At 40.9% G+C, this 1,075,339-nt stretch overlaps 8 protein-coding genes and 3 non-coding genes across 26 annotated transcripts; 2 read left to right on the top strand and 9 right to left on the bottom strand.

Annotated features, from left to right (window-relative positions):
• Positions 1 to 49,996: 49,996 nt before the first annotated feature.
• Positions 49,997 to 50,824, bottom strand: LOC101540545 (40S ribosomal protein SA-like). Its single transcript, XM_012932155.2, has one exon. It carries the CDS (start codon positions 50,822 to 50,824, stop codon positions 49,997 to 49,999), a length of 828 nt encoding a protein of 275 aa, XP_012787609.2.
• A 41,093-nt stretch (positions 50,825 to 91,917) lies between these two features.
• On the bottom strand, positions 91,918 to 92,052 carry LOC129404642 (small nucleolar RNA SNORA66). Its single transcript, XR_008630018.1, has one exon. It is a non-coding gene; the product is annotated as a small nucleolar RNA SNORA66 (small nucleolar RNA).
• A 3,933-nt stretch (positions 92,053 to 95,985) lies between these two features.
• RAB23 (RAB23, member RAS oncogene family) lies at positions 95,986 to 130,070 on the top strand. The gene is made up of 7 exons (XM_055134962.1): positions 95,986 to 96,275; positions 104,963 to 105,183; positions 107,672 to 107,757; positions 116,102 to 116,258; positions 118,820 to 118,902; positions 120,385 to 120,477; positions 121,972 to 130,070. Exons 2-7 carry the CDS (start codon positions 105,029 to 105,031, stop codon positions 122,109 to 122,111), a joined length of 714 nt encoding a protein of 237 aa, XP_054990937.1. The 5' UTR covers positions 95,986 to 96,275; positions 104,963 to 105,028; the 3' UTR covers positions 122,112 to 130,070.
• Positions 130,071 to 132,155: 2,085 nt separating this feature from the next.
• Positions 132,156 to 147,597, bottom strand: BAG2 (BAG cochaperone 2). Its single transcript, XM_055134963.1, has 3 exons — positions 147,230 to 147,597; positions 135,230 to 135,339; positions 132,156 to 132,844 (listed from the first exon to the last, which is right to left on the bottom strand). Exons 1-3 carry the CDS (start codon positions 147,340 to 147,342, stop codon positions 132,432 to 132,434), a joined length of 636 nt encoding a protein of 211 aa, XP_054990938.1. The 5' UTR covers positions 147,343 to 147,597; the 3' UTR covers positions 132,156 to 132,431.
• A 2,379-nt stretch (positions 147,598 to 149,976) lies between these two features.
• ZNF451 (zinc finger protein 451) lies at positions 149,977 to 234,448 on the bottom strand. 2 transcript variants are annotated; one of them, XM_004605873.2, is made up of 15 exons: positions 234,195 to 234,448; positions 233,850 to 233,936; positions 224,740 to 224,820; positions 206,751 to 206,876; positions 205,296 to 205,407; positions 200,385 to 200,535; positions 197,585 to 197,711; positions 186,909 to 187,062; positions 185,796 to 185,943; positions 179,821 to 181,424; positions 176,636 to 176,776; positions 173,282 to 173,412; positions 169,356 to 169,542; positions 159,718 to 159,786; positions 149,977 to 151,781 (listed from the first exon to the last, which is right to left on the bottom strand). In XM_004605873.2, the coding sequence occupies exons 1-15, from the start codon at positions 234,213 to 234,215 to the stop codon at positions 151,735 to 151,737; spliced, it is 3,186 nt and encodes a 1,061-aa protein (XP_004605930.1). In that variant the 5' UTR covers positions 234,216 to 234,448; the 3' UTR covers positions 149,977 to 151,734. The 2 variants fall into 2 exon arrangements, with proteins under 2 accessions (XP_004605930.1, XP_004605931.1); XM_004605874.2 differs by lacking the exons at positions 149,977 to 151,781; positions 159,718 to 159,786; positions 169,356 to 169,542; ... (7 more) ...; positions 205,296 to 205,407; positions 206,751 to 206,876 and adding an exon at positions 213,539 to 223,307.
• A 13,744-nt stretch (positions 234,449 to 248,192) lies between these two features.
• LOC129404541 (U6 spliceosomal RNA) lies at positions 248,193 to 248,299 on the bottom strand. Its single transcript, XR_008629939.1, has one exon. It is a non-coding gene; the product is annotated as a U6 spliceosomal RNA (small nuclear RNA).
• An 11,578-nt stretch (positions 248,300 to 259,877) lies between these two features.
• On the bottom strand, positions 259,878 to 270,727 carry LOC129404225 (piggyBac transposable element-derived protein 4-like). The gene is made up of 4 exons (XM_055135189.1): positions 270,452 to 270,727; positions 270,183 to 270,269; positions 263,376 to 263,453; positions 259,878 to 262,984 (listed from the first exon to the last, which is right to left on the bottom strand). Exons 1-4 carry the CDS (start codon positions 270,470 to 270,472, stop codon positions 261,275 to 261,277), a joined length of 1,896 nt encoding a protein of 631 aa, XP_054991164.1. The 5' UTR covers positions 270,473 to 270,727; the 3' UTR covers positions 259,878 to 261,274.
• A 13,092-nt stretch (positions 270,728 to 283,819) lies between these two features.
• Positions 283,820 to 293,876, bottom strand: KIAA1586 (KIAA1586 ortholog). Its single transcript, XM_055136693.1, is given in 8 exon segments — positions 283,820 to 285,488; positions 285,490 to 285,627; positions 285,629 to 285,688; positions 285,690 to 285,853; positions 289,140 to 289,206; positions 290,114 to 290,160; positions 293,259 to 293,345; positions 293,556 to 293,876. Coding segments are annotated over 8 exon segments (894 nt in total). The 5' UTR covers positions 293,577 to 293,876; the 3' UTR covers positions 283,820 to 285,178.
• A 9,765-nt stretch (positions 293,877 to 303,641) lies between these two features.
• BEND6 (BEN domain containing 6) lies at positions 303,642 to 359,890 on the bottom strand. 6 transcript variants are annotated; one of them, XM_055134260.1, is made up of 7 exons: positions 359,870 to 359,890; positions 338,938 to 339,154; positions 335,283 to 335,460; positions 323,270 to 323,490; positions 321,422 to 321,614; positions 320,233 to 320,369; positions 303,642 to 306,118 (listed from the first exon to the last, which is right to left on the bottom strand). In XM_055134260.1, the coding sequence occupies exons 2-6, from the start codon at positions 339,055 to 339,057 to the stop codon at positions 320,242 to 320,244; spliced, it is 840 nt and encodes a 279-aa protein (XP_054990235.1). In that variant the 5' UTR covers positions 339,058 to 339,154; positions 359,870 to 359,890; the 3' UTR covers positions 303,642 to 306,118; positions 320,233 to 320,241. The 6 variants fall into 6 exon arrangements, with proteins under 6 accessions (XP_054990235.1, XP_054990237.1, XP_054990234.1 ...); XM_055134262.1 differs by lacking the exon at positions 359,870 to 359,890 and adding an exon at positions 359,075 to 359,401 and having other exon boundaries at positions 338,938 to 339,083; XM_055134259.1 differs by lacking the exon at positions 359,870 to 359,890 and adding an exon at positions 359,075 to 359,400.
• Positions 359,870 to 918,404, top strand: DST (dystonin). 10 transcript variants are annotated; one of them, XM_055134255.1, is made up of 104 exons: positions 359,870 to 360,051; positions 360,695 to 360,729; positions 445,784 to 445,984; positions 508,785 to 508,992; positions 624,988 to 625,049; positions 656,582 to 656,671; positions 657,210 to 657,308; positions 658,945 to 659,022; positions 660,049 to 660,141; positions 695,307 to 695,473; positions 721,366 to 721,478; positions 721,570 to 721,676; positions 723,973 to 724,092; positions 728,376 to 728,471; positions 728,556 to 728,683; positions 733,017 to 733,110; positions 733,428 to 733,582; positions 734,553 to 735,015; positions 735,107 to 735,235; positions 735,393 to 735,470; positions 735,561 to 735,722; positions 735,812 to 735,916; positions 738,493 to 738,588; positions 740,568 to 740,693; positions 741,526 to 741,678; positions 741,901 to 742,055; positions 742,241 to 742,367; positions 743,637 to 743,820; positions 745,095 to 745,252; positions 746,436 to 746,614; positions 747,335 to 747,473; positions 748,674 to 748,867; positions 749,929 to 750,091; positions 750,464 to 750,547; positions 753,662 to 753,769; positions 754,437 to 754,535; positions 764,581 to 764,709; positions 767,681 to 767,769; positions 768,840 to 768,975; positions 770,048 to 775,501; positions 775,621 to 775,770; positions 776,663 to 776,878; positions 777,067 to 777,216; positions 778,975 to 779,208; positions 780,444 to 780,596; positions 781,540 to 781,773; positions 782,391 to 782,660; positions 785,251 to 785,790; positions 786,926 to 787,102; positions 794,266 to 794,389; positions 795,730 to 795,938; positions 796,537 to 796,854; positions 797,343 to 797,509; positions 799,514 to 799,670; positions 800,602 to 800,728; positions 804,029 to 804,091; positions 804,539 to 804,780; positions 806,987 to 807,116; positions 809,219 to 809,418; positions 812,066 to 812,561; positions 814,026 to 815,494; positions 831,111 to 831,272; positions 833,341 to 833,511; positions 836,223 to 836,389; positions 837,835 to 837,994; positions 838,199 to 838,525; positions 839,021 to 839,105; positions 840,181 to 840,422; positions 841,378 to 841,584; positions 849,779 to 849,898; positions 850,087 to 850,194; positions 853,702 to 853,920; positions 858,096 to 858,299; positions 859,636 to 859,867; positions 860,363 to 860,589; positions 861,438 to 861,560; positions 861,885 to 861,986; positions 864,287 to 864,388; positions 866,428 to 866,601; positions 867,438 to 867,593; positions 872,475 to 872,672; positions 873,014 to 873,142; positions 873,930 to 874,100; positions 875,187 to 875,342; positions 875,540 to 875,746; positions 878,798 to 878,917; positions 882,077 to 882,246; positions 885,310 to 885,469; positions 888,421 to 888,615; positions 889,246 to 889,374; positions 892,697 to 892,840; positions 893,604 to 893,792; positions 898,666 to 898,795; positions 900,722 to 900,885; positions 901,763 to 901,925; positions 904,713 to 904,867; positions 905,038 to 905,112; positions 905,929 to 905,946; positions 909,151 to 909,268; positions 911,470 to 911,541; positions 912,479 to 912,678; positions 913,098 to 913,208; positions 916,079 to 916,202; positions 917,138 to 918,404. In XM_055134255.1, the coding sequence occupies exons 1-104, from the start codon at positions 359,871 to 359,873 to the stop codon at positions 917,398 to 917,400; spliced, it is 23,412 nt and encodes a 7,803-aa protein (XP_054990230.1). In that variant the 5' UTR covers position 359,870; the 3' UTR covers positions 917,401 to 918,404. The 10 variants fall into 10 exon arrangements, with proteins under 10 accessions (XP_054990230.1, XP_054990232.1, XP_054990231.1 ...); XM_055134257.1 differs by lacking the exon at positions 911,470 to 911,541; XM_055134256.1 differs by lacking the exon at positions 911,470 to 911,541 and having other exon boundaries at positions 360,695 to 360,756.
• Positions 837,029 to 837,149, bottom strand: LOC129404729 (small nucleolar RNA SNORA11). The gene has a single exon (XR_008630086.1). It is a non-coding gene; the product is annotated as a small nucleolar RNA SNORA11 (small nucleolar RNA).
• Positions 918,405 to 1,075,339: the final 156,935 nt, after the last annotated feature.

The raw sequence follows: 1,075,339 nt of genomic DNA, 5'->3' as shown, positions 1-1,075,339 counted from the left end.
CTAGAGCGTTGGAATCGGGGTTCTGACGTGCTGGGGGCCGCCGCTCCCGCACGCTGTAGTGGAAACCCGTATCGTTTGGGGACTGTGAGAAAGGTGTCATCCGAGACGCAGAAGCAGCGGCGGCGGTTCCCAGGCCCTTCAGACGTTTCGAGAGAGAAACGGCGGAATAGAAAAGATGCTCAGACTCAGAGTTGGAAAGAGGCATGAAAAGGAGCTCCCCAAGCGGGGAGGAACTTAGTATAGGGCTAAGTTAAAAAGGGAGTTTTGTGTAACCCCTTTTTAAAGGCTCTCTGGTCAGTTGAATTTCTTCCCAATTAACTAATGTTAAAAAGGGGTGCAAGGAAGTTACAGGGAAAGGCTCGTCCTGGAGACCCTTTTAGGTGGAAATTGGGATCTTTACATTTCTTATCAATTGACACATGTTATAGAGGATGTAAAGAAGTTACTGGTTTGTCTTTGTACCCATTTGCCTCAGGCTTTGTGAGTTCCTTCTGAACCCAAGCTCCAGGACAGAATTCTGTGGTCCTGGGTAATTCCTGGAATATTAAAACAGGACTTTGGGGATGAATTATGTTGGGTGGATGGGGGAGAGATGAAACGTCTGGGAGGAGAAAACTGTGGCTTCCTCTCTCACTAGGAAGGGGAAGCAGAGGCTGCCTTTTTCAGACCCAAACTACAACAATGAAGCTTAAAAATGTAACTGTCGAGGAGCCAGGTGGAAAGTTTGAGGGAATGTGAGGTAAAGGGTGGAAGGATGGGGAAACGGGGTGGTGGGTTTGGAGCTCGGAACTTTGTGTGCCTTAAACCCCATTGTAAACAGCTATGTAAATCCTGGTGTCTAAAAATACTTTAAAATTCTAATTAAAAAGGGTTGGTTTTCAACCTGGGTGAGGAGTGGAGAATGAGTAGGCTTTTACTAGGTTGGGGGGGAGGGGTTGTTTGATTGGTTGGTTGGTTGGTTCACACCCTGCACACTATTAGGGCCTCTTTTTTTCACAGCCTGCTATTAGGGCATCCGAAGTTAGTAGCGTCATAACCATTTTATACCCATTTACAGGTGAGAAAACGCATCCACGGATAACACAGACTTTGCTTTTCCTATGGAATGAATGCTCAGATGCACAGGGACAGGTTCTGCTTTTAGTTTATTCCTCTCGACCTGCCATCCCCATCATGCCTGAAAATTATGAATGCCCCGTGACTATATGACTCATAAAAATCCTCATCCCGGATCCTCCAGTATCTGAATATCTCCACCAAACTGAGAAGAGCTCAGGTGGGGTGGGAAGGTGGAGCCAAGGAAGTGAAGATCTTGGGAGAAAGAGGGTCTCGGACAGTGTTTGGGTGTTAAGACCCCCGTTAAGACCCCTTTTACAGCAATTCTTTTTTTTTTAATTAGTGAATCACCGTGAGGGCACAGTTACAGATTTATACACTTTTGTGCTTATGCTTCCCTCATACAAAGTTCGGGAACCCATCCCTTCACCAGTGCCCATTCTCCACCACCAGTAAACCCAGCATCCCTCCCACCCTCCCCAATCCCATCTCCCCCCACCCCACCCTGCCACTGTGGCAGGGCATTCCCTTCTGTTCTCTCTCTCTAATTAGCTGTTGTGGTTTGCAATAAAGGTGTTGAGTGGCCACTGTGCTCAGTCTCTAGCCCTCATTCAGCCCGCAACTCCCTTCCCCCACATGGCCTTCGACTACATTGTGGTTGGTGATCCCTTCTCTGAGTTGCCCTTTCCCCAGAATGTGAGCCCATCCTCCAAGCCATGGAGTCAACCTCCTGGTACTTATTTCTACAATTCTTGGGTGTTAGTCTCCCACTCTGTTATTCTATATACCATAGATGAGTGCAATCTTTCTATGTCTGTCTCTCTCTTTCTGACTCATTTCACTCAGCATGAAACTTTTCATGCCGATCCACTTAAATACAAAATTCATGACCCCTTTGTTGCACAGTTAGTTGTCTCTGGTTGCTGCTGTGCCAGGTTGCAAGAACTGAAAATAAATTTTATTTATGCCTCTAGGGGGTGTAGCTCACTTACAAAGAAGCTGAGAAAGGATCTAGTGCTGTTAGTCCTGGAAGAAGGGGGGAAGGCTTTTGAAATGTTCAGATTCTTAGAAACACAAAATATTTTCAAACATTAAGCTGGAAAGCACCTACCCAGCGTGACCAGATATATGGCTGGCACTGACTTTGCAGCAAGATCAATATTCAGTGTCTCATTTCCCTCTCATAAGTGAAGCTGCCCCCTGCTGCTTTGCAGTTGTGTACCGATTCTTGTCTTCCCCTCCACCTCAAGTTGCCTTCCCCTAGGTAAATGTGACATTTGATCTAAATTTTAGGTACAGGATACTACTCCGCACTGTACTTATCTTTATTTTCTTTTCCTGACTTTATCCTCAGTCTCTAGTCTTTTAACTTTCTCTACAATAGCTGGTGTCTGTTAAATAGTTCTTATTTAGACTGACAGAGTTAGACTATGGCTAGTTTGAAAAGTGCTTAAATGACTAAGGCACAGTAAGGAGAATATACCATACATTTGATATCTTAAAGTTCTTTATTTGTAACTTACCTTCCCTTTCCCCTTATTTTTTGTTGTAGTGGTGGTTCAGCAAACAACAGAAGTCCTCACAATTCCTGGCCCTAAGATTTGATGACTTTATTGCCTATGCCCATTCTCCAACCTTGAGGAAGACTAGTTTATTAGTCTTCCCCAAAGGCTTTTCACTTCCCTACCTTGTTCTCTCTTAACTGTGGTTTCTCCACTCTAGGACCCTAGCCCCTTTCACCAACCTAGCTATCTTTCAGCAGTCAAAAGCTGTCATCATTATTGTTTATGCCACCTGGGGTGCTCCTTTTAAATCCCCATGCTCTTTATAATCCCCATATAATGTAATTTCTTCCTTAGAGTCCTACAGAGGATCTTAATCTTTGGAGAACATGAACCATTGGATAATTTGATAAATACACTTCTTCAAAAATTACCCCTTCATGCCAATTTTGTGCACAATTTCAAAGAGTTTGTTAGCATATAAGCAGCAAGTTAATTATGTTACCACCACTAGATGTTAAGTTCTCTTTAGAGAAGACCTTTTGTTTATCCTTCTAATCCTGAAATTGCCTACATTCCTGTTCTTCAAACTGTGGTCTGTAGACCACTGCTACTTCAGCAGAAATTTCCTAGAGGTCTGTAAAAATTTCTACCCAGTATCTTAACAACTGTATGAAACAAGTGCTACACTGTCGCTAGGCAAGCATAAAATTACAGGAAGCTTGAACTCTGTAAGTCTTTGGGTCCTCAAAAATTATACTTGGCTACATAGGACCTTCAAGATTCAAAGATGAAGTAATTGGGGGATTATGTGGGGGGGAAAGGGAGAAATGTTCAAGCAGTAGACCATATGTAGAGCATGTTCAAGGCCCCAGTGTCATCTGCAGCACTGCATGTCCCAAAGAATACTGTGAGGTATGGTTCTGGCAGCTCCCCTCCTCAGCACCACTGAGGTGGCCCTTATTTTAAAAATTTTTTAAATGGAGCAATAGTACAGGGTTAAATGTTTGTCTTGCACGGGGAAACTGTAGTTCTATCCCCAGCACGACATATGGTCCCCCAAGCACCACCAAGAGTGATCCCTGAGCACAGAACCAGGAGTAGCCCCTGCCTACCTCTCTAAGTGTGACTAAAAAAAATTAAAACATAGAGATATATAGATAAATATATAAGAAGTAATGTCATTTTGTGGCTGCATAGAGAAAATTGGGAAACAATCTCTATTTAATATTGCCAATAACTTACTAAACATTATTTCAACTAAATTATAAGAATAGTATGTATTCATCCAGTAGAACATCCAGGAAACAGAGGATGTTCCTCAAGTCAGGGACAACAAGTGCTCAAGACTCGCACACACAGTATGGCTGGGACAAAGCCACCACATGGGCCATAAACTCGTGGTCACAGGACAAACTTTACTTAGAAAGGCAATGGCTAAATGAGTCTGAGGGAGAATGCCTGTGTGCACTCAGGAGCAGGTGCTGAGGGGAGACTGTTATGACTAGGAAGAAGCTGCTGTATCACTGTCCTTGATGCTCTTGGGCATCTCTAAGGCAGAGGCAAGGTTGAAGTATTGCTGACACCCCAAGATGCCTGTTTCCCATATCTCAAGCCATCAGCCACCGGCAAATCAAGGCCAATCTATGATATTCTTAGAAATGTCAAGTTCAGGGGCTGGAGTGATAGCACAGCAGGTAGGGCATTTACCTTGCACACGGCTGACCCAGGGTCAATTCTCAGCATCCCATATGGTCCCCCAGTCCCCTGAGCACCACTGGGAGTAATTCCTGAGTGCAAAGCCAGGAGTAACCCCTGTGCATTGCCGGATGTGACCTAAAGAGCAAAAAAAAAAAAAGAGAGAGAGAGTAAAGAAAAAAGAAATGTCAGGTTTCCCTGGCAACAGTCAGGTTCCCAGAAAAATAGGGACCCAGGGCACTCCTTACCGGCCCAGTGATCTCTAGAGGTCAAGGGGTCTTGCCAGGGAGAACTCCAACAACAGTGAATACCTTTTTATCATGTTAAAGCTCTATTTTCAGTCTTATTAAGGAACAGAAGAGCTTTGCTAACATCTTGTTATTTTCATGTCACTGTTTGGCCATAATTGTACAGAGTATGTTTTATAATAATATGACCAGAAGAAAATGCCATATTAATCTATCTTAGCACCAATAAATAATGCACAATCACATACATTTCAGCAGCCATATTTGGTAAATCACTGAGAGCTCATTCATGTATTTGTTGATGGATTGACACAGTGCTCAGCCCAGGATCCTAGTTGTGTGTAAGTTACACAACTTTACCATTATGGAGAGGAATATCCCTAAGAAAACATAACTTTGACTTCCACTAGATCATAAGCAACTCAAAAACAGAAACCACTGTGTTTTGCATCTTTTCAAGGCTATTTGCCTGGCACTCCAGGGGTCATCAGCAAATATTTATCCTACTGAATTGATGTAAAATGTGAATGACGTCTAAAACAAGTGTTGGGTTCAGCTTAATGTTCAACAGATGGTTTGAATCAAATTCGAATCCAACCTACAAAATTCAAATCTTCATCTGGACACTTCGTCCACATTTTTTCCAGAGCGAGCTGGCTCCCAGTTTAGGCTGTAATAAAATACAGAGTTCCTTCACTGACAGAATTTCCATGAATCATCACCGCTTAACTCAGGGACTGCCCTGAACACTCCCTAGCTATAGACAGGCCCTTACACAAGGCATTCACCCTAAGACCATTCCCCAGCTCCAAGGTTTCTGTCCCATAGTTACAATCACACAGTGATTTGAGTTACTATTCTTAGCAACTAAAGCAAGCATAGGGTTCCAGGGCTGGGGAGATAGCTCAAAGGGCAAAACCACATGCTTTACATGTTAGAGACCTGGGTTCTATCCCAGGACCACATGCCCTCCTTAGCACTGCCAGGCATGACCTCCAAGCTCCACCAGCTGTAGCCCTCCCTCCCCACCTCCTCCCCCCAAAAAAACACACACACAGAAAAGAGTTTTCAGGACCAGAGCCAGGGAAGTAGCTATATAGTGGAGTATTTGCCTTTTGTCTTTGAAGCCTCAAGTTTCATCCCCAGCACCACTCAAACAGAGAGACAGAGACAGAGAGTGCTCATTCTTCCTTTACACAGGGTGTGTCACCAAAGAAACCAAAGGCCGGATTCATTTCTTTACCCAGAAAGGACACTCTAAACTCCAGACCCTGCCAGCAATGCTTGCCATGGAAAGCAGAGGAACAAGAGGTATTTCCAGCAGGAGAGCTGACCCATAAAAGCTACACATGGTGAGCTAATCTTTTGGCCCTCTGCCCTTCTCATTCCACTGCCTGCCTCTGGAACATGGAAGAAAGCTAAAGGAGCACCTTGTTCTTCAGATTGCCTTTTATTAATCTAACATCCAGAAGCAAAAGAACTAACTGCCCCAGTCCAAATCAAAAACATACACTAATGAGATGCACAGTGTGGGGGAGGTTGACCCTTCCTAGATCAACATTGAATTATTTCTTTTTGTGCAACTAAGTGCCAGGCAATGTGTTTTTGCTCAAGATAGAAAAATAATGAAGTAGCCGGAAAGCCCCACCCTTATAAATGTTATATTTTAATGGAAGAGACAATAAATAAAAAACAAACATTACTCTTATATAATAATATCTAAACAGAAAAAAGTAAGCAGAGGTATATTATATAAGTGTTTTGGGAAGAGGCATTGAGCTTTTAGCAAGAATGGCCAGAAAAGAATGGATAAAAATGTCACCAGCGATCAGAAGAAACTTAGGTTTAACCTTATATGTATTTTTAGGGGAATTGCATTTCAGGCAGATTGAAGGTTGAGCATTATAGTGTGTAAGAAAATATAATATTGGTACAGGAAAATAAACATTAACTGGAACTGAGTAAAAATCCCAGAAAAATGCCCACAGCTATGAAGAAGCCTGGTCTAGGAGATGCACAGTACAAATTAATGAAGAAAAGATGCATGTTTTATTTTTTAGGTAATATGGTCAATAAAACAATGATTATTTTCCGGGACTGGAGCGATAGCACAGCAGGTAGGGCATTTGCCTTGAACGTGGCCGACCCAGGTTCGATTCCCACCATCCCATATGGTCCCCTGAGCACCGCCAGGAGTAATTCCTGAGTGCATGAGCAAGGAGTAACCCCTGTGCAATGCCAGGTGTGACCCAATAAAAGCAAAAAAAAAAAAAAGATTATTTTTCCAACCTACAAACACAAGCTATATTTCCATTTCTTTATATGTTCCATTTCTTTTTAGCAATCTCATAGTTTTTAGTGTTTTGTTTTTTAGTTTTAGGTTTTAGTCCATATGGCAATGCTCAGGGGTTACACCTGGCAGTGTTCAGGGGACCAAATGAATGCCAGGGATTGAACCCATGTCAGCTGCATGCAAGGCAAGTACGCTACCTGCTGTACTGTCGCTCTGGCCCTTTTATCTCCTCTGTTAAACTTAGTCCCAGGTATTTTATTTTTTTTGTGTGTGATTTACTTATATAACTGTTTTCTTCATTTATTTGTATCACAATTCATTGTTTATATATAAAAATGCAAGGCGTTTTGTGCATTGATTTTTATTTTACTATGTCCATTTACTATTTCTAGTTTTGTTTTGTTTTGGTTTTTTTTTTTGGTGAAGCTTTCAGATCTTAGATCTTTTATATCTGTCTGTAGATAAACAGATATAAAGATTCTCAACAAAATTTTGGCAAATAGAACATGATAGCATATCAAGAAAATTATTCAGGACAAGGTAAGGCTTATTCCAGAGGTGCATGGATGTAATATACCACATCAATAAAAGGAAAAATAAAAATCATGTGGGCATATAGGATAATGAAAAGGCATTTGACAAGATTCAATATTCATTTATGATAAAAAAAATAACTTTCAGTAAGTTGAGAACACAAGGAACACATCTCAATAGAAGATAGGTCATGTATGACAAATCCACAGCTAACATCCCACCAATGTTAGTGTAAATGGTGAACAATTTTAAGTTGTTCACTAAAATCAGGAACAAGACAAAGATATACAACCTCACTACTATTGTTCAGCATGGTTTTAGAAGGGCTAACCAGAGCAGTTAGGGAAGAAAAAAATACCCAAAAACTCCAAATTGGAAAAGAAGTAAAACTATCACCATTTGCAGATGGCTCCATAACATAATGATGCCAGGACAACTGTCTACCTATAGGGGACACTTCATAGGAGAAAGTGTATTTCTTACCTTCTTTATACACACAAGAAATCAACACCAGGGGAATTTAAAAAAATTAGAAAAAATCGGAAAAAACAAGATGTTAAAATCTGTGTTGGCAAAATCTGTATTGGATGTGGTGAAAAAGGAATTCTCACCCACTACTGGTGGGAATGTTGTCTGGTTCAACTCCTGTGGAAAACAGGAGAATTTTCAGTGAACTTAGAATTGAGCTGCCATCTGACTCAGCCAATTCCACTTTTAGGTATCTACCCCAGGAGATAAAAACATTCCTTCAAAAGGACATAAATACACCATTATTCTTGTAGGACTTAGTACAATAGCTAAAATTTGTAATCAATCAAGATGTCCAATGACAGTGAATTATGAAGGTGTGGTATATACACACAATAGAATACTATGAAGATGCAAGGAATGATAGAATTGTGCAATTTGCTGCAACCTGGTTAGAATTGGAAAATACCATGCTGAGTAAAGTGAAGTAAGACAGAAGAAGGACAAACACGGTATGATCTCACTTGTGTGTAGTATATAGACTAACTGGATGAGGAAATGTAGTAAAAATAGGAATGCCTAGATCAGCATTGACTCTACAGTATAGGGGTGAGAAGGACAGAGGGGGGAAAAACCAAGGGAGCAGAGGAAGAATATGAGAAAGGAAGAACTCAACAGCAATGACAATATGAGATCTAAACAACAATCACCAAACTTTGAAATTTTCCTGTCAGAGTGGCACATGAGAGGAGAGTCAAAGGGAGCATGAGAACACTGTTAGAGGGAGTTGACACAGGTGGTGGGATAGGTATGAAAATTTTGGTTTTGCTTTGGGGCCACACCCTGCAGTGTTCAGGGTTTGCTCCTGGCTCTGCACTCAGGAATCATTCCTGGTGGACTTTGAGGACCATGTGAGTTGCTGAGGTTAGAACCTGGGTTGGCTGTGTGCGAGGCAAGTGCTCTTCCCACTGTACTATCACTTTGGCCCAGTAGCAAAATATCATATGACTAAAACCCAACTATCAAGAACTTTGTAAATAATGGTTCTTTAATTATTAAAAAAGAAACACACACTGGGACCGGAGCGATAGCACAGCGGGTAGGGCATTTGCCTTGCACACGGCCGACCCGGGTTCGATCCCTGGCATCCCATATGGTCCCCCAAGCACTGCCAGGAGTAATTCCTGAGTGCAGAGCCAGGAGTAACCCCTGAGCATTGCTGGGTGTGACCCAAAAAGCAAAAAAAAAAAAAAAGAAAAGAAAAGAAAAGAAAAGAAAAGAAAAAAGAAAAAAATTTAAAAAAAGAAACACACAGATGTTAAGAAAAACCACAAGCAATCCTAGAGATAGAAAGTAGTGATGGATATACAATAATGTGAAAATAATTTACACATAAAATACTTAAAACTGCAAGCTTTGTGTTTTTCATATTTTATCACAACTTTCCTTTAAAAGCTCAGGCTGAGGGTCGGAGCAATAGTACAGAGGGTAGGCCGTTTGCCTTGCATGCAGCCTATCCGAGTTCAATCCTTGGCATCCCATATGGTCCCCCAAGCACGCCAGGAGTAATTCCTGAGTGCAGAGCCAGGAGTAACCTCTGAGAATTTTGGTGTGGCCCAAAAAGAAAAAATTAAAGGTATCAAAAGCATGGGCTGCGAAGGAAAACGCTGACTACTCCAACTACATTAAAATTTAAAACATACATTTTTTTCTTTGTTGTTATTATTGTCATTGCTGTTACAGTTTAAAGGGTTACATACTGAGTTGTGGCGTCCATGCTCTCTGGGTTGCAGAGCTCAGCAGGGGACTCACGTTTGACTAAGTTGCTTGAGTTGGCTGTGGTGTACAGGAGGTTGAGTTCCTACTTCAGGGCGAAGGATCACAGTAGTGCCACCAGGATCACCAGCAAATGCAATCAACTGCTGAGCACCAATCTTCCAGCTTCGCACCTTCGAGGCACACACGCCAGCACTGTGCCCCAATCCCTTGACCTAGAACTTTGGTTTTAAAGCACTTTCGCACACTGTCCTTAATGATCCTCAGTGGAGAAAAGAAAGTTATCAGGCATAACTAACACAAGATTTGTTTCAGAATATAATAAGGACAAGTTTGAAACATAACAGAGGGGCCAAGGAGATAGCTCAAGTGACAGAGGACCAGCATTTCTTTTTTCCAACATCACAACCCTCTCCTAAATGCTCACTCTGCTTGCTATGGGATTTGCCCGTCTGGGGATGAATGACCCGGTAGGGAATTGTCTGGGCTGCCCTAATAGCTTGTATTGTCTGAACTTTCTCAGAACCCTGGACACATCCATGTGGCCAAATCCTCTGGTGGGACTATGAGCCTAGGCCACTCTCTTTGCTTTTATAGTGAAGAACTGACATGGGGTCCTTTGTGGAAGAGAGAGGCATGGGATAGGAACTAGATAGAATCTAACCCAATACATCTGCTTCCAGTTATCTGTATGATGTGTGAGCATGTATAGCAATGGTGAAGGGTATGAAATTAAGCTCACAATGAGCTCAGTACCCAGTAAAACTGATTACTTTGGTACTGTTTATGTATACAGGTGATTACAATGACTACTGGAAACATATGACCTTGATTTACCATGTGGAAATAAATCTAAATACTGGTATTTATGAGCACCACTTATCATTTATAGATAATTATCCCCAGGCACCATAACTTTAGGTATTTTATTATTCTACAGTGTCAGATTGACTTTTTGGGTGGAATTAATTTTTATAGTACTAATTATTCATGTGAGCTCAACACACACAAAGATCTAAAGGCTATTGTAGGTAAGTTCACAGTTCAATTTGATGCCTAACAATTTACTAGTATGTTTCTAATTCTTTCCCTATTTAAGTTTAAGCTCCCTAGAATACAGTGTAGCAGACCCATTTGCCAAAAGTCACATTATTCCTTTTTGTGTTTGTTAGAGGAAAGGGGAGAGTGAGGGTCACACTTGGCAGTACTTTAGCTTACTCCTGGCTCTGTGCTCAGAGGACCATAAATGGTGCAAGGCGTGGACATCATGCAAGGCAAGCACCTTACCCACTGTACCATGTTTCCAGCCCCAGGAACCAACTTATTCTTGTAAAATGAATTTACTTGAAGAGAGGAAAGAATCTGGCTAGAGGAATAGTATACAGCACTTGTGGCTGAAAAAAAAAGAGAAAGAAAAGACTCTAGCTAATCAATTACCCCAAAACACACTTTTGCTTTGTGCTCTCTAATTGAGGACATTTCTCAATGGTCCATATAACCACTTACATGGAAGTTTCTTAAGTGAATTGGTAATTTTAAATAAATCCAACTAGATTTTACCAACATCAGTTGTTGTTTGGACTTAAAAATACTCTGAGTATTTGGGTTTTGGGTGTGAATCTGGTTATTAGATCACACAATACTTGAGACCAAGCAGACGACCTCATTCACTTTTGTACTTCTGCCTCGACCACAGTTCTGGCTCAGAAGAGATATTCCAGAGCTGTCTGCTGAACTGAACTGAACTCTTCTTCTTTTCATCTTTATTCCAGATGGGTTCTCATACATTTTATGATGTAATCCTTCATGGAAGATGTGTTTTCACTCTAGGCTTTGGCTTTTCCCATTGAAATCCTGGATCAAAATATTTTCTCTCAGTTGGCTGATTTTTGGAAACTGAAGTAGGTGTAAATATGATCATGTTCAGATGCCAAAATTTTTATTCCAACTTGACTAACTCACTTATGATCATGTCCATACTTTAGCATTCTAGGCTATAAAATTATTTTTAACTATCAAAAACTGAAGAAAATTTAAAAGTTTTACCTTACACTGACTAATTAAAAACAGTGTTCATTCACTGTTCAGTATAATCCTTAAAACAGAGGAGAGAGGAACCTTTCTAACACGTGGGAATCATTTCATCTGCATTTTCTCCTATTTGAACAACAAAATAATTTGTCAACCAAAAACCCATGATGCCTAAAAACTTCATCCATATAGAAGAAACATAATTTTCCCTGCAAGATTATTTCACCTTGCCCCAGAAACAGTGTAGTGTATACCTGGGACTCAATCTTATGTATTTCTCATCTATACTCTCTTTCTGGGCCTCTCTATCCCACCAGGCGTGACTGAGGTAGGGCTCCCCAGATCAAATACCTTTTCCTTCTTTTTCTCCATCAGGTTCCTCTCCCTTCCCAATCAATACAGCATCTGCATCACCCCACACATACACATTTCTAGGCCACACGAACAACTCAGAACCAACATCCCACTTCCCCTGGGCACATTTATTGGTGAAGGAATCAGCCTGTGCTTTTTCATTGTAGTTATAGGAGCAGCTGCTTTCCTGGCAACCCTATAATGATCTTAACTTTGGGGATTTTCCGTCTGCTGTGTAGAGTTAATTCAATCCTTTGAATCGAGTTTTATATTAAATCCAGACTATTCCAATGATATCTTTTTTAATAATAATGGCATTGGCACTTGTGGAGCACATTATAGTTTTCGAAGCAATTTCATTTAAATGATCTGACCCAGGATTCTCAAAGCAGCTGAGTCTCTGGAGTCCCTTTATTCAACTATAATCACCATTTATTTATTTTCTAATTTTCCCTTCATTTTTATGCTAAACAGTTTAGTAAAAAGTGTTTACTATGTCATCTGGAAGATACTTATTTCCAAATATGGCTTCAGTGTCAGCCACTGCATGTGACACCAGTCCCACTGGTGGCATAAAATCATCATAAATAACAAAATTTGGCTGGTATATGAGGAAGTATGGTCTAGCTACCCCTAGATTATTAGCAGATTCTAAATTCAAAGGTCAACCAATGTCCCCTCCCCACATCACCTTCATTCTTTATTTGGGACTTCCTCCCTCATAGTTATGAAAACAAAAATAGCTTCTCTCTTGCTATTTTCTAAATAATTCAAAATTGTAAGACATTCTCATGAATAAGGCTTTAGTTTCTTACAATATTTAACAAGGCAATTCTTGCTTCAATATTACAAGAACAAACCATTATTTTTAAGTACTATTGAGAATATAATAGAAATGGCTTAAACATGATTAAAGTTTATTAGATCCAAATAAGACAGGTGGTAACACAATTCACTGAGCAAACTAAAATTTCATGGTAGTTGGAATAGAGATTTGTGTTAGGACAATAGAACTTTCACAGGGTTTACAATCCAAAATGTGTAAGTGGCTTCAAGGAACCCAGTAGACCCCTCTGGTCTGTCTCCAACTGACACTGCAAGTAGAAGTGCTGCTCTAACTCTATTTTTGTGAGAACAAGTTAATAATATTACAAATCCATAGATAAGTTAATGTACAATGAAGGCTTTATAGATGATGATATCTTTAGATTTAGCTCTCAAGTGCTTGGTGGTGGTGAGTTATTAACTTGTTTGCCCTCCAATAAATTGTGGTGGTTAAAAGCCAACTCATTTTCTAAAAATAAATGCATAAATAACAACCACACTAATGACAATGATTCCGATGATGTTCCACTGTGCCTCAACACTTTTTTAAAAAGTAAGAAGGTGACTACAACTTTCTATTATTTTTTTTTCTTTTAATTTATTTATTTTTAATTAGAGAATCACCGTGAGGGTACAGTTACAGATTTATACACTTCTGTGCTCACACTTCCCTCATACAAAGTTTGGGAACCCATCCCTTCACCAGTGCCCATTCTCCACCACCCGTAAACCCAGTGTCCCTCCCACCCTCCCCAATCCCATCTCCCCCCCCACCCCACCCTGCCACTGTGGCAAGGCATTCCCTTCTGCTTTCTCTCTCTAATTAGCTGTTGTGGTTTGCAACAAAGGTGTTGAGTGGCCGCTGTGCTCAGTCTCTAGCCCTCATTCAGCCCGCAACTCCCTTCCCCCACATGGCCTTCGACTGCAATGTAGTTGGTGATCGCTTCTCTGAGTTGACCTTTCCCCGGAACGTGAGGCCAGCCTCGAAGCCATGGAGTCAACCTCCTGGTACTTATTTCTACAGTTCTTGGGTTACAACTTTCTATTATTAACCTGAGCATATGCTCTTTGATTTCAACAAAAGATTAATCAACAAATTTAATATTGGTGATTTAAAATGTTTTCATTTTACAATTGTGTTTGTGTTTAATATGTAAAAATGTTTTCTGTTTATCTCAACTATATAGCTGGACTGGAGCAATAGCATAGCGGGTAGGGTGTTTGCCTTGCACGCAGCCGACCCGGGTTCGATTCCTCTGCCCCTCTTGGAGAGTCCGGCAAGCTACTGAGAGTATCTCTCCTGCATGGCAGAGCCTGGCAAGCTCCCCGTGGCGTATTCAATATGCCAAAAACAGTAACAAGTCTCACAATGGAGACGTTACTGGTGCTCGCTCAAGCAATAGATGAACAACAGGACAATAGTGCTACAGTGTTGCAGTAGAAATACTACCCATAATAACATAAAAAATGGTTTTGACAAATTAAATATCCATTCATTTATTTTTAATTTAAATAAATTTTTAATTTAATTTTAAATTAATGATCTGTCTTGCTTCAATGATTACTTTATTTAAATTTCAGAGGATAGGCTTTTATGACTGAATTATTTATTTAATCAATTGGTCTAAGGACAGAAATAGAAGGCCTTCAGTGTGTTTATTTTGTTCCAACAAAACAACCCTCACAAATGTTATTTAGAAGCTATTTTTTCAGGACTAGAGAGACAGTAAAGAGGTTAAGATACCTTGCATGCAGCTGCAGCCTCAGCAACAGTTCAAATCCTAGAACCCTAAATGTTCCCCCAAGGACCACCCTACGTGGTCACTAAGCACAGTCAGATATAGCAAAACAAAACAAACAAATACCCTACTCTTCCAAATAACTTAAGGTTGTTTAGAATAATTGATGATTTATTAAAATGTTAATTAAATATTATTTATTAATGTATAATCATTAATTTATAATATTTTAAGGAAGTACAATATGTTTAACATGTTGTAGTAGTGGTGCCTCAGTGAGGTTAAGATCATACATTCTGTGCACTGGTGGACTGGTGGAGGGTTGGGTGTTTGATCATTGTGAGATTGTGGCCCAAACATGAAAGCTTGTAACTATCTCATGGTGATTCAATAAAATTTTTTTTAAAAAATCATACATTCTCAGGGCTGGAGAGATACTTCAGGTAAGGCATTTGCCTTACATGTCTACCCAAGTTTTGATCCCCAGTATCCTAAATGATCCTTGAGTGATTTAGGATCACACACAATCCTATGAGTGATTTCTGAGTGTAGAGCCAGGAGTATCACAAGTGAGTATCATCAGGTGTGCCCCCAAAACTGAAACAAAAACATTATACATTCTTTTCTGAGACATTTTATGTATTTATCTCGTATCATGCAGAGTCTCTTGCCCCCGAACCTGGCTGTCTTCACCGGAGCTGTTTAATCCCATCAATGGCCAAGATCCAGAGACAATAAAACAGTGCTTCCGGAATCGACCTCTTATAGCCTAGTTCTCCCTCTCAGTAAACCTAACAAGGTACTGAGAGCATCTTGCCCACATGGCAGAGCCTGGCAATTTCTCCTGGCGTATTTGATATGCCAAATACATTAACAATGATGGGTCTCATTACCCTTACCCTGAAAGAGCCTCCAATGCGACACTGCTGGAAAGAAGGAGTAAAGAGAGGCTGCTAAAATCTCAGGGCTAGGACGAATGAAGATGTTACTGGTGCCTGCTTGAGCAAATCGATGATCAATGGGATGACAGTGATACAGTAATTTTGTATCAAGCAACAAATTTCACATCTTTGTTAGACAGATTTTTTTTTCTTTTTTGGTTTGTGAGCCACACCTGGTAAGCTACTCCCAATTTGGTGCTCTATGAGTTGCTACTGGCAGTGACTGGGAGAACATGGAATGTCTGGAATGGAAAGAAGAGCCTCACACAGGCAAGGCAACTGCTCTGCCACTGAGCCACATCCCCACAATTTTAATGAACTATTTAAAATCCAGTCATTACCTTGAAATCAATAAAATACATAGTAAAGTGCCAGAAAAAAAATGAAATGCCAAAAATACTTCCTTGTGAATGATTCAAGTATTTGCCTGAATAAAGCAGTAAACTATTCAAGACAACCTGAAAATAGAAATATAAATATATAAATATTCATTTTTTAGATTTATTCAAAAGTAATTGCTTTTTAAGAAAGGATTGAAAAATGAATAATTTAGCAGATATACATAAAGTATTTTGATTAAATAGCTATTATAGTGTCCTCATAAAAGGCCCAGGTGAGCCAATGTTTCATATTATGTGGTAAAAATTTGGAAGTGAGAATTTTGTGACCCTCTAATGATAGAAGGAACCTGTAAGTTTTTTCTTAGTGGCATTTTTCTCTAGCCAGAAATCAGCAATATTTCTGAAATGCCTGTTGTGAGGGAGTGCCGTGGAGACAGCAACAGAAAATAGAATCAGTATTACATCCGGATTCAGTCTTAATTCATTCTTGACTTCAACAAGCAAATCAATAATCCCCCAGAGGCTTTGAGTCAAGGGCTCCTCTGAAGTGTGCATGTGCAGGAAATCAGACACCAGGGGGCCACTCCTGACACTGCACATCACAGCCAGAAAGACCTCCCAGCCACTTGCCAGCTGTGGCCTGTAGGGAAGGGGAGGGGAAGGAAAAGATGGAGCCAAGGAGATACCTCAGGGGCACAAGCCTGGCATGCGTGGTGACCTGAGATCTGTCCCCAGTACCTCATGCCCACCCCCGGGAACTGCCGGGTGTAACCCTAGTGAACTGAGCACTGAACTATCCAGCCAGGTTGGATAACACACAATTGCCAATAGTGTCCCTAGCCCCTGCCACACACCCCCATATAAATTTAAAATAACTTTAAAAGTGGCAGTTTTCACTGTTTAAAGGAAGCAAATGTTTTCCAAACTTTGGAGAAGGAAGAAAATGAAGGGGGCCGCTACCTTTTATTTATTTTGCATTTTGGGTCACATCCAGCGATGCTCAGGGGTTACTCCTGGCTCTGCACTCAGGAACCACACTGGCAGTGCTTGGGGGACCATATGGGATGCCAGAGATTGAACTCAGGTTGGCCGCGTGCATGGCAAACGCCCTACCTGCTCTACTGTCGCTCTGGTCCCCTACCTTTTATTTAAAGCCCAATTGGGCTTTTCAACAAAATCCAATTTGGGGGGCGCTTTTGTGGGTCACACCCCACCATGCACAGAGGTTACTCCTAGCTCTCCATTCATGAATTACTCCTGGCAGTGCTGGGGAACCATATGGGATGCTGGGAATTGAACCCGGGTTGGCCATGTGCAAGGCAAATGCCCTACTCGCTGTACTATATATAGCTCCAGTCCCAAAATTCAATTTTTGTAGCTGCTAAAACATTGATCTCCAGGGTGACTTTTTACTCCACTCACAGTGTCTCTAGCCCTGCAATATTCCAGCCTCCTAAACCAGTTGTACGCGCGACTCATCTCTTTAGTGTTACGTTTCCCTTCACACAGAAGACCAATCATCATGGTGATATTTTTTTGGGAGAGGGGACTCCAAACAGGGGGCCCAGGAGCCACTCCTTGTGGTACTTGACCAAACAGACCTGACAGTTGAATGCTTGGGCCCAAGAATGTGTTGTTGCTTGGGCCTGTGGTCTGGAGTTGTCAGGTTCGAAGGACTCTGTGTGACTGGGATCTAATCAGGTTCCCAAGCATTTAAGGCCAATACCCTATTACTATACAATTCACTGTGTGCAGTTCTATTGATGTGCATTTTTTATTTGAGTGCAGCTCTTTTTGACTACAAAGTATATAATGAAGAGATTCCTCTAAACACCCTTTAGTTTAGATATCATTCATTAGTTAGACTTACCCAATTATGGGTAATGTTAGCATTCAAGTTCCTCCCACTCACCCTGTTAATCTGATCTATTTAAGGAATATGTCAAACATTGACATTGTTGTAATAGGCACTGAAGTCTCTCATCCTCATCCCTGCTATTTGTTCTTATCCCTCTTTTTTTTAAAGATAAAAATAGGGGCTGGAGCGATAGCACAGTGGTCAGCATTCACCTTGCACGCAGCCAACCTGTTTGATTCCTCTGCCCCTCTCGGAGAGCCTGGCAAGCTACCAAGAGTATCTCGCCCGCACGGCAGAGTCTGGCAAGCTACCCGTGGCATATATTCAATATGCCAAAAACAGTAACAATAAGTCTCACAACGAGAGACGTTACTGGTGCCCGCTCGAGCAAATCAATGAGCAACAGCCTGACAGTGACAGTGAACATCCAAATATAGTATTTTAAGCTGGGTCCTGAGGAGGGATGCCTGTCTTCTGAAACATCTTAAGGATGTATAACCAAGGAATAGTAGGTGCCAAGGTGATACGTGTAATTCGTAAATGATCACTTAAAGGGCCTGTGTATCTGGTCACATGGCAATGACCATTAGGCATTAGGATTTGGGCAATAAGGGTTTGTCCATCATGAGCTTTAAAACTGGGAACTAGGGGCCAGAAAGGTAAGGCAAGCTAAGGTGCTTGTCTGGCATGTGGCTCACCCGGCATCGTATACCAAAAAGAACTTCAGAAAAGTTTACACAAAGCCTTTGGCGACTTTGATTTGTGGGTTGAAGTCAAGAATAATTAAGACTAAATTCAGATGTAAAAAAAATGTCAATATGTTTCTTGGTATTCTTGGCATTCCCTGAACAACATCAGAATTGGTCCCTGAGCACAGAGCCAAGAGTAAGTCATGAGCATCATTGGTTTTGCAACCAAATTTTAACATATTAAAGTATTAAACAAAGAAAAAAATAGCCTTCCTATTAGTTCTAGAAGAGTTTGCCTTTTCCTCTATTCTCTACATGCACTTTCTTTTTATTTCCCTAGAATAAGTTAATTCATTGAGAACAGAACTAAGGATTGTGATTCTAACTCATAAAATCACAGCATGCTATCAACAAAATATGTAACAGGCTTTTTCTCATGTCAAACATTAATTTTGCAAGAATAATGTCTTAGGATTCCTTTTCTATATAATAAATATAGACTAATTCATTCTAAAATCAAAGATATTAGCTACTGGCTAAACATTGAGACACTGAATAAGACATTTCTCATTTGAACTATTACTTTTACCAACTCCTGCTGATAAAAGACAATGTAGATAACTTTACAATGTAGAAATAATGGCTCCAAAACATTGGCAGCATCTCCTCATTCCATCTGGGAAGAAAACTTGTGAAATTTAGGGGTAAGGTTAAAAATAAAAAAGACATTGTACTCATTTTTGTTTAATAAAGTTTCCTTTGTGATTTTGTTTTTGTTTTTGGGCCACACCTAGCGATGATCAGGGGTAACTCCTGGCTCTGCACTCAGGGACAACTCCTAGCGGTGCTTAGGGACTATATGGGATAATGAGGATTGAACCCAGGTCCAGCCACGATCAAGACAAATTCCCTACCTGCTGTACTATCTCTCTGGCCCCTCTATTAATTTTTTTCAAGCAAAAATAAGTTTCTTTTTCTGGTTATTTACATCATATCAATTTATTTAAAATTAAGATGCATAAAAATATGACAAATAAAATGTTTTAATCCCAATGCTACTCATCTAAATACAAATGAACATTTTTTGGGGGTCACACCCAGCGATGCACAGGGGTTACTCCTGGCTCATGCACTCAGGAATTATTTCTGGCGGTGCTTGGGGAACCATATGGGATGCTGGGAATCGAATCCAGGTCAACCACGTGCAAATCAAATGCCCTACCCACTGTACTATCGCTCCAGCCCGAAATGAACATTTTTATATGCCCCATTTCCCTCCAGGTACTTTCTAATTTTATATTGTAGGGCCACTCCTAGCACTATGGGGCACTCAGAGGTCACTAAGGCCATACCCTTCAGTGCTGAGGGTGAGAGATACAGGCATGTGGTGCCAAAAAATTGAACCCAGGGTCTGTAACCTCTATCTTATAACACCTATAGAAAATGCTTACAGGTTTATTTATATATGTGCAGTTATAGCTAGATAGCATAAATGTGATTATACATGATTAACTGCTTTCCATCTCTGTTTTTGTTCATTTAGTGACATGTTGGGGACCTCTCTCTAACAATAAACAGAACAATAAATTATCTCTCAGTCTGCAGTGCTCCATTGTGAGACTATGCCACAATGTTTTTTACTAATTTCCCATTGATGACACAGTAAGTTCCATTTAGAGCTTCACAATTACAAACTACAATACAAAGAATATCGTTGTGTTTGTGTGGTTTTCTAATTATTTTTTTTAAATGGAAACTACTAAGAAAATACTGATTATTTAACATTTTGATTTATTTTGCCAAATGGATCTCCTGAAAATTATACTAATTTATTAAGATTACATACTTCCGGGGTTAGAGTGATAGTACCACAGGTAGGGTATTTGTCTTGAGTGTGACTGATATGGGTCTGATCCCCAGCATCGCATGTGGCTCCCCGAGCCTGCCAAGAGTTATCTCTGAGCATAGAGCCTGGAATAAGCTCTGAGCACTGATTGGTATGGCCAAAAAATAAACAAACAAAAAGATTTAAAGGATTATATATTTCTTTCTTTTATGAAATGTTTTAAATCGATACGATAGCAGAGCAGGTAGGGCGTTTGCCTTGCATGCAGCCGACCCGGGTTCAATTCCTCTGTCCCCCTCGGCATCTTCAATATGCCAAAAACAGTAACCACAAGTCTCACAATGGAGACATTACTGGTGCCCACTCGAGCATATCGATGAGCAATGGGATGACAGTGAATTTATTCATTATATATTTTGTGTTATTTTAGTTAAAAGTGGTTTACATATGGAAAGGTGAGATTGGTGAATGAAAGGTAATGGACAGAGAGAGACTTAACTTTATTTTAATAGTATTTTTAACTAAACACCATTATGTCTACTTATACTACCTGGGCTATTAAAAACAAATAAGACAAAATAATTAGAATAGATGACAATTAGATGACAACTTTTTTTGTTTGTTTATTTCTTTTGCTTTTTGGGTCACACCCGGCGATGCACAGGGGTTACTTCTGGCTCTTTACTCAGGAATTACTCCTGGCAGTGCTCGGGGGACCATATGGGATGCTGGGAACTGAAACCAGGTGGGCCACATGCAGGCAAACATCCTACCTGCTATACTATTGCTCCATCCCCAAGCTGTCAATCTTCCTGATTCCTCCCAAACAATGCTTTCCACGGTAGGAGATAACCCCCTGTGGGCCACTAGACCAATCCAGGGCAATGATAGTAGCCTCAGCCTCAGGTAGCAACGGAGGGAGCAGGAAGAAGAGAGTTGCAAAATAGAGGACAAATGAGTGTTAAGAGTGTTTTCAAAGGGATCATGGACAGGAGAGAGAATAGAAGAATTAGAGCACTTGCCCTACATGAAGTCAACCCTGACCTCTGAGTTGACCTCAGGACCAGTCCCTGAGCAGTGCTGGGTGTGGCCAAAAAATGAAAATAAAGGGGAAGCGATCACATCAGATGGTGAAATGGAACAAGCAGATGAGCTAGACTGAGGTTTGGGGAAAATCTGTTTCTGTCATTAGTTGTGACTTCTGCCAGTACTTGTGTTTCCCTTGGATGATCTGTGAGAACCAGATGATTTAACCCAGAATTCTCGAACTGATCATAAATCACTTAGTATTGGCTCTGAGCAATGCCAGTAAATGTTGGGAAAGAGTTGGTGTAACCTGGGCCAGATTATGCAGAAACTCAGTTATATTACTTGTTTAAAATATCAGGAGAAACACCTGCAGGATATTTGTCACTATGTTAAGTGAGTGACAATTCATCTATATAGAATGATGTCAGCTACTCCCTATTTGAGGCTAAGAAAGCTAGAGGGTCCCTAAGTTCTTGTCTACCAAGAGCTCTTCACAGGCCTATATCCCGCCTCTGTCCAGAATTGCCCCCTCCAAGTTGATGCCCTGTGACCTCGAGAGATTCCTGGCAAAAAAAAAAAAAACAGAGACTCCTGGCGAGTCCATCTATGTTTCCAGCTGGGAATGTGGACTGGTTCAAAGTGATGCATCAGTTCTAATGTTTGTTTAGTGATCAAAGTTCAAGGGAAATATGATAGAGGTCACTGTCACTTTCACTGTCATCCCATTTCTCATCGATTTGCTCGAGTGGGCACCAGTAACGTCTCCATTGTGAGACTTGTTGTTACTGTTTCTGGCATATCCAATACGCCACGGGGAACTAGCCAGGCTCTGCCGTGCGGGCAGGATACTATTGGTAGCTTGCCTGGCTCTCCCAGAGGGGCAGAGAATCGAACCCGGGTCGGCCGCGTGCAAGGCGAATGCCCTACCTGCTGTGCTATTGCTCAGTATTTTGGGTTTGGGCACACACCCACCATTGCTCAGGGCTTCCCCCTGACTCCCTGATCATGCCTGGTGATGCTTGTAGAATCATTTTTGATGGTAGAGATAGAAGTGGGGTTGACCCCAAGTAAGACAAGTGCCTTATACCCTTTGTACTATCTCCCTGGTTCTTGGGGCAAGTGATTTTGAAAGAAAATGAAAGTGAACTGTAAACACTTGAGAAAAATGATGAAGGATATCAGGAACTCTGTATTTGGATGGTGGCTAATTATAAAGCCAAAATTTCTTCAAAATTTTTAATGTATTAATTTAAAATGTAAAATAGGGACACAGAAAATAAAGTTAACTTCTAAAGCAAAATATAAAGCCAGATATGTGTCTCAGTGTTAGAGCACAAGCCTAGTATGTTCCAAGTTCTGGGTTCAACCCCTGTCCCACATGCCACCCCTACAACCTAGACCCACCCACTGTAGAACTGAGGCCACTCAGCACTGGTATATGTGGCCCCTGTTTTTGGAAAGCAAAATACAGGACCAGAGCAATAGTCCAGCAAGTGGGGTGTTTGTTCTTCATACAGCTGATCCAGATTAAATCCCCAGCACCGAACGGGGTTCCCCCAAGTCTTGCCAGAAATGAACCCTGACACACAGAGTCAGGAGTAAACTTTAAGTACCGGCAGCTGTGGCCCAAAAACAAACACAAAAGAGAAAATATAGCTGATAAACAAGGTATCATGAACATATACAGTTATACTAGAATGATGATCTGCATGCAGAAACTAAAGTTGACTATATTTTTGGTTATACCTTTCCAAACCTCTATATTTTCAGTAAAAGTGTTTACTTATTTAAGAGAAAAAAATAAGATCAGATAAACAAACCCTGTTTTCCATCCCTGCTGGTCTCTGGAGAGCCCTCTGTGGCTCTGTGGGTGGGCCAAGAAAGCTGTCCCATTTCTCAGTCTCTCCTGTGACCTGGGCTCTGCCACCCTCTGAAACTTCATCTCTTTATTTGTTCTGTTTTGTTTCCTTTGGGGCCATACTTGGTGCTGTTAGGGGGCTACTCTGGATTTATGTTCAAGAGTCCTTTTCAGCACAGCTTGGGGGACCCTGGGGTCCTAGGGATCAAATTACAGGCGCAGAAAGCCCTCAGCCAGAAGAACTATCATTGCTGCCTCTTAAGCTTCATCTCATCTCGTGTTCTCTTCCCTTCTCGCTACGTTGACCCATTTACAGGCCCCTCTTATACCCTGTATCCATAGACTGTCATCAGTGTCAAACCTTCCCAAGTCTTCCCCAGGTTAAAGACTGCGTCTGACGATTCAGCTCAGACTTTCCCTAACACTCTGTTCAACTATAGACCACTCTTTGACTGTGGTGAACATTTAATTTGCAAGGGTCTATCTCAGCCAGTTGTCAGAGCTCCCTGAGAAGAAAAATTGGAATTACTTTCCCTTTAGAAGCCTAGCATAGCGCTGGTTATACAACACTTTTTGGAATTAAAAAATTCCAAACATTTCAAGAACTGAGTGTTAAAAGTAGGTAAAGGGATATTCCTGATATTCCTATATTCCTGACACCAAGAGGTATCTGTATTACAAACCACAATGCCGAAAAGGAGAGAGAGACAGACAGACAGGCAGACAGAGGGACAGAGAGAGATACAGAGACAGATCGAGAGACAGAGAGAGAGAGAGAGAGAAGAAAGTGCCTGCCATAGAGGCAGGCTGGGGGTGGGGTGGAGATAGGGGGTGGGGCAATGAGAGGGAAACTGGGGACACTGGTGCTGGGAAATGTACACTGGTGGAGGGATGGGCACTGGAACATTGTATGACTGAAAACCTAATCATGAACAGCTTTACAAGGGTCTATCTCACAGTGATCACTGTCATCCCGTTGTTCATCGATTTGCTATTTATCACTATTTTCACAGTGATTAAAAAAATCCAAACATTCATTTCAGCAACTATATTCATTATCTATACTCTCTCCCCTCCGCACCCTCAACTTGGCCTGTACGCAAGCACAAACTTGCTTCTCATCATTCTCCCCAGAGGGAGGAGGGCTGGGGCGGCAGTTCAGTGGAAGTGCATGCCTGACGTAAATGAGGCCCTGGGTTCATCACAGCACCAAAAGGGCTCTAACTTCCTGCTACCTAGTGTAGCCTGATGACCTGACCATCATGGATTCCTGGAAATGCTCCCAAGGGCACTGCAGTGACTAACCATTCAAAGGCTCTTCTGTTCAAAATACTGTGGAGAGCAGGGGCAGGAGAGATAGTGCAGTGGGTAGGGTGTTTGCCTTGCACAAGGCTGACCCAGGTTTAATCCCCGGCATCCCATATGGTTCCCTGAGCACTGCCAGGAGTAATTCCTGAGTGCAGAGCCAGGAGTAACCCCTGAGCATCGCTAGGTGTGGCCCCAAAACCAAAGCAAAACTTAAATTAAAATTTTTAAAAACCTACTGGGAGCAGCTTCTCCAGCAGTTGCTGAAATCGTTTCCCTACACTTTAAAAGCAAACAACCTCATCTGGGCACTGAACAGGGTGAAGCAGGGGTTGCCTTTTCCTCGGAGACCTAGGGAATCCAGTTTCCAGAAGCTAGAGAATGAGGGTGGAGGGATGGGATGAGCAGCAAAGCAGGCAGTAATATTTTCCACCTCTAATGTGTGGTTTCCCCCATATAAAACCTTTATAAGCTTAACTTCATCTGAAAACCAATCGTAGAGGCATGATTTGAAAGCATTTTGCAAGCCAAACCACTAACCAAGCCTTCATCGACTTGGGTTTTGAGTTTCACAAGCCATAATTTCACTCCTTTGGGTAGCAGCACCAAGATTCTAAATAGTCACAACCTCACATCTTTAGTGATGATCTAGGCAGTGCCTTGTGCCTGTCAGGGCCTGGAGGCCCCTGGCAAGCCAGAGACATGGAAAATTATTAGGGAATGAAGACACACAGTCTTTGTTTCTTCGATGGTTCTCCTGAATCAGCATAATCATCACTGCTAGGTGGGGCAATAACTTGCAGAGCTACATCGACAGGAGATGTCTGCATCCTGCATCGTAGTTCATACCGAGGGCGTTCTCCCTCCCACTCCTGAACGCCCTCTCCTACTCCTTCCTGACCCTTCCCTGGATGAAGCCACTCCCCCATCCACAGTTGCTCTTTAAACACTGGAAACTATGAAGGAGGAAAAAAAAAATGAAGAACAGCCACATGATGTCCATACTTACATAATGTCTCCCAGAAAACCACAGCTATTTATGCCTTCAGGACTTGGGGTGAGGGGTGGTTATAGTTTACCACAATTTGCAGAAGGAGGAGAGGGCCACACATGGCAGTGCTCAGGAGCTACTCCTAGCTTTGTACTTGGGGTTCACTCCTAGTGGTGCTCAGGGGTCCAGGCAGTCCCAAGGATTGAACCCAGGCCTTCTGCATGCAAAGCATGAGAAGTCCATTGAGCTCTCTCTCTCTCTAGCCCTGTTTATGTGGTTTGGTCAACAAAGACATTTCAGGGTATAGGCCTTGTCTGAAATTTTCAAATTTGATTACAAAAAATTTATTGATAAAATATCCTTTAACTCAATTACAATTCCTTGACTGGAGCAATAGCACAGCAGGTAGGGCATTTGCTTTGCAAGCGGTCGACCCGGGTTCGATTCCTCCATCCCTCTCAGAAAGCCCAGCAAGCTACTGAGAGTATCCCGCCCACACGGCAGAGCCTGGCAAGCTCCCTGTGGTGTATTCTATATGCCAAAAGCAGTAACAACAAGTCTCACTATGGAGATGTTACTGGTGCCTGCTTGAGCAAATCAGTGAGCAAGGGGATGACAGTGATACAGTGATGCAGTGATACAGTTCCTTGTTATTCAAAATAATACAAATATATTGAGGCAGTAGAATAAATTTCTAGGAGGGAGAGGATGGTGCTAGGACAGAGAAATAATGATAAGGGGACAGGCTTTTGTTCACAGATCCTTCCCAGAGCTCACAGCAGTTCAGGCCCTTAAAGAATCTGTAATCGAGGCTAGTGAGCTGATTGTCATAATGCTCTGCTGAGAAAGGGATCAAGTCTCTTTCCAAGCAGGAGCAGACTCCCCCCAGTCCCCACCACTACCCGCTTCCGATGGACCCTGAGTGTTTCTCCTGAGAAGCAATTCCACACTGAGAAGCGAATTCCAAACACATATATGGCTCTCCCCAGCGGATTATGAGTCCTGCAGAACACGAATTCATTCCATAACCTCAGCAACCAGCGATGCTTGCCATTCTTGAATGTTTATACATATTTGTAGTGGGAATAAATCTCTGTCCTTCTCTGGGTACGCCCTGAAAAGTTCACACACAAACAGGTAGAACTCAGAATTTGCCAAACCCCACAGCTCCAAGAGAATCAGCTTTTCTGGCTATTTTGTTTACTGCAGAGCTCATGTAGAGTTAACAAATATATCATGAATGAATGACTGATTCTTCTTCTTAGGGTGCATTCTATTTTATCTGATTTTATTTTTACCCATCACACTTTTTTATTTTCATAAAGTTGTTTACAATAATGGATTACATTCAATATTTTTACACCAGTCCCACCACCATTACACCTTCCCACCACCATTATTTTGAATTTTCCTGCCATCACTCAAACCTGCTGAAAAGGCAGATGCTACATAATTTATTTTGTATTGCTTGTTATGAATGCCATAAGGTGTCATGCACTTCTGGAATTCTAACATTTTAGATAATTAGGGTCTGGAGAAATGTCTGCAGTGAGCTGCTCGGTTCTCAGATTCTTTTATGTGGCTCTGGATCATGGCCATTAAGGAGCTTAAACAGCAGCTGGAAGCAGTTCCTGCATGACTCCAGGGTCCCATAGGGGTGGGGGGATGAGAAGAACTGCTCTGTCCCCTATCTCTTGAGGCCTGGAGTTTGCCATCACTGAATTCATGTACCTGCACTTCTCACTGGGTTCTACCAGTCACACTTGACCTCTTGACCTCACCTTCTTAGTACACCCTCCTATTTTTTTTTGTTTTTAAATTTTAGGCACCATGATTTAAAATATGTTAATGAGCTGCTGAAAGGAAGTGGACACTGGTGGTGGAATTGGTGCTAGAATATTCTATGTCTAAAACTCAACCATGATCCCTTAATAAAATAAAGCTTAAACAGCAATACTGTAAATGCTGGGTTTCCTAGCAACAGCATTTTACAATATTGTCCCTTCATCCTACACCCCCACCTAGTCTTCTGCCAGAGTAAGCTCAACTCTGTAGATCAATGCTCAGTTTCCATTATCTTTGGCCTTTTGTTATGGCCCTCCTATGTTTCTCTATGTCCCACATGTGAGAGAGGTCATTCTCTGTCAATATCCCTCCCTCTGATTAATCTCACTCAACATAACACTAAAGATCGATCCACAGAGCAGCAAATTGCATGATTTCACTCTTTTTCTTTTTCTTTTTTTCCAAGTAGTATTCCGATGTGTATATGTACATTCCAATGTGTATATTTGTATTTGCTGCCAGGAACACAATAGTAATGAAGATACTGGTTACCTTTATTTATTTATTTATTTATTTATTTATTTTTTGCTTTTTGGGTCACACCCAGCGATGCTCAGGGGTTACTCCTGGCTTTGCACTCAGGAATTGCTCCTGGCAGTGCTTGGGGGACCATATGGGATGCCGGGGATCGAACCCAGGTCGGCCGCGTGCAAGGCAAACGCCCTACCCGCTGTGCTATCGCTCCGGCCCCGTTACTGGTTACCTTTAAAGGGAAGAAAGTCCGGAGAGAAAGTCCAAATGAGTTTTTCTTGAGGACTCTAAATTAATAGAGCCAGAATCCCCATACACCTCAGACCCAAAACTCAAGAAAGAGCACAGGGCTGGGTATGCAGCAGTAGCCAGAGGAAAGGCATTCAAATTGCTCTAGTTCTAGCCCTGCTAACATTTTGTGTAAAACCTGTCATTTATAATGACACCAAAGACCCTCTTATGGATGTTTCATTTGTAATGAAACATATAATGATGTCCTTTATAATGATACCAAAGACCTTCTTATGGATGTTTCCTAGCTGTAAATGGCTAGCCGGCTAGCCATTCAAGTATAGGATTAGAGAAAGTAAATATTTGGATTGAATCAGGACAGGGTTTCAATTAAAATTTATTTTTTAATTGCATATTAGTCTGAAACCATTCAGTGGCCACATCATCTAATTTCTCTCTAATCTTTAAAATTATAGTTTCGGTAATATGGATTGTGACAGTGTTGAAGTTTCTGGTGTTGATGGGTAAATTTAGGGCACAGCACTGCCATCAATGTGTCTGGGATCCTCCATCACTACTGTCCTGATGTCACCTGTGGCCTAATCTTCATTCTCCTCTCTTCCTCTCTTTCCAAACAGGAGCAGACTCCCCACAGTTCCAACCCCTACCCGCTTCTGATGGACCCAGAGTGCTACTCCTGAAAAGCAATTCTACACTGAGAAGCAAATTCCAAACACATATTCGGCTCTCTCCAGGGGATTAAGAGCTCCTGCAGGGCACGCATTCATTCTCTTCGTAAGTTTTGTATCTTGTCTGTCTTTCTTGCCTCAGTAATTGGTATATCAATCTGCTCAGTTCCCCCCCACCACCACCCTTCCTTCTGAATCATCATTTCTGACAGAATTTTTAATTCACATCTTTTCCATTTTGCAGATGGCTTTGAAAAACATGTATAAATGTGGAGAAAGAACTGGAAAGATAGCTCAGTGGTCTGAAGTTCATGCAGAGGCCTGGATTCAATTCCTGCAAGCACCCAGGAATGACTCCTGAGCACCTAGTTAGGAGCAGCCCCTGAGTATTGCCAGGCATCTTCCAGAAACAGATGCCATCTTCCAGAAACAGAAACTAAAACAAATTAAAAGGGAAAACATTATCCAAAAATGTCTTAACAGGCAGCCAAAAGAAATAATAATATAAACGGAAGTCCTCATAAATATCCCAGAACCTACCTACTATATTAGGATGTATCTTAAAACTCATTAGAAAAAAATTTAGTGAAAGCTCATTGGAAAAAAATGTAATGAACTCCACTTTTCTACCAATCCTACCAACACTGATATTCTTAATGCTGAAGTAACATTTTCCCCCACATTTTAGGCATAGATATCTTGGTGTCCTATGATTAAAAATATATATATATTTAAAGCCAGTGAAAATGTGAACAAAGAAAACTGTTGTCTCATTTTTTCATTGGGAATGTAAGTTACTGCATCCACCATGGAAAACAGTATAAAGACTCATTTAAAAATAGAAGACCTGAGGGCTGGAGTGATAGTACAGCAGGTAGGGTGTTTGCCTTGCACACAGCCAAACTGGGTTCGATTCCCAGTATCTAAAATGGCCCTCCGAGCACTACCAGGAGTAATTCCTGAGTAAAAAAGCCAGGAGTAACCCCTGTGCATTGCCAGGTGTGACCCAAAAAGAAAAAAAAAGAAGAAAACCTGGGGCTGGAGCAATAGTGTGGCAGGTAGGGAGCTTGCTTTGCACACAGCTGATCTGGATTGATCCTGGGCATCCCATATGGTCCCCCAAATACCACCAGGAGTAATTTCTGAGTGCAGAGCCAGGAGTAACCTCTTAACATCATCAAATGTGAGCAAAACCAGGACTAACATATGATTCAATAATTCCACTTCTGAAATTTATCAAAAAAAAAAGGAAAACACTAATTTATAAAGGTATCTGCACACCCATGTTCATTGCAACACTATTTACAAAAGCCAAGGCATGAAAGTCAGCAAAGAGAATGCCAGTTAATGGGAGGATGATAAAATTGTGATATATAAATGGAGTAATAAATACACAGATAGATAGAATGGAATATTATTCAGACATAGAAAGGAAAAATATTGCATCATTTTCCACATGGATGGGATAGGAAGTGCATTATGTTAAGTAGAATAAACCAGATAAAGATAAAAAACCATTTGCTACCACTTGTATGTGAAATTTAAAAAGAAACACCACCACCAAAACCCAACTTCATAAATACATAGAGAATAGATCAGCAGTTTCCAAGGACCCAGGTGTGTGTGTGTGTGTGTGTGTGTGTGTGTGTGTGTGTGTATGTAACGGGGGGGGCGGTATATGAAACAGATGAAGGTGACAGAAGGTACTTCCAGTTATAAAATACGTAAGTTGAAACTTTGGCACATCTACACAATGAAATACTATGCAGCTGTTAAGAGAGATGAAGTCATGAAATTTGCTTATAAGTAGATAGACATGGAGAGTATCATGCTAAGTGAAATGAATCAGAAAGAGAGGGACAGACATAGAAGGACTGCACTCATTTGTGGAGTAGAGAATAACATCACATGAGGCTGACACCCAAGGACAGTAGACACAAGGGCCAGAAAAACTGCTCCATAGCTGGAAGGATGCCACATGAGCAGATGGGAGAAGGCAGCTGGAATAGATAAAGGATCACTAAGAAAATGATGGCTGGCGGAATTGGTCAGGATGGGAGATGTGTGCCAAAAGTAGATAATGGACCAAACATGATGACCTCTCAGTGTCTGTGTTGCAAGCCATAATGCCCAAAAGTAGAGAGAGAGTATGGGGAATATTGTCTGCCATGAAGGCAGGGGGAGGGTGGGAAAGGGGGGTATACTGGGGATATTGGTGATGGGGAATGTGCACTGGTGGAGGGATGGGTGTTTGATCATTGTGTGATTGTAACCAAACATGAAAGCTTGTAACTATCTCACGGTGATTCAATAAAATTTTAAAAATAAATTAAAAAATAAAATACATTAAGTCATAGGAATGCAGTGTACATTCCATTCTATGTCTAGAGCTAGTAATAGATTGTGGGGTTGGAGAGACAGCACTGTAAGGTTAGGGGCATATGGTTTGACATGCTTTATACCAGTTCCATCCCCTGTATCACTGGTTCCCCCAGCATACCTGCATGTAGCCCTGGAGGCCCTGATCCCTGATTGGTGCAGGGGCAACCTTAGTGATTCCCCAGCACCACAGCACCTGGGCACCCCCACTTAGCTGCCTGGCATACATGGTGACTCACCGGGCATGGTCTGCAGGGTCCCTGAGCTCTCTGCTTCGGAGGTCCAATGGTAATGCTAATACTATATTTTTTATATTTTAATTGCCCTTTTGAAAAGTCAGTATTGGAGGAGGTGAGAGAATATGGCAATTACAAAGCTTGCCTTACAACATTGGCTTTGCCAGTTTGCATGGTTCCATGAGCACTGTCATGGGTCACTCCTGACCACAGAGCAAGGGATAGCCCCTGAATCCAGTCAGGTGTGGTCTCAAATAAAAATAAAGAAAGAAACCTGGAAAGTTCTCATCCCTTGTGGTTGGATAGGTAGCACAGCAGGTAAGACACTTGCTTTGCACATGATCGATCCAGGTTGGATGCCTGGTACCACATACGATCCCCTAAGCACCATCAGGAGTGACCCCTGAGCACAGAGACAGAAGTAAGCCCTGAGCACTATCAATAGTACCCTCCCCTCCAAAAATGTTCCTCACCCCAAGAAAAAAAGATGTGAAACTGGTATGATGATGGATATTAACTAATCTTACTGGGATCGCAATTTTGCAATAGAAATAGTACCAGACTTTTAATGATTGGACTTAGAATTTTTTTACTTTCCCAAGATGTGAAATGCATTAAGAAGAAAGTGTGATACTATTCTTTCCTGTGACATCAGGCAGTGGTAGTGAGCTACAGCTCACAAGTACTGACAATCTTTCAGCTCACAACAGGTTATAACAGGATATAACCACTCAGTAAATAAGAAGGACATAACCAGACATAATTGCTCAGTAAGCAAGGGATAAAACCACAGGATAAAATAGGATATATCACAATAGGTTATATCACAATGGGATATAACCGCTCAGTAAACAAGGTCAGTAGCACTGTGGTACTGTCGTCTGTTGTTCATTGACTTGCTTGAGTGGGCACCAGTAACATCTCCATTGTGAGACTTGTTACTGTTTTTGGCATATTGAATACGCCACAGGTAGCTTTACAGGCTCTGCTGTGTAGGCAGGATACTCTCAGTAGCTTGCCAGGCTTTCTGAGAGGGATGAAGGAATCTTTATTTTTTTTTAATTTAATCACCATGAGATAGTTACAAGCTTTCATGTTTGGGTTACAGTCTCACAATGATCAAATACCCATCCCTCCACCAGTGCACATTCCCCACCACCAATATCCCGGATATATCCCCTTTCCCACCCTCCCCATGCCTCCATGGCAGACAATATTCCCCATACTCTCTCGCTACTTTGGGGCATTATGGCTTGCAACACAGACACTGAGAGGTCATCATGTTTGGTCCATTATCTACTTTCGGCATGCATCTCCCATCCCGACTGGTTCCTCCAGCCATCATTTTCTTAGTGATCCCTTCTCTATTCCATCTGCCTTCTCCCCTCCGCTCATGAAGCAGGCTTCCAGCTATGGGGCAATCCTCCTGGCCCTTGTATCTACTGCCCTTGGGTGTCAGCCTCCTGTGACGTTATTCTCTATTCCACAAATGAGTGCAGTCCTTCTATGGAGGGATGAAGGAATCTTAAACAAGGTCAATATATTCCAAAATTAAATCATTACATAGCAACCTAACATTAATAGGTTGTTTTGTGTCAGTAATATATGGATTTTTTAAATCACAATGGTCCTTTGAGTATAAAAAATTCTCATGTTTTGAGGCTCAAATCATAAAACTGTTCTTTCCTTTTGGTTCTAAACAATCAATATTCTTAGGTCCTACACAAACACGATGGAATTCTATATAGTAATTTGAGCACCACCTAGTGGGCACTCTGCTGCAATCGGCTTGCAATCTTTTCTTGTGATTTCTGTTTTTGCTTTTTTTAAAATTTAGTCACCATCAAATTACAAAGTTATTCATGATTGAGTTTTGGGAATACAATATTTCAGTGCCAAACCCTTCACCAGTGTTAACTCCTCTCCACCAATGCACCTTCCTCTTTGCCTCCCACCCACTCTTTGTCTGATTCTATGAAAGGAGTTTTTTTTTTTAAACATATATTATATATAAATTTTAGCACCGTTCCACACCACCTCCTCTTTGTCCTGGTTGTGCAGACGTCCCTCCCCCATAGTTGCTGCTGTGGCCAGCCAGATGCCTCCCCTCCAAGCATAAGCCACTAACGTGACAGTATACACAGTTCATAAAACATTCCATCCACTGCCATCACTTTACTAATGATTGTATGACTCTTCTAAATCTATCACACTTTAAAATTTCAAAAATAATCCATTATTCTTTTAAAACCCAAGCAACTCTGAATATAATTAAATGACTGTCTTTCTGCTCCAGTTCATAATGTTTAATGGATTTTATAATAGAAATGGTAGAGGGAAGGAAGACGATGAGAAAGGGAAGTGATTGGGGGAACAGAGGTCAAGGCTTTGATTATACTGGTGATGTGGGAGGGAGTATAGCTCCATATATATCCAAAGCACAGTTGCTACCCCCAACCATTCATGATTTCTCTACAACTAATGCTGTGAGGTTTGAATAAAGGGTCACTGATTACCAACCAGTCTGTGGCCCGTATTCCTTTGTTCATCCATCACCATAGGCCAGCCCAGAGGTGGGGACGAGGAGGATTGGGAAGGGCGGGTGGTGATTTGGCCCCAAATGCACCAAGGAAACCCTTACGTCACTGCAGGCAGTACTTAGCATCACCTATGGTCCCCAAGCCCTGATAGGAGTGATCCCAGAGCACAGAGCAGAAAGTAAACCCTGACCACTGCCAGGTGTGGCCCAAAAATCAAAAGAAAATTTAAAAAATAAATAAATAAACTGTCATTGAAACAAAGAATTGGTTGTTTGCACGCCAGGAAACTGCACAACAGCCACTATAGCTTGAGTTTCTTCTCTCCTTTCTTTTCTTCAAAATGTCTTTGATGCTTTGAAGTGTGTTATTCTTCCACCTCTTTCTTTTTGTGTGGGGAGGGGCAGGGAAGATGGACACATGCAGTGGTGCACAGGGTTTTTTCTTGTCTCTGTGCTCAAGAATCACTCTTGGCAGTGCTCAGGGGACCATATGAGGTGCTAGGGATCAAACCCCAGTTGACAGTGTGCAAGACCAGTGACTCGAAAACTCTATACTCTCTCTAGCCCCATATTCTTCCTCTTAATAAAATTTCTGTTAATTTAACAAAAAATGCTTTAACACCTCATGCTATTTCTCCTAACAAAAAATGAAAACAAAAAGCCATCCTATCAAGTGAGAGAAAAGAGTCCACTCCACACATCAAACAAAGGTTTAATATCTAAGATGTACAAAAAGCCCAACAAGGAGACAAATCATCCCACCCCACTCCCACAAAAAAAAAAATGAAGAAATAAACCAAAGAGATACTTCACCCAAGAAGGCATCCAGGTCACCAATAGGCACATGGAAAAGTGCTCTTTATCACTTAACATCAGGCAAATGCCCGTCAAGACAACAATGAGCCTCCCGACCTGTGAGAATGGCTAATCTCAAAAGGGTCAGAAACAACGAGTGGTGGCGGAAGCAGACCTTCATTCACTGTTGGCAGTAATGTAAACTTTCCCTTTTGGAAACAGTGTGAAGATGTCCCAGAATCTTAACAATAAATCTACAGGATGACCTAACAATTACACTCCTAGGTATATATTCAAAGAACATACAAATACGCGCGCGCGCACACACACACACACACACACACACACACACACACAAATACCACCACCAAAAGATATATACACATTCATGCTTTTTTTGATTTGCCTCACTCCTGCCTTGGGCCTGGAGAAATAGCATGAGGTGTTAAAGCAGTTGCCTGCATGTGGCCAACCTTGGTTCCATTCCCGCACTGCAGATGGCCCCACAAGCACGGTCAATATGACCCAGCAACATAAGCACTACCAGATGTAGCCCCAAAACGCCCCCGCCATGATCCCTTTCTTTCCTCTCTATTTCCCGTGGCTGCCATTGATGTTGTTACTGCACTAACCAGGGTTTGTGCACACACCTGCTTGCGACACACATTATTACCTGTAGCACTAAGCTGGGGTTAGTTTGGTGGCCTGCATTCTTGGTCACAGTGCTTACCGAGATTTTTACACTCCACTAGAGGCCATGCTCATACAGGAGCTCACCAGCTCTCACACTTCCTGGCCACAGTGCTCACATATCTTTTCAGTGGCAATGCTGACCAGGGGGTGTGTCCCCTTTATTTATTTATTTATTTATTTATTTATTTATTTATTTATAAACAGCAGCCTGGTTTATTTTATTTATTTATTTTATTTTGCCTTTTGGGTCACACCCAGCGATGCTCAGGGGTTATTCCTGGCTCATGCACTCAGGAATTACTCCTGGAGGCACTCAGGGGACCATATGGGATGCTGGGAATAGAACCTGGGTCAGCCGCGTGCAAGGCAAATGCCATACCCACTGTGCTATCGCTCCAGCCCCCCGGTGTGTCCCCTTTAAATACACTTCTGGCTTACAGAAACAGCTTGCAGCACCAGGGGTCATAGAAAGCAGAGCTGCCTAGATCATGCTCTGTGCACCTGAGACACCCAGGGTTTATACTCATCTGCTTGCATGGCAGATGCTCTATGTCACAGGGTCTCACCATCATGCACTGCAGCACTCTTTACTAGAGGCAAAACCTGGAAATAATGCCTGTGCCCAGTGACAGATGAGTGGATGCAGATGTGGTACATAACTCTGATTCTATTGAGATATATAGCTACACACACAGACACACACACACATACACACAATGAACTACTACTCAACTCTAAGAAAGATGAAATATTGCTTTGGCATCTAATTGGACAGACTGGAGGGAGTCACACTAAGTAAAATAAGAAAGGGAAAGGCAAGTACCGGATGATCTCATCTATGTGTGAACTATAGGCAAGTAGGAAAAAGAAAGCACTCAAACAGAAACAAACACTTGGTCTCAGACTGCAGAACTGAGCTTACCAGAGCTAGAAAGGAGAGAGGGGGAAAGTGGGGGAGGGGTACCAACAAACTGTAGTGGAGGAATATTGGTTCTTTGGTGGTGGGTGTGGTATGGCAACACATATTTTGAGGAAGTGTGAAATCGTATCTCTTATTGTATATACTACATACTTCTTGTATATAATACTTTAATAAGGGCCTTTAATAAAATACCTCAATAAGCGCCCGAGTACAGCAGGTTGGGCACTTGCCTTGTACACCCGGTCATCCAGATTTGAGCCCTGGCACCCCAGATGGTCCCCCAAGCCTGCCAGGAGAGAGCCCTGAGAACCACCGGCTGTGGCCAAAAAATCAGTAAAATGAAATAACTAAAAATAAAGTGGGGGAGAGTGGGTCACACCTGGCTATGCTCAGGGCCTACTCATGGCTCTGTGCTCAGGAATGACAGTGCTCAAGGGACCATATATTGTTCTGAGAATGTGAACTAGAGTCCCAAGTGCCTTACTTCCTGGATTATTGCTTAGGGCCCCCCAAGGAGAATATTTTTTTAAATAAGACAAAATTTCCTTTCTTCAGGTTATGTTTCAGCATTTCTCTCGGCTATTCTTTACAACCTTGTTTCCAAAACTTTTTAATACCCTAACATTTTTTTTAAAAAATGTGAAAAACAGGGACAGATATAGAAATGACTGCACCCATTTGTGAGATGGAGGAAAAAATAGTATGAGACTAACATCCAAGATCAGTAAAAACAGGGGCCAGGAGGACTGGTCAATGGTTGGAAGCTTACCACAAGTTTATGGGGGGGCAAAGGGCAGTTAGGGTAGGAAGGAACTAGTATGACAATAATAGTTAGAAACGATCACTCTGGACAACAACTGAGTGTTGAAAGTAAGTAAAGGCTATGAAGAAAAAGAAGGAGGAGGAGGAGGAAAAGGAGGAGGAAAGTGCCTGCTACAGAGGCAGATGGGAGGTGTGGGGGAGTGCTGGAGGGAAACTGGGGACATTGGTGGTGGTAAATGTACAATGGTGAAGGGATGGGTTTTGGAACACTATATAACTGAAACCCAGTCATGAACAACCTTGTTACTATGTATCTCACTGTATTTCACTTAAAATAAAAAGTTAAGTAAAAAGGTGCTGGAGAGCTAGTTCAGTGGGCATGCTGCTTGCCTTGCATGAGGCTACCCCAGGCTCAATTTCTGTAATCCCATGTGGTTCTCCGAATCCTTCAGGAGCAATCTCTGAGTGCAGAACAAGAAGGAAGCTCTGAGTAACATTTTTGTAGCAGTTGGCCAAACTGATGAGGTTACACAAAACCTATCTGTTCTACTGTCTCTCAGAGGGACCCCATGAGACAGAGCCCTCTTGTTCGCTACAGAATCTTGTTTATCAAGGTCACTCACATTTAATGGCATTCTTCTCTTACACACATCCTGACCATGCTTCCAGGGATCGCCACCTCCCATATAAACACTTTGCACTCATATTTTTAAAAAATTTCATTCTAGTGAATAATTAAAGCCCAAAAGTTGACAAAAACAATAAAATATTACCAAACAAAGCTAAAATTTTATTGTAAATTATAAATATAATGTTTATAATTATAATAATAGAGTATAATTATAAAATATTTATAATTATTATAAATAATACCAAGTAAAGGTAAAATTTTATAACCCTATGTGCATAAAACTCTGTTCCAAACCAATCAAGTAAACTCAGTGTCTTGAGGTATTCAGGGCCTTAAAGCACTTGACCAGCAAGCATGAATCTGAGAGTTTAAATCCCAGTTCCACCTGCACACATTAAGGAGATCCTGACAGCTCTGCTATTGGGGGTCCAAGCAAGGATGAATCTAAAAGAAGACCCCGGGGGCTGGAGCAATAGTACAGTGGATAGGGCATTTGCCTTGCATGTGGCTGACCCGGGTTCGATTCCTAGCATCCCATATGTCCCCTGAGCACCGCCAGGAGTAATTCCTGAGTGCATGAGCCAGGAGTAACCCCTGTGCATCACTGGGTATGACCCCCCTCAAAATGAATGAATGAATGACTAAATAAATAAATAAATAAATAAATAAATAAATAAATAAATAAAAGATGACCCCATGGCTTAGGAAGTGCCCAAGGTAAGTGTAAAGTCCTGGAATTAATACCCAGAGCACACATGTAACATGGTGATCCTGAACCCCTGTGGTCAGGGATCTTTAGTGAAGGGGAAAAGCTTTTCAACTCATTATTGAAAGTCAACAGTGAAATTCTATACTTCACTTTGCATGCAGAGGTACTGGATGGAAACAGTACTTTGAGACTTCTATCAAGACATGTCTCTCATTGCTAAAGAAATAGAATCCTAAAGGTATAGTGAACCCTAATATGACTTGTTTAACAGTAAAAAATAAAAGAGCTTAAGATTTATTGAGCAATTCTTGTAGTAAGTGTTTTTGCACCATTTCACTGTTGAAGTTCCCAATTGGCAGCAATCAAAAATTAAATTAAAAGTTTCGAAAAAAAAGAAGGTTTTGAACTAGCAAATGGAGACAGTCTCAGCCATTTTTATCCTACAAAATGTTATTTTAGTAAAGTCCATAAATATAACCAAAGTGAGATGGAAGAGAGGAACAGATAATTCAGTCGTGGCAAATTATCTCTTTCCTGGATGATTTATGAAGATTGTTTTGGGGGTAAATCAGCCATATGATTGAATCAAGTCTGCACAACAGATTATACATTGAACTAACTTTGGACTTCATCTTTTAAAAAAAATAGTCACATTGATAGGCCTCATAAGCAATATAGCCAGTAAAAATTGTCAAGGTGATCATTTGTTTGGGTAAACTGAAAATTACAATTTTTAGATTTGACATTATTGTCACTTAGTGAAATGAGTTCTTCATTCCTATGTCTTTTGGGTTTGTTTCTGAGAGATAAGGATGGAATTTGCACCCAAAATGTAAATGCAGAAAAAACTTGTCCTGAGCATATGAAGCTTAAATACTTGTCTGCCCAAAGGAAAGACTTGTTGTCACCCATAAAAGATTCTTGGTTTACTTATATCAGCTCATATCCTAACCACTTGATAAGAAAAGTGAAATGGAAGACCTGATGTATTTTACTCAAAATCAAACTGCCAGTTTCTCTTTGCCTTTGTTTGCCAGTTGCCTTTGTTTTCACGTGTCTCATTTCTTCCAATTCTCAGACCTGAGCCTGGAAATTAGTTTGTTCTGAGTACTCTCTCTTTTTACCCATTGATTTTCTTATAACCTAAAATTTGAGTTATCTGACTTCATCCTAATGTCTGTAAGAGTGGGAAAGAAGCCTGGTGCCTATTAATAATGAGTTGACCATATTCTGACAGACACTAAAGAAGAGCTGGATAACGTACTAGCGAGAGAAAGACAACTGGAAAAAAGATGCTCATATTTAGAAAATGAGTCACTCTCTAAAAACCAACTGAATTCAACGCAAAAATATTGCTCCAAATGAGCTCATTGAAAATGCCTAAGAGAAGCTATATAATAAACATATCTGAATTATGGTGAAGCAATAACATAAAATAGCATGTATGTCACTGCAATGATACCAATTTCTATACCACTGTAAGCAAATAAAGAATTACCTAAGAACTAACATGCATACATAAAGCAAATCACTAAATGCTTTCATAACTCTTCCTTAGAATTATCCATGTCAGCATGCTTAGATGTACTCTAATAGGTGGTTGAAAAGCTTCCTTAGCCAAATATACCAAAAAAAATTGAAGAAAAATTATAAAGGAAGCATCATGCATAGCAATTGCATTGCTATGCCAAGCATAGCAAACTGGCAACAGATACATCAGAGAGACCATGTGTAAAGAACTAACTTGAAAAATATTCACCCAAATCAATATTTGTTCTCCTCTTCAATCTGATAATTAGTTATATTTTCCTTTTTTTGTTGTTGTTGTTTGCTTTCTTTGTTGGGGGAGGGGACAGAAGCTCTGGGCCACACCAGTGGTGCAAGAGGCTATTCCTGGCTCTTTTCTCAGGAATGATCCCAGGTGGTATTCAGGGGACCATATGTAAGGACAAGAAAACAACTTTGTATTCTTGCCAGTGCATACAAAGCAAGTGCCTCATCACCTGTACTATCTCTCTAATGAGCCATAGTATTCTTTTGATCAACATCTAGAATAAAAGATGAAGGATGCTGAAAAACGACCTGAGCATTTTCCGAGGTGATTTAATAAAGAAGTCAGTTCAGGTCTTCACCAGAGATGAATCTGTTTCCCAGGTCACCCAGGTCAATGGTAGGGGAGCCAAGACTATTAATCTTCTAGTTGTTATGATTCCCAGTGACACTTTGGAGCATTTATTACACTCCATATAAAATGCCTTCACAAGCACTAACGGGATTCTGATAATATTGAGTACAAAATGTGATATGCCTTAGTACTGTCTCCCATTTTGCAGAAGAGTCCTTCACATACTACTCAATATCATTCCCTAATTGCCTATCCTTAAAATAGTGAATGCTTTGAGACTGGGAACACAGCTCAAAAGGAGTGCAGCACATGCTTAGCATGCAAGGGACCCCAAATTTGATTATAGCACCCCACCCCACCCAGGTCCAGTGCCATCAGGTATATAATTCTGGCGGCTGGCAGCAAACCTATCACCGTGCATATCTCATTGAAAAGCCAGGCCACAAACTGAACCCTTTGTTTGGTGGGCTCCAGGCCCCTCATTCCAATATCATTGGCTGGATCCCTTATTTCTAAAGAAAAGAGCAAATTCTTTAGCAAGCTTAGATTCCCATTTGGATATCAAAAGGATTGCATCTGTTTACTGATTTATTCAGTGTGAAGGAGAAGGGATTGGCTCTGCCATTAAGGCTTGAAATAATGAGCTGAGTGTCTTAGGTGATGATGAAAACTTCAGAAAAAACTTAAAAGATTCAGTGTAAAAAAAATCTTAAAGTCAAAGTAAATGCCTATCACTCTCTTGATGAAAGCTAGTTATTAGGCTAGAAAATCAGCAAATGAAATTCATGGTTTGAGCATCATTATAAATATACATGCAAGAGGGTTCTGGGCACCACACCACACAGCACTTCAGAAACACAAAAATACTTCCATAGCAACTGTAACTAAGGGCATCGTCAAGATGCTGAAAAGGCAAAAGATGAAAAGAGGGCTATAAACCGAGACAAACAAGACTATTTTCTTGGTAGAATGAGGTCCCAGAAAACACATTTAACCCCCTGGAGTTGACTGTCACTAGCTATTTCAGCTATTCTACAGATCTATATTCATTTTTAAAATTTTTTTACTTTATTGAATTACCATGAGATAGAGCATTGAAAAGCTGTTTATGATTGTGTTTCAGTCAAACAATGCCCCAACACCCATCCCTTCATGAGTGTAATTTCCTAGTACCAGTGTCCCCAGTTTCCCTCCCACCCCCTTAAACTACTCCCCACCCCCGCCTGCCTCTGTGGCAGGCACCTCTCTTACTCTCTCTCTTACTCTCTCTCATTTTAGGCATTATGGTTTGCAATACTTCAGATCTATATTCTTTCAAGAATAGAAATCAACTGAAGCTGGAGAGATAGTACAGCAAGTAGGGTACTTGGCTTGCATGCAACAGACACAGGTTTGATTCCCAGCACCTTATATGATTCCCAGAGTCCTTCAGGAGTGACCCCTGAGTGAAGGAAGAGTCAGGAGTTAACTCTGACCATCACCAGATATGGCCCTTGTCACTTATAACTTGACATCCTGTTGTTTGTCCATTTGTTTGAGCAGGCACCAGTAACGTCTCCATTCATCCCTGCCACATGCTAGTGTAGCCCAATGGCGTCTGCTCACTCCAGGAACATGAAGAGCCTCAAACTATTCATTCAGGGTCTTGACAAAGAAGTCTGACCATCTCGTAGGTGGGTGGACACGCAGTCTTTTGACAATCCAGTCGGTAACAGCTCTAGTTCAGCGGTTATCTCCAAATCACATTATGTGTCGGCCCATCTGATTTTTGATGCCTTGGCAAATGAGACAGTGTTCCTGATTCTTGATTGTCAATGGAGGTCAGAACTCCGGATTCCTTCTCTCGCATGAGTGAAACGTGATACTCCAAGCATAGCTCTTTCGATTCCCCTTTGGGATACCCAAATAGCATTCTCATCCTGTTTGCGTAGGGCCCAGGTCTCTGAGGCGTATGTTAATGCAGGAAGAACAGTGGAGTCCAAAAGATGTGCCCGGAACCGGAGTTTCTTTGTCCTCTTAACCACTTCTTCAATGCTCTTGAAGGCATCCCACACTGCTCTCATCCTCCTGCACAGTTCAGGTGCCATGTCGTTTGTCATGTTGAGTTCTCAACCTAGGTAAAACATAACTGCTGCATTTAGAGATGTTTGTTCCATTGAAGGCAAATGGAGCATCAGGAACTAGTCTGTTTCTCATGAACATTTTGTGAGATTCAGTTGCAGTCCAACCGTTCCACACTCATAGTCGAAGTCAGCCAGCATTCATGCCACTTGGCTGATATTTGGTGTTATGAGAACGATGTCATCAGCGAAGCGGAGGTGGTATAGTTACCGACCATGTATCTTTGCTCCCATTCCTTCCCATGATGTTCTTGAGGGTGGCACTGAAGAGTTTCGGTGAAATGATGTCACCCTGCCGAACCCCTCCATTTACATCGATGATCACTTCTTTGTAGAATGGTGAGATCCTGGTGGTAAATCCATAATACAGCTCATGGAGGATCCTGATATATTGAGTTTGAACACCCTGTTTGGCTAGGGCTTCAATGACCACTTCAGTCTCAACAGAATCAAGGCCAACACTGCTGCTCTTCTCTCTTTGAGGTCTTCCTTTATCACTTCTCTGCATAGCTTTGCGAGCTCGGATGTTAGCTTATGATTGCCTGAAGCTCGTGCCAGACCACATTGGTGAATGAGCTCAAGAGTTTCCGGAGACAGGTGACTTTTTGTGGCTCTCTCTCTCTTTCTCTCTCTCTCTCTCTCTCTCTCTCTCTCTCTCTCTCTCTCTCTGCATTCCTCGCACAATCATGGAGGTGCTGAACCAGTGTATTATTTTCCTAGTCAATATTGTCAACAACGGCTTCTTCCCATATTGCTGCAGTAGTACCAAAGAGCTCCAAGTTGGTGGCCATTCTGGGAGTTCTCTTCTTAAACTTTGCAGTCCTTTCTCCCCACTCTGTGAAATAGAATTTTGCATGAAGGAGACAGTGGTCTGATCCCATTTGGAATTTTGGGACAACAGTGACATCAGTCAGGCAAAACCATCGATTGATATGATGTGGTCAATTTCATTGTGGAACTGTCCACCAGGAGACTCCCATGTTCAGCGTTTAGATTCAGCCTTCTAGAACTGTGAGTTAGCATGGATGGTCTTGGTCAGCATGATGAACTCAGACTGTCTCTCACCCTGTTCATTCCATTCTAGGCCTTGGGTCCCAATGTGGAGTTCTTGGGTGACCTTCTAGGTCCTATCTTGGCATTAAAATCACCAACAATGACCTTATAGAAGGTGTGGTCTTCTTTATAGAACTTCTCCAGCTCCATGTAGAACTTCTCAATTTCTTCTTTGTCACAGTTGGATGTTGGTGCATAGATAATGAAGATAGAAACTGCCGGCAATGAGCCACATCTATTCAAATGTAAGCATCCGATTCGGGATGTTAGGCATTTGAATGAATCAATGCTCATGGCTAAGTTCCTGTTGACAAGGACACCAACACCACTGATGCCTCTACTGTCGCATGTTCAGAGGAACATTTCTTCTCCAGTGTCAAAAACAGTGTGATGTGATCGATGCCTTCTCATCTCGGTCAATCCAATAACGTCATATTTGATCTGCCACACTTGCACCATCAGGTCCTCAATGAATGCTTCAGATACCAGCATACATGCGTTAAAAGTGCAAACAGTCATTTCAGTCCTTCTCCGTTTGGGCAGCCTTCATTGGCCCTGAGATTTTATCAGCCTCTCCTTGCTCATCCTTCTTAATGCTGTCGTATCAGGGGCTCTTCCAGGGTCAGAGGAATGAAGGCCATTGTTGTTACTGTTTTGGGCATATGGAATATGCCACTTATAGCTTGCCAGGCTCTGCCATGTGGGAGGGATACTCTTGGTAGCTTGCCAGGCTTTCTGAGAGGGATGGAGGCTTTTAGGGCAGCCTTCAATCACCATTATAGGTGTTCCAATGGTTCACACCATATTTGAACCCCATCAAATATGGTGCGGTAATGATGGAAAATGGGTAGGAAGTGTTTATGATGTGTTCGGAAAGCGGCCTGGAACATAGTGGCAGTTGGGTAGTGAAGGTTGGCCAATGAGGAATTTATCTGGCACTGGCAGGGTGGGTCTTATGGGTGTGACCCGTGGGTCTCTGGAGACTGGTGGAAGCAGGCAGAGGATCTCTGTTTCCAGGTCCCATTGAGTCTAGAGTCCAAGGTCACAAAGTTCCATCTGACCTGGTTCTGTGGGACTTCACTCATGCGTGAGGCTCAGCCCAAGAATCAGGAAAAGTGGCCTGGAGCGTGGTGGCAGTTGGCTGGTGGAGTTGGCAGATGTGGCCCTAAAGGAAAAAAAAAAGAAAGAAAAGAAATCAACCAAAGAGCTGAAAACACATAAATTCAGAAATGCATACCCACCATACCCACAGAGGTGGTAGCATGCTCTATTCTAATGGATCCATCCTTAATCAGCAAAGGAGCCTTGCCATTAATTAGTAATCACACCTATATGTCCAGGCAGGTTTTGTAACGAGCACAAAAAATTAATTATAAATTGACATCCTTGAAGTATTCAATGTCCTAGAGAAAGATGAAAGATAAATTACTACAAAATAAGCTACAACAGATAAAAAAAATAAGCTACAATGAATCACAAAATATATAATAAAAATAAGCCACAATTTTTTAAAAAGCTATATTGGAAGATATAATAAAAGAGAAATGAGATTGTTACTATTAGCTTTTAGATCAGTGTTTGGGGTTGAATTCCGTGCCAAAGATATGTTGAGATCCTAATACCTAAGACTCCAGAATGTGATTTTATTTGGAAATAGGATATGGACAAACAGGATCACATTAAAATGCAGTAAGCAGTGTAGTATCCTTCTAAAAATGGAGAACATGGTGTGAAGATGGAGACAATAGACAGGAGACAGCAGTATGAATGCAGGCAGCGACGGGAGTGGTCCAGCTAGAACTCAGGAGCACCAAGAGTTGCCTAGAAGCCAGGGAGAGAAAGAGCTGAAAGAAAGGATGGATCTGCTCATACCCTGTTCTCAGACTTCTAGTCTCCAGAACTGTGAGAGAATAAATGCCTGTTGTTTGAAGTCATCTAGTCCTTGGTTTATGACCACAGCCTTAGGAAACAAATACACAAGGAGAGATTACACCATGCTAAAGGAACTACAGTCAAGTTTCTGAAGAAATAACATCTCAACTGAGCCTCGAAGAATTTCAAACATATCAATGGAAGGAAATACGATTTCCTTTCTTTATGGTGGTCATGTTGACTATTTATTGAGAGACCACCACTGGACAAGTGCTATAGGAAAATGCATTTATATGTAATGTGGGTGCACTCTGACACATACACTGTGGGCATCCGGGCTTCATTGCCTTGATTGACCCTGTTTTATCCCTTTGTGGTTGATATGTATTGGTGAATGGAAGAGGAAGGAAAGTTTGGGGAGAGTTGGAGAGGGTTGAGGTAGAAACTTGGAGGAGATGGGAAAGCATCTGTTTCTTCTCAAGCCCTGACCAGAATCTCCCTCTAGCAGGTCATGATGAAAGCAAGTTTCAGGATCTCTGAGTTGTTTTGTTTACATATGGAGTGAAGTGAAGAATGAATTAGAGCCTCTGAAAGGTTCTGCATATATAGGGTTGAGATAGCTCAGAGCCAGGGGAGGCTATGCTCTCTTCTTCTCCAAACTGGATTGTGGGAAGACTTCCCAAGAGCCAGGCTCTCTGAGAACATTAAGCGTCAACACCCTTGGCATGTGCTGTGTAACCATGATGGACAGTGATGCTGGAAAAACTTCAGTCTGTTGGAAAGTACTCCACAAGTGGACTTACAAATAGATGTAGTACAGATGTGTGTGTGTTCGTGGGGTGGGGGAGGGAGGGCGGGGGGTGGTGGGGAAGCCAGATGAGCAAAGGAACTTCCTGGGGAACATCTAAAAATAACTGAAAATACTCATAAGGGAGTTCATTTCTTGCACTCATGAAAAATAGGAACTTGTGCCATAAAAATGGGAATGTAAAAGTAAAGTGAGAACTTGTGTTTGGGAAGACAGGCTGATAAGGCCAGAAACACACATACACATCAGGCACAACTTTTCCTGTTGACTCCAGATGGGGCCCATCATTATCCTGACCCTACATGGAAGAGTAAAGTTCTCCATCCAGTAACCTAGTCAATGAGTGATGAAATTCAGGGGGCGGTGGGAGGAAGCTGTCTCCCACAAAGGGCAGCGCTTTTTCTGCTCTAATGCTACACTGCTGGTCTAGGGAGTATGCATCTTGTAAAGAGTTTAGAATAGAATCCAGTAGGTTAGGGTGTCAGCTAAGGTCTATTAGAGGACCCAAATTGTTCAAATGAGGAGCTGGAGCAATAGCACAGCAGATAGGGTGTTTGCCTTGCATGTGGCTGACCCGGGTTTGATTCCCAGCATCCCATATGGTCCCCCAAGTACTGCCAGGAGTAATTCCTGAGTGCATGAGCCCAGAGTAACCCCTGTGCATCGTCAAGTGTGACCCCAAAAGGAAAAAAATTGTTCAAATGAAGATATCTGAAGAAAGACACTACTGCCAGTCACGAACAGGATGGGGGCAGCAATGGGGATACTGAGATGCCTCTGAAGTACAGCTGAGTCTTACTAAGACCTGCAGCCATAAAAAAATGGTCACCGACAGGATCTGGAATTAAGGTGGGTGGGAATACCATCCCTGCAGGAGATGTGACCCAGAAGCAGGGAAAGGGTGGGGGAGAATAACTATTGTCTGCCCATCTCTTGTTGATGCTCATCTGAAAAGAGCCTATCCAAGGTGCATGGATAAGGCAGAAAGCAGGACCAAAAGACCCATTATATAGCCAGTAGGCATATTTAAAAAAAGTCTATTGGTGGGAATGTAATCTGGTTTAGCCTTGATGCAAAGAAATATGAATAGCCTCAGAAAAATAGAAATAGAACAGCTATAACACCTAGTAAGACCACTTCTTGGCATCTATCCCCCAAATAAAAAAGCATTCATTTGAAAGAATATATGCATATTTAAATGTGCATTAAAGACTTCGTACAATAGCCAAGATATAGAAACAACCCACAGTACCCACTATGGATGACTAGATCAAGAATTTTGGGCATACTTATAAGCTGGGTTCTGTAGAAGGTAGCTGGGATAGAGAAGGGAATCACTAAATTAATAATGGTTGGAGGGATTGCTCAGGATGAGATATGTGTGCTGAAAGTAGATGAAGAACCAAATATGATGGCCTCTCATTATCTGTGTTGCAAACCATAATACCCATAAGTAGAGAGATAGAGAGAGTAAGAGAGAAATTGTCTGCCATAGAATCAGGGGGAGGAATGGAATGGGGTGGGAGGGATACTGGGGACATTGGTGGTGGAAAATGTACACTGGTGGAGGGATGGGTGTTCTATCATTGTATGACTTAAACTCAAACATGACAGCTTTGTAACTGTAGTTCACAGTGATTCAATTAAAAAAATTTTAAAAATCCAATTAAATAAAAAATAAACAAATAAAGAATTTGCGGCATTTATATATATATAAATGCCACAAATTCTTCATATATATATACAATGGAATATTAGGAAGCTCTAAGAAAGAACAAAAAGCATGCGATTTTCCATGACATGAACAGAACTAGAAAATTATCATGCTGGGTGAAGGATGACATACAGAAGGATGTCACACATGTAGGACTTAAAGATGCACAAGGTAGCAACAAAGGATCAGAGGTAAAGCAAGGGGAGAACTGATCCACAAAACTTAATTGGTAGAGTGGCTGAAAAGGAGGGACATTGGCGTCGTTGGGAGAAGGAGGTGGATACACTAGTAATGAGTGTAGCATTGGAATTATGTGCACAGAAAATCATTGTTAATGGCAGTGTAAGTCACAGAATCTCAGTCAATTTTTTAAAAAAGTTTGAAAAACAAACCTAAAGGCCCTAGTCAAGGAAGAGCAGCAAGACTCTATCATGGAGAGAAGGGCAGCAGAGCTCATGTGTCCATCTTAACCTGCTTTGCTCTCAGATCCATTTTCTGCCCTACTCAGCCATGCTGTGTTTCACAGACAATTTTTTTCCCTGGATGTCTTGCACTCTGGTTTCTAGGTCAGCTCAGGCTGTGGAAAGCTCTACAAAAAGCTTTGAAGGCAGAGAGGTGGGGTGCTTTTCCCACTATCATTCCAATTCAGATACTGTCTGTGGCAGTGGTTGTCCCTTCAATGGACCCTTACTACGAGGTTTCTTTGATTGCAGCTTCCAAATGGTACCCCTGGCTTCCTTTGTCCCTTAAGTTGAACGCCACTGCATATAATAGCTTCCTTGCTACTAGTAATCAAGAATGCCATTGGGTTAATCACTGGGGCGGTGATGGGGAGAATAAGTTAGGGAAGGGAACACTAGAACAATAGTGGTGGTTAGGGGTAAGGGGGAACAGCCTGCTCTAGAGGCAGGCCTGAGGCTGGGGGTTGGCAGGAGGGAAACTGGGGATTTTGGTGGAGGGAAGTGGAACCGGTGAAGGGATTGATATTGGAATATTATATGCTTGAAGCTTATTAGTTGATAACTGTATAACTCTGTAATTCATGGTGATAAAAATAATTATAAAAATCAATTTATTATTTTTTTAAAGTAGAATGCCATTTTCCTAACTAAGGCTTCTTGCTCTGTCAACTCTTATAAAACTGGTTCCACATACTAAATACACTTTCTTGTGTAAAATGTCAAGAATATTTTCTGGATTTCAACTATTCAGGAAGACTCACGTCAGAGCACCTCAAACTCTCCAGGGAAGCTTAAGGGAAAACAATATACACATGATTTACATACCACAAGTACACACCAAATACACCATTGTCAAATCTATCACTGGCGGTGAGCCACGCCCTTCTTCTCATTGAGTCCTCCAGTTCTTCAGGCCCAACCGCCCATCTCACCCCTGTGCATCACCAACAATGGTACTAGCAGCAGCATTCGGTCTCCTGGTTTTCATGACTGATTTGTCCTTTTGTGGTAGCTGTCATGTCAATGCCCATACTTTAATACAGTGAATTATCTACTTTCTTCGTTTCAGTTTACTAAAGAAACACTTTTAGCCAAATATGACTTCTCCTGGGGTGGTCATCGGCTCTGTTTTTTTTTTTTCACCCATAGTTTCCAAACCAACAATCCCACACCTGTAGGTTTATATCAGTTTAAAATTAAAGCAAAGGGATCACTGACATTGGTTTTTTATTTTTTTAGAAATTCATTTATTTTCCATCAACCTTCTTTTCTGGTTGTTTTTTTTTTAAATATTTGGGGGGGTCACACCCAGCATTGCACAGTGGTTACTCCTGGCTCATGCACTCAGGAATTACTCCTGGCAATGCTCTGGGGACCACAAGGGATGCTGGGAATCCAACCCTGGTCAGCCATGTGCAAGGCAAATGCCCTACCCGCTGTGCTATCGCTCCAGGCCCCCATCAACCTTATTTTCATTTTCCATTTGAGTCTAGAATAGCTTAAGACCATTCAGTGGTGATTCCGACCCACTCACTGGCCTGAGCAGTGGGAGCTGCAGATCAGTCTTCTGTGGCAGGCCGAGTGCTCCAGTCTTCTGTAGGGAACTGCTGAATGGGCACAGAGGGCACCTGCACCCCTTCAGACCAGTCTGCAACCTCAGGCTGAGTCTCGGTAGACTCCAGAGCTGGGGCAGTCCATTCACTCTGGAATTCCTCCTTGATCACAACCTTCTCGGCAGCAGCCTGCTCTTCCTTTTCACTCTCCACAGGACCTCTGTAGAAGCAGAGATCAGGCATGACCTCCCCTGGGTGTTCGCAGGAGATGGTGCCTCCCCTGTGCAGAACCTCCCAGGTCAGCATCCACCACATGAGACCCACAGAGTGAGCTCCCTGGTTGTTGCAAAGGATGGCAACATCCGCATAGTGCAGAGGAGAGTCTGTGTTGCACAGAGCAATGGTAGGCAGGTTCACGTAAGACACCTCTGTGAGGGGCTGGTGGTCAGCTCTGGGATCAGTAACCACCAGAAGTCTCAGCTCCTGGAAAGCCACCTGGATTTGGTTAGTGGAAGGTCCAGGAGTGAAGCGGCCAGCGATTGGAGTGGCATCCGTGGTAGCGGTGAACTTCAGCACAGCACGCTGCCCAGTATTCGTGGATGAGATCACACTGACATCAGCTGGGGTCTCAATGGCAACAGTGACACGAGCAGCTAGCAGAAGATTCTCCCAGGTTCTCTTCAAATTTATGATGTAGATGCCATCATTTTTCCTTTTGTAGATGTACTGTTTCATCTGGAAGTCCAGGTTGATGCCACCTAAGTGGGTGCCTGTTGCAAGGAATTTGAGGACATCCTCTTCCTTCATCTGCAGGACATCGAGGGCTCCGGACATTGTGAAATTTTCCTTTAAGTTATGACAGGAATTGTGAACAATGCCGTATGGGTCCCTCACTGATGTTGTAAAGCAGAGAACACTCGCCTGACATGTGTGAAGTCCTCAGTTCAATCCCTAGCACATGTGTACACACACATGCCCATACAAAGATTTAAACTGATGCAAAGAAAACGTATCAAAATCAAAGATCAAAAATTAATTTATGACAAAATGCTATAATTTCACATATAAAATTATAAGAAACATGGAAAGAAAAATTGGAGTTGATTAAAATGAAATGATGATATAAAACATGTGGCCCTATATATTTGGAATTCAATTCAATTTACAAAGCTTCCATTCACACACAATTCTTCAAGTCCACTGCCTTTGCAGACTGAGTTACTTCTCAAATTCCAAAACCTGATAACAATGGCTTGGATACGTATCAGGAGGCTTCAGAACGGGATTTAGCTTCCCTCAATATATCCTTTTCTTCTAAATTGGTATGCAAGTTAACTTAATTGATGCAGTCTGTTAAATGCAAAGCTGTGATAGATTGTATTATTAGTCTAGACACTCTCTTTTATTTATTTAGGCAAGGGGGAGGTTGGGCTCAAAGCATACTCCTGGCTCTAGAATGACTCTGGCAGTGTTGGGGACCATATGTGGTGCTAGGAATCAAACCTGGGTGGGCTGTGTGAAAGGGATGCTGTACTATCTCTCCAGCCCCAAGTCTTGATTCTTTCTTAAGTCTGTTTCTCCTAACAGTTTTCTTTGTTATTGCCTTTGGAATTCCTCAAATGCTCAAGGTTATATTTGCAAGTGGTAATTATTCAGGAGTGCTTTTGGAAACAGTACATTTAACAGAGTGAGGAAAAGCAAGATTGAACAGAGAGAAAAACAGGGCTAGGTTTGCTCCAACCAAGACCTCACCTAATGACATAGGAAGCTCTGGAGCTGAACAACCTTCAGAGATATATTGAACTGAGGTAAAATTTCACGTCTTCATCAATCATCGCATCTGGTTTGACACAAGATAATCCTTTGCAAACCAGTGCCTTTTTTTTTTTTTGGTTTTTGGGTCACACCTGGCGATGCACAGGGGTTACTCCTGGCTCTTCACTCAGGAATTACCCCTGGCGATGCTCAGGGGACCATATGGGATGCTGGGATTAGAACCCGGGTCGGCCGCGTGCAAGGCTAACGCCCTACCCGCTGTGCTATCACTCCAGCCCCACCAGTGCCCTTTTTTAAAAAAAATTTTTTTATTAGTGAATCACTGTGGGGTACAGTTAGAGATTTACAAACTTTTATGCTTCCATTTCAGTCATAAAATGATCGAGTACTAATCCCTCTACCAGTGCCCATTCTCCACCACCAATGATCCCAGTATCCCTCCACCCGCTCCACCCCCCCTCCTCTGTGGCAGTGCATTCTCTTTGGTTCCCTCTTTCCTTTTGAGTGTTGTAGTTTGCAGTAGAGGCATTGGGTGGCCATCGTGTTCAATCTACAGTCTACATTCAGTTCGCATCTCCCAACCCGAGCTGGTCCTCCAAATACCCTTTACTTGGTGTTCCCTTCTCTATTTGAGCTGCCTTTCTCCCCAGCATCTGAGGCCAGCTTCCAAGCCATGGAGTAAATCTCCTGGTCCTTATCTCTAAAGCAGTGCCCTTTATCTGAGGACAGTTTCTGAGAGACAATGAGGGTGAGGGTTCTGAAGTGACAGTGGAAGTGTGGGATCATAGTGATCTATCATTAGCAAGCAAAGTTCTAGTACTGCAGTGATGAAGTGCTTTGGTTCTAACAGGGATTACAGGTCTCCCACAGTGCCCACCACATCCCAAAGAGGTGTGGATGTACACTCCAGAGATGGAACGAATCTCTGCTTCTTGACAATGGACTCCACCTTGTGACTTCCTTGGCCATTAGGATGAGACAAAGAGGGGGTGCTGGTCTCAAGCTTAGGTCTAAAAGATATTGCGTGTATTCTAGTTTTCCTTTTATAAATGTCCAGCCTAACCAGCCGGTCTCAGGTGAAAGACGAGAAGTACACATTGCAAAGCTACTTCAGCCAACCACCCAGCCAATTCCAAGATGATCTGTAAATGCTTTGGTAATAAATGTTTGCTTTGGAATGGTGTTGTTTGTCAGTCTGGTGGGTTTTGACTCAACAGGGTCAGGTCTATGTAAACACCTGGTATTCTGCTTCATGATGACTAACTTCACGTGTTACCCCGACTGGTTCCAAAATACCCAAACTAGGGATGTAGAGATACTACAGAGGAGAGGACATGACCAACTCAAGTTCAATTCTCAACACTCCATTTGGTTCCTGAGTCCTGCTAGTAATGAGCCCTAAGACCAGCCATGTGTGGAACAAAAGTCAAGTAAATAAGAAAATAATATATCCAGATTATGCATTATTTGGGGATATTCCTGTGAGGATATTTATTTATTTTATTTAAACACCAAGTTTTACAAAGTTATGCATGATATAGTTATTTTACGCATTCAACTTTCCAGCACCAATGTTATCATCAGTGTGACCCTCCTTCCACCAATGTTCCCAGGTTCACTCCCATCCCCCCAAGCTTTAGTAAGCACAAACAAAATCTACTTCATACTGTTTGTTACAATAAAATGGCAAATGAAAATATCAGAAAATAATAAAAGTCAATTTGTAATCATTGTTAAATTTCACAATTGGTGTTACTAAAGTCACTGAGGATTTACTGATCTGGTTGGTGCTGGTTGAATCTTCTGCCTTATTATGGATATTTTGACTTCATGATTACATGTGCCAGTTCCTCACAGTCATAAGTCATAATCTCTCTCTCTCTCTCTTGCAATTGCTTTGAAAAACATTCACTAATGCAGTGATGTAGTTGTGACCATGAATACTTTATTCTTTTTGTTCTGTCTCAAGTTCATCTTTGATATAAAAATCGTAGTGTTGAGCCAGAGAGATAGCACAACGAGGAAGGTGCTTGCCTTTCGTATGGCAGAACCAGTTCTATTCTCTGAGCAGTGCCAGGAGTAATACTTGAGTGCTGAGTCAGGGGAAGTCCTGAGTACCTTCAATGTGGCCCAATAAAATGAAACAAAACCAAAAAACCCAACAATAGTAATAATGTTCACTCTATAATGTTGCTGAGAGTCTGCCATAGTACATAGAAACTCTCAATTATTATGGTCAATATTTATATATTTTTGTGCTTTAAAAAAATCACAAACCAAGAAGATACTGAGAGGTGAAGGGGGGTTGTTCCCCTCAACCCCACTGCTCTCCAATTTCTTAGGCTGCCCATATCCTGCCCTATGTCCTCAAATAGCTTCCTCATCATGTGAGCAGTTGACAAGAGTTGAGTTAAGCAATGTCTATGGCAATTGGTCTTATCTGCCTTGAGTCATTCAGGAACTGAGTCAAAGACAATTTCAGGTGGAAGTGATAGAAAAAATGTTGGGATATAGTATAGCAGTTAGGATCTACTTTGGTTCCCAGGACCATGTGGTCCCCCCTCAGCATTGAGTATCTTAAGGTGCAGCCCTGAAGAACCCCAGCACAGCTAGGGTGGCCCAGATCCATACCGCCCTCACCTAGCACCACAGAACCCAAGAAGCTTCACATTGTTGAACACTTCCATTGGCCAACAATCACGAGTGAGGCCCCTAGACCTCCTGAGTACCACCTGTAATCTCAACCCCCACCAAAAAAATGAAAGAAAGAAAGAAAGAAAGAAAGAAAGAAAGAAAGAAAGAAAGAAAGAAAGAAAGAGAAGGAAGGAAGGAAGGAAGGAAGGAAGGAAGGAAGGAAGGAAGGAAGGAAGGAAGGAAGGAAGGAAGGAAGGAAGGAAGGAAGGAAGGAAGGAAGGAAGGAAGGAAGGAAGGAAGGGACAGGTGCTCTCTGTGGTTTCTAGACTCTAAGGCTTTCTTCACATTAAAAGCAGGGTGTTCTGATGCAGTAAAAACAGCCTGGAGGCCCTCACTATGCAGCCACGTTAAACACTGCTGGAGGTGGAGACTTTTTTTTTTTTTTTTGGCTTACTGACATTCTCTTGCCAAGTTTTGGCACGGTGCTCCACTTTTCCCCCACCCTCTTCCTTTCAAAGCTGACAAGGAAAAATAAAGTGCAGAAATAATGTTAACAAAATAAAGAGACACTCTGCTTTTTTTAAAACCTCACTTGCGTCAGAAAATTTATTCCCAAATGAACCATAATAAGAGGAGACTTTCAAGAGAATGTTTCAATTACATACTTTATATTTTACGACCAAAGGGACCCAGCCCTTGTTCCACAAGGACCTGAGACTTTGCCATACTTCATGTCTCTACTTCTAAAATATTAGCTGTGGCACACTATTCCTAGTGTTCATTTTAAACATGAATGACAAAAGGATCTAATGGATTGTGGTAGAAAAACACTGGGCTTTGGTGATGGGTGTGGTGTGGCAATATGTACCCCTATAAATTATAAATTTTTACACTCTTGTAAACCAATATCACCTTAATAAAAAGTCTGCAAACATACATGAAAAAAACATAGTCATTCCTTCACTTGACAAATTCTTAAGATAGCTGCTCTTTGTTTTGAATGGTGCTATAAAAACACAAAGAAAAAGGAAATAGAAAAGAAAATAGTACATTCCTGAAACATTACAAAAGCACAAGAAATGAGGAGCAAGTGGATCCATTGCAAACCTGAAACTTGGAGGTCAGAGAGATAGTACAGAAGTTAGGGTGCTTTGCAAGCAGCTGACTAGGTTCTATCCCCAGCACTATGTATGGTCCCCTGAATACTGTCAGGAATGACTCCTGAGCCAGGAATAAGTCCTGAGTACCACTGTGTGTGGTCTCCAAATAAACAACAACCAAAACAAACAGACCCCGAAATCCCTGAAACTTTCATGACAAAACATTTTAACAAAAGAGAACAAAAGAATTACCCCCAGAATGAGTGCTGAAAATAGACTATAGACCAAATGGCAGCCACTCAATACCTCTATTGCAAACCACAACACACAAAAGGAGAGAGAGAACAAAAGGAAATGCCCTGCCACAGAGATGGGGTGGGGGGGATGGGGTGAGGGTGGTGGGAGGGATACTGGGATCATTGGTGGTGAATAATGGGCACTGGTGGAGGGATGGGTTCTCGATCATTGTATGACTGAAACATAAGCACAAAAGTATGTAAGTCTGTAACTGTACCTCATGGTGATTCATTAAAAAAATAATTTAAAATTTTAAAAATATCCACACACTCAGACGAGCCTCACCCATGAAGGAATTGACAAAGGAACCCAGGTATGCAGGACCCGTGGCTGAGATCTCCACGTCTGCTCAGATTGGGACTGGGCCTCCTCCACCCAGATTCCCCATTTTCCAGTAGCTTGGCAGTCATACCCACAAACTGTCCCCAGCACCATGTAATCTCATCAATGGCCAAGATCCAGAGACTATAAAACAAAGCTCTCGGAAGACAGCATGCAGAATCTCGCACGGCAGAGGCTGGCAAACTACCCGTGGCGTATTCAATATGCCAAAAACAGTAACAATAATGGGCCTCATTCCCCTGACCCTGAGCGCAACAGGGATGGATGGAGATGTTACTGGTGCCCGCTCAAGCAAATCGATGAGCAACTGGACGACAGTAATACAGTGATACAGTGAAAAAAATTTTAAAAAAATAAATAAAAAATAATTACCTCCAAGACACTTGGAAACAGACAATAAAATATGTAAAAAGTGTTGGGGGAGGGCCGGAGAGATAGTACAGTGGGTGGGGCTTTTGCCTTGCACTCGACCAACCTGGATTCAATCCCCAGCATTCCGTATGGTCCCCCTGCACCACCAGGAGTAATTCCTGAGTGCAGAGCCAAGAGTAACCCCTGAGCATTGCAGGGTGTGACCCAAAAAGCAAAAAAAAATTTTTTTAATTAAAAAAATAAAAAAGTGTTGAAGGAGATGATTCAGAGGCATGGAGCTCATGTTTTGCGAGTGGGAACTCAGATTTGATCCCTGTTATCACACCATGCCTATGAGCACTACCAGGTATGGACAAAAATGAACAACAACAACAAAATAGCAAAATTTAGTGAGCATTTGCTATGTACCAGTTGCTGTTTTATCACTTGAAATTTATCATTTATTCACATGATAGCCTCTATGAAGTGGATGATATTACTATTCTCATTTTATAGATGTGGAACTGAGAAACAGAAACGTTAAGAAGTTAAGCAGCTTGCTAGAACTAATTCAGTTTTGCTCCAAAACCTATGATTTCAACCGCATGTTGCCATAAAAAAGTCTACTGACAGCTCAAAATTTAATATAATTATTTCAAACTATTCCATACTAGTGCCATATCTTTGCGTTAAGAAAACCTTCCATGGGGCTGGAGCAATAGCACAGCGGGTAGGGCATTTGCCTTGCACGCAGCCGACCCGGGTTCAATTCCCAGCATCCCATATAGTCCCCAGAGCACCGCCAGGGGTAATTCCTGAGTGCAGAGCCAAGAGTGACCCCTGTGCATCGTCAGGTGTGACCCAAAAAGCAAGAAAGAAAGCAAGAAAGCAAGAAAGAAAGAAAGAAAGAAAGAAAGAAAGAAAGAAAGAAAGAAAGAAAGAAAGAAAGAAAGAAAGAAAGAAAGAAAGAAAGAAAGAAAGAAAGAAAGAAAGAAAGAAAGAAAGAAAGAAAGAAAGAAAGAAAGAAAGAAAGAAAGAAAGAAAGAAAGAAAAAACCTTCCCGGGTCCAGAAAGACAGTACAGTCATTAAGGTGCTAGCCTTACATGCAGCCAACCCGGGTTCAATCCCCAGCACCACATATGGTCACTGGAGCCCTGAGCACAAAGCCAGGCATAAGCCCTGAGCACCACTGGGGTGTGACCCAAAAACAACAATAATAATTATTCAAAGATCTTCATCTACATATTCAACGTCACACTTTCTCTTTAAGTAAATCTTCAAGTGAGAGTGATGCTCTAAGAAGATGTAGGGTGTTGGGGGTGGGTGGGCTGGAACGATAGCACGGTGGGTAGGACGTTTATCTTGCACGCGGCTGATCCGGGGTTCAATTCCCAGCATCCCATATGGTCCCCTGAGCACCGCCAGTGGTAATTCCTGAGTGCATGAGCCAGGAGTAACCCCTGCACAATGCCGGGTGTGACCCAAAAAGCAAAAAAAATAAAATAAATTAAAATAAATAAAAAAGAAAATGTACCAAGTATTTCATGTGATGTGCCCAACTTGAGAATCTCTGACCGAGAATGACTAATAAGAAAAATAAAATAGTCAAAATTAATTTATCCGATTAACCAAATATATAGGAAAGATTATTTTTCTTTCCCTTTGTCAAGGAAACCTATTCTAAAGCATTGTGGATAAAAAAGGAATTGAATAAAATAGGTTTAATTAGGCAATTTAACAGGAGAAAGGAGAAAAACACATCAAGCAGATGAAGTTCACCATCACTAAACTAAAGTAAATGCAAGACTAAATAGATGGCAGAGCATCATGCTAGCGAGATATTTAAATCTGAACTGAGACAGGACATACCTCTCTCTCTCTCTCTCTCTCTCTCTATATATATATATATGTATTATATGTGTGCTTGTATGTGTAACAAAGGAGGGAAATGTATAAGCTCACTTCCATTAGAAAAGATAATGCAATTTCTTTATTTGCTGGGGAATACACCTGGTGGTATTCAGAGGCTACTCCTAGCTCAGTGTTCAGAGTCACTCCTGCCAGTGTTCAGGGGACCAAATGCTAATGTTTTAATTACGTGATCGCAATCTGAATGAAGACAAGCACCTGAAATATTAAACACTGATAATATTTTTACTGAAAAAGAATAAATTGCAAAATGGACATTCTCATCAAAAATGAAAACAATAAATTGATGGATAAAGTAAGACTATCCTCTCCCTACTTCCTTATGCTTGTACTATAAGTAATATCTACACATGCATGCACACACAGTGATAGCTACATTTTAAATTTTCACTGAGCACCCTTAAGATATTTCACTGGGCAGGAGCAATAGTACAGAGAAAGGGTTCTTGCCTTGCACACAACAGACCCAGGTTCAATTCTCAGCATCCTATACAGTCCCCTGAAAATCTCCAAGAGTAATACCTGAGTGCAGAGTCAGGAGTAACTCCTGAGCATCAGGTGTAGCCAAAAAACTAGAAAGAAAATGATATTTCACACCATAGTACATAATGGATAAAGAATCACAAACCCAATTAATTAATTTTCTTAAAGAGGACTAGGAAGATGGTACAAGAAATAAAGTACTTGTCTTGCATCTGGCTGACCCAGTTCAATCCCTGATACCACATGTGGTTCCCCGTGCCCTGCGAGGAGTCATCCCTGAACCCAGAGCCAGGAGTATGTCCTGAAGCACCATGAGGTGTGGCTCACATAAAACAAAGGTGTTAGGAGCCAGAGAGATAATACTGCAGGTAAGGTGCTTGCTTTGCCTGTGACCAACCGGGGCTGATCCCCTGGTACCCCATATGGTCCCAGAAGCTCCGCCTGGAATGATCCCTAAGTGCAGTCAGAAATAAATCCTGAGCACCACTGGGTGTGGCCCAAAACTGAAAAAAAATTAAAAAGTGTTCTACTAGTGAAATAAATATAAATCACAGCATTACTTTTTAAAAAGATATGTGTAAGGTAGTGCATATGCTGCCCGGGCCCATGTGCTGTTTGTGCCCATGTGACCAAGCACATGTGGCTCCCGAACACATGTGGGGCCTGCATCTTCCTTATTGATATGTGTACTTTCGTGCTTTCATATCTAATGCTGGAATGTGTGCAGGGGATCTTCCCCTTTGGAAAAGCCTGCATTTTCTCTTGAGCACATCCTCTCTCTCTCTCTCTCACTCTCTCTCTCTCACTTTCTCTCTCTCTTGTTCGATCTCTCTCACTTTCTCTCTTGTTCGATCTCTCTCACTTTCTCTCTCTCATTCGATCTCTCTCTCACTTTCTCTCCCTCCTTCCCTTTCCTAAAAGCCTCCAAATCAAATCTGTTTTACTTCAAAAAAATAAATAAAACATGTTTGAGGTAACAATAGCGTTAATGTTTTTGGTATATACAGTTACTGAATCCCCACCACCATCCAAGTGTCACATAGACCCTATACCACTATTCTATGTCACTTCTAATCCAACTCCATCACTGGTAATCTCAGTTCTGTAGTCAAAATTCAAGGGTTTGTTATTATTGAATATTGTCCATTCTCTTGCTCTTTTCCTCAATATTCCACATGAGAGAAATTGTCTCACATTTGTCCTTTTCACTTTGGCTTATTTTGTTTAACAAAACCCCCTCTAATTCCATCTGTTGCAGCAAAAGTTAAGATTTTACCTTTTCTTATGGATAAGTAATATTACATTATGTACATTATATACTGCAATTTTTTTCATTCACATAACACTAGTTGTAACATTTATGTTGTGACTGAATCTGGTTTGATCCCTAGCACCACTTTTGTTACCCTGAATAGTCATCCCTGAGCACAGAGCCAGGAATAGCCCCTGAACACCAACTGGTTGTGCACCTCACCCCATGCTCTTCCCCTGCCCCAAGGTATACACAACTCAAATAAAGCAGTAAATATTATTTTAAAATACAATAAAGATAGTGGATCAAGGTGACTAACCTTTCATTGTTTTCAAAGAGTAGGTGGAGTTACAATAAGGAGATGGATGGGTGGCACTTTATTTTTCTTTCACTGTATCACTGTCATCTCGTTGTTCATCAATTTGCTCCAGCGGGTGCCAGTAATGTCTCCATTTGTCCCAGCCCTGAGATTTTAGCAGCCTTTTCTTACTCTTCCTTCTGAACAGTGGCGTACTGGAGGCTCTTTCAGGGTCGGGAGAATGAGACTCGTTATTGTTACTGTATTTGGCATATTGAATATGCCACAGAGGGCTTTCCAGGCTCTGCCATATGAGCAGGATACTTTTGGTAGCTTGCCAGGCTCCTAGAGAGGGACAGAGAATGTATATAAGAGAATAAAAGCAAATATGTTAAAACCAAACATATGTATGCTGCTTTAGTTATATCAGTGGGCTAGACTATAAGAGGTTGCGCAACAGCAAATGCAGCCATGCGCTTCTGGGAGATTTATTTTATAGTCTCTGGATGTTGACCATTGGTGGGATTACACAGCGCTGGGGCCAGTTTGTGGGTGTGACTGCGAAGCTACTGGATAATGGGGAATCTGGGTGGAGGAGGCCCAGTCCCGGTCCGAGAAGGCTTGGAGTTCTCAGCCTTGGGTCCTGCATACCTGAATTCCTCTGCCAATTCCTTCATGCGTGAAGCTTGTCCGAGCATGTGGAGAGTGGCCCTGAGCATGGCTGTAGCTGGGTTCTAAAAGTTTTGGGCTGCCAGGGCTCTGCTTGGGGCGGGGAGGAAAACTCAACCCACCCCCCTCCGAGGGGCCCTGGTAAGGACAGCCTGGCACAGGGGGCACGAGACTCTGCTATTTTTCTTTACAGAGAAGGTAGGACAGAGGGTAGGGCATTTGTCTTGTACATACACAGTTGACCCAGGTTCGATCCTTGGCAAACCACTTGGTTTCCTGAACACCATCAGGAGTAATTCCTGAGTGCAGAGCCAAGAATAACCTCTAAGTATGATCAGGTGTGGCTCAAAACCCTAAATAAATAAATAAATAAATAAAATGTTTAAATGAAGTAAAATTCATAACATATGTACCAGAGAAACTGAAAATAAATGCTATGAAACTCTCTGAATGAGTAACACAAATGAAGAGTTGAGTTGAAAATCAGTGTAACAGGAGGTAAATATAGTTTAGAAACTAGCACGCTAGAAGATTCTGTGGATGTTGAAACTCCTAGGATTCTCAGGAGTTGGAATAGCAAGAAAAACAGTAAGCCTGGTGTAGTAAGATCTTCTTAGAGTATGTTTTGATAGAAATGTAGAGAATGATAATAGACAGTAGCCACAATTTGGAAAATGCATGGTTTCGCAAAGATAGACGATCATTTTACCATGAGGGAAAACTAATGATATTTAACAACAGTTTTCAAAGAGTGGGCCCTAGGTCAGCAGTTTCAGTATCATCTAGAAGGCCGTGTAAAGTGCCATTTGTGGGATAGGCACTTAACATGCTCAAGGCTGAACTTGATTTGATTCCTGGAACTGCATCTGGTCCCCCTGGCATGGCCAGAAGTGATCTCTGAGCACAAAGCCAGGAGCAAGCCCTGAGCACTGCTGGTGCGTCCCTCCTCACACCAAACAAGAAAAATTATTTATTAGGCTCCTTCCAGATCTACTATATCAGAAACTGAAGGCGAGGCTCTCAATCTATGTTTTATCAAGTCTTTTGCTGCTGTTGTTGTTTAGTGAAACCAAATAATTTTAATGAAAAAAATTTTACTTAAGTGTAAGGAGAGAGAAGGAATGAGAGCTATGTATTCAAAAGAAAACATAGGCTTCTCCACAGGGGAAAAGGCCATTTTCCAGGTCTTACAAATGTAGCTGTTGCTTGCTAAAGCTTGGCTAATATTGGTTTAGAAGTTGCCATGGAGAATGCTGAGTGGCAGGTCAGTATCTACTCAGTTACTATAACAACCATTCCTTCCAGTACCTGAGATATTTAGGTTTCAATTAAAGGGAAGAACAAGAGGGAGCATTATGGAAAAGGTCGAGGGGAAACAGAGTAGTCTGTTTATGATAGACACGGTCTAGAAACATCCCTGAATGCTAACTTCCTTCTCTCCTCTTTTTAAGCCCTTTGTAGGTGCAGACTATTTGACAGAGATGAGGAATGGGAATTTACAAGGGGGAAACTGGATTAATAGCTACAATCCCAACATTTTGTAATAACCCTAATTATACCCTTAAATACCATATTAATTAGTAACTATCCAGATTTAAACATAAAAAAGAGAAAGACCGGTTTTCAGTCCTGAGGGTGGAACATCAATTGTGTGGTATTATAAAATACATGAACGAACCATTTTCCAGTTTATCCTCAGACTGACCAGTAGCATAGCAGCAAAACCACAGTACTGAAAAGCGCTTAAATTCATACATTTATTCTAAGTTTTCTGTTTCAGTCCTTAAGATTGGCATTCATGATCTCCTTCTTAGCTGTGATACTAACCCCTCACAAATCACCTGGTCATTCTCCAAATGAGCTAACTACACCACAAGGTGATCCAACCCTCACTACGCACGGTTACTTATTTCACAACTTCTATTTTGCTTTTTTTACATGTAGGTTTTTATAGGACATTGACATGGAGACAACAACCCAGACGACTTTGAGTATCATGTGCACAGTTTCACTAGCGTTGGACCCTCTTCTTTGGTTAAACTTGAACTTTGTTCTTTGCTCTTTGCATTCAAATCACAGAAAAGCAAATGCATAGGAGTCTTTTGTCTTTTGATGTCTGCCCCCAATTTACTAACCTACCATTCTATTCTATACTAGTTACTTGGTAACGAGTAAACCAAATGCATTCCTTTATTGAATAAACTAGATCTCCTCTCTGGTCAACACAATCCAGAGTCGACAAAGCAGAGGATGAGATGAGATATCTATGATGAGAAGACTCAGAATTGAGAAAGCATAGAGAAACCAGTGGGATGTCAATTAACTCCATTTTAATGAGTGCTGTGGCTAAGATAAGAGTTTGGGACCATTGAAAAACTGAATTCCAGAATTAGACAATAAACCAGCTATTAGATCTTGGAAATAACAATAGACTTAAATGCTACTGGGTACACTAGCATCTTCCCCCCCACACCTCCCCAAAAGTGCATAGCAGAGTTCCCAGCATATGGTAAATCTCAATAAATAATACCTTGGAGTATTTATATATTTCTATGAATAAATTACACCTTCCCTTAGAGACCAATTAAAAACCAATACATGGCAAAAATCAAGATAATTTTGCTGTGGGTTCTATTGCTTGTATTTTTTTTCAGGGGGAGTAGTGATTTGGAGGCCATATCCCATAGTTCTCAGGGGCTATTCCTGGATCTGGGCTCAGAAATTACTCAGTGGTGCACAAATAGCCATAAGTGGTGCTGAGGTTGGTTGCTTGTAAGGCAAATATCATACCTCCTGCACTATCTGTCCAATTCTTCTCCCAGGATATAATTTTGAGTATTGTCTTCTTTAAACACAAAAATATTCCTGAAAAGAATTCTTTTGTAATAATTCTTTTTTTTAATTCTTTTTGTTTTTTTTTAAAGAAAAGGTTTTCCTTTATTAACCTTTTTTTTTTTTCTCTTTGGGTCACACCCGGCAATGCACAGGGATTACTCCTGGCTCTGCACTCAGGAATTACTCCTGGAGGTGCTCAGGGGACCATATGGGATGCTGGAAATCGAACCCGGGTTGGCAAGGCAAACACCCACTGTGCTCTCTCTTCAACCCCATAATTAAGTCTTTGAGTGGGATTGAGGAAAGAATATAGTCAGTACTATGCTGTGATAAACCTAAAGAGAAAATATGACATGGTCTTCATTTTTAATAGTCATGGAAAAAAATTGTTGTTGTTGTTGTTGCTGGGCCAACTCAGCATTGATCAGGGCTTATTCATGCATTTGCACTCAAGAATCACTCCTAGGGGGTTCAGGGGACCGTATGAGATGCCAGGGATTGAACCTGGGTTAGGCAAACACCCTACCTGCTGTACTATCTCTCCAGCTCTAAGTCATGTCATTTTTGTTAACTAAAATTTTTAGAGTCGTTTTAGATTAACAATCAAAAGCAGAGGTAGAAATGCTCCTTTATGCTCCTTTCTTCTCTCACATGCAAGATGAGTCTCTGCCAAAATCAGTACGACTCAGGAGAATAGAGTATTTCTAACAGTGTCAAACCTACATCTTTGTATCTCATGGCCAGACATCTCAAATGGTACTCAGGATGCCCCTGGGAGCCCACCTCTGCAAGACTGATTTTTTATTTTTGGTCTCCATAGATTTGCCTTGTCCAAAATGTCCAAAATGGACTTTAAATACCCGCCTTTTCAAATTGGCTTCTTTCACTTAGTATCATTCTTCCTCCTTATCTTTCTTTTGCCACACTGGCAATGTTCAGGACTTGCTCCTTGTTCTGTGCTCAGGGATTGTTCTTGGTTCTGTGCTCAGGGATCTCTTCTGGTAGTGCTCAGGGAACCATATGAGGTGCTGAGGACCAAACAAGGTTGGTTACATGCAAAGCTAGTTCCCTACCTGCTGTACAATCTCTCTGGGCCCCTTCTCTGTCTTTTTGAGGTTTGTGTATTTTCAGTACTGAAAAATATTCCATTATCTGGATATACTACAGTTTATTTGTTCATTCACCTACTAAAGGGTGTCTTGGTTACTTCTATAGTCAGTAGTTATGAATAAAGCTTCTATAAATATCAGTATGCATGGGTGTGTGTGTGTGTGAATATAGGGGTAAATTTCCAAGGAGTACAAATTGCTGTATATTATAAAGCTCTATTTATTGTTTGGAATTTTTTATAAGGTCTTTTTTTATTGAATCACTGTGAGATACACAGTCTACACAGTTACAAAATTGTTCATGATTGAGTTTCAATCAATCAAAACATCTGTCTCTTCACCAGTGTGAATTTCCCACCACCAATGTCCCCAGTTTTCCTCCTGCCCACCCCTCCCCCACCTCTATGGCAGGCACGTCTCTTCTCTCTCTCTCTCTCTCTATCTCTCTCTCTCTCTCTCTCTCTCTCTCTCTCTCTCTCTCTCTCTCTCTCTCTCTTCCCCCCACCATCTTTGGGCGTAATGGCTTACAATACAGATACTGAAAGGCTATCGTGTATATCTCTTTTAAAAAAACCTATTTATTATATTAAGTTCTGTAAGACATAGCTAAACTATCTACCAAAGTGGCTGTATCCTTTTGCCTACCCATCACCAATGTGACACAGGAGACTTACATCAATATAAGTCTGTTGCCTGGAAGGTTTTGAAAGGCTGCAAGAACTAGCATTAGGGACTCTGTATTAACCATAGTCCTACATTGTAATGATTTAATACTAAGCAGGCATACTAGACAAGATAGCCGAATTTATCTTTAACCTAGCTAACATAATCACTGGCATAAGTTCTGAGAATGCAGAAGAATAAGTAAAGGTGCAGGACCATAAAAGGAAAAGCGGCAAGCTATAGCCTAAAAAGGGGAAAGGAAGCCAAATTTTATGATCCAAGGTAGCAGGTGAGGGCAGCAAGGGAGGGATAAGTCAATCAAGAAAAAACATGACCCTAGGGCCCTGGGAGGGAGCCAATACAAGGCAGGAAGGTCCAAACCCAAGTAAAAGGATAAAAGGGGACACCTATAGCGAGACAGGGTTGCCCTCTGTGCAGAGGACCCTGGTTGGGTCGGCCAGTTGCTTGGCACGAATAAAAAACTTTGCTCAAATTTTGACTCTGTCTCGGTTCTCATATCACGGACCCTAACAGTTTGGGAGTGGTTAGAGGTGTCTATGAGCTCCTGCAGGCACATCAGACCTTATCTTACATCTCACCAGTTCCACACGAAGGTCATCATATTGGACCTGAGTACCACTTGATCTACACATTGAGGGAATCAACCCCCGTGACCCCAGTTCTGGGGGAACTCAGGCTCGAGCAAGAAATTGCTCTTTGGAGTTGGAACGATAGCACTTGCGGCCAAGCAGGGTTCAATTTCCAGCATCCCATATGGTCCCTTGAGCACCGCATTACAGGGGTAATTCCTGAGTGCAGAGCCAGGAGTGAACCCTGTGCGTTGCCGGGTGTGACCAAAAAAAAAAAAAAGCACACACACAAAAAAAAGGAAAGAAAGAAATTGCTCTTTGCAGGAAAAGAAAAAAATCATTTCTTAGCCTCTCCTCAGTTTCCTTCTCTGAGCCATAGCCTACCCTCTCAGGAAAGAATTTCAGAAAGTTGTGTGGTCAGGTGAAGTAAGTTTATTTGGGAAATATGAGCCGAGAGAGAGTTTCGAACTCAGGAAAGAATGTAGACTTCTCCAGAGTGGACAGAGTCAAGTACATATTCAAAATGTGGTTGTGGGAAAATCCCCAAGATGGTGTAATGAACTCAGTGAAGCAGAAGAAATTTCATAGTTCAGGCGGAGAAGCAGGAGACCACCCCACGCAACTGCCAATGGGGAAGTGCGGGTCTTTTCCTCTGCCATGTTAGTTTATATTCAGTTTCCAAACTACCCTCAAAGTCTGTTGCTGTTAAGAGTTGTTGTTAAGGGGAAAGCTTGGTTGATGGTTTTCTTCGATACTCTTAGCAAGGGATTTGTTTCAGCTTTATTTAATTATTTTTTATTTATTTTATTGAATCACCATGTGGAAAGTTACAAAGCTTTCAGGCTTAAGTCTCAGTTATACAATGCTCGAACAACCATCCCTTCACCAATGCACATATTCCACCACCAAAAAAAAAAGAAAACAGTACACCTCCCACCCCCCTAGCCCCACCACGCCCCCTCCCCAGGCCTGTGTAGCTGATAAATTTCACTTTACTTTACTTTCTCTTTACTTTGGTTACATTCAATATTTCAACAAAAAACTCACTATTATTGTGTTGACGTTTCCCCCCCACAATCAGACCTGCTGAAAAGGAAGCATTTGAAAATTTGTTTTCCATTGCTGAGAATGAAGAGATATGAGGTTTTGGCTTTGGATTTCTGTATTTTAGTATTTTAGTAACTAAGTCCAAGGAAATCACTGCCAGAAATTTCATCATTGCAAGCTCGTACCTCCCATTAGTGATCCTCATAAGATGAAGGTCGCTACATCTGCCCCCCCACCCCGCCCCCGGCAAGGAAAAGAGGAGAGAGAAAAACCTTTCCCCTCCTGGGGTGGCATGGGGCCTCGGCTTAGTTCCAAGTCTGGAGACATTTCTGAAAGAAGTTGCTGGTACCAAAAGTAGTTTAGCTGGCCTCTGGAATCATGCTTGTTCAGCAGCGGAGAGGCAGCACATGTGCGGCCCCCGGGGTTATATCTCGGCGGACAGCAGGCTTCTTTCAGCTTTAAAACCTGTCATGCCAGCTGGTCCATGGTCTGGTTCTGGAATCCTGCGATTCATTGTTTTCCCAGATTCCACACATGAGTCCTGTATTTCAAAGGCCCTCCTGCCTTTGGGCTGATTTGAGGTGCAGATAGTAATTTTCCCAGTCCACTTTATCAGAGTCCTCCCATCTGCCTGCAACAACGCATGCCTGCATAATTAATAGCTTGATGTTTATATTTACAGTGTTCTCCACATACTGACCAGCATTGGGTGGTGTCAGTGCTCAGAATTGTGCTCATTCTAATAGAACAGCCTTCGAACCTATTATGCATGTGGCAGTGTCTCATTGCAAACTTAATTTGTATTTCCCTGATGACAAATGATATGGATGGACCTTTTTTCTTTGGTTGTTTTGTTTTGTTTTGTTTTTTGGGTCACACCTGGTGATGCTCAGGAATTACTCCTGGCGGCACTCAGGGGACCATATGGGTTGCTGGGAATCGAACCTGGGTCGGCCACACGCAAGGCAAACGCCCTACCCGCTATGCTATCATTCCAACCCCCCAGTGGATGGACCTTTTTATGTTATTAGCTATACTCTGTGTATCTTCTGATTAAAGTCATTGTCCTGTGGAGTTCGTGCCCAATTCAATCAGCTTAATCAATGGCTGAAGAAATAGCAGGACAATTCCTCCATTCATCGGGCAGGTTTTTCTTACCAGGTTGTAAACTCATGACCCTAAGGCACAAAATGGAGTCTGGCTTTCTGTCTCACTGGCAAGGAGAAACTGAGGCTATCACTTTCAGTGGTGCTTAGGGGACCACAAGTGATGCTGGGGATCAAACCAAGATCAGCCACTAGCATGCAAGGCAAGTCCCTTACCTGCTGCACTTCTCTCCAGCCCCTAGTACGAATTCTAATTGTTGAGTTTTGGGCTCTTTGTATACGTCAGGTAGCAGTTTTCATTCTCTGTGTCTTTCGTAAATATTGTGTCACAGTCTGTAGTTTGTTTTCTAGTTTTCTTGATATGGTCTCTCATGAGTAGTTTCTAATTTTAATGAAGTCCAGTCTATCAATCATTTATTCATGGACTGTGACTTAAAAATTTCATTTGCAAAAGTGTTATCAAACCTAAGGCCTTCTAAGTATTCTCCTATGTTATCTTCCAGGACCATTATCATTTTGGATTTCACATATAGGTCTGTGATTCATTTTGAGATAAATTTTGAGAAACAGATTATTTTTATAGCTTTGGGAGTTGTTTTCAGTAGAGGCTTGGGTCACACCTGGCAATGCTCAGTACTCCTGGCTCTGCACTTGGGAATTAATCCTGGCGGTGCTCAGGGGACCATATGGGATGCTGGGAATCGAACGCCGGGTCAGCCACATGCAAGGCAAATGCCCTACCTGATGTGTTATTGCTCCAGCCCCAGGGTGCTGTTTTCTGATGCTTTGGACATTGGGAGACTGGCCCTTCAGGACTGCTCAATTCTTAGAAATAGTTAAGATCTGTTTATCAGGATCCTTGCACATGCAAACCAACTAGTCCAGAGTTCATGCTTAAGCCCCAAACACCTGTGTACCTCTCACAGGCACCAACCACAGTCCACCTGCCCTAAGCCTGGGTCTAGATACTAAATCACTAGAGACAGACCTTATATCTTAGTGATTTTTATTTTGTTTTATTTATTTTTTGCTTTTTGGGTCACACCTGGCAATACACAGGAGTTACTCCTGGCTCTGCACTCAGGAATTATTCCTGGCAGTGCTCAGAGGACCATATGGGATGCTGGGAATCGAACCCAGGTCGGCTGCGTGCAAGGCAAATGCCCTACCCACTGTTCTATCACTCCAGCCCCCCCTTAGTGATATTATTGAGACTATACAATACTAAATTTGTTTAGTCTATCTCACTCCTTCCTTCTCTGCATCATCATAGTGAAGACTACTTTCCACATTTTCCCCTTGGTACAACATATCGTCTTCTGAGCCCTGCCAGAAGCGACCTCTGAGGGCAGAGTCAAGTGTAAGCCCTGAACACTGCCAGATCTGACCCCCCAAAACTACTACTACAATTACGATTACTATTAATGATAATAATAATAGAGCCTGGTGCAGTAGTTCAGCAGATAGTTTGCCTTGCACAAAGCCAACCCAGGTTTGATCCCCAGCATACTATATGGTCCCCTGAGCACCAGTAGAAGTAATTCCTGAGGGTAGGACCCAGGAGTAACCCCTGAGCATCGCTGGGGGTGGCCTGAAAACAACAACAATGTAATAATAATAATAATAATCAGAAAAAAAACCTCGGAGGTAATGTCCTGCACACCAAAGAATATCAACAAACAAGCATTTGTTTCCATTCCCTCACCTCCCAGCATGTATGCCCTAAATCATCATTAAGGTAGAATTTGTCTTGAAATCATAGACTTTAAAAAAAATTTCTTTTCCACAACGACTATTCTTCCCTACTACTTCCTTCCCTGTCCTTCTGAAAGACGGGATTTTGAGTTCTCCTCTTCCAAATACTCAGCAAGCCAAGAAGTAGTCTAGCAGTGAGTAGTAAGCTCAGGAGTGCCAAGTCAGAAGCAGCGTGGTTCCACCTCTGCAGCAACTAATGACAGCCACCCTCGGGGCTAGATTCCCAAAGTGAGCAGTCCGGCTCTGGTCTCTGTCCAGCCTATTCTGGTTTTGAACCTTTCTTTGGCTTGCACATTAACCTGGCTATTCTTTTTTCATTTCTTTTGTTTTTGTGGGTCACACCCAAAGATGCTTGATATTTACATCTAGCATGATGCTCTGGAGATCATTCCTGGTGGTGCTGGGGGACCATGTGTTACCAGAAACCAAACCCAGGGCTCCTTCATGCAAAGTAGCTGCTCCCGCCCTTTGAGCCCCTAGTATGGGGATTCTTTATCCCACAATAGATCATCTGTATCCTGTCTCAGGAAATCTGACCTTATTCTGACCAGGCAAAGGTGTGCTATTCTGACTTCTGAAAGCAAAGCACCAAGCTTCTACACAAATTACCTCACCAGATACGGGTGTCTCTCTTCTGTAGCTGGCCTGTTTTTCACAACATAAAAAAAAATGCTCCACTGAAAGGTGGGGAGGAAAACAGACTCTTTGCAGAAGCACAGAAAGAAAAAGCCCGTTTACATTTTGCAAACATTTTTCATAACTGTCACAAAATGATCCCCAAAATGCCTATGTCACAGCCCAGCTGTCAGTGCTCTGTAGAACGATGTCTTTTTTGAAACCTGTGGCCTAGAATCATAGTCTAACCTTCAAATTCACATGTTCCTTAATTGCCCCTGATCATTGTTCAAAGTAAGCGGAGCCAATTTCCCCAGTATATCAATGTGGATTCAAATAGGGAGAAGGGCGTGGCTGCCCTCCTACCTCAGAACACTGTGCTGAGCAAATTGACAGAAATGCTAGTCAATGAATTCTGTATTTCAGAAGGAATAATTTCAGGATATTGAACAGAAGTCACTCACCAGAAGCCATCTATTGAAATACTGTTTTTCCATTTCAAGTAGCTATTAAGTGAAAGATAAAGGAGAACAAGACTGAACCCAATATCACTGGCTAAGGACAATTAGGTAAGATAATAGGTGTGATTTAGCTCTCTCCGTGGAGAGCAAAATGAATTCAAAACTGGCTTTGTAATCCAAAGAGCTTGGCTCAGCCTCAAACTGCTACTACCTTCTGTTTGCAGGGTTCATTTGCTCAGGGCCTGGGCACTACTATCTTCTGACCAATTGCAATTGTTGTTCAGTGCCAGGTAAAACAGCTCTGACATGCAAAACAGCCACCTGATGTATAAGCTCCATGAACTGAATAGATTACCTTAACATGTATTGTTGATATTGTGCAAGATTTTATGCACATTTCCTTTTTTCCCTCTCTTGGTTTCGCCATGATCACTAGCACCTGTATTAGATCCCTTTTTTGTTAGTGGTGTCATGTTGCTGTGTGCCTGTGAAAGCAAGTGTGAGACTATGAGTTCAATCCCCTCCACCCCCCATAGATAGGCACAATGGCTGGGTGCAAGCTCCAGTGCACAGCAGCCAAGTATGTCAGCCCCAGTCATCACGAGAGCAAAAAAAGGAAGGAATTATATGAAAACAAATCAATTACAAGTTCCTGCAGATACAGAGAGACAGTACAGAGGTAAAAGCACTTGCCTTATATGCAGCGAAATATGGTGCCAAAAAGTTCAATCTTTGGCACCATATATGGTCCCCTGAGCACAACCAGGAGTGACCCTTTAAGCGCAGTCAGGAGTAAAACAGAGAGAGAGAGAGAGAGAGAGAGAGAGAGAGAGAGAAAGAGAGAGAGAGAGAGAGAGAATTCCTGAGCACAGACTGAATTACATTCTATGTTGACCAGTGTTATTATAGTTTATTTCTTGATTTTTCTTTTTTTTGGGGGGATTGGGTAGGGAGGTTGGGACTACATTGGGTGGTGTTGGGTGGTGCTCAAGTGATCATGTGGTAGAGGGAACTGAACCATTTATAGCAAGCAAAGCAAGCACCTTAAATGTTGTACTATCTCTCTGGTCCTCTTGGTTTTTCCTTAATCTCATTATTCACTGTGAATTTAAGAAATAATCTCATGTTCACTTACTAGCCAAGGCTACAAACACATCCAGAATGACAGAGTTTGTTTCTTAAAACACAGACTTTCCCTGCTAGGGAAATCTTTGAATCATCCAGAAATTAGTTGCCAAGATTCTTTAAATAACTACCTGAAAATTTTTAGTATCCACAATGACATTCCAAGGCATGTCATTCTGCAAAACACTATCTCAAACAATTCAACCGTGGTAGAGAACAATCCACTTCATTTGCTGTAACTATAAATGTGAATCTATGCTACTTCAGCAGTTTTTCCTTGACATTGATCTGGTGCTCAAAACATACCAAAATAATTTTTCTCTGCATAAGACTCAATTATAACGCTATAATTTGTTTTATAATACTTTCTTATCTTCCTTCAAAGCTTACTCATTGATGGATCATTATTAAGCACATTTCAAATTCCCAACAATACATGTGGTATGAAACAGAGCCTTGAAATTTGACAAGTCCTTAAAATGCATTTAAACCTATCCAGGTCAGAGAAATGGTGAATCATCACAGACAACTCAATCAATGTCAACCTTGGCTGTAAGAGAAATGCAGGAGGGTTATCCTAGAGGAGTTGAAGCTAGTTTTCCAGTGAAGTAAGAGAAAACACAGACACCTAAGTCATCAGGAAGTCTTGACTAGGAATATCACCTGGGTCAGGAGGAAGAACAGAAGGTCTGCAAAGGCAGATGCTGAAACTAGCAGGTGAATTAGCAGAAAGGTGGCTTTGCTCCACCGGCCGACTTTCCTTGCAATGGTGAGCTGACCCTCTGTTTCAACCCTGTGCTTCTGGCAAGAGCTGCTCTCCTCTCTCTATCCCCAACATACCTGGGCACAGGAAGGAATTATAAAACGGGCTAAGGAAATCATGGTGCCAGTGCCTTTGAGATAACTCTGTGTTCCCTGTTTCAGAGCCAATGTGATACTGTCCTATTTGTAACGTTAACCCCTGCCTCATGACCAGCACAAAATATCAGATGGGAAAGAGGAGACTGGAAGGGCTGGCCAAGGATGACGAGGCCATTCCCCTTTCCTAAGCTGAAACATTTCTCCTAAGATGTATGTCATTAACGTCTTAAGAAACCTAGGAATTAGCATAGGTAGAATCACATTCCCTCTAGTTTTGTACAAAAACTCTCCTTTCTTCCTTCCTTCCTTCCTTCCTTCCTTCCTTCCTTCCTTCCTTCCTTCCTTCCTTCCTTCCTTCCTTCCTTCCTTCTTTCCTCCCTCCCTCCTTTCCTTCCTTCCTTCCTCAGTGCAGATACAGAGAGACAGTACAGAGGTAAAGCACTTGCCTTATATACAGTCAAACCCAGTTCAATCTTTGGCACCATATATGGTCCCCTGAGCACAACCAGGAGTGACCCCCTAAGCTCACACACACACACACACACACACACACACACACACACACACACACACACACACAGATTCCCGAGCACAGACTAAATTACATTCTACATAATTGCCTCCCTCCCTTCTTTCCTATCTCCCTTCTTCCCTCCCTCCCTCCCTCCCTCTCTCCCTCCCTTCTTTCCTTCCTTCCTTTCTCCCCCCTTCCTTCATTTCCTTCCTTCTTTCCTTTCTGTACTTTCCTTCCTTCCTTCCATTTTGGGGCCAATCTGACAGTGCTTGGAACCACTCCCAGTTTAGTGCTCAGATGCTAGGGATCAAACATAGGGCTCCTGCATACAATGCATGTGCTCTAACCCTTTGAGTTATCACCTCCTCAGCTTTCCTTCTTTCTTTTTTCTTTTTTTTTTTTTAAATCACACCTGGTAATGCCCAGGGGTTACTCTTGGCTCTATACCCAGGAAACTCCTGATTATCCTCAGGGGACCATACAGGATGCTGGATCAAACCAAGGTAGGCCACATGCAAGGCAAGCACCCTACCTATCGTACTATTGCTGTAGCCCAGCTTTCTTCATTTTTTAAAAAAAATATACATGTATATTATTTAATTTTAGGCACCATGATTTACAAAACTGTTAGTAGGGTTTCATACACGAAACATTTCAGCATCACATTCTTCAGCAGTGTTTGCTTCACTTAACCATTGTCCTAATGTCACCCTCTAACCCCTATGGTAAGTTTACTCCCAGTGACCAGTTCTCAGTTTCTGTTGCCTTCATCCTTTTGTTATCACCCTCTCCCCATGTTTCTTTATATCTCACATATGAGAGATCATTCTGTCTGTCTCTCTCCTTCTCACTAAACTCATCAGCATGATACTCTCCAGATCCATCCACATAGCAGCAAATTTAATGATTTCATCGTTTCTTAAAGTTGAAAAGTATGAGAGATGTGAGCTAAAAGTAGACTATGGACTGAACATGATAACCACTTAGTACCCGTATTGCAAACCGTAATACCCAAAAGGAGAGAGAAAGTAAAAGAGAATGTGCCTGCCTGCCACAGAGGCAGCGGGGGGGGGGGGGGGTGGCAGGAGGGATACTGGGGACATTAGTGGTAGAGAATGGGCACCGGTGGAGGGATGGGTACTCGATCATTGTATGACTGGAATGTAATCACAAAAGTTTACAAGTCAGTAACTGTATTTCATGGTGATTCATTAAAAAACTAAAAAAATTAAAAATTAAGAAAGTTGAAAACTATTCCATCACATATCTGTGTCATAACTTCTTTATCCAGTCATCTGGATTTATTTTTAATTTGAAACATGTATTTCTCCTTCCCTTCCCTTCATTGTTGTTCCTACAATGACCAGGGGTCACACAATGTAGCTGCAGTCTCACATTCACTTCTGGTTGCAGTGCTCAGCAGGGATCAAAATTGATTGGCGTCCTTGCGAAGGGTCAAACACTTAGGCAGTGATGCTCAACTCATCAGCATAAATGTGATCACACAGTTTGTGTGGCACCAGGGATCCCAAACAGCAAAGCGCCTGGAATCACATCCAGGCATGGGGGGTGGTGCTGAGTACTGAGCACACAGTCACATCAGCCGAACGCTTGCAAAGCAGTACTCCATCACTGACCTCAGCAATTTTCTGTTGACCTCTGGAAGAAAGGAAATCAAAGGACTTCTTAGTGTTTTTCATTTGAAGATGTAAAAAGTTACATAGGAACAAAGAGTCGATATCTTTAAAACAAGGACCGAGGCCAGAGCAAAAGTAGTGGGTAGGGCATTTGCCTTGCATACGGCTCACCCGGGTTCAATCCCTGGCATTCCATATGATCCCCTGAGCACCTCCAGGAGTAATTCCTGAGTGCAGAGCCGGGAGTAACCCCTGAGTATCGCCAGGTGTAACCCAAAAGCCTAAATAACTAAAACAAGGACCAGGGGCTACAGTGATAGCGTAATGGGTAGGGTGTTTGCCTTGATTGCGGCTGACCCGGGTTTGACTCCCAGCATCCCATATGGTCCCCCAGCACCGCCAGGAGTAATTCCTGAGGTAGAGCCAGGAGTAACCCCTGTGCATTGCTGGGTGTGACCTGAAAAGAAAACAAACAAACAAACAAACAAAAACAAAGACCAAGGGCTGGGGAGATGACTCTAAGGACTGGAGGGCATGCCTTCAGTGCACGAGGCCCTGATTTGAATCCCCAGAACCACCCGTCCTCTCCCCAACACTATGGGGTGGGGCCTTGGTGGCCTTCAGCACTGATGGGCCAGAGTAGAATTGCACCACTGAGTCTAAGCATTGAAATCTCCATCCCAACTGAGCTGAAACCACCAGGAGGGGACCCCAAGTTCCCCAAACACTGCCTAGGAGACCCAAAAGAACAACAACAAAACATAAACCATAATAACTCGCAAGATCCATTCACAATAAAGAGTCTGTAGAACAGGTTTTGTTTTACAATTTGGTAACATTTCAACGAACTCCTGGAAGAACTCAGGATTAGAAGAAAAATGAGAAAACAAACATGCATTAAAAAATGAAAATGTGAAAAAAAAATGAAAATGTGCCCAATTCAATCAGCTTAATCACTGGCTGAATAAATAGCAGTACTCTTACATTTACAAAATAAATAACTAATGAAAATGTTTAACAAACAACCCCATCAAAAATTGGGAAGAAGAGATGAATAGATACTTTCTTAAGGAAGACATACAGATTGCCAATAGATATATGGAAAAGGAGCTTTGCACCTCTTTTTGTTGCTGTTGTTGTTTCTTTGTTTGGTAGTAGTACTCCTGGATCTGTGCTCCTGGTGTTGCTCTGGGGACCAGATGGGGTGCCAAGGACCAAACCCAGGTTGGCAATATGGAAGGCAAGTGCCCTACTGGCTGTACTATTGCTCCAGCCCCCACATCTCTTATCATTAGGAACACAGAGATCAAAACAATATATCACCTCACACAGAGTGAGACTGATACAATTAAAAAACTTTTAAAAACAACTAGTGCTGGTGCAGGTGTGGCAGAAAAGAACCTTAGTACAGCTGGTGGAAATGTCAACTCATTCAACCTTTTGGGAAAGCAATATGGACATTTCTTAAAAAACAAAACAAAAGGGGCTGGAGCAATTGCACAGTGGGTAGGGCATTTGCCTTGCACGCGGCTGACCCGGGTTCAATTCCCAGCATCCCATATGGTCCCCTGAGCACCGCCAGGGGTTGTTCCTGAGTGTAGAGCCAGGAGTAACCCTTGTGCATCTCCAGGTGTGACCCAAAAAGAAAAAAATAGGAAAATAGGCAGTTTGGGGCTTGTCCTGAAGCCCCCGCCTGGCACCTTTCCGCTGCTGCTGTCGGTTCCTGACCAATCCCCGCTCTGCAAGTAGATAGGCAATCCCTTGGAGACCCTGCCTCAGCGCGGAGAAGCCCCCTCCCCGCCCCCTGCCCGCCCCGGTTTGGGGCTTGCCCTGAAGCCCCCGCCTGGCACCTTTCCGCCACCGTCGGTTCCTGACCAAAAAGAAAAAAATAAAAACTAAGAAGTAGGTTTCCATACGACCCAGCAATTCCACTTCTCTGCATCTACTCTAAGTGTCCCCAAATACTATTTTGAAAGACATTTATATCCCTGAAACACATCAAAGGAACAAATTGCCAAAGGAAACAGAATCTGAGAGTTGGTTCACAAAACTGAGTTTACCTCAGGAAGGGTGATGGGAGGGGCCCTTGGGACAATGGTAGAGAGAAATGCACATTCTGATGGTAAGTGGGGTGTTTGAACCAAGTTAAAATGAAACTCTTGCTATAAAATGTATTCTAAGAAAAGAATGGTAGAAAAATGTTTACAGAATTGAAATGTGTGTGTATATATATATACACACATATATAATACAGATATCTCTGATATAAGATTAATTAGTATCCACTAATTTTAAAATAATAAACCTCTTTGGATTGATTGTTTTTCATTGTTATTGGGAAAAGAGGGGGTTGAGCCATACCTGGCAGTGCTCAGGGACAGTTCCCAGCTCTGTGCTCAGGGGTTACTACTGGCATTGCTTAGTGAACTGTATGTGTTGCTCGAGCATGGCTGCGGCTAGGTTCCGGAGGTCTTCGGCCATGGGAGCTCTGCTCGGGGTGGCGAGGGAAGCTGCAGCCCACCCCCTCTGAGGGGCCCCGGGGAAGACAGCCAGGTATGAGGGCAAAAGACTCTCTGCCACTAGCCACAGCCATGCTCAAAGCCCCTCTCCACACGTTCGGAAGAGCCTCACGCATGAAGGAACCGGCAGAGGAACCCAGGTGTGTGGGACCCAGGGCTGACACCTCCAAGCTTGCTCGGATCGGGACTGGGCCTCTTTTGCCCAGATTTCCCATTTTCCAGTACCTAGGTGATCACACCCAGTACTGCCCCTGGCGCCGTGCAATCCCACCAATGGCTCACATCCAGAGACTTAAAACCAAGCTCCTGAAAGACATCTTATAACCTACTTCTCCCTCTGGGAGAACCTGGCTAGCTACCGGAAGTTTCCTGCCCGTATGGGAGAGCCTGGCAAACTCCCCATGGTGTATTCATATGCCAAAACCAGTAACAATGCTGGGTCTCATTCCCCTGACCCTGAAAGAGCCTCCAATGCAGCATCGTTGTGTAAGACGAGTAAAGAGAGGCTTCTAAAATCTCAGGGCTAGGATGAATGGAGACGTTACTGAGACCACTTGAGAAAGTCAACAATCAACGGGATGATGATGATGATGATGATGTGTTGCTCAGGGAATTAAAATCAGGATCACAATGAATTAGTTATAGGTTTCTATTAAATATGAAGTCTGTATGCTATACTGAAATCATAACATTTTACTGAAGAGCAGTTCATGAGTACAACTCTAGCCAAGAGCAAGGCATACCTATATGGATGCTACACCAGAATGAGTGAGGACAGAATCTAGGCTATTCACAGTGGTAAACTTAATCTGTCAGGGGCGGAGTGATAGTACAAGGAAGGTGTGTGCCCTGCACATGGCTGACCCAGATTTGATCCTGGCACCCCATATGGTCCCTGAGTCCTCCAGGAATGATCCCTGAGTCATAGAGTCAGGAGTAGGCCCTGAGCATTGCCAGACGAGTACAAAAAAGAAAAATTTATTTTGCCTTGTAATAAATTCCTTTACAAAGATACTAAGGAATAGGTCAAATAACCATATTTTCAAGATTCCTAATTGACAATTGCTTTTCTTTTTGCAGTCTTCCAAGGATTTGTGAGATCAGATTTGGTTTGGTTTGGTTTGTTGGCTACATCAGGCATTGCTGGGTGCCCCAGGAATCATGCCACACGGGAAGCAAACCTAGGTCTCCCGCATGCAAAGCAGATGCAAAGCAAGTGTAACTGTAGAGCTACATCTCTGGCCTGGATTTATAATATCTGATCTGAGTACAATACTGAGGCTGGATTTTCAAAGACTAGTTACTCGCACTCATTGTTTCATTGTGGCAGAGCACTCTAGTGTATTCTTCATAGGATCCCAGGGGTTCCAATCAGAAGGTTCCCAGGCGTGTCAACTGTGAGGTGTGACTCTAATTGATCATCTGTTCTACTCCCAGCTCTGGCCAGTGGCTGTATATCCCCTCCAGCCTCTGATTGCTGCTGCTTCCTTACCAATAAGCCACCCTCTGGGGGAGGAAGTAAGGGTTGGGCATGAGGCAGGACACCAGCAAAGTATTGCCCCAGCGACTGTCATAAGCAATGGGTACTGCATCTACTGTAAATGCACAAATCCTTGTAATACCGAACAACAGGAGTGTGGGCTCCCCTTCTGTGGTTCATCTTGATCTTTCTTTCCCCTCCCCCTCCAAAAAAACCTGGCACCTTCACCTCCTTCTGGGCGCTTAAGTAGCCTTGGGGATGACCAGCCAAACCATCCCTTCCTACCAGGCACTCTCCAGCTTCCTAAATGTTTGTGCCAGTGGTCCAACATCTTATTTTGGGCGAGAGGGTATGAATACCTCCCCTGTCATGGAAGGGTGGCCTCTCACTGTTACTAGCAGACACCCCCTCCCCATGGCGACACTTCCTGCTCTGCTGTTTCTCAGCTCAGGTGTGCTGGAGAGAAGGTAGGTAACTTCTTATCTCTGTGCAGATTCCTAGTAAGACCTACTTTCCATGTAAGGGGGTGCATATATCACACCTCATTGGGGAAACTTTCATCAGCATTGGGGGGTTCTTAGTTAAACCCTTTATCTTTGAAGAAAGGCCTACTGCCATTTCTGGAGCAACAAAAAGTCCTATTCAGTGGCCTCGCCACAATCATTTTACAGAAGTTTATCAGTCCTGGGTTCTCCCTCTCTGCTTTCAGACAACAGCTATTTTTGACAAGGGAGTTCAGAGTCAATGTAGGCAGCTTTCTACTGTTTCTACTAGAAGAATCTGTGTGTGTGTGTGTGTGTGTGTGTGTGTCTGTGTGTGGCCATTTCTAGTGGTACCCAGTGCTAGGAATCACCAACACGTGACCTGGTGGTGCTTGAGGATGAAAGCTCAGGCGGTGCTGTGCAGCTGTGGATGAAACCCAGGGCCTCATACACGCTAACAAGTTCTCTACCACTTCAAGTATGCTCCCAGCCTGACTGTGTTTTTTTTTTCTTTTAAAATTTTTCCATGACAGTGACTTTTCCAATTAAAATGTGCAATTGTCCATTCATTTAATAACTTTTACTCAGATGCCACTAAGTGCCAGGCACTCTGCCAAACACCAGGATACAATTCAATGCCAAAAAACAAACAAAGAAAAAAAACCAAGGTCTTTCTCAGTAGCAAAGTTAGGAAAGTTAGAGCCCAGGCCTAGACATGTGCCATGGAGGAGTCTAGCAAGTGGAAGCTGGATCCGGAGTCAGGGGTCACCATCCAATTCGACAGATTCACAACTAAATCTCAGAACAGATGCAAGCCCCAGCAGCCACACCCACACCCCACACTGACACTGTGCCATTGGCCCAACTCCACTGCTTCTCAACTAAGTAGAGACACCAAACCGATGAGATTTCCAAGTACACCAGTTTTCAGGCTGAGAACTCTGGGGTCTTCTCAGAGCAGCCTCCCTCCACCTGCACCCCCACCCCATACTTCAGCAGACACACCCACACCTCACAGGTGCCCTTATGTAAACTCAGCTCTACAGATTCTAGAGTTTCTGGAGTATGTGGTTGCATACATAGCCACATTACCACCTCCAAATTCCACACCACCAACATCCCAAAAGGAGCACTCCAAACTAGATGGGAAAGTAACATTGAAGTCAACTAAGTTCAATAAATAAAAACAATAAAAACAGATTGTTCAACTACCAACAACAGAGCTTAGTAAACAGTCAGACAAGAACTTAATGGCCCAATGGGGAGATTTCACAAATTTTCTTTTCCTGTAAAATATTTTTGAAAATTCCACTAGCCATTTAGTTGTAACAAGCAGTATAAATTATTTGTGCCTCTTAAAGGGGAAGGCTTGGGGGGGGGCAGGGGTGGAAATTGAGAGATAGAAGAAGGATAGTTACTGATGATGGGATTGGTGTTAGAATATTGAATGCCTGTAACAACACTGTTGTGAATAACTTTGTAAGACAAGTTGCTTGAATAAAGTAAAAAGAAAAAAGAAAAAGAAAGTTAGAGTCCAGTGGGTGAAAATAGTAAAGGAATCACACAAATACATGTAAAATTCAACCTAGAAGAATATAATTGGGAGATTTAGAGGGGCCAAGGAAGGCCTTCTCAGGCAACTAATGGATCTGTGCTTGCCCATCAAATTAGCTCGATCTAGATGATATAGGAAAGAATAGATTGTGAGTCTGAACGAAAGTGCAGAGCTTTTTCTGCATACTCAGTTTTTAAAATTTAATTTTGCTTTATTTTTATAAAGTAGTTCACAATATTTGATTACATTTAGTATTTGAACACCAATTCCATCACCATTACATACCTTCCCACCACCATATTTTGGATGTTTCCATCCCAAACACCAATCTGCCCCCAAATAGAACTGAAATAATTTATTTTGTATTGCTTGTTATGAATAAGCTGCTGAAAGTGCTTCAAAGCACTTTCCTTAGAGGAGAATGTGTGAAGATTGTTGTATTTCGCCTAGGAGTCATTAGCCCTTTCATAAGAGATTACGAATAATTACTAATGATATTGTTAAAAATTGAGTCGTGTGTGTATGTGTGTGTGTGTGTGTGTAAAGATATATTTCCCTCTAAGGTTGGTTGGCTTCTACTTTAAACCCCATCAAATATGTGGTGTGCTACTCTTGGAATATGAGTGGTGTAAGGTATGAGATGTCATGGCCGCATGGTCCAGGAATAGGTTTATTCCTGGGTAACGCTCAACCCGAGCATGTAGAGAGTGGCCGTGAGCATGGCAGCAGTTGAGTTCTGGAGGTTTTTGGCTGCCAGGGCTGAGTCCCTTGGGGCAGGGAGAGACCTCACCTGCCCCTTCCGGGTTGCCCCAAGTGAAACAGCCTGATGCCAGGTCTGGTGGCATGACTGTGGTGAGTTATTTTATGCTCTCTTCCAAGAGAGAAAGACAATGAGTCTCTGGATCATGGCTGTTGATGAGATTATATGGCGCCAGCCAGAGGTGGCTTGACTGGACATGATTGCCAAGTTGCTGGAATCAGGGGGACACGGGGGAAGGTCACCCATTCCTGGTTCCATTGAACCTGGAGTTTTCAGTTATAGGTCCCACATACCTGGGTTTTCATGGGTGAGGCTCAGCCAGAGAGTGTGGAGAGCAGTGGTTGTGCACACTCAGTTTTAAAGCAGAATTTAATCTCTTTGTCTACACTAATATTTCCATTTAAGCTATCAAACACATATAGTTTTATTTGCAGGGAACTAGTTCCTTCATTTCCACATCCTATACCCCTTTTGCCTATGTGCGCACAGCATGGCCTTCGGTGCTCCAGCTCTCTCGTACACTCACCATCTCTTCCCACATACCCTCTTCCAGCCATCTCCCCTTCCCTTTAGCATGACAAAACCTCTTTTTCCCAATGCAAGTCAGTCTGTCATTAAGGGAGATACCAGTGCATGGTCACCACCATTCGGATTTTCCAGCATTTGCACTTAAGAAGAAATGGTGAACTGTCAGAGATGAGAATGGACTGGATATCAGGATCCTTCTAAGAAACTCACATTTTGTGGAGCCTGCTAACCTAGGTAGATGATGTTCATAAATGACACCAAAGTGGTGAACAAGGTTTTGCAACAAATAATGGGATGTTGCTTGAGGACATCTGTGATACTTTCGAAAGACACCTGAAAGAATTTCTAGGGTTTGGGCTTATAGCTCTTATAGCTCAATGTTAGAACACCTGTCTTACATATACCTTTGAGGACCTGTACCTAAGCCCCAGCACCAAAAAAAAATTTCATTTCTAAAACACAAAACTCAAAGCAAACATTATTGTAAGATCGTGATTACTTCAGATACAAATCAAGTTCAGATTGCATCACTGCTTAATTACAATGTAAGGAGCCTGGACTCTAAATAAAAGCCAGGGAGCAACTTGGACTTAAAAAAAGAGCAGGCATGTGATATGTTACTAATATTCCTCTGAGAGTTAAGAAAATACACACCCTAAGATGTCATACAGTAAGAACTTTAAAATTGTTTATACCATATTAGGAAGAAAGCTTGTGCTAAGATGAAGTAGCACATTCTTCCTTTTGATTTGGTAACAATGTTATGGGCTTGGGAATAAATGAAACAATTTAAGCCAATTCTCATTTATTTGATCTCTATGTTGTACTTATTGAACTATTTGTTTTTCAGTATCAAATAATTGTTTTCTAAATAACACAAGTATAATTCCCCAAAGAATTAATGTTGATAGACAAAAAATTAAAATACCTTATTTTTTCTATTTGTTAGCATAAGACAGCATTATATTTTAATGGCAGGAAAATTTTAATTTTTTATTAGAGCCTGCCTATTAATATATCTTAACATGAGAAAAGACTTTTGGTACTTTCATTTAGAGATGCTACAAATTTTTTTTTATTGAGCATTTACTGTAAGCCAGGCAGTGTTCTAGACAATAATGTGTATGTCTCATTTAATTAGCATAAGCATTATACCAAACCAGCTGAAGAACTAGCTTATTATTTTTGTCAATAAGGACAGTCTTTACCTGTCACATTACAAAGAAATTTGGACACAATTTTATCTTGATCTACTTAAATATTCATAGTATTAAAAAATTGGGGGCAGAAAGACAGTTCTTTGTGTGTGTGTGTGTGTGTGTGTGTGTGTGTGTGTGTGTGTGTGTGTGTGTGTTTGGTGGTGGATATTGAACCCAAGACCTTTGGCTCTTGAGGAATAATGTATGCAGTGTTGGGTTTCAAAGGATCTACATACACAAGACAAGACCCTTACCCCTGTACCATCTGTCTGGTTCAACTGCCATTCATTTGAATATTTACTGTATGGTAGGAATTACACCAAGTATAGTTCAAACAATAACTTAATATTTATGACTTTATGAAGGTTACTGTTATCCCCTTCCTTTTTAAAAAAAACTGGGAATTGAAGAACCCTTTGTCACATTTGGCTTGGGGCCACACCCTGGTGTGGTGTCAGTACTGACTGAATCCAGGGCTAACTGGTGCAAGGCAAGCACCTTACCTGCCACTCTCTCTCCCAGGCCCTGTTATCTTTGTGAAATTGTATTTTCCTATCTAGGAACATCATTGAATCTATTTATTCAAGCCTTTGTGTGTTTGTGTTTTTTGTCATTGAACGTTTGGAAACATGTTAACTGTTCTCTTTGTTCATTATTGTCAATATTGGTCCAGTGTGGGATGTGAAATCAGTTGTTTTGGAGATTAGAGTTCCTTGTGCAGATCTGTGGTCCCAAAGAAGCAGCAGCAAAGTCTTATGTGGTCTGTGGTTATTTTGCAAGAGTAGAGTGTTAGTGGCCTGTCTGAGGAAGGGAGGAAGCTCTCTGGGAGTTGGGTGCCTTGCCATTGCATCTCCACCATTGCCCCCTGACCCCATCCTTGCAACAGGCATCATCTGCCTCTCAGAAGTCCCATGCAGCCTAATAAACACCCAGTAAGAAAGTGGAAGAAAAGTGAAGTCCCCTGTACCAGCTCCCTTTCTGCTCCATTTATAAGGGCAGGATTGATGAGCTGCTGTTCTTCGGTGTGTTTTGACTTTTGGGGCACCAGGCACTCAACCCAAGGTCTCTCACTGAACCACATCCCCAGCCCCATGCTGTTGTTCACTCCGGAGGGGCCTCCTGTTGACAGGCCTGAAGCTCTTCTACTTCTATGCATATGGGGGGAGGGGCATGTAGGAGGGTGACCCAGGTGGCCGACCCAGGTTCGATTCCCAGCATCCCATATGGTCCCCCAAGCACCGGCAGAAATAATTCCTGAGTGCGTGAGCCAGGAGTAACCCCTGTGCATCGCTGGGTGTGACCCCCCCCAAAAAAATAGGAAAAAAAGAGTGACTTTCACAGCAAGCAATGAATTCAGAGCCCACCTCAACCACCGCTTTATCAGACTCTTATGCTCTGGGCCAGTCTTGTGCTGCTTCAATCAGATCTAGACCAAGTATCAGGAACCTCAGGATAGCTTCTCTGTCTGCAGAGCCTGCTGAAATTACCCAAACTATCCAAATCCTTAGGCAGCTCACCCTGTCTCTCTGAAAATTCCCATGAAAACCAAATGAAGCCCCTTTCCACATTTTCTTCTCACTCTGCCAGTTGACCAGATCCAGTGCTTTCTCTTTCACTCTGTGTTATGTAGCATGACTGCTCTTGGAGGCACTGGACTCTGAAAACAACTGACCTCCCTCCCTCCCTTCCTCCCTCTCTTCCTCCCTTCCTCCTTCCTTTCCCCTCTCCCTCCCTCCCTCCCTCCCTCTCTCCCTCTCTCCTTCCTTCCTTCCTTCCTTCCTTCCTTCCTTCCTTCCTTCCTTCCTTCCTTCCTTCCTTCCTTCCTTCCTTCCTTCCTTCCTTCCTTCTTTCCTTCCTTCCTTCCTTCCTTCCTTCCTTCCTTCCTTCCTTCCTTCCTTTCTTCCTTCCTCCCTTCCTCCTTCCCTTCCTTCCTTCCTTCCTTCTTTCCTTCCTTTCTTCCTTCCTCCCTCCTTCCCTTCCTTCCTTCCTTCCTTCCTTCCTTCCTTCCTTCCTTCCTTCCTTCCTTCCTTCCTTCCTTCCTTCCTTCTTTCCTTCCTTTCTTCCTTTCTCCCTTCCTCCTTCCCTTCCTTCCCTCCTTCCTTCCTTCTTTCCTTCCTTTTCTTCCTTCCTTCCAGAGCAGCTTTGCTCAGACCTTACTCCCAGTTCTGTGCTCAAGGATCACTCCTGATAGGGCTCAGGGTTCAAACCTGGGTCTGAGCACCTGCAAGACAAACACCTTACCTGCTATATCTCCTTGGCCTCAATAAACTGTCTTTTCAATGACAACCAATTGAATTGTATGCTCATAGTCTAGCGATGATTTCCCTCAATAAAGTAAACTACAATTTCATGTTACTGGATTGAGTTGTAAATTTTAAGTGAAACCTCTCCTTTTAGGTAGAAATTAGCATACTGAGATCCAAAACACATATTATAATAGAGGTAATGGAATCATCAAAGAATTTACTGAAGAAAAATTTCAGAATAGAAAGACCTGAATTTACAGACTAAAAAGGTCTACCATGTCCCTAGCACAGTAGATGAGAATAGACATAAAACAAAGTATCACTGTATCACTGTCATCTGGTTGCTCATCCATTTGCTAGAGCAGGCACCAGTAACGTCTCCGTTGTGAGACTTGTTGTTACTGTTTTTGGCATATCGAATATGCCACGGGTAGTTTGCCAGGCTCTGCTGTGGGGGCGAGATACTTTCGGTAGCTTGCCGGGCTCTACAAGAGGGGTGGAGGAATCGAACCTGGGTTGGCCGCATGCTAGGCGAACGCCCTACCTGCTGCGCTATCGCTCCATCCCATAAAACAAAGTAGTCTCATGAAATTTCAGTTCACTTAGGAGAGAGATCTTAAAACTTTATACAAAGGGGGGGGAAATGATCCCATACAAAGGAATAGGCCTGACAATACCCTAGGTATCTCAGCAGAAACAGAGCCAGGTGACAATGGAGTGTGTGTGGAGGTTCTTTAAAGTTCTGAAGGTAAATTATTCCAGATCCAGATTCTTCATGTAGCTAAAACTATCTAATGAATGTGAGGGAAGAATAAAAGCATTCTTAGACATTGCAAGGTGGCAACAAATTATCTTCTTAATATACTCCCAGAAGCTACTGGAGAAGATACTTTACTGAAATGAAATAGGGGAGCTGGAGCGATAGCACAGCGGGTAGGGTGTTTGGTTCCTCCATCCCTCTTAGAGAGCCTGGCAAGCTACGGAGAGTATCCCAACCCTCATGGCAGAGACTGCCAAGCTCCCCATGGCATATTTGATATACCAAAAACAGTAGCAACAAGTTTCACAATGGAGACGTTACTGGTGCCCGCTCGAGCAAATTGATGAACAACAGGACGACAGCAACAGTGCTATAGAACAAGTTTTATTGGATCACTGTGAGATAGTTACAAACTTGTATGATTGCGTTTCATTCGAATGATGCTCGAGCACCCATCCTTCCACTAGTGCACATTTTCCACCACCATTGTGCCCAGTGTCCCACCTGCCACCCCCACCCTAACCCACTCCCTGTTTCTGTGGCAGGTACAGTCTTTCTTACTCTATTTCTAATTAGGGGCATTGTTATTTGTGATACAGATACTAAGAGGTCTGTACATGTTTGTGTTTGGTCCTTGGTCTACTTTCAGCACATTGTCTCCCAACCTGGGCGATCCTCCCAATCATCACTTACTTAATAGTCCCCTCTCCATCTTTTCCCTCAGCATGTGGGGCCAGGAAAAGCCATTTTCTTGATTTCTGCATCTGGCTAAGATGGTTTCAATCTCCTGCACCTTATAAGGTCCTCCAAGCACCACCTGGTGAGAACTATCAAGAATAAACCCCGAGCACTGTGGGGTGTGGTCTTAAGTCCCAGAAAAAAAGGTTACAGAATTTAAAATAACTAGAATATTCTAATGCCTTACTAGAAAGCGTTTTTTAAAAATTTTATTGAATCACTGTGAGATAGTTACAAGCTTTCACGTTTGGGTTACAATCTCAGAATGATCAAAACATTTTTTAAAACTGTTTTCCAGAACAGGGGAGAGACCTAAGTAGTAAAGCACATGCCTTGCATATGTCAGGTCTTGAATCTGATCACTAACACCCTAACACCCCAAATACCACTGAGAGGGATCCAGGCGGCTCCTGTGTCCACACCACGAGACAAAATGCTGCAGGGAGTGTTCCCAGGACCCATTTCCCACAAAATATTTTCCAGGAAGTCTATTTGATTCTGTAAACTATAACACAACTCCTGCCTAGACCAATGCTGAAGTCTTTTTTTTTAACAAGGCTTTTCTTTTCTTTCTTTTTCTTTTCAACTTGAATTACTATGAGATGCAGTTAGCACAATGGGTGGAGTGTTTGCCTTGCATGTAGCCAACCCAGGTTCAATTCCTCCGTCCCTCTCAAAATGCCTGGCAAGCTACCTAGAGTTCCCCGCCTGCACAGCAGATCCTGGCAAGCTTCCCATGGTGTATAAGATATGCCAAAAATAGACGGTACTGGTGCTCACTAGAGTAAATCAATGAACTACGGGAGGACAGGACAGTGCTACAGTGCTACAGTTACAAACTTACAAACTTTCATGATTACGTTTCAGTCATACAATCATCGAGCACTCATCCCTCCACCAGTGCCCATTCTCCACTGCCAATGTTCCCAGTATCCCTCCCACCGCCACCCCCCTCCCCTGCTACCCCACTCCCCTGTCTCTGTGGCAGGTACATTTCTTCTTACTCTCTCTCCCCTTTTGAACTTTATGGTTTGCAATACAGGTAATTAGAGGTCATCATGTTTGGTCCATAGACTATGTTCAGCACACATCTCCCATCCTGAATGATCCCTCCAACCATCAGTGACTTAGTGGTCCCTTTTCTATCCTGGCTGCCTTTTTCCCCAGCATGTGAGTCTTCCAAGCTGTAGAGCAATCCTCCTGGCCCTTATCTCTACTGTCCTTAGGTGTTAGTTTCCTATTATGTTACTTTATATTCCACAAATGATTGCAGTCATTCTTTGTCTGTCCCTCTCTTTCTGACAAATTTCACTTAGCATGTGAAAAGGTTCTTCTTGATAGACATTAATGAATTATCCTATGCTTGAAGACTTGAGATATAAGTGGGAACATTTCCAATAATTTTCTCCTAAGAAGATATTGTGATTTTTCTTTCATTATTTTTGTGTGTGTGTCATACATTTACAATTTTGGTTCCTGGAAAGAATTTTGTTCATTAGAGTAGCACAGAATGAAACAACTCTTTTATTTATTTATTTATTTATTTATTTATTTATTTTGCTTTTCGGGTCACACCCAGTGTTGTTGCTCAGGGGTTACTCCTGGCTCTGCACTCAGAAATTACTCCTGGCATTGCTCAGGGGACCATATGGGATGCCGGGGATTAAATTCAGGTTGGCCATGTGCAAGGCCGATGCCCTACCTGCTGTGCTATCACTCTGGCCCAGAATAAAACAACTCTTAAAGGTAATAGACATTGGGGTGGGGATGGGGGCTGGGTCAGTGAAGATATTAGTTGTGATGAACTATTAAATGACTTATAATAATTTTTTTCAGAATTTTTGTGCAAATAATTTCTAGTTATAACAGAAAAAACTACTTTCATGGGCCTTCACAATGATTCAGCCATCAGTTCTGATATAGCACAACAGAATGATTAAAACGGCCAAGTTTTCATATAAGTGTTATTATTTCATGGGAGGGGGAATACAAATCTCAACTGTATCCACCTGGGTATCATCCGGGAATGGTTTCAGGAATGCCTAACAATCCAATGGAAATAGAAGTGGAAGAGGGAGATGAAAAACCAGGTATGATTTGGGGCAAGCCTCCTTTCTTTAAAAAATTTATTTATATTTTAATTAGTGAGTCACAGTGAGGGTACAGTTACAGATTCACACATTTTCGTGCTTGTTTTTCCCTCATGAAATGTTTGAGAGCCCATCCCTCCACCAGTGTCCATTCTCCACCACCAATGAACCCAGATCCCTCCCACCCCCTCAATCCCATCCCTCCCACACCACCCCACCTCTGTGGCGGGGAATTCCAATTTGATATCTCTCTTTCCTTTTGGGTGTTGTGGTTTGCAATAGGGGTATTGAGTGGTCATCCTGTTCAGTCTCTGGTCTACTTTCAGCACGCATCTCTCTTCCCGAGCAGGATCTCCAATCACATATTACTTGGTGTTCCCCTCTCTATCTGGGATGACTTTCCCCCAGCGTGTGAGGCTAGCTTCCCAGCTATGGAACCAACCTCCTGGTATTATATACTACTATTCTTGGGTATTAGTCTCCTACTCTGTTGTTCTATAGTCCACAGATGAGTGCAATCTTTCTATGTCTGTCTCTCTCTTTCTGACTCATTTCACTTAGCATGCTACATTCCATGTTGATCTACTTATATGCAAAGTTCATGACTTTATCCTTTCTAACAGCGTCACAGTACTCCATTGTATAGATGTACCAAAGTTTCTTTAACCAGCCATCTGTTCTTGGGCACTCGGGTTTTTTCCAGATTCTGGCTATTGTAAACAGTACTGCGATGAACATATAAGTGCAGATATCATTTCGACTATACTTTTTTGTTCCTCCAGGATATATTCCCAGAAGTGGAATTCTGGATCAAATGGAAGCTCAATTTCTAATTTTTTGAGAAGCGTCCATATTGTTTTCCAAAGGAGCTGGACCAGTCAGCATTCCCACCAGCAGTGTAAAAGGGTCCCTTTCTCCCCACATCCTCTCCAACAGCGGTTGCTTTTGTTCTTTTGAATGTGTGACATTCTCTGTGGTGTGAGGTGGTATCTCATGGTTGTTTTGATCTGCATCTCCCTGATGATTAGTGATGCAGAGCATTTTTTCATGTGCCTTTTGACCATTAATATCTCTTCCTTAGAAAAGTTTCTGTTCATTTCTTTGGCCCATTTTCTGATGGGGTTGGATGACTTCTTCTTGAAGAGTTCAACCAGTGCCTTATATACCCTTGATATCAACCCTTTATCGGATGGGTATTGGGTGAATATCCTTTCCCATACTGTAGATTGCCTTTGTATTCTGGTCACTGTGTGTTTTGCAGTGCAGAAGCTTTTTAGTTTAATATAGTCCCATTTGTTTATCTCTGTTTCTACTTGATTGCTTAGTTCCGTGTCATCTTTGAAGATACCTTTAGCTTCAATATCATGAAGGGTTTTGCTGACCTTGTCTTCGATGTACCTTATGGACTGTGGTCTGATGTTGAGGTCTTTAATCCATTTTGATCTAATTTTTGTGCATGGTGTCAGGTCAAGGTCTGAGTCCATTCTTTTGCATGTGGTTGTCCAGTTATGCCAGCACCATTTGTTGAAGAGGCTCTCCTTGCTCCACTTCACATTTCTTGGGGCAAGCCTCCTTTAAGAAGTTTTTCTCAAATATGAATCACCAAATTTATTGTCTGGGATTTTTTTCTTTTTTTTTTATCCTCTGAGATATTTAAGGACTTGACTCCCCTCTCCCCCATCCCAACAATGAATAGAGTTGTAGTAAAATATTCTTTTTTTTTTTTTGCTTTTATGGTCACACCTGACAATGCACAGGGGTCACTCCTGGTCATGTACTCAGGAATTACTCCTGGTGGTGCTCGGGGAACCATATGGGATGCTGAGAATCGAACTCGGGTCGGCCGCATGCAAAGCAAACGCCCTAAGCACTGTACAGGCTCAAGCCCCTGAGTTGTAGTAAAATATTTTTAACATAGAATTTACTCTTTGGGACTTTGTTTGGGGGCCACACCCAGCAGTGCTCAGGGGTTACTCATGGCTCTGCACTCAGGGTTCGCTCCTGTCAGTGCTTGAGGGATCATATGGGATGCTCCAGATCAAATGTGCGCCAGGAAACTGCCCTATCAGCTCTACAATCACTCCAGCCCCCAGCTTTTTTTTTTTTTGGTTTTGTTTTTACCCTGTACTAAGATAGAATAGGCAACCTCAGTATGATCTGAAGTTAATACATTCCTATCACTGTACTTCGTTTAACAAACCTGGTCTTTGGGGTATTTTTAAGTGTTCTCTTGGGGACAGTAAATATGTTCACATTGCACAACTACCATCAATCACCCTACGGCCTCTTCAGAACATTTTTCATCTTGCATAACTGATATTCTAAATCCCATTAAATGATGACTATTCTCCCGTCAGCCTACACCATCGACCCGTTTTAGTCTGACTCTACATACCTACTTGACCAAAGTTGAAGCATACAGTATTTGTCCTGTTGGAACTGGCCCAATAAAAAGTCTTTGTAGTTCATGCAGACTGTAGAAAATGTTAGAACCTCTTTGTTTTTTATGACAGAATAATATCCCATTCTAGACACATGTGGCGGGTGTTTATCAATTAATCCATTGATGGACACTTAGGTTGCTTCACTGTTTAGTGATTATTATGTTGCCATGGACTTGTTTGCACAAATATCTGTTTGAACACTTGCTTTTAATTCTTTCAAGTATACAGAGTGGAATTGTTAGGTCACATGGGAAATTTTTTTTTTCCTTCTTGGGTCACACCTGGCAATGCTCAGGGGTTACTCCTGGCTTATGCACTCAGAAATTACTCCTGGTGGTGCTCAGAGGATCATATGGGATGCTGGGAATCAAACCCGTGTTGGCCGCATGCAAGGCAAACACCCTACCCGCTATGCTATCGCTCCAGTCCCCATATGGGAAATTCTTTTACAAATTTCTTTGGAGAGCAGGAGGAGGGCGGTTTTGTGGTGCTCAGGGATTGTTCCTGGCTCTGTGCTTAGGAGTCATCTCTGGTAGTAGTCAGGAGAGTATTTGTGGTGTGATGCCAGGGTGTCAAACTGGATCAGCAGCACACAAGGTAAATGCCTTAATCCCTATACTATCTCTCCAACCCTGTTTCAATTGTGGGGGGGAGGGAGCATACCTGGTGACGCTCAGGGGTTACTTGTGTCTCTGCACTCAGGAATCACTCCTGGAGGTGCCTGGGGGACCATATGGAGTGCCAGGGACTGAATCCAGTTCTGTTGTTTGCAAAGTATATACCCTGCCCATTGTACCACTGCTCCGGCCCCTCCTATTTCAAAGTTTTGAGTTATTGTTCTGTATTCCGTAATGGCTGCACCACTCTACATTTCTAGCAACAGGGCACAAGGGCTAGCATTTCTCCACTGCTACTCTAATTCCCAGTAAACAATGACTTCCAATTCTTCACCTCCACTGTCATCTTCACCCACACATGCTGCTACTTTCTCTGTCCTTTACAATAGCCATCTTATCATGTGTAAAGTGGTGTTTCACCAATGTAGACCTGCATTTCCCTGATGATGAGCTTTGCTGAGTCTCTTTTTTACTTATTTCCTAGTCATTTGAGGATCTCTTTTAGAGAAAGGGTCATTCAAGTCATTTGCCTATGACTTAGTTATTGTTTACTACTTGGTATACTTGAAGTCTTTTTACAGTCTTTCAGACAAGGACAGACTGCACATATGCCGGGGTCCCAATGGGTTGTACCCTAGGTGTTCAGTACCCAGGATCATCTGGGTTTGTGTAATTGTGCTGTGATATTACGTGACAAAACTGTCCTACTATCCTCTTCTCTGAATTAAATCCCATTTTAAGGCGGCACACTGCTCTAAAGTTTAAGAAACACTACAAGGCAAATCAAAGATAAATCTGTTAGCTACTTGACCGGACCTTTCTTATAAATAGTCATCATCATTACCTTTACAAAACTGGAGAGTCGGGGTCAGTTTCAGACAGATAGTGCAGAGTACTATCAGCACCTTGGTGGTATCTGTCTTGTGAAATCTACTTCTGATGAGGTGTAAAGCAGTATTACTGAACCATACAATGACAGTAAACCAGTTACCTGTTTGGATAATAACAGCAAAAACAAAATCAAATTGTAACTGCCGAGAAAACAGTAACAAATCTTTTAAACTAAAAAGAAAAATTAAAAAGAGGGGCTGAAATGATAGTACAACAGGCAAGATACTTGCCTTGCCCACACTCAACCAGGAATTCCCCAGCATTACAGATGGTCCCTGAGGCTGCCAGGAGTAAGTTCTGAGCACCACTGGGCGTTCCCCCCAACCCCCTGCAAAAAAGTCAAAAGCTGCTACATGTGAAGTATGAGACACATACCAAAAATGTACATTAAAGCATATAGCTGCATGCCGAAAGTAGAATATAGACCAAACATGATGGCCACTCAATACCTCTATTGCAAACTACAACATCCAACAGGAGAGAGAACAAAAGGGAATGCCCTGCCGCAGAGGTAGGGTGGGGTAGAGGGGGTTGGGGTAGGGGTAGGGATGGTGGGAGGGATACTGGGAACATTGGTGGAGGAGAATGGGCACTGGTGGAGGGATGTAAACAAAATGCAAACATGAAAGTTCGTAAGTTTGCAACTGTACTTCACAGTGATTCACTAACAATTTTTTTTTTTTTAAAAAAAGCATATAGTTCGGGGCAGGAGAGATAGTACAGGTATGGAGGATCACATGGCTTCCCCAAATACCATGTAGAGCAGCCCTGCATGCGTGCCCCAAGTGCTTGGGTGACTGGGGACATCTCCATCACCACAGGATCCCTTCAGCATCGCATCCTCCAGTCTTGGCACTGAACTACTACTGACCCATTTGGTTCTCTAGATAATCTCTGGGGACTCCCGAGAATAGCTTGGGAGGCCCCCCAGTAGCCCTTCAAGTGTATAGTTTGGAGAATTTTAACAAATATACACAACTTTGGGTAGGGGGAGCACCTGTCTCTGTGATCAGGAATCATTCCTGGCAAAGCTGGGGGACCATATATAGTGTCAGGGATTGAGCCTGGGTTGGCCATATCCAAGCCAAGCACCTTATCGGTTGTACTATGGATCCAGCTCCTAATCACACTTTTTGACTAGAACCAAGATCAACAATGATGGCCTTACTAGCACTCTGGAAACCCCCACCCCTACCCCGTCCCAGTCAGTATCGCCTCTCTGCTAAGTTAACCACTGCCCTAACTATCAGCAGATCATTTATTTGTTTTAGTGCTTTATAGAAAAATGGATTCACTCAGTACTTTCTTCTGTGTCTGAGTATTTTTATGCAGTTTTCGCTTCTGCAATTCATCCATATAGTTTAATTGCAAATCTCTTATTTCATTGCTGCAAAGTATGAACTGTGTGTGTGTGTGTGTGTGTTCTTCTATAGCTAATGGTTTTTGATGCTATTGTTTGGAGACTTAAAACAACGCAGTTGATAGTGTTCTGAAGCCTGTTCTTTCACTGCAAATACACATTTCTCAGGCCTGTCTCTATGCCTAGTTGAAGTCATAATGTTTGCCTCTGGAAGAGCACTGCCTCACCGGTTTGATGGTTGTTACAGCTTACGTCTCAGCTTTGGGTAGAGCTGTGTACTTCACGTCTTCATTAACTCTAGCTATTTTCCATCTTTCTTCCCTCCATCCCCTATTTTACTTTGAAACACAAAACTGAAGCCAAGTTTAGCTCGGAGGGGCAGAGGGGACCTTTTAGATCTTGTTCTCTAAATCATTAACCATCTCAGGCCTCCCCTTTGTCCAGTCACCATGGGTGCACTGAAAGTCCGCTTTCAACCTGGCTCAGCATTTTTGCTCACTTCGCCACTCTGGCTGTTGATGCAGGCAAGAAAGGAAGGTGTTGAGTCCAAGAGAAAAAGTCCTCTGAGTGCCTTGGGGGCGGTGGGGGAAATCCGTGCAGGCGAAACTTCGGTTGGGCGCTCGGTAAATCTACTAGAGCTCACGAGGTAGGAGGTCTCCCCGAGGCGCACCCGGGTTCCCCCCGAGGCGCCGGAACCTGGAGCAGCCGCCCTCCCCGCCACCAGCCAGAACTGGGGAGGAGCGGGGTAGAGGGGCCGGGGAGGGGGGTGGCGGGGACGGGCGGGAAAGGGGGGAGCGCGGGGGGGGGGGGGGGCTGAGTAGCGGCGGTCGGCGCGGCGCATGCGCACGCTAAGCCCGGCGCATGCTCCGCAGCGCGGCGGCGCCACCGCCGAGGGGAGTCGAGTGTCCCGCGCCCCGCCGCCACCCTCGGCGGCGCCAGCGCCGAGCCGCTTCTTCAGAGCCTTCTTTGCCAATAAAGTTCGTTTCTTTAAAAAAAAAAAAAAAAAGAAAGAAAAAAAGAAAAGAAAAAAATCAGAGTCATTCTTAAGAGGGCGCGAGAGTCCGCCGGGAGGTCCCGCCGGGGCAGCGGGCGCGCTGGGAGGAGGCGGCGGCGGCGGCCGCGGTTGCGCCGCGACCAGGAGCAGCGGGTCAGCCGGGCGGGGGACGGTGAGTAGCCGCCGGCGCCCCGGAGCAGCAGCGCCGCGCCCCGCGCGTCCCTCTCCCCGGGGCTGCAGCCGGCTTCGCCTCTGCCCGGACTCCCGGGGCAGTGCCTGACTTGGGGGGCACGGGGAAGGGGCGTGGGGGCAGGAGCAGGGCCCCCCTGGGATTCTTATCCCCCGGCTGCCGTGCCCACGGCCGCTTCCCCGCCGCCCCGCCGGGTGCCAAGTTGCCGCCGGAGGAGGTGGGCGGCAGCTCCTGCCCGACGGCCCCCGGCGCAGCTCCTAGCCTCGGGGTGTGGGACCCCGCGATTGCCCCGGGGGCAGGAGGGGGCGCGGGGGGCGCGGGGGCGCCAGCAGCCTGCGGCCGAGCCCCCGGCTTCTTGCGCTCCCCATCCCCCCGGGAGAGGCCACCTAGGCCGGGCGCAGTACCCCGCAGGGCGCTGAGCGGCCGGGGGTTCGGGTGGATGAGGAGGAGGGTCCCGCAGTCCAGCTGGCCCGCGCTGCCCCTGGGACCCCGCTGCTCGGGGCGGCGGGGCCCCCTCCTTAGCGCGGCCCCACCCTTGCCAGCCCAGTGGCCCCGCGGCCGGCTGGAATATGAATGAGCCCGCTTGCAGCACGAGCTCCGCGACGCCGGCTGCCACCCAGTGACTTGCCGCGGAGATCCCCAGCCCCCCGCGGCTCTCCGGCAAGGCGCACCTAGGGGGGTGTGTGACAGTGGAACTTCTTCACTAGTCCGTGGCCCCGAGAAGCTGCAAAAAAGGCTGTTTGCACTACTCGAGGCTTTATGTAACTCCGAACCTCGGTGAGGTAGCTGCGCGAAGCCCAAGAAGTTTTGCAGGTTTGTTTTTTTTTTTTAAATAAATTCAATCGTGCCTGTACCGAACGACAGCAGCTGTTTTTTTTTTTTTTTTTTAAATCAGCGTTTTCTTTTCTTTTGCAATCTATGAAGGCAGCATTGGTTGGCAAAATCTGTAAGTTTCAAGATCTAGAGCCTTGTAGGTAAATAATCTGACGCGTTAAAAAAAATTCTTGTGTTTAGGGTTATGATTATTTTCTAGGAATTTAATTGTTTTTGAGAAAGCAGTTTGGTTCTGTGGAGTAACTGTAGCTGATCCCCTCAGGTATCTGATTGGCTGGCGTTAAAAGTCTGATTCCAAGGGCCTTGGGAGGTAACTTACTTCTTCCACCTTTCACGTGCGAGGCCCTGGGTTGCATCCCCTGCAACCCAGCAGTGCCCACCCAAAAAAACCCGCAGACCAGACCAAAAAAAAAAAGACCAAAAAACCCAACCCGATTCCACTTTTCTCCTTAAAATTTTTATTATTTTTAGGTTTCGGAGCTATAGTGTAGGGTAGGGTGCTTGGCTTTGCACGCCACCAACCCAGATTTGATCCTCTGGATCCCTTATGGTTCCCCGAGCCCATCAGGAGTAATTTCTGAGTACAGAGCCAGGAGTAAGCTCAGAGCATTGCTGGATGTGGCCTCAAAACAAAATTTATTATTTAAAAAATTATATGAGCAGCAAATGTACTCTTGGGGATATGTGAAGTTTAGGTTCTTGGTGACCAGGATTTTGGTAGTCAGGGATTGTAGAAACGCCCTGTTCTGATATCCCACATCTCACCACTCTCGTTTGTTAAAATTCACCTGGCCCTTAAACCCTGACAATGACCAAATGTTTCCAGAATTTCAGATAAACAGTCATACGAAGTGCTACCTTTTGATGCTGGATTTTCCAAATCAGCGAGATTTGAGATTCCTCCTAATTGTTGCGTTCATTAACGGGTTTCATTGGTTCTTTTTAATTGCTACGTGGTCCATTAGTTAGATGCGCCAGTTTGTTTACGTATCCGCCCGTGGATTGGACATCTGTATTGCTTTCAGTAATAGGAGTAATAGGCATACAGTTGTTGTAAACATCCATGTACAGGTTTTGTGTGACCATAAATTTTGTGTGACCATAAAATCATATCCTAGGGCCTGAGCCTTTATAATATAGGAGGTAGGGAGGGCACTTGCCTTGCTGATGAGGAGTTAGATCTCCGGCGTTCCATATGGCCTCTGAGCACCCACCAGAGTAATTCCTCAGTGCAGTGCCAGGGGTAACATTTGAGCATCGCTGGTGGGTCAGAAACAACAAAAAAACCTTCAGGTCCTAGGAATTGTCGGAGTGGAGTTACAGGGTCATATAGTAAAGGTATATTTAATTTTATAAGAAGCACACTCTTGCTTCTCATCAGCCAAGTGAGAGTAGCAGTTGCTCCACCACATCCAAATATTTGGTATTCATGTATTTTTTTAAAGTTGAGGCAGGATTTTGTGACATCTTGATACAGTTTCTAAAAACACATTCACTTTAAGAATTGGCCAAGCCAGTTCTATTTGCATACATCTCATTGGTGAATTCACTGCTACTGTGGTTCAGTTTCTTTTGTGGCGCTTTCTTGTGATTAAAAGATACCTTAATCCCTACATCCTGGGAAAACTCATCTTTACCTTTACCAAGATGTCCAGTTGTCAGTTAAATCTTTTAATGTAGGTAGATAATGATATTTTATTGGCTTTAATGTGCCTTTGACTAGCGGCTAAGTAAATGTCTTTTTATTTACTTCTCAGGCATAAATAATCCTTGTTAAATATCTGGCCAAACTTTTGCACTTTTTGGTGGGTGGTCAGGGGGCCGGGACTTCTGGCTCTGTACTTAGAGATCACTCCCGATGGTGCTCGGGGACCATATAAGGTGTGAGGATCAAACCTGGTCGGCCACTTACAAGGCAAGCACCTTTCTTTAGGTGTTATAACCCTCCCACGGACACCCCCCCCCCGCTTTTGCCCATTTTAAATTGGGTTGTTTTGTTATGTTGAGTCTTGAGGGTTCTTTGTATATTCTTTTTGGGGGGTTCACACCTGGCGATGCACAGGGGTTACTCCTGGCACTGCACTCAGGATCCACCCCTGGCAGTGCTCAGGGGGACCATATGGGATGCTGGGAATCGAACCTGGGTCAACCACGTGCAAGGCAAACGCCCTACCCGCTGTGCTATCGCTCCAGCCCCATCTTTGTATATTCGGGCTGGAGCGATAGCACAGCGGGTAGGGCATTCGCCTTGCACTCGGCCGACCCGGGTTCAATTCCTCCGCCCCTCCTAGAGAGCCTGGCAAGCTACCGAGAGTAACCCACCTGCACGGCAGAACCTGGCAAACTACCCGTGGCATATTGGATATGCCAAAAACAGTAACAACAAGTCTCAGAATGGAGACGTTACTGGTGCCCCCTGGAGTAAATCAATGAGCAAATCGATGAGCAACGGGATGACAGTGACAATGACAGTGATGTGTTTTGCAGATATTTTCTTGCCATCTGTAGTATGTCTTTTCATTCTTTTTATAATGTCATTAAGAGCAAATAAATTATCTACCTAATTACAGACCAAGATTTTCTCCTTATAAAAGTTTTCTTTTAAAGTGTTAGGTGAACATTTAGAGCTATGATCTATTTTGAATTTTTTGTATGAATTGTGAGATTTGGGGTAAGTTAATTTTCATTTGTTTATTTTTGTTTATGGATATCCGAATGTTCTATCATCAGTTGTTGAATACTGGCTTTTCTTCATTGAATTTTGCCCCTCTGTTAAAAATCAATTGACTCTGTTTGTCTGGGTCTATTTTTGGGTTATCTGGTTCTGGAGCTATAGCACAGCAGGTAGGGTGTTTGCCTTGCACGCGGCGGACCCGGGTTCAATTCCTCTGCCCCTCTTGGAGAGCCTGGCAAGCTACTGAGAGTATCTAGCCCTCATGGCAGAGCCTGGCAAGCTACCCATGGCGTATTAAATATGCCAAAAACAGTAACAACAAGACACACAATGGAGACGTTACTGGTGCCTGCTCCAGCAAATCAGTGAACACTGGGTCAACAGTGCTGTAGAGCCACAGTGCTGGTTCTGTTCCGTTGGCTTGTGTAACTTTCACCTTTCCCGTGACACTTCTTGATTAATCTAACTAAGCGATATTTTAAAATTGGGTAGTATATAATAGAGTTAAGGTTAACTGAGGGAATGGAGAAGGGTATTAAAATTCTTTTAAAAAAAGTGATTTAAATTATTTAAAAATAAGTGCAAAAACAATGAAATTGGGTAGTATAAAATAACTGTATTAATATAGATCTGGTCGGTATTTTTTATTATTCCATTTAAATCTTTGGAACTAATGTACATGTCTTGAGAAAAAAAATGTCATTTCAAACCTTACAGCTGAGTGCCATCTGCTGCTCTTGTAGCTTATGACCTTGTAGACATGTATTTACTAATTCTAATATTTTTTAAAATTCCTTCAACAACCACAGATATATATTTTCCCCTAATACATAAGCATTTTATTTTTTTGTTGCCGTTTGCTCTGCCTTGGGCTTCACTTATGAGAATGGACATCATTGCTTTGTTTTCAATCTAAGGGGGAAAGCACTCAATTTTTCAGAATTTGAGGATGGCTCCGTTGGAAGACTTTTTAAGTGGATGTTTTTAAAACAGACTAAAGACACCCTTTTCTGCTTTTAGATTATCTTCTCACAAACAGATGTGGATGTATATATTTTTTAAAGTATTTCCCCTGGATCACTTGGAAATGTAGGTTTTTCTCTATGTAAGTTTCAAGTGTACATCGTGTATATGTATATTGCTCTAAATTGCCCACTACATAGTTGCAAATGGCAGGATTTCTTCCTTGTTTAGATAGGGAAAGGTTTGTTGGGGGGCCACCTGGGGATGGAGCCCAAGCCTTCTAAGTGTCTTCAGCCCATTGAGCTGTTTCACTGTATTGCATGATTTACTTTACAAGTATTTCGTTGAGAATTTTTGCCTTTCCATGCGAAAATATTAAAAAAAATTTTTTTAATTGAATCATCATGAACTACAGTTACAAAACTTTAATGTTTGAGTTTCAGTCATACACTGATCGAACACCCATCCTTCCACCAGTGTATATTTTCCATCTCCAATGTTCAATGTCCCCAATATCCCACCCACCACCTCCTGTCCCACCCCTTCCCCTGCTTCTGTGGCAGACAATTTCCCTCTTACTCTCTCCATGAGAAAATATTTGTCTATATTTTATTCTTATACTGCCTTTGTATATCAAGATAATGATTGCCTTCAAAAATATATTGGGACACACTTCCTCTTCTTTATTTTGGAAGGATTGTGTATCATCAGTGTTAATTCTTGAAATGCTTGGTGGAATTATCTTGTGAAATCACATGAGCCTGGAGATTTCTTTTTGAGTGAGCTTTCAAGTTGGAAATGGAATTTTCTTACTAGTTAAAGGGCTATTCAAATTATTTATGTCATATTTGAATTGTAATTCTCCCTTCCCCGCCATCCCCTGCAAGGAATTTATCTGGTTGTCTGATTTATGCTTATAAAATCTCTTGTGACATTATCCTTTTGGATATACAGAGGCCGTATTAATAGCTCCTGTTTTATTTTGTTGTTGTTGGGGGTGCTCGGGGGCTATTCCTGGTTCTCTGCTCACAAGTGACCCCGGCGGTGCTTGGTAATCATTTGTGGAGCCTGATATTCAGTGATAGTTCACAGCATCTTAACCTCTGGGCTCAGGTTCATTTTTTTTTATATTGCTAGTTGTTGGCTCTCTTTTTTGCGTGTTTTTCAAAATACTGATCTTTCAAAAGACCTTTTTTTGTTTGTTTGTTTCATTATTTTTGTTTTCCGTTCCATTGATTTCTTTAATAGTTCCTTCTTTTTGCTTGTCTTGGGATTGTTTTGCTTTTTAAACCTTTAGTTTCTTGAAGACTGTTAATGGGAGCCTTCTTTTTAAAGTATGCATTTGGTGGGACTGGAGAGATGACACAGTGGGATAGGGGGCTTGCTTGCACACAGCTGACCTGGCTTCTGTCCCTGGCAGCACATGTGGTTCCCTGAGCCCGGCCAGGAGTAAGCCTTGAGCACTGCCAGGTGTGGCCCCAAACCCCCACTTCCCCAATATATAAAATAAAGTGTACATTTAGTGCTGTAAAATTTCCCCCTCCGCACTACATTAGTGTCCCCACAAATATGACATATATTTTCATTTTCATTCAGATATTTAAAAGTTTTTTTCTTGCCTTCTGTTTTTGGCCCACGATGTTTAGAAGTGTCTGCTTTTGGTTTCCAAATATTTGGGGATTTTCCTGTATTCTTTCTGTTACCAATTTGCCAGTTTGCATCCATTGTAGCCCTATTATTTTAAGTTTACTTAAGTTTGTCTTATGACCTAGGATGTTTTATGTTGGTGTGTATTCAAGCGAGTGCTTGAAAAGAAGTCTTTTTGCTGTTTCTGTCTAAGCAGTATGAAACTCTAAACTGCTAATTAGATTCTGAGAGGTGTTTGTTTTTTTCTTTTTGCAGGGGTGGGGGAGCACACTCAGCCATACTCAGGACTTACTCCTGGCTCTGTGCTCAGGGATCACTCCTGCCAGGGTTCAGGACACCATATGTAATGCCAGGGTTGGAGCCCAGGTTGACTGTGTGCGAGGCACGTGCCATACTCACAGTGCTCTCACTCCAGCCCTAGATTCTGAAAGCTTTATTGTGTTTTTAGATTTACATTTTGTGGTGCTAGGACCGTATGGCGGGTAGGGCATTTGCCTTGCATGACCCAGGTTTGATTCTCAGCATCCCATATGGTCCCCTGAACACCGCCAAGAGTAATTCCTCAGTGCAGAGCCATGAGTAATCCCTGTGCATTTGTGCATTGCCAGTGTGACCCAAAACGTCGAAAAAAATTATATTTTGTTTTTTTAGTGCTGTTGACTGTATTTCTGTGTAAGCTCTTCAGTGGTTCTTGGTATTACAGTAAACACACGCACACACACACATGTACACACACACGTAGTTTATCACAAGAAACATTTTTTTTTTTCAGTTCAAATGAAACATAGGGACCATACCTCACATCCCTGTCCTCTCCTACTCAGAATTGTCTTAAATGTTTTCTTTACCAATATTGAAAACCAGATTGGACAATGATTCACTTTTTGTTTCAACTGTCAAACAATTTAGAACATACAAGACAAGGGAAGCTTGTTAGCTCTATTTTTGCCCCTACCATATACTTTCATTTGTTCTTCCAAGTTAACTTCTAAAAATTATTTATGTCTCAGGTGGAGAAGCTGAACCTGTATTTTAACCATTATTCCTGAATACCACTATTCTATGGTAACATGGGTAACGTGGTTTTGAAGCACTACCGACAAATACTGAGACTCATTTAGAGACTTGTAAAGGAACAGTTCTTCACATTTCAGACTTGTTCTGTGCTCAGATTATGAAACTGGGCGGGGGTTGGGGTTGGGGGAGAGGTAATGAGGCTAGAAGGAACTTAAGGAACGTGGTGGAAAGTCTTGGCATTATGGTGGTGAAGGCACAGTAACTCTGTGCACCAAAACCATAAACATTAGTGCAGTTAAAACCATGTTACCTAAACTACAATTTCAAAAGGTAAATAGGTAGATAAGCTTAGAGTGTTTTTGTGCAGGACTTTCAGTTAATATAGTTTAAAATAACTATTCAGTAGACAGGCACTTAATTAGTTCAGTCTTAGAAAGTAAACTATACATCCTGACTCTCATATTACATAGGATGTTACATCTAGTCTGAAATGAAAGAAAGGATATTTGGTATAAGATTATTTGTGGATGGGGTTGGAGCGATAGCACAGCAGGTAGGGCGTTTGCCTTGCATTCGGCTGACTCGGGTTTGATTCCCAGCATCCCATATGGTCCCCCAGCACCGCTAGGAGTAATTCCTGAGTACAGAGCCAGGAGTAACCCCTGTGCACTGCTGGGTGTGACCCGAAAAGAAAAAAAAAAAGATTATTTGTGGAGGACTCATTGTAACCTGAGCGCTATAAGGGCACAGTGCTAGTGTGCCTCGTACAAGATTATTCACAACCTGTCTTTAGCTTTGGGGTACTTTCCTGTTGACAGTTTGTTATTTTCTGTAAGGTTTAAAAGCGATTTCCTTAGATTCTGTATTTGTTTCCCATTTGGAAGTAGCTTGGAAAGATTTTGTTGAATAAAACTGCCATAATGGGGATGGTTAACTTTTACTAGGTTAAGTGCCTTATGTATCAATGATCAGTAATCTTGTGAGTTAAACAACTTCAGGAAACTGAACACAAAGAATATGAACAAGACCTTCACTAAGAGCACAAAATTAGTAAATGGCAATGCTAAATCAGGCCTTAATACTAACACATATAGTCCTACTATAAAAGACAGAATTGTGTGATTTCTTCAGGCATTTATTGATACGTGGGTTTTATATATTGGGTTATTGATTTTAAAAAATAAGTGCTGTGGAGCCGGAGAGATAGTATAGCAGGTAAGGTGCTTGTCCTTGGCACATAGCCGACTTGGGTTTGATCCCAGACACCACATATGGTCCCCAAGCCGTGCCATGAGTGACCCCTGAGTGCAGAGCCAGGAGTAAGACCTGATCCCAGGAGTGTACCCTCCCCCCAAGTGTGATGTGATTAATTACCATTTCAAATAATTTTAATTATCTAAGTTGGGAAGGGAGAGGGCTTTTGTCATGGAAACAAGATTCTTTATGATGCATTATAACTATTTCTTGGTATATCCACAAATTATTTTGTTCAGTTTTTATGTCATGAAAAAAATAATTTCATTTCAAACTGCAGATTTGAGAGAGAAGATCTGATCACCTGAAAATTAAACTTGATACAGAAACCTTTTCAACTCCAAAAATGTTGGAGGAAGATATGGAAGTGGCCATCAAGATGGTGGTTGTAGGGAATGGAGCAGTTGGAAAATCAAGTATGATTCAACGCTATTGCAAAGGCATTTTTACAAAAGACTATAAGAAAACAATTGGAGTTGATTTTTTGGAGCGACAAATCCAGTATGTACTTGGCAATTTTACCCCCTTGATTTTGACTTGTATACTATGTACATGGCTTTTCTTAGATTAATAGGAACTGGTGTTGGAGGTGAGGCATCTAGTCTCGGTGGCTGAGGAGGTAGTTGCTGGTGATAGTCAATTGCTTATTCCCATTTATATCTTTCCCTTCTGTTTCCCTACTTTGATCTCGTTTCCATTCCTCCCATTCCACCCACTATTGCCCCTTTCTCTCTCTCTATCTCAGACTTATTGGTAGCACCTTGCGCACTTAAACACGATCTGACGCTGAGCTCAAATGAGGTTTCTGTCCACTATTTTAATCTGGAAGGAAAGTGTTCTCAGAACAGTCTTCAGGTGTGTAATATGGAACTCTTCATGTAGAATATCTTTTCCAGTTCATTTTTTGGGGTTTGGGGACATAACTAGCAGTATTCAGGGACTGTTCCATGTTCTATGCTCAGAGGTCACTCTCAGAAGTGCTCAGGGAACCATGGGGTACTTGGACCCCTGTGTTTCTTTCATGAAAAACCTGTGTCTCTTTCATGAAAAACATGTATTTAGCCCCATTGAGCTATCTCCCTGGCCACCTTTTCCCATATAAAAAAAAATTTTATTTGATCCATTTATTTTTGTCTTATGGGACCACACCCAGATGTGCCCAGGGGCCGTTTGTGGCATTGCCGGGATTTGAACCAGGGTTGCTGCTGCCGCCGCAGCTCCAGCCCCCCCCCCTCATTTTAAAAGTGGGCCACATTAGACTCTCAACATCCTTTCCCCCCAAACTGGTTTAGACTAGGGGCTGGAGAGATAGCACAGCAGGTAGGGTGTTTCCCTTGCACATGGCCAACCCGGGTTGATTCCCAGCATCCCATATGGTCCCCTGAGCACCGCCAGGGGTAATTCCTGAGTGCAGGGCCAGGAGTAACCCCTGTGCATTGCCGGGTGTGACCCAAAAAGAAAAAAAAAATGCTGGTTTAGACTATATAGTATCGGAGAATTGCCTATTTTTATTTTAAAAAGAGAAAGCAGATTTGAAAAGATTAAATACTCTTATAGAAAATGAAATCTCAGTTTAGGTAATCAACCAGAATTTCAAGCACATCAGAATAATAACACTTTGTTGTCATTAGTGCCAAGAACTTTTTTGTTTTGTTTTTGTTTGGGGGGGGGTCACACCAACAGAAAGCCAAGTTGGCCATGCACCAGGCAAGTGATCGTGCTGTCTCTGTACTAACTCCTATATAAACTCCTGTACTAGCTCTCCTGCCCTCTGCTGAGAATTTTTAAGGATGCTTTAAATTGTAGGAGACAAATTAAAATGTATGACAGAAATAAGTGATACTAAACAAACCTGGCTTTTTAGTCTAGATATTAGCATCAAAGATAATTGTGTTCATTGTTTTGAAGACTACTTATTTCTAATGTACTATTAAAAAACATAGACCCTTTAAAAATACTTCTGTATTTTGAGAGTATTCATTTTAAAACCAATATTTATTTTTTTTACTTGATATCTAAAGCAAATCAATATTTTAAGTATTTATTCAATCCGGTCTTTAACAAAATTTATAATTTTAAGTGTACAGTTTTATTTTTGTGTACGACTCCATATTTGCAAGTTTGATTAGCAAATAAACACATTTATTGCTAAAATGTGTTTGTAACCCCAAAATTAATATTTCTGGCATTCTGATGGCCATTCATGGTCATACACAAAGCCACCAGAAATTTGCTGTGCACCACATGCATGCTCCCATCTGAGGGGAAAACATACGAAGACTCTTCCTCTTGTCGCTTCTATCATACCTTAAACAAGTACCCTTTTCATGTTCAGTTTTCTGTGCTTTTGTTGGTGGTTTTGCTGTAGGAAATAGCAGGGCCAGAGGGACAGCTTAAAGGGCTAGAGTACGTGGTTTGCATGCAGGAGACCTGGTATCAGTTGGTGGCACTGAAGTGTCATCCAAACACTGAACCAGGTAAAACCCCTGAGTGCCAATGGGCAGCTCCCAAAAGGAGGGGGAAAAAAAGAGAAACAGACAAAACCCTTGCAGCTTAAGGGGAGTGGGCCATATGACTACGTGGAGTCTCTTTTGTTCTTGTTTTTTAACTTGAGAAACAACTAAGAAGGTAAGCTGCTCTTTCCTTTTTATCCCATTAGAATGCTGAAGTGAGAGGAGAGTAAGCATGGATAGAAGGGAATTCCCTTCTCCTGCTAATTACAGCCTTACAGCCACCACTGTCTATGACTGTTGTCAAAGAAAAAACATGACAGTAAATTCCAGCTAATAGTTTGAGGGGAATGTCCTTTCTTTGTTAGAAAGAAAGGAGTGAACAGTTTTTCAGACTATTGAAAATACTGACTCTTTCATAGAAACACTGACAGTGTAGTTTTAATACCTTTAGCTGTGAAAAATAAAAATAGGCACAACGCTTTGTGACCGAAAACATTTCCTTTGCATAAGAAAATGAACTTATTTCTTGTTTCCAGAGTTAATGATGAAGATGTCAGACTAATGTTATGGGATACAGCAGGTCAAGAGGAATTTGATGCAATAACGAAGGCCTATTATCGAGGTAAATTGTGCGGTGTTTTTGTTTGTTTGGCATGTTCTTTTGGCTAAAGAAAAGGCTTTTGTTTTATCTGTTTCCCACAGAACAGTTTCTATATTTAAAAACACCAGATTGTTGTTCTTGTTAAGTGATAATCTGAGGGCGTGGAAAGATAGTACAGGGTTTAAGGCACTTGTCTCGCATCTGGCAGACCCTGTTTCAATCCCTGGCACAAAATGGCCCCCTGAACTGGGGAGATAGCTCAAGTTGTAGAGCACCTTAAGTCTGATGGTGACCCGTATGCATCCTGCATCCCCAGACACTGGCCAAAAAAAGTTTTTAATAGGTTTAAATTTCTCAAGAAAACCTTAGATTTCTGAGCAAATTTTTCATTAAGTTATCTTACCATACGTGGTGCCAGGGATTTGAGTCATGGTAGACTGCAAGCAAGGCAAGTGCCTTCATCTCTGTACTGCCTCTCTGGACACTTTTTTGATTTTGTTTTGTTTTGGGGCCACAACTAGGTGGGCTCAGGGGCTATTCCTAACTGCTCAGGAGTGATCCTGGGTGGTATTCAGGTGTCTGTATTGTGGTGCCAGGGGTGCCACCGAAGTATGGTCAGTGGGATGCAAGGCTGGCACATCAACCCCTGTACTATTTCACAGCCCCAAATATATATATACACACACACACACACACACACACACACACACACACACACACACACACACACACACACACACACACACACACATATATACACACACATATATATATATATATATTTTTTTTTTTTTCTTTTTGGGTCACACCCGGCAATGCACAGGGGTTACTCCTGGCTCTGCACTCAGGAATTACTCCTGGCAGTGCTCAGGGAACCATATGGGATGCTGGGAATCGAACAACCCGGGTCGGCCGCGTGCAAGTCAAATGCCCTACCCACTGTGCTATCGCTCTAGCCCCAGTCTCTTATATATTATTTTAAATGATGCTATTGCCACCCTATCCCCACTTTCAGCACTCCCCACCAACACCACTAACGCACACATGCACACACACACTTACACAAAGACAGGGATTACAGGAGACTTTTGTTATTTGCCCCCAATTAACTTTTTCTCTAAATTCTTGGCATGAGACATATATATTCTTTTTGTTTCTGTTTTGGGGTCACACCTGGCTATGCTTAGAGGTTACTCCTGCCTCTGCACTCACAGATCACACCTGGCAGTACTTGGCGGGGGGCCATATGGGATAACGGATCGAACCTGGGTCAGCTGTGTGCAGGGAAAGTGCCCAAGTCTCCATACTATCTCTGGCCCCAGATACATGTTCTTTTTGTGAGGGGGAAAAAGTAGGCTGGTTTATTTTTTCCCCAAACTTCTTATAATTTATCAAATTATAAGAATGGCAGTGTTACTTGCCATTTTTTGGCTCACTTTGAATACCTTTTAACATTACATATATCTAGTTTAAAAAGTCAAAAACTGGTGTGTTTTTATCGCAAAGTAGAGTTTAACTTAAAATGGCAAAACTGGTGAAATATAAATAGTGATTTGGTTGTATATGCATAAAAAGTAGGAGGACTGCGCATGGAGGGACCGGCAGGGGAACCCAGGTGTGCGGGACCTGGGGCTGAGATCTCCAAAGCCTGCTAGGATTGCGACTGGGCCTTCTCCACCCAGACCCCCTATTTTCCAGTAGCTTGGTGGTCACACCCACAAACTGCCGCCAGTCCCATCTAATACCACCAACGGCTAACATTCAGAGACTATAAGACCACGCTCTTGGAAGTGCATGGCCGCAAAGCAGCCGCGCAATATCTGATAGCCTTGTTCTCCCTCTTGGAGAACCTGACAAACTACCAAGAGTCTATTGCCCGCACGGGAGAGCCTTGCAAGCTCCCCATGGCGTATTCACATCCCAAATATAGTAAAAGATATATACATACCTCTCGGAGAGCCCAGCAAGCTACTGAGAGTATCCTGCCCGCAGGGCAGAGTCTGGCAAGCTACCTGTAGCGTATTTGATACGCCAAAAACAGTAATGATAGGTCTCATTCCCCTGACCCTGAAAGAGCCTCCAATCGTTGGGAAAGATGAGTAAGGAGAGGCTGCTAAAATCTCAGGGCTGAGTGTAATAGAGACATTACTGGTGCCTGCTTGAGTAAATCAAAGACCAATGGGATGATAGTGATACAGTGATACATAAAAAGTAGAAAATGTTAGAACTATACAGTTATATAGATAATTAGTGTCGCTGATTTTATTTTTTAAAAAAGACTAGCTAGTTAAAAAAACAGTTTCATTTTCATTGTAGTTGTGGCATTAATGCTTTATTTAGTCTTTGCCTAAAGCCTCTGTCAGGCATCTTATAATTATTAAACTGTGGCTCTTCTAGTGTGTTGTATACCTTGTTTAGTACTTTTTTGGTATCATCAAATAATAGTTTCCACAAAAAAACATTCTTTGCCAGAAACTAAGAGCACATAATTACTAGTATTTATATCTTAATTTAATGTGGGTGATACTTAAATTTCTTCTACTTTGTTTCATTTGAATTAAAAGGTTTTAAACAGCTTTGCTTTCCCTATATTTAACATTTTAACTTACAGTGATCTTAAGCACAATAGAGAACTGGTAAAGTTTATCTTAAAATACTGCTTTTCAGAAAGGGAACTATATTTATATAGCAGAGGAGGGATACTAAGATATGTTTTAAGCTTTAACCTCTTTTCTAAGTTGTAAGAATGAACATTTATCACAACACAACTTGAATTAAGGAGCAAAGAGTGACAGTTGCACTTGAGAGACATTGGCTGTTCTGTGCTTTCGTTTGGGCTCTGTCACCATGCTTTTGCCTGTGACTGCAGATCCACAGTATCGAACTGACTTAACCCACCCCATTGTTTATTGATTTACTGGGAAAGCATGGAAGTTGCACAGATTACAGTTACTACGTTCCAACTGTAACTTCATGAATTCTTTCCTGCCTCCATCCTTATTGTGAGGATCCCCTTCAAGCTGATTTGCCTCATGGTAGCAGTATTGCTACCATCATCCTTGGGAACCCCTTTGTTTTGTTCACCTCGTGGTGTTACTTCCCTTGGTAAATCAAAAGTTCAGAGCTCTTATCTGATTAGACCACCCTTGACCAGATTTCAGTAAGCATTCTAAGCGCGGTATTACCCTAATTGGCTTGGTACTATCAGCAGAAGATCGGTTTAACCTGGCTAAACTCCACTAGCTGTTATGCAAAACGGGAGAAGTGTTCTCAGGAAGGGAAGGGAAGTGGATGGCAGTTAAACAACCAGGTAATAGCTGCTGTTAGTATAGAGTGAAATGATAATTAAATTTAAAAAAAGAAAAAACAAGAAAGAGAAGTCAAAGGACTTGGAAGGATGAGTTAAGTATGATTTATTCAGATTATATGCTATGTTAAAAGCTATATTAGGTGCTTTTCCAGCTTTAATGTGAATCCTGGGGGGAGTTTGCTGATGTGAAGGTCTGTGTGACTGAGATTCTGCCTGTTTGCAAGCTCCCAGGTCACACTGCTAGCATCTTTTGACCTTCAGCCATACTCAGAACAAGTGCAGAGATCAGGGTTTTTCAGTGATTTGAGAATAGAGCTACTCTACAGATTATTGGTCATGGAGATGATTTTCTGGATTGCACTCAAATACTGTTTTGAGTGGTCTTATTAATTGGCAATAAATATTTGTTATTGGTGATCTTAAAATTGACACTGAGGGGCCAGAGCAGTGGGGTCTTGCCTTGCATGCAGCCAATCCAGGTTTGATCCCTGGCACCCCATAAGGTCTTCTGAGCACAAAGCCGGGAATTAGCTGTAAGCACCCCTGGATGCAGCCCAAACCACCCCCCAAAAAGAAAATATTCACACTAAAAATGTATTCAGATCTCTGTTTTCCTGAGTATGACTAAGTGGGGTAATAACTATCAGTGATTCATTTAGGGTGATTGTTACTAAGATGATGAAATCACTTTTTCTATGGTGTGATTTTTTTTTTTTACCCTATGGTAGGTAATACTGAAGGAAGATTGAATAATAGGGGGGAAAGGTCTTCACAAAATAAATGGATAAAAAAATAGCTGCCTTTAAATATCAACGGTGTGGGGTATGTCCAAATGCTATAACAAAATATTTAAGACATTATCTTTCCTAAAGATGATTAGTACCAATACAGAACTGGAAATCAAAGAATGAAGAAAGAAAATAGACAGTATCATTCTTGAGTTTTATATGTTAATAGCAGGTGATCTGTTTAATAAGCATAGTTATAAAGTTATCAAAGTACAACTTTTATTTTTGTCTCTGACTATTCCTGTATATTTGATGAGGCAGTAGGGGATGGGAAGGTCCTTTTTTTGGCCCAAATGAAAAATTCTCTTCAGTTTATGTCTTTTTCTGGTCACTCTCAAGTTTTTTGTTTTTGTTTTTGTTTTGCTTTTTGGGTCACACCCGGCAATGCACAGGTGTTACTCCTGGCTCTGCACTGGAATTACTCCTGACAGTGCTTGGGGGACCATACGGGATGCTGGGAATGGAACCCAGGTCAGCCTTGTGCAAGACAAACGCCCTACCTGCTATGCTATCACGACAGTCCCACTCTTATTTTTATCAGGTGCCTTGCACATGGCCTACCTGGGTTTGATCCCAGGCACCCCATATGGTCCTCTGAGCCCTGCCAGGAGTGATCCCTGAGCACCACCTGTGTGGTTGGCCCAAAACAAAACAAAATAAAAACCATCTGTCTCATATACAGCCACATATATTCTCTATATACATTTAATAACATTTTTTCTTTTCTCTTACTCCAGTAAAATGTTAATGTTTGCTCCACCAGCTGGAGGAGAGCTCAGCAGGACTTAGTCATTTCCCCACCTGCACCCCTAGGGAGCTTTTTTTCATGAAGGTTTTCCTAAACATTAAAGAACTAGGTTTGATCACAATTTAAACATTTTATGGATAACAAACTTGAATTAGGGGGAAATTAAAGCATTTTGGAGCTTTTGTCAAATTTATTATCATATTAAAAGTAAACCAGGTGGTGGTGGTTGGTTTTTCCCTCCTTTTGATAATGTATTATGTTAAATTTTATTTATAGCCATCATCTTATTTAAGGGTTTTATATTTTCTGTAGTACATTTGGTATCTACCCTTCCCTACCATGCTTTATAGTGGCTAAGTCTGCTTTTCTCTTTAGTAGTGTTCTCTCTCTCTCTCTCTCTCTCTCTCTCTCTCTCTCTCTCTCTCTCTCTCTCTCTCTCTCTCTCTCTCTCTGTTTGGGGATCAAACCCAGTGGTGCTTAGGGATCACTCCTGGCTGGACTTGGGGGACTATGTGGGGTGCCAGGGATCACACCCAGATCAGCCACAGGGAAGGAAAGCTACTCGTTGTACCATTGGCTCTGGCCATTGCAGTTCTCTTTTTATTCTTCTGGTGATTACCATAAGACAGTTAAAGCACTGACTTAATTTGATTTCTCCTTTTCTTAACACTCAAAGATGTTTTTATGTGTACTTGGTTGAAGTGGTTTGTTAGGAAGGTGACCATAGCAAGTAGAAAGGAGAGAACAGGAAAGAATGGGGGGGGGGGAACAAAAAGGGTGTAGTCATAGGGTAATTATTACTGTTAGCAACTGGGGAGTCAGTCCCACCTCAGTGAGATTGGGGCATTTCTGCCACATCCCATAAATGATGAAGCTCCTTCTCCCGCCTCCAGGCATCAGCTCCTTTTATGGGATATGCTGATGTGAGTTTCCTTCTGCAACTCTGAACGCAGTCCTGAGGGTACCGAGAAGGCCTCTGCCCTCTGCTGCTCTTAGGTTAGATCCCAGCACTAGGCGGAACCTTCCTCCACACCGGATGGCAGGAGAATTAGGGCCTCTGCTGGCTGCGGAACCCATACACCTTTGTCTGCACCCAAAATAAGTTGGTTAACAGTCTCTCTCGCCTCTTCCTGCAGGCACACTCCTGTGTTCCTTGGCCTCTCTCGACTCACATCACCATTAAACAATTTGGGGCTTGTTTTATATATATATATATATATATATATATATATATGTTTTCTTTTATCTTTTGGTTTTTGATTTTGTAAATGCACTGTGCTTTTTTTTTTTTTTTTTGCTTTTTGGGTCACACCCGGCAATGCACAGGGGTTACTCCTGGCTCATGCACTCAGGAATTACTCCCTGCGGTGCTCGGGGGACCATATGGTATGCTGGGAATAGAACCCGGGTCAGGCGAGTGCAAGGCAAATGCCCTACCCACTGTGCTATCGCTCCAGCCCCCTTTGTGCTTTTCTTAATCATTCCTATTGCCCACATCTCTGACACTTCTGCTTTTTAATTTTTTTACTAATACTAATACTTCATCTAAGAGGTTTTTCAAGTGTCTGAGACCTTGTATATCTGGAAATAACTCAGTTTAGGCCCTAAAATGTATATGGTGGAATAGTCTTGGTTTAAAGCTGACAAATACATTTTTAAGTGTTTTTTGAATAATATTTTTATAGTTTAAATAAAAACAAATGATATTTTTATAGTTTAAATATTAGCATTGAAGTAAATATAAATTTATTTACAAATACACTAACAGAATATTTCTTTTTTGGTTTTCAATTCTGAGAAAGTCTCATATGTGTGTGTATATATCTTTCATCCCTCTGACTCTCGTGATTTTTTTTTTTTTGGAGGGGTTTGTTTTGTTTTGTTGAGCAGCACCTGGTGGTGCTCAGGGCTTATTCCTGGTTCAGAAATTTCTCCTGATGGGACTCAGTGGACCATATGGGTTTCGGGATCAAAGAGAAGCCAGCTGTGTACAAGCCCTGACTTTTGTATAATTATTATTAAGTTTAAAACCTGTTGTAGGAGCTGTAGCAATAGCATAGCAGGTAGGGCGGTTGCCTTGCACACAGCTAACCCGGGTTCAATTCCCAGCATCCCATATGGTCCCCCAAAGCACCTCCAGGAGTAACCCCTGTGAATCGCCAGGTGTGACCCGAAAAGCAAAACAACAACAACAACAAAGCAATCTGTTGTAGAGTAAGGAAGATTTTCTCAGATGAAACTTTTGATTTTACATTTTATTGTAATCATAAAGTGTTGTTTTCCTAATTCATTGTAACTGTTTTCCTACAGTATTACCTTTGGCCTTAGAATATCTTAAGTAACTCATGTTCTAAGTCTTGGTAGGAGACTTTTGTACCTGAGAAATCTGGAAAGGAGTCACAGTAGAAAAACATGCCCTGGATTCAGGAAATCCACCTGACAGTTTTCTCTTCTTTCATATACATTTGCTTTTGTCATCATGCTACCTGAACTAAGAGCAAATATATGTAAAGGCTTATATGTGTGTGTGTTTGTGTGTGTGTGTGTGTGTGTGTGTGTAATATATATGCAATAGTACAGTAAATAGGGTATTTGCATTGCATGAGGCCAACCCAGGTTTTATCCTTAGCACCACCTATGGTCCCCTGAGCCCACCAAGATTGATCCCTGAGCACAGAGCTAGGAGTAAACCCTGAGCATACAACCAGGTGTGGCCCCCCAAATCAAAGTGAAATAAATAGAAAGGCTTCTTTCAGAAGGTTGCTACTTATTTTTAATCATAGATATGAATCAACTTAGTGTGGTAGTTAACAAAAAATATTTTCAATGAGTATAGAATTGGAATTACAAAATTAAACAGGATAAGAAACTAAAGTGTGGTAGGGGGATATGGGAACATACATGTGAAGAGATGTGAACCTGTACCTAACACATACGTAGTTGTGGAATTCAATCTTCCCTCAATAAAAATAAACTTTAGTAACCAAGTATTTTAAAAAGCTAAATTAAACTTTTTCTCTGTTTTTTTTTCTTGGTACTAGTTTTCAGATTGTGTTCCTTAACATCACTGGTATCCTGCTACTAAAATAAGATACTACTTATATCTCTTGGAGAGATGAGAAAATTGTTTTTAATATTTTTCTTCACTGTGCCAAATCAAGACACGAATGATAGATAACAGGGTAATCTGACAGAAATCTTTCAAATTTACTTGACCATTCTCTCCCTCTCTGAGAGTGGAATTAAATGGTTCACAAATGGTTCAGTATTTCATGGTATGTCAAAAAGGACTATGTGTTGTTTTGAGGGTATTTTAATACTTATATGACTTTGAGAACCATTGTTATTGGTCATCTTGGTTCCTTGAGTTAGAAAAGTTAATGTTTAATAACCAGATTGCTATAAAGATTAATTTAATGTTTATTCACCTAAACATTATTTTGAATTAGTAAAATTGACTTTTCCGTGCATGGAAATGTTCCACTCATGTGAATAATGTTTTATCTTGTGCCATTGCAGGAGCACAAGCCTGTGTGCTTGTGTTTTCTACTGTAGACAGGGACTCTTTTGAAGCAATTTCCAGTTGGAGAGAGAAAGTAGTAGCTGAAGTTGGAGAAATACCAACAGTGCTGGTACAGAACAAGATTGATCTCTTGGACGATTCTTGTATAAAGAAGTAAGATGGCTACTTTTGAGGGGGTGGTGGTAATTCTGTAAAGTTAAAGCCTCTTTTAATTTATGAATGAACATTAGGAAAGATATTTTTCTTGAAGCTTGCCAAGAGTTATAGATTGCCTCTATACTTAAAGTTATTCTGTAATTTAGTTAATAAAAATAGGTCACACCAAATCATAGTAGAAAATTAAAGAAAATTTTTTTTCAATTTTTGTATTTTGATTTGGGGCTTCATCCGGCTGTACTCTAGACTCACCACTGGCTCTGTGCTCAGGGATCACTCCCAGTGGGGCTTGGGGATCCAGATGTAACACTGGGAACAAGCCTCTTAACCCTGCACTAATTCTCTAACTCCTAAAGGAATTAATTCTGAATCCCCTTTTAGAGTTCTAGTCCTAGGCTCTTCTGCTGAAAATGCATGTGGTTTGAATATGAACTCAGCAAATGTCAAGTTGAATCTAGGTACACTAAGATTGTTAAGAAAAATATTCCTAATTGTTTCAACGTCTGTAGCAACTTGGTCTTTTGTGTTGATAAATAAATTCAGATGCATATTGTTCGGTATATCTAAAAGTCTTATGCTCAAATCCGTGAATAGGTTAACATCTAACAATGTTTGCCTACAACTATTTGCTCATTTCAATATTAATACTTTCTCAAAACTAGCTTTGAAAATCCTCAGTTTTCCCCTTAATTTAAAAGCTAAAACTTATTACTTACTGTCATTTGATAGAGCAGCCCAAAACTTAGTGGCTTTAAAACTACAACTCTTGGGGGCCAGAGCCATAGTACAGCAGTTAGGATGCTCGCCTTGCATACGACCCACCCAGGTTTGATCCCCAGCACCCCAGGGCAGGCTCCGGTGCCCTGCCAGGAGTCATCCCTGAGTGAGGAGCCAAGAGGAAATCCTGAGAGCCATGAGGTGCGGCCCAAAACCAAACCAAACCACAACTATTTATTATTTCACAGTTTTGGTATGTTGGAAATGTGGGTGTCACTTAACTGGATGGTTCTGGCTCAGAATTTTTCATGGGGTTGCAGTCAAGATGTCAAGAGGTTAGATAGGCTTGTAGACAAATAAATGTTTGATTGAATCTGCAAGTTTCACTTGCAAGGCTGACTCACTCACTTGGCTGTTGGCAAGAGGCCTTTGCTCTCTGCTCTGTGGATCTTTCCCACATGGACCACTGGAGTGCCTTTCCCACATCACACTTGGCTTCCCCCAGCAGGTAGTCCAAGAGCAAGCAGGAATCGACTCCCTGTCTCTTATGACCTAATCTCAGATGATACATATTAGAACTTTCGTATCACACAGATTAACCTTGATGACAGTGTAGGAGGATACTCTGCAGGGTGAAAAGTCCAAGAAGTGGGACATGAAGATCTCAGGGAGCCAATTTGGAATATATTTGCTATTTATTAAGGTTTTTGGCAGAGCCTGGCAAGCTACGCATGGTGTGCTCAATATGCCAAAAACAGTAACAATGATGGTCCTCATTCCCCTGACCCTGAAAGAGCCCCCAATATGCCATTGGGCTACACTAGCACGCAATAGGGACAAATGGAGATGTTGCTGGCGCCTGCTCGAGCAAATCGATGAACAACGGAATGACAGTGATACAGTGATTTATTAAGGTTTTAGTCTTAGTAAAATGAAGCTCTCACTGACACAGTTATTAATATACTACTTTTGATAAAGTAGTATATTAATACTAAAATAGTATTAGTTTAGTAGTTTCATTAGCCATTAAGAACAGAATAAATAATGCAAATAAGCTTTAGTATGTGTCTGGGAGAGATAGTACAGGAGTTAAGAAGCTTGCTTGGCATGCAGTCAACTCCAATTCAGTTCCTGGTACCCCGTGATCCCTGAGTACCATTGGGAGCACTGAGCACAGAACCAGAAGTAGCTCCTGAGCACTGCAGGGTGCGGCCTAAATATCCAAAATCCCTCTGCAAAAAAGGGGGTGGCAGTTTCACAGTTTAAAGGGCAAAGGATGCGGTTAAGTGGAAGAGCACTAGCCTTGCATGTATGAGGTCTTGAGTTCAATTCCTGGGACATGCCCACCACACCCCACAAAAAGAAAAAATGTATTGATTAAAATACAACTCCAGCCACCAAGTTGTATTAAGTGTAATAATTTTGGGGGTTTTCTATTTATTATTTATTTATTTATTTATTTATTCTTTTTGGGTCACACCTGGCAATGCACAGGAGTTACTCCTGGCTCATGCACTCAGGAATTACTCCTGGTGGTGCTCGGGGGACAAAATGGGATGCTGGGATTTGAACCCGGGTTGGCCGCATGCAAGGCAAGTGTCCTACTTGCTTTGCTATTGCTCCAGCCCCTTTTCATTTGTTTTTTAAACTAACATATAATTGACATGTTATTAGTTCAGAAAGATATACAATTTAATAATTTTCTGTGTGTATGTGTTTTGAACTGATTCACCACAGTAAGTTTAGTAAACTCATCCATTATCACACCATTTTATTTTTTTAGAGTGGCTTGTAAAAACCAGGTACTTGTGTAAGATTATTTTCTTTGTATTGCTATCTAGTGAGGAAGCAGAGACGCTTGCAAAAAAGTTAAAGCTAAGATTCTACAGAACATCAGTGAAAGAAGATCTAAATGTGAATGAAGGTAAATTGCTGTTACCTATTTTTTTCCCATTGCTGTAGCGACTTCACACACTTCGCTGTCCTGCTCACCAGAGGGCTCACACGCTAGTGTGCATATACACTTGGCTTCAGTGCTTAGTGGCGGTCACACTTGTGATGCTGGCACACTTACGTTATGGTGTCCTGGAGACGGTGCACTGCTATGACATAATGGACCCCACTTGACTGAGCCACCAGGATCACTTGTGGGCAGTTCTGGGGATTGAAAATGTGGCCTCTCAAGCTTTCAGGGAAGGTCTCTGCCTTTGAGCTAGCCCCAGGTCCCTAAATTGCTTTTCATAAACAATAATTAGCAACAGGAAGTTTTATATTTTGCTTGTGTGTGTATGTGTGTGTGTGTGTTTGAACTTATATTTGTAATGAGAATTTTTCTTTTGTCACAATCATTAAGTAAAGTTAAGATGCTTAATTATTTACTGATGTCTTTCAGTACTTCTTACTCTAGAGTAGAATCCTTGAGGAATTTGTTATTCTTTTTTTTTTTCTTTTTCTTTTGAAAGGGATGGTTTTGGCCCATACTTAGACCACTAAGCACATAGAGCCAGGAGTAAGCTCAAGGCTTGCAAAAAAGTTAAAGCTAAGATTCTACAGAACATCAGTGAAAGAAGATCTGAATGTGAATGAAGGAATCAAGGCTTACTCCTGGCTCTATGTGCTCTGTGTTCAGAGCTCACTTCTGGCAGGTTCAGGGGACCCTCTGGGGTGTCAGGGATCAAACTCGGAAGTGCCCTACCTGCTATACTGCTATATTATACCTCCAACTAGGATTTTTTTTTTTTTTTTACAACCGTCGACCCTCCTCCTGCCATGATACTCAGACCAGCTGTGGGACCGATGGTTTGAGGGGGCCAGTGCTAGGGGGATACAGGGCATGCTGTGCCAGGGATCAAACCCATGGGCTGTGCATATTCTTTGACCACTTGAGCTATCTCTCAGCCTTTTGCTTTTTTTATTTTTAGAAGCTGTTTATGTGTAAGCATCTATATCATTAGGTATTAGCCTTAATGTGTTTGATAATATTTCCTAGTTTAAATGAGGTTAGAGATAGATGATAGTTAATTTTCTAGTTCCAGATTTGTTACTTATTTTTATCTAATTACAACTTGGATGTTTCTCAGGTGCCCTATGGATTTTTTTTTTTAACTTAGAGAAAGAGACTTTTTAAGACTGAGTCAGTTTAGTGTCAGCAAATAGTAATCACCATTCAAGTACATAAATCTGAAAAGCCAATCACTACAAGTATCATTGCTAATTAAATACTACATTACTTTTACTAGTATTACCATTTACTTCTTAGGTAATACAATATGATTGTTAATAGTTAAAGGTTTTCAACTTTGTCATGTTTCTAGTTTAATTCTGAATTGTTTATTACATGATATGCAATAAGTTGATCTTGCATACATAAATTATACTAACCTGGTAGAGTTTCTTTTTATTCTAGTTTTTAAATATTTGGCTGAAAAATACCTTCAAAAACTCAAACAACAAATAGCTGAGGATCCAAAACTAGTGCATTCAAGTAGTAACAAAATTGGTAAGTACCTAAGAAATTTTAGCCCCATGTTTACTTAAGTAAGTTTATTTTCTATTTATTATATGATAAGAAAGTGTTAGAACAATAGATATTAAACTTTGGAGAATAAGGTCTTTTGTTTAAAAGTATACAGATTTAAAAAACTTTCACCTGGAATTTTCTAAATTTCTATTAATATCTGTCCTTTACATAAGGGAGCTCTTAACTCTTGTTTCTCTGACTGTATACTTATAGTCCCTTGATGCCTTTTCCTTTCCGATCACTTTGCTTATTAATGAATACAATTCTCTTTTTTTTCCCCCCATGCTAATTGCTAGCAACATTTAGCACTCCCTGTAGAAGTGAACTGTCATCATTCCAGCAGTAAATAATTGTTTGTTTTGTTTTGTTTTGTTTTGGGGTCACACCTGGCGATGCACAGGGGTCATTCCTGGCTCTGAACTCAGGAATTACCCTGGCGGTGCTCAGAGGACCATATGGGATGCTGGGAATCGAACCCGGGTCGTCTGTGTGCAAAGCAAACACCCTGCCTGCTGTGCTATCGCTCCAGTCCTTCAGCAGTAAATAATTGACCATACTGTTTTGTTTTACAGGAGGATGAGAATTTTTTTTTCAAAAGCTTCTGCAGTCCTTAGGGATTTCATCTCTGTCATCCATTCTTCCTTGACTACACACACACACACACACACACACACACACACACACACACATACATATACACACACACTTACCTTGACTTTATGTCACATGTTTCTTTGGTTTTGACTTTTTTCTAATAGCTCTTTTTCCTTGTGACTTTTCCTATTGCATATATTCTTACTGAGCATCGTGTGTTTACATATGCAGATATGACTGGAGGGATACATGGGAATCTGATAGCATGTTTACCTTAGGGAAGGGAGACTTGTGATGAGGGGATTAGTGTGAGAAACTTGACTAGCACCTCTTTTGAACTCTTCAACTTTGAATTCTGTGAATTGGTTGTTTAAAAATAAATGAAATGATGGGCTGGAGAGAGAGCCCATGAGCTGGGGTGCATGCATTGCATGTGGGAGCCCCTGAGTTGATCCCCAGAATCATATGACATTTCCTCCCCCAATCACTGAACCAGAAATAGTTCTCAAGCACTGCTGGGTACAACACAAAACCTAAATAAATAGATAAAAAGCTTAGAAAATTCTATTTGTAAATTCTTTTGATTTACTGGGAATGGAGGCAGTACCAGAGAGATAGTACAAGGGTTAAGACTCTCGCCTTGCACACATCCCACCCCTACTTTGATCCCTGGCACCATATATGGTTCCCCAAGAACCACCAGATTCCTGAGCACAGAGCCAGGAATATATTCTAAGTATTGCCTGATGTGGCCGCTCCCTCTTCGTCCACCACCCTATCCACCCCTCAAAAAAACAAAGAAGCTGGATATGTAGAGTTCAACAGGAAATCATAAGGTATATTGATGTCAATCTCTGTGTTTTTCCTTCATTTACACAGGTGTCTTTAATACAGCTGGTGGAAGTCACTTGGGCCAAAATTCAAGTACCCTGAATGGTGGAGATGTCATCAATCTTAGACCAAACAAACAGAGGACCAAGAAAAACAGAAATCCTTTTAGCAGCTGTAGCATACCCTAAAATGTTTTAGGGAGCAACAGATTTAATTAATCACAGTGCAATTTAATAAGAAATACATCCAGCTATTGTGGCATATCACAAGGTTTCGGAAGAGTTTGCTCCTAATGGCTCTTTGGAAATTGAAAGACCTAGACATTTTTCTGCAGTGCTTTTCAGAGCGGAGTGAGGTCTTTAATGGACGAATTACTGCCCTCCTGTGGATTCATTTTAATTATTTTATATTAGACGAAGCTTCTCCTGTTTCTGATGGAATGCTGTATGAAATGTCAAGAACAGGTTTTGCTGAATTCTAAATGCTGGAAAATTGTAAATGAAATGTCTAAGTATATTGGTATATATTTTAATATTGTGGGCCAAAAAAAGATAATAGGCATTGTTTTTCTGAAATTAGTCATCTAACATTTCTGGAAAATAGTATATGAAAAATATATTGAAAGGTAAACCCTAAATCTTGCCAGGCTGCATAAGTATGTATTTTGGCATTATTACTTGTGCAATATCTGTTTACTGTAGACTGGAGATTTGGTTCAGCTATCTGGTACTGAAGTGAACTGAAGGCATGTGCAGTATTTAAGGAAACACAAAATTGAACCCATGCGTAAGACCATATTCATTGTGTACAAACATCCATTAAAAGTTTTTATTTTCAAGTAAGAAATTCCATACATATATTTTGCAAAATGAGCTTGATTTTAAAAGTGCTTTGTGCCAAAAAAAAAAAAAATCATGCCTAATTTTTACAGCTCTTTACTATCAGAGTTTATATAGTTTATAATGTCTTTTAAAGGAAGTTTCCTCTCTGAAGGGTAAATAAAAGAGGAACACGGGTTCTACTGCTCTAGCTTCTCCCAGATGAGACTTGTTGCGAAATCTCTTGTGTGTGCCTGTCCCTAAGCCCCAGGAGCCCTTCTTTAGATCTTTAGATACAGCACACCTGCAGATATTTCTTAGGTCCTATGAGTGCAGTGGTGCAATTAGCACCTTTTGCTACAGACTGAAAATGCAACTTTGAACTTTTAGGAATATACTGACAGTTTTTTAAAGAGATATCTTTTGTCTTAATCCACATTATGGACTTTATAATGCCCTGCAACTCTAAAGCATCCTTTTTGTTTACACATTTTTGTATGATATTTTAGGATTATCACTTCAAAATTTCTATGCCCTTCAGTTTGTACTTGCACTTTCCCAGAGCTCTGTCGTCATCACCAAGTGCAAAAGAAATTTCTTTCAAAAATGATTTTAATACATAGTCATGTGCCAGAGCATAAATTTTGTGACTTGGGACAGTTGCTTTCTAACTGTAATTGCCCGGATTCTGTTAAAGCTGGTCATCATTCATCAGTGACTTTATTTTTAAATCCTTTCAATATACCTGGTTTTTACAGGATTTCAAAATATATAACTCTTCTTGGAAATGTGTCATAGCCATTTTTCATTATTTATACTAAATGCTTAATGTTTTGTATATTCCTTTTGTATGCTTTTTTAAAATGTCTTCCATCTGTACCACCCACGTCCCTCTGTTCAGATTAATGTTGTAACCATAATGGAATTTGGGGGGTCTGGGATGACTTTGGTGAGGGGTCAGTAGTGGATAGTTGATCTAATAGTATTGAAGTAATTTGGAATATTTCAAAGTAATAGAAAATTTTTTATTTTTATGTCACCAATTGTAACCACTTTCATTGCTGGCAGTGAGTAAGCATTGGGGAGTAATTCAGTTCCAGAATTCAATAATTTTTCTTTTCTACTCAAGTCTGTTTAATATTTGCACAAAATATATTTTGTGGCAAAAGTCTTACAGTCTTTTTTAGCAGAGAATAAATCATATTCTTCTGTTCTATTTCATAGTAATTAAATGGATGTAGGTAAGAGTTTATTTTCTTTTTGAAAAAAGTGTAACCTGTAATGATCTTTACCGTTTCCCTAATATTTGTAGTATGATTTTATGTACTTCATTGTCCTTTTTTCTAAGAATTGAAGACATTACATATTTATACTTCTATACTTTAAACATAACTATAGTCATTTAAAATAATTAGGGGAACCCAAAGTCAGCTATATAGGTGACACATTAAATACTTTATCATTTTAATTCTAAAACCTTCAAAATTGACATTTTTTCTCCCAAGAACCTAATTTTCTAAAATGAAATTTTAGTGTAATGAAGCATGACTGTAAAAAAAAGAATTTGTCCTAAGACCCCAGGATATTCTGACACATGCTCTATTAAGCTTTTTTACATTTTCACTGATGTGTAGCTTACAGATAATTCGGCTATGGGATTGCCATATTCTAGAGTTTCTCAGGTTTCTTTTGCCTCTCAGTGTCTCCCTCTCCAATTAACACACACAGTAGCTAGTACTGACTATCTATAAGACAACTTAGATTTTTAAAACTATGGTGCGATAAAACTTTTTATCTGCCCAAAGGCGATAGCACACATGTACCTTTTCAAAATTAAGTACAACTAAAGGTACAAAAAGAGGATGAGCACCTTTCCTAACTGTGGAATGAAGTTAGATGGTTGTTTCAGAGGTTGGCAGTGCAGTGCTTAGAAAAAAACTCAGGTTCTGAAAGTCTTAGAAGGGGAACTGGCCTTACGACTTCATGTCCCAACTTAAACTAATTTAGCATAAAATAGTGTCAATTGTTAACATTCTTTTTTTTTTTAAGTTTATTGAATCACTGTGAGATAGTTACAAGCTTTCACATTTGGGTTACAATCACACAATGATCAAACACCCATCCCTCCACCAGTGCACATTCCCCACCACCAATGTCCCCAATGTACCCCCCCTTTCTCCCCCTCCCCCCCGGCCCCATGGCAGACAATATTTCCCCATACTCTCTCTCTACTTTGGGGCATTATGGCTTGCAACACAGACACTGAGAGGTCATCATGTTTGGTCCACTATCTACTTTCGGCACACATTCTTTTTAAAATCTTTGAAAAGGTTGCAGGTAAACTGCTAAGTTACTTCATTATAATTCAGTTAGGGCATCTCAGTTTTTTCCCAAAAACAAATTGAAAACTTATCTGTCACTACAGTCATCTAAGGAGCAGGTAGACTTACTCAGACTTAACTGCTATGACTATCACGTGCACTGGTGGCACTCTAGGTTTTTACCTCAAAATATGTAAGTGCATCATACAAGTGGATTTATTTGTTTACTAGATGTCTAAAACCACACTAGACTCAGAAATACCAAGTCACCCAATCCTGGGTCACTGGGCTTGGCTGTAATAACCTTTAGGAGGTAGAGCTCTTTAGCTTCTCTCCAGAAAGATAATCTCTGTGGGATGTTGGTAAGTGGTCAGCAGTCTTTTAAAACTAAAGCCTTTGGCTCAAATGGAAAACTAAACCCATTCTGTATTTTTGTTACTACCAAATAATGCGTTTGTAAATTTGGATGGGAAACCACTTCTATTTGTTGCTGTTGGGTTGCAGTGAAACCCTCAAACTTAATTTAAGTATGTAATTCAAATTTCATGAAAAGTGGATTCCAATTAAAAAATGCATTTCAAAGCTAGAATTTTGTGTGATGTGAGTGGTAATGTGTCACCATTGTGGAACCAAATAGTAAAAGGTATAATATGATCCCCATTTTGGGCAAAGATTTATTATTATTTCTACCGTTGAATCTAGGTAGTATGGTTACAATAGTGTTAATGTTTATTGTATTAATGTAAGATGACTTCTTGATCAGAACTGCCTAAAGCTTCCTTATTTCAGATATTGTGCCAATACTCAGCATATTTATTTTTGTTGATGGTGGATATTTAAGGGAACTTGACAGCACTGCAGCAAAAATAATTTTGCCTTGAAAACTTATTTGTACAGTGCTCCTCCCCCCAGCCTCCCTTTCGTTGCTGCAGTATTGGGGGTCGTGCCAGAGATGGGCTGGACATCTGGAACTATAACCTTATGCCTAGTGTCAAGTCTGTGTTTTATTCTTTTTAGTTGTTGTTGTTCCACATCTGGCAGTATTCAGGGCTTACTTCTGGCTCTACACTCAGTGGTCACTCCCGATGGGCCTGGAGGACCATATTGGGTGCCTGGATCAAGACTGGGGTCAGTGGCATGCAAAGCACACACCCTGCTGACTGTTGCCATCACTCTAGTGCCAAGTTAACCTGGGTGTTGTCACAGGGAAGGCCTTGTACTCTTTTTTTTAAATTAATTTATTTTATTGAATCACCATGTGGAAAGTTAAAAAGCATTCAGGCTTTTGTCTCAGTTATACAATGCTTGACCACCCGTCCCTTCACCAGTGCACATATTCCACCACCAAAAATCCCAGTGTACCCCCCACCCCACCCCCAACCCCCCCACCCCCACCTGCATAGCTGATAAATTTCCTTCACTTTCTCTTTACCTTGATTACATTCCACATTTCAACACAAAACTCACTACAGTTGTTGGACTTTCCCCAAAAAAAAAGCCCTGCTGAAAAGGAAGCATTTGATAATTAGTTTTCCATTGCTTAGAATGGAGAAATATGAAGTCTCTTCATCTATCTATCTATCTATCGCGGCCTCGCAGTTTGAGATTTCTGTATTTTAGTATTTAGTAACTAAATACTTTAGTATTTAGTATTTAGTAACTAAATCCAGGGAGATTTATGTCAGAAATTGCATCATTTCCCTTCCTGGGGCAGCATGGGGCTATGGCTTAGTTCACAGTCTAGAGACATTTCTGCAAGGAGCTGCTGGTACCAAAAGTAGTCTAGCTGGCCTCTGGATCATGGTCGATCAGCAGCAGAGCAGCCACACACACGTATGACCACCCGGGTTGCATCTCGGCGGAGAGCACACCGGTATTGCCCCCAAAGCCTTACACTCTTGATGGTCCTTTCATGTGTGTGAGGAGGGTGGGGGAGAGAGGGGATGTTGCTGAAGATCAAACCTGGTTCAGCTAGGTTTGCAAGGCAAGTGTGTTACCCACTGTACTATCTCTCCAGCCCCTTTGTTTAACATTTTGGGTTCAGGACCATACCCAGTGGTGTAGTGTTAGGGATCAAACCAAGGTCAACTGCATGCAAAGTAAGCACCATACTCACTGAATTATCTCTCTCATAGTGTCCATTTGTTTTAATTTCATTTTTTAGTTTTGGGCCACACTAAGAATAGGCCTTATTCCTGTGCTCAGCGCTTATTCCTGGCTCTCTCGGTACTATATGACCCTCTGTGGTGCTAGGAACTGACTAAGAGGGTTGGCTGCTTTCAAGGCAGGTGCCTTTCCCTTCTGAACTATGGCTCCAGCCCTGGTATCTGTTTTAAAGAAAAGTTGTCGTCTTGTTTTGAGGCATGTGCCCCTCTCCTTCAAATAAAACATTAACTTTCACTGTGATATAAAAATGTATTCAAATTGATTTAACAGTGCTCTCTAATATTAGACATCATGCACAGTAGCTTGTATGCTGTTTCATTTCAATTTCCTAGCTCACAGGAGCATTGGCTCCTTCCCAGCTGGGTTAACAGCAGGCTGGTGAGAATTTATAGGTTAAATGATCGACTGTGCCCTCCCCTACGCGGTAAGAGGTAGGGTTGGGTGCTTCTGCCAGTGAAGTGTAAAGTTCTGTGTGTGCTCCTTATTTTTAATTTTTAATTCTTATCCTGGAGATTATATCATCTTTAGAACAGAGGTCTAACAATCATGTGTGAAAATGTGTTTGTATTATGCCCTAGAATTGAATGGTAGGTCAGTTTTTCCACTTCCAGATTTTTGGGTCATTTATGTATCCTGTGTCAATTTCCTGCACAGTCTGCCCCACTTAATCTGTCTGGAATGCAGCATGTTAAAGCATATTACCAAAGTTAGCCCTCCCTAAACATATAAGTATATTCCACATTGATTCCAATGTCCCTCTATAGCAAAAGAAGTATGTTTATTACAATATGTAGTGGATTGAGGTAGATAAAAGATTCTGCAGTCAGCAGGCAGGGCATTTTTGCCTTTCACGCAGCAGCCCCGGGTTCGATTCCCAGCATCCCATATGGTCCCCCAAGCACCATCAGGAGTAATTCCTGAGTGCATAGCCAGGAGTAACCCCTGAGTGTCACTGGTGTGACACTCCCCCCCAAAAAAAAGATTTCGGCAGTTTAGTTCTAGTTGTTTACTCTTTAATTTATGATAAAAATTTCAAGACTGCAGTCCTGTTAAGAAGAAGGTCCATTTCAGTTTTCGTACTTGACAAACAAAAAATAGAAACTGACTAAGTTCTAGCTCACTGCTGTATTTGTTGAATTTTCCAGAATTCATTTGATGTATGTCTTTGAATAACTGGGAAATCTATTTCTCAAAAATGGCATTCTCACATTTATGAACTCCAAATGTGTAAGTACTTGTCATAACTTTTCATTTAAACGGGGCATACTTGCTTCAAGTAAAAATCATTGCAGATATTTTAGTTTGCAGGAATAATTCCTTTTCTTTCTTTTGGGGCACACCCACAGGTGCTGGGGGGTGGATCTTGATGGTGCACTCCAGCCCACTGAGCTACCTCCCCAGCCCACTGGTCGTTGAGTTCTCTTTTTTCTTTTTTTGAGTCACACCTGGCAATGCTCAGGGGTTACTCCTGGTTCTGCACTTAGGTTAGGAATTATTCCTGACAGTGCTTGGGGGACCCTATGGGATGTCAGGCAGGTTGGCCTTATGCAAGCAAATGCCTCCCCGCTGTACTACCGCTCTAGCCCCACATTCAGTTCTCTTATGCTTTTGTTGAAAACATTATTTTCCAGTTAGCTTATCGCCTCTCTAGGGTGAATTCTAAGCATTCCGAATAGGGGCCTAGAGTGACCACAATACGAAGGAACTGCCCCCATTCTTGTACCCTCTGCATTTATCACTATTTTTCATAATTGCTAGGCTAATGGTTTCATTTCTTCTGGATTTTGGGGGGATTCTTGGGGGTGTTGATTGTTTTTGGAATGGTTCTGAAGATTAAACCTGGGGCCCCCTGTGACTGCTCTACCACTAATACATACGGCAGCCCCCTGATTGATGTTTGCCAAGGGAGGGTAACATTCATAGAGACGAGTATGACTGGTGCCCCCTAGAGGATGCAGCTCCGCTAGTACATTCATTATTCTCCCTTTCTCAGAAAGTTTTAAGGGCTTACGCCTGGCCGGCTTGGGGTCCTATGGGGTGCTGCAGATCAAATCTGGATTAGATATAAACAAGGAAAGTATTTTACTCACCGTACTACTTCTCAGGCTCAAAGATAGATATTTAAAAATTGCACTAGAGTCTAAATCTAGTGCTGAGAAACATGTAAGCATTTGACCCAGAAGTTTCATCACCTGAAAATAAAGTATTTACATTCTAGCAAATAAAAAGATGTATCAGCACATTGAGCTGCTTGTGTGTGACTCAAGCTGGAGGTACAGAGGGCAGGAGGCACTTGTAGAGATGGTAGGTCAGTTCTTAGAATGGCTACCAGTGAACTTTATTACTAAAAATGGGAAGGAGGGAGAGGGATGTAGCTCCACAGAGCACTGGATTGTATGTGTGAGACCCTGGATTCATCTCTGGCACAATGAAGGGGGTAAACTGACAAATACAAAAGTGGGGGAGGCTGAGTCAGAATATTTTGTGGCAGAAACAGTCTTGTACTGATTGACGTGGGAAATGGAAAAGTGGGCATGCATAATTTCCCAGAGTGAAAGAGATTTACAGCTGCTCCGAGTCCTTGCGAATGTGAAGAAAGCTTGATTGCAAATTAGTATCTGCTGACAAGTGGCTTGGCCGCAGTTATCAGTGAGAACCAATGTTTTCAATGAAATGGAAAGATTTAGGTGAAACTGGATTGAGGCTGAAATCACAGCAACTATGACTTGCCTCAGATTGCAATTACTTGTGAAGAAACAGCAGTTTTGCATTTTTGTCCAGAATACTGTGTGGTATTACTTCACTAGGAGATATAAACGTAAATAAAGAATCTGGATCTTGACTATTTCACCCCCAGTGTGGAAGAATACCTACATTTTGATGAAAACAGATATGTGATCACTCTGAAATGGTATTTATGAAAATGAGGTTTATTCTGTTTTGGTTTTGCACCACACATGTCTGTGCTCTGGGCTCACTCCCATCTCAGTGCTAAGGGATCACTGGGCTTGAGGACTATATGGGATGCCAGGGATTGATCGTAGGTTGACTGTGTATAAGGCAATTGACGAACCCGCTGTACTATAGCTCCAGTCCCAGGGAATTGAGGCTTTTGTGTATTAGCAGCAGTAGTTACTCCAAGAAAAAGTATTCATTACTTACAGATAAAACAATAATGCTTATTGCTAGAAAACATGAAGTGAAATAGCTCCACTGTAATTAGTGAAGATGGTATAAACCGGTATAACTCTTAGGAAAGTATCTGAGAATAGGTCATTAACCTATACTTTACAGGTTAATATAACTTTAATCCAGTAAATCCCACTGCTGGGAATTTATACTTAAAAAGTAATGGCAACAAATTGAAAACTAAATGGTCAGTAAAGGGAGTGGATTAAATTGATTTATAGCTACACAGATAGACTATTACAATTTTAGGGGCTGGAGAGAGGGTATATTGGGTAGGTGATTTGACTTGCACACATCTGACCTGGTTCGATCCCCAGCACCGTATACAGCTACCAGAGCCCACCAGGCGTGATCCCTGTACACAGAGCCATGAGTAGGCCCTGAGCACCACTGGGTGTGCCCCTCTGCCCCCACCCCACCCCCCATTTTTTATAGCAGCATTTTGAAGTGGGGGAAGGGAAGTTCTTGTCAATTCTTGGCCAATGGGGCTAAAGATGTGATGCTGCTCAGGCTGTGAGGTGCTCAGAAACTTTCAGGAGATGTTCAACACCTGGAGATGCTCAGGGAACCATGGAATGTGTCAGGGATCAGCTACATGAAAGCATGTACCTTAAACCCTTGTGATAGCTCTCTGGTTCCTACAATAGCATTTTTTAAAAAGCCAAATTAACACTATCTATAATGATTAAAACTGTAGATAATGATGCATTTGGAACAAGATGTAGTGGAGGTATAATTATGCAGAGTAGTACAATTAGAGAATTTTATCACATCTTTCATATATCAAAAATACTTTAACACTTGAGGTGCATAAATCTCTACTTGATACAAATGCCTCGAAAAACTGAATGACGGACCAAGGAAATAACCCAAAGGCCAGGAGTGCAAACTGATTTCTGGCACTTGCTCAGGGTCTCCTGAGCAATAACCTAGGAATAACCCCTGAACAATACTGGGTGTGGCCTTAAAAACACCCTACGAACATTAAAAAGGCAAAAATCAACAAGATTAAAGAAAAATTCTTAGTTTGTAATTATTTTTCTACGCACACTGCTTGGTTAATTAATAAATGCCAGTGTGCTGTGTTAAAAATCTCTTGCGGGGCCAGAGCAATAGCACAGCAGATAGGGCGTTTGCCTTGCACGCGACCGACCTGGGTTCGATCCTGGGCATCCCATATTGTCCCCTGAGCACCACCAGGAGTAATTCCTGAGTGCAGAGCCAGGAGTAACCCCTGAGCATTGCTGGGGTTAAAAAAAAAATCTGTTGCCAGGGTTGGGGAGATAGATCAAAGGACTAGAGGTTCAGTTTTGATTCTCAGCACCACATGGTCCCCAAGAACCACTAGTATTGACCCCTGGACACCCCTGTGCCAAAATCAAACCATACAACCCCATTTAAAAAAAAGTCAATCAACTGCCCATATGTCTCTCTTTTCAGGGAGGGAGCAGGGTCACACCTGGCAGAGTTCAGGGCTTACTTCTGGTTCTGGGATCACTCCTGGTGGGTTTGGAGAACCATACAGGGTGTCAGGGATCTGACGCTGGTCAGCTGTGTGCAAGGCAAGTACCTTCCCTGCAGTACTATTCCTTGGCCCTCTGCCCCCATATCTCTTCACCAAAGTCTAAGAAAGGATAGTGATATTCTTTCCCTCACCACTTACTTCTACCCATATAATAAGTATACACACACACCAGGTTCAGGGTCCAAGTATAAAACAATCTAAAACTTCTAGAAAGATAATTAAAATCATTCTAATTTTATTATTCACAAAACTGACAGCTGAAATTTTTTTCCACATCTGAAACAACTCTCAGTATAAAATGAGTGGTTATGCCTAACGAAGTAGTTATCATTTAAAATAGTATTCATTTTTTAAAATATTTTTATTTACTTTTTTGTGTGGTTCTGGGGATTAAACCCAGGTTTTATGCATGCAAGGCATGTGCTTTACTGCTGAGCCACTTCCCAGCCTCGTATTTTAGAATTTTTTGTGTCATTATTCGCAAGTGCTCTAATTAAATCTGTTTTCATTAGTTTGCTGCAGATTTTTGGAACCAGCTCCTTTAGTATGCTCTAACAGCTTGATGGCCTTGTCGGAGTTTTCAATATTTCTAAGTAGAGTCTCTAATCTTCTCTTGATTTTCTTCTGATCTTCAAGAGCACAGCCAATTACTATGGACTGGAACTTCTGATCTACTGGTCCAGGTGGCACCTCAGATGAACATGCGCTGTACAGAGACATTAAATGACTTTTGGCATTTTCCAGATCATCCAGGAATTTATTGACTACCTCATCAATAATCCTGGTGGCATGCTTTAGGGATTCTTGCTGTTGGGGGTTTCTAATTGTTTCTACTGAAACTTCAACGGTGAGGGTTCGTCCCATCAATCGATTTGCAGTCAGATTTAATTCTTCTCTTTCTCCTAAACATAAAAAGTTTGAGATATGAATAAAGCTTACTCATGCAAAGAGCATTAAGACTTTCATTTGTTGCTAAATATATTTTCTATAAACTATTCTGCTATAAAATTTGGTGGTAGGGAGAGTGTTTAGACCAGATCTGGTGGTGTTTGGGGGTAACTTCTGGCTCTGTGCTCAGGGAACACACCTGGAGGTGCCCAGGTGAGCATCTGCCCTGGATGGAACTGGGCTGGCCACATGCAAGAATAGTATCTTAACCTCTATGTCATCTGTCCAGTTCCCTGCTACAAACATTTTAAAAGTGAAAGTTAAAACTATAGCATGTATGGGGCCAAAGCGATAGTACAACAGGGTGTTTGCCTTGCATGCAGCTGACCCAGGTTCGAGTCCCAGTATCCCATATGGTCCCCCAAGTATCACCAGGAGTAATTCCTGAGTGCAGAGCCAGAAATAACCCTTGAGTATCGATGGGTGTGGCCCAAAAAGAAAAAAAACCCTACAGCTCTTCCTGGAATTTTTTATACATGGGATATCAGGTGACTCAAGCTGTCATGTTTGTAAAAGTTTGGGCAGGATTGCATCTGTAATGGAAATAGAGATCAAGTCCAATTTCATACTGATTAAAAGTTCACAGATAATATATTGTGAAGTCGTGAATCTCCATAAAGATGTGTATGGATAAGGAAGGAACAGTTATTCCCTCTATTTTCCTGAGTTGTTGGCCAAAACCAAGTCAGTTTATTAATATATACATGGGAGACAGCTGAAGAAACTGAGCTGAAGCCGAAGATGGCCCAAATCACTGTAAATATCATCTTCAACTAGAGACAAAAGAAAGATGCTGGGGAAGGGGAAGCTGAGATGGAGAAAGGGCACAGTTAAAAAAAATGGGAAGAAAATAATAAGGTAAGCTGGCTATAGGTCTATACCTTCTTCACTGGTGAGAATTTTCTATGATTTAGAGACATCTTTCTTTTCATGGTACAGAGGAGCTACAGAGATTTTCTTTATAAATGTCAATTTTCCCTAAAAAACGGTCACTTCTTCTCTTGTTTTGAGATCCTCCCTGGTTCCTTCAATTTCTTGAAAAGAATCAGCTCAAACATCAAGGGAATAGCCCAATGGACAGAGTACATGCTTTGCATGCAGGAGGTCTGGATTTGATCTTCAGAACCTCATAGCTTCTCAAGTATCACTGGAAGTGACCCCAAGCACTGAGCCAGAAGTAGACCCTGAGCATCATCTCATGTGGCCCAAAAACCAAAATAATAATCAGCCCAACAATAATTCTTATGCCAAAGAGACATATTTTGGAGTGGCATATTCTTCTTATTTATCAGAATATGCTGCTGTGATTTTGGCTGAGAAACATAGGCATGAAAGTGGCAAAGAGCTGGTCTATGCCCTATGTAGTGACTGACTCCATCACCTCCAGATAAATTAAGTGAGTTAGTGGTCTCAGCCAGTGTTCTGCAACCTTTTTACACCTGCACACCAGTACCAGACTTGTATGCAGTATACAAATCCATGGGCCAGAAGTTATAGCCAATATTAAAGTAGTTTTCAGCTCATTTATCCTTGTGGATCTGCACCAGTGATTGAAGACAACTGATCTAACACTTGTTCCACACAGAAGCAAGGGTGGGAGAAAATGGCACTATCAATCAGCATCTCATTGACTAAGAAGAAGTCAGCAATCTCCTAATTGTCCTGCAATTTTCTTCCTAATTCATGGATCTTTAGCCAGGATGAAGAAAAGTCTGACTAGACCTTGGTCTCATGGATGAGTCAGAGTTTTGGTCTGACATTAGACTGCACTCACATCAGCTGCTTGGCCTACTGACATATCTATGAAGCATCAAAGAAGCCAAATTAGGAAGTTCAGTGCCAACACAAAAAAAATCACAGGGACCTGCTCCTCCAATGGCAGACATGCTCCTTATGCAAAAATGGGGCTCTAGCAGGAGGATGTCATAATTTACTTTCTCTGCATTTTCTCCACTTCCTCTAAATTATACCTCAATTCATCTTTTGTCTTCTCTGCTTCCAATCTCTCACCTTTTCTCTCTGCTTTTATATTTCTGATAATTCAGTAAGTTCTAAAGACCTGAAATGAAGAATGCGAACCTGCTGTCAAACATGGCCTCACTGCCAACTGCGGGCCAGATCTGCAGCCTGCAGGCAGGTCTTTTCTATCTTTTTCAGTCAAGACCCCAGAGGAAGGCTGTAGCCAAAGCATGATTTTTGGATAAGGTTTGGAAGGAAACTGAGAGCTGACACTGAATGCTAAAGTCTTGGGTCAATTAGGCAAAAGTTGGCCCACTCAAATCACAAATCCCTTAGAGGAGTATGAAAGACAAGCACCCTCCTGTGGGAGCAGCTCTCACCATCGCTGATCTGCCTCATGTCCTGGCTATTTTGGATACTGTGGATCATTTCCAGGAGGATTTCTTTCTCCTGCTCAACCGCAGTTGCTGCATCTCTCAAAGCTTCAACCCTATATAAATAGGGAAAACAGAACATGAACAATTAGCTTTTCTCACCTCTTTGTTGTTCAATACAACTCTAAACAGCTTAAAGATCATTTAGGAACATTTTTCCAAAAATGCTTTTATTTTTCTATATTCCATCCACTGATCCGGCTCCTTTCTTTCCTCCCAATAAATGAGCTCTATTTAGTGTTAATCTGTTTGTATCTGTTTGAATCAAATCTATTCTGTATTTGTGTATTCATTTGTTTTCATTTTATATTGCTTCTTTCATCATTCAACATTGTTAATAAAAGTCACACAGGCCCCTATATGTGCATCTATGCTGAAGTTTCTAGTTGCTGGATATTCCACCACTGTAGCCACCTGATTTTATCTCTGCTCTTTCCCCCACACCACTCCCATTTTCCAACAGCATAAATAATGTTTTGGTGGACTTCTGTACAGGCCATCACAGAAATGTGTCACTTTGAAAAGCAGATCATTTCAAGCTGGAAGCAGTTAAGGTGGTCTGGCACAGAAATCTCCAGATGTCTTATTACCAAAGATAATTTCTTATCTGAATGGCCTATCTGTATGGTAGGATAAACATCTAATTATATCAAATATCTGCTCTTGTTATCCTCCTCACTACTTCAAAGTCCCAGGAGTGAACTCTACCCATTCCATAACTCAAGTGATCAACTTCCTCTTGGGGACAGTCGTCACATAAATAAGAAATTAAATATATTTTCCCTTCTGTTTATCAGAACATCTAAAATAACTTAGAAGGGTAAAAAGAAAAATCTCCCTTCCCTATAACTTTAAATGAACACATGTTCCCTTATAAACTTGTCTCTGAGAAATATCTCAGGATCAAACTGCTAAAACACAGGTTTGGAGTGTTATAAAACTCTATGAATTGGAGTCAGTAGGGACTGTCCTTCAGTAGAGTTGCATGAGGCTGTACTTCAGCAGCGAAACAGGAATCCCTGTATCTCCACAATCTGACCAATACTCAGCAGTGTACAGTGCTGAATCAATATTGAATTTGCCTTTCTTTCATTACTAATAATTGCGGACTTTTCTTTGTATACTTAGTAGCCTGTTTATAGTCTTGGCTTTGTTTGTTTGTTTTGGTTTTGGGGTCTTACCTAGCAGTGCTTCATGGAACAGGCAGTGTTGGAGAAGAAATCTGGGCCTCCCACAAGAAGAGCATGCCCTCAGCCCACTGAACCATCTCCCTTGCCTACCTACTTAAGATTTTCTTCCCATGTCCTCCATTTCTTTTCCTTCTGCTATGATGACTGGTGGTCATTCATGGTGGCTTGTGGTGCTTGCCATGGACTTGACCCCTCAGTTGTGGTGCCTGCACATGTGCTTCCTGGTGATTTTACTCCTTTAGTTGTGGTACTCATGAATATTCTGGCTACAGTGCAGCTGGGTGGGTACACAGTGGTGCTCACACACATGCTCACTGCAAGTGAAATTCTGGGCTGTTTTGCTTACACATCTTTGGTTCCTGTGCTCACTGGGGTGAGCAGCTGCAGCACTCATGCCACCTTACTATGGTGCTCCAGCGAGTCTCTGCTCTGTGGTGTTTGAAGTCCAGACTATGTCTGATGCATGTGGATAGCACCAGTGACCAAATTCGGGCTTGCAAAGCAGGTACTTCTACCACTGACCCAGCAGCCTGGCCCCTTGTCTTTTTAAAGCAGGCTTTCTTGTTGACGTGCATACTTAATGTACTCACCCACTGCTTTTTTACAGATACTGCAGCCATCATCACTCATCCTATCACACAGGAACTTTGTCTGGGATGTCCTTCACTGAACAGAGATCCTTATTTTAAAGTAGTCAAAATGAACCTTTGCCTGATTTTACTTTGCCTGGTGGTAAATGTCAAAAATGAACCTTTGTCTGATGGTATACGCTTCTGAAGTTTTAAGAGTCCTCATCTCTAGGTCATAAGCCAGTTTCCTACATTTCTATTAACTCCTTTTTGTTTGTTTGTTTTTTGCTTTTTGGGTCACACCCAGTGATGCACAGGGGTCACTCCTGGCTCTGCACTCAGGAACTACTCCTGGCGGTGCTCAGGGGACCATATGGGATGCTGGGATTCAAACTCGGGTTGGCTGTGTGCAAGGCAAACACCTACCCGCTGTGCTATCGCTCTAGCCCTTCTATTAACTTTTTACCTTTTCTTAATTTATGTCTTACTCCACCCTTAGAGTAGTAAATATTGATTTTATTTTTTCTCAAAATGATTTTCCCCCAATATTTTGCATCAAAATGCATCCTTTACTTAATATGTTAACTGTCTACCTCTGAATTCTGTATTCCATTCATTTGTATATTTGACTATTATTATACCAATACTCATTAAAAAAAAAAACTAGCACCGGTCTTGTAATATGCCTTTACTATTTGGTATAATCAGCCCTCCTCTGGGGGATAAGGAGGAGTAAGGAGGATAGGGCCTACTTGGCTATGCTCAGGGATCACTCCTGACAAGGTCCAGGGAACCATATGCAGTGCAGGGGACTGAACCTGGGCTGACTGTATACAAAGCAACTTACCCGCAATATTATCTCTCTGGACCTCCTATTCTTTGAGGATAATTTAGTTATTTAGAGTTTTATTCCTTTATATAAACTTCAGAGCAAACTTATGGGGTTTCTAAAAAACAGGTAAATTTGAAATCTTTATATAATATTATTATTTCACCTAATGGTGTGTAGCATAAAGTGTTTTAGTTGTTATTGTTGTGTTTGTGTGTTTGTGTGTCAGGGCTCAAATCCAGGGTCTCATATAAAGCATGCACTTTACCACTAAGCTGTACTGCTAATCACTTAAAAAATATGTATATAGAGAGCTCTTCCAAGCTCCTGGAAGAGAGTGATGCAGAGAGTCTCTTGCCCGTGCGCCTGGCTGTTTTCAACCAGGGCCCCTCAGAAGAGGTGGGCTTCAGCTTCCCTTCCCTCCCCAAGCAGAGCTCCCGTGGCCCAAGACCTCCAGAGCCCAGCCATAGCCATGCTCAAGGGCCCTCTCCACACATTCAGACGAGCCTCACGCATGAAGGTACCAGTAGAGGAACCCAGGTGTGTGGGACCCGGGGCTGAGACCTCCAAGCCTGCTGGGGTTGGGACTGGGCCTCTTCTGCCCAGATTTCCCATTTTCCAGTAGCTAGGCAGTCACACCCAGGGACTGCCCCTGGTGCCATGTAGTCCCACCAATGGCCAACATCCAGAGATTTAAAACCAAGTTCCCGGAAGCATTTTATAGTCTCCCTCTGGGAGAACCTGGCAGGCTACCGAGAGTTTCCTGCCCACATGGGAGAGCCTCTCAAACTCTCCATGGTGTATTTATATGCCAAAACCAGTAACAATGCTGGGTCTCATTCCCCTGACCCTGAAAGAGTCTCCAATGTGGCATCGCTGGGAAGGACGAGTAAAGAGAGGCTTCTAGAATCTCAGGACTAGGACGAATGGAGATGTTACTGATACTGCTGGAGAAATTCGACAATCAACAAGATGATGATGATGATGTATATATAGAGTGCTTGAATGACCTGAATGACTATATGTGATGTCAGAGATTAGAAACAGGATCAGCTGCAAGCCTTAAAAACCTGCACTTTCTGGTTCCTGTTTAATTGTGTGTGTGTGTGTGTGTGTGTGTGTGTGTGTGTGTGTGTGTATAACCCAGTTGCACTCAAGGGCTTACTCTTTATTTGGGCTCTATACTCAGGAATCACTTCTGGAAAGGCTAGGAAGACCAGTTGTGATGCTGCGGGTTGCACCCAGGTGAGCTGTTAAAGGCAAATTACCTTTTACACTGTACTATTTCTCTAGTCCCCCATTTAATATTTTAATAATATTTTATTATAGTTCAATATTTTAATGATGATTTCTATTATAGTTATAGTAGTTTTAATGTTTACGCTTTTGATATAAAAGGTTTCTGAACATTCAATACCACCAAAGTGCACATAACTCTCTACTACTGTCTTTATGTTACTTTAGTCTGTCTCTTCTTTCCCCACTACTGCTTGGTAACTTCAGTACTAAAATTCAAGGCCAAGAGCTTGTCATCTTTTTTTTTTTTTAGCTTTTCATCTTTTTATACCGTCTATTTCTGTGTTTTGTTTCTCTTTATACTTCAGATAAGTATGATCACCAGTATTTGTCCATTGAATATTCTTAAGGGTAGTCTTCTGGACTCTTGAGTGTTCTATATATTTTGTGAGATATTATTATGATAATATAGTTTAAACTACATTTTCTAGTTAGTTATTGCTGGTTAGAGAAATATTGGTTTTGTAGGAGCTGGAATGATAGTACAGTAGGTAGGGCATTTGCCTTTCATGCAGCCAACCTCGGTTCGATCCCCAGTATCCCATATGGTCCCCTGAGCACTCACTGCCAAGAGTAATTCCTGAGTACAGATGAGGAGTATCCAAGCATTGCTGTGTGTTACCCCAAAACAAAACAAACAAAAAATATTGTTTCTGTATGTTCGTTATGAAACTGGCAAGTCTTTATCATCAATGGTTTGTCTTTTGATCCTATTGATTCTTCTAAAAAACCAGTTTTTATCACTTCTTTTCTAACAGTATTACTTCTTTTTATTTTTCTTTCTAAGATTCATAAAAACCACCCAGTGGTCTATTTAATAGTGCTGGTGAGAGAGAGAGAGAGGGGGGCAATATTATATTTTCCTGAATTTACATGGAACACTTCTATAGATTTTTGGTATGACCCTAATTAAACTATAGAAGCATTATTTTCCCTACCTCATCCAACTATTTACACATGTGCACTAAGAAAAAGTATGTCAGAGTACACTCAGTCTCTAAAAATTAGGTTGTAGAATCCTGAGTGCAAGAGGGAAAAAAAATCTGTTATCTAAAGTGCTCTATTTTGTGTATATTAAATCACAACTAAATTGCTAGCTTTTGTCACTACAAATCTAAAGACCAATACAAATGGTCTTAAAATAAATCATCACAGAAAATCTAATGGTGCTTTTATTTGGGCGGGGAGGGGGTGGTTTGGGGTTGAGGGGAGGCCACATCCACAGGGACTTATTTCTAGTTCTCTGTTCTGGGCCCATATTGGGCATCAGAAATAAAACCTGGACCAGCCATGTGCAAGGCAAGTGCTTTAACCACTGTTTATTTCTCCAGCCCCAACTCTTATTGGTGATTTCAGGCGCAGAAGGAACAGTGTTCACTGATGTTTTCACATGTGTCCATATAAGGATCTCCCTTCCTCACTCACCACACATATGCCTTTTCCCCATTGGACACCCACCTGTTATCTCCCAAAATAGAACAGTTAGACTGTAAAGTTGCAGGGCCCACAAAAGAATCTTTTTCTTCATCAAATATACAAAATATAGATATAATATTATAGATATGTAGTATATATAAAGATATATATCTCAGTCTCAGATTATAAGAAACATGAAAGGCAAACATGACAAATCTGACTAGAAAATACAATCAAAACTAATGTCCTATAAAGTAGCAATAATACAAAATCAAGGCCCACTTCAACACTATTCAGGATGTGCACTTAAGACATTTACATAGCAAATTTCCAGTGTATGGCTTAATATCTATAAAACAGACTGAACTGGTAATGCTATAGAGATAATTATACTAAAACATAAGCCATGACTCTAATATCTAAATGCCATGTTAATCATGTAATTGATAAATGAGAGAATGCTAAAGGTTTTTTTGCTTGTTTTGAAAATGGTTTTAAGGAGACATTCTTGAAAAACAAAACTTTAATTGATTTTAAAGGATATTTTGGCATTATATGAAACAAAAAAAATTAGATGGAACTTTTATTGTTATTGTTGTTTTGCCTACAAGGCAAGAAATTACTTAGGTATATTCCCTGTGAAAACCTTTATATAAGTTCTTAAATATATTTTTTATGTTATGCCATTTCATCTCTTGGCAAAGGCAATAAGCACCCAGCATGTAAAGATTCCACAAGTTTTCGGAATCAAGTCCTTCTCATTTGCTATTCTCTTTTTATAATACATTCTTTATCCTTGACCTATGTACTGGATGATTCTTTTCAAATCCCAATCCTTTTGGCAGAGACCATTTCATTTTTACCTCTGGACCCTTTCCTCTCCTTTGAGGTGAACAAGGCCACTTTTGGCACGGCAAGTCTGTCTAATGTATGGATTATCTGATACTTTAAATTTTTCTTTTTAGTAAGTTGAACTTAAAATACTACCTAAAGTAATACTTTTTTTTTTTTTTTTGCTTTTTGGGTCACACCCAGCGATGCTCAGGGGTTACTCCTGGCTTTGCACTCAGGAATTACTCCTGGCGATGCTTGGGGGATCATATGGGATGCCGGGGATCGAACCCGGGTCGGCCGCGTGCAAGGCAAACGCCCTACCCGCTGTGCTATCGCTCCGGCCCCCTAAAGTAATACTTTTTTAAATGTAGGAGTACTGCTATTTATTCAGCCATTGATTAAGCTCATTGATCTGGGCATGAACTCCACATTACTTTAAAAAAAAACCTTTTAATTAGATATCCACAAGATAGGTCATTACAAAGCTGTTCATTATTGGGTTTCAGTCATACAATGATCCAGCACCCATCTTTCCACCAGTACACACCTCCCACCACCAACCCCTAAACCCCCACCCCATACTCCCAGCCTCCCTCTATGGGGGACACTTTCCTTCTTGCTCTCACTCTCCTTTTCTTAAAGTAACACTTAGACAGATCATAGCTTTTGAAATCCTTACATTCAACTTGTTCATATTCTTGATCTATAAACTTTCTATTAGTTCTAAAAAATCCTTAGCAATTCTATCCTCTAAGACAAAGAGGGTCCTGACTCTCTTCTGTTATTTTCTTCTGGAATTCTGGAAGGACAATCTCACTTTATTGGTCGGATTTCTAAATACATCATTTGACTACAGTTCTCTTGGCGGAGAGGGGCAGTCCTGTTTTTGCTAACAGATCTAGGAAGCAACTACATGTCCAAATCGGGAAAGAACTTATCCTCACATCAAGGCTGGCTTGAGCTGTGATCCTGAAAGACTGTGGATGAAAAAAAAAAAAAAGACTGTGGATGAAATCACAGCTAAGCAGGCTCTAACAAAAAGAAATCTTAGTCAACTTCAGAGGGCAAAACTGAAGTGCACACATCCTCAACTGGTCCCTCAGGTGACCAGCATCTCAAAAATCTCTACAGCCTAGATATCAAAAGGGAGACTTAGGTGAGTTACAAAAGTAGTCATGTTATTTTGACTGTGGCTACATTCTCTATTACTGGGTGCTGTGTAATCAGCAATGTCTTTCCAGTTCAGTTGTTCAGATCAGGTACAACCAACCAGCTGTGTGACCTTGAGTTTACTAAATCCTTTACTTCAATTTCCTCACTATGAAACAGGACAACAGAGGGTTGTAACTGAATGAAGAAAAGTAGGTAAAGAGTCAAACACAGTGACTGAAAGAATCAATAAAAATTATATAAAAGTGATTTTTTCAGGGGGAAGGGGCTCTTAGGAGTCCTTGGGAGCTCTTCCTTGTATATATTACCGTGGTGGTTATAATATGTGTTAGGGATCAAACTTGAGGATTTGAGCATACCACACCTGTACTCCAACCCTGTGACCTATCTCCCCGACCCCAACATAAATGTGATTTTTTTTTTTTTTTGCTTTTTGGGTCACACCCAGGGATACACAGGAGTTACTCCTGTCTCATACACTCAGAAATTACTCCTGGCAGTGCTTGGGGGACCATATGGGATGCTGGGAATCAAACCCAGGTCGGCCACGTGCAAAGCAAATGCCCTACCCACTGTGCTATCACTCCAGCCCCAGATGTGATTTAATAGGTATAATTTGCTTAGAATTGGTGCACACAAACAGAAGATACATGATCCTTAATACATACTTACCAGTATGAACTCAGGCTTATTAGAAGAATTAGAAGAAGAATTAGAACTCAGGCTTATAAGAAATTTGTGCTTTCACAAAAAAGCAGGGGAGAAGAAGAGTGGTAATTCTCTATTATTATGAATTTATTTGAAAGAAGTAATTTCTAAAAAAGTTCCTAAAATTATAATCCTATCACTTAATTCTATATCAAAAGAATATGTACAAAACCAGGATGTTAGTTCAATGGTAAATCACATCATGCTTTGCATGTCAAAACTTGGTTCATCTCTGACAATACACATACATACATACATATACACACACACACAAACACACACACAAACTCACACATCCTGTTTCAAACATACTCACACACTTTAGGCAATATGAGATTTCATGGATTTCCTAACCTTCACCAAAATACTCACCTATTACTGAAATATTTTTTTTTTTTAATTAGAGAATCACCGTGAGGGTACAGTCTATTACTGAAATATTTTAATGTAAAAATGGGACTGTGTTTAATCTTGGGAGCTACTTGTGAGAATATGACCTTAGGTGATCTCTCTAGACCTCAGCTCCCTCTTTGTGTAAGAGATAGTACAAGTCTCCCTCTGACCTCAAAGGATTTTTGGCAGACTCAAATAACAATGTATTTGAAAAGTGCTCCTTTAAATTACAGGCTGTTACCATGATACCATCTTGTTTGTGGACTCCTGGGACACTGACACACCCTAAGAAAATTTAAATAACAGGAAAATTTCAGCCCAGACTAATGAACCATATCACCCCTGGCTTTAACCTTTCATTCCCTGAGTGCAGGGTAAACCACTGTAAATGACTGATAGGAAGGAAGGGAGCCACAGTATGACTTATTTGGGGATGTCTGCCAACAGCCAATCTCCCAGTGCTGCCATTTCCCTCTCCCCATCCTTCACAATCTTCTAGAGTCTTCTGGAGTCACTCAGTACTGTTACATAGTGGGTATGCTGCATTAACTGAATTAAACAACTCTTTAAGTAAAATTTTAATCATTTAACTTCCTAACTTAATTCCCAACATGGAGAATGGAGATAATATAAATTCCACCAAGACAGGGTTTTCTTGAAGGGAAAAATCAGATTCCCTTTAGGAGTGACCTTGATGCTGAAAACCTACACAAAATGTAATAATCTTTCTAAAGGGGAAAAAAACAAAGGAGATGGGATGGAGCTTTAAAATATATATATTGCTGGGGCCTGAGAGATAGTACAGGGATTAAAGCTCTCACTGAATCCCTGGCACCACATAGGATTTCCCCAGCATTGCCATGGGTCACTCCTGAGCACAGGGCCAAGAATAGCCCCTGAGAATCACTGGGTGTGGTACAAACCCTCCCTTTCCCTGAATGCCCCCCAAAATCTAGTGCCACAGTAAAGTATTAGAAACAAATAAAGTTTCTTAAGTAAAACATGATCTGCCAACATTTAAAAGCTTAGGAACACCAATTCACACTTTGTCCGTCATGTTTCTAAACACATCATTTGACTACACTGGCCATAAGGCATTTAGAATAATTCTGTTTTCAGATATAATAAAAAGTTTTTATCACAAGAAACCAAGGTAGTGAGTAATAAATTCAAGTAATAATAGTAAATGCAAGTTCCTAAGTACATACAATAATGCTTTACTCCATACACGGCCTTTTTAGACTTTCTTCATAAATTAAGTGAGTGACATCACATTTTAAAAAATGGTTCTGGGGCCGGAGCGATAGCACAGCAGGTAGGGCGTTCGCCTTGCACGCGGCCGACCCGGGTTCGATCCCCGGCATCCCATATGGTCCCCCAAGCACCGCCAGGAGTAATTCCGGAGTGCAAAGCCAGGAGTAACCCCTGAGCATCGCTGGGTGTGACCCAAAAAGCAAAAATAAATAAATAAATAAATAAATAAAAATGGTTCTGGAAAATTCTTTTTAACAATGTAGTGCTCTGTGATACTACCCATGTTGCTTCAAGTAAAGTTTAATGGATTAACATTATCATTTTTCTCTTATTTTGTATTTACTGAATTTTTTATACTGTATTTTTGTATTTGCTGAACGTTGTATTTGCTGAAGCACTTAGTTTTCAGTCCATGTTATTTTAAAGGAGAAGGCTATTTTTTTAAAGAAGGCTATAAAGCTTACAAAAGTTTAAAATTACTAGAAGTTTTTTGAAACGAACAATTACACATATTAATTCGTTTCCTTCTCAACTCAAGCATTAAGCAAATTATGTATTCATCACTTAACAAACAGTAATCAGAATTCTTGTTTCATGAATCAAACACCAGCATGTCATAATTCTCGAAACCAGCAGCAGCTTTCTCTCAGAAATGAGTAACTGACTGCTTTTGTACCTACCATGCTCTGGGGCATTAATTCAAGTTGGTGGACAATGACTCAGCTTGAAGATAGGAGAGGAATATCATCTCATCCTCCAAAGGGTTTGGGGGGGGCGTAATTTTTCTTACTGACTTTGGGAGAGAGAACTTAAAACATGGTTGAACCTGAAGTTTGAAATCTGGAGGTCTGAAGACCTAGAGAAGCAGAGGGATTACTTATCCCACCGCTACATAAAACAGTCTTTCCTTAAGCCTGGCATTAAACAGCTGAGGCCATTCTGGGAGTTAAGCAATAGCAAGTTCAATTACAGGGAAGCATAAATGTTCCCTTGCTCCATTTGTCTCTTCTAAGCAAAAGGATGAAGTGTGGCTTTGGCTCAGCATTCTCCTATCTGTTGCTGTCCGTGATTCTCTCTTTATGCCTTCTTCCTGGGCTTGCATTAATGATGACCACAGCCCTTTCGAATATGAACTGCGATGATTAATGTACATTCCCGGCCGAGAACGCCTCTCGTCGGGCAAGACTCACCAAGGGCCACAAAGACTATACGTGCAAGTGCTTCTTGGAAGTTTGGGCTCACACGTTCCGTGGCACGCCCCAAACGAACAAAGACAACGCGTGGAATATATTCCCGCGCCCTTCCGGTGGCGGCGGTGGGTGTCTGCATACCATGTTCACTGAACAACACCTGCCACTTCGGCGACAACACCTGTTTAGCAACGCATACGAGATTGCACACGCATTCAAGGAGGAGCGCTTCCAAGGGGTTATACCCGATGACTTAGAAGGTCCCAAGCAGGGCGGCCCCTCACGTCTGACTGAAAAAAAAATCTTAAAACAGTTAAGAGGGGGAAACGGTCGCTATCTGATCCATTCAGGTCCGTGTCTGGCACTTTCAAGAGCGCGTCAGCATACTGTCTGGGGGGAAGAAGACAGAAAAAAATAGAGACTGATGGTGGTCCTAGAGGAGGCGCGCGGCCAGAGGGTTCAAGAAGCACCAAGTGTCGAGTCTGTTCCCTGAGGGCGCCGTTACCCTCGTCTGTCCTCCCCTTGAAATCCTCACTGGTAGGATTTTTAATATATTTTATATATAAATAATAATATATAAAATATATAAGATATAAAATATGTAAAATTTATATATTATATATTTTATAGGATTTTTTCTAATGTTGATAGTGCTTCTGGAGCCCAGAAACCGATTCGCCAGCCGGCTACCGCCTCACTTTCCAAAAGACATAATTGGGGAAAAAGAATATGCGCCCGACATCTGAGGAGACCGGCACATAGAAGGTTCCAGAAAGTTCTATCAGACCCAGCATCCCACCGCCCTTCGTTTCAAATCATGTCCCTGTAACTTTTTAAAAAAAAATTTTTTTTCCCCGTCTCTGACTTTGTCTCTCTTTTTGCTCCCAAGCGCTGAGGAGAGAAACGTGTCCAGCAACTGGCAAAGCGCAGGTCCCGCTTCCCGGGCGTGTGTGTCGCTCTCCGACGCGGAGAGGTCAAACCCGGCAACCAGCCCACACCCCCGCGAACAACAACAACATACAACCAAAAAACGCCCCGAAAGCAAGCAGATCGCGCCCCCCGGCCCCCGCGCCCCCCGCCGCCGCGCGCCCGCGCACCTGAGCTCCAGCTGGTCCAGGCTCTCCAGCAGGCGGCTCGAGCGGTCGGCCATGGAGGACGAGCGGCAGAAGCGCCCCTCGTTGGCTTTCGCGTTGATTTTCGCCTGGGCCATGTGAGCGTCCGCGGCGGGCGGCCAGGAGGTCAGCAGCCGGGCGCGCGGCGGCGAGTGGCGGCTTCGCGCGGCCGCGGGCGTCGCCGTCACCGCGCGGGGCGCCCGCCTCCCGCTGACGCGCGGCCGCCGCGTGGCCAAACAAGGGCACGAGCGCCCGCGGGGCGTCGGGGGGCTGCGGGGCGGGGGCGGCCGCGGGCTCCTCAGACCCCTCCACCCCCACCCCCGAGTCTCCGAGCCGGCCGCGCCCGAACACGCCCCCCCCCCCGCCGCACCCCCCCCACCCCGCCCCACAGTGGGCGGCGGGGGGGCGGCTCCCCCCCGGGGGGCTGCGCCGAGTTTCTCGCGGCGCTTCCGATGCGCAGCCAAACCCGGAAAGCTCTAGTCCCCCGAGGCGGCGAAGAAAGGGTCCTTTGTGCTCCCCCCCGGCGAAGGACGGCCCCGCGCGGCTCTCGCTTTCCCGAGATAAGGCCAGACCACCCAGCTCCCGCCCCTCTCTAGCCGCCCCTGGGACGCGAGGTGAAGTTTTCCTCGCTCCCCAGTCTAAGAGCTGTGCGATGACCTTCCCCACCCCCCACCCTCTACCCCTCCCCCCAATTTTTTCTTGTTGAAATGAGGACCATCGTTGGTGATTGGTGCCATTGCACACCCAATTTAACTCAACCCCCCAAACCGCGCCCCCCAGTTCAGAAGCCGGTTAGACACTAGGGTCAAAGATAAAAGAAGGCTGGGAGTACAACCATTAGTCTACTTAAAAAGCGGTTTGCTCCCAACTCATTATGTAGCTCATCATGCCTCATGCTGTGAGGAGGTGCGGTTTGCCAGGGCACAACAAAATGGCAGGTAATGAGTTTAATGCTGAATCATCTTTAATCTGAGATCAAAGCCAGTTGAGTATCTGAACAGAGAAGAGGCCCTTAAAAACGGATGCAGTTTAGCTCCCTATGAACTGACTCCAAGTACTAGGGAACTATTTGTATAGGAATTACATCATCATCCAAACTTGGAATCTGAAGACATTCTGTGAATTGTTTGCGTCTGTCAAGTCGTTTTTTCTCATCCACAAGCCAATCCCGTCAGCTCTAATTTCAGAACATAGCCAAATTTCCCCCAACCCACTGCCTTTATTCTAGAGGAATCCCCCATCATTTCTGCAGTACCCTCCAATCTGGATGTCTTGCTCCTCGTCTTGCCTCTCTTGTACATTCTCAAAACAGGAACTAGAGTGCTAAATTAGGCAGATTACAATACCCATTCTCAGGAACTTTCAATGACTTCAAGGATGTCATCTTCTGTTCTTCGATTTCATCCTATCTCATCTGTTTCTTGTTTTTAAATTAATATAGGGGGAGGGGCTGTATGACTATATGAATGGATAGGCTAGCCTTGCATGGGCCAAGATGGTTCGATCCCCAGCACCACATATGGTCCACCACGCATGCCAGGAATGACCTCTGAGCAAAGTCAGAAGTCAAGGATCGCTGGGTGTGGCCCTCAAACCAAAAAGAATATTTTGGAGGCCGAAGAGATAATACAGTATTGTAGAAATAGCTTCCAATTGAAAAAACACACATTTCAAGGGGCTGGAGAGATATTGCATGGGGTAAGTCACTTGGCTTGCATGCAACTGACATGACTCACCCTGAGCACCAACAGGTGTGGCCCAACATCCCCCACTGCTTTTTAAGCACTGTAGCACTGTCTTCCCCTTGTTCATTGATTTTCTCCAGCGGGAACCAGTAACATCTCCATTGTGAGACTTGTTCTTACTGTTTCTGGCATATCTAATACGCTATGGGTAGCTTGCCAGGCTCTACAGTGCAAGCAGGATACTCTCCGTAGCTTGTTGGGCTCTCTGAGAAGGACAGAGAGGAATCGAATCCCGGTCGGTCACGTGCAAGGCAAACACCCTACCGGTTGTGCTATCGCTCCAGTCCTCCTTTTTAAAAACGAGTATATATATATATATACATAGACACATATTTTTTTGGGGGGGGCTCTGGCTCTGTAGTTTGAAGTGATCTAAATCATCACAAGTGCAAAGGAAGACCCTTACTTGTACTATCTTTCTGCTAAGATAGCCTCGTTTTCAGCCTCCATCGGATAGTCTCTTCCTGTACGTATCTGCACGGATACGTAACTACTCCCTCAATTTCTTCAGGTCTTTGCTTACAGGATCCTTTCTACCTACCCTACTAAAAATTGCATACTTCTTCCCCACCCACTCCAAATAGTATTCCCTCACAGACTCAGAGCTGGAGCATATGCTTTACACAGAAACCCCAGGTTGGATCCCCAACACTGCATGGTCCCCAAGGACCCCAAAGCTCCAAGAACTGGACTCTAGCATCACTAGGAGGCCACTCTGCACACAAGAAAGCATTTTCTCATCTATACAGTTTATATTTCCCTTTTCTATTTTCCTTCATTAATTATTCACCATTAGCTATACTTCCTTATTAGCTAAGACCATCAAAATCCTCTCCCCCGAGTGTTCCAGAGATTCACTGTGGACTTTGTTTTATTCAAATGCTTAGAACCATTACTGGCACATGGTAAATACACAATAAATACTTTGTGTGGAAGAACAATTAAAGAAGGTGAATGATGTAGTGAAGATAAACACCTATCTTAGTCAATGCTGGAAACATTTATTTTGTTAAATTATGTAACTCATAGCTTTCTATAATGCCATCCACTGATTACAACTTATATCTGTGTTAATTTCAAATTATTAAAGAACTTTAAAGAATTTTAATTAAGAAGTAGAAAAACAAATCAGTGACAATAAGCAAGCCAATTATCATTTTAAGGGTTATGATGAAATACCCCATTCCTTTCATATGAAAACCTTCACTTACTCTAACGTGCATACCACAAAAACTTAGCAGAACACCAGCATAGTTCACACCTGTGTGTGACAATGCTGATGAAAGGCTGTTGTATCCTCTTCCCCCATATCTGCTTCCCCACTCTTCAATCCAGAACATCTTTCTGTTCATTAATGAATAAGTTCCTGCAGATGTCTTTATGATTCAGCTCTATAACTACCTCCTAAAGCTTTGCTTGACCATTCTAACATACACATTACAAGCACATAGGGCAGAAATGACATCTTGAGAATGAAAAACAAGCAAATTTTCACTGTGAACTAAAAAAGACTGTAGTAATAATAAAAATGCAAAACTTTATTTCACACCAAAATACCCAGAAAGAACACATTTCTAACGACTTTTTTCTTAAAAATTAAATTTATAGAAAATATTGTTGGTAATTACAAAAAAAATGTAAGAGATGACATTTCTGGTCAACAACAAGAAACAAATACACAAACCAGTATGACAAGTTCCTCTTAACCTAATTATGTGATTTTGTGTATGTATGGGATGCCAGGGATCAAGCCTAGAACCTCACACATATGAGAGATGTGTTCTATTCCTGAGCCACACTCCCACCCTAATTATGCAATATTTTCTACCAATTACACAAAGGGGTTAAGTATTTGAAATTTAAATATGTAAAACCCAATGCTGGATACTGAAAACTGATGAATAACTAAAGTGAAGATAAATTTCAAATGAAACAAAAACTTTGAAGTGTTATGAAGAGTATTCCTGAGTGGACATTCAATAATATTTCTGGAGGCTATATACTTATACAAATATATAAAAAGGACGCATTATTAAAAATAAGTTTAATTCTATGCAAATACTTTTATATAAATCCCTTTAAACTGTAAATAACACAAGTAACATCAAAATTTAAGCAGGTAAAAAACAGAGAAAATTGTTTTTAAGTATTTCAAAAAATAACAGGTTGTGTCCTTTTATCCAGAAATGTGCTACTCAAAAAGCAATATACCGTAGAACACTGTGTTGTATTTTTTTAATCTGCTTTCATTATTCTTTTTCATTATTTTGTTCTAAATAGCAAAGTTGTATATTACTGCCACATAGAATTTATAGAAACATTGAGCTAGTATGGCTTTATTTACATTCATTCTCACTCTAAAAAAAACAAAACTGAAACAGAAGCATCTGTACCATACAAATAGAATGAAAGCACTGATACAATTTAGAAAACAAGTAAGCTATAGTCAAGAGCTTTTCTATTTTCTGAAAAAATTTAAGCTAAATATAAATTTAGTTATCTTAGAAACTTTATATTTTAGAATACACAATTTATATTTGTAGGTATTCTATTCATCTGCACATTTTTCTGAAATAGCTTTAAATACAAAGCAAGTACCATATTTTGGTTACGGGAAAGCCAAAAAACCAAGTTTCAAATACATCTGTACTAGCAGATTTCTGGTATCCTTTAGAAAACAAACTCAAACATTCATTATCCTGAGAATCTTCAAGGCCACTTGATGTTGTGTGGTAATATCTGCAATTACATTTCCTCAAGACTTCTTCTAATAGCTTCTTCTAATTCCACATCTGCATTAAAAACAGAATTTTAATATTTAGGGCAGAAAACTAAGGAATGCACTTACCTAATTTTAACGACACCCATCTCTTTAAGAAGGAAAGGAAAATAAAAATAAAAAAACAAGGTAATTTGGCAATTTCTCCATCATAAAATTTGAGTATTCTGAAATAGGAGAATCCGAGTATATTATCAAACTGAATTTTAATATAATGAGGATAATGTTTTAAGGAATTTTTAAGTTATTTCTATTTAGGGATGCCGAAAGCAGACAAACTTTTACAATTACTGTCAGGTAATTAACAAGTTTAACATAAAAAGTCTATGCAATTATTCCCTAAAAGACTTGAGGTAATGTGCATAAAACAAAATTACAAAATGGCAAGAGCTCACAAGCTATAAAAAATTTAGCTTTAAGCTTAATAGTACCTATGCTAAAAACTGAAACTCTTGACTTATATAAGGTCATCAGAGAAGCACATATATGTATACATATATGCCCATTTAACAAATACTTATTAAATACCAACTGTATATCAAGCATAGGAATACAATCATGAGCAGACAGACACTTTGGGATCACAGGGCTTTCTCTATTCTTCCCCAAAAATTATGTTAAAGCTATAACAGTGGAATTAGCTATCAAGGATTCGTGGTCTTCACTAGCTTCTCACAATAGGTTTATCTCATCTGTTTGCACAATCTTGGAGCCTACTTGGTTATCATGCACCAGTTACTCATCTAAAATGCAGTTGTATCTTTCTCTGAACTGGAGGCATTAGTGATAGGCTGTAATTAAAAATCCTTCAAGTCCTAGTTTTTTTAAGTGTGGGCTGTGACCCCACATCAGGTCACCTAACTTGTAAAGTATTTCAGGGGTTAGAAAGATATTATAGCAGGTAGAGTGCCTGCCTTGCACATGGCCAATCCAGGTTCTATCTCTGGCACCCCATATAGTCCCCTGAGCCTCCTCCAAGATGATCCCTGAGTGCGGAACCAGTAGTAAGCCCTGAGCACCACTGTGTGTGGTCACAAAACAAAAAAATATTTTAAATTAAATATCTTGGGGCAGAGAGCGCTTAAGGGCTGATCATATGCTTTACATGTAGAAGGGCCTGGGTTAGATTCCCATATGGTGGTCCCCTTGAGAACCCCTGAGTACAGAGCCATGGAGTTCCCTGAACACTAACAGATCTATTTCAAAATTTAAAAAATTTTTTAAATTAAAAATAAATTTCATGGGTCCAGGGCAATAGTACAACGCGTTGGGTGTTTGACTTGCATGAGGTCCACCCGGGTCTGATCTTCTGCATCCCATATGGTTCCCTGAGCACCAATAGGAGTAATTCCTGAATGCAGAGCCAAGAGTAACTCCTGAGTATCGCTGGGTATAGCCCAAAAACAAACCAAAAAATAGTAATAAAGTTTGTTATAATTATCTGTAATTGTTTTTACTTGTCTATTTTATTTATCTATATACCCAGGATTACATAGAAATTTCTCAGGTGAAAAGTAGAAAAAGTGGGGCTGGAGCAATAGCACAGTGGGTAGGGCATTTGCCTTGCATGCGGCCAATCCAGGTTCAATTCCCAGCATCCAATATGGTCCCCTAAACACTGCCAGGGGTAATTCCTGAGTGCAGAGCCAGGAGTAATGCCTATGCATCGCCGGGTGTTACACCAAACTCCCGGAAGACATCTTATAGCCTAGTTCTCCCTCTGGGAGAACCTGGCAAGCTACCAAGAGTTTCCTTGCCCGAATGGGAGAGCCTCACAAACTCCCCATGGCGTATTCATATGCCAAAACCAGTAACAATGATGAGTCTCACTCCCCTGACCCTGAAAGAGCCACCAATGCGGCACCATTGGAAAGGACGAGTAAAGAGAGGCTTCTAAAATCTCAGGGCTAGGAAGAATGGAGACGTTACTGAGACCACTTGAGAAATCGAGAAATTCCACGATCAATGGGATGATGATGACGACGACGATGATGATGATGATGAATATGGCGGAAGATTAAATAGAATTTAGGGCTGAAGAGAAAGTACAGCAGTAGGATGCTTGCAATGCACACAGCTGGCCCAGCTTCAAGCCCCAACACTCCAGGGGATCCCCAGAGCTGTCAGGAGGAATCTCTGAGCTTAGAGCCAGGTGTGGCTCAGAAAACCAAAAATTAATAAAGAGGATTCAAAAACATTCTGGAAAAGGTATTAAAATTACTTTTATCCACTGAATAATTCTTCATAATTCCTCATGATATAATTCTTATATATAATAATTCTTCACATAAGTATAACTTCATTACATGAAGAAAAAGGCAAGTATGATCCAGACTCACAAATCAATCTCAGAAGAGTTCAACAAGCTGCAGAACTCCCTCCAGACCCTGTGCCAAGCTGAACTCATTTCCGGGGAACCCCGAAGAGGGGCAGCTGAGTCCCTCTACCCACCCTAACAGAGTCCTGGCAGCTGAAAACCTCCAGAACCCAATCACCGCCATGCTCACGGCCAATCTCCACAGGGTCAGATGAGCCTCATCCATGAGTGAATCTTTGAAACTCCGGTATGCAGGTTTTGTGACTGAAATCTGCAGGCGCTCACAAAGGCAGGGATGTGCTACCTCCTTCCACCCCTCTATTTTTCAGGTAGCCTGGCGGTCACCCACAAATTGCCTCTGGCACCTTATAAGCTCATTAACCAGCCATGATCCAGAGACTCACAAATCACGGAAGAGATCAAAAGTAATAGAGATGCATTAGACCCCAAAGTCACTATCCAGTTAAAAATTTAACTCCAACTGTATCACCTTATTTAAGATTTTCAAATTCCTGGGGCGCATGACTGCGAATGCAATATCTCACACTTCATACCACTGATGTACCAGAAGTAGCACACATCAGATAGGAAGTAAGATAGCAACCAACCTCAATTAAAAAAAGTATTAGCACTCAAGGCTCAACCTGTAACATGTTAATAATCTCTTATACAAGGGCTAAATGGTTCCAGGATGAGATACAACAATCTTCACATACTTTCTTCTAAGGAAACCTTTTTTGATCAGTTACAGAATCATTCATAACAAGCAACACAGGCTTGTTATGATGGGCAGGCTTGGGTGATGGTTAGGAAAATTTGAAATAATGGTGGTGGCACTAGTGTTGGAATATTGAATAAAATAATTGTGAACAATCTTATAAAAAATTAAATTAAATTTTAAAAAAAGGCAAGCACCAGAGTAGGAGAAAGTATGAGATGGAATTTACACAGAGCTTGCCAATGTAGAAAATGAATAAAGACATAATCTAAAAATCAAGAAATTTGAAAAGATGCTGACAGAGATCAGAATGGTCAATAAACATTAAATCAATTGGATAAATTTGCCAAATTTAATCAATTTATTATTTACATTAATGAATAAAAAATACTGAATTAGTTTTAACTATGCACAGCAGGTAGGGCGTCTGCCTTGCATGCGGCCGACCTGGGTTCAATTTCTCTGTCACTCTCAAAGAGCCTGGCAAGCTACTGAGAGTATCTTGCCTGCAAGGTAGAGCCTGGCACACTACCCATGGCATATTCTATATGCCAAAAACAGTAACAACAAGTCTCACAATAGAGACATTACTGGTGCCCGCTTGAGCAAATCGATGAGCAACGGGATGACAGTGATACAGTGCTATTAATACCACAGAGAAATATTAGCCCATAGCCTGGGTAGTCAAAATTTAAAACAGTATTTTCAATGACTAATGAAGATGCAGATCAAGGAACTCCCATACAAGACAGGAATAAAAGTTTCTGGGACAACTGATTTAGAAAAACAATTTGGAATTACCTCCAAAGTCAAACAAGAAGCAATTCCACCTGAAATTAGTTATCTGAGACATGATAGCATTTACTAACCTTTGATAAGGAATAAGGGGAAAATAACAAAGAGGAAACAAGGGTAATACACTTGCTAGGAGTTGAATTGTCACCCTCCTTCCCACCGACCCTTGCCAAAAGATGTGGTTCCAGTGAACTTGACAGAGTATGGAAAGACTCATTTTGCAGTGCAGTTGTAAATGTATACATAAGTGCACCAAGAGACAAGAGAATGCTGCTAGTAACATTATTTGCAACAACCAAAGTACAAACCAAATGTTTAGAAATAGCAGGTGAATTATATTACAGCGTATTAAACAGATTGAGAATGAACAAACCAAAGATACAAGCAAACACCCAGATGAATCTGCAAAACAATGTTGCTCCATAGTTGGAAGCCTGCCTCATGAGCAGCAGTGGTGTGGCAGTGGGAGAGTGGGGGGTGGGGTGAGGAGAGACGTGGGGGTAGGGGGGGAGGAGGGAGAGAAGGCAGCTGGAATAGAGAAGGGATCACTAAGAAAATGGTTAGAGGAATTGTTCGGGATGGGAGATGTGTGCTGAAAGTAGATAAAGGACCAAACATGATGACCTCTCAGTATCTGCATTGCAAACCATAATGCCCCAAAGTAGAGAGAGAGAATGGGGAATACTGTCTGCCATGGAGGCAGTGGGAGGGTGGGGAAGGGGGGTATACTGGGATATTGGTGGTGGGGAATGTGCACTGGTGGAGGGATGGGTGTTTGATCATTGTGTGACTGTAACTCAGACATGAAAGCTTGTAACTATCTCACGGTGATTCAATAAAAAAAAAAAATCCTGTAACAATCACACACACACACACACACACACACACACACACAAAATGATGTCTGAAGGTAAATAGACACAAAAAAATACACACCAATATAACAGACACTGACTCTATATGTCAATTTATATTTAAATTAAAATTCAAGAGCCATGTCTTCATTAGCTAAACCACATTTTCAAGAGCTAAATAACTACACATAATCTATTAGAAACCATCATAAGTGGATTGACATCTTCGTGATTACAGGAAATTTTTTTGTTGTTGTCGCTGGGGTGCAGGAATATCTGGCTGTGTTCACACAGAGCTCACTCTTGGCTCTGGCGTCATTCCTGTTGGTTCTCAGGACACTATATGTGATACCAGGAAATAAACTGTGCCACATGCAAGGGATGTGCCTAATTCCTATGCTATCGATCTGGCCCCCATTACAGCAAATTCTATTGGGCAGTGATAGTGCATATGAACTCATTTGGGTCAAGTTCAAAATCAAGCCAATTAAACTTATTTTCTGAGACATGACAGTACTTACTAATCTTTGAGAAGGAATAAAGGGGAAATGACAAAAAGGAAATGAGGGTAATACACTTGCTAGGAGTTGAATTGTCACCCTCCTCCCACCAACCCTTGCCAAATGATGTGGTGGTTCCAGTGAATATGACTTATCTTGAAAAGACTGTCTTTGCAGTGCAGTTATAAGACTTCTATTTCCTTTCTGTAGTATAGAAAACAGACTATACAGGATGTTTAGCCTGGGTAGTCAGAGAACAGTAAAGAACAAAGAACAAGATGCATCATGAAAGGGGAGAGGGTCCCAAGCAAATTTATTCTGCCTTTTGCCACTATGAGTGGGAGTTGTGCAGGGAGGAAAGAGATTTGAAGAATTAAAAGGTTTTCTGAGTTTTGCTATCAGATCTGGACGACAACATCAGGTTTGCACAGGGTCAGCAAAATCACCCACTATTCTCCCAGCCAAATGGCCCATCTTAATTTCCTTTAATCATAGGGAGATGTGAAGTAGTCGCTCTAATAAGCTTAAAGTGTATTCATGTAATGCCAAATGCTGTGTTTGATGCCGATGAAATAAAGACAACTTAAACATGATACTACTCAAGAAGCCCATTATTTAGTAGGGATGACAGACACAAAATTCACTTGATATGGTATAAAGGGAGATTAAAGGAGGCAGACAGAAAATCAAGGAGAAGCATTGATCCAACAACAATGTTAATTCTAAGTAGTTCAGTCCAAGGTAAGATATTTGAGTTAGTTTTTATTAGGTACATATAGGGGGAAAGGTACAGGGGAAAGCGCAGAAGAGACCATACTCCTTACATGTATCACAGCATGATTCTCAAACCTATTTTGTATAAAGTATTAGGAGATTAAAAAAAACACACATATAATAACCTTTTGAATTTTCTTGGGATTAGAACACTTTGTCCCTGCCTCCTGTAACAACCAGTCAAATGTTTGTCTTTTCAGAATCTTTTAACATTCTTTTGCCAAATGAAAGAATCACAAAAAATGCACAAACTGTCCAAATCTAAAAATACATAATTTTTTTTAAAACATAGATAACAAAATGCTAGAAATTCTGGTACATGTCCAGTTATACATATCTCACTTGTTTTGGGTTCGGGGCCCACAAAACTGTGAAGGTTTGCTTCCAAACATGGTTATTTACAAGTTATACTTCCAGTTCCTGGAACACTTCCAGAGTGATCCCTGAGCACAGAGCCAGGAGTAAGCCCTGAGAACAGCTGGGTGTGTCCCAAGAACAAAAGAAACCAAACCCAAAAAAGTCATACTCTGTCTTATATTTTCCATGGGACTAGTCATAGGTGGAAAATAAAGGCTGCAAAGTTTGTTTCAAACTCACTGTAAAGCTCTTCCATTAATCTAACTCATCATTACATGACGACTGGGCTCCCAGCTGGACCTTTACAGACTGTGTTGGGAAGGCAAGTTGCTCAAAAAACTCACTTGCAACAAGGCTTTATTTAAACAGTGGATTTTAGCTAGTAGGAAGGCTAGCATTTTATGCTTGATTAAATAGATGAAATCAATTCCACTACCAGACCCAAATTCTCAAACTCCAAATAGCAAAAATTTTCTGTATGCTCTGAGTCAAACTAACTGAATTACATGTGGGAACAAGCATATACATAGAAAACTAATTAACTGGGTAATTCTGCTTGTGAATATTTGGCCACACTTCTCTCCCTGTTTTCCCTCCACATTCCTACTCTCAAATCTTACATGAATATACATTAAGCCTCATATTATACTTTAATTCCAAAACACACAACATAAAAGTTTCAATTTCTTCAGAGAAGCTTAGAGTATTTTCTAAAGTCCGTTGTCTCAATTCTCCTGATTGGTTGTTAAGAGAGAGCCTGTTATAAAAAATCAAAGTAAAAAATGAGTATTTGGAAAACTAAATGACATAGCCACTAATGATTCAACGTAAATAAAAAAAAAAAGTTCTATAACAAATGAAAGCAAATATTTTTTTCGTTATGAGGAAAGATGAGTTTTATATGACTAGTCTCTTAATATTTAGATATGAGTTGGCTTTTATAGTTCATCTACATAATTTTGTTTTTTAACACTACCTAAAATAAGTAAAATTAAAAAACCACAATATTCTCCTAGCTATGGGGTTTGCAAACTCTTTTTGTAAGGTGTCAGAAAATAATTAAGCAGGCAGTTGTGTGGTGGTGGTGGCAATGGTATGTGTATGAATGTGTCTATACTGTTTGTCACAGCTATTTTGCCTTACTCCTATAGTGTGAGACAATAGCACAGACAATACTTATGATTGTGGTTGTGTTCCAATAAAACTTTACCAAATGAGGTGGTACACTGAATTTGTTCCAAGGTCTATTATTGGCTGATACCTTCCTAACATATTAATTTAGTATTATCCTTAAGTCATCTTACATGAGAAAATGTAAACTATCCCTAAGAAGTAACAATCTTTATTAAGAAGTAGAAGGGAGTTGGGGGTGTAGGGGACAAAAGTAAAAAACTGGAAACAAACAAACAAACCCTTGCAGATACACAGTCAAGAAAGAAAAAGATTGGGCCAGAATGGTAGTACAGCAGATTGAGTATTTGTCTTACCGACCCAGGTTTGATCTATAGCATCCCACCTGGTCCCCTGAGCACTGTCAGGAGTAATTTCTGAATGCAGAGCCAGTAAGCCCTAAGCATCACCAGGTATGGCTCCCCTCTGCCTCAAAGGAAACAACAATAACTCCATTAAGTTACCTTCTGTGGATATGAATTCTTCGTCTACTGAAGTATTTTTGATACCCAGGTTATCATCACTGTCACATTCTGTAAGGAAGAATCAACAAACGTAAATGTATTTCTGTGAAACTGACTATAACTACATATATTCTCAAACTATTATTTTCAATAATTTTCCCATATATTAGACAAATACCATAGTTTCAGACTGTTAATGGTTACAAAATATCACTACTTAGACAAGAAGAAAAAAAATGAAGTAAGTAACTCAACTCTCGGTCTTCTTTATTTTGAAACATTATTTGAGAAAGTTATTTTAACCTACCTAATAAGGAAATGTAAAATCCCAACATGAAAATGTAAAAACCCGTATCTTTATTTAGATCTAGCAAATACAGTCCAAAATCTCATTTGCATAAAAATGATATATTTTTTAATGACCACAGATAAAATTATCCTTTAATTTGTAAAACATACTTTTTATAGACATGACTGTTTTTAATAACACTTCTTACTGGTGCAAATGCACTTCATTAAGATTTATTATGCTGAGACATTATAAAAGTGAAATGACTCTCTAGGTATTGCAAAAAACACATAAAATTGAAACCATGACATTATCAGACTTATCATTTTAAGTATACACATAGATATCATAGTGATTTAATTATGGTTTCAATAACTTTTAATAACAAGTCAGATTTGTTATGAGAAATACATAAGCTTTGAACATGCATTTAAAAATTGAAGACTCAATTATGTGTAAAAAACCACTATTTCCTTTACATTCTTTTTCATTTTTTAATACTTTACATTTTATTAAAATTTCCTATATTCTTTTGCTGCAAAAATTAAAATCATTCTTTGTCAATCTAAGAAAATTCTATTTTTTCTAAAAATCTGTTATTATTTCAGTGTTTTAAGAAAACAAAACCTTGAAGCTACAATTTAAAGAAAAATAAAATTGGCTCTAAAACTTAGGAACAAAGAGAAAACACCTAAGTTTTTTTGTATTACAATTAAAGGTCAGGCCAATTTAAAGCAGCATGTCTTAACTAGTACAAACAATTCAGTCACTGAATATAAGGTCTAAGGCAAAACTGCAGTTTTGACTCACAGACATAGAGTTAGTCATCAGTTATAAAAATGTGGGGAGACCTTTGTGCTGCCTCAGTTGGTTCCTCCTATAGACCAGAAAATCTGACAATTCTTTCTTATTTTCAACTAGGTTATGCAAAATTGTACCATATAAATTTTAGAATGCCAAACCTAATAGTCCTACAGACCTATAGTCTCATTAGCAAGCTGAGGAAAACTTCAGCAGGCTTTCATTACGTTTTTCTGTATTTTTACATAACGCCTATTTGACAGACACAGGCTGTCTCAATAATCTAAATTTTCACAGGATGGGTGAATTTTATATTCACTGTCTACGAGTGTAAAAATTGTGTAATTGACATAACTTTAATGACATCAATCATACTTAATGCTTTCATTTATTTAAAAATAAAGACCCTGCCTCGTCCCTAAATAGGACTGATCAAGTAGCATATTCAGATTTTTAAAAATATCTTGAGTCACAGTAAAATCTGTGCTCACTTTCATTTTACTAATTCACATCCACCTTCAATTAAGTTCATCCTTACAGTAACTAAAGAAATATATCAAAATTCTAGGTAGTAGTTTTGCCTTTAAAACTGCAGATGTTGGGGCTGGAGAGATAGCACAGCGGGTAGGGCGTTTGCCTTGCACGCGGCCGACCCGGGTTCAAATCCCAGCATCCCATATGGTCCCCTGAGCACGGCCAGGGGTAATTCCTGAGTGCAAAGCCAGGAGTAACCCCTGTGCATCGCCAGGTGTGACCCAAAAAGCAAAAAAAAAAAAAAAAAAAAAACTGCAGATGTTTACTTAGGAACTACCACTAACTGAATATAAAAAAAATCATGTCTTAAAATAGAAAATCCAGGGATGAGGATGTATCTTGGTGGTAGAATACATGTCTGACATATATGAAGTCATGGGTTTGACTGAACTAAAAGACAATCCTGAGGCTGGAGATGGGACAGAGGTAAGGTGCTCGCCTTGCATACGACATTCAACTCCTGGCACTACATACAGTCCCCTAAGCACTGCCAGGAATGATCCCTGAGAACACAGCCAACAGGAAGCCTTGAGCACTGCTGGCTGTGGCCAGTTCCCTCCCCAATTCACAAAGAGAATTCTGTCAGTGTTCTGTAACTCAGCTACAAGATAGTCAAGTTCTACTACATAAACAGGTACCAAAGTGCCCAAAAATGCTTCTATATAACCATTAATCATCACTAATGAAACAAATGAAAACAGGTACTCAAATTTAATCACGTTACTTTCCAAAATGCTGGGTTATGGCACCGACCTCAAAATCCTTAAAATGTATGGTCAGTTTAGTTGAAATAAGTAGCATCGTGGTACTGGCTTATCACCACAGTAAATCACCACACAGGGTAAATTAAAAGCGGTGGCGGATTCCGTTCACATACCCCAGCATCAGCTCATCAAATTGAGCTTGTCCTCCTAGGTTCAAGAAAAGAGAGCTCATCTGGTTTTGAGAAAAAAAAAAAAAATCCTAAGGAACTTTACAGGGTCCTTACTTCTAATAAACTTGCTTTTTTAAAAAGTATGTGAACCCACAATCAAAGCTTTTTATCTTCTGCATCTCCTCCTCTTCCTCATGATACATTCCCTGGGGCTGTGATTCAGACGCTACAACACACGCTTAGCATGTGCAAAGCCCAGCATTTAACCCCCAGCACAGCACAGAATTTCCTTCCAAAACCTCTACTTGGTATCTTTACAAAAATCCAGTGATGTTATTAGAATGCAGCTGAATGACTCTCATTATCTTCATTCTTCAAGGATCGTATCACACCCAACAACTTGCACTGTATTCTCTACATCAGGAAACTGGTAATCAGGTATTCAAAGTCTCAGGCTCCAGGCTGGGAGGCAATAAAGCAGTTAGCTCACTTGCCTAGCATGTGGCCGAACCCAGTGCAATCCCTGAAATCTCAGGGCCTCTTGAACATCACAGGGTATAGTTGGATGCCCATAAGCAAGGTCAGTGTGTCCTGGCAATGCCTAGCACTGCAGCCTCAAACCCTAACACTGACCCACCACCATCCTGATGGGCTGAGTATCCCAGGGAGTGGCCCCTGGATTCCCTAAGCACTGCTTGGGAGCTCCTTCCTCCTTCTCACTGATGTTCCCTCCCAACAAAGAAAAATCAGCATTAGGACTAGAGCGATAGCACAGCGGGTAGGGCATTTGCCTTGCACATGGCCGACATGAGTTCAATTCCTGGCAGCCCCATATGGTCCCCCAGGCACCGCCAGGAGTAATTCCTGACTGCAGAGCCAGGAGTAATCCCTGAGCATCACTGGCTGTGACCCAAAAAGCAAAAGAAAAAAAAATCAGCAATAGCAGGAGAAAGTGAAGAGAAATACTCTATGTCTGTGTGTCCACAGATAACTTTAGACATTCTAGTCAACAGCCTCATCAATAAAGAGGGGTATCTAAAACATCATCATACACAGCATAAAAAGACAAAACTATATAGAACGAGTTCTTTAAGCATGCTTAAACATCCTCAAATACTAAAATATAATTAGCATGGTGGCTGGCACATAGTAAGCCCTCAATAAATAAAAGTCCCCTTTCTCTTCTTTAAAAGAACATTTTATGAGGTTGAAATGATAGTGTGTAGGGCTCTTGTCTTACATGTGGCTGCACGGGTCTAATCCCATTATTCCATATGGTCCCAAGTATGGCCAGGAGTATATTCCTTAGTGCAGAGCTGGGATCACTGAGCATCACTGGGTGTAACCCGAAAGCCAAAATCAAAGAAAAACACCTTTTTAAGGGGCCAGAATGAGACTATAGTGGGTAGGGCACTTGCCTTGCACAAGGCCACCCAGGTTCAATTCTGGGCATCCCATATAGTCCCCCCCGAACACTGCCAGGAGTAATTCCTGAATGCAGTATCAGGAGTAACCCTTGAGCATCACAGGATGTAGCCCCCAAACCAAAAAAAAAAAAATTTAATGAGTGCAATATAAAACAGAATTAATGAAGAGCAAGGGATGTCCAAAGTGTCAATTAAGGACAGATTAGTATTTTAAATATCTACAAAGATTTATATATACCAAAATGTTGGTAGCTGAAGCCCTAATAATTAGGGCAATCTGCAGAGCAAAAACTCTGACACACTCAAATTTCAAACATTCTTTTTTTTTCTTTTTTTCAAACATTCTTAATGCTGACTTTGCTACAAAAAAACAATTTACCCTAACTTCAAAAGTGGAGCTCTACCAACCAGGGTATCTGTAGCACTCCTGCCTCACAGGGTTTCCTGGGCTCCATCAGGAGCAACTCCGAGCACTGAACCAATGTAGACCCTGAGCACCACAGGTATGGTCGAAAAATATAAAACAAAGAAAATCCAAAAAGGAAGAAAGATCTCTTTTGGTTCTAATGAAGAAACATTTCTATAAAGTTAGAAGTGGAACACAAAAGGTCAAGCTTCTTTCTTTTTTATTAAGTTATGGGCTGGAGCGATAGCACAGTGGGTAGGGCATTTGCCTTGCATGTGGTCGATCCAGGTTTGATTCCTTCGTCCCTCTCAGAGAGCCCAGCAAGCCACTGAGAGTATCTTGCCCGCACAGCAGAGCCTGGCAGGCTACCTGTGGCATAGTCGACATGCCAAAAACAGTTACAAGTCTCTCAATAGAGACATTATTGGTGCCTGCTCAAGCAAGTGGATGAACAATGGGGTAACAGTGCTACAGTGCTAAGTTATGGTGATCTCAAAAACCTGGCTACAAAAAAAAAAAAAAACCCTCACCAAAAAAACCCTAGCTCTAGTATCTGAAAAAAATCTATCATTTTCTTCATTAGAGAAATAAAAATGAAAATCATTGAGATACCGTATGTATACTCTTTAATATGGCTATTATATAATTTATATTATATATGTAATATATTTTATATATACCATGCAACAAAAACAAACATACAAACAAAAAACCCTAGAATATAAAACGCTGGCAAAAACTGAAATTCTGTGTTCTGTTGGTGAGAACGTAAAATAGTAATCCTGTGGAAAACAATATAGTAAGTTCTCAAAAGATTGCAATTAGAACTACTAGAACTATTAGATTGCATGATCTAATAAATTAGTTTCTGAATATATACTCAAAAGAAATAAAAGCAAGGTCTTGATCATATTCATATATATACATATGTATGTATATATATATATTCGCCTATAGTATAGCAGTATTATTCACAATAGCTAAAACCTGGATGCAAGCTACGTGTACTGACATAAAAATGGATTAGCAAAATGGGAAATATATATACAATGGAATATTCAATCATATGAAAGGGGGAAATTCTGATATATGCCATGCAAAGACGTGGTAAGTAAAACTAACACAAAAGTTAGGCTGTCACTGTTCACAATAGCCAGAATCTGGAAAAAAACCAGTGCCCGAGAACAGATGAATGGCTAAAGAAACTTTGGTACATCTACACAATGGAATACTATGCAGCTGTTAGAAAAGAAGAAGTTATGAAATTTGCATATAGGTGGATCAACATGGAAAGTATCATGTTAAGCGAAATGAGTCAGAAAGAGAGTGACAAACATAGAAAGACTGCACTCATTTGTGCAATATAAAGTAACAAAATGGGAGACTAACACCCAAGAATAGTAGAGATAAGTATCAAGAGGAGTACTCCACAGCTTGTAAGCTGACCTCACATACTAGGTGAAGAAGCAGCTCTAGTAGAGAGGGATCACCAAAGGGTGCTAGGTGGGCCCACTAGGGATGGGAGATACGGGCTGAAAATAGACTATAGACCGAACAAGATGCCTACTTAATACCTCTGTAGCAAACCACAACACCCAAAAAGAGAGAGTGGGCAAATGGGAATGCCCTGCCACAGAGGCAGGGTGGGGTGAAGGGGACAGGGTGGGGGTGGTGGGAGGGATGCTGGGACCAGTGGTGGTGGAAAATGGGCACTGGTGGAGGGATGGGTATTCAATCATTGTATGACTGAAACGTAAGCATGAAAACCTGTAAGTCTGTAACTTTGTCTCACGGTGATTCACTAATAAAATTAAATTAAATTTAAAAAATTTTTTAAAATACTATAAAGAAACTTAAATCTGAAATATAAGCATAAATTATATAATTATGATAAAATATTAGAATGTTTATTCAGTATTTAGGTTTTTAATTACTTCATATTAAATGATTAATATATTCATTATAAATATATGTCTATATTATAAATGGAATATATATCTATTATGTATAATGATTAATATTATATCATATATTATATGTAATGATTAATATATTCATTATAAATATAAACGTCTATATTATAAATGGATACATATATGTCTATATTATATTTAGTGTAATGCCTAGTTAATTAAAAAATAAAGAATTCATTGTGTAAAAAAAGAGAAAAAAAGTCAGGCTGTCTAATTTCACCTCCAGAGAATGCTCAGAATAGTGAAATTCACACTGTAAACTAGTGACTATGGAGTCATGGTATGGAAATAGGAGATGGGGAGTTACTGCTTACGGGGCCTAGTCTTTGCAGTGTTTTGAGTTTTGCAAGGCAAGGATGGGTAGTGGAGGTAGCTATACAACAAAGTGAATGCAGCCAAGAACACGGAAGTGAATGCTCCGGAATAGTTAACAAATATATTTTGCTCTGGGTCACATCCAGCATTCTCAGTATCACTGGTGGTGCTTGGGGAACCTTGCAGTGCCGGGATTGAACCCAGGCCTCATGCAGGAGACCAGCTGAACTACCTTGCTGGGCCAAGATAATTAATCTTATGTACATCTTATTGCAATTTTTAGAAATATGGAAAAAGTTAAAAAAAAAAAGCCAGGGAAAATAATTTAGTTTTTTTTTTCAGTTTTAAATTTATCTTCAGGCAGGGGAATTGTGTCACATCCAGCAATGCTCTGGTGCTGCTCCTGGTTCAGTGCTCAGGGGTCACTGCTGGTAGTGTTGGGGGAACATCTGTAGTGCCAGGGATTGGACTGTAAGACTTAACCAAGATGTAAGCCTTAACCAAGTGCTTACATCTCTACTGCCCTAAAATGCAATATTTTGTAAAAAACTAAAAACAAATGAATGTAGTACTTAAGAATCATATTTTTCTTTTTATGGTCGCATAGGCTGGAGAGATAGCACAGCAGGTAGGGTGTTTGCCTTGCACACAGCTGACCCAGATTCGATTCCTCCACCCCTCTCGGAGAACCCGGCAAGCTACCGGGTATCCCACCCGCACGACAGAGCCTGGCAAGCTACCTGTGGCATATTCGATATGCCAAAACCAGTAACAACAAGTCTCACAATGGAGACGAATGGAGACATTACTGGTGCCCACTCGAGCAAACTGATGAACAACAGGAGCAGTGATACAGTGACAGTGATGGTAGTAAAGAAAAACAGCTACTTCTTACTAACTCTGCTGGCCACTAAATAGATACGGTGTTTCTGACAGCCTAATACAGATGGAAAGTGGGGCTCAGAAAAAGTCAAGTAATTTGAATGAAATTACATAGTTAGGAAGCAGCAATGTTAGTATTTGAACCAAAGCCCATTTCCTTCTTTATGTACTAAACAATTTCTGTAGTTGATAAAAATTCAGAGTAAAGTACACATGTGCACCCAAAGAATGTAAATTCAAAAAAGCACTGATTATGAATGGAGAAAATTATTTAGAGTATGAGGCTTTCAGAAGGGAACAAGCATCATGTAACAACCTATAGATTTTACCCTGTTATAATATACCCACACGAACATACTTGTATGCAATTCTTATTCCAAAACAAGTTTAAATGAAGCAAATCCAGAACAAATTTTATATTCTAAATGGTAAGAGAAATTCTCCCAAAAAGGCACCAACAAAAGAGAAGGAGGCTGCGTAGGGTGGCAAAGATAAAACTTAAGTATTTTACAGGTTTTTAAGTTAACTATTCATAAGATCAGGGGAAAGTATAGCAAAAAGTAAAAGAAAAAATATTTTTTAAGTCAGATTAAAAAATCAAGTGGGGTGATAATAAAAATAACAGAAAGGAAGATAAAATTCAATACTTAGGAATGATGTAAATATGCAAGAATTGATTTCTATTTAATGACTCCTAACTTTGTGGCTGTGAACTGATCCCTGCAAGTGACTAGAAAAAAATCTTCAGAATTTTTCAATTTTTAAAATTTAAAATAAAACTGATCCCTGCAAGTGACTAGAAAAAAATCTTCAGAATTTTTCAATTTTTAAAATTTAAAATAAAATTGGCTTTAAATATGTTGAAAGTGAAAACTTGCTAGGGGCAAGCACACCTGGAAAATATAAAGGTTAATAGTAATGCACATGCAGTTTTTCATGAAGGCCATCCATCAATACCATCACATTTTATCATTTTATTTATGGGTGTGGTTAGGATACTTAAAATTATTGTTATCTCTTCTACCCAGACTTAGTTCAGAAACTATAGAGGAGGTGAATCCCCAGAATCAGAATTCTGTACTTCTTAAATATGGGTGATAAGTGAAACTGTACATCAGCACGCCCTTTCAATTAACAATCAAAGAGAAAGGGCCAGAGAGAGAGTGAAGCAGGTAGGGCACTTGCCTTACACATAGCTAACCTGGGTTCGATGCCCACGTGGTCCCCCAAATCTTGCCAAGGGTAATTTCTGAATGCAGAGCCAGGAATAACCAAACCCAACTCCCCCTACACACCCTAAAAAAACCCAAAATGAAAAACACCCAATCAAAGAAGTGCCAAAGACTGAGGAGATAGCTCAAAGATCTAGTGTGCATATTTTACATGCTGGAGGCCCGGTTGGATCCCTACCACCTCATGGTCCCATCAGCACTGCTGGGACAGACCCTCAAGCACTGCGCACCACTGGATGTGACCACAAAATAGGAAGGAGGAAAAAAAAAAACAACAAACATAAAACTGCTCCCAGTAATCAGGGAGAAAGTTACTACTCCTTACAAGGAACTAGAGTCCTTCTGGCTTTTAGTTTGCCCCAGTCTGCATGTCAAATGGTCTAATATTTTGGTTTGGTACTGTCATATCATTATGTAATGCTTTTCTGAAAAACTGAGGATAAATTTGAAATTCCAGAAGTGAAGGTCTGGATTCTAAATTCTGCAAAACGGTACTCATGTATTTGAAACGGCAGATATCTTTTTGCAGCACAAATATGCATTTTATCTATCAGTTAGGAAAAAAAAAAAGATTCCTGAGGCCAGGATGTGGCTGAAGCAGTCAAGCACCTGCCTGCATGTGCAAGCACTTTGTGGTTCACAGACTTCACAGGGTGCAGCCCAGCACCACTGGGCTGAACACTGCCTGCGGGGTCCCCACAGGAAGAGTCAAGAAAATAAAGAAAGAAGTTACTCCCACTTGTATGACAGGAAGAGAAAGATAAGTAAGCAGACAGATAAATGCACAGAGCAGGAAGGTTCAGTGAGCAGGCGACAATTCACTAGTGGGCAGCAGTTTATTGGTGTTTCTCAGCAGTGAAATCTTCTCCTTTTTGGCGGTTTGCACTGTGACTGCAGCTGCATACCTTTGGTGGTATCAGATATGCTATTCAACAAGGCACACATCATATCTCCCTCTAAGTGGTGAGGGTTTAGTATATGTGCTGGCCGCTGAGTTTTCTTAAACTGATTCTCCAGCTCCAGAAAACCTTGATCTCCTGAGAGGATGGTGAAGGGAATTTGCTTTGGCAGCTGTTCATCTAAACGGCCAGCCTAAAAGGAAACATATGACCTTAAGTTCATAAAAAAACATTAAGTGTTAGCATTTTAGTTTTTCTAATTTTTGCATTTAATTCAGTTTATAACTCAGTGAACACATATCTACAAAGTATACTTAGTGTGTTCCCTATAAGCCCTTCAGAAATGAAACATTACAAAAATTTTATCAACTATAAAATATTATTAATTATAAGATGAACAATTTGATGTCACACCAAAAGGAATCCCTTACATGAAGCTAGGAGAAGAGATACTTTTTTTCATCCAAAAATTAGAAATCAGGGACCAGAACAATAGTACAGCAAGTAGGACGTTTGCCTTGCATGTGGCAAATCTGGGTTCAATTTCCTGGCATTTCACATGGTCTCCCAAGCACTGCCAAGAGTAATTCCTGAGTGCACAGACAGAAATAACCTCTGAGCATCGATGGGTGTGATCCAAAATGCAAAAAAAAAAAAAAAAAATTCTAGAGAAGAGGTAAGAAAGGCCATGTGCATGACTTAATATTGGCATCAGATAAATGAAAAAAGAAATGTAGTAAATGTAGTTTTAACTTTAAGCTGAGACTCACAAATCTGGAAGAGAGCAACATGATAAAGATGTCTCCTCACCCAGTGCCAGGATGACTTTATCTGGGAGCCTTGAAGAGGGACAGGTGTGTCCCTCTGCCTGTCCCAAATGAACCCTAGCAGATGCAAACTTCCAGAACCCAATTGCCATCATGTACATGGCTGACCTTGTCCAGTGCCCACCATGCATGAGAATGAATTCGATGAAAAACCTAGGTATGAGGGCATTGTGACTGAAATCTACAGGCTCACCTGGAGTTGAGAATGGGTCCCTCCTCCCATGTCCCTGTGCTTCTGGGTTCCTGGTTGTCACACCCACTAACTGCCACTGGGCGTCATTTAAGCACATTAACAGTCATGATCCAGAGACTCAAAAATAAATCTTGGAAGAGAGCAACACACTGCAGAGATGCCTCCAGACCCCAAATCACCATTCAGGTAAAAATTTAACTCCAGCTCTAGCATCATAGTTAAAATTTTAGAATTTCTGCACGATATCTCATACTCTACACCACTGATATACCTACTCTATACCAATGATGTACCAGGTATAAGGGAGAAGGCAAACAATCTTGATTTTTTAAAAAAAATTTGCACATATATACATATATACGTAGATATATGAGTATACACACACACACACACACACAAGCCTCAACCTGTAACATCATAACAAGCAATACAAAATAAATTATTTAGCATCTGCCTTTGGGGCAGGCTTGGGTGGTGGTTGGTTAAATCCAAAATAATGATGGTGGGAAGGTCTAATGATGGTGGGATTGGTGTTGAAATATTGAATGTAATTTACTGTGAACAATTTTATGAAAATGAAATTTAAAAAAATTTAAGCAGCAGTCAAGTTTACAGGGTAAATTTTGGGCATTGGTCTGACATGTATCTTTAAACAGAGAATTCAAATTGGATGTCATCAGTGATCAAATGTGTAAAGAGAAATTCATGGGCTATTATTACTTATATTTCAACCAAAAAAACATAGATCACCCACACTGTTTCAATATTAATATAAAATATGCTAATAAAAATTATAAAGGAATTTGTTAAAAATTAACTGGGTCTTGGGTTGGCAGGTTTTCTAGGTGACTAGCAGTAAATGCAAATCCTATCTAGGTCAAAAGTGATTGTCGGGGCTGGAGCAATAGCACAGTGGGTAGGGCATTTGCCTTGCACGCGGCCAACCTGGGTTCGATTCCCATCATCCCATATGGTCCCCTGAGCACCGCCAGGGGTAATCCTTGAGTGCAGAGCCAGGAGTAACCCCTGTGTATCGCTGGGTGTGACCCAAAAAACAAAATCAAAATGATTGTCAAAGTGCCTAATTTCAAGCCAGTCAAGATGTAAAAATATTTTAGCATGTATCAAGTACAGTGTTTTCCCTCAATCTAATCTTAAGTAGCTGAGGGTACACTATGTGTAGCTGAAGACTCTGTTAGGAACTGGGAAGAAAGTAGAAAATAAGTATGCTATGTAATTCTGCTCCCATAGTAGAACCTGATAGGTATAAATACAGTACTGGAGAATGGCCTACAGTGTCATTATAAGTGGGGGGAAAAAACCCAAAACGGTCTCAGATTCCCATTCCGTTGTCTCCTGTTTTGAAGTTAAAGGCCATACCCAGTGATGCTGTGTAGCGGTGGCTCACAGCTGTCCTGGGGAGGCCATGTGCTGCTGGAGTGCAAACCCAAGGCAGGTGCTCTATCACCTGAGCTACCGCCACGGCCCCTCACATTAGATTTTTTTGTTCTGTTATGCTTTGGTTTTGAGGCCACACCTGGCTATGCTCAGGTGTTGTATATTAACCCTGTTTTAGGCTTCATCAGTGAATTGCCCCTTTTCTTCCTCCCAGAGAAGCTTACAGTACTCTTACGAGCACCCCAACCTCCTTCCCTTTGTGCTTTATCTCTCACTGTCATAGTTCCCCAAGTCAGACTTGGTTACTTATAAGCCAAAACTTTCTGGTAGTTCTGGACTCTAGTATTTGTAGTCAGTTACCTGCTTTTCAATTTCCCCTATATCCTTTTCATATTTTACTATAAAGCAGTTCTTTGCTTAAACACAGAAAGACCTTAATGGTATACTCCTAATATTTGGGAGTTGACGGACTCTGAAATATATCCTGAGCATCCATCATAATTACTTGACTCAGGCTTTGGTTGTCGTAGTTCCTAACACCCAAAAAGGGAGGTCCTGAGGACTGGGATGGATCCGGGGCGAGTGGCAAAGCTACTCCAGCACCAAAATTTAACAGTCTAGAAAGCATAAATGCATGATCTTGATACTTGCTATTTTGCCTTAAGAGACAGAACCCCCATGTGAAGGACAAGCTGAACCGTCCTGAGGACTTAGTCTGCAATTTAGGGTAAAAGTCTTGCTTGCCCTCGGAGCCCAGAGAACTAAATTTTGGAATCTTTATCTAATATTGTGTTTATCCAAACAACTGCAAGTATTGATAAGAAGTAAACTTAAATGCTTAATATGTACAACCAGAGGGAAAGAGAAAAGCAATATAGATGTCCCTGGGAGACAGTGTCACTAAGAGAATTGCCTCCATTAAAATGCTTGACCTCGGGGCTGGAGCAATAGCACAGCGGGTAGGGTGTTTGCCTTGCACACGGCTGACCCGGGTTCTAATCCCAGCATCCCATATGGTCCCCTGAGCACCGCCAGGGGTAATTCCTGAGTGAAGAGCCAGGAGTAACCCCTGTGCATCGCCGGGTGTGACCCAAAAACCAAAAAAAAAAAAAAATGCTTAACCTCTGTAAATGATCAATCACACCTAAATGCAGTCCAACACCTCAAACCCCTTCACATGTTCTTTAAGTATGCTAGCAGCTCTGCATTAAATGGGCCATTTGACTACCTATTCGAGTCCCTCACCTCTTTGTTCCTCTGCTAGAGAAGCCTGGGCAGGCGGCTTTCAGCCACTGGATGCACGCTTCACAGCACCCACACTTTGTAAACTCACGCTCAGGGCTTAGTCCTGACACTCTGCCCTGAAATCACTCCAGACAGGCTCAGGGGACCATGTGTGGTGGCAGGGATCAAACCCGAGTCTGCCACATACAAGGCAAGTGCCCTACCTAGACAAATACCCACATATGGGCTGTTGCTCTAATCCCAGATTTTTAAAGAAAACAATGACTTACATGCATGCATATAGCAAAATCAGCAGCATCTTTTCTTTTACTACAGCGAGGATGAAGGAAGAAGCAGCCAATCCTGTTCAGGTAATTATAGATCTTACAGTTTAGTGGAGGCTTCCAATTAGTGTTTCCTCCTAATATTTTCAGAAAAGAGATAAATAAATAAGTCAAACAAAGATGGAAAAGAACAACTGGATTCACTGGATACAAGTGAAAACCTATCAGTAAAAAACACATATTAGACGGCGCCACTCTCCACCGAGATGTGACCCGAGTGGCAACACGTGTGTGGCCTCTCCGTTGCTGGATGACCATGATCCCAGAGGCCAGCTAAACTACTTTTGGTACCAGCAGCTTCTTGCAGAAATGTCTCTAGACTGTGAACTAAGCCACGGCCCCATGCAGCCCCAGGAGGGGAAAGGTTTTTCTCTCTCCTCTTTTCCTTTCCGGGGGGAAAGGCGTAGCGAGCGCCATCTTATAAGGACCACTAAAGAGGGGTACGAGCTTGCAATGATGAAATTTACGGCAGAAATCCAAAAGAGCGCAGCTGCTGTTGCAGCCATGCGACCTCATATCCCTTCATTCTCAGCAATGGAAAACAAATTATCAAATGCTTCCTTTTCAGCAGATCTGATTTTGGGGGGAAACTCCAAACAATAATAGTGAATTTTATGTGGAAATATTGAATGTAATCAAAGTAAAGAAAAAGTAAAGTGAAAATTATCAGCTACACAGGCGGGGGTGTGGAAGGGGAGGTATACTGGGGTTCTTGGTGGTGGAATATGTGCACTGGTGAAGGGATGGGTGTTTGACCATTGTATAACTGAGACTAAAGCCTGAAAGCTTTGTAACTTTCCACATGGTGATTCAATAAAAAATTTTAAAAATTAAAAAAAAAAACACATATTAGAAAAAAATTTTCTAGAGGAAAAGAATTAAATTAGAATGCATTAAGACCTCAGCTCTTACGCACATGCCACCATCTTATTTCTTTACCATCTTGGAAAAGATTCCGAACCAAAAGTAATACAGATGAAAAATTTCTAAGGACTCTCATTCTATAGGCATTAGAAGGTTTCTGTCTTTACAAACGCCATGGCTGTTTAGTCTATTAAAATGATGGGAAATCAACAAAGCTAGACCTACTAAAAGATGATATTGGCAAACTTAACAAGACCCATGTATATTTATATACATACACGCACACGCATTCATGCACACGCACACACGCACACACACAGATCTGTTTTTTGTTCTGGGGCCATATTCCGCTGTGCTCAGAGATCACTCCTGGTCGTGCTCAGGGGACCATATGCTGTGCAGGGGATCAAACTCAGGACAGCTGCACTCAAGGCAAATGTACTCTGTATTACTTCTCCTGCCAAACAAAAGTATCTTCTTTTTTAAAAAATTTTTTAAATTTTTTTAATGAATCACCATGAGGTATAGTTACAGACTTACAAACTTCCGTGCTTATGTTTCAGTCATACAATGATCAAGTCCCCATGCCTCCACCAGTGACCATTCTCCAGCACCAATGTTCCCAGTATCCCTCCCACTACCCCATCATCCCCCCACCACCACCTCTGTGGCAGGCGCGTTGCCTTTTACTCTCTCTCTCTTCCTTTAGGTGTTCTGGATTGCAATACAGGCATTAAGTGGCCATCATGTTCGGTCTGTAGTCTACCTTCAGCATGCATCTCCCATCCCGAGTGGGCCCTCCAAGCGACCTTTACTTGGTGGTCCCTTCTCTTCCTGAGCTGCCTAACAAAAGCATATCTTAAATCACAATCACCTGCTTCCCATCAAACGTGAAAGACGTCTATCAGAAGCACCTCCTCCAGCTGCAGTCAGTGGCTCACATGGAGCTGCTCATTTGTGAATAGTAAAGAGAAACTGAGAGGGCAGTGATGGCAAACTGACAAGGTCACTAGTATGACTGCTATGAGGCTCAAGTTGAAAGCAACCTCTAGAAAGATAGTTGTATACTTTGCAAAATGTAAATTTCTCAGTCTATTATATTTTGAAAAGGAGAGTATAATGATCAGTTAAGTACGTGCTAGTGACAAATTATGTGGCACAGTTTGTTACAAATTTTTCAGTCTTGGGGTGGAGAAACAGTACAGTGGGTAGGGCGCTTGCCTTGCATGTGGCCAACCCAGGTTTGATCCCTGGCACTCCATATGGTCCCCTGAATCTGCTAGGAGTGATCCGTGAGCAGAGCAAGAAGTCCTGGCACCACTGGGTGTGCCTTCTCCCCCCAAAATAAATTAAAAATTCCAGTCTGCATTTAAAGATACAAAGACTTTGGGAGACACCAAAAAGAGCTATCATATCCAGAAAGAAATGTAAAGAGAACATCTACGGCCATGATCCAGAAACTCACTGTCCTTCTCTCTCAGGAGAGCATAAAACAACATACACCACAGCCATGTTGCTGGACCCTGTGCCAAGTTGTTTCATTCAGGGGACCCTGGGGGGGGGTAAGTGAGGACCCTCCCCTGGAAGCCGAAAACCTCCAGAACCAAACCGCCACCATGCTCACAGCTGAGACACACACACACACACACACACACACACACACACACACACACACACACACACACACACACACACACACACACGTGTGAATGTTCGGGGTAAGTGAGGACCCTCCCCTGGAAGCCGAAAACCTCCAGAACCAAACCGCCACCATGCTCACAGCCCCCCCCCCCCCCCACACACACACACGCGGGAACATTCTCCTAGACCCTGCGGCCATGAATGCGGCTGCACAACATGTCATACCTCACACCACTAATATTCCAAGAGTAGCGCACCATATTCGGTGGAGTTTCAAGTAGAAGGCAACCACTCTTAGAGGAAAATATAAGCACACAAGGTTCAATCTTCAACAACATGTTAGTAAGTAATCTTTTATAGAAGGCCTTAATGACCCCTGGATGAAATACAACCATCTTCACACACTTTCCTCTAAGGAAACTTTTTTGGATCACTTTCAATGGTTTATTCATAATGAACAATACAAAATAAATTATTTCAGTTCTGCTTTGGGGCAGGGGTTGGGGTTCGGGATGGAAACATCCCAAATACGGTGGTGGGAAGGTGTTATAGTGGTGGGAGTGGTGTTTGAATATTAAATATAATCCGATATTGTGAATTACTTTATAAAAATCAAATAGAGAAAAAAAAATAAGAAAAAGTGCATTAAAATAACTATAATCTAATACTACTCACATGTTCTACTCAGGAAAGTTCAAGAGTGCTTTTAAAGTAAGCCATTTCTTAAGGGAAAAGTTAACAGAGTTAATCTCAAAAGTTTTCCTTATTAACCTCATCCTGATCTTCCCTTATTACCTTGAAAGCCCCAAATAAATGTTCCTTGGTTAAGATGTCCTGGTAGATGACCAAAAAAGTTCGACCAGTTATCAAAATCTACAAAGACTATATGAGTCATGGTTCGCAGGTAATCCAAGTCTGGAAGCTCAACTTCTTCATCTGAGAAGACAGAAAAAATTTATATCAATTCAGTAATAATTAAAAATATTTTAATTTCTCAAAATTATGCTAAAAGTATTAGAGAATAAACAAAAGTATTATTTCTGCATGTATCATCCCTATCTAAACATTTCCATAAAATGCAAACATGTTCACAACACAAAATATTTAAATCAGATTAAAAGCATGGGTTATGTACCTGTTCTAAACATAAGCCATTTGATCTAAGCTTTTTGGAGGTAGGGGTGGAGAGGTGTTTGGGTCACACCCTGCAGAACTCAAGACTTATTTCTGACTCTGAAGCTCGGGGATCACTCCTGACGGGGCTTAGGGAACCATATTGAACCTAGGTAGGCCACATGGAAGACAAACAGTGTACCTGTACTCTCTTTCCAGCCTGTAACCTGTTTTTTAAAAAAAGGTCATGGAGGGGAGTGGGGGAATGGTGGGACATACACCCAGTGATATTCAGAGCTTATTCCAAGCTCAGAGCTTACTCCAAACTTCCAAGCTCTGTGCTCAGGGATTCCTATATAGGGTCCCAAAGTTCAAACCCAACTTGGATGCCTGCAAGGCAAGTGTCTTAACCCCTGTGCATTGCCGAGTGTGACCCAAAGAGCCAAAAAAAAAAAAAAAGACTGATTCATTAGTAGCACTCTAGCTCTATGATGGGTAACACCTTAGAATATAAATGAAACTCAGCGCAACCTTTCTATAAAGTGGTGCATATATTCTTAAATAACTTTCAGTCCACCTAAGAGTACTTTAATATTACTGCTATCCACTCCCATCTTCAAGCACCCACTTTCCTATATCTTTTCCTAAAATATAATAAATTATATATTTAGAAACAAGAACACAGAAGAACAAAGAACAAGGAACATAAAACATAAGAACACTAAAGAACAAAAGTAAGTGAGGAACATAAAACGAAGTGGCCACTGTCTCACTGCTTGGAGCAGAGTCAAGTAAGTCTGCAATATGTCACTTCATCATGGCACTCATACAAAACGTGGTGCCACTAAACGTTTGATGATGAGATCTACATATGCTCTACAGGCTATATGTCATCAAACTTCCTTGAACTGTAGGTACCTATAACTGAATAGAGGGAATAGCAAAAACATAGCAATGGTAAAAGGTTTCTGAGTGTTCAAGGTCCAAAAATTAGGAACCAGAGAAAAAGAACAGTGGGTAGGGTACTTGCCTTCCACATGGCAGACCTAAGTTCAATCCCAGAACCCCAGTTCATCTCCTGAGCACTGCTAGGTTGTGGCAAAAAAAAAAAAAAAAAAAAAATCAAACATGTAATGAATTCAAGGTTTTTCTGGCAATTCACAGCAGTGCTACATTTTTCATAAAAAAGGGTCTCATATGGGATAAAGGTTAAGAAACCCTGCTACAGAGCAAGCACATAAAATTTCAGTGGTTCATTAAAATACTGTAGCACTGTCTTCCCCTTGTTCATCAATTTGCTCGAGCGGGTACCAGTAACGTCTCCATTGTGAGACTTATTGTTACTGTTTTTGGCATATCAAACACTCCATGGGTAGTTTGCCAGGCTCTGCCGTGTGGATGGGATACTCTCGGTAGCTTGCTGGGCTCTCCGAGAGGGATGGAGGAATCGAACCCGGGTAAGCCTCGTGCAAGGCAAACGCCCTACCTGCTGTGCTATCGCTCCAGCCCATTAATTGTTTCCATTCTACATCACATATTACCAAGTTAAGATTCATTTAAAAGGATAGCCTTAAAAAGTACTCTTAATAAAACAAATTATTCTTTTTTTGCTTTTTGGGTCACACCTGGTGATGCACAGGGGTAATTACTCCTGGCAGCTTTGCACTCAGGAATTACTCTTGGCGGTGCTCAGGGAATCGAACTGGGAATCGAACCTGGGTCAGCTTCATGCAAGGCAAACATCCTATTCACTGTCCTATCACTCCAGCCCCAAAACAAATTATTCTTTTAAATAAAATAAAAATACACTCCCTAAACTCAACCTTCTCTACAGAAGGAAAAGGTGACCCATATCTCATTCCCAACTCCCATGTTTCCTTATTACCACTTGTAGCTACTTCTAATTGTTACTTTAGATAAAAATCTTGACTCCAAGAAACTCCAAACAAAAATAAACAAACTCTGGGGCCAGTGAGAGTAGGAGGTCAGGACAGAGTGGCCTGCAAGTATAAGACTTTGAGTTCAATCCTGGCACAAAAATTCCCGGTGATTCCTGGGCACATCCTGGGACCTTTGCACTAAGCTATACGATCCACAGATATTCAGTTGGTAAAATATCCATAGGAATGGATCTGAGCCCCCATGTGAAGCAACACAACAGAGAGTGTGAGCCCTGGTGAGCACCACAACTTAAAACGAAGCACAACCACAGGCAAGCACTTACTTGTTGAAGGATCAAGATGGCCCCAAGTGGGCTCCACTGTGACTTGCGTACCTCAACTCTGAGTGCAAGTCCTGGTGAGCACTGCGCAAGCGCCAAAACTAAGAGCACCACAAACTTCACTGAATGCCACAATTAGATGGGTGACACTGGGTGAGCATCACAGAGAAAACTATGGGCCCCAGAGCCTGGTGTCTGTGTGATCCCCACCCATTCAACAACATCACTGATCACAACCTCAGTGACAAAGGGAGGAGGAGAGGGAACCTCTTTTTAAATTTTTAAAACTCAGAATGTCCAGGATAATTTTTGAATCTAACTTTTAGAAAAGCTATCTAGTTCCTTATCTCTCAAAATCTGTTTTCTGTAAAAAAAAAAAAGAAAATTTCACTAAAATAAGAAGGATTATTTATGCTAATATATACTACGGCCCTAAAATTTAAAGAATGGCTGGATAAAAAAATAAAAACAGAAATCACTAGACATATACATTACTATAATAAATATGGTACCATACTGTTACATTTTGTGCTTGAAAACGGAACCGTTAGCTTTCACAAAAATGAGGGTTTCAATGGCTACAGTACACAAAATTTCTAAGTCAGTGTAAGACACTTGCAAAGACATTAGAGTTGTAGTTGCATACCTATATTCTGAGCGCTTACGTCATTCTCGGTTGCTTTCTCTGTGTCTGGGTGTTTTGGGTGATTCGCTGTCTGTTTCAGTTTTCTCTCTGTACGTGAGCCACCGGCGGCAAACTTGTATGGGCTTGTTTTCTCAGATCCAAAATGAGCCACGCTGGGTTTCTGTAAAAAGCAGTGCTTTTTATGGAAGTGCTGCTGGGCGCTTTCGGGATCGTGAAACGATTTCGTGCAGGTGCCACACTTGATGACATACTTCTGTTCTTCTTTCCCACTTTTCCCTTCTGCGTGTGCCTGATGGGTATGCACGTTCATGTCGGTGACACTCTGTGCTGTGGCCGAGCACAAACTGCAGCGGAACCACAGCTTACCCTTTTCCAGCATGGTTTGGAGACACCTGCTGTAATCCTCCCTCCGGTTAACTTTACAGATGTAACTCTCGTGGCACCCACAGGACAGCAGGTTGCTGGTCTCTATTACTGAAAAATCATCCTCCGTTTTAATGGAAGTTTCCATTTTTTCTGACACAAAGACATAATCTATGCTGTGGCACTCCTTATAGTGATTCAGAAAGGCTTCTTCCACATTAAAGATGAGATCACAAAGGCCACAAAAATACTTAATCTTTATATCATTATCGTGCTCGTCTTGGCAATGTCGATTCAGGGTTTCTATCTTGTGGAAAGTCTTCTTGCAATGGGCACAGCTGTATCTGTGGAACTGGTGACTTGTTAAGGACATGCAGTGCTGTCTCACACATTCTTGGGAATCAAACATGTCTTCACAAATTCGGCACTGCCATTTACCCCTTGGAGGGCTGTTCCCTGGGGAATGATCAGCAATGGTAATAACTGAGATGGGATTGTTATCAGTCAAGTTACTCACCCATGGTGTAGAGGATGACGGCACAGTTTCACTCTCTACCTCATCTGTCTCATAAAAATATCTGTGTCCACTATGAAATTCTGTCACATGAGCCATGATTGTTTCCTTTCTCATTAACTCCTTTTTGCATGTCCGACACCAAAAAAGAAAGTTATTTAAATGTGCCCCTCCGTGAAACCTGCTCATATGCAAACGGATGACCCCTGAATCTTCACACACCTTTCCACAGACCACACACTTATAACACATCGTGTTTGCTGAGAAAACATGTTTTTCTACTGCCTCTTCACTGGGGAATTGTTGATGACATTCACAAAACCAAGTTTTAACTGATTTTTCTTTTTGGGCACAAATCATACCTATATGGCTCTTATCATCTAAATTCATCTTCTTTCTCGGAATGATGTTACAATCTTGTGCATTAAAATCTTGAATAGGCATTGCTCTTTTAAGTGATGAAAATTTTGATCGTTCAAGTGACAGGTGCAAGTCTGAAGGAGACTTATTCCCTTCATGGCTGTGGCAGTAAAGTAAGATTGATTCTTCCACTGAGTTAATTACTCGGATATTGTGTCCTGAATTCTGCTTGTGATTTTGGGTACTGATTTCATCCACAAAGACTTGGTTGCAATCTGGACAATAACCTCTAAATATAAATTGCTCCACTACCTGGACAATGCTCTTCTCAGCTATAGCTACAGGACCAGCATTTCGACAACGAACTCTAAATTAGGGAGGAAGGGAAAAATAAAGTTCCATAAGAATTTTCCAAATATGGGGTCTCATGTGTAAGAAGCATAAAATGAACAATGCACACAGAAGTACTTAGGATATTTTTTAAAGATACAGGTGTTATAATATTCAAGTATCTCAAAATACTACTACCTACATTTTGTCTGAGTCCACCACATACAGAGGATAAAACTAGAATCAAAAGATTTAAGAAAAATAAGAAAACTGAAAACAGTATCAAATGAAAGGACAGAAGAAATTTCAGCAATTAAGAACACTATGAGAAGCGTCTCGAAAACCTAGTTCAATCCTTTAAGAACTGATTCACTTCATGTCAGGATATGCCCTTGACATAACTGCCTTTATTCTAAAGAACCAAGTTCAATTAAAATGACACACTATTCCAGAAATACCTACGCTCTGGTGTTGGAGTGACAGTACAGCAGGTAAGGTGTTGTCTTTCCTGTGGCAGCCCCAGGTTTGATATCTGGCACCCCACATGGTCCCCAAGCCAAGTCACGAGTGATCCCTGAGTGCAGAGCCAGAAGTCCTGAGCACTGCTGGGTGTGCCCCCACCCCACCAAAAAATTGCTTCAAACTGTCTTTCCTTTACTATTATAAAGTTCAAAGAGAATAAACCTGATGATATTTTAAAAGCAGAAAAGTATGATCGTAATTCTAGTGGAATTAAATTGGATACAAATAATTATAAAAACTCCAAAAATTTTACAAATTAAATCTTAAATTTTTGTTTGTTTGGAGCCACACCCAGCAGTATGCTGGGTTTACTCCTGGTTCTGTGCTCCGGGATCATTCCTGGTGGGCTTGCAGAACCATCAGGGTGCCAGGGACTGAACCATGGTCACCTGCGTGCCAGGCAAGTGCCCTACCTGCCCACTGTACTATCACTCTGGCCTAGAGCCTTTAGTCTTTATAAGTTGATATATTTCTAATTAATATATGGTTCAAATAAGAAATCAAGAGGAAAAAGGTAAAAACAATACTTATTTTTTTGGTGTGGGTTATGATATTTAAATCTACCCAGCTCTACGCTTGGGGACCATGTGGCATAGGGGGTTGAACCTGGGCCTCCTGCGTGTGAAGCATGCCAATGAGCTATCTCTGCAGTCCAAAAGAAAAAATATTTTTAACTGAATGGAAGTTGAAAAACCTAGCAAAATGTGATGCAGGAAAATCAAGTATTAGAGGTTTAAATCAAGCATTATAGCTTTAAATGTTTACACAGAAGAGGTTCACAGTTAATCTAAGTTTCTTCCTTGAATAGCTAAAAAAGGGAGAAGGGCATTGGAATCCTTGATGGGGGTACACTGAGGATTAGTGTGGTGTTGGGATTAAGTGCATGAGAAACCATTATTAACAGTTCTGAAAACCACAAGATTTCATTTAATGCACACACACGAAGAGAGAGAGAGAGAGAGAGAGAGAGAGAGAGAGAGAGAGAGAGAGAGACAGGGACAGAGAGAGACAGAGACAGAGACAGAGAGAAGAAAAGCAGGAGCCCCAGAGATGAGGGTCAGTGGCAGAGTGCCAGCTATGCAGACCTAAGGCTAACGGATTGTTCCCTGGCATAGTCCCACAATGCCAACTGTGACCTTTGGTGCACCACTGTCTCATTCCCAGGTGCCACACCCTACCTACCAGCTGTAATTTGCTCTGGCCCCATGAACATTTTTTTGAAAGCAAATTTTAAGAAAATGAATGAAATGAAAATATATCCCTGAAGCAAGAATAAATAATAATTTCTCAAATAGGACAGAAAATATTAGCGTGAAAGGAGAAAAAAAAAGTATGCTTCGGGGGCTGGAGTGATAGCACAGCGGGTAGGGCGTTTGCCTTGCAAACAGCCGACCTGGGTTCGATTCCCAGCATCCCATATGGTCCCCTGAGCATCACCAGGGGTAATTCCTGAGTGCAGAGCCAGCAGTAACCCCTGTGCATTGCCGAGTGTGACCCCCCCAAAAAGAAAAAGTATGCTTCATGAGAAATAAGACTTAATGCTTCTGCCGAGCCATGAAGAGGTGAAGGCACCTGCCTTGCAAACGGCAAGCCCAGTGCCATCTGCAGCACCACAGAGGATTCGCCCAGCACCACCAGGAGTTAACTCCTGAGCACAGAGTCAAGAGTAATCCGAGAGCACTGCCCAGTAAGCTACCCCCACCAAACAAAAAAGTTTCTGTTCATCAAAATACATAAGAATATGAATATACATAGTCTAAACAGGGAGAAAATATAACTAGAATACAGGCATCTGACAAAGGATCTGTGCCGAGGAAACATAAAGAACTCTAACCAACTATTAAAAATGGAAAACAGGGCCAGAGAGATAGCACAGGAGTGAAAGTGTCTGCCTTTCATGTGGCTGATACTGGTTCAATCCCTGGCTCTGCAGCAGATCTGCCAACCTCTGCCAAGAGTGATTCCTGAGCAGAGTGAAAAATAAGCCCGGGACACTGCTGGATGCGATTCCAAAAATCAAAAAAATAAAAAGGCAAACAAATCCAATTTTTATTTTTTGTTTTTTTAGATTTTTGGGTCACCCAGGAATGCTTAGGCTCTGCACTCAGTAATTACCCCTGGTACAAAGACTATATGTGGGATGCCAGGGATTGAACCCGGATTGGCAGCGTGCAAGGCAAATACCCTACCTGCTGTACAGACCCCCACAAATCCAATTTTTAAAAGTCAAATTGAACAAATGTTTCACAGATGCTACAGATGAAATACACCAGCAGACACTCAAAGCTAAAATAATCTACCCCAAGAGCCCAAAACCAATGTTTGCATTCCTATGTTCACTGCTACCCTAGTCGCAATAGTCATGATCTGGAAACAACACCAGTGCTGAGCAGCCGAGTGGACAAAGAAACTGGTGTATATACAGAATGGGATACTAATCGCTTATAAAAATAAAACAAAATCCCACAATTCACTGCCACATGGAAGGAAATAGAGATTTTCATGATGAGCAGTCAGTGAGGGTAAGCAGACACACTGAGGGTAATGGTTCTGTTTTTACCAGATTGGAGAATATATTTTATTTGAAAGTTGGAGAAAACAAGTGTTCGATTTGAAAAAAACGCAGTTGTTCCATTTAGTAGGTACATGCAAGGCAAATGTCCTACCTGCTGTACTATCCCCTGAATGCATTCTTAAGAAATAACAGGTAAAAAGAGAACTAAGAGATATCACCTAAGTGTATCCTCTAAGTGTAAAGTACAGGCTTTCTGCAAATCAAGATTTATAAAAAATCATCTTATCACTGTCATCCCGTTGTTCATCAATTTGCTTGAGCGGGTACCAGTAACGCCTCCATTGTGAGACTTGTTACTGTTTTTTTTTTTTGTTTTTTTTTTTTTTGCTTTTTTTGGGTCACACCCGGCGATGCACAGGGGTCACCACTCCTGGCTCATGCACTCAGGAATCACCCCTGGCGGTGCTCAGGGGACCATATGGGATGCTGGGATTCGAACCTGGGTCGGCCGCGTGCAAGGCAAACGCCCTACCCGCTGTGCTATCGCTCCAGCCCCTTGTTACTGTTTTTGGCATATCAAATATGCCACGGGTAGCCTGTTGGGCTCTCCGAGAGGGGCGGATGAATCAAACCCGGGTCAGCCGAGAGCAAGACAAATACCCTACCTGCTGCACTATTGCTCCAGCCATCTATAAAAAATAAATATAACAAAATTTCATAAGATAAACAAATTTCTAAATTAACCAGTTATTGTATATTAAAGAGCATTACTTTTTAATATACAAAAATGTTTTTTAAAGAGTTTATTATTTGAGGACAGAGGAGTATTTATGGATAAATGATGTCATATCTAGGATTTGCTTCAAATCAGAATTTCTAGAGGGAAATCTTAGAACTAGAATGAGTGCCCTGTGCTGTTAACTATCAAAGGTGATGAAAGGTACATTACTATTTATCATACTGCCTTCCTTTCATATACAGATTAATAATATTATAAAGATTTTAACATATTAAACTGGAATCTTGATAATCTGGAGATTTGACTCTCATTAAAATTTAATCTTTCGTATGTACAAGACTTTTCATTCTGGATGACTTAAAATCAAAGTTTGATTTTTAACTCCTCTTTTTTGGACACTCAGGAAAACAAACACAGAACTTAGAAACTTATTTTACTTTCATAATCAGAGCAATATATCAACTTCTCACTTCTAACTTCATTATGCTAACTTGGGTTAGTTTCCAGGCAAATGCACATTATCATTTTTAAAGGAAGCATAAAAGCACAAAATAGCCACTAAATTCTCCTCTCACTGGTACAGAATCTACCAGGAGAGATTCCCTTCAAGCGAAGGCCAGACCTATACAAACCTGAAATGGGCAGTAAGCTCCATGTGGGAACACAACGTCTGGTGGCAGGCAACACACTTAACTTGGAATGAGACATCTTTGCACAGAGAGATCAAAAGTTTTTTAGCAAAAGATGGAAATGATATTGGATGTGCAATTCCCCTGTTATCTGAAAGACAAAATAAACCATAACTTGCAAAGCCATTTTACTAGAGTGACCCAACCTTTTTCCCCTTTGACTTTCACAATATCAGTAGAAGTAAATGAAGATAGCAAATTTGTATGATAAAAATCTAAGAAAAAGGGGCCGGAGCGATAGCACAGCGGGTAGGGCGTTTGCCTTGCACGCGGCCGACCCGGGTTCGATCCCCGGCATCCCATATGGTCCCCCAGCACCGCCAGGAGTAATTCCTGAGTGCAGAGCCAGGAGTAACCCCTGAGCATCACTGGGTGTGACCCAAAAAGCAAAAAAAAAAAAAAAAATCTAAGAAAAATAATTTTCTAGAGTTAAGTGCAAAGAATGTTAAATTTACAAAATAAAGGTTGAGTCTTAACTTTGGCACTTTGGTGGTGGTGGGTGGTAGAAATGCAGCAATTTTGCACACATAAACTATTATTATTGTAACTGTAATACTATAGTACACTTCTATTACTGTCACTGTATCTCAAGTATTAAAAAAATTAAAAGGGCTGGGGGGTGGGGTTGGGGGGGAGGTTTACTGTGGTACTTGGTGGAATATGCACTGGTGAAGGGATGGATGTTCGAGCATTGTGTAACTGAGACTTAAGACTGAAAGCTTTGTAACTTTCCACATGGTGATTCAATTAAAAAAATATATATAAATAAATAAAATAAAATGAAAAAATTAAAGTTAAGTCATATCAAAAAGACACCCAAATCCCCAGATACCCTAGACATAGAAAAACATTAACCTAAATATGTTTTCTTTCCAAGTTTCTTGTAATTCTGATAAGGATTGAGAATCTTTATTTTTGAAAATGCAAATTGAGATACAAAATCCTCCACGGCTCTCAAAGTGTAAATATAAGTAATGTCAAGAATTACAGTGTGAAAAATCAACAATGAATGATTCAAGTAAGTTAATAATTTTCAGCAGAAAAGAATTAACATACCACCCAGCTTAAAACTCTGATGAAAATGATTCTTTCCAGACATATGCTTCAAGCACTCATCTTTGCTGCTAAAAAGAAGAAAGCAATTTGGACACGCAAAACACTGAATAATCTGAGGAAGAAGGTTGTTTTTATGTCCATCATTTGCAGCTTCCTAAAATATAAAGGAAACCTGTATTACTGACAACTAAAATCAATATTCAATTGCTCCAACTTAACTTTCAATTGTATATTTATTTGGGATATTCTGGTTTGGGGGCCAAAGCCGTGTACTAAAGCTTGGGGGATGGCCCCAGCAGTGCTCAGCCGACCTCGCAGGGCCAGTGATCAACCTGGGCCTCCCATAGGCAATGCACACACTCTAGCACTTTCTGCCATCTCTCCAGTTCCCTATCTGGGGTTTTGTGTGGCTTTGGAGGGCAAACCCAGGGCCTCACACATGTAAGACAACTTCTTGTTTGTCAAGCACATATCCCCAGACTTCTGTATCACATTTTAACCTTAAAACCCTGAGTAAACTTTTATCATAAAAGAAGACCTAAATGTGAATTCTTTTCTCCCAAAAACGAACTGTGGAGGGCCAGAGCAATAGTACATTTGCCTTGCAGCAGCTGACCTGGGTTCAAGCCAGTGCTGGTCCCCCGAGCACTGCCAGGAGTGATTACTGAGTGCAGAGCCAGGACTAACCCCTGAATAGTACAGTGGGTAGGACATTTGCCTTGCACAGAGTCAACCCACGTTCGATTCCTGGGATCCCATACGGTCCCCCATGCACAACCAAGAGTAAGTCCTGAGAGCAAAGCCAGGAGCAACTTCTGAGTATCACCAGGTGTGGGTCCCCCACACCTATTCCTTTGTTACACTGTGGTCACTTTTCTGGTAACACATTTGTTCTCTCTATATTTTCCAATTTACTTATATCTAGTATCTACATGCAATATCACTAACTTTCTCAAACAAAACTTAATTTACCTATTTATTTCTAGTATACAAATGTTTTCTTCCATAAATTTCTTCACAGAGCACAGCGGTAGGGCATTCGCCTTTCACGAGGCCGACCCGTGTTCGATTCCTCCGTCCCTCTCGGAGAACCCGGCAAGCTACCGAGAGTATCCAGCCCGCACGACAGAGCCTGGCAAGCTACCCGTGGCGTATCAGATATGCCAAAACCAGTAACAAAAGTCTCACAATGAGAGACGTTACTGGTGCCTGCTCGAACAAATTGATGAGCAACGGGATGACAGTGACAGTGACTGACAGTGACTCATTTATAGAAATTGTGAAATAAGCATGCATAGTAGACTGCCATTGTTTTATCATATATTGTTATCCTACAGACTCTTAAGCCTTAGCGAAAACTGTAAGGTTTCTGATTTCATAATACCTATTAGAAATCCCTAAATAAATCTGATATAATTCTCATGCTCCTTAATGTCTGCAAACAACACAGGGTGTGGATTACTAAGATTTAGTCAAGTTTCTGGATGTGGGGCACACAAAGTGATGCTTGGTGGGCTGTAGCATCAAACAAACCCTCAACCTGTTTGAGGGTTGCCCCCGGCGGTTCCAGGAAACATGGTTCTCAGCACTGAACTGGAGTCACCCTACATGCAAGGAAAACGCCTTAATCTCTGAGCTGCCTGGCCGTCAGACCTAATACTGAGATAATATATTATTCTTTTTCAAAAAATTTCAACCAATTCACATATTTCCCCAGCACTGAATGAGACTGAGAACAGTAGATATTATGAAAAATAATAATCAGTAGCATGGATGCTTCTCATGCTTGTCTGACGTATGTGATATTCTTTGTATTTTAGACTGCTAGTGAGTGTGAGAATTTATTCAAACATTTCATATTCTGTGATTGGTTAATTCATAACTTTTAGTCTCATGTTTTAATTCTTTTCAGTTTTTTTTAAAAATTCTTCTCTGTGGTCAACTTGTATCTGTTCATTATAGAAACTCTATCTCACCCTTCATTTTGCATTACTTTTAAATATCTACTGATTTTTATTTGATAAAACTTTCATAGCACAGCGGCTGGGTGTTCACCTTTTACACGGCCTACTCAAGTTCGACTCCTCCGCCCCCCTCAGAGAGCCCGGCAAGCTACAGAGTATCGCGCCCGAGCGGCAGAGCCTGGCAAACTACCCGTGGCATATCAGATATGCCAAAAACAGTAACAATAAGTCTCTCAATGAGAGACGTTACTGGTGCCCGCTCGAACAAATCGATGAGCAATGGGATGACAGTGACAGTGAAAACTTTCAAATTTTGATATAGTCAAAGGATATTTTTTTCTAGCATCAAGGCTTCAAAATTCTACCCTCCTCTATCCCAAAATCGTAAATAAATTTTTACTTAGGTGTTTACATGCGATTTTATACATAGGTGAGTGCATAATCGAACATCATAATGGTCCTTAAGGTAATAGCCTTAAAAGTTACGTAAGATTTCCAAAATTTCCTTAACATTATAGAATCAAATGGCCTATGCTGCTTATGAGAAACGAAAGGCAGCACAAGAAGTTTACAGATCTAAAGTGCACATCAAGCAACGTCAAGTTTAAAATGTCCCAACGTCAAGTTTAAAATGTCCTTTTCCATTCAATCCTTAACTCCATGAAGATCTATTTTCACAATTTATGTAAACACTGATATGTCATTAAAATTACAACACCTTGAACAAACTGCCACCTAAAAGAGAGTCCTACCACTTAAATTCAACTTTGTATCTCTGGTTATAAATTCTATGATCTTTCCAATACTTTCAAACTCATCTTAATCTGATGAGTGACATACAGAAGATATTCCCCAGAAAGAGATTTGCATTCCTTTAGAAGGCCTTAAATGATAAATGCACTGTTTACTATTCACCAAATTGTACAAATGGTTTCTACCAAATTGTACAAATAGTATCCTACCTAAAGAATAAACTAATATTTGTGTTCAGTCATGGGTTTTATAAGAATTTGATATAAAGCTTGCTTAAACTGTGCTCACTAGTAATGAAATGTGATTCTACATAAAATTATATAGTACTGTAACTACTGCAAAAGTAGAACGTATTTGGAAATACCTTCTACAAACTGGGTTAAGAAATGGGGAACAGAATGTTCATTAAGTTAAAAAAAAAAAATAGGGGCCAGAGAGTGAAGACCCAGGAGTAACAATTTAGTGTGGCCCAAAACCAAAAACAAAAGAACCACAACTAGATCTGATTTGAAACCTACTGGGATGGCCTTTTCTTCACTGTTGTTAGGGCCACTCCAGTGGCACCTTGGGAGGCCAACTGTTGTCAAGGACAGACCTCACACATGCTAAGCGTGTGTCCTCCACCATTTGATCTACATCTCTAGTCCCTATGATGGCTATTTTATAAAACTATAAACTAGTCTAATAAGATGGCTATTGTTTACTAAAGCCAGCAACTTTACTTCCATTCCTATTCCACAGAACAGAGATGGGAGCCAACAGGTCAAGGCCCCATGGCGATGGGCAGTGTCTAAAACCTGGGAGAATGCTCAAACTCCGCCTCTTCATAGTTAGAGGGAGCAGCTTCACTGGCTGGATGTCCCTGCATCAGGCACAATCTGGAGAGCAGCAAGGAGTAGCACCTTTTCTTGGAGGAGGTGCATCTGCAGTAAGATGGCTATTTTATAGATAAACGTTGGCAAGGACGAGGAGAATCTACATATACTGCTGATGGAAAGTCAAGTGAGAGTGTACTGGGTAAGTCCGGGAGGCAGTTGTATAAAAATTAAGTGGGGCTCAGCAGCCAGGAAGACAGTACAGCAGGTACAGTGTTTTCTTCAAATACAACCAATCCAAGGTAGATTCCCCAGCACCACATATGGTCTCTTAAGCTGCCACTGGGTGTGGCCCCAAAACCGAAATAAATAAGCAGGAGTCAGAGAAATAGTAGCACTGTCGTCCTGTTGTTTATCAATTTGCTTGAGCAGGCACCAGTAGCGTCTCCATTGTAAAACTTGTTACTGTTTTTGGCATATCGAATACACCACAGGTAGCTTGCCAGGCTCTGCCATGCGGGCGGGATACTCTTGGTAGCTTGCCGGGCTCTCTGAGAGGAATGGAGGAATCGAAACCGGGTCGGCCGCGTGCAGAGCCCTACCTGCTGTGCTATCGCTCCAGTCCTATATGTATGTATCACTGTCACTGTCACTGTCATCCCGTTGTTCATCAATTTGTTCGAGCGGGCACAGTAACATCTCTCAACGTGACTTATCGTTACTGTTTTTGGCATATCCAATACGTCTCGGGTAGCTTGCCAGGCTCTGCCGTGCGGGTGCGATACTCTCGGTAGCTTGCTGGGCTCTCCAGCAGAGAGAGGCGGAGGAATCGAACACGGGTCGGCTAAATTTAGACATTAGCTTAAAAAGGAATGAGGTAGCTAATCTAGTGCCAACCAAATTAGAGGTACTAAATATCTTATTAAAGCAATTTCCTTTTTGTGGCTGACAAGTATATATTTCTTTTGCATTCTTATTTTAAGACTGTTTCCCTTCCTTCTTCTGTCAATTCTACAGTAGAAACTTTATGGGGAAATATCCACTATGCAATTTTTGCCCTAAAATTTGCTTCACTCTAAAATTCCTCATGACTTTGACAAGTAAAAAAATTAATTTTAATATGATGATTTGAAATAAATAATATTCCTTTTGTTTTTGTGAGCCTTGTTTTCTTTTAAAAGGTGTCACTAAGCTATTTTCTTCAAGAAATAGTCCTAGTGAAGGTGTAGTCCTCATATTTTAGTAAAAGTGACTAATGCCATGCCCTCCACCCTGATAGCCAGTACCACAGTGTTTTTCCTACACACAGAGGGCTGCAGCCCTGGTGGTCCCCCAAACATTGCTGGAGTGGCCTGGGTAATTCCGTGGCACCAGAGTGCCAGAGCAGAATCAGGCCTCGAATCAGGCTACGCTGGTCAAGAATTATCAGGAAGGGTCCTTGGTCTCCTGAGCACGGCTTGGGAGGAAGGGGAAAAAATTCATGATCCAAAACTTAACTCATTAGAAGAGTGAAAAAATATGTCTACACAAAAACTTGCAGGTTTGCTTGTGACAAAAAAAAAAAAAAGGAAAAACTGATAAATTGAAAAAAGCATATACCCACGCAAGGAATATTTGTTGTTTGGCAATAGATACAATGAGGTACTGATATGTGCCATAAGAATGACCCTTGAAAGCAATACATATGAAAGAATCTTGTCACAGGTCATCTGTATACCCCCATTTTCACGGTATGGTTAGAAAATCTACAGATAGGAAGTGGTTTACTGGTTATCTAGGGCTGGGGAGGATGTAAGAACACAAATTGTAAATAATTTTACTCTCACTAAAGAATGCACCATTATAACATAGAATGCATAAGAATGTAGTCTTCTAGCGACCTCTTCTGGCTTATCTGAGATGGGCTATTACAAGCCGATTTCATACCAGTTACTGTTAAAATCCTTATGACAGATAATTCAAAAAACAAGCGACAAGAAGCATTTATTGAGAATTATAGATTAGGACCTTAGAGCTTCATATAGTATTATATTTTCCCTTATATCTTTATGCTACTACAGTTCTATCTCCAAGACAAACTAAGCTGATATTCAGGAACTTGCTAAGAATGTACAGATAATAAAAATGTCAAAGAATCCAGTCTGACACCAAATCTTTTACTTCACCATACATTTCCAGAAACTGTGTATTTATTTACTCTAAGGGGGGGACCACACACGGCTGTGCTCAAGGCTCACTCCAGGCTCTGTGCTTAAGAATCACACCTGGCAGTGCTTGGGGGACCCACTGCCACACATGTAGTGCTGGGCATCAAACCCAAGTCAGCCGTAAGCAAAGCAAATGCCCTACTCATTATCCCTCTGACCCCAAGTATGTTATATTTTTACGTCCTAGAAAGAAGACAGAGGGAAGATTAGCAGATTAGAATGAGTAATTTCCAGAAAAGAAAAGGGGAAAAAAATGGAACTGAAGAAATTTTCATCAATTTCAGTAAAATTAACAAAAGGGTCGATTTCAAAGGTGGCACAGTGGTAAGCACATGGCGAGCATGTGTGAGGTCCCCAAGCGCTGCCAACCCAACCATCCAACTGTCAAGACCACATTAAGCTGCATATCTCTAGGCCCCAAGGGCTCCTGAGCACTGCTGGGTGTGAACCCTTAAAAGATAAATAAAATCCTGTGCCTTTTTTCAAATTATGCCCTTTTTTGGAGTGCCAAAGATCATCCCCAAATTAAATGGTTTGTAAGAACTCACAGCCTCAGCGCAGTTGTACTCAGGGTTATAGCATCACGCCGAGAGGTGCTCAGGAGTTGACCCTGGCTGTGCTCAGGAGTTGACGCTGTGATTCTTGGGGTCAAATTCAGGCCTCCTGTATGCAAAGTCTTCCCTGCATGCAGTCAGCCCACTGCTATCTGATTCCAGGGGCTGTTTTACTTAAGTGAAATAATCATGGGGTCAGGGAGACGATACCAGGCCTAAGGCCCTACATGTGGCTGATCCCAGTTTGATGGGGTGTGGCCCAAAACTACCCCAAAAAAGGTAAAATAATAGGATCCTGAGAGATAGGACAGTCGGTAAGGCACTTGGCCTTGCAAACAACAGATGCAGTTTTTGATCCCCAGTGCCACATCTGGTCCCTGTACCTGCCAGAAGTGATCCCTGTGCACAGAGCCAGGAGCAAGTCTGGGTCTGGCCCCCAAACAAAAGTAAAATCATGAAATAAGGGTATCGGCCCTGCTCTCCACCGAGATGTGACCCCAGCGGCCGCATGTGTGCAGCCTCTCCGCAGCTGCACAAGCATGATCCCAAAGGCCAGTCAAACTACTTTTGGTACTGGCATCTTCTTGCAGAAATGTCTCTAGACTGTGAACTAAGCCGCAGCCCCATGCCTGCCCAGGAGGGGAAAGGTTTTTCTCTCTCAGCCTTTCCTTTCGGGGGGTGAGGGGGTAGGGGGAGAGGAGGAGAGGAGAAGGGCGTGGCGACTGCCATATCATGAGGACCATTAATGACAGATACAAGCTTGCAATGATCCAATTTCTGGCAGAAATTTCCCTGGACTTAGTTACTAAAATACAGAAATCCAAAACTGCACGGCCGCAATAGCGGCCGCATGACATAATATCTTTTCACAGCAGGTCTGATTCTAGTGGGGAAACTCCAAACAATAGTGAGCTCTTTGTTGAAATATTGAATGTAACCAAAGTAAAGAGAAAGTAAAGTGAAATTTATCAGTTACACAGGCAGGGGTGGGGGTCCGGGGGATGGGAGGTATACTGGGGTTTTTTTTTTTTGGTGGTGGAATACGTGCACTGGTGAAGGGATGGTTGTTTGAGCATTGTATAACTGAGACTTAAGCCTGAGAGCTCTGTAATTTTCCACATGGTGATTCAATTTCAAAAAAAATGAAATAAAGGGGAGGGAAAGGAATATGAGGTAAAGTCCAGAGGAAACTAAATGATTCCAAGGGCCCAATCATCTCCAGCAATGGGATTGCTAACACTTATACACTGTGTCTATCAAGAAGTATTAGTAATCACCTCCAGAGTTTTTATTAAGAGCTAGACATAATCTGCATAGCCTGTATCAAGATCTCAGACTCCCATAAAGAAATCAGTCACTCGGCATAAATCCCAGTTAGCTCCACCCGTTGTGGCACAGAGAGCCACTCATAGCAGAGCAGAGCAGAGCAGAAATCCTACCCAAATCCAGGTTCCCAAACATCAGGGCTCACACATGCAAGGCAAGTGCTTCACCACTAAGCTGCATCCCCAGCTTGTGACCATGCCTAACCATCCAAGGCCCTTACCTCTTTCAGTATAAACTACTTCCCATATTAACTATTCTATTTAGATTCTTTAAACTTCCATTGAATTCTGTCACATTTACTTTCATAGGATCTTTGAACTCTTCCAATACATCATCAATTTCTCCAATATTTCTCTACACTTTCACTGAACTCCTATTTCATTTTTTTGTAGCACCACTAAGTTTTGCTCATTCTATACATCGGTTTCCCATGTTAAAAAAAAAACAGATTTCTCTTATACTTCAGTGGCTAATCTGTGTTGAAGAGACACAGAAATGTGATGAAAATGTGATAAAATCTGCCCTCAGATATGTAGCTGCTGGCCTGTCACCCCAGCCCCACCCCTCATTTTTTGTTTTGTTTTGGGGTCACTCCAGTGGTGCTCAGGGCTTACTCCTGGCTCTGTGCACACATGAGGAAAGCCAGGGATCAAACCTGGGTTGGCCGAACACAAGGCAAGCACACTACCCACTTCAATCTCTCCGGCCTCTACAGAGTGGTCACATGGAATCAATGAGTGGTATCAATTTTATGAGAATATAAGGGGTGTACCATTGAAATTTGTTATTTTGGGGGCTGAGGAATTACTATCTCTTTGCTCTTTGCTCAGGAATCCTGCTTCTTTACCTCTTATACCTCTTTGCTCAGAAATCACCACCAGCAGTGGCTGGAGGACCATATGCACTGCTTGGGATCAAACTTGGGTCAGCCAGGTATAAGGCAAGTTAAAGGCCTTCACACATGTACTATCTCCCTGAACCAAGATCAGGTAAGTTTTAACTATCTGCTACCAATATGAAATCCAACACACTACCTACATTTTTTTTCAAGTGTAGTTCTTATTATATATTCTAAAGGTGTAATTTTAAGTAAAACTATTGCTCTGTGTATCACTCAACAAACACGGGGCTGGAGCTATCGAAAGCATAGCAAGGCACGAGACTGACCCGGGTTCAATTACCAGCATCCCATATGGTCCCCTGAGCACCGCCAGGAGTGATTCCTTAAGTGCAAAGCCAGGAGTAACCCCTGTGCACTGCCAGGTGTGACCCAAAAAGCAAAAACAAACACATCCACTCAGCAAATATTCAAATAAGGCTATTCTCTCAGGCTTTAGATTGTGAGAATATCTAATATGACACTGTTTATAACGTAACTAATTTCAACTGCAATAGATAAAAATTTTTAATAAAGTAACAAATTTCAACTGCATACCCATCATATATTCATAAAATTGCTATCACTTTTTGATTTAAAATATAAAAATATGGGGCTGGAGTGATAGCACAGCGGGTAGGGCGTTTGCCTTGCACGCGGCCGACCCGGGTTCGAATCCCAGCATCCCATATGGTCCCCTGAGGACGGCCAGGGTGATTCCTGAGTGCATGAGCCAGGAGTGACCCCTGTGCATCGCCCAGTGTGGCCCAAAAAGCAAAAAAAAAATAAGTAAATAAAATAAAATTTAATTTAAAAATAAATAAAATATAAAAATATACCCACCAATTCAAATATTTGAGCATTTATGCTGACAACACACTATAACACTATTAACTTAAAATCTAAAAATGTATTCAGATTCATTAACATTTAAGCATTTGTTTACAACATACTGCTTTTATTTATTTATTTATTTTGATTTTTAGGTCATACCCGGGGATGTACAATGGTCACTCCTGGCTCTGCTTTTTGGGTCACACCCAGCGATGCTCAGGGGTTACTCCTGGCTCTGCACTCAGGAATTACCCCTGGTGGTGCTCAGGGGACCATATGGAATGCTGGGAATCGAACCCGGGTCGGCCGCATGCGAGGCAAACGCCCTACCCGCTGTGCTATCACTCCAGCTCCGACAACATATTGCTTTTAACTGAAAAGAATTTTACATATTTAAACTTATATAAAAATATTTATTCCAAAATAGGATACATTTAAAATTTTAACAGCAGGGGCTGGAGCAATAGCACAGCAGGTAGGGCGTTTGCCTTGCACGCGGCCGACCCGGGTTCGATTCCCAGCATCCCATATGGTCCCCTGAGCACCGCCAGGGGTAATTCCTGAGTGCAAACCAGGAGTAACCCCTGTGCATTGCCGGGTGTGATCCAAAAAGAAAAAAAAAAAAAATTTAACAGCAGTTTTCTCTATGTGACTAAAAGTAACTTTTTTTAGTATTTAACATTTCCACAGGAAACATCACATAATTAAAATTCTGTACTGTTAGTAAGTCATTAAAGATTGTCAAATAGATAAACACTAATTAGAGTTGTATATTACATGGGTTTGCATACACCACAAATCAACTCATATCCCTAGAGATTTAACATAACAAGTGTTACATCAGTCGGTTTCTTAATAGAGCACTTCTATAAAAAGAGATTATTGTGAGGAACATTGCTGGCTTTCAGTTATCAAGTTTACCTGCCCACAATAATTAAAAGTTCTAAGCTCTTTTACTCCTAGACAACCACAATTTTTATACTAATGCATCACTAGATAGCAGAGCAGGTATGGCGTGTGCCGTGCATGTGGCCGACCTGGGTTCAATTATTCTGTCACTCTTGGAGAGCCTGGCAAGCTACCGAGAGTATCCTGCCCACACGGCAGAGACTGGCAAGCTACCCGTGGTGTATTCGATATGCCAAAAACAGTAACAAGTCTCACAATGGAGACGTTACTGGTGCCCACTCAAGCAAACAGATGAACAACGGGACAGGACAACAGTGCTATTATAGTTCTACAGTACATCACTGGTGATGGGAATCAAGAGCAGCAACCCACACCCAACTCCACAGTTCTCCAGAAAGAGAAAGAATACCAATCTTACAATTAGGACATGTTCTTACCTGAGCCAACAGGTGATCCCTGTACTGCTGTTGAGTAACAAATTTTTTATTACATACTACACAAACAAAGGAACTGAAGATAGGTCCATGGAGTGTAATTGTTGGATCACATGGAGAATGATCAAACCTACTTGGCAAAAGAGAGATAATGTTAGGAAAATCTGCATTCTAGGGACACAATTACATTACTGCTTCATTTAACCTAAAAATATCTGCCCAAAGGTGCCGAAGCAGTGATTACAGCAGGTAATGTGCTTGCCTTGCGTGTAGCAGACCCAAGATCAATCCCCAGTATCCCGTATGGTCCTCAAGCATGCCAGGAATGATTCCTGAGCACAGAGCCAGAAGTAAGCCCTAATCACTGCCAGGTGTGTCCCCCACACCTGACCCCCCAGAATCTTCCATAGATCAGAGAGATAATATAGTGGGTAGGGCATCTGCCTTGCATGTGGTCAACCGGGGTTTAATCCCAGTACCCTATGTGATCCCCGGAGTCCTCCAAGAGTGATCCCCGAGTACAAAGCCAGGAGTAAGTCCTGAGCACAGCTGGATGTGGCCCAAGACCCCATATAAGCACTCTAAAACTTTATCTACAAAAATGTCAAAGAAGTGCATCATATTCAAGAAATACGGAGCAGCGCCAGTGATGCAGCTCAGAGGGAGAGCACCTGTCTTGCATGTGTGAGGCCTGTGTTTATCCCTGGCATGAACAAAGAGAAAAGGAGTGAAGATAGGGGAAGGAAGAGAGGGGAAGAGAGAAGGAATGGAGAGGAGGGAGAAAGGAGGAAAGGAGGTGAGGTTCAGCAAGAAGATGAGCAGAGCAGAGAACAAACATAAAATGGCTCCCATATGCCACACAATCCTTTTAGACAATGCCCAACAGTCCAATATTTTATAAAAGTACCCAAGATCCAATATAATGGATATAAGTAGGTCTCACTATGGAATTATAGAAAGTACAGAGACTGTAATTTTTGTTTACTATAAAATTCCACTTTTTTCACCCTTGTTTTTGGGCCATGCCTGGTGGTGCTCAGGACTTATTCCTGGATGTACTCAAGGGTCCATACGAGATGCTAGGAATTGAACCCCATCATCTGTATGTAGGCAAGTGCCCTACCCATTGTACTATCACTCCAGCTCCCTGAAATATTTTTACATTAACCATTGGAAGTTAGTATTATATCAAATTTCTGACACACTTCTATTTCCTATAAATAGCTTTTACTCCTTTACTTTATTTAACCATTTAACAAACTGGTGACACTTTAGGTTGCTTTGAAGACTTTTTAAAAATAGATCTTAAAAATAAGATATAATACATGCTACTCTGATATTTGTAGAATACTGAAACTTCCTCTAAAAGCTTTTCTTGGCAGACTAAGGCATAAGTAGGGTGAGGCAACTGAAAAAGATAATGGTTCAGAGGCCCAAGCTCTTGTCATCTTTAAACTACTCAGAAAGGGGCCCTGTAGAAAAAAATTGTTTAATAGCCTTATTACTAAGTTTATTATCTACCTTTTCAAACTCTACTCTTAAAAAATTTAGTCAATTATAGGGAGAGACGCCATGGCTGAGGCATCAGAGGGAGACCCAGTCTCTGGGCTGAGATCTTTGGCGCCTCCTTGGGATAGGGGTGGGCTGAATCCCTACCCTACTGAAAGGACCAACATCACACCCACTTGACCTTCTGTGGCACACAAATTGGGGGCTGGAGTGAGAGAACAGCAGGCAGGGCACTTGTCTTGCATGCCGCCAACCTGGATTCGAGTCCTAGCACCCTATGTGGTACCCTGAGCACTGCCGGGGGTGATCCCTGAACACAGCGCCAGAAGGACTGAGCACTGGCAGGATGGCCAAAAATCACACAAAAACAGAACAAAATCAAAAAAACAAAAATGGTCCAGATCCATGACTGATCTCAGAGACACCAACTGCTGAATCATCCCAGTTCCACAGCTCCTGGAGAGCATGGCCACACGTACAGCTACACATCTCCAAATTTCACAGTACTGACAGTCCAGTAGGAGGACAGCAAATTAGATGGTACAGCTGTGTGGAAGCCCACTAAGCTCAATGAGCGGGGAAAAAAAAAAAAAAAACACAGGAGGATCAACTAGCACCTAAGAACCTAGTAAATCCTCAGACAATGACTTCAGTAACACCATTGTGAGGTATGTATTATAACAAGCAATATAATGTAAGTTATTTCGTGTGCTTGCTAAGATAGCAGGCTTTGTGGGGGGAGAGGTGGCAAACTGAGGATAATGGTGATGGGACTGGTGTTGCAACACTGAATACCTCAAACAATTGCAATATGAAGAACTTTGTAAGTCACGGTATTTAAATAAAGTTTCAAACATTAAAAAAATAGTAAAGTAATAAGGTGCACTTCATAGTGTTCCTTTACTCTAAATTTTCCTATATTTGGTTTACCTTTAGCATTTAATTTTATAATGCCATACTAGGTTTCTTTAGGCTTAGAGAAAATACCCATGCTATTTTTAAAATCTTTGAAATAGATCCAACTACATATAAATGCTAATCTATTCAGGATTTGAGCTATATTAAGAAAAAAGCAAACTTAATGACTACAACACTTTTAAAGACAGGATATTACTATACAATCTGATGTCATTAAGCAATATAAATTAGAAATAATCCAATCAAAACAGCATGAAATAATGAGTTAGGAATATAAACTCATAATTGCATTGACGAGAGCATCACACTTTGATTTTATGAAATTACTCTAACTTTGAGGAATGTCAGCACTTACTATCCATAGTATCATTCTTACCTTTTCAAATGTCCTAAGAGAAGGTGTCCATTATCAAATTCCTTGTTACAGTGCATTATGGGACATGAAATTCGTCTCTCAGACACCCGCATTTGGCCTCCTCTTCGGAATGAACTTTTTGCTCCAGAATTAAGCGAACTTGTTTTTATTCCTGTATCATTGGAATATAAATTCTTAAATCCTATACTTGTCTTTTGAACTAGTACTCAAAATTGATACTTGTATAACAATTATAATACATCATCAACCTAGTGTACCAAATTGTAATTGTTTACTTTCATTCAATTGTAACTTTTTTTTCGAACTTTTCTTCCTTGGGCCACACCTGGCAGTGCTCAGGGGTTACTACTGACGGTGCACTCAGGAATTACTCCTGGCGGGGCTCTGGGGACCAACTCCTAGTTGGCTACATGCAAGGCAAGGAAGCACCCGACCTGCTGTACTATCACTCTGGCACCTCTTTTAGGGATCTTAAACCCATCAAGCTTGAGCTATACTACAGAGGATCCAGGTTCTGTGAAATTGTGTAAAAACAAATTGTATAAAAACACAGTGAGTTTGGTATGACAGTGTCCTGTTCTCTCTATGCCCAGCACCACCAAATGTGTCCCCTACAAAAAGAATGGTCATTAGAAAAATTTACCTGGGAGATTGTGGGGAGCAGTAGAGAGGGCAGGCAAACAAAAAAGAGTGATATTTTCTCAAGAATCTAGCCAGTGATCAATCAGTTCTGAACTTGACATACAAAACTACAGATGCAGTCAGGAGCACATGCAGATTCTCCCAATCAAACAACAAAAGGGGTAGCCTGGAGAACCTGGAGCACTGGCAGGTGTGACCTTGAAGGAGTACTAAGGTTCTTGGCATCTCAGGGCACACTACTCCTCAACTCCAAAATGTTAGGCATCAAGAGAAAGGTCTCTAGAACACGAAGCACAGATTTACCTGCTGATATCTCTTCATTTTCCATTATTCTATTTTTTCCTTTCTCTTTATTTCTTTCTAAATCAATTAGGAAACAGTTTGCCCAACATTACCTCCTCTTAGTTAATCCACTTTATCCTTAGTGTAGGGTTTTTAATTTTATTATTATTATTATTTTTACCTTTTTACCTTTATAATCATCGTGTTACAGTCACAAAACTCTTGTAGATCAATACCCCAGACAAAACTGTATTCCCAGGGCAATACCTAACACACAAGTATAAATGGAAAATATACTTATGATTCATAAGTATAGAACTGTGAAACTGCCAAAAGGATAGACACAAAGGTGGTTCAATTATTACATCCTTTATTATTAAATAATATGGGATGTTTTGATCAAATGCCTTGAATATGTCATACAACAGAAAATTAGGTATTTAGGGCATTTTTACAAAGCCTGTAAGCATATAACTGGAATGAAATTTTATTCCTTTAACATCATCTGGTTATAAGAACCCCAAAGGCTATCTATATGCCTATCACTTCAACTACTTTATGCTATTTTAGATACTGGGGTAATATATTAAACTGCCAAAATGCTTATGAATGTGTTCCCCATACAAAGTGTAACACTGATCATATTTTTTTGTGAAACATTTTCAATACACATATATTTCCTTAATATTTTCATTTCTGTAGGTTTTTTTCTTGAGGGGATGCAGGTGCTGTTGCCACACCCCGTAGAGCTCAGGGGCTACTCCTGGCTCTGTGCTCAGGAATGACCCTGGTAATATGCAGGGAACCATATGTGGTGCAGGGGGCTCAAACCAGAGCTGCACTCTGCAGCCACGTGAAAGGCAAGTGCCTTACCTCCTGTACAATCTCTCTGGCACACTCTCTTTAATGTATGTTTTTGTTTGTTTTAGGCCATATCAGTGGTGCTCAAGGCTTACTCTTGGCTCTGTGCTCAGGGGTCACTCCCGCCAGACTCAGGGGATCATATGGCATGCCAGAGAGAAACTCAGGCCGAATCGGTGCAAGGCAAGCACCTTACCCACTGTACTATCCTCCAGCCTTTCTCTTTCATATTTTTGATGTATGAAGAATTATTAAAATTTAGCCATCTACTTGCACATGCCCCTCATTAAAACTTTTGTTTAACCAAATAAAACTATAAATAAAAATTAGAAGTGGGAAAAGAAGGATGGTTCAATTTGTTATAAGCGGTTAAATAAATGAAGGAAAGATTTGGGCTTAAAAGCCCAACGACATTTTGGAGAATTAAAAGAATGCTATATAGATATACAACATATATACATATATAAATATTTTCACAAAAATAATACTCAGGATTTCTAATACTAATACTATCTAAAAGGTAAAATAAAACAAAGAATGAAATATTGCCTCTGTAAAAATATTACTAAACTGGAGGGTGTCATGCTAAGCAAAACGATTCTTTTTTTTTTTTTGCTTTTTTGGGTCACACCCAGCGATGCTCAGGGGTTACTCCTGGCTTTGCACTCAGGAATTGCTCCTGGCAGTGCTTGGGGGACCATATGGGATGCCGGGGATCAAACCCGGGTTGGCCGCATGCAAGGCAAACACCCTACCCACTGTGCTATCGCTCCAGCCCCAAAGCAAAACGATTCTTAAGGAGAGAGGTAAATACCTAATGATTTTATTGATATGTGGGGTATAAAACAGCAAAGCAAGGAAAGAACAAAACCAAGTGGACACTAATAGCAAAAATGAGCTGACAGGAGAGAAGGACTCCAAAAGAAAGGAGACCCCTAAACTATGGTGGAGGGATATTAATACTTTGATAGTCCATGTAAAATGGCAACATATGTATCACTGTATCACTATCATCCCGTTCATCAATTTGCTCGAGCGGGCGCAAATAACGTCTCCATTAGTCCCTTTTGCGTGCTAGTACAGCACGATGGAGTATTGGGGGCTCTTTCAGGGCCAGGGGAATGAAGATCGTCATTGTTACCGTTTTTGGCATATCGAGTACACCATGGGTAGCTTGCCAGGCTCTGCCGTGCACATATATTTATAAGAAGAGCTAAACTATACCCCTAAACAGTACTGTAAAACAACATCACCTCAATTTTTAAAAAATTAGGCACACACACACAAATAGCAACTTTTAGTAACAAATAATGTAATATTTAGATGCTGGGTTATAATGATGCATATCTGAAACTCATACTCCCATTATCATGTAATATTGATTTGCTTGAGTGGGCATCAGTAACGTCTCCATTGTGAGACTTGTTGTTACTGTTTCTGGCATATCGAATACGCCTCGGGTAGCTTGCCAGGTTCTGCCGTGCGGGCGGGATACTCTCGGCAGCTTGCCAGGCTCTCTGAGATCATGCACTACAACTTCAATAAACACACCCACAAACACACAGACAGGGCAGGATCAATGGTACAGCAAGTAAGGTGTTTGCTTTGCATGCAGCCAATCCACGTTTGATTCCCAGCATTCCATTATGGTCACTGCAGCACTGCCAGAAGCAATTCCTGAGTACAGAGCCAGGAGTAATCCCTGAGTACCACCAGGTGTGGCCCAAAAAGCAAAAATAAGTTAATTTAATAAAAATTAAAGCCAAATAATGCAGGCAGGCTGGAGAAATGGATCAGAGGACTAGGAGACAATGGATTGGCAGCTCAAGTCACTCTAGCACAAGGGTCAGAGGCAGCAGTCCCAAGTTTGATCCCTTGTACAAATGGGCCTTCCAGCTCCTCTGGAGAGCAACCCCACTGACAACATGAGTGCAGCCCCAAATACTGCCAGTTGTGGCCCAAAAGTAAACAGAAAAATGAAACAAATGATTTTAAAAAACATATCTCCTCACTTCAGAATCTTATAAAAATTAAGAGAAAACAGTCATTGCAGAGGAAATCAGCTGCTGACAATGAGCAGCTCACACCATTAAGCACCGCATGTATCAAAAGGACCGAAAACAACCAATATTGGCAGCAATGTGGTGAAGAAGGAACCAACATTCACTACTGGTGGAATGCTGCCTGATTTAAGCATTATGAAAATCTGTAAGATTTCTCGAAAAATTAATTAATTAATTAAAAAAAAATAGAGCCAGAAAGTTAGTACAATGGGTACAGCACCTGTCCTGTATGTAGCCAACCTAGGTTCTTCCCTGGCACTGTATAGAGTCCCTTGAGCTCCTCCAGGAGTTACCCTAAGCCCAGAGCTAGGAGGAGGCCCTAGTAAAGGCAGGTGTAGCCCCAAAACAATAATGAGAGTAAGAATTCCATTTCTTGGCATCTACCTCCAAAACACAAAAACACTAACTCAAAAAAAAAAAGTACACATTTGTATTCACTGCAGTGCTTAGTACAACAGCCAGGATACAGCAACAATCCAAATGTCCAACGACAGATGAATGGATAAAGAGAGTGTGACACATATACACAACAGAATACTATGCACCTATAAGAAAAGATGAAATTTTATAGCCCAACTCAGATGGAAAAGGAGAGTACCATGTTAAGGAAAAAAAAAATAATAAATTACAAAAAAAAGGACTGGTATATCTGTGATATACATAAAACATGCTTTTACCGAATGTCAGACATTAGGTAAAATAGACCAATATTAAGTATTACTTGGCTAAATTTAAGTATTTCATGTACTTATTAGCAACAATAATAAGTTACTGAGACCGCTCGAGAAATTCGACGATCAGCGGGATGATGATGATGATGATGATGATTAGCAACAAATAAAACAGACAATTTCTGCCTTAGGGGAGCTGGGCGATCTTAATTTTACACTGGACATCTAAAGAATACCTGACATTTATGATCATTAGACCATAATGATCGTCGAGAAATTCGACGATCAACGGGATGATGATGATGATGATGATTAGCAACAAATAAAACTGACAATTTCTGCCTTAGGGGAGCTGGGCAATCTTAATTTTACACTGGACATCTAAAGAATACCTGACATTTTTAGCCACTGGTCCACACACAGTCTTGCTGCTTCTGTGTCAGAATGTCCTCGAATAAATTCCAATTCTTGTAATCCATGAGCATGCTGAAAATCAATTGTTTCCTAAAGATATTAAGGAAACAAATCAATGAACCTATTATTACTAACTTGGCTTCCTAGGGAAAAAAAATTTGAAAATTTGAAACACCAATGATCAGAACATACTCACTTGACTTGATTACTAGAACTGCACATCTAGAACTCAATCCCAAAAAAATGAGTCAAAACAAAGATTCATGCTCTGTGATACTGACACCAACATCAATCGATATTTGCACAGTTTGTTATAATTTACATCTGTTACATCTCTAACAACAGAGTCATGTTTAAGAACATGATGGTATTTAATGTAAGTAGTTAAAAATGCTAAGGAGTCTGGAGATAGTGCAGTGGGTAATGCGCTTGCTCTGCACTCAATAAACAGGAGTTCAATCCCCAACGTAGTACAAGGATCACTCCACCAGAAGTGATCCCTGAGTACAGTGAGAGTCAGGAGTAAGTCCTGAACATCACCAGGTGTTGTCTCCCCGCCCTCTTCCCCAAATCAAACAAGTGTAATCTATCCGCTACTAGGCTACAGAAACATATAAATTCCTGTTAAAATAATCAATACAATAAGGAATAAAAAACACAAATGTTATAATATTTTTAAAAGTGTTATCCCAACCAAAAGATCGTTTCTAATTCAAGATCATCTCTACATAATTTCCTACATTTAGATTACAGCCAAAATTCTACAAAAGCTAAGTGACCAACTGAAATTCAAACAGTGGCTGGGAAATTGCAATTTTCATTTTTAAGTTCCTATTATGATGTTTTTTCTTATCCAGATTTTCAACATTCAATTCCTAGCAGACATTTATCAGTACTGAGAGAATTCTAAGAGTAATTTCATTTGGAGTCTTCTGCAGTAAGTCAGGAAAAGACTTCTATCATGTAAGATCTAAATTAGGCTTCATTTTCCACATAACAGTTCTTCCACAACCCTAATTCAAATTTCCTCCATAATAGATTTAATCTAAAGAAATGAGCTAAGCATGAGAAAGTAACCTGGTTTGATTTGGTAGAAAATAACTTTCAACAGTTTACAGCTGCAAAAAACTTGGATAAACTTCACTAGTGATAAAAATCATCAGAAACTTAGTGTATATCTGATGAAAGATATCATGATTCTTAATTATCAAAAACAAAGTCTACTTATTTTTTTCTATTTATGTAACACAAATATGGTTAGAATCTGACTAACTACAAGCAAAGATACAAAAACCTAACAAATTACTACTAACCAGATAGACTTTCTAGAGTGCATGCAAAACTTGGGTTAAATTACACATTTAATTGAAAGTCTCTCTTTTTTATTGAAAACAATCCTACCACTTTCAATAGGATTAATGCAAGTCACATACCCTGAATGCTCTATTTTTCTCTTCTTTCTGTTGTTTCTCCACTTCAACATGGCGGGCTAGGCGAGCCAGAGTTAAGGCAACTTTATCCTTCTGATGGTCAATATAGTCTTTAGGTTTAACATTATTCTAGAATTGGGGAAAAAAAATTCCACTCCTTTTAGCAAACAAAATTAACCTTCAGATAATGTATCCATTTATTACAGTTACTATATGAAGCAAGTATTTATTTTTAAAATTTGCCTTGTAGAGTGGGATATGGCTCAATGGTACACCTGCATGCCTTGATCCCCAGCACCACAATAAACAAATATCCTTTCTTGTATATCCTGGGGTATTTTGCAGATCAACCAATCACCCACCAGCACCTTGAATTTTCAAGAAATGAAACAGCTGCTAGGTCTAGAAGATAAAATCTGCCAGTTCTCTGCTACCTGAATGGAACCGGAGAGTATCATGCTAATAAGCAAAATGAGTCAGAAGAAAGAAAAATGCCTCATCCATTTGTGGAGTATAAAGACACAAAAAGAACAGATAATGACCAAAAGGGAAAAAGGAAAAACCCTCAGATCTGCAGACTGTACTGAGTGTAAAAATGGCTGGGGAATGTAGAAGGGCGCGAATAAAAAAGGGATACTGGCATGGTGAATGTGGGTCAGGAACATTTAATTCATAATACAGTAACATTAACCTCAAAAAAATTAACATCTGCTAGAAAATTTATTTGCTAGATGAAATTTATTCTTTGCAATCATTTAGATACTGAAAAGCTTTCATATGGTGCTTTTTTCTGAGTTCATAGGGTATTCTCAAGCTGATTTTCAAAAATATATAACAATACAAATACTGTCGCTCTTATTCTTCACCAGTGACAAGATAGTATTTAACTGAGAGAAACTGATTAAACAGAACAGATCTAACAACTTTCTATTTTTGGTCCAATGAGCAAAAAACCTTAGAAGTTGTCAATCTAGTCTAACAAGTGAGGAAAGCTGAACTGAAAAAACAACCCTAGATCCATGAGAGAAATGAGGTCCCAGTGTCAACTGCTGGACCAAAGGTTTGAGTACAAGAGCAGTATTTAACAGAGCGTATTTAGCAGTGGAGCAGAAATCCATACATGAACACCTCAACAGGAGCTTTGGAAGGAAAATCTGAACTGAAAACAATCTTCAAGCTTCGGATGATCAAGTCTGTAAGTTTCAAACTCCAGTAGCTCCAGAGCCTTCTCCAAAGAAGACTATTCAAACAGGAGGCAAAAAAATAGAATGTACTGGATTCTATTAAAAAGTTCCACAAATGAGGCCAGAGAGATATTCCAAGGATTAAGTTACTGCCTGGCTGATCCTGGTTCAACCCCAGTAACACATGGTGCCTCAGCCACCCCAGGAGCGATTCCCAAGCTAGAGCCAGAAGTCATCCCTGGCACCACCGTGCAGGGCCCTGATGATGATGATGATGATGATGATGATGATGATGATGATGATGATGATGATGATGATGATGATAAAAAAGACTAAAAGGCTAGTATAGCAGTAGGGTTTGCCTTGCATGTGGCTCACCTGGGTTTGATCCATGACACCACCTATGGTCCCCTATGCACCACCAGGCGTAACAGGAATAATTCCTGAGGGCAGAGTCAGGGTAATCCATTTCTCACCTTATGTGCCATGCTTCTCTCCCCCCAAAAGGGTAAGAGTCCACAATGATACCAAATAACCCATTAGAAAGTGCTATCCAGGGGGTTGGAGCGATAGCAGTGGGTATGGTGTTTGCTTTGCATGCGGTCAACCCGGGTTCGAGTCCCAATAGCCCATATGGTTCCCCGAGCATCCCCAGGAGTAATACCTGAGTTATAAGCCAGGGGTAACCATGTGCATCACTGGACATGATCCCCAAAAAGCAAAGAAAAAAAATGCTATCTACTCTGTTATTTGGATGGAGATGCACAGGAAAGCCTTTATAGACTGGGAAGAGAAGAAAAATTATTTATCCTTAGCTAAGATCACTCTGGATCAATTTTCTCCCATAGCTATTCAAAGCGGAGGCAGTTTTGTGGGACCTTTACAAAAGTAAGTAGCAATGGGGCTGGAGCGATAGCACAGGGGGTAGGGCGTTTGCCTTGCACTCGACCGAACCGGGTTCTAATCCCAGTATCCCATATGGTCCCCTGAGCACTGCCAGGGGTAATTCCTGAGTTAAGAGCCAGGAGTAACCCCTGTGCATCGCCGGGTGTGACCCAAAAACAAAAAAAAAAAAAAAAAAAAAAAGTAAGCAGCAAGTTGTTAGGCCAAGAATGGTTAAAAAGGCAGAGCCAGGTTTGACCACCATAAAATAGCTTTCTTGGAACTATCTTTTTTTAACAGAATCACAATTATGTTTACAATAACAATGCCTAACAATAGTTGAACGAGACGACTACAAAACAAAGGGTATCACTGATACCTTCTCCCTATATCCTGTGTTCATACCAGTCAAAGAAGTTCACAAGTTCATGTGCATTTTCTTTACATTTTTATTTAAAATGAAGGAAAAATGTGAACAAATTTGGGTTGTGTCTAGGATAGTTATTTAAAGGCATATATCTTTGAAAGTTAAGCATAAAAAATAAAAAAGCAATGGGGTCAGAGCTACAGTACAATCGGAAGGGCGGCTGCCTTTCATACAGCCACCCTGGGTCAAATCCCTAGCACCCTAGATGGTCCCAAGGCCACCTGACCCCAGAGCCTTAGCACTTTTGAGTAAGCCCCCCCAAAAAAAACCAATAATTTTTAAAAAAGGGAAAATAAGCAAGGAGAGTTATTTTGTTCTAAAGAGTAATGCTCATCTTTTAATGTGCCTTGGTAGAATTAAGCAAAATTGCCACACCAGGAAATAAGGTGTAACTAGGGCAAGAAAGGAATAAGGCTTTCTCAGACTGTGTTGGTAGAGTTGAGTGAAAAAGGAACTCTTGCCTACTGTCACTGGGAATGTCTGGTTCAGGCTCTGTGGAAATCAGTATGGAGATCTCTTGAAAAAAATAGGAATAGGACTTCCAAAAACCCAGCAACACTTCTTAGCATCTGTCCCCAAAACATCCATTCTAAAAGAGATGCACACTACAGTCTTTGCAGCATTTAGTACAACAGCGAAGATACGGAAATAACCCAACTGTGGGTGACTGGGTCGAGAAGACATAGAACATCTACACAAATACTATGCAGCCCCCGCAAAAGAACAAGAAAGAACAAAATCACACAATTTTCTGTGACACACTGAGTTGAAGGAATTCAGAAGGGACAGATACAGAATGATCTCACTCATGTGAGATTTAAAGATACGTAGCAAGGTAGCAACAAGGGAGAATTGATTAAAATGAAAACTGAGTTTATGTGGAAAGTGGGGCATGGGCGAGGTGGTGGATGTTGAAAGGGAGCAGCACTGGGTCCCTTAGGAGAGAGGTGAGTACACCGGAGATGGGTGTGATGTTGCAATTATGTACAGGAAAAAACACCATTAACAATATTGTAAATCACAGGACCTCAATGACAACAAAAGAAATTGGCTTTTTTGTTTGGGGGCCACCCCCAGTGATGCTCAGGGTTTACCTCTTAGTTCTGTACTCAGGGATCACTCCTGGCAGGGCTCAGGGAACCATTCAGGACGCAGGGGATTGAACCCAGGTTGTCTATGTGTAAGGCAAACGCCCTACCCGCTGTACTATCACTCCAGAATTGGGTTTTCTTATATTTAATCTGTAACAGGTTTCAGTGGATGGATAAAGTTGGTGTAATTAAAAGGGTAACTTAATGAGTCTTCTATTTTGTCATTTTGATGTTTAAAATACCATTTAAATACTCTTTCAAAAGACACAATTTTTTTTTTTTTTTTTTTTTTTTTTTTTTTGCTTTTTGGGTCACACCCAGCGATGCTCAGGGGTTATTCCTGGCTTTGCACTCAGGAATTACTCCTGGCGGTGCTTGGGGGACCATATGGGATGCCGGGGATCGAACCCGGGTCGGCCGCGTGCAAGGCAAACGCCCTACCCGCTGTGCTATCACTCCGGCTCTGAAAAGACACAATTATTTTGAGGCCCAAGGAGGTAAATATAACTGAGGGAAGTTAAAAGGAAACCTTAGGTGCCAGAGAGATAATAACAGCAACTAAGGCGTTTGCCTTGCATGCAGTGGCGTAAGCCCTGAGCTAAGTATGGCCCCAAAACAGAAAACAAAAGAAAAACTAAGAACAGGAGCCCTATTTTGTCATGAGGACATTGAAAGAAAAATTTACCCTGAGCTCCGCTGGGAATGATCCCTGTTCACAGAATCGGGAGTAAGCCTTAAGCACAACTGTATATGACTCCCCTCCCTAATTTATTTTAAAAATTTTTATGGTCCCATTTTATTAGGAGGAGGTAAGCGCATCTTTTAAAGATACTATACACAAGTTTCTCTTAGTAGGAGCATATTGAATCTTGTCTGTTTCAGGGCTGGAGTGACAGCACAGCGGGTAGCCTTGCACGCAGTTGATCCAGGTTTGATCCCATAGTCGCCTGAGCACTGCCGGGAGTAAATCCTGAGTGCACGAGCCAAAAGTAACCCCTGTGCCAGGTGTGGACCCCCCCCCCCCAAACAAAAGTCTTGTTTGAATGCTAACTTGCTGAAAAACTTAAGATACTTTTAAAGTATTAAATATAGGCAGATCCTTAATGTTACCTTATCTCCTTACTCACCCAAAAGTTGGACCCCAACATACTTCTTACTGCCATAACTAGTTTTCTAGAAACATTTGCCAAGATAAAGGAAATGCAGAAGCAAAAGGAATTAATTCAGCTTCTGCAATTTCTTAAAAATACTTCAAAGAACAAGAAGACATTTTACAATAGCTTAAGGCATACTATCGCTCTGTGGGTTTTTTAATGAGCAAATGATCTGTTTTAAAATGACTAACCCTTTAAAAGAACTTTAGCAGAGTAATAGGAACCTTGGGGAAGGATAGGAATGAATGTGGGAGAATAGGATGAGGGAATAAAAATAGCAATCAAGGCAAGGGTTTATTTGCTGGTCGTTTATTTGCTCCCTAAATGTCACCTGGCCTTGAGTATAGAGTATCAATTGCAAGATTATTCCTTTGATGGTCTTTTTTTTAAAAAATTAATTCACGGACCACTGCGATTTGACAGTAAGTCCATCAGCTTTGAAAGAACTGCTTCAGCACTTTGGCTGGAGTTCTGACCAGCAGTGTAAGCAACACATTCTCCTCAGGATGTGTTGTATCCAAGGGCAATTGTTTCTGCATCAGATGGAGCAAGGCCTCTTTTCTTGAGAGGTGCAATGGAAACAGCATCCTCTACTTCACGATCTTAAGCTTGAAAGAGATTCTTCGGTCGACCTATAATCTCTGAAGGACCCACCCGGTGTACATTTTCTGGTGTTGGCCACCTTGCACAGGCTCGGGTACCTTCCTGGAGCGAGAGCTTCATGCCCTGGCAGTTTGAGAGCCATGAGGTATGGGAAGTTTGCCTCACCATGCTGGATTTTGAGGTCACATTCTACCTCTAAATAGACCTCAATCTCCGAGGCTACTCCTGGAAGCATCACACAGTGTGACAACCCCTCATTGATAAACACCTTGTCATATATGGTGTCATTTCTGCATAGGTAGAGCTGAGCCTAATGTGTCCAATCAGAGCTCCATCTGTGGACTGATGATTCTCCAAGGTAAGTAGGGCTTTAAGAATGACCGTATCAAGTCCTTCCCTGATTAACGATGTTGTAGCTTCTTTTAAAGCTAAATCAGGATCTAGATCAACTATTGGTGGCTGAAGTCCCTGTTTAACCGCCGTATACACTGCATTGTCTTTTTGTGCTGAGTCACTGGGTTTTGCTGCGGTTTTGTCACAGCGTGATACTTAACTCCAAGAGTTTTTTTTAGAATGGTGTTCTTATCTGGCCCTGTTGGGACATCACTATCCATGATCCACGGGAGTTCATTTCCTGATACATTAACAGATCTTGAAGGTTTGATGAACATATTAAATAAGTATTAGGAACTGAATATACAACTGGAAAGGCTGCTGTTCCCTCACCAACTGTGTACTTTGCCACTTTACCTAAACCCCTTAATGTAGTAGCTGCATTAAGGGGTTTAGGGTTAGAATGAGTAATATCCAAAGCGTCGGTATTCTCTATCTCTAGAGAAGTCACCACTGTGTCTCCCTTGACAGTCTTCATCTTCTGTGTAAGGGATACCAAGTTCAAAGAAAGCTCAAAGTTGCAATCAAATAAAAAATGAATTAGTTTTGCAAAACATCACTGACCAGCATACTTGGCCTAAGCAGAATCCTAAAACTATTACTTCATACATGCTCAAATTTCAAAGCCTAAATTTCAGAGTCTTTCCTAATGTATTAGTCTATATCAAAGGTGACAAAGGGTCCCAATTTATTAGGCCTACTACACCCTTTTCAGGGAAAAAAAAAATCACAAAGATCCATACCTCCACCACCAACCACCATTTTTTGATGAACAAAACAAATGCATCCCCAATGCACTCTGCCCCGTGGTTAATGCCCACTGAAATACTCCAAGGCCCTGGCTGGGCAGCATTGCCCATTCTGTGCAACACTTGTCTACTTTAGTCAGAAGTTTGTTCTCCCAGTTGTTACTTAACCGGACCCAGTTGTAGCTAATGTATGTGTGAGGCCCTGTGTTTGATCCCTAGCAACCCCATCCCCCGTCCCCACCAAAAAAAAAAAAAATGTTTACTGGGTGTTTCTTTTACCCAGATGTATAATACAAACCACAACACAATTTTTCTCAAGAATTTTATATTCAAACAGATAAAGCAGAAGAAATAAACACAGCATAGCAATACAATATTTATTTACCAACTCCAGCAGCAAAGTGTTGGAACCAGGAAAACAACTCTTTTATACAAAGCAATCTTCTTCCCACCCCAACTGGTTATTGTTTACAAATACAAAGTACACGAAACATCTGTTTTGTATGAATAAATCTAAAAACATACATACATATTCCTTTCCGTAAAGTTCTCTAATCTGTTAAGAAGGCTAGTACCACCAAACCTGTGAAATAAGGATATTTCAGTATTGTCTTTATGGGTAACTTGTCAATCAATTTATAAAATCCCCTCCTAGGAAAAATAACTACACTGAGATAATACAAATAATAATACACTGAAACTTAAGTTTTTAAAAAGTATCTCTGAAAAGAAAACTTTCAACAAAGAGTCAAAAGGTTTTATCTTTTAGTGCTACTGACAGGTGCATTATGAGGAGAGAAGTGGTAACAAAACAGGTTTTAGGTGCTGCGGGATGGTGCCACTGGCACAGGGTTAAGAGGTCCTCGAAACACCTCCAAACTCCAATGAAGCAAAATCCTTAGAAACAGCTTCATTTCCCAAGTCCAACCTCAAATTATCTGTAAATGACAAATAGCCACCTTTAGTTACACTAACTACGCATGGTCCTGAAGCAGGCAACTGAATACTCATAGTGAGATGTCACATTTCACTTCTAGTGTATAATTCTGCGTGTCTTCAATTCCTTTTCACTATCTGAGCTGGGGACAGAGGTCACAGATGAAAGCCTTCCTTTGGTTCAATTCAGGGAAGAAAAAGAATTTCTCTAGATGTCCTTAGTGAACTAGGATACAAATCAACCTTTAAGAGAGACAAGTTCTACATTTCACAAGTAATGGCAATGAAAAAGCAGAAACCAATACATTTCCATGGGCAAAAATGTGTCCTCTTCAGCTTAATCTCCTTTCTGTCCTCATAAACACTGTTCTTACACTCTAAATCCAGAAACTTGATGACCGAGACACAAATTTCTCCACTTGAGTGCCTGGTTCCCATTTCTCCATTGCTCAACCTTTCCCCAATGCTGTTCGAAACCTCAGTTCAAGAACTTGATAGTCTCCAACACTTCTATATCCTCCCATTCACCATCTGCATTCCTGGCATTCCCCTCAGCAGAACATGTACATTGTACTGGTTCTTTCTTTCTCTTCTTAATAGTCCACTAACGCCCAGTTTCCCCAGAACTCCCTCAGCGCCTACATGCATGTCTCCATATTGCAGGTTTTAAAAGATGCATGACAAATGAAAAGTAACAGACACAAAATAATAAATTACCACACACAAAAAAAAACCTCACATATATACCTAATACCTTAAATCTTCATTCTGTTTTTTTATTTTTTTCTTGTGGTTTATTATGAGCATTTTTTTAGATCAAACTTGAGGAAAGAGATACTTCGAATGTCTTTAAATGACAGTCCACTAATGGACTTATAAAAAGCTCAATGGTTCAGCCTTTTAAAAATTACAAACATGAGGAACATAAGCTGATAAACATGAGCTGATAATGTGAAATGAATTTTTACATGCTATTAAATTCATCCTAAAATGCAACTCTATTTATATCCAATACCATCCCACAGTAATCTAAGAAATTAGAAATCTATCAAAGTGGCTAGAAAACAGCACTACTACAGAGGAAGAAATCTACACTGGGTTTCTAGGAATTATCTAATTTAAAGGAAAACAGGCTAGAGCAATAATAGTACAGGGGGTCAGGCACTTGCCTTGTACGTGGCCAATCCGGGGTTCTATCCCTGGCATCCCACATGGTCCCCCCACAAGCACCACCAGGAATGATTCCTGAGTGCAGAATGAGGAGTAACCCCTAAGCATCACGGGGTATGCCCTCCCTCCAATAAAAAAATAAATTAAAAATAAGTTAAAAAAAGGAAACTGAAGGTCTGAGAGTAAGTTCCTTACTAACACTCAGATCAAAGTCTTTGGAATTCAAACATGTGCCGCATCCTTTCATTATGCCAGTTTCCTCCAAGAGGCCAGCCCCCAAAAAGCGTATAACTAAAACAGGTGCAGCAAACATAAAAAGAACAAAGAAAAAATACATAAGATCCATGATAAGTAAATTACTGCTAAAAATGGAATGCAAGTAATAAATCAAACAGAAAATCAAGAATAATCTTACACTGTCAAGGTGAAATCTCTACAAAAAGAACTAAGAGGTTGGGTTTGCTTTTTTTTTTTAATCTGACTTCTGAACTAAGCAAGGATCAGTTAATATTTCAAGTACTAAGGGACGAGAGGCTAGCCATAAACACCAAGTCCAGGGAAGAAGAGTACAGCCAAATGAGTTAAAAGATCAAGACCAAGCATATATTCAAAGTTCAGTACTACCACTCAAACAAGCTGCTAAATTTTATTTCACACTTCGTTATCTTCAAAATAAGTGAATTTCTGCCTCAAGAATGCCTTGCATATTTACCAGCACATAATCTGATAAATATAAGCCATATAAATGTAGGTTCTAGTATTTCGTCCCCAGCAGAAATATGAAAATAAGACCCAAGGCTATCAAGGTGCTTCCAAGATCTGTCAAAATATTTTTGTGAACAGTAAAATAGGAGCTATTATAATTCATTAAACAAAGACCAATTTGCATGCAACTTTGTGCTAAGAATCTAAATAATCAACTATATTCTACCCAAGCCTGCATACCTAACAGCAGGAAGCTTAATGTAATTAAATGTCCATAAAAACAGAAATGAAAAACTAATACAGTGCTTCCTGACTTGGAAAAATATTCCTCCCTCATCTAAATGATACTTTACTAATTTAAAAAGCATATAATGGAGCCACAAATATTTAACACATAACGACATTGTAAATCAAGATAATGTGAAATAGACATCAAGAGAATTAACAAGAGATCTAATTGTAGCCCTTTAAACGGAATGCTGTCACAGACTCACTCTTCCAGACAATGAAAGAAAAAGTATGTGATATAGCTTAGGAAAATAAACAGCATATGAAAATCTTAGGAAAGGACCACGATTAGAAATCATAAACACAGTTAACACTAGAAGCACTTAAAGTTTATGAAAAGCAAATTTAAGCAACACCAGATATAAAGCATTTGTTTTCATTTACACCAAGTGACAGATTCAGGAATATTAAAAAACCCAATACAACATGAGAGACCACCAAAGTCCTAAAATAAAGTACAACCTGAGAATTCCTGTTGAATTCTTAACAAGGCATCAGAAAAAATCCAATAGATCATCTGACATTGATGGTAACCCTTAACACCTTGAAAAAACTGGTTGACTTTAAGAAACAGTATGCCAGAACTTTTTAGTATATATTCATGGTGATGGACTTCAAAATTTTGTAAGATGGAACTGACCATAAACTACATGTAAGAATGTTTGTGAGCAAGCAGACATAAATGCTACTGCCATTAAACAATAACCAGGGAATTGTGAGACAAAATTATCCCTTTTTCTGAAAAAGGGCATTGTAAGAGAAAACCTGAACATCCCTTAAGTAATGAAAGCATTGCATGTAAATACAAAAATACAAAGCCACATCAAAATTCTGGCTAGCATAAACAGGTAGAATTTAAAAAAATAAACACCTTATACCAAAGAGATCAAGGGAAAATAAAAGATTCCCCTAGGAGAAGATCAACATAAAAAAAGAATTAATATGAATATACTAACATCAAAAGAACTTGGTTGGACTGTGATCACTTCCAAATATATCCCATCAGAAATGAAGGGAAAAAAAACTTTCAGTAATAAGATAATGCAATAGAACAGAAAAAGTTTCATTACTATAAAGTCAAGCCAAAGTGGTATAAAACCATCATCCTACAAGTCAAGAAAAAAGGATTTAAGACGACATTATTATCATTCACCCAGGAAAGGAAAGTCCATAAAGGAATATTTTAATAACTTACAAAACTCATTCTATCTGGGAAAAATCACTTAAAGTTTTGCATTCAATACTGTGGTCAGTATCAGTTTACTGATAAATTCCACCTGTATATTAAGAGGGGGGGAAAAAAAGAAGAATGATAAGTTTGTGCATCCACTAATATAAATCTATACAAATCAAGTCAATGAATGACCCACAAAAGATGCACACAAATAATAATGACTAATGGACTAGCCACAACATTAAGATTGATATACTTCAAAAGACAAAGATATATAGCAGTGCAAGAATGGGGCGAAAATATGCCTCATTTAAAAAAAAAAAAGGTTTTAGTAATTGCAATCTTTGAGTTACTTTTATAATAGTCTAATCCATAATTTCAAAATTCCAATTAATTGTATCCCAATAACATGGCATTTACTGTATGCATCCATGTTAGCATACATGTTACAGCTAGACAGAATCTTCTTGTTTCTATTCCAGCCTCCTTGCTTCCAGTACCTGAGGTTATCCTGGATATACAGGACCCTTAAGCACATTATCAGGTCACTTAAGTTATTATTCAGTAAATCATTAGTATAGTACTAAAGCACTGAAGATAGGTACCCAAGTAGCCTGAAAGAGTTGATGCTCTCCTCAAACTACCATTTTGAGAAATAAGTGTAAGTAAGTGGAATTATAATGATCAAGAAGCTGTCACACAGTAAACAAAAACAATGCAAATACACCAATAAACTGTCACACAGTTTGAAAACGATAAAGTGTCATCAAATTTACTGTTTTGTCTAAATGTCCTTGTTTTTTCTTACCAAGCAAACGTATTCACTTATCAACTCTAAGTTGTAGGACCATTGCTAAAAAACAAGGTTAAGTATGAGGTTAATGACTCAGGCAGAAAATCTAAAACATACAGATAGAAAACAAAGTTTCCATTAGCCCAGAAAACTGAGCTATTCGCTAATAATTAAAGGACTATTTAAATAAAGGGGGAGGGGAATACTCTACACCCTTCTGAAATGGAGCAATAGTGCTATAAAGAAACTTTCAGAAGGAGAGTACATTTAGATAGTGCAATTGTACAGATGAATTACAATATTAAAAAAAAACACTGTACACAACTCACATAAATATCACCAATAACATATGCAAGACATCAAAATGTTAAGTTTTAAACAAGAATGTGAAATTTTAAAAGGCACTTCATATAACAATGGAAACAGTAGTCTTCTATACAGAATAACTCTTAAGAAATCATATAGTCTCCACAAACATTTTATGTCTAATCAAGAAATAATATCTTGAAGACAAAGGATCATTAAATGTATCCCTTTTGAGAATACCAAATTATTACACTTCAGATTATTCCAAGACCTTCTTGGAAATCAAGACATATTTAATACATCAGAGGTTGGCCTTACGGAGATTTCTGTGGCATGCCCTGTGCGTGGCAGGCTCTTTAAAACCCATCATCTGATCAATTCATGTTGTATGGGGTATGTCTCCCTTGTCCAAAGTCCCCATTCTTAGTTTTGTTAACACCGCCATCATTCAAGTATGTCAGAGAAAGATTTTTAAATAATTTTAATAATAGTAAAGAATAGTTTCTTCTGCAGTGAAGAAACTAGTCTTAGCTAAAAACTATTCCCACTCTAGTGTTTTGTTCCCATCCCTACTCAACTGCCAGATTCCTTTAGAAATTAACTACTGATTATCCAATTCAGTGATTTCCCACAATTTTCTTAAGCTGCTTAAATGTATCAGGAAGAGTAGCAATGTTATTTATGTTTACTTCTGAGCAACATAAATACTGTCTTACCATATTTGAGGAGCAGCACATCATATAGTTAACACTTCTGAACTGTACACTTAGAAATGGTTCAGACCACTCATTTTGCTTTTTTTAGCCATACTTAACAATTAAAAATACAGAGGCATGTTACATGGAATACACCGAAGCAGTTCAGAGAATCACAACACCAATTGTTATTTTAGCTTGGTTTTTGGAAAATAAGAGTCTCTCAAAAATCAAGTTTCCATTCCCTTAGCTGGGGGAAGGAAAGTGGGAAACCATGAAAGTGGGAGCAGTGTGGAGTAACCTAGCTACTGGGGAACACCTGTGAGCGTGCCAGTGATGGCTCCAAGGCTTCCCTTTCCCTGGCAAACTGCTCTGGAGCTAGTTACCTTTCACAGAAGAAACTACAAAAGGAATGTAGGACTGTTTTGGTTACTCCATTCATACCATGCACTACAAAATGTCTGTGGATGATTTCTGAGGCCCCTGCTTCTTTTCAGGTAGTTAGTGTTTTTTAGGGTTCAAAATGAAAGATAGTTTCTAGAGTATTGGACGGTATGAACCTTAATTTAGGTTACCTAAAATTTTGTGGAAAGCACAAAAATAAAGGCAAATGCTAATCATAAATAAAATGATAAATTTCCATGGTATACTCTACCACCACTAGGTTAGGCTTAATCTACAAACAGAAGAAACAGAATCAATATAGTACTCTGAAATTATCTGACAATATAAAGTAATTGCTTCCATGTAGGGAATTTGTGTATTCAACCTCTATAACACAAATAGGGATAACAAGTAGATAAAAAGGATGCTAACTCCAGTTATAAGGAAAAAGGGGTATGAATATCCAATAAACAAAAAGTATGGCACCAGGGAAAATGTTCATCACCACTGTGCAAAAACTATGGCAAGAAAAAGAACCACATGAACTGTGAAAACACATTCCACTAAGCAACAGATCCAAAATACTGATCAAGCAGCTAATAAAACCCAATTTTTAAAATGCAAATGTTTGACAAGTGACAAATCATCTTTTGTTTTTCGGGGGGGGGGGGCTGCCAAGAAAATAATACTAGAATGTATTCAGGCCCCTCAAACTTGATTTTCTCCTTTTCTGAAGTCATGCTTCAAAGACAAGGATCTAAGGGCTGGTTCACTATACAACCACTGCCTTAAGAGTAAAAAGATACTATGAAACATAGAATTGAGGTATCTGCTGACAGTTCCAATGTGGTAGAATTATTAATGGAACCAGTTGTGAGCAAGAAGTTGTCGTCTCTCATGGTAAGAGTCTGACTAGATTAAAGAACTAGATTAACCAAGACCATGTCACTGAAGTCCTGACTTCAAACTTTCAAGAAGCTAATGGATACCATTTAAAGATACCCAGGAAATACAACTGTGAAAGATATTTTCTCTACTACATTGTTATATACTAAATCTTGACCTTCTTAGTAACACGTAGATTGATGGCATTCTTCATAAAAATTGTCAGGCATGTTTGGAACTGTTGCTCTGTTAAGAGATCACATTTGCATGCCTGGATGGTGTCAACACTCTATGCCCAGGACGCTAATGTGCGTATCTTGTTGTGTTTAGTGTCAATTATCAAGATCAAAACTGTTTAGAAGGTATGGTTATTTAAGAAGGACATCTTGGTGAAGGTCTATACTATCCTGAAAGACCACCACGACCGATTCTTACAGCACGCTGAGAGATTGAGAGGTCAAAGTTTTAAAAACAAAGAATTTTCTCACAAACGGCTTTCAGTGGTGGCGATGATAGCATTGGTCTTGATGAAGACAGTCATAGTGAAAATTCCTAAAGAACTGTTGTAAGTGGCAAAGTCTTTCCAGTTGGTGTCCACAGAGGACCTATGACTCACAGTTATTCCACTGGAATCAAGCTGGATTTAGCAAAATTTTATTTGAATTTCAGTCCTTGACATAAAGCTTCATGGCTGATTCTGATGTTTCATGGAGTTTTAGAGAAGTAAGGAGATCTTGGAATTTGATCTTCCTGACACAAATAAATTGTTCACAGGCTTGTCATTCTGCAAGGATATGACAAGATGAAACCTAAAAAAGGAAATTACCGATGACTCAAATATGGATTTGCTTCTCATGTTAGTAAACAAATCTAGTGATGGGCTCTTTCCAGATCCAAAATCTCTTAGTCCTCAGTTTACCAGGATGATTTTCCTAAAGAACAAATCCTTCTTATTTTTGACCACAAGGGTTTTGATTTTTGAGTGTCTTCCTCTAGATTTACTTTGGACCAGAAATAATGGATAAACCTTTTCCAACACTTACTGTTCATTTGGCCAACAGAATATGAGTCTATGAAACACTTCTTTGCAAAAGTCTACAAATTCAAATGTATGTTGTAATTCCAGACATATATTTAGGTTCTGAGTTCTTGTTTGAGTCCTACCTGTAAAGATCATGTTTGAGTGGAGAAGAGCAAGTAAAATAATTAAGCTCTTCGAGGGTTATGCTGCTGAATATGACAAGTTATTAATTTTTGTATCCATGGCGTTCTGGTGATTCACCCTTTTTTCTGTACCTATAAGGGTGGTTCCGAGGTTTGTACCAATCACCTTTGGAGTATCCTCTATTGTGATAATGTGCTTTCTGATCATGACTGTAAAAGTATCGGTGTTGGTTATAGTACTTATTGTGGTCTTTATAGTCATTTTCTTTGATACTGTTTTCTTCTGCTACTATAGCATTCACATCCTGTCCAAAGAGGGACGTACCATCAAAAGGCAAGTGTGAGATCTTTTCTTGGGTTTTCTTGGTGAGAGATGTAAGTCGGAGCCAGGCTTGCCTTCTGTAGTCTATTGACATTGCCATAACTCTGACAACAGAATCCATGATATCTCTCGTAGTACACAACTGCCAAAGACCCGCATCCATCCCATCAGAGATGATACATCTTGCTTTTCCACGGTCAAACTCCGGGTCATGGACCAGATCCTCCATGTCTTCCCAGAGTTTACGCTGGTACTGAGTCATATAGGCCATGTAGCTAGCAGCTCGGGCTGCAATGGAAGCAGCATGGTAAAATCGACAACCCATGACCTCCATTTCTTTTGACGTGGAGTCGAGAAGAGACGTGCTTCCCCTCTTGCTGTGCTCTAAGGCTTCTACAATAGGGCCCTCAGCTGGTGGATTTGGCTGGAAAGGAGACGTGTCCTTGGCCACAGGGTATACCCTGTGCCCCATGAAGGAAGAAGGATGGCAATCGGCTGGGTCTTTAAAAACCTCAGTGGTCGCGATCCTCAGAAGAGGATGTAACGGAGGAACCAGTCGCTTCTTAGAAGTCACATAATCAGGTTTCCCGTCACATGCTTCTGCTTCAGACTGTAATGTTACTCTCTTTATAACACCTCTCTGTTCCATTCTCTTCAAGAGACCTGTGAAGCTGGACTGACTGGGGTCAGCCGGATGCCCTTTGTCATCAGCTGATGGGGATTTACAGTCAGCTTCTTCTTCAACTGTAGATAAATTCTCTTCTTTGGAGGTGGAGATGTCCCAAGGAACTGATGAGTTCTCACTTGGCCTAGAATGATGAAATCTAAAACAGCTCCTGGACTGCAGGTCACGTATCACTCTGGACATCTCAGCCACTTGTGTCTGGAGATAGAGGATGGCATCCTGTCCGTGATGAGAAGCTGAAGAAGAATCTTTAGGTAAATTCTCCTTGACCTCTGAGGAGGCCAAAGATTCTTGGGGGACCAGAACTGGTGACGAAGGAAGAGTCTGAAAATTCTCTGATGGCTTAAGGGTCTCTGTCTCAGAGATCTTATTATCTGAATTATTCTGATCATTTTCCTGGTTCTCCAATGGGTTCTCAACAGAAGGAGGTTGAGAAACTATTCTTTGTGGACTGGCGGTACAGCTCCCAGAGGAGGAGCTGCTGACTCCAATGGGAAGAGGAACACTGCAGATAGAGCACATTTCTGGACGATGATTCTCAGAGGTTGGCACCTTAGACTCAGGCATTCTCTGTGTTATCCACATGAACAAGAAAACCAAGGAAGAAAAAAAATATGCTTTTTAATATATTAACTTTCAAGTGCAGTGATGCATGTCCAGTAAGTAGAACTCAATTTTTTTTAATTACTGTAATCAACAATGAAAGTGCAATCCATTACATGTAGGCAAAGGGATCATAGCTTCATTACCCCAACACCCAATATCACTACTGGGATTAATCTGTCACTATGAAAACCATAGTAAAAATAAGCCCAGTTCAAATAATGCCATTCTAGCCAGCTGCTGAGTCCTTTGGTAGGATAACAAAAAGTAAGACTACTGGTAGCAATAATAAAATATAAAGTTCATTCTACAACACAATTCAAAAAGTGGAAGCTAATATAGCAGAGACAATGTGGGAAATAGACCACTAAAAATAAAAAAAATTCTAATTCATTCTCCAATAACAAAATTTTCCAGTCCTATATAAACATGCTTTAATTTGCAGTTTTCAAGAAGCTCACATGTGTATTTGTACCTGATTTCATTCCCCACAACAACCCTGTGAGGTAGGTGTTATTCTTTTTTGTCTGATAAAGAAACAAGTTAAAAGGCTACCTAATTGATCCAAAATCAAAATCAGTATAAAATTAGTAAGGAGTAATGCCAAGACTAGATTCTAAGTATTTTTATTCCATAGTCAAGTATTAAACCCCTACATCATAGAACAAGAAGCTTTCTGGCACCCTGAAAAAGAGCCAAGAGTTCTCTAGTCCATCAAGATTTCAGTAATAGAAATTTGGGCTAAGACAGGAGAAAAAGACAAGATTGTCAAAAGGGCTTTACTATTGTGATTCTGAGAGTAATAGGAATATTCACGTAAAGGTCAAACTCATCACCAATAAATCAGAGTCAAGAGAAATAGTAAGTCCAAAACTGGGTAGATAGACGTCAGAATGACTAGGGTCATATTTCAATGATAAGCCCTTACCCAATATTCCATTTTCTAAAAATTCTTTATATACCTTTTTTTTTCAAACTAAAACATTTTCCATAGTCGCATGGTTCTGGCAGTAAAAGATCCAGCTCTACAGAGTACTTACAGACAGACAGTAAAACAGAAGGTTGCAAGGAGCCAAAAAGCTTGAGATTTTATATTTTATTTCCTTTCATCAGCAATTACCTTTGAGGCTTACAAGGTTCTTATATCATGTTACCATTTTACATCCTCACTAACAAAAGGAACAAAACTAGTAGAAATAGAAGATGTTCTCAGCTAAAGACTCCTGAATTACCTGCCATATTTGCCATAGCAAAGTCTGGGAAAACTGGGCTATATAGTTCCTAAACAGCCACCATTAAAAACAATCTTTACAGAATGTCTCTTAATGACAGAGGTTTCTTCTTAAATGCATCTTAAGTGACACATTTTCCAAATGCTAATCAAGGATGATGTACTTACATCACTATGAGAGGTGCTAGGTTCTTCATCATCACTGCTAACCAGATCAATGTATTCAAGAACAGGTCTTAGGGGTCCTTCCTGTAAAAGAATTAAGCAATTAAAAAAGTTGTGAGCAGTTATTCAAACTAAACTTTTGAAACTAATCACCTTTTTTTTTTTAATTGTGGGAGGTTAAGTGGCAAGACTTCCTCTGAATTGAAAGACCCATGAGTAGCGGCAAAGAATAATTACAGCGGGAAATAGAATAAATCCTTACTTCAAACACTGAGGATGGAACAGTTTAAGTGAAATTACATATAATGAAAAACAAACAGGTCTTCAAATATCGACATTTTGTTGAAAACAGAAACAGGGAATGTTATTCAAGAACCAACTGCGCATGATGACAAGACTAAAGGGAAGAGCATAAACATATTAAGACTGTGCTGACTGGGGCCAGGGGAACAGCACAGTGGGAAAGTGCTTGCTTTCCACTCAATTGACCCCGGTTGGATCCATGGCACCACGTGGAGTCCATGTAAAGTCCTCCTAGCCTTGCCAGTTATGATCCCTGAGCACAGAGCCCGGAGCAAGCCTTGGACACCACCAGATGTGACCCAAAACAAAAAACAAAAATAAACCAACCAAAAAGACTGTATTGATTCTTTGGTGAAAGGAAAATTGATATAAGAATAATGGTATAAGGACTCAGGTATAAAATCTAATGCTTTTCAGTAATATAAAGTCTCTTAGATATTCAAGCTCAAAATCAGGGCTGGAGAGATAATGCAAGGGTTCAGACCCTAGCCTTGCAGGCAGCTGATAAAAGACTTGAACAGCTTGGCTTTATTTCCCATTCCTAAATTCAAACATCCAACCCGACTGATTCCTGTCCTTCAGTTTTCCTACCCATAGAAATTTTACTATGCAGATTAGGCCCTAAGGGTAGGTTGAAAAACTTCAATTTTATTCTATAGACAAAAATAATCAATGAACAATAAGATGAAAATAGTACCATGAGGAGGCTGGAGGAGGGAGTACAGCGGGTAGGGCGCTTGCTTTGCATGCATGCGACTCAACAGGGTTCAACTCCCCCAAGCCCAGCTGGAAGTGAACCCTGAGCACCGCCAGGTATGGCTGAAGAAACAAACAAAAAATTTTTAAATAGTACCATGAGATCTATGTTTTAAAAATACTGAAGATGGGGAGGGAAGGACGGCAGAGGGGGGAGGGAAAAGATTCATCACATAGAAAAATACAGAACAGGAAAAACAAAAGTAATAAGTTTCAGGGCTGGACTGATTGTACAGCAGGTGGCTTTGCACACAGCTGACCTAGGGTTTATCTCCAGCACGCTATGATCCACCGAACCTGCCAGCAGTGATCCCTGAGCACAGTCAGGAGTAAGCCCTCAGTACAGCTGGTGTGCCCCCAAATAAAAAAATCAACAACAAATTAATCAGTCCAGGCACACAATAATGCAGAACCAATACAGTGGCGATGACAAAAGAGAATAGTGTTGCAGCAGTGCACAGACACCTCATGTATACAACAAATGAACTGTTAGAAGATAACAATTATCAAGCTAGAGATTTAGTACAGTGGATAAGGCACTTGCTTTATACAAATCCAACCGAAGTTTAATCCCTGGCACCACATACACCTGTCAGCAGGGATCTCTGTGTGCAGAAGTAAGCCCTGAGCACCACTGACTGAGTCAAAAAGAAATAAACAAGTAATAATAATAGCAAGTAGTCCAAAGGTCTCTAAAAAGCCTAAAGACTTGTAAATAGAAGGGTAACAATACCAATAGTACAATTTAGAACACAAAACCTGAAAGCCTGTGTTCTCTCTTGAACAGAAGGGGTTGACTGCGAGTGGAATACGGGAATTACCCTCAGATAATTTCCTTGTCCCGTCAGATAAGGAAACGCAGGCCTGGCCTGGAAATGGAATGTACAAAAGTAACGGGAAACAGAACTGAGAGCTGTTCTGGTAGATTACTGAACTAGCGAAACAATAATGCCGGGGGAGAATAGCAGAAGCAACTCTACAGAAATGCTGGGATTTGGGGCTGGAGCGCGGTACAGGGAGAAGGGTGCTCGCCTCGCACACGGCTGAAGCAGGCTTGATCCCTGGCAGCCCAGGTCCCCATGTGGTCTCCAAGGTTCAGAGTCAGGAGTAAGCCCTGAGCACCACTGGGTGAGTCCCCAAAACAAAAAATTCTGGAATTCAAGAAGAACTAAGTGGGCTATCAGAGATTAAGAATACCATCAGGGCTGCATAAATTCAAAGTTAAAGAGAGAAGACCTTAAAGAAAAGTGCTAACTGTGGGGGAGGGGGGTCAGAGACATAGACCAGCAGGCAGGGCACTTGCCTTGCATGAGCCCAGCCCAGGTTTGATTCCGGGCATCCCCCAAGCACTGCCGGGCGTAATTCCTGAGTGCAGGTTCAGGAGTAAGCCCTGAGCACTACTGGTATGCACCCCACTCCCCCCAAAAAAAGAAACGAAACAGGTTGCTGAGACACAGAATGATCTCTCACATGTGGGATATGAAGAAACAGAATAGGGGAATAACAAATGCCCAAAGAACTGAAAACTTGTGGAGGGACCTGCCTGTGGCGCTAGAATAGCGTATGTGTGAAATCTTACTAACAACTTTGTAAGCCACGATGCCCTAAAATTTTAAAAATCAAAAATATAATAAAGTATACAAATTTTTAAAAGAAAGTAATAGTATTCTGAGAACGAGAGACAGTAATAGCCTCAGTGTGAAGGCAAGATTTTCTTTAAGAAAATAATGGGCCAGAGCGATAGTACAGCAGGGAGAGCATCTGCCTTGCATGTGGCCAACCCCAGTATGACCCCTGGTATCCGACAAGGTTCCCCCAAGCACCTCCAGGGGTGATTCCTGAGCACAGAGCAGCAGCAACCCTTGAGCATCACTGGGTGTGGCACAAAAAAAAAGGAAGGAAGGGAGGAAAGGAAAGAAAGAAAGGAGAAAAAGAGAAGAGTCTGATGAGGGGCAAGAATGATGTACAGTGGGTAGGGCATTTGCTGTAGAAGAATACGGCTTATGGAAAGATTCTAAGGCTGGGGAAAGCTGGCTACTGGCAAACCAAAGTAAAATATTCAGTGGAAAAACTAAAGTCAAACAGCCCTGGAGTGAAGATACAAAAGCTGAGATCTAGTTAGAGATTGACTGCCTTCCTGAGAAGAGACATCCAATCTCAAACAGAGCTGCTCTCTCCCAAAGGCTTTCCTATTAGTATCCCTGCAGTTAGTGATCTAGTCTCTGAGCAACAAGAGACTAAAGCCACTCAGGGATCATGGAACAATGAGGACTTTCGCAGATGCTGTAAAAAATAAAAGGAAACGAGAGGAAAAATACTCCCCAGTGTACAACCAATACATTTACCTACTTTAAGGGTCAGAGTGATAGCACAGCAGGAAGGGCACTAGCCTTTCAGCAGGTGACCCAGTTCATCCTGGTCATCCCAGCTGCTGCCCCTGCCACAGCCCCCAGCCCTCTAGGAGTGATCCCTGAGCACAGAGCCAGGAGGAACCCTGACACCACCAGGTCTGGCTCAACAACTTTTACCAACTTTAGAATTAAAACCTATCTATTTTTTTTTTTATTGAGATTGTCAGGCCTACACTCAATCCAGAAAGCTGGTAAAAATATGACAGCTTCTCCTTTCAAATTTCCTGTTTGCACTCTTCAAGAAATGCACAATAGGAAAAAGTAAAGCAATATAGTCCAGAGGTTATCAGAAATACCTACTTGGGGAAACAAGACTCCATGGGTACTTAATGAGTAAAGAATAAAAAAAAGAGGGGAGGCAAGAAGATAGATCAGAGGGCTGGAGAAAGTCTGTGCACTCAGGGGCCTCCGGTTCAATCCCTGGTGCCAGCAGAACCACCTGGAGCAAACCACCAGCACTAAGCTGGGAACAGGCTCCAAGTAATACCAGACGTGGCTCCAGGAAGGAGGGAAGAAGGCAGGGGAGGAGGGTGGGAGAGAAAAAAAAGGGAGCTAAAAAAAGGTAATAGGCAATAAACAAAACAAAACAAAAAAACAAGAAAAAAAAGTGAGAAAAAAATGGTGACATGTAAGGTCACACAGTAGCAGAAGAGCAGGAGTCAAGATAAATGACAGATGACCATCAGCGGGAATCACGGACTGACAGGGAACCATTTCTGAAGCTCTATGTAACTTCATTTGATGAGAGAGAAAAAGATCAGAAGAGGGAATTCAAAAATAAAAGAAAAAAAAAGAGGGCGATTTAAAACTTGATCCTTTGCTCTATAAAGTTTGAAATAATAAGTGAGTGGAAGGGAGAGATGATAAGAAAGAGAACTGATGAAGAATGAGAAGCACTCCAAAGAAAAAGACTACTTTTATACAGTGATTATTTAAAAACTACCCATAATGACCCGGCGGAATCAAAATATTTTAGTATTCTTCGTACTCCAATTGTCATGACCACTGTACATACACTCTGCTAACTTTTTCATATTATTACTTCACTTATTTTTTACAATACACTTTCAGGTGAGATAATGAGTTTCTATACCTATTTGTTGTTCCCAGGATCACACCCAGGGACCCATACAAACAAACAGTGAGTAAAAGTCTTATATCCTAATTTCTGAAAGGTAAGACCCAAGTGACGTATACTTGGTTCTCTAAATATTTAAAACTGCGTGGGCACTATTAATTCTGAGGTATTCATACTATGCATAAACCAATGCTTTCTTCTCGTTTCTCTGGTAAAAATAACTTCTCTTCCTTCAATAAGATACCTATGGGCTGTCACAACTCTGAATTTATAAGACTAATCAAACAATAATTAATGTTCCAGGAAATATTCAAAATACAAATATAAAAAATTTAATTTCTCTTTGTCATTGCTTAGGTGCTTAACAAATGTGAATAAACATGGTCCACCAATTATAAGACATTTGATCAACCGAAACAGTGTTTCCTAAAACCTCCGGGGTAAGTGGTAGTAAATTAGGGGAGGGGAGGTCTGATTGCTCATTTAAAGGTGGCAGATTTCCAAGGGGTCTGAGTAAGTTTCTGAAAGAGGGGCAAGAGGCCAAATTCACTTGGTAACTCTGAACTAGAGCCATCATTCTAATCTCATCTGTACCAGTAACAAAATCAAAGTATTCTACTACTCTCAAGGAAAAATCATTCAGGGTCAAGGGCACAGGTACTAGAAGAACAAGCACAGGGACACTAAAACACCAATAACCTACTCATTGGAAAGTGATGTCACCACGCAAAAGCATGGTCTACAGAAGCCTAGACTCAAGCAAAAAAATGAAGCACAGCTGCAGGGCCTGAGAAATAATGCAGCAGGCAGAACATTTGCCCTTCACAAGGCCAACGACACAGTCTGACCCTAAGCACCACTTGGGGTCATGACTCCTGAGCAGAGCCAGGCAGGAATTATTTCCTGAATCCAGACAAGTGTGGCCCCCAAACGAACACTAAACTAAAACTAGAAATTAAGATCAGGTGCCAGAGTGACAAGACAGAATAAGGTACTTTGCACGCTGCAGACCTTTGTTCCCTCCCTATACTGCAGGGTCCCCACGCTGCTAGCAGTGTCTGAGTTCCAAAGCGGGAGTAGCTTCTGAGCACTGCCAGGTGTGCCCAAAACACTTCCACTAAAAACATACCTGCAAAAACCTAATTCAAATCCCGAGCTGATGGGGCAGTTCAGAGTGCAAAAGAGAAGATAGGAACACAGTTTATATTTATTGCTCTGCCCAGTCAAAAAATTTTAAATGTTTCAAATTTTTAAGTTTGAACTTAGTTATTAACTCATGATGTCAAAACAATCTGGCCCATTGTTTCCCGCTCTCCTTTAGGAAAAATTTCGTGATGTACCAGAACTACAGACTCCTCTCTGCTAGTCATTTTGATGACTCTTTTATTTTTCCTTAGAAAGTCTTTTCAAATAGACAAAATGCACACAGTACTAAACCCACACAATATGAAAGTAATAAACTGAGTTTCAAGCCTTTTTTGATAGCCCTATGCTCTTTATACAAAGCATTTTTCTACTAGTTTTCATCCCTTATCTAATCTACCACATTAAAATATTATGGGTAGGAATTACTCCCAATTAATCTTTATAGATCTAGCATGCTTACTATTTTTTGCAAATTATGAGCTCCTGCTGATTTTATTTGAATTACTACCCCAAGAACCCAGCCAAAAGATCCTCTCATATTTTGCCATGAGCCCTTCTGCTGCACCTGAGAAATTGGGAAGAGTACGTGCACTGCACATATGAGGCCCTGGGCCACTTAGATCCCCAGCACTGAAAAATAAAACAAGATCTAAACATACTTCTATACATAGTATATATGGGTATGTACCTTAATGTCTGACTTTGTGCTTCTGAAGTTATGAAGTAAATCTCAGGTGCCACTGTAATAGCTAGTCCTGGTAACTTTTATACTTTGTATGTGGAGAGCAGTCTTACTAAAAATTAAATCATCAGTTCGTTGTTATCAATTTTCTAGGGCTAAATTAAAGTATCTGTAAGATTAAGATGGTGGCAAAATAAAGCATCATAGCAAACCCTAAAGAAAATGACAGCAAATTATGTAAATCAAAGGTTTTTTGTTATGGTAACACTTTCTAAATGAGTCCTGTTTAAACAGGTGTACTGGCTTTACAAAATGCAAACAATACACTTGTGAAACATAGACTTAGTGTTAAACAATGAAAGAGCTCATTTTTTGGACCTCTACATTTGTAACATGCTTTCTCTATAGCGTGCTGTTTCATTTCAGGTCTGTATTTTGGAAACCACAATACCATGATACACCATGTGGATTACAGATGGGAAAATGATGGGCAATTACTAAAACTGAATCAAATCAAAACCAGAGTAACTTAAGTGACATCATACAGCACTTTTTAAGTAAAACAAGAAAAATGTAAAGCTGAGAACTTGTTAAATAATCTTTATTGGATAAACATTACTTGAGATAAAAAATATGAGATTGTTACAAAGAAAAACATCTTTGAATTTACTTTGAAAAGCTGTCACTGAAATGCGACCATTAAAAAGACAAAGGCAGGGTCAAGAGAGAAAGTACAGGGATTAAGGTCCTCTGAACCAGCTGACCCTGATTCAATCCCAAGCACCACAGAAGGTCACTGCCAAGAGTGATCCCTGCACAAGTAACCCAAGAGTACCCTCAGAACACCACCAGGTGTGGCCACAAAACAACAAGAAAAAGCAAAGGCTCAGCAGGTTGTGACTAACATTATAATTAGACGTGAATGCATATTATTAACTCACCTCTACCTTTGGAACAATAGATGCTTCCATTCAAAATTTTTTTCAAATAAGGGGCCACAAACTGCTATGCTGGGGAAGAGGGTTAGGGGATCGATGCAATACCCAGGTCTACTCTCTGGGACTGCTGGAGCTGAACCCCCTCACGGAACAATTAGACCTTTGAAACTATATTTGGAAACAACATACAAATAATTTACAAATTTTAAGATTGTGTTGAATTGAACACACAGAATATGTATTTTTTTCTCACCCAAATATGTGAAAATCAATTTACTTTAAAAATGTAATAGTGGGGCTGGAGCGATAGCACAGCGGGTAGGGTGTTTGCCTTGCACGAGGCTGACCCGGTTCGGTTCCCAGCATCCCATATGGTCCCATGAGCACCGACAGGGGTAACTCCTGAGTGCAGTGCCAGGAGAAATCCCTGTGCATCGCCGGGTGTGACCCCCCCCAAAAAAAAAGTAATAGTATTTTTAAACTTGAGCTTTAAGGTTTTTCAAGACAATTTAGGAGGAAACTTCTCCATTCACAAATACACCAACATTCAGATGAGCCTAAATTTTTGTCCAAAAGAGCCCCAGAATCATGTCATGAATCACATTTCCAGCCATAGAGAAGGGAGAATATACAACTCCTATATTCTCCCATCCTAGAAACTTCCAAAGAAAGAGACAGAGTTTAAATGAAAAAGACAGAGTCCATATATGTGGCCAAAGGTCAAGGAAATGATCTTGGGAAAGACAAACCTACTTTACCACAATCTAACAATGGATCATTAACAATGGTCTCAAGTTGGGGCAGCTGAACCAAGAGTTTAAGAACTAGTTTTACAAAGCTGCCCAATAACCGACACACAAATACACGATAGTGTACTCCACTAAAGAAAAACATGTGGTATTGTTTATCAAGTCCCAATGTGTTCAAAAATTTAGCATATAAAGCACTGCACCTAACCAAATAAGATACTAGTTAAAGCAGTATAACGGCTTTGAATGAGAAATCCCAGAATACATTACACCCTTTTTTTCCCTAAAACAATGTAAGTTTGGTTTATTTTTTTTGTTTGTTTTGGTCTCTAGACCACACCCAATAGTGCTCAGGAGGGCATATGCGGTGCCTTGGGGTGAACCCAGGTTGGGGCGTATAAGGCAAGTGCACACTACAATCTGTCAGGTCACAAAGAGATGGTTTAGAAAGAAGATGCTCCACACTTTTAAAGACCAGTTTAATAATAACAATTAAATAAAAATGCGACCTAAGGGGAACCCTCACCTCAATAAAATACTTGACAGACCCTGACGCACGGAAACACACCATGAACGTCAGCGGTCATTATGCTGTAACATGATGACCTCAGAGGATAAAGAGGACCATAAGCTTCACGGTAACGCAACAGAGCTCCCACTGAGAGTTCTCGCATCCCTCTCTGTGTTCTACTTCCTGGATGGGTTCTTGTCATGCCTCTTCATTCCCCCAAAAGGGCCTCTAGTCCCCTTTCAAAACAGTCCCAAGGACCAGCACTGCATAGGTGAAGTATGAAAAGGCTCTGGACGAATGCACGAGAAGTGTGGCCAAGGGCATCACGTACTCGACGGCCACTTTCTTTGTGCCTCTCCCAGGGTGGCTGAGTCCCCCCTTTGGGTCGATCCCCTCAACCTGGGCCCTGCTGCTCCCGGGGCCCGGGGGGAGGGTGATCAGACACGCACCAGGCCCGAGGTGAGGGGTGGGGGCGGCAGGCCCAGGCTCCCCCGCACGGGCGCTCTCCCTGCACGGACCCCGGCCGCGCCGCTACTTACACTCACAAACTGGATGTCATCTTCGGCGTCCTCCGTCGTCGGCGTCGCCGAGGTCCCCGGCCCGGCCGCAGGGGCGGATTCCATCACCTACGAGAGAAGCCACGGCGGCTCGTCGGGGGCCCGCGGCGCCTCGCCCGCGCCCCCCGCACCCAGCTCTCGGCCGCGGCGCCGCGCACGACCGCGCGCGCCCCCGACGCCACCCCCCGCCCCCGCCCCGCGCGGGGCCCGAGCAGGCGCGGGGCCGGGGCCGGCCCGCCGAGAGCCCCCCCCCCCGACTCCTCGCCCGGGCCCACCGCGCAGGGCCGAAGCGGCCCTGGTGGCCAAGGCGCGGGGCTCGGCGCTCACCTCCGACCCAGGCTCGCCCATTTCTCCGACGGCCTAACTGACAGCGCCGCGGCTCCCGCTCCCGCTGCTGCTGCTCCCGCCGCCGCCGCCGCCGCCGCCACGACTTCCTTCCCGCCCCGCAGCGCCTCGCCGAGCCGTGACCCGCCCCTGCGCGAGCGCCGACGCCGCCGACGCAATCAGCGGGAGGAGGTGGGCAGCCGCTTCCCAGGGCGGAGCGGCCCCGCACGCCCGCGGGTCCCCGCGCCCGGCCGCACGCGCCCGCCGCGAGGCACGCCGGGACTTGGAGTCCGCGCGGCTCCCGGGCCGCCCCCAAGCCGCGGCCGAGGAGCCGGGAAAGCGTGCCGGGGCTCTGGGCATGCGCCCTCCGCGCCGCTGGGGAGCGGGGGTGGGCGAGGAGTGGGGGAGGGGGCTGGCAGACCCGGCGCGGTACTCAGGGGTTACTCCTCCCTCTGCACTTGGGAATCTCGGGCTCTGCACCCCTGAATCGCTCCTAGCGGTGCGCGGGCCCCTAAGGGATGCTGGGGGTGGAACCCGCGTCAGCCGCCGGCGCAGCGCTAGGGCCCGAGGGCTTGTTATTACCGGGCTGAGGATGCTGAGCTTTGGGATTGCTTTGGGCATGATTGTGAGGGCGAGGCTCACTGATTTTGGCTCCAGCCTGGGTGCTAGAGATGAATGTTTGTGTTCCTTTCATCCCCGCCCCGGCCCGAAGAGCTGGAAGCCGGCGGGAGGTGTACCTGAATTCTCAGATGAAGAAAGTGTCCTTACTTGCCTCGCCTCCGCTTCTCCCGTACACAGTCCTTACTAAATGGAACCGAGGACGAGAGCCCCACTTAACGGTTGGGCTGAAGCAAACGGGCCAAACCAGAGTCAGGATTTGAATGGAAGGAGACCCCAAGCCTATGTATGTGTCAGTCCTAAATCAGGGTATTAAAATATACTTATATTTTGAGAAGGGGGGAAGTCACACCCGGCAGTGCTCAGGGCTTACTCCTGGCTTGAGGCTCAGGAATTACTCCTGCTGGGGTGGGGAGGCATTGCTGGTGACTGGAATGGACAAGTCAGCTACGTGCCCTACCCATTGTACTATCACTCCGTCTCCCTAAAAGGTACTTTTACCTTAGTAAAATAAAACCGTTTACCTTTTCTCAGTGCTCTAACTCAAAACACTCTGTACACACCCATATCTGGTTACCTATTTTTAAATTTTTGCTGACTTAATGCTCTCCTCATCCCCCTCCAGAGAAAACAGGCTTTAATTTTACACATAGCTACTGTAGTTAAAAAAAACTTAACAATTTAAATTGGAAAACTCATATTGTACATGCCTGTTTTAGCATCAATAGTTGCAATTCGACCATTAGATTCCCTATTATTCTTAACAAGTGCAAATTCTTTTAAGTGCTTATGGCTTCAGTGACACTTCTGCTTAGGAACTTGGAGACTCACAGACCCACTGAAAATAGCAGTCTGCCTGTTTAGTTCCTGAAGAGCTGTAATATGAAGTATTTGGTGTTTTAGGTTTCTTTTGGGGGCGGTTGTTTATTTTGGAGAGAGGGGGCACATCTCAGGCCATTCAGGGTTTACTCCAGGTTCTGCCCTCAGGGATCACTTTTGGCAGTCTCTGGGGTGCCAGGTCGGTTGAGTGCAAGGCAGGCAAGCACCTTTAGCCGAGGTAAGTATCTTTCTGGCCCCCGTCATGAAGCTTTTGTAAAATGGGCGCCTCACACAGGTAAGCAAGGGCTCTCCAGCTGGGCCCAGTTCAGCCCTCTAGGCCTGAAAGGCTTGTTCTCATCAAGGCTTGTGTTTTAAATTATCCCGAGGTTGGAGAGATAGTAAAGATGTTAAGGCTCCCGAGTCCCTTGCATCCCGCCAAACCAGGTTTGATCCCTGGCACCCTGTATGGTCCCCCAATCCCTGCCAGGAATAACCCTGAACACCGACAGCTGTGGCCCCCAAAGCAAACCCCAAATTCCTGCCTTGCTAATGGCTGGCGTCCCTTTCCATCCTTGGCACCACAGGGGCCCCAGAGCACAGCTGAGTGGCCTGGGAAATCCGGGCTCTGCAGGGCCGGAGCTGAGCTGCTGATTTGGGCCCTTCTGTTCAAAAGCCAGCAGCCAGCCCCGAGGCAAAATCGTTGGGTCAGGGGTCTTCCAAGCACCACATGGGAAGACCATTTTCAAATTTGATTTAAATTAAAATTCAAGTTATTCCCGGGGCTGGAGTGATAGCACAGCGGGTAAGGCGTTTGCCTTGCACGCGGCCAACCCGGGTTCGATTCCCAGCATCCCATATGGTCCTCTGAGCACCGCCAGGGGTGATTCCTGAGTGTAGAGCCAGGAGTAACCCCTGTGCATTGCCAGGTGTGACCCAAAAAGCAAAAAAAAAAAAAAAAATTCAAGTTATTCCCAATATTTTTTTGTGAGTTCTGTAAAGGTCTGCTTTAACCATTTGTAGTAGGATTTAAGAGGTAAAACCCTGGGATGGAAGGAAGCCCGTGACTAGAGTTTAAAATATGCAAAGCCCATCCATTCAAATGCCCTTTGGAGAGTTAAGACTGAAAACAGAATTAAAGCTGTAAGAAAGCTTCACGCAAAGTATCATTTATCACAGACTTGATAAGAAAAATGGAGATGTGGGTGGCTGGAGCTGGGAGGGTGTTTGCCTTGCTCACAGCAGTCCCATGTTCCATGTTCAATCCTTGGCATCCCATATGTTCCCTTGAGAAACGCAAGGAGTGATTCCTGAGTGCAGAGCCAGGTGTGACCCAAAAAGCAAAAAAAAAAAAAAAAAAAAAAATGGAGATGTATTTAAATGTCTAACGATAAGGGAATGCAAATAGCTGTTTTTTTTTTTTCTTTTTCCAGTCCAAACTTGGTGGTGCTCAGAGCTTCCTCCTGGCTGTGCACTCAAGGTTCACTACTTGCCAAAGCTCAGGGGACCATATGTGATACCAGGGTTCAAACCCCATTCAGCTGGGTACAAACCTATCCTCTGTACTGTTTCTCCAGCCCCAAGTATAGCTAAACCTCAGTGTAAACTCTATTTCTAGAATATTTAGCCAAACATAGATTTAGCTATGTTTATTTTTGGGGGGCGGAGGGATAGGGACAGGCACACCTGGCTCTGATCAGGGCTTACTCTCTGCTCAGGGATCACTCTCACTGGGTTTCATGGGGCCATATGTGTTGCCAAGTATTGAACTGCATCGGACGTGTGCAAGAACCTTCACCTTGTACTATCTCCAGCCCAGTTACATTTCTGAAAGTATATTTTTCAAAAATGCAAGATTATGTGGTATGAGCAGAATCATGCGAAAACACCAATCAAGCCATGCCTACACTAGGGTATTTACTAAAACAGTAATAGTCATTTTCTCTGCTCAGCTGGATTATGTGTTGAGTAAGAAAATCCACTGAATTCCACCAGGAGAAGCTTTAGAATCATGCCTGAAGTTCCCACAGGTTTATTTAGTTTGGTTTATTTAGCTAGATGTAGCAACCTACAAATAACGGCAAAGACTGAAGTCTCTCAATCTTGGAAAATTAAGATACTGGGTAGCTAATTTTAAGGCCAGTCCATGAAGTAGGAAACTGGTTAGAATGGCAAGAAGCAGACTGTTCACTGATTCATTCAGAGTTCAAAAAGAGACCTTTAAGTATGTGTTAATGTTTGTGTATCATAATTTTTGCTTTATGAATTAAGATCCTGGAATGAGAGCCGATTTGGGGGCTTAATAATCCCTTTAGTTCTCTATTTTTCTCCTAAGCAACAGCATTAGTAAATTTACTCATCAAAATTCACTATTGTTGTTTCAGCTTATAACAAAGACATACAGCTTTATTTCACTTTCATCTATTTTTCTATTGACTTATTTTGCTATTTTTGATTGATGAACATCTATAGGACCATATTTCAGAGACCACATCCGGCTGTCCGAAGGCTTACTCTTTGCTCTGCACTCAGGGATCACTCCTTGCACTGCACAGGGTGCCAGGGACCAAACCCAAGGTGGCCGTGTGCCAGGCGAAGTGCCCTACCCACTTTACTATCTCTCTCCAGCCCCTGTAAAAGTTCTTTAAAATATGGGCACTGACCCCTTTGAGTAAGATGCATTTGTCCTTATGCATAAACCGTGTCCAATAATTTTGGTATTCACATTCTCAGTATTTTGCAAAGTCTACCCACTCCTTTACTAGAACTATCTGGAGAATTATTGTTCACTCTATTTGCAACATAGTAATACTCTACAGAGCAAGGTCACTGAATGACACTGCTGATGGGTCTACTTGTAGTGGATCAACAGAGCTTTATAAAAATACCATTGTATGACTGAACCCCAATCATGAACAACTTTGTAGCTGTGTATCTCACTGATTCAATTTTTTAAATTACTTAAAAAATATAAAGATCTGAAGAAACAAAAATACATACCAGGAGCAACCAAAAGTATTAGAACTAGTTTATATTCATTAAAGGATGAAGGCTATTGGACAATAGAAGGGTAAGTTTAGTTTAACAATCTTTGCTGACAAGTTTCTAAAAATTGAAATCTATTTTTTGATAACATTAGAATATCATTAAAATCTATTTACTGAAGAGCTATGATAAATAAAAGGTAAATATAACTATTATGTTTCTTCCCATAAGCTGAAGTAGGGTCAGAAAGCCTAAGCAGAACAAGACATTTCTATATGACTTTAGACTTACTGAAAAACTGCAAGGATAACATTTGTTTTATCATATTCTCCATTTCATATTCTCCTATGCACACATGTCCCCCCTGAAACCATTGGAGAGTTGTTCCATGTTCATGCTCCATTATCCTTTAATATTTCAGTGTGCATTTCCTAAGAATCAGCATTTTCTTTGCTATACCCATAATACTTGCCTCAGTCTGCTTGGCTATGATAATTACTTACCATCAACTGGGTGGTTTAAGCAATAATATTTCACAGTCTGATGAATGTGCTTGCACACAGGGTTCTTGTTGATCTTTACATGGCAGAGAACACTGAGAGGAGCAACTCTCAGTGAATTTATGATAAAGACATTACTTTTTGTTTTAGGGCCACAGCCAGTGGTACTGGAGCAGGAAGGGAAAAACAACTCCAAATAGTGCTGAGAATCAAGCCTGGGTCAGCCACATACAAAGCAAATGCCATAGCTCCAGCGCTATAGCTCCAGTCCCACTAATCACTGAGGCTTCATTCTATGACTTAATTACTTCAAATATCATCTCATTGTTAGGATTTCAACATATGAATTGGGGAGGGGAAACAAATATGCATCTGTAGCAGCACTTATCAAAATCTAGAAATTCAACAGTGATATAATACTTTCTTTTTCTAGTCTACAGTCCTTAACGACATTTTGTGAATTTTTCCAAGGATCATATAATGTACATAACTGTGTCTCTTCGTTTTTTAAATTTTTTCATCATTTTTATTGAGGTACTGGATTTACAATACTGTTAGTTATACTGTACATGGATATATCATTCCAACACTACCCCATCACCAGAGAGCCGACTTCCCTCACCAGTATCCCAAGGACCCCTTCCAATTTTCCCCCTTCCACTATGTAAGCTTCTATAGACAAAATCTTCAATTCTGATGACTGACCATTTTCTATTACCTTAATGTTTCTTTTATTATTCCACAGATGAGAGATCTTGTAATTTATTGTGGAGATGTACTCTTTAATAGAGCTAATCTCCAGAAAGTCCACAAAATTGTAAATCAATAGTAAGTTGATAAGGTAAATTTTTTCGAAAAACTTATCTTTATAGGTAGCACTATAGCACTGTGCTACCTATTTGCTCAAGCAGGCACCAGTAATGTCTCCATTGTGAGACCTGTTACTGTTTTTGGCATATCAAATACGCCATGGGTAGCTTGCCAGGCTCTGCCGGTATGTAATTTTTTTTTTTCTGTTTTGCTTTTTGGGTCACACCTGGCGATGCACAGGAGTTATTACTGGCTCATGTACTCAGGAATTACTCCTGGCGGTGCGCAGGATGCTGGGAATCGAACCCGGGTCGGCCGTGTGCAAGGCAAATGCCCTACCCGCTGTGCTATCACTTCAGCCCCATAAATTAAATTTTTAAAAAATAAATTCTTTAATTTGGAATCATTTTTTATCTTTTGTCATAATGTTAATCTTTCTGAGGAGCCACCAAAGATTATCTTATAAAATGTTGTTGGATTTACTTTAGCCCCATATTTCCCACAGATTCGAGTTACCTCTTACCAGGTGAAATACAATAAATGATATTGGGTTGTTTTTGACAATCACATCTAGAGACTCCTAATGACAACGCGCCTATTGAGGATATTCATTTTAGCCATCTGATCAAGATGTCACCTCGCAACACCACTACACATTCCCCGTATAAAGCAATAAGCAATCTGTGGGTGTAGTCTGATGATTTTTCCCCCTATACCAACCTATACTACAATAATTACATAATGGTACTATTTCATCTCTACTGCTCTCAAAACGTTTTTTTAACTCCACATTTTTCTGAAATGCCTCATCCCTTATTTTTATTGGAAATAAGAACTTGCTGGGATTGCGGTTTTTTGGTTTTTTTTTTTGGGGGGGGGCTCATTTGTGTAGGTGCTTGGGAACCATATATTGCATCAAGGATTGAACTTGGGTTGATCACATGCAAGGCAAGTGCCTTAACCCCTGTTCTATCTCTCTAGCCTTGGACTCTTCTTATTGTTATTGTTGTTGCTGCTGTTTTTTCAGCCACACCCAGTTGTGCTCAGGGTTTACTCCTGATGCTTGGCTCAGAGAACCATGATGCTGGGGACAGAACCCAGGTAAGAAAATGCCTTACTCTAGGTACTCTTTCTCTGGTCCTCATGTCACTTGTAACTTGTAACAAAAGTTACAGTCACTCATAACAAAAATAACAAAGTACCCTGGGCATGACAACAGAAGAAACTATGCTGGTACTAAAGGAAACTAGTAGAAATTATATTGAAGCCTGTAGAGACAAATGGCAAGTGAAGAAATACTGGCTCAAGAAACTCTAGGGGGGTGGGGTCAGAATGATACTACAGTGGGCAGGACGCTTGCCTTGCATGCAGCAGATCCAGGTTCAATCCCCAAGCATTCCCTATGGTCCCCCAAGCACTGCCAGGAGTGATTCCTGAATGCAAACCCAGGAGTAACCTTTGAGTACCAATAGGAGTGGCCCAAAAGCCAAATAATAATAATAAAATTTAAATTAAAAAAAAAAACTCCAGCAGACTCCTGAGCAAAGACAAGTTGGTGCTCTCTGAAGACCTATTCTTACCACCCACCACCCCACCCTCTCACAGCTTATTGAGCCAAGAACCACATGCTCATTCTCTACTTCCTCCCTGCCCCCCACAAAGAGAAGCACATTTAGCATATCTCATCCTGTCCCCGGCCACCTGTTGCTGAGACAGTCTTGGTGACTGCAGTTGAGAGGTAGGGGTTTTCCTCATCTTTGCAGCTGACTCTTGTGGAATGGAAGTCATAGCTTAAACGTAGCGTAACGGGAGCAACGGGGCATTCATCACCCTTTCCTCACCTGCTGAAGCAATAGTTCCGTGCATGTAGAGGCAAGAACCTTGGATCCATTTCCCCAAGTGTTCAGCTCTCAAAACAGATTGTCACTAAAACAGGGACCTCTCACTCCCCACCTCTAGCTCCATAGCAATTGTTGAGAGACTTTTTTGTCTGGAAGGAGCATAGTGTAAAAGTGGTATTTCCTAATCTCTTCATAAAGGATCTGACTTCTGTGGCAGCAGATGGTGAACTTCAAGCCCTATGCTCTGAAGGGGCTGGAGAGAGAGCTCAATGAGATGTGCACTTGTTTTGCATAGACAAGGCCTAGGTTTTATCCGTGCCACCATATATTTCCCTAATACCAACAAGAATGACTCCTGAGCAGAAGGAGTACACCCTGAGCTCTGCTTGGCATGGGTCTGCGCGCACGCGCGCGCACACACACACACACACACACACACACATGCACTCACACACTCATGCACACACACACATCAAAGGACAAATAGAGAAAAGAAAATGAAAATTATAAAAGCAATTAAGAGCAGAATAAACTCTAAGCTGCATGGTTTTCATTGAATAAGATAGTTTGGAGAAGTCCTCCTCAGGACAAAAATATCACACAGACTTCAGAAACTATTCCTCAAATAAATCAGAATTGAGTTGGATGGTAGGGCTATTCCCAAGAGCTTTAGAGAAAAGGAGGTGGGGGAGGGGAGATGAAGCCTGCAGTTGAAATCAGTGCATTCTGATAGCCGGTTATGCTCAAGGAAAGAGGAAAATAATCTACAAAACGAGTGTCATCCCTTGGGGGACAGGGGATGCTGCCCCCCAACCCCGCCGTGAAAAACAACAGAAACTCGACAGTGGCAAGGGAGGAAGGTGGGTGCAGATGTCACTAACATAATCTAACTAGTCACTGAAGGATCAAACGGGAACAACAAGTTCTGGCTGGAGGATAACACCAGAATACAGGGTAGCTGCGATATGTTACTAAAAAATAATTCTGTTTCCAATAAAAAATAAAAGTAAGCAAAAAAAAAAGGCAACTCATACACTGGGGGATAAAAGCAAGCATTGGAAACTGTCTAGGAGAATGGTTTTATAAGAAAAAGATTTCAAATTAAGGAGCCAAAGAGACAGTACAATGGGAGGGCCCGGGACTGACTGGAGTTAGATCCCCAGGACAACAGAGGGTCCCCCCCAAGGCCCAGCCAGGAGTGATCCCTGAGCACAGAGCCAGGAGTAATCCCTGAAGCCCTTGCCAAAAAGAATTCAGATTAATTATAAGCAAAACAAGGCTAATAAAAAAGTGACTATCATGTCCAGGGGAGAATATAAGTTAAACTGAGAGATGTAAAGTACAGGAGAGAAGCCACTGAAAAGAGATAAACTGGATTTCATCAGTTTGGATATTCATCAGCCTTTGTATAAACCTAAAGACAATACAAGAAATGGGGGAAAACGGGCTGGAGCGATAGCACATCGGGTAGGGCGTTTGTCTTGCACTCAGCCGACCCGGGTTCAATTCCCAGCATCCCATATGGTCCCCCAGCACTGCCAGGAGTAATTCTTGAGTGCAGAGCCAGGAGTAACCCCTGTGCACTGCTGGGTATGACCCAAAAAGCAAAAAAAAAAAAAGGGGGGGGGGAGAAAACATCTGCAAAAATATAAGAAAGTTGTATATAGAATAAAAGAACCCTGACCACTAGATTGAAAAAATAGTTTAGCATGGGTAAGGGATCTAAAGAGACATTAGTCAAGGACACTGTACAGTGGCCAATAAGAGCACAGAAATCTGTTTAAGATCATTAGTCATCAAGCTACTGCATATCAAAACCATGGTAACTTTCCACACCCACTAAAATGACTGAAATTAAACATTCATACAGTACCTAAATGACTGAAATTAAACATTCATATATAAGGGTTTCTATTCACTTTCTTGTGAGCAGAAATCTTATACTTTGTATACTTTGCCAGAGGGACTACAAACTTTTTCAGCCACTTTGAAATGTAGCGTGGTTGGTTCCTCAATGATTAAATGTGAGAGTTAGCCTGTGACCCAGAAATTCCATTCCTAGATATATACCTAGGAAAAGAAAAAACATTTTCTTACAAAAACTTGTCCAGACTGTTTACAGTAGCAATATTCATAATAGCCAAGGAAAATGCACAAATATTCATAAATGGGAATAAATAAAACGATATGCATACATAATGTAATGTTGTATGTACTCTTTAAAATATGGGGGCCAGAAAGATCATACAATACGTAGGGCACTTGTCTTGCGCTCAGCTGACTCAGGTTCAATCCCAGGTGCCCTGCCAGGAGTGATCCCTGAGCACAGAGCCAGAAGCCCTGAGCACTGCTAGGTGTCCCTTCCACCCACACAAACACACACAAAAAGTTGAAATATGGTTCAAGAGGCAGAGCACATGCCTAGCATGTCCCAGGCCCCGAGTACAACCTCCAGCACTGCAGGATTCACAAACAATGTAACTATGGTGCTCAGGGCCCCAGAGCACCAAACTGTGAGGCCTACACTGAACTGCACATCACTAAGATTAGCTCCACCCCCCAACACCCCACCAGCGGCGGTGATCTCTGATTTTATAAATGAAGTATTTATACATTGTAAATGGGCATATCTTTTCACACAAAGGAGTAGTCACAAAATACCCCATAGTACGATTCTATTCATGTTGAATGGAACAGAAAAACCTATACAAAAATAATGTAGATTACTGGTTAGGGTTGGGGAGGGAGTATGTGGATAAAATTTCACAATCAAATGGATTTGTGATTGCGAATATACTTAAAAAAAATTGAATGGTATATTTTTATACCATGTTTGGCATGTGAATTAAATTAAAACAAAGAGAAATAAGACAGACCATCCTTTTCCAAGTTTTCTCAATGTAACATCTAGCAAAATACTACTGCATGCCAAAACCCAGATATTGACATTCACGTAGCCAAGATATAGGATAATTTTACAATCACAAAGATTCCTCATGTCCATTTTTGTTTGTTGTGAGCCTCACTTGACTATGCTCACGCTGCTTTCTGAGCTCAGGTACCATTCCAGGCAGGGCTCAGAAGACCACATGTGGGGCCAGGGTTCAACCTTGAGTGCAAGGCAAGTGCCTTCACCTGCCATACTGTCTCTCTAGCTCCGCTCATGTCCTTTCATAGCTGTATCCTTTTTCAGCCCTCCCTCCTCATTAACCCTGGGTAAAACCTCATCTCTTTTACATTTCCATAATTTGGTCATTTCAAGAATGTTAAGAAAATTTGTATTTAAAACTTTTCAGTTTTTTTCACCCAGTAATCTACTGGAGATTCAGGTTGTTTTGTGTAATGAATGGTTTGTTCTTTTACATTCATGTACCAGTTTTAACTATGCACATCTTAAAGACATATGGATGTTTCTAGCTTTTGACTGCTAAATATAAAGCTGCAGTAAATACATCTGTGTAGGCTTTTACATGAACCTGAGGTTTTGTTTCTCTGTGATAAATCATCAAGAGCACATTTTCAGTTTTGTTCTTTTGGTGTCTTGGACCACACCTGGTGATGCTTAGGGGTTATTTGCGGCTCTGCATTCAGGAATTATTCTTAGTGGTGCGTGGAGGACCATATGGGATGCAGAAGCTCTAACCTAGGTCAGCCATGTGCGAGGTAAGCGTCCTACCAACTGTACTATCACTCCAGTTCCAAGAGCACATTTTCTGAATCATGTAGTTTAGCATATTTCTTTTTTCTTTGGAGGGGGCACACTCAGGGCTTATTCCTGGTTCTGTGCTCAGGGATCAATCCTGGTGGTGCTCAGGGGACCATATGTGGTACTGAGTATTGAAACTAGTTCGACCAATGCAATGTAAATGCCCTACTTGCTGTACTATAATCACTCTAGCCCTGAATGGTCATTTTTTAAGAAAATAAATTACCATCCTGTTTTTGAGAGTGGTTGTACCACTTGACATTCCTCCCAGGAGTGTATGCTCGTTACTCCACATTCTTACTCCACATCTGTTGTCACTTTTTTTTTTTTTTTTGCCGATCTGTGCTCAAGGCGCCATATAGGGTGCCAGGGATTGAACCTGGGTCAGATGAGTGCAAGGCAAGTGCCCTCAGATTCACCCCCTGAGGATCTCTCCAGCCTAATGTAGTTTTTAAAACTATTTTGATGAATGTGTAATGTCACACTGTAGACTTAATAGGCTTAATTTTTATGTTCTTCATGTTTCTTGGGGTTTTTTTGTTTGTTTGTTTGTTTCTTGGCATACTTGGCAGCACTCAGGGCTTTTCCTGGTTCTGCACTCAAGATCACTCCTGGCTAATACCCATCAGATAAGGGGCTAATGTCCAAGATATGTAAGGCATAAGGCACTGGTAGAACTTTACAATAAAAAAAAATCCAACCCCATCAAGAAATAAGCAGAAGAAATGAACAGAAGCTTTCTCAAAGAAATACAAATGGCCAAAAGGCACATGAAAAAATGCTCTATATCGCTAATCATCAGAGAGATGCAAATTAAACAACAATGAGATATCATCTCACGCCACAGAAACTGGCACACATGAAAAAGAACAAGAACAACCAGTATTAGCATGCATGCAGGGGAAAGGGACTCTTATTCATCGTTGGTGGGAATCTAACAGGTCTAGCCTCTTTGGAAAAACAATATGGGCATTTTGCAAAAAAGTAAAAATTGAGTTTCCCAGCAATACCATGTCTGGGAATATACCTTGGGGGCGCAAAAACACACATCAGAAATGCCATCTGCACTTCTATGTTCATTATAGCACTACTCACAATAGCCAGAATCTGGAAACAACCCAAGTGTCCAAGAACAGACAACTGGATAAGAAATTATGGCACTACACAATGGAATACTATTCAGCTGTTAGGAAAAATGAACTCATGAAATTTGCTTCTAAATGGACGAACATGGAGAGTATTATACTGAGTGAAACAAGTCAGGAGGAGAGGGAGATAGACCGACTGTACTCATTTGTAGGACATACAATTTAAAAAAAAAAAAAACATAGTATAATACCCAAGGACAGTAGAAACAAGGGCCAGGAGGATTGGTCAACGGTTGGGAGCCTGGCTCAGGGCTGGTGGAGAAGACAGTTGGGACAGAGAAGGAACCACTATGGCAATGATAGTTGGAAATGATCAGTCTGGATAAGAACTTCGTGATTAAAGTAGATAGAGGAACAAACATGATAACCTCTCAGTATCTGTATCATAAACCATAATGCCCAAAAGGAGAAAGGAGGGGAGTGGGGGGGAAGAGAGAGAGAGAGAGAGAGAGAGAGAGAGAGAGAAGAAAGAGGCGGGCTGGTGGGGGTGAGGCATGGGGGAAAACTGGGGTTAGTGGTGGTAGTAATATACACTGGTGGAGGGATGGGTGTTGGAACATTGTATGACTGAAACCTGATTATGAACAGCTTTGTAACTATCTCATGGTGACTCAATTAAAAGAAATAAAAATCATTCCTGCCGGGGACCATATGGGATGCTGAGGATGGAGCCCAGGTTGGCTGCGTGCAAGGCAACCTGCTGTACTACTGCTCTAGCCCCAGTAGCTTGTAATTTTTCATGCAATCAAATACTGTGTCAGAAAGGAAATCTGTATAGGCTTGCCTTAAAATCATCTCATTTTATGTCTCTGTGTGGGTCTGATGAGCCTGAGCCTGGCTGGAGATACTGCTCAGGGCATCCGGGCTGGAAGGGAGCTGGTGGGGAGAGAAGGTGGAAGGCCCATGCTCTCGCCTGCAGCTATTTTCCCAGCTCTGTTACATGGGTTTAATGCTTTAGATTAGTTTTTATGGTGCTACATAGCACAGCGGGTAGGGCAGTTGCCTTGCACGTAGCCGACCTGGGTTCGATTCCTCCATCCCTTTCAGAGTCCGGCAAGCTACTGAGAGTATCCCGCCCACATGGCAGAGCCTGGCAAGCTACCCATGGTGTATTCGATATGCCAAAAACAGTAACAAGTCTCACAATGGAGACGTTACTGGTGCCCGCTTGAGCAAATCAATGAGCAACAGGATGACAGTGATGACATTTTGGAGGGACGATTTTTTGGTCACTCTTGGCGTTGCTCAGGGGTGACTCCTGTCATGGCACTCCCAGTGGTGCTAGGGAAGGGTGCCAGGAATCCAACCAAGGTGTCTTGCACTCAAGGCTAAGAACCTTTACCCTGTACTTCTCTAACTCAACTTATAAAAAAAATTTAATTAAAGAACTATGATTTACAGTTATTGAAATTGAGTTTTAGGCATTTAATATTTCAACGCCAATCTCACCAACAGTGTTGAATTCCCTCCACCAGTGTTCCCGGATTCACTCCCCATCCCAACCCCCACGCCATCTCTGACTGCTGACAGGCACATTACAAAATTTCAGCTTAGGTCTCAAGTTTTCAGTTTTGTTGAAAAATATGGAATGCTTCAAGAATTTCTGTGTCATTCTTGTGCAGTGGCCATGCTAATTTTCTCTGCATTGTTCCAATTTTAGTATATGTAATGCCAAAGCAAGCACTCGTTTTATATAGCTTACATATTTCCATCTATTTCTGTGTTTAACATTAAATAATGGTAGCTAAATGTTATCATGTCTGTTTTGTACTTTTATGTGTATTTTATTCTTTTTTACCTGTTGAGGCATTTTATTCTGAATACATATAGACTTGTCGGGGCTGGAGCAATAGCACAGTGGGTACGGCGTTTTCCTTGCACATGGCTGACCTGGGTTCAATTCCCAGCATCCCATACGGTCCCCCGAGCACCACCAGGAGTAATTCCTGAGCATCGCCGGGTATGACCCAAAAAGAAAAAAAAATACATATACACTTGTATTGAAACCATTATTCCATTTCTGAAATTAAACTTATTTGCCTGTAGAATATTACTGATATTTGACTGAATAGTAATGTTAATATCAGAATATCTGTAACTCTTTTCAAAGGTGATATACATTATATTTATGAGGTTAATGAAATTCATCTAAAGAATTCCTTGTTGGGGCTGGAGCGATAGCACAGCAGATAGGGCATTTGCCTTGCATGTGGCCAACCCGGGTTCGATTCCCAGCATCCCATATGGTCCCCTGAGCAATGCCAGGAGTAATTCCTGAGCGCAGAGCCAGGAGTAACCCCTGTAAATCACCAGGTGTGACCCAAAAAGGAAAAAAAAAAAAAGAATTCCTTGTTATCCTGCTTGATTATAACTTGAACTAAGTGACTATATTTTAAGATTCCTCTTATGGAGACAACACAGTAGACACCTGAAAAATGAAAGGTGAAGAGTGACAGGAGAAAATGAAATGAGCTAAATTTAACCCAAAGACAAAACAATAGTCTGACCAGATGCCAACGTTTTATTATTTCCCTTCCCCTTCCTTTTCCTGGCCACACTTGGCAGTGCTGAGGACTCACTGCTGGCTCTGTACTTGGGATCACTCAGGGGGTGGGAATGATATCATCTGGGAATGACATGGGGCTGAGGCTGGGAATCAAAGTGGGGTCAGCAATGAGCATAACAAGTGCCTTATCCCCTGGTCCCTCTAGCACTTTATCTTCTAATCCTAGGAGTAAGACAACCAGTTTATGGAGCCAGAAATTATATAGCACCAGGACTAAGGCACATGCCTGACACGTGTAAGGCCCCGAGTTCAGTCCCTCCCACCACACGGCCCCCGAGCTCCCTGGAGTGCCACGCGGTTCAGTGTTGGCGGCTGCCAGCATCCCAGGGCTTGAGCAGTCCTGTGGCTCTGGGCCTGAGCACTAAACCAACAGACACACACCCCTGTGTGGAAGATCTCTAACGACCCCTGGGCGTGTCAATGCCATGACCACTGGAGAAACCCAATACTAAAATTAGCTGAAGGGCCCGATGACAATTTAACACACAGATTCAATGTGATTATAATTCTCATTCTGACTTGGGTTTTTGGATATTGGTGGGGGGGCAAATCTGGGAGATGCTCAGAAGTTATTCCTGGCTCTGTGCTCAGGGATCACTGCCGGTGGTGCTTTTGGAACCACATGCAGTGCAAGGAAGTGATTATGGTCATCATCAAAATTGTGGTTAATAATGATCATCAGGCAAAAGAATGTATAGGGAGTAAGGCCCTGCAGGCTGTCAACCATGATCAAATCTCTGGTACCACAGGAAGTCACTTTCGAGTACAGAACCAATATCCCAAGCACCATATGGTGTGCACCCCCCTAAAGACTCATCAATCTCATCTTATATTCAAGAAGAACTAAGGTAATCTCAGTAACGCACATGAGAACATTCCAAATCCAGGTCCACTGTATTCTGAGGGGGACCAACAGAATATCAGCTATAAAATTCCTAAGCTTGATCAGTCAAAGTTCACTACATCACAACCCTTATTAAAGACAGGAAAGGCTTCGAATAGGTAGTAATACTCAAGTGGACTGATTATGATTCAGTGGTTATGATTAGTTTCAGTTGTAAACTAACCGTAATAGGTATGCTTGAAGATACAGGCCATACATTTATTGGTTCTGGCTGAAAACCATATTTAACTGAACAAAAATGTATCTTGTAGAAGGACTCAGTCTGTAGTCTTTTGTGGAGGGTCTTTTCTGATCCCCGCAGTGCTTGGAGCTTATATCTGGTTGTGCACTCAGGGATCCCTCCTGGAGGAGATCAGGAGAATCTATGGGGTGCCACAGACCAAACTCAGATCACTCCCATTCAAACAAGTGTCCTACACACTGTGCTATCTTTCTGGCACAATACTTGGTCTTTGGATCTGTTTATTAAGTTTAGAAAGGTTTGGAGACGTCTCACAAATGAATCTCGGAACTGAGCAGCTCGCTACAGAGATGTCACCAGACCTTGTGCCAGGATAATTTCACGGGCGCCTCAGACAGGAGCAGGTGTCCTCTCTCCGCCTGCCCCAAATGAACCCCAGCAACCACAAGCCTCCAGAATTCAATTACCGCCACCCTCATGGCCACCACCTCCAAAAGGCTCATCGTGGGCCCCCTGGTGCAAGAGAATAAATCTGCTAGACAACCCAGGTATTCAGGACCAGTGACTGAAAACGCCTGGCCTCAAGGGGTCAGGAAGGGGTCTTTCCATCTCCCTGCCCTTGGGGGGGAGGGGGAGGCGAGCATCCTGACTGTCACCCATGACTGCCTCCAGGTGGCATTTAAGCACATTAACGTTCATGATCCAGAGACACACAAATGAATCTCGGAACTGAGCAGCTCCTGCAGAGATGTCTCCGGACCCCAATTATTTAAAAATTTTAGAATTCCAGGACATTACATAGTATTTTTTTTTACTTTTTTGTGAGATAGACCCTTACAGACATCTCATACTATTCATAATAAGCAATACAAAATAAATTATCTAGCATCTGCCTGTGAGGCAGGCTTGAGTGGTGGTGGGAAAATTTCAAATAATGGTGGTGGGAAAGTGTAATGGTGGTGGGATTGGTGTTGAAATATTGAATGTAACCAATTATTGTGAACTTGATGAAAATTTTTTAAAATTTAAAATTAAAAGAAAAAAAGAAAGGCTTGCAGACATAGTGCAGGGTGCAATATGCCTGCCTGGCACACAACCAGGCCTGGATCAACATGTGTATGGTCTCCTGAGAAGTAATAGGAGTGAACCCTGAGCACTGGCAGGTAGGGTCCACTCCCACCACCCCCAAATAAAATATTTAAGGGGATACTTGAGTCTTGAGTCTGTTAACAGTTTATGCATTAAGGCCTTTCGGGCTGGGAACGTGGCTCAAGTGACAGATAAGCCTCCCACTTTCCTGGGTCTGATCTGCAGCGCCAGAAGACCCCCAGAGTTTGTGAAATGAAACACTGGAAGTGGGTCTAATAACAGCAAGGGGATATCAGCTTTTTTCCTTCTTTTCCTTTCTTTTTCTTTCCTTTCTACCTTCCTTCCTTTTATTATGGTGTGAAGAGTTTGAACCCAAGGCCTTTTGCTACAATCTGGATGAAACCAGAGGGCATTGTGTTAGGAAAATAAGAGGGAAAATAGAGCTGGAGAGGTAGTACAGTAGACAGGTGCCTGGTTTGTACATGGCCAACCCTGATCTGATTCCCCCGGCATGACATATGGTTCCCTGAGCCCTGCCAGGAATCATCCCTGAGTGCAGAGCTGGGAATAATCACAGCCCCGCCCCGAGTGACCCAAAAACCAAAAACTAAAAAGGAGGAGAGGAATAAATGTCAGATGATCTCACTCAGATGATACGTCAAGAAACACAGTAAGGGATCTGACAATGTGGGTGAAACAAAATCTTACGGAATGGAGGTTACCAAACAGGGTATGGGGTTGGATTCACCCTTTCTCATTCCATTGTGTACACACACTTTTTTATTATCCACACTTCTGTCCTGATCCATACTTCGGGAGTTTGACCTGGGTGCAATCCCTGCCTCTACCCACTTACCGCGCGTGATCTGGGCTGTGGCATACAACAGAGTGTGTGATTCCTAGCAAACCGCAACCAAGTGTGTGCACGCACCAACACTAAACACGTGAAACCCCTCGGCACAGCGACCTAAGTGCAGGTGAGCACAACTAAGGTGGGGCCCAGGGCAGCCCAACCTGAAAGTAGTGTCCCCTGAGCAGAACAACAGTAACAAATGGAAGGGGAATTTTACAAAAACAAATGTCTTTTTCCAAGGAATAAGGAAATAACATCCAGAATACCATTTAGAAGCACAGGACTTTAATAAGAAGCTGAAGACAAGAAGTAAATCTTGGAAATCAGAATTCTGATCACTGAAGTTGCACAAACAACAAATGGCTGAAAGTGGTATGGCCAAAGGACTCTCCCACAAACAGAAAGGAAAAAACAAAATCCAGGAAATAAGGAAAAACAAAGTAAAGGTGTAGAAAATGATAGGAGATGTGGCATTTCAGCCCTTGGGAACTGGATACCCAGTTCAATCATACTTCTAGAGGCAGATAAAATGAGCAGAAAAACATTATGTAGGAATGATAGAAAGTAGTAAAATTAATTTTCCCAGGGCTGAGTGATAGCACAGCGGGTAGGGCATTTGCCTTGCACGCGGCCGACCCAGGTTCAATTCTCAGCATCCCACATGGTCTCCTGAGCACCACCAGGAGTTATTCCTGAGTGCAGAGCCAGGAGTTAAACCCTGTGCATCGCCCGGCCGGGTGTGACCCAAAAAGCAAAAAATAAATAAATAAAAATAAAATTAATTTTCCCAGAACTGAAAGATGCAAGTATCCAGATAAAAAGGGTGCATCACATACTCAGCACAATGAAACTTCTAAGAAAGATACACAACAGGCACATTCCCTCTCACTCCGGCATATCACAGAAAAAAGATTGAAAGAGCCTCACAGTCGGAAGAGGCAGGTTCTGAATATACACTAGAGAACTGGAGAATCAGGGTTGAAACAATGGTAATCTCATTGCATTAGTGCTCTCACTTGTAACATAGGATGTATTTCTGGTATTAACATCCTGGCAACCTTTTTTCTCCTCTGAGAAAGCCAGCAAAGCAACAAGGGAAAAATAGAAACAAAGATTTTCAAAATCACTGCCCTGTTTTTCTGCCAAATAGGTGATGAAACAAAAATCTGCTTAATCCTAAAGAAAAGCAACCATTTATTTATTTACGTATTTATTTATGGGCTGGAGCAATAGCATAGCAGGTAAGGTTTTTGCCTTGCACACAGCTGACCCGGGTTCGATTCCTCCATCCCTTTCAAAGAGCCCAGCAAGCTACTGAGAGTATCCCACCCACACGGCAGAGGCTGGAAGGCTACCCGTGGCGTATTCGATATGCCAAAAACGGTAACAACAAGTCTCACAATGGAGACGCTACTGGTGCCTGCTCGAGCAAACCAATGAGCAACAGGATGACAGTGACAGTGACAGTGATTTATTTATATTTTGGTTTGTTGTGGACCACACCCCAGCAGTGCTTATGAAAGCCATTATGTGGTACTGGTTTCAAACCAAGACTGGGCTGGAGCAATAGCACGGTGGGTAGGGCGTTTGCCTTACATGTGGCCAACCCAGGCTTGAACCCCAGCATCCTTATGGTCCCCCAAGCACCACCAGGGATAATTCCTGAGTGCAAAGCCAGGAGTAACCCCTGTGTATTGCCAGGTGCTACCCACAAAGAGAAAAAAAAACTCAAACCAAGACTGGCTGCATACTAGGCAAGTACTTTAACCCCTATATTATTTCTTTGGCCCAAGATAATCAAGTAACATTAAGATGACAATGCTAGAATGTCAAGATATCTTCAGGGTGGTACACTGCAGAGTATATATTTTAATAGCACATGCTATTAGACTGGAGTACATTGTTGGCACTCAGAGGCCTGGGCTCTTTACACATACACACACCACCTCTAGTACCAGCAAGTAGCAGTACACACACACACACACACACACACACACACACACACACCCTCTAGTACCAAAGGAGAAGGTGAAACAAAAATACAAACTCTGTCCCAGGTCAATCTAACAACTTTGAGGCAAGGTGTTTTAGCCTAGGTTGGGGTGTGTGTGTGTGTGTGTGTGTGTGTGTGTGTGTGAGGCAAGGTGTTTTAGCCTAGGTTGGGGTGTGTGTGTGTGTGTGTGTGTGTGTGTGTGTGTGTGTGTGTGTGTGTGTGTGTACATTTGAGCTGCTTGGACCCAGCAGTGCTAGGGGCCTGTACCACCAATTGGGGGACCACACCCTGCAGTGCTCAGGGATCACTCCTGGCAGGTTTTGGGGAACATACGGGATGAAAGGGATTGAACCTGGGTTTTTCTACTGTGTGCAAGACAAGCGCCCCGCCCGCTGTACCACTGCCTTGGTTTTCAGGATGGAATGCCAAAAGCAAAGGGAGTGAGACTGTCTACAACCGATCTTTGAAAGATCCAAAACGTACTTTGTGATGGGTTCCTCTGCAAGTTCTGGAATTGTCCTCTATTTACTGCTGCTGGGGGAAGGATCTGGGCTGTAGGCTAGAGCCAGAAATCTTCCGCATTCAGTCTGGGCTACAAAACCAGAGGGAGCTGTGTTACAAAAAAAAAAAAAAAATTCGAAAAGGAGCCATTTGAGCCCAGATTAGTGGTCTCTGTGAAAGGGTCTTTGAAAAGGTGTGAAGCATGGTTGCTCCCAGCTCCATGACCTCACTTGAATAACAGCTGGTTTAAGAAAAGAAAAATCTCGTGAAAGCACAGCATCAGTTCACTAGGTTTTAAAAATAAAAATTTAAAAAGCTACAAAACTGACAATTAAAAAAAAATTCAGAAGAAAAATCTGAACACACGGATCACATGTTCCGCCACAATCTAAAAATCTTGACCTACTAGGTGCACATAGGAAGATAATCCAACACATGTGCAGGAAACCATACCTTGGCAAGTTTTACCTGAGGAGTCTGGCTGCACTACTGTCATCTTGAGAATGTCCTTTTTCCTTCAGAGAACACAAAACTATTCATCCATGTCTATGTTTCAATTAGAAACATAGCTTCATTAGAACTCTTTATTCCACTTCAATTTATTTCCTGAAACTCGATTTGAGGTAGGAATATAACAAATTTACTGCATGTATCCATTTTATTTGGGGGTGGGGGAAAAAAGCCTTTTTCCAAAAATAACCTACCACATGCTTGACTAGAAATTCTCTTGTCTGATGCATTACTGTTATTTTTGTGTGGCATCTACATGCAGTTTCTTCCTGCTCCATCCCAAGAACCTAGTGAAGTCTAGATGTCTCACAGCCTGGTTCTGTGGTGTGTTCTGGCCCTATGGCTAGGGAAGTGACAGATTCTCCAACAAAACCCAATTGTAAGTTTGGAAATGAAGATGCTCCATTTCAGGCACCTGTATTATCTATGAAAAGCAAAATTTTGAAAATAGGTATTATTTTAAAAATATCTGAAGTTTTTTTATCTGCTACAATTTTTCAATTAAAAATATAAACTGTCAATAAACCATAAATCATAGGGTAATTTAAAGACTATATAATCTACTTAGAGAATTATATAGCACAGAAAAATAACTCTAATTTGCATCACCTGATTCAAAAATTTATTATGAATGCTTCAAACACAAAGTAAAAAGCCTTTCCTCTGCCACAAACATATACACTTCATTATCTCTTAAAATATTGAATTCCCATTTGACCCAGCAATACCACTGCTGGGAATATATCCCAGAGAGGCAAAAAAGTACAATCGAAACAACATCTGCACATGTATGTTCATCGCAGCACTGTTTACAATAGCCAGAATCTGGAAAAAACCCGAATGCCCCAAATCGGATGATTGGTTGAGGAAACTTTGGTACATCTATACAATGGAATACTATGCAGCTGTTAGAAAAAAGGAAGTCAAGAATTTTGTAGTTAAGTGGATGGGCACGAAAAGTTTCATGCTGAGTGAAATGAGTCAGAAAGAGAGAGACAGACATAGAAAGACTGCACTCATCTATGGTATTTAGAATATCAGAGTGGGAGACTAATACCCAAGAACTGTAGAAATAAGTACCAGGAGGTTGACCCCATGGCTTCGAGGCTGGCCTCATGTTCCGGGGAAAGGGCAACTCAGAGAAGCGATCACCAACTACATTGTAGTCGAAGGCCATGTGGGGGAAGGGAGTTGCGGGCTGAATGAGGGCTAGAGACTGAGCACAGCGGCCACTCAACACCTTTATTGCAAACCACAACAGCTAATTAGAGAGAGAGAACAGAAGGGAATGCCCTGCCACAGTGGCAGGGTGGGTTGGGGGGGAGATGGGATTGGGGAGGGTGGGAGGGACGCTGGGTTTACGGGTGGTGGAGAATGGGCAGTGGTGAAGGAATGGGTTCCCGAACTTTGTATGAGGGAAGTATAAGCACAAAAGTGTATAAATCTGTAACTGTACCCTCACGGTGATTCTCTAATTAAAAATAAATTAATTAAAAAAAAAATTGCTAACAGGGGCTGGAGCAATAGCACAGCGGGTAGGGCGTTTGCCTTGCACGCAGCCAACTCAGGTTCGATTCCCAGCATCCCATATGGTCCCCTGAGCACCGCCAGGAGTAATTCCTGAGTGCAGAGTCAGGAGTAAAACCCCTGTGCATCACCAGGTGTGACCCAAAAAGCAACAAAATAAAATAAAATAAAATAAATTTAAAAATTGCTAACAATTCTGCCTTTTATTCTACATATAACATTTACTGATCCCCTTCTAAATGTCTAAAAAGTTCCCATTTGCCTTAATTTAAAACTTAAAAATGGAAAAATCAAACAAAAACAAAAAAACTAGATCAATGACAGATATTACCATGAAGTTGACCAAGTTTATTTGCATGGATACTCGCCCCCCCCACACACACACACAAAAAGGCACTGGCAGTATATTAACATGTTTCTAAGTTCTTAAAAAAAGTAGGTATTTTAGTAATAATCAGTTAAGATGATCATCTCTTTTAACTAACCTTCATTTCTATTTTCCCTCTTACAACATGAAATGACTATGGGATTTTCTGAGAATCTGTTAAGGATTGACTGGGATATATTATTGTACTTTACAATCTTTTCCATGTATAGTTAAGAGTTTGCCGAACATTTTCATTTAGAATGCCTTTTAGAAGTACTCTGAATAAGCTCAAAGAATATATGAGCACTTATTCCATATATTCAGGATAATAAACAGTACATTTTGTTAAAAAAAATACCTACATATTATAGCCCAGATATCAAAGGTACTATCAATTTTGACAATAATCCCCCAAATTGCAAGTCATTAGTAATAAGAGTTCAAAATTTTAGGTATTAGCAATAGTTAAAAACTTGAAAGACACCTTTGAAAACTACTCAAAATAAAAAGCAAATTTCAAAATACCAAGTTCAGAAGATACTCTAAATTACTTTCTTATAGCTCTGAAAAAAAAGAATATTACAAAGCAAATAAATGAAGAGAGCTTCAACAGATATGCTTCTCTCTCTCTCTTGTCTTTTATTGGAGGGTGGCGTGTCACACCCATTGGTGCTCAGGCCTTTCTGCTGGCTTTGTGCTCAGGGATCATTTGTGGGGAGCATAGGGGACAATATGAAATACTGGGGATCAAACCGGGGTCGGCCACATGCAAGGAAAAGCACTCTACCCACTGAGCTGGCACTCTAGTCCCAGATACAGTTTTCTTAATTAAAATCTTATCTAATTTACCTAAGTATGCAATCACTGTATCACTGTATCACTGTCCTCCCGTTGTTCATAATTTGCTCGAGCGGGCACCAGTAACATCTCCATTGTGAGACTTGCGGTTACTGTTTTTTGCATATCGAATGCACCATGGGGAGCTTGCCAGGCTCTGCCGTGCGGGTGGGATACTCTTGGTAGCTTGCCGGGCTCTCCGAGAGGGGCGGAGGAATCAAACCCGGGTCGGCCGCGTGCAAGGCAAATGCCCTACCTGCTGTGCTATCGCTCCAACGTGAACAAAGCTCGGGTGGCCAAAATCCCAAGAAGAAAACACGTAACTATCGAGTGGAGTTTCACAGACACAGCAGTTTCCCTCTACGTATGTCCTAAAGACACACCTGCACATGTTCATTTCTGAAGTCCTTTATCCCCAGACTGCTCGAAAGGATTAGCCCCAGCCTTGGAGCCATCACGGAGGGCCGAGTGCCTGCCTTTAAAAGCCCAAGGCCGTGAATCCCCACCGCCAGCGTCCCCCAGACGTGGCACACGACCCTGGTAACTCCGCCGTCTGAGCCAGCAATTTCTGGCCATACTGGAACCGGGATCAAACGCCCCGGCTGGGAACTGTGACCTCTGCCGAGCCGCGGCCAACACCCCAGGCAACTTCACAACCATCCAAGTGCAAACGTGGTGAGCAGAGCAAGCCCCACTGCGTGGTGTGTGTGGGACTCCTGTGTCACTGCAACAGCAGTGATGGTTGAAGGGAGGTGGGGAGGTCACTGGAAACAAAGTACCGGGAATTACAGGTAACCACCAGGACATCCATGGTGACCGTGAGCATCTGACATACCGCTACTTCAAACTCATGTTTGAAGTTTAAAACACTGGAATGTAGAGGCGGGAGCCACAGGACTGCGAGCAGGTGCTGGCCTTGCACACGGCCAACGCAGGTTTGATCCCTGGCATCACATATGGTCCCCCAAGCACCACTAGGAGTGAGCCCTGAGCACTGCTGGGTATGGCCCCCAACAAAACAAGAAACACAGGAACAAGAATAAATGTGGAAAAAAAAATAGCATACAGTCAAGATATTCTGGATAAACTAGGTACCATCAAGTTCATTTCACCTTTTTTAACCTTATTATTGAAAAGTTCAAATTTAAAAAAAAAAAAAGAAGAAGAAGAAGAAGAAAAGAGTGTTTGCCTTGCACGTGGCAGACCAGGGTTTGATCCTTGGAATCCAGTAAGGTCTCCGAGAACCATCAGCAGTAACTGCAGAGTGCAAAGCAAGGAATAACCCCTAAGCCCTGCCCATGTGGGCCCCAAACAAAAACTGAAACAAAAGGTTCAAAGCGACCTTTTGCGGGCCCTGTACTTCTAGTGTTGGTTCAGATCACTGAAAAAAAAAGAATCAAGAAATTTGGGAATGGGGAGATAAAATACAGTATCTCTCCACAATGGAAGACAAGCCAAGTATAAAGAGGAAATGAGCCAAGTTCTTTTACAGACCCACGTGAAATACGCATCCTCACGTACGTCCAGGACACACGCCCAGAGAAAGCCCCGCTGCCATGTATCAGGCAAGAGACAAGTTTGCTCGTGTCACCTAGAGAACACCCGTGATCTATGCCTACGCCGGTGTCCCTGAATGCCAGTGACCTACATACGTACATTAGGATGCAAGAACTGGTCGTATCAGTTGCGTGTGGACAAAGACTTGGCTACACATCTGTGTAGTATGCAATAAGTAATGGAAAAGAGGGAATCCGTTACAGGTCAGCAGGGGATCACAGCCATTGCACAAGCTTCCTACCCCCAAACATTCCAATAGCACCACTGGCAATAATCTATTAGTTTCTATAAGAAAGAAAGTAAAAATATACCCAGTTCAAGTGATGTTCTGCTATCGGGGCTGCTGTTTGATCTTACGGAGGGATAAAAAGTAAAACTACTGGTGTTAAAAATATTTTTATTTTCATTCAACAGACACAATTCAAAAAACTGAAGCTGGGACCAAAGAGATAGTAGAGGGGGTAGATGGCTTATGATGCACACAACCAGCCCGGTTCAATTTCTGACACTGTACATGGTCTTCTAAGCACCTTCAGGAATAATCCCTGACCACAGAGATGAGTAAATCCTGAGAACCACTGGGATAGACCCAACTTTAAAAAAATAAATAAAAGTGGAAGCTAATAACAGCAGCAGGAACTCGAAAATATTCCACTGCAATGGGGGAAAAAAAACAAAACAAAACAAACTCCTAATTCACGCTTCAGCAATAACAAAAATTTCAGTTCTATACAATCCTACTTTATGGTCTGTAGTTTTTACAAAACTCACACATACCTGATTTCATCCTCACAACAACCCGTGAGGTAAGTGCCTACTTAATTGATCCAAAGCCACAAGATTGGTAAGGAGTTATGCCAAGACTAGATTCTAAGTGCTTTGGTTCCACAGTCAAGTCTTAATCCCCCACATGACAGAACAGAGAAGCTTCCTGGCACCCTGAGAAAGTGCCAAGAGTTCTCCAATCCATCGAGAGTCCATTAATAAAAATTTGGGCTAAAACAAAGGACATAATTGTCACAAAGGAGTCTCCTATTGTGGTTTTGAGATCAATGGAAATATTCACCTAAGGGTCACACTCACAACCAATAAATCACAGTCAAGAGAAATAAGTCCAAACTGGGGGCGGGAGGGGGTGGATAGGGGTTAAAATGACTAAACTAATATTTCAACAATATGCCATTCCCTGCATTGTTTCCTAAAACTTCTCCATGTATCCTTTATCTTCCAAAATATGTCCAAAACCATGTGACATATTTTTATAGTCACATGGTTCTGGAAGGAAAAGCTCCAATTCTACAGAGTACCTACAGGTAGGCAGGAAAAGAGAAGGTCACAAGGAGACATAAAGCTTGAGTTTTCATTACATTTTCCATTTATCAGACACTACCTTCAAGGTTTAGAAGAAACTTATGTCATCATTTCACATCCTCATTAGTAATAGAAAAACAAAACTCATAGAGACAGATGCTCTTGGCAAAGGACTCCTTGAACTACCTGTTACAACCAATTCCAAGAGAAAAAAAAAAGGCCGTTATCTAAAGCACTACAGTTTCTAAACATACAGCTTCCATCACTAACACACCGATGCTGGTGCTGAACACAGGAGGCTAATACTGCATGCCCCACTCACTGACTGTACCACCAAATATGGACAAAACTGCCACAGGGTTAATTTACTTACCAGTGACTCTTAAATTTTAAGTTATATTTATGGAAAGTAAGCCTTAATTTTGAGTCATAATTATTAAGCGGCAATTTTTGTTTGTAGTAATTATTTGTTTTCATGCAATCTTTTGAAACATTCCAAACACAGGGCTGGCTGACCCTCACAGAGGCGGCAAAACGTCTTTACTCTCTTAGCTTTTTTCAGGGCAACATTTCTACCTTCTCTTTCAGATAAAGTTTTATAACATCCCCTACATCGTTTTCGAGATGTTCTTGCAGATTCAGTGTATGAGTCAAGAAAATGGGTAACTTCTTTTCGTGGTATTTTCTCTCCAGTAGCCATTTCTTCCGTATGGTGACTATCGATCAGGAGCTGATCAATAATTCTTTCTCTAAATTTTAAAATACTAATCTGCTTATTACCCCATCTTTTATGTATGTACCATGCATTTACGAGCAAAGTCCCGCATATTAACTGTATCACAACCTTCCTGTACCATTTAATGGTTTTTCGTAAACAATTATAGTACGATGCCATTTGATCTGATATGTCAACACCTTTCTTCGCAATATTATAATAAAAAACAGCACCGGGCTTTAACTTCCCATTTTTCCCTTCAATAATGGTGCACATATGATTCTTTGAAGTAGTTAGCATACTAACCGGCCTTTTATCAGTCCATTTTAAAAATCTGACCCCACTACGATTTTCAAAACTCATAATGTCACCCCGTTTTTGTTTTCGCTTTGCTTCTCGTGGTAAAAACTTTTTATTTACTTTTACTGTACCACAAATATATGTTTTTTTCTGCAAAAGTTCTTCAGCCAAAGGGACACTTGTGTAATAGCTGTCTGTGAACACTATACGCTCCTCAAACAACAAGCCACCCATCAGCTTCATCACAACATCACGCGCGTGTGTTTTCTCCATTATTGTTGCATCATTTCCAGAATAAATATCAAGATTGTAGGTGTAGCCGCCAGGCAAACACAGCTTATATAATTTTATTCCATATTTATGTGTCTTGCCTGGAATGTATTGGCGAAAACCCAGAAGCCCTTTCCATGGAACCATACTTTTATCTATTACGATGTTTTCGCCAGGTTCAACGGCATTTTGAAATGTAGCAACAATGGCTTCTACAATGCTCCGAATTTTGTTTAGCCGATCTTCAGTTCTAGCTGTGGTATTGTCAGAAAAATGTAAATACTTAAGAATGGCCAAAAAACGTTCACACTTCATGGCATTTTTTATGCGTGTGTTCATATACATTTCCTTTGTGGACCAGTATAACCTAATTTCTGGTACTTGTGTTACACCCATAATAAGCAATATGCCAAAAAAAGTGTTCATTTCTCCCATTGTAACAGGCTTCCACGACTGCTGTTGTTTTTTGCTATTAGATGCAGAATTATTTTCGCATTGTACAGCATATTTGTTGGTTTCTTCAATGATCATTTGCAGTATATCATTTGTCAAGAATAATTTATACAATGAGAAAGGGTCATTTTTATCAATGTTTTCTACCAAAAACTTCTCTTTTCGTGAATATTCATGTACCACTGTACCTCTTCCTCCTATTTGCTGCCATTCTTCATCATGATCACCTCCTGAATCAGAGTCTACACATTCTTCCTCCGTGGTATATTCATAAGAGTCATTATCTAATGGTTCAACTTCCTCGCAATCAGATGTATTAATAAGATTCTTGTCTGAAGAGGATGAGAGTATTACTGGTCTTAATTTTTTTTCCCGGCTTGCATTTATAGATTCATTAGATGAATCGTCTATTTCCATATCGATGTTATCTATATTCTAATGGGTAAAAATTTAAAAAAATTAAAAATTCTAAGGGCTTTTATACATTTACTTGCTACTCAATATGGCAATTATTATTATAATTACAATATAGTACAATGTTATATACTATTATACTATATTATAAATTAAAATATGAAAAGCTAATTCAATCACTAAGTCAGTAATTAGCAGCGGACGTAGCAACAGAAATGGTTATTGCTGCCAAAACTGTGTATTACGCTTTAGTTCTGCGCCATCTGAAAAAGTGGAGCACTATTAATGAAGCCATCAGATGGTGAGAAAACAAACTGAAGTGCCGACATCATGTAAATTTGATAATTCTCTTTAGAGACTGTCTCTTAAATAACAAAGGTGAAGAATTGCAAATCAAAAATGATGTACTTACATCACTGTGAGAGGTGCTTGGTTCTTCATCACTGCTGACCAGATCAGTGTACTCAAGTACAGGTCTTAAAGTTCCCTCCTATAAAAGAATTAAGCAATTTAACAAAGCTGGGAGCAGTAATGCAAACGCTACTATTTTATTTATCTCTGTTTCTAGGTCACACCCAGCTGTGCTCAGGGCACAGAAACTTCTGCTTCTGTGCTCAGGGTTATCTCCTGGGGATTACGGGAGATCATAGATGGTTCCAGGGATCCAACCCAGGTACCAGCTAGCAAGACAAGTACCTTACCTGCTATACTATTGAGAGCTGGTTCTCTCCAACTCCCAAGCTAAACCAAAACCAACTTTTTACGGCAAAACATTAGCAAGAATTTCTCAAAATAGATTTTTTGAGTGGCAGAACTAGATAATAAGAAAAATTGTAGGGGAAAATACTGGAGTAAATCTTCACTTAACATTGAAGACAAGTTACTTTAAGTGAAATGACATATAACATGTCATATATAACATAAAACATATTTTATTCAAAAGAAACAATATTTAAAGAAATATTATTTAAGAATAGCAGATGAAAACAAAATTACATACTAAAAGGAAGAGCTTAAACATCCCATGGACTGTATTTAGGGCAAAACACATGGACTGTCTTTGGGGAAAGGAAAATTAATGCGGGAATATAGATTCAAGGGCATAGGTGTTATGATCCAATGCTTTTCAGATGGTATTGTTTCACCTGGCTCTTAGATATCCAAGCTCAAAACAAGACCAGGGAAATGTACAGGGATTAAGGTGCTTCCCCCATGCTTACTGCCAAAAACAAGCCCAGAGTTCTTTGACAACTGGCTTTCCCTCTCAGCCTAGATCCAAGCGTCATACCCAAACAATTCCTGTCCTGCTGTTTTCCTGTTCATATGAATTTAAAATTCAGAGTAGGCCTTGAGAAACAGGCTTAAAAACCTTTATTTGCTTCTACAAAGTTAATCAATAAGAATAAGAAAATAACACTATGAGATCTATGCTTCAAGATGATAGATCACATAGGAAAATATAGAGAGTAGGGAAAGCAAGGTAATCAGCTCAGGTACATAAAAATACAGAATAATGCTGTTGGAAAAGAATAATGTTGTAGTGGAGCCATCGACAAGAGATGACACATATAAAGAGACAGGTAAAAGAGAATATTGAAAGAAACAGTATGGGGGTAGATATAGTGCAGCAGATATGGCTACTTGACTTATAAGTGGCTGCCCCAGGATTAATCACCCCAGATGGTCCCCTGAGCATTGCCAGGAGTGACGAAAGTGCTCTGTGTATTTCCTGAGCAGAGCCAGGAAGGAGTAAATCCTGAGTGCCACCAAGTGTGGCCCCCACAAATAAAAGAAATTTAAGAGATTAAAATTTTAAAAACATTATCAAGTAGTTAAAGTGGTCTTTAAGGTTTTAGGCTTGGGTAAATAGAATAGTGATACCAATGGTTATGAAACTGAGAGCCCATGTTCTCTTTTGAATACAATGGTTTGATAATCTTGTGGCACATAAAGGTTATCTGTCAGACAGATAGAAATGCAGACCTGGAATCTGGATGTATTAAAGTAACTAGAATTGGGCTGGAGCAATAGTACAATGGGTAGGGCATTTGCCCTGCACTCAAATTCAATCCTTGGCATCCCATATGGTTCCCCAAGCACCGCCAGGAGTAATTCCTGAATGCATAGCCAGGAGTAACCCCTGAGCATCACTGGTGTAACCCAAAAGGAAAAAAAAAAGTAACTAGAATTAAATTCGGGAGTTGTGGGACCAGAGTGATAATACATGGTAGGGCAGTTGCCCAGCACGCAGTCAACCTGGGTTCAATCTCCAGCATCCCCTACAGTCTCCTGAGCACTGACAGGAGTGATCCCTGAGCACAGAGCCAGGAGTAAGCCCTGAACACCACCTGCTGTGGCCAAAAAACAAACAACAACAAAAGATTTGGGAGTTGTTCTACTAGCTTATTGAAATGGTGAAACAATATAAAGGAAAAAACAGAAAAGAATATTCAAGAAGCTCTAAAGAAATGTTATGAGGTCAGAATAAAATCAGGGCAAGAAGTATAGCTCTCCTAGCACTATTCTCCTATTAGCTTTTATTGGTTAACTTTGTCTATAGAATAAAATTAAGGTTTTTAAATCTATCACCCAAGGCTTACTCAAACAATTCTAACGGTTAAAAACCTCAAAGAAAAGTGCTAAATAGCCAAAAAATAAGGGTAAGAAAATGTAACTCAAACTAGCAACAGGATTTCTAAGTACCTTTTGAGGAAGATACTGTCAAGAAAGTATTGCGCAGAGAAGACATCCCTTAAAAAAAAAAAAAGCTACGTGAAAAGTCTTTAGTGATGAGCAAAGATTTTCTGGTGCCAGAATCAAACCCGTATTTCAAGAAAAAAAATGCATGCACTTGATCACCGAGTCACATCCTCAGCCTCAACAAAATATTGTTCTTTAAAAAACAGTATGGAGGGGCCAGAGCGATAGTACAGCAGGTACGGCGTCTTGCCTAGCACGTGGTCACCCCGGGTTTGATCCCTGGCATTCCACCTGGTTCCGCAAGCACTACTAGGAGTGATTCCTGAGAGCAGAGCCAGAAGTCATCCCTGAGCACTGCCAGGTGTGACCCAAAAAGCAAAAAAAATTAAAAATTTTTTAAAATAGTATGCTTAAAAGGGAATACAGAAGAATATGGCCATGGAAAAGATTACTTAGGATGGAAAAAGACTTAACTAACCACCTAGCAAAGTAAACTAAAATACTCAGTGCAAAATCTAAAGTAAAAAAGCCCTGAGTCAGGAGACAAAAGCGAAGACCTGGTTAAAAAGTGAAGACTTGGTTAGCCAGGTCTGCATGCTGAGAAGAGGCAACCTGTCTCAAACACAGCTGACTTCTGCCTAAGCAAGAAACTGCTATTCCCTGAAGGGAATGATCTAGTCACTAAGCTAAAACCAAAAAATGAACCGTCTAAATGTCTAAAACCAAACAAACGAAAGAATAAAACTTCTGAGTAGGGTGTCTTGCAATAGGATTTTTGCCTAAGCTGTATAAATAGAAGGAAATGAGGGGGAAATATTCCACAGCTAAGAACAAAGCAGATGAATTACCTACTTTGACACTAAAACCTATCCCTTTTAAGATAGTCAAAACCAGGGCTGGAGTGATAGCACAGTGGGTAGGGTGTTTGCCTTGCACGCGACCGACCTGGGTTCGATCCCCAGCATCCCATATGGTCCCCCAAGCACCACCAGGAGTAATTCCTGAGTGCAAAAGCCAGGAGTAACCCCTGAGCATAGTCAGGGATGACCCCCCCCCCAAAAAAAAAAATTGTCAAAACCATTACCCACAAAACAGAGATTAAAAATAAGCCTTAACCTCTATACTATCTCTCTGGCCCCTCAATTGTTCCTATACTGTTTCGCTTGTACCTGTGCTCTTGCCCCTGAATTATTTTTCCTTGGGAGTATTAGAATTCTTCAATTTTGTTATTGGCACAGACCCCTCTGAACATTAGAACGTTGGTTCTACTTCAGAGGTTCCCAAATGTATCTGGCCTACTGCTCTCTTAAGTGAACAAATACAAAGAGCTCTCCTCCCCTAATACACTAACCACTCACCCTGGATCCTGTAGGTTTTAGGAATCACTGTTCTAGATGACAGAAAATATCTTGCAATTAAAGAACTGCATAGAGTTACACTTTTAAAGGACATAAGCAGCTACAAAGATTTTTTTTCCTGGGTATTTGTATTCTGAACATTCCTTAGGGCGTTATTTTTCTTATCATTTGAGTTATTGAGAATTGTGACAACAGAGCTTTTTCTTATTGAAGAATTTTTACCAGAGAAACTTAAAACAAGCACTAATTTATACATAGTAGCTACCTCAGAATTAATATTGCCCATACAGCCAAATATTTTAAAAAACAGGTATAGCCTTACTTGGTTTTTAAAAATTAGAATGTACGACTGAGAATTTAACTCAGTGGTAGAGCTCTTGCACGGAATATGATCCCTGGTGACACCAAATAAACACTGTCTAGAAACTCGGTATCTCACCTTACAGAATATTCAAAGAATTAGATGAAATAATATGTATGAAGAGGCTAGTACAGTGTCTGCACAGGGATCATGAGAACTGCAGGAAATAGATACTAAAATATTTTTATTCCATTAAGATCATTATGGTGAAAGTTTTTTTTATCTGCTGTGAGAGGCAGTTAAAATGTATTTGTAAGTCATCTTTTCCTTTAGAATGTATTCTTAGGTCACACCTATCAATGTTCAGAGGTTTATCTGGGCTCTGCACTCAAGAATCACTTGTGTAGGCGCTCAAGGGACCGTATTGGATGCCAGGAATGGAACAAGGATTGGCTGCTTTGCAAGCTGAGTGCCCCTATTGGCTGTTATCGCTCTGACCCTAAGATACTTCTCTTACTCACTTCTTTCTTGTCATCTCCCCTGTCCACCTTGTCACTTATTCCAAATATTATGGAGCCAATGAACAAATTTTAAATAGCTCTAATTTTTTCTCACTTGGGGATTTCCTCTTAAATTTTTTTAGAATTTCTCATCATATATTTTTGTTTTGGAGCCACACCCAGCAGCACTCAGGAATTACTCCTAGTGGTGCTCAGGGGACCCCATGAGATACTGTAGATGGAACCAGGGTCAGCCTTGTGCAAGGGAACTGCCCTACATGCTGTACTGTGTCACCCACACCCCCAGCCCCCAAGCACACACACTTTCTAAAATGAAAGGGCTCAATTTTGCACCTCTATGGAAGGAAAGGGTTTTGTATTTGGGTTTTGTATTTTGTGAACCACAGGAAAGACTGCATGCCCCATATGGATTACAGATGGGAAAATGATGGGAAATAAAAGCAAATCAAGAAATCAATACCAGAGTAAATCAACCACTGTTTAATAAGGCAAAGAAATGTTAAGCAGAGAACTTTTTATTGTCTTTATTGGATAAACATTACTTGAGACATAAAACTAAAGACTGTTACAAAGGAAGACATTTCTGAATGTATTTTGAAAAAAATTAAAGGTAGTGTCAAGTTTTGGCATTTAAAAAAAGCAAAAAGCGCTGTTTTTAGCAGGTCATTTCTAGTACTATAAGTTTTCTTTTTTTGGTGACACCCAGTGGTGCTTGACTGACTTCAGGAGCTGCACCTGATCAGGGATCTCTCCCGGTGGGCTCAAGGGACCAAATGGGGTGCCGGGGACCAAACTAGGGTTGGCCACCTGTAAGGCAAGTGCCCTACCCACTGTAGTATCACTTTGGTCCCTATAAATAGATTTGAAAATATGTACTTCATTCACTTTACATCTGGAAGTATCAATGCTTTTACTCCAAAACAATATTAAAATTTTGGTTTTTTGGGTCATGCCTGGCGGTGCTCCATGATCACTCCTAGTGGGGCTTGGGGGACTATATGTGGTACCAGGAACAGATGCAATCAAGTGCCTTCAGTGCTGTACTATTGCTCCGGCCCCTATTCAAATTCTTCTCAAATAACAGGCCACAGCCTGCTGTGGCTGAGGACGAAGAGATAGGGGATCAAGCAATTCAATACCTAGAATTGAACTTGAGGTCTGCATGAGCTCTACCACTTGAGCCATATCCCGATCCTTGGAACTACTACCTTTGAAATTGTATTTGGAAACAACATAAATATAACTAAGAGGGATAGACTAAAGATTCTGTGTCAAATTGGGTACAAAGATTAGTATTTTATTCTGATCAAAATATATGAGCAATGGCTTAAAATTAAAATATTAACAGTATCTTAAAACTTAAATGTCAGTAATTTATACGTCACAAGCTATACTCAACTCTTCATTTTATAGAGGACCAAAAGGTTTTCTTTCAAGTCTTATCTTTGTAGATTCCATCTGCAGTTCTCAAAGCAAAGGCCCACCGTTCATAAAGAACTGTCACTGTTATTTTCACATGCACAGATTTTCAAGAAAATCTTCTCCATTCACAAATACACCATATTCCTGGAAGAACCTGAAAAGTATGTCCTAAAGAGTCACAGAATCATGTTATTCATTATGCTTCCTTCCACAGAGAAAGAGGACAGTATACAATTCCTCTACTCTTCCATCCCAGAACGCGTCGAAGCTCAAATGAAAAGGGAAAGGTCCATACACATTGGCCAGTAAGGTTAAGGAAATGGAACTCCTCAACTAGCCCACTAAACCACAATATAACACTCGATTATTACAAAGGGTTCCAAGGCTAGGGCAGCTGAATAAAGAGAGTTTAATGAATAAGTAGAGTTTATTATTGGACAAACAAGAATGAACACACACAAGAGTGTACTCCGTTAAATATATATGTTAAGTATATAGAAACATATTAATATAAATATAATTTATATAAACAATATAATACCATATATATTAGGTATTCAACTAGAGCTAAAAGAAGAAAAATCAAAAATAGATTCCCTAACCAAGTTACTCCCTACCACTTAAGGCAGCAAAACAATTTTGAACGAAAATCCCCAATTACTGATGCACCCGTTTTCACTCCTAACCCAACTGCTAACAAAGCATGGATTACAGATGGTTCTGCACTGAAATTCTAACTCGGTCCAGAACCAGGCCGGCTCCAAAGGGCACAGACCCCAACACAGCAGTTCCCGGTGCAGTGATGCTCAGGAGGATGCTCCCAGCACCAGGGCCGCGTTGAGGGGAGGGGGAGGCAGGCCCAGGCTCCCCCGCACGGGCGCTCTCCCTGCACGGACCCCGGCCGCGCCGCTACTTACACTCACAAACTGGATGTCATCTTCGGCGTCCTCCGCCGTCGGCGTCGCCGAGGTCCCCGGCCCGGCCGCAGGGGCGGATTCCATCACCTACGAGAGAAGCCACGGCGGCTCGTCGGGGGCCCGCGGCGCCGCGCACCGCCGCGCGCGCCCCCGACGCGCCCCTCTGCGGGGCCGGGGCCTGCCCGCCGGGACCCCCCCGCTCCCCGCCCGGGCCCACCGCGCAGGGCCGAAGCGGCCCTGGTGGCCAAGGCGCGGGGCTCGGCGCTCACCTCCGACCCAGGCTCGCCCATTTCTCCGACGGCCTAACTGACAGCGCCGCGGCTCCCGCTCCCGCTGCTGCTGCTCCCGCCGCCGCCGCCGCCGCCGCCACGACTTCCTTCCCGCCCCGCAGCGCCTCGCCGAGCCGTGACCCGCCCCTGCGCGAGCGCCGACGCCGCCGACGCAATCAGCGGGAGGAGGTGGGCAGCCGCTTCCCAGGGCGGAGCGGCCCCGCACGCCCGCGGGTCCCCGCGCCCGGCCGCACGCGCCCGCCGCGAGGCACGCCGGGACTTGGAGTCCGCGCGGCTCCCGGGCCGCCCCCGCGCCGCGGCCGAGGAGCCGGGGAAGGGTGTCGGGGCTCTGGGCATGCGCCCTCCGCGCCGCTGGGGAGCGGGGCTCTTCTAGAGAGGGGCGGGGATGAGGGTGCTGGGCTTTGGAGGTGCATTGGGTACTGGTGGAGAAAGCGAGGCTCACTGGTTTCGGTTCCAGCCTGGGGTGAGAGAGAGAAATGTTTGTGTTCCTGTCATTTCCCCCGCTGGCGGGCTGGAAGGTGCTTTACCTGAATTCTCAGATGAAGGAAGACATGTCCTGAGAGGTACTGATTGGCCTCTCCCTCAGCTTCCCCGGTCCACAGTCTTTATTAATGGTGTCCGAGGACCAAAGCCCCACTCTTAAGATTGAGTTGAAGAAAACGAGCCATACCAACCAGAATGTCAGGGTTGGAAAGAAGGAGACCCCCATTTCAGGGTGATTCAGTTTAAAAAAAAATTATTTTTCTAAAGACAAGAAAAAAGAGATCCCAAGTGTACATATCACTCAGTCCTAGATTAGGGTATTAAAATGTACTGGGAGGGTAGGGGTGTGGGTCGGGTGGCACATTTCAGCACCTAATTCCTGGCTCTGCACTCGGGATTACTCCTGTAGAGTTTGGGGGTGGGGGGTGGGGAAGGTTTGGATCGTATCTGGTGCTGGATCAAATCCTGGTTGACCAAGTCCAAGAAGAGCTACCTAACAGCTGCACTGCCTTCCTGGCTCCTAAAACGTACTTTTAAATAACATTACTTTTGTAATGTTATCTTAGTAAAATAGAATTGCCTATTTTTTTTTCTTTTTGGGTTACACCCAGCCATGCTCAGGGGTTACTCCTGGCTCATGCACTCAGAAATTACCCCTGGCGGTGGTCGGGAACCATATGGGATGCTGGGAAACCCAGGTCAGCCGCGCGTAAGGCAAATGCCCTACCCGCTGTGCTATCGATCCAGCTCCTAGAATTGCCTATTTTTAGTTTTTATTTCTTTTAACATCCATGAGGTAGACTCTTACAAAGCTGTTCATGATTGGGTTTCAGTCATAAAATGATCCAACAACCATCCCTCCACCACCACCACCACCAATGGCTGTTTGGACCCTGACTTACTGGGGAAATCCAGGGCCAATCAAATGATGCTGAGGAGGGAGCCTTTAGGGCTGCACGCAGTGCTGGTTGGCGGTCCAGGTGGTACCAGGGTATCCAGGTATCCTCTGTACTATGTCTGACTGTTAACTGGAGAACTTAATGTACAGGACAACTTTCAATGATGCTATAATGAAATAGCAACGAAGTGATATAATGCAATGTTAAAAATAGATAAAATAATTTATAATTAGAATCCTGACTTAAATTTTCCATGCCAGCTTTTAATTATTGTTTTTGTTTTGTTTGGGAGCCACAGCCAGTGGTGCTTACTCCTGGCTCAACACTTGGGAATTACTCCTGGCATAGTTCAGGGGACCTTGTGGGATGCTGGGGATTAAATTCTGGTTGGGCAATGCAAGGCAAGTGCCCTACCCACTGTACTACCTCTCTAATCTCCCAGCTTTTAATTTTTAATGTAATCAAATACCATGTCAGAATGGAAATCTGTATAGGCTTGCCTTAAAAGACTCATGGAATGTCCCCATGTGGGCCTGATGAGCCTGAGCCTGGCTGGAGATGCTGCCCAGGGCATCCGAGGTGGAAGGGAGATGGCAGGGAGAGAAGGTGGAACTGCGTTCAGGACATCAGGTCTGTGTTCTACCCCTGGGCTCCTTTTCCAGCCATGTTAAGTCATTTTAGGGTTTTAAATTACGTTTTTTGCTATGTTTTTGGGGGAAAGATTTTTTTTTTTGGTCACTCCTAGCATTGCTCAGGGGCAACTCCTGTTATGGCACTCCCAGTGGTGCTAGGGAAGGGTGCCAGGAATCCAACCAACGTGTTTTGCACTCAAGGCTAAGAACCTTTACCCTGTACTTCTCCTCCAGCCCAAGACATTTTACATAGCCTATATATTTCCTTCCATTTTGTATGTCTAATGTTAGATGACGGTAACTAACGGTTATTGTGTCTGTTTTGTATTTTTATTTCACGCTTTTCTTCTTTACATGTTGAGGCATTTTATTCTGAACACATATATACATGTATTAAAACCATCGCTGCATTTCTGAAATTACTCTTATTTGCCTGTTGAGTATTACTGATATGTGACTAAGAAGTAATGCTAGTATCTCATCAGAATATCTGCATCTCTTTTCACAACTAATAAAAGTTGCTTATATGGGGGCTGGAGCAATAGCACATCGGGTAGGGCGTTTGCCTTGCACACGGCCGACCCGGGTTCGATTCCCAGCATCCCATATGGTCCCCTGAGCACCACCAGGAGTGGTTCCTGAGTGCATGAGCCAGGAGTAACCCCTGTGCATCGCCGGGTGTGACCCAAAAAGAAAAAAATAGTTGCTTATATGGTTAACAAAATTTAAAGAATGCCATGTTATCCTACATGATTATATCTTGATCCAATACAACAAAATACTTTTATGATTTCTCTTATGCAGACAATACAATAGACATTTGAAGGTGAAAGGTGAAAAGTGATAGAAAATAAAATAAACCAAATTTACACTAAGGAAAAAATAATAGTGTGATCAGATGCCAGTCTTTTATTATTTTATTTTTAGGTTTTGGAGCGACCCCTAGTAATGCTTAGCATTTACTCCTGGCTCTGTGCTCAGGGACCAAACCAGGGTCAATTGCATGAAAGGAAAGCACTTTACCATTACTATTTTCTCTAGCCCCTGCATTTAGTAATTTTTAAGTTATCTTTATTTTTCTTTTTGGATCACATCCAGCAATGCTCAGGGCTTACTCCTGGCTCTGCACCCAGGAATTACTCCTGGTGATGCACAGGGGAACTGTATGGGAAGCTGGGGATCGAACCCAGGGTTAGCTGCAAGCAAGGAAACGTCCCACCACTGTACTATTGCTCTGGCCCTGAGTGTCTCCTTTTTTTTGGGGGGGGGGGCGGAAAGTCACACTCGATGACGTACAGGGGTTATTCCTGGCTTATGCACTCAGGAATTACTCCTGGTGGTGCTCGGGGGACCATATGGGGTGCTAGGAACCGAACTCGGGTCGGCCACATGCAAGGCAAACACCCTACATGCTGTGCTATTGCATCCCGAAATGATCTTTTTTTTTTTTTTGCTTTTTTGGGTCACACCCGGCGATGCACAGGGGTCACTCCTGGCTCATGCACTCAGGAACCACTCCTGGTGGTGCTCAGGGGACCATATGGGATGCTGGGAATCGAATCCGGGTCGGCCGCGTGCAAGGCAAATGTCCTACCCGCTGTGCTATCGCTCCAGCCCCAGTGAAATGATCATTTTTTAATATAGTGTAGTATCCCAACGTACTGTATCTCTCCTGACTTTTCTTTTTCTCTCCTATTCTTCCCTCCTTCCTTCCTTCCTTCCTTCCTTCCTTCCTTCCTTCCTTCCTTCCTTCCTTCCTTCCTTCCTTCCTTCCCCTCCCTCCTTCCTTCCTTCCTTCTTTCCTTTTTTTTTAGTATCAGACTTTGAAGTGAAGGCCCTTTGTTATTATATGGATAGAACTAGAAGGTGTTGTTATGTTAAGGAAAATAAGAGGAATAATAACTTTTGATAATATCTCTCAAATTATATATACAAAGCAAAGGATCTTATAGCATCCAATGAAAATAAACCCTTATACTCTGATGACAGGATGGAGATTACCAGTGTGCAGGGTGATTGAGGCAGGGAGGAATTCATCCTTTCTCATAGTTGAGTAGTATTCCTTTGTGTACAAATACCACAATTTAATAATGGTAGTTGGAAGGTGCAAATCATCATGAACAATGTTATATATACATATGTCACTTGAATCACTTGTCATCCTGTTGATCTTCGATTTGCTCGAGCGTGTGTGTGTGTGTGTGTGTGTGTGTGTGTGTATCACAATTTCTTTATCCACTTTTCTGGTTTTATCCACACTTCAAGATCTTTTGGGTTGCTTGGTTTTGGGTTACAACCAGTGATGCTTAGGGATTATTTCTAGCTCCACACTCAGAAATTACTCCTGGCAGTGACGGGGGACCATATGAGGCATCGGGGATTGAACCCCAGGCAGTTGCATGCGAGGCAAGTGCCCTACCCTCTGTGCTATCCTTCCTGCCCCAACACTTCCAAGACCTTGACATGAGTTCAATCCTTGCCTCCACCCCACATGCTGAGTGTGATCCTGGTTTCGGCACACAACAATGTGTGATCCCCAGTGTACTTCAACAGGTGTGTGTGTGTGGCCCCGGGAAAGTGTGGGAGCACTGCTACAAAGTTCAAGACCCCTGAGCACTACTAATCTTGTGGAAATTCCCACAAAAAGTCAGGGAAAGGGGCTGGAGTCATAGCACAGTGGGTAGGGCATTTGCCTTGCATGCGACCAACCCAGGTTCAATTCCCAGCATCCCATATGGTCCCCTCAGCACCGCCAGGGATGTTTTCTGACTACAGAGCCAGGAGTAACCCCTGAGCATCGCCAGCTGTGACCCAAAAAGAAAAAAGAAAAAAAAAAGTCAGGGATAAACCAAAGAGCGTGCTGGAGAGGTGGGTGTGTTTCTTTTGCCAGCGGACCCAGTTGAACCCTGAACATGGGTGAGAGCTCAGTTTTATATGGATGGGGCATGAGGCATTTGCAGGCAGCTGGCAGGAGAGTACAGAAGCAGAAATTCCCCAGAATGGTATTTTGCAAAGCAGAGTCTGAACCACCTCAAGGACATGCTGGTCATGGGACAAGGGGATTAGCCCAAGGCCATCCCTGGGCCTCTCACAATCCCAGAGTAGCCGCCCTTTCTGACAGCCTTTCATTTCTCCTGCTGCTTATGATGGAGGCGGGGGTAGGGGGGTGGGGGTGGGGAAAGGAGCTGTTCCTTTCATTCCTGCCAAGGTCGTGGGGCACAGGGAACAAGAGTTGTTTCCCTCATCGTTATAGCAATGAAGGGAAGGAATATTTTAAAATTCTTGCTCAAGGGATAAGTAAACAATATCCAGAATACTAATTCAAAACATAGGACTTCATTTTATTTTTGTGGGTGTTTTGTTTTTTGTTCTAGTGGGCACCAGTAATGTCTCTCATTGAGAGACTTATTGTTACTGTTTTTGGCTTATCCAATACACGGGTAGCTTGCCAGGCTCTGCCGTGTGGGCTCCATACTCTCAGTAGCTTGCCGGGCTCTCCGAGAGGGGCGGAGGAATTATTACATTTATTTCTTTTGGGGGTGGGGATGGCGGACACACAGGCGGTGCTCAGGGCTAACTCCTGACTCTGTGCTCAGGGCTAGCTCCTCATGGTGCTCAGGAAACCATGTTCAGTGCCTGGGATCAAACCAGCATCAACCACCTGCAAAACAAAAGCCTTAAACCCTCTACTATCCAGGTCCTCAGAAACAAACAAACAGAAAAAAATGTTGTTTTGGGCCACACCAGGTTGTGCTTAAGGTTTACTTTTTTTGCCACACCCAGAGGTGCTCAGGTTTGACTTCTAGTTCTGTGCTCAGGGATCACTCCTGGTGGGCTTTGGGAACCATATGGAGTGCCAGGGATCGAACCCGGGTCAGTCATGTGCAAAGCAAATGCCCTACCTGCTGTATTATCACTCCAGTCACTCACCTCCCCCCAAAAAAAATTTAAGTTGAGGGTCAAAACCAAACCTTAATAAAATTAGAATTTTGATCACTGAAATTCAACATACAACAAAAGGCTAAAAATTATATGGCCATGGGAATCTTCCACTAACAGAAAAAAAAAGAAAAGAAAACCAGGAGATATGAAAAAATAAAGTAAAACTGTAGAGAAAAGATAGCATTTCTGTCCCTGGCAACTGGATTCCCAGCGCAATTGTACTTCCAGAAACTGATAAAAATGAACAGAGGTTATGTTGTATAGAAATCACAGAAAGTAATAAACTGAAAGCTATAAGTATCCAGAGAGAAAGGGTACCCAGCACAATGAAACTTAAGAAAGAGACTCAACAGGCACATTTCCTCCCACTCCCAGCAGACCACAGAAAAAAGATTAAAAGAGCCTCCCTGGTCTGAGGAGGTGGCTCTGAAAAAAACACAGGTGAACTTGAGTTGCAACAATGAATATCTCACTGCAACTCCTGACTTTGGATATTAGGAGTTGCCATACTGGCAACCTTTGTTCCCTAAGAAAGGCCACAGAGCAAAAGGGAAAAAGAGGCTGGAGCAATAGCACAGAGGTAGGGCGTTTGCCTTGCACAAGGCAACCCCGGTCCGATTCCCAGCATCCCATATGGTCCCCAGAGCACCGCCATGAATAATTAAAGCAAAATAACACACGGCTGGGTCCAAGCAGCACATGTTCAGTGTCAAGTATTGCTGGGAGTTGACCACTGACCCCTGAGCACCGCTTATGAGACCCTTAGATCATTAGAACCAATAATTATTACTATGTCTATATTTTATCTTTAAATTGACTAGGTTTGAAAGTTTCATTTGTTTTAATTGGGGGGGTGGCAGTGCTTGGCTCTAGTGGTGTGTGTTTGTGCTCAAGGAGTGAGGACATGTACTGCCAAGGATCCAACCTAGTACCTAGCACATACAAGGCAAGCAAGCACCTTACCTGCCTGCTGTATTATCACTTTGACCCTGCTTTCCTTTTTGGGGGGGTCACACCCTGCGATGCACAGGGGTTACTCCTGGCATTGCGCTCAGGAAGTACTCCTGGAGGTGGTGTTCAGGGCACCATATGGGATGCTGGGAATCGAACTCGGGTCAGCCAAGTGCAAGGCAAACGTCCTACCCACTGTACTATCACTCCAGCCCCTTTTCCTATTTTTTTTTAATAACAATGTTTGAACACTTTTCTAAAATCAGTTATGCTTCTTTGCATTCTTTTTCAAATTACTTTCTTTTTTAAAGAATTGCATTCTTCTTCAAGTTACATTTTCTAGGAATTAAAACACATACTCTCTGCTTTCTACCTCTAATGTTAACACTTCATGTAACACCTTCCAACTATATACTTCCCTGTACAGCCTCCTCTCAACTCTTTCATGTTGAAGTGACACACCAAATACATGTCAAAACAATATCATAACTTTGGCTTCATTTTAAAGACATTAACAAGGTATTTGCTTCTTATCATTTCTCAGGCTTTCTGATCAAATTTGCATGTTTTTTTCAAACCTACCTGAAGATTAACAAAGTGTTCTATTTTTCCTCTTACATGAATGAACAAAAAACACCCATCAAAGGCTGCTCCTGGTGTTGGAGAGACAGAACAGCAGGTAAGGTGCTTGCCTTGCACTCAGCAACCCCCCACCCCCTGCCACCCCAGCACTGCCAGGAGTGATCCCTGAGGGCAGAGCCAGGGGTGAACTCTGAATACCTTGGTGAGACCCAAAAAAGAAACAAAGTTACCTGATTTTTGTCATTAACTCATGACAAGTGAAAAAAAAAGTAGCATCTGGCAATATATCCTTTTAGATTAAAACACAGCTTTAAGCACTGAAAAGGGATGGTAGTATTGATTATAAGGTAAGCTGGTTATTACAAAAATTATATTTGACTTTGCATTCATTTTGTCAACTGTACTTTTGGGCCACACTGGGCTGTAATCAGGGCTTACACTGGGCTCTGTGCTCAGGGATCACTCCTGGCCGACTCAGGGGACCATATGAGGTGCTGGGGGTGGAACCTGGGTCACCTTTGCACAAGGGAAGTGCCTTACCCACTGTACTATTTCTTGGGCCCCTTGATTATAATCATAAGCAAACCCCAAACATCAGGGGCTGGGAAAATAGCTTAAGTGGTAGAGCTTATATCCTGGCAAATGTGAGACCTTGAGTTTGATGGCTGGCGCATGGCCCCAGTAGCTCTTGAGCATTCTGGGGGGTGGTCCCTATGAAAAATAAACAAATCACTGGACGTTACAATATTTCGTGAGCCAAATCATGATCATCCTTTTATTATTAAATGTTAATGTTTATGTATTGATGTACAAAATTACTGCATCCCACCACCGCCAAAGTGTCTGAGAAACTCCACCAGTGTCCCTATGTCCCCTGGAGTCCGCCTCTTCCTGCCCCCTACTCCCACCCCTCACTGCCTGGTAAACCTGAGTTTTACAACCCAAGATCAAGGGTTTGTCAATATTTGATTGCACAGATCCATGTTTTGTCTTTATATACTACAAGGTGAGTGAGATCATGTAGTATTTGACATTTCTTTTAACATGATGCCCTCTACTTCAACTACATTGCAGCAAACTTCGTGATTTCATCTTTCCTTACGTCAACATAGAATTCCATCGCATATATACACCACCATAAGTTCACCCAGGTGGCTGTCATTGGACATTTGGGTTGTTTCCATATCCTGGCTATCGTACTAAGCAGTGCAATGAACAGGGGTCAGAATGAGAGACTTATTCTTATTTATTTATTTATTTTGCTTCTTTGGGTCACACCCGGCGATGCACAGAGTTTACTGTTTGCATTTCCCTGGTGATAATGGACACACTTTTTTTTTTAATTTATTTGTTTTTAATTAGAGAATCACCGTGAGGGTACAGTTACAGATTTATACACTTTTGTGCTTATACTTCCCTCATACAAAGTTTGGGAACCCATCCCTTCACCAGTGCCCATTCTCCACCACCCGTAAACCCAGTGTCCCTCCCACCCTCCCCAATCCCATCTCCCCCCCACCCCACCCTGCCACTGTGGCAAGGCATTCCCTTCTGTTCTCTCTCTCTAATTAGCTGTTGTGGTTTGCAATAAAGGTGTTGAGTGGCCGCTGTGCTCAGTCTCTAGCCCTCATTCAGCCCGCAACTCCCTTCCCCCACATGGCCTTCGACTACAATGTAGTTGGTGATCGCTTCTCTGAGTTGACCTTTCCCCGGAACGTGAGGCCAGCCTCGAAGCCATGGAGTCAACCTCCTGGTACTTATTTCTACAGTTCTTGGGTGTTAGTCTCCCACTCTGTTATTCTATAAACCATAGATGAGTGCAATCTTTCTATGTCTGTCTCTCTCTTTCTGACTCATTTCACTCAGCATGAAACTTTTCATGCCCATCCACTTAACTACAAAATTCTTGACCTCCTTTTTTCTAACAGCTGCATAGTATTCCATTGTATAGATGTACCAAAGTTTCCTCAACCAGTCATCCGTTCTGGGGCATTCGGGTTTTTTCCAGATTCTGGCTATTGTAAACAGTGCTGCGATGAACATACATGTGCAGATGTTGTTTCGATTGTACTTTTTTGCCTCTCTGGGATATATTCCCAGCAGTGGTATTGCTGGGTCAAATGGGAATTCAATATCTAATTTTTTGAGAGTCGTCCAAATTGTTTTCCAGAAGGGCTGAACCAGTCGGCATTCCCACCAGCAGTGAAGAAGGGTCCCTTTCTCCCCACAACCTCTCCAACAGCGGTTGCTTTTGTTCTTTTGGATGTGTGCTAGTCTCTGTGGTGTGAGGTGGTATCTCATGGTTGTTTTGATCTGCATCTCTCTGATGATTAGTGATGTAGAGCACTTTTTCATGTGCCTTTTGGCCATTCGTATTTCTTCCTTGGTAAAGTTTCTGTTCATTTCTTTGCCCCATTTTTTGATGGGGTTGGATGTTTTCTTCTTGTAGAGCTCAACCAGTGCTTTATATACTATTGATATCAACCCCTTATCTGATGGGTATTGTGTAAATATCCTTTCCCATTCTGTGGATAGTCTTTGTATTCTGGTCACTGTATCTCTTGCGGTGCAGAAGCTTTTTAGTTTAATGTAGTCCCATTTGTTGATCTCTGTTTTTACTAGATTGCTTAGTTCCGTGTCACCTTTGAAGATACCTTTATCTTCAATATCGTGGAGGGTTTCGCCGACCTTGTCTTCAATGTACCTTATGGTTTGTGGTCTAATGTTGAGGTCTTTAATCCATTTTGATCTGACTTTTGTGCATGGTGTCAGGTAATGGACACACTTTTATCCTGCACTCAGGAATTACCCCTGGCGATGCTGGGATGCTGGGAATCAAACCAGGGTGGACTGTGTGCAAGGCAAACTCCCTACCCACTGTGCTATTGCTCTAGCCCTTATTCTTTTTTTTTTTTTTTAGATTCTCCTAATTTTTTTGTAGAGTCTGAAAACCAGACAACATTCCTAGTAAGAGTGAATGAAGATTGTTGTTGTTGTTTGGTTTTAGACACCATTATTTACATAGACGTAAGCGTTTCAGAAATTTACTGTTCCAATTCCAAACTGTAAGGTTTGCTCAGGACCAAGTGGCTGGCTGATAAAATAACGACATTCCCAGAATAAAGGATCACCCTGCCCCTTCCCACACTGAGGACAGGGCTTCTGAGTCCCAGTGGCCCATCCCAAGACTGGTTAGCCCCAAGCACATTCCAAATTACTTCCTTCCCAAGCATACCACTCCCACTATTCTTTTGTCCTCCTCCCCCGGCACCCCAAATCTCCCAAGTCACCTTAAAATCCACTTAGTCTCTCCCAGAGAGTGGCTCTAAACAACCTCACTTGAGGCCAGTAGGGTCTTCCCAGGAGCGTACCCCAATAAAACTTCTCCTGTTCTTCACTCTACTCCTCTCTGTCCTCTGTCTGTACCACGCGTGAGGTCTCAGACCTGTTAAAACCTCTTCACCACATCCCTGCCACAAGAGGCTGTTTCAGTCTTTTTAATGTATGCCCTTTTCACATTGTTGCTTTGTTTTGCATTTCCCTGGTGATAATGGACACACTTTTATACGCCTTTTGGTCATCCTCAATCCCCATTTTTGGATGGAATTCATTGGTTTTTTTTGAGGTTGTTGAGTTTTGTGAAGGATTTATGTATCTTGGATTATGATCTTCTTTAATATTAATACTCAGCTCCTTTTTAATAGTACTTAGTGTCTTTAAGTTACAATGAAATACTAAAGCATAACGAGATATCTAAAATTAAAAAGAAGAGAGCCTCATATTTTAAAGAAATAAAAATACTTTGAGATGTAAACTATTCATAAAAATGAATTGAAATGAGGCAACTTTAAACACTAAACATCCATTTATAGAACTTTCATGTTAGACAATTTGAATCTGGCTATTTAGCTGGAGAGGAAGGCCAAAAAAAAAAAAAAAAAAAACCCAAACCAAGACCAAAACCAAAATACAGCTCTTCCCACTGCTCCCAAAATTCTTCAAAAGGAGAAAAAACGTTGAACGTTACTATTTTTTTTTTTTTTTTTGCTTTTTGAATCGCACCCGCTAGTGTACAGGGGTTATTCCTGGCTCTGCACTCAGGAATTACTCCTGGTGGTACTCAGGGGACCATATGGGATGTTGGAATCAAACCGTATGCAAGGTAAATACCCTACCCGCTGTGCTATCACTCCAGCCCCCGAAAGTTAGTATCTTAAAGAAAACGGGGAACCAGTATTTCCAGTAGAGTTAAACAGAAGAAACTAGGCAAAAGCTCAGCATCCTTGCTAGAAGGGGTGACTGTGATGCTACAATGCTAACCAGCCAAATGTCAATCTACTTGAAAAGGCTTCAAAAAGCAGGGATGTGCACGCCTTGTAGAGAACACATGCTCCACATTATGAAGTCTTGTCTTCGATCCCCAAACACAAAACAACAAAAGCAAAAGGCCTTTGGCAAAGCTTTTGATTTCTTGATGAAATTTCACTGCTCACACTATAATCAACCTTCGTGCCTTAAATGGACCATGTCTAAACTGTACCATCCTGAGGGAGGGACAGACCAAAAGCACCCCAAATAAGACAGTAATGATGCCATAAAAGTATTGAAGCAAAGCCATCATCATCATTTTGTTGTTGTTGTTGTGTTTTTTTTTTTGAGTTAAAACTCTGGGTGCTCAGGAATTTTTCTGGGTTTTGAGTCAAAACCCTGCGTGCTAATTTCTTGGGTGCTCAGGGATCACTCTTGGCAGGCTCAAGACCCAGTATGTGGTGCCTCGGATAGAACCAGGGTCGGCCATGTGCAAGGTGAGCGCCCTACCCACTGTTCTATGATTCCTGCCCAATCTCCAGATTTTCTTAGGGACACTGGGTCTCACCAAGTGATGCTTGGCTGGGAGTTTGGGGGTAATTCCCAGTGGTGCTTGAGGAACCAAGCAATGCTGGGGATCAAGCCTGGGCCTCTTGCATGCAAAACACTAGTTTTTTTCTCTATCTCCTCTTGACCTTCCCAGTTTATTTTTGCTTTTGTTTTTGTGCCAAACCTGACTGTGCTCAGGGCTTAACCTGACTCTGCACTCATGCATCACTCACAGCAGGGCTCCGGGGACCATAATAGGTGCCAGAGATTGAAATCAGGTTGGCTGTGAGCAAGGCAAGTGGACCTTCCAAGATTTCTTGTTCTACAAGTTTGTGCTTTAATATCTGAGGTTGTCTAAAAATGAAATGCCTTTCTAGTAAGTTATCAGAGTAAAAGTGTATTTTAGAATGGTTATTCCCATCATAGTGTGAAAGAGGAATTAAAAGGCAAGAATGAAGGGGAGCTTGTTTGGAAGTTAACAGTACTCTAAGCAAGAAATACAAGAGCACAAGGTTGGATAGTACAGGGGCTAAGACAAATATTTGCCTTACACAGGGTTAGCGTTGCCTTGATCCCAGAATTACATATGAACCCCAAGTCCCACTTGGAATATCCTTGAGCTCTGCCAGGTACAAGCCAAAAAAAAGAGGGGTAAAACAAGTATCTGAACTAAGATTACTGCAATAGAAGAGTGAGAAAGATAAAAGATTAAAGAGATACTTAAATGGTGGAAGAGGGCCCAGGGAGACTGCATGCGAGAGTGCCCTGAAAACCATATTTTTCCAATTGAGATCATTAACTCTTGTCAGATCAGCATTATTCAGACTGAATAGAGATGAGTAAATCGGAAAACACTCCAAATTTATCTAAACAAATTTTCTTTTGGCAACAAAATGTATTCAATACTGTCAACTATGGTTAGCATCACCTAACGGAAAGAGGGTTCAGTAGGTAAGGTACTGGCCTTGTACACAACCAACCTGGGTTCAATCCTGGCTACCACATGGTCCCTGAGTCCTACCAGGAGTATCTGTAGTTAACTGACGGCTGTGATTTTATAAAGGGAATTGTAAACCAAGATCTATATCACTGTATCACTGTCATCCCCTTGCTCATGTATTTGCTAGAGTGGACACCAGTAATGTCTCCATTGTGAGAATTGTTGTTACTTTTTTGGCATATCGAATACGCCATGGGTAGCTTGTCAGGCTCTGTTGTGCAGGCAAGATACTCTCGGTAGCTTGCCGGGCTCTCCAAGAGGGGTGGAGGAATCGCACCCGGGTCGGCCGCTTTTAAGGCGAACGCCCTACCCGCTGCACTATCGCTCCAGCCCCCAAGATCTATAAACCAAAATTATACAAATGGAGTGGCATTCCAATCTGCTTTTTCCTCAGTAAATTTATTATCATTAAATCTGATATATCATCTATTATTAAGCTGTTTCTTACTCTTGTACACATTATGTTCATGGAATTGAAATCTCAACTCAATGTTAACTTCAATCATATCGAGTGCAACAGTGCTGTCCTTTTAGCTTTCATATGCTTGTAGGGATTGAATGACTTGTCTAAAATATGCAAATAAATTCTATTAAAAAATTATAATGGGGCCAGAGTGCTAGTACTACAAGTAGATGTTTGCCTTGAGTACTGTCCTCCAAGCCCAGTTAGGAGTGACCACTGATCACAGAGCCAGAAATATGGCCAGTGCACTGTTGGGTGTGGCCCAAAGCCCCCATATATGTAGAAAATAAAAATTTCACACAGATGAAGTTTTTTTCACAACGATGTAGGGTGAAGTTATTTCATAAGGCCATGCAGAAAGTTCTAATAAGCAAAATAATTAAAACACCTTCACTATGATTTTTATCAAATAAAAGGCATACTTTTACGTGTTGTATTTTCTAGTAAGGGTAACTAAACTGATTTTTATTGAAGTGAATATTGCAATACTTATCTGATTTAATCAAACCTACAACTTAAGACTCATTTTTAATTCCAATTTTTAAATTTTCCAAAGATCTTATGGTCTTTGATCATTCGAATCAATTTATGCGTTTTCTGAATGTTTATCTTGACTCTAATGCAGTTGAAAGTAGTGAAAATTCAAGAATGTTGATCAGTAAAGCCCAGGTCTTATAAGAAGTTCATGTTTGCTAATCTCCTGGCCAAATCACAATAGTATTGAGAAAAATGCTTACATAGTGCAAGATGCCATACAGTGGTAGTGGAAGCAGCTTATAAACTACAAGCTGCCAATCTGATCCCACTACCCGACTAATTTTAATAATTTTGCTTTTTTGTGGGGAATGGATACACCCAGTGGAGGTCAGTGTTCACTCTCAGCTCTGTACTCAGGAATTACTCCTGGTGGTGGTTGCTGGACCATACGGGATGGTTGGCTGTGTGTAAGGCAAATGTCCTACCTGCTGCACTATTGCACTGGCCCCCAATTTTAAGGATTTCAGTTTCAAGATCCTTAGCTACAGTCTCTAAAACTTTGTTTTGATTCTTATCACGCTGATAAGTGCAATGAGTCTTATCAAAAATATTTTTAAAACAATTAACTTGTTTTATTTAAGATATTGAATCAAATGACAATTACAATCAGTCACTTAAATAATTCCAAATAATTAGTTCAGGAAAAGTTTCTAACAACTATAAAGCTATAGTTCTTCCCCAAACTTATATAAAATGCACTTAATTTTTATTTCAAATATCCATTAGCAAAGTCACAATCATTTAAAGTACTAAGTATTTAAATGTATTCTATTGGAGTTGACACAAATCATTTTAAATATTGAAACAAATACATTAACAGGAGCAGAATGAACTGTAAATTGGAGATACAGCAGTAGGGTGTTTTTCTTCAACACTTGACATTTCATCAGTTATGATACAGACTTTGGCATCCTCTTCTATGATGTTCTGAAAGATCTTCATTTCCTTTCTTTTGTATTGTGTTCTGCGATTCGTTGCACTGTATTATGCATTTAAACAATTGATCTCTCCATTTTTCTTTTGAAATTCTATTACCTGTGCCCCCAAACATAAGACAAAGATTTATTATTACATCTACCACGATGTAAACAGTATTGAAGACTTTTATGGTAGCATCAATATTTTCACTATCTTCCTCATGCACTAAGGTAGAAACTGAGTCAATAAAACTATTACTTTTAACAAATCTGCATTTTACCATGGGTTTAATAAAAATCATACTCCCTCATTTTACATGAACATGCTCTTCCACTTTAGATCCCAAATGCCAAACTGCTGAACAATCCTTACAAATTAATTTACTTTATTTCAAGCCATCTGTACTGCTCAAAAGAAATTCTTGTTTTATATTCCAACGATACAGAAGCACAAGATTATCTGAACCACAAGAAACACAAAGATAATCTTTGATGAGTATAGTTTTTCTTTTATTAGTCATTGAGCAGATTCAAAATTTGATTCCTTTGACTTAAACAATCCACATTAATTTTTTCTCCTATTATTAGTGTGTTTTCGGTGTGTTTTCATCTTTATATTTAAAAAACACAAAACATCCCTCTGTTGCTTTGATATTTTGGGGAACGGAATCTGAAAAATAATTTTACATATGTAAAATCAATAATAATTTAAAGTTTATGTAAAATGTTTTATTGTTTATATAACTTTAGAAATAAATTTTAGCCTAAAAGCTTTGATTTCCAGTTTTTATCTAAGCCTTCAATATTTTCTATTTCTTTTTTTTTTCTTTTTTTTGCTTTTCGGGTCACACCTGGCGATGCACAGGGGTCACTCCTGGCTCTGCACTCAGGAATCACTTCTGGCGGCGCTCAGGGGACCATATGGGATGCTGGGAATCGAACCCGGGTCGACCGCGTGCAAGGCAAATGCCCTACCCGCTGTGCTATTGCTCCAGCCCCCTCTCTTTCTTTAAAAAATATCTGCAGGACTGGAGCAATAGTACAGTGGGTAGGGCATTTGCCTTGCACGCAGCCGACCAGGGTTTGATTCCCAGTATCCGGTTCAATTCTCAGTATCCCATATGGTCCCCGAGCACCGCCAGGAGTGCATGAGCCAGGAGTAAATCCTGTGCATCGCTGGGTGTAACCCAAAGAGGGAAAAAACAAAAAAAAACCCTGCTATTTGAGATGCCTCTGGACCTTGCACCAGGTCAATTTCACCAGGGTGCCTCAGACGGAGCAGGCTGTGTTCCACCTGCCCCCTATGAACCCAGGGGCAGCAAACTGCCAGAACCCAGTGAAAAACCCAGGTAGGTGCCCAGGACCAGTGACTGCAAACTCCAGGCCTTAGGGGATTGGAGACTGGCTGCTCCTTCTTATCTCCCACCCTTATGGGGTCCTGACTGTCACCCACAAACTGCCTCCAGGTGTCATTTATGCGCATTTAAGGGCCATGAGCCAGACACTCAGAAGGGAATCACAGAACCCAGCAACTGGCTGCAGAGATTTCCCTCACAGTTGCACACACCTCATGCTATTCGTGACAAGCAATACAAAACAGATTATCTAACATCTGCCTGTTGGCCAGGCTTGAGTGGTGACGGGAAAATTCGAAATAATGGTGGTGGGAAGGTATAATGGTGTGGGTTTGGTATCTATTGTAAACAACTTTACGAAAATAAAATGTAAAAAAGAATCCGTTTTCTGATAAAAACTCAACTCAGGTTTTAAATTCTTATGGCCAATAATATCACAATATCTGATTATCATCTACTTTAGCAAAGAAGATACTGTATGATATACAAATCAAGTCCAATGTGAGTAGTTTTCATTTACAAGATAGAAGTGAAAAATGAGGATGCACATCGGAGCTGTAATTATTCATCAATGACAATTATGAATATCTTTGTTGAACCAATGAAAAATTCAAATATTCTGAATTTTAAGTTCCTCAATTTTTTGGTATTTCATAGTCTCTCATTTTAGGTTTAATCTTTATTAGACGCCCTCGGCCTATATGAGATCCGGAACAGCCACGCACGACACGGCCGGCCCCTCTGCTCCTTAAAGACTATGATCTGGGAGGTCTACTAACCCATTTTGGCACCCAGAGACTTATAGAAAAGCATCTAGACTGTAAACTGAGCTAAAACAGAAATCCAAAACCGTGCATCCGCTGTCGGGGCTGTGCAAGATCCTATAATATTAATTTTCAGCAATGGAAAACAAACTATCAAATGGTTCCTTTTTTGCAAGTTTGATTGTTGGGGGAAAAATCCAAATAATAACAATCAGTTCTCTGTTGAAATATTGAATGTATTCAAATTATAGAGAGAATAAAGTGAAGATCATTGGCCACTTAAGTTCGGGGAGGGTGGCATATTGGGGTTCTTGGTGGGGGAACAGGTGCACTGGTGAAGGGATGGGGGTTTGATCGTTATATGACTGAGACTTAAACCTGAAATCTTTGTAACTTTTGTCACGGTGATTCAATAAAATAAAATAAATATTTTTAAAAAGTCTTTATTAGAACATTTTATCTATAACTGTCAGGCCTCCTGAGTGATGCTCAGGTGTGATGGTGCTTGACCTATGGGATTAACTGTGAGCCAGACCACAGTGTGGGGGGTCTCTAGGGCTGCACCTGGTGATGCTCAGAAGATTGAGTGATACCAGGAATCGTACCACTATACTGTCTTCCTACCTATATTTTAATAGGGGCTGCTTCCAGTCATAGTTAGGAGGCATATTAAGACCTAACATTTGGTTTTCAGGCCCCACGGTGAAGTGCTGGCTGGGTGGTGATAGGGGCCATGAGGGTCACACTAATTTTTTTTTTTTTTTGCTTTCTGGATCATACCCAGCAATGCTCAGGGGTTACTCCTGGCTCTGCTATCAGGAATCACTCCTGGTGGTGCTCAGGGGACCATATGGAATGCTGGGAATCAAACCTGAGTTGGCCGCGTGCAAGGCAAATGCCCTACCCGCTGTGCTATCACTCCAGATGCTCATGCATTATTTTTTCCATTATTTATTCCATTTGTGTTATCTCCATATCCGTATCACTTTCTTCTTCTTTTTTTTTCCCGTTTTTGGGCCACATTCTGCTGTGTCTGGGCTCTCTCCTAGCTCTGTGATCACTCCTGGTAGAGCTCAAGAGATGACATGGAACGCTGGAGATCAAACTACAATTAGGTGTGTGCAAGGAACCCCTTAGCCCTGTACTATCTCTCTGGCTTCTCTATCAGATACTTTCTTTTCATCGTTATTATTTTTTGTGCTCAGGGCTTACTCCTGGCTCTGGCTGCACTCAGGGACCACTTCTGGTGGGGCTCAGGGAACCATGTGGGTGCCGGGAATCAAACCTGGGTCTGCTGTACAGGAGACAAGTGTGCTGGCTCCTGTACTTTCACTCCAGTCCCACCTCCAACACTTCAAATTTAGACAAACCACAAATTAAAAATAAAGCCCTGATCTATATATAATTTACTGAATATTCTGGGGTAGATAACCCCAGGATAAAACAGGACACCTCTGGGATAAATAACACCCCATGTTACAGAAATAAACCATTATACAGTGTTTCTACCATATAGATTCAGTAAATATCCCGAAGTACAAAACTATCAGGAGTGAAATTTGAGTATTTTAACTTTAAGTGTAATAATAATTTATTTACTTGCAAGCTTGTATACATTTTTTTTTATCTGAGGGCCACACCCTGGCCACTCCTGACTGGGTTCTTGGGGTCCTCCTACCAAGTTTCAGGAGACCATGTAGGATCAGGATATAATTTGGGATTCCTTCAAGCAAAGCTTGCACTCTAGCCCTGAAAGCCACCTTCCTGACTTGTATATACTTTAATATACTGCACTTACTTTAAGGGTCTCCAAAGAGTGTTTAGGATGCCCAAGGGGTTCCCATGGTGATCCTCAGCTAACCAGGCTGGCAGTTTGATGGGTGCTGCTCAAGGCTAGCAGTGCCAGGACTTGTCTAGGTCTCAGAAGTTGGAGCTATCCAGGGCCACACCTGGAGATGCTAAGGGACCCCCAGTACTATATCCAGTGATGCTCAGGGATCGAACCTCCAGTGCTGGGAATAGAACTGGAATTGGCTGTATGCAAAGCACACACCTTAAACCTTGTACTATCTCACATCTCACATGCTTTAGTTCTAATTATACCCAGATTTAATAGTTCACAAAATTCCTGCAAAGGTATCAGTTCATGTTATCAGTAACAGTCACTCAGCAAATTATTGCCCTTAATGACAGAACTTAAGAAACAAAATATATACTTACATTATTATCATTATAAGTTCTTAAGTTCTTCATCATCACCATAAACCAAAATCAATGTACGCAAGAATAGGTCTTAATGGTCCTTCCTAAAAAGGAATTGAACCCATTTGTAAGTTATGAACAATCATTCAAAATAAACAGCATTTATAATCTGTGGGAAAATTTTGTTATTTTTGGAATAAAATTAATTTCTCGTAAGAGAAGACTTGCAGATGGCAGAAACATCGGAACAAAAACTATGTTATATAAAGTGCTAAAAGGACACAGTTGTGTGTGTGTGTGTGTGTGTGTGTGTGTGTGTGTGCTCGTGCGCATTCGAGGATCAAACCCAGGGTCTCATCCATGCAAGGAAAGAATAATTTGTCTGTGAATGTACTATAAAGTAGAATCATTATTTTTAACATGGCACCATTTAAGGGCAATAGAAATATTCTTATAAGATTCTTTCAGATACTGCAAGTCCAATCATGGCATATAAACCATTTCTTTCTATGAATGTCCAATCTTCAGTCCTATATTTGGAAACAAGGCTAAATATAAGGACCGAGAGTTTGATTTCCCCCCTCTATGGGTTGAGAAGAGAGGAAGGAGTCCATCAAGCTAGAGGTACAAAGCTCTGACCTTAGAGAAACGAAAGTTTTCATATTTAATTTTTGGGGGGAGAGGAGCAATGTAAGTAATCAAGCCCAAGTCTCATACATGCAAGACATGCACTTCACTATTTATATTTAGAATTGTAATTTTTTTAGTTTTGTTTTTGGGTCACACCTGGCAGTGCACAGGAGCTACTCCTGGCTATGCTCAGGGGACAATATGGGATACTGGGAATCTAACGTGGGTGGGCTGCGTGCAAGGCAAATGCCCCACCCACTGTGCTATCACTCCAGCACCTTAGGATTAAAATTTAAAGGTCTAAATTTCAAGCTTATCACCAATAGGGAGACAGCAGAGTTAAAAAAAAAAAAACATCCACCATAAAGCCTCTGTTGATATTCCCAAGTACTGTAAAATGTCTATGTGCCAAGAAAATAGTACACTACATGCTACCTCTCCTTAGTTTTTTCCACCAGAGTTTCAACAGAACCTTTATTCTTCTAATAGCCTTGGTAGCAGGCAGGTGCTTTCTGGCCCATCTGAGGTTTTGTAGGCACCATCTAGAAAACCTGCCGTTTTCTAGACAAAAACCTTCTATCCTACAATGGTTATCTTTTTTGTTTGTTTGGGGCCACAACCAACAGTTTATTCCTGGTTCTGTGCTCAGGGGATCATTTAGGTGCCAGAGATAGAACTAGGCTCAGCTGTGTGAGAGGCAAGTGCCTTAACCCCTGTACTCTCTGGCCATCTTTTTTTTTTTTTTTTTTTGCTTTGTGGGTCCCACCCGGCAATATGGGATGCTGGGAATCGAACCCGGGTTGGCCGAGTGCAAGGCAAACACCCTACCCGCTGTGTTATCGCTCCAGCCCCATCTGGCCATCTTTTTTTTACTGAAATATTTGTAGCGGTTATGCCTTTAGCAACAGCTGCTTATTTTTAAAGAAGAAACTTTCAGGAGAACTGTCTTTTAAAGCTACACAACTTTTAAGTTTTTGGATCATTACTGTGTCATCTGGGTTCTCCTTTCTCTGGTTTTAATCTTGTCCTATCTTGGTGGTCCCTACTTTGGACTGATACCTGCCAGGGTTGTCAGACATACTTGTGCAGGGAACTGTGTGGGAAGTTGAAGGTGAAGCCAGTGAGCTGCAAATACAAAAGAAGAGCTTGTCCATATCTGAGTGCCAACTCATCAACCAAAGCCTTTGGTATAAATAACAAGCATGAGGCCCAAAGGAGACATAGGTGACCAGCCAACTTCTGCAATGAGGTTAATACCATCTCTGTAGCATTCCCAGATAAAACCCTCTGCACTACTAATGAGGAAGGATGTCCAAGAAATGATCTTGCAAAGAATTTCTATAATGCCCTACTAGAACAGCAAACAATGCTATCACCACACTGCTTAGGACCTGAATTCTGATTTATGAGATGACTCATGAGGTTGCCTCAAAACTGCCAACTGAAAAAGAAAAAAAACCCACATACAAACATTCAACAGGCACTCACTTAGAGAAAAACAGAACACCTTTAATAGCAAACCTAATCAGAGAAATCAGTTAACAGAATAGTTAGGAGAAGTGGTTTCAAGTTGGTACTTTAGCTAGGAAATTTCAGAGCCTTTCTGGTCACTTGGGACTTTCAGTTTGAAATGAAAATCATTGCATAGCATAATCATAACAACCCCTTTAATTTTGAAACTATGTACAAAGTGTGTCCACAGTGCTCACTCATTTGTGCCCAAATGAGGACACCTAGATCCCACACTGAAATTCCAATTCAGAAGCTCTGAAGTGAGGCCCAGAAATCTGTGTGCTCCACTTAGTAATGCTTGAACCAACTGCCCCAAAAAGAATCAACTGAAAAATAATGGAGTTCCTGGATGCAGGGATCCTCAATATGAACTTCAACTAATTATTATGCAATCACATGACGATCTCAGAGGTTGCAAGGCAAGGCTGTATGGCAAGTGCCCACCCAGCCGCTGTACTATCTCTCCAACGCTGCTTTTAAAAGTCTTAAGGGTCAAGGAGATTTTGGGGGGGGGGGGCAGGTGAGAGGGGGAGTGCAAGAGAGGGAGAGACAGGAAGAGGGAGGGAGGGAGAGACAGATAGACAGAGACAGAGACAGCAGGGGAGATGCTTGCATTGCATGCAGCTAACCTGGGCTAGTTTCCTGCCGCCCCATAGGGTTCCTTGAGACCACAAGGAGTGACTCCGGAGTGTAGAACAAGGAGTAAGCCCCTAACACCGCCGGGTATGCTCCCCCAAAACCAAGAAATAAAAAATTAGTCCCAAGCAACCAGAACCTGCATAGGTGAAGTATGAAAAGGCTCTAGACAAATGCATGAGAAGTGTGGCCAAGGGCACAGCACGTACTCGACGGCCACTTTCTTTGTGCCTCTCCCAGGGTGGCTGAGTCCCCGCTTTGGGTCGATCCCCTCATCCTGTGCCCTGCTACCCCCGAGGTTCTGCGGGGCCCGGGGGGTGACGAGACACGCACCAGGCCCGCAGGGGGGTGGGGGGCGGCAGGCCCAAGCTCCCCCGCACGGGCGCTCCCCCTGCACGGACCCCCCGGCCGCGCCGCTACTTACACTCACAAACTGGATGTCATCTTCGGCGTCCTCCGTCGTCGGCGTCGCCGAGGACCCCGGCCCGGCCGCAGGGGCGGATTCCATCACCTACGAGAGAAGCCACGGCGGCTCGTCGGGGGCCCGCGGCGCCTCGCCCGCGCCCCCCGCACCCAGCTCTCGGCCGCGCGCGCCCCCGACGCGCCCCTCTGCGGGGCCGGGGCCGGGGCCGGCCCGCCGAGACCCCCCCACTCCCCGCCCGGGCCCACCGCGCGGGGCCGGGCCGGCCCTGGTGGCCGCGGCGCGGGGCTCGGCGCTCACCTCCGACCCAGGCTCGCCCATTTCTCCGACGGCCTAACTGACAGCACCGCGGCTCCCGCTCCCGCTCCCGCTGCTGCTCCCGCCGCCGCCGCCGCCGCCGCCGCCGCCTCCACCGCCACTGCCACCGCCGCCACTGCCACGACTTCCCTTCAGACCCTGCCCCGGATTGCGCCGCCGTGCTGCGCCCCAGTTCGGGCGGCGAGACAGTCAGCGGGACCACCTGCGACTCCACTTCCACTGGAGGAGCGGACCCCGCTGTCCGCGGTGCCGAAGAGCAACTTCTCTCCGGGTCGGAGCGCCGGGCTCTGTGCCGCGCGGGATGCTGGGAGTTGTAGTTTGGCCAAGCGGGCCGCGCCGCGGATTGGAAGGGAGGGACCGGATGCTTAACTAGGGGCATGCGTGGTTCTGGACTTGTAGTCTGCTAAATCGCTTCCAGCGCATCTTTGTCTCTTTTTATGCATACATGCGTGGCTGTGTGCATCTATTGCATACATCTACATGCACACATTTTGCATATAGCAGTTCTTAAAACTTAACGTGTGTATTTTCTACAAAAGAGAAAATTCTTTTACCAAACCAGTTAAAATGATAGAAATAAAATTTCTGTATACAGTACTTGTAATATGCAATAATTTAATCTGATACTTTAATTTCCCTTGGACTGGAGCCACAGCAGGTAGGGCGTTTGCCTTGCGACCGACCCGGGTTCGATTCCTCCAACCCTCTTGGAGAGCCCGGCAAGCTATCCTCCAACCCTCTTGGAGAGCCTGGCAAGCTACCGAGAGTATCCCGCCCCTGGGCAGAGCTGGGCAAGCTACCCATGGCTTATTCCATATGCCAAAAGCAGTAACAAGAAGTCTCACAATGAAGACACTACTGGTGCCCGCTGGAGCAAATCAATGAACAATGGAGGACAGTGCTACAATGCAGTGCTACTTTAATTTCCCTCATTTTAATTTTAACACTTTCATTTCTTAACAATGGAACATTAATTTTAACAATATTTTAATTTCACTTTATCAATTGTCCTAATAATATACTCTACAGCATTTTTTCTTAAATTCAGGCCCATATAAAGCATTTTTATATGTTTACCTTTGAAATTTCACTTCCTATTCTTACCTTTCATGACTTTGATATTTTTGAATAATGTAGACCCGTATTTTATAGAATGTTTCATAGTTTAACATTGTCATTGTTTGCTCATAATCTGTTTGGTCAGAATACAATTTATTTTGTATTGCTTTCAGGAAATCATATTCAGAGATTATGATTTAAATAAATTATGATTTATTTTTTAAATTTTATTTTATTGAATCACCATGTGGAAAATTACAATGATTTCAGGCTTAAGTCTTAGTCATAAAATGCTGAAACAACCATCCCTTCACCAGTGCCCATATCCCACCACCGAAGACAAAAAAAAAAAAGAAAAACAACACAGTACACCTCCCATCCCGCCCACCCCCGCACCCACCCCCGCCTTGTAACTGATAAATTTCACTTTACTTTCTATTTACTTTGGTTACATTCAATATTTCAACACAAACCTCACCATTATTATTAGGAGCACCCCACTAGAGTCAGACCTGTTGTGAAGAGAAATGAGGTCGCGTGGCCACCGTGCGGTTTTGTATTTCTGTACTTTAACAACTAAGTCCAGGGAGATTTCTTCCGGATCATTGCAAGCTGGTAAACCCCATCTGTGGTCGTCATAATATGGCGGTCCCCACACCCTTCATCCCCGGGAAGGGACAGGCGAGAGAGAGAAATACCTTTCCCCTCCTGGGCGGGCATGGGGTCGCGGCTTAGTTCTCTGGCTGGAGACAATCTGCTAGGAGCAGTCCATGTTGAAGTTGGTTCAGCTGGGTCTGGATTCACGCTCGTGCAGCTGTGGAGGAGCCACACGCACGTGTGGTCCCCGGGGGTCACATCTCGGCAGCGGTCAATAAATTATGATTTAAATAAATCATAATCAGAGAAATAAATCTTTGGTTATTTTCTTATCTTTTCTAACTCATTTTCTGTAACCAAGTAGTTTTTCCTCAGCAACATATTAATAGGCTATATTATAAATTATACAATGATTCATAATATAAGCTATATATTGTAATAAATTATCCAGAACTAATAAATGCATTGATTGATTAAATCGGGGTGATTGAGATCTTTTTTTCCTTTTTGCGTCACACCCGGCAATGCTCAGGGGTTACTCCTGGATCTGCACTCAGGAATTACTCCTGTCGGTGCTAGGGGGACCACATGGGATGCTGGGAATGAAACCTGGGTCAGCTGCATGCAAGGCAAATGCCCTGCCCACTGTGCTATTGCTCCAGCCTCCAAAAAAGTTTTTAATACAATTCTGACCTTGTTCTTAGATAAGAAGAATCAGTTTAGTCAAGATAGAAATTCTTCAGATTAGGAAATGCTGTAAACTTTGCAGACTTTTTGTTTTATTTTGTTTTGTTTTTGAAATGGGAAATTGATCATGGGACTTCAAAAGTCATTTAGTGAAGGGTTGGGGAAATAGTACATGGTGTAAGGTGTTTGCCTTGCATGTGACTGACACCGATTTGATCCCTGGCACTGCATATGACCACTGACCACTGACCACTGAGCTCAGGAGTAGGCCCTGAGCAACACTGGGTTTAGCTCAATCTCTCCATGTCTGCCAAGTGTCTAATGGTATAAATTTGTGATAAATTAGCAAAAATAGAAACAATTTTAAAAAGATTTAAAAGTTTTAAATTTTAAAAGAAGAAATACTATGCTAAGTGGGATTTTATTCTCTTTTATTACTTTCTATAAGGACTATAAAAAGGGTTGGTAGTTTGAATGCCTTACTTTACACTGCAATCCATCCTGATTTGAATTCCCAACACCACATATGTTCTCTGGAGAACCGCCAGAGGTCACTCCCTAACACAGAACCAGCAAATGGACAATTTTTAAAAATGGCTACCTTGAGCATTTCTGGAATGTATCAACCAGCAATGTTAGAGAAAATGAATGTAACTGTTGGGTATTAATAAGCAAGTAGCTTCATTCGTTGAAGAAATCAAATAAAGCAAGAAGAAATAAAATCAGGGGCTGGAGTGATAGCACAGTGGGTAGGGCGTTTGCCTTGCACGCGGCCGTCCTGGGTTCTAATCCCAGCATCCCATATGGTCCCCTGAGCACCGCCAGGGGTAATTCCTGAGTGAAGAGCCAGGAGTAACCCCTATGCATCGCCTGGTGTGACCTAAAAACAAAAACAAAAAAAGAAATAAAATCAAAGCACCCTACCATAGTATTTCTAGCATACTAGGCAATAAAATAAACTCTACACAAGGATCAGGGATGTGGCTCAGTGGTAAAGTTCCTATCTAATGTGTTTGAGACCCTGGGTTCGATTCCTGGTACCTCATTTTCCATGAGCACAGCCACAACAAAAAATAATCTGCACAATCCAAAGATTTTTTTAAAGTTGCTGGAAATGATCTGGGGATGTGGAGTAAAGTGACAGAGTATTTTTCTTGCATGAAATCCCTGGTACTCTGTGTCCCCCGCAACCACAGCCCAGTACCTTTACAGACATGACCCTGAGTCCTGAGAGCTGCAGAGAGTGGCCCCCACAACCATAACAAGAATATCAACGACAACAACAATTGCTAAAAGCAAAGAAAGTGGGCAGAGAATACAAGACAGTTTGTCCTGAGGAACAGATCTCAGAATGTACTGTTAAAAATGATACCTCCTGACATGGAAACTCACCTGATAAAAATGAAATATCTAGCACACATAAAGCTGAACATCATCAGAAGTCACAAGGCTGGATGCAGAGAGAAAAGACCCTAAGAGTCCAGATGGTCCCTGAATAGCCAATCTCAGAGAGGACCTGTGAAACACACTTCCTGAAGGTGAAGGGCTCCCGAGGAAGTGGATGATTCTGCCCTCTCTTTGCTGCTCCTCCTGGGGAAGGAACTAGGACAGCAGGGCTGGTGACAGAAATTCTCCCAAGCTTAGCATGGGGTCAGGGAACCAGAGGGAACAGGGTTACATTACAAATTTCGCTAGGGGGAGACAAGGAGATGGAACAGAAGTTAAGACGCTTGCCTCGCAAGTGGCAAATTCTTGTTTGATTCCCCAGCACCACATATGTTTCTGTGAGCACCTCCAAAAGAGACCGCTGAGCGCAGAGCCAGGAGTTATCCCTGAGCACTGTCAGATATGCCCCCTTTACAAAATAAGCAACAATAACAACAAAAAAAGTCAGTCTCTGTGAGAGCAAAGAGGGGGCCTTAACAAAGTGAGAAGCCAGAGGGGAACCTAACCTGCTCCCCCCATTTCTGACCCCACCTGCAAATAACTGCTCCATGAATACCTATGTCACAGGCATATGATCAGGGACCACAGAGATAATTCAACAGGCTGGAGTTCGTTCTAGATATGCAAAACGACTGGGTTCAGTCCCTGATATCTAATGTGCTCCTGAGCACTTCCAGGAGTGACCCCAAATACTGAGCAAGGAGTAGAGCCTGAGTTCCACTGAGTGTGGTCCCCCAAAACCAAACCAAGGGCCAGAGACATAATACAGGAGCTAAGATGCTTTGCCTTGCATGCAGTTGACCCCCGTTTATTTCCTGTCACCAAAACTATGAGCATAGAATCAGGAGTAGAGTAGCCCCTGGGCACTGATGGGCATGGTGCAAATACCTCTTTTAAAAAAAAACAACCAACATCTACACAATGGAATACTATGCAGCTGTTAGGAGAGATGAAGTCATGAAATTTGCTTATAAATGTATAAACATGGAGAGTATCATGCTAAGTGAAATGAGTCAGATAGAGAGGGACAGACATAGAAGGATTGCATTCATTTGTGGAGTATAGAAGAATAGCATGAGGCTGACACCCAAGGAGAGTAGATACAAGGGCCAGGAGGATTGCATCATCACTGGAAACTGCTTCATGAGCAGAGGGGAAAAGGCAGATGGAATAGAGAAGGGATTACAAAGAAAATGATGGCTGGAGGAACCAGTTGAGATGGGAGATGCACGCCAAAAGTAGATAATGGACCAAACATAATGACCTCTCAGTGTCTGTGTTGCAAGCCATAATGCCCAAAAGTAGAGAGAGAGTATATTGTCTGCCATGGAGGCAGGGGGAGGGTGGGAAAGGGGGGTATGCCTGGGATGTTGGTGGTGGGGAATGTGCACTGGTGGAGGGATGGGTGTTTGATCATTGTGTGATTGAAACCCAAACATGAAAGCTTGTAAAAATCTCACAGTGATCCAATAAAAAACAAGCAAAAAACCAAAAATTGAGTGTTGAGGAAAAGCTGTAGCACAATATTTGTACAAAAACTTCAATCCTTGGCATCACATTTGATTCCCCAAGCTCTGCCAGGATGATCCCTGAGATCTGAACCAGTAGTAAGTCCTAAGCACTGCCAGGTGTGGACCCCGTCTCCTTATATGTATCTACTAACATCCTGGCTTGCATTTCTTCCTTTAAATAATGTGTTTCCTTGCTGAGCTTTAGTCTAGTTGATCTATCAAGATGTGACAAGGTGATGTTGAAGTCTCCAAAGTAGTTGGAGCTTGTTGTAGCTACCAATGTCTTTCTTCAAGTCTATTAGCAGTTGTCTTAAGTATTTGGCTGGTCCCTAATTTCGTGCATGTACATTTAGGAGTGTGATATCTTCCTGACGTACAGATCCCTCGATCATTTAAAAATGACCTTTACTGTTTCTTGTAACCTCCTTTCTTCAGCCTAAAGTCTGTATCATCAGATACTAATATGGCAGCTCCTGCTTTTTGAGGGGGTTGTTTGTTTGAAGAATTGTTTTCCAGTCTTTAATTTTGAATCTGTGTTTATTCTGGCTTTTGAAATGCATTTCTTGCAGGCAGCAGAGCGTTGTTCCTTTATAGGCACACACTGTGCTGATTCTGTAACTCTGTGCTGGTTGCAAATTCCCTGATAGACCCTGGAATTTGTGGGCGGCCTTCTGTGCTGACTCCCTGATAAATGATGAGAAAGTGTGCCTTGACCTTGAACGATGTAAAAGAGCCATTTTCTCCCTTTCACCGTATGACTGTAACCATATCTGTTCCCCTCACATCTCATCAGGATATGGTTTGTTTTACTGCAGATTCAGCTATCTTAATTGATACACACTGGAATGTAGGTATAGAATATAAATGACTCACTTGTTGCAGGCTGAAGGACCCAACGCTTTTCAAATTTCTAATGAATTTGGAATAAACCTTCTTGTTCATATCTCCAATTTTTGTTTTCATTCTATTTTATTTTTTCAGATTTTTTTGCCACACCCAGCGACGCGTAGGAATCATTCCTGGCTCTGCACTCAGAAATTAGTCCTGGCAGTGCTTGAGGGATCACATGGAATGCTGGGGATAGAACCAGGTCAGCTGCATGCAAGGCAAGTACCTTATCCATTGTACTGTCTCCCCAACCCCCATGTGGTTCTCATTGAGTTTGGGTGAACTTGGGTATTTTAATAATCTTTGTATCATTTCCCCCCCTTTATTTTATTTTATTAACAAAATTAAATTGGCAGAGGCGGGTCATAGACCAGAGATAGTACATAGGTAGAGCACTTGCATATTTCTGATTTGGGTTTTATCCCTGCTAGAAATTATCTCTGAGCACAGAGCTAGGTGTGGCCCCAAAACAAACAACTCTGGAGGGGCAGTTTGGGTCGCTCAAGGCTATTCCTGGAGCTCAGGAAACTTCAGTGGTCTTAGGGGATCATACTTGGTGACCCTTCTTGTCTTCCTCTTCACTCTCGCCCACCTTGTCCTCTCCCCCACACTGTTTAGTAATCTGTTAATCTGTTTTGAAACCCAAGCCCAAGGGTTTGTCATCATTAAATACTGTCTATTCCCTTGTTTACTATTCCTACACACTACAAATGCATGAGATAACCCAGTCCTTGTCGTGCTTACTCTTATTTTGCTTAACAGAACATCCATGTTAGAGTGAACTGCAATATTTCATATTTTCTTACAGATGTGTAGTATTATCTCACAGACATGAAATATTCCACAATGTCTGTGTATAAAACTTCTAGATCCATTCATCTACTATTGAACATCTATGTTGTTTCTATACCCTGACTATGGTCAGTATAATTTTTTTTAAATTAAGCATTCCTCTCGCTACTTATTATAAAAGATTTTACTTCAATTACATTTTAAATTCTTATATCATCATCATCATCATCATCATCCTGATGATCGTCAATTTTCTTGAGCGGTCTCAGTAACATCTCCATTCGTCCTAGCTCTGAGATTTTAGAAACCTCTCTTTACTCATCCTTCCCAATGGTGCCACATTGGAGGCTCTTTCAGGGTCACAGGAATGAGACCCATCAATGTTACTGGTTTTGGCATATGAATATGCCACAGAGAGCTTGCCAGGTTCTCCCATGCAGGCAGGAAACTCTCGGTAGCTCGTCGGGTTCTCTGAGAGGGAGAACTAGGCTATAAGAGGTCGAACTGCTGTGCTTCCAGGAGCTTGGTTTTATAGTCTCTGGATGTTTGCTGTTGATGGGATTACTCGGCACTAGAAGCAGTTTCTGGTGCCTACTACTGGAAAATGGGGGCTCTGGGTGGAAGAGGCCCAGTCCTGATCCGATTAGGCTTGGAGATCTCAGCCCCAGGTCCTGCACACCTGGGTTCCTTCATGTGTGAGGCCGGTCCGAATGTGTAGAGAGGGGCCTTGAACATGGCTGTGGCTGGGGTCCGGAGGTCTGCGGCTGCCAGGGCTCTGCTCGAGGTGGGGAGGGAAACTCAACCCACCCCCTCCAAGGGCCCTGGTGAAGACAGCCAGGCGCTGGGACAAGAGATTCTGCCCCAGGTATACTAATTTCAGTACTGGAGAGAAGATCTCTGTAAATTGCTAAACCTGCATTGACTGTGAGGGCAAGCTGATGTCTTCATTTAAGTGTCATCCCCACGAATTCTTCCACAAAGCCCTCTTCATGTACACACCCTCATAAGATTCAGCCCAGGAACCTGTGTGGCTCCCAGGCTGTCTCCTGAAGCAGCCGGTCACCTGCCTATCTCTTGCACTGGACTCTGGGGAAGGGCGCCTTCCTCCTCTGTTCAATGCCACACACACCACACACGAGGCACTCCACAAGTGTTATTAACCTTAGACTTAACAAAAACACATAGATTACTTCCCTTCAATTCTCTTTTGATCATTTTTTTTCCACTACTATGTGAGCTAAGCATAGTTTGTATTTATTGTTAAAACTTTTTGAACACTTGTAGTGCAATTTCTCACTTGCTTATTGGAAGTGCTAAGTATAATTAACTTCAATTTGGTAATTGAGAAGCTTGGTTTAGTGGGTAGTGTAATTTTTTAAAAAATTATACTGATTTGGCCTTTGCGGCCCCGCGCGAGATCGACCCTGGAGGCAACTGAACCACTTTGGACATGAGCGGCGCCCCCAAAATGCCTCCAAACTGTGTGCTGGGAGCTTCTGGCCCAGGCGCTGCCGGCAGGGTATGCTCTTTTCTCTCTCAACTCTTTCTTTTTGAACGCAGCGAGGCTATAGCCGGTTTTTAGACTCTACAGGAAGCCCGGGATAGCCGATGGGCGGGACTTCCGGATCCGCCCTGTGCCGGCCGACATTTAAGCACAGAGCCATGTGGGGACGCTCCTTTGCGGCCCCGCGCGAGATCGACCCCGGAGGCAACTGAACCACTTTGGACACTAGCGGCACCCCCAAAATGCCTCCAAACTGTGTGCTGGGAGCTTCTGGCCCAGGCGCTGCCAGCGAGTGATGCAATTACCAAAAGAATTTTCCTTGGACTTCATATAGAAATCCAAAACCTAATATCTCTTGATTGTCAGCAACGTGTAAATGTTCCTTTTTGGCAGGGCTTAACGTGGGGGGAAACTCCAAACAATAGTACTAAGTTTTTTGTTAAAGGGTAAAAGATTGTAGCGATAGAATTTTAGGCAGAATTTTCCCTGGACTTTGTATAGAAACCCAAAACCGCGCGGCCGCGGCAGCCTAATGTCATCTAATCATCAGCAATATGAAATGGTTCCTTTGTAATGGGTTGGACTTTGGGGGGACCATAATAGGGTTAAAGTTTGTAGCGACGTGTAATTTCTGGCTGTACTTTCCCTGGACTTTATACAGAAATTCAAAGCCGCGAGGCCACTGCCATGGCCGCGCAACCTATTGTCATTTAATCATCACCAATATGAAATGGTTCCCTTTTAGCGGGTCGGACTTTGGTGGGAAATCCTAACAAGAATAGTAAGTCTTTTGCTGAAATATTGAAGGCCACCAAAGTGGTAGCCATCTCTATAGACTGAACTAAGCCATATCCCCACGCCGGCTGAGAAGAAATATCCTTCTTTCTCGGGAAGAAACGCGGCATGGCGTTAACCATAGTATGATGTCCATTAAGCTGACACGGACCTGGTGGCGTGGGAATCGGATACAAGGGAATAAATTATTATGTACTTGGAACAGCGGGACGCTGGTGGAATCTTGAGCCGGGGCCGATACCAGCATATTACTTTTGGTTCCAGAAACTGCTTGCAGACATTCTACCAGACTATCAACTAAGCCAGAGCCCCACGCCGGCTGATGACGAAAAATAACCATCTCTTTTGGTTTGTTTTCCCTTTGTCAGGCAGCGTGGTGATTACTAAACAGGCGTGATCTCGGTGGCGCGGGACGAGGGAGGAAAAAAATAGAAAAGTTATGTAACAAACAGCGGGACTTAATATCTCTACATTCTCAGCAATGGAGAGCCATCAAATGCTTCCTTGACAGTGGGACTGTCTTCTCTTTTTTGGGGGGAAACCCTAGCAACAATAGTGAATTATGTGTTGAAACATGGACTGCAACCAAGATAAAGTGTAAACGAAGTGAAACTTATCACTTACAAGGGCGGGGACTGGGGGGGTGGGAGGGGGCGGGAGGTATAATGGGGTGGTTGGTGATGGAATATGGGCACGGGTGAAGGGAAGGGTGTTTGAGTATTGTATAACTGACATAATCCTGAGAACTATGTAACCCTCCACATGGTGATTCAATAAAATTTAAATTAAAAAAATTATACTGATTTGGTATTAATAAAGTAATTGATTTCTTTTCAGAATGAGAAAAAGTGATTAAAACAAGTAATATTCATAAGGTCATAAGGCTAGGGCAATAGCTCAATGTACTGTCTCATATCCCTGGTGCATCCAAGGCCCAGGTTTCATTTTAGCTCCCACTTCACCTTCTGAACCCTTCTGGTGGCCCCCAGCACCACTGTGGAGGTCCTTTCGCACCCCAGAAAGTTATATTCCTATTGAAAGAGTCCACTAGAACCATTACTGGTATAGTCAATACTAGGTCTTTAAAATTCTTATATATGTGAATATATAAAATATGTATTGACATACATACATAACAGTATATGTGTATATCAATTGCCTTCTAGGTGTCCTAATGAATTTGCTTTTTAATTTATAACTCATTTAGAATTCATGAAACTGTATTTTCTATTAAAAAGGTATATGTTCTAATACCTATAAAAATATCAACATATCTCAAAATTCTTTAAAGAAGGTACCTTAAGAAAGGACCATAGAAGTCACAATTGAATAATATGTTTTAAGAAAAGTCCACAGAAGAATACTTTAAGAAGGACTGTGGATCTTTCAATTGAATAATGTTTTGCAAAGTCAATTTTACTTACATGTAGGAGGCAAACGTGTTACCATGTAGTTTTTTTTTTAAGTGAGATAACTTTTATTTATTTATTTATTTTGCTTTCTTTTGGTCACACCTGGCAATGCTCAGGGCTTACTCATGGCTTGGCACTCAGGGATCACTCCTGGCCATGCTCAGGGGGACTGACTATATATGGAGGGATGCCAGGGATAGAACCTGGATCGGCTGTGTGCAAAGCAAATGCCCTGTCCACCCCTGGAAGCAACATTTTAGTAAGACTCACCTTTCTCAATAGTAATTTTCACCTCCCTGGATGTGATTATTTACAAAACAAACAAGTCAGAGTCACACATTAAAATCATTACCTAGGGGCTGGAGTGATAGCACAGCGGGTAGGGCGTTTGCCTTGCACGCGGCCGACCCGGGTTCGAATCCCAGCATCCCATATGGTCCCCTGAGCACCGCCAGGGGTAATTCCTGAGTGCATGAGCCAGGAATGATCCCTGTGCATTGCCAGGTGTGACCCAAAAAGCAAAAAAAAAAAAAAAAAAAAATCATTACCTAAAACCTCAATGTGAAGGTGAAAAAGACTGCGGTCTAGAAAACAACCCCCCTTGAATTTTATTAACAAAGAAACAAGAAAATGCTTTTTATGCTTTTAATGGATGTATTTGTAGTTCAGTAAAAGTAGTAAATGTTAATGTAAATTATTTCCTTAAGAATTAATCCTTATTTTGTACAATCACTTTGTTATCAAGCAACATTTATGGACAGTTCCCTGGGTCTACAGTACTGAATTTTCTAACCATTGTGTATATTTTCTTTGCCAAACTTGAATGGTTCCTTACACCCTGAAGAAGAATGGCTTGGTATTATAGCATCACCAACTGAAGTCTCTTGATAAAATGTTTTCTCTTTAATTCATTACAAAATGGCAATTTTCTCAAACCCATATGATTTTATCTTTTTTTTCTTCTGCTACTGTGAACTAAAACCAGTTAAAACTAAGTTATAAACAATACAACCAACTACAGAGGATAGTCTATCTTATGCAGGATGTTTTAAATGATATTGATGTTTTATATTACATATCTATGTTTAGTATACTTTGATCAGTAAAAAGTTAGAAGTATATAAATGAATAAATAACAATATTTGTTGGGGAAAGTTAATGGATTCTCTTCACAATAACAAAAACTTGGCTTTATTCATTTTTTTAGGAGTGTAGTAGAATAGTTTAATATTAACAAAGAGATCTTGCTGTTCTTACGCCCTCAGATGCTTAGTTAATTCAGTTTCAGGTAACAGAAAAAACTCCTAATTTTTATTGCTAGAATATTATTCCTTGGCTACATGGGGTTATCAGATTTTAGGCTGGCTTTGTCACTCACACTTTTGTGAACGTTTCCTATTTCACTGTTTACTTTCCCAAACAGTTGTTTTCCTAAAAATCCATAAATCACTATGGGAAGTCATTGGCAATAATAATTAGATAATGACTGATAAGAATGATCAGAAGTCTCATGGGCTGGGATTTCTGTTGCTATGATAAAAAAGCTCTATCTTGTTAACTAGCTTTGTAGAGAAGCCTTTTGGGATGAGAAATGCGTATTTCCAAAGAAACCATTCTTCATGCTTATTTGACAGCTAAAATGTCTCTGGTTCGATGCATCACTGGTATTTAGGGTAGAATCTACATGCAGTTTCTTCAGCAAGCTTGTTCCATCAGGAGCACCCAGCCACCAAACAGATGTCTCACGGCTTGTCATTTTGTCTCTGTTCACTGCCAAGGAGGTTGCAGATTCTCCCACAAAATCCACTGCCAGACTTCAAACAGAGGCTGTTTTGCTTCAACTATCTATCAAACCTAAAAAAACAAATTTTAAGAAATAGAGCAAATTAACAGAGGTTTTATAGTATTTAAAAAAACTATACAAGTTTGGTGTCTACTATAATTTTTATTAGTTTGGTTTTTGTTCTGGGTCACACCTGGCGTTGCTCATGGATTACTCCTGGCTCTGCACTTAGGAATTAATCCTGGTGGTGCTTGTGGGACCATATGGGGTTCTTGGGAGATCAATCCCCTTAACTGCGCTATCTTTCTGGCCCCTATGATTTTTGGTTTAAAAAATAATATGTTAGCAAGAAATGGAATCAATTTGGGAATTATTTTAGATTCTACTTAGAGGACTTCCAACACAGATAAGTTACAATACTTAACATTCATTGTTTTTTTGTTTTGCTTTGGGGCCACACTCAATGTTGCTCAGGGACCACTTGTGGTGGAGTTTGGGGACCATTTGGGTGCTGGGGATTGAACCTGGATCGACCTTACCCACTGTACTACTAAGCTCTCTCCTTTAATATTTATTCTTTTTTTCCCCTTTTTTTGCTTTTTGGGTCACACCTGGTGATGCACCCGGGTTACTCCTGGCTCCTCATTCAGGAATTACTCCTGGCGGTGCTTGAGGAACCATATGGGATGCTGGGAATCGAACCCATGTTGGCTGCGTGCAAGGCAAACACCCTACCCGCTGTGCTATCGCTCCAGCCCCTAATATTCTTATCTCAAATGACTTCAAAAATCTTTTTAAAATGTAAAAACTCTAACATCTAACAAACGATGCTACATACCCATTAGCCGTCTTAAAAATAATCAACAATTCCATTTGTGTTTTTGTTTTGGGGGGCATATCTGTGGTGCACAGGGTTTACTCTTGCTCTGTGCTCAGGGATCACTTCTTGTGGTGCCTTTAGGGGACTAGATGAGGTGCTGGAGATGGGCTGGCTGAGTGACAGGCAAGCGCCCAGCCTGCTCTCCTCTCCTCTCCCGCTTGACATTTTCAGTACCTCTCGATAATAGTTTTATGTTCAAGCAGTTCCTTCTCCTATGCTTTCCTCCTTTCAGACCGAGAAAAGCCAAATGAAGCAGGGCCAGAGAGACAGTTCATAGATCAGGCACTTGACTTGCACACACCCTATTCAGGTTCAGTCCCCAGCACAGCATGGCCGTGGGCTTGTGTGGTGAATGATGGGGTGTGGCCCTGGAAGTTCCTCGCCAACCACATCCCCAGGCCCTTGCACAAAACTTCGAGCTTGACACTGCTTGGAAAGTCCCCGAGTTCCCTGCCTCCCCCAGATGAAAAATAGCCAAATGAGCTTGGTCAGTGACAGAATGAAGACAGTAGAATTTACTTGCATGGGTACCTTCCAAAAAATATGGATTCCAGAAAAATCTTCAGAATATCTTACTTATGATTTTTTAAAATTTACCGCAATTAGTTATTTCAGCCACAATCTGTCAAGATCGCTCTTTCCCCATTATAACTTCCCATCATTCATATTTTCTTCTTCAGTTATAACTATAGAGCAACAGTGGGCATTTCTGAGCTTTTATTAAGGATTGTATAAGATGCTTTTTTGAGGTATGTTTTGCAATCTCTTCCACAAAATATATATAACATATAAAAGTTATATATACACATAACTAATATGAAACTTTATAGCACTTAAAAAATAAATTCAGCGGCTGGAGCGATAGCACAGCGGGTAGGGCATTTGCCTTGCACGCAGCCGACCCGGGTTCGATTCCCAGCATCCCATATGGTCCCCTGAGTACCGCCAGGAGTAATTCCTGAGTGCGGAGCCAGGAGTAACCCCTGTGCATTGCCGGGTGTGACCCAAATATCAAAAAATAAATAAATAAATAAAATAAATTCAGTAAGTTTTGTCCAAATCTGATAATACTAAAAGTTACATTATATTCTTAAGAGTTAAAAATTTGAGAGTGACCTCAGTGAATTATCAACTAGCAAAGAAACAACGAAATTTCCCAAAAACCATGCCAAAGAAAAACAGAAATAGTTTCTCTATTCTTTCTGCAATAGCCACGGCTATTATGGGCAGGAGCGATAGCACAGCGGGTAGGGTGTTTGCCTTGCACTCGGCCACCGGGATTCTATTCCTCTGTCCCTCTTGGAGAGCCCGGCAAGCTACCGAGAGTATCCTGCCCTCGAGGCAGAGTCTGGCAAACTACCCTTGGCGTATTCAATATGCCAAAAACAGTAACAACAAGTCTCACAATGGAGACATTACTGGTGCCCGCTCGAGCAAAATTGTTGAGCAATGGAATGACAGTGATACAGTAATACCGTGATTATGTCTGGAGATAAGGCTCAGTAGGAGAGCACTTGCTTTGCATGTGTGAGGCCCTCAGGTTGTGAGGTTTTTTTTTTGGGGGGCGGGTGACCTAGACGTGTGCAGGACTTAGTACTGTCTCTGTTCTTAGGGGTCATTTCTTTCTTTCCTTTTTTCTTTAAAAAAATTTTTTTTTTTTTGCTTTTTGGGTCACACCTGGAGATGCACAGGGGTTATTTTTGGCTCTGCACTCAGGAATTACTCCTGGCGGTGCTCGGGGGACCATATGGGATGCTCGGGTCAGCTGAGTGCAAGGCAAATGCCCTACCCACTGTGCTTTCGCTCCAGCCTCAGGGTCACTTCTGATGGTACTGCGGGGATCATTTGTGGAGCTAGAGTTTGAACACTGGGTCAGCAGCATGCAGAGGGAGAGAGTCCCTGGGTTTGAGCCTCAGAACTGAAAACAAAAATAAGGAAAAGAACAAAATAATAAGAAAAAAAGGAACATAATTTGGGAAGAGAGAGAAAAAAATAGTAGAAAAGAAAAAGTAGAAAAAAGAAAAAATACAGTAAACAGTTATTGTCAAATAAAGAGGTAAACACATGTATGTAATCTTTCCAAAAGTAGGATAATAGCATTATGGAGCAGTTAATAATTCATGATTTATTCTAAATTAATATAATTATAATTTATTATATCCCATTGCTCATCAATTTGTTCGAGCAGGCACCAGTAACGTCTCTCATTGAGAGACTTATTGTTACTGTTTTTGGCATATCCACTACGCACGGGTAGCTTGCCAGGCTCTGCCGTGCGGGCTCCATACTCTTGGTAGCTTGCCAGGCTCTCCGAGAGGGGTGGAAGAATCGAACTCGGGTCGGCTGCGTGAAAGGCGAACGCCCAACCGCTGTGCTATCGCTCCAGCCCAATTTATTATATAGCCATCAATTTTCATATAGTGGGTCTTCCAAATTCTATTAAATTTCTGGTTCCATAAATCTTGGTTCTATTGCTGAGGGAGATAGTATTATTATGCTTGTTTAAGTTTATTTAAATTTGGAGAAATTAAGTAACTTTCAAAAGGTCACAGAGTTATCAGTAGGTAGATAGTACAGGAGTCAAGGCACTTAACCCTATTCAATACCCAGATCACTGATGCTTTCTGAGCATAACTGGGTGTAGCTCAAAAGTAAATATAATAGGACTTTCTTATACATCAGTCCAGATGTTGCTTTGAAGATGTTGCACACTTACTTTTTTTCTTTTTAAAAAATGAGATTTGCAAGCTCTCACTATTTGCAGATGATATGATACTATATTTAGAGAACCCTAAAGCCTCTACCAAGAAGCTCCTAGAAACAATAGACTTGCATAGTAAAGTCGCAGGCTATAAAATCATTACCCAAAAGTCCATGGCTTTTCTATATGCAAATAACGAGAGAGAAGAAAGTGACATAAGAAAAGCAATCCCATTCACAATAATCACTGTCACTGTCACTGTCATCCTGTTGCTCATCAATTTGCTAGAGCGGGCACTAGTAACGTCTCCATTGTGAGACTTTTTGTTACTGTTTTTGGCATATCAAATACGCCATGAGTAGCTTGCCAGGTTCTGCCTTGCGGGCGAGATACTCCCGGAGGCTCTCCGAGAGGGACGAAGGAATCGAACCTGGGTCGGCCGCAGGCAAGCCAAATGCCCTCCCTGCTGTGCTCCAGCCAATCATGCCTCTGAATCCTGAATATCGTTCACAAACATGCCTCAGAAAATCAAGCACCTTGGAATCAGCTTAACTAAGGAGGTAAAGGACCTGTACAAAGAAAACTACAAAATGCTACTTCACAAAATAAAAGAGGACACGAGGAAATGGAAACATATCTCCTGCTCATGGATTGGGAAAATGGCAAATGTCAAAATAGCAATATTCTCCAAAGCATTATACGATTCAATACGATTCCTATAAGGATATCTATTAAATTCTTCAAAGAAATGGATCAAACACTCCTGAAATTCATATGGAACAACAAACCCCCATGAATAGCTAAAGCAATTCTTGGGAAAAAGAAGATGGGAGCATCACCTTCCCAACCTCAAGCTCTATGACAAAGTGGGAATAATTAAAACAGCATGGTACTGGAACAAAGGCAGAGCTGCAGATCCATGGAACAGGATTGAATATCCTTACACACACCCTCAAATATATGATCATCTAATCTTTGATAAGGGATCAAGAAATGTGAAGTGGAGCAAGGAAAACATCTTTAACAAATGGTGCTGGCAAAACTGGACAGCTATATGAAAAAAAAGGGGGGGGCTCAGACCTCTACCTAACACCATGCACAAAAGTCAGATCAAAATGGATTAAAGACCTCAACATCAGACCAGAATTCATCAGGTACCCTGAAGACAAGATCGGCAAAACCCTTTAGGACATTGAAGGTATCTTCAAAGATGACACGCCACTGGCCAAGCAAGTGGAAACAGAGATAAACAAATGGGACTCCCTTAAACTAAAAAGCTTCTGTAGCTCAAAAGAAAAAAAAAGTGACCAGAATACAAAGACAGTCTACAGAATTGGAAAGGATATTCACCCAATACCCATCAGATAAGGGGTTGATATCAAGGATATACAAGGCACTGGTTGAACTCTACAAGAAGAAAACACCCACCCCCATCAGAAAATGGGGCAATGAAATGAACAGAAACTTTCTCAAAAAAGAAATCCGAATGGCCAAAAGGCACATGAAAAAATGCTCTTCATCACTAATCATCAGGGAGATGCAGATCAAAACAACAGTGAGTTATCATCTCACACCACAGAGACTGGCCCACATCCAAAAGAACAAAAGCATCTGGTGTTGGCATGGATGTGGGGAGAAAGGGACTCTTCTTCACTGCTGACTGGGCATGCTGACTGGTTCAGCCCTTTTGGAAAACAGCATGGACGTTTCTAAAAAAATTAGAAATTGAGCTCTCATTTGACCCAGCAATACCACTTTTAGGAATATATCTCAGAGAAGCAAAAAAAGTATAGTAGAAATTACATCTGCACTTGCATGTTCATTGCAGCACTGTTTACAGTATCCAGAATCTGGAAAAAATCCCAGTGCCCGAGAACAGATGACTGGTTTAAGAAACTTTGGTACATCTGCACAATGGAATACTATGAAGCTATTAGGAAAGATGAAGTAATGAAATTTGCATATAAGTGGATCAACATGGAAAGTATCATGTTAAGTGAAATGAGTCAGAAAGAGAGGGACAGACATAGAAAGATTGCACTCATTTGTAGAATATAAAGTAACAGAATGGAAGACTAACACCATAACTACTACTAACATAGTAGAGATAAGGACCAGGAGGATTGCTTCATGGCTAGGGAGCCGGCCTCACATGCTGGGGGAAAAGGCAGCTCAGATAGAGAAGGGACCACCAAGTAAAGAATGCTTGGAGAGTCCTCTTGGGATGGGAGATGTGTGCTGAAAGTAGACAGACTATAGGCCGAACGTGATGGCCACTTAATACCGGTATTGCAAACCACAACACCCAGGAGAGAGAGAGCAAAAGGGAATGCACCTGCCACAGAGAGGGTTGTGGGGGGGGTGTTGTGGGGTGGGGGGAGGGTTACTGAGATTATTGATGGTGGAGAATGGGCACTGATGGAGGAATGGGTACTCAATTATTGTATGACTGAAACATAAGCACAAAAGTTTATAAGTCTGTAACTGTACCTCACAGTGATACATTAAAAAATTAAATTAGATTTAAAAATGAGATTTAAATCAGTAGATTTTTGGTGAAGCATATTACATTCCATTATGTGGGTGGTTCCCATTCAACACACTGAAGACCTTAAGAAAAGTCCCTGAAGAAGAAATTCTGCCTCCAGATGGTTTTTGCATCCAAAACGCTTTCCAGGGTCTCCAGTCGGCTCCAAGCCTTGTGATTTCAGGTTTCTTAGTTTCCACAGTTGCATGTGTGTTTCCTAAAAACATCTCTCTCTCCATTTTCTATTAGTTTTGTTTTTTTACACAATGCATGACCAATATAAGAAAAAATACAAAAACCATATGCTACTTATACATATGTTACTGGATGGTACCTGGTTGATCTTGGCCATTCATTAAATCTCTTTAGACTTAGTTTCATAATCACCATAAGCACATTATATTAGACCAGAGTTTCTCGACTTTGTCATAAGTGCCATTTGGAGCTGGGTAATTCTTTGTGGGTGGTGGGAGGGTCTGGCCTAAGCATTTAGGATTTTCAGTAGCATCCCTGTTTCTGTCCACTAGATGTCAGTACTACCACCCAGTTATGACAACCAAAACTAGTTAAAGATAAAGAAAGGGGACAAAATTCCTCTCAACCAATTTGAGCACCACTGTATTAGGGCTTTTTGTTTCATTTTTAGGCCACATCCGGCACATCCAGCCCAGTGCTTAGGGCTTACTCCTGGCTCAAGGATCATTCCTGGCAGAGGTCGGGGACCATATGGGATGTCAGGAGACCATATGGGATGACCATATGAGATAGAACCCAGATTGGCCCTGTATAATGCAAGCGCCCTATGTGCTGCCCTATCTGTCAAGCTCCTGTATTAGATCATCTTAATATTTTAATATGAGTATATGAATAGGACTGGAGTGATAGCACAGCGGGTAGGGCGTTTGCCTTGCACGCACTGACCCAGGTTAGGTTCCTCCGCCCCTCTCGGAGAGCCCAGCAAGGTACCGAGAGTATCTCACCCGCAAGGCAGAGCCTGGCAGGCTCCCCGTGGCATATTCAATATACCAAAAACAATAACAACAAGTCTCTCAAGGAGACGTTACTGGTGCTCGAGCAAATCGATGACAGTGACAGTGACAGTGAGTATATGAATATTGTAAGAGAGTATGTATATACTGAGGCAGCTTTGGAAATTTCAGAAGATTTGCCACTTATTCCTCTTAGTGGGATGCCAGAGAGATGACTATTTAATATGCTATAGTTGTTAAAAATACAATTTGTTCAGCTCCTTTAAGAGAAACGCAAAAAAATAAAAAAGTTGAAAGGAGAGAGACCAGAATTATTGGCAATATTAAGTTCTTTGCAATGGGTAAACTGCAGACATCTTCAGAATTTTATATCAGCTGCAGTGATAGTTCTTAGTTGGGAAAATGACTGTCCCTTAAAATAAAAGCCACTTACGACATTCCTGAAGTGGTGGATGTCTAGTTTCTCAGAGGAACAGATTTTGTTAAAGTCTGCTTGGTGTTGCGATACTTTTTGCCTTACAAACAGAATTATTTTCCCCAAAAAAACTTGCGTGAGTTGAATATCTGGGTACCAGTTGCCCGAAGTAGGAGAGAAAAATGCAGAAATACTCCACTAGATGGCGATGTATCTGACTGTCCCACCAGACATGAAGACCGTTTTCGTCTGTTTTGGGCCCACACCTGGCTTTGCTCAGGCCTCACTCCTATCTCTGTGCTCCCTTCTCACTCCTAAGTCCTAGAGGGGCCTGAAGGATCATAATGCAGCTCTGGGGGATGGAACTCTGATCCACGCAGGCAAGGCAAGCGCCCTACCCGCTGTTGGATCTCTCTGGCCCTACAAAGGGTTTTGCATGAACTTTTACCCCAGTACATTTTTTTCTCAGTACTTTTATTCAAAATATATGAAATTTCAATCAACTTCCAAAGTACTTTCAAAGAAACCCCAAAGAAATTTTTCAAAAAAACTTTCAAATTTTCAAAGCACTGTCAAAGAAATGTCAAAGCCAGGCTCCGGTTCAGATGGCATCAAAATCTATTTTCATTGCAAAAGCCTTTATCTTTTCTCAATCTAAATTACTGAAATAGTCAAGTTACTTAATAATGTTACTATAGGACTGGAGCGATAGCACAGCGGGTAGGGCGTTTGCCTTGCACGCGGCTGACCTGGGTTTGATTCCTTTGCCCCTCTCGGAGAGCTGGCAAGCTACTGAGAGCATCCGCCGAATGGCAGAGCCTGGCAAGCTGCCCGTGGTGTGTTGGATATGCCCCAAATGGTAACAACAAGTCTTACAATGGAGATGTTACTGGTGCCCACTGGAGCAAAATCGATGAACAACAAGACAATAGTGCTATGACAGTGCTACAGGGCCACTACTAGCAAGTACACTATCACTGTCACTGTCATCCTGTTGCTCATCGATTTGCTCCAGCGGGCACCAGTAATGTCTCCATTGTGAGACTTGCTACTGTTTTTGGCATATCAAATACACCACGGGTAGCTTGCCAGGCTCTCCCATGTGGGTAAGATACTCTCGTAGCTTGCCAGGCTCTCTGAGAGGGGTGGAGGACTCAAACCCGGGTCGGCTGTGTGCAAGGCAAACGCCCTACCCACTGTGCTATCACTCCAGCAAGTACACAAAATTTGAAATAAACCCATTTTGGCTTTGAGTTTTGAGCCACACCCGACAGGACAGTACATACTCCTGGCTCTGCACTCGGTAATTGCTCCTGGCAGGTTTGGGAGACCATACGGAATCGGCCACATACAAGGCAAATGCTTTACCCACTGTACTATCACTCCAGCCCCAATATAAACCCATTTTAACTTTCACTTCTTTAACACTTCACACTTAGCAGTCTGAGATATTAAAAAAGGCAGAAGCTGGAATGCTATGCAGAACTTTGAAACACAAAATGGTGCTTCAAAATAGTTCAGTGACTTGGAGATCTGGTTACGGAATTTTTAGAATGGAAACTTGATCACTATACATCAGGGTAACTGAGTAGTCTCATATCAAAAGGAGAAGTGCTAAGGGTTTATTTAAGCAATGAACTTCTAACTGGCAAGTTGTCAGACTCACAATGAACTCATTTGAAGAGCAGGTCATTGTCCCTGTATGCATGAGTCAAAAGCTGCCACACTTAGGTTTGCTTTGGTTTTAGTTTAGGAAAAGAGGCTTTTGTGGATTCTCACCAGTGCTGGTCTTAGTTGTCTAATAAAACTGCAGAGGACCTTTAAGAAGAACAGGGATAGCCGTGAGAGGTAGGGAGGGCGTGGGCATAGGCAATTACCACATTGCATGCAGTTTCATATCCCAATTCATAATGTAAAATGAAACGGCAAGTAAAATAGTCTCAAAGCAGACTAAAGTTATGTCGAGAACAAACTTAAGCCAAAGAGAAAAAACAGGAAAAATAAATTTTAAAATAAGGGAATCTGTAATAGGCCTGCCTTGCTTTTATGTTTTACATTATGTATCTATTAATCAACAAAAAAATTCAATAACAGTGTTTTTTTCCCACAGAGATTCCACGATAAACAATGGGAAGGATAAGCACAAAAGGTCAGGACAGTGCTAAAGCCAACACAGAATTCCAGTTCAAAGTTTTGTTTACGGAGGGCCTGACTCTAAAATGTATTTCCTTCAGAAATGACTAAAACCGAGTCATTATTTTTCTTGGTAAACATCTTAAAAAGAATTCTTATCAAGGAGCCAGAGACACTTCCAGGAAATCAAGGAAACAGAAACACCCCCAAACATTGTCAATGAGGCACGTATCACCCTAATACCAAAACCAAACAGACACACCACAAAAAAAAAGAAAACTACAGACCGATATCTCTGATGAACACGGATGAGAAGATCCTCAACAAAATATTAGTGAATAGAATCCAGCAACTCATCAGAAAGGTCATACACCACGACCAAGTGGGATTCATCCCAGGGATGCAAGGATGGTTCAACATTCGGAAGTCTATCAACATAATCCACCATATCAACAAAAGAAAAGATAAAAACCATATGGTCATATCAATAGATGCAGAGAAAGCATTTGACAAGATCCAGCACTCATTCATGATGAAAACGCTCACTAAAATGGGCAAAGACGGGAACTTCCTCAATATAGTCAAAGTCATCTACCAAAAGCCTATAGCAAGCATTATCCTCAGTGGGGACTAACTAAGGGCCTTCCCTCTAAAATCAGGGACAAGGCAAAAATGCCCACTCTCACCACTTCTATTCAATATAGTACTGGAAGTACTTGCAATAGCGATTAGGCAAGAAAAAGACATTAAGGGCATCCAGATAGGAAAGGAAGAAATCAAGCTCTCACTATTCGCAGATGATAGGATATTATATTTAGAGAACCCCAAAGCCTGTACCAAGAAACTCCTTGAAACAATACACTCGTATAGTAAAATCGCAGGCTATAAAATCAATACCCAAAAGTCCATGGCTTTCCTATATGCAAATAATGAGAGAGAAGAAAGTGATATGAAAAAAGCAACCACGTTCACAATCATGCCTCAGAAAATCAAGTACCTCAGAATCAACTTAACTAAGGAGGTTAAGGACCTGTACAGAGAAAATTACAAAATGTTACTTCACGAAATAAAAGAGGATACGAGGAAATGGAAGCACATCCCCTGTTCATGGATTAGGAGAATTAACATTGTAAAATGGCAATACTTTCCAAAGCATCATACAGATTCAATGTGATCCCTGTAAAGATCCCAGGACATTCTTCAAGGAAGTGGACCAAACACTCCTAAAATTCATATGGAACAACAAACCCCCACAAATAGCTAAAGCAATTTTTGGGAAAAAGAAGATGGGGGGCATCACCTTCCCCAACCTCAAGCTCTACTACAAAGTGGGAATAATTAAAACTCATGGTACTGGAACAAAGGCAGAGCAGTAGACCAATGGAACAGGTTAGAATACCCTTAAACAAAACCTCAAATATATGATCATCTAATCTTTGATAAGGGAGCAAGAAATGTAAAGTAGAGCAAAGAAACCCTCTTTAACAAATGGTGCTGGCAACACTGGACAGCTACATGCAGAAAAATGGGCTCAGACTTATACCTAACACCATGCACAAAAGTCAGATCAAAATGGATTAAAGACCTCAACATTAGACCAGAATCCATAAGGTACATTGAAAACAAGGTCAACAAAACCCTCCACGACATTGAAGCTACAGGTATCTTCAACAAGGACTCGCCACTGACCAGGCAAGTGGAAACAGAGATAAACAAATGGGACTATCTTAAACTGAGAAGTTTCTGTACCTCAAAAGATACAGCAACCAGAATACTAAGACAGTCTACAGAATGGGAAAGGATATTCACTCAATACCCCTCGGATAAGGGGTTGATATCAAGGATTTACAAGGCACTGGTCAAACTTCACAAGAAGAAAACACCCAACTCCATCAGAAAATGGGGCAATGAAATGAACAGAAACTTTCTCAAGGAAGAAATCCAAATGGCTAAAAGACACATGAAAAAATGCTCCTCATCACTAATCATCAGGGAGATGCAGATCAAAACAACAATGAGATACCATCTCACACCACAGAGATTGGCCTACATCCAAAAGAACATAAATGACCGGTGTTGGCTCGGATGTGGGGAGAAAGGGACTCTCCTTCACTGCTGGTGGGAATGCCAACTGATTAAGCCCTTTTGGAAAACAGTATGGACGCTTCTCAAAAAATTAGAAATAGAGCTCCCATTTGACCCAGCAATACCACTTCTGGGAATATATCCCGGAGATGCAAAAAAGTATAGTAATTGTGATATCTGCACCTATATGTTCATTGCAGCAGTGTTCACAATAGCCAGAATCTGGAAAAAAACCCAGTGCCCAAGAACAGATGACTGGCTAAAGAAACTTTGGTATATCTTCACAATGGAATACTACGCAGCTGTTAGAAAAGATGAAGTCATGAAATTTGCGTATAGGTGGATCAACATGGAAAGTATCACGTTAAGTGAAATGAATCAGAAAGAGAGGGACAAACATAGAAAGATTTCACTCGTTTGTGGAATATAAAGTAACAGAATGGGAAACTAACACCCAAGAATAGTAGAGGTAAGTATGAAGAGGAGTACTCCACAGCTCGGAAGCTGACCTCACATGCTAGGTGAAGAAGCAGCTCTGATAGAGAAGGGATCACCAAGCAAAGGGTGCTAGGTGGGCCCACTAGGGATAGGAGATACAGGCTGAAAATAGACTATAGACCGAACAAGATGCCTACTTAATACCTCTGTAGCAAACCACAACACCCAAAAAGAGAGAGCGAGCAAATGGGAATGCCCTGCCACAGAGGCAGGGTGGTGTGAAGGGGACAGGGTGGGGGTGGTGGGGGAATGCTGGGACCATTGGTGGTGGAAAATGGGCACTGGTGGAGGGATGGGCACTCAATCATTGTATGACTGAAACGTAAGCATGAAAACCAGTAAGTCTGTAACTTTGTCTCACGGTGATTCACTAATAACATAAAATTAATAAAAAAACATTTTAAAAATTAAAAAAAAGGGGGCCAGAGACATAGTACAGAGGTTAGGTCTCCTCTTTTGCACGGGGAAACCCTGATTTGATCATTGGTGCCACAGGATCTTTTGGGCATCACAGGATACAGCCTAATGGCCCCTAAGCATAGCCAATGTGGCCCTTAGAGACCCCCTTCCAGCCAACAACTGAGCACTGACAGTGAGTCCTGAACAGTACCCCGTCCTCCTCAGGCGCTGGCATTGAACCACTGGCAGAGTTGCCTGGCTAAGCATCAACAGGACAGGGCCCTGAGAGGCCATTCCCCAACCAACTCCCAAATGCTCACCAAACAAACACAAACTCTGCCAAATGAGTTAGGATTTAAAGACAATCAGAATCAGGATGGAGGGGGCGAGGGGGGGGGGAAGGAAAGCCTCAACACACAGGCCAAACCACTGACTCTACTTGTAAATGCATCCAGTCCACTGATGCACCTCAAGATGACCCACGGTCTGTACTCCCCATTCCAGAGAAACACTTCTTACGTTGTTATGTGACAAATGCCATGTTCCTCCTCTGGCTCCTTCCTACTCCCACACATAAAGTAAACACATGTTCTGTGCAATAAAGAGCTTCTCGGGCATCTCAGTGTATCAACAGCCTTGATTCAGAGACACAGCCGTAAATCCCGGAAGACAACAGCTCGCCAGAGATCTCTCTAGACTCCCCCACCAAGCCAATTCCATCAGGGCACCTCAGATGGAGCTGGTGTGCCCTCTCAGTCCGCTTCAGATGAAACCTCAATGGCCACAAGCTTCCAGAAGCAAAACCTGGGTACACGGGGTTCGGAGACTAAGACTCCAGTTCACATGGCAGAAACAGAGGTGGGCTGTCCTTTCTCATCTCCCCACCTGCTTGGGGTCCTGGCTGTCACGCCCACAATCTCTCTCCGGGCGTCATGTCAGCACAGCAATGGCCTTGATCCAGAGACTCCCAAAGGAATCCCAAAACGGATTAGCTTCCTACCGAGATGTCTCTGGACCCCAATCACTTACAATTTTAGAATCCAGAAGTGCACGGCCGCTTTTGCAGCAGTGCGAACTTTCATAGTAGTCATAATAAGCAACAGTAAATAAATGATCTAGCATCTGCCCATGGCAGGCAGGCTTGAACGCTGGTGGGAAAATTCGAAATAATGGTGGTGGGAAGGTGTAAGGGTGGTGGGATTGGTGTTGAAATATTGAATGTAATCAATTAATGTGAACAACCTTATGAAAATAAAATCTATAAAGAAAAAGAGTTTCTCAGCAAGACATTACCCCCCTCGCAGATACCTGGTGCACAGGGACATATTACAAGGCTATACAAGTAGTTGAAAGTTCTGGGCATGAGAAATCCTGTTAACAGAACTCAGCTTTTCCCAAATATCATTCCTTCCCTCTCGGCTCCGCTTCATCCACTGGAAATACCCACTAGCATTTTGCAGAGCGGTAATGTTTTCTGGTTCAGAAAATGCATTCCATGAAAGACAGTGTGACATTTTCTTGCCATGATGAAGGAATTGTGAAGATTTAAAAGGCTTACCAAAAGGATCTATTTAATATCCTGAGAGTTAAGATTTTTGCTTAGATTTGGCTTCTTGGTACAGTTGTTTAGTTTTTGTCCTATCATTCTCCTAATTGAAACATCATCTGTATTGGGAAATAGCTGCTTTGTGACTCCTGTAAGAAACAACAAACACACACACAAAACACCAGTGAATTTTGTTTCCAGTTTGCAAAAAGCAGCACGAATATCCGGGACATATATAAATAAATGAGTATATAGGCAGATTTTAAAAAGTAAAGCAAGCGATAAAGATCTATGTAATAAATGAAGCATACATATTTGTCTTCCTATGCTACCACTCAACTTTAATCTTGTTTTCCTTGAACGCCCCTGGCTTAGAAGTGTAATTTTATTATTTCCCAGGATCAAGATGAAACACCTCGGTTCTGTGATACAGGAAATTCCTAAAATTAGTTGGATATTTACCAAGAACATATGTTTTTCTAGATGATCATATTTAATGAAGTTCACTAAAGGCCATTAGAGTAAATCAAATTCATCTGTATTTTAATTTAAATTTATTATTTTTTTGGGGGGAATAGGCACAACCAATGCTGAGGGGTTACTACTGACTCTGCACTCAGGAATTATTCCTAGCAGTGCTGGAGGGACCATATGGGATGCCAAGAATTGAGCCCAGGAAACAAGGCAAATTCCCTAACTGTTGTTCCCGCTCCAGCTCCTAATCTGTATATATATATTTTTAAACAGGATTAGGGATATAATTAAGGGAAAAAAGAAAATATAAGCTATTACTAAAACTTTATTTGCGAAGATATTAAACACTTTTTTACTAAAGCCAAGAATTTTACAAATCTAAACTTTAATTACAAAAAATTATTTTCATTTTAATCATTGCTCTGAGGGTTAAGTTCCTCTACAGGATTTCCCATATTTAATAAAAGTTTTAGCGCATTCTATAAAAAAACATTTTTTTCCTTTTTTTTTTGGGTCACACCCAGTGATGCACAGGGGTTACTCCTGGCTTTGCACTCAGGAATTACTCCTGGCAGTGCTCAGGGGACTAGAAGGGATGCTGGGGATTGAACCTGGGTCGGCCACGTGCAAGGCAAACGCCCTGCTCGCTGTGTTATTGCTCCAGCCCCAACAACAACATTTAATGGAAAATAATTTTAAATTCATGTGACTGCAATCATAGTATCACCTATGATTTCTTGAACTTCATTCTGATTCATAGCTGGCTTTACGGCCTTGTCCCTCGAAGTAGAAGATTTTGCTCCAGTCAGGCTGTGTGTGGCCATGTACTCATTAGTGTAAAGTACTTGCATTAAATCATTAATAAACTTCTGAGGCTTGCTCTTGTTACAGCGGGCAATCTGCCATTTTTCAATCTTGAACTGAAAAGTAAAAAAAAAATAACTAAAATTGGAAAAAATAAAAGGAGAATAAAGTCTGGAAAAAAATGTATTGCTGAGCTGAAAAACATACCAGAAAATGAAATTGACATTCTTGAAGGTGATGCTATTATTTTATCTTATATTTCAAGGGTTAGAGTGTCATGTTATCTTTGAGATAATTTCTAATATTCATGAGGTCTGTTCCAGTGTGTATACAAACTCTTCTGCTGCCACCTGGATTTGGTGCTTTAAGGATGAGTCCCATTCTCCACACTTCCCACCAAATAAGGTAGGCAGAAAAATGGCTCACTGAATTTATACACATGGCATCCCTAGCTCCTGTGACTATATTAGTTTATAAGGGAAGGACAATTTTGTAGAGACGATTGAAGTTAAATACCTTGGGACAGGGAGATTAGCCTGGATTACCTAGGTGGGCCCAATCTAATCACCTGAGTCCTTAAATGAAGAAGAGGGAGGCAGCAAAATAGGTTAGAAAAAAGAGAAAGGGGGAGACAGAGAGAAAGTTAAGGTAGATTTGAATGCCATGGCAGGATTTGAAGGTGGCAGAAAAGGGACATCAACCAAGGAAAACAGTTGGACTAATCTTCAGTATATAGTCAGCAAGAAAACAGGAACTCACATCCAGGACCACAAAAAACTGAATACATACACCGCACAAATGAGTTGGTAACAGACTCTCCTAGCGAACCCCAGAGAGGAGCAAACCTATGAAGACCTTGATTTTACCACACATCTGACTTTCAGAAGTCTGAGATGACAAATTGGTCCTAAGAAAAGACACTAAGATTATGGCAATTCATTTACATAGCAGTAGGAAACTGCTATACCAAGAGTCAATTATTCTAAATGCTAGTACTCAGCAGTTGCTTTTGTATACCTGATCAGGCTAATACCTGGCTAGAGAAACTGGGAAAGTCAGAATAAGACTGCATTTAGACAGCATGCCCAGGCTGACATTTCCTTTTCTCAAGGATGCAGTTGTCTAAAACATAATGCATAGTTATTCTTCTGCCACTAGTTTAAGAATTTAATAGTTTAATAACTTCCCTCACTGCTTGACTAGTTTTCTGTACTGCATATTTGATTCACAAATAGCACTGCAGCACTGTTGTCCTGTTGTTCATTGATTTGCTCAAGTGGGCACCAGTAACGTCTCCATTGTAAGACTTGTTATTGTTTTTAGCATATCGAATATGCCACAGGTAGCTTGCCAGGCTCTCCAAGAGGGATGGAGGAATTGAACCCGGGTCATCCACGTGCAAGGCAAACGCCCTACCTGCTGTGCTATCGCTCCAGTCCATCACAAATACTACATGAAAAAATAGTTTATTTGTTTTATTTTGTTTTGGGGTCACACCCAGCAATGCTCAGGGCTTACTCCTAGATCTGCACTCAAAGATCACTACGGAGGAGCTCATGGGACCGTACGGGGTCCCAGGGATTGAACTCAGGTTGACTGCATGCCCTACCCACTATATGACCACTTTGGATCCCCCAAATAGTTTCATAAAATCAGGATATTGTGAGTTGACTGGCATTACCTGAAGTTACTGGTCAAACAGTGATCCTTCTTTATACTTTTTGGATTGACCTATAACCCAGGAAGCCAAAGGGCAGCTGTTGTCACTAACCTGCTTCTCCTCAGTGGGAGGCTCTTCTTCAGCTTTCAAGGAAATTGGTGAACTGGAATTAGAATTAGAGTTACTGCAGGTTGAGGCAAAGGAATCCGGGGAGGAGTTGTTGGTTGCTCTCCAGAGGGTGGATGCAGCCGTAGACATGGTTCCTCCACCCTTAAGGAGAGTCTCTGCCATCCCAACCAATTCTTCAAACTGGGTGACTGCCTGTGGTAACACTAAAATGGCAAAGAAAGGGTAACATTTTACCAACTATTTTAACTATAGGGAAAATGGCTATACATTTTTGTGTGTCTATGCAGAGAAATATGTGGAGCAGAGAAATATGTGGAACAGTGAATACTTGCTGCCTTTAGAAAACAAACATGGTGAGAAAAGTAGTTGGCATATATTTTTTAGTAAATAATTGCTTCATCATAGATGAAATATGGTTATTATAATTAAAACGTATATGTACTACGTCACAGCTGAAATGAATGTTTTCAAAAGTTGAGGCTTTTTGTCTAATTGTTAATATTATCTGAAGGTGCTTAATGTCTTTGAGATATTGAGATATTAATATCTCTTTGGAGATATTGAGTCTACGCTCACATTAGTCCAGTGTAAGTGACAAGATAAAGCAAGCCATTTCTAATGAATTAAAATAAATTTTCTATGACCTTTGTGAGTGATTTTCCAGGAGCCAAATTCTATCAAATTAATAGAAATGCATTGCCATATTAAAAATCTTTGCTTTCACATGTTAGAGATGAGTTTTGATAATTAGCTGGATGTTCTCTTTGTTCCTTTTTAAACAGAAACTTACACATTCAAAGGTTTCATGCTTCCATGTAAAATGGTCTTCTCTGTTGTTATATCTAGTTTGTTTCCTAAGGACAAATAACATTTTGTTGGAGTTGGAAGACACCTTGAACCCTGTCTAATTCAATTCCTCAGTTATAGTTGAGGGAAGTGACTGTCGGCAGGTGAAAGGAAAGAAACTTCTTAGGGACTTAAGTAGATTATTGATCCATAATCTTTAGAATAGATTTTATTTAAGAACTGAAAATCAGCATATTGATATCACATTCAAATAAATAGATCTTTGGCCCTATCAGTAGAAAATTAGGAAAATATACTTATGACAGATGTTTTATTTTCCTGATATTTATTGAGCATCTCTCACATGTTGGGTGCTTACTCAGTCAGCAATTATTTATGGAGCATTTAATAACATCAAATATCTTGCTTTTCTTCTATGATAAGGCACTAGTCCAAGACCTTTGCTAAGGCTCATTCATTTACTCCTTATTCCAGCTCTCTGAAATAGGTCTTATCATTACCCTCAGTATACCGATGAGGATAACTAATGAGTGATTAAATACTTCCATTATGTATGAAGGAATTTTATAGAACCATGAATAACAAGTATTAACACTTTACTTATAACAATATTCACTTCTTAAAATAAAACTTATATTTTACTACTAATTTTACATTGGAGGCCACACCTGATGTGTTTAAGGCTTACTCTTACTAGCTGTGCTATTGCTCCTGCCCTGTGAAATTTTTTATATTGTTTTGCTTATGGGTTATTTTTAACATCTGAAAATCATTAGCCCATGGAATATTAGTGCCTTTTCTATTTTATAAAAATTTCAATATTTTTAAAAAGTCTATTAGAATGCCTCCAGCACCATAAGCATAATGTTCTAGTTATTATTATTTACTCCCTTACATACATGCTAAGGATGTTTTTAACTTCTTTGGTTCACTTTTTACTGTTTCTTTTGTGTGTTTGTTTGTTTGTTTGTTTTGGGGCCACACCCGGCAATGCTCAGGGGTTATTTCTGGCTCTGCACTTGGGAATTACTCCTGGCAGTACTCAGACGACTTTATTGAGATGCCAGGGATTGAATCCAGGTCAGCTGCATGCAAGGCAAGTGCCTTATCTGCTGTACTATTTCTCTGGCCCCTGCTTTTTTCTGTTTCTTTGACCACACTTGGCTGCTCTCAGGGCTTACTCCTGAATCTGTGCTCAGTGATCACCCCTGATGGTGCTTGGGGGACTGTATGCAGTTCTTAGGACAGAACTCAGGTTGGTTGCATGCAAGGCAAGTCTCTTATCTGTTACACTATCTCTCTGGCCCGGATTTTAATTTTTTATTTATCATAAGCTGGAGTGATAGTACAGTGGGTAGGTTGTTTGCCTTGCATGCGGTTGACCCAGATTTGGATCCTGGTATCCCATATTCCCCTGAGCACTGTCAGGAGTAGTCCCTGAACAAAGAGCCAGTATTTATCCTGAGCATCGCCAGTGTGGCCTCTCCACCAAAAAATGTTTTTCTTGGGATATTTCTCTTTTAATTTTATAATGTTTTTATTTATTTATTGTTTTAAATTTTATTGAATCACCATGTGGAGGGTTATGTAGTTCTCAGGATTATGTCAGTTATACAATACTCAAACACCCTTCCCTTCACCAGTGCCCATATTCCATCACCAACCCCCCCCAGTATACCTGCCGCCCCCTCCCACCTCCCCAGTCCCCACCCTTGTAAGTGATAAGTTTCACTTCGTTTACGCTTTATCTCGATTACATTCCATGTTTCAACACACAACTCACTACCGTTGCTGGGGTTTCCCCCCAAAAAGAAAAAGACAGTCCTATTGCCAAGGAAGCATTTGATAGTTCTCCATTGCTAAGAATATAGAGATATTAAGTCCCGCTGTTTGTTACATAACTTTTCTTTTCCCCCGATTGCCCCGCGCCACCGTTCACGCCTGTTTAGTAATCGCCACGCTGCCTGACAAAAGGAAAAAAACCGAAAAAGATGGTTTTTTCCCGTCATCAGCCGGCGTGGGGCTCTGGCTTAGTTGATAGTCTAGTAGAGTGGCTGCAAGCAGTTTCTGGAATCAAAGGTATTGCGCTGGTATCGGCTCCGGCTCGAGATTCCACCAGCATCCCGCTGTTCCATGTACATAATTTTTCCCCTTATATCCCATTCCCACGCCACCAGGTCTGTTTGCTTAATGGACATCACACTATGGTTAACGCCACGCCGCGTTTCTTCCCGAGAAAGAGGGATATTTCTTCTCAGCCGGCGTGGGGATATAGCTTAGTTCAGTCTAGAGAGATGGCTACCACTTTGATTGCCTTCAATATTTCAGCAAAAGACTTACTATTCTTGTTAGGATCTCCCACAAAAGTCCGACCTATTAAAAAGGAACCATTACATATTGCTGATGCTAAGATGACATTAGGTCGCGCGGTTTTGGGTTTCTGCATAAAGTCCAGGGAAAGTACAACCAGAAATAACATCACTACAAACTTTTACCCTTTTATGGTGCTCATAAGATGGAGAAACCTAGAGATCCGCAGCAGGGCCAAAAGGGATGCACACGTGTGGGAGGTGGGTTTAAGTATCTATCTGCGGTGGGCGGAGGTCACCGCCTCCGCCCCCCTGGGGTCTCCCCCGCGAGCTTCCTGTTTCAGCTGGCTCGGCGTCTCCATTTTGCGCTCAGAAAGTCATGGACCCTGCACTGTGCTCAGGAAGGGGTTGAGAGAGAGAGGTTAAAAGAATTGGGGAATGCCCGATTTCCACTGTCTCAGCCCGCCGTGGGGTCTTCGATCCCATGTAATTTTATAATGTTTTTAAAGCACAATTTTTAGTTTTTATGTGAAAGTAACTGACTTCAGTATATTAAAGAAGAGTATATTCTGAGGCTGGAGCGCTAATACAATGGGTAGGGCTCTGGCCTTGCACATGGGCAACTGAGAGTCAGTCCCTGGGACCACATGTGGCTCCCCAGCATCATGCCCACCAGGAGTGGTAGTGACAGTGCCAGGAGTAAGTCCTGAGCACCACCAGGTGAGGCCCCAAAACCAAAAGAAAAATCTTTTTATTAATTTTATGCTTATAAAGCAATTTACCATTCAGCTCAATTAGATATTAATCCACATATTACAGAATTTAAACATTTTATAAGTGATTTCCCACATATTTATTTTTAAACTTAAATTTTATATAAGGTTTATAAAATATGAAAACAGTAAGTCTCTATAAATCCATCACCTAATTCCAACTCTCAATCTACTTTTTTCCATTTATATCCTCAAGTTTTTTCTCAGCAACTCAAAGATTACTTCAAACAAATTGTAGACATCACCTCATTTTATCTTTATGTATTTCTGTATATGTCTAAAGATAAGAGATCTAAAAATATAACACCATTATTACAGCCAGAAACACTAAATAGTTTTTATTATCATCTTAAAAACATAACGTTCAAATTTCTCTGATTATCTTGCTTTTTTATTTTTAGTTTGCTTAAATTAGGATTCATAGAAAGTCATTATGTTATAATTGGTTGCTATTTCTTCACATAAACTATAGACTTCCTTTTCCTTCTTTAATTTTTTTCCTTACTAGTTGAATAAAATAGGACCATTTGTTTTGCAGGGGTTCCATAGCCTGAAGTTTGCTGATCATTTAATATAGTCTATTTCTTGTATTTAAGTTGACACTTATATCTAAAGACTTGATCAAATTTAGGTGGAGTTTTAACTTCCATTAGGTGGCATTTACTGCATGATGAGCACTCTGGGATGTCAGCTGTCACCATCACAGCTCAGGTTCACTAAAGGTCACAGTATTCTTTCCTCTTCACTTATTAACCAGAGGAAAAGGCAAATTTCTGTAAAGGCAAACTTCTGACTATTTGGTTACTCTGAGATTCCTTTCACATAGCGATATCAAGGTGAATGCTTGACTTGCGGTGGGGGGTGGTGAGGGTGTTGTTTATTATTGATTTGGGAAGTCTGTAACTACTAGCTTTTAAAGCAACAAATTGGTTACTCTTTGTTACAGTTGTTGTTACTGCTTGGGGCCACATCAAATGGTACTCAGGGCTTACTCCTGGCTCTGCATTCAGGGCTCACTCCTGGTGGTGCTCGGGGAACACGCGTGGTGCTGGAGATTTAACCTGGGCTGGCATCGTGCAAGGCAAGCACCCTATTCCACTTGTACTATCTCCCTGGGCCTGAGTTGGTTCTTTTGGATGACCGTTAAGTTCACTTTTGAGTACATTTAAAGAATTTAGCCAGCAATTTCTGATATCACTGTAGCACTGTCATCCCATTCTTCATCGATTTGCTCAAGCGGGCACCAATAACATCTCCATTGTGAGACTTTTTGTTACTGTTTTTGGCATATCAAATACTCCATGGGGAGCTTGGCAGGCTCTGCCGGGTGGGCAGGATACTCTCAGTAGCTTGCGGGGCTCTCCAAGAGGGTCGGAGGAATCGAACCCAGGTTGCCCACGTGCAAGGCAAATGCCCTACCTGCTGTGCTATTGCTTCAGCCCAATTTCTGATATATTTGAAAATAATTTATTCAGTAATGATTTGCTAGACACTGTTAATTTTTATATAAAACAACACTTACAATAAAAAACAGTAGTCATCTGCTCTGTCATTTCCCACTCCTGGTTACAACTCCTAGGGACTTCTAAACATCTAAACTGTTTACCTGTTTCTTTTAGTATTACATTAGAATCTTAAATAATAATATACATATAGAAATAATTATTTTTTCAGATACAGGTATTTTTAAACTTGAACTATGAAATATGAGAATGTTTCAATTCCTTTCTGAGCCACACAGAAATGCATACCATTCACATGAAAACACACACTTTCCCCCAGAACTCCAGAATATACATATATATATATATCAGTGTATACACACTTTCCCCCAGAATTCCAGTAAAGTTATAGTATATTGTTAGTCAGTAAATATTTTTATTATATTTTAAACATATAATATTTTATATTAAATACTTTAATATTATAGAGATGCAAATATTACTCCTTTCCCTTGAACATGCTGTATTTTCTTTTTGGCTTTTTTGGGTCACACCCAGTGATGCACAGGGTTAACTCCTGGCTCATGCATTCAGGAATTACTCCTGGCAGTGCTCGGGGCACCATATGGGTGCTGGGACTCGAACCAGAATTCACCTCATGCAAGGCAATTGCCCTACCCGCTGTATTATCTCTCCAGCCTGCATACTTTTTTTCTAAGGTCAATGATACCTCATATTTTAATGTGCTTATAACTATCTTTACTCTTTCTTTCACTAGATCTCTATTCAAGTGTAAAGTCTCCTTTCTGTGATATATATTTGAATACATCATGCTGTCTATCAATTTCATATTTTCCTTGGGGGTATTTTTTCTTTCGGAACCCTCCATATTCCTCTATAATTTGAATCAGTTGCTGCTAGGTGAGTGTCTCCCCGTCCTGGGGCTTCTCTTCACTCACATTCCATGCTTCATCCTTCTTTCCCTCCTGAACTGGATCATCTGATTTTTGGACACCATATCTTTCTCTTACAAAATCTACTCTCTCATTTGAAAGAACACAACATCCATTAGTTTCTAAAAAGTAAAACACAGGAAGTACATTTTTGAGACTGCTAGAATGAAAATATTAGTACTCTGTCCTCGCTGGTTAATAATGTCACTAGGCAACACTTCTAGGTTTAGATCATTTCCCTTCAGACTTTTGGAGAGGCCTCCAGTGCTGCCGGTGGAAAGTTCATGCCATTCTGACCCCCATGCATTTAACTGGCTTCATCTCTCTGAAACTTTTTGGCTCTTTCCTTTTCCTCTCAGTCTTCTCAAATTTCTCATTGTTATGCCTTGAACAAATAGTTTTTCTTCATGATCTTGGACTTTTAGTAGTATCTGTCAATCTAGAAATTTGGACTTCTCAGTTCTAGAAATGTATTACAAACTACTGACTAATTAAAACAAATAAGATGGAGGGGTCAGAGGACTCTGGGAGTAAACAGGGAAGGTCAGCCTCCAGACACAGTCATGTCCTAAAAGCTGTGTGCCTTGATCATTTTTGGAACCTCTGTCATCGATCAGATGCCTTGCACCACATCTACTTTAGGCCTTCAGTGCTTGGTGAAGAAAACCAGAAGGAATAAGCCGAACGTGGAGCTGGAATTTTTCAAGAAGATGTGCAATCACAAGAGTTAAAAGTGTGGTCAAGGCCAAAGAGATAGCACAGCAGGTAGGGGCTTTGCCTTTCATGCAGCTGACACTGGTTTGATCCCTGGCACCCCCTATGGCCCCAGAAGCCCCACTAGGAGTGATCCCTGAGCACAGAGTCAAGAGGAGACCCTGAGCATCACAGGATGTAGCTACCCCCAGAAAACAAAGCAAAACAAAATAAAAGTATGATCTGATCCATTGACAGGGAATGGCAAGGCGGTCACCAGCTCTGATGGTACAAATAGACATCTTCATTTATGCTTTCAACTCTGCAGCTAGGTCATCAAATGACCTTACTTAGAATGGTGGCTGGAGAAGAAAACTAGAATAACAAGCATAAGAATTCGTTTCATTGAGTCTCAAAAGGACCCTGCCACTAATCACACTAATAAAGTTCTTCTTAATTCAGTATACTTTCTAAAAATAACAATCTCTGAGTTGCTGTGTTTACAGGAAACTTCCTTATTATTCATTCTTTCCTGCTTGCCCAGCCAACCCGAGATGCGAATAGGAGCAACCTGTCATCTTAAGAAGTCCAAGTCTGTTTTGCCATCTTTGAAGCAGGAAATTTCCAACAAGAATCCCCACTCTCAGAAGCCTCACAGGGCTCTTTGAAATGTTAAAAGTGATAAAAAAAAACCCTTTGAGAGCAAAGCACATTGTCCTTTTAAGAACACAAAATTCAGCTTCACTGTCTTGTTCAAGGTGCTGCCCTTGGAAAATAGATAAAAAGCAAATCAAAGTAAAGGAGAGATATGTACAGCAGAAATCAAGTTGAATTCACAAGTAAAAATGTGGTTCTTAAAATGATCTATTTTTATTGACAGTATGGATTATTGAAAAAAAGGCACAGTGGTGATAAAGGACAGAATGGTAGAGTAGGGGTTAAGAGGTGCTGACAATCTGGGTGGTAGTTACACAGACATATGCCAATGAAAAATTGTAGAAACTGTTCTTTGTGATTTGTTCACTTTATTGTTTGTAAGGGGCTGGAGCGATAGCACAGTGGTAGGGTGTTTGCCTTGTAAACGGCCGACCTGGGTTCGATTCCTCCGTCCCTCTCAGAAAGGGCAAGCTACTGAGAGTATCTCGCCTGCACGGCAGAGCCTGGCAAGCTACCCGTGGCATATTCAATATGCCATAAACAGTAACAACAAGTCTCAAAAAAAAATGGAGACGTTACTGGTGCCCGCTCGAGCAAATCTATGAGCAATGGGATGACAGTGACAGTGACAGTGATTGTTTGTAAGGTCTTCGTGTTCCTGGAGCGAGCAGATGCCATTGGGCTACAATAGCACACGACAGGGACGAATGAAGACCTTAGTGGTGCCACTCAAACAAATCGATGAACAACGGGATGAGAAGTGATACAAGTGAAGTGAAGGTCTATCACAAATATACAGGAATAAAGGGGGGAAATGAGTGATATTTTCACCATGCATAATATTGCCTTCCTTCCTTCCTTCCTTCCTTCCTTCCTTCCTTCCTTCCTTCCTTCCTTCCTTCCTTCCTTCCTTCCTTCCTTCCTTCCTTCCTTCCTTCCTTCCTTCCCTCCTTCCTTCCCTCCTTCCTCTTGTTTCCCTCCTTTTCTTCCTCCCTCCCTCCCTCTATCTTTTTCTCTTTCTCCTCCCACACCTGGCTCTGCTCAGGACTCACTCAGGGCCTGTGCTCACAGGTCATTCCTCACAGTGCTTCAGGGACCATATGCAGGTCCAGGGACTTGAAACTGGTCCTCTGTAAGCTAGGCAATTTCCTTATCCACAGTACAATCTCTCCTTGTTTTATAAACATTGTTTTCATTTTTTTCTTTTTGGGTCACACCGGGCATTGCACAGGGGTTACTCCTGGCTCTGCACTCAGGAATTACTCCTGGAGGTGCTCAGGGGACCATATGGGATGCTGGGAATCAAACCCAGGTTGGCCGCCTGCAAGGCAAATGCCCTACCCGCTGTGCTATTGCTCCAGCCCCAATGGCAATAATTTTTTTTAGAAAAGAAAATAACTTGATCTTTCAGACAGGAGGTGAGAACCTCTGTATCTGTATCCTTGATTAGACAACAGATGGGACCAGGTACACAGATAGGAGATACTGTCTTTGGCTAGACAACAGGATAGAGCATTCATGAATGAAAGGAGAGGAAAAAAGGAATATACACAAATACAAGTACAGGGAGGTGACAGTCTCTTTCTATGCTAGTTCTAAATGAAGAGGTAAGCAAAGTTACCAACTGAGAGTGTAGATTTTGGTGAGGAGGTGTGAAAAGTGGGCAGAGAGTGGAGAAAATAAAACAATATTTCAAGAGTGTGAGAGAGAGAAGAAACTGGTTCGAGTAAGTGATTCTTCTCATATACAACTAAATCTGCTGTGCTCTGCTTTCATTTAGAATTTGTTCATCTAGATTTGTAACAAAGATTAGTCTAATAATTTTGGGGGAAGGTTTATAGTTCAAGTTCTGGTGTTAAGAACACACAATAGCAATAATTATTACCACCGAGCAAATATTATGTAGATAGGTTTATGGGTCAAGTTCTGATGTTAAAGACACACAATAGAAATAATTATTATCACTGAGCAAATATTGGGCTGGAGCGATAGCAGAGCCAGTAGGGCATTTGCCTTGCCTGAGGCTGACCCGGGTTCGATTCCTCTGTCCCTCTCAGAGAGTCTGGCAATCTTCCGAGAGTACATTGCACGGCAGAGCCTGGCAAGTTACCCATGGCATATTCAATATGTCAGAAACAGTAACAAGTCTCACAGTAGAGACATTACTGGTGCCCGCTCGTACAAATCGATGAACAACAGGACAATAGTGCAGTACAGTGCAGAGCAAATATTATGTACCAGGCAGTAGCTGAAGCATTTCTTCAAATGAACTCAGTTAATCATTATAGCAACTAGACATGATTGATTGACCTATTTTGCAAATGAGGAAACTGAAGCAAAGGATGAGGGCATAGTAAAGTGACAGGACCAAAGTTGTATACTTAGTAAGCAGAACTGGGGTTCAAGCCTAGGGCAGAAACTTCACAATCAATATTTTTCTTGGGGTGGAGGAAGGGTTTGGGCCACAGCTGGCAGTGCTCAGTCCTTACTCCTGGCTCTGCATTCAAGGCGGGTCTTGGGGGGACCATACATGCTACCAGGGATCATACTGATCACGGTTGCATACAAGGCAAGGACCTTAACAAGAGCCTTAACCCCTGTATGATCTCTCGGGCCTACAATCAATACTTTTTTTTTTAATGTAGGCGTACTGTTATTTATTCAGCCATTGATTAAGCTGACAATCAATACTTTTAACTAACAATTTATGCTAACTATCACCTTAACTCTAAATTCTGGGACTTGTGCTGTTAAGAAAAGAGAACAATCTGTTCTTTGGAAATCCCAAAACTATCAACAGCAAAAACCATCAATTATAAAAATACAGTGTTTAAAATGGAAATAAAGAAAGAGATAATCCACAGGCATGGAATCTGTCTCATTTCCATTCACATGTCGTTGTTTCTACTTAAGACTATGAAGTCGTCGGTTTAATAAATGTTCTGAGAAAAGCAGGTGAGTCATTACTCTGTCAACCTTGGTAATCATCATGTTCTGTCTCCTTTCAGTTCTGCTTCCAACACTATCAGGGAAGTAACGGCAGCTTCGGAGCCATTGCCCTTGGCAAGGCGGCTGTCGCGCCAGGACGATGACTGAAGGCAGGTTGCTTTTGCACCATCATCAAACCCACCACCAGACTTCTCTCCCCAAGTTTTTCCTTTATGCTATTTGCACCCATAATGTGCAGAGCAGCCAGAGGGATTGATTTTCCAAAGATTCTGTGTAATTACTATTCTATAGCATTGTTGCCCAACATAAGGTGTAACAGTTAGAGCCTTGGCTGTGCCTCACATAGTGTATCGCACACTACACATAACTACAAACGGAAAACATCTTTTTTTTTTTTTTTTTTGCTTTTTGGGTCACACCTGGAGATGCACGGGGATTACTTCTGGCTTTGCACTCAGGAATTACTCCTGGAGGTGCTTGGGGGACCATAGGAGATGCTGGGAATCGAACCTGGGTTGGCAGCGTGCAAGGCAAATGCCCTACTCGCTGTACTATTGCTCCAGCCCAGGAAAATATCATTTTTAAAAACTAAATACTAAGACAATATACGATCCTATAAAAAGACTTTATATCAAGTAGTTTTTAATTGGGCTGGAGCGGTAGCACAGTGATAGGGCGGTCGCCTTTCACTCGGCAGACCTGTACTCGATTCCTCCGCCCCTCTCGGAGAGCCCGGCAAGCTACCAAGAGTATCTTGCCCACACGGCAGAGCCTGGCAAGCTACCCGTGCATATTGGATATGCCAAAAAAAACATTAACAATAAGTCTCTCAATGAGAGACGTTACTGGTGCCCGCTCGAACAAATCAATGAGCAACGGGATGACAGTGACAGTGGTAGTTTTTAATTTGCTCAGGCAGCTCATTCTCCTTTACCTATCTTCAATGGGTTGGAATTATTTTCTCAAACCAATATTCCCAACCGCAACTAAAATGTTATACATGGAACCATTAATTCCGGTAGTTCCACTCAAGGTTTTTTACCTTTCAGAAGAGAATGGAATTACTATGTCTTTAGCACTTAACACAATCAATCTTAATCTTTTTTTCCCCAGGACCTAGCACTGTGAGTAACCTGTATTAAATGCTCAATAAATATCCACCAAGCATTGTTAAATAAACATATTTGGTATTTTGTAAAAGAATCTAAGATTTTTTAGGTGATGAACTAAATACTTCAACAGAGCACTTCTGTGTTAAAATCATGTAATCATAGATTTCTTAAAATGTGATTTTTTTTCCCTAGTTAAGGTACTGATTTTCTTTTTCACTCTTGACAGTTGATTTGTAATGCTTTTCACTCACCATATATTTTCCCTTTCATCTAAAAATGTCGGTTTTTCTCAAAGTTTACCTTGAAGCATAACCAAAGACTGCCGTAGCCGGCTGTTTTCTTTCCTGATGTTCGTGAGCTTTTGTTTCAGGTTTTTAATTTTTGTGCATAATTCCTCCTTGGACAATTCTGATAAAGGTTCTTCATCATCACTGGAGCTCTCACCAGGCAGAAAGGCATTTCCTGAAAACGGGTGTCTCTGAAACACAAGGAAGGCAGAATAGAGAAGTTACAAGATAAATTATACAGGTTAGCCCATGTCCCATAAGCTTCATCAGAATTAATTTCTTTCTTTCTTTTTTTTTTTTTGCTTTTTGGGTCATACCTGGAGATGCACACGGGTTACTTCTGGCTCTGCACTCAGGAATACCCCTGGCGGTGCTCAGGGGACCATCTGGGATCCTGGGAATTGAACCTGGGTTGGCCGTGTGCAAAGCAAACACCTAACACCTAACTAGCCCCCAGAATTAATTTCTAACTAAACCTCAGTTTAGTACTCTACTGGCCAGGGTAACTCAGAAGGGATAACTATCATAGTTTCACATGAAAGTCTGCTGTAGTACTCTCCAGCCTTTTCTGGGACTGTTTTAAGCTGCAACACTCCTATTGCTATTCATTCGCAAATGGAAAAGTTTGAGCTTTTTATCTTTTATTTCTTATCAAGCAGATATGGAAACTGATGAGATAAGTTATAGGAAATACAAATACATTTTACTTGTGGCTTGGAGTAATTTAGAAACGTCTCATATACTTCATAAGGGACTGGTATATTAAAAAAAAAGAATGGTATATAAACATAATGGAGTCATAGGGAGCTGTACAAATGAACGTTCTAATGAAAAGTTCTATTCTAAATACCTTTTCATTTTAAAATTTTTTATCTTATTTTATTTTTTTTATCTTTTTGGGATACATCCTACTGTGCTCAGGAATTATTCCTGCCTCTGCACTCAGGAATTACTCCTGATGGTGGTTGGGGGGCCATATGAGATACCGGGGATTTAACCTGGGTTGGCCATGGGCAAGGCAAAAGTCCTATCCACTGTACTATCATTATGACCCCACTAGAGTAAATATCTTCATAACATATTAAATAAAAGAGTAAGACACACCAGAGATAAAACTCAGTAGGCTGAGCCATTCTTTGCAAGCAGGGGTTCTGGATTCAAGTCCCTGAATCCCACGTTTCCCTGATCACCTCTAACATTGACCCCCAAACACAGAGCAAGAGGAAGGCCCAGGTGCTGCTGGGTGTGGCCCCTCCAAAAACAGAAAAAAAAAGAAAAATACAAAGCAGCTTATCTGAAAAGTTACTTTTCATGCAGAAGGGAGTAAAATTTTATTCATATTAGCTTAATCTATACAAATAAATGCTAGAAGCCTAAACAAAAACGCAGTAAGTGTGGCTATCTGCAGTGGGGGGAGGTGACAGTGAGAGGGATGGGAACAGGGTAATGGGAGACAGACATGTGAGGGTGACTATACAATTTATCTTTGAAGATATTGTGATAGAACAGTACATATTAAAAAATGTAAATATTAATACAAACACACAGGGCCAGGGAATGGCTCGATGGCTAAAGTGTTTACGTTGCAAGTGTGAGACCATGAGTTTGATCCCCAGAGTTGCCTGCCTGCATCAAGGTGGTCTCTGGGGCTCTGCCCTGGCATCACAACAGGGTCCCTAAGCTTCAGTTCACTACAACCAGCTATTTGTGAGCTAAAGTTGTCGTGCTCACAGCTGATGAGCCCCACAACTGAAAGTGGCGAGTGAGCCCTGTAGTCTAGAGTACAACCCCTGGCCAGCACACCTGAGAGACCACAGCTGCCCAGGTAAGCTCTGCACCCAGAATGAGCGTGGACACTGTATTACAGTGAGTGAGGTTCCTCGGGAGACAGCACAGAATGATACTCCATAGCCATGCCTCCAGACCCCACACCAGGCTGTTTCACTCGGGGCAACCCAGAGGGGGGTGGGTGAGGCCCCTCCCCAACCCAAGGGAGCCAGCCCCGGCAGCCAAAAACCTCCAGAACTCAACCACTGTCATGCTCATGGCCGCTCTCCACACGCTTGGGTTGAGTCACACCCACGAGTGAACCTATTACTGGGCCGAATGTGTGGCTGTGACATCTCATCACCATCATCATCACCATCATCATCATCATCATCATCATCATCATCATCAAAAGAGTGAGATTCCAGGCAAATAGCTCTGCAAGCACCTTAACAAAACAGTGAAACAGTGGAAGCTCCAGTGAGCTCTGCAAACAGATGTGCAAGCTCTTCACCATCCTCCTGTGGACCAAAACCAACCATGTAGGATTCCTGGCCATTGCAACAGCCGCAAGCAGGGAAGGGGGAGAAAAGGCAAAAGCAATGCACGTAGGTAAAACTACATTGATTAGAGACATAGAAATAAAATGATACAAAATAATACACTGATAAGATGTCCAACCAAAAAGAATACATGAGGGGTTGTGGCTGTGGCCCAGGTGGGAGAGCATATACAGGCCCAGCGTATGGGAGGCCCTTGATTCAATTTCTGGTCCCAGGGCAAAGCCAAGTCTGTCACTGAGTACGATCACCGCCACTACAACAAAAAGGTTGATGAATGAGGATAGGGGTCCTGACCAAAGCAGCGATGAGGATAAATCATGAAAAAGGAAATCCAAAGGTGTCTGCATAGAGGCAGGTGGGGGTGCGGTGTGTCAGGAGAAGCTGGGGACATCAGTGGCAGAAACTCTGGTGAATGGATGGATGCTGGAACACTATGTGACTGAAACTCAGTCATGAACGACTTTGTCACTGTATATCTCATGGCGATTCAATTAAAAAAGAAAAGAAAGATTCAAGGGGCCAGAGAGATGGAACAGGGGGATAAGGTGCACATGGCTGACACTGGTTTAATCCCTGGCACCAAATATGTTCCCCCAAGCACACCAGAGATCACTCCTGAGCACAAGGCAAAGAATAACCCCTGAGTAGCACCAGGAGTATCCTAAACCTCACTCTCTTCCCCCCAAAATAATCTCATGCAGTAAATTGTAAGGAAGAGAAGCTCAGGTGAGTAATGAAGCTTAGTGGTAGAGTGATTACTCATACCATCTATGAATCTTGAGTTCAATCCTGTTTCTAAAAATTGCAAAAAGAAGAGGTGTTTCATTTCCTCCAGTGGTTTTAGAGAAAAAATATTTTTAAAGACGTATGATCTTTAATTTCCCAGAACATCAAGGAAAGTTTGAATAATGGCATAACTGGAAATGTATGTTGGGCATATATACTTACAACATGGCATGCTTATAATTCAACTTGTTCAACATTTTATTTTTTATCTTATTTTTTGCTTTTTGAGTCACACCTGGCATTGCACAGGGGTTACTCCTGTCTCATGCTCTCAGGAATTACTCCTGGCGGTGCACAGGGGATCATATGGGATGCTGCGAATCAAACTCGGGTTGGCTGTGTGCAAGGCAAATGCCCTACCCACTGTGCTATCGCTCCCGCCCCTTCCTCAACATTAAAAAAAAAGAAAATTAAGTTTTTCAGTTAAGCAAAAATATGAAGGGAAATATAGTTTAATAGAAGAGGGAAAGGTTACTAATTATTTATAAAAGAAATGACAGAGCCATGGTTGAGCTTGATAATAGAATTTTATCAAGATAAAAGAACACCCACCTGTCCTTTATCCATGTCACTATTTGCGTTCTCTGAGTCCATCGTCTCTGTCCGTTTCCTTTTTCCTTTTCTAAGGGCTTGGGGGTTGGTAATTTCATCTGTTTGCAAGATCTTCTGCATTTTCTCAATTATTTATCAAAGACTTTCTGAAATTGTAGAAAGGAATGTCTATGTAGATGATGCTATTCTTGATGTAGCCCCAAATTTAATGATTTTCCTTAAAAACAAAAAATTGATATATTATATACTTGTAACTATTTTTTATTAATTTGTTCCATTCTTTCTTCCATGGACCAATTTAGTGTCCATTTGCTTTAAAGAACTTTTAATTTCACTATTAAATGAATGATGACATAGATTTATGATGTGAGATCAAGGATAAAATATTTCTATGAGAGATATAACTAATTTTATTTCTTTTTTTGCTTTTTCCTACTTTATTTAATAAATACACAAGTGATATGTTATCATTTTCAGCCTTCCTAGTTTGGAGGCAAACATTTTCTTAGCAGAAATAGGGAGGGGCTGCCGTAGTGGCTGAGCCAGAGAGAGAGAGAGAGTAAAGAAAGTTTAAATTAGTTATCATAACTTCCAGTCTCTGAGAATCACTGCTAGTGAGGACAAGCTTGACTGTAGAAGTGCTGTAGGTTAAATTGCTGTATACACCCTTTTCAGATCAATCAGCATTCTCCACTACTTAAAGAATCCTAATTCCTGAGAAGCTTCAGGAGAATGAGCCCTTGGATGGGGTCTTCTTTCAACATGTTAAAAAAAGTTTTGTAAAGTGAAGTTGGGAATTTCCAACGTGGAATGCATCCAATTTATATTTCCTAGTAACTTAAGAAAATTGTTTAAGGTTGTCAATTTATCCATGCAGATGGTCAAATTTTTTTTTAATTTAAAAAAAATTTTTTTTTGGTCACACCTGGCGATGCGCAGGGATCACTCCTGGATATGCACTCGGGTATTACCTACCCCTGGTGGTGCTCAGGGGACCATATGGGATGCTGGGAATCGAACCCGGGTCTGCCACGTGCAAGGCAAACGCCCTACCTGGGGTGCTATCGCTCCAGCCCCCGCAGATGGTCAATTTTTAAGGTAGTGTACTGTACTATAAAAGGTAGTGTACTTTAGCGTATATCCCAGATGTTCATAGGGAGATAAGATTTGAGTCTTTCTTAAGCCTATTCACAGTTCAGCCACAAGCAAACAAGTTATAACCTGTTCATAAATTCTCTGGAGATCAGTTTTGGGTGAACAAGTCAATAATTTATCATCCATATAGTCATAATATAGGCCTTGGGAATTTTTTTGCAACTGGACTCAGAATCAGATCAACAAAATACTGGCACATGGTCAGGGAGGAGATATAACTAATTTTCACGAAACTATTCATAAAATAAAAAAGTCTATGAGTAGTAATTGAGAATGGTCTTATTTTTAATAAAAGCTTCCCTAGGAGTGCTGGTGGCTGTGTCTGGGATGATCCTGGGCCACTCTTGGCAATAGATTGAGTGTTGGAGATTAAAGTGGAGCCTAGAGCGGCTGTGAATCAACTTGGGGCCTCAAGCTTGTTGGGATTTCTCTGCACTTCTTCGAGCTATGTCCTTTGCCCCTTAGTGTACATATATATATATATGTAAAAATATACATATATATTTTCTTTGGTAAGAGAAGGTCTGCTAATCAGAATAAACTTTAAAGGCAGAATTTGCAAGCTTGAAGAATGCACAAGAGACTAGAGGACTTGCTTTGCATGCAGAAGACCAAGGTTTGATCCCTGGCATCTCAAGGTCTCTTGAGCGACCCCCAGCTGAGACTAGAGTAGCTGGGTGCACCTGAACACCTGAGCACCACAACACTGTGGGATGCCATCTCTGAAGCAATCAAACAAACAAATAAATAGATAATATTTTGATAAAAGGAGTTTGTGAGAACTAGGCGACAGAACTGAGTTTACAAAGGGTGGAGTGGTAGGGAGTTTGGATTGGGAGGGGACATGAGACAATGGCAGAAGGAAATGAATACTGGTGGTGATGGGGGGTGGGTGTTGTTGGAATCTTCTATGCATGAAATCCTACCAGCAACAGGATTGCAAATCACAGGGGTCTTAAAAAATAAAAATAAAAATAATGTGTGTGTATCTTTGGACCCCTTATATATGGTACAAAAAATGTGCAGTAAGGGAGCAACTAAAGGCCAAGTGCAACAGAATTGGAAAGTCAGTTCAATTGAATGGGCTTGAATGGGTTTGAAGGGGTTTGAATGGGCAGGGCCTGTGGGGCCTTGGTGGGAAGTGGGTACTTTGGTGGTGGGTGTGGTGTTGAAACGATGAATGCATGAAACTATCAATGACAGTATCTCAATAAAGATTTTAAAAAGGTGTTCAAAGTGTTCCTTGTAATTCAAATCAATTGCGAGTATTAATTTGTTAATGCTAAAAGTACATTCAGGCTTTATTGGTTGTTGTTGTTGTTGTTGTTGTTTTTGCTATCTGTCTGGCCCTAAGACTTTCTGCGTTTTATCTTTGAACATAACTTTCACACTAATAGGTACTATGCATACTGATATTAATTACAAAATTCACATAACATAAAACAACCATTTCATATTTGACGTACATTCAGTGGTTTCCAATAAATATTGTACAGCCATCACCAAGAAATTCTATTCCTCTCAATATGAGCTTATAATTTTATTTTAGTTATATTTATTTATTTATTTTGTCACACAAGGCGATGCTCAGGGGTTCCTCCTGGTTCTGCACTCAGGAAATACTACTGGCTGTGCTGGTGGGACCATATGGGATGCCTCGGATTGAACCCGAGTTGGCCGTGTGCAAGGCAAAGCCCTACCCGATGACCATTGCCCCAGCCCCCAAGCTTGTAATTTTCATTGTGCATATTCAAGTGTTAGAATTTTCTTTTTATGTTATAGCAGCATACACAGACTTATTACTTCCAATTAAAGATTAACTGGAAGGTTCTCAATTGCCATTGAACACATTTTTAAAAAATAATTTACTTTGCATTTGCATTAAGATCTCAAAAAATAGGGACCTGTAATTTGAACTTTATATATATACATCCAGTGTAAGTCTAAGGAGGGAACAAAGAGCTCATTTCTTGTTTAAACTTTGTGTCTGTGTGTGGGGGTGGGTGGGTCACTCCTGGTAGTGTAGGAGTGGGGCATGTAGTATAGGACATGTGGTCTACTATTGAGTCATCTCCCTAACACTTGTTTTTAATTTTTTTTTTTTTTGCTTTTTTTTTTTTGGGTCACACCCGGCGATGCACAGGGGTTACGCCTGGCTCTGCACTCAGGAATTAACCCCTGGCGGTGCTCAGGGGACCATATGGGATGCTGGGAATCGAACCCGGGTCGGCCGCGTGCAAGGCAAACGCCCTACCCGCTGTGCTATTACTCCAGCCCCCTGTTTTTAATTTTTTGACAGCAGAGGAAGTAATTTTAACATTACTTGTGAGTCATATATTACTTAGTGTTATATTGACTTTTTCCCTATTTAAATTTTGCATTTAATTTTATATTTTATATTGCCACTTATTAATAAGTTCATCAAGAAACATTATAAAATATGCAATAAAAGCTAATTTCCAAAGTCATCTAGTGTTCCACAAGACTTGCTGAGGGCAGTTTTCATCCATAAAAATTATTAGTCTTGGCCCTGGGCTCAAACACAGTAGTAAAGTTTTACCATTACCCAGCCAGATAAACGTGTAGTGGGACAAGTAAAAACATTCAATGTTTGTTTCTGAAAAAATATTTTGGAACTGAACTGAACGAATAAAGTTCATAGTTGTCTCTAAAGTTCATTGTTGTCTTCATGTATAGTGACATGAAATATTTTTTCCAAAACTTGCCAAGATTATTTTGAAATTTATAAAAAAGTAAGACATTTAGAATGGCCAAAACAATGTTAAAGGAAGAAAATTGGAAGACTCACATTTCCCACTTTCAAATCTTTTTACACAGTTAAAACTTTGCTACATGTAAAGGATGAACATTAGATTGATGGATAAAAATAAGAATCCTGAAATAAACCTGTACATCTTTGAATTTTTGACAAGAATGCCAATATTATTAAACAGGAGAAAAAAAGAGTATTTGTAACAAATGGTGGTGGAAAGCAGGATTTGTACAATATGAAAAAGAATAAATCCTACCTCACCACACACACAAATTAACTCAAAGTTAATGATACATCTAAATTTAAGAACCAATTCTAAATACTCTGAGAAGAAAATGCACAAATATACTTTCTGATCTTGGGTTAGCCAACACTTTCACAGATATGACAACAGAAAATCACTTTCTCAAATGATAGCAAGAAGACAAACCACAGAAAGAAAGAAAATGTTTGAAAATCAAATAGCCACAAGATACTTGTATCTAGAAGATACACAGAACACTTAAAAGTTAGAATACTATAATGTTAAAAAATAGAATATTGAAGATAACCCAAGTTTTAATGGCTTAAATACTTAAACAGATATTACTCTTGGAAGATATGCAAATAACCAACAGGCACATGAGGAGACACTTAATATCATCAATCATTACAGAAATGCCCATAATGGCATTATGAATAATGCCTAAAAATTTTGAACAACCCAAATGTCTAGTACTAAAGAAAAAAACATAATAAATACTTGTGAACTGTCACTTAGCAATATGAAGTGAAGCTGTGATACATGTTACAACATGAATGATCCTTAGAAATTTTATGCTAAGTAGAAGATCAAAAAGCAGCACACAGCATGTGGTTCTATTCATATGAAATATCAAGACTGTCAAATTATAGAGACAGAAAATCGATAAGTGGTTTCTTAGGAGTGAGAAATAAGTGGCGGGAGGAGAAATGATTGAAATAAGGTTACCTCTTGAGGGGACAAAAATGCGTTTTTGTGTTGGGCCACACCTGGTGGTGTTCTGGATCATAGGGGGTCTTGGGGATTTAACCTATGTTGGCCTGTGCAAGGTAAACACCCTACCTGCTGTACTATAGCTCCACACCCCAAAAATTGCTTTTAAGGGGCTGGAGCGATAGCACAGCGGGTAGGGCGTTTGCCTTGCACGCGGCCGACCCGGGTTCAAATCCCAGCATCCCATATGGTCCCCTCAGCACGGCCAGGGGTAATTCCTGAGTGCAAAGCCAGGAGTAACCCCTGTGCATCGCCAGGTGTGACCCAAAAAGCAAAAAAAAAATTGCTTTTAAAAGATAACATTGTGATGATGATTCTATGAACATAAAAATATTGAATTTTATGATTCAAATGGATAAACTTCATGGTATGTCAATAAACCTATTATTTTGTTTTGATTTGGGGTCACACCAAGCAGTGCCCAGGGCTACCTCCTGGCTCTGTGTTAGGGATCACTCCTAGCGGGACTCAGGTGCTGTAGACTGAACCCAGATCATGTGTAAGGCAAGCATCTTCCCACCCACCATATTATTGCTTCGGCCCCCCAAAGCTATTTTTAATTAAGCACATGAAATAGGTTCCAATATTTTTTGCAAATAATTCCTGATGAGTAATAAATAACCACAGGCTTTAAAGAGTTCACCTATTCTCATGTTTTCTAAATTTGTCCAATTCAGCCTTTTTCTTTTCCACATATAGTTTTGTTACCACCAGTTGTAACACATTTTAGTAGATTCACTTCATGTTGCACTGAATTATCATCTCAGTATTTTTGAAAATGTTCGTGCCCACAGTCATTTGACAAGAATCTTTATAGAGACTCATTTTTCAGTCATTATAAACACAGTGATTACTCTTCAAATTAAGAACTACTGAGCAGTGTCACTAACCACTGTTGACTGATCAAGAGCTACGAAAAGATTAGAGCAATTTTTCCTGTTTTTTTTTTTTTAATTGTCCTGTTGCTCCTGATGTCCTCATTTCTTTGAGCAACCATTTCTGCTGAAAGTATCAAGTATGTTTATTTTTCTGGACATAGGTCTCTAGCTACTGCACTCTAGCACCATCTAATTAACATTATCTGTAAATTGATTTCATTGTTTGGTTAACAAGTGAACTGCTCTGAAATTTATTTTGGGTGCAGACTCATTTTCGGTTTTTGGTTTGCGGGGAAATTCTGCTATGATGAGGCTTTTTGTTTTAAAGTTTTAAACTTTCCTGTCTAGAGTTATCCTATGAGTTGGAAATACTGTGATGTTTAGTCCAGCTCTTATCACATATGATTAGTTGACATAAATCATCTTATTTTAACCCAGTCATAATGTCACTATATAATGAACATGATGTCTTGTTACCTAATTTATTTTTTGAGTTTGACATTTATTTTTAGCAGGAAATAATGCTAATGTTGAGAACATCATTAGAAGATACACCCACATCCAAGACCTGCAACAGAAGCTCAGTAGAAGGTAAAGAAATCATAACAAAATACTGAAGACAAAAATTGCATGACAACACTCTTAATTCTTCTAACAATAAAACAGCAAAAATGTTTAAAAACTTTTAAAATTATTGCATCACAAGATCACAAACCTGACAAGATGATTAATAAATTTCTCTTTTTAAAAAGATTTGGGTCTGCATAAGTACAGAGAGAGTAAGAGGGAAATTGTCTGCCATAAAGTCAGGGGGAGGGGTGAGATGGGATGGGGGTAGGGATACTGGTGACATTGGTGGTGAAAAATGTACACTGGTGGAGGGAGGGATGGGTGCTTAATCATTATAAGACTGAAACTCAAACATGAAAGTTTTGTAATTGTGGCTCACGGTGATTTAATAATTAAAAAAAAAAAGACTTGAGTCTGGAGTAATAGCAATAATACAACAGGTAGGGCGTTTGCCTTGCATGTGGCTGACCTAAGTTCAATTCCTGGCATCCCTTATGGTCCCCTGAGCACTGCCAGGAGTGACTCTTGAGTGCAGAGCCAGGAGTAACCACTGAATGCAAACAAAAACAAAACAACAACAGCAAAACCCCATCTTCTTCCTGTGCAGCGGTGGACAATCTCTCTTAAGGTACTGAGAGCTGAGCTGAGAGTGTACATATGGACCAGGTGGACACAACCAAAAAAGAGTAATGCTACACTGAGAGCTGAGAATCTGACTAGGAGTGTTTGCTGATGATACTTAAAAGGTTGCTTTCAGGGGGCTGGAGCGATAGCACAGCGGGTAGGGCGTTTACCTTGCACATGGCCGACTCGGGTTCAATTCCCAGCATCCCATATGGTCCCCTGAGTACTGCCAGGGGTAATTCCTGAGTGCAGAGCCAGGAGTAACCCCTGTGCATTGCTAAGTGTGACCCAAAAAGAAAAGGAAAAAAGGTTGCTTTCATCAGTAGAAAAAGCAATTACCTTTGGTACAGTTAGACACTGCTAGAATACTAAACATACATAAACTAATGAAATCATGATAATAGAAGCAGCAAATAAAATACCTACAAGTTTAGTAAAAACTGTTCTAATAATGAAATCCAGAAAAATTCACAGTTCTCTTACTGAAGGAAGAAATTGCTATAGCCGTGAAGAGTTTAAACAAGAACAAGTACATAAAAGATTCCTATTCTCCTTTTTTTTTTTTTGGGTCACACCCGGTGATGCTCAGGGATTACTCCTGGTTCTGGACTCAGGAATTAGTCCTGGCGGTGCTCATGGGACCATATGGGATGCTGGGAATCAAACCCAGGTCGGTGGCTGCAAGGCAAACGCCCTACCGCTGTACTATCGCTGTAGCCCCTAAAAGATTCCTGTTTAAAATAGTGTTTGGGAGGCCCAGGAGTCACTCCTGGAGATACTCTCAGCCCAGCAGTGCAGGCCCAATGGTTTGGTGCTGAGTGGACAGTACAGTGCTTGGAGTACCTGGTCCACCACACCACAATTTCACAGCAAGTAATCCATACTCCACTCTGCTTTAAAGCCTTATTTCCCATTGTTGTTGTTACAAGATTGACATGTACTGGCAATAGAAAAGCATAAAATGCCTTGGCATGGCAATATGCACAATACTCAAATCTGCCAAATGATTATAACTTCACCACTGCAATTTATGTGGCACTACATCACACCACAATGAGGTAAACTGCCCCAAATGGTTTCTGTCATAACTATTCAACCCTTCTCTTCCAGCATGAAAGTCGTCCCAGGAAAACATGTAAATACATAAATGTGGATGCATCCCAGTAACATTCAAGTTACAGACACTGACATGAATTTTAGGTAATTTTCACTATTGTGATATGCTGACATGTTACTTTTTTAAAAAAAATCTCCTATATGAAAGCTGAGGATGGTCGCCAGTGCTCTGTACTATATCTGTATATAATGTAATGTGTAATATATCTGGGCTGGAGCGATAGCACAGTGGGTAGGGCATTTGCCTTGCACGCAGCCAACCAGGGTTTGATTCCTCTGCCCCTCTCAGAGAGTCTGGCAAACTGCTGAGAGTATTCTGCCCACATGGCAGAGCCTGGCAAGCTACCAGTGGCGTATTCGGTATGCCAAAAACGTAACAACAAGTCTCACAATGGAGAAGTTACTGGTGCCCACTTGAGCAAATCAATGAGCAATGGGGTGACAGTGACAGTGACAGTAATCTGACTCTCCACTCCTCAGCACATGGCAGGATCATGCTTTCACACCACCCTTGAAATTAATGTGGCCATGTGGCTTACTTTAGCCAATGAGATGTGAGCAGTAATGCAGCATGTCCTCTCGGGGCAGAAACTTGCCCCAAGAGCTAGTTCTTGGTCCCTTTGTCTCCAGGTGACGATTATGTTGGTCTGGATTCACAAGCGAGAGACACCAGGTTATTCACAAAGGAGATGTAACATCAGAGCATGAAATAAATCTGTTTTCTTTAGTGTCTGTTTCGGGGAGGGGGAGCCGAGGGGGCTGAGACTCCCCAGTTTTGCTCAGGATCCCAAGGCTCACTCCTGGTGAGACTCAGCAGTGCTGGGGACACCAGCTTTGCACCTGTAGTGCTCAGAAGGAACATGCAGCTCTGGAGTTGAAGTCAGAGCCTCACACAGGACAGGCATGTATGTCCCCTGTCATTTCTCTGAAGCTCTTGCTCTGGTTTCTTGACATGGGATTTTTCAGCTGAATATTTTCAGCTATTGAAACGATAAGAATGAATTTCTCCAAATTTAAAGGATAGGGACTTGTTAGGATGATTTAGTGATGGTAAGAGATGGCTGAGTCCTGATTCACTGGGGCTGAAAGATAACGTCAGGACTGGGGGGGCGCAAATAGGGAATTATAGTTTATTATTATTATTATTATTAATTTTTTTATTCTAGGCACCATAATGTACAAAACGTTAATATTGCAGTTTTATATTGCAGGAGGAAAAGGATCTGGAGGTGTTTGGTAGTGGTGGCTGCAGAGCAATAAGGAAATATTTAACACCCTTGGCAGTGCTTGCGGGGTCTATGTGGTGCAGGGGCAGAACTTGCATATTGTCTTAACCCCTAGCTCCGGCCACCTGCTCCCCAACTCCAGCCTCTTTCTTCTCTTTCATTCGACAGTATTAACTGGCTTACTTTCATCTTTGTGTGCTCAGGAAGAAAATGTCTAAGGCAGAGAGGTAACAGCACTGAAAACAGAGGGTGGGAAAAGTAGAAGACTTATCACTGACCCCACAATGTAACCCAACCCCATCAACGGCCCGTGAAAATCCTGCAGCCAAGAGTGAAAGCGTTTGGAATTTTTGCCTATGAGAATAGCAAAACTCAGAAGGGCCCTGCACAGTTACCTATGAATCTAAGACCTCCGAAATGTTTTCTAGAGGCAAGTGTGGGTGGCAAAGGTGGTCTTTCAGTACAGCCTGGGCCTCAGAGGAGGCTGGTGGTCAAGGTCTACAGGATGGGCTTTCCCCAGGTGGTCGGGAAGGGGAGCAGTTTGTAATATTTTTGCCTTCAAGGTGAAGGATGAACAGGTGGGGGGGGGCGGGAGGGGGGAGGCGGGAGCCACTTGGTTGGTGAATGTGCAAAATGCAAAGGGTCCGTGCTCCCTAACTCAGATAAGAAGGCCTCTGCTCCCTTGCCTGCTGGTTTGAAAGTTAAAATGGGGCTCTAGAAATGTATCTCCCTATATTTCATTGTTGAAACTTAGGCTGCAACTATACATTGGCAAATAGCATGAGATATATTTCTGAATAGGCATGTCTGATCCTGTTTTTCCTAACTGTTTGTAAATAACTCTGACCGTATACTGCTGTTTTGCTGAACTACCTACAACTGTGCATTATAAAGTTAAATGTGATAATTATGGTTTGAGATAAAATTGAGTTTCAGAATAAAATCAGGAACAGCAAAATCCCAAAACTATAAAACAAAAAACATTTTGCTTATCAAGTACTTCTAAGGATTATTCTGCTGAAGATTCATTTAACTTTTCCTTGGTGGAACTGGGAAGAAATTGAATACCAGTAGTTCGCCAATATTTAGTGTTGTGTACTTAATACCTTAATCTATTTTTCTTTAAAAGTTCTGGGACTGGTTGTATGAGGGAAACATGAGCACAAAAATGTATAAATCTGTAACTGTACCCTCACGGTGATTCACTAATTAAAAATAAATAAATTTTAAAAATTTAAAAAAAAAGTTCTGGGACTGGAGCGATAGCACAGCAAGTAGGGCATTTGCCTTGCACGCAGCAGACCCAGGTTTGATTCTCAGCATCCCATAAAGTCCCCTGGTCCCCTCCAGGAGTAACCCGTGTGCATCTCCGGGTGTGACACAAATAGAAAAAAAGAAGTTCTATAGTGGGATCATTTTTAAGAAGAAGAAAATAAACTCCCAGATTTTACATTTCATGCCAACATGAAATTTTCTTTCCAAATCAAAGGAAATATGATCAGAGCACAGGGGGAGAAATCTATAGCTGAGCATAGGCCTATTTTTAAAAGAAAAGTATTTTTAAATGGAATTCCTTCTGGAAAAACATCAGTGTATTCAAATTATAAAGTGCAGTTGTTAAAACTTGAATACTTTGCTTTGTGATGCAGTTTTCAAATTATATTAATTTAATTAAATTTTTTAAAGTCCTCAGTCCTTTATTAGAATTTTTCTTTCTCATTAAGTTTGGTTTTTCACATTTAATTTTCCTTCCTAATTTTTCTAATGCTAACGTATTTTCATAATCAGTAAGATAAAATGATGCTTTTGAAAGAATGTCTAACAGAAAATTAAAATAGTTCTTCCTTAAAATTAAAAAAAATTTTTTTTGGGGGGGTATTTTCTCCTTGGCATGCTTTCTTCGATTACTATTTCACCACACTCCCCAGCACATTGATATCACTTTTCTCCATTTATCAAATACAAAGATGCAGTCGTAAGGCTAAAGAAAAGTAAGAATCAATTAAACGTTCTATATTAGGGTAACAATAAGTCATGCCACTCATTTTACAGATCATGTTTCTTATTAATATAAAATGTTCTATTTATCTTAAAATTCCACAGCAAGATGAGATCATTTCACTTTTTGCTTTAGATAATCAAATTCTAGAACATGAATCAGTTTTAGACCAATTAAGAAACTCCCATAAGTAATAATTCCAATACAAAAACCAATGCCTCTGCATTAAAAAATGGAATGATTCAAATTTCAATTATTAATTTTTCTGACAATTCTAACATGAAAGGTCAGCTACTTTCTCTGACCCCGAGGCTAGGGAGCTCTCTCCGTGGCCTAGAGCATATGCTTTGCACACAGGCTCAATTCTCTGCACTGCGTGGACCCCTACAGTACCCTGGAGGGACCCCTGAGCAAAGTGCCCAGAATAATCCCTAAATATTGGTGGGTGTGGTACCAAGAGAAAAAAGAACATTTATCCCATTATGCCCCATGTTAATATTATGTATGAATGAAACAGTGTTACCGTTTACCAATATCCCTATAATTTTTTTCTTTAATAGTCTGAAAAATGTAAGTGTGGGGCCTGGAGAGATAGTATCAGGGTTAAGGCACTTGTCTTGCTATTGGACAGTCCTGGTTTTTTCCCAGGCACCATATAGGGTCCCTCAAGCACTGCAGGCAGAGTCAGGAATAAATCCTGAATAGGCTCTGTCAGGAATAAGTGCTGGTAGTTATGGGCCAAAATTTTAAAAAAAGGCAGCAGTTTAAGTCTAAATATAATTGATATGCTGAGTCACATATTTTGCAATTTACTTAATCATTTAACTAATTAAATGATTGTATGTTACCAACTACTTTCTCTTCTTGTTTTAATATTATGTTGTAACTTGTGGAAGCATTAAAAAAACCCCAATGATCTACAGTTTACAATTTTCATCGCGTTTCCCTCTCTACTCCCAATATCTAGATCATGAGAAACAATCACCTATTTATGAGCAACAATATTTTTCTACCAAAAAATTCGTAGGATGAAAAAAATGGAAGGGAATGGAAGGGGTCATTCCTCTGCTGCCTGCGTTGCTAAATTTTGGTGTGGGCAGCAGTAGACAAATTACAAACCAGGAAACTATGTTTCTCTCCGGGATGACTCCTGAAGAATCTGATGAAAACTATGAGTCACATTTCCCCCCAAGAGACCCACAGTTTCACTTATTGTTTCAGGTCCCTAGTAGCCTGTTCATGAATTTCAACTCAAGAAGTCCTACTACAGAGATAGCACCAACAAACACGGGCCTTCCTTTTTTGGCCTTCCTCTTTCAAATGTAAACTACCATGTTCTAATACAGTGCTTTTGCTGCTTATTTCCTTGTTTCTTTTCCATTGAGTATTGAGGTGCACTGGCATTTTTTGAGATACACATTTCTTCCTCTAGATCTACCAGATATATTCTACTGGGATAAGTCACACTTGCTTACTCTACTCTAATCGTGACATTGTTCTTTCAAGATCGCAGCATTTTGAGGCACAAGCACATAGTTTACTACTAACACAAAATACGGAATGCAGAAATCCCTCAAAGATCAATGGTTAGAAATACAAGTAGAAGCTCATCTACCAGCCCTGTTCTCGAAAGAGATCAATTAGCCAGAAAAATTTCTCAGATGAGAGCTCTGGGGCCATCTCAGGAGGGGGACCAGCCAAGTTCCCTTACCAATGCCCCAGCAGTCATGCTCACACCTCTACAGTTGCTGCCATGCCTCCGGCCGGACCGCCCACTTAAATATTCTGGATTTCCTGGAGTGACATCTCCATACTCTACAATAATAACATCCCAGTAGGAGCACAGCAGATTGGATGGGAATGTAAAGCTGAAGTCACAAAAACATTAAGAAGGTTTAACTTGCAACAACAGTTTTAGTAAACCCTCAGACAAGGACTTAGGGTCCCCATGGTGAGATACAACAATTTTTCACAAACTTTCTTTTACCAAAGTAATTTTTTCTTTATTTTTTTTCTTTTTGGGTCACACCCAGCGATGCACAGGGGTTACTCCTGGCTCTGCACTCAGGAATTACCCCTGGCGGTGCTCAGGGGACCATATAAGATGCTGGGAATCGAACCTGGGTCTGCTGTGTGCAAGACAAACGCCCTACCCGTGTGCTATTGATCCAGCCTCTGAAGTAATTTTTAAAATCATTCCATTAGCCATTTAGTGCTAACAAGCAGTATAAAAGAGATTATTGTGGGCCTGCTATGGGGGCAGGCTTGAGGGGAAATGGAGACATTGATGGAGGCAAGGTGACAGTGGTGGTGGAATTGGTATTGGAATATTAAATGCCTGTAACAAATCCTCACAAACAACTTTGTAAATCATGGTGTTTAGGTAAAGTGGTGGGGGTGGGGGGAGAAGAAATAGAGATGGGGCCTAGGAGCTAGCTCAGAAATCTACATCTGTGAGGATGTAACTCCAACCCCAGGATCCCTTGGTCCCCAGCGCACAACAGGGTATAGTCCTGGGAGCCCCTGTGTATCTGCGGGGTGGTCCTGGGTTTCTCCACCACTGCAGGGTCCAACTGCTCTGCATCCTGGGATCATTGCACTGAATAGTTTGGCCCAGTATCTCAGGAGTGGCAGTTGGGGTTTTGGAAAACACCATTTGAGAAGCTTCATAAAGAAAAGAAAAAATAAATTAAAAAGTGCTAACGATTAGATTGCTCTATTATCTTGCTATATTAAATCATCATTAAATTTGATTGTTAAATGTCCTTTTGTTAACGCAATGTGAAGTTTAATTCATAAACATTAGTCAAGGTTGTAGTCCATAATGACTCATAATCTCATATATTTACTCTGCAAATATAAGCCTACCTTACTTTTTTTCTTCACTTAATGACGAAATGCTTGAAACTTATATGACTACTCTTATCTTGGATCTAGAGTGCAATAACTTTAGTCTTTAGACTTGCTTTATAAATTCCTGTTCTTAGAAATGGTGGAAGTATTTTACACTCTGAATAATAATGATCAATGCTGCTCAGTGATTTATAACTCTGAGAGCTGTATAATTTGATTTATGAACAGCTCTTACATTTTCCATTGGCACTTCATACAACTATGAGTAAATTTTCTGGCCAAATGACTCAGTATTTTGCTGCATGACTAATCCCACACTCAACGTGAAACTATATAAATGAATTCCTTCTGCTTGTAGATAATAAATGATTGCTTTCCAAAAACTGTCTGCAAAGCATTATAGAGTAGATGAATTCAATTATATCGACATCCTGAAACTCCCAAACTCAGCAGACTTTTTTTGAGAAATATGAAACACTTACAAAAAAGAACCCCCATCCCCCTCTATTGTATGTATTATCATGAATAACACGATCTTTAAGGGAAAAAAATTCCAATTAGGCTCTAAATTTTCTGAAGTGTTAAAAAACAAATTGAATGGTTCCATTCGAAATATTTTCTCTTATAGTGATGCTTTTATTTAAATTTTTTTATTACAGTAAGATAATTTTCCTGAGGTTTTTTGTTTTTGCAGAAAATAAAATTTGATATTACTGTAAATACCTTTATTTACTTTCCCAAACTTAAATGTGAAAAAAAAAAAAGGATCCATCCACATCATGGCTACCCAGATTCTGGTGGTTGGAAATTTCCCTAAGATTAGTTTAGATTATGTGAATTCTTTCTAATGATATATAGCTCCTTTATACTCAATAGAAAAACGTGTATGTAGACACTGGTATTGTCATGAAAAGTCAGTTGGCAATAAGCAAGCTTGTGTTCTCACTTTTCTCCCAATCCCTTTGAATTCTACGTCATATAATTCTGAGTCGAAAACTGCACCTAGGAACAAGCAAAATATGAATCAAAATCAGGATTAATTTTTGATAATTGTTAGTGTCCTTTCTTGACAAACTGTTTTTGAAGAGTGTAATATTTCATAATAACGTCCTTATGTGATTACCAGTTAAATAATTTAGTCACTTCCAAATAGGCTTGCAGTAAGATCTCACAGGTAACCTGGGCCAATTTCCAAGGTATTTCTTATCTTCCCCTAAAAAGTCACTCTTTGTTGGGTTTTAATTACATTTTAACTCATCCCTTTCAGAATTAACTTTTTCCAACTTCTGTATGCAACTGCTTTTTCCTCTTTATCAAGTCCCACTTCTTCTCTCTCATGACAAGGAATTCAGTTCTCTGGAAGATTACTAGAGCTCTCCTAGGCACTGCCTGGCTTTGTCTTCCTGTAGCTCTCATTTGCGCATTTATTCTAGTAAAGCGTTACATGGGCTGGAGTGATAGCACTGTGGGTAGGTTTGCTTTGCATGTGGCCGACCTGGATTCAATTCCTCCCTCCCTCTTGGAGAACCTGGCAAGCTACTGAGAGTATCCCTCCTGCATGGCAGAGCCTGGCAAGCTACTTGTGGCGAATTCTATATGCCAAAAACAGTAACAACAAGTCTCACAATAGAGATGTTACTGGTGCCTGCTGGAGCAAATCTATGAACAACAGGACACAGTGCTATAGTGCTACTGTGCAAAGTGCTACATGAAAACTCCTTCCAGTAGGCTTTCGCGGTCCTGACTTCCCCCTCCCCCCCTTTCTAGTTCACAACTGAAGCTAACAGCTAATTTGAGTCACACCCGGCTTTGCATAAGAGTCCTGGCTCATGCACTCAGGAATTACTCCTGGCGGTGCTCCGGAGACCATATGCGATGCTGGGAATCGAATCCGGCTTGGCCGTGTGCAAACACCCTACCCACTGTGCTATAATTCCAGCCCCTCTTTCTCTTTCTTTTGTTTCAATTTTTTCTCTTCTTTATTTCATCCATTTCCACAATTTCAATTATGATTTACGTTGATTCCTACGCAATTTCTGGTTCTCAACTCTCTACCCATGTTTTCACAGGTTTGCCAAATATTTTCGTAGGGTTGTCTTCTGGTTCCTCTACTGCAGTGGGTTTAAAAGTGGAGTATGTCAGTCAGGGGAGATAGGTTGAAACATATATTTTGCATGTGGGAAGTTTAGATTCCACCACAAGCAGGTCCCCACTGCCTGCTACTGCAGGGTGTGCCCACCCTCCCCCTAAAAAGGCTAAAAACTTTAGCATCTTTTCCTTCAAAACTCTAGCTCAAAATTTGAATCATCTTCCCTTTCTCCATTCCTGACTTGCTTCTACATTGTTTATGGGAAATCCTTTTCTTAATGTTTCTTCCTGATGCATTAATAAAAAATTTTCTGCCACAATGTCCTCCCTTTAGCTAATACTACAAGGAAGATGTTTAATGTTTATTAAAGCCCCTTTTTCACTTCCGTCTTTGGGAGGAGGAATGACTTAATGATGAGGAAATCTGGAGAAGGCCGAATGGCTATTAGTGGTCAATTCTGATATATTTATGGTCCCATTTCATACATGTTCCTGCTTTTTGCTCATTTCCTGAATTGAAATGTGTCAAGCTATGCTTAACCTCTGATATCCAGGCAAGAAGTAGTTTATGATGAGTTTCCTACTGCTCTAAATTTAGGGCTGTGTTGGATGGGAATGCTAAGTAAGAAAAAAAGGGGTATTTTGGCCTCAGTGCAATGCCATGTTCTTTAGCCTGACTTTACTCTGAATAAAATTAATAGATTCCATTTTTTTTCCTTGTGTATGTAAACTCAATTTGGTTGAGAATTCAAGGGAAGAAGAGCAACATCACGGCTCATCAATTTACTTTAATTATTTTGTTTGTTTGGTTTCTTGAGGGCCACACGCAGTGATACTCAGGGGTTACTCTTGGCTCTGCACTCAGGAATTACACCTGGCAGTGCTCAGGGACCATACAGGATGCTGGATATCGAACATGGGTTGGATGCATGCAAGGCAAGCGCCCTACCCACTGTACTATCTTTCTGCCCTTCATCAATTTACTTGACAAATCTCAACTGTTTTGTCCAGCCCAATTCATTTATTTTCTTTTAAATGACAGCATAGAACTATCACAAAATAAAAAATTTGCATATTCTACTTTTGGACTGGAGTGATAGCACAGCAGATAGGGCATTTGCCTTGCATGTGGCTGACCTGGATTCGATTCCTCCGTCCCTCTTGGAGAGCCCGGCAAGATACTGAGAGTATCCCAACTGCACGGCAGAGCCTGGCAAGCTACCCGGGGCGTATTCGATAAGCCAAAAACAGTAACAAGTCTCATAATGGAGACGTTACTGGTGCCAGCTCAAGCCAAATCGATGAACAATGGTATGACAGTGTTACACCAGTGCTACAGTGCATTCTACTTTTATTTATTTGTATATTTTTTTTCAGGGGAGGCTTTTAAGCACAGCCACTCCCAGGAATACTTGGCCAGCCAGGCTGGATAGTTCAATCTCAGGCTCGGCTCAACACTTGCTGCGGTGACATGCAGTGACAGTGATGGGCTTCTAATTTGGGTGCTTGGGTATGCAAGACATTAGCCCCTGAACCCTTAACTATCTCCCTGACTCCAAAATTTCATTTCTTGATAAAGATTTTTGCCTTCTTACTACATTTCCACTCTAAAACTTAAATCTTTTGTGACTTTTATAATGTCTCAATTATTCCTTTTAAATAAAAACTGAATAGGGGGAGGTATGGGTTCAACTAAATAAACTTCCACAAAGGAATAATCAACTGATTTAGTATTTATTAGATTTGCAGTGCATTGGACATCACATAAACATCAAAATAACAGTAGCATGCCAATTAATTCTGATTTTTTGTAGCTAAATAATTAACATAACTATTATGCAAATTAAAATAACAAAAAGAATCTAAATGTTAAATTCCTTTAATGATTTGGCTTGTTTATTATTTGTATCCTTTAAATAAGTGATGAACAAACCAAATGAATGTCTAAAAAGAAATATCTATGAGACTATTGCGTGGCAGTTAAGTATTTGCCTGCCAAGAGAAAGATAAATGTGGTTCTTCTGTGCATTGGAATCTTACAAATAGCTGCAGCAAAGACTTGGGCTGATAGCAACTGAACCAAAGAAATAGTTTAGAACATCATAATTGCTATATAGTTGCTTCTTTCTGGATGTCAATAACAAAAAATGTGCAGCAAATTGGCTACTAAGCGAAGTTTGTGCTAATAGACACATTTCAAGGATATTTAGGTCATTTTGGCTCCCTCACATATTTTAGTCAATATATATAAGATAAAGAGGACCTTTCTAAATTCGATTATTTTTTCTCATTGCTTTGTTGCTTTAAATCTCTCTACCACCCCACTGTGAATCAAAGGTGGTAAAGAAGTCTCCCTTTCCTGCTATGACACACATTGTCGGTCCTTAGGATTCTCTTCAATAACCCACAAGGAACAGAAATAGTCTCTTACCGCAGTGGGCTGCGGTATCAAGGAAACCTTGAGCACGGAACACGTGATGCAGTGCTACCTGTCAGCCTCTGAGCGCTGGGGAGCCCTGAAGCCTATCCAGACTTGTAAAGCACTGCCGCTCTCACAGCCAAGATCCCTTCTGCTCTACGGCGCATGCCGTCAGTATCCTTCCATATTACATCCTCCCGTCCTGAGGGCAATACACCCCAAAGATATGAAACATGCCAAAATCATGAGTGTTTCTGTTTTCAGAAGCAAGTAGTACATGAGAAAAACCAATCTGTTCTTTGGATTAACCCGGAATCCGTGTTTATGCTGCATTTGGGATTTAAGAAACGCATTAGGCAATGCTTTGATGCTTACACATTAGGCAGTATGTGAAAGGCCTTAAGAACTTCAATGGTTTAAGCTTTTAAGCATAGCTGTGCAACTGATTTTTGTCTAGTTAGAAAACAACACTGATTTCGAGATCCTGCAAGCCAATAGCAAAACTTAAGTAACGTAGCCATCTATTAACTGATTTTCAAAAAAAAAAACACCCATAAAAACCAAAATTAAAAAAAAACCCAACACAATCCAACCAACCTTTTCAAAATCATGCAATTTATTTCATCTCTTAAATTTTCCAGGGTCCACTTTAGTAGCTATTAGACACTCCAGAAACGCAGTAACGTGTTACCTTGTTACTACTATTGCAGCTTCCACATGCGAGTAAATAAAACAGAGCAAATACAGCCCCACACAGCCCAAACTAGCGTTGACTGGGACTCAGCAGAACGCGGCACCGCACCGGCGGGCCTCGGCCGCAAGATGCCGCAGACCGGCTGCGGCAGCAGCGGCTCCGGGACCCGGCGGTCTGCAGACACGCACACTGCGGCGCTCCCGCCATCCCTGCTGCGCTGGGAGACCCACCCTCCGCCAGCAACTATTAGAGACTTTTTGCAGGTGGCCGAGAAATCGGAGGGGGCGAGAGGGCAACCAGCAGGGCGGGTGTGCATTTCAAGCGTGAGAGATGATGATTTCCACAAGCTCCCTAAACCTTTCTCCTTCGAAATCGTTGCATGCCAACCCCCAACTTCCTCCATCTGTTCGTCTCCCCCAAATCTGCCATCGCCTCGCCCTTCGAACAGATGTAATGAGTCCACGATGGACGGAACACGCCTGGCTACCAGGGGGATCGAAAGCACCCCTGGATCTCTCGGCGGCCAAATCGCACCAAGTTTGGGGTGGGGGAGATGGGGGAGGCGGGGGTCAAACAGTCCACGCCAGCTGACCTGGGCGTTCCTATTGCGGAGCGCTCCCCTTTGAGCCAGACTTGGAGAGCGGAGGACCCCAGTTCTCCGGGAAGGCCTTTCCCGGGGTTCACGCTTCAGCGTGCGAGGAACCCCCTCCCGCCAGCGATAGCTCACCCGGCAGCATCTTCCAAAGCCCCAACCTCAGGGCGGGGCGCGGGGAGGTGGGAGGATGGGGGGGTTGCACGGCCGGGAGGCTCTTGCCAGCGCCTCACGGTTCCCCCCCCCCTTGGCTCCTTGGCGCCCCCTGACGCCCGGTTCCCGAGCAATCCGGCCCAGGCCGGCTGGACAGGTCGCAGCCCCCAGGTGTCTGGACGGTGACCGGCGCCGGGCCGGGGGCCCCGCCGAGCACGCGGGCTGCAGCGCGGCCTGGCAGGAGGGCGCGGGGCGTTCAGGCCCAGGCGCAGCCGGCGGCCGCCGCCGCCGCCGCAGCCATGTCCGCGCGCCCGCGCTGCCGCAGCCCGGCCGTGATGTCATCCGCCGAGCCCCCGCCGCCGAGCCCCATCCCGCCCCCCGGCGGGCCGCCGCAGTGGCAGCCCGGGCGCCACGTCCCCGCCCCGACCCACGTGCGCCCAGCTCCGGGGATGCCGGGGCCGCCGGCGGCCGCCCAGCGATGCGCGGGGCCCGGGAGGCACGGCTGCTCCTCCCCGCGCCCGGGGGCTGCGCACGGCCGGGGGCGGGGGCGCCCCGAGAGGGAGGAGAGAGGCTCCCCGCCGCCCAGTCCCTGCCTGGTCGCCGCGTGCTGAGTCATGGGCAGCGCTGCCCGCAGCTCCCGAGCCGTCGCCTGAGCGCGGCGGGCGCGGGCAGGACACGCTGAGCCGCGCCGCCGTGCGCCCCGCGCGGGTGCCTCCCGTGCCTCCCGTGCCGCCGCCCTCCCGCCCCGCCGCCCGGCGACCCACGCCTCGCCCGCACCATGATCGCCGCGGCTTTCCTAGTCCTGCTGAGACCCTACAGCATCCAATGCGCCCTCTTCCTCTTGTTGCTTCTGCTGGGCACCATCGCCACCATCGTCTTCTTCTGCTGCTGGCACCGCAAGCTCCAGAAAGGGAGGCATCCGATGAAATCGGTCTTTTCGGGCCGTTCCCGGAGCCGAGGTAAGGCACGCGGCTGGGTGGCACCTCCAGCCGGGAGCGTCTCGCTCGCTTCTGCGCTCCCGAGGTCCCTCGCCCCCATCGATGCCCACTATCCAGGCTAAATAGCACGTTTGTGTTATTTAAGGCCCCTCGCCTTTTTTGTGTGTGTGTGGGGGGGAAATTGATGGATTGATTTCTGCTTTCATCCTCTTCCTCCAGTCTCCCGGGCCGGGCTCACCGCGGCGATGCAAGGCAGCGCTGGGTGGGGAGCCAGGGACACAAAATTCTCGGTGTCAGTTTGCGAAAGCTCGTCAGGGTAATTGGATGGGAGTCGGGGCTGCGGCAGCTTCCCTTCATCTACCCTTTGCTGGAGCTTAGGGGTAAGAAAGTCAGGTTTGGAGAGTTCGGGGCTCCCCGACTCCCCCAGAACTTTCCTGAAAACTTCTCGCGGAGGGTACATCCAGAGACCGATGGCCTAGCAACCTCCCCATCCTACGGGATGTCCCCACTAAATTCGAAGCTTGTGCATTGTGGCCACCCAATCAATCTCAATACCCCAACCCTCTCACCCCGCGCCCAGTAAAGCAGAGATAACACGGCGAGTGATGAACAGTGAGTTAAATGAAGTCTGTTTTTACCCCCCTCTTCTCTCTTTTCTCTCCAGATGCTGTTATGAGATCTCACCACTTTCGTTCCGAGGTAATTTATTTAGCGCGCACGCTCAAGGTCAGAAGTTGTTCTCTTTCCTGAGTACCAATATTAATCATAGGTGTGTTAGACACTAGGAGGGCTTTGCATGGGAGGCATGCTGCGCCCAAGCCAAAAGTGACGTCGTGTTTCTTTCTCAATCAGTCCCCATCCTCAGTGCACATTCCTTTTGTAGTGGAGCGTTTTACAGGAGGGAGGGAGGGAGGGAGGGAGGGAGGGAGAGAGAGAGAGAGAGAGAGAGAGAGAGAGAGAGAGAGAGAGAGAGAGAGAGAGAGAGAGAGAGAGAGAGAGAGAGAGAAGAGAGAGAGAGAGAGAGAGAGAGAGAGACCCTCAAAAACACTGCAGATCTTAGAAAACAGCCTCAGAGTGGATCTCAGCCTCGTTGACAATCTGTAATTTGTAAGAGGAAGCTTTCTCGGTGCTGTCAGCTGCCATGGTTATTCCCTTGGCTATCCGACGACGATGGAGAAGAGCTTTTAGGAAGTTAGTGCACAGCGTCAGCGCTTCGTTTTAGGCTCTCAAGTTTGCCTGCCGGTTCACGCACAAACCACGCCCATCTTTTTATCCCGTCCAGAGATTGAGTTTTGCAAAGCGATGGTGGTTGTGATCTGGCTTCATCAGATGGTGGGGATGGTGGGTACTGGGCCCTGGTCTCTCAGAATTGAGGAGCTCAGATCTGAATGTGGCAATTAGGTGGGAGGCCAACCCCCCCACTCACTGAAGCTAGAGCACAATTGAAAAAGAAAAGAAAAGGGCCTCCCCCCTCACCCAGCATTTCTATGTGAGTTTCTAGGTTAACCTCAGCTTTGTGTGTGATAATTTTCCCTTTTTGGGGAGAGAATTTCACTCAATCAAGTTTGGAGATTACATTTGAGTGCCAGTGCTCGAGGTGGTTTATCTTGGCAAAGACTTCTTAGACAGCCTTCGTATCATTTATCTGAGAAGTTACTTCACATTTCATTTCACTGATTGATCAGATATTTTATTGCACCCTTGATGTTTTATTGGAGACTCTGGTTGCTTGAAAGCTTTAGCTGTGGTATTGTAAGAATTGTAATGTTGCAAATGAAGAATTTAGCATATATAACCCTAGAGGGTGAGAACTCTGTGCAAAATTAGAGATTCTTGAGAGAATAAATTGACCATTCAAATAACCAGAAGTTTTATTCTGAGATTTACTCTAAATAACTAGGTGGTGTTGAAAATTCTCTTAACTCTCAGCATGTCTCAGCTCCTCCTCAGTTTTCCCATCTGTAAAATAGGATCAACAATACCTTCCAAGGTTGTTGGGAGAAGGGCAGAGTTTATAAGTAAAAGGAAACTATATAAAGAGCCCATACAAGTTCATAGTAGATGTTTAGTACTCTTTGATTGCTACTGCATTTTGAAAAATCAGATGAAAAAAATGTGTAGGAATAGATCTGTTTGAAAATTTTAAAGCATTGAGTGTATGAATAACAACATAAATTGTTCTTTAAAAAACATCTTTTTATTGTATGGTTAACAAAACCCCATTTTGGGGGGCCACACATGGATGTGCTCAAGGCTTACGCCTGGCTCTGTGCTCAGGGGTCACTCCTGGTGGGTTTGGGGGGACCATATGGAAGGGTCAGGGATAAACCTGGATGCAAGGCAAGTGCCCTACCTGCTGTACTAGCTCTCCAGCCCCTGAAAACCCATTAGAATGTGACCAAAAAGTCATTAATGGCCAGTGCTCAAAAATCAAAATTTAAGGTTTTGATTTTAAAAAGAGCTTATCAGCTCGAAACACAAGAATGATACAAACCAGAAAAATAATCCTGGAATTATATATGAACCATCAGGTAATTCTGTTAAGACATAAGTAGGAAAAAATGAGATAGAACGACTCTATGCTTAGGCATCTCTCAGTTAAACACTTGTCCTGAGTTTGCATTTGTTTAATAAGACTGAGAGCTGCTGTTTAATGTTTTAACTCACGTCTCACAATCCCCGCTACAATCTTGACATCCTTTGTGTACTTCAGATTTGCTTTTTCTGCTTGTTGTTGGTTCCTGTGTCAGTACTATTACTCAGAGTTGGGAAGAAAAGAAAAATTCATGTTCTCAGTGCTTAGAGCTCAACATTTGTTGAATCTCAACTGTTTCTAAGCTTTAAAAAAATCGCTTTGGAATTTGTGTTAAGAATGTAAGCACTATAACAAGTCACTGCAACAGATTATTTTTAGAAAGTTAAATACAGAAACAGCCTAACTTATTGAGGGTCTGTCTGTGTCTCATTTTGGATTCTGTTTTTGGGACATGCCTGGCTATGCTCAGGGTTTACTCCTGGCTCTATGCTGAGGAATCACTTCTGATGATGAACCATGTGATGAACTATAACTGATGGGAACCATTTGTGGTGCAGGGGATTGAACCTAGGTCTGCTACATGCAAGGCAAGCCTTAACCCTTATACTCTTTCTCTGGTCCATCTCCCTTTTTGCATCAAGTTCCTTTAATAAACTACCCAACAATTTTTTGGGTGGAGGGGGGCACCCAAGTGGTACTAATGGGATCTGAGGATTACTTCTGGCCAATCCATGGCCTATCAGGTCAGTTGTTTAATGCAAGGGCCTCAGGATTAGGGACCTTGAGGATCTTGCTGTGCCAGGTTCTACTAGAACCACCCTGGTAATTTAAGGGGTCATTGGGGCCACATTTAACTATACTTGGCATGGTATATAGTGCTGGGAATTGAACCTGGGTCAAAAGATGAATGCCATGCAACACATGTGCCCTAACCCCAATACTCCCGCCCAACCCCTCACCCATATATTATTATTATTATTATTATTTTGCTTTTTGGGTCACACCCGGCAATGCACAGGGGTTACTCCTGGCTCTGCACTCAGGAATCATCCCTGGCGGTGGACCATATGGGATGCTGGGGATCGAACCTGGGTCGGCCGCATGCAAGGCAAACGCCCTACCCACTGTGTTATTGCTCCAGCCTCCTATTACCTTTTTTGTTTGTTTTTGTTTTGACCACGCCCGGTAGCACTCAGGGCTCACTCCTGGCTCTGTGCTCAAGGGTACTTCTGGCAATGCTGGTGATCATATGTGGTGTTGGTGATCAGACCCAGGTCATCCTTAGGCATGGCAAGTAACTTAACCTGGAACTATCACTCCAGTTCCCCAAATAATGTCTTTTATAAATTAAAATCTTGAGATGATGTTGCATGAGAATGCCATGCTTCATCCCTAATTTATGTTTACTACAAATAAAGCACTTTCCTTTATGGAAAAAATGAGGACTTTTTTCTTCTTTTCTATCAAAATGCTGTTTCCTGTTGAATTTTCTCCTTGATAACTATCTTTTGGGGGATGTAGTCCAGTGGTAGAGCACACGCTTTCTGCATGTGAAGTCTGGGTCCTATCCTCAGCACCCCAAAAAAGTGAAAAATATACCGCTAAGAGTTTTGGATTCAACCATATCAAAACAATGGAATTTGAGTAGCAAACTGATATTCTGACTTTCGCTTTCTAGCAGTAGCTACTACAAAATAATTATTGAAGAAATGTTTTGATTTTTTGGCTAATAATTATAATATTGAACTATGAAGTTCTAGTGCCTTCTATTGCTCATTCTAATCTCAGTAAGTAGTTCACTTATAGTATTTCCATAGTCTGTATCACTGTATCACTATCATCCTGTTGCTCATTGATTTGCTTGATGAGCGGGCACCAGTAACGTCTCCATTGTGAGACTTGTTGTTACTGTTTTTGGCATATTGAATATGCCACGAATAGCTTGCCAGGCTCTGCCCTGCGGGCAGGATACTCTTGGTAGCTCTCCGGGAGGGGCGGAGGAATCAAATCCAGGTCGGCCATGTGCAAGGCAATGCCCTACCTCTGTGCTATCTCTCCAGCCTATTTCCATAGTTACTGTCACTGTCATCCCATTGCTCATTGATTTGTTCGAGCGGGCACCAGTAACGTCTCTCATTGAGAGACTTATTGTTACTGGTTTTTTTTTTTTTTTTTGCTTTTTGGGTCACACCCAGCGATGCTCAGGGGTTACTCCTGGCTTTGCACTCAGGAATTACTCCTGGCGGTGCTTGGGGGACCATATGGGATGCCGGGGATCAAACCCGGGTCTGCCGCGTGCAAGGTGAACGCCCTACCCGCTGTGCTATCCCTCCGGCCCGATTGTTACTGTTTTTGGCATATCCAATACGCCCCAGGTAGCTGGCCAGGCTCTGCCGCGAAGGCTCCATACTCTCGGTAGCTTGCTGAGCTCTCAGAGAGGGGCAGAGGAATCGAACACAGGTCAGCCTTGTGAAAGGCGAATGCCCAACCGCTGTGCTATCGCTCCAGCCCTTCATAGTCAGTTGAGGAAAATGAATTTAGGGACCTGCTGACTCATCTTTTTTCTAAATTTTAAAAAATTTATTGAGTATCTTTGATTTATAATCCTATTTTTTTACTACATTCTTTTTAACATTTTTCACTGATTGAAGGACTATGATTTATAATACTGTTATCGGTGGTTTCCCATGCACAGATTTACAATACTGCTATTGATGGTTTCTCATACATATAATTCCAATACCTCACCTGTCACCTGTGTACCCACCTCCCTCCCCTGATGTCCCCAGTGTGTCTCTCTTTCAGGCCCATTTCCCCCACCACACACACTCAACTGTGTGCATTAGTTCTTTAGCTGTGTTACCCTTGGCCCTTCATTGCTATTTTGATGTGCCTTTTTAGGTACCACATATGAGAGGGATTATTCTGTATCTGTTTTTCTCTTCCTCACTGACTCCATTCATCATGGTACCCTCTAGTTCCATGTATGTTGCTGTAAATCGTATGATTTTGTTCTTCCTTAGAGCTGTAGAGTATTCCATGGTGTGTCCATACCACAACTTCTTGACCTAGTCATCTGTAGTTGGATATTTGGTTGTTTCCATATCTTTGACATTGTACCAAACGCGATGATATGAACATAGGTATGCATATATCCTTTCAAAAGAATGTTTCTGAGTTTGGGGGTAGATGCCAAGAAGTGGTATCGCTCAGTAGCTGACTCGTTTCCAAAAAGAAAGAACCCTGGGAAAGCTCTGGGACAAAGAAAGAAATTCTGTTAGCACATTGCTACTGTACTGACTCAAGTATAATATTGCCACTGCACCCAGGAAGGAGTCCAGTTAGACAGGAAATGACAGGATGTTCTTAGCCAGGTAGAGGAGTAACTTTTTTTTTAGTTTCAACACCATGGTTTGCAAAGTTATTCATAATACAGTTGTTACAAGCTTTTGATATCCCAAGACCAGTCTTACCTCAGTGGCCTTCCCTCCACCATTGTCCCCATTTTCCCAACACCCCCCATGGCTCCCCCTGAGCAGGCTTAGTACACTATAATATAATTATTTGTTTTATATTACTTATTACAGCCACATGGCTAAAAAAATTATCAAAACTATTTCAGTAAGCGGAAATTTGTGAAATCTGTTCTGTCCCACCGCAGAATTGTTAAGTCTTTGACTGAGGATTTGCTCTGCTGTTTGGTGCTCATTGAGCCTTCTGTGTTATTTATTATTTGTGTTTGTTGAGTTTAGCTGGCGTTTAATGTGACCTTCTCATTTAATTTGGTGTGCTCCTACTGGAATTTCAGTACTACGGAATTTAGAGGTGCCACACCTCCCAGGAACTTAAGGATCAGTAGAACTGGGATCAAGAGTCTGCAGAGATTCTTAGAGAATCTGTGAAGTTAGGTGGTAGGCTGTTGGCAAGGAGGCAGCAGTGGAATGGGGTGTGGCTCCCGGGACTTGGGCAGGGTGGGACTTAGCCCTACCGACTCCTGAGGGATCCCAGAGTTTTCAGATGGGGGAGCCAGTATGTCCATGAGTTTCATCTGCTTGGCTTGCATCTCCTCAGAGATTTAGCTGTGAAGCTGAAGAGCAGGGCCAGTGGGTTGAGCTGTGGAAGGTGGGCGTGGCTGTGGGCAAGAAGTAACTTCTTCAGGGGCCAAAACCATGCTTTCACAATCCTGTTAGCTTTGGGGAAGTTCCATAGCAAGGAAGAAACCATATAATTTGAGGAACTTCATCTTTTTCCCCCAAGGTATAAAATAAATACATCTTTTGTGTTGTTTTTTCATCATGAGTTTATAAAATGTTTTGGAATCATAATCATCACCAGCCCTTTTTTTAAAAAAATTTTTTTACACACTTGACAGCTAAGATATACTAAGTTTTAAATGTTTCTTTGAATTTAATTTTAATTTATTTTGCGGTAGGGAGGGGCATCTGGTGGTGCTCAGGCCTGGGGGTGCTTGGGGGCCATTGGCAACTCCACCTGGGCGTGCGTGAGGAATCCTGTAGTTCTGGGATGGAAAACAGGGACTTGCAGTGTGCTGCATGTGCTCTGTCATTTAAGTGGCATCCCCGGCCCAGTTCTTTACATTTTCATAGTAGCAGATGAAATGTGAAGTCATTCATCCATACAGCGTGAACTGAACAGCTTATTGTCAATTCACTCACAGGTAATCACGCTTAATTAGCTAGATAGAAGTATGTGTTTTGGGGGTCTGGGAAATCGTATGCTAGAATGTGCCCTATCCAGGTTCAATTTCTGACATAACATAGTCCTCCGGTCTCACTGGATGCAGCCCTGATGACCTCGAGTCATGCTGAGTGTGACTCTGGATGTCCCTAGGACCATTGAGTCGGCCTGGTTATTTCTAGCATCATGTAGTCAGAGCAGCTTCGCTGTTGTGAACCTTGGTATTGAACTGCCAATTGTCTGGTGGGCTGAGAACCCCCAGGCCTCTTTAGTCACTTCCATACACCCCCCAAAGAAGAAATATGTATTTTGTGTGTGGGCATATAAAAAGTTTGCCTTTTGAGAGAGACCCTGTGCCAGGCTGAGTCTCATCTGGGGCACCCTAGAGGGGGCAGGTGGAGGGCTCACCTGGCCAAACTGAGCCCTGGCAGCCAAAGACCTCCAGAACCCAATCACTGCCATGCTCACAGCTGATTGCCACAGGCTTGTGACAAGCCTCATCCATGAATGAATCTGTTGAAAAGCTCAAGGTATGCAGGTTTTGTGACCAAAATCTCTAGGATCTCATATAGTTGGGGATGGGCAGCCTCCCCCACATCCCCTTGTTCTTCCAGGAGTCTGGCAGTCATGCCCATCCAGCTTATATGGACCTAGCAACCTCTGGGTCCATGTAAGCTCATTAAATGGCCATGATCCAGAGATTCATAAATAAATCTCGGAAGAGATCACAAAACTGCAGAGATGCCTCTGGACCTCAGAATCACCATCCCTGATTAACTCCATCTGTATCACGCTATTTAAAATTTTTGAATTCCTGGAGTGCATGGCTGCAAATGTGATATCTCATATTCTACACCACTGATGTACCAGGAGTAGCACACTACCTTGAATGGGCTGTAAAGTAGAAAGCAACCAATGTCCATTAAAGAAACATTAGCACACAAGGTTCAACCCTGTAACAACATGTAACAACATGTTACTTTTTAAATTTTTTTGTTCAGGGGCTTAATGGCTCCAGGGTGAGGTATAATAATCTTCACACGCTTTCTTCTAAGGAAAACGTTTTTTATTATTTTTAGTGAATTATTCACAACAACCAATACAAAATAAGTTATTTTAGGGCCTGCTATTAGGGCAGGCTTGGGTGGTGACTGGGAAAATTAGAAACAATGGTGGTGGGAAGGTGTAACGGTAATAGAATTGGTGTTGGAATATTGAATGTAATAAATTATTGTGAACAACTTAAAAAAAGTTTGCCTTTTGGGGCTGGAGTGATAGCATAGCGGGTATTTGCCTTGCACGCAAATGCATAGCGGGTATTTGCCTTGCACGCGGCCAACCCGGGTTCAAATCCCAGCATCCCATATGGTCCCCTGAGCACTGCCAGGAGTAATTCCTGAGTGCAGAGCCAGGAGTAACCCCTGTGCATCACCAGGTGTGACCCAAAAACCAAAAAAAAAAAGTTTGCCTTTTTTTTCCCCTCAAAGACTTAATGTGTTTTGTTTGATTGGTTTGTTTTGGGGTCACACCCAACTGCAATCAGAGCTTACTCCTGGCTTTGTGCTCAGGAGTCATATCTGGCTGTACTCAGGGGACCATATGGGATGCTGGGAATTGAAGCCCGCAAGCACCTTACCTGCTGTGCTATCTTTCCAACCCCAATAAATACTTAAAAAAAAGAGAAATGATTTCTCATTGATGTAGGACAAAGTGTAGAACCCAGGAGTTCATTTTGGTCACCTAACAAGTACACTTTACCTGAGGATTTGTAATGTGTTTTTGCTGTGAGTCTAAAAATGGTAAACTGTTACCCTAGATTCCAGTGGTGTGAATCAGTGACAATCTGATTTTAAGGAAATTTCGGAAAGTGATATGGGTAATTGAGTTGCCATCCTTTACAGAAAAGAGTCTAGGGAGTGCTTGAATGGAATGAAGACAATTATAATGCCCATGGAGAATATGCATAGTGAGTAGTTGGTAAATGATCCCTATTCATTAGCTGGGTGGAATAAAGGAGGCCTTGTTTGATATAAGAATTAAAAGGATCTTTCAGAATTAGAGTAAGTGTCTTCATTTCCCATTTCAGGTAGAAGAACCAAAAGAGTTAATTTAAGTTAAGCAGTTCCCTGGAGTCACATAGCAAGATAAGAAGTAAAACAGGAATGCCCCAGCTACATTTCCTTTGCTCTTTGTGTGTTTAACTGTGCTGTTCACAATACAGAGAGTAATATACCCAAAGTTCTCAATGAATGAAAGAAAATAAGTAGAGTGTGTTTATTAGCAGACATTTCTAATATAATCAAATGCACAGATTCTTCAAGTTTATGTGTGTGTGATTAATGAATGACTCATTCTCTAGTCTTGTTCCAGAATGTACCAAACCAAGGGAGAATGACCAGCACCCTCACCATGTTTCACAGCTTCTTATTAAGTTTTCTGTTTCATTAAGAATCATCTAATTGACTGGATTAGGGAAGATAAGAGTTTATTATTTTGCCATCCTTTACAACTAGATTATCTTTGTAAATTAATGCCTAGAATTAAATCTTATCTCTAAAATAATTCATACTAATTAAATAAGGTTTTTTTCCCCTCGGGGCCACACTTGGTGATGCTCAGTACTTAGTCCTGGCTCTTAGCTAAGGGATCAATCCTAGTGCAGCTCAGGGAACCATATGTGATGCCGAGGATTGAAGTGAGGTTGGCTACCGCACCCACTGAACTGCCACTCTGGCCTTGAATCAGTTTTAAGTTTAGCTCTACATGATAAGACATTTTAGTTTTATCTATTTATTTTCAAAATAAAAGGTTTTTTCCCATCATGTGTGAGGAATGGTGTTAGTACTAATAAAGGACTCGCTGTGTGGTCCCTGCCCTTGACAGTGACGTCTAGGTCACTCCTAGCATGAGTACTGAAATTTTATAGTTCCTGGTTTCTTCTGTTACAGTAACCGACCTGCTGTGCTGTTTCCAACGAAGAATCACAAATGTGATGAGCGCATTAGAGGCCACAGTGTTCAAGTACAGCCAATACATTTGCCAAGGAGACAAATTCTCCCTGTTCACATTTTCTTATACTAAGTTGCCACTGTCACGTAATGTATCCCTATTTTAGGTAAATGACAGAAAAAAAGGAATGATGAAATCTATTTTTAAGGGCGGAGAAAGAAAATAACATATTTATTTGTTTTTAAATTATTCAAGGGTCTGAATGATAGTTCAGTGGGTCAGGCTTCTGCCTTGCAAGTGGCCGATCAAGGTTTGATCCCAGTTCTCAGACTTTCCCTGACTACAGAGTCAAGTTTAAGCCCTGAACACAGCTAGCTGTGGTCCAGAAACAAACAGCAGGATTCAGATAGTCTAAGAAAAGTTGAAGCAAAAGCTCTTTGAGAAGAGTTTGAGTCTTTGTCTAACCTTAAAAGCTTAAGAATGACTCAGTCATTTTTTTTTCTTTTTGGGACACACCCCGAGATGCTCAGGGGTTACCCCTGGCTCTGCACTCAGGAATTTCTCCTGGCAGTGCTCAGGGGACCATATAGGATGCTGGGAATTGAACCCGGGTCAACTGAGTGCAGAGCAAAAGCCCTACCCACTGTGCTATGGCTCCAGCCCCTCTTTCAGTGATTTTTTATTGTAAAATGGAACCAAGTATTGGTTTAATGAAAGAAACACAGGTTTAGGAGCTCAAATCCTGATTTGGAGTACCAGCTTTGCTTGTGTGTGACTCAGTCAGGTCTGACGTCTCTGAGATTTTGACTTGGTATTCTCATTGGTAATATTGCCATGATCTCTGAAGACCCTTTCAAAAACAACAGGTCATGTTTCTTCTTTTTTTTTTTTTTTGCTTTTTGGGTCACACCCGGCGATGCACAGGGGTTGCTCCTGGCTCTGCACTCAGGAATTACCCCTGGTGGTGCTCAGGGGACCATATGGGATGCTGGGAATCGAACCCGGGGGGTCGGCCGCGTGCAAGGCAAAAACCCTACCCGCTGTGCTATTGCTCCAGCCCCTTCTTTGTGTACCATATCTTGCTAAAATGGACAAAAAAAATTTTTTTTTAAAAAAACATTTAGGAATGGTACATATAAAATTAGAGTTAGCATAAATACTAGGTGACACAGTATTTATAGACAAGTAATGATTGGACTAGTTCTAATGAAGTGCTTGTTTCTATACTTAGTGACCAGAGAAAACTTTCTAGAGGAGTGAGTATTTACGATGAAACAGGCAGGTTGGTAGTAACTGCTGTACAAGGAGGAATGAGAACAAACCCTCAAACCAGCAGGAAAGCTTGAACATTTCAGAGATTCAAAGATTTAGAATGGTTATGCCTGTTTGAATACCTTAGGACAGCACCTGGGTGATCCCTTTCTAGAGAAGAAACAAAAATTGCCTTTTGATTTCTTTCCAAGGAGTTCTGTCAAACAGCCGTTCATCCTTTTTCACTCCCAGGGAGATTGAAGCATCCTGGTTTCTCCTGCAAAGGGCCTGGAAGAATGGCTGTGGGCCTGTCTAGTTACCCAAAGCCTGAGATGTCCTTTTGCAGGGTATCGTGCTTTTCAGTTCTTCAGGTCATGGTAATATTACCAATGACAATACCAATATTACCAGTGAGTAAAAATCTCAGAGATGTCAGACGTGGCTGAGTCACACACGGAAGCAAAGCTGGCACCCCAAATCCGCATTAGAGCTCCTAAACCTGTGTTTCTTTTAATTTAAATTTTTTTCCTTGCTGGGAAGCCCAGACTGTGGGGTGGCCAGAATGGATCCGCTCTGTGCATATGTCACTCTGGACACTCAGTGTAGGGCTCACCCTTGCTTTGGACACTTCCTAAACCACTAGCCATCTTCCAGGCCCCTTTTCTCTGCAGATGCCAAACTGTAGTGCTTCCAAGATCTCAGAGGCACCAGGCTTTGAATTCATGGCTTGTACTTTAAGCCATCTTCCAGGTCCCTGATTTTCAAGATGCTAAATCAAAGATTTCAGTCTTGAATATAATCTTGCCCTGAGTTTGACACTGTTGGTGACTGATTTCGACTTGAAAGGCTTCTAGGTTTTCTGCTGTAACTCTGCTCCTCTCTCTGTTCACTTTCCATTCCCTTGTTAACTCCCTTTGTTCCTGCACTGGAAAAGTCTCTTCATTTATATTGATGTTACCAATACTCCCAATAGGCCTCCCTTGGACCTTTTTTTTTTCCCTTTTGAGTCTTCCAGGTGATGCTCAGGAAGCCTGGGGTTCCTCTCCTATGATTCTTGGCCAATAAGTGTGGTGGTTCGGTGCGGATGGCCTTAGGATGTGGTGCTTTCCAGGCCCTTCGGTGACTGGAATTACCAGAGTCAGTAAGGTCTGACCATTGTACTATTTCTTTGGCCCTGTCAATAGATTCTTGGGCGCCTCAATGCTATTTATTTGCTTGTTTGTTTGTTTGTTTATTTATTTATTTATTTGAGCTATAGTCCTGTGGTGCTCAGGGATCACTCCTGGTGGTGCTTTGGGGCCTTAGAGCTGCACCTGACAATGATCGGGGGATCCTGTGGTGCCAGCAGGGATTGAACTGGGGTTGGCCCCATGCAAAGTATATGCCTAACCCCTTATATTAGCTCTCCAGCCCTTAATGTTTTAATGATTGGTCGGGTCTCAATGCTATTTAAACTTAACTTACTGTCTTTCTCTATATATATACTCACTGTTTTCATTTGCCTCCCTGTGTAATGTTGCTCTTAAATCTGTGTCTCCAATTACAATTTTGTTCTTAACCCCCAGAAACAGAGAATCAAGTGCTCTTTTCTTTTTGTTCATTCTTTTTCACACATATGTGCCATGGGTAACTCAAACTGAACTCTCACTTCATCGATATTTTACCACCGTCTGCCTTTGTTTTGAAATTGGTGCTACACTCATCCCCCATTGCAGTTACTTAGCCAAAATTTGGAGAAGATCAAATCAAAATCTTTCCTTATCCATCCTGACCTCTTTATGATCATCTCTGGAGTCTGCTTTTCTTATTATCCTTATATTTGCATCATCTTCACTCAGGGCCTAGGAATAAACTTTTGAAACCGTGTCTGCCTCCCTATTCTCATTCTAAATACACTAATTTGAAAAGAAAGAGAAAAAGAAAAAGTACACCAATTTGTTAAGGTTCAATCTAGAGTATAAATTCTTAGACTTTCATTAGAGAAATATTCAAATCCAAATAATCCAACCTGAAGTAAGTTGTTCCTAAATGGAGATTTATATTCTCCCAAGAATCCTTATTCCTGCATTAGAGATATATTACAGCAGGCAGGTAAGGCACTTGCCTGGCACACAGCCAGCTCAGGTTCAATCCCCAGAACCACATGTGATCCCCTGAGAACTGGCATGTGTGAACACAGAGACAGAAATAAACCCCGAGTTCCCATGGGTTTGACCCTCAAGCCCTACCCCTCACCCCCGATAAAAAAAAATATATATTTTTATCCTCATATATTCTTAGGTTCTGCCTGAGTAGTTCTCCTGTGTCATTGGGAAGAATGGGAAGGAAGTTGGTAAAAGGGCTTTGTCACCATGGAAGGATATTTATCAGGAAATCAAAATCTGTGCTGGGAGCCTTTCCAGTTAGATTTCTTCTTACACATCACTGGTCAGAGAACTATGTCACAAGACCATCTTTCACTGAAAGGGAAGTTTGACATAGGAGCTTTAATTTTTTTTCAAGCTTCTTAGTAAAAGTAGTTTCAGGAGAAAAGGTCAAGGAAGCCATATGCTTCCTTAGTTTAAAATCTTTCACCAACTTCCCACTTACTTCAAGGTATCAAAGTCAACCTTTTTACTTATTAAGTATCATTTCCGTATAATGTAAGTTTCAGGATTGCAGCATTGAAAATCACTTGACCTTATTGTAGTTCTGATTTAATCATTTATTTGCACTTCATGTAATTCTCCATAAAGATCATGACTTTTCAAAATGATTGTTTTTTGTTTATGTTATTTTCAAAGCTCCTCTTTTTCTTTCTTCTTCTCCTTGTGCTATCGCTCCAGCCCTTCTTTCTTCTTTTTGTGTTTCCAGACTTCTTGCCCCAACCCCCAAACTCTCAGGTACAAAAAGTGAACTCCTGCTCTTCTTTTAAAACTCAATTCTTTGGTCATCTTCTCCAGGACGCTTTTTTAGTTTCCTCTTCATAATAATTGTGTTTTTTGTTTTACCCTCTTATATAGGATTGCTATTATTTCTAATTGCATATTTGGACTGGAGCGATAGCACAGCGGGTAGGGCATTTGCCTTGCACCCGGGGTTCTATTCCTCTGTCTCAATTTTAAGTAAATATGTCTATTCTATTCAATTATTTTGTAACCAATTTATTGTGTCACTAGTCATGTCACTTAATTCTTATGCCTAAATTTGTGTTTTGTTTACAGTCACATAGGTGGTTGATTACTTTAACTATCACGATTTTTTTGTTCGTTTGTTTTTGGTTTGTTTTTTGTTTTATTTGGAGGGAACTACACCCAGAGATGCTCAGGGGTTACTCCTGGTTCTGTAATCAGGGGTCACTCCGGTGGGCATTGGAGGCCATTATGGGGTCTTGGAGATTGAACTTGGGTTAGCTGCATTCAAGGCAAGCATCCTATCTGCTATACTGTCTCTTTGTCTCCTCTCATGATCTTAAGGTAAAAGATCAGAGGAAGGGACTGGAACAATAGCACAGTGGGTAGGGCGTTTGCCTTGCACACTGCCAACCCGGGTTCAATTCCCAGCATCCCATATAGTCCCCTGAGCACCGCCAAGGGTAATTCCTGAGTGCCAGGAGTAACCCCTGTGCAGAGCCAGATGTGACCCAAAAAGAAAAAAAAAGATCAGAGGAAGATTATTATGTTATTTATACAATTAATCCAGATGATGTGCTTTGTTAATATTCGTTCAAGTAGCTATGTAATTCTGGTGTAAATCTGTGTGTAAAAGCATAAAAAATGCCAAGTATAAAATAAAATATATAATAGTATTTGATTCTACTCAGTTTTTTACAAGTATGCTTAATTATTTAAAGCATAAGTTAAAACATTGTGTTGTGTGGTTTGCAATGGATATTAAGTATTTGAATATATATAGATACATATATATGTGTACCTATATATGTGTATCTATATATTTCTACATTTTATAAGAAGCAGTAATTAATTCCAGGTAAAATACAAAGTTAGAATGTACATTTTTTGCTCAGAATGACCAATAAAAGTAATTCAAGACAAACTAGTAAATCCAAATTCAATTCTAAAATAATCAAAATTATCAAATAAGGAACAAAGAAAAAAATTTGAAACAAAACAGGGGAAACTGAAATAAATTAGATTAGAGACCTAAATTTAATTATGCTAATTATTTAACTATTAATGGGATAAACTGTCTCAATTTTAAGTAAATATGTCTATTCTATTCAATTATGCATATTATTAACTGTGGGGATGAGGTTAAAAAAGAAAGATTTGAGATGATCAGAATGGTTGAGTAGTAATAACTGACTCTAAACTATATACTACTTTCAAGAGATTCACTTGGAGATGGATTAAGAGTAAATGGATGTGAAAACATTATGTAAGCAATAAACATAAAAAGACTGGAGTTTGCTATTTTATTATAAGATAAAATGGGTAACAATGCAGATAGTATTAGTAAAGAGGAATGCTCCATTATGATAAAGGGTTAATTATTCATGAAGAAGAATAAATTGTACCCACATAACAATGGTTTTGAAATGTATCCTTTCTAAAATCAAGGGGATTGGGAACCAAAAGATGACTTAACAGCCAAAGCATCTGTCTTGCAAGATTGAGGCCATACTTTTTGGTTTGTTTGTTTGGGCCACACCCAGGATGCTCAGGGGTTACTCCTAACTGCACTCAGCAGAGTGGTGGTGTCAGGAAGGGGACTATAGTTAGTTATTGGATGTTGGGATTGAATCTGGCCACATACAAGGCAAACTTCTTACCCACTGTACTATATCTCTCCCCAAAGCCACGCCTAGGATCCCTGTTGCCTTTGCTTGAATCTAGGACCATCCTGGCAGCTCTACTGCTTGTGCCTGGCAACTCTCGGCACAGTTTAGAGTTGTGCAACTCTAGATTGCAACTAGGCAACTCTATGCTGTCTGAGATCCCTAGAGCCACAAATGATTTCCTTCCAATTGTGCCACATGCAGATGTGTGTAAGCACCAAGCAACAGTTAAATGGTGTGATTGGTGTGAGTATGGGTGAACACTACAACTATAAAGATCTGAGAGCATAATAGCCAGAAGTATAACTCCAGTGAACACTGCAATGAGTATTTCATGAGCACAACCGCTGAATAGTGTGAAGTGAAGTTCAGGGAGCACGTGTGCAAGCGTTGCAGCCAACGGAGCTCAGCCTTGGTTAGCACCACGCCTGAATGCTTGTGTGGTCTCCAGTGAGTACCATCCCCAAATGAGTAAACATCACAACCAAATGTATCTGAGGACTGTTCCTCCTCCCCCGTCATTCAAAGTGTGTCAACAGAGGGAAGAAGTGGGTGGGGGGGGAGTGGGGAAACTAAGGCAGAAATTGACACTTTTGTCATCATAGTTTTAACATACTTCTCTCAGCATTTGATAGAACATCTATGTGAGAATTCAGTAAAGATAAAGGTAATCTCGTACCCAGGGAGTTCACTCAAAGGACCGGAGTGTGTGTCTTACGTGTGTGCTACACTGTGTGTTTTATGGTTCCATGAATACAACTAGATTTAGCCCTGGCACGAGACCCAAGTAGCACTGCATCGCCAGCTGGCCTGTCAAACCTGCACACTGGGCGATGGCCCTGAGGTCCCCTGAACACTGCTTAAAAGACCTTTCCACCAAGACAGAGATAAAGGGAATCTTAGTAACCATATCAACTATCTTGCCTTAATTGAAATTTATATACCAGTGTCCTCCCCTGACTCAGTCTATATTCGAGGGCATGAAAACTCTCAGTACCTGGGCTGGAGAGATAGCGCAACAGTTAAGGCCCTTCCCCTGTGTGTAACCGACCTGGGTTCAATCTCCAGCACCCCATTTGGTACCCCAAGCCCAAACCCCTCTAGGAATAATCCTTGAATGCAGAGCCCAAGTAAGTCCTGAGCACTGCCGAGTGTGGCCTCCCCAAACCAACCAAACCGAAAAATGGAATGACTTCAAAATAGTGTCAGAGGAAACTTCAGTCGGGGAAAGAAGGCTTAAAATCTAACAAATCTTTAAGTTTAAGGAACTGGAGGAGGGACTTAGTGATAGCTCAGTGGTAGTACATTTGCCTTGCAAGTGTGAGGCAATGAAGCTGAGAGTGTGATTGCTGACACCTCCCCATATGCCCAAATGTGATCTTAGCTGCTTTGCTTTGGGGGTTATCCAACACCATGACAGACTGTGCAACCTCTGGTCTACCATCGTCAAGTGCCTGAGTACCTCAACTGAGGTGTGTAACTTCTGGTGAGCAACACAGCCAGGGGATGAGAAGTGCAGCCAGGGTACTAGAGCATCACCCCTGAAGTCTGGTACCCTCAATCAGTACAACAGCTAAAAGTGTTCAAGCCCAGTAACAAGCATTTTCAACCTCCCACCATGGCAGAAACAACAAGAAAGGGAAGGGGGAAACTTAAATGTTTTTAAGGATGGGCTAAGAAAAAGCAAAGTTAATACTAAGCAAAGAGAAAGAAATAATAATGAGCACACGCTCATGTTTTGGGCTGGCGTGATAGCACAGTGGGTAAGGTGTTTGCCTTGCATGTGGTCGACCCAGGTTTGATTCTTCCGCCCCTCTCGGAGAGCCCGGCAAGCTACCGAGAGTATCTTGCCCGCACGCAGAGCCTGGCAAGCTCCCTGTGGTGTATTCGATATGCCAAAAACAGTAACAAGTCTCACAATGGAGACATTACTGGTGCCCACTCGAGCAAATTGATGAGCAATGGGATGACAGTGACAGTGACAGTGATACACTCATGTATTAAGCAATGAACAAAGCAAAAGCTGGTTCTCTGAAAAAAATGAACAAGGTTGATAAATGTTACCTAGAACAATCAAGATAAAACCACAGAAACAATGGTAAGACTCATGGAAACAGAAATCATAACTCTAGAATTCACAGTGTCGTGCCCAAGTTTCAGATCCCCAGTTGTGGAGAGACCAAGTCCACACACGATAATGCAAAAGCAAAGGAACTTTATTACTAGCATGAGCCAGCACTAGCTCGAGCTAGGGTCCGAGTCTCATCCAACACAGTGGAGTCTTGACGAGAACTCCAACTCCAAATCACAAGCAGTTTATATAGGGTTCAGAGTTAAGAAGCAATTTATATACCAGTCTAATTTTAGCATTGGCCCTATTACAATGGTGGTCAACAATTAGGCAATGGTTAGTAACAGTTTCTAAGGCGGGTACAGTGACCCCCGCCTCCCCCCTCCCCCCCTCCCCGACCGGCCAAACCCAACTGACCAATTCCTTATCTGGGCACATTACTCAATTGGAATTTACCAGAAGCTGCAAGTCCTGCTTTTGGGGGAACAGAAACTGAGGCCTAGTTGAGACTTCATGTTAGCTGCAGCTTGGCATGCCATCAGTTTCACCCTCACATTCAGATATAATAAAACATATTATTTTGTAATAATTAAATTTATGCAACTTTGTATTAAAAGTACAATGATGAAAAAGTATTGACAGTTTAGATGAAATAGACAAATATCTAATAGCTCTTTAATTTTCCATCCATCCTGTGTATATTTCATCATGTCTTACTTCTGCTCTAACTTCAAAATCTTGAATTCTGAGATAGCCTAATAACCATGTAACTGCTTATCTGTGTATCTCATCATGACCTCATTTTGATTTTTGGATTTTTTTCACTTTTATTAGAACATTTTCTCCTAGAGTTTTCCCGTTTCAGTGTGTCTTTGCATTCTAACAACTTCACTTTCCTTTGATCGCTCTAATCATCTGTCTGGATCAGCTTTCATTAATGTTCTGGCATTTATTTCCTTTGCTGTGGTGACTTTATTACTTGAGTTAATCTCTTTTTTTCCTTCATTATTGTGTCCTGCAGGTTTATTTTGTGGGACAACGTCACAAAATGTAGAAATTTGGTTGTGTTATATTTTTTTCTTATTTAGCATGTCTATTAGCTTCTGCTAATTTTTCTAATAATTGAAACTGTGTTTAATAATCTTGAGGGGCCCACCTGGTGTTGCTCAGGGATCACTCCTGGCTCTGTGCCCAGGGGACCATTATGCCAAGATTCGAACCGTGGTTACAGCCACTGCTGCAGCCACATACAAGGGAAATGTCTTAACCTCCATACTATCTCCTTGTAGCACTGCACTGTCATCCCGTTGTTCATCGATTTGCTTGAGCGGGCACCAGTAACGTCTCCATTGTGAGACTTGTTACTGTTTTTGGCATATCGAATATGCCATGAGTAGCTTGCCAGGCTCTGCTGCGCAGGTGGGATACTCTTGGTAGCTTGCTGGGCTCTCTAAGAAGGGTGGAGGAATCGAACCCGGGTCAGCCACGTGCAAGGAAAACGCCCTACCCACTGTGCTATCACTCCAGCCCTGTTGTACTAATTAGTTAAATTAATTTTTAGCTAATGTTTTTGAAGAGTGGTGGTTTGATCTGTGCTCAGCCGGGTGGTTGTTCTGCTGTGGATCATGCATGGTTCATCCCAACTAGAATTCTGTCTTTGGTCTGTCATGATTGTCCTCTAGAGGGCTCTCTTCTACCAAGCAGTCTACCCAGGTTGATTATCGTTAAATTTGGGTTCTAAAGGACGTGTGGGCAGTCTTGGGCCTGGGGCAATACCGGCGTGCACTCTACTGAGATTCGACCCGGGTGGCCACATATTTGTTCGGCAGCTCTGCTGCTGATCGACCACGATCCGGAGGCCAGCTAGACTTTTAGTACCAGGAACTGCTTGCAGCATTGTCTCTAGACTGTGAACTAAGCCATAGCCCCACACTGGCCGAGGAGGGGAAAGGTCCTTCTTTCTCATTTTTTTTCCCCTTTTCGGGGAAAAGAGGCGTGGTGTCCGCCATATTATGAGGACCATTAAGGAGGTACAAACTTGGTGGAGCGGGAAGGAAAAAAAAAGAGTATGAACTTGAAACAGCGGGACACATGGGCAGTCTCGGGCCAGGGGCGATACCAGTGCACGCTCCACCGAGATGCAGCCGGGTGGCTACACGTTTGTGCGGTCGCTCTGCTGCTGACCGACCACGATCTGGAGGGCAGCTAGACTACTTTTGGTACCAGCAACAGCTTGCAGCCATGTCTCTAGACTGTGAACTAAGCCATAGCCCCATGCTGCCCCAGAAAGGGAAATGATGCAATTTCTGACATAAATCTCCTTGGACTTAATTACTAAAATACTAAAATACAGAAATCCTAAACCTTCATATCTCTTCATTCTCAGCAATGGAAAACTAATTATCAAATGCTTCCTTGTCAGCAGGGCTGTTTTGTTGGGGGAAACTCCAACAACAATAGTGAGCTTTGTGTTGAAATATAAAATGTAATCAAGGTAAAGAGAAAATGAAGTGAAATTTATCAGCTATGCAGGCGGGGTTTGGGGGGTGGGGGGGTCGGAGGTATACTGGGGTTTTTGGTGGTGGAATATGGGCACTGGTGAAGGGACGGGTGTTCGAGCATTGTATAACTGAGACATAAGCCTTAAAACTTTGTAACTTTCCACATGGTGATTCAATAAAATAAATAAATTTAAAAAATAATTTATCAAACCAGAAAAAAAAAAACAGCAAGGCTACTCCCATCCCGAGCGCGTCCTCCAACCACACTTTACTTGGCGTTCCCTTCTCTATCTGAGCTACCTTTTCCCTCAGCATCGGAGGCCGACTTCCAAGGCGTGGAGCAAACCTCCTGGTACTTATTTCTACTATTCTTGGGTGTTAGTCTCCCATTCTGTTATTTTATATTCCACAGATGAGTGCAATTTTTCTATGAGTGCTGAAAGTAGACTATAGATTGAACACGATGGCCACTCAATACCTCTATTGCAAACCACAACACCCAAAAGGAGCAATAGAACAAAAGGGAATGCCCTGCACAGAGACGGGGTGGGTGGTGGGGGATGGAGTGGGGTGGGGGAAGGATACTGGGATCATCGGTGGTGGAGAATGGGCACTGGTGGAAGGATGGGTACTCGAGCATTGTATGACTGAAACACAAGCACGAAAATATGTAAATCTGTAACTGTACCCTAATGGTGATTCACTAATAAAAAATAACACATTTAAAAATTTTACTTAAAAATAATAAAATTTTTATTTTATTCTAGTAAGGCTAGAACGGCTTTGAATTTTCTTGTGGTTTAGGCTACTGTTCACACATGGTGAACAGTAAGGAGTGAAATCTCAAACAGAAAGTGTGAAATCTCAAGGAGTTAGAGAGTAACCTCCTGATGGGAGGAGTTGCATAGTATTGTGGCCATTTGTGCAACCACAAATGTCTTTTGATTTATCTCTAGTTAGCTGTAGTTCACTATCCCCAAAGATCTCTTTCATTTTAAGTTTATTTTCCTGTTGATATCCCTGGACAGTCATTTTTATTTATTTATTTATTTCTCTGTCTATTTATTTATTTATTTGCTTTTTGGGTCACACACAGCAATGCTCAGGGGTTACTCCTGGCTTTGCACTCAGGAATTACTCCTGGCAGTGCTTGGGGGACTGTATGGGATGCTGAGGATTGAACCTGGGTCGGCCGCGTGCAAGGCAAATGCCCTACCCGCTGTGCTATCGCTCCAGCCTGATTTTTATTTATTTTTTTAAATTTTACTGAATCACTGTGAGATAGTTACAAGCTTTCATGTTTGGCTTACAATTACACAATGATCAAACACATTCCCCACCACCAATATCCCCGGCATACCCCCCCTCTCCCACCCTCCCCCTGCCTCCATGGCAGACAATGTTCCCCATACTCTCTCTCTACTTTTGGGCATTATGGCTTGCAACACAGACACTGAGAGGTCATCATGTTTGGTCCATTATCTACTTTGGGCACACATCTCCCATCCTGACTGATTCCTCCAGCCATCATTTTCTTAATGATCCCTTCTTTATTCCATCTTCCTTCTCCCCTCCTCTCTCGAAACAGGCTTTCAGCAATATGGCAATCCTCTCTCCTGGCCCTTTTATCTACTGGGCAGTCATTTTTAATACTTCTGACACATACACAAATTATTTTCACCTTACATTTCTAAACTAATTTAATTTTTTAACATTTTGAGGTATAATTTACAGTTTTTAAATCTGGGATGGAGAGGCCTCCTAAAGAATGTGGAGGGATGAGGCGCCCTTTCTGGCAGCACTGAGGGACCAGCAGGGCTGTCCTGAGCAGTGTTCAGGGAGTGTTTGTGATAGAACTGGGGAACTAGTGAAAGTAAGGCATATGTTAAGTTCTTTGAGCTAGTTCTCTAGCCCATAACTTACAATTTCAGGGTATTTTTCAATTGCTCAAGAAAGGTTTCTATTCCTATTTGCAATCAGTTCCTCTTTCCATTTCTGTCCCTACAAACCACTAATCTGTATTCAATATCCACAACTTTGCTTTTATTGGGCATATCATATAATATGTATGCATCATTTGCATCAGTTTTATTTATTTTAATTCATTTATTTATTTGGGGTTTGGGGCCACACCAGACATTGCTCAAGGATTGCCCCTAGCTCTGTGCTCAGGAATCACTTGGGACCAAAATGGATGTGAGAGATCGAACCTGAGTTGGTCGCATGCAAGGCAAGTGCCTTAGCTGCTGTCTTATCTCTCCAGCATGCCAGGTTTATTTTATATATTAACGTCTTTGAGGTTCATTATTGTTTAACACATATCATAGTTTGCTAATTTTATCATACTTTTAATATATTGAATAGTATTCCATTCTATGAAACTACCACATTTGTTATCCATTCGGCAGTTGATAAATATTGGACTTTCTTCCAATTTTTAGTTATTATAAATAATTCTGCTATAAATATTTGCTTAAAATCTGTATGGACATGTGTTTTTATTTATTTTGGACAGATTACCTAGAAATAGAATTATTAGCTTAAATGGTGAGTTAAAGTGTAGTTTTTGAAGAAATTGTCAAATTGTTTTTCAAAGTAGTTCCCAAAACATTCTTATCGAGGCTGGAGCATTTCTACAGTGGGTAGGGTGTTTGCTTTGCATACGACTCTTCCTATCACCCCATATGATCCCCGACCCTGTGAGCACTGTGAGGTGTGGCCTTAAAACAAACAAAAATGTTTTTATCAGTTTTTTTTTTTGGTTTTTGGGTCACACCTGGTGATGCACAGGGGTTACTCCTGGCTCTTCACTCAGGAATTACCCCTGGAGGTGCTCAGGGGACCATATGGGATGCTGGGATTAGAACCCGGGTCGGCCGCATGCAAGGCAAATGCCCTACCCGCTGTGCTATCGCTCCAGCCCCTTTATCAGTTTCTTGACATCCTTGGCAATACTTATTATTTGTCCTTTTTATTGTAGCTATTCTAATGGGTCTAAAGTGGTACCTCTACCTTTAACTCACATTTTCCCAATGACCAATTTTTAAAATATAATTTCTTATGACTTACTCATGCATCTTCTTTGGTGATACCTTTAAAATCTGCTGGTTTGTTGTTGTTGTTGTTGTTGATTGGTTTTTAAATGCTGGGGATTACACTCAGGGGTCTCACACATGTAGCATATTTATCCTAAAACCTACCTTTATCTCCAGCCCTGAATGTTTTGGAGATGTAGGGGTTTCTACAAAAGAGTTCATGGAGATCTGGGGACCATTCCCAGTGGTTCAGCGGTAGGGCTGGCATTGTGGTGCTTGGCCACTAGGGTCACTCCAGTGATGCTTTGGAGCATGTGGTACTGGGATCAACCTTAGAGCCTTGCACAGTCACGGTGCAGTCCCAAACTTTACTGGTGTTCAATAGACAGGGGCAGGATCACACCTCCTTTTAGCTGTGTTGCTCACACACACTTGGCTGTGACGTGACCGGAAATTTCTTGCAGCACCAGAGATCACAGAGAGCATAGCTGCTAGGATCATCTCTTGGACATGTACTAGCACCAGGAATTGAACTTGCTACTTTACACTTGCGGGACATGCATTTTAAGCCCCTAATTACCCTACACATTTTTATGGGGGCTGGGGGGGCACACCAAGCAACGCTCAGGGGTTACTCCGGGTTCTGTGTTCAGGAAACACTCCTGGTGGTGCCCAGGGAACTATATGGGTTGCTGGGGAGAAAACCCGGATTGGCTGTATGCAAGACAAATGCCCTACCTTCTGTAGTATCTCTCTGGCCCCTGCAAATGTTTTCTTAGCAGACTTTTTGAGTGGAAAAGCTTTACATGTTTATTAAGCCTGATTTATCAACTACTTTCCTTTATGGATCGTGCTTTTGTTGACATAGTGGAGATCTCTTTGCTTCATCTAAGTTCATGAAACTTTCCTACTGCATCCTTTTATTTCTAGAAATGTTGCAGTTTAAGTTCTTATATTTAGTCCATGATCTATTTTGAACTTTTTTCCCATTTTATGAGTTTATGAATTATTGATATTAATGCTCTTAATCATTTATAAAATTATCAGGCAAGCCATTTAAAGCTGGTGTTCTCTTTGTAGGAAGATTTTAAGTTACCAGTTTAAAATTTAGGCATTAAATCTCTTTCCTTTATATGTGCCTATTCCTATTTTTTATTTCTTTGTGAGTCAGTTTAGTAATTTGTGTTTTTCTAGGAATTTCTTCATTTCATCTAATTCATCATTCACATGACTGTCAGTGTGGCTGCTTAAGAGATAAGGCTTAAGAGAATTCAGAGAAGAAAATAATGAGGCACTTTGCATTTTGTGTCTTAAGAATTCCCTTTCTTATTCCGGTTCAGACCGAATAATGGGATTTTCAGAGCTCTCTTTGTCAGAGTCCCCATGATCTATTCTGGGCTGCAGGTCGTGCTGCTGTGTTATATCCAACCTAGGGATGCTACTGGGGAAACATGGTAAAATCATCACCCCTCAGGTAGTCTCAAATCATGGCCTTTTCACTTTAGTCCTCTTGCAGCTTTTAGAATCCTCAAATAACAGTGCATTTGATTTAATAGTTGAGTTCACTGGGTGACATGAGATGATTTCTCTTTATTGTAACGATAACTATAATCTGTTTTGAATTATCTTATTCCTAAATTATCTCAAGTTAACTTAATAATTAACTTACTCCTAATTTATCTTGATTTTCTCTATGTTTTGGAAAATATTGCAGCATTTTGCTGTGGAGTAATAGAATGCTGGTAGATAAGTATATTCCTACATGTTACTCATGCAATACTAAAGATTTCATCTATTTCATCATGATACAGGAATTTTAGGATTTTAAGATTTTCATTATATATTTGTATGAAAAAAAAGTTCCTTTTGAAGGGCTTCTGTCTAATCCTTGCCAGCTTTTCTGAATTTCCTTCCACTTCTGAAAACAAAATTGATTTAAGTTAGAGAACTCTCTGCAGCTTAGAGAAGACTATATGTTTCATCATGTTTTCTAATTAAAAAAAAAATAAATTGAAGTCTCTTTTTGAATTAATATCTCTATGTTTTGTGCTGCTAATGTTCAGGGGTTGGACTGGAGCAATAGCACAGCGGGTAGGGTGTTTGCCTTGCATGTGGCCGACCCATGTTCGATTCTTCTGTCCCTCCTCGGAGAGCCCGCAAGCTACCGAGAGTATCCCACCTGCACGGCAGAGCCTGGCAAGCTACCGGTGGCATATTCGGTATGCCAAAAACAGTAACAACAAGTCTCACAATGGAGATGTTATTGGTGCACGATTGAGAAAATTGATGAGCAACAGGATGACAGTGATACAGTGATACAGTGATGCTTTGAGATGGGGCAAGGAAGGTCTCTTAGGTAAGGACAGGGAAGGAGGTTTCATGGGCACTTTGGCGACGATGGTGTGTGGTTGGTTTGTACATCAACTTACATTTTAATTTTAACCCTGTTACCTAAATAAACTGAATAAATAACACTGGAAAACTAATGTGAAAGAGGAAAAAAAGGGTAGAACTTTCACATTCAGAAATTATTACACAAGGGTCCAGAGCCACAGTGGGTAGGGTGTTTGCATTGCACACCGCTGACCTGGGTTCAATCCCCACCATCCAATCTGGTCCCCTGAACACTATCAGGAATAATTCCTGAGCGCAGAGCTAGGAGTAATTCCTGAGTATCTCTGGTTGTAACCCCAAATAAACAAAAAATGTCAAAAAGAGTTGCGCAGAATACAAGTTTTAAATAACTGCTGACAAACAGCGGAGAAATATAAACAAATGTTAAATAAGTTAAATAAATAAATACCTACTATTACTCACTCTCCAGTGAGGTATAGGAGGCTGCAGATGTTTGCTATCATTTCAGATCATCTATCTGCTACGATTTCAAACCTATTTATAGGGCATCTTGATGGAATCCCAACTATGTTTCAGAAGATCTGGTGAAACTACCTAGCTTAAATATCTGTAAATTAAGGAATAACTACAATGAGATCTACTTTCTACTGTTCTGGAGTCTCCTTGTGGGGGGCACATTCTTAGAATCTGATGAAAACTTTTGTCAATTCTTTAGCAAACATTAAAGACACAGGAACATATACTTTTGTGGAAACCCTTTTCATGCTCATCTGTAGATTTTTTTTTCTTTTTGGGTTACACTCGGCAATGCACAGGGGTTACTCCTGGCTCATGCACTCCTGGCAGTGCTCAGGGGACCATATGGGATGCTGGGAATCAAACCCAGTTCGGCCATGTGCAAGGCAAATGCCTTACCCACTGTGCTATTGCTCCAGCCCCTCATCTGTGGATTTTTAGGGCAGAGAAAGAACTCAGTTTAGAAGTTCTGAAGTGTTCCCAAAAGATAACTTAAAGGTCTGGGGCACATGGTTTGCATGTAGGGGGCCCAGGTTCAATACCAGCACTCTACAATACCCTGAGCACACAAGGTGTGTGGACCTAAAAAAGAAACCTTATAGTGAGATGAGCAGAGTTCCTGGTCTAGTTAGGTCTGTGATTGTTTTTGAAAATCTCTACCAGGGAAATATTTTTCCGTTGAGCTTTGGTTCCCACTATGGTTTGGCTATCAGACGGTGTCGATAACGTTCTGTAAATTACCTGCAATTCTCAGAGAAATAGCATCTCACAAAGCCACCCCCAGTTTGCAGTCTACAGCTTAAAACTTTGGCTCAGGTATTTTCGCCCCACTGCAACAGAGAGATAGGAGGTATCCTTCAGGCTTCTGTGCTCCACATTTGTTTGTTTTAATAAGGGAGAAATGCATATCCAAGGAATATATGAGGTGACAGAAACTCCCCAGGGAACTGTTTCTCAGCCTCCCATCCCTGTGCTGCAGTGATGAGAAGCAGAGGGGTGTAGTGGAGAGAATCCTGACCAGATGGTATGGTGGAGGATCCTGACAGAGGCGTGAAAAGAAGTGAGCTCAAGTCCTGCTCTTTAGCTTGCCTTGGGTAAGTCACTTAGTATGGCAGAGGCTGACTGTTTTGTTAAACTAGAAAAAGCAATGTTTGATTTCTCTTCCTTTCCTTCTTTCTTTTGTGTTTTGGAGCCACACCCAAACTGAGGGATTAGGGCTGATTCTTGGTTCTTCACTCAGGGATCACTACTGGTGTTGCTCAGGGAACTATCTGTGGTTCTGGGGATTGAATCTAGGTTGATCACGTGCAAGGCAAGTCCCTTAACCTCTGTGCCATCTCTCTCCTCCTGTCTTATATTTTTATAGGACATGATGAGAATGATAAGAATAATAAAATCACAAAAATATTTATATAAAATTCTATTGAATGGAAGATAAAAGGACACATAATTTGTAACCTTCAACCCCCATGCATTTATTCATTAGTGAATATTTATATTTTAACACATACAGGGCACCTTTAAGTTTCCTTTGTTCTTATTGGAAATGTGGCCCTTCAATCTCTCAAATTCTTCTAAGAATTCAGTGAATTGTATAGAGTAAAGAGAAGAAAGGATAAATAGAGGTTCAGTGGAACAGAATGAGGATGCCAAATGATGTTCATTGTGTTTAAGTTGAAAATTCAGTAACTGGGTAGTTTATACTAGCTCTTAAAATGATAGATACAGGATGCAGAATGACTCCTGTGAAAATAGTGAGATCTTATCCTGCCCCAAATCCTGTCCTGGAGATGACCTAGTTAGAGGGAAATGATGACTGCCATTTTCTGAGTTTTTCGTATCTTTCCATAAGTCCTATCTCATTTAATTGTCACTTGGCCAATGTTACATTCCAGGTGGTTCACTCCTAGAGTTAAAATTCTTTTGTTTGTTTGTTTGTTTTTCCTTTTTGGTTCACACATGGCAATGCACAGGGGTTACTCCTGGCTCTGCACTCAGGAATCATCCCTGGCGGTGCTCAGAGGACCATATGGGATGCTGGGAATCGAACCTGGGTCAACCGCATGCAAGGCAAACACCCTACCCTCTGTACTATTGCTCCAGCCCCTAGAGTTAAAATTCTAACCCTGGTCTTTAACCATTCCCACCACCTAGAATCAGAAGAGAAGCTGAATTACAAAAAGCTTCACTGCTTCTAGAAAATATAATTGCAGATAATTTTCAAACCCCCCACCTAGATTCCACTCTATAAGTTCCTATATAGTAAAGTATCTTTCAAAACATGCAAAATAAACATTTTATGAAATGAAACCAAAACACAAGGGACCAGAGCAATAGCACAGTGAGTGAGTAGGGCCGGGAGGGCATCTGCCTTGCACACAGCTGACCGTGGTTCAATCCCCGGCATCCCATAGGTCCCCAAGCACCACCAGAATTGATTCCTGAGTTCAGAGCCAGGAGTAACCGCTGTGCATCACTGGGTGTGATCAAAAAAAGCAAAAAACAAAACAAAAACAAAACACGAGAAAGAAGAACTTCACTGCTATTAACCTTTCCTAAGGTTGCTAGGGATCATTGTCAGTGTATGCTCCATAGCCTCGAAAGCTCAGGATAACCTCTAAACTTGATCTTCTCTGTTTACAGCTAGGGTGGAATTCAGATGGAATAAAACCTTAGCTTTAAGCATTGAGGTCATCTACATCCTGCTTTCCAAATTATGAATCCTTGGCGCTGTAGTGATAGCACAGTGGGTAGGGCATTTGCCTTGCATGTGGCCGACCCGGGTTCGATTCCTCCATCTTTCTCGGAAAGCCCGGCAAGCTACCGAAAGTATCCCGCCCGCACAACAGAGCCTGGCAAGCTACCCGTGGCGTATTCGATATGCCAAAAATGGTAACAAGTCTCACAATGGAGATGTTACTGGTGCTCACTCTAGCAAATTGGTGAACAGCTGGACCACAGTGCTACAGAAATGTATTTGTGCATTTGAATCTCTTGCACGCTTAAGTTCCTTTTTCAACCCTACTGGGATTTACCTTATGAGAATTATTAGAAAAGAATAAAGCAAATAGTAGTTTCAACATGTAAATGTATTGCCTGTCTCCATTACTATCAGAAAGAAGCATGTGCTGGTGTTGCCACGGCTCCAATCAGCATGTTCGTTGGGCTGAAGTCCGCTTCATTGGCTACTTTTGACTGCGCTGCTGCCTTTGTCGTTACATGACTGATATGGCAGAACAGAACAACAGCAACAAATCCCCACCCCAAAACCCAAAGGCTGTTTTTTCCACAATAACAGCCCTAGTTGTTTGAACTCTTTTAAATCTTTAGAATATCCAGCCATGTGTTAGGTATCTAAGCTGGACTGGGCAGTGGGGTTGGGGTGAGGGGAGTAAAATTGGCACATCTTGTCTGACCATCACTATATTACAGTTTCTCTAAAAACCTCAAGAAAATAATGGACTCAAGCATGCCTCGAGCTAGTCTCCGAGAAACTATGGCAACCAGCCTTTTAATTAAAGCTGAAGTAGTGTGTATAGTAGAAAAACAGAGATACTGCCAACTGATAGGGAGAGTATATATAAATGATCCAGAATACTGGAGGGGAAAAAAATCTTTTTTTTTAAAGGTGTATTTAGCAATTCTTACCTATATTGTTCGAGGATGCAACAGGGAAATCTTTTAGTGGATATCAACATTTGGTTTTGAAATATGGAATCATTTTGTTTTTAAATAAAATAGCTTTTTAAGCTATTAAACTAGCTGGGGATGTGTAGGTGTTGGGATGCCTCCAGCTGTGCTCAGGGCTTACTCCTGGCTCTGTGCTCAAGGACCACTCCTGGCAGTGCTGGGGGAATCTCTCTAGTGTCAGGGATTTAAAGGAGCATTAGCTGCATGAAGTCAGGAAAACACCTTAGCTCCTGTACTTTCTATGTCATATAACTATTCCTCTTTTTTATTTTTAAAGATTCATACTCGGGGCTGGAGCGATAGTACAGCGGGTAGGGCATTTGCCTTGCCCGGGGCCGACCCGGGTTTGATTCCCAGCATCCCATATGGTCCCCCGAGCTCTGCCAGGAGTAATTCCTGAGTGCAGAGCCAGGAGTAACCCCTGAGCATCGCTGGGTGTGACCTTCCCCCCAAAAAATATCATACTCAAAGTAATTTAAGTTTTCTAAGTACAGATTAAAATTGTTGGGGACTGGAAAGATTGGATCTGATCTTCTTGCTTAACATTCCCTGTTGTTTATGAGATCAGAATTCTGTCTCTCTGACAGAGCTTCAACCTGTCTTGAATGCATCATATATCAGTGTTTCTCAATTGTGGGAACAGATGGTCCCCTGCGGGCCCAGAGGATAACTCAGTGGGGATACGGTGAAAATCATGTAAATGGGAGGCCGAGGCATGAGCTAGCAGGGGTCAGGAGGACCACAGGAAGGAAACAGGTTGGCAGGGACAAGGGTGAGAAATGCTGATCTAAATTCAGACAAGACCCAGCTGCTTGAGGCTCACTGTCCTCTTTGCATTTCTAGGCAATTGCCAGTTCTGGAATTCCTCTGCTTATTTTTATGGTTTAGCCAACTCCTACTCATGCTTCAAAATGAGGATTAGACATGACCTCTTTCCTTCCTTTGTTTCGCAGCCCTCCTTTATTCCTCCCAGGCATTCTGCCCTCGAACTCGGGTTGAGGGCACCCTCTGTGAAGATTTACACAGCTGTCTTCTGAAGGCAGGTACTACATAGCTTGGGTGGCAGGTCATTTACTGTTGACTATTTGATGTTTCATAGCTCTTGCAAGAGTGGGATTTAGTGGGTGAATTAATTGCAGAATCATTTTAAAAATCATTTTAAAGCATACATTAGAAAATACAAAAGTAGTTGAAATTTGGTTCTGCTTTTTGTTTTTTTTTTTTTTGGGGGGGGCTACATCCAGCAGTGTTTGGGGCTCACTCCTGGCTTTGTGCTCAGGTATTACTCCTGGCGAACTTGGGGGACTAGGTGGAGGTGCCAGAGATTGAACCCAGGTTGGTTAGCCGTGTGCAGAGCAAAAGCCTAATCACTGTACTATTGCTCTGGCCTCTGGCTCTGATTTCCCCCCTCTCTTCCTCCTTTTCACTCTTCTGTACCTGCCTCTAGATGCCTGCTACTCCTTGGCATGTTATTTTGCCTCCCACAGCATTTTTCTTCAGGATTTTATCAGGGTGGACTACTTCCTAAGTGCCCCGAGCTTCTGAAATCAAAGCTTTCCCTTTCTTCCCCAAATTTCCACCCTTAATCAGATTGCCATGTCCCATACTGAAAAAATGCAGCTAGATATAATTAGCGAATAATCACTTTAACCTAATTAATTCCAGGTTATAAATGACTGACAGGGAGGCTGTAGGATAATGTCTCATTCTGGATTCCATGATCTAAGGCGCTCCTGGCCTGTTCAGATTTCTGGCTATGCGTATAACCTCGCCTTTTCACCTAGTGTGTTAATGTCATCTCTAAATGGGATTTCATGCCAGGATTTGGGGATTATGTCATTCAGTCATGACAAAGGAATATTTTGAGAGCTGCCTGCCTGTAAGTTAGCTTCAGCCAACATTACTGCCTTTGTTCAGTGACATTTGCAGAATTATTTGAGTATTTTGTTGCTTTTTTGGGTACCTTTTTTTCCCCATAAATGACTTTGGAAAAATGACTGTAAGTGCTCGTCTCAAAATTAGGTCTCATCCAGCTTATTTACTTCAGAGAAAGATATGAATAATTATCGGGCGAGTCCAAAGGGTCAATTCTTAGCTTAAATGGGTGCTCACTGAATTTAAGACTATCTATAGTCTGTTTTATTGTGGTTAAAAAAAAATAGACCAAGAAATGTGTATAGAATTTTGAAACTCAGTACTTAAAAATTGTGTATGAAAAGGAGAGCTATAACCAAGGAGTTTTTTTTTCTATTTTTGCTTCTGGGTGTGGAACCAGAATCTTCCTTGAGGTTTCTGCCTATTTCATTTCTTTTGAACTTGCCCAGCAATACGTTGTAGAGCAGAGGGAGTGTCCATAAAAGGTGAGGGAGGTGTGTCTGGTTACCTTCAAACTGCCCTGTCCTTGATGTTATTGAAGAGAAGGTGTTAAAGCATTCTTGTTTGAAATTGTTTTAAGACAGTGCTACAGTACTATCAAAGGAAGTACAATGGTTTTATTCAGAATGGTTTTAATTTATATCTGATTTATGTTTACATTGCAGGTAGTTTTCTAGGAACACATCGTACATCTGCTTACTCAGAATATATATCTATATAAGTATGTGAGAAAAGGGGTTTTTAAGGCTATGAAATTCCACAATCCGAGCTGGAGCGATAGCACAGTGGGTAGGGTGTTTGCCTTGCATGCGGCCGACCCAGGTTCGATCCCCAGCATCCATATGGTCCCCTGAGCACTGCCAGGAGTAATTCCTGAGTGCAGAGCCAGGAGTAACCCCTGTGTATCGCCAGGTGTGACCCAAAAAGCAAAAAAAAAAAAATTCCACAATTCTCTGGTTCCAGCACTGTAGCACTGTCGTCCTGTTGTTCATCGATTTGCTCGAGTGGGCACCAGCAACGTCTCCATTGTGAGACTTGTTGTTACTATTTTTGGCATATCGAATATGCTATGTGTAGCTTGCCAGGCTCTGCCGTGTGGGTGAGATACTTTTGGTAGCTTGCCAGGCTCTGCAAGAGGGGCGGAGGAATTGAACCTGGGTCAGCTGCGTGCAAGACAAATGATCTACCCGCTGTGCTATCGCTCCAGTCCTCTGGTAGCATTATATTAATTCATCTGTGTACAGAACATTTATATTTGTCCCTCCTGCTTCAGGAAATTTTGTCCTGCCTCAGGAAATGATGGTAGTAGTGTTAAAAAAAAAAACCCAAAAAACCAAACGGAGTATTTATTAGGGGGTGCTAAAAATAGAGCCATTGGGAGATGAGATGACCTGAAAACAGAGGATTAAATTGAGGGGTTTGAGGGAAATGAAAGGTCTTTCCACTTTGCCTCCACCTGGAAAGTATAAATATAAATAGAGCGTGAGATTATGTTTAGCTTGGATGTTTTCTCATCCTGAGCTGCTGGAAAAAATTTTAATTGGCAAGCAATGTTTGAATGACAAAGGAAGGAATTTAAAATTCTCCAGACTTGCTTTGCCCACTGAAATGATTTGGAAGCATGTTACAGTATTATCTTTATTTTACTCCTCCATTAATGCTACCTGCCTCAAATATAATTTATATCTTAATAATTTACAAATGATATTTTGGTATACAATCTAGATTAATATTTTATGTCCTAGTTTTCTCTTGTCAATTTGTTAAATGATGTTTAGTCATGCTGAATTGTACAGGGATACTTTGGTGATCTGCACAGTTATTTATACTTATTATTGAACAATAATTCAAATGAATCTTTTCAAAGTGTTTAGCATTATTCTCCTCAGGAAAAATTGTTTGCTAGTGACAGTATACGTTTGTTGCAGTTTTTTTTTCCTGAAGTTACTCCTTTTGCTAAGTCACCCTGGTTTTATCTGCTGTGATATATAACAAGGCTCCTTTTTACCTGGGAGTTAATAGGAATCCCTTCATTTCAATCCTGTCATACTCACTGATTTCCTTTAGAAAAGAAGTCTTTCTAAAGGAAATTTAGAAAGATTTAGAAAGAAATCTTTCCTTTCTAAAGGTACCAGATAGAGACCAAAGAGTATAGATTTTAGGTTTTTTTTTTTTCTGTTTTTATTTGCCGGGGGAAGGTTGGGAGGCCACATTTAGTAATGCTCAGAGCTTATTCCTGATTCTGTACTCAGGGGTCACTCCTGGTGGGCTCTTGGGACCATATGGGGTGCTGGGAATCGAATCTTGGTCGGTTGTGTGCCAGGCAAGAGCTATGCTAGCTCTCTAGTCCATTTCCTCAGGCTGGCTTGCCTTTCCTTAGGAGATACACTTCCTTTTCCAAAGTCTACGAATCCCTAACACCTCTTTTTCTTAAAATATATGTGCCCAGGGGAACCCAGTGAGAGTTCCAGCAGGCCAGTGTTAGCCAAGAGCTGTGACGGGGTGGCTGGGGGAGAGCGCCAAGGTGCTTGTGCTTAGATCAATGTCTTTTTAATTACTTTGTTTTGTCCCAGTCTCTTTTAATCCTAAAAGTGGTTCTGTCTCTTTCTCTGTCTCTCTCTCTCTCTCTGTCTGTCTCCTATCTTAGTCTTTGCTATGCTTGTCCCCGTCAAGTTCTGTATAAGATTGATTGATTTCTCTCTTTATCTCCTTTCATGCCACTACTAAGAGGGGTAGGGAGATCTATGACTCATGAATATGGGCTTTGTCTGTAGTCTCCACTGCTTCTAGATGAGAAAATAGCGCTCTTCCTGTTACTGTTATTTTGACCATATATATATATATGTATATATATGGGCTGGAGCGATGGCACAGTGGGTAGGGCATTTGCCTTGCATGTGGCCGACCTGGGTTTGATTTCTCTGTCCCTCTTGGAGAGCCCAACAAGCTACTGAGAATATCCTGCCCGCACGACAGAGCCTGGCAAGCTACCCATGGCATATTTGATATGCTAAAAACAGTAACAGCAAATTTCACTTGGAGACATTACTGGTGCCCGCTCAAGCAAATTAATGAGCAACGGGATGATAGTGATACAGATATATATATATATATACATATATATATATACATATATATATATATATATTTGTGTGTGTGACCTGTTGGCCTACCATTTCTGTGATAAGAGAGGTTTTTTTCTATTTTTCTTTTTCTGTGCTAGTGTTTAAATTCAGGGCCTCTGTGTATGTGAGACATGCTCAAAAATCTGCTCAAATCAGTCAGGCCCAGGAGCCAGAGTGATAGCAGAGCAGATAGGCCACTTGCCTTCCACGTAGCCAACTTGGATTCTATTCCTGCCACCCATACGGTCCTCCAAGCCCACCAGGTGTATGTAATCCTTGAGCACAGAGCCAGAAGTAAGCCCTGAGCACAGCTGGGAATGTGCCCAACCCCCAATCAAAAAAATTATTCATCTATGAAGGGGACTAAATAAATGATCTTTAATCCTTATGAAAAACAAAAAACAAACAGGAAACCTCTAATGTAATATTAATCAGTACAATAAGAGTTTGGCATAAGATATAATACCCTGGTCCCCATTTTCTTCACTGTATCACTGTATCACTGTCAACCCATTGCTCATCGATTTGCTTGAGCGGGCACCAGTAACATCTCCATTGTGAGACTCATCATTACTGTTTTTGGCATATCGAATATGCCACAGGTAGCTTGCCAGGCTCTGCCATGCATGCGAGATACTCTCGGTAGCTTGCCGGGCTCTCTGAGAGGGCAGAGGAATCGAACCCGGGTCGGCTGTGTGCAAGGCAAATGCCCTACCCACTGCGCTATTGCTCCAGCCCCCCCCCCCATTTTCTTACCTCATAAAATTAAAGGAATGAATATTTTTAAAACTAAGCATTTGGATTTATCTTTAAGCTCATCCTGGCACATAAGAACTCGGTAGCCCACTTACATATATTTCCTAGAATGTGCATGGAAAAGGCTTTTGATAGCAGTATTCTAGCCATAAAAGGGCTAAACAGTTACGTCCATTTCTATTCTAGAAGAAGTCTCTCATATTAGCCTACATTGTTTATTGGTCATTATGAATGAGAACTTAACATTATTCAGAACGCAAGATAGGGAGAAATGAAAGCTCTTTCCCACACTAGGGAGGTAGCCTTATTTCTGATGATTAACTTAAAATATGATGTACATTTGAAAAATAGAGATGTCTTTGCATATTTTCAGTGCAGAAGATGTCTATAGATACTATCCTCTCAGATTTTGTTGTTTAAGCATATTGAGGATGCTCTTAGGCCAGGTGTGACCCCAAAAGCTTGTCACTTGTCACTTGTCATCCTGTTGATCTTTGATTTGCTCAAGCAGGCACCAGAAACGTCTCCATTCATCCCTGTCGCGTGCTTGTGTAGCCCAATGGCATCTGCTCGCTCCAGGAACACGAAGAGCCTCAAACCATTTGTTCAAGGTTTTGATGAAGAAGTCTGACCATCTCGTAGGTGGGCGGACACGCAGTCTTTTGACGTCCCGTGGAATCCAGTCAGTAACAGCTCTAGTCCAGCGGTCATCTCTAAATTGCATTTTGTGTCCGGCCCTACTGATTTTCGACGCCTTGGCAAATGAGACAGCATCCCTGATTCTTGATTGTCGATGGAGGTTGAGACTTCGGATTCCTTCTCTCACTTGAGTGAAACGTGATACTCTAAGCAGTTCTTTTGATTCCTTTTTGGGATACGAGAATAGCGTTCTCGTCCTGTTTTCATAGGGCTGAGGCATCTCTGAGGCGTATGTTAGTGCAGGAAGAACAGTGGAGTTGAAAAGATGTGCCCAGTGCCGGAGATTCTTCATCCTCTTAACCACTTCTTCGACACTCTGCTCTCTTCCTCTTGCACAGTTCTGGCGCCAAGTTGTTCCTCATGTTGAGTTCTTGACCCTGGTACACATAGCTGCTGCATTCGGAGATGTTCATTCCATTGAGAGCAAATGGAACGTCAGGGACTAGTTCATTTTTCGTGAACATTGTTTTGGTGAGACTCAGCTGTAATCTGACCTTTCCACACTCATGTTTGAAGTCGGCCAACATGTGTACCACTTGGCTAATGTTTGGTGTTATTAGAACGATGTCATTAGCAAATAGGAGATGGTATAGTTGCTGACCGTCTATCTTCACTCCCATTCCTTCCCATTCCAGTCATTGCATGACGTTCTTGAGGGTGCCACTGAAGAGTTTCAGTGAAATGGTATCCTTCTGAACCCCTCTCTTTACGTTGATGATCACTTCCTTGTAGAATAGTGAGGTCCTGGTGGTGAATCTGTAATACAGCTCACGGGGAATCTTGATGTACTGAGTTTGAATGTCCTATTTGGCTAGGGCTTCGATAACTGCTTCAGTCTCAACAGAATCAGAGGCTTTTTAAAATCAATGAATGTTAGACAGAGCGGTTTCTTGAACTCTTGTAAAAAACTATGCATGCTGAAGGGCGTGTGCACTTGTGGGCTCTCCAGGTGGCTTTGTCTCACCGCCCGTGTTCGGTGCTCTGGAACTGCTGTGTATGGGCTGGATCGGGACGGCCACTGGCCAAGGACAGGCGAAGGAAGAACAAGGACCAAGCTGGTTGCTGATTTGTTACCGTTTATTCAATCTTCAATCTTTCTCATCTCCCACACCCCTAGCTCCGTCCTCTCTGGATCTACCGCACTCTGGATTCTCCTTCTCTGTCTCTCCTCCTTGCTCCTCGCTACACACATCCAGGTAGCAAAATCAATATAAGAAAGCCCTTCCTGAGGGCCGCCAGGTTCAAAGGAAACACAACCTAGGATCATTCCAAAGCCCTTCCTGACTGCCAGTAGGCAAAATACCTCTTAAGGGGGTTTTCTCCTTTCCTTAGTCCAAACACTCATTAACATCTTAATACTAGTTATTTTTGTATGGACATAGCAAGAGATACATTGAGGCTTGTAGGGCAGCTCTCCTGGCAACATCTTGCCACAGACTCAGACTACAGTGCTCAGGCCAGATTAATCATTCCTAACCCTAGCAGGGTCCAAATCTAGTTATCACTGTTTGGATCATGACAGCATTTGTCCATGACCAAGCTCTTAACTTGTAGTTAAGCATTAGGTACTTTGGCCAGGCCCATCTTGATGCCAAGGTAGCACACAACTCACAGCTTGCCTTGGGTCCGTCCCATCCCTCGATGGGACCCTGCTTTTGGGGGTGCTAGGAAGTAAGGGCAGCTGAGGCTTAGGTCAAGAGAACAGATGCCCAGGAGGAAAATATCATGTAGAGTCAAATAACTCCCAGGTATAGCATTTGCTAGTCTTCCTGTGCCCATACAAAAGGACTTGGCTTTGAATAAACTATGCAAAGGACTCAAGTAGAAGAGAAAAACAATATTTACAAGTCAACAGAACACAAAGAAAGATGTTATAGGGGCTGGAGCGATAGCACAGCGGGTAGGGTGTTTGCCTTGCACGTGGCCGACCCGGGTTCTAATCCCAGCATCCCATATGGTTCCCTGAGCACCGCCAGGGGTAATTCCTGAGTGAAGAGCCAGGAATAACCCATGTGCATCGTCGGGTGTGACCCAAAAACCAAAAAAAAAAAAAAGAAAGAAGTTACAAATAAACACAGAGGAATGGGAGCACTGTGACGGGAGTAACCCAATAAACCTAAGCTACCTGAGGCTATGTTATCCTACAAACTCTCATGAAACTTCAGTGAACTTGGTCACCCTGTGGATATGGTGGATCATGCTGAATCCTTTTCGAAACCCGTCTTGCTCGCATGGTTGTCCTTCATGTAGTGATCTGCCTATTCTATTCAGGATCATTCGAGTGAACAACTTGTAGACAATGAACAAAGGGCAGATCAGGTGATAGATGTTGTGGATGTCTCCCTTCTTGTACAACAGAACAGTCCTGCTGGTTTTCCATTGGGATAGATCCTTGCATTTGGACAGGTAGCATGTGAAGAGCCAAGTCAGAGTATTGACAAGTACTGGTGACAGATTCTTTGAGGTCCTCACGTGTTCAAATCTAACCTTGTCTGGACCGGGTGCTGTCCGCGCCTTTACCGACAAAATGGCATGTCAGATTTTGGAAGGGAGAACATTGGGAATGATACATCCATCCTGCGGAATTTGGTATGTGGGCAGGTAGACGTGGCTATCGAAGAGATCTGAGTAGAAGTCGTGAATAATCCTCTCCATTGCCTTCTGGAAGATGTGATATCAGGATATCAGAGGGCAGTCATCTTGGTCTTGTAGTTGGAGAAGGACGGAGGAGCGTTGCAAATACTTTTCCCGGCTTCTGCCGCATTGGCCAACACTGCTGCTCTTCTCTCTTTGAGGTCTTCCTTTATCACTTCTCTGCACAGCTTTGCGACGTTAGCTTGTGGTTGCCTGAGGCTTGTGCCAAACCATGTTGACAAATGAGCTCGATAGTTTCCGAAGAAGGCATATGTTTGTGGCTTTCTCACTCTCGGCATTTTTCACGCAGTTATGGAGGTGCTGAACCAGTCTATCATATTCCTCGTCGATGTTGTCAACAATGACATCTTCCCAAATTGCCGGAATAGTGCCAAAGAGCTCCCAGTTGGTGGTCATTCTGGGAGTTCTGTTCTTAAATTAAACTTTTCAGTCCTTTCTCCCTGCTTTGTGAAGTAGAATTTTGCACGAAGGAGATGGTGGTCCAATCCCATTTGGAATTTTGGGACAACAGCAACATCGGTTAGGCAAAACCATCGATTAAATATGATGTGGTTAATTTTGTCGTGGACTGTCCACCGGGAGACCCCCATGTCCAACGTTTTGATTTGGCCTTCTGGAACTGTGAATTACCATGGGTGGTCTTGGTCGACATGATGAACTCAGACAGTCTCTCACCCTGTTCGTTCCATTCTAGACCACAGGTCCCAATGTGGAGTTCTTCAGGTGACCTCCATCCTATCTTGGCATTAAAATCACCGACAGTGATCTTGTAGAAGATGTGGTCTTCTTTAGAGAACTTCTCCTGCTCCATGTAGAACTTCTCAATTTCTTCTTCATCATAGTTGGATGTTGGTGCGTATATAACAAAGACAGAAACTGCCAGCAATGAGACACATCTATTCAAGCATAATCGTCCTATTCAGGTTGTTAAGCATTCGAATGAATCAATGCTTATGGTCAAGTTCATGTTGACAAGGACACCGACACCACTGATGCCTCTTTTGTTGCATGTTCCAAGGAAAACTTCTTCTCCAGTGTTGAAAATGTCGTGATGTGATTGATGCCTTCTCGTCTCGGTCAGACCAATGATGTCATACTTGATCTTCTACGCTTGCACCATCAGGTTCTCGATGGATGCTTCTGATGCCAGCATACATGCATTGAAAATACAGACAGTCATTTTCGTCCTTCTTTGTTTTGGCAGCCTAGTTCGTCCCTGAGATTTTATCAGCCTCTCCTTGCTCATCCTTCTTACTGCTGCCATATTGGGGGCTCTTTCAGTGTCAGGAGAATGAGGCCCATTGTTCTTATTGTTTTTGGCATATCGAATATGCCATGGGTAGCTTGCCAGGCTCTGCCGTGTGGGCAGGATACTCTCAGTAACTTGCTGGGCTCTCTGAGAGGGATGGAGGAATCGAATCCAGGCCGGCCGCATGCAAGGCAAACACCCTATCCTCTGTGTTATTGCTCTAGATCATATAAAGAAGCTAAAAATTAATCTCCACCAAATGGTGATGTCGGACTGGCTCCTAGCTACCAAGAATTAGTTGCACGCATCTTTTTCCAATGCTGTGTTCAGTGACATTGCGACCAAGATAGAAATATTTAGACATGGAGACTGGCAGACTGTCACAGCTTTCATCCTCCTCCATTCTTCTCACCCTCTGGGAACAGGTTTACCAGAACTTGACTCTCTTCATTTCATTCTGGGAGAGGGGGAGTCAAAGATTCTCAAATATGCACTTAGTATTTGTAAGACACATTGTTGAAAAACAGGACTGTAATAACAAGCCAGCAAATACTTCAGTCCTACATTTATTCCATTTTGTGTATCTATTCTTTTCCTTTTCCTTTTTGTGTGTGTATCTATTTTCATCCCTTAATTTATCTATTTATTTATTTATTCATTTATTTTACCTTTTTGGGTCACACCCGGCGATGCACAGGGGTTACACTTGGCTCTGCACTCAGGAATTACTCCTAGCAGTGCTGGGGGACGGCATGGGATGCTGGGAATCAAATCTGGGTTGGCCATGTGCAGAGCAAACGCCCTACCCGCTGTGCTATCACTCCAGCCCCCTTCATCCCTTTATTTTACTCAACTTAATACTGACAAATTATCAGTTGATTACTTAGATTTTCTATTATATCTCAGTCATGTTTGTAAATGGTAATGAATGTTTTTCTAATGTTTACACTACTCACTTTCTCTGTCCTGTTTTTCTATATCCTCCTAAATTTTTATTTTGTTTTGCTTTGGCAATGCTCAGAGATCACTCTTGGCAAAACTCAGGGGACCCTATGGGGTGACTGGGGTCAAATGTGGGTTTGCTGCGTGAAAGTCGAACACCCTACCCGGTGCTATTACTCTGGCCCTCCTAAGAAGTATTTTTTTTTTTTGCTTTTTTGGGTCACACCCAGGGATGCTCAGGGGTTACTCCTGGCTTTGCACTCAGGAATTACTCCTGGCAGTGCTTGGGGGACCATATGGGATGCCTGGGATCGAACCCGGGTCGGCCGCGTGCAAGGCAAACGCCCTACCCGCTGTGCTATCGCTCCGTCCCCCCTAAGAAGTTTTTTAAGGAAAATAGTTTTATTTAGAAAAACCAAATGAGTGACACACACAACACCCACGCATGCATATGCACACACACACACACACACACACACACACAACACAGAGAGACAGAGAGAGAGTCAGAGACAGAGACAGACAGAAGAACACATCACAGGTTGTAATGTGGATTCCTAAATTTTTAGAAATAATTATGATATTTGTTATTAGGGAATATAAATTTAAATTAAAATGAGGTAGCATTTCATATCTATAGAATGGTTTACTTATATCAAAAAGGCCAAAAACAAGTGCTGGTGGCCGTGAGATCCATAGTACACAGCTGCTGGGAATGTGTATTTGTTTTTGTTTGTTTTTGTTTCACACTGGTGATGTGCAGGGATCAGTCCTGGTTCTGCTCTCAGGAATTACTCCTGGCAGTACTCATATGGTGACCATATGGGATGCCAGGGATCAAACCCAGCTCAGCCATGTGCAAGGCAAGTGCCATGCTCATGATACCATCTCTCTGGCCCCAGCTGGTGGGACTGTAAATTGGTCTAAACTCTATGGAAAACAATATGAAAGGTGTCTCAAGATATGAAAAATAAGCTTACCATATAATCCAGCAATTCTTCTCCTGTGCACCTTTCCGGAGAAACAAAAGCACTGGTTTGAAAAGATGCCGTCTATGGTCACTGCAGCTCTAATATTTCTTTTTTTTAAATTTTTTAAAATAAATATTTTATTGAACCACCGTGAAAAAAAGAAAAAAAATACAAAGCTTTCAGGTTCAAGTCAGAGTCAAATACTGATTAAACCACCATCCCTTCACCAGTGCACCCGTTCCACCACCAAGAACCCCAATACACCCCCTTCCCACCCCACCCTCCATCTAAGTAGCTAATGATATACCCATTATTCTCTATATACCTTGAGTACATTCTATATTTCCATACAGAACTCACTATTATTGATTGGAAATTTTCCCCAACAATCAGGCCTGCTGAATAGGCATCATCTAATAATTTCTCTTCATTGCTGAGAGTGAAGACTTTGAGTCCGCGCAGCCGTGGTTTTGGGTTTCTAATATTTTAGCTCAGTTCACAGTCAAAATGCATGGCTGCAAGAATCCGCTCTGGTGCCAAAATGGGTTAGAAGACCTCAGGATCACAGTCTATAGGCGCGGAGGGTCTGCTTCTCGTGCCGCGGCTCCGGTTCATCTCTGGGCGGAAGGCCAGCCCTAATATTTCTTAAGTAAAAAATAAAAAAAACTAAGTAGTTACCATTTTAATTAAAAAAATTTAAAAATTAAAATGTTTATAAAAAATGTATGTTTTGGCTGCAATATATATGTGGTGCTGGTATGCTCAGCTCTTACTCCTGGCTCTATGCTCAGGGTCACTCCTGGTGGAGCTCTGGGAACTCTATGTGGTTGGCGCTGGGGATGGCACTTGGACTGGCTGCATGCAAGGCAAGTACCCTACTTGCTGCTCAACTGTCTCTCTTGCTTGGCAGAGCTTGTTTGTTTGTTGATTTTGCTTTTGGGCCACATACAGTGGTGCTCAGGGCTTACTTCCAACTCTGTGCTCAGGGTTTACTCCTGGCTGGGCTCCTCGGACCATATGGAGTGCTGTGGATTGGACCTGGTTAGTTGTGTGTCAGACAAGCACCCAACTGGCTGTACCATATAGCTCCAGCCCTGCAGTTATTTTTAATAGCTAAACTTTAGAAACAACTCAAGTGCCCAATGGCAAATAGTGGATAAAGAAGTTGTGGCATATATGCACAGCAGAATACTCAGCTATAAGAAAACATGAAAGCTTGTCTTTCACACCTATGTGATTTGAACTGGAGAAGGGGAGTGTCATGGTAAGTGAGATAAATAAGAAGGAAAAAAAATAGCAGAGGGGAAAAAAAATAGCAGAGCATGCCACTTATGTTGACCATACCTGCAATAACCCTATCCCCTTTTTAAAAAGATGTTCTTTCTTTATTTTGGGCTACACCTGGCAATGCTCTGAACTTTCTCCTGGCACTACGTTCAGGGATCAGTTCTGGTGGTGATCAGGGGGTCCATATGTGGTGCCAGGGATCAAAACCGGGTTGGTTGAGTATAAGGCAAGCACCCTACCCACTGTTTTATCTCTCTGGCCTCAACCCCCTTTTTAACACAAGGTAGATAATACCATTCTGGAAATGGGAGAATGAATTAAAGTACTGTATCACTGCTGTTTGGATGTTGTGATCATTCGTGTGTTCTTTCCAGAGTTTTCTAGCCATTCCTTTTAGGGGAATGGGGGAGTTGTTTGGTCCCATACCCATCAGTTTTCAGGGATTCCTCTGACCCTGTTCTCTGGGATCACATGCAGCAATGCTCTGTGAACCATGTACAGTGCCAGGGATAGAATCATGGTTGCCTACATGCAGGGCAAGTCCCTTAACACCTGGACCATCTCTCCAGGCCCTCTAGCCATTCTTATTAGTTTGTTTGTTTTTGGTTTTGGTCCACACCCAGCAATGCTCAAGGATTACTCCTGGTTCTGCACTCAGGAACTACTCCTGGTGGTGCTTGGGCAATCATGGGATGCCAGCGATCTAACCTGGGCTGGCCTCGTGCATAGCAAATGCCCTTTCCCACTGTACTATCACTTGGGTGCCCACCCTCTTGCCATTCTTTAAGCTTTGGTCTATATGTGATTTTTCCAGTTGTTCCACCAAGGATGTCCTTCAGGTTGCAGTGAATCTCAGACATTTTTCACAATTTCTTCAACTCTTTCTTTGAGTTAGCTTGAGCCATTGTAAAACATATGTTTCCCCACTCAGCATTTCCCACTTTCTGGTTTGTCTTGGCATTCGGGTCTGGAATGATCATCGAAATATTTACTTTATTTACTGAAATGTTTATTTACTAAAAAAAAAAACACCTTTTTTTTTGGTTAGTAAAATTGTGAGTCAAAACTTTCAGCTAGAAGACAAAATAAAGACAGAGCAGACTGAATGATCGTTGCACATTGCAGCATATGCTCAATATGGGACAAAAAGGCACTGTGGCGGGGGGACAGAGCTTGTTGTAAACTGTACTGGGCCTTATTGACTTAAGAGTATGCTTATTGCATACGGGCTATGCTGGCACATTGCAAAAGAGAAAGCATCGACATTGCAGTTGTTAATGGTAACTAGAATTCAGATTTTTTTGTGTGTCTCTTTGCGTTTTTGGATCATACCTGCTAGTTGTTCAGGGGTTACTCCTGGTGCAATATTTGGGGAGTCATGCTGTGCTGGGGATTGAACTGCCCCCTCTGCCGGGGCTGCCATATGCAAAGTATGTGTTTCAGCTCTTTGAACCATCTCCCCATCCCTAGATATATATTTTGTATAAGTATCTACAGCCATATGCAAATACATAAAAGACTTATATATGTATATGAATATATACATATATGTGTATCTAAAGAAATGTATTGTTTTTGTTTTTCTGGGGTCACACCTGGTAATGCTCAGGGTCAACTTCTGGTGCATTGCTTGGAGGTCACTCCTGACAGTGCTTGAGTGACCATCCATTGCCTTGGGCTGAACACGGACCCCCATATGCAAAGCGTGTGCTATAACCTTTGAACTATCTCCCTGGCCCCAAAAAATTATTTTAGGAACAAATTGCGGTGTAATAATTTAATGCTGTGCAAGTGACATTTAATGAGGGCTGTAAGTATTAAAAAAAAAAAGTGTGCCTGCAATCAGTTTTCTTTTCTTTTAATCGTTTTCTGCGGTCATTTTTCTTGTTAGATCTTTCTTCAATTTATTTTAATATCTTATAAATCAGTTATTACTGATTCATTTAAAATTTTCTTTCCCTTACCCTGCCACAGTGGCAGGGGGGGTGGGGGGATATGGGACTGGGGGGTGGGAGGGATGCTAGGTTTATTTGTGGTGGAGAATGGGCACTGGTGAAGGGATGGATTCTCGAACTTTGTATGAGGGAAACATGAGAACGAAAATGTATAAATCTGTAACTGTACCCTCACTGTGACTCACTAATAAATAAATTTTAAAAAATTTTCTTTCCCTTTTATATGTTGAAGATGGACTGGAGCGATAGCACAGTGGGTAGGGCTTTTGCCTTGCACGTACCTGCCCGGGTTTGATTCCTCCGTCCCTCTCGGAGAGCCTGGCAAGCTACCCATGGCATATTCGATATGCCAAAAACAGTAACAACAAGTCTAACAATGGAGTCGTTACTGGTGTCCACTCGAGCAAATCGATGAACAATGGGACAACAGTGCGACAGTGCTACGTTGAAGATAAATGTAAAAATAAGAAAAGTGAGGACATAGAGATAGTATAGAAGGGAGCATGCTTCCTTACATGTGGCCAATGCAGATTTGGATTGAGACCTAGCACCAAATATGGTCCCCTGAACACCGCCAGAGTGATCCCTGAGCACAGAGCATGCTGTAAGCCCTGACCACCACCAGTTTGACACAAAACACAAACAAATTTAAAAAAGAGAGAAAAAAGATGTGTCTTTTTTCTATTAGTTGCTCTAACATGCTTAATTGTTAAACCACCAAAGAGGTAAATCTGAGTGTGTGTCTACATATATATGATATTATGCATTGTAATATCTACTTATAATATCTACTTATAACTAATGTATTATGTAGATTATAAATTTCACTCATAAAAATATAGTTAACCATGCTTCATTATTTTTTCAAGTCTTTATTTCACAATGTGATTTAGGTCAAGCATCAGATTTTAAGCTAATTTTATTTTTCTCTTTGGTTTTAACCATTTTTCTCTTTTGAAGACAATTCCTTGAAAAAGATTCAAAATGATAAAATAGCTGTTCTTATTAATCATATTCAATATTTACTTTACCCATTTATTCTGCCAAATAATTTGACATATACTAATAATGTTTAATGTTTTCCTATAAACTAATTTAAATTGATTTTTGAATTTTAAACAATGAATTCAAACCTCACCGAAATCTTAGATTGAGCAGTTTTTTAAAAAGATTAAGAAGCACTTCAAATTTTATAGGCAAGGAGGGCTGAAGCAATAGCACAGCGGGTAAGTCGTTTGCCTTGCACTTGGCCAACCCGGGTTCAATTCCCAGCATCCCATATGGCCCCCTGAGCACCGCCAGGGGTAATTCCTGAGTGCAGAGCCAGGAGTAACCCTTGTGCATCACCGGGTGTGATCCCCCCCCAAAAACCAAAAAATTTATAGGCCAGAGTGATAGTACAGTGGGTAGGGCACTTGCCTTGCATGTGGCCAATCTGGATTCAACATGGATACCAACCTGGTATCCCATGTGGTCCCCTGAATCCTCCAGAAATGACCATTAAGCACCACCGGGTATGGCCCTAAAAGGGGAAAAAAAAGCAAGAAACACTTCAAGCTTTGAAGTGCACAAATAACTTTCCTAGATAACAAGCTTATATTTTAGGCATGTACAAAATCATGTGTTAGCAGAAATATATTCAAATGCCATTTTCAAAATTTTCTTTTCATTTTAGAAATTTTAGAGTACTTATTTTCAAGCATCACTTTTGTTTAAAAATATTTCATGTAGATGACCTTCGGTCATCCCTGAACGTTAGCAATTTTGAAATTATTGTCTCTCTATAGCAAAAAGCTGCGTGACTTTCAGAATTCATATCTCTCTTAAATTTTTGGTTTTTTTTGGTTTTTGGGCCATACCCAGCAATTTTCAGGGCTTACTCCTGGTTCTGCCTCAGGAATCACCCCTAGGGGTGCTTGGAAACATAATTAGATGCCAGGGAACTAACCCAGGTCAACTATATGCCTTTCCCACTGTACTATCTCTCCAGTCGCATCTCTCTTTAAAGTTTTTTTACTGAAGCACTGTGATGTACAATCCTGCTAATGATAGGCTCATACGTGTAAGGTTCTAATATCACATCTCCATCAGATGTCCACTTGACTCCACCATTAACTCAGTCCAAATTTGACAATTCTTGTCTTTAATATTCAATACAATGCTGTGGAACAATTTTTATTTATTTATTTATTTATTTTTTATTGAATCACCATGTGGAAAGTTACAAAGTTCTCAGATTTATGTCTCAGTTATATAATGCTCAAACACCCATCCCTTCACCTGTGCCCATATTCTACCACCAAAGACCCCAGTATACCTCCCACCCCCCACTCCCCACCCCCACCTGCGTAACTGATAAATTTCACTTCATTTTCTCTTTACCTTGATTACATTCCATATTTCAACACAAAACTCACTATTGTTGTTGGAGTTTCCCCCCCAAAAAAGACAGCCCTACTGCCAAGGAAGCATTTGATAATTAGTTTTCCATTACTGAGAATAAAGAGATATGAAGGCTTTTTTTTTCTCCTTTCCGCGCCCCCAAGTTCATGCCTGTTAATAGTCCTCATAATATGGCGGACGCCACGCCGCTTCTTCCCAGAAAGGGAAAAAAAAATGAGAAAGAAGGATATTTCCCCTCCTCGGCCAGCGTGGAGCTATGGCTTAGTTCACAGTCTAGAGACATGGCTGCAAGCAGTTTTTGGGACCAAAAGTAGTCTAGTTGGCCTCCAGGTCCTGGTAAATCAGCAGCATAGCGGCCGCACAAAAGTGTGGCCACCCGGGTCGAATCTTGGCGGAGAACGCGCTGTTAACGGCCCCGGCCCGAGACTGCCCAAGGGTCCCACTGTTCCAAGTACATAATTTTTTTTTCCCTTCCCGCGCCACCAAGTTTGTACCTGCTTAATAGACCTCATAATATGGAGGACACCAGGCCGCTTCTCCCTGAAAAGGGAAAAAAAACGAGAAAGAAGGATATTTCCTCTCCTTGGCCAGCGTGGGGCTATGGCTTAGTTCGCCGTCGAGAGACATGGCTGCTACTTTGATTACCTTCAATATTTCAACAAAGAACTCGCTATTATTGTTTGAAGTTTCCCCCCAAAGTCAGACCTGCTAAAAAGGAACCGTTTCACATTGCTGACAATTAAGAGATATTAGGTCCCGGCCGCAAGGTTTTGGATTTCTGTATAAAGTAGGGAGAATTCTGCCAGAAATTGCATCACTTCAAGCTTTTACTTCCCTTTTGTGGTGCTCATAAGATGGAAAAGCCTGGAGAGAGAAACCCTCCCTCCCTGGCGCTGCATGGGGCTGTGGCTCAGTTCACAGTCTAGAGGCATTTCTTCGAGCTGCTGGTGTCCAAAGTAGTTCAGTTGGCTTCCGGGATCATGCTCGTGCAGCAGCAGAAAGGCCACACAGGTGTGGCCGCTGTGTTTAAATATCGGCCGAGGGTGGGGCCAGTACCCCCTGGGGGACCCTCCCCTTTGGGATCTCCCGCGGGTCCCGCAGCAGCCGGCTGGTACCTCCATTTTTTGCTCAAATAGCGGTGATCACCATGCTGTGCCCGGAACGGAAGGGTTGAGAGAGAGAAACCCTTCCCCCTTGGCGCCACATGGGGCAGTGGCTCAGTTCAAAATAAAATAAATAGTCTAGAGGCATTTCTGCGAGCCACTAGTGGCCAGAGTAGTTCAGCTGGCCTCAGGGATCATGCTTGTGCAGCAGCAGAAAGGCTAAATACCTTAGTTTTTACTGCGCATTTTGTGAACCAGATAGACAGAGTTTGCCTTTCTCAGCCATGATGCATGAGGAAATGACTAAGCTCTGGCCAGTTGGGTGTAAGTGAAGGGATGCACGCACATTCTAGGTCAAGTTCTTAAGAGAGTTATTTGTTTCCATAGTTGTTTTCTTCCGAAGCCTGCCAAAGAATTGTGGTGGTTAGTTCACATCTGTGAACAAGGAATCCCTGAGAGAAAGACAGAAGGGTTTCGGGGGCTCCTGGAGTCTGGTAAAAGTCAGATTAGAGCCACTCATCAGAATCCAGAAGAAAAGTGAATTTTTATCTTCTTTGAAATTACTATTCTTTTAATTGTTACAGTATTTGGCCTGTATCCTTCAATTCCTCTAATTTTATTATAGCATAGTATATAGACTATTTTTCTATTTTTTTAAGTGTACATTTGTGTGTTATTATTAAAATAACTGCATTGATCATAGTAAAACAGAGCTGCGTGTTCAGATTACATATTATATGGAGAGGTTTAGAAAATGACCCAGGGGGCTGGAGTGATAGTACAGTGGGTAGGGCGTTCGCCTTGCATGCGGCCGACCTGGGTTCGATTCCTAGCATCCCATATGGTCCCCTGAGTACTGCCAGGAGTAATTCCTGAGTGCATGAGCCAGGAGTAACCCCTGAGCATTTCCAGGTATGACCCCCCCCCCAAAAAAAGAAAATGACCCAGAAAATGGCATTTTAGGACCTGAAGGAATCTTAAAGGGTCGAAACCATATGGTAAGAACCTAAGGTGCAGTGCTAGGCACCATATGGTCTTCAGCACTTCTGAGTGTATTGTTCACACCCAGCAGAGCTTGGGGGCCGGGGAGCCATTCTTGGCAATACTGGGCAGACCATGCGGTGCCAGGAATTAAGCTCAGGGCCTCACTCATATAAGGCAAATATTCTACCACTGAGCATCGGGTTCCCCAAAATGGCACTTTTGTCAATAGGGATGGATTGATGCTGAATATATGATGCAGACTTTTGATTTTAATAGGTTTAAAAAACTTTCATGTTTTGAAATGTTCTATAGTAAAAAGTGTTTGATAAGAGGAGAAACCTGTTGAGGGAAAGATGGTTCAGTACATGGTGCTGATGCTGTCTCTTTGGGAAGAAATAAACTCAGTTTCATGTGCATTAAAAATGTGTAGTTAGGGGCTGGAGCAATAGCACAGTGGTTAGGGCATTTGCCTTGCACGCGGCTGACCCGGGTTCGACTCCCAGCATCCCGTATGGTCCCCTGACAACTGCCAGGAGTAATTCCTGAATACAGAGCCAGGGGTAACTCCTTGCATTGCCAAAAAACAAAAAAAAAATGTGTAGTTATTTCCAGATTGAATAGTGTTTATTTAAAGAATTTAACAAAAGGAATAGGAAAGTATATAGAAATAATACTATATATCTTACAGTTGGTAGAAGTTTTGTAGGAATAGCAGAAATTTAGAAGTCAAAGGAACATATTGGCAAAAATTGTAAAATTCTGTATAAAAATTAAAAGGTTTTAAGATAGGCAAATAAGCTTGTTGCACATATAGCAAGTAATTTTATTTGTAGTATATGAAAGGCTTCTACAATATTAGTACATGCACTTTGCAGAAAAATGAGCAAATCATGTGAATAATTTTCATGAGAAGATAATGAAACTAGGAAATTGTCTCAACCTAACATAAAAATAATTTCAAATTAAGACTAAATTTTGCAAGGCAACATTTTGGGATAGTTTTTAGTGGATTATTCATAACAAGATGCTAAATTATTTAGCATCTGACTTTAGGATAGGCTTGGTTGATGATGGGAAAATTTGAAACAATGGTGGTGGGAAGGTGTCATGGTGGTGGGATCAGTGTTGAAATACTGAATGTAATAAATAACTAAATAAAAACAAAACAAAATAAAATAAATAATAAAAAATAAGAATGACTATACTTTAACCCACCATACCAGGAAAAAAAAGGGCTAATTTATAGGAGCCAGGGCCAGGGAGACAACTGGAGTGTACACAGGCCCTAGTGTGTGATTCTGACCCATCCTGCCCCCTCAAGCCTTTCAGGATGTGTCCCCAGTAACCCCTGAACTCCTCTGACCAAGCACTGACTCATCCGAGTGTGGCCCTAGTGAAGTAGAAACAGCTTATTTAATTTTTTAAAAAATATTTTATAAATTTCTTTCTTTTTTTTTTTGATGGTGCCAGGAACTGAACCCAGCCATCACATATGCAAGGCCAATGCTCTGCCACCGAACATATCCATAGCCCAACAACTTTTGGGGGTGACTCAGAGAGGGTTGGGCCATACCTGGTATTACTCTGGCTTTACTCCTAGCCCTGGCTTCAGGACTCACTCCTGGAGGTGCTCAGAGGATAATATGTGGTGTTGGGGATCAAACCTGGCTTGCCGTGGTTTGTAACTTAACCCCTGCACCTCACCCCTGTACTGTCCCTCTGGCCTAACTTTATTGAAAAGGAAACTTTGAACGAAAAATTGAATAAGACCAAATCAGTTTTAATTAATAGATACAAGAGTTAAGGTCCCATAGAAATATCTCTAGTCACAAAAATATCACCCAACTTTGAAATGAAGATCCCAAACATTGCAAGTATTAAATAGTATTTGTAATCAATTTCTTTCCAACCCACTTACTTCAGTTTAGGGTCAAAGTTATCCCAGGAGCTCAGGATGCAAAAGAGAACCAATTTCCCAAGTGATGATGAATAAAATGAAGTTCAACAAGACTATGGTACTGTGAGACTGCTGTATGGCAAGATTCTGTTGTTGTTACAAATATATACTTAGGTAGGATAGTCATTTAAAAATATAGATTTGAAGTAATCCATGAGCATGTGATATTTTTACATTTCTTATGGCCTTTATGACTTTATGGATTGGAAGAACCAATATTGTTAAAATGACTAGCCAAATTGAACTATTATATGGATTCAACACAATCCTCGTCCAAATTTAGATAACAGAGTCTGGAGCAATAGCACAGTGGGTAGGGTGTTTGCTTTGCACACGGCTGATCTGGGTTCGATTCCCAGCATTTCCTGAGCACTGCCAGGAGTAATTCCTGAGTGCAGAGCCAAGAGTAACCCCTGTGCATCTCCAAGTGTGATCCAAAAAAGCAAAAAACAAAAACAAATTTAGATAACAGTTTTCAAAGACCAAGAAAAATCAGTAATAAAATTTGTATAATATCAGAAGAGACCCTGAATAGACAAAACCATCATTGTATCACTGTCATCCCGTTGTTCGTCAATTTACTCGAGCAGACACCAGTAACGTCTGTATTACACTCAGCCCTGAAATTTTAGCAGCCTCTCCTTACTCGTCTTTCCCAACGATTGGAGGCTCTTAAAGGGTCAGGAGGAATGAGACCTATTGTTACTGTTTTTGGCATATCGAATATGCCACAGGTAGCTTGCCAGGCTCTGCTGTGCGGGTGAAATACTCTCTGTAGCTTGCCGGGCTCTCCGTGAGGTATGTGTATATCTGTTACTGTATTTTGGATATGAATACACCATGGGGAGCTTGTCAGGCTCTCCCAAGTGGGTAATAGACTCTCGGTAGCTTGTCAGGTTCTCTAAGAGGGAGAAATAGGCTATTAGATGTCATGTGGCCTCATTGCTCCCCAGTGTGTGAGGCTCATCCGAACGTGTGGAGAATGGCCTGAGCATGGCTGTGGCTGGGTTCCAAAGGTCCTCAACTGTCAAGGCTCTGCTGGGGTGAGGGGAAGGAAAATGCAACCTGTCCCCTCTGAGGGGCCCCGGTGAAGACAGCCAGGCAAGAGACTGCATTGCTCTCTTCCGGGAGCTTGGTTTTACAGTCTCTGCATGTTAGCCAGACAAAACCATACTAAAAAATAAAAAACTGATCTCATTACCTAATTTGGAACTGTACTGAAAAGCTATAGTGATCAAAACCACATGTTACTGGAATAAAGACAGGCTCTCTGACCATTGAATCGGAATCGAATACTCAAGGACAAATTCCATATCTGTGGGCAATTAATTTTTAATAAAGAAACTGAGAATATGAAGTGAAATAAACATAACCTCTTCGAATGATGCTAGGGAAGCTGGATGACCATATGTAAAAAAGTTGCATCTGTATCTTGTGCCCTACACAAAAGTCAGTTCAAAGCAGATTAAAGACGTTGACATCTGACTGGAAACCAAAAGTTACATTAAGAAAAATACAGGCAGGGGGCTGGATCGATAGCACAGCGGGTAGGGCATTTGCCTGCACGCAGCCGACCCAGGTTCAAATCCCAGCATCCCATATGGTCCCCGGAGCGCCGCCAGGAGTAATTCCTGAGTGCAGAGCCAGGAGTAACCCCCTGTGCATCTCCAGGTGTGACCCCCCCCCACAAAAAAAGAAAAATACAGGCAGAACACTCCAAGATGTGGACCCTTTTATGTTCAAGGGTCCAAATCTTTAGTGATATAATGCCACTGGCAAAGGCAACAGAGTAGAAAATAAACAAATGAGCCTATATCAGACTAAAGGGTTCCTACCTGACAAAAGAAACAGGATTAAAACTAAAGTTATCTAAATGAATAGGAATCAGCATTTGCATTCAACACATCGAATAAAGGATCGATGATCAGGATATACAAAGTATTCAAAAAGATCAACACTAGCAAAAAAAACAATTCAAAAACCTTATCAAGCATTGGGGAGAGGAAATGAACAGATACTTATCTGAGGAAGATGGTTGATGACCAATGGGCACATGGAAAAATGCTCATCAGCAGGGCACTTGCCTGGCATGTGGCCAATGCAGATTTCATTCCCAGGATTCCATTTGGTCTCCTGAGCCTGCCAGGAGTAAGCCCTGATTACTGCCAGATGTGCCCACCCCTCCCCTCACCCAAGAATGCTCATCATCACTTATCATTAAGGAAATAAAGACAATAGTGAGATAACACCTTATACCATTGAGAATGGCACATATCAAAAAATAGCGGGAATGATTTGTGTTAGTGGGGATATAGTGAAAAAAATAACTCTCACCCACTGTTGGTGGGAATGTTGTCTGACTCAACTCCAGTGGAAGACAGTATGGAGGCTTCTCAGTAAACTTGGAATTAAGTTGCTAGATGACCAAGCAATTCCACTTTTGGATACCTACCTCCAGGGTACAAAAACATTCATTCAAAAGGACATGTGCAGGCCATTATTCATTGTACCAATAGCTAAGATTTGAAATCACCCAAGATATCCAACTGTAGAGGAACGAATTGTGAAGATGTTGTGTATATACACAGTGTAATACTAGGCAGCTGCAAGGTTTGATAAAATCATGTAATTTGGTACAACATGGTTGGGGCTGGAAGATACTAAGTTGAGTGAAGTAAGCCAGAAGAAGGACAAACACAGAACAATCTCACTTGTCTGTGTTATACAGAATAACTGGACAAAGAAATGCAATATAGAGAGGGGAGATGCCTAGCTCCCCCTTGACCTCAGAAGATAGGGAGAAGGACAGAGCAGGAAAGAAATCAAGGGAGGGAGGAGGAAGATGAGAAAAGGAATTAAAGAAGGAGCAGAGGTCAGGGGCTGCAAGGACATCAATAATGTGGGGGAGTGGTAGATCCAAACCACAGACTCAACAATACTGGAAACATGAGATCCAAACTACAATCACCAAGCTTTTAAATGTGCCCTTAAAGTGGCAGGCAGGGGGCATGGGGAACTTGAGAACACTGGAGAAAGGAAGTTGACACTGGTAGTGGGGCTGGTACTAAAATATGTCTAAAACTCAATTATCAATAGCTTTATAAATCACAGTTCTTTAAATTAAAAATGATTTTAAAAAATTATACATAGGGGACAAGAAGATAACTCAAAGGGCTGATGTGTCTTAGATGCAGAGGCACGGGGTTCTAGCAGGGTGCCCGAGACCAGGTGTTGCTCTGGCTTGTGCAGCATTGCATTGCCATCCTTCAGCCTTGCCCGGTCAAACCAAGTGCCCTGTCTCACCCCCTCCCACTCCCCACTCCCCCAGCTAGCACTGCTTGGGAGGCACCAACATGTTTCCTATTTACATATCAATAAAATGTTCAAAGCAGAGGAAAACAAGGACCTATTTACTAACTTCACAGTCTATTCGTTACTCTACAGGTATATAGAACAGGGCCATTCATTTATATCGTACACAGGTAGCTCTGTTTGCTTTTTTTTTTTTTGGTGGCCTAAACATTAAAAAATTTTTTTTTAATTTTAATGAATCATCCTGAGATACAGTTTTAATGAGTTTACATTTCTAATCTGTTCTTTTCTAAATTTATTAGACAAATTGATCTTTCAGCAAGAAAAACCACAACAGTGTGAATTTTTGTGTCCTATGTAAGTAGGAACACTGAAGGATTCTCTGGGAGGATAGTAAAAGGGTTAAGGCTTTACATGTGAACTGATACATGTTTGATTCCTGGTACCACATATGGTCCCCCGAGCATCTCTAGGAAAGATCCCTGAGCACAGTGCCAGGAGCAAGCCCTGAGTACTACCAGGTATGGCCTAACACCCTCACCTCACCCTCCAAAAAGTTGTTGGACTGGAGATATGTTCAGAGGTAGAGCACTGGCCTTGCACGGGTTCAATTCGTGGCACTGTCAAAATATTTATATATATACATATATATTGCTTTTTGGGTCACACCCAGCGATGCTCAGGGGTTACTCCTGACTCTGCACTCAGGAATTATGCCTGGTGGTACTCGGGGGACCATATGGGATGCTGGAATTGAACCCGGGTCAGCTGCATGCAAGGCAAACACCCTACACACTGTGCTATCGCTCCAGCTCTTAATATATATATTTTATAGAATTAGTTGAAAACTAAAATAAGTAAAAAAAAATAAAAAGAAGCTGTTTCTGCCTTTCTATCCTGGAAAGAATTTTAGAGAAGTCGAATTAAGAGAAATTTGAGGGGGAGGATCCACATCAAAATAAATCCCTTTATATCAATTTACTGGGAAAAGTCAACAGGATGGTGTGATCGAGGTTAGAAAGTTCATAACTCTTATCCAAATAGCTGCAAGACAAGGTAACAAAATATCCTTGCAGACTCAGCTACTGTTCAATAACATCTTAGGAAAAGGAATCAGTACAAGGTGACTCCTGATGCAGAGTTTTTGCTGCTGTTCACGCAATGCCAGAGAAACAAAGAAAGGACCAGTAGAAGATGTTATAGTTGCAGCTTAGAATGAACTAGACACCAACATTTCTTCCCAAAGTGATCGAATTGGACTCAGATCACATTAGCTTTGTCTGTGTGTCTCTCCCTGTCTCTCTCTTTCCTTAGTATAAATTGTCTGTAGGTTTTTAGATCATGAAAAACATTTTTCCCCCCTTCTTGCTGATAAGTATATCTTTAGAGTAAGCAGATTCCGGGAGGGAATGTGCTGCCAGAAAGACATTTAGGACTTGAACGGGGACCAAACACATTCAATTAGTTTCGGTGGGGGCCTGGGCAGATGAAGCAAAGTTACAGCCTACAGACTGGGCAAAGCTCAGTCCTTTGGTGCTCTGTGCCTCCTGGCTGAGAGCTGTGACTCCCGAGACATTGCTCATCAGGCCCTGCCTGGAAGCTTCTGCCCTTTGTGTTTTGCTACTCTTCCCGGAATGTTGAGCTTGCTTGCTTGATGAAGACCTTGGCAAGCAGCCATCCCTGCTCCAGATCTGGGGTCCCAGGAACCGGTCCCCTTTTGCTGCTGCTGTAGTATAGCCTAATTGGGGGGCTTGAAATCCTACCTGGACTTCCAGTCCGAGAAGCTTTGTTGTTGTTACCCTTCATCTCACACACTGGCAAGGTTAATGTTGAAAAATATTTAGTCCCCAGGAGAAAGTGGCAAGAACCTATACGTTTTGCTGGCTTAAGTTGAAGAGTCTGGGCGAGTGGGCAGGTGGAAGGGTACTCAGGGGTCTTGGGGGCTGTGGCCTATTATGGCTGTCCTGAACCCCTAGCACCAGTGTTCCTGCTGCCCGGCTATGAGTTTCAAAGGAAAATGTGTGGGCGTATGGGACTTGAGTGTTTGGTGGCCGAGAGCCGTTCCCCTGGCCGGCCCACAGAGATGGACAAAGGACCAGGGAACAGAGAAACAGGGCCCCAGGCTAGTCTGTTGATCATCATCATCCCGTTGATTGTCAAATTTCTCGAGCGGTCTCAGTAATGTCTCCATTCGTCCTAGCCCTGAGATTTTAAAATTCTCTCTTTACTCGTCCTTTCCAATGGTGCCACATTGGAGGCCCTTTCAGGGTCAGGGGGATGAGACCCATCATTGTTACTGGTTTTGGCAAATGAATATGCCATGGGGAGTTTGCCAGGCTCGCCCATATGGGCAGGAAACTCTCGGTAGCTTGGCAGGTTCTCCCAGAGGGAGAACTAGGCTATAAGATGTCACGCGGCCACTTGGAAACCAAGGCTGGTCTGTAGTTAGTTTATCGCTCATCCCCAATGTCGTGCAATCTCTCCCTTACAGCACAATCATAGTTATAGTTTTGGTCATAGTTCCAGTCGTCATAGTTCTATCATTCTAGTCTCCTTGTAGACCTCAAAGTCCTCTACCTTGTTCTATCATTTCTTTCCCCTTACAGCATAGATCCATAGAAATCATGAAGGCTGGGAGCACACATAGGTTGAACATTGTCATAACAGCAAACAAAGGTAAAGCAACTCCTTTGGGGGGTATGTTTAAGGAAATTAACTCAAGGACAAAATCTCATCTGAGGGTTCAGCACTCTAGATTACTAGGAGATCTGCTTAAGGGCGGGATTCCATCTAGAGTGTATTGCTTTCTCCTTTCCTCAGCTAGTAATCCATTTAAACAATCATAGTAAATTTGCATTTTACTAATATTTCTAGTCATTTTGTATGAACACAGTCAGAGATATATATTAAGCTTAAAGGTTGGCTTTTCCTGGGGACATCTCGCTATATATCCCAGACCACAGTCCTCAGGCCAGGTTAGTCTTTCCTAACCCCAGCAGGGTCCTTATTCAGTAACTTCTTTTTGGGTCATGACAAGAGTTTGTCCCATGACCATTCTTTTTTTTTTATTTTTTTTTATTTTTTAGTTTATGTATTAGTGAGTCACAGTGAGGGTACAGTTACAGATTTATACATTTTCGTGCTCATGTTTCCCTCATACAAAGTTCGAGAACACATCCCTTCACCAGTGCCCATTCTCCACCACCAATAAACCCAGCATCCCTCCCCCCCCATCCCATCTCTCCCCCATCCCCCCCCCAAACTGTGGCAGGGTATTCCCTTTTGTTCTCTCTCTCTAATTAGGTGTTGTGGCTTGCAATAAAGGTGTTGAGTGGCCATTGTATTCAGTCTAGTCTATATTCAGCACGCTTCACCCTTCTCCCACGTGGCCTCCAACCATATTTTACTTGGTGTTCCCTTCTCTATCTGAGCTGCCTTTTTTCCCAGAATGTGAGGCCAGCTTCCAATCCATGGAGTCAACCTCCTGGTACTTATTTCTACTATCCATGACCATTCTCTTAACTTATTATACTTATGGCGCTTAGCTTGTTCTCTTTCTTTTTTTTTTAATTTATTTATTTTTAATTAGTGAATCACCATAAGGGTACAGTTACAGATTTATACATTTTTGTGCTCATGTTTCCCCCATACAAAGTTTGAGGACCCATCCCTTCACCAGTGCCCATTCTCCACCACCGGTAAACCCAGCATCCCTCCCACCCTCCCCATTCCTGTCTCCCCCCACCCCACCCAGCCACTGTGGCAGGGCATTTCCTTTTGTTCTCTCTCTCTCATTAGGTGTTGTGGTTCGCAATAGAGGTGTTGAGTGGCCACTGTGTTCAGTCTCTAGACCACATTCAGCCCGCATCACCTTTCCCCCCCCCCCCCCGCATGGCCTCCGACCGCATTATACTTGGTGATCCCTTCTCTAAGTTGCCCTCTCCCCAGAATGTGAGGCCAGCTTCCATAGCTTGTTCTCTTTTGATGCAGCTTGCCCTGGATCCACCCAGTCCCTTTGTCGGGACCCTCTTCTTGGGAGTGTTAGGAAGTAAGAGCAACTGAAACTTAAGTCAAGTAGAGATGATGGATGCCCAGAAGTAAGTGTTATTTGGAGTCAGTTAACTCCCATGTTACAAAAGCATAGCATCAAATATCTCTCTGTGTCTCTACAAAAAGGACATTGCTAAATAAACCATGCAAATGATATAAAGGAAAGAGAAAAGCAATATAGGATTATTAGTGCTTGATGGAATTGGGTGTGCCTCAGGGGCACTGTTGTGGGAGTAACTCAATAAACCTAAGTTCCCTGTGGGAGGAACAAGGGCAACCCAATGTTATCCAACAGCTGGGCTTGCTTGGGTATGTGAAACGAGGGGCAACACCTAGTTCTGCCAACCCACTCCCTCATTTCTTTCGGTGCTTAGGACGCTGAGCAGGCCTGGCTCGCTACCTGCTCACTGTCCTCTGTGCCACCTGAGCCAGTGAGGACCCCTCTGCCCAAGCTAAGTCTGCCTGAGTCGGATCGAGTTGACCTCAAGTTAGTGATGTCTAACAGAAGCAGTTCCTTATGGGGAATGAGTTGGGCTGGAATTAGATATTAGTGAAGAATAGCTTGTTGGGGGCCAGGGAGATAGCCTAGTGGTCAAGGGCTCAATGGTCTAGGGCACATGCAAAGCAGGCAGAAGGACCTGAGCTCAAATCCTGGACCTGAGTTCAAATCCTGGTACCAAATCTTCACTCCCGCCACTAGTACTATTCAGTGTAGCCCTGGCGGTGCTCTAAGTACTACTGGGGTGACCTGGTGGTCCCTAGCATCACAAATCCCTGGCATTCTTGGGCCCTATAATTAAACTACCTGATCTGATCAAGTGTATCCAGAAGTGGCCCCCTGAACACTGTTTATGAGGTTTCTCCACCCAAGAAAAAGAGAATAGTTTGTTGGGGGCCAGTGATTAATGACTCCAGTGGTGGAGAACTTTTCTAGAGTGTGAAACCCTAGTTTGATCCCTGGCTTTATTTGGCTCCTGAACACCTGGGAATGGTCCTGGTGACTCCAGATCTCCATTTATGTGATTCCCATGTATAAAAAATAGTTTGTTAGAGAACATATTACTATAACTGTAGTTATATGGTTAGTTTCCCACCCATTCTTCTCTTGTGTTGAATGTTAGCAGTCCTCTTTGCATACGTGATTATGCCTGTATTTTGTCCTCTAGGCTTTAGTCTGTTGTCCTGTATCATCAGTGGTTTCTGCTGCATTGCCTGATAAATTGCCTTTGGTCTCTTTAAAGTATCTGATTTTATAAATGGACCCTGAAAGACATTTGTGGATGCCCTTGAGAAAGAACACTGTGACCACATGTTAGGATTTGCTTGTCTTGTTGCAAATTAATCCAGGCTTTTACATCCTCTATTTTTCCCCTTTCTTATTTTTCTCTTGTTTTCTTTCTTTCTTCATCACTATCATCCTCATCCGCACACTTCCTGGGCTCCCCTGCTCCCCCATCACCCTTGTTTTCCCCTTCCTGTGCTTGTTCTGTGATTCTGCATTCCTGTCACCCCCTTACCACTCTATTCCTTCACCCTCTTTATTTTTTTTTTCCTTTTTGGTCACACCAGGGGCCTTAGTGATTAATCTTGGCTAGGTGTTTGGGGGAATCAATGCAGTGCCTGGAATCAAGCTCAGGGCTCTAGCATGCATGCTTACACACAAAGCATATGCTTAAGGCCTCTGAGCCATGTCCCCTGGCCCTTGCTTCTGTCTTCTGTAATGACTGGCCTTTGTGGCCTCTGCTTAGTGTAAAGGCTGATTTTGCTCATAGGAAATCTTGCTGTGCGAGTGCTATTTGGATTCATAGTCTTCTGCAATCGAGGAGTTATTAAACACACCGTGCACTGTGCTTCCTTTTTCATGTTTAATATTTCCCAAGTTTTTTGTTCTTGGAAAGGACCTGACAAATTCCTCTCTTAAACTCTGATTCCTTCATTTCGTCGACATGGTCGTTGGCGACGTTGTGAGTGGGCAGCTCCGAAAAGGCTGTATGCAAACAGATTGTGCTCACATTTTCAGAATCGTCGAGCAGACCCGTTGGTCTGTAATTATGAAGGCTGATTTAGGATTTGCTGGCTGCTCTGCTATTTATAGAGCCTGGCAGTACGCATGTCTGTGTGCCCCGGGCGGGGGCCCTCTTTGCTGAGTGCCTCTGAGCTCTGGCTGCAAGGAGAACAGATTGCTCCCACGGCTGCTCTCGTTTCTGCAGCCGCATCCCCTCCTCACTTGCCCTCCTTCTCTCCGAGTGGAGCTTCAGTTTTCCTTTAGCATTCTGTCTTTAGCATTCAGTTTGCCTTTAGTATTCTGACTCCCTGCTTCCCTTCAACAGATGTTTTGCTGTTTATTTCCTTATTGATTCCTGGTTTTACTTATTTATCTTTTCTTTTTTCTTTTTCTTTGTCTGCATGGGGCTGTGCTCAGGGCTTACTCCTTGTTCTTTGCTCAGAAATCAGTTTTGGTGGACTCCGGAGACCAAATGGGGTGCCAGGGGTCAAACCCAGGTCAGCTGCATGCAAGGCAAGCACCCTACCAGTTGTACTATCACTCCGGCCCAGCACTACCTGTTTTTGCTGTATGTATTGCCCACTATTTTGCTGCTGTTGCTTACTTAATTTATTTTTTTAATTTAAATTTTATTTTCATAAAGTCGTTCACAATATTTGTTTGCATTCAATATTTCAACATCCTACCACCATTACACCTTCCCACCACCATTATTTCAAATTTTCTCACCACCACCCAAGCCTGCCCCATAGGCAGATACTAAATAATTTATTTAAATTTATTTTTAATGATGCCTTTGATGACTTTAGAAGCTCTTTGTTCCTGTTTCTTCTTTGGCTCTGATGTGGAATGCAGCTCTCAGTTACTGAGACGGGCTTTGTTTAGGAAGTGAGAATTCACTTTGGTTGCAGGTCAGCTTCCTGGGGACATAGGGGATGATGTGCAGGAACTTGATTGAGGAGTGACGTCAGGAGCAGCGATCAAGTGGGGAAAGAAGATGGGGCAGAGGGAGACAGTGAATAATGATACACATTCAACAGAGGTCTCAGCTGATCGAATACTGTGCTGGAGTCCAGAGGCCGTCAGATCTGCCCCTCATTCGGGCACACACTCTCTTCTTTCCTACTGGCTGGTTTTGGTCCTGGAGCAGGAATGTGACTCTGTATTAGGCCAATAGCTCTGAGACTCAGACAATTTCCATATAGGGATCAGTCAGAAACCAGGACTGCCAGCGACTCTAGCTGGGGAAGAAGCGTCTGGCTCATGAGTTAGGGGAGTACTCCACAGCTCCACTAAATAGCTTTGTTACACTTTTTTTGGGGGGGGTCACACCCGGCAATGCTCAAGGGTCACTTCTAGCTGGAACTCAGGAATTGCTCCTGGTGGTCCTCAGGGGAACATATGGGATGCTGGGAATAGAACCCAGGTCGGCCGCGTACAAGGCATCACTCTATCCACTGTGCTATTGCTCCAGCCTTCTTTGTTACAATTTTAATATAGTGAATGCAGTTTATGTCTAACATTTAACTTGATTTTAATTGCAATGTTCCATGGGTTACCTATTCTGAGCATCTCTCTCTCTCTTTTTTTCTTTTTGGGTCATACTCTGCGATTCTTGGGGGTTACTCCTGACTCTGTACTCAGGAACTACTCCTGGGGATACTTGGGGGACCATATGGGATGCTGGGGACTGAACCCAGGTCAGCTGTGTGCAAGGCAAATGGCCTACTCACTATACTATGGCTCTGGCCCTGAGCATCTCTCTCTCTCTTTTTTTTTATTGAATCACCATGAGAAACAATTATAGAACTTTCATGTTTGCATTTCAGATTTCAATCACACAATGATCGAACACCCATCCCTCCACCAATGCACATTTTAGTAGTGCACATTTTCTACCACCAATGTCCCCAGTTTCCCCCCTCCCCACTTCCCAACTCTCCCCCTGCCTCTATGGCAGACAATTTCCCCCATACTCTCTCTCTACTTTTGGGCATTATGGTTTGCAATACAGATACTGAGAAGCTATCATGCTTGGTCCTTGATCTACTTTCAGCACACATTTCCCATCCCGAATGAGTCCTCCCACCATCATTGACTTAGTGATTCCTTCTCTTTTCCAGCTGCCTTCTTCCCCAGCACATGAGGCAGGCATCCAACTATGGAGCAATATTCCTAGCCCTTGTGTCTACTGTCCGTGGGTATCAGTCTCATATTATGTTATTTTATATTCCACAAATGACTGTGGTCATTCTATGTCTGTCCCTCTCTTACTTACTCATTTCACTTAGCATGATACTCTCCATGATCATCCACTTATAAGCAGATTTCATGAGTTCATCTTTGCTAACAACTGTATAGTATTCCATTGTGTAGATGTACCAAAGTTTCTTTAACCAGTCCTCTGTTCTCAGGCACTTGGGTTTTTTCCAGGTTCTGACTATTGTGAACAGTGCTGCAATGAACATACAAGTGCAGATGTCATTTTTGCTGTGCTTTTTGTACCCTCAGGATATATTCCCAGAATTACTATTGCAGGGTCAGATGGAAGCTCAATTTCTGTTTTTTTAAGGAACGCCCATATTGTTTTCCAAAATGGTTGGACCTGTCGGCATTCCCACCAACAAATAAAGACATCTCCTTTTTTTAAAAAAAAAGAAAATCAAGTATGTTTATTTCTTTCTTGTGGTTTATCTTGTTAAAAAAAAACATTAAGTTGTTGAATTCTATATAAGAAAAGTCAGAAGCAGAGCATGATGGTGAATGCACTAGCAAAGGCTGTCCTGTAGGGCAGAACTTATTCTATTAAAAATGGCTGATGAGCTCCCAGAGCCATAGTATAACAGGTAAGGTGCTTGCCTTGCATTCAGCCAGCCCAGGTTCTATCCCCAGTACTCCATATGGTCTCCTGAGCCGTCTTGGAGTGATCTGTGAGCACCCAAGCAGAGGTAGCCCTGAGTACACTGGATATGGCCCCAAAACAAAACAAAAAAGACTTATGACTTTAAAATCCAGAGCAGGAGGCGGGAAGGGTGAAGGGCATAGACTTGAATCTGGCACACTTGAAGGGAATATACATCTGAAATGGTATATATGAAAAGCAGTAGGGTTTATAATTTGTATGAACATTTTTGTATGGTACTAGCAGTCCAAATATTTTTTTTAAAAATCATTCAGGTTTAGGCATAATCATTACTAGAAAAATAATGCAAGTGTATTGTTTAGTGGTATCATTTATGTGTTTGACAAAACAATACAACAGATGTTGTTTGATTTGCCCATGGAATCACAAACAGATGGAATAGACATGGCTGCCAGAGGGAAATTATGCTGACCTGATATTTCACAGACCAGGTTGTTGATGGAGAGTACAGATTAGCAGGCCAAAACCCCAAGTCAGAATTACACTTCAATCTGATAGAAACCAGGTACTCACACACTATAGAGCAGAGGTTGGTAGAGTTTTTCTGTACAGGGCAATCTAGTCATTTTTGACTTTGCAAGGCACATAAACTCTACTCCAACTACTAATTCCTCTTCCTAACTCAGAAGTAGCCACAGACCACCTGTCCATGGATGGGTGTGTCTATATTCCAGTGAAACTGCGCAAAGATTGGTAGATTTGGCCTGAGGGTCCTACTTTGCTGATGCCTGAAGAAGAGCACAGGTCAGGTTCTCTGAGTTTCCGTTCTGAAACAGTATTAACAGGCAAGCTAATTTGTTTTTTCACCTGTATGTTCTTATTTTTCACATGGACTTTAAAACGGTATTTATTTGGGTTAGAGAGAATGCGCTCCAGCATAGACCTGGCTTGTGGTGGTCCCGGGGTCAAGTTACAGCATTTCGTGGTCCCCCCCCCAGCACCTCTGGGGTGACCCTTGTGGTTCCCAGAGGTGCTATATCTGAGCAGAACTGGCCATGGTTTGCTGGAAGCAACTTTCAGCCCTCCCGCCCCCCCAGCACTGTTTGGGAGCAACCTGCACCCGCAAAAGTATTTATATTGTAGAAATATTACAAGAAATAATACATCCACAGTCATTGCCATATACGAAGTGCTTGATGACTAGAAATTCCTATGAATGCAGCTATAAAGAGTTAGAGGTGGGTATAGTTAACAGCAGAACAGGTTGGGGGCAGAAAGATAGTACAGCTGGTTCGATCCCCAGAATCCCAGAAGGTCCCCGGAGTGCCTCCAGGAGTAATTACTAAGTGCAGAGCCAACAGTAAACTCTGAGCATCGATAGGTGTGGCCCCCAAACCAACAAAGACAACAAAAAAAACCAAGGTTGAGTGTAAGAGAAATGAGGCTCAGTAGTAAGATGTGCCAACAGAGCTGCTTTGTCTTAGTTTTTTCTGTCACCCCAAGAGTGAGTATTCATAGGGTTCACATTGCTAAGAGATCGTGACCTTGCTGCAGGGCTCTTAAGGACTCACTTACAATTAGGTTGGTCACTAGCTCTGCAGCTGAGTGTCCCCTTGCGCACCAATGTCTGTGTCATCTTCCGGGCATCTGGTCTAGCCATGTTTTTCAGCTTTCCTTGCACTTAACCAGTGACCGTGCAGCCGCCTTCTGTTTGATGAAAGATAAGCAGTGCTGGGTTCTGTCCACAGGCCTGTCCTGCTGGAACCATCCACATACAATCCTGGCTTCTAGAACTAGCACAGTGGAGGGACTACTGAGAACCTAGCGCCATAGGATAGATGGTGTCTGTTACTCTAAGTGATCATGTTGAATAGCCATTTGTTTCCCCCATGTACTCATCCTCATGTCACTGTGTCATGAATGAGACATCGACTTTGTCATGTGTAAAGCTACTCAGCTTTTGGCATTGCCTGCTATAGCGTTTATCCTCCACTGATGCTTGTAGTCACTCATTGCCAGCTTTAGGCTCTATGGATATAGGCATGAGAGGCTAAAAGATATAGGTATGATGTTCCATAGTGTTTCATGTGATAATTCAAAAGTGTTTTTTTTTAATCCCCCCCTCCCCCCGCACTATCCAATACTGTAACAACTAGCTACATGTGCTAGGGAGCATCTAGATTCTTCCTGCTTTGCCAGCGAAATGGAATTTGAAATTTCGTTTTAGGTAATTAAAGTGTAAATGTAAATAGCCACATGTGATTAATGCTGCCCTATTCAGATCTCTGGGTTAGTGACTGGAAAATTGCTTAGTGGTACACTATGTTTCTCCCCAAGCTCTCTTAAGCCTAGTGGTATTTTTCATTGTTATTGACATAACATGGTTACAGTACAGTTATGTTTATGCTTTGGAGTACAGTCAGTGCACCGCCACCACCAGCAAAATGCCCAAGGCCTTCCACCATGGTCCTGGTGTCACTTCTAGTCTACCCCTTCCGTATCTCTCAACCCCACCACTTGGAATCTCAATTCAGTAGCTGAAATACAAAGGTTTGTTTTGATTGGAGACTGGCCTTCTCTATATTATTCCTTCTTATACTGCATATGAGTGAAATAATCTGACATTTGTCCTTCTTCCTTTGACTTAATACCTTGACATGCCATGTTATATCAATCTAAATTGTAGCAAAGGGCAGTATTTAATATTTCTTATACCTATGTTGTGCTCAATTTTGTATATATACTGCCATTTCTTTATTCATCCATCTGTTGCTGGGCATGTGGATTATTTCCTGATCTTATTTACATCATTATTTTTGTAAATAATGCTGTAATGAATATATATGTGTGTATATATCCTTTTGAAATCTATGTTTTCATATTCTTGGGATAGACGCCAAGAAGTAGAGTTGCTAAATCATATGGAAGTTCTGTTTTTAATTTTCTGAGAAGTCATAATACTATTTTCCATAGATACTGTATCAGATGATATTCCATCAACAGTGAATGAAGGCTCCTTTTTTTTTTTTATCACATGCAGCAATGGTTGTTTCTGGGCTTTTTGTTATGTGCCATTCTCATAGCTGTGAAGTGATACCTTATTGTTGTTTTGATTTTCATTTCCCTAATAATAAGTGATGAATACTTTTTCGTATGCCTCCAACATCTGTTTGTCTTTGAGGAGTGTCTGTTCATCTCTTCTCTCCATATTTTGTTAGACTTTGTTGTTGTGTTTTCTGAGAGCTTTAAATATCCTGGATATTTAGAGTCTGTCATCAGTTGTATGGCATGCAGATATTTCCTCCCATTTATCAGGGGTGTCTTTATTTTAGACATCATTTCTTTCACAGTGCAAAAATTGTGGGGGAGGAGGGTCAGGTCACACCTCAGAGACTGTCCATGACTCTGTGCTCGGGAGTGACCCCTTCGGGTGCTCAGGGGACCATATGTATTGCTAGGAATTTGAACTGGGATCAGCAGAGTGTAGCCAAGTGCTTTAATCCATCTACTATAGGATTTACTCAATTTTATTCCATTGATCAAAAAGTCCTTTTTTTGAATTATTTTAACCATAACTTTAATTTAAAATTTTTTTTATTAGTTTATTTTTAATTAGAGAGTCATCGTGAGGGTACAGTTACAGATCCATACATCTTTGTGCTCATGTTTCCCCCATACAAAGTTCGATAACCCATCCCTTCACCAGTGCCCATTCTCCACCACCAGTAAACCCAGCATCCCTCCCCCCCTCCCCAGTCCCGTCTCCCCCCACCCCACCCTGCCACTATGGCAGGGAATTCCCTTTTGTTCTCTCTCTCTGATTAGGTGTTGTGGTTTGCAATAAAGGTGTTGAGTGGCCATTGTGTTCAGTCTCTAGTCTGTATTTGGCCCGCATCACCCTTCCCCCACATGACCTCCGACCACATTTTACTTGGTGGTCCCTTCCCTGAGTTACCCAGAATGAGAGACCAGCCTCCAAGCCATGGAAACAATCTCCTGGTACTTATTTCTACTATTCTTGGGTGTTAGTCTTATAGTCTATTATTCTATATTCCACAGATGAGTGCAATCTTTCTATGTCTGTCTCTCTCTTTCTGACTCATTTCACTTAGCATGATACTTTCCATGTTGATCCACTTATATGCAAACGTCATGACCTCATTTTTTCTAACAGCTGCATAGTATTCCATTGTATAGATGTACCAGAGTTTCTTCAACCAGTCATCCGTTCTAGGGCACTCGGGTTTTTTCCAGATTCTGGCTATTGTAAACAGTGCTGTGGTGAACATATAAGTGCATATGTCACTTCGACTATACTTTTTGGCTTTTCTGGAATATATTCACAGCAGTGGTATTGCTGGGTCAAATGGGAGCTCAACCTCTAGTTTTTTGAGAATCGTCCATACTGTTTTCCAAAAGGGCTGAACTAGCCGGCATTCCCACCAGCAGTGTAGAAGGGTCCCTTTCTCCCTGCATCCTCTCCAACAGCGGTTGCTTTTGTTCTTTTGGATGTGTGCTAGTCTCTGTGGTGTGAGGTGGTATCTCATGATTGTTTTTTATTTCAGTACTACACTGTTTTGATTACTAAGACTTTATAACATAGTATTTTTTTTCTTGTTGTTGTTTCTGGGCCACACTTAGCATTGCTCAGAGACTACTCCTGGTGTGTGTTTGGGGGGGGGGGGCGCGTGTTCCCAGTGATGCTCAGGGGCCATGTGGTGTTAGAGATCAAAGCTGGGTCAGCTACATGCAAGGCAAATAATATAGTTTCCAATCAGGGAATATGATGATGTGTAGCATCATCTGAGAAAACTACTTTGGCTATTTGGGAGAGTCTTATAGTTCCATACAAATTTTAGTATTGCTTGTTATACATCCTTGCAGAATGTCTTTGGAATTTTAGCAGAGAATGCACTGCATCTGCATAATGCTTAGGTAGTATGGTCATTGTAACAATATTAATTCTTCCAGGCCATGTACATGGACTCTTTTTCTATTTCCTTTTATCCTCTTCTCTTTCTTTTTATAAAGTTTTTGGTGTATGAAAATTGTCCTTTTGGGGGCTGGAGCAATAGCACAGCGGGTAGGCCATGGTAAAGGTAAAAGACCTACCTGCTGTGCTGTCGCTCCAGACCACAGCTGGACGATCTAATGGTGGAGCCAGCAGAGGTGACTGCATTGGGAAAAGCCTGTATGCCCAGAGTGTGTTGAGAAAAAATGTTCACAAGTATTACTTGTGGGCCTCATGGGAGAAAGCCTAGAATCTCTTTAAACCCTGAGCAAGAAGAAGCCAGGAGGAATGAAAACACCTCGCTGGAATGGCATTCTGTGTGTGTGTATATGTGTGTGTGTGTGTGTGTGTGTGTGTGTGTGTGTGTGTGTAAGTGACTGGAAGATTTGTTTTTAAATTTTATTGAATCACTGTGAGATAGTCACAAGCTTTCATGTTTGGGTTTCAATCACACAATGATCAAACACCCATCCCTCTACCAGTGCACATTCCCCACCACCAATATCCCCGGTATACCCCCCCTTTCCCACCCTCCCCCTGCCTCCATGGCAGACAATATTCCCCATACTCTCTCTCTACTTTTGGGCATTATGGCTTGCAACACAGACACTGAGAGGTCATCATGTTTGGTCCTTTATCTACTTTGGGCACACATCTCCCATCCCGACTGATTCCTCCAGCCATCATTTCCTTAGTGATCCCTTCTCTATTCTATCTGCCTTCTCCCCTCTGCTCATGAAGCAATGTGACTTGAAGACGTTTTAGTTAGCCAAGAATGACTGCAAAAATTATAAGATTTACCCAAAATTTTATGTGGGGTTGAGAGAAAACCCAATGCCCTAACATGGGTTGGAGGTGAGAAATACTAGTTTTCTTAACGAGCACTCGGATCCTTGCTCAGAGTCATCTAACAGTTCAAGTTAAAAAGTCCAGGGCCAGAGTGATAGTACAGCGATAGGGCATTTGCGTTGCATACAGCCAACCTGGGTTCAATCTCCGGCATCCCATATGGTTCCTAGAGCACCACCAGGAATAATTCCTGAGTGCAGAGCCAGGAGTAACCCCTGAGCATCGCCGGGTGTAACCCAAAATAAGCCAAAAAAGAATAAATGAAAGTAATAATACTAAAAATAGATAAAGTTAAAAAGTGCTTTGGGAGAAGTGTCTATCCCAAGCAGTTTCAACTCCACGTCTCTAGTCTTTTTCCCACCCCCGGAGGCTGTATTTTGTGTCAGGCGTATTTGGGTATAGAATAAGAGATATGTTATATTTTAGGGCGTTGCAAGGATTCCTGTGTGATTTCATAGATTTTAAGAGAAAGTTTCATTTTTGGGTCAGGCTTTGAAAAGATGAGTTGAGGGTGGGTTTTAGACTCCAGCTCTCTGAGGGGACTGTCAGAGGGCTGGCTCAGATTCACTGTATTAATGGGTCCCCTCACCCCCTTCTGCCTGCAGGTGTCTTTCTTTCCTGTGACTTTTGTACTCTCTAACCCTCAGGCTACACAGCTCCCATCAGGATGTTTGCATTCTTGTTACCCAAGTTTGATCTGTAGACCAGCACTGGTGCAATCCTCTGGGAAACAGCTAGAAATTCCTACCCTCGGGCCCCTCCTCAAAGGCCCAGCAACAGAATATGCAGTTGAATAAGATCCCAGACAGAAGCCTTGCTCCACAGAATTATTTTTAGTCTCAACTTGTGTGCTGAGAGACCCAGACTCTCAGTGAAAAGCCATCAAGCTCTCAAGGGAGGGCCTCTTAATAGTCTCTGCCCGCATATCAAGATCGAACAAGCAAAAATGGGGGAGGGCGAGGCATTGGGTCATACATGTTCCCAAGAAGGGGATGGCAGCCAACATTAGGATTAAAGATTCCCTTCTCCCCCAGTCCCGGGACTAAAGAGATAGTAAGGAGTCCTGGTGTTTGCCTTGCATAAGGTTGACTTGATTCAATCCCCAGCTCAGCACTTACGTCCCTGAGCACCATCAGGAGTGACTCCTGAGCACTGCTAGGTGTGGAAAACAATTAAAATTAAAGGTTTAAGAATTGAACTTTTCTTTTATGTTGTAATTCATTAGTAATTGGAAAAATCATCAAGACTGTCTGACTGCCAGCCAAAACTTCTGGTCAGAAGGAATGAATAAGAGTTGATATACCAGTAAATAAAAAGTAACACTGTATTATTAACCTGTGAAATCTTTATTAGAGTGTACTAGACTTTTTGAAGAGTAAACATAGACTTTTTTGTCTTTCTCCATACTTCAGGAATCAGGGGGAAATGTTGGAAAATGAGACTCAAAAAGGGTTATAGTTTACTCAATATCTGTTGTCAGGAAATGCATTCTCAATGAAAAATGAAGGTAGTTCTAGGTCTTTAAAAAAAATCCAGATGAAGAGTGACTCCAGTGGCTATTCTCTTACTGTAGAATAATCAAATCCACACAGGGAAAAATCACTTTAATGTTGCAGGTCCTGCTGCATACAACATAATGGGGAACAAAAATATTATTATGACCAAAATGACTCACGGGGCACATAGAAAAGGGAGGAGCAGATATTAGAGCTGGAATGCTCAGAGAATTGTCATGGGATGACAACATTAGCATCATTCATTCAGGACTCACTCAAAATGCAAATTAGTAGCCTTTGTCCCAGATTCAGCTAATGCAAGTTCTAAGAGTGGGACACGGCAATCTCTATTTTAGTCTTCCTGGTGACCTTAGTGTGTGATACCGTTTGAGAACCACTGAATTACGGTAATGGAAGCTTCTAGAGCAAATATGCCCTTGAGTAGAAATAACAGTTCAATATCTCAAACAAAATTACGGTTGCTCAGGTAAAGGTGTAGGTAGGTGAGAAATCGGGCTGACCGAGCAGCTTCCCGCATACTGCTGTTTGGGCACTCAGGCTGATAATGATCAGACTTTCTCTAGTTCAGCTTCAAGGTTGCTCTCAAGGTCATCCCGGACACAAGACAAATGTGGGAAGAAATGGCTGGACAGGAAGTGTTCATGGGTGAGGGCTGGAAATGACACACATTGCTTAGATTCCCTTTCCATCAGTCAGAAGTCAGTCATGGGATCTGATGGTCAAGGAGGCTCTGTCTAACTCTGTTCGACTGGGGCTCCCTTCTGACCTCATTTTATTTCTCTTGTCCTGCTGGTTGGTCACCTAGTCTCATGCCATGAAGCAAATATATATGACTTTCATCAATGGGCCACGTGGAATATCCTGGCAACCCACAAGTGACTAAATGGTCCCTGGATGAGCAATGCTTGTTTAACTTGTTCCCAAGATAAAGCAAACAGGACTTTTGTTAAGCAGTTAGCAATCTCTATCATAAACTTTTTAAAATGGAAATAACATTACATTTTGACATAAAAAAGATTCATATGTGCATCATAAAAGAATGAAATCTGAAACTGGAGCGATAGCACAGAGGGTAGGGCATTTGCCTTGCACGTGGCTGACCCGGGTTCGATTCCCAGCATCCCATATGGTCTCCTGAGCACTGCCAGGAGTAATTCCTGAGTGCAAAGCCAGGAGGAACCCCTGAGCATCACCGGGTGTGACACACACACCCCCCAAAAGAATGAAATCTACATTAAATTCCACATGAAAACACTAATTCTATCTTTTACCATAATTTGCTGCTTATACCTTATTAACCTTTTCCTGTTTTCTTTTCTGATAGCCATCAATTAATTGGTTTTCTAGTCTAGGAATTCTTGAACATTTTCCACTTATAATTGCTCTTCACCCAATAATTTTTTTGTTTTATTTTGCCTTTTGGGTCACACCCAGCAATGCTCAGGGGTTACTCTTGGCTCTGCACTCAGGAACCCCACACCTGGCGCTGCTTGGGGAACCATATGGGATGCTGGGGATTGAACTAGGATTGGCCATGTACAAGGTAAACGCCCTGCCCACTGTACTATTGTTCTGGCCCATCCAAGAAATTTTTGTTTCCTTTTGTTTAGGAGGCTACACTGGTGGTCTTCAGGGCTTACTCCTGGCTCTGTGCTCAGGGGACCATATGTGGTGCCGGAAATCGAACCTTGGTCAGGAAATGCCTTACCCACTTTACTATCTCTCTGGACCTCAAAATATTCTTATATGTATAAAACAATAAAGAGAATAGCAAAGGTAGCCACTTATACTCAACTCTGTATCACTGTATCACTGTCATCCCGTTGTTCGTCAATTTACTCGAGCAGGCAGCAGTAACGTCTCATTACACTCAACCCTGAGATTTTAGCAGCCTCTCCTAAACTCAACTCTAGTTAGAAATTATTAAAAGAGGGACCGTCTGCTCCTAAAGACTTTGATTCCAGAGGTCTTCTAACCCATTTTGGCACCCAAAGCGGCTTCTTACAGCAATGCACTGGGACTGTGAGCTGGGCTACAACTCCGCACTGCCCGGGGATGGATTTTTCCTCTCCACCCTGTTTTTCTGCATGGAAAATAGCGGCGGCAGCAATATCCACGTGGCTAGAGCCACCTTCTAAGACTCCTAACCCAAAGGTATACGGTTTTTGCAGTTTGTGGCTCATAGGCAATCATGAGAAGTGGGCGTTACCAGCACGCCCTCGGCCCAGATAAATCCGGAGCTGCTGAGGGTGAAACGGACCCTCTGCTCCTAAGGACTTTGATTCCAGAGGTCTTCTAACCCATTTTGGCACCCAAAGCTGCTTCTTACAGCAATACACTGGGACTGTGAGCCGGGCTATGCAATTTCTGGCAGAATTTTCCCTGGACTTTATACAGAATTCCAAAACCGCACGGCCACTTAACATCTCTTAATTGTCAGCAATGTGAAACGGTTCCTTTTTAGCAGGTCTGACTTTGGGTGGAAACTCCAAACAATAACAGTGAGTTTTTTGTTGAAGTATTGAAGGTAATCAAAGTAGCAGCCATTTCTCTAGACTGTGAACTAAGCAATAGCCCCACGCCGGCCGAGAAGAGGAAGTATCCCTCTTTCCGGGTTGTTTCCCATTTTCAGGGAGAAACGCAGCGTGGTGTCCACCATACTATGAGGCGCAGGATGAGGAAAAAAAAAAGGAAAAGGAAAAAAAAGAGTTATTGTACTTGGAGCAGTAGGACTACATATCTCTTTATTCTAAGCAATGGAAAACTAATTATCAAATGCTTCCTTGGTAGTAGGGCTGTCTTTCTTGGGGGGAAACTCCAACAACAATAGTGAGTTCTGTGTTGAAATATGGAATGTAATCAAGGTAAAGAGAAAATGAAGTGAAATTCATCAGTTACACAGTTGGGGGGCAGGGGAGGGAGGTATACTGGGGTTTTTGGTGGTGGAATATGGGCACTGGTGAAGGGATGGGTGTTTGAATATTGTATAACTGAGACATAAGCCTGAGAACTTTGTAACTTTCCACATGGTGATTCAATATAATTTTAAAAAAAGAAATTATTAAAAGACTTTTTTTTGACAGCAGTATACATACTTCTATTTTATGCTTGAGATAGTAAGGTCTTGTGAAAAGATTACTAACTGCTGTGATTGTGAAGTAGCACTGAGTATGGTATTTAAAGATACCTTTATATTATAGTTTAATATTTAAATATCTGTGATTTTTTGGGGGGTGGCAAAAGTCACAGATATTGCTATGTTGATTTATTAAGACTCTGAGGTGGGGAAGGGAAGGCAGACCTAATAGTGCTTAGGGCTTATTCCTGACTCAGCATTCAGGGAGCATTCCTGGTGAGCTCAAGGAACTATATGTAGTGCCAGGGATCATGCACGGGTTGGCAGACTGCAAGGCAAGCGGCCTATCCGCTATACTAGCACTTCGGTTCCTGCCCATCCACAAATCTTTGACTTTCCTCCAATCCGCCCTGAATTTTATCATGGATTGAACAGCTACTATACTTTACTTCCAGGTTTCAATGAAGAGAATCTGAGGGTTTTTCTTTAAAACATCCTTGAAACGTCCCCTTATTGAACTTCACGGTATTTTCACATGGTAAATTTGTGTCATATATCAATCTTCATTTTTAGATCTAATAATAACAATTCAATTCTGTTCAATGATTTAATATGTTAAAATTCCATTAATTCAGGTGTCTCATCAGTCTACTAGCTGGTAGTAATTTGATATTATATGACAAGTTTTACTTGACAGCATTAACTTTTTAAGTTTCTGTCTTATTTATTTGAACTGTCATATAGACCTTTTGCTTTTAATCAGTAGACATATTTTTTGAGCACTTCCTTTGTGCCAGGGCTTATGAATATATGAAAGATTCACACATTATGTAACTCTACCTGTTAAATCTCTTCTCCCAGTGGTAGGGCCTGATAGGGTGTGATATTGGGACATTGTATACACAAAACCCTGTCATTTATTTATTTATTTATTTATTTATTTATTTATTTATTTATTTATTTAACTTTTTTATTGAATCACTGTGAGATAGACCCTTACAAAGCTGTTCATGTTTGGATTTCAGTTATACAGTATTCCAATATCCATTCCTCCACCATTGTACATTTTCCAGCACCAGTGTCCCCCGGTTCCCATCACCCCCCATCCCCCACCCCCACCTGCCTCTATGGCAGGCACTTTTGTTCTCTTTCTTCTTTCTCTCTCTCTTTCTCTCTCTCTCTCTCTCTCTCTCTCTCTCTCTCTCTCTCTCTCTCTCCTTTTGGCCCTTGTGATTTGCAATATTGGTACTGTCACTTAAACAGTATTGTAAACCATGGAGCCTCAAATAATTTTTTTAATTTTAATTTTTTAAATGGAATTACTGTGAGATACACAATTGCAAAGTTGTCCATGATTTGGTTTCAGTCATACAATGTCAAATAAAATCTTTTAAAAATTCTGGTAGGGGAATATGTTTAAAGTTAGACATGGGTTCGAATTTGAGCTTTTCTAATAGCAAGTTTTCAGCTTTCAGTACGTGGATTTCTGAACCTTGATTAGTCTCAGTGTGCTTACTTATGAAGTGGGTATCATAAGCTTATGCTCAGTAAATTATTGCTATGATATCTCTTCCTTTGGGGTAGGAAGGAGTTGGGTTTCTTGGGCGAAGGAGTACACTGGTGTTGTGGGAACTATATGCATGGGAAAACACCAAAAACAATATTGTAAATCACAGAATTTCAGTCAATGAAAATAAATTTAAAAAATCTCTTCCCTTTTTATGCAGTTCTATATACTGACATAGCTATATGGCATTCAAACTTAAAGGGAAGTAGCTATTCAAACAAGGGAAATAGCTCAGCTATCTGAAAACACAAAAGAAAAAGTATGCATTGAGATTTTTTGGTTTTGAAGCAACAGAATCTGACTGACTTAAACCAAAATAGAATTTATTTTAAATAATGGTAGAATACACAGTCAAGACTGAAGGTCTGGGGCTGGAGAGATAGCAGGTAGGGCACTTGCCTTGCATACAGCCAACCTGGGTTTGATAACTGGCATCTCTGATATGGTCCCCTGAGTATCTCCAGGAATAATTCCTGAGTGCACGGCCAGTAGATAAGACCCAAGCATTGCTGGGTGTGGTCCCAAAACAAACAAAACCAAAAAAAAAAAAAAAAAAAGAAAAAAAGAAAACCCAAAGACTGAAGGTCTAGTTGAAACAGACAAAGCTGTGCATCTTTAGTGCAGCACCTAGACCAATGCACACCCACTGACCTTGACACCACCTTATTTTAATAGCCTTCATGCACAGAGGGTTTAACTGGTGGAGCACTGGATATGTGACTACCCAGGAACTGCACCAGATAATGAAGAGTCCAGAAGAGTGGGTGGTAGATCACCTTGACTTAGCTTTGAATCTGGAGAGTTTATATCCCAAAAATGCTAAAATGAGAGAATAAAAATGACTCAAATCTATTGCCAAGAGGTTACTAGTGTCTGTAGCCTACTCGCTAAAGACAGTTTATAAGGGGCTGGAGAGCAGGGTTTGCATGGGGGGGCTGGGTTCAATCCCTGGCACCATGTGGTCCCCTGAGCACCACCTAGAGCAACCCCAAGCACTAAACTGTGATTAGTCCCTCCTCGCTCCCCTCTCTTCACCCCCAGACCTTCTCGCTCCCACAAAAGGATAATCTAGGGGTGATCCAATGAATACAGAAGTGAACTTTATACACTGCCCCACAAAATCCTAATGCCTATAAGAGCTTATAGCACCACCTACTGTTTTAAAATAAGAATTCCACCTATTAAAAGTTTTCTAAAAAATAGTACTTAGGACATGCCATGGCTTAGGGGAAAAAAAAAATCTGATTCCCAGGTATAATGACTCTGCATTGTTTATAATGTAGGTAGTCATCACCCTCAGCTGCTGGCATGGGAACTGCTACTACAACATCCAGGAAATCAGTGAATAGAATATTGGCCACACATTTTTTTTTTAACATTTTAAATTTAATTTTTATAAAGTTGTTCACAATAATTCATTTCATTTCATATTCAAACATCTACCCACCACCATTCACCTTCCTACCACCATGAGGGGAAAGGATGTGAAGATTGCTATATTTCATCCTGGAGCCATTAAGCCCTTGTATAAGAGATAACTGACATGCTTGTTAAACCCAATCAAATGTGTGCTACTCTTGGTACATCAGTGGTGCAGAGCATGAGAGGTCCAGGAATTCTAAAATTTAGAATAATTTAGAGTATAGAGCAGATTCACTCATGGGTGAGGCCTATGGCACTCTCTTCCAGGAGCTTTATTTCTAAATTTCTGCATCTTGGCCGTTGATGCCGTTATATGGCACCAGGGCCAGGTTGTGGGTGTGACTGCCAAGCTACTGGTAAATTTGGGGGCCCATTCCCGCTCTGAGTCAGCTTGGAGATTTCAGTCAAGGGTCCCGCATACCTGGGATTTTTTGCAGATTCCCTCGTGGGTGAGGCCTGTCAGAACCTGTGGAGAGTGGCCATGAGCATGGCGGCAGTTGGGTTCTGGAGGTTTTGGCTGTCTGGGCTCTGTTCGGGCAGAGAGGGAAACTCACCTGCCCCCCTTCTGAGTTGCCCCAGTGAAGACAGCCTGGCGAAGGGTATGGGCATTCTGTAGGATAACATTGGTTTGTCCTTTCTCCCTTGCTACAGCGTGCTTAGATATTTTTGGCTTACACCCATCACAGTGCTCCTGAGTCTCTCCCATTCCTTTGTGTGCTTGTCTGTAATTTCTCTGTGCTCTCTTCCCCGACCTGCCTATCACTTTTTCCCCCTAATCAGACCCTGTTAACTTGTAAGGTCAGATCCTTCTAAGGACACTGTATTTGTATTGTAAATTAATGTTGCCTTTCTTCTCTCCTTATATCTTTTGAATAATTTACTTTAAAGCAATGTCCTTTTTTGTATGGATAAAGGAAGACAGTCATGCTTTTGTAACTTGGAAGTTAATTGACTCCAAACAATACACACTCTGGGGCATCTGCTTTCTCAACTTAAGCCTCAGTTGCCCTTAGTTCCTGCGACCCCAAAAACAGGATCCCAGTGAGGGACTGAATGAACCCAGGGCAAGCTGTGAGCTACCCTGGCATTGAAATGGGCCAGGCCAAAGCACCACAATACTCAACTATAAGTTGAGAGCATGGTTATGGACAAATGTTGTCATGATCCAAAAGTAAACGAGATTAGGACCCTGCTAGGGATCAGGCCTGAGCACTGTAATCTGAGATTGAGATGACCCCAAGAGAGCAGTCCTATAAGCTTAATGTATTCCTTACTGTGTCCATACAAAATGATTAATATTATGAATGTTTGTGTTTGCTAGGACTGGAACGATAGCACAGTGGGTAGGGCGTTTGCCTTGCATGTGGCTCACCTGGGTTCAATTTCTCCGTCTCTCTTGGAGAACCAGGCAAGCTACCGAAAATATCCAGCTGTGTAGCAGAGCCTGGCAAGCTACCCGTGGCATATTCGATATGCCAAAAACAGTAACAACAAGTCTCACAATGGAGACGTTACTGGTGCCCACTCGAGCAAATCAATGAACAACAGGAGGACAGTGCTACAGTGCTATATGTTTGCTGGACAAGGAGAGGAGAAACACACCCATGGGATTCTGCTCCTGGGTGGGTCGTCTTGCTGAATGAGATTCTGTCCTAGAAGAAGCTTCCCCTGAGGGAAAGACTTGACCTCTGTGGATTGTATGACCACACCTATGTGTAATTATTACCCCAGCCCCTCATGCTTTGGGATTTAACTAGGCTGTAAGAGGGGGCTGGGAAACCCAGAGCCAGAAGAATGAAGTAGCATGGGGGAGGAAGAAGCAGGAGGAGAATCAGAGGAGAATGGAGATGGGAATGGAATAAACTGCAATTGACACCAACCGGCCTGGCCCTCATTTCCTTCCTTCGTCCACCCATTGCCATTAACCTCCCCGGGGTGGGGGCACCGGCACGAGACTACCAAACGCAGGTGGCAGAGAGAGCCACCATGCATGGCCCTTTCGTATTTTATTTAGTAAATACACACATTCTATGTCTAAGTAGCTGATATGAATGATCTTATTTAAATATCTCTTGTATCTCTTAGAGATTGTTACATGCATTTGACAGATAAAGAAATTGAGGCAGAGAGAAGTTACAAGACCCAACAGTTTGACTCACTAGAGAGAAAGTGCTCTGGAGCAAAGAACTCTCTCCTGATGCTCAGGGGTGTGGTTATCTGGGCAGTGATTCTTACATCTCTGTCAGCATGCATCTGTGCAGATGAGCTAGCAGTGGGATAAGTTTTAACAGTTGATTAATAATATATAAGTAACGGGCGCAATAAGCATAGCCCACACATGCCCATACTTGGCAGTCTAGGTTACATACATTAATTCATGTGTTCTCAACATCCCCATAGAACAAAAACTCAGCTTTTTTCTTTATTTAGATTGGTCTTCACCAGCAAAGGGTGCTCGGGGAAACACGCAGGGCTGGGGATTGAACCCAGGCCTACCTACAAGGCCTGTGCTCTAACCCTTTGAACTGGCCCAAACATCATCAATCATCATCATCATCATCATCCCGTTGATCATTGAATTTCTCGAGCGGTCTCAGTAACGTCTCCATTCGTCCTAGCCCTGAGATTTTAGAAGCCTCTCTTTACTCTAACTGCCCAATAAGTTTATTTATTTATTCATTTATTTCTTTGATTTTTGGGTTTTGAGCCACACCTGGAAATGCTCAGGGGTAAATCCTGGCTCTGCAGGCAGGAATTACTCCTGGTGGTGCTCTGGGGACCATATGGGATGCTGGGGATTGAACCTGGGTGGGCTGTGTGCAAGACAAGTGCTCTGCCTGCTGTCCTATAGCTCCGTTCCCATAAGTACTAGTTTTAAGCATCAAAACCTTTTAGTGTTTGTCCCTTTCCCTTTGTTGTTGTAAATATTGTTGTTGCAGTGACCAAGGGTCATAGCTGTGATGGGTTAGTTGCATACTTAGTTGTGGCACTCACTGGGGATTGCGTGTGATATGGTTGTCATGTTTTAGCTGTGGTACTTGCACACAGGCTCCCCACGTTAGCACTCCTTTAGCTTTCCATGGAGCAAGACAAAATTCAGCGGCTTTGGAGATAATGCCATCTAGTGGTTCAATGGATTCTGACTTGCAGAGGTTTTTAATCTTCCAACCTCAGAATAGTTGCCAGAGGCACTTGTTTTAAAAAAAAAAAATGAGATTCTCTGTGGCTTGTGGAGGGCAGGGAACAGAAGTAGTACCATGGGTCGGGCACTTACCTTGCATGCGGCTGACTCAGGTTCGATCCCTTGCACCCTATATGGTCCCCTGAGAGATTTCTGAGTCGAGAGCCAAGAGTAAGACTTGAGGTCCTCTGGTGTGAGAGGAAAAAAAAAAATCCCAAAACAAAGTCAAAATACCACAAACAAGAGAAATCTGGGGGATTGGAGAGATAATACAATGGGTAGAGTGCTTGCCTTGCATGCAACTAAGTCAGGTTTGCTCTCTGGCACCCTGTATGGTGCCCCAAGGGAGTCTAAGAAAGAGTGGTGTGTGTGTGCGTGTGTGTGTGTGTGTGTGTGTGTGTGGTTGCGCATGCGTGTGTGTGTGTGTTTGTGTGTAGGTGTGTGTGTAGGTGTGTGCCAGGGGTATAGAAGAAAAATGAACAGACCTGCCTTCTTCTGTTGGAGGATAATCCCAGTTCCTTCTACTGTCTATTTCCTATACATGTCCTGTGCTTTAATACACCTTTTATTCCCATCAAAGGTGTGGCGCTTTCTCCCACACCAAAAATTCCTTTGTGACACCTGCTGGATGTCCTGCAGTTTAACTCTATCTAGAGATCACATCAGACTTCACAGCTCTGCTCCCAACTTCCAATGCCAATTGCAAGCAGTAGGTCCCCATTTCCCCGTGACAATTTAGGCTGCAAATCAGTTCCTCATAACCTCTTCCCTCTTTGCTCAGTCTGCTGGAGCTGCTCACAACTAGGAATCAGTTATCTACCTTTATCAACTTACTAAAAGATACAGTAAAGAACACAGATGAGGGTGTTGGATTGATAGCACAGTGGGTAGGGCGTTTGCCTGCCACGGCACTCACCCAGGTTCGATTCCCAGGATCCCGTATGGTCCCCCGAGCACCACCAGGAGTAATTCCTGAGTGCATGAGCCAGGAGTAACCCCTGTGCAATGCTGGGTATGACCCCAAAAGCAAAATATATAATAGATAATAGATATAATAGATATAAGAACACAGATGAATTAGGTCGCAAGACATGGTCTGAGAGAATCCAGACAGAGAACGGGCTTGTGTTCTTGAGGAGTTCGGGTGTGCTCTCCATACTAGCAACCCTGAAGCCCTCTGGAGGCTGTACCATTGAGATTTCAGAGGTGCTTCCTCAGGCTAGGGTGATCTGTAATTAATTCTGTTTCTTACCCCTTTTCCTTCTTATGAACGATGGGGACGGGATGCTGAAGATTCTAAACTGCCAATATTGACTTGGTTCTTTTGGTGACCAGTGCCCATTCCTGTCACCTCAAAAGAGCAAGAAATACTCCTGTGCTCTTGTCGCTTTGAAACCACAAAGGATCATGGCTGCTCTATTCCTTCTTCAGGAACTGGAGGCCAGGATATTTCCTGTTGCCTCACTGGGGTGTCCACCATTATTTCTTTTTAAAAAGCAGTTATGTCTCAGGGAGAACAGGGGCTAGGAGGGTTGTCAGTGGTTGAGAACAACCACAAATGGGGGGGGGGGCAGAGGTTCGGTAAGATAAAGAGGAGACCACTATGACAATAATAGCTGGGAATGATCACACTGGACAAGAACGGATTGTTAAAAGCAGGTGAATGTTAAAAGCTGGGAACCCCTTATATTCCTGATGTTATATTCCTGATAACCGTTCAGTATCTGTATTGCAAATCACAATGTCCAAGAGAAGAGAGAGAGAGAGAGAGAGAGAGAGAGAGAGAGAGAGAGAGAGAGAGAGAGAGAGAGGAGAGAGAGAGAAAGGCCTGCTATGCCTGCTATAGGCCTGCTATAGGCTGGCAGGGTCGGGGGGAGGGGATGAGGGAAACTGGGGACACTGGTCACTGGTGCTGGGAAACGTACTGGTGGAGGGATGGGTGTTGGAACACTGTATGACTGAAACCTAATCATGAACAGCTTTGTAAGGGTCTATCTCACAGTGATTCAATTGAAAAAATCTTTATAGAAATAAATTTTAAAAAACCAAAAAATAAAAAGCAGCCATGTTGCTGTTAATTCTGATGCAACTGGACCTAACTCTGCTCGAGAATGCAGTTTTGTCCTTGTGGTTGGCTCTATTTCCACTCTCCTCTTCCCTGGTAGTTGCTGTACATCTTGGATTCTGTGGGGATCTTTGAGGGCTGTTTGGGTTGAAGGGGATCCAAATGAGCTCGCACACAGAGGAGTTGTGAGAATGTGCTAATGTGTTTAGGGGTGAGAAGGAAGTACCCGAGCATCAACCTGATGTCTATTTGTACTTTCTCTCTTTATCGATTTTTGTTGCCCTTGGTGCTTTATTGATCCTAAAGGAATGACTCACCCTCTAGTTTTATCTTTTTCTTCCTCCTTATCCTTCAACATAGTATTCAGGTCTCCAGAGTCATCCTGCAGATTCTTCCTCACGTCTGTCAATGAAATCACCCCTGTGATTTCTAGTCCTTTGGTATTCCATACTGCATCTCAACCGGAAATTTCTTCCTTTCCATTCTTTATACCTACATTAGTTTTTGGGTTTTTTTAAGGGGAGGCCACACCCTGAGGTGCTCAGGGTTTACTCCTGGCTCTGGGCTCAGAGAATCACTCTTGGCAGTGCTTGGGGGACCATATTGGGTGCCAGGAATCGAACCCAGATCTACTGCATACAAGACAGGCAACCCACCTGCGATGCTATTTGTTCTGCCCCCCCTCATTATGTCTTTGCTGTAATGTTTGGCTTGTTTTTTGTTTTTGTTTTTTGCTTCTTTTAATATCCAGAGGACTCAAAACCTCAAAGAAACCGTCCCATATGGTCCCCCAAGCACTGCCAGGAGTAATTCCTGAGTACAAAGCCAGGAGTAACCCCTGAGCATCACTGGGTGTGACCCAAAAAGCAAAAAAAAAAGAAACCATCCCGGTGGCATTGAGAGCCTCCTTTTTAACTTCCTGCCAGCCTCAGTGGATAGTTTATACTCTTCATCCCAGTGCATTAGCAAGTTTTAATTCATAATCCCCTATAAATATTTTCTCTATCCATCCATTAATTATCCACCCTTCTATGCATGTCTTCATTTTTTGTTTCATCTTCTTTGTCTGAATTTAAATTGTTTATTTTTCAAATGCAACCTATTCAACTAAGCCAATTACAGACCGTTCTGAGATTTGCTCACTTCTCCACAACCTATTGCTCTTAGAATTCACCATTGCCCACTTGACCCCTTTATCACACCTTGCCAACGTGCTTTCGAATGCTGCCCGTTTTCTCCTCCCCAGTAAATTGTATGCTCCACAAAGACAGAGACTGTTTTGTGTCATCCTTTGACATTTCCAAAATTACTTCTACATTCCCAAGTATATAACATCTCTTAATGGAAATTTTTTTGCTCTTTGTTTCACTGTTTTGCTTCCACTTTACTTTCATTTTTAAAATTTTTACTTTTTAGGTAATAGTAATAGTCTTACTATTTCCTTTTTTGTTTTAGCTTTCATTTGCTTTTAGATATTTACTATTATTATTTTTTTGCTTTTTTTGGGGGGAGGTCACACCCAGCGATGCACGGGGGTTACTCCTAGCTCATCACTCAGGAATTACTCCTGGTGGTGCTTGCTGGGATGCTGGGAATCAAACTTGGGTTGGCCATGTGCAAGGCAAACACCCTACCTGCTGTGCTATCGCTCCAGCCCCTAGGTATTTACTTTATGATCCTATGATAATGCTTGGTATTCATCCTTATTTTCAGAGTCTGCTCTCAGGAATACTGAGTTGTGGTTAATACCCTGGAATAACATTCAGTTCTGCTCCCTTTATACATCCTCCTTAAATGGAAATAGCCTTTTTCACAGACAGGCTCATGTATATATACATATATATGCACATATATATGTGTGTATGTATACATTGACTTCTCGTTGTTCATCGATTTGCTGAGTGGGCACCAGTAGCGTTTCCATTGTGAGACTTGTTGTTACTAGTTTTTGGCATATCAAATACACCAAGGGGAGCTTGCCAGGCTCTGATGTGTGGGCGGGATACTCTCGGTAGCTTGCCTGGCTCTCCGAGAGGAACGAAGAAATCGAACCTGGGTTGGCTGCGTGCAAGGCAAACACCCTACCTGCTTTGCTATCGCTCCAGTCCAGGCAAAAAAAAACTAAGAAAAATTAACTCCAGTTATACAAAGACCCCCTCGGGGGATTCCGCATCGCATTATCCCTCCATATATTCATTTATATGTTTTTGCTTATGCATATACACATTTCACAAAAATAAAGCAAAGGGCCTACCAACTCTTCTCCCCACTCCCTCTATTTGGTGGGCTGACCTTCCAGGATGGAAAATATTAAATTTAGAGTTACTGAAGTGCTTTAGTGTTACCTACAGCCTGCATGTTGCGCCTCCTACATGACTCACTGGGCGGATGTAAATTATCTCACTGAACTCGGCGACCTTGAGAGCTCTTCATATAACTCCAGAGACATCCTAAACTCACTCCATACAAATCTGGGTTTGTTCTTTGTGACACAGGGATTCAGAGCAAGCCCTCGGCACATTCGGAGAAGAGCTGCAGCCGCCGCCGCTGCCCGTCTGGAAGAAGTAGTGCCCGTGGTGGAAGTTCACCAGCAGAGTGAGCAAGAAATTTCAGTGAGGAAACGGAGAATCAAGAAGAACAGCCGGGTCCAGCCAGAGTTCTATCACTCCGTTCAAGGTGCTCCAGCCAGAAGGCCTGTAAGTGGAGGGTTGTCTCGTATAAAAATACCCAATACTTTAGTTTAAAAAAAGATCAGATCAGCTGTGAATATTTGGTTTGTCCCTTATTACCAGGGCAAGCGTTAGCGTGCTAACCCTGAATGTGGTTGCACCACGTGCCTTGGAGGCAGGAAGATATCAGAGCACAAAGTCAGTCCCTATCAAATTGCTTTAAAATCTAGAGAATTCTGAGTGCTTGTCTAGTGGGGGGGTTGGAGAGAGGGGCTGATGTATGTATCAGGATGAGGAGTGGGGTGAGGGGAGGGAGGGAAACATGGGTCACTGACAGAGGGATGGTGACACTGGTGGTTGATTTGGAGTTGGTCGTTAGATGACTGGAGTTCTGTTATTAACAGCATTTTAAAACCATGGTGCCTCCACTTAGAAAATGCTGTTTGAAGACTTTCACTGAAATATTTTTGACTCTACTCATTTTACATGACTTGTGCATTAAAAAATGTTTTGCTCTGCATCAGGGAGCCTCGTCACGGCCCTCCTCATACTAATCTAAAGGAGTCATTGAGATCTGACTTGATAAATCCTTGTGAATTGTTAAAGCAGAACTGCCTTCCATTGGGGTTACCGTGTGGCAAGCGCATGTAAAGATTGCTGAGAGGCCAAGAGAATGACTCAGTGACCCACAGCAGTGTTACGTTTAATTCCATTAGAGAAGGTCCTGTTTGTCTTTAGCCGATTGTGTAGGTATTTCGAGATGACAATCTTTATTTTTTTTTCTTCTTCTTCATTAATTAATAAAGGCTAAGTAGAACACTCTGTACTTTGGCCAAAATAAAATAATGAGAAAATATATCCACTTCAAAACAGGCTTTTAAAATAGAAAATAAGGGATACAGATATCAAAATGCTGAATAGTTTTGGGAGGATTAGTGTATAATAGAAATTATTCTATGTGATTCCCTTAAGAACTCTATGTGGTGGATATTGTTATTATTCTTATCTTGTGGGTGATGAAACTGAGACCCAGAGGCTTAAATAACATTCTGAAGGTTACCTCATTGTTTGGGACAGAGATTCAGATCTTAGATTCATATCTAGGCAGCCTGTCTCCAAGCACCTATCTATGCAATCTGCTACCTTCCTAGGATCTGCTCTTCAGAACCTCAGGACAGAATCTTTGGTCATTTATGCAAACATGTACACATGATGCATATCTGTGTTTTAAGAGCATCTTTTAAAAACTTTTTGTTTGGGGGCCATACCCAGTGATGCTCAGTTATTCCTGGCTCTGCATTCAGGAATCACTCCTAGAAATCCTTGGGGCATCCCATATGATGCAAGGATCAAACCCATGTCAGCCATGTGCAAGGCAAGTTCTCTACCCGCTATACTGTCTCTCCAGCCATTGAGCATCTTGAATGGCCAGAAACATGGCAGAAGTTGATATAAATTAGCAGCATGCCAGAAGTTGACATAAATTCCCAAAGACTAGGCGTTAGGTAAGTAGGAAGCAGAGATAGGCATCACAGATGAGAAGAAAGTGCATTAAAGCGCTGAGGTAGAAGAGGTATGGCAAGCTCAGGGAGCTGAGACAGAATGGTCAGATCATTGAGGAAAATGGTTTATGTTAAATTTTTGTCTTTATCTTCTGTGATGGCGATCCATTCGAGTAGAGAATAGGCACATTAGTTCTCATTTTCAAATCTAGCAAATTTGTTGATATTCTGAACCCCCAACATGTAGATGAGGATGGAGAAGTAAATGACTATCACCAGTGTTTAGAAGCCACCAACAACCAGTGTCTTCTTGAGAGCAATGACCTTATCTAACCTGGGTTAATAACACATACTCCTTCTACCTCAGTGGCTTTTAACTTGGTGTTTATTTCACTTTGAATGCTGTGCCTTACTCTTTGGTCAATTCAAATTTATCTCCTAAAACTGGATCATGTTCCAGCGATGTGTTTTGAACAGTCTTTTATGATCTTTCTTATCAGCATGAGACCTTTTTATTCTCATTTTGATCCTCAACACTGCACAGTTTGCTGACAACATAGTCACCTGAGTGACCATGGCAGGCTTTGCAGTATGCACAAGGCATGGGTTTAAGTTTTGTGTCTGGCAGGAAGTAAGTGGTATACGAAGATACTTTGACAGAGACAGTTTAGGGAAAGGATTATTTACAGAGTATGGACAGAGCTGAGGTGCTTGGCTGAACCCAGTAAAACAAGTGCTTAGCACTCCTGGACTGAAGGAACAATAGAAGTTGGTGGTTTTACTGGATTCTGGAAAGAAGAGCCAGAGCTCTAGAAAAGCCCTTTTACAGGAGAGAGGCTGAGACTGCAGCCATGCCCTGAAGCCAGTGAGGCAAAGGGAAATGGGGAATAAATATACTGGCCTTTGGCTCCTGAACACTGCCTTCAATGGACCAGGTGTAACTGGAAGTTTCATGCAAGAGCAGCTTGGTGGTTTAAATGACAGAGATCTGTCTTCCAAGACAGAACATGGCAGAGACGGGCAGAGGGGCTGGCAGTGGAGAATTAAATATACACCTGGGAATCTCCACTGAGTTGCTGAGTAATCTGAGCTGCAGTTTTATAATTATAAAGTGATTATAATAATTGCTGTCTCATTAAGTTGTGAGGGAGCACTGAGCAGACGTATGGAATGGCATGGCACATGGCCTGCTCTGCATCAACGCCCAGCAGAGAAAGTTGCTTCCTTTCCTCCTCTAGACTTGCTTTGGGGGCTGTATTATCTGATCTTGAAGTTCTCCTGGCAGCTGGCACCTGAATACTGGATGATAATTATATATGAAATGAAGATTATGAAGTGACTAGTACATGTGGTTAAACACTGTAGTAATTCAGAGAATGGAAAGTTTTACTTATTTTCACTCCTTAAATAGGGTGGCAAGTAGGGAACTTTCCCATGGGAAAAATGGGATTGAGTTGGGCTTTAAAAATTGGCTACGGGGGGCTGGAGCAATAGCATAGTGGGTAGGGCATTTGCCTTGCTTGTGGCCAACCTAGGTTTGATTTCCAGCATCTTATATGGTCCCCTGAGCACCGCCAGGAGTAATTCCTGAGTGCATGAGCCAGGAGTAACCCCTGTGCATCGCTGGGTGTGACCCAAAAAGAAAAATAAAATTGGCTACGGTTGAACCAGAGCGATAACACTGGTGCGTAAAATGTTTGTCTTGTGTCTAGCACACATCCAAAAGAACAAAAGCAACCGCTGTTGGAGAGGATGTGGGGAGAAAGGGACCCTTCTTCACTGCTGGTGGGAATGCCGAATGGTTCAGCCCTTCTGGAAAACAATTTGGACGATTCTCAAAAAATTAGATATTGAATTCCCATTTGACCCAGCAATACCACTGCTGGGAATATATCCCAGAGAGGCAAAAAAGTACAATCGAAACAACATCTGCACATGTATGTTCATCGCAGCACTGTTTACAATAGCCAGAATCTGGAAAAAACCCGAATGCCCCAGAACGGATGACTGGTTGAGGAAACTTTGGTACATCTATACAATGGAATACTATGCAGCTGTTAGAAAAAAGGAGGTCAAGAATTTTGTAGTTAAGTGGATGGGCATGAAAAATTTCATGCTGAGTGAAATGAGTCAGAAAGAGAGAGACAGACATAGAAAGATTGCACTCATCTATGGTATATAGAATAACAGAGTGGGAGACTATCACCCAAGAACTGTAGAAATAAGTACCAGGAGGTTGACTCCATGGCTTCGAGGCTGGCCTCACGTTCCGGGGAAAGGTCAACTCAGAGAAGCGATCACCAACTACATTGTAGTCGAAGGCCATGTGGGGGAAGGGAGTTGCGGGCTGAATGAGGGCTAGAGACTGAGCACAGCGGCCACTGAACACCTTTATTGCAAACCACAACAGCTAATTAGAGAGAGAGAACAGAAGGGAATGCCTTGCCACAGTGGCAGGGTGGGGTGGGGGGGAGATGGGATTGGGGAGGGTGGGAGGGACGCTGGGTTTACGGGTGGTGGAGAATGGGCACTGGTGAAGGGATGGGTTCCCGAACTTTGTATGAGGGAAATATAAGCACAAAAGTGTATAAATCTGTAACTGTACCCTCACGGTGATTCTCTAATTAAAAATAAATAAAATTAAAAAAAAAAATGTTTGTCTTGTGCTCGACCAACACAGGTTTGATCCCCGGCATCCCCTAAGTCCCCCCAAGCACTGTAAGGAGTAATTACTATGTACAGAGCCAGGAGTTAAGACCTGAGCATCACTGAGTGTGGCCAAAAAAAAAAAAAACAACCAAAAAAATTGGCTAGACAGCGACTGGAGCAATAGAACAATCAGTATGGTGCTTGTTTTGTATATGACCAACCTGGGTTTTATGTCCGGTATCCTGGGTAGTCCCCTGAGCCCTGCCAGGAGTGATTCCTGAGTGCAGAGCTAGTATTAAGTCCTAAGCACCTCCAAGTGTGCTAAAAATTTTAATAAAAATTAGGTAGACAGCAGGTGTTGGGGAGATGGCTCAAGGATTAGAGTGGGCCTTGCATGCCAGGGTCCTAGACTTGATCCCTGGCACCATATTGATTCCCCAGACACCACCAGGAATGACTCCAAGCACTAAAATAGGAGCTTCTTCGGTGGACTTCTGGGTATGACATCCCCCGTCCCCCCAAAAAAGCCCACAAAGAAATAAGATTTTAAAAAATGGGGGAGCACATGCTAGGTGTAGGAAGTAATCCAAAAAGATACTAGGGATTATTTTTCTGAAAGTGGAAATTTTCATGGAAATAGGGCATTGGGTCATAGGATATTCCAAACAACCACTTCGTTATTCTCTGAGCTTCATGGATCCACTGGAACCAGGAGTAGCTCAATCAAAGTATGGTTATAGAGTCAGAATGAGCAGGGCGAATTGTAGGGAAAGAAATAAGCTGTTATTGCAGAAATGTAGGTATGAGGTGATTTCAACTTGAACTTGGCCCTAACCCAGGGCAATCTGTGTCAGCATCTGATCACTGCTGATGAGGACTTTGAGGATGACCTTCATCCTGTCCTTCTGATGGCTAAGGAGCAAAGATTAGAAGGTCGGAAAGAGCAGTGGAGGTCACTTTGTTGATTGGGCAATAAAAACACGGGAATGTGCTTGGGGATAGGAGGGAGTGTTTCGCTTTCTCCATCTATTTGCAACTGCTAGCTCTGGACTTGGAGACTGCGAGCGGCAGGGCTGGTCATGAGGAGGATGTCAGCTCCGGGTCTCACTTGATTTCTTTTTCAGACTTTGGACCCTCCTGGTTTCTTGCTGACCTTCTATTTCTATGCCAGATGTGCCCTGGAGCAGAGGCCTCATGTCTACTTCTGGATCAGGTTCAGTGCAGTGGGTGGTGCCACCCGCGCCATCCTTGGACACATGATCCTGAAGCCTAGACCTTTTCTAGCTGAACCATTTAAGAAAAGAGTAATTCCAGGTTGTTACTACAGGTTGCCACGAAGGTTGTAACTCTGATAATGGCTTGTTGATGGAATATAAATAAATCAGCGATGTTGAGTCAGGATTATTTCAACATCTTTACGTGAAGTACTCCAGGCGTTGCCAGTGGTAATTTGGATGAAAAACAGAGGCCCATGAATTAAGAAACTGAGACAGGACGTCACTGTGGAGATGAATCAGAAGTGTGACGGTGCAGTTTCAGCCAGATTTCAGTAGAACTGTCTTCTTGATAAAGTGGGTCATGTGCAACGCAGAGTTCATCATATTTTAGCACCTCCACCAGCTCAGGCCTTCTAGTTTATTCTGAATGCATGATTTATGCTCAGTTTTCCTATAATTATTTGTAATTTTATCTGAGGATGTAGATAAGGTAGAGCACCTGCATTTGCAGACTTGATGCCTAAGTTTGATTCCTGATACCTCCCCTAACTAAGCTAAACATTGCCTTTTTTTTTTAATTGAAATGTTTTATTCTTTTCAAAATTTAGGCACTGTGTCTTACAGTCCTACTGATGATAGGTGTAGATATACATGAGATCTGTGTGTTCTGTTTGTCTGTGTTTTGAGGTGCAAGCCAGGGATCAAATTCATGGTTTCCCACAAGGCAGACTCTTCTACTGAACTTCATCACAGCCCTCTGCTTTCAAATGATTATGTCAACCAAAACCTTTATAAAATGATCTTGAAAATCATAACTCCCAACCTTCTTTTTTTTACCATTTCATCGAACCTCACTTTTCGTGGCACCTGAGAACTATCAAGAGTCTTTCTACCTGATTAAACCACAAAGGGGAACCTATTAACATGTAATAACTCTCAAGTTATAAGTGTTGTATTTGGTGTTGGAAGTGGAGTAAGGAGAATTACAAATTTTAGAGCTTGAAAGTTATCAAGCTCTCAGGCACACTGGCTATTCCTATTACATTTCACTGACTCTAGTTTTCTGCACACTGTCACAGAACTGACTACATTTCCTTGAGATTTTGAATCTCTGAGACTTTATCCCAGAGGTGAAAGAATATCTAATTAAGAGTAGGTAGCTTTCTAGGCTGGAGAGATGGTGCATCGGGTAGGTTGCTTGCTTTGTATATGGCCAACGTGGGCTCAATCCCCAGCATCTCCTATGGTCTCCCAAGCTCCGCCAGAACTAATTTCTGAGAACAGAGCAAGGAGTTAGCCCTGAACATCCCTGGGTGTGCCTTCCTCCCCCCTGCCCTCCCGTAAATTATCTTTATTGAACTGAGTCAGAGATAAAAAGACAAATACTAGATGACTTTAATAATTTGTGGGGTATCACTGTATCACTGTCATCCTGTTGTTTATCGATTTGCTCAAGTGGGTGCCGGTAACATCTCCATTTGTCCCTGTCGTGTGCTAGTGTAGCCCCATGGCACATTGGGGGGCTCTTTCAGGGTCAGGGGAATGATTTGTGGGGTAATAAGAATTAAAGAAGAAGATGAAACAATCCCCTATAAAACAAATCCTAAGATATTGTCAGTAGAACTATAAACTGAGGCATCTAAGAGGGTTGGGCTTGGGGGACTTGAGACAAAAGTTGAGGAAACTTTCCTTTAAGGTTTATTTTTGCTTTCTTTAGTTTATCTCTTGGGGGGGGGTTCAGAGGGGGTTGAGCCACACCCAACAGTGCTCAGGGCTATTCCTCACTCTGTCTTAAGGGTCACTTCTGGTGGTTCTGAGGATCCACGTGTGGTGCTAGGGATTAAACAGGACATGCAAGGCAAGTGACCTTATCTCTGTGCTGTCACTGACCTACGTGGGTTCTGTTGTGTTAGGCATAGTGTAACTGCACAGCAAGTGCAACAATACTATCAATACTACTGCAGACGGTGATTCCTCAATAGAAGCAGATTTGCAAAGGAAAACAAAAAAGAATAGTTCATTTTCCCAGGTCTTTCCCCAAGTTAGAGCTTATGTTCCCTGCTGGCAACACCTTTGCCCATGAATGTCTGTCCTCTAGCACAAACTAATTTAGCACTGATGATTGGTGGTCCTGCTTTTATTAAAAGCAGAACAAAATGTCTTTTTTTTTTTTGCTTTTTGGGTCACACCCGGTGCTGCACAGGGGTTACTCCTGGATCTGCACTCAGGAATTACCCCTGGCGGTGCTCATGGGATCATATGGGATGCTGGGAATCGAACCCAGGTCAGCCACGCGCAAGGCAAATGCCCTACCTGCTGTGCTATTTCTCCAGCCCCACAAAATGTCTTTTTTTCTAGACTTGTGTACCCTCTTGAAGATGGTTTTCTCTCTTTCTCTCTTCTGCTGTTTTCCACTCTAGAGGATCTTCTATTCTCTTCTGAGTATTTATTTCATTCTCTTTTTATCCCCTCACATCTCTCAGAATTCTTTCAATAAAAACAGTTTTGCTAAAAAAAAAAAAAAGTTTTGCTTCACATTGATCATCTAATTTCTCGAGTGGTCTCAGTAATGTCTATTTGTCGTAGCCCTGAGATTTTAGAAGCCTCTCTTTACTCATCCTTTCCATCCTTGCCACACTGGAGGCTCTTTCAGGGTCAGGGGAATGAGACCCAGCATTGTTACGGGTTTTGGCATATGAATACACCATGGGGAGTTTGTGAAGCTCTCCTATGTGGGCAGGAAACTCTTGGTAGCTTGCCAGGTTCTCCCAGAGGGAGAAGTAGGCTATAGGATGTCTGGGAACTTGGTTTTAAGTCTCTGGCTGTTGGCTGTTGGTGGGATTACATGGCACCGGGTGCAGTCCTTGGGTGTGACCACCTGGCTACTGGAAAATGGGAAATCTGGGTGGAAGAGGTCCGATCCTAGCATTCTTGGAGGTCTCAGCCCAGGGTCCCACACAACAAATCAAAGATAAAATGATTTGTTCCCATTCTTTTGCTTTTGTTGTTGTCGCCATGACTGGGGATGACACATGTAGTCAGGGGTCCTCCCTGAGCGTCACACATCTGGATTGCACACACCTAGATGCAGTGTGGCAGAGGTCACAGACCTGTTGTGGTGCCAGCATCCTGCTCAGCCTGTGGCTGGTGCCAGTGTTAGAATCTGCACCTTCAAGCATAGCCAGCAGTCACTCTACCACTCAGTCACCCGTTAACCCCAGCCCTGCTTCCCATTTCAGGGGAGGGTGAAAGAAGACACCCCATGTGGAGTGAAAAGCCAATATGTAATTCAGATATATTGACTTTCTTTTTTTGTTTTTTTGTTTTTTCTTTCATTTGGGGGCCACACCCAGCAGTGCTCAGGGGTTACTCCTGGCTCTGCTCAGGGACACTCCTGGTGGGTTTTGGGAATGATATGAGGTGCCAGGGATCCAACTAGATTGGCTGCATGCAAGGCGAACACCCTACCCACTCTTCTCTTTCTCTGGCCTCTGATATGTTGAATTTGAAATGTCTATCAGATACTCCTGTGCCACAAATTCTTGAAGACTTGGGGAGTCTCGGTTGGGAAGTGACTCGTGTGGATGCTATCAATTCCCTGAGACTGGGTGGGATGGCCCAAGAGGCGAGAATGGAGAATGGAAGCTAGCTGGGGTCTACTCGTGTTGAGAAGTTGGACTGATGTGAAGAGCTTCCAGCTCTTTCCTTAGAATTTTTGCCTTAAGCAGAGATTTGTCCAAGTCTTGACTTTTGTTCAGAAATACTCCTTTTAGGCCAAGAAAAGTCTCCTTGGGAACAAACTTGAGAAAATTGCAGAAAAGGATTTCCCTGACATGCATTACTTATTCCCTTCCCTGCTGTTTCCCAGTTAAACCACTTCCGTGACCTCACCCTCCTTTTCCTCCTGTTGTTGGATTTTGTTTTTTGAGCTTGGGGAAGAATTTTGTCATTTCTGATTGTACCTTGGGGCATTTAAGTCTGCAAGGTATTTTGGAACAGGGCATAGTTTTGGTTTTGGTATAAATTGATATTAACAGTTTTTAATAGGAAGGTTTGTTGCAGTTAGAAAAGACTACATTCTTGATCTTGTTGAAAATGTGGTAGGATGTTTCTCTATTCCTTTCCTGCTTAGGTTGTTAAATAGTCTTCCCTTTCCTTTTTAATTATGTACAACGAGGCAGCTTTATTTGCATAACCTCAGGACACTTCCCTTTTAGTGAAAGGCTTGACTATACAGCTCATACCTTACTCTGGTTTAATTGATGTATAGCTGACAAAGGGAATGTTTGTTTTTCTTTCTGCTTTGGAATTCTAGGGAATGAATTGAATTAATACAGTAAATTTCTTTGGTAATCCCCTTTAAACCCTTTAAAAGCTTTAAACCCTTTAAAAAGCTTTGTTGAATCCTGTCCTTTCAATTTTCTGAGACTTTGCGACACTTTCCTATACCTCTTTTTTGGAAGCAAAATATCTCAGTTGTCAATGTTATATCAATAGTTAGAGATGGGGCTTATAAAATGGGAGAGATAGTACAGGGGTTAAGGCACTTGCCTTGCGTGCAGCCAACTTGTTTGAACATCAGTATGGCATAAAGGTCCCTGAGAATCACCAGGAATGATTTCTGAATATCAAGCCAGGAGTAGGTCCTTAAGCACCACTAGGTATGGCCCAGACACCCCCCCCTTCAAAATTGGTAAAAGATTTGATGCTCAGTAGCATACAAGGTCAGTGAACAATAATAAAATAGTACAATGATTTAGACAGAACTTAGAATCTCAATTAATGAAACTTGAGTTGGTGTAGGGATTCATGTTCTCTCCTTGGAGAAAACCAGATCTTTTCAAGATATAAACTCTTCAACACTTTGACTTTAGCAAGGCCAATAACCATTTTTGTGTGTGTTTTTGTATTTAATGTCACCTATTGTCATGAAAGCTTTAGCTTTAAGGTCCAAGCAAAGGAGACTGAAGGAAGATTTTTTTAAAATTTAATTTTATTTTTATAAAGTTATCTTTGATGATTTATTACATTCAGTATCCCAGCATCAGTCCCACCACCACAACACTTTCCCACCACCTTTATTTCCAATTTTCCCAACCACTATCAAAGCCTGCCCTGATAGCAGTCTCTAAATAATTTATTTTGTATTGCCTGTTATGAATAATTTGCTAAAAATGATCACAAAAGATTTTCTTAGAAGAAAGTGTGTGAATATTGTTGTATCTAACCCTGGAGCAATTGCACCCTTGTATAAGAGATTACTAACATGTTGTTACAGGTTAAGCCTTGTTGAAGAAAAACTGAGGTAGCTGTTTATTTCTGCTTCCCGAGTTTTCTTGGATAACTAACTACAGATTAAAGGACTGAAAACTAAGTCCCTTGAAAGATGGTCTTGTTCAGTACTTTCCTTCTATCCAAAACAATCATTAAGTTGCTTTGGGGAGGGGCTGGAGTGATAGCACAGCTGGTAGAGCATTTGCCTTGCACGCGGCTGACTCGGGTTCGAATCCCAGCATCTCCTATGGTCCCCTGAGCACCGTCAGGAGTAATTCCTGAGTGCAGAGCCAGGAGTAACCCCTGTGCATCACTAGGTGTGACCCAAAAAGGAAAAAAAAAGTTGCTTCAAGGAAAGATGGGTATAAATTGCTGCAACTAAAAGGAGGCACTCAGGGTCAGTGCAATAGTATAGTGGGTAGGATATTTGCCTTGCTTGCTTGCGGCCAACCCGGGTTTGATCCCCAGCATCCCATACAGTTCCCCTGTGCATCGTTAGGAGTAATTCCTGGGTGCAGAGCCAGGAGTGAGCCCTGATCATTGCCAGGTGTGACCCAAAAAGAAAAACAAACAAACACTGCTTCCCTTAGTATTTTGGTCGGCATTCAATAGCCATCTTTGCTTGAGATGATTCCTTGATTGTTACCCCAAATCCATGGGGAAATTTAAAATTATTTCCTGCTTTCTCATCTGTGAAGGGGGTGAGCTAGCCTATCTGCTATTCTGTTGCTATCAGTCCTTGTGAAATCAATGGATGTTAAAGTTTGAGGGGATTTTAGTGGTCATCAAGAAAACAAGGAATCATGATCTGATTTAATAAGATGATCTGGAGAGGGGGGGGGAAGGGCGGTGTTCTCCTTTGTTTTTCTACTTTAGTGATAAGATCACCCTTTATCAGCCCTCTCTGAGATTTAAAGTAATTTCATTGTACTTGAGAAACAAAAAGCTGTTTCTTTTCTAGGCTCAAGGTCCATTCTCTCAGAATCATTTCTTTGAGCTCTCTCCCACCCTGCCCCCTTATCACCTTTGTTCCACTCTTCTAAGCCTCCTTCTAAAGAGAAGCAAAGATCCTTCTGATTCCTATTAATAGCAACTCCACTTCCAACACTTTTCTCTTTTCTTTTCCAGTAGTGAGGTGATGAGAGTGGTTCAAGAAAATTTAACAGTGGAACTTGAGCACATCTAAACACAACTAGTTTGTGCCTTGAGGGAAGAGAGTTCAATTCTGAAAATAATACTGTTTCAAGGAACTTATTCTTTGCCATTGCACTTGTAATTAAAAAATACTTTATATTTTAGAGAGTGTGTTTATATTCTTTATCTCATTCACTCTGCACAGCCACCTGTACATTGGGAAGTGTATGTATTCTTAGTCTTACTTGATAAAACTAAGCAATTGAACCATGAATTCTAAATAAAAGAAGACATACAGATTTCATCCCTGCAATATATTTAGGAAAATTTTTACTCAGATAACATTTGAGGGATCGGGTAAGAATTTACAGGGAGAAGGATCTAGATTCTAGGACACTGGGGGAATCGCTCATTTCTTAACATGATATATTTCCAGGGAATAGTCGTGTATTTCTTTCTGAGTGCCTTCTCAAGCTTGCATTATTTATCTCGGCTACCTTCTGATACTAATGTGTTGTCAGGTCCACTTTGATCAAGTCTCTGCCATCAATAACCTCTTTGCATGCTTTCTATTAAATTATAAAATATAAAATTATAAAATAGGGTAAATAATAAATTATAAAATAAAACAGTGAATAAACTCTGATGTTAAGAATATCACTGACTTGGGGGCTGGAATGATAGCACAGCAGATAGGGCGTTTGCCTTGCACGCGGCCGATCCGGATTCGATTCCCAGTATCCCATATGGTCCCCTGAGCACTGCCAGAAGTAATTCCTGAGTGCAGAGCCAGGAGTAACCCCTGTGCATTGCCAGGTGTGACCCAAAAAGCACACACAAAAAAGAATATCACTGACTAATTGATAGTTCTATGCTGCTCACTTCAGGGGTTGTTCATAGAGGTGATTGGGGGATCGTGTTGTGCCTGGGGTTTGAACGTATAAAGCCTATGCTTCAGACCTTTGAACTATCTTCTGGCCTTCTTTGTTCTTTCTTTCAAATAGCTTTTTATTGGGTCAGGGAGATAACATAGTACAGTGGGTAGGGCACTTACCTTGGACGCAGCCATCCCCGGCATTGCAGAGGGTCCCTCCAGCACTGCCAGGAGTAATTCCTGAGTGTAGAGTAATCGCTGAGGATCACTGGGTATGGTCCCCAAACCCAAAATAAAGAAATCATTTTTTATTAAACTAACATTGCATCAGCATGTAATCTAAGTCTGTTTTACATCATTCTATACCAGCATCTATAGAACTATGCTGTGTGCACTGCTGCAAGTTCATTTCTAGACTTCTCCACAAATTTCCTCCTAAAGTGGCAATGTTATTATTGCTTTTATTATATATATTGTTGAAGTACTGTTGGCTTGCTTTGTTCGCTCAGTGTTTCAGGAGGGCTATTCTCACCTCTCTGGGTGTTGTCACACTATACTAGAGAAGTGTCAGGTGTCATTCTTAAGAAAGAAACTACTTAGTTTGTCACTCTTTTTTTTTAAATTTTATTTTATTGAATCACCATGTGGAAAATTATAATGCTTTCGGGCTTAAGTCTTAGTCATACAATGCTGAAAAAACCATCCCTTCACCAGTACCCATATCCCACCACTGAAGACAAAAAAAAAAAAACAAAACACCACAGTACACCTCCCATCCCACCCTCCCGCCCCCCCGCCTTGTAACTGATAAATTTCACTTTACTTTCTATTTACATTGGTTACATTCAATATTTTAACACAAACCTCACCATTATTATTAGGAGCACTCCACTAGAGTCAGACCTGTTGTGAAGAGAAATGAGGTCTCTCGGCCGCCGCGCGGTTTTGTATTTCTGTACTTTAACAATTAAGTCCAGGGAGATTTCTTCCGGATATTTGTGTCGCGAGCCGCTTCGTCCAGCGAAGAAACTCGAAACTCGGAGATCCTTTTGGCTGCGATTTATTCAGGAGCTTTCTCATGCGTTAGAGAAGAAATCAGGAACGGGGACGAGGAGGAAGGAGGAAAGGGGGACGCATGAGGGAGAACCGACTAGCTAGGTGACTTCCACCCTTATATACTTCTCCCTGCCTGTTTGCCCCCAAGTGTCTGCAGCTGATAAACTAGCCATAACTTGTGAGCATGGCAAGACATCCTGATTCCCCATCAGGTGTTGTTCACGAAGCACAGTGCAACCAACAAGAAACAGGTGTTCACGAAGCACGGTTCCATGGAGGCTCTCCACATATTCCATCATTGCAAGCTTGTAAACCCCATCTGTGGTCGTTCATAATATGGCGGTCCCCACGCCCTTCATCCCCGGGGACAGGCGCGTGAGAAAAATACTTTTCCCCTCCCTGGCGGGCATAGGGTCGCAGCTTAGTTCTCTGGCAGGAAACAATCTGCTAGGAGCAGTCCATGTTGTAGTTGGTTCAGCTGGGTCTGGATTCACGCAGGTGCAGCTGCGGAGGAGCCGCACACGCGTGCAGCCCCCGGGGTCACATCTCGGCAGCGGTTGGAGGGGCCGGTGTCTCCCACCTTCTTAGTTTGTCACTCTTGATAGGATTTGTAAGGGATATTTTTTCTTTTTATTTATTTATTTATTGAATCACCATGTGGAAAGTTACAAAGTTCTCAGGCTTATGTCTCAGTTATACAATATTCAAACACCCATCCCTTCACCAGTGCCCATATTCCACCACCAAAAACCCCAGTATACCTCCCGCCCCCGCCCTTCCACCCCCAACTGCATAACTGATGAATTTCACTTCATTTTCTCTTTACCTTGATTACATTCCATAATTCAACACAAAACTCACTATTGTTGTTGGAGTTTCCCCCAAGAAAGACAGCCCTACTGCCAAGGAAGCATTTAATAATTAGTTTTCCATTGCTGAGAGTGAGGAGATATGTAGCCCCACTGCTCTAAGTACATAACTCTTTTTTTTTCCTTTTCCTTTTTTTTTTCCCCCTCATCCCCCTTCCCGTGCCTCATAGTATGGTGGATGGCACGCCGCGTTTCTCCCTGAAAATGGGAAGCAACCAGGAAAGAGGAATATTTCCTCTTCTCGGCCGGCATGGGGCTGTTACTTAGATCACAGTCCAGAGAAATGGCTGCTACTTTGATTACCTTCAATATTTCAACAAAAAAACTCACTGTTATTATTTGAAGTTTTCCCCCCAAGTCAGACTTGCTAAAAAGGAACCGTTTCACATTGCTGACAATTAAGAGATGCTAAGTGGCCGTGCGGTTTTGGAATTCTGTATAAAGTCCAGGGAAAATTCTGCCAGAAATTGCATAGCCCAGCTCACAGTCCCAGTGCATTGTTGTAAGAAGCTGTGCTGGATGCCCAAATGTGTTAGGTCTCTGGAATCAAAGTCTTTAGGCGCAGAAGGTCCGTTTCACTCTCAGCAGCTTCGGATTTATCTGGGCCGAGGGCGTGCCGGTTACACCCACTTCCCATGATTCCCTAGGAGCCCCAAGTGTAAAAACAGTATACCTCTGGGTTAGGAGTCTTAGAAGATGGCTCCTGCCATGTGGATGTTACTGCCGCCGCCATTTTCCGTGCAGAAAGACAGCGTGGAGAGGAAGGATCCATCCTCGGGCAGCAGTAGCCCAGCTCACAGACCCAGTGCATTGCTGTAAGAAGCTGTGCTGGATGCCCAAATGTGTTAGGTCTCTGGAATCAAAGTCTTTAGGCACAGAGGGTCCCAGGATTTGTAAGGGATATTGCATGGTATATTTGCATGTGAGTTAAAGCATTGTAATCGGAAATAAGCACTTGTGATATCAAATAATAGTTACTATTACTTGAATAATAATCCAAAAGATGGCATTATTTTGTGATGTTTGTATTTTAAGAAAACTTTGGAAATTTTCTTTTATTCTTTCTTTTTTGGGGGAAGAGGGAGATGTTGGTTCCTGGGCCACACCTAGAGGTGTGCAGGGCTTTCATTTAGCTCTGTGCTTGGGGATCACTCTTAGAGGGGCTTGGAGGAATGAGGTGTCTAGGATTGACCCTGGTCTGGCTGCTTGCAAGGCAAATACCCTACCTGCTGTACTATCCTTCCGGCTCCTGGAAAATTCCTCTAGCAAATAGTTAATGTCGATGTTACAAGCTGGATTTTTAGTGGGAGAGAGAAGAGATGCAGTCATATAGAATTAGAAATACTAAATCCTTAGAATCCTAAAATTGAACCCTAAATGTCCATTTGGACACCTTATGAATTTTGTTGACTGGGCAATGAAAACAAGAGTAGATTCTACCTCCGCTCTGTGAAAGATCTAGAAACAATGACCATTTTAGTAGCGATGCTCATTAAATGATAAGGGCAAATGATATAATTTTTTACTGAAATAAACAGACTGTGTTTTATTTGATCCTTAAACTGAGCTAGAGGGAGGCATCCTATGAAAGTGATTTCTAAGGGAGAGGTCTCAGGAAGAGACAAAGAGAAACAGGACAGGGTAGGGCAGAAGCTAATAAAGGAAATATGGGCTTGGCTGTAGACTTGCATCAGCGAAGTCTGATATTGTACTCTGGAGTACAATTGCAATGTTCGTGTACAACATCCCATAATCTCAGGCCTAGCTAGGCTTGGATGTAAATATCGTTTTTCTGTTGCTGTTACTTTGACTATACCAAGGGCTATGTAACTGACTTTGATACTGTTTTCGTTGACTAAGTTAATTTGCATATTCTGCCTATGTGACTGAATATCATTGGTTGGAACATCAAGCTAGTTAATAAAAGGGGGCTGAACAGGCTGCTCTCCCGCAGGCCACAACACAAAAACTCTGGAGACAGTTATGTGATCCTCCCAAAAAACATGTATTTCTTTCGCGTGCATGTCTTAAATGCTTCAGACTGTCTAGCTAAACCTTTCAGCAACATTGTTGCAACATGCAACACACCATTATTGTCAACTTAAAGGAAGCTGTGTTTGTTCTCCACCTCAGTCAGCCTAAAATAATCACTAGCCATGGGTGCCAAGGTGGGTATGTTAGGAAGCTCCCTTTAGCCCAAGGGAGTGCTTTACAGAAGGGCTGCCGTGAGCTTGGACGTTTGCTTGAGGATGCTAGGAATGCTCCGGCTGGTGTGAAAGGGTCTGCTCAGGACCTCCATCCCATGCTCCTCTGAGAAGTGGCTGCTTTCATCCAGATCTACAATGGGAGATGAAGGATGAGTCTGGCACATCTTGTCAAGACAGAAAGCAAGAAAATATCAAAGATGACTACAGTCCAGCCAGCCAGATAGAAACAAATCCAAAAGGAATTAAGGGCTAGACTCTTATAACTGGTAAACCGTTTCGGATTTGGGCTGTTGAGAATGTAAGGAAGGTTTCTCTCCTCTTGTCCTCCCCCACAAAGCCTACACAAGAAAGGGAACATACCAGGCTGAAGCTTTCATCAGAAGTGCAGCAGAAAACCAGCCCACAAGAGATGTTTTGGACCACCCTGGTTCTTTCCTCCAGTCTCTAGTCAACTCTTCCCCAAAATATACTTAGCACTTCTTGTCCTATAAAAATTGCTTGTGTTAGCCTGGAGATTCTCTGGGACATGAGTCTGCCTTCTTCCAAACTGCTGGCATGTTGCTCAGAAGGCGCTTACTCAACCTGTCACTTGATCTATCGATCCTTGCAAATAGCAGTGAAAGAGGACCTTAGCAATTACTTGATGAAGGCTCAGTCTGGAGAGGTTCCTCCTGACCAATAATAAGAATAGTCATTGCCATGGATTGAAATACATTAGAATATTGAAAATCCATGAATACATATTTTAAAAATCAATTCTTTTGTGGGATGCTAAATGAACCAATGTACTTTTCTGAAAAATAGTTAAGGGGAAGAATGAGCAATATCCTAGCTTCACTCTAAGGTGCTCCACATGGTTATTGAATGGTTGTTGAACAAAAAAGGAGTGATAAAAGTAGAATTTATCACTTTGAAATACTAATGAAATAATGAACCTAGGCAATGATTTAGAGTGACTGATCATGTCCCAAGGAGAAACACCACACAGTTCATACTACCTGATGAAATGACACAGTCACACTTGTGAAGTACTCTTGCCCCCAAACTGGAGTCTCAATAGATCAAACTGCTAGTTCTAATTATAGATTTATACAAAAGGCAGACAGTATTACATAATACAATGAAGATACACTCAACAAAATTCAATCTGTGGGAAACTTTCAAACACTCCCAATTTCTTCAACAACTAAGTTATAAGAACAAAAATTAGGAAGGATAGTCTTTAGATTAAAAGAGACTTAAGAGACTCATAACTTATACAAGGTGAAGGCCTGTTTGAATATATGAGTCTCATGTTTAAAAAATAAATAAAAAAGGGGTTGGGCCAGAGTAATAATATAGTGGGTAGGGAATTTGCCTTGCACCTGAACGACCAGAGTTTGATCCGGCATCCCATTTGGTCCCCTGAGCACCGCCAGGAGTAATTCCTGAGTGCAGAGCCAGGAGTAACCCCTGAGCATTGCCAGGTGTGCATCAAAAAGGAAAGCAGGGGGGAAGGAGAGAGAGAATGAGAGTGTGTGTGTGTGTGTGTGTGTGTGTGTGTGAGAGAGAGAGAGAGAGAGAGAGAGAGAGAGAGAGAGAGAGAGAGAGAGAGAGAGAGAGAGAGAGACTGTTGCTTGATAATTAAGAAAATTTAGGAAAGAGAAAAGGACTGGTAGTTGAAAATTAAGGAAATTATATTACTATTTTAGATTGGCAATGGTATTGTGTTTTTATTTATTTATTTTTTAAAAAGAATTCTTTTAAACACAGACTCAACACTGAAAACATGAGATCTAAGTTGCAACCACTGGAACTCTGTTATGTGCCCTTCAAGTTGGCAGGTGGGGATGGGGTGGGTGTTGGGGGTGGGGAGGGAATAGGGGAACACTTGTGGAGGGAAGCTGACACTAGTAGTGGGATTGGTGTTGAAATACTATATGCCTAAAACTCAACTATCAATAACTTCATAAAGAAAGAACTCTTTTAAGGTATATAGTAATGAAATAATTAAGATCCTGGGATTTCCTTCAAAATATTTCAGTGAGGGTAGAAGAACAGTTGGAGGAAGAGAAAAAGCTCAAACAAAACTGAACCAGAGGGGCTGGAGTGATAGCACAGTGGATAGGGCGTTTACCTTGCATGCAGCCAACCCAGGTTCGATTCCCAGCATCCCATATGGTCCCCCGAACACTGCCAGGAGTAATTCCTGAGTGCAGAGCCAGGAGTAACCCCTGAGCATTGCCAGGTGTGCATCAAAAAGGAAAGCAGGGGGGAAGGAGAGAGAGAATGAGAGTGTGTGTGTGTGTGTGTGTGTGTGTGTGTGAGAGAGAGAGAGAGAGAGAGAGAGAGAGAGAGAGAGAGAGAGAAAGAGAGACTGTTGCTTGATAATTAAGAAAATTTAGGAAAGAGAAAAGGACTGGTAGTTGAAAATTAAGGAAATTATATTACTATTTTAGATTGGCAATGGTATTGTGTTTTTATTTATTTATTTTTTAAAAAGAATTCTTTTAAACACAGACTCAACACTGAAAACATGAGATCTAAGTTGCAACCACTGGAACTCTGTTATGTGCCCTTCAAGTTGGCAGGTGGGGATGGGGTGGGTGTTGGGGGTGGGGAGGGAATAGGGGAACACTTGTGGAGGGAAGCTGACACTAGTAGTGGGATTGGTGTTGAAATACTATATGCCTAAAACTCAACTATCAATAACTTCATAAAGAAAGAACTCTTTTAAGGTATATAGTAATGAAATAATTAAGATCCTGGGATTTCCTTCAAAATATTTCAGTGAGGGTAGAAGAACAGTTGGAGGAAGAGAAAAAGCTCAAACAAAACTGAACCAGAGGGGCTGGAGTGATAGCACAGTGGATAGGGCGTTTACCTTGCATGCAGCCAACCCAGGTTCGATTCCCAGCATCCCATATGGTCCCCCGAACACTGCCAGGAGTAATTCCTGAGTGCAAAGCCAGGAGTAACCCCTGAGCATTGCCAGGTGTGACCCAAAAAGCCAAAAACAAACAAACAAACAAACAAAAAACCTGAGCCAGAGTTGGTAATGGTTTTAGTAGCAAGTCAGTGGTGGGTGGTGGGTCTTCATCCTTTTCTATTGTCTATTGTCATATAAGCTTGAAAATTTCCATAACAGAATATTTACGACATATAAAAAGAAAGCAGCACCTTTATTTGAAGCTTACATCACCAATACTTTGTTTCTTCACTTTTCTCTCACTTTTGTTTTCTACAGAGTGGACCTGAATTTTTGTTAATATTTCCAGATTTCAGATAACTACTACTAGAAGGTTTTTGAGGTGTGTATGGGTTGTGGTCTTGTGGTTCCAGTGATCATACGTGGGGCTCCTTCCTGGGGTTCTTTCAGACAAAACAAGTGCAAGTGCTCCAGCCCTTCCTTTGAACCACCTCCCTGGCCCCATTAGATGGCTCTTAGAAGGCAGAAGGGAGCAGTTATAACTTGACTCTTTTTGTTTGATTGTTTTGGGGCCACTCCCAGTGATGCTCAGGGGTTTCTCCTGGCTCTGCACTCAGGAGTCACTCCTAGTGGTGCTTGGGGGAACCATATGGGAGACCAGGAATCAAACCCCTGTGGATTGTGTGCATGACAAGTGCCCTACCCGATGCAGTATCGTTTCAGCCCTATTTTCAATTTTGCTTCAAGGCCAGTGTTTCTTGGTTGAGTTTTTGCCTAGTTGATTTATCTAGCAGTGATAGACGAGTGTTAAAGTCACCTACTATTATTGTGCTGGTGTCAATATCTTCCTTCCTTCGTCTATTAGCAATTCTTTTAAATATTTTAATGGTCCATTATTAGATGCTCCTAAATATTATTATATATTTTCAGGATTGTGAGTTCTCTTGATTATTAAGAGACGACCATCTCTGTTCCTTGTTGTCTTTTAATTTTATTAATTTATGTATTTTGGATTTGAGCCACACTTAACTCTGTGCTCATGGATCATTTTTTTTTAATTTAAAATAATCTTATTTATTATTTTTGCTTTTTGGGTGACACCATGATGTTTAGGGGTTACTCCTGGCTCTGCACTCAGGAATCACTACTGGCGCTGCTCAGGGACCATGTGGGATGCCGGAGATTGAACACGAATTGGCGAGTGCGAAGCAAATGCACTACTGCTGTACTATTGTGCTAGCCCCTAAGGGATTATTCTTGGTGGGGCTGAGGAACTACATGGGCTGCCAGGGATTTAACTCGGGTAGGCTGCATGTAAAGCATGCCCCTGGCCTGCTATAATATCCCTCCAGCACCTAATAGCCCTTTAAAATCAAAGTCTGTGTTGTCGTATATAAGTATCACAATCCTGGCCTCTTTAAAGGAACTGTTTAGCTTTAAGATTATTTTTCAACCTTTGCCTTTGAGCCCGTATTTATTTTGACTATTCATATATGTCTCATGGAGGCCGCAGAAAGTTGGGTTCAGTTTTCTCATCTATCCTTCCACTCTGTTCCTCTTGATTGGTGGATTCAGTCCATTGACATTGAGATTATTGAGATGAAAGAACGTACTGTTAGAATTTTGTACAACTTATGTGTGTTTGTGAGTTTTGTCACCTTTTTGGTTTTTATTTTATATTATTAATTTTTGGGAGCAGTGCTCACTCCTGACTTTGCATTCAGGAATCACTCCTGATGGGACTCTAGGGTACATAGGGGGTGCTGGGGATTGGACCCAGGTTGGCAGCATGCAAGACAAATGCCTTACATGTTATATTATGTCTCTGGCCTTTGTTTTGTCTTGCTTCTTTTTTTTTAAACAAAAATTTATTTCAATGTTGTTGACATTTACTTTTTAAATTTCCATAAAGTTATTCACAATAATGCATTACATTCAATATTTTGACATCAGTCCCACCACCATCACACCCTCCCACCACCAGCATTTTGAATTTCCCACAACCACTCAAATCTGCTGAACAGGCAGATGCTAGATAATTTATCTGTATTGCCTGCTTCGAATAACATAGGACCTAGAAATCCAAAACTTTAGATAATTAGGGTCTGGAGAAATCTTTGCAGCGAGCTGCTCGGTCCTGAGATTCTTTTGTGTGTCTCTAGATCATGGCCATTAATGAACTTAAATAGTCACCAGAGGCAGGTTGTGGGTGTGACATCCAGGGTCCGATGGGGTTGGGGAGATGAGAAGGATTGACGCATCCCTTATCCTATGAGGCCTGGAGTTTGCAGTCACTAATTCTGAGTTTCTGGGCTTCTCATTGGGTTCTGGAAGATGGCAGCTACTGGGATTCTCAGGGGGAAGATTAAGAGACAATACCTGCTCCTGTCTGAGGCACCCGAGTGAAATCGGCCTGGCGCAAAGTTCAGAGGCATCTCTACAGCAAGCTGCCCGGTTCTGACATTCTTTTGTGTGTCTCTCAGTTGTTGACATTTTAAAATGTGGCATAGTTTATGCAGTTTATGAATGGAAGTTTTCACCTAACATTGGGAGAATTTTCATATTATCATTACTTGGCCTTCAGAATCTTTTTTTTTGTTTGGTTTTGGGGATACATCTTGCAGGTGCTTAAGGACAACGTTTACCTTAGTGCTTGGGAGGGGGTGCTCACTCGCTGTGATATTTTTTGGATCATGTAGTGCTGGGGACTGAACCCTGGGCTTCTGTATGCAAAGAATGCACTCCAATCCATTAACTACCTTCCTGAGCCTGATATTAAAAATATTTAATGATAACCCTTATTGAATATGTCTATTTCCTTACATTTCTGACTATGGAATGGCAGTGCACTGAAGTTCTTCACATAGAAATATTTGTGTCCAACTCAGAGATCTTTAACAAGGACAAGTTAGGGGCCAGAATGATAGTATAGCAGGTAGCATGCTTGCAGCACAAATGGCTGAGCTGGTTTCCATATAGTCCCTGAGCCCTGCCCGTAGTTTCAGGCTATGAATATCCTAAGCTTTGCTTGTCCATGAAGCTTTGTATTGTTTCTTCAAATATGAATAATAATCTAGCTGGATAAACTATTCTTGGTGAGGTATCTGTTTCATTGACTTTTTCACCATAGTCCACCATTCTTTGTGGCCTGTAGAGTTTCATTTGCTAGATCTGCAGTTCCTCTCTACATACATTCCTTTATGGTCCTGATGCTTTCCATTTTCTGTCTCTGGCTTTTCTCATTCTGAACATAGGGTTTCTTGGAGTTTTTCCTTTTGAGTCAATTTTTTTTTTTTTTTTGCTGGGACCTTTCATGCCCCTTGGTTCTGACTGCCTGCACTTCTCAACTCTGGGAAATTCTTATCTATGATCTTTTTTGGCGGGGGGGCTTTTTGGGTCACGTCTGGCAATGCACAGGAGTTACTCCTGGGTTTGCACTCAGGAATTACTCCTAGCGGTGCTCAGGGGACTATATGGGATGCTGGGAATCGAACCCGGGTCAGCCACGTGCAATGCAAACACCCTACTATACTATTGCTCCAGCCTCCTCTCTGATTTCTTTGATTTTATTTAATTCACCTTCCTGTTTTTCTTTAACTCATCTGCATACCTGTTGTGCTATTCATTTCTTTTCAGGCTTTTCTCCATCCTGTTGTTTTTCTGCATCTTATCCTGGTGCTCATCAATCTTTTTCTTGGCTTCTGTTACTCTGCCGCTGAGGCGTTCTGCTGAGGTGTTTTTGTTGTTGTTTTTTAATTTCACCTATCCTACTCTTCAGTTCTATCATTTCTGATTATAGTTCTTTCATATTTTCTCTCACACTTTCTTGTGTTTTGCTCACTACCTATATCATAGTTTCATTGAGCTCATTAAACATCCTCAGCATAGTATCCTTATAGTCATTATCTGAGAGCTCACAGAGCTGGTTGGTACTGCTAGAGCCTATTATTTTTACCCATTGACCTTGGTTGCTTCTATGTGACTCTCCCATTGTGTTTGCTGTGCTTTGTGGGTAAATCTTTGTAGCTTACCCCAGACTGGGAGTCTCCCAGTGATTTGACTGCGTGTTGCTCTTTTCCTTACCTAGTGACAGGAGGTATGTGTGTGCAGTGTGAGGTAGCAATGAGTAGAGTGGTTGACTTAGGGTATAAGGAGATATGGGACATGGGGTGTGGATGTGGACGTGGAAGGTTGTGTTAGATGTGAATGTGGGCCTCCTGAAATGGTAGAGGTCAAAATGGAGGCTGCCAAGGTCAAGGGAGGGGAATCTACTTCCCATTCCAAAATGGCTCCAGGAATGTAAACTGGGAGAGGGTCTGAGAGGTGGATGTGGGACTGTTAGGATCTGTTCTTTGTTAATTTATTAATATAAAAATAGAATTACTTTTGAAACAGAGTTGACCCAAAAGGCACATTGCTTTGTTTTATCTTAGTGAAATGTAGATGATGCCTGGTCTTTTTTTTGTTCATGGTAAGTAGGATCTTTCCATTCCAATGTTACTTTACTCCAGCCCCACCACTTACGTCTTCTCACAGAGTTCATGAAACTTTAATGATGGCTGTAATGCAAGCTATTGAATTGCCTAATCGATTCGAGTTAATCTTTAATATTGACATCACACCCCATTATGTGATTCTCTATTCAGGAGATGGTTTTCCAGAAGCAGGTTATTTACTTTCACTTTGACACTCATACTTCTTTTATGTTGCCAAAGAGAGAAAGGAGACCATCTCCCACATTTCTAGCTCTGTCTAAAGACTAAGAAAGTTTGAAACTCTATCACTAGTCAGTATGTTTTCTAAGTATCTGTGAATTTTATTTACACTCTAGCCACATTAGAAATGGACATAGATAATTGAGAACGGTTTGTAATTTTTAGTTATTTTGCCAATGCAAAAAATAAAATATTCTGTTTTTGCTAAAACTGGAGAACTAGAAATGGATCTTTAAGAAGCAGTGGGATGGGGGGAACTGGGAAGCTGGTCACCCTAGCATTGTATGGATCCCCAAGCATGACTGGTGTAGCCGAACACCACCTGGATGGTACCATGGGTCCTGAGCAGTGGTGCATTCTTGGGCCCTGGCATGCTACTCTCTGACCTAGTTGGCCAAAAATTATCAGATGTGGTGCCTCGGCCCTCTGATCTTCACTTGTGAAGCCCCTTATACCTTTTATCCAAGAAGCAAAGGACCCTCAGAGAACTTGTGCTTTCATGCTATGAATCTTTATAGCTTGTTGCAACAGAAAGTAATGCTTTTAAAATAGCTAGCAGAAATATTCAAAATGAATCTCTTTTCTCTGCTATCAGAGTAACCTTTTCCCTTGAACCGTGATAATAGTCAGTTGTGCCATACCGCTTTCAGCTTTTTTTTCTCCCCCTTCTGCATTCCAAGGTTAAACATTATTGAGCCTAAGCCTTTGTTCCAAGAGTTCAGAAGGGCAAAAATTATACTTTCAACCTGCATATATGCTTTAAATGGAGTTCATGTGCTCAGTCAGCTCTTTGGAATGTTAAAAGAAGAGATAGCAGAGAAGTCATTAGCCCAGCACCTGACCCAATATTTTGTCTCTTGTGTTAATTTTTTTATGACTTTGTGATACAGTTGATTGACCCTAATCTTAATAAAAGTGTGAATTAAAGTGCATCAGCTTGATATTTTCCACTGAGGACAAGTAACAAAAAATTTTTGATTTTCACCAATAAAGCTACTTTGACCTGCTGTTTTTGGTGTTTGGCTTTTGTTTTGGGGCCACACCTAGTGATGCTCAGGGGTTACTCCTGGTTCTGTTTTCAGGAGTTACTCCTGGCGGTGCTCAGGAGACCATATAAGATGCTGGGGATTGAACCCGGGTCAGCCTCATGCAAGGCAAATGCCCTACCTGTTATTCTATCACTCTAGCACCTCCTCACCCTGCTTTATAATTGTGTTATTATTTGTTTTCAGGAGTGAAAAATAATATAGTTCAAGGATTTTAGAATTTTGTGGCCTGTGACCTGCTTCTCCAATCTGGGTGGTTCTCTTTTAATGTAGCTGTTGGGTGTGACAAGGAGAGGCAGAATGGGAAGATGAGTCTATTGGATGCCAGATTTCATCTCATTTTTTTGGCAATTAATTGGTATTTGCCTTATGTCCTTAGTTATGTACACTGTTTATTTTTATTTTGTTTTTATTTCGGGGCCACACTCGGCAGTGCTAAAGGCTTACTCCTGGTTCTGCATTCAGGGATCACTTCTACTGGGCTTGGGGAATTATAATGGGGTGCCGGGGGTTGAACCCAGGTTCTCCATGTGCAAAGCAAGTGCCCTATTCTCTGTACTATCTTTCTCTGGCCCTATACTGTTTCTTTTTACTTTCCCAGGCATAGAAAACTGACTTTTGAGAGAGTTTTTCATTCTAGATTCTGTGTATTACATTTGTTGATATTTTATTTTATTTTATTTTTTTATCTTATTGAATCACCATGTGGAAAATTACAATGCTTTCAGGTTTAACTCTCAGTTATACAATGCTGAAACAACCATCCCTTCACCAGTGCCCATATTCCACCACCAAAGGAAAAAAAAAAACACCAAAAACCCAGTATACCTCCCATCCCGCCCCCCCAATTGATAAATTTTACTTTACTTTCTCTTTACTTTGGTTACATTCAATATTTCAACAAAAACCTCACTATTATTGTTCGGAGTTCCCCACTAGAGTCAGACCTGTTGTGTAGAGATATGAGGCCGCTATTGCAGCTGCATGGTTTAGGATTTCTGTATTTTAGCAACTATGTCCAGGGAAATTTCTTCCAGATATTGGATCATTGCAAGCTTGTAACTCTCATCTGTTGTCCTCATAATATGGCGGTGTCCACGCCCTTCACCCCCGGTAAGGAAAAAGGTGCGGGAGAGAAATACCTTCCCCCTCCTGGGCAGGGATGGGGCCACGGCTTAGTTCTCAGTCTGGAGACATTCTGCAAAGAGCTGCCCATACCAAAAGTAGTTTAGCTGGCCTCTGGAGTCATGCTCATGCAGCTGCGGGGATCACATCTTGGCAGCAACATTTGCTGATATTTTAGACATAGATCTTTTACTGATGGTACCAGAGGAATCAGAGAACAAGCATAATGGTTTTCTGAGAAACAAGAAAGAATGTTGTTTTCCCTGAAGTTATTTCATTATAATTCTGTCTCTGTGTTATTTTAATAATGAGAATAATGTGGCATTAGAAAAAAGACTGTTTTGTGTTCTAAACTTCAGTCTTAAGGAATAACTGCAGTCTTAAGGAATCAGGGATTTCAGTAATTTGGGAGGGGCACTCCTGCAGTGCCTGGGGGCTCCTCTTGTGCTGAGCGTTGAACCCAGGGCTCCTACATGAAAAGCATGAACTTTGGCCCTTACATCATCCTTGGCCCTCAATAAATTTTTAATCATGAATCTCTGTTCTGCTTTTCTTTCCCCCTGCATAGTTACTTCTTAGTCATCATGGAGTATGAGCAGTTGCAAGGTAAGAAATCAAGAGTGAGAGAAAAGGAAAATCATTGACTTGGTTATCATGAAAAATTGCCAAGTTACATTGTATTTTATTTATCCCAAAATACCTTTGTTGATAATCATCTGTGAATAATTTCTCATTATGTGAATGGAAATTAAAATTTTAAATATGACGTGTTACAATAGCACCCGGTTTATTAAAGAGCCAGATTCATTTTAATTTTGTTTGAGTGAAAACTCAACCCCTTTTCACGTGTAAGCAAAATAACACAGTGGCTAAGAATGTTTATTCTAGGGTCACATAGCCTAGAGTAACTTATGTTCTGACTTAGCACTTACCCACTAGATGCCTTTGGGTGCTGTCAGTTTTTCAGCTCATTTTGTTGGTGAGTGTTATAACTTCATAGCATTATTGTAAAGATGCATCTTTTTAAATAGTGCTCAAAACAGCATTGGGCACATATTCAGTGCTTTAAATATTGACTCTTCTTCCTTCCTTCCTTCCTACCTTCCTTCCTTCCTTCCTTCCTTCCTTCCTTCCTTCCTTCCTTCCTTTCTTTCTTTCTTTCTTTCTTTCTTTCTTTCTTTCTTTCTTTCTTTCTTTCTTTCTTTCTTTCTTTCTTTCTTTCTTTCTTTCTTTCTTTCTTTCTTTCTTTCTTTCTTTCTTTCTTTTTGCGTCACACCTGGCAATGTACAGGGGTTACTCCTGGCTCTGCACTCAGGAATCACCCCTGGCGGCGCTTACAGAACCATATGGGATGCTGGGAATTGAACCCAGGTTGACTGCGTGCAAGGCAAACGCCCTACCCGCTGTACTATTGCTCCAGCCTCTGACTCTTATTTCTAATGTGATAGAGCTCTAGAAAAATGAATGATATGAAGGATTAGAGATCGGATTAGTTTGCAAAGTCGTCGTAAGAGTTGGAGAGTCTGAATTTCTGTAGTCAATATTTTCTCTCTCTCCCTCGCTCCTTTCCTTCTGTTGCTGTTACTTCACTGACTGAGGTCTCACACTTGGCTGCAGTACTTCCCCACTTCAGTTGTGTTGCTTGCCAGGGGCAGCCCTGTTAGCTGTGTAGCTTATGCACTCTTTGTAGTGCTTGCCCGAGTCACACACTTAGTTCTGATGCTGATCCCCCATTGAACTGCCCTGGAGAGATCACATCATATCCCTCTTTGATGCAGGGGATCCCAAATGGTCGTGCTCAGCATATGGGGCAGGGGCAGGGGTGAGAGATTGAACTTCATTCCTTCAATTCATTCATTCAAACAGGCTCCATTCCTGCTCTGTAGGGGCTTTACAAGCTGAGGCATCCCCAGCCTTGAGAGCTGGGAACTTAAGGTCATAATTTTCCGATTAGAATGAGAGGCTTTAGAGTTGGTTCCTTTCCAGATGACCCCATCATCCAGAGTAGAACCAGGGGAGCAGAAGAGAAAAAAATGATAAAGATGATTTGAATTCAAGAGGTTAGGATTCTTTGAGGCCGAAGAGTTTGCTTATCAATCTGACCTGGATATCTTTGCAGATTAACCTCAAAGAGGAGAAGCTGTGAGTCAGAGGCTGAAGTTCCTGGTGAATGAGGGGTTGTGGCCAGAGGTTTGTGCTCAGCGAAGGGAAGAGAATGATCTTAGACAATAGTGTGAACTTAAGCTGGGGATTTTCATGGGATACACAGAAGGAGCAACTTTTGCTGGACGAACACAGAGGGGTGTGAGCAGGCTCTTAAAAAATAAGGGGAAAAACAAGGGAAATTAGATAAATAGTGGAGGCAAGAGAGCTTTTTGATGGTGGAGTGAAGCTTCCAAAGAGCACCTAGAAAAAGTTGGCTTTGGGTCCAAGCAATAGTACAGCAGGTAGGGCAGTAGCCTCACACTGGCCCAACGGGGTTTGATCGCCAGTATCCTGGCTATCATGTAGCATGTTATTGTCACCTGAGCACCTCCAGAAGTAATTCCTGAGTGCAGAGCCAGGAGTAAGCCCTGAGCATTGCTGGGTGTGACCCCAAAAGTAAAAAAGAAAAGAAAAAGTTGTTTTGGAGGACAGGGCAGTGGTAGAGGTGGGGGGAATGAAGGAGGATGATAGTTTTGGAGTTTCCATGGAACTTGATTTGAGGGCAGAGACTGAGGATGACAGGGATGTGGCTGGGGTCCCAGTTGGAAGCCATCCTCTGCGGTCTTTAGCCTTTGCTTCTAGCCATTCGCTACTCAAACATTCTCTGTCTGTCAGCGTTCTGCTCCGAACTTAGAGTGTGGACTCTTTTTAGGCCATTTGAAATGACAGAGACCTAAATATTTTATTGATTCACAATCAGAACTTTGGAACTTGAACTTTGAAAATAATCTATAATTAAAATGAAAAGGCAGAAACAAGTGGGAAAAAGAGAAGACAAATATAAAGCAGGATTAATATTTTTAGATTAATATTAATCTAAAAGGGTAGATTAGTGGTAAGTAAGCCTCATAAATGGTCTGAACTCACTGGTCAAAAGACAAAGAAAGGGGGCCGGAGCGATAGTACAGCAGGTAGGGCATTTGCCTTGCATGTGGGCAACCTGGGTTCAACCTATAAGGGATTGGCTTAACTGATCCTCTGCATTCCATATGGTCTCCCAAGCACCGCCAGGGAGGTTTCTGGTTGCAGAGCCAGGAATAAACCCTGAACCCCTGAGCATCACTGGGTGTGACACCCCCCCCTCAAAAAAATGACAAAAAAAGAATGACTGGATAAAACAAAGAAACAAACCCAAAACCTTTGGGTCAGAGAGGTAGTTCAGGGGCTAAGGTCTCGAATTTTGATCACCCTGATTCCATACCCAGTACTTCCAGCACTGCCAGGAGTCACTCCTGAGCATAGAGCCAGGCTTAGCTCCTGAACACCACCCACCAGGTGTGGCTCAACCTACCCCTTTAAATAAATAAATTAAATACATTAAAGAAATAGAATCAGATCCAGTAGTGTTGTGCGTACAGAGTCTGCTATTGGATATAAAGAGAACAGTCTCAGAAGGAATAGCCTTTTTATGTTTGTGGTGGTTTCTTTCTCTAGACAAAAGCATTTTAGTTTGTTATAGGGTCACTTGTTTATTTTTACTCTTGTTTCCCTTATCACTGGAATGGCATCCCAGAACATCTCCTGTGGTTTGGTGTCTAGGAGTGTCTGCCCATTTTTTTTTTTTTATGTATTTGATGGGTGCAGACAACACTCAAAGTCTAATTTTTCTTTCCAGCATAATTTCTATTCTAATCAGGGCTAGGCAGTACATTGTGTCAGCCATTTCTCATCTATAAGTGATGACATTGCAACTCCATTTCCCGAAGACAATAGAATTTATTTTCACTGTGTATACTGAGCCATACTTCACTGACTCATTTAGTTTTAGACTTCAAATTTCTGTAAATGTGGACCAGCTCGGCAGAGAGTCTCTTGACCCCGTGCCTGGCTGTCTTCCCCGTGGCCCCTCGGAGGGGGTGGATTGAGTTTCTCTCCCTGACCCGAGCAGAGGTCCCGAGGCTGAAGACCTCTGGAGCCTAGCCACAGCCATGCTCAAGGCCCCTCTCCACACATTCAGATGATCCTCACGCATAAGGAACTGGCAGAGGAACCCAGGTGTGTGGGACCCGGGGCTGAGATCTCCGAGCTTGCTCGGATGGGGACTGGGCCTCTTCCGCTCAGATTCCCCATTTTCCAGTAGCTAAGCAGTCACACCCAGGGACTGCCCCCAGCGCCCTGTAATCCCACCAATGGCCAACATCCAGAGACTATAAAACCAAACTCCCAGAAGCTCCTGACATCTTATAGCCTAGTTCTCCCTCTGGGAGAATCTGGCAAGCTCCAGAGAGTTTTCTGCCCACATGGGAGAGCCTCGAAAACTCCCCGTGGTGTATTCATATACCCAAACCAGTAACAATGATGGGTCTCATTTCCCTGACCCTGAAAGAGCCTCCAATGCAGAACCATTGGAAAGAATGAGTAAAGAGAGGCTTCTAAAATCTCAGGGCTAGGACGAATGGAGACGTTTCTCTGACCGCTTGAAAAATTTGATGATCAACAGGATGATGATGATGATGATGATGATGATGATGATGATGATGCACCAGCTCAGTTAAGCCAATTCATCTACTTAGTTGCACAATATTTTTTTTTATAACTTGGAATTGGGCATAAGGTATTACATTGAGAAAATATTCATGCAATTTTTTGGTAACAAAACTTCAAGTAACTTATACATAACATTTATGGTTATTGACTTACGAAGGTATTTTTATAATTAATAAATCATAATACAAACAATTTATTGATAAAATTCTTAAATTTATAATTAAGAAATACTTCAAATAAATTAATTTTATGTATTGGTTTTGGTAATTAACAAGTTTCTGAACTACGCTGTAATTCAACTTAGTTTTTGGGGGGTAAAGTTCACATGAAAGAGCTGGGGTGATCTACACAGGCACCCCTGCAAGAAGGACGATGGCAATGGGCTGTAGATGCCATCCTCCTTCAGAACCTTCCCCGCCTCATGTACACTGACAACATGCAGACTGCTGACTCTTGGATCTGGGACTCAGAAAGGAGGGATATTTGTCCCTATCTCTGCAGTGTGTCCTTGAAAGCAGTTCAACATGCTCATGCCCTTTCTCAGCCATGTAGATACAAAACTTTCATTTCCAAGGAATTACAAGGAAATCTACAAAAACCACAAAAATAAAGTCAAAGCAAAGAAAACCTAATCAAATATAGCACTCCTTCCTCGAAAAATAAAAGCACTGCAACTTTCTTACTGATTCAAATAGATCAAATTAAACAATAGGGAAATGTATATATTTTGATCACTGGATCACTGTCACTGTCATCCTGTTGCTCATCAATTTGCTTGAGCGGGCATCAGTAATGTCTCCATTGTGAGACTTGTTGTTACTGGTTTTGGCATATCGAATATGAGTACACCACAGGTAGCTTGCCAGGCTCTGCCGTGCGGGCAAGATACTCTCGGTAGCTTGCCAGGCTATCTGAGAGGGCGGAGGAATCGAACCCGGGCCAGCTGCGTGCAAGGCAAATGCCCTACCCACTGTGCTATCACTCCAGCCCATTATATATTTTGATATAGGAACCATTTCCAGCAATTCTTAGGACTAATCCATGGTTTAGGAGTCAGTCCTGGCAGTGCTCAGGGTCTGTTCTATGTAGTACTGGGGATCTGATCAGGGTCAGCCACGTGCAGAGCAAGCACCTTATCCAACAAGGAAAATTAAAGTACCAAAATGGTGATATTTCAAGGAATTTGACATCACAAGAAGAGAACAACACTTCATCCTTAGAAACATGCAAGATTATATCTCCTTATCAGACAAATTCAAAAGACAAAAAGTAATATAAAATATTTAAAATATTTAAAAAATAATATATAAATGATTTAAGTGGAAGAAAAGAGAGAAACTAGATGTGAAAAAAGTGAATAGACTATGAGAACTGTTCAACAACATTAAGAAAGATAAAAATAATGGACATCTTAGAAGGGAAATAGAAAGAGAAGGGAACAAAGAGCTTATTCACAGAAATAGCATTGTAGCACTGTCATCCCGTTATTCATTGATTTACTTGAGCGGGCACCAGTACCATCTTCATTGTGAGACTTGTTACTGTTTTAGTCATATAGAATATGCCACGGGTAGTTTACCAGGATCTGCCGTGTAGGCAGGATACTCTCGGTAGCTTGCTGGGCTCTCCAAGAGAAACGAAGGAATCGAACCTGGGTTGGCCACATGTAAGGCAAATGCCCTACCCGCTGTGCTATCGATCCAGTCCAGTAACAAGTCTCACAATAGAGACTTTACTGGTGCCTGCTCGAGCAAATCGATGAATAATGGGACGACAGTGCTACAGTGTTTCAAAGAAATAATTGCAGAAATATTTCCAAACTGGGAGGAGAAACATATGTCTCTGAAACTAACAGGACACCTGCCTGTTTAAATTTAAATTTAAAGAGCCCTACACCAAGGCTCATAATATCGAAACTATCAATAGTTCAAGACCAAGAAAGATTATAAAGGTTGCTAAGGAGAAAAGAACCAGGTAGCATATACCAGTACTTATTAGTTTTCATCAATCTCAGCAAAAACTCTTCAAGTTAGGAGAGAACACAATGGCATATTTAAAAATTAAAACAAAGAATGTTATATCCTGCGCTGGAGCGATAGTATAGCTAACAAGGGGGGGCTTGCCTTGCAGACCCAGGTTCAATTCCTGGCATCCCATATGGTCCCCCGAGCACCTCCAGGACTGGTTCCTGAATGCAGACCCAGGAAAGAACCCTGAGCACTGCTGGGTATGGTCCCCCCCCCAAAAAAAAATAATAAATGAGCAAACAAAAGGATATTATATCCTGCAAAATTCTCTTTAGTTATGAAGAGGAAAGAAAGACTTTCACATGCAAAAGCTGAAGGAATCAGCCAACAGCAGACTTCCCCTTCAAGATATGTTCAAAGGAGGGACCGGGAGATGGCTTAAAGGGCAGAGCACCTGTAAAGAAATCCCGGTACTTATGGTCCCCTGGGTGTTGTCAGGAACAACTGCCAAGTATTGAGCTAGGAGTAGCCCTTGAGCACTGCCCGGTGTAGTTCCTAAACCAAAAGTAAATAAAAGAAATATTGAGAGAAGTTCTTTTACCTAAGTTGAAGAGAGAAATTCTACCCAAAAAATGAACAAGGAAGTAGCCCAAAGGAACCAGAACACCAAAGCCATAAAGGTAGTAGCAAGCTCTCCTAGGTCATCATTGTTCTGGATGAACTTACTAACCAAAGACAGAGTAAGCAGGTGGATTAAACTGAAATCCTAACCACACGATATTTACAAGAGACTCACTGAAGCTATAAAGGCAAACATAGATTTTATTTTATTTATTTATTTTTTTTAAATTTATTTATTTTTAATTAGAGAATCACCGTGAGGGTACAGTTACAGATTTATACACTTTTGTGCTTATACTTCCCTCATACAAAGTTTGGAACCCATCCCTTCACCAGTGCCCATTCTCCACCACCCGTAAACCCAGTGTCCCTCCCACCCTCCCCAATCCCATCTCCCCCCCACCCCACCCTGCCACTGTGGCAAGGCATTCCCTTCTGTTTTCTCTCTCTAATTAGTTGTTGTGGTTTGCAATAAAGGTGTTGAGTGGCCGTTGTGCTCAGTCTCTAGCCCTCATTCAGCCCGCAACTCCCTTCCCCCACATGGCCTTCGACTACAATGTAGTTGGTGATCGCTTCTCTGAGTTGACCTTTCCCCGGAACGTGAGGCCAGCCTCGAAGCCATGGAGTCAACCTCCTGGTACTTATTTCTACAGTTCTTGGGTGTTAGTCTCCCACTCTGTTATTCTATATACCATAGATGAGTGCAATCTTTCTATGTCTGTCTCTCTCTTTCTGACTCATTTCACTCAGCATGAAACTTTTCATGCCCATCCACTTGACTACAAAATTCTTGACCTCCTTTTTTCTAACAGCTGCATAGTATTCCATTGTATAGATGTACCAAAGTTTCCTCAACCAGTCATCCGTTCTGGGGCATTCGGGTTTTTTCCAGATTCTGGCTATTGTAAACAGTGCTGCGATGAACATACATGTGCAGATGTTGTTTCAATTGTACTTTTTTGCCTCTCTGGGATATATTCCCAGCAGTGGTATTGCTGGGTCAAATGGGAATTCAATATCTAATTTTTTGAGAGTCGTCCAAATTGTTTTCCAGAAGGGCTGAACCAGTCGGCATTCCCACCAGCAGTGAAGAAGGGTCCCTTTCTCCCCACATCCTCTCCAACAGCGGTTGCTTTTGTTCTTTTGGATGTGTGCTAGTCTCTGTGGTGTGAGGTGGTATCTCAAAGTTCAAACATAGATTTTAAATAAGTTGACAAGAACTAGTACTTGAAGCCAGTGGAAAACTTCAAAAGGTAGGAACTGTAAGACTTGTTTTAGATTAAATAGACCACTGGTCAAAAAAGATAGCAAGAAAAAAAATACATAGACATTATATAATGGTAAAGGGATTCACAGAAAAGGAAAAAAAAATTTAAAAAATTATTTAAAAAATTTCAGTGTTGTTATGTAATACTGTTAATGATTAGCATTCCATGCATACAGTGTTCCAACATTCCACCTGAGTGTCCACTTCTTTCCACCATTGCCTTAGGATCCCCTCCAAATCCCTCACCCCCTTGATTAGTTCAGTTCTGCAAACCAGTTCTCAAGTTTGTGTCTGACCATTTATTATTCCCATATCATTTTTCTTTATCTCTAACATCACTATCATTGTCATCCTGTTGCTCATCGATTTGCTCCAGCAGGCGCCAGTAACTTCTCCATTGTGAGACTTGTTACTGTTTTTGGCATATCAAATACACCACTGGGAGCTTGCCAGGCTTTGCCGTGTGGGTGGGATACTCTCGGTAGCTTGGCGGGCTTTCCGAGAGGGGCGGAAGAATCAAACCTGGGTCGGCCTTGATATTAAAGTTTTTCCTTTAAAGAATTGTACATATTAGGGCTGGAGTGGGTAGGGCTTTTGCCTTGCATGCGGCTGACCTGTGTTCGAATTCCAGCATCCCACATGGTCCCCTGAGCACTGCCAGGAGTGATTCCTGAGTGCAAAACCAGGAGTAACCCCTGAGCATCGCTGGGTGTGACCCAAAAAGAAAAAAAAAGAATTGTATACATAGGGACTGGAGCAATAGCACAGTGGGTAGGGCAGTTACCTTGCACTCGGCTGACCTGGGTTCGATTCCCAGCATCACATTTGGTCCCCCAAGCACCGCCAGGAGTAATTCCTGAATCCACAAGCCAGGAATAACCCCTGTGCATTGCCGGGTGTGACCCAAAAAGCAAAAAAAAAAAAAAAAAAAAAAAGAATTGTACATATTATATATAATCAGGCTATATGTTATAATATATAATAAACAACATGGCATTTGTTATATTGCATGATATATACACAAATGTTTGAAAGAAAATGTATTTTAAAGGAGGAACTTAACTTGACGATACATTGGTAGACCCCAAAGTCACCCCATATCAAGGGGACAAACAAAATCCAAGTCTGTTCCTGGTGAATTCTGGAACTTACGTTTTTGGAAATTGGAGTATTGCTGGGATATTTGTACCCTGTCACATTTGCTTTCCCAGACATTAGCTGAAAGTCTTGACAATTAATAGCAGCAGGTTGGCCCACTGATCGCACTTCATTCTGTACGGAACTGTCCTTGCAAGCTTCTAGAGAAAGGTGGAAACATGAACAAGAAGTCTGTGATTCAGAATGTGTCATAACAAGCTCCTCACACTATAGTCTTGAAATTAAATCTCTCACATATGAGAGATTATTCTGTATTTGTCCCTGTCCTTCTTTTACGCAGCATGATACTTTCCACTTCCATACATGTTGCAGCAAGTTGCATGGTTTGGTTTTTCTTATACACATAACAATTAGTAGCAAATATGCATCAAACTAAGCAAATATTCCAAGGCCTAAAGGGATAAACTAATAGCAATGCAATAATGTATGGACTTTACATTACTTTATTACATTACTTTATTTTCACTTACTCAATGGATAATTCATCTAAGAAAAAAGTGAAAAGAGACAAAGGAAACAAACAACAACAACACAAATCACCAAAAATCTAAGGCTTTAAATGTCAAGCTACATGAAATGGACTTAATCTTTCAGAGCATTTCACTTCAAAACTCCAAAGCATATTCTTTTCAAACACTCCCAGAACATTTGCAAGTATAGGCTTTATGTTGAGATATATAGCAATTCTCAATAAAATTATGTTGAGATATATAGCAATTGTCAATAAAATTAAGAGCATTAAAATAATTTCAAGCATCTTTCCAGAATGAGAAGAAGCTAGAAATCAATCAAAAGAAGGAAGAAGAAAAAACAAAAAATTTGTGGAAAGTAAACATGCCACACAACAACCATTGAGTCAATAAGTAAATAAAAGGTGAACTTAAAAGAAATACCTGAAGATGAATGAAATTGAAAACATGACTTATCAGAATATACGGAATACATTGGTGGCAGTACCGAAAGGGATGTTTATAATGCAGGCCTGGAGGAATAAGAATTAAAAGTTTTTAAAGAAGAAATCTTATACCAAAGTATCAGAATCAAGAGAGCCTTTGACTGTGGAAGATTTCTGTCTTCCCTGAGCTTGCTTTTGGTTTATGAAATAAATCAGACTGAGAAGTTCAGTCTTAAATAAGGATTCTGTTCATATATGGCAGGACTTCACTCACATGTGGTACAGAAAGAGATGACCTAAGTAAAACAATACTAAACTTTTGGTCTGTAGGACCAGTTAGTTACTGGAAGGGAAGGGGAAAGTAGGGGTGATTAGGTGTAGGGTGCCAGGAGAAAATCAGGACAAAGGGGACACACATTGATCATCAGTGAGGCACTTCTAAAACTTCAGTAATACACCAGTGTGATGATACTTTGCTAAAACACACAAAAAAGCTAAACCATAAACTTTAGCATTTGGGGAAATATTAAGCGGACAGAATAGATTTTGTAAATTTACATCTAGAATATGTGTAATCACCATGAGTCTAGGCCGATTGATTGTTTATTAGATCAGAAGAATCAGGAAGTCTGAGATGCAGATATTTGAGGATACCAGGAAGTGAAAAAAAAAGTTCTTCCTAAATGAGGACGTTGCTTTTTATATACAAATGACTATCATTATTTCCTGTTATTAGTCCTCTTAGAATTTGTTTTTGGAATATCGTCAGTTCTCTTATGGCTCCAGAGATATGAATAAGTGAAACTGTCAAAGAAAAGAAGGTCCAAGGACACATCGGCACTTCACATTCCCAGCATTTTAACTGTTGCTAATTAGCAGTAGTCATGGTAACTGTCATTTTGTTGTTGTTTTGTTTTGGGCCACACCTGGTGATGCTCAGTGGTTAATCTTGGCTCTGCTCTCAGGAATCACTCCTGGTGGTGCTCAGGGGATCATATGAGATGTTGGGATCGAACCTGCGTTGGCCACCGTGCAAAGCAAGCCCCTTACCCGCTGTACTATCTCTCCAGCCCCGTGTAACCGGCATTTGTAAAGCATCTTCTGTGAGCCAGGCACTGTGCTGAGCCATGGGCATTAGCTTACTTAATCCTGACAGCAACCATAGAACGAACACACACACACACACACACACACACACAATTAGAACAGCAAAGCTCAGAAAGATTAAGTAGCTTGTCTGAAATTGCATAGCTCTTAAGTGGTGAAACTTAGACAAAAGGCATATCACCCTGCTACCAGACTCCAGCATTACGTCTAACTTGGGTTCTCTTATTTACCCAGAGAGCTTGCTAAGAACAGTTTTGTTTCTGGTTCCTGGTTAGGGGACTTTTGCTGTAGATGGTGGAACTATGTTATGTTTTAAATATGTTTTTTCAAAGTCAAGTTTCAGGGCATGTGTAATAGGCAGTAATTGTGGGGAGGAGGAGAAGGATAGTAACGAACTAATATTTAGCAAAATAAATGATTATTTATTTATTTATTCAGTACTTCTATAAGTTAGGCGGTACAGTCCTTTTTGAAAAAATTCATGAACTGTTTGCCTTTTCATTCCTCAAATGTTAACCGAGTTTACTACAAATTTGTCATTGTGCTGGGAACGAGGGGTGCGGCTATGAACAAAGCAAAGTCCCTGTACATTCTCCTGGAGCTAATTTTTCATTGTGGTTGAGACATAACAGATTATCAAGAAAAAGTGTGTAACATGCCAGGTGGTAAGTGCTGTGGGGAAAATTAAAGCAGGTTAAGAGGAAGAGAGTACTTGTGTTAGTGGCGTCACTGTTGTATAAGGTTGTTCAGGACCAACTCTTTTTAGAAAGTTTGAGCAGAAATCTAAAGCTAGATGCTGAGACCTTATAAGGCCATGGTCCAGACTTTAAATTTTACCCTGCACTTTCAGAAAGTTTTGATGACAGCATGATAGATTCTGACTTGTACTTTTATAGATTCTTTCTAGGTTGGGAATATAGATCAAGTAGTGGTTGTGTGCACATGCCCTACATATGTGATGCTCTGTCTTTGATCCTCCGCATCTTGTGAACCCCTGAGCATCACTGAGTGTGGCTTTGCAACAATAATAAGAGAAGACTCAGTCTAGCCTCAGAGTGCAGAATGGACTCTTGGTGAGCAAGGGAAGAATGTAGCTCAGAAAAAAGACTAACACAACCCTCGCTTATTAATGCCACTGTGTAACTTGTATCTATCACTTTTACCATTTCATAATCCAACGGAATGAAGTTATGCCGGTGCAGAAAGTCACAGGACCAAGAGCCTTCCAGTGGCTTTGGAATTTGCTTCGGGCTCCCAGCTAAGATTATAGGAATTCTCTATCAAATGGACAATTTTGGCACAACACTTACGTATTACAGCTGTCATTAGAATGTCCTTCTGTATGTTAGGCGTGGTTCTGAGAGTCTGTCCTCTGGACCTTGAATTGATTATTCTGATGTACCACCTCGGATCCATCCAAACCCCTCAGTGGGACTCACTTTTTGGGGTGTAAGGAACTAAGGTCAATCTAAGGGCAACTGAGGCTTAAATCAAGCAAATATGACAGATACCCAGAAGTAAATATTTTTCAGAGTCAATTAACTCCCATATGCAAAAGCACAGTGTTTACTATCTTCCTGTGTCTGTACAAAAGACATTACCCTAAAAGAAAAATATGCAAAGGGCATAAAGGAAAGAGAAAAGCAAATATTTCACTTATATATACAAAATTCAGAGCCATCAGAAAGTTTGACTGTACAAGTTACCATGTCTGATTTGGAGATATTTGTGACTAATGGATAGGAGTAGGACACCAAGGAGTGGTTAAAGATAAACAGGGGGCATTGGGAGAGCCTCAGTGGAATTGGGTGTGCCCTCAGGAGCACTGTAGTGGGTGTAACTCAAATAACAGAAGCTCCCTGCAGGAGGAGAAAGGACAACCCAATGGTAAGCCTAAAATGTTTGGAACTGTAATTTAACACCCGCTGGCGCTGGGGGCTGTGAATAGTTCAGTGCTCAGGGATCACCTCTGATAGTGTCTGTGAGACCATGCAGTGCCAGACATCGAACCCAGGCCTCCTGCACATAGGGCATGGACTCCAGCCCTTTGAGCTATTTCTCATGATGCACAGGCTCTGGCAGATCTGTTTTTTTCTAGACCAAAAGATGATGTTCTCTTTGGGGAATCTGGGAGGTGAGAAGGGAAGGTCATCTGCCTCTGAGTAAACAGAACTGTGAAGATGAGCCTGAATTCTGAGTTAGGGAAGCAGAAGAGAGAATTGCCACATTTAAATGGAAAGCGTGTTTTTCTTTTGAATAATATCCTGAATTGAGTATTAGGGCCAAACTGCTTCTGTGAATACAGTGGCTAATTTGGCTCTTTGCACATCCCTGAGTCTGTGATGGTGAGTGGTAGATGGAACTGACTCCAGAAAGAATTGTGATTCCCAAACCCCCCTCCCCCCCGCCAATTTCTCTGTGCTTCCAGTAGCCAGGCAGTCATGCCCACGAACTGCCTCTGGCACCATCTACGCTATTAACGGCCACGATCCAGAGACACACAAAGTTTTAGGAAGAGAGCAACACAGAACAATACATCATAGAGATGCCTCTGAACCCTAAAGCCACCATCCAGTTAAAATAAATTAACATCACCTTTATAACTGTATACGTGACATTTTATATGTTGGTAATCATCTAAGGACTTACTGGCTCCTGAGTGAGATACAACAATCTTCACAGACTTTCCTTTAAGGAAACTTTTTTGGATCATTTTTAGCGGGTTATTCATAACAAGCAATACAAAATAAATTTAGGCCCTGCTTTGGGGTCAGGGTTTGGGGGTTGGGGTGGAAACATTCAAAATATGGTGGTGGTAAGGTGTAATGGTGGTGTGATTGGTGTTGGAATATTAAATGTAACAAATTATTGTGAACAACTTTTCTTTTTTCTTTTTGGGTCACACCCGACGATGCACAGGGGTTACTCCTGGCTCATGCACTCAGGAATCACTCCTGGAGGTGCTCGGGGGACCATATGGGATGCTGGGAATCGAACCCGGGTCTACCGCGTGCAAGGCAAACACCCTACCCGCTGTGCTATCGCCCCAGCCTCCTGAATCCAGGAATCTTGCATGCAAACCATGTGTGTAGCCCTTTGACTCTCTGCAGCCTAAGGAATGACTCTTTGATACTGAAAATTTGGTTTTCCACACGAAAGTCATGTAAAGGGAGTTAAATTTTTTTTGAGTTCCCCAAATGATATACTTTTAAAAAATCATAACTGTAATCATATTATTTTAAGTATTGTGAGGGAAGCTGGTAGACATTTATGGGCATTGGGGCATGAGAAGGAAGACGATGATGGATTGCATGCACAAAGAGGCCCGAACCACCAGAGTGAGACAGCCAGGACGGAACAGTTAGTCAGTTCCACGCAGAACTCTTTGTTCTTCAGAAGCTTGTGAACTTCTCTGCAGTTTAGCTTGTGTAAAATGCTTGCTTGCTTGCTTGCTCCCTTGCTTCTGCATTTGAAGACTTAGAAACAAAGCAGACCCTTTATTTAGGACTGAGAGTTGCCAGGATGACCTGAACTCTTGGTCTGTGAGAATAAGTTCCTTTCTTTAACATTCACCTTAGCCTGCAATCTCAATTCCTTAGGCTTTCCCAAATAGTATGTTTGATTATCTTTATACACACACACACACACACGTGTGTGTGTGTGTGTGTGTGTGAGAGAGAGAGAGAGAGAGAGAGAGAGAGAGCGCTTGGATGGGGAACAGACAGCATCTTCCTGCTTCTCCACCGAAGCGCTCCTTCAGATTGAATCGTTTCGATTGGTTCATATCTTTTGTTTTGTTTTTACTTCGTGAATTCTTCTTTTTCTTTTCCTGTACAGCAGAGTCTGGCAAGTTCCTTGTGGCATATTTGATATGCCAAAAACAGTAATAGTAACAGGTCTCATTCCCCTGACCCTGAAAGAGCCTCCAATAGGACACCATTGGGAAGGACAAGTAAGGAGAGGCTGCTAAAATCTCAGGGTTGGGACGAATGGAGATGTTACTGGTGCCCGCTCGAGCAAATCGATGAACAATGGGATGACAGTGATACAGTGATATATGTCTCTTAAAATATATATAAATAAAATTTATATTGGCCATTATGTATTAGGCAGATAGCATATTAGATGTGTCATATGCATTAATTTTTTTAAAGACTATCTAAAATCCGATAAAGTAAGTATGATTATCCACATTTAAAATATGCAAGTCAGAGGCTGGAGCTATAGCACAGCGGGTAGGGTGTTTGCCTTACACATGGCCAACTGGGTTCGATTCCCAGCATCCCTTATGGTCCCCCGAGCACCTCCAGGAGTGATTCCTGAGTGCAGATCCAGGAGTAACCCCTGAGCATCGCTGGGTATAACCTAAAATGCAAAAATAAATAAATAAAATATGCAAGTCAGAGGCTGGACTGATAGTACAGCAGGTAGGGCATTTGCCTTGCATGTAGCTATCCTAGGTTTGATCCCCAGCATCCCATATGGTCCCTCAGCCTGCTGGGAGTGATTCCTGAGCGCAGAGCCAGAAATGCTGGGTGTGGCCCAGAAAACAAAGCAAAACAAAGCAAAATAACAAGTCAGGTTCAATAAAGTCATAATAATAGTAGATGTAATAATGGAGCCGGAGGAAGCACCTAACCAATCTGATAAAAATCCTCCATAGTCTTTCTTAAAATTGTAAAATGGGAATTAGAGCAGGTATTTGTGCTTCTCTGAAATGCAGTAAAGTTTAGTCACAAAACTTTTAGAATAACATCATAGCCATTTGGATTAGGGTTCTCTGGGAATCAAAACCAATAGCATGGACACACACGGGTGCACGTGCACACACACACACATACTCAGATTTATTTTAAGTGATTGGCTTATGTGACTGTAGGAAATCCAAAGTTTGTACAGTAACTTGGCAGACTAAAATATTTGGATAGGTTGATGTTGCAAATTCCACAGGGTATCAGGAATATTGATGGAAACTCAGATATGGTTTGTTTGTGACAGACTTGAGAGAAATATATTCTTTTAGAAATCTTAGTCCCGGGCTGAAGCAATGTTATACAGGTAGGGCATTTGCTTTGCACATGGCTGACCCAGGTTCATCCCCAGCACCCCATATGGTCCCTTGAACCTGCCAAGAGTGATCCCTGAGCCCAGAGCCAGGAGTGAGCCCTGAGCACTCCTGGGTGTGACTCCCAAATAAACAAAAAATACACAATTTTAAAAGGAAGTCTTAGTCTTTGGGGTTGGAAAAATAGTCCAGTAGAGAGGATGCTTGCCAACCTGGTTTTGATCCCTGAAATTCCATATGGTCTCCTGAACCTGCCAGGAGTAATTTCTGATTCATAACTAGGAGTAACCTTTGAGCATCTCAGGGTGTAGCCACAAAACCAAAGGGGAAAAGAAAATTCTCATCATAGGAAGTTTAGTTTCAGCCACCTCAATGCGGCCCAACCACAGTGTAGAGGGGTAAACTGCTCTACTCAGCATCCTATCTAAAAACACCCGTGGACCAGACAGATACATGGGTAATGTGCTTGCCTTGCATCCTGCCTGCTTATTGTTTAAATCCTTGGCATCACCAATGGTTCCCTGAGCACCACCAGGAATAACTCATAAGCACAGAGCTAGGAATAGTCCCTAAGCATCAGTAGATGTGCCTTCACATACATCACTGTCATTGTCATCCCATTGCTCATCGATTTGCTCGAGCGGGCACCAGTAACGTCTCCATCTTGAGACGTGTTACTGTTTTTGGCATATCGAATATGCCATGGGTAGGCATATCGAATATGCCTTGCCAGGATCTGCTGTGCGGGCAAGGTACTCTTGGTAGCTTGCCAGGCTCTCCGAAAGGGGCGGAGGAATTGAACCCGGGTCGGCTGCATGCAAGGAAAATGCCCTACCATTGTGCTATTGTTCCAGCCCTTCCCATACATAAAATGAATAAAAATTATCTTCCTAGGAACATCTAAAAATAAAGTTCGATGTCATCTCTAACTATGGTCGCACATAAAATCAACTGTCACACAACAAGTCATGGTTTTCATTGAATAAATATTTGAAGATATCTGGATACTTTGTTTTTAACTTTCCAACCGGTTTCTAGGCTGTGGACACAGAAACAGAACCAGATCAGAAGAGGAATCCGGGGGGAGGGGTGCATTATGAAACAGCTATTTATTACTCGGTGTGCGTGTCTGTGGGAATGTGTGTGTGTGTATTTGTGTATATGCACCATCATATAATTTTACAGACATAGACACACAATTATTTTATTTATCTTTTTATGATTTGGGATTCACACCCAGCTGTACTCAGGGCTTACTCCTGGCTCTGTGCTCAGAGATGGCTCCTGGTGGATATGGAGAAGCATATGGGGTCCTGGGAATTGAACTAGGGTTGGCTGCATGCAAGGAAAGTGACCTATCTACTATACTATCTCTCCAGTCCACTGATACACATTTAAAGAAATTCTTTTTGGTTCATGAGTTGTTATTGGAGGAAGTTATTAGACTCACTGGAAAGCCCCAGCTGAAAAATGAAAGAGAAAAACCCCTTTAAGTTGTATATTTCAGAGTCCGAGTGCAGCCTGGACGTAGGAAGGACAGGGCATTGGAATCCTCACGCATCATCTGTGAGCCATTTGACTAAGGAGGAGGGAGAAGGAGCAGCCATACTAGGAAGCAAGATGAAATGATGTGTACCCTGCAGTGGCCTGTGCTAGAATGAATAGATTTGATTTATGAATACAATGGAAAGCTCACCTGTGATAGACAAGTAAAACCCAGCAAAATAATATAAGTCTTGCTATTTTTGTGGAGTTTTTTTTTTCTTTTTGTAGCAGAATAGTACATAGCACACAGAACATAGAAATATGTGTAAATGGCATCCCTGTTCTCTAGGCCAACATCTGTGTGGAAGGGGACAATGAACAGTTGGTAGAGTCTTGTTCTCTGCGTGTTTGAGAAAAAGAGCAAGTGAAGGACCGAAGGGCTCAGTCATTCTGGTACCAGCATGGTGCCAGGACAGTGGGCACAGGTGGAGCTCTCACCAGCTGCTGCTTCTGGAAGCTGTAGATTTCCACGGCCACTTGCTGCCACATCATTCTTCGGTCCGGGGCTGGGAGAGAAACCAGCTTTCTTGGAGCTTGTTGACAAACTGGCCTTTTACCGCATCCTGTCCGAGTCACTGTGCACACTAACTTATCAGAAAAAGTGTCTCCATGTGCAGACTCCCTATTTGATTTGCCTGGGCGTCATTTACTTTTTACACTCTGTAACTCATAGTTGTTCAGCCCCTCTGTTTGTAGGTAAAGTCCCCCAGCTTCTTAGCCTGGCAACCACAGCCCCACCTTCCCCACTTCCCTTTCCTCCAGCTAAGTAGTTCTCTGACTCTTCCTTTCCTTTCTCTCCTTAATACCACTGATGTGGTTGAGACTGCCGTTTGCTGGGCTGTTGTTACAGCTGTTGTCAACTCCCCGAGCTTGTGGTTGACCCCTGCAATCTATTTTTTCCACGGTTGTCAGAGTCATCCATTTATAAGGACAAATGACATACGGCCTCCCAGCAACAATCCAGATCCTTCAGATTAAGCTCCGCATGACGTGTACGTGCCCCCTCCTGCCCCCCAACTCCCCACCCCACATGATTTCTGTCTCTTGCTTCCTCAGCCTCGTTTGCTACCATTTCCACCTTTTGCTTTCTCAGAAACTTATGCTATTCTGATGCCTCCTCCCAAGGTACCAGTTAAATAATTCTTAGGTCTTAACATTCTGTCCCTTTTATCCATCACATTCTTTTGATTTGGGGACCACACCTAGCAGTGCTTAGGGCTTACACTTGTCCCTGTGCTCAGGCATCTCTCCTGGAAGGGTTCTGGACACCCAACCTGTGTAAGCTGCTTGCAAGGCTAGTGCCTACCCACTGTACTTTCTTTCTGACTCCTCCCATCATATTCTTAAAGTGGCAGGAAACAAGTCAGTGAATGCGTTTCCTTCTTCTCTGCTTCTAGAGTAATTCAAAGTACCCTTTTAAAAAGTGGAGGAGAGTAGTAAGAAGAGATGTGGTTGGAGTTGGCTGTTGTGGTAATCTTGGTAGTGTGTGTGTGTGTGTGTGTGTGTGTGTGCACGCATGCATGTGTGTCCATTCACATGTGCACAAATAAAGAAGACAGGCAAACCCAGGGCACCATGTTTGATCCTAGTTAGCAGTTTCCTCTCTAAGTGTCCACTCACATGGGACACAGCTGCTAAAACTAAGCTGCCAAACCAGTAGGTTCATCCACAGCCTTCAGGGCCCACTTACAAGAATTGGTTTTCTAAAGCAGATAAGAAGAGTCCTTGCCCACAGAATGAGACTGAGTTTTAGTCTGTAAGCTCTTGCCTGAGATACGGCATTTTCTCTTCTTCCCATCTCACCTTGTGCCCCAACTCCCAGTCTCCCACCAAACACAGCTTGGTACTCCTACTCCCTCTGTGTTTGGCGGGAAGTTCTCCAGGTTTCCAAAGGTGTGAGCAGCCAGGAGATCACCTTTTCCATGTCCAGATCATGCTGATACAAACTGTGACAGTCTTGTGGAAGCATGACAGTCTTCAGGCTGCTCCTGTGCTTGTTAGGGTTATTTTTTGCAATTTTTTAATATTTTATTTTCATATTAGTAGAGTAGTTCCCAATAGTTCATTGCAGATAATATTCAAACACCAATCCCACCACTGAGCACCTTCCCACCACAATAAGAGGGAAGTTTGTGAAGGTTGTTGTATTTCATTCTAGAGCCATTTAAGCCTGTATATAAGAGAATACAAGCAAGTATGTTAAAACCAAACAAATGTGTGTTACTTTTGGTACATAAGTGGGCTAGAGTATAAGAGGTCATGCAGCCATGAATGCGGCCACATGCTCCAGGAAATTCTGCATCGTTCTCTTCCGGGAGCTTTGGTTTATAGTCTCTGGATCTTGGCTGTTGATGAGATTACATGGCGCCAGGGGCAGTTTGCGGGTGTGACTGCCAAGCTACTGGAAAACTGGGGAGATGGCGGGTAGGAGGCCCAGTCCTGATCTGAGCAGGTTTTGTCTCAGTCATGGGGCCCGCATACCTGGATTTTTCTGCAGGTTCTCACTTGGAGGAGGCTCATCTGAGCATGTGGAGGGTGGCCTTGAGCATGGATGTGGCTGGGTTCTGGAGGTTTTTGGCTGCCAGGGTTCTGCTTGGGGTGGGGAGGAAATCTCAACCTGCTCTCCTCCAAGGTGCCCTGATGAAGACAGCCTGACTAGGGGGTCAGGAAATTCTGTGTCTCTCTCTTCCAGGAGCTTTGGTTTATAGTCTCTGGGTCTTGGCTGTTGAATGCTTGTTAGTTCTAAGGCTACAGCCATCTTTATCCTTATAACTAAGTAGTTACAGGACACAGGGATCTTTTGCAAGGTTAGCCATGTGACTTGTTATCTCTTTTGGAGTTTTCTCTGAGGTTCAGAAGTCAGCTGTTCTCAGACCCACAGATGCTCCCCCTGAATCAGAACAGCTGTTTTGGTTAGGCTGGCGAAAGGCTTTTTCTCTAGAACCCTTTGCTTCATTCTGCCTAGTCTCCACAGGTTTAGGCTTGTGGAAAATAAAATCAGGTACTCTTGCAAGCTGTGTCCTGTCTGCCACAAAGCATCCCTCCTGGGGTAAAGCAAGGAAGGGCCAGCCCTAAGCCACCATCAGAGAGATCTGTTAGAAAGGTTAACTGAAACCAAGGTGTCTCGAAACTGGGGCCTTGGGTCACATTGTTTTTCCAGGTAGATCTCAGATGCTTTAAGATTGAGATGTACCTCATGTTTTAGGGAACGCCCAACAGAAGTTAAGGCATTTGAAATTCATTCAGCACCCATTCTCCAAGGGGAAAGCTGTGGTCAGATTTGATTGCTACCATTAGCTACAAAGCATCCCAAGTGAGAGAGGGGTTTCCACTCAGCCAGCTCAGAAGTACGTTTCTCCCAATTCCAGGCACTGATGCAGGTCCTAGTCAGTGTGACCTACAGGTAGCAGAGTTGTTTCTACTCAGCTGCTTTCCTCAGTGGAGGGGCATTAGAAGTATCAGGAACCTAATATTGGTGGACTTGGCTCCAGTGTCATAATTAATTAGGGGTGTGTATGTGTGTGTGTGTGTGTGTTAGAGAGAGAGAGAGAGAGAGAGAGAGAGAGAGAGAGAGAGAGAGAAATTTCTTGTTTTTTTTTTTTTTTTGGGTCACACCCGGCCATGCACAGGAGTTACTCCTGGCTCTGCACTCAGGAATTACTCCTGGCGGTGCTCAGGGGGCCACATGGGATGCTGGGATTCAAACAATACGGATTGGCTGCGTGCAAGGCAAATGCCCTACCTGCTGTGCTATCGCTCTAGTCCTGATAAAGTAATTTTCTTACCCTTAATTTACCTAATACCTATGTAAAAACTATTTTCAAAAGCACTTTAAAAAAATATCATTAGATGAAGATAAGTGATGAAATGGAAGTATAAAGAAGGTACAAAGAGGGCCAGAAAATAGTGCAGTTTTGCAGTCTTTCAAGTGTATCTGGGAGCTCATGATCGAGGCACTTCTGTGGTCCCTGGCCCCCCAAATCAAAGGCCCATGGAATTCAGCTTGTATTTTAACAGGGAAGAGTTGAACATTTATGAATATTTTATATATCAGCTATTCACATCAGCTATTCACATATATTCTGTGTTTATGTTATAAATATGTTTATCTAGTCACATATATTATCTATGTGCATTACATATTAATATTAACATGTCTGTCTAGGGTTTTTAATATTTTTCTTCAATAATGGAGAAAATAAATTCAAAGGGAAAAAAGAAAAAAACGAAATGTATTGAAATGATACAAGGGTATCCCAAGGAATTAAAAATTCATTAACAAAGCTTGCAAAGGGAAGTATGGGAACTGCGTGGACCTTGCCTTCTAAAAGTTGTTACTGCTATGACCTAGGTCTAATAATTTACAGTCTCTATGACTCTGTTGGTTGTTTCAAATCTCCTGGAATGATCGTCACATTGGATCAACTAGAGTTAGAGAGAGATACTACACTGGATCCTACACTGCAAATTGGTAAGATCACTTCACAACAAAAAAAAAATGATTTGTTTTCTATGCCTTGGAATTGTTCTGAGCTGATTTGCCGAATTATTTACTCCGCCACAAACTCCACCTTATGTGTTTTTTCATTTCTCCTAGTGTCTCAGACAAGAAACCCGAAGCCCAGAGAGCTTTTTAACCCAACCTTTAATCTTGTACGCTATGTATTTATCTTTAACTTTATGACTAGATAACACAAATGGTAATTAAGGCTTGATATGTGCTTTTTTCTTAGGGCCCCATATGAGTAATCAAACCCCACATTTCCTCTCTGACAGAAGTCATAGCCATATCCAGGCTGTCTAAAGTGTTTATTATCAAAGTGTCTTCCATGGAACAGACAAGGATTGGGGAATGTGTGGGGATGAGAATTGATACAGGTGAAGGCGGGGGTAGGGGGTGGGGTGGGTAAGCAGTGTTGAATCAGCAGCAGTAGTGATGGTGAACATTATCCCCAGTTAGATCCATGGGGATAATGGGTCAGCATTTGCTGAGTCCGGCAGCTTATTTTTTCTGGGGACTTATCTATGTGCCAGGATTCTTAGGGATGGAGCAGACTGAGATCAGCGCTGGGGCATCAGGGGTACCTGGTATCATGACATCAATGGTTTCCATTTGACACACACCTGAGTTATTTTGCTTGCTATATTTAAAAAAAAAGTCTGCTCCTTTCTGTTTTGTTTTTATTTTCCTCTTTTCTTATTTGCGCTGGTCAGCCCTTTCTACTGAGTACTCTCACACCCACCCCTACTCTTTTGTCATTCTTTCGGTCTCTGTGCCAGAGGCCAGAACTAGTATGCATCCTTGTGCCATACATTTAAAAAGGAGGCCCGGGTAAGAGTCGTATCAGACTAGAAAACCTGTGTGCTTTTATTAGTTTTAATTCCACCTATTTTTTTCTTAATTTTTTTCATTGTTGTGAGGTGCTTGGGAGTGAGGAACATATAGTGGGATAGAACCCAGGACCTTGAAGATACATACCAGACATACATGCAACCTTCCCTACCACCTGAGTCACAGCCCCAGTGGTATATGCCCTCTTCATAAAGGGCAGTTCCTCCTAGTTTCAGTGCTTCACTCATTCATGAGTGTTTAGACAGAACTCCCATTGAAAAATGTTTGTCAATACTTCCTTTATCGAAGTGAATGGTTGGGGCCAGAGAGAGAGAGAGAGAGTACAGCGGGGAGGGCACTTCCCTTGCATGTGGCTGTCCTGGGTTTGATCTCTGGCATCCTATATAATCCCTCGGAGCTGCTCCAGGAGTGATCCCTCGGCTCAGGCTAAGGAGTAACCCCTGAGCGCCCCTGGGTGTGGCCAGAAAAATCCAACAAAGTGAGCAGTTGAATCACAGTGCATCTGTGAAGTGGTGTAGCCAGTGATGGACCTGCCTGGAGAAGGTAGTTTTGGAGGAGTGAGGGAGGCAGAGACATGTGCACCTCCATCTGGCAAATTCTAAAGTGCCTGTACGAGTTTTGTCCCGAGAGAGAGAGTACAGTGTTTAAGAGCCTTGCCCTTCATCTGGCTATCCTGGGTTCAATCCCCAACACCCCATGTGGTCCCCTGAGCACCGCCAGGAGTGATCCTTGAGTGCAGAGCCTCAACACAGGGATCAACCCTGAACACAGTCAGGTGTGACCCAAGAGCATAACAGAGCGAGACAAAAAAAAATTAGAGTTTATGGGATCTATAACTGCTATGGCCTGTTTTCTGAGTAGCCTCTCTCATTTAATTGACTTAGTACTATAAAATATTTTTATGTATATGGTATTTCAGCATATTTCTCACTCAGTGAAGGTGAGATAATAGTATTTAATTATACACAGGCTATTTTTGCAACCTTTGCACATTTTTTTTTTCAGGAGGGTGGGGTGGGATTGATTTTGTCTTTTTGGTCCACATCCAGTGGTATTCAGAACTTACTCTTGGCTCTGCACTCAGGAATCACTCCTGGAGGGCTCAGGGGGACATAGGGGTGCCAGGGATCTAACCTAGGCTGGACATATGAAGGCAAGAACCCTCCATGTTGTACTATTGCTTCAGCCCCCACATGTATCTTTTCAAATCACTGTTTTTCTGTTTCGGGTATTGATGCCAAGAAATAGAATCACTGGGTCCTATGGAGGCTCTGAGCTTACTATTTGGAGATGTCTCAGTACTGTTTTCCAGATAGGCCGGGCTAGACAGCGTTCCCAGCAATAGGGAATGAGGGTTCTTTTGTCACTATATTCTGGCCCTCACTGTCTTGTTCCCAGTCTTTTTGACTTAGGTCATTCTCACTGTTACAACACCTCATTGTTGTTTTGATTCCATTTCCCGATAATAAGTGACAAGAAGCACTTTTTCATATGCTTCTTGGCCATCTGTATGTTTTCTTTGGGGAATGGTCTGTTCATCGCCTCTCACCAATTTTTGAGGGGGTTATTGGTGAAGACATTTTAAATTTATTGATATAAATAAAGCACAGTCATGTGTGTATGTATCTCCCAAGGGGGCTGGGGAAAGAGCTCAGTGTGCTAGAGTCCATGTATGTGAGAGGCCCCCAGGTCAGTCCTGGCACTTCATGGTCCCTTGGTCACTGCCAGGTAGAGCCTGATGGCCCCCAACACTGCATCTCTGGGCCTGAGCCCTGGACTGTCTGACTATCCAGCCAAACCTGAGCAGGGCTGGAGCGATAGTACAGCCAGAGTGATAGCACAGCGGGTAGGTTGCAGACCTGGGTTCAATCCCCGGCATCCCTTATGGTCCCCCAAGCACTGCCAGGAGTAATTCCTGAGTGCAGAGCCAGGAGTAACCCCTGAGCATATCTGGGTGTGATCCCCAAAAGAAAAAAAATTGTCTTGGACACTGAGCACTGTTGGGGAAGTCCTTAAATAAACAAACAAGACAGAAGTTATTGTTGTTGTTATTATTATTATTATTATTTGGTGAGTTTCACTGTTTTTCTTTCAGTAAATTTTTGTTTCCGATTAAATGATGGACATAAAAGCAAGGCGTATAATATACCACGAGCCACATCTCTGGCATCTGTTTCTTCAGAAAAAAAATTTTTTAATTGATTTTTATCAGTGAGGTAATGTTAGTTCACAACTGTGTATGTTTTATTTTAAGACCAAATTTTGGTTCTGGGGGCCTGATGCAATGGTGCTGACTGGGGCGTGGTGGGGCAGGGGTGAGGTGGGGTGGGGGGCGTCACTTCTAACTTGGTTGCTCTTTGTGGTGCTCAGGAGAGCAGGTGGGAGGAGGAATTGAATGCAAAGCACGTCTCCAACCTGTTGAACCTTCTCTTGGCCCCAGCCCTATTTATGTTTTAGAGCACAGGTTCAGACCTCTTCAAGTATAGCGTACCACTACCAGACTCCCAGTGTTCCTGCAGTCCATGGAGTTCCTTTTGCTCCTCTTCTCTTCCTTCTGGAATTAGTTCTGCAGTCGGAATCCAAGGATTTGTTTTGGTTTTGTTTTACCCCTTTCCTTGCTTTGTTTCTTTATGAGTGAGATCACCCTCCAGTTTTATCAATGAGTGTTGCAAATAAGAAGTGCATAGCTCAGCAGTGTTTCACTATACAAACCACACTTTTTTTCCTATATCTTGACAATTGTGAATAGAGCTGTGTTGACCATAGGGATGCACGCTACTTTTCAAATTAGTGTTTTCATGTTTTTGAGTAAATACCTAGAAGTGGAATTGCTGAAACATACAATTTATTTATTTCATCTTTTTTATTTTGGGGCCAGACCCGGTGTACTCAGGGCTTACTCCTGGCTCTGTCTCAGGGATCACCCCTGGTGAGGCTCAGGGGACCATATGTGGTGTTGAGGATCAAATCTGGGTCAGCTGCTTATAGGAAGGTGCCCTACCTGCTGTACTATCTCTCCAGCTTCTTAAATTTATTTTTAATATTACTGTATCACTGTATCACTATCATCCCATTGCTCATCTGTTTGCTCAAGTGGGCACCAGTAATGTCTCCATTGTGAAACTTGTTGCTGTTTTTTTTTTTTTTTTTTGCTTTTTGGGTCACACCCAGCAATGCTCAGGGGTTACTCCTGGCTTTGCACTCAGGAATTACTCCTGGCGGTGCTTGGGGGACCATATGGGATGCCGGGGATTGAACCCGGGTCGGCCGCGTGCAAGGCAAACACCCTACCCGCTGTGCTATCGCTCCGGCCCCACTTGTTGCTGTTTTTGGCATATTGAATATGCCACGGGTAGCTTGCCAGGCTCTGCCATGCGAGCAGGATACTCTCAGTAGCTTGCTGGGATCTCTGAAAGGGGCAGAGGAATCGAACCCGGGTCAGCCGCGTGCAAGGCAAACACCCTACCCGCTGCGCTATCGCTCCAGCCCTATTTTTAATATATTGAAAACATTATATTATTTTCTATGGTATAATTTACTTCCTCATTTACCGGTTTACTTCCTATCAACAGTGTGTAAGTCTCCTTTTTCTTCACATTCTTGTTTGTACTAGCAGTTTAAGGACTCTTTCCATCTCTATGTTTTTTCCTGTCCATATTTATGGCCTGGAGCAATAGCACAGCGGGTAAGGTGTTTGCCTAGCACGCGGCCGACCCAGGTTCGATTCCTCCCTCCCACTCGGAGAGCCCGGCAAGCTACTGAGAGTATCCCGCCCACATGGCAGAACCTGGCAAGCTACCCGTGGCATATTTGGTATGCCAAAAACAGTAATAACAAATCTCACAATGGAGACATTTGCCCACTTGAGCAAATCGATGAGCAAGGGGATGACAGTGACAGTGCCAGATATTTTTGGGTACGGGGAGGATGACATCCAAAGCTGGGGAAACAAACCCATGGCCTCAAACATGAAACTTGAACTTTACCCTAGGACCTGTGTTTTTTCTTTATTTTAAAAATAGAGACCATTCTCACAGGGGTGAAGCACTGTCTCACTGTGGAATAAACACAACTCAGGAACTAGAGAGATGGGACATGTCTTGCATCCCATCATGACCCTAGTTTGAATGGCAGGCACTACATATGGCCCTTGAGCGTGGCCAGAGGTCACTCCTGAGCAGAAAATAAAAACAGCCCCTAAGCACTGCTCAGTGTGTCCCCTCCACATCCCAAACAAACCAACCCCCAGCCAGTTAAAATACAACACTCGGGGCAGATCGTCCTGCTCAGGGCTTGCTTCCGATGTATGAGACCTGGGTTCTATCCTTGGCAAACCTCTTTCTCCCCACTAATAAATTGTCCAATTGAAGAGATGTTTTCTGCATTTGTATTGTTTTATCCTAATGTGTTTATTTTATGGGGCAATTTTTAGAGTTATGCTTGTTTTCTTTTAGGCCAATCAATTAAAGTGTGCTTCCTCACTTGGAAATACTATTTGCAGAGGCTCAGATGCAAATCAGTTAATTCTTGATGTCTTAATTTTTGTAACTTTAATATAACTGGAAAGCAGCTAAGCTCACCACTATACCACCAACTACTGGAGCGATAGCACAGCAGGTAGGGCATTTGCCTTGTACGTGGTCAACTTGGATTCGATTCCTCCATCCCTCTCAGAGAGCCCAGCAAGCTACCAAGAGTATCCCGCCCGCACTGCAGAGCCTGGCAAGCTACCCGTGGTGTATTCGATATGCCAAAAACAGTAACAACAAGTCTCACAATGGAGACGTTACTGGTGCCCGCTCCAGCATATCTATGAACAACGGGACGACAGTGCTATAGTGCTAATATAACTGAGCTAAGATAAGCTTGCAACTAAAGACTTGTACCGTTTTTGAGATACCTTTAATTTGAGAAAAAAAAACGGTATTTTGAAACTTTTAACCTTTTTATTTATAATCTAGTTGGGGGGATATTTGCACAGCACAATGGACCAAAGAATCTTAAGATTGCGAGAGATCAGGGTAAATTCATTGTTTCACTGAGTGTGAAAGATGCCCACTGCCATGCAAGGCGGTCCTTCCCACCTCTGAGTAGCTGAATTGGGGGGATGCTTTGTCTTGGTTATGAAATGATAATGTGTTTATTGATCATTTTAATACTTTAGGCCTAGTGCTGAATACAGAGCAAGTCAGCAAGTCTAATCCTTTAGGATATCCTGAATACACGGTGAGGTCTTTGCAGGATCTGAGTATCTAGAACCTAAGAATCAAGGACCTGAGAATCTAGGACCACATTTTGGAGCATTTGATTACACAAGGTTGAGAATTCAGACTGTGTAGCCACGTGGATTCGGAAGGAAATCCTGGCTCCATCTTGCACTGACAGACTATCTCCCGTCATCCGTAGACAAGTTACTTAACCTTCATTATATCTGCTTCTCTCTTTTTTTCCTTCTGTTTTTGGGCCACATCTGTTAGTGCTCAGGGTCTACTCCCAGCTCAGCACTTGGGGGGGGGGTTGCTCCTTATGTTCCTCAGGGGACCAGGCGGTGCCTGGGATAGAGCCCAGGCTTCCTGCATGCAAAGCGTGTGTTTCAGCCAATTGCACTGTCTTCCCGGCCTCACATCTGTTTGTTTATTGAATTGCAGTGATTATTAAATACAGTATAATTGAAAAGATTTAGTACAGCTTCTGACTACAGTTAGATGGCATCCATAGTTAGAACAGCTGAAAGGAAGGAAGTCTTACAGAATGTCTCAGTGCTAATAAGACTGCTTAGTCTCTGAAGTCAGCTTGTTTGGCCTGCAAATGAGTCTTTGACACTTACCTTGAAAACCTTTCCCATAGCTGGGTTTTAAATGATGCTGGAAATAGCCTCCTTTTTGTGTCTCATCAGGACCCAGATATATTATTTCTGTAGCCCCTAAATAATCCTGAGGCAAACTCTAATGCAACCTTTATGCCCTGCAAGAGTTTGTGTTCCGAATCCCCGTGTTTTTCTTTCACAAGCTGACGATCCAGTCTCTGCACCTAGAAAGGATCCTTGAGTCAGATCCAAAAAAGCAAGTGTCGAGTGTAGCTTCCTACTGGTTTCCAGCTTCCAGCTTCTCTTCCCTCTGCCTCCCTTTCCTCTCTGGCGCCACACAGGCGCCTCTTCCTCTCTGAATTAAGGGCTCTTGCAAACCTTTGAAAGGAGAAAGTGAGAGCCAGCTAAGGCTTCACCCAGCCAGAGCCTACCTCTTTCCTCTTATTATGCGTTGGTGTCCAGTGGAGAGCTAATTACACGCTATTTGTATGATGAGTATACTTCAATTGTTCTCTATTTTTAAAAATAGTCTAAGGTGGAACAGGTCCCCAAAGTTTACAACTCATTTTGTCATCAGGAGGTTAAACGACTTTCTCATATTTTGAAAAACTGTTGTACTCTACATTAGTTCATTGTTGTCAAGATTACTTTCCCTAAGTTCTCTAAAATTCTGATTTTGTTCATGTGTCCTTTTCTTTTGATTTATTCCCCAATATAATTGTTTATACAATTATTTTATATATAGAGAGATACATAGGTATATAGCTATAATTAGTACACATACATCATTTTATATTGAAGTTTGTGTTCACTGGGCTCTATATTACTTGAAAAACAAGGGAGATTGTTTTATATAATTCTGTCTTAAGCTTTGCTTAGGACATAGGCAAGCTGATTGATTTTCTCTGGTGTTTTGATGAAACAGTCCAGTGCTTCACTGTGTATCAAGAACAGATGAAGAAATATTGCTAAAAATTACTTAGATAGACACTACCACATTGCACTTGCAACCCCATTGTGACACTGGGCAATTCTTTTTTTGGGGGTGGGGGGGATTGGCCACACCTGGCTGTACTCAGGGGTTACTTCTGGCTCTGCACTCAGGAATTACTCGGGGCCATGCTTGAGGGACCATGTAGGGTGCTGGGTATCGAACTTGGTTTACCGCATGCAAGGCAAATGTCCTACTCACTGTACTGTAGCTCCGGTCATACACTGGGCAACTCTTGAACCAAAATGGTCATTCTGTTCCCTTTAAACTCCTTATTTTGAATATAATCAAATTTATACAAAAGTTGAAAGAATAATACCAAGAGTGTACATTATCAATCTATTGACATTGTTACTAGATCTCCAGCTTTCATTTATTTTTGGTTTGGGGGCCACATCTGGAGGTGCCCAGGGCTTACTACTGGTTCTGCACTCAGGGATCACTCTTGGTGGGCTTGGGGAACCAGCTGTGGTGCCTGGGATTGAACCTGTGTTGGCCACATGCAAGGCAAGTGCCCTACTCGCTGTGTTATCACTCCAGCCCTCTCTCAGTTTTTAATGAAACAGTTGAAAGTGCAGATACCCTGATTTTCTGCAGCCTCCATTTCCTAGTATAGACACAGTTTCCTATACAACACAGTATCATAATCACATTTTAGAAAATGAACAGTAAGCTCATGAACCGTGTGTATAAATCCTCAAATTTCCCTTTTGGGGAGTGGGGGTTGGGACATACTTGGCAATACTCAGAGGTTATTCCTGGCAGTACTTGGGGGACATGCAATGTCCTGGACCAAACCAGGGTTGACCATAAGCAAGGCAAATGCCTTAATCCCTGAATATCTCTCGGACTCCCCCAAATCTCCCTGTTTAGCAGATCAAAATGACATAGAATTCAATGAAGGCCTATGAATTTATTGTTATGCTTCTTTTGCCTTTTAACATTTATAACTCTCTCTGCATTTGGGTCTGTTTTCTGACATTGGCTTTTTTTGGTTTTAGCCCTGATGATGCTTAGGTGCTACTACTCACAGTCCAGTGCTCCGGGGATTGCTCTGGAGACCAAACCTGAGGGGTCCTGCGTTAAAGCATAAGCTTCAGCCCATTGAGCTGTCTCTCAAGCCATGTTGGCTTGACATTAACCTTCTGAAGGTTCCAGAACAATTTTCTTGTAGAATGTCTCATACTCTAGAATTGTCCAATTGCTTGTTCATATGCTTGTTATAGTTCATGGTTTTGGAAATATTTTTTTGAAATAATATTTAAAGAAATATGCATGATTTGTAAGGTGAGTTTATGAAGTTTATTTTCCTGCCTCTGGGATTTAAAATCTGGCTATTTTACAAACCCTTATCTCTGTTCTTATTTGTCCCTTGCACGTAGAGAATGCCCAATGCAGAAACAATTTCCTGGCTCTTTCCTACAGATCAGGGTGCTAAGGCTGGGCGGCTTCCAACTTAGGCAGTTCCATTGTACTTATCTCAGATCCCCCACCTGGACTTCAATTCGAAAAGTTATTGTTTGGTTCCCCTTCTAAAAGTGTTGCATTATGTAATTATCCTGGCTTTAGGAGATTTGGGTTGTTTTTATACCAACTGAACAAACTGGCTTTTAGGAGAATAATTTTGAAGTTCTTGGTGATCTAATGCAACTGTTAAAACAGCTATAATCAGGTTTCATTGTAGAGGTTTCTTTTGACTTCTCACAATCTAATGTTTTGTTGATTGTAGAGATTTTAGCATCCCAACTCCACTTGAGAGGTGGTTAATGGGTCCTTTAAAAAAAAAAGGAATAGTTGTGATTAAATATTATGACCTTACAAAGCCAACCTCATCTTTACTATCCCGATTATACTCCGTCTTTAGTGCAAGTGCTTTGCATTTCTTTCTTGGATACAACTTGCCTGTCACTTGGTGATGACAGATGATGGTGTAAATTGGGGTCTTAACCTGGAGTCAGTGGGTCAATGAACCCTATAAAATTATATGCATGGTTTGTGTGCATTTACTTATGTGGTTTGTTTTAGAGAGAGATTTCTATAGATAACATGAATTTTTCAGGGACATAAATGAGCCCCAAATGATTAAAAGCACTGGCTTAAGTACTTGTTTCTTGCTATGGACTTTTTCTTCTAATCCTCTACAAAGTAGCTCTTTATTTTCACAATCTTTCTGCATATTTGATTTGGATTGAACACGGTAAGGAGTAAAATGAAATCCATTCATCGTATTAGTCATTACTGAGATAGCCACTGTTTACATATGTTACCTGTCTGTCTACTTTCCTACCTATTTTTCTGCCAACTGGCTGTTCCTATGGATATATACACATAGAAGCACAGATTTTTTAAAAAGGAGTCATTCTATATTAATTCTATATTTTGCTAAAAGTAGATTTTTTTTGTTTTTTTAACTTAATTTTTTAATTAAAAAAATTTTTATTAGTGAATCACCGTGAGGTACAGCTATAGACTTACAAACTTCTGTGCTTGATTTCAGTCATACAACGGTCGAGTTCCCATCCCTCCACCAGTGCCCATTTTCCACCACCAATGGTCCCAGCATCCCTCCTACTATTCCCACCCTGTCCCCTCCACCCCACCCCGCCTCAGTGGCAGGGCGTTCCCTTTTGCTCTCTCTCTCTCTCCTTTTGGGTGTTGTGGTTTGCACTGGAGGTATTAATAGATCAATATTTTTATTTAATAGCTGCATAGTAGTTCATTATATGTATATAAGCGAATTCATTTAACCAATCCCCTATAAATAGACACAGGTATTTTCACATAATAAAAATCGAACCTTAGGCAATCTAATCTAGGAACTAGGGGCTTTTGTTTGTGATAAGATCCCTTTTCCTTTGTTTCATCTTTTCAAGCCCCCCAAGTTTGGTACTAGCCTTTGAGATAGAGAATTGTTTTCCAGAAAGAGAACCATGGGGGTGGCGTGAGATAGTACAGTGGGTAGGGCTTTTGCCTTGCATCCGCTGACCTGGGTTTAATTTGTGACATCATATATGATTCCCTGAGTCCTGACAGGAGTGATTTTGGAGTACAGGGGTGTCCAGGGCCAAACCCTGAGTACAGTCCTATATGGCCTATGAATGCCCACCCCCCCTCCCCGCCTGCAAATAAAAAGAAAAAAAAAGAGATCCTCTTATACTTTTCTCTCTAAATCCTAAGATAGCTACATAGCAAGTCATTTTAAATTAGTAAAGAATAATTTTATAGGTTCCACCAACTTCAAAGCTGCTTCATGTAAGTATGTTCTTGATTTTCAAGGTTCAAAGGGGTCCGTCTGCTTTTGTGATGTTTAATGTCCATTTAAAAAAACTGTAAAAATTATTGTGGAACAATATGAATACTTCCATGCTTTAAAATACTTGACTCATGTAAGCTTGTACTGTATATACAGATATGTATGGTATCTCTTAGTCTTTCTCTGTGTATATTTTTCCCATGCTATGTTGCTCTAAGAGGTGTTGCTGGGGTCTGTTCTTCTTTTCTCTCTTATCTGTTTACCAATGACACCATCAGATTAGAGGTTGCACCAGTCAACTCCCTAGGGTCCAGGGGTAGTAACTGTTCCCATCTGGCTCCAGTGATTAATGGTGTTTTTGTCATGGCATAAATCACATTTTGCTGTTCAATCAGCTGAGACTCTGGCCATTAAAATTTTTACTCTATTTACGAAAATCAATAACCAATGGTTGTGTGGAAAGGAGCAGTTTTTTTTAACTACTATTTCCTAAGTCTGTAAAGATAAACAATCAAGTTACTATACTCACTGAAACAGGGCAGGCAGCAAGAAGTATAATCTTACAGAAGAAAGGATGACCTTATGTAAGGACAGGTAGGGGGCCATTTTAAACAAGATGGAGAGCAACAGAAGAAACCTAATACCCGTTGAAAGTTTTTAAGATGATCACCCTTTTTCACAGATTAGGTCAACCAACACGGTAACCTTGGAGAGCTCAAGATGAGTTTTCAGAAAAGCATAATATACATTAGGTTAATAATAGCATACTATGATGGACCTAATACCACTCACAACTCTCTGTGGAATCTCTAATACACAAAATCAATTTTATCTATTTGTTTGCCTAATTATTGCTACTTGGAAAAACATACAAAATCTAAACAAAGAAATTAGCCAAGGTGATGAAATTTCATGTAGAAGAAAAAAATAGAAGAAGGTTTTGGAGGGAAAGACTATCTAGTACGAAAGCGACATCTTGCATGCTTTTTGTGGCAGGAAATATTAAAGTGTGCTGTGGACCATGTGTAGCAGCATGGCTGAGTAGACCTGGCTAAGGTCAGTGATCTGGATTCAGTTAGTTTATTTCACAAGCCTTGAGTGAGTGCTTTATGAGGTTACCCACCAGCCTTCCCCCCCCCTTTTTTTTCCCCTTCCCTGCAATGTCAATGCTTTTGTGAGTGGTCCACTGTTTTCCCTCAAATTCAAGCATGCCTCACTGATTCCTGGCTGCAGATTGTCTCTTAGGAACCCTGACTGAAAGTTACATTTCAGGAATTGAAGTTATACCAGTTTGTTCCTTCACCTGAGTGTCTGCAAGCCTGGGGCTGACTAAGTGGAGCTGAAAGTAGGAAAAAGTGAAGACTTGGAAATGATATAGCCCCCCCCCCCCCTTTTATTTCCTTCTTATGTCTCACTCAGCCTAGCAGCCTTTTGTTTTTGCTAGCCGGTGGCCCTTTAAATAATCACAAACATAATAAAGAAAGAAGGAACGACATCTTCTGCATTTACATGCAAAATACAATCCCTTTATACAATTTATGACGAGGCAGCTTTGCTCCTTGAGGCAAAATGCTTGGGTAAAGCATCCTGTTTCTCATCCCACTGAATAAAGACCAGGAGCTGAGAAGTCTCTTCCTGTTACAGCACCGCATCATTCCCGCTGACGTTATTGGCGGCTGTTAACTTTGCTAGAAGTTGAAATTATCTCATGGACTTTAAACTGGAGTTCAGATGTTTGTTTATGGGAGCTGCCTCGGGCTTTAGAAAACAGCCTTTTGTGTTCTTCCAGTCTTAAGAAAAAGGCTCTTCTCAGCAGCAGCCTTTCCTCCCTCCTTTGCTTTTTTTTTCTCGGAACCTGCCTCGCTCTCAAGGAGAAAATGAAATAAAGAGGACAGACAAGGCGCTTGGGGGAGAGAAAAAAAAAAGCAAAGCAAAACAAAACAAAACAAAACAAATGGCCAGAGAGGAGACTGCAACGGTGAGGCGAGTTGCAACGGAAAGAGCTTGGGACCTGACATCCTGCATTTGTGCTTTGTTTTTTTTTTTTTTGAAACTTGGGAGTTAGTTGCATTTAATGAATTAACCAGCAGGCTGGGTTGGTGGGGGAAATGTCTCTCCCGTCCTGCTGGGGGAGCCAAATACTATAGATTTGGAACAGGAAGGCTGTTGATTCGGGCTTCATTGTTGGGCCAGTCATTTGGGAGCTGGTGACCCGAGCGCGGCCGTGCGCTTGGGTGCGACTCGCCCATGTCTCTGGGCACCGTTTCTGCCGTCCGCGCCCCGGCCCGGGAAGATGGTGAGCCCGAGCTCTCGGGTACTGCGGGCGCAGCCCCGGGCGCCCAGGGTGATGCAGGATGCCCGGCTCAGTCGGCGGCGGGGAGGGAGGGAGGGAGGGGTGAGGGGCTCGGGGTGGGGGTGCTGCTGAAACGAGATGAGCAGTCTGTTGAGTGTTTGGCTGCTAATGCTTTTCTTTTTTCCCCTCTTTTCTTCTTCTTCTTCTTCTTCTTTATCTTCTGTGTCATCCTCTGTAGAGTTCCGGGAACGCGTCCTATCGCTGCTCGATGTCTTCCTCTGCGGATTTTTCCGATGAGGAGGATTTCAGCCAGAAGTCGGGCTCGGCCTCTCCAGCTCCCGGAGACACCTTGCCCTGGAATCTGCCCAAACATGAGAGATCCAAAAGAAAGATCCACGGGGGCTCCGTGCTGGACCCCGCCGAGAGGGCTGTGCTGCGGATCGCAGGTAAGAGGTTTGGGGGAGGGGTGGGGGGGGAAGGGAACCGAGAGTTGCGGAAATTCCCCCAGCAGCGCCTGGGGGCCCTCTCGGGGCGCTGATGCTCTGGGCCGAGATTTGTGCTCCAGGATGGGGGGGGGACCACGAGGGGGGAGGACGATGACCATGTTTACTTTGTGGCCCAAATTATTGATGGAGCGATTTGCCCTGCCTGTTGGTGACTAAGCTGTTTGGCCTTGTCTCTGGGGTTGGATGAATCGATATTTTTGAAGCAGCTCGGAGATATTTACAGACATCTGCACCAAACTTTCTTATCTATGTCCAGGAGCTATGAAGACAATCTGAGAGCAAATAACACCCAGTGATTCCCAGTGTATTTTACTGGAAGCTCCCAGAGAGGAGCCTTCATTTAAAATGTGTCCAGCGCGAGTGAGTTTCTCATGCTTCATTCGCGCGGATTCCTGGGTTTTGGTACCCAGGACTGCAGAGTGCATAACAAACAGCAACTTGGATGCTTTTCTTTCTTTTTTTTTTTTTCAAATCCCCCCTTTTTAATGCTAATGTCCTTATTAGTTTTGTTCGGAGCAGCTTTCTGTCCCTAGTTCTTTGGAGGGTTTAGCCATCAAGCATTTCTGACTAATTAATTAATTTATAGGAAGTGCCCGTGTTTCTGCTCTGTGCTACCCGGTGTTCGCTTGCACTGTTATACAAGCCCAACAGAAGTGCCGGCTTGTTTTGCCCAGCAGAAAGCTGAGAACACTGGGGTAATCAATCCCGCCGCCCCGCAGTGCCTGTGGGGTTGGGGTGTAGGCGTTCTGTACAGGAGAGGGGCTTTCTGGAGGGGCCTCGCCTTCCATTCCTTCGGAATTGTAGTTTTACTTTGGAACTGCAACAGTGTTGGATGGAGTATGTCCTTGGAGGCTCTGTTGCAGAGGCCGGAATCCGAGCTTTTTCCCCAAGTTGTTTTCAGCAGCCAAAAATCAGGTCTCCTCCTCCTCCACTCTGCCGGGGAGGCCCCTCCCACCCAGTTTCTCTGCCTCCCAGTATCATGCAAAGTTGGTACTTTATCTTCTTCCTGGGGGCTGGTGGGGACTTCCCGAGATCCCAATCTCTGGGCTGCTGAGAGTCCCCCTAGTGTTTCTCTGGTGGATTTTCTGATTAGAGGTACGCGCGCGTGCGTGCGTGCGTGCGTGTGTGTGTGTGTGTGTGCAAACACGTTCTCTGGTGGATTTTCTGATTAGAGGTGCGTGTGTGTGTTGTGTGTGTGTGTGTATGTGTGTACAAACACCGCTCATCCCTGTCATTCTCTAGTCTGGGTTTCTGGGGCAACAGCCCTGAGCTTCTTCGGGCTTTTGTCCTGAGATGCTGGCAGATCTCCCCTTTGAAGAGGCGGGAAGGGTGGAGCAGAGTAAGAGGAGGAGGGGGGAGGATGGAGGACGGAGACTGTCTGGAAGTCAAGTGACAGCGAGTAGGGTTGGCCTGGGAGAGCCCTGGCAGACCTACTTTGTCATCCTAGAGTACCAAAAAGTATTTAGTCACAGAGTCCTGGCTCCTTGCCCTGTTGAGACCACCTCTCTCCACTGCCACCCCCAGCGCAATTGTCAGGCAGGGAAAAGAGATGATAGTCGGAGAAGTTTTGCTTTGCCCTAAGGGAAGGTAGCTGTGTGTGAGAAGTTGTTGTGCCCCTTGGTAACTGGGGTATCCAAAGGGGATGCTTATTCAGCAGATTCTTATGGAAAGTAGTAGGTACTTTTGGTAGTGTAGTGGGATTTGGATGGCATAAAGGCATTTTGCCTTTTGTAGTGAAGTGTCAGTGAGAGTAAAAGGCAGATGATGGTGGTATGAGATCGTAGTCGTTGTGAAAGACTTTGCTAGAGAGGAAGTCATGAAAAGCTGGGTGTAGTGGCTCTCAGTCCGTGCTGTAGATATAGATCAGTGTTCCTCAAAATGGGCAATACTGCCCACTGGGTGTGTGTGCTGGAATGATCCCAGGATGGGACAGTAGCTTCAGGTGCAACTGGAGAGCACTTCCTATATCTTTGCATAAGAAGGTAATTTTTTTTCCAGGGGGCACTGAGTAATTTTGTTTGTTTGTTTCTGAAAAGGGGGCAAGAAGACTGTTAAGTTTGGGAATCTTTGATACAGGTTTAGACAAGAAAGAATGGGGGAAATGGAGTTCTAAAGGGATGAAGCAGATAAACACATGTAATAGTAGCAGACTGTAAAACTCTTTGAAGGAAGGCATCATGCTTTATTTCTTGTCATATGTTTGCTGAGTGATTTATGGAGCTTGGTAGGCAGTTGTTGGCATTGATTCTCTTGAGACATCGCATTGTCGCACTGTTGTCCCATTGTTCATCGATTTGCTTGAGACTTTTTTTTTTTTTTTGAGTTGGGGCTTGGGCCATATCTGGCAGTATTCAGGGTTTACTACTGGCTCAGTGCTTGGAGATCAGTTCTGGTGAGGTTTGGGTGACCTGGGTTGCTGGGATTGAATCTGAGTTGGGCATATGCAAGGCACGCACTCCGTCTGCTGTACTACCTCTCTGGCCCAAGACATATATCCCTTAAAGATAATGTTAATTGTTCAAAAACAGAAGAAAATATACAGAACATATAGACTAATATGGACATACAGTACTGTATTTAAAATCACTGTCACTGTCATCCCATTGTTCGTCGATTTACTTAAGCGGGCACCAGTAACATCTTTATTCTTCCCAGCCCTGAGATTTTAGCAGCCTCTCCTTACTTGTCTTTCCCAACGATTGGAGGCTCTTTTAGGGTCAGGGGAATAAGACCTATCGTTACTGTTTTTGGCATATTGAATATGCCAAAGGTAGCTTGCCAGGCTCTGCCCGTGTGGGCAGGATACTCTTGGTAGCTTGCCAGGTTCTCCAAGAGGTAGGTTTGTGTGTGTGTGTGTGTGTGTGTGTGTGTGTGTGTGTGTTTAATTACTTTCTATGATTTGTTGACAACTGTCTGAACTCCATCAAATATAGTGTAGTAATTATGGAAAATGGGTAGAAAGTATCTTATAATGCTTATAATGTGTCTGCGCAGTTCAGAAAGCGGCCTGGAGCCTGATGGCGGTTGGGTAGTGGAAGTAGGCTGCCGGGGCTGGGTCCCTTGGGGCGGGGTGGGTTCTCACCCCAATATTTATATTTATTTAAAATAAATATTGGTAAATTAGAGATTTGTCATATAAACCAAAATTAGTACTCACACCAGGAGTATAGACAATTTGCCAGTCAACAAATATCCCTTTAATTATAATGTGGCTAAATTATAAAATTTAGATACATTATGTGTGTGTTTTGTGTGTGTGTGTGTTTTTTTTTTTTTTTGGAGGGGGGCATATCTGGCAGTGCTCAGGGATTACTTCTGGCTCTGCACTCAGGAATTACTCCTGGTGGTGCTCAAGGGACCATATGGGATGCCAGAGATACAATGTGGGTTGGCCGAGTGCAAGGCAAACATTCTATTCATTGTACTCTCATTCTGGCCCAGATACGTTATGTGTTTAGTTGGCTAATGATCACTCAGTCTGAATATAAGACAATGGTGTCTGAGGGAATTTGGTGGATACTTTGAAAAGATACCATTAAAATTCTGACTTCTAGGTTTATTAGACATTTGATACTGCGTCTGACATTCAGTCCATCTCTGAAATTTAATTCTTGTAAAAGGTTGGGTGAGATTCAGGAAGGGCGTAAAGATGGCTTTGGTGCTCATTAGTTAGTAATAAAAGAGCTGAAAGTTTAATGTTTTTGTCTTTTTTAGGGGGGGGAGGCAGGCACACTTAGGTTGCTAGGGTCTACTTCTGACTCGCAATAGAGATTACTCCTAGAGTAATGGCTCAGGGGACCATATTTTGTGCCAGGGATCAAACCTTGGTCAGCTTTGTGCAAGGCAAGCAATGTCATTGCTGTAGTTCTCTAGTTCTTTGTATGTGTCATTAAGATAATAAAAATAGACGCGTCCATCTTGAGAGTTGCCTCCCTTTCAACCCAAGATGTGCATTCTCACTTCTGCCCTTTCGAGAAGCCCCTGTTCTCTCTTAAATGTGTATCTCTTTCCTTGCCTATCTCTTTAAACAAAACTGTTGCTTAGAAAAAGATTAAGAATGAAATTAAATATGACAATATCTGGTGTCAAAAAGACCTTAATTTATTTGTATCTAACAGACATGTAGATATTCATTGAAGCCCTGGAATAAAACAAAGAAAATCACACAATTCTGTCTTTAAAGAAATCATAAGCCTGGTTTGATATATGTAATTACAGCATGGTGGGAGAACTTATGGTTGTAATAGTTGTAAATACATAATATTGAAAGACCTTGGGGTGAGTCTCATAAATCTGTAGGGAGAAGGATGCTTGGGAGGTTCTTGGAAGGTGTCGGAGGTGAATGGAGTTGGGGTGAAAGGGAGGGCCACTTCTGAGGGATGGAACTACTAGGGCAAAGGTAGAGAGGTGTCTTTATTTTTATTGATTTATTTAATCAGATCCCCCATTTTCCAGTAGCTAGGCAGTCACCGCCAGAAACTGCCCCCAGCACCGTGAAATCCCATTAATGGCCAACATCCAGAGACTGTAAAATCAAGCTCCTGGAAACTTATACACGACATCTGATAGCCTAATTCTCCCTCTTGGAGAACCTGGCAAGCTACTGAGAGTTTACTGCCCGCAAGGGGGAGAGTCTGGCAAGCTCCTTGTGGCATAAGCATATGCCAAATACAGTAACAATGATGGGTCTCATTCCCCTCACCCTGAAGAGACTCTAATGCGGCACCATTGGGAAGGATGAGTAAAGAGAGGCTGCTAAAATCTTAGGGCTAGGATGAATGGAGACGTTACTGGGCCCGCTCGAGTAAATCGGTGATTAATGGGATGACAGTGATACAGTGATTTAATCAGTCAAGACTGGGAATGCAACCCAGAGGCTTCTTGTGCAAGGCGAGTGCTCTGGTGCTGTCCCTTATGCCCTGCGAAATGTCTTTAAATGGCAGTTACAGCACCATGGGGTCAAAAGCAAGGGCTTTGGTAGGACATAACTTGGACAATAAAGGCGCTTACACACTCTAGTGAGGAATTTGGACTCTTGATGCTGTGAAGTGATGGAGAATCACTGAAAGATTCTTTTTTTTTTTTAATAATTTATTTATTTTTAATTAGAGAATCACCGTGAGGGTACAGTTACAGATTTATACACTTTTGTGCTTATACTTCCCTCATACTAAGTTCGGGAACCCATTCCTTCACCCGTGCCCATTCTCCACCACCCGTAAACCCAGCGTCCCTCCCACCCTCCCCAATCCCATCTCCCCCCCAACCCACCCTGCCACTGTGGCAGGGCATTCCCTTCTGTTCTCTCTCTCTAATTAGCTGTTGTGGTTTGCAATAAAGGTGTTGAGTGGCCACTGTGCTCAGTCTCTAGCCCTCATTCAGCCCGCAACTCCCTTCCCCCACATGGCCTTCGACTACAATGTAGTTGGTGATCGATTCTCTGAGTTGCCCTTTCCCCGGAACGTGAGGCCAGCCTCGAAGCCATGGGGTCAACCTCCTGGTACTTATTTCTACAGTTCTTGGGTATTAGTCTCCCACTCTGATATTCTATATACCACAGATGAGTGCAGTCTTTCTATGTCTGTCTCTCTCTTTCTGACTCATTTCACTCAGCATGAAACTTTAATCACTGAAAGATTCTTAAGCAGTGCAGTAACATAATTAGATGTGTATTTTCGAAAGTTTGCTGGTGACAGTGTCACACGTCTGACACCTTATATTTTTAAAAGTGCTTTGCATGTAGTGTTGTTTCTTAATTTTGAAATCTAAGGCTATAATATATGCCCTTCCTGTCTATCAGGGTCTATGTGAGAATAATAAAATGTTTAGAAAGGAAGGGGGCTTTGTAAAACGCATTGTATAAAATGCCTTCAACATAAAAAACAAAAAACAGATATGGTAATCTTTTTTGTTTGTTTGTTTTGGAGCCATACTTTGTGGTGCTCAGGGGTCACTCCTGGCCCTGCACTCAGCGATCACTACTGATGGGCTTAGGGTATTATATAGGGCACTGGGGAGCAAACCCAGGTTGGCCCTATGCTAGGCAAGTGCCCTACCCATTGTACTATCGCTCCGGCCCCCAGATCTAGACTCATTTTTTTTGCCACACCAGGAACACTTAGGACTTACTCCTGGTTCTGTATTCAGGAATTACTCTGGGCAGGCTCACAGGACCATATGGGATGCTGGGGTACTGGGAATCTAACCCGGGTTGACCATGTGTAAGGCAAATGCCCTACCCATTGCACTATCACTCCAGTACTCACCCCCTGCCCCCAGATCTGCTGAGTATTTTGTTTTATTTTAAAAATTATTCTTTTGAAGTCAAGAATTTTGTAGTTAAGTGGATGGGCATGAAAAGTTTCATGCTGAGTGAAATGAGTCAGAAAGAGAGAGACAGACATAGAAAGACTGCACTCATCTAGGGTATATAGAATATCAGAGTGGGAGACTAATACCCAAGAACTGTAGAAATAAGTACCAGGAGGTTGACCCCATGGCTTCGAGGCTGGCCTCACGTTCCGGGGAAAGGGCAACTCAGAGAAGCGATCACCAACTACATTGTAGTCGAAGGCCATGTGGGGGAAGGGAGTTGCGGGCTGAATGAGGGCTAGAGACTGAGCACAGTGGCCACTCAACACCTTTATTGCAAACCACAACAGCTAATTAGAGAGAGAGAACAGAAGGGAATGCCCTGCCACAGTGGCAGGGTGGGTTGGGGGGGAGATGGGATTGGGGAGGGTGGGAGGGACGCTGGGTTTACGGGTGGTGGAGAATGGGCACGGGTGAAGGAATGGGTTCCCGAACTTAGTATGAGGGAAGTATAAGCACAAAAGTGTATAAATCTGTAACTGTACCCTCACGGTGATTCTCTAATTAAAAATAAATTATTAAAAAAAAATAAAAATTATTCTTTTATTTGTTTGCTTTTGGATTTGGGGCCATACCTGCAATGCTCAGGACTTACTCCTGGCTCTCCACTCAAGGATCACTCTTGGTGGTGCTCTAGGACCATATGTGGTGTAAAGGATTTTACCCAGGTCAGTAATGTGCCAGGCAAGCATTTTCCTGCTCTACTGTCTCTCCAGCCCCTTTAACTATTCTTGAAGTGCTTGTAAAGATACTTTACATTTACTTGTCAATGACAGTGCTATTTTAAAATATGGATTTTTGCCCCTTGTGAATTCTTTGAAGTTAGAATACAAAAATCTAAGCAGAATCAGACTTTCCAGTTTTTGTTTCTCTTTTTTGAGACACACCCAGCAGTGGTAAGGGGCTTACTCCTGGCTCTGCTCAGGGATCACTCCTAGTGGGGCTCAGGTGCTGCCTGAGGTGCTGAGGATTGAACCCAGTTAGTCATGTGCAAATCAAGCACTCTACTTGTACTGCCTTGCCCCCAGAATCAGACTTTGGACTCAAGCATACTTGCAGTTAAATTTCCCTTCCCTGGACAAATTTTTTCAGCCTTTTCTTTTTTTATTTGTTTACTTTCCGTTTTGGGTCACACCCGGCATTGCACAGGGGTTACTCCTGGCTTTGCACTCAGGAATTACTCCTGGTGGTGCTCGGGGGACCATATAGGATGCTGGGAATCGAACCCAGGTCGGCCGTGTGCAAGGCAAACACCCTACCTGCTGTGCTATTGCTCCAGCCCCTCAGCCTTATCTTCTGTATCTACTGGTGAATGTTTACTGATAGCCACAGGCTCTTATAAATTTAAGTCTTTTTAAAAAAAAAATAAATTTAAGTCTTAATAAGCAATATTGTACCTCATTTAGGCCTCCCAACAACCCTGTGAAATAGGTATTGTATATTTTTTGTTTTATGACACCTCCCCCACCTCCACTTCCCGTCCCTGTGCTCCAGGCTTACTCCTGGATCTGCCAAGGGTCATGCCTGGCAGGCTCCAGGAACATATGGGGTACTAGGCATGTAACCTGGGTGACCATGTGCAAGGCCTTACCCTATGCAATATCTCTCCAGCCCATACTACTATCCATTTTTCACTCCAGAATTGTGCTGAGTGAGGGGGCACTCTCTTCTAGACCATCTAGCTAGGGATTGATGGAGCTGTTATTAATTCAGAGTTTTGTTTTTTTTAAAAATTTTGTTTTGGGGTTGTACCTGGAAATGCTCAGGGATTACTCCTGGCTTTGCACTCAGAAATTACTCCTGGCAAAGCTCAGGGAACCATATAGGGTGCTGGGTATCGGGCCTGGGTGGACCACATGCAGAACAAATCACTACCTGTCATACTATTTCTCCAACTTCACACACAGGCAGTTTTGAATCCAGAATCAGGAGTAAGCCCTGAGCCCAGCTGGGTGTGTCTAAGCTCTTAAACACTATGCTGTTGCTGTTTCCTTATGGAAAACACTTTCGTTATCAACAGATTGAACCAGTATCATTCCAGGGATGCATGGGGTGAAGACTGTTTCTGCAGAGAACACTAACCGCTGCTTCTGTGTCATTTGATTGGCTCTTAAAACGGACAGTTTAAATCATTAAGTGTTTAAGACCAGAGAGGTAGTACAGTGGGACAGGGTGTTTGCTTTGCACATGGCCTACCTGGGTTCAGTCCTTGGCACGGTATATAGTCCACGAGCTCTGCCAAAGAGTGATCCCTGAGCCAAGAGCCAGGAGTAAGCCCTGAGCACCCCCAGGTGTGGCCCCCAAACAAAAATCACTAAGTGTGAACTAACTCTATTTCTAAATTTATCTTTGGCAGTGATTGATAACCAGTGAATACATAGACAATGCCCCCAAACTTCATTCGTTGTGGGACAATTGTGAGGTCTGTGTCTGTCCAGGTGTGTTCAGTAAATGGAATGCCTCTTGGGAATTTAACCCTTTATTGCCATGTCTCATAGAACATGTTTGTGAAATACTGCATATGGAAATGCATATATTAAGTTTTTAAAAAATTCTGCTAATCCGAAATCCTTCATAAGATGTGGGATCAAACTCAGTTGGAAACCAGTGTTCAGGACAGAAAAGAGAGACATAGCCTTGCCTTGGAGTTAATGAAAGTAGATGAGTTACTCAGAAGTTAAGCTTTTCTTTCTTTTATTCTTTTTGGGTCACACCCAGCAATGCACAGGGGTCGCTCCTGGTTCATGCACTCAGGAATCACCCCTGGCGGTGCTCAGGGGACCATATGGGATGCTGGGATTTGAATCTGGGTCGGCTGCGTGCAAGGCAAACACCCTACCCGCTGTGCTATCACTCCAGCCCCAGTCAAGCTTTTCTAATTTAAGTAAAGCTTAATTTCTTTCTAAGCTTTATTTCTAACTGAAGTAAAGTTTTTTTTTTTTTCCTTTTTGGGTCACACCCGGAGATGCGCAGGGGTTACTCCTGATTCATGCACTCAGGAATCGCTCTTGGCGGTGCTCAGGGGAATATATGGGATGCTGGGAATCGAACCCTGGTTGCTCGCATACAAGGCAAAAGCCCTACCCGCTGTGCTATCACAAGGAAATAAGTTTTATTTCCTTGGCCTCCCCGCCTCCCATCCTCATCCAAGAATTAGTGGAAAAAGGCCCAGATTTTACAACACTGGAAAAGAAAGAAAAATTAAATCAAGGGCAAGAAAGGCCCATTTGTAGGCGAGAGGTAACAGAAAAGATGTGGCTAGAGGTAAAGCTGTTTTAGTTACCAACCAGCTAAATTATCTGTCAAAAATAAGAGCTAACACTGAAAAGGCTAATGATTATCACTGTTGAAGAGAGGCCCAGAGGGGGTAAGTAAAAAACTTGCCCGTGTCATACAGTAAGGCCCCCCCAAGACAGCCTATCTTCAGAACCCACGAATTCATTTACATGCCCTGGTGCCAACTGGTACTTCCAGGAGACTGTTCAGCGCACCCTCATTTGGAGCGGATAAACCAACATGAAGGGAATGGTACCTATTCTACAAACGGAGCGGATTCCAGTAGGGTGTGGGATGAAGGATGGATGGCGAGGCGGGGTGGGGCGGGGGGTAACTTAAGTCAGCCGGGAGGGCTGGGAACTGCCGGGAGACGTGGGCGCCTTGGCCCAGCGCGGCGCAGCCGCGGATACCCGGGGCCGGCTCTGGGGGGCGGAAGGAGGGACCGCGGGGCTGGTCCTCGGGCGGCCACGGGGTGGCCGGCGCGCAGGCGCACAGGCGCCGTGACTGTCAAGCCCTGACGCGCCGTGCCACCTGCAAAGTTCGCCCCGCCCCGTCCCCTGAAATGTACCCCCCGATCGCTAATCCCCTGCCCACCCTGGACGGCGCTGCAGTTGGGGGGACCGGAGTCCTTCTGTGTTTATGATAAGCTGAGTGGTTAAAAAAAATAAAGTATTGCACCATCCCCAACCCTCTCCCCCGCGCTGCAACCTTTCCCTTGGACGGGTGATGGGGGGGACCGCGGCGGGGGCCGTCCTGCTGGGGGCTGCGCACTTCGGGGGCCGCGCTCTGCGGCTTTGTTTCCCAGGCACCTGTTGTGGGTCCCAAATAGAAACGTGGCCCCCAGAGCCCGGGGGCCGGCCGACTGGTGCCCGGCGGTGGGCGTGCTGGGCCCCGTGCGAGCCCCCCGAGTGGGGTGGGCCGCGGCGGGGGCCCGGCAGGGAGTGGCCGGCGCTGACCGCCGCGCGCTGCCCTCCCTTCCGCCCTCCTCCCTCCCTCCCTCCCTCTCTCCGGGGGCGCGGGCTCGAGGCTGCGGCGCGGCCGCCAGGAAATGCCGCAGATGCGCCGCGCAGCATCCCGGGCGGAGGCCGCGCGCCCCTGCTCCTCCCGCAGCGCGGCCCCAGCCGGCCCGGAGCCGGCGCCCAGCCCCGGGGTCCCGGCCGCCCGTCGCCCCCCGCCCGGCCCAGTCGCGCTGCTCGCTCCCCCGCCCGGCGCGGCGCCGCTGCGCACCACCCCCGGGCTTGCCGAGATTTGCTGCTGTTGAAACCCGAGAGACGGTTTCTGGCTCCCCGGGAGCCGGGTGCTCGCCCCCCCCCCCGCCCTCCCCGAGCCCCGACAGGGGGGCCTGGGCGTTTCCTCGCGCGCCCCCCGCTCTGCGTCTCCGGCTTCTGCGCGCTTCCCCCCACCCCGCTTAGTCGGCCGCTGCTTCTGCTTTTCCCAGTTCCCAAGGCTGCGTCTTGCGGACCGCGAGACTATCCCGGGGTGACCAAGGGGAGGGGTGGGGGGACAGGGGAATTGACCAGTCATCGCTTTGGTAAACTTCGGCATGGCGGGGTACCTCTCCCCAGCTGCTTACCTGTTCGTGGAGGAGCAGGAATACCTCCAGGCCTATGAGGATGTTCTGGAGAGGTACAAAGGTATGTTGGTCCCTGGCGCTTGACACAGACCAAAGGGGGTAAGCCGTTACCTGTGCCTAACCGGGGCTACCGGGGCTTAGGCAGGAATAAACAGGTGTCTGGGCTAGTCGTGGGAATGGACCAGGTCTTTCTGGATGGGATGCAGAAGCCCCAGCACGGAGAGAGGGGTGGAGGGGCGACGGGCGGCTTGGAGACGCCCGTGGATGGGCAGTAGAATGGAGAAGAAGAGGTTTGTTTTCCAAGAAGCTTTTGCCTTTTATCTTCTTCATGAAAGCTCTTAAGTACTCTGCATAGTCATAATTCACCCTGAGAGGGTGGCTACCGAATAATTCTCCATGGGATTACAAAGCTTTGGCTGCTTCTTGCATGGGGTACTGGTTAACCCCTCTACCAAAGGTTTTTAAATCAACGGACTGTTTCTTGAGAGCCTCGACAAATCATTTGTCTTAAAACGATCTAACTGGGGAAAAGTTTGGGTTTTGTGACTGGATATTATTTCTTCTATATTATAAAAATGATTTGCTAGTGTGGCAGCGGACCTGTATCAGTGAATTTATTGTAAATTTGAATGTGAAGTGGAATATTTTGGGAGATAGTCTATTCTTTACGTGCTGCAAATTCCGTGTTGACCTGATAATTTAGTATTATGTATGCTTTGACTTTATAGTTTAATATGCTGTTAGCTAGGCAATGTGCACCTTTCTCATTGTAAAGGGCCTTTTTACCCCTCTAGAAATTATTTTCACTGAGTTTTGGCAGTTCTTTTACTGTGGCTCCGCACACATTCCACACACAAGGGTAGCTCACAGAGCTTTTATTTGTAAATAGTCGCCCATTTCATAGACTGGTTACAAATTCTGTCGCATCTTTTGATTATTTGCTCTTGGTTTAGAAACTCTATGTTCAATAGGATTATACAGTTTAAACTGAAGGCACTCATAATTTCTTTTACTAGTAGAAGGTATAAATGTAAAATATATGACCAAACAATTTAATTACACATCTCTCAAAAATTTAAAAAGCTCCCCACAGTTATGTTTTTATAAACCTCTTTTTTATCATATACTTCATCATGGACATTTTTTAAATCTCTCTAGAATTCTGTAAATCACACAATCAGAATTCCTTTCAGCCCAGACTATTATTCTATTGTGTATAATACTGCCATTGAGCGAGTATAGCAATGTTTTAAGCTAAAGTAGACGTGTGTTTTTGTGTGTACTATACTCATGTTTACAGCCATCTTCCCATCTAAAGAAAGGTTCTTAGTCATTTGTAGAAATTTGAAAGTGGAAAATACTGCAGATTACACTAATAAACATTTTTTAAGCTATATACTCATTCCCATTAAAGTCCGAAAAAAATACCTGAAAGTTTTTATGCGTCTAAATCTTACATGTTTGAACAAAATTTACAGCTGTATGAATCTGTCCTGTTTTTACTTCACTAACAATACAGGTGACCTAAGGTCTATCTGAAAGCAGGGCTAACAATAGTGCTGATTTCATTTGTCTCGAAAAAGCAAGCATTACTTAGCTGCTTTTGGAAATTAAAGGAAATTAAATGCCATTTAATGAATGCTGTTGCGGTTCTCACTGTGCTTCATTTAAATCATAACCTTACGGGGCCTGGAGAAATAGGATAGCAGGAAGGGTGTATGCTTGGCATGTGACTGACCCGGTTCCATCCTCTGAACCCGTGTGGTCCCCTGAGACCACCAGGAGTGATTCCTGAGTACAGAGCCAGGAGTAAGCTCTTAGCACAGCTGGGTGTGGCCTCAAAACACATACGCAGACACACACACACACACACACACACACACACACACAATTTTAACTTAATGATCGGATTGCACTTAGATATACACTTTTTCCAGCACATAGCCCAAAATTTCAGTAAAAAAATGGGGATTGCTTCTTTCCTTTCTAGTTTAAATATGCTTAGGCCATCAACTTTTACTTGGCTTTATTGACGTTCTGTGTTTCGTTTTGTCTTGGAAAGGGAAGTAAGGGTATTGGCCAGTGTACTACTTGAAAAGCTAGAGACCTGGAAAACTCATTGTTTCCCTCATGTGGTTTGAAGCCAGTAATGATTTCCCATCAGCGTCCAATACGATGACTTCACTACGGAGCTTACCCTGATGACTTGCCATGGGGACTGATCTAATCAGAAAAGAATTGTAGGCTTTGAATAGGGAGTGTCAGTTCACAAAACTTTCAGGGTACAGTTGCTCGTTTTCTGAAAGCATGCATTGTTGGAAACACTTTACATTTCCATTTTAACTTAATATAAGTTATTTTGATTTTGATTTTTGACAAACTTCCCTGGTTACAGGTCGAGTTCGCATAGGTTATTATCAGGTTGCTGAGTTATTGTATGCCCCAGCTGTCAATGGGGTAAGTGTAGGAGTCAGCTGAAACCAATTCAAAATCTTCCTGTTGTCAGAAAAGTAGATTTACAAAGATCTATAATAGGATCTAGGAGTATTAGATTTAGAAGAAGAATTTGTTGGACGTAGTTCTCAGACAGCTTTGGAAGGGTTTCAAAACTTGCCTTCTGCAGATAAACAAGGATAGTGGCAAGTGAGTGTGCCCTAATTATTTATGGTGTGGTCGGTCTTTTCTTGTGTCTTGCTTAGGTCCTTTACTCCTGAGTGAAGTTAGGCAACTGCTTGCAGAATTAGAATAACGCACAGAGAACTATTAGCTACAGAGAAAGGAACTGTGTTCTGATTCGTATTCTAATGCTCTTACAGAATACATTCATAGAATATTAAGGGCCTCTGATAAAAATATCACATCACTTCAGCTGATACTACAATCAGGGCCAAATCATCTTTTACGAATAAGTCATATTTCTTCTTGTTTATGCTAGAGACGATCCAGATCAGTGCATTTATATGTGTTCTATTTTTGTTTTTGGAGAGACTCTTTTGTGGTGTTCAGAAGATCTGGGTACCCTACCTGTGATTCTTGACCCAGGCCAGAGGTCAGTATTGGGGCTGGAGGATGTGCTGCTACTCGGTCCTCTGGTGCTGGAGATGATCTTAGCTGCTATGGGGGTGGCTGGAGACCTCCAGGGCACACTTGGTATTGCTCCTGTCTCAAGAGCTGCACCGAGTGACACTTGGAGGACCAGGCCATATGGTGCCCGGCATCAAAGCCAGTGTGTGCGCTAACTCCTTTACTATCTCTTAGCCCATGCTTTTTAAACTTCTTTTTTTGGGGGGGAAGGGACAGTGTTAGGGGTCAAACCCAGGACCTTAAAATACAAGGTGCTGTTTTGCTGAGCTACATCCCTGACTCCAGGGTATTGCCCTGCTTTATTATCTGCAGTAAATTTACCAATAAAATGAAAATGGCCATGAAATTCAAAAATAGTTTTAGTTGCTTAGTGAAAAAAATACAGAATGATCACTCCTGATTATTTCCTCTATATAGGAAAACCTGTATACTGCTGATATAGTTAGTATATACTAGTACTAATTTAACTATCATCAGAATATATGCTGGAAGTCTTTGAAAGATTTATTTTCTAAATGCATATTACTTTAAAAAAGTTTTGTGTGCAGATGAGATTGTTAAGCTATACCTGAATTTTATTCCACATTTCTAGGATTTAAGTTAAAAGAAAATTTTAAAAATGGTTATTTTCCATTTACTTGGATATTAGATGTCTTCGGGCTGGAGAGATAAGTTCAGTGGGTAAAGCACTTGCCTTACATGTAGCCAACCTGGTTTCGATCCCCAGTATCTCAGTTGGTCCCCCAAGTACCAACAGGTGTTATTCCTGAGTGCAGAGCCAGGAGTAACCCCTGAGCACCACTGGGTGTGGCCTGAACACACATACACACACACACACACACACACACACAAAAAAAATTAGTTGTCTTTAGATGACTGGAAAGTGTTTTTTTTTTTTTTTAACCCCTGAGCACCACTGGGTATGACCCAAACCCAAACACACACATACACATACGGAAGAAATTAATAATAAATTAGTTGTTTTTAGATGATTGGAGAGTGCGTTTTTTTTTTAATCATTGTTTATGAAAGCTGAATATTCTACATATGCACATGCTGATGAAGGGAACTGAGAAACAGTCTTAATTGTAGTTTTCATTTTCAGTTCAGTTTTAAGGCCCCACACAGATATATGATTAGCAGAAGTTCAACCTTTTTCTGTGTTTTGCTCTGAAAGCCAATTCCGGTAACAGTTGAAGATTGGAGTACAAAGGTTTCTGGGAATTTCCCCCTTCCATAAAATATAGCCTTTGGTGATCTTGCTGAGTCATTTTCAGGATTCTGCAAATACTTGATTTTTAATTTTATCTACTCTTGCTTTGCTCAGGTATTGGAATAATTGAATTTCATGCTACATCACAATTGTTTTGTGTTGTATTTTGCCAAACCTATACCATTCTGGGCCTAGTCTTCAAGACACAACACACAATCTTCTCTCCCCCAAGTTTTATCTGTTAATGAGTGTTAGTTGACTTTGGCTGTTTGTAATGAAAGTAATTAATAGTGCAAACAGCTAATAGTGCTTGGCCAGATAAATATTTTCTTTTTCTTGGGTACTGAGAGGCCCAAGATGTTCGCGGTATCTTTATTTGCGTAATGAATCCAAATGCCTGTATTTTCTCTTAGCCGCTCATGTTTCTGATGTGCCATCTGTCACCACAAGAATAGGCAACTCTTCCCAGGCCTGGTATCGTAATTATGGATGGGAAGAAGGGCAAATGTAAGGGCAAAGAAATGTATAGTTGGATCAACCTTCTTTTAAAAATTGTATTTGGAATCTCACTTGGCTTCCTTTCATTGCGTATCATGGACCAGAATCATCTCAGGGGTCACTCCTGTCTGCAATACAGACAAGGAAAAAGTAATTTTGTTCACCTTCACCTTCTCTCTCTTTGTTGTGTTGTCAGGGGATCACACACTTGGAGTGCTGGGGATCATAGTTGCAGTGTTGGTTTTGCACTGAGATGTGTAGTATTGAGGATCGTGCTTTACCATTGAGTCACACTTCAGTGCTGGAAAATAGGTTTTCTTTTTTTGAGTTATCCTTATTCAGTGCTCTGAACAAAACTAGAAGCTCTGTTCATAAAGAGTAACATGCAGCTCACTTTGATTCTGCTCCAGGTACCCTGAGGTGTGATTTCCCCAAGCACCTCCAGAAGTGACCACTGAGCACAGAGCCAGGAGTGGCTTATGAGCACCACTAGATGTGGGACCCCATTCCACCTCCCCCAAAAGAAAAAGAATAAGATAAGAATGAATGTTGGTTTTGCAGCAAGCAGTTTCTGGCATGCGGAGAGTAATGTGCTGTCATGAATTTGAAAATTGAGTTTGGACACATGTTTAAACCACAACACAAGATATTTGATTTCATTAAAGACTGGGAGAATATGAGTTCTCCATTGTAGTCTCAGGGATTTTTAAGGGTTCACTAATACATGGACCCAGGTTTGATCCCCAGCACCATGTACGATCCCTGAGCACAGAGTCGAGGAGAGGCCCTGAGCACTGCCCTCACCACAGTTGAATATTTTCTAATATTAAAATACAGATTTGAAAATAATGTCTGCAAAATAATTGTGATTCAAAATGGTGAAAGAACTTGTCCACTGACTTACATCATAAGGAACATGTATCAGGTCAGGAATGTTATCAGTCATTAAACATCATGAATTTAATTGAACCAAAATATCCTTCTGATGCGCCTTTAGCTTCTTTTTTTGAGAATGGTTTGCCAGACTGTTATTCCATAGCCTACCATAGAGGAGTTTGTGTCTGACTTTGAGGCCTGTGTACCCACCGTCTCACTCTCTGGGGGCTGGAGGGTTTGTCAGAGTATATTAATGACATTAAAGTTTGTGACAACATCTAATGCTATGGAGTGACAGAAAGATAGAATGTCCAGATACATGTGTTCCTGTTTTAGTTTCTTGACTAAGCGTGAAAATATATAAAGTTGAAGAAGCTTCATTTACATGGGATTTTTCTCTCTGTATGGCTTTCTTATTTTGGAGAGGGCCAGAACTCAGGTCACCTGGGGACTGGGCCACTGTGGGGATCCAACCTGGGCTTTCCACCCGCAAAGCCCGTGCCCTTGTTCTGCACACTTTGACCCATTTCCCCAGCCCTTCCAGTGGCCCCCAAGAAAGACTTGTGCATCTGTTTCTCAACTCTTAGCAGTTTAGGGGCCCTGTCTGGTCTGCTTGCACAAAAGACTCCTTGATGAAGTATATCATGATTTCAGTAAATCATAAGTAAGGCTTTTACTTTCTGATCTGGTCTTTTCCTTTAACCTGTGATGCCAGTACTACCCGTTTGTGTTTTTTCAGCTCCTGAGAACGTCCGTAAATAAATCCTACTTTCTTTCCATTAATATAAATTTCAAAATTGAAATGATCAGTATGTGAATTATGAACTGTTTGGCAGTTTTTCCCTACTTAGCAACTAAATGAATAGACATACACGGTATGCATGTGATATCTGATTGTGAGCCCCAGTGGTACATGCCATCCCGTCAGATTGTGGGGCGCTGGTGGTAGATAGCTGCATCACCAGGTCAATGAAATTGTTTTTGCTATTATTTTCCATGGTACTCAAAGAGTTAGAAAACAAAAACCAAGACACTTCCATCCTTCTTAAAAGAGGAAGTTAATAATTCTGCTTGGGTTGGAGCAAATGGGACTTTACTGTAGGAGAAAGTGGACGTGCCTGGGAGGAAAATTTCCAAGAGGAGAGAATGGCTTGACTGTCATGTTTTATTAGTATGACCACACGTTTCACTTTCAATGTCTGAAGACGCAATTAGATAGAGGCTTTAGGAAGATGGAAATGGTGAATCTAGAACATTATGTTGAACCAGATGGAAAATGCCCGGAGTCCCTCACAGCACCAAAGTAGGCTTTATGCTGTAGGTTGGGAGGGGAACCAAGGTGATCTTCAGTAAAATGTGACCAGTGAAATCAATTTAAAGTAACTGTGGTAATGATGTGGAGAGCTGAGCAGAAAAGAAGCCCGAAGAGGTACTGAGACAGACTTAGAGGCTACTGTAAAATTATAGTGGTCAGATTGGAGGACATTCCAATGTGACCATATGGCTTTGGCTAGGATTGCAGACTTCGCTGGTTCTATATGGGACAGGAAAGGCTATAATACTTTCTTATGATAAAGTTATATATAAAGAAGCTTGAGATGTTTTTCCTTTAAAAATGTGTATTAGAAAATACATTTTTGAAATGCATTTTAAAATTGTTAGATCTTTGATTGGTGGTAAAATATTATCTCCCTTGACCTTGGAAATACTGACCTAGCTACTGCTATTCTATTAATATAAAAATTGCAGTGTAGGAAAGTTAATTTTATTAAAATCATGTAGCCATCTCTTTGCCTATCAGATGTGTATTTGACATAATCTATGTTTTAACTTTCATTCTGTTGACTGGGAAATGGAGAAGAAATAGTTTTTAAGACATTTTCTTTGTTTTGTTTTTGTTTTTGAGTCACACCTGGTAGTTCTCACAGCTTACCTCTGGCTCTGTGTCTAGGGATCACTCTTGGCAGACTTTTGGGGACCATATGGGGTTCTGGAGATTGAACCCCGGTTGGCAGTGTGCAAGGCAAGTGTCCTAGTGCTGTACCATCGATCTGGTCCCAAAGACAACTTTATAAGTGGGTTATGATTTTGATATTAACAGAACTTTCTGAGATGCTTTACATGGATGCAAAATTTATAGTTTAAAATAGGTTTTTCTTAATATATATTTAATAGATTTTAGTATTTGAGTCACTATATCTTTGAGGATTATAAATTCTGATGATTAGATATCCATGAAAGAATATATATTTAGTATGAGAACTTCTACTGTATATTTAGGTTGAGGAGATCTTAAAATCAGTTACGTTTTGTAAATGTCACCAGTGAATGTGACTGCTTTGATACATGCCTGAAATGTTTCCTGGAAAGAATTGTCAAAGGGAGCTGACAAAGTCCTGATTTTTCTCTTGTGGGTGAAAATATTTCCCAGTGAATCCTGGTATTAAAGACATTGTACAAAGTTCCTATTGTCCAAGTGAATTAAAAGTATGCCCTTATATTCAGTGCTAGAGTTCTCTATACTGGTTATGACATTTGACAAATTGTATTACTGATTTTTATTGTGAAATAATGCTACTTGGTAGACAAATTTCTCCATTCACTCCTTAACTCAGTGCAATAGATCTGTGGGCCTCAGATAGATAATGAGGTAAGCCCCCGGTTCCTCCTACATCAATAATTCTAAAACAGTCATTTTATTTTTGGCTTGGATCTCACCTGGCAGTACTTGGTGGCTTTCTCCTGGTTTTACTCAGGGATCACTCCTGTGTTGTTCACAGGAATGTGGGGTGCCAGGGATTGAACATGGATTAGCCGAGTGCAAGGCAAGCGCCTTGCCTTACCCACTGTACTGTCTCTCTTGATCCCGCCTGTTAGAAAAACAAACAAATTTTGTTTTCATAGTGGTGTAACTGGTATAGAACATAGATTTCAGGTGGATAGCATGATTTTATTTGAGAAATGATTATCAGAACCAATCTAGTTGATAATCCATAACCACACATAGTTACATATTAAGATTTATCCTCATGAAATTCGAGATATGTGGTGCACCATTTATTATTGATAATAACCTTGATAGACATGATACTGTACCACTGTATTCTCATGAAAATTATTTTTAAACTGGAAGTTTGTATCTCTGACCCTCTTCCTTTCACCAGTTCCTCATCCGTGCCTCGGTAACCACCATTCCCTACCTATGTACTCATGTTTAATGGAGTTGTTGTTTTCTTCACGTTGGGCTGTTTTTGTTGTTGTGTTGGATAGTGGTGGTAGTGAGGGTGGCGTGGAGACCACACTTAGGGGTGCGGGGATGGAACCCAAGGCCTCATATTTAAATGCAAAGCATATGCTCTATCACAGAGCCACATTGTTGGCCTTTACTCTGAATTGTAAGGTTTTTTTATTTGTTGTTCTTGGCTTACACCTGGCGATGCTCAGGGGTTGCTCCTGGCTCTGCATGCAGGAATCACTCCTGGCAGTGCTTGGGGGACTATATGGGGGCCGGGGATAGATCCTGAGTCGGCCGAGTGCAAGGCAAATGACCACTGTACTATTGCTCTGGCCCCAGAGTTGTGAGAGTTTCTGTGTATTTTAGGTTGCGGTGCTTTATCACATAAGTATTTTATTTAGCACCTTATAAATATTATTTATACTGTACTTTTATACTATATACTTTTTTATACTATAGCCTTTTGACACAGTCGAACCCTTTGCTTATTATATATATGTGCAAATAAAAATTTTAGAAAATTCCCTATTATTTCCTTTGATATGGTCATATTCTTAAATATTATTTTATTTTTGACATATGTTGTATGTTGTGCCTACTTTATAGAATGCGTGTGTTGTCTCCGAGTTCAGCAATCTGACAGTTTGTTTTAGTGTATCTGCACATGGCACTCCCAGCTCAGGTATCCAGTTAGTTGGCAGTTATGTTGCTTTATAACACTTGAGCCTAAAATTAGTTGAACAGTTCTATTTTAAGGATAGACTGAAATTACTAGTTCATGTCCTGCAAAACATGTGAAAGCTAAACTCCTAGGATGTTGATTTGCTTCTTTTAAAACATTGTCAAAAGTATGGTTGGAAAATCCTTATTGTGGTTTTAGTTGTCGTGACTTGATTATAACAGGCATGTTCTTACTTTGTGTATAATAAAACACATAGTTTTGCTCTGGCCACTTGGAGTTAAGATACTGATTTTACACGAACAATATGTTTCCATTTGAAAGAGAGCAAAAGTAGTTAATTTTTCTTGTTCACAGTTTAGAAGAGCCCAGTTCATAAATATATATGAATTTTGAACATCATTGACTGCCTTTGGTAGGGGGAAAAAAAGGAAAAATATAAAGAGTACTAGTGGCTCGTTTGTGTTTCTTATGATTATTCTTTTTAATTTTTTAAAATTTATTTCTAATTTATTTTAAAATTATTGTTATTATTTTTTGCTTTTTGGGCCACACCTAGCAATGCACAGGGGTTACGGTTACTCCTGGCTCATGCTCTCAGGAATTATCCCTGGTGGTGCTTGGAGGACCATATAGGATGCTGAGAATCAAACCCGGGTCAACCGTGTGCAAGGCAAATGTTCTACCCGCTGTGCTATTGCTCCAGCCCATATTTTCTTTTTCATTTGGGTGTGGGACACAGATAGCAGAGCTCAGGGCTTGCTGCTACCTGAGAACTAGGGGTGGGGGTGTGGTATCCACTACCACCCCATGGTCTCAGGGGACCATGCAGTGGTCAACTCAGGGCCTCCTGCATACAAAGCATGCATTCAATCCTTTGAGTTAGCTCAGTCCATCACAGCTATCTTTAAAGTTACATAATGGAGAGCAGAGAATGTTGAAGATGCTTATTGGTAGAGTAAAAATTGAGTGGTTGAAATTCAGAATTTGATTTTCTATGTAGTGTGAAAGATAATTTTATTACCTCTTTTTTATTTTAATTAAAAAAAATTTTTTTGGGTCACACCCAGCGATGCTCAGGGGTTACTCCTGGCTCTGCACTCAGGAATCACTTCCCGGCGGTGCTCAGGGGACCATAAGGAATGGGGGGATTGAACTCAGGTCTGCCGCATGCAAGGCAAATAATGCCCTCCCTGCTGTACTATAGGTCCAGCCATATATATATATATATATATATATATATATACACACACATATATATATATGTATGTATATATTTTATCTCTTTAAGTGGGGCTTATCCTAGGCTAATAGGTTTAAATAAAGGTGCATGTGCTCTTATTTGAGTTTGTCCTTTAGCGCCGTGCTCTTCACCTTTATTCTGGTTGTGGTCCCCGTCTGAACTTATTTCCTTACCATGGCCTCTACTCCTACTACTCCCTGGCCCCCCTTCCTGTAACCTCCATGGATTATACTGGAAGCCAGCATGGAGCATGTGTCTCCCAACTGAAAACACTGCTTTGGATTATTTTAGAGGCTGTAACAACATACTTAGATAATTTGTAGTGGTGCCTAACAGTATCTTGGAGCTGCTTAATCAGTTTCAGATCCTAAAGGTTTTTGACTAATGCTACATTGTAATCTTTTCTTATCATTTATTTCAGAAATGCACCAATTTCCTTTACAATATAAACAAGAAGTCATATAGAGTCTAGCTTTTTAAACTGAGGGTCGTGATACCTTTGAAGTTCGTGCAACTTCTAAAATTTTTTGTTGTAAGATACATTTTATGATTTATTCTCAGTAAGTGCTTGAAATTCTCATACATATTTTCTATACCAGGTAGGCAAAATTTGTCAGGCAAAAAAAAGGGTGTCAAGTGGAAAAATTTAAGAAACTCTGATGTAGATTATGTAAGACACAGTAATGAACTACTTAAAAGATACTAATTCATGACTCAGTAGTTCTTAAGTTATATATCCAGAAAAAAAGTTTAAACCACTCTGGATTCTCGAAGTTCAACTATAAAAGAAACAATGAATAACATTCAGGGGAGCTACTTTCCATTTCTGGCATTTTAGCTAGCTAGCTAGCACTCTATAGACTATTAGGTTAAAATGAATGATCGCCAACATTTCTAATCAACTTACATGATCTGTCTTATGAATTCATTCATTAATTATTTATTTAGAAAAATTTATTGAATATTTTTTGTGTGCTGGTAAGTGTGCTACTTAGAGTGATAGACATGTGAAAATTAGTGAACTCTCATGAGTTTTTTGGTAGAGTTGTGAATATGATGTAAATGATAGGCTCTTGCCAGAAACCCTTGATATTGCTTTCCAATCCACTTCATTGTGTATGGCATCAACTTCATTTTTTATTTGAGAAATGTTTCCCCAGACTCATAATTTTTTTCACAAAGGCTACTATTATTGGATCATTTTGAAAGTTTTTTCCCCCCTTTCTCTGTTTTAGGGACACATCTAGCTGTGCTCAGGGTTAGTTCCTTAGAGTTAGCTTCTTGGGGGTCACAAACAACTGTGCCCAGGACAACCATGTGCCAGAGATCACACAGGGCCTTCTGCATGCAAAGCATGTACTCCAACCTGTTTATTTCCTTGGTACCTTGAAAGCCTTTAAAAAATTTCTTGAAGACTTTCAGGCCTAGAGAGATAATACAGCAGGTAGAGTGCTTTCCTTGCGAGGGGTTGACCTGGGTTCTGTCTCCAACACCCCTGTGGCCCTCTGAGCCTCACCCGGAGTGATCGCTGAGTGCAGATCCAGGAGTAACCCTCAGCACAGGCAGTTGTGGCTTCAGAACAAGCAACAACAAAATTCCTTTAGCACTTTTGATAACCATGATAGTCATTGATTGCATTTGCATTTCATGACTTGTGCTACTAATCAAGATTTAGCTCTTTGTTAATAGCGCTGAAGAAAGAAGTGTTTCGGAGGGCTTGGTTTTTGTATAAATTTGAGTGGCACAATGGAGGAAATTTTAAAACCTTAAGCTTTCTACTCACAGCTGAAGAAGAGATGACTGAGCAGTAGAGCACGTGCCTTGCATGCGTGAGACCTGGGGGTTGATCCTCAGAACTGTGTGCCTCTCTCTGTGCCCACTCTCAACCACTGAGCACCAGGAAGGAACTTGATTGAGAACTGCTTTTGAAAAATCTGTCTTGGGGGCTGGAGAAGGTAGTATTGGGTTAAGGATTATGCCTTGCATGCTGCTGACCCTGATTTGAACCCCACCTGGTCCTGGAGCACTGCCCAGTGCTTCTCCGTAGACCTCTGAGCTACTACTTGGTGTGAACCCGGCTGCCTCCAAGTATCCCAGGGTTATGGGTAATCCCTGGCACCATGTGGCCTGAGCTGCACTGTATCCTCTGACGTGCCCACCAAATTGCAGGCCTGGTTGGTAGAGAATCACCAAGAGTAACTAGGGCCCCCTTGTGCACTGCCAGAGGGGGTTCTGCTCCCCTCAACCCCCGTACCCCCAAAGTCTTACCTCCGTGTGTTCCCGCATATCTTGGTCTATGTTTCTTTTGTGTGTCATCAGGTCATCACAAGGTAACAGTTACCCCCTCCCCCTTGGGTCACACCTAGCAGTGCTCAGGGATGACTCCTGGATGACTCAGCAATCACTCCCGGAGGTGCTCAGGGGACCAGATGGGATCTAACCCTGGGTTAGCTGTGTGCAAGGCAAGTGCTCTGCCTGCTCTATTATTGTTCTCGCTCAAATCTTGAAGAAGGCCTAAACGTTATATTCTCAGCAACTTCCATCTCTGGTTAAGTGAAAGATTTCTTTCGTGTTGCTTTTCATTCTTCACTTTAACAGTGAATGTGAACATGCAGTTCCTTGTTGCTCATCTGTTATTTTTGTAAGATTTTTTGGCCAGTGCTTTAAGTCCTGAGGTGGGGACTAGGGATTGTGGTTTCCAGTTTAGGTGTGACTGCACCTAAACTGGGGGCTTGACAGTGCTCGCTCCTTCCTTCCTTCCTTCCTTCCTTCCTTCCTTCCTTCCTTCCTTCCTTCCTTCCTTCCTTCCTCCTTCCCCTCCCTCTGTCTTTCTCCCTCTCTCCCTCCCTTTTCTTTCTTTCTTTCTTTCTTTCTTTCTTTCTTTCTTTCTTTCTTTCTTTCTTTCTTTCTTTCTTTCTTTCTTTCTTTCTTTCTTTCTTTCTTCCTCTACTTGCAGTTAACAGAACAATGATGGGATAGTTGCGGCAAAGAGACATATTTAACTATATATCCAACTCTAACCGCACTCTCCTATCTTCACTCCTTTGAACGTTACCAGTATTTATAGTTCACACGAGGAAAGGATGAAGACTGTGCAAATTTTATTTCTATACTTGAGAGAATGAATGCCAGAGAAAGGAGTCACCAGTGGAAAAAGAAAAATCTAAATTGAGGCTTCTTTATTTCTGGTTCTCATTGCTCAGTCCACTTTTTTGCTGATAGAAGGGGTGCATTTCTTGTTACTTTTAAGTCAGTGAAAAAGCCATGACTTATTACAACATTAGTAAGGGGAAGACTATAGAAAAAAAATGAGTGGAAAAAGTGAAGCAACTGCGAAGACAGAAGTAATGTTTGCAGTTTACTGGAAAGGCAGTGACAATGCCGAGATTTTAGTGTTTGAGGTTTATGGGAATGGGGATCAACAATATGGCAGTGATGCTAAATTGCTTGCTGTGACTCAGCTTCATCCCTATTCTGGGTTTTAAGAAGTACATTAGGCTGCCAGTTGGGCTGCAGCTTCTGAATCAACCTGTGGTTGTTTTCTGCTCAGCTGCAAGATACAGGCTCGGGGCAGGTGGATTGCAGCCACTGACCGCCCCCGCCTCCTCTGCCTTTCCCCATGTCTGGCATACTGAGGATTTATTTGGCTGCAGTGTTTTTCTTCTGCTTCGGATTAGATCTAAAAGATGACAATACGATGCTCTATGATCTAAAATCTAGCATGCTTACAAAGTAGGTGTGGTGGCCAATGGATGAAAGTTTGGGCTTATTTACACCTTAGAGATGTCTTTATGTTTTGAATCCTGAGTGTCCACAGTTAAAGGTGTTTGTTGTAGGGCGCTGCATTGCTGGAAATTAGTCTAGACCTGTGCACTACTATTTGAGCCACATTAGGTGAGTGGTGACCTAGCTCTGGTCCTTATCCTTAAGCCCTGTGTGCATTCCTTCTCTGATTATTTCTCTCCTCAGTCCCTTGAGAGGTATAGGTAAGTATGTGTTTGGGGAACAGTACGTCAGGATGTGATCTGGAATGTGCATTTACAATAGAAATATGCCTGCTGTATATAAGATTTTATAGCGCCAGTGTTACATAGTTTAATTATTATTCTCGATTGACTATAAAATATCAGTCAATGATGGTTGGAGGGATTGCTCAGGATGGGAGATGTGTGCTGAAAGTAGATAAAGGACCAAGCATGGTAGCTTCTCAGTATCTGTATTGCAAGCCATAATGCCCCAAAGTAGGGAGAGAGTATGAGAGGGAAATTGTCTGCCATAGAGGCAGGGGGAAGGGTGGGATGAAGGGGCTATACTTGGGACTTTGGTGGTGGAGAATGTGCACTGATGGAAGGATGGGTGTTTGATCATTATATGACCAAAACTCAAACCTGAAAGCTTTGTAACTGTATCTCACGGTGATTCAATTAAAAAAAAAAAAGAAATGAATTAAAAAAATACCAGTCTGTGTTGGATATCACTAGTGTTGCTTTACCTTTTATAAAAATTAAAAAAATAGTTTTGCATTAGCATGGATCATTTGACTTTAATCAATAGCAGTTTTTATTTTATTAGCTTTTGTTTTGTTTTGATGTCACATCCAGTGGGGCTCAAGACTGACTTCTGGCTCTGCAGTCACGGATCACTCCTGGTGGGCTTGGGAGGCCATACAGGATGCTGGGGATCCTAGGTCAGCTGTGTGCAAGGCAAGCACCTACCTCCTGTACTATTGCTCTGGCCCCTAATAGTCTTTAAAGAAAAAATGTTTCAGGTTGGTTCTTTGGAACGTAGAAGTAAATTACTACCCCAGTGCACTGCTGCATTGGAGACCGCTCGCACATTCTTGGGAAAAGATTGTGGATAAATAGAGTTAAAAAAAAAAAAAAGCTAGAAGGGTCCAGAAACATAGATAGTACAATGGGTTGGGGTTTTGTCTTGCATGTGGCTGACTTGGGCTCAGTCCTGGGCTCCATTCATGACCCCCCAATTTCCTTTGGCAGTGATCCCTGAGTCTAGAGCCAGGAGTAAGTCCTGAGCAACAACGAGTGTGGTTTCCAAACCCCAAACCAACCAACCAACCAACTAGAAATTATTTCTTTTCTTTTTGGTGTGGGCATGTCCAGGTAGTGTTTAGAGGCCACCCAGAAATACTCAGCTTGGCTATTCGGATCTAATGATTCAGTGCTTGGGCCAACAGAAATAGCATTTGTTAAGGAAGTAACCACTTTTATCTCATGATTTCCTTCAGATCTTCCATAAATATCTGATACAGCATCTTACGCTGGTCAGAAGGTAGGAATTTAGTACGGACACACTATGCTTGTGGCAGTGTCATTGTTACATCTTTTGGTTAAGGTGAGTTGCTGCTCAAAGTGGCTTTGATCTGTCAAAATTTCAGTATCTTCCCTGCATGTTGAATTCAAGAAATTTATCATGAGATTGTGTATTAATTGCCAAATATCGGAAATAACCCAAGTGCCTCTAGGTAAGGGATAGTTAAATACATTTTTATGCTTCTGTCCGTGGGCTGCTAAGAAACTAGAAGAAATGAGTTAGATATTTGAACTACTCACCTATAACTTTTCTACAGTATGTTTTTCAGAAAAATGGTTAGGCAGAATGATTATTGTTTATGACATTTTTACAAGATAAGAAAAAAGTTAGGGGCTGGAGAGATAGTACAGGAGGCTAAGGGGCATGAAAGGCCCCTGAGTACTTGGGGGAGGCCCAGATAATTCCCTTTAATGCAGGCCCGTGAGTCCTCATAGTGAATCGACAGCTGGCGGGCAGAGGACCACTGAGAGTGGTCAGCACTTTGGAGATTCCTCCCTCCCACACCCCCAAACCCCCCTTCCCCCTAAAATAATCAATATTGAAACATAAGGAGATAAGTGAATGAAAGATTTTCATTCATAAACTTTTAGTGGTTAATTCTTGGGCAAGTTTTTTTTTTTGCCAATCTTTATATTTGACATTTTAAAAAGTCTGTACAACTCTTACAGTAGAAATGCAACCTCAAATGGTATTTAAAAAGAGAAAATGAAATCCTTCTATCTATCTGGTGAAAACAATAAAGTTTTTGAAAGAAGTTTGCTCCATGTGCATCTGAAGGAGATCATTTAGAAACAACCAGGGTGAGTATTAAGTTACAGACTTATTAGACCATCTGCCACTTTTCATAAACAATTTAGAGGGGCATGTGGCCGTGTATGGTTGAGGTGGCTCATTCTGACTGGGCTATCACTTTGCAGCATCTGGTTCCATTACGCACTTGCAGACTGCCCTCTGTGGCAGTGTCCAGTGGGATTAGAACACCCTGCCTTCAGCGGGTTAGACACATGTGTTCATGGTCTCTCAGAAGTACTGGTCATAGAATTCTGGTTAGATTTCCTCTTGCCCCTTCCCTTTTATGACGGTTGCAATGACCCGGGTTGTAGTCTTGCTTGTGGTGACTATGTGCTTAGTTGAAGTAGTTGGCAGGGGTTGCATCTGTGAGTACTTGAGTTGTGCAGACGTGATTAGGGTGCGCCGGAGATTGCACACTCGGTTGCCAGAGGTCACAGATGGCCATGCCTCCAGGATCGCATTCTGTGTTGGGGGCAGTGCCAGGGTTTGAACTCTCCCTTTCAGGCTCGCTAGGCAGGTGTTCCAGTGCTGAGTTATCTCTAGCCCTGAGACAATATTTTTATTAAAATCTTTACTGTTTCTAGAGTTCATCATGATACTTGCTATACCAGAGGTACTTCGTTGCAGCATTATTCATGACAGCCAAGATCTGGAACTCAAGTGCCCAAGAATAGATGAACAGATAAAGAACCTGTGGTTACATAATACGGAATGGAATACTCCTCCTCTATAAGGAAAAATGAAATCATGCAATTTGCTACCACATGGATGAAATTAGAGGGTACCGTTGTGAGAGAAATCACCAAGAGGCAAATCTCTTGGTGATTTAGACTGATCTGTCTCAGATAAAGAAACAGTACTGCAATAGATTGATACAAAGAAAATAGCAAGCCATATAAAGAATAGAGAAAGAAACAATATAACAAATATAAAGAAACAGTGAGGGAACAAACAACAAATGGTCAAAGGCAGCAGGACTGGAGACCTGTTTAGAGAACTGAACTTTCCTGTGGCTGAGGATGGTGCTGGGAGGGGGTCCCTGGAACCCTGGAAGCCGGCTCTCTGCTGGTGGGTGTGGTGCAGCAGCATGTGCATGAAACTCAGTTGACAGTATTGTCAGTCAGTAGAAACGGGGGTGTGAAAAAGGAACTGACAAACACAAATGACTTGTGCTGCTTAAATATCCAAATGCAAGAGGAGGGCTCCCTCATCTTCCTGGTACTGAGGGTGGTTATATGACCCTTCCGGAGCTTTCACCCTTTTTCTTGCAGGATCCGTTCTGCCTTGCAAGATTTATTCTGTGCGATGAAAATACTGCCACACACATTCAGTTAGTCCCTTTAAACACATTGTGTGTGTATTGCTTTGAGTTGTAATGTTAAGACAGACAATGTGAAATTGGAAGGCAGTTGATTACTTCATCATTATTCTGAAAGTTAATATTTGTGTTCCATCTAGAGTGGACCTGTTTGGTATTGACTTGGGTTGCTAAGTAATGTCAGATCAGGACAATTTTAAAAGATTTGTAGACTATGACTGATGGTAGTTTGGTAGGAATACAGAATCTCCATGGGCTCTGATGAAGTCGCAAAACCTTCATCTGGCACAGTTCTGTAAAAGGCATCTGGTCCCTTAGGGCCATAGGTTTGAAAGGGAGCTGAAGGTTGTCAGTCAGGTTTCCTTTTGAAGTATCACATAGAGACAAGAAGTGGGCTAGGAGCTGGAGAGATAGTACAGCAAGTAGGACATTTGCCTTGCATGTGGCCAACCAGGTTTCATCCTTAGCACTTCATACGGTTCTGTGAGAGTTGCCAGGAGTGATCTCTGAGTGCAGAGGGGTGAATGGGACGGGGGGGAGGGAGGGAGAGAGAGAGAGAGAGAGAGAGAGAGAGAGAGAGAGAGAGAGAGAGAGAGAGAGAGAGAGAGAGAGAGAGAGAGACTATGATTTTTCAGTTTTTTTTCTATAGAGAACAATAAATATTTTTTAAATAATAGTAATAAGTGGTGTTTTTTGGTAAATAAATCTTCTGCTGAAAAGGTTTAGGTTATATTATTTGCTCTTTTTTGTGTAAATGCTTTCATGGTCACTCTGAAGCGATCAACTTGGTGTATACTAAATGCTAAGTTAAAAAGAGAGATGCACGTTAATACACCATTATGCAGCATATATGTATGCATATATTGTGTATATATAATTTGGATGCAGTAGATGTAAATAAACTCAAGAGCATAGATAATAGTAAAATGGAGTAATGCAGTTTGTAAGTGATGTGTTTTGAATATTTATCTTTGCATTTTTTTTATTTGGTGGTGTCAGAATTTGAACCGAGGGCCTCACACCTGTAAGATGGGTGTTCTACAGCAGGGCTGTATTGCCAACACTGTTCTGTCTCTGTCTCTGTCTCTGTCTCTGTCTCTGTCTCTGTCTCTGTCTCTGTCTCTCTCTTTCTCTTTTTGTTGGGGGGGTGGGGCAGGGGAGGGCACTAGGATATGGTGGTTAGGGCGAACAAGGACCACTTTTGGCGGTTCTCTGCCAACCAGGCCAGTGGTTCAATAAAAGTAGCTGGGGATGTGTTGCCACCTAGGACACGAGGGGCTGGAGAATCTGCCCCAGAGGATCCTTGGGGGACCATGTGATGTAAGGGATTGATCCTTGGTCAGCAGCACACAAGGCATGCAGCTAATCCTATAATATTTTAGCCTGTAATTTAATTTTTGGGGGGTGATGGTGGTGGTGGTTTGGGCCACTGCTGGCAATGCTTAAGGCTTGCTCATGGTTCTGTGCTCAGGGATCACTCATGGTCCCAGTGGGGATCTGGGGACCGTATGTGGTGCCAGGAATCAAATCTGGGCCAGCCACACGCAAGTGCTTCACCCCTATACTATCACTTCAGCGTCCGTAATTTATAAGGATGATGATGTTTAACAACTGGCTAATATGATTTTGAAAATCCAGTCGTCAGCTTATTCAAACAGAACCGAAGTTCAGACCAGGCCACCTGTTCCTTAGAGCCTGAGCTCTGAACCACCATGTAATTCTGTCTCTTGAGGTTAAAGATTCTTCTTGAATGAGAGCCAGTAGTAGCTATGGCAAAACTTGCGCATATTATTCATGCTTCAGAATTATTTTATGATTTGTTTCGGGAAATGGCAAGGAAATGTTTATACAAATAAATGAGCCCTACTTTTTTTCAGTAGAAGAACAGAACAGAGACTTCAATAAGCAGCTCATGAAATCAAACAATGGCCTGTAAACACTGAAGGCAGAGACAGTAACTTTTTTGTTTTTTGCAACATTAACCAAGCTTTGGAGAATCCCTGACACATAGCAGAGTTCTATAACCATTATTTTAGTCTCTGTCAATTTTTTTATACATCAGAATGAAATATGTAGAAGTTTTTCTTGAGCCATTTTTTATACAGAGCTTTTCTAATATCTTTTTATCTTTGCTTTTTTTTCCCCCGACCCTCTTTGCTTATTTTTGTTTTTTTGGTTTTTGGGTCACACCCGGTGATGCACAGGGGTTACTCCTGGCTCTTCACTCAGGAATGACCCCTGGCGGTGCTCAGGGGACCATATGGGATGCTGGGATTAGAACCCGGGTTGGCCGCGTGCAAGGCAAACGCCCTACCAGCTGTGCTATCGCTCCAGCCCCTCTTTGCTTATTTTTATCTTTGCTTGTTTTGTTTTTAGGTCACATGGTGCTCAGGGTTTACTTCTGGTCCTATAGTGCTCAAGGCTTTCTCTTGACTTTTTAAAAAATTATTATTCTCTTGGCTTTGTGCTTAGGAATCTCTCCTAGAGTTGCTCAGGAGACCTTGTGGGATGCCGGGGATAGAATCCAGGTCAACTATCACTGTCATCACTGTCATCACTGTCATTCCATTGCTGATCGATTTGCTCGAGCAGGCACCAGTAACGTCTCCATTGTGAGACCTGTTGTTACTGTTTTTGGCATATCAAATACACCACTGGTAGCTTTCCAGGCTCTGCCATGCAGGCGAGATACTCTCGGTAGCTTGCTGGGCTCTCCGACAGGGGTCAACTACAGTAAGGCAAATACCTTACCTTACCCACCGTACTATCCCTCTGGCCCTTTTTCTAATATCCTAAATAATTGAAAATATTTTTTAAAAGCAATTCTCTTTATTATGTAAGGCATTTTGAGAAATGAACCCTAAGTTTAAATAAGAACAATGATTCATAATAGTAAATTATTTTTGTTATAATTAAGAATTAATTATAAGAATTATAACAAAAATAATTTATAATTAAGAATAGTTACCCATGGTGTGTTTGATATGCCAAAAACAGTAACAACAAATAACAAAAACAGTAACAACAAGTCTCAGAATGGAGACGTTACTGGTGCCCGCTCAAGCAAATCAATGAGCAATGGGAGGACAGTGCTACAGTGCTATAATTAAGAATATTGTTCTCTTTTACTTCAACAAGCAAAATGGATAGGGCTAAATTTATTAGCCCCAATGGAATGATGATAAATTGTCATGTAATTTCAAGACCCTTGAATTACAAGTTGTGATGTTTTCATTCATTGATTTATTTACACACCTTTTTGAGAAATGGATGGACTTGGATGTTTCTGGCTTTTCAGGGTTTTGGCCATCTCCTTCTCGTGGTTTTGGCCAGTTCAGAGCTCATATATGCTTCTGATAGATACTTTGAATTCATCTTAGAAATGACGAGACACCAAAATAAAGTGGACAGTAAATTTGGGAGATTGTAAACTTCAGATTTCCATGTTAGTTTGAGAGAAATGTTTTTAAGAAAAAAAATTGAAATTATCTGAATAGACTCATCGTCTCTTGATATGGGTAATGAAGGTCTTGCTTCAGTGTTTCCTTCTGAGGCTGGTAAAGGCATTTCAGGGGGAGAGAGCAGGGAGGAGGGTGGAAGGACAAGCCCTGATGATAAATCAGGGCCAGATCCAGTGGTAAGTATGCAGTCTATTGTCATTGAAGTAAAAGGTTTCTTACTCAGTATTTGGAAAAAGAGACCGGTGGAAATGGTAGTAGACACTGGTTGCTTTAGAAAGGATAACAGGGAGTGACCTGGTTGATATTTTAATTCTTAGTCATCCAATGAAATAGGTCAGTTTGGCTACTATTTTTAGAAAGGGAGATGCTAGAGTGAAAGTTGATAGTTCTCACGAAGGTGTGCCCCTCCCCCAATATCAGAGGAAAATTTATCTTTTTCTCTTTCTTTTCAGTGTCTGTTTGGTTCCTTGTACTTTAGAAAATAGTTGAAAACAACACCTTTTCATTACCTCACATTTCTCCGTGGGTCAGGGGCTGGGCATTGCTTGGTAGAATCTTATAAGGTTGTAGCTAGACTTGGCTTTTGGTGCAGTGGAAAATTAGAACTAAGTAGTGACTGCAAAGGTGTTTGGAAGGAGAAAACTTCAACATTAAATAAGCCTATGATTGCTTAAAGTGGTCTTAGGGCACAGGGATAGGGGATTCATTTGCTGTTGTCTATTTTATTGGTAAGGGCTGTTTAATAAACTGCCAGCATGCTTATAGTGAGCAATCAGAGCGATTGCAGTAGAATGCTGTTGCTATGCAGTTGAACCTGAGACCCATAATAATACTTTAGGGACAAAGATAAGTGTCCTTACACATGCCATAGCTCTTGGGTGCTCTGTTAACCCTTTTCTGAACTAATACATGTAAAGTGGACGCAGCCTCTTCATGCAGTGTGGAATTTATCCAAAAGGCTTTGGAAACTGGAGTCCTGAAGGAGCATTCACCCGCCTTTCACCTTAGTTTGGTTTCTCAGGAAGTTTGAAATATTACATGTATTTTTGTTTTGGGGAAGGGTGCCAAGAAGCTGTATTGCTGGGTCGGATGGGAGTCTTATTCCTATTTTTTGGTGGATCCACGTAAGGACTGAGCCAGAGAACATTCTCACCAACATGGATGAGGGCTCCTTTCTCACTACAACTCAATTAAAATAATTAAAAATAACAGCCTGTAGATACTTCCCCAAATGTGTCTGTTTTCATCAGTTAACAGTTTACTTCCTACCACCTCGGATTTACTTTGTATTATTGAATTGAATTAATTAAATGGGAATGTGAGAATTCTAAATAAGCAAGAAAAATCTCAGGGAGAAGGAAGTGAGTTGGGGTATGGTATTAATTAGGAGAGTATTGCTTTTATTATTAGAATCCTGCACTCCCAGTGGGAAATGGAGGGAGAGGAGAAAGCAAAATAAATTACTTGATCCTAATTTTGTTCAGAGTAATGGCATGAGGCTGACTTTCATGGTGATAATGAAACTTTCATCATTTTATTATCAAATACCTAAATTATTGGGGGTACTCTTTATATCTTACCTGTCTGTATCTGTTCAAGTTCTGGAAGCTATTAATCGCAGATTAAGACAATTTTATACAAAAGTTTGTATTGCTTTTTAATTGGGATAGAAACTGCATAAATCATCATTGGTTATAGAGTGGGAAATTAGATGTGTATGGTGGGGCTAGAGCGATAGCACAGCAGGTAGGGTGTTTGCCTTGCACTTGGCCGACCCGGGTTGATTCCCAGCATCCCATATGGTCTCCACCAGGGGTAATTCCTGAGTGCAGAACCAGGAGTAACCCTTGTGCATCGCCGGGTGTGACCCCCCCAAATAAATAGCCAAAAAAAATGTGTATGGTAATTTGGACTGGATTGATAGCAGAGCAGGTAGGGCATTTGCCTTGCACGCAACTGACCCGGGTTTTATTCCTCCGCCCCTCTCGGAGAGCCCAGCAAGCTACCGAGAGTATCTAGTCCACATGGCAGAGCCTGGCAAGCTACCCATGGCATATTCGATATGTCAAAAACAGTAACAAGGAGTCTCACAATGAAGACGTTATTGGTGCCCACTGGAGCAAATTAATGAGCAACCGGATGACAGTGACAGTAAGACAGTGACAGTGTATCGTAATTTATAAGGTGCTTACAGTATTAGTTAGCTGTTGCAGTTTAATCTCAGATATACTCCTTTGCTCTCTGAAATGGTTTCAAGCCCTAAACTAAGGACAGGCAGAGGTACGAGGATTTTGGCTTTAGAGGTATCTTTCCCCTTTTTGGGAATAGTCTTTGAAGCCCGTGCTCATGGACCTTTCACCCAATTCTAAATGTGAAGATCTAATACTGTGCTGTAAAAAGGGCCTAAATTGGTCATGCTCCTTTTTGGAAAGATGTGGGATTGGCCACTGAGGGCATCCTATATTAAACTGCATGCTCTGAATGGGTATAAATGTCCCAAATACACAATTTGAATCTTCATTCTGTGGTATAATGGGTGTAACTATGGGTAAAATGAAGACAGATCTTACATAGGTACTATAGAGATAGTACAGCCTGCAGGGCACTTGCCTTGTATGTGACCGACCCAGGTTTGACCCCTGGCACCCAACATGATCCCCTGAGCCCACCAGGAGGGAGCATAGGGCTAGAAGTAAGCCCTGAGCACAGCCATGTGTAGCCTCAAAACTAAAACAAACAAACAAATAACATGTAGGGCAGTAGTTTTTTTTTTTTTTTTCTGTTTGGGTCACACCTGGTGATGCTCAGGGGTTACTCCTGGCTCTGCACTCAGGAATTACCCCTGGCAGTGCTCTGGGGACCATATGGGATGCTGGGATTTGAACTCAGGTCGGCTGTGTGCAAGGCAAACGCCCTACCTGCTGTGCTATCACTCCAGCCCCCATGTAGGGCAGTCGTTCCCAGCCTTTTCACACCTGCCGACCTGTACCAGTGTGGGGACTGGAGGCCGAGAGCCACTGATCAGTGGACCAGGTGCAGTGGTTCTTTTTTTGTGATTCCATTTTCTGTTCCTACTATATTCCTCCCCAGCTCTCTCTTTTAGGCAAAAGTATCTGAAAAAAAAATTTGCTTCATCCCCGGCATTGTCCTAAATCTTTCCCTGTTAAGTGAATGCACCTTTTAGAACCCGTTGAGGTAAGTGTCATCATTTCCATTTTACTGATGAGTATCAGTGTTTCTGCCCAAGATCATCTAAGGTCACACAGGAATTATAGCTGAGTGACAGTGCTTGGCTGTGAGGCCTGTGTTCCCTTCTCTCTACAGTCTCCACCAATTCTATTACTAATTTATCCTAACTTTTGCAGTAATTTTAAAAATTAAAAAAAAATTTTGGAGCCATATTTGGCTGTGCTCATAGCTTTCTTTTCTTTCTTTCTTTCTTTTTTTTTTGCTTTTTGGGTGACACCCAGTGATGCACAGAGGTTACTCCTGCCTCATGCACTCAGGAATTGCTCGGGGGACCATATGGGATGCTGGGAACCTGGGTCAGCTGTGTGCAAGGCAAACACCCTACCTGCTGTGCTATCGCTCCAGCCCCTGTGCTCATAGCTTTCTCTTGGCCCTGTGCTCAGGAATCACTCCTGGCAGGCTTTGGGGGCCGTATGGGGTACCAGGGATCAAGATTGGGTTAACTGCCTACAAGCTCAGCACCATATAATTGCTTTGGACCATAATTTTTAAAGTAACTTTGAATTAGTTTTGGAAGGTGGTGAGAATTCCAGTAAACGAATAGGGAACCCCACCCCCAGTATGTATTTCGTATATTTTTGTTTACTATTCTGGTGAGCAATTAAATGGCTTAAGATAGCAGATATCTTCATCAGAATTTCTCTCTTGAATCAGCTTTGGATTCTGCTTCTATTCTGGTGAATGTCTTAAGAGTGAGAACTTGCCTTTCATTTTCTTCTGCTAGTTCTGTTGCTTTGATAGGTTTTCTTTCTCAGCACAGCTGTAAGGGTGGCAATGACAGATCCTAGTGGAGGCAACTTCTGCAAGAAAATTGTGATGAGGATTGAAGAGTGGACTTCAATGAACAGTTTCCTTTGTTCCCTTACAGACTTTGGTCAACTGCTGCTCTAATGGACTGTTAGTGGCATGTGTTATTTCTGTCACCAGGATGGTCGCTGCTAATTTTTAGTACAGTGACATCCTCAAATAGAAGTGTTCCGTCATTCTCTCAATCTTGCCATTTGTGCAAGAATTCGGATCAGAGAACGTTAATTTGTAAAAAACAACTTAATGTTACATATAAAAAATACCTTGTGTAATGATAAAAATGAATCTCAGCAAAGTGAAGTCTCTCGCATTCTTCGCTTATTTTCCACATCCATTAGTTTTTTTTTTCTTTTTGAGTCACACCCGGAGATGCACTGGGGTTACTCCTGGCTCTGCACTCAGGAATTACTCTTGGAGGTGCTCAGGAGACCGTATGGGATGCTGGGAATCGAACCCAGGTCGGCCGCGTGCAAGGCAAACTATTGCTCCAGCCCCATATTCATGAATTTTATACTTAGAAAATGAAATCATGGAAACACACCTTGTCTTTATAAATGTACACACATGCACACGCACACGCACACATATGTATATAATTCTGTAACAACAGGGAATAATTCATTCTCGTGTTGGCACTATCATTGCTGTGTTGGGAATCAACTTATTTTGAATTAGTAATACAAAATCATCTTTGACATAGCAATGAAAAAAACTGAGTACTAAAGATACCAGTTCTATTTGTAGCTTAGTAAAAGATTGTCTATTGGATGATAAAAAAGTAATAATTTTAGTATTTGTACATGTTAGGCAATATGCATATTGCTTAGTACATGTTATTCGGCATTAGAATACAAATACTTATTAGGCAAATATGGAATAAGTGGCTTAAGAATTATATATGTTAAAGTGGAATTAAAATCACTGGCTTCATAAGTGATTGTGTCAAATTAAATGGAAATAGTTGCATAAAGAATTGATACACACATTATTATTCTAAGGTTTAACAACCAACATGGCTGTTTTATCCACTATTTTGCAGTTTAGATGTGAGGTATCTGATTATGTCTTATATTCAAGCATTTAATACATTTTATGTATTTAAAATGTTTTACAGTATGAAGATGTTGGCCTTGCCTCAGATATTTTTTTTATTTGGAATGCTTTAGTTTTAGCTTTTCTTCTCTTTTAACATTTTTCTAAAATTTTTTATTTTGGACTCACTGTTGATATTTCTTCTTAACTAGGATTAAAGCACTCTAATCTTTAAGCAGGTAAAAAAATTAAATCAGTAAGTATAAAAATCAAATTTTTAATGTGAAAACTGTTATATCTTATTTGGTGTTGTTATGTCTTTGTCTAAGAATTTCAAACAAAATCTTAAAAAGTTACAACCACATCTGGAATCACTACCCCAGTTTAAGGATCTAGCTGGTAAGTCTATTGCCTTAGGTTACCTATAATTTCCCTTCCTGCTCTAGCATTATATGCATGTACTAATAGTTTCAAAGGAGACTTGCAAAAAGGTGTAGGAAGTTGTTTCATGTTGTACAGAAGTTGATATTAATATTTGAGCACCCAAAATTTGCTTTTTGTGAAAGTATAGCTGATCACACTAATCACACTTTCATTTCTATAGCACATTAAGTGCTCCCCAGAAAACTAATACCAGTAAACAAAAATGCCAAAATTTTGCAAATTTTACATGGTTTCTGGAATTCCTTAAAAATATAAAGCAGAGAAGAGGCTTTAAATCTATGTAAAGTGTATCTGTTACTTTCCTTAGTTCAAGATGATGGATGTAATTGAAACTTCATCTTGCACCGTGAGTCGTTCGTGGGAGTATGTGTTATGACTTTCACCTGTTGTCCACGTGGAAGGTGGACAACAGGTAAAAATGTGCACTGTCACCAACCAATTCATATATTTAATTTTGTGCTTTTCTTTTTCAAATGAAGCTAGGAGGGTTTAGTTATTAGAGGTTCTAACTTTTGGGGCTTCTAATGTCTTGTGGCATAATACATTAATTCTTAGATGGCAGTACGTTAGAATTTAATCTAAGTACCTATCTCGAATGGTTAGATTTTGAAGCAGTGTGGTTCAATATGATCTTGCAAAACTCTGGGCTTCTCAGACTCCAGACTGCACTCAGATGTCAGCCTCTTGACTGAGCTCCAATCCCCAACAGAACAAGATGGTGGGAATAATGTAGAACTTAGACTTCACCAAGGGAAGGACAGTGGAGGTCTGTTCCCCAAGACCAACCCCATTCCATGAATACTTGTGAGTGATGAGCCTGGTGTGGAGTGGGAGAGCTGGAAGGAATTCAGGGTGGGGTACTGTCTTTGAGACATAAAGGCGTGCACCAGAGACTCAGCTAATAGGGTTGCTAAGGAGGGGATTTTAGTGCCTTTGAAGAGAGGGTGGGGAGGTTTGGATGGAGTGAGCCATAGAGCTTGTGGGTTGTCTTCACACAGTCCTTCCTCCCAGCTGTGCCTGTCTCACCACGTGCTGAGTGATTTGACATTGCAGGTTTGTGCAGAGGACTGGCAGGATGGGGGGGAGGGGAGTCTGAACCGAACTGTTGGCTTCATGGCTTAAAGTCCAGCCTCCACCATCACATTCGGCCTCATGCAGAACATTTGCCGACTAACCGCTATTCAGAAATTGCTGAAATCTTGCCATTAACTCCAACACTCTACCAGCAGGTGGTAGAAAAATGTCCAGTTTCTATTATTAGATTGTGCTCCATCTGCTAATTATAAAAATATCAGGGTTTTATTTATTGTCACCGCTCAATTGAAGGGAATGAAAGGAAAACATTGTATGATATTTTTCATTAAGAGAAATAAGTTTAATCTGGATTACACTTGATAGAGTGATGCTTCATGTTGATTCTTAGTAACCATAGCCACAGTTTTTTTTTTTTTAATGAATAAAATGTTGGGGCTGGAGAGAAAGTACAGCAGGCCAGGGGGCTTATTTTGCACATGACTGACCTGGGTTTGGTTTCCAGTACTCCATATGGACCCCCTAGCCCCGTCAGGAGTGATCCCTGCTCACACAGCAGGAGTGAGCACTGAGCATAGTTAGGTGGCTCAAAGACTCCATTATGATTCTTTTTCTTTATTAGAGTGGAAAATAATGCATTTTAAATGTTTTCTCCACCATAGCCAGCTTTTGTCAAGTCCTGACTATGATTTACTTTTAGTTTCATGTAATTTTACTATTTATTTTAGTGTTGGGGCCACACTGACCTGTTCTCAGGGCTTATTCCTGGCTTTGCACTCAGGGGTCTCTCCTGGCAGAACTGAGGGTCATATGAGGTGCCTATGATCAAATCCAAGGCAGACATATGCAAGGCAGATGCCTTACCGCATTGTACTATCTGTTCAGTCCCCCTGTTTTTAAATTTTAAAACCATCCATTTCTTTTTGCATTGGATTTGCTGAGCATTTAGTAGTGAACATATTTATTCCAATAGACTAAATTAAACTTTTGTGTCATTGAGAAAGAATGTCAGTCTGAAAGCATTTGTGTCTCTAACTAGGATACTGGCTTACGAAAGTACTTTTAGTTTAAAAAAGAGGTAGAAAGATTGAAATTTTGCCAGTGTGTGATGGGTGGCCTTGGAGTCATTTAGAGTGTTAGTTGGATGATATCACCATAGCCCAGGGCTGTCTTTTAGTTTTGTTTTGTAGAGATTCTTGTTAATGCACTCCATTCAGAAACTTACTATACTATCTTTCAACACACTAATGTATAACCAGATTGTCAGTGTATAAAATATAGCAAGGGGCTGGGAAGATACAGCTAAGTGGGCTGGAGCATTTTGCATTCAGGAGACTCTTATTTGATCCCCAGCATGATGGAGTCCCCGAAAACTGGGAGTTGCCCACTACCCCCACCAAAATAAATACATGGAGAGTGAAACAATTTAACTGTAAGTGGATGGGGTGTTAATGTCTTGGGTGACTCTATCAGAAAAGCTGGAGGAGAAGCCCTGGTGTGCATGGGAAGTGGGAGATATATAGGTCATTTGGAAGAGTGAAGTTTTAAAAAAAATGGATTATGTCCGGTTTTGGGGTTTATTCTTTTGTGGTTTCTGCTGTTGACCTCATATCTAGGGAAACACTTGTCTAACTCAAGACCAAAAGCTTTTTGCCTGTAATCTCGAAATCTTATACTTTTTGTATAAAGGTATATTTAGGACTGTGCACTATTTTGAGTTTCTGTATCTGATGTAGGTCCCTATGCTAGCTGCATTTATGAATGCTTGGTTGGTCCAGAACCATATGTTGAGGGAACTGTTCTAGGCTTGGGGGTGTTCATTGCTAGAGTATCAAAGCTTTGCAGGGTTTTGTTGGTGAGACTGTGAGTTTGCTCCCTAGCACTCTCCTCTCCCTCCCAAGACACACACACACACACACACACACACACACACACACACACACAGAGTTGCAGTGGTTTTGCTCTGGGGATCTGTGTAGCCAAGACAATGGTGTAATCTGCATGCTGCAACCAAGATAGGCAAACACTGAAATTAAAGCATGTGACACTCCCCTCCCTCTATTCCCAGCAAGTGCCCAAATTAAGAAATGAGCCAGCACTGCAACCAGGTTTATAAGTAGCATAATTGTGTACAACCCTTGATCACCATAGGAACAACAGGGAACCTGGGGGAAAGAGAAAAGATGTCCTTTCTTTAGGAATTATTCCCCACTGAATTTGGCACATTTGTTAGGAATATATTGACCATATATAGCTGGATCCATCTGGACCCTCTTATTTCTCATTGGCCCTTGTGGTTAATTTTATGCCATTGACCACACCATGTTGGTGCATTTAGATACATGTTGAAATGAGGTAGCTTGAAAATAAGCCCTCTAACTTTGTTCTCTTACAGTATTGTTTTGGCTGCTCTTTTCCTGCCTATGTCTGTATAATATTTTGGAAGGTGGTTGTTTGGGCTACACCTGGCAGAGTTTAAAAACTGTTCTTCAACATCTGCACATGTATGTTCATCGCAGCACTGTTTACAATAGCCAGAATCTGGAAAAAACCCGAATGCCCCAGAACGGATGACTGGTTGAGGAAACTTTGGTACATCTATACAATGGAATACTATGCAGCTGTTAGAAAAAAGGAGGTCAAGAATTTTGTAGTTAAGTGGATGGGCATGAAAAGTTTCATGCTGAGTGAAATGAGTCAGAAAGAGAGAGACAGACATAGAAAGATTGCACTCATCTATGGTATATAGAATAACAGAGTGGGAGACTAACACCCAAGAACTGTAGAAATAAGTACCAGGAGGTTGACTCCATGGCTTCGAGGCTGGCCTCACGTTCCGGGGAAAGGTCAACTCAGAGAAGCGATCACCAACTACATTGTAGTCGAAGGCCATGTGGGGGAAGGGAGGTGCGGGCTGAATGAGGGCTAGAGACTGAGCACAGCGGCCACTCAACACCTTTATTGCAAACCACAACAGCTAATTAGAGAGAGAGAACAGAAGGGAATGCCTTGCCACAGTGGCAGGGTGGGGTGGGGGGGAGATGGGATTGGGGAGGGTGGGAGGGACGCTGGGTTTACAGGTGGTGGAGAATGGGCACTGGTGAAGGGATGGGTTCCCGAACTTTGTATGAGGGAAGTATAAGCACAAAAGTGTATAAATCTGTAACTGTACCCTCACGGTGATTCTCTAATTAAAAATAAATAAATTTAAAAATTAAAAAAAAATAAAAACTGTTCTTGGCTCTTTGCTGAGGAGTAATCCCTGGCATTGCCCAGGGAACTGACCACATGTGGTCCTGGGAATTTGAACCAGAATCAGTAGGATGCAAGACAAACATCTTAGGCCCTGTATTATATCTCCACCCTCTTTATTTGTTTTTTTTTTTTTTTTTTCTTTTTGGGTCACACCCAGCGATGCTCAGGGATTACTCCTGGCTTTGCACTCAGGAATTACTCCTGGCGGTGCTTGGGGGACCATATGGGATGCCGGGGATTGAACCCGGGTCGGCCGCGTGCAAGGCGAATGCCCTACCCACTGTGCTATCGCTCCGGCCCCCACCCTCTTTATTTGTATCTAATTTAAAATTCCGTTTATTTTATTTTAATTATTTTATTTTAATTTTTGCTTTTTGGGTCACACCCAGCGATGCTCAGGGGTCACTCCTGGCTCTGCACTCAGGAATTACCCCTGGCTGTGCTCAGGAGACCATATGGGATGCTGGGAATCGAACCCGGGTCGGCTGCGTGCAAGGCAAATGCCCTACCCGCTGTGCTATCACTCTAGCCCCCAAAATCCATTTATTTTAAATTGAAATTTTTTCTTATTCTTGGCCAGGCCAGGCGATGTTTAATGAGCTCTCTGATGCACAGGATCAAATCCAGGGCCTCTCCCACTGGAGTCACATCCCACATCCTAGCCCTTATTTTATTCATTAGTAGCACTGTAGCTGTGTTGTTCCGTTGTTCATCGATTTGCCTGAGCGGGCACCAGTAACGTCTCCATTGTGAGACTTGTTGTTACTATTTTTGGCATATCGAATATGCCACGGGTAGCTTGCCAGACTCTGCTGTGCGGGTGGGATACTCTCGGTAGCTTGTCGGGCTCTCCGAGAGGGACAGAGGAATCGAACCTGGGTTGGCTGTGTGCAAGGTGAATGCCCTACCCGCTGTGCTATTATTCATTAGTAGGGACAGGAATTCAGATCTGGATTTAAGTCATAAGTCATAGCTCTGCCAGTTAGTAGGTGAGTTGATAACCTACATTCTCTGAGCCACACATTTCTAATCTATAACAGTGATAATGTTTCATTGGTTTTATATAACAATTAAGTGAAATATGTGTGTATCTAAAGTGACCAATGTTGTGTCTGACAGAGGCGCACAATGTTAAATTATGTGACTGGAGAAATGACTCAAAGGACTGTAGTTTCTGTCTTGCAGGTAAGAGCCCTGGGGTCGATCCTTGACAACACCTGGTCGCCTAGCACCAAACCAGGATTCATCCAGGACACTGCTGGATGTGGTATAAAAAAAGCTAGTTGCCATCATCATCATTGTTGTTGTTACTATCAAGTAATGATAGCTAGATGTAGCTTCTGCCAAGCTGTTATTCTTGCCCAGTGACCAAATGGTTGGTGGCAGCTGCTCAGGAGTCTGTTTTTTTTTTTTTTTTAATCATCCTTTCTTATAAACTCTGCCAAACTCTTGCTCTTTGGGTTCTCTTTTCTCAACAGCACGCTGATTATTCTCCAGTTTTAGCTGGTACATACTCTTGTCTTTTGAGAATATTCTGAGACTTGGCTACAGTTTTTCTTTGCATTCAGTCATGTCTTTTTTTCAGTTTTCCAGTTTTTGCCAGGAAGATTTTGTCTGAAGTATTCTACCTGAAGTGTTCTTCGGACCTCTCCCTGTCATGTTTGCTTAATGAATTTTGACTTGGAGAGTTTTGAAACTGCCTCATACCCCCAGTTTTCAAAATCTGAGTAGTTTGCAGAATAGTTGGTTATGGAATAATTTCTTTATTAAGACAAAGTGTTTTGGATGTTTATACATTATGTGCATTTATGTTTTCTCCCACTTATGAGAAAGTTGGGAAAAATAAAGATGGAATTGCATTTGCTTTTTTTTGTTAATTTTTAAAAAAATGTGAGTTTTGTAATAGAAAACAATTTATTATTGCCTGAATCGGCTTGTAGCTGTACCCTCACAGTTTGTCTTACTTAATTCAATTTTTTTTATATAACACAGTGGGTAGGGCGTTTGCCTTGCACACAGCCGACCTGGGTTCGATTCCTATGTCCCTCTCGGAGAGCCCGGCAAGCTACCCAGAGTATTCCGCCCGCATGGCAGAGTCTGGCAAGCTCCCTGTGGCATATTCGATATGCCAAAACAGTAACAAGTCTCACAATGGAGACGTTACTGGTGCCCGCTTGAGAAAAATTGATGAACAATGGGACGACAGTGCTACAGTGCTACGTCATTATTATTATTATTATTATTATTATTATTATTATTATTATTATTATCATTATTAGCCACATCTTACTGTGCTCAGGGCTTCCACTTGGCTCTGTGCTTAGATGCCAATCTTGTCAGGTCTTAGAGGACCATTTGTCCAGGAATTGAAACAGGGTCTGCTACATGCAAGGCAAGTGTCTTAGCTCCTGTGCTATTTCTCCTGCTGTATTTTTAATTTCCCTTTTTTTTTCTTTTGCCTTTTGGGTCACACCCGGCAATGCACAGGGGTTACCTTTTGGCTTTGCACTCAGGAGTTACTCCTAGCGGTGCTCAGGGAACCATATGGGTTGCTGGGAATCGAACCCGGGTCGGCCGCGTGCAAGGCAAACGCCCTACCCGCTGTGCTATTGCTCCAGCCCCATTTCCCTTTATTTTTTATGGTGCCAAGTATCAAACCAGGGCCTCACACATAGAAGGTATGTACTCTACTACTGAACCACCTCTGGGGTCTTTGTTGCTTTTCCAGACTAATGAAACAGGAAGTCCATTGTTTGCAAATGAAAATCTTCACTCATAATTTTGTCCCCACCAAGTTTGCTGGTCAACATCATGGACTATTGGTTTAAGGCATCATCAGGGACTTTTGCTGTAAGTTTATGGGAAACTATATTAGTATACAAGTGTTTTGCAGATTAGACTAAATTAAGACTTTCAGAGCAGTCTGGAATATAGTGCTTAAGTGTGAACATTTTTTTTCCTAGTTCTTCGAAGAGTAACATCCTATGCTTACTTTGTTCAGTAAAAATCACTTAGTCAAGTAGATGGTTTAAACAGTTTCATACTTTCATCATCCTTCTAAAATAGGAAAGTGAGAGTTTCTTTTAAAAATATAAGTGTACTTGCTTTAACTTAAGAGTTGGAAAACTACTGTACCACTCTACTGTACTACTGTACTACTAGAAAAGAGGTGGTCTTTTGAGTCTATGATGATATTGTTTTCAAGTATAGAAAATGTTGAGTTCAGTTTTATTTTTTAAAAATAGCACTGAAAATAACACTGATCTCTTTAACAATAGGATCTGATATTCCAAAGAGTCTTTGTTTTACCCTGTTTCTACATAACTAACTGAGTCACAGGAAGGTATTTGATTCATTAATGACCACATTGGAAATAATAACTCTTGGCTTGTTTTTTCCTCAATTCTAGATGATTCAGTTTCCCTAGAAATGGAATCATTTAGATACATATATTTTTTTATCAATTATGTGTCAAATTGCTTAAGAACCCTCAATTGTATGTACCTTGTTTTAAGGACTTAAAATACAAGCAATTTTAATGGATAAATGTTTATTTATGAGTAAATATATACTTATTAAGGGGCCTAAAGTTAAAATATAAAGTTTAAAGTATAGTAATACCCCATGTAATGAATACCAGTTTGTACTCCAAGGAATATTTGATTAAAACATTTATGATTCATTGGGATAAATATAATTTCTGCTTTTTTGTGCCATGAGATATACATCAGTTAGGCAATTTTTACTTGAAGTGATAGATTTGGATAATTCAAAGTTTTATATTTTAAACCATGCCAGTTAGGGGCTGGAGCAATAGCACAGCGGGTAGGGTGTTTGCCTTGCATGCGGACGACCCCGGGTTCAATTCCCAGCATCCCATATGGTCCCCTGAGCATTGCCAGGAGTAATTCCTGAGTGCATGATCCAGGAGAAACCCATGTGCATTTCCGGGTGTGACCCAAAAAGAAAAAAAATACCATGCCAGTTAGAACAACAGAAAAGTTGTTCATTCAGGAACAAAGAACTTGAAAGTTACATTAATGTAAAACAATACGGCAGTCAAAAATGTTCCACAAATAAAAAGTAAAATGAGAAAACAGAGTATCAAGAGATCAAAATTTGGGTTGGGGACATGGTACAGAAGAGGGTTTTTTAGTGCCCAACCTGGATTCAGTCCCTTCACCACACAGTTTCTCCAGCCTTGAGCATTATCAGTTGTCCTGGTGGTCTTCAAGCACTGCAGGACGCAAGCAGCACCACATCCTCAGACCCTAGCACTGCATCACCAGCTTCTTCGACTGAGTATCATTTGAAGGTACCCCCGGGCTCCCTGTGCATTGCTTGGGGGCCCCCTCTCTCCCCAGAACAGCAAAATTCAATTTTGAGAGACAAAAGTACAGTAGCAAACTTGTTTCTATTTTTGATGGATTATTCATGGTGAAAAAACTTTTTTGTTTTTGTGAGGGCTTACTTAATTATTGTCAGATTAAAAGACTTGCTCTAACAGGATGTGTGGGGGATCTGAGTTTGGTTTAAACAGTTGCCATCATCTTCTGTGAAAATAGATTTAACAAAGGCATTTCAGTGTGGTGTTAGCGCACTGTCTCTTCCATGGTTTGATCTTCAAGATCAGTCTGTTTTATCTGTTCAGGTGTCAGGTTTTGAAAAGGGCTGAGATATATTTAAAAGCCCCAAGGGTTTTAGGCATTTTGAGTCAGCAACATAATATTTCATTTCTTCATTCTCTTGAAATGAGAGATTTGAGTAATGCCTAAACAGTTATCTATGTGCCATAGGTATTTTAAACCTATTATATTTTTAAAATTAACTTTAACAACTTTATTTACATTAACCTGTTGTTCAGAGTTTGGAAATTGTATCCACAAATTCACACTTCTGCAGATAATCTGATTATGATCTGTTTAGTCCTTTAGGTTAAAAATAAATTTATTATATAATTATTCTCTCTCCTCTCTCCACACACACATCCACACATATTAACGTGGTCTGTTTCTTGATAGCTTGATCTCATAAATAAAATCTAGAGTTTAAATTATAGGTTCAATTTGATATCTGAAAGAAAACAGCTAGATTGCAATAGTGTGCAAGACAACTTGCTTTCATGTTTGGTATTCAAAATTGAAGAGAATCAGTGGAATGAGACTGTGATTGCTGTTCTTTACATTTATGTGGTGGGAAAACCACCTTCATTTCTAGTACCTTGATCCCCACTTGAGGATAGTGGTTATAAAGAAATTGTAGGGCCCGCAGGGCTGGAGCAATAGTATAGCGGGTATGGTGTTTGCTTTGCATGCGGCTGACCAGGGCTGATGCCCAGCATCTTATATGGTCCCTCGAGCACCACCAGGAGTTATTCCTGAGTCCAGAGCCAGGAGTAACCCCTGTGCATTGCCGGGTGTGACCCAAAAAGAAAAAAAAAAAGAAATTGTAGGGCCTGGGAGTTCCTGTGACAGAATGCATGCTTAGAAGACCCAGAGTTCCCTGTTACTGCCTGTGCCCCGAACACCACTGGGGATAGCCCTGCTGGTCCCTCAGAACTCTGGGGATGTTCCTGGTGACCCTGATTCCTCCCAAGCTTTGATGAGCCCGGTGAGCATTGCCCAAAATCATGAAGTATCTTGTATTAGGGGAATAGAGAGGAATTGTATCTGTGCTGTCCAGATTCCACACAAATAACAGAACTTAAAAAAATTTTTTTTTGGCCTAATTTTTAAATTCTTTTAAAAAATTTTTATTTTATTTTTTAATTGAAAATATAAAATTCATTATTTTATATGAGGTATAGTTACAATACTTTCATGTTTGAGTTTCAGGTATACAGTGATCAAACACCCATCCCTCTCCCACTGTACATTCTCCACCACCAGTATCCCCAGGATTCTCCCCCACCATCCCACTGCACCCCCCACCCCCCGCCTCTATGGCAGACAATTTCCCCCATACTTTCTCTCTGTTTTGGGGAATTATGGTTTGCAATACAGATACTGAGAGGCTATCAGTATTTGTATCAGAATTTTAGAATTCTTGTTGGACTGCATCCTAGGAAAGTTTCTTATGGCTTTGACAAGAGAAGAGCGACGTTTTGAATATACTAACTGTCTGGGTTACCACACTATTTTTAAAATAAAAAAATTGAAAGATTTGTGATTTATAAAATTATTGATTGTTGAGTTTAGGCGTATAATAATTCAACACCAGTGTCAGTTTCCCTCCACTAGTGTTCCCGTATGGCTGCCCCACCCCCAACCCCTGCCCTGTCCCTGCCTGTCAACTTGACAGGCACATTACAAAGTTTCAGTGGTTGCGACTTTAGAGTTCATGTTTTCAATGTTGTTGAATCTGTGCTTTGGATATATGGCTTTCCCACTTACCCACATCACCAGTCTAACTTTTCATTTAGAAAATTTGGATGTTCCAACTGATGGATGTTCCCCCATTAATTCTCGTTCTTTTCTTCCCCCTCTTGATTTCTTTCTTTCTCCTCTCTGCTAGGATAGGTGTTGACTTGCTGGTCAGTATGGTCTTTGGGGGTGAGGTACAGGGTGGCTCTTGTATTAGGGGAATAGAGAGGAATTGTATCTGTGCTGTCCAGATTCCACACAAATAACAGAACTTAAAAAAATTTTTTTTGGCCTAATTTTGGCCAGGGTCTCTGATCTACATTCCCAGCCACCACCCCTGCCCCTCCACTTTTTATTTTAAAGATTCTTATTTGGGAACTGTGGGAGGGAGTGAATTCTACTCTGGAAGACAGTTTGGTGATTTTTATCAGAGGACAGTGACAGTAGGTGAACTTACTAGAAGATGCTTATTCTCAGTTTGTTGACTCTTCATACTTTTTTCATCCAACAAAGCGAAGGAAAAAACAAAACCAAACCTTCCAAACCTCTGAGTTCTGAGTGCAGAACTGAGATTGTGAGACTGGGAGAGGAGGTGGGAGGGAACAAAAGGTCAAGACTCTGAACTGAGGGTTATTGGTTATGGGTGGTAGGTGTGGTGTAGCATTTGATGAGGTGTGAACTTGGAGTCTGAAAACTTTGGTTGTAAACTAGAATTGCCTCAATAAAAGTAAATAGAAGCAATAGAAGTTAAGGTAGTGAAAAACATCCTTTGGGGGGAAAAAGAGCAGAGTGTCAGATAAGAGTGCAGTGAAAATGTTAAAAGAGATTTCCGAAGGAAGCAGTAACATGAACTTCGTTAATGTTTTTGCCCATGTAGCGTTACTGGTAGGTATGCTGTTGTATTTCATGAGTAGAAGAGTTTTATGTCTTGGCTCTGTTAGTTTCTCTTACCTCACCTGACAAATATGGACACTATCCATTTGAAAGTTTTTTTGTAAGTACCAAATGGGATGATATATAAAACATGTGGCTGAGTGCTTAGCACAAAATGGCAGCTATTGTGTAGATTTTCATGTCAGCTGCACTAGAGTATTTTGGATAATTTGTCAGTATTGTATTATACTTTGTGATACTCCTTTTTAGGGGGTGTCTGTGCTCTAAGTATAATGATTTTCCTCTTTTCAAGCTGAATTTTGACCTTTTCAAAAGTCTGGAATCTACTGAGGACAGGGAATTATCCAATACTTCATGAATAGTGATGTTTATATTGGATTGGCCAGAAGCCAGGTGGCAAACAGCATTCAAAAGCAGACATAAATTTTTCCTTTTCGAGAGACCACATGGTGCTTCCTCCCTGCATCAGACTTCCTCGAATATCAATGGGTGTTATGTGTGCAGAGCACGGGAAAGGTCTTGCCACTAAAAAGTAGGGCAGTGTGTTGTAGGAGATAAATTAGTATGTTCCCATGAGCTCATGTTTGTTCTAAAAGATGTCTTTGTCTTGAGGTCCTTAGAGTCCAGCTAGGAGTAAAGAGTCAATATTTGATGTAATTCTCAGTGATTGAAAATTATTAGGATCTTCTGAGTTTGTGAAAAACTAGTGATATTAATTAAAGCTTGGGCAAAGATATTTATTAAGATCTAACATGCTATCCTCGGTCAATGTGATATTTGCTAAGATGTGTATATTTTTGATTAAGTTAAAAATACTGATTTTTTTCCTCGTGACTGTTATAATTGATCCCAGGATCCATAAAATTAAGATTTCTCCCCCCTCATTTCCCATGGAAGTTATTATTATTATTATTATTATTTTGCTTTTTGGGTCATACCCAGTGATGCTCAGGGGTTACTCCTGGTTCTGTACTCATGAAATACTCCTGGTGGTGCTCAGGGGACCATACGGGATGCTGGGAATCGAATCTGGGTCGGCCGTGTGCAAGGCAAACGCCCTACCCGCTGTGCTATTGCTCCAGCCCCTTCCCATGGAAGTTAAAAGATGTAATTTTAATTACCACAAAATTCTATAATTTAAATGTACTTCTCACTTAATTTGTTATAATTCATTATACTTAAGCTGAGTTTTTAAATTCATCTTTTGTTTTTTAAACAGAAAACATAAAAAAGCAACCAAAAGGTAGATATTAGACTAGATATTGAGTTAAAATCAGTTTTGTGTTTTCCCTTAATATTTATCAGTAAGATTAGAATGTCAAACGTGTTTTACAGTATAATTTTTTGACTGTCTTTATGATTCTTCTTAGAATTAAAACAGAATTTTATTAGAGTCCTGTATCAATGTGTGAAGGGTCTTTGATTTCTTCAAGCAGTTATAGGGATGAAACTGTATTGGGATGGGGAAAAGGGGGCAAATTCTTTCCTTACAAAATTCTTACAGAATTCTTACAAAATTGTTTTTGTTTGTGAGTGAAGAAATTTTTGATGCTTCATTAATATGAACAATATAAAGTAAATTTATACTCTCACATAAAAATATGTGATCCTTTAATATCATTATGTTATTAGAAAATCTCAAATCATATGATTTTCTTTTTGAGCAAAGGTACCTGAGGTACAGAGTGGTTACAATGATATGTTTTACAACTTACATTTCTTAAAACAGGTTTCTCCTGACTTACAGTGTAAAATGCGCCCTTGGAAGGGGGAGGCATGTCAGATAAATGCATCTCTGTCCTCTGGATGAACTCTTGAAGCAACAGAAAGAGGACATCAATGAAGAAACTTGTGACATCCCAAAGTCTAGAATTTAGTTCTTACAAAATGTTTAAAGGGTTTGAAAATTCTTTGGGGGACACAAGACAGAAATTTGAAGAGAAATGAAAATTTTGCATGTGTGCAGGTTGTAAGATTTTTTTTTTTAATCATGCTATTTGTTTTAAAGGAGTTACTTTGGAAATACTTAGATGCCTGTTAGTAGCATAATGGAGAAATAAGTGATTGTGTATATAGGTATTGAGTACAATATACACATTAGAAAAAATGAATTAGAATTATAGCATTGGGATGAACTCTAAAATTGGCTTTAAAGTTAGCTATAAACTGGATGGGAGTTGTGTCCTGAAAGTGGGCAAAGGACCAACCATGATGGCTCTTAGTATCTGTATTGTGAACCATCATGCCCAAAAGGAGAGCAGGGGTCGTGGGGGGTACTGGTGGTGGGGAATGGTGGAGGATGGGTGTTGGAACATTGTATGACTAAAGCTCAATCATGAAAGCTTTGTAACTCTATCTCACAATGAGTCAATTAAACACAAAAAATAAAACTGAAAAAAAAAAAGCTAGCTATAAAGAGCAGTGCTTTTATAGCAGGAGACAAATGGACAGCACCCAGACAAACTATAGAGACAGAGAGAGAGGCATGCTCACCAAGAACCCCCTGCCCCCACGAAAGTGTAAGTAGAACTTGACTCCAAGAAAGGGTGTGTGCCAAGCACCCAGCACCCGAGTGCCGCCATCCTATACTTAGAACACTAGAATGGGAAGCAAGAAACGATTTGGTCTAAACAAGAGTCAGGGACTCTGGCAGGCAGCTTCCTCTGACCTCTAACAACCTTGCTCCTGGCATTGTTGGTAGATAGTGTATTGGCTCTCACTCTCCATAGTAACTGATCCTGAGAGTAAGTCCCCCAGGAGAACTCCACCCGCCCAGCAGAGTTGCACTCGTCTGGGACTGAGAGTTACTCATCAGGAGTGCTTCTCTTGGTCACTGACAGATCCAGCCCCTGCCTGCCAGTCTGCATCTGACAGCAATCAAGCAAACCTTGAATTTAGACAAAAAAAACCAGCATACGAACTTCCCCAAACATAGCCAGGTAGCCAGCCCTCCCTCACTGTGCTTCACGGCAAGGCAGACTCGGCTCCCTGTCCAGTAATTCATTTATTGTGCTCTACCTGTTCTGTCTTCATGAATTCCTGCTCCTCTTAGTAACTAATATTGTTGTATGAAGGCCTGTGACATGATGATTTTATATATGACTTCATGGTGAAATAAATGCTATGATGAGGTCAGCTAATACCTTCATTACCTCACACCCTTTTGTGTGTGTGGTGGCAATATTTAATATATGCATATAGCAACCTTAATTATAAAACACAGGATTGTTAACTAATAACCGTGGCGCTATACATTAGCTTCCAGGAACTTATTCCTAAAAATTTGTACCTTTTTACCAACATCACCCTATTTCTCCATTACTTTGGAAACCTCCAGTCTGTTCTGTTTTGATGAATCCAAGTTTATATATATTTTTAATATTTCATGTACAAGTGCATTTATACAGTATTTATCTTTTAAATTTTTCCATAAATGAAAAAAAAGACCCGAAGGTTAAGGATTTTTCATTTTTATCCTAAATGAAAGGAATATAGATGCTCTTCTACATAACATACATCTGTACATACTATATACACTATTATCACTGTATCACTGTATCACTGTCATCCCATTGCTCATTGATTTGCTCGAGTGAGCACCAGTAATGTCTCCATTGTGAGACTTGTTGTTACTGTTTTTGGCGTATCGAATATGCCATGATAGCTTGCCAGGCTCTGCCGTGCAGGTGAGATACTCTTGGTAGCTTGCCGGGCTCTCCGAGAGGGACGGAGGAATTGAACCTGGGTCAGCCTCGGGTAAGGCAAACATCCTACCCCGCTGTGCTATTGCTCTAGTCCATACACTAATTTAATGTCACATTTGCTCTATCAATTAAAATTCATTAATAGATTATAGTTTGCATCCATCTTGGGTATTTTCTAAGTACTGTTTCAGGGACCATGGGTGTGCAGGTAGTTTTTCAAGATGGTGATTTTATTTTATTCATTTGTACAACGAAAACTGGGATTAATGTAAAGCTTTACATTTGCTTTTTGGAAAGAGGCTTCCATAATTTTCCCCAAAATGGTGGTGCAGTTTGCATTTCCACTGACAGTGTACAACGATTCTTCTCTCCACACCCTCATCAGCACTTTGTTATCTCTTTCCTGTTTGATAATGGCCATTCTAGCCGCTCTGAGGTGTAGCTCCTTGTGGTTTGGGTTGACATTTCCTTGAGGTTCCTTTTGATGCACCTCAGTATTTTCAGAGCTCTTCGCTTAGATGAGGCAGATTGCTGGGGAATACTGTTTGCAGTTCCAATCGCAGTTGCAGAGTTCACTGAACATGGTTGGAATTCACTTTGAATTCACACTTACCTTTCTCCTCTCTGACTCTTCTGCAGCTTAGAGACCTGACTTTGTTTTACTCTCTGTCAGGAGGAAACTTCCAAATATTTCAGTGGCCCAGCAACACCTGAGGGCATGAAACCTGCCTCTTAAACTTCGCCCTCATGGTTCAGCCCCTTCCCCCCCCCCCCCCCCCCGCCACACACACACACACACACACACACACACACACACTCTTCCAGAGATACCTGCTCTCAGCAGTTTTTGAGAGGTTTGGGGCATTTTCAAGGTATGAATCGCTCTTCTCTCAACTGTTCTCACTACTGGTTTAGGATTCAGCTCTAGATCAAGCCCCACGTTTGCATCCTGGCTCCCAAGTGTTCTAATGCTGTGTCTTTTGTGCTGGTCTGTCTGAGTGGCTGTATTAAAAACAAAATAAGGAAGGCACATTTCCATTGCTGTCACTGTTTGTAGGAGCAAGTCAAGGTGAGTTTAGTCTGCTTTAACCAGATCCAAGTGATGTGATCTTAATAAAATATGAGGAGATGGGGAAACATCTCAGACTGTCCTAATGCCTCTTGTTGGCATGAACTCTTCAGCCAGACTGCTTGCCATGTAGAATGTCTGCAGAAGCCGGGTGGCGGCCCCTGGCACAGCGCGCTTGGTGGTGGATCATTCTGCAGCTAGTGGGACTGAAAGCTAAATTTAGTCAAGTTATTTAAACACTTCTACTGAGTTGCAGACTGACAGTCTGTATTAAAATAAAATGCTTCATTTGGGAACCCGAAAACTCTGTATTGGCTTTCACCAAAAGAGCCTGATTTTTTTTCTTTGAATCTGTCATTGACTACATTAACATTTTAAACAGTTTATTTTCCTAATACCATGTGTCCATCCAATGAAATGTCATGAAGAATATTTAGTAGCTGCAGCTCATCTATTCTTTATTGCACTTTAAAATTAAAACTGGATGATGTAATGCTTCTCTCTCTCTCTGATAGCCCCTTCCCTCTCCTTGTTGTTGTCGTTGCAGTGGTGGGTGGCACACTTGCTTGTGCTCAATCACTTTGTGGTGGCGCCAGGGATTCTAAATAGCCGCTCCTTAAGTGTGTGGGCTATGCTCGTAATTGACCCTGCAACCTCCTGGCAACCTCATGCCCGAAGGGCAGGTGTCCTACCAGCAAGCCTTTTCTGTCATGTTTTATTTTAAGACCTTCCCTTTCCTCTAGAAAATCCATAACCTTGCATCATAATGAACTTTTAATTAAAAAAAATCTTATTTTAAAAAATGAGGATCACCACGTGTGTATCAGGAGCAATATCTGAAAAACTATATTTTAATTAATTACTTTAATTGATGTTTTTGGTTTGGGGGCCATAGCTGAGGTGCTCAGCGACTACTCCTGGCTCTGTGCTAGAAGGTCATTCCTGGCAGTACTCAGGGGTCTGTGATGTGCCAGGGACAGGCTGGAGGGGACAGCATGCAAGGCAGGTGCCTTAATCCCTCTACTCTCTCTCCAGCCCCCAGCTAGATTTTGACTTTTCGCACTAACCGGAAGCTACCTTATAAAAGTATATTTATTCTCTCCTTTTCAAAAGACACCATGTCTATGCCTACCTCAGGATCTTTTTGCAGAATTCTCTCTAGGTGGTTTGATTTCTCTTCATTTTTGTTTTTAAAGAAAGACTTAAAAACTATAGAAAAACAGAATGATGAAATGAACACTGGTTTCTTTCATGTAGTTTCACTGATTGTTAGTGTGGAACTGTCGAAGTAAGTACATATTTTTAGCATTTTGGTTCTTTCATACTTGGCACATATACTTAAACGTTTTTATACATCATTAAAATCAGCCTATTTGAAAAATAATGGACAATTCTCAAAAAAAAATAAAACCTAAGAATTGAGCTTCCATGTAACCTAGAACTTTGATTTCTTGTCATCTTGGCAGGGCCCCCAAAAACTATTTAGAAGAGACATTTGTGCCCCATAATCTTTGTAGTGCTATTTACAATAGCCAAGATTCTAAAACATCTCAGGCGTTTGAAAATAAGTGTTTGTATAAAGAAACTGTGAGGTGTGTGTATGAGTATGTGTTATTGTGTGTATGCGTACACCCCTAAGCCAGAGTTCTATAATGCCAGTTCATATGTACATTTATACCCCTCCCCCTACATTTTCTTCTTTAACTCTCTCTTCTCCTCTGCCCCTAGGACTTTGAGATTCAAAGGAGGATCGCACATTGCATATGGGTATTTTTTTTTTTTTTATTGGCCATATCCAGTGATGCTCAGGAATTGCACTTAGCTCTGTGCTCAGAAATGATACGTGGTGGTGCTTGAGGAACTACACTGGATGCTGGGAATTGAACCCAGCTTGGCTGCATGTAAGACAAATGCTCCACCCTCTGTACGATCTCTCTTTGGGTTCACGTAATCTAGAGAAGCTGCTCACCTCACCTATGTCTGTCTTCTGCAGAGTCCCACAAGCTGGATTTTAACTCATTTTATTTATAGCTGGGTTAAGCTTGAACATTTTTGGCAAAAATACTGCAGGGGGATGGTATATTTCCTACTGCACCATTCAGGAGGCATATGCCATTGTGTCTCATCATGGTAGTATTTAACTTGATCACCTGGCGAATATGATATTTGCAGGATCAGTCTTTCACAAAACTATCTTTTTGTTACCACTTCCATCTTGTACTTAATGCATTACATCTTAGTGATTTGCGTATATTCTTTTCCCTAGTAGGCTTTTACCCATGCTAGTGTTCTTTGATCCAGTTATTTATTTTACTGTGATCACTTCTGTCTCTGTATATCGCTATCACTGTCATCCCATTGCACATTGATTTGTTTGAGCGGGCACCAGTAAAAGCTAGTTTTCATCTAAAAAGAGGATTCCTTCTGATTCCCCCTTTCTCTTTTTTTCTTTTAAAAAATATTGCTGTTGTTTCATGAATTTTTTTTTTATTCAGCATGTTAGATCTATTATTATTGCTTTTCTTTTTTTTTCTTTTTGGGTTACACCCGGCGATGCACAGGGGTTATTTCTGGCCCATGCAGTCAGGAATTACTCCTTGCAGTGCTTGGGGGACCATATGGGATGCTGGAAATCAAACCTGAGTCAGTAGCGTGGAAGGCAAACACCCTACCCACTGTGCTATCGCTCCAGCCACTATTGCTTTTCTTTTTGATGGTTAAATCACCCTAAATTTGGCTAGTGGGAGTCTCTTGACTCTGTCTTTGGCTTCTTTTTATCATTTTCTTACTAACCTTTAAGCACTTCTTTGTTTTCTGGCATATTCTTTCAGCTAACTTTGCACTTTCTTTCTCTTTTCTTCCTTTTTTTTTTTTTTTTGCTTTTTGGGTCACACCCAGTAATGCTCAGGGTTTACTCCTGATTTTGCATTCAGGAATTACTCCTGGCAGTGCTTGGGGGGAGCGTATGAGATGTTGGGGAGATTGAACTTGGGGTCAGCCACATGCAAGGCAGACACCCTACCCGCTATACTGTCGCTATGGCAGCCCTACTTTACATTATCATTACCCCACACCTGAATCAGTTATTGCTCGGTCAGTGTTTCCTAAAATGAGTGATACACTGGATGAAGCTTAAACATTTTTGGCAAAAATATGACAGGGGGTCCCTGTGTGGAGGTTGATGTGGAGGTCTCATCCTGTTCAGCAGGGAGAACCCTTTGCAGCCGAATGAACAGACGCAGAGCCCGGAGAAGGGAGAAAAGGCGTTTCTTATATGGCAGTTACAGTATTTATACCTCCCTGCTGGGAGGAGGTGGCATAGTATGTATGCCGGGACCCCCAATAGAAATGCAGGGTGTGGCATGGGTGTTAGCTAGTGATAAACAAATGGTGATAGGATAAGATCAGTAAGATCAGGAGTGCCAACCTTTGCTAGGTGTGGCGTGGGTGTTAGCTAGTGATAAACAAATGGTGATAGGATAAGATCAGTAAGGTAAAATGGCTCCCTACATCCCTGGAATGGTGGGGTCGTGGAGGCAGTGGCAGCCTCTGGAGGCTTGGAAGCAACTTGGATGCCCTTACTGTTTTTTTTTTTTTTTTTTTCTGAAAAGTTGTTGACCAAAGAAGTTTATTCATAGATGGTGGAATGATGCTTACCAGGGACAGAGCTATTGCTTAGTGAATTCTATTATCTTTTTTAAGTTTAAGTAGGTTTTATTTGGGCTGGAGCGATAGCACAGTGTGTAGTGCATTTGCCTTGCACGCGGCCGACCTGGGTTTGATTCCTTCACCTTTCTCGGAGAGCCTGGCAAGCTACCAAAAGTATCCCGCCTGCACGGCAGAGTCTGACAAGCTACCCGTGGCGTATTCAATATGCCAAAAACAGTAACAACAAGTCTCATGATGGAGATGTTACTGGTGCCCGCTCTAGCAAATCGATGACTGATGGGATGACAGTGACAGACAGGTTTTATTGAGAAATTTTGAGGAAGGGGGGGGAGAGAGAGAGAGAGAGAGAGAGAGAGAGAGAGAGAGAGAGAGAGAGAGAGAGAGAGAGAGAGAGAGAGAGAGAGAGAAAGAATAACCCGCTCAAGAAAGAACATGAGCTTCTCCAAAGTCAAGAGGGAACTCGAGCACACATCCCAGCATTAGATATTAAAATATAAAAGTAAACATCTCAAGAGGGGAGATGGCAGGTAACACATGTGCCCAGGCACTGCATGTATTTGGCTGCAAAACATGGACTCAGGCAGCATATGTGCCATGCTTACATATTTCCAGTGAAAAAGCTCTATGAATGGGTTTTACAACTGTATAAATAACATTTAACATAAGTGAATAGTAAACTCAACAATGGTTTGGAATAACAAATTTTATCTTTGTGAAGGTACAAAGTTTATACTTATTTTGTCACAATAAAAGTGATGAAAAATGAGCATAGTATAGCAGATCCTTGGATAATTTTATTTTTGTTCATTGTCCTTTTGTTTCAAAGTTAGAAAATAAAACAGTTCTGGGGCTAAAGCAATAGCACAGTGAGTGGGGTTTTTGCCTTTCATGAGGCTGACCGGGGTTCAATTCCCAGCATTCCATATGGTCCCCTGAGCACCGCCAGGAGTAATTCCTGAGTGCAGAGCCAGGAGTAACCCCTGTGCATCGCTGGTGTGACCCAAAAAGAAAAAAACAAAACAAAACGATTCTGGTGGTGCCTCTGCATATTTATCTGGTTTTCGTGTTATCTGCATGGGCTTTCTTCTTGCAATCCAGTTGCTTTCACATGCCAAGGCCATGCTTACAAGGTTTATTGTCATGCTTCAGTTGTCCATGTGTGTATGTACGTGCATGGTGTCCCTCCTGCTATGAAGAAGCTGCACTGCCCAGGCTGGTACCGGCCTGGTGGCCACTGTCACTGGAATAGTCCAGGCACCTGCCATCCTGAACTGGAAAGAGGTAGTTGGGAAATAAATGAACGAATGGTTTCAAACTGTTCAGACTTAAGTCTTGTTTATATTAATTAGCTCATGGTAAAATTGGGTCTGCTATTTATTGTTTAACTTTAATTAAAAATTGCAATTTCCAAGAACTATTGAGGATATTATAAAAGGACATACCTGTAGAAGATAGGTTGTGTAATAGAGGTGTGTGTGCATGTATAATGATCCGTGAGATACAAATGTTTTGAAATCCGTATATTCATGTCTTTCATATTGTGTTGTGTTAAGCAGTATTTCTATTTAGAATAAGGTGATGCAGTCATTCAGTAGGACAAAGTACACATTAATGTTGACTGCGAAATTACTCCTAGGACTGACTATAAAGGAAAGATAAGTATGTTCAATTATTTAACAAGGGTATTGATTAGAGCACTACTTACATTAGTGATGGAAAGTTGAAGACAGTTGTAATTGTCTAGCATTACGGAATCGGTTAGATTATGGTGTATACATCATTTTGTTGGAATCAAGTGCTATAGAAATATGTTTGGACATAGAAAGATACCTTGACTGAAGTTGTGCTTGCAAAAAGTATAGGTTCCACATATAAACAACATAACTCAAGTTCCTTAACTATGTACATTGTGTCATAGCCATTATAGCGGAGTTTCTCCTAATTGCTACAAATAATCTGACTCCTCTTCAAGAAACTTTGTAATTCATACTATACAATTAAGAATAATAGATTTTTTTTGTATGTTCTATTCTTTTTTTTTTTTTTTTTTTTTGCTTTTTGGATCACACCTAGGGATGCACAGGGTTTATACTCCTGGCTCTGCGCTCAGGAATTACCCCTGGCAGTGCTCAGGGGACCATATGGCATGCTGGGAATCGAACCCGAGTCGACCACATGCAAGGCAAACACCCTACCCGCTATGCTATTGCTCAAGCCCCTGTATCTTCTATTCTTTTTTTGTAAGCTTTTGCTCACCAAAATACTCGATGAGAAATAATAGAACATTTTTCTTTGTAACCATCATAATTAAATTTAAGTGTTATTCAAAGCATAAGATTAAGTTTTTGACATTCAAAGAATGCCATAATAGAGAAAGCTTGGACTTCCCTTGGACTTTTATTAATAGTCTTCATTTTGAATTGTGTGCACTACCATTGCTACATCAGTTTGGTATCAGTGTTGAAAAACTACCAGTTATATTTGCTGTTTATAATCTATATGTAGATTAGGATTAAAATGGATTTTATCCATTTTTAAAGCTGTGTGAATTTTTCTAAACAGAAACAACTATTTGCAGTATGGGTTTTCATTGTGACTAACTAATGATGACTTTTATTATTAGAAGTTGAGAGCACATGTTCATATAGCAATGTAAAAATATATTAATGAGTATTTGGTAAATTCCATCAGGCTTTTACCATTAGCATAATATTGTGTCGTACAATTAAGTTACAATTACATCTAATTTTGGATAACATAGATTAACAATAAAGTGATGAAAGCTAAAAAAAAAATTAAGTTTTTGAGAGGAGGCACATCCAGCAGTGCTTGGAGGCGACTCAGTTCAGTGTTTGGAGTGGACTTCCGGTGTGGCTGGGGGTTCTGTGGTGCCTGGGGTGTAAGGCTTTTCTGGGGATTGGCCCTGGAGCTTCTGCCTGCAGAGCACACATTCCAGCCCTCTGAGCTATCTCCCTGGTCCCCAGACTATGAGTTTTTATTTTGTGAAAGGGTTAGGCTTAACTTGCTTCCAAAAATGCTAAATTTTTTTTTTCAAAGTTCACATCACAGGAGTCACTTATATAAAGTTACTATGCTTTCTCTATGAAGTTTGTATTGAATATCCTGTGGAACTCTGAAAAATTTCCTGTTAGAATCTCTTGATAATTGTTATTTCTTTTTAAAGACAGTCCGGGATTTATTTGGTCGTTAATAATTTCAGTTATAATAATCAGGAATGATTCCTGGGTGATTAGCTTGTTCTTTGTAAGATTTAATATTAATTCTGAATGATGGAAAGTCTACATGTTGTTATAATATTTCATATTTTTCTCCATTAACACTGGTAAGAATTGCAGCCTGTCTTAGATTGTGAAGCACTTAAGCCCATAAATTACCTCAAGCCATTTTGTATCATTTAGCTCAGTGTCTAGGAATGCAGAGAGAGCATTTAGTCTAGTTCTCTTCAGCTGATATTGAATGTCCATGTAAAAATCTTAGTTTTAGTGGCTTCGATTAGATGATTTTCTCTTTTTGAGCATCTGTGTACTTGTCTGAGATAGAAACAGAGATGATCAGAGGCACAGTTTTTGTGAATGGGATATTTTCTGTTCCAGGCCTGTTTACCATGGGCAGTTACACTTTATAATCCCCGAAGTAGAGTCGCTTTTGTCACTGAGTGCTCTAATATGTCACCATGGCTCCTTGGCGTTATAGCCTTTTCTTACCATGCTGAATATCATGATGTTTGTAAAATGGGTTGGACAGTTGTACCTACCTGAGAGAGTTAGTGGAGGGGAAATAAGTTATTGCCTGTAAATATCTTGGACAGTGCCTGGCACGTGGTGGTAACTCTGTGGTACAACAATGTTATTCTCTTGGAGCCTGTGATCACAATTTATAATTTAAAGTGTTTACTATTAAGCAGGGCTGGAGCAATAGTATAGTGGATAGGGCGTTTGCCTTGTACCTTGCCGACCCAAGTTCGATTCCTCCGTCCCTCTCAGAGAGCCCGGCAAGTTACCGAGAGTATCCTGCCTGCACGGCAGAGCCTGACAAGCTACCCATGGCGTATTCGATATGCCAAAAACAGTAACAACAAGTCTCACAGTGGAGACGTTACTGGTGCCTGCTCGACCAAATCGATGAACAACAGGATGACAGTGCTACTATTAAGCAAATAACTCACGTTATAGCCTTTTCTTACCATGCTGAATATCATGATGACTACAAGAAAGTGTGCCTTTGGACTTATAATCAAGTTAGATTCTGTGCCCCTCTCCACCTTTCAGGAATGCATTCCATTGTAGTAGACCATAAGAGCAGAAAATTTCTACAAGTCAGAAATCTGCCTGACCTTGGAGCTGAACAATGTAGACTGTCTTCTCTTGAATATTTTGATTGCCATAAGGTCTCCCTAAATTCATTTTCTCAGCCCGTTTGTTTGGTATGGCAAATGCCATTCCACCTTTTGTGAATTAAAGAAAAAATAGCATTTGGCACACATTCAGGCTATCACTATTTCTCTCCCCCACCCCGCCACAGTACCCCCCCCCCCCCCTATTATTGAATCCTTAGTATAAGTGCCCAAAACACTTGTTATTCTTAGGTTCACTTTGGGTTAAAAATATGCTTGGATTGGGATGCTGGGTGCATGTTCTCAAGAGAATGATCTGGAACTAAAAGGTTTGGTGCTATAGATACATTCAAGTCAGCGAACTGTATTCAAAGTCAAGGTCTTTGACTCTTGTTACAGGCTGATCAGGAATATGAATATTGGAACAAGGTCAGCACAGATTTGAATTAAGGACTGGGGAGATGGTTAAGGTGGCTGGAATGAACTCTTTACATATGGGAGACCTAGATTTGGCCCTGAGCACTAGTGAGTGAGGACCCCCTCGAAAAAAAGGGAAGGAAAAATATTAGCAGTAAATTCTGAAGTATTTAGGCTATCTAGTAGTTGAACAAACACACATACAACAACGGCAAGGAATTGCAAAGATATGATGTGACTCCAGAAAGGTCCACATTATGTCATTGTCCAAATGAGGAGGTGGGGAGGTAGATCATGTCTTGGGAATAGACTCTTGTTATTACAAAATTTGAGATAATTAAAATATTTTAACTCATGTATGGTAGGCACCGAGGTAAATGCTAAGCATGAGAAGATGATCCTGCAGAGAGTGAGCTGTCACTCAGTGACATTGTGGTAGAACCACTGCACTGTTGTGTGTGAAAGACCCGTAGCTGCTCAGCTTCTTGAAAGTGGAAGGAAATGAGGTTAAGAATAAAATGAGAAAATAAGGAAAATGCTGGGCGAAACAGGAACTCTACTGTCTGTAATCCCTTTGTAATATTCTTGCTATAGTTCTGTACTGTTAATGCATTGGGCAGGTTTTTTTTTTGCCTTGGGCAGTTTTAAAAAAATCAGTGCAGGGGCTGGAGCAACAACAGGGCATTTGCTTTGCATGTGGCCGACCCCGATTGATTCCCAGCATCCCATATGAGCATCACCAGGAGTAATTCCTGAGTGCATGAGCCAGGACTAACCCCTGTGCATCGCCAGGTGTGACCCAAAGAGAAAAAAAATCAATTCATCATCATTTTTTAATACTGTAGAATTTTCAGTGGATGTAGCTTATACCTATGTATGAGTCTGGGGCTCACTTACACTCACTGCCAAAATTCTGGTGACATCCTTTGCCCATGAAGACCCCTCTTCCCATAACTCCCAGCTCTATCCTCTTTCTCTTGTATAAATACCATAGTTTTCTTTGAGTCTAGGAGTGAGTTTTGTGTTTTGTGCCACTTTGCTTATTTATTTGTATTCCACACATGAGTAACACCATCCTCTAATAGTTGTCTTCACCCCTATGTTTTCGAATAGCAGAATGACTTCATTTTGTCTATCCATTTTGTCTCCTCTGGCACAAGCTTCAAAAGGCTGGAGAGAGAGTACAGGGTTAAGAACTTGATCCTAGTGATCCTAGCGATTAACTCCAGCTCTCCTGAGCATTTCTAGGGAACAGTCTTGTGCACAGAGCAACTTGTGCCCCAGAGTTTTCCACCTGTATCCCAAAACTTAAAAAATAGAAGACAGAGGGACTGGAGTGATAGCACAGCGGGTAGGGCATTAGCCTTGCATGCGGCTGACCCAGGTTTGATTCCCAGCATCCCATATGGTCCCCTGAGCATGACCAGGAGTAACTCCTGAGTGCATGATGTGCATCACTGGGTGTGACCCCAAAAGAAAAAAATAGAAGAGAGAATTGCATGGTAATATTCCATTGAATATATAGGCCAACTTTTTTTTTTAATCTATGATGTGTTGCTGGGCAGTTATGTTCATTCCATGTGTTGACTTTTATGAATAAGGTATGAATAAGAATAAGGTAATTGTGAACATAGGGGTACAACTTTTTGAGTTAGTGTTTTGATATTCTAAAAATAATTGGCTAGGATGCTGATGGATCACATCGTTTTTCTATTTGTGATTTCTTTTTTTGGAGGGGTTGTTTTTGGGTCACACCCAGCTGTGCTCAGGGCTTACTCCTGACTCTTTGTTCAGGGATCCCTCCTATAAGTGCTCCGGAGGCCATATGGGTGCTGGAGATGGAACCAGGGTCACCGGCAAGCAGGCTAGTTTCGTACCTGCTGTACTATCTCTTCAGCTCACTTTACTTTCTCACACTAAGAGAGCTGCTGTTTCCCCTTCTCTTCCTTCTTTCTTCCTTCTTCCCTCCCTCCTCCTTTTCCTCCACCATCACAGAGAACTTTGGTCCTCGTTACTGGAGGAGAACCTGAGAGCTCCTGAGAGCTGGAGCAGTGGCTCAAACACTGAAATGCATAATTTGTTTCTCGGAGTCTGGGATTTTATTTAGGCACCACGTGGCCCTCTGAGCATCACTGTGGTGTGTTTCCTGAGCACTGTTCGATATGGGCATTCCCCCATCAAGAAAAAGAAACCAAGGTCTGTACAGTGGGCCTGTGAAATGTTTTGTCAGTTTCATTGGGTCACTCAGAGAGGAGTTTATGCAGTGCCAGGGATTAAAGCCAGGACACCCACATGTGAAATATGTGCTCCAGCCACTGCCTGGCGCTTGTCATCTATTGTTAAGAATAGGACTGCTATTTTGGGATCATCCCTTATAAAACTCCAGACTTGTTTTCAGATCATAGGTGAAATGTTGGGGCTGGAAAGAGAGTTTTGGGTAAGGGACTTGCTTTGCATACACTGGCCCAGGTTCAATTCCAGGCACCATGTATGGTTCCCTGACCCCCACCAGGAGAGATGCCTAAGCACAGAAGGAGGAGTAAGCTCTGAGCACCGCTAGGTGCGGCCCCCCCAACAAAAACGAACAAAGAATTGAGATATAGAATGATAATGGGCTAAACAGACTTATTTCTCTTCATTTACGTATCTAGAAGTCAATTAATAGTTAAGTGGATATAGTCTTTCTGCCCTTCACTCTTCTACCTTATCCTCCACCAGTACAGAGTATTGCTATAAGAAGGTTGCTTTGGGAAATTTATCATGTTTTATCTATTAAATCATGTACTTTTAATTTTTGTCGTATCACATGAAATAATTAAGATGTTATATATATTTTTGGTCTGTATCTTTCTGTATAAATTTTGGCATGGGATTCTACCCAATAAAAACAATATTTTATATACACATATTTTAAAGGTGGAGATTTTGATGAATCAGCTTTTTTGCATTGCTTAAATTTATTTTTGATTTGTGTGTATGTGGGGGGCATACCCAGCCGTGCTTGGGCATGGGGCAGGGCTCAGGTGTACTAGGGTCTCTCCAGGCAGTGCTCAAGGACCATGTGGTGCTGGAGATAAAGGAACCTCGGCCTCATGCATGTAAACTATGTGCTCTGCTCCTGAAGCCTCATTCCCTGCCCACATGCTCAGTTGCATTTTATTTTTATGTTTTTTCAGGGACACACTCGGCTGTGCTCAGGGCTTACTCCTGGTGGTCTCAGGTGACCATATGGGATGCTGGGGACTGACCCTGGGTCTCTCAAAAGGCAAACACCCTACCTGCTGTACTGTCACTCTAGCCCCTCAATTATATTTTAACTATTGCCACTTGAAAGTAGCTTGCACCCCACAGGGAAGGGCTTACCCTTTCCCTGCTTCCATTGCAATTTTTCTTCTACTGTACACTTCCTTGGCATCGCTGATAGTCCCTTATTTCCTCACTGAAGCATTAGCTGGTTATATGTGTCATTCCCTGCCCCAGTGTCGTGTCTGACAGGTTAGAGCACAAACCTAGTGCCTCTTTGATGCAATCCTGTAATTTTTTTTCTTTTTTCAGATTAGGAGATCATTTTGTCATATATTATAATTATAATTATTATTACTGTTATCATTATTTAATTGAATCACTGTGAAATACATCGTTATAAAGCTGTTCATGTTTGAGTTTGAGTCATGCAATGTTCCAGTGCCTGTCCCTTCACCGGTGTGTATTTCCCACCACCAGTGTCCCCAGTTTCCCTTCCACCATCCTCCCCACTTGCCCCTTTTCCCCTTCTCCCTCCCCCACCCCAGCCTGCCTCTATGGTAGATTAGAAGTTTTTAAATGGAGATTGAAAGGTCAGGCACTCTTGAAAGTTTCAAAAGGAAGTTTGTGTTCATGTATGTATACTGTGAACATTTGGAAGAAAGCTCACATGTTTCACCAAATTCTTGCAATCTAGAAACTACTCACGATGCCTGGTGTTTGATACTACTTTATCCTAGAATTGTGGTTAATTTTGTTCACATTCTGTTTGTGTTTGTGGTAAATATGTTATAGATATTTCTAATTCTTTTCATAGAAATATATAGTCTCAAATTTTTTGCCTTCAAATACTTAAAAAACCCTCATACTTTTGAATATTTTAAACTGGAACTTTTGTACTCATCTTATATTTTATACATTGAGTATTATTAGAAATAATTTTTTCGCCTAAATGTTTTAGAACTATGTTTGTCTCCAATGCAGAAAATTGTGGTGTCTCCTCACATGACACCACATTCTTTTTCTGACACCACATTCTTTAACTGTCACATATAGACAGACCAGGATGTCAGCAGGACAACTGCTCTTTGGAGGCAGTTTTAGTTACATAGCAATGTGAGGATTAGCCTTAGACTAAATTGGGGGGCCCAGAGTTAAAAGCGTTTATGAGCTTCTAAAGTAATACCCCCATTTTCTTAGGTTGGTGTTTATCATTCTGTATCCTTTTGAAGAGACTCGGTTATGTAACAGGAATGTAGTAACAATATCTCTTGATAAATGTGTGGTCAGAGATTTTAGAAGATAAATTATTCTGGGATATGGGAGCTCAAGTATTTACAGAAATACTTTTGTAAATAGAGCTTCCTTCTCTCCAGCTCCTACCTAACCACTCCTAATTTAGGTTTCTGGCTACTTCCTTGTTTATATTTTTAGAGGCAGTAAGTCTTTTTTTTTTTCTTCCTTCATTTTATTTATTTATTAAAAAATTTTTTTATTAGTGAATCACCGTGAGATACAGTTACAAACTTATGAACTTTATTGTTTGCATTTTAGTCATACAGTGATCGTTTACCCATCCCTCCACCAGTGCCCATTCTTCTCCACCAATGTTCCCAGTATCCCTTCCACCACCCCCACGCATCCCCCACCACCCCACCTTGCCTCTGATCATCTTTTAAAATATTGATTGGAGATAGGGATGTAGCTAAGTGGTAGGCACATACTTAGCATATGTGAGACTCTGTGTTCATCCCTGACATACTGTGTGGTTCCCCAAGCACTATGGAAGAAAATATCCCAAATCTTTATTTCTTGTTATGTCTTGAATAAACTGAGTATAATAGATTCATTTTCCAACTATAGTATATCCCAGTGGCCAGCTCTGCATAGAGCGTACAATAAAATAGTGCACTCCGTATTCTGGATTTCAATAGGAATGTTATCAGGGTTAATAATTAAGATCATGGCTGGAAATATGGCTCAAATATACATACAAGTTTAATGTATACATACAAGTATACATTATACTTGTATGTATAATGTTAAGGGTTCAATCCCTGACACCACATACACACAGACACACACACACCATACCACATACCACACACACATTAGCACTACACTGTAGCACTGTCAACCTGTTGTTTATCGATTTGCTCGAGCGGGACCAGTAACGTGTCCAACAGTAACAAAACACACATTATGACTTAAAAATTGTTAGACTGATTCCTGGCTTAACCATTAGGTTATATTATTAAGTTACTGCATTGGGTAGCTTGAAGATACATTACAGCAGGCACAATCATAATATGTAAGTTATAGCTGTACATAAATGATATCATACTTGTTGGCATATAGCCTAGGTCTTGAGGACTTGGAGTCCAACAGACTAAGAGTTAAATCCTGAATAATGCCTTTTTATGAGCAAGACCACTGGAACATTCATTATTTTACTTCCCTGTCCCTCAGTTTGCTCACCGAGTTTATGGTTTCCTGGGTACTATTTATCCTTTATCTACTTTTAAGTGGTTTAATGTGCGGTCTGGCATGGATGACAGCATCGCTCATAGTTGTCACATTTTGATTGGATTTGGTGCCCCGCAGGATGGATTCGGATTCATGGAGCAGCAGGAGAATAAACCAGGTTTTATGGAGGAAGGTTAAAGAAGGAATATTGAAAGCAAGTCTTAGATTATGTTTTGGTATAGTTATATTGCTTTTCTTACATATTTTTAAAAATCTTGTTTACTTTGTGTTTTATTTTTTGGAGCCACATCCTGCAGTGTGGCCTACTAAGGATTTACTCCTGGCTTTGAGCTCTGGGATTACTTTTCTGAGGCTGGAGAACGTATGTGGTGCCAGGGATTGATCCAATTGATCTTGTGCAAGACAAATGCCTTGCCCACTGTGCTAGCCATCTGGCCCCTGTAATTTTATTTTTAAGTAGCTTTTTTGGGGTATCACATCAGGTACTGTTCATATGCCATGCCTTGCAGTGCTGGGGAACCATATGTGGGCCAGGGAACTAATTGAGGTCATAGATGTAGCAGCATGCTCTGCAAGTGCCATGTCCTATGTATTGTGTCTCTGGCCCTTTATGTAATGCTTATTGATTTGTCATCTTAAGTTTTGGAAATAGAATATGGATAATAGAGTAATGAGGGGTAGGTCTGTAGCTCAACTGTTGAGCATCTACCTTGAATGTGTGAAGTTCAGGAAGGTTTGATCCCCAGTACTGAAAAAAAACTGTAGTAGGAAAATGTGCATTTGAGACAGTAAATATTTTTAGTCATTGACCTTCCTTCCTTCCTTCCTTCCTTCCTTCCTTCCTTCCTTCCTTCCTTCCTTCCTTCCTTCCTTCCTTCCTTCCTTCCTTCCTTCCTTCCTTCCTTCCTTCCTCCCTCCCTCCCTCCCTCCCTCCCTTCTTTCCTTCCTTCCTTCCTTCCTTCCTTCCTTCCTTCCTTCCTTCCTTCCTTCCTTCCTTCCTTCCTTCCTTCCTTCCTTCCTTCCTTCCTTCCTGCCCCTCCCCTCCCCTCCCCTTCCCTCCCCTCCCCTCACTCCAATTTAATCATAGCTCTGTTAATTTTTTTTGTTTTAAAATTGGGGACACACCCAGCGATGTTGGAGTGGCCAGTCTTGGTGATATTTGGTCCATTGGTGTGGGGCTGACAGTTCAGTATTTGGGTCTCTTGGTTTGGTCTTGTAATACTTAGGCCCAGAAGAACTTGGGGCCCACACGAATTATGCCCAGAAATGTTTTAAGGGACCATGTAGTGCAGTGGATTGAATTTAGGGCTTTGCACATACCAGACATGTGCTTGACCACTTTGAGCCATCAATCTGATCTCAGATTTGTCTTTTCATTGTGTTTCATATCCTCATGTTGTCAGTTTTATATTCTTACATAGGTGAAATCATCTAATACTTTGCCCCCCTTATGACTTAATTTACTTCGCATGATTCTCTCATTTTGTTGCAAGTGGTGAGATTTTGTCTGAGCAGCTGAAGAGAATTTTGCTGTATCAGTAGGCAGCACATCTTCCTTCACAATTCCTTCATTTATAGGCACTTGGTTTGCATCAGTTAGATTTTGTAAACAACAATGCAATAACAATGTGTTTGGCATGTTTTTTTGTGTTAATATTTTCATATTCTTTGGAAAGACATCCGAAAGTGGCATTATTGGGTTATATGGATTGTAAGCTCTGTCTTTAGCTTTTGCTCAGAAGCCTTTTCCAAACTGGTGGCACCTATTTTATATTCCTGCGAGCAGGTCACTGGCATCTTCTGTCTCCACGTCCTTTCCAGTACTTGCTGATATCTCAAGTGTTTGAAATATGAAGTATTTAACTGTTGTCTTAATCTGCATTTCCTTGATAATCAGGGATGGTGAACTTTTTTTTTGTCTGTATATCCGCTCTGGAAAAGTATGTAAATCTTCTGCCATTTTTTGATTGAGTTGTTTTGTTTGCTGTCAAGTTCTGTGAGTTTATAGATTCAAATCCTTAGTCTTAAAAGTAAAACCCAAGAACTGGAGTGATAGTATGGTGGATAGGGCATTTTCCTTGCACACGGCTGACTTGGGTTTGATCCCTGGCACCCCATATGGTCCCCTGAGTACCACCAAGATTAATTTATGGTGCAGAATCAGGAGTAACTCGTGAGCATATCAGGTATAATCCCCTTTACCTCCCAAAAATACCAAAGAAAACCCAAGTTCAATAATTACATTTTAGTAAACTGATCTAGATACTCAAATATAAAATTTGTATTATTATCTTAGTAAAACTTAATTTCCTAAAAGACACTAGGATGAAACTTCAGAAACAGAGATGATAAAGCATGGAATGGGTTTGCCTTGCACAAGACCAATTTGAATTCTTATATGGTCCCCCCAAGTCCACCAGGAGTGATCCCTGAGTGCAGAGCCAGGAGCCAGCCCTGAGCATAGCCAGGTGTGGCCCCAAAAGGAAAATAAAAACCAACCCAAATAAAACCAAAAAGAATAAAAGGAAATGTAATCAACATGAAGTCCCCTAGGATAAAATTCCACCAACACTGAAGATTGCAGCTTCAGTTCCTCATGGAGAGTAAGATCTAAACCACTTTATCAGTAACTCCATTAGAAAGATTATCTCATGGGAGAAATTCTTGATGTATTACTTAATTTAACTAGATTGAAATTTCAGTTACCCAAATCTGAGAGACTGATGATTGTTGGAGATTTCTATTCTTTAAACCTCTTATCTTTTAGATATGTTTTATTTTATTATTTATTTATTTATTTATTTATTTTTGCTGTTTGGGTCACACCCAGCATTGCACAGGGGTTACTCCTGGCTTTGCACTCAGGAATTACTCCTGGCGGTGCTCAGGGGACCATATGGGATGCTGGGAATCAAACCCAGGTTGGCCTCGTGCAAGGGAAATAAAAGGGCATATTAAAACAAAAGGACAGGCAGGAGGGGGTTACTGAGACTTTTATCTTCTTTTTGTTGCTTATTGGCCCTAATTAGCTCTGTCATTTTTGTTTACTTTTGTTTTGGGGCTACATAGGCAGTGCTCAGGGGCTACTCCTGGCATGGTACCCTTTGAACTATCTCTCTGGCCCCTTATTCATTTTTCTCCCTTCTGGAAAATTATGATTTTTGAACTTAGCATAAGAAAGACAGAATTTTGAAGCCAAAAAAGCCCTAGATGCCCCTGTAACCTCTGAGGCATATTTGGTTTTATTGTAAAAACAAGATTTAATCTTTGTGAGAACATGATTTTAAGTCTTAAAATTTATTAACGCTGGTAGGGAGCGATGATGGACATCTCATTGGGCAGCTGAAGGAGGGCGGGATGGTACCAGCTCAACTAGGTTCTGTCTGCTTCTGCCTAAGATATACAGTTCTTCCTCTCCTCATTTTATTATTTTTTTTCCCAAGAACAAATTAGGATTGAGAGCTCTCTAAATTCTTTGTCAAAAATTAATATATAGATTTTCCAATTGTGACTTAATCAATGAGCATTTAAATTTGGTGTGTGTGTGTGAGAGAGAGAGAGGGAGAGAAGAGAGAGAGGGAGAGGAGAGGGAGAGAGAGGGGGAGAGGAGAGGAGAGAGAGAGAGAGAGAGAGAGAGAGAGAGAGAGAGAGAGAGAGAGAGAGAGAGAGAGAGAGAGAGAGAGAGAGAGAGATTCTGTTTTGTGCTCATGGGACTATGTCCTTCTTGGGATCAAAGCATGTAGTCTAGTTCTTTGGGCTATGTCCCTGGCCCCAATAAGCAAATTTTTAGAGTCTCAAATGGATCCACTCAAGCTAGTTCCCAGTATAAGGCAGAAAAAAGGGAAGATTCAATGTACATGAACCTTTTTCAGCTAGGTCTGGGATGTATTGGAACTTAGTTGAAACTAAGTTGCAACTCCTGGTTTTCTAAGCAATATAGATTTTACTTTAGGACAAATTAAGATTTTTTCTTTCTACAAATATAACACAAATTGGGCTAAAGAGATGGCACAGGTGTTAAGGTGCTTGCTTGTATGCAGCCAACTTGGGTTTGACTCTTGGTTGTGGCCGAGCACAGCCTGGAGTGACCGCAAGTACGCCACTGCGGGTAGCCCCTGTTACCAAGTACCCAGCCAGGGGTAGTCCCTGAGCACCTCCACCCCCTGCAACAGAACAAGTGTATAAAGCAAAGCAAAGCAAAAAAAAAAAAATAGCATGGAAGGCAGAGCTGGAAGGGTCGATACCTTTACTCAAACCTTCAAGCCTACAGTGACAGTGAAATGCAGAACCCAAATGTCCAAATGTTCTACCTTTGAAGCGGAATTGAAACACGTATTGAGATGGAGGGAGATCTCAACTCAGGTGAGAGTTTAACTCTCAGCCTTTATCAGAATGTAAGAACTTTGAGGCCGCCATGAAAACCCTTCCAGATGTTTCAACTCACTGCCTGTTTAGCTTACTCCCCATCCTCCACTCCCTCGCCATACATGTGGGTGGGTCCACAAGCCTCTAGCTAACACATAAATGAACAAAACAGATCCAAGAGACCAAAAGACAGACAGGAAAAACAGTATCTTCTGCTGAGCTGAGATAAGGCTCTGAGAGGAGCAAAACTCAGAGAATTATTCATTGTTCAGGGCGCAAGCCCTTAACCTAATCAAATTATTACCTTAAGGGACTAGTTTTCACCGTTTCTAGTTCTCACGTTTTCGAAAAGGCCTGAGATAGAAAAGCCCCGTGTCGGGCCAAGGGGCCCAGTGCTTAAGGCGATGGACTTCGAGAATAGCCCTGTGCTCTTCCACCGAGATCAAGCTAGAAGAATTGAAAATGCTTCAGAGACGAATGGGAAGAATTAACCCTCTTGGAGTGGGAAGCAGGCATTCAGAGATGAACCCCAAATCATAGTGTCTATAAGTCACTTGACTCAGAAACTTGTGTTACTGATCTCTTACTGAGGTAGAGATTGGAAGTCTCACTCATACCCTCTGAAGTTTTTTTTTCCCCCACAAATACTCATAATTGACTTGAGTCTGTCTGGTAGCACCTTAAGACCTGTCATTGTTCCAGTTCACACCCCCCATCATTGCCTCTCCACCCTGAGCACAGTGGTTTCTGTTGCTTATCATCTCTGTCTCAACACTCAGACTCGAAAGCTTTTTACATGCCCACTACCTTCTGCATGTACCTGTAGAATCTTCCCCTCTTTGATGTCTTAAGATCCTATCTGACATCTCCCAGTGGTTAGAATTCATTCATTTTGTTAATAGTTCTAATTCCTGACTTCTTCCTAGAGGGATTGCTAATCATAATTCTAGAATGGTAATTTGAAGATAACACAAATTCTTAATTTGTCATGAAATGGGTGGAAAATACTTTAAATCATAAAATGAGAGGGAAATAACATCTACAGAGAGGTAAAGAATAGGAAAGAAGGTAGAGACTTTGTTTAGAAAGTCTCATTGACAGCGTTTTCTGTAGCGAGTCTCTGTAAGTGCAGGAAGCATGTATGTAAGACGGTAAAATAAGTAATAGAGTATGCAGGTCACAGATCTCAGAGATCGTAGGCTGTAGCAATGTTATATCAAGGATTGATCCCATGCTTTCTAGCCAGCTAGTGGCAAACAAACATAGACTGATTTGCTGAGTCTCAATTTCGTGTCTATTGGTGAAGAGATGATAGGGCTGGAGCGATAGCACAGCTGGTAGGGCGTTTGCCTTGCACGTGGCCGACCCAGGTTCGATTCCCAGCATCCCATATGGTTCCCTGAGCACCGCCAGGGGTAACTCCTGAGTGCAGAGCCAGGAGTAACCCCTGTGCATCGCTGGGTATGACCCAAAAAGTAAAAATAATAATAATAATGATAATAATAATAAATAAAATTACATTACTTGTGCCCACTTGAGCAACTCGATGAGCAATGGGATGACAGTGATACAGTGATACAGTGGTGAAGAGATTGGTGTTACAGCATGGTAATGCAGCATGGTGTCCAATTATGGATAGGTTGGTCACTTTATGACTCATGGTGATTCAATAAAATAAATTTTAAATTGTGTCTGTTGTTTTTCCCTTTGCTTAAATCCTTTCTAACACCTTTCCTTCTCAGTTAATTTCCTAATTCCTTTCCTAATTTTCATGTTTCTATAAATATTTGAAAGCTTTCTCTCTACTATTTACTGTGCTGGTTGCTGGAAATAAAGGTAAATGAAAGAAGGTTATTGTTCTCACAATTGTACCATGAATAGTGGGGAAGCTGGACATCTAAACAGAGACTTGGACATCTAAACAGAGCTAAAGGATCCTGAAGGGGTCCTATAAAAACAGAGGGTGCATAGGAGGACGGGCAGTATGTGATAGGGTCCCCGAAATGTCAAGATTTTTACAGTTACCAACTGAGGTGGAAGAAAAGGTTCCTAAATAAGCAAAATAGAAAATGTATTTGCTATGAAAGTAGTTTGATTAGAAAAGTGTGCTGGAAAACAAGCTTGTTGCATTGGTGATTACCTGTATTTTTAAATTTTGCCACCAGGGAGCGCAGGAAAACTGGGCATTCAGTGGGTAGATGTAGACCTGACAGCCCTTGGGGGCAGGTACAGTGCAATGCACATACACACTGAGAAAGGGTCTTGGCTTTGAGGAGAGGTACTCAGGAACAGTTAGGAACAGTTAGATTTTTACTGGCTGGTCATTCATTGGATTACAACCTCTGTGTGGATTAGGGCGGACAATGTAGCTTCACAGCAGAGCACTTGCCTTACATGCCAGAGGCTCTGGGTTTGGTCCTTGGCACTGCAAAAGGAAAGTTAGTTTGGATTAGTAATCTGTACATGTGGTCAGTTCAGTGGCATTGGGTGTTTAAATGGAAACCTGGTCACTCCCATATGAGAAAACAAAACTATTTTCCAACCTTAGGTAATTGTGTACTTAATCTCAGTACATTCTCCGCAGTAAAAAAGTGTAGATGATAAGTATCTAGAGTTCCTTGTAAGTCTGATATCTAAACGATAGTTCGCACATGAGCCTTTCAGTACTTGCTTGCTCAGTTCTTCACTCCGCCTCTGCCTACTTTGGTCTTAAAGTAAAGGATAGATGGATTTTATCTAAGCAAAGAGAGAAGCACTTGGCTATATTTGATAATCTCTAGGAAGATGGGACATGAGTTGATGCCTATATGACTGTGCCTGGAATAGATATGGAAGGAGAAAATTAGAATGCATGTGTGGCCACAGCAGGCAAGCTGCAAGGACATATAAGCTGCAACCACTAACTTTCTGTAAATATGGCATTCTCATCAATTCATTTTACCTACAGGATTGTGCATAGTAGTAGTTAAGTTAAAAATGGTGCTTGTTTGAATTAGTGCAGTTAAAACAAAATTCAAGAAAAGTCACATATTAGGTAATATCATAGTTTTATTTTTCTTTGACTTATTTCATGTAATGCCCTCAGTGTCCAGCCACATCTCAAATGGCAGGATTCCTTCTGTGTCATGGTTGAATAATCATTGTGTGTGTTTTTACATAGATGTTCCTATTTTTCCTTTCATTAATGGATACTTCCCATTTGTAGGCTTCTCTATCCTACCCCCCTCACCATCCATAAATTAGCTATTGTGAATATTTGCAAGGAGTATGGAAGTGCTGGTAGCTCTTTAAGAGAGTGATCTCATTTTCTCTGGACTTAAGGTTTAAAACACAACCTCTGGAAAGATCATCTGGGGGGTTGTTCTCCTTTGAGCTTTTTTGAGGAATCTCTGTTCCTCAGTGACTGCGGCAGTATATGTTCCCGGCAGGAGTTCCCCACTGTCCTCGCCTATATCTTTAACCCCAGCACTTTGGCAGGATGGCTGTTGGAACAGGAGGAAGGTAACATCTCATTGTGATTTTGAGATGCAGTCCAGAGGGTTTTTATGTTCAGCATGGCTGAGAACCATTCACAGGTGCTTTGCCAACCTGTGTTATGGAGACTTGAAAATATTAGTGATATTTGTAAAAATGGTAGTTTGGTTCCATTTCCTACATCAATATAGCTGATGTACTAGTGGCCTTAGGTACTAGAGGCCTAGATTTGATACTGGCCTTTAGCTGTGTTTCAACTGACTGTGTTAATCATTCCCTAGCTGCATGATACGTTTTCCCTCAAACTTTAGAAGCTTGAAGCTATAAACGTTTTGCTTGTCTTCTTGGCCAGGAATTCTGAAGTAGATTAAATGAGAATTTAATCTGCTTCAGAAAATGAAAATTTGGCTCAAGGCTGTGCTTATCTGAAGATTTGACTGGAGCTGGAGGATCTGTTTCATGGGCAAGCCTCTGTGCCTCACCAGCGCAGTCTCTGTTGCTGCCAGAGTGTCTGGAAGACAAGGTCACTGAGGCGGGAGCTCACACACACACACACACACACACACACACACACACACACACACATGCACACACACACATACACACACAGGCACACACACATACACACACACGCATGCACACATACACACACACGCATGCACACATACACACACACACACGCATGCACACATACACACAGGCATGCACACATACACACACATACACACACAGGCACGCACACATACACACACACACGCACGCACACACACAGCACATAGCGGGTAGGGTGTTTGCCTTGTACTCGGCTGACTCAGGTTCATGTTTATACATATATATATGTGTGTTGTGTGTGTGTGTGTGTGTATATATATATATATATATATGTATATATATATATATATACATGGTTCTTCCGAGCACTGTTTGGAGTGACCCTTGAGCACACAGCACTCAGCTTCTAGCATTTAGTTAGTGCTCAGAGAATGATACTTGTATTACTTGAAAGGTATTTTTTTTTTTCTTTTTGGGTCACACCTGGCAGTACACAGGGGTTACTCCTGGCTCTGCACTCAGGAACCACTCCTGGCAGTGTTCAGGGGACCATATGGATGCTGGGAATCGAACCCGGGTCCACTGCATGCAAGGCAAAGGCCCTACCCTCTGTGTTATCGCTCCAGCCCCTTGAAAGGTATTTTTAATAGTATTTATGGTAATCATTCTTATATTGGTGGGATAAGGGAAATCTCAGGATCTATTTTTGGTATAAAGTAGGTAATAGTATTATTAGCTTTGACAACGAATGATGACACATTGTTTACTCTATTAGACATGTATCTCTGTCACCTTTCCTTTAACCATTAGGACATTATATTTAACATTAGTTTTTACTTTCCCTTGGTCCTGCTGCATTGTTGTTCTGGCTCCTCATGTTTATCTCCCCCTAAATCCAGGTAAAGCCTATTGTGTCATAACCATCTTCCTTTGAAGCAGTCTGATGTGTGCCAGAGTTCTGGGGTCGTGCTGTTTAGCTAGAATGCAGAGAAGTTAAAAAGATAGGCTGTAGTTAACACATGGTACTGGCATGATTTTGATCACAAGCACAGTTACATTTGCTCCAGTTCTTGCCTGTAAGGCAGCAGTGAGATAATTTCCTGTATTGAAGCACCTACTTTCAAGGCAGCCTCTCTGATCAATATCTGACTGCTATATTAGACAGTGTGTGCAGTTGGAGTTCCCATCAAGAAATTAGCCAAGGAGAAAGCATTAAACATATATATATATATATATATATATATGTTGCCATTAGGATTATGTTTTCTTAATCTTCTCTACTTCTCAAGAAGGAGTACAATTTATGGAAATGAAACATTTCTCTTAAAATCCCATCTTTTTTTGGTATGTTATTTTAGGCAGGAAGAATGAGTTGCTAGTATTATGGTGGAAAAGGATCTTGACATTTGGAAAATGTGGATGAAGGAGTATGTGGGCATTCTTTTACTATTTTTGTGACTTTTGTAATTGAAATTGGTTCAAAATTGTTCAAAAATAATAATTGCTAGTGTAACTTAACAGTTTTACAGTATATAGTGATTGAACATTTCATAGCCGAGAGATTTTGTTTGATTTTAGTATATTACAGCTAGTTTTTAAAAAATGACTATCTTTTTAAAGAAATTAAGAATGGTGAGGGGGCTGGAGAGATAGTACAGTGGATAGGGCATTTGCCTTGCATGTGGCTGACCAAGGTTTGATTCCCATCACCTTATATGGTCCCCTGAGACCCTCCAGGAGTGACCCCTGGAGGGGGCATAGTGAGGAATAAACCCTAAGCATCACTGGGCATGGTCCCAAAAGCTTGAAATAATAAAAAACTGTGGGCTAGATAGAATACAGGGGTAAGGTGCTTCCCTTGCAAGAGACTGACTCTGGTTGATCTCCATCACTGCAAGTAGTCCTCAGAGCAGCATCAGCAATGATTCCTGATTCCTGAGCACAGAACCAATAGTAAACTCTGACATGACAAGGTGTGGCCGTAAAACTCAACAATCTCTCCCCACGCCCCTTAAGAAATACAGAGATGGCTTTTTTCATAAATACTTAAAACATCAGTTAAGTCCTGTGTGTGTGTGTGTGTGTGTGTGTGTGTGTGTGTGTGAGAGAGAGAGAGAGAGAGAGAGAGAGAGAGAGAGAGAGAGAGAGAGAGATGGGGTGTTGCTTGGGAGTATCATCTTTCTATAGGCAAGATCTCATTTTAAATATGAATTATTTTATATCTTAATTTCTGAGTTTATAGAGAATTTTATTTTGGGTATATCCTTTTTGAGCTATAATCCTACATATTCTACAACCCACCCATTTATTTATTTATTTATTTATTTATTTATTTATTTATTATTTATTTATTTATTTTGCTTTTTGGGTCACACCCAGAGATAAACACAGGAGTTACTCTTGGCTCATTCACACAGGACTTACTCCTGGCCATGCTCAGGAGACCATATGGGATACTGGGAATAGAACCTGGGTCGCTGCATACAAGGAAAACGCCCTACCTGCTGTGCTATTCTATTGCTCCAGCCTCAATCCACCCCTTTACAATGTAATGGATTCTAGAATACTCAGTTTCCAACCATCACTGTAATTAAGTATTAATAATTTAAACCCCCCCCCCCCATGGCACTTTTTACCTGCCAGTTCCTGTTCTCAACATCTGTCCAATACGAGGCAACCAACTGATCTCCTTTTAGGTTTTGTTTGTTTTTTGGAGGGCTACACCCCATAGTGCTTAGGCTGTCCTCCAGAACAGATCTCTATTCTGCACTCAAGAGAATCACTCCTGACAGGGTTGGGGAAACACCTACGTAATTGGGGGTTGAATCTGACTCAGCTGTGTGCAAGGCAAGTGCCCTGCTGCCTGTACTATCACTCTGGTGCACAGATCTCCTTATTCGCTTCTCTGGAATTTCATCCTTTGAACATTTCATATTAATGGACACGCATAACTTGTGTTCTTGAACCACTTGCATTTTTCTTTTTTGAAGGGAGGGATACACCCGGCGATCCCTATACCTTACTCTTTGCTCTGTGCTCAGGGGAACATACAAGGTGCTGGAGATTGAACCAAGGTCGCCATGTGCAAGGCAAGTGCCCTCTCTGGAGCACTTGCATTTTTCACCCTCTTGTTTTTCAATCTTTATTTTCTGTATTAAGGAGAAAATTGTTCCTGAAGTCTCAAATTTTCAGTCCCTGGCTTCTAAAAGGGTGGTCCTCCTGTTAACTGCCATTGCTAACATGCAAACACCAGAGATCAGTGGGGGGCACATTTGTAGATACTGAGATATCGCTGCCTGGATGTGTGATGAAATTAACCATCCTTTTATCATTTTAGCTATCTGCTAGAATTACACTTTTTTTTTTTTAGATTTTTGGGTCACACTCGGCAGTACACAGGGGTTGCTCCTGGCTCTGCCTTCAGGAATTACTCCTGGCGGTGCTTAGGGGACCATATGGGATGCTGGGAATCGAACCTGGGTCGGCCATGTGCAAGGCAAAAGCCCTACCCGCTGTGCTATTGCTCCAGCCCCTAATTACAGTTTTAATTTTTTTTCTTCAAAAGGTACAGTATGTACTGTACTAGTGTTTATTTACCTGTCAAAACATTTCTTGAAATACAAACATTTTAAGGATTAATATGTAACTGAATTCTATTTCTCCATGCTCTGTGGCACGTTTTCGTTTAAAGTTTACGTGTTTGAAGTCTTAGAATTAGTGACCACTTCTTTTACAGTTCTTTCTGAATCTAAGCTGGAAGGAACATCTCGAGGCTCTACTTGTTTTCCATCTTCTCCTTCTAGCTACTGAGCTAGCAGGGAAGACAAACCCGCCAAGGCTTCCCTTAGAGCAGGGCTCTGCCTTCCTCCTACTCATCTTTTCCTAATCTTCAGCGCCTTCAGTGATTACAAACCAGGGTGTTAACTTCTGGCCACTCCATGTAGATAATTACCCATATGTGACGTGGTTTCTTAAAAAAGGGGGAGGACGCTTATCTAAATACCAAGTTAGTAATTAAAGGGCACTGTGATACAATTGAGAAAACAAATTAGAGCAGGGGTGTGGCTTAGTGGTAGGGTACATACCTCACATATGTAAGGCCTGAATTTCATCCTCACCACCCCCACCCTTCTCTTCCCTCCCGCCCCGCCAAACACACACACAGAAGGAAAGGGAGAAAGAAAGCAAGGGAATGAGGGAGGGAGGGCAAAAAAAGAGAAGGAAGAAAAACTAAGGGATTTCAAAGCTAGGGTGCAAACCTTTTGGGTGTGCAAATCGTGTCTCATAAAGTTAATTCTTCCTTTGTGAGCCTTCTGTTGTGCAAAATAAAAGGCTCTAGGGTTCTGGTTTATTAGATATTCTTTACTGCACCACCCTACTCCTGGCTTATGAAGTAAGTGATTTATCTTTTGTCCCTTCTAAACAATCTTTCCATCAATATGGAAATGGAGAGGGTTGTCTGTTAATAACACACACGCATATTATGAGGGTAATGATCTATTCAGAACAGGCTAAATGATTAGACAATAAAACAATTTGGTTGCTTTCTCCAGTGTTTGTTCTGGTGGGGATCCTTGTGATCTGAGATGCTGAGGTGAGCATCTCTTTCACCACCCCACCAGGCTGCAGTTTCTGGCTGTGTCAGCATCTTCATTGTCTGTGCTCAGAATCCTCTCTAGTCCCCTAAACCAGGAAGGAAATCAGTAGAATGCAAATGCTATAAGGACTATGCAAATGTATTTGGGATTTCTGATTTTTTTTTAATGTCTAAATAGAAAAGAATATGCCAGCAACTGGTATGAAATAAAGATGTGAGATAAAGCTCCTTAGATCGAGGTCATTCTGTGGATGAGAAAATGAATTTCTGGAGATAGGGATGTCGTTTACTGTGTTTGATGATTTAGTTTTAAATATATGGAGGCAGGGGAGACATAAGTATTTTCTAAAAATTTGCTTGCTACCCAAGTAGCAGCAGTATAATGAGGGTCGCTTTTCTTTCCACTCATGTAGCAGGACAGAGATGAAAGTTCAGGGCAGCTGTGCGGTTTCGCCAGGGCTGTGACACGTCAGGTGATAGATGGGGTGATGTCAGAATACGTGTGCAGTTTGCTGTTTTTCCCAGGAAAAAATTGGGGTCCTTGTCTCTTCTCCTTGTATCAGGCTGGGTACTCGGCTCACTTAGAACCCGTGGGGTGTGGAGTTAGTGATGGGTGGGAGCGTGAGTTTCAAGAGGAGGTGAGGCGAGGCAACTTCTTCCTTGTCACAGTGACACGTGCTTTCAGAATCCTGAATTTTTGCAGAAAAGAATTATTACAGCTCCAATTGTTTACTTTTATTTTGGTGTACTTTGCTTTGGAAGTCAGATCATTCAAGACCCCTCTGAGGGCCATTTCCCTAACATTTCCCTATGTTTTGCTCAATGCTTTGTATGGATTCTGGCCCAATCTTAAGATTTTTGATCCATTTTGAGTTAATTTTCATGAACGGTCTGAGGTATGGGTTCAGTTAAAATTTTTGTTTTGTGGGGCTGGAACGATAGCACAGTGGGTAGGGCGTTTGCCTTGCACTCGGCCAACCTGGGTTCGAATCCCAGCATCCCATATGGTCCCCTGAGCACCACCAGGGGTATTTCCTGAGTGCAGAGCCAGGAGTAACCCCTGTGCATCGCCAGGTGTGACCCAAAAAGCAAAATAAAATATATATATATGTATATATATATATATATATATATATGTATTTTCTTTTTATTTGAATGTTCAGCTAACCAGAGTCTAGACAGTTGAAAGGAGAGCAGTACTGACCTGGCACTGGAATACAAAATGAATTACCAAGTAGTTGGGGGCAGTGGAGGGAAACCAGATAGAGGAGACGTAAACACAGGGGTAAAGGGTCGTGGGCACTGTGGGGGTGGTAGGGTATAGTAATTGTATATATTGATACCATAAACTTTAACAAATCCCAACTACTTAAATGATAACATTGACCTGGATGGGCTTTTTTATTTTTATTATTTTTGGTTGGGGGATGGTGGTGGACCACACCTGGTGATGCTCAAGGTTTACTCCTGATTTTGCACTCAGGAATCAGTCCTGGCAGTGTAGTGCTCAGGGGGGCAATATGGGATGGTGGGGATTGACCTGGGTTGGCCACATGCAAGGCAAGCACCCTATCTGCTGAACCCTGGGTCTGGCCCCGGGGTGAGCTGATTGTCCTATACCAAGATCAAGCTATTCTAGCTGACTAGCTGTTGAGCTTTCCCAGCTGAGACCCAGATGTGGACCGGAGACAAGATGTCCCCTGTGCCTGTTTTGAATTTCTAACTCACAGGGCTTGGGGGCATAATAAAATGATTGTTTTACATAGTTGAGATTTGGAGTGGTTTGCAACCAGTAAAAGTCATTGAATCAGGCTTCTGAGCTCCTTTGGGTAGATTGCTTTGCCATCTCAGGTTGTTATCCTCACACATGGTTCTTAGGTTTGATAACCACCATGGCTGCTTCCAGCCACCTCAATCAAGGAAGTACAGAAAAAGGCATTGCAGAAAGGGCATTGCCTTTCTCTTGAGGGACGTTCTCCAGAAATAGCACACTTTCTTCTGTTCACATCTTATTGCCCAGAATGTAATCCAGAACATAACCACACTTAGGTCAGAGGAAGCCCTGGACATCTGTATTAATTCCTGATGACCATGCTGAAAATGAAGAAATTTGGTTCCTTTGGATAAGTGAGGAAATTTAGAATTGTCTTTTTTTATTTTTTCTCTTTTTGGGTCACACCCAGCGATGCACAGGGTTTACTCCTGACTCCACACTCAGGAATTACCCCTGGCGGTGCTCAGGGGACCATATGGGATGCTGGGAATCGAACCCGGGTTGGCTGTGTGCAAGGCAAACACCTACCCGCTGTGCTATTGCTCCAGCCCCTAGAATTGTCTTAATTTCTAACAGCTTAATTTCAGAGTTATGTAAGCTTGTTTATACTATTTTTTTCCTTTGCACTTTGTCAGTGCTGTTTTTCTCCCAGCAAATGTTGAAGAGTGCTCAATAACAGATGTGGGTTGGGAAACACTATATTTTGATTAGGATTAGAACCAACCATTAACAATCCTATTTTGCAAATCAGAACAAATCTACTGTTAACTTTATTTTTTAAATTTCATTTTGGCACTGTGGCTTACAAAATGGTTAGTGGTAGAATTTCTTGTATAAAACTAGCACCACACGGTCCACCAGTGCCAACTGTGTTTTAGAGAGTAGGCTTTGTGTAAAAGGAGCCAGCAGGAGGCAGCCCAGGACCGGTTAATATTACCACTCTCGGCAATGGTGGCTCCTTTTATCTTGCAGGAGTAGCCTTAGAGTGCTTCCCAGTGGCTCTGGATGACTGCCTGCATTTTATCCACCAACACTGGCTTTCCAGCTGGTGAAAGGAAGAGAAAGGGAAGAGATAAGGAGATTGCCAGGTCTTTCATAGAAAATTCCTTGAAGTTAACATCTGACTCTTCTACCTTTATTTCCTTAACCAAAGCTGTCATTTGAGGGACTGGAGCCATGATAGTAAAGAGAGTCGGGCATTTGCCTTGTACGTGGCAGATCCGGGTTTGATCCTCAGCACCTCCTATGGTCCTCCAGCACTGCCAGGAGTGATTCCTGAGTGCAGAGCAAGGAGAAACCCTGAGCATCACTGGGTGTGACCCAAAAAGCAAAAAAACAAAAACAAAAAACCCACAAACAAACACCTCACACCTCATCTTACCATGCCTGCCCGTGCCTGTTGAAAGTATTCCTGGGGAAATATAGCATTTATTTCATGTGGCCCCCGTGGAAATCAGTGTTTCTGTTGTTTTGAATATGGCATGAGCCATTAACAGGCTCTGCTATAGGATGCCAGTTTGTAGAGAACTCTGGCTTGCTGGATTATGTATTGAAACACAGAGAGAAAATAGTTAGAAAATGCACAGGGAGTTTAAAGCCGATTTACACTTACGTTTATACCAACTAGCAGTTATTCCTTTTCCATTATTAAAATATTTGGGTTTGTAGGGACAGCTGATGTTTTCATTTTTTTTTTCTTCAGCTTTTTAATTAAATCACTGTGAGATAGACTTTTACAAAGCTGTTCATGATTGGGTTTCAGTCATACAGTATTCCAACACCCATCCCTCCACCAGTGTACATTTCCCAGCACCAGTGTCCCCTGGTTCCCTCTCATCACCCGCTACCTTCTACCCTCTGCCTGGCTCTATGGCAGAAGCTTTCCTCTCCCTCTTTTGGGCATTGTATTTTGCAATATCAACATTGAAAGGGATATTCAGAATATCCCTTTATTTACTTTTAACCCTCAGATCTTGTCCAGAGTGACCATTCCCAACTATTATTGTCATCCTGGTCTCTTCTCTCTCTTATCTATCCTCAGTCCACAAACACTTATTATTAGTTTCATGCTATTTTCTTTTTATTTTTTGGTATTTTAATAACATTTGTTTTCTAAAATTAAGAAAGAAACTTTCCAAGGGAAGTTTAAGCCTTTGTGATTTATTCAGTCACATCAGGAAAACTTTTTTTTTTCTTTCTTTTTTTTTTTTAAATTGTTTATTTTTATAAAGTTTTCATGATGATTTGTTACATTGAGTGTCTCAGTACCAGTCCCACCACCATTGCACCTTCCCACCACCATTATTTCCAATTTTCCCAACTGCCAAGGACAGCTGATATTGGCTGACACTATACACAGTCGTGCACAAACTCGCAGTTTTAGCCCCGACTCCCAGTGTCTTTTCCCGCAAAAGAACAGCCTCATTTCTGGTACGCACACAATAGGGCCGTCTGTCACAGCTTCTCATTTGTCTCCAGTTGCATTGTTCAAGCTTCTGGTTTTTTTGAAAAAGTGCTTTTTCAAGGGGTTTAGTGGGGGTGCCTCTCTGGAAGAATTTTTTCCTCTCTTTTAGAATTGACATAGTCTGAATATTTGAGTCATTTCTGTTACAGGACTGAAACTGGTTGCCAGGCATTGATTCATCTCTGTATCCCCAACGGTTGCTATGGCGCTTTTGTCTCGCTAAGCTCCTCTTGGGGAAAGACCGTGTCTCTTTGTTGTTCTCCTTATAAAGCAGCTTTTCTGCCTTGAGGGGATGGTTGAGAGATTTTTTATTCACTATTAAACTTGGAACTGTGAAAATGGTTTTCTTTATTTTAAGGTTGCTCTGATTATGTTGGTGTGACCTACCTTCTGACCGACCAGTAGCGGAAATGGCTTTTAGCCGAGTCTGTATTAAAACTTAGTTCACTGTGGTCATCTGGATGGTGTGTCTTGTTCCGACACTCCTGGGGGAACTATTTTCACCTCTTCTCCCTCACGTTTCTTCTGTAAGTCTGACGGCGAGGTAGCCTTCGGTGACCTTGCTCAGTCCACGAGTCTTCCTCCTCCTTTTTCAGTCCCTCCCAGGTAAAGCCTTTTTGACCCTCTACCCAAAGCCTGTGGGGGGCTGTTTGCAAAGTCTGTTTGCAGTGAACTTGGCTGTTTGCAGTGAACTTGGGACTCATTCTCCTGGCTCAAGTCACATTCTTTGTCTCTTGACTTGACCTTGCTTGGTTCTAGCTGCTGCTTGGTTTCTGGTAGGTCTGGCTGGGAGCTCAGTCAGTCGTTGCTACTGACCTTACTAACTCAGCCACTTCTGTTGCGTGAATATTCATGCAGTCGGAGGCGCTGAGACAAGGAACGAGGAAGAAATGTATGTCATGGAGGGTCCAGGTTCTCTCTGACTCTATGACAAAGGTAGAGAGCCCTGAAGTGTCCTTTTATTACTATTCTATAATTCATAGGGCTCAATACAGTAAAGTCATCACCAAAAGGAGTTACAGGAAGATCAGGCAAAGTGCATACGGGAAAACAAACAATGTAGGATGTGCATACTGACAACAAATAGGCTTAGTACCTAGGATCTACATACTGACAACAAACAGGTTAAGCATAACCAGGGGTCTGTGAGAAAAGGAAGACTGACAATTTTGTTATAATTTAGGAAATTATTTACTAAGGCAGCCAAAAGAAGATGTTCAGCCTTCTGATGTTCCAAACCAATGGGCTCATCCTGGTAGCTCAATCCAGCCCAAACACACTTCTCCCTGCCAGGATGGTCCCATTGACCAGTGCCTCAGCCAGAACCATAGGTGCTTCTGTAGAAGAAATCACGCCAACCTTCTTTCCTGAGATCCTAAATTTGGAATGGAGTTGGAAGTCTCCTCCTCTGCTTTCCCCATTATCCCTATTGTACTTCCTTCCCTAAGGCCCAAAGCCTGGACAGAAGAGATTGTTTCTTGCTTCTTGACACTCTCTTTTGCGCCCCACCACCATATACCTATTTCATACCCGATATTTGCTCCTTTTAACTAGCCATGTGACTCTGCTGTCATGCCTGCAAGGGTTGTCTTTCCTACCTGAAGATTTTTTTTCTATTTGTTAAAAGGAGTGGGTGAGGGCTGGAGAGATGGTACAGTGGGTAAGGGTGCTTGCCTTGCATGTAGCGGACCCAGATTCGATCCCTGGCACTCCCAGGAGAAATCTCTGAGTGCAGAGCCAGGAATAAGCCCTGGGCACTGCTGGGTATGGCCCCCAAACAAGCAAGAGGCAGGGAGCAGGAAAGCAATAAAAACAATTTGTAGAATTCTCTAGCAAAGTCTGCTAAATCATTGTATTTTAGCAAGATAGAAGTGATTTTCTGTCTTTCAGTAGCATTTCTCAAGTCTTACTCCTGACTCTGTGCTCCATGGTCACACCTGGTGGTACTTGGGGATCATATGTGGTACCAGGTAGCAAAGCCAGGTTGTCCACATGCTAGGCAAGCAGTGTTCTCATTGTTCTATCTCTCTTGTCCCATCTCTCTCTATCTCTATTTCTAAAGATATTGTACATTTTATGTCAACAAGAAAGAGACTATAGGGATATTTTTCAAAATATTACTGGGCCAGGGATGTAAGCTAGTGGTAGAATATTTGCCTTGCAAGTATGAGGCCTTGGATTTGATCTCTAGCACCCCCCCCCCCCCACACACACACACGCACACACACAGAATTAATTTTCTTGTTTGCAAGGTATAAAGATTTGGTCTTGAACTTTGTGTCAGCTAAATCATTCTCATTGCTGGTTACGTTTAGCAGTGAAACATGGTATAGTTCAGCTCCTGGTTATCACTTAGTGATGTTGGATAGGTTGTTCTCATCTACTAGTGCTTTGGTTGTTTCCATCACTGAAAGTGAGTACATAGCTACTTGGCACAAATGTATGTGGCCATCAAGCAGGATGATTATGCGAAAGTGCTCTGCAAACTCCAGCATGTGACATAGTTTTGTGGTATTAGTTTCCTATTTCCTGTTGCACTTCTTCCCCTTGGTGTACTTCTGGGGCTTTTCCTTCCTCCTGTAGCTTGTCTTGAAAACCTGCCATTGTGTCCCAAGTACACAGAGCAGCAGCCAAACTGGGCTGGCTGCTCTCGGTCCCCAGTCTACATGTGGCCAATATGATTTTCATTTCGGGTCACGTATCTTATGTTTGGTTTTGATTTTCTGGGTTGGATTTGAAATGCTTTGATGACACAGGTTCTATTTTATGTAACTCTGATGTATCCCAGAATAAATCTGCTATGTGTACCCCTTTTGCTAGTCCTCTTTCCTTCCTATATTTTTACTGCCTTTTAATTTATTAATTTCTTATTTTCTGTAGTCTTGGGGTACACTTCAGTGCTGAAGTCATTCTGTGGTATTTTGGTATTACTGCAAGCCAATGAAATAGAAGGGTAATCTAATTATATTTACTTGATAATCCTATTTCCTGCCTGATCCCTTCCTGATGCTGAAAGTACCTAACTCTGAATAACAAGTTGAAAATAAAGAACATATGTTTTTACTTAAATACTCTGTACATATAAAATTTTGGACTATTATAAAATAATATCAGACTTTAGAAGTTTATTTTGAAACTACACTAATTTATACTATTTGTAGCTAAAAGGTTATTATTATTTTTAGTTTACTGAGTCAAGGTCTATTATATATATCTGACATTTTGATTTTGTTGGTCATATTTATATATAGCTCTTGGAGCTTCTCCGGGACTATGTCTTCAATAATCAAACATGCTCAGATTTGACATACATTGAGCCAGTAAATATATATGTGACTGCTGGGAGATTGAGTAATGAACAGGATGGTCTGAATCAGGATCCACTGAGCACATTTACTCTAAGGCCTTGTGGTAGATGACGTGCTAAGGTAAATTAAAGGAAGTCTGATTTTTCAGTTTGAGCAGAAAATAAAGTGCTTGCTTCAGCAGTGCATATACTAAAATTGGAACCACAAAGAAAAGAGGACAAATCTAAAGAGAATAAATCCCATAGATTCTTGTCTACAAATAGATTGCTTCTTTAAAATGCCCAAAGCTAGATAAAAATGTACCTTCGTTTATGAGTGTTAGTGTATTTTGTCTTTTCTTTTTAAAAAGTTAGCCTTTGCAAATAGTTGTGTGTTTCTTCTGTTGAATTTAAGGAAATTGATTTTTAAAGTTTTAAATTGGAAGATGGAAAAACAGATTTTAAAGTTTCACTTTATCAAACTTGCTGGGCTGGAGCAATAGCACAGGGGCAGGGCGTTCGCCTTGCACGCAGCTGACCCGGGTTCGATTCTTCCGCCCCACTTGCAGAGCCCAGCAAGCTACCGAGAGTATCTCGCCCGCACAGCAGAGCCTGGAAAGCTACCTGTGGCGTATCTGATATGCCAAAAACAGTAACAAGTCTCATGATGCAGACGTTACTTGCGCCCGCTCGAGCAAATAGATGAGCAACGTGAGGACAGTGACAGTGACAGTGACTCTAACTGGATAACCAGGCTTGTTTTTGTTAGGATAGCAATAACTGAGAACAAGTGTCTAGTTGGTGAATGTAGATAGCCATGATATGTGGCCTTCCAAACCTTACTTTGCTTATTGTATTTATGCTTAGGTGTCATCCTATAAAGGTTCTCTAGAGAAAATTGAGTAATTTAATCCCCAAATAAATTATTAGCAGTTCTATGGACAAATCTTGATTTTTAAAAAAGTTGCATGAGATTAGCAGATGCCATGAAGGATGCTTCTGACATTGCTGTTGCCAGGATTAAATTTACTTGCATTGCAGGAAATGTTCAGAAAGGCTGCATTTAATCTGTCAGACATCAATAAAAGGAACGACCATTTTTGCCAACTATTCTCTTGACTGCATAACATTCAGTGTTAATTTTTTCAATCTCTCTATAAGTCTTTGAAATGGGTGGCATTATCTCCATTTTTCTGACAAAGAACTTAATTTTGCTTCAGCCTACTGAACAAATAACCGAGCAGGGAATTTGGGCAACATCTTTCTGAGGATGAAATTGGTGTCTTAGAAACTCACTGAAGTTCTAAGAAAAATGCTTGTGCAGTTATTTGAAGGCATTATTCCCAATTCCAACTCCTTTTGCTTGGCTTATCCTCAGAGACCTTTAACTCTTGCCTTACCTTCCCAGACTGTTTTTGCATCACACATTTTGCCCATGCCTGATCACCTTTAATTATCTTTGTGAGTTTGCCTTGTCTGTTAGCTCTGCACTTGCATCCTACTTCATACTCTACACTTTCTCTGTCCCTACATTAAAACACAAAAATATGAATCAAAGGCATGAAACATTTCATAGACTATAGTGTGTTTTATATTAAAAATAGCCAACATTCATTAACTGGTAAATGGCTAAACAAATTGGTCTATCTGTGCAATGCAATACTCTCAATAATCACAAAAATAAAATCATAGAGACATGCATAGTAAATAATTATATTTATTGTGAAACAGACTTGCAAAGACTACGTGATTTTATAGATGTGAAATTTTAGAACAAGCAAAGCCAATCTATAGTGATAGAAATCTGTTTGTCTTTGGGATGAAATGAAGATTAACTGCAGAGAGCGCAAGGAAACTTTCTTGGGTTTAGAATTATTTTCCTTGTCTTATTTTAAATGCTTGACACAGGATGCAAATAAAACAGAACTCTGAACTAAATACTTAATTCTTACTATTTGTTTTCTTTGTTAATTAAAACATGATTTTATAAAACAAAAGTCCCACAAAGTTTAGTCTAGGCTTATTTTGCATGTTTTTTGTCATAGCATTTACCAGACTGTTTTGTAAATTTTGGTTTCCAGATCTCTTTCTCACTGAGCTCAGAATCTGTAACTTTGAATCTGTAACTTAGAATCTGTGACTTACTCATTTTTGTGTCTCTAATACTTGGTCCTTGGTGTTGGCTTGTTTTTCAAGAGTTGTTTGTTGAATGAATGGAATACGCTACTCTTCCAAAGATGCGATTTAACAAAAATAGTGGGTTTGGTTTTCAAACCTCATAGGATATTTATGTAAATCTAAGCTTTGTAGGAGTTTCAAATCATTATTATTTTCTGTGCAGTAATAGAGATTTGTATACAAAGGAATGGAGACTGGGTTTGTGTCTTTTTTCTTTTTTTTTTTTTTGTCTTTTGGCCACACCAGGCGATGCTACCTTAGCTGCTGTACTGTCGCTTTGGCCGCAAGTTTGTGTCTCTTAAGTACTTTGTTTTTTTTTTTTTTTTAATTTTATTGAATCACCATGTGGAGGGTTACATAGTTCTCAGGATTATGTCGGTTATACAGTTCTCAAACACCCTTCACTTCACCAGTGCCCATCTTCCATCACCAACCCCCCCAGTATACCTGCCGCCCCCTCCCACCTCCCCAGTCCCAACCCTTGCACATGATATGTTTCACTTCGTTTACTCCTTATTTCGATTACATTCCATGTTTCAACACACAACTCACTACCGTTGTTGGGGTTTCCCCCAAAAAAGAAAAGCAGTCCTATTGCCAAGGAGGCATTTGATAGTTCTCCATTGCTAAGAATATAGAGATATTAAGTCCCGCTGTTTGTTACATAGTTTTTCTTTTTCCCCCTTGCCCCGCGCCACCGAGTTCACGCCTGTTTTAGTAATCGCCACGCTGCCTGACAAGGGAAAAAAAAAAACCGAAAAGGATGGTTATTTCCCGTCATCAGCAGGCGTGGGGCTCTGGCTTAGTTGATAGACTTGTAGAGTATCTGCAAGCAGTCTCTGGAACCGACGGTCTTGCGCTGGTGTCGGCTCCGGCTCGAGATTCCACCAGCGTCCCGCTGTTCCTTGTACATAATTTTTCCCCTTATATCCCATTCCCACGCCACCAGGTCTGTTTGCTTAATGGACATCACACTGTAGTTGATGACACACCGCGTTTCTTCCCGAGAAAGAAGAAAATTTCTTCTCAGCCGGCGTGGGGATATAGCTTAGTTCAGTCTAGTGAGATGGCTACCACTTTGATTGCCTTCAATATTTCAGCAACAGACTTACTATTAGGATCTCCCGCAAAAGTCCGCCCCATTAGAAAGGAACCATTACATATTGCTCATACTAAGATGACATTAAGTCGCGCAGCCGCGGCAGCGGCCGCGCGGTTTTGGGTTTCTGTATAAAGTCCAGGGAAAGTACAACCAGAAATAACATCACTATAAACTTTTACCCTTTTATGGTGCTCATAAGATGGAGAAACCTAGAGAGAGGCTCGGCGTCTCCGTTTTGCGCTCAGGAAAACCGCGGCCCCTGCGCTGTGCTCAGGAGGGAGGAGTTGAGAGAGAGACAGGTTAAAAGAATAGGGGGATGCCCGGGTCCCACAGCTTCAGCACGCCGTGGGGTCTCTGGTCCCATGCCGGAATTAGTTCAGTGGGCTGCTTGGGGTCCGAGGGCGCTCCCTCGGGCCCCTCCATCATGCTCCTTCCACAGCCGGGTCCAAAAGCTCAGTACTTTGTTTTAAACTTTTTAGTCACCAAATGTCAGATGATACATTTAGTTTATTATCATTTCTCTTCCCTACTCAGCCATTTTTTTTTTAAAGCAAAACAGATTTGGGCTGAGCAGATTTCTGAGTCATAGCTCTATCTATCTTTGGGGCCTTAAAAGTACTTTATCATTGAATTAAGCTGTATTCTACAAATTTGATTCCGGTCTGACTGAGGTTGCTGAGTGCCCAGTTGGTTTTTACAGTGGCTGGACCACATGGTGGTGCCCTGTTGCCTGAGGAAATTCAGTAGCTTATCTTTTGGGAATGATTTCTCAGTATCTTAAATGGATGCCTGAGCCCACTGTCCCATCCCATGTGTTCTAGGTGATGTTTCTAAACAAAGTTGTACAAATTGGGAGATTTCTTAAAATTCCTATTTTTAAGAAGTAGGAATGTCTATATGCAAACCCCTCTTCTAATTAAAAAAAAAGTTTATATAGTCCTTGAGAAAAATTGAAAAAATATTGATAGTATAGTGTACATGTTTCTTGTTGTCAAAACTCTTCAATACTTATATAAAAGATGTATAATCATGCTTTTTGGCTTGCAATGACCTGATCTTTTTTTGTTTTGAGGCTATATTCAATGGTCTTCAGGGCTTATTCCCGGATCTCCACTAGAGATCACTTCTAGAGGAACTTGGGGAACATTTAAGGTGCTGGGATGAGCACCCTGTTTGACGATGCAGTATATCTCTGGCTTCAACCTCATCATTATCCTTGGAAATTTATAGTTTGTATTTTTTGTATTTTTTTTTCTTTTTGAGTCACACTCAGCAATGCTCAGGGATTGATTGTTACTCCTGGCCCTTCACTTAGGAATTGCCACTGGTGGTGCTCAGGGGACCATATGGGATGCTGGGAATTGAATTCAGGTCAGCCACGTGTAAGGCAAATGCCCTACCTGCCGTGCTATCACTCCAGATCCAATAGTTTGTATTTTTTTATCAACAGTAATTTGGTTTGTAAATATTGACTATTTATTATTAGGCAATAACTTAATAATTTTTGAGATGTTGGGGATGGAACCCAAGGCCACACATGCAAGGCAAATACCACTGAACTACAGCCCAGTCGTTGTATTTAAAGTTGAAATAAGGACGGGGGTGGCAGCCATAATACAGAGGGTCGGGCATTTGCCTTGCATGCAGCCCACCTTGGTTTGATCCCTGCCATCCCAAGCCACCTCCAGGAATAATTCCTGAGTCCAGAGTCAGGAGTAATCCCTGAGCATCGCCAGGTGTGTCCCAACTTGCCCCACTCTGCTCCTAAAAAAAAAAAAAAAAAAAGTAAGGAGCCATAGATATATTACAAAGGTTAAGGAGCTGATTTAATATTCAGGTCAGCTGCCACCAAGACCCCGGTTCAAATCCTGACAGTGTTGGAAGAATTAGAAGAACCCTCTCTCCTACACTCCTCGGGCCCCCTTCCCCCTGCAAAAGTTGAATATCTTATAGAGGCCTTAGTATGAATTTTGTTGTTGTTGTTTTTAAAAAAACAGACCCTAGTTCAGAGTTAGTGTGGTATCAGCGGTTAACAGTGCTGCCCAGGTTTGATCCCCAGGTTCTTCACTCACAGCTTTTTCTGACTAGCTTTCCTCATCTGTCAAATAGGAGTACTGTTACACCTCCAGTGCAGATACACAACGCCACACTTTCATATAGAAGTGCTGTGATAAATATTGTTGGGGAGCACACACTGCCCCCTGGGAATTCTTTGGCAAAATATTAATTTCACAGGAGGAGCTCTGAAGGTAAGAGGAGAGGTGGAGATTGTCTTTTTGAGACAGATATTTGCATGTGAAGGCTCAGTCTCCGTTTCTCTCCTGCCCAGAGGACCCCTGTGTCATCTCTGTAGCAAGCAGGGCACTAATCTGCATACTTTGGCTATTTGCCCCCATAGTAAGGTTCCTAACTGACCTTCCTCCTATCCAGGTGGCCTCTAGGCTCTAAGTATTTAAGGATGATGTCTGAACTATGTGAATAAATTACTCAGCTTTGCTGGGTTTCTCTCATGAGTGAAAGCATCTTAATCCCTACACTGTCTGTCTGGCTTCTCCATTTCTATTTCTATTTTATTTTTGTGGCCACAATGGTGGTCTCAGTGATTGCTCCTGTTCCAGTGCTCAGAGGTCATTCCTGTGTTCAGGGACCTTGAGGTCCTGGGCATCTGAAACTGTTGCTTCTGCCTGCAAAGCATGAACTCCGGTCCTTTGAGCTTTCTCTCCAGCCCAATCTCTTGTTTTTAAAGGGGTTAGAATATATATGTTGCTTTCTCATGAACATAGGTAGGACTGATGGATTTTTTTCTTTTTGGGTCACACCCAGGGCTTACTCCTGGCTCTGCACTCAGGAATTACTCCTGGTGGTACTGCGGGTGTTGGAATATTTCCCCTTTTTCAGCTGCCTTCTGGAGATAATTTCAGAGGCAGTTTCCCTTTTCTCACTAGAAGCCTGGCTGGTCTTTGACATGCAGATTTTAGGTGCTAGCCAGGCCTGACTTGACATTGTAGATTCCAGGCTCTGGCCTAGCCTAGTCTTTGGGATGTAAATCCGAGTGCTTTCAGCCCAAGGTAGGCTTCGGTTTTGGTTTTTTATCTTCTTTGTGGGGGGGGGGGGGCGCTAGATTAATGGCCTGCAGAACATTATGTTGCCTCAATGTTCTTCCTGTAAGATCTTTTGGTGCCTTTGGTGATGTCAATGTATTGCGCCCTTTGGAAGGGCATGATCAATAAAAGGAGTTGGGGGAGAGAGAGGGGGGGGAGAGACAAGAAAAGGGGGAGACTAGGGAAGGAGGCGGCGGTAGATCCAGAGAGAGGCCGGAGCTGGGAGTGCGGAGATGGAAGATTAAAGATTGAATAAACAGTAACTAATCAGCAACCAGCATGTTCCTTGTTCTTCCTTCACCTTTCCTTGACCACTGGCCATCCCGATCCAGCCCACACACAGCGGATCCAGGGCACTGAACGCGGGCGGTGAGACACAGCCACCCGGAGAGCCTGCGAATGCACTCGACCCTCTGCGAGCCTTAGTTTTTTACACAGTGGGGACCATATGGGGTGCCAGGGATCGAACCTGGGTCGGCTACGTGCAAGGCAAACGCCCTACCTGCTGTACTATCACTCTGGCCCCCAGTACTCGTGGAATTTAAGTTCAAGTTCCGTAATCTAATAGTAGACAATAAAGTCAGATTGAACAACTGAAAAATGCCTGCAAGAATATATAAGAGGGGTTGGAAAGCTGAGATGGTGGGTGGGGCACAACTCTAGTCTGTGGCTAGTGACAGACTAGAGTTTGATCCTTGGCACCCCATATGGCCCTCTGAGCCCCACCATGGTAGAGCCGGGAATAAGCCCTGAGCACTGCCAGCTTTGGAAACCATGCCCCACCCCTCACCCCCAAATATATGAGAAGAGTTTCCACTTTATCAAAGTTTACCTTTGATTTTTCAAGAGGAAAAATGGCAAAGGAGCAAGGCAAGTGTTCTATAAGATGGAGGTATGGAAATGTCGGTGAGGTGGGTGCTTTGGGGTTGGTTGGAGTCTGCACGCGCTCCTGCTCTGAGGAACATTCAAGTCCTGCCAGCTCAGCTGAGGCAGTTGTCAAGCTGCACTGAGAACACCCCCTGGTCTGGGGGAGGGGGTAGCTGGTCCCTGCCAGCTGTGTTTTCAGGGAGTAGCCATGCTGCTCAGGCCTTGTGCTCTTGGCGGGAAAAGAAGTTAGTCCCAGCCTCCACCGTTGTTCTCACTGGATTATCTTCTGAGGCATTTGGGCAGGGTCGGTGAGGGCTTTGGTTGGTTTGCTTTTGGCTATACCCCCACAGTGTTTGGGCTCGGGATCACTTGTGGCACCTGAGCTCAGGGCACCTATGGGTCCTGTGTCTCTGAACCTGGGTTGGCCTTGTGCAAGGTAAGCATCTTACCTGTTGTACTGTTGCTCCTGCCCCGACTGGGTCAGTCTTTTTAAAAAATTATTATTTATTTTGTTTTGGGGGGGTCATACTTGGCAGTGCTCAGGGCTTACTGTGATGTACTCAGGAATCACTCCTAGCGGGGCTTGGGGAGTTCTATGGGATGCCGGGGATCAAACCCAGGTCAGCTGCATGCAAGGCAGGTGCCCTACTCTCTGTACTGTTTCTCCCACAGGGCTGGGTCAAGCTTCATTTCGAACCTCAGACTTATTTTTGTTCTGGGCTGGGCCCTGTGCCATGGGCTTGGATGGGGAAGAACTCCCTTTTTTTGTTTGGCATCTTGGTTTTCATTTGACATCCTGCAGTTCTTTGCTAAGGGGCCTCTATTAGCTGCCAGCTTCATAATTGATGAGCTCAAGGTGACGCTGTCTCCTGGATGAAACTCAAGAAAAGCTCCTTTTTTCATTCTTGGTTTCAGTCAGAGCTGTTTCTGTCTCCATCTGTTTCATCTCTTCCAGTTCTGGGTCAGCTTTGGTTGGGAGAATGCAAACCTGGTGAATTCATACCTGTTGTAAGCAGCCTCCACGCACGCCCCTCTGAACCCACATTCCCCCCTCCCCACAGCCCCACCTTAGGAAATGAGTCTTAAGGGGAAGTCTCCTGGCAACCAGCTTCTTCCTAGCTTGTGTACCTTTCTGCTCCAGTGTGTCGTGGGTGTGGCTGCTGTGAGGGACGATGGTAGAGGCAGAGGCTGAGCCCTTTCTGGCACGGGGTTTGGATGGTCTGTGGCTTCTGGAACCCACCGGGTGTGCATGACGTAGCTAAAGCTGATGCCGCCACAAGCTGTGAACTGCATTCAAGTAGAAGCAAAACAAGGACAGCTAGGGGTGGGGGGAGTTTCTTTATGGAACAAGTCCAGGCCATAGTTTTTTTCCCCCCAGTGGTTCAGGGAGGTTGTCTGTTGGTGTTCCCCGCCCTTTTACCCAACTTCTGACTCAGGGTGTGAAGAGTTATGCATGTGGAGAGTTATGCCTGTGAATCACTCTGAGTTTTCCATTGCTTTGAGAGGTCTCCTCTCAAGCTGAAGCAAAACCTCTTCAACTTTTCTTTAAGAGTCTCATAACTGTGTGAAAGGATTTAACTAAGAATCGGAACCCATTCTGGTGAAAGCGAAATTTATTTTTTGCAAGAGTAGGACATGAATATATTTGATTTTAATCCCTGGGCACTTTGACAAATTCACCGTACCAGCTAATACTTATCAAGAAAGACTGATTGTATTCAAGGTAAACCCAACAGTCCATTGTGTAACAACCCTCCAGAGTCCAGTACCAGAGAGACAAGAAGTCCCAAGTTCTTATTTTTGTCCTTGTGTTGATTTAAACTCTCTCACCTTGAACGGAATGTAGAACTTCCCTATAACTTTTCAGTTTCCTGTATAAGGATATAGGAAATTTATATAGATAAATTATGCATTTTGTCTGGTGAAGGGATAATTTTCTCAATAGCTGAGAACATTGGCATTTTATGTCTTTCTTTCTGATTGTTATGGTTAGAAATTAAAGAATCAAATATTTGTTTCTTGCCTCCCCCTTTCTCTTGACCCCTAATCTTGTTGCAATAATGACTGGTGTTATATACTTTTTTAATTTTTATTTTTTGGCTTTTTGGGTCACAACCAGCATTGCTTGGGGTTACTCCTGGCTCTGCACTCAGAATTACTCCTGAAGGAGCTAGGGGACCCATATGTCATGCCGGGGATCGAACCTGGGTCTGCACCATGAAAGGCAAACGCCTTACTCTCTACTGTTTTTCTAGCACCTGGTGATCACACACTTGGTTTCATATTCCAATATTCCCCAAAGTTCCAGCTTACGGAGGGTCACACACTTTAGTTGTGGAGTTTATATGAGCGCTTAATTGGTGTGCACTGGGCATTGCAAATAGCAGTCTCACCCAGCATTTGGGGAGGTGCTAGGGATGGAACTCACACTTCACAAATTGAAGGAAGGTGGTCTGTGATTGAAGCCTATCCTCATGGTCCTGTAGCACTGTAGCACTGTAGTCCCATTGTTCATTGATTTGCTCGAGTGGGTACCAGTAACGTCTCCATTGTGAGACTTGCTACTGTTTTGGCATATCGAATACGCCACGGGTAGCTTGCAGGCAGGATACTCTCGGTAGCTTGCCAGAGTCTCTGAGAGGGACGGAGGAATCGAATCCAGGTCGACCTTGTGCAAGGCATACACCCTACCCGCTGTGCTATCGCTCCAGCCAATGGTCCTAAGCATCTGCTTTTCTTATGTCCTTTTCTAGGTTCTTTGATTTTGGGCAGTATTGAGTTTAATTGACCCTGGTATCATTTTTTCCTTTGTAGTAGAAATTGAATTAGAAAATCTAGGTCAGTTTTCAGGCTTTGTTTCCTTGAGCGAGTGTGAGTTATTTGAAATTGGTTTATTTTTACTCAAATAAGAATCATGATACTTTAGTATAGTTGTGGGATTGTTGTGCAGTCAAGTTTTGTAGTGCAAACATAGTAAGTTTGCTCTGACTTTGATATTGGCTGTAGGTTTCAGTTCATGTTTATTTATAACTTGAATTAAAGTGGCTAGGAAATCAGTAGATTTGTTGAGGACCTACTCTTATCACATTTATAGTCACACAGTAAAGTGTCTGCAAGTGGTTACTGTGTTACAGACGAGGCGGCTTGAGTTTCACACAAATAAAACTATTTTCCAGACGGAAATTGTAAGCCAGTGTGAATACCAGTATTTTGACATATGTATAGCATAGATTCTTTAACCTCCAGTTGACCCCTAAATCTCCTCTCTATTTTGCTACCACCACTTCCAGAATCTGCTCAATGCAGGTTGTCTATGTCCTATCTGTTTAGAGATAGGGAATCTTTTTATGTTTTAAAGTCTTAAGGCATCAGATGGTTTCATGATGAACATATATAGGGATTAAGTTCTAAGTAAGATTCAGAGGCAAAGAGGGAAGTTTTTCCTTATCACTCATCACCTAGGTTGATCAAAACATCACAGCATCGGGGCTGGAGCGATAGCACAGCGGGTAGGGCATTTGCCTTGCATGCGGCCGACCCGGGTTCGATTCCCAGCATCCCATATGGTCCCCTGAGCACCACCAGGAGTAATTCCTGAGTGCAGAGCCAGGAGTAACCCCTGAGCATCTCCAGGTGTGACCCCAAAAGAAAAAAAAAACACATTTACATATACATATGTAAAACGTATAAAAAAAATCACAGCATCTGGAAGATTACTAGAAGGAAAAATGAGCAAATTTAATTGCACACACTTAGAGAATTTATATGGCTTACAGTTAACATTAATACAGTAGAGTTTTTTTATCATAAAAGGGCATCTAAGAGGAAGGCTACTCATGATGAGGCATGACGTAAGGACAAAACCAGAAGCTCTCGAGCTGTTTTCCATAGAGGTAGGTTTCTCTGTATAAATAGATAGGAAAGAAGTTTCTGGAGAGGACCTCAAATCTGTATAAACATTATTCTTCTAGGTAGTTAAAGTAATGATTGACGTTACCTCAAAATGTGTGAAGATAAATTTTCAAAAGGTCTGTTTGGACGTCTTCTGGAAGGCCTCTGCTTATTGGTTTCTCTGTATTCCTTGTGACAGGAAAGAAATTACATATGTCGAGGGTATATGATTCTTTCAGAAAACAAGTCACAGGGTTTCATCAAAATCTGTGACATTAGATGCATTTATTTAGATGTGTTGTCTGCATTCGTATTTGAGATACTGGAAGTCCGACTTTGATTATTTTTGACATACCATTTCATGACAAATGGTTTTTATTCTCTGCTTATGTGTAATAGTCATTGTAGAATTCTTTCAGTAGTAAAGGGACCCCTCCCCCAACACATACAGTGTTGGGGACCAAATCCATGGCTTCCAAGTAGTTGCCACTGAGTTGCATCCCCAGCTCTCAGTACTAAAGACTCAAAACCCCCAGATTATCTAAGCTATAGTAGTAACATAGTGGATTTATCTTGCATATCAATAGTGTGTGTGGGGGGGAAGTGAATTTGTCATCAATTTTATGAAGCAATATTTTTATTTCCCTTCTTCCTTTCTGTAATTGATGTGATGACGGGGGAAGGGGGTCACATGCTTGGTTGCTGTGCCTGACGCTTATGTCCTGGTGTGCAGACGCACTTGTCTGCCCGTCTGCTGAAGGTCTCACACTCACTCTCAGGCTGGGGGTTCCCAGATGGAAGAAGAGCTGACCCCTGACTTGAGCATGTGGGTGTTGCTGGTGTGTGTGGTGGTGCCTCTGTGCTGGTGCCATGAGATTTGAGGCTTTCCTGCCCTTAGACTTGCAAGACCTTTTGGTATATTGGCAGGGAGGTGCAGGGGGAACATCTAGCAGTACCCAGGGCCTACTCCTGGCTCTGTGCTCAGGAATAACTCCTGGCGGGATTCAGGGACCACATGGAGTCCTGGGGATTGAACCAGTGTCAGCCATGTGCAAGATAAGCGCCTTACTCCTGCAGTATCTCTCTGCTCCCATTATAGGAACTTTCAGTGGTTGAGCGTCCCTGGATTCTCTGGATTATATTCTTTCTTTTGGTGCTGTACCCACTGGTTCTTGGGAGCTATTTCTGACTTCCTGCTCTCCTGGTGGAGCTCCATATGGAGCCAGGATTGAACCTGTGTCTTTCCCTGGGATATATTCTGAAATAGAACTCCGGATCTAGACAAAAAAGCAAAGACTCAAAATAAAACAGCCAACACTCTGAATATCTTTAAGTTAGTATAGCAAATGAATTGCAGAAACTTTTTTTTCTTACCAGTGACTCTTATTCTATTTAAATGTAGTTTCACTATAATCAGAAGGGGTGTGTGTGTGTGTGTGTGTGTGTGTGTGTGTGTGTGTGTGTGTGTGTGTGTTTGTGTGTGTGTGTTAACCTATTTTTAGAATGCCGAATTGGAAGAGTAGATTAAAAGCAGATTCTAGCTCAGAGTTTCATATTGAATTCTTGGTCAGTGTAAGAACAGACACCACTTAATTCCTCTTAGAGCAGAACCCAGGACCTTGTTTCCAGCAAAGATGCTGCAGTTCCTCGGCTGCACAGACCTGCACCAGCAGGAAAGTGGACGGTCTGATTATTGATTGGGGGTGGAGAGGCGGGCAGGGAGGAGACAGTAAAAGCATTTGTGGAGAGAGATTTATGGCATTAATGTTCTTCACCATTTATGCCTTGTCTTAGAGCAGTCCTGTCTTCTCTTTTCTGAATTTGTGACAAATGAGGGCAAAGCCTACTGCTTTTTGTTCTGTGGCAGTTGAACTTGAAACAGGGATATCCAAGGCAGGGCAGTTTCTAACTATATTGATTCTCTTTTCAGAGACATTATTCAGCCTCATCATTCTGATTCTCTGGGTAACCATTCTCTGAAATATATCACAAGTTGGTTTTCCTCCACCTCTCCCAACCTCTTGCTCCCCCTTCATTCCTTCCTTCTCGTCTCACCCACCTTTCCCTTCCCTCTTCTTTCCCTTCTGTAGCCACTAGGCTAAGAGCAAACTCTTCTGAAATGTTTAGTTCTGTGTGCAGTGGCCCTTATTTAGGCTGTTTCTATACCTTCTGTAGAATTTGTCTGGAGTATTGTATACATAAATAAATAAAATAACTTGAAACATTTTCCTCTCATGGTTATTATTAGTCACTGTCACTGTCGTCCTGTTGCTCATCGATTTGTTCAAGCAGGCACCAGTAATGTCTCTCATTGAGAGACTTATTGTTACTGTTTTTGGCATATCCAATACACATGGGTAGCTTGCCAGGCTCTGCCTCGAGGGCTCGATACTCTTGGTATCTTGCCAGGTTCTCCAAGAGGGGCGGAGAAATCGAACTCGGGTCGGCCGTGTAAAAGGCAAATGCCCAACTGCTGTGCTATTGCTCCAGCCCAGTTATTATTATTAGTACACATATATATTCCTTATGAAAGATTCAAACAATTTTAAAAATACGCAGAATGAAATGTGAAAACTCCTAGTCTTTCTGCCTCTATTTTTATTTGAAAAACTGTTTTCTCAATTTGTGTACATCCTTTACATCTTAACTATAGCACTGTAGCACTGTTGTCCTGTTGTTCATCGATTTGCTCGAGCGGGCACCAGTAACATCTCCATTATGAAACTTGTTGTTACTGTTTTTAGCATACCGAATATTAACTGTATTTACTGAAATATTTTTCATGTCATCTTATATAGATTTTTCCCTTGCTAGTAGGATAGAAGAAGTATAGTTCATTCATTTCATCTTCATTGAGTTGTTTTATTTTATTGTTTTGATTTTGAGCCACATGTGCTGTTCAGGTTTTACTCCTGGCTCTGCAGTTGGATCACTCCTAGTGACCTCAGGGATGATATTGATGCCAGGGATCAAACCCAGTTTGGTGGTTGCAAAGCAAATGCCCTACCAACTGTACTATTGCTCCAGTTCAAGTGAGTTATTTTTAAATGGTTCCAAATATCCTGGTTTGTTATATATACATGCAGACATTATCTAGCCTTTCCTTTAAGTAGAGTTGTCTCAGAAAGTTTTATATAACATCAATGTGTACATAATAAGCATATATAATCTATGTATATATATATATATGATTCTGACATATTGTCCTCAAGTTTAATTGACATATAGGACCACCTATATATTCTGCATTATTTTATCATTTTTACAGATTTATACCAATATAAGTCATTTGCTTCCTCTGTATTTCCTGATTAGAAGGGTGGTTGAGTATTTCCCCATATTCCAAATATCAGTTTGTATTTCTTCTTTCTATGCTCATGTTAGTTTTAATTATCAGGGGCTTAATGATTAAAAGTATTAATATATTCCTCTTTTTTTTTTTTTTTTTTTTTTTTTTTTTTGCTTTTTGGGTCACACCCGGCAATGCACAGGGGTTACCTCCTGGCTTTGCACTTAGGAATTACTCCTGGCGTTGCTCAGGGAACCATATGGGATGCTGGGAATCAAATCCAGGTCTGCTGCGTGCAAGGCAAAAACGCACTACCCGCTGTACTATTGCTCCAGCCCCCATATATTCCTCTGTTTTGAATGTTCTTGGTATATGTTATATATAGAACGTTTATTTTTTTTCTTCCATTGGGAAATAAAGGTCTTTGTTTAGCGCCTACAGTTATATCAGTGCTTCATCAGATTGTCAGCTTTGGCCTGGGGAAGGCTCAGAGGGCTGGAGCAGCACAGGTTTTGCATTCCGGAGTACTGGGCTTGGTCCTGGCACTCCATGGTTCCTCAGCGTTGCTGGGAATGATCCCTGAGCACAAGCTGGAAGTTCCCTGCACTGTCAGATGTGGGACAAATACCGACAAGGAAAGCAGTGGATCAGCCACTGAAGCCTCAGTTTCTTTTTTTTCTTTTTCTATTTTTTTTTTTGTGTCACACCTGGCTATGCACAGGGGTCACTCCTGGCTCTGCACTCAGGAACCACCCCTGGCGGGGCTCAGGGAACCATATGGGATACTGGGAATCGAACCTGGGTCGGCCGTGTGCAAGGCAAATGCCCTACCCGCTGTGCTATCGCTCCAGCCCCTGAAGGCTCAGTTTCTTTGGGATTTTGTAACTTTCTTTTTTTTGATTTTGAGCCACATGCGCTGTTCATGTGCTATTGTGTGGAGTTCGGAGTTCACATCTAGTGAGTGGTGTTTGAGCCACCACTCAAACACCACTGTGAATTGAAAAGGGGGTACTGTGAATTGAACTCAGGGCCTTGCCTAAGCAAGCCATGTGCTTTATCATTTGGGACCACATTTCTGGACCTTGTAAGTTGTTTGGAAACATTCTTCTTACCCAGATATTTTTGTTGTCATTGTTGTTTTGTTTTGGGGGCTCACATCTGACAGTGCTCAGGGCTTACTCTTTCTCGGTTCTGTGCTCAGGAATCACTCCTGGCAGTGCTTGGAGGATCAGATGAGGTGCTGGGTCTAGAACCTGAGTTGGCCACTTACAAGGCAAGTGCCTTACCTGCTGTACTTTCTCTCCAACTCACTACCCAGATATTTAAAAATTTCAATTTTAGATATTTTCTTTTGTTGATCTTATGCATTTAAAAATTGCTTATTATCACTTCTAATATTATACAGTTTCTTCATGTTCTGCCAAGTCATATAAATCTAAAGACCTCTGTGTTTGTGATACATTGCCAGTTCTATGTTTATATTGAAATATCTCCTTTTCTTTTGTTCTTGGGGCCGCCCTGCAGTGCTTTGGGGCTACTCCTGGCACTGTGCTTGGAGTCATTCCTGGCTGTGCTTGGAGGACCAGATACTGTTTGTCATTGAACTTGGGCCTAATGCGTGCAATGCATGTGCACAGCCTGGTGTGTTGTATTTCCAGCCAGGAAATGCCTTCTTTTTCACCTTCCTTCATTTCCTTGGCAGGAAAATTTGGGTTTTTTGAAAGTGTAAGGAGCTGATTTATGAAGTTTATAACTTAGATTTATTTGCTAATAACACTTTTCTTCCTTGGTGTAAGAGGTTGAACCTAGTGACTCACACATAGAAGGTAGGAACTGCATTGCAGATTCTCATCACTGATAGTAACTTACATTAAAATGTTGCTTCTAGGGGCTCAAACCATAGGCGAGTGCATAAGGAGTTTTCCTTGTATGTGGCTGACTCCAGTTTGATCCCCAGCACCACGTATAATCCATGATCACCTCCAGGAGTGACCCCTGAGCTTAGAGCCAGGAGTAAGTCCTGATCACCACTGGTGTGCCAAATCAAATATAAATAAATAAAATATCAGGTATTGATCAAGAAAAAACTGTGAAATCACTGTAAGTTTTATTCAGAGGTATCACTACAGTTGTCCTGTTGTTCATTGATTTGCTCGAGTGGGCACCAGTAACATCTCCATTGTGAGATTTGTTACTGTTTTTGCCATATCGAATATGCCACGGGTAGCTTGCCGGGCTCTCTGAGAGGGACGGAGGATTCGAACCCAGGTTGGCCGCGGGCAAGGCAAACTCCCTACCCGCTGTGCTATCACTATATACTAACAAAGTATAGCAGAAAGCTAAAGATCATCAGTGTTAGGGATTTATATTGAATTTATATTGATAAAGCCATTGATAAAAAATGGACAATCTCTAGTATATTTTCACGCTGTCAGTTCTTTTTGTTTTGTTTGTGTGTTGTTTTTGTTTTGGGGCCATGGCCAATGGTTCTTCAAGGTGGTGTCTTCCTTGCTGTACTCTCTTCAGCTGTCAGTTCTCCTGGAAGAGGAGTCATTCTATTTAAGTCATGGGGAGAGCCTTTCTCAGCCGTCTTAAGATGCTTCTTTGCATCATAAAACCTGTTGTGTGAGAATCTGCAGTTGCCAGAAGTCCTCATAGCAGAGGCAGTATATAATAGAGGCTGATCTCTTTCATTGGGGCATCAGCTGAAGGTATGTAGATGGGATTTTGCAGAGGTGACTAAGCTAGGAATTTATTGGGAAATAACTTGTTTTCTCACTGTGAAGTCTTTTGGTGTTTTGCAAACTTTCTTTTAATTATGAATGATTTAAACACATAACTTTGGTGGACTTTTCTTAAAAAGTTTACTTTTCACACAGTTGGGAGAAAAGGATTGACTAGTAAGTTCATGGATTTTAATTATGTTCCTCTAGGAAGATATTTAAGTACCTTCTTGTAGTTACAGAGAGGTGGGTCATTTGTACCACTGGGAGAGAGTCAGAACCAGAAATAAACATTGGTTGTAGTTTTGTTCTTATAGAAATAAATAATAATAATGTTCCAGTGAAACTATTGGTCTGGCCATAGAGATTGTGCAGGGGATAGGTTGCTTGCCTTGCATGCAGGAAATCCCAACTTACCCCAATGTAGCAACCCATGTGGTTCCCCTAACACCGCCAGAACTGATTTTTGAGCCACTTACCTGGTTTGGCCCAGAACAAAAATAAAACTAAATACAAATTAAAAAGATACATATTTGATAAGATTTTTCAATTAAAATGGTGAGGAAACTTCCTTCTTTTACCTGTTTCATCTCTAACCTCTTGCCACACAAATGATATTCAATGAGGTCTCTGGGTGAAGGTTGTGTCAGGTGGATCAGAAAGTTGGTGCTGGGCTGAGGCACAGAGAGCCCCAGGTGATTGGTGCTGAGGGAGGTGGTGTGTCTGGGTATTGGCAAGGTTGGTCGTCTGCAGCTCGTCTGATTCAGTCTTGCCTTAGCAACCTGGTCCGTCACCAGTACACAGTGCCCATTGGTTTCAGGAGTGATATTTTCCATAATCTCCACTAGTCCCACTTTCTATCTTATTAATAACAGAAGACATAACTCTTCCCTTGCTCTTTTATTTTTACTGTGTTGCACTTTGGAAGCCATTCCAGTCAATGCTGGAGAAACTGGCTAGATTACGCTTTTTCCCATTTGAAAAATTTCCTTTATAAAGTTGGAACAGTTTATAATTGTTTCCTTTTAAATTTTACTTTCAGTAGAGAATAGGAATGATTTACTAAGGAATAGTATGCATTCAAGAACCGGAGCACAGGCACACTCAGAGACCGAGCAGCCGTTTTTTTCTTCTTTCAATGGGGCCTTTTTGCAAAGTGTTTCCCAATATTTAAAAATTTATACCTGATCCTTAATAATAAACACGGAAACATATCTTTGCCTATATTCTAATGTGACCCCACAGGAAGCATTGCCATTATCATCTTACCACTCTATAATTTTGAATGTACTTTTTCAAAGTCTGCTTTTACCCATTATCTGTCATTAGTAGCTTTGTGACCCTGGGTAAGTTGTTAAATGCTTAGTGCCTCAGTTTCTTTTTCTGTAAATGGGTTTAATCACATAAAGTTGTTGGAATAGTAATATTAATGTATCTCTGTTACATGAATTTAACTGAGAACAATATTGGCACATATTGATTGTACCCTGTGTGTCTGTGTTCACTGTTATTACTACAATTTATCCTAATTGAAAATAGGCTCAGGCTTTTTCTGTAGGAAAGTCAGGGGACCCAAAACAAAGAACTGGGAAAGGAGAGAAAGGAAGTAAAGGGTCACTTGCTATATGGATACTTTGAACATTTTAGCAGAAGTTTGGGCAGGTTTTTTTTTTTTCCCCCACTTACAATTTAGAATGCAGGGAAAGTCATATATGAATGCTTCAAAGCATACTGGCAACTATTACTTTCTGTGTTTTTTCCTTTCTCATTATAACTTTTTGGTTCTCTAGAGGAAAGAATGGCCATTCTTGTATATTCTCACTGTCACTGTCATCCCGTTGCTCATTGATTTATTTATTTTGGAATTATTGTTTGTACAGTTTCTGTTCAGGCACATCTGCCTAATGTTTCAGGCACTTGGATTGTTGTTTCTTGAGAACAAGAGTTTCACTCCTCGACTTTTTTTTCCCTTTATGTTCAGAAATGAAGCTCTCCTCGGTTGGAGACTGCTTGTTCTGTTGTTTGATGATATCAAAAAATAGTGGGTTTTGGAATCAGCCTTAGGATCCTATCTTGTTTGTGAAGTCTTAGGCTATGTTGTTAACCACTCTAAGCTTTGTTTTTGCATTTTTTTTTAAAGTGAGGATGGTGCTAGCCAACTCAAGAGACCGTCTGTGAACTATGCATTAATAAATTCTTTATTGTGGCATTCTCCCTGAAGGGTATGAGGGTATGTGTCTTACCCCTGAAGCTGAGATCACCTTTGTAGCATGAAAATCAGGGATGAGTTTAACAAGTTAGGCTGGATTCTTTTTTTTTTAAACCTCCCTAGAGGAATTCTACCGCAGGTGTTTTAAAAAAAAGCAGTAGCCAATAAAAACTTTTTAAATGACTCCATATAAACTGATCGAGAGATTAACAGATAATGTACACTCCTGTTGGTAATAGTTATTCATATCCGCAACCCAGAAGGGAAGGAGGCTGACTTTGCTAATGTTTGTTTAAAAGGGGGAGTTGACTGGTTTTTGGCTCCCAAGGGGGAGTGTCTAGTCAGTGCTTTCCTTTCCACACTGAAAGTTAACTGGAGTCTGACACGCCGGCGTGTGTGCACAAAGGGTTTACGAGGCTATTGGATAGATTCCCCGCAGAATGATGGGGCAGCTCCTGAAAAATGATCACGACTGGAACGCAAAGCTGGTGGGGCGCATGTGCTGTTTGGGTTAGTAGTATTCTCTGTAATCTCACTTATTTTCAGAACTGAGAGAGGGGAAAGGTGCACGGCGTGTGTTGGTTTACGTGGCGGGAGCTTAGCTGACTGTGGGACACCTTTTAGAAATCTGGACAGGCACTCAGCAACCCAGAGAGCACTTACCCCTTATTACTGTGCATCATGTGTGTTTTTAAATAATCTCAATGTTTATTGGCTGTGTGATATTTGAGTAGCCTTCATTCTGGAATTCATTGAAAACCAGTCACTGTAGTAGTATTATTCTTTTCTTGGTACATTTGGGTGTGTTCCCTCCTTCCAAATTTTGTTGCTTTTTCATTCTTTGGCTTATGTATTTTCAGCCACTTAAAAAAAAGTCATAAATGTGTATTTTTCTCAAACCTTTTTTTATAAATGAAATAATTTTCAAGTAGGCAAATGTAGTAAAATTCCATTCAGAAAATTAACTGGATCGTCTGTTAAATGACTAGTTAAAGTAACAGGAATATTTTTCCCTTTTGTTGTCATAGCAACATTATCCTAAATATAAATTTCAGTGTAAGACGTCCCTCACTGGAATGAAATAAAGGACTGTTATGAGACTTATAATTGGAAAATTAGATGGTGTAATCTGGAATACTCCCTTTTGAAATAATGTGTATGGAAAGTGGTAAATCACAGTCTTTGCGTACCTCAGTTATTCTCTGATTCTACATTACTTTTCTGAAGAAAATTGAGACCTTAAAATTAATAGTTTCTTTTTTATACACAATTCATCTTGATTTTTTGAGTATGAAAAAAGTTCTGGTAATTAATGCCAATGGGACTCATGTAGACTTGCTAGAATTTAAAAGGAGATGGTCTCTATCACACACTTCAAGTGCTGTGTATTCTAGTTGTGGACATAGTCCCCAAACACTTCCTCAATATTGCCTGCCAAATTTAGTGCTAACCTTACATGCTCAGTACTGCATTTGGGCCACTAGCAACAACCTTCCAACAAAATCTCAGTGACCAAAACAGCCTTTTTGTATGGGAATTATTTAGGTGAATACCTTTGTTGTGCTTGGAACTAAATTGATTGCTAAAATCAACATTCTTCTTTTTTTTTTTTCCAAATCAACATTCTTGATATAAGTCACCGGGTAAGAAATTAATAAGTAAATGATTGGTCTTTAGAATACATGTCTACTTCATGCTTTTTTTTTAATCTACAAGGAATATTAATTTGGAAAATAAATATATTCCACTAACCATTTTATAGGAGAGTAGTCTATAGGTTTGATATATTTAATTTTTATTAATATTATCATATGATTCAATGAATTACTTAAATTTTGCAGGATAGAAACAGGAATATCTTAATTTCAGATTTTATAACTTGATATTGATACCTTCTTTTCCTGAACTATCAAAAATTTATTACAAATAGTACATTGTAAATCTTTTTTTTCTGGACAATTTAATTGTGGTCCAAAGTTATTAAGTTGTAAGTTATTATGTGGTCCTAAGTTGGGAATAATATGAACATCACCAGAAAGTTAGTGTTTTGCCACTGTTTTCTTTTGGGGGGGTTTAGAAAAACATTTCTGAAAATGTGATATGACTACTAGATTTTAGCACAGTGGTTCCATTGTTTGAATTCACTTGTACAAAGTTCATATTATCAGGGTAGGGCCAGATTCCCCAACATGTCTCGTCTGTGATTGAAATGTGTTCCACCCTTTGTTTGAAAAATGAAACTCTTGAGTTAGTGGGGAAAACTTTGGAGGAATTACAGCACTTGTGTGTACTTGTGCTTTAAAAAAAACAACAACAAACTTGAGTGATTAAATTAGGGTTCTTGTTCTAATTTTAATTAATTAAATAATTTTAAAATTAATTGAGGTTCTGTGATTTGCATTTACAGTTGATGATGGTTTCCCATTCACATAATTTCAACACCATACCCATCAATAATGTATCTACTTCCATTCCCCAAGGATTCCAGTGCCCCTCCCTTGAGCACTCTGCTCTTAAATTCAGTCTTGTGGACCATTTCTCTCATTTTGTTGCCTTTGGCCCTTTGTTGCTATCTTTATGTCTATTTAAGGTTCTTTATATGGGAGAGATCACTCTGTACTTATTTCTTCCTTCAGACTGATTTACTCAGCACGGTATCTTCTGGTTCCAAATGGCATGATTTTGTTCTTTCTCGGAGCTGCATAGTATTCCACTGTGCATCTGTCCCACAACCTTTTGATTCATTCATCTATAGTTGGGCATTTGGGTTGTTTCTATGTCTTTACTATTGTACTAAGTGTTGTGATGAACATTTGTGTGTGTATCCTTGTGTATGTGTGTGTGTGTGTGTGTGTGTATCCTTTTGAATGTTTTCGCCTTTTGGGAATTGATGCCAAGAAGTGATATTGCTGGATTGTGTGGGAATTTTATTCCCATCTTTGGGATAGATCTCTGTTGCTTTCCTTAGAGGCCGAGCCATTCAGCATTCCCACCAACAGTGGGTGAGGATTCCTTTTTCAGCACTTGGGTTTCTTTTTTTCATGAAGATGTCTGCACAAGTCTGGCTTCAGTCTTGCCCATCTGCTTTCTCTGCTTTAGACTTCCCTTGACTTCCCTGAACAGGGCTGGTCTTTCTTTTGTTCATGCTTGCCTTCATGGTGAGTACCACATCTTTTGCTTGGGTGGCATACTTTATCTCACTTGCCTTCATGTCAGGAACCCTTTCTAGATGATGAACTCAGAGAGCAAGGCAGTGTTCTTTCTGTTCAGCATGGTGTTCCAGCACTGCTGTGGCAGAGGGCTCATCAGAAGATGGTGGAATGAGGTAGTAAGTGAGGGAAGCAGAGGTTGTATCAATACAGAATTGATACAATTGATCAGTAGATGGATTTTCTTGTTTATACTTTATACACTAATAATTTAGGTTCATTTTCAACACTTCAGGCAAAAAGATGGATAAGAGGCTCCTACTGCTTTGTGAGATACACTCTGTTATGTGGGAACATATTGCTATTCTGAATTGGATTGTTCTATTTTGAAGTGTTCACATCATAGACTTTCATTTGTTAATGACATATCACTTGTATCACTTGTTGATTTTTGATTTGCTCGAGCCAGTAACGTCTCCATTCATCCCTCTGCGTGCTAGTGTAGCCCAATGGTATCTGCTCACTCCAGGAACACGAAGAGCCTCAAACCATTTGTTCAGGGTTTTGACGAAGAAGTCTGACCATCTCGTAGTTGGGTGGCCATGCGGTCTTTTGAGTCCCGTGGAATCCAGTCGGTAATAGCTCTAGTCCAGCAGTTGTCTCCAAATCGCATTACGTGTCCGGCCCATCTGATTTTTGATGCCTTGGCAAATAAGGCCATGAACCTGATTCTTGATCGTTAACAGAGGTCGGAACTCTGGATTCCATGTCTCACTTGATTAAAACGTGATACTCCAAGCATAGCTCTTTCGATTCCTCTTTGGGATACTAATGACATGACATGAAGGCATTATAGTATCTCCTATAAGGTAGACAAAGAGTGGTGTAGATTATATTGCAACATGACCAGCAGAAGAAATAAATATTTTGTGAATAGTATTATTGATCACCATGCATAATCCCTAAAGATTTTATATAGAAGATTGGACATAGTAAACAATTTTCACATAAATTCAGAACACTTAATATTCATATTTAGCCAGTTTCTATTATCTGAGTCTGCTTCTGCAGTCTCTTCTCCAGTTTAGTTCACGAGTAGAAGTTTTGGTTCGCTGGAGAGGAATCTGTTAGGGGCAGAATGTAATGATTGATTATATTTAGGCACCATTTGGATGATTCTAGGAAACAGGGTCTCAGTGAGATACTTAAGAGAAGAAATACTTTGAAAATGAAAAGGAAGAGGCCATAGTGGATCATTGGCACTTAGCTGTGTCTCTGGGTTCTATCCCTGGCAGCACCAAAAAGAAAAAGGATTGCATACCAGGTTTGTGGACCCTTCCCCAATCCCTTTAGCTAGGAGAGTCCAAGCAATATGTCATCACTTGAGTAGTTTTGTAAAAGATCGAATCTAGACACACTGTTGGATTGTTGTATTAAAGTGTTTATCCATTACCATTGTATCGACCATTAATCAACCCTGCCAAAAAGAAAATAAAACCTTTTTAAAATTTAAGTACTTCCTTAAATCCTAGAAATTTTTCTCACTCTTGAAATCCTAGAAGCCTTTCAGGGCTAGGAAAAATAGACTATAAAGGTCAAAAGAGAAAAACATTCAGTTATGAAATAAATGCATCCTGAGGATATAGCATTGTTGCGACTGTAGTTGAGAATGGTATATTTCATGTTGGAGAATGGCTAAGAAGGTACATTTACATTCTTAAAAAAATCTTTATCACAAGAAAAAATAATGTAACTATATAAGGTGACACATGTTAACTCTCCTCATTGTGAGGATTGGTTCACTGTATGCAGTGTCAATCAGTATGCTGTATACTTGCAATTAATACAATGTTAAATATGGATTATGCCCCATTTAGGAAAGAGTAGTAAACATATTCTTAATGATCATAGAGGAAGTAACCTGATGCTGTTTTAAAATTCTGTCTTACAGAGTAACATTGAATTTAAAAGGAAATGTAATGAAAGATTAAGAACAAGTAAAGAGTAAAGAACAAGAGACTTTAACAATTTTAATTTTCTCTCATATGCTGAATTTTTTTTTTTTTTTTTTGCTTTTTGGGTCACACCAGGCGATGCACAGGGGTTACTCCTGGCTCATGCACTCAGGAATCACCCCTGGCGGTGCTCAGGGGACCATATGGGATGCTGGGATTCGAACCCGGGTCGGCTGGGTGCAAGGCAAACGCCCTACCCGCTGTGCTATCGCTCCAGCCCCTCATATGCTGAATATTTAAGAAACTCCACAGGGGAACATCAGGTGCCCAAAGGGAATAGAAACAAAGAACAGGAGAACTGTCTTTGGTAGGAAGCTGCCACTTTGGTGCGAGGGGCATTGGGGAAGGAAACACTAAGCCAATGGAGGGGAGAAGTGCCCACCGCTGAGGCAGGCCAGGGAGTGGGAGGGAAACTGAGGACATTGGTGGAGAGGAGGAGATGCTGGCGAAGGGACCAATGTTGGAACATTGTATGCCCCAAACAATCCTAAGTAGCTTTGTAGCTTTGAACTCACCGTGATTCAATTAAAAAAAAAAAAATCAATTGAGGGCTGGAGTGTTAGCACAGCGGGTAGGGCATTTGCTTTGCACTCGGCCGACCCGGGTTCAATTCCCAGCATCCCACATGGTCCCCCGAGCCATGCCGGGGGTAGTTCCTGAGTGCAGAGCCAGGAGTGACCCCTGTGCATCGAGGGGGTGACCCCCCAAAAAAAAGAAAAAATCAATTGAAAATTCCTCCCGCTTCACTATTATTGTTGCTGCTATTATGATGATGATTGGGCGCTGCACGCATGTATGCGCTGCCTTGGCACTTGTGCGTTTTCTTAGAGTTGTGGTGTTGCTAGTGATTGCACCCCTTTTTGTGATGTTCACACATACACGACTGTGCTGCTGCCAGAAATGACTTCAGACAGTGTAGGTTTCGGGCTTCAGTAGCAGAGCTGTCGGGGTTGTATTTGTTGATGTGGGACTCCAGGAATTTGAACTTGGGAGCATACACTTAGGAGTCCTCCACCTTCACCTCTCTGCTGTCCCCCAAAGGGAAGTGTTTTAAAGTGGTTCATGGTTGTGAAAGTCAAAAGTTAGTTCTATGCCCATGTCAGAAAAATAAATCATAAGATATGTCTTCCCTCACCGTTTCTTTGCACAGCCCTTGTAATCAGAGCTATATCACTCACACTCTGCAGCTGGAATCTAATTGGACCATTTTTGTTGACTGGGTAATAGCAACATGATTAGTAATAAAACCAGGATCCATTTTAAGCCAAAGGTCTAGACTGTAAATCTTGTTTTTAGAAAAACAAGGTTGGAGAGCATGTTTTGCTTGCTGGAGATCCAAGTTTGACCCCGGGTACAACATAAGTTCCCTGAACCGAGCTGGGAGCAAACTCCAAGCGCAAAAGTGGATGTGGTACCCCTTCTCCCCAGGAGAAAAGCATAACAAAACAACTGACAGCATAACATAAACAATCAAGGACTAATCTTTGACTTCTGCCTTTCTTGGTTTCCTCTTAGGTAATGTGGGAATAACATTACCTTGTCCTTATACTTGTGATGGCCAAATGGAATGTGATGTGGTGCCCAAGAGTTTTTGTGAAGTTCATGCAAGGGCTAACTTGAAGCTAGTAGAATTTAGGTTAGCCAGCTTCCCAAGGGGGCAAGGGTGGTGGGTTTATGTAGCAGAATGCGCAGAGGCATTTGTCTAAAGTGGTAATGGTGACACATACAGTACTGGGAAGAGACCATCTGACAAACAGCTCTTTTCAGATAGTCTAGCGTCTAACAATTTTAACAATTTTAATTGTTAAAATTAAACAGGAACATCCAACCTACCTTTTGAATACCATATTTTTGTTTATATGCATAATCACAACCAAAGTTTTCTATTCATAGACTTTTACCAACCATATTTGTATCATTTCTTTTTCAGATGAACGGGACAAAGTTCAAAAGAAAACGTTTACAAAATGGATAAATCAGCATCTCATGAAGGTCAGTTAGATTTCTATCATCTTACAGTGGCTCTGCATGCTTTAATTTACTGTGAAGTAATTGTATAACTCGGAATATAGCTTTGCAATATCAACTGATAGCTTAAATTCTAGAGCATTTCGCATGCATTTTAGGCATCTGTAATTATTTGGTGTGTGGTCTATGGGTAATGATGGAGGTGGGAAGATAAAAACTTGGTGATTGCAGGGCATTCAGTGACATTAGTAAAAGCTGTTATTATTGGACTCTGAAAAAGCTCTGCAGTTTAACACATGTAAATATTTATATGCTAAAGCATGGAAAAGTTGCAGTTCTCAGGAAGATATCTTTAATCTCTCAAGATTGAAACCAAGTTCTGGCATCAGATTTAATATAAATGCAGAGCATAAGATGAGGATAGAGATAAAGGTTAAAGAGTCGGAAGTCTGGATGCATTTTGCTTTTAATAGTTATGGCCCAGGGCCTGGTGTTGAATATTTCCTTTTTTTCAATGTAGCAGTAAACATTTGTGGCTCTTGAATTAATATTTATTTGTGAGCCATGGATTGTTTTGAGAATCTGAAATAAATTAAAAAAAATTCTCCTGCATGTTAATTATTTGTATGCACATGTACACAAATTTATTTGTATGTACATGTCCATATAGATGTTGCATACTTCAATGGAATTGTTGAATTCCTCTGAAATCACTCTATAACTGTTAAGCAAAGGACTTCAAGACTCTGCAATGAACTATTAAACCCTTTTAGAAGCATTGCTAAAGTTGAAATTCAGTAATACTTTAAGTCCGTTACTTGAGGCAGTATTTTCTCACACAGAAACATTATTTTAAACATGACTAAGCTCTCTCAAATGTCATTTAAACAATCACATATTGTTGAAGTGCTACTGATAATGTAATAAAATCTGATGACTTTCTGTAAAAGTGATTCTTATTTAAGGGGCATATCAGAATTACCTGATAGGCGATTTAGTTCTTTGTCTTGTACTATCTTCTATCAAATGCTTTCACCAAAATTCTGGAATTTTCTTCAGGAAGAGTATGTGACCCACTCCCCACCTGGGGAGATCTTTTGGCGATTTCTCTTCCCACGTAGGGGAGCTGGAACCTCTGTTAGATTAACAAGAGATAAAGTCATAAAGGTCTGCTTTATGACCTCGGTGAGGAAATAGATTGTGAATGCTAATGAAGAATTCAGGCAATTCACTTATGCTTTTTCTGAATTTCCTGTCATCCTGCAGGTGCCCTGCACAAAGTGTCAGCGGGGAACCTGTTTTACAGGGCAGAGATGGGCTGAGATGAGGGTTGGGGTGTGGAACCTTCAAACTGACAATTCCTAATGGATTTTCCCATTCCTGAGGGGAAGACAAGAAAAGCGAGGCTTTGTCCACGGCAGCTACAGGCCAACAAGTTTGTGTTTCACTCTTATTGGTTGCTTTTGGGACTACAGCCAGCAGTGCTCAAGGCTAATCCCAGCTCTGTGACGGGGGTCCCTCCTGGCACTGCTCAGGGACCCTGCTGTACTGGGAATGGAACCCGGGCCTCCTGCATGCAGAGTATGTACTCAGGCCTTTGACCTCTCTCTATAGCCCAGTTTTTTTTTCTCTTTGGCATTTAATTTTTTAAAAAAAAATTTTATTAGAGAATCACAGTGACGTACAGTTACAAACTTATGAACTTTTGTGTTTGCATTTCAGTCATACAGTGATCGTTTACCCATCCCTCCACCAGTGCCCATTCTCCTCCACCAATGATCCCAGTATCCCTCTCACCACCCCCACCCCATGCCCCACCACCCCACCCTGCCTCTGTGGCAGGGCGTTCCCCTTTGTTCTCTCCCCTTTTGGGTGTTGTAGTTTGGAATAGAGGTACTGAGTGGCCTTCATGTTTGGTCTATAGTCTACTTTCAGCTCGCATCTTCCAACCCGAATGGGTCCTCCCAACATCCTCTAGTTGGTGCTCCCTTCTCTATCTGAGCTTCTAGCCTAGTTTTTAAAGCTGGTGGTGGCTGTCTCCAGAAAAAAATTTCTGGATATTTCTGGATACTTCTGGAAGATAGTTGCTATGGTTCCAGTTAATAATAATCATGTCACAACTGGTGGCAGTATATAGGCGATAATAGCAATACAAATAGGCATCACCCCTTGGGAACTTAGTGCTCACACTAGAACAGAAATTTACTGGGGACCTATTCTTTGTCAGGCGTGTTGGACTGGGCCATTCTTATGAATGGTTCATACGTTGGATTATTAAGTATGACTTTGCTCTCCTTTTTGCTAAAAAATGTCAGACCTCTAGTTAAGTCATTTGACAACTGTCTTGATTCACACCTAGAACTCATCAGAGTGCCTGGCAGCCTTATTCTCACTGTGTTTATACACATACATCAAACAGTTTGATTTTCCCATCAACCCTCAGGAGTGGATTATTAGTAATCATTTTGATGTAGCCTCCAGGTCTTAACAAGGGTTTAGATTCTTATTTACCTAGAACTTTTATTTATTGTCACTTTTATTTATTGCGAAGATAACAAATCTCAAAATTAAGACTTAATTCTGTCACATAAGAATTGGTACCTTGGGGCCACAGAGATAGTACAGTGGGTAGAGCACTTGCCTTGCATGTGGGGCAGAACCAGATTCGATCCCCAAGACTGCATATGGTCCCTCAGGCAATACTAGGAGCGATCCCTGTGCCCAGAGCTAGAAATGATCCTTGAACTGGGTGTACCTCTTCCAAAGGGGAAAAAAAAACTTTTGTATATGTATTACATGTATCTGAAATATGTATTTTAGGTCCAGTAGCTACTAGACTGTGTAATCCAGCTGATTGGAGTTGTAATTAAATTACCTCTTTTTTTTTTCTTTTTGGGTCACACCTGGTGTTGCACAGGGGTTAATCCTGTGCACTCAGGCTCTGCACTCAGGAATGACTCCTGGCGGTGCTCAGGGGACCATATGGGATGCTGGGACTCAAACCCAGGTTGGCCTCGTGCAAGACATTGACAGGAAATTTTTCCCCTCATCATCAATGTTAGAATAAAAACGGGGGTGAATGAACCATCATTTAACATCCTGCTCTAGCCTAAGAATTGTGCACAGAAAATTCTGATACAGCACTTAAATACATGAGAACATACTTTAAAGTCATTTTGCTTTTAATTTTGAAGTTACAGTGTTAATTGGAAGAAGAGAAAGACAAGTATCCTAAAATGTTTGGACCAACAGACAGTTAAAATTTGCATTACTGTTGGTTAACCTGAGAAAATTCAGCCTTGTGTGATCTTACAAAATTTGGTTCAAGTGATGATACAGGCAGTGTTATTAGGAGTCAGCTCTTGTTGCAGCACTAATTGGCATGCTGGACACTTTTGTTGTAGATGGCCTTTTGGTCATAGTCCTGTTAATGGGAAGTATGACAAGTTTAAGAATTTTGGGTTAAGATCTCTTCATGCTAGAAACGTTTCTTCCCTACTTATTTTCTTATAGACTTTACTTGAAATATTGAATATGTTCAGCAAATGAAAGAAAAGCAGATCCCCTGTTATTGCCTGTACCCTATTCTTCTCAATTAATTAAAGGTCTGTGGTTGGAGGAAATTTTAATAGAGAAGGATTACTGTATCACACTGTCACTGTCATCACTGTCATCCCATTGTTTATTGATTTGCTCGAGCGGGTGCCAGTAATGTCTCCGTTCGTCCCTGTCGCATGCTAGTGTAGCCCGATGGTGTATTGGGGGCTCTTTCAGGATCAGGGGAATGAGGACCTTCATTGTTACTATTTTTGGCATATCGAGTATGCCACGGGTAGCTTGCCAGGCTCTGAGAGCAGGATCATGTTATATAAATGTTAGGAAAAAGGGTGACCCTAAGAACAAGTTCATAAAATGAAAGAGTAACTGGTGAAGACGGAGAGAGAGGATAAGTGGGACTATAATCATATAGAGAAAAATAATCATATAGAGTAATTCTGCATGCATTACTCTATATAAGTAATGCATTACTCTATATAAGTAATGCATGCAGAGAAAAATAATCATATAGAGTAATTCTGCATGCATTACTCTATATAAGTAATACTTATACTCTATATAAGTAAAGCATGCAGAGTTATAAAAATGCATGCAGAATATATAAAAGAGAGGATAAGTGGGACTATAATCATATAGAGAAAAATAATCATATAGAGTAATTCTGCATGCATTCAGCATCTAGTCAGTTAATTGTAAGAAGGCCTTAAACTGTGGGGGAATTTGAGGTAAGAGCAATGCAGAGAAAAGCAGCAGCAACAGAGGAATTTCAGAGAAAGAAGAGCAAGGAGGAGATACCTTTAGCTTCAATGTCATAAAGTGATTTGGTCTTGTTTTCCTTAATATATTTGTGGAGTTTGGAGCCAGAGAGATAGTACAGGGGGTGGGCATTTGCCTTGCATGTGGCCAGTCAGGGTTCGATGCCTGCCAGGAGTAATTCCTCAGTGCAGAGGAATAACTCCTGAGCAATGTCAGATGTGACCCCCAAAATATAAATAAATAAATAAATGGATAACTTTACAGATCCTGGTTTGATATCAGGGTTTTTAACCCATTTTGATTTGACTTTTATGCTTGGTGTGAGAAAGGGTTCCACATGTGACCGATTGGTTTTCCGAACATTTATTGAAGAGGTTTTCCTTGCTCCACTTCATTCTATTTGATCCTTTGTTCAAGATTAACTGGCCATATAAGAAAGGACATAAATCATGCAACTTTCCCCCACTTGGATGGATCTAGAGAGTATCATACTGAGTGAAGTCAGGCAAAAGGAGAGGAACAGACACAAATAATCTTTCTCATGTGGGATATAAGAAACATAATAAGAACAGACAACTGGTTAAAAAAATGATGGTACATCTACACAATGGAATACTATACAGCTGTTAGAAATAATGAAGTCAGGAAATTCACTTATAAATGGATGGACACAAAGAGTATCATGCGGAGCGAAATAATCAGAAGAAGAGGGACAGACATGGGATGACTGCACTCATTTGTGTGATATGAAAAAACAGTATGAGATTAACACTGAAGGGCAGTAGAAACAAGGGCCAGGAGGATTGGCCCATGGCTGGAAGCTTGCCTCAAGGGCGGGGGGAGAGAGCAGTTGCGATAGAGAAGGGACCATGATGACAATGCTGGTTGGAAGGGATATCTTTGGATGGGAGAGGTGTGCTGAAAGTATGTAAAGAACCAAACATGATGTCCTTTCAGTATTTGTATTGCAAACCATAATGCCCTAAAGAGATGAGTGGAGAGAGAGAGAGAGAGAGAGAGAGAGAGAGAGAGAGAGAGAGAGAGAGAGAGAGAGAGAGAGAGAGAGAGAGAGAGAGAGAGCGAGAGAGAGAGAGAGAGAGAGAGAGAGAGAGACGGAGAGAGAGAGATGGAGAGACAGACAGAGACAGAGACAAACAGACTGAGAGACAGAGAGAGACAGCCTGCTATAGACGCTGCTGGGGGCAGTGGTGGGCGGTGGGTGGATACAGGGAGGTATTGGTGGTGGGAAATATATCCTGGTGTACTGCAGTGGGTGTTGGAACATCGTAGGACTGAAACCAGATCATAAAAGCTTTGTAACTGTATCTCATGGTGATTCAGTTGAAAAAAAAAAACCTAATAAGGGAGTAACAGATGGCCAAAGGCAGTACATCTGAGATTGATCTACAGAACTAAGCTTAGGAGGTGAGGGGACAGGATGAGAGGAGGGGGGTATGGATGAGGAGGGCTTGGGCCAGTTGTGGAGGGAAATGGACCCTCCAGCCTGGAGCTGTGTACTGGAGGGTGCAGAGACTCCAGGACACCTTCCTTGCTCCTGTCTCTGCCGCCGCCTGGGACGGCTGACTTGGGCAAGGATGCGATCCCCATCTTGGGAAGAATTTTTCTTTAAACTGCTTTTCTTCAGTCCCTTGCACCACAGATGGTCCCTTGAGTATTGCTGATGCAATCCCATCACTGGGAGAATGATTATTTTTGTAATTGTCCTTTTCTTTAATCCCCTGCAACGTATGTGGTCCCCTGAGTGATCAAACCATTAGCACAGTTGGATGTGGCCCAAACCTCCCCTCACCCAGTTTTTCTTTTTTTGTGAGAGAGCTGGCGTAGGGCTTAAGGTGCTTGCCTTGCATGCAGTTCTCCCTGGTCTGATCCCTGGCATCACAGGATTCCCCCAGAATTGTTTGGTGCATCCCTGGGTCTCCCCTTTCTACTGGCTCAGCACTGCCCCTAATCCCTGGCACTGAAGGGCCTGCCTGAGCAGCCCTAAATTTGGGGCTATTGCTTGAACTTCTGCCAAAAGGGACCCCTTTGACCTCCTTAGAACAGTTTGGGAGGGCTCTTCCCAAAATTGCCCTTCCTAAATTATTACTATTTTTTAAAAAAAATGTTATTTAAATGCAGTGTTATATAAGAATCACTTTACCTTGTTTCTCTTTGCTTCAGTTTTGCTCAGAGGAGAACTGTTCTTGACAATTCTCTTCCTTTTGTCAGTGAGGGGGTGGAGAGGTTCATCCCACAGATTTTTCTTTCACTTTTCATTCAATAAAAGCGTCCATTCTGGGGCTGGAGCGATAGCACAGTGGGTAGGGCGTTTGTCTTGCACGCAGCTGACCTGGGTTCAATTCCCAGCATCCCATATGGTCTCCTGAGCGCTGCCAGGAGTAATTCCTGAGTGCAGAGCCCGCAGTGACCCCTGTGCATCATCGGGTGTGACCCAAAAAGTAAAAAAAGTCAAAACAAAAAAAAGCCCCAAAACACCAAAAAGCGTCCATTCCGCTCACTTCGAACAAATCAGCTGTGCAGGGAGACGGTCTGCTACAGGGTCATCAGCACGTGGCATGAGATGTAGGGAGGGTGGAGGTACTGTAAGACCACAGGCAGATTGAGGTGTTTTGGGGTTGCCCCCAAACCGCAGCTTCTCAGACAAATGAACAAATGAGGAAAAGCTGACCAGAGATGTGCGTCAGTGGCCAAGCAAATGCCTTGAATGTCTGAAGCTCTGGATATATATTCTTGCCCCAAAGGGGAAGAATTGCACTGGTCTGTGGGGGTTCATGATCCATTGTTATCTTGGTCTCAGGCTTTAGGGCCCTGAGATAATTTTGCCCTCCCTTAACCCTTCCTGCCTGGTCTCCACTCCCCAGCCATTTTATGGATTGAATTTAGGGCCCAAGTCCCTTTTCACTCTCCTCCCTTCTTCTGCTCCCACATACGCTCCTGGGAAAGGAGGCAGAGAAGCCTCCACCTTTGGACACTTTTGGTTCTTGTGTTCATTTCACTGAGATTGCCATTTGAAGAGCATCTTCTGAATCATCCAGTTCACTGGCCTCATTTCCCAGCAGGGAGAGCCTGCCGCAGTTTCTTCCCCATAGAGCTGCACAGCAAGTCAGGAAGTAAAAGGGATGGTGGGAGGGAAGGTGCCCAGCATTTGATTTACTTGTGCTCTGTTCAATGTCACAGATCTGCGTGGTTTTCTGGCTGTGCTTACTTTTCTCTCCCATATTCTTTCAGGTATTTCCTAGTTAATCCCTGTAATTTAGAAAGTTAGGATTTATGCAGCTGTAAAATTGCATATACCCAGAGCTCAGGGGATAATTTCGGCACAGTCTATCTTTTTTTTTTCTTTTTGGGTCACACCTGGCAATGCACAGGGGTTACTCCTGGCTCTGCACTCAGGAATTACTCCTGGCGGTGCTCGGGGACCATATGGGATGCTGGGATTTGAACCCGGGTCAGCCTCATGCAAGGCAAACGCCCTACCCGCTGTGCTATCACTCCAGCCCCTGGCACAGTCTATTTTTTAAAGTGTATGTGACTGAGGAAAGTGAACACTGTGGAACTTTTATTTATTTATTTATTTGCTTTTTGGGTCACACCTAGCAATGCACAGGGATCACTCCTGGCTTTGCATTCAGGAATTACTCCTGGCGGTGCTCAGGGGACCATATGGGATGCTGGGAGTCAAACCTGGGCCGGCCGTGTGCAAGGCAAACGCCCTACCCGCTGTACTATCACTCCAGCCCCCACACGGTGAAACTTTTAAATAATTACTAAGCTTCTTGTTCTGTCTCTATGTGAAATCATTGTTTCTTTAAAAGTTTGGGTTAGGGTCTTTTAAAAACACTACTTTGTCTTCAGAAACAAATGAATGTTTTATTTTTATCAGAGCTGAATTTGCATTTGTTTTTATTTTGAATTTTAATTTGAAAAATTATAAAGTTATTCACAATAATTGATTACATTTAATATTTGAACACCAATCCCACCACCATTACAACCTTCCTACCACCATATTTTGAATGTTTCCATCCGGAACCCCAAACCCTGCCCCAAAAGCAGAACTGAAGTAATTTATTTTGTATTGCTTGTTATGAATAATCCACAAAAGAAAAACTATCCAAAAATGTTGTCTTAGAATAAAGTGTGTGAAGATTGTTGTATTTCACCCAGGAGCCGTTAAGCCCTTCTATAAGAGATTAGTAACATGTTGTTAAAGGTTGAGCCTTGTGTGCTTATATATATGTTTGTATAAATATATTTCCCCCTAAGATTGGTTACCTTCTACTTTAAACGCCATCACATGTGGTGTGCTACTCTTGGTATATCAGTGGTGTAAAGTGTGAGATGTTGCACTGTCGCAAATGCGGTGCACAGTCCAGGAATATATTCACTCGTGAGTGAGGTTCGTCTGAGCATGTGGAGAGTAGCCATGAGCATGGCGGTGATTGAGTTCTGGAGGTTTTCGGTCGCTGGAGCTTCATTGGGGCGGGAAGGGAATTCCACCTGCCACCCTCCAGGTTGCCCCGGATAAGACAGCCTGGCATAGGGTCTAGAGACATCTCTATAGCATCTAAATTTGCATTTGTTTAAAGTAAGCTTTTTTAATTTTTTTTATTGAATCACCATGTGGAAAGTTACAAAGCTTTCAGGTTTAAGTCTCAGTTATACAATGCTCGAACACCCATCCCTTCACCAGTGCACATATTCCACTACCAAGAATCACAGTATATCTTCCCCACCACCTCCCAAACCCCCCCGCCCCGCCTGTGTAACTGATAAATTTCACTTAAAGTAAACTATTTTTTAATTGGAACTTATATTTGTTGATGATTTGATGTCTCTGTCTTTTTCCCAAATGACTTAGATTTTAGTGTTCTGGTATTTCAGGTGTATGACTGTAAACTGATTGTACTGGTAAAAATTCCACCCCCCCCATTCTTTTTTTTTTTTTTTTCATTTGGGGCCACACCTGGCGGTGCAGGGGTTATTGGCTCTGCACTCAGGAGTTATTCCTGGTGGTGCTCAGGGGACTGTATGGGGTGCTGGAGATCTAACCCGGGTTGGCCACGTGCAAGGCTACAAAACTCCCACTGTTTTGTTGCACTGAGTCCGAGAATATTTTCCTTTTGATTCATCATTCTTCAGGATGCTTGAGAACGTCAAGAATAGTTCATACATTCCCGTCTGTTACCTCTTCACATCTCTTCACACCCTGAGTAGACCAGAGTGTTTATTTTGCAAAACATATCTCTAAGGAAACTATTGGTGTCATAACATTTATGTCTTATTTTCAGTCCCATTTCAGTTATAGTTTTAAAACACAAAGTGGCGGGTTTTGAAAATACTGGAAACTTAAGCTAGCTGATTTTTTCAGAATAAAAAAGTAATGACCTTCTTTTATTATTTGCAATATTTAGTTAAACCCATTCTATCTAGGACACTTTACAAACCAGAGATCTTACACATTGTTTAGGTTTACTGATGGCTGAGTCTGTGCATCTCTGTTTTGCTGCTGAGAAATTGATCGGAAATGTTGTAAGAGATGCCACCCAAGATTGAAGTTCTTACAGCTTAGTTTTTGCCTGGCTCTGTGGGGAAACAGGAATGGAGGTAGTTTCTTAGATCATATTATAAGTGAGGAGATTCCCTTTTAATTGTTTACATCACTCAGCATTTGAATTTGGTCCATGACTGAGAGGCCACATGGGAGAGCTATCATTTAAGGCAGAGGTTTGCACCACTGGCCCAGACAGGTGCTAGCTCCCAGCTGTGCAGAGCTGGAAAACCAGTGATTGAAGGGGCTGTATTTTTAGCAGGAATTAGAATTTGAAAAAGTTGTGTCGAGTCCTTCAAAATGGAAATTTATAGAGGAACTATATTCTTCAGCATTAGTTAGCTGTGTGTAAATTTCTGAACATTGTATAACAGAATATTTGGTCCGAATTTTAATTTGTTGATACATTCACCTTTGTTGAAGAAGAGGCCCTGAATTGCAGTATTCAGGCACACCCTGTTTGTTAGTTACCTGGTTACCGTGTGGAGACACCAAGTGGATCATCAGAATTTTTATGTGTTCTATCATGTCTTTGGAGAGCTTAAATTTACTTAAGACATAGATATCCTTTGCTCACATTGTAAAGTCAAAGACTTCCTGGCTCCACTGAATCAACCACACTCTTCTTTGTTTTCTGTTTTGGTGGCTGGAAGGAAATGTAAATTCCTAACCTGAGAACACAGTGATAAACTTTCAGGGAGTGTGGGGGAAAGCTCTGAATTCTTGACTCTTGCATACATACAGGGTAATTTTACATCTGTGGGCACAGATTAGGATTTTGGAACATTGACTTATAAAGGGTAATGGAAAGTACCTTTCCTTACAGTATATTGTACTATATATATTGTACAATAATTGTAGTATTTGGGCCTTAAAATCTAAAAGTAAAATTAAAGTCTTTATTTTAAAATGAGCCCTCTAATTTACATGAGTGTTCTGAAGCTTCAGTTTCATCGGACTCAGAGGATTTGTTGCAATGACTGTGCTTCATGCCAGGAGTTTCTTGTTCAGTAGGTTTTGTGGGTGCGACCTGAAAATTTCATTTCTACAAATTTTCATGAAATTGCATTTCTAAGCGTCTGGAGAGATAGTACAACACGTAGGGTGCTTGCCTTAAATGCAGCCGACCAGGGTGCAGTCCCTAAGCATCATAGTCTCTTGAGCCCGCCAGGAGTGACACCTGAGTGCAGAGTCATGAGTAACTTCTGAGTACTGTCAGGTGTGGCCCCAAAACAACTTAAAAAAAAAAGAAAAAGAACCTCTGTCACAGATAAGTGAAACTAGGGTTGCAGGGAGGTCCATAGTTTTCCAAGGCCATACAATTAGTAATTTTTAGGTCTTGTTTCAGGAAAACTAGGTTAAAAATATTGAATTTTTGGCAGGTTGGACAACAGTTTAACGAGGAAGTGAAAATTACATCTGCTGTGCCTGGCAGCAAATTATTTCTCTATTACCATTGTTTTCCTTTGCTGTGAGGGGGATTTAGATGAAGTCAGAGAAGACAGGCTGAGCACATCTGTAAATGGGAGTAATGCACAGTGAAAGATCAGGCAAGAAGGATCTCCAGTCTGATCCAAATGGCAAAATTTGACAGCAGATACTGTGACTGTTTTGCTCAGAGATGGAAAGACCCCATGCTAAATGGCAGAGTAGCAGTAATTCTTTATTTATTTAGCTTTTTGCTTTTTGGGTCATACCCAGCAATGCACAGGGTTCACTCCTGGATCTGCATTCAGAAATTACTCCTGGAGGTGCTTGGGGGACCATATGGGATGCCGGGGACCAAACTTGGGTTGGCCATGTGCAAGGCAAACACCCTACCCGCTGTGCTGTCGCTCCGGCCCCCAATAACAGTAATTCTTAATGCCAGGTGGGAGGTTTGCTGACTTCAGATTTGCAGTAGTGAAGCCCCTGAGTGCAGTCTCCTCTCTGAAACTGAGGGCTCAAGGTTCGCCCATGCTGCTCACTGGTATAGTGTAGCCAGGGTATTTTTTTTTTTTTAGTTTGCTACCATATATTCCATTTTTTTTTTACCATATATTTTAAAGGAAAATGACTGCATGGAGGCAGGAAAAAAAAGTGTTCATGAGTCTAAGACTAATGAGTTGAAGGAAGTCTGCTAAATAATCAGAGCTGCACAATGAGTGTGCACAGCTTTATCTAGAGTATGATCTTAACTGTTTGTAATTTTAATCTGCCTTTTTCCTCTCTTCCTTTCTTTGTTGGTGTTGAGCTTTTTTTTCTGTTCATTAACTTAGATAGCATTTCCCCCTGCTGTGCTGTAAGATAACTCCTTTAGTCTTAACTAATCAAAGTTTTCTACAAGTAAATGTATTACTTTTATTCCTAGAGATGGACAAGATAGTGTTAATTTAGAAAACAGTTTTTTTTCTACTCTTCATTCACTATAGCAAAGGAGGACAATTGAATAATTCCTCTTCCGACAGTGTAAGGTTTTAAATCTGAACTCTTGGATAAGGTTTTACAAAATACTTAGAGCCACAGCCATTTTTTGGTATGGCCAATGATCTAAGAAATGTGCTTAATGTATTTGAAGAATTGAAAAAGTAGATCAAAAGAAGAAGAATATCTTGAGACAACTAAAAATAACATGAAATTCAAAACTCAGTCTCCATAACTAAGCTGCAATCATTCAGTTATATTGTCAGTCAACATGACCCGTAAAGCCACAAATATTTAGTATCTGGCTCTTTATTGTAAAAGCGTTCAACTTTTGGCATAGGGTAAACTTTGTATGTATTTAGAATAATTTTATGTATATATTGACTTACATGGTGTGGAGCCCCCTCTTTGTGTTTTTTCCTTAAACATATTAAAGCTTCCCTTTTCTATATGTAATTTCAACTCTGGCTATATGAATGTAATTTTGTATGTAATTTTTGAATCACCAATGCATTGGATTTCTCAATGATCTTCACTCTTTGTTGAGAAACATGATATTTGAAAAGCCCTGGTCAGTATAGTATTGCTTTATTAACCAGGCAGAATTCTTTATTAACTAGAATTCTGCCTGGTTAATAAAGCAATAGCTAAGTTGTATTTGTCATGGCTAAGTTGTATTTGTCATAGTCTTCTAGCACGAAAGAGCCTGGCAAGCTCCCCGTGGCGTATTTGATATGCCAAATACAGTAACAGTAACAGGTCTCATTCTCCTGAACCTGAAAAGAGCCTCCAATTGTTGGGAAAGATGAGTAAGAAGAGGCTGCTGAAATCTCAGGGCTGGGATGAATGGAGAAGTTACTGGCGCCTGCTCGAGTAAATTGATAAACAGCAAGATGACAGTGATGCAGTGATACAGTGATAGTCTTCTAAGTGAAGATGTGGCCATGAATCATGTATTGTAACTGTCACTGCTAATAATTTGGTAAGCAATGCTGATATGACGATATAAAGCTGAGCAAGTGATTCTTTCACAGCTCAGTAGACAAGATATATTTTCTAATGAGATCATTTGATAGACCTTGAATGGTTTCATTTGCCTTTTTTACTTAGTGTTATATCTCTCCCCCACCTTTTTGGGTGGGGGCATGGTGGAGGTACACCGGTGATGCTCAGGGCTTACTCCTGGCATTATACTCATTCCTGCTGTGTTCAGGGGACCATATAGGGTACCAGGGATCAAACCTAGGTTGGCCGGTGCAAGGCAAATGCCCTACCCTCTGTACTATTGCTCCGGTCCTTTTCTCTCTCCTTTTTGTTTTAAAGGTTTTATAGTGTTTTGCATTGTCAGATAATCCAGCTTTATTAGTATTATGATCAGACCTTTTGTTACCTTGGCAATTCTTTTCAACAAGTAAATTATTTTCAATGTATGTTGTTTGTAATGGCCATGTTAGAAATCTTGCATCTCATTGCTGTTTGTGCTGTAGTTGACAATCAAAATCCCATGGGGGGGTGATTAAATATTTTATGAATCGTTTGACATAACATACACACCCTGAAATTCAACTTGACAAAAATAGAGTGTGACTGAATGATTTTGGGGAGGCAGATGAAATGGGCTCTTCTCATGGTAAGGGGCCTCTCCAGATATAAAGCACGTGCTCCCACTTTTACCTATCTTTTGGAGTCATAATTAGTAACTCATTACAGTTAGGCAGCCATCACCATAGTTTAATTTTAAAACATTTTATCACCTTGAAAAAGAACCTTGTACTCATTTAGCAACACTTATTTAGCAACTGTATGGTGGAATGTGATGCCATATGCTACCTTTGATGGCTGCCAGGATGGCTCTGGGAGGAGCAGATCCCTTGTTAAGGCAGTGACTTGATGGAATTCAGGAATCTATTTTCCGAGTTTCTCTTCCCACTCACTTCCATATACAGTAACTGGACCTTCACTCAGGGGTGCATAGCCAGAGCATGGCTAAATTGTAGGCAAAATGTGGTGACTAATCTTTCATTTATTAAACAAACTTTTAAGTATCTACAATATGGAAAGTAGTGTGTGCAAAGCTTGAGAATTTGCAGTTAGCACCTAGGAGAGGTTCCTTTGCTTTTAAGGAATTAAGATTTAGATATAATACATAAGCCTGCTCTGTAAGAAAAATAATGATTGATATCCTGGGCTGGAACGATAGCACAGTGGGTAGGACGTTTGCCTTGCACACGGCCGACCCGTGTTTGATTCCTCTGCCTCTCTCGGAGAGCCCGGCAAGCTACCAAGAGTATCTCTCCCGCACGGCACAACCTGGTAAGCTACCCGTGGCGTATTGGATGTGCCAAAAACAGTAACAACAAGTCTCACAATGGAGATGTTACTGGTGCCTGCTCGAGCAAATCGATGAGCAGTGGAATGACAGTTACAGTGATAGCCTGGTGTAAGCCATGATATAAAAGTGTACAGAAGAGAATGTCTGAATAGCCTAGGTGACATAAGTGCTAGACTTTAAGGAAAAAAGTTCAAAAGAAATGGGAGCAAAATTGCAATTCAGATAGAAGAAATATCTTGACTTCAAGCAGAGAAATATGACAGTGGTGGTTTTGAGGATGTGATTTCAACTATCCAACCAAAACTGGACATGAAACTCTGCTATTAGGTGCTGAGAACTACTTACTAATCAGTGTACTATTCATGGGTCCCATGTGATTCACCTTTGGAAATGGGGATTCTTTTACAGTGGGTGTTAAGTGGCTACAGTCTACTCTTGTTGAAACTTGTCAACATAGGGTGCACAGAACAGGCGCTATAGAGAAAATTACTTAGATTTTAGACTTTGCTATAGGTTATAAGTGCAGCATCTCTTTTGTGACTCGGGATATGAACAAATGGGAGGATCAGCTATGTGGTATACATCATCCACAGATGTTTTGGATAGAGTGGAATCTGGAAATGGGGTAAATTATAGGGCTTTTTGGAAATGGTTGCTAGTAGTAAACTACTTCTCTGAAGAAACGACATCTCGGACAGTTCTAAATTTCTTCAAGGCAGTATAATTCTGTTGCAGAGACTAATGTTGGTAAAAACATACATAGTATGTCAATGTTTTTGTTAATTGATGAATACTTGCAATTCCATCCACATGTACCAGTTTCCCAGCTATGTTTCCTGTGGTTTTATTTTGGAAAATATAGATCATGGCACTTTGGTTTTAAGGAAACATTTTGAGCAGGAAAGAGGTGTTGAGTGTGGCTTTTAGCAGGGGCAGTGGAATTCCATCATCTGTGGGTGTCTTTAAAAATAGTGGCAGTGTTCATCTCTCTGTGACAGTTGTCTGCTCATAATCCTGGTTTAATGAAGAGGATTTAATCTGTTGTTTATATGTAAGAATTTGAGGAAATGGGCTTGTATTTAAAAGAAGAGTAGGCTAGTTTGTCTCAGAGGGTATCCAAATATTATTAAGGTTTTAAGACTATATAACAGGCTTACAGACCCCCATATATTTTCTAGTTCTTGAGGTTTAAAATGATGAGGTGCCCATAAGCTTTTTTGGTAGTCTGTTGCCTTGGTAAATAATACTCTGAGAGGAACCTCAGGAAGTGGATATGGCGGTGAGGCCTGAAGATAGCCACACTGGCCAGCTCCAGCTCCAACCCCCACCCCCATGGGTGGATTTTTCACTTGTCTGCAGATTCCTAATTTAATGAGAACCTTGTTTACCTCACACCCTTTCCTTCAGTGGCTCCTAGCTGAGAACTGGCAGAACCATGCCAGCCATCTTTCAAGAAGCAAGTGAAGTTAATTTTTTAAAGCTTAGTTTGCTTTTTAATTTTGAGTGTGAATGTGTGTGTGTGTGTGGGGGGGGGAAGGTGCACGTGCTCGAGCATACACACACACACACACACACACACACACATGCAGACATGCACCTGTGTTCTCACACATTGAAATTATAGTGATATTTTTTCTATAAATACCTGTGTTTTGAAATGTAAGCTAAAAAGTGCCCAAAGCAGAGAGAACACTTCTTATTTGGGGCAAGTATATGCTTAATTGGTGAATCATACTAGAGCAGGTCAGGCATGGACAAGCTATAGTGCATTTGACAAAAGCTCCAAGGATGAGTCATACAACGTAGATGTATTCAGCATACAATTGCCACAGCGAGTTTTTGAGTCAGAGTTAAAGCAAAGTCATTGAAATTTTTATCACTTCTCTTATATCAGTTATATATTGATTGTTATACTGGTGCCCGCTTGAGCAAGTCGGTGAGCAACAGGATGACAGTGACAGTGATACCTTATATCAATTATACCTTATATCAATTACATATTTTAGGACTTGGCCCAAAATAACTAAGTACTTCGGTAGAATAAGAATATTTTCCTTCCAGCCGGGTTGGAGACGTAGTCTAGTGAGTATAGTATAGTATACAATAGCTTGCCTTTTGTGCAGCTGATCAAGTTCTATCCTCCTCATCCCCCTTTTTTTGTAAATTAAGTTAATTTTTTAAAAAAATTTTGTCTCTTTTCTGAACTCTCCTTTCCCTATATTTGCCAGCTCCCCCAGAGTCCATGCCTTGACTTGGCAGTCACCCTGCTTACCAATACTAAATCTTAGTGAGAATGAAGCTAAAAGTTTCTTTGGAATCATTCACAACTAGGTGTTAATAAGAAAAGCAGGGGCTAGAGCAATAACAAGCAGGTAGGGCATTTGCCTTGCACATGGCCGACCTTGGTTCAATCCCCAGCATCCCATATGGTCCCCTGAGCACTTCCAGGAGTAATTTCTGAGTGCAGAGCCAGGAATAACCCCTGTGCATTGTTGGTGTGACCCCCCCCCCAAAAAAAAAGCAAAAGAAAAAAAAAGAAAAGCAGTCTGATAAAATGACTTAGTAATAAAGAGCAGATTCACTCCAGCGGCTGTCTTTATTTTCACATGGGAATGGAATGTATTTTCCTGAATATATCACCAATTCATGGTGACTAACCTGAACCAGATTTATGACATTGATATGACCATGCCATAGAGTTGCTATTATTGGAGTTTTGTGAGGAAATAGATTTGAAATATATTCAAAATATGAACTAGTTGTAAATTTTGGTCATTATTATGACATAAAATTTTAGTATTCTTTAAAATTGATTAAAAAATGTGTGTAACTGTTTAAAATCTTTATATACAGAATTTGAAAATGCAATAAAATTTCTTGAGAATGTTGGTGATAAAAGACAGGACTTTGGTTTTATTATTAAGACTGTTCTTATGAAATAACCATATATCAATTGCATATTTTAGGACTTGGCCCAAAATAACTAGGTACTTAGATAGGATAAGAATATTTTGCTTACATCAGGGCTGGAGACATAGTATAGTGAGTAGGCATACAATAACTTGTCTTGTGTGCAGCTGATCAAGTTCTATCCCTCTCATCCCTCCTTTTTAAAATTAAATTAAATTTTTATTTTTATTTGTTTATTTAGCTATTTTTGGGTCACACCTAGCGATGCACAGGGGTTATTTCTGGCTCTGCACTTAGGAATTACTCCTGGCGGTGCTCAGGGGACCATATGGAATGATGGGAATCGAACTCAGGTTGGCCGAGTGCAAGGCAAATGCCCTACCCACTGTGCTATCACTCCAGCCCCTAAATTTAATTTTTTTAAATTTTATTTTTTAAGGTAGTTCACAATATTTGATTATATTTAATATTCAAACACCATCCCCATCACCATTACACCTTCCCACCACCATATTTTGGATATTTCTATCCCAAACCCCAACCCCTGCCCCAAAACAGAACCCAAACAATTTATTTTGTATTGTTTGTTATTAATAACCTGCTGAAAATGCTCCCAAAAAGTTTCCTTAGAGGAAAGTGTGTGAAGATTGTTATATTTCACCAAGGGGCCATTAAGCTCCTTCTGTAAGAGATTACTAGCATGTTGTTAAAGGTTGAGCTTTGTGTGCTTGATATATGTATGTATACATATACATATATTTTATATATATATATATTTGTAAAAATATATTCCCTCTAAATTCCCTGCCATAGTGGCAGGGTGGGGTGGGGGGAGACGGGTCTGGGGAGGCGGGGAGGGATGTTGGGTTTACGGGTGGTGGAGAATGGGCACTGGTGAAGGGATGGGTTATTGAACTTTGTATGGGGGAAGCATGAGCACAAAAATGTATGGATCTGTAACTGTACCCTCACGATGACTCTCTAATTAAAAATAAACTAATAAAAAAAATATTCCCTCTAAGATTGGTTGCCTTCTACTTTAAACCCCATCAAATGTGCCTCCTTGTCCCTTTTGGTCCCCCAAACACCACCAGAAATATTTCCTGACCATGGAGCTTGGAGTAACCCCAGAGCATCAACAGGAGTGTCCTGAAAAGCAATAGCGGGGAAAAAAGAAAAGAAGAAGAAATATACCACATACAATATTTGTTTTCTTATTAAATTAAATTAAATTTCTTATTAAATTAAATTTCTTATTAAATTAACTAATTTGTTAGTTGCTACAATGGACTGGAGTGATAGCACAGCGGGTAGGGCCTTTGCTTTGCATGTGGCCGACCCGGTTTGATTCCTCCATCTCTCTCAGAGAGCCAGTAAGCTACCGACAGTATCTCGCCCACAAGGCAGAGCCTGGCAAGCTACCCGTGGAGTATTCAATATGCCAAAAACAGTAACAAGTCTCACAATGGAGACGTTACTAGTGCCCACTCAAACAAATCGATGAACAACGGGACGACAGTGCTACAGTTGCTACAGTAATATTTAGGTTTAAATTTATTTTAAATCCCTAAATTATTATTCGTTGAAAGTGTTGTCATTAGCACTCATACTCCGCTAGCCATTTCTTTCTATTGCCCACTTTGTGAGAAGGGGTAGAAACGGTACCTTAAGTTTATCACGATCATTTTCCATGATCTATAAAAATTCAATTTTATTTTTATAAAATTGTTCACAATAGATTACCTTCAATATTTCACCACCAATCCCACCACCTTTACACCTTTCCATCACTATTACTTCGAATTTTCCCACCACCACTTAAATCTCTCCACAGATAGATGCTAAATAATTTATTTTGTATTGCTTGTTATTCGTAGTATGAAATGTTCTGCGGCTACTGTAATCCTAAAATTTTAAATAATAGGGGTCCAGAGACATCTGTACAGTGTGCTGCTCTCTTTCAAGATTCATTTGTGAGTCTCTGGATCATGCCATGATCTTTTGAAGTAATAAAGTATTTAAAGAAATATTTATGTCAGTAACAAGGTCGAAGGAGCCCCGAGGAGTTTGTAAACGGTGAGATCTTGATGTTAAACACCCTTAAGTTTTACCCTTAGCAGCAGAATATGAGGCATATTTATTCTTACCTGAAGTACTGTCTGCCTCTATTCCGTTTTTATAACCAACTGGAATAGATGTTGTTAATATCTTTATAAATTAATACAAATTTCTTTGACATTGTGGAATAAGATTGTTAATATCTGTAGTGAAAATTAGCTCAAGAAGATGCAAAAAGATTATGTGTAGGGTGAGCAGTTTCTGAACTAGTTTTTCTCCTTGAGTCACCTTGTTTATAATTATACAGCACTACAACACCAATATCTAGAGAACCTCCAGGCAATAAAAGATTTGTGGACAGAGCGCAAAGACCCGGCAAATAGATTTTGTCTATCTTATTACTGACAGAGAGGGGAGCTCAGAGGAAAGTTCAGGCTTAAATCAAAAGTGAACCAAACCAGAACCACTCTAAACTTAAAACAGATTGCTACAGATCAAAGTTCTGTGAGTTATATGCTTTAATATTTTGGCTTTATTTTGTTTTGTGACCACACCTGGTGGTGCTCACGGCTTACTCAAGTGTCTTGAGAGACACTTGTAGTGTGGGGGATTGGACAGCAGTCAGCTTACATTCATGGCACCTTAACACCTGTACCATCTACCCTGCCCCATGCTTTAAAATTATAAGTAGAAACAACCATTTAAGTTGTTTTCTGTGGTTCTGAAAAAATTGTGCAGAAGAGACAACATGTAGGTAAAACTACGACTGAAATGCCCCCAAATCTTGTATCACTTGTCATCCTGTTAATCTTCGATTTGCTCGAGTGGGCACCAGTAATGTCTCCATTTGTCCCTGTCGTGTGCAAGTGTAGCCCAGTGGTATCTGCTTGCTCCAGGAACATGAAGATCCTCAAACCATTCGTTCAGGGTTTTGACAACAATGGGTCTCATTCGCCTGACACTGAAAGAGCCCCCAAATCTTATTTATTAATATTGCAAACACCATTATTTAAGTACCCACACTTCCACCTCTGTGTAAGTGGGAAGATTAAACCTATGAAAGACTCATCTATGATGAAAGATTTGATTTGGGGGAGGGGGAGCCATACCCAGCAGTGCTCTGAGACAATTCTTGATTCAGTACTCAGGAATAAGTCCTGGGAGTGCTCAGGGGATCATATATGGTGATGGGGATTTAAACCAGGGTCTGAAGCCACAGTGCATAGAAGGCAAGTATCTTTCTTTTTGTTCTCTCTCTTGCCTGCACGGCACAGCCCAGCAAGCTCCCAGTGGCCTATTCGATATGCCAAAAACAGTAACTATAAGTCTCACAATGGAGACATTACTGGTGCCCGCTCGAGCAAAATCGATGAGCAACGGGACGACAGTGTGACAGTGACAGTGACAGTTCTCGCTCTCAGGCTCCATGATTTAGATGTTTTTTTTTTTTTCCTTTTTTTAAATGGTGCCTGGAATCAAACCCAGGGCCCCACAAATGAAAGGCAAATGCTTTATTGCTGAGACACATACATTTTGTCCTTTGTTTTTTTAAAATTTATTGTAGGTTGTCAACATGAAAATTTAAATAAGGCGTCTTCTTTTTCAAAGAACTAATCAAGGGCTGGAGAGAGAATACGGGATTAAGACTCTTGCCTTCCACGCAGCTGCTTCCACTTTGATACCCAGCACCACATATGGTTCCCCGAGCAACACCAGGAGTCATGTCTGAGCTCAGAGCCACGGGTAGCTGCTTAAGCACTGCCAGGTGTGGCATCAAATTAAGAAAAAAAAATTTGATACGAAGTAGATGAATTATTTGTACCATTTAGGACCAGCATTATTTAGAGCTAATATTAGGGTTTAAGATGGTTTATCTTGGGCTGGAGCAATAGCACAAGAGGTAGGGCGTTTGCCTTACACTCGGCTGACCCGGGTTTGATTCCTCTGCCCCTCTTAGAGAGCCCGGTAAGCTACCAAGAGTATCTCACCTGCACGGCAGAGCCTGGCAAGCTACTGGTGGCATATTCAACATGCCAAAAACAGTAACAAACAAGTCTCACGATGGAGACGTTACTGGTGCCTGCTCGAGCAAATTGATGAGCAACGGGATGACAGTGACAGTGAAGATGGTTTATCTTATAGTTTTAAAAAACAGTGAAAATGAGATGTATGGCTTTAATGGTGGTCCATTGTATCCAAGAACAAATATTTTCACTTCTATAATTAAATATGGGCATTACTCTATTCTGCTCTTCTACAACAATTTAGAATTTGGTCAAATATAAGCTGTAATTTGAGCTTATTAAATAATAAGAAATCACTCTTCCAAATGTAATAATCAAATGAAACAATATAATAAATAATAGTAATAATCATCAAATGACACAGATATAATAAAACAGTTAAAGTAAGTCAACTACCTAAGAGAATATTGTTTTTAAGTATTTCAGTATACTATGTTTATTTTGGGTGTTTTTTTTTGGGGGGAGTTCACACCTGGTAGTACATAGGGCTTAATTCCTGGCTCTGCATCAGACCTTGAGTGGTGGTGCTTAGTGGATCACATGTGGTACTAGGGATCAAACCCAAATTGCATGCAAACAAGTGGCCTTTTCTGTTGTACTATCTCTCATACCCCTTTGTGTATTTTAAAAGCATCAGTTTACTTAAAAAAAAAAATCTTTACTGACATATTGTAATTTACAGTATGGTTAATGGTTCGTTTCATGCATACCTCATTTCAGTACCACACCCACCTGGGGTACACACGTCCTTCCACCAGGGTCCCCAATGCTCTTCCCATTCCACACCCCACACCAGGCTACGTTCTGTGGACCCACTCTCCGGTTCTTTTGTTTTTGGCCACTTGTTTCTTCCTTATTATGCATCTTAAGGTCCTACAGATGAAAGAGATCATCTTGTGTCTCTCCCTTTCATTCCGACTGGCTTCACTCAGCATGATTTCTTCTAGTGCCATCCATGTCATAAAAAATTGCACAGTTTGCTCCTTTCTTTGAAGCAGTTTCATAGTATTCTATGGTGTGTGTATATACCACAACCTCTGGATTCATCTGTACTTGAACAATTGGGTTGTTTCCATATTTTGGCTATTGTACTAAGCCCCACAATGAACATAAGTGTGTATATGTTATTTTGAATGAATGTTTTCATGATTTGGGGGATAGATACCAAGAAGAGCTATTGCTGGGCCATGTGGGAGTTCTGTTCCTTTTTTTTTCTTTTTTAAAAATCTCCGTTTAAAGCATCACTTTTTAATTTAATTTGATTTAATTTTTATTAGTGAATCACCATGAGGTACAGTTACAGACTTACAAACTTTCGTGCTTGCGTGATGCAATGATTGAGTGCCCATCTCTCCACCAGTGCCCATTCTCCACCACCAATGGTCCCAGCATCCCTCCCACCATCCCCACCCCATCCTCCCCACCCCACCCCGCCTCTGTGGCAGGGCGTTCTCTTTTACTCTCTCTCTCTCTCTCTCTCTCTCCTTTTGGGTGTTGTGGTTTGCACTAGAGGTATTAAGTGGCCATCATATTCAGTCTATAGTCTACTTTCAGCATAAAGCATCACTTTTTTTATTTGGTCATGTAATGATAGATAATCTCTGAAGTAGGATTTCTGAAGAAGGATCTGTTTTTCACTAAAGCCGATGGCCCTCTTTTCTTCCCCCAGTTAGTAGAAGCCAATGAAGGAAGGAAACTATTTTGGATAAGCCTTCTTTAATTATTTATATTCTTTTCTAAACATAGCCTGTCATTTTCCGGAATTCTGCATCCTTTAGATGTCAGTGTCTTTGAGAGGACTGTGATCCTTCATGTGGCTAATGTTTTGTTCCCTGCTGCTATGCCTGGAATGCTTTTTGCCCAAGGTTTGTTGAATGTCCTTTCCAGTTTGCTTGTTTATGGGGTCCGGGTGCACCAGGCTATGCTCAGGGCTTTCTCCTCGCTCTGTGATCAGGAATCACTGGTGGTGCTTGGGGGACCATATATATGGCCGTCTAACTGGGGTCTGCTCAATGCAAAATGAGAGTCTTAACCCCCACAGGAATTCTCTGACTCAGTTTGCTCCCTGCTCCTCACCCCTTAAGGGGCGTTTCTTCAATGACTGTGTACAGTGTGGCCTTGGGCGGCTTTATGTATGATATGGGTTACTCGAGATTATAATTCACAAAGAGGTTTCTGTGTTGGTCAGATATTCTGCTGAGAAGCCTTTGCCTGTGGAAGTCTGAACATCTTTTAGTGGCCTGTGCATGAAGCACCTGGCCTCCGTGCTTGCCTTTCCTACCTTATCTTCCACCTCCCCACCCACTGTTTTCATGGGCTGTGTTTCTTCCTGGGAGTTCACTGGATGGTTTCATGCATCCCTGTACATCCCCCCTTTGTTCTTGTTCTTTCTCCACCTGGAAAATTTCTGCTTTCTTTACTGACTTAGAGGACTGCTTAAAATCTGGACTTCCTAGGTCTCATCAGAACTCCCGGAGTCTAGTCACTTCATGCTGATGTTTTCTCTCTTTCACCGAGACCACCTGCTTCATTTCTCTTCTCTTAGAAGTTCAGTGGTACCCTAACAATGGATGCTCAATAAAAGCAGCACCTGGTAGTAATGTATTTTACTGTGGGGAGAATTTTTTTGGGTGGTGAAGTTTGTCTAGATTAAATATCAGTCACTACAAAATTGGGGCTGGAGCCATAGCATGGTGGGTAGGGTGTTTGCCTTGCAAGCGGCCGACCCGGGTTCGATTCCTCCGCCCCTCTCAGAGAGCCTGGCAGGCTACCAAGAGTATCTCGCCCGAAGAGCAGAGCTTGACAAGCTACCTGTGGCGTATTTGATATGCCAGAAACAGTAACAACAAGTCTCCACAATGGAGGCGTTACTGGTGCCCGCTCGAGTAAATCGATGAGCAATGGGATGACAGCGATACAGTGATACATTACAAATTACAAACTTTTGCACCATCCACGCCAAGCGTGTCACCATTATGCCCAAGGACATCCAGCTGGCGTGCATCCGCGGAGAGAGGGCATAAAGTTTACGATGCTAAAATCTCAGGGCTGGACAAATGGAGACACTACTGGCGCCTGCTCAAGTAAATCAAAGATTAATGTGAAGATAGTGCTACAGTGCTACAAAATCAGTCTTCTGAAAAATGAATTCGTTATGTTTTGTGGCTGTGCTCAGAGCTTACTCCTGATTTTGTGCTCAGGGATCACTCCTGAACTTGGGAGATCATTTGCTGTCCGGTGCATCTAACTGGTAGTGGCTGCATGCCTTCCTTCCTGTACTATTCCTCTGGCTGCGAGAAAAGCAGTTTTATATGTTTCCTAAGCAGTGTGTGATCCTCTTCTTAGTTGAATTTTGTTTAACATACACAGAGTAAAATAAAGCGCACACAAAGGCCAGTACTACTGGTTAGTTACTCCATTTGGAGGAGACAGACGTGGCTTAATCTAGTCTTTTTCCTCTTGAAAAGGCAACTGCAGCATTGCCTTGTGTCATGACCACAGCACCTCCTTTAGAATCTCCCTCTCCCTTCACCCCTGTTTTCTTTAGGGTACTGTCTTAAGCAAAAGATGAGTGCCCTCTAGGGGTAAGCTGTAGTTGCAGTCGTACGCCCACATTAAAAAACACGGCAAAGTTCTGGCAAGTACAGAAAGGATGCTTCATCCTTATTATGTAATACAAGTTATATAATTTAATCCCAGAGTATCTGTAAGTGCTTTCACTTCGCCCATCAGTTCCTCTAGCACTGCTTATTCAGACAGCTCTTTTGTCCCACAGGGTCAAAAATACCCAAAATGAGAAGAAAGAGTGTTTTATTAAAAATTGAAGAAGATGGAAGGTGGAGGCTGTTGGCCTTTAGTCAGTCATCTGTGATGGAAAGCCACAGGCCAAATACTGTGACTCAGATTTCAGACCAGACAGAGAGATTTTAAGTGTCTGCCTAACTATTCCATCTTTCCCTTTCCCTACATTGATCATGTTTTCAGATGTTTCCCTGGAGCCCAGATCCTTTTCCCTGCCTCAGTTTATCTGTTAGCATTTCTTCCCTATATTACTAAATTAAATTTTTTAATTAATGTTCACTTTTGTCTTGGTCTCACTTAGTGAATAAAATGAGCCAATCCTTATCAAGCATTCATCAGAGGGTCAGGTGCCTCGCAATAATACACTGTGTATGCATCACTTTTTATAGTGGTGGTGTTTTTCTTTTTTTTTTTTTAAATTTTTTATTGAGTCACCATGTGGAAAGTTACAAAGTTTTCATGTTTAAATCTCAGTTATACAATGCTCGAATACCCATCCCTTCACCAGTGCTCATATTAGTGGTGGTGTTTTTCATAGCACAATAGCACTGTAGCACTGTCCTCCTGTTGTTAATCGATTTGCTCAACGGGGCACCAGTAATGTCTTCATTGTGATACTTTTTGTTATTGTTATTGGCATATCGAATACACCACAGGTAGCTTGCCAGGCTCTGCCCTGTGGGTGGGATACTCTCAGTAACTTGCTGGGCTTTCAGAGAGGGACGGAGGAATAGAACCCGGGTTGACTATGTGCAAGGGAAACGCCCTACCTGCTGTGCTATCGTTCCAGCTCTTTCATAGCACTGTAGCATTGTTGTCTTGGTGTTCATCGATTTGCTCAAGTGGGCACCAGTAACATCTCTATTGTGAGACTTGTTACTGTTTTTGGATATCGAATACGTCACGGGTAGTTTGTCAGGCTCTGCCATGTGGGCAGGATACATAGCATAATACTGAAAATAATGCTATTCTTAAACATCATTTATTTATTTATTTTAAATTTTTTTAATTTTATAAGGTAGTTCACAATATTTGATGACATTTAATATTCAAACACCAATCCCACTACCATTACACCTTCTCACCACCATATTTGGGATGTTTCCATGCCAAGCCCCAATCCCTGTCCTAAAGCACAACCGAAATAATATATTTTGTATTGTTTGTTATGAAAAACAACTGAAAATGCTATAAAATGGTGTCCATAGAGGAAACAGTGTGAAGATTGTTCTATTTTAGCAGGGGACATTAAGACATTCTTAGGATATCACTAACATGTTGTTAAAGGTTGAGTGGAAACATCATTTTTTTTTGTATACAGAACATTCTAAACCCTCAGAATTTGTTTATCTGAGGTAGGAAAAATAGGAAGAATCACCAAATAAACAATTTCTAAGGACTTTTTCAAACATTACAGAAGTGAAATTTTGAACCTTTCTATTTCCTCAAATTGTTAAACAATGAAGTTACCAGGCTTATGCTTTTTATTTTATGATTTTTGCTGACACACTGATCCTAAAATCCTCAATAGTTTTATTTTCTGATCACAGAATTTTCTTCTTCAGTTTGAAATAGAAGCATTCTACTTTTTAGATTTTACTTTACAAATAAGAAATTGAGGCTTGAAAATTTAAGTGGGCAGTATTACTTCACTGAGACCTATGGCAGAAGCAAGACAGAAATGCAGATCTCTTGTCATATGCTTTCTCAGCTTATGCATGGAATATTATTATTATCATTATTATTAATATATTTTTTCCCATATGCTTTCTCTTTTTCTAAGTTATTTTGCTCTAGAATGATAATAATATTCTCTTTCTCTAGTCATTCCCAGTTTAATTTTTCTTTACTGGAGTGTAAATCTGATGGTGGAAAATGACATCTGGTTTTGGAATATTTTTCTCATGTGAAAGGTTTAAGTTCAGTTTGGCAAAGCAAATTGTGAAATTGCCTTCCTATGAAATAAGTGTTCAGAATCACACCCCATCTTTAGCCACCCTGCAGTGAGACAGACATAGGAAGTGGGATATGTAGTGAAACTGTGGCTCTGGCAGGATGTGGGTGGCCGGACCAGAGAGCATGGGATTAATTCTGAGCGCTGTGTGTTAGTTACTTGGCATAAGAAAGCCCATTCTGGCCCGGTGCTTCCACTGTTCCTTCTGTATGCTGGGGCTGTTAGAGCTGCATACTACAGTCATTTATTTTGAAGAGATTAAGCAACGGATAAGGTCAGGAACTGCAAAATACTGTTTTTTGGGCCAGGGAATTAGTTCAAAGAGCGAGAGCTGGAAGTAGCTTCTGAGCATGTCCAGGATAGCCTCAAAACTGATTTTGTATTTTTGTTTACATGTAATCTCTTGCATTCCTGTTTTGATTCTTTTATAGTTATTCGGCTCTTTGGCCACACTGGAGATATCCAGAGAAGTGCATACACAGAGATCCATTGATGTGCATGAATTTAAAACTGTTTTAAAGGAAGCCTTTAGCTTTATAAATTGAAGCTTTTGGATTAAAATGGTTCTAAATGGGGCTTGAGAGATAGTAAAGCAGGGAGAATGCTTACTCTGCACACAGCCAACCCAGGTTAGATCCCTGGCACTGAGTGGGTCCCCGAGCCATCCCAGGAATGATCCCTGAGCACTGAGCTAGGAGTAGGCTCTGAGTACTGAGCTGTACAGAGTGCACACCCCACTCATGCGAAAGGTTTAAGTTCAATTGGCAAAGTACTAAGCAATACTTCAAAGGGCTTTGAAACATGATTGAAAAGTTAAACATGCATATTTATTTCATTACATTTCTTTTCTGTATGCATTCACACACCACACACATACACATAGATATGTCGTAGAATGTGGAAAGATTCTGAAAAGATTTGTGAAAACTAGTTTATCTCTGAAAATTCTTGAGATTACCACTACTATTCTGTTACTCTTGTGGAAGGAATAGTGTTTGCATTTCATTTGAATTGCTTATTAAATTAAAAAATAAAGATTATCTAAAATGTTATGGTAAGCTGTCATTTTAGGGAAATAAAAGGTTACTTGCGGAAGGAAAAGGATGGTTGGACTATACTTGGTGGTGCTCAGGATCCACTCTCAGCTCTGTACATGGCCAGGATGGCCTCAAAACGGATTCTGTATTTTGTTTATGCAATACAAAACGGTCCCTTCTTGAATGCTGGGTGGGCCAAACATCATCACCTGTCATGATGCACACAAGGCAAGCACCTTAACCCTTATACTGTTTTTCTGGCTTGAAATGATCTGCTTTAAATTTTACTATACTCTTGTAAACTTACCTTGTGACACAAAGAATTCATCTGTTACATCTTGGGATTTAAGCAGTCAGAATAAAATACCTGTGAAAATGGGAACATTTGTTGAAAAATAATCTGACATCCTTTAATATTTCTTCTGGCCATTTGTTCACTTTGTAGATCCTATTGACATTAATAGGTACTTGTCACTATCGAACGTGCTAGTAGTTGCTAGTAGTTAATAGTGCCTAGATGGATATTTGAATGTTGAAAGGTCTGTGGCTTAGCTAGAGAGACCCCAAACACGAGTCACAGAGGAGTTGGTGAGTATGATATGAATCAGCTTTATTATTTTTTTAACCCCTTCCCTTTTCTTTTTGTCGTATTGCTGCTGCTAAGGTGGCATTGAGTGTTGCTCACGCACACTTTTTGTTTGTGGGGCTCACCAGCGTTGGCATTTAACTTGAGGGGCTTGCACTCATGCTCGTTGGAGGTCACGCTCGTTTCATTGTGGAGCCTTCTCCACAATGAGAAGAAAGCCTTCTTTTCATTTCATTGTGGAGGCTTCTGTGTGCTTCCGTGGAGGGTGTGTGTGTGGCTGTGGTGCTGTGGCTCTCACTTTAGCTGTGGCACTGACGTGGACCTGGCTGTGTTGTGTTAGGCACTGCCACTCTGTAGTGGTGTCACCTCTGACAAAAGAGCTGCTGAGACCGGTCTACACTTGTGCATAGAAACAGCACCTGGGAATGAACTTGCTCTTGGCCTCAGCCGGACACTTCTGCCACTTGGGGCCACTTGTTTTGAAACTCTTAAGGAATTTTTGCTTTGTTAGGCAAAATTTTTTATTTTTCTTGTGCTTGTAATAAGATATGCTGAGAAAACTATTTATGTAATCAACAAAGATAATAAGCATTTTAACTAGATGATATGTATTTTTTTAAGAATGGTTTGCTTTATGGTCCCGGAGCGATAGTACAGCGGGTAGGTCATTTGCCTTGCATAAATGTATGACTTTTATGACTTTTATCTAACCCAGCTGACCCGGGTTAGATCCCCAGCTGGCATCCATGGTCTCCCAAGCACTGCCAGGAGTAACCCCTGAGCATCGCTGGGTGTGACCCAAAAAATGGGGGGGAGGGGAGGAAATGACTTGCTTTAAAGCAAGGACTTACTTTAAGTATTTCCTTTGTTTTTGGTTTCCAGTTGCCTTCTCTTTATTATGTCATCAAATAATTTTTATATCTTAGATCTTTTGGTTACTCTGTGTGGCACATTCACTCCGTGTTTTGAAAGTGGATTTAAGAAGTTTAATCCATGCATGTAAAAACTAGATGATCTGGATAGACTGAGAAGCTTGAGCCATGTATAGTGATGGCAGGCTTCTGGCCCTGGTTCTCTCTTGACCACTTTTTTGGCGACTTTCCTGATAGCTATGCAAAATAATGCAGCCCAGAATGACTCAAAGGTGAGAAAATGGAAATGTGCCAGTCAGCTGTGGGATAGTTGTATTCATTGCCTGCTCTGACATTTTTCTGTCTAGCACAAACATTAGAGTAGACCAAATATTTACAGGAGTTGAACAAAGGCCAATTGAACAAAGCTTCTGGGAAACCATTGGTAGTTTGGGCCCTAAGATGAAAACTTTAAATCAAACCCATAGAATGGAAGAAGCAGTTCTTTCAGCAGCCCTTTGGCACTTGTTCACAGCAGATATGTTCCATACCTCCAGTATGGATGCCTGCGATCATGGATGCTGTTGAGCACTATATAGTCCATTTTTCTTGCATACATTTATACTTATGATAATGTTCACTTGTAGAGATCAACACAAATAATTTAAAAAGAGCAGTTGCAACAATAGAGTGTAATGCAGAGTAAGTGAATGGGGTTGGTCTATTGTGGTCTCTCTCCCAAATACCTTTCTATCTGGAATATTTCCAAGCCACAGTTAATTATGTTTTCACTTTTTGTGGATAATTGAGGGGTGAGGGTGTATTACATAGGTTGATTATTAATGTTATGGCTGTCAGTGTGAAGGAAGCTGTAGGAATTTCTTGTGAAAACTACAAGGTTTATGCTTTGCAGTGGGAAGTTTGGGTCTAGGTCATAGTTTTAACATCAGTTTTGAAATAATGGTAGACTGATAGAAGGTTTCAGAAATAGGGCATCGTGTCATGTCCACCTTCATCAAAGCCACCTGTGGGCTCTTAAAGTGTTTTCTCTGGCATCTGGAGTCACGTAAAAACTAGATTATCTAGATAGACTGAAAAGCTTGAGCCATGTGTGGTGATGGCGGCTTCTGGCCCTGAAAGTAGGGAAACAAACTGGGGGTTAAAATCTGACCTTCTGGGGCTGGAGTGATAGCACAGTGGGTAGGGAGTTTGCCTTGCATGTGGCTGACGGGTTCGATTCCCAGCATCCCATATGGTCCCCTGAGCACCGCCAGGAGTGATTCCTGAGTGCAGAGCCAAGAATAACCCATGTGCATTGCCAGGTGTGACCCAAAAAGCCAAACCAAACCAAACAAAACAAAACAAAACAAAAACCTGACCTTTTGCTGAGACTCTGGGCAAGGTATCGGGAGTGATGAAAAAAGATCAAGACTGTGTGTTAAGAACTGTAACTACAGGTAGTTGTCCAGTTTACATTCATCCTAGTATTTTAATAAAGCAATCATTACACTTGTCTTCTTGAGTTGTTTATATGCAAGATTCTTTTTGAAGCTTTTAAATTTTCTTTTTAATTTGTGAGAAAATAAAATCTAATAACGTGCATGAATGAGAACATCACATGAAGTATGCTTTCTACTTGTCCCCTTTCTAGTTTGAGTGCTAAAGATGACCCTTGGTTCCAGTACTGAGTTTTAAATTGCTTTTTTCTACCTAGGTTCGAAAACATGTGAATGATCTTTACGAAGACTTAAGAGATGGACACAACTTGATCTCTCTCCTAGAGGTTCTTTCGGGGGACACCTTGGTAAGTTTTGAACTTAATTTATTTGGAAAAATATGCAGTATTTTTTCAAAATGCACATAACAGGTGTGTTTGAACACAGACAATTCTGATTTTTTTCTCTATAGTGTTTGTGTATGTGATTCACATATTATTGCTTGAGAAATAGTTCTGGTTAGATTCGTAAACATTTTGAGACTTCAAATGATGCGGATTTGGGAAAATTAAACACCTTGATTACCTTGCTTATATAATCAGTTCTATAATTAAAAACACTCTTTGTGTTCCTGCTTCTTTTTTTTTTACCTTTGGCTTTGCTTATTAGAAACTGGATGCATACTATAACTGCATATTGAAGTTCTCACAAGTAGCAAGGAAATAAAAATTGGTTTCTAAAAACTGGTCTAACCCATCCACAGGTGTCATGGCCTTTTTTTGTGAACATTACTTCCCCTTCTTGGTTACCTGTTCTCCTTCATTATGTTCTGTTCATGCTGTTCTTTTCATTTTTGGTCTGTCTTGTGTCTTTGCTGTCCTATCTTCTGTCTGTTATATTCATTAGCCAAGGGAGCGAGATATTTTGAAGACCTTACGATTGGTGAGTGCAACAGAAGCATGCGCATATGAACAGCATGAGGATGTGGAGGATGAGGATAAGGGGGTAGGTGTCGGCCCCCATAACTCGACTAACCTAGCCATTATGGTGCGGTGAGAGCTAATGTGATAGAGAAGTAACCCACGGGTTCAGGCTCCTTTTTAGAAAAACTACGGAAAGGACCCAAACCCAAAATGAGGTAGATGTGTGTGTTCCAAAAAAGATTGGATAAAGGCAATATTTTCTCTTTAAATTTATTTGTGCATTATTGTGCACTTCAGAGTCAGTCAAGATCTGAACTTAAATTATGTGATGGTGACTTAGCTTTAAAAAAAAAACCACATTTGATATAAATAGAAAAAAAACTGTAGCTTAATTTTTATGCAAACTTCTTTCACTGTTAGAATTTATATTTTAAACAGGGCCATTATTTATATTTTTATTTGAAGGACGCTTTGGAAATTATACTTAGTATTGAAACTCATGCCTGTAAATTTGACCTATTGTCAAAATATTTGACAGGCATTCTTACCTCCATGTCTTGTTTGACTGAGAATGGAGGTAGATTTTAAAATCTGGAGTGCTGTCAGAGCTCCAAGAGCTGTTTAATCTCCATGATATTTAGTTGACATAGCCCACCATTGGAGACAGATCTGCTGCTTTTGCCCTACATCCATTAGAGTCCTCTTATTTCATTACAGTTTGTCGTACCTTTTTTTTTTTTTTTTTTGGATTCAGTGGGGGACCGTATTAGCATCATTTCTACATATTATATAGAGCTTATTTTACCCTTTTGTAGTTGCTATTTCTTTTATTATGTGCTGCCTTTGGCTTCAGCAACCTTTTCATATTTGAGAAGCTAAGCAGGCCATTTGTCTTTTTCTTTTTTCCCCCTGAAAGGTTTTATGTGGTAAATTCCGGCTCCCATTTTTTTGTATTTTTGTTAAGCATTCTCCTGGCTCTGTTTCCTTATGTTTTTCCCTCTGCTAACTGGTATCCTCTCTTAAGGGAAATAGCATCAAGGAAAAGAATCATGGGTCTGTTAGTTTTCCTGAAGCTGTAAATAATCAGATCCGTATCCTTAGTGACATAATACTATCATAGAGTCCACCTGATTTTGTGAAAACGCAAAAATAAAATAAAGAGGAAATATATTCTCTGACTTTTATTGTTTCTCTCTTCCTCTATCACGCTGATTAAAACTCCACTCTCTTTCTCCCTCTTGGTGGTGTTAATACTAACTGCATGCTAGTTTCATTATTTTCATTAACCCTCACACAGAAGTAAAACTCCCCTTGATGATAGTTGTAATTCACTAAGAAGGAAAAATTGGGAGATCACATTTAATTCTCCCTGTGCATCCATAGGTAAATGAACTATAGACTAGAATTTGGAGTAGTGAATATAAAAAGATAATTTTATGTTATTTTTACTTTGTATAAATAAAGTATTTATAATAAAGTGTATGTTTAAGTAAAACATTTGGAAAATTCCTTAGTAGTTTCAGCTCAATCTGAGATAATACAAAGAAATTTATAACATCTTTAAAAATTCAGTGGGTTTACCCAAAACAGTGAATGCAATTTTGACTTTTTAGTATGAACTTAAAGTATAAATATTTAGTACACTTAGCATAAATATATTTAGCAAAGTCAGTAGTATCAGATAATGTGTTTTATACTCTGCATTTTTCTATTCTTAGCCCAGAGAGAAAGGGCGGATGCGTTTTCACAGACTACAGAATGTACAAATTGCACTTGACTATTTGAAAAGACACCAGGTAAGATATAGCAGTTATGTAAGCACGTGCAACTTAGAAAATATATATAGAACTATGTCTGGAAATAAAAACATTGAATTTTTAAATGACAATAATTGAGCTTATGCTTCTGTGAGAGACATAGAAATATGTCTGTAAATAAAAACATGAATTTGTAAATTACAATAATTAAACTTACACTTTTGGGAGAGATATATTTTAAATTGTTTAAAAATAAGTAAACTTTTACTTTTGGGAGAGATATATTTTAAAATGTTTAAAAATATTTGCTCCAAAGAACAGTAAATAGGGACTGGAGCCGTAGTACAGCGGGTAGGGTGTTTGCCTTGCACGTGGCCGACCCGGGTTCGATCCCTGGCATCCCGGCATCCCATATGGTCCCCTGAGCACCGCTGGGAATAATTCCTGAGTGCATGAACCAGGAGTAAGCACTGTGCATCGCTGGGTATGACACAAAAAGAAAAAAAAAAGCCAAAGCAATTTGAAATTGTAAAAGATGAGAACTGGTTATTTAAATACCAGTTATATTCATAATATTTTCTTATTCCCTATCTTTACTCTTTACTACTTTTAGTTCACAAATTATAAAGCAACTGCAAAGGAGAAATGGGTATCATTTTTATTGTGTCTCCTAAATATGGACTCACTGGTTTAAACCAAAAATATAATCTAAGCAAGAGGGTCTAAATACAACAGATTTTTCAATTATAATAACGCTTTTAAATAAACTAATTAACAACTAAGAAAGTGGGGCCAGAATAAAAGCAGGTAGGGTTTCATATGGTGGTCCCCTGAGCACCACCAGTGGTGATTCCTGAGGCAGAGCCAGGAGTAACCTCTGTGCATTGCTGGGTGTGACCCAAAAAGCAAAAAAAAAGGGGGGGGACCATATGGGATGCTGGAAATCGAACTCTGGTCGGCCATGTGCAAGGCAAATGCCCTGCCAGCCTCTCATAATGCTTTTATATAGATGAGGGTAACTCATGCGCTGATTTGAAAAACTTTTATTTACTTTTTTGAAATCAGGTGAAATTGGTGAACATCAGAAATGATGACATAACAGATGGAAATCCAAAATTGACCCTGGGATTAATATGGACAATAATTTTGCACTTCCAGGTAAGATCACATTTTCTTAATTGCCATTTCATTTACCCTCCTCATTGCAAGTTTTCAAATGGATTATATGAAGAGTGAATTGTGTATTCATGTACTATGGAAAAAATACACTTAAGACATTATATTATTATTGTTTAGTTGTTTCAAGTAACATATTGTATCTGCAGCTGGGCCCTGGTTTTGGTTGTTATAATGTAGGTGTGTGGTTTTTAGTTTTTGTTTTCTTTTAGTTTTTTTATAATGTGTATGTTTTTAATAGTGTTTGTAATCTTGTTTATAATCTCAGAATGGTAATGAAGAGATTTCTTTGTATTGAATTTAGATGGTTCTTCTGTTCACTGGACACTGCTATCTGATTTAGACACAAAATTTCTTTGGCCTTAATTCTTATTGAGAGTGGTTTTCATTGATCATTTCTGATTTACACAAACTGTCTTCTAGCAATAGACACTAGATGGCAGTGTAACTATCATCAAGCATGATCTTGTCTTCGAAGTATTGGTGTTTTCAGTAGAGGCGTGTTTTTCCAGCTAGATTTGAGGGGAGTGAATGCCAGTGTATTTACTAGGAATCACTTATCAAATCTCTGTCAACTGATGATTGATTTGGATGTGTGTAAAATGATTCATTTGGGAAAAGTCATTTTTATTTGGTTTCAGGTGGGTCCTAGCTTACCAAGGGCTTGCTCGATGAGACAGTGTGGCGTATCCCACACAGCCTCACCCTGTGGGAGAGCTGTGACTGGTTGTGAGTGACTGGCTGGATGTTGGGCCTCAGATGAGGGAGGGGCAGTTTGCTTGTTCATAAAGAGCAGAAGTTTTTTTTTTTTTTTTTAGCTACATCTGGCTGTACCCAGGGCTTCCTCCTGGTGTTGCACTCCTGGCGAAGTTTGGGGGACTGTGTCAGGTGCCAAGAATCTAATTTGGTTCAGCAAAGCAAGCACCCTACTTATTGTGCTCTCGCTTTAGCCCTAGGAGCTGGAGTGGTTTTGTTTGTTTGTTTTGTTTTGGTTTTTTTTTTTTTTTGCTTTTTGGGTCACACCCTCAATACACAGGGGTCACTCTTGGCTCTGCACTCAGGAACCACCCCAGGCGGGGCTCCGGGGACCATATGGGATGCTGGGAATCGAACCCCGGTCGGCCGCGTGCAAGGCAAATGCCCTACGCTGTGCTATTGCTCCAGCCAGGAGCTGGAGTTTTGAACTAAATCTTGAGCAGACTTATTTGTTATTTTTAATTATTGGCTGCTTTAACAAAAGCTTAGTTAGGCTCATTTCAATCTATTTTACATAGGATTGTATTTCGTTTTACTAAAACATTACTTTTAGGCTCAGAGTGGTGAAGAGGCTTATGCAATGCTATCACAGTCATAGATGAATTAGTGATGAAACTTAGCTCTGGCCCTCTGCAAATCCTGGGTGTTTCCCTTTGTTCCACAGTGATCTTAACTCTGACATTAAGAACCCAGACGTGGCAGCCTCCTCAGCTCTGTCGGTAATGATGCAAGTGGTTCCTGGTTCCATCAGAACTCCGTATATTCAGGCAGTTCCACCTATACTGAGAGTTACCCATCTGATCCATGTGGGGCAAATCAGTGAACCCCTGAAACACTGCTGAAGAACTCCAAGTGAAATAAGCTTTTTGGCCAGTTCTACTTAGTCTTTACCCAACTCAGTAAAGGTCTGGTTCCATGCTCAAATCCCTGTGCTGAATTAGTTGATGTACATCATCATCCTAAGTTGCATAAGGATGAGATCCTCCAATTATTAGGACCCTTTTCCCCTTGGGGTCAGCCTCCTGTTACTCTTATTTACTTCTCTGTCATCAATAGCCCAGATTAAGTGGACATTCATCTTTATTACCTAAGACTGCAGCCTGGCTTACTCACACCTGGGTCTCTGATACCTGGGTCTACTTAGATGGCTTCCTTCAATTTCCTACTGCTACAACTTTTACTCAACTGCTTATTTATCTAGGAATTACTATCTAGACTCTAATTATAGCTCTCCATATCTCTCATATTCTATTCCCAAATAAATTCCAGGAATATTAATTCCTCTCTAAACCTTAATTTTCCCTACAAACCGATGAGGCTGCCATGTCTGGGTTCTTCATGTCTGAGTTAAGATCATTGTGGGGCAGTGGGAAAATCCTCATGATTTGGAGAGGAACAGAGCTAAGTTTCATTGCTAACTCATCTATGACAGTGATGGCATTGCATAAGTCTCTGAAGCACTCTGAGCCTAAAAATAATATTTGAGAAAGCGGGATACAACTCTGTGTAAAATAGATTGAAATGAGTGTAGGCCTTTGTTAGGGAAGCTAAGAAACTGAGGTGATGACCTTAGAATAGATCGATAAGGGTTAGAACACAGATGGAGTGAAAACTGGAAGAGTTTTCATTTTGAGGAAGGGGGGAAGACATGTGGCAACCAGGCCTTGGGGATGAAGGAGAGTGATTAAACATGACATTTTTTTTTTATTGGTGTTTGGGGCATAGCCAAAGTGTTCTGTGACCATTGTGGCTTCTGGGGGTGCTCTGGGGACCATGTGGTGTGGGGATGGATCCTGGGTCTCCTGCATGCTTGAATTATCTGTGTCTCTGACACACAATTTATTTTTTACATTTTTATGCATTTTTTCATTTTATACTGAGTATAAATATTTATATGTTTTAGGAGTGCAGTGTTACCACATGATACCTACCACCAAAGTGCCAATATATGCCTTCCCTAGAGTCTTTTGGTCTAAAGGTTTGTTCTTTCCCATTATTGATTATGACTAAGTATTTTTTACATGGAAGATAGTAGCAAAATTGGAACAATCACAACAAAGTACCCCCCCCCCCAAACAACAGACAATGCGAGCAATGAGGCCAATGGTAGCATTGTAGCACTGTAGCACTGTCGTCCCATTGTTCATTGATTTGCTTGAGCTGACACTAGTAACGTCTCCATTGTGAGATTTGTTGTTACTATTTTTGGCATATCGAATACGCCACGGGTAACTTGCCAGGCTCTGCCGTGCGGGCGGGATACTCCTCAGTAGCTTGCTAGGCTCTCCGAGAGGGACGGAATCGAACCCAGGTCAGGGTAATGGTAAGAGGAAAGCAAAAAAGACTTTCTGGGTGAGTTCAGGGCCTCCTCAGCTGTCTTGTACACCTGTCAAGCAATCAATTAGGTGAAAGCAGAACTCAAAAGCCAAGGGTACAAAAAACAAACTTGGGAGTTATTCGAATACAAGTGTTCTCACCTCTTTCACAAGGAGAGCGTCTTTGTAGTATACAGGAGCATAGGTGGAGAGGAGTTGAAAGCTAGGGCTAGAAATTTGGCAAAGGCCTCTCATTTAGGATTCAGGAGGAAGATCTGAAGAGACAGAGAAGGAACATATGGAGAGATGGAAGAACCACCGAGAAAATGTGGCATTGATGAGACCAAGGGAGGAGAATTTCAAGTAGAAAGGAATGGTGAATGGTTGAAATGCCCCTGGCAAGCATGGGAAAATTAACACTGAGTACAGTTAGATAGGTTTGTTTACAGGAAGGGTATCAGGGACCCTGGAGATGACCCTACCAAGCTATGGGGAACAAAAATTGCCACTCAAGAGAGGAGACTGTGAATAGCTGGCTGAGAATGAGCAGCAGTATGTTCAGACCTTGACTTTTAGGACGTTCAAAGCAAAAGGCCTTTCAGAAGATATCTATAAAAGACTGTCTGGGTTCAGGGGTCTTTAGAAGGGGGGAGAGGATCAGTCCCAGAAGGACCAAGACAAGTTTTGCTTCGACTACTATCCTATGACATATATTAGGAAATTCAGTGTATTTTAGGACCTGAATTCTTAGATTCAGATCTCATTTACTGCTAACTCATCATCATTATCTAAAAGTCATATCGGAAGCTTTCAGGAACGTATCAGTATTTTGGTAAAATAGAAATGTTCCTTTTTATTTATTTATTTTTTAATTTTTGGGTCACACCTGGCGATGCATAGGGGTTACTCCTGGCTCTGTACTCAGGAATTACTCCTGGTGGTGCTCGGGGGACCATATGGGATGCTGGGAATCAAACCAGGGTTGGACGCGTGCAAGGCAAATGCCCTACCTGCTGTGCTATCGCTCCAGCCCCAATGTTCCTTTTTATTTAAATAAAATTTTCTCACTGCTAGGACAACTTAAAATTAGAGTTTTACTGGTGGTGCCAAGATATGAGTCTATTTATAGGAGTGGTAAATTAACCTCATGCAACGTGACTGGGTTTCTTTCTTTTTTTCTCTTTAAGTATACTTTGCAGAAGTAAGGGAAGTAATGCCAAGAAGACCAGTTGAGTTTTCAGTTTTTGTTTTTGTAATATTTCCTCCATGCTTCCTTTCACTTCTGTTGTGCTGATGGGGGGGTCTCACATACTTGGTTATCGTGCTTGCTAAGGATCATGTGTGTGATGGCACACTGGGCCTGGGCCTGGCTAGGAGTCACACTCTTTTATTTTTTATTTATTTATTTTTTAATGTAGGAGTTCTTCTATTTTTTCAGCCATTGATTAAGCTGATTAACTTGGGCATGAACTCCACATTACTTTTTTTATTCAGAATGTTAATTTTATTTTATTGTTATTATTCCCCCCTCCCCTTTTATTGATTCACTGTGAGATACAGCTACAAAGATTTCATCTTTGAGCTTTGGTCATACAGTCATCAAACACCCATCCCTTCACCAGTGCATATTTTCCACCACCAAAACCCCCAGTATCACTGCCTCCTCTCCCCTATTCCAAACCTTCCCGTTCCTGTATGGCAGATAATTTCCCCCCATACTCTCTCTCTCTACTTTGGTGACATTCAATATTTGGCTCCAGTCCCACCACCACTCAAACCTGCCGTAAAGGCAGTGTTAGAAAATATGTTTTGTATTGCTTGTTATGGATAGAATATAATGTCCGGGAAATTCTGCGTTGCTCTCTTCCAGGAGCTTTAGTTTATAGTCTCTGGGTCTTGGCCATTGATGAGATTACATGGCGCTGGGGGGGGGGGCAGTTTGTTGGTGTCACACTCTTAATTGTGGTGTTTGGACACTTTCTAGTTTTAGGGTGATAGGGCTCATCGGGAATCTCTGTGGTGCTCCACACCCATGCACTAGAACTTGGACCATCCATGTGCTTGCTGGTACTTTTCTATTCTCTAAGTGGTTCCAGAGGTCCCTGATAGTAGATGTGCCGGAAGTGGTCTTGGTTCATGTAGGTAACACCGGGATCAGACTTGCAGCCTTTTAAGGCAGGAGCTTCTTGCTGCCAAGCTCTCCTCAGGCCCTCTGTTCATTTATTTTTAATAAGTATTTGTAGGGGTATCACATATTGAATCTTCTTTCTAGTGAGTCACCCTGAAAGTTAACATTATCATTGCAGTAAATCTCTGCCCTTTGTTATTGTTTGTTAAAATGATAAGGTTTGTTGTTCTGTTGGGAAAATGCTCACAAAATTGACTAATTTAGAGTTGAGTCCATTGCAGGAAAATAGGGTTATCGATGAGGGTTTACTTTGCTGGAATCAGGAAGGTGTCAGAGAATAAGAAGTATTTTCATGAATATTTGAGATAGAGATGGTGAGTTTGTAAGACAATGTCTTCTAGCAGAGACTGGGCTGTTTCCAGGAGAGGGAGCAACATATCCTGGCCCGAAAGGGGACAGATGGTGAGCTGCCCAGTCTGGCAGGGCTCAAAGGAGGAGTAGGTGGGGTACAAATCATTGCCTACCCTCTATTAGAAAATTGTATCTAATACAATAACCCTAATATCCATTAAAGCCTAAATTCTCTTTAGTGATACTCCATCGCTAGTGAAAGCACTGGAAAAAGATTCGGTGGGGCTGAGGACATCACTCAGTGGTAGAACACGTGTCTTGCACAGTCTGAAGTTCTAAGCTTGTTTCCTGGGTACCACATGATCCCCAGATCCAAAGGCAGAAAAGCAAACAAAAAACAATCAGCAAACCTGAGGCTTTATTTTAGCCCACATGCCTTCCTGCATATTCAGTCTGTGCCATTGGAGAATGTTTACTTTCTTCTTTAACTAATTCAGGAAAATCTCAGCATGTGTCTTCTTATTGACAAGCATCAGCAACGTCGTCTGTAACTCAAGTGCGTCATTGAATATTGTCATTTGGAAAAATAAAAATCTCTACCTTTTGATCAACTTAAAGACTACCTAGAGGAAGGCAGTTATCAATGTTATTAGTCAAATGATTCCTGCTAAGTCTAGTCATGCCATGTATTTCCTTTTGACCATATCGCTATGACTCAATGTTAGAAGTATGTGCACCTTAGATAATCAGGCTCCATACAGATTTATTAGTTTTATAATACAGCCCTAGTAAAACTTCATAATATTTAACTAGGGTATAATAGTAAAAGTTAACGTAAAGGAGTCAGAGAGATAGTATGGCAGGTAAGGCTCTTACCTTGCAGGCAACCATGCATGACTTTGGTTGCTTCCCTGGCATAGCTTATGGTCTTCCCAGATACTTCCAGGAATGATCCCTGAGCACAGAGCAAGGAGTTAACCCTGAGTACAACCAGGTGTGACACTGTCCCCGTCCCCACCTCCCCACCCCCCAAACAAAAGTTAACATAGGCTAACTGCATGCATAAAATTGCATAGTTCTTTTGGCTAAGTGCTCTAAAGTCATATAGATTTTCTATTTACTTTTATGAAAATCCTAATGATAGGGTAAAAAAAAGTCTTAGAGAGTTGTGCTTTTTGAAAGCACAAGCTATTTTTAAATCATTGAAAAATATGTAAAAACATTTCATTAAGGTGTTTTTGACTTTTAGCAAATGATACTGAGCCACCCTTTTAAAAAAATGATTGCAGTTTTAATAAAATTTGATCTTTTTTTCAAACACCAAAGGAGATCAGTGTTTAAGAAAAGTTGTTGGGGTAGAGACTCTCCAATCTAAGTTTCAGAGAGGCATTTTAATACCACGTTTGAAAGATCCTTTGCTAAGTATCTCTTGCTTTCTGTTTGCTATCACATTTGTTTTGTGAACAGTAGTTTCAAAGGTTAATGCAAACCTTGGGAGTGTAACTGCCTTTCAGAAAACTGAAAGTTAGAATGAGGGCCGGGATCGTCTTGGACAATAAAGCTAAGCATTTGCCTTGAAAAGTCATCAGTGTTGTAATTTGACAGTGAGCTGTACTGTTTGTCTAAGACGATTGGTGGCCAGAAATAAGCCACGGTGTCTAATGAGACACAGGGACTCAGCTGGGCAAGATGCCATGGCATTTCTTGTGTGTGCCTTTCTCATAAGCAAAATGGCCTCATGCTGAAGAGGATGGTCAGGGGCAGGCTGAGGAATTAGAAGCCAGAGTGGAGTTTTTGGATGTAATTCAGAAAGATCGAGCTACATGCCGGCTTTTGAAATGAGTGCTTCTGTGGAACTGTGATCCCTGCAAATCAAATGGGGAATCTCTGTGGATGTGTACGAGTGGAAAAAGAAGAACAGTATGTAGATCCTGCCCGAGCTCCTTTGCGCCCTGAAAAGTACCATCCTGGAAGAAGATATTTTCAAAGAAAACTGACCAAGAAAATCGTTAGTGACACAGAATCAGAAGAGCTAAACAGTGAAAAGGAAGGCAAGAAGAAGAATGGTATTCAGCCCTCAGAACAGCCAGCTCTTTTATCTAGGAGACTGGTACCGGAGGAATCTGTTACCCCAAACCTCAGCCTGGAAGATGATATTCAGCAGCAGAAGACAGAATTTGGAGATGACAGTGTTGCACAGACACCCCTGCTGAGGGCTGCAAGCCCTGGGTTCCACCCTGTGAACTTTTATCCTGCTAGAGAGAGGGAAACAGCAGTAAAACTTAGTGAACTGGATGAAAGGCTTTCAGAAACAGGCAGCTCCAAAAGCAGCACTCCATATTGTGCAAAAGGGAAGAAGAAATCCTTAGATGATGTCAACACAAGACAAATCACATTCCAGAGGAGAACCGATGGTTTTTCTTTCCGAAAGGCAGCCAGCTTAATTTCTGTTCACCAGGACCCGGAGAGATCCTTGGAAAAGAGTAGGGATTTTTCTAAGTGCTGCTCAAAAAGTTGTAGCAATGTTCAAGACAAACGGGTCTCTGATAGTTCTGGCTCTCACGAAGTGCCCCATTTTCACTTCACAAAAAGGAGATGTCTTTCTCTCTGTATCAATGTGTCCTCTGCCTGCAAGGTCACAAGCGGAAGTGAGGTAAGTGAAATGTGGAGTTGGAGGTAAAGTGTCTAAGTACTCCAGGTTACTCATCTCTCCTTGGGTTCTGTGCTAATCTTTCAAAATACTGTTTTTCTATGACCGGACTTCTTGGTGTATTTCATTTGTAGCCTTAGGTTTGATTATTATTTAATGTTTTAATCTCCTGGCATTCTTGCATGACACTTAAATTCCCTACCATACATTTTTGCTATCACTGGGATACTCAGAAGGACATTACTTTAAGAGAATGCATATCTTTCAAAGTTCTTGACTTTTTTTGGTAACAGTCTTTCTGTAGGTCAAAGTTATATTGGAAGACAATGGTAACAATAGTTTCAAAGCAAATGTAGGGAAGATGCAAAGTAATTGCCAGTTAAAACTCACGTACTGATCAAAATTTTGAAAAGCTTCTTTCTGGTTATTTTTCATACTTCATTATAGGAAATATGCTAATATTTCCATTCCATTTGTGTGGGTTGTGATGGGGGAGCAGGTGAAATTGCCCAGATTTATTCTGTTAATTTGAATCATTTCCCAGCCCTGGTCTGTAATCAGAAATCATTGAGCAGTATGTCATGAGAATTTGATTATGACATAGACTGCCAGGAAGTTGAGATCTTTATTATTTATTGACATTTATCTTTATATATATTTTTACCTCCCAGAGTATTTTACTTGTTGTTCAAATGAAAATGAAATGCAATTATTTGTCTAAGAAATCCATAGACAAACAACTTGTAATTTACATGTTACTCATTAAGAGTTGATGATGGCTTTTTCCTTAGGCTATTCCTCCTTTGTCCTTTAACAAAAAAGTCTGGCCATCAAAGGTGTAGGTGATATGATGACCTGGCAGAGGTCATCATAACCTTGGGCAGAAATCATTTGTGCAGTGATAGAAGATTTTATTAGAACTGGTGCTTACACTCATCATTGACCTTAAGCAGCTGAGTTGTCCTGCACATGCTCCTGTTTGTATGCACCACCACACCTTGCCAGTATTATATCAGCTGTTCTGTTTACATTCTACAGGGGTTCCATTTTTAAAAGACAATGTCTACTCTTTGTTATTACCTATGTAGGTCTGACATAAAGTCAGTTTGAAAGGAAAATGCAGGTTTCTTTGCTTTCTGAAAGCAGCACGTTTCTCTTTGGCATCATTTGGTATGTCTTGGAATGTTCAAGTATAAATGATAAATTCTGTATAAATTATTGCTAATAGTGTTGTCATACCCCCCGCCCCGCCCCCATTAATCTAGCAAATCACACCAGCATGGAATAAGCTGCTCTCAGTAGGGGAAATGTGTATTTGGCTTATATTTTAAAAATAAATGTAAACACTGTGTCATGTTGGACACACATTTGACTATTGATTGTTGCATAGTTTGGCTTCAGGTAAATCTGTGTTTTATTCATTAGTGAAAAAATTTTAAACTATTTCCTAAGTGGTGATTGAGACTTTTCCCCTTCTGTGTTATTCAAATGGCAGGAATTTTATGTCTTTCTAATTGAAATTTGTGAAAATAAGAGTAAGTCTGCTGATAACATGTGTTAAATATTTATGATATGGAGATAGTTATCGAGAGCATATCTTCTAGGTAAAATTAGGCTGAATTGAAGAATTTTTATTTGGTGAGTCTTGTGTCTTGCTTCTCTCTAGTCCGAATAAAGACTGTTCATTCTAACAAAAAAGTCAGAACTAACAGCTAGGCTCTCAGGATTTTCATTCCATTTCCTTTGAGATGTTGGCCTTTGTTTACTTAACTATCTTTGGTTAGATAATTGATCAACAGAACTATTTATTTTGCGTTAGATTCTTCCTTTTTTCACTGTAGACTTGGATGCAGATTTGAGCTCTTAGCCCCTCATGAGCATTTTACTCAGAAATGGCTGTTAACCAGCATTATTTTAATTGATTCTTTCAAGGACTTTCTGTTGTTCTCTCTTTCATATCTATTTTCACTTTTAGACAGTGTGGGGCTGGGTACGTTCTGAGTTACCTTCCAAACAGTAGGGTACAATCCAATGGTGAACAGTGCCTTGAGATTATCATAAATTTAAACTGAGTTCAACCTCTGGTTTGATTTCCATGGCCCTGTGAAATTCTTAGTCAAGATGACCAGTTTCCCTTCTCTTTATATCCTGCTCCTAGGCTCTGTCATACCTTCCTTGACTGCCTACTTTAAATCAACATAGACATGTAACATGTTTGTTAGGCTCAGGATGTTAATGAAAAAAAAAATGCCTTAAATTTGTGTATTGCTTTAGAATTGGAAAATATGCTTTCAGACATATCATAAACTTTGATCATCCTATCAACTGGATAGAATAGGCAAAATTGTTCCTTTTTTGCACAGTGAAGAACTTGGATGTTAAATAATATCCTAAGGCAACCCAGTTAATGGGATTAACGGGCTAAACCCTGTAATGGGTATCTGACTTAGATCAATTGTCAAAATTCTGAAGCAGTTGTGAGTTCAGTTGTGAGTTCAGAGCAGGGGTTGATGTTTGTCATGGTTCATAATGCTTATCCATGAAAGATGATCACATAAACAGAAGTGACAAAGGCAGGTCATGTTTGGGGCACACTGAGTTCAGTGTGTCACCTTATTTTTGTAAACTTGTGTATGCTTTCATGTCCATTGACCTTGAGTTTTTATTCTGTAAAGGTGTAAAGGATCATTCTTCTCCCCATCACCCCCCACCCTGCTCCCCATTTGATCTCATCAAAGTGATGCTTTTTTTTTCCCCCCAGTCATTCATTCTCTAACTGATCACACCTGTCTTCTGAGGAGCTTAAACAAAACAAAAACAAACAAGAAATAAAGCCCACAGGTGCTTGACTGTCTCTCTGTGATTCAAGAAAATTAGAGCAGGGGTGTGTGTGTGGGGGTGGGGGAGCAGGGAGGAGCCACAGATGATTCTATTGGCCAGGATTCTGGAGAAGGATTTTGTTATTCTGCTCCTGCTCCTATAGCTTCCTTTTTTAAAAATTTATTTATTTTTTAATTAGTGAGTCACAGTGAGGGTACAGTTACAGATTCAAACATTTTCGTGCTTGTTTTTCCCTCATGCAATGTTTGAGAGCCTATCCCTCCACCAGTGTCCATTCTCCACCACCAATGAACCCAGTATCCCTCCCACCCCCCAATCCCATCCCCCACCCCACCCCACCTCTGTGGCAGGGCATTTCAATTTGTTCTCTCTCTCTCTCTCTCTCTCTCTCTCTCTCTCTCTCTCTCTCTCTCTCTCTCTCTCTCTCTCTCTCTCTCCTTTTGGGTGTTGTGGTTTGCAATAGGGGTATTGAGTGGCCATCATGTTCAGTCTCCAGTCTACTTTCAACATGCATCTCCCTTCCTGCATGGGATCTCCAATCACATTTTACTTGGTGTTCCCTTCTCTATATGGGATGACTTTCCCCCAGAGTGTGAGGCCAGCTTCCAAGCTGCTCCTATAGCTTCTTTAAGTGTGACTTCAAGTAGTTCTTGCAGTATTAGCTTGTAAAACGTTTATTGAGTATATCTCATCCCAACGCTAATTTGTTCAGAATGTCTTCTAGTGGACACGAGAGAACATTGCATATGTTTATGCACCTTGACATGTGTTTTCAGAACACACTAAACTTTGAGTACCAGCATTACCCTGACTTAGCATTTGCCATCTCAATTTCTTTTCACAAAGATTTTTCTAATAAGCAGGACTGATTATGTTTAGAAAACAGATGTGAATGCTATTCAATCTCTTGCCAAAGGCTTTGAAGCTTGGACAGCCTTTATTTCTCTAGATCAGTATTCTTTTAACCTTTTTTATACCTAAAGACCACAGATGTAGATCTTGGGTTCATTTTCTAGAAAAGGAATCTGTTGGACTAGATCATGACACTACTATTACCATCATTGTTACTATTGCTGATGCTGTTATAACCTGTTTAATCCCATTATATGTTAGAAATTCCATCAATACATTATTTAGTCATTAGAGCAAGCCTATGAAATGAGTCTCTTATTGGCTCCACTTTACAAATATGGAAACTGAGGCTTTACGTTGCTCATCGATTTGCTTGAGTGGGCACCAGTAATGTCTCCATTGTGAAACTTCTTGTTACTGTTTTTGGCAAATCAAATACACCATGGGTAGCTTGCCAGGCTCTGCTGTGCGGGCAGGATACTCTCGGTAGCTTGCCAGGCTTTCCGAGAGTGGCGGAGGAATCGAACCCAGGGTGGCCGTGTGCAAGGCAAATGCCCTATCTACTCCGCTATTGCTCCATCCCGGAAACTGAGGCTTAAGAAAGTCAAATAATTTGCTCAAATCACTTGTCTAGTCAGTAGAAGAGCTTGGATTTGACCCATAATTATTTACCAAGCTAAACTATTTCTTGGTTGAGGGTGGGAGGAAGTGGGCCTCACCCAGTGATACTCAGGGACTTCTCTTTTTTCTTTTTTTGCTTTTTGGGTCACACCCGGCAATACACAGGGGTTGCTCCTGGCTCTGCACTCAGGAATTAGTCCTGGTGGTGCTTGGGGGGGACCATATGGGATGTTGGGAATTGAACCCAGATCGGCCGTGTGCAAGGCAAATACTCTACCACCTGCAAGGCAATTGTACTATCGTTCCAGCCCCTGAGGGACTTCTCTTAGCTTGGTGCTCAGGTGAGGACTTTGTGGTGCCAGGGAAACATATACTCCAGCACTTAAACTATCTTCCTGGCCCAAATTTAACTGATACGAGTTACTCACCTTTTCTCATAAATACCATTTCCAGTTTGAATTGTTTATGAATCCTTGTATATAGCTGTTTTTGTTCAGCATTTTCTTTCTTTCTCCCATCCCTCCTTACCTTTATTCTATTACCAACCTATTATACATTAATCAAAAAACTAAAGAATGTCAGATACGTAAAACATAACCTTTTTTGCATGCATTGCATTTCATTGTTTTGTCTGTAGCAATTGATAGGAACCATGACTGTTAACCTGAAAGGTTTATTTCTAAAAATATATAACCTGAAAATAAATGGAAACAGTTTATCTGGGGATGGACACGAATAATTTAAATGTTTGGGGACCAGAGCAATAATGCAGAGGGCCTTGCCTAGGTGATCCCTTTATACCCCCGGGATCCTGAGCAGGACTCAGTGTAGCCCTGGTGTCCTTTGAGCTCTGCAGGCTGCAGCCTTACTGCCCCCAAACACCCAATGCCTGAGCAGCACTTTAGCCCCTGAGCACTACGAGAGAGGCACCCCTCAAAATATTTTCCCATCTTACTTTATAGCTGTATTAATAAAAAGGTTTATGTGCCTGTTCATCCTTTGGTGAAAATTGTATGTTCCTATTTATCCTTACACTATCACTTAGCCAGTGAATAGTGGAGTTAAAGAAGCCAAGGAAGAGGGAGGAGAAATCAGGAGTTTCAGAGTAGTTTTTGCACAATTCAGATAGTGCCCCCCATGAAGAATTAAATAATAATTATTAATTGACTCATATATGAATTGACTCGTGTATTGAGACTATGGACTAGAGCGATAGCACAGTGGGTAGGGCGTTTGCCTTGCACGTGGCCAACCCTGGTTTGTTTCCTCTGCCCCTCTTGGAGAGCCCGGCTATCTACCGAGAGTATCCTGCCCGCACAGCAGAGCCTGGCAAGCTCCCCGTGGCGTATTCGATATGCCAAAGACAGTAACAACAAGTCTCACAATAGAGATGTTACTGATGCCCGCTCGAGCAAATTGATGAACAATGGGACGTCAGTGCTACAGTGCTATATTGAGACTACAAAAATTTGAGAAGCGTTTCAGAATGTGAGGTATACATTCATTTTCAAGCTTACTGAAACACAACATTGACAATTTCTCTCCTTTTTTTTTTTAATTAAAATTTTTTTTTGGGGGGGTCACACCTGGCAATGCACAGGGGTTACTCCTGGCTCATGCACTCAGGAATTACTCCTGGCAGTGCTCGGGTGACCATATGGGATGCTGGGAATTGAACCTGGTTGGCCTCATGCAAGGCAAATGCCCTACCCGCTGTGCTTCACTCCAGCCCGACAATTTCTTTCCTTAACCAAGGTTTTTTTTTTTTATGAATGTAAAGCTATAGAGGTTTTATAAAATTCAAAGACTCACAGAAAAATCTTTGTCTTTTAAGGGGAAGCCTCCAAGTGTTCCTCAGGGTTCTGGAGGCCACTCCTAGCAGTGCTTGGCCAGCTGTCCCAGAGAGTTCAATGCCAAGAACCAGATATGCTGCTGCTCAGGCCAGCGGTACTAAGGGCCACTAGGAGGGCCACACGTGGAAGTAGTGGGGTAGAAGTATGTTGTCGCTGGGGAGTCAGCCCTGGGCTCATCAGCAAGGCACGTAGTCCAGCCCCTTGAGCGATATATCTCTCTGGCCCCAAAGGCCACTATGTTTATAGCTAGTTAGTTCATGTTGGTAAACATTTAATCTTTTTGATTGAAAATACCTTTACTGATTTTCCCCCCCCATTTGGATTTCTTTTTTTTCTTTTTTTGTTTGTTTTTTGGTTTTTGGATCGCACCTGGCAATGCACAGGGGTTACTTCTGGCTCATGCACTCAGTAATTTCTCCTGGAAGTGCTCAGGGGACCATGTGGGATGCTGGGAATCGAACCTGGGTCGGCCGCATGCAAGGCAAACGCCCTACCTGCTCTGCTATTGCTCCAGCCCCAACCCATTTGGATTTCTTAATTGATCAAATTCAGTCATAAAATAATGGCACGTAGTTTGGATCTGTAGTAGCACTGATGTATTTTTAGTGAAATGAAGTTTCAAAGTTTTTTTCTGTGCAAGAAAAAGATTTGTTCTCGATTAATTTCTGCCCGATTTAAGTAAGAAAATATATGAACATTTACCCAAGGTAAGTGTTAAGCACTTGGGCTTTATTCTTGTTTTGCTGTTCTCTTTGCTTTTACCCTATAGCTTTCGGTGAGGGCATTTTTAACCAGACATAAGTTTTAGAGTTTTTTTTTTTTTACTTTTTGCACTTAAAAATATTTTGTGGAGCATTTATACACATATTTTAAGCTTGGAAGCAGACAGTAAAAATGTGTTGATTACATTTGTTTCTGCCAAAATAGTTAAAACATCTTCAAAAAGATTGCCTTTGTGAGCAAACATCTTGGCTTGGAGATAGTTGAAAATATGCTGGCAGTTTTGATAGGGAATTTAGTTTTGCCTAATTGTTAATAAAAGGTATGGATAAGAGTTTTAGCAATGATTACTCATTCTTTGACAAAGTTACCTCCACCCATTGAGTAGACACTGCTAAATCCAGAGCATAATTAGTACCTCAATGAAATACTGTGCATGAAGAATACTAAAGTTCAGAGGAGTTAGGGGTTTGTCTCTTGGTGGAGTCAGGAATTAGACTCAGGTCATCAACCTCCACAATTCTGCACCGATCTCCCTCCCTGTTTAACTTTTACTCTTGACGCAATTAGTAAGATGGGAAGATAGGAGAAGAAATTTGAGACCTACCTTTTCCATCTTGCTGCTTTTTTTCTTATTGCTGTCTGAATTCTCTCAAAGTATGAACTTTTTTTGGTTTGTTTATTGAAACAAAATAAACTGAGATGTTTAAATTCCTTTAGTGATCTTTGTCTGACCTTCTGAACTAAAGGGACTTTTCTGTAGGGAAGAACATCTGATTGGCTGTCATTTCTGTGTTCAGTGTGTGCCCCTTAAGTCAGTTTTTTTCTTCTATTACAAAGCAATGGTTTGGGTTTCTGAGCAACAGTACAGTGGATACCGTGTTTGTCTTGTGTGCGGCTGTCCTGGGTTCAATCCCTAGTGCCATATCCGGTCCGAAGAGCCCTGCCAGGAATGATTCCTAAAAGTAGAGTCAGGGTAAGCTTTGAGGACCAGTGGTGCTCAAAACAAATTTCACAACAAAACAGAAAAAGCATTGGTTCATTGATACATAAAGCTCTGTTGGGACTGTCACTATAGATTAGGTATATTGGAGAAAAGAAAATTTATGAAATTTTGACTTAGGAACATTTATAATCCAGGTCTTATTTTTTTCACATCTGTCAAGTAGCACTGTCATGTAGCACTGTCATCCTGTTGTTCATTGATTTGCTCTAGCCGGCACCAGTAACATTTCCATTGTGAGACTTGTTACTGTTTTTGGCATATTGAATATGCCACGGGTAGCTTGCCAGGCTCTGCCTATCTGTCAAGTAGATGTTTTTTGGTGTTTTTTTTAGGATTAATTAAGTAATAGATGTTGAAAAGACTTGCTAGACTGCAAAATGCTTGGTGGCTTGTCTTGTCTTATGTAGAGAAGAGGAAACATCTTTAATTAATAATTAATTAATAATTAACCCATCAAATAGAGGAGCTCTATAAGTGTTCAGAATTTTTTGAAATATTTGAAATATTCTTGAGTAAATATTTGAAATAGTAAAATATTGAAATATACTGAATAAACAATGTAGACTGTAACTTTCCTCCAACCCCTTCACCCCAACTTGGTTCACCATCTGTGCTCCACAAATAGTTATTGAATCCTTTATCATGTGTCAGACAGTGTGATGACTATGTCCCTAATGCCATAATTAGCTGAATGTTTTATCAACCTGTTGGAACAGATAGCAATTCTTAAAGTTCATAGTGGTTATTTTCACCTCATGGTGGGTATATTTCAGAGGCAAGGGTGGGAGTCGCTGATGGGAGAGAAGCATAAATTTAATGGCAGAAATCAATCTGTTCTTTGGTGGCTGTCAGTTTACACTGGTGAGGAAAAATTTCTTGAGCTCTGACATCTGGCTCATGTGAAATATCCAGGGTTTTCTCTTCTTCTGTGAATGTGAAGCATTCTTTGTATCACCTGCTCTGCCATGTTGTCTGAGGTGCTCCCGTGAAAGGCACCTTGATGTTAGGGGCTGAGGCCCATGCCAGAGAGGCCCTTCCATTGTTAGGGTCCGTAATACAAAGAATGAGACAGAGTCAAAATGCGAGCAAAGAAGTTCTTTATTCATGTCAAGCACACATGCTGGTCGACCAGGGTCCCCTGCACAGAGGGCAACCCCATCTCACTGTGATTGTCCCCTTTTATCCCCTTACTCCGGTTCGGACCTTCCTGCTCTGGATTGGCTCTCTCCCAGGACCCTAGGGTCATGTTTTTTTCTGATTGGCTTATTCCTTCCTTGCAACCCTTGCCTGTAAATTCAGGTTACCCTACCTGACTTCCTTCCCTACCTTTTTGGGTGCTTTGCCTCCTATGGTCTTGTACTGTTGCTTATTCTTCTGCGTTTACACGCCTTCCCAGAACTTATGCCAGTGATTGTCTCAGCTAGGTTAAGGATAATCCCGGATATCCTATTCAATATGCCTGTTCAATGTAGAGCTCTTACGAACATGGAGTCACTCATGTTAGTTCCTGCAGCCTTTTCACTATGAGCTGTATGTGTTTGGCCATTCACACAATAATGAGTGAGTGTGCACTGAATGGGACCCCCACTGTGGGGGCTGGCATAGAGGAAACATTAGTGTGAATTATTAGCATAGATTTTTTTTTCCCTATTAGGGAGGAATTCTCACTCTCCTTGGAGATCCGGAACTGAATTTAGGAAACTGACTTCCATTCATTAGCCCTCTGGCATGTTGAGACCTGAGACCCCTCAGCTCCTTTAAAGGCTCAGTTGTTCACCAGTGAAACACAGGAATCATCCACCAAACAGATCTGTTCTGTTTGAGTTCTCATTTCCTTAACTCTTTGCCTTCGTAGCCTATTTATTGGGGGGGGGGAAGTGGGGGCAGCCTGCATGCTAAGGGGCTGCTTCTGGCTCTATGCTCAGGGTTCACTCCTGAGGTGCTAGAGAATCCAACTGAGATTGGCCTCACGTAAAGCAAGCTCCTTTTCCCTGGACTCTGGTCCTTTACAGCCTCCTCTAGGCTAAATATTTTAGCTAATATTTAGCTAAATTTTTTACCCTCAAAGATGTTGCCTTTTTTCTAGTTAGATTTACATGTAAATTCCTTAGACAACGAATTTGATGAAAGTCTTTAGTCTTTTGAATAATTAATTTTAAAGCTTTTAAAATCAAGGTCGCCTTATACAGAGATTAAATATGCACATTACAGGATGTGGGTAGTCTTTTAAGGGAAAATCTGACTCAGGTTTGGAGCTGGCCATTTTCGTATACTTACTGCATAGCAGAACCATGACAACATCTGTAAAAATAGGGTGATACTGTCGCCCAGTTGTCTGGTGGCATTGACTTTGCTCTAAGGACTTCCCCGTTTGCTGCTCAGCTGACTTAAGACAATTAGGCTGTTGCAATTTATCTAGCAGTTGGTGGGCCATTTTAGCAGAAAACTGTGAATGAAATGACTGTGCTGTGAGTTGGCAAAGGTTGGCTTGTTTGCTTTCATTCAAGAGACATTTGAAGCTATATTCTATGTCCACTTTCTACAGTGTTTTTTAATTAAAAAATTTTTTTTTTCTGCTATAGCTACTCAACCTTAGTGTTGTTAAGGCTTGTAACTTGGCTTTCTTGACTATTGCCAGTTATTTCTAAATTTCTGCCAACACATTCAAGTAAGCAGATTTATTTCCTGGCTTTATAAAATTGTTTTATGAAAATAATTCAGATGAAATTTAGATTCACCAACTGGGCTCTAAATGTCAATGTACACATTATAAAATGTGCAGTGTTTTAGGGGAAATCATTGAATTATCGCTATATTTGTGCTTGCCCTTGGATGCTTTTGTATGCTGTTATTGTTATTATTGAGAAGCTTTGGCGAATGGGAAACATTTACTTTTCTCAAATAATAAAGTTTCTATGGCCAGTTGAAACTCATTCATATTGAATGAAAGCATAAAACATGTTTCTAATTTCCTTCCTTCCTCTTAATCAGCAAATAGTTAATGAGCATCTAATATGTACCATATTGGGCAGAGGGTGGAAAGAATGTTGCAAGGAGAGAAGTAGGTTGAATAGAAGGCCCTAGGAAAGCAGGAGCATGTGCTTCATGCAGTTTGGAGTTCATGTCTTTTGAAACTCATGTGGTCAGTCAGAGTAGGAAGAGAATGGCTTGAGTTGGTGACAGTACTTAAGACCAACCTGGACCTCAGTGACCAAATTGGACTCTAGAATGTTGACGGTAGGTCAAGTCTGGGTCCACTGAAACTAGTTGGAACCCAGATGCAGCGGTTTAGTTTCAGAAGGAATATTTCTTGAGCCCATTATTATTCTAGGCCTAAATTTTGACTGATTGTTGAAATACGTCTTTGACATCAAAGATTGAAGAAGGTATCTTAGATCAGTGTTTCCCAATCTGGATCATTCTCCCCCTTAGGGGATGTTGGAAAAATCAAGGGGGGATGGGCAGTCAAGCGTCAGGTACAATTGGGGTGCACTTCCTGTTTTCTTCTAAAAGAAGATTTCTGGTGGGCAGTTTGGTGGAGAGTTGCTGAATGAATTTTCTTTTTTCCTGGAAAGGGGGCAGTAAGTTAAATAAGTTTGTGAACCTCTTGCCTAGAAACCAAAATTGTTAGCTCAGTTGTTGATAATAGGAAAAGAGAATTAGGATTTTAGGATTACAATCTCCTTCTTTGTTTAAAAAAAAAAATACCAAGTTGAGGAAGTTAATATATCCATTGCTAAGTGCTTATAATCTTCTCTAGGGATGTATTGAAAGAGCAGAAGGGTACTTGGCAAAGTAGGGTCAGCACATGAGTGGAGTTGGAGTAATTTATCCTTTAGACACTGACAGTTCTGTCACTGTTTTTGTTTTTGTTTTTGTCTCCCTCCCATATTGTAGAAGTAAAAGTTCTGTTTTCAGGTGTTTACTGTATCTTTCAACTGCTTCTTTTTTTTTTTTTTTCTTTTTGGGTCACACCCAGCGATGCTCAGGGGTTACTCCTGGCTTTGCACTCAAGAATTACTCCTGGTGGTGCTTGGGGGACCATATGGGATCCCGGGGATCGAACCCGGGTCGGCCGTGTGCAAGGCAAACGCCCTACCCGCTGTGCTATCGCTCAGGCCCCTCAACTGCTTCTTGAGACTTTTGTCTCTTTTGGAGATATTTACAGAAAGACTTTATTGGTAAGGCATTTGATCAGATCTACATGTTGAAATAAAATTTATCCCCAGCTAACTGTGAGCTGACATATATCTGGTTTTACCACATTCTTGGACTAGATGAGTTGGGGTCAGGTTTTGTTTCCTGTGTTTGAACTGTGTTTTCCTGTGTTTCCTATCAGTACACCAGTACCCCTCCTCGAACTTCATCCACGACCCCGGGCCTTCTTATAACTGTTAGGTTTCAGTCATGGAATATTTTCTCAGCTCTGCCAAGAGGGAGAAGGGAAAATATGTAGAAAAATATCAGTGTTCTTTATGAGGGTAGAGGTCATCTGGAAGAGAGAAGGGCCAAAGTGGGGAAAGAATTTGGTTCCTTTGTTGTTATTGGCAATTTTATTTTTAAGCTGAGCTTAGTTTGCAGGTTTTAAATTTCATTTTTTGATTTTGCTTGTATGAAATGAAGGAAAACAAATTGTAGCTTCTTCGCTCTCCATTTCCAGGATGCTGGATGATGTAAATAACTTGCAAGTATAGGAGTATCTGTTACTCTTTTTATTTTATTTATTTTATTATTAATTTTTTTCTTTTTTGGGTCACACCCAGCGATGCACAGGGGATACTCCTGGCTTTGTACTCAGGAATTACTCTTGGTGATGATTAATGTATCATATGGGACCATATGGGATGCTGGGAATTGAATTTGGGTCGGCTGTGTGCAAGGCAAACGCCCTACCCACTGTGCTATTGCTCCAGCCCCTACTTTGTTTTTACTACCTAGAGGGCTCAGTGTGATTTATGAAGAACATAGCCACCAGTCCAATTTCTAATTCGCTTGAGTTTGAGAATCTCCCATACAAATGGTTAGATTTTCTTTCTTTCTTTTTTTTTTTCTTAAGTAATTTTATTTTGTTAGGTAATAGGGCACTTTGGTTTACATAGTTGGGTTTACGTTAGCTGGATTTCAAGCTTACAGTGTTTCAACACCAATCCCACCACTGCTGTCTTCCCTTGAGCAGTGTCCTCAGGATCTGTCCCACCCCCCGAGTCGGCCTCTTTTTAAATTTATTTTAAAAAATTTTTGCATGTTTTTTTTTCCTTTTGGGTCATACCCAGCAATGCACAGGGGTTACTCCTGACTCTGCACTCAGGAATTACTCCTGGTGGTGATCGGGGGACAATATAGGATGCTGGGAATCGAACTCAGGTTGGCCAGGTGCAAGGCAAATGCCCTACCCACTGTGCTATTGCTCCAGCCCCTAAATTTTTATTTTTTATTATTAGTGGATTACCGTGAGGTACAACTACAGAGTTATAGACTTTTGTGCTTGTGTTCCAGTCAAACAATGATTGAGTACCCATCCCTCCATCAGTGCCCATTTTCTACCACCAGTAATCCCAGTATCCCTCCCACAGTCCTCACCCTATATCCCCGCCCCAAGCCTCTGTGGTGGGGCATTCCTTTTTGTTCTCTCTCTTTCTTTTGGGTGTTGTGGTCCGCAATAGAGGTATTGAGTGGCTGTCATGTTTGGTCTATAGTCTACGTTCAGCACATATTTCCCATTCCAAGTGGGTCCTCAGAACACCCTTTACCTCATGTTCCCTTCTCTATCTGAGCTGCCCTCTCCCGAAGCATGTGAGGCCCACCTTCCAAACCGTGGAGCCAACCTCCTGGTACTTATCTCTACTGTTCTTGGGTGTTAGTCTCCCATTCTGTTACTTTATATTCCACAGATGAGTGCAATCTTTCTATGTCTGTTCCTCTCTTTCTGACTCATTTCACTTAACATGATACTCTCCATGTTGATCCATTTATATGCAATTTTCTTGACTTCATCTTTTCTAACAGCTGCATAGCATTCCATTGTGTAGATGTACCAAAGTTTCTTTAACCAGTCATTTGTTCTCGGGCACTCGGGTATTTTCCAGATTCTGGCTATTGTGAACAGTGCTGCAATGAACATACAGTGCAGATGTCATTTCTACTATCCTTTTTTGTTTCTCCGGGATATTTTCTCAGAAGTGGTATAGCTGGGTCAAATGGGAGCCCAGTTTCTAATTTTTTGAGAGGCATCCATTCTGTTTTCCAAAAGGGCTGAACCAGTCTGCATTACCACCAGCAGTGAAAGAGAGTCCCATTCTCCCTAAATGGTCTGAAAAGATAGTTGATTAAATGTCTATCTTCCTGATTCTGTTGAGGTATGTTTTGTTGTCCAGCACATGGTCTATTCTGGAAAATGTTCCATGTGCACTGTAAAAGAACGTGTATTTTTTTTCTTTTTTGTGAGGGGGTTGTAAAGTCCTGTATAGATCTATTAGCCCTCTCTCTTCTATTTCTTCCTTCAAAGCCAGTATTTCCTTGCGGAGTTTTAGTCTTCTTGATCTATCCAGAGCTGATAAGGCTGTGTTGAAGTCTCCAACTACTATTGTGTTGCTCACAATGTCCTTTGTAAGGTCTGTTAGCAGTTGTTGTAGGTATTTAGCTGGTCCTTCATTGGGTGCGTATACATTTAGGAGTATGATTTCTTCCTGCTGTACATATCCCTTGATTAATAAAAAATGGCCTTTACTGTCCCTTCTGATCTCTTTCAACCTGAAGTCTATGTATCAGATACTAGTAAGGCCACACCAGCTTTTTTTAAAAAAAAAATAATATATATATATATATATATATTTATTGAATCACCATGTGGAAAATTACAATGCTTTCAGGTTTAAGTCTCAGTTATACAATGCTGAAACAACCATCCCTTCACCAGTGCACATTTTCCACCACCAAGAAAACTCCAGTATACCTCCCATCCCCACTGCCACCCACCCCCGCTTGTGTAACTGATAAATTTGACTTTACTTTCTCTTTACTTTGGTAACATTCAATATTTCAACAAAAAACTCACTATCATTGCTAGGATTTACCCACTAGAGTCAGACCTGCTGTGAAGAGATATGAGGTTTTGAATTTCTGTATTTTAGCGACTAAGTCCAGGGAAATTGCTTCCAGAAATTGGATCATTGCAAGCTTGTATCCGTCATCAGTGGTGGTCCCCATGCCCTTTCACCCTCCCCCCCTGCCCCGGCAAGGAAAAGGCGAGAGAGAGAAAAACCTTTCCCCTCCTGGGCAGGCATGGGACCGTGGCTTAGTTCTCAGTCTGGAGACATTCTGCAAGGAGCTGCTGGTACCAAAAATAGTTTAGCGAGCCTCTGGAATCATGCTCATGCAGCTGCGGTGAGGCCGCACACGTGCGGCCCCTGGGATAACATCTCGGTGAAGAGCGGGGCCCCACACCGGCTTTTTTGAGGGAATTGTTTGCTTGCAGGATTGTTTTCCATCCTTTGAATTTGAGTCTGTATTTGTTCAGACTGTTCAGATGTGTTTCTTGTAGAGAGCAGAATGTTGGATTCAGTCTCTGAATCCATTTTGCCACTCTGTTTCTTTTAATTGGTGCATTTAGACCATTGACATTGAGAGAGATTATTGTTATGGGGTTTTGTGCCATCTTTCTGTAGGGGTTTGTTATGCTTATAGGGGTTTGTCTTGTCTTGTCTTTTTAGTCCTTCTTTTAGGTTTGGTCTATGAACTTCCTGAGCTGTTGTTTATCCATGATATAGTGTATCGTTCCTTCAAGTTTGGGTGAGAGTTTAGCTGGATAAAGTATTCTTGGTGAGGCGTTCATTTCATTGATTTTTTTTTCACTATATCCCCCCATTGCCTTTGGGCTTGGAGGGATTCCTCTGATTGGTCTGCTGTGAATCTAAGGGGTGCTCATTTATATGTGATTTCCTTTGTTGATCTTGCTGCTTGCAGTATTGTGTCTCTATCCGTGACATCCATCATTCTAACTATGATATATCTTGGAGTATTTTTTGTCAGGGTCTCTTTTAGCTGGGACCCATCGGGCTCCTTGAATCTGGATGCCTGCATTCTTCAGCTCTGGGAACTTTTCAGCAATGATTTCTTTAACTGTGGCTTTTTCATTGGGATTATTCCCTGTCCTTCTGGTACTCCAATGATTCTTTTAATGTTGTTCCTCTTTAAATCATCCCTATGACTCTGATTTGCCCTAGAGCTCTTTTGAGGTCTCTTCCCATTGTTTATTATTGCCTGTAGGCTTCCTGCAGCTCATCTTCAAGCTCACTGAGTCTGTCTTCAGCTGTAGCCATTCTTGTTGAGGGTACCCACTGAGTTTTTTATTTCATCTACTGAAGCCTTTATTTGTGACACTTCTTTTTGTAGCTTTTTTAATTTATATTTTCATTTCTTTCTGTATTTTCTCGGCTCTCGGTTCCACTGTTTCTTTCATGTCCTCCTTTAATTTACTGGATAACTGTTCCATTGTTTCTTTGAGTTCATTGTCTGTCTTCAGCATTTCATCTATAAATTCTTTATTGGAGAGCTCACATTTGTGGGTAACACCTATTGAAGCTTCTGGACCCTTTCCAGTGTCCTCTCCTTGTGGTGGGGATTTGCACTGTTTCTTCATGTTGTTGTGGTTGTATGGGGGTGTTCACTGTCACTATTCCCTCTTGTTTTGAGGAAGGATTCTGGATGAGTTTGATTGATGATGGTCGCCTTTGTTCCCCTTTCACAGTATGACTTTCCTCTTAGGTGTTCCTCTGAAACTGTCATAGGAAGCAAAGTCGGTGCTGCACACCGGCATATGGGGGGTGGGGGGGTGTGGCCCAGGAAGCAGAACTGGGAGGTCTCGGGTCCAATGATGCAGGTGCTGGGGAAATTGTTTGGGGTTCTTCACTGGGAGGAAAGTCTCAGCACTGCAGGACAGCGCACACCGACGTCTAGTGGGGGGGTGGGGGGGAGGCAGGATGTGCTTTGATGGGAGCATTTTTACATTTTATATTTGTCTTTTGGATTTTATACTTACAGTATTGTTGGCTCTGCAGTTTAGATATCTACATAGACCTCATCTTTACATGGTCGATGTGCTTGAGGCCTCTGAGCCTTACCCCCATACTGTCCTTTCCTCTCTTCTTGGTTCCCACCTGTTTCTGTTCTTTCCTGTCCTTCTCATTTCTGTGCTTCAGGGTCAAGTATCCTTGGGCATCTCCCCTGAGACTGTGCATTCCCATTTGCTGTTATTCTTCTATATACCACAGATAAGTGGGATCATCCGGTATTTGTCCTTCTGATTCACTTCACTTAACATGATATATTTCAGTTCCATCTAGTTGCAGCAAATGGTTAGATTTTCTGAGCATTTGTGTTCTTATGAGTAAGAACAATAAATTAGAATTTAACATGGTCAGGCAGTTTTGGACACTGCTTATTGGTATTGTTATAGCCAGATCATTCTCTATAAACAAACTTTCATCAGGGTTTTAGAAAATATTTACACTTGATAAGCAATCCTGCAGATTCTTCTTTTCTGACTTATGTTTAGACTATCTTGGAGGAGGAATATTTATCACAAGGATGCCGTCATCATCATTAGTACCAACACATTCTGGGTTTGACTCTATCAAGAAGAAATAAACTTCCTTTGTAATTCAAATGCAGTAAAGATTTGGCCAGCCTACTTAGTGTATATGAATATAGTATACAATATGGAATGCTTGGGTGTTTTTCTGTTAATTTGCTTTGACAAATCATATCATTTTTGTGTGGCAGTTGAACTGGCTTTAATAACAATAGTTAGAGTAAATGAAAGCAGAATTTATGATAAACTATTGAAAATTTTCACTGAAAGACTGGAAAAAGATCATTGAAGTTGTTTAAAAATGGAAGAAAATAAGCCCAAATATTAATTTTGTTCTAAGTGGAGTAGAAAGCCCCCAAGAATCTGACCAGGGCACGGCAGTTCTTACCATCCTCAGCTTTCCAACAGTAAGGGTCAGCTGTAGAAGGTAGAGACTTTGCTGACCAAATTAGACCTATTAATGATGGTCCCTTAAAAGACACCATTGAGATTGGCATCGAAGTTCATTTGGTCTTGTCATCAAAAGACAATTTACTCAAATGTATTGAGCATCTTTCATCAGACTTCTCCAAAAACTACTATATATGGTCTTTTTTTTTAGTTTTAACTTTTGGGCCACACCTACAGGTGCTCAGGGCATACTCTTGGCTGAGCAGGAGACTATACACAGTGCCAGGGATTATACCTAGGTTGGCTGTATGCAAGGCAGACTCCTGACCTTTGGTACTATCTCTCTGGCTTGATTCTGGTCATTTTCACACACTGTCAAGACAATTTTTTTTTAAGTGGCTATCAGATCTTCAAAGAGTGTAGTCATTTCTGTTGTAAATAATAAGTAAATAAAACCATTGGTTGAGTCGATGAATGAGTTTTGTTGGTTGGCCTTTGCATAGCCACTGTACATAATAAAGCATACTACCTCTTAGTAGCACTGTAGCACTCTCATCTGGTCGTTATCAATTTGCTTGAGCGGACCAGTAACGTCTCCATTGTGAGATTTGTTGTTATTGTTTTTTTTTTGACACCTCGAGTACACCACGGGTAGCTTGCCAGACTCTGCAGTGGGGGCAGGAAAGCTTGCTGGGCTCTCTGAGAGGGACAGAGGAATCGACCTTGGGTCGGCAACATGCAAAGCAAACGCCCTATCCGCTGTGCTATCGCTCCAGTCCTTCCTCCTAGTATGGAGTCTTAAATGTTATAAAGCAAAATTGATCAAGGATATCCTGGTTTGAGTTACCATGAATGAATGTGTATGCCCCAGGTAACTAACTTAGTCATAGAGTCTTCATTCAGCATAAAGGTCATTCAGCATTTACTGGGTGGCTGCTACTATGTGCCAAATACTAAGGGAAGAGAAGAACACGTAGTTGTTGTTGTACATCTGTTTGCTAAGTGTTAGAGGGAGAGAAGCTACATCCACAGGCAATAGTGTTGCATAGCATGGGCTCTATGCGCTGTGGAACCAGAGAATGGTGGAATGCCCCACACAGACACTGATGGTTGAATTAGCTAGGAATTCCAGGGTATTCCAAACTACGGAAAGAAATTCCTTTTGAGGAAACTTTAGACGTTGTGTTTTGTGGCCAGACTTGGATAGGGGGTGTTAAAGGTCAGGGAGAAGCAAAAGGGCTGGTCAGAATGGCTCAGCTTGAGAAAAAGGATTCAAGGATGACCTTAAGGTTTTTTTGTTGTGGGATAGGATTGGGCATGGAGTCAAAGAAGAAGGGGGACATTCTCTGAGATAGGAATACAAAAGGAAGAACAGAATAGAAATTCTGGTAGTTTGAGGAGGTTGTGACACTGTGATATGGAATATGATGCTTAAGCACAGATAGATTCAAATTCAGGTTTACACCTTATCTGTTAGTAGTTTGTGTAACTAAAGCAAGTCATGTAATTCTTTGTCCCTTAACCTTTGTACAATGGTATTGTATGTTGTGAGGTTTAAAGAGAGAACACTTTGGGAATGTTTAAGCATAATGGGCTCCTTTAAATTGTCCACTAACGTTCATTTCACTATTTCAAGCAAAAGAGTTCATGAGGGAGTTGGCATATATAGGCTTTGAATTGAGAGGTACCATTTGTGTGGGACTTTTGGTCAGGAGTGTGAAGGAGGCAGTTAAAGCTTTGATAAGTTGGAGTTGAGATTGTCCAGTGGGAGAGAGAAGATACAGGCTGTGAGGAGTGTCGTAGAGGAAGCTCGTCATCGAGTGTCATCGAGGAAGTGTCGAGGAGGAAAGATCGTCCATGACAGATGCCTCAGAGAGATCAAGAGTAGAAAATGCAGGAATTGAAAAACAGACCTCCAACTCATCTTCAGGTTGTTTTTCTATCATTAGACTGTTAGTGGGCTGGAGCGATAGCACAGCGGTAAGGTGTTCACCTTTCACGAGGCAGGTCCGTGTTTGATTCCTCCGCCCCTCTTGGAGAGCCCAGCAAGCTACCGAGAGTATCTTGCCCGCACGGGAGAGCCTGGCAAGCTACCCATGGCGTATTCTATATGCCAAAAACAGTAACAATAAGTTTCACGATGAGAGATGTTAGTGGTGCCCGCTTGAACAAATCGGTGAGCAATGGGGATGACAGTGACACAGTTACAGTGAGACTGTTAGTGCCATCAGGATAAAGTCAAGGTCTGGTGATGGAACAAGTGAACATTTATATGCATCTGTTGAATAAGAGTCTGTGAGGAGTAGACATTTGATGATTCCTTACAGTAACTTGTACCTCTTTAGTTTAATATGATCTGTCTCCTTTTGGACCCTCCTGGTATGTGATTATGTTTTATAGAGTATGTGATTTCCTTCATGATTGGCAAAATATCATCATGAGCAGGAATGCGTCACTTTCTTAGCTAATTATCAGGTCATTTTGCTTAGTTTTAGTGGAAGTGGACTGCAACAGAAAACAAAACACAACAGGTTACGTAAAGATAGTGTTTTTTTGAGAATCTTTTTTTTTTCCGAGTTATTTTACTGAAGGGGAGGGGAGAGAGCGAGTCAGAGAGAAGAGGGAATTGAGTTATGAAGTTTATTTTAGAATGGAAAGAAATTGGGTGTTTTAAGTATGAGAACAAAGACCTGGGTAAGAAAAGATAATCGATAGAGGGAGACCCGAGCGGGATGGGGGGGGTGAGGATTTGGACACGAAAAGAAGTAATATTTGTAGGCCACAGACACGGCAGTGAGGGAGTCTTAGTCTTGTTATGGTTTTCTTTTTTCTTTTAAAAATTTTTTTATTAGAGAATCACTCTGATATACAGTTATAAACTTAAGAACTTTTGTGTTTGCATTTCATTCATACAGTGATTGTTCACCCATCCCTCCACCAGTGCCAATTCACCTCCACTAATGATCCCAGTATCCCTCTCACCATCCCCACCCCATCCCCCACCACCCCACCCTGCCTCTGCGGCAGGGCATTCCCTTTTGCTCTCTCTCCTTTGGGGTGTGGTAGTTTGCAATAGAGGCATTGAGTGGCCTTCATGTTTGGTCTATAGTCTACTTTCAGCATTCAGTAGATGCTGGAAGTTCGTATCTTCCAGCCCGAATGGGTCCTCCCAACATTATGGTTTTCTCTGAAGAAGGAACAAAATAAACGATTGGTAAACATACAAGACAAAATGAACAATGTAGGGAGTTTTAGGCAAAGTTGAAGAATTGCAGGTGTGGGTGGGGCAGAAAAAGTGGCTAATTAGAACACAAAGTATGAGTGCAAGACTTCAGAGATTGCCTACAAGAGATTGCCGAGTTGGGATTCATGGTGGCAGCCACCTACGTGGTAGCCTGGTTTCCTTCAGTGGAGCTTCGTAATATCAAGTGAGAGCAGGGATATATCGAGCCAACGTGACCAGGACTGAAGTTAGCTGTGTGGTTGCAAAGTAAGAACAAGGGCGTGACCCAAAAGGGGGGGGGGAGAGAATGTGCCTTCCGCAGAGGCAGGGGCAGGGGTGGGGTGCAGGGGAAGGGGTGGAGGTGGCGGGAGGGATACTGGGAACATTGGTGGTAGAGAATGGGCACAGGTGGAGGTGGTACTGGAACATTGTATGACTGAAACATAATCATGCAAGTTTGTAAATCTGTAACTATCTCGATAATGGTCATTCTTTAAAAATAAAAAAAAGAAATTCAAACAAACGAACAAAAAATAACAAGGGTGCGAGGGAGTTGAGGCTGTTGGTTGAAGTGAGGAATCATGTGGGACAGGCCAGAAAGGGGAGGAGGGACAGAAGAGGACTCAAAGTCTGAGATGGATGTTCCGAGACAAGTTGGGAGCTGTTGACTTAGTGCTAATGGGTTTAGCTACAGTTCGGGCATGAAAAGTGCTAGGAGAGCAGGAAATGGCTGTCAGGAGGGAGATAATCTGAGCTGAGTAGTTCCAGTTGAACTGCAGTGTGAGTGACTGAGGAGGAGAGACACTCACGGCTGGGAGGATGGGTTGCCCGGTGGAGACAGGGATACACTCAGCTCAGTACCCCAAATTGGGATACACTGGAGCATTTTTACGAAGAGGAATACGGTAGAGCAGAAGTGAAAGGCAGAAGTTGTGGAAGGTACTGGAGGTGTCAGAGCTTTTGCTCACCGGGGAAGAGATATTTCTGGCCAGTTGGGAAGTGGTGGCAAGCTGGGTCAGGAGAGATGAAGCAGAGATGAAATAAGGGCACGGGAGGCTCACTGACAGGAAGAGCTTGCATTTGGTTGGCGGCCAGGGATGATCTGGACATGAGGCATGAGGGCGTCAAGTTTCCTAAAGGAACTCTGGGATAAAGTATTTTGTTTGTGTTTGATACAAATTGGCAGCCTGATGGCGAGAGGACCTTAAACAGCAGTCCACTGCTGATAAAACTGTGGTGGGGCAAATTCATATTTATAGTTTTCCACATGCTCTATGCTAAGTCTTTGGTGTGACTTATTTTATCTAAACTTTATAACCTTGGTATTTTGTTTGTTTGTTTGTATTTTGTTTGTTTTTTTTGAGGGGGGTTGCATACTTTGCATACTTGGTGATGCTCAGGAGTTGCTCCTGGCTCTGCCCTCAGGAATTACTCCTGACAGTGCTCGAGAGACCAGGTGGGATGTCGGGAATTGAACCCGGGTCAGCTGCATTCAGGGGAAGTGCCTTACCCACTATACTCTTTCTTTGTTTTGAAACATGACAACCTGTTAAGCAGGTAGAATGTATGATGTCATCATTTAAATCTCAGAAGTGAGCCAGACAGGAGCTAGATAGGAAAGACAGGGGTTAACTTGTGCCTGACTCTGATTTGGTTCTCGGCACCACAGGGCACCTCAGTGTCACTGGACACAGCCCTGAACGTCCCCCCATAGGGCTGGGGATAGCCCTAGCGGTGACTGGAAGGCCCAAGCAGCCCTGCAGCCTTGGGTCGTTGCATTGAACCACTGACCCACTTGGCTAATAAACACATGGAATATCTCTCGGGACTTCTGGGTACCACTTATGAGGAATCTCCTCCAAAAAAGAGGGGAAAAAAAGTCCAAGTGAGGAAGATAATATTTCTAGGGTTGTATAAATACCTCAAGGTAATAATCCCATTAACGGGATAATATTTCTAGGGTTGTATAAATACCTCAAGGTAATAATCCCATTAACGGTTTGGACTTGGCATTTGAATCCAGGCAGCCTCCTCCTCCTCCTCCTCCTCCTCCTCCTCCTCCTCCTCCTCCTCCTCCTCCTCCCCCCTCCCCCCCCCCCCAGTTACACTCAGGGTTTACTCCTAGCTCTCTGATCTAGGGACCATACAAACTGCTGGAGATTGAACCTAGTCAACTGCATGTGAGGCGAGTACCTTGCCTCCCGTATTATCTGTCTCTCTGGTTCCTGTGTATGGATCTCAAAATTTTGAATTACAATAGTATACATGTATCTCAGTAAGGAGTATTGTATGCGACTAAAATCTGTTATATTGAAATCAGTGGGACAGAATTGAAACTAACAATCTTTTGAAAACTTACTTTATGCAGCTTTTTCCTCTTGGTTAGCATTCAGTTCATTTTCAGATGTCTAGTCTCCTTACCCTTAGCTATCCCGCCTCTGGTTACATATAGAGCAGCATGCAAATGTTAGCTGTTTCCATGTAGTACTGGAAGTACTGACTTTCCCTGCTATCGAATATGCCTGTCTGTGACAGAACAGGCATAGAATGTTCTTGATCCAGCAGAAAATGGTATCTCTCTCCACCCCACCGTACCACCCCGCCCGTCTTCCTTTGCTCTGTATAGTTATAAACACAACCTGTGTGGTACCTGCTTTGTAATTATGGGTTCCCAAAGCAGTTGGTTTTGTATTTTGTAGACTAAGAGGTTGTAAAATTTTGCCTAGAGGTTCAACTTTTTTTTCCACAGCATCTTCCCGGGTAAGTCACTTTACACCCATTTTTCCCATAGATTTTGGTGGCTTTGAAGCAGCACGTTTAAAGTATTTTAGGCCAGAGAGTTAACTCAAGGGACTGAGCACATCTTTGCATGTGGGAGGCCCGGACTTGATCTCTGGCACCAAATGGTTTCCTGGCTACCACTGGAAGTGACACATCAACACAGAGACCAGAGTAGTGTCCTCCCCATCCTTACCCTCATACCACTAGATGTGGCCCCCAAACAAATAAATATGTAAAAGCATTTTTATTTTATCCCTCTTTACGGGAAAATAATTGAGAGAATAACGAAGTTAGTTTTTTGCTTTTCTCTAGTCTCACTATACCAGGGCTTGCTCTACTCTAATCTGATAGAGCCTGGTTTGTTGGAGGGAAGAATATTGGAGATTTTTATGTTCTCCCCACACACCATTAAAAGAACAACGACATCAAAAAGCCTTAGTATGTACACGATGCCATGTGTTCAGGCACATAGGTTGTTTGTTTTTTTTAGTCATGCTTTGGAAATTTGCGTGAATTTCTATGAAAGATAGTTAATTCTTTTGTGGGGCACACTTGGCAGTATTTAGAGCTTATTTCTGGCTCTGTGTTCAGGGATCACTCCTGGCAGGGCTCTGGGGACCATAGAAGGTGCCAGGGATCGAACTGTGGTCATCTGTGTACAAGACAAGTGCACAATTTCTTCAGCCCTGGTTAATTTTTTTTAATTGGACAAATTTTGTGATGTACAATCACTATATCACTGTCACTGTCATCCCATTGCTCATCAGTTTGCTCGAGTGGACACCAAGTAACATCTCCATTGTGAGACTTGTTACTGTTTTTGGCATATCGAATATGCCACTGGTAGCTTTCAGGCTCTCCGAGAGGGACGGAAGAATCGAACCCAGGTCGGCCATGTGCAAGACAAACACCCTACCCGCTATGCTATCACTCCAGTCCGTGATATACAATAGTGTTAATAATGGTCTCCCTTGCATGTAATTACAACAGCACACCCACCTCAACTGTACCCACCTCCCTCCCCCGAAGACCCCAATGTACCTTCCTTTCCACATGTCCTTCCTCAAACTCAGTTGCCTTTGTCCCTTTGTCCCTACCTTGCTGTGTATCTCTAAGTCCTACGTGAGAGAAGTTCTCTTTCTACCTGAAAGATGATTAAGTTGACAGGCTTTGTTTCTCTTTCAAGCCACCGTGTCTGTCCAGGAGTGAATCAGGCAAGGCTGAGAATGGGGCACCACAGGGCAAGGCCAGGCCGAGGCTCCTGAGAAAGGGTGTGGGCTGTGGTCCCTGCTGCTGTCCCCAAGGGCTGGGTTGGGGTCTCCTAGGCCTGCATGGGCTTTGACCACTGCACTTTCTTCACCTGTGTCCCTGGACTGCCCCTGAATATTGGGACAGCCAGAAGAAAAAGAATAGGGAATTTCCTGTTTAAACCCAGCATTGCTCATGGAAAAAGTGTTCTTTAGTCTCATGGCGGGTATTTTATTCTTTCCTTTCAGTTGCTTAACTGTATTTTGACCTCTGATTTCGGTGTTGTATTTGCAGTGTAAGACTTTAGACTAAAAAGAGCTTTCAACAGTATCTGCTTCCACCTCCGCCTTTCTAATTTTATTGACGAGGAAGTTGACTCACAGATATGAAATGAATTATCCACAGCCAGGGTACTAGTCACCAAGGCTGGTAGCCCAGTCTTGTGACTTGAAGATTTTATTTTCCTGTGGCAAAATGACTTGGAAATCCCTGTGTCTTGTGTCCAGTTTCTTCTTCACACCTCCTGGTCCTGGTGTGCCACCTGTCTTCTTGATCCCTTAGCTTTTTACCCTCAACTGATTTGCGGGAACAGTTGCTCATTGATGTTAATCTCAGCTTTGGAATTGCCATGTGACCTCAATTAAAGTCACTTTGTATCTTAATATCACTGTCAGCAGATTAAGTGGGAATTTTATTAGGATTCTTGGGAAAATGTGAATTGTGCAAACCGGTGACCTGTTTTCCTATTGATCTTATATTACATTATGTATTATTTCCATACTTAAAGGAAAGAGGTTTTCAAAAAGTATGTTGAAAACAAAGTATAGGGAAGATTCAGCAACAAATGGTCTTTTGTGGAGTAAGTTGATCCAGGACTCATGAGAAAGTTAGACTTCAGGCCAAATTGTTGTATAATTTCATTAACAGAAGAGGGTGCTATTTTTTCCTCTGTTATTTATACAGAATACCTTTTGGGTCAAATTTGCCTTTGGAGGTAGTAATCTAGATTAATTAGTAGGTTTTATTTTTCATCCATTTGAACTTGAGAAAGCATTTTCTTATATTGTTTCATCATCATTATTAATAATTTTGGGGGTTACAGTTGTTAATTCTCAGTGACTACTCCCTCCTCAGTGCTCAGGAGTTGCTCCTGACAGTGCTCAGGGGACCATATTCAGTACCAGGGATTGAACCTGCATTTAAATCCCTTATGAAATGCACGCATTGACGGTCTCTCTGGCCCCAGCTTACATTGCTTTAAATTTTTTTCCCTATCATCGTTATATTTAAACATTTTCTTCATTAAGACACTATGATTTATAAACTTGTTCATAATAGAGCTGAGTTTGGCCCCACAGTAATAACAATGTCACCAATAATAATAATAACCAAAAAACTCAGACGTGTGAAGGGTAATAGAATTTTTAAATTTTTAAAAAATTTCTAAATTAAAAAAAATCAGTATTTTATTTGTATTTTGTATTTCAGTATTTTATACTGAAATTTGAATTTTCCGTATTTTGAATTTTCAGGGCTAAGAGGAGAATACAAAATGTAAAGGATATGGAATGTTCAGTGCTGTGAGGACACTACAAAGTTTAATTATGTGGGTTGGCCTACTAATTTTTTTCAGTCTAACCTGTTTGAAATTTAGTTTTCTTATGAGTAGATTACAAAAATAGACTTAGCTTGCAAGGAAGAGCTGTGTTTATAAAGTTCTCGATGCAAAATAAGTTCTTAAATGTGCGTTAAGATTCCTTTCTTAATGGTCAACTTTCTGCGCTGTTTCCTTTCTCATGGTCTGCCACTTCTCTTTTATTTAGATCTCTGACATCCATGTCAGTGGAGAATCAGAGGCGATGTCGGCGAAAGAGAGATTGCTCCTGTGGACTCAGCAGGCCACCGAGGGCTATGCTGGAATTCGGTGTGAAAATTTCACGACTTGCTGGAGAGATGGAAAACTGTTCAATGCCATCATTCACAGATACAGGTATGGAATTTGCAAGCCTTTCCCCCTTTAGACATATATGAGGAATCTTGCTATCATTTTCAAATACTCAGTCTCTTATTCATTTGGAAATGACCTACAGGCATGGTAGAAGACTTTAAAAATGCGGGCAAGTGAAAATAACATATTCCCACCACTCAGAGATCCTCACTCTGAACTGTAGTGTACTCATGCAGGCATGGAAATAAAATATGTGCTTGTATTTTGCCGATAGCTTAGAAAATAGTAATCTCTGATATGCAGAATCTACGTGTAGCTTAACCAGAATTGTGTCTTTGGACAGTGAATGAGTTGCAACATAAGGGCTTATTTTTGATTAAGAACTCATAAGTTTCCAAATTGTAAGCCCCTAGTCTAGTTAGTCTAATGAGGAGCTGATCTTTACAGAGACTTTTGCATGATGATACAGGTTTCCTGGTCAGAATTACTATAAATTGTTTGCATTGCAAAATACCAGCTAATACCCTTATTAATTTACATGTATTCTTTCAATTCTCACAGTACCTCTAAAGGGAGGTTGACATCTTCAGTTAAGAGGTTTGGAAATTGAGACACAGAGCCAGTAAATGGCAGACTTTGTATTCAAATGTGGCATGGGGAGCCCTTCTGCTCTTCTTGCCTTCCAAGGAGCTAGTTCTAGAAAATATTTATTGGAAGCTGTACTCTTTCGAATTAGAAGTCCAATGTGTTATCCATTGCTGGAGTGATAGCACAGCGGTAGGGCATTTGCCTTGCACGTGGCCGACTCTGGTTTGATTCCTCCGCCCCTCTCGGAGAGCCCGGCAAGCTACCGAGAGTATCTCACCCGCATGGCAGAGTCTGGCAAGCTACCTGTGGTATTCAATATGCCAAAAACAGTATGTCTCACAATGGAGATGTTACTGGTGCCCACTCCAACAAATTGATGAGCAACAGGATGACAGTGATACAGTATTCTTTTAAATCTCTGTTATTCTCCTAGTGTTACAAAGATTTTATTATGTTTCTGAAGAACTGAAAGGATTCCTAGATAGTCAATGTTGAAACTGTATACTCATCAAGCTGAAAAATTTGTATAATTAAAATGAAAATAACGATTACTTGGGTAGTTTATATTTTAAATGCTTTCCGTTTGTGAGGTACTTGTTTAAGTTTCATATGTATTACTGTTGTCAGATCTCACATAGTCTCCCAAAGCAGGAATGATTACCCGGGTTTTGTTGATGAGGACCTAAGATTCACCAGGGTCCTTCTGTAATAACCTGCAGAGCTTTGATTCCAATCCACTTCAGTTTGACTTGAAATTCTATCCCCCACCTCCTTCCTCCTTTCCACCTCTTCTTTTCATTCCCCTTTCTTTTGCCTTTTCTCTCCAATTTTTTATTTTGGAAACTTTAGCCCTTAAAAAATTGTCGTTTCTTGAAATGCCCCTTTAAACAACGACAACAGTCTCCTTTCTTTATTGAACAGCAGTTCAGTACAGATGAGTGTAAGATTCACTGTATCACTGTGTCACTGTCATCTCATTGTTCGTCAATTTACTTGAGCAGGCACCAGTAACGTCTCTATTCCTCCCAGCCCTGAGATTTTAGCAGCCTGTCCTTACTCATCTTTCCCAACAATTGGGGGCTCTTTCAGGGTCAGGGGAATGAGACCTATAGTTACTGTTTTTGGCATATCAAATACACCACGGGTAGCTTGCCAGGCTCTGCCGGTGGGGGCAGGATATTCTCGGTAGCTTGCCGGGATCTCTGAGAGGTAAATATATATATGTATATATATGTAAATGTATATGTGTGTATATATATACATATATATATGATTTGTTGCCTACTGTCTGAACTCCATCAAATATGGCATGCTAATTATGGAAAATGGGTAGGAAGTGTCTTATAATGTGTTGTGTGGCCACAAAGCGGCCTGGAGCTTGGTGGTGGTTGGATAGTGGAGATCAGTTGCCAGGGCTGGGTCCCTTGGGATGGGGAGGGTTCTCACCCGCCCCCCCTATGGGGCACTCTGAGTGAGAACAGTGTAGTGTGGAGTCTGGTGGCATGACTATGAGGGTCTCATTTTATACTCCCGTCTGGGAGGAGCAGCCATTGAGAAGATCTTGAGGGTGGCTGATGAGGAGATTATTTGGTTCCAGCAGGGTGTGGCAGGGTGTGGCTTATAAGTGTGACCCCTGGGTCACTGAGATTGGGGGATAGCAGGCAGAGGATCTCTGCTTCCAGGTCCCATGGAGTCCAGAGTCCAAGGTCACAAAGTTCAGCATTATCTGGGTTCTGTGGGACTTCATTCCTGCACAAGCCTCAGCCTCGAGGTCCGGAATGTTAGATTACTGAATTAAAAAGAAAACCCAGGATTCGTTTACCTATGCTTGTCCAAAAGAAAGTTGCCAGGGTTCCCTAAGTGATGGTGCCAGAATGGTTTAGTGGTTACAGACATTGTGATTATCACACCACACTTCCACGTGATTTAAAATAGGAGGCCAGTAGAAGGCAAGGGAGCTGGTCACATTCTGTGGCGGGGATGATAAGGTCTACGTCATTGAATTAGCATATTTGGATTGTATACTTTATGTCCTGAGGCATCATGAAAGATTGGCTCTTTGGAATTTTTTAGGTAGAAGAAAAACATTTAGAAGCTAACTAATCTAATATATAACTAGATTTAGAAACAGTAATTTCTAAGCATTGTCTTCTCAGTAGTTACAAAGTATAAACAGATGTGTGTGTGTGTTTGTATGCCACACATTTTTTTCTCAGTATTTTAATAAAGTTATAGTATGCATCAAAAATCTTAAAATTTCCATGAAAATTTTATTATTACAAATGTATATTGCCTTAGGAGAAATATGAATCATGTGAGTGTGACTTTTAATACTAAAGAGTGATAATTTTTAAAACCTTTTTAACTTCAACGTTGAGCTATGTAGTTTGCTAATTTCTTTTGTTAGAACTCATTTACTGTATGTCAGGTTTAAAGGATTACGAGAATTTTTTTGTTGTGGAAGTTTTTTTCAGTTATCTGGTACCTAATAAATTACTGCTGTGATTTCGTTTTTAGCTGAAGTTCGCAGACCTTTCTTTCCTTTTAAATTAAAAAATCAGATGACTACATTTCTTACATGATCTAAAACAATTAAATGGATGAGATTGAATTACATGTTTTCTACTGTTCAGTGGTTTGATTTACTTTAAAAGCAGAAGAAACAAAAGAAGAATAGTGGCAGAGGTTTGGACACTGCACACTAATAATCACACTTAGAAAAAAAATGGACTGAAGCGATAGTACAGCGGGTAGGACCTTTGCCTTGCACGCAGCTGACCCGGGTTCGATTCCTCCGTCCCTCTCAGAGCCTGGAAAGATACCGAGAGTATCCTGCCTGCACGGCAGAGTCTGGCACACTACCGTGGCATATTTGATATGCCAAAAACAATAACAACAAGTCTCAAGTTGGAGACGTTACTGGTGCCCGCTCGAGCAAATTGATGAACAATGGGACGACATTGCTACAGAGAAAAATATCTTATTTAGCAGTTATTTTATTGATAATTATCTCTATCAATTTTGTCATATGTGACATGTTTGACTTTAACTGTTACAATGAACGCACTTGTTTTAACTTTTTTGGTAACTAGCTTTATAATTTATATCATTTTATTTGACTCTCTAGGTACAGGCAGAATGCAAAGTATGATACAAATTGCAGATAGGAGCCAGAGATAGAGTACCTGGGGAAGGTATTGCTCTCGAATGCAGCTGACTGGGCTTGATCCCTAGCACTGTATACGGTCCCCCAAACACTGCCAGGAGTGTACCTGAGCACCGCTGTGTGGGGCTCAAAAACACCAAACAAGACCAAAACCAGAAAACAAGACCCCAGAAAAATGAAAAACAACAGAACTCTAGGAACTCTGAGATGCCCTTTTTATGTGGCTGACCAAGGTTCAATCCCCAGTACTCCAGTACCCCCAAACCCATCCCTAGTAATCCTTGAGCACAGAGCCAGGAGTAAGCCCTGAGCTCTTACGTGTGTGCCTGCCACCTCAAAAGAATATTTGTCTTGAGACCACCATGTCTTCATTTGGTTTCATATTTTATTACATATATATTATTATGGGCTGAAGCGATAGCACAACGGGTAGGGCGTTGGCCTTGCACGCGGTCGACCCGTGTTTGATTCCTCTGCCCCTCTCGGAGAGCCCGACAAGCTACTGAGAGTATCTCACCTGCACGGCAGAGCCTGGCAAGCTACCTGTGGCGTATTTGTATGCCAAAAACAGTAACAAACAAGTCTTACAATGGAGACGTTACTGGTGCCCGCTCAAGCAAATCGATGAGCAACAGGGTTACAGTGATATAGTCATATATCATTACATATGGCACCATATTAAATTACGTTGTGTTAGGAGCCTAGAGAGAGAGCATAAAGGGTAGGGCAGTTGCCTTGCACATGGCCAACCCCTTTTGCCCTGCCAGGAGTGATCCCTGAGCAACACTAGATGTGGCCCCCCAAACAAACAAAACATTTTATTATCTATTACAGGGAATTTGCTACTGCTGCTGTATGGAAAACAGATCCACTTGCTACAAGTAAATATATAAAGAGATCTGACGGCAGGGGTGTAGCTCAGTGGTAGAGTTTCTGCTCCACGTGAGGCCCTGGGTTTATTCCCAGTGTACTCTGCCCCGCCCCCAAAGGGAAAAAGATAACAGAACCCCTTTTGGTTTGGGCTGGCTGGTTTCTGGACCACAAGGGCATGTCCCCGGGGACTACTGCTAGCACTCTGCTTGGGGGTCACCCCAGGCAGTGCCCAGAGAACCCGGGCAACCCTGCCATTGACCCATGAGGGCTACTATGTGCAAGCGTGTGCCCCCACCCCTGGGCAGTTCTGTTGCTGTTATTTTGGGATCACATTCAGCTACGTGTGTGGGAGAGGAGGTAGGGCGACTCCTGATTTGGGCTTTGGGGTCCCTCTTAGTGGTGTTCCGGGAATTGAACCCAGAGCCTCTCACATGTGCCCTACCACTGAGTCAGATGCCCTAGCCCCCAAGATAGTTTATTTAGTTTTATTGGGGGAGAGGGAGGCTTTGGGGGACCCTCCAGTATAGGATATGTAATCGGGTGGGCACCTCATGCAAGCATTTTAATCCCTGTACTCCATCTCTGGGCTGGAACGATAGCACAGCAGATAAGGCATTTGCCTGGCAAGCGGCCGACCCGGGTTTGATTCCTCTGTCCTCTCGGAGAGCCCGGCAAGCTATGAGAGTATTCCGCCCGCAGGGCAGAGCCTGGCAAGCTATCCATCTCGTATTCAATATGCCAAAAACAGTAACAACAAGTATCACTTGGAGACGTTACTGGTGCCTGCTCGAGCAAGTCGATGAAAAACATGACAGGACAGTGTGGCAGTGGTATTTGACTCTCTAAGAAAAAAAAAAGCTAAGGTAGTATGATAATTTGGCTTTTCTCCAACTATTAAGTCTGGGGCTGGAGCGATAGCACAGCGGCTAGGGCATTTTCCTTGCACGTGGCCGACCCAGGTTCGATTCCCAGCATCCCATATGGTCCCCCGAGCACTGCCAGGAGTAATTCTTCAGTGCAAAGCCAGGAGTAACCCCTGAGTATTGCTGGGTGTGGCTCGAAAAGAAAAAAGAAAAAGAAACCCAATTATTAACATGGGGAATACTTGCTTGAGAGGAATCATAAGAGGGAATGAAGGTTTAGCAGAAAGAAACTTGTGATTACTGCAATAAATGGAAAGAGGGATATGTTGTCTTTTATGTGGCAAATTTGTATGTCTAAGTAGAATTACAAAGATTTCTCTGAATTAGAAAATATTATCACTCAGGGCTGGAGTGATAGCACAGTGGGTAGGGCGTTTGTCTTGCACGCGGCCAACCCGGGTTCGAATCCCAGCATCCCATATGGTCCTCTGAGCACTGCCAGGAGTAATTCCTGAGTGCAGAGCCAGGAGTAACCCCTGTGCATTGCCGGGTGTGACCCAAAAAGCAAAAAAAAAAAGAAAAGAAAAGAAAAGAAAAGAAAATAGTATCACTCATTAAAAAGTAAATCAGCATTGGGCTGGAGGGGGTAAGCCACTCCCATTGTATGCGAATGACCCCACTTCAAGGATCCCTGGCACCATGGGGTTCTCTGAACACTATTGGGATAACCTCTAAGCACAGATCAGGGGGAGCTTGGGAGAAATACTGGGTGTGATGCCAGCCTCATCATGCCTAAATGAATAAACAAATATATGTGCCAATTATGCTAATAAGTGTTATTAGCATAAGATGTCAGAGACAAATACTGGATGATTTCTCTCCTGTGATAGGTAAAGAACCAAAATAAAATGACAAATAGTCTCTCCTCATAGGAGCCTGTCCTTGCAGCCCAGGCAAATGACCATCAAGCAGAGGACCTTCAGTTGCATACACCTGTCCTCTATGCCTGGCCCTACCAGCAAAGTCTTCACAGGACTGCTGCTTCTTGGCCGGCGATGCCCAACAAGGTTGGCACCACCTGGCACAAGAAGCACTGCCTGGAACTGTCTAACATAGGCCTGCACTGGTTGGCACTGATAGGCACAGACTGGTACCAGCTGGCATAGGCTGGCACCAGTTCTCTTTATGTCTGTTCTGATTAGTTTTCAATGAAAAGGAAGTTCTAATGAAAAAACAGTATACACACACATATATATGCACACATATATGCTAGTTCCTGCTTGTTTTGTTTGTATAAAAGTATTTTAAAATCTTTTAACTAAAGTCCACAGCTGGTAAGAGATCTTAGACTAAATAAATAAGCCTTTCTTATTGCCCCCTAACTGGCTTTCATTTAAAAGAATAGCAAGTAGGGCTGGGTTTGGTGGATTTAAATCAAAGGGCTGTCACAGAATGATTTCTCTTATATCCCAATGTATGCCCACACAAGACAGATAATTTTGTGGCATCTTTTTGATCTTTTTCTCCTATAAAGAAATATAACATGGGAACAATAAATGGCTAAGGACCAGAGAACCTGAAGACTGATTGACAGAACTTGAACTTGGCTTACTGTGGACGGGGGTGCGGAGGGTGGTGGGTGATTGGTAGGGGGCCCAGGGATAGTAGTGGAGGGAAGGGGAAATTCTCATGGAGGGTGTGATATTAAATATTGCATGCAAGAAACCCTGCCATTAACAGTATTTTAAATCATGATGTTTCAAGAACAGAACAAACAAAAAACAGATGCCATGACAAAAACTTGATGAATAAGTAGTCAAGAGTGTGCTCAGATATCGCAGTAAAATTAATTTGCTTCTTTTTGGAAAAGAAAGCTCTGACTTCCAGCTTGAAGTTCAGCCTCTGACTTGTCTTTTCCTGTGGATATCTGGCCTTGTACCTTGATGAAGGCCAAGTTCCATAAGAGCAGCACCTGCCCGCCTAGAATTGCTTAGTATGAAAATGGGTTTGCCTGAACAGGCACGGACTTGAATGCGAACCCATAGGCCAGAATAAAATGCGCAGTAAGGCCAGGGAACTCAAGGGCTTGGTAGAGGACAGGTCAGACCAAAATGCTTCTAGGGCTGTGTGTTTGGAAGGACAGTGATTTCCCTGTACTAGCTTCTTCCTTGGGCTGGAGCAATAGCACAGCGGGTAGGGTGTTTGCCTTGCACGCGGCCGACCTGGGTTCGATTCCTCCGCCTCTCTCAGAGAGCCTGGCAAGCCACTGAGAGTATCCCGCCCACATTGCAGAGCCTGGCAAGCTCCCTGTGTATGCAGTATGCCAAAAACAGTAACAACAAGTCTCACAATGGAGACGTTACTGGTGCCTGCTTGAGCAAATCGATGAGAAACGTGATGACAGTGACAGTGACATTTTCTTCCTTGTTGTTGTGCTCTGTGCTCAGGTTAGTCCTGGGGAACCATACATGATGCTGCTGAATAAACTAGGGCCTGCTGTATGCAAGGGAAGTGCCTCAATCCCTAGCCTATTTCTCACTTCCCTATTTAAATATCCTTTTAAGATTCCCGGCAGAATTTAATTTAATCACTGATGTGGGTCTAAAGTGTTGTTGAAGAGTGTGTTCAGGAGCATACTATTAAATATTTTCTAGTAAGTGACTAGGAGTTTTTCACTGACATGACTGTGCATTTGAGTAGCAGTTATTTTTCTTTTCCGCATCGTTTGGATTTTGAATTAGAATTAATGGGACCCTCATTTTCATTATAATCAAATGGTTAAAGATTCTGTAATTGGGAGGGTTAGACTCTAAGACTGTGGTCAGAGTCATTTTGCTTAATAGTATATCCTGGAGGCCCGTGACTCAGCCATATGCTTGGATTTAGTCATACATCAGAAACTCAACGGGACTGGTTTACTTAATGCAGGGAGGAGGCCCGTAGGGTTTGAAATGTTCCCTCATAAAGGGTGGATTGGTGTTGACTTGGTGATTCTTTCCTTTCAAAGCCGGGCTTGCCCTCAGGCTGTGGAGCCCAGAGATGGGAGGTTTTGTGTGTGTGTGTGTGTGTGTGTGTGTGTGTGTGTGTGTGTGTGTGTGTGCGTGCGCACATGCACACAAGTAAGGGTGCTGTTTTGTGTGACCACAGTTAATCAGTTTTGAAGGTGTTTGCTTCCGTTTTTTTTTTTTTAATTTCCCTCCCCATGTTTACCAGTTGATTTGCTTTGGTGCTTTCTATCCCACAAGTGAGTGAAAGCACCCACTGAATGTCCTTTACTTTCTGACAGCCTAGTCACTGTAAGTTTCATCTGTATTGTCACAGATGGCAGTATGTTGTCTTTCAAAAAAATTAACTGAGTATTGCTCCAGTCATCCCTATTTTATCTACTTGTTTATCATTGGAAATTTAGGTTGATTACATGTTTTGGCAATTGGGAATAATTTTTTCTGAACACAGAGATCCATAGCTCCTTTCAAACTAATGTTTTTATATTATTTGGTAAAATACCTCAGAATGGAGTTTCTGCGGGGCCGGAGCACAGCAGGTAGGGCATTTGCCTTGCACGTGGCCAAACTGGGTTCGATCCCTGGCATCCCATGTAGTCCCCCAAGCACCGCCAGGAGTAATTCCTGAATACAGAGCCAGGAGTAACCCCTGAGCATCGCTGGGTGTGACCCAAAAAGCAAAAAAAAAAAAAAAAAAAAAAAAAACAAAGAGTGGAATTGCTGGGTCATGTTATTTCTTATTTCTATTTTTTAAAAGAATCTCCCTACCATTTTCCATATATACTTTACCAACTTATGTTCCCACCAACAGTGTCTCAGAGTTGAAGATTTGTTTTTTTAAAAAACAGTCATGAGTGTTTATGAGACAAGCTCAATTTATCTGCTTACCTTACCAAATGAACTTAGAGAAGTTGAATGGTCAGAGCATAGATGAATATTTTTTTTTAATGTAGGAGTACTGATATTTATTTAGCCATTGATTAAGCTGATTGAATTGGGCATGAACTCCACATTACTTTTTTTTTTTTAAATCACCATGAGATATAGTTACAAAGCTTTCATATTTGAGATTCAGCCATGCAATGATGGAACACCCATCCCTCCACCAGGGTGCACTTTCCACCACCAGTGTCCCTAGTATATCTCTTCCTCACCCTCTCCCCCCCGTCTTAGTTCTCATCCTGCCTCCATGGCAGACAATTTCCCCAATACTCTCTTTCTACTTTGCTCGAATTTCCCCATCACCATTCAAACCTGCCTGCCAGGGGCAGATGCTAGATCATTTATTGTCCATTACTCATTTTGAATATCATGGGTGCCGTGGCCACATGCTTCTGGAATCCTAGGTTGTAAATGGTTGGGTTTCAGAGACATTTCTGTAGGGCACTAATCTGTTTGGGGATTCAGTTGGGCATTTCTGGACCAGGGCTATTGGTGCGCTAAGATGGTGCCTGGAGGCACATTGTGGGTGTGACAGCCAGGCAGGCAAGTGGGCGGGGAGCTGGGGAGGGACAGTCTGGTGCTTCTGCCACCATGCAGCATGGAGATTTAGTCCTGGAACCCACACACCTGGGCCTTGCCCGTGGAAGCTCTTGGTCTCCAGGATTCCATCTGGAGTAGGTGGGGAGACTGCACCTGCTCCATCTGGGATGTCCAGTGAAATTGACTCAGTATGGAGCCTGGAGAGATCTCCGGTTCTGTGGTGTCTTCTGGGACTCGCTGCTGTGTCTCTGGCTTTTGATCTCTTTCGAGATTTATTTATGGGTCTCTGAAGCAAGGCCAGTAATAGATTTCACAGGGTGGTGCTAGAGTTGGTTTGTGGGGGGTGACTGCCAGTGCTTCCATATGTATTGGGAAGAGGGGGGAGGTAGCCCACCCCAACTTCGTGCATGCCTGGAGATTTCAGTCACAAAACCTGCATACCCGAATTTTCAGCAGATTATATTTTGGTGAAGTTTATCCTGAGACGGTGGGGTCAGGCCAGGGGTATGGCAGTGATTTTGGATTGTGGAAGCAAGCGGCTGCTGGGGGCTCTTCTTGGGCAGGCCCAGGCCAACCTGCCCACTCCGAGTTGCCCCAGTCTGTTCCGCCATGCGCGGGTCTGAGATTTACTGTGGCTTTTGATCTCTTTCGAGATTTATCTGTATCTCTGAAATAAGACTAATAAATGAGCTTGTATAACTGAGCTGGAGGTGGTTTGTGGGCATGGCTCCCACATATCTAATTTTTGGCCATTTAAGTTCTTGATAAACTTGGTCCCAAGTTGTTGTGATCCAGCCAAAGGCACAGCAGCAATTTTGGGGTGTCAGAAACCTGAAGGCACCATCAGGATGTTAATGCACTCACCCCTCAGGTACAGGTTGACCTGTTGGTGGCACCATACCCAATTTCTAAACATTGTATCTTTAATTTCTCAGAGGGCTCGCAAGCCCTATATAATGTATGTGCCTCCAATGAGCCAAATGCATTCATGTCTATATTCAGAGACTGCTATTAGTATGTTAGTGTACCTGTGGTATTTCTACTTATGGTTTGGGAGATGTAATTGGCATACAATTATCTGTTTGTAATTAATTTCTAGATTAATTTACAGACTTACTTTATAGTACTAAACCTTAATCTTTTTTAAAAAAACAAAGAATAGTATATATGTAATTTCTTGCTTTACTTCCCCCCCTCATTTTTGGAAGTCTTTATGTAATATTTATTTCATCTTTTTTTAATGATGCACATTGTTCTTCTATTACAGGGATATAACTATCTAATATCATTTTATTTATAGTTACTATGTGCTTTTAAATTAAAAGAAAGCTGATCCCTGCATCTTTTTGCAGATGTATGAATGTGTCTTTTGAATAAGAGGACAAAGGTTTTAAGAAATATGTCTGAATTTTCTGAAAGAACAGTACTGATGCATACTCCTCACTATGTCCTCTCCACGATACCTTTGAGGAAGAAGCTTTTTTTAGGGTCGGTGGTGGGTAGCTCTCAAGCAGGAGGCCTGGGGTTAGTCCAAGTGATACTTCCCAACTGTGCCAAACAGGTCGGTCCTCATGCCATGCCTGGCTGTGCCACCTGGTGATGCTAAGTGCCTCCAGGATTTTACCTGATGTTTCTGTGACCAAACTCAGGACCTCAAGCAGGCAGAGCCTGACCTCTAGCCCTGCTAAGTCCCCAAGACAGAGACTTAAAAAACAAACAAACAACCTTTCCATTTTGTTTGCACCCTAGAAATTTAAATTTACCTTTTCATTTACTCCTCCAATCAGGCAATCAATTCTTTTACTTCCGCTCTTGAAGTAGGTGCTGGTCTAAAATTACAGACCTCTCTCTCTCTCTCTCTCTCTCTCTCTCTCTCTCTCTCTCTCTCTCTCTCTCTCTCTCTTTCTCTCTCTCTCTCTCTTTCTCTCTCTCTTTCTCTCTCTCTCTCACTCTCTCTCTCTCATGAAAACTCGCTCCCTAAATGTGTATGTATTCAGAGGGGAATAGAAAGAATGACTGAAGTAGGCAAATGTCAGAGTGATATCATAATTTAACAAACTAGGCTACCATTGTGGGGGGAATCTCTGGAGGTAACGTGAGACTACCCCTGCCCGGGGACTTGACTCTGAAATCTGTTCTGCTGTGGCCCTGTTTTCCAACAGATTTCTCTTACTGTTCATAAGCAGCTGGCATGGGTTCTCAGCTAATTTTTGTTTTCGAGGTTCATCTGTTTTATTGTTAATACTTATTTTGACTTATTTATGGGCTCACATTCTTTGGTTATTCTGTCATGAAAAAGGTCTATAGTTTGTTTATTGCCAAAGTGAAAAATAATTGACCCGTGGGCTGGAAATATAGTACAGGGCTTAAGGTGCTTGCCTTGGCATACAGCTGACCTGGGTTCTATTCATGACACCACATATGGTTCCCTCAAGTACCACCAGGAGTCATTCCTGAGCGCAGCTAGGAGTGTTCCCTGGTCCCCTCTCCCCAGTTAACCTAGTCCCTTTTTTTCAGGTGGGGGATGGTATTAGTCCTTCATCACTACAGCATACTTATAATGACTCATAAGTTCACTAAAATGTAGATATAGAGGGAGTCACTTCTCTACCAAAATCAACACTATTTTCTATATTTGTTAAAGTCTTTCAGGCTGTTAGAAGCTTGATTTATTCTTTTGGAGGTGAGAATCTCAATTTATTAGGTATTTTTTCATTTCTGTGGTTGCTAGATTCCAATCGTGATGAACTACAGTTAGCTATAAATAGTGTTATTTCTTTTTTCTTTGCTTTCTGCCTTTTTAGTACAGAAACACTTTGTTAAAAAATAAAACTTTGAAAAAAGCAAAAGAATACTTGAAGTAAGCAGTGAATTCAGACGTCTAGTTTGGCAGAAAGGGAAAACCACCTTTAAGGCTGGTTGCCACCTTGGCGTTCTTGGCCTTTGTTTCTTTCAACAGTACGTGCCCAAATATGAACATAAAGGAATGTCTGCTCCTAGTTATGAAATGGTGGGTGGGTCTCCTGCAAGTTCCCATTTACTTGCCAGGGGAGCAGGAGGACCATATTACAGGTCCTTTTATTCCCACCCCCTCCCCAGGGGAGGGGACCAAGGAGACATGCTTTATGGGCCAATGAGAAAGGGAAGAAAATGCTAAGCCTGAACATGACTTAATCCACTCATCTTTAGGAATTTGTTATGGCAGCTGTGCTGCCATCACAGAATAAATGAGGCATAGTTAATTCATATTTTCTTATTGTATGATCCATTGAAGAACAATGTTAATTGACTTATGTGACTTCATTGATCAATGTGGAAATTAGGGAGCTGCGACCTAGGATACAGAAGTTGTTAGCTTGACAGCTAGATAAATAGAGACCTCTTTGTTTTTTTGGTTGTTTGTTTGTTTGCTTCTTTTCCCACTTCTTTGCCATCCACTAAGCCCATAACTAGACTTCCAGCAAAGCCTGGGCTTCATATGAGCCCAGCTCTGTGTATGCCTGTAAGCCAAGCAGTGACACACGCCAGCGAAAGTCACACTGGAGGGTAGCGTAGTCTTACTCTTTCTTCATGATTTCCAAGCCTCACATGGTTTTTTGGCCTGTAGTCTGGATATATGTTCTCCACTCCTTTTCTCCCTCTCATGGGCTTTTCTTTTTATTTATTTATTTTTAATTTTTTAATTGACTCACCATGAGGTATGGTTACAAAGCTTTCATGTTTGAGTTTCAGCCATACAATGATCGAACACCCATCTTTCCACCAGTGCACATCTTCCACTACTAATGTCTCAGTATCCCTTCCCCCCATCCCAACCCTCCTTCTGTCTCTGTGGCAGATAATTTCCCCCATACTCTATCTATACTTTGGGGCATTATGGCTTGCAGTACAGATACTGAGAGGCTATCATGTTTGGTCCATAGTTTACTTTCAGCACACATCTCCCATCTCGAGTGATCCCTCCATCATTGACTTAGTGATCCCTTCTCTATTCCAGCTGCCATACATGGGCTTTTCTTACCTTTTGTTTGTTTGTTTCTTTGTTTGTTTGTTTGTTTTTGGGTCATACTCGGTGATGCTCAGGGGTTATTTCTGGATCTTCACTTGGGAATTACTCCTGGGGTGCTCGAGGGAACCAGATGGAATGCTAGGGATTGAACCCAGTTCAGCTGTATGCAAGGCATACCTACCAACTGTACTATCACTCGGGTCCCTCACTTTTTTCTTTTTTCTTTTTGGGTCACACCCAGCAATGCACAGAAGTTACCTCCTGACTTTGCATTTAAGAATTACTGCTGGCGGTGCTCAGAGGATCATATGGGATGCTGGGAATCGAACCCGGTTCGGCTGCATGCAAGGCAACTGCCCTATCTATTGTTCTATCACTTCAGCCCCTCCTCATATTTTTTTTTAATTTCCCACCCTACTTACATTTATTTTTAAAACTTAAAAAAGTCAAATCACAGTGAATTACAAAATTACTTCAGATTAAGTTTCAGTCGTACAGTGTTCCAGCATCAGTCCCTTCACTCCTGACCCCCGTTTCCCTCCCGCTCTCCAGCCCCATGATCTGTACTTGTGTTCACAGAGAAAATTGAGGCCAGCAGGTGGAATTTCCTTTTGCAACTAAAGATGCAAGTCTTTGCATTCATCCTTGTCGTCTTTGCTCCCAATTAACAGGAATCTTTTCTTCCCTTATCTGCCTCCCCTGTGTCCCCGGCTCTCACATAAACTCAGGTCTCACAATCATTGTTCAGCCAAACTTTTCCTTCTCAGCAGTTGTTTCTCAGGGGGTCTTCTGCAAGCTGGTGACTCTCCACTGCGCAAACAACAAAACCTCTCCCACAACCTCAGGCTTTTCCTAATTACCACTTTATCTCATTGTTTCCAATATGTATAAATTGTCTTTTGACTTTCATTGTTTGTTTATTTGGTTTTTGGTTTGGGGGCCACACCCAGAAATGCTCTAGGATTACTGCTGCCTCTATGTTCAGGGCAAAACCTTTTTGCCAAAGAATTGTCTCTACTTTCCTTTTTCATCAGTATATTTCATATTTATTCTTCAACCCACTGTACTCTGACTTTTGTTTCTATAATCTATCAAAAATACTGTTTTTGAGGGGTGGTAATTTTGTGACTTGTGACGGAATCCAGTGGGCAATTTTCAGGACTCATCTTTCTCATGTGGACTAGAGGGATAGCACAGCGGGTAGGGTGTTTGCCTTGCATCTGGCCGACCTGGGTTCTATTCCTCCTTTCCTCTCAGAGAGCCTGGCAAGCTACTGAGAGTATCCTGCCTGCACGGCAGAGCCTGGCAAGCTACCTATGGCGTATTTGATATGCCAAAAATAGTAACAAGTCACAATGCAGACGTTACTGGTGCCCATTCGAGCAAATCGATGAACAATGGGAGACAGTGCTACAGAGCTTTCTCATGTCTCAGTATAGCAGGCCCTTGTGAATGTCATTCATTCAATGCCATTTTCTTAGAATATGTATAAGAAAAGAAATTCATGCCAGTGTTGAACGAAAGAATCTTACTTATGTTTTTGAGGTTCGTTGTTTTTGTCTTTTGTTTTGGGGCCACACCAGCAGTGTTCAGGCATTCCTGGCGGTGCTCAGGGGACCCTGTGAGATGCCCAGGATCCAGCCTGGGTCAGCTGCGTGCAAGGCAGGACTCTATCTGCTGTACCTCTGTCCCCAAAAAAATCTTAATTAAAGTAGTTTTCCCTGATGTCATTGTTGGCAAGAATCTTGCCCTGGTTGTTGACTGTGACATTAATTATATTTGACCCTGTAAACCATTTTGCTGGAAATACACTTTCTTTGAATTTCTGCATTGCATTACTGATTTTTCTCCTGTTTGTCTGATTGCTCCTTTTCAATTCCCTTTCTGACTCAGCTTTCTTTACAAGACCCCTAAAACATGGAGTTTTTCAAGATTGTTCCTTTGACTTTCTCTGTATCAATTTTTACTCATACCTACCTTCCTAATTACTAGAACGGGTGTTGTGAATTCTGCAGATTTGACCTTATAAACATCTCCTGGCCTGTCAGCATCTCTCTACCTTTGCTCTGTTTTTTTTTTTTGCAAGACATGGTGGCCCCCTTAATGGATTTGTGTGGGGCTCCTTTTACCACTTTAAATTTCTTACCCATCTGACTTCAGATCAGATCAGTTAATCTCTTGTAATCCTCCTAATGTGTTTTCATAGTTCCTGGAAAAATGTTCAAAATCCTTTAGAGGTTCACGAGACTCTGCATCATTTTCATTATTATTGATTCTGTGCCAATAGACACTTCAAAATCACTTGCATAAGTTGCAGTTCACTTAGTTTTACAAATGCTTTGACCTTAGTTTTCTTTTGGCTCTTCAGCAGCAAATCAGCTGAGTTTGTCAAACCTTACAGCTGTAGCAGCCTTCAGTGCCCTTTTCCACCCCAGTCCTCCCATTTCCAGAGGCTTCCTCAGAGATAATTGAAATTCTAGGGCTTTTTTTGGGGGGGTGGTCACACCCGGCAGTGCACAGGGGTTACTCCTGGCTCTGAGCTCAGGAATTACTTCTGGTGGTGCTCAGGGGACCATATGGGATGCTGGGAATCGAAGCTGGGTTGCCTGCGTGCAAGTCAAATGCCCTACCAGCTGTGCTGTCGTTCCAGCCTAGATGTCTTTAAAAAAAAAAAAAATGATTCTTTTAATGACACAAATGGTTTTGCAATTTTTGTTTTTAATATTTTGTAGAGGGGAAATGAGACCAAGTTTTCTGTATGTATGTCTATATGTGTATTCAGAGCCAGAGAGCAAGTTTGAACCAAATCAGAGAATACTTGAGTCATAAGCCCTGCTACTTTTGTCGTGTATACTTTACTGTATCACTGTATTACTGTCGTCCCGTTGCTTATCAATTTGCTTGAGTGGGCACCAGTAACATCTCCATTGTGAGATTGTTGTTCCTGTTTTTGGCATATCGAATACGGCACAGGTAGCTTGCCGGTCTCTGCCATGCGGGCGAGATACTCTCGGTAGCTTGCCGGGCTTTACGAGAGTGATGGAGGAATCAAACCCGGGTTGGCTGTGTGCAAGGCAAACACCCCACCCACTATGCTGTATCGCTCCATCCAGCCTCAAGAAGGGGCAGTTTCGGAAAAATCCAATAAAATCAGTTTGCAAGGCAAATGCCCTACTCGCTGTGCTGTTGCTCCAGCCCATAGATACTTAGTGTACTATTTTCTCTTAAATATGTAAAAATTATCTTTTGACTTTCATTGTTTGTTTGTTTGGTTTTTGATTTTGGGACCACACTCAGAAATGGTCAAGGATTACTGCTGCCTCTGTGTTCAGGAATCACTTCTGGTGGTGCTTGGGAGACCATATAGGATGCTAGGGATCGAACCTAGGTTGGCTGTGTAGAAAGCTAACACCCATTCCCGCCCCATGTCTTTTGACTTTTAGAAATTTTGAAAGCTATATTTAACCCTGATTTTACCCGCATAATTTTTAAGTGCCAGTGGTGTTACATACATTCATGTTATTGTACAAGCATTTTAACCACCTGTATTCAAAAGCTCATCATCTCCCAGATCTGAAATTCTGAACTAGTTACATAGTAACTGCTAGACCAGGATTGTAGCCCAGTGGTATAAATACAGGCTTTGCTTGTTTCGGGCCTAGGTTTGACCTTCAGCACTAGTAAGTAAACAAATTTTGCACACTCCTCTTTACCCTCTCCTTCAGCTCCTGACCATTGTGTGTGTGTGTGTGTGTGTGTGTGTGTGTGTGTGTGTGTGTGTGTGTGTGTGTGTGTTAGGAGGCGGGCGGCCCTCATGAGATGCTCAAGTGGAAGAGCCCTTATATTTACTTTATCAGAGAAAGGCAGCACATACATGCATAGTTTGGCATTTCTCTGGGGAGTGGCCCATTGTTACCAGTCCCACCAGAAGCAAGCACATAATTTCTTCTTTATTTTATCTTGTTTTTGTCAGCTTCATATCAGATGTTTAATTAGTTTACTGTTTAATTACTTCTCACTTTCTGATGCCATCACAGTGATGCAGCGAACTCAGGCTTTGTACTACGGCACACCTCGGTATACAAATCTTCCTGTCTCTTGACAGATTATGATTGATTCAAGATGTGTATCCTCCGGGAGCTTTTTGTTTGCCCCTCTGTAAGATCCAGATGAGTTACCCAGCCTCCTGCGTAGGGTGGAGAGGCTTCAAAGACATAATGGCTTTCAAGGGGCGAATCGCTTTGCATTCCCCTGAATGCAAAGTGTGTATTGAATATCAGTGTGTCTTCTTTTTTTCTCAATGTCATTTTGTTACATGCTTTACTTTATATGGCCGCCTGGCTGGCAGCGTAAGTTGAAGAGGATGGCCTATGAGAACCTATGAAAGGAGACTCTAGGCGCAGTAATTTTTCCTTTTAGAAATTGAAAATGTATTCCTTCTTTGTTTTCACTCCCTGCTTATTTTCCGAATTGTTTTCATAAAGAAAATTCCTTAGGAAATCTCAGATGGGCGTGTGCTTGCTTAGGCCATGGAGGACTGGGACATTATATCCTGTTCCGTGTGGAGTCTGATAAGCATTTGAAACTCTGGTTAGAACTCTGAGAGATGTTATTACAATTAGTGAAATCTTCAGATATTTTGACTTTATTTTATTTTCCTTGTACTTAAAACATGTTGTTTGGCATGATATGATATGGAAGACTTAGGAGGAAGCCTTTAGGAAGTCTTCTATGAATAGTTCCAGCCAAGTTTCACATCATAGAACTCGTATTTACCTTCCGAATTCACGTCAGAATTCTCTTGTGAGCTACTGTATAAAGGTTTCAAGTCAGTAAAGTTCCTTGGGGTGTTTTTATCAGCATTTTTAGATGTAATTTTGATGTTCTCCAATTTTAATTGTTAATATAGGTGATGATCTTTGTATGAGTGCATTTGTATATATTAAATTATATGTTAGTATTATTTGCATACTTACATACACACATACATGTAGTTATGCCCACATGTATTTTTATGTGTGTATAGGAAGAAGACACATTTAAGATTGAGTTTTTGACAGATGTTTTATGACAGATGAACATTAATTGAATTGAACTTATTTGTATCTCAGCAATGGTCATTTGTACCTCTCCCCTACATTTTGGGAACAAATATAAAGGCATTAAACCCACAAGTAAATGGTTTGCAAGTTTCATCCTCATTTTCAATTTTAATATATCTTTTTGGTTTTATACTTCAAATTTAAATTTTATGTTCTCTTCTGTATTTTCTTTTTTGGTAAACTGCTTCTAATCATTTGTAGGCATAAAGCTAGGTTTTAAATATGTTAAAAAGTTCATCCATGATTTAATCATTCAGAAAAGATTATGATATCATGGAATAATTACACAACAGTTAGAATGACTTTTTTTTCCATAAAAATACTAGTGCATGGGGCTGGAGCAATAGCACAGTGGGTAGGGCATTTGCCTTGCACACAGCTGATCCGGGTTCGATTCCCAGCATCCCATATGGTCCCCTGAGCACCGTCAGGGATAATTCCTGAGTGCAGAGCCAGGAGTAACCCCTGTGCATAGCCAGGCGTCACCCAAAAAGCAAAAAAAAAAAAAAAAAATACTAGTGCATGTTCTTTTTAATGCTACTGAGAGTATCCCGCCCGCAGGGCAGAGCCTGGCAAGCTACCCGTGGTGTATTCGATATGCCAAAAACAGTAACAACAGTTTCATAATGGAGACATTACTGGTGCCCGCTCGAGCAATTGATGAACAACAGGTTGACAGTGCTACAGTGCAGTTGTTTTTAACTGACAGGATTACATGATAGGATTTTGAAAGGTTTCCAGAAAATAGAGAAGTTAGCCTAGTTAATTAATGCTCAGTCCTCTAAACTAAAATATTGGAATATGGTCTTTCCCTTTTACACAGTATAGTATAGCATATCTTTGCTTAGTCCAATGGACTAGAGGAGAGAAATTTCATGTTAATGTTACATGAAATTTTTTTTTTTAAATTTATTTATTTTTAATTAGAGAATCACCGTGAGGGTACAGTTACAGATTTATACACTTTTGTGCTTATACTTCCCTCATACAAAGTTCGGGAACCCATCCCTTCACCAGTGCCCATTCTCCACCACCCGTAAACCCAGTGTCCCTCCCACCCACCCCAATCCCATCTCCCCCCCACCCCACCCTGCCACTGTGGCAAGGCATTCCCTTCTGTTTTCTCTCTCTAATTAGCTGTTGTGGTTTGCAATAAAGGTGTTGAGTGGCCGCTGTGCTCAGTCTCTAGCCCTCATTCAGCCCGCAACTCCCTTCCCCCACATGGCCTTCGACTACAATGTAGTTGGTGATCGCTTCTCTGAGTTGACCTTTCCCCGGAACGTGAGGCCAGCCTCGAAGCCATGGAGTCAACCTCCTGGTACTTATTTCTACAGTTCTTGGGTGTTAGTCTCCCACTCTGTTATTCTATATACCATAGATGAGTGCAATCTTTCTATGTCTGTCTCTCTCTTTCTGACTCATTTCACTCAGCATGAAACTTTTCATGCCCATCCACTTGACTACAAAATTCTTGACCTCCTTTTTTCTAACAGCTGCATAGTATTCCATTGTATAGATGTACCAAAGTTTCCTCAACCAGTCATCCGTTCTGGGGCATTCGGGTTTTTTCCAGATTCTGGCTATTGTAAACAGTGCTGCGATGAACATACATGTGCAGATGTTGTTTCGATTGTACTTTTTTGCCTCTCTGGGATATATTCCCAGCAGTGGTATTGCTGGGTCAAATGGGAATTCAATATCTAATTTTTTGAGAGTCGTCCATATTGTTTTCCAGAAGGGCTGAACCAGTCGGCATTCCCACCAGCAGTGAAGAAGGGTCCCTTTCTCCCCACATCCTCTCCAACAGCGGTTGCTTTTGTTCTTTTGGATGTGTGCTAGTCTCTGTGGTGTGAGGTGGTATCTCAAAGTTGTTTTGATCTGCATCTCTCTGATGATTAGTGACGCAGAGCACTTTTTCATGTGCCTTTTGGCCATTCGTATTTCTTCCTTGGTAAAGTTTCTGTTCATTTCTTCGCCCCATTTTTTGATGGGGTTGGATGTTTTCTTCTTGTAGAGTTCAACCAGTGCTTTATATACCATTGATATCAACCCCTTATCTGATGGGTATTGTGTAAATATCCTTTCCCATTCTGTGGGTAGTCTTTGTATTCTGGTCACTGTATCTCTTGCGGTGCAGAAGCTTTTTAGTTTAATGTAGTCCCATTTGTTGATCTCTGTTTTTACTAGATTGCTTAGTTCCGTGTCACGTTTGAAGATACCTTTATCTTCAATATCGTGGAGGGTTTCGCCGACCTTGTCTTCAATGTACCTTATGGTTTGTGGTCTAATGTTGAGGTCTTTAATCCATTTTGATCTGACTTTTGTGCATGGTGTCAGGTCAAGGTCTAAACCCATTTTTTTGCATGTGCTTGTCCAGTTGTGCCAGCACCATTTGTTAAAGAGGCTTTCCTTGCTCCACTTCACATCTCTTGCTCCCTTATCAAAGATTAGATGGTCATACATTTGAGGTTGTGTGTAGGGATATTCCACCCTGTTCCATTGGTCTACGGCTCTGCCTTTGTTCCAGTACCATGCTGTTTTAATTGTTACTGCTTTGTAGTAAAGTTTGAGGTTGGGGATGGTGATGCCTCCCATCATCTTTTTCCCAAGAATTGTTTTAGCTATCCTTGGACGTTTGTTATTCCATATGAATTTTAGGATTGCTTGATCCATTTCTTTGAAGAATGTCATGGGTATACTTATAGGGATCGCATTGAATCTGTATAATGCTTTAGGGAGTATTGCCATTTTGACAACATTGATTCTCCCTATCCACGAGCAGGGTATATGTTTCCATTTCCTCATGTCCTCTTTGATTTCATGGAGTAGCGTTATGTAGTTTTCTTTGTAAAGGTCTTTTACTTCCTTGGTTAAGCTGATTCCGAGGTACCTGATTTTCTGGGGCACGATTGTGAATGGGATTGCTTTTTTCATGTCCCTTTCCTCTGCCTCATTGTTTGCATATATGAAGGCCATGGATTTTTGGGTATTGATTTTGTAGCCTGCAACTTTACTGTATAAGTCTATTGTTTCTAAGAGTTTCTTAGTAGAGGTTTTAGGCTTCTCTAGATATAGTATCATGTCGTCTGCAAATAGTGAGAGTTTGATTTCTTCCCTTCCTATCTGGATGCCCTTAATCTCTTTTTCTTGTCTAATAGCTATCGCAAGTACTTCCAGTACTATATTGAAGAGGAGTGGTGAGAGTGGGCATCCTTGTCTTGTGCCTGATCTCAGAGGAAAGGCCCTTAGTTTTTCCCCGTTGAGGATAATGCTTGCCGTAGGCTTGTGATAGATGGCTTCGACTATCTTGAGGAAAGTTCCTCCAAACCCCATTTTGGCGAGGGTTTTCATCATGAAAGGATGTTGGATCTTGTCAAATGCTTTCTCTGCATCTATTGATATGATCATATGGTTTTTATCTTTACTTTTGTTGATATGCTGGATTATGTTGATTGATTTCCGAATGTTAAACCATCCTTGCATCCCTGGGATGAATCCCACTTGGTCGTGATGTATGATCTTTTTGATGAGTTGTTGGATCCTATTTGCTAGTATTTTGTTGAGGATCTTCGCATCGGTGTTCATCAGGGAAATTGGTCTGTAATTTTCTTTCTTAGTGGTGTCTTTGTTTGCTTTGGGTATTAGGGAGATATGTGCTTCATAGAAACTGTTTGGGAGAGTTCCTGTTTTTTCAATTTCCTGGAAAAGTTTGAGGAAAACAGGCAATAGGTCTTCTTTAAATGTTTGGAAGAATTCGCCAGTGAAACCATCTGGGCCTGGGGTTTTGTTTTTGGGGAGGTTTTTGATTACCGTTTCAATTTCCTTAACATTGATGGGTCTATTCAGGTATTCCAGGTCTTCTTTCTTCAGTGTTGGGAGATTATTGTTACATGAAATTTTTAAAAACATGAAATTTTTAGAATGAAGATAAAATTTTGTTTGTGGAAAATAGCTTTTTTTTTAAAAAAAAAAACAAAAACCTCACTGCCTTCCTCCCTCTTTCCTCCCTACTCCCCACCAACTGTAGTTTTAAAAGACTATATTACCTCAGGGAGACTCTGAAGAAGGAAGGAGTAGGCAGGTCAAAGCCTGCGCGTCTTTTGGAAGAACCTGAGGAAAAGCAGGGTGGAAGGTTAGAAATGACCAGTTAGGAGCTACCTTATTGTACGCAGAGAATGGTGAAGACTTTAAAGCTATTTCTCTTTCAGCATTTAAGCAGCTGTTGTTTTCTGTTTTTTGTACTCATTTCCCTGAAGTCAACTCATCTACTTCTGTCTTTTAATGGAGGAAAACTATTCAAACGTTTGTCCCATGGATGTGTTAAATTTTATGATAAAAGAGATAACTTATACAAACCCAATATTTTATACAGCTGCTTTTGTGCTGAAATACCCCTGTCACTCTGAAGAAGTTTTATGTCTTATTTGCTAAATCAGAAGCTTCATTCTTCACTGATTTTATTCACGCTCTCTGGGATTACTCATTGTTTGCTTTCCTTGCTAACTGCAGGTTCTCAGGACAACATGCCCTTTCTTGTCAGGAGATTTGGCAAACACAGAAAGGCTGTTTTTTATTTCTTCAAAATGTTGAACTCTGGAAGCAAAAGAATTTTTTGAACTTTAGATATTTGTTTTTGTCTAGACTGTCATACATACCTCTTTAGCAATCTTAAAGTTGGCAGAGTTTTCAGAATGCTTTTATATGAATAAAAGATGTTATTTTTAGAGTATGTCACTTACCTCTATTGTTGTCAATGAAGTTATTGTTCCCATAATAAAAGTAGGATTATATTTAGGGGATCATATTTGTAGCATTTGAAAAACACTAAAGAATTTTTTAATTTCCTGGAAAATAAGTAGGACGCTGCTTTTTTTTTGGGGGGGGGGTCACACCTAGCGATGCACAGGGGTTACTCTCTGCACTCAGGAATTACTTTTGGCAGTGCTTGGGGGACCATTAGGGATGCTGGGAATCGAACCTGGGTCAGCGTGTGCGAGGCAAATGCCCTACCCGCTGTGCTATTGCTCCAGCCCCGGACGCTGCTTTTCATGGTTACTGAAGCTATAATGTGCTATAAAAAATGTAACTAGATTTCTTTGAAGACATGTCTTTTCATCAAATAAAAATAAGAGAACAAATTGTTAATCATTCTAAGATTAATGATATATTTTCAGTTTCTCATATAAACAATCTCCCAAGTAGTAAATTTTCTCACATTTTATTCCCCATGCTACCTCTGAGTCCTTGTTCTCTTTCTTTCTGTAGATCCACAGATAATTATAACGTGCAAACAAGAATTCACATAGGATGCTTCTGTTTGAAACATCTTCTTAGAAGTTAATGAATGAGTTCTTAGTGATTTGGGGGTGGAGTCAGGGTGGATGCTACTTTTTTTTTTTTTTTGATGGTTCATGGATTTTACCTTGTTTTGTATTCTTGGAAAGCTTTGTTTTGAAGTAAAACTTTCCTAATTAGCCTCTGGTCTTGAGTTAAATTTGCAGCTACAATATTTTTGCCCAGTTTTATATAGAAGTACAGGGGGCCTCGCTCAAAGACATTTTAGCCAACAACAGGTTGTAGTACAACCGAATGTTTACAAAAGGAGATCCTGATATATTGGTGGGGAGTTGGGGAGGTGGGGCAATATGTGAACTAGACATGTACACTGGTGGAGGGATGGGTGTTGGAATATTGTATGACTGAAATCAGTTATGAACAGCTTTATGTATATCTCACAGTGATTCAATTAAAAAGTTTCAAAAAAAGAATCTGTGGTATAAAGCATTGTTTAAGTCTTACAAAATACAAAGAGATGAAGGTCTGGTATATGAGAGAGGAAAAGATAGGGAGTTCACACATATCAGCTGTGCTATTGCTCCAGCCCCTCAATTTTGATTCTTAATGAATTGAGTTGACTAGTTGGGAAGATACAGGATGTGTATGTAAAATAAACAATGCATTTGTAGTATGTGATTATTCTGAGTGCTGAATTGACTATGATAGCCCAGGAATAGAATGAGAGAAGGGATCAGACAGAAAAGCAAGGGTTTGGAAGACTAAACAAAAAAGTCTTGGAAGGCTTTGCAGAAGAGCTCTCTGTAAGGGAGAGTAGGATGGCAGAAGACAAATGAGAACGGAGCATCCTGAATGAGCATGCTGTGTGCGTGGCATTGAATTGAGTGCCTGCTTTAATTAATTAATTAATTAATTTTTTGGGTCACACCCGGCGATGCACAGGGGTCACTCCTGGCTATGCACTCAGGAATTACCCCTGTCGGTGCTCAGGGGACCATATGGGATGCTGGGATTTGAACACGGGTCGGCCGTGTGCAAGGCAAATGCCCTACCCACTGTGCTATCGCTCCAGCCCCATGCACTAGTATTTTTATGGGAAAAAAAGTCATTCTAACTGTTGTGTAATTATTCCATGATATCATAATCTTTTCTGAATGATTAAATCATGGATGAACTTTTTAACATATTTAAAACCTAGCTTTTAGGTTTGGGGAGAAACACTGTGAAAAAGGTTTGTGTTGGTCTGAGGGCAATTGTTGGAGTAGGCCAGCTGAAATAGGTTGATTGGAACAAAGAACTCGGTTGAGAAATTTGTAGGTGTAAGTTACATTATTGAATTTTTAAAACTTTTCTTGCTGCGTTAATTTGCGGTATACAGTAGTTTCTGAAAGAAGAAATAATAGGCGTTTGGTGAAAATTTCTGTATTAAGCACAGACCCAGCATCAATATTTAGAAATGTTAAATAGATTGGTGGAAATAGATTGGTAGAAATGTAATGTTGAGTTAGTATGTGAGAAAACTTAATAAAGTGGATTTTTTTTTCCTTCTAGGCCGGACCTGATAGACATGAATACTGTTGCTGTTCAAAGCAACCTTGCAAATTTAGAACATGCATTTTATGTAGCAGAAAAAATCGGTGTCATTAGACTTCTTGATCCTGAAGGTGAGCTGTTTTGTGGTCTCTTTGTAGACTGAAGTGAAAATCTGATCCGAAGGTCTCAGAATTTTGAAATAATTTCTGCTACTGCTTTTAGATGTTGATGTCTCCTCACCTGATGAAAAATCAGTAATAACTTATGTGTCATCCCTCTATGATGCATTTCCCAAAGTCCCAGAAGGTGGTGAAGGCATCGGTGCAAATGTAAGTATTTCTGATTACTCTATCCTTAAAACTGCTTATTCAGTAATATTTATATTACTGAATATAATTATTGAATATAAATTAATGAATATAAATAATGATTCAGTAATAATTAGCTCACTGATGTTTTGGATGTGCATTTTTGTTTGTTTGCTTTTTGGGCCACACCTTACAGTTTTCAGGGTTTATCCCATAAGTGCCAGGCATCAGACCTGAGGTACCTTCATTCAGAACCTATGATCAACCTTTTGTATCTTTTTTTTCCCCTGGATATACTTTATGTAGTTTTAAAATATTAAATATTTTAATTGACCATTGTTTTACTATTTAATAAACTATAAGATAAGAATTTGAAGGCACCATTCTACCACTAAAATTATGACTAAAACCATTTATTCTGCATCATAGATAAAATAAGTTGCAGAGCATTTTGTGTGTAATAGCTATAGGAGTAATAGTTGAATGATTTTGGAAAATTTTAGTTTAATTTGCTGCTGTATTCCAACTTCTCTATATGTTGACTGATTCTAGGACATTTCAATTTTGAAATCACTCTCATGTTTATTAACTCATAATTCCATGAAATAAATGTTTTTGTGTTTTAAAGGTAAGATTCAGAGGAAAGTCACTTGATTTTGCTAGATTTTTACCAGACTGACTTTGTGAGCATGGTCTCTGATACATAGCTTCCCAGTCTTTATTATTGCACTCTCACCCAGAGGTCTACATATTGCAGTTCAGTAACACATTTGGTAGAGGTCGTGTTAGCAGGTCCTTATATGTTTCTGGGAGAGAGCAGGTAATCCTGTATGTGCATTTCCAGATGATCTCTGAGCCCCACTTCCCATCCCTGGGTTTCTCCCTTCCTCCTGATAGATACATTTTTGTTTTCTTTGAAGATTTAGGAGCTCACCTTGGTGGGCTCAATTTTCTGGTCTCTCTTCGTCACTGTGTTGTTATTTCTGGACTTCCATTTTCCTTCTCTTACTTTTTCTCTCCAAGATCTTATCCTGTCTCGATATGAAACTTGCTCCCGTGCTCATCCTCTCCTCTGATCTTTGCCTGTAACTCAGTGAAACTTAGCTTTTCTAATATTTCTTGTGAACATGTCTTGTTTATCTTTTCACTCCCTCCACTAAATTTCTGACATATCTCTTTACACTGAAATGGGAATGAAATCTTGTCCCTGGCTTTTCATCACCATTATGTTTCTTCATTATGTACCCTGCTGCCAGATTAGCTTGAAAAAATTTAGTGATTATATCGAACACGCAGGATTAAATCTAATCTAGATATTATGACTTTCAAAATTCTGCATATGTTAATTTCACTTACTGACATAATGTGTGATGTCTCAACATGAACAGTTTGCTCGTAGCCAGGCAATTTGTGTTTCAGAATCCCAACTCGCTTAGACGCCCTGCTGTGTTTTCTGCCTCTCTCCCCTCCCCCCCCATGACTGTTCAGGGACTTCCTTTGTCAAAAAGCTTTTAGTAACTATTTTGAAGCACATACGTGGCTTACTTTACTTTTACCTTGACTCCTGTTTCAGGTATTTCAACACCTAATTAAACACTGCTTTTAATTTTCTCTAACTGGTTTGTAGGAATCATCCTTGCCTCCCCATCTCAACAGTAACTCTTTGATAGGAGGTATTGTCTTTAATATATTTTATTTTTCTTGCCACATTTAGTCCAATGTTTTGAACATAATAAGCACCCACCTAGTACTTAATTGAAAATGGAAGTTGACAGTCTTTCTGTCCCTCCCACTTTAAAAAAGTTTGCTTAGTGAGTCCTTGAAGAATGCCACCGTGTGTTTTCTATAGTTTCCATTGCTGCCTAATTTTTTTTTACGCATTGTATAGCTCCTTTGAGTTTCAGGTCCTCAGTGGACTTCGATAGTTAGAGGGTTGCAGAGGCAGCTGCTACCTTAGCTTATGCAAGACCTTACTCCTCCTTCTTGATCACCTGACTTAGGCCACAAAGTGATTGTGGAGTTTTTTCCTATTGTTCTTGGAGTGGTCTCAAGCTTCTCAGCACAGTGTTCCTGGCAATCACTATCTCTGATCAGAATTGGCACTGATTTGGTTAATCTTAGTGGTCAGAGTTTGATCCCATGTTTTTAAAGCTGTCTATGTGGAAAGAATTTGGACTGGGTGGAAAATAGAAAGCATTTAGTTGGCTTTCTTGGGTGTAGACATATGAAAGTTCATAGTATGATGACCGACCGAATTGGTATGATTGCTGATATCTACAGACATAGATCTTTTCTGTCATTTTTTTTTTTGTTCCAGGATGTTGAAGTCAAATGGATTGAATACCAGAATATGGTGAACTACCTCATTCAGTGGATTAGACACCATGTGACCACCATGTCTGAGAGAACATTTCCTAATAATCCTGTAGAGCTAAAGGTCTGTGTCTCTAGGATTTCTTTGTTTCTGTATTTATATTTCGTTGTGGGGTTCCTGGGATTGAACCCCAAGCTTTTTACATGTTTGGCATAAACTTGAGGAGTGTTTTGTTTTGGGGCCATACTTGGCTGCACTCAGGCCTTACTCCTGACTCCAGGCTCAGGTATTACTCCTTGGAGGGGCTTGGGGACCCATATAGGGTGCAGGGATCAAATCTGGACCAACCATATGCAAGGCTTAATCCATTATATTTTCTCTCTGGCTAGTGAGACAAAAACTTTTAAATGATGCTATCATAGTTCCACAATCTGAAATTTAAAAAAAAATCTCCTATATTAAGCCACTGATAAGTTGGCATAATTAAAATTTGTCACCGTGTAATATAGTGTGAAGGTAAACATCATTAATTAAAACATAACAGCATTTTGAAGAAATTTATAGTGCCTCAGTTTTAGTTGGGGAGAGATTCAAGGTTTAGTCTGAGCTAGTCATGTACTGACATTGCCAGTTTGCTTTTGGTTTATTTGGTTTATTAATACTTGAATTTCTTCAGATGGCTAGAATAGAAGGTGCTGCAAGAAGGCTTCAAAAGTGTGGCAAAGACTGGAAGACAGCCAGTGGTCACACACTAGCAAAAAACTGTCTTCCAGAAACTTCTTTTATAGAGCAATATGCATACTGTATTTCACCAAGAATTCAGAGATACTTATTCTGACTTCAAATAGAAATGAATTCATGATTTAGAAAACTGCTTGCTATTACTTACAAAGTTATGTTCAATTCTGTGAGCAAAGGCATAGAAATATAAAAGAAAAACACACTGAAATTGAAGTCACCTCATTTATGTATTTGGATTTATAATAGCAAAGTAATCAATTTTATTTCAAGATATTGTTACCTGATTATTAACAGTAAAGTTTAGTTCCTTGAATTATAGGTTTTGTTTTAATGATTGAACTGAGATCACAAAAACTGTCATAATAGAGAGCGAGTTAAATTAAATCTATTTGTTATGTTTATCCAAATATAGAGCATATCTGTGGAGTGGCTCTTATTTACCATGGGCATGAGGTTACTTGGCATATCATAATATAATGCCTTTAAAATATTCTCAGTTTGATGCTTCCTAATATGCAGATAAATATTTTCAGGACAAGAAAGCTTTCCATCTTCTGTCACCATATCTATCATGGATAGCAAAAGCACATACAGGCATTGCATCCTTCCTTACAGAAGCACTCTATTCAGAGTTCCAGACGGCTGTCAGATTTCTAGTTCAAATATTTCCAAATGGATTCCAATTTTACGTATAGTTGAGCAAATTGACTTCTGGGTAACACAGATTCTTAAAGTTAGGAAAGAAGTTTGACTGAGCAACAGATCACTGCTAGTAATCTTTGAGGTTAGCGCATGATATTGGGAAGAAAATACACTTTGGGGACAAAATGGCGAATAAATTCATTATCTGCCCAGACAACAAATTGGAATCCTTCTGAAATGTGTTCTGCCTGAATGAAGATTGACAGGGACTTATTTTAGAACAGTATGAATTAAGGTGAAAGAATGAACACTTACTAAATATGGTGGTATTAAATATACATGCATTTGTATATTTGGGTACTTATGATACTGGGGATCAAGCTGATGTGGGGGAGGGTTGAGTGGGTCATCCCACAATTGGAGGAGGTAGCCACAAAAGAGGAAGTGTTGCAAAGTTATCCACCCCCCCCCCCCCCGCCCCCGCACCCAGCCCTCAGGACCTTGTGGGAGAAGTGCCCAGGGAGATCAGGACCTGTGAGTGTGCAGCTCTGCTAAGACAGCATCATCTGTCCTTGAGACCCACTCAGTTGGCATGGCGTGGGTGCTGGTCCCTACCTCCTAAGTTGGGGGAGCGGTGGTTTGCAGGTTGTGGTGAGGCCATGCTGTGCCAAGGAAAAGAGGAATTCAGTCCTGGCCTCCGAAGGCTTCTAGGTTCATTGTCTGTTCCCACAGAACAGAATCTCAGGAGAAGACAGTGAAGCAAAAAATAATTCTTAGTATTTTATCAGACATCTCGTTAATAACAAGGTATGGAAGAGAAGAGAACCAGGAAAGTACAGGCAAGGACTCTGTGCTCCCATGTGAGATGTGTGCTGATTGCAAAGTCAAAGGGAAGACATTAGAATCTCTTAAGTTGGGACGTAGGTGACCCCAGAACAGACTGAATCTAGCTTGCCTTTGCAAGGCTGATTTTTATAGCCTTTTTCAAGCTCTCTGGGCTTGCAGGGGCTTTCTGCAAGGTAAGAGCCCATTGCTAGGCCTGTCCATTGCTAGACCACCACACGAAGACTGGTGGTCTTCAGTCATAAAAGGGTTTATGTTCCCACTGAATTGTCTTTTGGTAGGTTCCAGGCCTTGTGGTTTGAACTGAGTCTTCAACCTGGAGCGGGGGCCTAGAATTCTTAAATATTTCTTGATTTTTTTTTTTTAAATGCTTTCTTGATACTAAATGCTAAGGGGCTCCCTTACTTGGCTGCTTACTTCACACAAGGATGTCACATATGCTTGGCAGGCGTTTTACCATTGAACCTCACCCCCAAGCTAAGTAATTTTTATAAAGATCTTTTTCAATAAAATAATAAGTATATTTAGAATATTCTCTAGTTTATATCTTCAATTATTTATGAAATACATAAACTAGTAAATAGTTAATTAACTAGTTAATAATTGCATGTTAATATTATTTCCATATGTAGAAGCCAGCATCTAACTTTGTTACTTTGATCAGTGGGACATTGAAGCAGAAACAGTCAAGTAGATAGGGGGCCCCCCTGGCAACGAGTTTCTCAGGAACTAATTAAATGAAGATGTGTAGGGGACTGGAGTCATAGTGCAGCAGGTAGGGCATATGCCTTGCATGAGGCCGACCCAGGTTCGATTCCCAGCACCCCATATGGTTCTCTGAGCACTGCCAGGAGTAATTCCTGAATGCAGAGCCAGGAGTAACCCCTGTGCATCATCAGGTGTGACTCAAAAAGCAAAAACAAACAAACATAAAACAAAAAATGAAACAAGATGTGATTTAGGGGCCAGAGACCTAGTACCATGGAGAAGGTGCTTGCCTTGTACACAGGTTTGATCCCCAACACCACAAATGTCCCCCTGAGTCCTGCTAGCAGTGACTCCTGAGCACAGACTCAGAAATAACCACTGAGCACAGGTGGTTGTGGCCCAACCCCTCCTACCCCAACCCTCCAAACAGAGTATGAAATCAGAATTTGATTTAAATTATCTTAGTTCCTAGCTATAAAGTAGCCTCAAAACTTGAGGGCTGGATCCCTTTGGTGACCACAGGAATTGGGGCCTGATCAGACACTGTCACCAGCACTGGCCCAGAGAAGGGTGGTTCCCCAGGGAGAGAAACTTCAACAGGAACCAAAGTTTGTGATCATTTTAATTTGTGGAATAAAAAGTAACATGATGGGAGACTAACACCCGAGGAGAGTAGAGATAAGGGTCCGGAGGATCGTTCCATGGCTTGGAAGCCAGCCTCAAATGCTAGGGCCAAGATAGAGAAGGCAACTGAGAAAGAGAAGGGACCACCAAGTAAAGGATGCTTGGAGGACTAGCTCAGGATGAGAGATGTGTGCTGAAAGTAGACTATGGACCAAACATGATGGCCACTTAGTACCCGTATTGCAAACCATAACTTTCATGAGCTGCCTGGGAGACCAGCATCCGAACTATACTTTAGCTGTATCTAAGTGGTAAGCATTCCATTTTCCAGATAGATAAACTAGAAGACTTGATTTTTCCTTATGGGAATTGTATTAGATTATTTCCTCATAAATGAAAAGCTGAAGTGCAGCCTTTCGAAAGTTTATATCACAAAGAAATTTGGGTATGCAGAGCTTCTTATTTGGATTTGGAGACAAATGTAGCAGGGTTACTGCAAACACAGACATGGTGTAGTAATTCTTTAGATACCTCCATGGCATATGTCCAGTCATGACTAGCATCCATAAGTACCCTCATGAAATTGCATATAACATAGTCACCAGCGAAGAATTGGTAGTTTCCTGTGTGTCAGTTTTGTTTTATACAGGTGACTGCATATGACAGAGTGGCTTTTTCTTTTTTCTTTTGTGATGCTTGGGATCCAGTTTAGAGTCTCACACACACAGGGTTCTGCCACTGAGCCACCGCATGGCCCTTTAGCTAGCATTCAGTGTGGTAATGTTACATAATGATGAAAGCAAAGTTTTGAAGTTTGGCTCTTACCATTTACTTTCTCTCCCCTTTAGGCACTTTATAGTCAGTATTTACAATTTAAAGAAACAGAAATTCCACCAAAGGAGACAGAAAAGTCAAAAATTAAACGCCTCTATAAATTACTAGAGGTAAGCAGAAATGCTCTTGGTGTGATCAGTCATAGATGTCTTTTAACAAACTTCTCCTCACATTAAAAATGTCTTTCCTTCAAGATTTGGATAGAATTTGGCCGCATCAAACTCCTTCAAGGTTATCATCCAAATGATATTGAAAAAGAATGGGGGAAACTCATTATCGCCATGCTCGAGAGAGAGAAGGCACTTCGTCCTGAAGTAGAAAGGTAGGTCGGAGCTGTTTTCTGTCCTGAGAGCACTGTGGAGAGGAGACTGGTTGGTTTTGTGGAAGGAGTTTAAGTTTGAGAACCAGGTGGATTTTGGACCAATATTCACTTTTTCCCCTTATATTGCCTGGGTAACCTTGAATAAGCCATTATGTCTTTCCAGTGTTTCTTTTTCTCTTATCTGGAAACTGTTCTGAGAGGTTTGAGGGGCAAATCAGTGAAGTCTTGTTCATAAGGACCAGATGGGCTGGTTTGGTGTGGTGACGTCTCATCTAGTAAGGTGGTTACCATTTTGAAACAATCAAAATGGCCCAGGAGAATCTCTCAAGCTGGCTCTTTTAAGTCATCAGGCCCAGATATGAAAGCTCATGCATACATCAACAATGAACCTATTTAGTTTCTTGTTATATTTTTGGCTCTGACTCGCTTTTCACGGAGCCATGGGAAGACAAACAATGGACAGTATGCTTTGCCTTTAAAGGAAATCATTATTATTATGAATGAAATTGTTATTCACTGTCATCCAGTTGTTTGTTGATTTACTCGAGCGGGCACCAGTAACGTCTCTGTTACACTCAGCCCTGAGATTTAAGCAGCCTCTCCTTACTCGTCTTTACCAACGATTCAAGGCTGTTTCAGAGTCAGGGGAATGAGACCTATCGTTACTATTTTTGGCATAGCAAATACACCACGGGTAGCTTGCCAGGCTCTGCCATGTGGGCAGGATACTCTCCGTAGCTTGCCGGGCTCTCCAAGATATATGTATGAAATTGTTGTTATTATTATTAATTATTATTATTATTATTATCATCATTGTTATTTTTGGGGTGGGGGCTTGGGGACTGTCCCCAGTGTCTCAGAGCTTATTCCTGCTCTGCACTCTGGGATCAATCCTGATGAATCTGGGGGACCATATGTAGTGCGAGGGATCAAACCTGGGGTCAACTGTTTGCAAGGCAAATGCCTTTCCCGCTTGTGTACCCTTTGGCCCCCATTTAAAGGAAATTGAGTGACCAAAACTGCCCAGTAAATGTGAGTTTTAATTCCCTTTTGTCCTGGTGTTATAAATGCATTTTCCCAAATTCATCATGCATTCTGCTTTGGCATTTAAACTTTCCCAGCAGTGCTTAGTGACAGGGACCCAGGCACTACTCCTGTGATTCTCAAGCTGATGGTTTATTGTGCTTGGGGAACTGTGCTCAGAGATGGCCCATTGATGCCCTATGTGCTTAGAGCCAGGCAGTGCCAGGGGTTGAATTGAGGCTTCACACATTCTACCCACTGACATCATTTCACAAGCCACCCTGGAGACCAAAATCAAAACTGTGTTTTAGGGGCCAGAAAGATAGTCCATTGGGTAGGGCAGTTGCCTTTCATGTAGCCAGCCTCAGGTTCAATCCCTGGCACCCCATCTCATTCCCCAAGCCCAGTTAGGAGTTATTCCTGAGCACAGTGCTAACAGTAGTCCTGGGCACTGCCAGCTCTGGCCCCCAAACCAAAAAACAGCAGGAACAACAAAACTATACTTTAATCCTATCTAGATAGTAGGAATTCTGTTTCAAGAACATATAAAATAGAAGAGAATGAGCGGCAGCCCTTTGAAATATCTCCCTGGGTGTTCAATGACTTTTTTTTTAACCCCTCCTCGAGGTAAGTAGTTCTAGTTAGGAAAATTGAGTGATATAATGTGTGAGAGAGGGAAGTAGGAAGAGAGAAAATGAAGGAAAGAGAGAGAGAGAGGAGAATCATCAAGTGAAAGAAAGGAAGTTACATAAACCAGGCTGTGATGTTTAGGTGAGAGAGAGAGAGAGAGAGAGAGAGAGAGAGAGAGAGAGAGAGAGAACCATCAAGTGAAAGAAAGGAAGTTACATAAACCAGGCTGTGATGTTTCGGTGGCTCCATAGCCCATCATTCACTCTTTATTATCTCAGCTCTCTTTCTGTGTCCTATTTCCTGGGAGGGCACTGCTTGGTCCCAGGAGATGTTATAGAATGAATCTGTCTCTGTCAGATCCTTATTCCACAGCCTGAATCTCAGTATGTGGGAACCCCAGTCCCTCATAGCTGTGCACCCCTTAGGGGCTGGACCTTACAGCACACAGGCCATGCTTCAGCCTCTTGGGCCTCACACCAGCCACAGTGCCGCTCTGGGGCTCTGTCAAGCTGGGCCCCCTCTCCTCCATGGGCAGTCTCGTTACACCATTTCTTTGGCAGGGACATTGATTTCATTATCTTTATCATTCTAATCACACTCAGATCTTGGCTCCAGTATTACTTTCGTAAGAAACTTTTCCGTGATGTCCCGGCCAGTGAAGATGTCTTGGTTATAATTCTCATGTTTGACCAGTTTAGTTCCTTTTGTAACACTTTTGCTTGTGATTGTGTCTTGATTTCTGTGGTCGTATGGAGAAGGGCTGCAGTGTGCTTTGGGAATGTGGAAACTAGTGTTCTGCTGCCAGAGCCTAAGACAGGGCTTGGTAGCCTGGAGGTGCTGACTGGACTCAGGCTCGGTGACGCACATGCAGCTTCAGTGTTGAAATAGGAAATAACGTGTGGAAAATAAAAGAAGAAATCTAATTTGCAGTTTCTTTATTAAGTTTTCTCCCTAGACTCTTGTTTTGGAATAATATCAAATTTATGCAATTGGATTGTTAGAACCAAAGCAGTTTGGAACTAACCAGGTTCATAAAATGGGCCTTTCATAAGAAGAAATTCTGGGTGATTTAAATGAAATATTTAAACCAGTCATCTGAAATAATGAAAAAGCATCTTTGAAGAATGCATGCAGTATTAAATTTTGATACTTTAATAAAATAATCTAGTAGTTCAGATTTCCAGATTCAGGAACCAGTCCATCTTGCACTAGATTATAAGCTTAATTCATAAGCTATGCAAGCTCAGATATATTCCCTAACTTGCTAAGCCTCAGTTTCCTCATTTGTAAATAGGATTTAATAATACATATTATATTTCATGGTTGTGAGTATAAGATGAGGTGGTATATGTGAAAGATGAGGTAATATCCTGTCATATAACAATTGCTTAAGTAATGTTAGGTGTAGCTATTATTATTTTCACTTTTTCTGCTTAGTAGAAAGCACAGCACTCACAATTTCTCAATTCTTGTCTTTAGTGTGGAGAAGCAACAGTTTAGGTTTGTTGTATTAAGTGTAGAAAAATATTTAGGAGCATGGTTGAAAACATGCTTTTATTTTTCTTGATAGAACAAGCTTTTTGGCATAACTATTTATTAACTGCAACTAATAGCTATGTGGACTGGCAGTGTGCAGACGACAGATGAGAAATGGCCAGTGTTCTTTTGCCTTGTAATATCCTCTAGAATGGAAAAACAGGCACAGATAAATTTGCAACCATTTCATGGATATTCTTCTTAGCCCTTAGCTTTTCAACAATAAAAAAAAACATTAAAATTAGAAATAATATTACTGAGAACATGTGATGTAAAGGAAGATATATACTTTTCCAGTTCATTTGGCCTCAGAAGCAAATGATACGCTGGTTAAAGTGGAAATGAATTTGTTTCTCGTCCGACTCACTCATTTATGCTTGCTTTGAACTGTCAGTTTTTAGCCTGTGTTCTTCAGTACAGAACTGCAATTTATAGAAGTCAGGGGTGTGATTGAGTATTTGTGTTCTTCTAACTGATGATTTGGTATTGCCAGAATAACTTTTCCTAATCATTACCTGTGCTTCAGTGAGACATCTGAGTTGTTTTTCAGGTGGTTGCAATTGAATGACTCTTGGTGAAAATATTTGGCTAGTCTTCTTCGGTGACGCCCCAATCAGTTTGCCCTGTTCGTACTTGTAGGGTTTTAATGCAGACTACAAAAGGCAAACATTAACTAGCTTTAGGCAAGATTCTTTTGAATAGTTATCAGCATATCATTTGCCATGTGTTGAATATGCATGTCGGAGCATATTTAAAGAGCCTGAGCCGCTGTGACATTCCAGTGGATATTTTTTCTCCGTTAGAAGTTGAGCTTTGTTTAAAACCTACAATTTTAGTCAAAAAAGAACATCATTTAAGGAATAAAAATGCATAGTAGCAGTTATAGTTACTATAGCAGTGATTCTGTGTTTAGTAACACTACGAGCGCTCGAACCAGTCTTGATTCAAATGAAAATTTTCTCTCCGTTAATTGTCCAACGCTGATCAACTCCTGTATTAGCTTTGGCAATGAATCCTTTAATGGACACAGGTATTGAACTGTTGGTGTGAGATTCTATTTTACTTTTTGATCGGCAGCATTTTTCAGGATGGTGAGCTGACTTCACTAGGAGAGGATTTATTTTATTTTATTTTATTTTTTCAGGTTGGAAATGTTGCAGCAGATTGCTAACCGCGTTCAGAGGGACAGTGTCATCTGTGAAGACAAACTAATGCTTGCACGGAAAGCTCTCCAGAGTGTAAGTTTGAAGAGCCAGTGGGAGATTGTAACTTAGGGGTTTGTGTGGATGAATGGATTAGAACTTCTGCATAACTTTTGGCCATTTATTGGCATTTATTTTCTAGACTTTAAATATCAGACATTAAAACTTGTTAAAGATTTTGATCACTGCTCTCTTGAGTAAATAGGAGTGAAAGGAAGACATCTTTGAGCTGAAAGGGAAGACAGAAAACCCAACTAGACTTTTGTTCCGATATCTGCAGGACTATATTTTTTAAGTTTTGAAACTTATTTCACAGAATCAATATTGCATTTTGTTTTGTTTTTTAAATACAGGATTCTAAAAGATTAGAATCAGGGGTGCAGTTTCAGAATGAAGCAGAGATTGCCGGGTATATACTTGAATGTGAGAACCTTCTACGCCAGCATGTAATTGATGTTCAGATTCTAATTGATGGAAAATATTACCAGGCAGATCAGTTGGTACAGAGGTTAGTACTGCTTATTCATCCCAAGTCCTTTTATATAGTTGTTCATGGTTCCTTCATGATAGGAATGTGTATAGGGGAGCAATGGATAAAATGTCTTTGTTACTTCTTTTTTGGGTATCGAATACTGTCACATAAATTCTGGCACATTTTGCTGTGTAAAGTTGATATTTATCCTTCAACGGAAACAATAGAAACATTTTATGATATGTATAATTTTAAGATTACAGTAACTAATAATACTTAGTGTTAATGTGATATATCACTTGAAAAAAGTATCTTTTAGAGAAAAGTATCTTTTAGTTGAAGTTTTTCAGTTTTCTCTATTGTATGAAAAGCTGTTGGAAAGATACACACGTATACACGTCTAGGAAGTAGGAATGAGGGGAGGAATAAAACCTTTTGGGTTGTATGCTATATCTATACTGGAGATGGATATGGTTGTATATTTAAGTAAAACATATTAATTGATGTTTTCATTTGTTGATTTCACTTTTAGAAATTACAGTGATTTAAAATACAATAAAAACTAGAAAAGCTTTTCATACATGCCAGAAATAATTCTAGTAGCAGAAATGTAGAAATAGCCTAAGTTTAAATAGCAAGAGAAAAATCACATTAAAATGTAGCATTTGTGCTCATTATAAATTATAGGTAAGAACTATACATCAGTGCACGAACTACAAATTCAGTGAAAAGTCGCTATCCTACAAAGCTTTACCAATATTTTGCAGTAACTTTTTTAAGAAGTGGACTTTATTGTTTGAGCAGGTTAGATTTGTGGAAGAAATGAGTGGGAAGTACAGACAGTCCCCAAAATCTCTGTCCCCTTATTAACATTGTGAGTTTGTGATACATTTGTTATCATTGATTAGCCGGCATATATATATGTTATTGTTTATGAAAGTTCACCATTTATTTTATATTACATTCTTTTTTTTTTTCAAAAATGCCTATATATTGTACCTTCCAGGGTTGCAAAAATGCGCGATGAAATTATGGCCTTAAGGAATGAATGTTCTTCCGTGTACAGCAAAGGGCGCATGCTGACGACGGAACAGACAAAGCTCATGATATCAGGAATCACTCAAAGCCTAAACTCAGGATTTGCACAGACCTTAAATCCCTGTCTGAACTCAGGGCTGACCCAGAGTTTAACACCGTCCCTGACTTCTTCAAGTGTGACCTCAGGCCTGTCATCTGGCCTGACCTCCCGACTGACTCCCTCTGTCACTCCAGCTTACACACCTGGCTTCCCATCAGGAGTGGTTACACACTTCAGTTCAGGAGTAGAGACAAATTCATTGCAAACGCCAAAACTGATGCAGATCCGAAAGCCTCTTGTCAAGTCTTCCCTGCTGGATCAGAACTTAACCGAAGAGGAAGTAAACATGAAATTTGTTCAGGACCTTTTAAATTGGGTGGATGAGATGCAGGTACAATTTTTATTTTTCTTGAGAACTTCAGTCTACTGCTCTCAGTTTCTTTTTCACATCTACTATTTTTTTTTGTTGTTATTGTGTAAAGGTGCAGCTGGACCACACTGAATGGGGGTCAGATTTGCCAAGTGTGGAAAGCCATCTAGAAAATCATAAAAATGTCCACCGAGCTATTGAAGAATTTGAATCTAGCCTTAAAGAAGCTAAGATCAGTGAGGTATTAAAATTCAAGATCTATATGTATTTTACTTGACCTTCCTTTGTTATTTTGTTCTATATATAAAGATACCCTGACAAATAATAATAATATCGATGAGAACTTAAGAATTCCTTAAGGTTCTTAATCTTGGTCTCTTTTAAATTCTGTATGATAGATCCAAATGACGGCACCGCTTAAACTGACTTATACAGAAAAGTTGCACCGATTAGAGAGTCTCTATGCAAAACTTTTGGTAAGGATTTTTGGTTTTTCCTTTCAGTTTTCTTCTTTTTAACCTCTCTTTGACAAATCCATGATTCTTACATTGATCTTTCTTACACAGAATACATCCAGGAATCAGGAGAGGCACCTTGATACACTCCACAATTTTGTGACTCGTGCAACTAATGAACTTATATGGTTGAATGAAAAAGAAGAGGAGGAGGTTGCTTATGATTGGAGTGAAAGAAACACCCACATAGCTCGGAAGAAAGACTACCATGCTGTGAGTAAACAATGGTATCTGAGTGCTGGAATTGTATTTGGATTTAAATCTTTTTCCTTGACACACTTATGTGTTCTTTCCTAAATTAGGAATTAATGAGAGAGCTTGATCAAAAAGAAGAAAACATTAAAGCAGTGCAGGAGATAGCAGAGCAGCTACTTTTAGAAAATCACCCAGCCCGGTTAACTATTGAGGTACGTCCTAAAGTGTAATAGACATTTGATGATAAATTCCCATTCTCTTATTGCTAATAGGTCAGATAAGGATAGTTATTTCACTGAAATAAGTTATCATGCCACAAAATATCAGTAAAATTCTAGATCTTACTGGGAAATTTGGGGAATGTTCCATTTTGTCTTTTTCACATGAAAATATTTCACACATCTGTATGAAATGGCACATAAAGAATGTGCAAAAGCTACAAGGTTAGGATGCAGAGTAAGGACACTATAGTAAAGTAATGAATGGTCTGAATATTTATTGATACTCAAACTGCAAGTAATTATTCCTTGAAGGGTGGAGAGATGAAATTTAGAAAATATGATCAGAGGTTAAGGTTTTTAATATTTTACATGTGGGAGCCCTGGGTTTGATACCCAATACCATTTGTTTCCCTGTGCACAATCTGTGTATAACCCCCAAACATGGCCTGGCAAGGCCCCAGAAAAACTAGAATTCTGATGGGAATGGAAAATGTGATTATGAATCTGACTTCTGTAGAAGTGTTACTCTATTAAGGAATTTTGAGGGATAAAGTTAAATACGTCATGATTTGACGGGTCTAGCTAATGACTTGCGGTATGTGGGTAATTATGAACACAATTTCATATTTTATATGACAAACTAATAACAATGTATAATGTGTCTTTTATAGCTAATTTTCTCAGAGCAGCTTAATTTGAGGGCTCAGGTAATCTGACCCTGATATGCTGCCAGATTTCCAGTGCTGTGCTGTGCATTCCATTCAGAAAGCCTGCCCCAGCATGGTTTTTCCTAGAGGAAAAAATGCCAAACAAGAGTTTATTAACGACCCCTTGAGTGCCCTCTTGTGGAGATCAATAAGTTGCGCCTTAAATATGAAAGGGTGTTTTATGTTAAAGATGGGCTTTCTATAATACCTTTGCCCTCATAGAAGATACATTTCATTAAATAGCAATTCTAGTTAGTAAATATTTTATTTCATACTGTTGACATTTTAATTTAGGTCTTCCAAGCGGTATTGAGGTTGGGGGTGGGGGACCCTTGAGCAGTTCTCTGCCAGCTCGGCCAGAGAAGCCCTGAGACTGTGGAACTGTTTGGGCCCCGTGGTAGCCGGGATTACCCAGGTTTATCCCAGGGATGCTTGGGAGCTTCTGGGGCCACACTTGGCCGGGGAGAACATCTTAGCACCGGGAATGAATTGGGGTCAGTGCCATGTGAAGCAGGCACTTTAACCCCTGTGCCAACTCTCTGGCTTCTAAACAGACACTTTAAATGAAAACTGATGGGATTGCATGCTCCTTCTCTACTCAAACGTTTCTCATCACAAATAATTTGCTCTCACACCAAGAATCTATTCTGAAAATCTATGTAGTGAGCTACATAAATTCTTTAGAAGCAACAGCAACAAACTTTATTCAACTTTATAATCTCGTGTCAGCAGACAATTTCTGTGAACCAATAATAACAATTTTTTTTTTTTTTGCTTTTTGGGTCACACCCGGTGATGCACAGGGGTTACTCCTGGTTCTACACTCAGGAATTACTCCTGGTGGTGCTCAGGGGACCATATGGGATGCTGGGATTTGAACCCGGGTCGGCCACATGCAAGGCAAATGCCCTACCCGCTGTGCTATCGCTCCAGCCCGTAACAATTTTTTTTAAATAGTAAAATAAAATAGTAAAAAAGAATCAGGCACAAATACAGAAAGACGCACTGTAACACTGTAGCACTGTTGTCTTGTTGTTTCTGTTTTTGGCATATTGAATATGCCATGGGTAGCTTGCCAGGCTCTGCCGTGTAGGCGAGATACTCTTGGTAGCTTGCTGGGCTCTCCAAGAGGGACAGAGGAATCGAACTTGGGTTGGCCACATGCAAGGCAAATGCCCTACCCACTGTGCTATTGCTCCAGTCCTCAGTTACTGGAACTCTCAAAATAATTAGAGAAAGGAAAGGTGAAGGACAGGAAGATGTTGCGAAGGAAGATAAATTTGAGGATTTCACAAAGTAGGTGGAAGGATTAGGTAGGGAAGGAGAGAGAGGGACAGTTTTCCCAGTACCAGAGGTAGTTTGCCTCCACTCCAGATATTAAATGTTTTTTCATGGAAAAAATATCCAATTAGCTTTCCTCATATATTCTAAGACATTTCAAGTTTAACAGTAGGATGGTGTTGTCTGGATTTATTTAAAAAAATTTTTTTTATACTATGTTTGAGGTTCTTGAGCAGAATTGTACAGGTAAGAGGAGGGGGCTGGAGCAATAGCACAGCGGTTTGGGTGTTTGCCTTGCACGCGGCCAACCCAGGTTCAAGTCCCAGCATCCCATATGGTCACCTGAGCACTGCCAGGAGTAATTCCTGAGCACAGAGCCAGGAATAACCCCTGTGCATTGCCAGGTGTGACCCAAGAAGAAAAAAAAAAGAACTGAGAGGAGTATTTCGCTACATGGATTTGTCAGGTCTTATTCTGCTAAGTGACTCATCATCTGGGCAGAAGAGCCTTTGATCCTTAAAGCATTGTTGTGTGCTGAGGTGTTTCATTTCCAGCCTGTTGTGGTATTCTATCCTTCAGGCCTACCGAGCCGCAATGCAGACACAGTGGAGCTGGATCTTACAGCTCTGCCAGTGTGTGGAGCAACACATCAAGGAGAACTGTGCTTACTTTGAGGTATGTGAATGGAGTCACGTCTGCATCATGATGCTTTGCCTGACTTAAAATTCCTTCTAGCGTATTGTTCAGAGATGTATGTAAAGGGGGCCCGAGTCATAGCACAGCAGCAAGGCACTTGACTTACACGCGCCTGACCTGGGCTCGTTTCCAGCCACCCCATATGATTCCCTGAGCCCACCAGGAGTAAGCCTTGAGTACCACCGGGGTTGGCTCTTGCTCCCCCAGAAAAAAGAACCAAAAATAAAAAAACAACCCTTAAATCACAGATGTTAAATAAAATCTAGATACATATGTGATGTATAAAGGGAGATGAATGGAAATGTTTCCTTTGAGGGTTCAAGTCTGAAAGGACAAATATGTAGGAGGAAAGCCATTCAAAACAACTTTATTGACTGTCCTTGGGTGTCAGCTTCATGTGATGTTATTTTATACTCCACAAATGAGTGAAGTCCTTCTAAGGGTCAGGGGGATTGCCCCATAGCTGGAAGACTGCTTCATGAGCAGAGGGGCAAAGGCAGATGGAATAGAGAAGGGATCACTAAGAAAATGATGGCTGGAGGAATAAATCGAAATCGAGATGGGAGATGTGTGCCGAAAGTAGATAATGGACCAAACATGATGACCTCTCAGTGTCTGTGTTGCAAGCCATAATGCCCAAAAGTAGAGAGAGAGAATGGGGAATATTGTCTGCCATGGAAGCAGGGGGAGGGTGGGAAAGGGGGGATATACCTGGGATATTGGTGATGGGGAATGTGCACTGGTGGAGGGATGGGTGTTTGATCATTGTGAGATTGTAACCCAAACATGAAAGCTTGTAACTATCTCACAGGGATTCAATAAAATTTAAAATATTAAAAAAATAACTTTAAAATGTCCAAATGGATCTCTGAATTAAGGAAGCATTTTTATTACAAAGAGACCTTTTTTCCTTCAAAATTTTTAAGATGATTTTGGAAGTTTTCTCCATTTAGGAATTGGAAAACAAACTTTCCATCAAAATAATATTGGGCCAGAGCTTGGACACTTGATGCTTATAACCACCTAAGTTCAAGATTGTTTGGTTAAAATATGGCTGTGACTATTGAATTTTATCGCGATGTTATTCCATTTTTGCTTCAGAGGCCTATACATAGAATTCCTGGGCTCAAATTTTTTGACTCTGTGCCTTACTGATATTTAATATACTTTACTATGAAAGAATTAGTCATTTTATTTATTTATTTATTTATCTTAAAAGATAGTCATTTATTAATGTAAAAGTGCACCAGAATATAAATGTGTATCTGTTTCCGGGGTACAATGGTTCCACAATATACCACCAAGATTTGTTTGGGATGGATACCAATATCCTTATGCCACTCTATGAATCCTTCCCTGCCCCTTTCACCTTCTCAATTGCACTCTCTTAAGGTTATGTGTGTCTACCTCCATTTTGTTGTTGAGAGTCTTAAGGTTGATTTTCATTGGTTATTTTCTTCTTGACTGCATTTCTCAACTGAAAGGGTATATGGGTGCAGACCCCCAGAATATTCCATGGGGACTACAGGTGAAAAGAGAATAAAAATGAGGAGAACCACAGCAGAAGACTAGGGGGACACCCAGTAGAACAGGAACACTGAAGGGGATCATGGTTAGAAAAAGATTGACAAATATTGATCTTGTCCCTTGCTTTGTTTCTGTGTATACTTGTGGCATCCGAAATCATCTAGTATTTCTTTCTCCAGATTTATTTTGTTTAGAATCACATCCCCCTGTTCTATCCATGTTGTAGTCTAAAGCAAGACCTTATCCTTTTTTATAACTGAATAGGATTCTATTTTGTGTATATGCAGCTTCTTTATCTAGCCATTTGTTGTTGGTCACTTGGGTTGTTTCCCAATTTTGGTTCTTGTACATAGTGCTGCAATAAATCTGGGTATGTATAGATCATTTTGAATTAGTGTTTTTGTTAACTGCCGTTTTTCATCTTTCCCTAGTTTTTTGATGATGCCAAAGAAGCTACTGATTACCTAAAGTATCTAAAAGATGCCATCCAGCGGAAATATAGCTGTGATAGATCAAGTAGCATTCACAAGCTGGAAGACCTGGTTCAGGAATCAATGGTATTAATTTAGAAGTCAAAGCCATTTACCGATGTGAAGTGGGATTCATTTATTATTTTATTCTGTTCTTATATATTCAGAACTTTGTATTTTTCTGATACTCTTACTATCTCCATGTCATTTTTCATTCGAACTCTTTAACACTTAAACATTCAGTTTTAGTGCTTTTTGTAACAACACAGTATTTTTTTTATGTCATATCCTGGATATTTTAAAATGCATTAGCTATGTTCTAAGTGTGTATATGTTTAGTCATTGTTCATTCTGTTAAGTACTTGTTAGAGACTTTCTAGATCTCAGCTACGATAGTTAGCTGCAGGAGTTAGAGAGGTGAAGGAATCAGGCACGAATTGTTATTGCTGTGGTACATATGCTAGAAGGAGAAAGAGAATGTAAATGTGACAAATGTTATGTGGTATTAAATGCTAAAGCGGGGGTGGGGGCGGGGGATAAAACCAACCAAATGAATAAAACAAGGGAAGATGGGGGCCGGAGCAGTAGTACAGCAGTTAAGGCTCTTGCCCTGTATGTGGTTGACCTAGGTTCAGTCCTTGGAATCCTTCATGGTCCCCCGAGCACCACCGGGACTAATTCCTGAGTGCAGAGCCAGGAGTCACCCCCTGAGCATTGCTGGGTGTGCAGTTCCCTCCTCCCCTGCCCTCCAAACAAAACAAAACATGGGATGATGAATGTAGGCAACGTAGGAAGGGGTTGAAGACAGACCAGATAGTCAGGAAAGGCTTTTGTGAGGAAGCTAAGTGTGTATAATGCCCCGTAAGAACAGAGAGTACAAGTCTTTTACTTTTTAAAGTTCATGTTGTTTATTACACAGGAAGAGAAAGAAGAACTTCTGCAGTATAAAAGTACAGTGGCAAGCCTGATGGGAAGAGCAAAAACAATAATTCAGCTGAAGCCAAGGAACCCTGACTGCCCGCTCAAGACTTCTATTCCAATCAAGGCTATTTGTGACTACAGACAAATTGAGGTACTTGTAGTTCCTGGAAATAGATCAAATTTTGTCCTTAAGCATATATTTTTAAAATGAGATGTATTATTTCTTTAGTACTGCAGTGGGTTTTATTTTTTAATCTTAACACACACATGCACACACAGCCCAACACACACACACACACACACACATGACCCAAGATAGGATGTGGAAAACTTTTAGTCAGCATCAGGTAATTGTGTTCTTTTTGAAAACCAGATAACTATTTTCAAAGATGATGAATGTGTTCTGGCCAGCAACTCTCATCGTGCTAAGTGGAAGGTCATCAGCCCGACTGGGAATGAGGCAATGGTCCCTTCTGTGTGCTTCACGGTTCCCCCACCAAACAAAGAAGCTGTTGATTTTGCAAACAGGTATGTGTGTCTTAGCTTGGGAGACTCACCTGGGCGATAGGTACTGTCAGTGCTGTGTCAGCGGGCAGAGGATCAAAAAGATGGAGAACTGGTGAATGTGGGGTATTTCACTAGTAAGAAAAATTGCAGTGTGTATTTAGGGGGCGTGAAAAGCCTTAATCTATATATTCTTTTAATTATTACAGAATTGAGCAGCAGTACCAGAATGTCCTGACTCTTTGGCATGAGTCTCACATAAACATGAAGAGTGTGGTATCCTGGCATTACCTCGTCAATGAAATTGACAGAATTCGTGCGAGCAATGTGGCTTCTGTAAGTATAAATTCACATATCAGTGTAACCTGTTAAAAAAAATTATATGGGGGCTGGAGCGATAGCACAGCAGGTAGGGTGTTTTGCCTCGCACGCGGATGTCCCCGGTTAGATTTTCAGCATCTCAGATGGTCCCCCTACCACCACCAGGAGTAGTTCCTGAGTGTAAAGCCAGGAGTAACCCCTGTGCATCACTGGGTGTGACCCAAAAAGAAAAAAAAATATATATATGGGGTACCTTTATAAGGATAGAGCTTGCATTAACTCTAGAACAGAAGTTCTCAAACTTTCCTCCTTATTTGAATCACATGGAGAACTTTTGGGTTTTGTTTGTTTGTTTGCTCATACCTGGCCATGCTCAGGGGTTACTTGTGACTCTGCACTCAGGAACTACACCTAGTGGTACTCAGGAGATCATCTGGAATGCCGGGGATTGAACCCTGGTTGGCTTTGTGCAAGGCAAGTGTCTGCCCTACACCCCACTGTACTCTCCCTTCGGCTCCACACCCGGGCAGCTTTGAAAGTCCTGAATGCCTTTCAATTCCTAATGTATTTCTTTAACTGTATGCTTCTAATAACATGGTTGATGCCAGAACAAAGCCATGGCAGTCATATCAGAATAATTTCTGAGGGTGGGACCTTTGAGTCAATATTTTTTGTTTTTTTTTGGCCACACCTGGTGTTGCCAAGGGCTTACCTGGGTTCTGCTCAGGGTTCACTGCTGGTGCACCTTGGAGGACCATATGTGGTGCCAGGGCTTGTCCCCAGGTTCACGGTGTGTAAGGCAAGCCCCCTACTTGCTGTATTCACTATTGCTCTAGCCCCTCTTTGCTTTATTTGCAGTATTTTTCTGATTTGTTCTTATAACTGCAGTCTATAATCAACTTTGAGGATTCTGTGGCCTTATAATAGAAAGGAGCCTGGCAGGTTAATGGAAATATTAATTAAATTTATTGGATGTTTGTTAATACCTGCAAGGCACTTGTGTATTGAGGAAATCAACAGATTACATATTTCACTCAGTGCCTTTGAAAGAGAGAAAAGATACAGTGTTTGGTATTGTCTGATTTTATTTATTGATAGTGTTGCTTTTCCTTATCTTTCAAAATCTTAATTGCTAATGAGAAAAAGTTAATTTCAAGTCGACCTTTTATTTATTAATATTAATATAAATGGATGTAATGCTGTAAAACCAACTTGTAACAGTCTCGTATAAATCTAGTTTTTGGTACTACACACATTTAATTATTTATCTTTGATGCCCTTCAGATAAAAACCATGTTACCTGGTGAACACCAACAAGTTCTGAGTAATCTACAGTCTCGATTTGAAGATTTTCTGGAAGATAGTCAGGAATCCCAAATATTTTCCGGCTCAGATATAACACAACTAGAAAAGGAGGTTAATGTATGTAAGCAGTACTATCAAGAACTTCTGAAATCTGCAGAAAGAGGTAAATCCTGGGAATCCTTGTCTTTTTTGCCATAGGTGTGTAGGTTAGACTTTTTCAGTCCTAAGTGTTTTATGTTACTTAGCTTATGATACAGTTGAAATGCTGAGAGCTTGTTTGCATTAGGGAGATGCAAAAAAGCAGTCCATTTATTTCTAAATGATGAATTAATGATGCAATCAAATAGCATGACAAATTCTTAATGTTTGTTTTAAAAATGCTACTCTTTTTGTGCCAAAGAGATAGTATAGTGGGTAGTATGCTTGCTTTGTAGCAAGCCTTAGTTGAATCCTCGGGATCCCATTCCATCTTCGGAGTCTGCCAGCAGTGATTCCCGAATGCAGAACCAGGAGTGACCCCTGAGCATTGCTGGCTGTGGCCTCCCCGCAAAGAACAAAAAAAAATGCCATTTCTCAACATTTTCACCATTTTGTGATGTGATGTTGAGATTGAAAAGTTTTCTACATCAGAAAAGATTTAGTATGTATATGTGTTATATATCTATATACCTATATTTATATATCCTCCCCATGTACCAAACTTGAGATTAAAAGTAATATTTAGTTTTGGTGCCAGGGATTGTATATGTGAAGCATGTACATTCCATCCTAAAGGACTTGAAATTCATAGCAATATTCAGACAAAGGTGTCGGGATTTCCCACTACTACTTGTATTTTACATAAAGATTAAAGAGAAAGATCTTGTCTCGTTAGCTTTTAAGCACAAACTCAGTTCTGAACTCTTTCACGGTTGCTTGGAGACAAAAACTTTACCAATAATATTTTACTTAACATTGTTTTAAACATAAACACTATTTACCTAATAGTTCATTATGAAAGATACTGATTTTATTTTTAGAATTCATTTGAAACTATTTGTAATTAACTTTTATTGTCTGAACACAAAATAAAGCCATACATTATATTGCTTTAATAAAAGCAATTAAAATTACTTTAATAAAAAATGGAAAATTGCTTTAATAAAAAAAAGTCATTAGGGAAATTTCCTAACTCTAAGTGAAGTCCACTCTCTTTAAGATTTTTATATAGCCTTAAGGTGGGTTTGTGATGATAATATATTAAGATATGAGTAAGAGCATCAAAAGATAGAAAACAAGCTATTTTCTAAACATTATATGTATTTTTTAAAATTATTGATTAATTATTAAGTTTCTGTGATTTGCAGTATACTTTTATTGATGTTTTCCCTTGTACATAATTCCAGTACCACACCCATCACCAGCGCACCTACTTACCTAAATATTATATTTTTACAGAGGAGCAGGAGGAATCTGTTTATAATCTTTACATCTCTGAAGTTCGAAACATTAGACTTCGGTTGGAGAACTGTGAAGATCGGTTAATTAGACAGATCCGAACTCCACTGGAAAGAGATGATTTGCATGAAAGTGTGTTGAGAATTACAGAGCAGGAGGTGAGACTTATAAATATAACGGAAAAAAATTAACTTAAGGTGACTTTCTGTCTTTAGATCCTGATCTTTGATACCTGTGACTTTTTTACATATTCTAACTTTGCTCAGTAGTCACTTCATGAGGTCTGATTATTATTTAAAAAAAATAATAAACCAGGGTTATTTAAATAAGTTTCCTCTGACTCAGGTTAAAACACAGAAATATATGTACCTTTTTCTGTAATGATGCAAATTATACGGTCTTTTTGTAAAAGTCATCAAGTTGTCATATACAAAAGCATCGATACAGAAGCATTGAGTTAGATATTTCGACTTGAAGTGATAAACAATAAAGGAATTATTGATCATAAACTTAGTTTTAATAGTGATTGTAACAGTTTCAAGAAATATATAGATTATCACAATAGAATACAGTTGTTTAGAAAAATGAAGTCATGAAACTCTCTTATAAATGGATGGACGTGTAGAGTGTCATGCTGAGTGAAATGAGTCAGAAGGAGAGAGTCAGGACATAGTATGATGGCACTCATTTGTGGGATGTAAAAAATCATAATATGAGACTAATACCCGAGGACAGTAGAAACAAGGGCCAGAAGGATTGGCCTGCGGTAAAAGCCTGCTTCAAGTGCTTGGGGAAAAGATAGTTGGGATAGCTAAGGGAGCACCATGACAAAGATAGTTGGAAATGATCATTCTGGGTAAGAACTGCATGCTGAAAGTAGGTAAAGGAACAAACATGATAACCTCTGTTTTTGTATTGCAAACCATAATGCCCAAAGGGAGGGGAGAGAGGGAGAGAGAGAGTGAGTGAGAGAGACAGAGAGAGACAGAGAGAAAGACAGAGAGAGACAGGAGAGGAGGGACAGAGAGACAGAGAGAGAAGGAAAGTGCCTGCCATAGAGACAGACTGAGGGTCGGGGGCAGCAGGAGGGAAATGGGGGACATTGGTGATAGGAAATGTACACTAGCAGAGGGAGGGGTATTGGAATATTGTAGACTGAAACCTGGTCATGAAGAGTGTTGTAACTGTATCTCATGGTGACTCAATTAGAAAAAAAAAAGAAATATGTAGGTATTTAAGTCAATAAGAATAATGTAAAATGGGTGCTTTGAAATTGCTTTAAGAAAGATATCTCATTTGGGGAGTTAATCTAGTACCTCTTTTTGCTTCTCTGTTGTATAGAAACTAAAGAAAGAGCTGGAGCGACTTAAAGATGATTTAGGAACAATCACAAATAAATGTGAAGATTTTTTCAGTCAAGCGGCAAATGCTCCGTCAGTTCCAACCTTACGATCTGAACTCAGTGTGGTCATTCAGAGCATGAACCAAGTCTATTCTATGTCTTCTACCTACATTGACAAGTACGGATTCGTAGAAGAATTATATGGATATGGATATGTATTATTCACATAATGTATTTAATGAACTAGACGTATTCGTTATCTTTTATCCTAATCACCAACATGTTAAAGATTTCTCTAGCTTTTGATCCTTCTTCATGGGAAATGGAATGTAGCCCAGTCATTAGGTCATAATTTATGACTGCCCTACATTTTACTTGTCATTTTGCTGCCTTAGCTCTTGAGGCTTACATGTCTGACTTAAGTGAGTTTTGATAAAAAAGGATCTCATACCTCTTGCCAAGTACTTCTTTGTTGAACATCAGCTTAAATCCGTGGTGTCTATTAAGTAGAGGGGGATAACCCTTTAGCAAACCTGTGACTGCTCCAGGACAAAGGACCTGCTACCTTATATGCTATAATGGTAGCACTGTAGCACTGTCATCCCATTATTCATTGATTTGCTCGAGTGGGCACCAGTAATGTCTCCATTGTGAGACTTGTTGTTACTGTTTTTGGCATATTGAATACGCCATGGGGAGCTTGCCAGGCTCTGCTGTGCGGGCGGGATACTCTCGGGAGTTTGCTGGCTCTCCGAGAGGGACGGAGGAATCAAAACCTGGTCGGTCACGTGCAACCCACTGTGCTATCCCTCTAGCCCAGTACACTATAATAGTACTTCATGAAAATATTATACAAAAATTAATGTTTACACAAAGGCAATTGTTTAATTTTTTTTAGATTGAAAACTGTTAATTTGGTATTAAAAAACACTCAGTCTGCAGAAGCTCTTGTAAAACTCTATGAAACTAAACTGTGTGAAGAAGAAGCAGTGATAGCTGACAAGAATAATATCGAAAACCTAATAAGTACTTTAAAGGTATGGACTGTCTTTGAAGATAATATTCATCCTGTAGCATTTTAGATCTTCAAACATCAACATTTAGTTATCTTGACTGAAATGCATTTACTTCCTTTGGTTTGATCTCCTAGTGCCACAGTTTACTAGATATAATTTACTATGGTTTTCTAAAATTGACTATATAGAATTAAGTCAATTTTAATTTCTTGATTTTGTCTTATTTAAATATTTTTGAAATACTTTTGTGACTGTGAGCTAGGGTCTTTGAGCTACACGTGGCAGTGCTCAGGGGTTATGTTAAGCTTGAGTGGGGTTGTGGGTTGGGAGGGTCACTCGGGTAGTGCTCCTATGACCATGTTGTGTGCTAGGTGGGGGATCAATCCCAGACCTCTGGTATGAACACTTGTGCTCCAGTTCTTGGAGCCATCTTAACTGGCCAGCCCCTAAATATTTCTCTTTTTTTCATAATTTATTGATGTTATCAGCAAAGGGAATTGAAATTAAAAGGTAGATAATTTGTAATAAGTTCTTTTACTGAAGAAGTATGTATGTTAAGAAATTGAGGTGAATAGCAGAGTTAACAAAAGAAAAGGAAAAGTTTGGCACTGATACCCATCTGCATTTGTTCTACTTATCAAGCTGAATAAAGCTATTAAAATAATTGAAAATATTATATTTTATTTTTAATTGTGAATTTATTGTTAATGGTGAGATAGGGAGTGGCTAGAGTATAGCAGTATATAGAGTATAGCAGGGGGTGTGCTTGCTTGCTTTGTTTGCAATCAACCCAGGTGCAATGCCTGCAACCCACATGGTTCCGTGAACCCCACCAGATGTGATCTTTGAGCACAGAGCCAGTTATCAGCCCTGAGCACAGCTGGTTTGGTCCAAAAAAAGTGAAAAAAGATTTTAGCAGATATTTTTAAAATAAGCATTGGAAAAAGACAGCTAGGTAGCTTCAACCGGCTTATGGAATATATTTTTGTTTTATTTATACACAGATCCTTTTAGATCAAATGTTATGAAATTTATATTTAATTAAAAATCAAATTACAGTTAGATATTTTAGTTTACATTCAGTCTAATGCACTTGTATGTGCAAAATATATTCTTTCCTTTATCAGGTATAATGCCATGGTAAAATAATTTGTAAAGTGAAAGGGAACAATATGTTTACCTGTTGAGTGACTGACACTTTTTTTTATCACATTATTTTAGCAATGGAGATCTGAAGTAGATGAAAAGAGAGAGGTGTTCCATGCATTAGAGGATGAGTTGCAGAAAGCTAAAGCCATCAGTGATGAAATGTTTAAGACATACAAAGAAAGGGACCTTGATTTTGACTGGCACAAAGAAAAAGCAGATCAATTAGTTGAAAGGTGGCAAAATGTTCATGTTCAGATTGACAACAGGTTAGTTTATATTTTTTCATTTTTAGCACCAATTTTATATCTATTTGTATACTTTAAATAAAATCTAAATTTGGATTATTTTAAAAATATATTAATAAAATATATAGTTTATTTCATGTGTTGGCTTCTATATTTATATTTGTATTAATGTACCTAATTATTTTTCTTTTCTGATGTTAAGATGTTTAAACTATTTTTCAACTCTTATGTTAATAAAATTTTTGATGTGTTCAGTATTTGTATAATATAGTTGCCATTTCTGAAGGAAATTATATATTTAATTTTATTGTCTTATAGTATGTAAATAGCCAGCACTTAATAAGAGCAAAAATGGTGCATCTGACAGTTCTATGTGTAGCAGTCTATCAAGTTTCAGAGGTATAAAGAAATCAGAATGACAGAATTACGGTGGTAATTAAAGACAGAGAAAGTTAAATTATTTGTGTAATAAAGTGAAAGGAAATGGGATAGCTTTAGGGCTCATCTTAAAATGAAATGCTCTTTCTCATTTAATTTACTGTATATATTAGTGCAAATAAATGTTTTCATGATAGTAGTAACCATTCTTGAGAAGTAAAGTTATGTTCAGATAGCTAGTTTATCTCTGTACATGTAAAAGGTTTAACATAATGGTTTTAGATAATAGAAACTAAAGTTTTAAAATAGCACTTTTAACAAAGTTTCGTGAGTTCCCATCAAGCCATTCATTGACTTTCCTTGTTGGTAAGAACTCAGAGATAGGCTGGTTGATAGTAATGATGGTTATGTTTGCAATTTTCCTGCTTTTTACCTTTGATTTTTTAGTTGTGTTCTTAGAAATATCTGAACCACTAAGCTGCCCAATTCCAGAAGTATAGTATGGTCAAGAATAGTATGGTCAAGAAATGCCTTTGAGGTGTGCCTCAGGGGGCTGTAGCTTTGAACTTGTTATTTTTCCCATCTCATGCTTAGTGCATTACAGTACTACAGTATTTAATGACCTGGTTACCCTTCTTTTCAGTACCTTCCCTTCTTTGTAATGAATACTATTTGGGAACCATTGCTTTTTATTTTATTAATAGGCTACGAGAATTAGAAGGCATTGGCAAATCCCTGAAATACTACAGAGATGCTTATCATCCTTTAGATGACTGGATTCAGCAAGTGGAAACTACTCAGAGAAAGATTCAGGAAAACCAGCCTGAAAATAGCAAAACCCTAGCCACACAATTAAATCAGCAGAAGGTATGTAAATACAGTTTTTCACATTAAGGTATATGTGCTTTTAGTCAGTCATAAATCTGATTGTTTTTAATTTGCACATTAGGATAGGAGTTATACTATATTTGTTGTTGTTTTGGGTTTTTTTGGGGGTCACACCTGGCCATACTCAGGGGTTACTTCTACTTTTGAGCTCAAGTATCACTCCTGGCAGGAATGCCGGGGATCAACCCAGGTCAGCTGCATGCAAGGCAAGCGCCCTATGTGTTGTATTATTGCTCTGGCCCAATATTAAAAGATGTGACTATTTTTTTTAAGTTCCTGAGCATCTTAAACAGATGAATATCATAGAATTTCTTTCTTTCTTTTTTTAAAATGAACTGTGTGTCTTTGTAGTTGCTGGTGTCTGAAATAGAAATGAAACAAAGTAAAATGGATGAATGTCAGAAATATGCAGAACAATACTCAACTACAGTGAAGGTAAGATTCAGTTATATCAAATGTATTTAGATGGGACCACCTAAGTTTTTCTGTTATTTGTGTTTGAAAAGTTTTATTTTAGGCACTGTGTTGTTTACAAGCTGTTCATGGTAGTGTTGATGTATAAAACACTCTATCACATCACCCTCCACCAGAGTGTCCCCTTCCCTCTACCATTGTCACTGTCTCTTTTTACTGTCCCCCAACCTCACCCTGTGGTAAGCTTTCTATTGAAGATCAGTTCCTGTTTCGGTTGCTTTTGGGCACGTGCTATTCACAACTTATGTTTCTTTATATGCCATATGTCAGAGAGATCATTCCATATCCCTCTCCTTGACTAACCTCACTCAACATGAAATTTTCTAGATCTATCCATGTAGCAACAGATTGCCTAATTTCATCTTTTCTTAAAACTGAGTAGTAATCAATGATGTATATGTACCACAGTTTCTTCATCTAGTCAGCTGTTTTTGGTTATGTTCGCTGTTTTCAGATTTTGGCTATTATGAATATGCTGTAGTGAACATAGGTCTTTTCTGAATAGTTCTTGGGTCTTTTTTTTAAAAAAATAAATTATTTATTTTTAATTAGTGAATCAACGTGAGGTTACAGTTACAGATTTATACATTTTTGTGCTCATGTTTCCCCCATACAAAGTTCAAGAACCCATCCCTTAACCAGTGCCCATTCTCTATCACCAGTAAACCCAGCATCTCTCCTGCCCTCCCCAGTCCCGTCTCCCCCCACCCCACACTGCCGCTATGGCAGGGTATTCCCTTTTGATCTCTCTCTCTGATTAGGTGTTGTGGTTTGCAATAAAGGTGTTGAGTGGCCATTGTGTTCAGTCTCTAGTCTATATTCGGCACGCATCACCCTTCCCCTGCATGACCTCCGACCACATTTTACTTGGTGTTCCCTTCTCTGAGTTGCCCAGAATGAGAGACCAGCCTCCAAGCCATGGAGACAACCTCCTGGTACTTATTTCTACTAATCTTGGGTGTTAGTCTTATAGTCTATTATTCTATATTCCACAGATGAGTGCAATCTTTCTATGTCTGTCTCTCTCTTTCTGACTCATTTGACTTAGCATGATACTTTCCATGCTGATCCACTTATATGCAAACGCCATGACCTCATTTTTTCTAACAGCCGCGTAGTATTCCATTGTATAGATGTACCAGAGTTTCTTCAATCAGTCATCTGTTCTAGGGCACTCGGGTTTTTTCCAGATTCTGGCTATTGTAAACAGTGCTGCGATGAACATATAAGTGCAGATGTCCAAGAAGTGGAATTGCTGGATCATATAGAAGCTCAATTTCTAGTTTTTGGAGAAGTATCTATTGATTTTCCTAAATGGGGAAACCAATTCCCACCAAATAAGGTCCTTCTTTTGCCCACTCCATGCCAACACCTGTTTTTGTTCTTTGTGATGTGTGTCAGTCTCACTGCTGTGAAATAATATCTATTGTTGTTTTGATTTGGATTTCTCCTGATAACAAGTGATGCAGAACATTTTTTTCATATACCTTTTGGCCATCTGAATGTCTTTTATGAGGAAGTTTCTGTTGATTTCTCGCCCCCCCCCACACCAATTTTTGATGGGGCTGATGTAGTTTTATTTTTTTGTTTCTTTGTTTTCATTTTTCTTTTCTTGTAAAGTTCTACCTATGCTTTAGTAAAGTTCTATCTGTGCTTTATATATATTAGATACCAATAGTTTATTAGATAAGTGTTGGGAAAATAATCTCTCCTAGTCTGTATGTGTTTCTTTATTTTACTCATCATTTTTTAGAGCTTTTTGCAGTTCATTTCACTGCAGGTTAAGAAATTAAAACAATCTTCACTTTAACCTTTGACACTTGGAATTCTTTTCTTTTTTTTTCTTTTTGGGTCACACCCAGTGATGCTCAGGGATTACTCCTGTACTCCTGGCTTTGCTGGGGGACCATATGGAATACTGGGGATTGAAGCTGGGTGTGCCCCCCATCCCCACCCCCGGGCTATTGCTCCAGCCCTGACAACTTGTAATTCTTTGTGAAATCAAATGATAGGCTCTGGTTGTTTATTTTTGTTACATAATACAGTTTAACACATGTATAGTATGCACTTCACCTCCTTCATTCCCGGACATATGTGTTCATGTGTGTGCACATATGTATGCATATTACACATACACATGAATAAATATGTTGGTCTGAAATTTGTTCTTATGGCATTTGATGTGAGATTTTCCTCCTTTCATCCCAACGTTGCCACCTCTTTCATGGAAGAATGTCTTAATTTCTAACATGGCAGATAATTGTCATAATTCGTGAAGTTATTATTTGGCACCTTATTTATTTCTCAGCTTCTCCGATCAATGACCTAACTAAAAGAAAGAGATCTAGTTATAATTAGCATATATTGAGGGTGTTAATAATAATTTTAAAAAGATATTTGAGCTAATAAAAAGACATGAATTTTTCCTGACTTCTTTAAATATTTCTGGTTTTATTACCATGTTGGAAATCATCTTATGATTAATTAGATTCTTAAGAATGTAGTCTTTATCCCATAATTTGAATTAGTACCTTAAAAAAAGGAAGGCAGCTCTTCAATGGAATGAATTGTGATTAATTCATTTTTGATACAGCAGTATTTTTATAGAATTAGATATGTTGGAAATGACTCCCTGTAAGTTTTAAAAATAAATGGTTAATTATGGCAAAATTGCTTATAGGAGATTTGTTTGAATTCTTCAACAATATACTCTTTCCGTGCAAAAAAAAATTGATGTAAATATCAGTGGTTGTTTTTGAAGTTTGGCTGAAGTGTTCTAGGTTATCTTCACCTCAATCCAGATGCTATTAGTTTACAAGGAGTCTGAAATCTCAGTAGTTCTTTTTAAATTGCAGTTGGCACATAAGTGTATATATTTAACAATTATGTCTTAGATAAATTTTCTGTTCCATTTCTGGCACAGTTTTATATGTAATAAATAGAAAATGTGGGGGAAAAGAATATAATCTTAAAATATTTTTCTTTAATCAAATTAAATTTCATTTCTCTGTGACAGCTTATACCTTATTAGTACTTTGGTTTAATTATCTTAACCTTCTTGACTTTCTTACACAGGACTATGAATTACAGACGATGACATACCGCGCCATGGTAGATTCACAGCAAAAATCTCCAGTGAAGCGCCGAAGAATGCAGAGCTCCGCAGACCTCATTATTCAAGAGGTAATAAAAGTGTACAAGGGATGCGTGGGGCACGAAAGAGAGATGGTACTTTCAAAATTTTAATTCATACATTTTTGTTGTCAGATATACAAAATAGAAAACTTAGCATTTAAACCTGTTTATTTTTGTTTTGGGCCACACCCAGTGGATGCTCAGGGATTACTCCTGATAGGGTTCAGGGGACCATATGGGGGACCATCTTGAACCTGGGTTGTCTGGGTGCAAAGCAAGTGCTCTGCCCATTGTACTGTCTCTCTGACCCCCTCAAATAAAAAATGAACCACCATTTTTTTCAGTGGCGTTCAGATATTCACAATGGGGTGCATCTTTGACCACTGTAAAATTTCAGATTTTTTTCTCTTCCCGCACAGACACTCTTTACTATTATATTTTATAAAGTATTTTTTAAACCTTCTGAAAATCTTTATTCAAGACAATTATTAATCATAGAGAATAGTAAATATACTCCGTGATTAAACAAAGAAGAACATTTCATTTAGTCTCATTCAACACACCATAATAAGCTGATTACTTATTGCAGCTAATTACCATTAATGGTGAACTCTGACTTTATTTCACAAAGCACAGGGGAAAGGGTTACTTAGAATTTGTTCTATTCATTTAGGAAAATTGGAGCTGATACTTTTATTATTTTATTTCCTTACAGTTCATGGATCTCAGGACCCGGTATACTGCTTTGGTTACCCTCATGACACAGTATATTAAATTCGCTGGTGACTCATTAAAGAGACTGGAAGAGGAGGAGGTAACCATTAATCATGAACAACTAACTAAAATGGAACTACAAATGAAAAGGGATTATAGTTTGGTTTGGGTAAACAAAAATAAGATCATGATAAATTGGCATGGTTGGTAGTTGACGAAAGTAATGATTGAATCATAAAATGTCAATGAACTTGAAAATGGAAGAATATTCTAAACTTTCAGATTTTAAATGAGATTAATGCATTGCATTCCTCTTTAAATTATGAAATGTTAGTATTTTGGTGGAACTCAGCAGTTTTCTTACAGTTGATAAGTATATTTCTTTGAAGTGTAGTCAATACTGTTTTGATTTTGCATAATTTTGCATTTTAAATTTATTTACATTTTCAAAGATTAAAAACATAAACAGTAGGAGGAACTTAAGTTGATCATACTTTTTAATAATTTTTGTTTTGCTTATCTTTGCCAAAACTATGTTGTGTGGTGAAGACTATTTAGGTACTATTCTAAATTGGATGACTTCTGTGTCTTTTATTCTATTTCTTAACATATTCAGAAATAGGAATGAGTTACTGATGAGAAACATAATTGTCCTAAAGACTATTATATCTGATTTTGAAGGGGTTATGCTATGCTTTATTAACCTGTTATTGCTTTCAATTCCTAACATCAGAACAGACAAAAATAGTAGACAGAATGCACTAGCTATTTGAAATTAGACTGTTGCTGAGATTCTGAAGAAAACTCTACTTGAGTATAACAGTTTCTATAATGAGAGAACCTAAATAGTAGTAAATGTCTAAAAGTTGTTAATGTATACTTTCTAAGAATGTGATAACAGATTTTACAAACTATTTTAGTCTGTTCAGAATCAACAGTTTTCTGCAACTAAACCACTAATGTAGCAAACCGAAAGGCTTTCTATCTAGATTCCTTTGTGAATAGGAAGGAAGACTGGGATATTTGTAACACTCTAAATAGTTGGAGTACACTGCTCCTCTGTGAGAGAAAAAAAATATTTTGCATATTTGCTTTTTAAGAGATTGGATTCTGTTTTGAATAGCACCTTCTAACTTGAATATTTAGTAGTTAAATGTATAATTAAGTAAACATTTTTCCTTGTAGCATATATCTACTTGTACATATAAGAGTCACCACTTTCCTTAATATGTTAGATGAAGTAATCTACTCGTAGTTGACTGAACTAATACAACTCTCAAAAATATCTGGCGAGTCCAAACTATGCTGGTCATCCTTTTAAGTGTCAGTTATTTATCATTACTTGAAAATCAAAACAATGTAGTTTAGAAAGTACCATACAAAGACTATAAAATAGATCTTTTATACTCCTGATTAAAAATTCTTAAGGTCCAAAACATAGTAGTGAAATGTTTTGTAAAAGATTTTTTATACCTTATTTTGACCCAAAATTTGTAGTAGTATTCTTGAAACTAAATCTCTGGAAACTCATGTAAGGAGCCTTGATCTGAAAGCAAAATTTCCATGGTAAGCATAGAATCAGTAATTTCAGGAGGTAAAATTAAGCTAGTGAAATGTTTGTAGCATATCTGTAGTGGATATTGGATGAGTAATGAGATTTCTGCTGTTCAGTTTTATTTTTCAAGCAAACTATTGAATTTTTACATTATAAAATATATTTTATATTTAAAATTTAAGCACAGAATATATATTTTATATTTAATTAAATTTTTAAATTGCTGATATGGAGCACATTATGTCTCCTTGGAAACGTTAAACTTGAGGAAGTTATTTTTATGTGAAAAAGTTTTGCATCTACAAGAAAATAAATCAGCAATATGATTTAAGTGTTTCTTAGCAATTTTCTAGAATTTGCTAAACACAAGTTATTTAGACCAGAATGTCTTAAACGTTTTTTCACTTACAATTCCTTTTTTGCCCTAGAATTTCAAATGGGCAATCACTACCACTAAAACCTTACAGGGTTGACTTTGAATTAATTATTGATCCTTGAATACTCAGAAACATTTTACTGTTGTCATTTCTGATAACACCCATATTTAGTTACATGGCCAAGGTGGTATTGGTACTGTAACCCACATTTTAAGAAGCTTGGATCCAGACCAAAAGGGCTTCAAAATTTCTAAGAAACAGATAAATTTTGTGTATCTATGTACTTAGTGCTTCAAGGTACTGCGCCTCAGGGTCTCACTCAAGGCTACAGTGTCATTACGAGTTAACCCCAATGAGAATAAAATGTAGGACACTTTAATAGGCATTAAAGATAATACCAATTCTGAGATCCGCTAAAGCTACTCAATGAGGAGATACTTTGCTCCCTGGAAGAATTGCTTCCCTTCTATTTAAATAATTCATATTTGTAATGATTTGTAAGTTACTATCCTAGGAAACTAACAACCTTCTGATATTAATAGAGTGAAATTAAACTGTATTTTTGGATGAACCAACCTGATAATGGAGTTCCATATTCAGTGTAAGTTCCTCCCAGCTGAGGTCAGATTTGTCATCAATAGAGCAAGATACTTCTTATATTCTTATTTTACAAAATGCTGAATTCTTAGGTGTGTTTGTAAAATCACTTCTGTTTAACATGTTTTTGTATTTATGGAGTATCTAGAAGTATTTGTCAAGGTGGATTCATGTGAAGCATATCATTTACAACAACAAAGTCTGTGAGTACATGAAGCACATATTTTCTTAAGCCATCGGGGACAACAGCTGCCTTTGCATTAGCAGTTCTCATTATTGTAACCCACATAACAGGGCATGTGTAAACAAGTAAGGAATTTGACAAATTTTTTAATACTATTTTCTTCCTTTTCCATGTTATTATTATTTTTTTTTTTTGAGATTCACTGTTCCAAAATTTTGTGTTTTGTTTCTTTGACCATAAAACAGGGGATGTAGAGGTCCTTTAAAATGTTTTGCAGACTAGAAAGAAGTTGAAAACTAAAATTCTTTTCTTTTTTTTTTTTTTTTTGCTTTTTGGGTCACACCCAGCGATGCTCAGGGGTTACTCCTGGCTCTGCACTCAGGAATTACTCCTGGCGGTGCTTGGGGGACCATATGGGATGCCGGGGATCGAACCCGGGTCGGCCGCGTGCAAGGCAAACGCCCTACCCGCTGTGCTATCACTCCTGCCCCGAAAACTAAAATTCTTAATGCCATCGGTTCCTATGATGTGGTATGGTTTTAGTGTAGAGTGTTAAGTTGTGCCCATGAGAACAGAATGAGCATTGGTATGAGTGGTCTAATTTCTATGTTGTCACTCAACCATTGATTAAATTTTAAAAATTATTTAGCCTCCCTATAACTCAGTTTCCTCATTGATGCAAATTTGAATAATGGTATATAATTGTCTTTGCTCTAAAAATCCTGAGCCAGGTAATTTTCAAATCAAAACCTATTCCTGAGAGACAAAAATAATAGTAAATTCTTCAGCTTAGTGAACAGTCACAGAGGAAATTTTGTCCTTTTCTCTTGCTGATTCTTTGATGCTCTCTCTCTAAAGAAGGTGGTAGTAGGTGATGGTGGTGGTAAGAGGTGATGGTGGTGGTAACGCCAGCAGCAACAGGCGCAGTGATAGCATTTGGGTTCACTTGTTTTTGTAAGTACTTTTATCACCATTGCTTCATATTTTTAAAAATTCATCTTGAGTGGAACAGGTCTCATACTTTTGAACATTTTTTATAGATAAAAATGTGTAAGGAGACTTCTGAACACGGGGCATATTCAGAGCTGCTGCAGCGGCAGAAGGCAACGATGATTGAGAATAACAAACTGACAGGAAAGATCAGTGAATTGGAGCAAATGGTAGCCGAACTGAAGAAACAAAAGTCTCAGATAGAGGAAGAACTTCCCAAGGTCAGAGAGGCTGCAGAAAATGAGTTGAGAAAGCAGCAGAGAAATGTTGAAGATATTGCTCTGCAGAAAACCAGGGCTGAAAGTGAAGCCAGGCAATACCGCTGGGAGCTTGAGACCATCGTGAGAGAGAAGGAAGCTGCAGAACGAGAGCTGGAGCGGGTGAGGAAGCTCACATCGGACGCCGAAGCGAGAAGAGCAGCTGTGGAAGAAAACCTGCGGAATTTCCGGAACCAGATAGAGGAGAGCACTCTGACGAGAAGGACACTGGAAGATCATCTTAAACGAAAAGATTCAAGCCTGAACGACTTGGAGCAGCAGAAAAAGAAATTAATGGATGAATTAAGAAGGAAGCGAGACAATGAAGAAGAACTCTTAAAGCTGGTAAAGAAGATGGAAAAAGACCTAACCTTTCAGAAACAAATAGCGGAGGAGCAGTTGAAGGAAAAACAGAAGATTGAGTTGGAAGCCAGGAGGAAAATCACAGAACTTCAGTATTCCTGTCGAGAAAATCCACTGTCCACGTGTTTAGCCCCACAGACCACGTCATGCAGAGGAACAGATCTGCAGACGGATCTTGATAAACAGAAAGCAGAAGAACTCAAACAGCAGGTTGACGAGCTCACCATTGCCAACCGAAAGGCTGAAAAGGACATGAGAGAACTGAAGTATGAACTCAATGCCCTCCAGCTCGAAAAAACTTCATCGGAGGAAAAGGCTCGTTTGCTAAAAGAAAAATTAGATGAAACAAACAATACGCTCAGGTGCCTCAAGTTAGAGTTAGAAAGGAAAGATCAGGCAGAGGAAGGATATTCCCAGCAGCTAAGAGAACTGAATTGGCAGTTGAACCAAACCACGAATAAAGCCGAAGAAGTCATGCAAGAAGCCAATGATCTTAAGAAGATAAAGCATAGTTACGAGGTAGAATTAGAATCTCTTCAGCAGGAGAAAGGGAAACTGCAAAGGGAAGTAGACAGGATCACAAGGACTCATGCGATCACGGAGAGGAATATTCAGCACTTAAATTCACAAGTTCATTCTTTCCAGAATGAGAAGGAAGCTTCTAATGAAAGAATGTTACTCTGCCAGAGAAAGTCAGACCATCTTAAAGAACAGTTTGAGAAAAGCCAGGCACAGTTACTTCAGAATATTCAAGCTGAGAAAGAAAATAACGACAAAATCAAAAGGCTTAATGAAGAGTTGGAGAAAAGTAATGCATGCGCAGAAATCCTGAAACAAAAAGTAGATGACCTTACTAGACAGAATAATGAAACCAAATTAATGATGCAGAGAATTCAGGCAGAATCGGCCAATGTCGTTTTAGAGAAACAAGCTATCCAGCAAAGATGCGAAACACTGAAGATTCAGGCAGATGGTTTTAAAGACCAGTTACGTAACACAAACGAACACTTGCACAAACAGACAAAAACAGAACAGGATTACCATAGAAAAATTAAATGCCTCGAAGATGATCTAGCCAGAAGTCAAAATTTAGTAAGTGAATTTAAGCAAAAGTGTGACCAGCAGAATATTATTATTCGGAACACAGAGAAAGAGGTTAGAAATCTTAGTGCTGAGCTAAATGCTTCCAAAGAGGAAAAGCGACGAGGTGAGCAGAAAGCGCAGCTACAGCAAGCTCAAGTACAGGAGCTAAATAACAAGTTGAAAAAGGTCCAAGATGAACTCCACTTGAAGACCATCGAGGAGCAGATGACCCACAGAAAGATGGTTCAGTTTCAGGAAGAATCTGAGAAATTCAAACGTTCGGCAGAGGAATTTCGGAAAAAGATGGAGAAGCTCATGGACTCCAAAGCTGTTACTGAAAATGACATTTCCTGCATTAAGCTCGACTTTGTGTCTCTTCAGCGAGAAAACTGCAGAGCCCAAGAGAATGCTAAACTCTACAAAACGAACATCGAAGAACTTGAGAGGCAACTTCGCCAGTACCGTGAGCAGATGCAGCAGGGGCAGAACATGGAGGCCCATCATTACCAGAAATGTCTGAAGCTTGAGAATGAGCTTTTAGCTCAGAAGCGGGAAGTTGAAACCCTGAAGCACAAAATGGATCAACAGATGAAAGAGCATGAACATCAATTAGCTTTGCTCCAGCGTGAAATCCAAAGAAAGAATGCAGGTAAAGACTGTACCTTCAAGCCAGAGTTTGATACAGCCGTGAAGGAGTGTCAGAACTCTTGTGAGTTCTCCTCTCGGAGCACAGGACCACTTCACTCAGCGACTACGTCTTCTCTGCTGAGATGGACGCAAGAGCCACAGCAATCACAAGAAAAATGGTCACATCTGGTTGTTGAACAGAGACCAAAGGAGGTTCAGTTCTGGCAACCGGGATTGTCACGGGAGAAGGAGAAAAGCCAGCAATGTTACTCTGAGTATTTTTCTCAAACAAGCACTGAACTCCAGATAACTTTTGATGAGGCCAGCCCTATGACAAGATTGTCAGGGATAGAGAAGATAAGAGATCAAGCGCCATACAGTTCTAGACTACCTATTTGCTATCCGAATGACAAATGCGAAATGAACCTGGTGAAGCTTTTGGCACCACTAGAGGTATATTCTCAGACCTTATCTGCCGTCTAATGTCAGTTTTCTACTTTTGTTTCCTTTCTGTGCTAGAACAATTTCTTTAAAATATTGTCAAATGTCATTGGCATTGTAGAGTCTTATCAGAAAACAGTATTGTCTTTTTCTAGTGATTTACTTAAAACTTTACTACAAATTATTATTCCCTAAAAACTTCATCTTAAACATAGATTTTTAATGATTATAGTGTTATATTGCTGACATTGTCTTTTGGACAAAACATGATCATAGAAAAAACTGGGAAAAAAGCAAAAAAGTAACATTTTTACACTCACAATGTTTCATCTGTTATTTGAGAACATATCAGCTTCACATTGTAATTATTATCTAAAGAAAATTTTGATTCTCAAATTAATTCTGCCTGTTCATCAATCCTCCTTGCCTTAAATGTTTTCCCCTTGAGGCTGGAGTTTCAGTAAAGTGGGTAGGGCATTTGCCTTGCACATGGCTGACCCGGCTTTGATCCCATCCCACACAGGATGCACCGCCAGGAGTAATTCCTGAGTTCAGAGCCAGAGGTAACCCCCCCAAAAAGCAAATAAATAAATAAATAAATAAATAAATAAATAATCTCCCCCTCTCTTCTTTGTTATACTGGGTATCATACTTGGCTTTAGAATGAGTAAATTAGCCTGATGTTTTTTCGATAACTTTTAACATCTTATAAATTCCTGTTACAGATAGCTAAGAACAAACAGTATGATATGCGTACAGAAGTCACGACATTAAAACAAGAAAAGAATCCAGTGCCCAGTGCTGAAGAATGGATGCTTAAAGGTTGCAGAACAACCAGTGGAGTCAATTGTGACTTTCTAAAGAAAGACTTAGAACCACAGTCCTTGCAGAATGGTGATAGTGATGATGCTTGTTTGGTCAGGGATGATGAATTTCAATTCCAAGGACTCCGACGCTCTGTGACAGCCCGACAGTTGGTTGAAGCTAGGCTTCTGGACATGAAAACAATCGAGCAGCTGCGACTTGGTCTGAAGACTGTTGAAGAAGTTCAAAAAACACTTAGCAAGTTTTTGACAAAAGCCACCTCAATTGCAGGGCTTTATCTAGAATCCACAAAAGAAAAGATTTCGTTCACCTCCGCAGCCAACAAAATCATAATCGATAAAATGATGGCTCTCGCATTTTTAGAAGCCCAGGCTGCAACAGGCTTTATAATTGATCCTATGTCAGGTCAGACATACACAGTTGATGACGCCATCCTTAAAGGAATTATCGACCCGGAATTCAAAACTAGGCTCCTGGAAGCGGAGAAGGCAGCTCTGGGGTATCCATGTTCTTCTAAGACATTGTCCGTGTTTCAAGCTATGGAGAGTAGAATGCTTGATAGGCAGAAGGGCAAACATATCTTGGAGGCCCAGATTGCCACGGGGGGTGTCATTGATCCTGTGAGAGGCATTCGGGTGCCTCCAGAAATGGCTCTGCAGCAAGGGTTGTTAAACACCGCTATCCTGCAGTTTTTACACGAGCCCTCCAGCAACACAAGAGTTTTTCCTAATCCCAATAACAAGCAAGCTCTGTACTACTCAGAATTATTGCGAATGTGTGTGTTTGATGTCGATTGCCAGTGCTTTCTGTTTCCACTGGGAGAGAGGAACATTTCCAATCTCAATGTAGCGAAAACACATAGGATCTCTGTGGTAGATATTAAAACAGGAGCAGAACTGACCGCCTTTGAGGCCTTCCAGAGAAACCTGATTGAGAAAAGTATGTACCTTGAGCTCTCAGGGCAGCAGTATCAGTGGAAGGAGGCCACTTTCTTTGAATCTTACGGGCAGCCTTCCCATGTGCTGGCTGATAGTAAAACAGGGCTGCAGTTCAGTATTGATGAGGCTACAGAGCAGGGAACGCTTGACCAGTCCTTGCTCAAAAAATATCAAGATGGCCTGATCACACTTACAGAACTTGCTGATTCTCTCCTGAGCCGGTTAACTCCCAAAAAAGATTTGCATAGCCCTATTGCTGGGTATTGGCTGACAGCCAGCGGGGAAAGGATCTCTGTTCTCAAGGCCTCCCGGAGAAATTTGGTGGATCGGATTACTGCCCTCCGATGCCTGGAAGCCCAAGTCAGTACTGGAGGGATCATCGATCCTCTTACTGGGAAAAAGTACCGCGTGGCTGAAGCTTTGCACAGGGGCCTCGTTGATGAGGGCTTTGCCCAGCAACTTCGCCAGTGCGAGCTAGTTATCACGGGCCTCAGCCATCCGGTGACTAACAAAGCCATGTCTGTGGTAGAAGCTGTGAATGCAAATATCATAAGTAAGGAAATGGGAATCCGATGCTTGGAATTCCAGTACTTGACGGGAGGGTTGATAGAGCCCCAGGTTCAGTCCCGGTTGTCCTTAGAAGAGGCTCTCCAAGTGGGTGTCATTGACGTCTCCATTGCTACAGAACTCAAGGATCAAAAATCATACGCCAGAGATATAATATGTTCCCAAACAAAAAGAAAACTGACGTATAAAGAAGCCTTAGAACAAGCAGACTTCGATTTCTACACAGGACTAAAGCTGTTAGAAGTGTCCGAACCCTGGATGACAGGAATTTCTAGCCTCTACTATTCTTCATAATAGGATGTGCATAGGAAACTTTGCAATAAAGGAGACACAGTGGATCCCATGATCTGCCCAGAGCATGGAATCAGTTAAACAGACATGCTAGTTATCATGTCACACACTTGAACACAGTTTCTTTTGAGCTAGAAATACTTGACTGCTCAAAAGAGAAAGTTTTCAAAATTGAAATAATAAATGATTTATTGCTCTTAATAATGGAGAGAAATTTTTTCAATCATTTATTCATACTAAACATTTTTCCTACAATATGGGTTACGCTTGATACGACACCAGCAAGTTCACAATAGCTATTCTTCACACTGAACAGGTCTTGATTCACTGGATTGAGCAAGCGTTATGTTAGCAATCCATTTATTAAATGGCCCTGCACTAATTTTTTGAGCACTTCAAAAAGCACCCTGAAATCAAAGATATAAAATTGTTCCCACAACTGTGATCCTGCAGTGTGTCAGGTTATCCTAGGGGGAGAAAAAAAGTTTTCTAAAATCTCTATGTAGTAGCCTTCTTTCCATATTAAACACGTGCCATGATCTCCTATTTCTAATTAAAACTACAATTAGAAGTAGCTTTGTGTGCCACTACAAGTGCTTTTTTATGTGTCAGAGGAGAAAGAGTTTTCTTCTTTCTTTGTATTTTTTTATATGTATGCAGTGTTTATTTTTTTCAGCTTCCTGGTGGTATTCTTCTGGATTATCTAGTACTCTTCAAAACAATGGTCATTGTAATGCTAATGCAAAGGCAGTAGTTTAAAGGCCTCCTAGTGCTTCATGAATAAAATTGCATTCATTTGGTTTGTTATATTGTAAAGATCAGCTGGGGGGTTAGACTGGCTGATCACTAAAGAATGCATCTCACAGCTTCCTGTACTACTCAAACCTTTGGCAAGTCTATCTGCTACATGATATGGTAAACATGGATAATTAAATGAATAAAGTATCTCAGTAACTTGTGTGATGAATTTTTACATTCATGTTTTCTGTGAAGGGTTAGTTTAATCGCTCACTGAATTATACCTCTTTTTTAACCAATCACATCTATTAGAAGTCACTGGAAGAAGAAAAGAAAGAACATGTTGAAAAAGCCAAAGAATTACAGAAATGGGTATCAAATATCAGCAAGACTCTGAAAGATGGAGAGAAGGCTGGGAAATCTCCCTTCTCTAAGCAAAAGGTACTCCCGCTCATTGAGGTTCTAGTTAGTAACAGTGGATAGAATTTACGGAGCTGGTACAGTCCCACCTACGAAAATGCTTAATTCTTAATTTGTGTTCATTTTCATGGGCAATTATAAAAAGCATCAGAGAAATTAAGTAACTTGCTCAAGGAATCAGTTAAGATTTCAGAGCCTGGCCATTACACACTAGTCTCAGTAAACTGCTTTTCCTAATAGATGTGCCTCTTTGGGCAGACGTTGAGAATTACATAATAGCATGGAGAGTAAATCCAGGCACCCAGGTCACAAAAACAGGTGGTCTCATTCTCCTCAATATAAGTAAATTTCAGAGTGACAGTACATCCATTTACGATATCAACATTTATTAGGGGCTGGATTAAGCTCACACTTTTCTGTATCTTTTCAGTTTCATAAAAATGTATTTACTAATCAGCGATTCTAGATTGTTTCCTCAGTGAATTTTTTTCTTATTTGTTTTCTTTGGGTCACACCTGATGATTCACAGGGGTTACTCCTGGCTCTACATTCAGGAATTACTCCTGGTGGTGCCAGGGGACCATATGGGATGCTGGGAATCGAACCCGGGTCAGCCGTATGCAAGGCAAACACCCTACCTGCCATGCTATCGCTCCAGTCCCTCCTCAGTGAATTTTTTTAAAAAATCTTTTAAATTACAAAAAATTTAAAAATAAAACACTAAATTGGTTTTTTTTTAAATTGAAACAGTGTCATTTCCTAGCATATGAGTTTTAGGTGTGCACATTTATGAGCCAACATCTGAACCAGAAGCCTAATTCCAGCCATTCTCACCTTGGTTCTTGGTCCTGTGAGGCTATTGTCTGTCCCTCAGTTACTTGGCATTGGTTGAATAGATGCATCTTGTGAGATATTAGAGCTCCATGGTAGCTGATGAAGTGCCACACTTAGGAGTTTGGGTAGTTAATATTTAAATTCCAGAGTTGCTATAGCTGGTGATAGTAATAAAATTTCTGCTGCATCAAAAAAAATATGTATATATATGTATAGTCCACTAGGTTAAATAGCATTTTTCTCTCATCACACCTTTCCTGCACTGCCCTTCTGCCTTTTCCTGCCTGTTGGAAATTGCAGTGGTGTCATTTTCTACCATTAGCTGTAGGAAGCTGTCATTAGCTGCTTCTAGCTGTGCATCACTTCTCAGTTGTCAATAGCTGAAATACATATTATTGACAATTAAAGGGGGGGAGAAACTTCAGTCTTGTTTAATTTTGCCTAGGATGTGATGCATTGTACCTTATCTGGTGTTCCTCTGGAAATAGAATTTTTGATACTAGAATTTTTGTTCAGTTAAGAAAAAAAGACAACTCATAATCTTGCACACTGTCTTATATTGTTTGGAAGAAATAAGTTGTAAAGCAAATGCACTAGGTGTTATAGAATTATTCTTCAAAATACTTATATAAACATAATTTAGAATATCTCTCCCCTTTTTCTTTATCAAATGGGAGAACTAATATAGGGACATAACTTCAGCAAAGATTACCTGGGAGAAAAAGACTTAGAGAAATAAATATAAATTATATGACCCTTGGTGTCTTTTTATTTTGTAGTTTTATGTTTTCAAAAATGTTTCTGGACCTTTTATAAGACCAAGTAGGAACAGAAGAGTGGATCAGTTCTTTAACATTTAATTTTTATTGTATTTGAGGTAGCAGGTTGCTATAGTACTAGTGCTTGTGGTATATACAAAGTTACCGGACCTCACCACCACCAAATTGCCAAAGACTCTCCATCATGATGCCACTGTCCTTACACCATTTTATGCCTAATGCCTATTTCTGTCCCATCCCTCAACTCCCTTCTCTAATGGCGAGGTAACCTCAGATAGTCTTGTTAGTTTAGTGCAGCTCATGTCCTAAATTATAAACCTCTAATAATACTTGATGGTCTCTGTCAAAAAGAAATTTAGGGTAATTTGATGTAGACGATGTGTCTTACCAAAATCAACATGGCAGTGTGTATAGTTACAAAAATAAAGACTTTAAAATGATTCTAAGGGGCTGGATCAATAACACAGTGGGTAGGGCATTTACTTTGCAGGTGGCCGACCTGGGTTCGATTCCTATCATCCCATATGATCCCCTGAGCACCGCCAGGAGTAATTCCTGAGTGCAGAGCCAGGAGTAATCCCTGTGTGTCACCGGGTGTGACCCAAAAAGAAAAAAAAAATCTAAGTAGAAGATGAGGGGAGGGAACTCAACTTTTCCTTTTATCAGTCTATTATTTTATCTACTTAAAAGAAATGCAATGAATATTTGAAATAAAGTACTCATAAAATACATTAATAATTTAAGAGAAAGTAATATATACATATATATCATGTACTATATGCATATAATACATTAAGAAGCATTAAAATCTTTTTCCCCCCTCAAACACGCTTTATTCTTCTGAATGTCACAGACTTTTGTGAGCATCTTAGTATAATTTAATCTTGACCTTTGATCTCAGGCCCGGAGGATCACATTTCCCCCATATTCTCAAAAGAGGCTCTGAATCCAGAAACTTGGGTGAAAGTACTTTTTTAGTGTAATACTCCATATTCAGATATCTTTTTGAGTCATGAATTCAAAGGAGAGCACTGGGCCAGTCCTGACACTCTGGCCTCTTGGGATGATAGGATAGACCCTCAGCATGATTGACTGGGAGAATGTAAGAATTGGATAATGCTGTGGTATTATAATTTTTTAGTAAAAGTAATGGCATTATTATTACATTAAGTGGCTTTCTTTAACCATGCATTCCAAATAAAGTGCTCTTCTTGTTCTCGCCTCGAAAGAGATAATGATCATTGGTTTTGTTGGGGACTTGGACTCCCCAGAAAAGAAAACTATCCTTTGGGTCATAAATTGCACTTATTTAAATTTTAAGAATTACTTTGTCTAGTGTTTCGGAGGGGAGAGTTTGATGCGTTTTCTTTACCTTGCAGATTTCCAGTGAGGAAATATCAGCTAAGAAAGAACAGTTTTCTGAAGCACTTCAAACCATGCAGCTGTTTTTGGCTAAACATGGAGATAAGTATGTTGATCTTTAGAACTGTTTTATTTGGAGAATGGGTAGATTCATTTATCAATGCAAAGATGTTAAGTCTTCACTGAAATATTAAAAGTGGAACTCAATCACAAGTTTACTTATTGGTATAAAGTTATATACTTTGCAATTCATTGTTTACTTTCAATATTTGCCCAGACTCTGAAATGTTCCTATTCTCCCTATAGGTTGCTAATTAAAAAAACAAAAACAAAAAACATTTTCAGAGAGATTAAGAGTCTCTAGCTAGTGAGTGGTAAAGTCTGTAAGCCAATTCTAAGACTTAGACTTTGAAAGTATGTGTGACTATTTTCTTATTTTTTTATAGCTGATAACTATGGCTAACTGATTTCTCTCATTTAAGTTCTACTTGAAGCACCAAAATTTACTTCTGCTATTTTCTCAGAGAAGGAATATATTATTTTTTTTGTTTTTAATTTTATTGAATCACCATGAGATAGTTGCAAGCTTTCATGTCTGAGTTACAATCACACAGTGATCAAACACTCATCCCTCCACCAGTGCACATTCCCCATCACCAACATCCCCAGTACACCCCCACTCTCCCTGGCAGACAATAAGGAATCTATTCTTAATTCCTCTTTGGTTATGCCCTTTAGGTTTGTTCCAGAATAATATTGTGTTGTACTTTAGAGAATCACATATGCCTCGTAATTGCATCTCTGTTAATCTTTCAGTTTACATAAATTTCACCTTGAATTGTACTATCCTCTTTCCATATTGGAGATTACAGTTGAACTTTTCCTCTGTCATTTGATAGGGAGTATTATTTTAAAAAACTGTATATGCAGAAGAGCTGCTGGTTGATAAATGAGTTTTCTTCCTTACTCCAGTCCTTTTCTCAGGCAAGGGAAGAATTGATAGATGATCCGTAATTTTCACACATGATCAGTCTACGACAAGCAATATGTATATGAGGCTATATTTAATTTTATGCTGATCTGTTTATTGAGAAAAGTAGTTCTGCTTTATAATGCCATTGAGCCTAATGAATCATCTTTATCACTTGCATTACTTTGACTTTCTGTATATTTTAGAATGACAGATGAAGAAAGAAATGAATTGGAAAAACAAGTGAAAAGTCTTCAAGAAAGTTATAATTTATTCTTCAGTGAGTCTCTGAAACAGCTCCAAGAACCACAGACTTTAGGAGATAGAAAGGTAGAGGAGAAGGTAATGTAATTTATTTAAAACATGAAACTATTACGAGACTTTTAATTTTATCCCAAAGTTACATATTTCAATATAAATTAATGGTTTTGAATTGTTTACATGGAGAAAGTCTGAGTGAAGTTTGTTTAAATATTTGGAGTGTTTATATAATTTTACAGCATTTATATATTTTTACACTTGCTATCATCAGTTTCTGTGGCATCTTAACTGCGCCTTGCATGGTTAAAGAAGAATCATTCATTTTCTAACTCTTCTCTTGAAAGCCTTTCTTCTACTGCTATTAGTTATTTTATTGTACAGATATAATGTTATAAGATGGCCTCTCTAAAGGTGACATTAGAGTGTTATGGACTTTGTTTTGATATTCAGCCATATTCCTGGGTTTAAATAATTCTAGGTCATATGTTACAGTGTGGATACCCTGGCATCTATCTTAAAATACAACAGAAATCACTGTAAATTCGGCCCATCTTTAAACTTTTAAAACCTGACAAACATAGTAAGAATAATCAATATTCAATACAGTATTCAACATTCAAAAGGTTATCTTTGTATTCACTATGCTTAATTCCTAGAATACTTGACATACAATTTGTTGGAGGCATGTAATGAGTTTTCTGGTTCTTTAGTCTTTGATTCTTTGTGAAGAAGTTTGTATGCTGTAAACATCAATGGCATGGGGTTTGATATCTTTCTCACATCAGTAGACTAATCTCACCCAATTGCAGAAAGCATGATTCGCCTTCTAAGTATGTGTCCTATTTTTCTCACTATCATCATTTACTCTGTTGTGTCCTCACTAACCTTGTTAATGTGCACAATATCAAGTTTTCGATTCACAGATGCATGTTGTTTTCAAAGCTTTATCACATCCTGTGCTGTTGAATAGATCACTGACATAGATCACTTGTGCCTTTGAGCTGCCTAACATTCACAGTATTGCTGCATCTGGGTAAGTAAGAGGATTTTTTATGTTGAAGTGCATTATTTTTTTCAAAAAACATACTACATTTTATAGATTATGGCCAACTCTCATATCAGAGACTAACTGAGAATTCTGTTTGCCTTTCAGCTGGATAAAGTGATCGCAGGCACCATCGATCAGGCCACTGGAGAAGTCCTTCCAGTTTTTCAGGCAGTTTTAAGAGGCCTCATTGACTATGACACAGGAATCAGGCTGCTTGAGACACAGCTAATGGTTTATGGTATCATTTCACCAGAATTAAGAAAATGTTTTGGCCTCAAAGATGCTGAAAGTCTCGGCCTTATTGATGATCAAGTTCTATGCCAACTCAAAGAACTCAGTAAAACAAAGGAGCTAATTTCTGCTGTGTCATCGACCACAGTTCCAGTGCTCGATGCTCTGGCTCAAGGGGTGATATCAGAATCCATGGCCATCAGAGTTCTTGAGATACTGATTTCCACAGACTTTCTAGTTATTCCAACCACAGGAGAACGGTTGACCCTCCAGAAGGCCTTCCAACAGAACTTGGTTTCCTCAACATTATTTTCTAAAGTCCTGGAAAGGCAAAATATGTGCAAAGATCTTATTGATCCCTGCACCTCTGAAAAAGTGTCATTAACTGATATCATGCAGAGAAGTATTTTGCAGGAAGGCACTGGGATGCGTCTTCTTCCTGTGAGACCACAAGAAGGCGGCAGAATAACATTAAAATGTGGAAGGAGTATAAGCATCTTACGGGCAGCTCATGAGGGTCTCATCGACCGTGAAACCATGCTTAGGTTATTAGGTGCACAGCTGCTTTCTGGAGGTCTTATCGGTTGCAACACTGATCAAAGAATGACTGTTGAAGAAGCTATGGCAGAAGGGGTGATTGACAGAGATACTGCTAACAGTATCCTCACGTATCAGGTCCAAACAGGTGGCATTATGCACTCAAATCCGGCTAAACGTTTAACAGTGGATGAAGCTGTGCAGTGTGATTTGATAACTTCCAGCAGTGCTCTTTTGGTACTCGAGGCTCAGCGAGGCTACGTTGGACTCATTTGGCCTCACTCTGGTGAAATATTTCCTGCATCATCTTCCTTGCAGCAGGACTTGCTTACAAATGAATTGGCATACAAAATTCTGAATGGCAGGCAGAAGATTGCTGCTCTTTATATTCCAGAAACTTCTCAAGTCATTGGTTTAGATGCCGCGAAGCAGCTTGGAATTATAGATAGTAACACTGCCTCAATTTTAAAAAGTGTAACCCTTCCTGATAAGATGCCAGATGTGGGAGATTTAGAAGCTTGCAAAAATTCCAAAAGATGGCTGTCCTTTTGTAAATTCCAGCCATCTACTGTTCATGATTATAGGCAACAGGAGGATATCTTAGATGGAGAAGATTTGGTGGCAACTGAGAGCTCAGAACAAACTAAAAAACTCTTTCTGTCTTATTTGATGATAAATAGCTATATGGATGCAAACACAGGACAAAGGCTTTTGATGTATGATGGGGACTTGAGTGAGGCAATTAGTATGCTACTAGAAGACTGTAATGTAGAGCATGATGAAGACATACTCCAAAAAGACTCTCTTGATGTCTTAAGACTCCCAGGTGGATTTCTGAGTAATTCTCCAAGCAAAGAAAAGGAAGAACCTATAGCTTCACCAACTAGTTTTGATAAAATTCATTGCAAAGAACCTAAGCAAAAAGAAATCCCTGAAAATAGAAACCATGGCACAGATGAAGACTTTCATGAAGGGGAAACTAATGTTTTCAATAGTAAATTTGATCAGTCAAAAAAGGTGTCAAATGTAAAAGGAATTGAACATGAAATTGAGACTTTATCTAGTGTATGTGTTCCCAATTCTGTATCACATTTAATACAGCCTGAACGTGCAGAAGGTAACATGTTTAAACAAGACTCTGAACACCTTCAAAAAAACTGGGAAAGCCAAAGACAAGTTGAAACAGATGAACATTCAGATGAATGTTATCGCACTGAAAATGTTAAAAACTTTGCCAGTGATTTGACAGAAAATCATATTGCAAAATCAAAAACTAGTAGAATATGCGATTTGGTTAAAACAGACAATAAAGATGATGTAAAGAAGGATTTGACTATGTTTAATTATTCTCCAAGGTTAAGTGCCTTATTAAGTCATGATAAATTGAATTACCAGGGGAGTTTTAGTGCTGAAGTCAGCACAGAAGAAAATGGAAATAAATGTGAAGATGCTGCATTGCCAGTCAGTAACCAGACTATCAGTGACCAAAACATGTTACGGGGTCAATGCACGGGAGAAACTTTTCAAGATCATTTCCTGGGAATTGCAGCTATTAACATCAGTTTACAGGAAGAACACTTTGATCAAGAACCTTTATGTATTAATTGTAGTGATTCTCAAGCACAATATCATAATAAGTTGATCGCGGGTAGCTATGATGAAGATGAAAAAATGCATGCTGTTTCTCAGCAGAAATCTGAGGACAAGCTAAATGAATCCAGTATGAAGACTGACTCCCATGCCATGACTTCAGGGAGTGATACTGATCATGTCATCAGTGCTTCTTGTGCTTCTGGTGTGCCATTACCTGAAGAGACTGCCAGTGCTGGTGACTATGAAACATCATTACTGGACACACAGCAGAGTGACACAGAAACAGACACTGGTAGTGATGATGACTTTTATGACACGCCCTTGTTTGAAGATGATGGTCATGACAGTCTGCAACCTGGAGACTATAAAACACAGCAGGCAGAAAGTGATGAGGCTGCTCCTTGCGGTGCTGGTTCCCAAGATGTTTCAAAAGAGGATGATAATTCTGTTGCTACCAAGAAGGAAGTAGTTGATCGGTCAGGTCTGAGGGAGAGAGCACAGTCTCTTCAGAATCTTGTCCCAGCTAGTGAGTCCACTGACTTGGACTCTGGTGGAAGAATGCACTTAAATTTAGGTGACTCATGCAACATGAATGAGCAACCGGTAGAAACTATATTAGGTGGAAAAACTACAAATAACCATGAAGGGGATAAGTCTGACTCATTGACTGATTATAGATTTGTTGAAAGAAAAGAGCGCTTCAGTGCCTTGTTCGATGATGACACCGGCTGTTGGAGAGAGAGTAGGAAAGAGTGTTTAACTGGGCAAGAATTAAATTCTGATTCTAAATATTTAGATTCTGTGCAGAATGAAGACAGTTGTTGGGATTATAATTGTGACAGTAATGATCAGGATGATGATGATGATGATGATGATGATGATGATGGTGATGACGAAAGAGGGAATTATGAGAGAGGGAATTATGAGAACAAACAGTCCGTGTGTCATAATAAGGATGAAGATGGGGATGTTAAACTCTGTGCCGAAGTCATAAATGTAAAGGAAAACAGTCATGACAACCAAAATATTAATAAAATGTTTCTTCTGGATAAGATGCCGAAGTGTAGCTCCTTAGAAAAACAGCCTGACTCAACTAGTGAAAGTACTTTAGTTACAGAAAGAAGCAACGCTTCAGAAGATGCAACTGAGGTAGTTGGGAAAACTGAAAAATATCTATTGAATAATGAGATGGTTCCTAAAGGTACATTGCTGCCTGTCACTAAAGATGCTGGTTCAGAAAACACCCTTCAGCCTGTAGGGTTTGTCCATAATACTACTGTAAGCTCAACTTCCAGAAAGGATAACGATTCTGTGAATATACAGAATAAGTTGACTCAAAACCCAAAATCCACTGATTCTGTGAAAGGTGCAGATCAATATTTTGAGAATGAGATGCCTCAAGTTAATTCATCTTTTAACAGAAGCATGAGTTCTGAGCCCCACTTAGTACGAAAATCTACTGAGGATAGCCACTTGTCATCCATAGCCTTTGTAACTGACAAAGATCATCCAGAAAATCAAAGGGATGTCATTCAGAAAGATCACCAAAATAATATACTAAGAGAAGATAGCGCTTCAATTCATGCTAAGTGCTCAGGAGAAGGAGCAGAGCATATAGAAGGTCTAGTAGACAATGAATATCTCAAGCATGTGCCTTGTAACTCTGTAAAGGACTATCTTGATTCAGTTAACAGCCAAGCCGCTTTTCCACCAAGTGAAGAAGATACTCAGAATGGAAGCCTTGAAAGAGCAATTGAAACTTTTAAAGTTGAACCAAAAAATCTACCAGAAATGGTTAGTGTAAGTCCTCTTCGGTTTGAGAATCTTGAAAGAGTATTTGACTCATCGGTTTCTAAAGAGATCAGTGATGGATTTACTTCAGACACTGTACCATCGAAAGGGAATACAAGTGTGAAGAAAGGGTCACCGGATGGTGAGTGTGGAAAGAGGCTTGATCTGTGCGCTAATGTAGGACATGATACTGAATCTAGGAAAACAAAAGATGTCCTAAAAACAAATGAAGATATCTCAAGTTCTATTCTAGTCGAGCCCCCTCCCATGCAAGAATACTTAAAATTAGGAATTAATGCAGAAAATAAGGCAGCTTCCATACAAGGAAACACACATAGAAGTGAGGGGGAACAAAGGAATGATCTTTTAAATGTAGAAAGCATCTTAGAGGGAGGAGTAGAAATTCCAGGAAAAAGTGAATGTGCACCTTCAATTTTACCTCTTAAAAATACGGAAGGCCATGGGGAAAATACTGATTTTGTGTCAGCCAAACTCTGTACAAATGAAATAAGGAATGGCCACTCCAATAACACTTTAAGCACTAATGATTCTTATTTAGAAATTAATAACAAAAAGGGAGGGATTGAACTGCAGCCACAAAAAGAACAAACTTTATCTCCTAACCTGCAAGGAAAGGGAGAGACTCAGCTTCCTGAATTGTATGAGGTTGTGGGTGAGAATGGAAATGAGAGTTTGAAAAGTCCATTGAAAGAAGGCATTACCAGTCCTCAAGAGGTGGGAGAGCCTTTATCCTGTGCAGACACAAAAGCACTCCTGCAGAATTTAATGAAGAGAATTAGTACATCACAGTCAGCAAGTGAAGCATCAAGTGGGTCCAGCGACTCAAAACTCACTGATGCTTCTGGAACTTGTGACATGAATAACTTACCAATACTGAAGGCAGAAAGTAGAGATGATCCATTGTGTATGGAAAATCTTAGATCTGAGCTTCTGCTTGATCTACTGAAGCAAAATCAGCAGAGCCAAAAAATCACAGAAACATTTGAATTGATGAAGGAGCTCACTCAGATAGATTATGGTCTTGAGAAAAGGGGTATTACATCCCAAGGACTTCCCCTACAACTGGAAACTATTTTCTACAAGCTGCTTGCGGATAGATACTCCGAGAAAGTAGAACACATTGGAGAATTGAAGGAAACATCATCCATTTTGGAGACAAAAGATGCAAAACCGTACATTCTTGATGATCTTAAAAACAGAGAAGGAAACTCATGTGCCAAGAATGTACAAAATGCTGATGAAATTCAACTAGAAAATTCTACTGTGTGTGCATCAGCATTGCCACGAGATGAGAAATTTGAGGAACTATGCAGGGATTTCCCGGACCAGGTGGAATATATTTCCAAGTCCAAAGATCCGACTCCTGGAAATAACTCCACGGAACCGGTAAGTGAATTGGTCACATTTATAGCTAACAGAGGCATAGGACATTTGGGAATAATTCTACATATATGCTTAATAATTGCACAATAACATTGAATTAAAATATCCAAATTTGTGTTTAGTTCTCCAGTGAGTTGCAGCAGTGCTTACAGTACACATCAAAAATGAATGAGTATTTGGTTTTGCTTCAAGATATGAAGCCTCCCATAGACAACCCGGAAACTCTGGATAATAATCTTGAAGATTTGAAGAATCAACTTAAACACCTAGAGGTAAGAATCGTCTGCTGCCTTAAGCGTGGTCCTTTATTCTTGTGTTTTGATTATTTTATGTGCTTTTATTCCCCCTTTGCCTTCCTTTCCCTCCACCTGCTACCTTCCTCTTCATCCCTTCCCCTTCTTCCATCCCCTTCTTTTCTCCTCATCCCTACATTTCTCTCCCCATCTGTATCCTTCTCCCTTTTCTCCTTTCTCTTTTACTCTTTCCCTTTTACTCTCTTTTCCCGATACCTCTCCTTTCCTGCCTTTCCTTTCTTCTTCTTCCTTTCTTTCCTGTCTTCTCCCTTCCCTTCCCTTCCTTCCATTTGCATTCCCTCCTCTACCCTTTTCTTCTCCTCCCTCCCTCTACTCTTCTTCCTCCCCCATTGTGACTGGGGGCTCACACCATACTTGTTTCTGGTGCTCACACACAGGGCTCCAGTGCCCCTGGAGGTTCTCACTCTTTAGTTCTGGTACTTGCACAAGTGCTCACCAGGGGCCACGCTCTTTTCGTTGGGGCACTCTCGCACATTCTGACCCTAGTGGGCACTGTAATCTCTGGATGCTGGAGGTCGCCCTCATGGCCATGGTGCTCATACCTCTTCAGTCCTGGTGTTCAGCAGGGCTCACGCATTTTAGTTGTGGTGCTCACATACACCTGTGTGGGGTTGCGTGCCAGAGAACACATGCTCTGCTTGAATGCTCGGGTCCCTCCCTGTTGGGCTGCAAGGACTCGGTGCATGTGGGCAGCGCTGGGGGTCAGATTCACAGCCTCCCTTGGGCAGGTAAAGCAAGGCATTGCTGCCACTCAGCCTATCCAGGGCTCCTGGTCGATTTTCTTCCTAAATATATCTGGAGTTCTTATTTGTTCATTTGTTGTTTTTTTTTTTTTGTTTGTTTTTTTAAGATGTTTGAATTGGGATTGGCTCCAATTGCTGTTCTTTTGAAAAAAGACATGAAGTTGGTAGAAGATTTTTTGAAGTCTCTCCCCCGAGACTTCCCTAAAGAACATCTCGAGGAACTGAATCTAAGCCACCAGAGTTTACAGATGGCCTTCTCTTCCCTCAGCAGCGCGGCTTCAGAAAAAAGGAAACACATTATGGTTGCAATTGACTCTGAAACGGTAGGTGTCCGAATATTTAATACTTGCTTGGATGTGGAGTTCTGAAGAAAATGTGCTTAGTTAAAAATTTAGTCACAAGCTCAAGTATTTTACTTCCAGATTATTGAGCCTCTTCCTGTTGATATTTAAATAGTATGAATTTGAAATTTGGGAAAAGACAAAAATAAACACGCGATCTTATTTCCTAGTCTAAATTAGCAATCACCCATGAAGAATTTCTGCATAAACTCGAGTCATTCTCCCATTGGATATCAGCGAAGAGCAAATCTGTGAAGGATATGGAGTCTATAAGTGTTCAAGACACTGAAGGTGTAAAGAAAAATTTGGATTTTCTCAAGGCAAGTACCAAAATTGGCAGAGTATTTATACATACATACTTTGTACAACAAGTGTTTAGAAAACACATGCTTTCTCTAAGATGTAAAAGATTTCCTTTCTTTATGCAATGTTTCCTCATAATTGATAGCACTGTAGCACTGTAGCACTGTCTTCCCGTTGTTCATCGATTTGCTTGAGCAGACACTGGTAACGTCTTCATTGTGAGACTTGTGACAGTTTTTGGCATATCAAATATGCCACGGGTAACGTGCCAGGCTCTGCTGTGTGGGCGGGATACTCTCGGTAGCTTGCCGGGCTCTTCTAGAGGGACGGAGGAATTGAACCCGGGTCAGCCGCATGCAAGGCAAATGCCCTACCCGCTGTGCTATCGCTCCTGTCTGCCTTCATAATTGATAACTGAAGTAATTCCAGTTTTAGAGGATCTCATTCTGATGCTATGACTTATCAAATTCTTGCCACCACTGACATCTTAAGATTTATATTTATCTACTTTTATGTATTAGCCAGATATAAAATAATGTAGTCTTGTATCATAAAATTAGTAATATTTTAGTCATATTTATATTATAGTCTTTTGCCTAAAAGACTGTATTTTATATATTTTGCCATATTCCTGGACACATCATCATAAACAGAAATATATATATATATATATATATATATATATATATATATATATATATATATGCCTCTTGGAGAGCCCAGCAAGCTGCTACCAAGAGTATCCCACCCACACGGAAAAGCCTGGCAAGCTCCCTGTGGCGTATTCGATATGCCAAATACAGTAACAATAACAGGTCTCATTCCCCTGACCCTGAAAAGAGCTTCCAATCATTAAACGAGTAAGGAGAGGCTGCTAAAATCTCAGGGCTGGGACAAATGGAGACGTTACTGGTGCCTGCTCGAGTAAATCGATGATCAATGGGATGACAGTGATACAGCGATTTATAATATAAATGTCAAATTATATATAGTCATATGTCACTTTTCCTGCCCTTCCCCCTCCTGTTAATTTATTGATTGTGATGAGTAATAGATGCCTAGTAATAGGCTTGACTTCTATGGGAGTCAAACTGTGAAATTTTTGCCCATTTATGTTTCATATTCCCTGTAGTCTCATTTGTAGTTCTATGGATATTGTAATTAGTTGTAACTAGTTTTTTAATGTTGATATTTCCCTTCAGTGGATCTTCCCCTTTGGTTGGAGTTCCATTGGGAGTGTGATGTGGCAGCCAAGATTAAAATATTCCTAGAGGGATTATCTTTTCATAGACTCGAAGCTATCATAGTAATTACATAATTTCATAATGGACATTTATTAATAGATGATGAGTAGGTTTTCATCTAAATGAATAATGAAAGTATGTCAATAAAAATTTGAGTCTCTTGGAGGCTGGAGTGATAGTACAGTAGGTAGGGCATTTGCCTTGCACACAGCCGACCCAGGTTTGATCCCCAGCACCCCGTGTGGTCCCTGAGTATGCCAGGAGTGATTTCTGAGCACAGATCCAGGAATAAGTCCTGAGCACCACTGGGTGTAGCTCTCCCCCCAGAAAATTTAGTCCCCATATAAGCAGCATATTTTATAATTTTAATACATTTTTATTGATATAACATGACATTATATTATGTTTTATGTATGCAAAAGAAGGACAGTTTTAAACACTGTCCTTAAACATATTAATGTCACATCATTAATATGAGCTTTGTATCATGGCATAACTTCTTATTGGTAACCTGCACTGTTTTGTTCACAGAATGTGCTAAAGAACCTTGGACACACCAAAGTGCAGCTGGAGACGACGGCCTTCGATGTGCAGTTCTTCATTTCTGAATGTGCACAAGATCTGTCTCCTGGCCAGAGCAAGCAGCTACTGAGGCTCTTAAATTCAACCCAGAAATGTTTTCTTGATGTGCAGGAATCAGTGTCTACCCAGGTGGCACATTTAGAAACTCAGTTACAGCTAGAACAAGATCTTGATGACCAGAAGGTTTGTAGATAACTGCAAATTATGGCATGGCAGGGAAGGTTTTTCTGGAAAGGCAATTGATAGAATATAACATACAATTGAGAGATCCTTTCATGCATAGCGATGTTTCCCATGATAAGGCTATATAATTAGTAGATTTTAGTGTTGACTTCCTACAACTGTTTTCAGCTAAAAATCCTAATTTCAAGGAGTAGGAAATATAGATGCACTCAGAAATTTTAAGGTATTGATTGACAAACAAATATGTAAGGGGGTTAGGGTATCTTGTTCCTTTGGGAGGTGGTACAACATGAGTTTATACAACTGAGTTTATATTCCCGCTGAACTTAATCTCTCTGTAGTCTGGGCTAGACACTACCATTTCCTCATTAGTGAATTAGAAATAATACAGGGGTGCTGAATAATGCCTGGTAGTTTTGAGCACTGAAGAATGGGAGAATGAAATCAAATACTTAACATTTTTGCCTAGCATGTATTAGAATCTTAGTAAGCATGGTATCTTGCTAGAAAATGAATAATTAGTGTTTTTGTAACAGAAAAATGAAAGATTCAAGCAATTAGTATTGAGTTATTTTTCTATGAAGCATGAAAATTAATTTAGATTTATATTGGTATTATTAAGGCAGTATATTTATAGATGATAGTATAAATGCAATTAAATAGAAAGTGTGACATCAGTATTAACGCGCGTAAGTGGCAATGAAATTACCGAGTGTTAAGTGGCAATGAAAAAAAAAAAAGTAAATTTTTACTTAGAAATTGACTAAGTAAAAATATTACAGTTCTCTTTTATCATTTCTTGAAGCAACTAGGCCTTGTCTCTAGCATGATGACCTTTATTCATAATGTCAAATATGTTAACAGACAAATCACTACTAACTTCTGTTTTGATATCCTTTTGCAGAATTAATTGTGTGTGTCGCAGGTTTCAAGAGCTTAAGGAAATGGAATGTTTCCTCCTGTGGGTCAGAAGTTTCATCTCTCGCATAGATGCATGGCCAGTATTCTGTTGAGCTGTTTCATCTAAACATGATCACTTTTTCCTTGTGTATGAGACATGCTCTTTGTTTCTGTCTTCTCGCTCAGTCTGTACCCCACTGCTATCATGTTTACAGCATACAGAAAAAAAGCTTGTGTAGAGGAAACTTGCAAACTGTGTTCTAGTGGGCAATGACTACAGTAAGGCGTTTGCAATCCTCACGCACTTAATATGCTTTGGGTTTTCTCTACTCAAGACGGTGGTAGCGAGACAGCAGGAGTACAAGGAGAAGCTCCAAGGGATATGTGATCTCCTCACCCAGACAGAAAACCGGCTGATTGGTCACCAAGAAGCCTTTGTGATTGGAGATGGCACAACTGAGTTAAAGAAGTACCAGTCCAAGCAAGAGGTAGGAGCTGGTAGGACCCATCGGTGGGTCTGAGTTGCTGTAACTTTGGCAACTCTTCAGCAGTTGAAGTAGCAATTGTCTTAACTTTCCCCACAAAGACTTCCCTAGATTTCTCCAAGCCTGGGCTCTAAGCTTTTCTATACTTGTCAGATTCTCAACTATAAGGAGGAAGGTCATTTTCTTGACTATTTTTAGGTGAAATACTTTAGAGGAAGTTAAAAGGATATTTGGTATGGGTTTGTGTGATGTATTAAAGTTTGGATCCATGCAGGCTGGAGTGGTAGTGCAACGGGTAGATCGATTGCCTTGCATGCAGCCAACCTGGTTCAATTTCTAGCATCTCATCTGGTCCCCTGAGCACCGCCAGGAGTAATTCCTGAGTGCATGAGCCAGGAGCAACCCTTGTGCATCGCTGGCTGTGACCCAAAAAGCAAAACAAATAATAATAAAATAAAATAAAATTTGGATACATGAAGGCCAACTCCCTCGGAAATTGTAATCATTTGGGGTTCTTTTTTCCTTTTCAGCTTTCTTTTATTCCTTTTATCTCTCTTAAGTAGTAGTTATTATTTTTTTTATGCCACTCCACCTGTGCTTAGGACTTTCTCCTGGCTCAGTGCTCAGGAACCACTCCTGGTGGGGCTCAGGGGACATTATTCGATGCTGAAGATTGAGTTTTGATTGTCTGTGTGCAAGACAAGCTCCCTACCTACTTGATGTAGTATCTCTTTACCCCCACATACATAATTTTTTTTTTTTGCTGGTCAAGACTTCAACTTACGCTAAACATTGGGCTTTACATACCAGCTCATTTAGCATGTTGAATATCATTTTCCAGTTCACACTTGTTAGGTTCTCCACTGCTCACCCATTCTTTTAGAATTGCTGCTGAGGAGTAATTAAGTTGTCATCTAGTAAGACTTTTTTTCTCTTCTGTTAAAAGGAATTACAGAAAGACATGAAAGGAAGTGCACAGGCATTGGCAGAAATAGTGAAAAACACAGAGAAATTCTTGAAAGAGAATGATGGAATATTGTCTACAGAAGACAAGGCTTTGATTGAACAGAAACTTAATGAAGCAAAGTCAAAGTGTGAACAGCTTAATTTGAAGGCAGAAGAGTCAAAAAAGGAGCTGGATAAAGTTGTGACGACAGCAATCAAGGAAGAAACTGAAAAGGTCCTTATTCAAACCTGGTACACTATTGCTTGGTTAAAACTGATACGCATAATGTCTGCTTGATTTAGTAGATGATATCAGGTGGTAATAATCAGTGATTAGCTCTAGGGACTATAATTCTAGATGTCCAGGCACGTAATTGACTAAATACCAGAGAAAGCTTTGCTTAACCTTTTAAGAAAATTTCAGTGGCATCGTGAGATTTACAGCTTGGAAATGTGTGAAAACTCATCTAGTTAAAAAAATTGGAATATAATTTTAAGAACTTTGAGAGCTCTCAAAGTAACTGCCTGTTGGTGGGACTAAGGTTCTAAGGTTTAATTTCATTGCTTTTGTTTCTCCCTTTGTGCCAGCAAGTGAGTATCCTCTGATTTTAAAAGAAACATTTAGTTACTTTTGAATGCCTTAAACTAGTATCTCAGAGAGCTCTCATGTAGCCAACCCAAAGCTGGGTGGATCCTGGACGCTTCATTTGGTCCCCCAGGCAGTACCAGAAGTATTCCCTGAGCTCAGAGCCACATGTAAGCCCTGAGGGCAACCAAAGGAGTAGTAACAGGAAATCAAAAAGACTAAGTCCCTCAGCCTCTATTCAGCTCTGGTGAACTTTTCTTGTCCAGGCTGCCGCTGTGAAGCAGCTAGAAGAGAGCAAAACCAAAATAGAGAAGCTTCTGGACTGGCTGTCGAATGTTGAGGAAGACGCGGGAAAGGCAGGGCTAACCCAGAAGCGGGTCATCGAGCAGAATGGCACTCATTTTCAAGACGGTGATGGCAAGTCTGAGATTGGAGAAGAGGATGAAGTTAATGGGAACCTGCTGGAGACGGACGTCGTCGACGGGGTTCTTGAGAGCCCCGAGGAGAATCTGAACCAGCAATACCAGAAAGTTAAGGTGTGTTATTTTAAATATCATGCATTTGATGGCAATGACCATAGGGTGCAGTCCCTAGAGTGAAGTTCCTTTTATAGGCCCATTATTGTATTTTTTGGGGGAAGGGAATAGGCCCATTATTTCACACACACATATGCATGTGTGTGCTATATAAATATATATATATACATATATATGTGTTATATAAATATACTTAAGATATATAAACATACATATAAACAAGCATGGCTGTGGCTGGGTTCCGGAGGTCCTCAACTGTCGAGGCTCTGCTGGGGCGGGGAGAGGGAAACACAACCTGTCCCCTTCGAGGAGCCCTAGTGAAGACATCCAGGTGCAGGGCAAGAAACTGTGTCACTCTCTTCCGGGAGTTTGGTTTTATGATCTCTGGATGTTGGCCATTGATGGGGTTACATGGCGCTGGGGCCAGTCTCTGGGAGTAACTGCCTAGCTATTGGAAAATGGGGATCTGGGTGGAAGAGGCCCAGTCCCGATCTGAGCAGCCTTGGAGATCTCAGCCCCGGGTCCCACACACCTGGTTTCCTCTGTTGGCTCCCCCATGTGTGAGGCTCATCTGATATCTAATAGCCTAGTTCTCCCTCTTAGAGAACCTGACAAACTACCAAGAGTCTATTGCCCACTTGGGAGAGCCCGGCAAGATCCCCGTGGTGTATTCATATCCAAAATACAGTTAACAGGTATATATACCTCTTGGAGAGCCCGGCAAGCTACCGAGAGTATCCCGCCCACATGGCAGAGCCTGGCAAGCTCCCTGTGGTGTATTTGATATGCCCAAAACAGTAACAAGTCTCACAGTGGAGATGTTACTGGTGCCCGCTCGAGCAAATCGATGAGCAACGGGATGACAGTGACAGTGATACAAAATGAATAACTAAAATTTAATGTAGACCAGTAACAAAGGACAAGGCACACTTCTAAGCCCTTGCATCTTTATTTAGTCCTTGCACCGACATTTGAAGGCTATTATGCTCATTTTATAGCCAGAGAAACGGACTTCCAGGAGTGAAGTAACTTGTCCAAGCTTACCTGTCTAACAAGGGATCAGGATTGGATTTTGAATGAAGTGATGCACCCAGTCACTTTGCTTCATTGTGATCCCGTGTCCAAGGACTGCAGTCAGGATCTCACTCATTTCCTCTGCGCCTCTGCTCATCTTTGCAGTGAAGGCTGTGATGGTGTTGAGATGAGGAATGAGAGCCCTTCTAAAATTTCACTGCACGATGGAGATTAAGCCTGCTGTTATTGTTACTGTTGGAACAAGGCAGTGTTTGACACTTCACTTGCAAATTGTCTCATAATTGAGCCTTTTATTTTGGTGTTTGGTTGGACTTTAGGAATGCAGATAGTTCTGTTAGTTTTCCACCAAGTCTTTGGCATAGAATGATTTTGATGAGGTTCTTATAGAAGATAAAATGAAACTGGACAGAAAGTGAAGTATGTCTCAAATGTATCCTTCCACCCCCCACTCCTCTTTTAAATGTCTATTGAGGATCGTCTTCTAATGAAAAATGATTGTACTCATCTTCTGAATAATTAGGTCAAGAATTAACGGCCCCTTAGGGGAGCTGTGTGGAATAATGATTGTGAATGAGTAAACAGTGTGGGCTCCTTATGTTAGAATTTGAAGTTTGTTGCACATTTTCCAAAATTCACAAAAGCAGTTCTTGTCTCTTATTATTATTGAATTGTGTTTTAGAGAAGATTAGACATTTTTTAAGAATAAGATTGAAGGGGCTTGAGCGATAGCACAGCGGGTAGGCGTTTGCCTTGCACGCGGCTGACCCGGGTTCGATTCCCAGCATCCCATATGGTCCCCTGAGCACTGCCAGGAGTAATTCCTGAGTGCATGAGCCAGGGGTAACCCCTGTGCATCACCAGGTGTGACTCAAAAAGCAAAAAAAAAAAAAAAAAGATTGAAAAAGGAAGAGAGAGAGAGAGAGAGAGAGAGAGAGAGAGAGAGAGAGAGAGAGAGAGAGAGAGAGAGAGAGAGAGAGCTCCTGCCAGGGGCAAGGAAAGCTGGGGAGTGATGGGAGGGAACCTGGGACACTGGTGCTGGGAAATGTACACTGGTGGAGGGATTGGTGTTGGAACACTGTATGATGGAAACCTAATCATGAACAGCTTTGTAAGGATCTATCGCACAGGGGTTTAATTTAAAATAAATTAATAAACAAAGTACAGCCAAAAACAAAAAGAAAAGAATAAGATTGAGGACTGGGGAGATGTTTTTTGGGGGGTGTGCGGTGTTAAGGCGATTGCATTGCTTGCACCTGAGCCCGATTCAATCCACGGGATCACATATGGTCTCCCCAGCACCAACAGGGGTGACCCCTCAGCCCAGTAGCAAGCCCTCAGTACCACCGGATGCAAAAGAGCAGAACACCAAATGCAGCTGTTCTGAAATTCACCAGTCAAGGGGCAGTAAGGTGCAACCTGAGGAGCAAGTTGTTGACCTACATGTCCTTTCGTACTGCTTGGATAGGACCAGGGAGCTGGGCGCTCCTGGTAGCTTTCGCACAACCCCTTCACTACTTGAGAATTGAGTTGTTGTTGCTCTATTTCTCCTGCGTAGGCCCAGCACGAGAAGATCGTGGCTCAGCAGCAGGCGGTCCTGATGGCCACGCAGGCAGCCCGAGCCTTGCTGGAGAAGCAGGGCCATCACCTGTCTCCTGAGGAGAAGGACAAGCTGCAGAGGAACATGACGGAACTGAAAGCGCATTACGAAACGGCACTGGCCACGTCCGAGAAGAGGATGAAGCTGACGCACTCCCTGCAGGAGGAGTTGGAGAAGTTCGACGCCGACTGCAGCGAGTTCGAACATTGGCTGCAGCAGGCAGAGCAGGAGCTGGAGAACCTGGAGGCGGGCGCCGATGACTTCCAAGGCCTAATGGCCAAGCTGAAGAGGCAGAAGAGTTTCTCTGAAGACGTCATCTCTCACAAAGGCGACCTGAGGTACATCACCATTTCTGGAAGCAGAGTCTTAGAGGCGGCTAAATCATGCGGCAAGAGAGACGGCGGTGACCAGGATGATATCGACACTTCTGCAACCCACAGAGAAGTCCAGAGCAAATTGGATCATGCCACCGAGCGGTTCAGATCTCTCTACTCCAAGGTAAATTTTATTTATTTGTTTATTTATTTATTTACTTTTTCTGTTAAGTCACATTCAAGGCATTGGTGTGCTTGGCTTCAATAGTTTGCACTTTTGCTCTCTTAACTTCTGACTCAGGATTAGAAACATTCTAAAAATCAAATCCAGGGAAATAAGATACTGGCATCCCGAGTCTTATTCATCTGCTTTCTAAAAGCTTCGTTTAAAGGTTTAGTGTTTAATGAGTTTTGAGAGTGATTTCATGGAGGGCCCCAACTCAAAAGTGCTAATACCCCACTTGACCACCAGGTGGCATGACTTAGTTTACAGAGCTACTTGATCAGTGGAAGATTTCTTCCTGTGGATAAGTGAGAGGTTTGTTATTTGGTGTGTGTTTGTTTGCGTTTTAACTGAGAAGCCATTTCCTTGTTTACACTACAAGCTGAAAAAATTAAGATGCGCAAACCACAAATGTTTTAGAGAGAATCACTGGCTGTTGTCTTTGATTCATAGTGGTCTGTGTACTTTTCCTTCTTGAGCAAACATGAAGAGGTGATATGTCATGCACCTTGAAAGTATTTACATCAAGTAGATTCATGGTGTATGAAGCCAAATAGGAGTGTGTTTTGTTATATCAGGTTCTTTGATGATTAATATCTAAATAAATCCTTCATTCTAGGGTAACACTCAGCCCTTTTATTTTATTCTATTCTTTAAAAAAATTTTTTTGTTGCTTTTTGTGTCACACCCAGTGATGCTCAGGGTTTACTCCTGGCTCTGCACTCAGAAATTACTCCTGGAGGTGGTTGGGGGACCAAATGGGATGCCGGGGATTGAACTTGGGTCAACCATGCGTAAGGCAAACGCCCTACCACTGTGCTATCACCCTGACCCCAACACTCAGCCCTTTTAAATATGTTTTGAGCTTGTATAAGTCTGGTACTAGCTCCTGATTTTCATGGTTACCTTTTGATTTGTTTATGGATACTTTCTACCCAAAGAAGTTCTTCGCCCTACCGTATTCACTTAACTTTTGCTAAAGTCCTTGGTGTTTTTCAAGTTTTATAATTCATCGGCTCTATGGTTAATCTGCCTGTATAAAATATAGTGGATTTTAATCCCTCACCCTTATTGTCTTTTGATTTTTTTTTTTTAGTGCAGTGTCCTCGGGAATAACCTTAAAGATCTAGTGGATAAATATCAACACTATGAAGATGCTTCCTGTGGACTTCTCTCAGGGCTCCAGGCCTGTGAGGGGGCAGCAAGCAAACACTTATCTGAACCCATTGCTGTCGACCCGAAAAATCTGCAGAGGCAACTAGAGGAGACGAAGGTGAGAGAGAGAGAGAGATAGGAGAGCGAGAGAGAGAGAGAGAGAGAGAGAGAGAGAGAGAGAGAGAGAGAGAGAGAGAGAGAGAGAGAGAGAGAGAGAGAGAGAGGGGAGAGAGGAGAGAGAGAGAAAGAGAGAGAGAGAGAGAGAAGGAGCACACTTGCCAGAGACCAGTGTCATTGGAAATCTGGAAGTCATCCACTTCTTTACACTTTTTTCATTGTAGTTTCGACTGTGAAGGTTTGGGACAAACATTGGGGAAAATAGACTTCTTTCACTAGAGGGAGTTAAGATGATTCCTTGTGGTCTCTTCATTTTCTTTCTGTTTCTCTTTTTCCACTGTTTTAGTGGTTTGACATAATTATGACACGTCACCTGCCTCCCAGCCCTCTCCTGTCCCCAAGAAAAACCACTATTTTCTGGGCCACTTGTTTTTTTGTCTTAGTATGCATTTGTTTGATTGCTTTTCTCCTGCATGGACCGACCTCCCTGTGACCAGGTGTTTTTCTCTGTTCTGTTCACTGCTTTTTCCTCAATACTTGGACAATACCAAGTTGTTGTATTGGCCCAGAGTTGTTCTCTGTAGTGATCAGTCAAACCAGAGAAAAGAAGAGATGTTGTCATGCTCAGTGTCTGAGCAGTCGGGTTGGGGTTCCTGTTGAGTATCCCCAGGATGCACAGAGATTCAGGCTTTATTCCAACCTAGAACAGGTCTCTAGAAACCAAACCGCTCTTTTAAATTGCATATGGCAATTTTTGACTGGTGGGAGTCTCATATCTGCAATGGCAAGAAAAATCTCGATCCTATTAAATTTGAGCATATTTTCAATTCTTATAATAAGGGAAGGCAACAATTTATTTTCCTTCCACATTATAGTAATTTTGAGCCTGAGAATTCAATTTCCATTTGTAAAATATGTTCTGTGATTTTTTTAAATTTTAATTTAGTTTAATTTTTTGCTTTTTGGGTCACACCCAGCGATGCACAGGGGTTACTCCTAGCTCTATACTCAGGAATTACCCCTGGCGGTGTTCAAGGGACCATATGGGATGCTGGGAATTGAACCCGGGTCTGCCGCATGCAAGGCAAACACCCTACCCGCTGTGCTATCGCTCCAGCCCCTATTTTAATTTTTTTTAGTAAGGTGGAGAGCCATTGTTCATTGTTACTGTAGCTTGAAAATAAACACTATCAGTTAAACAACTGCCCTTAGTTTGACCTTTTAGCTAGTTATGGAGTCAAAAATCAGTATTGTGCTAGTAGTAGCCCTGAGTGAGGCTCAAGTTAAGCATTGCCTAACACCGTAAACCTTTCTGGATGAAGTGAAGTCCTTCACTCGGTAGATGAGTCAGGTTACGCCCAAAACAGGGAAGAGGGGAATGGAGTTAAAAGATGACAGGCAATGAGAAGAGGTGGGATAGGGTACTAGGATAGATGCCAACACTGCATTACACTTGGGTGTAATGCCTTGCACCCACGTCAGCTGCGTGCAAGGCAAACGCCCTACCTGCTGTGCTATGGCTCCAGCCCCCGACAGTGAATACTGTAGTGTCAAGAGAGAAGGTACTGTGAGAGAGGGTATTTATATTGATAGGAAATGCCAAGAGCTTTAAATAGTTTTAATTTCCTATATTCCATTCAATCAGAAAGTTGGGTTTTCTTAGGATAGGACACGATATAAAATAGAAACCACATTTTTTCACATTTCTAGAAAACTGATTCTGCTCTGTATAGGAGTAATTTTTATGGGAATATAGAAGAAAGAAAAGAAAAGCTCAAAGGAATTATACGGATTTTAAATTAAGTAGATATCTGGTTAATTATAAAATAGAAAATGTTCCAGGATATAAGACAGAGAAGACTTCTATAACTCTAAGACGCAGCTAAAGAAATACTTAGAAAAAATGTAAAAACCCACAAGAGTGTCTCAAAGGAGAGTGAATTCTAATTAAGTTACAGCATAATTTTAAAAAACTGTGTAATTAAAGTCATTCCTGACATGTGCATATGTCTCCTTAGGGATGTGTAAGAATATATTTTCATGAGAATTAGGTAGTCATTTCTTTCATTTCTATTAACATCAGATAATATTTTAGGAATCATATAAAACAATGTAAGACTGACTTAAAAAAACTCACCTAATCTTTTCCACATTTATACTGACATCTCCTATTTTTAATAACTGGGATTTAGGGGTACCTCACTGATTGATCTGAAATCATTTCTGTGTAGTTACACCTTTTTAGCATCATTATTGCTCACAGAATTGTTAGCTCTCTGGACAGTAGGTGCCACCGAACTGGAATGACATTACTCAAGATCTGTGTCTTGGAAAATTAGTGAGCAGAACAATTGGCTCTATCCAAGGCTCAGAGAGACATTCTGAGATGTCGGTACCTGCCGGGGGGCTAGAGCACTATCAGAACTTGTGTATCTCCTCAGCCTGCACTGGGATCCCTGAGATGATTTGAGGTCAGAATATTTGAGGAGCCTCAGTACACTCAGATGGATATGCCCTCAAATACCCTTAAAAGGATAAACTTTATAAACATCCCTCTTTTCTGGTCCAGGAAAGAAAACCAACACCAAGACCAGTTATCTTGCAGCATCCCCTTGTGTTCATATTTAACTTACATCAAAATCAGAAGCATTCATGTTTTACTTTCATTAAAATCGTACATAAAAATAACAGGGGTACCATTTGAATAATTTGCAGCTTCATTACAAAGCAGCAGTATAAACTAGTGTTATAGTGAAGGTATAACCAGCCCCATGTGAGGGAGTAAAAGATACTAACTCTTGAGCATAACAGAGAGAAAAAATGTGGGCTGTTTTGAGGAGAACAGAAGGATCTATGGTGCTTCTTCTGTAATCTACTTCTAAGATGTATTATTATTATTTTTTATTATTTTTAACTTTTTCTTTTTTAGTGTGTGTGTGTGTGTGTGTGTGTGTGTGTTTGTTTTGGACCTGGCTGGTGGGATGCTTGAGGCTTGCTCCTGGTTCTGTGCTCAGGGAGCCATATGTATTGGTGGGCCAGAGTCAGCTGCATGCAAGGCTAGACTGTCTCTCCAGCCACACTTCTGAATTTTAAGATGGCATCTTTGGACCATCTTTGTTCTTTCACGTTTTATAGGATCATGATAACATACATTCTTTCATTCAGTAGACATTTGTATGGCAGGCCCATCACTTGTGATCACACAAATCTCAAAATCCCTCCTCTCTTCTTGGGGATCTCACATTATAAAAATATTTTTTAGGAGAGCGATGGGAGTGGTAAGTAGTGATGGTTTTATAGAAGGGACAAATGGTGTCTACTGTAGAGTATTTATTGGGGGTTCCCAGGAAAGGGAGAAAAAAATTATACTTTCAAGTAAGAGAAGAGGAAGACTTCCCAGCAAGCGGAGCGTTGAAGGGTAAATACAAGCCAGATTTAGGATGATGGCGGGGATGGGAGTGGGGGTGCAGGTTACATGCAAAGTTGGTTTCTAAGAGATGTTAGGACATGAGAACTATTAGGAACAAGGGGTTCAAAAAAAGCTGTGTGGTTAAACATTTTTGGAAGGTGGCAAAGATAAGATTGAAAATAGAATTAGGCAATAGATTTTATGGACTGTTTTTTATGACATCACCAAGGTTACACCTTTATCACAGAAACCATGGAAGCTATCTAAAGATTTTAGAGAAGGGCAGGAAAGATATTACAGGGGTGAAGGTGCTTGCTTTGAAAGATATTACAGGGGTTTGGGGCTAGAGCTATAGCACAGCAGGTAGGGCGTTTGCCTTGCACGCAGCTGACCCGGGTTTGATTTCCAGCATCCAATATGGTCCACCGAGCACCGCCAGGAGTGATTCCTGAGTGCATGAGCCAGGAGTAACCCCTGTACATCTCTGGGTGTGACCCAGAAACCACACACACATAAAAATATTACAGAGGTGAAGGCACTTGATTCGAAAGATATTACAGGGGTGAAGGTGCTTGCTTTGCATGCAGCTGGCCCAGTTCAATCCCTGGTACCCCATACAATTTCCTGAGCCCTTTTAGGAAGTATCTCTGAGCACACAGCCAGGAGTAAGCCCAGAGTAAGCCCACATTCAGCCGATGTGGCCCAAATAAAACCTTACCCCTCATAAAGAGAGAGGGGAGTGATATAGCAAGATACACATTGGAGATCAAAACACACCGTGGGGAGCTTTATCAGGTGAGAGTCTGGGACCCAGGAGCATAGCCCGGGAGCCCTTTTCAACAGAGCAAGAGAGCGTCCTGCTATGACGGAGGACTGCAGCGTAGAGATCTGACTGAACCCACATTTGTAGTCAGGAAAATTGCCAAGTCTTCAGGGTTGATTTGTGTCTGCTAAGGGGGTTGCTCCAGAGTCTCTGAGGAGCTGTGGGTTTACAAGTCGAATGAGATGCAGGGCCAGAAGGAAGTGCAGGTGTAGGGGATGAGATAATGAGCTCGAGTTGGCCTTCTGAGCATTTGGTGGCGGTGCACAGCCAGATGGAAACACTTGTGAAACAGTTGGAAACCGGGCCCATGGCCATGGATGAGTTCATCTACAGTTGGATGTGGGAACTTGAGTTTGAAATCTGAATGAGAGACAGGCTGGGAGAGAGGCCTGCACACTTGGTGTGAAGGGAAAGCTGAGCAGGGGCCTGGTGTGGGTGGACAGTCCATTTGGATGAAAGAGTTAAGGGTTACGAAGACTTCACCGTGGTTCCTGCCTCTTTGCTCCTCCATCCTTGCTGCTGAACTGTATGTACTTAGTAAAGAACCGCAGGGACATATGGACAGCACATTCCGTCTAACTTTGCTGAAGCCGTTGACACTCTTAACCTTCTTCACTTTCTCTCCCTTTAAACTTTTAAACGTAGAGTGCAGCTGGGCACGATTCCATCTTCCTCATTACGCTTGCTCTCCCCCTACCCTCATCTCCTAAATGGAGGTGCACTCCAGGAACCTTTGGGGCTTCCTTCTCTGCTTTTCTTGGGTTTTCTCTCTTTGGAAGTCTCACGTGGATCTTGACGTCCAGTGCTTTTCTTTAGGTCTGGTTCCAGCTTGCATTGCCTTTTTTCCCCAAAATTTTCAATTCCTATCTCCCCCAACCTTTTCTGGTTTTTCTGTTTTCCCCAGCTTTCCTTCATTCCAGTTTTTGCTGGGGATCAAATGGAGGCCTTTATATATTTATTTAATTTTTTGTGAAATAAAAGCAGAATTTGGATTTTTTTTTTTAGAAAGGGGAAGTAGGGAGAGAAAGTGAGAGAGTAACGTGCTCAAGAGAGAACACAGGCGTCTCCAAGGGCGGAGAGAGCCCCTACACACACCCCAGCATATAGATATGAAACTGTGAAAGTGTACATCTCAAGAAGGGAGTTGCAGGTGGCACATGTACTTGGCACCACATGTGTTCAGCCACGTGGGCACAAGCAGCATATGGTCTCGGGTAGCATATACGCCAAATGGAGGCCTGTATACTATACGAAGCTCAAAAAAGCTCTCTATAGTGAGTTCTTCTCGCAAAATTCTGATTCACTCCTAAATTTTCTCCCACTTTGCTGATGACCTCCACTAACTGCCTAAGAATGTTGGTGCATCATCGCCTCCTGACCCTTGTTCAATGTATCTGTTTCTTAGTGTTGTCTGGTAGAGCGATCTGGGAGAGGAATGTGTTCTATAATCTTCTCTGCCTGCATGGTAGCCACTAGTCATGTGTGGCTATTTAGCACCCAAGGTGGGATGAGTACCAGTGACCAATTGATTTTTTATTGATTTTAATTAATTTAAACTTTTAAAAGACATGTGTGGTGAGTGGGTTCTGCATTAAGACAGAAAGCCCTGCTCTAGATGGTCTTTAAGTCTTCTAGGCTCTTCCCAACTCTGTAATCAATTTGACTTTTCCTTGTTCATACAGGCCCTTCCTGCTTACTGCTGTAGTTGTCCCTGAAATGATGCTTCATTTCTTTCTCATTTAATTAATCCCACTCAGTGTTAAAAATTTAGCCTGAGATAGCTTGAAGTATGTTAACTCTTACTCAGACATCTTAAGTGACTTTGATTGCTACAGGAGAACATGTAAACTCCTCAGCCTGACATTGGGAGCCTTTTAATCCTATTACTATCTATTCTCCCACAAGCTTTCAAAATGTAGTTTCATTTTACAGTTCCTCTCTTAGCTTTCATAGCACCCTCTCCTGAACCCTGGAGCTCTGATCACTTTTTGCTCTACACCATGTGATTCTTGGGAATAAGTTGCTGGGCCAATTTTTAAATTTCCACAAACCATAATAAAACATTTCACAAAACGTTTTTAAATTTGTTAGGTTTTCAGTAACTTCTGTTGAAGAAAAAACAAGTATGACTCATTAGTAAATAAGGATCTACTGAAATGTGAATCTTCTTTAGAGGGTGCTTTTTTTCTTTTTTCTTTTCTTTTTTTTTTTTTTTTGCTTTTTGGGTCATAGCTGGTGGTGCACAGGGGTTACTCCTGGCTCAAGGACTCAGAAATTACTCCTGGAGGTTCTCGGGGGACCATATGGGATGCTGGGAATTGAACCCAGGTCAGCCAAAGCAAAGCAAACGCCCTACCCACTGTGCTATCACTCCAGCCCCAAGAGAGTACTTTCATTAGATCATCGGACCTCTTTCCCTAGAGAGGTCTGGAAAAAAAAATTTTTAATTTATTTTAGTGAAGCAAAACAGTTTTTGATGAGATGACTCAAAGGACTGCTTTTCTGTCGAAGCCCTGAACTGGAGAGAAAACCTGCTCTATGTAAAGGAATTATGCACAAAGGAATTATCGGAGAAGGGCGACCCCAGAGCAGATAGTTTTAGTCTAGGTATTATACAAAGCTTGGACTTGGCAATTGGGGGAACTCAGGCTAAGGATAGAGGGTTTAGAATTGAGAATTGGGTCAAATCATCAGGATCATGTCCTTGGTGGTTTATTTGCACACTAAATTTGTATTATCCAGACTGCCTAATGCTTTTGCTAATGCCAATCTATAACTCACCTTAGTTCTTAGAATAAAGAACTCAGTAAATTTATAGTAAAATTTTCTTTTTTGTGTCCGGTTTAACTTTGTCATCCATGAATAATCTCTTTCATGTTGGAACTTTGCTGTGTGGTTCTCTTGGAAGTAACAGAAGCATGTTATCCTCTAGGCGCTGCAAGGACAGATATCAAGTCAGCAGGCTGCTGTTGAGAAACTGAAAAAAACAGCTGAGGTCTTGTTAGATGCCAGGGGGTCTTTACTGCCCGCTAAGAATGATATCCAGAAAACATTGGGTAAGTGTCCTTGCCTGCTTTCCTGGAGGTAAATTTCAAGTGAAGATATTCCAGTAGAGTTGGAGAAAATTTGATTCTTCTGCATTGTGTAACCTCTGTCCTTTCTCTTCTCAATCTGAGAAGCTGGGCTTTGGCAGATGTATCAGAATCCTTGAGAGTAGGGACTGTACTGTTTAAATGTATATTTAAATTTTAATTTCATATTTAGAAAATGTAACAGAAAGTCTTCATTATGTAATATTTGCCACAGGAAGTAGGATTTAACAAGCATTCTCTTCATTGATGGTTTTAGAAAGAAGCAATCTTTTCAACCAGTGGCCACAGTCAGATTTCTGGGAGATGTGTCTTTATCAAAAGTGGAAACATAGGTCTAGAGATTGAGAGTTAGAGTGTTGTACCCACTTCACTTTATAGAAATCTTTGAATGGTCTCATAGATTCAGTTATTCAATATTTCAATGACACTAGAACTTGTATCCAGTTAGAGTGGTACTTTTGCACCCACTAGCCTTAAAATTTGTTGTTCATTTCCTTAGAGAATAAATTAATGTGGCCATTTAATCTACTCACAGAACTTCTAATACTTAGTGATTTTTATTGGTGTTGCCTACTGTCTTGTTGAAATTTTGTTTTGACTTCATTTCTTTTTATAATATTTAGTGTGTTGTTACTACAGATTTCTTTATGTAAAAAACTTAACACAGCAGATGATCAGACATATGTCTTACCCCAAACAGAGCATCAACTAAAATCTGAGTTGAAATTTTAGGTGAAGAAACTTTGCTCTTCCGAACCATTCAGTAGAAAGAAATCTTTGTCTTTTACAGATATCCAAACTTTTTTGATCATGTACCATCAAATAATTTTCACTATGTACACCTGCCTGTCTCTATATGTATTTATAAATTATGCATGCATTTTACTATGTGCATTGCAGTATTCAAGCAAAATATTTAAAATGCAAGATAGAAATATGAATGGAAGGTCTAAATTATTTTCCTGTGCTTTTGCCATTGGCATCCTTGGGTGTGTAGGTGTATATCTCTGACCCCTGAACTATATCGTCTGTCTTTTTTTCCCTTCTTTCTATTCCCCTCCCTCCCTCCTATCCATTCATCCTTCTTCCTTCCTTCTTCCCCTCCTCATTTCTGTTTTGTTATGATTTTAAATATATGATTTAACTTTTTAAGTTGGATTCCTTTGGTTATGAATTTCAAATACATCTTTCAACTTTTTTTTTCAATCTTGGTGGGAAACACCATGATTCACCTTAGGGTATTTTAAAACAGAACATAGCAAAGCAAACCTTGTTATTAATGTTTCCCAATCGTTTTGGACTAGATGATATTGTTGGGAGGTACGATGACCTGTCCAAGTCCGTTAATGAGCGAAACGAGAAACTCCAGATAACTCTGACCCGCTCGCTGAGTGTCCAGGATGGCCTGGATGAAATGCTAGACTGGATGGGGAGTGTGGAAAGTTCTCTGAAAGCACATGGCCAAGTGCCCTTAAACTCTGCTGCTCTTCAGGACATCATCAGTAAAGACATTGTAAGTGACATTTTACACTGCAAAACACTGCTTTTTAGATGGGGAAAAATACTTTTTTTCAATTCCAAGAGCAAATAGAATGGAGGTATATTTCAGGATATGAAAAAAGAGATGTTCCCTGAATATAACTGCAGAACGTAGTGCTTGCATACAGATGATTTTTTTTCTAAAGGAGTGACAGAAAGAGCTTTGTGTACATCTTTCTGAGTATTATTCACTATCGAGGGCTTGTGCATACATTGAGTCCTTGTTAATCGTTGCTCAGCCAGCTGCATGTGAAGCTAATCAGATCAATCTTGTTGCTGTCTAGTCTTTTAAAAATAAAGACCATGGCTAATCCCTAGGCTCCTTTCTATCCCAGGGGCTGGCAGGGAATACTCACTGCCTGCCTCCATCAGGCAACTGACCAGCTGTTCTCTACTCTTCCCCAAAGAGATTTGGGATGAGGTGCCTCCAGGGATAGGCCAGGCTTGTCAGTCCATCCCAACCCTTAGCCTTCTTTAGGTTGCTTCATCTTAGGCTGTTACGCACAGTAATTTTTAGAAACGGACATTCTTGGTAAACACTATGATAAAACACATGCACTGGTTTCTTTCAGTTGTTGGAGCAAGATATTGCAGGTCGTCAGAGCAGTATAAATGCCGTGAATGAGAAAGTGAAAAAGTTTATGGAAACAACAGACCCATCAACTGCGTCCTCGCTGCAAGCCAAAATGAAGGACCTGTCAGTCCGGTTTTCAGAAGCAAGTCATAAACACAAAGAAAAACTTGCCAAAATGGAAGCACTGAAATCCAAAGTAGAACTCTTCGAGAATCTTTCAGAAAAGCTGCAGACTTTTGTAGAAAAAAAGTCTCAGGCCCTTACTGAGGTAGATGTACCTGGAAAAGATGTCACTGAATTGTCCCAGTATATGCAGGTTTGTCTTTTTTTTATATGCACTACACAGATCAAGCATACTCATAGTTTAAGATCAATTCACACATTCATTGGCAAAGTATAGTTAGCAGCCCTCATTGTAGTTATGGATAGAAGTGTACAGCTCTATGTTTCCCTCTTTAAAAGAACCTCACAGCCCATCTTCTCCTTGAAGTCCTTGTTTGTTGACTAGCCATGGAAGCCTTCTTTCACATGTACATTTTGCACATATTATAGACAATGTAAGTAGATCATGTTCCAGAATGTACAGGGACATAATATAGAGTGTATTTTAAAAGTTCAGTTTCATGTGTGCTTTTTCAGGACAGTGTACTTGTATTTATTTGTAAATTGACCATAGGTGGGAAAATTATTTCTTGAAATTCTGAATAGAGCCATCCTGGTATCATCCATAACTTTCAGTGGAATGTCAGTGGAAGAGGTAGTAAGCATCTTATATTGATTATAAATCTCAAAATGTTTTTGTAGGAATCCACCTCTGAATTTTTAGAACACAAGAAAGATCTTGAAGCTTTACAGAATCTCTTGAAGGAAATCTCCAGCCATGGTTTGCCAGGGGATAAAGCTCTGGTTTTTGAAAAAACAAATAATTTGTCCAAGAAATTCAAGGAAATGGAGGATACCATCAAAGAAAAGTAAGTATCGGGGCCGGAGTGATAGCACAGCGGTTAGGGCGTTTGCCTTGCACACGGTCAACCTGGGTTCAATCCCCGGCATCCCATATGGTCCCCCAAGCACTGCCAGGAGTAATTCCTGAGTGCAAAGCCAGGAGTAACCCCTGAGCATCGCTGGGTGTGACCGAAAAAGCAAAAAAAAAAAAAAAAAAAAAAAAGAAAAGTAAGTATCACTTAAGAAATTGGATTTGGGGAGCCGGAGTGGTAGTATAGTGGGTAGGTTGTTTGCCTTGCATGCAGCCGACCCAGGTTAGATCCCCAGCATCCCATATGGTCCTCAATCACTGCCAGGAATGATTCCTGAGTGCAGAGCCAGGAGTAACCCTGAGCATTGTCAGTTGTGACCCAACCAGCCCTCCGCCCCTCCCCCCAACAACAAAAGATTAACTCTTTAAAAAAAATGAAATTGAATTTTTTTCGATTTTTCACTACTATTCAAATGAATTTTTCAATTATGTGGATACCTAAAACATTTTGAACACTGGATAGTAAGCGTAGAGCTACTTTATAAGTGTTTTTTTTTTATTGCTAGTTTTTGCCACTGAAGTATATTGAGTGGGGTCTTAAATGCTTCTACAGAAAAGTATAAAGTACTATGTAAGGAAATGATATGGTGATGGTAGTGTGCTACTGACTACAGTCAACTCTCGTCTCTGAAGCCTTTAATGTAGATCGCATTTTTATATGCAAAGGCAGAAACAACCTTGAAGCATAACTTATGATTTGTTGTTTTCTGGGCTCAGTTGAGAAGCTCTGCGCAGTTTGAAAACAGTTTTTGAGCCTCCCCCCAATTTCTTTTGGTAAAAGTTTACTTTATAAAGGATCATAGATGAGACCTGACTGTGACTAAACAAGTTAAAAAAAAACAACAGGAGAATGAACATAAGCTGAGTTAGAAAGCTAGACATAGAATTTGTGGCTGAACTTTTTATATTTCTGGCCTCGTGGTAGTGTAGCATACACATCCTGTTTTTGCTACAGTTTATAAAGAAGACCCTAAAGAGACAATGATCATTTCTCATTTAGCTAGCCTCTGTTTCTTCAGAATTCTTTACTTCTTTTGTGTGCAGTCTCTACTCCTTATAGAGCTATTGTTTCTATATAACATATACAGAATTCACATTGCACAAAAGAAACTATCCTTAATTGTCCTAGATTGTTTATTCTTTCAGGTGTATCCAATTTTCAGACAATGCAGTCATCATAATTTGTCCCGCTGCTAGGGGGTTCTCCTAGTTCCATATACTTGCACGCATGCACATGTTATCCACATGCTGTCCTACTCACTATGACGATCCTCACACGTGCTCATATGCCGAGCATGTGTCCTGCTTCCCGGCACTGAATTCGCACACCTATCCCTCATGGCTCACTGCGGATCTCAGTGGCTACCTGTGGGTGACACGTCTGGGGAAATTTTTCTGCCACTATGTCTCACCTCCTTTTTTTGAGACTGAAATCTGTGCACCCAGTTCATCCATTCAAGTGACAGTTCTCTGGAATGGGAGCCACGAGGTGGCGTTATATTTCCCTCACGTTAGAGATACTTCTTAAATGTTTTCCTTCTGGTTCCGTGCCTGCCGGCATTAAGCACCATATAAAGTGAACAGATCAAAGCCCACTGAATCTAAATAATGTTAAAGCTGTTTATATAGCCTTAGAGTTTATGTAGCATTATTGAGCCCCTTAACATATGGGTCACAGATTTCCTAACTACTCGGATCTCTAGCTACAGGCCTTGCTCAAGGAATAGATGCTTACTTAGTTCAATTGATTTCACTTGTTCCCTATGAAACCTTTCCTCTTCATGCCAAGTGTTGCAGTGGGTGTTGGCAAGGTTTTCTTAATATTAAATCTAATATGGTAATAATTATTAGTAATTATTAGTAGTTAGCAGTCACTTTCTTTGGAATGTCTCTCTCCTGTGGCTTTGAGAAATTGTCTTCGATGATTTTTGTTATCTAGAAAAGAAGCTGTAACTTCTTGTCAAGAACAGATGGATGGTTTCCAAGCACTTGTTAAGTCATTAAAGTCCTGGATGAAAGAAACAGCAGAGACAGTGCCCGTTATACAGCCTTCTTTCGGGGCTCAGGATTTAGAGAAAGCTTTGGAAGAAACTAAAGTGAGTTGTTGTATCTAATACAATTTATTACTTGCTTTGTCGTTAATAAAAAGCAAAAGACTAAGAGTGGTTTCCTTTTATTTATTATCGCAAATTATATTCTTGTGTCTATACAGTATATTTTAATATTCAGAAGTCATGATGATGGGCTAATTGAGATTTTTGAGAAAGAACACAAACTTTCAGCTCATTTGCGTTTTGTTTTATTTTTTTGCCCCCCAGTGAGATATAGCAGAGTGACTGTGTAGGTATCTAAATTTCTTTCTCCACAAATCTCTTAGTTTTAGTTATTTTTTGATACCTTGTAACAAAACATTAAGTGGAAGAGCCTTGTTCAACTCAAATTTCACTCTTCCTAGAATATATCCTCATAACCAGTATTTGAAGGAAGAAGTTACTTGACTGCCTAGTAAAATTATATGCAGATCTCTGGTCATCTGACTCAAGTCATAAAACCCAATGACCAACCCTTCGGCACCATTTTTCCATTCTAATTCGGTGGCGATTGGTATTTTTAAAATGTCACTCTAAATTTTGAAGATTTGACACTCACCATTAAATGGACTTCTGCATTCGCACTTATTTATTTTATGGTTTCTAGATATTTCTTCTTGTAACTTGGCTACTCTTGCCTGCTGTAGTTTTCTAGAGTTACAGTTGACAGTTACTTTGGAACCTCTGACCCCTGGGAAGAAAATGACTGACACTGTGACTGACAGCAGAATGTAGGATGGCCCATAGCCCACTTTCCGGCACTAACAGTGTTAACAGTCACCGAGGCTGTTGGAATAAATCGGGATGGTTCTTCCATCCACTTCTCCACAAAGCAGGACCCACAATCATTGTATTGAGATGTGTTTAAGAAATTGAATTATAATGTGCAACTTTCAAAATACAAAGACTGAAAATAAATGTGTTTTTATATCTCAAGAAATTACAAGAACAGTGGAGTTTGAAAGCAGCAGAGATTCAGAAAGTAAACAGCAGTGGGATCTCGCTATGTAACCTCATAAGTGCTGTGACTGCCCCTGCGAAGGTACTGGCCACAGTTATACCAGGTATGTGCTGTATGGGTCGCTGATGTGGTTGGAATCGGGCTCAACCGGGGCAGCTTCATTTGTGTATGTTTTGCATTCATGCACAAAGTAGCCTCAGAAATAAAGGGAACATGACAAAGAAGGAAGATGGTGTGTATATAAACAAACACACACACACATACCCACACACATCAAAAACTGCCCTGGCAAAGTATCTTTCAGTTTTCTTCTGTTTTGTTAAGGACTGCAATTTATACCTAGCCAGCTTAGTGTGTAAAAATAAGGAGCATTATGTTGGGGAAGAGGAAAGCTCAGATTCCAGTATGTTTTTCGTAATAGAGCTGTTGAAAGTTGTTTGAGAAATTTCATGTAATGAATGAATCTGTTAGAGAGCCCAGTGGGCGGCTGAAATATAAGCTTCATCTAGTGAAGCCAGGTGAGATCCCCTGACCCCCCCCAGAAGGGACCCCCAAATACCAAACTGGGAATAGCTCCTGCACACCCCAAGATGTGACACAAAAACTGCAAAACAAAAAAGTTTGCTGGTCTGGGGAAAAAAGGGAGGGAGGGAGGGAGGGGGGGGAGGGAGGGAGGGAGGGAGGGAAGAAGGAAGGAAGGAAGGAAGGAAGGAAGGAAGGAAGGAAGGAAGGAAGGAAGGAAGGAAGGAAGGAAGGAAGGAAGGAAGGAAGGAAGGAAGGAAGGAAGGAAGGAAGGAAGGAAGGAAGGAAGGAAGGAAGGAAGGAAGGAAGGAAGGAAGGAAGGAAGGAAGGAAGGAAGGAAGGAAGGAAGGAAGATTGTTTTTGATAAAGCATACCTGTCATTACACTCCCATCTACTTTTCTCTCTACTGTATTGCTAAAGAAGACAGTCAGATATAATGTTCATCAGTATGCCTAAATCACAGTTTCAGTTACTTAGCTGTCTTCTTACCATAAGGGAGAGTCATGTAAACATCATGATTTTAAGATCAGTTTATATCATTGATATAGTTTGAAGTTTAGAACATATTTTTATTGTGTTATCAGATTTTTTTAACTCTTGAAATAGACAGCATATCTCCAATCTTTGTTTTGAGAATTTCTGAGTATCTGAGGTTTATCGTTTCTGCTCAGCCACCTAGACCCTTCATGTGAGACCAGTGTTGCATCTGAACCCCTCATTCCAAGCCACTTTTTCTGCTCTATTAATCCCATTTCAGAGAATGCTCAAATATGCTGTGATGATCTCTCCTTTCTCTCCTCATCAGATTTCCTAAGTGTATTTAAGGAAATGAATTCTTAATGTTTAATTTTGGGGTTTTTGTACCCACATTACATTTGTGATGAGTAAAATATTCTTTCTTTCTATTCTTGATAACCCTCAAGCACTGTAGGATTTAGTCTTGAGCATCTTCAGCGTATTTCAACTTTCATCTGAGATGCCATTGTGTATAATTTTTTTTTTAAAAGGGATGAAGCTTGGATTTAGATGCAGATATTTAAGTCTTTTTAAATGCATTCTCCCATCTGCTCAATTTCCATCATTGTGTTTTGGATATATAGCCAGTTAATATCTGTACCAGGAAATAATTGACTTTGTTTTTGCTTTTGTTTTAATTTTGGTTGGGGGAGCGGGGGGACATGACAATGCGCAGGGCTTACTCCTAGCTTTGCACTTGGGGATCACTCTTGACAGGGCTCAGAAGACCATTTGAGGTGCTGGGGATCAAACCCAGGTTGGCAACGTGCAAGGCGCATATCTTACTCTTTGTATCATCTCCCTGGACTGAAAGTAATTTGATTTAATTATCGGTGTGAGAAAGAGAAGAATACTATGTGTTTCTCTTGATTAAAAGAAAAAAAATTACTGATCACTGAGTAACTCCTATTTGTTCGATACTGGATTAAACTCTCTTTAATTCTGCCCTTGGTGTCGTAAATTAGGTATCATCCCTTTAGTTTGCTAGGGTGCTAATTCCATCCATTCCCACAGATGGTAATCAGTGGCATTGGGATTTAAGACCAAAGCCCAAGCTATTCTGAGCCACAGTGCTCTCCCGTCTCTGTGCTGACATGTTTATGTTTTATTTAGGTTTTACTTTTCATTTTTAAGAAAAATGTTTGTGTTTTTTTTTTCTCCTTTGTTGGTTTTTGGACCACACCAGGCTGTGTTCAAAGATCTCTCCTGGTAGGCTCAGGAATCACTATGGGGTGCCAGGGTTTGAACCTGGGGAGTTGCGTGCAAAGCAAATGCCTTATTTGCTGTATTACCGACCCTTTTTTCCAGGTATTTTTATGACATATTCCTGCTTTAAACCCCTGATAACACTGTGTAACTATGCTGAGCAATTTTTAGTCTGTAAGAGAGGTGTCCTTTTGTCTGGCAGTCCTTTTCGCTTCATCCAGCATACATGTAGAGTGAGCAACTTCTGAACTTTGGGGGCTGAAACAGCTTTATTAGTCAAACAACTTTGTCCAAAGTTATTAATATTTATTGCTTAAGGCATAAAATATCAGCTTGGTGAATCTGTAATATCTAAGGCAGTCATGTCACTACTTATTTTTAGAGAATAAGTTTTGGTTTGATGCTGGAGAGTTAATTCAGGGGGAAAGGTATTTGCCTTGCATATAACCACTCATTTAGCCACAACCCCGGTTCAAATCTTGCTAACACATATTGTCCCTAAAGCATCCCCACGAGTCACCTCTGAGCACAGAGACAGGAATAGTCCCTCTATGCTGTCAGGTATGGGCACCTCCCAATTCATTTCAAATTTTTTTGAAGTATGAATTTAATTTTTAATAGGGGCTACACGCAGTGGTGTCGGGTACTGGGAACTGTGTCTGGTGATGCTCAACTCTTACTGTGCTCTGGCCTACATACTGAGGAGAGATGGGGAGGTCACACAGTGCTGTGAATTTTACTAAGGGTCTACACGTGCTGGGCACGTATCCTACTGCTAATCTCCTCAGCTAAAGTTCTGTAAAGAAGAGAGGTTATAGTTTGATCTTTAATCTTGGACCTTTACTTGATACGGCAATTGAATCACTAGTTTACATTTTCAAATAGTAATGCCACACGCAGCAGTGCTCAGGGCTTACTCCTGGCTCTGTGGTCAGGGTTCACTCCTGGCTACAGCAACCATATGTAGTGCCAGGAATTTGAAACGGGTTGGCTGTGTGCCAGGCGAGCACCTTACCCCTTGTACTATCTTTCTGAACTCATTAGTAATAGCATTGTAAAGTGATTAGTGTTTATGAGGTTTAATTTTATGCTATTGACTATTAATGTGTGGAAATGTTAAGGAAATCATATTGCTTCAGTGTCAATATCTTTTTGCAGGTGGAGTAATGTTAAACGGTGAAGGAACAGCCATGGATACTCAGGGAATTTTGGCAAATAAAGGTGAAGGATAATTTTTTAAAATGCTGCTTATTAACTTTTTTTGAGAAAGAGAGAGGTAGAGAGAGAGAGAATAGATGTGAATAGGAGTTATAATGAAATTTCAAGTTGAAATTTATCTGTTCTTTCAAGTTTTAAAATCCCTCCAACAGTATTCTAGTAGGCTTGCCATTGACAAAATAGAAGGGAACAATGTATCAAGCAGACTTTCCTGTATAGATCTCTTCCCGAAGAACTCTAAAAATATGCTGGTGTTATTTTTTGTTTGTTTTTGGCCACACCCAATGGTGCTCAGGGATTATTTCTGGCAGGAATTACTCCCGGAGGGTTCTGAGTCCCATTTGAGGTGTTAGGAATTGAACCTGTATCAACTATGTGCAAGGCAAGTGTCCTCCCCGTTTTTACTATCACTTCTGCTCAATGTTATTTTTTTTTTCTTAAAACTTTAAGGATTAACATCCATCAAAAAGGACATGACTGACGTAAACCATACTTATGAAGATCTTGGCCTCTTACTTAAGGATAAAATATCAGAATTGAATGCTAAACTCTCCAAATTGCAAAAGGCTCAGGAAGAATCAAGTGCAATGATGCAGTGGCTCGAGAAGATGAACCAGACGGCAGCCAAGTGGCGTCAGGCACCGACCCCAACAGACACAGAAGCTGTGAAGACTCAAGTTGAGCAGAATAAGGTAGACTTCACGAATCACGAATCACGAATCACGAAATCCTGTTGATCGTTGATTTCTCAAGCGGGCTCAGTAACTTCTCCATTTGTCTTATCCCTGAGATTTTAGAAGCCTCTCTCCACTGGGCCTTCCCAACAGTGCTGCGTTGGAGGCTCTTTCAGGACCAGGGGAATGAGATCCAGCTTGTTACTAACTTGAGCATATGAATACAACATGAGAAGCTTGCTAGGCTGTCCCATGTGGGCAGGAAACTCTCAGTAGCTTGCTAGTTTCTCCCAGAGGGAGAAGTAGGTTATAAGATACTGCTTCTGGGAGCTTGCTTTTAAGTCTCTGGATGTTGGCCGTTGATGGGATTACACACACCTGGGTTTTTCTGCCGGTACTTTCATGCATGAGGCTTGTCCGAACATGTGGAGAGGGACCTTGAGCATGGCTGTGGCTAGGTTCTGGTGGTCTTCAGCTGCCGGGAGCTCTGCTCGAGACGGGGAGGGAAGCTAGAGCCCAGCCCTCCGAGGGGCCCCGGGGAAGACAGCCAGGCGTGCGGGCAAGAGACTCTTTGCAAGGTAGACTTGGAGGGTTCAATACATGAGAGATAGTATTCAACTGATCCTGTTGATCAGGAGACCCGATTTCTTTTTTTTTTTTAATTTTTATTTAATCACCATGTGGAAAGTTACAAAGTTTTCAGGTTTATGTCTCAGTTATACAATATTCAAACACCATCCCTTCACCAGTGCCCATATTCCACCACTAAAATCTCCAGTATACCCACCGCCCCCGCCCCCTCACCCCAAACTGTATAACTGAAGAATTTCACTTCATTTTCTCTTTACCTTGATTACGTTCCATATTGCAACACAAAACTCACTATTGTTGTTGGAGTTTCCCCCAAAGAAAGACAGCCCTACTAAGGAAGCATTTGATAATTGGTTTTCCATTAAAAGATTGCATGTTTTCAGTTTTTAGAAAAGGCTGCATTAGCAGCCGCGTGGCTCGGATGTGTCCCAGTCCCGAAAGCCGGAGGGAGCCGTGTTAGTTGCTGCTCAGTGTCGCCAGGGCTCTATCTGGAGAAGGTGTTGTGGCTGCACCTCCTCCGTCCGGGTCCCCGGTGTTGTTGGCCTGGTTTTGGGTCCGGAGCATTTCTCCGGCTGTGTTGCTCACCAGAATGCCTGGCCTCTTCTCTGTTGAATGTGGCAAGATGGCGCCGAGGGTGGGTCGAGGGCGTGACTTCCGGCGGCCGGGACCACTTGGAGTTTGGGCTGGTGCCGCCCCACTCCAGTGCCCCCCCGCACTCGGATGTGTCCCAGTCCCGCAAGCCGGAGCTGTGATAGTTGCTGCTCAGTGTCACCAGGGCTCCATCTGGAGAAGGTGTTGTGGCTGCACCTCCTCCTTCCGAGGAGACCCGATTTCTAAGTATGTAATTGGCCAATTTTAATTCCTTTGGGCCAAGATTAGATATGAAAATGAGTGTGCTGTTGTATACAACTAGTTTTGCTGCTTTGATAGTAGTTTAAATCTATTATTTTAACAGTTAATACTGGAAAAGATTTGAGGGCCCATTGGATTAGGTTCTATTCTGATCTATTTAAGTAGGATGAGTTTTTTAACAGGAATGACTTTTTTCTTCCCCCTTTTCAATACACGGTCTTTCTTTTACACCTGGAAAGACTAAGAAACTAGTTTTCCATTGTGACAGTGATGGCAAGAATGTTCTTGAATTACAAATATTTTTGAACAAAATAATTTTTTTATTATTATCCCCAGAAAGAGTAATTAAATAGTTTAATGTGTTATCTAGGAAATTGCTTATTAAGTAGCAGATTTTCAAATCTGTCAGGCTTCCTCAATAGTGAGCCTCTATTAATTAGAAACTTACTAATTTCATCTTCCTTTTCCCCTAGATGGCTATGCATTAGAATAATAACAAAGTTTCTTCTACATGGTGGGATCAGAGTTACCATCTCTCTAGTATTAGTATTCATCTTCGGGATTTTGTATCAGATAGTTGGAGCTTAATTAAGAAGAGGAAAGGAAGATAATTCGTGCTAAATTCAGGGCATCACCTACTTCAGTGTTTAATAGTGGATTTGTTTTCCCCTCTTTGGGTCATGCAAAGGGGCAAATGCTTTATTTTAATTGTGGTTTTGACTTTTGTTTGATGTGGAGTTATTTAATGTATTTCATTTTATTTTCCCCACCCCCTTCTTAGTCATTTGAGGCAGAACTTAAGCAAAATGTAAACAAAGTGCAGGAGTTGAAGGACAAATTGACAGAGCTTTTGGACGAGAACCCAAACACTCCCGACACCCCCAAATGGAAGCAGTTGTTGGCAGAAATAGGTATGTTATGTTGCCTACACCAAAGTCCATGAACAGAAGCTTAATCTTTTTAAAATCAGAGTCTCTGTCTGAAAATATTTATTCAATGGTCATATTTCTCTTTTAATTACTATGTTTCAGGACCCATTTTTGCATATTCAGAAATAAGTGTTTCAAGTTTACTGTATTGCAACTTAGCAATTCTTGTTTTTTGTTGTTTGTTTGTTTTCTTTTTTGTTTTTGATGAGCACAGTATATTTATTTATTTTTTATTAGAGAATCACTGTGATGTACAGTTACTAACTTATGAACTTCTGTGTTTGCATTTCACTCATACAGTGATTGTTTACCCATCCCTCCACCAGTGCCCATTCTCCTCCATCAATGATCCCAGTATCCCTCTCACCACCCCACCCCATACCCCACCACCCCACCTTGCCTCTGGGGTAGAGCATTCCCTTTTGTTCTCACTCTTTTTGGGTGTTGTAGTTTGCAATAGAGGTACTGAGTGGCCTTCATGTTCGGCCTATAGTCTACTTTCAGCTCACCATCTTTCAATCCGAATGGGTCCTCTTAACATCCTCTACTTGGTAGCACCGTATATTTATTTTTATTTATTCATTTATTTATTTTGGTTTGGGGCCATGCCTAGCAATGCTCAGGACTTCCTCCTCACTCTGCTCAGGGATCACTCCCAGCAGTGCTCAGGGAATCTTGTGTGGTGCCAGGGATTGAATCAGTGTTGGGATTGAACCAGTTTCAGCTGCATGCAAGGCAGGTGCCTTACACATGGTTCCATCTCTCTGGCCCCCAAAATAACATTTTTCAAAGTATTTTTTTAAAAAATTAGTTTAAAATGAGATGAATTACAGCTAAAAATGTTAATTTTATTGATGCAATTCAGGGAAACTTGTTAGAGAAGACTAATCGTTTCAGTCTGTAGTTCTCAGTCTGTGTTTCTGGAAATAGCATCATTAGCATCACCTGGACACTTGTTAGAATGCAGATTCTCAGGCTGCACTGCAGATTTGTTTTCTCAGAAACTATCTCCCTGGGATCTAAGAACGTGTATTAAAGACTCTCCAGGTGATTCTAATGCAGCTAATGTTTGAGAACCAATAATCTGAGCTAAACATCCTCAGGACCAAAATGAAGTTCTGGTTACTGGGAACATAAAAAGTGCACAAAGTTTTTATAATCTAGGATATGGGAATGTTAAAAGTGTAGTTAAATATTATTATGAATCACTGGAAGACAATGTGGCCTTTGAAAGAAATATAAAAATCAGAAAAAGGCTACCAGTTTTAATAGGAACACATTTTGTTTTTAATCAGGAAAAGGCTAACAATTTTAATAGGATTACATTTTGCTTTTTTTTTTAAAAAAAAAGATGAGTTTTAAAGGGTTGATGAGATTTTTTAGTGTAATTTGTGAGCACCTGGTTACTAGTGGGTAGTTTGAATAGAAGAAAAGGATTAGATTTAGACAAGCAAATTTGGGAGTTTGCCTAGACTAGATCACTGAAATTTTATAATAAAAGAAAAAATGTCTATTGCTTTAGGTCAGTTTTGTTGACTAAACAGACTCTACTAGAAGCAATAATACTTTAGGAACGTGGGGCTGTATGGAATATTCCATATTTTCTATTTCCTGAATTTAAAATTGAATTCAGGGGCTGGAGCAATAGCACAGCGGGAAGGGCTTTTGTCTTGCACACGGTCGACCCAGGTTCAATTCCAAGCATTCCATATGGTCCCCTGAGCACCACCAGGAGTAATTTCTGAGTACATCGCCAGGTGTGACCCAAAAAGCAAAAATAAAATAAAATAAAATCGAATTCAAATACATTTTCCTTGTACTTTTGTTCACACACAATTCCCAAGTCCATGAGATCTGTATAGTTAAATAGGATTCTCTTAGGTTAGGCTGACATGAATTGCAGCTGGAAAAAATGTTAATTTCATTTACGCAGTGCAGGGAAACTTGTTAGAAGACTCATCAGCTGCTTAGGATGATATGTAGGTGGCCACTTTGTATCTTTTGAGTTATCTCCTCTAGTCTTTTTGGATCCTGTGATATTGCATGTATAGAAACAACCACCAATTTATCCCTTTTCTTTTTAGATCACAAGTGGCAAGAACTCAATCAATTAACAGTAGATAGACAACAGAAACTGGAAGAATCCTCTAACAATCTAACCCAATTCCAAACCATTGAGGCTCAGTTAAAACAGTGGCTTGTGGAAAAGGAACTGATGGTCAGTGTGCTGGGGCCCTTGTCTATTGACCCAAATATGCTAAACACACAAAAACAGCAGGTGCAGGTGAGTATGACTTGACTTTGCTGTATCACTGTATCACTGTCATCCCATTGCTCATCGATTGCTCGAGCGGGCTCCAGTAACATCTCCATTTGTCCCTGTTGCGTGCTAGTGTGGCCCAATGGCATCTGCTCGCTCCAGGAATATGAAGAGTACATTGTTGTTACTCTTTTTGGCATATTGGATATGTCATGGGTAGCTTGCCAGGCTCTGCCGTATGGATGGCATTTCCTCGGTAGCTTTTGGGCTCTCCAAGAGGGGCAGAAGCTTTGAGCTTATATAGCTGAGGCGGAGGTGGCTGGTGGGTGTCTCCCACTTACCTAACTTTTGGACATTTAATTTCTTTCTTTTTTTTTTTTTTTACAACATCAGTAACTTTATTGAAAAGGGGGGGCGGGCCCCATCCCCGCCCCTGCTCCGCAGCGCTGGCGCCGGCTCTCGGGGTCCGACGGTCCGATGGTCCGAGCTCCCTGCAGCTCGAGCTTAATTTCTTTTTTTTTGTTTGTTTCTTTTTTTGGCTTTTTGGGTCACACCTGGTGATGCAGAGGGGTTACTCCTGGCTCTGCACTCAGGACTTAGTCCTGGCGGTGTTCGGGGGACCATATGGGAAGCTGGGAATCGAACCCAGATTGGCCGCATGCAAGGCAAACACCCTACCTGCTGTGCTATCGCTCCAGCCTCGAGGCCATTTAATTTCTTGGTAAACTTGGCCCCGAGTTGTTGGGGTCTGGTTAAAGGCACAGCAGCAATTTTGGGGTATCTGGAAGTCTGAAGGTACCATTAGGCTGCTGATGCACTCGCCCCACAGGTACAGGTGGACCTGCTGGCGGCATCATACCCATGGCTTGACTTAACAAATGTTTCCATTTTCATTCTAAATACTGTAGCTTTGAACACTGTGTGCCTGAAGTTCCTTGAAGTCTATTTGTAGTGTTTCATATGCCCCCTACGTAAGATGCCATCCTGAGGTTAATCCCACTCTCCTGCCCGCTCAAGAACCAAAGCTAGGAGACACCCCAGAATGTCTAGTCATTTAGACATTTCATATTGTGGTTTGTGCAGACCTTGGTGTTTGTTTGTTTTCTGTTTTCTTTTTGGAGGTGGGGGTGGGAGGGTGGGGGGAAGGGAGTAGTTTGAGCTATGCCCAGTGGTGCTTAGTGGCTATTTCTGGTCCTTTACTCATGGGCAGACTGTTTTTAAAAAAACAAAACCAAAAACACGACTGTATTTGAAGTATTAATGTGATTGTATAAATAATAACATTTTTATGAGACACTAGTATAAGCTTTTATTGTTTAGATATTATCCCTTTGAGGTTTTATTCAATCTTGATTGTGGTATTAGATAATGAAACTTGTAAAGCTAATGTAATAACAGCACTGACAGGGACGAGAGGGGAGATGGGAGAGGATGGGGAGAAAGAACAAGGGAAGCAGAGAGGGTCCTCGAGGCTTAGAATGTTAGGCTCGTCTGATGATACAGCAGACACATTCCAGAAGGGGGAAATGGCCATAAAATTTAAGTTCATGGAAAGAGCGGAAGCTCCGTTGTCGTTTTAGTTAGGTTTCTCTATGACTTGGTGGTAATAGAGCAGTGAGACTGGGCTAATACACATCAGTCTTGGGAGTTCAGAGTCAGTTTAGAGTTTTGGGTTCTGGTTCATATATATCCTTAAGCTAAAGAGAATGGAAACAGAAAGATCAGCATGCGTTAATGCAGGTTGCCCTTAAAATGATTAAGAAGGAAATTTGGGGGATAATTCATTTTATAATGAGTCTTATTGAGACTATACAGTCTGAGCAGCCTTTTTTTAAACTCAGATTCATTGGCTAAATGTTTGCAATTCAAGACTGTAAATGCCAATGCATCTTACGTTTAAAAAACTTCTACAGTCACTGAATTAAATTATTTTATAAAACTGTTATTGCCATGCATTTCCTTAGGTTTAAATGCTATAGAGGTTTTCAAAATCTTCCAGCAAGACAAAATAAACAGGTTTGGTGCCAGTGTTATATGAACGTGGCCAATAAATGAATTTTTTTTTGTGGGGTTGATGGTTCAGAGACTCAAACCTTGGACCTCATACATGTGAGGCATGTGCTGTACTGCTGGACTATGTCCCTGCCCCACCCCGGTCCCTTCCAGTACACACAACAATTCTCTTTGTACATGAATTTTCTTTTTACCTGAATTGTACTCTTTTTACCAGAAAATGCAGTCATTTTCTTTTTTTCATTCCTTGCATGTTACGTTGGTGTTTTTTTTTTTCCCCCACGGTGTGTGGCCACATTCCGCAGTGGTCAGGGCTTTCTCCTGGTCCTGTGTTCAGGGATCAGTCCTGGTAATTGTCAGGGGGACTGTATGTCATACTGGGGATGGACCCAGGAGGGCTGTGTGCCAGGCAAGCACCTTAATGCTTGTGCGATCACTTGAATCCAACCTGCTATTTTTAGGCACAGTTATCTCTGAAGCAGTAAGTGCTCTATGGATTGGTTTAAAATAAATAAACCCACTCCCCCTTTTAAGACAGAAACCAACAAGCGAAAATAAATACCTGCCATTTCTGTCTTTTTGGAAACTTGAAACTTAGTTTTCTGTCACTACCTGATAACTTGTGTGTTTATTTCCTTGTCTTACCTCTTCACCTTAGATTTTGCTGCAAGAATTTGACACTCGGAAACCTCAGTATGAGCAGCTAACAGCAGCTGGCCAAAGCATTCTGAGCAGACCCGGTGAACACCCTTCTTTCCATGGGATTGTGAAAGAGCAACTGGCAGCCATCACCCAGAAGTGGGGCTGCCTCACAGGACAGTTGAGTGACAGATGTGACCGGATTGACCAAGCCATTGTGAAGAGCACACAGTATCAAAGCTTGCTGAGAAGCCTCTCCAGTAAGCTGAACGACTTGGACAACAGACTCAGCAGCAGTGCGGCTGTGAGCACCCAGCCCGATGCAGTGAACCAGCAGTTGGAAACAGCCCAGAAAATGAAGCAGGAAGTGGAGCAGGAAAGGAAGCAGATAAAAGTGGCCCAGACCCTCTGTGAGGATTTGTCATCACTGGTGAAAGAAGAGTACTTGAAAGCAGAGCTCAGCAGACAACTGGAAGGCATCTTAAAATCATTTAAGGATATCGAACAGAAAGCAGGTGGGTCTTCCCATATATCTGCTGGAAATGGAGATCACACATTGTCCATTTCCAAGCTGATGCCTGCAGCCCAGGACCCGAGACAGAGTCTGCCCCTTTGGGGAGCACAGGAGACCCACGGAGGCAGAGAGAAGGGTCCTGTGTTCATATACACATGAGTGGGTAATTCTGCATGGAGAAAAAAGACTTGGCTGCTAAAGTCCAGTTCATGAGAGTTTGTTCAAATCTTAGGTGTTCTGACTTGTATTTTAACAGGTGTGAATGTTTTTAACTTTGTGACATTACCCCAGAAAAACAGGAGAATGCTATGATTAGAAAACCTTTGTATTATAACAGAAATCCAAAACTACGCTGCTGCTAGTGCGGCCTCCTGACTTCATATCTCTTCATTCTCAGCAATGGAAAACAAATTACCAAATGCTTTCTTTTCTGCAGATCGACTTTAGTGGGGAGAAACTCCAAATCAATAATAGTGAATTTTTTTGTTTAAATATTGAATGTAATCAAAGTAAAGTGAAAGTAAAAAAAAAAAAAGAAAGAAAACCTTTGTATTATTTGTTCATCTGCAGCTATGCTGTCAGAGAAAACTTCCCTAAAGAAAGGTGTGAAAGAGGAAAGCATATGGCACCGTTTTTGTCTTTCACCTACTTTGGCCTTAATTCAGTGACCAATGTAGCAGTATGTGTCAGAAAGCAATGGTGGTGAGATACTGGACTTTCAAGAGCCTACTGTTGCAGAATGTGTTTGGCTGCTATAATTTATTTTGTTGAGAAGTAACACTAAGTATCTAGAAATATCTAGAAAAAAACTGATAGAAATATCAGTTTAAAGTTTTTAACACATTTAATTTTTTTATTGATCACAGCAACCATTTCAGACCGACTTATTTAGACACACTATATAGTAGTCACTGTTATGATTATTATCACTCATCTGACCCTTTATGTGGCAGACATTAAGCTGAACAGTTTCTGTGTAATATTCTCTAATTGTCACAGCAGCTTCTATTAATGTTGCCAGTTTATATCTGGAGAATTGACAGTGATTTCATCATTTTCCAGTTCTTAAGAAATTGAGCTGGGACCCAAATCTGTGTACTCATATATACTACATTATGTTTAATCTCTGATGTATAAAAAAATCTATTAAGTGAAAAAGTCCTATTTGATAAAAGGTGGGTTATCTCTCAGAATAAGTAAAACTATGAGCCACTATCATTTCCCTATATTGGAATTAATCTAGCCCTGTTTTCTTGTCGGGCCGACCTCTTGTTCCTTTTCCTCCCTTTATCAATAACTTCAGCTCATCTGTAGTTTTCTCATTACAAGGTAGTGCTAATGGTCCTTGCTTTTAGGCTGTTATAGTTCCATACACTTATCCCGTGCTTTTTTTCCCCTTTTGGCTTTGCATAGATGAAATCGATATTTTCATGTAAAATGAACTTGGCTGTGATTTTCTTTTCAGAGAATCATGTCCAGCACCTTCAGTCAGCCTGTGCCAGTTCTCATCAGTTCCAGCAAATGTCTCGAGATTTCCAGGCTTGGCTGGATACAAAGAGAGAAGAACAAAATAAGTCCCACCCAGTATCAGCCAAACTTGATGTCTTAAAGTCACTAGTTGAAGACCAAAGGCGATTCAGTGAAACTTTGAATGATCAGTCTAATTATGAGAAAACTATTGCAGAAGGTGAAAACCTGTTACTAAAGGCCCAGGGCTCCGAGAAGGCGGCCTTACAGTCGCAGCTCAATACCATCAAAACCAACTGGGATGGGTTCAAGAAGCAGGTGAAAGAAAAAGAAGACAAAGTAAAAGATGCATTGGCGAAAGCCCTCAGATATCAAGAACATGTAGAGACTCTTCGGCCGTGGATAGAAAAATCTCAGAGTAACCTGGAGGAAATCAAATTTTGCTTGGATCCTGCTGAAACTGAGAATTCTATTGCCAAGTTAAAATCTCTGCAGAAGGAAATGGACCAACACTTTGGGATGGTTGAATTGCTCAACAATGCAGCCAATAGCCTGCTCAGTGTCTGCGAGATCGATAAAGAGGTTGTTACAGAGGAGAATAAATCGCTGATCGAGAAAATGGACATGGTCACTGAGCAACTTCACAGTAAGAAATCCTCCCTGGAGAACATGGCCCAGAAGTTTAAAGAATTTCAGGACGTGTCCAAGGAAGCTAAAAGGCAGCTTCAGTGCGCCAAGGAGCAGCTGGACGTGCATGACTCCCTTGGACCCCAAGCTTGCAGTAACAAACACCTGACGATGCTGCAGACTCAGCAGAAATCCCTGAAGACTTTGAAGCAGCAAGTTGATTTGTCTCAAGAACTCGCACAGGCCCTTGTGCTGGAAACATCGGATTCCAAGGGAACCTCTGATATCTTACTCCAGGCAGAAACCTTAGCTCAAGAGCATCGCGAACTCAGCCAGCAGGTGGATGAGAAGTGTTCATTCTTAGAAACAAAGCTTCAGGGCATTGGGCATTTCCAGGATACCATCCGGGAAATGTTTTCTCAGTTTGCAGAGTTTGATGATGAACTCGATAGCATGGCCCCGGTGGGCAGAGATGTTGAAACATTGCAGAAGCAGAAGGAGGCTATCAAGGTCTTTCTGGAAAAACTGGCAGCACTCATTGCAAGCAACGACAATGCCAATAGAACCTGCCAAATGATGCTGGCTACCGAAGACACCACTCCTGATCTTGTTGGGATCAAAAGAGACTTAGAGGCTCTCAGCAAACAGTGCAACAAGCTGCTGGACCGGGCCCAGGCCCGCAAAGAACAGGTGGACGGGACAATCGAACGTGTCGAGGAATTCTACAGCAAGCTCAAAGAGTTCTCTACTATGCTTCAGAAAGCCGAAGAACATGAAGAGTCTCAGGGGCCCGTTGGTATGGAAACAGAGACCATTAACCAACAGCTTGATGTATTCAAGGTAGGGAATGCTTCCTCTTTACTGAGCATTTTTGTTATGCAAAGGTATTTACAATTTGGTCGAGATAAAAGGTGGCCGATTTTGTAAAACCTTCCAGCGTGTCCGCCACACCAGATGGGATGAGCATATTGGGGTTAAGAGTTGGCGGCACAGTTTACTGAGAACTCAGATCCTTGGGGATTTAGGCTTGAGATAATTTTAAGAGGTCAGAACAGTGCTTGAAATGGCTATCATTGAGAGGTCTCTGATTTCATTGACAGCTGATGCCTAGGGGAATGAGGGCCATGTTTGAGCTCAGAGACATAGTCTGTCCATTACATAAAAGCGTGTTCCTTTCATACAGCCCCTTTTCTCCAATGATGAACAATAGTCTCTTCTTGCTTTCTCCCTCTCTATCATTTCCTTATCCTTTTCCATTACAAACTTTTTCTCATAAATGTTTTATTCTTCCCAAAGTTCATATATATATTTTTTAAAGCAGAGCATATTGCACAAAACGGAGACCTTTGACTCATGCTTGAGGGGCCAAAGAGTGAGAGTGAATTATTTTTGATGGTCATGTAAGGTCCCCACGTGCCAAGATACAGCTGCCAATTGAGAGTGCTCAGTGACACTTGAGGAGTGGAGAGTAGATTACAATGGTAACTGGGTTCCGTGTCCTGGAATTTCCATCATTTCTGATCGTGAGCAGAGGTTGCATCTGGGGACAACAAATCTTGTGGACAGAAATGGTCCTAAGTAGCAAGCATTTGCAGCAAGGGGTCAGATCGATTCTTTTGTGTTGGGGACTAGGACAAGGTACACCCAGCAGTGCTCAGGGGCCATACTTGGCTATGTGCTCAAGGGACTGTATTTGTTCCAGGATTACAGCCCCAGCGACAGTGTGGGAGAGGGTCTTAGCATCTATCCTGTCTCTCCTGCCCAGGCTCTGTTCTGTTCATGAGGTAGGACTGACCAGTGAGAGATAAGTTCCACCATTAGCACAGAAAGGATAAAACGAGACTAAATAAAGACAGGGCCTGAGCAACTAAAAATTGTTTTCATGAGAAATAAATACAGACCAGATGGACTTCTAAAATTTTGTGTTGTTATAGTTGCTGCATATTTTCCTTGATTATCCTTATTCATCTTATTTAAATGGCTGAATTTTGAAAAAATACCTTCTATTTCTGTTGTTGTTTGTATGTTGTTCTTGAAGCCCAATTCTTCTAGGCTTGAAAATCAGATTCTTAGTTAGATCTTGATGTTGGGTGGGAGAATGGGCTTGAGGCTCCATCGGTTGTGTTCAGAGATGGTTCTTGACTCTGCTCAGTAGCGACCCATGGTGGTACTCAGGGGACCCTGTGGGTGCCAGGGATTCTAACCCAGTTTTGTGGGGTGCCAGGCTAGCTCTTTAAACTCTTATTTCCTCTCCAGCCCTTGCTTTCTGGTGGTGAAGGAAGCCTCCTAACTGTTGACTTTATTACTTCCTTCATTGGTATCAGTCATGCATATTTCTGATTTGCAAAACAAGGACCTCATACAAATGAATTCTCTTCAGGAAAATAAAAGTTCTGTGGCAATTGCTGCATCAAAGACTAGAGGAAAGTGTTTGGAGTCACTCTTCCCGGAAGAGAAAACTAGTTTTCATAGACTCCTGAGAAAACATCAAAGTTTAAATGACAATAATCAGATAGTCTTTTTCACTAATGAAATTGAAGCATGTGCATTACCTTTGTAAAATGTAGTTCTCTTGGGTGAAATTAAATAGGCAAACAAAACAAAACAAAAGAGTAGGCTGTGGCTCAGTTGGTAGAGCATAAGGCTCAAGACACACCACTGGGTAATGTGGGAGGTGGTGGGGAGACCTTTATTTATCTTTATTATGCCAACTACTCCTAAGAAAATAGACAAAAGTGATCATTTTAATGCTGATGCTAGTAGGTTCCTTCCTTTCACTGTGTTCCTAAGAATGAGCACACAGAGAAAATGTGCCTCTCCCTCTGGAGAATCCTTGGGAAACCAAAAAGCATCAAGAGATGAGGAATCACGCTCTCATCTTTGCTTTAAAAGTGTCTTTTGCAGGGTGAAAAGCACTAAATAAGCGTCATTACCATTACCAATTAGAGATTGTTTTGATTGTAAAGAGAATTTAAGCGATCATGTCTTCTAAAATAAGCCATTTGGCATACTCTGTTTGCTCTCTTCTCTGATTATTTTGAAAGGGGTTGATTGATTTTAATGAAACACAGTACTGGAGCAATAGCACAGTGGGTAGGGAGTTTGCCTTGCACGCGGCAGACCCGGGTTCGATTCCCAGCATCCCATATGGTCCCCCGAGCACCGCCAGGAGTAATTCCTGAGTGCAAAGCCAGGAGTAACCCCTGTGCATTGCCGGGTGTGACCAACCCGCCCCCCACCTCCCCCCCAAAAAAGAACACCATGACATACCTCCACACTCTTGAGATCCAGTGATTAAAATAAGATGGACAAATCTTTGTATTTAATATAATTATAGTACCATAGGTTAAGAGAAAGACAGAGAGAGAGAGAGTTACTATAAAAAATAAAGGTGGTAATAAAAATGACACTGTCACTAATATTTTTCTTGTTTATAGGTGTGTGCTCTAAAAAAGAGAAATTACAGCAGTTAACATTTAATGTGGACTTACTGTATCTATCTTTATTCTAAACTCTCTGTCTTTAATTCTGTTAAGAATCATGAGCGGTGGATGATGTTATTCCTTCCATCCTATTGTAGGGTGGCTGACCCAGGGAGGCGAGTACCTTTCCCAAGGTCAGCCTGCAGGCAGTAAGGGACAGACAGGGCTTGGGTGTTTTTGTTGGAAATAAGACTATGTTTTGTGTCAACTTTATTCGTCATATTCCGCTCTGATATTTTCTCTGGAAATATTTCAGATTATTTCCGCTGCAATTGAATTGCGTTGGCTTGGGTAACCGTCCATTGCTCATTTTCATTCTTGACCATCCGTTTAAGAAAAGTGTTCAATAAAGAAGACTGCTTTTAGAAGCGTGTGAAATTCTGAATGTATCAAACCTGTATGTAGAGGCTGTGAAGATGATAGTGAGATGATAACCGTGACCACCATCACTGAGTTAGAACTGAGCCTCTCACTGTGAAGTGGATCTATCTTCTCAGAGTGGAAGGAGGGTTAGCTCCTCAGACAGTGCTCAGGGGGCCCCAGGGCCATATTCAGAGGTGCCAGGAGGGTCCACTGTATGGTGCTGGGCATTGAACTGGGCCTTATGCCCCTCCCTGTGTGCTGTCTCTGGTTCAGTTTTATCTTTCTTGATTAAAGTGGAAAATTAGTTTTGGTTTCAGATCTAAATTCAGTTTTTGTTGGACATTAGGCATTAGTTTTAACATAATGCTTTGAGAGAATTGAATTTTTTTCCAGAGGTATAATATATCTCAAGTGAAAAACTAATAGTTTACTAAAAATAGTGAACTATAGAGATTGTAATTTCTAAAAAATGAAACAAAGCTGTGAAATACTGATTTTTCTCACCATTATAAAACAGTTGTTTGACTTTATTCTCTCTGATAGCTGTATTTAATTTAATGATGGATAAATCTTTGAGCAATGTCTCATAAAATAAATTGAGCCAGAGAGAGAGAGAGAGAAAGAGAGAAAGAGAGAGAGAGAGTACAGTGGGTAAGGTATTTGCCTTGCAAGTGGTCCAACTGGGTTTGATTCCTGTCACTCTGTGTGGTTCCCTGAGTCCATCAGGAATAAGTCCTGAGTACTGCCAGGTGTGTCCCCAAAACAAAATAAAATAAATTGCCTTCAGAGTAGATAGAACTGAAACTAAGTAAAAGCAACTGCCCAACTACCCACAAGGGAGTTTTATATTCAGTGGAAGTATAATAGACTATTCAAGGTAGGTAAGACAGACCTCCTTTCCCCACTCTCTTGAAACTTAATTTTAAGTATTAAGAATCAATATTTTTGAAAGGGAAACAATTAATTTAAGATACCAGCCCAAATACATTGAGTAAAAACAAATCCTAGGTCAGAGGCACTTACCTTGCATCACCAACCGCAATTTAATCTTTTGTACCAGATATGGTCTCCTGAGCACTTCCAGGAATGGCTCCTGAGCACTGGCAGGTGTGGCCCAAACACCAGGACCAAACATCCAAACAAAAGCAAATGCTGTCCTGAACCAAATGCCCCAATTCACTGTCAGTGAAAGCTGCCCTATGGTTTAAAAAGGAGATTGGTCTTACCTTTTACCTTCAGACCCACATTGCATTATTTTACAGTAGCTCAAAGTTTGTAAACTGTTGTAGTTTATTTGGGGTTGGGGGATATGGGGTAGGAACAGATGCTTTTGGAACACACCTGGCAGTGTTCAAATAGTATTCCTGGCTCTGTGCTCAGGAGTGACCCCTGGTGGTGATTGGGGTTCATACCTAACGCTGGGGACTTGAACCTAATGTGCAGGCGTAGTAAACCCTGTATTATCTATCCAGCCCTAAACTATTTTAATTGTGTAAATTGTGTTTACCATATATTTTCCTACACTCAGCCGACTTGGGTTCAATTCCTCCGCCCCTCTTGGAGAGCCCGGCAAGCTACCGAGAGTATCTTGCCTACACGGCAGAGCCTGGCAAGCTACCCGTACAGGCGTATTCAATATGCCAAAACCAGTAACAAGTCTCAAAATGGAGACGTTACTGGTGCCTGCTGGAGCAAATCGATGAGCAAAGGGATGACAGTGATAGTGACTTCTGAATATTTGTCATTAAACTAAAATGTCTGAAAAATTAATGCGGTGTTTACTATGATTATTAATTCAAGAAAGTATTTCTACTATATTTCTTTATTACTACCTTAAGTTATGTGCTATTTATACTGAACAGGAGCAGAGAAGTCCCTTTGGTTTCCCCTTTGGGTACCACCTATTAAAGATTTCTAATTCAAGATTATCTTCAAACCCACACTGCATTATTAAGTAATATTAATATCTCCATATTTTTATGTATCAAAGACACATGAAACCAACCATATACAGGGAACACATCCTGACAAAATTCCTATGATGTCATCAAATGCCTGTAAGTTCTTCTGATCATGATGAAGTCATCATTATCACCACATTGAATTGATTTAACTTCAGTGAAGATGAGCGAAACTTGGTGTTTTAAGGAACATATATGCGATCACATCCTAGCTAAATATATACCCCTCCCTACCTTTATCTAGGCCATGGCAAAAGGTCTTACTTTGGAATTTTCTCACTGTTTATTTTTGGCCATTCTGTTGCTGCCCCGATAGTAAATCATTTTGCCCATGGAGATGAACACATCACTGGTTGAAGTCTCTCTGAACCAAAGACTTTTTTTTACTTTCAAAATGGACATGACGTAAAGCAAATAACCATTAGGCCATGTTGTAACCAGAGGCAGAGGCCAGAACACATGAGTAATTACACTGTAATAAATTTTCTCTCCTCTAGGTGAAGGCACTTTTAATCCAGACATATCATTTGAATATTGGTTAGACTAAAATACCAAGAACTGTGGCTAGAGAGGCAGTTTGCACACTACCTATAAACAGTGTGGCAGGAATAAATCACGTTTCAAACAACAGCTATTTATGAAAAAAGAGGATAAAACAATTATGATTTGTGATGGAACTAAGATGGAACTAAGGACTGGAACTATAGCACAGCGGGTAGTGCGTTTGCCTTGCACGCGGCCAACCCGGGTTTGATTCCTCTGTCCCTCTTGGAGAGCCCGGCAAGCTACTGAGAGTATCCCACCTGCACGGCAGAGCCTGGCAAGCTACCCGTGGCATATTCGATATGCCAAAAACAGTAACAACAAGTCTCATAATGGAGACGTTACTGGTGCCCACTCAGGCAAAATCTATGAACAACGAGATGACAGTGCTACAGTGATAGAACTAAATATGTATTGGGGGTGCTCCCAAACAGAGCTCAGGAGGTCCATGGCTACTTTTGGCTCAGCTCAGCCTGACTCTGTCCATTGGGTGAGTTCAGTACCCAGGCCCTACCGTGGTGGCACTTTGGGGACCACGTGGGCCTCACCCCAGGGACTTCTGGAAACCAGGTGGTATCAGAGATCAAACTGCAGGTCTCTGCCTGCGAGGCATCCTGGCCGGCCCTTTGCGCTGTCTCCAGCCTAATAGCACGGCAGTTTGAGAGTTGAAGTTCAACTGTCCATAGGATACTTGAATAGCGGGTTTTTATTATACAGCTCCCCTTGAATTGTCCTCCATTTTTGTTGAGAATGGAGAAGGCACCTAAAGCTTTTGCAGAAGAGGTGCCTGTGTGGCTGAGTTTTTGTTAATGGGACCACCGCATTAGCAAGGAGGTAGTATGACTCCTTTTTCTGGGATCTTTACAGGTGAAAGTATTTTCACAGTAGAAACTGACCTCTTCGCATGGAATTAAAGAAAGGCCACACTCTTTAATCCGCTAGGTCACAGGGCCATTTGGGGAAGGAAGGACACCACACATGCCGGGAAGGAGGGGAAAGCCTCACTGAGGGGGAGAGCACCTCAGACCACGGAGTGTTGGCGCTCACCTACTCTGTAGTATCAGTAGTACCTCAGAGTCGCACAAACTTGGCATAACAGATGCATGCCCTCTGCCCTCTATACACAGCAAATGTGCCGTTCTGCTCAGGAAGTCTGTGAAAGCGAACTGGCAGTGTGGGCTCTCAGCCGGCCGTTCTTGCTCTTTATACTGCATAGCTTCGCTTTATTTCTGCTGGCTTCTGTCAAGGTTGAGGGATTGATGTTTTACTGATTGCATTTTTTTTGGGGGGGGATCACCATAAGATACAGTTACAAAGCTTTCATGAATGAGTTTCAGTCATTCAGTGTACCACCTGTGTATATTTCCCACCACCAATATACCCCACATCCCTCCTACCACCTCCACCCCAGCCTACCTGTATGGCAGGCACTTTCCCCCCTCTCTCTTTCTTCTCCCCCCTCTCTCTTTGTTTCTCTCTCTCTCTTTTTCTTTCTCTCTTCCCCCCCACCCCCCACCCTCTCTCTCTTTCTCTCCCTCCTCCATCCCCCTTTTGGGCATTATGGTTTGCAGTACAGATACCGAGAGGCCATCTTGTTTGGTCCTTTGCCCACTTTTGGTCTTTTGCCCACACATCTCCCATCCAGAGCGATCGCTTCCAACCGTGAAATTTTAAAACAGAATTTGGAGGGGGAAAGATTTTTCTCAAGGGTATAAATCTACATTACCTTTTTCGGGGGGCTCATACCTAATAGGACTCAGAACCTACTCCCAGCTCAGGAGGGGGTCTGATCCTTGTGGAACTTCTAGACTGGAGATTGAACTGGGACCTCTTGCATGCACAGCATGCATTCAACCTGTTGAGCGACCTCAGTAGCCCATAAGTCACTATTTTTAAGTGATTTCCCCCAGAACTCCAAAATATAGCAGCTACTGTCCTTATTGGCCTCCTGTAGAGGAAAGACTAGTATCATGTGTTCTATTATTATGGAAAGCTGCTCAGTTGTGTGTGCAAAAGAGAGAAAGAATATGGTTTATTGTTGTGAAATGGTTTTAAATTAATTGTGCATATTAGTTTTTTTTTTCTTTTTGGGTCACACCTGGCGATGCACAGGGGTTACTCCTGGCTCTGCACTCAGGAATTACCCCTGGCGGTGCTCAGGGGACCAAATGGGATGCTGGGAATCGAACCCGGGTCGGCCGTGTGCAAGGCAAACGCCCTACCCACTGTGCTATTGCTTCAGCCCCAGTGCATATTAGTTTTTTTACATGAAAATTTTACATGAAAATGTTTAAGAGAAATCCTTTTATTTTATGTTCATTTTTTTTCTTTATTTTTTCCCATTTATTTATTTTTTAAATTGAATCACAGTGATATACACATTTACAAAGTTGTTCATGATTGGATTTCAGTCATGTAATGTTCCAATACCTGTCCCTTCACCAGTGTACACTTCCCACCACCAACGTTCCCAGTTTCCCTCCTGCCTTTCCACCCCGTATTTTTAAGCATTTTTAAAGAAGCCTAATAGTTTATTAAAAATTAGTCTGGGATAGGCAAATGCTGCAGTTGTAAACTAAGTAAAAAGCTTTTGAAGCTATTCAGGAGTCATGAAAATATATGCTATTCCCATCTATCTTTAGTTATCCCAATTTCAGGTTTGTGTTACTTCTTTGTTTAGTGTTTGCATGTGAAAAGTGTTTTGAAGTTTGGGGTTTGGTTTGGGGCCTTTTTGTTTGCTTGCTTTAGGGCCACACCTGGCAGTACTCAGGAATTACTCCTGGCTCAGCACTCAGGAATCACTCCCGCTGGGCTCTGGGGAAAGAATTAGAGTGATAATTCTCATAAGTTCAATGAGGATCTCAAAATGTTTAGAGAAGGATACGCATTCACATTTCACGAGAAATGCTATTGTGAATATTGCTATAAACAAGTCATTTTCATCTTCCATAGCTAAATAGAAGCAGTCAGAAGTAAAACCCTTAGATCAGTTCTTTGTCTAGTGGCCATTCCTGTATTCAGAGTAAACTAAATGCTTGGTTTTCTTTTTTTTTAACTTCTTGAATACTATACAATCTAGTTGAAATATTTTACTTCTTGACTTTCCTTTTATTTATTATTATTATTATTATTTTGCTTTTGGGGTCACATCTGATGATGCACAGGGGTTACTCTTAGCTCGTACACTCAGGAATTACTCCTGGCGGTGCTTGGGGGACCATATGGGATGCTGAGAATCAAACTTGGGTTGGCCACTTGCAAGGCAAACGCCCTACCCGCTGTGCTATTGCTCTAGCCCCTTGACTTTCCTTTTAAACAGTATTTCTAAAAGAGTGTTCATGGATTGAAAAATCTGTGTTGAAATTTAAAAAACAACAAATTGCTTAATCTGAACAACAGATATAGAAGAAACTAGGAAAGGAGAGTGAATGGGAGGGAACCTGGAAATCTGGCAGAGGCAAGGAAACACTGGTGGTGGGATTGGTGCTGGAACAGAGTATATCCACAACCCAACCATTAATAACTTTGTAAATCATGGTGTTTTAATAACATTTAAAATAATAAAATAAGCTAGGAAAAATAAAAATAAAAATAAATCAAAACGTGTGTTGTGTACCCCAAAGAACAACAAAAGAAGGTTCTTTTCACACAAGAAAGTATGGTGATGGATGTTAACTCTATTTGCTCTGCGGTCTTGCAGTATATACATATATTGAATTATTACGGTGAGTCCTAAGGCAATGTTACATATGCCTTAATTAAAAAAAAATTTTTTTTGGCCCACCAAAACAAACAAGCAAGCAAAAAACTATCTGTGGTGTGATTTGACCAAATATTGAGTGTCTCTTACCGACTGCCCTTGAACTTTGCACTAATCCCAAGAGGAATGAGTGTGTATTAATTAAACAGTGATTTTCCTGTGAGCGTGCTTGGGGCTCCGTGCTCGTAGGAATAAGTTCTTGGGAGAACAGTCAGACTTGAACTTTAGAATGGAATGTACACAACACTCAGCTTCAAAGCGATCCCTTCCTTCCCTGCATCAACCTCTACTGCCTAACCTACAGCCTGCGGTGGCTCCCTTGCAGGAAAAAGCAGGTTTCAACTGCAAAGCTTTCGCACCCATGCCGCTCTCCCCTCCCCCGCCTATTAAATATTCAGAGGAGCGCGGTCGCGGGACCTTCCCCAAAAGGATTCTTTCCTGGAGCTCGCGGTGCCAGGTCCTGCCTCTCTGCCAGCCAGCCAGCTAGCTCTGTTCGCCCTTCCCGTCCTGCGCTTTTCCTGGGAGCTCGGAACCTCTCGCCCCTTTCCTGGCCGAGGTCTGGTTTGCGCTGATGTCACCGCCAGGCTGTTGCACTGCAGCCTGTCAGCCACTAGGTACCTCCCAGCCCTTGAAAACCGCTCGCCCGCTCGGACTGGGAGGCGAGGGAGTCGAAGAAAAGATGACTGCGAAGTTCAGTCACCCCGGGGCGTAGCGGCGGCACAAGTGCTCGCGCTGGCCCGGGTCCGGAGCGCTCGGCCGCTGCAGGAACGAGGCGGATGCTGCCGGGGCTCCGCGGGAAACGCCCAGGCTCGGGAGGATGCCTGCCGGGGACCGCGCGGGGGGCTCCCGCTGGCGACCGTCTGCTGCAGCCGTCACCGTCACCTCCGCCTCTCTCCAGCTGTAGGCAGAGCCCAGCTGCAGCAGCCACAGTTGGTCACTTTCGAACGCCCTGTGCCTTAGAGGAAAGCCGGGGAGCGCTTCTCTTCCTGCAAATTGCCTCCGGTGGAATAAAGCTTCCCCCCCTCACCCCAGGAGGATCAGATAAGACGCCTTGGAAATACGACTTTTATATTTACAGGGGAGTTGATAGTAGACCATGCTTTCTGGTTGTTTTGACTTTAAATGGTTGTTGGATTGTGCTCGCCTGGCTGTTCAAAAGTCTCTCAAAGCTGCGTTCGGTGTGGGAAGAAAAGCTGCCTTTTGAATCAAGATTATTTATAGATCCCCCCCCCAGATAGAAAGAAAATGTTGACTTTTTTTTATACAACGTTAGACTTATCTTTTTTCTCTCTGAAGATTTGTTCTGTGCCTTGAACAATACCTCCCCCCCTTCTCCTCCCTCCACCCCTGTGTTTGCCCTCTAAGTTTCTGAGGCATGGTTTATTTATAAAGGAGATGGAGTTTTGCAAGCCCTCTTTAAATGGATTACAGTTGACCAGAGCTCCGCTGAAATTAACACACAGCCAGTTAAAATGCTGCCTCATTTGGGAATTTTAATCTGGAAATCTCAGATGCAAAATTAGACTAAAAAGGGAAATAGACCGACAATGGAATGTTCTGAGTGTTTGAACCACTGTTAAGAGTGTGTGTGTGTGTGTGTGTGTGTGTGTGTGTGTGTGTGTGTGTTGCGTTTTCTGTGGAATTGTGTGAAAGGGAACTTTAAGAAGGAGGGTAGGTAGGGGTTATGGAGGAAGAAGGAAGGAAATTTTTGTTTTCTGTTCTTGGTGCACTTTATTTTTTTAGAATCATTCTGAAAAGCAGCCAGGTAAAAGGATAGTTGCATTTAGGCTGAATGCACTGACTGTGACCTTAAACACCTCATCTATTGCCATGCCTAGTATTTGAACATGTGTCTTTAAGTCGAAGGCACTTTATAGTACTGTCCAGAAGTACACCTTTTAGAAAGATGCTTTATCTGACTTCTTATTTTCTGTGTCAAGAGCTGCCGTCCTTGTCTTAACTCTGCAAAATGGGGAAGCCGCTCAGCAGACCAGACTGTTTACGTCAGAATCCCCCATGTGTAGGGAAGGGTGAAGAAGAGGAAGACCTGAATATTGAGGACTGTTATGTCCCACAGCGATCAATCTATGACACTGTGAGACTAAATGAGCAGATAGACTCTGGTTCGAAAGGTAGCTTGTCTTCCCGGCATTTTACAGACCGAACTTTGCCCTATAGTCACCGAACACTGGATGTGAGTTCTTTGTGCTCCAATGGTGCCCTGGCTTCTTCCAGTGTGTTTGAGCTGAGGGGTCGGGAAGCTAACAAGCTAGATGAAAAGATGATCTTTGATGCGCTCAAACTGAATAGCGATATCATTCGCACCACGGGATTGCCCAGGGCCAAATCTCACGCCGAGAAGAAAGAGCATAGACGGTCCTGGCGAATGTTTGTCCCGGCCAATTTTATGGATTATGCAAACAAAAGTGAAAGCTCTTTTGTTGAACCTACTGATATTTCAGATGTTGTTCCCAAGGCAAGCAAGTGCAGATGGGGCACTAACTCTCTCACATCTGAGGAGGATGACTCTGGTTTATGTAGCCCTCCGGTAGAGAGGGAAGAGAAACAGAGCGTTTTAAGTGGCGCACAGTCACAAATAAGAAGCCTGTCTTCTGCTGAGGATATTCATTCAGCAGAGCAATGCAGAGCGTTATTTCCTGCTAATTCCATCAGTGAACAGAAAATTCCATTGCTTTCGTGTAGAAGGGCTGATGAAAACTGCAAAATGATTTTACACGATGTTTCGCCACAAGAGGAAATGAAACCTGTAAATGCCCACAGGGAAATTCGTGGTGAAAATTGCTGCCTGCAGAATGATTTGAAAGAAAGCACTGTTAAGTGTGACCCATTAATTATGCCAAGAGGTGGGGAAAACAAGTGTATTTCCAGCCCTGAAGAAGAGAAAATGTATGGATCTGGTGAATTCCACAGCCCAGCTCAAAGCAGGGAATTTCTTGAGGTCTCTTCTGAGGATATGGCTGCCTCTCCCACAGGTCTTCGGGGAGAGGGTGCAGAGTGTGGTGGCAGAGGGTTAGTAGGAAACGCGACACTATTGACACAGTATGATCTGGAAGAATCCAGCAAGGCTCCTAAAAAGGAAGGGGAGGTTCCTTTTCCAGCTCACACGATGGAAGTGATCCACATGAAGTGCTCCCCTAAATTCACACCAGTAAGAAAGAAAGGAGGTCCCAGAAAAGCCAGGGCCCACCCAGGGACCTTGGACCCTGTCTGTAATGGCTTTCCCTCTGTTCAGGTAATTGATGTAGATGTGAAACTCACTGCTGGGAGCTTGTGGTTTCTGTTAGAGAGTGGTCACTCAAGTTTCTGATAATGCTCAAAACCAGTCCTTTATTTGGGGAGCTGTTTCCCCCAAGATGCCAATTCCCTACAAGATGCCAGCTATTGATAAGTTGATCCTTGTAACAAATTAATTTAGGTCCATTTTTGAGACAAATAATTGCTCCCAGCTGTTGAAAACCCTACTATTGATTGTGCAGATGGTGGCTGTTCCCTTTCATTTATAATGCCTCCACTGTGAATTGATGTTAACATTAGGCTTTTACACAAATTGTGGTTTAGGACACTGCCATTTAAGGGCAGTTATATTGAATTTATTAAGCTCGAACAGGCTTAGTCATGAAGGTTGCAAACAGTATTATATTGTGGCCTATGAAGTGCTCAACTAAAAATGAAGGACTTTTTAATTGTACTGGAATTTTTCTCAGTAGCTTTGCATGTGGAAGTAGAGAAGTTATTCTAGCTGTATTTTGGAGTCCATTTAGCTCCTAACTTTTGCAAGTGGTGAATGAGGTAAGGAAGGAAAGGGTGCAGCCTTATAATAAGTAGAGCTTGTTTGGCAAGCCTGTAATTTTTCTCTTCCCGCTCAGATTGAAGTCCAGCTATTTTGGTACTTTAACTAAACTCTCCTGGTAAGCTTTGCCTTACTGGGAGAATTTTTTTTTTCTGTTTTAGTTCATTGTAAACTATTCTTTTTTGCCTGTGTGCTTATGAATTTGGGTGCAAGGATGAGGAACTCTCTTTATAGGTATTATTTGATCACTGAAAGATAAGGAATTTGGGGCATAACAGAAAAGATACTCTTCTCAGTCTATTGAAGTGAGTTCAAGTTAACAATCTCTTTTCCTTGAGAAGAAATCTCAAGGAAATTTTCCATGTTCTGCTAATTTAAGTGCTTAGCAGAGTTCTCTTTTTTTCCCCAAGGATTATATAGTTCATTATTTAAAAAAAAAAAACCTAGGAGTTTATATAGATTGTTTGTAGTTACTTTTCAAAATCACTAGTGTATTTTTGTAGCTATACAGAAAATTACTACAGGCACTGGTATACTGTTCTGAGATTAATTTCTTTAAAACTCTGGGACATTAGGAGGCTAGTATATGATATTTGTTGTTTTGGGGTCTTGGGATCCTAAAACTGAAAGGGAGAATAAAACTTTTTCTTGGATCCCTACCAAGACAATTTCCTTGAATTGAGAATGTAGTAGTTCTTCTGCCCCACCCCATAAATGAGAGCAGTTAAAAAAAAAAAGGACCTCCCTTATTCTTAGAAGGAGTGACTGAGAAAATGGTACTGACAAAAAGCAAAATCATTTCACCACCTTGCCTCAACTTTGTGTTGACTTTGCAAATAAATTAATTAGCTTTACAAAGCTAAACCAACTTGTTGCTTTCTTCTCAGTGATTTAAGATTTATCATTTCTTTGATATGTACAAGTGATTTTTCTATTTATAACTGTTCAGAAATATTAGGGTGGAAATTGTCTAAATGAAGTAGTTTGGACTTTTGACTAAGAGGAGACTGTGGAGGGAATAGTCTCTCTCTTGTTTGCTGCTGCATTATGTCTTTATTCGTACAATAATAGAAGCATTCTGGATGTCTGGCCCAGGGCCACAGGCTGGAGAGTTGGCCTGTTGCAGCCTCCACTTTCAAAATTATTTTCCATACCGTGCTTATAATTGTAAGTGCTCTTGTGAAATTTACCTTGATCCTGTTTTCATGTATTCTAACTGCCCATTCACTGAACTAATGACACATTTATATAGTGACTTGACTTTTATTCCCCCAAATCTTCTCTTAACCGTTATAATCTAACCTAAATCTTTCCTTCTGTTTATTTTTCTTATGACATTCTTCAATATCTTATAGAAATACTTACATTATCTTTGAAAGAGTTGATGTAGCCTCGTATTCCTTCCTGATGACTTGATGTCATTGACTTCAAGATGGAAGTAGAATTTTTCTTTATTGATATCCATTTGGCAAATAACCATCAGGCACATATTACCTGGAAGGTTCTGTGGTAGTTCTGGGAAAAAAAGAACAGCTCTAAGGAAAATAATTTTCTGCTTTTGTGGAACTTAAAAACAATTTTTTTTTATTAAGGCTCTGTGATTTACAGTTTTTCATAGTAGAATTTCAGGAATATAATGTTCCCATCATAGCACCCGTGTCATCTTCCCTTCATAGAACTACATTGACACCAGCACCGCAATTTGAGTTAATTAAACCACATTCAAGTGTGAGCAACCAGTGGTACACACGAGCATCAACTTAACCCAGCATATTCGATCGCTTGCTCATTAAGGCAACTGAGAATTGTATCTTAGATGAGATGAAAAGTTGGAAGACAGTGCCCAGGACTCCTGGCAGTGCAGCCAGAGAGGTAGTATCGAACAGAGAGTACTTGCTCGGCTGGCAGTGTGTACAGGATCAGATCTGTGCACTACCCACAGATACCTTGGTTGGCATGCGGGAAGCCACCAAATAGGACTTCGTATTACTGTAGCATCTGCCGGTATCTCTTTTGTGTCTTACCCCTGTTCTTAATCCCTCTCACTAACCTTATATTGGCCTCTTGCCTGACTGCATCTTCTTGTAGTGATTTCTGTTTCCAAGTTGAGTCTCAGACTTGAGTTGCTTGCTTACAGCAGCCATGCTTAAATGCTCCTGTAAAGTGCATTGCCAAGGAGGATGCATGTTGGACCCCCATTATCAGTTTGCTCCTTCGCAGTTTTCATACATTGGTTTGCTAGAGTTAAACTGGGATGATAAGAGAAATTATCTGCTGTGAAAATGAAGCAATAGAGAGAGGAAATCTACACTGTCTTCTCTTAGAGGTAATCTGATTTATTGAGTTTAGCACATCTTTCTTTAATGCTGGTGAATGGTTATAATAACCAGATGGATCTGTGTTTAGTTTGCTTTCTTACCATTTTTCACAGAATAGAAGCAACAGTTGTCTTTGCCTTTAACAATTGATACCTGGTAGATGAGCACCTTTTTATGTAGTTGGGTCATTTGTAACTCATCTAATCATTCCACTGCAGGTATTCCAAAAAGAAGAGATTGAACCTTTGCAAGTTAAACAGCAAGATGTAAACTGGTTGGGTCAAGGCCTTATTCAGAGTGCTGCTAAAGGTGCCAGCACCCAGACTTTGGAGCATGACCTGGATGATGTCAATACAAGGTGGAAGACACTTAATAAGAAGGTAACGTCTCTGTCCCCTTCTTTGTTACTTTTGTTAGTTATTGCTATATTCTGACCACTAATGCTACTTAGGGTGAAAGATGCATTGACTTCTTAAAATTTAATTTAGTTTTTCTGTGAAGAGCCTGGGCTGGAGCGATAGCACAGCAGCAGGGCATTTGCCTTGCATGCGGCCCACCCAGGTTCAATTCCTCTGCCCCTCTCGGAGAGCCAGGCAAGCTACCAAGAATATCCCACTCACAGATCCTGGCAAGCTACCTATGATGTATTCTATATGCCAAAAACAGTAACAAGTCTCACAATGAAGATGTTACTGGTGCCCGCTCGAGCAAATCGATGAGCAACGGGATGACAGTGACAGTGACAGTGAAGAGACTGTCCCAAACCCAGATGTCCATAGGAGCTGGCTCGGGAGCAAACATGAAAGAAATGAGTGGGAAGCTGAATGACAAGGGCTTCTCTTTGCTATTATATTGACTTGATAGACACACAGCAGAGCAGGCGTGATGAGCGTGGCCCACGAGCCAAGTACTGTGCCAAAAGAACATCACAGGACTCCTTAAAGGAGAAGCAGCCTCTGGACGCCAGCAGCTCCTGCCATATAGGGATCTGGGTTCATTGTTCCTCGATAGCTTACTTACTTTCCAAAGAACTCAGAACCCGGGGCTGGAGTGATAGCACAGTGGGTATAGGGCGTTTGCCTTGCACGTGACCAGCCTGGGTTCAATTCCCAGCATCCCATAGGGTCCCCTGAGCACCGCCAGGAGTAATTCCTGAGTGTAGAGCCAGGAGTAACCCCTGTGTATCACCGGGTGTGACCCATAAAGAAAAAAAAAGCACTCAGAAACCTCATGTTATATGTGAAACCTTCTGGTTTTCAGATATCAACAACTTGCTTTTCACCATGTAATCAGTTGTAATGTGCAAACAAAAGCAGCTTTCTATTAGCTTGGATTAAGCGCTTGCCTCCATCTCTATAGATGAGTGACTCCAAATATTATTTCACTGATAATATATAGGTCAACTCTTTACTAACTGCCCGTGAGGGTGAACTCTGGTAAATAATACCTCTGCTATTTTAAGGAGTTGGTGCTGACTCACGGTGAGAACTCTTCGCATGAGACTGATTATCAAAAATGATTATGGGATGACCATATTTAACTGGTGTTATCATTCATGTGTCTTCCCTAATTTGAAATTCTAAGGAGTAGCCAGGTCTCAAAACTACATTTGCCATTCTTTAAAGTCTGATTTATATTGGAGTGTTGTTTCTCAAACACAGTTGGAATGCAGTGTCAGTGTAAATCTATTATGTAGTGTTTGAAATATCTTGCTAAGTACTTTTTCAGTCTAAAAGGGAACCATCTATAAGCAGGGCAAAAGGTTATCCCTATGTAGGACACAGAAACTCCATTTATTAGAAAACAAAGGCCCTGGTTTATAAAAAGAAATAGGGACCCTAAAACTTGGAGTTAACAGAATTTAATTGTATATCTCATCATGTCGTTCTTAAAATCATTACCCCAGATATTCATTGGTAGCACTGTAGCACTGTCGTCCTGTTGTTCATCGATTTGCTGGAGTGGGCACCAGTAATGTCTCCATTGTGAGACTTGTTACTGTTTTTGGCATATTGAATACGCCACGCCACGGGTAGCTTGCCAGGCTCTGCCGTGCAGGATTTATTGTAATAAATTAAAAATGAACCCCCAAGTATCCCTCAAAATGACTTCTGCATTGTTTCAGTAACCTTCAGATGTTTTAGTCAGTTATTGCTAATTATAAATATATTGGTGATTTTTAAATCTCTAAAATTTTGCCTCTCATATTTTACTGTTTGGAATGATAACCGTATGCCAATAACCGTATCTTTTTTTGCTCACTTGCTAGAGGTTGACTCCTTTCTACAGCTATTTCTACCCTTTTACATATGCAGGATGTATTTTAAGTGAAAAGGAAAGGAAAATAAGTGAACAAATTGGAAGCTAAGCTTGCAAAGTGATGACTGGTGGGCAAATTTTATTCCTTTCTGAAACAAGTAAATAAGTTGAACAATTGGAACTTTGCAGGTGGCTCAGAGAGCAGCCCAGCTGCAGGAGGCCCTGCTGCACTGTGGGCGGTTCCAGGATGCCCTGGAGTCCCTGCTCAGCTGGATGGTGGACACTGAGGAGCTTGTGGCCAATCAGAAGCCCCCATCAGCAGAGTTCAAAGTAGTGAAGGCCCAAATACAAGAACAGAAGGTAAGTTGGTCAAGCTTTTTATTGTATCTCATGTTAAATCTTAGTAATGAGGGCCAGAGACAGAGAAGAGTGGGTAAGGTGCTTGCTTCGCATGCAGTTTACTGGATTTAATCTCTGGCAACTCATATGACCCCCTGAGCAGCACCAGGAGTAATCCCTGAGCAAAGAGAAGTAAATCCTGAGCACCACTGGGTGTGGCCCCCCCAACAAACATCTTAATGATGAAAATAAAATTTACTGTGTGACTCTATTTGTATTGCTTGATATTCTAGTTAACTGGTTACTGAGGTGCTAGCCATCTTATTAGCAATTCAGCAAATATTTGTTAAGCAGCTGTCATGGGTCAGGCATTGTTCCAGGTGCTGGAGACACGTCACTGCATACAAAAGATAAAAATTCCTCATGTAGTTCAAGAAAGGTCTAGTAGGAAGGGAAAAACAGGGAGAAAGAGATAGGCCATAAGATATGAAGAGTAAATTGTGTTAAGTTAACAGGTTATAATCATGCAGGGATGGGAGATAAGAATTAGGAAGTGACAGAACTAGGGTCGGGAACAGGAAGTGATCAGAATGGATGCTGTGCTAACTAGTATAAGCCAGGAAAAATCTCATTATTGAAAGGGAACCCTGGACAGAAATACATTAGGTTGATCCACATGAAATTGTTTTTGTTAAGGCTCGGGGAATAGCCCAAAGGGCTGGAGCACATGTCAGAATCCCAGGTTCCCTCCCAATACCAGGTGGTCCCAGTGTACCATAGTGAACACCCCTAAACAGTGAGCTGAGAACAGCCCCTGACGGAGCACTGCTAGGTGTGGAACAGAAAACAAAACAGAGAAATTGCTTTTGTTTCATAGAATAAGTCCAGGCAGTTTCTATGATTCAGTGTCTGTTGAAGAGGTAAGTATTGGATTCATATATACTGAGAGAGTGCTGTTCTCTCTCCGACATCATTAATGCAGGAACAGAGCTGGAAAGACAGACTCACTACAGAGTTAATAAATCCTCGGGACCATGTGAGAGTTCCTCTGTTCTCAATGATGTTAGAGTTTAGAGAGTCAGCTATAACACAACTGCTAGTATTTTCATATTTATTTTTCAATCCAGACTTGAATTAACCTACGACATAGTATGTGGGCAAGGTTTCTCGTGTGAAATTTTCAAGAAGAAGGAGAAAACTAAGAGGCTCAATTTAATTCACTCTAAAAATCCCTCTTTTGTTTGCTTTGGGCCCACCGCCACCAGTGCTAGTGCTTACTCCTGGTTCTGTGCTCCAAGGTCACTCCTGGCAGTGCTCTGAGGATTCGATGTGGTGCTGGGCATTGGTCCCAGGACAGCTGTTTGCAGACCATATCCACTGTACTATTTTCTGACCCTCTCTAAACATTTTTGGAAGGCTTTAGCAAATTGGGAAATAGGCACAGTAGAATGAGGTTAGAGGTGAGAACTAACAAACGTAACTGGAAACCTATAATGTGTGTGATATTTGAATAATTTAGCTGCTGCCGTTTATAACTTAATCTTTCATTATTCTTCTAGAGCTAATGAACTATATGCTTAGTCAACAAAGTCTATTGATTTTGTGTTCTTAATTGCTAGAGACTTTGCTGTTGAAGCTTAATGAAAGTAATCTACTTAATTTGCTCTCTTTACTGCCAAAACCACCTGCCATGTTTCGTCTAATGATTCTAACCCGTGACAAGAGTTTATTCCTTTTAAACTTTTTCCACTTCTTGCTTTGGTGGTCTAAATGTCAAAATGAAAGTGAGAGAACACTCTTGTAGCTTGCTGCCTCTGCTAACAATCTTTCATTCTTTGCTTACTACCAGTAAGAATCATATTAAGGGAGAAATGAAATATTTATAGTATTTTATGCACCTGTGCCTTTCTCATTGCTGTTCGTGTAGTGCCAGGGCATAACACTTGCTCTTGAAATATTTGTTTTGATTAGATTAAAAGCAAGGTAATCATGAGTGCTGGCTCCCTTTATCAAGCATTCCATTCCAGTCATCTTGAAACATGTACTTGAAATTAAATTTTATTTCTGCTGCTAAATCCTAAAATATTATTCTTACTTAGATAACCTTTAAGATTTCAGATTAGTTCTACTGTAATTTCCTTTTGGAAATGATATATAAGGGTACTTTTTTTTTTTTTAAGGGTACTTTTTTTTTTAAGTTTTCATCTTTATGAAGAATTTGAGGATTTAGTCTTGCCTTGTCAAAAGAATCTCTATTATTAATCTCACAAGTTTGTGAACTAACTTGGCTAAGTCTCCTCTTCATTGTCTGTAATAGATCACTTCATGTGGGAAATGGTTATGAAACATTAATGATTTATGATATTATTTGTATCAGTGGGATAGATAGTAGTTGAGTATTTAGGGCATTTCCATTTTATTAATATAATGAATTTTGTATTTTTCCCATTATTCAGGAATTATCATAGATAGCACTCTTTTATTATTTTTACATTAAAAATTAATAATGACATGTTTATGGCCTTATAAACTTTAATATTATCTACTACCAAAAATAGTGAATCATCAAAAACAGATTAAAAAATCCTACTTCTTGGGTATTCAGTGTGCATCCGTACAAATTATAGTTGATACATATCAAAAGAACTTAGAGTATATTTCCCTGTATGTTGATACAATTTCTTTCTTTGCTTGCTTTTTATTTCTACTCATTTTTGACATTTTGTCCCAAGCTTCTCCAAAGACTATTGGATGACCGCAAATCTACTGTGGAAGTAATCAAACGAGAAGGAGAAAAAATTGCAGCAACCGCAGAACCTGCAGATAAAGTGAAGATCTTGAAGCAGCTGGATCTCTTGGATAATAGATGGGAAGCTCTGCTTAGTAAAGCTGAAACACGGTAATTTAAATGCTGGCAGTGTTTAATACAGTGGCTTTAGTGCTGACATTTTTGTAATTTGGCAATACCTTTCTCCAAACTCTACGTTTATCATGTCTATGAACTTAGGAAGCAAGGGCTGGGGACCCTCTCCCCCTTCCTCTGGCAGTAATGTCTTAGAAATACTGCATTTATCCCAGCCCCTTTCTTCTTTTAAAGAAGAGCATTTTTGTCCAGCATAGGCTTTTTTTTCTCTGTTTATTACAGAGATTGTCTACTTGCTGGGCATCAGGCATGGAGGTAGACTTTGGTTTTAAAGGGGTTTGCTGGACATATCACCTTGGCCCTTAAACAGGGTTTTATATCTAGTAGGATTTTATAGCCATTGAAAAGCAATAATCAGTATGATCTGCCACATTTTTAACATGTGCTTTAAAGGTTAAATAAACAAATCAATAGGCTGCTATGGGGGAATGTAAGAATAAGAACCTGGTCTGGAGGCAGGGAAGTGATAGATAAGTTGTGTTTTAAAAGAGGAGCAGCAGTTAACTACAAAATGAGGCAAATAGAAGGTGCTGGAATATTTATAAAGGTTAGGTAGCCTGGAGCATGGCTTTAGTGAGCTCTTTATGATTTTTCTTTTCTTTTTCTTTTTTTCCTACCTATAGGGTATTTTGATAGGAAAGCCACAAATTTTGTCAGTGAGCCCAGATTTCTGTTTGGTGTATAATAAAAAGAGGAACCATTTCTTTAGCCCCGCCCCCCTGTTTTATTTCTCCACGCTTACACCCCTTTGCTGGGCTTTTGCACTTAACATTTTTTATTATCTGCATGGGCACCACATTGACTAGTGTTGAGTGGTAGCCACATTGAATTGTAGCTACATGCACTAGTTGAGTTGAAAATAAATAAACCACTGAACAGAGTGACTGTGTTCAATAAATTCCTGTCTTCTTTGGAGCTGGAATAGCAAGAAGAAGAATTTGCCTAATCTTGATTTATACAGTAGAATTAGTTGATTCATTATTTTCTAGGACCATAGATTAAATGCTCCCAAGGAACTAAAAGTTGGGGCCCTGAGCAATAACACAGTGGGTAGGGCTCTTACTTTTCCTGCAGCTGGCACAGGTTTGATCCCTGGCACTCATATGATCCCCTGAGCCTTGCCAGGAATAATCCCTGAGTGCAGGACCAAGAGTAAGCCCTGAGCACCACTAAGTGTGACCCAAAGACAAACAAAAAGACTCAGAAGATATAGGCATGTAAGGTTAGTCTGTTGTTGAGCTATAATTTTAACAGAACTATTTTTAACATGTGCTTTAAAGGTTAAATATTTTAATCTTAACCTTTGAGTTCTTAAATATAAAATAGCTTCAGATAGAATGCAGATGCATGAGTAAAGACTTTTGTTGACTCTTTCATACATTCCTCATCCCTAAGTGACCTTTATTTTGGCTCCTTTATAGGAATCGTCAATTGGAAGGTATCTCTGTGGTAGCACAGCAGTTTCATGAAACCTTAGAACCGCTGAATGACTGGCTCACAACCATCGAGAAGAGGCTGGCGAACTGTGAGCCCATAGGGACCCAGGCAGCTAAACTTGAGGAACAAATTGCACAGCACAAAGTAAGCTAGTAATCACACGTTATTAAGATCCAGTTTTTCATTTACTTTGTGGTTTTACGACATGTGCTTGAATCGTGTACCATTGTTGTGTTGTGTGTAACTGCCAGCTGAACCCATTTCAAATGCCATCATTTCGTTTTGTTTATGTTTTCATTTTTATTTCTCCATTCTTTTTTTGTTTCTCTCTGTTCAAACTTTGTTTAGGCCTTAGAAGATGACATCATCAATCACAATAAACTTTTACACCAGGCTATTAGCATTGGCCAGTCCTTAAAGGTTTTGAGCTCCAGGGAGGATAAAGATATGGTACAGAATAAATTAGACTCCTCTCAAGTGTGGTACATTGAGATTCAAGAGAGAAGTCACAGCAGGTCCGAGCTCCTCCAACAGGCCTTATGTAATGCTAAGATTTTTGGGGAAGATGAAGTTGAACTGATGAATTGGCTGAATGAAGTGCATGACAAACTGAGCAAGCTCTCAGTCCAGGATTACAGCTGTGAGGGGCTATGGAAGCAGCAATCTGAACTTCGGGTATTTTGATTTATTTTATTTCATTTCATTTCTGTTTCTATTGTTTTCTCAGTCTTATTTTATATATTGTGTTCACTGTGATTTAAATGGATTGTTGTACTCAGAAAAGATTGCCTGGGTCTTCAGATTACTTTTAATGAAGTCGTTTTTAATAAGAGATGGAATTTATCCAATTAGTTGGATTTTGTTTTCCCTTCCCACCTTTAAGTTGTATTGTCCATACAAAGACCCATCATTAATCAGTATCTCTATGCAGCCCATGTTCATAGGGCCCTAAATCCTTTTTGAAAGGAAGAGTGCTGTCAGTTATGGTAGATAAACATGGGGCAAAGGCTACAGTGGTGAAAAGAGGAGGGATAATTATGGGACAGTGAAAAATGTTTGCAAATGAGTATCTTTATGTACCCTAATTACTTTTTGGAATATTAACTAACTCTAATGTTTATTTAATTCCTCACCACCACCACCACGTGAAAAATGGTACCTGTGTTCTAGGTTCTTCAAGAGGACATCGTACTCAGAAAACAAAGTGTAGATCAGGCATTACTAAATGGTTTAGAACTACTTAAACAAACAACAGGTGAGATACCTTTCAAATCACATAATCATGCAATCTGCATTTTATATTGCTTTCAAAATATTTTAGCCATGGAGAAGAAGCAAAATTCTTTTTCATTTTTAGGCTACTTTAAGACTTTATTAGGGGATGACTGGAAGAGCAATGCAGAGCTGGGTGGGTTGCAGGGGGGTACAGGGAGGGCAGTAGGTGGAAGGTAATCCCACTTTTTCTCATGATCTCACTTAGATCTTAAAAGAATTAGTGAGTATTACTCATAACCTAAAGCACAGTGTTCCTAGCAGATAGAGGATAAGAGAAGTCCACAGTGGAACTAGATTCTTTTTCTACGTGTGTGTGTGTGTTCACGTTTGTGGGAGCATGCACATAATGGGAACAAGTACCATTCATTGTGAGTTGAAATGATTCAATATAGTATCTGAAATTAGAACTGGGAATATAAAATCCAAGATTCAGTTTCTCTGTCTCTAAAAATAAGAGAGAGGCAAGGGAGAATCTGGCAGGAGAGTTCAATAAATGTATTTCTTTTATAAACTACATGAGTTTTTAATGAGATTATATTTAAAATTCTGTCTGAAATGTTTTTATTAACAAAATGTGTATGATACTCATATACATTATGCCAGGTGATTGTCCTTGATACTTTATAAATAAAAACTGAGTTTTGGTCACAGCCTTGTGAACAAGGTTCTGTACGTACATTCAGTAAACAAGGACACAGGGAGTAAGTGCCCTGTCAAAGTTAACAGTCCACAAAGTCAGTATATTAGCCCTAAAACAGAATATACCACATAAATAGATACAAAAGGAAAGAATGCTTCCCACTTAACTGAGGGCACTGTGACCCTTTTCGGTTTTACTGTTTGCATGTCAAGAGCTTCCAAAAGTCCTGGAAGAGATTAAGTCCTAGAAAGGGTTTCTTTTTTCTTGGCTCAAACTTTTTTCAAGAAAAGTCTCCTCCTTTTGTCCCCCCTCCAGAAAATCTCATCAGCAAACAATAATATGCAAAGAACCCATTCCTATCCACCCCCCCCCCGCTTTGTTTCTTTTATGATATAACATGCCTTTGAAATTTTAGGTGATGAAGTCTTAATAATTCAAGATAAATTGGAAGCCATTAAAGCAAGGTACAAAGACATTACCAAACTGAGTGCGGACGTAGCCAAGATCCTGGACCAGGCTCTGCAGCTGGCAAGACGGCTGCACTCCACGCACGAGGAGCTCTGTGCCTGGCTAGACCAAGTGGAGGTGGAATTGCTTTCATATGAGACTCAGGTTCTGAAGGGGGAAGCTGCAAGCCAAGCACAAGCCCGGCAAAAAGTACGCTCTGATTTATCCATCCTGGGTCACCGTGTCATCTTTCCGGGAGTCTTATTCACACTGAAATGGAATTTGATTTGTTTCATATCATCACTTAATATGCTAAAGGATGCCTGGGTGGGTGGGAACCCAGCGGAAATTGGCAGCAGATCAACTGTTTAAACATTTAGGAGCTCTGAGATGAAAACACAGTATTATAATCTGCTCCCAGAGTCTGATGTTTAGGACAGCTTGTTATGCAAGAGCTAGAATGATGGGAGAAAATCAAAACAAGGGAAATGGTTATTGTTCTTTGCTTAGAAGAACTGTTTTATAAGATGGATACATGGTAAGAAGTAGCTTTTTTGATTACAGTACAGAAATCATACTCAGCCTTGCTAATCATTGTTGAAGTTAATTTTTTTTTTCAGAACTCAGGCTCTGTTTTTTATTATCCTTAAACACAGGATTATGCATGGGGCTATGGAGCCGATGAGGTCAAGCTCCTTGAGCCTGAGTGATGAAGCTAGAATGATTGAAAGCCAGAATGTCCTCGTTTTGAGGGTCACATTATACATTATTCTGACTTGGGCTTTTCTCTTTAATTTTACTTTTCTAGTACCTGATCACTTCCGGGTTCCGGAATAGTAAAGATCACTTTGCATTAACTTGCTTGGTTTCGTTTCCCAAATTTTAAACATGCACATTAAGCAAATGAAAATCTTACCATACTGACAAAAGAATGTTCTCTGAACACTTCAGTAGACACTTTCCTTTCTGCACAATAGCTTGAATCAATGAAGGTTTATGAACGTTAACTAGATCTGGGGCGGGAGGGCGGGTGTCACTGTATCACATCATTTGCCTGCAAAGACTTAATCGCCCCCTTTCCCCCACCCTAAGGATAGCTAAAAAGCTTTTTTAGGCTCTTCAGTGTTACCAAAAGGTTGGTATGTTTTCTTAATTCTGTTTTTAGGAATTGAAAAAGGAAACTCAAAACAACAAAGCAATAGTGGACTCCCTTAACGAAGTGAGCAGTGCTTTACTGGAACTGGTACCATGGAGGGCCCGGGAAGGACTTGAAAAAATGGTGGCTGAGGACAATGAGCGCTACCGATTAGTGAGCGACACCATCACTCAGAAGGTGGAGGAGATCGATGCCGCCATTCTGAGATCACAGCAGGTAGGGGCAAGTGGTTTGTTGTCTAGGCAATAAATTTTCTCCAGTTGTTTCCAGAGCCTTTACCTGAACAAAGATTTCTGTGCATTCTGTGCATTCATTTGTTCTGCCTCACAAATGAAAGCCGGGATATGAAAAGAATGCGACTGAGTCGCTTCAGCATCAGGATGCAGGGCAAGGCTAATCGGGACATTGTTAACAGCCATCTGCCTCTTTATTTCCAAGACTTAGCCGCACCAGGTCAGCCATGGTGAAGATCAGTCCTTTTTTTTTTTTTTTTTTCAGCAAAATGCTTTGTGGCCTATCTAGATGCATGTTGAGGCGTTAGTGTTACTGCCTGAAGGGCAGTATATCTAATGTCTGTCAGCAAACACTGAGTTATCCTGTCAGTGTGAACTGTTCACTTCCATGCAACTGTGGCAAAGGTTGGATCTATTCTTTCTAAGTGAACAAGGAAGCAGTTGTGTGGGTAAGGGAGAGTGTTTGTTGAAGATGACTCAAGGGCGAACATGACCATTTCTGACCTCTCTGTGACTAATACAGTTTATAGTTCCACAGAGTTTTACAGACACCCAACCTCTGAGCACTGTTCCTGCAGAAAGCTCTGAACAGCAGTTGGGATCCTGTAGTCATTTATCATGAATGTTTTGATAAACTTTTATTAAAATCTCTGAGTATTTACATGATTGCATCATTAGACTCAGCGCAAACTTCCTGGGATGGTGTGATCTCACATTGTACTTCGTTGTTTATTGTTTGTTTGTTCGTTTAGGGGCTACACAGTGATAACTCAGGGGTTACTCCTGGCTCTGCAGTCGGGAATCACTCATGGCAGGCTTGGGGGACCATCTGGGGTGCCAGGAATTGGACCTGGATCTGCTGTGTGCAAGGCATGTGCCCTTCCTGCTATTACTATCACTCTGGCCCCAGTGTACATTAAAAAATATAGATTAAGGAGCTGTGTGACTAAGCTTTAACTAATAGCATTTGAATAATGTTATTTGATTCCCACCAAAATCAGAGGGTTCCCCCGACTGCCTGTGAATATTGTAGCAGGTCTCTTAACTCCTGGCGATGTTCCAGTTATATTGTAGGTGAATTGGGGTGGGTCAAGACTGGCCAAGTTAGCTATAAGCACCTCTGCAGTACTGTCATTAGTGGCCCACCCACTCCAGGAGGCAGCTGTCAAGCTGTGTCTGAAGTTCCCTGGGCCTGCACAGTGCAGGAACTGGTCCCAGCCAGCTGGCTTTCGGGAAGCCATGGTCTCAGCCTGGAGTGAGGAATTGCTTTTTTCAGGAAAAAGGGGAATCAGTCCTACATTCTGCCCGGGTTTCCCTGCACCATTGCCTTCTCTTATATTAAAGAATTTTAGGAGGAGACGAAATAGTGATGTCAAATAGTTTTATTAAAAAAAATTTACTCAGAGCAACATGAAGGAAGAGAGAGTTTCATGCTCAAGAGAAACCCCAGGCATCTCCAGAGGGAGATAGACAAATGCACATCCCATGTTGTCACTGTCACTGTCATTGTCATCCCATTGCTCATCGATTCGCTCCCATGGGCACCAGTAACATCTCTCATTGTGAGACTTATTGTTACTGTTTTTGGCATATTGAATACACCACGGGTAGCTTGCCAGGCTCTGCTGTGCGGGTGCGATACTCTCGGTAGCTTACTAGGCTCTCCGAGAGTCCGAGAGGGGCGGAGGAATAGAATAGGGGTTGGCCTCATGCAAGGCGAACACCCTACCGCTTTGCTATCACTCCAGCCCCATCCATGTTGATCTGGAGTGAATTTCCAGGAAGCAAAATGCGTGCCATGAAGAAAGTACACATCTCATGAGAGACACTTCTCTGGAATGGGGAAATGCATGCTTTCCCCTCTGCCTTGTGAATGTTGAAGTTTTCCCAAATGCCCTGCGCCTCCTGTCTGTTGCTAGGGTGAATGCCACAGGGGAAAATTTGGAACTGTCGATGATTCTTTGATATTCTTAGCCGGGCCTTTGTTCCGGCTGGGAGGGCGGGGGGTGGTATGCTCTCCTCCTGGACAGTCCAGCCAGGGTTGGACCTGAAATTCTGCATCTTATTAAAGGTTTTCCAGTCTCCTCAGATGTGCCCTGTGGCTCAAAGACCTTCATGCTTTTGGGCTGTTTTAGGTCCCAGACAGTGTTTTCCTCCCAATTCTTTTTACCAGGACCCTTCATGTCTATGCCTGAAACATCAGCCAAAGTAACAAATACAAGTCTAGGAGATTATGTGGGAGCATCCACTATTTATTTTTTAAGGTCACTGTAAAAGTATAACATATATATACACATATATGTATATGTATGTATATCTATATATGTATATATACATATATGTGTATGTGTATGTATATATATACTTTTCCCTCAAGTGTAGTGCTCTCTGGTACTTGCCACTTTAGTTCTATGCTTTAGAATCACAAAACCTGCTGAAAATACAATGTTAGCAAGAGGCCTATCCAGAAAAGTTTTGTGAGGGCGCATTCATGCCTGAGGAATGTATTTGCATGACTCTGTTTTCAAAGTTTGGAGGAATTTGTATGCCTCATTATTATAGGAAAATGAGTGCATTTATTTGTGAAGTTTATTCAACTATTTGAAAATACAGATGTGATGTTTTCCACCAAACTTTATTTGAACATTTCAGGATTGGCACTAAGGGCTTCTCTAAGAAACAAGGAAAGTATTGTTGACTCTTGTGAGTAAGAGTTTCCTAAGAAGTTGACTATGGTTAGTTAGTTTGGTAGAATGTGACAGTTAAGGGTAAAGTGACAAGTTAAGCTCACATTGCTTGGTAAGCTCTGATAAATGCCCCAGTCATTCATTAACTTTAGCCAGTTGTAGTCAAGGTTTGACAAGTGTATGCCAAACGTGTTTAGTTTTTTTTTAAAATAAGTAAATAGTTCGGTATGAATCGTCTAGGACCTAAATTATATACTGTCCAGAAAAAATAAAAATATTTTTCCTGCTAAAATAATTTTTTTACAATTTCATGTTTTCTGAGAACATGAAATTGTAAAAAAAGAAAGACCTAAGGAACATATAATGCCATTAATATCTTCTGATTGTTATATGTTGTTATATATTATTTTCTGTATTTATATGTTTATTCTCTTGAAATGCATCTGTCTAATGGCAATTGAGAGCTTTGGGCAACATATGCAGTGAATAGTGAGGTGACTTTTCTATGACCTCAGACAGTTTCAAACAGAATTTAACTCACATCTCATTGTGTCTCACCTCGGAGTCACCTGATAAATAACATCAGAAGGAGAAAAATCTTAACTGCTAATCCATTTTGTTTCTAAACTCTCTTTAGTAATCTGAGAAAAGTTGCCATTGTTACAGAAAAATATAAATATGTGATAAGAATGTTTCCAACTCTAATGGCTAGGAGACATGAAAAATGCAAGCTAAAAGGATGATGAAATCTTATTTTTCTAAACAAGTGTAAGAATAGAGTAGCTTGCCATTCTTCTTCGACAGAGATTCTGTTTAACTCTCAAAAGGATATTTTATGAATTCAAAATGCTCGAGTTTACAAAGGAGCTGATCCATCACTAAATTTGTTTTAGAGCTTACCCATTTATAGTTGTTTGAGATCGGGACCAGAAAACAGTTTAAGTATTAAAGATTTGTTGGCTGTGTCCCCCATGATAGTAGATCAGTGAAAAACAGAAGGATGCAAGAGCAGGGACCGGAATCCGCTGGGAGAGAGTACACCCACAGCATTTGCCCCACACACAGCTGATCAACGTTCCATCCCTGGTGGCACATGTGGCTCTCCCAGCCCTGCATGGAGCCTTGAAGAAACCATGAGCTTCAATGAGTGTGGCCCCAAACAAACTAACAAAAAGAACCAAAATACCAAATGTTGGATTTAGATGTTAGCTCCGTATTTTGTAGCTCTGTTTCATGTCATATAAACAAATCATCTATTATTCTCTCGTTTTCACCTGATGTATGGACATATTTGGCCACTCTTCATCCTTTTAGACATGCCATTAGTGAGATAGTTTACTAACCATCACCCATTCCTAAAACCTTCTCCCAAGTGCTCCCACACTCAGGTGACAAAGGTGGGGGTGTGAGCCTTGAATCTGATAGGTTTTTTTTTTAGTAGATGAAATTGTCTCAGAATAACCTAACTACATTAAACTGATTCGAATAAACTCTCTTGCTTTGGAAGCATACTTCTCTTACTTTATGTCTTTTTTTTTTTGGTCTGGCATTAAAGTTGATTTTATACCGACCTTTTATCATATGGACCTAACTTTTATGATAACTTGCTTTTTTGGGGAATTGAACAAATTCATAAGAATTTGTGGACTATCATTTCAGATCACTATTAGAGAATGTAGAAGTGGCATGTTTGCTCTCCAAACATCAATATGAAATGTGCCCAGAAAATATATGGAAAAGAATGAAAAGTTTTTTAATTAGTCATGATTCAGATTTTTCATTTTGATCTTGTATCATAATAACAGGTTCAAGAAGATGTGCCTTTGAATTTTGAAATCATAGGGCCAAGGGCCCACTGTAAATGTAAATGATGTTTATTTTGATTTGGAAAATAATTGAACAGCCTCAATTATGGGTGAATGAGTGAGTACTGTATTCATTGTGCTACCAGTAACAAGCCTCCAAATATAATTCTACAGATTTGCAGGCATTATTTTGAAGAGGATATTCTTTTTAAAAAAGAATTGGACCCATTCATTACTTTTAGGAAATATGTGAATAGAGCAAGGCAGTTTTAGTAAATAATGATGGTATGCTTTATTTAAACACACACACCCACCACAGCTGCCTCTCTCATAATACACGCATTATATGGTTAGAAACTATATATGGGTTTGCATATTGAACCTCACAAAGTAAGATATCTTTGTAACATTTCTTTGTCTGTTTGTAAATTGAACCAAATGAGCTACATGGAAATAAGGGAAGGTGCTTTTTGCTCATAAAGCACAGACCTTTTGCCTGAGCTTACACACTGTGCTTGTTTAAGCATAATAGCAGATTATCATTCGTTGCCTTTTTTTGAATGTGAAGTGTACAATTGTTAGAAGCTTCAAAATGATTTGTACCTCACTGGGACTGAGAATCCCAAATACTCTACAGAATTTCTAATTTCTAAGCATGAGCTGGCGACAATAACCCCATTAAACCACACAAAGGTGATTTGGGGGCAATGAAAGTAAACAACCCAGTGGATCATTCTGAATCAGCTTACACCTGTTTATGTACTTTATAAAACAAGGAGGAAACTCCCCAGAGGAAGGGAGATTTGTTTAGACCAGCCAGGGTGGTGTCGGAGTGGGAGAATATGGGCTGGGTTATGAATAATGCCTGAGAAAAATGGAAGGAAACGCTAATCAAAAGAAATTGATAAGATCCGCAGCCAGGGAAAGGGAGTAAAAGGATGTCCTTGAGGTTAAGGTTCACTTTATCACTCTGTCCTTAACTTCTACTTCCACTCATGAGAAACTTTCCCCCAAAGTGTGAAAGCAATGTGTCAGATATCAGAGAATGTTTAAATAGTTCGTTAAGATCTACTGCTCCTTGACTGTTGTGACATTTGAGCCATTTGCATTGAAATCAGAGGGATGTTTTGCCTTCAGGACAACCATATGCGTGCAAGCACAAATGAAGCATAACATGGCAACCAAAAGTGCAGACTCTGGGTCAGACCAATGTTTGACTCTCACCGTTGGCATTTACTAATTGGATAATAATCTCTGCAAAGTTAACTTTATTCTACCTTAATTTTTAAAAATGGGTCTCAGCTGATTGCCACATGATGTAGATGTCGGGCTAAAGGAGATATGGTATTTTAGGCACTTAAATCAATGATTTTGAGTATGTTGCTCAGGAATATTTAGAATAGTCAATAAAAAGTAGCTCATTAAATTATAGAAAAGTTCTCAAATCTCAATTCAGGTAAAATAGGAATTAATTAGTTATATTAGCTAAGGGTGCTGGTTAGATTCTGCCAAAGAAAGATATGACAGTATTAGAAAATACTGGGGCTGCAGAGAGTGCATCTAGTAAGGCACTTGCCTTGCACACAGCTGACCCAGGTTGGATCCCTGGCATTCATATGGTCCCCCAAACCGTGCCAGGAGTAATTTCTGAGTGCTGACTCAGGAGTAATCCCTGAGCATCGCTGGGTGTGGACCAGAAACCAAAATTAATAAAATAAAAACATTTAAAGAAATAAAAAGTAAAGTATTTCTCAGAAAGCATTTGTGAGACACAAAGATTATCTTAGTTTATGTGAAGGTAATGTTTGCTACTTGTATAGACAATAAAGAAATCTTGTGCTCCATGTTGTTCAGGAGGAAAATACAGTTTTTACACTCTATTAGAAATGCACATTAACTAGTTGTTTGAATGAATCATCAACCTGAAATTCCCTGCTTTACTGTAAATTGCTTTTTGTAGACTCTGTGGCTATTAATTTTTGCTAATGATTAAATATTTGCTTACTTTAAAAAAAATCTCAAAAGAAAAGACAAAAGGAAAATTTTGCTTAAAACCTTGTTTTCTTTCAGCAGCACAAATATTTGACTTAGGTAAAGAAGGACTGTTTGAGTTTCTGTCTCCCATTTGGCGATTTCCATGGTTCCATAATGCAGCTTTATTTGACTCTCTCTCTCTCTCTCTCTCTCTCTCTCTCTCTCTCTTACTCTTACTCTCTCTCACTCTCTTTCTCTCTTCCTCTCTTGCTCTCTCTCTCTCTCTCTCTCTCTCTCTCTCTCTCTCTCTCTCCTTTTAGTGAAGACAGAAGTAGTATTAATTCAATATATGCAGTAATAGCCTGATTTTCTTCATGGAACTGTCATATAAATACTAAAAATAGCCTGAACACAAACAGTATATGTTGTGTGTTGCTTTTTGTTTTTCATGATCGAAAAACATGTATTAGATATTTTGCAGTCTTTGCAATCAGGTAGAAAGACTTGGGCTGTTTTTTGGATTTGTACTGCCAGTGAATCATGTCATCAGGACTGGGCTTAAACACTCACATTGCCCAGACCCATTAAATCTTCTAACTGAGGCCGTTGTTGGGTACCATTTATCATTAGTACTTGTGATACTTGATCTCTCTATTCCTTTATGATAACTTCTACAGTTACCTTCTGTGATGCAAGATATGGAAAATGTTTGTGTTTTTTGACTAGGTTGTCAACTTCTAGGTATTTTCCTAAGGAACTAATTAGAAATATCAACAGAGATTTTTATGCAAGGATAGTTATTACAGGGTTGTTTATAGAATCACACACACACAAAAAAACAACAGCCTAAATGCAAGTATCCAGGTATATAAGAATACATTGATTTTATTTTAGAATTTTACTTAACAGATTGTGATGTAAGAAATCTTCATAATAATTGATAATGCATAATAATTGATAATAAAACTATTTTTCCAGTGTTATTTCAGACCTTTGTAAATCCCAACTTCTGCAAATACCAGTTTCTAAAATAACAATGGTATTGACTCTGATTTTTTATTTTCTTTATATACGTTCCTGTACTTCATGAACATTTACCATGTTCATGAATGACTATTCAATTTTAAAATTCTTAAGCATGTTTTTTTCATTGTCATTTTAAAAGATGTTCAGTATTATACCCTAGTTATTTGGGTTGTATACTCTGTATACACAGAGAAATATTTTGCACCTATTATATATGGTAAGTAACTGATAAATAAAATATTTCTTTTTTTTAGTTAAGAGTCACACTTTAATAGCAGAATGCTATCTGCCTGTCATATAGGTTAGAGTCATAGATGAAATGACTAAAAGATGATCTGCAGTGGCTGAGGTTTTTAACTTTTTAATTTGAGTATTAACTTCTATGGACAGCTTCTTAGAGCTATCAGAGAAGAAGGCAACCATGTTAGAAGGCAAAGATGTCATAGAATGATTAATGTGCCATTAGGAAGTCAGCATGTTTTGAGAGCATGTGTTTTATTATGGTGTGGAAAGTTCTCCTTTTTTTACAACTTCAGTCATTATGATAAACTTTCAGGATGCCTTCAGGAGATAAGCATAGAGTTTTCCAGTTGGGTAATGAGGATATTTAAAAGAAATATAGATAGGTATTTTTCTGGCACCAGTAACAGGAACTTACTGACCTAATTATTTATCTTTTGTTTAGTTTGACCAAGCAGCTGATGCTGAGTTATCCTGGATTACTGAAACAGAAAAGAAATTGATGTCTCTTGGTGACATCAGGCTTGAGCAAGACCAGACCTCTGCTCAACTTCAGGTCCAGAAGGTGAAGAAATCTATTTTCCTTTGCATCTAAGTACTTGCTCGAGCATCTTAAGCCTAGAAGATATGCTTGTATGATTTACTTTTTAAGACTCTGCCAGTGTAACTTGGTACTTTTTAACTACTTGGCTTACTTACTATCATTTGAATCACATGTATTCTCTCTTTAATCTTTATTTTGGGAAATCACAGACATTCACCATGGAGATTTTGAGACACAAAGATATTATCGATGAACTGGTTAAATCTGGACATAAAATCATGACCACATACAGTGAAGAGGAAAAGCAACCAGTGAAGGTATGTCACCTTGTCTCTGTGACTGGAAGTGAAATTTGAATCATCTGCATGAACTGCAATAGCTTTTCACTTTTCCTTTATGTACAGCTTCCTTTCAAACAATTAAATTTTTTTAATCTTTTTTTAATAGAATCGTGAGATATACAGTTAAAAAGTTGTTCATGACTGAGTTTCAGTCATACAATGTGCCAACACCCATCCCTCCACCAGTGTACATTTCCCACCAACAACGTCCTCAGTTAGCCACAACTACGGTTTTTAATTTTATAAGGCATGTTTTAAACTTACAGAAAACAGTGGAGGGAACATTCCTTAAGGGAATTGCTCTAAGGACAAGTATTTTTTGTTTTCTTTTGGGACCACACCTAGTACGTCGAAGTGTTCAGGGACTGTTCCTTACTTGGTGTTTATGAGTCACTCGTAGTGCAGCTCCGGGGACCATATGTGATGTCCAGGATAAAATCCTGGCTTCTTGTATGCAAAACGTGCTCCAGCCCACTGAGCTATCTCTTTGGCCCAAGAACAAGCTTTTTCAGTAAATGTAAAATCTATTAAGTATCTCACGGTGACTCAATTAAAAATTTTTTAAAAGCTATTAAGATTTCAGTTCTTGAATAACTGTCACACATATAAGCATTCAATGAATGGTACACTATTATTGCCATTATTATCAGTATAAAATGTTAATATGTATATCAATCCTTATTTATATGTTTTTAGGACATTGGGTCTCTAGAGCTGCAACAAAAACCAAAGTATAATTCTCTCTAATGCTAAAATTCCTTCTGTGCAAACTTACATTAAGCTTTGTTGGGGAAAAAAATGAGCCTAATAAATAAGGTAGTATCCTGTTTTTGAGGTTTTAATGGTCCTGTAAATTGATGGAAAATCAGCCAAAAATGTTTACTTCGGTTTATGTTAAGACATATCTAAATAGCCAAAATAAATTTAAAAATTTTTAAATTAAAAAAATTTAAATTATATTTTAAAATATATGTATATATCATTGCCTAATATTACATTTTAAAGTTTTGTGCTTCATTTAAGGTTACCACAGGCCAAAAAAATATATACACTATATATTGATAATTAATATCTGTTATTTATGCTTTATTTATATTCTCCAAAGTTTCTTATCTATAATTTAATATTCCCTTTATTATCTTTGCAAATATTCTTACATGAAAAATACAATGACTATAAAATAATTATTGTAAGTGTACACAATTATAAAAATACATTTTTAAATAGAAGCACTTATAAAATACAATGATTATAAAATAATTTGTGTCATTTTGGGACTTGAATTACTATTATGTCTTATCATCTACAAACACATTGTGATATGAATTTATACTATTATTTAAATCAGTGTTTCACAACCTTTTTCCCACCACCATCCACTTCAGACCTTGTTTCTTATCTGTGGTCTTAAACTGTCCTATCGGTTGGTTATTTAGTCTCAGTCAATGCCCCTCTTTTCCCCACCCCCCACCCCTCGTTTGTGTGTTGTTGTTGTTGTTTTTAACTTGTGTCCTCAAAGTATTTTGGGAGGCACAGAGGGACCATATTGGCTGAGCTCTCGTTTATTATGACACTCATAAAGTCAGTGTGTGGCTTCATGTTCTACTTGGTTCTAAATATGTGTAGTTAATTTTGCTGGCTGAAAATTTCTCTTGCAGTCTAAACTATACAAGGTAGTCCTAACTTCTTCCAAGAATGTAAATGCTGCTAAATTCATGTGAGACATGTTTTCTAACTAGAGGACCACATTTCCCATCCAAAGCGACCCCTTCCAACCACCATTGTCATAATGGTCCCTTCTCTATCCCTACTGCCCTCTCCCCCAGCCCTTGAGGCAGGCTTCCAACAGTGGCCCTTGTTTATACTGTCCTTGGGTGTTAGTCTCGTAATGTTTTTTCATATCCCACAAATGAGTGCAGTTATTCTATGTCTGTCCCTCTCCTTCTGACTTACTCCACTTATTTCAGCATGATACTCTCCATGTCCATCCATTTATAAGCAGATTTCGTGACTAGTTTTTCTGACAGCTGTATAGTATTCCATTGTATGGATGGAACATAGTTTTTTTAACCAGTTGTCTGTTCTTGGGCACTTGGGTTGTTTCCAATTCTGGCTGTTGTGAGCAGTGCTATAATGAACATACAAGTGCAGATTTCATTTCTGCTATGTGTTTTTTTGCACCCTGGGAAATATTCCCAGAAGTGATATTATTGGGTCATATGGAAACTCAATTTCTAGTTTTTAGGAATTCTCATATTATTTTCTAGAAAGGCTGGACCTTTTGGCATTCCACCAACAATGAATAAGACACTTTCTCCCTGCATTCATGCCAGCATTGGTTGTTCTTACCCTTTTTGATGTGAGCCAGTCTCTGTGGTGTAAGGTGATAACTCATTGTTGTTTTCATTTGCATCTTCCTGATGATTAGCGATATAGAGCATTGTTTCATTTGCCTTCTGGTCATTTGAATTTCTTCTATGAGGAAGTCTCTTCATTTCTTCTTCCCATTTTTTGATAGGGTTGAATTTTTTTCTTCTAAAGTTCTACCATCTTACATATCTTCAATATTAACCCCTTATCTGATGGGTATTAGGTAAATAATTTTTCCCATTCCATGGGCTGTCTACTGTATCTTGGTCACCATTTCTTTTAAGGTGCAGAAGCTCCTTAGCTTAATGTAGTCCCATTTGTTTATCTTTGCTTCCACTTGCTTGGTCAATGGTGTTTCATTTTTGAAATGCCTTAAGCTTCAGTGTCACGGAGGGTTCTGCCTATGTTTTCCTCAAAACTCTGTGTTTTATAAAATAAAAACTGAGATCCAACTATTATTAGATTTTGTCACCTAATATAGTTTTTGAGATCTTGTCTGTCATTAAGTCCCACATTGTTTGAAGAGTACATAAAAATATTATATAAACATATAATTTATAAGCCAGATCTCTAATTGTTATATGAGATTTTTCCCACTAAAAATATTTTATATTTTTTATAGTTTTATTATGTGAAGAATACTTAACCTGCAGTAGAATATAATCTGCTTTAAAAGGAAAGGAAATCCTGACACATGCAATTTCTCTTAGCAGGGCCTTTCTTCAATATAAAATTTTATGCATAGAAATAATTGAAATATAAATTGCTTTTGTTGATGTATTTTTATGTTACTGCTTCTCGGCAGCAGGTGTTTGATGCCAGAGGAAAGCAATCTGTTTTTTGTTTTGTTTTGTTTTTGCTTTTGTGGTTATACCCAGCGATGCACAGGGGTTACTCCTGGCTCTGCACTCAGGAATCACCCCTGGCAGTGCTCAGGGGACCATATGGGATGCTGGGAATCGAACCTGGTTCAGCTGCATGCAAGGTAAACACCCTACCTGCTGTGCGCTCACTCCAGCCCCAAGGAGGAAGCAATCTGGAGCACCTGTGCTACTTGCTTGTCTTGCCTACACGAATGTAAGGTTAAACATATGTCATTATCCTCATTCCTAGAAAAAACTGGACAAGGTATTGAAGAATTATGATGCTATCTGCCAGATAAACTCAGAAAGATATCTACAGCTTGAACGGGCACAGTCCCTGGTGAACCAGTTCTGGGAAACCTATGAAGAACTTTGGCCCTGGCTGACAGAAACACAAGAAATCATCTCGCAACTTCCGGCTCCAGCTCTTGAATATGAAACTCTGAGACAACAGCAGGAAGAGCATCGGGTAAGCACAGTGTGTAAAGGAGACCGTGGTGTTCTCACAGAAAACAAAAAGATCATGGTCTTTATAGGGTCTATAAAGCACCTTGGGTGATTGGGTCTTTGCAGAATAATTTTACTCTGGTCTGCTTAATTATAGTTGCTTACCTATTATCCAGCATGGTGGGGATATGACTTGAGGGCAGAGAACATAGTATGTGTTATTAATTACATTGCAACTTTCACAAACTAGTCAGTATGTATACAGTATCAGACTATTTGGGACAAGGAACAAAATTCTCATTTTAAAAGTTTGCATTCAACTTAATTTTCTTGACTAGGCCTTACATTTTATGTAATGGTTAGAGCCGTCTAGAATATATATTTTATATATATACACACACACACATAAATATACACACACATATATATACCGACTTGTCATACAAACATGTCCACTGAGCTTGGAGAAAAGGTACAACATAACTATATCCAAGAAGTAATATTTTGTGAAAGTATGAAAACCAACAAAGTCTAAAAACAATTACTTTCAGTTTGTTTTGGGCCACACCCAGCTGTGCTTGGGGCTTGCTCCTGGCTCTGCACTCAGGGATCACCTCTGGCAGGCCTTGGAGGACCATATGGAGTTCTAAATGGGTCCTACATCCAGGTCTGTTACTTGCAAGGCATGCAACTTACACCTTTTACTTTCTCTGGCCCAAAGACAATTATTTTTTTATTGTTTTCTCCTTGTGTGCATGAACTCTTTTGAGGCTCTTGGCTCTTGTGAGTTGTATATGAGTTAACTAGAGAGTTTATTCATCCATACAAATATATCATGTTTTAAACAAATATAAAATAGCATCCTGAAACAAGTATTCATTTCCTTGGTCACCTAAATATTAACAGAAAGCAAAAAAATTAAAATTTTGCAAGGACTTGAGTGAGAAAGGCAAAACTATCAGAAAAAAATAAAAAGACTTACTATTTATGGACTTGTGAACTTAATTGCACTTCCAGATCAGCACATGATGTTCTCTGAGATGTGTGTGTGTGTGTGTGTGTGAGTGAGAGAGAGAGAGAGAGAGAGAGAGAGATGGGGAAGGGGGAGAGAGATAGGAGAGAGAAGAGAAAGGTTTAACTGAGGATATATTACATCATTGTTTGAAGTAGTAACATACTTATTAATCTTGTTTGTTTACTTTCCAATAGAAGCATTTGTTTACAAGAGAGTTTTAGAGAACATTTTAGTGCAACATGGAAATTTTACAGAGTTCTCTGTAAATCATATAACCAAGGAAAGACTTGAGAATTGAATTCAGTGTTAGTATAAAGTTTTGTCACAGAAATTCTGACATCTAACTACTGATTGATATTTAATTTAAAATAATGTCATGAATTTCCTTTATCCGAATTGATTAAATTGCTGCTTCTCTAGTATAACACCAAATAGTATGGCTGGCCAGGAACATTATTAAACCGAAAACTTCAAAATTGCATTGATTTTCTTTTTTTGTTTGTTTGTTTAATCTTCTGCCTCTCAAAATAGGGATGCATAAAGGGATATACAAAACCTTGCAGCCAAATGATTCAATTTTTCTAGCTAAATTGATCACAATATTTTCAGCCTTTCAGAAGGTCATTCTAACCAAATAGATGTCTTGATGCCATACTACCTCTAGCATGACTAGATCTTTATTACAGTATGTTGCCCAGAAGAGTTCTGTTGCACGTAAGGCAAGGTGTTTCCTTTCAGGCCTTTTCCTCATGTATATGCACACCCACATGGGTATCTTTTTTGGGGGGAGGGGGGAGGTGGAGGGTGGGGGAAGAACTTCCCATGTGGTGCTCACAAGATCCAGGGACTCCATCAGTGATTCTCAGCCAACCTCCACCCCTGTGGTGCTGGTGGTTTTCAGGGCCATGCCTCTTAGTTTTAGGGTTCTACAGAGCTGCAGCCTGCAGTGCTTTGGGAGGGGGCCATGTGGTGCTGGGAATCGAACCAGGGTCAGATGCATGTAAGACCTGTGCCTTCACCACTGTAAAATCTCTTGGCTCCCAAGTAGGCATTTTGGAGGCTTCTCGTCTACTATGGGGGAGTTTATAACAGGGTGGGTAGTTTCACTACTTCTGAGCAAAGATGTCTCCTAACAGTGCCACACATATGACATCTCCATAGACTTTAGGGAACAGAAGCAATCTCAGCAGAGATATGTTGTTTCGTATATTTAACTTTATTTGAGAGATACATCCCAAGAAATGTCACAGGGCCTTGGAGCCACTCCTGGTAATACTTGACCTAGCTGTGCAGGCCAAATGGTCCTATATTCAGTGATGCTACTCAGATACAGCAATCCTGGTGTCACCAAGGAGACTCCAACACTGCTCAGGGGCCATGTGGTGCCAGGAATGGAAGGCATGACCTCCACATGCTGGGCATATGCTTCAAGCCCTTTGAACTCTCTCCCAATACCCCTTTATTTTGAGTCTATTGAGTAAGTTTGCTCAGCAAATGTGCCTTCTAGAATATGGAAACCAGACTTACTTAACATTTTGCTTTACACTGACATTGTTTATTAGAAGATACTGTCATGAGCACCTCAATTCTATAAAGCAGCATGTAGATATGAGTTAATAATCTGAAACAAAATTCTGAACTAGAACTGTCAATGAGATGGATTGCCTACATGATTTTCATATTTGTATCATGTTGGTTTCGAACCCCTGACTTGTATTTTTAAAAGTTTATGTTTCTTTTGAATACAAAATGTACTATTTTTGAAGTTTTCCCAAACTTTAAAAACAGTTTGATATGTTGTAAATTGGTTTGCGGGGGGCTCTTTTTTGTTTGTTTGTTGGGCCAAACCTGGCTATTCTCAAGGCTTACTCCTGGATCTGTGCTCAGGGATCATTCCTGGTGGGTTTTGATAGCCATACAGGGTTTGGGGGTCAACCCCCGTATGGTGGGCTGACCACGTGCAAGGCAAGCATCCTACTTGCTTTACACTGGAAATTGTTAATGATTCTGTGTAACCATTGCCTCAGTAATTTTCAGAATATTTCACTAATAATAGTAATTAAGTGGGCACCTTCAGTAAAATTGGAGATATTTGGCAGTTTTGGTGATTATTCTTGATGAATGGTAACATTTTTTTTCTAAATAGTCTTTCCCAAATATAATTTTCTTTCAAAGAAATTTTTTGAGAGGGACTGATAGCCACAGTTTGGAGACTCACCAGTGGGGCAAAGAACTATTCCTTAAATCTGGTACCAGTTCCTTCCTGCAAATGGGAGACCACCTAAAGAAATATTTAGGCAAATGTGCATCTTCCCCCAGGCAGTGGGGGCCCCAAGTTCCAGGCATGAATGAGATGGTCCAGTTTATTTGTGTCCCAAAAACAAATGTGATTCTGCTTGGATTCCTTAACCACTCATATATATATATGTGATATCAGCATATCAATTTAGTTCTTAATTCAGTGATACTATGAAAATATTCATATATCATATTTTTCTTTAAGTTTAACTTTAAAATGGTGTTTAGTACATAACTATATTTGGTTATTCTCCCTGAATTTAACATTAAAATAAACACAAATAAATTTGCAGGTTAGTCATGTTTGTGTATATATAGTTTCATATATACATTTATGCATGTTGTATATATATACACATTTTATATTGGTTTATATACATAATTGTAATGGTTTCTGTATCCCCTTAGACTCCTTCCCTCCATTCCTCCTTTCTTTCCTTCTTTCCTATCAATATTCCTTCTTCCCTCCTTTCTGAGTATGTAGAAAGATATCTCAAGAGTTATGATTTGGTCTCTGTAGGATAGGAGAAATATACTAAATTGTTAATACTTTTGTGTAATAAGAGTCTTGGCAAATACTCTGTCAAAATGTGATGGTCTTGGTGTGAAATGCATAAGGAATGGAAACTCATTATTTCATTCAACCTCCCAGTCTTACAGGTACCCTTATAGAAACTTTGACATGGTCACACTGTCATTTAATCTTTGTGCCAGAGGCATCTCTTATGGGCAGAGACTTGTATGAGCTATGATGTGTAAAATGCCTTAAGATGGGGAGGGTGTTTGTTTGGAGTTTCTTGCCAGCTGGATGCACTGGGGATGTAGACAGCTGTAATGTGGAGGTGTAACCCTCAGTTACTGAGAAATTGTTTGATTTGTTATAGCAACTGCGAGAGTTGATAGCCGAACACAAACCTCATATAGATAAGATGAACAAAACTGGGCCTCAGTTACTGGAATTAAGCCCAGGCGAAGGCTTTTCTATCCAAGAGAAGTATGTGGCAGCTGACACCCTTTACAGTCAAATTAAAGAAGATGTCAAAAGGCGAGCAGTGGCTCTGGATGAAGCCATTTCTCAGTCGACTCAGGTAACCATTCACCACGGAAATAAGATTGAGCTCTTCCAAACAGCACAGCATGAAAAGACGTTTTCCTTGATCTCCTGATAAAATTTCAACTGAAATTGTTTACAATATTGATACCTTTGTCTCTAGAGGTAGTCATTACTCCTGTCCAGTTCTTATATTTTTCTCTCTGCTCCTAGTTATACTGACAGAATTTTATGTCACTTAGAAATATACACTTGCCTTCAGTGTTTGTATATTTAAATTAGTCCTAATTAAGGGAGAATGCAGTATTTGCCATGACAAGAGAAAAAAGCAAACATCATCATTATTAATATAGTACTCATAGACAGGAAGTATGAGGAAAGACTAGTAGGTCATATAAGGAGACAAATACATAGTTAGAAATGGACTATTTTTTTCTGAAATACCTTTTTTTCCAAGTAATTGACTTTGAAATTACCTACGGATTTTCTATTTTTAAGTTTGAAAATAGTTTTGTTTTTTAAATGGTTGATTTTTTATCATTAGGTACTCTGGCATTAGAATGTTTCGTTTTCCAGTTCCAAGTGATTTTTTAAATGTTAATGATAGTGTATCTTTAACATTATATAAGTATCAGTTGACACAACTTTTTTTTCTTTTTGGGTCACACCGGGCGATCACAGGGGTTAACTCCTGTCTCTGCACTCAGGAATCACTCCTGGCGGTGCTCGGGGGACTATGTGGGATGCTGGGAATCGAACATGGGTTGGCCACATGCAAGACAAACACCTTACCTGCTGTGTTATTGCTCCAGCTCCCAGTTGACACACTCTTATAATTTTACTTCATTCTCTATGAATTACCTTTGCAAATAAAGTTTTTAAATTTTTTCATGAACTTGGTCATATGTCTGACCATGAATTAAATATAAACTTCCATTACAACATTTGCGGGAGTTTTCTGTTAATTTTTCAAGTATTTCTCACAAAGGAACTCTATCACTTCTTATAACACCAAGTTAGTAAAATTGAGTACAACAGTGTGTTTTGAGAACAAACAGTTGGCTTACCTTTTATAATCTTTAAAATTAATTTTAATTATAATTCATTTTAATTATAATTAACAAGTGAAATGAAAAAAATATGCTACTCAACCTAATTATACATAAGCATGTGCTCTTTCTTAATAAATATACTAGTATGAATTCCTTCCTATACCATTGGATTTAACATTTTGAATGGTTGTGTTGGCAAAAGAAACTAAAACTTAGTTCTTGTGGGATTAAATCTATGGGCTTTTATTTTTGTTGTTGTTGTTTAAAATTTGTGCATGGTATATTGAATTATTTTAAATAATCCTCTTGTTTTACTCTTAGTTCCATGACAAAATAGACCAGATCCTTGAGAGCCTGGAACGCATTGTGGAGCGCTTGAGGCAGCCCCCCTCAATCTCTGCAGAGGTGGAGAAAATTAAGGAGCAAATCAGTGAAAATAAGAATGTGTCTGTAGACATGGAGAAGCTGCAGCCATTATATGAAACTCTTAAACAGCGGGGAGAGGAAATGATTGCTCGATCTGGGGGAACTGATAAGGACATATCTGCCAAAGGTAATGTTTCAGCAGATGAGAACAGTTGGATTCTTATCATTTAAAAAAAATTTAAATCCATGAGAAAGGCTCTGGACACAAGCCTATTCTGTTATATTCCTGGAAAGAAATGCATATCTTTCTTCTTGATTTGGAGACTATGAAGAATGTACTTCAGTGATAGTGTCACTTTCTCTGGAATTAAGATGAGGCTTGGTAAACTTGAAACTTGGTGAGCTTGGCTCCGCTCTGAGCTCTCTTGTGCCTGAGCCTCCACTTTTATCAGGGAAAGCCTTGATTCAGGAGGAAGTAGGACACCCTCAGATCTAGCTTTTGTCTGGGCAAAGGTCACTGGGCCCAGTGATAACCACTAGATACACTAGATACAACAAAAGTTTGGTCCAGTTTTAGATACTTAGCAAATAGAAGCACTGTTTTTTATGGGAACTAAACATTCTGCTTTATTGCCTAAATGGGGCTAATATGTTGCCTTTTGTGTAATACTTTGTGCTATAGCTGTTCAAGATAAGCTCGACCAAATGGTTTTCATTTGGGAGAACATACATACGTTGGTGGAAGAAAGAGAAGCCAAACTACTGGATGTAATGGAATTAGCAGAAAAGTTCTGGTGTGATCACATGTCACTAGTTGTTACCACTAAAGATACTCAAGATTTCATCCGTGACCTGGAGGATCCTGGAATTGATCCCTCGGTAGTGAAACAACAGCAAGAAGCAGCAGAGGTAAACAATGAATTTCATTTACAGGTGGAAAAAAAAAACTTATTATATAATGAAAGCAAGATTTCTTTTTTAAGTGTCCAGGTTTACTCTCTAAAGATTCATATTTGTGTCCAAAATTTAGATGAAAAAATAATATAAGAGAAACACTGCACCCACAGATTTCACTTAGATGGTATCTATTGCAAAGGATTCTGCTCTATATTAATTTTGTGTTTCTAAAGTAACACTAAGTAGTGTATCTAGCTACAGAGTAGGGTGTCCTCACTTACCAGGGCCCAAACCTTGCTGACATTTGCCTGACTACCTAACACCCTTCAAGGGGCTTCAGGGCCAACTGCAAGATTTACAAGGGTGAATCTAGTCTGTCTTTGTTTCCAAAGGCAAATTTTCCTACTGTTTCTTTACCAAGCTCCTTCTAGTAATCAGAAATGGTCTCCCTTCCCTTGCTCAACTTCCAAGCAAAGATCTTTCTAGCCTCTGAATCTTTGCCTTTTTATTCCCTTACTCTACCTTCCTACCGTCCTTAGGCACATACGACAGAAATATCTCTATACTTTTCAATGTTGCTAATATTAAAAATGACTTTTCTTTTATATTTGTTATATAGAATCATTCTTTTACTGTTGCTTTTGTTATGCATGTTTGACATTTGTGACTCACAAGATGCTGATTTTTAATGTTTCTCCTTTGTTCTGATTGAAAAAGTTTATTGTAGAAATAAACAGTAGAAAGTGAAAGTTGATCATTATCCCACTTCCTAGAAATATCTACTATCAAAAATTTTTATTTTCATCTTTTAAAATTCACCATGATTTTTTAAACTCTAAGACTGTCATTTCTTCTTCTAGGCCATAAGAGAAGAAATAGAAGGATTACAGGAAGAGCTGGATATAGTTATTAACCTGGGTTCTGAGCTCATCTCCGCATGTGGGGAACCTGATAAACCCATTGTCAAGAAAAGTATAGATGAGGTACACCTAGACAATCTCTACTATTTGTCAGAAATCTTTTTTTCTGATGGTTTTGTTTTGTTTGGGCACAGGGCGGGGGCCACTCAGGGCTTACTTCTGGCCCTAAACTCAGGATCATTCCTGGCCGGGATTGGGGGTACTATTTGGGTTGCCTGGGATCAAATCTGGGTTGACCACATGCAAGACAAGAATCCTGCCCCTTGTACTATTACTCTGGCCCCCTGACAGAAATCTTTTCAAAAGATTTTGTTAACGAGTACATATTGGCAGAAGTATTGAGGACTTAACATGTCACACTAAAAGAGCTCTCTGTTGATATTCCAGTTAAATTCAGCTTGGGACTCTCTAAATAAAGCTTGGAAAGACAGGGTTGACAAACTGGAGGAAGCTATGCAGGCTGCTGTTCAGTACCAGGATGGATTGCAGGTAAGGAATTACAGAGTGTCTGAAGGTCTTGGCTGCTAAGAAGTGCCATGTCAATTGATGTCTACAAATTTACACATTGGCACTACCCCAGTGCTTCAAGTTTGTATGCAATTGCTGGCAAATCTATTCCTGCGGTTGCCTCACCTACTTCAATCCATATTTAGCCTTTTAAAAGACATTTCTGACACTTGAGATGTGTGTGGATTTATAGATAACTCCCAAACACAGGGCCATATATACAGTCCGTGAACTTTACTTTGGAAAGAAATATTTTTTTTTTTTTTTAAGCGAGAGTAAATGTTCCCACACGGTATTTTTCACCAATGACTCAACAACAGACAGTAAAATGGAGCTGAATCTGAGTTCTGTTCTAAAGTTGAGTGGAATAAGATGAAAGGAGTAAACACTATCTAAAAATATCACAAAGTTTAACTAAAGTCAAAAGTAAAGTAATTTGATTTGAAGCCAGTGCTGCCTTGAACTAAAATAGATTTCTATTAGGTCATAATTGTTAGCGTTAAAGGTGTTTTATTCTTTTCCATTATATAATTTCTTATAATAGTCATTTCCACCAACTTTAAATGTTCTCATTCATCTATTTAATTAGCCCAATTTTTTAAGTTTTTTTTTTTTTAACTACAAATACCCTTGCTGATTGAGACCAACACGGGTATTTTTCTCCTTACCTTCCTTTTATTCCATTTCCTAACAGGCTGGCAAGAGTTTAGCTTTTCATCTATCCTACCCTATGGAAAAAGCCTTCCTAAGTATTTCCATAACACCAACTGAATATTATTTTAAAGCTCAAATGAGAGCATCTTTTCATTTTATTTTAACTCTCCATTTCTTTATTTGTAAAATTAAATATCACAAATCCTGCTTATGCAGTTAAATTTTGTTTGGAATGTTGGAAATATATGAAACTACTCACTACAGGTGACACATACCCCCTCCTGGTTCATTGTTGTTATTTTAACCAAGGTAGTAATTTATTAGTCAGGGATCTGTGCCCACTAGCCAATCAGGTCTGTAAAGCCCGTGATTATTTTCATGTGCCTTTGAAAAATCATTTGGTTGTGACCCTCTTCTGTGGTACTGCCACCACATAGAGCCATTGGACCTCATTCCTCATTAATAGTAGGCCAAAGGGCTGACATTTGATTTGTACTGCCACAAAAACACGGTCCATCAGAGATCAGAGATCCTTGCCATGGGTAGTGGCATCTTACCTGTGAAACTGAAAGGGTTCTTAAGCTGCTGGTACAAGCTCTGACTAGATATCCCAGGCTCCATAGTTGTAAAGGCTTGATGTAAAGTAAATTTTATTTTCTATGTTGTGGCTTAAGTTCTTGGAATTTTTTAATGATATAATGTTAGATGCCAAATGTTTTCCAAGGTAATTTGTTGCTTAATCTACTTTGTGGTCTAGAAAATTTGTAACTGCAAAATAAGAATAAAATGCTCTTAGGGTGTTGTTGGTTTTTCACTTAAAAAGAATAGATAACTAGGGGAGTCTAAAGTCTGTTCCAGTAGAATAATGGTCTTCATGGTAATTGTTTTAAGTTAGGATTTTAATGTTGATCTCAGAAATATATAATTAAGGATTTAGTTGATTCAAAGATGTTTGCTAAGGTATTAGATAATAAACTTACTGCTTATTTGGATCACTGTCACTGTCACTGTTATCCCATTGCTCATCGATTTGTTCGAGCGGGCACCAGTAACGTCTGTCTGTCAGTGTGAGACTTATTGTTACTGTTTTCGGCATATTGAGTACACCACGGGTAGCTTGCCAGGCTCTGCCGTGTGGGCGTGATACTCTCGGTAACTTGCCAGGCTCTCTGAGAGGGGCGGCGGAATCAAACATGGGTCGGCTGTGTGAAAGGCATTGATTTGGATAAATAGATGAATTTGAATCTTTTAATATATTTATGCAGTAAATACGAATAAGTAGACAGACATGAGAAAACAGAGAATTTTATTTCCTGAATTTGTTACTGAATTTGTAAAACCTTTTTGCAAATGGAATTTTTTTAAACATTTTCAAATTCTATTCAAGGAAGACTTTTCTTTGCAAAACTGGGTGCACAATTGGAGTTATATGTATTTTGTTTGGAACAATTACTTTTAGTAATTTTAGTTAGTGCTGTTTTTATTTTGGCAAATAATCTTAATTTCTTGTAAAAGAGTCTTAATCCTTAATATATTTGTAGATATATGATTGTTCTTTCTATAAAACTTGATACGTGGTGACCTAAAATGTTCTCTTATAATAACACATGGACTAATGTGTTTTCCAGGCCATATTTGATTGGGTAGATATTGCAGGTGGCAAATTAGCTTCAATGTCTCCAATTGGAACAGATCTTGAGACTGTCAAGCAACAGATTGAAGAGCTAAAGGTATGGGTGAGCGTTCACGACTGGAGACTTGACATTTAAAAAAAATCTTGACTCATTTGAGTCTTACACCAAATTCATTTCATTTTTATATAATTGAAGCTTTACATTTTGACCATGAAGTGGTTTAATAAAGCAGTGTTAAGTGCCTCCTGAATAAACTGGGTAAAATTCTAATAGTTTTTCTTATTAATTTAATAACCTATCCATTATATAAAATCTCCAAAATATAAATAAGCAAAATGATTCTTTGGGAGGCTCTCTAGCAGTGCTCAGAGTCTCGAGGCTATTTCCAATGAGTGTGCTTCACAGAGGATTTACTACAGCACCACAGCATGATAGATGCCAGCTCCCAACTCTTTTGAGTTATCTCTGCAGCCCCCAAATTGGTAAGCTGCTCAACATGTATATATCCAGAGGCAGCCACTCTTGAGATGTGACTTATAATCTTCCAGATATACATATTCCTTATCTTAGGAGCAGGATAGAGGTGTGCAGTGTGTTTGAGGGTCATGCACATGCAGAGCACAGTAAGAATTTCATAACTGTTATTCAGTTGTATCATTTACATATATGCATATATACATATGAGCATTTTTATTTTCTTCATTGCGTTCAGTGTGATGCATTGAATACAGCAAGCTAAGGAAGCCATCGCATATAATATAATAGTGTTATCCAAGATCCCAAGATATCTATTTTAAAATGTTGGTGCTCTCCTTTGTAATATCCTTTTCTGATTCTTGATCTCCAGCTGTGAAAATGACTAAAGTATTTTCTCTTTTGAAATACTCTGTGCTGATTGTCGTTTATCAAAATGGGATCAGCTATTTACTTCCTAATTTTAAGTCTCCATCCAGTGAGGATGACACCATTTTTGATGAGTTGATTTTTATATAAAACTGTTATTTGACTTTAAAAATTGTAGTATTTTCATCTTTAAGCATGATACTGAAAAAAGGGGAATAATTTTACTATTCCTGTCACTGTATTACACTTAATTTGGTGAATGTACTAACCACATGATATCCTTTATGTAGATATACCAGTATTGAGAAGACTTTATTTTTGATATTTCCAAATACCTTGCTGGTTTTCATTTGGCATTACTCCAAAATCAGGTGGTTAGACATTATATCCCAGTTTATTCACTTGCTAGTAAAATAAATGACATCCAGAAAGTCGTCTTATTTGTCTCTCTTCTTCTTTATCCTTAAATGAGGGGTAAAGTTATTTTCTTTGTAAATTTGTGGTCAATAATTTGGAAAACAAGCAACTATTCACTCTAGCCCATTCTTAACCTATTTTCATGTTTGAAAAATTAAGGAACGGAGTTTTCATTTTTATTAAAGTATTTGCTATTACAGATTAAAATAAAGTTTACGAAAGAACACTTTTTGATTGCAAGATACTATTTACTAACCTATGTTGGTTGGCAAAACCCGAGAGTAATAAATATATGTCAATGTCAGTAAGCACCAAGGGAGAGAATAAGTTATTCTGGGAGAACAGTAGTGAGGCATAGTAATAGCTAAATATTAATGAACATCGCATAGAACATACAGAAAACAAAATGTCTAGTGAGGATAAGATGTCTGTGTTTTTGAGTAGAAAAAAATCAGATATTTTCTCTGGGTTTCATGTGCATTAATATGTATAGTCTTTTTTCTACAATTTGAGTATTCACTTATTGAGTATATGTAGATATTGTAATAAAATTAGTGTGAAGTTTAATTTTTATCATAGAGATAAAAATGAAATATCAAAATTATAAGTAGAAACATCTTGTCATCAGAAATACTCAATAGATAAAAAGGATTTTCTTTGCTGCTTTTGTTTTAGTATCTAAATTTTCCCTAGTAAACCTCTGTTAGATTTTGTTCTTTCCCACATCGTCCACCAATTTAAAAAAATGTGAATTAGAGTTAGAATTAATACCTCATAGGATTTTTTGTGTTTTAACAAATTACTGATTTACAAATTAGTACATTTGTATATCTAATATATACATTGTATATTTATGTCATTTTTTTTATATAAAGCAATTTAAGTCAGAAGCTTATCAACAACAGATAGAAATGGAAAGGTTGAATCATCAAGCAGAACTTTTGCTGAAGAAAGTAACAGAAGAGAGTGACAAACATACCGTTCAAGACCCATTAATGGAATTGAAATTGATATGGGACAGTCTGGATGAGAGAATTATCAACAGACAGGTAAATAATGAGACCTTTATTAAGAAATTTCAGAGTCATATTAATGCAAAATAATTATTAAAAGTAAAATGATGTCATTTAAACACCTATGTTCTTTGATTTCACAGAACTTTTTTCTTATGTCCCAAGTTTTTATTTTTTTCTTTTTGGGTCAAACCCGGAGATGCACAGGGATCACTCCTGGCTCTGCACTCAGGAATTACCCCTGGCAGTGCTCAGAGGACCATATGGGATGCTGGGAATCGAACCCGAGTCCGCCGTGTGCAAGGAAACACCCTACCTGCTGTGTTATCGCTCCAGCCCATGTCCCAAGTTTTAACCACAAAAATCTTCAAGCTTAAAATGTGAAAAGATTCATAGATAGAGACTAAACATTTGTTTGGGATCAGAATATAGTCTATATTGATGTCAGAATGCAATTTTGGGGACCATAATCATAGTACAGTAAGTAGGGCGTTTGCCTTGCACAAAGCCAACCTGGATTCAATCCCTAGCATCACATATGGTCCCCTGAGCACCATCAGGAGTAATTCTGAGTACTCTTTAGGAGTACAGAGCCAGGAATAACCCCTGAACTTCACCAGGTGTGGCCTCAAAACAAAGCAAATAAAAATCAAAATATAATTCTGTGTACTTGAATTCTATAAAATGTTATGAGCCAGTTTACTGTAATAAGAAAAAAAAAGTTTATGTGGAAAGATATGACAGTTGGATTTTGGATAGTTTTACGCAGTTAAGCAACATAAATCCATTTATGTTTGCTCTTATTTTGTAAATATATGCTGTTACTTATATGAAGTTCCTCATGGGCTTTCCTCCTTTCCGTTTTTCTGCAGCATAAGCTGGAGGGTGCTTTGTTAGCACTGGGTCAGTTCCAGCATGCCCTGGATGAGCTTCTGGCGTGGCTGACCCACACAGAGGGCTTGCTCAACGAACAGAAACCCGTGGGAGGAGACCCCAAGGCCATCGAGATTGAACTTGCCAAGCATCACGTACGTCGCTTTCTGCCTATCATGTCTCTTTTCTGTGCCTTTCTGCCACCACCATCCTATTTTAGAGGTGCCTTCTTTAATGCAATTTTTGCGTCTACAATTTTAGCATAAGTTCAGCTTGATGTTTACGGCTAAAGGTTAAACTGCTGAAAACATTCTTCCTATAAGATTATACTTAAAATATTTTTTCTCATTGCTTAAGGCTGTTTTTATTTTTTAAAAAAAGGCCAGTAGAGATGAGAATGTTTTGGCTAAATTTCATTGTGGCTGCATGGCAAACACTTGAAGGTTTAAATCCCTGATACCATTGGATGAACATATCTTAGCTTTAAAAGTTGTTGAGGTTTCATCTTTGTTTTTTAGATATAAGTTGGATTCCATGTCTTTGTACTCCAGTTTTCTTTATCTATTGATTCATTGATGGGTATTTCAAATCTTGGTATAGAAAAAAGTGCTGCAGTGAACAGAGGAACTGCATGTATGTCTTTTCAAAGGACTGCTTTTTTATTCTGCAAATAAATACTCAAATGGAAATAGCTAGATCATATGAAATTTTCATTCTTAGTTTCTTTAAAGTAATTTCCATGCTGTTCTGAAGAACAGCTGCAACCAGTTTATATTTCTACCAGTGGCAAGCAAAGAATCCCTTTGCTTCATGCCCTTACCAGCATCATAATGTATTCTATTTACTATCTGAATACAATGCTATACGATTTAAACTTAGATGGTATTAGATAATATTATGGCAATAAACTTGTTCTTATATTTTCAACATCAAGGTAGCCTCAAAAACTGAAAATATTCCACTATCAGTTGTGTGGGGATGGTCCTTTTACCTCTCTCTCTCTCTCTCTCTCTCTCTCCCTCTCTCTCCCTCTCTCTCCCTCTCTCCCTCTCTTTCTCTCTCTCTGTGTCTCTGTCTCTCTCTGTCTCTTTGTCTCTCTCTGTTGTTGTTTTGGGGGGCACACCCAGTGGTGCTTACTCTTGGCTCTTTGTTCAGGGATCACTCCTGGCAATACTTGGGGGTGGAATCAAACTGGGCCGGCCACATGAAAGCGAGCACTATATCCACTGAACTCACTGTCTCTCCAACCCCATTTGTGTCTCTCTTTTCACTGGATTTTTTTTGTATCTCACTATTTTCTTAGTCATTAGATATTTATTATGTCAAAAGAATTGGTACCAGCACTTTACTTGAGCTAAACTTTATAAATAGAAACATTTTGTCTAAAGAGGTACTGGGGAAGAGTTTATATTATTGTCATCTTTGTGATACTTAGTTTTTAACATAAATCTGGTCTGGAGATAGAGTATAGCTGGTAACATGCTGGTCTGATTTGGCTGATTATCTCTAGCACTGCATTTGGTCTCCAAGCACTGCTAGGATTGATCCTTGAGCACTGCTGGGTGTGGATGCCACCCCCCAACCCCTAAAATAAGCAAGGTTATATTCAGTAGAGTTTATCCCATTGTTTCCCAAATTGGTTAATATCTGACCCCTCTGTGTGTTAGTGGAGACACAAAAATTCTAGAGGGAGTGATAGTGGTAATTGGAAGAGCTTTGTTTTTGCTTGCTGGAAAATGTACATTTTTGGGGGGTAACTGAGTAATTTTTTTTCTATAAAGAGGATGGTAAGACAGATAAGTTTGGGAACGTCAGGCTTATCCTGGCATTCAACAGTCTGTCATAGAATTTTAAGATTCACATTAATAGTGCTATTTTATTTACTATTAGATCCTAAATTTTGGCTTTCAGTAATTTTACCATGATTATTAAACAGAAAAGTGTTTATTATACATATTTGGTAGCATCTTAAAACAAAGAATAGGGTTTTAGTACCTTAACATCATTATATATAATTTTTCACTATTCCTGCTCTAGGTCTCCTTTTTTTTTTTTTTTTTTGTTTTTGTTTTTGTTTTTGGGTCACACCTGGCGATGCACAGGGGTTACTCCTGGCTCTGCACTCAGGAATTACTCCTGGCGGTGCTCAGGGGACCATATGGGATGCTGGGATTTGAACCTGGGTCGGCCGCGTGCAAGGCAAACACCCTACCCGCTATGCTATCACTCCAGCCCCCTAGGTCTCCTTTTTATACTTTTCTTCACAGTAATTATTGCCCAAAGTAAAATTTTTTTCTTTCTCTTTTGCTTGACACTGTCTCTATGTGTAGTCATTTTCCAATTATATCTAATGAAGCAATTAGATAATTAAGCAATCAGGTCTTTGCATCATATTTTTATTAAATATATGTTTTTCTGAGCAAAAATTTGCATAAAAACAAAATATTTGTTCTTGGTATTTGCTCATGGTTGGACTGTAGCACTGTTGTCCCGTTGTTCATCGATTTGCTCGTGCAAGCACCAGTAACGTCTCCATTGTGAGACTTGTTACTGTTTTTGGCGTATCGGTATGCCCCGGGTAGCTTGCCAGGCTCTGCTGTGCGGGCAAGATATGCTTGGTAGCTTGCCAGGCTCTCCAAGAGGGATGCAGGAATTGAACCCTGGTCGGCCATGTGCAAGGTAAACGCCCTACTGTTTTCCCTCTAAGTACCTCATGTCAGTAACAAGACCTTTGTAGAAGACAGTTTGTGTAGGAAAAAGCAGCACCCTGATCCACTTTTTTGGATGGGAAATGAGTAGGAAAGCAGTTATTTCGTTTCATCAGCCTCAAAGCAGTTGGAGGCCTCTCCTCATTTCTCCTTCCATTTCTCAAAGGTCAAAAGTTAAAGGACTCAGAACTTGCCAGCACAGTTATTAAAGGAAAGGGAGGGAATCTTTCCATCTTGCTCCTGCATTTCTGGCCCCAAGGCTTTGCCTTATATAGCAGGACCTGGGCCGTTCCAAAGAAGGAATTCTATAGAAGTATATTTTATATTTGGACCACAACAAACATGTAACTCTCTCTCAGTGAAAAATGCTTCTCTTGTTAACATATGCCCCCTTTATATCAAGATGGCTTTCGTATTCAGCTGGTTGTGTAAGTGCCTTTGACAAACACTCCTTCACCAGATGCCTTAACGCAGGAAGGAATCCGGTCAGAGAAAGTGACCACAAATGGCAAGTGATCTTCGCTGAAAATCCCCTGGGTCTGATTTTCGTTCCAGATGTAGAATGTCCCAACAGAAGAATTGTGTTCCTTCTCTTTCCTGTTGCTGAGCCAGTGGTCATCAGGAAGTATTAGCACTCTTACTGAGGTTAGAGGAAGGGCTTCTGTTTTGTTTTGTGAAAACATGCATTCTTAAAAGGAAACTGTTACGAAGCTATATTTGTGCTTTAAAAGTGTAATTCGTTGTTGTTTTTGGCCACACCCCGCGGTGCTCAGGGTTTACTCCTGGCTCTGCTCTCAGGAATTAGTACTGCAGGCTTGGGAGACCATATGGGGTCCCAAGGATCGAAACCTTGTCAGTTGCATGTAAGGCAAGTGTCCTACCCACTATGCTCTCACTCTATCCCCTGAAGTATAATTAATTCTTGTCTGCATTAGACATTTACTTTCTTAGCCTAACAGTTGCTTTCTGCACCCATACTTTTTCCCTGGGTTAGTGTATCCGACTATTATATTTCTATGATATAAAAGGAAGGTGCTATTTATTGGGACATTGTTATGAGTGTGATAGAGGTGAGTGGAATCAGATATGCTTAAACACATTTAATTTATTGTATAACCATGAATACAATATAGTCACTGAAATCATATATATGTATATGTATATATATATATAAGCACATCCAGCTAAGAACATTCATATTCCAGTCATATCTTCACCTCTAGCTGACTGAAGCCACAAACCAGGCACTCTTAAAGTGACATGTCTTAGGCCACCAGTGAACTCCAAAGTCTCAGCTTGGGATTGCCCAGTGAACTTGACGTGAGGTTGGTGGAGGGACTGGGGTCAAGAGCAGCGATGTCCCTCAGACAGGTTGGAGACAAGTCAGACAGAGTTCATCCCAGTCTCAGCAATGTTGGGACCAAGATAGAGATCCATAGGTTCATGCCAGGTCCCAAGTGTGTTGGAAACAGGGAGAAGATCCAAAGGTTCTGTCCAACTCTGACAGGGGCTATCAGAACCTGTCTTTTAAGGGTCCACTGACCAGTCAATTTGGAGTGTTGCCAATTGAATTGGCCAGTCCGAGTTTAAGACATTGAATTGGCCAGTCCGAGTTTAAGGCGGGAAGTATATGCCCCACATTGATAAGGAGATGTGTCAGCATGGCTTATTAGCTAACTATAACACACACACAATAAAAGAAGTTCACAAAATGGTATAACTTTTGTTAACACAAAATGGAGTGTCTTCTGTTCATAACAGATATCTAGTATACATGCCCTGTATCTAATTTCTAATCAAAGAATAGCTAAATATTCTTTTGAGTATCCCTGGAATACAATGAAACTCATTGGTATAATGATTTTCTGAGGTAATTTTTGTCCTTTTGGAGTGCTCTTTATAAATTATGGCACCATATATCTTAGAAATGTCTTATTTGAAAATGAATGTATATATGTACAAAATACCTATAAATTTTTTTCTTAAGATATGGAAATTGAATTCAATTAAAATTAACTTTAATCAAATAAAATATTTTAAATCCTTTCATTGCAGACATTTAATGTCAACAGTTGCAAAGTTTATCTAATGGGATAATAGGCAAAATATTCTTATGTGATTGTTTAAAGAAATATTGCTGGATTATAGGGATAACTGGGAAAGCTTCAAAGTTAAAGGAAAAGAAGACTATCTTTTTAAAACTCTTACTGTAAAAATTTCATATTATGATCTGGGTGCAAAATGTTCATAGCCAAGAAATGAAAGAGTCAATTCAAAGTGCTATTAACATATTTCAAACTACCAAACATAATATTATAATATTTTCAGGTTCTCCAAAATGATGTATTAGCCCATCAGTCCACAGTGGAAGCTGTTAATAAGGCAGGAAATGATCTAATTGAATCAAGTGCAGGAGAAGAAGCAAGCAACCTTCAGAACAAGCTGGAGATCTTAAATCAACGCTGGCAAAATGTTTTGGAGAAAACAGAACAGCGGAAGCAGCAGCTGGATGGTGCCTTGCGTCAGGTAAAAAAAAAAATCTGAAACTGTCTTCAAGATCAAAAAATATGGAATTGGTTTACAGAGAGCCATGTTTTAAATTTTTTTTTAACCTTAAGAAGAAAAATAAACGTAAGTGTGCTAAAGAACAGAGCTACAGAGAAAGGAGCTCTCTGATTCTTAGTATAACAGTCTTATCCCCCAGCGGGCTACTGATGCAGATAGAAAAGGCCAATCCTTTGGTGTGGGGCCATTCTTAAGAGGGCATAGAAATGCCAGCAGGCTGGGACACTCATTGCTTGACACGCATATTCTGTTCAACAGTCACAATGCCTATGTTCAGAACATAAAACTCTCTATCGCTCCAGGCTAAAGGGTTCCATGGTGAAATTGAGGATTTGCAGCAGTGGCTGACTGACACCGAGCGTCATCTTTTGGCATCCAAACCATTAGGAGGCTTACCAGAAACAGCCAGGGAGCAGCTTAATGCCCACATGGTATGTTCCTGTTCTGACTGTAAATCTGGCTTCAGACTAAGAAATTGATAACTTCAGATAAGCCCTGGTGATGAATAATTTGTGGGAGAGATTTAAATGAAAAGCAGTTGTAGCCGGAACAGATATATGAGTGCTCGGTACACCAAGATTTATTATTCTGGACTCAGGTTTATCCATTTAGATGTCTTACTAGAGATTGTGTCTTAACTATTTATCTACTGGGGGTGGAGTTAAATGAATACAGTATTAGTCATTTTGTAATAGTTTGAGGAGAGACTTAGAAAGCCCCTTGTTTTACAGAGAAGGAAATTGAGTGTCAGGGGAGTTAAATTACTCATATTAGGTCACAAAGCTACAATAAAGTCCTTCTTGATAAAAATGAAAATACTATTTCATGAGCCTTGGCAGACCAAATTGGGTTGGTAATGGTTGCATCATTTCTGAGATTTCTTGATGGGCGGGGCATAGTTGGAGGGCTTAGGTTTTATTCAGTAGACTGAAAAGTTGAGAATAGGTATACATCTACTCAACATCAGTAGAGTTCCTTGCTTTGTATGTGTGAGACCCTAGGATCAGTCCCTGCTGCCACACGCATAAGACAGAAATGTAAATGTGTCTGGGTTTTTAATATATAGTAGAGATATATATGACAAGGGTCTTTGGGTTGTGAATATGATAGTATGAATATGCAAGAGTGTTCCAGGTTGATACACTGAAAAATTGAACTATTAGGAAAAAAATCAAACTATTAAAAAATTATATAACTTGGAGGAATATTTCACTGTAGGAAATCTGTGCTGCCTTTGATGTTAAAGAAGAAACATATAGGAATCTGATGGAGAAAGGCCAGCAGATGCTTGCAAAATGCCCCAAATCTGCAGAGACAAATATTGACCAAGACATAAATAATTTGAAAGAGAAATGGGAATCTGTGGAAACCAAGCTCACTGAAAGGAAAGTATGTGCTTTGATGAATATGACATAATGGCTGTTTGTGTTGTTTAATTTGATGGGTTTTGCTTTATCTCTGAGTAGAATTTATCAGAGTAATTTTGTGGACTGGAGCGATAGCACAGCGGGTAGGGCATTTGCCTTGCATGCGGCCGACCCAGGTTCAAATTCTCCGTCCCTCTCGGAGAGCCCGGCAAGCTACTGAGAGTATCCCACCCTCACAGTAGAGCCTAGCAAGCTCCCTATGGCGTATTCAATATGCTAAACACAGTAACAATAAGTCTCACAATGGAGACCTTACTGGTGCCCGCTCAAGCAAATTGATAAACAACGGGATGACAGTGCTACAGTGCAGTGCTAATTTTTAATGATCGAAATTCAAATGTTCATTATATACTCTGGAAATTTATTGGGAAAACATTATTCTGTGTTAACGCAGGAGAACAATTAATGGTCTCAACTCAAGGATAAAGGCATAATATCAAGTGTTACTCTGTACATTTTTAAAGTATAAGCCACTCAAGTTGTGGGTTATAAAATGCAGCTCTAATTACATTTATTAATCAGAGGGCTTTATTGTGTGAAGGTAAGGAAGAAAGAGAGAGATGATTACATATGAAATTAGCACTTATCTAACAAAAATTTATATGAAGAAATTAGAATTTATATTAGTTTATGAATGTTTTTGTCAGTTTTTAAATATTAATAAGGAATCTTAATATTATAGTTTAATACTATAAAAATGATAATGTGAATATTAGAATGCACAGTTTATTGTCAGTGCACAGTGTATATTTCATAAATAAATTTGACCCTCCAAATTAATTTTATGGATGTCTTTTCTCATATTTATTTGAGAATTGTATTCTGTGCTTAACTGCCCCAAACTAAGCCACAGTTTATTACATATAAAAAGTTATACTTAAAGAGTTTTGTTTTCCAGTGTTTTTACAAATGCTTATTGTATTTATAAACCATTAATGGAGTATGGATTATATATTAAGAGTAGATAAGAAGATCTTCCAGAAAATGGTTAAACTGGGATTAAGAAATATTAAGTATCATCAAATACAAAAATAATCTGTCTTTGCAGACTAAACTGGAAGAGGCCCTCAACTTGGCAATGGAATTCCACAATTCTCTCCAAGACTTTATCAACTGGCTCACACAGGCTGAACAGACCCTTAATGTAGCTTCTCGGCCAAGTCTTATCTTGGACACAGTCTTATTTCAAATCGATGAGCACAAGGTATGTCGTCATTCACGTGAATAGTTTGTCATTTCAGAACTTTTTCGGTAACAGGCTGTTTTACTGTCAGAGGCTGGATTTGGTGTTTTAATGCTTTATTTTGATCATTGTAACAATTTTAGCCTAGAGTGCCAGAAGATGTTTTTGAGGATCCATTTATCATTTCATTCTAATTAGAACCTTTTCTTTTGGGAAAGGTTTTTGCCAATGAAGTCAATTCTCACCGTGAGCAAATAGTAGAACTGGACAAAACTGGAACTCACCTGAAATATTTCAGTCAGAAACAAGATGTTGTCCTAATTAAGAACCTACTGATCAGTGTTCAGAGTCGATGGGAGAAAGTTGTTCAACGGTTGGTGGAGAGAGGAAGATCTCTGGATGAAGCAAGGAAGAGGGCCAAGCAGGTAAGCCTTAATGAGACTTCTCTGAACTTGGCAATCAAAGAGCTCTTGTTTGACATATGTGCATTTTCCTGAATGACTTTCATCACAGGAGGCTGCATTAGGAGTAACAATCATGGCTGGAAGCCCTGGTGCATATTTTTCTGAGAGAGCTGTGGCTTGTTAGGGTGATAACATCACCTGGCAGCAGTTTAATGCCCGGAGACTCATCTTGTGAGGACTGACTAGAGCTGGATTTCATAGATAGGACCTTATAATTAAGGCCCCAAAAAAGAGACTCAGTGTTTCGATTATTGAGTTTATTGGTTTTTGCCTTGTCCTGTCAACCTGTACTCTCCTGGTCAGAATGAGATGTCAGCCTTCATTATCCTGCTACCTTTCATTTAGTTTCTTAGTCAGACTTTCTTTGCCGCTGTCGGAGCTGGAGCCAGACATTGAGTCCCGGAGACAGCTTTCTGAAAGAGCATTTTCTCTTTGAATTGGTCCTACGCCTCACTCTCTGAGGCTATCCCATTACTTCTTGACTAGTCTTCATTTCTTCTCCAGCATTTTCTCTTTCTCCAACATTCTCTAACAACTGCTCCTTACTTTTAGGCAGATCAATTGGATCGGTGGGGGATTGCTTTTTTTGTTTGTTTTTTCAAATTTTAAAATTTTGTTTTTTAAAGACACCTGCTGTGCTGGTTAGACAGGTTTGATTTAACCATTCTTTTGCCCCACTCAATAGTGGTTTTTGGGTGGTTGTTTTTGTTTCTGATTTTGTGAGGCTGCTGTTGTTTTGAGTTTTGAGGTCACACCTGGTAGATCTCAGGGCTTAGTTCTGGCTCTGTACTTAGGGATCATTCCTGGCAGGCATGTGGCACCATATAGGGTATTGAAGATTGAACCTAGGTAAACTGCATGCACCTGCCCCAAAGTATTGTCCCTCCAGCCCCTCCATCGCTTTTTCTGTTGCTGGTGTTGGAGTCTTTCATTTTGAGGGGGTTGACTGAGTTAGATGATGCAGAAGATAATGTGGAAGCTATAGTTTTCAGTGTTCAGAATTATCAGCATGTGTTTTTTAAAGCATTTGAAATAGCAGATTGCTCTGTTATAGGATTATATGCCACATAAATACTTTTCTGTGTGAAGCATTTAAGTTTTTTTTTTAAGTTTAATATTAAGAGTCTGTAATAGACTCTGTCTTCAGTGTCTGTTTAGGACGGGATTACTGAATATGACATATTTTTGGTACCCGCATGCCGCATCATCTGCAGTACAGGCATTTGTTGGAACTCATGCATTTTGGGTGTCCATAGATAATAAAACGAGCATGAGAGGCACAGTCATTAATGTGACAATTTGACAATTTTGATAGCAGCAGTAAAGATGCTGAACAATCTTTGTATTAAATATGAAGTTAATGGCATTATTTTGTTCTTATCAATTTAAAACCAATTTTAAAACTTTATACCTCATTTCCTTTTTTTGTTCCTCCTTCTTAACATGGGATTTAAACATCTTAGAAGTGAAACCCTGATCTGCGGGATCATGAGTGGACACATGAAATTCTCTGAAAGTTCATATTAATCAAAAGAAGTGGGGGTAGGGATGTCTAGTCACCCTGAATACTCATTGGTCACTTCTAGGTTCATTTCTATTGCTTTTTTGAAGTTAATGTTGTTGAGTTCGCTACAGCAAGTGACCATGAGGACAACTGCAAAAGCCATGCCTTCTCAAGATATTTTATAATATGTTAAAATGTTCCTTTTTAGGGAGGGGAAGGGAAGGAATTGAGTGGAGACGGGGCACAGAGTCAGATGAAAATCAATAGGGGGCAGCTGGGCCAAAGAGATTCAGGTACATCGGTGGTAGTAAGGAAAGATAGAGCTAAATATCCAAACTATGGAGTCTACAGCACTGAAATCATAATTTCATTTCACCCAAATTTTAACAACCAAATTTCCAGAGGTGCCTGTTAAGATGGCAGACTGTGGGCTTGGGACTGTTAGAGAGAGGAGGGAATGTGGGAACACTGGTAGAGGGAAGAGACCAGGGTGGGACAGGTGCTGGAACATTGTGTCAACTATGAAAAACTTTGCAAATTGTGGTGCTTTAGTAAAATAAAATTTTAAAAATAAATTTTAAAAAATGAAGAAAAATTCCCTTTTATCTTCTGCATGGAAGTTTTGAGTGGCTTTCTTTTAAAATTCTCTTTTTTAAAAAAAAATTATTTATTTTGTTGAATCACCATGTGGAAAGTTACAAAGTTCTCAGACTCATGTCTCAGTTATACAATGCTCAAACACCTGTCCCTTCACCAGTGCCCATATTCCACCACCGAAAACCCCAGTATACCTCCCACCCCCACCCCCCACCCCCGCCTGCGTAGCTGATAAATTTCACTTCATTTTCTCTATATCTTGATTACATTCCATATTTCAACACAAAACTCACTATTGTTGTTGGAGTTTCCCCCCAAAAAAAACAGCCCTACTGACAAGGAAGCATTTGATAATTAATTTTCCATTGCGGAGCATGAAGAGATATGAAGTCACGCGGCCGGGATTTCTGTATTTTAGTATTTTAGTAATTAAGTCCAGGGAGATTTATGTTAGAAATTGCATCAATTCCCTTCCTGGGGCAGCATGGGGCTATGGCTTAGTTCACAGTCTAGAGACATGGCTGCAAGCAGTTGCTGGGACCAAAAGTAGTCTAGCTGGCCTCCGGATCGTGGTCAATCAGCAGCAGAGCGACTGCACAAAAGTGTGGCCACCAAAATTTTCATTAATACTAACTTCTGTTAAAATTATGCAGCATTGGGGCTGGAGTAATAGCATAGCGGATAGGGTATTTGCCTTGCACGCAGCTGACCTGGGTTTGATTTCCAGCATCCCATATGGTCCCCTGAGCACCGCCAGGAATAATTCCTAAGTGCAGAGCCAGGAGTAACCCCTGTGCATTGCTGGGTGTGAACCCCCCCCCTAAAAAAAAAGCAAAAAAATATGAAGTATTTCGGACATAACTGAGTAAGCCTGAATGTTTTCTCAACAAAGGTATGAATTTCTTTCACAGTTCTATGAAGCATGGAGTAAACTTATGGAGTGGCTTGAAGAGTCAGAGAAGTCTCTGGATTCTGAGCTGGAAATTGCCAATGATCCACACAAAATAAAGACACAACTTGCTCAACATAAGGTGGGTCTTCAACTAAGAATAGTATTTCATTTGTACAGCACTTAATCATGTATTTTTTTCATCAGCAAAGAAAAAAGGCTTTCTGGTGTTACATTTAAAGCCAGTTACCATAGTTATCTTTATTCAGTGGCAGTTATTATCTTTCGTCCGTAGTGATGGTTCTGTTCTGATTTCAGATCAAACACTTAGGAGAAAAAGTAGAAAGTGAAAACTGAAAACAATTCTGCAGTCTAAAATATATCTTGTATCTCTATTGGCACAAACACATGTAAATATTCTATTTCATCCTTTTCTTTCATAAACCAGTTGCTACATCAAAGATACTTATGTAGTGAAAAGTAATACAATTTTTCCAAAATGATTTAACTGAAATTCCCTTGGAGAAAACTGATTGTCCTTACTGAAATTGGTATTTGGTTGTGTACGCATGTATAAGCGATGAAATTCTGCCCCTTTTTAATTTATTGTCTTCCTTGTGTAGAACAGAGGAATATTATATAGAAGCATTGTTTTTTCCCATATTTCCTCCTCTCTGTATTTCTACCATCCGGTATTTAAAGACTGCCCAAACTCATCCCCTGCAGCTCTTTTGAATTTGGGTCTTCCTCTCATGTCATAAACATGTGGGTAAAAGGATGGTGTGTTTCCTGTAAATGGTTTTTCAATTTTAGGCATCAACATATAAATGAGTACTTGAAACTTCTTGAAAAGGCTGGAAAATAGAGGCAATATAAGGTTTACCATCATCACAGAGACTCTAGCCATCATTTTCGGGCACTCTAGCTCCTTCCAGGCACTTCTAACTATTAAGGAACTTCAGACTTCTTGGTTGATGGACAGAAACACAGAGCACTTTTTTGAGACCATAAGCCTCAGCAACGGGCTGTTCTGCCAGCACCCTTTGCTTGTGAACTGCCTCACTCGACCGAGACAGCACAATGACAGTGAACAGCATCTTCTTTCCACTCAATGGAAAAATGAGAATTGGAAAAAACTCCTTCTCAAAATAGAATACCTCACGTGAACCTGATCACCTAGGTTGAGCTGGGTAGTTCTCATGAAACTATGTTGCATATTTAAGTTAGAGAATTAAGAAATAATAGTTTGCAAAGAAGCTTGCTTGATCCGCTATTTTTCCTAGTTTGATCTACTGCCAGAGTCACTATTTTCCAGGATACAGATATAAAGTTCGTTTAGCCGGTTTAAAAACGAATCTTTTCTATTCATCATCAGGGACTTTTCATCTTTAAATGTTTTCATCTGTCCTGTGACATTTATTATGTATCTTTTGGGATACACGATCTATCCACTGAAGAAAACTTGTCAATCTACAATTCAAAAATAAGGATTTTTGTGTAGAATAACTTGAAAACATAATAATTAAAGAAGCAGAATTCAGAAATATGCATGGTGGTAGTGTTTATTATTTACAAATCCCAAGTGTAGTTGCCTCCTATTGCAAACAAAATTAATAGCGTAGTTATGTTAGATATGTAAAGTATCTGACTTTAGGACTGGAGAGAGTTCCATGGGTTGCAGCATGTTTTACATGCAGGAGAGCCATGTTCAATTCCCAGTATACACGGTCACCTGTGGACTGAGCTGGGAGTACCTTCTGAGTACCCTTGGGGTACCCCACAAATTAAAAGAGTCTGGCGTTTAAAAGCAATGAAAACTTATTAGAAAACTGTAACAATTAAGGACATTTTGTAAAGTAATACGTTTGTATGTCATAGAACTATTTGGGGTGATTCTAGCATTTTCCCAGGATTGACAATGAAAGTATATTTAGATTGGGATTTAGATGCTTGTCTTGTATATGGCCAGCCCCAGTACCACCTGCAGTCTGCTGAACACTACCAGGAGTAAACCCTGAGCACTGTCGAATGTGGCCGGGAAGAAAATTATAGTACGATTATTTACTTGATGCTTACTGAGCTTTTAAGCTGCTCATTAAATTGACATGTGATCTTCTACCTATGATGATATATTAAAAAGTAGTTTTCTCACCATTTATATTAAATACTCACAGGTACCTTTAAAATACAAACTAATAGATAAAGACACTATATCTGCTCTGTATAAGCTTAGATTATATAAGAGGAAGTGTAATTCACCCCTCTTAGACATATACGTGCACAAATATAAAAGGATCACTGACAAGATAGAATATAAAAAGGCACTGATATTATAAACATAATAAAGCAGTTATTAAGTTAATTTATTTTACTTCACTCTTTGGAGGATTCGCTTTTGGACCACACAAAGTTGATCTCAGGGGCTCATACCCATTGAGCTTAGGATTTCTGGGGGGCTGGAACTAGAACTGGGATCACTTGCAGGCAAAGCATGTACTCAGCCAGTTGCACTAGCTCTGTGATCTCTTTTCTTTTGCATTGCTGGGAACCAGACCCAGCTTACCCAATGCAAGACATTGGTGTAACACAGGTACATCCCCAGACCCAAATTAGATCATTAATACTTGAAAAGTAATTAATACTTGAAAAAAAAGTTTCTTTAGAAACTTCAGTAGGCATTATAGAGGGGAGGTCGGTATGGGCATTCCCAGTTGTGCAAATAGAATAAGCAGTAGATCCAAATGTGGAAAATGTGATGTGGTTCTTTACTTGTCCTTCATCCTCGTGCACAGACAAAATTTCATGTAACATTATTATAAATGTCCATAGTACGTGACAATAAACTTGACAGTAAACTCTCAGATTATTACACTATTGAATCTCTTTGTGTTCCTGCTGGACCCATGGTTAGACTATTAACTATATTTTCTTCTCCAAACTCTGTTTTTTCAATAATTTAGCAGCAATGCCACTTTATCATAGCTATTATAGTTTGCAGTTTATATAGCCACAGAAGATTTAAGGTTTGTCTTGGTTTCGGATTATGTTCTTGCTAATATTAAGGCACTCTCAAGGATACCTGGCTTCTGAGAAAAACACATCCCTCCATTGGAAAGTTTTGACATTCTTTTCTTTGTTAGTGTTTTCTTGTGTAAAGGGTAACAGTGCCTATTTGACTTGATTATTTGTTGATGTTTTCCAGTGTTTGTACTTAATGTGTTAGGAATGCCTCTGTGAATGTCTCTTACTGGTTTATTAGTCCCAAGTAGAAATACACTCTGTTTTCTCATTAAAATCACAGGAGTTTCAGAAATCACTCGGAGCCAAGCATTCTGTCTACGACACCACCAACAGAACAGGGCGTTCTCTGAAGGAGAAAACTACCCTGGCTGATGACAACCTGAAGCTGGATGACATGCTGAGTGAGCTCCGAGATAAATGGGACACAATCTGTGGGAAATCTGTGGAGAGGTAGTGTTCTTTATGGCAGTTCGGTGGTTTTCAAATCTTGACGAGTGACTCTCTGCAGACCCTTTTTTTTGGAAGCTAATTAACTTACTTCCCCTGAGAACTCTGCTCATCCTTAATACCCCAGTACTAAGTACTAAGTAGTTTTTGTACTTGCCCTGTGAAGCTTTTACTGTTCATTATTTATTTTTAACTACTTGGTTCACTCAGAAATGATTTAATTCTCCAGCTGAGAAGCAGCAGTGTCATACATCTGATGATAACAGCTGCCTTCGAATCCCTCCTCCCACCCACATCTGCTATTGTCTCCTTAATCTGATTTCCAAGTCACTAGGGCTCTTCCCATTGTAAATTACATTTTAAAATGATAAATGGCATCCTGTCACTTTCCTACTTCATACCCTTTAGGGATTTGCTATTGGTTAAGACACACAAGGTCCTCGGGATCTGACCTTTGTTCCTTTCTAACTGCCCTTCACTCCTTTCTCGTCCCCTTTCTTGTAGTTGCATACAATCCCAAAGGCCTAAGGTTCACTTGAAATTGTTTAGAAATAGAGGAGTTGTAAATCTTGTATGTCTCAAGTTTTTTCATTCATTGGTCGATTACTTTTATTGCATCAAAATGAAATCAAATATTAGCTTTGGTTCTAGGGAAATTCACTATCTTATAGTGTTGCTTTAAAAAAAAATATTTTTTTCTTGACTTCTCAGTTGTCCAAATGTTTCCATGTTCTATGCTGGGTCATGTAAGTGACTTCATTTCTATGACATTCCTGAGAAGTCAGTCAGAGTAAAAGCAAACAGATTATGAATTCCAAACTTGAAGATGGGGCCAGACTGTGACTCCAAAGAGACTTTGTGAGAGAGATTCTGAGAGCTTAGGGATTGTTCTGCACCTACACGTGTGTTAAAATTCACAGAACTCTACTTCTCAAAAGTTAAACTTGAGTTTTGAGTTACTGTTAATTTAAACTTAATTTAAATGTAATTGTTTTAAAAGAGACTTTGTGAGAGAGATTCTGAGAGTTTAGGGATTGTTCTGCACCTACACGTGTGTTAAAATTCACAGAACTCTACTTCTCAAAAGTTAAACTTTTGAGTTTTGAGTTACTGTTAGTTTAAACTTAATTTAATGTAATTGTTTTAAGAAACTGAGGAATTGGCATTCTCTAGAAGAGATAGTCACTTTTCCTAGAATAGATAACAACTATTCAATGAACAAAAATTAAATTCTTTTTTATGAATACTGTGGGCTGGAGCGATAGCGCCAGTGGAGCGATAGCAAGTCATTCGCCTTGCACGCGGCCGACCCGGGTTCGATTCCTCCGTCCCTCTCGGAGAGCCCGGCAAGCTACCGAGAGTATCTCACTCACCCGGCAGAGCCTGGCAAGCTACCCGTGGCGTATTCGATATGCCAAAAACAGTAACACAAGTCTCACAATGGAGACGTTACTGGTGTCCACTCGAGCAAATCAATGAGCAATGGGATGACAGTGATACAGTGATACAGTAATGATTACTGTGACTTCATAGTATAATTTAAAGTTGAGAAAAGAAAAACTTTTTGGTCTGTGCTTTTTGAAAATGTCATGATTTTTGTAAAGGAACTGCATTGAATCTGTGTATTGCTTTGGGTAGGATTGTCATTTTGACAGAATTAATTCTTTCAGTGAATGAACAGGGGATGTCTTGCCCCTTCCTTGTGTGTTCTGTTGTTTGCTTTGTTAGTGAAATCCAGTTTGCTTTATACAAATCTTTCACCTCATTTGTTAAATGCTTGAACTTTAGAGGAATAATTATGAATGGGATTATTTCTTTTGTTTCCTTCTCTTTTATTTTGTTGTTTGCATTAGGAATGCCATCAATTTCTGTGCATTGATTTTGTAGTTTTCTGCATTGCTGTGTAAGTTTATTATTTCTGGGAGTTTTTTCATAGAATCTTTTGGATTATCTAAATATTATGTCATGTCATCTACAAGTAATGATAGTTTGACTTCTTTTTTTCCAATCTGGATGCCTTAATATCTCTTTCTTGGCTAGGACTTCCAATACTATGTTGAATAATAGCGTTTGAAATGAGAGGACATAATGCTGAGTGAAGTCATTCAGAAGGAGCAAGACAGATACAGAATGCCTCTCTCATGTGGGATGTAAAGAAGCTTAGTAGGGAAATAACAAAAGGTCAAAAGCAACAGAATCTTAAGAACTGATATACAGATCTAAACTAATCATGGCAGTGAGATTAGGGGGACAGAAATGGAGGTGTTTATGCAGGGTGGGGGCAGAGTGAGGGGGACCATTAGACAATGGTAGAGGGAAGTGAACACTCCAGTGGGGATAGAATATTGTATTTATGAAACCCTATCATACATTATTGTGAATTGTAAATCACTGGGCTAGAGCCATAGCACAGCAGTAGGGCATTTGCCTTGCACGAGGCCAACCTGGGTTTGATTCCTCCATCCTCTAGGAGAGCCCAGCAAGCTACCGAGAATATCTCGCCCGCATGGCAGAGCCTGGCAAGCTACCCATGGCGTATTTGATATTCCAAAAACAGTAATGTCTCAAAATGGAGACGTTACTGGTGTCTGCTCGAGCAAATCGATGAGCAACGGGATGACATTGACAGTGACTAAAATAAAAAATTAATTTAAAAAAAGAAATTGTGCAGTCAATAACACTAGCACTCCCACCTGCTTTGCTTGCATCAGGACATGAATTTAAGCCCAAGCACCAGAGGCCCAGACACCACCAGGTGTAGTCTTGGAGACCCAGGAGCACCAGCGGTCACCCCAGGGGCCCTGGTATTGTACTGTCAACTTAGTTGGCCATGTAGGAGACCAAGCATCACCAGGAGTTACCTCATACCCTATATGTACCATTTGGAAGCCCCCTGCTTGCAAAAAAAGTTGTCAATTTTGAAGGGAAGCAGAGGAACAGCTATCAGCCGCAATATCTTATTTTTCTTGAGTGCTGCTCAGCCTTCATGAGTGAATTTTACACATTCCAAAAAATAGGATGACTGTGTTATTGCTCACTTTGATTTTTTTCTCCATTTTTCCTCAGACAAAATAAACTGGAGGAAGCCCTGATATTTTCTGGACAGTTCACAGATGCCCTGCAGGCTCTGATTGATTGGCTGTATAGAGTTGAACCCCAGCTGGCCGAAGACCAGCCTGTCCACGGAGACATTGATTTAGTGATGAATCTGATCGATAATCACAAGGTAATGTTCTGCGGGACATTTTGTTTGATCTCATTTGATTATTCTGAGTAGAGAGGAAACTGCAACCACTTAATGTAGTCTTTTAAACTCTAAAGACTATACATCATATTATGTAACAGTCTTTATTATTGAAGTATTGGTATGAGCAGAATCAGGAAGCAAATTTTTTAAAGTAATGCAGGAAAATTACTTTTGTTTCTTTTCTTTTTTTTTTTAAAGAAATATTTTATTGAACCACAGTGAAAACAAAAAAATACAAAGCTTTCAGGTTTAAGTCACAGTCAAATACTGATTAAACCACCATCCCTTCACCAGTGCACCTGTTCCACCACCAAGAACACCAATACACCCCCCTCCCACCCCTCCCCCCAAGGAAAATTACTTTTGTATTAATGAAATGGTTTGCATGTTTAACTTCAAAACCTAAAATCTTTTTATTATTATAGTTTAGGCAACAAATGACTTCAGTTTCTAGTTCTATGAAACATGTTTCAAGAATGTTTTACTGTCTTTTGTTTGATTTACATATTATGTAATAGAATTTAAAATCATTCTGTGGCCTGGAATTTGGTAATTACAGAGGGGTATAAATTTGTGATATGATTTCTTTCCATCGTGATTTGCTGCTTTTTTAAAAAAAATGTTTACCCTAGTCCTTGAACTATATAGCAAGATAGGAGATGTCAGCATGTGTTATTTGGGATTTATTACTATGGGAAAATTAGTTTCTTTTCATTGTCCTGATATGTATGTTAAACTATTATGCATATCAAGAATAACATTTTTAGGCATAGTATTCGAGCTGTTCAACTATAATTAAGTGCTCTGTTACAACTTAACCTTGAAAACAATATGAGGTATGCTACTGATGTAGAATAAAAATATAAGACTTGGTTTTATTTATAGATATCTCACAGTACTGCATTTGAATTCATGTGTCATTTCCTTTCTATCATTTTTCAGTTCAGAAAATTTTACTTTAAAAGTGTTCTGTATATTGCCCTGGTTATACTATTTTGCTCTTACCTGTTCTTTCGTGGTCCTTTTGTATATTTATTTTCCCCTTTTTGGTTGTTATCTCCTTGTTTTCATAAAAGAGAATGACGTGAATATTAGCAGAAAATAATATAATAAATGAAAAACATTGATTAGGCCTATGTAATTAAAAGTATTTAATTATGTTGCTTTAGCTTAGACTGAAACAAATGTTCATTGTATGACTGTTGCAGGTGATTCTGTTGATTCTCTTACCTGACATTCAAAGATTAATGAATAGTATGATGTTACTTTATACATAAATACTATTTTTATAACCTCACCGTCTAAATATTTACTCCCGTAGGCATTTGTCGGATTGGGTTTTATATATTAAAAGTCATCAAAAATGAACTAATCATTCAGCATTAGTAATACTATTGGAAGGCTCATAAAAAAAAAAGTCTTAGTATACAAAGAACATTGGAAAGTCTGTTTAGGATTGTTGTACAGTTCCTACCATTTATAGACTATTTGGACATTATACCTTCTTTGTATGTGTTGGCATATGTATATGTGGCTGTGTGTGTAATCTCATGTAACAGTATTAACATAAAATTAACAAAGAATTAAACATACCACACTATGTTTGGATTGTTTATGAGCATCTGAGTAAAAAACTCATGATTGTAGCTAGGATTATAAAGTGTGCGTGGGTAATACTCATTTGTAATGATTTTGTTTTCTGTTGTGTTGTGTTGTTAGGGGACCACACGCTGGTCAGTGCTCAGGGTTGCTCCTCGTGTTCCTCTGTAGACCTTGTGGTAGCAATTAACCCCAAACCTCCAACATGCAAAGCTTGCACTCAACCCATTGACCTATCACTCCAGCCCATTAGTTATCATTTTTCTTTTAGAAATACATGCTAGTTTTATTCTATGCATAAGATTAAAGAAAAGGACACTGTAGCTGTGTTTCTTACAGATTTTGGGATCAGAAATGAAGTGCCCTGAGTTCATTTCTTGTATTGACTGTGCCTCCCCCACCCCAAAAAAGAAAGCCTATTTGATTTTGTGACTATTGAAGTTCATCAGAATAAGGCAAAATTTAAAAAGGTTTGTCTAGGAAGGCACAGATAAGGATAATAGCCCCTAAAATTTGGTCCATGGATGCTCTGGAAGACTAAGGCATAGCATAGGAAGAAAATATCACATTCTTTGGGACAGAGAGATAGTACAGAAGTTAAGACACTGCCTTGCACAGTAGCTGACCCTGATTCTATCTCCTGCTCCATATTTGGTTCCCTGAGCACCCTGAGGAGTGATCCCTGAGCGCTGCCAGGTGTGGCCCACAAACAACGGACCACATGCCAACTTCCTGTGAAATTTTGGGGCCGTTATCTCTAATATAGCCCCACCCCTATAAAGTTACAACCCCAAGAGTGCCAATGAATCTGTTAAGTCTCATAAACCATTTGCTAATTGAGAGTGGTATCGGCAGTCAGCAGCACTCATGGTACAGTAATGATTGAGGAAGAATAAGGCCTCCCTATTAAAGATTCCCAGAATAAGAAAGCAATTTAGGTATATTATGTGTGTGTGTGTGTGTGTGTGTGTGTGTGCACGTGTGCGCGCATGCACACGTGCATAGTTAAGATGAACAAGTTTGGTTGCCATTATTTAATTCTAATGTGTCATTTAGAAAAAAGGTTTTTGACTCAGGAGACCACTATAGGAATGACCGAATTTATGAAAGACTGTTACTGCTCTTGATTATTCCGAGAAGAGTGCCATGTCTTCTGAAGTTTCTGCAGGAAATGTGGACCATTAAATTGTAAGGTGTTAGAGATTAACATATGAGCGTGTACATGCGCTCGTGCACGTGCACACTCACACATGTCTATATTTCAAATAGTATATTTTACTTTTCTAGTTTCATAACGAAAAAATTAATTTTTTAAAATATGGTGATCTTAGGTCTTCCAAAAAGAGCTGGGGAAGAGGACGAGCAGCGTGCAGGCCCTGAAGCGTTCCGCCAGGGAGCTCATAGAAGGCAGCCGAGACGATTCCTCCTGGGTCAGGGTCCAGATGCAGGAATTAAGTACACGCTGGGAGACGGTGTGTGCACTTTCTATATCCAAGCAAACACGCCTGGAAGCAGCTCTGAAGCAGGTAAGAGTCCCGTGAACTCTGACTGGCTGTAGTGAGAAAGGTATCGGAGCGTCAGCAAATTACTATTTTATTCTTTGATTAAAAAAAAAATGTTTTGCTGGGTGATGCTCACTTGGTGATGCACACTTGGTGATGCTCAGGCTTTACTCCTGGCTATGCACTCAGGAATTACTCCTAGTGGGCTCTGGGGACCATGGGATGCTGGGGATTGAACCCAGATTAACTGCATGCAAAGCAAATGCCCTACCTGCTGTAGCCAAGGAAATTCTTGAAGTATCTTCGCCTTGGTACTCCTCCCCCAAGAATGTAAATTACTCTGAGGAAGGTTTCCTAATTTTCACAGAAGGTTTCCTAATTTTCACAGAAAAGCACAATGCACGTACTTTTTCAGCTTGAATGTATGGTGAGCACCATTTGTCTAAAGTCAGATTGCTGGTTACCTTTTATATGGCACTTTTTTTGACATTAGAGATTTTCCTACATTTGTAAAATAGCACCATATATTTTTATCTTGAATGGCAATGATGAGTTTAAATTTAAGACCTTTTTTCATTGTAAGGAAGAAAGTACTGTACTAACCAGTGATTTGGGGATTTTGTTTGGACTGTGTGTGTATGTTTGATCTATTAGGCAGAGGAATTTCACTCAGTGGTACATGCCCTCTTGGAGTGGCTGGCTGAGGCAGAACAAACCCTCCGTTTCCATGGCGTTCTCCCAGATGATGAAGATGCTCTTCGGACTCTGATTGATCAGCACAAAGTGAGTTGCATGAATGCCAAGTAATACTAGTTTTAAAATCAAAGTAGATGAATTGTGAACACTGCATGACTATCTTCTTTTCTCTGAAGTCATTTTGGTACATTTGAGGGTCTGCCTGTACCCATCCTGCTTAGGGGTGTATTTTTCATATAAACAAGGTAATTATTGTAAAATCAGTCACTGTTTCCTAACTTTTAGAAAGAATATTAATTTTTGAAGGAATATTTGTTTTCTGACCACCTTTGATCAGTTTTATTTGTATGTGCATTTAAAAGATGAAACTTTCTTCATGAAAGTTCAACATTTATACAATTATACTATTGGACTTTTAAATTAATAAGTTTGACATTTGTAAGCAAGATAAACAAGTAACTTAACTGATCTCTTAATAGTGTTTTTAAGCCTTTGTTACTTTTGCTTTTAGCTAAAAATCTTAAATTTTCAATATTTATGTTGAAGTAACCCATAGTATAAATTATAATCTTTAATGAATTATATCTCCGTCATCATTGTCATCCCGTTGCTCATCCATTTGCTTGAGCGGGCACCAGTAACATCTCCATTGTGAGACTAGTTTTTACTGTATTTTGGCATATCGAATACGCCACGTGTAGCTTGCCAGGCTCTGCCATGTAGGCAAGATACTCTCAGTAGGTTGCCGGGCTTTCCAAGAGGGGTGGAGGAATCAAACCCAGGTTGGCTGCGTGTAAGGCAAATGCCCTACCCGCTGTGCTATTGCTCCAGCCCAGTGAATTATATAAGTAGATATAAGAATTAACCAAGTAAAATCTGACCATTGATTTTACTTTTAAAAAAGAATTTATTTATTTGGGGGGGGGGGTTTAAGTGACACTCAGCTACACTCAGGGGATACTCCTGGCTCTGCACTCAGAAATTACTCCCGATGGTGCTCAGGGGATGCCCATGTGAGATGCCTGGGATAGAATCCAGGTTGGCTGCATGCAAGGCAAATGCTCTCCCCACTGAGTTATCACTCCGGCCCCTGACCATTGATTTTCATTATTATTGCTGTTTGACTATGCTTTATAATTTGTAATGCTCAAGAACAATTGCCATCCCAGTGCTCAGGGTTTACTCCTGGAGGTGCTTGGGGAACCACGTGGCCCAAGAACTAAACCCAGGATTTCTGCACGCAAAACAATAGTTGAATTGTCTCTCTGGTCGCTGACAATAGAACTTTTTGATGAGGTGGATTTTTCACCACACCTGGTGGTATTCATTCACCATATGCAATATTGGGCATTAAACCGGGGCCAGCCGCGTTCAAGGCAAAGCAAACACTTTAATCCCTATATTACCTCTCTGACTCTGACCATTATTTGTTTGTTTGTTTGTTTGTTTGTTTGTTTTTCAAAACATAACTTTTAAAAATCTATTGCAGTTTAGGTTCTGTGTTTATAACAGTGTTGGCATTTGTGGTCTTGAGGTAACACAGTTGCTTCACCTCATCACCACTAAAGTGCCCAAACCCTCTGACCCCCGTGTCACCTCCAGTCCACCTCATCCTCCCTTCTCCCAATCTGGTGTTTATGTGCCAGTCTTAGTTTGTACTCTAGTACCTAGGAATTGATGCCAATTGATGTTGATACAATTGATATTGAAATTCTTATTTTATTTCCTTGTAAAACAAAGATGAGGAAAATCAATGCTGTTTATCTTCCCTCTGGCTCGTTACTAAGCTCAGCCTGGGTGGAAGTAACCGTTGATGTTTTTGGAAGGTCTTTTCAGGCCAAGATCCTTCCTGTGGAAATATGGGGAATTAGTAAAATACTTGAATGCTGTCCCTCCTTTGGGGGGAGATTGGGGAGCATACCCAGCAGTGCTCAAGGCTTATACCAGACTCTGCTCAGGGATCATTCCCAGTGGGACTTGGGGAACTAGATGTGATGTTGGGTTGGCTGCATGCCAGGTACGTGCCTTACTCACCACACTGTCTTTCAGGCTCTAGGTTGGCCCTCTTAATAGACTTTTGTTTCATTTTTGACTCTAAAAGTCAGGAATTTGCAATGTGAGTCCTCAATATAGTGTAGTTGTCAGCATTTCCCATTGACTTTAATATCTATCTTTTAGCACTGCATAACCTTGTCTTTCAAGGATTAAGTTGAAAATGTGGGATTAATAGAGTGTAGCATGGACTATATCACCTGTGGAGATATTTCTCAGTGATGATGCTCTCTTAATGATGGGTTGCCTAAATTTTAGCAATAAATATAGCTCTATATTATATCTCTGGCCACTACCTTCATTTGAAGCTAAAATGTAAGAGAGGGGAAATTTCTTCAAATTTGTTCATTTTTTAAATTTAGTCTAATATTTTGAAAAATCTATAGTGTTATTTTAAGCTGCATTTTTTTAAATTAAAAATCACATTTTTTTAAAAGGCAGAAATGATTTAAAAAGGCAGAAGTGATATTTTCTAAAAGGCAGAAATGATTTTTATCCACAGTTCTATTGTGTATGTATCCATGGGTACCTCGTTCTGGTAACAGAAAGTACAGTTTTGTGTGTAAGACTCTTAATAAAAGATTGATTCCAGAGCCTTTTGAAGCCTGTAGTGGCTTATTCATTGGAGACTTTTTACTATTGACCGTTGAAAGGTACATTTATCACATAGCTTGGCTCCCCAGTCCAGACCCCCAAAATATTTATGGTTCCATTCTTATTCTTATCTCATCCTTCATACTTTAATGTACATATTCCTGTTTTTTTTGCCACAAGTAATGCTATTTTAAATTTGATCCTCTTTTTCTTATTTGTTAGAACTTTAGTGTTGTGTTTGTTTTTTTTTTCAAATCAGTATTATTTTTTATCTTAGATATTACTATCTTTCTAGATCTATTCCCCATTAATATAATATTAATATAATATGACCAAATTTAGGAGAAAAGTTTGTCTTTTGATATAATGCATTTCCTAAAGCATGTGATATTATTGTAGACTTGTGCTTTTATTATAGTGCTAGAACCCACACCCAGTGGTTGTGGCAGTGGGGGCCAGGCCACACCTACTCGGGGCCGCACGATGCTAGGGATAGATGTACAGGGCCTCACCTGTACCAGGGAGGGGCTTTAAGCCACGTCCTAGGCCCTTGACTTGTATTCTGAAATGTATTCTTGAAGCTATTTTGTATATCTCATCCCCTCTCCCCCCTTAGTCCCCCCAGTTAGTGAATTATGTCTAGTTATGAATATACCGATTGAGCTTCTTGTTCATCAGTTCAACAGACAAGCCAATGAATGTCACTGGCATTTTGTTTTCAGTCAGCACCAACAACTAATTGATGTCTTTATCTGTGATATAGGACTTCATGAAAAAACTGGAAGAAAAACGATCTGCACTAAATAAAGCTACCAGTATGGGAGATGCTGTCTTGGCCATCTGCCACCCTGACTCGATCACCACCATTAAGCACTGGATAACTATCATCCGTGCCAGGTTTGAAGAGGTCAGTGTATCTCGGGCCATGCCAAGGACAGTAGCTTTGAGCATCCAGGGGAGTGCAAAACTTTAGCCACTACGATGCACTTATGGCTGTGGGCACACGAATCCTCTGCAGAGAAAGATCTTTCTTTGAAATGCCCTTCCTGTGTTTATTGCCAGTCTCTGTATTCCACCTGTCTTTAAAAGGGTAAAAAGGAATTTTTTAGCTAAGTCCCTGAAACACAGAAAGAGGAACACTTTATTCACTATGAAAGCTTTACGCCTTGCCCCTCTTCCACAGTGTATGTGGGGGGATAAGCAGCCGTTGCACAGTGCTTCAGACTGGCATAGGTCTTTGGAGTGAATTGCATACACGAAGCAAATTAATTTTGTGTGTAACATTTTCAGTTGTCTTTATTTCCACTCTACACTTCTTGAAGTGAGCCTATTTCATTCTTCAGAGAATGCAGTATTTGAACTTCAGTTAGAAAGCAAAAGGCAGCCTCAGGAATGGAAAGGTTTCTTTAAACTTCTACGCGTAGTGAACATCATCCAAGGTGTTCTTTCCTTCTGCAAGTGGGGTATCTGTGCTACGACAGGAGGAAGAGAAACAAGCAGAGTTGAAATAATGTAGGATGAGTCCGATTTCCTATATCTTGTGTTTATCTTAGCCAGTTATTCGACCTGCATTGTATGTAATGTTCTAATGCAGTGTTCTGTAGTGAACATTTTATCTTAAAAAGTGCTGCCATGTAAGAAGTGAAAAGAACTGTCTGTTTTTCCAACAGGTGCTAGCCTGGGCAAAACAACATCAGCAGAGGTTAGCAAGTGCTCTGGCTGGACTGATTGCTAAACAAGAACTGTTGGAGGCTTTGCTGGCGTGGCTGCAGTGGGCTGAAACAACACTTAGTGATAAGGATAAAGAAGCCATCCCCCAGGAAATTGAAGAAGTGAAAGCCCTCATTGCAGAGCACCAGGTAAAATACAATCCTGACTGCTGTCTGCACATAGTTTTCCTCTCTTTCACTGCCCTGACTTTTTAAAACATGTTCCTTACTTCCTTCCAGCTGGGATTCGAATTCTACCATTGCCCTAATACTTCTCTATTCATAGTTAACTTAATTGTGATGGTTTCTCCCCTACTGTACTATTTCCCCAAACTTTTTGAGGGGAGGGGAGTGGGCCTCAGTGAATTTAGTCATATGCAAGTGGCACTGTATAAGATTGGCTCCTGCCCTCTCTCTAACCTTCTAAATGTCAACCCTCCTACCACTTTTTAATTTATCAGCAACTCTTCACTCCTTTCATTGGTTCTTCTCTTTTGCCAACGTCAGCCAACCTCTGACTTCAACAGAAACTTTTATTTTCTAATTCCATGTTTGTGTTTTCTACTTCTTTTTTTTTCTTTTTGGGTTACACCTGGCAATGTACAGGGGTTACCCCTGGCTCAGGAATTACTCCTGATGGTGCTCAGGGGACCATGTGGGATACTGGGAATCGAACCCAGGTCGGCCGTGTACAAGGCAAATGCCCTACCCTCTGTGCTATCACTTCAGCCCCTGTTTTTTCTACTTCTTCCACTAAAGATCACCTTCGATGATCTTCAGGCATATCATATCTGCAAAGAAATACATGAGCTTGCTCAAAGGAATTACTTTTCCCATGTTTCATGCCTATTTTAAATAGAGTCATTGTGTCCAGCTTCACAGCATAAGCAGTTAACACTGATAGTGTATTTTTAGGTAGCATACAAGATACCAATGTTAATGGGCATTGAAGCATTTCAGCTCTGCTCTCTGTGATTGAAGGTATTAAAGTGATCAGAACGATCCAGGGAAATAGGTATTCTAAAAATTTATTTATTTATTTATTTATTGCTTTTTGGGTCACACCCAGCGATGCTCAGGGGTTACTCCTGGCTTTGCACTCAGGAATTACTCCTGGCAGAGCTTGGGGGACCATATGGGATGCCGGGGATCGAACCCGGGTCGGCCGCGTGCAAGGCAAACGCCCTACCCGCTGTGCTATCGCTCCGGCCCCCGAAATAGGTATTCTAAAAATGTGTTACTTCACTTTAATTTTTATAAATCTCCTATCACCTTTGTTTGTTTTTTTTTCTTTTTGGGTCACACCTGGCGATGCTCAGGGGTTCCTCCTGGCTGTACACTCAGGAAGTACTCCTGGCTGTGCTCAGGGGACCATATGGGATGCTGGGATTCGAACCTGGGTTGGCCGCGTGCAAGGCAAACGCCCTACCCGCTATGCTATCGCTCTAGCCCCCTGATTGTTTTTCTTTGCCATTTGTTCCTGATGTAATAACATCAAGTTAGTAGTAATATTAACAACAGCCAACAGTAAGTCTGAAGAAATAGAAATGGCAGGATGGTCAGTCCTTTACAATGTTAATTATAATCCGAATAATTTTTGTTCTCCTTGATGACATAGCATATGCACTACTGGGAATATTTAAAATTTATTCACATTTGGTGTGACTGTTTTAAATTTGTAAGTGAAATATGACACAGAAAAATCCTAGGGCTTACTCCAGTTAACTATCTTCTTTGCAAACTGATATTAAGATTCTTCGGGAAGACTTTGCAAAGATTGATCCTGGTTGATCCCACAGACAGGGTACATTACTCATACACTCATCTCAGAGATGGGCTTCAAATAAAAATACATTTCTTCTGGTGTGTGAAACAGAACAGTTTCATCAAAAGAAATTTTTAAATAGAGAGTTGTGAGGGGAGAAAAAGAGTAATACATGTTCAGGAGAAAACAAGGGTTTCTGAAAGGGAGAGAAAACCTCTAATGGCGTTTGGAAGACTATAGCACCATAGCACTGTTGTCCCGTTGTTCATTGATTTGCTTGAGCAGGCACCAGTGACATCTCCATTGTGAGACTTGTTGTTACTGTTTTTGGCATATCGAATACGCCATGGGTAGCTTGCAAATATATAAAAATTTCTTCAAGTTGTGTTGGCCTGGAGTACCCTTATTTTTAATTAAATTTACTGTCTTTATCAACTGTAATATTATGTATTCTCTAAATATTAATAAGTATATACTCTGATGGGTTATATTTCCCCTAAAGATAAAACATGATGATTTATTCATTTTTATTTTTTTTTTTTATTTTTTTTTTTAAATTTTTATTAAATCACCATGTGGAAAGTTACAAAGTTCTCAGGTTTATATGTCAGTTATACAATATTCAAACACCCATCCCTTCACCAGTGCCCATATTCCACCACCAGAAACCCCAGTATACCCCCCGCCCCCACCCCCTACCCCCTACTGTATAACTAATGAATTTCACTTCGTTTTTTCTTTACCTTGATTACATTCCATAATTCAACACAAAACTCACTATAGTTGACATAACTCTCTCTCTCTCTCTTTTTTTTTTCTCTTTTTCCTTTTCCCTTTTTTTTTTTTTTCTTTTTCCCCCTCATCCCCCTTCCTGCGCCTCATAGTATGGTGTACGCCACGCCACGTCGGCCAGCGTGGGGCTTTTGCTTAGTTCACAGTCCAGAGGTGGCTGCTACATTAAAAAACTTCAATACTTTCAACAAAAACTTACTGTTATTATTTGGAGTTTCCCCCCAAGTCAGACCTGTTCAAATGGAACCAATTCACATTGCTGACAATTATAAATGTTAAGTCGCGCGGACGCGGCAGCGTCCGCGCGGTTTTGGGTTTCTGTATAAAGTCCAGGGAGAATTCTGCCAGAAATTACATAGCCCAGCTCACAGTCCCAGTGCATTGCTGTAAGAAGTCTCTGAATTCAAAGTCTTTAGGCGCAGAGGGTCCGATTCGCGCTCAGCAGCTCCGGGTTTATCTGGGCCGAGGGCGTGCCGGTTACGCCCCCTTCCCATGAGTTCCTGGGAGCCCCCAAAGTAAAATCCGAATACCTGTGGGTCTGGAATCAGAAGATGGCGCCTGCCACATGGTGCCGCCAGCCCGCCGCTTTCCATGCAGGAAGACAGGGTGGGGGGGAAAAAAATCCACCCCCAGCAGCACCGAGTTGTAGCCCAGTTTGGTGTCCCAATGCATTGCTCTCAGGTGCTGCGCTGGATGCCCGAATGTGTTACATCTTTGGAGTCAAAGTCTTTAAGCGCCGCAGAGGGTCCGATTCGCGCTCAGCAGCTCCGGGTTTATCTGGGCCGAGGGCGTGCCGGTTACGCCCCCTTCCCATGAGTTCCTGGGAGCCCCCAAAGTAAAATCCGAATACCTGTGGGTCTGGAATCAGAAGATGGCGCCTGCCACATGGTGCCGCCAGCCCGCCGCTTTCCATGCAGGAAGACAGGGTGGGGGGGAAAAAAATCCACCCCCAGCAGCACCGAGTTGTAGCCCAGTTTGGTGTCCCAATGCATTGCTCTCAGGTGCTGCGCTGGATGCCCGAATGTGTTACATCTTTGGAGTCAAAGTCTTTAAGCGCCGCAGAGGGTCCGATTCGCGCTCAGCAGCTCCGGGTTTATCTGGGCCGAGGGCGTGCCGGTTACGCCCCCTTCCCATGAGTTCCTGGGAGCCCCCAAAGTAAAATCCGAATACCTGTGGGTCTGGAATCAGAAGATGGCGCCTGCCACATGGTGCCGCCAGCCCGCCGCTTTCCATGCAGGAAGACAGGGTGGGGGGGAAAAAAATCCACCCCCAGCAGCACCGAGTTGTAGCCCAGTTTGGTGTCCCAATGCATTGCTCTCAGGTGCTGCGCTGGATGCCCGAATGTGTTACATCTTTGGAGTCAAAGTCTTTAAGCGCCGCAGAGGGTCCGATTCGCGCTCAGCAGCTCCGGGTTTATCTGGGCCGAGGGCGTGCCGGTTACGCCCCCTTCCCATGAGTTCCTGGGAGCCCCCAAAGTAAAATCCGAATACCTGTGGGTCTGGAATCAGAAGATGGCGCCTGCCACATGGTGCCGCCAGCCCGCCGCTTTCCATGCAGGAAGACAGGGTGGGGGGGAAAAAATCCACCCCCAGCAGCACCGAGTTGTAGCCCAGTTTGGTGTCCCAATGCATTGCTCTCAGGTGCTGCGCTGGATGCCCGAATGTGTTACATCTTTGGAGTCAAAGTCTTTAAGCGCCGCAGAGGGTCCGATTCGCGCTCAGCAGCTCCGGGTTTATCTGGGCCGAGGGCGTGCCGGTTACGCCCCCTTCCCATGAGTTCCTGGGAGCCCCCAAAGTAAAATCCGAATACCTGTGGGTCTGGAATCAGAAGATGGCGCCTGCCACATGGTGCCGCCAGCCCGCCGCTTTCCATGCAGGAAGACAGGGTGGGGGGGAAAAAAATCCACCCCCAGCAGCACCGAGTTGTAGCCCAGTTTGGTGTCCCAATGCATTGCTCTCAGGTGCTGCGCTGGATGCCCGAATGTGTTACATCTTTGGAGTCAAAGTCTTTAAGCACCGCAGAGGGTCCGATTCGCGCTCAGCAGCTCCGGGTTTATCTGGGCCGAGGGCGTGCCGGTTACGCCCCCTTCCCATGAGTTCCTGGGAGCCCCCAAAGTAAAATCCGAATACCTGTGGGTCTGGAATCAGAAGATGGCGCCTGCCACATGGTGCCGCCAGCCCGCCGCTTTCCATGCAGGAAGACAGGGTGGGGGGAAAAAAATCCACCCCCAGCAGCACCGAGTTGTAGCCCAGTTTGGTGTCCCAATGCATTGCTCTCAGGTGCTGCGCTGGATGCCCGAATGTGTTACATCTTTGGAGTCAAAGTCTTTAAGCGCCGCAGAGGGTCCGATTTATTCATTTTTAGAAAAAATAGTGTGGACTTTTTTACATTTTATATTCAGTGGATGTCTGAAGATAGTTTTCGTGGTATACTTGAATTTAATTGGTGTGATTTCTTTCTTTTCAGACTTTCATGGAGGAAATGACCAGAAAGCAGCCTGATGTCGATAAAGTAACAAAGACCTATAAGAGGAGAGTGGCTGATCCTTCCTCATTACAATCCCATATCCCAGTCTTAGATAAAGGACGAACTGCAAGTAAGCAGTGGCCAGTTTCTTTCAAATAAATCGTTAAAGCAAGCTAGCAAGTTTATTTTGAATTACTATGTGATATTTTGGGGCAATTTGTGGTCCTACATGTACTTTCTATCACAAAAGATTTTCTTGAAAGAATGGGCTCAAGTATAGAGTAACATACTGAAAAATAAAGAAAAGGCTGCATTTAGGTCTGTTCATGTAACTATTTGCACGGTCTTTCAGAGATATAGCTAAGAAGAAATTGGAAGAATTTACAAGGGCAGAAATCATCACCCCACTGTTAATGGTCTCATTTTGCTTCTATAAATGTAAATAATTTTCAAGTTGGACTTAACAGAAATGACCTGGATAAAGTTCATCGGCCTAACTATCTATTGTCCTGCATGCAGTCTGGTAGATTTTGCTCATGTTCATATGACTTTAGACTCATATATTTCTCAAACTACTTTACCCCAATGAAAGACTTTGAAAACAACAGCAGCTAGCTTAAAGAAGTTGTGAAAAGAAATAAATCTAAGCCTGTGTTTGGTTTATTTCCTAATACTGCCTTAAGATTTTTTTTAAAGTTGATTTTGCATCTATTGTAGTTTATTGTTCAGAAAGTCAAGGTGACCAAGTGGTTAAAGATGTTGAGGGGTTAGAGAGATAATCTAGGGATAAAGCACTTGCTTTCCATGCGACTGGGTTTGATCCCTGTACCATATATGGTCTTCAAGCATTGCCAGGAGTGGTCCCTGAGCACAACTGGTATGGTCCTAGGAGACATCATCATCATCATCACCATCATCATCATCATCATCACCATCATCATGCTGAAACAAACTCCTTGTCCATCATCTATCACTTACCAACTAGAAAAAGAACTCTGGACAAATTTAAATTGTGTCTCAGTTTCCTTACCTATAAAAGGGGGTGAATATAATCTTCCTGCTGAACTATTGTAAGAATCAAATGAGCTAATGTGTTTCAAGTGTTTAGCATCTCAGCCTTCCTGGCCTGTAGTTCAATGGTCAATGAATATTGCCTATTGATATTTTTATAGAGTTCTATGGGATAGAGAATTCTGAGAAAATTCCAGCTTGCTTACTAATTGCCTATGGAACCTTAGGTCAGTAATATTCTAGGCCACATTTTCCCACTGAATTATGTGAGGAAACTGTGTTGATATCATTATCTTTTGAGGTTGTAGAAATTTTTTTGGGGGGGTCACACCCCACATTGCACAAGGGTTACTCCTGGCTCATGCACTCAGGAATTACTCCTGGTGGTGCTCGGGGGACTATGTGGGATGCTGGGAATCGAACCTGGGTCAGCCGCATGCAAGGCAAACGCCCTACCTGCTGTGCTATTGCTCCAGCCCCGGTTATAGAAGTTTTTGAAAAATAGCAAGAAACAAAACTTTAGTAAGGCTGTAAATTGGAGGATAAAACTACACATAGTAAATGGACTTTGAAGAAAGACTTGGGAATTGATACAGTATTTTTCTTTGATTGATGAAGACCCAGTGTCTCCCGGGGCAGCTGGGTTTGCTGTAATTAAGTCTAAGACACATCTTAACTTCTCTGAGAAATTTATTTAATCATATATTAATGAAGAGGAGAATCACAAGATGCTTCATTGAAATGTCATGAATTTTAAACTGGAAGCAGTTTTAAGCATAGATTCATTGAGAGAGCTTTATGAATTTAAAAGTTTCTGTCAAGTACCGTTTCTATAAACAGCCTGTCAAAGACCACTTTTATGATCCTTAATGAGTAAAATGTACTTGGGCCCTAACATTATGCGTCATCTAAATTAGAGTGTTTCTACTTGTAATACCCAGTAATTAAGATGAGTCAGTTTAGCTCAGAACAATAAAGGTCAAATCTTAATATCCTTCAGAACTCTAAAACCTTTGCCATGCTAACCAAATTTATATTTTTACAGGGAAATGCTTTCCATCATCAAGCTTATATCCCTCTGGGTCACAGACACAAATTGAAACCAAGAATCCCAAGATCAACTTATTAGTGAGCAAATGGCAGCAGGTCTGGCTTCTTGCACTGGAAAGAAGGAGGAAGCTTAATGATGCCCTGGACCGACTAGAGGAGGTTAGTAACACCAACGTTCACCCCATATTGTCATGTATCCTTATTCAATCAGGCTACCAAAATTGTGATTTTTTTTCCAGATTTCCTGCTAGGACAATAAATAAGAAAACTCTTACGACATAAGGGCATATTTTACTTCTAAAATCAATGCCACAGGCATTCATTCAGGGAGAAGAATATATCAGACTTGAAATAGTAATCAAAACCAAAAAAAAAAATGTTTTAATGGAATCAGAAACCAACTTTTTAGGAAAAGTCTAGCTTGACAAATGTATTAACCATCATGAGTCATTTATAATGCAAATGATTTTATTGTAAGTTTCACATTACCTGAATTTCATCAGTTTAATTTCTGAAGTTGGGACAATTTTTTTGACATCTAAAGAAGTTAAGAAAATGGCTGATGGCAATCGGGTATGAGGGTAAGTTAGATGAGAGCACTCAGTCCCCAGAGGACATAACCCATAACATGCAGCTTACTTTGGGGAAAACCACTTACATGACTCCTGTGGCCACCTTTGGTATTGTCAGAATATTTCGCTTGTTGTTGTTTTTTTTTTTTTTTGAGATTTGTTTCTTCTATTAAAAAAAAAACAATGACAGGAATGAACTTAAACTTTACCTTAAATATGTTCAAATCTCCTTTTCAAGAATGTACCTCTCATGATAGCTGGAAAGCTATGTGTGATATCTAGAGAATCACTGAAAATAACTTTATTCCTATAGTTTTGGACAGGGGTTTCCAACCTTTTTAAAACCTGTGACTGGTTTTAAGACCAACACTGGTATAAGGACAGGCAGTTTAAAAATCTCTGGTAACAAATATAATTTGGGCACATTGTTAACTCAGCTGAAATAACCGTTTTGCCCCTTTCAGCTGAAGGAATTTGCAAACTTTGATTTCGATGTTTGGCGGAAAAAATACATGCGGTGGATGAATCACAAGAAATCTCGGGTGATGGACTTCTTCAGGAGAATTGATAAAGATCAAGATGGGAAAATTACCCGACAAGAATTTATTGATGGAATTCTTTCCTCAAGTAAGTCCCAAAAGAGGGGACTCTAATGGATGTGATTTTTTAAAAAAATAAGTACAAATTAAAATTGCAGAACCAGTAAACTTGTCTTGCTAACAAAGATTTGCCTTTAAACTTGGCTGTTGGGATTGGAGAGATAGTATAGAGTCAAGGGCTCTAAACTTTTGTTGCTTTTGTTGTTCTTTGAGTCACACCTAGTGGTGCTCAGGACTGCACTCTCTTTCCAGCCCCTGGAGCTCTGATTTTCATGCATCCAAACTTTGTTCAATCCCCCTAGCACCCCTTGGACCAGCGCCCTAGCACAGAACTGGAAGTAATTTCTGAGCACCACTGTGTGGGGCTCAAAACATAACCCCCCCCCCAAAATCATAAACATGTCTGTGTAGTACATAACTCTAAGCAAATGAAACGGTTCTGGCTACCCTTTTCAAAGAGACTTTGCAGATGGTAACCAGGAGCTGTTAATGCTCTGACCAAAAATTGAACCCTCCCCCCCGTGAGGCACTGGCCACTCAGTGCTATTGCTGTCTGCTGGGCTGCACGACCCTCCTGTGGGGAAGCAGTGATTGGAACCTGTTTTCTCCATGGCCATCCTAAAATGAAAATGAGACTGGCGCTGGAGGATCATGTAACCAGAGGGAAAGGAATAACAGCAGGATGGCTTAAATAAGTAATGGGCTGGAGTGATAGCACAGCGGGTAGGGCATTTGCCTTGCACTCAGCCAATCCGGGTTCGATTCCTCCATCCCTCTTGGAGAGCCCGGCAAGCTACCAAGAGTATCCCGCCCCCACAGCAGAGCCTGGCAAACTACCGATATGCCAAAAACAGTAACAAGTTTCACAATGGAGACATTACTGGTGCCCACTGGAGCAAATCCATGAACAATGGGACAATGGTGCTACAGTCTACTAAGTAATACAAATTATACATAATTTGAAAAAAAAACACACCTTTACATTTAAAAGAAAACAATTCTTTGGTGAAATCTGAGGTTGGGGATTGAAAGGGTCCCTGGGACATTGGTGGAGAGAAGCAAATATTCTGGTGGTTAGTGTATTGAAACAATATGTTGTGTGCATGAAACTATCACTGACAATATTGTGAATTATAGTGCAATAAATAAAAATGGGTTGGTGGATTATGGCTTTGAATCTGGTACATTTTCCTAATTGTATAACTATGGATACTCTGCTGAAGTTTTTAGTATGATAAGAGTCATATTGAGTGGGGCTGGAGCGATAGCACAGCGGGTAGGGCGTTTGCCTTACACAAGGCCGACCCGGGTCCTAATCCCAGCATCCCATATGGTCTCCTGAGCACCACCAGGGGTAATTCCTGAGTGAAGAGCCAGGAGTAACCCCTGTGCATCGCCGGGTGTGACCCAAAAACCAAAAAAAAAAAAAGTGATATTGATTCTCACATCATTTGCATTACCTGGAATATAAGAGAAATCAGTAAATGCAAAGCCGGTCCTTTTCTTTTTCATTCTGATCTAATATTATTATTGATAATAAATTTGAACTCCAGAGGCTAGAGAGAGCGAGTTCAGCATACAGGGCACTTACCTTGCACAGGCTCAACCCAGTTTTCATCCCCAGTATTGTGTGTGATCCCCTGAAACACCACCAAGTGTGATTCCTGAGTGCAGAGCCAGGAGTAAGCCCTGAAGGCCACCAGTGTTTGTGGTATAAATAAACAACAAACAAAAAATAGAATTCTTTAAACACTTTTAGGATATGTCAGTTTTTATTTTTAGGTCATGAGTATGAGATTTCTCTCGGAGTTGTGACAGGAAGGCATTCTTAAATTGCATATAAATAATTCCTTAAAATAGTAGTTGAACCCTCTGTAATTTGCTCTAATGTTCCACCTAGAAGCAGCAATCTCACACAATTACACAATTCACCCCCGTGGTATTTAACTTAACATCTAATGTATATTTATAATGAGTTCATTTGGTATGTTGAAAATCAGTTTTTTAAAAGGATATCGAGACACTTGAGAACACTAATAATCTATCAAGTCTCACATAGATAGAAAAGCACAATTGATAATACCAAGCAGAATTAACAGTTAATGCTATTTACTTTTAAGTAAATATTAATCTTTTTGTGAAATTTTATTGTTAATATCAAGTATTATAAATCTACAAGTACTTTAATACTGGGAGTATTATAATTTACATTTGCATGTTAAATCTAAATAAAAAACAGAAACAATGAGTTGGAAAATGCCATTTTGGGGGAAATAACAAAGATTAGTAAAGGATGCAAACTTCAGACCATAAGATGAATAAAACCTAAGGAGCTAATATATGGTTCCTATATCTGGTAACAGTGGTTTTATAACTGTAATTTGCTAAGAATAGAACTCTAATGCCCTTTCTTTCTCTAATGAGTGTGCATACACATCATGTGTACACACACGCGTGCACATACAGAGATAAATATGCGAGGTTATAGAAGTGTTAAATAGATCACAGAAATCCTTTCACATTGTAAACACATATACCATCATCCTGATATGTGCTTTAAATGTCTTAAAACTTGGTACTTCGGGGCTGAGGCGATAGCACAACCAGCAGGTAGGGTGTTTGCCTTGCAGGCAGCCGACCCAGGTTTGATTCCCAGCATCCCATATGGTCCCCTGAGCACCGCCAGGAGTAATTCCTGAGTGCATGAGCCAGGAGTAACCCCTGTGCATTGCTGGGTGTGACCCAGAAACCCAAAACTAGACAAAACTTCCTGAATGGTACTTCCTGAATTCTACTTTTGTCTTGAAAATTTCAGAGTTCCCAACAAGTCGCCTGGAGATGAGTGCAGTTGCGGACATTTTTGACAGAGATGGTGATGGCTATATTGATTACTATGAATTTGTAGCGGCTCTTCATCCAAACAAAGATGCCTATAAGCCTGTCACTGATGCTGACAAAATTGAAGATGAGGTATTTATTATCATTCTACCCCCTACAGCAGCAGTAGTGTGCCCTGCTCAGATGACACTGGCCATTCATAATCCAATTCATTTATTTCCATAGTTAATTGTTGCATCAGGCTTTTAAGGATTCTGCTATAGAATCTGAATAAAGTGCCATTTTACCATTTTTTCTGGCAGGTGACAAGACAGGTGGCTAAATGTAAATGTGCAAAACGATTTCAAGTTGAACAGATTGGAGATAACAAATACAGGGTAAGTTTTCAAAATGACTTTGTAGTTCTTTTAAATAATGAAAAACTGAAAATTTGTATGTAATTTGATCTGCAGTGTGTCCCAGAGATGCAGATTTTTTACCTTAGGCCAAATTTAATGCTATGTGAAATTTCAACTTTGTCTTTGTTAATCATATAAAGATAGCTTTGTTTGTCTATAGCTTACGTATCCTTAAGATTTACAATAGCTACATTACTTTTAAGGAAAAATGGTAAGAGGAAAAAACACTGCTGTGATGTTTATTTTCTGTTTAGGTTTCTTCATGTTGCTTTATATTTCATTATGATCTGTGTGACATTTAATTATTTCCAATAACAAGAAGATTACATCTCAGAACAAAATTTAAGATGTTGGCTCTATACATATGAAATAGAGGCTTTTTTTTACTACCTGTGCAGTACTTTTTCCTTTTGCTCAGAAATCTGAATAACTTGTTTCACCTTTAAAACAGTAACTCAAAGATTAATGTGATTTCATCACTCTAACTTTTTCTCTTTTTTTGGAACATCTCTTACATGTAGTAGCTAGGTAGGAAATGTGCTGAATTTCCCTAATAGGGTATTTTACTGACAAGTAAAACACTATTAGTTCTTATTTATCTACATATTTGAATTTTAACTTAAATTTGAATGGGTACCTGCACATCTCCAAACTAGATACTATATTCAGAAGTGCAGAGTGTAAGAGTTCGTGTGTGTGTGTGTGTGTGTGTGTGTGTTGTGTTCTAGAGTCATATAGAAAGTTTCCTGTTGAACTAATTGTGTCTTTCTTCCATTTTTCATTTTTTTTTATCAGTTCTTCCTGGGAAATCAGGTATAAACCAGTGGAATGTATTCTCAAGTTCCCAATGGTTTTTTTTTTTTAACTTTAATTCATAGTCATTAAAGCTTGCCATGGCCAATCTTTCCCATGCTGCCCCCCCTAGCTACTACATTGTTGGTTGGCGTGGTGTTTCTGTAAATGCTCTGAGGGTCCTTGATTCAGGATTCCTTCTGCCTTGTGTTTTAAATAAGGAGATTACTTTTAAGTGAACCAGATAATATATCTTAGTTTGATTGAATACAGTGTTCCAGATGCAATTTCCAGTCCCCATTGTTAATGATGTAATTAGCACCTGTCTTATGTGCAAGTATCCTCTGGAGTGTGAATGCGGTTCTCAGCTCATCTCTCTGCAGCTTCCCAGGGATTTGCTCATTGAGCACTAGCTGGAATGGATCTGCATCAGGGAGAGACATGGGAAGACCAAGGAGTCCCCATGGGACTCAGCCAACCATAAGTTCTCTCCAGAACAGCCATAATTTGCTTGTTCTCAATCAAGGATTTAGGGCTTCATGTCCCCTGACATTTTAAATGACGGAATTCCTCTAGAAGAAATGTTTACTTTGACCTGTACACAAAATTCGAGTTACCCTATATGCCATTTTGACCTCACAATACAAACTATGTGGCTTATTAATGATCAGAATTTTAGAATTAAAGACAGATTGTGGCTTTGATTCCATATGAAGTACTTTTTTACGGCATTCACTCAGAGAACCATTTATCATACCTGATTGCATCATATTTGATATCACTGTGCCATTCTGTAATTTTTTTTTTGTTTGGGGGCCACAAATGGAGCTGAGGCTTTACTCTGGCCCCATCTGCCAATTGTTTTTAAAGACCTTTTAACACCTTAAGTTTTATACTACCTGTCACACCTGTTTTAATCAAGTGCATAGTTTTTAAATAAAATTTTTGGTTACTTTGAACAGTTGATTTTAAAACATCCATTAAAAAATACAGAAGTGAAGTAGATAGGTAGTACAGGGAATGATCTGTGAGCGCAGACCTTAGAGTAAGCCCTGAACACTGCCAGGTGTAGCCCCCAAACAAAACAAAAAAATTAATAGAAAATACTTATGACTCTTTTCTATTTTAGTTATTTTTGAGTTACCAGATGTACCACAACCGATATTTTAAGAAGGATAAAACGTCTGAAAAGTTCTTACTCATTCATAGAAAGCACAAAAAGAACCACATTAGTATCCTTTTTTTCTTGAACTAATTTGGATCTTAGGGAAACTGTGACAATGTTAGTTATCTGGAGACTGCTTTTTCAAAATAAGATTATTCATGTTTACTATAATTGAAATGGAATCACCATGAACTACTTCAGTTATTTTTTTGAAATGTTTGGTTTGAACACGGTCTTGGCCCCAAAGTAAGATTATCTGGTTCCTTAAGGGTAATTCTCTTTAAACCCCTCCTTTCCCTTTGCTTATTAGCAGCACAAGTTTATTCTAACAAATGTGTATTTGGGTTTCTAACTTAAACTTAATTATTTAAGAAGTAGTTTCAATTAGAGTAAAGTATAAGTCTCAAGGCCTAAAAATGGACTTAGAACTAATGATATAAAAGGGTTTGATGGGAACTGCATGAGTTTCTGCTGGTGCATTCCACATGCTTTTCAGTGTCAGGTCTTGATTGTTTGGCTTTGTTTGCAAGTTCTATCCTAAAACTTAGAAGTAACAAATAATTTTCATTTGGAGGCTGGAGAAATAATACAGCAGGTAAGGCATTTGCCTTGCACACAGCTGACCTGGGTTCAATCCCCAGCACCACAGATGGTTCCCCAAGCCCTGCCAGGAATATTCCCTGAGCACAGAGCCAGGAGTAAGACCTGAGCATTGCTGGATGTGACCCCCCGCCTTCAAAAAGAAATACTGTAGCACTGTCGTCCTGTTGTTCATCGATTTGCTCAAAGGGCACCAGTAACATCTCCATTGCGAGACTTGTTAAAATAATAAAAACTATTTCCATTTAAATATTTTTTGGCTTCCTCATGAGCCCAGACAAATAGTTACAGTCATATATAAATAGGAAGTCACAATTGTGTCTTACTTGCTTCACAAATAAGCTATTTATGTTTTAATTGACTGCTCTTTTTACTGTGGTGTCTGTTGAGTTGGCAACCATGAAATTCAGTATGGTGTTTTTTCTAAGTTGGACATGAGCCTATTAGAAATGATTTGAAAGTGTTAAATTGTTTCTCATGGGCTTTCAAAATAAATAAATTTCATGATTAGAAACTACTGTAACTCATTCAAGACTTGCAAAATGTGTAGTATATTCAAGAAAGTAGAGATCAATTGAAAGGGCAAGAAAAGATAATTGCTTATCAATGTAAGCAGTGGTGGTATGAAAAGGGATTTAAAATCTAAATCACATTTAAATTTAAAAGTGTCAATAAAACATCTGTTGCTGTTCTAATATTGCAGTAACCAAAAATGGCACGCTAATGCAGCCTTTAACACATTGTCTTATCAGATCATTAGTGATGCAGAAATTTTAGCTGGCTGTGAAATTTGTATTGGTCATGTTCATTTACCAAGTTATCCTCCTAACTGCTCTTAGAAAAAACAAAATTAATTCATAAGTATTTCTTCCACAGACTTCAGTGGAAAACATTTTCAATGTCAGATGAGCTATTATGAATAAAGAAATATGAATGTATTAAACTTTTCTTAAAGCCACCATATTTAGTAGAAAGCAGAATGAGTTTCTAAAGACTTCTTCCACACTTAATGGAAAAGTTTTTATGTAAGATCAGGTGTTAATAAGTGGATATGAGTTCATTACATTTTCTTTAGAATTGTCAATTGTCTCTGGGCAAATGGGCCTGTGCTCATTTTTGACTGTGTCTAATTTCTAGAAGCTGTTTCCTATGAGTGCCTTACTAATATTGTTTCTGTCATAAGAAGGACAATACCTTTTAGAAGAAAGCTTCAATAATATACTTGATAACCTTCATTATCTCTTTCCAAACTATTTCCTATGGGCTAAAACAGCATGCAGCAGTCTAACAAGCAAATCATTACAGACCCCCACTTCTTCTGAGATTTTTTTTTTTACTAATCACTGTGAACTAAGCAAGAAATTGCGGTTGGTTGCTTAAGCTACTTCAGATTGCTCATCATCCTTCTGCTTAGAATGACTATTGACAACTCGAGGCTGTTTCTTTCTTCGTCTTCACAGTTTGGAGATTCTCAGCAGCTGCGACTTGTCCGAATCCTGCGAAGCACCGTGATGGTTCGTGTCGGTGGCGGCTGGATGGCACTTGATGAGTTCTTAGTGAAAAATGATCCTTGCAGGGGTAAGGAAGTGCTTATGTCAGGATGAAACCCTGAAAGTGGGGCAGTTGTGGTGTCAACTGCACGTTGGTTATATTTTTAGTTATAATTTTATTAGACAATGAATGTGTACATTGGTCTCTGTCAGCCTAAGGCACCCAAAGAACTCATGGCAGTCATGTAAACCATGTTCTCATTATTTTTTAAAATTTATTTATACGCTTATTTGTTTCACTTCTTCTGGATCTGGGGCTGATAGGCAGGAAATATAGAAGATGGGCTTTTCTTCTTGTGATGCTCCCATCTGCCGTCTTCAAAACTGAGCAGTTATATCAACAATGGAAAAGGTTTCATGTTTCATTAAAGGGCAAAATAAGAGGAAAGGAGTTAAAGACCAAAGCTATTGGAAAGTAAACATTGCAAAGTGAAGGCTATGAAATTAGGGGGCAGGAATCAGAGTAATACTTAACAAATATTACCTGTGACTCTTCAAAATTGCAGCTTAGAGCACTGAAAATATAGACATTGAATACCATGGCTCTCTTCATGTAGACTTACAGCAAAGCATCATTTTTCTGATTTTCTCAGATCTTTCAGTTTTTTAATTCATCATTGGTTTGCCTTCAAAGTGACCCGTTGGTTTCAGTGTTAGGTCCTTTTTTCCAAGTAGACCCATTATTCTTTGAAAAAAAATTATAGTAGTATTCACTAATAAGGAGAGAAGAAATCTTATCATTTGCTACAACATGGGTGGAACTGAAAGGGCTCATGTAAGCAAAATAAATCAGAAAGCAAAAGACAAATCCTGGATCATTTCACTCATGTTATTTGAGATTTCAAAAAAAAGGGGGGAGGGAGAGTGGGAACCAACAGAATCAACCAACCCTTGGATTCAGACCACAGAGGGTTGGTTGCCAGATTGGGGACAGGGGGGAATAAGGACACAAAGGGGCTGGGGGAGGGCGCACACTCAATAAATGGTGGTAGAGGGATTTTGGCATTTTGATCATTGTGTGATGTGTTAACTTCTCAGGAGGTGGGAAAAAGCCTTTCCAAAGCACATGCAATCACATAAGGCATGTACCCTCAGTTAAAGAATGTTTAGATCTTTTAAAAATTAAAAATTAAATAAATTTAAGCGGTAACTACAACATGACTAATTAATGTTTTAAAGGAAGTGTGAAATGTGGTGTTTTGACAGCTGTTTAAACTTTGTAATCTAATTTTTAAAACTTCAGTTTTAAAGCAGCATTTAATATGAGTTAATTTTCTGTAGCTTATCTGAGGAAAATCATTGTTCCCTACCTACTGGTTTTATTTTTTAATTTGGAGATATTTAGAAACACATGAGAAAAACAAAGACCAAACTCATGTCATCTGTTTAAGGTTAACATCATGGCCATATTTAATGGAAAGAGAATCTACAGCAGGAACTCATTTAATTGCCAGTTTCAATGAATATTATTTTTTTTCTGTTTGTATCACCCACAGGAGGGGGATTGGCTACTTTATAGTTTGTTATTGTTTGCATTTTTTAAAAAAATTAGATACAGAATCCTTAAGCATCGTGTCTTTTAGTCACTCAAAAATTAGTAAAACTTTTTTTTAAAAAAGGCAATAAAACATTTATACTTTTAATCTCTGAGCTTATTTAAAGCCTTTTAATAATAACACCGATTTGCAATGGAGCTTAGACTATTGAGTAGGAATGCTAGTTCCTCAGTGGGGTCTTTTGGATCTTGGCTGCATCTGAATCCCACAGGTCTTTCAAAGCATGTTCTCAGGTCCTTTGCAGCCTGTTGGCTGAGGACCTCATGGATGCTTCCGCAAATGTCCTCAATAACCCTGCTGTAGGCAGGTCAAAGGTGCTGCAGGTGCAAGAAGTAAGATTAGAAGAGAAATTTCCCATTTTGTTTCATATTTTGAAAATGAAGAAGCTTTAGGTGAGGTGGCACCGTTTCTGAAGTCAAGCAAGTAGAATTGTAGTGTGGTTTGGGTTACGTAGGAGAGCTAAGCATGACAGTGGAAAAGTCCTCCGAATCTTTTTTTTTTTCCTTTTTGAGGCAGACCTTTGCATGCTTTCTTTCCTCGCGCAACTGTTCTTCTAAAATATGTGTTGAAGGCCCAACCTGAACACCTTCGCCTAGTCAACTGCTGTACTTTGTTTCTTCTCCCGCTAACGGTATTCTTTATTGTGATTGGTATCCTGTGTCATTTTTTCTAGTTCATCATCATGGGAGTAAAATGTTACGTTCGGAATCAAACTCTTCAATTACTACTACTCAGCCTACCATAGGTTGGCAACCCCTCTGTTTGCCTCTTCTCTCTTGTTTTCTCTTTCGTACTTTGACATTCTTGCTTTAATCCTTTTTGTTTTGAAATAATGCGCTTCATCCATTGCGTATGGCTTAACTCATATCCAACTGAGCTGATGCTTCCAACTCGCAAAACTCTGAAAATTTGGCACACTTCTGGTGTGTTTCAAATACGGGTATTATGTAAGTGATCAAACACATGCTAACACGTTGCTCATCGGGTTCTTGTGGAGTGGTCTCCGTGTGCATATGTGTTTGTATGAGTGTTGTATCACTGACTACCTACTTTATGGGTCCTTGGGTCTGGTGTTCATTATGCATGTTGGTAAAAGAGTTTTTCAAGAGTAAAAACCAGAAATGCCAGCTGCCTCAATTTTAGTAAAAGAAAAAAAAACTGAACATTTTATATGTTGTCACCATGATTAACAAGCCATTTCTCATTGTGTAATTTATTGTCCAATTAATCCCAATGTTTAAACATGAGTGTTCTCCTTACCTCAGTAGTACATGCAAAAGACACAGTCCCTGCCTTTCCAGCTTGCCTTCTCAGTGTGGGGAAAGGGTGATAAAACCATGTGGGCATCCGGTTACTGGTGGATTAACAGTATTTTAGCATGAGCTTTCCATCTTCATGCTGACTCTTTTCTGTAATGGTGGATATTCTTGCTGGTGTCTAGTGTTAGAATAAGCACACTTTTGTTTTTCTTTTCCAAACTTACTTGTATCCGAAAGGAATGCATTGTAAAGGAATGCATTTAACTTTTTGTTGTGCGGAATTGGAGTTGGCATGGCAAAAAGACATTCTTGAAATCCTCAAAGCCGCCTCTGGTACCTGCTTCTTCCCCTACATGACTGAATGCCTCCTTTTTTTCCCTCCCTCTGTTGTGTGTCTGCACTGTTGTATGTTCCGAAATCCAGCAAAAGGAAGGACAAACATGGAGCTGCGTGAGAAGTTCATTCTAGCCGACGGCGCCAGTCAGGGCATGGCAGCTTTCCGGCCTCGGGGCCGAAGATCCCGGCCCTCCTCCAGAGGAGCTTCACCCAATCGGTCAACATCTGTGTCCAGTCAGGCTGGTCAAGTGGCTGCTCCTCAGGTCCCTTCTGCCAGCACCCCCAAGGTATGACTGAGTTGTGAAATGTTTCCCCTGCTTCTGAGCAATCAACGCATACTTGTGGGTATTAACAACCCTCAAGTTCACAAGACCAACTCTCTCCATTTGTGGCCCTGTTTATACAACTGGAGGTTGTTTTGTTTTTGTTTTTGTTTTTTTATAAAAACGTACATGCTTCTACTCATGGCCCATTTTCAGGCTATTTAGGAGCTTTGGTTATCGGACCGATTGTTTCTTCCTCATAAAAATTCAGGGGTTTGGTGTGGTTTGGTTTTTGGCATGTAGGATTTTGCCATCAAATCTTTCCATGTTTTAATTATTATCATTCTTTCTGTGAATTGTGACTCTTTGCTATAAATATCTCTTTAGTGGCTTTTTTTTTTATCTTCTGTCCTTTATGTTTGATTTGCCATTGTTCCATACAGATTCTCCATCCTTTAACACGCAATTATGGTAAACCATGGTTGACAAACAGCAAAATGTCAACTCCTTGTAAGCCAGCAGAGAGTTCAGACTTTTCCGTGCCATCTGCAGAGGTATTGTAAGGCCCCACTTTCTGGTCTAACCATTTTCTTTAATCAAAACTATTTCCCACTAACATTGCTTCACTTCTCCCCTGATGTATGTGCTTATGGCAACACTATATGTATTTGTAAGCTTCTATATAAGAAATACTAGCTCGGCAGTTTCTGGAAAGACATGAGAGTAACAGAGGAAACCGTTTACAGCTCCTTTAGGAATGTGAACCCGGCATAATCACAGCTACAGAACGATACTTCCTTGCTTCTTCATTTTCTTACTCTTATCTCTTGAGAGATAAAGTGCAAGGGATTATATCCAGACCTAAATTAACTTCTTTTACTTCCAGTGGTTATGTCTTGACTTCTAGACATAATTTAGCCAAGAAATATAACATGTGCCCTTTAAGTGAGAGCAAGAGGCAAGATTGTTTGCAAAAAAATAACAACTTGAAAGTATGTTTTTCTAGTCTTTTCGAGGAGCAAGGTCCTGTTATATGTATCTAAGTATCTCTTACATATATTTCTGTGCAAGAACACTGAGTGAATGGGTGAGCCAGGCAGAACCATTTTATTTTCAGTGCAGAATGTCAGATTGGAGGAAGTAGGTTTCGTGCAGAGGGAAAATTATCTGCCATTTTCTAAAAGGATGTATGTTTTTTGCACTTTAATGCTTGTCATTGGTGCATGCTCTAGATTTTTATTGTGGCATTTGATATACGGGGAGAAGCTATGTACGTGATAACAAACTTGCCAAAATTAATTCACATATCAGATTATTGACATTCAGTAGAAAATCTATCATATATCTTTTGAAGAGACATCTTTCCTATAGAGACAGAATCACCAAGTAGTCACATCTTTGATAGAATCACAATAATGGGGGGCAAGGAAAATCCTACATACCTTTTCTTTAGTGAAGGAGGTATTTCATATTGGCACCAAGACCCTGTATAAAAACATTACAGTACCTTTTTCAAGGCCTTTATTCTTTTAAAAGTGTTTTCTTATTTAATCCTTGTTTCAACTATAAGAGCTTGGCAACGATTTTATTTCCCTCATGACTCACATGAATATGATGGGAATTACTGCTGATAGTAGGATAACTGGGACAAAACCAGCCCCTTCCTCAACTCCTTTTAATTCTCGCAGACCTTTTAATTCTCCATCCCTTCCCTCAAATGGGGTTGGGGGGAGGCTGATAATATTGTATATTACATCTACAGGCACCTGCCACTTAAGCTTGGTAGCAAAAATCAAGGAAACATTAAAGCATCTCAAGTGACAAATTTGAAATACTTAGGACTATGCTGCTATCATCAAAATGGCAAGAGTAGCCATTCCCAAATGAAGTTTAGTTTTACTAGTACAAGTTTATTTTATTTTAAATCATCTCAGTGAATAGAAACAAAAAAAAAAAGTGGATTCATTTGCTAGTGCTCAGGAGACGACACAGTGCTGGGGGTGGAGCCCAGGCCTTCTGGATTGCCAAGCACGCACTCAGCACTGCCCCCTATCTCGGTCCCCAACTTCCTTTTCTCCTTAAGAATTCAACAACGTCAGAATTGTCAGATTTTGCAGAAACCCATTCACCCCTTAGAGTCACAGTTTTCACATCCATAAAATTAGCATTCATTGAGTGTGAGGATTATGATATTTGTGAATGGGGATTAAAAATTTAAGTATGTAAATCATATACATTTCATACTAAATGAATGGGTAGGCTACATAAATGAATCATAATAATAGAATTAAAACTTCAATTTATGTAAAGGTAGTATGCTTTCATAAGAATTTTTGACTGCTGGGGCTGGAACTATAATCCAGCAGGTAGGGTGCTTGCCTTGCATGCTGCCAGCCTAAGTTTGATCCCCAGTACCACATACGGTCCTCTGAGCCCTTCCAGGTGTTAGCCTTGAACGCACAGTCAGGAGTAAACCCTGAACCCCACCAGGTGCAGTTTCCCAAAAAAATAATTTATTTCAACTGTATAATATAAAGAAGGATGCTTTTAAAGAGAAGCACAGTATTTTCACATCTTTATTTCCTCCAGTGAACTCCCAAATTGTGAGTTCATTCAGAAATGTGGCAATGCTTAGTTCCTCAAATTTGTTTACTTTTTTTTTTTTAACTTCGGAAGAATTTTCAAAATGTTGTGATGATCTGGAAAAAATGCAGTGATTTTATACTAAAAAATGAGATCCCAGAATTGTGATTGCTTTAACCATTGTCTACAAATGCCTGTAAGAGTATTTAAAAGGAAGAAAAAAAATTCCCCCAGCATTGCCATGCTATCTTGTATATAAAGGCTGTACGCAGTGATGGAGCCAAGAAGTGAAGTGACATGGTGTGCCAAGTTACAGAAAATGTCTTTTTTTTTTTTTGTAGTTAAGAAATAATTGCTCTCTCGGCATGACTTATTTACTTACTGTTCTATTTCTGTGTATTTCTTTCTGCTTAGTTCCCTAAAAGCATTGCAGGCAGCTTAGTATTCAAACACCGCCTTTCAGAAACCCACTTCTCCCGGGCACCATGAAGTCCCGTCTTTTTGGCACTACGCTCCAGAATGGTCCCTGACAGTGTGAAACTAACATACTCACCATTTCATTTGTCTTTCTTTCCTTGGCATCATTTGGGAGTTTCCATGTCTGTGTTTTTTCCTCTAGTGTGGACTTCTTTTTAGAAGGTTCCCTCTGAATCCAACGAGAGGATAAGAAACAGGGGAAGGAAGCACAGGAGCAACCCCCCCGCCCCCATCCCCATTTGTGGTGTCTCTCATTGCCCTCCGGAAAACGATGAGCAGAGGGTTCCCATCTGTCTGTGGTGTGGGTGGAAATTAACAGGACAGGGGCCATATCTTGAAATGTCTTTTTACTGATTCCACACAGGGAACCCCAATACAAGGAAGCAAGCTTCGACTTCCAGGATATCTATCAGGGAAAGGCTTCCACTCTGGGGAAGACAGTGGCTTGATAACAACCGCGGCCACCAGAGTCAGGACCCAGTTTGCTGGTAAGTGTGGGGCATGCTTTCCTTCAAGGGCTTCTGAAGTCCCTTTTCTTCCTCTGTGGGGTAGAAATGAGAAATTGATGATGATTTATTGTTTTGAAAAAGCACATAGCCCAAAGCCTTCCAACCAAGGTTAGGGGGGCACATGAGTCAGGAATATTGACTGGAAAATCCCTTTTTGAATGACTGAAGAACAGAAGGGAAAAACACTGTTAAATATAGCAGCATCCTATCCCATCAGGCTGATCAGTGTTGGTTCTTACACTGACTTAGAAACTGCACTGGACTCTGTTTGCGTGTTTGGAAAAACACAGCCTTACTGGCCTTTCTCCATTGCTTGCTTCTCACATTCCTTTAGAGAATAGTGAGCCTTACTTCACCTCCGGTGTTCTGATGTCAGCAGGCATGAAGCATCTTAAAGGTTCACATCTTATCTTTTTTTTTTTTTTTTTTTGCTTTTTGGGTCACACCTGGCGATGCACAGGGGTTACTCCTGGCTCTGCACTCAGGAATTACCCCTGGCGGTGCTCAGGGGACCATATGGGATGCTGGGATTTGAACCCGGGTCGGCCGCGTGCAAGGCAAACGCCCTACCCGCTGTGCTATCTCTCCAGCCCTCACATCTTATCTTTTGAATGTGCTTAGTTGTGGCCAACGCTTCTAGCTCTGTTTGCACAACATACAACACAGGGTGCACGCTGTGAAGTTTGAAGGCATAATCTGAAAGGACAGGCAGCATCCTTATGTTGTTGCATCTGTAGAGTGCTGTGCTCTGTGTTCTACCCTGGTGGGACCTGAAAAAGACCCCATGTTGTCCCACAGTATTTCAGAGTGCCTGCTGGGAATCCAGAAAAGGGAATTTAAGGTTGCTCAGGTATTAATATCTGTGCAGATGTGCCCTGTAACAAGGGTGTCCCATCTTTGCCCTTTCTGCCCAGATCCCAAGAAGACCCCCAGCCGACCCGGAAGCAGAGCTGGAAGCAAAGCTGGCAGCAGGGCCAGCAGCCGCCGAGGGAGTGATGCATCAGACTTTGACATTTCAGAAATCCAGTCTGTGTGCTCAGACGTGGAGACTGTCCCTCCAACACAGAGACCTACACCCCGAGCAGGTTCTCGGCCATCCGCAGCCAAGCCTTCCAAAATACCTACGCCCCAGAGGAAATCACCTGCCAGCAAACTAGACAAGTCCTCAAAGAGATAGTGCACCGGGGTCCCACCAACCATCCTTCCTTGAGCGTTTATTATTTAACTCTGAAAACTGTAAAATACGATGTAGAAATTATTGTGAAATATTGTAAGAGGCGAGTTTAAAATTCTACAGATGGCCTTATTTGTGTATTTGTCTTTTTATTTTTTAACCTGTATGATTTTGGGTCAGATTACCGGGTTAAAGTCACATCATCTGTGGAAGAAAAAGTTTAACATGCACTAACCCTTCTGCACCGCAAGGTGTGGCTCATACACTAAAAAGTGATCACTGTCCCCACAGGTAAGTTCACGTCTTCAGTGACATCCTCTGCCCTACATCCCTAGCTAAGGTGAAGGATGCCTCGTGACATTTCCTTGTTTATGTGCAAACTCTGAAAAACCGAACATTGGAGATATATTTTGAGATGATTTCAGTACAAACTAGAGGCAAACAGCAAGACCGACACATCCACACCCAGTTCTTTAAGCAGAGACCTTCAATCTGACAGAGAGATTGCAGGAAGTTGCCTTCAGCACTTAACCGCTGCTCTGATAGTCCTGAACCATGCAGCATTTCTGTGCCATGGCTTTACACGAGGCCAGAGGTGCCTGAATATTACACTTACTATACTGTAAGAATATAACTAAAGTGCATTCATTATAAATGTGAGGTTTTCTTTTGCTTGAGTGGACAGTAGCACCTGTATCATTGAACTCATTTTGTATCCGAGCAATTTTGCTTGCAGAAGGCTATAAAATAAAACATGTCCCTTAACTACATTGCTATGGAATTAATTTTTTTCCCCAGGGAAAATCCGTGTATTTTTTTATGAGCAATATCGATTTGGAGTGACCAAAAGATACTTACAAATGGGTTTATTTTGATTTCTCATCTGAAATAATCATGTTCTAGTATTATATCTATATTTAATAAATATATACATTTTAATTTATTATGTATACTCACATACTATAGAACAATATTAGTATGCATTTAATAAAACATATTCACTTGAACATATGGAATACCTGATTATTTAAAGTAAATTTTTTTCTGCTGTTGGCTTTAAGTGGTAAATGTTTGATGTATATTGATAGTGGCAGGCTCTTTAGGGGATACCCAACACCAGTGATAAATAATGAACCTGTAAGAAAATGACATGATCACTCATTCTACAAATATAATTTATAATTACCAGTCAAGTGTCTGGCACCATCAGTGACCCTGAGGGTCATCATTTCAAGGTGGAAGCAGAGACTAAACCAGTCACTAAGAAATGTGACCTCCGACCAGGGACTGTGTGATGGAACTGACTGATGAAAGGATCATAGTGCTATTCTTGTGATCTGTGCACATTCAAAACTCACATCTAACAACACGAGATCTTGAACTTGGTTTTGTGATAATAACTTCATTGTTACTTCTACCTCACTCTATATGCAGGAAAAAAATTAGTAAGTCATAGACTTTTCCTAAAAATAAAGTTTTCTCAAATAAGAAGGGCGACAGGATGCTATTAAGACAGGTAATTAATTTTTCACATAACATCGGGATTGGACAGTAGTGATGGTGTTTGGGTTCCAGGAGGCTGTATCATGTTTTCCCTGCTCGGCCTTTGTCATAGAGACCAACTCTGCAGAGCCTGGAATTCCCACTGTCTCAAATGAGGTGCCATATTGAAGTATAGTAATCTCTTCTTCCTCAAAAAGACGATGCTTTGAAGGAAAGGGTAATTCTAACTCAAGAGATCGTGTGCTCAAATTCAAGCATCTGATTATATATGTGTGCCAGCTGAGAAGGCAACAGAAATCATCTTTATTCCATTGGTGCTTCGCTCATGATCACATTTCCACTTCAAAGACAAAATTAAGAGAATGATGCTATCTTAGCCTGTTTAAATGTTGCCCCTGTTAAAGCATTTTTTTTCAGATGTAAGCTAAGCTTTTGGAAAATGATAAGTGGTTTAAAGTATTTTGAGAGAAGTTTTAAGGAATGACTCCCACTTATCAGTGATTTCCCTCCTTCGGGAGCTTTTCTGTGATGTGTGTGATATTTGTTTACTCTTGAGTTAATCCTAGAATTTTACGCTTACTTCAGAGGAATCCTGTAAGTTTTCAGTGATGGCAACAGCTCTTGCTCACAGTTCTTTCTTCATTCCCTCTGTTCCTTCCTTGTCTCCTTTATTTCATTTTTCCCTCCCTCCCTCGCCTCCTTCATTCCTTGCTTCCTTCCTCCCTCCTCTTTCCTTCAAAGAACAGACATTCATTTGCTTCCTGGCAGCACATATGATTCCACAAGCCCTGCCAGGAGTGATCCCTGAGCACAGAATAAGGAGTCAGCCCTGAGCACACCAGAATATAGCCCCAAACCACCGTATAACAAAACAAAACAGGGCATTGAAACAAATTTCCATTCTAAACATTCATTATAATGTAAAAAAAAATGGTTCTTAAATATCAGAGAGCTTAATTGTGTGGATAGTTTTCTCTTAAAAGCCAAACCACTAGGTCTCCCACACCTTCTATCTTTTTTGGTGGGGGTAGGGAGGTCACACTCAGTGATGGTCAGGGCTTACTCCTGGCTCTGTGTTCAGGGATCTCTCCTGGTGATGATTAAGGAACCAGATGGGTGCTGAAGACCGAACTCTGGTTGGCCTCATGCAAGGCAGGCGCCCTGCCCACTGTACTGCAGCCCTACCATACCATCTTTTGAAATAGTGTAACCTCTGATAACAACACAAATGTGGATGTGTCTGACCAAATCACCATCCCGATATCTTTTACAGCAGATATGGGTGGAAGGCTTGGAAAGTGCCCTATTGGCTGTCAGGAATTGGCCTATACAAACAGAAGAGAAGTCTGGGTTGCCTCTTTTGGATTATTTTGAATCAATATCATCACTGTCACTGTCATCCCGTTGCTCATCGATTTGTTCGAGCGGACACCAGTAATGTCTCTCATTGTGAGACTTATTGTTACTGTTTTTGGCATATCCAATACGCACGGGTAGCTTGCCAGGCTCTGCCTCTCAGGCTCGATACTCTTGGTAGCTTGCCGGGCTCTCTGAGAGGGGCAGAGGAATCGAACTCAGGTCGGCCGCGTGAAAGGCAAACGCCCAATCGCTGTGCTATCACTCCAGCAATATCAATATAAACATAAGGAAAATAGTAATATGGTGCAGTAACCTTTTCCTTTTAGATAAAATACTTCCAGATGCATATACTCTTGTCAGGTAGGTAATTGATTATCTAGTTAAGATGAAAGACAAAAATAGTGGGTGATTTTCTTGACTTGTCAAGAGAGTTAATGTGATAACATCCCAAAGTAGATCTGCACCAAAGTTTCTTGTGTCTCCAAAAAGTAGTGGGCGATTTTCTTTTTTTGCTCTTGCTTCCAGTGTACTATATTAAGAATATATACACAGCAAATGTGTTCCTAGTGTAAGGCCGTTGCTTGTCACAGGCATCCAGACTCAGAGAGATGGAGATCAGTCTAAAAGTTTATTAAAGCTCAATGCTGATGACTTCCCAAGCCAAGGCAACTCGAAGAACCCTGAGCCTTAACTCAGCATTCATCATACACCCGGTTTTACCCAGAACTTATGGTACAAGCCCACATCCTTACACACTTAACCTTTATCTTACACAAAAGCAATGTACAGAAGCAGAGGTGTCAATTAGAAAAAAAGCATTCTGCTTGGTTTGTTACACGTACCACACTCATCAATTCATCTTGCCTGCTATGTGGTGGGTGGGTAGGTTGATTCATGGAAAACTCTAACGCATGAAAAGGCTAACCAGGAAAAAGAACAATGTAAAGTACAGTTAAAAGAACAAACATGGTTTCTTTTATATTCAATAGGAATTTTATACTGTGTGGGTTTATTCACACTAAATTTTTATTGGATTATTTGAAGTAACTGCTTAGAAGATGAGAATAAGATGGGAGATGAGAGGTTTCTGAAAGTTATCCTCAAAGAATAAGTAAATTATTTTAGGAAATTAATGATCTAAAAGTATTTGCTACTTCAGTCAGCTTAATCAGTGGCTGAATAAATAGCAGTACTCCTACATAAAAAAATAAACATTAGCTACGTTTTGCTCAAGGGAAAAAAAAGACATTCTTTGTAGTCCTCACAACCTTAGGTTCAAATTCTGTGTCAGTAACCTTCAGGCTTCTTTGCTAGCCTACCCCCACCAATGAAAAGTTTTGAGCAAACACTTGCAATATATGTTTATTAATGTCTTGTAAGATCTTACATATATTTTATTATTGGCTCATTTCCAAAATGTTGGGTGTGCTTTCTTTAATAACAATTGAATACATGTATATTCATAATCAACTAGTCTTGACAGTTGTTTTTCAGGGGGGGGACCCAGATTCTGGTCAAATCTGATGAAATGCTTTCTGGTTTAACCCTTGACTAATGAAGGGCTTGGTGTAGAGAAGAATCCCCTCTCATTTTCTTATTAGTTTGGCTTTCTGCATTAGGCCATAAATCCTTTTATCCACAAAAGCCTAAATTTGAATTATTTCATTAAAGAAAATTTATGTCTCGACTAGACATAAACTATAAATTGCTTCACCTGCTGAAAACAGCCGGGGGGTGGGGGTTTCAGCTGCTGGGGGCTCCTGCTCTGTATCCATATCTCCTTGCTGACCGACCATGAGAGGAGTTCGTGGATGTCTCTGGAGGTCAGGCTGGAGTAGATGAAATGTGATGATAATTACACTGATCTCCCCACATCCCATGAGGTCACTGTGCGAGCATCCTGTTTTCTTCCTCTCCTCCTCCCCAGTCTCCACCACCACTGGGCAGCCTCCTGTTTTCTTTTCTGCTCCTAATTAAGCAAGAACAACTGGTCTGTGACCAGGAGTGACTTCTGCAGGTCACCTCCCCACACCTAAACCCACTTTTCCTAAGCTCACAGTTCATCATTTGTCTTTGATGAAAGACCGTGTCGGTACTTATTTTTGGCAATGAAGTACCCAAAGCAGAGTTTTCACTTTTACCACATTGGAGGGGAAGAGAAAACAACAATCACATAACAACTGTTGAAGAGATGACTGAACCCCCTGTTCCCCACCTCAAATATGAGAAAAGCATCCAGTGGTTTTTCCCCAGGAACTACTTAATACAAATATATGCTTAACTTGGTCCTGCTTTGACTATATGTTTAGTGTTATCTTAAGTTTTGTATGTTCTTTAGCATGATGTGGCAGGTTGGTATTTAGATCTCAGAATGCTCAAAATTAGTGCCAATTGCTTCTTTTTTTATGTTCTTTTGGTTTAGGAAAGTTTTCATAGGAATACTCTTAAATGGGGGAGGGGCGAGGGGATCTATGCTGTTACTACCTACGGAGTGAAAAAGATGTGAATTTTACTGGCCTCAGCCTTTCATAATAATTAGTCTCAGCTAGATCTGGAGAGACAGCACAGGGATTAAGGCCTTGCACGTGGGCAAGTCCAGCACATAGCCAGGAGTAAGCCTTGAGCAAAGGTGGGTTGTGGCCTTGGAAAAAAAAAAAAAAGGTCTGGAGTGATAGCACAGTGGGTAGGGCATTGGCCTTGCACGCTGCCAACCGGGGTTCGATTCCCAGCATCCCATATGGTCCCCTGAGCACCGCCAGGAGTAATTCCTAAGTGCAGAGCCAGGAGTAACCGCTGTGCTATCACTGGGTGTGACCCAAAAAGAAAAAAAAAAAAAAGACAAGCCTCAGTTTTCCCAAATCTTTTATTTTTATGGTACTTATAGTATATTTTTTAAATGAAAAAATAATTATCACCTATAGTGGATGAGGGTGTTGAAGGGTATGTAATTCATCTAGGATTAGAAATACTACACAATTCTTCCTAGGCTGAGGGAGAGGGAGGAGAAGGGGGAGAAAGTGTACAGTTTTGTCTTAATCAGTGTATAAATGTTTGTTTCAAAAGTAACCACACAGCTGACATACATTCTGGTCAATAGTTTAGTTGCAATATGCCTGTTTGAAATTTCACTGATAAATTTGAGGGGTAAGACTAAGTCTGAGGTGCCAGCAAAATGACTCAAAGACACACACAAAAAAATAACCATGCCTCTGTCAGGAGCCATTTCATATCATATCAGAGCCAATTCCATAGTGTCAGTTTTAGAGTCATTTTGGAATGTTAGAAATGCCTTATATTTTGTAACTAGACTAATGTTTTAAGTGTTTCATGTTTCATTAAATTAATCTGGTTTGAACAAATTTTTGACTATTGGTTTGCTAATGGTCTGATTTTAGACAGTTCATAAATAACTTTTTTTCTACTTTAGACATCGCAAGATGCATGAGTTTCCTTGTGATTCTCCTTACCAATTTTGTTGGTCTATCAACTTTGGTTAAAAAAGAAGTTGCTTGGGGCTGGAGCTATAGCACAGAGGGTAGGGTGTTTGCCTTGCACGCAGCCAACCTGGGTTCTATCCCCAGCATCCCATATGGTCCCCTGAACACTGCCAGGGGTAATTCCTGAGTGCAGAGCCAGGAGTAACCCTGTGCATCGCCGGGTGTGACCCAAAAACTACTTTAAAAAAAGAAGTTGCTTGTATAGCAAAATGGCCAGTTACAAAAGTCAATACACAAAAGTCCATGGCTTTCCTATATACAAATAATGAAAGAGAAGAAAGAGATTTAAAAAAACAATGTCATTCACAACTGTGCCTCAGAAAATCAAGTATCTTGGAATCAACTTAAGAAGTGAAGGACTCATACAAAGAAAACTACAAAACACTACTTCAAGAAATAAAAGAGAACACAAGGAAATGGAAACACATCCCCTACGCCTGGATCGGAAGGATTAACCTTGTCAAAATGTCTATACTCCCCAAAGCATTATACAGATTTAATGCAATTCCTGTAAGGATACTCATGACACTTTCCAAAGAAATAGATCAAGTTCTCCTGAAATTCTTATAGAACAATAAATCCCCATGAAGAGTTAAAGCAATCTTTGAGGAGAAGATGGGAAGCATCACCTTTCCCAACTTCAAACTGTACTACAAAGTACCAGTAATTAAAATAGCATAGTATTGGAATAAAGACAGATCCACAGATCAGTGGAACAGAGTTCAATATCCTGACACTGACTCTCAAATATATGAATATCTAATCTTTGATAAAGGAACAAGAAACATGAAGTGGAGCAAGAAGTCTCTTCAACAGGTGGCTTTTAAATAAAAAAATCACTGTATCACTGTCATCCCATTGTTCATCAATTTGCTCAAGCAGGCACCAGTAACGTCCTAGCCCTGAGATTTTAGCAGCCTCTCTTTACTCGTCCTTCCCAAAGGGGCTGCATTGGAGGCTCTTTCAGGGTCAGGGAAATGAGGCCCATCATTGTTACTATTTTTGGCATATCAAAGACGCCACGGGAACCTTACTAGGCTCTGCTGTGCAGGCAGGATACTCTCCATAGCTTGCCAGGATCTCCGAGAGGGAGAACTAGACAATAAGAGGTCACGCAACCACTAATGGAAATTAAAAATAAAAATGTAAAAACAAAGTTGCTAGAACTGGAATGATAGTACAGAGAGTAGGACCCTTTCCTTACACATTCCAACCTGGGTTTGATCCCAGGCACCCCATGTAATCCCATGAGCCCTGCCAGGAGTGATCCTTGAGAACTATTAGTTGTGGCCCCCCCCAAAAAATTGCTTTACCAACTTTGTTAAGAGCCAGTTGCCACTGCTCAAAGGCCAATATATGAGAGATACGTATATATTAGTGTGAGAAAATGGGCTTATTTGGGTACCAGCAACCTGAGAAGATGACGCATGTGTTGAAAAATAAAAACTAAATTAAAAAAAAAAAAAACCTTACTCTTGGGCCAGAAAGAGTACAGTGGGTAAGGTGCTTGCCTTGCATGCAACTAATCCAGGTTTTATCCCTGGCACAACTTACAGTCCTCTGAGGCCTGGCAAGAATAATCCCTGAGCACAAGGCAAGGATTAAGCTCTGATCCATGCGTTTCACCCCTCACACAAAAAAAGCACAGACAGCTGATACCCAACAGCATTGTATACAATTGTATACACTCTTAAGCACTTTATATGCTGACCCCTTTGCACAGAAGAAATTTTTACTGCTACCGTAACAATTAAAACAGCATGGTACTAGAACAAAGGCAGAGCCGTAGACCAATGGAACAGGGTGGAATATCCCTACACACAACCCCAAATGTATGATCATCTAATCTTTGATAAGGGAGCAAGAGATGTGAAGTGGAGCAAGGAAAGCCTCTTGAACAAATGGTGCTGGCACAACTGGACAACACATGCAAAAGAATGGGCTTAGACCTCAACCTGACACCATGCACAAAAGTCAGATCAAAATGGATCAAAGACCTCAACATCAGACCACAAACCATAAGGTAATTGAAGACAAGGTCGGCAAAACCCTCCACGATATTGAAGATAAAGGTATCTTCAAAGATGACACGGAACTAAGCAATTTAGTAGAAACAGAGATCAACAAATGGGACTACATTAAATTAAAAAGCTTTTGCACCGCAAAAGATACAGTGACCAGAATACAAAGACTATCTACAGAATGGGAAAGGATATTTACACAATCCATCAGATAAGGGGTTGATATCAATGGTATATAAAGCACTGTCTGAACTCTACAGGAAGAAAACATCCAACCCCATCAGAAAATGGGGCAAAGAAATGAACAGAAACTTTCCCAAGGAAGAGATACGAATGGCCAAAAGGCACATGAAAAAGTGCTCTACATCACTAATCATCAGGGAGATGCAGATCAAAATAACAATGAGATACCACCTCACACCACAGAGACTGGCACACATCCAAAAGAACAAAAGCAGCCACTGTTGGAGAGGATGTGGGGAGAAAGGGACCCTTCTACACTGCTGGTGGGAATGCCGGCTGGTCCAGCCCTTTTGAAAAACAATATGGACAATTCTCAAAAAACTAGAGTTTGAGCTCCCATTTGACCCAGCAATACCACTGCTGGGAATATATCCCAGAGAAGCAAAAAAGTATAGTCGAAATGACATCTGCACTTATGTGTTCATCGTAGCACTGTTTACAATAGCCAGAGTCTGGAAAAAACCCGAGTGCCCTAGAATAGATGACTGGTTGAAGAAACTTTGGTACATCTATACAATGGAATACTATGCAGCTGTTAGAAAAAAGGAGATCATGAATTTTGCATATAAGTGGATCGGCATGGAAAGTTTCATGCTGAGTGAAATGAGTCAGAAAGAGACAGATATAGAAAGATTGCACTCATCTGTGGAATATAGAATAACAGAGTGGGAGACTAACACCCAAGAATAGTAGAAATAAGTACCAGGAGGTTGACTCCATGGTTTGGAGGCTGGCCTCACATTCTGGGGAGGGGGCAAGTCAGAGAAGGGATCACCAAGTATAATGTGGTCGGAGGCCATGCGGGGGAAAGGTGATGCGGGCTAAATGTGGGCTAGAGACTGAACACAGTGGCCACTCAACACCTTTATTGCAAACCACAACAGCTAATTAGAGAGAGAGAACAGAAGGGAATGCCCTGCCACAGAGGCAGGGTGGGGTGGAAGGAGATGGGATTGGGGAGGTTGGGAGGGATGCTGGGTTTACTGGTGGTGGAGAATGGGCACTGGTGAAGGAATGGGTTCTCGAACTTTGTATGAGGGAAACATGAGCACAAAAATGTATAAATTTGTAACTGTACCCTCACGGTGATTCACTAATTAAAAATAAATAAATTTTTAAAAAAAATTTAAAATAAAATAAGGAAAAAAAATAAAATAAAACCTTTCTCATTGGTTATCACTAAAAAAAAAGCAACAAAAAAGAAATTTTTATTGCTACCTTCGGTATACACATATGTAAAACTTGGACAGTGGTGCAAAGTTCTACAAAGAAATGTTGACACATGCAGCATCCTACTGCCACTGGTGGTTTGATAAAATCATTTCTAGCAAGGGTCATAGGCAGTTCCAGGGATCAAAAAGCATCAGACTGTGTGCAAAGCAAGTGCTTTAACCAAAGTACTATCTCTCAGGCCCCAGGAACTTTTCTTAACATTAAGGAACAGGATAAACAAGAGAAATTTAGATAAAGCTCTACATTTTTGTCGAGAACAACATGGAGTTTCTAAGTGTCTGCACTAAGAATTCCCCAAGCTCAGTACCTTTTTCCATGTTGATGGGAGCTGGGGCAGCGAGCCTAACCCAATGGCAGAGTCCTGAGACGAGACGTGATTGGGAGTTGAAAGTGTTCACGGGTGTAAGAAATAACTTTTGGCTTCTTTGTGCAGTGAAGTTAGGGCAAGAGTGTTTGTCTCATGAGTTTTTGAGCCTCGCAATGATTTTCCCTTCATGTGAACTGTACAATGGAATTAATCACACCCCTATGTAAATCAAAAGGATTCCTAATAAGATGGTCAGGCTAAATTTAATATTCCTTCCATTATGGACTGGCTCCCAGCTAGCATCCAAGAAATCGGTATATAAACGAATCCCACTCACCTGCAAACAATGTGTGTTGGTAGATTGTTTGCTGTAGTCCTTGGCCTGAGCTTACCAGAAGAGAATACTATGCTGATTTGACTAGCAAAGAGGCTACACACTCCTCTTGCAGCCAAATCGGTACGCATAATAGTGGTATACCTGTAGGCTATCAGTCATCTGTTGAACAGTGGTGAGGAACCACTGTCTTAAAAGAAAGAACTAGAATTAGACTTTTGGAGTTGGGAGTAGGTTAGGCTACATGGGCTGTACTCAGGGGTCACTCCTGGCTGGACCTAAGGAACCATATGTGATCGAACCCTGGTTGGCCACAAGCAAGGTAAGCACCTTCACCACCCTACTATCTCTCTAGAGGGCCCCTTTGAAGAATATTCTGCTTTGGGTTAATTTTGAGGAAAAGGTGGATAAATTTGTGACTCTTTGTTGAGACTATAGCATGCTGTGCTCTTTTCAAATCAAGAAAATTTCCTAATGTGCTCTGAGCAACAGGATCTCTAAGGAACGATGTGTATTCAGAATTTCCTATTTAACTTCTGATCAATTTGATTCCAGCACTTGACATGGTGGTCATAGGCTTTTATCTGACTATCATATAAACAGATTTCAGTTGCATTAGTGTTTTTATGCCTATATTCTTTGACACATGCATACCTTTGAAAATATCTGGTAAATATCAGTTTAATGTACCCGTGTGTCAAAGTCACTTGCTTTTGTCAAATTACGTTCCAAAGTTCTCTAAAGAATTTGTATTTAGATTTCTCTGATATGTGTGTGTAAAAATTTAACCAGGATGATTTACAATATTGTTAATGATAGGAGTTCATGCATAGTGTTCCAATGCCATACCCTCCACCAGAGTGGCCCCTTAATCTTCTCATTCATCCCAGCACTATGGTAAACCCAGTTCTGTAGAACAGTTCTCAGGTTCTGTTGTCTTTAGCCATTTGTGTATTTGTCTTTGGCCCTTACTACAACGCCTTGCTATATAATGATTGACTTTTGAGTGTGAGCCGTTTTAAACGTACAGTGATAATTTAATTATTTATGATTATGCAACTGCGTGCTAATTGTAGAAAATTGAGTAGGTGCTAAAAAATACAAACCTTCACACTCTTCATGTCACTACTCAAAATAAATTAAACTACTATTAATTTCGGTCATGATTAACTTTTTTTAATGATTGATATTCTGTTTGAATATCTGTTTGAAAAAACAACTTTTTTTGGTTTTAAGGCCATGCGTAGTGATGCTCAAGGCTGACTTCTAACTGGACTCGGGGATTACTCCTGACATTACTCTGGGGACCAGGGTTGGTGCTGGAAATGGAACCTAAATTGGTTGCATGCAAGGCAAGTAAGTGCCTTGCCTCCTGTACGCTCTCTCTGACTTGTTCAAAAATGTTTGTGTCATTCTGTACTTTCATTTTGAAATTCCAAATTAAGTACTTAAGGTGAAAAGACCAATGATTATTTACCAACAGTTATTTTAGCCCCTAAAACTGAAAATGTGATTATACTTGTATTATTATCTAATCCTGGTAACAATTGACTTAGTGGAATTCAAATTTAGTGGATTCCAAACATTGCCCTGAAACTTCGTGGAATTCAAACATTTGTCTCATAGTTTGATGGTCTAGAACCCAAGTGAGTCTACATTGGGTCCTCTGCTTCTGGTAATGCCTTCAAGGTGCCATCTGGGAGCAGAATTTTCTTACTGTAGTTCAAGTAGAAAGGAATCCATTTGGCCGGGGGGGAGGGGGAGAGAGAGAGAGAGAGAGAGAGAGAGAGAGAGAGAGAGAGAGAGAGAGAGAGAGAGAGAGAGAGAGAGAGAGAGAGAGAGAGAGAGAGCACACTCAGTGCTCAGAGATTACTTCTGACTCTGTTCAGGGGTTGCTCCTGGCAGGCTGAGAGGACCATATGGGGTGCCAGGGATCAAACCCAGATCTACTGCATGCAAGACAAATACCTTTCCCACTGTACTATTTCTCTGGCCTCAAAGAATCCACTTTGGAGTTCACTCCTTGGTTGGTTAGATAGTTGGTTGGTTGGTTGGTTGGTTGGTTGGTTGGTTGGTTGGTTGGTTGGTTGGTTGTCAAGATTTCATTCCTCATCAGTTGTTGGAATTAGAACCTTGATTCTCTCAGGGCATGGGGAAATTTCTTTCTCATTTACTTCTTCTGAGCAGAGCAAATTAACCTTAGATTAATAGGGGGGAAAGACTCAATAATTTGAGAAAGTTTTATATCTACAAAATTCTTTTTGTTTGTTTACACCCAGCAGTGCTAAGGAATTATTCCTGTCAGTGCTTGGGGGATCATATGAGATGCTGAGGATCGAACCTGGGCCAACCGCAGACAAGTCATAGCCCTAGCCTCTGTCTTATGGCTCCACCCCCACTTATGACTACAAATTCTAAAGTAAATGTGCAAACCCTGTGGGAGGGAAGCTGAGACATTAAGAAGAGTGGGTTCCACGTGGTGAGGTAGGGGTGATTTCATTTTTAAGGGTAGAAAGATGGGTTTCTAAGATCTTTTCTAAGATGGAGAGACTGTCTTCACTGATAAACCTACACTGCATTAACCCCCTCCCACCCTGACTATGTTCTTCTAGGTGAGTACTGGAAACAATAATTGCTTCCTGGGTTAAGGAATTAGGGAGAAAGTAGAGATTCTTCAAAGCCTCCAGGGACTAAATTAAACTTGATCCCAAACATCCAGGAGACACAAAATAGCGGGGTGGGAGTCTATTCTGCATATATTAGAAAGAAACTAATCTAACTAGAGTTGGGGATTCACACAATCCCACAGTGCCTTGCTGGAAACTTTTCTCAGTTTTTGGACACAGGGGAGCGATCACCATGGCAGCTTGCTTCAGCAAAATGCACAAGCCAAGAAAGCAATAAAGTCCAACCAGATGAGTCATAGTGCTCATAATCTCATCACAGAAAAGACATCCTATCACTTTTACCACATTGAGTGAGTCAGAAGCAAGTTGCAAGGTCCAGCCTCCCACTTAGGGGCAGAGCATGATACAAGGGCATGACTAGAGGAGGCCAAGGTCATTGAGAGCCATCTGTGAAGGCTGTTCACCACAATATGAAACTTGAAATGCTCTGTTCATATTCCTTCCTTATGCAATGTGCTGGTTAAACATCTCAAAGTCATTCACTTCTTCCTTTGGTTTAGAGAGTGACACATTAAGATGTAATTCCTGGTTTAACAAATCTAGACTTGGCAGGAAAAAAATTGTGTAAAACATTACTAGCAAGTTATTTATAATATTTAGAAGTGAACTGTACAAGTATTGGACCAAACCTAGGAATGCGGCCTGATATTTAAAACTGTAAACAAAAACAGGACAAAGTGCAAATGAGAATCAACAATACCTTAAGAGGAAGAATGGAAAGACACAGGGAAGTTAATAAGCAAACTTTCTTCAAATCCAGGAGAGGGTAGATTGCAGGAGGACTGTAGATGGGAAATGACTCCAATACATCTTTCTTAGATGTCTCCTTGACTCATGTTCCACTCGACTCCTTTTATTTTTCATCCTGGAGATTCTACGTTATTACATCAGGAAATTTGATTCCCCTAGGTACACCAGAAACTATTTCCTTCTTGCAAGTGGTACCTGAATGCTCCTCTAATGGCCGGGCTTGGATCACGGTGATAGTCACATTTAAAACTTCTTCCAAGGGTTGCCATTTGCAGTGAACGTGGTTTTAAAGACCCATCTTTTGTGAAAGGGAAAAGAAGTTAGTGACACAGGATATAGTCCTATGGGCCCCCCCCCTTAAACATATATCCAATGTGGCCTGACATTTGATTTGTGCCCCGATACCACTGAAATTCATAATAAATGCTTTGTATTATTCTCTAGAAAATGAAAGTATACAAAATATACTTCAGGTACTGCTTGTGAACTTTGAACTACCATTTAAGGGATTTTATGTGTAATGAAGCAGCACTATTTCTATTTTTTTTGTATTATATATATAGCAGCTTCGTATATATTCAGCTTTTTTCCCATCTCTCTCTCTCTCTTTCTTGACCAATAGTGAAAGAGTGAAAGAAATAGGAATTCTTACAAGTCTTTTTGTGCTGTAGAAATAATATGTTCTGAACCCTTTTTTAACTCAGGATAGCATCATTCCAGATTGTTGGTAAGGATTTGATGAAGCTGTACTCTGAGTACATGCATGCCAAGTTACCCAGCCGATGGAGGGAGAAATTAATATTTGATAGTCCAGTGTGACTGAATCCCAAATGTATGATATTTCTAATAAACAATCTACTTGTATGTGCAGTTATATTTTAGATTTCATTTTTGCATGTCCCTCAGTCCACGTTATCAAATTCTTGCCTTATTTGTCCCTATTTTGAGTGCTTTAGTAACTGAAAATATATTCTTCCTCATTCTGTTTATTCAACTAACAACTGAAATAAATTTTCAAAGTAGAATATTCTTAGTTTATGTAAATATTACTTGCTAAGAGTTGAAAGTTGTGTGAACAATAGAAAGAGAAAAATTTAAAATAGCTATTGGAAATCATCAATAAATATGGACCTTTGGCATTGTAATATAAATCCAGAATAACTATTGTTTTGAGTATAGACTTGCAAGGAAACTTTCAGCTTTAGAGGATAATACAGAAACACTGTTTAGAATTAGGGTGACTTTTGGTTCCAGTTGGGTCGACTCCATCTTCTGTGCCAAGAATCAGTGATCTTGGCTCTTATCTCTTTATACAGTGCTTGGGTCCCTTAAGATCAAGGATAGTCTTTTGAACAAAGTGAATTTTTTGTTTGTACTATTAGAAAACTATTCCAAATGTAGCTGCATAACTATAAATGCCAGAAATACAACATTTTGTGAAGTTTCCAACAGGTTTGTGAGAAAATATTAAGGAGGATCAACCATCTGATTCTAGGATACATTCTCAAATATACATAATTGAAAATGCAAAATGAGTCTGACCTATTTTTTCTGGAGAGCTCAGGGTACTGCTAAGTCCTGCTATCAGCTTTGTTCATTTGCTATGACTTCACAGTGAAGTAGATACACTAGAGCGATTATTTCTTATCACATCTGTTCTGTGAACTGACCTGAGTGATGATTACTAATTACTGGTAAACAAAGTCCTGTACCACTTTACATGGTAGGGATCAATTTTTGTTTTTAAAAATGAGGTTCCTGAATTACTGTATCTCTAAGCTAGAGTTCCTAAACCTAGAAGTATTTTTAAACAAACAGATGGTAGATGAAGATTTAAGCATACTTTAAAAAAAAAAAGTAGGGAACTGGAAAGACATAATAGATATAATATAATGGAGTGCTTGCCTTGTAGGTGACCCAGGTGCTATCACCAATATCCAATAAGACTCCCTATTTCTCCAGGAGTGATCCCTGAACACTGAGCAAAGAGTGAACTCTAAATACAACTGGGTATAACCCAAAATTATTAAAAAAAGGAAGAAGAGAAAGCAATAGCAAAGAGAATATGATATGTTGACAACCTATAACTAATATAAACTAAAATTAAATTAAGACTTGTAAATTTGGTAATAAGGAAACCAAATGCAACATAAAGAATTTATCTACAAACATGAAAGAGGAAAAAATAGCTATAAGTTAGATATCAGTAGAAGTGTGTGGTGTACCAAATGATTTTGAGTTGTATTAATAGAAATATAGTTCCCAACACTAAATAGGGGAGAATGGTCTGTTATGCTGGGGAACCTCATTATAAGATGCAAGTAATTGGCCTGAAATTACAGATGAAAGACTTAGAACCATACTTGAATATAACAACATAGAATAGGGTTTTATTTTTTATGTTAGTATGAGTGCCTACAAGTTAATGATTCTAAGAAATCGAGTTTGAATGAATCTACAGTTTGTATGTTGCTTGTTTTAATTATAAACGATCATCAAAGTCACAGTTTCAGTTTACTTATCTTGAATTTGATGAAAAAATTTAATTAAACTTCTTTATGTGAACTAATAACATTTCCCCACAAACCTAATATTTTTATTTTGAGGGACTTAGGGGCCATAGTCAGCAGGTCTCAGGGTTTACTCCTAGCTTGGTGATCAGGGATTACTCTTAGCAGAACTTGGGGCACCATGTGGGGTGCCTGTGATCAAACGTAGGCAGACCTCACATGAGGCAAGCAAGCACCTTACTTACCTACTGGCTAACTCTCTGGCCCATATTTTTTATTTGTTAAATCTAACTACCCTATTTGAGTGCTTCTGTTTCTAGATTCTGATGACTAAAACCACCCATGACCACACAGAGATGTAGCATTGAGGAACTCTGTGTCAGAACAAGTAGAGTTGGTTGGTTTGAGGAATGGGGTCCAGATTTCATCACCTTTATGAGTACTTCCTTTGAGTCCAGAGCTGAGTGAAGTGTTGGGGGCAACTAAATGGTGTTTAAGTATATGGCTTTGAGGAATGTTGCCTTGTGAGTCTGTGTATGTGAAATAGAGTTGTTGTATTTAGGAAGCATGAAGGTAGAGCAATAGTGCAGTGAGTAAGCAATTGCCTAACAAGCATCTGACCCAGGTTTGATCCTCGGCTTCTCATAAGGTCCCACCAAGTCCCACCAGGAGTAATCCTTGAGTACAGAGCCAGGAGTAAACCCTGAGAACAAAGTGGCATAGCAGAAGAGGAAGAAGACATATGAGAGGAGAGAGAGCACAAAATCTCATAAAGTAAAAAAACATATCAGGAATCATACACTCCAAGTTGGAATGTGGTCAATTCCAAGTGGAAAGAGCAAGGTCAGAGTTAATGTATAGTACTGAGTATAGTAGTGTAGGGCACTTGCCTTGTATGCAGCTGACCCAGGTTCAATCTCTGGCACCCCATGTGATCCCCCGAGCTCTGCCAGGAATGATAAATGATAGCACTCTCTCTCTCTCTCTCTCTCTCTCTCTCTCTCTCTCTCTCTCTCTCTCTCACACACACACACACACACACACACATATACACACATATTATGGTTTGCTATGTAGGTAATGAAAAATTATCACCTATATCCATTTACCTCCTTTAAGCAGTTACTTTTTGTCCAGAGTGATCATTTCCAACTATCATTGTCATAATAGTTGTCCTTCTCTATCCGAACTGCCCAATGCACTCCCCTAACTCGCTCAGTGATCCCTGAGCCCAGAACAAGAGGAACCCTGAGCACCTGTCAGCAGTGTCTCAAAAAACAAAAAAGCCACCCATAAAAACAAAATAACAACAAAATGGAAAGAGGCTAAACTGTAACTTTTTTGTGTTCTTTTTCTTTGTTTCCAGTTCCTTTGTCAGGATCACCTCTTTATTCTCTATACACTGGTAGGTACAGAGGACAGTTGAAAATGAAGAAGAGAACACTTTGCTTCTTATAAAAATTTCCTGAACTGTGTTGGTGGTATATTGGAAGCACTTCTAGATAGAGACCTATTTCTCAAATTTATTCTAGAATTTATCGCCAAGATGCAACAAGTCCAACATACTTTGTATTTTGTTCTCCCAAAGAATAAGGCGCCTTCAGAGTATTCTTCCTGGAGAAGAGGAATACAATAAATAACTTTTGGCAGACCTTCCAAATCAAAAAGTTAAGTTAAAAATTGGCTCTATTTTTAAAGGATGAGACCAGTTTTTCAGAAGGATGTCTCAATATTTTTTAACAAAACACGTTAGAAGAATTTTTCCATTGTGGGTGGATGCCTTATAGCTCATGATATTGGCCACCTGTCACATCAAGTTTTTATGTTGTTAATTAATTGCCAAGTAATGTAAGTTCAACTAGTGAGCCTTTAAAAATCACTTCTCCTGGGTTGACTCCATGGCTTGGAGGCTGGTCTCTCATTCTGGACAACTCAGACAAGGGAACACCAAGTAAAATGTGGTCGGAAGTCACGCGGGGGAAGGGTGATGTGTGCCAAATGTAGACTAGAGACTGAACACAATGGCCACTCAATACCTTTATTGCAAACCACAACACCTAATCAGAGAGAGAGAACAAAAGGGAATACCCTGCCATAGTGGCAGTGTGGGGTGGGGGGGAGACGGGACTGGGGAGGGTGGGAGAGATGCTGGGTTTACTGGTGGTAGAGGATGGGCACTGGTGAAGGGATGGGTTCTCGAACTTTGTATGGGGGAAACATGAGCACAATAGTATATAATTCATTTCAATTCTTAATGTAATTTTATTAGATCAATAAAGTCCAGATGAAAAAAAATAAAAATAAATAAAAAATATAATGAACCCATAAAAAAAAATCACTTCTCCTGTGTAGTGGATCTGCATACTGGAGACTGTTGTTAGGTCAGAAAACATTCTCTGTTGAGGTGCCTGAAGTTGGCTGCCGACAACATGGGAAAATCCAGTAGTGCATGTGCTCAGCATTGGCAATGTTTCTATAGGTTTTTTAGATTACAGTTGATTTTTTAGATTGAAGTTGCAGAGTCTCTTGCCCCTGCACCTGGCTGTCTTCACGGGGGCCCCTCGGAGGGGACGGCTTGAGTTTCCCTCCCCACCCCAAACAGAGCCCTCGAAGCCGAAGCCCTCCAGAACCCAGCCACAGCCATGCTCAAGGCCCCTCTGCCCATGTTCGAACAAGCCTCACACTTGAAGTAATCAGCAGAGGCACCCAGGTGTTTGGGACCCGGGGCTGAGATCTCCAAACCTGCTGGGATTGGGAGTCGGCCTCTTCCACCCAGATCTCCTGTTTTCTCTTAGCTAGGCAGTCACACCCAGAAACTGCTTCTGGCACAATATAATCCCATTAACGGCCAACATCCAGAGACTATGAAACCAAGATCCTGGAAGCTCGACACCTTAGAGTCTAGTTCTCCCTCTCAGAGAACCTGATAAGCTACCAAGAGTTTCCTCCCCACATGGGAGAGCCTGGCAAACTCCCCATGGTGTATTCGTATGCCAAAACCAGTAACAATGAGTCTCATTCCCATGACCATGAAAGAGCCTCCAATGTGGCCCCATTGGGAAGGACGAGTAAAGAGAGGCTTCTAAAATTTCAGGGCTAGGACGAATGGAGACGTTACTGAGACCTCTCAAGAAAGTCAACGATCCACAGGGGGATGATGATGATGATGATGATGATGATGATGATGATGATGATGATGATGATGAAAGTTTAAAAAAACACTTGAAAACACCCCAAGAGAAGCAGGCAAGGAACAAGCCATTATGTCATTGAGTAACCAATCACCATCATCATCATCATCATCATCATCATCATCATCATCATCATCATCATCATCATCATCATCCCGTTGATCGTCGAATTTCTTGAGTGGTCTCATTAATGTCTCCATTCATCCTAGCCCTGAGATTTTAGGAGCCTCTCTTTACTCATCCTTCCCAACGATGCCGCATTGGAGGCTCTTTCAGGGTCAGGGGAATGAGACCCAGCATTGTTACTGGTATTGGCATATGATTACACCATGGGGAGTTTTCGAGGCTCTCCCATGTGGGCAGGAAACTCTCGGTAGCTTGCCAGGTTCTCTCAGAGAGAGAAGTAGGCTATAAGATGTCGCACGGCTGCAAAGAGGCAATGTGCTACTGGGAGCTTGGTTTTAAGTCTCTGGATGTTAGCCGTTAGGATTACATGGCGCCAGTCCCTGGATATAACCACCTAGCTACTGGAAAATATAAAATCTGGGCAGAAGAGTCCCAGTCCCGATCTGAGCAGGCTTAAAGGTCTTAGCCCCAGGTCCCACACACCTGGGTTCCTCTGGCAGAGGAATGCAGAGTAACCAATACATAAGAAAAAAAAAAAACAGTTTTATAAAATTATTTCATTATTTTAATGGTGCAGTTCTGCCTTTCCTCAAAAAAATGATACTATTAATGACTACTACTCAGATAAAAACAGAAAATGTATGACAATACAAGAGATAATTTTTTAAAAAATATCATTTTAGAGTAGAAAAATCTTTTCTAAGCAAGAAACAAAATTCAGGAACCATAAAAGGGATAAAGAATGCCTGCCTATTCATCAAAAAAAAAAAAAAGCCCAAAGTGGGCTGGAGCAACTGTACAGCAGGGGTTTAACCTCTGCCTTGCTGCTTGCAAGTAAGACCCAAGTACCACTTTGTGTGGCCCAGCTCCTCCCTACAAACGACACACAAGGAAGTGGCAAAGAGCACAACTTTCCACATAGACACAAACATACAAATCACATTAAAAGACTGCATAGCTAGCCTTAATCAAAGGTAAGAATTAGGAGGTTGCAGCCTTCCCTTTCAGCTTTGCAAGTTGAGCAGAGCCTGAGAGTGTTAGTGAGAATATACAAGGGCAGGAACTCAGGCACTGCTGCTGAGAGAAAGAGAAGAAGCTTCCATTGGGGCAGAATCTCTCAAAATTCTGCACGCATGTATCCTTCAACCTAGCTTCTAGAAAAGAACTCAGCAAAACTGTGTGGGACTCCAGAACACAAAGGAAAGTCATCCTTTCTTTCACAGTACTCCTGTTGCTTTACTGGCTAAATAAATCCCTAAGTGTTAAAATGGCCTTCCCTCAGGGAGAGAGGGAGGGAGGGAAAGAGTATAGCAGGTAAGTCCTTGCACAAAACTTAACTCAGGGTCATTTCCAAGCACCACCAGGAGCAACCCCAGAAACACAGAGCCAGGAGTAGGCCCTGAGCTCAGCTGGGAGTAGCTCCAAAACCAAAACAACAACAATAGCAACAACAACCACAATAATAATAATAATTTAAAAATAATAATAAAGCATCCTGAAAGGAGAGGGGCACATGGAGGTCTCAAGTAGGACAGGGTGCAGGTCAGGCTTCGCTGGAACCCAGAATGAGTATCAAGCTTGTACCTGAATGACATCAGCTGTTGTTTGGGGACACTATGTCCCTGTGAAGGGAGGGGTCCTCAGGCACAGGAACTCCTACAGAATTGCGTAGGAGGGGCTGGAGCAATAGTATAGAGGACAGGACGTTTGCCTTGCACAAGGCCCACCTGGGTTCGATTCCCAGCATCCCATATGGTTCCCTGAGCATGGCCAGGAGTAATTCCTGAGTGCAGGGCCAGAAGTAACCCCTGTGCATTGCTGGGTCAAAAACAAAAAACAAAACAGAAGAGTGTAGGAAATTCTTGCAGGATCCCTCTCCTCTGGGTTTCATCCAATATTGTCCCAGAAGCTTTTTGTTTTCCTCTTTCTCCTTTGAGATCTGTATTTTCTCTCTTCCAGAGTAGCATGTCTTTCACGCCTGCCCAGGAACATTCTTCACTTTACCTACAGTGTGCAAGTCTGCAAGCCCACTGTCTGTTCCCTGGGCCTCCGTACTCCTCTCTTCTCAGCCAGAGGCCGGGCCTGGGGTAACCTATACAGGATGGCGCCTCGATGCCTCCAGCGCTGGAATTCTTAGACCCTTGCATCTCGTCTCCCAGGATCTTTCCTTTTAATCTCACATTTGTTTCATCTGAAGACAGACTGGCACTATGGACAAGCACTTGGCTTCTTTCCAAGTGCCCACAGTGCCATAGAACACAACTGATGTGTTTATTAAGTCCTAGGTCCCTGGAGGCCCAAGAGGGTTCAACATGTGGATCAAATGCCACTGGGTCTTCTCTTCCTCAGCATTGTCTGTCCTGAGACCATTGTAAAAAAATCTTAATTCTGTTTTAAATAGGCACACATTTATATGGTTCAGGTGCCAAAAACATAAAAATATCTACACAAGAAATCCCAGTCCACTCAACTCTCTCCCACTGCTGCATTTCCTATTCATTCTTTCTTGATATAAATATATGTACGTATATATTATGATATGAATATGTGTATGTATACATATATATTAATGTACATATATTAGTGTATACATACATGTAGATTTTCTGTATTTTTGTAATTAAGTTTGTTATTTCGCCTACTAACCTGTTTTATGTTAATTAAATGTCTTCACAAATACAAATTTATTTTTATTTATTTATTTATTTAAATTAGTGAATCACTGTGAGGGTACAGTTACAGATTTATACATTATTGTGCTCATGTTTCCCCCAAACAAAGTTCGAGAACCCATCCCTTCACCAGTGCCCATTCTCCACCACCAGTAAACCCAGCGTCCCTCCCACCCTCCCCAGACCCATCTTCCCCCACCCCAAACTGCCACTATGGCAGGGTATTCCCTTTCGTTCTCTCTCTGATTAGGTATTGTGGTTTGCAATAAAGGTGTTGAGTGGCCATTGTGTTCAGTCTCTAGTCTACATTCGGCACCCGTCACTCCTCCCCCGCATGACCTCCGACCACATTTTACTTGGTGTTCCCTTCTCTGAGTTGCCCAGAATGAGACCAGCCTCCAAGCCATGGAGTCAACCTCCTAGTACTTATTTCTACTATTCTTGGGTATTAGACTCCTAGTCTATTATTCTATATTCCACAGATGAGTGCAATCTTTCTATGTCTGTCTCTCTCTTTCTGACTCATTTCACTTAGCATGATACTTTCCATGCTGATCCACTTATATGCAAACGTCATGACCTCATTTTTTCAAACAGCTGCATAGTATTCCATTGTATAGATGTACCAAAGTTTCTTCAACCAGTCATCTGTTCTAGGGCACTCGGGTTTTTTCCAGATTCTGGCTATTGTAAACAGTGCTGCGATGAACATATAAGTGCAGATGTCATTTCGACTATACTTTTTTGCTCCTCTGGGATATATTCCCAGCAGTGGTATTGCTGGGTCAAATGGGAGCTCAAACTCTAGTTTTTTGAGAATCGTTCATATTGTTTTTCAAAAGGGCTGAACTAGTCGGCATTCCCACCAGCAGTGTAGAAGGGTCCCATTCTCCCCACATCCTCTCCAACAGCGGTTGCTTTTGCTCTTTTGGATGTGTGCTAGTCTCTGTGGTGTGAGGTGGTATCTCATGATTGTTTTGATCTGCATCTCCCTGATGATTAGTGATGCAGAGCACTTTTTCAAGTGCCTTTTGGCCATTCGTATCTCTTCCTTGGAAAAGTTTCTGTTCATTTCTTCACCCCATTTTTTGATGGGGTTGGATGTTTTCTTGTAGAGTTCAGCCAGTGCTTTATATACCATTGATATCAACCCCTTATCTGATGGGTATTGTGTAAATATCCTTTCCCATTCTGTAGATAGTCTTTGTAACAAATACAAATTTAAAGGAGTAGGGGGAATTTTTTTTCTCATCCCTAAATTCCTTTATTCCTCTAAATTTCCACATTCTCATTACTTTAAACCCTTTTCCAGTTTATACAAAGCATGCAACAGTTTTCTAGTTGTTCCTCAATAGCAGTTCTTTTTCCTTTAACAACAGAAGTCTAGTGTTTTTCAGGACATTTGACCTCCCTGCTAAAGATGACTCTTTCTGCTAGATGTTGCTATGTAAGTGACCAAGTTCTGAAGTGACATACAAGTGTTGTGTGCAACTTTGTGATGTGAAGATGACATCCTCCTTTGTCCATCTTCCTGGATGGAGCATGGTTATATTTGGGACTTATATGAGGATAGAGTAGTTCCAAAAGAAAGAGTGCCTGGGTAATGAGTAGTTATTGAATCAAATCTGAGTTATTTCAATTCAGAATATCACCTGGAGGATAAATACTACATCTCCTCTCTTGTTTAAGCTAACTTGTGTGCAAATATATATGTGTATATATATACACACACATATATATATTTGTATATATATACACGTATATATACACGTATATATACACATATATATACACGTATATATATCTATACACGTATAGATATATATACTCATATATCGCTGGAGCGATAGCACAGCGGGTAGGGCATTTGCCTTGCATGCAGCTGACCCGGTTTCAATTCCTCCATCCCTCTCGGAGAGTCTGGCAAGCTACCGAGAGTATCCCACCCGCATGGCAGAGCCTGGAAAGCTATCCGTGGCGTATTGGGTATGCCAAAAACAGTAACAAGTCTCACAATGGAGATGTTACTGGTGCCCGCTCCAGCAACTCTATGAACAATGGGATGATAGTGATGACAGTGATAAAGTGATGAAAACAAGGGTACCAAATCAAAAATCAACACATGTGTCAGTTATGCTTATGTATTGAATTGACAAAGTCTTAAAAGTATATCTATGGATTTTATAAATGCTCTTAGCTTAAATGAACCCAGTGAAGCAGAAGATTCAACATATTTGAGTATTTTATGCCCTGGAAAATATAGGTTACTCAAAATTTTGCTATCTGCAAAGTTGTTTAGCTATGATGTGTTGAAACACTTTATGATAATGTAATTAAATTGGATGCAATAGAAATACCTGGCTTTTTAATGTCGCAGTCATATTTATATGTCATACTGAACCTAAAGAGTGATATCAAAGGGCAACATGAGATTCGGGGCTAGAGGTCCTGAAATGTAGAATCACCTTATCTTCAGCAGTGCGATCATTTCTGCCATGTCTATGCAGCAGCATTTCCAAATGTGTGCTTCACAGACCCCTGGAACCCATATATATTCCAGGAAAGGAGGAGTTCCATTGTGAAATAAGCTTGGAAAGTATGCTGTCAGTTACAGTTCTCTCATGGAGACTCATGTGTTATATATAACAAAGCCTCTGACAACTTCTGCTGAAATAAAATGTGTGACATCTGTTAAATATTGTTTAATCTTGTGTTGCCCCCAAATTTCACATTAAAAAAAATGCTGTCTGTTTTAGCAATGGGAGAAGGACAGATGCAACAATAAGGCTAAGAATAGAATTGTCAGAAATATAGATCAAAGTAGTATAATCAGAGATGAGGTTGTCTAATAGGCCAAATATTCATGCTTTTAAACTGTGAAGGGCTATAGACACATCAAAGACAAAAAGAGACATGTATATTCATCATTATAACCAGAGTGATGCCCATGCCTAAAGGCACAGTCATTTTTGACCTTGCCTTCCTTTTTCTACAAACCTTTCACTCTTCCCTTTTCTCCTCTGGGCTCCGCAAAGTGACTCTTACTAGAAAGGGTGGAGAGCAAAAAAAAAGGACTATTATGCCATCAAGAAGGTAGTGAGCAGGGAATGTACCCACCGTCAATATTTGCAGCATCTGTAGGGTGCACTTCAAGAAGTGTGTATCTAAGGCCCTGAGAAAGATCTGGAAATTCTCCATGAAGATGGGCACACCAGATGTACATATCTTCTCCAGACCGGCCAAAGTTGTCTTGTCCAAAGGAATAATGAATGACCCATCCTGCACTGCATTCATGTGTGGTTGTTCTGAAAATGTCATAAAAAATCTTGCAAACAAGCTTTATATGTTGTTAAATTTGTGTCTGCTACCACTTTCAAATACCTAGAGTATAGTGTTGCAATCAACGGACTGCCAGTTTGATCCCCAGCACCACATAATCACTCCCAGCACCACACAGTTCCCCCAAGCACCACGGGGAGTTTTATCACTGAATTCAGAGTCAAGAGTAAGCCCAGAGCATCACCAGGTGTGACCCAAATCACAACCCCCACATATCCCTCCGGAAAAACCCTAGAGTCAATGTATAGAAAACTGATGACATAAAAAGCTATAAGATAACATGCATATGCACACAAAACATAGCTAATGTGTGGCACTATCAATACAATTATGCAGGTATACAAACTTTGTTTAAATCTTCATAATAGTCCCATGATAGGAATAGTTATTTCATTTTTAAAATGATGGAATAGATGAGACTAGTTTGCTGTTGGCCCTACAACATAGCAAGTAAAAGATGGCAAGACACTGGTGAAAAAAAAAAACTATTTTTAAATATATTTGGAGAGGCACAAGATATAATTGATCCCTGAACATTCTAAATATTATCAAAAGGTGACCTTATTTACCTTAGATTGCACCTGACATTTCACCTGGCAAACAAAAATATTCCTGTCTGCCTGCCAGAATGTTTTTTAAGCTATAACTTTTGACATTAATTTGCAATCAGCTTTCTGTGAATGTATCTGAGAGTAGCTGCTCATTCTCAAGATTGTTATTTTCTTATTGACCGAATATGAGAATTATGTTGGCAACAATGCTTGTATAAATCATAGCTTGATAACCCACACTGGGTGAAAATCTAGGAGAATTTCTGGAATTTGTCTCTATGGTTTACTTAATTCCCTTGCTAAGTAATCACTCCCTTTTAATAAGATTGTCAGCCATTTATATGTCTTTGAAAACATGTCATTTTTCAAATAATTTTTGAACAGATTGTTTTGTTTATTTGCGATTGAATTGTTAGAGTACCTGCATTTCATCCCCTTCTGCCCCTTATCAGATAGGTTTACAGATAGCTCCTCTCGTTCTGAGGGGTGCCTTTCTATTTTATGAATTGTTTCTTATGCTTTACAGAAGGTCTTTAGTTTGCTGTAGTCCCTCTTGATGGATCTTGTTGTTGTTTTGTTGATTGCATTTATTGTGGCTACATAAAAAAAAAAAAGCCTCCTATTAAGTCCCTTATCAAGGAGCTTTATTCCCTTTGCTTTTCTCTAGGAGTTTTAGAATTTCGCATCTTATATGCAAGCCTTTATTCATTTTGAGTTCATTTTGAGGTGCATAGATAATGAGGGGGCAAGTTTCATTTATTTGCACATGAATAGCAGCAGAGGATTTGTTGAAGATAAATCCTTTTGTGTTGGAGGTTCCTGTCATCCTAATCAAGTATTACTTGATCATATATGCAAGGGATTTTTTGTGAGGTCTTGATTCTGTTCTGTGAGTCCATGATGCCTTTTTTTTTTTCTTTAATGATGCCGAGGATGGCATCTGCTGGGTTTTGGAAACCTACTCCCTGCCCCATTTAGGGTTTGCACTCAGAGTTATTGGCAGTTTCTGGGTTCAATGGAACCTGGGGCTTCACATATGCACGTGAGCCACAACTCTCTCTCTCTCTCTCTTTCTCTCTCTCTCTCTCCCCCCCCTCTCCTCTCCCCGCCTCTCTCTTTCCCCTTCCCTCCCTCCCTTTCTCCCTTCCCCCCCACTTTTGGGCATTATGGTTTGCAATACAGACACTGAAAGGTTATCATGTACATTTCTTTAGGTCTGGGCAGTTTTAGTGATCCATGGTCATCCATGGTTTGAAATACATGGAAAATTCTAGAAAAAAAGTATAAGTTTCAAATTGCACTCTGTTAGGAGTAACACGGATGTGTAAGCTTATGCCTTTCCTTTCACTGTCCCTCTCCCAAAGTGAATCACCCATAAAAAAAAGTACAATTTTGATTTTATTTAATTTTCTTTTTAAACAATTATTTGTAAGGTAATTTGTTTCCAGTGGTGTTGACATTCGTTATCTTAGTGAATACAGTTACCTCACCTTAAATCACCCATTCATCCAGGGCATTCTCATACCATGTAATAGCCAAATACTCCTGCGCAATGTGTATGCCATGGTCCCCTCACCTCCTCATCTAGGTACTATATCAGCATCATCTCATCACAAGAAGAGTAAGTACAGTACTATAAAGTATTTTGAGATAGACTACTTCACACAACTTTGATTACAATGTATTATACTTGTTCTGTTTTATTTCATTTCTGTTGTTAACATCTAAATGTGTCTATACATTAAACTTTATCAGAGTTATGTACTTTTAGGGAGAAAACTGTGTGGCACTTGGTATCATACAGACTCGAGTATTCACTGGGGTCATGAAACATATCCCCTCCGTAGGGGTTGGGGGTAGAGCTGCCTCTCTATTTCTTTGTCATATAATTTGAAATCAGAAAATCAGGAAGGGCGATCCTCGTGCTTTGTCTTTCTTTCTAAGGATTGCTTTGTCGTTTTATGTTTTGTTTGTTCTGGTTTGTATTTCCATATGAATTTTGGATTGGTTCTCCTGTTTCTATAAATAATAGCATGGGAATTTTGAATCTGTAGGTTGTTTTTGGCAGTATGGGCAGTTAAACAAAACTATTTCCAGTCAGAAATATAGGCTAATTTTTTTTATTTACTGGTGTCCTTTAAAAATTTCTTTCATTGGCATTATAGTTTGGGTCTTATAGTTTCCTTGGTAGTTTATTCCAAAGTATTTTATAGATTTTTTTGTGGTACTATAAATAGATTGCTTTCATTTAAAAAAAATTTTATTCTAGTTTTTTTATTTTACTTCTCATGTGCAGAAATTAGTCTGATTTTATATCATGAAAATGTGTTGAATTTATTAATTCTAATGGTTTGTTCCTTGGGAAAGCTCTGTGTGTGTGTGTGTGTGTGTGTGTGTGTGTGTGTGATTGGTTTGGGCCATACCTGGCTGTGCTCAGGACTTACTTCTAGCTCTCTGAGTCAGGATTTTCTTCAAGAGCATATCCACAGCAAACAACAGCAACTTTTCTTCTTCCTTTCTCATTCAGGTGTATGGCAGCTGCCTATTGGTCACTTGAAGGATAATCTTGACACTTGCGTGAGAAGCTAGTGCTCAGAGGGAACTGTTGAGCTCCCCTTGAGCTATTTTTTGTTCATATAGCATTCTATTTGTTTTTTTAATGTAAGTTTTATAAAGTTGTTCATGATGATTTATAACATTCAATATTCCAGCACCAATCCCAGCACCATTACAACTTCCCAGCACCATTATTCGCAATTTTCCCAACTACCAGCCAAGCCTACCCCAATAAAAGGCCCTAAATAATTTATTTTGTATTGCTTGTTATGATGAATTTGCTAAAAATAATCAAAAAAGATTTCCTCAGAAAAAAAGGTGTAGATTGTTGTATATCACCCTGGAGCCATTAAGCCTTTGTATAAGAGATTACTAACATGTTACAGGTTGAGTTTTGTATGTTAATATTTCATTAAACAAGATTGGTTGCCTTCTATTTTACATCCCATTCAATGTGGTGTGCTACCCCTGGTATATCAGTGATGTAGAGCATGAGATGTCTCATTCGCAGCCACATGCTCCAGGAATTCCTAAAATTTCAAAGGCGGTGATATGGCTGGAGTTAAATTTTTTTTTTATTTTTTGGGTCACACCTGGTGATGCACAGGGGTTACTCCTGGCTCATGCACTCAGGAATTACTCCTGTTGGTACACGGGGGACCATATGGGATGCTAGGAATCGAGCCCAGGTTGGCCACGTGCAAGGCAAATGCTCTACCCGCTGTTCTATTGCTCCAGCCCCTGGAGTTAAATTTTTAACTGGATGGTGACTTTGCGGTCTGGAAGCATCTACGCAGCTTGTTGATCTCTTTCGTATTTGTTTATGAGTCTCTGGATCATGGCCAATTACTGAGCAGCTCATGAGTGTGATTGCCAGGCTCCCAGAAGAACAGGGTGGTTGTCGGGGGGGGGGGGGCATCTCCAACTCCATTAGAGCCTGGGTCACAAATCCCACATACCTGAGGTTTTCAACATATTCATTCTTGGATGAGGCTTGTCCTGATCCTGTGGAGTCCTGCCATGAGCATGGTGGTAATTGGATTATGAATGTCTTCGGCTCTTGGTGGCTCTGTTTGGGCAGGTGGTGGGCTCACCTGTCCCCCTCCAGGGGTCCCCCAGATATGAGACTCACCTGGATGTGGGGTCTGGAGGCATCTCTAGCAGTTAATTGTTGAGGGTGCAATTTCCTAGTCAATTATCTTGGCAATCTCTCCACCTAGATGTTCTGAAATTTATCTATCATTTCATTGATTGGCTTCAGCTGTTTCCCTCTCAGAGTTGACAATAATAAGATGTTATATTATAAGCTCCTCAACTATGGGGAGTCTCATTTTTTTCAGTTAAAAATGAGGCAATTTTTGCAGTCATCTGTGGAATATAGAACAACAGAGTAGGAGACTAATACCCAAGAATAATAGTATATAATACCAGGAGGTTGGCTCCATAGCTTGGAAGCTGGCCTTCCAAGCTGGGGGAAAGTCATCCCAGATAGAGAGTGGAACACCAAGTAATATGTGATTGGAGATCCTGCGCAGGAAGGGAGATGCGAGCTGAAAGTAGACTAGAGACTGAACAGGATGACCACTCAATACTCCTATTTGGAACCACAACACCCCAAAGGAAAGAGAGATATCAAATTTGAATGCCCCGCTACAGAGTCGGGGTGGACTGGGGGGGATGGGACTGGGGGGGAGGGAGGGATACTGGGTTCATGGGTGGTGGAGAATGGACACTGGTGGAGGGAGGGGCTCTTAAACATTGCATGAGGGAAAATCAAGCACGAAAATGTGTGAATCTGTAACTGTACCCTCATTGTGACTCACTAATTAAAAAATAAATAAATTTTTAAAAATGAGGCAATTTTGGGGACTGGAGCAATAGCACAGCAGGTAGGGCATTTGCCTTGCATGCGGCCAACCCGGGTTTGATTCCCAGCATCCAATATGGTCCCCTGAGCACCACCAGGGGTAATTCCTGAGTGCAGAGCCAGGAGTAACCCCTGTGCATTGCCTGGTGTGACCCAAAAAGCAAAAAATAATAAGAGGGAATTTAATGAAAATTTGTAAGTCTGTAACTGTACCTCACGGTGACTCATTTAAAAATAAAAATTAAAAAGTTTTTAAATTAAAAAAAATGAGGGGCTGGAGCAATAGCACAGTGGGTAGGGTGTTTGCCTTGCATGCGGCTGACCTGGGTTCGATTCCCAGCATCCCATATGGTCCCCTGAGCACCTCCAGGGGCAATTTCTGAGTGCAGAGCCAGGATTGACCCTTGTGCATCGCTGGGTGTGACCCCCGCAAAAAAGGAAAAAAATGAGGCAATTTGGCCAGATTCAGTTCATAGTGAGTAATGGATTAATAGTTGCTGATTTCTGGGACCTAGGGAGATAGTACGGTGAGGGGATAGAGCCTTGAGTTCAGCTAACCCAGGCTTGATCCCCAGCACACTCTATGGTACTCTGAGCCTGCCAGGAGTGACCCCTGAGTGCAGCATGAGAAGTAAGTCCTGAGTGGTCCCCCAAAAAACCAAACAAACAAAAGTTGCTGACTTCTAAATGTGGCTCATGGACAGACATAGAAAGATTGCACTCATATGTGGAATATAATGTAACTGAGAAGTACAAGTTGGCAATGATGCAACTTCTGGCAGATATCTCTCTGGACTTAGTTACTAAAATACTAAAATACAGAAACCCAAAACTGAGAGGCTGCTAAGTGTGGTCACTCGACCTCATACCTCTTCATCCTCAACAATGGAAAACAAATTATCTAATGCTTCCTTTTCAGCAGGTCTGACTTTAGGGGAGAGACTCTCCTAACAATAATAGTGAGTTTTGTTGAAATATTGAATGCAATCAAAGTGAAAGTAAAGTGAAATTTATTAGTTACACAGGCGGGGGGGGGGGAGGCTAAGAGTGGGGGGGCTAGGGGCATGGGGGGGTTAGGGGTGTGGGGGTCTGGGGTGGAGCTATACTGGGATTCTTGGTGGTGGAATATGTGCACTGGTGAAGGGATGGGTATTCGAGCATTGTATAACTGAGATTTAAACCTGAAAACTTTGTAACTTTCCACATGGTGACTCAATAAAAAAATTAAAATAAAATAAAAATGTGGCTCATGAATGTAAGCACCATGGTTCTGCCTAGCATCGAGCAGATCTAAGTGAATTGTATCTCACATGGTATTGATCCTGTGAATCTGGGCAAACCACTCTTCACGTCTGTGTGTCCACCTCTGTAATTCTTTTAATATTTTTAAATGATTACTTAAATATTTGACACCATTGGGTTAATAGCATGAAATGAGACAGCCTGCCCAGCCCCAGTTGGGGTACCTCAGACAGAGTAAACATGCAACAATGAGCGTTAGCTATGATCGTATTCATTGGCTCTTATAAAAAGTAATTAGCACCATCAGTAGCTCCTTTTGCAAAAGAGAAGCAGTTATTTGGGGGTGTTGTCTGCCTCTCGGGATCTCTATTACACAGGGGAATGTGTTTATCCTAAGAATTTGTTCTGTTACCTCTATGTTCCTGGTATCTATATTCTTGCTTGCCTTAGCATGAATGCTTTCCAGCTTCCCAGCTTCCCCTATTTTCTCCATCCTAACCCACCACTTCTGCCCCTCCATCACTAGCCTGCTCCTGTGCACGCTGCCCTTGTTTGTGTGCACTTACACCTCCTGCCTCGGTCAGACCCCTCAGCCTCTCTCACTGCCTATGAAATATTTGAGGAACATGATTTGGCTCTTAGTCACCATGCAATCCCAAGCACAAATAGGGTTATAGTAAATATCTTACGATGAAAAAATGTTCCCAAGTGTTCTTTAATCTATTTCTGATTTGACAAAATGTGCCCCAGAAGGAAGTTTGAAAACACAAAGATAGTCAGGTCTCAGCTCTTCTCATTTTTAGAGAAGTTCCTGGCAGTGAATTATGTAGAGGTCAGGCAGTCAGAGATAAAGTTCATTTTCCTCATTTCCCCACTTCTTTCTACACTCCTTATTGTCTATACCACACCATAAGTATCCTGATTAATGTACAGCCTATCTATTTTACCCTTCCATTAAAGAACTAGAGGCCAGATAAGAATTTGAGCTTTAAAGTCTGGCCTCAACATTGTAAAGCGATATAGACAAAGTCTAGAAGCCCTTAAGTAATCACTCAGGTGGAACCTATGGTCATTTTGCACCGTTTTTTTTTCATAGACAAGAACGCTGAAAGTGCTTGTCTAAAAAATATCTGAGAGTCAATTATAAAACCAATTTATTATAAAACTCAGTATTTTTTACTTTGGAAAGGAGAAAAAAATTTCCTTTTGTAAGACTAGTTCTGGGCTGGAGCAATAGCACAGTGGTTGGGCGTTCCCTTTCACGCGCCGACCCGAGTTCGATTCCTCCTCCCCTCTCAGAGAGCTGGGCAAGCTCCCAAGAGTATCGAGCCTGAGCGGCAGAGCCTGGCAAGCTACCCGTGCGTATTGGATATGCCAAAAACAGTAACAATAAGTCTCTCAATGAGAGACGTTACTGGTGCCCGCTCGAAGACTAGTTCTGCTAGCTGTTAAGATGATGATTTTGCATTAGCTTAAAATCACGCAAAACTACTTAGACTCTCTGGGCCTAATCAATGTCCTCTATTTGGAAATTATAGTATGCAATCAATTGGTTAAATATATGCTCAGAATAAAAAATATAACACATGGCCCCTGCCATCAAGAACTTTACATTTTGTTACGGAGGGAGATGGAAGCTATAGATTTGTAAGAACAAGTGCTTTAAGGAGTCAGAAATGTGGCTCAAGTGGTAGAATATATGCCATGCATCGAAGGCCCTGGGTCCAATCCCTTGCTCTTTAGGCTATCTTTGAAAGATGAAGCCTCAATTTACCCTTGACAGCTGCTGTGAGCAGTCTGACTTTTAGCTGGCACATTCTACATTTTTGGCTCCCTGCAAATTCCTGGGACCTTTTCTGATAAACACAGAGTTAACAATTGTTCGTCATAATATTCTTTCCCGGAACTAGAAGTCATAAGACTAAGATAATGAACAACACCCGAGGCAGGTGATCAGAAAGACAAACCAGTCAGACCACCTGTAGATTCCCCATGTTCTCTGTGATACTTGATTGTGATACTTGATTGATGCAAAGGGTCTTTAAAAAGACCCCCACAAAACTCTTAGTATTAACTTAGTCCTAAGATAAGTTCCTCCCCCATTGGGGAGCTCCTTTTCTTGTCTCTTCTACTTTCCAATAAATGTTTCTACTTTCCAACTCTGAGTTTGAGCATCTTTATTATGCAATATTTTCATCCTTGAAAATATTGAAGAACCTGGAAATCACAAATGAACAGAGACTTGCTGCCAGCACTTTTACCTCACCTGCATCACCTTCTGCACTACTAGGCAGGGCCCTGGGAGCCCCTGAGTAATGTTAGAATCCCTACGAGGAGTGCCCCTTCACAATAAAAAGAGGAAGCATATTTGTTTCAGATTTGACATCCAAAGAACACTAAGACAAAAGAGTGAACTTTTCAATGAAAAAGTATGAAACTAGAAAGCACTGAAAGGATATTGATTGATGAGATATTTGAATATATATGTATTATTTTTTATAGCACAGCAGATAGGGCGTTTGCCTTGTATGCGGCCGACCTGGGTTCGATTCTTCTGTCCCTCTCAGAGAGCCCGGCAAGCTACCGAGAGTATCTCACCCGCACGGCAGAGCCTGGCAAGCTACCCATGGTGTACTCTGTTGGGGACTGTCCGATATGCCAAAAAACAGTAACAACAAGTCTCACAATGGAGACGTTATTGGTGCCCGCTCAAGCAGTGCCCGCTCAAGCAAACTGATGAACAATGGGATAACAGTAACAGTGATAACAGTGACAACAGTGATTTTTTATTGGCACTCAGTAAGTCAGGGCTACTTCTGGGGTTCCTGTAATGCGGTGCTGCTCAGATAACAAGCAGAGAGGGGTTCATAGACATTCAGTGCCATGATGAGTCCAGAGTCGTCCCCATGCCAGGCATATGAGCAACCATCTGAGCTATCTCCTGGACCCAGGATGGATATTAAAGTATTAAGAAGAAAATTCAAATATGCTGCCAATATAGAACTCTATATCCTGAAAAAAAAATCTTTAAAAAATTATGGAAAACGAAAACATTTCAGAAAAAAAGTGAGGCCAAGTTTTAACTTGCAGCTCTGTAACAGGAGAAATCCCAACTGATGTTAGTTCTTTGGGGTGAGAGAAAATTAATGTGAAGAGTATGCATGAAGGAACAAAGACAGCCCCTTACCAAATAGGACAGCTGAGCATAAATCTGAAAAAAGTTTTCAGCTGAAATATTTGCAATAGTATTTTCATAATGTCATGGCAGTTGTGGAAGTAAACTATTTAAAAACTAGCACAGTGGCAGGTAATTGCTGTCATAAAGTGTTTTTTGAAGTTCTTGAATTATATATGAAGTGTAAACTTATTCATTAAGTAGGGTGTACTTAGTTAATAATTAGATAAATATTATAACCCCTAGAATAACCACTAAAAATATTTAATAGGTCATTGGAAAGATAAAATGGAATACTGAAAAATAACTAAACAGGTTTGGAAACAGGAACAAAGAAAACAATTTATTTAAGTAAATAAAAATATAGTGTAAGTTCATACCCCCAAATCCTAGTAATTATGTTAATATTAATTAAGTAAATACTGTGTTTGAGAGACCCAAATTGCTGCACTGGAGAATTTGAAAGGACCATCAAGATTCCAAGACTTTTTCACCTTAGACAACACTGAGATTAACTTTTCTGCCTAAGAGGTCTCATAAGGATTGGAGCTATAGCACAGCTGGTGAGGTGTTTGCCTTGCACATGGTTGACCCGGGTTCAATTCCTCCGTCCCTCTCAGAGAGCCCGGCAAGCTACGAGAGTATCCCACCCGCACAGCAGAGCTTGGCAAGCTACCCATGGTGTACTCGATATGCCAAAAAACAGTAACAACAAGTCTCACAATGGAGACGTTACTGGTGCCTGATTGAGCAAATCAGTGAACAACAGTATGACAGTAACAGTGCTACAGTGCTACAGGAGGTCTCATGTGGGACTTGGTATCCGAGACATTTTTGCAGCTAGTTGCTCTCTTTCAAGATTTATTTATGAATCCCTGGAACAGGACTGGCAGCTGAGTTTACATGGTGGCAGCAGTGAGGTGTGGGTGTGACTGCTGGGGCTTCAGGAAGTACAGGGAGATGGTTGGGAGGTCGCCCATCTCAACCTATTGCTAATTCATCCAAAAGTTAATCAAAACTTCACCAATAAGAAATAACTGATGTGGATGATACTACAAATATAAAAGCAGTTGAATTCAGTTGAAAATTATCCTACAATGACAACTTTAGGCTTAGATGGCTTATTTGAGGAATTTTTTTAATATTCAAGGAACAAATACCAATCTTAAGCACATTTTTTAGGAAACAAAGAAAGAAATAACACTTCTGAAATTACTTTATTGTCAGAGCACAACAATAAAACAAGTTAACAGGAGAAATGAAAGAAAAAAGAATTGTAGCTCAGAAACATTAGTAAACAGGGCCCTGATAATACATGTGTTACCAAATGGCATTTATTCAAGAAGCATGTGGCCATTTTACTGTACAAAATTATGTATCAATGTAGTCTACTATAGCAATAGTTAAGAGGAAAAATAGTGCTTGATCTCTTAATAAATTTTGAAAATAAATTATTCAAATTTAATTCATGCTCATAATAAAGATTATCAACAATTCTTGGAAAGAACCTAAAAGTTCCAATGTCTGCAAAAATTCTATAGCCAATTTCTTATTAACTTATGTAATATTGATTTTTATTTCCTTTCCTCTAGGAGTCAGGAACAAGGGACAGTAAATCCCTATTTCCCTTTCAGTTCAATATTTTTAGTGGGCTTTATCCATGAAATAATGTTTTAAAAAATGATATCAGAGGCACAAAAATAGGAAATGAAGTAAAATTCCTATTATTCACACATGACATGGCTGTTTACATAGGAAATTCAGAAGAATTGATGATTATTATATTTAATCACATTAGATATAAATTACAGAACATTTATTGGATGCAAAGTCCATACTAATATTGATTACATTATTTGTACTAGAAACAACCATATCCAGCTCACTGTAATATTAATTGCAACATTTATTGTGCCTTCATTATGTGTTCTATATTTTTTCATTATGTGATACTGTTGCTTAGAGTGTTTAAAGAACATAGTATGTCAGACCTTGTAAGAGGCAGAGTTAGGCTTAAATCCTGATCTGTTTTTACTTAGTTTGGGCTAGCACATAATTTACCCTCTCGTGTCAATATTTCTGATCCAAAACTCTCTCAGTTTGGATTTTCTCAGTTTTTTTTCTGTCAAATATGGCAAAAACTCAAAATTATATCAACATTGATGGGAAAAGTCTTGAATAAGATATTGACAGAAAACCAAATTAAGATTTCATGGGAATCTAAAAGTGTAGCATATTTTGGGGATACCAGAGATACGCTGCAAAATCTTGGCAAATCTTTAAAATATGAGACAAGACCTCTTTCTTCAGTAGAGGCACATGCTAATAATAAGATCTAAGTTTATATTACACTACCTCTGCAGAATTTCTCAAAAGCTGTATCTATGATTAAACTCAAGTAATTAAACATTAGCTAACTTCTCCCCAAAACCCAATAATGAGGGGTAGCATCCCTTATTTTACAGACAATAAAGTTGAGGCATTGACAGCTCAAGTTATCTATCACATTGACAGATGTGATAATGTTTTAATTTGGTGTATTAATTTGACAAATTCCAGATATATTAATTTGATAAATGTCAGATGTATTAATTTGACAAATGCCACTACAGATTCACGGTGTATTTAATTTTATTTATTTTTTTCACGGTGTATTTTAAACTTGATTTTATTTGGATGTGTAAATCTATTAATTTGTAGATCAGGGGTTTGAACAAGGGGATTCTAGTACTATTTATGCTTTAAATCCATTTTTAGGAATTCCTCTTCCTTTGGATTGGGAGAGGGTATTTTAGGGAAAGAAGAGGGGAAGAATGTTCTTTAGTGTCAATGTCCCCTCCCCCCGTCTTTTATTTAAGGGCTCTTCTTCCAATTTTCTTGAAAGAGCAGAAGCAATCCATGCTGAGAGCCTGTGCAGGTCAGGAAAACTGTCCCCATTTCCCTCCCTCCCTGGAGGCCTGGTCTTCAGGAGTTGGTATCTGGGCCTGTGTGAATCACAAAATAAATAAGTAAGCTGGTGCTGCTGGTATGGTCTCTCTTGCCTGCCAGGTGCCTTGGGTGGCCATGAGCTGCTTCCCGACCCTGGCCTGCAGCTGCAGCCAACAGTCTCATGCCCAACCTTTCTAAACGCTGGAGGTAGCAACTATACCTAGATTAGGTAGCACAATCAACATATAAAAGCCCTTCCCTGGGGGAAGCTCTTCTAAGATAAGACAAAGATCTCCTGCTGTCAGGAGATCTGCTCAAGGGTGAAATACCATCTAGGGGTGTGTTTCTCCTTTCCTTAGTCAAACAACCATTTAAACATTCATCTGAATTCTACTTCTTAATATTAGTCATTTTGTATGGACACAGTATGAGGTACATTAAGCTTGTAGGGTGGCTCTCCTGGGGACATCTCGCTATAGATCCCAGACCACAGTGCTCAGGCAAGGTTGTCTTTCCTTACCCTAGCAGGGTCCTATCCAGTTGTTACTCTTTGGATCATGACAGAATTTGTGCATGATTATGCTCTTAGTTAAGTATTATGGCACTTGACCTGGCCCGTTTTGTTTTTTTTTTATTGAATCACCGTGTGGAAAGTTACAAAGCTTTCAGGCTTAAGTCTCAGTTACACAATGCTCAAACACCCATCCCTTCACCAGTGCACATATTCCACCACCAAGAACCACAGTAAACCTCCCCCCCACCCCCCAGCCCCCCACCCCGTCTCTGTAGCTGATAAATTTCACTTTACTTTTTCTTTATTTTGATTACATTCAATATTTCAACAAAGAACTCACTATTATTGTTTGGAGTCCCCTCACCCGCCCAAAGTTGGACCTGCTGGAAAGGAAGCACTTGATAAATTGTTTTTTTATTGCTGAGAATGAAGAGATATGTTGTGTGGCCACAATAGCAGCCACAAGGTTTTGGATTTCTGTATTTTAGTAACTAAGTCCAGAGAAGCCCGTTTTGATGTCAGGGTTGTACACAGCTTGCCATGGGTCCATCCAGTCTCTCATCAGGATCCTGCTTTGGAGTACTAGGAACTAAGGGTAGCTGAGGCTTAAGTCGAGAAAACAGATGCCAGGAGTGAATATTATTCGGAGTCAATTAACTCCCAAGTTACAAAGCATAGCATTAACTGACTTCCTGTGTCTATACAAAAAGGTCATTGCTCTGAAGTAAAGTATGTGAAAGACATAAGGAGAAGAGAAAATTAATATTTCACTTACAAATACCAATCCAGGGTCTTTAGAAAGATCTGACCTTACAAGTCAACAGAGTCTGATTTGGGGATAAAGGAGATTGACCGGATGGGGGAGCAGAGCACAGAGAAGATGTTAAAGATAAACACAGAGGAATGAGGGTGTCTCAAGAGCACTGTAATGGTGCACTATTGACATCGTATGCAAAACTCCCAGTAATGAGATTAATTTGACAAATGCCACTACAGATTCAAGGTGTATTTTTTTTTTTTGCAATGAAAAGAAAATGTTTATATTAGGTGCCATAGATGAGAGTCCGTTATAATATTTGCAAAGATAATTTTGGTCACATTTGTGGTAAGGCGCTATTTTTTTTTTAATTTTTTTTTTATTTATTTTTAATTAGAGAATCACCGTGAGGGTACAGTTACAGATTTATACACTTTTGTGCTTATACTTCCCTCATACAAAGTTTGGGAACCCATCCCTTCACCAGTGCCCATTCTCCACCACCCGTAAACCCAGTGTCCCTCCCACCCTCCCCAATCCCATCTCCCCCCCCACCCCACCCTGCCACTGTGGCAAGGCATTCCCTTCTGTTTTCTCTCTCTAATTAGCTGTTGTGGTTTGCAATAAAGGTGTTGAGTGGCCGCTGTGCTCAGTCTCTAGCCCTCATTCAGCTCGCAACTCCCTTCCCCCACATGGCCTTCGACTACAATGTAGTTGGTGATCGCTTCTCTGAGTTGACCTTTCCCCGGAACGTGAGGCCAGCCTCGAAGCCATGGAGTCAACCTCCTGGTACTTATTTCTACAGTTCTTGGGTGTTAGTCTCCCACTCTGTTATTCTATATACCATAGATGAGTGCAATCTTTCTATGTCTGTCTCTCTCTTTCTGACTCATTTCACTCAGCATGAAACTTTTCATGCCCATCCACTTAACTACAAAATTCTTGACCTCCTTTTTTCTAACAGCTGCATAGTATTCCATTGTATAGATGTACCAAAGTTTCCTCAACCAGTCATCCGTTCTGGGGCATTCGGGTTTTTTCCAGATTCTGGCTATTGTAAACAGTGCTGCGATGAACATACATGTGCAGATGTTGTTTCGATTGTACTTTTTTGCCTCTCTGGGATATATTCCCAGCAGTGGTATTGCTGGGTCAAATGGGAATTCAATATCTAATTTTTTGAGAGTCGTCCAAATTGTTTTCCAGAAGGGCTGAACCAGTCGGCATTCCCACCAGCAGTGAAGAAGGGTCCCTTTCTCCCCACATCCTCTCCAACAGCGGTTGCTTTTGTTCTTTTGGATGTGTGCTAGTCTCTGTGGTGTGAGGTGGTATCTCATGGTTGTTTTGATCTGCATCTCTCTGATGATTAGTGATGTAGAGCACTTTTTCATGTGCCTTTTGGCCATTCGTATTTCTTCCTTGGTAAAGTTTCTGTTCATTTCTTCGCCCCATTTTTTGATGGGGTTGGATGTTTTCTTCTTGTAGAGCTCAACCAGTGCTTTATATACCATTGATATCAACCCCTTATCTGATGGGTATTGTGTAAATATCCTTTCCCATTCTGTGGATAGTCTTTGTATTCTGGTCACTGTATCTCTTGCGGTGCAGAAGCTTTTTAGTTTAATGTAGTCCCATTTGTTGATCTCTGTTTTTACTAGATTGCTTAGTTCCGTGTCACCTTTGAAGATACCTTTATCTTCAATATCGTGGAGGGTTTCGCCGACCTTGTCTTCAATGTACCTTATGGTTTGTGGTCTAATGTTGAGGTCTTTAATCCATTTAATTCAAGGTGTATTTTAAACTTGATTTTGTTTTGCTGTGTTTTGTCAATGATTTGGTTTAATTTATTTTTTCTCAACCCAATAAACCTAAGCTCCCTGCAGCAAAGGAGAAATGACAAACCAATTTTATCCTACAGGCCTGTATCAACCTCTAAATGCAAAGTGGGTCATCCTCAGTTGCTCATTCTGCCCATTGTCAGGCTTAGAAGTTATATTTTCTCCTGGATGAAGCAGAGTCTTGTTCTAGAACCTCAGCCCTATTGCATGCAAGGGTAGCTAACAGATTTCCCTATGGGAACTTCTGAGAGAGGCTGGAAATTGAATCTCCTGTCTCCAGTACACCAGCACTATTGACAGCCTATGCAAAACTACCAGTAATGAGATTAATTGAACAAATGCCACTACAGTTTCAAGGTGTATTTTAAACTTGATTTTATTTTGCTGTGTTTTATCAATGATTTGGTTTATTTTTTTCTCAACTATTTTTCATATTTCTTTTTGCTCTGAGAATTCTGAGAGGACAGGTACCCCTTAAATTTGTTTTGTGGTTCATTGATTTTTGGTGCTGCTGCTGCTGCTTCTCCTCCTCCTGCTCTTCCTCCTCTTCTACCTTCTCCCCCCTATCTCCCCATCTCCCTCTCCAAAAAAAAAAAAGAGATAAAAGTCAGGAGTATTCAAGAGGGAACTTCATGCTGGATAACTTACAATGGGTCCTTCATAACACTTTGCCAGTGTTGTGGGCTATCAAAGCTTTCTACAACTTTTGTGTTAATTCTCCCTCATCCTTCAACTTCAGAATAGCTAAATGAGAAAGAAATCAAAAGCAGTCTTCCCTAAGGCTTGTGGTTTAGAGGAGGCCATAATCCCTTTTGCCATGCTACGTTCTTTTGACTTTGATTGGGCCAAGACAGTCAGAGAAACATCTTTGATAAGGACTCGAAACCTCCGGCTGGACAGTTCTGGTAAAAACTACAAAGGGAGCCCACCTCAACCTACAGTCACTTTCTCCTCATTACCACATGCCCCTGATTACATTTCTTTGCCATTTTTTCTGTATAGGTGATATGCATTCATGGTATGTTCCTTACCTGCACATACCCACCTCTCCCTCCTCCTTTCAATTTTCCTGGAAAAAAAAAAGAAAGATACATTAATTGTAACATTTCCCTAGTTCTACCAGCCATATACCTAGGCCCAAGTTCTTCTCTTTGAAGCTTACTGTACCATATCAGTTGACTATATTCCCAGCAGTAGACTTAATCCCCATCAATGAAGGAGTAAGGTTTTGCTGTGAGCTTATGTGAAGTGGAGAGGAGAGAGAAAGTAGCTTCAAAAAGGAAATCTCCCATTTCTTTCTCTACCCACCTCAGTCATCTGTATGGCTCATACACTCATGTTCCTCTGACCCCATAAGGCAGGCATCAGCTAAGCCTCAAGCCCACTTGTTCTGCCTGGTCTCAGAGCTGATCCCTGTTACCCACATTCTTGGGGCGCTGTGGACTCAGGTTGGATTGAGAAATTACTCTTTGTAGAAAAGAAAAGTCTATCCTCAATCTTACCCAGGCTTTTGAGGTCCATTGCTGTTCCCTAACAGAAAAGAATGTATAGGAGGACACAAATACTGAAGAAAATACATTTATCAGAGAAAATAAATGGAGGGAAGGAGTGAGGTAAGTTAAATATGTGCTCAAAAGAGAGCACAAGATGTGGGGGTCAGAGGAGTGCTAGTATAGTGGTGCATGCAGCTATCCTGAGTTCAATTCCCCACCACCCCAAGTGGTCCCCCAAGCTCACCAGGAGTGATTCCTGAGTGCAGAGCAGAAGTAATCCCTGAGAACCACTGGATGTGGCCCCAAACCAAAAGAACAAAAAGATCATGGACTTCTCCAGATTGGAAAGAGCAAAGAATGCATCCCAAGCATTTATGGGTGGACCTTTGTCCCAAAATGGGAGACTCACCTTCCCTGGGGGCCAGCCACATCTCTCTAGAAGCATCTTGCACCCAGTCTGGAATTCTACATCTCTATGGTTTTCTGGGCTCCTGAGAAAGGGCTTTTGTGTCAGAGGTCCTCATGCCTTTAGGCTGGAGTAGGTTTCAGAAATGTTTTCACATCATACATTGTTAGGGCCCCATATCTACCTGCCTGCAACAGTTAGACATACTTCTCAACTTAAATAAGCTATTTGCCTATAACTTCCCTGCTCTCTACCCAGTTGATCCTGTTTTGTGAATAGACTGACTGACGGCTACGTCAAGACGTCAGATGACTCTTACTTGCAAAACATAGTGTGCCAAGTGACAACCCAGTTAGGGTTTTCATCCATGTCTAGTGGGGATAAAATAAGTAGGACCCAACCCCTCCCATCAAGGAAGTTCATGGTTCAGTAGGGAAGACTGGCCAGACTGAATAGCCACCTCTCTGGTCTGATGTTGTCAGTCATCTTGCCTTTCCCTTTATGAGTGAAGTATGAGTTTGAAATGACAAAAAGCTAACCAAGTTAAAAGTCAAGATCTAGTTGGCTTAACAAAAAGATCTGTAAATTGGGCAGCATCCCATCAAGCAAGTAGAAGGGTGCTATAAAAAATGATACACAATGGAAAGTTTTTCCTTTCAGAAAGAGGGTAGGGCAAGATCATTATCAAAATAAGGGAAAACATCTTCCATTAGGGCAATGTTTCCCAAAGTGGGTATACTATCACCATCACTACCACAATCACCACCATTACCACAATCACCATCACCACTGCCACCACCACCACCTACCCACCAGTTTGGTTGGTGCTGGGGTCTCAGTAGCTGGTCTGAGACTTTGACTAAATCCCTTGCCCTTGAAAGAAAGAGCTGGCCGTGTTTACAGGGGCCCAGGGGCTTAAGCACTCCATGCACGTAGGCACTCTGGTTGAGGATGAGGGATGTAATAGTTACCATCTGCCTGTGCTGATACACCTGGCCCTGAGAGCAGGAGATGTAAATCATTCACATCTGTATTGAGCCTAACAAGATAAATGTGATACATGTGGATTGCCCCTGAAATGTGTGTATAAAAACCCCTGTGTGAGAGCTAATAAACGGATTGCTGATTGACCACCAGCTTTCCCCCCTCCGCATGGTTCTTTCTCGGTGGTGGCAGGAGTCCGCGGGTGCGTGGAGGGCAAGGGCAGATGCTTCTCCCCTTCCCACTCCCTCTCCTATAGGGAGTAAGTCCAGTGACCAGGGGGATCGAACTCCAGTGTGCCAGGGTCAACTAGCCAGGACCCCGACATCTGGCACCCAAACAAGGACAGCATGGATGTGGACAGCGCGGACATCACTGGAGCAAGGTATGAACCCCTGATGGCCACCAATATATGCAGTAAAATAGGTGACTGCCTCAGAGATACCCAGCTGGTGATTCAGGTAGGGGAATGAATGGGCACTCAAGCTCTGCCCCCCTGATAGTAAGGTAGGCTATCAGAAGAGTCCTCTTTGAGACAGGACTGTTTCAGTCATTTCCCACTTTTGTTTTTGCTTCTACCCCCACCTATGGGGTGCCTAACATCTATCCCCTTTTTTGGCATATTGCCTCATTCTTCCCACATGCAGAGCCTGGCAAGCTCCCTGTGGCATATTCGATATTCCAAAAATTGTAAAAACAAGTCTCACAATGGAGACATTACTGGTGCCCGCTTGAGCAAATTGATGAACAATGGGAAAACAGTGCTACAATGCCTCATTCTTGCTGTGTGTTTTTTTTGACTTCTGTGTTCTTTCCTCTGCTTCAGTGGTCTTTTAGCAGAACCATCATCTATCCTGACCTTCGCAACCCCACTAAATACCATGGGCAATTCCATTAAGAAAGTGCCTCCCCTCGGCTTGCGGGAGATCGAGGGGCGGGGAAGTACCGGTCTCTGCCCACCGCGGACACTTAAGGACAGTGCAGCCACGTGGGCTTCCCATTCGCTGCTGCCGACGCTCCAGTATGACCGAGGATGCCAAAAGAGCTACTTTGGACACGGGCAGCCCACTGAACAACTTGCAGTATGTGAACTGAGTGTTTCCGCCAGGCTGCCCCTGCGGGTGCCCGGTATTTCTCTAGGTTTTCCCATCTTATGAGCACCATAAAAGGGTAAAAGATTGTAGCGATAGAATTTCAGGCAGAATTTTCCCTGGACTTTATACAGAAACCCAAAACCGTGCGGCCGCTGCGGTGGCCGCGCGACCTAATATCATCCAATCATCAGCAATAGGAAATGATTCCTTTTCAACGGGTCGGACTTTGGTGGGAAACCCTAACAAGAATAGTAAGTTTTTTGTTGAAATATTGAAGGCAATCAAAGTGGTAGCCATCTCTCTAGATTGAACTAAGCCATATCCCCACGCCGGCTGAGAAGAAATATCCTTCCTTCTCGTGAAGAAACGCGGCGTGGCGTTAACCATAGTATGATGTCCATTAAGTTGACACGGACCTGGTGGCATGGGAATGGGATACAAAGGAATAAAGTATTATGTACATGGAACAGTGGGACGCTGGTGGAATCTTGAGCCGGGGCCAATACCAGCACACTACTTTTGGTTCCAGAAACTGCTTGCAGACTTTCTACCAGACTATCAACTAAGCCAGAGCCCCACGCCGGCCGATGAAGGGAAATAACCATCTTTTTCGTTTTTTTTTTCCCCTTTGTCAGGCAGCGTGGTGACTACTAAACAGGCGTGAACTCGGTGGCGCGGGATGAGGGGGGAAAAAATAGAAAAGTTATGTAACAAACAGCGGGACTTAATATCTCTACATTCTCAGCAATGGAGAACTATCAAATGCTTCCTTGACAGTAGGACTGTCTTTTTCTTTTTGGGGGGAAACCCCAGCAACAATAGTGAGTTATGTGTTGAAACATAGAATGTAACCAAGATAAAGCGTAAACGAAGTGAAACTTATCACTTACAAGGGCGGGGCCGGGGGGGCCAGGAGGGGGCGGGAGGTATACTGGGGTGGTTGGTGATGGAATAGGGGCACTGGTGAAGGGAAGGGTGTTTGAATATTGTATAACTGACATAATCCTGAGAACTATGTAACCCTCCACATGGTGATTCAATAAAATTTAAAAAAAAAAAAAGTGCCTCCCCCATGTCTGAAAGTTAAAAGCCCAGGGCTAGAATTTTTCGATAATAGGGCATTTAAGATTTGGAATGCTATCTCTGACATGGCTCCTTGGATTACTACTGAGGACCTCTTTTCATGGGACACCTGGTGGAATGCAACAAAAGATAGGGGAAGGCCTCCCAACCTTTGTTGACAGGGTCCAAAAGAGCATCAAATGCAAGTTTCCCCCGGGGCAGCTGAGAAATCAGTTTATCAAACTGTTGGTATGGGACGACATGACTATGGAGCATAGAACCACTTGTGCGGGCATGAAAAATGGCTCCAGAGATAATTGAATATGTGCTACCCAAGATCTAGGGCCCCTATGCAGCAGACCCAAGTGCTAGTCGCAGCCTTACAGAGTCAGAATTAGGGCCTTGCAGAAACTCTGGCAGGCATACTGCAAGCTCAAACGGAGTCTATGACATAGGCAATTTCCCAAGTCTTTGTGTCACTAGTAGCTACTTGGAGATCCCTCCAACCGCGGGGCAATGGAGAGTGTTATGCCTGTGGGGGAAAAAGGCACTTCTGCAGGGAATGCCCCAATAGAAAATCCTGACAGTACCCAGGGGTGTGATGACGCCCTTGAGGAGGATATCCCTTCTGTTTAATTTCTATATGGCAGTCCCCTTTTGGGACCATGATACTCCTTGTGGTCACCGTGGATACCACCGGACACCAGCCATACAACCTCACCTGGGAACTCAGCTGGTATTTATGTGTGCCCAGGTGTAGGATGACATTACTTTGTCCTTTCCCTCCTTGCCACAAGTAGCTTGTCCCAGTTTTCCCCGGAGTTTAGGCTTACCCCAGTTACACCCATCAAGGTGTTCCCAAATCTCTCCCATCCCTTTGTTTAGCTATAATCACTTCTCCATGCTCTCTTCCCCAAAAGAGTTAATCCGCAGCTTTCCCTTAATCTGACTCTGCTAATTTGTAAGGTCAGACCTTCCTAGGATATTGAATTTATATTATATAAGTTAATATTGCATTTCTCCTCTTCTTGTGCCTTTTGAATAATTTACTTTAAAGCTATGTCTGTTTTGTATAGACACAAGAAGACAATATTATGTTTTTATAACTTGGGAATTAATTGGCCTTGAATATTATTCCCTCCCAGGCATCTGCTTTCTCCACTTAAGCCTCAGTTGCCCTCAGTTCCTAGCACCCCAAAAGCAGGGTCCCGACGAGGGATGGGAAGGATCCAGGGCAAGCGGTGAGTTATGTGCTACCCTGGCATCGAGATGGGCCTGGCCAAAGTGCCTAATTCTTAACTACAAGTTAAGAGCTTGATCATAGACAAATACTGTCATGATCCAAAAGTAATGACGAGACTCGGACCCTGCTAGGGATAGGAAAGACTGATCTGGCCTGAGCACTGTAGTCTGAGATTGAGATGGCCCCAGGAGAGCAATTCCATAAGCTTTAATGCATCTCTTATTGTGTCCATACAAAATGATTAATATTATGAATTCTTATATGTTTGCTGGCTGAGGAGAAGAGAAACACATTCATGGGACTCCGCCCTTGGGTGGATCCTCCTGCTGAAAGAAAATTAAGACCTAGGAGAAGCATCCCCTAAGGGAAAGGAACCTTACCCTATTGACGGTGACCACACCTATGTGTACACCCCAACCCCCTCCATGCTGTGGAGATTTAACTAGGCTGTAAGAGTGGGTTGGGGGGCCAGATCCACGGGGGCCAGATCCACAGATCCAGAGAGAGACCGAGAGTGGGAGAGAAGCGGAGAGAGAGAATGAAATAAACTGATCGAGCAACCAGTTTGGCCTTTTTCCTTCCGTCGCCTTCCCTCAACCGACAGCACACACAGCGGTTCTGGAGCACCGAACTCGGGCGGTGAGACAGAGCTGCCTGGAGAGTCCGAGAGTGTGCGCGCCCCTCGGCGAGCCTTAGTTTTTTACACCCAGGAATAAGAAATGTGGCGGTGTATTAGACTACTTTTGTATGGGTTAGGTAAACAAGAAGGAATGGTCATTTTACTATTGCTATTTGTAACACTTGGGCTATGTATTGAAAAACTGCCTTGTCTAGCACACATCCAAAAGAACAAAAGCAACCACTGTTGGAGAGGATGTGGGGAGAAAGGGACCCTTCTACACTGCTGGTGGGAATGCCGGCTAGTTCAGCCCTTTTGGAAAACAATATGGACGATTCTCAAAAAACTAGAGTTTGAGCTCCCATTTGACCCAGCAATACCACTGCTGGTAATATATCCCAGAAAAGCCAAAAAGTATAGTCGAAATGACATCTGCACTTATATGTTCATCACAGCACTGTTTACAATAGCCAGAATCTGGAAAAAACCCGAGTGCCCTAGAACAGATGATTGGTTGAAGAAACTCTGGTACATCTATCCAGTGGAATACTATGCAGCTGTTAGAAAAAATGAGGTCATGACGTTTGCATATAAGTGGATCAGCATGGAAAGTATTATGCTAAGTGAAATGAGTCAGAAAGAGAGAGACAGACGTAGAAAGATTGCACTCATCTGTGGAATATAGAATAATAGACTAGGAGTCTAATACCCAAGAATAGTAGAAATAAGTACCAGGAGGTTGTCTCCATGGCTTGGAGGCTGGTCTCTCATTCTGGGCAACTCAGAGAGGGGAACACCAAGTAAAATGTGGTTGGAGGTCATGTGGGGGAAAGATGATGCGGGCCCAACATAGACTAGAGACTGAACACAATGGCCACTCAACACCTTTATTGCAAACCACAATACCTAATCAGAGAGAGAACAAAAGGGAATACCCTGCCATAGTGGCAGTGTGGGGTGGGGGGAGACGGGACTGGGGAGGGGGGAGGGATGTTGGGTTTACTGGTGGTGGAGAATGGGCACTGGTGAAGGGATGGGTTATCGAACTTTGTAAGGGAGAAACATGAGCACAAAAATGTATAAATCTGTAACTGTACCCTCACATTGAGACACTAATTAAAAATAAACTATTAATTAAAAAAAAGAAAAGAGAAAAACTGCCTTGTTCAGATGATAAGAACCCGATTTGGGGCCATGGTGATGCTCAGCCATATAGTAGATAAATTTGCAGACCCTCGACCAGGAGATGGGGTATGGGTGCATGTGGCCATGGAAGGAGTCCGAGAAAGTGTAACATAGCTGCCAGGCGGGGAGAGACATTGGGTAGAAGAGCCAGAGATGGGTAGGACCTCAGAGGAGGCAACCTAAGACAGGCCCGACCCTTAAGGCCCCAGTGTGAGGCTTCCAGGTGGCCCTTGGCGGTTGGTTCTCACATAAAACAAAAAGAGGGAGATGTTGGGGTCTCAGTAGCCAGCCTGAGACTTTTACTAAGCCCCCTGCCCCTGAAAGGAAGAGCCAGCCCTGTTTATAGGGACCCAGGGACTTGTATCAGCGCTTCACACATGTAAGCACTCTGGTTGAGGATGAGGGATGTAATAGTTACCGTCTGCCTGACCTGATACACCTGGCCCTGAGAGCAGGAGATGTAAATCATTCACATCTGTATTGAGCCTAACAGGGTAGATGTGATGTATGCGGATTGCCCCTGAAATGTGTGTATAAAAACCCCTGTGTGGGAGCTAATAAACGGATTGCTGATTGACCACCAGCTTTCCCCCTTCACATAGTTCTTTCTTGGTGGTGGCAGGAGTCTGTGGGTGCATGGAGGGCCAGGGAAGAGGCTTCTCCCCTTCCCACTCCCTCTCCTATAGGGAGTAAGTCCAGTGACCAGTACTCCAGGAATTGTACTCCAGTGTGCCGGGGTCGACTGGCCAGGACCCGACAGGTTGGCACTGGACCACAGTAATGTACAGATGAACATTATGCAAGTTATGATGTAGTACAGTGGTGAGCGGTCATGAGCACTTTTCTGTGGGTGGAGTGCAGTAACTTGTATATCTATATTGATGCAGGGATAATAAGGGCAGGTATCTGTGTTCGTTCCATGATTTCCAGGTTCTTCAGTATTTCAAGAGCGAAAAATACTGAGTAATAAAGATGCTCAGACTCAGTTAAAAGATAAAAGTTTATTAGAAAGTAGAAGACAAAGGAAAATGGACTCACTAGGTGGAGAGAAAGGACCCACTCAGGTTGAAAGATGCGTTCCAAAAGTAGACTATAGACTGAACATGATGGCCACTCAATACCTCTATTGCAAACTACAACACCCAAAAGGAGAGAGAACAAAAGGGAATGCCCTGCCGCAGAGGCAGGGTCGGGTGGTGGAGGTGGTGGAAGGGATACTGGGAACATTGGTGGAGGAAAATGGGTACTGGTAGAGGGATGTAAATGATTACTGTATGACTGAAATGCAAACATGAAAGTTCATAAGTTTGTAACTATACTTCACAGTGATTCAGTACACAATGGAATACTATGTAGCTGTCAGAAAACATGCATGGATCAACATGGAAAGTATCATGTTGAGTGAAATGAGTCAGAAAGAGACAGACATAGAAAGATTGCACTCATATGTGGAATATAATATAACTGAGAAGTACAAGCTTGCAGTGATGCAATTTCTGGCAGATATTTCTCTGGACTTAGTTACTAAAATACTAAAATACAGAAACTCAAAACCGTGAGGCCACTAGTGCGGTCACTCGACCTCATATCTCTTCATTCTCAGCAATGGAAAACAAATTATCAAATGCTTTCTTTTCAGCAGGTCCGACTTTAGGGGGGAGAAACTCCAAATAATAATAGTGAGTTTTGTTGAAATATTGAATGTAATAAAAGTAAAGTGAAAGTAAAGTGAAATTTATCAGTTACATAGGCGGGGGGTCGGGCAAGGGGTGTGGGGGGGCTAGGGGTGTGGGGGCGGGGTGGAGCTATACTGTGATTCTTGGTGGTGGAATATTGCACTGGTGAAGGGATGAGTGTTCAAGCATTGTATAACTGAAACTTAAACCTGAAAACTTTGTAACTTTCCACATGGTGACTCAAAAAACTTAAGAAAAAATAAAAGCATTCTTCTAATTTTACAAAAAAATAAATTAAAAACAATGCCTTGAAGATATCCCAAAACAAACAAACAAACAAAAAAAAACCCATAAAAAATGAATTCAATCGGTTTAGTTTTTAATGCGGGTATTGACTTGTGTAAAGTATTACACATTTCCGTATCTGATTCAATATTTTCTAAGAATTCTTTCTCTTTGCAATCTTTGAGATTTTGTAAAAAATATTTAAAGATTATAACACCTTTGCGGCCCCACGCGAGATCGACCCCGGAGGCAACTGAACCACTTTGGACACGATCGGCGCCCCCAAAATGCCTCCAAACTGTGTGCTCGGAGCTTCTGGCCCAGGCGCTGCCAGCGAGTGATGCAATTACCAAAAGAATTTTCCTTGGACTTCATATAGAAATCCAAATTTCTATCGCAGCCGCGCGACCTAATATCTCTTAATTGTCAGCAATGTGTAAATGTTCCTTTTTGGCAGGGCTTAACGTGGGGGGAAACTCCAAACAATAGTACTAAGTTTTTTTGGTAAAGGGTAGCGATAGAATTTTAGGCAGAATTTTCCCTGGACTTTATATAGAAACCCAAAACCGTGCGCCCGCGGCAGCCTAATGTCATCTAATCATCAGCAATATGAAATGGTTCCTTTGTAATGGGTTGGACTTTGGGGGGACCATAATAGGGTTAAAGTTTGTAGCGACGTGTAATTTCTGGCTGTACTTTCCCTGGACTTTATACAGAAATTCAAAGCCGCGAGGCTGCTGCCATGGCTGCGCAACCTATTGTCATTTAATCATCACCAATATGAAATGGTTCCCTTTTAACGGGTCGGACTTTGGTGGGAAATCCTAACAAGAATAGTAAGTCTTTTGCTGAAATATTGAAGGCCACCAAAGTGGTAGCCATCTCTATAGACTGAACTAAGCCATATCCCCACGCCGGCTGAGAAGAAATATCCTTCTTTCTCGGGAAGAAATGTGGCGTGGCGTTAACCATAGTATGATGTCCATTAAGCTGACACGGACCTGGTGGCGTGGGAATGGGATACAAGGGAATAAATTATTATGTACTTGGAACAGCGGGACGCTGGTGGAATCTTGAGCCGGGGCTGATACCAGCGTATTACTTTTGGTTCCAGAAACTGCAGACATTCTACCAGACTATCAACTAAGCCAGAGCCCCACGCCGGCTGATGACGAGAAATAACCATCTCTTTTGGTTTGTTTTCCCTTTGTCAGGCAGCGTGGTGATTACTAAACAGGCGTGATCTCGGTGGCGCGGGACGAGGGGGGAAAAAAATAGAAAAGTTATGTAACAAACATCTGGACTTAATATCTCTACATTCTCAGCAATGGAGAGCCATCAAACGCTTCCTTGACAGTGGGACTGTCTTCTCTTTTTTGGGGGGAAACCCTAGCAACAATAGTGAATTATGTGTTGAAACATGGACTGTAACCAAGATAAAGCGTAAACGAAGTGAAACTTATCACTTACAAGGGCGGGGACTGGGGGGACAGGAGGGGGCGGGAGGTATAATGGGGTGGTTGGTGATGGAATATGGGCACGGGTGAAGGGAAGGGTGTTTGAGTACTGTATAACTGACATAATCCTGAGAACTTTGTAACCCTCCACATGGTGATTCAATAAAATTTAAATAAATTTAAAAAAAATAAAGATTATAACAGAACTCTGAATTTTAAATTATGCTATCCTTGAAAATATTGCACTCAAGACTCACTTAAGTTGGGTCTAAGTCTGTTTCTACAAACTTAATATTAGAGAACTTTTGATATATTGAATAATCTTTGTATGTATAATATATTTATTTCAAAACTAAAATATGACTCTATGGGATATTTATAGAAAAATGGGCACTGCCTACTCCCACAAACACCCTAAGTAGTAGCCCCTGAGTATCACCAGGTCTGGCCATGAAACAAATTTTATTCAAGAATAGCTACACTTTGCCCATAATCCAGTCCCTGTCCTTGTCCTACCCCAGCCTTCTCATGTATAAACCCATTTCACAGGACAGTTTCAAAGTGCAGCTTTGAGTCTTAATACCTAACTTAATTGCAATTTCAGTCACTCCCACGTGCATGGAATTCTAAATCAACCTGGATTTCTGTTCATCCCCAGAGCAGTAATCATCCTGAAAAGAAACCCTTGCTTTGCCCTACTTGAGTAGTTCCCACATTTATTTGACCTACCTCCTGCTTTTCAGGGGAAAAAATTACTTAATATTCCCATGCAAATCTATCTTTATGCAAACAGACAGAATGTCCCTCCAATTGCACCTTAGTAGGCTGCATTCTGGCATTCCTCCCAGGATGAAAAGTGGGGATGGGTTGTGGAGACATAGTGATGGAAGTAGTGATGATGATGAAAGTAGATGGTGATGGTGGTGGTGAGGACAGTGGTCCAACGCCAACCCAACTGATCACCATTCTGAAAATGGGGGACAGAGAGGAAGAACAGCCAAGAATTTTCTTAGAAATAGAATCGATGCTAGGGGACCCAGCTTCTCATGAGGAAATACCCCCTTGTGCAAATACTGCAGTTAAGCAGCCATGCTGTATGTCTTTTCCTCACTCTTAATGCATACCAGTGAGGCAACATTCTTCGTCAGTTTGGCTTTTTTGTGCACATAGAAAATTTACAATTGCTGTTTTCTTAGTCTGTTGAAACTCATGTATTGAAATTCTAGGTTTTCATGGCATGCCTTTTCTACATTTACTTTTCTAAGGTCACTTCAGAAAGTGATCAATTACTCTCACAGGCTTGGTCATATTTTACCCACAAACACAATTTCATGGCTAACTGGGTCCATTTGTGATTGGCTGGGAAGTCATGAATTACTTGAGTAGGATCTCATTTTTCAGGTCTTTTCCCTTACCAAATCCAGATGACATTTCTATCATCCTAGGCACTTTGATCCAACTAAGTGCTGTGTATTGTTCACGGTCATTTCTCATCTTAACACATCTCTCTTCAAGTCAAAGATTTGTGACATGTTCCCTTTGCACTTTATTTGTTTATGCTATGGGTCCATCAAACATCAGGCTGCCAACTGCATTCTCCTCAGCATATGGTCATCCTGGAAAGAAAATGCACATTATGCTTTCCACAAATAGATGGTAATTGGGTGGTGTGCACTTCATGACTCCTGACCGCCTCTTGAACTCTAGGGCTGGTGTGATTGCATGTCTGTGCCAAGGTTGCCTCATGCAGCTCTGTTATTCCTTGTCTGTGCTTTTAAGGAAAAGGATTCCTGAGGACGTTTCAGTGTATTCATCAGCTTCTATTGCTAAAGAGTTGCTAGCCAGACACCATTCTCTCAAGAGTTCAAAACTCTTCCTGGATATATGGGTGGGTGCACATGTAGAGACAAGTTCAAGAGGCTTTCTTAAATTTTTGCCTATGATTTGATTCATTTGAGTGATGCTACTTTTGCACATTTTAAGTAAGACTAAAAAATTTTTAGTGTTATTTGTTTTTTAATGCCAATACGTTGATTTTGTGTGACACCAGATGATTCTTTCTGACCTCTCTGTGGGAGCAAGATGTTTTTCTAAAACTGTAGGATGCTGGTTACCACCAGGTTCTTCATGAATGCCGCAGTCCAGAGCTTCTTGGCACACACACTTGGCTTTCCAGGATCCCTGGGGCTTTGTAACAAAAGCCAGAGCTTACCCAGTATTCAGCTCTTAGGGTAAATAACAGTCTCCAGGCATTAGCAGGAGGATTGTCCTGATCTCTCAGTGGTCTCAGGGCTTGCAGGCTGTGAAGATGAGAGACTAAATATATAAATACAGCATGGCCAGACCACTGATAAAGAGAGGGCTTTGACCCACAATCAGGGGTGAACTGCTCAGGAAGCCAGTCTTCAGATTTAAGGGGTCCTGTAGTAAGAGATTATGGTGATCTGCAACAGGGCAGATCACCATAATCTCAACAAGGGCTCTGCTCAGTTTAGCATTTCCAGGGCTCAGAGATATGACTTCAGAGGGTAGAGCACAGGCCTAGTATATGCGATATATAAGGCTCTGAGTTTGATCCCTGACACTGTGTGGGGCCCTTTTCACTTTTAAGAAGAGGCCTGGAGGGAAAGAAAGCGTGTTTAGGGGGAAGAGTATAGGGGTTAAGGTGCTTGCCTTGCATGCAACTGAGCCCAGTTTCATTCCCAGCATTGAATTTCCCAAAGCATTACCAGGTATAGCCCTAGAGGTTCTGAAGACACCAGCAAGATGGCCTAAATAATCCCTGGGATTATAGAGGCTTAATTTCTTAAGCCCTTGCTTTGAACCACTGGCCCAGTTGACTGAGAAGCATAGGGAGGGACCTCTAGGCCTCCAAGCACTACTTAAATGTCTTGTAAGCCAAATATGGCATTTCTGTAACCTTAAGAGTCAGCTGAAGACAAGAAAGTGTATTCTCTTCACAGGGTCTTCTGGAGGATATGGTGGTAGTACACAGAAGCAGTCATGCTCCATTCTTAGAAATTCCATGGACAGCTATCAGTGAGGCTCAAAAAAACAAAGAGGGGGGCTTTAACTCAGCACAAATCTTCAAACACTTTTCATATTTATGATCAGGGTCAGTCTAAATAAATGAAGGATTTCAGGTTGACTTACTGTGACTCTATAAGACTAGGCAAAGGTTTTAGTAATGGAGGTAAACCTGGGAGAATGGAAACAATACAACAGCAATACTCACTAAGGTTTTATAGTGCAGAAGCAAACAAGGGTTAAGAAGAGGGTTAAAGTAAATTTGTTTTGTTAATTGCTAATTTGAATTGGCCCATCAGACAGAATTATCCCCATAAAGATAAGAGAACAAGGACCAGAGAACTAATGCAGAAGGTAAGGCATTTACCTCGTAAGAGGCCAGCCCTGATTCAATTTGATCCCTGAGCACTATCAGATATGGCTCAAACACCCCCTCCCTGCAAAAGTCATAATAGAAAAGTCATAATAACCTTTATTATTAGTAACTACTAACTCATTTCTCTTCCTTTTTAACCTACTTTCTAAACTTTGCACCATTACCATAGAACCTTTCAGAAAAAAATCTTCACACACTTGTGCAACAAGCAGAACTGATTCAGTAGGTTTTCTCCTTGCCTTTATTTCTGTTGTTCAAGAAGTACAATATTTGGGGGGTCGGAGTGATAGCACAGCGGGTAGGGCATTTGCCTTGCACGCGGCCGACCCGGGTTCGATCCCCGGCATCCCATATGGTCCCCCAAGCACTGCCAGGAGTAATTCCTGAGTGCAGAGCCAGGAGTAACCCCTGAGCATCGCTGGGTGTGACCCAAAAAGCAAAAAAAAAAAAGTACTATATTTGATAAGTTGTTAACAAGCATATTACCCCTTCCCCAATCCTCCCCCTCCAAACCACATAATTTTCTTTGTAATGCAAGTGCTTGACTTAAGCTTTGATGCATGCACTTTACTTCAGGTTAGCTGAAATATACATGTTGCCATTCACATGACCAGATAAAGAATAAGTCTTCCTTTCCACACTGAGCTGCCTGTATTTTTACAGAGTCTGATTTACATAAACAATGGACAGTAGAGTCTGATTTTCATAGATAATGGACACATCACCTCTTTCTTTTCCTCTTCTTCACCATCACCATCATCCCATTGATTGTTGAATTTCTTGAGAGGTCTCAGTAACGTCTCCATTCGTCCTAGCCCTAAGATTTTAGAAGCCTCTCTTTACTAACCTTCCCAATGATGAGGCTCTTTCAGGGTCAGGAGAATGAGACCCAGCTTGTTACTGGTTTTGGCATATTAATACACTATGGGGACCTTGCGAGGTTCTTCCACCTGAGCAGGAAACTCCCAGTAGTTTGCCAGGTTCTCCCAGAGGACATTTTACATCTTATTTCCTCTTCTTACAGATAGTAATTTATTCCAATAAGTAATGAACTTTACTAACCTAGATCACAACCCTGAACCCCAATAAAAACAGACCTTAAGCCCATGCATGAATGACGTCTCTCTCCACCTGTGACTATCCTGGACCCCAGGCATGCTGCATGACTTCCAGGTTCTATAAGTGATACACTTATTAACCCCGCCCCTCCAAATCTTTCTTTGGTTATTGCTGGAGGGTCTGTAATCCTAAAAACTACAAAAATGGGTTCATCATAATGTTGGTTATTAATAGGTTGAAATGGACACGAGAAACACAGGGATATTTTTCTTTGGTATTTCTCATCCCTGGGTGCCATTAGCTCTTCCTCCAGGGAAGAGCTTCACCTTGTCCATATATGAGACTGTGACTTTGTCCCTTTGACCCCTAGAAGAACAGATAGGATGCTTCACTTTCTTCAGAATGCTTTTTTCCCATTTCCAAAGTAGCAAGTGGCTAGGGTTTATGACTAGTGGATGCTAGATTATCTATGCTGCTTGTAACCCGAGTTAACTGCATTCTAAGGTGACAGAGAGTCAAGCTTGAGAGTTGATTCTCTAATTTATGCATTAGATGGACTGAACATGACAAATACTTCTAAGAAAATGAGGTCTGGAACCCTCTTTAATCATTCTGTTTTGTACTTAGGGCAAAATATCTGAGTCTCAACATTAAATTGGTGAGATAATATGTAATATTTATTGAAGGTATACTTTTTCTAGACACTCTTATGCATGTTCTATCAACACCGAAGTCTAACATCAAATTTATGGTATAAGGAAACTGAGGTACAATGAGATTATATACTTGCACAATTATGTCATAAAAATCTTAATACAGAGATATAGTTTAGCAGTAGAGAACTTGCCTTACAGATGTAAGATCCTGGATGTCATCCCTAATGCTCCAAATAAATAAGTTCTTATAGGGTGGGTCAGGATGCGGCTTAGTGGTGGAGTTCCTGACTGCTTTGAATGTATTAGGTCCTGGATTTAATCCGTGGCATAACAAAAAAAATCTAAACACCGACTAAAAATGTTAATAGTGTCCAGTCAGCTAGCAGGTGGAAGAGTTGATCATTGAACTAAGGGGTTCTAATTCCAAGCATACCAACTCTCCAGATTGACTTTCTATCATATTATATGCACACAATATATGCAAGTGAGTCTGATATGTAATTGAAACTTGAAAATGATAGTGATTTGTCTTCTTCCAAAACTTGTCCCACTATTGGTTTTGTTTGGACCACCTTCTTCTTCTCTTGCTGAACATGTTCTCTTTTGATGGAGGTAGATGTATAATGGTATCTGCTATTTTATCTAATAAATGAAAGCATACACAGTCACATATTCTGTCAAGAAACCAGGATGGGAACTTTAAGGTGCTAGTATTGATGTAGTTTTAAGACCATATATGAGGAGGAAGTCCTTCCAATCCAAAGGAAAACATCAAACAAGGAAACTTGAATCAGCGTTTAATACACTTGTCTTGTATGTGGCAGACCCTGGCTAGATTCCCGGCACCACATATGGTATCCCAAGGACTGCCAAAAGTGAGCCCTTGAGCTCAGAGCCAGAAGTAAGCCCTAAATCAGCCTAGTATGACCCAAGATAATAAACAATTTTAGAATCCTATAAGGATATTGATAAGTTTAAATTTTGCAGGTGATGCACAGAGAAAGGTTTGCCTTATTTTGATTTGGTTTTGGGGCTACACTCATGGTAATCAGGGCTCACTCCTGTCTCTATACTCAGGGATTGCATTTAGTAGGGCTTATGGGACCATCTGGAGTGCCAGGGATAAAACTCTGGTAAGCTACATGCAAGACAAATGTCTTACTCACTCTACTATCTCTCTGGTTCCCAGGTATAGAGAAAGTTTTGGAAATCAAAAAGGAATTAGTCCTTATCTTCAAAATGGGGTGACTAAGCGCATGTGAATCATAGTCTTTAGAATCAGAAACAGTAGAAAATCTAGTTCTGGGGCCAGAGAAGCCCACATCCTGTGACTTTAGGCTCATGTCTACTTAGTGTTGTGTGTAGTTATATACATATGTGACTGCTTTGGAAAATTTAGATAATTTCACTAACATCTGAGAGATGATGTGATTATTCAAGTGCAAAAAGATATAATATGCCTTGTGGGTAGTGAATCTGTGTGTGATAAATGGATATTAGACATATACTGTGAGGTTCATTATTCTTCATAAGATTTGTGACAAGTGGAAAATGCACTCTGTTACCAGAGAAGTACTTCAAGGGAGACAGGACCTTTTTTCTCTCATGAATTAACAAACTTTTCCCATAATGAAAGGGATTAATATCATTTGATCAGCTTTGCAGTCTTACAAATGATTCATTCAGATAATAGTTAACTAATCCTTGTTTAATTGGGCACAAAAAAAGCAAAAGAATGTGCTAATGATGGACCCATAAGTAAATGAAGCTTTGTAAAACAGTTACATTGTGTTTCTCTATACCATGTCAGTGTGTAAATATCCTGAGGACAGGAGTTTTGTCCATTTTTATTTCCTGAAGTTTAGAACAGTCTATGACAATGAATATTTATTGAATGAAACAGTAAATGGAATAGAAGACATGATCATGGCCCTATTATCTTTGTAGAATTTCTCCGTTTAGAGAAGTAAGAAAATTGCTATTTTTTTGTCCTTTATCAAATTTGTCCAAGGTAGATTTTCCATAAGCTGTTTAGTGCAAACACTTTTGCTGCAAGCACTTATGCTTCATAACTAATAAACAGAAGGCAATTTTTCCATAGCAGAGACAAAGTTAGGGGCTGGGGATCTTCCTCAGGTGTAAGCACACACACCTTAATTATAGAAGGCCCTTGGTTTGATCCCTGACACTACATGACCCCTAGAGTATATCTCTGGATGATCCACACACTAACAGTGATTTTTTTAAAAATACAAAAAATAAAAGAGGATATTAATGAATGAAATACATTAAAAAGAGGAAATAATAACTGCAAAACTGAAAATATTTTATTGTAAAGAATACACAAAACATTCCCAAGCATTTAGAATATGTGAGAAGAATAATAACAATACTTTTATATCTGTTAGTGTGTGTGGATTACTGGCCATCTCTGTTATCTGTCACAGCATGGTAAATTTTAAAAGAGAACTTTGTGGGGGCACACACCTGGCAGTGCTCAAGAGGCACCAGGGCTACAGCTTCAAGTGTGACACTGGTCAAGCACCATGGTTTCCAGGACTTCTATAACACAAGCTTTTGACAGGTCACAGGGATGGTTTTGCTCATGGAAGAATTTGCCAACTTCTAAATTGCATGCTTTCTGGTATAGCATGCAACTGGCTTTAGTTGCTCTAACTTACACTTTCAGTAGGTTTTATTATGTTTTATATAAAGTCAATATGTGATGCTGCTATCATCCTCTATTACAAAACCACCACATCAACTTGTTGATGTGTAGACAGAATTGGAAATCCAACTATCAGCCTAAACCATCAACCAATTATTTTACCTTTATAGTTAAACTGCCTTACAGAAATTTGTTTATGTGCTGAAAATGGTTTCAACTAGGAACTTAACCTGAAACTTCTAGAGTCTATTGAGTGAATTAATGTAAATAAGTGTTTGAATCATATAAATAGCCATCATATAAGGTAAAACTGTAAAGTAGTAAACTGTAAGATAGTCCAGAAAAATGTATACAAGTACAGAATCATGAGTGTAATTTTTATATATTGCTGGGTGATTGGGTGGAGTTACCAACCAGTAAAAAGGCTCAAGCAAAATAAGAATCAGACTTCTAAATTGGTTCTATATTCTTTTAAAGTAACAGCTAGAGATTGTCTCCAATTTGAAAATTAACAAGGGCCCAGGAAGCAAAATGTGAGGAAAAATCTGGCTTCTCTACTGCTTCGCTGAGTGTGTGGCAGATGTTTGTAAGCCAGAGTAATTGTTTTTCCACCAAAAGTCAATACTAATCTTTTAACAGTTTCTTACCACATTGGATTTAGTCTTTCACTTTCTATCAGATTCATCTGAAGAGTCAATTTCATCTTCTTGAAAGAAAGTCCTAAGACGCTCACTCAGGTGTTCCTGCACAGGGCAGAGGCTATTTGGAGTCCCGTCCTCTATTCCAAACCTGATGGATGTTATTGAGTGTTACCCTAACAACTAAAGTCCAGGAGAATGAAACACTATTTCCTACTGTTCGTTCCAAATCCCACATTTAGTTCTTTAAAAATAATCCTGGTTAAAAAAAATTAAAAAAATAAAAATAAACCTGGTTATAGATGTAAATTAGAGAGATCTCTCTTTTCTATACATTCTCACCACATTTAGTAGCCCACTTAATAGGCCATAGATTACATACTGATTATACACACTAGTGATAAAGGTGTTTATTACCTTTACCCATTGATGGATAATCAATAAATTATTCATTTAAGAAGTAGGTCTCTCAAGCACACCATATTAAATTTTCTCAGTGGGCAATAACTATATTATTGTGTCACATTTGCTTTGTTTTTCTTTAGCAATTTATACCTTCCTGCTTTATCCTTATTTTCATATTTCCAGGACTCCATGAACACACCCGCCCCCATCTGTCTCTCCCTTTCTTTCCCCCTTCCTTCTCAAGAGGAACCTTTGCCTAGTATGTGTGAAGACAGGTTTTATTCCTGATACTGCAAAACAAACAAAAAAATTGTCATCTTTTTAACCCGACATAAATAGAAATTGAATATTATTGCTGACAAACTCACTCTAGGGATGCGACACTACAGTATTAGTAACTATTATAACTTTCTTAAAGATACATATTGATATTTGGGGGATGTGGGGTTTCTTACCTGGCAGTGCTCAGGGGCAAGTCTTGGATCTTTTTCCAGGATTGCTCCTTGTGGTATCAATGGACTATGTGTGATACTGGGATTGAAACTGGTATTAGCTGGATGCAAGACAGTACTTAACCCCTATATTATCTCTCCAGCTCTTATGTTAAAAAATGTTTAGAAAATATGGACTATTTCAGGTGGTGTTAGAGAAATTGGATGAGTGTTTTGAAATAAGGCTGGTTTCCCTCTTGGTTTGTGTAACTCATATAGTAAGCTTCTGATATTGTGAGAAAACCAAGAGCAGAGACAAAGAGAAAAATCCTCAGCAATGTCATCTGGATTTGTCATTCACCTCTGTTAGGCTACCATCATTAAAAAGCCTAGAATGCCCTGATCAACAGGTTTGAATAAGGGGATTCATTATTTTATAGTTATGTTTTCACTTCTCTCTGCCCTCCTTGGTCCTGTAATGCATGGAGTGTTGGCTAGTCTTGGGCTAACTATTTACATGCAAATTCTCCTGTTCTGGGTACGGAGGTAAACTAGTGAAAAGAGCTGAGAGAATATAACATACCAGTTTAGCTTTTCTCTGATTAAAGACAAACAGGCAGGGACTGGAGAGCTAGGACAGTGGTTGGGCACTTCCCTTCACGTGACCAATTCCGATTCATTCTTCATCACCCATATGGTCCCCTGAGCACTTCCAAGAGTGATCTAAGAGAGAGTCAGAAGTAAGTCTTGAATACCACCAGGCATGGCCCACAAACAAACAAAAGACAAGAAGGCAAATCGGCTTACAGAGTGCATATGAAAGAATAAAAGACTCTGGGTGTACTAATGGCTTACTCTGAAGATCATGGTGATTATAGGTTTGGGGGTACCTAAAGTTTTCCTCTCTAACTTCCCATAAGACGAGTTCTTCCTAAGTGCTAACCTGTTTGATTGATCTTCATCTGGATCCTACGATTCATTGCATGTGAAATGATATACTCTTCTCCGGTTTAATTTTTAATTATTTTTGGGTTTTCTGTTTTGTTTTTGCTTAAAACAATATGGGAAAATATGCATGAGCAGTCTCTTAACTGATAGTGAAAAATAATTTCATTAAATATTTCTCTTCATGAGAGCCTTTTTTGGGAAGAGCAAATAAACTGAGAGGATATTAGTAAAATTCAATTGAATACAGACCCAAATATGGAAAATTAGTACTTCAGAACTAGCTTTTTAAAAATTATATTTTCTTTTAAAATTGGGGTTAGAGAAGAGGATAGCTTTGCAATCCACTAGTTATAATAAAAGACTGCAAGATAATCATTTTTTTTCTTTTGTGCAATAAGCATCTTACGAACTCTAAATTTCTGTGTTTCTATAAAAAAAGAGTGCCTAAATATTCTTCCACATTTTATAAATAATGTTATTTGGCGTCCTTTTAATGTGGCAGTGGACTGCATATGAGTTATAGATTACTGAAAGGAGAGATCGGTGTAAAGTCCTTACTCAACAGTCATGTTCAACAAGGAGACTCGGTGTTTCAAAGTCACTCCCAATTTGCACTTTACTGACTCCTTCATTTTTTTCCCCTCCTCCTGTTTATATTTTCTATAATACGTCTCTAAAACTCTAAAGTGGGTCTCTGCGAATGACTGAAAGTCTGGAAAATCTTCCCCTACCCTCCCCATGCCCCACCACCCTGGCCAATTCTGATCTGTCTCAGTAGTGTTTTGAAGACTTTGTATGTTTTGTGCAAACATTTATATACCAAATTCCATGGGGCCTTCATCATTATTAATGTGTAAAGAATCTGGTTTTGGTTTCTTTAATCTTTTATAGTCAAATTGGGTCCAGAAGATGGAAGTATGGACCAACACTTTCCAGCTAAACAAAACATTTCTAATTGAGAGGAAATGTGTGGGGATACTGTACTATCCAATCTCTAGAGCACACGCTCTTTGAAACAAAACAAAACAAACTCTTGAAACAAAGAGAGTGATTTAGTATGTAAGAGAAGCACTGCCCTCGGGTCTTAAAAACCACACAGAGCAGGAAATAGTATTAGTGACTGCAAACAAGACTCTTTAAAAGATATACTTGGGATCATAGTCCTGTGTGAAAGAGTTAATGGCTCACCATTGGCACATGCTCACAGCCAGTTTTATGAATTCTTGACAAAGAGTGAACCACAGGAGCCATATCAAGGCTTTAGCATTTTGTCTTTTATTATTTTCTCTAAAATAAGGGTTCTTAATTGTAATATGCAGTTGTCAACAAGATTGAAGAGTAAATATTAGAAAGTCATGGACTTCTCTGGGATTTTGAGTTCATGTTTTTAGTAGAGACATCACCATTTTAATCAAATTCTAAAAGGTATTATGGATGATCTTCAAAAGGTAATGGTCACTTTTAACAACTTGTATTTGCCATATTCGGGGGTTGTTTTAAGGTTTATCTCTCTTTGTGGTGTGCTGAATACTGAAAAGTGGCTAGAATTGAGTGAATTTTCCATATACATTTTCTTTACTCTTTTACAGGCATGTTCTATTTTAATAAAAGTTGAATGCTGCAGAAAGAAGTGGTGGTAGCTACAGAGAACTGAGTTCAAGCATGTTGTCTCCTCTTCCAGCTCTTCACCTTCTTAATGGGAGTTCCAATAGGAACTATTCGCTTGAGAGGAAAAAATGAATGATTGAGGGGCTGGAGCGATAGCACAGTGGGTAGGGTGTTTGCCTTGCACGTGGTCAACCCGGATTCGATTCCCAGCATCCCATATGGTCCCCTGAGCACCACCAAGAGTAATTCCTGAGTGCAGACCCAAAAGTAACCCCTGAGCATCGCTGGGTGTGACCCAAAAAGCAAAAAAAAAAAAAAAGAATAATTGAGCATAGGGAGAGGCAATTACAGCGCATCTATTCTTGAGCAGGTGGTGATAGAAGATAGCATCCAGTAAACACTTAAGTAGTTGGTCTTAGGGTGAAGTTGGGACAACTCAATTATTTATCATGGAAGTAAACACTCTCTGTGTAAAGATGCAGGGAGGTTGAGAAATTTGGTGCTAGTAGAATTTGTAAGCTCTCCTCCAACTATTTTTACCTGTGACTTTGTTTTGCTTGCTTCTATTCCCAGCACAATGCTCCTCAAAATTCCTTTTGCCAATTTTCTAGGGGGACGTCACAATGGTCAGTACTTGGAGGCTACTCTTGGTACTCCAGGGTTTCTTCCTATGGTGCTTGGGGGACTATGTGGTGCCAGAGACAGGACTTGGGGCTCCCACATGCAAAACATGTGCTCTAGCATTTTGTGCATCCTAAAGTGTCTTTCCTATTTGTTATGAACTCTCTTTGCAGGACCTGGGGCAAGAATTGCGAATACTACCTTTATATAAACATTAAGATAGTATTTAATTTCCCTAGTGTTGTCAGGCTCTCGGGACATTCTGGATTTGGAGGTAAAATTGCATATATCTCTGGTCCTCTGCTTAATTTAATCTGATTTTTGTGCTTTCAGCCCCATCAAAAGTCTTCTGGAGGTGTTTGTCTTCTCTACCACTCTGCTTTGATTTGGTTTTTGCTTCTTGGCCCCCATCCCCTGCTGGCCCACTTCTTAGTTTTCTAAAGACATATTCTTCTGCTTTCCAACTTTGCCAGATCTTCATTGCTGTCATCTCTTCTGTTATTTTCTTTGTGCTACTGAGTTTATGCTTAATATTTTTTACAGTTACTTTGGTGGGCTTTTGGAAGATAGATGAGACAAATATGTTGCTTTAACTCAGCTAGAATAGATTAACCCTTCTTTTTCATTGATGCTAACTTATTGCTCTGATGACTATAGCAAGCTATCGCATTTGTGTGTATGATGACAACTTTCTATTTCACAATAGCATTGAAAGATTTCAAATCTCTACTGACTTGATTTACATACTGAATCATTTGGTCTATTTAAGCACACTACTTGAGTAAAAAATTTTAGGGGTCCAATTTGGGTTGGAGGAAAATTTGATTCTTGCCCTTAATGCCCACATTTTTTGAGAAATTGGTCTGATTCTTCACTTAGGAGCTTCTCCTGCTCCACTTTCTGTCTGTTTAAATCAACCCTGCCAGATCTGGGAGATATATGTGAAATGGCCTGTTCAGTGAGGAGATGTCACCCACTGGTCATAGTGGTCAGTATGGAGATGAGCAACTGACACAAAGTAATTCAATATGATACAATGCATGACTCTTTGGAACTCTGCTGGAAAGAAATGACCTTTCTTACTGTGACTTCTAAACTGGAAGATCATAAGAAACCAAAGTGCTGGTAGTTATTCTGTCCCAGTACCTATTGAATGACTGTGTAATAAAGAACGAAAAAAGAGAGGTGGAAGAAAGAAGAAAAGACACAAAGGAGGAAAAGGAGGAAGGGGGAGCACTAGGAAGGGACATGCAGAAAGCAGGTGGTGGAAGAAGAAAGATAAGGAGCTGAGGTGTGAAAATAGGGAAACTGAAGGTTGATGTTACTGCTTGTTGGTAGGGCATCCAGTCCCATGAAAATCTACTTTTGTACTTCATGATAAAATGAACCAACAGATTTTGTTTAAACTAATTTTTCTTTTTCTCTGATATATGCAATCAAAGGAGTATGACCAAAGTTGAGTATATACAATACCTTGGATTTGTGTCTCTGTGTATGCTTATGCATGCACACATCAGTGAGTGAATGAGTGAACAAATTCCAAAAAATCATTGATCCTTCTCATTTTCTTAAGTGTAATGCAATTGTACATTTAGAGACTAGTAAGGATAAATTATTATTCCAGGTCAGAAAGATAGTACAGTGGGTAGAGCCTTTTTCTTGTGTGCAGTCAACCCAGACTGGATCGCCAACACCCCAAATGGTCCCTTGAGGCCCACCAAGATTGATCCCTGGGCAAAGAGACAGGAGTAAGCCCTGAATAAACTTTGGGTGTGACCCCCATAACAAAAAAATTATTCATGCAAATATGGACCTTTTGTATGTGAATAAAACAAGAGACCATGATACTAGAGGTTTGAATCTTTGATAAAGTTCTTTTTAGAGCCTATGAAGATGATTTCATCTAGCGCTAATGGTTCATAGGGAAATTTCAAAGGATTAGAAAAAGTGAACATTACATGGTTCCACCAGATGTGGGATAAGGGAACAATTTCAGAATTAAAATAACTAAACAGTGCCTCTGGTGTGCTTCTAATGTTTCAGTGTATGCAAATTAGATTTCATATAATGCATTTCATAATATGGGAAACAATAAGGTGAAATTAAGTTTTAATTGAAAGCAGACCTAGAGGAAAACTGGGACTGAGAAACAAAATTTCCAGTTCAAACTAAAGTCATTTATACTGCATATTAATATTTTAAAACAAAATAAAAGTAGATAAATAGAAGGGAGTTAATTCCAAGACTAAAGATATCAGATAAAACTCTATAGTCATTCACATGGGTAAGAGAAATTATTCTGCACCATTAAAAATTGTCAGTATCGGGGCCGGAGCGATAGCACAGCGGGTAGGGTGTTTGCCTTGCATGCGGCCGACCGGGATTCGATCCCTGGCATCCCATATGGTCCCCCAAGCACCGCCAGGAGTAATTCCTGAGTGCAGAGCCAGGAGTAACCCCTGAGCATCGCTGGGTGTGACCCAAAAAGCAAAAAAAAAAAAATTGTCAGTATCATAGCAGTTAATGAAGAAAGGAATTAACTGTTGCTGAATTTAGAAGCACAACTGCAATGGAATACTAGGATAACAAACACTATTTTGACAGGACACTATGCTCTTAAGTAATTTTAAAATTACTTTTTTTTAGCAGTTTTAGATATTTGCTTTTAATCACTATTTAAGAAAATGTAAAATTCTCACCTAAATTGTAGGACTCTAGAATGCTATTTTCCCATACCTTACTAAAGAACTATTAAAAGCTTCTTTACAAAAATTTCTTTGCCTAGTACATCATGCTTGACTTGCAAAAAAAAATTAAGAGGCATTTAAAAGTGGCATCAAATATAGGTTATTGAGACAGAACAAGTATCAGAACCAGACTCAGATATAGGAGAGATGTTGGAATTATTATATTGAGAATTTAAAGCAATTATGATTAATATGCCATGGGCTCTAATAGAAAGCTAACAGTGTAGGTGATATAAGCAGATAAATGGAAATTCTAAGAAAGAACAAAAAAGGTACAACATATAGTAAACAATATAACAAAAAAGGTACATACTTTTGATAGTCTTACAAGTAGACTACAGAAAATTGAGAAAAGATATATCAATTCCATGCTCCTACCTGCCCCTCCCCCTAGTAAATATAACAAAGACTAAAATAAATAAACTAGAATATCTGGAATTATGGAACGATTATAAAAGGCAATAGAATAATGAAGGAAAAAAGAAAAAGGAGGAGGAAAATATTTAAAAGAGAAAATAACCAATAATTTTTCCAAATTAATATTACGTACAAAACCTACCACAGATCTTGGAATTTCAGAGAAATAAATGACAAAACACTATAACCAGGCATAGAAATATTAAAATAAATCAAAGATAAGGAAATTAAACATATATAAATTTTTCCTTTTAGTAAAACCCTTAAAGAAGTTAGAGAAAAGGAATACTTAACTGGAGTACAGCAAAGATAATAATTTCATCTGACTTCCCTTAAACTATGTATATAAGAAGAGCAGGATGTTTAGAAATGAGAGAGAAACCCAAATCAACCTAGGATTTTGTACCACGTGAAATTATCCTTCAAAAGTAAAGGAGAAATATTTCTCTAACCAAAATTGAAGGAAAGATTTGCTCTGCAAAAAATGGTAAATGTTCTTTAACAAGGAAAAAAAATTATGTAGGTTAGCAACTCAAATCAACGTAAAGTAATAAAGTACATCAGAGAAGGAATAAATGAAGTAAACAAATTGTTTTTATCCTAAAATAATATAACAGATAATACATTTTTCAAAATAAGAATAAGAGCAATGAATTTAATTTTATATGTGTAAATGTATAAAAAAAGGTAGAAATGTAGTAAGTGCTACTTGCACTACCCATGAAGTGGTATAGTTATTTGAAAGTAAACCTTACTACTTGTAAAGTATATTGTAAAATCTAGGATTGCCATGTAAATAAAGATGAATAGTTTATAGACAAGCTAAAAAAATGAGAGAAAACTATATCATATTAGTTGTGCAATTAAAACCACAGAAGGAAGAAAAAAAGAGTGCTAGATAAAACCAGGAACAAAGAACAAGAGTAACTAAAGAACACAGTAACAAGTGTAGTAGATATTAATCCAACTATACTAATAAGTACTCTGTCAAAGTTTAAATGCCATATCTTACAGAAATAGAACAAAATGTTGTAAAATTTCTACCAACAACAGAAGCCAAATAGCCAAAGTAATTCTGAGCAAACAGGAATAAAACTGGAAGTATTATATTCTCTAACCTAAACATATTACAAAGTTTTAGTAATCAAAGCAGCATGACATTGGGATAAAAGAAAGACACATACATCAATAGAGCTGAATTAATGGACCAGAAAATAAACATGCACATTTATTACAAAAGAGACAAGAGAATACAATAAGGAAAAGAAAGTCTCTTCAATAAATAGTTTTGGGAAAACTGGACAGCAACATGAGACAAAAGGTGGGACCAACTGGTCCAGCATTTTTTGGGAGAACAGTATGGGCATTCCTCAAAATGCTAGAAATTAAGCTCCTGTATGACCAAGCAATATCACTACCAGGAATATGCAGTGAAGGCCCAAAAGCACACAGCAGAAATTCCATCTGCACTGCTATGTTTATTGCAGCACTATTCACAATAGCCAGAATCTGAAAAACAAGTGCCCAAGAATGGATGACTGGCTAAAGAAAATATACAATGTTGCCCACTCGAGCAAATAGATGAACAACGGGATGACAGTGATACAGTGATATACACAATGGAATACTATGCAGTTATTAGGAACAATGAAGTCATGAAATTCATTTGTAAGTGGATGAACATGGAGAGTACCATACTGAGTGAAATGAGTCAGAAGACGAGAGACAGATAGAATGAATGCACTCATTTGTGGGATGTAAAAAATCATAAAATTATACTAATACCCAAGGACAGTAGAAATAAGAACCAGGAGGATTGATCCATGGTTGGAATCCTGCTTCAAATGCTTGGGGAGAAGGCAGTTGGGAGAGCGAAAGGACCACATTGTATGACTGAAGCCCGATCATGAACACTTTGTAACTGTGTATCTCACAGTGACATAATTTAAAAAAAACAATTTAAAAAGATGGTAGAACTACTACTACTAATAAAGTAGATTATCCTGCGACTCCCAGGAGATGGGGTGAGCTGGTGGAGTAATTCTATTTTGGAGTAATTAAACTAGTTGGAACCTGAAACAGATGCTGTTGCACAAAAATATGAATGTACCATACCAGATAATTGGGTATTTAAAATGACTACTTCAAGATCAAATAATGAATTGTGAGAACTCAAACCCTAATAAAAAATTTTGATAGTTGTCCTAGAAATATTGTCAATGGCAAGGGCGAAAACAGCAAAAATAAACAAATAGTATTACATTAGGCCAAACACAGCAAAAAAGTCAAAAAACAAGAAGCTAAAACTAAACAGGCTACTCCCTAGGTTGATAGGCAACCTACAAATATAAGGGCTTTATAAACCATATATCTGTCTGAAAAGTAGATGATATTCAAAATACATGAAGAATCAACTTCTTATATTCATACAACTTACCAACAATGACATCAATAGAAATTGTTTTACAAAAGGACTGAAAATCTGATGGTTATAAAAACTAGATTTTTGGTGGTTATCACAATCAAGTATGCACAGATATTAAAATTATATGTATATGAATATTATTGACGATGTTATATCTATTGAATATATATATGTATATATATATTTGTTTGCTTTTTGGGTCACACTCTGCTATGTTCAGGGGTTACTTCTGGCTCTGCACTCAGAAACTACTCCTGACTGAGCTCGGGGACCATATGGGATGCCGGGGATTGAACTCTGGTCATCCTCGTGCAAGGCAAATGCCCTACCCACTGCACTATTGCTCTGGCCCCTAGAATATATTTTTAAAGTACATTTTGTGTCAGTAGGAAATGTACCAATGAAGAGACAGAGAATATTAAGAGTATATAAAAAGATGATTCAATTTGTTCTACACGAAATCTACTTAAAACATAAAGTCATATATAGATGAAAAGTAAATGAGTGGGGAATAATTTGCTATGTTAATACTAATCAGAAGAAATTTCAGTACAGAATATACCAAGAAAATTTACCAAAGGTAAGGAGGAGAATTAAATAATTATAAGGGATCAAGTCTCCAAGAAGATAAATTGTTCTATAATGTTTTTAATAACAAAATAAAACAATACGAGACAAAAACTGATAGAACTGCAGAGAGAAAAAAAATGGACCCACAAGTATAACTGGAGATTTCACCAGACATACATCAGAAATAAATTCATCAGGCAGAAAATTGGAGAAAAATACAACTGAATTTAATAACACAGGCAATCAACACCCTAATTAACAGGACATGGATATATCTCTAAGACTACTTCAGTAAACAATAGCAGAATCCATAATTTTTTTTTTTTTGGTTTTTGGTTTTTGGGTCACACCTGGCGATGCACAGGGGTTACTCCTGGTTCTACACTCAGGAATTACCCCTGGCCGTGCTCAGGGGACCGTATGGGATGCTGGGATTTGAACCCGGGTCGGCCGCGTGCAAGGCAAACGCCCTACCCGCTGTGCTATCTCTCCAGCCCCAGAATCCATAATATTTTTGAATTGACATGAAAGTGTACCAAAATAGACTGTTGCTATGAAATTGTAACGGAAAAGAGTTTGAAACTTTTAGAGATCCACCTCCTTGTCCTTATCACAACCCTTTGCTCCTGTTGGAACTTCTCTCTGGGTAAGTGGGGAAAGCCTTCTCTGAGCCATGCTGGCATCAGTTAGAGTCTTATACCTCAGTTCCTTTGTCCACAAGGTAGGTCCAACAATAATGCTTTTAGCTGCCTTAGGACCAGCGACAGAGTAACTGTTTCAAATCCCATCTTAGTTTTCCTATGTCCTAATAACTTATTGAGCCCCTCAGAGAGCTACCCGTCCCCCCCCCGCCCCCGCAAATCTACCTGCCTGCTTCATGTGTATTTATGTTTCTATCACTGGAGAGTAAATCAATAAATGAATAGTTGAATACACTTGAAAAAAAAAACAGGGAAGGATGAGTCACTTCCTAAAAGGTGTGAGCATTTTTTAGTTTCTAGTGTGAAATCACTTGTTTCCCTTGTGACTCACGAGATACCATCGTTTAGCACACATCTGCTGGGACAATCACAAACTCTGTTCCCACTCTCGTTTCAGATTTAGGAAGCATAACTTAGGAGGGCAGGGAGACAATGCCAGTTCATTGCTGTAACTTGTGTTCACTGAAATTGCCATAAAGCCCATTTTCATGGTTATTTGTGTTTTGATTATTTGTATTTGTATTTTGACTGATCCCAGAAACTAGGTATTTCTAATTACATCTTATCCTTCACATTGTAACACATAGAAAAGAGAAATATGCCAAGCTCAGGTGGTGATGTCTTATTTACAGCAGCATAAGCTGATCATTGGCCTAAAATTCACTATCAAATGTTCCAATGCCAGGAGAAGATTGTGGGGAAGATAAGAATTAATTAGTCTTCTTCTAAATGCATCCCAGATGCTTTTTGGTTAGAGAGAAATGTTGGGAAATAGCTGTTTCTGCCTGCTTGTTTGGGCTGATTGTGTGGAGTGTTTGGTGATGAAATTTGCTTTCTATTTTCACATTAAATAAGGCAGTCTAATATGTTGGGGAGGTTGCTCTTGGCAAAACAAACAAACAAAACCCACTTTCATTCCCAGGGAACAATGTCATCAGCACAGTAAGCATAGATTAGATCTAGAAACAGGTAGTTCTACCAGTAATCTCTGAGAGTGTGTTATATATTATTTCTGTGTCAGAATGAGGGCAAAAAAGCAGACAAACAAGATTATAAAATTTATCTTTGCCTTCAAAACCTTGGAATGTGTCCATTTTAATAATGCTTGAGGCAAAAGTAAGCTGGTTTCCCAGCCCAGATATAAATAGCTTTCTCTTTAGTCCAAGTTCTAGCTACAAAAGGCCTTTGGGCACCCTCTAGCCAACTGTGTCCACCCTCTAGACATTGCAGCAATGTTTTTCTCTCCTTGCTACCCTTGTACCCAACATTGTGGAAATGTTGGCCGTGGTGTGTCATCAACTGTCTTGGGAGTGAGTGTTCATTTTTTGCTTTGTTGTGGCCACTATAGTGATTTCTTTGTGTTAAATTCGTACATCTTGTGTGGAATAGGAAACACCATGATTCCCATTTTACAGATTAGATAACTAAGGAAAAGAAAAAAACACAGGCAAGGTCATCCAGCTAGGGTGCAGCAGAGCTAGGGTAATAAAGGGAAATACTAAACATACTATCTTACTTTAGCGCCCTTTCTCAGACTAGCAATTACATAGCAAGCTCTTTTTGAACCTTTGTGTGTGGTTAAGAAAAATTATCCACAACTTGGAAATGAGGCAAAATAATGACTGCATGTCTTTTTACGTTGGCACATTGTTTAATAGAACCACCCAAGGATTATCTCATTGTCCAGAAATGCATTTTTGTGTGACTCGTTACTTGTGATTCAGGCCCAAATGGAATGAGATGCCGATTTGAAGCAGATTGATGCATTTAAAATAAGTTTTTCTTGAGCTTCCATTTGATCCAGCAATACCACTTCTGGGAATATATCCTGGAGAAACAAAAAAGTATAGTCGAAATGACGTCTGCACTTATATGTTCATCACGGCACTATTTAAAATAGCCAGAATCTGGAAAAAACCTGAGTGCCCGAGAACAGACGACTGGTTAAAGAAACTCTGGTACATCTATACAATGAAATACTATGCAGCTGTTAGAAAGGATGAAGTCATGAACTTGCATATAAGTGGATCAACATGGAAAGTATCATGCTAAGTGAAATGAGCCAGAAAGAGAGGAACAGACATAGAAAGATTGCACTCAGCTGTGGAATATAGATCAACTGTACGAGACTAATACCTAAGAATGGTAGTACATAATACCAGGAGGTTGGCTCCATAGCTTGGAAGCTGGCCTCACATGCTGGGGGAAAGTCATCCCAGATAGAGAGGAGAACACCAAGTAATATGTGATTGGAGATCCTGCGCGGGAAGGGAGATTCATGCTGAAAGTAGACTAGAGACTGAACATGATGACCATGCAATACCCCTATTTCAAACCACAACACCCAAAAGGAAAGAGAGATATCAAATTGGAATGCCCTGCCACAGAGGCGGGGTGGGGTGGGGGTATGGGACTAGGGGGGTGGGAGGGATACTGGGTTCATTGGTGGTGGAGAATGGGAACTAGTGGAGGGATAGGCTCTTAATCATTGCATGAGGGAATAACAAGAACAAAAATGTGTGAATCTGTAACTGTACCCTCACTGTGACTCACTAATTAAAAAATAAATTTAAAAAAATAAGTTTTTCTACTAAACTTTATTTAAAAACTGTGACTTACAATGTTATTCATAACACAGTTGTTCAAGCGTTCTGTGTTCCAACACCAATTCCACCATCAGTGTAATCTTTTCTTCACTGGAGTCTCCCGTTTCCTAACCACCACCCAAGCCTGACTTCTTAGCAAGAACAAAATCATTTACTTTATATTGGTTCTTACAACACGAACTAGACAAAAATTACTCTTGATTTAATACTTCCCTTTGTAGTGGGGCTTGTTACTGGGATGGACAGAGTGGTACATGCATGCTGGCTCTCTGAGGTGGCCCACGCATGCTGGCTTCAAGTGATGGAATTGCTGGGTCATCTAGAAGTTCTATTTTTAATCCTTGAAAAATCCTAATATTGTCTATCGAGGTTAAAACAGAGGTTGGCCGCGTGCAAGGCAAACGCCCTACCCACTGTGCTATCGCTCCAGCCCCCTTCCTCCCACCCTTTTTTTAAAAAAGTTTTTTATTATTGAATTATGGTCAGATGCAGTTACAAGATTTCATTTTGTGGGACTGGCTCTGTCCCTCTCGGAGAGCCCAGCAAGGTACTGAGAGTATCCCGCCCGCACAGCAGAACCTGGCAAACTACCCATATTCGATATGCCAAAAACACTAACAAGTCTCACAATGGAGACATTACTGGAGCCTGCTTGAGCAAATCGATGAACAACGGGACGACAGTGCTTCAGTGCTTCATTTTGTGAGTGATTGACTAAATTATAGACTCCTGTGATTCAACTCAATCTTTAGTATCCCCAACTACTCTAGAAGTTAAGGGGTGAAAGCTGATCACTCCAAACTTCCATGTGTTTTTTTTTCCTGGCAATCATTCCCCAACACTGAAATTTTTAGGGTCTCTGGACCCTAGATCATGTCATTAGCTTTAAAAGAATAGTAAATTACAAGGTTTTTAGAAACTCTTTGCTAAGGAGCAAGTAAAGAGTATTTCTCGATTTTACTATATCATTGATGGTAAAAGATACTCTTTGCAAATAGATACAAAGGTAGAGAAAGAATCTATAATAAGTATAACAAGGTGACACAAGATAGACCAAAATATTGCTATAGACAGACATTTTATACTTCTCTAAGATCATGTAAAGAGAAGTTGGTAGATAGGGAAATGGAAGAATTGGCAATAAAGAGACCTGCTATCCTCTATAAGACTGGTTCAAGAACTGAGGCAGGCTTCAAGATAGTGGGGCATATTGGGTGAAAACTTTCTAGTTATATGAGGAGTGATAATCAGGAGGAAGGCGAGTCCTCTAATTTTTCTCTTTACAAACATTACATTTGAATCTTTAACCTCTACCATTTCCTTCAGTGGAAATAATTGCCTGGTTGAGTTAAGTGGTAAGAAAATATATAGTTAGTGTCTTCATAATAAAATGGAGGGACTATAAATTACTTGGTAGCTTGATAATTCAATGTAATGGCTGAATGGAATATTTTCTAGAAGACAATGGAGCTAAGGAAAAAAAGAGCAATTGAGATTAAGAAGAAAAGCACTTGAAAAAATAAAAGATGTTTCAATGTAGCTCCTGAAAAGTAAAATCCTTCAGTTTTTTTGCTTCCTTAATAACCTAAAGATAGTGAAGTCAAAGTATCTCTCAATATTTCAAAAGATATCTGGGCTGAAGCAATAGTACAGCAGGTAAGGTGTTTGTCTTGCACCCAGCCAACCCTGGTTTGATTTCTGGCCTCCTATATGGTCCCCTGAGCCTGCCAGGAGTAATTCCTGAGTTCAGAAACAGGAGTAACCCCTGAGCACAAGCAAGTATGGCATCAAAATAAAACAAAAATTAACAAAAATATACTCAAAAACTTAAAATATTTCAAAAGATACTATTTTATATTAGCATAAGCTCATGATAACATTATTACTTTTTTAAAAGTAAAAGTGTTTATTATTCATACTGTATAGATTTAATGTATTGTTAGAATCAATTTTATCCTTAATTTTTAGAGAGATTATCTAACTAACAGTTTTCTATGATTTATTGACTATCTTTGAAGAAATGCTCTTACTGAAACTATTTTGGCTCTAATTTATGTTATATTGAAATGAAGTTTAGAGGTGTGTTAATTTTGGCATTTTTTAGGTAACAATTGAGGAAATCAGAATCCAAATTAAGGAAACTGAGGATTTTAACATCTGTTACTCATAATAGAGTTGTAACTCTTCTTATCAGAGAGTTGTGCTATTTTTAAATAAAATGCATATGCTTTGAATTGGGAATTGGAACATTGAATATTATTGTGCAGAATTAAAAGCACTAATTTTATTAGAACTCATGTTCTCATTTGAAAAAATAAGATGTAGACCTAATCTCTTTTTTTAGTAGCCACTGGGACCATGTCCTGTGATGCTATGTGGATCATTTGGGTGTTAAGGATTGAATTTGGGGCCTTGCACATGCTCTTTAACCTGTGACCCAGGCCTCAATATTCACATTTTGAAAAAGCAATGGGTTTAATCATGTTAACAATTCCATGATTCTTCACTTCTGAAATAAATAAAAAATAATATTTTCAGGGTCAGAGAGATAGTACAGTGGGTAGGGCATTTGCCTTGCACACAGCTGACTTGGATTCTATCCTCAACATTCCATATGGTCCACTGAGAACCACCAGGAGTAATTCTTGAGCATAGAGCCAGGAATAACCCTTGAGCATTGCCAGGTAGAGCCCCCAAACAAACAAACATAATTTAGAGGCCATATTTGTAAATTAATTCCTGAACTGGCATTTAATTTTTAATTATTAACTTGTTTACGTTTAAATTTTGTTCTTAGTTATCTCTGCAGTAAAATGGTTTGTTTTATAATTCAGTTAATGTATGCAAGTAGCTTCAATGTATGCAAGTAGTCCTCAATTTTAAGGACTGGAGTAATTTTCACCTTATTAACCTCTGCAAGGTAGTCACGCTGTGGAAGAATCTCAGTGCTGGGAATTACTCTAAGTAGTCTACGTTACCGGGACCAGCTCCTTTCCTTTATGACTAAGGGTGGTGGTGACACTCTGGCTTCTCTTTTCTTTTAAATGTCACATTTTAAGAGGTCCTCACATTTTGTCAATTTTTCTTTTCTTTTCTTTTCTTTCTTTCTTTTTTTTTGCCTTTTGGGTCACGCCCGGCCATGCACAGGAGTTACTCCTGGCTTTGCACTCAGGAATTACTCCTGGTGGTGCTCAGGGGACCATATGGGATGCTGGGATTCGAACCCCTACCCGCTGTCCTATCACTCCAGCCCCACATTTTGTCCATTTTGTCATTGTTTAAAAAAAAGTCTTCAAAAGATACTCATTAGGAAATTAGTCATTAGAAAAATGCAAATCAAAAACTGCACTAAGATATTGCTTCAAACCCTCCAGAATAGCTATTTTTTTTAAAAAAAAATGAATCAGCAATATAAAAGGATGAAATTCTGATAGATGTCAAACCATGGATGGACCTTGAAAACATTATGCTAATGAAAAGAAGACAGATTCCAAAGGTCACATATTGCATGACTTCATTTATGTGAAATAACCAGAATAGGTAAATTTACAGAGACAGGAGTAGATTAGTGATTGCCAGGATCTGGGGTGAGGTGGAAGAGTAATCATGTACAGGGTTTTATTTTGAGGTGATTAAATAATTTGGAACTTGAAACAGATGCTGTCACACAAAATGTGAATATATAAAGCCAGAGAATTGTGTACTTCAAAATGGTTAATTTTATGCTGTGTAAATTTCATCTCAAGTTTTGAAAAAGAAAAAAATTAACTGAGTAAAAGAAGCAGAAAAAGTCAGAGTGATGCAATGTGAGACAGACCCAACTTGTCTTTGTTAATTTTGAAAATGGTAGAAGATTATGATGAGCTAAAACTTGTGAATAGATTTCTAGAAGCTGCCAAAAGCAAGGCAAGCTTCTTTTCTAAAGCTTCCAGAAGGGAATTCTGCTCAGATAATATCTTGATTTTAGTGCAGGAGTTCCATGTCAGAATTTGGATCTATAGAACCATAAGATAATAAATTTGTATTGTTTAAGCTGTTACAAACATAAAGCAAATCTTAGCCATATAATTCATTCCACCAAAGTTGTTCCAAGAGATTTCATTCTATTAGAAAAAAAACATTATCTTCATCAATGAAGGTAAGTTCCAATAGGATTTGATTCTTACTCACATCTCCCTCCATAAATCTCATGCATTACCGATACTGTTAGTGCCAAACCCTGCTAATGCCCCTTCAGAACTGTTAGCCTAGACATCAACTGAGTCTCAGCTCAGTCATTCCCCTCCACACTGAGTCCCCTTCCTTGGTGGTTCCTTGTATCTCTATCTTTGGTGCTTTAAAGTTTCCCTAACCTTATAATTTTTCTCTGACTTAGATATGAAGTCCTATGATGTCAAGAAATATCTTGAAGTCCCACGGACTACAATACACTCTCCCCGAATTATTGCAGAGTATTGCGTATAATCTTTTGTTGAGTAGATGAGTGGACAAAATTGTGTCCAGAGTAGTGAAGTGATCTATAGCGAATTATTAACAGAGTTGTGAGAGTCTGCAAGTAGACGGTGGTCTCAGTTCCTGCTACATAACAAAGAGCAAGAACAACTTACTGTGATTACATCCAATATTTCTAGTCAAATAACAGTTGCTGGTAGACCAGGATCATTTAGAAAAGGATTTTTTTTCTCTCCATATTTTCTCTTTCCCAGTTCCACAAGTATTACCAAGCTTTTTGATATTCTTTCAGTTCAGAGGAAGTTTTTGTTATTGGACCGGAAACAGAAGTTGTTAGTAAGATATTTCTCTTTCCTGCTTTTGTCCCAAAGCCTCAGCTTTGACAAATTTATTCTAATAATTTTTTTTGAACAGAGGAGAGAGATCTCTTCCTTATAAAGAAGAGAAGAATGTTGTGTCTAGACATGGTACCATACTTAAGGTACAGAAGCAAGGAAATGCCTGTTCAGGTAACACCGTGGGCCCATCAGTGAACCCCAGGAGAAACTTATCATCGCCTCTCCCCAAGTTCCCAGGCATGGGGATCAAGAGATAGCACAGGGGTTAATGTGTTTCCCTTGCACACAGCTCTCACCAGCTTGTTCCCTGATCCATATATGATCTGCTGAATACTGATAGGAATGACTCCTTAACACAGAGCAGGAGTTATCTCTGAACACGGAGAGTGTGGCCTCTTAATTCTCCCTGCCAAATCAAATTTTCTTGCATTATTGAGTTGTTAGATTCTGATATGACTGAATACTGAAAATGGGCTTAGTAGGGTCAAATGCCTCATAATTAGCAGGAGTGGGCCAAGAATTGATTTAAGGAAAAACTTATCTTGTGTGTGACCTCCCCACTTGTGCTTGGGGACCTGCCACATTCATGGCACGTGGACAGCAGCACTAAGTCTGGCATTGCTTAGGGGTCCACAAGGGACCAGAGATTACAGAACATAGGCCTGAGACAGAAATCACATGAGTTATAAGCTTTTGAAATATTTCTCTGACCCCAAAAATAAATTAAAAATTGGCATTCCCTCATATTTGAATTTGGACTGAGTTGTACTTGATATGGAGAAATGGAATACTAGTATCAAGCTACCAGATGGTGGTTGAAAAAAAATCCCCATATCTTTTACTCTCTTCTGGCAATGGACTTTGTATCTGAAATTATCATATTTTCACTTTAAAAAATTTATTGACATGAAGTCACCAATGACGACAATGGGATATGTTGAAAAGACCACTAAATAAGAAGCCAAAGATCTGGGTCATTCCCTAAAAGCATTGAACAAGATTATGAAAAAGGAAGCCTGACTTCCATGTGAAACATGTGGAAGGTGTCACTTGAGCTGTCTTATCCTGCCTGGCTCCAGAGAAAGTTCAGAGTTGTGAGGATTGTTCTGCTCTTATCAGAATCTGTGGAAGGAAATGGAAAAGCCTTCAGGAGATTTGCTCTATCTTCTTCTTCCATACCAGTTAGGAAAGGACAGAAATGAACATGATATAGAATCATTACCAGACATTGACACTGGTAGAATTAAACAGGTTATCCGGTCAAACACTGTTCAGGGTACTAGAACCTAGAACACGGTACTAATTGCTTAAGCAACTAATTGGCTAGAGGAAGAGGTTTTGACCAATTGGGAGGAAAAGTCTAGTAAAAAGGTCAGGAATATATAATGCTATTGAGGTGTTGTTGGGGGATGGTCTGAGTAGATGACCCCTGCATCTCGGCTCTTCAGAAGTAACAAGGCCCCCTGAGCCAATAAGAGCCAGTGTCTTAGTTTGAGTTTCCTAACAGAACAGTATAGCCTTAAAACTTAACACACATGTTTATATCCTCACAGTTCTGGAGAGTGGAAGTCCAATATTAGAGTGCCAAGCACAGTCAAATTCTGGTTTCTGGGGCCAGTGTGACAGTACAGTGAGTAGAGCACTTGCTTTGCATGCGGCCATCCGAAGTTAGATTCCCTGAACCATATATGTGCCCTGAATGCAGAGCCAGAAGACCTGAGTATCACCTGGTATGTGGCCCAAAACAAAACAAAACAAAAATTCAGGTTTCTTTCTGACTTCCAGAAGATCCTCATCTTGATATGTGAAAAGGATCTTTTCTCTGTGAAAAGGCGTGATACCACGTACATGTGAAGAATTAGAAAATGGCTGAGTTCTTTCCCTGATAGGCCCATCAATGTCACTGAATTTATTTATATATTTATTTTAATCATATGGGAAATTTTCTTTTTTTATTTTATTTTATGTTATTGAATCACCATGAAATACAGTTACAAAGCTTTCATGTTTGAGTTTCACTCATACAATAATTGAATACCCAGCCCTCCAACAATGTCCCCAGTATCCTCCCCTCCCACTTCCCAACCCTCCCCCTGCCTCTACGGCAGAAATTTCCCCCATACTCTCTCTCTACTTTTGGGCATTATGGTTTGCAACATAGATACTGAGAGGCTATCATGTTTCATCCTTTATCTACTTTCAGCACACATCTCCCATCCCAAATGATCCCTCCAACCATCATTGACTTAGTGATCCTTTCTCTGTTCCAGCTGCCTTCTCACCCAGCTCATGAGGCAGACTTCCAACTATGGAGCAATATTCCTGGCCCTTGTCTCTATTATTCTTGGGTGTCAGTCTTCTATTATGTTATTTTATATTCCACAAATGAATGCAGTCATTCTATGTCTGTCCCTCTCTTTCTGACTCATTTCATTTAGCATGATACTCTCCATGTCCATCCACTTATAAGCAAATTTCATGACATCATCTTTCCTAACAGCTGCATAGTATTCTGTTGTGTAGATGTACCAAAATTTCTTTAACCAGTTTTCTGTTCTTGGGCACTTGGTTTGTTTCCAGATTCTGGCTATTGTGAACAGCATCACTGAATGTATGATCCCACCTTTATGAATGCATTGAAACTCAATGTCCTCCTAAAAAGTTAATATCCAAATACAGAATATCGGAAGTTTGTGAACCATTAATGAATGATGGGCCCTTCCAAAGGGACCACATCTGTATTCCTGAAACTCCACTCACTGCCACATCCAATCAGGTCAGATTAATTTCCAATCTACATACTGGACCTCCACCATTTCAAACATCTATATCCACAGCCCCTAAAGCGACAGCTCCTCACCAAATTTCACACTGCTCACAGTTATACCTCCTATCAGAAAAGGAAAAGAGCAACTTCCAGCCTAATCTCTCAGAGAATCCCACGGGGCCTAACTACAAAGATTCACCCTCAGCATAGCAAAAGCACCAAAAAACAGTGTTGGAGATTCACAGAAGTCCAACAAATTTAGTGATTGAGTAAAATAACATGGAAGGCTCAACCAGTACCAATTATAATGCTCATTAATCTTCAGATAATGACTTTAGTGAACCTTGGTGAGAATGTTATTCAATGAGCTCAAAGAAATGTTGGTGTGGGTAGTCAGTAAATAACAAGAAAGTATGAGGACCAAAATAAGAAATCTCCAGGGCTGGAGCAATAGCACAGCGGGTAGGGCGTTTGCCTTGCACGCGGCCGACCCGGGTTCGATTCCCAGAATCCCATATGGTCCCCTGAGCACCGCCAGGAGTGATTCCTGAGTGCAGAGCCAGGAGTAATCCCTGTGCATTGCCAGGTGTGACCCAAAAAGCAAAAAAAAAAAAAAAGAAATCTATAAGCAGAAATGAGAAGTATTGCAGGTGATATAAAAAAAAAACCTCAATAGATTCTCTGAGCAGAATAACAAGAGAGAGAAAAAGATGAAGGTACTCTAAAATGTGATGGAGGAAACTGGTAGAAACAACAAAAGGTGGAGAAATCTAAAAAGAAATGAATGGTGCACCAGAGAATTATAGAATAAATCAAAGAGGAACAATATAGGAGTCATTGGAGTCCTAAAGAAGAAGAAGCAAATTTGATGAAGAAACAATTGGTAAAGAAATCATTGATGAGAATTTCCCAGAGTTGAGGACTATAGGCTTCAACTGAAGGGTCTGAGCAAAACTAGACTCATATGGAAAACTCCAAGACATTACTCAGAATGCAAAATCCAAAGATAGATACAGAATATTGAAAACAGCAAGATCAAAACTAAACTGTACAGGGGCCAGAGCGATAGCACAGCGGGTAGGGCGTTTGCCTTGCACGCGGCCGACCCGGGTTCGATTCCCAGCATCCCATATGGTCCCCCGAGCACCGCCAGGAGTAATTCCTGAGTGCAAAGCCAGGAGTAACCCCTGAGCATCGCTGGGTGTAACCCAAAAAAAAAAACACTAAACCTTACATACAAAGGAAAGCCAGAAGATTCACAGCTGACCTATTAAATCATATAAGACTCTATGAGCCAGAGGAGGATCGGAGGATACAGCATTAAAAACCCAAAGAAATGAACGTCTGTCACCGAGAATACTAAACTAGATTATCATTCTTATTTTAAGGAGTGAATCAGAATTTCAAAAATAGGCAAGAGCCAAGGGAATTCATAGCCTTGAAACCAGTCTTGCAAAAAGTATTAGAAGGACTGTTTTACAAGCACTTGGCATTGAGTGTTGCATTCTTTTATGGCTCTTAAGGTTTCCTTCCACTATATTAATAAAGGTTTGTTATCTACTATCCTGTCAAGACATTTGCAATAGCACTGTAGCACTGTTGTCCCATTATTCAGCATTTGCTTGAGTGGGCACCAGTAACATCTCCATTGTGAGACTTGTTGCTGTTTTTGGCATATCGAATATGCCAAGTGTAGCTTACAGGCTTTGTTGTGCGGATGAGATTCTCTTGCTAGCTTGCTGGGCTCTCCGAGAGGGGTGGAGGAATCAAAACCGGGTCAACCGAGTTCAAGGCAAAACACCCTACCCGCTGTGCTATCTCTCCAGGCCAACAAATTAATATTTCATTTGTATTGAAAGTTACATATCTATCTGATCAGGTATTTTTTAAACATCTATAAAGATTTTTATTACAATCCTTCACATACTAATGCAAACAATTCAGTAGTATCTGTATGCAATATTTCCTAACACAAAGCCATATCCCTTTTCTTAGAATAAAACACACTCTTTTACTTCTGTAGCCCATTCATATTCTTCCCTTATATTTTCCTTAACTCTCTTCACTCTTTGTAAATCTTATGTTTGTAAGATTTATCTATTCCATATAAATTTTAAAAGTACTAGCACAGAATTATTCATAATATTAATTTTTAAAATGTATATGCCATTAAAAAGATACAGCTTCTTAAAAACAATATAATTTATCAATTTATCATTGGTTAACAGTTTGTGGAATTCCAGGAGTTTTGCTTTATTTGCCTATATTGATTGGTGTCACCATCTCCACAATAAAAAAGAAAAAAAGATATATGTTAGATAAAAATAAACATAATAAAGGAATAACAAATAGTTGAAGTTATTAGAACTCAAGATTTTATCTATAGAACTGAGGTTACATAGGGGTTGGGGAAGGAGGAGTCCTTGAGACACTGGTGGAAGGAAGGGAGCATGATGAGTGTGGTTTTCAAATGTTATATACATGAAAAGTGTGACTAGTAGCACTATAGATCCCAGTACCTTAATAAGAGTGGTTAGAAAAGTAATGAAGGCACATGAAAAAGTGCTCTACATCACTAATCATCAGAGAGATGCAGATCAAAACAACCTTGAGATACCACCTCACACCACAGAGGCTAGCACACATCCAAAAGAACAAAAGCAACCGCTGTTGGAGAGGATGTGGGGAGAAAGGGACCCTTCTACACTGCTGGTGGGAATGACGGCTAGTTCAGCCCTTTTGGAAAACAGTATGGACGATCCTCATAAAACTTGAGGTTGAGCTCCCATTTGACCCAGCAATACCACTGCTGGGAATATATCCCAGAAAAGCCAAAAAGTATAGTCGAAGTGACATATGCACTTATATGTTCACCGCAGCACTGTTTACAATAGCCAGAATCTGGAAAAAACCCGAGTGCCCTAGAACAGATGACTGGTTGAAGAAACTCTGGTACATCTATACAATGGAATACTATGCAGCTGTTAGAAAAAATTAGGTCATGACGTTTGCATATAAGTGGATCAACATGGAAAGTATCATGCTAAGTGAAATGAGCCAGAAAGAGAGAGACAGACATAGAAAGATTGCACTCATCTGTGGAATATAGAATAATAGACTATAAGACTAATGCCCAAGAATAGTAGAAATAAGTACCAGGAGGTTATCACCATGGCTTGGAGGCTGTTCTCTCATTCTGGGCAACTCAGAGAAGGGAACAGCAAGTAAAATGTGGTTGTTGGTCATGTGGGGGATAGATGATGCGGGCCAAATATAGACTAGAGACTGAACACAATGGCCACTCAACACCTTTATTGCAAACCACAACACCTAATCAGAGAGAGAGAACAAAAGGGAATACCCTGCCATAGTGGCAGTGTGGGGTGGGGGGAGACGGGACTGGGGAGGGGGGGAGGGATGTTGGGTTTACTGGTGGTGGAGAATGGGCACTGGTGAAGGGATGGGCTATCAAACTTTGTAAGGGAGAAACATGAGCACAAAAATGTATAAATCTGTAACTGTACCCTCACGTTGACTCACTAATTAAAAATAAACTATTAATTAAAAGATAAAAATAAAAATAAAATATAAAAAAAAAGAAAAGTAATGAAGGGCAGTGAATAGAGATAAATTCAAGAAATGTGTGTGTTGATGTAGAGAGCAGTCACAATTCAGCCTTTTGCAAGCAGGACAGAATAGAAGGAAGATTAATTGAACAGAGAACCTACTTTCTAACTTCTCCTCCAAGGTACCTGCTTCTTCATAAATCTGTTTCCTTTAATGAATTAATTTGAACATTTGAAATAATATTGGACAGTGGGTAGGGCATTTGCTTTGCACATGGCCGACCCGGGTTCAATTCCTCCGTCTCTCTCGGAGAGCCCGGCAAGCTACCAAGAGTATCCCACCCACACGGCAGAGCCTGGCAAGCTACCTGTGGCATATTGGTATGCCAAAAGTAGTAACAAGTCTCACTATGGAGACGTTACTGGTGCCCGCTCAAACAAATAGACAAACAACTAGACAACAGTGCAGTGCTGCATATTGTAACATTCCTTAAGTATCAGATGTGCTTCACGGAAAACAGCTTGTGTCTCTCTTTGTTCCCACTCATACCCCACAATTTCCCTTCTAGTGAGCACAAATTGGTCCTAGAGTCCAAAAGTTTATTGTTTTATGTAGTTCATCTTTCTTTCCCTATAAGCAACTATAAGTGAATTCATGCACTGTTTGTCTCTGTCTAGCTTATTTTACTTAGCATAATATCCTTGGGCCTATCCAAGGGCTATATTATTTTAGAATGACAAGGACAAATCCAGTTTATTTTTCCATAGACTTGGGGGGTGTGGGAAAATACTACACTTTTGTTTTACATGAAAAAATATGTATGTTGGAAAACCCAACGTGGATCTAGATTGGAAGATCCAGGCATTACAAATGCAGTTTTCAGGAACTAAAATGCACAAATGTGGAATTAATCATCAGCATATCAACAATTTTACAGTTTTTTTTACAGACAAAATATGGCTGACCAGTCCTGACAGGTGTGGCCTGCCAAGTGACCTCTTGATGAACTTGACTACTTGTTAAACCAGATGCTTTTGTTAAATCTCCATTTTTTAGTATGGAATCCATGTCACCAGGAGTAATTTGTATCTAGGTCAAGGATTCATATATGTTGCTGAAGTCAAATTACTGGCAAAGAGGATTGTGGACAAGAGGAAGCTTTTTCTTGGTGTACTTGAGGATATTGCTATCAAATTCTGAAAATTGAAGATGCTGCTCTCAGAATCTGAAAATCAACCATCACCTGAGTTTTGACAAACTGAGGTGCTATAAGTGTGACTTCCAATTTGGAGTCACTTTGTCACTTTCTTTTTTTTTTTATTTTAATTGAATCACCCAACTGCCGCCACACTCCAAGCAGCTTTCCACATGCTCAGGCCAAGCCTCAAGCATGAGTGAAGTCCCACGGAACCCAAGTAACACAGAACTTTGTGATCTTGAACTCTGGGCCCAACGGGACCCGGGATCAGAGATCCTCTGCCTGCCTCCCCCAGTCTCCTGCTACCCGGGGTCACACCCATAAGCCACTTCCTGCCGGCACCAGATACTCTCCTCATCGACCACCTTCCAGAACTCACGGCTGCTTCTCCCAGAAGGGAGCATAAATTGAGACTCCCATAACCATGCCACTGGACTCTGGGCCAGAGGCTTTTTCCACTCAGGGCACCCCAGAGGGGGTAGGTGAGAGCCCTTCCCGCCCCATGGGACGCAGCCCCGGCAGCCAACCTCCACTACCCAACTGCCACCACGCTCCAGGCCGCTTTCCACAAGCTCGGGCTGAGCCTCACGCATGAGTGAATATATTCCTAAACCGCCGCATGATACATCTTAAGACATTCTACCCATTTTCCATAAAATCATAGAAGGAGATATATCTATATCTATATATGTGTATATATACACATATGTATATGTATATGTATGTATGTATGTATATATATGTATATATATATATATGCCTCTCAGAGAGCTTGGCAAGCTACCAAGAATATCCCGCCTGCATGGCAGAGCCTGGCAAGCTTCCCATGGCGTACTCAATATGCCAAAAACAGTAACAATAACAGGTCTCATTCCCCTGACCCTGAAAGAGCTTCCAATCATTGGGAAAGACGAATAAGGAGAGGCTGCTAAAATCTCAGGGTTGGGACAAATGAAGACGTTACTGGCACCCACTTGAGCAAATCAATGAACAACGGGATGACAGTGATACAGTGAATTGAATCACTGTGAGATATGGTTATAAGCTTCATGTTTGAGTTACAATCTCACAATGATCAAACACCCATTCCTCCACCAGTGCACATTCCGCACCACCAATCTCCCCAGTATACCCCCCCTTTTCCACCCTCCCCCTGCCTTCATGGCAGACAATTTCCCCCATACTCTCTACTTTTGGAAATTATGGTTTTCAATCCATATACTGAGAGGTCATCACGTTTGGTCCTTTATCTACCTTCAGCACACATCTCCCATCCCAATGGATCCCTCCAACCATCATTTTCTTAGTGATCCCTTTTCTATCCCAGCTGTCCTCTCCCCCCGCCCTCCCCACCCCCGCTCATGAGGCATTTCATTAAATACAACTTGTGGACTCTCTTAGCTGATAATTGACAAGATATTTGTCACTTTGTGGGAGAGGAAGGTCTTTATTGTTTGGGGAAAGATCTCATTCAAAATTGATGAAATGGAAAGTTTTATTAGGATTGGCCAAAGCCACTTTTTTGGTGGGGGAGCTTATAGGTGTTATGTTAACATGATACCAAAAAATCTAACAATATTCCTATTATAAAATTTATAGTAGTCAAAGTAAAAATTTCCATGTATTTGTTTGTAAATTATGGGCTCATTCCTCCTTCCAAATGAGTATTTCAAGATAAAGTGAGAAAGTATACCTCAGAGTCCAGTTACTCCCCTTTGTGATGGCAAGCATAAAATGTACCTTTTCACTCTGACAGGTGAACTTTATTTGAGTGGATAGATAGATTGTTTCTGCCCAGGCAAAATTCACAGGCCACAGAACAGGTAATATTTAGATTCAGGTATTTATTCCAACATCCATTTCCCCCTTCTAACTAAACCACAATAGCCAGGTTACATAATAAATATAGCTTCATTAACTTGGCCACAGAAATATAACAAACATATATTGATTCCCAAATAGCAAAATTATAAGACAAGTGATATGCTGTACATATTAACTACAACTTATGTCATAATTCGTTTCCCAAGTGGTTGTCATTAACTGTAATAGTTAACATTTTATGTCACAGTGTACACAGCTAGCAGGTACTAAACCTGTTTTTGTTTATTGCAGAAATATGGAGGTACTTTCCTGTCGGTGTTTGGCATACCATTTCTGTTAATTAATCAATGCATAACCTTGATTCATGTATATTTTGTTTCAATATATGGTCAATAACACTATAACTCATGCCTAAATGAAGTTTATCAAACTCATATGTTTTTCCAGAAGGAGTAGCAAGCTTTCTTGCTTTGGAGAAGAATAATCAGAATTTTAGCACTGTGCTTTAGAGATAATTTTAAGTCATCGATCACAAAAAAATTAAAGAGTACATATATGTATAAACAATCCACTAAAATCTGAACCAAATATGTGGCACAATGGCAGACCACAGAAGGATACATGTTTGCAGTAGGAACTAAAACAAGAAGGCAGAAAGTAGTCTTGTGGGAACCTCAACTGGAAACATGCTCATTTGGGAGATTAAGTTTTTCTTTAACCTTTCTGAGCTTATCTGCGAGTGACCACAAAGCACTTTGGGCATTAATTTAGTTATTGCAAATAAACTTTAGTAAGTAAGTAACGGTACAAAGATAGTGTTTGTAATATGAGGAGCTACTGTGTCTAAGAAGAGTTTCTGAAATGAGTAATATCAAGTATATGGTAGAAAAATGGTACAGACAATGAATAAACAGATTTCAGGATATTGGAATACAAGTAAGTCCTAACTGTATGAAAAGAGGATAAATTTCACCCCCCATCTTCAAAGGACTAAAATAAAATTGATTACACTGAGGTGCTATTTTATCAGATTAGTCAAAATGTAATTTTCGTTAAATTCTTATGTTGGAGAATTCATGGCAAATATATGCTTATATTCTGTTTGTGGACATAAAATGATATAATATTTGAGTATTAAAGCACAAGCATTTACCTAGCAATTAAATTTCTAAAAGTTTATCCTATAGGTATACTTACATTCACTCCAAAAAGTGATACATTGAGATAGATACATAGTACGAACTATTATACAGCTTTATACAAAAGTTAGAAAGTTTGTAGAGACAACTGAATTTAGAAGTGTGTGGTATGTGTGTGTGTACATGTGTATGTTACTGTCTAAATGGCGAAGTTTAGCATTCTTCTAGCTCCTAATTTATTTTAGTTAAGATCATATATAGTATATAATTATAGTATATAATCACATCTTGGACTGGAGCGATAGCACAGCGGGTAGGGCATTTGCTGTGCATGCGGCTGACCTGGGTTCAAGTACTCCATCCCTCTCGGAGAGCCCAGTAAGCTACCGAGAGTATCTCGCTCTCACGGCAGAGCCTGGCAAGCTACCCGTGGCGTATTCAATATGCCAATAACAGTAACAACAAATCCCACAATGGAGACGTTACTGATGCCCGCTCGAGCAAATCAATGAGCAACGGGATAACAGTGACAGTGAATCACATCTTGTTACTTAAGGTACTAGAGCACTCTTTTTTTTTTTTTACTCTGCTGCCTATAAATAAAGTTTTAATTTTTCTTTGGAGGGGATGGTATGTTGGGGGCGAGACTTTCTAAAAGAGCTCGGAGGACTGGGAGCCAGTCACTGCTGTGCTCAGCCCATCAGGACAGGCCCAGGGATGTTCTCCTAGTTCGGCTCTGTCATACAAGTTGGACCATGAAGTGTCAGGAATTGCACTCACGGTTCACACATCTTAAAGTATGAACTTCAACTCTTTGTACTGTCTCTCTGGTCTCTATAGTTTTTCTTTGTTTTTGGCTTATGGGTCACACCAGCAGTGCTCTGGACTTACTCCTAGCTTTGTGCTCAAGTATTTCTCCTGGCAGTGCTTAGGGGACCATATGTGATGGAGGGAATCAAATCAGAGTTGAACACGTGCATGCAAGTAACTTACCCTCTGTTTGAACCCTATGGTTTTACTTAGTTTGGCGGGGGTGGCATACTCGTCAGTGCTCAGGACTTACTCCTGACTTTGCTTTCAGGGATTACTCTTTAATTCTTATGAGTATGAATCTCTAGGTAGAGAGAGTGAAAAGATAGTAGACTTACAAGTACATATTATCCTGCCTTAGCCCACTTATCTAGAAAACATTATCTATATTCATCTATATCTATCTTCTTTTTATTTCTCTCTTACTGCTGACGGACACCATACACTCTTGTATCTTACACTGGGAGACACGAGGTCACATTTCATTCCCCTTTTCAATTAGATTGAAAGTATTTCATAAAGACTCTCTTTTATTTCTTCTGTAACTATGCAAAATCTCTTAAAACTCCCATCCTATTTAAAAACCTTATTCCTGACTCTAACAACTAATGAAATCTGCATTAAGTCACTATAGATTAATTATAATTTCTATATTTTTATATAAATGGTATTATACACTATTCACATTTATGTCTGGCTATTTTCATTCAGCATATTTTGATTCACAATGTTTTGAAGTGTATCTATAGTTGTTTTTTTTTTCTAAGGAATGGCTTGATTATATGGATATATCACATTTTGTTTATTCATTCACCTCTTTCTGGACATTTGTTTTGTTAATCCTTTTTGGACTTTCCCCCCCACTAAATCTTGTTCTTACTGCCACCTGCTAATTGCTTTATACTTTTAAACCTAAATTTAATTTATCATTGTCACTTACTATATTACATGGATATGTACTTTATATATTGCAAAAAAACTTACACATTATTAATGATTTGTAGAAGAAATGTACCTTACAGGGGAATTGCTTAGTATTAAAAGTAAGTTCTTAATGTTTCTTTTCTAAAGAAAATGCTTCTAATCAGCAATGTGTACTCTTTCCGTCCAGAGAACATTTTTGTCTCTTGGCTACTTTGCCACTTTGATAGCAGAGGTGACGAGGATTAGTGTAGATATGGAGGCTGACAAGTAAGTAGAGCAGAAATCCTGTGATAACGCACTTTCTAAAGTCAAAGACTCACCTTGTCCTTTCTTGAATAACCTCATCGACTTTCTTTTTTTAAAATTAATTAATTTTTATCGAATCACCATGAATTATAAAGTCAGAAACATTTGTGATTGAGTTTCAGGTGTGCAACTTTCCAATACCACTCTCTTCACCAGTGCGCACAAACCTCCACCAATGTTCCTGGTTTCTCTCCCACCCCCAGCCCACCTCTTTGGCAGATACTTTTCCCTTTGTGATTGTTCCAGTACTTTCTTCCCCAATTTATTCTCTCCCAATCCCTGCCCCAGTGGCAAGCGGAAGACCAGTTCTCTTGCTCTTTGTTTCTATTGCCTTTGGGCATTTGATTTCCCCCTACAAACTTTCCTTGCATCTCACATATGAGAGATTGTTCTGAGTCTGTTCTTCTCCCTCTGATACTTTCTAAACTGCTAAGCTATCTACTTATGAATAATTCCTAACCCTCTCTCTTTAAAAGCAAAGCCTCCACCCTTAGGCAAAACTTGACATCTCTGTGAACTGAATGCAGCATAGCTAAAATCCTCATTCCCATTCTGCTGGCTCTCTCCCTGCCTTTCAATGTATCCGTTAGCATCCCTTAGTTTCCCACCCAAGTCACTTTGGGACCACGTCGTTGAAGAATACTTTGAATCTGCATCAGTTATGATCCTGGTAGAAAATCCCTGGCAGGCTCAAATGAAAACCAATTTAGCAGCCTCTTGATATAGTCCACGCCTCCTTGGTCAGTGAATAATGAGCACAGAGGGCAGATTTGGAAAGGCAAATGGAAAATATAATATACAGCACAGATTCATCTGTGAGAACTGGGTCTGCAGCACCACTATTTATATTAAGGTTTTGATGACTTTCTTGCAGTTTTGTGCACGTTCCCTTTCTCATTCCCTAATATTCTTTCTTTCATAATCCCTGGCATTCTCCTACTTTTTTTCTAAACTGGTACTCTGCCTCTGGCTGGGACCTCGTATGAAACTGATCATTCTGTAAGAATCTACTCACATGCACTGTGGTTTTTGCTCTCTGGGGCACAGTGACATTGTGTGACAGTGGAAGATATTTATTTTCCTTAGTAAAGATGATTTTTCTGGCAAACCTCCAGCAGAGAGTATGCCTCTTATAAGATCCTAAAGACTCTCACTAGTTCTAAATGACCAGAAATGGATAGATAATTAGAAGAGGTTTAGCTTAGAAGGAGTGATTTCCTAATGTTTACATGTCACTGAAAGACTTTGTACAAACTTTGCAAGTTAGGGAGACAAAATGTCCTATTCTATCACATTTTGAGAAATTCCACATACAAAGATCTCTCTTTGAGGTCACATTTCTTAGTTCCTGTACTTGAATTCCTGTACTAGGAATTCTACTTGCTAGGTGACACGAGCTACTAAGACTGGACCTTTCACTTTGCAGTTATATATTTGTGAGTTTTAAGTCTAGTAAGCTTCAGGAGACCAACTTAGACAACACGCAGCTCAGCACGCCAGGCATGGAACTCTACATGTGATCCCTGCTGGAACTTTACACATGACTCCTGAGGGACATTGCCGCTGTTTTGCAAGGTTTGGACAGAATGGCCTTGGTGGGGCACAGAGAAACCATGGCAGCAGCTGCAGCACTGCCACCCAGCTGGACCGAGTCACAGCGCCATTGGACACAGAGCCATGGCAGCAGTGCTCGCAGCAGCTCATCCATTGTCGGGTGCTGTCAGCCAGCCACCAGGTGACCTGGGACTCAGTGTAGGTGATCGACCTGGCACAGACCCTCTGCGATAGGGTCCTGCTCTGCCAGCAGCCCAACAACCTCCAGGCTCACTCCACCAGCCTCAAGGAGATCAACCTAAGGCCACAGATGTCTCAGGTGCTGCCCAGAGATGCAGGCAGGTGCGTGTTTGTCAGCGTGAAAATTGTTACAACATGTCAGTCAACCAAAAGCTTACATTTGGTAGACTGGGAACGCCTGTAAAGGCAATTAGAGGCCGCCCCAAAAGCCTCCGTCCCTCTCGGAGACATCAGCAAGCTACTGTGAGTATCCTGTCTGCACGGCAGAGCCTCACAAGCTACTTGTGGCGTACTCAATATGCCAAAAACAGTAACAATGACGGTCCTAATTCCCCTGACCCTGAAAGAGCCCCCAATATGCCATAGGGCTACACTAGCACGCAACAGGGACGAATGGAGACGTTACTGGCTCCCACTCGAGCAAATCAATAAACAACAGAACGACAGAGATACAGTGATACAGCAAGAGTCAGCGAGATAATCTAAAGCTTAAGGCACTATACTTGTATATGGTCCATCCTGGTTTAATTTCCAGTACTGTATATGGTCCCTGAGCACCTCCAGGAGTGATCACTAGGGACAGAGCCAAGAGTAAGCCCTAAGCATGCACTGCAAGGTGTGCCTCCCTCTATCCAAAAAATGTCTGGTGAACAATTCACTGTATCACTGTCATCCCATTGTTCATCGATTTGCTCGAGTGGGTGCAAGTAACATCTCCATTTGTCCTAGCCCTGAGACTTTAGCAGCCTCTCTTTACTCGTCCTTCTCAACGGTGCTGCATTGGAGACTCTTTCAGTGTCAGGGGAATGATGCCCATCATTGTTACTGATTTTGGCATATCAAATATGCCACGGGGAGCTTTCAAGGCTCTGCCATGCAGGCAGGATACTATCGGTAGCTTGCTGGGCTCTCCGGGAGGGAGAACTAGACAATAAAAGGTCACACAGCCTTCAACAATTAGGAAAGTTTTAATATAATAGGGATGTTTGCTGTGGATGATTATACCTTTGGGAAATGTCTCCTCTGACCCATAAGTTCCTTATGAGCTTATCTTTCATGAGCTACACTATCCTTAGCCACAGAAAGTGATATTTCACTTAGGTTGAGCCACTCACAAAGCCCATTTCTCCAGCAACTCGATTGGAATGGATATGAACACACAAACTTCTGAGATATCAAGAAGAATACTTGTCTGAATTCCTATGCAGTCTAGCAGTCAAGTTTTTTTATTTTAAACCCGGGTTACTAAGCTGTTATGGTGTGAATATGGGCCAGGTCCTTAAATTCGGTATTATTTGCAAGCAAAAGAAGCTCACCCTAGATGATTTATGTGAAAAAGAAATTCATTAAAAGTTTATCTGGGGAGAAAGAATCCTGGGATGCTCAAGACTCTATTTATCAAAAGTTTCCCTGGTAGCAGAAGCATGCTCATGCTTCAGCACGGGTCTGTTGAGGACAACTTCTCCATCTTGTTCATTGAGCATAAAGCCTGGAACCCACAGTTGACACAACTGGGAATGTGGGCACCATCCTAGGGTGTCACTGCCCCAAGAACATGATAAAACCTTAAAGTTTCTGCTTCTTCTTTCTAGTTTCAATTTTTTTTTAATTTTTGGGTCACACCTGGCGATGCTCAGGGGTTACTCCTAGCTCTGCACTCAGCAATCACCCCTTGTGGTGCTCAGGGGACCATAGGGATGCTGGGAATCGAACCCTGGTTAGCCACGTGCAAGGCAAACAAACGCCCTACCACTGGGCTATCACTCCAACCCCATCTAGTTTCAAATTTTGGAAGACTGGCTGGTTGGTGTTTCTTGGGTTACATGTCTCAGCCCCAGTTGCAATGGAGTCTGGGAAACCATCTATTTTCAGCTTCTGTTCCAAGAGGACATGTGCCCCTCCAAGATTTATGAAATGGGAAATAATTTCCTATTGCACAGAGAGGAGTTCCAGATGCTGTGGAACAAAAGTTACACCCAATACCACGTCCACAGTCAATGTCTCTAGTCACAGAACTTATCTACAGTTTAGCCAAAGCAGAGAAGGAAGAAAAGTCAAGAAATGGATATACAAAAACCAGATGATTGTTGAAGCTTCTAAAGTAGATTTACCCAGAGAAGAAGAGGGAGGGGGGAGGCGGCGGGGAAGAGGGAAGAGGAGAGAAGGGGAGAAGGGAGAGGAGAAAGGGGAGAGGGGCAGAGGGGAGAACGCTGACCTCTTTATGTAAGCTGATAAATTTCTCTTTGGCTTATGTTACAAACTCCCTTTTGGGTGGAGCATCTGTCACTTGTAAATAAGTCATCCCTGCCTTATATGGTGCTGCTTTCATTATTAGTGTTAAAAGCCTTATTCTTGTTTCTTCATTGGGGTGCTTTTTTTACTCAGTTTCCTCAGCCAGTACTTTCTAAATACTCTTCACCAAATTTTAGTTTATTAAAGCACTGCGGTTTACAAAATTATTCATAGCTGGGTTTTAGACGTATAGTATCCATCACTGGTCCTGCCACCAGTCTCAACTTCCCTCCACCAGTGTTCCCAGGTTCCCTCCCTGACCACACCCTGTACCCCATCCCCCGCCTGTCATCTTGACAGATACCTTCTAAGTTTGGTTATTAAAGTTTGGGTCTCATGGTTTCAGTGTTGTTTACTCTGTGGTTTGGATATTTAGTTCTATCATTCTTTAGCACCACGGATGTACCTTGACCCTTGACCCATGTTGCTTGTCATCTGTCTTCTTGCCACCCCCATCCTCCACTCATTGTCTTTTCTTTTCCTCTCTATACCTTGGGATCAAGGGTGATCTAGACATCCCCCTTTAAACCGTTGCATTTTCTCATCCAGTTACTCTAAATACAACCTATAAATGATGAGTACTCTTGATTTGTTGGATACAGAGAACCAACTTGTCTTTCTCACAGCCTCATAGGTGGTTCAATCTGTAGTTCATCCTGTGGACATGCTCCCTCAGATAAAGTTCCCCAGTTTTCCTCTGCCTCTGTCTTCTATACTTTACTTAATAGTGTTCTCAGCTGAAAAGACAGAGAACTATGCTTTGTATCCAATTGCAGAGTCAAAATGTCAACTTTGATGGGGCACAGACATAGTATAGAGGAGAAGTGGCTTGCTTTGCACACAGCTGTGCAAGAACAAGTAATAAGCCCTGAGAACCAACAGGTGTTGACCTAAAAACCAAAAACAAAGTCAAAAGCCAACTTTAGGTCCAGAGAGATAGTACAGGTGTTAAGGTGTTTGCCTCACCTACGGTCATCCCCTATTTGATCTCTAGCACCGCATATGGTCCCTTGAACACAGAACCATAAGAAATCTCTGAGAACAGCCAGAGTGGCTTGGAAACTAGAACAAGTATTGTCTCTAAATATGTGAATTCTTACTAGGATCCAGTTGCAAACACAGGGGTTCAATCCTAGAATTAGAATTAGAACTCAAATACAGGGGAATTTGTTTTCTAGAGTAGAATATACCCAAGGATTTAGCCTCTGGAGCAGAAGTTGCCAAACTTATTTGGTCTATTTATTCTTTTTCAGAAAGGAAGCCACTTAGAACCCCACTGGAAATCTACCTCCTTTAAGCAAACAAACAGGAATTGTCTCTTACTTACAACTGAGATTACTATGTTTCCATCACTCTAGCACCTTCTCTCTCCCAGGTGTGGTGTTGGCCACTTTAGTAAACGCTTTGTCTAAAGGAATGAACTGTCCTAGTACTTTCCCAATATTCAGAAAGTTTGCTGGGTTGCTCCTCCTGGCCCTTGGATCTCTGTCAGATCAGATGGAGAGCCTTCCCTAGGTCTCTGCCACAAAAGGACTCACTCCAGCTCTAGGGGCAGGGACCTGAGATTTGGTGGTCCCTCCTGTTTCTCTGATCCTGCACTTCCCTTCATGACCCAGAGGGCTGAGGCCCATGGGACTTTAGTTCAAAAGAAACATGTGAGCAATCAAAGAATTAAAAGGTCAAGAAAAAAAATAATAAAGAGGAATCTAATGTCTGCTCGTTGTCCAAAAAAGGATTCATTCCTTCTGAATGGCCAAAACACTTCTGGGGAGGCTGAGGCCGGACAGCAAATTCAGTATGTAGGGTCGGAGAGAAAGCACAGGAGGTAAGGTGCTCACCTTGCACAGCTGACCTGGGTTTGTTTGCTGGAACCAAATAAGGTCCACCGAGCACAGCCAGGAGTGAACCTGAGTGCAGAGCCAGGAGTAAGCTCTGAGACACTCAGTTGTGACGACACTCCCTCAATGTTTCAGGCCTTTCTTGAGTTGGTGAGAGCTGGCACCTTTACCCTAATACGCTGGCACCTCTATTCTGCCTCTTTCAAGAAACCCCCAAAAATCCCAGGCTTTTAAGAGTTGTTGAATGGTAGAAGAGGGAGGAAAACTTGGGTGATCAGACTAGAAGGGTAATCAAGCTAGATCTCTAGACTTGGATAATCAGTCTGGAAATATAATCAATCTAGAATGGAGGTGACCCCACCTGACCTGGTCGACCCCGAGGTAGGGTCTTCCTGACCTCCAGCTGCAGGTAAACTGGGTATACTCATCATCAGGCAGAAGTAGATTGGTGCTAACATTGTCTTTCAGGTAAGCTGAAGCCAAGTCACTCTTAGGACACCCTCAGTCTCACCTCAGCTCAGTGAATGTGTTTTGTCTCTAAATCCTCTTTCTGCCTTCGGATTTGCAATGAATCTACTGAGTAAATAGCAGATGCTGTAGAACTGAGCAATGACGCATTTTAAACTTCTCAAACATGGATGGCATTTAGCTTCTCTTGAAGCCTCTCGTCTCTGGAATATATCACACTTGTTGACCGAATTTCTCTTTGAACCTGGAGGTTTCTCAGCAGACACCAGGAGAGGTGATGTGCTGTAGATCCCAGAGGAAATGAAAGCAAGTTTCCCAAATGACCATCCAATTGTTTAAGGCATTTCCTTTTCCCATGAAAAAAAATCATATATTAACCTGATTAGGAATATGTAAATAAGCTGCCTCTTTCCTCTTATTTTCATTGGGGTTTCTGCAAAATCCGTTCTCTCTCTGGAGATGGAAGGAACTGATGTCATTGTTCTGTGTGGAGACAATGAAGAGCTATGGGATTCTTGCCAAATACATTTCCTGCCAGAGCCTCCTCCTTCACTCACTTTAATTATGAGCGATTGTTTGGGCTGCGATGTGAAGAAATATTAGAGAATGGAAAAAAAAACCCAGAGTTCAGAATATTATGCTGCAACTGATTCATGTTTTGGCAAGGACTCCTAACTAGATTTTATGCTTTAGCCTTGTAACGGTATCACAGGGAGCAACCTTGCCATATAAGCACATAAAGCCCAATTCCACAGTTTATTTTGAAAAGGTCCAAGTAAAGGCACTTGAAAAATGCAGAAATAACATCAGCCATTGGGTAAGGTTCTTTGTTAATCATGTGCAGTGCCCTCAGCCTAGGGACCAAAGTTATTTTTAACTGGATGTTAGCACCACCTATATTTAGCTGGTGTGTCAAATTTTACTGCTTCGTTTTCATATATTTGATAAATCTCACATTTCACAGAAAGGCTCTGATTAGTTCTCACTGTATGTGCTCATGGAGGGACATAAAGCAACAGAGCCCCGTGAAGAAGGCTGGGAGTGGAGACATTTTTTCCCCCTTTAGATCTGGGTCTCAATGCAGCAACCCCAGAGAATAATGTTCCAGTAAGCAGTGCTGGGAGAGTGTGGTTGCAGGCAAGGAAGAGCTGAAATTAGGCTCTGCAATGGGCCATTTGTTATTTCCACTTTCTTATTAATTGATAAACATAAAAAACAAAATAAATTTAAAATAGCCTAGTATCTGACCACCTGGAGATAATGCCTATGAATCATCTGTCTTTTTTCTATGCATATGTATATATTTTGACACAGAAGTATATATGTTTTTGAGTTAATTAGACACATTCTTTGGCAACTTTTGTAATTTAGCTTTTCAATTAAAATGTTTCTGAACCTTTTTCTGGCCTTTAATTAGAAGAAAACAACTTTTGAGTGTGAGTTTGAATAGATTTAATATTGATATGATTACAGAATATTAGTTGGTTTGTATAAATATATATTGTGGTTGTTTTAATTATCTGTATTTGAATATCATTGAGTTTGAGTCTTTTTTACACCAATTTATAACCATTTATGTAATTATCTTTGATGAATTTTCTATTCATGTCTTTTGCCCATGTTCTATTGGGAATAGAATTAAATACAACCTAATTAATTCTATTCCTGTTAAACATATTAACTCATTTTATTAAACATTGCAGAAAGATTGTATGGTTTAGAATTCTTATTTTGTTTAGAAATTTAAAATAATAGGAATATTTGCATCCTCATGCTGTCACCATACATCAGTTTATTTCTTTGTTTTCTTCTGCTGCTTTTATGCCCACTAAAACCTCTGGTTTTCAAGATCACATACATCTCACTCATGATGAATTTCTTCCAGTTCTTTGATGGACACAATTTTACTCTTTTCTCTGGCATCTGGAATTTTTTTTTCTGTGTGATGTACAGGATACTTCTTTTATTGCCCTTGCTTTGTGTATTCTCTGTTTTGAATTGATTAGTGCCTAATGATTAATTCACTAATTAGTGATGAACCTATTGTCACTTTATAATATGCATTTGCTATGAGAGTAATTTGCCCCTTATTGCAAATTTTGACTCTGAAAAATTTTCCTTTTCAGAGGTACAGTGTTCCTCTCCATTTACTTAAATGGTTTTTGGTATTCCTCTTTTATATTTTGTAATTTTTCTCATCCTAATGTTAGCACAGGTTATCTGTGGGAAAACAATGTAGTGTTAATTTAGTGCTAAAAGTCAGTCTAGGGGGCTAGAGTGATAGCACAGCAGGTAAGGCATTTGCCTTGCACGAGGCCGACCCAGGTTCGATTCCCAGCATCCCATATGGTCCCCTGAGCACCGCCAGGGGTAATTCCTGAGTGCATGAACCAGGAGTAACCCCTGTGCATCGCCGGGTGTGACCCAAGAAGCAAAAAAATAAAAGTCAGTCTAGAAGACTGAAGGAATAGTATGGGGGTTAAGGTGTTTGTTTTCCTTGCACATGACTGATTTCAGTCCAATCCCTTGCACCACATATGGTACCCAAACTCTGCCAGGAGTGATCCCTGAGCTATCCATTTATAAGCAAATTTCATGACTTTATCTCTCCTAACAGCTGCAGAGTACTCCATTGTGTAGATGTATAATGCCCCAAAGCAGAGAGAGAGTATGGGGAATATTGTCTGCCATGGAGGCGGGGGGGGGGTGGGAAAGGGGGCGTATACCAGGGATATCAGTGGTAGGGAATGTGCAATGGTGGAGGGATGAGTGTTTGATCATTGTGTGATTGTAACCCAAACATGAAAGCTTGTAACTATCTCATGGTGATTTAATAAAATTGAAAAACCACTCCCCCCCCCCACACACAAAAGGAGTGATCTCTGAGCAGTTAGAAGTGAGGCCTGAGCATCAGCCCTGACCTGAAAAAACAAATAAAAATCAGTTTTGGATCAAAATAAATTATAATAACTGATAATATTATCTCTAAAGGCTGTTCATGCACCATTGAGGCATTCTAAATACAGAAGAGAATAATATCTAATATTTGAACAAATCAAACAAGGATTCTTACTTTATTTAATACCAGAAATGAAACACAGGGTCTCAAGGTAGTGAGGAATGTACCCGCTCACTGAGCCATGTACCTGACTTTGAACCAGGAGTTTAAAAATATCTTCCTTGGTATCAGACATATTGAATATCATGAGATATAATGTTAAATATGTGTTTATTAAAAACATTTTACAACCTTATGACCATGTGTAGCCAACCAGAAGGTGAAAATAGTTCTCATAACTGATGACTTCTCATGTTTATATTTTGTTTGGTTTTGGGCCACACCCTGTGGTGCTCAGAGCTTACTCCTGATTCTATACTCAGGGATCAGTCCTGGTGGGCTCAGGGAACCATTTTGGATGCCAAGGATCGAACTTAGGTCAACCACATGCAAGGCTGTACTTATCACTACTACTATCTGCTATACTATCACTCTGCTCCAATGATGACTTTCTTTAAAAATAAAAACATCAACGGTGGGATTTTATTAGTTGAGTTAATTAATTTAAATCAATTTAATTTTATTAATTCATTTAATGGATTTTATGAATCAAATGGTCTACTGACTTTAGCTAGTAAAGATGACCAAGGTGATTGTCTGAATTCATACTCATTTATTTGCATAGACTTCTAAGCAACCTGCTCTCAGTCTAGTTTGTTTCCGAGATGAAAGAAGAGAATGTACTATCCATTCTATAGAGTGTGTTAGCAAGGAATGCACAACATTTATACTATAAAAATTGTTGACATAAAATAAAAATTAGAATCCATTGAGAACTTCTCTTCCTTAGCATTATTGAGACCAGGAACAGGAAATGCCCCCAAGTGACACTCATTGACAAAAATTAATGGTAGGAAGTGACCTTGAAACTTTGCTCCTAAGAAATATCAACAAACTTTCCCTGGCAGCAGTGGAAGATAATTCTGCAACAAAGGAAGTGTAAATGAATTTTAATGGGAGTAAAGTGAAGAGAGTGTGGTGTGATGACCAGCTCTATGAACATTTGGATTTAAACCAGGGGGAAAAAGTGGTCACAGCCATGCATATTCCCTTCTGAATTCTTTTTTTTTTTTTAAAGTCATTTAGATTTTTATTTATTTATTTATTTTTTGCTTTTTGGGTCACACCTGGCGATGCACAGGGGTCACTCCTGGCTCTGCACTCAGGAATTACCCCTGGCCATGCTCAGGGGACCATATGGGATGCTGGGATTTGAACCCGGGTCGGCTGCGTGCAAGGCAAACGCCCTACCCGCTGTGCTATCTCTCCAGCCCCACCCCTTCTGAATTCTTAACCAAGATTTTCTTTCAGTTACAGAAAAATCAAACCACTTAGCATTTGTTTTCTTCCATTGCAGTATGTCAAGTTGCACATGTCCTCATCCATGTAAAAATACTCTGAAAAAAATCACTACTTTATCAGTGCTTGATTAATTCATATATCTAAAGTATATATATTTATTTTCATTACAGTAGTGGTTTATAAAACTTTCTTTTAGGATTGCAGTGAAATTTCATACTTCTTCAAAATATATTACCATATCCACCATCTAAGTACCAATCAACCCCCACCACAGTGGAGCCATATCACTGTATCCTGTCATCCTGTTGCTCATTAGTCCCTGACGCATGCTAGTGTAGCCCAATGGCATCTGCTCGCTTCAGGAACATGAAGAGCACGTTGTTGTTACTGTTTTTACTGTTTTTACACCACGGGTAGCTTGCCAGGCTCTGCCATACTGGCATGGAGCCGTAATGTACCATAATGTACCAAATGTACCATAATCCACTGAGACCCTTTGCTACAGTCCTTTCCCACAGACTTTCCTTGCACTTACCCTCTGGTAGCTGCAGCTCTGTGTCTGAGTGCTTTGTTTCCGTTGGTTTTGCCTGTCCCCAGGATTTGTTTCTTTATATCACACACATAAGTGAGACCATGTGGTAAATGTCATTTTTTTCCTGACTTATTTCACTTGGTATGAGCCCCTTCATGTTGTTGCAAAAGACAAGATTTTGTCTTTTCTTATATATATTTCACTGTGTACACATAATGTATTTTCCTTATCATCTCATTTGTTCGTGGGCATTTGGATGGTTTTCAAATTTTGGCTATTGTAAATAGCACTGAAATGAACCCAGGACTGCATATGTCTTTTAAAATTTGTGTTCTCTAGATAGTTACTTAGGAGCAGAATTACTAGATAATATATACATTTTAAACATTTTGAGAAATACTCTTTTTATTTTCTAAAAAGGCTAGTTCATTTATATTCTCACCAAGAGTGTATGAGCTACAAAGCTAGATTAATCAAAGTAGCATGGTATTACAATGAAAAGATACAGTTCAAGGGAATAGAATTGAGTGCCCAGAATAAATCCTCACATACATGGACAGTTAATTTACTCTAAAGGAGCCAAAAGCACAAAATGGAGAAAGTCTCTTGAATAAATGGAGCTGGAAAAGCTGAGTAATTACATGTAAAAAAATGAAATTGAATCACTGTATAATATGCACTAAAGGTGACTCAATGTTGAAAAAGATTTAGATCTTATATCTTAAACCATGAATAGACTGAACAAAGTATTGACAAAATACTCTTATATTGGCTTTAGAGCTGCCTTAGGATTTTGACTACAACAGCAAGGGAAACAAAAGCAAAAAAAAAAAAAAACCCAAAAAACAAATGAAACTATCAAACTAAAATTCATCTGTATGGTAAAATAAAATATGCTATAATTAAAATAAAATGGCATTCTACTGAATGAGAGGAAATATTTGTATGCCATATATTCAACAACAGGCTTATATCTAAGATATATGAGGAACTCACAAAACTCAACAGCAAGAAAACAAATGACCTCTAAAAAAAATGGCAGAGACACTTCACCACAGAAGATATGGTCAGAGCACCACCCTTGTTGTTGGAGTCAGAATCCCAAGGCAGCTCTGCCTGCCATAGCAGTCAAAATTCTAAGTTGTTGTAGTCAAAATTCTAAGGCATCCTGGCGATGTCCTGAGCCCTGAACACAGGTCCAAGATAAGTTCTGGAACACTTCCAGGTGCAGCCCTAATACCTTTCCCTCAAAACACACACACACACACACACACACACACACACACACACACACACACACAACGAAGAAAACACATAGATGACTGATAGGCACATGAAAAAATAAGTATTATCACTAATTATCAGGGAAATGCAAATCAAATGAATGAGAAACCATCTTACACCGTTAAGAATGGCCTATATCAAAAAGACCAGAAACAACTAGTGATGACAGAAATATATAGAGAAAAAAGAACATATCCTTAAAGCCTATAGATGCAGATATTTAAGTTGTGGGTGGGAACATCCAGGGACTATTCCTGGATAGTGCTAGGGGCCACAAGTGGTGCTGTGGGTTTGAAAGGGGGTGGTAGGACTGCAAAGCAAGCACTTTAATTCCTGTATTATATCTTCAGTTTCAAGATTTAAAATTTTTAAATTTTATTTTTACCAGTTATAAACTATAATGAATGAGAAAATAATTTAGAAGAAGAGGTTCTTGTGGACAATTTGTGCTGTAATTTATTAATATGAAAATAGAAGTACTCAGCAAATACTACTCCACTTCCATTGTTGATTTGAAGGAGACATTGTAGGCAATTCCTGAATAGAATGAATGCTAGGAATAGTACAAATTCGAAGTGATCTCATTGCACATTTTTTTTTTTGCTTTTTGGGTCACACCTGGCGGTGCACAAGGTTTACTCCTGGCTCTGCACTCAGGAATCACCCATGGCAGTGCTCAGGGGACCATATAGGATGTTGGGAATCGAACTCAGTTCGGCTGCGTGCAAGGCAAACGCCCTACCCGCTGTGCTATCACTCTAGCTCCTCATTGCACATTTTTAAAACAAAGGCAATAATACTCAAACATTTATGAACATGAATGATATACTTCTAAGGATGATTTTGATGTCACATAGGGTAAATACATAGACAAATAGAGTTTTAAGTTCCTCAGAGCATGCAAATTTGTTGGTTAGGTAATGACTGAGATTGTCTCTCTGCTCTGCAATTGTCAGAGTATTATGAGGAAATGTCAAATCCCCTCAGTGTTCAAAACAGCACAGCCAAAACCAAAATTTCCCAGGTGAAGAATACGTTTTCTTCTTATGTTCTTTTTTGTCGGCTCTCCGAGAGGGACGGAGGAATCAAACGGAGGATCAGCTGCGTGCAAGGCAAACACCTACCCACTGTGCTGTCGCTCCAGCCCATTCGATATGCCAAAAAACAGTAACAAGTCTCACAATGGAGACATTACTGGTGCCCGCTCGAGCAAATCGATGAGCAATGGGATGACAGTGACAGTGATTCATTTTTTTGAGAGGGAGCAACTTCCCCTCTCTTCCATTGCCCTCCACTCCAAAGTGTGCAAGACTTCCCTTCACTTAACACTCCCCAGAACTGGACTGTGCTCAGTCCAAAACAAATCATTGACAGTATTCAGGAAATGACCAAGGTGGGTTCAGACTAATCAGGGTCTACACTGGGCTACAGAATGTAGGAATAAACAAGCAAACAAAAGTGAGATTATATCAATCAGAAAGAAGAAAAAGACAATTAATTAAACAACCAGCATTAAGGAATGAGTTGCTCTATTTCATCTGTGCAGCGTAACCTATGAAGAATGGTTTATCGGTTTGAAATGTTTTAAAATAGATTTTTAAGTAATAGCTCACTAAGTAGTTTATGTATTTCTTGGGAATCATTAAAATTTGTAGTTTTTATGAAATCACAGAGGAGTATTTTTGACATTATAAACTGAGAATCTCAGAGTAACTGGGATATATTTTTTGTGAATTAGAGTGTACATAGGTGTGTTTTTAATGGTATAAAGAAGACTGAAACTCTTGCAGTGCCATTAAGTTTACCATAGTCTTCTAAATACAAGCTGGGAATCAAATCTCTCACAAACTATTTTTTCATCAGTTACTAAAATCACTGCAACTGATTTTTTTTTTTGCCATAAAACAATTTTCTTGCCATAAAACAATTTCCACTCCTGGTACTGTGGAAATGCTCATCTGGAAGAAACCTGCATTTGTCCTTTTGAAAGGTGTTGGCCCAGAGTTCAAACCAAATCCCATCAACTTAATTGCCTCTGCCACATGGCCCCAGGAAGTGAAGAATTCCTTTTTTTTTTTTTGTAATCTGACAGTACTCACAGAATTCCACAAGATAGATTGCTTACAGGAGAAAAGGGGAATATGACTTTACATGACATCTTCCTCCTGGTTTGTTGTTTTCTTGGCATGACACGATTATATATTTGGATGTTGCTGCATTACATTTTTTTTCTTTTCAAATGAGAACAACCCATGCTTACTCCTGATATTAGACTTCTGAGAACTGACATGATCTCAACCAGACACTTGTCAGATTTTCCTTTTCTAAAATTTGAATGTCAAGGCAAAACAGCTTGTTCCCGTGTAGGCCCAAAGAGTTCTCAGATTTGCAGAGAGGTGTCATAGGAAGAAGGTGAATGCAGTTTAGACCCAGTCTTGGCAAGATTGCACTGTCATCAGGCTTTGTTGAACCAGACTGTCTCACCTTTTTGTCCCTCATCTCCCAACCCCATGGCAGTGTTTGTATCTGTATCCTTTAAAAAAAAAAAATCCTTTTCCTCCTATTAACATATGGTCTTAAAAAGGAAATCCAATAAACCCAATGACATACCAGGGTAAATAGTAGAAGGTTAGAGACACATTTGCATTAGTCCTTCCCAGGAATTTTCAAATAAGACAAATCTCCAACTCTGTTTCTCATTGTGACATTTTAAACTTCAATAAATGCCAGTAAGAAAATTTTTCTTTCTTTATTTCCTTTTGAAAAAAAAAAAAAGGTAGCATGAGCTTACTTGAATTGGTACAATATAAAGCAGAGTTAGTAAAATGAAAAAAAAGGTTTCCTTGTTTTAGAGATTGGAATTCTTCCTGGGGATCTTAAGATGACCCTCTATGCTGAGAAGGCATCCTACCACAAGGGTGGATGGAAAACAGACTCGAAAGAAGTGATTGTGATAAAGTTTCAAAGTCAAACCATTTTAACTGGGGAGGTTTAATGATACTGGCTCTCACTCTAGGGGCAGTCCTATGAGAGACCTGTGACACGTTCAGAGAAATAGTTTTATTGGCTCTACCTAGACAGGTTGGAAGATGGCAAAGAACTCAAGTAACCATGTTGTCTGTTCAGTCAGAAGAAGATTTTTTTTTTTAATAGAGAAGAACAGGGAAGTACATTTTTAAGGAGGGTGGACTATAGGCTGGTGGGTTATGGGTGATCAAATCAATTCACTTAGGGTCTGATACCCTGGGGTAATCTTCCAATGTGATTCTCAAATAAAGGTTTCTGATTAAGGTTTCCACCTTCTTGAGCCATAGCACAGAGGGTAGGGCGTTTGCCTTGCACGCGGCCGACCAGGGTTCGATTCCTCCGTCCCTCTTGGAGAGCCCGACAAGCTACCGAGAGTATCCCTCCCATGGCAAAGCCTGGCAAGCTACCCGTGGCATATTTGATGTGCCAAAAACTATAACAACAAGTCTCACAATGGAGATATTACTGGTGCCCGCTCAAGCAAATTGATGAGCAATGGGATGACAGTGATACAGTGATCCTTAAGATAAAAGAAACATATATTCTTAGGACAAGAGAAGGGGGGATATTCTCTTTCAACATTCACAACTATTTCTATCCAGACAGATTTTCTGGTGTCTAATATTGAATTCCTAATTTCTGCGGATGTGTTTCATAACTACTCAATATCAGTTAAGCAGCTCATCTCCTATATTGGTGAAGCTTTGCTAGCTGTGAACTGAGAAAGCATTTCATCACCATATGGAGCTCCCCGTCTTATAAGCTTGGATGGTCTTCTGACTTAACAGGATAAACTATTGGGAAGACATTTGAGATGAGAAGTGTTTTAGAAAATCCTAAACACCAATTTTATATGTCCTGCCTACCAGTCAAAGTAGAGGAGTGGCATTGTACACGGAAACATCTCACACAATACAACAGCAAAATAACCAAAATGAGAGAAAAAAGATCCAATATTTAGGAAATTAAAAAATAAGAAAGTTTTGCACCAGAACATTATTTTTATTACACTATTCTTTGAAGTTTAAAACATAGGATTCTTTGTCTTTAATCATCCATTAGGAGAGAGAAAATAATCATAGCTCTCCACTGAGGAAGGAATCTATCATGTGGGCTTTTATAAGGGGGGACATTAAACCATACACAAGATAATATGATTTATTACTGGTGAGTCACTTTGGTCCAGTGGATGGCTATTTAAAATTATTAGAGATTTGAGAAGGTTAGGGAGAGGAGGTTTGTGGGGAGTTGTAACTGTTTTTTTTCTTGATAAATCTGACTCCTGGTTTTAGGATTCCTAAGATTAAGGTGATACTTGTGTCTATTAAGAACTTCAAAAAAATGTTTTCTGAAACTATTCTGAAACACGGTTTTTGGAAAGTTAACTTGAGTACCCTCGTGTCCTCTCTTGGGGGACATTTTTTTATTTAACCACACAGGGCTTTTAGAGTATCATTTTCACCTGTGACTCAAACAAAAATGAAATACAAATGCTTTCTTGAAACTCATCTATGCCCTCTTTAAGCTGAAAAGATGCCCAGATATAACTAGAGTTGATGACTGGGTCCTCTGCATGAGAGAACACACTGCTTGAATTTCTGAATCATTTTTTGCTTTCTGGGTTCTTGAGAGAGTGAGAGAGCATCTAGCGAATTGGGTAGAGTAAGATCAGGGCTGCTTTTGCAATCGTCTTAACTCAGAGAAAAGCAAAGTGTAGTCCTAAAGTTATCCCAGAGCAAATGAAAATCACCAAGCTTAGCTGTCTGAGAACTAGGCAAGGTTTGTGATGGGAAAAGTGGTGTCACACAAAGCCCCTTTCAGTGGCTGTTTGAATGATTCAGATAGTTTACTATGGATGCAGATAAGTTGGGCTTCTAGGAGGGGTCTCCCTTCATGATCTAGGACACATTATCTTCTCCTAGTCAAACAGAAAAGCTCATTCATCCATTCACTTATTAACAGCATGCAGGATAAAGTGGCTCTTGACGATGGTATCAATGAAGAAGTATTGTGTGCTGGTAAAAGAAGCTACTTGTTTCCATGGAGGTGCAACAATCTTAGAGGCTCTAATTCTTGTCTGCTTCTCTTCTGAAAGGTCACTACCTAGATTTTCTCATTTATAGCACCTGACTCTGGTCATTTTGCCAGGATCTATTAGCTCTGGCTCCCTTCGCCAATTAGAAAGAATTTAACCTTAATGAGGGCCTGGAATACCATCTCAAAGAACAACAGAGAGACACATACTCTGTCAAACATGGAGAAAGTTATTTTTTCCATGCTAATGAAATCATACAACACTCATTATGCTCCTAATGCATTTATCTTGGCAGTAAGCCTATTGAATCCTTGCTGATTACATCAACCATCAGTTCTGATGTTCTGTACAAACTCTGAGTTAGTCCAGGTCAATCCAGTTGAAAAGATCTGTCCTTTCCTAGTAATTATCTTCTTATTGATCTGTTGTTCTGAGCTGTCACCTATTAGCAATGTGGGCATGACTTTTAAATCAGAGTGTCTTAGATTCCTGTAAATTTTCTAAGAAGGCAATTTCTGCTAGGGTATTTAGACACTTTGGAGCATATTTTAGTAAATAGAAATCAGAGGTGCTAAGTACCTGGACAGTTGTGGGGAAGACCTATGGAATGAACCATCAGGTGAGACCAAGTTGAGAAACATTGTTCTATATCTATCACTTAAAACTGGATTGGAGTCTTCTAGATACCCAACTTCTCTCCATCTGAAACAAATATCTTAAAATAAAAATCAACTGGTTATACTACACTCTGATGAAACTTGACTTGCCTCCCACAATGAACTGTGGTTCAACAGAGACTACCTAGAATGAAGTCAAAAGAACCATATTATTAGTGTCACTCTAATATCTGTCAGTCATGTAGCTTTTATGAAAATCTTAAACTCTGTAAGCCTCGATTTCCCTATCAATAAAGTGAAGGTATGAACAACCTTATGAAAATAAAATTTAGAAACAAACGACAAAATCTCCTCATGGAGTTATAAGCATTAAAGCAGATGAACAGTGAGTGATCACACGTTACTTGTTACTTGTTTGCCCTATACCTCCTGATGTTTCTGCTACCTGGAACACTTCCTAAGGAATGAAGAAGCCTAGGCCTCCTAAAAAATTTCTCCAGAAAGACAAAGAACTGAGAATTTGATCTCCCAAATCCTGCACTGAACTGTAGCACTGTCATCCCGTGTACACCGATTTGCTCTAGCAGGCACCAGTAACGTCTCCATTATGAGACTTGTTACTGTTTTTGGCATATTGAATACGCCACTTGTAGCTTGCCAGGCTAATTTGATGTATTAGTTTAAGGATGACAATGTGTTACACCCTTGGGGGCTGTGCCTAATAGGTATCATTCACTCATATTTCCTGAGAGAATGCCCCGAAGGAGTTACTGAGCCACTTCTAGACTCCTGTGAACTTTGGTCATGCCTCTAACTCTGACAGAGATTCAGGGTCAAGAAGTCTCAAAGGAGTTGGGAAGGAGGAACAGCTGTAATAAGCCCTAGAAACTCAAGGGCAATGCAGGGCAGGGTGCATTGCAAGACTTGTGCCAAGGGAAAGAATCAAGGCTACCAAGAGGACTGTTGTGGGATTTATGCCCAAACATGGACACACCTAGGGACTTGCTAAGAAACAGGGACTGAGTAGCTGGGGCTGTGGGAGGGTGAGGACACTACTGGGACTACAAATGGTGATTTATACTAATTGATTGTATATGAAAGTCAGCAGAAATGAGAGGCACTGTACACCAAATGGTAAGTAAGCAGAAGTATCTTGGCCATAAGTTAATGGGAGGAGTAATTCCTAAGAAGGAAAAAAGGCCAAAGTTGGGTGAAAGCCAAATTTTATTGCCTTTTAAGGGGTGAATGCTACTTCCAACAAATTCCATAAAAGTTTTTTTGAATTAATGAAGCTAATAATCTGTTTTCTTCTTTGATTGATTTTGAGGCTTTGGCCACACCTACTTGTGCTTGGGGTTAATCAGGTCCTCAGGAGTCATCCCTGGTGGTGCTTGAGCAACGATGTGGTCCCAGAGATTGAACCCAGGCCTAAAGCATGCAAAATATACATTCTAGTCTCTTGTACTAGTTCCCCAAGAAAATCCCTGCATTTTAAATTATTCAAACTCTTCAGCCATCTACTACCTACCTTGGTCTATTATAAACATGGGGTTACTAATTTACTACTTTGAAAAAATGGACAAAATAGCTTTCATTTTATTTTAAATACCCAAATAATGGGCTGGAGCGATAGCACAGTGGGTAGGGTGTTTTCTTTGCATGAGGCCAACCTGGGTTCGATTCCTCTGCACCTCTCGGAGAGCCCGGCAAGCTACCAAGAGTATCTTGCCCTCGCAGCAGAGCCTGGAAAGCTCCTCATGGCATATCTGATATACCAAAAACAGTAACAACAAGTCTCACATGGAGACATTACTGGTGCCCGCTCGAGCAAATCGATGAGCAACGGGATGACAGTGATGACAGTGACAGTGATACCTAAATAATAGCACTTTAGTATCTACTATTTAGAAAACAAATAAAAATATGAGCATTTACTCAGGAAGAACCATGATTAATATTTTTGTTGAATTTCCTTTAGAGATTATTATCCTTACAAACTTTTAAATTCTGAAGCACGGTAGGTAAGGTGCTTGGCTTGCATGCAGCTGACTCAGGTTCGATCCCCAGATCCCCAGTACCCTAAACAGTGCCCTGAGCACTGCCAACAGTGATCCCTGAGCTCAGAGCCAGGAGCAAACCTTAAGCACAGCTAGGTGTAGCCCCAAACAAACCAACAACAACAACAACAACAACAACAACAACAACAGCATTTTAATTGAAAAATGGAATCATACTTTATATCTTTTTTATTCTTGAGTTAGACTGTGAGCATTTTTTCTAGTTTGACTGAAATTGCCACTTCCCAGTGTTTTGTCTTTTGGTAAGAATCAGCTGGGGCCCCTGTGGTGTTCGAGGCTGTGGGTAGGTCAGGGGAACGTTTGGGCGACTGTTTTCAGGGGCAAGTGCTCATTGTGTTTAGTTAACCTGGAGACCTGATTCATATCCTCTCAGCAACCAGGAAGGCAGTCGTTCTTGATGAGAGGCCAAACAGCCAGTGAGCCAAAGGAAAAGGTTATGTGTGCTTGAAAACAATGTGTGGTATCTCTGCGGATGAATCCTGGTACTTGGAGCCTGGCTTCCTTGTATGAGCCTTAGTAGAAACGGATATTTTTGGTGTGTCTTCAAAAGCATACCTATTACCTTTGTGTTGCCAAAAAAGTAGCTTCCCTAGCCTATTCACACACACACACACACACAAACACAAACACACACACAGACACACACTCAAATCACCTACGATCTTACAAATTAGAAAAAAAATGTCAAAATGTCAACTTTTTTATGTCTTATTTTATGAGGGTTTTTGTTTTTGTTTTTGTTTTTTACCACATCCTGCAATGTTCAGCAGATATTCCTGGATCTATACTCAGGAATCACTCCTGGTGGTGCTCAGGGGACCATATGAGATACTTGGGATCGAATCCAGATCAGCCACATGCAAGGCAAGTGCTCTACCCACTGTACCATCTCTCCAGCCCCAGTTTGTGTCTTATTTTAAATTATTCTTAATTTAGATAATCCTACCACTCTGAATTGAAATTTTAGGTGGCATTATTTTTTTAGAAAAATAAGGGGTGCTCATTTTGACTTTGCAACTTCTCTTTCTCCTGGAACAAACTAGCATGAGCATTGTGAAGTCCTTGGATAACCTCCATCATTTCAGATAGAGGCCTGGTAGTGCCCTGAACATGACATCAATCAAAACTAATATCCTATCACTTAGCATTTAGATGGTTTTCAACTGTAGACTTGTTTTCAAATAATTGTTAGCATATAGAAAAGAAAGTCCAGCCAATAACTGTGTGGCCTGCACAACAAAATTGTGATTAACGGATGCTATGGTGAGTCATGTAAGAGACAGAATATGGATAGACAGAAATTCAAAAGATTGAACACCACCTCCCCCACCCCTTCCCAAGGCCTGCTTTTGAAATATGCTGTTTACCTTAACCTTCTTTACACTATATGGGAAATTGGGAGTAATAAAAACTAACCTACTTATCACAGTCACATAATAAGCAAATGATCAAAGCTCCAGATCCCTAACTTCCTATTTAGTTAATATTTAAAGTCAATAGTTTTAGATCTGAAAATTAAATTTAAAAATACTCCAAAATGTTATCTCCCTGATTAAAGGAATTTAAAAAATTCAAATCCATTCTCTTTGTTTCCTAGAAACAGTGTTGGATTTTTTTTTTTAAGTACTGGATTTTTTCTTTTTAACAAGAAACACTTAAATTAATTAATTTATTTTTGTTTACTCCTGGATCTGTACTTGGGGAATCACTCCTAGTCATATTTCAGTGTCCATATGCAGTGTTGGTGTTTGAATGGTGCCTGGTACATGAGAAGCAAATCCCTTTACCCCTGTACTATTTCCGGTCCAATCATTTAAATTAGAACTCTATTCAAGTCCTTTCAAATTCTTGCTGCCAATTTCTGCCTAGTCATTTTGGCCTGTGGCTATCACATTGCCTAATCTCCTATGATTTTAGTTTCTGTTTCTGCAAACTCTTGCTGCCACATCACCTCTATTTGTTCCCTGGTTTACAATATTTTATTGCACGGGGTTTTGAAAAAAGAATTTAATAAAAGGGCCTTTCCGTGTCCTTCATCAGGTTTGCAATAATCTCATGCACATCTCTAAGCCTACAGCATCTGTTCTCCCTGATGTTAGAGTTTTGAATTCCACTCTTGTAATCTCTAAAGGGGTCCACACCGCACACCAGTGTGAAACCAAAACAGATGCCTTGGTACAATGAACCCTCTTCTCTTCTCTTTTTTGTGAGTATATGTAAAGCACTGCCTCCCAGCCCGCAGTGTGGCTTTTACTAGACTCTGCCTTCTGCTTTCTCCTCACCATTGTATCCGGAAGGACTTGCAATTCCAGGAGAATGATTTAAAATCCTCTAAATGGCAATCAGGGCTACGATACCACTGTGTCATTCTTTCTCAATAACAATAGACATTCTTTTATTTATATGATTTTTTTTTCTTACAGCACACACAAAATTGTTCTTCAATGTTGCTATGAGCTAATGACATCTTTCTCATCGGTTTATTGTTCCTCAGTTTGCAGTGACTTTATACTTAGAGAGTCTCACAAATTAGATTAAGGAAAACGTTTCATTTCCTTTGATGTGGAGCTGGGGTGGGACTTCAGAGGCGCCAGCAGGCTCCTTTGTCTTGCTTTTCAGGCTCACATAATGGGACATCAATCTTGCGAAGGGCCCTTTGCAAGGCCAGTTTAATTTAATAAGGCTACTTAGTTAAGACTAGAAATCTTTATCTTCCCTCAGACATTAGTATGTAAATTCTAAACACTGAAAAATGGGAATTTATGAAGAGAAATATGGTGGTGTGCTCAGATACATCTTTTAGAAAAATTAACCATGAATGTCCTAATATATCATATCTCCATATTTAAAATTTTTAAATTAATATAGAGAAAGATAAACAAATCAAATAAGGAAAAAAATGTTCTCTCAACTCATGATTTTCCTTGGTGAACCAGCAGCAGAAGAGATATTCTGAGGTACTTTGCCGCCCTCCAGTGGTTGGTGATCTCATATAGTCTTACTTTATCAGTTTATTTTGCAGGGGCTTTTAGAGAGCTGTTTCAGTTTCCAAGTACCATAGAAAAGGATAGGAAAGGAAATAAATGAGTCATGTTCCAGGGGGTCCTGTGATTGATCCTAAGTGCAGAAATCATGATTCTACTGTGCTTTAATTTGAAGCATTAAAAAAAAACAACCTGTTGTGGGGGCTAGAGCCATAGCACAGTGGGTAGGGTGTTTGCCTGGCACGCGGCAGACCCAGGTTCAATTCCCAGCATCCCATATGGTCCCCTGAGCACTGCCAGAAGTTAATTCCTGAATGCATGAGCCAGGAGTAACCCCTGTGCACCGCCAGGTGTGACCCAAAAGCCAAAAAAAAGAAAACAACTGTTGTTCGTTTGGTTTCTGGGCTGCACTCAGTGGTTTAATCCTAACTCTGATCAGGGACATGTCTTGGCAGTGCTCTGGGGACCATACACACACGTATGATGTTCAAGATCAAAGCTGGGTCATTTGCATGGCACCTCGCCCACTGTACTATGTCTCTGGCTTGAAGCATTCATTTTTGTTTTTGTTTAGCGGCCACACCTGGCAGTGCTCGGCTCAGGTCTTACTCCTGCCTCTGTGCTCAGGAATTACTCTTGGTAGTGCTCAGGGAACCATATGGAATGTCGGATATCAAATCCAGGTCAGCTGCATCCAGAACACCTTACTAGATATACTATTGCTCTGGCAACTGAAGCATGCTTATCAAGGTTATTTTGTGTATATATATTTATATATACATATATCATCTAATATGATATATATGTGTATATCTAATATTAGTAATCACTCATATACTTGAACTCTTGAACTTATTTTCATAAATTATTAGGAAAATCTTTTCACTGAGTAATTGACCAGAATGAGCTGCTGAATTATATGGCAACCTCTGACAGTAATATTTATATAAATAATATAACATTTATATTGTTTATATAATTCTGGAACAGAATTATAGCCAATTAAAATTCTCATTAAATTTTATAAATAGTTTTGGGAGAAATATTTACTATATTATATATTAAAAAACAACTTTATGCTAAGAAAAAATAAAACATGATTTTCTTTAGGTAAACGGACCTTTTGCTATTGGGAAGTAAATTACTCTACATTTTAATATTTTTGCAAAACAAAAGTTTCATATTACTTCTTTATTTGAAATAAGGTATTTTAAAATTTTACTTATTTTTCTTCCTCCCTGTATTATTTTTCACTGTCTTATTGATTTACAAAATTATGGAAGTTCAGGGATTTAGTTTTATACCTCCATATATGTATATACATTGTTTATCCATTAGACCATCACAGGCATTTTTGTGCAATTTTAAGATTGTTAGTAAGTATGAGTTTCTCTCCCAAATACTTGAAGATGTCAGGTCTTTTCTTTACATTAAGTATCTTCTTTGATTTAAGATAATACTTGATGGTATTCTGAATTCAGAAGCTATTTCTTTTTTCTGATTCCCTTTATATTCCAGTGAAATTTAATTAAAAGATCTATATGTTCAAAAGCAAATATGATTTAGTTATAGGCATTTAAACAAATGGGTTAGAGTTGTTTTGATTTTTAATTCTCTTCTCCACTTGCCTTCTTGTATATTAAAACTCTACTGCACAGACAAAATACTTAGGGAATGAGGATAAGTAGGGAAATAATTCATATTGTATTTGTAATCATTTCAGGAATCAAATCTATAAATGAATCAATAGCGGCTGACCCAGGTTCAATTCCTCTGCCCCTCTTGGAGAGCCTGGCAAGCTACCAAGAGTATCTCGCCCACACAGCAGAGCCTGGCAAGCTATCCGTGGCATATTAGATATGCCCAAAACAGTAACAACAAGTCTCACAATGGAGACGTTATTGGTGCCCACTTGAGCAAATCGATGAACAACGGGACAACAGTGCTACAGTGTAGAAAGAATATTGATGCCTAGGTTATAATAGAGCCTCCCATAGATTTTAAATGTTAAATGTCCTTTTTACATACCAAATTTGTAGATTTTCCTCAGATATTATTTCTGGATTCAACCAGATTTGGCAACACGTGGTCTCAGCACAACTTCTATAATTTGTTGAGAACTAACCAGGCATGAAAAACTGAGTTGGCTTTTATATTGCATTCCCTCCAATTAAAAAAATTAAAGAGCTGCTCTATCATTTTATGTATCAATTGGGAAGTATATTAGTATTACTAAAAGTTTTCTTAAATATTTTATTGTATACCTAATGAAAGAGCTCTTTAAATTTGGTAGTTTTTATCAAATATCGTTATTCGTGCACATATAAGAAGGAAATATAAATTGGATTGTTAAAGAAGTCAAACTCCTGTCCTCATAGTTTATTGAATTGCTTTTGATTCAGAATTGTTGAGGTTCTTAGGTATCTAACTCAATATTGTCTGTACTTCTGCTAATGTTGTGACATGGGCTCTCAGAAAGTGCTGTCAGTCACTTCTGGGTTCCTGACATACTGCTGACACCTATTCTGAAAGATTTGGTGCTTTGTGAAGGTGTCTGTCAGCAGTTATTTTCAGGTAGCATTTAGGACCTGTAGTCCTGCCTTAAATTGTTTTGAAATGGCCTATTGACTCAGTACCAGTCATGGCCATCAGAGCTAAAAGTTAGGAGTGGAGTGATCATTCCCTAGGTGATGGTGCTTTGAGATACTATGGGTTCGATTCCTCTGTCCCTCTTGGAGAGCCCGGCAAGCTACCAAGAGTATTTCGCCTACGTGGCAGAGCCTGGCAAGCTACCCCTGGCGTATTCGATTTGCCAAAAACAGTAACAAGTCTCACAATGGAGACGTTACTGGTGCCTGCTCAAGCAAATTGATAAACAATGGGAAAACAGTGCTACAGTGGATTATTGTGAGTCATAATCCCAGCCATCATAGTTCCATCATCCCACTCTCCTCATAGACCTCAAAATCTTCTCTCCTCTTACCCCTTACAGCATAGTTATGGAGAAATCATGAAGGGTAGGTGTACACATAGGTGGGGTTGTACATTGTCATAACAACAAACAGAGGTAAAGCCACTTTTTCAGGAAAAGTTCTAGGAGATTAATTCAAGGACAAAATCTCTAGGAAATCTGCTCAAGGGTGGCATTCCATCCAGGGTGTATTGCTTTATCCTTTCCTCAGCTAGTAATTCGTTTAAACAATCATAGTAAATTTACTTCTTATAATATTTCTAGTCATTTTGTATGAACACAGTAAGAGATGTATTAAGTTTAAAGGTTGGCTGTTCCTGGGAACATCTCGTTATATGTCCCAGACTACATTCCTCAGGCCAGGTTAGTCTTTCTAACCCCAGCAGGGTCCTTATTTGGTTACTTCTTTTTGGGTGATGACAGAGTTTGTCCCATGACCATGTTCTTAACTTATTATACTTATACACATGGTGCTTAGCTTGCCCCCTTTCAATGCCAGGGTAGCTTACAGCTTGCCCTGGGTCCAATCCAGTCCCTTTATCAGAATCCTCCTTTTGGGGGTATTAGGAAGTAAGAACAACTGAGGTTTAAGTCAGATAAATATGATGGATGCTCAAGAGTAAGTATTAATTTTGGAGTCAATTAACTCCCATGTTACAAAAGCATAGCATCAACTATCTTCCTGAGTCTATACAAAAAGGACATTGCTGAATAAATCATGCAAATTCCAAAAAGAAAAGAGAAAAGCAATATAGGATTATTAGTGCTTGATGGAATTGGGTGTGCCTCAGGGGCACTGTTGCGGGAGTAACTTAATAAACCTAAACTCCCCGAGGGAGGAGCAAGGACAACCCAATGTTACCAACATATTATGAGTTACTGTCTCATTCTGTATTTTGTTTTGCTTTCTTTGGTTTCTTTGGTGCTCGGGGCTTTTTCCTTGCTCTGCACTCAGAGATCATCCCTTATGGGCTGGGAACTTTATGCGATACTGGGGATCAAACTCAGGTTGGTTGTGTACTAGGCAAGAGCTTATTCTGGTGTACTATCTTTCTCCAGTCTTATATTACTGTCACATTCTAGGGCTCCTCAGATGTGCGGACTTTTGCACCCTTGGGATACATTACCTGAAGTGGTATTGCTGGGTCATATGGAAGCTGGATTTCTAGTTTTTTAAGCAATGCCCATATCGTGCAAAAAAGCACAGTAGAAATGGCATCTGCACCTGTATGTTCATTGCAGCAGTGGTCACAATAGCCAGAATCTGGAAACAACTTGAGTGCCCAAGAACAGATGACTGGTTAAAGAAACTTTGGGATATCTACCCAATGGAATACTATGCAGCTGTTAGGAAAGATGAAGTCATGAAATTTGCTTGTAAGAGGATGGACATGGAGATTATCATGCTAAGTGAAATGAACCAGGAAGAGAGGGACAGACACAGAAGGACTGCACTCATTTGTGGAATATAAAATAACACAATAGGAGATTGACACCCAGGGATAGTAGGGACAAGGGCCAGGAATATTGCTCCATAGTTGGGAGCTTGCCTCATGAACTGGTGGAAAAGGCAGCAGAGAAAAGGAACAGAGAAGGGATCACTAAATCAATGATGGTTGGAGAGATCGTTTGGGATGGGAGATGTGTTCTAAAAGTAAATAAAGGACCAAATGAGATAGTCTCTCAGTATCTGTATTGCAAAGCATAATACCCAAAGTAGAGAGAGAATATGGGGGAAATTGTCTGCCATAGAGGGAAAGGGAGGGTTGGGACGGGGAGTGAGGGGTGATACTGGGGACATTGCTGGTGAAAGATGTGCACTGGTGGAGAGATGGGTGTCCCATCATTGTATGACTGAAACCCAAACATTAAAGCTTTGTGACTGTATCTCACAGTTTCAATAAAAAAAAAACTTGATCTCTACATACAGCAATATCTCTATCTATCTATCTATCTATCTATCTATCTATCTATCTATCTATCTATCTACATAGTTCTTTCTGAAATGTAGGTCATCTAGTGATAGTATAACTGTTACGTCACTGTCACTGTCATCCTGTTGCTCATCGATTTGCTCAAGCGGGCACCAGTAACATCTCCATTGTGAGACTTCTTGTTACTGTTTTTGGCATATCGAATACACCATGGGGAGCTTGCCAGGCTCTGTTATTCAGAGATACTCTCGGTAGCTTGCCGGGCTCTCTGAGAGGGGTGGAGGAATCCAACCTGGGTCAGCTGTGTGCAAGGCAAACACCTTACCCGCTGTGCTATCGCTGCAGCCTGATAGTATAACACTAAAGAAAAAGTTAAGAAAACGACTTTCCAAGAAATGGTTGCCTGGAGTAAGTACATTAAATAGCTAGAAAAAGTGAAGAATGTTTGAACCAGTTCTCATTACCTACACTTAGGTACCCTGTTGGCTAATGATGCAAGTTTATTACAAACTTTATTTTCAGAGGACCCTGAAAAAAATTCACAGGGACCTACATAATTTGCAAAAGCTCTGATTTCAGAAAAACAAGGTCTTTCATAAAATGTTTATACCATATTCTGAAACAAAATTGTCGAGACACCATGATTACTTCAGGATTATGAAGATTAGGTTGAGGATTTTACTTGCATCAATGGTAAGCTGGGCTTCTCCATGGAGAATTCTTATCATCCTCAGCAAAATCTACTCATCCTCAGTAAAGCACTTCCAAGATCAGAAGGAAGTGATTCACACCAGGGACTGGTGGCTAAAGAGCCATTCTACTGAAACAAGTATGTGTCAGCAAATTCCCTGAAGTCTGCTCCAAGGTACTTCTTGAGTTTAAACTGTTTGCGAGCTGTCAACATCTGGTCACCTAGGATACTTTTATGAGTCTATAGCATTGTTACTCTATAGTGTGATCATTATTTTGTTGGTCACATTGCATGCAACATCCTCCTCTGTTCTTCTTAGGATACATTAAATAGAAATGATTTTTTTTTTGTCTCCTGAGGATAGTTGCATTTGAAGTGTCTGTGAATATGTTTTATTTGTACACTAGTAGTGGTGGTAGTGTGGTAGTGGTTACTGGACTTTGGTGGAAAGAGGCTAGGGATGCTACAAGCACCTTGCAGTGCTCAGGGCTTACTCCTGGCTCTATAATCAGGGATCATTCCCGAATGGGCTGCATGTAAGACAAACACCCTGCCCATTGCACTATTGCTCTGGTTCCCATTCTTGTGTTTCTTATGAAACTTTATACCATTTTTTGTAGATACTGGGGTGGAGGGTGGGGGTGAGCAACACGCAGTGATGCTGGGGGCTATTCCTGACTGAATTCTCAGCAGTAGTCCTGGTTAGTGCTCAGGGGATTATTCTTATGTGGTACCAGTGATTTAAATTGGTGTCAGTGGGATGCAAGAAAAAATGCTTTAGCCCCTGTATTATCTCTTTGATGCCACTAGCCTCTTTATTTTTTTCTTTTATGGTTCTCATAGCCAGTGCTCAGAGATTACTCCTGTGCTCTGGGTTCTCTCATGGTGGTGCTTGAGGGACCATACGAGGTGCTGAAGTTTGAACCAGGGACAATTGTCTGTAAGACAAGTGCCGTAATCTCTGCACTGCCTCTCTCTGGCCCAGACGCCTCTATTTTCAATGGATAATGCTGGGAAGACCAAATTTTGCTTTCAAATTCTCTTCAAAGTGGTCAATAGGATACTCTGCATTCACATTTTAGGTTGGCTATAAAACAACTAATTGTCTTATGTGTCCATTTTTTATTCTTTATTTATATTTATTTACATATTTGTTTTGGGACCACTCCTGGTGTTCCTCAGGGCTTATTCCTGGCATTGTGCTCAGGGATCACTCCTGGCAGGGCTCTGGACCATATGCAATGTCAGAGATCAAACCCAGGTCGGCCACATACTAGGCAAGTACCCTCCCCTCCCTACTCTTTCTCCAGTCCATTGTGTATCAATTTTTTAAATTATTGTGATAGACTTTTGGAAGGTTTCAGCATTCAGGCTCTGTGTTTAGGAGCGTAGACTGTTACATGTGTCTCCATCATCAATCCTTTGTAGGCTAAGGAGGTGAAAATCAGTCCACCAGTAACCCTGGGTTCTCAAGTATTCCAGAAATTGATTTCAAGACATTCACCATTTAAATATGCAACACAGCAAACTTTATCTCCAATGTTTTAAAATTTATTAGTGAGATAATGTTACATTAGGGTTAAGTTCTCCCTATAACCCCAAACTCCAGGCTATTGATTTGTAGAAAAATGACCCAACTGGTAGTGAGACTCTGAATACAATTCTGGTATGTATCTAGAGTTTCTATTGATGCCATTTTCTTTTAGATTTGTCACTTGGTCACTTTGGCCCAGGTCTCTGAAAACAAAGCTAAGCTGAAAAATCATCTATGTACTAGTTGGATCATATTTTCTTTTCTTTTTGTTTGTGGAGATTGGCAGACTGATTTTATTTTCTTTTAAACTTTGTCATCTTTAATTTCTATGCATCTGTATGGAGAGTTACTACATTGCAGTTAAAAATTGTAAATTATCTAGCCCTGAGCTGGCACTGAAACATTAGCTCAGGAAGATTATCATTTTTTAAAAAGTTGTTCACGATGATTTATTACATTCAATAGTACAACACTAATCCCACTATTAAACCTCCCCACGACCATTATTTCCAATTTTCCCAACTAACACTACACCTGCCCCAACAGCAGGCCGTAAATAATTTATTTTGTATTACTTGTTATGAATAATTCACTAAAAATGATCTAAAAAGTTCTTTATAGAAGAAAGTTTGTGAAGATTGTTGTACCTCACACTGGAGCAACTAAGATCTTATATAAGAGATACTAACATGTTACAGATTAAACCTTGTGTGTTAATATTTTCTTAACCGATATTGGTTGCCTTCTACTTTATGTCCCATCCAAAGTGGTATGCAACTCTTAATATATCAGTGGTTGAGAGTATGAGATGTCACATTTGTGCCTGCGTACTCCAGGAATTCTAAAGTTTTTAATGGAGTGATATGACTGGAGTTAATTTTTTAACTGGATGGTGACTTTGGGGTCCAGAAACAGCTCTGCAGCTTGTTGATGTCTTTTGAGATTTATTTATGAGTCTGGATCATGGCCGATGAATGAGCTTATATGGCACCAGAGGCAGCTTGTGGGCAACTGCCAGGATCCCAGAACATAGGGGGATGGGTGGAGGTTGCTTATCCCCGACTCTGTGAGAGCCTGTAGATTTCGGTTGGATCATATTTTCCTAAAATATACTTTAGTTTCTTTTTGTTTATTCATTAAACATAACTCTTCATGCCTAATTTGTAAGAGGCACACTGGAAAATTCTTTGGAGAATAAAAATAAACACCTATTGAAAGAGTTATTGTTATTGCTTCCTGTTTACTTCTCTATTGCAGGAGTGAGGAGCCTTTCTTTCTGTCAAAGTACCTTGCATGTGTAAAACTTTATTCACAAGCTATATAAGACAAGCGGACTATTTGCAGGCAGCCAATACGAAACATACATCTCTGTCTGGTCCTGTACCAGTGCCAAACCACATGGCCCATGGGTCTGACAGTCCGGACCCCTGCTCTGAAGCAACATGCTCCTGAAGATCAAAACATTAATGTTGTCCATTGTCTGAGATGTCGCCAGTCTTTCCTACATCATGTTTCCTCTCCTTCACATGCTCTTTCTGATGTAGGCTTCAGGTTCTTTGGCTCCATGCACCAGAAATTGAGAAGTGACCAAATATTTGCTCCCCTGCAACGTGTTAAAGGAGGTTTATGGTTTAGTACAAGCAGGATAGCAGAGAAAACAAGTGGCTCCCTGGAGGGAGCTGGACTGAGGATTCCAAACTCACATGCATAAAATGCAGAGTTTGAAAGCATTCATCCAGTCCAGCAACTTCCTCTTCTTCAATTAAGAGATGTCGTACCTGCTCTAAGAGTTGTGTATGGCCCAGTGATTTGTGTATGCCTATTTAGAGTTTACTGCACAGAATCCCAAAGCACTCCAGGTGGCACATTCCTAGTGGAGGTAATGGCCCTTCTGAGATGGTAAGGTTGCTCATCAGTGCCCTCCCAGGAAGATCTCAGTGGGCAGGTTGCTCAAGTGCCATGGCTAGAAGTTATGGTTAGAGACTGGGTATGCTGTTTTGAAGTATTTGTAGGTTGGGTGATGTTTGGTCTTGTCATACCTTGTTAGCTCTTTACTGGGTTCTAAGGACATTGGCAAATTGGGATTTTTAGTTAGGGCAAGGACTAAGAACAGATCTTATTTGCAATTCAACTGTACATACTTTCATCTCAGACTATCTTTTCTCTACTAAACTGGTGGCCTGCTAGCAACCCTCCCCTACTTCTCTCTCCCCAACCCATCCAACGTGGAGTTGATGACAAGTGCCTATTTATTCTTGGCTGGTCAAGTCTATTCCTTCTGCAGATAATTTTGACTTAGGTCAGAGTTCTTAATTGGCTAATATTATATGCTGGTGTGTTCTCAGAAATACTGTCATTTTTGAGTAGACTTTGAGGGCCAGATGACTAATTAAGAAGGAAAGTACGTTGATCTGCACTAAGTAAGGAAAGGAAGAGTATGGAAGGATTTGACTGGAGTTAATATCAGTACTTGAGAAATATCTAGAGGAAATTAATTTCTAAAGATATCCCAATCTCAATAGTTATACTCATGCCCCTGTGTAAAAAATACAACCGCATGTGTGGAAGAGGGGAATGATGTGATGTGTGTTGTTCGAGGGATCTCGGGGCGGCTCTCTCTCTCTCGATGCTCACATTCAGTGTTCTCGAGCCGCTGTGTATGGACCGGATTGGGATTGCTCCTCCTTGTGCTCTGCTTCTGTGTGTGCCACTGTGCTCTCTTCTGTCTGTCTGTCTCTCTCTCTGTCTGTCTCTGTAGTCTTTCCTCTGGTCTCTTCTGACCTCTCTCTGTCTCTGTCATCCCTCCTCTGGTCTCTTCCGATATCTCTTCTTCTGATCTCTCTCTCTGGAGTCCTTCTCGCTCTCACTTCCAACTCTGTCTCTTACTTCTGACTCTGACTCTCACTCACTTTGTGCTCTTTCATTTCCCTGCTTCTGGCTCCAATGACTCCCTGATTATCTTTTGCTTCTGTGTCTTCTCCTTGCTTCTGTGTCTTCTCCCTCACTTCTCTTATAGTCTTAGTTTATATAGCAATCACATAGGGTGGTGACACAAAGGTGGGGTGAACATTAACAAATCAACAAAGTGGGGTAAGACCACTCCTCCAGGAGATTAACAAAATCTCATCTAAGGAGATTACTCCAGATTACTAGGAGATCTGCTCAAGGACGGGATCCCATCCAGGGTGTATCACTTTCTTCTTTCCTCAGCTAGTAATCCACTTAAATAGTTATAGTAAATTTACTTCTAATATTTCTAGCAATTTCATTCTGTATAAGCACAAAAAGAGATATATCAAACTTAATGTTTGGTTCTTCCTGAAGACATTCATATATTCCAGACCACAGTCCTCAGGCCAGGTTAGTCTTCCTAACCCCAGCAGGGTCCTAGTCTTGTCGTTACTTTTGGATCATGACAGCATTTGTCTATGACCATGTTCTCAACTTATAGTTGAGTATTGTGGCGCTTTGGCCTGGCCCATTTCAATGCCAAGGTAGCTCACAGCTTGCCCTGGGTCCATTCCGTCCCTTGTCAGGACCCTGCTTTTGGGGTACTAGGAACTAAGGGCAACTGAGTTGAGAAAGCAAATGCCCAGGAGTAAATATTATTGGAGTCAATCAACTCCCAAGTTATAAAGCATAATATTAACTGTCTTCCTGTGTCCATACAGAAAGGACATTGCTTTAAGTTAAACTAAGTTCCCTGCGGCAAGGCTAAGAGGACAAACCCAATGTTATCCTACACTCCTGAATTCCATATGATGCCCTAATATTTACTTCCCCAAAAAACTGCTTTTAGTAACAATTTGAATGTATTCGTGAGTATTTTTCATTTAATGATGAAATGCTTATTGATTAAAATAACAGAATGAAATACAAGCTAATGAGAAAATAAGCAATATGATAAAAATTGCAAATATTACTGCTAAGTTAAAGATTAGACATTAAACTTTTATATATTTTTAAATTGCCACTATATTCCCCACATTTTTAAGAATAATGATCAAAAATTAGTGTCATGAAACTTTATTTCTGAGTAAAAAAAATCCATATATCTACTTTGGTGATAGTTCATGGAATCTCCAATTACTTCAGTCAAAAAAAGACTACTTGCTGGCAAGAATGCAGCTAGAGATAATTACGGTTTTTCATGCTGAGTTTGTTTTCTAAAGGTTATTCTGATTTATGATGACTCAACCCCTCAGTCCGTGTGGTTAACTTTTCTAGGTGGGGGGGAGATCTTCGTGGTTTACCATACTTTGTCTTTAAACAGCACGAAATTATGGGAACTGTGTTCAATTTCTTACCTCAATTCACTGTGTTCTTTCTGGGAGGTTTAGTATTAAGGTACTTAAGAAGAAAGTATCTTATGGGTGGCAGATTCTTTTAAGTACTCGTTTTTGTAGTGTACTAGCCAGAGATTAGAAAGTTGTTTTTTTTTTTTGAAGAGGAGACCAGGCACTTCCAAGCTGTGCTCAGAGCACATGCCCAGTGACAGCCAACACCCCATGCTTCAGAGCTAGGCCCAAGAATGCAGTACTGCTTGGGTTCGTGGTGCCTTATTCCTCTACTATCTATCCATCCCCGGAACCCTAAGTTTCTTGAGGGAAAAGAACATATTTATCTAGTGCCTGGGCATGCTAAAACACATGACTCAGATTCAGCACTGCAATAACTTGTTTAATGAATGAAAAAAGAAGGATTACCCTTCGCCATTACTCTAATCAGTGTCATCTGAAAAACACAGGAAATAGCAATCAATTAAGAGGGTATTTACAGTAAATAAAACACCTGATATAAGTTGGGAGTGCTAGAGTTATAGCACAGCAGGTAGGGCGTTTGCCTTGCATGTGGCTGACCAGGGTTCGATTCCTTCTTCCCTCTTGGAGAGCCTGGCAAACTACTGAGAGTATCTCGCCTGCACAACAGAGCCTGCCAAGCTACCCATGGCGTCATTCAATATGCCAAAAACAGTAACAAGTCTCATGATGGAGACATTACTGGTGCCTGCTCGAGCAAATCGATGAGCAATGGGATGACAGTCATACAGTGATATAAGTTGGGAAGCATCTAGCTAACATTAGCTGTAAAACAAGCTTCAAAGAGGAATCAGTGATCTGGTTTTAAACCCAGTAGAGTTAGGGTGGCATCACAGTTCTTTCATACTTAGCATAGTTTCAGGAAAACATGTATGTTTTTCAGGGAAACATTTACAGTGGGCTTGGACAGCTGAAGAGCATATAGTAGCTGTATAGTTGTATAAAAATGGCAGAGAAATATCAACAGGTGTGTGTTTTCAGTATGGTATTGAGGAGAATGTGGCTATAGGTTGAGGAGGGCTCTGCCACACAGTCCTCATTGATCAGTATACTCTACTCTACTCTGCCCTAATCTCCCTTCCCCTCCCCTTCCTCACCCTCCCCTCCCCTCTCCCATGTCCCAAATGCTCAAGACTTACTGTGCTCTGTGCTCAGTGGTCAGTCCTGGTGGGAACCAGGAACCATATGTGGTGCCAAGGATCAAATTAGGGCTGGTCGTATAAAGGCAAGAACCTTTAATTTCTGTTTTGGTCTCTACCCCATGTTTTAGCTTTATTTAAAAAAAATATTTTTGTTATGTTTTTTGGGCCACATTCACCCAACAGTGCTCAGGGTTTACTCCTAGCTATGTGCTCAGCAATCATTCCTGGTAAGTTTGGGGACCACAAGGAGTACTAGGATTTGAACCCGGGTTGGCTGCGTGCAAGGCAAGAGCCCTACATGCTGTACTATCTCTGTGGCTCCTACTTGACCTTGCCAAATCCCTGAGAGTCCTTTTAAGTTTGTGGTGTGAGGAAAGAAGCAAAATTTGCAAGAACTTTGAATTGTAGATTATACAAGTGACATTGTTTTCTTCTCTGTATATTATATTAGTCTCAAGTACTCCTTCATGGAATAAAGTGAGTAGTAGTGAATGTATGAGTGAATAAAAATGAATGGGATATGAGGATTACATCTTGAAAATACTAAACTCATCCCCTCTCCCAATTTCCCTGCTTATAATGTCCTGCAATCCCTTACAATGGAAACAATGGATTTTGCTGTTTTGGAGAAATAATAGATGCTTTTTTAGTCTAGAGCAGAGAGGTCATTTTTTGGTTTGGGTCCTCAGAACTGACATTCCTGAAGCATTAGCAATATATCATCTTATCGTCAGAGATTTTTTAATAGTTTCTCTTTATTCATCAAGAACTAAAGCAGAGTGACTCAGATCAGAAATCAAAGAGATTTTTGGATTTTTTTAGCTAATGGGGTATAGCTAGGATTATATATCAGAATCCCTTGGGGTGCATTTCTTAATGAGACACATTTCTAGTAGTTATGAGACCCCATTTCTAGTGTATGGCTGAATCATTTGGTCAAAGATGAAGTTGTGGTACTGCTATTTCCCCCCTTAAATAGTCTTCAGATGATTTTAATGTGATGTCCTAGTTTAGAAAATTTTTATGAACTGGCCTTTGAAGGTTGTACAATAATAACTAACAGAAAGACCGAATCAGTGGCACGGGAGAGGGGCAGAAAGGAGAAAAACATAAGACAACAGATAAGAACAAATGGACTTCTTTCTGTGAATCTTGGAACAGGCATGGCCAAGGGTTAATAGAAATTCCTGGAACCATGGTGGTTGCCTGCACTTAGTCATGGCTTCTCTGAGACTCCATGGGAGAATTCCAAGTGGCAGAAGAAAGTCTTGTGCTCACTCTGGTCTGCTCACTCATGGGCCTGTGCTGGTGATATTTTAGGGATGTGTGAGGAGTGACCAGGTGGATGGCACAAAGGGAAGCCCCACAGAAGGCACGATTCTTCAGTTTGGTGCAGAAAGACAAAGAAGGGCTCCTGGGTCTGAGGGGTTACTGAGGTGGCAACAAAGCCAGTTGACTATATAGGCCTTAAGTTCCAACGGGGAGATTGCCCAGTGAAGGAACTTCTCAAGGAAGCTCTTCGAGGGACACTGAGTGTCATGGGGAGTGTCATCATGATGTCCAGGAGACTAGAAGGGACCATACTTACTCAGTGAGAAATAGGAACACCTGGAGTTAGTTCTTGTTTGGAACTCTACTTCTCAGTCCCAGAGAGTAGCATACCTTCTCTGCCGTTTATTTGGCTCTGAGAACATGGGACTAGATCCCTTCTGTGGAGGTGGAACTTTGGCATGAATTGATATCTATTCCAAATCAGTTTAGGCCAATCTAATGTGTGGTAAGTCTGAATATTTGTTTTCCTATTGTTATCACCGAAAGTGGAAAAAAGGGTAAGATGAGAACACTCATAAATAAAGTTATGTTTCTTTGTGTTTTTTTATGTTTCTGATGTCAATACTGTGATATATATGCTTAAGATGCTACAAATGATGTAAAGGATGGGCTTTATTGAAAATAAATCTAGAATTTTTATTGGTACCTTGTATTTTGTTTACTTATTTATTAGTTTGTGGGCCATGCTAATAAATTTAAAAAAATTCCCTCCTCTCAAAAATGTTATTAGAATGTGTTGATAAATGACTTGCTTTGGCATATCAATCAAAAGGTAGTGCTCAGAGCTTACTCCTGGCTCTGCATTCAGGGATCACTCCTGGCAGGTACCATATAGAATGCCAGGTATTGAACCCAGGTCTACCACATGCAAGGCAAATGCTCTACCTATTGTACTATCACTCTTATTCTCATATAAACCAAATTCATTTTTTCAGTACTTTATATTTTAGGTAAGGTAGACTTTTGTGCTGTGGAGTGGTTCTCAGTAGAAAAAAAGAACTGTAGTTATATGCAACAAGATAAGTGAAATTCAAAAGCATTGAACAAAAGAAGTCAGTCTCTCAAATATCTATAAATTGGTTAATATGGTAAAGCAAGTCATTTATCTGAATTTGGGGAATAGTCAAAGCAGGTGAAAGTGACAGAAACTAAAATAGTTGTAATTATAAGTATTGGGGCATTCGTTGACTAGAAAGGCAAAAGGGAAGATTGGCTGGGATAATAGATATATTAAATATCTTCAACTAATAATAAGTGCACTTACATAAATGCATTTACATATATAAGATGATTCATCATCATCATCATCCCGTTGATCATCGAATTCACTTGTCCTTCCCAATGATGCCACAGTGGAGGCTTTTTCAGGGTCAGGGGAATGAGACAGAGTTGTTACTCGTTTTGGCATATGAATATGCCATGGGGACCTTGCGAGGCTCTCCCATGTGGGCAGGAAACTCCCAGTAGTTTGCCAGGTTCTCCCAGAGGGAGAAGTAGGCTATAAGATGCTTCCGGTAGCTTGGTTTTAAGTCTTTGGATGTTGGTCATTGGTGGGATTACACAGCACTGGGGGAAGTCCCTTGGTGTGACTGCCTAGCTACTGGGAAATGGGGAATCTGGGCGGAGGAGGTCCAGTCTCGATCCAAGAAGGCTTGGAGGTCTCAGCCCTGGGTCCTACACACCTGGTTCCTCTGACAGTACCTTCATGTATGAGGCTCATCCAAATTTGTGGAGAGGGGCCTTGAGCATGGCTGTGACTAGGCTTCGGAGGTCTTTGGCCACTGGGAGCTCTGCTCAGGGTGGGGAGGAAAGCTGGAGCCCATCCCCTCTGAAGGGCCTCGGGAAGACAGCCAGGCATGCGGGCAAGAGACTCTGCCATATAAGATGATTACTGTGTTTTAATGTATTTGAACTACAGTTCAAAGTGTGCTAAAAAAATTGAGGTATGGAATAAATGTAGAAAACAGTCATACTAATTTTTTCACCTAAAGACCTGGGCTAAATTATCAGAATACAAGTTCAAGTGTTGAAAAGTGAATGGTACCAGATAAAAATATATATGGTATATAAATTCTCTAGAGATAGACTCAGTTGTGTCCTTAGAATAGTAGAGAGAAAAGACAAAGTATTTAACCATGAGCTATGAGGAAAATGTGTTTTTACCAAAAAGCCTGGGCGTCCTCTGACAAGCTCTTTCTCTCCCTTGGAAATTTTTAGATCCCGTTATGTTACCGCAGAACTTTCCCACAACTCTTCTGGAACTGATTTGTCTTAAGACACACTGGCTCCTTTGAAATAAAAACTAAGCTGTCAACACATCCTAATGGCATTTTTGAGAGGAGGGAATATCAGTGACATAATTGGTCCTGGAAGACACAATAATCATGGATGTGTATATTCTGAGTCCTTGGGAAAGTGGCTTCTTTTCATTGTGGTGTAGTGGGAAGAATACTTCTTTTGATATTAAAAATATGTGAGTTCAGCACCTGACTTCATCATTTCCTGTGTGTGATCTTGGGAAGATCACTTGTTCTTTGAGGATCTTGTTTTCTTCATTTATAAGAAGATAATGAGTCCTTTATAGGTTATGCTATGAAGACTAACTACATTAGGTTTATATACATATGTGTGTGTGCTTGTCATATGATAGATTTCAACAAATGGGTACTTTTTATTGGGTTGCTAAAGTTTACCAGCCCCAATATTATCCCCATTGGTCACGGGCTTTAACTCACACAGCTGTCTTTTGATGAAATTTTCTTTTATTTTATACAGAAATTCAAATCTAGCTGCCTCAAAATCCAACATTTCTGTGTGTCCTTGTTAATTTGTAAACTGCACAAAGAATGCGTCCCTATTCTGTTTACCTGTGCATGAAAGAGGGTCCTTATATAAATTCATGAATGCTGAATGTTTGTTAACTGAAAGGATTTCTTTTTTAAAAATTGCAAATATTTGCAAAGCTATCTATCAATTAATTGCATCAATAAATTATTAATTACCTGAGAGCATTTCCTGAAGAAAGTGAGAAGATATTCCAACCAATACTCCAAGAGATGGCTATTCCAGGGGGATGACAAAATTTTGGCAAATACTAAGTCTGGTGTATTCATTATATATCGTGTAAAAATATTCCCTACATTCAGCATTTAGCACAGCAACTTATCAGTTATTATCACTCACAAAGAATAAGTGAAAGATTTAGGAACAACTTGGCTATGTGTTTCTAGATTAAGGTCCCTGTGAGATTGAAGTTTCGTGTCAGATGGTAATCTCAAAGCTTGACTGGGGTGACTGGCTCCATTGGCAAGGTACTCAGTGCTGTTAGGTTATTGCCGGCTGTTTGTCTGAGAGCTCTATTCCTCTCCATGTGGGCCCCTCCACTTGGCTGCTTAGATGATCTCATCCTGGGTTCGCAATATGAGCAATGCTTATGTGACCTAGTCTTGGAAGTCACTAAGCTTTCTTCTGCCATATTGCATTAGTCACCCAGACCCAGACCAGCCCTGATTCAGTGAGAAACCAGACTACTTGGTGTCTTAGATCCTAAGCCATAAAGATGCTAGAGCAATTTTGAAAGTAGACTCCATGTTTCAGGGGTGAGGAATAGGAGAAGTCTAGTCCATATGTTTCCCGCACAACAATACTACCCTTGATTCTACTAGCAGGTCTGCTGTGCTGTTGGCATTGGTGTATGGAAACACTGTTGAGTGGTAATTAGAATAAAGCAGTTCAGGGGAGAATCCTTAAAAGGTCAGTGGTGAAGAGACTCTGCACTGGACACAGGGAACTAATAACAAAAACAGCAAGTACCCTTTAGGGTGAGCTTTAAGTTTTCTTACAAACTTTTGTTTGTTTGTTTGCTTTAGGGCTACACGTGGCTGTGCTCAGGGCTTACACCATCTCTGTGCTCAGGAATCACTCCTGTCAGTGTGTGGGGGATCAGATGCAGTTCTGGGGTTTAAATCTAGGTCAGTTGCATGCAAGGCAAGTGCCTTAATCGCCATCTGCTTTCCACTCCCCCGGCCATGGAGGATTTTTGTTTGTTTGTTCATAGTTGAGTCTGTTGACCGAGCATAACTACTGACATAGTTATGAGAGAGATTTAAGGATACATGTGGGGCAGAACATTAATTCTGAATAATAGATTGCTAGTAGTTTCTTATTAAAATATCAAATCCATAGTTGTAAATATCTGTATTCTAACATATTTTAAACATTAATGTTCAGAAAATGCTGCCTTTTATTTTATTTTTGTTAATTTATCATTGGTTGACAATAGCACTGTCATCCCATTGTTTGTCGATTTGCTTGAGCGAGCACCAGTAACGTCTCCATTGTGAGACTTGTTGTTACTGTTTTTGGCATATCGAATACACCACGGGGAGTTTGTCAGGCTCTGCCGTGCAGGCGGGATGCTCTCAGTAGCTTGCCGGGCTCTCTGAGAGGGACGGAGAAATCGAATCCATGTGGGCCGTGTGCAAGGCAAATGCCCTACCTGCTGTGCTATCGCTCCAGTCCAAGTAATTCTCATTGGTTCACAATATTATGAAAATTTAAGGATTTAGCTATATCCTCTGTATAGAATTTACCACAACCACTACCAAATTTTGTCTACCAACAGAACGCTAGGAAAAAAAACCCCTCCCCATTCATCCTACCTAATTGTCTTCCCTTTCCCCTTTACTATAGTTTTTATCCAGTCTAGGAGCTAGTTTTATTTGCGGTTAGTTCATTTGCATAGTCATTCATGTTCCACATATGTGTGGAAAAATCTGAAAATTATGTTTCACTAGCTTATTTTACTTAGCATAATCACAGGATGTACCGATTTTGTATCCAAAGAAACAATTTAATTTTTTAAGTGGCAATATGTTTAATATTCATTGACTAGGTCTGTCATCTATTGATAAGCATTTAAGTTAAGTCCATGTTTTGGCTATTGTGAATAATGTTTCTATCAACATAGGGGTGCAAATTGCCTTTGAATTAGTGTTGAAAGTTGTTTTATAATTATGAGTGTTACTTAAATTTTAACACTAATATCTCAAGAATTAAGTTTTATGAAATTTTAAAATAGCATTTTCTTGTGTAACATCTTATTTGCATAGCATTGTCATGCAAGGAATCACAGAAATAACAGAAAAATTTACTTTATTGAAAATTATTAGTTCTTGGAGCTGGAGCAATAGTACAGAGGATAGGGTGTCTGCCTTGCATGAGTCCAACCCAGATTTGATCCCCCGAGTATTGCCAGGAGTAATCCCTGGGGGCAGAGCTCAGTAACCCCTGAGTGTGACCCCCAAAAAAAGAAAATTGTTAGTTCTGAAGAAAAAATTCTTTGTATATTTTGATTAAAAAATTTTTAAAGAGATTATTGATGTTACTTGATGGCAAGGATCTGCGGGAAAGTGTCCTAGCTAAAATAATCAAGCAAGACAGTAAGTTTGGTTGCTCCCTGTCAACAGTGATAAGAAAAATCATTTTTGTTGGTCTCTGTGAGATCAAGCAATGCATTTTATTTGAACTACTTTAACCACATAAAGTATAGGGAAGTAAGGCAAATTTGAAACCTGAAATTGGACTTGCTTTTTACAGTGAAAACTGACTGTAATCAACAATCAAATGCTGTTATCCACTACTCCCAACTTTTCACTGGTTTGTAATCAGTCATTATTGGAAAGGAGAGGCAGTCATCTGAATTAGGCTGTAAGAACTTCCATTCCCACTACAGCAAATGTGTGAAAAGTCATGGACAATAGCAGGTAAACAATGCATCTCAACAAGCAAAAACAATGTGTGGGGGGAAAAACAGAATTACATCAAGCATTTAAATTGTGATTGAAGTAGACAGTTATTGCTTCCATATGCAAGAAAAATGTAGTTTAAAAAGCTCAGCATTAACTCTTCTTGTGAATTCCAGAGATTGCTATAATGACAGACTGAAAAGGGGGAATAATTTCTCAGAAAATAGAACTATAGTGTCAAGTCAACTTTTGCTGTCAAACTGCTACATGTTTAGGTATGCTTTTAATTTTATGTAAATATTTTCATTTGAAGAGCTATGATTTATAATATTGTACATATAATATATGGGCTGGAGCAATAGTGCAGCGGGTAGGGCATTCGACTTGCATGCGGACGACCCGGGTTCGATTCCTCTGTCCCTCTCGGAGAGCCCGGCAAGCTACCGAGAGTATCTAGCCCAAACGGCAGAGCCTGGCAAGCTACCCATGGCGTATTTGATATGCCCAAAACAGTAACAACATGTCTCACAATGGAGAAGTTACTGGTGCCTGCTCGAGCAAATTGACGAGCAATGGGAAGAGAGTGACAATGATATGTAATATATAATATATTGTATATATAATAACAATATTTCATGCATACATTCCAACACCAGAGTATCTACCTCCCTTCATCATTGTATGCCTTCAACATTAGATCATTGTTCTCTCCACCCCTCATGGTAGTCTCAGTTCTGTACACCAGTTCAGGATTCTGTTGCTTTTGGCCACTTGTTTATTTCTTTATGTGCCACATTTGAGAGGTCACTCTGTATCTTTCCCTCTCCTTTCAGACAACTACTCTTCAGACAAAGCAAAAATAATCCATGGAATTGTAGATCTTTTCACATATCAAATACAGACATTTAAAGTGAAAAGCCTGCTTCCTTTCTCTGGGTGTTAGTATGGCAATGATTTTGAAAGAAAGCACTTTCAGCCTTAAGAAACATGGATAGGTGGATTGGCAAGGATGTAAAGCTTGCTTTCCTGAGTTCTCTCTTTCAGTAGGCAAGGAAGGTCCTCTACTCTTCTAGACTTTTCTTTATAGAAGAAGTTTTTAGTTTACTGAAAAATTGAACAGATGGCACATAAATTTTCTTTTCTTTTTTTTAATTTTTTTTTATTTTATAAAGTAGTTCAGACTGAAGCAATAGCACAGTGGGTAAGGCATTTGCTTTGCATGCTGTCGACCCAGGTTCAATTCCTCTGTCCCTCTCAGAGAGCCCCGCAAGCTACTGAGAGTATCCTGCCCACGTGGCAGAGCCTGGCAAGCTAACCATGGCATATTCAATGAGCCAAAAACAGTAACAACAAGTCTCACAATGGAGACGTTACTAGTGCCCACTCGAGCAAATCGATGAACAATGGGACGATAGTGCTACAGTGCTAAAGTAATTCACAATATTTGATGATATTTGATATTCAAACACCTATCCCACCACCATTATACCTTCCCACCACCATATTTCGGGTGTTTCCCAAACCCCACTCCCTGCCCCAAAGGAGAACCAAAATAATATAATATTTTCCTCTAAGGTTGGTTACCTCCTACTTTGAATCCGATCAAATGTGGTGCAGTATTCTTGGACTATGGGTAGGGTGTGTCCTTTGAAGTGTCGAGGCCAAGCTGTCCAGGGAAAGGTTCATTCGTGGGTGAGGCTTGGCCCGAGCTTGTGGAGAGCGGCCAGCTGTGAGCAGGGCAGCGGTTGGGTCCTGGAGGTTTTCGGCTGCAGGGGCTGGGTCCCTTGAGGCGGGGAAGGGTCTCACCTTCCCCCGTCGGGGGTGATAAATTTTCTTGTAGTCTATATTACTCCTTGCCTCCCAATCCTGATCCATCAATGTTTTTAAACAGAATGGTGCATATATTGTAATTGGTAAAGCTATGTGAATGCATCAGTGTTATCCAGAGTCCGATGTTTAAAAACTTGATATCATACATCCTGGGACATTGGGGATATACATATCAAACTGTGCTTTAGTGCTATCAGACTACAAAATAGATTCACTGTCCTAAAATTCCCCTATGCTCAACCTCCCATCGCTCTTCCTCAGCCTTGGCAATCACTGTCTTTTGTTTTTTTTTTTCTTTTTTGGGTCACACCCAGCGATTTACAGGGGTTACTCCTGGCTCATGCACTCAGGAATTAACTCCTGGCAGTGCTCAGGGGACCATATGGGATCCTGGGAATCAAATCCAGGTTGGCCACATGCAAGGCAAATGCCCTACCCCCTGTGCTATCGCTCTAGCCCCCACTGATTTTTTTTTTACTGCCTCTAATTTTCCCTTCCCTCCTCAGTCCCAAATGGCATAAGAGCATTATAGCCTTTTAGATTGCTTTCTTTCACCTAGTAATATAATTTCGGCTTGTTCCATGTATTCTCCTGGCACGAGAATTTAATTCATTTTATTGCTAACTTATATTCCACTAATACCACAAGTGTAATTTTTATATGATCTCTGGATAATTAAGTATATGAGTAGTATGTTAAAAAAAGTCCATTAGCTGTTTCCAAATATACTGAGAAAAATATTTTTGCATTCTTTTTAATTTCCTACAAATGTTATCATAATTTTATATCTTAATTTAAAAAAATATGCCAGTATTTTGGAAATAGGCAGTTTGACCCTGCTCAGTGGCAATTTCTGTCTCTGTGCTCAGGGTGACCCCAAGTGGCCCTTACAGGACCATATATGGTGCTGGGGATTTAACTAGGGTCTGAGGCATGCAAGACAAAGCACGTTACCTTCTGTATTATCACTCTGGCCCTATATCAGGTGTTTTTCTTTTCTTCCTTTTTAAGTTTTGATATTAACCTTAAATTTCTCTTTGCCAGAATTTTCCTCTTTCATTCTAGACCAGAATTTTCCTCTTTCATTCTAGAGTGTTCTGGGCTGATATTGAATCTCAGTTTCTCATCTGTAAATAGAGTTCACGCCCTGTAGAAATGGGTTCTAAAATGACACTCACTGAATAGATTCCTGTCCCCAAGTACTAAGACACTTTGCTGTGTTGGGAGCCTGTTTCACCTTTCAGGGAAGTGCCAAGAGCCCCTAACTTTGTTACATGAGATGATGTGAATAGTTGAAAAAGCAGAAGAATATGAGTCCCATGGACTAATATCACCTACTTCTGGAACGTCCAAGTCATTAAAGATCCAAATCCAACCCAGGCTAAAATTCAGGGGGAGGGTCACTACCTACTTTAATCATAACTCTCAAAGAATCCCCAACTGAAGAAAATATAGTTAATCTCTATTCTTTGTGAGAAGATTGTTAAAGAGTATACGGGAAAACTAGAAATTGAGCTCCTCTTTGACCCAGCAATACCACTTTGGGGAATATACGCTAGTGTCCAAAACACACAGCAGAAATAGCATCTGCACTTTTATTTTTATGGCCGAACTATTCACAGTAGCCAGCATCCGGAAACAACCTGAGTGCCTGAGGACAAATGGATAGATAAAGAAACTATGGTACAGTAATACAATGGAATACTACATAGCTGTTGGGAAAAAATGAGGTCATGAAATTTGCCTATAAATGGGTGGACTTAGAGAGTATCATGTTGAGGGAAGGAGAGGGATATGTATAGAATGACTACATTTATTTTCTTTGGATATTAAAAAATAAACCAACCAAACAGTATCACTGTATCACTGTCATCCCGTTGTTCATTGATTTGCTCGAGCGGGCACCAGTAACATCTCCATTCATACTAGCCCTGAGATTTTAGAAGCCTCTCTTTACTCGTCCTTCCCAATGGTGCCGCATTGGAGGCACTTTCAGGGTCAGGGAAATGAGACTCATCATTCGATATGTTTTTGATATATCGAATACACCACAGGGAGCTTGCCAGGCTCTGCTGTGTGGGCAGGATACTCTCAGTAGCTTGCCAGATTCTCTGAGAGGGAGAACTAGACAACAAGAAGTCCGGGATCTTGGTTTTATAGTTTCTGGATCTTGGCCGTTGATGGGATTACACGGTGCCAAGGGCAGTTTGTGGGTGTGACTGCTTAGCTACTGGAAAATGGGGGATGTGGGTAGAGGAGGCCCAGTCCCAATCTGAGCAGGTTTGGAGATCTTAGCCCCAGGTTCCGCACACCTGGGTTCCTCTGCCAGTTTCTTCATGAGTGGGGCTTGTGCGAGCATGTGGAGAGGGGCCTTGAGCATGACTGTGGCTGGGGCTCTGCTCAGGTTGGGGAGGGAAACTCAACCTGACCCCCTCTGCGGGGCCCCAATGAAGACAGCCAGGAATGGGGGCAGGAGATTCTGCCAACCAAACAGTATGAAACTAATATCCAAGGTCAGATAAAATGGGCCAGGAGGACCAGTCATTGGTTGGGAATTATCACGACAGTGTTAGGTGGGGAGGGGAGGCAGTCAAGATAGAGGAGGGTCCTTCATGACAACATTAGTTGGAAATGATCACTCTGGGCAAAAACTGAGTGTTGAAAGTAGATAAAGAAATATACATGAAATAGAAAGTAGATAAAGAAATATACATGATAACCTTTCAGCATCTGTATTGCAAACCATAATGCCTAAAATAAGAGAGAAAGAGAAGGACTGAGAGAGAAGAGAGGTGCCTGCCATAGAGGCAGGCGGGGTGGGGGTGACTTAGAGGGGTGTGAGGGAAACTGGTGAGGGATTCTGGTGCTGGGAAATTACACTGGTAAAGAAATGGGTATTGGAACATTGTATGACTGAAACTCAATCATGAACAGCTTTGTAAGGATCTATCTAATTTTTAAAAAAATAGTGTATGGGAAGCCAGGAATGCAAGTTCCAACTACCTGGAAAATATACAAAGAATCTTTGAATTTTAGACTCTAGGATGAGGGGTTCAGCACAGCTCGTAAGGGCTGGAGAGAGTGCACAGTGGTGATGCTTGCCTAGCATGTAGCTGACCTTGGTTCAATTCTCTGCTCAAGATATAGCTTCTTGAGCCCTGCCAGGAGTGCTCTCTCAGCATAAAGCCAGGAGAAAGCACCCAGCACAGATGGATGTGGTCAAAAACCAAAACCAAACTAAAGGGGTCAGAGGACTCTGGATGAAGCTGGTCACTATTACTGGAGAATGGTGCCACAGAAGACTCCAGTGCCACAAGGAATATACACTTCCAGGAAACTATGACAACCATGGGTATGGCAAGCATCTACCTGTGAAGTAAGGGACAATGACCTCTTCTTTAGTACTTGTCCTCCAAAATCACTGGAAGAGATAGAAAAGCATTCAAGAAAGACTTTATTAGACTCATTTGTCAAAATCCAAGAGTGGAAGTAAGCATGAAAATGAAAATGAGTTTGTAATTTTAAACTAGTCTGGGTGGGGCTTTTTCTCTTAGCAACTGTAAGTGACTCCACTTCAATGGGATGTCTCCAAAATAAGGCTAAAGGTGATTTACTGTAGCCTGTTCTAGAAGAAACTTTGATTTAAAAAAAAAAGAAAATATTTTCATGTTTATATCACACTAAGTTTAAACATGTCAATAAATTGGTCACACATGCCTTATCCGATTTCATCCTCTCTATTCCTTTATGAAATAAATGTTACCTCTTTTATATATATTAAAACTGAACCACCAAAAGAGAATCAAGAGTACAATGGTAGAAAGTAGGATATATAACTTCAGAGCTAAAGCCCTAATCAAAACCCAGATTGGTGGTTAGAGATTGAAAATTAAGGGTCACTCATTAAGATAATTTTGGTATGAAAAATTATTAGTGTGGGCTGAGACTTTCATGTAAGCTTAAGGGTTGTCGGTAGACAGGACTGCTGGAAAAGAAACTTTTTCAGAAAAATACATTCTTTTATCTTCCAGTCTAACCTAAAAATAATTCTTGAAAGAGTGAGCTAAGACAGTTCTATGGAAAAATTAAGGGTGGCAGAGGAGTCATAAAGATTTAAATGTGGAAAAAGGCATACTTATTTAGTTAAGCAAAGCTATCCAGGCCATGGGACTTTTGCCAAAATAAGTGGATGAAAAATGATCTCCCATTGTTTTTGGACGAGACAGTACCAAATAACTGGTTTGAAAGATTTTTTTCTCTTATTGCATTGACCAAAATTTTGGCCCTGAGTAGATAAAACCTAAATCACAGGGCAGAGGAAGGTACCAAGTGTGATCATTTTACAGATAATTTTATTGGATATAACTATCATATAGTAACTTGGATTTGTAGAACTCCTTAAAAAGTGTTTTCTCATAAGTGATCTCATTTGGTTGTGACTGATCTCAATTTGTGTTTTTTTCCATTATTCCCTTTTACAAAGCCATGAGGAAAAACTGGCTAGTGGGGAAAATAGTTCACTGTATCACTGTATCACTGTCATCCCATTGCTCATCGATTTGCTTGAGCAGGTGCCAGTAATGTATCCATTAGTCCCTGTCGCGTGCTAGTGTAGCCCGATGGCATATCGATGGTTCTTTCAGGGTCAGGGGAATGAGAACCATCATTGTTACTGTTTTTGGCTTATCAAGTATGCCATGAGTAGCTTGCCAGGCTCTGCCTGGCAGGCGGGATACTCTCGGTAGCTTGTCGGGCTCTCTGAGAGGGATGGGGGCTTATCTATTAACTATTAAATAGTTAATCTTGGAAATTTATATTATCCATGTGGCTGGTTTGTATTCTTCTTTATTCAGGGATTTTGAGGAAACAAACTCTTGTCAGAATATTTTCTCTTCCCGTGCTTCTGTATGCTTTTGTCTTTTAAATAAAAATCCCACAAAATCAGGTCTGGAGAGTTTAGTGGGTGCTTGCACGTGGCCAACATGGCTTCAATGCTCAGTATCCCATGTGCTTCCCAAGCCCTGATAGGGGTAATTTCTGACTACAAAGCCAGGAGAACCCCTGAGCACAGCCAATTATGGCCCAAATTCTGCCCATCACCCCCCCAAAGAAAAGCAACAAATCTCACAAAATAAAATGTGTGTACATAAGTTAGATTAAAATAAAACAGAAAACCTTTCCTCGCCTCATAACTAGAGAGCTATGTTGAAAATTGACTGTTCAGGTTTGCTTATTTGGTTTTTGGCTCACACTCAGCAGAACTTAGAAGCTACTCCTGGCTCAGTGCTCAGAGTTACTCCTGACCAGATTTGGGGGGAATATGTAGTGCTGGAGATCTCAGCTGTCCAGATTTAAATTCTTCCTTCATCCCCTTCTGACCTTTTTGATCATGAGCAAGTTATTTAGCTGGTCTGAGTCTCAATGTCCTTATTGTAAATATTGTACATTAAACTGAATGAAGTCAGTATCCCATTGCTTCTTAAACTTTAGCTGCAAGAAAAATACCTGGAAGGTCAGTGGATAGGGAAGAGAGGATGCATAATGAGCATGTCTTGTAAACTTGGAAAGGCTTCTTTTAGAGGCTGTTGCTCATAGAAGACTCTGAATATTTGCTTAATTTGCACAACTAAAGTGGTTTATCAGAGGATCTAGAATCCAGTAAGTGTCCAATATTATGTTAGCTACCATCCCACCAGGTGTCCTCATCAGGAATATCATCATTGTTATTGTATCACTGTATCACTGTCATCTCGTTGCACATCAATTTGCTCGAGTGAGCACCAGTAATGTCTCCATTATGAGACTTATTGTTATTGTTTTTGGCATATCGAATATGCCACGGGTATCTTGCCAGGCTCCGCCGTGAGGGCAGGATACTCTTGGTAGCTTGCCGGGCTCTCTGAGAGGGGTGGAAGAATCAAACCCTGGTCAGCTGCATGTAAGGCTAACACCCTACCCACTGTGCTATCGCTCCAGCCCATCATTGTTATTACTATAATCAAATAGATGTTCCTGTGGTTCTCAAGTTCTAGCAGTCAGAAATAAAACACTAGAAAAGGAACTGTGGGGGTAATTTTTGCTCTTTTTTTTTTTTAAAGCCTTATAGAGCAATTACTGGGGAAGAAAGAAGTCCATGGCAGGCCTCATGGAGATGAGGGTAGCTCAGCTTGGCTCCCCAATATAGATGTGGAAATAAAAAAGCCCAACCAAAGGAGAAAACAAAAGTTATTCTTTTGGAACTGCTGCAGCCAATGAAATGTCAAAGTACCAACAAATCTACGCTACTGTACTGCCCTCTAGTGGTTTACTTTTGAGTGTATAGTTACTGCACTACCATATGTAGAAGGCAAACTTCTGTACTATTCCAGTTATATGAGAGGTACTTTGTTTTTATTCCACTTAGAGTTTGCACTGTCATATTATCAAAATATTTATCACTGTATAAAAATAATAAATCATGCCTATAAGTCTCTAGTAGAAGATTCTGTATTGGATTATAGAGATTATGGTCAGGCATCTAGAACTTTATAAACTTTTCAGTGTTAGGATTATATAATTTTGGGATTGGGATAAAGTTCAGACAATTGAATCCACTCTAGTAATTCCAAAGTTGAGAAAACATTGTGTAAGAGTAAATATCCTGTCTAAGGTGCTCAGATAATTTAAGAACAGTCTAGAACCCCTGTTTCTTGTGTTCTAGGCTGGGAATAATTTTACTTTAAATAGCCAACCTATTTCAAATGTTCAATTAGGAGAGGACTCATGACCCATATTGTTGTTATGAAAAAAATTGTGATTCTTTTTGTTTGGGAGCTACTCTCAGAGGAACTTGGGGGCTACTCCTGGCTTGGTCCTTAAGGGTCACTCTCGGCAGTGCCTGGAGTCTGATGTGCTAGGAATCAAACCTGGAACTCTATGGAAAGGCATGAGTTCCAAACCTTTTTGACATCTCTGTGGTCCCAAAAGTATGATATATTACAAAGGAATATTAATCTATCAGTTGTCTGAAGCAAGGGAAACTTAGATGTTCTTTTGCTCCTAGGAAAATTACTTAATTAAAAATATTATATTCCTTATTGATCTTGGAGTTGCTTCTTGGACAAAGCAAGAGAGGAAACGGAAGCTAAACAAGGTAGAAGCAAGAGAGGGTGGGTTTATAGGACTCCCAATTATACTTCTTAGCCCCAGTGTTTCTTCTTGTTGAAAGAACCGTTTATCAGGGCTGTTTGGCTTGGGAATCTATTCCCTTAATACCAGGGATTTGAGTGGCCTTGATATGAATTAAATTCTCTCTATATTGTTGAGTTGAAATCTTAATCCCCATTGTATCTGGACTAGAAATATTCTGTGGGGAGAAAATTAAAATTAAGTAAGGTCATAAGAAAGACAGTACATCAGGAGGGTATTTGCCTTGCTCATGGCTAATCTGGGTCTGGCAAGGCAATATATTTCTAATATCGTATTATATGGGCTGGAGCGATAGCACAGTGTGTAGGGCTTTTGCCTTGCATGCAGCCAACACAATTTCAATTCCTCCACCCCTCTTGGAGAGCCCGGCAAGCTACCAAGAGTATTCCGCCTGCACGGCAGAGTCTGGTAAGCTACCCGTGGCGTATTTGATATGCCAAAAACAGTAACAACAAGTCTTACAATGGAGACATTACTGGTGCACGCTCCAGCAAATCGATGAGCAAGGGAATGACAGTGACAGTGATACAGTAATCTCATTGTATGTCTATGTTATATTATAATTCAAGGTAACATCAGTTTGCAAGTGTATAAATATTGATATGTCTTAGAGGTACAACGTTACCACCACAAGCCACCCACCAAAGGGCCAGTAGTTCCCCACCACTGTTGACTGGATCTTTTAGGCCTGACCTAAACTCCCAACATTGGAAATATTTTTTTCTTTTTGGTGTTTTGGTTTGAGGGCCACACTTGTTGGTGACCAGGGAATTACTCCTGGAGGTGATCAAGGAACTGCATGGGATGCCAGGGATCAAACTCTGTTGGTTGCATGCAAGGCAAGTAACCTCCTCACTGTACTATCTTTCCACACCACTGGTAATCTTAATTATGTTCAGGGTTTGCTTTCATTGACATTATCTCTTCTCTTGTTTCTTCGTACACCATCTATAAATGAAATTTTTGGTATTTAACATGGGGCTAGAGCGATAGCGCAGCCGATAGGGTATTTGCCTTGCATACGGCCAACCCGGGTTCGATTCCTCCACCCCTCTCAAAAAGCCCGGCAAGCTACCGAGAGTATCCAGCCCCCCACCGCAGAGCCTGGCAAGCTCCCTGTGGCGTATTCGATATGCCAAAAACAGTAACAAGTCTCACAATGGAGACGTTACTGGTGCCGCTCGAGCAAATTGATGAGCAATGGGATGACAGTGGCAGTGACAGTGATTTAACATGACACCTAACAATTGCATCCATGTTACATGAAATGAACATTTTCATCTTTTCTTATATTTGAGTAGCATTTTGTTGTGTTTACATATATTCATGTACACACATAAATATATTGGGCACTCCAGTTGATTTTGATTTCCAATCTTGGCTTTTGTAAATGGTGACACAATGACAACAGTTGTACATATATCTTTACAAGTTTTTTTGTGTTCATTAGGAAGATACCAAATAATGGAATTTTCAGATCATAAGACAGCTCTATTTTAAAATTTAAAATGAAATATCCATACTGTTTTCCAGAGATGGGTCCAATGTACACTCTCCTCTCCAATGAATGAGTGTTCCTTTGCCTTCAAATCCTCTCCAGCCCTTGTTGTTTCTGGTCTTCTTGAATTAGGCATTCTCACAGGAGAATACCATCTTACATAGGCGATGGCACTGCATTATAAATTTCATTTGCATTTCATTGATAAATAGTGATAATGAACATTTTTCATGTGCCTGTTTGCATCTGTCATCTTTGAAGAAGTGTCCATTCAGCTTTTCTCCCCATTTTTTGATGGGGTTGTTTTCCTGTTGTTATTGTCTAGTCTTGTGAATTATTTATGTATCTTGGATGTTAGCCCTTTGTCAGATATATGTGCAATTTTCCCCCCATTTTTGTGTATATGTGCATTTTTGTTACTAATAGTTTCTTCGTTGAGCAGAAGCTTATTAGTTTGACATAATCCCATTAGTTTGCTTGTTTCCCTTGCCAATAGAGTCAAATGTAAAATTATATTATTTATAATAGATACACATATACTTACATAAGTATTTATATAATATTATTTGTGAAGCTATTACTGTGTCAAATAACTCCTACATATAAAATTAGAGTAAAACATAAATTTCCAGAGCAATACTGCAGACCCATTGAAAGGAAATAACTTCAAGCCCAACCTTCTCATAAATATGCAGATTGTCTGCTCCTCTCTGCCGAGCTGTAACCCCGGCAGCCGCACGTGTGCAGCCTCTCCACAGCTGCACGAGCATGACTCCAGAGGCCAGCTAAACTACTTTTGGTACCGGCAGCTTCTTGCATAAATGTCTCTAGATTGTGAACTAAGCCTCAGCCCCATGCCTTCCCAGGAGGGGAAAGGTTTTTCCCTCTTGTCTTTTCCTTGCTGGGAGGTGGGTGGGGGATGGCGACCACCATCTATTGAGGACCACTAATGAGAGGTACAAGCTTGCAATGATCCAATTTCTGGCAGAAATTTCCCTGGTCTTAGTTACTAAAATACAGAAATCCAAAACTACGCGGCTGCTATTGCGGCCGCGCAACCTCCTATCTCTTCATTCTCAGCAATGGAAAACAAATTATCAAATGCTTCCTTTTCAGCAAGTCTGATTCCAGGGGGGGAACTCCAAACAATAATAGTGAGTTTTTTGTTGAAATACTGAATGTAACCAAAGTAAAGAGAAAGCAAAGTAAATTTATCAGTTACACAGGCCAGGGTGGGGCGGGGGTGGAGGGATGGGAGGTATACTGTGTCCTTTTTTGGTGGTGGAATATGTGCACTGATAAAGGGATGGTTGTTTGAGCATTGTATAACTGAGACTTATGCCTGAAAGCTGTGTAATTTTCCACATGGTGATTCAATTAAAAATATAAATTAAAAAAAACCATGCAGATTGTAATTTTCCTTTGCCCCTCCTCCATTTTAGAGGCTTCCAGCAGCCTTTTCAAAAGTTTCCTCCCTGTACATTATTTCCCTAGTAAGGCACTAAAGAAGAACTTTTACTTAGTGAAAAAAGTAAGTAGGAAGGGACCAAAGGGCTCTGCTCTGAACTGCTCCTATTATTCTATCAGAAACATGTTTTCAGACAAGTGTCCTAATGAAATAGCTCATATCCTGGATCTGGCTTCTAATCACCTACCCAGGAATTGCGTCCTCCAGTTTATTCTTTCAACACACAATAGTAATTTTTTCTCCTTGGCCAGGAAAAGAGTCATTGCAGTCTGTAAAATGAGTGTTTGATGAGGGAGCATTATGAAATTTGAAAGGTTCCTCCTTGTGAAAATTATGCTTATAAAAATATCTTTTTTATTTCTTTACTAAACCCATGTTGTATGTTTTTAACATGGATAGCTCTTTATGATTCCTGAATCTTGTGAGTTAAATCTCTCTACATTTTCCCTATCTGTGCCAAGGATTAATATGGGGGGCTATTTTTTAAACCACATTTTCAATAATGAAAAGCAAAATCTATGAAATAGTTTTGAAGTATGCAAGGACAGATACCATAAGACAAAACAAACTCTAGCCACAAAACACTATGTACATGATACAAAATAAAATCCCTGTTTTAAATGTCTTCTCCTAAAGTATGCTCATAGGCCAAACATATTCCCGTAAAAGCAAAAAATAATGTATGTGGTACTAAAAGACATATTTTTGAAATTAATTTAAATATAGTCTGAAATAAAATTTAATATTGACTATAAGAATATACCCATGAATGTGCATTTCTTTATTTTTTTCTGGACCTACTTCCTATCCTTGGGTGGTGAAACTTTTGCCATTAACATATTTAATGAGTAGACAAATTATTGTCATTTTGGTGATACTTTTTAAATGATCTCTAAGTAACTTTCATTTAAAACATAAAAACAAGTAGTAGGGACTGAAGAAATAGTATAGTGGTCAGGTATTTGCGTGAATGATTCCGTTTTTATCCCTGGTCCCCTGAGCACTGCAGCAGTGTTAACTGAACACAAAATCAGGAGTAAGCCCTGAGTACCACCAAGCAACACAAAAACTAAAACCAAAGCAAAGCAAAAAAGCCAGGGCCATTGCAGTACTAACATTGAACTTTAAATTAAGTGAGATTAAGAAAATAATGCTAACATTCAGAATAAAATATTTTAAAAAAGTAAGTAATGTGGAGTTCATGCCCAATTCAATCAGCTTAATCAATGGCTAAATAAACAGCAGTACTGACCGGAGTGATAACACAGCGGGTAGGGCGTTTGCTTTGCATGCAGCTGACCTGGGTTGGATTCCTCCGCCCCTCTCAGAGAGCCTAGCAAGCTACCAAGACTATCCCGCCCCCACAGCAGAGCCTGGGGAGCTACCCGTGGCATATTCAATATGCCAAAAACAGTAACAAATCTCACAATGGAGACGTTACTGGTGCCCACTCGAGCAAATCTATGAACAGTGGGATGACAGCGCTATGACAGTGCTACAGTGCTACTCCTACATTATTAAAATACATAAATAAAAACACATTTAAAAATAATAAATTGGGAATAAAGGGAAAAGTCAGCAATTGTCCTATTAAATAACTAAGGGACAGTTTCTAAAGTGGTCACTGTATTTTTGCTCTGTGGCAAAAATATATACTTTTAAGGTACTTCTCAATTTTTATGTATAATAGTGTTACATAGGATGTGATAAAAATATTGATCTTCTCCGACTCTCAAAAAATTAGATATTGAATTCCCATTTGACCCAGCAATACCACTGCTGGGAATATATCCCAGAGAGGCAAAAAAGTACAATCGAAACAACATCTGCACATGTATGTTCATCGCAGCACTGTTTACAATAGCCAGAATCTGGAAAAAACCCGAATGCCCCAGAACGGATGACTGGTTGAGGAAACTTTGGTACATCTATACAATGGAATACTATGCAGCTGTTAGAAAAAAGGAGGTCAAGAATTTTGTAGTTAAGTGGATGGGCATGAAAAGTTTCATGCTGAGTGAAATGAGTCAGAAAGAGAGAGACAGACATAGAAAGATTGCACTCATCTATGGTATATAGAATAACAGAGTGGGAGACTAACACCCAAGAACTGTAGAAATAAGTACCAGGAGGTTGACTCCATGGCTTCGAGGCTGGCCTCACGTTCCGGGGAAAGGTCAACTCAGAGAAGCGATCACCAACTACATTGTAGTCGAAGGCCATGTGGGGGAAGGTAGTTGTGGGCTGAATGAGGGCTAGAGACTGAGCACAGCGGCCACTCAACATCTTTATTGCAAACCACAACAGCTAATTAGAGAGAGAAAACAGAAGGGAATGCCTTGCCACAGTGGCAAGGTGGGGTGGGGGGGAGATGGGATTGGGGAGGGTGGGAGGGACACTGGGTTTACGGGTGGTGGAGAATGGGCACTGGTGAAGGGATGGGTTCCCGAACTTTGTATGAGGGAAGTATAAGCACAAAAGTGTATAAATCTGTAACTGTACCCTCACGGTGATTCTCTAATTAAAAATAAATAAATTTAAAAAATAAAATAAAATAAAATAAAGTAGAAAGTTAAGTATTTTGATTAGAGTTAAAAAAATGTACTGTTACATGAACAGTAACAGTATATTTATGTGATGGAAAAATCTATTGTACCAATGACGAATATATTAATATACTCACATACAATTAAATGACTAAATATTAGAAAAAAATATTGATCTTCTCTAGAAATGAGCGGTTACAGATTCTAATTCAATTGATTCATAGAGGACTTGGCACTGGTAATTTTTAAAACTTCCCCAGCATATTCTAATGCAATGCCAGGGTTGATGATGAAAGTTTCAACCTTATTAACAAGCAACAGTAGCTTGTTTGGAAGCCTTTGCAACAAACAGCCCCTTCCCTCTACCCTCTATCCTACTCGAGATAGTAAATTAAAAGCAAATTAATCCGGGAGGAATGACAGAAACTATATGCCATTCTGAAGGCTCTAAAGCCAGGCTGCAGATTTTTGTTTTATTTTGTTTGGGGGTCACACTAGCACTGCTCAGGCTCTGTGATCAGGGGTCACTCCTGGGGAGGGAGATCGGGGACCATACAGGATGCCAGAGATTGAACTTGGGTCGGCAGATACAAGGCAAGTGCCCTACCTGCTGTACCATCGCTCTGGTCCCTGCAGACTTTCTTCTAAAAGAGGGAAATGGTCTCTAGCTGCCCTATACAAGGGAGCAGAGGTTTATGAACTTACCCACTACCTCTTTATAGTCTCACACACAACAGACCAACACTACCAGAAACACCTCATACTCATTGCATAGTTGATTTTGAATGAATTTTTGGTGGTTTCACTCTCAGAAACATTTTACTATTGCCCATTATTTGGGGGCACCCCCACCACTTGCAGGAGTATATCCAGGTTCAAAAGACAGGCAGCTGAGTGCCTGCTTACCACATCTGACTGTTGAATGCTTGCCATGTGGCTAAGGCAACTGAGGAACTGAATTAGAAATGTTATTTTTAGATAAAGCTTAAATAGCCACATATGGTGAGTAGCTTCAATATGAAACAGTTCAGATCTAAATGATGAAGGAGTGAACTTTGTCATTTCCCATTTTTGCCTTTTTTTTATGTCATTCCCATTTAATCCCCCCATCCCTCCCCCCGCCCCACCCGGAAAGTTCTGATCTGTTTGCCTCCTGTTGCTGTTGTAATTACCACAAAGTTATTAAAAAGAACACTAATTTGTTGGCTTAAGATCTAGAAGTCTGGAGTTTTGGGAAATGGATCTTCTTAAGTCAAAACCAAGGAGTTAACCACCAAAACTTTATTTCTTCTGAAGGTTCTAGGAGAGAATGCTTGCTTTCCTGTTCCAGCCTCTTTGAGGCTGCCCGCCTTCCTTGCGTCTTCAAAAATGCAGCAGAGAATCTTCAAATCTTTGACTCGGGTGTCTTCAAATCTTTGACTCCCTCTTTCACGCGTGATGACTTCTTTTGTTTATTGAATCTAGATGGATAATCTAGATCATCTTATCTCAAGTTTGTTTTCTGTTTGTTTGTTTCTTCTAGCACATCCTCAAAGTGCCCTGGTTCTGTAAGGTAACATTCTCATAGCTCTACTGTTGGATGGAGACATTCTTTTTTTTTTTTTTTTTAAATTTTATTGAATCACCATGTGGAGGGTTTCATAGTTCTCAGGATTATGTCAATTATACAATACTCAAACACCCTTCCCTTCACCAGTGCCCCTATTCCATCACCAACCACCCCAGTATACCTCCCGCCCCCTCCCGCCCCCCCCCCCGTCCCCGCCCTTGTAATTGATAAGTTTCATTTCGTTTACGCTTTATCTTGGTTACATTCTATGTTTCAACACATAACTCGCTATTGTTGCTGGGGTTTCCCGCCAAAAGGAACAAGACAGTCCTATTGTCAAGGAATCATTTGATAGTTCTCCATTGCTGAGAATGTAAAGATATTAAGTCCCGTTGTTTGTTACATAACTTTTCTATTTTTTCCCCCCTCGTCCCGAGCCACCGAGTTTACGCCTGTTTAGTATTCACCACGCTGCCTGACAAAGGAAAAAAAAAAAACGGAAAAGATGGTTATTTCCTGTCATCAGCCGGCGTGGGGCTCTGGCTTAGTTGATAGTCTGGTAGAAAGTCTGCAGTTTCTGGAACCAAAAGTAGTGTGCTGGTATTGGCCCCGACTCGAGATTCCACCAGCGTCCCGCTGTTCCATGTACATAATACTTTATTCCCTTGTATCCCATTCCCATGCCACCAGGTCCATGTCAATTTAATGGACATCATACTATGGTTAATGCCACGCCACGTTTCTTCCCAAGAAAGAAGGATATTTCTTCTCAGCTGGCGTGGGGATATGGCTTAGTTCAATCTAGAGAGATGGTTGCCTTCAATATTTCAACAAAAAACTTACTATTCTTGTTAGGGTTTCCCACCAAAGTCCGACCCGTTAAAAAGGAACCATTTCATATTGCTGATGATTAGATGACATTAGGTCACGCGGCCGCGCGGTTTTGGGTTTCTGTATAAAGTCCAGGGAAAATTCTGCCTGAAATTCTATCGCTACAATCTTTTACCCTTTTATGGTGCTCATAAGATGGGAAAATCTAGAGAAATACCGGGCCCCCGCACGGGCGGAAGTGGGAAAGTGTCCGAGGTGGGCGGAGACCGGTACTTCCCTGCCCTCAATCTCCCACCAGCCGCGCCGCGCAGTTGGGTGCGTGTCTCCATTTTGTGCTCAGAGAAGTGGGGTGGAGGCTGTGCTGTGCCCAGGAGAGGTTGAGAGAGAAAGGGAGAGATTAAAAAAAGAGAAACGCCGGGCCCCCGCACAGGCAGCCTGGCGGAAACGCTCAAATCCCATACTGCAGGTTGTTCAGTGGGCTGCTGGTGTCCAAAGCAGCTCCCTTGTCCTCCTCAGTCATACTGGAGTGGTGGGCGCGGTGAAGTCTGGATGGAGACATTCTTGCAAAAATTTTTTTCAGAATACTTCTCCCCTTGCCTGAAGTTTTACATGTGCTTCTGTTCTTTGTTTTTGTTTTTTGTTTTTGAGAGCAGCAAGTGGATCATAATGACCTTTCTTTTTTTTTGGAGGGGGAGCATAGGAGGAGCATGATGGAGGCACACCTGGTGGTGGTCAGGGCTTCCTTCTGGCTTCATGCTCAGTGCTCACACCTGACAGTGCTTGACAACCATATATGGTTCTGGGACTTGAACTGGAATATGGCCACATTCAGAGCAAGTTTAACCAAATCTGTACTCTCTCCCAGCCTCCCTGGTAATCTTAATTTCTAAGTTCTACATGTGAATTTTACACCTTAAGTACCTAAAACATATATTTAAAAAATTTTTATTGAATCACCGTGAGATAGTTACAAGCTTTCATGTTTGGGTTACAATCTCACAATGATCAAACACCCATCCCTCCACCAGTGCACATTCCCCACCACCAATATCCTGGGTATACCCCCCCTTTCACAGCTCCCCCCCCCCGCCTCTATGGCAGACAATATTTCCCATACTCTCTCTCTCTACTTTGGGGCATTATGGCTTGCAACACATACACTGAGAGGTCATCGTATTTTTTGAAGTGAGTTGATTAAAATCAGAATATTTGATAGATGCTATTAGAGTGAATGAAAACTTGAATGGATCCAGATACAGCAAATTAGCTTTGAGCATCTTCATGTGTTGAAATATTTTCAACTCAACTTACTGAGCAGTCAACCCACAGGACAGGCTTTAAGAGCCATTTTTATGAATTAATAAAATTTCGGTAAAATAAACGTTACTGACCTCTGCATTTTGGCTCCATGTGTATCTTGGGACGACGAAAGAAATAGAAGTAGAACCTCTTTGTATGATTCTTTAGAAATAAAGTGAAAAATAAAATGAGGGTGGAATAAGAATGACTTACATTTATGAAAATGCTTTACAACCTCACCAAAACATTTTAAAGTTAATACATGACTGCATGGAAATTATGTATTAGTGAGTGCATGAAAATCGACATGATTACTTTATATGTAATTACTACTAAATATTTGTGCCTAATGAAGGAACTATTTACCCTAGCAGATTTTGGGGGAATGGGTCCTTTCAAATAATGCTCAGGGAGCATCCAGACCACCCCTGGTGGACTAGATGGCTCAATGCTCAGACCAAGTGGTGGAGTCTTATGTGTAAGTCATATGTGTAAGTCAGGACCTATAACCCTTGAGCCTTCTCCCCTTTTTCTTTTTTCTTTTTCTCCCCCTTTTCTCCTCTTTTTCTTTTAAAAGTGATAGCACAGTGGGTAGGGCGTTTGCCTTGCACGCGGCCGATCTGGGTTCGATTCCCAGCATCCCATATGGTCCCCTGAGAACTGCCAGGAGTAATTCTTGAGTGCAGAGCCAGGAGTAACCCCTGAGCATTGCCGGGTATGACCCAAAAAGCAAAAGAAAAAAATTTGAAAGTCATTTCAGGGTAAAATGTGTCCAGTTTAATTATTTATAAATGAATCATTAATGACATTTCATTCTGCAAAAGCTAAACATAAACATAGAGCAGAAAATCTGTCTCTAACAGACCTCTGTCTTCCCACAGCCCAGCTTAAAGAGCACATCTCCCAAGGGCCGTCCAGTTTGTAGCTGATACTCCACTCCTTACTCCCAGCCCAACTTCCACTCCAAACCTGATTATTGTTGAGCAGGTTGGAGGGTCCTAGCTGTAAGTTCATTCATTTAGAAACGCTGTGGAGCCAATTTGTTAAAGAATTTCCTCATATTCATTCTGGCTTCCTGCACGTTTTGGTTGCTTCACAATCTTTCTGACATTTACTGTATTTTCCTTTACCTTATGTGGAATTTTGTGCTGAAGGAAAAACACAATAGCTAAATATAGAAAATGCTAAGCTGGCCAGCCTTGTTTAATTTTCCTATTACTTCAATTCATATTTTAGAGCACAGCTTGCGAAGTGGAAATAGATGAGATTGCAAGTGAAGTTAAAACAATATTTTGTATTTTTTATTTAGGGAGTAAAAGGGGAACACTTAACCACAGGGGAAATATGAGTTCAGCACTGCAAGCTTGATTTCTTCTTATTTTAGGAACATACAGAATCCAGTTAGGATTTATAAAATAAGACACTTTGATAAGAGACCAGAAAGAACTTCCGAGAGTAGGGGACATTCTAAAGAAAAATTTCTCATAGTCATAATTAAGAAAAGCCAAAACTAAACCTGAGAAGATGTTGAATTTGAAAGTCTGATCAGAAAGTATTAAGCCATATAAAATATGGTTTCATAAAATAGAAAATGTTTAGTTGATATACTAAAATATTGTATTTGTACATGTATCTGTATACAGTGAATGCTATATGAATTTCCTCAAAATATCAAATTTATGAACAAATTTATATCAGGCTGGTGAGGCTGGAGGAGGGGGATGATTCTATTATTTATTATTTACAATTACATCTGTGTTTTTGCTATTTTTTGGTCTAATTATTGAGCATTAGAGATAATTTAGTTCATTCAATGAACTTGAATGACAGTAGTTATCTATAAAGATACAAATTAAGTATTTGAAATAGCAGTGAAATCATTTTCTATAGTTTAATAAGTGAATTTAGCACTCTAAAATTCATCAAGTTGCAGGGCCTGGAGTGATAGCACAGTCGGTAGGGAGTTTGCCTTGCACACGGCTGACCCGGGTTCAATTCCCAGCATCCGGTATGTCCCCCAAGCACCGCAAGGAGTAATTCCTGAGTGCAGAGCCAGGAGTAAGCCCTGTGCATCTCTGGGTGTGACCCTAAAAGCAAGTAAAATTAATCAAGTTGAAATATCTGGTTATGCCACTGTTTAAAGCCTATGTTTAAATTCTACGTAAGTCTTATATTCAAAGACTCATACGTAATTTTAACTTCATAGAACGTGTAGAATGATGGAGTTCAACTCCAAATTGAGGGCATTATATCTCCAGGTTAAGTTGCTAAATAATCTGACACACAGCTAATAAGTTCCAATTCAGAAAAAATATCGTAGAGGTTCTTACCTTCTAGACTGTTCCTACCCTCCCATCATTACTATGCCATCACAACTGTACCTTGATAAAATTATTTGAATGTAAGTTGTTTTTAGTATTTATATGACTTTCAAGGTTACTCTCAGTTTAAAATAAAATTCTAAGGGGGTGTGAGAGCACACCCATGAGTGCTGGGGCAACTCCTGTCCGGATACTTTGGAAATTCTGTTTGCTCTGCTCAGAGTCACATGGGTCAGTGATCAAATCCACAACTCTATGTACAGGCATGAGATGCCGCCCTTTGAGAAATCTCCCAGCTGTCCTCTGCTTTAACCAAGATGAATTAAAAAGAGATTGTGATTTTTCATCTAAAAATTAAACTCAATTTTTTTGGTGGTAGATTTATGTAGTAAAATGATGCTACACACTTCCAGAAGATCAAATGAAAACAGGAAACAAGAAGACAGATGGGGCATGAATCTATTTTTTTCATCTAATGTTGATAGGAGTAAAAATATTTACTGTTCTGCTGAGCAGAAGAGTCCTAATAACAGGCATACTTTCATATTGTGATTTCTTTTAGCTTTTATATTTGAGTCTCATCTCTGTTTAACTTTTAAAGCACTACTATAAATATGAAACAAAACAATTGTAAGTATTGAGCATATTATCGTCCTTCACTCATTCACTACCACTTATGAGATACCAGCATTTTATTTCCTGACCCCAGTAATATGTCTAACACTAAAATCCACTCCTGAGAATGATGTTCATCAACCTCATACGCTTTTCCATAGTAAGCACTGTAGCACTATCAACCTGTTGTTCACCGATTTGCTTGAGCGGGCACCAGTAACGTCTCCATTGTGAGACTTGTTACTGTTTTTGGCATATTGAATATGCCACAAGTAGCTTGCCAGGCTCTGCTGTGCGGGCGGGATACTCTTGGTAGCTTGCTGGGCTTTCCAAGACGGATGGAGGAATCCAACCCATGTCAGCCGCGTGCAAGGCAAATGCCCAACTCGCTGTGCTATCACTCCAGTTCATTTTTCCAATTTGGATCAAAATCCACCCATTCTACCAGGTTCATTTAATCAGTTTCTTCTACTTTCTTCCTTTTAAGAAGTTTTTCCAGCCAAGAGGTTAGCAGGAGAGGAAAAAATCAATCCAAGGAAAGTTTACCTGAAATTCAACAATAAGGTCACCCTTTTCATATGTCTCTCTGAAAATTGGCATGCCTTCATTTAGCACACTTGATATCTCCATGCTTGGCCATCTGACGTGGATGAGTGTAATGCTTATAGTTAGGTTGCTAAGAGTAGATTTCGGAGGCCACATCATCTGTGTGCCCATACACATGAAAAAGTCTCCTCTCTAGTAAGAATAGCACAGATTATGCTGGAGAAAACCATCGCCCTCATTTTAATTTTCTTTAAAGACTTCCTCCAGCTCCTTGCCTAATTAAACTTGGTTCTGCTCATCCACCTACTCCCTAAGTTTAGGCCTAAGGATGTGGTGGTGTCTACCCCCGTCCTAACCCCCACCACCATTACTACTTACAGATCTTTTCTCCTCTAGCTTCAAAAAGAACTCAAAATCAACTCTTACACACTGTCTTAAATACTCATAATTCAATCTGTAGGCCTTTCCAGCATCTAGTCCTTTAATTAAATTTCACTGGAATATAAAGAAAAACAGAGGAAAGAAATAGCTTCTGAGTATGGAACACAATCAAGTATGACTCTAAGTCAAGAAGAATACTTAACAAATCTAAGCTAAGTTGCATCTTTATGTAACATCTTCAGGTATTTGAAAGGGAAGTCACGCTTATTAATAATACTCAAGATTGTATAAAGTGCCTGTGATGGCCTGATGGATAAATAAGGTAATAATATACATTGTATAGGTATAAACCATTAAATTTTCATAATTCTATAAAAAATAAGTCAAATTTAATGATAGGGAAAAATAATTAGAATTTTTGTAATCCTTATTTCAAATGAAAGAGTTTGTTTGGAAATTTTGTTTTACAAAAATATTTAAAATGTGGATCAATTTACTTCCCAATGGGAAATATTCCATGTTTAAGTAAAGTCACCCACATGATATCTTATACAGGGGGAACAGGGGTTTTATCTTCATACCACATATCTAACATCCAAGTGCACATGCATTTTTTTTCAAGCACAACATATTCTGTGGTTATCAATTCCCATCTTCCATGATTCTACCCTCACATCTATTTCCAGGTATGCAATTGCCCAAGGACTTAAGATTGACACTTGGGCCCTTATTATCTTATCTCATTCAAAGCCAAATTTTATTGATTCTGTCAGTGAAATGTACCTCCAATCTATTTATTATTCCCCAAAACTGTTGACTTACTTAGTTTTAGTGACCATTGGCTCTTTCATGATCTGTACTCACAGACTCCTTTACCATTTGACTTGACCCCATGTGATGTATTTTCTGCTCGGTGACAACTATATGCAACAAAGATAAATTTCTTTTTAGCATCGATATTG

Source organism: Sorex araneus, chromosome 4, assembly GCF_027595985.1.
Source record: "Sorex araneus isolate mSorAra2 chromosome 4, mSorAra2.pri, whole genome shotgun sequence".
Classification (NCBI taxonomy): domain Eukaryota; kingdom Metazoa; phylum Chordata; class Mammalia; order Eulipotyphla; family Soricidae; genus Sorex; species Sorex araneus.
The sequence above is the reverse complement of the archived record's forward strand: the minus strand, read 5'-3'. Positions and strand labels throughout refer to the sequence as shown.

Bases quoted from the DNA above. Each gene is read 5' to 3' on its own strand.
- LOC101540545 (XM_012932155.2), bottom strand. From the start codon at position 50,824: ATGTCCGGAGCCCTCGATGTCCTGCAGATGAAGGAAGAGGATGTCCTC.
- RAB23 (XM_055134962.1), top strand. From the start codon at position 105,029: ATGTTGGAGGAAGATATGGAAGTGGCCATCAAGATGGTGGTTGTAGGG. The intron at 107,758-116,101 runs GTAAATTGTGCG...GTGCCATTGCAG, and splicing joins AACGAAGGCCTATTATCGAG to GAGCACAAGCCTGTGTGCTT. The intron at 120,478-121,971 runs GTAAGTACCTAA...TCATTTACACAG, and splicing joins TTCAAGTAGTAACAAAATTG to GTGTCTTTAATACAGCTGGT.
- BAG2 (XM_055134963.1), bottom strand. From the start codon at position 147,342: ATGGCCCAGGCGAAAATCAACGCGAAAGCCAACGAGGGGCGCTTCTGC. The intron at 135,340-147,229 runs GTGCGCGGGCGC...CTATTTATATAG, and splicing joins CTGGACCAGCTGGAGCTCAG to GGTTGAAGCTTTGAGAGATG. The intron at 132,845-135,229 runs GTGAGAGCTGCT...TTTTATGTTTAG, and splicing joins CATGAGGCAGATCAGCGATG to GAGAAAGAGAAGAATTAAAT.
- ZNF451 (XM_004605873.2), bottom strand. From the start codon at position 234,215: ATGGGCGAGCCTGGGTCGGAG. The intron at 176,777-179,820 runs GTATGCAACTAC...CTGTCTTCTCAG, and splicing joins CGTAAGCGCTCAGAATATAG to ATGAAGAAGTTGAGCTTCCA. The intron at 159,787-169,355 runs GTATGCAGCTGC...TCTTCCTTACAG, and splicing joins CATATCTGATACCACCAAAG to AATGTGACAGTGATGATAAC.
- LOC129404225 (XM_055135189.1), bottom strand. From the start codon at position 270,472: ATGGGCGAGCCTGGGTCGGAG. The intron at 270,270-270,451 runs GTGAGCGCCGAG...CTTCTCTCGTAG, and splicing joins TGGGCGAGCCTGGGTCGGAG to GTGATGGAATCCGCCCCTGC. The intron at 263,454-270,182 runs GTAAGTAGCGGC...ATTCTTTTATAG, and splicing joins ATGACATCCAGTTTGTGAGT to GAGGGAACTTTAAGACCTGT.
- BEND6 (XM_055134260.1), bottom strand. From the start codon at position 339,057: ATGCAGAAGATCTTGCAAACAGATGAAATTACCAACCCCCAAGCCCTT. The intron at 323,491-335,282 runs GTAAACTTTGAG...TTGCCATTTTAG, and splicing joins GTCTTTGGTTATGCTTCAAG to TGTTACCACAGGCAGTCACC. The intron at 321,615-323,269 runs GTTAGTGACAAC...TTTACTTTTCAG, and splicing joins CTCCCACTGAGGAGAAGCAG to TTCAAGATTGAAAAATGGCA.
- DST (XM_055134255.1), top strand. From the start codon at position 359,871: ATGATCGCCGCGGCTTTCCTAGTCCTGCTGAGACCCTACAGCATCCAA. The intron at 794,390-795,729 runs GTAAGTGTCCTT...GTTTTGGACTAG, and splicing joins TGATATCCAGAAAACATTGG to ATGATATTGTTGGGAGGTAC. The intron at 892,841-893,603 runs GTCAGTGTATCT...TTTTTCCAACAG, and splicing joins TCCGTGCCAGGTTTGAAGAG to GTGCTAGCCTGGGCAAAACA.